We start from the raw sequence: 1,061,859 nt of genomic DNA on the forward strand, positions 1-1,061,859 counted from the left end.
TAGGCCACCTTTCTTCACTTTCTTTTTCACTGATTCCCTTGATATTTTTGACCTTTTATAACTCCAGATGAATGTTCGTATTTTTTTTAGCTCCATAAAATAACTTGTTGGTGGTTTTATTGGTATAGCACACCAACATTAGTTATAATAATTTCTTTTTCCTTTTTTTTAAACTGGGGAGGAAGCGATGGAAAGGAGAGAAAATAATTTAATTAAAAAAATTAAAAATATAGTTTTGATTTAATAGTTTATAAGATCTCTTCCAGCTCCAAAGCTATCATCTTGTGATATATGTAAATTTAAGCAAGAAAACTTTAAAACTACACTAAGATTTTTGGGATATCCTATAAATATAAATCAACAACAGGATTACTGGATGACTAGTTATCAGCACAAGAACACCTAATGTTGTTTTATGGAATTATTTCCCTAGTACTGGCTAAAATATCAAAAATTATGATTATCTCTTCACCTGATTCCAACTTGTGGCCACAATGGCACATAAACCTGGGGAAATAGAGAAGGGTGCAGATTAAAGGTGAAAGTCATGTAGGCTCTCCAAGGTACAGTCCCAGACTAATGAATTCTTTCAAAGCAACCCCCAAAATGGCCAAAGACTGAAATATTGGGGTGGGGGGTATGGTACGGGGGGAGGAATCGGTTCCTTTTCCTTGGGCAATGACAGACTATGCATAAACTTTAAAATATGGGGCGAATTCCTACTCCACCAATTTGGAATGACAAGGAATACAGACCGTAGTACCCTAGAATTTTGGCTCCTTTGGTATCATATGGGTCTAAGAAGATACTGTAGCAGAAACCTCAGTTCCAACCCAGAAGTCACATTAAGGTGTGGAGACACATTTCTTCTTATCAGTGCCATATCTTAGCGTAGGAGTATATTGAAGTTTTGACCTTAAATTGCACTTGAAGATATTTTGCTGTAGACTTCACAAGTATGAAAGGGGTTCTTGCTCCTTCTTTTACTCTATCTCAGTTTAGTTGAAAGTCAAAGGATTTTATGATATCATTTAAAATTTAAAAAGAAAAAAACTGGCAACCATACTTAGTACTAAGTATGATGGCCACACTAACCATTTTGTTAAAAGACATAATTTGTATGGCACACTAAATCATTATAACTATAATACTGTTATCAATATGTTAGGTCTGACTGAATTTTTTTTTCTTCTGCACACTTAGTCAAAGTTGTTGTCAACAGGTGATTTATCGTACTTTTTTTTTTGAGGGGGTAGTGGTGATCATAGGCAGAAATGTTTAGGGGTGAACCCTTTATGATTAGGAAACTAAGAACCACCAGAAAAATATGACATTAATAATTATGTACAAGGAATTCTTTATGAAAAAATTTAATTTATTCCACTTGTAAAACTGAATATCATCAAACGGATTTAAGATAACACACCCAATGTATGCATATAAGTTGAATTTTTATTAACTTATTATATAAATGTAAGCTACTCTAGCACCTTGGGTCTCTCTAATGTTTATCAATAAATCAGGGGACTAATATTGGGAGTGACCTTAAAAATATCCAGTCTAATATCTTCATTTTGTAGACATGGAAATTAAGGTCTCTCAATTTTGCATTTTGCTTAAGGACACATAGGGAGTAAATAAAATCAGAATTTGAACTGAGAACCTTTGACTTTTCACTGGTAGCAAGCTGTTACTCCTAATAATTGGTACATTTAAAAAATATATGTGTGTGTATGTGTAAGTATGTGTGCGTATGTATGTATAGAAATAATATATATGAATACACACACATTTGGGGTGTTTATAAAGCAACCAGAATGTATCTTGTGTGAACAACTTGTGATTATGTTCAGTAGTCTACATTGCTTTTCACTAGTGTTAACTCTTTTTACATCCCACACAATTTTTTGACTATACAACCAAGAATGGATGAACTGCTATGCTGCTAAGAAAGTCATTTAATAATTAAAGCTATTAAGAATAACACAGTAATCATTCACCAAGCAACAGATTCAGCTTTGATCTTTGCAGAGCAAATTTATTAGCGTCATTAAGAAATAATGCCAGTACATATTATAATTCTGGTTAATGTTTCTCAATCTGTCTTTGACTTGGCTTTCTCACTTGCAAATGATGAAAACTATCTATTCAAGCTGTGGATATAAACGTAAGGCAAAAAATGTCAGTTTGTATTACACTGATACAGAATGAGATGCTGCTGGGTTCCTGAAGGCTTTGCTAGGGAAGTGCAAGCTACAACGACTATAGTCCCAGCTGAGGACCAGCCTACCCAATGGGGCAGAGCCTCAGCTGGGGATGACCTTGAGGTAATGAATTTTTCCAATAACACATAAAGATAGTCTCCTAAGGCACAAAGGGGTTGTGATACTCACTGATGAAGGAAATGCCCATACCGATGAAATGACAGATCCTCAAGTAATTGTACTGTTAGTATTCTCATAATAATGAGGCCATCAAGTTACCTAGGTCTGATCGGTTTTTAACCGTATTTATTTAGATTAATCAGAAGTGAAGAGGAACTGCACTCCTCCAGCCCCACAGCCCAAACACACTAGATAAGAGTTTAATATATTTATTAATCAGACACTCAGAATGAGATACTTTCAGTTCAATAATAAAGTACTATTTTAAAAAGCCCTGATCCATAGCTTTCACCACTTTTCAGAAGCAAGTATTATTGGCAATGGTAAATATGAGCCCATTTAATACAGGAACTTCAAATTTAAGCTTGGCTAAGAAAAAGTACTTTTAATATTCTAGAGGTTTATATTAACATCGAACTTTGAAAAATGTAGCATAAGAATTTTAGGGAACCATAGTTTCAAGCATAAACAGTACTGATGCATTTATAATAACATGCATGTTACTTTTTACAATTTGAAGAGGAAAAGTTAAAATCCTTATACATAAACTGCATTTGAATGGTTTAGTGACTACAATACACTTTTTATTTTAGCTGTAACTTTACACAGTAAGTGAAAAACAGAAGCTGTCTATTGGGAGCAATATTTATTTGCCACCTATAATTACATGAATATTAGATACTAGACAATTAGTAAGAGACATTTTATAATTCCATATGATTGCAAAGAGATAAAGGCATAAGTACCAGTGATATGTTACGTTTTAAAATAGCAACAAAAGCGAGCATTAATTTCAGAAGGTTTTTAATCAATTTTAACACTATTATACATCAGAGGAAAAAAAAAGCTTCCTGAAAACATTCCCTCATTGAATCAATGGATGTATATTTACATATTATTATAATTATTTTCAACATTAATACGCTATGGTACAGTATTATTATTTTATAAAACAACAAAATACATACTTTTTGATAAATCCATGCTCCCATTTTTGATGGAAATGAGTCGCCTCAACTTAATCAGGCTAATGATTTATATGAACGTTATATGCAATCAATTTAAATGGACAATTATTAACCTTTGAGAAAGGCTGTCAAGAAGAATATGTAGATGGTTCATCATCACTTAAGTCTGAATCATCTTCATCCACTTCCCCTTCAATGACTGATTTCTTCCCTTTACAACATGATACTATTAATCCAATTAAGAAGACCTGTGAATTAAAAAAAAAAAATTGCTTTATTAAAAAAACAGGATGAACACAATGCAGTAAAAAGTTCAATGGCACTATTGTGCTACAAATAAGAAAAAAAAACCGAAAAGTTTAAAAATACTATTAGAAGCAGAATAATCACTGATAGACTTACAGCAATGAAGGCCCAGTTGCCAAAATAATAAACAGCGCTGAAAAACCAAAACTTGTGAAGGAACAGGTATGTTCTTGTAACGATGCACTGATCTACAAAGTAAAATTGAAAAAAGAATTCACAGAGCAGTTGTAAATTTGGCTATTTAGGATGTCAAGAATTTTATTATCTACTAAGTAAACATGGATTTAAAAAAATAAATAATACAGATAAAATGATGCCTTTTATTGAAAACTGAGGTATTTGGTTAGCTAAATGTATTTGTAATACACTAAATCTAACAAAATAAAATTACAGGTGACATAAATAAAAAACGTTCCTTCTTGGTACAAATCTATCAGAACTGAATGAAAAAACAACTGCAATCTAATAGTATGTTTTCAGGGTAGTTTAAAACTTTAAGGGATGTTTTTATGTGCCTCTGAAAAAGTAGGTAACATTAGAAATCAAGAAAACAAGGATTTGTTATTAAGCTTCTTGTCTGAACTTTACAGTGAAAAGATTAAGATTAATCCTTTATCATTTTCTTATTGATCCTATTCACAATGAATTGATTTTGTCCTGTCATTGTTCTGTCACCGAATTCAGTTTAGAAGTCAGTTGTATATAATGAGTTAAGTTTAAAAACCCAGCTCTCCTGTCTTGAATTTAAGTGACCTTGGAGAAGGTGTGTGAACAGAAAGGGAATTTGGGATTGATATATTTACTCCACCAAGCTATTCTTCAAGCATCCCTGGTTTGCTATTCAAAGTCTGAACTACTATTTCACATTTGGACTCAAAGAGTACTTCTTAGTTTCATGAGACAAAAAGGGAGGGGGGGTGGGGTTTTGGGGGGGAAGGTCGTTGCTAGCTCCCATTACCAAACTTTCAGCCAGTAAGTTGTTTCCTGCACCTCAGTTCTGTAACCAATTGTATTAATCTTAATCCCATGACGTCATTGACTCAGTTCTGTACTCCCCAAACCCTGTATATGGGGAACCGTCCTCTTGCTTGAGGTCTTTGTCATTAAGGGAAGCAAGCCACTGACCCCATTCACTGACAGGTGGCATAACTCAGCTAATAAATGTTATCTTGTGTGAAGATATACCTGTTTGCTCTTTTGTTAAAATTCAATCACAACAGAGATTATTAATTTAGTTGAAACATATAATGAAAAATTTAGCTTTCAACTGAAGTTACTTTGCTTTCATAAAAATACAATCTTGATTTATCTAAATGTTTTATAAAGTCATATATTCAGAACTGAAAGAAATCTTAGAGGCAACTGAGTCTACTCCCTCTCATTTTAAAAATGAGGAAATGGAGGCACAGAGGGATTAAAGACTTGTCTAGAGTCACACAGCTGAGAAGATATCCATATATCTAGGAAGTATCTAAGGAAGAATTTTAGCTCAGGTCTTTCAGACTCTAAATACAATACTAAATATTATCCATTATGTCATCTAGCTGCCTTGATTACCTTAATTATTTATCCACTTATATTAAGGTGATTTTTAGCAAATATCTGAAGTGATCAGTGGTATTAAATAGGACTACTCAGACATGTCTAGAACCCAACAGATTAACCAGGCATCTGAAGTTTCAGAGACTGGAAGTAAATCTTACAACGTGTTCTTACCTGTTTTTCAGGACTAACTGTATATAAGATTAGAAAACATTTTGGATTTGTTATGCAAAACAAGAGAGAGTAATGAATTTGATTAACAGATTCAAATCTTAGCTTGGCTACTGTTTGACTATGGGCAAGTCACTTAACTGTCTGGGCCTTCATATCCTCAAATGAAAAACAAGACCATCAGATTCTTCCAACTCTAAATTCTGTGATTTTAAAACAGATATTTTTAAACTATTGCACACAATACATTTATAAGAGATCAATACCATTCCATCTTCCAAAAAAGAAGAAACCATACTATTCATTTTTTATTTTCCTTGTCTATTGTAAACTTCAATACACAAGAGCTATTTTTCTCAAAGCATAATATGAAGTAGTACTGTTTGAGATTTCTCTGATTTTTAGAGTCTAAGACTTCGATGTCATAAAAAAGCACTACACAACTTACTAAAAGAAGTATCTACTGTTTGATTCTGTTCTTAACTATTTAGCTCACTCTTCACCTACAAGTAGTACCTGTCCAAGATTTTATACAGAGTACTATACATCTTTTTGGTCTAGATCTGTGATTTCCTCTGTGTAGGTAACTCCTGGTGTTAAGAAACCTTCCAATAACTTTATACACACACTTGACTATCCCAAAATACTCACTGCCAATGAAGGCCCATGTATATATTAATGTTATGCGACCACCATGATCAGACGGTAAGTAAACCCAAGCATAATGGGAAGTGTCACAGAGGGGATTAGATGTTACAATAACATTATTAATGATCGCTTACAAGTAAGTAGCATAAAATGCTTATATGACTGGAAAAAGAGGTGAGATGATCATGTTTCAAGAATGTGACACACCAAATATAGCCTGAGTGCTACACTGGTACCCCTCATAGGAGGTCTCCTGTATACTGGATAGAAAATTTATAGAAAGATATGGAAAAGAACTGCACAGAACTGGAAGATATAGAGGGGATACAATCAGCACTAGTGGAAACAGCACCTGTACCAATAAAAACCAACAAGTCAAAGAAGAAATTTAAGAATTAAAATGTTCTTTCTCTTACCCCAACACCTCTCTGACTTTTCTTTGTTTCTCTTCCCTATCACAAATATGATGTATCATGTATCATATATATCTGTATACATGTCTTAACTCTCCACCAATGAAACCATGTAATAAACTCCTTGAGTTTGAAGGCTGTGCTATTTTGTATTCCCAGCATCTAGCATGTGGTAGGTGTATAAGAAATATTTTTGCTGATTTTGTTAAGTGAAGACTCCTTAATAAAAAATAATTTCAGCAGGAAATTATGCCCCTAAATGTACAAGTATTACAAGTAGACCTCATTATTAACAGTATAATTTAAGACTATGGTACTCTACACTTCATACTTGGACTTCAATATTTGTTCTTGCATTAAGTTTCCATCAAAGGAGAGTCACTAAGCGAGTCTGTTAAGAACTAAGATCCTTTCCAGACCTAAAATTTTATTATACTGATTGTAGATTTTTACAGGATATTACATAGCTCTATACCTAAGAAAATTTATTACCTCTAGCTACAAAGGACTGCAAAGTCAATCACCTCAGCAAAGTGCTCTTCATATTCACTGCTGTTCTTTTCAAAGAGCATGTCATTTCACTACTACACCAAAGAACTATTTTTACCTTTTGTTTGTCTACACTTGGGATTTATAGAGAAAAAAATACAAGTTTAAAAACTGGCAATATCCCAACAATTTCAATAAAAATGAACTTTAAAAAAAAGACTAAGAAAAAGTTCAATTAAAGGGACACTTTAAAAAAGGCCTGAGGAAGAAAGAGTAGGTGCTATTGTCAGATTAATTGAATTTGAATTTCATCTCTTACAATTATTAACTAAGTGACCTCTGGCAAGTCACTTAACTCTCTGAGCCTTAGTTTTCCTATAGATTAAAAAAAAGGGGGGGGAGTGAGTTTGGACTAAAAGATTTCTGAGTTCTCTAGATTCCCTTCTATCTCTAGATATATGGTTCTATGATTTTATAAAGAAGAATTCTAGTAAGAAAATAAAATTCCAAAGAAGAAATCTTTAATTTGAGCTCCTTTTAAAGCAATGACAATAATCACAGATTTAGTATTAGTGTCCACTACAACTACACCTCTAAACTTCTAAATTTATTTTAGTTTTTACAGTTTTCCTCATCTTTCAGTTTCTTATACAAGTCTCAAATGAATTTCTTTGTAATGATGAATAGCTGTAACATCCAGTAACAAAACAATTGGTCAAATATTAATGCATTTAGAGAATTTCATCTCAATTTTAGGGTCTTATTTGAAAATAGGTTAAACCAACTGCTATTTAAAAAAAAAAAACACCACTGATGACAATGGTTGTGAAAACAAAAGCATCACCTTCTAAATTTATATTTTTCCCATGGAGAAGACAAGAGGCCAGCATCATCATCTGTAGCCTTCCAGCTGCTCAGCTGGATTATAGATACTGTAAGCAGAGAGATCTACAGATGGCTCTTTATAGTTACCTGATTAAACAAATTATGGTAAGCATTTTGAACCTGATTCACCTTCAAGAGACATTTAAATTAAACTGCAAAAATTTAGTTATTGAACTGCAAAGGACAAGAAGGACGATTAAGGTTATGATCTGTATAGGTGAAATGAATATCCATATTCTAAAATAACCGAACCACCATGGTTAAGTTTAAAAGTGTCCTGAAATCATTTAGAATACTATAATAATTTTACTGTACACTTCTGATCAAATCACACTTACTTAATATGGTGTAGGGATGTTCTCATTAAATTATAGAGATGAAATCAACAATGAAGACAGGTAAGTACATGGATGACTACTCTGATGTATAAAGATCTGTTGAAGTAGTATAGTAAAGGTTCAGAAGAAAAAAGAGAATGACGGTTTACTTCTAGAAGCAGACTACAAGAACAGGATACGTTTCTCTCTCTGTCTCTTTCTCTCTCACTTTCATTCTTTTATCTTTTCAAAGTCTATATACACATTATATGGTAAATTCAATCTTATAAGAAATCACTGGAATTTATTCTTTACACAAGAGTTTAGAGAGACATGGATTGATGAGTCAATACACAATAAAGGACAATAAATAAATCCTATATAACACTGCTCTGACCAATTATGACATCATTAATAAGCAATTAAAAGCCATCATAATACCAAAACTCTGCTATAAAGTCATTCTGCTGATCACCCAAGATGAAAACTGAAGTCAATGATGGTCTTAGCTATTTTTTGAGAAACTCTTGCACTAACACTCTGCTTAACTCACACTATATATTATATGTACACAAATGTTTTTCATGTGGCATAAACCACCCCCTAAAACTTTTTTTTAACCCAAAGTCATGCTTTCAAGAAACCAATTAATCCAAGTGAAGATCTGCCAACATTTTTTAATTATATTATAGTTGACTGGTAAACGGTTTTTCAAATGCGTACCAACTTTTACATGGTCAATTTCTAATAGGAAACCTCTGTCACTTTAAGACATACTGGGAAACTACCCTCTGTTTTAGGAAAGGGACTATTTTTTTTGCTGTTCTTTGATATCTTCAGCACTCAGGACAGTGCTTGGGTACATAGCAGGTGCTTAAACAATGCTTGTTGGCTTGATTTGACAATACACTTAAAGGTGCTAATGAAATTGTAGTAAAGCTGACAGAAAAACTAAATGGTGACCTACACAAAGAATAGATATATTGGTTACACATAGAAATATGCTAGCTTTTGCTTTCAATTTTGAGGTTAAAGCAAGGGAGATAGGAGAAACATAAGTCTTAATTGTACTACTAACATTGTATATTAAAGGCTCCTAAATTGGATATTTTTTGATAAGTATCTTACCGTTCCTAGTCAATTTCAGCAAGTATTCCAAACAAAATGTTCTGTTACACAAAATACATAGCAGTGGTTCACAGACCTAAACTATATTAAAATACAGAGACATCAATCAATGAGGAAACATTAGCTAAGCATCTACTACATAATCCTACCACGGGGATACAAAGACAAAAATGAAACTCTCCCCTCATTCCTATTCTATTGCACCTTAATTTCCTCATCCTTAACATGAAGGAGCTGAACTAGATGATTTCTAAGTTCATTTTGACCCTAAGATTCTCTAAATCCATGACTTTATGTTACCATTTTGAAGTGAATTCTGCACCTATAAAGCTCAAGTTCATGTTCAGAGCTTTAAAAATATGGTTTCACAGCTGGTTAGAACACCTATGGAACATTAGATAAATCTATAATAACTAAGTATATAGCACTTTAAGTTTTGCAAAGTGTTTTACATATATATATATATCTCCCTTAATTTACATTTAAGAATCTGATTTCAACAAGCTTCTTGCACATAAACTCTAGAGTGATGACTTGGGTGTTGTAGTATTTCAGCTCACAAGACACAAATTTAAGTTCTGAATTTTGACAATATCAAATGTCCATATATTTATAATGGTGTGGTGAGACCAGCAATCACTGGATAGTGAGTGCTAGTAGCCAGGGGCATGAAGGGAAGTGAAAGGAATTCACTCCCAACCCTAGTTTAACTATGGGATGGCCTCACGGAAGTTGCCCCAGAGTGGGAAGTGAAGTCAGAAGGTAGATTTGACCTGGGGCATTTTTACGGTACAGCTCTGGGTCTGCTTCACAAAAGAATAAAATCTCAGGATATGGGTTAGCTCACCAAAGATTTGTGACCACTGGGAAGAGGCTGACTAGCAGCAGCAATTAATGAGACATATCTGTCTAGTAGGTGAAAATAATATCAGATTAGGAGATAGAGGGATCAGTTTAATGCCACAAAATTTATACCCACTGATGGCAAATTCTTTGTTGAAAGTCCCAAACTTTCAGCTGCACTTTCAAGTGTTAACAGCCCACCTCCCTACATGTCACAGATTTGCTTCCAATCTTTCTACAGCTATTGTCATGGCTTCAGAAATACTGGGCCTATGGGATACAGCAACTATATTCTGGATGGTTCACTGGATGGTAATTACACTGACGAGTACTGCTGCTATTTACTTCAGGAAGGCAGCATCTGATACAGTCTGTACGAACACACAGACACAGACACACACACAGACACACACACACAACTGAACTGCTACACAGCCAAACTTTAAATCAAGTTCTAAGATTTTGTGTACAGAGCTTATCAGCAAAAGCCCACTTCAAAGCCACAAATTCCAATTTGACTATGAAATACTGAGAGTTCATTGTCAGTAATTTTTCTACCAGAGAATGAAAAAGGCTTTAGATGGTCCTTACTATTTGGATAAAAATTTATTTTTAAGCCTTACAGGCCAGTGTCTATGTGTAATAAAAAAAAGCTTGCTTGGATTTGCAAATGCAAACATGAGCGAGTTGATTGAGGTGTTGAAGGGCTGCTCACATTCCTCATCTCAATCTTTTTCAAACAGTACCAGAGGGTTCAGGCTAGTGTGCTCCCTCCCTCTGTTTCTGGTACTTCACTATATGCCTATGAATGAAATCACTAAATAGTTTAACAATGAACAATGTCATAATTCTGTATCAACTTGTGATAGCAGTACCATGAAATGCTAATAAAGGCTTCAGCTCTTGAAAAGTCTTTAGACACAGACCAATGAAGAGCACATCCAATTTCTGGGAGTCAGTCTTCATTTCCTGATAAAATACTATACAACTCAAGTTATGTGATACAGCCTCTATAGATCTCGGACTTACTACATGACAACACCTTCAGGTCAGGATCTTCTAGGTTTCCTAACTGGAAGGTAGGAAGTTCTTCATGTTCATAAATCTTTTTAAACCTGATAAGACTGTTCAGATACAACAATATTACTTACGAGTACTTGCTATCACCAACTACCTTTTCCATGAGCCACTAGAAAGTTGAAGGTGCCCAGAAAATTCCTCGGGCACGTTCTTAAACCAGTAGAAACCTATTATGTTGATGAAAGTCACCTTTTCCCTTATCTTTCAATACTGAAAATCACAGGCTATATCTAAGAGATTAGGAACAGACCATCTGGAATTTATGGTATGATGTACTTTCCCACCTTAGTTCTCTTGTTCTAAGTCCTATAGCCTTTTACCTTTGCATTTTTCTAGACTTCTTCAATAACATCACTGTAAAGGGGCAAACAAACTATAGTATTCCATGATGATACTGCTGACTAACTGGTGGTACAGCAGGTCCTCCAACCTAGAAAGATCCATCCTCCAAACTTGAGCTTAAAAATGTTAGGAGTTGAGGTTGAATTGTGTATACCGTTACATAGGCACAGCATTCATCAGTCAGGTTTTGATAAAAAATAATAAACTGGTGAAAAAAAATGATCAGTTAGTTGTACTGTGTGTTGAATTTTTCATCAAACATCATATGGGTTGGTATTCTCATTTGAATGACTAAAGTTGGTAAGTTAATCTGTTTCTAATTTTCTCCATTTATGCCGAGACATCATAATTGGATATTTATAGCTACAGACCTGGGATTTAATTGAAAAAATCCCAGGGAGAAAATTCTCCCCATCAAAGAAGGCTGGCAATTTTCTGCCAGTTATTCTACAACTTATAATCCTGAAGAACTGTTTGGGGCACTGAGAGAGATATAAAGTGTGTTAGATGTGGGTCTTGAAACTAGGTCTTCCTATAAGGCTAACCTTCTATCTGCTATGTTGCAGTAGCTTGACCATCATTACATAATTCTCATAAAATACTGAAAAGAGGATGGAAGTTACTAAATACATGGTATTACAGTACAGTAGATTTTAATGTGAAAATCCTAATAATGTACTTGTCAAACTCCTGCAAATGATTTATAAATCAAAGATGAATAATCATAGATATTATTAAAAGTGAGGACACTGTCAGATGAAGTAAGAAAAAAGTACTGTCTAATTAAAAAAGAGATGAATAAAATTCAATTATCTAACAGGGTACTAAAATTAGACATTTATGAAGAGCATAATATGTTTGGAAATATTTAGTGACGTCACCTTTCCCTAAAGTAGCACATAAAGATCCTACCTTTATCTAGGCATTTATCTTGTATCTTATTTACATCTCTCTTTCAACAGAGCACCCTCATATGAACCCCATCAGGCTACACTTAAAATAACTAGTTTTTTTTGTTTTTAAACCAAGAAGTCTGCAGAGTAACAATAATAAGTTCAGATTCTATTATGTGCTTAGAAGTAAATGACCAAAAATAAAGGTCCAAGAAGAGGGGCAGGAATTTAAGAGTCTAGGAAACCCTACCCCTAAGTCTTTGTTGGTACTGGAGGGTAGGTAAAGAACCAAGAAGTCTAACATGGAAAAACAATCAATCACTCATCCCAATATAAGCATACCTATGTTTTATTATTGTTAGGTTGGATAGACTTCATACTAGAAATTACAATAAGTATAGAGGCTTTTGGGTTGTGAGCCAAGGTTGAAAACAAAGTATTCTTTTTTAGGGGGAAAAAGCAGGTACCATAACAAACTTAACAGCTTCCTTTAATGAGCCCACAAGGGGAACCAACTAGATGGATTCATTATCCTACCTACACATTTTTTGCTTCCTTGGAAGGCAACACACTGTAAAAGGGTACTGGATGAGGAGCTAGAGCACAAGAGCTATAGTTCCTGGTTCTGTCACTAATGAACTCTGTGTGACTCTGGGCAAGTCATTCCACTTCCCTGGAACTCTGCTTTCTTAATCTGTAAATGAGAGCCTGGGGCATGTTAGTGATTTATAAAGTCTCTTTCTAGCTCTAAAATTTTATGACTAATCCTTGTATTGAAAATGTTCTGGATTATGGATCAATGGTGTTCTAAATCATAAATACTCTAAAATGGATTGCATTTTAAAATTTATTGTACTTCTCAATTTTGTCCCCAAATGAGAAGACTAGATTAATGCCAATTTACATTTTATATAGTTCTTAATAATTTATTTAGCTCTTCCTGACAACGATCCTGTGAGATAGGTCATAAAACTATCATTATAATCCCTTCCTTATCAATAAGTAAACTGAGGCTCAATTAAATTCACCAAGTACTTACTAAACACTTACTACTGGCAAAGTACTATGCTAGTTCCTTGTGGGGGGAAAAAAGCAAAGTGAAAAAGCCAAACCCACAAGGAATTTAACAATGTGCTACATAAAGCAAGAAGGGAAAAATGTGTAAACGCAACATTTAGTAACAGATCTGGAACCCAAATCTGGAATCTTCTGATCCCCGGGTTCAGAGTTCATTCTGATTCCCATTCTGACTATCACACACCATCCCATCAAGCTGTTTCTAAGCTTCAAACCAAGTTTTGGGTGTACTGTAAAACATGTGTTAACGGGTATTTAGAGTAAAAAACTAGAATCTAAGTTGTTGGTGCTAAATTCTTCTTAACAATTCACCAATTCTACCATTATTCATCTTTAAAGATAACAAATATTTTAGGAGAAGAATCTTAAATTGTTCATAAGGAAGGAGCCATACGTTAAAGAAAACTAACTTTGTAGGGTATGTCTATTTTAAAAATCTACCCCAATAAATAATATGACAATATTTTCTTTAATGAAGTATTGATATTCTTAAATAAACCATATGCAAAACCAGCTAGAAAATAATAGAAAAAACTTCCATTTAAAATAACTGCAGAATATAAATATTTGTGAGTCTACACAGTCTATGTAAGACACAAATAAGAACTATATGAACACAACTAAAAATATTCTTTACACAAATGAAGAAATCTAAATAACGATGGTAATTTTTCATGGATAAAGCAAATAAGTAATCATAAAAATGACATTATTACTTACTCAGTGCTATATTAACCAAATTACCAAAGGAAAGATAATAATATTAAGGAAATTCTGCAGGAGCAAAAGGTCAAGAAACTCAATAATAAATAAAAAGTGGGAAAGAAGGGGGCATAACAATATAAGATCTTAAACTAAACCGTGAAGCAGTAATCATTAAAATGATTTGGTACTGTGAAGTGATACAGCCATTCTGGAGAGCAATTTGGAACTATACCCAGAGGTTTATAAAACTATGAATATCCTTTGATCCAGCAATACCACCACTAAGTCTGTACCCTGAGGAGAAAAGAAAAGAGAGGATCTATCTGTACAAAGATATTTATAGTAGTCCTTTTTATTGTAGCAAAAATTGGAAACTGAGGCCCATCAGCTGAACAAGTTTTGGTAGATGGTTGTAATAGAATACTATTGTGCTACAAGAAATGATGAGCAGGATGTTGACATAAAAACCTGGAAAGATTTACATGAACTGATAAAGAGTCAAGTGAGCAGAACCAGGAGAACACCATACACAGCAACAGCAACACTGTATGATGATCAACTGTGAATGACTTAGCTATTCTCAGGAATAGAGATCCAAGACAATTCCAAAGGACTCATGATGAAAAATGCTATCCATCTCCAGATAGACTGAAATATCATACTATTTCTCTCTCCCCACCCTTCCTCTTTTCCTTCCTGTTTGATTTGCATTTTCTCTAACAATACGACCAATATAGAACTATGTTTTGCATGGCTGTACATGTATAACCTATAATTACTTGCCATCCCATCTTGGGGAGGGTGAGGGAAGGAAGAGAATTTGGAGCTCAAAATTAAACAAACAACGAATGTTAAAAATTGTTTTTACACATAACTGGAAAAAAATTAAAATATTTTTAAAAACGTACTGGTTAAGAAATGGAGAGTTTGATCAGTAGAATAGATTACTTATACAGAATATAGAAACAAATTAGCATAAAAGTTTGATAAACTCTAAAACTCTAAAAAATGGAGTGAGAACTTATTATTTCACAAAATAATTATTATTTCACAAAAAACTGCAAAAACTAGAAAAGAATATTACAGAAACTAGATATAAACCAGTATCTCACATCACATACCAAGGTAACCTCTAAGTGAGTACATGACTTAGATATAAATGGTGTTATCACAACCTTTCAGATCTATGGCTAGAAGAAGAGTTCATGGCCAAATAAAGGATAGAGAGACTGACAGAAGATAAATTGGTTAAATTTTGATTAAGTAAAATGATATTTGAAACAACAGCTAAAAATAAAAGGAAAGCAAGGAACTGGAGGAAAAAAAAAACCTTTCTAGCAAATTTCTCTTACAAAGAATTTCATGTCAAAATGTATAGAAAACTAACTGAAATTTATAAGAATAAGAGCCATTTCTCAAATGATAAATGGTCAAAATTATAAATGAGTAGTTTTTGGTATAAGTCCTTTATTTCTAGGCTTAAGGAGTATGCATTTTATTTGGGAGAACATGGAAAAGCCAAAAAAGACCAAAAGATGTAGCTAAAATGCCAAGCAGAGGGATCCCCTAATGAAATAGGTGATGATATAGTGAAGACCCACCCAAACAGGCTAGAATTCTAAACTAGAAAATACTCCATATAGGCAAGTGCAGAAAGAACTCTGTAGAAATGTGGATGTCCTTTAAATACTAAGGGGGGAAAATAACCCCAAATAACCCCAAGTACATGCCACAATAAATTATCAACACTAATGTGTTTTGATACTATGTTTGTACATGTGTGTATACACACACACATATGAACTATATATACATACATATGGTATCAAACGTGTGTGTGTGTGTATGTGTGTATGTGTGGGTATGTGTGAGTATATGAGGAGGAAGAGAGAGCTTCCATAAAAGTGTGTGAAAACTTTTTTTCGTATACTTAAGTATTTTCTCTTTGATTTATATTCTTTGTTTCTGATTGATCTTTTTTTGGTAGTGGTAAGGGGAGGACTGAATGGATCTATCTATCTTGCCTAAGCTAGAAGAGCAGAAGCTGCTACACAAAGGACTGACAACACTGCTAATCAGCATAGAAATTTGATCTATTTTCTTTCTGAGTTGGACCAGTTTAATTTCTCTAGGCAGCTTTGTAACTCATCCCCAACCCCTTGCTCTTGGGACTTCACCATAAATGTGCTGGACTTAATATGGACATCCTATCTACTTTAGGCCTACTGAAGCTCACAACTTTCAAAATTCAAGCAACCTACCAGCCTCAGCCTATCTAGCAGTAGCGAGCACAGGCATGTGCCATCAGATCTACTGATAGTTGCTTCTAGTATTTTGGCTTTTTAACGTTCCTGATACTCCAGACATCTTTAAAAGTATGACTTTTCTATGTGTTAGATTTATATAAATACAGCATACCTCTCTACTTTTACTAAATTAAGCCAATTCTGTAGCTTCCTTCCAATATTAAATATAGGTGGAGAGGTTGAATAATTTTTGAAAGCCTAAAATAGAGCTGCATTTCACTAAGATCTTTATTAACTGGTTAAGGGAGAAAGTCCTTTAAAGATAAGCTGTTTAAATTCCAGTCTTGCCAATTACTAGCTTTGTAATCCTGACATAAGCCAATTAGTCTCCCTGTATCTTAGTTTCTCATTTGTAAAATGGGGATAAATAGCACCTACCTCATTGGGCTGCTGTGAAACTTAAAACAATGTACATAAAGTGCTTTGGAAACCTTAAAGAGAAATAAAAATGTCAGCTAAGCTGTTATCCAAATTACATAAGCCATAATAAACTTATTACATGCAAAAGTTATAAAAGAAATAGGCCAAGGAATAAAGGCATTAATTTGATCTTTTAGCTGAGAGATTCTGTCATATTACATAGGGCACAGGGACTATGGAAAGGCTGAGTTGTATAGTTTTGAGAGAAAGAGAGAGAGAGAGAGAATCTGTCAGCTAATATATAATTTTTTATCTTTTTTGAGAGGGAACTATTCCTTATAGTTTTGTCTAGACCTATGGTTTTATGTCTGGGGCAATGGCAGCTTTATTTGCCTATGGTCCCAGAGCCAGTGGAATCAAGGTCTTCTTGGTTCTGAGACCAGCTCCTTTTCCACTATATTAGGTACTTCACTTTCCCCAATGTCATTAATTACCTTTTGCACTTGATAAAACATAGCCTGTGAGTTCAAAAAAACGTGCAATAAAGTGAATTTCACTTTAAATAACCCTTGAAACACACTAATCTGAATTTACCTTCATTTTATAATATGACAGATTTCAATAGAGATCATCTCAATAAATACACAATTCAATTTATAGCCAGTGTTTCTGGAACTGCAACCAGATATGTCTACATGCTTAAAGTCCATGTGACGTAACAGTAAATGAGGGGATAAAGTGTTGAAATTTTATGATGAGAATGCACAAAGCTAGGATGTTCCTCAAGCTCATTACATGACCTAGGGCGTTAAGGGGCCTAATCCTTGACCATCTTAGGAAATGGAAGTCCCCTTACCACAAAGACCAACTTAGGGGTTAGGTGGGAAGGCTGGCCTTAGAAGAGGGGGGCTATGGCTATAAGATCCTAGTAGTGAGAGTGGTCACAGGTTCCCAATATTATTGGCCTACTGCCCCCTTTTTAAAAAAATTGTTCTGTGCACCCCTGGAAGTCTTTCTTTAACCTTTTGTTTTAAAAAAAATTTGTATCATTTCAAAAAAATAAATTTTTAAATAATGACATCTTAAATTTAGTAATTTATTGTAAATTCGTGGGGTTTTTCCGCACTGAAATTTTGATGACGCAATACTATGTCATGTAACCATACAGTACTGTATTGTATACAAGGCAATACATGCACATATTCCTGCCAATGTATGCTGGACTTCCCAACAATGAGCGACATGCTTGCCTGCCAACATTTGCTTGTTAAGACCTGTTGGTGAACTTGACCACTGACTGACTATAACTGGAATTTGTGTGTTTATTTGGAAAATAATATAATTGCTATAACTTTAACTCTGTTGTACAACAGATGAAACATGTACAAACAATTTTTCGGAATTTTCTTATGTTCTTTTTCCCTTATGCCTCCACCACCTCCTTATTTTGATTCAACACTCCCCTGGATTACTCCAACACTCCCCAGGGGCTGGTATTGCCCACTTTGGAAAGCTATGGGCTAGGTGAATGCAGGTCAGTGGACTACAAAATGTAGAAATAGCAGTCTCCAGAACTCTAAGCAGCATTCCTCACTCAAGAAGTTGGTTCCCTGGTCAAAGCCCTACTCACCCTGCCCTAGTTATGACTGGTTTTATGCTGTTGAGGACAAGGTCTTCAGTATGACTCTCACAATCATCATTATTATTGATACTCTTGGTTTTAGTACCAGCCCTCTTCATGGATCATGATGGAATGGAAGAAGAGAGAAAAGACAGCTCAGTTACTTATAATACAATGTTAGTGGTGACCCTTACTACACAGCTTTTTCCATCACCATTACAACTGACCTGCCTACCCTGCCCTGATCAACTGAGAGTATCCCACACAACTGGCATTTTACCTGTTCTACTTCTAGCAAATGCCTACCTCCAAGTCTCCCAATCCTTGTGATTTGGGGCTGCCATTTGCCAAAATGAAAACTACACAACTCAGTTTTACCTTTCCACAGTTCCTATCTCCTATATTCCTTACCTATATATATACATTTTATACACATTCTCACACTCACACACACACATACACACACACACACATATACATTCTCCCCATCTCTTCCATTTTTAATCTTTCCATGGTGGGGGTAGGAGGGTCTGCTCCAAGGCTTTGTTCTGGGCCATTTTATATCTATATTCTCTCCCTTAATGGTTTGTAGTTTCAGTTTTTTAAAAAAGATTTGACTCCCACATTTATATATCCAGTTGTAATTCCTCTAACAACAACCTTGTATCACAAACTGTAGGCTATACACATCCACCTGGATATTAGTAAGAATTTCACAGTCAATGTATCTAAAAAGATACTTATCTTCTCCTCTAAACCTGCTCTTCTTCTAAATATGTATATTTCTTGAGGGTATCACTATCTTTATAATTACCTAAATTTTTAAACTTAAAACTTCAAAACCTCCTTGATTCTCACTTCTCCATTCTTGCCCCATCCCTCACTTCAATCAACTGTCACGTTTGGTCAGTTCTGCCTCTCTTATTACTTTCACCAACCTTCTATCCATTCATTCTACTATTCATTTTATTCATTCATAGGTGGTATAAGCTAACTCAGGCCTTTATCACCTCCCACCTAAACTACTGAAATAATTTCTAAATTGGTCTCACTACCTCCAGAATTGCTCCTCTACCATCAAGTCTCATAACTGCTAAAATAATCTCTTTAAGGCACAAGTCCATTATGCTAATACTAGGCTCAAAACCTTTCAGAGGCCTCCTATTACCTCTAGGATAAAGTAAAAGCTCTTCACATACAAATCCTTCTCCCTTTTTATCCTTAGTTCACACTACTGGCCACTATACCATCTTCTAACAAAACTCTATTGTCTATCTCCTACATTTACATTTTATTTCCAGCTTCTGTACAATTATTTGCATAACATACAGACCATGCCAAGAACTCTTAAGACAGAAAGAACTCTTACTTTTGTCAGTCTTAGCTGGCCTTCTCCCCTCCTCCCATTCTCAATCTGTGTAATAATCCTCTCCTCCTAGGCCCCCCAACAAAGTCTGGATGCTTGGATTTATCATTTCTTTGCATAGAGTAACAACTGCCACTATATCTCATATTTATACAGTATATTTAGTTAAAAAGCACTTTACATTTATTCTTCTTCGATTTGCATCATAATCTAATAAGGTAGGTAAAGATTGTCCTCGTTTTACATATGAAATAACTAATGGACACAAAAGGGAAGAAAATCTCCCCAGGTGGCATAATTAGTGAAAGAACCACGACAAAAAATTTCTTTGACCCCAAATCCAATTTTCTTTTCATGACAGTATGTTCTGTTTTCCTTCTGCACCTTCAATTATCCGCTTATTATCTAAGAGAAAAAATTTAAAAGTCAATACAGCAGAAAGATCATTCGTGAGGCATTAGAAGAACTGAGTTCTGGATCTGGTTTTGCCACTAGGTAGCTGGATCATGGACAACTCAGAATTTCCTTTTCTATACCTTCCTCATCAGAATATCACAAGGTTGGACTAGATGACATCTAAATTCCCATCCGGCTCTAAAATTCTTTTATTCTTCATTATAAAATGCTTTTTAATTGATGTGCTTTTTGTATGTCAGTAGGTTTTTTTAAAAAAATCCCACCTGAGTCTACGCTATTTTTTTTTTTTTAAAGTATATAGCTTGCTTAGAGTCACACTTTGAATCTGATACCACATGCCTACCATACCTTAGATAATGAATCATCATGATAAAGCTATTTTTTGGTCACAGCAGATCATCATCATACACAAAAATTTAATTGAATGAATATGAATTTCTGTTGACACTTTTTTTCTAAAAATATATTTTTAAATTCTTAAAACAAGCTATCACCAATGATGTTATTCTATTACTTCCTTTATATCTATGTAACCTTCTACATAAATATCTAGGTATTTTTTCCAAAAATAATTCTAAGACCTTTTCCCATTATAACTCACATAGAGGATATATGATTCTGAGCCCAACTTCCTTAGTTGTTAAGTCTGTTCTGGTAATTCACAAGCCAAATTTTCATTTATCTTTCCAGAGTAACTGCCAACATCACACTCTAGAGTTAGAGTTTTAAAAAAAATTCCTGCAGTTTAATGCATCTATGGCTTTTAGAATCATAGACGAATATGATATTTTAACCCCCTTTTTTACTGATGTATTTTTATAGGAATAGCTTCCAGGTAAAGCCTATGCTTAAAGACAATTCAGACTCTTCCGTACACTTCCTTTAAAAAGAGGTCTGCACAAGCCTTCTCAACTGGAGGATGTATTTAAGCAAAAGGGACCCGTGACAATCAAGTTAAGAATTAAATAGCTTGCTTATATAAACCAGGTTTTTCGATGCTCAAAAGAGACAACATATATCAAGTAACAATAAAAATGTGGCAAAAATCAAGCAGACAAGATGATAAAAGACAAAAAATAAAGTCTCATGACTGTTTTATAATGAGTTTCTTCTAAGACATTCCCACTCATTAAATACCTGATATTCATTCCATTCTACTCTGACCAATTGTAGCACAGAGGTAACCCTAGGTAATCAAAGGTTATACCAAAGAAGTATAGGATATATCTGGTTTCAGCAAACAGGCAAGCTTTGTAAAGGTACACTAATAACCTCCTGGCAGCCTGAGCTACTACCATCATAGGTGAAGGATCTGGACTTCACTTAAAAGAACAAACTAGTTTTACCTAAGGAAAATGCTGAAGTTCTGGCCAAGATAGCAACTAGGGACTAGAGTAATCCACAAGAGATAAAATCATACAAGACTAAACAGACTTTTTGTACTTCAATTTTAATCCCCAAATCAGATTATAGTCTTGCAACAAATATGCTTCGAGAAAAACTGGACCAAAATTTTCTAGTTGTTACGGTTGAATTGCTGGTAGAGAGAATGAAAATAAGGTAAGAAACTCTTTGTGGCAACAACTGTGGTTTCTGCTATGGCGAATTTCTTCCAACTTTTCAACCGCATTACACGCCAGGGGAATAAGGCAATCCCCTTCCCCTCATGGAATTTAGCAGTAGTAGTAGAGATAAAACTTAAAGAAATATGAAAACACAATAAAATACATGAACTACCATTTCAGTTTGGAAGGAGGGATTATTTTCAGGTGATGGTAGACAAATTAGACAAGGCTTCAAAGGTAAGGTCTAAAAAAAATTAAAATCTGCAGTGGAAACAAAGAGGGCATTCTAAATGGGAAATACACACCAAAATGTTAAAATAAGGATATATATTATTAACAAATGAGTGTTATTGACAGAAGTGCTAGGAGAATTCAAAGTAGGGGATGGAAAAAAGATCACTGTGCTATATTATTGAGGGTCAAAAGTTTTTTTTTCTTCCCCTAATTAGGAATTATAAGGTAACTAGGATCAATATTCAAAAAGTCATTAAGATAGATGATAATCCACATAAAAAGTTCTGAGAAGGGAGAAGATGACTTAAAACAGAGGTTGGCAGTCCATCACATTATGAGGTCCTAAAACACAGATGCAGCTGTACTGCACGCTCGCACTCGCACTCTCACTCTCGCTCTCTCTCTCTCCCTCCCTCCCTCAATGTAGACTTTAAATAGGAATTAGATACAATATTTTTTTTAAAATGGCATACCTCCTTTGCTTACTGCTGAAAGGGGAGATTCAAAGTAGGAAAAAAAAAGTCTTACTAAGATCCTGTCACTTTAAAAGTAGCAAGAATGTCTTGCACATAGTAGGAACTTAGAAGATGACAGAAGAACGAAACAATCAGGGTCTCTTAGCCCTGCTTATATTCCAATACTCTGAGGGATTTTGTTTGTTTTTTAAAATTTATTTATTTTTAGTTTTCAACATTCACTTCCATAAGATTTTGAGTTCTAAATTTTCTCCCCTTCCTTCCCTTCTCCCTCCCCAAGGTAGCATGCAATCTGATAAAAGCTATACATATAAATTCATATTAAACATATTTTCATATCAGTCATGTTGTACATAAGAATCAGAACCAATGAGAGAAAAGAGAAAGAAAAAACAAAAAAGAGAGAAAGCAAATAGTGTGCTTTGATCTGCATTCAGGCTCCATAGTTCCATTTCTGGGTGTTGATAGCATTTTTCCATCATGAGTCTTTTGGAATTGTCTTAGATCCCTGCATTGCTGAGAAGAGTTAAATCTATAAAAGTTAGTCATTACACAATGCTGTTACTGTGTACAAAGGGGCAGCTAGGTGATGCAGTGGATAAAGCACCAGTGCAGGAGTCAGGAGGGACCTGAGTTCAAATCTCACCTCAGACACTTGACACTCACTAGCTGTGTGACCTTGGGCAAGTCACTTAACCCCAACTGCCTCATCCTGGGTCATCTCCAGTCATCCTGTTGACTATCTGCTCAGTGGATTCAGGTGGCTCTGGAGGAGAAGTGAGGCTGGTGACCTGCACAGCCCTCCCTCACTCAAAACAAAGTCAAGTGCAAGCCATGTCGTTATTTCTCTGATGGCATGGTCTTCTTCGGCAACGAAGGACGAACACACACACTGTGTACAATGTTCTGGTTCTGCTTACTTCATACAGCATCAGTTTATGTAAGTCTTTCCAGGTTTTTCTGAAACCCACCCTGCTCATCATTTCTTATAGCACAATAGTATTCCATTACATTCATATACATTTAGCCCCCAACTGATGTGCATCCCCTCAATTTGCAGTTCTTGGCCACCACAAAAAGTGCTTCAATAAATACTTTTGTACATATAGATTCTTTTCCTATTTTTATGATCTCTTTGGGATATAGGCCTAGAAGTGGTATTGCTGGGTCAATGATTATGCACAACTTTATAGCCCTTTGGGCATAGTTCCAAATTGCTCTCCAGAATGGCTGCATCAGTTCACAACTCCAACACCAATGCATTAGTGTTCCAATTTTCCCCTATCTTCTCCAACATTTATCATTTTCCTGTTCTGTCACATTAGCCAATCAGATAAGTGTAATGTAGTACCTCAGAGTAGTTTTGATGTGCATCTCTCTGAAAATTACCTGTTCATATCATTTCACTATTTATCAGTTGGGCAATGACTTGTGTTCTTATAAGTTTGACTCACTTCTCTATATATTTTACACATGGGGCCTTTAGGAGACACTGGTTGTAAAAATTCTTTCCTAATTTTCTGCTTCCCTTCTAATCTTGGTTGCATTGGCTTTGTGCAAAAAAATTTCAATCTAATGTAATCAAAATTATCCATTTTGCATTTCATAATGTTCTCTATCTCTTGTGTGGTCCTAAATTCTTTCATTCTCCATAAATCTGAACAGGTAAATTATTCCTTGCTCTCCCAAATTTGCTTATAGTTTCAGCCTCTATATCTAAATCATGCACCTATTTTGACTTTATCTTGGTGTATGGTGTAAAATGTTGGTTTATGCCCAGTTTCTGCCATACTATTTTCCAGTATTCCCAGTAGTTTTTGTTAAATAGTGAGTTCTTATCATAGAAGCTGGAGTCTTTGGGTTTATAAACAGTAGATTACTATAGTCATTGACTACTGTTGTCTTGTGTACCTAACCCATTCCACTGATCCACCACTCTATTTCTTAGCAAATACAAAGAAGCTTTGATGACTGCTGCTTTAAAAATACAATTTAAGATCTGGTAGGGTTAGGCCACCTTCTCATTGCATTTCTTTTCATTAGTTCCTTTGATATTTGGGGCCTTTTTTTCTTCCAGATGACTTTTGTTATTATTTTTTCTAACTCTATAAATTAATTTTTTGTAGTTTGATTGGTACAGCACTAGTAAATTAATTTAGGTAGAATTGTCATTTTCATTATATTAGCTCAGTCAACACATGAGCAACAGAAAGTTCCCCTGTTATTTAGATCTGACTTTGTGTTTTGTAATTGTGTTCAGTGGTTTAGTTTTTATCAGCATCCATACTCCCTTCACCGATGGAATACTTGTTCTTTGTTTTTAATTGTTAGCAAAAGCTCCAGAGGCTGAGAAATAATTGCCTTGGGCTCACTTAGAGGTATTGAATTTCTTTCAATTTCTTTATGTTGGTTCATGCGCAACAAGCATATCTACCCTGTCACTAGGCCTACAGTGAATCCTCTCCAGCTTGGTTGGATCTCTTAAAGCTTATACTCTGCTGGTCAGGGATACTTTCACACCACAAAGAGGTAGTGCAGTTTAGTGTAGAAGGAAGAGCACTGGCTCTGGAGTCAGATGACTGGGTTAAAAATATCCTTCTGAAACTTATTATCTGTGTGACACTGGACAAGTGGTGTAAGTGATCAGGGCCTCAGATTTGTCCTCTCTAAAATGAGAGTTAGATTAGATGGCCTTTAAGGTTTCTTCTAGCTCTAGAAGTTTGACTTTAGGAATACTGGTCCCTCTGTATTTGTGCCATTCCAATTTGCATTTTAGTTCTGGTCCTTTTTTAGCTTCAGTAAACAATCTAAAAATTTTATTTTGTAACTGCTTTACAAATTTGCCACCTTTAGGCTGAATATGGCATCACCTGCCATTACAAGGCAAGTAAATACTAGAAAGATTATACATTATGACTAGGTTGGGTTTATACTGTGAATGCAGGTTTGGTTCAACATATGGAAGATTGTAAATATAACAAACCACATTAATAATATAAATAATAAAAATCATGATTATTTCAACAGATGCCAAAATGGCTTTGATAAAATCCAGCATTTATTTTTACTAAAAATTAGAAACCATAGAAATAAATAGGCTTTGCTCTATATAGGAAATAGTATTTATTTCAATCGAAAAGCAGAAGATGGCAGAGGCAGCAGTTCTGCAAAACTTGCCCAACTCCACCCTTCATACAAATTTCAAATAATGTGCCAAATGGAATTGAACAAAAGGTCAGGATGAGACATTTTTCCGACCCTAGAAAACTAATCCCAGGAGAGGTCTGTGCCACTGGGGTTGGAGTCAGCCTGGAGCACATATAATGTCCTTGGAGATTGCTGTGAAAGCAACAATATATGCTTCAGGAACTCTCAGCCCAAGGACAGTTAAGGAGGTCAGACAACTAATTAGAAAAAGAGTACAGGGGACCCTCAGCTAGAATTGGACATGGGACACTGTTAAACTGTCCACGTGTAGTTCGGGTCACAATTCCAGGGCAGAGAACATTAGAGCTTGTGGCTACAGGGGCACAGAAGCCTGTCCTTAGTTTAAAACAAACAAACAAAAAAAACAGAGCTGAGACCAGGAGATCAGTGACCAAACCACTCCTCATATCATACCGCCCCTGGAAGCACCAAAAACTTGGAGATCCCCTGAGCTAGCTCTGAAAACAGCAGCATGAAAGAACTTGAAACTTGCGATACTGCTCCCTAAATTCCAGGACGAGCCCAATTTTGACATAAAGTTAAAAGGAAAAAAATAGGCTGGAAAAATGAGCAAACAACAACAACAACAAATCTAATCATTAAAAAAGCACCATGGTGACAGGGAAGCTCAAGATACATTTTCAGAAGATTACAGCAACATGAAGTCTGCTACAAAAAAAGCCTCTAAGACAAAACTGCAAAGTGCACACAAGTCCAATGAGAATTCCTGGAAGAGTTAAAGAGAGAGATAAGAATAGCAGAGGAAAAATTTGGGGGAAAATGAGTGATACAAGAAAACTATTAGCAGCGTGGTAAAAGAGGTGCAAAAAAAATACTGAAGAAAATGTTATTAAAAAAAAAACCCAAAATTAGCCAAATGGTAATGGGAGGCAAAAAAATTCATTGAAGAAAAGAACTCTTATGGAATTGGTCAAGTGGAGAGATACAAAATCTCACTGAAGAAAATAATTCCTTAAAAATTAGAATTGGTCAAGTGGAAGCTAATGACTCCATGAGACATCAAGAAACAACAAAACAAAGTCAAAAGAATGAAAAAAACAAACAAACCAGAAGACTATATGAAATATTTCATCCTAAAAACAACTGACCTGGAAATTAGATTAAGGAGAGATAACTTAAGAATTATTGGACTATCTGAAAGCCATGATCAAAGAAAGAGCCTAGTCATCATATTTCAAGAAATTATCAAGTAAAACTGCTCTGATATCTTGGAATCCAAGAATAAAATAGAAACTGAAAGAATCACTGATGACCTCATGAAAAAAATCCCAAAATGCAAACTCCTAGAAATATTACTGCCAAATACCAGAGCTTCCAGGTCAAAGAAAAAATACTTCAAGTTCTCAGAAAACAAAACAAAACAAAAGCAAAACATTCAGATATTATGGAGCCATAGTCAGGCTCACACAAGATTTTGTATCTTCCATGTTAAAGGAGTGGAGAGCTTGAAATATGATATTCCAGAAGTCAAAGGAGCTAGGATTACAACCAATAATAACCTACCCAGAAAAACTGAGTATAATATTTCAAGGGAAAAATAGACATTTCGTAAAATAGAGGACTTTCAAGCATTCCCGATGAAAAGACCACAGCTAAAAAGAAAGTCTGACTTTAAAATACAAGACTCAAGAGAAGCATGAAAAGGTAAACATGAAAAAGAAATCACAAGGGACTTAAACTGTCTTCATTTCCAAGTGGGAAGATATATGTAACTGCTAAGAAGATTATATTTATTATGGTAGTTAGGAGTATAGATTCATGGGAATTATGATGGGATGATCTTAAAATGAAAGGATAAGAAAGAAGGATGCACTGGGAGAAAGAGGAAGGAGAAGAAGAATGGCAAAAATTATATCAAATAAAAGAGACACTCAAGGAAAAAAAACCTTTACAGTGGAGAGGAAAATTGTGGAGGGGTAGGTAGGGGATGGTGGGGGCAAGGCTTGAACCTCACTCCACTGAAACTGGTTCAAAGAGGGGGAAAAATTGATGTACACACTCAGCTGAGGGTTGAAATCAATCTTACCCAACAGGGACGTAGAAGGGGAAGAAGAGAAGAGAAGCTGGGGAGGTGGGTGTGATAAAAAGAAGGGCATTGTAGGGGAGGAAGCAGTCAGAAGCAAAACAAACTTGAGAAGGAAAGAGTAAAAAGAGAGAGAAGGAAGAATAAACAGAAAAAAAAACAGACAGAAGGAAATATACAGTTGGTAATCATAAATGTCAACGTAAATGGGATTTACTCACCCATAAAAGAGAAGATAACAATGGATTAGAAACCACGATCTAAACCAGTGTATTTACAAGAAACATACTTGAAACAGAAAGACATACAAAGAATTAAAATAGGGGTTTGGAGCAGATCTATTATGTTTCAGCCGAGGAAAAAAAAAGGCAGGGGTAGCAATCATGATTTTAGACAAAGCAAAAGCAAAATAGACATAAGGTTTAACTGAGGAAACATCATTTTGCTAACAGGTACCATAAACAGTAAGTAATATCAATACTAAATATATATGTAATTAAACAGCAGAGCATTTAAATCTTAAAGGAAAACTTAAATGAGTTACAGGAGGAAATAGAAAGAAAATCTATATTAATGGGGGACTTTAACTTTCCCCTCTAAGAACTTGACAAATCTAAGTATAAAAAGGAGGTAAGGAGATGAACAGAATCTTTAGAAAAGTAAGAAATAATAAACTCTAGAGAAAACTGAATGAGAATAAAAAGAAATATACATTTTTTCAACTATACATGGCATATTCACAAAACTGATCATGTATCAGGACAGAAACATCTCATAATCAAATGAAGCAAAACTTAAATATTAAATGCACCCTTTTCATAATGCAATAAAAAATATATTCAATTAAGAATCCTGGAAGCAAAAATTAAAAATCAATTGGTAACTAACATGAATCCTAAAGAATGAATAGGTCAAAGAACAAATCAAAGGAAAAATAATTTCATTAAAATTTTGGACAATAATGAGACAATACAGCACAACTGTGCAATATTTAGAGGGAAATTTAAATTTCTAAACATCAATATCAAAAGAGAAAGCAAATTAATGAATTAGGCATTCAAATTAAGCACCAAAATGGAAATCCTGAAAATTCAAAGGAGAGATTAATAAAACTGAAAGTAAAAAAAGTATTGAGTTAATAAAACTAGGACCTATTTTTATGGAAAAAAACCCAAACAATCCCAAAATAAAATAGATAAACCATTAGTTCCTTGGAGAAGAAAAAAGAAATAAGAAAGCCAAATGATCACGTTCAAAAATAAAAAGGGAAAATGTACCACCAATAAAGATGAAATAAAAGCAATTGTTAGGTGTTATTTTGCCCAATTATATTCCAATAAATCTGATCTGAAAAAGAAACTCAGCAAGCTATAAACAAGTTCTCCAAAAAAAAAATCCCTAGGACCAGATGGATTTACAAGTGAATTCTATCAACCATTTAAAGAACCATTAATTCCAATACCATAGAAATAATTTGGAAAAATAGGTAGGGAAGGAAACCTAACAAATTATTTCTGTGACACAAGAATGGTTTTGATACTTAAACTTTTTGTTATTCAGTTGTTTTCAGTTGTGTCTGACTCTTCTGACCCCATTTTGGGGTTTTCTTGGCAAAGATACTGGTGTGGTTTTGCTCTTGCTCATTGTACATAAAAGGGAACTGAGACAAACAGGGTTAAGTGAGTTGCCCAGGGTCACATAGGTTGTATATGTCTTGTACTGGGCTTGAACTCAGGAAGATGAGTTTTCTTGACTACAGGCCTGGTGCTCTAGATAGCCTAAGAGGACAGGCAAGGAAAATGACAAATGCTGGAGAGGATGTGGAAAAATTGGGTCACTAATGCACTGCTGATGAGGTTATGAACTAGTTCAACCATTCTTAATAATAATTTAGAACTATGTCCAAAGCATTACAAAACTAAATACCCTTTGACCCAGCAATACCACTATCAGGTCAGTATCACAAAGAGGTCAGGGTAAAGGGAAAAGAACCTATTTTTACAAAATATTTATAGGAGTTGTTTTCAGCAAAGAATTGGAAATCGAGGCAATATGTCCATCAGTTAGGGAATGGGGGGGAGAGGAGGTAAGAGGGAGGAGTCAAGATGGTGAAGTAAAGGCAGGGACTTGCCTGAGTTCTCTCCCAAACTCCTCCAAATACCTTTGAAAAATGACTCTTAACAGATTCTGGAACAGCAGAACACACAAAAAGATGGACTGAAACAAATTTCCAGTTCATAACAACTTGGAAGGCTGGCAAGAAAGGTCTGTTGCACCTGAGTGAGAGTTGAGCATAATTCAGCATAGGCCTGTATTGGTAATTTCCCATTCATTAATGGGCCCATATGACCTGCTTAAATCACATGAAAGCCTAATTCACATGTCATGGGAAGAACTTGCTGAATGGGTAAAATAGGAAGGGTGGAGCAGAACTGAGAAGTTGTTATTGAGAGCAATTAGAGCCGAGGAAGAGAGAGGACCAGGCAAGCAGACAGCTAGGCTCTTGAGTGTTTGCTTATTTTTGGGAAGGCCCCAGAGGAGAGGACGGGGAAGCTTGGGAATATGGATTTCTTGACTACTATGACAGATTTTCTGCTTTTCGGATTTGGCTTTCTGGTGTCTGAATAAACATATTTCCTGTCTTCCATATGCAGAGTCTGTTATACTTTGTGATTGAGAACTATGCTGGCATATTCACAGTCACTACCGGTAATGGCAATATTGCCTTGGTGATACAAGGCTGTGCCATCACAGACCCACTCATAGCAAACCAGGAGCAGACCTTGGGAATCACTGAATCTGCAGCAGCAGCTTCCAGAATGCTCAGCCCACAGATGGAGAGAGGGTTGAACAACTGGTCAGAAGGAGATTAGAGAAGTCCTTTTGCTAGCACTGAGGCAGGACTCTGTTGCTTTGCCTATACTTAGATCCAGTTTGCAGTGCTGGGTGGCAATCCAGGGGTGAGGAGGAGCATGAGCACACCAGAGCTTGTGGCCATGATAGAGAGGTGATTCTGCTCATAGTTGCAGGGCAGAAAAGAATGCTTGTGGTCACTCACAGACCAGAGCTCAGTAATAAACACCTCTCCTTAGAACATACCACCTTGGAAAAACTGAAAATTTACAGGTCCCTAGAAGTATCTCTGAGAACAGCCACACAAAACTCTTAAAACCTGGGACAGTTCATCCTCCACGCTGGAAGCAGAGCCCTAACTTAACAAAGAGTTAAAAGATCAAGTAATAGACTGGGAAAATGAACAAACAACAGGAAAAAAAAAACTCAGGTTATAGAAAGTTACTATTATGACAAGGAAGATCAAAACAAACCATCAGAAGAAAATAACAAAGTCAAAGCTCCTATATCCAAAGCCAACAAAAAAAAAAATATAAATTGGTCTCAGGTCATGGAAGAGATCAAAAAGGATACTAAAAATTGAGTAAGAAAAGCAGGGGGGAAATTGGAAGAGAAATGGAGAGTGATGCAAGAAAATCATGACAAACAAGTCAACAGCTTGGTAAAGAAGACAAGAAATACTGAAGAAAACAACACCTTAAAAACCGGACTAGGCCAAATTGCAAAAGAGGTCCAAAAAGTCAATGTGGAGAAAAATGCCTTAAAAAGCAGAACTGATCGAACAGAAAATGATGTCCAAAAACTCGCTGAAGAAAATAAGCCCTTAAAAATTAGAATGGAGCAAATGGAAGCTATAAGAAATCAAGAAACAATAAAACAAAACCAAAAGAATGAAAAAACAGAAGACAATGTGAAATACTTCAACTGCAAAACAACTGACCTGGAGAAAAGATTCAAGAGAATTTAAAAAGTTATTGAACTGAAAGCCATCATAAAAAGAAAAGAGCCCAAAGATATCACCTTTCAAGAAATTATCAAGGATGGGTAGGCTGAGCCAATATAATAAAAATTACAATTCTACCTAAATTAATTTACTTATTTAGTACCATACCAAACTGTCAGATAATTATTGTCTAGAGCTGAAAAAAATAATATCAGAATTCATATGGAAGACAAAAGATCCAGAACAGCAAGGGAACTAATGAAAAGAAATGCTAGGGAAGGTGGCTGAGCTCTATCAGATATCAAATTGTATTATAAAAGCAGCAATTATCAAAGCCACTTGGTACTGGCTAAGAAACAGAAGGGTAGACAAATAGAATAGGTTAGGTACTCAAGACACAATAGGCAATGAATATAGCAATCTACTGTTTGATAAACCCAAGAACCCCAGTTTCTGGGATAAGAACTCACTGTTTGACAAAAACTGCTGGGAAAATTGGATAAAAGTGTGGTGGAAACTAGGCATAGAGCAATGCCTGACACCATAACCAAGAATAAAGTTCAAATGGGTACATGATCTAGGTATAGAGATACTATAAACAAATTAGTGGAGCAAGGAATAGTGTATTTATCAGATTTATGGAGAAGGGAAAAATTTTGGACTAAAGAAGAGATAGAAAGCATTATGAAGTGCAAAATGGATAATTTTGATTACATTAAACTGAAAAGCTTTTGCACAACCAAATCCAATGCAACCAAGATTAGGAGGGAAGCAGAAAACTGGGAAAGAATTTTGCAGCTAGTGTATGCGATAAAGGCCTCATTTCCAAAATATATAGAGAACTGAGTCAAACATACAAGAATACAAATCATTCCCCAATTGATAAATGATCAAAGGATATGAACAGGCAGTTTTCAGAGGAAGAAATTAAAGATATCTACAGTCACATGAAAAAAATGCCCTAAATCACTATTGATTAGAGAGATGCAAATCAAAACAACTCTGAGATACCACATCACACTTATCGGATTGGCTAACATGACAGAACAGGAAGATGATAAATACTGGAGAAGATGAGGGAGAGCTGGAACACTAATTCATTGTTGGTGGAGCTGTGAGTTGATCCAATCATTCTGCAGAGCAGTTTGGAACTATGCCCAAAGGGTACAAAAATGTGCATATACTTTGACCCAGCAATACCGCTTCTAGCACTGTATCTCAAAGAAATCATAAAAATTGGAAGGGGTCCCACATGTACAAAAATATTTATAGCAGCTCTCTTTGTGGTGGCCAAAAACTGGAAATCAAGGGGAGGCCCATCAACTGCGGGATGGCTGAATAAATTATGGTATATGAATGTAATAGAATACTATTGTGCTATAAGAAATGATGCACAGGAAGACTTCAGAGAGGCCTGGAAAGACATGATCTGATGCTGAGTGAAAGGAGCAGAACCAGGAGAATTTTGTACACAGCAAGAACTACAGTGTGAGAGAATTTTTTCTGGTAGACTTAGAACTTCATTGCAATGCAAGGACTTAAAAAAGTCGCAGTGGTCTTTTAAGGCAAAATGCCTTCCACATCCAGAGAAGGAACTGGAATTTAGTCTCAGATTGTAGTAGATCATTTTCTTTTGTATGTTCTAATTTGTTTTATGATCTCTCCCATTCATTTTAATTCTTCTATACAACATGAGTATAGTGAAAATGTATTTAATAGGAATGTATATGTAGAACCTGTATAAAATTGTATGCTGTCTCGGGAAGGGAGGTGAGAGGTGGCCGTGGTGGGGAGAGAGGGGGGAGGGAGGGAAAGAAAAAATCTAGGTTAAAAAGAAAAAAAAAGAAATTATCAAGGAAAACTGCCCTGATATTCTAGAACCAGAGGGTAGAAGACAAATGGAAAGAATCTACCAATAACCTCCTGAAAGTGATCCCAAAATGAAAACTGCCAGGAATATTAGGGCAAAACTTCAGAGTTCCCAGATCAAGAAGAAAATACTGCAAGCAGCCAAAAAGAAACAATTCAAGTGTCTCTGAGCCACAATCAGGATAACATGAGATTTAGCAGCTTCTACATTAAAGGATCAGAGGATTTGGAATATGATATTTCAGAGGGCAAAGGAGTCAGTATTAAAACCAAGAATCACCTACCTAGCAAAACTGAGTATAATCCAAGAGGGGGGAAAAAGACATTTAATGAGATAGAGGAATTTCAAACTTTCCTGAGAAAAGACCAGAGGTGAATAGAAAATTTGACTTCTATATACAACACTCAAGAAAAGCATAAAAAGGTAAACAGGAAAAGAGAAATTATAAGGGATTTATTAAAGTTAAACTGTTTACATTTCTATATGGGAAGATGACGTGTAATTCATAAAACCTTTCTCGTTATTAGAGTACTTAGAAGAAGTATATATAGTTAGAGGGCACAGATTTGAGTTAAATACTAGGGGATGATAAGTAGGAAACTGAAATTAAAGGGTGACAGAGAAATGAACTGGGGTAAAAGAGAAAGGGAAAAGCAGAATGTGGTAAATTATCTCACATAAAAGAGGCAAGAAAAAGCTTTTACAGTGGAGGGAAAGAGTGGGGAGGATAAGGAGGAGTAAGTGAACCTTACTCTCATTAGAACTGGCTCAAAGAGGGAATAACATACACACTCAAATTGGCATAGAAATCTATCTAACCCTGTAGGAAAGTAGGAGAAAGGGGGTAAAAGAAGGGGTGGTGGTGATAGAAAGGAAGGAAGATTGGAGGAGGAGGTAATCAGAAGCAAAACACTTTTGAGGAAGAACTGGGTGAAAGGAGAGAGAGAATAGAATGAACAGAAAATAGGATGGAGGAAATACAGTTAGCAACAGTAATTGTAAAAAAAAATTTGAAGCAAGTTTCTGTGATAAAGGCCTCAATTCTTAAACATAGAGGACTGAGTCAAATTTTTAAAAATGAAAGCCATTTTCCAATTGAGAAATCATCAAAATTTTTATGTTCTTTTTGGTCTATGTTTTCTTTCACAACATGAGTATTACGGAAGGGTTTTGCATGATTACACATGTATAACATATCAAACTGCTTGTTTTCTCAATGAGGGAGGTGGGGAAGAAGGAAAGTAGAGAATTTAGAACTCAAAGGTTTTAAAAAATGAAAGTTAAAAAGAATTTTTGTAACTGAGGAATGGCTTAAATAAGTTGAGGCATATGATTGTGATGGAATACTACTTGTGATGCAATAAATCATGAGCAGGATAGTTTAAGAAAAACCTGGAAAAACTTCCTGAATTGATGCACGTGAAGTAAGCAGAACCAGAACACTGTACACAGTAGTAGAAAAATTGAAATGATGATCAACTGTGAAAGACTTAGCTATTCTGATCATTACAGTGATTCAAGACAATTCTGAAAGACTTCTTTTTCTGGCTAGTGTTTTCTTTTGCAACATGGCTAATATGGAAAAGTGTTTTGCATGATTTCACATGTATACCTGATATCATATTGTTTGCCTTCTTAATGGGTGGGGAAAGACATGGAGAAAGAGAAAGAGGGAGAGAGAGAATTGAGAACTTGAAATTTCAAATAAAAATGAATGTTAAAAAATAAGGATGAGACTCTATTTATGCAAAAACTTTGTACTTTTTTATTTTTTTTAATTTATTTTCAGTTTTCAACATTCACTTCCATAAGATTGTGAGTTGCACATTTTCTCCCCATCTCTCCCTTCCCCCCACCCCCCAAAAGCATGTAAATTGATACAAGCTCAACATGTACATTCATATTAAACCTATTTTCATATTAGTCATGTTGTACATAAGAATTAGAACCAATGGGAGAAATCACGAGAAAGAAGAAACATACAAAAAGAGAGACAGAGAGAGTGTGCAAATAATATGCTCTGATCTACATTCAGATTCCAGTTTGTTTTTTTTCTGGAAGTGGATAGCATTTTCCATCCTGAGTCTTTTGGAGTCTTAGATCCTTGCATTGCTGAGAAGAGATAAAGTCTATCAAAGTTAGTCATCACACAATGTGGCTGTCACTGTGTGAAATGTCCTCCTGGTTCTGCTCAGTTCACTCAGTATCAGTTCATGTAAGTCTTTCCGTATTTTTCTGAAGTCCACCTGCTCATCATTTCTTATAGCACAACAGTATTCCATCACATTCATATACATCACTTGATGTTGGTGCTTCTCTCTCTGGTAGCTATGTATGTATGTAATAGTTAGACAGTTGGATATATCTATTGATCTGTGATGTATATATTGCTTATGGTCAGACAGAAGCCCTATCTGTTGGTCTTTATTTCTCTGCTTGTATTTTTTCTGTTGGTATATGTAATTAAAGTAGATTGCTGACTGCTCAAAAGTTGCTTTGCTTTTAGTAAAGCAGATCATCTTGGGCATGCTGGGGTGCTTGCTGTTACAGTGGGTGTCAAAGAGTATGCACAGTTTTATAGTCATTTGGACATTTTGTCCTTGTGGGCTATAAATTGGAGAAATAATGGGAAAGTAAGTTCACTTGGCAAAGAACATTTTTAAAAAAATGAGAATTTCAGAGAAGTGGGAAGGAAAAGGAAGAGACAAAGGAGAAGAAAGTACAAAGGGATAAGGGAAAATAACGAACTGTACTTATCAGGGCTCCTCAGAATTAAACATTACAGTAATACTTATTTGTGGTTTATATTCCACAGGTGCAAAAGTGATATGAGTAAGAAGTCTACTTTCACTACCAATTAGGTATACATGTTTTTGTGGTTATTGGTGACTTTTTCTTAATCTTTTAGAAGAATAAAACAGTCCACACTTGTTTTGGTCTAATAAAATAAAGCAATTTAAGAGCAAACATTATATGTAATTCTAAAAAGAGTGAAACAAGGATGTACATTAATACTACTACTCTTCAACACAGTAAAACAAATGCCAATGAGCTCTAACCAAAAGACGTGAAAAAGAAATTGAGGGAATAAAGTACAAGCAAAGAAAAAACAAAAATATTTTCTGCAGATTCTTGATGATGTACAGTCCCAAGAGTCAACTAAAAGTTAATAGAATTCTGGAAAAATTTTAGGATATAACATAAATCTATATAAATCATCACTATTTCTATATACAATGAACAAAATCCAGCAAGAACAACCAGAAAGAGAAATTCCATTTAAAAATAACTACAAAAGCTATAAAATTTCTTTCAAGGTTCATCCAGGAACTAATCTAACTGTAAGACTTTGTGGAAATAAAGACACATGTAAATAGTTGGAGAAACATTAATTGCTCACGGGTGCAGACAGGATAAATACAATACCATTCAAATTAATTTATTAATCAGTGAGGTATACCAAACTCCCAGAAGAATATTTTATAAAGCTAGAAAAAAATAACAAAATTCATTCATCTGTAGGAACAAAAGGTAATAAATCTTAAGGGTAATAATGGGGGGGGGGGGGAGAATAGCAGGAAGGAAAGCAGTCTTTAGTATTAGCCTCAAAATACACTATAAGACAGTAATCCTTACAAATTATTTGATAGTGAGGGATAGCAAGGCAGGGGAAGGGGGGAGAGACAGAGATGGAGGTGTCAATCACTGAAACAACAGTACAGTATTTGACGAACCCAAAGAATTTCTCCAATTACTTGCGTAAAACTAGTTGACAAAAATTTCTAGCAAAATTGGACAGTAGTCTGGCAGAAATACTGTTTGGGTCAAGATTTCACACCATAGGGGGCGGAGCCAAGATGGCGGAGTACAAAGATGCACATACACATAGCTCCGAACCCACAACCCATAGAACGGCTACAGGGAAGTAACTCACGGCGAATTCTGCACCCAGAGGCCATGGAACATTGGAGCGGACAGATTTCTGTTCCGGAGAGACCTGCAAAGCTCTCGCGGGGGGTCCTTTGCGCTGCTGACAGGGCGCCAGGACTGGGAGCTAAGTGCAGCCCTGCCGCGGCACCGAGAGGAAAAGATCGGAGCGGGCTTCAGGGACGGGATCTCCAGCGGCTGCACAAGTCCCTCCACCCACAGGTGACGGGGGTCGGTGAGAGAGTCTCTTTGGCGGGTTGAGAGGGGAGTGGGGTGCCCTCATAACTCAGGCCCCCACCCCCGGGAGGTAGAAGCTGAGAGGCGGCTGCAGACCAGGGCTCCTCAAGGGGGCAGGAGCCTGGATCCATTGTGGAAGGTCTGTGCATAAACCCCCTGAGGGAACTGAGCCTGAGAGGCGGCCCTGCCCCAACCTGACCACCTGAACTTAATCTCACACTGAATAGCAGCCCTGCCCCCACCAAAAGCCCTAAGGCTGGAAGCAGCATTTGAATCTCAGACCCCAAACGCTGGCTGGGAGGATCAGGAGGCGAGGTGGGTGTGAGGAGAATATTCAGAGGTCAAGTCACTGGCTGGGAAAATGCCCAGAAAAGGGAAAAGAAATAAGACTATAGAAGGTTACTTTCTTGGTGAACAGGCATTTCCTCCCTTCCTTTCTGATGAGGAAGAACAATGCTTACCATCAGGCAAAGACACAGAAATCAAGGCTTCTGTGTCCCAGCCCACCCAATGGGCTCAGGCCATGGAAGAGCTCAAAAAGAATTTTGAAAATCAAGTTAGAGAGGTAGAGGAAAAGCTGGGAAGAGAAATGAGAGACATAAAGTCAAAGCATGAACAGCAGATCAGCTCCCTGCTAAAGGAGACCCAAAAAAATGTTGAAGAAAATAACACCTTGAAAAATAGGCTAACTCAATTGGCAAAAGAGGTTCAAAAAGCCAATGAGGAGAAGAATGCTTTCAAAAGCAGAATTAGCCAAATGGAAAAGGAGATTCAAAAGCTCACTGAAGAAAATAGTTCTTTCAAAATTAGAATGGCACAGATGGAGGCTAAGGACTTTATGCAAAACCAAGAAATCACAGAACAAAGAGAGAAGAATGGAAAAATGGAAGATAATGTGAAATATCTCATTGGAAAAACAACTGACCTGGAAAATAGATCCAGGAGAGACAATTTAAAAATTACGGGACTACCTGAAAGCCATGATCAAAAGAAGAGCCTAGACATCATCTTTCATGAAATTATCAAGGAAAACTGCCCTGAGATTCTAGAACCAGAGGGCAAAATAAATATTCAAGGAATCCACAGAACACCGCCTGAAAGAGATCCAAAAAGAGAAACTCCTAGGAACATTGTGGCCAAATTCCAGAGTTCCCAGGTCAAGGAGAAAATATTGCAAGCAGCTAGAAAGAAACAATTCAAGTATTGTGGAAATACAATCAGGATAACACAACATCTAGCAGCCTCTACATTAAGGGATCGAAGGGCATGGAATAGGATATTCCAGAAGTCAAAGGAACTAGGACTAAAACCAAGAATCACCTACCCAGCAAAACTGAGTATAATACTTCAGGGGAAAAATTGGTCTTTCAATGAAATAGAGGATTTTCAAGTATTCTTGATGAAAAGACCAGAGCTGAAAAGAAAATTTGACTTTCAAACACAAGAATGAAGAGAACCATGAAAAGGTGAACAGCAAAGAGAAGTCATAAGGGACTTACTAAAGCTGAACTGTTTACATTCCTACATGGAAAGACAATATTTGTAACTCTTGAAACATTTCAGTATCTGGGTACTTGGTGGGATTACACACACACACATGCACACACACACACATACATAGAGACAGAGTGCACAGAGTGAATTGAAGAGGATGGGATCATATCTTAAAAAAAAAAATGAAATCAAGCAGTGAGAGAGAGGTGTGTTGGGAGGAGAGAGGGAGAGGTTGAATGGGGCGGATTGTCTCTCATAAAAGAGGCAAGCAAAAGACTCATTAGTGGAGGGATAAAGAGGGGAGGTGAGAGAAAAACATGAAGTCTACTCTCATCACATTCCACTAAAGGAAAGAATAAAATGCACACTCATTTTGGTAGGAAAACCTATCTCACAATACAGGAAAGTGGGGGATAAGGGGATAAGCAGGGTGGGGGGGATGATAGAAGGGAGGGCATGGGGAGGAGAGTGCAATTTGAGGTCGACACTCATGGGGAGAGATAGGATCCAAAGAGAATAGAAGTAATGGGGGACAGGATAGGATGGAGGGAAATATAGTTAGTCCTATACAACACAACTATTATGGAAGTCATTTGCAAAACTACACAGATTTGGCCTATATTGAATTGCTTGCCTTCCAAAGGGAAGGGGTGGAGAGGGAGGGAGGTAAAGAAGTTGGAACTCAAAGTGTTAGGATCAACTGTCGAGTAATGTTCTTGCCACTAGGAAATAAGAAATACAGGTAAAGGGGTATAGAAAGCTATCTGGCCCTACAGGACAAAAGAGAAGATGGAGACAAGGGCAGAGAGGGATGATAGAAGAGAGAGCAGATTGGTCATAGGGGCAATTAGAATGCTTGGTGTTTGGGGGGGAAGGGGATAAAAGGGGAGAAAATTTGTAACCCAAAATTTTGTGAAAATGAATGTTAAAAGTTAAATAAATAAATTTAATTAAAAAAAATAAAAAGAATAAAGACTTAAAAAAAAAAAGATTTCACACCATATACCAGGATAAACTCTAAATGGACACACTATTTAGATATTTTAAAAATCGTATCATAAACAAATTTGAGGAGCAAGGAAGAAATTCCTTTTGACTCTATAGAGTCTATGACTAAATGAATGATAGGATCACAAGATAAAATGGACAATTCTTATTACACAAAATTTAAAAATTCTTGCACAAACAAATCAAATGTAGTGAAAACTAGAAGAGATGCAGGTAACTGCGGGAAAAATATTTACAAGTGTCTCTGATAAAGATTTTGTTTCCTATATATATAAGAAACAGATTCAAATTTATAAGCCTAAGAGCCACTGTTCAATACATAAATGCTTAAAAATATGATGAGGCAATTTTAAAGAAAGAAATCTAAGCTGTCAACAATCACATGAAAATGCTTTAAGTCACTAATAATTAAAGAAATGCAAATTAAGACAACTCTGAGGTTCCACCTTACATCTACCAGACTGGTAAATATGACAAGGGAGGAAAATGACAAATTCTATACGGACTATGGGAAAACAGGAATAACAATTTCCTGCTGGTAGAATTGGGAACTGTTCCAGCCACCTAAAAAGCAATTTGGAATTATGCCCATAAAGTTATCAAACTGTTAATATTCTTTAACTTAGATATACTGCTATTAGACCTATAATCCAAAGAAATTTTTTCTAAATGAGAAAAAGGATCTACATGTACAAAAATATTTGTAGCAGCCCTCTTGTGGCAGCCAAAAAATGGAAACGAAAGTGCTGTCCTCCAAATATAGAATGGCTAAACCAACAAATTGTAGTACATGAATGTAAAGGGCAATTTTTTCACAAGAAATTGGAAAGATCTTTATGAACTTTTATTGAGTGAAGACAAAATAACTAAGAGAACAATTTGTACAATGATAATATCATAGAGGAAAAATAACTCTGAAAGACTCCAGCATTATGATCAATACAACAATAAACCATGAGTCCAAAAGAATGAAGATGAAACATGCCACTCATTTCCTGATAGAGGTCAGTGAACTTACGAAGCAGAGACAAACATTTTCAGACAAGGTTAATGTGGAACTTTGTTTTGCTGGACTATGTAACCATGTATTGGGAGATTAGTTTTCTGAGATGTGTTTTGTTTTTTAAAATTTGTTTAAAAGGAGAGGGAGATAGTGGAAGGGCTATATTAATTAAATAATGCTTTCTTCTTTAAAAAAAAAACTCTGCAAATACTAACACACTAGGAGAATGCTTATGCAGAAATATATAATATAGTCAATGCTGATTAAAAAAAGACAACCTACTCTGCTACTTAAACAAATAAAATTTATGTGTAATGTACAATGACTGAAATTAACTTCTCCATTAGAAGACTTTAGAATTATTATTTTGGAATTTAAGCCATCACAAATATCTTACAGTTTGAGAATAATAAAACTAATCTTGTCCATTTCTACTGGCTAAAGACAAACTTTTGATTTAAACGTATTATCATTTATGAATATCTCTAAAACTCACTTCACATTAAAGAAAACAGCAGTTTTAACTATTTTTAGAAATTTTGTTACTATAACAACATCTTTACAGTGGGAAGTTTCATTAACATAGGAAATTTCAATTTCAGCATTTATGAATTTCAGTTTTCTGGAGAACAGCTATTTCCTATAACTACCTATTTCCTATAATTACTAAATTAATACAGTAAAAAGAATGTGCTTAATATACGTACATACATGTATATATTATCACATACATATTTAAACCAGTAAAAACTAAATAGATTTAATTTATATTATCTATTCTGGTGTTTCAGGTTACCGTGTAACAGAAACCTGACTGGGTCTCCTCCCCAACAGAAGCTGACACAACAATCAGTCTTGCCAGTTGCTTTCCACATTTCTCCTCTTTCTTCTTCAGCAATATAAACTCAAGAGTTTTCCTATGGTGCAAGACAATCTGTGGCACTTAATCTGAGTCTTATATTGTATTAGCTAAATCTCTTCTTATGTGTTCTTTCTTCTTCAACCCCAGAATCATTAATTGAATTAATTCTTTTCAAAGGCTATCTTGTCCCTCAACTCAGAACTATATTGTCAACAGTTTAAGTACATTTGGAAACATCAGGGTGTGTCTTGGTCAATTCCTAAGTTTACAAAGGTGTTCCTTAGAGTTGAAGCTGAGAAGCCTTAATCTATTATTAATAGACAAAGCATGGCAAACTAATGTACTTTTCTAAGCTAATTTTCTGATCTCAGTGGAAAGGTAATGTTATATCAATAAAAATATTATATTTTCCACAGAAAATGTGAAACAACCAAAAGAAAATAGCTAGCCTTTCAAAGGTCATCAATTTTAACTGCTAGTCCATTTCTTTTTCAGTATGCATGAGTGTGTGTGTGGGGGGGTGTTCACTGTCTGATTAATCTGAAAATTAAATTCAGGTACGCTGTTCACTAACCTTGTTGATTTGCAAATCCTAAAATCTGTGATCCTATGATCATTCAACCAGTTTTCATGTGGTATGATCTTATTCCTAGACAGAGATGGTCATATGCTTTGATCTTGTCATTACCCACAAATAATTCCACTTCGACATTTATGAACTCCCTTATGAAATCCCTTTGCTTGATCACAATTTGTTGTCATTCCATCTCTCTTCTGCCTTACCTCAAATCCTATTCTTCATCATCACCTTCCCCTCCAATCAATCCCTAAACACCTCAGTTCTTATTCCTGCCTACCTTTCCCTCCCTTCTTCACTCTGCACCAGTTTACTCCCACAAAATCAGTAATCGATTACAAATTTGTTGGATAATCTCAACTGCAACGTCGTAGCAGCAATGGCCTTTTTATGGAGCAGAGGATAAAGCACTGGGCTTGGAATCACAAACACTCACCTTCACGAGTTCAAATCTGGCCTCAGACACTTACTAGCTGTGTGACCCTGAGAAAGTCATTTAACTCTGTTTGCTTCAGTTTCTCATCTGTAAAATAAGCTAAGCTGGAGAAGGAAATGGCAAACCACTTCAGTATCTTTGCTAAGAAAATCCCAAAATGGGTTTACAAAGAGTCAGACACAACTGAAATGGCACAACAACCACAAAATGACTCTCTATTCCACTTACCGCAGAGGTTTTTTCCGGTCTTTCATTCTTCCTCAAACCTGGAGATTTCCCTCTCCCCACCCTCTTGACTGAGGACTTAGTGTTGTATTTTCCTGAAGAAACTGAAGTCATTTGCAGAGAACTTCCTCCTCTCCTTCCCACCCCCAACTTCTATGGTCCTATTACCAAGGTCAATTTACAGATGAGGAAAGTGAGGCAAACAGGGTTCAGTGACTTAGCCAGTATCACACAGCTCATAAGCGTCTCAGGCTAGATTTGAACTTAGAAAAGTTACTTTTCTTTTAGATTTTAGGCTGAGCAGTCTATCCACTGTGCCACCTACCTGCCCCTTCTTAAGTCTATACAGTCTAGCGTCTGACCTCATAATTCAACCAGAAATATTCTCCAAAGGTACTAATAACTTCTGAACTGTCAAATTTAATGACCTTTTAATGACCAACTTTAATGACACTTTCTCAAACTGATTTCTTAACTTCTATGAAGTCTTTGACACTGTTACTCATCATCTTCTCTTTCATATTCTCTTCTATGTTTTCAAGACACTGTTCTCTTCTGGTTCTCCTACCTCTCTGTCTGTTCCTTCTAAATACTCTTTTGCTAGATCTACATCCAGGTGATGCCCTCTTACATAAGTGTTCCACAGGACCCTGTCGTAGGCCCTCTTCTCTTTTCCATCTATACAATTTCACTTGGTGAGTTCAACAACTCATGGATTCAACTGTTATCTCTATGCCAATGATTATTGCAAATTTACTTATCCAGATCTAACCTCTAGGTTAACCTCGAGGCTCACGTCTCAAACTATTTATCAGACATCTCAGACTAGATGGTTCTTAGGTATCAAATGCACATATCCAAAAACTGAACTCATTATCTCCTAAGCTCCTAAGACACTCTCTCTCTTCCTAACTTTCCTATTCCTCCCAAGGTACCACCATCCTCCCTGGTCAACCCAGGCTTACAATCTAGGTATCATTTTCAACCCCTCATTACTCTCACTCTGCATAATATCCAATCATTTCACAAGTCCTATTTATTCTACCTTCATAACATCTTTTATATACCATTCCCCACACTCCCCTTCTCTTCTCTGACACTGCCACCATCCTGGTACAGGCACACTGCAGGCACCTAACAGTAAACTGATACCACGACTACTGCAACAGCCTGTTTGTTAGTCTCCTTGCCTCAAGACTTTACCCACCATAGTGCATCTTCTGCTCAGCTATTAAATCTAGCTTACTGAAGTACAAATGTAACTATGTTGCCCCTCATCCCCATGTTCCATAAATTTCAGGGTCACCTTATCACTTCTAGGACCAAATATAAAATCTTCTGTTCACACACAGAGTCCTTCATAAACTGGCTCCTTCCTACCTTTCTGGTTTTCTTTTACCATGACCACAAACTCTGCAATCAAGTGATACTGGACCCTCTCACTGTTCTTTTCACAAGATACTCCATCACCTAACTCTGGATTTTCACTGGCTGTCTCCCATGCCTGGAATGCTCTCCCTCCTCATCTCTGCCTCCTGGCTTCACTGGATGCTTTAAGACCTAGCTTAAATTTCACTTTCCACAAGAAGCATTTCCAGATTCCCCATAATTCTAGTGCCTTCCTCTGTTAATTGTCTTCAATGTGTCCTATATATTTTTCGTTTGTGGACAATTGTTTTCATGATGTCTCCCCATGAAACTGGGCTAACTCCTCAAGAGTAAGTAGAGGTTGTAAGTAGTTTTACCTTCTTTGATCCCCAGAACTTAACATGGTTCCTGACGCATAACAGATGAGTAATAAAAATCTTGCTGATTTGACTTGGAGTCAGGGAGACCTGGGTTCAAATTCTACTTTAGATACTTACCTAGCTGTATGACTGGACAAGTCACTGCATTTCTAAGACCCTGAGTTTCTGCATTTGTGAAATAGGGACAACAATGGTATCTATCTAGCAACTTCACAGGGTTGTTATGAGTAGCCAATAAGACAATATATAAAAAATACTGTGCAAACCAAGAAAAACCATACGGATATGAGTTATTATTATTACAATCATCATCAACCTAGTTACATTCATCTAGATACTCTCCAACTTATAAAAACCAATGCTTAAATCTAGTGCCCAGAATTTAACACAATACTTCAATACTCAAGACAGAACAGCAAGATTATAACCTTCCAAATTTTGAACATGCCCCTCTTTTAATGAAGTTTAGCTTTTGTGGCTGACAAATTATACTGATGACTCATAGTGAGCTTGCAGTCTATTAAAAGCTCTAGATCTTTTCTAGACAATATATTCTGCATAGTTATATTCCAACCCTGCTCTCCACCCCCATCTACTTTGCATTTATCTGTATCAAGTTTTATCATATTAGATTTGGCTCAATGTCTTAACCTGTCAAGACACCTATCTGTTACGGGGCTTGGCCAATTTCACATAGCTAGTAGAGGCCAGAAGTAAGACTGGAAACTCAGGCTTTCTATACTCCAAACCCAACATTAGCGACTATATAAGGTTGCCTCCAAATGAGAAAAATAAAAAAGAAAGGATCAAATGAAACAGGACTGCAAATGACTGATTCTACAAATTAGATATTTGTTAACCTCAAATACCAAAAGATGTGTATATTGGGTTTTAATTTAATAGTGAGCCTTTCTTTTTAAACTTCTTTGCTGTGTATTTAGCATGGATTTGTGATGCTTAAGTATATTAAAATATATGACAAAGGTCTCTCACCTTCTGGAGCATCTGCATCACATTTCTTTGGCACAGATAGTGTATGGTTACCTTTGTGGTCAACATATGTTGCATTGCTCTGGAAGAAGAAGAAAAGTAGTTAGGATACAACTTTTTAAAATGGAGTATTACATTTCTAATGATTTTAATATATTTTAGTAGAAATACTTTAATCTGAATGTCAAAATTCACAAATTCCTTTAGTAAAGAAAAGAGAAAAAAAAAATCAAATCATCTTAAACAAAAGAAGTATTGACAGAACAGGAGCTAGAGGAGTTCTGACAGAATACAGCTGAAGAGATAAGGCAGCTAGGAGGCTCAGTGGATAGAGTACTGGGCTTGGAAGTCAGGAAGACCTGAGCGCAAATCTGACTTCATATACTTAATAGCTGTGCGACCCTGGGCAAGTTAATTAACTTTTGTTTGCCTTAATCTAATGGAGAAGGAAATGGCATCTGCCAAGAAAACCCCACGGACAGTATTGGTGTGGTATGGTTCATGGGGGATACAACTGAACAACAATAGCTGAAGTAGATGTATTATAAACTCCTACAAATAAGACATTGTAACACAACAATACTGCATAATGATATCACTAGTTTCATGTATTGTTATACTGAATTACATATAATTAATGTAGTGTAATTAGTACTTACATAGTAACCTACTTCAAGTTTACTAAGTTTATCAGGCATTAGCAAACATAAGACAGAATGTCCTAAGGTAGCAATGAACCAATTCAATGGCACACGAGTCATGGACAAATGACAGAGTAGGCCATTTTTTTTTAAGGTCATCCTTTTTCCCTTTCTAAAATCTCTTGCTGACTGTCAAAGTCTGAGAGAAGCACTATGTCTAATAGTTTCTGAACGGTAATAATCTTGAACCTAACAAGAAACAAGATTTAATCTAAATTCGTATTTTTTTCTCCAGGACACACCAGGGTAACCCATCTATTCTAATTTGTCCTTTCTATATCATCCCTAGCAGTTAGCCACAAGTTTCTTTTTAAAACCCTTCAGTGATGGGGAACATTGTACCTCCTGAGGCAGCCTGCTTTGACATAGCTCTACCTGTTAGGAAGTGTCTTCTTACATCAGTGGTCTCCAAACTTAATGCAATAATATATCCTCCTACTCTTAAAAATAATCAGCAAAAAAACTGCTATTCTCCTCTTCTTTTTTGTAGTATAAATAACAGCTTAAAGTGAACTGGTTACTTAGCTTAATTACTAATTTATTATTATTTTAATAACACAGATTTTAAAGATATCATAAACTAGGCCAAATATATTTAGACCTTTACAATTTTCATACTTATGACATAACATAACATAAAATAACTATCAAGTACGTGCTGTTGGTTAGAAGCCACTGGTCCCAGGAACTCATTCAGTCTTCAAGGATTCCCAGTTTCTAGTGTACAACGTGCTACCAGAATCATGTGGTAGACATACAGAAGGAACTCAGGCTCCAATAATCCTAAGGAGGTCTGGTTTGATCTGATGTTCTGTAACTTGAAAGACATCATGGTAGAGTAGGTACAGAGCCACTGAAGAACCAAAAAGAGCTGGGTTCAAGTCCCTCCTCTGACACATGCTGGCTCTGTGACCCTAAGCAAGTCCCTTAACCTCTTTATGTTCAAGACAATTCTCTAAGACTTTTAAATAAAAAGACTTCGCATTGCTAGAAGGCACTTCCTCACTGAGAGTTCCCTGCACTGAAGAAGTCATGATATGTGCTGGGGAGGTTTGTTTTTCACTACAAAATTTCTGAAAAAGTGGTATCATGGATAATATTGTGATTTGTAATTTTTTTTCCCCAACTACTAACTGAGGCAGATATTTTGCCTTCCTGACAGCTATAGCCAAAAATTCAGTTTCACAAAAATAATGTTACCAACAGTAGTAATATTTGATATCACTGAAATTCAACAAATATTTCCTTTATATGTAGCCAAAACTGTGTAAGATTTTCAGGATCAAGCACTTGTTTTGAATTAAAACCATCACTTATTTCTTTTGATCACATGGAATAAGATCAAATGTATCATATTCTTCCACGGTCAATGGATTATCTTTCATATTTAGAAATATCAAGGCCTTTATAAAAAAAAGAATTGTATCCCTAGATCAGTAAAATGGTGATTAATCGAGTCTACTTTTTTGATTGCCCTCATAATTGTAGGGCAGGTATTTTAAGATTGGGAAACATGAAAACATTCTGTAAATATTTGTGATAGTTCTAATTTTTCATAAATGCAATCACAATAATTTTCATTAATGTAATTTGTTTTTCTGGATCCGAGTATGATTTTGACAACTTTGCACTGATTTAGAGTAATTTTTTTTTTTTAAAGTCTACCAAATACAAAATTTTGGGAGGAAATTGTTATAAAAGGAAATTTTTTTATTTCATTTTTATCATCAAGAAAAAGACAATTTTTTCTAGTATACTTCCTCACAAAACACCTTATATTTTATCTGCTTGCTGTTTATTCTTATTTTGTATGTATTTACATATATCATTTTTGTTTTCCCTGTTAGAATAGTATATTCTTTGTGAGTAAAGATTATTTTACACTTTGTACTTGTATCTCTAGTGCCTGGCACATGGAACATAAATACTGATTGATTAAAAAAAATATCCAATGATACTGACCACCGTTTTTTACCTTTGATTCTTGTACAATTAAATATGCTTTTTCCCCACTCTTCTCAGCCAGCTTCAGTTTATTCTGAATGTTTGAGCTCCTGACACCTTACAGGACAGTGACACTCATTTGTATTCATGATGTTATCTGCCCCTGCCTCCATCTTCCATATATTAATCTAAGTGGCTGAGTTCCCTGCAAATCCCTATCATTCTTTTGAGATAGTTCCCTTCTTTCTATGCACAGAATCTCATCCTTAAGAATATCTGATTCCTCAGGGGCACATGTCCCGCCACAGCATGATAAAGAGTATTTATGACAGGGTATGGGATCCTAGTTATTCTTTCTCTGAATCTTTTTGAAATATGTTCTCCCAAAACCAAAAGTGCACGTCATTCTGTGCCTGGCTTTCCTCTTCTTTCATGAATTCTCAAATAGAATGGTCACATCTTTTCCACTGTATAGTTCTCAACATTTTTAGTTCAGTCACCAATTATTCTTTATTTGGTCACTCTAGGTCCAGGGTTAGTAGTTCTACTTGTCACTTTCTTTGTCTTTGAGAGAACCAAGTCATCACAAAGGCAAGCCAAGAATTTAGCTGCTCTGCTTTTGGTAGAGGGAGAGACATAACAGATGGCTGAGTGCTGAAAATAGTCTAACACTTCTATAGCATGCCTCCAGGACAGGCTTATGATCACTGTCCTGAACTAGCTGATCCCCTACCTTGGTCTAGTTTTATGGTAGTACACACTACCACAAAAAAATATCACCAGTTTCTCTATTATCCTTATCCACATGCGCACTACCATGCTTCCTGTCTCAGACTCCATCATTACTAAAAAAAAAAATCCAACTTTCTCTTCAGTGATTTGAGGCACCTATAATCTCTGGCATGTCAGCAGGATAAAAGTACAGATCTGCACAGTCCTCATTCATGTCTTCCTATACTGTACAACTCTTCCTCCTGTCATCTTGTAAATTCACAATCAGGGACTTGCCATATGTGCTAGTGGAGTGGGGTTTGGAGGTGAGGAGTAGTAAGGAAAAGGAAGGACTTCTTTAAGAACTCTTGATATTTTAATGTATATCACTGATGAATGTATGCTATTCACCAATGACCTCCTAACTTTTTCCTTCAGGCATATATTTCTGATGATCCACTGTGGTGAATTTATGGCAAAACACGGGGAAAAAAAGTCATATGGTAGAAAGGCATGGATGGAAAGCAAATATGCATCATTGGAAAAATAACAAAATCAATGAGATCACATATTTAAGTATGAACAGTAACTTCACAGAATGAAAAGGTATGGATGAGGTGAAATCCATCTCAATGAAAGGAGTACATACCTAGATCACTGACATCAGAAATCCACAATTTTCAATACTGTCAGTACATTAAACATTTATTCCTTCATTGATGAAGGTACTCCTACACTGATAAAGATGACAACTTATGTAGATAAGTCTGAGAGAGCTGCATAAGTTTCAAAAAGGTTAAATTACTCATGATCAGATCAGTATTTGTAAGAGTTATAAGCCTTACAAGAAGGCTTTTAGAAATAACGAGGAAAATGCACATCTTGAACTATCACTGAATTATTTAGCTCCTATCCTCCCATCTTCTCTCCTTAACCTATTCATGATTACATTAATTTCTAGCTATTTCATTTCCTTCCAGTTGACAACAGTCCTATACTGGACTCCTTTTACAATTCTTTACGCTATAGTTCATCAGTTCAACTATACACTATCCTTTATTCCCTAATCTCTTTCTTCCTTTTCCTATACCATTATTTGCTCCTTCCCAAACTAAACTTTGGGTTACCCCTACCCTTACTTTGCTTCCTTCTCACCTCTGCTACTAAACGGTACTGGAGGAAATCACAAAACTGAGTCAAGTATAAATTTATGTTATAATGTTAGTTGGGTATTCACTGCTGCAAGGCTATTGCTATTATTATTGTTCCTGCACTATTATGAATCCCACAGAAATCATAAACCTTTTCTCCTCTCCCTCCTCAAGCCTCCAGCAGCTTTTCCCTGCCCAAGCAGGTAAGAACTTTTCGTCCTAATACAGGAAGAAAAAAGGCCAATCACATGGTTCTTCTCCTCTAGTTTGTATTTCAAAACCTTAGAAATTATCCTCTATTTCTCCTTCTTAGATCCTGCCTCTGACCAAGAGGCAGGCTTTGATTCTATCATCCCCTATCTTTGCTAGTAGCCTATTCCTCCAATATCTCTCAATCTATATAGTTCTTCCCTACTGCTTAAAAACATCCCTAAAGTCACCCTCAACCTTAGAAAACTATCACTTGATCTTACCATGCCCTAAAGTTATTCTTCCCTTTGATAGCCAAACTCCTAGAAAAAATGTCTACTTCTTTTTAAAACCCCTGAAATACTACTGAGAACCTTACCAGTTAACTTAAAACTTCTCTTCACCTGTTAAGTCTGATGGATCATTCTCTGCAGTACCAACACTGCTGACCTCCCCACCTTCCCCTTTCCCTGGACATTCTCTCCTCCCTAAATTTTTGTGACACTGCTTTCTCTTGATTATCCTTCAACTTGATAGTGCATTCTCAGTTTCTTTTACTGTATCATTATTCCCCTTTACTCTCTCATTCATTTCTCAGTAATCTGCTCCCATGGGTTCATCCACAGTTTCTATGAAAATCAATCTATAAGCATTTGTTAAATTCCTATAATGTGGGAGATGATGGGGATACCAAGACAAAAATCAAATAGTCCTTACCTTCAAGGAGCTTCTAGAACTACATAACCAACCCTAATCTTTCTTCTGGGCTTTGGTACCATATCACTAATTGCTGTTCACTAGATATTTCTAAGCGAAAGTCTCATAAGCATATGAAAATGCATCATTTCTAAACTGGAACTTAATATCTTGTGCTCCCAAATGCACCCCTTTTCCTGACTTCCTCTTTCCTGTTAAAGGTACCATTCATGCTTTCAGACCTGGGTGGCAACCTTGTTGTCATCCTTGATTGTTTCTCCTCCCTCAAGCTCCATATCTCTTCAGTTGACAAGCCTCATCAGTGGTTCAACATCTCCCATATCCACCCCCCCATCTCTGTATTCCCAAAACCAATTATCCTAGTTCAGGTCCTCATCATCCCCCATGAGATCATTGCAAAAGCATCCTATACTGGACTACAGGCTTCAAGTTTCTACTAATGCAAAAGATTTATTAATTTTCTACTACATGCAAAGCACTGTGTATGCCAGGAACTGAAGATACAAAAAGCAAAATGAAATTCCTATTCTCTACGAGTTTCCCATCTGCCTATGGGCTAGGGGAGGCAGATACAACATATAAACGGATGTGTTTACATATAATCATTTAAGCAAAGCTAGAGGTCTGACAATTACATGGTTTAGGAAAGGCTTCCCTCTGGAGGCAGTCCATGAACCAAGCCTTGAAGGAAACTATAGAACATGAGAATCAAAGGTGAAGAGGAAGTGTACTCCCAGCCTGAGTGAAATTCTAGGCAAATGTGCAGAGTTCAAGTACAAAGAACTGTCTCCAGAAAACAATGAGGGGCCAGTTTGTTTGGAATGCAGAGTGCATGAACATGCAGAACGGGGTAATATGGACTAAGTCTAAACAGGTGCGTTAGTGCCAGGTTTTGAAGGGTTTTTAGTGTCAAACTGAGGAGTTTCTATTTTATCTTTGAGGTAAGAGGAAACCACTGAAAGTACTTTGAGGCATGGGAGTGACAACCAAGTTTATGTTTCTGTGAAGTTGTTTTGGCAACCATATGTACATAGACTGGAGAGTTACAAGATGCCCAAATATTGCACATTTTGTGGCAGACTTCAGAGGATAACTATTTAATAGAACTACCAAACTGCTCACAAACTCTAATCTTCAGTGAAAAATTAAACAGGGGCCAAAGAATACCACAATATAAGCATGAATCATTGTTTGTTTGCCACACACATTTAGCACACATACATACAACACTTCTAAATAATGGCACTGTTTCTTCATGCAAAAAGTAAGGGTGTGAAGAGAGGTGATGAAAGAATGAAATATACTCCCTGTCTTCTAGTAGCTTATAATTTAATTGGAAAACAAGACAGTACAAACATGAAACATCTATACCATACAATGCATGGCAACACATGAAGATATGCCACAATGAGCACAATACTTTTATCATTAACACTCAGCACAGTGTCTCATACATAGTAAGTATATATTCATTGTGGAGAAATTCAATGAAGGACAAGATCTCAGAGGGCTTTGTGAAGTAGGACAAATAAATTCAAGAGGTTTGAAATGGTCAGGAGAAAAAGGCAAACATATCTCAGAAAGGAGAATAATCAGATGATTTTCAGGTATCAAAATGTATATCTGCAGAGACAAGGAGACTGATTTAGCAGAAAAAGTCCAGATTAATGAAGGCTTTGAAGGCTCATCTCAAAAGGTTAACCTTTATTCTACAGCAAAAGGCAGCCATGTTTTATGAGTGAGGAAAAAGCATGAAGTTGTTATTTTAGAAAGATTATTTTGGAAGTAGTATACAAGATAGATTGGAAGAGGGAAAAGATTAAAAAAAAGGAGACACAGGATGTTATCTTCTCTTTCCATATGAGAACAAAACTAGAAAATGAATGTAACTGAAATAGCAGAACCAACAAAGGAGTTCCCTCTGGAGCCAGGACCTATGGGGACTGACATAACATTATCCTAAATGATTTCCTTTTGGAAAGTCATATTATTAGTCACATAGTCATTCAGTTAACAGGGAACATTAGGAGTTTTAATAAAATTCTGAGTTAAATGCAATAGCTTAATACCATGAGATCCATTTAAGAAAACTTTATAATGAAATTCAGTATATAATCTGATAAGAATTTTATAATAAATATGAATAATATAAATATGGTGTTATGTAAATTAAAAATAGCTTAAGAAGTAATCTGATGAAACTGATCATCTCATGTCATACATCATTTAAACTACATCTACTTTCTCAATATAATTAACGTTAACTTGTAAATTAGGTTAAAAAATCTTCAAAGGTAGGAATAGTAAGGCGATATAATTAAAAAGAGGAAAATTAAGAGGATAAAAATAAGGTCCTAAACATGGACCAAAACATCAGTTATCCAAATACAGGATTGTGGGAGTCTAGATTAGGCAACAAACTCATGTGATGAAGGTATATGGATTTTGGAGGACTATAAACTTAACTCAACATGAGTAGGAAGTGTTATATAGTAGACAAAAATGATAATGCTTTAGGCTGCCTTAGCAGAGGCATAGTGTCCATAGAAAGTAATATTATAACTCCATTGTACCATGTCTTGGTCAGATAATATGTGGTATTGCATCTAGTTGAGGTATTATCTTATTGTAAAGAGGTTACCAATAAGAGCTGGGCATAGCCAGGACAGCAAAAGGGACAAAGAGCTATGCCATACAAGGATCAGCTGAAGAAACTTGGAATGTTTAGATGAAAAAGAAGACTTTAAATAGGAAGAGGGAGGTCATGATAAAGTTCTAAAAATATATAAAGGGTTTTCATGGGGACTACATGGCCTCTATGTATCTATACTAGATGGTCTGTTGCAGCTCTAAGATTCTATAGTCAAGCAAAATATAGATGAAATATCTTAACATATAGAGCTCACCTCTATTAAGTATTTTTGGCTTCCATACATAACATACTGGGGAGCAAGACTGTAAATCATATAGCTAGTATGAAGGACAATCAGCAGAAGTATCATGCAGAGAAATAAGAGTGCTTGGGGTCTGGTTCTACCTCTTCTGATCTTGTACAACTATGGAAAAAAAGTGTACCATTAATACATCAGCAACACTGTTTCAAATAGAACATTAAGCTCAAAAAAGTAAATGCATTTATACTTTTATAATGAATCTTTTCCAAAATAAAGTCTAAAGCTCTTAATCATTGCTAGTAGTTACAAATGTGATTTTAAAAAACAGCTCTTTCCACATACGGCTTTTAAGTTAAATCTAGCTTATGAGTTTACCTAGAAACAGTTATTGCAAAATCTGCTAAATCAAAAAGGGCTTATAAATGATCAATTTAAAAAAATCAAGAATATAGATGCTACAATATTACTTAACATAGCCAACATTTTTCGATTAACTTGTAGAGCAGGAGGTAATAGTCTGGTGTCAATGAGCCTTTTTTCTTCTTTTTGTTTTTTAAAAAAAATTCTTTATACCTATTTCAATATAACAGGTTTACTTTATAAGCCTTTGCACTTTGCTATATATATTTAAAAACATTATTCTGAGAAGAGATCTATAGATTTTACGAGATTACCAAAGGGATACAAGGCACAAAATATGGTAAGAACCTTCTATTTTGGGGCATACTTGTTTATATAAAGATTATGAGCTGATAAAGTGTTAAATCCAAAAGAATTACCTTGTTTTAGCTGATATCATTAGGATGACTTTAGATTAAAATTTTAATATCTGACTTTATATTTAAGTTAAAATATGAAGTCACATGAAGTTATCTGAGAGACACTACCATATTCATGACATAAATTTATGAAATCTTTAGGTAAACTTCTATGAAAATTGGTTTGTGACAACCTTTGAAACAGATATTTTTATATTCATTACAAATATGGGCAAACCAGCATTAAGAACAAGTGAAACAAAAGGGAATCAGTTGACGTCTTTAAGGTCATTGGAACTGTTAAAATATGATCCATTTACTCTGACATCAAATCCAACATCATTACATTACTGTCTGATTCTTTTTTAAAGCTTTCCATTCCTCTTTTTATGTCTGTACATAAAAAATATGATCAAAAAGGTGGATTTTTATTGAATTAACTCCCAAGGTTCAAACAACATCTTCATGGGTTTACCTTAAATATCACATTTAATTTGGGTGGATATTTAACAATAAAATTGAGCAACTTCCTTTCTATAGCTGCATAAAAAAATACATTTGTGTACTGTATAGCTTAGTCTAAAGCTCTCAGACTAAATGTCAATCTTTAAACTCCAGTGTATACTGAATACTTTCATGCCAATATTACACAGAATTACAACTTGCAGAACATAAATTCCACAAATTCAAGTATCTAATGGAAAAATTAATAATCATTTTATGATAACTTTGGTGAAAATGTTCACTATATTGTCATAAAACAAATAATACAGCTTGCTATTAGATATTGCATATATTAAAAAAATGAGTGAATTTTCAGTAGTATATATTTTTACTACTCACTCTGATCCAAAAGAACCATATGCCAATATTCCGAATCCCAGCCATTGAAGTGAAAATAAAGTACATAATTATAGTTGTTATAAGAAGATAATCAAGTGGGAAAACCTGAAACAGAAAAATTCAAATTTAATATAGGAATAAACAGTGAGAGTGGTACAACAGAAAAATCTGCTCAAAATAGCTTATCTTATTATAGGCAAGAGTTCAAAATATCAAATTCCAAATTCTAGGGTTACTATGATCAAATGAGAATAAGAAACACATAGATTGCCTAATTAATAAGAACCTATTTAAAGCAATGCTTTGAAATAAATTAATATTTATAAGCATTTTAGTAACTGACAGAAAAGGTCTCATTCAAAATATCAAAGAAAATGCATAATTCTCTTAGGACTTCAGTGAGTTACCTACATGTTTAAGAAATAGTGAAGGGAAATATAGTAATAATTTAAAAATAACAGACTCTTTAAGAAATTAGTTAAAATAGAAGTTGCCTTCAAATTTAAAGAAGTCATACTGGCATACAAAGCAAATGAACCCCTGGTTAAATTACAAATAGTTATTTCTTGGCTAAAATGTTATAATGTAAACAGTATCAGTTGGTGTATGTGCTTTAGAGTGTTAAGCAATGTCATAATTCTCAAAGTCTTTCTTAACAACACTGTCAACTGGTTTCTAAAACTGCTAATGGCTATTTAGCTTACCTAGAAAATATCTTCAAAAAATGGTATGCTTCCATTCAGGAAATGACAGTAACATTAACAAGTTATTAATTTATAAGAAGAAGAGAGGTGAGTATAACTTAAGAAGTAGTAATGTCTTGATATGTTGACACTTAAGCAAATTACGCTTATGAAATCTGCAATTTATAAACAAGATTTCATTTGATGAGTAACTCAATTTTCAAATGTTTAGCTTAGTGATTCAATTAGGTCTAAGTTCTTAGAATGTATCTATGTATTCATACTTCATACCAATCAGTAACCGTAAAATTATTTGCTATTCCCATTTGAAAGAATTAAAAAGTAAAAATGGAGAACTTGTAGTTTGGTTCAATAGTTTGGCTGTTTCAAATCTTCTCATCTCTGCTCAAGGCTCTTATAGCACATTTTTCTTCTCATTTTCCCAAGAGAGGATATTGTTTTATATTTTATTGAAAGAACTGAAGGCATTTGGTCAAGAGCTCCCTTTTTATTTTTTTTAATTTGAAAATAATTCACTTATTTATTTAATTGATTTGTTTTCGGTTTTCTACAATCACTTTCATAAATCTCAGATATCTTTCCCTCCTTCCCTGAGACAGCATACAATCTTATATGGGTTCTATATATACATTCTTTTAAACACATTTTCACATTAGTCATGCTGCACAGGAGAATTAAAATGGATGGGAGAGACCACGAGAAAAATGCAAACAAAACAAAACAAGAGAAAATATTCAGCTTCATTCTGCATTCAGTTCCATAGTTCTTTCTCTGGATGTGGAAGGCATTTTGCCTCAAGAATCCTTTGGGAATGTTTTAGGGTCCTCACATTGCTGTGAAGGGCTAAGTCTACTAGAAAAATTCCTTGCACACTGTGGTTGTTACTGTGTACAATGATCTCCTGGTTCTGTTCCTTTCATTCAGCATCAGTTCATATAAGGCCTCTCTGAAGTCTTCTTGCTCATCATTTCTTACAGTACAATAGTATTTCATTACATTCATATACCACAACTTCTTCATCCATTCCCCAATTGATGGGCATCCCCTCGATTTCCAGTTCTTGGCCACCACAAAGAGAGCTGCTATAAATATTTTTGTACACATGGGACCTTTTCCCATTTTTATGATTTCTTTGAGATACTGCACTAGAAGCGATATTGCTGGATCAAAGGGTATGCACATTTTTGTAGCCCTTTGGGTTTAGTTCCAAATTGCTCTCCAAAATGGCTGGATCAGCTCACAGCTCCACCAACAATGAATTTAGTGTTCCAACTCTCCCACATCTTCTCCAACATTTATCATCTTCCTGTTCTGTCATGTTAGCTAATCTGATAGATGTGATGTGGTACCTCAGGGTTGTTTTGATTTGCATCTCTCTAATCAGTAGTGATTTAGAGCATTTTTTCATGACTATAGATATCTTTAATTTCTTCCTCTGAAAACTGCCTGTTCATATCCTTTGACCATTTATCAACTTGTATCCTTGTATATTTGACTCATTCTCCATATATTTGAGAAATGAGGCCTTTAGTATAGACACTAGTTGCAAAAATTCTTTCCCAGTTTTCTGCTTCCCTCCTAATCTTGGTTGCATTGGGTTTGTCTGTGCAAAAACTTTTCAATTTAATGTAATCAAAATTATTCATTTTGCACTTCATAATGTTCTCTATCTCTTGCTTGGTCGTTAATTTCTCCATTCTTCATAAATCTGACAAATACACTATTCCTTGCTCCCCTAATTTGTTTATAGTATCAGTTTTTATACCTGCATCATGTATCCATTTGGACTTTATTCTTGTGTATGGTGTCAGGCATTGGTCTATGCCCAGTTTCTGCCACACTGTTATCCAATTTTCCCAGCAGTTTTTGTCAAACAGTGAGTTCTTATCCTGAAAGTTCTCCTTTTTCCACTCATCTCACAATACTAAGACATCTTCCCCAGCTATTCCTTCTTTTACTCCTGACTCATAGAAAAGTGGCTCTGCCCCTTGTCAACCCCATATATACACATCTCCTTTCTTTTACAGAAAACTGCCCCTATAATCACTTTCACCCTATTATCTTCAATTTCTCCCCTCTCTCTTTACTGGATCTTTCCTTGTTCTTTATAAACAAATCCATGTTTTATATAAACAAATTATCACCATTCTTTAAAAAATATTTAACGTGACCTTACCATCATGACTATTGTACTATATCTCTCCTCTTCCTTCACAGCTAAACTCAAGAAAACAGTCCATACTCAGTTCCTTCACTTTACTCTTTTCACTTTTTTGTAAGCCCTATGCAATCGTCTGACTTCATAATTCAACCAAAATTATTTTACCAGTGCATTTAAGTGCCAACTCTAATGTCCTTTTCTCAAAATTCAATTTTGTGGACGTAGATAGCATCTGACAATGCTTATCACATCCTCTTACATAATCCCCTTTCAAGCTTACTTATCTGCTCCCTCTGAATCTCTTTTGATGGTTCTTTATGTGACTCAACTAACTGCAGGGTCTCCCTCTCTTTACTATCTATGGAATAGCATCAGCACCTAGTGCTTTGCCATAGGAAAGGAGCCTAATGGCATTCAAAACCTCTACTTCAGTTGGAACTTCAGCTAGGAAGGGAATGACTTCAACCTGAAGTATACATCAATGGCCTCACCACTGATTGATGATCTTCTGTTCAGAACATAACAGAAGTCTTCAGCCTATCTCTCTAGGATCATATCCTTATCACTAATCAAAAATCCCTCAGTACTGAGTAACTGAGATGCACCATAGGTTTTTGGTCCATAAACAGCCTTCAGGACATCATAACAGTACTTTGGATTTTTACTATAGGCATAAAACTGAATTTTATATGCCTTCTTACTGAGTCAAGAATCCTGCATCTCTCTAAGATTTATTTGTTCTTTACTTTTGATAGAATTAAATGCTGCCTTCTTAGAGATGGATGAACTATCCTGCTGGTAAACCCTGTGGAGTTCTTGTTTTTTCATTTAGCAGCTTCTGAATTTCCCCATCATTTTCACCAAATCAGTCTTGGTGTTTGTGAGCAAATGCAGTGCTCCAAATCTCTAAAAGCTGCCCACTCTTTTTCTGCTCCACTGCTGCCGACTGTGTTGGGAGTCAGGAATGTTGCCAAGTGCTTTCAGTGAGGATGAGCACAGCATCAAGGTCAGATATAGCACTGATGGTAAATTCTTCAACTTGAAAAGACTACAAGCCAAGACCAAAGTGTAAGGCGTGTTGGTGCCTGATTTTCTGTTTGCAGATGACTGTGCACTCAATGAAGCCTCTGAAGCTGAGATGCAGCAAAGTATGGATCAATTCTCTACTGTCTGTACTAATTTTGGCCTAACAATTAACACTAAGAAAACACAGGTGCTCTTTCAGTCACAACCACACCATCAATTTGTGGAAACATCAGTTATCGCAAATGGAGAAGTTTTGAATGCTGTGGATAAATTCACTCACCTTGGCAGTATACTTTTCTAGGGATGTTCACACTGATAATGAGGTTGATGCATAAATTGCCAGAGCTAGCTCAGGGATTGGGAGGCTCCAACGGAAAGTATGGGAGAGAAGAGATATTAGGCTGACTACCAGACTGAAGGTCTACAGAGCCATTGTGCTGACCTCATTGTTGTATGACTGTGAAACATGGACAGTCTACCAGCGCCATGCCAGGAAACTTAATTGCTTCCATTTGAATTGTCTTAGGAACATTTTGAAGATCACCTGGCAGGATAAGGTATCAAACTGAACTGAGGTCCTTACTCAAACTAAACTGCCAAGCATTCGAACTCTGCTTCAGAGAGTGCAACTCCAACGGTCTGATCGTTGTTTGAATGTAAAACATACGCTTGCTAAAAAAGACTATTTTATGAAGAAGTAGCATGGGGCAGGCTATCACATGGTGGTCAGAAGAAGCGATACAAGGACATTCTCAAGGACTCTCCTAAGAACTTTGAAATTGATTGTGTGACATGGGACACACTGCCACAGGACTGCTCAGCATGGCAGGCCCACATCAGAGAAGGTGCTGTGCTTTATGATCAAAGCAGAATTGAAACAGCTCAAAGGAAACACAGAATGTGCAAATTTAGAGTATCCACTACAAATGTCCACATGGACTATTTGTGCCCAAACTGTGGTAGAACATTCTAGGCTTGTATTGGTCAGTCACAGTCGGACCCACTGAAAAGTGTCTCTAGCATAGTAATGTCATTGTGGTACTCTCTGAGCATGAAGGACAACAACCAATGCTATTTATGATTTATAATCATATTAGCTCCCATGGGTTCATTAATTATCTCTGTGGCAAGGATTCTCATATTTACTCCATAACCAAATGCTTTTTATACACCTCAAACTAAAAATCGAACAGGTACAACAAACTTCAACTTGCTTCAAATTGAACTCATTATCTATCTTTCCAAACTTCTCTACAAATTTTCTTGTCTCTATCATCCCAGTTATCCTGGTCTCCAAACTCAACACTTACTCAACATAACCAACTGTTGTTCAGTTGTTTCACTTGTATCCAAATGATTATTCATGATCCCACGTGGGATTTTCTTGGAAAAAGATACTGGAGTAGTATGTCATTCCTTTCTCCAGCCCATTTTACAGATCAAGGTTTAAGTGACTTGCCCAGGGTCTCACAGCTATTACATGTTTGAGGCTGGATTTGAACTCAGGTTTTTCTGACTCCAAACCTAGCACTCTACCCACTGTGTTGCCTAGCTGCTTTCATCCAACAAGCTGCCAAACTAATTCCTACCTTCAAAAAAACTCTCATATAAAATCTCTCTACTCATATAGCCATCATTTCCTGACGGGAGTACTTTAATAGACTTCTAATTGGTTTCTCTGCTTTACTTTCTTCACATTTCAATTCATCTTCTGGTCAGCTGCCCAAGTGATTTTCCTAAAGTACATGTCTACCCATTTTGTCCTCCTACCTTAACAAATGCCAGCAACTCCCTAATATCTTCAGAATCAAATATAACATCTTTTTTCTTGGGGGGGAGGGGAAGGTGGTGGCAGCATTTAATTTAATTTTATAATCTAACCTTTCCAGGCATGCACACTGGCTTACTTCAACTCCTGACACTGTTCCTTTGCCCTAGTTATATCCCATGTCTGGAATGCTCTCTTTCAGTTCACTTTGTTTCCTTCAAGATTCAATTCAAATCCCACCTTCTAAAGGAGGATTTTCCTAGTCCTCTATGCTGCAAGTGTCCCACCTATTCTGTACATATCTAGTTTTACATTTTATCTCCATTTGAATGTATGCTTCTTGAGTACAGATACTGCTTTTCTTTCTGTGTATTCCCAGCATTAAGCACAATTTCCGACACAAAGTAATAAATTAATAAAAATATTGTTGACTGGTTACAAGTAGACAACACAAACTGGAATGTGTAAGAAGTTTGTTAGAGGAAGGGCCAAGAATTAACAGCTAAAATGGAGGAAGGCACTGAGCAGTAGGGAATAATATAGCTGAGCTTCCTTCCCCCAACCCCACAACAAACATAAACCTCTAAAACTATCTAACACCGAATTCTCAAGGGAAATTTTTTTAACTAATAATAAACCATAAATAAATTTATTTTAAAACAATTCTTTGGTATATACATATATTTTTACTATTTATTAAAGATGAAAGCAAATTTATATACTAATGAGCTGGATCTGCTTATTTACTTTTACATAAAGAATTAAATCTTGGTGGAATATTTGATACTTGCAGAACGTAGAACATTTTCAATGTTTTTCAGAGTTGAACGATATTTTGATTTTTATAATCATCAATACTGAGAACACCGCTTCACATAAATAAGTAGTACAAAATGGCAGAAGCATGTTTAGGGCCACTTCAGAAATTGTTGGAAATTCTGTCCTAATCCCAAGCCCAAGTCCATTTAATGATTTTGTATGTACAGTAAAAACACTGCAATTCATAACATACAATAGTCTTGAATATGAGTCAAGGTGTTTCTGACAGCACTCATTGGCATTGCGTGGTGTGACAGCATGGGCAGTACAAAGTGTGCATGTTGTACATTCAGAGTCAAGGCTACAGTGAAGCTGCATAATGCAACAGGAACAAATGCTGCCAGAAACACCTCAAATTCATTACGCATTTGATTCTGAACTCATTTTTGGTTGTTGTGCATTCAGAAACCTTTTACTGTTGCCAAATTTTTTTCAACCCCCACATTTAGTTATGTGACCCCACTTGAGGTCATGACTCAGATTTTAAGAAGCGCTATTTAAGGGTACTCATATGAAAGCTACATTGAAATGAACCCAAAGTCAGTGTCTATATTACAGTGAATATAGAATATACTCTGATACTCTTTACTGCTCATAGACTGATTCAGAGGGACACATTCAGAGGACCTGCTCTGATGATCCCATTTCTTACTATATTTTCTATATGCCTATATTTCTACCCTTTAACCCCTAGTGTGGTAGACACCTCATACTTCTTCTGGACTACTGTTTTCCCTGTACCCTGCACACGACCATTCCAGAGAGGATATCACAGTGATAAAAATTTCAACCAGAGCCACAAAGACCTCATGGGAAAATTTAAGAAAAAGTCAGAGTGACTCATTTGGCCAGGTGAAGTCAGAAAAGAAAGACAGTCAGAGATCAATGGACACTAGTGAGAGAATCTGGTCAGAACTATGACACAAGCATGCATTATGGCACCCATGGAGAGGCTGTGAAATGGGGCAGGATAAGATCCTAAGCTCAAATTGGAATATCCCCAGAACATAATGGAGAATCCTATTTCAAAGTACCAAATGGCAGCTTTGTTTACACTCTACCCAGCTGCAGGTCATAGCTCCATGGTGGACTAAGGAAGGCAATTGTGCATGGTAGCTGCAATCCAGGTTAAGTGGTTATGGGCCCTGGGCAGCATAACCAGAGAGTAGCCAAGTTTAGAGGCATGCAGTAGTGACGCAACTCAGATCTCAGGGGCAGAGCAGGGGGCTCTAGCTCCTAGCCTATTCTGAAGCCTCAAAGGAATAGCCAAGACAGGACTAATTTGAACAGGAAAAATCAGGACCAAAGAGGAGCTTGCAGTTCTATCTGAATGCAGTTCTAGCTGAATTAAGCAACAGTTTGTTTTTGATCAGACTCAAACTCAGATCAGGAACTCATAGAGCATTATCATCTTTGCACTGTGTCAGATCACACTGGGAACACCAAAAGCTTTGTAGGTTCCCAGCTGGCACTATCACTGAAATCCTGGAACAACATATTACTCAAATATCCCCAAGGCAACAAAGCAGGTCCAGCACAGAGCTTCCCTCTAAAAGTACACAGATTCTGGCCCTAACATCATGAATGAAATCAAAGAAGTAGTTTGGAAAAATGAGCAAAAGAAAAAAGAATCCTACCATAAAAAGCTCTTGTGGGGACATGGATGCTAAAACACAAATCTAGAAGAAGACAGTGACTCTAAATATCTACAAACACAGACTCAAAGAAAAATATCATGGGTACAAATTTAACTTGAATTCCTGAAAGAGATGAAACAAGAGTATTTTTTTAAAGTTAAAAATATATTTTAATAAATGAGAGAGCTGGAGGAAAAACATAGGAAAATAAATGAGAAATACTGAAAGATAATTAATAGCTTGACTCAAAAGGTACAAAATCTTGCACAAGCAAACTTGCTAAAAATTAGAATAGATAAAATAGAAGCTCCATGATTTCATGAGACAACAAGAAACATTAGAGCAAATTCAAAATAAAAAAAATAGAAGAAAGCACAAGGTATCTCATGGCAAAAACAAGTGACCTTAAAAACAGGTTGATGGGGGAAAAATTAAGAATCACTAGACTATCTGAATGCTACAACAACAACAAAATAGTCTAGATATCATGTTTTAAAAAATTATGAAAGAAAATTGTCCAGATTTCTTAAACCAGAGGGTAAAATGAAAAAAGAATCTACCAGATATATCCTGAAAGAAACACCAAAATTAAAACTCCTAGAACATCATAGAAAATATTCAATTTCTAGGACAAGGAAGCAACACCCAACCTGCCAGAAAGAAAAAATTCAAAACTGAGGACTCATAGTCAGTATTCACACACAATTAGCAGCATTCATTATAAAGAAATGGAGAGCTTAAAATAAAATATTTCAAAAGACAAAATATATGTGTATAGCCAAGAATAACTGACCCAGTAAAACTAAGTGGAAAAAAAAATAGGCAAGAGAAAAAAACAAAACAGACCTTTAATTAAATAGGGGACTTTCAAGCAATCTTGATAAAAAAGACCAGAACTGTATAGATACACTGAAGTTCAAATACTGGAAGTTCAAATACTGGAAGCACAAATGAGCAGTGATAAAAGACTAATAAACAAGGACAAATTACTTATTTTTAATATAGAGAAAGGATATGCATTTCCTCTGAGCCCTATCATCATTAAGGTTCAGAGGGTGTTTAATTAATTAGAGAAAACCAGGAAGTAGTTTTATTAAGTCTTAATAATCTTAAGAGAATAATAAAAAAAGAGGTGTAGAGAATACACTAGGGTGGAAGCAAGGGAAAGGAAGGTTAGGGAATATTACTTCACATAATCAGGGTGTGTAAGCAGACATCTATACAGATTTGGGGAGAGGCTGTTGACAACCTGAACCTCACTCTCATTTGACCTGGTCAAAAGAGGGAAGAACATATACACACAGTTATTACAGAAATTCATTTTCATCAATAAGAAGGGAAACAAGGAGGAAGGAGGAATTAGAAGGATGATAGATTAAGGAAGAGATGATTTCTAAGCAAAAGAAACTAAAGATGTACACAAATATTTATAATAGCCCTTTTTGAGCTGGCAAAGAATGGGAATCTAAAGGGTGACTATCAATTGGAAGATGACTAAATGAGATATGGTATATAAATGTGACTAGAATTCTACTGTACTCTAAGAAATGATGAGGGGGATGGTTTTAGAGAGACCTGGAAAAACTTATATGAACTGATGCAGCATGAAGTGAACAGAATCTGGAGGACAATTTATATAATGATAACAATATGGTAAAGAAAAGCAACTTTAAAATAATTAGGAGCTTTGATCAACATAATGATCAATCACCATTCCAGAGGACTAATGATGAAACCTACTTACCCACATCTCCTAATAGAGTTGAAACTCTCTCAAGAGTGCAGAATAAGATTTTTTTTTATATATAACCAATGTGGAAATTTGTTTTGCTTGATGACACAGTTGCAGCAAGAGTTTTGTTTTTCTTTTATTCTCAATTGTGAGAGAGTAAGGGAGGAAGAATGTAGACTTCTGTTTGTTGAAAAAATAAAATATAATTTAAAAAATAAATATTCTTTTAGAAAAAAAGATTAATAGCTGATCATTAAGAAAAAAAGACCAAAAATCTATAAAAAGTATAAGAAAACTAAAAAAAGTATAGCAGCCATGAGTCATTTAATGGAAGCCTAGGCCCTAGGGAATTACTACATTCAGCTACAGTTCAACTAATAATATACATAGGTGCCAAGTCATTAAGAAAGTTCTGAATTATGATCACTATACTTTGAGACTAAGATCCATTTAAGAAAGAGTCTCATAATAAGATTGTAAATCCATCACACTTTAGAGAGACGACATTTAAGTTATTTGAAAAAATTTGTGTGAAATGCTTCTTTCCCCAATGACGGAAGTTAAGTGAAGGGTTAGTGATGTTTTAAAAAAATTTTCTATCACCAGTTAACAAAATTACTTTAAGAATGTTATGCTCTGCCCCCTTCAGGAACGGTTGTCTGATCAGATCACTCTAAGATGGCGACTATGGAACCGGAAACCACCACTACTCCTAATCCCCCACCTGCAGAAGAAGAAAAAACTGAAACCAATCAGGAGGTTGCCAACCCTGAACACTACGTTAAACATCCACTACAGAACAGATGGGCGCTCTGGTTTTTTAAAAATGATAAGAGCAAAACTTGGCAAGCAAACCTTCGTCTGATCTCTAAGTTTGATACTGTTGAGGACTTCTGGGCTTTATACAACCATATCCAGCTGTCTAGTAATTTAATGCCTGGCTGTGACTACTCACTTTTTAAGGATGGGATCGAGCCTATGTGGGAAGATGAGAAAAACAAATGAGGAGGACGACGGCTAATTACATTAAACAAACAGCAGAGACGAAGTGACCTTGATTGCTTTTGGCTAGAGACACTGCTGTGCCTTATTGGGGAGTCTTTTGATGACTACAGTGATGATGTGTGTGGAGCTGTTGTTAATGTTTGAGCTAAAGGCGATAAGATAGCAAATATGGACTACTGAGTGTGAAAACAGAGATGCTGTTACATATATAGGGAAGATATACAAGGAAAGGTTAGGACTTCCTCCAAAGACAGCAATTGGTTATCAGTCCCATGCAGACACGGCTACTAAGAGCGGCTCCACCACTAAAAATAGGTTTGTTGTTTAAGAAGACACCTTCTGAGTATTCTTTCATAGGAGACTGCGTCAAGCAATTGAGATTTGGGAGCTGAACCAAAGTCTCTTCAAAAGCAGAGCGGGCTGCATTTAAATTTGATTTCCATCTAAATGTTGCTAAGATATATGAGAAGTCTCATTCGCCTTTGTCTTGTACTTCTGTGTTCAAATTTTTTTCTATTTTGACCAGAGTAACTATTATCCCAATCAAAGAATTTACAGTACACATCATCCCCAGAATCCATAAATGTGTTCCTGGCCCACTCTGTAATAGCTTTTAGTAGAAGCATTACTATTACAAAAACATTTATCTATCCACAATATTCAGAAAAGACCTTGCGTTTCTTTACCTTACAGAGAATTACTTCTGTTGTACATTGCATTGTATGGAATAACATATTTTACTGGTTTGGAAGAGTATGATGCATACCATTTGCTAACAATTTTCTTTGTTTCTTTTTTACAGCATTATTTTTTGGCTGTAATCTATGCTGATGGCTGCTAGATTTAATTTATTTGTTTCTCTACTTGATAACATTAGTGATGCTGATTTCATTTGGGTTTTTTTGTTTGTTTTATTTATTTTTTTTGCTCATGTAACATTGGTGAAGGATCTGGGTATATGACATAAAGGTGGAATAAACATTAATTTTGTGCATTCTTTGGTAATTTTTTTTTGTTTTTTTGTAATATTAGAGCTTTGCTACAAATTTATGCATTTCAATCAAATCAGTAATCTATGTTTTTGTGATTTCCTAAACATAATTGTGGATTTTAAAAAAATGTAACATCATAATTACATTCCTAACTAGATATAATATGTCTGTTTTTTTTATCTTATGCTGTATTTTAACACTTTGTATTACTTAGGTTATATTTTGCTTTGGTTAAGAACTGGCTCAAATAGAAAAGTGGTCCCATTCATATTAAGACTGTACAAAACTGTAAATAAAATGTGTAAATTGTCAAAAAAAATGTTATGCTCTGCTACTTACCACTTTTCCTGGTTATCAAGGTAATATTCTATATGAAGCAGTTAGGAGATTAAATCTATATTCTATTCCAAAAACAAAATTTTAGGTAGGGATGAGTAAGCACCTAAAAGTATAAAATTATTACTATCATTTACTACTCACCGTCTGTAGTATAGGTAAAAGCATATTCAGTGGATTGGTAAGGTTGGTTCCAAAAATTATGAATCCAGAATCAATGCCAGCTGAATGAAGCGCTTTGTCCAGGCTAAAATAAAATTTAAAAATTAAGGCTTTAATGTTTACATGGAACACTGCGTAATTGATAAAACAGAAAAATGACCATAACGTAAATACAGAATGCAAACTGTTGGTAGAAATACATGTACAGAAAATTGAACTTTATTTAAATATTTTATAGAACTATATTTGGCTGATTCAATTGAGATAGGATAAAGAAATACTGCCCTTTACAGGAACACAGTAATTTTTTATGAGAGTTTACACTGTAAAACATTTCAACTAAAGTAGCTAACTTAAGACGAATAGACTATACTAATGGATTTCAGCAAGGAAAATTACATATTACATGATTTGTGTAAATGATTTAGGAAAATTACACTGAAATGTACTTACTTTGACAGAAAGAGAGAAACTGTGAACAGCAGTGCCACAAGTATGAAGAATATTCCCCATATGATCTAAAAACAAAAATATATTACTAAAATGTAGCTCAAGATGCTCTAAAAGTTTATATTAAAAGCACAAACACATTATGCTCAATCTTACTGATCATGAGCTATTAAGTGTGCCAATGTTTTAGTAAAAATCAATCCAAGGTACATTTTTATTTAGGATATAACTAGTTGTCATATAAGTTTTAATAACTTGAAAGACTTTGACTGAGAACACATATTGGGTAAAAGGTATTCACATAACATTTGCAGCAAACTTTATCAGTCAGTAAACGAAAGAACAGAGATTTCTTGCTAGATGAGATAATTAATCCTGTGAGACTTAAGTCTGAAATTAATTCATTAAACTACAGATAAAAACTCATGAAAAGAAGTTCTCACAATTTTATTGAAAACTTTACTTTTAGTTGGTGGACTCAAGAATGAAGGATGGAATTAAGAGCTCTGGGTGAAAAACAGAATTTAATGAGAAAACAGAGGAGAAGAGAAGAAAAGGCTTGTACCACCATTAGAGATTCTGGAATGAATGCCCACTGGGGCACCATGAAAAACAGGAACTTAAGAGGAAAGAGGATCTAAACAGCAGTGAGGAGCTAGGAAGACCAGAAAAAAAAGGAAATCACTGGCATCCATGAGGTATAAAAGAGCTTAGGCCCAAACTCATACTGACTTCATATGCAATAAAGAACTTACCTACAGGAAACTTAAAAAACTAAGTAGAGTTCAGAAAAGGGAAAAAAATTTCCAACTATTACTATCAGGGCAGGATTGTCAAAAGAGACAGCATTTGAGCTGAAAACAGAGTACTAACAGAGGATATTCAACAAAGAGAAGTCCAGAGACTTCTGTACAAAAGGATACGTGGAGAATACTCTGCCATCCAATTTGGCTATAGATGGCAAGGGAATGGAAGGGGATAAAGGCTGGAAAGTTGATTATAGGAATGCTTGAAAACGAAATGAAGGAGTTTACACTTTAAACAGCATATAATGGAGAACTGTTGAAAGTACTTTATTTGAGTAAACAGGTGACATGATTAGAACTGTATTTTAAGCAGAATAAAATCGCTACACCATCAGATGAACTAGAGAAGAAAAAGAAGGCTATTGAAGTAGTTAAGAGTAGCTCTAGAAATAGAAAGTTTCTCTTTTTAACTCTGAATTCACACCAACCTGCCCTGTAAATAGTAGATCCTTTATATATATCTGCAGAATTGAAACTAAAGAAGGGAAAGCAAGCATTATTTTTAATTAAGCACCTACTATATGCTAGGCATTGTGCTAAGTACTTTACAAACATTTTCTCATTTGATTCTCACAATAACCCTGTGAAGGCAAACAGAGGAAAAATGACTGGCCCAGGTCATACAGTAAGTATCTGAGGCTGGATTTGAACTGAGGTCTTCCTGACTCCAAGCCCCATGATATACTGCCTAAGCCACCTCCTTGCCTCAAGAATATTAAATGAGACAAACATTTTGGAAGAAAAATATATAGGTCTTAATGGCCAGAAGCCTTTCCTTTCCTTCTTTTCCCTTCCTTTGAGCTTCCTCCCTTTCTCTCTCCCTTCCTTCCCCTCTCTCTCTCTCAAAACCAATTTACTCTAAAGCTTATACACTGGAGCACAATAGGTCTCTGCCCAAGCTCCACTTCACAGCTATATATTGGTCCCTCCTGGATTAGAGTGAGTGTCAATGGTAACTGTTTCTTTTTGGAACAGCAACCCTCATGGTCTTCCCCTCCAAGTTTGATTTTTTTTCCTTCTAATTAAAAGGGCCATCACTTGACTCATTTCTTAAAGAGGCCTATTCACTGAATGGGCATTACCTTACTCAAAGTGAGAAAGTGAAAGGGCCTTAGCCTAAAAGGGCCAGGGTGTCCCATTGCATCCAGGGTTGTCTCCAGTCATCCTGATGAATATCTGGTTAAGATGGCTCTGGAGAAGAAAATGAGGCTGATGACCCAGCACAGCCCTCCCTCATTCAAATCAAAGTCAACTGCAAGCAAGTCATGTCACCATCTCCCTGATGTCATGATCCTCTTCAAAAATGAAGGAAAAACACTACAACAACAACTAAATTGGTCTTAGTGACTGGACTGGTGGGGAGAAGAGAAGGGTATACAAGAGTCAAAAGACAAGGAAGCTACTGAGTTTAAGTAAAAGATGGGCTATTTATGAATTTCATGAAATACTGTAGCTTAATTCCCTATTTATCTCATCTGGAATGGAAATGCAATTAACAAATTAGAATGAATAGTACTATGCATAAAAACAAAATAGTACTATGCATAAAAACAAAAACCTGGTAGCTGAAGGTAGCAGAATGAGATAAAAATCAAAAGAATGTAGAATTTTAGGGCTGAATTGTACACATGATCATATAAATTTAGTTTTTAAAATTTAATTTCAATATTTACTGCTCCTGTAATGTGGAAGACATGATTTGCTGTATCTCCAATAAAGTTCTGGAAACCTGTATTTTAAAATTTATTTACAAAGTATTCAAAGTACTAAAGAACATGCATCTAATCCCTGGCAAACTACCCCAGCTCTGCCACTGAATACTGTGATCAGAAATTTAACCAGTGTCATTTAATTGGTATACAAACTAAAGATAGACATTATGTTCTCATTGTTTATATAAAAATGATAGTTTGCATATGTGCATATATATTGTACTTAAAGGCTTATAGAACACATTAGGTAATTTTGTGAATCTATACAACAACCCTGTGCAGTAAGTAGTATAAGCATTATTGTCCCTATTTAAAGAGAACTGACCCAAATAGAAGGTGAAGTGACTTGCCCAAACTTTCAGAGATAGTGAGAGTGAAAGCAAGCATTCAAATCAGAGGCTCCAGTCTACAAATTCCATGTTACTTCCACTAGAAGTATACTGTTCTACATACATAATGTTAATATCTAATTTTGGAATCCTGAGATACAGTCATTATAGATGAACATCAATTCAGAGTTAACATAGTATAAAATGCTAATATCATACACCATAAGAATTTCCAGTGGCCTACATAGCACTGAAATTGGAGTCAGGAAGCCCTGGATTGGAATTATGCCTCAGACACTTAGCTGCAGTGTGATGCCCTGTCACGACCTTTCTAGGGCCTCAGTTTCCTTATCTGTATAACTTATAGCCTCAAATGTATCTTTCTAGTTCTAAACAGATACCTAGGTCGTACAGTAGATAAGAGGATAGACTGGAGTAAGGCAGACCTGAGTTCAAATGTAGCCTCAGACACTAGTAGTTCAATCATGAGCAAATCACTTAAGCTGTCTACCTCAGCCTCCTCATCTATAAAATGGGGATCAAAATAGTACCGACCACTTACCATTGTTGTGAGGATCAAATGAGAATTGCAAAATGCTTTGTAAACCTTTAAGCACTATGTAAATGTTAGCTATTAAATATGAGCCCTTTAAATTAGTTTATTAACCTTAAAACATGGCAGAACTACATGTAGAAATAACCAACATTAGACACTAGCTGGAATTAGATTTTGAGGAATACTACCACTAAGTTATTAATTTATAAAAAAATTTTTTTATCTATTCAAACAAAAATACAAAGAAATTCATTCAAAAGTAAAAAAAAAAATTACAACCTAAAAGACAAACAAAATTAACTTTTCACATGTTTTGGTAGTAAGACTTTTTTGGACAGTGAATTATACAGTACACAAAATGTATATAAAAATCCCCCCTCATTCATATGATAAGGCAATGTTTAAAATAACCTTGTAATCACTGAATAACAGAATTTTAGAGTTAGAAGGGTTCTGAAAATGTTCCAGCCTAATCCCCTTCATTATACAGATGTGCAGATACCACCTTGATAGGTCATGTGACAAAATTTAAGTCAAAGATTGAATGTTAGTATTTCAACCAAGATTTTCTGATTTCCTGAACATTTACGAAGTCAAGCACATCGTTTACAGCACATTGCATTGGTGTCCCATCCGTTCATTCAATTTAAAACTGAGATTAGGTTCATAGCTATCTAATTTTCCCAAATAAAAGCAGAATCCAAATAAACCTTCCCACACCAATGCTGTATTCCACCATAAAAATCATGAAACAAACCATGATATAGTGATATTTACAACACTAATTCTACAGAAACAATTTGTTGCCTGTTATAACAATGCTTCACAATAGTGTTTATTTAGAAATAAAAATCCACAATTAATATTCTGGAATTTATATTTTAAGCAGTAAGAATAATATAAAAAAATACACACTCATCAGAGACCAGATACCTCTGCTCCCAGAACCTTTACTTAAGAAGGGAGCCCAAGGCAGTAATCTTTTCATTTTCTACCCATCTTTACTACTCTGGAATTCTCCATTATGTCCCCACACTGGGTAGTTTCCCCATCCCACCTGTGCTTTTCTGCTTCTTCTGCTCAGTTGTCTTCCCATATAAACTCCCTGAGGTCAGTAATTATCTTTTGCCTTTTCTTGTATTCCCAGGGCTTAGCACAAGGTCTGTCCAGTAGTAGATATATTAACTAACACACTAGTTTACAAACCTTTAAATGAAAATACATCCATGTGAATTGAACATTACATCCACGTTTGGACATTAAAGATGGATTATTTAAAAATTATGTCTACAGAAACAAGTAAATTCTTAATACTAGGAGGTAAAGCATAAAGTTCTCAACTTTATTTTTTTTAAAGTATAACACAAAAAATAGTATCAGAATGCCAGTTCTATTAAAACTTCTGAATTTAGAATTAGGAATACAATAAAAGAGGTTCTACATAGGATCATTTTAATGTGAAACATCTGACTACAAGTAACACTGATATTCTCAAAGAGTTTATCCAGGGATTCATTATTTCCTCATTTTTTGGTTGGCTGCTGATCCTACCTGGGTTGCTCTACTTCAACAGATGAGCTTTGCTCTATCTTACTGAGACCAGGATTAAGATAATCCCTTTCTGGCACACTTTTATGTACAGTTTTCCACCATTTAAATGTAAACTCTTTGAAGGCAAGGGAGGGTCTTGCTTGCTTATATCTGTATTCTCAGCACTTGGAAGAGAGCCTAAAAAGCATAGCAAACCCTTAATAAATGCACTCCCCCCACCCCTATCTATGAAGTTAACCCTTCCTCACTACTCAAATTGAAGTTAACTGCAAGTCATTTCATCATCTCCCTAATGTTATGGACCTCTTTGAGAACATAATCAAGTATCTGTAGAGACTTTTCCATTTTACTGGATGCTCTTGTTTTTTCTTATACAAAATTTAGTGACAGGGCTCTAGATTTCAAAATTACCAATGTCTTTCTATCTACTTGGAACTTGATCTTCTTTAGTTAGATTTAGAACAAAACTGAAAAATCTCTTCACCTCTATTCCCACCTCCACCAGGCCCTGGCATAGCACTTCACATAGAAGGCAGTCACTTTTTACAAAAAAGAGTTTTGAGTAAATATAAGAAAACAAGACATTGTGAATTTCGTAAATAAATATTTTTAGAGTTTAATACAGGGATAGATTCTTTCTAAAATTAAAATATATTAATATTAAGGAGGATTTCTTGGTTTAATTCTGACAACTGAAAATTAATGGCTATTAGAATCCTGATTATTTATAAAAAACTTAAAATGCCAAGCAATTTTAAACAGTTAAATATCAGTGATGTATTCTTTTAGAAAGGTTAAGGGGCAATAAAATAAAAAAATAAACAAAATTCAGATAAATAACTGGGTTTCTGGACATACGTATGTCTCAGTCTAAAAAGCTGAAGTGCAAATTCTAAGACTCCCTTAATTGAACTTTTGACAAAGGATGTCTTCATAAACATTTTCCCAAAATGTATATTAAATGGTGGTTAATGCCTACTTCTCATTCTACTTCATGATCAATGACTATGGGATCAGAGAAATTTAATTTGAAAACTTAAATTAACAAAAGAATCTCTTTAGAAATGAGAATTTTTGTAAGTTAAAAAAAATCTATATGGAATAAATCAGTCAAAGATACATGTAACAGAACTATGAAAAAAGACTATTGCTTCATATGGTACTTAATGTTACTTATTTCCCATTTGCACTATTTTAAAAGCCACATTTTAAAAAGTTAACATGATATATACTTTAGAAAAAACACATTTTCAATTTATTCCTCAAAATAAAAGTACAGTTCACAAGTTGCAAGCATTCCAAAAAGAGTGCCCAAATAGATTTTTTTAACCTTTTACTTATATACATATCAGTCAGTGCCACAGGGTAGCTCCCACACACCCATCCCCCCAACAAAAAAGTTCTTGTCAAAGGTCAGTCAGACAGAAAGGACCCAGAGGGTAAATAGATGACACCGGGTACTAAAAAGGATAGAGAAGCACCTCATAGCTGAGCTCTGGAATCTTAAGAGTCCTGGCAGGTGATACACAGTGGCTGGCACACATACCGAGATAGTCAGTCACATGGAACAACATGCTCAGAGATAAACCCACCCAGAGACAGACTGTCACAGGCAGATGGAAGGACCCTACAGTAACTCTCAGAGGTACAACTTCAGAGCCAGTCATACACACAAAGCTAGATGCTCAGAACTACCACAGACACAAAGAAACTCTCACAGAGGGCACTGAGACAAAAAAAATAGTTTTCTCTAGATACCTCTCTGGGACTCCCTTCAGAAAAAAAAGATGCAGAACAAATACCAATTAAAAAAAAATTGTTTTGTCTAACATTCAGATTTTATGTCTTCAGATTTTATGATAAAAATATTAGGTAGAGAATTTAAATATATATGAAAAAACTTGATATTTACAAAATCAACAGAAACCATGAAATATATTTTATTTATTGTAACAAAGAAACATTTTGTGATTCTTTGTTATTCTAATAGTTTAAAATACTAGAATATGCATGTATTTATACACATATGTATGTCTGCATGTATGTATGTATAGCTAGCAGAGAGCTGAAAGAGTGCATTAGCTTAAAAAAAGGAACAATATAGGATGGAAGAACTTCCAGTTCTGTATGACTTCATTATCAACATATTTGGAATAGGTTAAAGCTGATCTACCACCAACCAACATATTCTCTGGATCTACTACACATCTCAAAACAACAGGGCTTAATTTGGCTATCTAAAGTAACTTAATATTGTTAGTTCTTTGAATATGGAAAAATGTTCATTTTTTTAAATTTGGGTTTTTGTTTTTGTTGAGAACTTATCACTAAAGTCATATGTTGAAATTAAACTCTTGGAATCTGGTCCCAGTCTTGAACACTACTGAAAACGTACTTTCTAAAGGGAAACTGATATTCTAAATTAATCTAATTTATTTAATCTAATTTGAAACCTGTGACCTGTGTTTGAATGCCAACTTTGCCACTTACTAACCTGAATAATAATTAAGTCATTTATTTCATTGCTTTGATTCAGTTTCCCCATCTATAAAACTGCGGTTAACTCAGATGATTTCTAAGACTTCCAGTGCTAAATAGTTTGATTCAATAGTCTTTGTTTGAGTCATCAGGTTTCTTTATCATTCTACAGTATGACACACCAACTAGCACTTCTCTCACCCCAATTTTTTATTTCTCTCCCTTGGTCATCAAATTCAATCAAGTCCTTTCAATTCTTGTTACAATTATCATTTTTTAAATTAAAAATGGTTGGGGCAGAGCCAAGATGGCGGACTGAGAGTAACAACTCACCTAAGCTCTTGGACAAACTCTTTCGGATACCTCTGAAAGGAGAATCTGACCAAATTTTGGAGGTGTGGAATCCAGTGAGAAACAGACTATGATGGATTCGGAGCCCAGGTTAGACTGGAAGGTCCACGGGAAGGATCTGTTCCGCAGGGGTGAGCCCACAGCGCAGTCAGTGCAATGGAGCAGAAGGGACCCGAGAAGTCTGAGACTGGCGGGCGGAACCAGCGGAGTGGGAGACAAGCTGAACCAAGCCAGTGAGAGCCGCAAAGCGCTAGATATCAGCGCAGCAGCTCCTGAGACCTTCAGCCTGAAGATTAAACTTCGGTAAGTCACCTACTTGAACTTCCGGGAGCCAGGATGGTGGAGTGATCAGTAAATGCTGCCCCCCCCGGCCCCCATGACCATGAAAGAACCATAAAACATTTCCCCAGAAAAATCCTGGATTGGCGGGAACAGCAGAAGGGGGCAAATAGTCTCATAACACCTGAGGCTAGGAAAATAGCTAAGGGGGATTCCTCCCACTGTGGCAAGGCGAACCGGAAGGACAGAGGACCCAGGGCAGAGAGAACTCGCACTAGGACCCAGGCAAGCCTCAGCACCAAGAGAGGAGCCAGGAGGGGTGGGAACACGCATTAGCATCTAGACCTGCCTCAGCCCTCCAGGGGAAAAGGGAAGACAATAGGGAAGCTGGGATCCCCTGAGCTTGCCTCTGCTTCAGTTCAGCTGAGGAGCTCTCCTGTGACCAGACGACTCCTCCCACACACTTAACAAGCTAACCCCAGGGTTGATCCAGGAAACAAAAAACAAAAACCTGCTTTTAGCTTTTTCACACATCAGCTCAACACAAAGTTCTGTAGCTTCTGACTGAAAGAACCAGAAGCTACAACACTCAGTCAACATCATGAACAGGAAAAGGCAGATGAAGGGTGAAAAAATCATATAATCTTTCTATGGGGATAAGGACCAAAACACAAACACCAAAGAGGTCAGAGCTGAGACTGTACTTCCATCTGAAACTTCAGAAGGGACTATGAACTTCTCACAAGCACAAGCAGCTCTCCTGGAACAGCTGAAGAAGGAAATAGAAGAAAAACTGGCCAATGATTTTAAAATTATAAAAAAAGAACTCACTGATGACAACATCACTTTGAAAAGGAAAATTGAACAAATGGAAAAGGAAGTTCAAAAATTAACTGGAGAAAATAATTCCCTAAAAGAAAGAGTTGATCAAACGGAAAAGGAAACCCAAAACCTAATTGGGAAAATTGGTCAAATGGAAAAGGAAACACAAAACCTAACTGGGAAAATTAGTCGAATAGAAAAGGAAGTACAAAAATTAACTGGAGAAAATAGCTCCTTAAAGGGAAAAATTGGTCAGATGGAAAAGGAGATGCAAAAGTTAACTGAAGAAAACAATATGATAAAGATTAGAATTGGGCAAGTAGAAACTAATGACTCAATGAGGCAGCAAGAATCAGTCGAAATCTAAAGAATGAAAAGATAGAAGAAAATGTAAAATATTTAATTGGAAAAACAACTGACCTGGAAAATAGATCCAGGAGAGAAAATTTAAGAATTATTGGCCTGCCAGAAACCCATGATGAAGAAAAGAGTCTGGACAATATCTTCCAGGAAATCATCAAGGAAAACTGCCCAGAAGTACTAGATTCAGAGGGCAAAATAGTCATCAAAAGAATCCATCGTTCCCCTCCCGAAAGGGATCCCAAACTCAAAACCCCAAGAAATATCGTTGCCAAATTCCAGAGCTATCACAAGTGAAGGAGAAAATACTACAAGCGGCCAGAAAGAAACAATTAAAATATCAAGGACACACAGTCAGGATCACACAGGACCTTGTAGCTTCTACGTTAAAAGACAGAAAGAACTGGAACCCAATATTCCATAAGGCAAAGGAGTTGGGACTTCAACCAAGGATCAACTACCCAGAAAAGTTCAGCATAACATTTCAGGTAAGGAGAAAGTCATTCAACGAAATAAGGGATTTCCAGAGCTTCCTGACCAAAACTCCAGAACTCAATAGACAATTCGATCTTCAAATGCAGGTTTCAAGAGAATCATAAAAAGGTAAACAGGGGGGAACAAACAAAAACAAAAACTTGTTACTCAATTAGGGCAAACTGTTTACCTCCCTATAAGGGAAGATGATACCTGTTAATCTTGAGAACTGTGCAGCTATTATGATAAAAGGGATGTAGGGATATACGTAGCGGGAACGGGTATAAAGTAAATGATGTCATGTCAAAAATATGATTTAAGTATGAGAAGGGATTGTAATAGGAGGTGTGAAAAGGAGGAAGCAAAAATGGCAAATTACATCACAGGAAGAAGTACAAAATTATAGTAGAGGGAAAGAGGGAAGGGAGATGAGCATTGTTTGAGAGGTACTCTCATCTGATTTGTTTAAAGGAGGGAACAATAATCTTAAGTAGATAATCCTAACTAGCTCTATAGTTAGTAGGATGGGAAGGGGGAAAAAAGAGGAGCGAGGCTAAAAGGGAGGGAAGAAGCAATAAGAGTAAAGGGGAGTAAAAGGGAGGGGGGGCTAAAAGAAGGAGGGAAAGGCTGCAGGAGGAGGGGGTGAAAAGTGAATACCATTGAGGAGGGGAAGGGAGACGGGAGAGGTAAAAGCACAAATGGTGGGAAAGAGGATGGAGGGAAATACACAGATTGTAATCATAACTGTGAATGTGAATGGAATGAATTCTCCCATAAAACGGAGATGGATAGCAGAATGGATTAAAAGCCATAATCCAACAATATGCTGCTTACAAGAAACACATTTGAAACGGGGGGATACACATAGGATAAAGGTCAAAGGATGGAGCAGAATATATTGTGCTTCAGCTCATGTAAGAAAGGAAGGAGTAGCAATCCTAATCTCAGACAAAGCAAAAGCAGAAATAGATCTAATCAAAAGGGATAAGGATGGAAACTATATCCTGCTAAAAGGCACCATAGACAATGAAGCAATATCATTACTAAACATGTATGCTCCAAGTGGTATAGCATCCAGATTCTTAGAGGAGAGGTTGGGGGAGTTGAAGGAAGAAACTGACAGCAAAACTATACTCATGGGGGACCTCAACCTCCCCCTCTCTGAACTTGATAAATCTAACCTCAAAATAAACAAGAAAGAGGTTAAGGAGGTAAATAAAACTCTGGATAAGGTAGATATGATAGATCTTTGGAGAAAATTGAATGGGAATAGAAAGGAATATACCTTTTTCTCAGTGGTACATGGAACATTTACAAAAAGTGACCATGTACTAGGACATAAAAATCTCACAATCCAGTGAAGAAAGGTACAGATAATCAATGCATCTTTCTCAGATCATAATGCATTAAAAATTACATGTAATAAAAGGCCATGGAAAGAGAAACCAAAAATCAATTGGAAACTAAATAATCTAATCCTAAAGAAGGATTGGGTTAAAGAAGAAATCATTGAAACAATCAACAATTTCATTCAAGAGAATGCCAATAATGAGACAACATACCAAATCTTATGGGATACTGCAAAAGCAGTTATTAGGGGAAGTTTTATATCTTTGAATGCTTACATAAATAAAATAGAGAAAGAGGAGATCAATGACTTGGGCTTGCAGTTGAAAAAGCTAGAAAAAGAACAAATTGAAAACCCCCAAGTAAATACCAAATTAGAAATACTGAAAACCAAAGGAGAGATTAATAAAATTGAAATTAAGAAAACTATTGAATTCATAAATAAAACCAATAGTTGGTTTTATGAAAAAACTAATAAAATTGATAAACCTTTGGTCAATTTGATTAAAAAAAAGAAAGAAGAAAATCAAATTACTAATATTAAAAATGAGAGGGGTGAACTCACCTCCAATGAGGAGGAAATTAAAACAATAATTAGAAACTACTTTGCCCAACTTTATGCCCACAAATTCGATAATCTAAACGAGATGGATGAATATTTTAAAAAATACAAATTGCCCAGATCAACAGGAGAGGAAGTTGAATACTTAACCCCATCTCAGAAAAAGAAATTGAACAAGCCATCAATGAACTCCCTAGGAAAAAATCTCCAGGGCCAGATGGATTCACAAGTGAATTCTATCAAACATTTAAAGAACAGTTAATTCCAATACTATATAGACTATTTTTGAAAATTGGGGAAGAAGGAGTCCTCCCAAATTCTTTCTATGATACAAATATGGTTTTGATACCCAAACCAGGAAGAGACAAAACAGAGAAAGAAAATTATAGACCAATTTCCCTCATGAATATAGATGCAAAAATTTTAAATAAGATTTTAGCAAAACGAATACAGCATCTTATCATGAGATTAATACATTATGATCAGGTGGGATTCATACCAGGAATGCAGGGCTGGTTCAATATTAGGAAAACTATTAGCATTATCGATCACATCAACAACAAAGCTAACAAAAACCACATGATTATCTCAATAGATGCAGAAAAAGCTTTTGACAAAGTACAACACCCATTCCTATTAAAAACACTGGAGAACATAGGAATAAAGGGAACTTTACATAAAATAATAAGCAGTATATCTAAAACCTTCAGCAAGCATTATATGCAATGGGGATAAGCTGGATGCATTTCCAGTAAGATCAGGGGTGAAACAAGGATGTCCATTATCACCACTATTATTCAATATGGTACTAGAAATGTTAGCTGTAGCAATTAGACAAGATAAAGATATTCAAGGAATAAGAATAGCCAAAGAAGAAACTAAGTTATCACTCTTTGGAGATGATATGATGATTTACTCAGAGAATCCCAGAGATTCAAGTAAAAACCTACCTGAAATAATAAACAGCTTTGGCAAAGTTGCAGGTTACAAAATAAACCCATACAAATCTTCTGCATTCCTGTATATTAGCAACAAAGTCCAACAGCAAGAGATAGAAAGAGAAATCCCATTTAAAGCCAGGGTAGACACTACAAAATATTTAGGAGTTTACCTGCCAAAACAAACCCAGGTATTATATGAACACAATTACATGACACTTTTTGCACAAATAAAGTCAGATTTAAGTAAGTGGAAAAACATTAGTTGCTCATGGGTAGGCCATGCTAATATAATAAAAATGACAATTCTACCTAAATTAATTTACTTATTTAGTGCCATACCAATTAAACTATCGGACAATTTTTTCTACAGCTGGATAAAATAATATCAAAATTCATTTGGAAGAACAAAAGGTCCAGAATATCAAAGGGACTAATGAAAAGAAATGCTTGGGAAGGTGGCCTCAAATTGTACTATAAAGCAGCAACTATCAAAACCACTTGGTATTGGCTAAGAAACAGAGAGGTAGACAAGTGGAATAGACTTTGCATTCAAGACACAGTAGGCAAGGAATATAGCAACCTTCTGTTTGATAAACCCAAGGACCCCAGCTTCTGGGATAAGAACTCACTGTTTGACAAAAATTCCTGGGAAAACTGGATAATAGTGTGACAGAAATTAGGCATTGACCCATGCCTGGCACCATACACAAGAATAAAGTCCAAAGGGGTACATGATTTAGGTATAAAGATTGATACCATGAATAAACTGGAGAAGCAAGGAACAGTGTATTTATCAGATTTATGGAGAAGGGAAGAATTTTTGACTAAAGAAGAAATAGAAAGCATTATGAAATGCAAAATGGATAATTTTGATTACATTAAACTGAGAAGTTTTTGCACAACCAAACCCAATGCAACCAAAATCTGGAGGGATGAAGTAAATTGGGAAAGAATTTTTATGGCTAAACTCAGGGATAAAGGCCTCATTTCTAGAATATATAGAGAACTGACTCAAATGTATAATCATACAAGTCATTCCCCAATTGATAAATGGTCAAAGGATATGAACAGGCAGTTTTCGGAAGAAGAAATTAAAGATATCTATAATCATATGAAAAAATGCTCTAAATCACTTTTGATTAGAGAGATACAAACCAAAACAACTCTGAGGTACCACATCACACCTATAAGATTGGCAAACATGACAGAACAAGAAAATGATAAATGCTGGAGAGGATGTGGGAGAGTTGGACCACTAATTCATTGTGGGTGGAGCTGCAAGCTCATCCAACCATTCTGGAGAGCAATTTGGAACTATGCCCAAAGGGCTACAAAAATGTGCATACCCTTTGACCCAGCAATATCGCTACTAGCACTGTATCCCCAAGAGATCATAAAAATGGGAAAGGGTCCTACATGTACAAAAATATTTATAGCAGCACTCTTTGTAGTTGCCAAAAACTGGAAGTCAAGGGGATGTCCATCAATTGGGGAATGGCTGAATAAATTATGGTATATGAATGTAATGGAGTACTATTGTGCCATAAGAAATGATGAACAAGAAGACTTTAGAGAGGCCTGGAAGGACTTATATGATCTGATGCTGAGTGAAAGGAGCAGAACCAGGAGAACTTTGTGCACAGCAACGACCACAGTGTGCGAGAGTTTCTTCTGGTAGACTTGGAATTTCGTAATAACGCAAGAACTTATTAAAAAAAAAAAAATCCCAATGGTGGTTTTCTAAGGCAAAATGCCTTCCACACTCAGAGAAAAAAATATCAAAGTCATTCGCAGAATGTAGCAGATCATGTTTGTGTGTGTGTGTGTTTTTGTGTATCATGTTTTGATTTGTTATATGATTTCTTCCATTTATTTTAGTTCGACTACATAGCATGACTACAGTGAAAATGTACTCAGTAGGAAAGCATATGTAGAACTTATACAGAATTGTATGTGGTTGTGGGGAGGGAGGAGGGTAGTGGGGGGTAGGTGTCAGGGGGATAAAATCTTAATTTTATGGCAGTGATTGTTAAACATTAAAAAATAATAATAATAAAATAAAATTTAAAAAAGAAAAAAAAGAAAAAAAAACTGAAGCCCAAACTAGATTACAATTTTCACAAAATAAAGAAAAGCATAATAAAACATGAAAAAAAAAAGGTTTACGTTTATTGAATTTCAGCAGAGGATTGATGATTACTATAGTCTCTCAGAAAGGAAAAGGGAGGCTTGCACGAAAAATGGTTATGCTCCCCAACCCCACACTTTGCATTACTTCATGAAGGTCTTTCTAGTTTTGTTTTTTTTTTGTAAAAATACTTAGACATTCCCCTCTTAATTGTACTACAGAATTCTAAAATATTAATGAACAAAATATATTTAACTAGTCATTGACTGCAGGGCATTTAGATTTTTTGCAGTTTTTCTGCGATTGCATAAAATACTACTGCTATAAATATCTCTGATCAGATAGGACAGCATTCTTAGATTGAAGCGTATGATTATTCTGTGTAATTTTTACTCTATACTGTAATAATGCTCTCCCAAAAGATCCTTACAAAAGTCTAAAATTTTATTAGTAATGAATGAAATTCTACTTCTCTACAAATCATGCCAGGATTGAATTTCATTGTTTTGAAATTTTCATTGGTATGAGATGGTAATAATTGTTTTAGTTTGTAGTTCATTGCTTAGTAAGGGCGAACAATTTGTCAAGTTATATTAAATTTTTTCCTAACCTCCTTTTGAAAAAGATTTATTTATATCCACATCAATTCTTATTCAAATTTTTTGTCATACTTTCCTTCATTTCTAAGTCAATTGCCATCTGCTATCTCATTTTTTAACTATTGAAAAACTTAACTGATCTTCCTTTATTTTACTGAATAATAAATTCAAAAGATGCCCTGGTACTCTTTTTTAAGACACTTAAACACTAAAATAAGTATAATCAGGAATTTTTTTGTAATGTTACATCAATATTTATAAGCTGAGGAAACTTAAATTATGCTTTTAAATGTTTTATTTTTCTAAGCTAATAGTATTTCATTTGAAAGGCAGTTTGGAATGATCCAAGTTTGACTTGGAGTCATTTACCCATTTTGGGATAGTTTTTTAATTTGGAAAACAGAGGTAAGAGGATATACATTACAAGGCTGCTGTGGGTCCCAAATGAGATAAGGTATTAAAAAGGTGTGCAATTATTAAAGTGCTAAATAAAGGTGTAATATTATTAATTTTGCTTTTGCTAATATGAATTATCATCTAAATAATTACGAACAAAACAAGTAGAATGGTTATCTGTCACACAAAATAGTAGCTGTCAACCTGAGAAATTACTCATATATCTGGGGCTAATATTTGATAATTATGAATTAATTAATCTCAATCCCTACCATAACTCCAAGTAACGTGATGGATTATTTCTACTCAAATGGAAGCTACCTAATTTATCCTCTTAAACATTCTACATATTCCTTGTTAGGATAAGCTAGTTGTCTCCTAATAATATGCTTATGCATTACACTTAAAATTTCAAAAAAGTAATAGGCCTGGAAATTTTAAAACAACTGTAACTTAAGTCAATCTGAAACTATACAATAAGCTAAGAGATTTGCTTTCATATTACTGTCTGCTGGTTAAATATACTTAAATTGTATCACAAAGTCTTTTGTCACAATTTTTTTTATGTTAAATTATTGGTTTAAATATTATCATGTAATATTACTAAATATTTATCAAGAGCAAAAAAATCTCATACACAATCAGTTAGGCAAATATTTGATGATGATTCTGGTCTTTAAAAACTTTTATAAAGTTGCTGAAGTTTCAACTCTGAGACAGCAAAAATTGTTGGGGTTTCATGATGTGCTGGGGTGGAACCATCTCAAAGAATTCAGAGTTAGACCACCTCTAATCCAAGTAGAGGCATTTATTGAGACTGATACCTCTCATTAAGAGGAACCAGTAACTTGAGAGAAAGCAAGCCAGATTTTTATAGGATAAAGATGCAATTACATAATAGAAATTTACATAGAATATAGGAATATGATTAATATTAAAAAGGCAGGAGGAGTTTGTTAAGGGATTAGGTAATGGAGGAGGGGTCCCAGCCACAGTGGCACTGTGCATGAGATTACCCACAATGCATACAGAGAAACCCATTTAGGGGGGTATATTTATATGATAATGATATTATTTATAATAAGCCTCTCTACATTATAAATTTACTCTAGGTCAGCTCTTTACTATTTATGTGAAGGTGCCTACTTAGGGAAAGTTCCTTCTATTGTTTGGAGGTCTACATGCTGCTTGGGCATCCTGGTGGTGTTGCTTTCTGATTGGCTGAGTAATGTGGCCCTGTCTAGGACTAGATGGATGTGGCTGTGGCTGAGTGCAAGGACACACCTGCTGTTTCTGTAGGAAATATGAGGAATGGGCCTGGGGGCAGTGCCTAGGTAGAGGCAATACTTGGGTTCCCATGCCTGCTGTTTCTGTGAGAACTACGAGTTCATGGACAAACCTGTTGTTCTAGTGAACAGTGAGGCATATATGAAATAGTCAGAACACTGTGGGGCAAGAGGGGGAACACTAGGTAGATACAGTGGGCCTGTAATGAAGTTAGAATATTGGGGCTGGGGGTAGCTCTATTAGGAATTCATTAAAGTGATACTGACACATGTCCAATCAATCACTACATTAACTATAACGAAAAGGTTCTTATAGAGAGTACAATTCTTAACTTCAGTAAACATTAAGTTGAATGGCTCTGAACACAGTTACTATGGAAGAAAAGTATTGAGCACTTTTATGAGCACTCTTTCTGCAAAAGTTGTCAGATTTCCACTTCTGTACTCTTTTTCCCGAAAATCATGTATAACTGAAGAAAGAAAAAGGGCTAGACGTTAGATTAGAGGCCAAGGCAGTATGTGTGGAACCCCCTCATATTCACTATCTATCCTGCAAAAAAAGTGGTTGATGTTGATTTAGTCCAGTAGTGAAAAGGAAGGAACTAAGGGGAAAAAGAAGAATCATACATCATAAGTAGTCACTACAGGTCTAAAGGAGTGAGTCCAGTTCTAAACAGAGAGACCAGTTCTAAACCCCAAATTCCCCACTTCTCAGCAAAGAGACTGAGGCAGCTGGGCAATCTAACTTTGGAGGGTATGTCCCTCAGAAAAAGTGAAAGAGCCAGAAAACAAATGAAGGAGAATAAGATAAAAAAAAAAAATCCCAAAAAACAAAGATCTTAAGGGGAAAATCCTCAATAAAAACCAAGGCAAGCAAATAAATCAATAGAGAGGCTCCAAAAGCCAGGAGGAAAGTAGTACATCTTCAAAGAGAATGCACAACTTAAAACAGTATTTAAACCCCTCCCCCCAAACTCAATTAGCACACTAGAAAAATCTACAATCAAGAGTTTGTAAATAGGTGAGAGAGATAACGACACAAAAATCCTTAAATGGGGAAAAATTTGGCAGAAGAGAAGCAAATAACTCAGCAATATTAAAAGAATATTAAGTTATAACCGGAAGAATACTAAAAAAAATCCAAAAATGGTGAAAATTTTGAGTTGCCCAATAGGCATTTTCCCAGCTGAGGTCATACATAGCAACATTCTTCTGCCTTGTTTCAGTTCTCATACAGTAAACAAATTTCCATTTCAAGGTCTAATCAGCGCCACTTTTATTTCCCTTTCATTTTTTGTACTTTTTATTGGTGATTTCACTGTTTAGAATGGCCCTCAAGCAAAGTGATGAAGTGCTCCAGAGTTCCTAAACAAAAGAAGGCTGTAATGTTCCTTACGGAGAAAATGTAGGTTTTACATAAGCTTCATTCAGGCCTGAGTTATAGTGCTGCTGGCCATAAATTCAATGTTAATGAATCAACAATGCAGCCCACTCATAAAGAGGAAGAGGAAATTCACTTATTTGCATGTGAGGCCTCTCTAGAAAGTACTAATATAAATGTTGTGACCAGAACTTGCAGAACCTTACCCTGTATTTTCCCTAGGAGAAATGATTTAATTCAGTGTTCACAAAGACTTTATAGAACATAACTACTGTGAATGACAAGAATTGATCATATATCTATACCTAGAGCTTACCTTCTGCAAAACATAATAGTAACAGGTTTGTTTTTTTTTTAATTCCTACCTTCTCTTTTGTTTCCTTCATTCAATTCCTAGTAGTACCTCTTCCTAAAATTCCAGAACCTTCATAGAGCTTTTTAAATGCCCCAAATCCCTATTATGATGGCACCTTGCCAATAATCATCCCTCATTTTCCTAATGTCTAATGTTGCAAAATTATCCTTTTTTGTCCCAAGTCTCCTTCCAAACAAAACTATAAGAATGAATGATAAATGTTTAGAACTTAAAGGTATCTAATCCCAAGTTCCTCATTTTATAGTTTAGGAGTCTGAGACCCAAAGAGCATAAGTGACCTTCCTAAGATCACAAAGAAAAGGAAAGAAATGAACCAGGATTTCAAACCTGATCTCTAACTCCCAAACCCTATACTCTCCGTCTATTAGCACAAATGAATTTCTATTTAGTGGAATGTGTATAAAACAATGAAGTGAATTTTGTCTTTCAAGAAACTTCTTAAAAAGACTTTTGAGTAGGATAATTAGGTTAAGTATCCTTATCCAACAAACACAGCAGACAAAATGCCAAACAAATTAATATCCCATCCCATACATTTAATCCATGTGTAGGTTCGAATATAAAATGCTGGATGCAATAACATACACAATGTATTTAATAACTGAAGTAGATGATTTCTTAAACAACCTCTTCACCTTTCAACAAAATTGTTTTCAGTAAAAATCATGATGTGAAACAATAATGGCTAATAAACAGAGAAAATTTTCTTTTATCAAACTTCATATAAATAATTAAGCCATTAAAAAAGAAAAAATCTACACACTGGTCACAGTAATCTATAAATTTTTCAATAACTTTATCAAAACTAATCTTCACATATCAAAAATAGTAAAGCCATATTTATAAATGTTTATAGTTGATCAAAGAATGTTTTATTTTTTATTTTTAAAAGTTTCTTTCACATAAAGCTATGGCTATACAAAAAGATAAAACCTTTAAACTTGAGGATCGAGCTTTGCAAAGACTCACAGAAATCCTATTTCACGAGTGAATTTTAATAAAATTGAAATAACTGTAAAAGATCAATTTTAGACAACTAACAACACCACTGATGTACTTTTAAAAAATTTGTTTTTTAGTTTGAAAATAACCAATTAACAATTTCAAAAAGAATATATTTCTGGGGCAGCTAGGTGGCACAGTGAATAGAGATAGGCTCTGGAGTCAGGAGGACCTGAGTTCAAATCCAGCCTCAGACACTTGACACTTACTAGCTCTGTGACCTTGGGTGAGTCACAACCCCAGGTACCTTGCCTTCCCTCATCCAAAAATAAAAATACATTTCAATTATAAAATTTTAATGAATTTAAATTCAATTAAATGCTTCATAGATACATTCAAATTTGCACGTAAACAAAAATATTACATGTCTTGCACTTCACATTCTGTTTAACTGTTTTAAATTTTAAACACAAATACAAATTCAAGTTGTCACACAAAAGGATAGAAATGAAGTAAACAAAGTTTTGATCTTTCTTTACAATCACTGTGCTATCTTTGTTTACTGTGAATCTACTGTTTAAATGCAGGATTATATAGGACCACTGGGGTTGGAGACACTAACATCTGAAGTAAGCTAGAATGATTCCAAACTATTATGAACTTATTACTGAAACGAATACATTTAGCAGAATTCACATGTGTCAGGAGGCCCACTGTGCTCATTGAGTAATTGTTTAAAACATTAAAAAAAAAAAAAAAGATTTTTTCCAAGAAGTATTTTATTACTGACATTGTTTGGAACTGCTCATCCATGATGATAACAAAAATCAGGGTAAGTTTTAGTCAGTTTTTTAATAATTTTAAAATTCTCTAAAAACAATGTATTCCCATATTTCCTGTTCCCAGTAGACAGATCCCACCACCCTGCCTCTGGCATGTCAGAAATCAGATGACCTTTCTGTTGAACTTCATTATTAATGTCTCTTTAGAGGGGGAAAAAATCAGGTAAATGGAATATTTACACAGAATACTTCTATTAACTATTACAATTTAAAGCAAAATCAATGACAAGTTTCTAGAAAATAGTAAAACCAACACTTAATATACTTTTAACATAGGTAAGTAAGTACAGATAAAGAAAGTGAATCAGAAAAGTGAAAAGATTTACTTGGGATTTACAACCCAGATCAACTCCTACTACAAGTTTCATTTTACTAGAAAATACACTATTCATTTAAATTTGTTACAATATTTACTCAAACATCTAATACACACACACACACACCCACACCCACGCACAGAGCTTGGCATCTAGAGAGTAGATTTTCAAAAATTAAAAATGATAATCCTTGTCTTCAAGAAATTATATTCCAAAGAAATATAAGTGGAAGAAAACTTTTAAAAAATTGGGAAGGTGGGAGGGAGATGTTGGGGGATTGTAATGGTAATGGTAATTTAAATAGGGAGATCTTTCATATTCATTAATAGGCCCATGTGGCCTCCCTGGGCCACATGGAAGCCTGAGTCACGTGGAGCCTGTGGTGGGAGGAGTTTGCTGAATAGGTAGAACAGCAAGAGTGGAACAGAAAGAAGCAGAGATAGAGCAGAGCTGAGAGGAAGTTAGTCATGACAGCAATCAGAGCTAGGAAGGATACAGGCTCCCGCCTTGGGAGAGTGAAAGAGGTTGTTTGTGATTCTGTTTAAGGGGGCCTACTTGTGATTTGTTTAATGAAGCTGGTTTGTGGGAAGCCCAGCAGGGGGAAGGCTTGGGGATGGTGTCCTCTGCGTTGTTATTGTGTATAGATTTTTGTTACTATGATGGATTTGGCTTTCTTGTATCTGAATAAATGTTTTGATTCTGCCTTCCATGTGGAAAGTCTGCAGTATTTTGTCATTTAGAACTGTACCGGGGACATTCATGGCTGCTATAGGCACTGTGAATATCTCATTGGCCTATAGGGATATATGCAAAAGCCTAATTAATTAAATTCATTTTCAAATCAACTCACTGACATTATTGTATTTAGTCCTTTTTTGGAGGTATTTCTACCTTTTTCCAGTTCATAAGACATAAATTATTCAGTTGAGCCTATAAACAGGTAGAAAAACACAAAAGCATTCAAGCAGTCTAACAACTCCAATTCCCCTTGAAAAGGAAATGAACTTGGGGTTGCTTACTGTACTTTGGAGTTACTAACTTCAAAGTTAATAATGACCTCTTACTGGCCAAATCCATTGGCCTTTTCTCAATCCTTTTTGCTTGACCTCTCTACAGCCTTTGATACTTGGATCAACTCTCTCCTCTCTTCTCTCAAAGTTTTCAAGACACCACCCTTTGGAAGATGGCGGAGTAGAAAGACGCACATACACATAGCTCCGAACCCACAACCCATAGAACGGCTACAGGGAAGTAACTCACGGCGAATTCTGCACCCAGAGGCCACGGAACATTGGAGCGAGGCAGATTTCTGTTCCGGAGAGACCTGCAAACCTCTCGCGGGGGGTCCTTTGCGCTGCCAACAGGGTGCCGGGACTGGGAGCTGAGTGCAGCCCTGCCGCAGCACCGAGAGGAAAAGATCGGAAGCGGGCTTCAGGGACGGGATCTCCAGCAGCCACGCGGGTCCGTCCACCCACAGAGGGACCTGCACACCGCTCGCAAAAGGTCCGTCGCGCTGCAGACGCGGAGCCCAGTCCAGACCTGCCATAGCCGCAGCCGCAGCACCGAGAGAAACAGATCCGAGCAGGCTTCAGGGACGGGATCTCCAGCGGCTGCACAAGTCCCTCCACCCACAGGTGACGGGGGTTGGTGAGAGAGTCTCTTTGGCGGGTCGAGAGGGGAGTGGGGTGCCCCCATAACTCAGGCCCCCCCCGGGAGGTAGAAGCTGAGAGGCGGCTGCAGACCAGGGCTCCCCAAGCTGGCGGGAGCCTGAATCCATTGTGGAAGGTCTGTGCATAAACCCCCTGAGGGAACTGAGCCTGAGAGGCGGCCCTGCCCCAACCTGACCACCTGAACTTAATCTCACACTGAATAGCAGCCCTGCCCCCGCATAAAGCCCTAAGGCTAGAAGCAGCATTTGAATCTCAGACCCCAAACACTGGCTGGGAGGATCAGGAGGTGAGGTGTGTGTGAGGAGAATATTCAGAGGTCAAGTCACTGGCTGGGAAAATGCCCAGAAAAGGGAAAAGAAATAAGACTATAGAAGGTTACTTTCTTGGTGAACAGGCATTTCCTCCCTTCCTTTCTGATGAGGAAGAACAATGCTTACCATCAGGCAAAGACACAGAAATCAAGGCTTCTGTGTCCCAGCCCACCCAATGGGCTCAGGCCATGGAAGAGCTCAAAAAGAATTTTGAAAATCAAGTTAGAGAGGTAGAGGAAAAGCTGGGAAGAGAAATGAGAGACATAAAGTCAAAGCATGAACAGCAGATCAGCTCCCTGCTAAAGGAGACCCAAAAAAATGTTGAAGAAAATAACACCTTGAAAAATAGGCTAACTCAATTGGCAAAAGAGGTTCAAAAAGCCAATGAGGAGAAGAATGCTTTCAAAAGCAGAATTAGCCAAATGGAAAAGGAGATTCAAAAGCTCACTGAAGAAAATAGTTCTTTCAAAATTAGAATGGCACAGATGGAGGCTAAGGACTTTATGCAAAACCAAGAAATCACAGAACAAAGAGAGAAGAATGGAAAAATGGAAGATAATGTGAAATACCTCATTGGAAAAACAACTGACCTGGAAAACATATCCAGGAGAGACAATGTAAAAATTCTGGGACTACCTGAAAACCATGATCAAAAGAAGAGCCTAGACATCATCTTTCATGAAATTATCAAGGAAAACTGCCCTGAGATTCTAGAACCACAGGGCAAAATAAATATTCAAGGAATCCACAGAACACCGCCTGAAAGAGATCCAAAAAGAGAAACTCCTAGGAACATTGTGGCCAAATTCCAGAGTTCCCAGGTCAAGGAGAAAATATTGCAAGCAGCTAGAAAGAAACAATTCAAGTATTGTGGAAATACAATCAGGATAACACAACATCTAGCAGCCTCTACATTAAGGGATCGAAGGGCATGGAATAGGATATTCCAGAAGTCAAAGGAACTAGGACTAAAACCAAGAATCACCTACCCAGCAAAACTGAGTATAATACTTCAGGGGAAAAATTGGTCTTTCAATGAAATAGAGGATTTTCAAGCATTCTTGATGAAAAGACCAGAGCTGAAAAGAAAATTTGACTTTCAAACACAAGAATGAAGAGAACCATGAAAAGGTGAACAGCAAGGAGAAGTCATAAAGGACTTACTAAAGTTGAACTATTTACATTCCTACATGGAAAGACAATATTTGTAACTCTTGAAACTTTTCAGTATCTGGGTACTGGGTGGGATTACACACACACACATGCACACACGCACACACACATAGAGACAGAGTGCACAGAGTTAATTGAAGAGGATGGGATCATATCTTAAAAAAAAATGAAATCAAGCAGTGAGACAGAAAGATATTGGGAGGAGAAAGGGAGAAATGGAATGGGGCAAATTATCTCTCATAAAAGAGGCAAGCAAAAGACTCATTAGTGGAGGGATAAAGAGGGGAGGTGAGAGGAAAACATGAAGTTTACTCTCATCACATTCCACTAAAGGAAAGAATAAAATGCACACTCATTTTGGTAGGAAAACCTATCTCACAATACAGGAAAGTGGGGGATAAGGGGACAAGCAGGGTGGGGGGGATGATAGAAGGGAGGGCATGGGGAGGAGGGTGCAATTTGAGGTCGACACTCATGGGGAGGGATAGGATCAAAAGAGAATAGAAGTAATGGGGGACAGGATAGGATGGAGGGAAATATAGTTAGTCCTATACAACACAACTATTATGGAAGTCATTTGCAAAACTACACAGATTTGGCCTATATTGAATTGCTTGCCTTCCAAAGGGAAGGGGTGGAGAGGGAGGGAGGTAAAGAAGTTGGAACTCAAAGTATTAGGATCAACTGTCGAGTTATGTTCTTGCCACTAGGAAATAAGAAATACAGGTAAAGGGGTATAGAAAGCTATCTGGCCCTACAGGACAAAAGAGAAGATGGAGACAAGGGCAGAGAGGGATGATAGAAGAGAGAGCAGATTGGGCATAGGGGCAATTAGAATGCTTGGTGTTTGGGGGGGGGAGGGGATAAAAGGGGAGAAAATTTGTAACCCAAAATTTTGTGAAAATGAATGTTAAAAGTTAAATAAATAAATTTAATTATTAAAAAAAAAAAAAGACACCACCCTTTGCTGATTCTACTACAAATCTGATCACTCACTCTGTTTCCTTTGCTGGAACTATTTTCAGGTAATGCCTTTTAATCATAGGTGTACCTCAGGATTCTAGCCTGGGCCCTTTTCTCTTCTCCCACTATGCTTCTTCAGTTGATGACATCATTGGCTCATGTGGATTTAATTACCATCTCCATGTGATGAATTTCAAATCTACTTATACTGCCACAAAGTCTGCTGATTTCCAATCTCACATCTCTACCTGCCTCTCAAACTGGATGTTCAGTAGACATCTTAAACCCATATGTGCAAAACAGAAGTTATTATCTTTTCTCCTCAACTCTCTTCTATCCTTCCTACCTTCTCTTTTACTGTAAAGGATAACACCATTCTTCCAGTACTTAAGGTTCACAACCCAGGAGTTATCTTGGATTTCTCATCCTCTCTCACCACCCTAACTCCCACCATATTCAATCTGTCACCAAGGCCTGTGACTTTCACATTTGCAACATATTTCAAATTTTTCCCCTTTGTCTCTGACACTGCCACCACCCTCATCATATTATGCCTGCATTATTGCAATAGCCTGAAGGTGGGTTTGGCTGTTTTAAGTCTCTTCCCACTCCAATCCAGTTTCCAGTCAGCTTAAGTGATTTTCCTAAAACACAGGTTCAATCAAATGATCAGAACTCCCTCAAAAAACTCCAATGGTTTTGCCTTCAAGAACAAATACAAAATGCTCTGACATTCAAAGTACTTTAAACCTAGCCCTCTTCTATCTTTCCATTCTCCTTACACTTTACTCCCTGACAAACACCCTTCCATACAGTTGCAGCATACATTCCATCTCGCAGCCCTGGGCCTTTTCTCTCCACCCACTCCATTTCAAGTACTGATCTCTCTGGTTTCTTTTAAGTCTCAACTAAAATATTATTTTTTACTAGAAGCCTTCCCTAACCGCCCTTCTAGTGCCTTTCTTCTGTTAATTTCTTCCTTTTTATCTTGTACATATGTTGGTTTATACTGCATGTAGTCTCCCCATTAGACTGTAAGCTCCTGGAGGGCAGGAACTGTCTTTTGACTCTTTTTGTATCCCCAGGGCTTGGCATGATGCCTGGCACACAGTAGATGCTTAATGTTTATTGATTATTTGGGGTAGCACTTTGAATTCTGATGAGTCACTCTTTTCCCACAGAATCTTTTATTTTTTCCCTACCCAACAATTATACCATCTTATGAGGTTTTTTTAGTTAATTTATTTTTAGTTTTCAATATTCACTTCCTTAAGTTTTAAATTTTCTCCCCCTCCCCAATAATGCAAGCAATCCAATATAGGTTCTACATATACATTCCTATTAAACATAAATTAACTAAAAAAACACATAAAGTGGTATAATTAAGAACTCATGAAGATGAGTCTTCCTGACTCTAGGCCGAGCACTTTATCTACTCCACTACCTAGCTGCCCCTATGAACGCACAGCTTTTTGTTAAATAACTATAGGGAGCAAAGACCAGCAAGTTTCAGTAATTCCAAGTTAATGAAAAACAAGAAGCGATGGGATCATACAAAAAAATAAAAATTAAACAGAACATAAATACATAGCTACATCCATTCATTCCTCATCATATTATATGGGTATTTTTTTCCTAACAAAAATAATACAAATAGTCCAGCATATGTTTGTACCAGAAATTCACTGGTATATTTTTCAGAGAATTAACTACTTGTCATATCCAGTAAAGTACGTCTCTAAGCAAGAAGAATAATCAGTTTGTGTCCCCTGTGTTTTAGATTTAGACTAATTTAAAAGAAAAGAAAAAAATGCTAACAAGACAAAGCAGAAATCAAAGATTTTTTTCCTCTAGTTTTTTCCCCCCTCTTCTATCAGGGTAAGATAAGCTTGTTCTTGAATTGCTTGGCTAGAGAAAAAAAAGCAATTCTATCAAAAGCAAAAGTTCACATAGGTGTGCATGGAAAAAGAAGAGCAGTAGGTAGCACTACTATTTAAATTTAGCGTAAGCTTATCTTTTAACAAATATCCCAGTCTGGCTATTGCTGCTGAAAGTGAACACATCAGCCCTTCCCCTTCTTAATGACTTGTTCATTAAAGAGAGAGAGGACACTGACAACTATCTCCTTAGTTGATGGCCACTACAAACCATGGTGCCTCCACTTTGGCCACCTGCCTCAACCCTCTCCCCAGTAGGAACAATACAGATTCTGCCTCACTCTGGGTTCTGATAGGTGACTTTTCACCTTATCTTATCCACAGCATTTCTTAGCCATTTACATACCATAGTGCCTTTTCTCAAGCTATCTTCCTCAACTCCCAACCACCAGAAAACACTCAGACTCTGTTCTCTGGGTCCCTGAGATATTACAGATAATCCTTTGTTTCATTTTGCCCAGAATCAGGCCTTCATTTCACTTACCAGTCCTTTCCAAACCATGCCACAGAATATTCATTCTTGTTTTAGATTCTCTATATGGGTTGCCTTTCCCTATTAAAATGTGAATTCCTTGAGGCAAGGTTAAGCATAATGTCAGGAAAAGCTTCAAACCATAAGAACTGTCCAAAGTGAAATGGACTACTTTGGAAGGTAGTTCTCTTTCCTTCAAAGTCTTAGAGCACAGGATGGAGACCACTTGCTGAGAATGCTAGAATGAGCATCACTTTTGTATATGATTTGGGCTAAGTGACTAACATTCTTTCTAAAGCGCAGATTCTATGATCCTAGAATTAATCAGGAATTTCTTCCCATGTCTTGGGATATTTCCCTTGCCTTGGTTTTATTTATTAAATTGCAATTATTTTTTAACATACAAACCATAAGTCACTTATTCCATGAAACCCTTTTAGCCAGAAATAATTTTTCCTTCCTTTGAATTTTTAACACTTTGTATCCTTCTTATGTACATTCTACCTTGTAGAATAATAACTTGTGAACATGTCTTTTCTCCTCTTCTAATTTCTAAGCTTCTTTAGGGCAAAGGATCATATCATATTCATGTAGGCCCTCTCAGGGCGTAACACAGTACAATGTTCTTTATGTATTTGAATGAATTTTTTTTTTACTAGGTTTTCTCCTCCTAACAATAAAAACAAAAATTAGGTGATTATATCCATAGAGGCAAAAAAGGCCTTTGACAAAATATACATTCATGAAAAAAAAGTCAAAATCCTAGAGGTAAAAATATCTTTCTTTGATATGATGGAATTGTTACTTAAAACCAGGAGCTAGCACTACTTATAATGAAGGAACAATAGGATTTAAGGATTTTTCCTTAAATTGATAAAAAGCATTTATCTAAAAATATCAGCAAGCATTATTTGTAATGGGAATAAACTAGAAATCTTCCCAGTAAGATCACATGTGAAACAATGATGTCCACTGTCACCAGCATTATTTAATATTGTACTGGAAAACCTAGCAATAGCAGTAAGAGAAGAAAAAGAAATAGAATGACTCAGAATAGGGAATAAAGTAATAAAACTATTTCTTCTTGCAGACGATATGATGATATACTTAGTGGAAAAACTCAAAGACTAAAAAGACACTTGAAACAATTACTAATTTTAGCAGAGTAGCAGGATATAAAGAAAATCCATATAAATCACCAGCATTCCTATGTGTCACAAACAAAACTGCAAGAGAGATAGTAAAAGATACCACTTTTAATATAACTCTAAACTGTATACAATACCTAGGAGTACACTTGCCAAAACAAACACAAGAACTATGTAAACAAAATTATAAAAAAAATTTTTACATAAATAAAATCAGATTTAAATAAATGAAGAAATATTAATTGTTCATAGTATAATAAAAATGACAGCTTTATCTAAGTTAATACTTATTAAATGACATCCCAATTAAATTACCAAAAAATTATTTTGGAAGAACAAAAAGAATAAATTAAATTAAAACATTAAATTAAAAGGGTTTGTACAAATAAAACAAATATAGCCACAATCAGAAGGAAAGCAGAAAATTGAAGAAAAAAATTTTATAGGCAGTTTATTACATATAGGTCTCATATGAGTAATTTCTCAATTGATAAATGGTCTCAGGATATAAACAGGAAGTTTTCCAAAGAAGAAATCAAAAGAATTTATAATCATATGGAAAAAAGGTCTAAATCATTACTGATTAGAGAAATACAAATTAAAACAACCTTGATATATCATTTAACACCTACCAGAATGGCTAAAATGACAAAAGAGGAAAGTGACAAATACTGGAGGGGATGTGGAAAAACTGGGACACTAATTCATTGTTGGTGGAATCATGAACAGAAGTCTTTTGAAAAAAAGCCAATGGCAAAGTGAAATGTCTACTGTCACTATTGTTATTTGATATAATTCTAGATAGTGGTGGTACTATGACTAGAAACAATAAGAAACATAACTGAGATATCAACCAGAAGGAACTGGCCTCTGACTTGAGTGGCCACAGCTGAACAGAGGAGGCTAGAGACAGCAGAGTCAGGAATCCAACAGAAATTTCATTTCAAAATGAAGGGAACAGCTTACAAGCAAAGGACACATGTGCTGGGTCACTGATCTGGGGGCCAGCAGGAGGGCACACCAGGGCCCACTTTAATGTGACCAAATCTCAATGCTTATACCAATGACTATGCAGTGTGCTACAGCCCTGCCAATGAGGGGTAACAGCAACAATGAGATGTTTGATGAAGCAGGGATTCATGACCAGAACAAAGATATAGCAGGTGCTTGTCTGAGTTCAGAGAATGCCTGGTGCTGATCAAAGCAATATCATAATTATATGCAACAATTCTGGGATTTTGCTATGACTGAGATCATCCTGAGGGTGAATGCAAAGGATTGTTACTTTTCCAAGCTCAGAGCAGAGATTGCTTGCTGGGTCTTAGCTCTGGAAAACAAGATATCTCCTAATATCTTGACACACCAAACCATTCTACCATTTCATGCAAATGTAAAAATTTTCCCAAGTGCTTTGAATGAGGCAGACAAGGGTAGATATAGCAATGTTAATCAGAGAGTTTTTTTCCTCACCCATTAATGTGCCTGCCCATTAAGAAAAGTTTGATTAGGGGAGGCCCACATCTTGTTAATTTTCTAATGAGGCACTGGATCTCAAAGGTTATGATACCCTCTGACTCTGAAAAGTATATAAATACTCTGAGGTGAGGTTTTACTTTGGGGCTTACTCATTAGAGGTGTTTGGCCAGACGAGATCCCACTAAAGAGTCCCCCAGCTTTGAAAACCCAAATGTGGGTGCTTCTCTCTCTGATAACTATTTATGCATGGTCAGGCAGTTTGATCTGTCTGCTGATCTATGATGTATGTATTGTTTATGATCAGGCAGCTGGAAGCACTGTCTGTTGATGCTGATTTCCTCTGTATTTTATCTGATATTCAGAGTGCTGACTTTTCCCCCTGAACTAAATGAATAATATACATGCTTAATTAAAGTGATTGTTGACCCCTCAAAAGTTGCTTCCCTTTTAGAAATGCAAATCTAAGAACCTGTGTTAGCAGGCCATCCTGGATGTGTCAGAGTGCTTGCTTTTACATTATTTTTTTCTATTTTATACTGAGACCTAATGGAAGGTTAGTTACACATATTTATTCCTAGGAAACCATGAAATAAAACAGAAGTAAAAGCTTGAGTATTTGTTTATGGCATTTCTTTTAGGATAGCTGGGGATTCTGCTAATTTTCTATAATGCTGAATTTAGCTCCATTGTCCTAGATTAAGGACCAACCCCTACTTTGCTATGGTGAAAAAAAAGAAATCTGGTGCACTCAGGGAAAAAACATATTACAGGAGTTAAATGTGTGGTTGCAAAGGTAGTCGCAACACTTATCTTCCTTTGACCCATAGTCTTCTTTGAATTTCAATTTCTTTACCAAAAAAGCATTTGCCAGCAAAAGAAAACAAAATCTATTTTACTCCCGGGGGACAATATTCAGATGAAACCATGTTTGTCATATGGTGTCTAAATTACAGCTGTGAGCTGGAAAAAAGAGAAATTATGTTACTCAGGTTTTCTGGTCACTCTTAGAGATGAAGGCATATGCTCCTCCTACTTTAGTATGAATTCTTAGTGATGTGGTGTTTACCAGTGAAGTGACCTTAATACCAGTGGTCACGGATGATTCAATTCCATCAGAATAATTAGATTTACTTTGGGTTCCTGGCTCCTTGCTTTCAAAACAGTGCCAAAATAGATGTTCTGTTTTGCCCAGTAATCTGCGCCCTTTCTTCTGCCTTCTTTCTATCTTCCTAAAGCTAAAGCTTTTAGGTAAGCATATAATGAAACAAAGTTACAGCAAACTATAACAAGATCCTCCTAGCTAAAAGTTATCTTAATTACTTATCCCTCCTACATTCACATGTCAAGGTAATTTTCTTAAAGTGCATAGCAGACCATTCCCTCTCTGACCTCCATCCCTTTGCTCAAAAGGCTCCCAATGGCTCTGTCCAGCCCGCAAAGGTGCTAAAGAAACTATGTTTGTCAATGAATAAACCGTATTACATACAAAATATTACAGAAATGTGCCAAATTAAAAAATGCTGCTCAAACAATGCTCTCTTTCCTCATGGAAGAATAATTTTTGAGTTTCTATATAAAGCTGAGGCACTATATAAAACATGGGAAAAGGTATTAATATTATTTTATTTAAACTCCATTTACCTTCAAGGGTCTTAGGGCACCACAAAATTTTGTCCAGCAGCTTTTCTCAATGAATTCTAGGTGCCTCTCTCTCCTTCTAAGTGTTCTCAACCTTTCTTCGAAAAGTTTTAAGGCTCGTCTATCCTTTGCTGGCAGAGGTCGACCATCTTTGCTCTGTAAATACAAGCAGAATAAATGAAATGCAGCATGTAGTCATTCATTTCATAAGTTACCAATTAATTTTAGCATGTCTGAAAGTTCAGGTATATGATTCACAACTATACTACATGTATGAGTTTCAGTTGCTTTCAAAATAAAATAATATGTAAACAACTTTATCATATATCGAATGAGGGAACAGAATGTAAGGAGTTTTAGAAGTCATCATCTCATCAACACTCTCAATCTCTATTAAATTTAGCCAAGGTCATATAACTAGTTAAAAGTAGACTTTGGATTAGAATTTGGGTCTCCTCTCAGTTAAGCAATCTTGCTATTATATAACTAACTACTAGAAAAGACAATTCTATCCATTTCTGAGTCACAATCATATAAGCATTAGAAAGAAAGCTGATTCTAATTTTAATAAAATATTGCCTAACCTTTGATTTAATCCTTTGAATGTGCTGTTCCACTTCTTCAATATCTTCAGTATTCTCTAAGCGTTCATATGCAGCACTTCTAGTACCTTTTATTAGATTTAGGGGTAAGGCTGACATACCATAGGCCTAAAACAAAAAGATAAAAGAGAATTGAAAAAGCATGTTTGTGATATTGGTTCAAACTAAATTCCATAATATTTTACAAGTCTAAATGCATACTTCATGTTTTTAACTTTTACTATCGGTGAAAAGTTGCAACTTCAGATTAAATTTCTGAGATTTTAAATGGAAAATAAAATCTCATCAATTTAAACTAACTAGGAGTAAGATCAGTGTGAACTAGTAAAAATTAGATATTATTAAAAGTGTCATAAATTAATTTTATTATTTTAAAGCTAAAAACAGGTATTCAGAAAATATTTTCATGACTTACTTGTGATAATAATTACTCAGATAGTGCTTTAATAATTGAAAAATATTTTCCGAAAAGCCCAATATAGATAATATAACTATTATCCTCATTTTTTAAAAGAGAAAACTAAGAATAAAAGCCTAAGTAACTTGCCCATGGTCACACATGTAAGTAAATGTCTTAGGTAGTACTCAAACTCACATCACCTAATTGCATATCCCACAATGCTACAAAGCAGAAAGGAGTTTGAGGTATTACCTAATCCAACCCCCTCAAACTGACCAATGAAGAAAATGAAGCATAGGGAGATGAATAGCTTTCTTAAGATCACACAAGACTAAGGTCTTCACAGAATACATACTCCTTAAGTCACCAGGCCTTTATTAAGCACTACTCTGTGCCAATCTCAGTGCTAAACTGAGAATATAATGAAGGGAAAATAGGCAGTTCCTGCCCTCAAAGAGCATACATTTTAATGAAGGAGCAAACATGTAAACAATTAGATATATACAAGTTCTTTACAGAATAGAGAGTAAGCACTCTAGGAGGACTGGGTAAGGTTTCCTGGAGTAGATGGAATTTGAGTGGAGTTTTCAAGGAAGTCAGGGAAACTAGGTGGGGGTGAGAGGGCAAAGACTTTCAGGTATAGGCAGCAGCTAATCCATGCAAAATCATGGAGGAAGAAGATGGAATGTCATACATGAGGAACTGCAAGTTGGCCAGTGCTGTTAGAGCATACGGTATTTTGAAGAGAGTAAAGTGGAAGAACTTGAAAAGGTAGGCAAGGGCCAGGTTAGGAAGATCACAAAGTCCCTAACAAAGGAGCTTTTATTTGATCTTAGAGGTAACATGGCACTCACTACGGGGGCCATCATAGTCAGATGCATGCTTTAGGAAAATGATCCTGACGTAGGGGTGGAGGAAAAATTGGTGTAGAGAAAGGCTTGAAGCAGTAAGGAGGAGATGAGATTCTGAATTAGGGGTTGTGGTTGTGAGTACAGAAAAAGGGACATATATATGAGAGATGTTACGAAGGTAGAAATATAAGATTTGGCAAACGACTGATTATGTGCTATAAGAAGAATTGAGAATAACACAGGTTTTGAGCTTGGGTGAGTGAGGAAACAGTGGTGTGTCTGGTAGTAGGAGGGAAGTTGGGAAGAGGAGAGGCTTTCGAAGTGCAAAGGATAATGAGTGATGTTTCTGATCATGATGAGTTTAAGACACCTACGGGACCTTTAGTTTAAGATACCCAAAAGGCAGTTGATGATGTGGAACTGTAACTTAGCAGAGAGACTAGGATAAAACACTGTTTTATATATTATATGTTAATGTGTAAGTGTAAGTGTGTATATGCACATAACAAACATTTAGATATACATGCATGTATATAACTATATCTCCATTTCTTTCTTTCTATATGTATCTAATTTCTCCAGTCCCGCAACAAACTGCCTTATAGAGATATATATACACACCACACACACATATACCTCTATCTCTACAGAAATATGAATACATAAACACATCTACGTATACACACACACATATACACACGTATAAATCAATTGCACAGAGATGATAACTAAACCTATGGGAACTGATAAGATCGCCAATGGAGATAGTATAGAGGGAAAAGAGAAGAAGGCCTAGGATGGAGATGCAATTAGAGAGGAAGAAACAGAAGAAGAAAAAACAATTTGGGCCAGAGACATCAATCTAGACTGTACTATGCAGGTCATTAGTTTTCCTGAACTATTTTAATCACTGGCTAGAGGTTTAACTAATCATCAACATGGAGAAGTATACCTATCGCTCACGTTTCAACAAAAACAGCTAGGAAACTAAAAGCAGTTTGACATAAACCAATGTCTTACAGCATTAAGCTATAAGTTAAGCTTCAATTGGATACATAAAGGATGACATGAAAAACAAATAGAAGAACAAGGAAGAAGTTACCTTTCAGATCTACAAATGGAGTAATTGCTCATAACCAAACACAGTGTAGAGAGGATCACTGAAGACAATTCTGATTACATAAGATTTAAAAGTTTTTGCAAAAACAAAACTAATTCATCTAAAATTAAAAGATAAGCAATTAACAGGAAAAATACTTGCAGCAAGTTGCTCTTATAAGGACTTTATTTCCAAGATGTATACGGAACTGATTCAAATGTATCAGAACAAGAGCTGATAAAAGGAGGTAAGTGTATGTGTATGTGTGTGTGTGTGTTTACATACACACACACACACATACACAGAGAGCGAGAGAGAGAAAGAGAGAAAGAGAGAGAGACAGGGAGATGGACAGGCAGTTTTCAGATGGAGAAATTAAAGCTATCAATAGCCATATGGGAAAAAATGCTTCAAATGACTAATAATTATAGAAATGCGAATCAAAGCAGCTTTGCAGTTCCACTTCAAACCCATGATATTAGAAAAGTTGACAAAAAGGAAAATGACAAATGTTGGTAGGGCTGGAGGAGGGCATGTTGATATATTTTTGACAGAGCTGTTACTTGATCCAACTATTCAACAAAGCAATTTGGAACTATGTACAAAAGATTACTTAACTGTGCATCTCCTTCTACTTCACAATACCATTACTAGGTTTATAACTCAAAAAGATCAAAGGAAGACAAAAAAGGCCTATGTGTATGATAAAATACTTATAGTAGCCATTTTTGTGGTGACAAAGAAGTGGAGTTTTATCAGATAGGAAATGGCTGAACAAATGTTCACAAATGTATGTGAACGATGGAATACTGTAATTTCAGAGACACCCAGGAAGACTTGTGTGAACTGATACAGTGAAGTGAGCAGAACTAGGAGAACAATTTATACAATAAAACATTATAAAGACAAACAACTTTGAAAGACAGACATTAAGAACACTGAGATCAACACAAACACCTAGAGGATCTAGAGGATTCTAGAGGATCGATGACCAAGTATGCTATCTATACCTCCTGATGCACAGGGGATGGATTCAAGGTGGAGAATGAGACATTTATTTGTTAGATATGGCTAATGAAGGAATTTATTTTCTTGACTATGTATATTTGTTAAGAAAGCTTTTTTTTTAATCTTTTCCAATGGAAGACAGAAGTGAAAGAGAAATTTCTGTTCATTGAAAAAAAGTATACCTGTGTTCACCCAAGTGAATACTGTGCATTATAGGGTATTCTGTTTGATCATTTTAACATTATTGCTAATTTATTCCTTAAAAAATCATTAATTTTATAAAACTAGCAGCTTGAATATACTGGTTTTCTTCCTATTTAGTATCTTAATGTTTTAGAAAATGTTAGCAAGAACTGGTTGGTTTGAATATAAAAAATTATGACTCCGTATAAGTAATAATGCCAAGTGATTTCACTTAGTGCAATCATTTTTTAATTATAATTTTCTTCAATCTTTTTTTCTTCAGTTTCATATCAACACTGAGCCAAAGAGTTCAAATAAAAGTCTTAACTCCAAAACATTTATGAACAAAGCTTCAAAACAAAGCTTGAGCACAAATTTAACCAGAATTCGTGTTAGAAATGAAATAAGAGCTTAAAAAAAAAGAGAAATGAGAGTCCTTAAGGAAAATCTGGAAAAGAAATGAAGGCTACGAAAGAAAGAACTAGAAAGGTAATTAACAGATAGCCCCAAGAGATTAAAAATCTTTTCAAATCAAGTTCAAAGTTGGGAGGAGTAAATACATTGTTTTGGACATCTTGAGTTTGAGAGGCCCACAGGACATTTCAATGTAAGTGTGGAACATCTCAGAAATGTTGGACTAGAGCACAAGAGAGATGTAAGAATTGGAAACCTATACTATTATCAGCAAAGAAATAATAGTCAAACCCATGGAAGCTAATAAGATCATGAAAGGAATGTAGAAAAAAAGGTATCCTATAGTATGCAAGCACATAGAAGATAGGACATGGATTAGTATCCTGTAAAAGAAACAAATTAGGATCAGCCAGTCAATCTGTCTGGAAATATACTGAAATACAAAGAAAAAAGAGAGCATACAGGCAAAGATATGGCAGAAGGGCTAGGAGCCTGAACAACAGAGTAACTGAAGTAAAAGGGATGATCCAGAGAGGAGAAAATGAAATCACTAAGGTACTATATTAGATGGTGGTCAAACTTTAAATTACTATTACACAATAGCTTGTTAAACCTTTAATACAAAATCTCAGTTTTGCCGAAAATACATTATATTTACTAAATAAGGGAGACCCCAACTGATAAATGGCCAAAGGATATGAACAGGCAGTTTTCAGAGGAAGAAATTAAAGCTATCTATAGGCATATGAAAAAATGCCCTAAATCACTACTAATTAGAGAGATGCAAACCAAAACAACTCTGAGGTACCACATCACATCAGATTAGCTAACATGACAGAACAGGAAGATGATAAATGTTGGAGAAGATATGGGAGAGTTGGAACACTAATTTATTATTGGTGGAGCTATGAGCTGATCCAACCATTCTGGAGAGCAATTTGGAACTATGTCCAAAGGGCTACAAAAATATGCATACTCTTTGACCTAGCAATACAGGTTCTAGGACTGTCTCCCCAAGAGATCATAAAAATGGGAAAGGGTCCCACATGTACAAAAATATTTACAGCAGCTCTCTTTGTGGTGGTCAAGTAGTGGAAATTGTGGAGATGCCTATCAATTGGGGAATGGCTGAACAAGCTGTAGTATATGAATGTAATCGAATACTATTGTGCTGTAAGAAATGATAAACAGGAAGACTTCAGAGAGGCCTGGAAAGAGTTACATGAACTGATGCTGAGTGAAAGGAGCAGAAGCAGGGCAATTTTGTGCACAGCAATGACCACAGTGTGCGAGGAATTTTTCTGGTAGACTTAGTAGTCATTGCAATGCAAGGACTTAAAAAATTCCCAATGGACTCGAGGCAAAATGCCTTCCACATCCAGAGAAAGAACTATGAAATTTGATCACAGAATGAAGCAGACCATTTTCTTTTATATTATGTTTTGTTTTATGATTTCTCTCATTCATTTTAATTCTTTTATGCAACATGACTAAGGTGAAAATATATTTAATAGGAATGTATGTGTAGAACCTATACATAAAAATTGTATGTAGTCTTCAGGGAGGGAATGGGGAGGGAAAGGGGAGAGAAGGGCGAAAAGGGGAGAGGGAAGGGAAAAAATCTAAGGTATATTGAAGAGATTGTAGAACACTGACAACAAAACAATTTAATAAAAAATAAGATACACTACAAAGGAAAACTTACAAAAAAATAAAAGAAGGGAGAGGGAAAGTCAATAACCATTCACAATTAACATTTATCTGTCATGTCTTTAAAGTCAGGCAAAGGAAGTGTTTATAAATTGAACCCCCCATAAGTCACTGTACTATCTGATCACTCAAAAGTCAAAATATTAAGACAAATCAAAATTTTTTCTATTTCCTATTTTACTCCTTTTCAGACGTGAAAAGGAATTGCCAACAACTTTCTTAAGAAAATCTTTTATGTTTGATGACAGTAATTAAATCACTATTTCTCTAAGACTAAACCCAAATCCTTTCATCTTTCCTCATTTTCCAGTCTCTTTCATCACTTTGGCCATACTTTCCTGTACCATCTAATTGTTATAGTTTTTATGGAAATGTTATGGAAACGACATAATGAAAGATGTGTTACCAACAACTTGGGGATCTTGGACATCAAGGACCACTGGGCCTTTTCATCTGACTTATAGCTGAAACCTCCCTGTGTGTGCTGTCTTCTCCAATTGGGGTGCGTGTTCCAGTGACTGTCTTGTTTTTCTATTTGCATTTCCAGCACCTAACACAAGTATTTTATACATATGTACTAAATGAATGTTTTTATAGTAATTATTTTATATCCTTTTAAAGTCATTATTGACTTTAACTAGATATTTTAATAGGAGCTAAAGATTCATTTATAACCTATGTCAAATGTTTAACATAAAAACCTAGTATTGTTGTCTTGTGTTTTTAACAGCTCTTAGTTTATGGTTCAAAATTTGTCCAACTATAACATGCTCCTCCCTCAGGCCTTTTACTTAACCTAATCTTTCCTATTTAAAAAGTGTTTTGATGTCTGAATTTTTCCTTTGTTGTTATTATTTCAATCCTATTTCAAAAAGTATCATTTCTATTTATATTTAATAGAATTATGCAAAATATGGGATATATGTACATAAACCTTTCAATATGCTTTCGTTTTATAGAATAAGAAACTATAGGGCAGTAATTGGTAGTTAATAGTCCCATTTTAAAGTATTTGCTAATTCTTCATTGGTTTGTTGAACCTTCACTTCAAAATCTAAGTGTTGCTACACTATTCAATATATTTGCTACAATATTTAATATAGGAAGCCAATTTCTTAAGCAGAAAATTCAGCAAAAAAAGTAACTTATCAAATGAGAGGCTCAGATAAAACTCTTGAAACTATTTTTTTAAAAGAAGATAAGTAAGTACTCTTAATACATGAATGCCATTACAAAGACCTTTACCATTTTTTAAAGGGGCTGGATTTAATTTTCACCCATATGAAAAAAAACATTCTAAGAGAACAATAAAAGTAATCATGGTAAAAAAAAAAACCTCTGTAATAAGAATATAGAAAATAATAATACTTAGTCTTAGAAACTGTCCTAATAAAATGACTGAAAAAAAGACCATTCTTATTTAGATGACTAAACTTAACATTTTCATCTGTATATACAAAGTTGAATTTCAGTTAATGCTAAGAAATCTAAACAAAAATATCTATCTATAATATACTTGATTATACATATTCCACAAATCTCAGAGCTATTTTAGCTTTTTGATTCAACTTTTAAATATATATTTTTAAATTTAACTTTGGAGAAACAAAGCTAATTTTTTTTAATAGAAATACTACCTTTTATAGAAACATACAAAACATTCATTGCTTACCACTGCCCTCTAGTGAATTCCCTCCAAAAGTAAACTGAGTTGAAAACTGAGTCGATTTTTAATGTTTCTCAGGATGCATAGCAACCTCCCTCACTATGTATCTCAAATGTAAAAGAAATCACCAAGGTACTTTAAAAATTAGTGTAACATGAAGTAGAATGCACACATACACATATAAATATATATATATGTACATGTGCACACGTATACATCTATATATAATACTTTCATTCTTAATGTTTCTGTACACACAATATGTGCACTATATTACTATTATTTACTAGATGTTTTCTTTGCCACTCTTATTCTCTCCCCATCTTACACAACTCCACCACCATGAGTGCTAAGAAAGTGTTTTTAAAGATTTGCATTTTGATATATAATTAGGGAAGGTAAAGATAAAAAAGTGATTAATAATATTAAAAACAGACAACATTAAGAACTACAGTATATTACTGTTATCACATCCCCAATGGTCAGTGATGTTCCAGAAATGTCTTCCCCAAGGACAGCTATTAAGGGAAATTTTAAAAGCAAAGGGAAGGAGCTAGAGTAAACTCAGCTATCACAAATCAGGCAAGTAGTCCTCTTGTTCTACTGCACTCCTTTTTTAAAGAAGGCTGAGCTGGGGGTGAGTAGGCAGAAATGTTTCATCCAAGTTATCAGAACTAAGGATAAACAAAAGTGGCACAAAAATTATTTTTATATTTTCATCACTGAATCTGAACCCAGACTCTGACACAAAGTAGGGAATTAGTCATTTTTGCATGCTGACTGATTAATATAAGTATAATCATATAATACTTTATAATAAGTGTCATCACATCCATTATTTCATCTGGTCCTCCTGAAAACAGGATTAAGTATTATGTACACTGTAAAGAGAGGAAGATAGAGGCTTAGAGAGGTTCATGGCCATGCAGCATTTTGGGGTAGAGCTAGGTCTTAGGACTCCAGGTCTTACAATGCTTTGCATTACAGCTTTTCACTACAAGAAAAAAACATATCTTCAAGTGAAATATCTTATGAGGTCAAGATGAACAGTCCATTTTACAGGTTCTATTTAATCATATCTCAGATATTAGCAATAACTACCACTTAGTAGAAATAAATCTATTTTGGCAGGGTGACATTTTTCCTTCTTTTCCCTTCTTTTAAAGCTAGCATTTATATAGTGCTTTTAGAACTGCCAAGTACTGTACATCATGTATTATTTCATTTAGTCCTCACACTGCCTCAACCTGTGAGGCAGGTTATCCTCATTTTACAGATAAGGAAACTAAGGGTGCTAAGGTTAAGTAACTTGTCAAGTGTATGTCTGAGACAGGAATAAATCTTTCTGACTCGAAGTCTGGAGCTCTTGTCCACTTCGCTACCTACCTCCAGGTGTAAAATCACAGTTAAGAGGTGTTTATTTCACCATAATATTATTTGGATGCTAATGATGTATGTTAAACAGATGAAAATACTATGAATACAATTTGTTACTTTACTATTCTTGTGATCTTAAACCAATAACATTGCTAATAAGACAATCTCAGTAAGTTTATATCTCAATTCTTTTCCCAATAGCTGTGCTAATCTACTTTCTTCCTAAAGACAAGTCAAGTTAAATAACACTTTTGTGATAGGTTAGAAATCCAAACAACTGAAATTTTCTTGTGTTTTTATATTTTAACATTGCTTTTGACATTGCCAAACCTAATAGCGAATATGAACCTATCTTTTCTTCCTTTTCAAACTATTTCAGGGCCTATCTGAGCAACTCCAGTAACATATCCCTAATGTTAGAAGTGAAGATTAATAGTCCACTCGCTCTATATATTTAGTCATAACTTCAAACATTACCAGTTTATTTTTAGAAGAAATTATACTGATTTTTGAAAGACCCAGAACTGTGCAGTGGACAGAAGACTGATTTCAAGTCAGGAACACACTGGATTCAATTCCTACCTCTTGTGTGGGATGGCTCAGGTCCCTACATAAATCAATTACTCAGAGGCCTCTCAAAGTGATGACAGAAAAGAGATTTATTCGATTCTTGAAAAGAGGGGCTAACCTGTAGGAGTAGGAAAGCCGAAGACAAAGAAAAGGGCAGTGATTTATATAGACCCTAACGCAAGTCCCTCCTCCTCCCACTGACCATTATCCTCATTAGCTGAGAATATGATCTTACATTCTAGACATGAAATCTAACCAATCCTTTTTGAAATGAAGACATCGAGGAATTATGTGAGTTTTGTCCAATCACTGAGACCCTAATACACTACACAGTTTTATATCCTTATATGGAACTATTCTATTCTAAAAATATTGTAACCTTGAGCCTTTAGGCCTTACCTCACCCCTGGGAGAAGAATTACAATCTGAGAAGTCTTCACTAAACCTATCCCACTCAATCACTCCTCTTATTTATTAACCTGAAGACTTCTCACAGATATTTCAACCACAGTTCTGTAACATGATCTCACACTGTCTATTAATCTCCTCATCCCAATCAGGATCATTCCAGTCTTTTGTCTCCCAGGGTGCCCATCCTTCCTTCTTTAGTATCATCAACTTCGGTCCTCTCTTCTACTCTAGCAAGTTTCAGGACAGAATTTTTAACTATTTTAGTAATAAGTGAAATCAAACAATGTAAACAAATAGGAAGTAATATGATACCACTAATTGCTATGATGCCAAACCACAGTAATCTCTTCCACCAGCTCCCTTCAAAACAGGACCACCAAGACGTATTGAAAAGGGAGTTCCAAGTTTGTAAAGGAACATGAGTAACCTTCCTGATATTTTTGGTGATCTCTTTCACTATTCTTCCATTATCATCAATTTTTAAGCAACATGTAGATAAATTGAGTTTCCCACAAACTCCTCCTTCTTCTGCAAGTAAATAATCTAAGATTAATCTATGTTGCAGTACTGCTTCCCTAATTTGTGTGGTTTGATCAGCCAATAAGTCCAAAGCCTTTGCTGTTTTGATTGGTTATAATTTCAACTACTGCTTGGAGTCTGATTAATCTATTTAATAGATATATCTGGGCCTAATGGTCCCCCTTTCATGATCTCTGACTTACCCTTCCATAGTTGTTGTTTCCTCTTCCATATATAATGTTGATAATTCTCCCCAGTTCTGTTGATTACACTCCAGAAAACATCATCCTATGTGTTCCATTCTCCCACTTCCATACCTATTCTTTATATTCTATGTTATTCTTAGTACTATTCATATATATATCTCCACAAATAGTCATGGTTGTGACCCCCTTCACATGGTTTTCTGGGATCAGAGGAGTTGTAAAACTTATACCCACAACTTTTGTGATATTCCCCTTTTGTTCTCTCTTCGTATGAAGAGGATGGGAAAAATGAATGGGTACAGGGAATCACCCTACCATCTGAACAGGTAATACCGTTCTGATCCCATCTGTTTTCATACTGGGCACAATCAATACGAGCCAGGGTTTCTGGCCTTTGTGTGAATGTCCATTTACAATTACTTTCTCCCAGCCATGTCTCCTGCAATTCAGGTCCTGTTTGGTTTAAACAATGTTCACCTGGAACTGATTCGGACAAAGACCATTGGTGTTTCTCTTGGCTTGTCCAGAATCTTGTTCTGTCATGTACTACAGATCTATGGCTTAAAATCCAGACTGGACTCAGCAGTACTGCTACCCATGGCCATTGGCTTAACCGCTGAGGTTCCCCCACAAATCCAACAGTCGGATACCTTAAAGGTGTCTGCAATGGTCTGAATTAGGGCCAGGAAACTATTTTCAAGAGGGGGGGTTGATAAGTGGGGCCTGGTGTCCCAGCAGTGGGAACAGGATCATGCCTAAAAGGGACATTCCCAGGGTATTACATTTTGCTTGCATTGTTCCCACAGTTTGTCAAGTCCACAAAGTCTTAATAGAAGAGTCCTGTTTAGATATTGTGATTAATGGCTTAGGACAATTGCTGAACAGAGAATCCTGTTAAGAACAAACAATAATAATCCTAGTATAGTTCCCCAAATAACAAAACTTATAATGAATATATATATATGTCATTGGCTATCCCTTTCCAAATTCTGTGTGTTCTCACACAAGCTTCAAATGGAGCTTTTAATACTGACAAAGTGTGCCTCCAAGCATGAAGCTTGAGAGTTTAATAACTAATAGCAATAATTATAAACGACAGTAAACAACTTCAAAATTTTTAAATGCAATAACCTTCTATAACTTTGTCTACTGGTTTCCCAATCATGCTAAACATTTTCTGAAGTGGGATGGGGGAATAGATAGTTCAAGGTTCAATCTTATCCATATTCCTCCCCTCCTCTTATTTATTCCTGTTTCCACACCTAAATCCAATCAATAAATACCTCTTCACATTCTTTCCCTTATGAATCCTTCCCTTCATCTATCTCCCTTTTATATGAATACGGGAAAGAAGCAAAGTTGACTGACACATTAGCAAATTACAGGGGGCAGTCCCCTTGTCATAAGTACAGATACAGAGATTTAAATTAATGAACTGTCCATTTAGATGTTCCATCTCATACAGCAGTCTGGGGAGAAATATCATCTTATGCAATTTTCTGATCTGGATGCTCCTTCAAACAGTCGTCAGCACAGCATCTCAGCATCTTCTTTTCTTTATCTTCTTGTAGAAATCCAGATGTCCACTCTCCTACAGAACTGAACTTAATACCAGCTTAGATTACCATTCCTATCATTCTTACAAAAATCAAAATTGAAACTTTGACAAATTGTCTTTTTTTTTTTAGAAAAAAAAAAAAGGAAAATTCACATTAAAATGCAGCTCCTACATTTCCCAGTAAGTCATTATTCATTCCCTTATTAGGAAGATGAGATTTCACTAAGGAGTCAATACTAGGCTCCAGTACTTATATAAATACAATAAATAATCATTTTTAACACAGTGCATATCACATCATAAAACAATTCCAACTTCTAATCATGTGATGCTTCTTTTAAAGCATTTACAATATAGTCCACAAACCATTTTTCATTTAACATTAACCAACTAAGACAAAATAATAACTATGCATGCTAGTCTCACAAGCCCTTAACCTGATCATCTCCACACTATTACTAAGAATTAGAGGACCCTAACTTATTGTTGTTGGTCTGAAGTCTTAAACCTGTTAGCTCAATTTTAGACTTAACCTCAGATGTTCCCCTACCAACAATCTATTATTCAACAGATCTGGTATTTTTACTTACAAAACTTCTGATTTTAGGAATTTGCCACTAAGAGTAGGGACATTGCAGGGAAACAACATCTCCCTCACTTCATGTCAATTCCAGGCAGGAGTAGATTGTCAACTGGCATTCAGCCAGGCTTCAAGTCTGCCAGGTGTCAGTGGGGAAATTGAGTCAGGAGAATCCTACCTCAGCTCAGGCTGAACAGCCGCTCTCCCGACCTTCCCATGTGATCACCTTTTTGCAGTTCATACCAGCATCTCACAGGCTTACTGGCATCATGGATCACTGGCTCAGACCGCCTCTCTTGCTATCCACACCTGGAGTTAGACTCAGAAGAACAGTCAGTTAATAGTCCCACAAAAATCTTAAAATAGCAAGCTCCAATAATCAGTTTCAAATATGACTAATTTCACATTGGCCAAGGAACATCTTTGAAGCAGGCCTTAAGTAGCCTACATGCCTTTCTATACATGTTCTAGTTCCTGATTGAATAACAATCGTAAGTCATTGCTCTAATAGATTTATATGTTTCCCAAACTACTTTATCCCTTTCTAACCCTGCTCTATCTAAAAGAATGAGCTACACATGTGATAAGTTCAAACACTAACTTGAATTTTTATGTTTACGTAATGAATTCAAATCAAAACTATCATTTAACTTTCAATGCCTAATATTACCAGAGGCTACCTACCTCTAAGAAAATTAGACTGAAATTCTTTTTCCCAAACTGAAGATGTCTCTGATTTAGTCTCAGTAATTAATTCAGTTAATTGTTTTAATACTAATTGCTTTTACATCATTTTGTAACCTGTAAAGATCTCATTCCAAGTTGGGACCTTTGTCCATTCCCCCAAAAGAGTTTTAGTCCCATTTGTCTAAAGGCCCTGGAAAACCTCACCTTGAAAACTCCTTGGTTTTTTTCCACGTGAACCAGCTCTCCTAAGGTCCACTCTATCACTATGCCCAAGTCTATTCTACTTCCCACTCTTAATTCTATCAGTCCAAATCTCCAGTTTACTGGCCACTCCCATCAAGACCATTCCTGGAGATCCCAGACCACCTGCCCCGCCCCCTTTTTTTTGTAAGGGATTCCTTTCCCTGAATCCCCCTGTAAATAAAATACAATTACAGTTAACTTTAAATCCCAATTTTGTTCTATGTAACAATGATAGAATATCTATTTATTCCCATTAGATTTAGAAAGAATGTTTCCAGGGATTTTATTTACCTCTTAGATCTTAAATTTGCCCTAAAGAGCCAATCACTGAAGATCATTTCTTATACATTTTCAAATTCTCACCAAAGCAAGTTCTATATACAATCTCCTCAGCTGCTGGGGCTGCACTTGTTACTAGCCTGAGGACTGCTTCTTTCCCCCACATATTCACACAGTGTACTAGCTTTAGGTTTTAGCATTAGAATTACAAATGGCAAACATAATTTTTTTATAAGTGATAACAAATTGTTTTAGCTATGAACCTGAACAATAAATTTCAGATGACATCAATAGCATTTTCATATCCTGAGAAACTAAATTCTTCCCACTTTTGTAACTTACAAATACAAATTGGATAGGTAGGCCTTCCAAAAAACTATACAAAAGATTTTGCAAAGTATTTCATAATACTACAAATATTTCCTCTCTTATGAACAGTTTGCAATTTATCACAATCCCCTTGAAACTAACTGACAGAAATCACAAGAAAAGACCTAAACCCAAAGCCTTTTCACATTTGCCCATAAACTTTCTTTTACAAACATAACTTTAGAGTAAATGCTTGATTCATGGCAAAAACAATTTTAGCTAAAATTTCCTTTTCAACAGCAGAAATAAACTTTTAACATAATACATGCTCAGATGAAACAGGCTTGAAAATCACACCTATATATATATATACACGTACATTTTTAAAGCGTTCTCATTTTCTTAATAAGAATGCTACAACAAGGAAACTCTTATAAAAAAATTTATAACAGCTCTTTTTAACCAATTCATTAATTAACTTAACAATGCAATTTCTAATACAATATTTAGATGAATTACCTAAAAATTTAAACTTATTTAAGTTTACTTAAAACTTAAAATAAGCCATTAACCTATTTAGCTCTTTTTTTATAACCAAATGTAAGTTTCAAATTATCAAATTTCTATCACATCTTTTTAAAACCCCAATCTATATGTAACAAATTACAAAATTTAAAATCGTGTAAACAGTTACATTAGATTAATGTTGCATCTAACAAATACCTATCCTTTTGTTACTGGATCTAACATTTTTGGCAGAAATGCTACTGGGTGTCTCTGCTCTCCTCTTATTTGTGCCAGGATTCCCAAGGCCACCCCTTTCTGGCCCTCCCACTATGCAAAGAAAAAGAAAAATCTAAACTTATTATCTATTTACTTTAAATACATTGTCTGGCATCAAATAGATTGATCTAATTAAACCTAAATCCAAAACTCTCAGCTCTAAGTTGCTTACTTGAGATTTTTTTACTTTCTAATCTTCTGCTTACTTCCACCAAACTTTAATAAATTCTAACCTATCTGAAACATTAAATTAAGAATGACACATTTCACCTATTCACAATTCCAAATACGACCAGAATGAATTCACTTAACTTTCTGTTATTTCCCATTACACTAAAATTTCTTCTTTTGGGTGAGGCAGGAAATGGTTAAATGGTTGCTAGCATGCCTCTTAGGTCTGAGGGAAAAAGATTTTTTTTTTTCCTTTCTCTCCCTCCTTGTCCCTCCACCCCTCTGAAACTAGTCTGGAGGGGTTGAAGAAAGGGAGTAACAGGAATTTCAAGGACAGTTCAGCTCAGCCTTTCTGCTCCTGCTGGCTGGCTGGCTAAATTTACAGCCTTATCAGATAAAAACACAGACACAGAGAAACAGACTTTCATTCACACAGAAATACCAACACAACATATACAGACAAAACATTTAACAGAATAGAATAGTACATATAGGTTTAAATTTTTGGCAAACCCAATCCTTGGAAGAACCATATTTGGGCCAGATTGTGCCTCCTCCTCCGATGTCTTTTCACCCCATATGAAACAACAATACTTAATCATCTTCTTCTACATTCTTTTCTCTATAATTTGGTAATTCATGCCAATTTTGTAATCAGTTTCCCAAGGGACTATTTACCGATATTTCTTCCTGACTCCACTCCGAAGCTCTATTCTTGGACTGCTTTTGTCCCATTTTGGACGAGGGTTGTCGCCAACACCTCCGAGTCTGAGACTCAACAAATTATGCTAGCTTCCTTGCTAGCTCTCCTGCTGGCTCTCCTGCTAGCTTCTTTGGTCGAGGGTTGTCACCAACACCTCCGAGTCTAAGACTCAACGAATTATGCTAGCTTCCTTGCTAGCTCTCCTGCTAGCTCTCTTGCCAGCTCTCAGGTGAGGGTTGCCCATCACCAGCAGTCACCCAGCAAACGTTTTTTGGGGGGGCCCTTCACCCTGGGGTCCCGCAGTCCACTAATTTGGTTGGGAGTCATCACCTTCTCCCCGAGTCTGTCTAAGACGCAACGAATTGACCCCCAGCCCTCCTCCCCACCCCGCACTTACCGCTGGGTCGTATACGCGTACAAGTTGCCTGACTGCAAACTTCAACACCAACCAGTTGGCATTTTTACACACTTCACAGCTTCGGAGTCTTTGAAGTCCCTATCTCTATTCTTTTCTGTCTTCACTGAGTTCCTCTGCTTTGGGTCATTACCTTGCAGAGAGGGAGGCCCCGCAGCCCTTTTCAAGGACTATGGGGAAATCTCCCCACGGGCGCCCAGTCTTTGAACTGAGCTGTCAGCCATCTCTCAGAAAGGTCACAGATCCCGGACGAGCCCCCAAACTGTGTGGGATGGCTCAGGTCCCTACATAAATCAATTACTCAGAGGCCTCTCAAAGTGATGACAGAAAAGAGATTTATTCGATTCTCGAAAAGAGGGGCTAACCTGTAGGAGTAGGAAAGCCGAAGACAAAGAAAAGGGCAGTGATTTATATAGACCCTAATGCAAGTCCCTCCTCCTCCCACTGACCATTACCCTCATTAGCTGAGAATATGATCTTACATTCTAGACATGAAATCTAACCAATCCTTTTTGAAATGAAGACATCGAGGAATTATGTGAGTTCTGTCCAATCATTGAGACCCTAATACACCACACAGTTTTATATCCTTATATGGAACTATTCTATTCTAAAAATATTGTAACCTTGAGCCTTTAGGCCTTACCTCACCCCTGGGAGAAGAATTACAATCTGAGAAATCTTCACTAAACCTATCCCACTCACTCTGATACATAATAATTTTGGACAGGTCCCTTAAAATTGTTTTTCTTTATACAGACCTAGAAGTGGTATTGCTGGGTCAAAGGTTTTATAGTCCTATGGGAATAATTTCAAATTGCCCTCCAGGATGGTTGGATCAGTTCACAGCTTCACCAACAATGTGTTAGGGTTCCAATTTTTCCACATCTCCAACATTTATCATTTTCCTGTTTTGTTATGCTAGCCAATCTGATCAGTGTGATGTGGTACCTCAAAGCTGTTTTTACTTGTATTTCTCTAATAAACGGTGATTTAGAACTTTTTTTCATATGCAAGTCCCTTAAAATTCTCAGTGCCTCCAGGAAACTCTTTAAGAAACTAAGTCAGTCAGTCAACAAGTATTTATTAAGTCTTAACTCTGTGCCAGGCACTGTGATAAGCACTGGGCAATCTCAAAGAGGCAAAAACAGTTTCTTAGCTCAAGAAACTCATGTTCTAATGGGGGTGACGACATGACAAAATGAGATATGTAGAGAGTAGATGGAAGGCAATCTCAAAAGATAGGCACAAATGAGGAAATCAAGAAAACTGGGAAAGAACTCCATAAAAAGTAGGGTTTGAATTAACTCCTGAGGATATCAGGAAAGCAAGGAGGTTGAGGTGAGAGAGAATATTCTCAGCAGAGGAGATGGTCAATGCAAAGACACAGAGATGAGAAAGGAAGTGTTCTGTGTGAAGAAGCAAGTAGGCCAAAGTAGCTAGATCACAGAGGTCACAGAGGGGAATAAATGTAAGAATATTAGAAAAATAGGAAAGGATCAGGTTGTAAAGGATTTTAAAAGTACAATAAAGAATTATGTATTTGATCATGGAGCTGAAAGGGAACCAATGGGGCTATGTTAATGGGGGTTGGAGGTGGTAGGGAGAGAAAGATGACATAGGAAGACTTATGTTAGGAAAAAGTATTTTGGCAGATAAGAGGATAGATAGCAGGTGGAGGTAGTGGGGGCAGATGGGGATTTGAGAGACAAATATCAACCAGAAGGTTATTGACATAGTTTAGGCAAAAGGTGTAAAGGGCCCATACTAGGGTTGTGCCTGTGTTCATGTACAGGAAATACCATAAAGGTAGAAATTACAAGATTTGACAACAGGTTATACACATGGAGTCTTTGGGAGGGAAGAGTCAAGGATGATATTGTAGTATAATCTTGAGTGACTGGTACACCTGACAATAATAGCAAAGTTAGAGGGAAAAAAGAATTGGGGGACGAAAGATAACAATTTCTGTTTTGGACATGATGGAGGTTTCCCACAAGGGCATGTAGTTGGAGATGCTCAAAAGTACACTGGTGAAGGGGAACTAGAACACCAAGAAGCTAGGGCTGCATATATAAATTTGTGAATTATCTATGTAGAGATGATCTTTATGCAAGTATGAAAGCTGGTGAAATCATCAATTGAGGTAATGTAGTAGAAAAAAAGGAGAGCCCATGAAAGAACTCCAAAAGACCCAGGCAGTGATTTAGAACCCGGACAACGATCAAGCAATGGAGACTGAGAAGGAACAGTCATAGAGATAGGAAGAAGATAGCTAAGAAGATCAATGTCCTAAAAATCTAGAGACAAAAAAGTATCTAAGAGTTATTTGAGGAGAGAGTCATTGACATTGTCCAAAGTTGCAGACAGTTTAAGAAGGAAATCTTGAAGTCAGTAAAAAATGAGAAAAGGCAATTTCTGCATTGGTAAAGGGAGTTTCATCATCAAGGAGTTCCCTATACCAACGAACCAGAGGTTCAGAACAAAAGTCAAACAACAAATTTCAAAATAATTTGTTGCTCAATATGGAAGAGAATTTTTTCTTCTTCAGATAAGCTCTATAGTTAATTTTTTTTAAAACATTCAACACCCTGACGCTAAACATTTAGCCAGCAATGTATATGTTACATAGATAATAAATTTTCAAAATTTCCCCACTTGGTGGCACTAAAAAATTAAAATATTAGTATAACCATTTCTGATTAGTAGCCACATACGTTAACTAAAAACAAAAGCAGTATTATCAATCTAAATTTAAACTAAAAGCAATAAGCAGGCAAATATGATGCATTGTTTTATTTTTCTACAATTGTGTTCAATTATTTAGTTATTTTTATCATTTACAAAAATGGTCATAATTTTAATTAAATTTAAATAATCAACTACTTTTTAGGCCATGACAAGCTTTGAAATAAGAGATGCATAATTTAGGATCCATACTTGGTCGACATTATAAGACATCCTTTGCACGAGTCCTAATGCCTGATTTTAGAATAGTATTTTCCCTTTTGAGAATTGATTATTTTAAATGCCAAATTACTCAACATATTATTTTCTTACTTCTCACTCCCGTCTACTTTCAAAGAACTTTTAAACTGATATATTCTACTTTCCACAATACTTCATTTCATCTTCTATTATTTTCCACTCTTCAAATACTTACACAGAAAATTAATTCTTAGCAGAAGAGGAAACACTTAAATAATTTACCAACTTACTTCTAGATTCTGGTATTTATTTGTCAAACAAGAATGGATTACAGCAAACTGGAGGACTCACAGAAGCCTGGTCAACTCCAGAATTTGCTGGTATGATCTTTAAATAATTAGGAAACTGATGGTGCATTTGTGTCTGTCACAAAGTTGATCCTTAATAAACACATGATGAATTGCTAACTTGCCAAGTGCTAGGAATATACAGAAAAACAAAAACATGGTCACTGTCCAAAAGGAGCTCACTTTCTAACATGAGTCAGCATGCAAACAATTAAGTTATGTACAAGATAAGTGTGTGTTTATCGTTCCTTGCTGAAGAAGACCATGCCATCAGAGAAATGATGACATAACTTGCACTTGACTTTGTTTTTTGAGTAAGGGAGGGCTGTGCAGGTCACCAGCCTCACTTCTCCTCCAGAGCCATCTGAATCCAGTGAGCAGATATTCATCAGAATGACTAGAGATGACCCAGGATGAGGCAACTGGGGTTAAGTGACTTGCCCAAGGTCACACAGCTAGTGAGTGTCAAGTGTCTTAAGGTGAGATTTGAACTCAGATCCTCCTGACTCCTGCACTGGTGCTCTATCCAGTGCACCACCTAGTTGTCCCTACATACAAGATATATACAAAACAGGAAGAATGCAAAATGCATTTAGTAAGTGCCTACTATATGCAAAGCCTTGTGCTAATGCTTTACAATTACTTCTTTTGAATACATGGAAATTAATCTCAGAAGGAAGGCACTGAGGGCAGTTTAGGGGGGGCAGGAGACAAGAATGAGGACAAGATTAGGAAAGGCTTCCTGGAGGAGATGGCATTTGAGCTGATTTTTGAAGGAAGTCAAGGAAACTAAGAGATAGAGATGAAGGCAAATATTCTAGGCTAAGTGCCAGCCAGTGCAAAGGCACAAAGTCCAGAGACAGTGTCAAAGAGAGGAAAAGCAAGAAGGCTGACACTGCTAGATCACAGAATTCATAGATAGGAAGAGTCAGGTTGTGAAGGGCTTTAAATTACTAATGGATTTTTTTACATGATCCAAAGTACTAACAGGGAGGCACTGAAATTTATTGAGTATATCTGTGGGTATTGGGAGGGGTGGGGGGAGTGGCTACATGGTCAGACTTGTACTTTAGGATGACTATCTTGAATGTATTTGTGGATGACCATTTTGGCAGCTAAGATTACTTTCCATCTATTCAAATGAGATATTTGTAAAATGTGCAGCATAGAACTTCATTATTCCACCAAAACTTCACTCTCTAAAATTACTAATGATCACTTGGTTGCCAAATCCAATGGTCTTTTCTCAACCCTCATTGTCCCTGACCTCTCTGCAGCCTTTCACTCTACTGATCACTTCTTAATGACTCTCTTCTCTGTAGACTTTCAAGAAATCACGCTCTCCTACTTCTTGTTGACCCTATATGATCATTCCTACTATCTTCTTTGCTGGATCCTTTTCAAGGTCATCCTAACTACAGGTGTCCCTCAGGGTTTGAACTTGGATCACCCTCTGATCACTTTTCCTCTCCCTCTATACTACTTCACTTGATGATCTCATCAGTTCTCATGGATTCATGCATCATCTTTATGCTGATGACTCTCAAATCTATCCATCCTGTCCTAAACTTTATGTTCAATCACCTTTCAGGTATCTCAAAGTGGATGTCCATAGACATCTTAAACTCAATATTCAAAGCAGAACCATTATCTTTCCCTCTAAGCCTTCCTCCCCTTCTAGTCCTTCAGGCTCATAAGCCTAGAGTTATTCTGGATTCCTCACTATCTCTCACCTTCCCACCCCCTATTTCAGTATGTTGCCATGGCCTGTTACTTTTACTTTTGTAACATCTCTCATACTCCCTTCTCTTCTCCTCTGACACTGCTACGACTTTAGTATAGGCTCTCTATGCCTGGATTATTGCAATGCCCTACTGGTGGCTGCCTCAGGTCTCTTCCCTCTCCAATCCATCCATCATTCAGCCACTCAAATGATTTTCCTAAAACACATGTCCAATCATGTCATCCCCTTCCCCCAACACACTCAATAAACTCCAATGATTCTTTATTGCCTCCAGGTTTAAATACAAAATCCTATTTAGCATTCAAAGCCTTTCATAACCTAGCCCCCTTCTACCTTTCTAATCTCACATCTTATTCCTTGACACACATTTCTCCATCCAGTGATGCTCAGTGCTTTCTTACTTTTAATTATTTCCTATTTTTATCCTGTGTATAGTTTGTCTACATGACATGCATGCATTTGTCTACATGAAGTCTTCTCCATTAGATAGACTGTCAGCTTACTGAGGGTAAGGGCTATCTTTTGACTCTCTGTATCCCCAGTGCTTAGCACAGTGCCTACCACACAGAAGGTGCTTAATAAATGTTTACTGACTAATCAAAAATGGGTAAAAGTAAGAAGAAATTTGAGGCAGGGAGACCAATTAGTGCTATTGCAATAGTCAGGTGATAAAGGGGCTGTACCAGGGTGATGGCAGTGTCACAGAAGAATGGTATATGTTGTAAGGATAGAAACAACAAGATCTGGCCACAGACTGGTTATGTGGGGTAAGTGCAAATGAGGAGTCAAGTGAAGCAGAACCTGGGTAAGTGAAAGGATAACAATGCTCTTGACAGTAATAACAAAGTTGGGAGGAGGGGAGGGCTTTTTGAAAAAAGGTGATGAGTTATTTTGGACACATGGAACCTGAAATGGCTAAAGGACATCCAGTTCAAGAAGTCTGAAATGTGGGTGGTACAAAACTAAAACTTAGCAGAGATATTGGAGCTGGATATGTAGATTTGGGAATTATCTAGAGAGATGATATTTGAATCCATGGAAGATGATGAGAACAGTAAGTAATATGGGGTGGAAAGAACAGGGAAGAAGACCTAAGACAGAGTCTTGAAGAACTCTTGCAGTTAGGTGGCATCACTTGAAAGAGAAGGAAAGTTCTGGAGAAAGCACTGTCACTAAAACCTAGAAAAAAGATATTACAACATCAGCTCAACTTAAAGATCTGTACCTTCTGACTGAAAGAACCAAAAGCTACAACACTCAGCCAACATCATGAATCGGAAAAAGCAGACGAAAAGTGAAAAAACCATAGAATCTTTCTATGGGGATAAGGACCAAAACACAAACACCAAAGAGGTTAGAGCTGAGACTGTACTTCCATCTGAAACCTCAGATGGGACTATGAATTTCTCGCAAGCACAACTAGATTACCTGGAACGTCTGAAGAAGGATATAAAAGAAAAACTGGCCAATGATTTTAAAACTATAAAAAAAGAATTCACTGATGAGAACATCACCCTGAAAAAGAAAATTGAAGAAATGGAAAAGGAAGTTCAAAAATTAACTGGAGAGAATAATTCCCTAAAAGGAAGAGCTAATCAAATGGAAAAGGAAACCCAAAACCTAATTGGGAAAACTGATCAGATGGAAAAGGAAACCCAAAACCTAACTGGGAAAATTGGTCGAATGGAAAAAGAAGTACAAAAATTAAATGGAGAAAATAGCTCCTTAAAGGGAAAAATTGGTCAGATGGAAAAGGAGATGGAAAAGCTAACTGAAGAAAACACTACGATGAAGATTAGAATTGGGCAAGTAGAAACTAATGACTCAATGAGGCAACAAGAATCAGTCAAACAAAATCTAAAGAATGAAAAGATAGAAGAAAATGTAAAATATTTAATTGGAAAAACAACTGACCTGGAAAATAGATCCAGGAGAGAAAATCTAAGAATTATTGGCCTGCCAAAAACCCATGATGAAGAAAAGAGTCTGGACAATATCTTCCAGGAAATCATCAAGGAAAACTGTCCAAAAGTACTAGACTCAGAGGGCAAAATAGTCATCGAAAGAATCCACCGTTCCCCTCCCGAAAGGGATCCCAAACTCAAAACCCCAAGAAATATAGCTGCCAAATTCCAGAGCTATCAAGTGAAGGAGAAAATACTACAAGCAGCCAGAAAGAAACAATTCAAATATCAAGGACACACAGTCAGGATCACACAGGACCTTGCAGCTTCTACATTAAAAGATCGAAAGAATTGGAACCCAATATTCCGTAAGGCAAAGGAGTTGGGACTTCAACCAAGGATCAACTACCCAGCAAAGTTCAGCATAACATTTCAGGCAAGGAGAAAGTCATTCAACGAAATAAGGGATTTCCAGAGCTTCCTGACCAAAACACCAGAACTCAATAGACAATTTGATCTTCAAATGCAGGTCTCCAGAGAATCATAAAAAGGTAAACAGAGGGGAAAAAACAAAAACAAAAACTTGCTACTCAATTAGGGCAAACTGTTTACCTCCCTATAAGGGAAGATGATACCTGTTAATCTTGAGAACTGTGCAGCTATTATGATAAAAGGGATATATGTAGAGGGAACGGGTATAAAGTAAATGATGTCATGTCAAAAATATGATTTAAGTATGAGAAGGGAATGTAATAGGAGGTGTGGAAAGGGGGAAGCAGAAAATGGCAAATTATATCACAGGAAGAAGTACAAAACTATAGTAGAGGGAAGGAGGGGAGGGAGATGAGCATTGTTTGAGAGGTACTCTCATCTGATTTGTTCAAAGGAGGGAACAATAATCTTAAGTAGATAAGCCTAACTAGCTCTATAGGTAGTAGGAGGGGAAGGGGGAAGAAAGGGGAGGGTGGCTAAAAGGGAGGAAAGAAGCAATAAGAGTAAAGGGGACCAAAAGGGAGGGGGGTCAAAAGAAGGAGGGGAAGGCTGCAGGAGGAGGGGGAGAAAAGTGAATACTATTGAGGAGGGGAAGGGAGACGGGAGAGCTAAAAGCACAAATGGTGGGAAAGAGGTTGGAGGGAAATACACAGATTGTAATCATAACTGTGAATGTGAATGGAATGAACTCTCCCATAAAACGGAGACGGATAGCAGAATGGATTAAAAGCCATAATCCAACAATATGCTGCTTACAAGAAACACATTTGAAACGGGGGGATACACATAGGATAAAGGTCAAAGGATGGAGCAGAATATATTGTGCCTCAGCTCATGTAAGAAAGGCAGGAGTAGCAATCCTAATCTCAGACAAAGCAAAAGCAGAAATAGATCTAATCAAAAGGGATAGGGATGGAAACTATATCCTGCTAAAAGGCACCATAGACAATGAAGAAATATCATTACTAAACATGTATGCTCCAAGTGGTATAGCATCCAGATTCTTAGAGGAGAGGTTGGGGGAGTTGAAGGAAGAAATTGATAGCAAAACTATACTAGTGGGGGACCTCAACCTCCCCCTCTCTGAACTTGATAAATCCAACCTCAAAATAAACAAGAAAGAGGTTAAGGAGGTAAATAAAACTCTGGATAAGGTAGATATGATAGATCTTTGGAGAAAATTAAATGGGAATAGAAAGGAATATACTTTTTTCTCAGCGGTACATGGAACATTTACAAAAATTGACCATGTACTAGGACATAAAAATCTCACAATCCAGTGCAGAAAGGTAGAGATAATCAATGCATCCTTTTCAGATCATAATGCATTAAAAATTACATGTAATAAAAGGCCATGGAAAGAGAAACCAAAAATCAATTGGAAACTAAATAATCTAATTCTAAAGAAGGGTTGGGTTAAAGAAGAAATCATAGAAACAATCAACAATTTCATTCAAGAGAATGACAATAGTGAGACAACATACCAAAACTTATGGGATACTGCAAAAGCAGTTATTAGGGGAAGTTTTATATCTCTGAATGCTTACATAAATAAAATAGAGAAAGAGGAGATCAATGACTTAGGCTTGCAGTTGAAAAAGCTAGAAAAAGAACAAATTGAAAATCCCCAAGTAAATACCAAATTAGAAATACTGAAAACCAAAGGAGAGATTAATAAAATTGAAATTAAGAAAACTATTGAATTCATAAATAAAACCAATAGTTGGTTTTATGAAAAAACTAATAAAATTGATAAACCTTTGGTCAATCTGATTAAAAAAAAGAAAGAAGAAAACCAAATTACTAATATTAAAAATGAAAGGGGTGAACTCACCTCCAATGAGGAGGAAATTAAAACAATAATTAGAAACTACTTTGCCCAACTTTATGCCCACAAATTCGATAATCTAAACGAGATGGATGAATATTTTAAAAAATACAAATTGCCCAGATTAACAGAAGAGGAAGTTGAATACTTAAACAACCCCATCTCAGAAAAAGAAATTGAACAAGCCATCAATGAACTCCCTAGGAAAAAATCTCCAGGGCCAGATGGATTCACAAGTGAATTCTATCAAACATTTAAAGAACAGTTAATTCCAATACTACATACACTATTCTTGAAAATTGGGGAAGAAGGAGTCCTCCCAAATTCTTTCTATGATACAAATATGGTTTTGATACCCAAACCAGGAAGAGACAAAACAGAGAAAGAAAATTATAGACCAATTTCCCTAATGAATATAGATGCAAAAATTTTAAATAAGATTCTAGCAAAACGAATACAGCATCTTATCACGAGATTAATACATTATGATCAGGTAGGATTCATACCAGGACTACAGGGCTGGTTCAATATTAGGAAAACTATGAGCATTATCGATCACATCAACAACAAAGCTAACAAAAACCACATGATTATCTCAATAGATGCAGAAAAAGCTTTTGACAAAATACAACATCCATTCCTACTAAAAACATTGGAGAATGTAGGAATAAAGGGAACTTTCCATAAAATAATAAGCAGTATCTATCTAAAACCTTCAGCAAGCATTATATGCAATGGGGATAAGCTAGATGCATTCCCAATAAGATCAGGGGTGAAACAAGGTTGTCCATTATCACCACTATTATTTAATATGGTACTAGAAATGTTAGCTGTAGCAATTAGACAAGATAAAGATATCCAAGCAATTAAAATAGCCAAAGAAGAAACTAAGTTATCACTCTTTGCAGATGATATGATGATTTACCTAGAGAATCCCAGAGATTCAAGTAAAAAATTACTAGAATTAATAAACAACTTTGGCAAAGTTGCAGGGTACAAAATAAACCCACACAAATCTTCTGCATTCCTATATATTAGCAACAAAGTCCAACAGCAAGAGATAGAAAGAGAAATCCCATTTAAAGTTAGGGTAGACAGTATAAAATACTTAGGAGTCTACCTGCCAAAACAAACCCAGGGATTATATGAACACAATTACAAGACACTTTTTGCACAAATAAAGTCAGATTTAAGTAAGTGGAAAAACATTAGTTGCTCATGGATAGGCCGTGCTAATATAATAAAAATGACAATTCTACCCAAATTAATATACTTATTTAGTGCCATACCAATTAAACTATCAGACAATTACTTTCTAGAGCTGGACAAAATAATATCAAAATTCATTTGGAAAAACAAAAGGCCCAGAATATCAAAGGGACTAATGAAAAGAAATGCTTGGGAAGGTGGCCTAGCACTACCAGACCTCAAACTGTACTATAAAGCAGCAATTATCAAAACCACTTGGTATTGGCTAAGAAACAGAGAGGTAGACAAGTGGAATAGACTTGGCACTCAAGATGCAGTAGGCAAGGAATATAGCAACCTTCTGTTTGATAAACCCAAGGACCCCAGCTTCTGGGATAAGAACTCATTGTTTGACAAAAATTGCTGGGAAAACTGGATAACAGTGTGGCGGAAACTAGGCATAGACCCATACCTGACACCGTACACAAGAAAAAATCCAAATGGGTACATGATTTAGGTATAAAGATTGATACCATGAATAAACTGGAGAAGCAAGGAATAGTGTATTTATCAGATCTATGGAGAAGGGAAGAATTCTTTACTAAAGGAGAGATAGAATGCATTATGAAATGCAAAATGGATAACTTTGATTACATTAAACTGAGAAGTTTTTGCACAACCAAACCCAATGCAACCAAAATCCGGAGGGATGTAGTAAATTGGGAAAGAATTTTTACAGCTAAGCTCGGGGATAAAGGCCTCATTTCTAGAATATATAGAGAACTGATCCAAATGTATAATCATACAAGTCATTCCCCAATTGATAAATGGTCAAAGGATATGAACAGGCAATTTTCAGAGGAAGAGGTTAAGGCTATCTATAATCATATGAAAAAATGCTCTAAATCACTATTGGTTAGAGAGATGCAAATCAAAACAACTCTGAGGTACCACATCACACCTATAAGATTGGCAAACATGACAGAACAAGAAAATGATAAATGCTGGAGAGGATGTGGGAAAGTTGGAACACTAATTCATTGTTGGTGGAGCTGCGAGCGCATCCAACCATTCTGGAGAGCAATTTGGAACTATGCCCAAAGGGCTACAAAAATGTGCATACCCTTTGACCCAGCAATATCGCTACTAGGACTATATCCCCAAGAGATCATAAAAATGGGAAAGGGTCCCACATGTACAAAAATATTTATAGCAGCACTCTATGTAGTTGCCAAAAACTGGAAGTCAAGGGGATGTCCATCAATTGGGGAATGGCTGAATAAATTATGGTATATGAATGTAATGGAGTACTATTGTGCCATAAGAAATGATGAACAAGAAGACTTCAGAGAGGCCTGGAAGGACTTATATGACCTGATGCTGAGTGAAAGGAGCAGAACCAGGAGAACTTTATGCACAGCAACAACCACAGTGTGTGAGAGTTTTTTCTGGTAGACTTAGATTTTTGTAATAACACAAGAACTTCTTACCAAAAAAAAAAAAAAAAAAATCCCAATGGAGGATCTCAAGGCAAAATGCCTGCCACACTCAGAAAGAGAAATATGGAAGTCACTCACATATTGTAGCAGATCATGTTTGTGTATGTGTATGTTTGTGTATCATGTTCTGATTTGTTATACGATTTCTTTCATTTATCTTAGTCTGACTACATAGCATGACTATAGTGAAAATATACTCAATAGGAAAGTATATGTAGAATCTATACAGAATTGCATGCAGTCGTGGGGAGGGAGGGGGGGAGTAGGGGGTAGGTGGGGGGGATAAAATCACAATTGTATGGCAGTGATCGTTAAACATTACAAAATAAAAAAAAAAAAAAGAAAAGAAAAAAGATATTACACAACAGAGGGTGATCAGAAATAACTTAAGACAACTTCCAGGTACTTTAATTTCAATATCACAACAAAATGAGACATTTGTAGGTCATTTAAGTTAACGAAAGGAGATGTAGCCAAAGCAAGGGAAGGAAATACCTTCAACAAGGACTGACACTGAGAACACCTTGAGTTGATTCAACTGAGCTCCCTAGTCTTAGATACCCATCAGACAAGCATTACAGAGGACAACTAAAGCTCCTCACAGTCATACACTCAGGTGAGTAGGAAGTGATATCAATAATCTGAGTCTTTAGTCCCCAAGACAACCAAGACTCAAAGACGGTCTCAATAACTTTTAAGAAACAATAGTTTGCATAGGGCAGGGTTAGAATATTGGTACTAATACAGTGGGAGAAGACATGCAAGTAATGTTAAGATAAGGAAGGAAAAAGAGTAAGCTTTCAACAAATTGCCATTTTTTTGGCGTACTTATGTGTTGGGGAATGAAAGGCTAACACTGTAAATGTGAAAAATCCTTATTATCATTTGATGAAAAATGAGCTGCAAAATTAGGATTAGAACTCATGATTCCTGACTCCTAGTTCAGTTTTCCTTCTAACATAGCATTCTCAGTTCATGGCAAGATGAAAAATTTTTAAAAATTACTTACCCTTTCATTTCCCAACAGAAAGGGGGTCAAAAGATATGAACAAAGAATACTCAAAAAAAGAAATGCAAATTGACAGCTATATGGGAAAAAAGTTCCAAATCAATAATAATAATAATACACACACACACACACACACACACACACACACACACAATCCTGAGGTTCTACCTCACAATAAATTATCGAAGATGACAAAAGGCAAGTTAGTCAATGTTGAAGGGGTTAAGGAAAGATTGCCACCTTTATTAATCATTAATTTTAGTGGAGCTGTGAATTAGTACAGCTATTTAGGAAAAAAATTGGAATTACGTTAATAAAGTGGTTAAAATATCCATAAACTTTGGCTTGGAAATTCCACTACCAGCTGAAGAGATCAGTGACAAAAAGAAAGGCTCCACACACCCTAAAATATTTATAGAGCACTTTTTATGATATCAAAGAACAAGAAACAAAGTAGATACACAGGATGTAGTACATGAACGTAATGGAATACTATGCTGCAAAAAAAATGACAAAAATAAAGAATACATAGAAGCATGGGAAAGCTTACATGAATTGATGCAAAGCGAAACAGAGCCAAGAAAACAATACATATAATGACTACAATAACACAAACGGAAGGAACTGTAAAACAGCAGAAAATGAATGGTGTAAAATTACAAAGACCAAGCTTAGGAGACTTGAGGAGCTACCTCCTCCACTTCCTTTGCAAGGGGGTGAAGGTTTCACAGGTACGGGTCATTAAATATTGTATTACATTTTTTAGGTTTGTTGGGTTTTGCTGACATTTTTGCTCTTCTTTTTCCTTTTAAAAAAGTATTCGCTGTAAGGGATGTTATGAGGGGAGGAGAGGTGGGATCTGGGGGAAGTCTAAGTGATGATAAAAACAAAAGATACCAATACAAAATTTTAAAAATTTATTCACTGTTTAATAAAAGATGTTATTTAAAGGGCAGTATTTTATGTGGGAGTTCTTTTTCAGATTAGGAAAGTTTATTTTCCAATAAAGACAAATCTAGCACAATCACTCTAAAAAGTGAAAAAAAGGCTTTTCTAGTCTGATAATTGGAATCACTCTCAAATCTTTTAAATGCTTTGTTCCCTCAAGACAATAAAGGGAGTAACTGCTCAGAAGTTACACCAAAAAGACACAAAAAGATCAAATAAATTATTAAATGTTTTCAAAAAATACAAAACCAATCATGTTCCATCTTTTGAGGGCAAGTTAAATGAGATGCACAAAAACCACTCAAAAATTAATCTGCCTATCATACTGAAAGTAATATATTATTCTGCCATGCATTCAAATGGCAACTTATAGCTAATGACAACTATTGTATTAATGCCTGGGGCTAGATAAAATCATCTCAGTGCAAAACACATTAATAAAAATATAGATGCAAATTATATCATCTGTGAAACTGATTCACAACACTGCTGTCTCAATTTTTCATATTATCATTAGGCTCCAGAAAAGATAGATCAAGAAGGTCATGGAAATACACAAACTCCATGAGGATCATATATGTTTGTTTAATACATGAGGATCAGATATGTTTAATACAAAGTTTTAACGTTTGGGATTGGTTTGTATTTTAATATGTGATATATTACAGTACTGTAAGATGAAAGGTTTGTTCCTAATTCAGCTTAAAACTAAGCTTAAAACAGGTCATTCAAATATTTACAAAAACTCCCTGCTTGCTTTCCCTTAAAGGAAAAAAAGTCTTGAGAACAATTTCTTGCTGTCTCCCATTAGATTGTAAGTTCAATGGCAGGGACTGTCTTTTGATTCTTTTTATATCTCTAGCACTTAGCACAGGGCCTGGCACATAGTAGGCACTTATTTATTGACTTCCTGTTTATTGGTTTTCATGCTGTTTAACAACAAATGAATGATCCAAACAAAATTCCTATGACAGGAATTTCAGAAAGAAGAGAATGGTTGTAAAATACAGTCTCAGAAAATAATTTGTAGGGTAATCTCAGAATCTCAAACTTGGAAGGGAATTCAAGAGACTACATAACCCAACCCAAACATGACTCTGTATTATGCTACATTACACTAGACAAGTGTTCTTTTCAAGTTTTGCTTGAAGATCTACCATACAAACCTAAAAGCTGCTCATTTCACTTTGGCCAGCTCTAAGAGTCATGGCATTTTCCCTTTTATTGAACCTACGTTTGCCTCTACAACTTCCACCTACTGATCCTCATTTTGCCCCCAAGGCCCAAGTAAGACAAATCTAATTACTCTTCCAAATGACAAGTCCTTCAAATATTTGAAGATATCTATCATGGCCCAAGTCTTTTCTTTTCCAGGCTAAAGATTCCTAGTTTGTCCAAACAATACTCAAATGGCTCTCTGGCTGCCCTCTTCTGGACTATATCCAACTTATCATTTTCTTCTTTGTGATATTTCAGCCACAAAATAACTGCCATCAGCCAACAGTAGGGAAAATTTGCAAACTAATTAAATGAAATCAGTACCAATTTTGGAAGGATGTAAAAAAAACTATTATGGGCATTCCAATTCAAATAGAATTCTACCAAGTTTCTGAAGTAGTCTATTACTGAAATATATACAGGGCTACACAAGTTTGTAAATACAATAAATACAATAAAACATATAATTTTGATTCAATATTTTTACAAGCTTGAATTTTATGGGTCACTCTGTCATGAGGGAGGGTCCTATTTGGGTACTATGACAGGGAGGAGTCATTGGGCAATGGTTTATTCTGCTTGTGTTAAGATTGACTACAAGATGTAGAATACTATATATGTTATCAGACTCCAAAGATACACTGGTTAGTTTTGCTAAACTGAAATTTCTCTTTTTCTTTTTAAAGATAGCTCACTTGGTAGAGGAAGAGGAAAGATATATTAAAAAATTGTAATGTAGAAATACAATATGAGAATAAAAATTTAAAATACTGACTCATTTGTTGTGAGGAAAGACTGACCAGGAATCAGGAAATCTGAGTTTTTACTTTTTTTAAACATATAATTTATTATTCAATTTCCAACACTGACTTCCACAAGAATTTGAATTCCAAATATTCTCACCCCCCCCAACCCAGGACAGTGTGTACCCCCCAATCCACCCATTCCTCCAATCTGTCCTCCCTTTTCTTGCCCCCTTCTTCTGCCATCCCCCTCCCCTCTATTTTTCTGTAGGGCAAAAAAGATTTCTATACCCCATTGCCTGTACATCTTATTTCTCAGTTGCATGCAAAAACAATTTTTAACATTCATTTTTAAAGCCCTAAGTTCCTTATTCTCTCCCTTCCTCTCTTTCCACTCACCCTCATTGAGAAAGCAAGCAATTAGTAAAGCTATTCAAAGACGAAGACCTTAAAAGTTCCAGTTACTAGTCAGGATAACATAAGTGGAAATACTCTGTAAATACTAAAGCACTATGTAAATACATTATTAGTACCACCAAATTGCTTCATTGAAGACAATGTCCCTGCCAGATACTAAATCAGGCAATCTACACACCATTTTCAGTTTCTAGCACAACAATAAACATTCCCAATCACTTCTAGGTAGAAAATATATTCTACCTCCCAATGACTGGTGGACAACTTATCCAATGTCACTTGAGGCCCAGTCAGGAAAGCAAAGTACCTAGCCAAAGCCTTTCTAGTAAAAAAAGAGATCCATACTTGTTAACAGAGATAATATTGGAGGTTTTTCAGAGAGAGGAGGTGTAAATATCAGCTTTTTCATTAGATAACTATGTCATTCCAGCAGGTAAAGAACAAGATTTAATCAAAAACTGTCCCTGTAGGTTTGCCTAATGAAACTGATAATGTAAAATCCTTGAAAAACAGGGACAGTTTTTTAATCTCCAGTGCTTTAGCACAGTGCCTGGCACATAGTAGGCATGTAAATAAATGATGATTGATTGAGTGGTAGGTCAAGTATAAGAAACTGTGTTTTGACAAAGACTGTGAAGAGAACTAGGTAGTTGTGCTGAAATCCTCAGGCACAGTAAAGTACCCAGGATCTGTATAACTGGTCACTCTCTCTACCTGACTGAATGGACTATGACCTTGGACAAATGGTACAGACTGAACAGATTTCTCACCAGAAGAAATACAATCTGCTAATCACATGGATGATTTTTTAAGATGGTTTAAAATTTTTTTAATGTACTTTATTTTGAACTTAAGAATTAAAACAAGCATTTCTATAACATTATAGAATAGAAAGATGATTGCACATAAAACTGCAAATTATATACAACCTGCTATTCCTTTCAAATATATAATAAAGTTGTAAAGAAAGAGAATTTTGTTATTCACTATTAGATTATAGCTCCCAGGATCCTAGATAGAATTTCCCAGGGTCAGGGCTATAAATAATTTCTACTGTGACTGCGCAGTGAGATATGGGGATGACATAATGTAATGTTTACTATGCTTGTGCTGAATGATAATATTGCTAAAGTTAACCTGTGACCTTAATGTGGGCAAAATGCCTTCTTTGTCTGTTATCCTATAAATCAAATAGGCACTGGTCAGTAAGTGGGGAACACAGGGGAATCTGAATGCATAAGCTGAAATGCTGTGCATGCCTTGATCAGACCCAATGAGGGCTTGGGAGGAATCTATGTTTGTCTCAACTAGGCCCCACTGAGAGCTCCCACTATATTCCTGCCTACCCCTACAAGAAGAGTAACTAGGGAAGCTGTAGGAGTTGGCACTGTCATTATCAACAACCCTCTTGAGAAGAATAGACTAGAATAAATTAAAATTTATTTAACCCCTTATTATGACTCCATTACTGTCTTCTTGTCTGCTCAGATCAAGAGTGAACCTGTGCTAAAACACCTGCAAGCAGCCCTCCCATGTCTTCTAAGGACACCTGGCATAGCTGGTGTTACCTCTGTGTTAGCTGTGATACAAAAATTATCATGTAACTCTCTTTTTCTTCCCCTCTACCCTAAAGATGGCTACCATTACATACACACACACACACACACACACACACACAGCTCCACTCTATACATATTTCTATTTATTACTTCTTTCTCTGGATACAGATAGAGTCTTCCTTCCCATGCTTTGTAGTTAGTTTGAATATTTATAATAGTCAAAACGGCTCAGTCACACAATGTTGTTCTTTAAAAAATATTACTGTTACTGTAATGTTCTCTTGGTTTTACTCATTTTGCTAATTATTTCATACAAGTTTATCCACATTTTTCTAAGATCACCAAGGTCATCATTATATAGCATGGTAGTAGTCCTTCACAATCACATACCACAACTCTTTCAGACAGTTCCCAATTGATGGGCATCCTCATGAATTCAAGATCACTGGTCACCACAAAGAGAGCGTCTATAAGTATTTTAGGACATAGAGGTTCTTCCCCTTTCTCCCTAAGTATCTTGGGAAACAGCCCAATAAGTGGGTATTCCTGGGTCCAAGTATACAAGAAGTTTAATAATTAAAATGGTTAGACTAAATGGCTAAAATGGTTTTAATCACACAACATGCCAACAGCTGAGCAGAGCTGCTGTTGCTGCCTCTGGTCCTTCCTATACTACATCTTAAGAAATTCTTAAGAAAATCTGGAGAGATTAAAAGAAGATATTCCTAAGGAACTGTTTATTGGCTGATACTGTTATTATAGAGTCTAGGGGGTAAAACTATAAAGAATAAACTTGGAAAATAGTTTAGTCTTTAGACTGATTGGATAAATCATGAATTCATCTACATTTCAACCAGAGTACTCAACCAACCGCACCAACTACCAATCGTTTCGCCTGTAAGTCAGGAACAACAACTTTAATCACAAGTCACTTTAAAAAGTTAATAAAACAACACATGAGAAATGGTCTTCAAAAGGGAAAATTGCTGTACTACTGCACAAGTTTAGATAGCATTGTAACTACTATTTGGCTAAAAAGGTGTATATTTTCTTGAACACTTGAGAGTAATAATCATGTTAATATACAACTGGGGGATAAATGTCTGATGGAGGATGTAAGTAACTTGTGCCCTTTCAGTAAATAATCTGATGGGAAATAACCAAGTAACCACAACCCTTGAGGAAAAAGAATTAAATGACAGCAAAATAGAAATTAATCAAATGAAAAACTTGAATTTTGATGATCTCCTATATTAAATACTTTTAAATAAAGGTGCCACAGGCAAAATGTCTTGAGAGCTGAACCAGAAAAATTACTGAGTCCTCTTTTGTGGATAATTTTGTTAAAAGAGGGGAAAGGAGACACCATCATACAGGTAATTAGGAAGACTAAAGTTTTGATAAAAGTTCAGCTCTTGTTCTTGCCTTCTCCAAGACCCTCAGGAAACTGAAGAAGGAATCTTGGTCTGAGTGACAGTGTGCAGGGTAGTTCCAAAATAAAAATAAGCGTGAAAGATATACTTTATTCATTCTTTAAATTTATTATTTATTACTTTCTTTTCTTTTTAAATTTTGATTTCCAAATTCTCTCCCTTCCTCCACTGTTCCCCCCATATCCACTGAGAAGGCAAGCAATATATCAACTATATATGTGAAATGATGCAAATTCCCATATTAGCCATATTTTTTAAAGGTAAGAAAAACAAAGTCAGAAAATTATACTTCAATTTATACTCAGAGTTTCTAAGTTCTCTCTGGAGGTAGATGGCATTTTTTCATCATGAGTCCTCTGGAATTGTCTTGGATCATTGTATTGATCAGAGCAGTCAAGTTTTCCACAGCTGATCATACAACACTGCTATTATTGTGCACAATGATCTCTTGATTCTTCTCATTTCATTTGCATCAGGTTTTATGAGAGAAAATTTTTCCCATTCTACCTCTTCCTTCCCCTTTCTCCTAGTATACTTTCTTTCTCATGCATTCTTTTTTTTTTTGAGATCATTACAACATAACTGATTCCCAGTCATGCCCTCTGTTTATGTAAATTCCTTTTAACTGCCCTAATATGATAAAGTTTTTAGGAGTTAGTATGATCTTCCCATACAGGAATGTAAACAGTTTAACTTTATTAAGATTCTTACATTTACTTTTCCCTGTTCATGCTTTTGTTTCTTTGGGTCTTGTGTTTGCATGTCAAAATTTCTATTAAGATTTTTGCAACTAGTGTCTGTGATAAAAGCCTCATTTCTAAAATATATAGAGAACTGAGTCAAATGTACAAGAATACAAGTCATTCCCCAGTTGATAAATGGTCAAAGGAAATGAACAGGCAGTTTTCAGAGGAAAAAATTAAAGATCTCTAAAGTCATATGAAAAAATGCTCTAAATCACTATTGATTAGAGAGATGCAAATCAAAACAACTCTGAGATACCACATCACACCTACCAGATTGGTAAACATTACAGAACAGGAAGATGATAAATGCGGAAGAAGATAGGAGAGTTGGAACACTAATTCATTGTTGGTGGAGCTGTGAGCTGATCCACCCATTATGGAAAGCAATTTGAAACTATGCTCAAAAGGCTACAAAAATGTGCATACCCTTTGACCCAGCAATACCATTTCTAGGGGGACAGCTGGGTGGTGCAGTAGATAGAGCACCAGTGCAGGAGTCAGGAAGACCTGAGTTCAAATTTCACCTCAGATGATGTCCACTAGCTGTGTGACCTTGGCCAAGTCATTTAATTCCCACTGCCTCATGCTGGGTCATCTCCAGTCATCCTGATGAATATGTGGTCACTGGATTCAGATGGCTCTGGAGGAGAAGTAGGCTGGTGACCCGCACAGCTCTCTCTCACTCAAAACAAAGTCAAGTGCAAGTCATTTCATTATTTCTCTGATGGCATGGTTTTCTTCGGCAATGAAGGACGAACACACACACCGCTTCTAGGACTGTATCCTCAAGAGATCATAAAAATGGGAAAGGGTTCCACATGTACAAAAGCATTTATAGCAGCTCTCTTTGTGGTGGCCAAAAACTGGAAATCAAGGGGATGCCCATCAATTGGTAATAGCTGATAAATTATGGTATATGAATGTAATGACATACTATTGCACTATAAGAAATGATGAACAGGAAGACTTCAGAGACGCTTGGAAAGGTGTTATATGATCTGATGCTCAGTGAAAGGAGCAGAACCAAGAAAACTTTGTACACAGCAACAACCACAGGGTGGGAGGATTTTTTTCTGGTAGACTTAGAATTTTACTGCAATACAAGGACTTAAAAAATTCCCAACAGTCTTTTAAGGTAAAATGCCTTCCACATCCAGAGAAAGAACTATGGAATTCAGTTGCAGATTGTAGCAGATCACTTCTTTTTGTATTACGTTTTGGTTTGTTATATGATTTCTCCCATTCATTTTAATTCTTCTACACAACATGACCATGATTAAAACAGGAATGTATGTGTAGAACCTATATAAAATTGCATGCCGTCTCAGGGAGGGAGAAGGAAGTTGGGGGAAGGGAGGGAAAGAAAAAAATCTAGGTTGTGATAGTGGAACACTGAAAATAAATAAGTAAATAAAAATTTCTATTCAGTTCAGGTCTTCTCATCAGAAATGCTTAAATGTTCTCTATTTCATTAGATGTCCATTTTTTTTCCTCTGAAGAATTATCCTCAGTTTTGCTAGGTAAGTGATTTTTGGTTTTAAATCTAGCTCTTTTGCCCTCCAGAATATCATACTCTAAGCCTTCTGCTCCACTGATATAGAAGCTAAGTCTTGTGTGATCCTGATTGTGACTCTGTAACATTTGAATTGTTTCTTTCTGGCTGCTTGCAATATTCTCCATGACACTGGAGCTCTGGAATTTGTCTAGGAGTTTGCATTTTGGGATTTCTTTCAAGTGACTGGTGGATTCTTTCAATTTTTATTTTACTTTCTGGATCTAAGATTTTAGGGTAGTTTTCCCTGATAGTTTTTTGAAATATAGGCTCTTTCTTTAATCATGGCTTTCAGATACTCCAATCTTTAAATTCTCTCTCCTTGATCTATTTTGCAGGTTAAGTTGTTCATCTGATAAGAAATTTCACATTTTTGTCTTTTTTTCATCCTTTTTATTTTGTTTATTTTGATGTATTATGAAGTCATTAGCTTCCACTTGCCAATTTCTAATTTTTAAGGAAGTATTTTGTGAGATTTTGTACCTCTTTTTCCATTAGGCCAATTCTGTTTTTAAAGATGTTATTTTCTTCAGTATTTTTTTGTGCTTTCTTTACCAAGCTGTAAATTCTCTTTTCACAATTTTCTTGTATCACTCTCGTTTCTTTTCCCATTATTTCTCTACCACTCTGATCTTTCTTTAACTCTTCGAGGAATTCCTGTTGGGCATGGGTTCAATTAGCATTTTTCTTTGAAGCTTTGTTGTAGATGTAATCACACTGTTGTCTTCTGATTTTTTGTTTTGATCTTCCCTGCCACCACATTAGCTTTTTATGGTCAAGATTTTGTTGGTGTTGGCTCATTTTTCCAGCTTATTTCTTGACTTCCTTCAGGCTTTTCTGCTGGTGCTATCTTCAGAGATAGTTCTGGGGGTCTGCCAGTTTTCTGTGCTTCCAAGGTAATGTGATGTGAGGAAAGGTAGGGTCACTGCTCTACTGGTCTGTGCTCTGGTCTTTAGCCAGGTTGAGGCTCAGGTTCCCTGCAGTCACAAATACTAGCATTCCACTGCCTCAGATCTGTGACCAGGGTCCCTTGATACCTTATGACTGACGCCCAGCACTTCTTTCTACCCTAAAACTGCAAACCAGGACTGTGTATGGGTAACAGAGTTGTCAATCGGTGCCAGCTGTACTCAGTGCAAGCAAAGGTTATGCAGTAATCTTTCTCACCAGTTGTTTCACCCCCTTACTGTCTTTGCTCTGAGAGCTCCCAAAGTTGCTTTTGCTGCCATCCTGTGAGTAGCTTTTGGACAGTGTCACATTTCAGTGTCACAAACTTCTCTTCCTGATCTATATTTTTTTAGGCTGGGAAAATGTCTCACCCTGACCTTTTATGGGCTCTGTCACTTATAAATTTGATTTGAAACATTATTTTAAAGTTGTTTGGAGGTGAATGCTGAGAGAGTTTAGCTGGCTTGCCTCTAGTCTGTCATCTTGGCTCCCAAAAGACGTACTTTAAAACCCAAGATACATTGTGGTTAACTGCCATTTCAGTAATTATTTATTTAAAGGAAATTGTAAGCAGAGTCAAGATAGCTTCTAGTCACCAGGAAGTAGGGCAGCCTGTCCTATTTCTCTTCTTTGGTTCTAGGATCACTCAAATACATTTGCAGTCATTCTCTTTGCTTTGTGCAATACCTTTGATGTGAGAAATAGTAAACACAAACCTTCTTGTCTGATACAGTAATTCTTACTATTTTAGTCTTGCATTAAGATACCAAAAAACAAAACAAAATCCCACCACTACTCACTATTCTCCCCCAAATACAACTTGTACTTTCCTGCCCCTAAGCCTTAGTTCATATGCTCCCCCTCCTACTATTTAAATAACATTTATTTATATCCCATTCATAAACATCTCTCTCCCAATAGAGCTTTGTTACTCTCATAGTAATTATCATACACTGTCATTTTATGTTATTTAGTTATTGAGGTAGTTGTCTTGTACCAAGACAAATAAGTAATTCCTTTGTATCCTCCACAACACTTAGTACAGTGCCTTGTACATATCAAACACCTGAATGAAAAGGAATTCAAAGTGCTATTAGGAATACCATTTTAAAAATAGTAACCAAAATACCGTAGACACTATTATGTATTTTGTTGTACAGACTTGAAAAATATAAAATATAAAGGACCTTAGATAATTTATTCCAACTCATATCTGAACAAGAATCCCACCTACAACATACGTAAGTAATCATCAAGCCTTTGCTTGAAGACCTCTAATGAGTGAAAAGGCACCACTTCCAAGAAAATTATTTCGTTTTTTGACAGCTATTAGGAAAGTTATTTTAACATCAAGCCAAAAGTTGCTTCCTTGCAACTTCTATCTTCTTTCTTCTAGTACTACACCCAGGGAAGTTAGAGAGAACAAATATGTCTCCCAGTCCACCCCTCCAGGTCTTCTAATCTCTGGGCCAAGGAGCCTTATTACTTTCTTCAGGTGATCTTCATATAGTAGTCTTGAAGCACTTCAGTATCTGAGCTGCCTTCCTCTATACACTGTCCAGCTTAACAATGTCCTTTCCTAAAATGTGCCGTCCAGAGTTAGACATAATGCTTTGTCTATTCTGGCCAAAGCAAAGTGAAGCAAAACTACATTCTCCCAAGTTTTGGACCCTATGTCCTTCTTAAAGCAGTCTATGATCTAAATAGTACATTGTCAACATAGCTTATGCTGTAGTTCCACACATAAAAATGGCTAAATTAGTGGGTGGCAATTGATGTCACTATAGTCACTGAAGAATTTCTTTAGACTAGCAAGCACCTCTACTGATTTTAAAATCTGATCATGGTTACAAGGAGAGATATATATTTTTATTCATATTTTTTCCAGAAATTTTTCCAGCTGTGAAAGAGGAAGTAAAAATCTAAATATATCTACTTAAACTTCAAGAAATAATTTAAAAACAGTAAGTTTACTTTAACACTTCTGATATTTTAAGAGCAAAGGTTAAAAAAGAAATGAAGGCAAAAGAAAAAAAATAAATCCATCATAGTAATAACTAAGAAAAAAACACTAAGCAAATTAACAGTTAAGCAACTGATAGATGTTTTCATAAAAGCATGATAAACACAAACTGACTAGACCCAAGGATATGACTATGTAGACAACTTATTAATAATTTAGGACACTAACAAGTAGGTTTAAAAAAATACCAGATAGGCATGAATAGAATCTTAATACTGGAAAAATCTCAAAGGCCATCTAAGCCATCTTATAGCTAAATAAACATCACCTCTTCACCTTCCATCATGTTGGCCAGAAAATGTTTTCAAGGTGCTAGGACTGAAGAATGACACACAACCTTAGTACTTTAATCAGATCGCTACAATACCAACAGAACCCTCTTGGTTTGTACAATAAATGAATACCTAACACAACTAATTAAAAATATTCAAAGCACTTTACATACAGAAGAAAGCACAAAGACAGAAAACAAAATAAGAAGGGAAATAAGCAACTGAAGCATAATTAATTTGCCTATAATCCTGAAGATCTTCATTAATTACCTAATGGTCCAGAGACTGAGAGTAACCTAAAAGTCACTACAAAATGGCATAGGGAGAGGAAGACTATGTACCCTCAGGAAGGGAGATTAGTAAAAGCAACTGTGGTCACTGGGGTGAAGAGGTGTGTCAGGGAATATTAATATTATAGCTGAGACTTAAAGGTGAAATCAAAAAGCAACTTTGTGTTGTTCTAATTAAGGCAAAATGAAAAAGTAAAAGAAACAAAGAGGGAAGAGAAAATGTGCACAGTATAAGAGAGGCACTTCAGAGCTGTTATATTCTGCTCTGAGAAAGAGTAGCATAAAGCTGGGTGCTGTCACATAATCTCTTAGAAAAAAAGGGATGGGTGTGAGGAGTCAGCTAGTTACTAATTTAGGAAAATCTCTTAATTTTCTACCCATAAGAACTTGGGGGTAGTTGAATTAAGTGAAACTGAAGTGTAATGTGATAGTCCAACTGAAGATTCTTAAAGTTATCCTTAAGCATCTTAATAACATTAAGCTATGGGTTTTTCATATATGTGTCAAAACAAATTGTATCAATACAAAAAGTGAATGTGCTTTTCAACGCTTTGTAATTATTCCAAGGGCTAATGAAGACAAGAGGAAATTCTGACTTGAACTACTAGCCTATGTGAAGACAAAAGACAAATATTCTTTAATTGTTTAACAATAACAAAAGTACACTGAACATGATAAAACAAAAGGTGTGATTAAAAACGATAAATAACTGGCCATAGAATTCAATTATACAATTTGTACAAAACAGAAAATGCAAGAAAACATTAAGTTATTCTTCTATATGACATGAATTTAATCAACCAGTGATATGCAAAGCAAATTAGAACCTGCAGAAGAGTTCCATCCTCACAACAAGTACAGATGTGTTTAAAATGGTTTTGTGAGACTGCATGAAGGTATACTATTACTCAGAATGTAAAAGAGGATATTCACAATTGTTTAACAACATCTTGAATATGGCACTGGAATTTAAGAAATCATTTCTACAGTGAACAAATGCTACTCTGGATATGAAAGTTTCCATTTTTTTTTTTGAAAGTATTTTTAGGGAGGGATATAAAATGATTGTACATGGAATCAATTTTCTATTTACAACCATGTCTTCTAAGTAAAATCATATGTGGTTTTCAGTTACCTAATAAAGATAAGCTTACCCATCACTCTAATATCTCATCATATAGCATACAAATAACTCCAGGATCAATAAATATGAACTCTTGGCATTTAAACAATTCATCAATCAAGAGAAAATTATTATCTTTACTGTGTTGTGTATGACTGTGCTCAGCACTAGGATCAAAAAAGGAAAAAAAAAATGTTCCTCTCTTCAATGAATTCACATTCTACTTGGAGACATAACATGTGCATAAATAGGAAAGTACAAGATATGTACAGAGTAAATAAAAAAGGTAATTGCAGAGAGGAAAGCAGTGTAGGGAGGGGAACTGGGAATAGTCTCTTGTAAAAGATCTGATTAGAGAGGAGTCTTCAAAGAAGCTAGAGAAACTAAGAGGTAGAAGTTGAGGAAGAGCATTACAAGTATGAGAGAGAAACTAATGTACACAGGCTCTAGAGTTCACAGGGGTAAGTACAATGTAAAATTACTGGAAAGATAAAAAAAAGGTCAAGGATGTGAAGAACTTTAAATGCCAAACAGAGAAATTTATATTTGATACTGGAGATAATAACTAGGAGTCACTGGAATTTACTGAGTGATATGGTCAGACTCATGATATAGAAAAATCACTTTGGCAGCTGAGTGGAAGATGGATTGTAGCAAGAAGAAACTTGAAAAAGGATTCCAATTAGAAGACTGATGCAACAGGAATGATGAAAGACCAAATCTGAGTTATGGTTATGTGAAGAAAGAGAAAGGGACTTATATAAGGAATGTTGTACAGGCAGAAATGACAGTATTTAGGAATGATATGTGGGTGAGAAATGACACTGAGGCTGCAAATTAGGGATGTAAGAGTCAACAATAATAATAGCTACCACTTATAGAGAGTTTTAAAGTTTACAAAACACTTTACATTTCTTATTCAATTCTCATAACAACCCTGGAATGTAGGTGCTATTATTACCCACACTTTACAGATGAGAAAACTGAAGCAGACTGAGGTTAAAAATGACGTGCCCAAGATGGTGGAGAAGAAAGACACACACATGCAGGGTCTCCCCACACAGTCCATAAAATACCTGTAGAGAGGAACTCTCAATAAATTTTGGAGCAACAGAAGTGGAGAAAAACACAGTCGAGGAGATTTCCATCCTGGGGTGACCTGGAAGGCCCACGGGAAACATCTGTTGCACCAGTCGCAGAGCGGAGTGCAGCCCAGCCTTGGCCATGCAGTGTAGCTCACGAGCAGCCCTTGGGGGCAGAATCTCCAGTCACAGAATCCCCAGTCCCAGCAGCAGCAGGTTCGAAGATTCCTCAACCCACAGGTGCCAAAGGTCAGTGACAGGGTTTATTCAGCTGGCCAGGAAGGGAGAAGGGCCTTCCGTAGCTCCCGCCTTAGGCAACCACCACAGAGGACACATAGGCAGGCACAGCAGCCAGACCATTATTAGAGCATAAAAACCCCTGGGGGCATCAAAGAGCTGAGCCTTGCCTCCCTCAGTGTGGAGGCCCTAGGGGACTTGGTCTTTGCCTCACACTGAATGGTAGCCCTGCCCATCCAGCTTACCTGAAAATCAGCCCCCAGTGCTGACTTGGAGGAACTGGAAGCCAGGTGGCTGTGGAGAGGTAACTGCTAAGATTTTGGGCACAAAAATCCCTCTCTGCGTCCAGACCAGTACACGCTTGATTGGGCCACCCTGGAGGAACTGAGATCTTACAGATTCCCAGAGTATACCCTACTCTTGACAAAGGACACAAAAGTCAAGTAACTGGTTGGGAAAAATGCCCAAAAGAGGGGAAAAAAAAAATCAGACTATAGAAGGTTACTCTCTTGGTGAACAGATATCTTCTCCCATCCTTTCTGATGAGGAAGAACAATGCTTACCATCTGGGAAAGACATAAAAGTCAAGGCTTCTGTAGCCCAAACATCCAAAATAAATATTCAATGGGCTCAGGCCATGGAAGAGCTCAAAAAGGATTCTGAAAATCAAGTAAGAGACGTGGAAAATGGGAAAGAGAAATGAGAGAGAGGCAAGAAAAGCATGAAAAGTGGGCCAACACCCTGCTAAAGGAGACCCAAAAATATGCTGAAGAAAATAACACCTTGAAAAATAGGCTAACTCAATTGACAAAAGAGCTTCAAAAACCCAATGAGGAAAACTGAGTATAATACTTCAGGGGAAAAATTGGTCTTTCAATGAAATAGAGGATTTTCAAGCATTCTTAATGAAAAGACCAGAGCTGAAAAGAAAATCTGACTTTCAAACACAAGAATGAAGAGAACCAGGAAAAGGTGAACAGCAAAGAGAAGTCATAAGGGACTTACTAAAGCTGAACTGTTTACATTCCTACATGGAAAGACAATATTTGTAACTCTTGAAACTTTTCAGTATCTGGGTACTGGGTGGGATTACACACACACACACATGTACACACGCACACACACATAGAGACAGAGTGCACAGAGTGAATTGAAGAGGATGGGATCATATCTTAAAAAAAATGAAATCAAGCAGTGAGAGAGAAATATATTGGGAGGAGAAAGGGAGAAATGGAATGGGGCAAATTATCTCTCATAAAAGAGGCAAGCAAAAGACTTATTAGTGGAGGGATAAAGAGGGGAGGTGAGAGAAAAACATGAAGTCTACTCTCATCACATTCCACTAAAGGAAAATGCACACTCATTTTGGTAGGAAAACCTATCTTACAATACAGGAAAGTGGGGGATAAGGGGATAAGCAGGGTGGGGGGGGTGATGGAAGAGAGGGCATGGGGAGGAGGGTGCAATTTGAGGTTGACACTCATGGGGAGAGATAGGATCAAAAGAGAATAGAAGTAATAGGGGACAGGATAGGATGGAGGGAAATATAGTTAGTCTTATACAACACAACTATTATGGAAGTCATTTGCAAAACTACACAGATTTGGCCTATATTGAATTGCTTGCCTTCCAAAGGGAAGGGGTGGAGAGGGAGGGAGGTAAAGAAGTTGGAACTCAAAGTGTTAGGATCAACTGTCGAGTTATGTTCTTGCCACTAGGAAACAAGAAATATAGGTAAAGGGGTATAGAAAGCTATCTGGCCCTACAGGACAAAAGAGAAGATGGAGACAAGGGCAGAGAGGGATGATAGAAGAGAGAGCAGACTGGTCATAGGGGCAATTAGAATGCTTGGTGTTTGGGGGGGGAGGGGACAAAAGGGGAGAAAATTTGTAACCCAAAATTTTGTGAAAATGAATGTTAAAAGTTAAATAAATAAATTTAATATAATAATAATAAAAAAAACCCAATGAGGAGAAGAATGCTTTCAAAAGCAGAATTAGCCAAATGGAAAAGGAGGTTCAAAAGCTCACTGAAGAAAATAGTTCTTTCAAAATTAGAATGGAACAGATGGAGGTTAATGACTTTATGAGAAACCAAGAAATCACAAAACAAAACCAAAAGAATGAAAAAAGGGAAGATAATGTGAAATATCTCATTGGAGAAACAACTGACCTGGAAAATAGATCCAGGAGAGACAATTTAAAAATTATGGGACTACCTGAAAGCCATGAACAAACAAAGAGCCTAGATATCATCTTTCATGAAATTATCAAGAAAAACTGCCCTGATATTCTAGAACCAGGGGGCAAAATAAATATTTAAAGTATCCACCGATCACCTCCTGAAAGAGATCCAAAAAGAGAAACTCCAAGGAATATTGTGGCCAAATTCCAAAGTACCCTGGTCAAGGAGAAAATATTGCAAGCAGCTAGAAAGAAACAATTCAAGTATTGTGGAAATACAATCAGGATAACACAAGATCTAGAAGCTTCTATATTAAGGGATCAAAGGATGTGGAATATGACATCCCAGAAGTCAAAGGAATTAGGACTAAAATCAAGAATCACCTGCCCAGCAAAACTGAGTATAATACTTCAGGGGAAAAAATGGTCTTTCAATGAAATAGAGGACTTTCAAGCATTCTTGATGAAAAGACCAGAGCTGAAAAGAAAATGTGACTCTCAAACACAAAAATGAAGAGAAGCATGAAAAGGTAAACAGCAAAGAGAAGTCATATGGGACTTACTGAAGTTGAACTATTTACATTCCTACAGGGAAAGACAATATTTGTAACTCTTGAAACTTTTTTCAGTAACTGGGTAGTTGGTGGGATTACACACACACACACACACACACACACAGCAGCACAGGATGAACTGAATAGGATGGGATCATATCTTAAAATAATGAAATAAAGCAGTGAGAAAGAAATATATTAGGAGGAGAAAGGGAGAAATGGAATGGGGCAAATTATCTCTCATAAAAGAGGCAAGTAAAAGACTTTTCAGTGGAGGGAAAAAGAGGGGAGGTGAGAGAAAAAACATGAAGCTTACTCTCATCACATTCAACTAAAGGAAGGAATAAAATGCACATTCATTTTGGTATGAAAACCTATCTTACACTACAGGATAGTGGGGGAGAAGGGGATAAGCAGGGTGGGGGAGATAATGGAAGGGAGGGCAGTGGAAGGAGGGAGCACTCTTGGGGAGGGATAGGATCAAAAAAGAGAATAGAAGAAATGGGGGGCAGGATAGGATGGAGGGAAATATAGTTAGACTTACACAACATGACTATTATGGAAGTCATTTGCAAAACTACACAGATATGGCCTATATTGAATTGCTTGCCTTCCTAAAGGGAATGGGTGGGGAGGGAGGGATGAAGAGAAGCTGGAACTCAAAGTTCTAGGAACAACTGTTGAGTATTGTTCTTGCAACTAGGAAATAAGAAATACAGGTAATGGGGTATAGAAATTTATCTTGCCCTTCAGGACAAAAGAGAAGATGGGGATAAGGGAAAGGAGGGGTGTTAGAAGGGACAACAGATTGGTGATAGAGGTAATTAGAATGCTCGGCATTGTAGGGTGGGGGGAGGGGAAAAATGGGGAGAAAATTTGCAACCCAAGATTTTGTGGAAATGAATGTTGAAAACTTAAATAAATAAATGTAAATAAATAAATGAATGAATGAATGATTTTTTTTAAAAAATGACTTGCCCAAGGTCATACAGCTAGTAAATGTCCAAGGGACTGAGATATTCCAGACTTCAAATTCTATGCTCCAGGCACAGAGGTATCCTCTACAGTAACAGGGAAGGAAAGAAGGGGAAGTGGAGGGAAGATAATGAATTCTGTTTTAGAGATGTTGAATTTCTGATATCTATAGATATCTAATTTCTGATATCTATAGACATCTATAGAAAACTCAGTTTAAACTCAGTTTAAGATGTCTAAAAGGCAGTTTGTGATACAGGACTATAGCTCAGCAGACAGACCAAGGCTAGATACATAGCTCTGAGAATCATCTGCATAGAGATCACCTCTGAATCTAGGAGAGCTGATGAGATTACCAAGTAAGATAGTATACAGCAGAGTTTCTTGAACTCTCATGTGACAGACCCTTTGCCACACTGGTGAAGCCTATGGGACCCTTTGTAAAAAAAAAGTATTTAAACACATAAAATACATAGGAATAGAAAACTGATTACAGTGAAAAAGATTTCTTAAAAGTTTGTGGACCTCAGGTTAAGAATCTGTGGCATAGAGGGAAACAACAGATCCATAAGCATTTATTAAGTCCTCACTGTGTATAAAGCATGTAACAAACACTGGAGATACAAAGAAAGGCAAAAACCATTTCTGCCCTCAGGGAATTCAAAATCTAATGGAGAAAAAGAGAAGAAGGCCCAAAACAGTGTCTTGGTGAACACCTATGATTAATAAGCATGACATGAATGAAGAACCAGCAGGGGAGACTCAAAGATCTAAAAGCCTTTAGCACTGATCCAGAAGCAAATTGTATGTCAGCCAGTTGAGAATAAGCTCCTGTCTCTCTCACTTTTCTATTAGGGACTGTTTCACTTCTCTACTATTATTCAAACAATAGCATGGCATGTAGTAAATGCTTAATAAATGCTTGCTGACTGTCACCCAAATGAAGTTAAGCTAGAGCAGACCTGTACAACTTGGCAGCAGGTAGGGGCCAAAATTAAAAAAGGCTAAACTTCTTCGGGCCACAGACAGGGTTTTAGTGGCTCACTTTCCAAGTAAAGTTATAATTAATGATTTTTTGCAAATAAACTATATTTTAAAAGGGAAATTTCAATTAACATAAACTAATAACACTTATTAAGATTTTTATTAATCATGAAATCACATTGATGTTGAAAAAATTACTTTGTTAAGCAGTAGAAGTTTTAATACATTTTTCAGGTTTTCTTACTGTTTACATTAGTAACAACTGAGAACACAGTGAAAACATAGGACTCTCATTCCTTTCAGACCAGAGACAGACTGACAATGATTGAAAATTGGTGCTGGTAACAAGACAAACAGAAGAGAGCAATCCACCCAAGTTACATGACAGACACAATAGTGACTAGTGGAAGGTAGGTTAAGCAGGGCGTGGACAAAGCACTCATTACATCTTTACTATCTTCTACACTTTTCACCAGTTACCCTATGTCTTTTTTCTTAAATAATTTTAAGAAATCTTTTCCACTATATTTGGGTTTCTATTCCTATTTCTGGATTATCAAAATATTGATTTTAATATATTACAAGATATATGCTAGAGGATTGTGTTTGGAGTTGAATAACAGACTATAAATCTCTAGACTCCATTTTATGTCTTCACCACTAAGCACTTTTTTGGTGAAGAACTAAATAAGATATTTATTATCACTAAGGAACCTGACATTCCATTAGCAGTAAAGTATGTTTCACAATTGACCTTAATGGCATTTTTCCATTTGGGGACAGCAAAGTCAAAGGCCTTCAATTCTGCTGTCTACACCATGTATCAACAACTAACATAATTTTGGATCATTAATTTCAGGAGACTACACAACATCCAGAACTTAGAAAATAGAGGGTCCAATACCATCTATGAAATTTATCTGTCAATACCACTAAAATCAAAATACTCATAGGAATCTGTGATCTCAGTAATTGGAATGTTCCCTTCAATGATGCAAGTATCTACCTGCCCATCTTGCTTGACTTCCGGTCCATTTCCTCACTTGCAAGGGCACCCAGTCAATCTGAATCCCTTGTTTTCTTCTAACATTCCAAAGATATCAGTGGAATATTCAGACTATCTGGGTGCCATTCCTCATTATCAATATGTGATCAGCCCATTTCCTTTTCTGATCATATTTTCCTTGATGAAAGACTATATTATGGCTCCTCTTCATATTTTTCTGTCATTATTTCTTATATGAACAATCTGCTCATACTCACACTCATACTGTGCTTCCTCACTGCTCTCTGAGTGGTACATTTTATACCCATATGGTACTTCTGTTTTTACATGGCTGTCACAGGTTTGGAAGAATTATAAATGAATGAATACCACTAGTCCAACGTATCCTTGGATCATGACATATCAAATGCTAGTTTTATACACTCTTCATGCTACCCAGTTTTACATGAGTCTTTTAAAAGACAATTTTTAAAAATTGCTTAACTATGATAAAAAGAACTACAAGTAATTTTCTTCCCCAGGTAATTCTAATATCCTACATAGAATGAACTAGTTCCTTATTTGTTTTAGTGCTTAAATGTATTAAAGTAGGGAGCTGATACACATATGTATGCATATATATGTACTTATATGTTTATATCTATACACACACACATATATACAGATTAGACACACACACAAAACATCATCAGTAACTCATGGTTTCTCTTAGTTCAGGCTATAACATAAAATAAAAAATATGTAACAAAGTAATATTATATTTCAATAATGCAAGTTTGGAAATGTGAACTTTCCTGATAACTGAACCTCCTCATCTCCTAAAAGTAACTAAATTTATTATACCTCAGCTTCAGTTAGGGTACACAGAACTTTTTTTTTTAGTATACATCGAACACATCATCATGAACAGCAATTATTAACGATTAAACAATATGGTGTTTAAAAAAAAGCCCTCAGGGATATAAACAGATATAGGTCAACTTGCTACTACTTACATTACTTCAGATAGCTTAGATCCACCTCTTCCTCCCCCTAACGCCAGCATTTTCTTCTTATTACTCACAGTGTAGTTGACTAGCATTGGCTTAATTTTTTTCATTCACTTCAGTGCTTTCCACATGGTGCTTAATGAATGGTTGCTAAACTGAATTCCTTTACTCAATAAGTCCCATAGATTTTTGGACTGCACCTGAAATTTCTTTGGGCTAGCGATATTCCTAGCCAGAAAACTTGCTTGTCTAATGAAAACTGGCACTTATTTTCAACATAGTGGAGTGAAAAAATATAATATGATCCTTGATTCAAGGAATTCACAGTTCAGCCAGGGAAATGGGTATCCAAAATTATATGTATTTAATCTGCTATTGACAAAAAAAAAAAATCAAATAATCAAGTGTCAGAATTATAATTATATATACATGACATAAAGACACAATCTCTTCCTTATAATCAGTGTGAATGACCAATTAATAAGCATTTCTTAAGCACCTACTATGGGTCAGATATTGATAAGAACTGGAGATACAAAAACAAAAATAAAATAATTCTCTTAATTTTGAAGAGACTTACCTTTCATTGGGGAAACACTCATGTATGTATGTAGGCCGAAGCAAAATAAAAAAAGTTTGTTCAGGCAGGTGACACTGGAAACCGAGGTAGGGGTGGCATCAAGAAAGGCTTAATATAGAATGAATTGAGCCTTGAAAGGAACAAAGTCTTGAAGATGGAACTAGGAGGGAATGTATTCCAAGTATGGGGAACAGCCTAATCAAAGGCACAGATTTAGGACAGAGAGAATCACGTATAACAGGAAGAAGGCCAGTGTGCCTGGCCTGTAGAGTACAAAAAGTAAAGTAATATGTAATAAGGCTAGAGAAGTAGGTTGGGGCGAAGTTACACAGGGCTTTAAATACCAAAAAAAAAATAAAAAAGAGAGAGAGTGAGTTTGTATTTTATCCTAGAGGTAACAGTAAATCCCTGGAGTTTACTAAATAGAGGAATGACACAGTCTGCCCCATGTGTTAGGAAAATTACTGACAGCTGTTTGGAAAATGGATTGGAGTGGAGTAAGACTTGAGGCACCAATCATTCCATGTGGGATATTGCAGATTTTTCTAAGAAAAACTGCTCTGGTAGGGAAAGATTAACAATGGGATCTTTTAAAATCTTCTGTTAAGCTAAAGACAGAAGGCAGAAAATAAATTCTACCAGTAAGTCTATACTGAAACCAAAATGGCCTATGGGCTTTTAATGCCCAAGATGAAAATTATTTTCAGAAGATATATGAAAACAGGGGAAATTTGACTCAGCTAATGTGATATAATATTAGAAACACTGATATTTTAGTGAGAAGATCTGGGTTCCAGTCACAGCTCTGTGATTACATCACTTAATCATTTAATGACTCGATTTTCTAATCTATAAAATGAAAATAATAGCTATGTTGATATTCAGTGTTAACAAGGAGATCATATACAATAATGTAGATGTCAGCATCTATACACTTTGTTACTTTGGGTCAATAGCCTGAGATTACATCCAGGTGAGCAAATGCAGATCAACAAATACTCTGAAATTTAGAATTTTAGTTACCTAGGGGACATTAAGAGATTAAGTGACTTGCCCAGATCCCATAATCAATAAGTAATGTCTTCCTTACACCAAGGCCAGATCCTTATACATTGCTCCATTCTCAAATAAGTTATACCAAATATAACTTAACCTTTTGATGAATAAGGGACATTATTGAAAACATTAATTACTATACTATCCTTCAATGCTCAAGGACAACTCTAGTACATAAGGCTAGCTTTTCATCACTAAATTAACACCCCCAAATTACTATGCTTTTATAATTTGTCGTCTCTCTGCTGACACAGTTATTTCTAAACTGTTGCTTTATTTTATGCTGTAAAACAAAGAACTTCAGGGTAGATCCATACCATTCCTTTGAAGCAGAATGCAATGATTTAGAAAGATTCCACATTTACTTCTGGGTTTGTAGCTATGTACAGCTAAGGTGACCATGGAAGATATAGCAATCTAGTTCTCTAGATAAGTGTTCTAGTGTTACTATATAAATGTTTGCTAAAATGAGGGCTACAGACTAAGTGTTAAGGGAGTTAGTCATATGGGTACAACCTAAAATTTAAAAAAAATTTGGATCACTGACTCATTATGAAGATCTTAAAATACCAGATTTTGAACAACCTTGTTATGAAATTGTATAAAGTATGTCCGTCCAGCTTAAAAATACATGTTTAATAAATGATTATAAACTAAACACACTGCATTCTGTAAACCACAAAAGAATATAAAAACATATGATGGTTACTATAAATGAGTTGTTCATGTCTTATGATCTTCAAGGAAACTTAGTATCAAAACAGAAGAACAGCCAACTGATTAAAATTGCTGAGTTAGGAACATTATGCCCTATTATATTTGACGTTTTTTTTCTTCTGAGGGGGGAGGAGTCAGCTTTAATCTAAATTACTTTGAATTAAAATGCCTTATCTACAAACACAATCTGACAAATCAGAGAGCAGTATTGAATATTCCATGTTTCCATGTACATGTAATTTTACTGCCACAAAAAACGCAAAGAAGTCAACAAATATTTATTAAGCATTAAACATGGGCACTTTGCTAACATTGAGGATACAAAGAAACAAAAAAGCAATCACTTCCCTCAAGAAATTTACACACAAAAGAACTACGTATGAAAAAGATATACACAGAATAAAATGGAGATAATCAACGCAAGTCAGACACTTACCATTAAGTTCTCATTAAGGGGGAAAGGCTTCTTGCAAAAGGATTTTAGCTGAACTTCAAAATAAGAAATGGAAGCCAGAAGGTAGAAATGAAAAGGAAGAAATTCCAAGTATGGGGGACAGTCAGTGAAAATGAAGAGTTAGGAGATGGGAGAGTCATGTGAAAGCAACACAAGTAGGAAGGGCATTACTGCCTTTGAGAGAGTAAAAAATGGAATCACAAAGGTGCAACATGCCCACTCACAAGTTAGTTACAGTGTCAAGATGGAAACGTAAGCCTTCTGACTTATAGTATCATGGGTTTTTTTTAATCTATCACTTGTTGCCTCTGAAGAAACAAAAGAAATAATGATAGCTTTGTTTAAATTCCTTAATAATATACCAGGATATAAGAATGATTAAAAATAACAAAACTATAACTATTAGCCTGTTATTTTGTAAAAACAAAAAACAAAACAAAAAAAAAACCACTTTTTTTTTTATTTGGTGAGAGAAAGCTACATTGAAAGAATACTGTAAGTTTTTCTTTTGTAAGCACTGGTCTCCTTTTAAAATGAGACAAGAACAAAGTTTAAGTGCTATAATGCTATAATTTTTTTTTAAGTTCCAGAAAAACTTTTTTAAAGCAATTAGCTCTCTCTTGTAAAGTGAAGAAGAGAAATGTATAATCTTGAAATTTTCTCCAGTAACATGACCAAGGAAGTACTACATTGTCTACATACATATAAACTAGCTGAATTCAAATTTACCTATTAGAGACAAAGGATATGAATACACAAGAGTTATATTCCCAAAAAGTATTCAGGGTGATAGCAACATAGATTATATTACAGGATATAATAGCCTTAAGTGTAGAAATATTGTGCCAAGGAAATTATCCTCATGAATCTAGATAAAAAGTGTGACTTCTACTTTAGGTTGTTGCTTCCTTTATGAACTGACATTTATAGAAGTTGAACTCAACAGAAGGCAGTACCAAAATCAGATCAAAATAAAACAATTACACAAAAAGTAAAAAGAGGACAGGGTGAGAGTAACAAATGTAGAAACAGAAATGAGTTGGAGGAGGACTTAAATTCTGTACTCCAGAAGTTCTACCTCTCAGAGGACAGAGAGAATAAAGAAGAAAAATGTAACAGTATAACTCACAAATAGTGATATGGTGACTATAATGTCCTGGATGGCAAAAACATTTTATTTATAAAAGCCACTGAAGATCTTTTCCATTTTCCTTCAGTTAGTTGCTGCATTTTTATTTGTAAATACCTTAAGGATGACTTAATTTAGCTGGTCTCTTCTAGCTCTAAATCTATAATCCTATGATTATTTATGAGATGAACATCATAAGATATGAAAAAAATGCTAAAATGATAATGACCAAAAACTCTTTGCTCAAGTCTACTCTAAGGATTTTCTTTTTCCTTAACAGCATGAGTATTTAGTATTCTTCAATACCTAATGTTTACATGGATGACATGAAAATATAAATTTCATGAAATTGTACGAATACATAAATGACTTAATAAAATAGTAGAATAGGTTTTAGGATTCAAGAGACAAATCAGTGACACCTACTGTGTATGTGATAGCTGCCAGCATTCCAATCAAGGTCAGAGTACTGATGGAGAACGACAAGGCGGCTAAACCATCTGTAATTAGAAAAAAAAAGACTGGTAAAAATTCACATAAGGTACAAATATTTACTTATGATTCTTCAATAGTATTTTTATATAACTTACAAAGGATCAAATAAATGATATGTAATCTACTTGGCACTCTTACTAACTTATGAAGAAAATGCAAATATAAATATGTGATCAAAAAACCTAATACTCACAAATTCTTTTGTAAAAGCCATTTTTAATCTACCTTTTACAAACTGGAAATCTCTAGTAGAAAGGAATTTGTCTTCATCTTTATATCACGTCCCCCAACACCACACTGAGCTAGCTCCAAAATACCTTCCATATGGCTAAATAAAATATTGAAATATAAATAACTTAACATCTTTGAATGATGTTTATAGAATTGGAAAGGGAGGTGAGAAGATAAACCATTCAAGGAAGTGCTCCCCTACTTTCCACATCCTACACCAGGGTTCCTCTTAATGACGAAAATATAAACAGAGGAGCTAAATCAAAAGGCAAAACAGATAATCTTGGTATCATTTCTCCCATTTCCTCCACAAACATTTCTATAGTTTGAGTACTTCTGTTCTACAAATTATTTCAAATATGTATCAAAAATAAGATTTAGTATTCTGGAAACAACAGTGGATTTGGATTCTGAAGATCCGAGTTAAAATCCTAACTCTGCCTCTGACTTTAGGTAAGTCATTTAACTTCTCCAGGCCTTAGTTTCCCCACATATAAAATGAGGGAGTTGGATTAAATGACCTCTAAGGTGCCTTCCAGCTCCAAATCTATTATCCTATGACAATATGAGAGGGCTGGGGACTAGTTTTGGTTTTGAAGGTTTTTTTTAATATGTACTCCAACTGTAAAAGGACAAAATTATTTTCTGAGGAGTATATCTCATTATTTTGGAAAAAAAGTAATCAATAAAGACAGATTACCTGATATAGAACTTTATTTCAGAAATAACTTCAAGAACACACTCTTTCCAAAATTCAAAGGATATTTATTTTTTTGAACTCTGTATAACTGTGTAAATGTAACTGATATAACAAACTAGACTACCTACAAATACCTATATTTGGAGGATTTGAAGAATTATGCATTTTTTTTTTAAAGGAGAATCATCACAGCATACTGGAGAAAGAGGCAACCTCAAAGTCAGAAAGACTTGAGTTCAACTCTTACCTCTGACACATATCTTGTGAACCTGGGCAAATCACTTAAACTTTCAATAACTCAAGAAACTCAGACTAAAGAATAGGTACCAGTATGCTTGGTGAAGACGGTTTCACAGACTCCCTATCTGAATGAAACCACAGGTACAAGCAAAACACACACAAACATACAAATCTTTCAAGGATCAGAGAATGGACCTGTGATTTCACTGCTATAGGGAACTTTGAGCTAAGGAAACTCCCTCTATCAGCACAAGATCAATAACTTCACTGCAAGTTAGTCTTAACAAATTGCCTATGGTGCTAAATGGTTAAATGACTTGCATAGGGGTCACAGAGCCAGCATGAATCACATACAGGACTTGAAGCCAAATCTTTTAGGCCACTTTTCTATCACTTTGTCATGTTATCTCTTAAGCTTCAACTAAAATGAAAATTTTAATGTATTCAGCAATTTCTTGCCCAAAGGTGGGACTGTAACAATTCATTTCAATCCTCAATCCTTGAAATAGTCTCTAATCATTCTGAGGTACCACTTTCATTATTATTCAAGAGGGAATCGGATTAAACATCTGGAAATCATGTCCTATGAGAAATTATTGAAGGAAAATAGCAATGTTTACAAAGTGTACAAACCTCTAAAAAGCACAGGATTTATAATCAAATGTCAAGTTTTCACAAAAAAACAGGAAAATGATAAATACTGAGGAAGATGTGGAAAAGGAGGAGGACTAATCATTGTTGGTGGAGCTGTGAGCTTATTTAACCATTCTGGAGAGCAATTTGAAACTACACCCAAAGGGCTATAAAAATGTGCATACCTTTTGATCCAGCAATATTGCTTCTAGGGCTATATCCCCCAAAGAGATCATAAAAATGGGAAAAGGACCCACATGTACAAAAATATTTATAGTAGCTCTTTTCGTGGTGGCCAAGAACTGGAAATTGAGGGGATGCCCATCAATTGGGGAATGGCTGAACAAGAAATGATGAACAGGAGAACTTCAGAAAAACCTGGAAAAGCTTATATGAACTGATGGTGAGTGAAGTGGGCAGAACCAAGAGAACGCTGTACACAGTTAACAGCTACAATGCGTGATGACTGATTTTGACAGACGTAGCCCTTTCTCAGCAATGCAAAGACCTAAAACAATGCTAAAGGAGTCATGATGGAAAATGCTATCCATATCCAGAAAAAGAACTATCGAGCTGGAATGCAGAGTGAAGCAGACTATTTTCTTTTTTGTTTTGTTTGCCATGGTTTCTCCCATTCGTTATAATTCTTCTATGTAACATGACTAATGCAAAAATGTGTTTAATAGGAATGCATGTGTAGAGCCTATATCAGTTTGCATGCCATTGTGGGGAGGGAGGGGCTAAGGGGAGAGGAGAAAATTTAAAACTTATGGAAGTGAATGTTGAAAACTAAAAATAAATAATTAATAATTTAAAAAGAAAATTTTTCACATAGTAAGAGAATAAACTTATTCAATGTTCTTCCATGAGAAAAAACTTGAATCAAAGAGTAAAAGTTATAGGTAGAATATTTCTGTTCAACAACAGGAGTCATATTTGAATAATTACAACTATTCAAAGACTGTCTTATGAGAATGTGAGATTCCTGTCCATGAGAACATTCAAGTAAAGGCTTCATTACCTTCTAAGTATGTTAAGAAATACATCTTTGATTCTGATAAATTCATTTCCACCTTTAAAATTTTATGATTCCACTGGTAATATTACAAACACATTTATTAAGAACTATTTATCCATTTTAAGTAAAACAAAACATGGCATTAATGTTACAGAAAATCATAGCTATAGGGTGTTACATTCAATCACTACCAGAACTTATTAGAGTTTAGTAGGGACCTGTTTTATTTCAACATTATGTGATTTCCAGAATTTAGCACAGTTCTCTGCATACATTAGGCACCTAAATGCCTGATAAACAAATCAGTAAATTAAATAGTGGAATAGATTGAAGTGCATTTTAATGCAATACTAAGGATTCAGTAATATAACAGGGCTTATATTAAAAAAACCATTCTCTTCCCAATTCTATTACTACTCTAATAAATGACAAAGATCTCAAGGCTTCACAAGTGTGATAGTAGAGGATTACTTTAAAGCAGTGGTGTCAAAGTCAAAAAGAAAAACAGGCTACTAAACTGTATATAGGGCAGCTAAGTGATGAAGTGGATAAGTACCAGGCATGGACTTGGGAAAATTCATCTTTCCTGAGTCCAAACTGGTCTCAGACACTTACTAGCTGTGTGACTGGCCAACTCACTTAACCCTGTTTGCCTCAGTCTGCAAAGTTGGAGAAAGAAATGGCAAACTACTCTACTATCTTTACCAAAAAACAAAACAAAACAGGAAAACCAAATGGGGTCATTAAGAGTCAGACACTACAGAAATAACTGAACAAAAACTGAACATGAGGATCTTTAGAGGCCACATGTTGACTAAGAAAATCACCTTAATGTTATCTGGGTTTTTGTAGTGTGTCTCTCTTTCTGACACACACACAGACACACCCACACCCACATCCACACCCACACACACCCCTCCGCCCCAAGTCAGTCTGTTTTAGCATATCTTTTTGTTCCCTGTCCTCCAAAATTCAATATTTCTGGGTCTCAATTCTTCTGACAAATTTTAAAGACACTAAAATAGAAGGCCACAACAATCAAGTTACATCACAGTATGCAGGAAAGAAGATTACATTAATGACCTAGTGCAGTTATTACCAACATTATAAAACAATAATTCCCTTAGAAACTGAGACAGCTGGAGAATGGCTCTTATTAATATAAATTTGACTCAATTAGCTACATATATTAGGAATGAAAACTTTATTAGAGAAATCTGATATACAGATTTTCCCCCCTAATTTCATGATTCTCTAATTTTATGATTCTCTAATTTTAGCTAGGTGGGTTTTGTATGCTCAAAAATTTTTAATTTTATATAACCAAAATTATCTGTTTTACCTCCTGTGAATCTGTCTATCTGGTTCATGAACTCTTCTCTTATCCATAGATTTGACAGTCAATTGCTTCCATATTCCTCTAATTTGTTTATGGCATTACACTTTATGTCTAAATCATGTCCCCACAGAGTTGTTCATGTAATCTGGAATGTTGACCTAACCTAGCTTGTGCCAGACTACCGTCCAGTTTTTACAACAGGTTTTGTCAAATAGTGAGTTCTCTAACAGCTAGTCTTTGAACTTACCAAACATTATGCTGCTGTGTTCATTTGCTTTTATGTAAAGTACATCTGATCTGTACCACTGATGAACTTCTTTACTTCTTACCCAGTACCAAAATGTTTTGATTATTATGGCTTTGTAGCGCAGTTTGAGATATGGTACTGCCAAGTTATTTTTCTTTCTCATTTTTTTCATTAATTCCTTTGTACTTTTTGACCTTTAATTACTCCAAATGAATTATTTTTTTTTCCCTTAGCTCTATAGCTCCTGTGGTAGTTTCATTAATATGAGCAAGTAAATATTTTGTAGCAGTGTTATTTTTATTATACTGGCTCAGTTTACCTATGAAAACTTTAAACTTCTTTAATTATCTAAAACTGTTCTTATTTCTATAAAGTATTTTGTACTTGTATTCATATAGTTCCTGTGTGTGTCTGAGCAGAGAGATATGCAAGTATTTTATGCTATTTGTAGCTATTTTATTTATGCTATCTGTAGCTATTTTAATTAGAATTTTTTGTATCTCTTCATGCTAAATAATAATACTGAAATGGGGACAATTTATGTCATATTTTATGTTCTGCAATTTTGCTGAAGCTGTTAAATTATTTAAATTAGTTTTTAGTTGACTCTCTAGAATTGTCATGTCTCATTTACTCTTTACCAATTCTTATTCCTTTAATATTTTACTCTTGTCTTACTGTTGCATCTAGCGTTTCTAGCAATATACTAAATGATAATGATAATAATGGACATCCTTGCTTTTACCCCTGATCTTATTGGAAAGGCCTCTATTTTATACCCATTATAGATAATTCTAGCTTTTGGTTTTACATAGATACTAAATATCATTTTTAGGAAAGCTGCATTAATTCCTATGCTTTCTAGGTGTTTTTATATCAGGGATGGGTTCCGTATCTCATCAAAAACTTTTTCTTAATCTGTTTATATAATTACATGATTTTTATTATTGATATGGTTTCTAATTTTCCTAATATTGAACCAGCTTAGATTCCTGGCAAACATCCAGTATGGTCACAGTGTATATAATCTTTGTGATATGCTGCTATAGACTCCTTGATAAAATTTTATTTAAAAAGTAGGCAGCAATCAATATTCATTAGGAATATTATTCTATAGTTTTCTTTCTCCGTTTTGATTCTCCATGGCTTAGGTATCAAAAATTGTTCTTATAATTGTTCTTTAAATATTAAGTAGAATTTAAGTGTAAATCTACATGATCCTGGGATATTTTCCTTTGAGAATTTCTTTATGATGAGAAGATTAAGATTGTTTCATGTAATTTCCTTACTGATATTTGTAATTAACTGCTTTTGTCATATTAACTGCTTGAGTCCTGGTTCTTTATCTCTGAACTTACTTCAGAAATCAACCGACTTGTAATGGGTTAATTTTAGAATCCAGTTTTCCTGCTAATCACTGATGTGTTCTTGCCTCAAAGAATTCTGCTATCCTTGGGAAATGTATGTAAAAGCAATGGAATGAAGTCTGATACCTCTACTTCACCAAGTTTTCCTTTAAGCATGTCTGCATGTCTGATTTGCTGTCCTAAATCTGGGGCACCTGGACTTAAACAATAAGTACTTCTTAGTATCATGAAAGAAGAAGGGGGGTCGTTGCTAGCCCCTGTCCCGGGCTTCCTATGCTAGCTCTCCTTCCCTGGGCTTCGCTTGGAATCTTACCTCAAGATCTAGATCTCTATTGGTCTTCGGACGTCTCTGGCCCCTCCAGTGGGGGAGGGGAATAACTAGACAGAACACCCGAGTTGGCAGCTGCACACTCTTTAATGGTTACATGACTCCCCAGATCCCCCAATGCACCTACCATATATTTGGGCATCCGAGCTCCTCCCATGTTCCTCCCCGTAGGCGCAGCCTATCCTATTACTGAGGCGTTCCCAGTATCACGCACCTTACTAGACCAGCTAGTGCCACGTAAGCAGGTTAGCACCTCCAGGTGTCTCAACTCTCCATACAGGAGGCCACGGTCCAGAGCTGGGCCCCAACAAGCCCCCATTACCAAACTTCCAGCCAATCATGTTGTTCCCTGCACTTAAGCTCTGTAATTAGTCATGTTGCCCATAATCCCATGATGTCCTCTACCTTGTCCTATTCTTTGTTCTCTACTCCCTAAAACTTATAAAAGGGGAACTATCCTTTTGCTCTGGGTCTGCGGCATAAATAGAGGAAGCCACTGATCCACTTATTGATAAACAGCATGCCCCTGCTAATAAATGCTATCTTGCATATAGATGTGCCTCAGTTTACCTTCTTGCTAAATTCCAGTTGCTACAACGGCTTGTTAAATTTCTATTTTTGAAGATGGGGTTATCAAAGTGCTTTATCTCTTGTTCAGTTAATCTGGGGGATTTGTATGTTTGTAAATATTCACCCATTTCACTTAGTTTTATTGGAAAGTACTTGGTCAAAATAGATACTAGCAATTTCTTTTATTTCTTAGTTATAAATTCAACCTCATTTTGATAATGATAATTTAGTTTTCTTTCTTTTTAAAAATCAAATTAGCTAAGGGCTTATCTATTTTTTTTACATTCCAAATTTTATTTATTAATCCAATGGTTTTGCTTTCAATATAGTTAATTTCTCTTTTGATTTCAGGACTTTTAATTGATTTGCTAGTTTATTTAGTTGAACATCTAATTTGTTGATTGGCTCTTTCTCTTAATGATGAAAGTGTTTAGAGATGTGATTTCCCCCCCAATAACTGCTCTGGCTGCAGTCCAAAAATGCTGGCATGTTGTTTTGTCATTATATTTAATGAAATTGTCTCTTTCTATGATTTGTTCTTTGACTCATCTACTCATATCTCTCTTATCTAGGTAGGTCTCTCCATACATACACATGTATATATACATACATGTTGTCATATATGTATATTGATTAAAACAGACGAAATTCATCTCCTCAGTCTCCTACTTCCCCATCCCTGTCTCAATAACACAAGAAAATTGAAACTTACTACAAACATGGATAGTTAATCAAAACAACTTTTCATACTGGCAATGTACAAAGAAAAGTTTCATTCTACATTAAGTCCTTTACCTCTCTATCAGGAGGTAAAGTGATGTTACATATGTCTCTGGAATCATCATTGGTCATTTTATTTATAAGAATTAAGCATAGTATTTTTCCACTACATTTATATACCATAATCTGTTCATTGATTTCCCCAATTTTAAGTACCCCTTCAAATTATCATTCCTTGACACCTCAAAAAAAGCTCTATTTATGACATACTTGGAGTTTGCTTAGCCTCCCCTAATCTACCCTTCACATAATCCCCATTCCTCTTTCCCTCCTATTTCCCTGCTGAATAAAATGCATTTCTGTACCTGCGTATATATTTTCTTCCTTCTTTTAAGAAGTTTAGATGAGTTTCAGATGTCAGTTGTTTCCCCAACCTGTCCTTGTCTGTACTAATGTCTATTATGACGATTATGACGGGCAATTTTCCTTAACTTTCCTTTCTCTTCCTCCTTTTCCATTCTTAAGATCATCAAGACATAAGAGAACCACTCTCAGGCATTGCCAGTTGTACTCCCTTTATGACTCTTCATGATGACAGGCATCGGAGGAGACACATATATTATCTCCCAATGAATGTAATCATTTTATCCTTTTTCATTATTTATTCACCTTTTAAACTTTTTCATCCCTCTTGCATTTTAATTTTAGAGTTTCTAAATTGCCAATCAATCATTACAACAACGGACTTTCCTTTCATTGTCAGACACATTTGCAGCAGTTTTTCTGGGCTTTGGCCCAGACACTTCATTAGTACTGGAGCTACTTTTAGTTGTTCTGCATTCTTCCCCAGTAGTGTACTGGACACTTTCTGACCTGAGGGGCTCATCTTCCAATATCATCTCTTTTGTCATTCTAGTAGTCCCTAGGGTTTTCTTGGCAAAAATACTGGAATGGTTCACCATTTCCTTCTCAGTGGATCAGTTTGTCAGAACTCCCAATATGACCTGTCTGTCTTGAGTCATCCTGCATGGTCTAAGCTCATAGTTTCAAGGAACTACATTCACTGAGCTACACGAAACCTTCCACAACGACAAGGCAGTGATCGATCAGGAAGGGGGTAAAGGTGTCAATATTAAATTACAGATTAGTATTGTAGAGGAACCTACAATGTAAGATGCAACCAAGATAACCAAGGTAAGCTGAATATGGTCAAAGAGTAGATGGAAAGATTAAATATCAACATCTTGGGCATCAGTAAACTTAAATGGATGGGAATGGGTGAATTTAATTCAAGTGATCACTACACATACTCCTTAGAATAAATGGAATAGCTCCCCTCAGTCAATAAAACGGTAAGAAAAACAGTAACGACTCAAAAATGGCAGAATAATGATATCTGTTCAAACCAAGGCAAACCATTCAACATTACAGTAATAAAAGTCTATGCTCCAACCACTGATGTTGAAGAGGACAAAGTTGATCAGTTATACAAAGGCCTACATCTTTCAGAAATAACTCTCAAAAAAGATGTCGTACTCATCATAAAGAGTCAGAATGTTAAAGGAGAAAATAAAAAGATAACCAGAGTAACAGTCAAGTTTGGTATTGGAATACAAAATGATATAGGGCAGAAACTATAAATTTTTGTCAAGATAATTCACTGGTTATAGCAAATACTCTTTTTCAACAACCAAAAAGACAACTCTACACATGGCTCTCACCCGATGGTCAACAGAGAAATCAGACTGATTATATGCTTTGAAGTCAAAAGTGGAAAACCTCTACGCAGTCAGAAAAAAAAAGACCTAGAGCAGACTTGTGGCTCAGATCATGAGCTTCTTATGGGAAAATTCACACTTAAATTGAAGAAAGTAGGGCAAACCATCAAACCATATAGGTATGACCTAAATAACATCCCTTATAAATATGAAGTAGAGGTGCTGAATAGATTTAAGAGATTAGATCTGCTACCTGAAAAACCATTCCCGATATTGTGCAGGAGGAAACAACAAAAAATATTCCACAGAAAGTCAATCTAGAAAACAAAATGGCTGTCTCAAGGCTTTACAAATAACTAAGGAAAACTAGAAAAGCAAGAGATGAAGAAGGGGAAAGATATACCTCACTGAATGCAAAATTTCAGATAACAGCAAGGAGAGATGAGATTTTCTTAAATGAACAACGCAAAGAAATAGAAGTAACACAATGGAAAAGGTAAGAGATCTCTTCAAGAAAATCAATATCAAGGCATGATAAAAAATAAAAAATGGTAAGGACTTAACAGAAGCAGAAAAGATTACGGAGAGGTGACAAGAACTATATAAGAAAGACGTTAACATCACCAACAATGATAATGGTGTGGTTACTGATCTAGACCCAGATATCCTAGTGAATGAAGTCAAGTGGGCCCTAAGAAGCACTGCTAACAATAAGCCTAGAAGAAGTGATGGAATTTCGGCTGAGCTATTTAAAATCCTAAAAGATGACGATATTAAAGTGCTACAGCTGCAATACACCAACAAATTTGAAAAGCTCAATAGTGGCCACTTGACTAGAAAAGATTAGTTTATGTCTCAATCCTAAAGAAGGGCAATGCCAAAGAATGTACAAATTACTGAACACTGACACTAATTTCACATGTCAGCAAGTTTATATTTAAGATTTTGCAAGCTAGACTTCAGTAATGTAAACTGAGAATTATCAGAAGAACAGGCTGATTTTTATTTTTTTATTTAATTTTTTTTTTCAGATTTTATTAATTTATTTATTTAACATTTAACATTCATTTTAACAAAATTTTGGGTTACAAATTTTCTCCCCTTTTATCCCCTCCCCCCCCAAACACCAAGCATTCTAATTGCCCCTATGCCCAATCTGCTATCTCTTCTATCATCCCTCTCTGCCCTTGTCTCCATCTTCTCTTTTGTCCTGTAGGGCCAGATAACTTTCTATACCCCTTTACCTGTATTTCTTATTTCCTAGTGGCAAGAACATTACTCGACAGTTGATCCTAATACTTTGAGTTCCAACTTCTTTACCTCCCTCCCTCCCCACCCCTTCCCTCTGGAAGGCAAGCAACTCAATATAGGCCAAATCTGTGTAGTTTTGCAAGTGACTTCCATAATAGTTGTGTTGTATAAGACTAACTATATTTCCCTCCATCCTATCCTGTCCCCCATTACTTCTATTCTCTTTTGATCCTATCCCTCCCCATGTGTGTCAACCTCAAATTGCTCCCTCTTCCCCATGCCCTCTCTTCCATCATCCCCCCCACCCTGCTTATCCCCTTATCCCCCACTTTCCTGTATTGTAAGGTAGGTTTTCATACCAAAATGAGTGTGCATTTTATTCTTTCCTTTAGTGGAATGTGATGAGAGTAAACTTCATGTTTTTCTCTCACCTCCCCTCTTTATCCCTCCACTAATAAGTCTTTTGCTTGCCTCTTTTATGAGAGATAATTTGCCCCATTCCATTTCTCCCTTTCTCCTCCCAATATCTTTCTGTCTCACTGCTTGATTTCATTTTTTTTTAAGATATGATCCCATCCTCTTCAATTCACTCTGTGCACTCTGTCTCTATGTGTGTGTGCGTGTGTACATGTGTGTGTGTGTGTGTAATCCCACCCAGTAGCCAGATACTGAAAAGTGTCAAGAGTGACAAATATTGTCTTACCATGTAGGAATGTAAACAGTTCAACTTTAGTAAGTCCCTTATGACTTCTCTTTGCTGTTCACCTTTTCATGCTTCTCTTCATTCTTGTGTTTGAAAGTCAAATTTTCTTTTCAGCTCTGGTCTTTTCATCAAGAATGCTTGAAAGTCCTCTATTTCACTGAAAGACCAATATTTCCCCTGAAGTATTATACTCAGTTTTGCTGGGTAGGTGATTCTTGGTTTTAGTCCTAGTTCCTTTGACTTCTGGAATATCCTATTCCATGCCCTTCGATCCCTTAATGTAAAAGCTGCTGGATCTTGTGTTATCCTGATTGTATTTCCACAATACTTGAATTGTTTCTTTCTAGCTGCTTGCAATATTTTCTCCTTCACCTGGGAACTCTGGAATTTGGCCACAATGTTCCTAGGAGTTTCTCTTTTTGGATCTCTTTCAGGTGGTGTTCTGTGGATTCCTTGAATATTTATTTTGCCCTCTGGTTCTAGAATCTCAGGGCAGTTTTCCTTGATAATTTCATGAAAGCTGATGTCTAGGCTCTTTTTTTCATCATGGCTTTCAGGTAGTCCCATAATTTTTAAATTGTCTCTCCTGGATCTATTTTCCAGGTCAGTTGTTTTTCCAATGAGATATTTCACATTATCTTCCATGTTTTCATTCTTTTGGTTTTGTTTTGTGATTTCTTGGTTTCTCATAAAGTCCTTAGCCTCCATCTGTTCCATTCTAATTTTGAAAGAACTATTTTCTTCAGTGAGCTTTTGAATCTCCTTTTCCATTTGGCTAATTCTGCTTTTGAAAGCATTCTTCCCCTCACTGGCTTTTTGAACTTCTTTTGCCAATTGAGTTAGCCTATTTTTCAAGGTGTTATTTTCTTCAGCATTTTTTTGGGTCTCCTTTAGCAGGGTGCTGACCTGCTGTTCATGCTTTGACTTCATGTCTCTCATTTCTCTTCCCAGCTTTTCCTCTACCTCTCTAACTTGATTTTCAAAATTCTTTTTGAGCTCTTCCATGGCCTGAGCCCATTGGGTGGGCTGGGACACAGAAGCCTTGACTTCTGTGTCTTTGCCTGATGGTAAGCATTGTTCTTCCTCATCAGAAAGGAAGGGAGGAAATGCCTGTTCACCAAGAAAGTAACCTTCTATAGTCTTATTTCTTTTCCCTTTTCTGGGCATTTTCCCAGCCAGTGACTTGACCTCTGAATATTCTCCTCACACCCACCTCACCTCCTGATCCTCCCAGCCAGAGCTTGGGGTCTGAGATTCAAATGCTGCTCCCCAGCCTCGGGGCTTTGGCAGGGGCAGGGCTGCTATTCAGTGTGAGACTAAGTTCAGGTGGTCAGGTCAGGGCAGCGCAGCCTCTCAGGCTCAGTTCCCTCAGGGGGTTTATGCACAGACCTTCAATAATGGATCCAGGCTCCTGCCTGCTTGGGGAGCCCTGGTCTGCCGCTGCCTCAGCTTCTGCCTCCCGAGGGGGCCTGAGTTATGGGGGCACCCCACTCCCCTCTCGACCCGCCAAAGAGACCCTCTCACCAACCCCCGTCACCTGTGGGTAGAGGGACCTGCACGGCCACTGGAGATCCCGTCCCTGAAGCCTGGTCGGATCTGTTCTTCTCGGTGCCGTGGCCGCAGCAGAGCTGGGCTGGGCTCCGCATCCACAGCGTGACGGACCTTTTGCGAGAGGTTTGCAGGTCCCTCTGGAACAGAAATCTCCTTCGCTCCACTGTTCTGTGGCCTCACTGCTCCAGAATTCGCCATGAGTTACTTTATACAGATGTTCTATGGGTTGTGGGTTCGGAGCTATGTGTATGTGCGTCTTTCTACTCCGCCATCTTGGCTCCGCTCCCAGGCTGATTTTTAAAGAGGCAGAGGAACTTGAGACCAAATTGCCAACATCCACTGGATTGTGGAAAAGCAAGGGAGTGCCAGAAACACATCTATTTCTGCTTCACTGACTACACTAAAGCCCTTGACTGTGTGGATCACAACAAAATGGGGCAAGTAGATCATCTTACTTGTCTCCTGAGGAATGTGTATAAAGGCCTAAAAGTAAACGTTACAACTGTATATGGAACAACTGATTGGTTTAAGATTGGGAAAGGAATATGACAAAGCTATATGTTGTCACCTTATTTATTTAACTTTTTTATTTCACATGATGTATAATACATCGTGTGAAGTGCCAGGCTGGATGCACCAAAAGTCAGAATTAAGGTTGTCAGGAGAAATATCAACAATCTCAGACATGCAGATGATACTATTTGGATGGCAGGAAGTGAAGAGGAATTAAGAAACCTCTTGATGAGGGTGAAAGAGATAAAAGTTGGCTTGAAGATTAACATAAAAAAAACAAAAGCAACCCTAAGCAACTAGTCCCATCACTTCTTGGCAAACAAAGGGAGAAGAAATGGAAGTACTATCAAATTTTATATTTTTTGGCTCAAAGATCACTGCAGACAGTGGTTACACACATGAAATTAAAAGACACTGCATAGGGGGAAAAAAAACTATGACAAATCTGGCAGCGTACTAAAAAAAAAGAGACATTACCTTGTCAACAAAGGGCCATACAGTCAAAATTGATTTTTCCAGTAGCAATGCATGGCTGTGAGAGTTGGACTATAAGGAAAGCTGAGCACCACAGAATTAACACTTTTGAACTGTGGTACTGGAGAATATTTTTGAGATTCACTTGGACAGCAAGGAGATCAGATCAACCAATACTTAAAGAAATTCATCCAGACTATTATCACAGGAAGATCAAATACTGGAGCTGAAGCTTAAATACTGTGGTCACATAATGAGAAGATATAATTCATTAGAAAAGACTCTGATGCTGAGAAAAAGTGAAGTCAAAAGGAAAAGGGGACAGCAAGGGATGGAATGAATAGACAGTACTATGGAAACAACAGACACAAACTTTGACAGACTTCAAGAGATAGTAAGGATAAAAGTATCTGGTGTGCTATGGTCCGTGCAGTCATGGAAAGTCAGACACAACTGAACAAAAACAATATAGCTACAGTCTTTTCATCAGGAATGTTTAGATGTCCTCTATTTCATTGAAGGTCTTATAGAATTATATGCAGTTTTGCTTTAAAAGTTATCTTTGAGTATAAGCCCATATTTTTTACCTTCTGGAATACTGCACCCCAAGCTCTCTGCTTCTAACTGTGGCTCCTTGGTACTTGAATTGTTTCTTTCTGGATGCCTGCGGTATTTTTTTCTTTGACCTAGAAGCACTGGATTTTGGCTACGATGCTTTCATTTTTAGGTTTCTTTTAGGTGGTGACCAATGGATTCTTTCCAATATTATTTTGCTCTTTGATTCTAAGAGATCTGGACAGTGTTCTTTTAAAATTTCTTGAAATAAGATGTGTAGATTCTTTTTTCAGCCATGGCATTCAGGTAGTTCCAGTGATTGTTAACTATTTTCTCCCCCACTGGCTTTTCAGGTCAAGGTCTTTTTTTTTCAGCCTTTGAACTTTATTATTTTTTCATGTCCCTAGATTCCATTTGGTCCACTCTAATGGGGGAATTTGTTGCTTGAGCAAGGTTTGTAATTTTTGTGACAAGCTGCTAATGCCCTCTCTAATACTTTCTTCCTCAGCTCTCATTTCTTTTCCATTTCCCTACTCCACCAAGTACTCTCGTTTCATTTATTAAAACCTTTATTTTTCTTTTATTAAATCCTTGCAGGCATTCTAGTTGAGCTTGTGCCCAAGCTTTGTTTTTCTCTAAGATTTTGCTTAAGGATGTTTTGGAGTCAAGCTCTTGTACATTTGTGTCTTAAGCGTCTTTGGCACCATAATAATTTAATGCAAAGGGTTCTTTTCTTTTTTTCTTTGCTCATTCTTCTTAACTAATTTCTTGACTTTTTTTAATTTAAAAAAATTAATTTTTAGTTTAACATTTACTTCCATGAGATTTTGGGTTTTAAATTTTCTCCCCCTCCTTCTCCTCCCCAAAATGGTATGCAATCTGATATAGGCTCTACATATTCATTCATATTAAACATATTTTAGCATCAGTCATGTTGCAAAAAAAAGAATTCAAATGAATGGGAGGAAAGAAGAAACAAAAAAAACAAAAAGAGAGAAAATAATATGCTTCTATCTACATTCAGACTCCATAGCTTTTTTTCTGGTTGGGGAGAGAGAGCATTTTCTATCATGAGTCTTTTAGAGAAGAGCTAACTAAGCCTATCAAAGTCAGTCAATGCACAATGATGCTGTTACTCTGTACAACGTTCCACTGGTTCTGCTCATTTCACTCAGCATCAGTTCATGTAAGTCTTTCCAAGTTTTTCTGAAGTCCACTTATTCATCAGTTCTTTTTTTTTATTAAATTATTTTATTTGTTTTCAGTGTTCAACAATCACTTCCATATATCTTGGATTATTTTCCCCTCCCTCCCTACTCCCACCCTGACATGGCACACAATCTTATATACAGGTTCTACACATACATTCCTATTAAATACATGTTCCATAGAAGAATTAAAATGAGTGGGAGAAACAATAAAAACAAAACAAAACTTAATACAAAAGAAAACGGTCTGCTTCTATCTGTGATCCAATCATCATTTCTTACAGAACAATAGTATTCCATTACATTCATATACTTGTTCAGTCATTCCCCAATTGATGAACATCCCTCAATTTCTAATTCTTGGCCACCACAAAAAGAGCTGTTATATATTTATATATGTGGACCCTTTTCTTATTTTTATGATCTCTTTGGGAAACAGACCTAGATAACTTCTTGACTTTGGAACTGGTGTTAAGGCTAAGCTCATTTTTTCCAAGCTGGTAATTTTCTTTTCATATTTTTCTTGCATAGTGATCACTTTTACTTGGGTTTTAATATCATTTTTAACTTAAAAAAAAAATCTTCCACTATCTTTTCCAACAATTCTGGTTGGACTTATGTTCCAGTTGCATTTTTATTTGAGGATTTGCTCGTAAATGTTTTTGAATAATTCTCTTCTGAGTTTGTGTCTTGAGTTTACCTATTTCTATAATAAGCCATTTGTAGTAAGATTCTTGTTTTGTTTGTTCATTATTGTCAACTACTTCTTGATTACATACTTTATGTTAGACTAAGATCTACACATTTTTGGAAGTGATGACTGGGTTGAACTTCTGTCCTCTTGCACCAGTCTGCTGCTTTCACAGTTCAGGCTAGGGTCCAAGGAGTTTCAGGGTCTCCCAAAGTGATGTAATCCAAGGTGAGGATTATTCACTCCCCACCTGGTATGAGCTCTGCAAAACCTAGGTTTGAACTTCTCAGTTTGCACCTTTGGAAGTTTCAGTTGTTTATAATTTGACTATGACATTATTAGCCTGATAGGAGCTACAGAAAGGTTTACTCCCTTTTGGTCTAGGATTCTTACCCTGGTTATTCAAATGCAGGAATCAGCTTGAGCTAGAGGCTAGAATGGAGTCCCTGTTTTATTTCTTCAATCAGAGGCACACAGGTACTGTTTGCTTCTGCACTTGTTTCTCATTCAGAACATAGCAAGGGTCTGCAATTACTCCTCTCCCTCACCACTATGTGCAGGTCCCCTTCTCAATTGATCATAGATCTCTGACCTGAACCTGAGCAGTGGGTAAGAGAGCTGCCAGATGGCACCCTACATCATACCATCCTCTGCCTTGCTGTTCTCTGCATGTACTCTTTTCCTTCTCTATCTCTTCCCAACTTCCAGTTCTAGAACCAGTATCAAAACAACTCTGTGTCCCTGGAAGAAATGTGTCAATCTATTGTCTTATGTCCCCAATTACCATCCCCCTCTAAAATGAAAGTTCTTTAAAGATAAAGATTATGTTTTAATAGTTTTACCTCTTAGTACAATACATAACAAAAAAGAAAGCACTTAATGAGTGTTTTTTATTCATTTTTTCATTCACTTGAATTAATGCTATTTTAAATCATTAGGGATAATTTAGAAAGGAAGAGTAATTAATATCTCCTGTCCAAAAAGAATAAACATATCCAAAAGGATTTCACTGTATCTCAAAATTGCTATATCACTGCTAGAAGGTGCCTTTAACGAGGACCTTAGAGGAGGTTGGGCATCTGAGCCAGAGAAGACTGAGGAAACCTCTGATGACAGTGAACGCCAGAACCAGCTGAGCTAATAAAATGTGGCCCTGGGAGAGAAGGAACCAGCATATGCCTGGTGAGTGCAAAAGATATGGGGCACGGACACAACTGGCTTTGGACACTTAACAGGAGCGTGAAAATCTTGGTTCCAGGCCAGAGGGGGAGAAGTGGAGAAGGATCTGAGGTCAAAGGTACATGCCCCATCACCCAGGAATAACAGTGATTACAAAAAATAAGCTGCTACAAATTTAAAAAAAAAAAGCAGTCAAAGGAGAAAGAATCCAACCATAGAAAGTTACTATGGGAATAGGGAAGAAGACAGACTTTCTCTTCAGACAAGGATACTGAAGCAAAGAAACCCTCTCCTACTACCCCTCAGAGTTATGTCAAATGGTCACCCACCCAAAAAGAATTCACAAAGGAACTTTAAAAAGACTTTAAAAATCAAATGAGATGGAGAAAAAAACTTACCAAAAAAATTAAAAGAACAATCCAAGAAAAACGAGAAGATTATGAAAAGAAAGTCAACCAATTAGAAAAGGAGATCCAGAATCTTAAGGAAGAAAACAACTTCATGGAAATCAGAATTAGGCAACGAAGTGAATGAATTGGTTGTGAAGCCAATGAAGTCATAAGAGACCAAGAAATAATAAAACAAAAAAGAGTGAAACATCTCATAGAAAAACAAATGGTCTAGAGAACAGACCAAGAAGAAAAACATAAGAATAATCAGATTACATGAAAGTATGATAAAAAAAAGAATCTTGATACAATAACACAAGAAATAATTAAATTGTCCTGAACCATTAGAACAAGATGGAAAGTAGGAATAGAAAAAAATCCACTGATCTCCAACTGAAAGAGATCCTATGAGGAAAACCCACAAGAATATCACAGTCAAATTCTGAAGTCTCCAGCTCAGGGATAAAATATAACAAGCAACAAGAAAAAAAGAATTTAAATAAGGCAGTGTCACAATCAAAATTAGAAAACATCTAGGAGCAGTGACACTAAAAGACCACAGGTCTTTGAACACTATGTAACAAAGAGCAAAAGAACTGAGGTTCCAACTAAAAATATCATACACAGCAAAGCTAAGCATAATCCTGAGTGAAAAAAACCAGACATTTAATAAATTGTCAAACTTTCAGGATTTTGTTCGAAAAAAAAACAAAAACCTGAACTTAAAAGATTTGAGATATAAGAGCCAAAAGAAATACAAGGTACATACTAAAAACCAATTACAAGGGACTCAATAAAGACCGACTATTTACCTTTTACATGAGGAAATGTAAAACAACAGACATATGTCTAAGATTGTTATTAGTAACTGAGTAGTTCATAAGAAAGATAGAAAGAATAGATCTGGGTATGAAATGATTTTAAAAAGTAAAGCCATTTAGGAACAGCTAAAAAGAGTAATTATACAAACGGGGTGGGAGAGCAAGAACTGACTGACCGAGGAATTAGATAGGGAGGAGGGCTGGTAGGTCTGGAAACCTACTTTCATTGGGAATAGGTTCAAGAGGGAATAATATATAAGTATCTAGAAGCGTATAAAAGTCTTCTAAATTCAAAAAGAAATTAAGGGCTAAGGGGACAGGGATGGGGGAGAGAATAAGGAAAGAATCTCTAGAGAGGAGGTTGAGGGAATAGGTTAAAGGAAGGTATAGAAAGGTATTTAGATTAATGGAAATGGGAGGATAATGGAGGGATCCTTGGGGAGGGGCGGGAGTATAAGTTAAACAGAAGGAGGTAGCTGGTGAAAGTAAAGTAGGAATCTTCCTATTCCCCAGGAGGGATAGGAAATAAAGAGATACACAAAAACAAAAAATAAAGATTAGGAATAGAATTTGTTAGGGAAAAAGGAGCAAGGAAGGTAATCATGATCTCAGACTAAGATAAGGCTAAAGTAGATTGGGAAACTACACTATGTGTCAGCCATATTCATCAATGTTGTTTTAGACTATTTAAAATAACTAGACAGTGTAATGTTGGAATATTGCTGTGGTGTAGGAAATGACAAAGTGGTGGACTTGGAAAAATATGCAAAGACCTGGATTATGAAGGAAGAGGTTTATCTACCCTCAAAGAGACAGAGGACAAATAAAGTATAGTAGGGCATTACACAGATGCATATGAATGTATATGTCTATATATAAATATGGTTATAGATATCTAAGTATATGTATTTGTAAGTGTATGTATGCAAGAGTATATGTATAGATATATATTTTGAGTTTGTGTCTGTGTATATGTATGTATTCATATATGTACATACATGCATGCTTATGACTATGTATGATATGTATGTATGTATATCTCTGTGCTTAACTGTAGTTTTGGGGAGACTTGGGGGGGGTGGGAAGAAAAATACAAAGTAAAAAGTGAAGAGAACAAAAGAAAACTTACAAGGAACCAAGAAAAGATGGACAGTTCTGAACACAATGTGTAGTATTTATTATAGAGGCGTTCTTAAAATGGAAATTTATTGCTATATATTTTGAATCCTCATGTTCTGCAGTGCATATGACAATGCATTTTCTCTTATTTTGTATTTAAGTTTACAACATGCTTCTTTTTTTCTCACTGTGCATTTAAGTTTTAGTATTTAAATCTGAAATAAATTTTTGAAAAGTTGTTACAAAATATGAATGGGTATATGCAAGTATACACATTCTAGTAAGCAAAGTGATTTCTTCACGTTCACAAAGGAAGGATGGCACCTGTAGATGCAAAAATTCTAAATAAACATTCTTATACACATCACATTATGGGAAGCACCACAACACACAAAGGGAAGAAAAGAAGCATTTGTTAAATGCCTACTACATGCCAGGCACTGTGTTAAGTGCTTTACAAGTACTATCTCAAGGTTACGAAATAACTGTTAACTTCGTCAGCCCTGCTGCAGCATTTACACTAAAAATCAAGTCAATTAGCATGGAATAAGTGCTTACTATGTGCCAGATGTAATATTTAAGTTTTGGGGATAAAAAGCAAAACAAAATACAGTCCCTACTCTCAAGGAGCTCACAATTAAATAGGGGAAATAATATGCAAACAACTATATACAAAGATGATACAGATAGGATAAATTGGAATTAGCTCAAAGGAAAAGGCGCTAGCATTAAAGGGGGATCAGGAAAGCCTTCTTGTAGAAGGTAATATTTTAGAGGAGACAACTTCAAGAAACTCAGGGAGTCAGAATATAGAGAACGTGGAGAGAGAATTCCAGTGCAGGGGACAGCCACTAAAAATGTATGGAGCAGAAAAATGAAGAGTAAAGGTAACTAGTTTAAGATTAAAGGCTAAGAGTTAGGCCAATCCAGAAAAGGATGCAATAAAATGTAACTTACTAATTTTTCCAATACTCTAAACAGTATCTAAATGTCTTAAAAGAGAAAACAAATCCAAATAAACTACTAATTTACTTGTACCAAACAGAATCAAGTGCCTATATCCAGGACACTTTGTATTAATAAGCCTGGCAGCCACCATCTCTATTTTTACTGATAATAACAAGATACTAATAGATCACATTTTACTAGATGAGAAAATTCGGAAGTCATACACGTAAACCTCTAAACATTAATTTAATCTTTTTTTTTTTTAAATCAGGGAACAATAGAAATGCTGATTAATGGAGAAAGAATGTGTCTATTAAAAAGAGGTTGTCACAAATACAGCTATTAAGTTAATATTGTTTATCATGTATTAAAACATGCATATACATTTTTGTGAAATATCACCTTTAATATTTAGTACACTTCAAAGTCAGTTTCAGTACTTAAACTGTCTTCTATTACAAAGTGGACACCCATCCTTAATTCAGATCATTCAACAAATTTATCAATTACTACATGCTGAGTACCATGTTAGATACTGAAAGACGATAAACAGTTTGGGCAAGACAGTTGCTGCCCTCACAGAGTTCAGGATAATAGCAAATAATAATAAGCAGGACCACAAATTTAGGGTTGAAAGGATCCCAAAATCAGAGAATTAGTGTTATAAGTGACTTAAATGTTACCTAGTTTAAGTCTCCCATTTTTAGAGGAGCAAAGTGAGGCCCAGAGATGTTAAGTGACTTGCATAAGGTAACAGAAATAACAAATAAAAGTGGGATTTTATTGTGGGTCCTCTGCATGCCACTGCTCTTTCTAATAAACCAAATACATATTTAATAAGTCTATCAGAGTAATGAGATAAATCTGGTACCATGAACCACAAACAGGCAGCATCTCCTTACTTTTAATAATTTTTAAAAAGATGTATGTGTGTATATATACATATATATGTGTATAGATATGTATATATTTGTGCATGGGTATAGTTTATGGTTGTTATAGATCTATTACTCTTGCTAATGCTTTAAAGAATAAAGAATTTAAAAGAATACTTACGACTACTTCCAAGTTCTTCAAACAGGAATTTCACTTTTTCCCACTCCGTAGAATTTTTGTTAGGAACATTCAAAGGAACAAAAGCACTATAAACAAATAAAAGAAAACACCTTAAAGTATTTAAATATATAAGGCTTAATTACACAGTTATTAAAAGAGATCTCACTAATAGCTGTTTCCACCAAAAATGGATGTAAGAACCCCATATAGAAAATCAATTTGTAGTACAGAAAGGGAGAGAAGAAAAATTTCCTCTAATAAACTTGATTATGATAAAAAAATTAACATACTGTCAAAATTTTCTGCTTCAATTTATTTTATATTTAGGTCAATTTGTACTCCTTAAACATTTCACACTCTTTTATGTAATCCATTTCTCATACATTAAAATACGTTTTTAATACTAGAATTATATGAACTGCCAAGTATGAAGGAATAAATGATACAAATGGCATCTATTTATAGACTAGCCCCTCAATTCATACTGAAACATTCCTGGCTGTACTTAAAGTGCATAGGAAAAAAAGTCACAGTACTCCAATTAAAGGAAAAAAAATGATAGTTAAGTTCAGTTCCAACAAATCTTACTGCCCCTTGAAGTAACTCATTCTCCACAGCAACTGCTTTGACTGCTTTCCTCAACCCCAACCTTTTCTCTAAAGCTCGCCACCCACCACATACACAAGAAATTTGATCTCTACCCCGCAGAAAAGTATTTTACAATGTTTCTTCCCTATGCTTATGAATGAGACAGGGAGATAAGGACTGAATGGTAATATATTTGGGTGAATTTGCCACTATTTGAATAAAAAGATACAAAAAACAGTCATCAACAAGTGTAAAGTTGTTTTTGTTTAATATACCATACACCAAATTTATTTTTTAAAATCATTTTTAATTAAGTTGAAGGGAAGTCTCTTGTAGATTATCTAGTAGAATGTTCTTGGTCCTGAGTTTTTCAACATTTTTAACCAATGACTTGAAAGCATATATACCCTTCTATAAAATTTACAGATGGTATAAAACTTGATGGAATAGCTAAAACTCTAGATGACCGAGTCCAAAGCCAAAAAGATTTCAGCAGGCTAGAATAATGTGTCACATAAATGAAAATTAATAAGATTAAATGTGAAGAGTGCTGATTTCTGATTTAGGAGCCTTTGTGTGAAAAGAGGACTCTTTTTTTCTCTTTGATCTAAGACTACAATGTGTTTCCGGATAATCCTGTAGTGAAGAGTGTGTAGGCTTCATGAAGGCCAAACTAAAATACGTGCATTATCACTAAGGAAGATTCCCTCAAGTGAAACCATTTCCCACACATAATGTAGGTTAGGAAAATGTTGGCAAATTAATGGAAAATGAAAGAAGTTATGTTTCTGATTGTTTTTCCCCAAATCAGCATCCCCATGTTCTCAGGATTTGTTTTTTTTGGGGGGAGGGGGGTGTTATATGTTTGCTTTTCTGCCATTCATTTTTATGTCACAATCATTTCTGGGCATCCCATTCGTTCCTCCCCCATGTGAGTTTTTCCTTCATAACTCTCTTCCACCCCCATTCCCAAAGTTAGGCAAAACAAATGAACAGAGAGCATATGACAACATATACAACATTCCACATATAGCCCCCATGCCAAATTCCCATTTCTCCAGCAAAAGGAGGAAAGTATTTCCTCATCTCTTCTCTGGAATTAAGGTTAGTCATTATTCACCATTCAATTTTATGAGCTTTTATTTACAACACTATACATACTGTGTAGATTGAGTATTTCTTTTTCAACAAGTCAGTCAACAAGAAGTACAATGAGATTTTCTATTCTCTGCATCTTTCAATTAAGTGAAGGGGTAGAGATATGACCCATTGTTAAATTTCACTTGTAAAAGATTGCTTCTTCTTCCCTGATAGTCTCTCCTCAAAGATACCCTTAATTCAGATATTTCTTTAATTATTTATGCTCTCTATTACTTCTTTTTTAGGTATTAAAGTCTGCCACTTTTCCCATACCTCTAATATGCTCCCATCCTTCAAGTATTCTGTACATCCAATATATCAAAATCCTGACAATCACACTGTCTTCAGCATTAATCTTTTTTGTATACACTAAATCAAATCTGGCTCCTTTTTCTATTTGTTCTCTTTAATGTCATTCCTAATTCCTCTACATACGCATTTGGGACTGTAATGTTAGGGTTCAAGTGTGGTAGTCCCATAACAGTAGCAGAGAAAATAGTGGTCAATGTGGTTTTTGCAAATTTCTTCCTTTTTTTTCCTCTTTGATCTGTAGTCTTCTTTTTATTTTTATCCTTTAATACCTTTGGTATGATCAACGGTATGCAGCCTGAAGTCCAGGTACCACACCAAGAGGCCTAGAGATGAGTTTCAGAAGTCTGTATAGCAAAAAAGTAAAGATTTATACGATTCAGCTTCCCTTGTGATGCTAATCTATTTTGGTTTTTTGGTATCTTCAATTTGAATGTGGTAACATTTTCTGACCATGACCCAAAATTCTAGATTACATGATACACACAATACACATGTATATATGTATGTTTATATACATATAGATAAATTTTTTTGAGGTACATGATAATCTATATATAAAAATTATTCTCCCTTTTAGGTTTCAATAAAATCTCAATGAAGTTTCTAGCACTGATCACCAAAAAAACTCCTACGTGTATTTGAATTGTTAACTAAATCAAGAGTTCATACTTACAAAAAAACTTGAAGATTCCTAAATAATTTACTTTCCTCACAACCTTTTGAGTTGGGAGGTGCACAATACATTTTGTAAACCTTAAAGCACTATATACATATATATATATATATATATATATATATATATATATATATATATATATATATATATATATATATATATATATATATATATATGAGCGGTCATATTTATTTTATAAAGAAAACTGACTCAAGAGAGGTTAAATGTAGTAACAAATATCATATTAGAAATAAGATTCAAATTTAGATCTCAAGTTTAGTACTCTCCTCAAAGTTCTCCCTAGCAACTAGATTCTCTTATTGTCTATTTGATTTAGGTGAAAAAAGGGAAATGTGCAATAAAATGTCTTAGAATTCCTTCAATTTTCACAGATAAAAATAATTACCAAGGAGAGGAACCATCTCTTTATTACCAAGCACTTCATACATGCAAATATTACAGTTTAACACATCTTTGTGAAGACAAAAGGATATTCATATTAGGGGTACAAACAATTGAGTAACAAAACTTAAAACACACATGCAATTCAAATTTTACATCACTGTATTACATAGAACATAGTAATAAAGAATAATTGAATTGGGTTACTTCACTCAAGGAAGTATAGACAAGCTAAAATACCTGAAAGGTCCATTAATTAATGGAATAAAAGAATTTTATCAATTGCTATATTTGTGTTTATCAGACCTACCTATGACTGGATTAATATTGAAAAATATTAATATAAAACATTAATATTAAAGTATTCTTAGATCTGGTCATACTAGACTAGCAATTTGCAAAAGGCTCCAGCTCCCATTGTCTATATCCATATAAATTCTCAAAAGTAAAACTCCTTAGAATCACTATGAATTATCCTGCAAATTTCCAAGTAGAGTTGGTTACCTGGGACAAATGCTCTGTGACTCTAGTTACTGGTTTCAGAAATAATGATTAAGAGAAAAGTTACTTAAATAACCAAACATTAAAAAAAAAAAAAAAAAGAAACCGAGCAACCCATAAACTCTCAAAAGGAGAAAAAAAATCCCAGTGTATACAGACTTACATGTAATTTCTATCACACAGTCAAAGAAAAAATTAATTCCAATATTACATGAACTATTGGGGAAAACAGGAAAGTAAGGGATGTTACTAAACTCTTTCAAAGATGCAATTATTGTAATGATACCTACACCAGAGAAAGATAAATCAGAGAAAGAAAACTGTAAATCAATAATCCTAATGAACATTGACACAAAATTAGTCAATAAAATACTAGCAAAAAGGTCATAAAAACATTATACACTAAGATCAAGACATACTTACACCAGCAATTCAAGGTTGTTCCAATATGAGCAAACAAAAAATAAAATCACATGACTACAAGAATAGATGCCAAAAAGCCTTTGAAAAACTCATAAGCAAACAAAGAATAGAGAGGATTACAGAAGATAAAATAATTAAAAGTGAAATATTTTTGCACAAATGAAGAAAAATAATTGAGGAAAAAAAACTGCAGATAGTTTCTCTGATAAAGGTCTCGTTGCCAAAACACATAAGAAAGTGATTCAAATTTTGAGAATAAGAACTATTCCCCAAGTGACAATTGTCAAAGGATGTAAGTAATTTTTAAAAGAAAAAAGTCCAAGTTATCAAAAGCCTTGTTAAAGAGAATGCTCCAAATCACTACAGAAATGACAATTAAGCCAACTCCATGGTTCCACTAACACCCATAGATTGACAAAGCTGACAAAAAAGGAATATAATAAATGTTATAGTTGTGGAAAAAGAGGCACATTAATGCAATATGAATAATTCAGCCATTCTGGGAAGCAATTTAGAATTGTAATAAAAAGTTACTAAACTGTGTATGCCTTCTGACCTAGTTAATACCATTACTGGCCCTTTCTCCTAGAAAAAGAAAAGCTTAGCTCTAGTTCTTTCTTTCTATCTATCTATCTATCTATCTGTCTATCTATCTATCTATCTATCTATCTATCTATCTATCTATACCTACACACACACCTGCAGATATTACAGATGATACACCTCAATTGAAGTCACTGATAAATGCACTGAAAAACACAGGGTAAGAGCAGCGCTATTTGCTAATAAAGACTCTTCCAGATTGACGATGATCAATTCTCAAATCACTTGCCCAGCTATAAATCCACCTTATCGTACTATCACCCTGACTACTCAGAGTAATCTTACTATTATGAACAGCACTACCCTAGTTCATAGTTCATTAACCTACCAAAAATAGGAAATGATGTTTGTCTGGAATAACATTTAATGAATCCATGACTGGGAAAGTCACTCAATTTCCTTCAAAGTTTCTTATCTATAAAATGTATGTATGTATGTGTGTGTGTGTGTTTGTGTATGTGTGTGTATGTTTGCTTTTTGTGGAAAACCACTGGACTAGATGGCCTGAGGTCCCTTTCACCTTTAGTTCTATGAGCTATGATACTTCCTAATGATTAATTAAATACTTAAAAACACTCATTAAGTAGTAACTTCTAAAACAGATGTCATCAGGTCTCTAGTTTGAAGAACCCTCTTCTTTTTTCACTTTCAGAAATCTGGAAAATATCTGCCCATCTCCATAATTTCTCAAAGATAATGGAAAGCAGCGTGGCAAAGACATGAGCAAAAGTCTTCCAGGAAAAAAATTTATTTGAGTAAGATGAAAAAGCATTTAAAACAGCTAGGTCATCAATTACTAGCACCTCATGTATCTTAGGTTTCATTCTTTTCAGTCTACAGACCATTCTCCTTGAGTAAGACCAAAACAAAAATAGAAATTAGATAGTTCTAGTCTCTCTACTTTCCTATCATCTATTTTACAGTCTCTCCACACCAAGCACTCAGCTTCTTCTTCATCTTTTTGTTTTCTCAGTTCAAATATAACTTTTAAAAGTCTTGTGAACATCAGTATTTTACTCAGATTTTTACTTTCTTCTGGGCTTTATCAACATGATTCTTATTTACTGATCTTATATTCTATCTTTTATATATGTTCTTTTAGAAAATCTGAACTCCACATATAAAGTATAACAGATTTTCTTTAGATGTCTCCTCCTTTTCTTGGGTATCAGAATAAATTTATGATAGTGAGAATTTTATTCTTGAGACCCTCCCTAAGTAGTCTTCTCTCACTCTCTCCCTCCCCCCCCCCAAAATAGTCTAGTGCTATAGGATCATGCCTATGTTCATGAACTTTGAGATCTATAAGAAAGGTATATCACCAGGGAAGAAACTGCAGTATGAGAAGAAAGGAGCCCAGGACAGAGATTTGAGGAATATCAGCATGAAGGGGGTGAAAATCAAATGATTAACCAAAAAAGGAAATTGTAAAGGAATGTTAAGATGGGTATAAAGAGAACTGGAAGAGAACACATCCAAGAATACAAATCAGTCAGAAGATACATAGAGCTCAGTAAGGGTGGGGAAATGAGAAATGGCCACAGGACTGAACAGTTAAGAAATAAATGGTAACCTTGAAGAAAGCAGTTTCAGTATGACAAGGGAGGACAGAAACTAGATTTCATTAAGTGAGAAGTACAGTGGAGAATGAGTATAAATAACTCTAGGACTCTACTAAAAGGCAAAAAAGATAGAAGAGGATAGCATGAGGGGATTGAAGGGTTAAGAAAGGCTCAGCAAGAACAGAGGCAATATGAATGTGTTTATACATAGCAGGGAAGGACAGAGTCAAAGAGAGATTGCAGATGTGACTGATATGGCAAGGTCAAAAAAGAAAAGCTGCTGAAAGTGAAAGGATAGGATAGAGGGCACAAGGAGAAGGGCTACATGTGACACAAAGGGTTAATTCTTTGCAAGAGCAAAGGGGAAAAAAAAGGATGGGTAAAGTGAGGAAATGTAGACAGCAAGAAGAGACAAGTCTTTCTAGGTGCATGGCAGAGTGAGAGAGAAACAGAAACAGGGAGAAAGAGCTCCTCGGGGAATGGAGAGATCAGATGAAGAGATGTTTTGTGTATGAAGGTTGCAAGGAACTTGGATATATTTATAGGCAGTAAGTTAGAAGTAAGCAGAAAGGGAGGAATTAAAAATGAAAGAAAATGCGAATAATCACTGGGACAAGTTCCTGGAAGAGAAAGGAGTTGAGATCAAGAACACAAGTAAGAAGTGTTCTTACCTTAGCAAAGTGTCTAAAAGTAGCAATAGAGAGAATATGCAAATTATTCTTTCTGGCCTACTGTTAAGGAACACAACAGAAGCAACCTTCATGAGCGTGAGAATCCAAAGACACTCTTCTGAAAGGGTCAGGTTTTGGTGAGCACTTGAAGATGGGAAAAATCCAGCACAGTACAGAAACCAAATCGTATCTTGGCAATCACTTGCTTAGTCTAGTGTTCATATCCTCTAGCTTCCTTTTCTCAATTTCCAAACTCCATATGAAAGCAGTGATGAAAATTCCACAAATGTCCCCCAAGTTTCTTAGTTTCCTGCCTAAGACTTTACAGCCCCATGTGATTCTTTTCAGGTAACTTCTAACAGTCTCATAGCACTCAGCAATTATTCCCCACTGCTGGTGATTCATGTAAAAATTAAAAAGTCTCAGTAGGTTCTTAGTCATATTCTATAAATGTCACACTTTCTTTTCCTTCTGCTAATCTGTTGAAAATCTTCTTTTATTCTTTTCTGCTACTTGAATCTTTCTTCCTAGTCCCCTTCTTGGATCATTTCTTCCATCGTGTCTAAGAACTCTTTGCTCTTTATTACTTTAAAGTACATACAGGCATTTCTCAATTCCTTTCCTTTAGCAACAAGAACAACTTTCACAATAATACATACAAACAAAAAAAATGGCACTATCACTGGTAGCTTTACCTTTGGTAGTGAAAGAGACAAAAAGTTTTCTAAATGGAAATAGTCTTTTTGTGGTAACCTTGAAAACATCTACAAAATTAGCAGGCATATCTGAACTGAGAGACAAGGATATATAAAGTAACAGGGATATTTTTAAGAGATAACACAGGAAATCACTGAAGTAACTAGAATTAGGAAGGGCTGATCTAAAAAGGCTTCACAAAATAGGTAAAATTCAGTTTTTCCAGCTCCTCAACTCCTCCATTACTACTTTCCTGACTAATTAGAAACAGAAAAATAACGTTAAATCAAATGTTTGGACAACAGAATTTGTAGGCAATAAAGGTTCAGACAACCAGACTATGACATATCCTTTGTTAATGACACAGTTCCAATAGAAAGAAAATTAATATAATCCATCTCCTTTTGATGAGTACTCAGCATAGACTGAGTGCTGGACTTGAAGTCAGAAAAACAGACCCAAATGCCACCTCTAAGAGGCCATGTGGCCATGGCAAATCACTTCATCTCTCTAATCTTCAGCTTCCTCACCTGCAAAGTAGAGAAAATACCATATATGGTACCTATCACACAAGACTTCTATTAGGTTTAAATGAAATATACATAAAATAATATATAATACATGAAATAATACAAAATAATATACACAAAACATACCATAAAAATGTCAGTTATTAGTTGGAAATAGAACAATAGCTTTCAAAACCAACATTAGAAAGATAACTTTTACATTAATTCTTTCTACGTATAGGCACTTCCATTTTCCCATGTCTTTCAAAATGGTTAAATCTGAAGTTTTTCCTTTAGTCAAAATGTAGGTTGCGCAACCCAATTTATTCCTCAAATTAACTTAACATGGACTCTAATAATATAAAAAGTACTTAAATATCAATATTCTCACTTGACCCACCAGATAATCCTGTGAGATTATCTTTTTTATTGAGTAGGATTTGTCATTTGATCCTCACAACAAGTCTGCAAGAAAACTGGGGAAAACAGAGGTTAGGTGACTTGCCCATGGTCACACAGCTAGTAAGTGAAAAGGGGAAGATGCAAAAAGTATGGGGAATGAATAGAAATCTATACCTTCTGATTCCAAGTGTAGCATTTTTTCCACATTATCTTGGAAAAAGCTAAGTTAAAGTATTTCAGTAGATGGGAGAGGGAGGTGAGGAAGGAAAGCTATATTGAGCTTCAAACCTATCAACCTTGAGGCTCTTAAAGGTATCCCCTCACATTATCATTTTAGAATCTGGACTTGGCTAGAATCAAACTCACTAACTTTACCATAAAGTCAGGTGCTGTTTTTACTAGCAGTTATAAATCATTTATTTACAGGCAAATTATAAGAAAGCTATGAATATGTCACCTTCAAAAGAAGCCATACTGCTTCCAGGATATAAAATAGAATAATATTACTCTAGATATAATCAAAGTTTCAGTTAGTAAGTTTAAAAAAAAACCCACTTCTTATATTTTCAAAATGACAGAACTGCTTCTTAAATTTACTAACAAGATGAAAAATGTATTTATTTTCTAGTAGTATATTCCCTCCAGAAATTAAAAAAATAAAATTTGAATCAAACAAAAATAGCATTCAACATCTTTTCAGTCAAAGCATATCAACAAACATTTATTAAGCACTTACTGTGTGCCAGGCACTGTGTATGATGAACAAAAGGAAAGGTAAAAAGGTAAAACATGGTCCCTGCCCTCAAAGAGCTCATTTTCTGTTAGGGAAGACTACATCAGAAGGCCTAGTGCCTACATCACTAAGAGGTAAAGTCACACTAAGAGATGAAGTCACACAGCCAGTATGTGTCTCACAGGTGGGACTGGTAATCAGCACTAGTTCCAAGATAAGCTCTCTAGCCACAATGCCAGCCCACCTCTCAAGTAACACTATTATACTACATATTTCATTTTTTTAAAAAGCATCTGCATGAAAACTAAGTTCTCATTATGGATTGCTGAATAAATATAGAAAGCAAAATAGAACTCTACTTGCATTCTTATCTTTTATCTTACATAGGACCTATCTCTTCCCCTCTTATACTTTCCTTAAAGGTAACCTTCATGCATCTATAGATTCTCATACAAGTTTTATAAAAATGGGAAGTATAGTATAATGGATGGAGTTGGCTATGGAACCAGGAAAACCTGAATTAAATTCAAAGAGATACTATGTCTCTGGACAAAACACTAAGCCTCTTAGCATTCTAATCACCTCTCTGAGACTACAAGTTGCTGAGGAAGTACTGACATTGGTAGAGGGGGTTTTCCTCATCTGGGATTTCTCCACACCAAGGAAACCATACATTTCCAATTCAATCTCCTGTTCTTATATATGTAAACGTAAGAATAACAATCAAGTCAAAAAGTATTTATTAAGTACATACTATATGCCAAGCACTGTGCTTAGCACAGGGAATACAAGTGTAGTTTGTCCTTCATTTTGAAGAGGACCAATGACATCACAGACTGATGGCTTGACTCAGGCAAATTAGATTTAAATGAGGCAGAGTTGCAGTCTCTCTTCTTAAGTCCAGCAGCAAGACAAAAGTCAAGATGGTTGGCAATGGTCCCAGGATGCAGTGGATAACCTTAGCGTCAATGTCTGAACAAGCTTTAAGTGCTCCATAGTGCATACTTCAGCTACCTTCATGGCCACTTGAACAAATTATTCTCATTCATCCATTCCACCTGGGAAAGTCTTCACATGCTTGGGGTAGACATCTGAACCTTTACCCCCAACTCAGTTTACCAGGATGTGGTCACTGCACATGCTATAGATTCTTGGAGGCCAGGTGAGAACTGTGTGAAAAGTGGACAAGCAGCCCTGAAAAGAGCTTGGCAAGCACTCATACCAAAGGTGTTAGTCCTCCTGAACACTTCATACACCCAATTCCAAAGTGAATTCCATGGCTGAAGTGTGGCTTCAAGATGAGCAGTTGCCTAGAGAAGAATACTCTCCATGTTCATGCCTTCCTTTATCACTTTATTCTCATTTCTTCTGTTGCTGTTAATCATTTTTCAGTTGTGTCCACCTCTTCGTGACCCCACTTGGGGTATTCTTTGCAAAGAAAATGGAGTGATTTGCTATTTCCTTCTCCAGCTTATTTTGCAGATGAAGAAACTAAGGCAAACAGAGTTGAGTGACTTGCCCAGGGTCACACAGCTATTAAGTACATGAGGCTGGATTTGAACTCAGGAAGATGAGTCTTCCTGAGTAGAGGCCTGGCATTCTATCCACTTTGTCACCTAGACGCCTCCCAGTTCTCAAATCAAGAATGTCTTTCTTTACTCACATACCCAAATCCCATCTCCATTGAAGCCTTCCTCAGCTATTCTAGCTCACAATGATCTCTTATACTTCTCTAAATTCCTATTATATTTACTTAGTATCATAAACTAGTATCATCATATGTACATTTTGCTTCTTGAGCTAGACCTTAAACATATGCTTTCCATCTGCCTTTTTGCTTATTTTCACACCATGAGTTGTCATTTCTTCTATCAGTGTGCTTGCTTCTAATAACTCCCCCTGTCCACCACATACTTTCTAATGACCTATTGTCTAGGAAAAAAAGACATTAAAACTTTTTAGAATTGCATCTTAAGAAAAAGCAAGTACTAAATAAGGGCATCTTCTTCAAGGAAAATCAATGCATTAACTATTTAGTTCATTATGTAGCACATATTTGAGACTATTAGATAGATGCAATATGTTACTGTCTATACACAAACAGCCTTATGTATAAATAGGAAGCAAATGAATAGGAAATATGTTTGCATATACATGCCTACACACCTACAAAGCATTTTGGGTGTAAGTGTGTGTGTGTGTGTGTGTGTGTGTGTGTCTGTGGGTCTGTGTGTATGTGTCTGTGTGTATGCGTGTGTACTCGGGCAAGTGAGACCAGCTGCTCTTGGTTTGACTCTACCATCAAGTTCATCATGTCCCATTCCAATCACAAAATGTTCAACTGGAAAAGACTATGCAGTTCATTTAATCCCATACCCTCATGTTAAGGACAAGGAAACCAAAGCTCAAGGGGGTTAAGTGATTGCACAAGGTCAAACAAGTTCAATGTTTTTCCCACCATATTACCCTCTCTCCCTAATTCATTTTTTTTCAATTTTACTTAAATTTGCTAAGCAAGAGGTATTTTACATCAAGACCTGCCATACATATAAGTATGGAAAATTACGCACAACTCAAGGTAAAAATAAGACAAATTTTTCCCCAAGAGAACATTTAAAATGAAAGGCAGAAATTAGTGTGCTAATGAAAAGGGGGGAAAAGTGTAAAGGGAAATTTCTGAATGACATTTATATTGCACTTTTTACAAACTCTAAAATGTTTTACATACAATAACTCTTCAAAGAAAATAATTTTTTGGACAGTCCCGGGATTTCATTGGTATAGAAAGGTCTTAGTGAGGAAATTTCCCCAACAAGGCACATGTCTTAGAGAGTTTTCTGTAGCACTAAGAAGGGAAGGGCCCTGTCTAAGGTCACAATGAGAACCAAAGGTGAAATTTGAACTCAGATCTTCCTGATTTTGAGGTTAGCTACTTCAGGAAAATCTCAGAAACTGCTTCACAGTCAAAGAAAAGATTCAAAGATGTTAAGTGAAATCTGCGCAAGACTACACTCTACCAAGTGTCAGAAGTGCCTCTGAGTGCAGCACTCCTTCCCCTTTACCAAATAATCTCTCAAATAAGCACAATAAAAAATGTTGAAGAATGTTAGCACTGTTCATACAAGTGACAATACTTACCCCACCAAAAGAAGAAGTGCACAAATGACAGCAAATCCCAAAGTATACTTGAAAGCCGTTTTAATTTGCTAGAGATATTAAAGTAACAATGTAAGATTTAGGAGACATTTTAAGTTAAATTTTTTTCTATCATAAAATCTAAAAAATGGTTATGTCAAAAGCACATTTAATTTCAAAATGGAACATTTTTTACTTTTTTAAAGATGAGATATATTTTTTTAACTGTAACATGCCACCTTACATACATTTTTGCAAACTATACTGTCTTCAATTTTTGTTGGACAATTAGGCTTTTATGTGAACTGTAATGGCTATCTTCCCATCTTCCAGTGTTCTCTCAGTAGGAGATTATTCTAGTAAAATCCTTAAAGATAGATCTTTCTCTTCAAAGCAAGAAAAACTCACTAATTTTCTTCCTTTCCTCCCCCTACTTTTTGAATGGAAAATAACAATCTAATTTAAAATGAGATGCAAAGTTAAGCATTTTGAATGAAGCTAAGTGATCATTATATATATGTGTATGTAGTATTTTGCAAACACTAATAATAAAGGCGATGGCAATTAGAATATATAAACCTAGCAACTGCAAAACATGTTAAACCAGTTAGCAACAGCTACCATACACGCCTTAATAAAAGTGATGGTGAGAGAGCAATAAAATGATTCTTGAAAATTTTAAGTTTTTCTTTTATAAGACTAAGGAACTTGGACTCCACAATGGGGAAACAGCACAAAGACCACTACTCTATCTTTTCACTTTTCCTCTGACATTCAGGCTCTTTATACTTTTTGTATGGTGGAAAGGACAATGAATGAGAAAGAATATCATCTATATTCTCATTCTTAGGCAATTTTTCCTAAGTTAAAATGTCTAAATAAAATAGAGATACTTACAGTACACCTACTAGTATCATCTTCCTCCTTTTCCTCATAATAGAAGTAGACAAATGGTATCCACAAAAACACACAGAACAATATTACAGAATATAAAGCTGTGAACAAAGAGAAAAGGTTCAATGATTTTATGGAAAAGTGTACTGATAACTACACAGTGTAATAGATATTAAAAATGGATAATCTGTAATACAACAAATTTCTATGGCATCTTCATTACAATATTCCCCACTCCAACATACATTACACTTCTATTTTTCCCCCTCCTCATATGATCAAACATCTAAAGCTAAAAGAACCCTAAAGACAATGTAGCATAATCCTGTCTTTAAAGGTTAAGTGACTTGCCCAGGCACACAAGTAATGACTGCCAAAAGCAGGTCTTCTGAGTATACAATGAGTTGATTTCCCCCTTCATTTCTCCCATTCAGCCTCTCTCCTCCCTTAATCCTGACTCCATCTTCTTATCCTCTCATTATAACTCAATGAATTTAATTATATTAATTCTAATCATTTGATGAAAAGCAAAATGGTAAATAAACCTAAATAACAGAATAAGCATATTGTATTTAAATTCATTCCATTACATTTCATGACTAATACAGAAGTTATAGACTGATTTATATAATTATGTAAATACAAATATGAAAAAACCCTGTAAGATTTAGGGACATTATTCCTTCCTGTTTTGACTGAGATACATACATACCAAGTATCCCCAGTGTAGAATAAATAGTTCTAACAAAGTTTTACAAAAATAAATCACATTTACCCACTGACTTCCACAATAAAAATTAGATGCATATGTTCACATAACAGAATTAAGTGGACAACTTGCAAAATGAGAAGGGCTGGGAAAATCACTAACTCCATAACTTTGTGAATATTTTCCAATAGCAATTTATTTTTATTTTGGCATAATTTACCAATTTTGGGATCCTCTCGTTAACCTCCTTCTTCCAACATCAGCATCATCAGCATCAACAAGTTTATTAAACATGTACTAAGCACTGGGAATAAAAAGACAAAAACAATGCCTCTCACATTCCAATAAGGAAGGTAAGATTAAAAAAAAGTATGTACAAAAAAGTTGTAATATAAATTGGAGAAATTAGTAGAGAAAAGGCACTAGTAGATCAGAGAACAAGAAAGGCAAAAGGTAGAATGTAAGTTGACTCTTGAATAAAACCAAGGGAGCCAAGGGCCAAGATAAGAAGGAAAATAATTCCAAGAATGGGGCTGGGGGCAACTTTTTAAAAATGCAGAGAACAAAATGAAGTTCTGAAGAAGCTAGACAGGGCACTTTTAAAAGTAACATGTATAATGTATCAACATATGGTTCCCTGAGACCAGGAAACTGCCTAACCTCAAGCTCTTCTCCAGCCAAGACTAGAAGGTATGTAAGCCTCCCCTCTCTCCCTTTCCCCTTCTTGCCCTACAGCTGGGGTTGCTTTCCAATCACCTAGGAAGGATTGGAGGTGCTTTTCAGGCAGACAGTTACAAGGCTGTCTCAAACTCAGCCTGATGCTCCCAGGCTCTCGGTTCAGTGGTTCTGTTCAAGGACATGGACCTGGGGCACACCTTCCCCAGCATAGAGGACAAGGACAGACAACTCTACTCAGAAGCATATCCCCAATTCCGTCAATTCTCTCAATTCCTCTAGCGCTAGGGAACTGGGAAAACTGAACATGCTTTTTGGTTTCTTGAGGTTTACTTACTCCATTCCCTTTAAACCCCTAGGTAAGAACTGGAAAAAGAAAGCTTTGTGCCTGGTCTCTATGATCTAGAGGACCAAGATAAATTGTAAAAGTTCAAAGAAAAATTAAGATTCTTCCTGTAATTCTGGTTCTTGACCAAACAAATTAAAGCCACAATATAAAGTTTGAACAGCTAAAAACATCTTGGCAAATTCTGGAGGTTTTGTGATTGATAATTAAAGAGTTTTGAAATATCTTCTTATAACCCTAGTTGAAGCATCTTCCACCACTTCCTGCCCTTTAGTCAAGAGGAAGTACCACCCAGGCAGCACAAGGTGAGAAGCCAGCCACTGGTAAGCCCATCCTTAATAATTTTTACATGATCTGGAAATGTGATTGATGTCATCTGAAGTTCAAAATTTAAAATTTTGACTGTTGGTTATTGTTTTAATGTGTAAACTTGCCAAAAAGCTTTTTTGGGTAATGGAGTTCCTAAACAATGAATCTGGCTTGCTGAGAATTTGCAAGTATATTGAAATAGGTTTAAAATTTGAGATGTAAATCCTGGAAAAGTTTTTCTTAAACTATAATTAGAGAAACTTGTTGTTTGAGGTGAAAGCTCCTGGGACTTCTGTAACTGATTTTGTTTTGAGTTCTCTGGTAGATCATAATAATCCATCCATAATCAATAGTCAATAATCCACCATCTGAGAGAAATACCACAAGTTGCTCAGAGAGAATGTGATACAGGTTGGGGGAGGTCTGTATCTGGGAAAAGTTGAGAAGACAATTTTAGCCTCAGTCTAAGCTGGGATCCTCATTGTGCTTCCCCATTGTGTTTCTTTGAAAAAGGATGTTACCCACCTAGCTATTCCTGAGTCTGGCTATGAGATGGAACTCATGACTGCAGGACTGGAAAACTGTGAATTATGTGAATTCTAAGAATATTTTATGCTGTATAAATCTTGTCCCTGCTTTATCCTTTTATAGCAAATTTCTATAATCAGAGCAAATAAATGATCAGTAAAAGATCTAAACATAATGCAAGTGTGTAGGATCTTGCTGTTTTGACCTGAATGTGTAGTCATTACATACCTAAACAATTGAAATTAAATCAGAAACATCTTCAGTTTGCTTGGGGGAAGAGAATTTCAGTGCAACCAATTTTCTTAGAGGGAGGTAACCTATTTGGCTTAATCATTACTTAAGTATCCTCCCAAGTCTCTTGTAGCAATTGGAGTAAAAAGGCAGTCTCCGGCAAATTCATTTGTGTAACTATTGAACCCCAGGGTGGAAAATTTCTACCTGCAAAAGCGTTACTTAAACTTTTGAGAATAAGGTCAGATAATCCTGCAGGTCAAATGCAGACAATTTTAATGGGGCTTGTGCACTTCTACTTCTTCCTTTAGTGGGTCCTGCAGACTTGCATGTCAGATTTGTGTCTTCCAGATTCACATACAGTTGGTAGCAAACAGTGGGTACCAATCAATGACCTCCCCCCACCCTATCATCCCCTGGATGCACCCTGTGCTGGATTCCAATCAACCTCCTCTTTGGGACCTCCTAGAGGCAGGGACAGCTCTATGCCCTTTGCCAGAAAGAAGCAGTTTCAGAAGCCCAGACATTCGCCCTTACCACAAAAGAATTTGAGTTCCATTTGTTTGAGGGGGGAATGATGGCAATGGGATCTGAACCCCAAAAAGGAAAAGCTCCAGCACTTTCCCATGGAGCCGTGGTCCCTGGCACTCCCCTGGGGCAATTGGCCCTTTCCAGTTAATTAACTGCCCTTTCATTGTCTGCACCTGGCCCATTGCTCTAGACCATTGCTCTTTAAAATTCCATATAGGCCCTCTTTTCTAAACCCACAGTCTTTCTATATAAAAGATCCATACTGCCTCTAGGGGCTCAAATTCCTTAAGAGTCTGGCCAATATGGCAGATTTTTTAGAATCATGCCCCCAGTGACTCGTGTTCTAATAAATCTTGTCTTTGGCTGAAAGTGCAGCCAGGTCTCTAACAACTCTATCGTGCTATCTTCTCAAGGGAATTTTATGCTTTTCATATTCCTCAGTATCTAACCAGGCACAAAGATGTTTTAATTTTCATTTACTAAATTATGCAGTCAACAAATATTGAATGTACTGTGCTAGGGACCCATAAACATTACTTTTCTATTGTTCCTGTTATTCTACTATTTTAGTCCTTTTTTTAGGCATGAAGTTAGCATTTTTAGACTTAAATTTGTTCAAGCACCACTATTGATATTTTATACCCATTATACAGCTCCCTCCCACTCACCCAAGTATGTTCAGTACTTAGTGGAAATTTTTTTTTTAACATTTTTTCATTCAATATCAGTTATTTGTATTCTAGAAACTACTCATGATTTGGTGAATGTCTTTCTAACTATGCCTTTACCTAAGAGATAAAAGTATAATGAAGAGTTAAACTTCATTAGAAGTTAAGTGTTAAACAAGGAAGTCCTGGGTTCAAATCTGGTTCTGACCTAGACTATGTCAGTGTGGACAAGTCACTTATACCCTAAATCACCTTGGACAAGTCATTTAACCTCTGTGAGCCTCAGCAAACTCTCTAAAACTAAGTCTTTCAGTCTTTCTTAAGTGAAATAAGTTTACACAAAGAAACAACAGATCCTTAACATATTGAGGATTGCTTTCACTAAATATTATTGTTGACTCAGCTCTAGAGACAAAGAAATATTTATTCTGGTAGAGTTTTGGTATTAATACCAAAAAAAGTGTTTAGAAAAGAATTTATAATATTGGTGATTAACAGGATTGTTTGAGATACCCTTAGAAAAGCAAGCTAATGACGGTGAAACAATGACTTCCTTCATTCCTTCCTTTCTTTCATGTAAGGGAGGGGGTAGAGCCAAGATGGCAGAGTACAAGCAGGGACTCCCTTGAGCTCTCTCCAAAACTCCTCCAAATACCTATTAAAATAACTCTAAGTAAATTCTAAAGCAGCAAAACCCACAAAAAGACAAGAGTAAAGCAAATTTCCAGCCCAAGACAACCTGGATGGTCGATGAGAAAGGTCTGTTGCACCAGACGGAGAGGAGGGCAGTCCAACACAGGTGCCTGCAAAGACAGGGGCCATACCCAACCTATACCTCCAGGGACTGAATCACTGGCAGCTGAAGTGGTTTCCAGACTTCACAACCCACAAAAACCAAAGACAACTTAGAAGGTCACTGGGAAAGATCTGTTGGACCTGGGTAATAGAAGAATAGAGGCCAGCCCTAGAACCAGTGAAGTCCCAGGGTAGCGACTGCAGCAATGCTGGCAGTGCCTGCTTCTAGAGCTCTCAGCCCACAGACGGTAAGGTAAGGCAATTGAACAACTGGTCAGAAGGAAATCTCTTTGCTGACAGCGAGGCAGGACTCTTGCTTTGCCTATACTTGGAACTAAGTCTCAGCCCTGGGTGGCAGTCCCAAAGAAAGGAGGAGCACTGGCATAACAGACCTTGTGGCAGCAGTGGAAAAGGAACCCTCCTCATAGTTCCAGGGCAGAAAAGGGTGCTTGTGGTCACTCACAGACCAAAGCACAGGCCATGAGAGGAATAAATACATCTCCTTAGATCATAGCATCTTAGAAGAACTGAAAACTTACAGATCCCTAGAAATATCTCTGAAAACAGCTGCATAAAACCCCTGAAGCTTGGGACAGTACACCTTCCACACTGGAAACAGAGCCTTACCTTAACAAAGAGTTAAAAAGTCAAGTAACTGGCTGGGAAAATGACCAAACAGCAGGAAAAAAAAAAACAAAAAACAACTTCAGACTACAGATCTTATTTTGGTGACATATTAGATCAAAACATACAACCAGAAAAAGACAACAAAGTCAAAGCTCCTGAATCCAAAGCTTCCAAGAAAAGTATGAATCAGGGCCTGGAAGAGCTCAAAAAGGATTTTGAAAATAAAGTTACGAGAAGTAGAGCAAAAATTGCGAAGAGAAATGAGAGTGATGCAAGAAAAACATGAAAAATGAGTCAACAGCTTGCTAAAGGAGAACAAAAAAAAATACTGAAGAAAATACCCTTAAAAAACAGACTAGGCCACATCATAACAGAGGTCCAAAAAGCTAATGAGGAGAAGAATGTCTCATAAAACAGAATAAGTCAAATGGAAAAGGAGGTCTAAAAGCATACTGAAGAAAATAATTCCTTAAAAATTAGAATGAAACAAATGGAAGCTAATGACTCTATGAGAAATCAAGAAACAGTAAAGAAAACCAAAGGAAGGAAAAAATAGAAGACAGTGTGAAATATCTCGCTGGAAAAACAACTTATCTGGAAAATAGATCCAGGAATGATAATTTTAAAATTTATTGGACTACCTGAAACCCATGGTCAAAAAAAGAGTTTAGACATCACTTTCAAGAAATTATCAAGGAAAACTGCCCTGATATTCTAGAACCAGAGGGTAAAATAGAAATTGAAAGAATCCACTCATCACTTCCTGAAAGAGATCCCAAAAGGAAAAATCCCAGAAATATTATAGCTAAATTCCAGAGTTTTCAGGTCAAGGACAAATTACTGCAAACAACCAGAAAGAAACAATTCCAAGTATTGTGGATCAGGATAACACAAGATTTAGCAGCTTTTACGTTAAGGGATCAGAGGGCTTGGAATATGATATTCCAGAGGTTAAAGGAGCTAGGTAGGATTAAAACCAAGAATCACCTAACCAGCAAAACTAACTGTAATCAAGGAGGGAAGAAAACTGATATTCAATGACGTAGAAGAATTTAATGCATTTTTGAGAAGCCAGAGCTAAACAGAAAAAGTTACTTTCAAATACAAGACTCAAGAGAAGCATGGAAAGGGAAACAGGAAAGAGAAATCATAAGGGACTTATTAAAGTTTAATTGTTCATATTCCTATACAGAAATGATACTTTTAACTCATGAGACCTTTCAGGATTAGGGTAGAGAATATACATTATATACAGACACACACACACATGACAGAGAGAGAGAGAGAGACAGAGAGAGAGAGACAGAGAGAGTGCATAGAGTGAGTTGAATATGAAGGGATGATATGCAAAAAAATAAAATCAATGGGTGAGAGAGAGGAATGTGCTGGGAGAAGGAGAAAGGGAGAGGTAGAATGAAATAATTATCTCACATAAAAGAAGTAAGAAAAAGCTTTTACACTGGAGGGGAAGAGAGGGGAGGTGAGAGGGGGAATGAGTGAACCTTACTCTCATTGGATTTGGCTTAAGGAGGGAATAACATTCACACTCAATTGGGTATGGAAGTCTATCATACCCTATAGGAAAGTATGGGGGAAGTATATGGGGGGAGGTAACAGAAGGGAACTCAGAATAGCGGAGGGGGTAATTAGAAGCTAACACTTTTGAGGAGGGATAGGGTCAAATGAGAGAACAGAATAAACGGGGGAGGGGACAGGATGGAGGGAAATACAGTTAGTCTTTTACAACATGACTATTATGGAAGTGTTTTACATGAGTACACATGTACAATCTGTATTAAATTGCTTGCCCTCTCAATGAGAGTGGGTGAGCAGGGAGTAAGGAAGAGAATTTGGAACTCAAAGTTTTAAAAAACAAATACTAAAAATTTTTTTCACATGCAACTGGGAAATAAAATACACAAGCAATGAGGTATAGAAATCTATCTTACCCTATAGGAAAACAAAACGGAAAGGGGATAAGGGGGGGGGGGGTGATAGAAGGGAGTACAGATTGGGGAAAGGGGTAATCAGAATGCATGCCATCTTGAAGTGAGGGGAGTGGAGAGATGAGGAGAAAATTTAGAACTCAAAATCTTGTGGAAGTCAATGTTGTAAACCAAAATAAATAAATAAATTGAAATGTGGAAAAAACCCTTAAAAATGTTAAGGAATCCATATAGCATGAAATGATCACATGATGACACAACTGCTCAAAAGTACCTCCTTGTCAAACAAAGGGCAGAGGTAATTAGGAAGATTAAATTTCATTTGTTCTCAATTTTCAACTGTATAAAACTGAAAAGTGGTTTTTTTATGAAGAAAATCAAAGTTACTAGCAAAAAGAAGCTGAGAAAAAATTTTATATAAAAAATCTTCAGTAAGTCTGCTATTCAAAATATCAGCTAATTTTTATATATATAAAATATTGTACAGTATTATATATTATGTAACATACTATATAATGGTATATGATATCGTATAACATAATACTATATGTTATATATTTCATATATTATATAATATATTATTTTAAAAAAGCAACTAAAAAGGTCAAATACATCTCTTGACCCAAGAATTCTACTGGCAGACATAAACCACAAGGAAGTCAATAATAAAAAGAAACACTGACATATGTGAAAATATTTATACCAACAGTAACAAAGAAATAAAAATAAAGTAATGCCCAATAATTAGGGAATTGTATTAAGAAATGATTAACATGATCAATACAGAGAAATATAAGACATGAATTGATAAAAGCTAAAGTAAGCAGAAACAAGAAAACATATACAATGTAAATTATAAATAAAAACATATCTCTAAGGTCTCTTTTAGCTCTAAATATATCACACATTAAACAACTAAAATTAAATGTTGAGAAATTATCATGATCAGGCTTGGCCTCAAAGAATAAACGTGAGAAGCTCCTCCCTCCCTTATTTGCAAGGCACGAGACTATGAGTGTGGAACACTATATCCTGAGAGAGGAAGGGATATAGGTGATAGAAAAAAGAAGTATAAACACAAACTATAAAATAAATTCCCTACCCTTTGGTAACTGGCCACCCTGGGCAAAGAAGCAATAGACAGTCATTTACTGAATTTTTGCTTCTAGTACAGTGGTTGGCTGTGGCCTGACCTGAGTCTTAAGAATGTTAATATAATAATAAATAATAATAGACAGCATTATAAGTGCTTTACAGTTTATAAAGCATTTGACACAGTTTACCTTGTTTAATCCTCACAAAAATAATGTGAAAGAGATACTATTGCTATCTATATTTTAGATGAGGAAACTGAGACTATGAAAGATTAAGTAATTTACCCAGAGTCACCTAGAAACCCAAGTTTTTGAGGCAAGATATGAACTCAGATCTGACTCCAAATCCAACACTATTCACTGTGCCATCTAGGTGCTGCAGAGAAAACTGAGCAAAACAGTAATTCAGAAACTCCCTAAATAGTGACAAGATGATAAGGGTCTGAATTAATGTCAATATGAGTGGAGAGAAATTCTGAGACCCTATGGAGGCAGAATAGGGGTGATGGGAATCAGTGAGGGGAAAAAAAATGAATCAAGGGAGGACATAAACTGTTTTGGTCATGCTGAATTTGAGATACCAATGGGACATCCATGTAAATATGTCCAGCAAGCACAATGGTGGACTGAGTTCAAGAAAGGACATAAGGCTCAACAGATATGGAAGATATTTCATAGAGGTGATGAATGAATCAAGGGGAGCTGATGAGATTGCCCAGAATATAGCTGGATCTTATCAGATATCAATCTTGTAAGCTAGTTAGGGTAAATTACTTATGAGGAAAGGGAATAAGCATTTATATAGCACTACTGTGCCAGGCGCCATGCTAAACGCTTTATGCAAATATTATCTCATTTGATCCTCACAGCAATCCTGAGAGACAGTGGCTATCCACATACTACAGCTGAGAAAACTCAGGCACAGGCAGGTTAAGTGAGTTGCCCAGGGTCACACAGCTAGCAAATATCTGAAGCTGGATCTGAACTCAGAGTTCTTGACTCCTGGCCTGGTGCTTTATCCAGCTGCTTCTAATAAATTAGTTGTCTTGACAAGGAAAGTGAGGCTTGGAAAAGTTAAGTGACACTCAAAGCCATGGCTTGTCTGTCATCAGATTTTCACTAGAACAGCTATACCTTTAAGAGTTGTACCATACCTGGTAGAGCCACTAGAACTACAACCCTGGATCACCAGACTCATTCAGTACCCTTTGCAATACATATCATTCTTATACCATATCAACATTATCTCTCTTCAGCTCAACACTAATATATTACGTTTTATACTACAACACATCACTATCCAGAGATCATTATCAAGCAAACTCAACTATACGGAATATAAGCAAAAAACCAAAAGTAGAAACATACAACCAAAGCAAATGTCATTAAATCATTGTATTTAACTCATAGAAGCTCTTATGAACCTTTGTGTGTTATTGGGTTTTTCTGAACAATTTTATCACAATTAGCTATTTTCCCAGCTATCTGTAATAGACACATGTATTACACTTCATGTAAACAATAACAAACGACTCGTATTGATTTAAACAAGTTGCAAGATGCTTCCCAAGAGCAAAACAGTACTGTGAATGATGTTCTAAATACTCTAGACACTCCATTAAAGATATATGACAACTCAAAGAAATCCCATGTGAAGCTACAATTCTTCCAGCTTTAATTTAATACACATAAAAACATAGGTACATTCAAATATCTCTTATGCTCAGGATATTGCACAGGTAACTCCTAATTAAAAAATTAACATGAAGCTGGGAAGGAAAAGGACAAAAATCCTGATCAAAATTTATAAATTACCAAGAAAATTATTTTTCTAAATGTGCACATAAAACTCTACCACCACCTGGAGGCAATACTGCATCAAAACAGTCGAAGAGATTTAACAGTACTTAGGAATTTTTTTTTTTATCCTAAAAATGGAAAGCTTATAGCTCCATACTGGTATTCCCAATTTATAGCACTAGGATGTTTCTAAACCCTTATTTTCAATGCTTTCCAAATTTATTTATATGAAAAACTAATAGCTATAACAATATGCTTGTAGGAAACATTCCAACAAAATACAGAATTCTCTATAATTCTAGCCGAAGTTGTACATTTTTTCATGTTTTCTCATTTAGTGGAAATTCACCTGGACAATCAAAAACTTTCTAAGTTATACTATTCTACGTGACTATGTGAAGGAAGCCAAATGTACTGATACTTTCTCAAGAAACACAAAAGACAGAAAAACAAACAATGGGGTTTCAAATACTCTGTACACAAAATGTCAAGAATCCTGTTGAGAGATTACAGGGGAAAATTTTTCTGGTTATGAAAATGACCATGGATTTCTTTTTCTCACTAATGGTTATAAGAGTCACATTACTGAATAAACCTAATATTATTTAAGAATTTCAATTTGGAAAATATACATGGCCAAAGGAAGCTAAGTAAACAAGCATGTAAATAAGGGCCCACTATGTGTCAGATACTATGTCAACTTCTAGAGATAACAACAGCCAAAATGAAGAAAAAAAAGGTCCCTATTCTCAAAGAGTTAAGAGTTTAAATGGGGACACAACATGCAAATAAATATGTACAATCAAGATACAAAGAGGATAAAATAGAGATGGAAAGGCAAGAGGCAGAGATGGGGAAGGTGAAAATTCCAGACATTAGGATCAACCAGTGAAAATGCATCAAGAGCTGGAATTTGGAGTGTCAAATTCAAGGAACAGAAAGGAGGCCTGGATAGAAGAGTATATAGAAAGGAAGAAGATGTAAGAAGACTGAAAAGGGAGGAAGAGGATAAAGTTATGAAGGTCTTAATGTCAAACAAGACTTAAAATTTGATCCTGGAGGTAATAGGGAGTTTATTGAAGAGGGAGCTGACATGTTCAGACTTGAACTTTAATTTAAATGGGTCACTTTGGCAGCTGAGTAGAAGATGGACTGGAGGAGACACTGGAAAGAGGAGGACTAGGGCCTGCACCTAAGTGGTGGCAGTGTTAGAGAAGAAATGGGGAGGAGTAAGAAATGGAGGATGACTCTTAAGTTTCCAAGCACTGGTAACTAGAGGATGGTGATGACCTCAACAGTAATTCAAACCTTTTTAAACAAGTTCTGGGTCAGTTTTTAGACTGAATGGGATTATAAAAAACAAATATTTTTTCATTAATGACTTCTATTTAACTTGCATAATGTTCAGTGGTCAACATTTAGAATGCCTCCTCAGCATAAATCTAGTTTTGAGTTCTTTTGATGTAGGTACTAATTTTCATTTTGTCTGTGCAACCCCAGAGTCTATCATAAGGCTTTATATAAGTTTTTAATAATTGCTCACTGATTTTTTTTTAAAGTTACCACACGTTGGATCTCAACAACTGAATGATCTCTACTAGTTAGAGAAAAAAAAAAGGTGAGTTTTCCTCACACTTCTATCCTCTAAAATACAAAGCATTAAAGTTCTAGCCACCAGAAAACATATTATATTGCTATGGTTACTCTTAACTATATAGATCATACAATTAAAAAGAATTCTGTCAAAGGAAGATATATATACACACTCACATGCTTATATACATACATACATATATGTGTCTCCAGGGATACTGAAAGTAACACTAATTATAGCTTATGTTTAAGTTTTATACAAAGTAGATTTTTTGGAGGGGAAAGACCTATGTTTGGACTAACACAGTGGTTTAAAAAAATAAGAGAATAGTAATCTTTACATACACACACACACATCTTTTATAAAGTGAATGATATTTTAATTCAACAAGTAATTTGGACTGTGGATGGTCATTTTACCTAAAATCTACATATTCTTATGTCCAGAGTTGGCTTTGCTTATAAATCTTTTCAATCCAAAGCAGGCACTAGAATTACAGTGGAAACACTGGTAGGTGGCAAAGACATATGCAACATATAAAATGAGAAGTGCTAACAAACACTCCAATACTTTCATTTCAAGATCACCTATGGGGGTAACCCTCAGCTATCTCCTAGAACAAAAATCAATTCCTCCAAGCCTGACTCCAACTTGCCCATATCTTTTTTTTCCTTTGAATTCTCAGCTCTCTGATTCTAGTGAATTCTTTCATACATGGTGATTTTATATGTTTATTTCTAACTTTGTACTTCACATAGTAGTTTCTGTAAAACCCAAAGCCAAAAAACTGAGAAAATGCCAGTTTTTTGAATGACAAATCAGCTTCAGTTTTCTATACCTGAATATCCTAAGTCCTCCTAGTTAAAACAATCTGAGTCAACTAACACACACACCCTAAGCCAGACAATGTGGCAAATTTCCAATTTCAATTGTACTCTGGTTGTTTTCACTCCCTACTCTTATGTCCCTTTACATGCTCAGGACTCTGTTGCATTGCTCATACATGATTCTGGGTCCTAATGATGATGTGGAGGAGCACAAGCACAGTAGAACACGTGGTCACAACGGAGCAGGAACCTGGTTAGAGTTCCAGGATGGAAAAAAGGGTTCTCATAGACCAGAACACAGGCCAGGAGAACAGTGACCATACCTCTCCTTAGATCATAATGCATAGGTAGTATAGAAAAATGACAGATTCCCAGAACTAATTCTGAAAACAACAGCATGAAAAACATGAAGCTTGGAACAGTACTTCACCCCAGGAGCAGAGCCCAACTTTTAACATAAAGTTAAGTCAAGAAATAGGCTGGAAAAATGATCAAACAATAAAAACAACAACAAAAGAACCCAACCATAAAAAATTACTTTTGTAACAGGGAAGATCAAAACACAAACTCAGAAGAAGCTGTAGCATGTGTGTGAAGGAAAGCAGGATACTTTCAAAAAACTGAAAAGCTTACATGAATTGAGCAAAGTAAAGTGAGCAGAACCAGGAGAACTGTGTACACAGGAACAGCAATAACATATGATAATCCACTGTGAGTGACTTCAACAATCTCAACAATACAATTCTGAAGGACTTATCAAGAAAAATGCTATCCACCTCCAGAGAAAGAACTAATGGAGTCTGAATTCAGATGAAAGCATACTTTTCAAAACTTTATTTTTCTTGCTTTTTTGTTTTTATTTTGTTTTTTGTTGTGTTGTTTCTGTAGGGTTGATCTGTGACAATATGACTAATGTTGAAATATGTTTTGCATGACTGCACATGCATAACCGGGCAGCTAAATGGCACAGTGGAAAGAGTGCCGGGCCTGGAGAAGATTGCTCTATGGTAGTTAAAATCCACCCTCAGACACTTACTAGCTCTGTGACCCTGGGCAAGTCATTTAATCCTATTTGTCTCAGTTGCTTCATGTATAAAATGAACTGGAGGAGAAAATGCAAACCACTTTAGGATCTTTGTCAGAAAAACCCCAAATATGGTCACAGAGTCATATACGACTGAAGACAACTGAACAAGTATAATCAATATCAAATTGCTTGCCTTCTCAATAAGGGGGAGGGGAAAGAAGAGAAGGGGAGAAGAAAAGGAATTTTGAAAACCAAATGTTAAAAATTGTTTTTACATGTAATTGGAAAAAAAATATTTAAATCTTAAAAAAAATTTAAAAACCAGGCTGGCCCAAAAAGGATGTGAAAAAAACACCTCCTTCCCCAATCCTCTGAACTGATAAGTTTTTCTGCCTTTTTTCTCTTTATTAAAAAATCGTTTGCTGTAAAGAATGGATCTCTGAGCAGGGGCAAGGGAAGAACTGAAACAGAAAATATAGGGAATATAAAAACAAAACATTTCAACAAAAATCTATTTCTTAAATTAATTTCATGAAGAAAGGTCTTAACCCTAAACATAAGAATTAAAGTATATTTATAGAGAGGATTTTTAATAATTGGTCAGTTTTGGAAGGGAGGCATTAATCTTTGTACTTCTCAAATATATTTTAATCTGGGGTTCAGAAGAGTTGTAGGCTACATACATAGCATTGTATTTGACACCTGAATCAAGTCACCAATTCTTATCAATTTTTATAACTTCTTTTAAGTAAATTCCAACTGCTACCACTCATATTCTGCAGCAGGTCATATTTTTTTTCCATAAAACAAGTGACTGAAAGGAATGAAAAAATACTGGATACCGCTATGATTATTGTTTGTTGACTGTGGAAAAAAAGTCCTTGATTTGGTGGAGTGAAAAGGCCACCTAAAGATTCTCTTCCATGTCAGTCATATTAGATTCTATCAAAGATACAGAGAACCTCCTCATAATACTCTGAATTAAATCAATCAAGGCAAAAACAGGAAAAGTGTTTGTTTGCCAAAGGGGTCTGTGAAATGGCAAGCAAAGTAGGATCTTTTGTTGTTTGAGTTTTAGTCATTCAAGTGCCTTTGATTGAGTCTTGTCTTTAGCTGAATCAAATCAAGAGTCTGTGATTAGAAACAGTATATATACTGTACAGGGAGCAGTCAGAATCAGAGCTGAGAGAGGAGACAAAAGCAGAACTCAGAGGCAAGCAACAGTGAGCAGGTTAGGGAAACTTTTTGTGGGCAGGCCTAACAATATTTGTGAGGTGGAAGCCCTGTCTGTTGGTCTGTATTGATTTCTCAGACAGAACAGCCCTGTCTGTTGGTCTTTATGAGTGAATTGAGATGATGGTGCTGGTGCTATGTGTTACCACTGTTGTTGCCCTGCTGAGCTTTGTTCTCCCAGAGGCAGAGCTAAGGAGTGGAACAGTCCCCATGAACTGAGATGGAGCAGGAGCATACAGCTACCTCTGTGTGAATTCAGGTGAGAGCTGGGAGTGGTCAGTCCACCAAAGAAGAGCCATGGGACTTGGAAGTCAACATCAAGTTAAGATGAAAGAGGATTTTACTTGGACACTTAATATTAAGAAGATTTTTTTACTGTGACCTATGGGTGGATAGTATGTTATTCTGAAAGAGGACTTTACTTGGATACTTGGTATTGATTAAGGATGATGCTATGAATGTCATGCTTTACTTTACTGAACAATGTTTAGTTTATTGCTGAATAGCGAGTTCATTATACTATGTGATAAGACCCTTGAAATCATTCACAGCAGCAGTCCTCAGATGTGTTGCCATGACTGGCTTTATAGTTTGTCATGAGCATAGAGGAAGATTTCAAAGGAAAGACTGCTTCACTAGATTAGGTGAAGTCATCAAGATACTACTATTTGCAGAAGACATTATGCTGACTGCATCTAAGTCCCTAGATAGTAATATTGACTCTTAAATGAGTTTCATGGGCACTTAAGAATTTGGCCTTACTATCCACAAAGAAAAAATAAAGTCAATAAAGAATGCTTTTTGTCCAATTTTGATATGGAGCTGAATGAACCAATGACATATATAGGATGTTCCAAAAATGTTAGTACTGTTAAAGCTTAAAACTGCACTAACACTTCTAGGACATCCTGTCTATATTTTTGACAAATGCTAGAAACCAACAGTGAGGTGAGCCCAGAATGCAAGGGAAGAAAAAATAAGACTGGATTGGTTTGAGAAACTCAATATTGATTTTAATGGCCCTAAGTTCCTATGTAAAACAAAGACCTATAGTTTCATAATGATATTCTTCTAGTAATAACGTAAGGTTCTAAGTCATAGAATATCAGTCTCCAAAGAATTAAAGTTGGTCATGCAAAGCACCAAGGAAAGACAGGTAGTTGGAATGAACAGACCTACATGATGTGCTACACTCCTATCTAAGCAATGTCTAAAGTTTCCCAATCACATTAGGTGGATCTCCTGCGGAGAATGTATATAAAGACATGGACCAGTTACATAGGATGAGAAAAGGCATGGGCAGATTCAAATTTCAGATCTACATCTCAGAAAAGAGTACCCACACTATTTCAGTAAACAAAAAGCAACTTGGTATAGTAAAAAGAGCAATGGACCTGGGGTCAGAAGACCTGGTCTGAATGCTGGTTCTATTCACTGCATATCAATTGTGTGATCTTGGGCATATCACATATCCTTACTAGGTTTCTTCATTTGCATATTTAAGAGTATCAGATGATCTCTGAGGTAAAAAAAAAAATTTTGGAGGCTTACACAGCTAGTAAGTAGTTGAAGCCAGATTTGAACTTAGATCTTCTTGATTCTAGGGAGAGTGCTCTATATACTGCGTAACCTGGCTGCTCTTCTGGGGTAATTTTTAATTCTAATCTATGAACCTAAATGAAAGCAGGTAAAATGAAACGTGGGTAGATCACATAGACAAAAGTAAAGGATAACCACTGAACCACCCAACAACTTCCACTGAGAAGACATTCTTTAGAGGATTGTATAGGAGAACACTGATGAAAGGGTAGACATGGGTTATGATCTGCATCATAAGATTGATGGTTGGAATAGTTCACAGATTCATAGGATGAAAATAATGAGGTCTATCAGATGCTAAATTAAGTTTTCATCCATGCATATGCCAACAGTAGTCCTTATTTCTTCTTTTCTCTAAAGTCTTTGATCTACCTAGATATGCTAAACCATAAGTATAATACCACAATATAACCACATCTTTATGTAATACACGTATTTAAAATTCAATTTTTATAAATCAAGTCAATTTAAATATGCTGGCAAGCTGGGCTATTTAAAAGAATCCTCTGCCAAGATGAAAAGAATTCCCTCTATCTTTTGGGTAAATCCAAAACTTATCAACATGTTTATACTAAGTTCAGGTATTATTGTTAGGAATCAACAGGCTAAACACTTGAATAAATTCCTTAAATAGTATGATAAATTTGTGGTGAATTTAATGATCAATATCTTAACTCCAAGAAATAAATTTCACTTAAAGGATGAGTTAAAATGGTATTTTTAAATGAAATAAAATGTGCAATTATAATATCCAAAGAATTCATGAGCAAATGGCACACAGTCCTTAAAAAATAAAATGGATAATTTTAATGTATAAAACTTTAAAAATTTTGGCAGAAGCAAAAAACAAAGCAGGTAAAATTTGAATGGAAGTAGGTAAGAAGGAAAAATGTTTGATACCAGTTTCTCTTATAAGGGATAAGGATACTGATATATAAGGAACTGATTCAAACTTTTTTTTTACAAGTATTTTTAAATTAATCTTGATTCAAATTCATAGGAATAAGAGCCATACTTGTTAATTATCAATTACCATACATTGCATATCAATTGTGTGTCCTTGGGCATATCAGTTATCCTTCCTGGGCATATCACTTATCCTTCCTAGGCATATGTTTCTTCATTTGCATATCTGAGAGTATCAAATGATCTCTGAGGTAAAAAAAAAAAAAATTTTGGAGGCCCAGGGTCACACAGCTAGTAAGTGTCTGAAGCTACTACATGGGGATGGTGAAACTGCAGCCTCAAGGTCACATGTGGCCCTCTAGGTCCTCAAGTGCAGCCCTTTGACTGAATCCAAACTTCACAGAACAAATCCCCTTAATAAAGGGATTTGTTCTGTAAAACTTGGATTCAGTCAAAAGGCCAGACCCAAGGACCTAGAAGGCCACATGCAGCTTGAAGGCACAGGCTCCCCATCTCTGCTCTAATTGTTATGGAAAAGGTACATGAACAGGTTGATTTCTAATGAAGAAATTAAAGTTACCAATACCTATGAAAAAAACTGCTCCAAAATCACTAATCTAATCATCTAATCACAATTAGAAAAATGTAAATTAAAGGAACTCAGGGGTTCTACCTCATATCCATAAGATCAGCAAAGCCGACAAAAAATGAAAATGAATTTTGCATAATTGTACATATATCAAATTGCCTACCATCTTAGGAAGAGTGAAGGGAGAACAATTTGGAACTCAAAGTCTTGTAAAAATAATTGTAAAGCCCTTTTTTGTAGTGGTAAAGAACTAGAAAATAAGGAAATGCTCACCAATTAGGGAATAGCTGAACAAATTTTTCCTATGAATATAATGGAATATACTGTGCTTATAAGAAATGATGACAAGGGCAGTTTCAAACAGATCTGGGAAGAGCTGTATGAAATAACACCAATGGATAAAAAGTAGGAGAACAATTTTTATACAATAATAACAGTGTCAAAACAAACAATTCTGAAAGACTTAAACAACTTTGATCAAAGCAGTGACCAACCTTAAATCCAGAGAAACAATGATGACCCATGCTACCCATATCCTGTCAGAGAGGCAACAGACTCAGGGTACACAATGACAAATGTATTTTTTGGAAACAATCAATGCAGGAATTTATTTTAACTTTGATTTTTTTGTTTGTTTTTTTTTTTTAAAGACGTTGTTGTTTGTTATTTTTAAAGCAGATGAAGAAGAAGAAAGATGAGTGAGAATGAAATCGACATAAAATGGAAACATCTTAAACCATGTTTGATGCCAGAGAAGAGATGAGAAAATGCACCCTCCTCCCTTCTGTGCTGAGATAGTGGACTATGGATGTATAACATTTACATACTCTCAGATTTGAGAGTTGGTTGGTTAGTATCACTGAACAGTCTCTTTTCCCCTATTTCTTTTGATATTTTGTTTAAAAATATGGATCTCTGGGAAAGAGAAGAGATTCAGAAATGTTAGTGATATAAAAACAAAAAAGTCAATAAAACAAGTTTTTAAAGTATTTTATAACATGTCAAAAGTATGTACCAAGAATGATCTATGTATTAAAAATAGAGCTTTAACAAAATTAGCACTATGGAAAATAATGAAATGTACTGTCTCTACTACATTCTAGATGGATAAAAAAGAGTAGCAAAGGGATAAGCACTAAACTAATATAAAATAATATTCAGTACATCAGAAGTTAGAATTAAAATTCAAGGGGTACTTACAAACATGATCAGATCTCCACACAACTGCCAAAGTAATGTGCAGGTGTGACAATGTCACTTCTCTACTCAATCAACTTAAATGGCTCCCTAATACCTCTAGGGTCAATGTAGGCTTGCTTCTCAATTTATTTTCTAAAGACCTTCACTAGTCTCAACCTACTTTTTCAGCCACATTATAAATTACTCCCCTTCCCAAACTGCTCAGTCCAGCCAAACTGACCTGCAGCTGTTCCTCACACAGAGTTCCTTCTCCCAGCCTTTTCAGTAGCTGTCAACCATGTCTAGAATTTATTCCCATCTCACCTTCACTTCTCCAAAGCCCCCTTTTCCCTCAAAACCGCTCAAATGTCACTTTATACATGAAGTCTTTCCTGATCCCCACAGTTATAGTACTTTCTTTCATTCCCCCACAATTATCTATATTTTTTTGTATATATTTATGTATTTATATACTATGTAAATTCTCCTGTTTTCCTGTTGGACTCAAGTCCAACTTCCTATGACCCATCTGGGGTTTTCTTGGCCAAGATACTACAATGTTGGCCATCTCTTCTCCAGTTCATTATACAGATAAGGAACTAAAGCAAATAGGATTAAGTGACTTTCCTAGGGTCCCACAGCAGGTAAGTGTCTCAGGCTGCATTTGAAATCAAGTACTTTTGACCTCCAGGACCAGTGCAATCCATTGTGCAATCTAGCTACCCTAAATTCTCTGAAGGAAAGAATAGTTTCATTTTTTTGTCTTTGAGTCCCCAGCACAAAGCAAATATTTGGCACATAGTAGGTACTTAATACATGCTTGTTGATTTCTTGATTTTGTAAAGAAACAAAGGCTTTCTACACTGTCAATGAAAGATTTTTTTAAATGTGAATTTCAAACTTAAAACATAATTATCACATACTCTGCTATTTATCAGAAATAAAAAATTATAAATCCTATGAAGGATTAGCTATTTCTTATTTTGTCTTAAAACTGAAATATACCTACTATCAAAAATAACCACAAACAATTTTTACTTAAGGCTTGGTCTTATGTTTTACTCTAAATAAGAAAACCATAAACAAAATTCCAAAGCTATTTGAAAACATAAATACCTACGACTAAAAAGATACAAAACACGAATCAGCCTTGTCCATATCTATTAAACTGGCTGATAAAAAAGGCCATTTCTTACCTCCAGAACGCAAAACTAAGAAGCTTGCTTTTATTTGTATATAGACTTTTTAGTTTATTAAAAGAGCTAAAATTCAAGAGTGAGAAAAACAAAGGATTTATTATCCTTTTCAACTATACATGGATTTCTGACCTAAGGGGAAAAATTTAAAAGTGACTCTAGAAATAATTATTCACAATCATAAAATTTAAAGAAATTGTCATTCTTAATTAATCATGTAAACCACTCTGAGACTTAGAGCATCTACTTTCATTAGTTTCTTTTGTAAATTAAATTACACATCTGAAATTGGATATTGTGCCTTGCCTTCCAGAGGCTTCAAAAGTAAGATAGAAAACAAACACACCAAAAAGTAAGCTAAACAATACAAATACAAAGATATACATGCCTCCTTGACTTTTTCTAAAATCTTCTCATATTCAATGTTGTCATTTTTCTTTTAAGGAGATTTGATTATTCAAACTTTTCATCACCAAATTTTGCTACTATTATGGTAAATATGAAAAGTTTATAGATCTTCCCCACTCATTAATAGGCCTGCCCATTAAGGAAAGCTTGATTAGGGCAGGCATACACCTTTTGTTAATTTTCTAGTGAGGCACTGGTTCTCAAGGGTTGTGATGCCCCCTGGCTCTGAAAAATGTATAAATACTCTGAGGTGAGGTTTTACTTTGAGGCTTACTCTCTGGAAGTGTTTGTTTGGCCAGACCAGACTCTTGGCAGCCGCTAAGCTGCCCCCAGACTTCGAAAACCCAAATGTTGGTGCCTCTCTCTCTGGTAACTAGGTATGTAATGATCAGACAGTTGGATCTGTCTGTTGGCCTATGATGTATGTATTGCTTATGTCAGGCAGCTGGAAGCCCTGTCTGTTGATTTTGATTTCTCTGTATTTTCTCAGAAGTTCAGGGTGATGTCTTTTTCCCCTAAACTAAGTGAATGATACATGTGCTTGATTAAAGTGATTGCTGACCCCTCAAAAGTTGCTTTCCTTTTAGAAAAGCAGATTTAAGAACCTGTACAGCAGGCCCTCCTCTGTATGTGCTTGCTTTTACAGTTACTTCATTTTTATGAAATTCTCACATCTGAAAATTCTCCTGTACCTTGTTAGCTAGCAAATACTTTTTCTTATTATTTGGCATAAGAGAATATGAAAAAAGAACCAAACATATTCAAAGCTTCACAAAATAGCAAGGAGGAGAACAAAGTAAGGTCTTTTTCCTACTTCATCTTTTACTACAGCAATTTTATTTGAGTTGAGCTTTTAAGAAGACCTCATAGGGTATAGTAAAGCTGCTACTACTGGGAAACCTATATAGCCAACTTTTCAGAGACCTAGAAAACCAAGAATTTAAGCCAGAAACTAAATGGAGAATGAAAAAGGAAACATTAAAGATGATTTTTTTTAAAGGAGGCTAAAGGGTTAATATTAAGAGTATAGCTATATTATTTTCTTTTGGGGATATAAGCTATGAAAACAGTAACTTCATACATAATATTGCCTTAGATTTGACTAGATAATAATTATTAGAACATTCAAAAGTAAAAAACTTGAATCTTCTTAGACAAAGAACAGCAAAATAGTAAATAAAACACTAAAAGTTACTTACTATAATATCCATACAATACAGTGTCCTCAATCTGTTTACTAACATTACTGTTAGCCCAGTCCTAATAAGAAAAGAAAATAGAAGAAATGTTTCATTAGGCAACATTCATTTGTATATCAAAATTTAAGACTGTTTTTGTGAATAGTTAAATAATTTTTCATGACCATTTACAAACTGGAACTGTTTTTAGTATAGTGTTACATACATTGAGGGGGAAAAAACTGAATCTATAAGAAAAAAAAGTCAGTTATTTTGAATTCTTTTTAATTCATTATTCATTATCTATACTCTTCTTTTACCCTTTCAACTTTTAAAAACGTGACTAACTCAAATTTATATATTTTTCCAACGTGGGTACTGTAGAATTATACCAATGATGCAAAGAACCTTAGGCATAATCTAATTCAACTCCCTCATTTTATAGGGAAGGAAACAAGATCCAGAAAGACTAAGGCACTTGCCCAAGGTTAAAAAGAACTGAAACAAAAGCCTATGTCTCCCAATTCGCAGTCCAGGACTTCTTCTGCAACAGAAAGTAACACCTCTCAAGGAAAGTATAAGCCTAACATCTGATCTAAAACTTCATTAATATCATAACAATCAATAAACAGGCACTATGGAGCTTGCATATCATTCAAATACCTTTCTAATTTATATAAAAATTAGTACCTTTAAAGAAAGAGAAACATTACAATCAAAAGGAATTGGGGAAGAGTACTAAGGAATTTCTGTAAACATAAAAACCTGTGTGGCAAGTCTTTTAAAAATTCCTCACACCAAGATGCATTAAATATTTGAAAGCAAATAAAAAATTTTAGCTAATTTCAAATATTATGGCATTAATCATTATTTCTAATAAATTATCTTAAGTACATATGGTAAAATTTTCAAAAGGTTTTTGTTATCACATAATTAGATTATTTAATCTTCATAACTCTGTGAGATAAAGCCAATATTACTGTTCTCACTGTGGAAATGAAGAAACAGCCTCAGAAAAACAAAATCTTTTGCTCAAAATAACTTATTATACTTGAAACAGATTCCAGTTACTGAATCCATGTCTAGTTTTCTTTTCACTACTTTTTTACTCTACTATTTACAAATTTTTAAAAAATATCCTTTATAGATATGAACAGGTAGTTTTCAGATGAAAAAATTAAAGCTATCTATAGCTGTATGAAAAAGTGCTCTAAATCACTATTAGAGAAATGCAAATCAAAACGGTTATCACCTCATACTATCAGACTGGCTAATATGACAGAAAACAAAAATGGTAAATATTGGAGATGTAGGAAAATTGAAGCAATGATGCATTGTTGGTTCAGTTGTGAACTAATTCAACCATTCATGAAAGCAATTTGGAACTGTGCCCAAAGGGCTATAAAACTGTGTATACCCTTTGATCCAGCAATACCACTACTAGGTCAGTATCTCAAAGAGATCATAAGAAAGGGAAAAGGACCCACATGTACAAAAATATTTATAGCAGCTCTTCTTGTGGTGGCCAAGAACTGGAAATGGAAGGGTTGCCAATCAACTGAGGGATGACTGAAAAAGTTGTGGTATATGAACGTAACAGAATACTACTGTTCTATAAGAAATGACGAGCATGTGGATTTCAGAAAAAGCTGGAAAGACTTACATGAATTGATGCTGAGTGAAATGAGCAGAACCAGAATACTGTGAATAGCAACACTGTGTAATTAACTATGAGAGACTTTGCTCCTCTCAGCAATACAATGACCTGAGACAATCCCAAAAGACTCATGATGGAAAATAATGCAGATTGAAGAATACTATTTTCTGGTTTTTTTGGGGGGAGAGGGAGGGGTTTGTCTTTTCCTTCTCATAGTTTTTCCCTTTTATTCTGATTCTTCTTTTAACAACATGACTAATGTAGAAATATTTTTAACATGATCATACAAGTACAATCTATATCAGACTGTTTGCAGTCTTGGAGAGAGAAAAGGAAGGGAGAAATATTTGAAACTCAAAATATTACAAAAATGAATGTTGAAAACTATCTTTACACGTAACTAGGAAAAAATATTATTAAGGAAAAGAAAACATTCTTTATATTGGTTTTAAAACAATGGCATTTCTAAAAAGTTTTAGGAACTATCAGGATTACTACCAACTGAAACCTCTAAAATATTTATTACCTAAAAAACCTCAAAAGGACAAGTAGAATGAAAAATCTGAAATTCTTCTAAATCATTATACTAATCCCCTATTAATCTAAGAACTTCTTATATAACAAAAGAGAATGAAGATGTGAAGATTATATATATACATATATCAACTCCTTTATCCCTTATCCAAGGTTAGTGACAGAACAAGTGATTTTTTTCCCCCTTTTTAATAACCACATCTTCGGGGATACAATTTTTACTTTGTCAGAGACTCTTGTACTACCACTTATCCTTTTTCATTACTTAGGGTAAACTACACAATTCGGATTAAATCTGAAAACAGGATAAGATTTGACTTTAGAAGACCAGAAAGTATATGACACTATTAACTTATTAACAGTTGTGTCCAGACACATTTAAAAAAAGTAACAATAATCTCTTTTAGTGTAGACATAGACAAAATGTTGGTGTTAAGTCTCCAAGAAGACTCAAAATTCCATCACTGGTACCTAACATTTGAGACAGTAATCATTTGATTATAATATATAAAATAAAGAATTTTATATTAAACTTTAGACAGTAAATTATTATTGAATATTTAAGGAATCATATTGGCTCCTAGGAACAGAAGATGTCTCCATCAATCAGTAGTACCAACCAGGTGGGACTACTTGGCTCTGCCTCCTTTATTTCTTGCTGCCAAAAGCAAGTCAAACAGATGCTCTAATCTGACCAGCTTTTCAAAGTGAGTCCGCTTGAGTTCCAAAAACAATCACAAATCCTGCACCCCGCTACAGAAAAAAACCTACAGAACTATTTATTCAAGGGCAACAAGTGAGTAAATCCCCTGGGCCTACTTCTTTTTTTCTTATCCAGGGTGCTCCAAGTCTCTTTATCTTGTTAAAGTTTGGGAATGAAGAGAATTTTCCCCAGTGAAAAAAACAAAACCCTCCAGTTTTTTGTGAGATTAGGTTTTGGATTGGGATGTAGCTTGGCAGTGAATTCCCATGCTCCTCTGCCCACTTTCTCAGCTGTATACTTCTTTTTTTAAGGTCAAAATGTGAAAGCGGTTCTTATTGTAGCTTATTTATTAAAATAATTTTGCTTTTAAATTTGGGGGCTAGCTCCTAGGATCTAAAGCAAACGTGTTGAGCCTCGCAAGCTACAATGTACTTTCATTTACCCAAATCTCATCACATAAACTGTTACTATTTTGAAAGCACAACTATGTACAACATATACAACATCACTCAAGCATGATTAGATTACTTGGCATTTATACACAGCCTTTCCTCCAAGGTGTTTGATGTACTTACTGTCAAAGGAGCTTAGCTCATGAAACAGTCTTTTTTCTTACATACTAAAGAATGTTAAGCCTTTGATATGTTTTATAAACCACTAGTTGCCAAAGTAGTATCCAATGAAGTCTGGAGTCAAGCAGAGATCTTCAGTGTCCAAAGAGTTATATGAGAGAGCCAAGGATTAACATAGAATAGAAAGAACAGAAAGCAAAAAGTAGGAGAGAGAATTCTGAAGAGAAAGGGACAAAGAAAATTGTTGGTGAAAACTGGAGGGGATCAGGTGGTGATAAGGAAATTCTAAAGTTCTTAAGGCTAAAGAGTGACTAGCTATGGGTTATGAAGAAAAAGATCTTAGATCTTAAAATCTAAAAAGATTTTAGGCACTGAATTTTAGCTACCAAAGTACTAAACTAGTTTTGACTTCTTAAAGTTTTACTTATTGTTTCATTCTCATTTAACGTGTAGTCTAAAATAAGAGATTTGTTTATTCTACAGAAATCATGAAAAAAAGCATTTAAATTTATCCTCCTAATTTTTCCTGAGAGACAGTGTAACTAATAGTGGATAGAGCTGGCCTTGAAGTTAAAGTTAAAGTTAAAGTTAAAGTCTGGTCTCTGGTTGTTAACTCTGTTCTCTAAGACGACCAAAACCACATGATGGTGTTAAGAGTCAACTTATGATGGGTCCCAACTGCGGCTGATTAGACCAATATGAACTCGGAAAGCTCTACCATAGGTTGGGCACAAATAGCCCATGAGAACATTTGGGGTGAATTATCTAAATTTGCACAACTTGCATTTCCTTTGAGTTACTTCAATTCTGGTTTGCTCATAAGAGCATAGCACTTTCCCTAATGAGGTCACACTATGCTGGGTGGTCTTATGTCCATGTCTCCCATGCCATACAATCAATTCCAAAGTTCTTAAGAAAGACCTTGAAAGTGTCCTTGCATCACTTCTTCTGACCACCATGTGAGCAATTGCCCAGTCTGAGCTCTCCATAACATAGTCTTTTTTGGCAAGCATACATTTGGCATTCAAACAATATGGCCAGCCCATCGGAACTGTGCCCTCTGCAATAGAGTTTGAATGTCTGGCAGTTTAGTTCAAAAAAGGAATGGTATTGTGCCTTGCCCAGTGATCTTTAGAATCTTCCTAGGAGAATTCAAACGGAAGCAATTCAGTTTCCTGGCATGGTCCTGGTAGACTGTCCATGTTTCACAGGCATACAACAATGAGGTCAGCATAATGGCTCTGCAGACCTTCAGTTTGGTAGGTAGTCAAGTACCTCTTCTCTCCCAAACTTTTCTTTGGAGCCTCCCAAACATTGAGCTATCTCTGGCAATGCCTACATCAACCTCATTATCAAAGTGTACATATCTACAAAGTATACTGCCAAGGTAAGTGAACTTATCATTCAAAACTTCTCCACTTGCTGTAACATATGGTTCCAAATATTGATGGTATGGTGCTAGCTGATGGAGTACCTGTGTGTTCTTAGTGTTGTTAGACCAAAATTAGCACAAGCAACAGAGAATCAATCCAAAATTTCTTGTATTTCAGCTTCAGAATCTGCACTGAGTGCACAATCATCTACAAACAAAAAATCATGTACCAACACTCTCTGCACTTTGGTCTTGGCTTGTAGCCTTTCCAAGCTGAAGAATCAGTGCAGTGGCTCACCTTGATGGTACGTTCATCTTCATTGAAGGAGTCTGACAACATGGATGAAAATATCATGTTAGAAAGCATAGGAGAAAGCATACAGCCTTCTTTCACTTCATTGGTGACTGGGAAAGTTACAAGAGCATCATCCAGAACAGAAAGCACACCATCAATAAATTGATGTACAAAACTGATGAACTTCTCCAGGCAATCAAATTTTGACATAATTTTTCAAAAGCCCTCACAAATTTTGACATAATTTTTCAAAAGCCCTCATGACTGATAGTATCAAAGGCCCTGGTCAGATCTACAAATGTGCATACAGACCTCTGTTCTGCTCTTGGCATTTCTATTGGAGTTGTCAGGCAGCAAACACTGTATCGACTGTTCCTCAGCCCTTTCTGAAGCCACGCTGGCTCTCAAATAGATGACTCCAATGCATACTGACTGTGTGTGACCCCAGGAAAGTCATTTAATCTAATTTTTTAGTGTTCAACATAGCTATCTAAGACAAAAGGTTGTAGAGAAGGGGCGTATCTGCATTGGTAAAGGTAGTATTTGCTTGTCCAGTAGTTTCTTATACTAATAAAATCATAAGTCCAGTCTCTATTCCTTCTTAATATTTAAAACTGATTAGTATTAGAGCATGTTGCTCTAGATATATATTACAACCTAAATTTATAGTTTAGCTACACAGAAAATCTATTGTTTTCTCATTGCCTGCTTATAGCAGGAAAAATAAGTCCTTTAAAATGCCGTACTACAAAGGCAAGAAACAGAATTAATAATGTAAACTGCTGGGGGTACACTGCACCAGACACCTAAAGATATACACTTTCTCTTTCTCAATGCCTGAACCACTTAATGAAGACAGAAGGAACCAAGGACCACCAGAAGAGGAAAAGCACTGATGACAACCCCAAGCCATGCCAGATTATGAGCAAAGTGTTTTGGTACACTTCCCTCTGGCCCTTATATGAAGGGACTGCCAAGATCTATAGCATCACACACAAAATTAAGTCTCATAAAGCAAGCCCATCTTCCTTTTTAGAAGATTTTAAAACAAACATTATAAATCTGGAGAATGATCCATCCGAGAAAGTCTTCGAGGTCTACTTATATATCCAACCTATGTGACAAGGCTAGGCTATATTAAAACATTACTATCTACTCTGTTTTACTCTGTTGTGACTAATTTCACATTAGTTGTTGCTCACATTCTCAACAACTGCCAAATCTAAACTTTCTTTTAAGTGTACAGTTGAGAAGAATTCAGTAATGGCTCTGTGAGACAAATATTAAAAAAAGATTCTTCCTAGAGCAAGGTAAAAAGGTACAAGTAGAAAAAAGTTCAGGGTTTGTGATTAGAAGCATAGGTTTAAACTCAAGCTCCACTACTTAATGCCTGTATGATTCCTGGGCATGTCACTTAATCTTGCTGGGTCTCAGTTTCCTCACTTGAAAAATTAAGAGAGACAGAACAAAGTGACTTCCAAGGCTTCTTTCAGCTCTCTATCTTGAAGCATGAAAAATGGATCTGTGACTTTACTGATTTCAACATTTCCTCCAATGTAGCTCATAATTCATCAATGCTTGTCTCCTCCCCTACACTTGCCACAGGAGGACCACTCAAGATGGTTGAGACCTTCTTTTCTTTCTCCTGACATTATGGAGCCTTCAGGCAATCTACTGGTATCCCTCAGCATATAACCAGCACATCTTACTTCCCTATCACACATTTCTTTGATGACATCTTTTTAGTTATGTTCTTCTGCACAGTTCCTTATGGTTATATAGTGAGAGACCTGCTGACATCCATCATGCAGGTCCCCAAGATGGCATCTCAATGTAAGTAAATAGGTACTAAATACATGCTTAGTGAATAAGTAAGCAAACTGGCTAATCCAAAAGAATTAGCTTTACAAAAAAAAAAAATCTTATTAGAAAATTCAGAATGAAAATATCTGTCAGATCACAAATCCTGAAGAAGACAGAGCTCAACAACTTTGGATACAGGAGCTATTCTAAGTCTTTAGGAGCCAAACAATACTATCAGACTTGCAGAGTAAGAAAAATAAGAGTAGGATGGGAAACGTCTGACTCTTGGTTGCATTTTTGAAAAGGCAAACTGGGGCTTACGGGGATCTAAAGAAAGGTTCTAAAGCATCCTCTGGAAAGGCTCAGTAGGAATTAGGACTATTTAGCAATAGTACTGGCCATAAACAGCCTCCATTGCCATAATCCTGTCCAAAAAAGAATGAGCCTGAGCTGAAAGGCTGGTACACACATATAGCAGTTGAAAACCTAAAGAGACCCTAGGCATGTACCCACGCCTAATGACACTGTGGATTTCTTTTCAAGATATAATTATATTATATTATATTATAAATTATAAAGTTATAAATTATGAAATGTTCAAGCAAGAAGTATAAAGTATACTGTGATAATTTCTGGTGGACTATGCCAAAAATATTAAGCACCACAAGCTAGGCAACATGGCAACCTGGTAGCTAAACATCTTTGCAGTCAAGATATAATTGATACAGTTAAGACGTTATTCCTGAATAAATGAGCATTAAAGCTATATCCACACTACATGGAAAAAAAAAATTAAGCTGCTATAAAAGTACAATATTTAGGCCACTTATCTAAATGCAGCAGAACCTTTTACATGTAATCCAGACTGGGCAAGAAAAAAATCTTAGAAGCTGAATGATGTATTGTATGTTTGAGAAGTACACTATCCTATTTAAAAATAGGAAGAAAACTTTTAACACTCTGAAGCTGCCAAATCCTTCTATCCTAGAAATGTACAAAGTTTACAAGGAATTAAACATTCTCACAGCTTTTTAAGCTTATTTATAACTTAGTCCTAAAATGATAGAACTATTTCTCAGAAAGGACTATTTCATATATCAGCCATTTTTAAAAAATAAAGTGCTTGTCACCAAAGTTCTTGGCTCTGTCAAATGACTCCACAGCACACCTTGATATTTTATCATTGAAAATGACACTAAAGGAGCGGTATTACTATATGCTTTAACATGGCACACTAAAGACCATGGGAACTTTCCATCTGACTTACAGATGAGACCCTCCTTCAATTCTCAGTGTCTCTTCTTCCTAGAAAGCAAGGACTATCTTACTTTTGCATTTGTAGCACCAGTATTTAATGCAGTGCTTTGCATGTAGTAAGCACTTAATAAATGCTTTGTTTCATTTATTCATTCATTGCAATTATCCCAGGACAAAAATGTTTAAAAATTAACAGGAAAAATATACTCTTTATTCTTGTTAAGTAATAAGAATCAGAACACAACTAATGGATGAATGAAACCACCGAAAATACTGCATTACCAGGAACCTAAAACAAAAGTGAAAGTTCCAGTCAAAAAAGGCTGAAAACTAAATGAAAAGCAACAAAACAGATGATAATAATAGCTAACTTTTATATAACACCTGCAATGTTCCAGGCCCTGTGCTAAGTGCTTTTACAATTACTATCTCACTTGATCCTTACAATCACCCAGAGAAGTAGGTGCTATTATTATCTTCAGTACTAATGGTTATTATTATCTGTATTGCTACTTTTCATTAGCTCAAACTTAGAGTTCAATCTTTTTGACTGGGACTTACACTTTTGTTTTATGTTACTTTCAGGTTACAAAAGAGGAAACCGAAGCAAATAGAGGTTAACTTACTTGCTCAGGGTCATATAGTTCATATGGGTCTGAAGTCAAAAGTAAATTCTGGTATTCCTTGTGCTCTATCCACCGTGCCATCTAGCTGCCTGAGATGATAAGGTCACTAACAAAAACAATATAGTCTCAAATAGGAAACCAGTTTTTTGGATTCTAGCAAAACAAAATAAGAGTCAACAACCTCAGATTCGTCTTAAGATTTTGGAAAGTCAATTCTGATTTCTGTATTTCTGAAATGCTTACAATAGGTTTAGAGAATGTTTAGAAATCATCTAGTTCAACATCCTCATTTAATAGATGTTAAGGTACAAAGACAAAACAACTTTTCCATGCCACACAACTAAGTAATGGCTGAAACATCTAGAACTTTTTCCTAATACCATGATGCCTCAGAAAGGTTTCCAGCACAGAACTTGAATCTAGAACCCTGATCTTAGTTTTTTTGTCTTCTAACAAACAGACCAACCAGTCAAAAGTAGTTCCAAATCAACATTTACCATTATTAAAGGATTAAGTCCTCCAATTTTACCTTAAAAGTCCTGAAGTTTGGAGAAAATTGGGTAATAAAAGTCTAAGAGGAGTACTTAAAATGTTCTCAGATGAGAAAAATATCATTTGGAATTAGAATAAGAATGATAAAAGTTCCTGGAAATTAAATGAATGGAATCTGGTATCTAGTCTCTCAGCCGCCTGCAACATTCCAAAACAGAAACAAAAACCACAAATTTGAATCAACTACTAAAATTTTTAACCCACTTAAATTTTTCTAAGCATTTGGTTGGGGGGGAAGGGAAGAGGACGGCTGACACTGCTAAAGTATATTACCTTAAATGTTCCATTTTGATTTTTCATATAAGAAACCAAAAAAATGTCCACTGGTAGAAGTGCTGATGTGATGAGTGCAATTGCCAGGGAAAAAATTGCCGTTATGGTGGAGACAACTTCACTTTCTCGTTGACTTTGGTATTTCCGAACATACACCCAGCAGAATGCCAAAATTGCCTAAAATTTAAAAAAAAGAGTAGCGTTACTATAATGAGCAGGCTCCCAAAAATACATAGATAACATTATTATGAAAGTTTGTACCACTCCTTGTAACCAGAGAGTAACTGAGGATTTGTAACATGAGTATTAAGTCAAATATACTTTGAGTTGCTCCCTTAACTCTGCCTGGCATCTCAAGAAATTATCCAACCTATTTCATCATATAGCACAATTCCAAATACAATGCCTAAAAAGTAGTTACTGAGCACTAAAACCTAACATATGAGCACAATTCAATACCTAATGGATTTACACAATATTGCTGTCACGGTGGGTTATAAAACAATTTTCCCTTGTGTCACTTATCTAAGAGTGCTAATTAATTTGCTCTATCCTAGAAAGATACTTGCTAGTAGAACATCAGATATTGATATCAGAAACTAAATATTACTTCAGTATTGCCAACAGAGAGAAGTTAAAGAGTATAGCTGAAAATGTCTGATAACCACCATGAGCTTAACATATAAAACACATTAGATCTTAATGAACCCTGGACATAGGATTTGGATAATCTGTCAGAGAGAGGCATACTATAAACATGAGTATGATATAAATACCTTATATACTGACTTCATGTCTCTAAAAATTCTATAAAGGAATGTTATAAATACAGAGTTCATCTGTCCCAAGCTCTCTTGTTAAATTGCTAACAATCATTAACTTTACTTTACCAGGGAGGTGCAACACAGCTTTCCTCCTCAAAACTAGCCTTCATTTCCATCTCTCTCCAAGATAATAGATGTCTGGGACCTTTACTTGATCCATGGGGTTTTTATGCCCCTTAGCTAGTCATGCCCCAATGACATAAATGAGAATATTAGCCAAAAATTGTGGTGTTAATAAAGTCACTTTCCAAAAACAAATCAAACCTATCTTTATTCCACGGCCTCAGCTACCTTTATTGCAAGGCCTCAGCTACCTTTTGCACCCATCTCAACAACCTCTAAAAAAAATAGAAACAAAAAATAATACAAAGATGTTCTTCCTCCTAATAATCAATGTGTATTCAGAGCACTTCCTTTTTTCAGTCTTTCAAGATTAACACCAAGCCACATTTTCATAAAGTTGCACCAATTATTCTATCACCTCTCTCCCACTTATCTCCTTCCTACCTGCTCTTATAAGATTGTTGTAAATGAGATAAAGATAGGCCTAAAAGCTCTCTACAGTTTTAGTAGCATGTCAATAATTTAGGACAAGCAATAATTTTGATAAGGTTTCATTCTGTGGCAGCTATGGTCACGTGTGTGTGTTTCACAACATAGGCTGACTCAGAGTCTCTACCCTGGTAGAAAAGAAACTGGACTGACGTGGTTCTTCTTCATTAAGTTCTATGGAAGGTGAATGCTGGATTTCATGCTATAAAGAGTTTACTTAATTTTTAATTGTGATTTTTGGAATGAATATTATTCCAAGAAAATGTGCAAAAGTTGTTAACTCTTAAAGAGCATATTTAGATCACTGTAAGAGATATTGTGGTGGGATGGTCTATCAAAGTCAATAATTTCATTTATTTTTTTAGATGTGATCAAAGAATTTGTTTTTCTTGATTGTGCATTTGTTATAAAGGTTTTGTTTTCTTTTGTTTGTGGGAGTTGGAGCAAGACCATCTCCTGACCCCATCCCCCTTCTTCTCCTCCTGATAAGCTTGTCTCCTAAGAGAAAGTAGCAAAGAGCCTGACTGGGCAGACTTCCACCCATTCAGGCCACCCTTTCCAGTACTGGTTGCACCTTCACTAATTTCCCTCAACTCACTGGTCAAAGCCATACAGTTGGAGTACTCTACTCCCCCTGACCACTTCTGATTCTCCTCTTACCTCTATTATTAAGCACTTTCTTCTCCTTTGAGATTCATGAAATTCATATCTACCATCCAATCAAAACTCTGGTAGCTGTTGTCTATAGACATCCAAGTCATTCCTCTTCCTTCCTCAATGAAGTCAATGAAGTACCTCACTCACAAATTTCTCTCCTCTTCAACTTCTGCCCTCCTACTCTGGGGCTTCAACATACAACTGACTCTCCCTCAAACACTTTAACCACTCATTTCCTCAACCTACTCCCTTCTTTGGATCTAATAATCCTCTACCTCAGCCACAGGCAAAGATAGTCATGCCCCATTCTTCCATCATCCAAAAATGCACTTAACTCCCCCTTATCTGACCATAATCTATTGACTTTCCACATCTCTCTCAGACCTTCCCTAACCCTACTCTTCCTCCACATCATCACCTCTAATCCTGCAATCCCTTAGTTCTCTCCTGGGTCCCAGGCTATCTTCCCTGTAGTTGTATCTCTCCCCTCTTCGTCTTGACAACTTGGTGAACCAGTTCAACTCTACACTGTCCTCTTCTCATGCATCCTGAAAAATTCATTTTATCCTTTTTCCATCCTCACTATCATTCTATTATCTCTTCTGCCCTTTGTGACTAAACTCCTAGAAAAGACTGTCTATAATAAATATCTCCATTTTCTCTGGTCACACTCTTAACTCCTTACCATCCAGCTTCCAACCTCATCATTCCAGGAAAACTGCTCCCTCCAAAGTTATCAATGATCTTTTAATTGTCAAATTCAATAAAGTTTTCTTAGTCTTCATTCTTCTCAACTTCTCTGCAGCATTTGACTCTGTTGATCACTTATGGTACACTACAGATGCTTAATAAGTGCTTACTGACTTGGGAAGAAAATAGTTTTTATTCACAAAAAAAAGAAAAGGAATCAATCATACCAAAGCACAAAGAAAAGTGAAGCCAAAACCAAATTTTAAAAACACCAAGAACTAGGAAAATATTACTTTAAAACAGACAAATAAATCTGCAGAAAACACAGATCTTCATTAGGACATGGCTCCTGGAGGGCTTATTACTCATTCCTCCACAATATACCACAGGCATTTTGAAGTTGGAAAAACAGTGGGAAGAAAGCCAAAAAAAAAGTTTTCATGGGTAACAAAATACAAAGTAGAATACTAAAAATTTGAAAAAATTAATTTCTACTAAGGAGACTCATACTATTACAAAAATTCTCAAATGGACATATAATATTACAATATGATCTTCAATCATGCCCAGGTCATATGTTACAAAAAGTTAAGAAATTTATCACAGAAATGGAGATAAACATTATTCAGTGGTCTGGGAACTCATATAATTTAAAGCCCACTGAAAACTTCTGGGCTGTAATCAAGACTATATTTGGTTAAAAAAAAAAAAAGGCTGTCAAAAGTACACTTAATATCCAATATGATAAAAAATGTGATATCATGATGAATAAAAAAGATGTAAAATCTTGTGAAGTCAATGTTGTATAAAAGTATAAAATAAATCTTGCAAATAATGGAGCATATATTGCATATTAGAATTTTTTTTAAAAGAGGTTCAATAGAATGAAGATGAAATATACCTCTCACCTTCTTCCTGATAGAGAGGTGATAAATTTAAAATACAAAAATAGACAAAATATTTTCAGAGCAGCCTGATATTTATATAGCACTTATTACGTGCCAGGCACTATGCTAAGCACTTCATAATTATTTATATTTATAATGATTACCTAATGTGATCCTTACAATAACCCTGTGAGGTAGGTACTATTCTCATTTTACAGATGAGGAAACAGGCAAACAGAGGTTAAGCGACTTGCCTAGGCTCACAGAGCTATCAAATGATAAAGATCAAATCTGAACTCTGGTCATCCTGACTCCAGGTTAGTGCTCTATCCCCTGAACCATCTAGTTGCCCAAGAAGGACTAATTTCATTCTGCTTTGCCCCCAAAGGGCAAGAATTAAAAAGAATAGGTATAAAAGGTGCAGAGCAACAGATTAGGCTTGATATAAAGAAACTTCTCTAAAATGAAGAGCTATCCCAAAGCATAATGGGCTTCCTCAGGTGGTAATGGGTTCCTCCTCACTGAATGTCTTTGAGAAAAGGCAGGATGTCTACTTGTTGGTACCACATGCATAAGCATTTAGTGTCAAATAATATAAACTGATTAAAACCTCCAATATCAAGGTCCTGATACTTGCTCCTCACAACCTCAAATTACTATGACTACGCTGCTGCTAAAAAATCAGTCCAAAAAACACCACTTCCATCACACCATTATCCTTCTTCAGTTTAAGCACTTCTACTTGCATATCACATCAAGTTCAAAATATTCTGCCTTTTAAAGATTGGTTATGTAACATCTAACCTATCTTATTTTTCCAACCCTATTTACCATTGCTTGCCAATAGCCTACTCAAATCTTGCAGGTCTATTTGCTATCCCAACGCATTCCATTTCACCCTGGTTCTGGTGTCCTCTCCCTCTACATCAATTCAAATCTAACCTTTTAAGATCCATGTCTTCCTTGAAGCCCTCACCAACTATGCCAATACTGACTCCCTTTTCTAGTATCTACTCAGTTTAGCACTGATTCTTTCATCTGCTTCATGTTAAATCTTGTCTTCCTTACTACACGTCTAGTCCTAGAGCGACCATGTTCTATATTTCTTTCTTTCTTCTCCCCAGAGGCCTAGAACCCAATAAAGATTTGAAGGCTGATTTATAACTGCTACCCTAATGCCACCTGACTATGCCAGTGATGACCTAGCTTTTTTCTTCTAATCCCTCAACCTGCCAAATTATTTTCTTTGAAGGTTTTCTGCTACAGCACTGACCTAACCTTATTTACTAGGTGAATTAATCTGCATTAATTCCAGACCCCATCATAGAAAGTACACAGAGTAAATCACCTACCAAAAAAAACCCACAAATCTTTACTTGTAACTACAGCCTAGACATCCTGATAAAAGTGGGCAAAGTTAACTAGGAGACTAAAGCAATAGTAACAAGGAAGGGGATAGGATAAAAGTGCAAGAAAAAATGTCTAAGAATGTCCCAAGTTTTCATATTTCACAGGAAAATGATTCACATGATCATAGTGCTGAAGTTCTTAATCTGGGGTTCATGAATGTTTTAACATATAACATAATTGGTTTCCTTTTAAAATGTTATATTTTATGAATTTAAAAACATTATTCAGAAAAGGGATCCATAAGTTTCTCCACACTGCCAGAGTGGTCAATGACACAAAAAAAGGTTAAGAATCTATTATCTAGAATAACCCAATGGAAAGCACACTGTTTCTTTTTTGTCCTTTGCATCCTCAGTGCCAAACACAGGGCCTGGCATATAGAAATCACTTAGATGCTTTTTTACTTTAAGATTAATAGACTTAAAAGTTAAAGAGGCAAGGAGTCTAAGCCTTTCATTTTACAGATGGATAACCTGAAAGTGCGTTAAGTGAATTCCACAAGGTTAAAGGCTAAGTAAGGAGCATCAGAGGCCAGGTACACCAAGCTCGCCAAGCTTGTTACTTTATACATGTGAAAACCCAAGCCCACAGAAACAATCCATTAAATACCTATTACATGCTTCAGCACTGTGCTAAACTACTAAGGAAAGTTCAGCTCTGGTCCCTGGACGTAAGTGCCTGCAACCTTTCTGAGTGGGGCTGAATCAGATTAAAATGTAACTGGAAAATATGACCACAGAAAACCCCATATAGATATAGATATAGATATAGACGTGGATATCGTTAATTTGAGGTTTTCTGAATCCACATGCAGCCTCGGGGATCCCTTTCCCCTTAAGTCTGGCACCCCTGACCTGGATGATTCCCTAAGGTCTCTCCAGATCTGTCTAGATTCGTGTTAAACTGGAGTTGGTGACTCTTAGAAATCTTCACAGCGGCACTTCAGGTTGTTTCCTGGGTACTTCACGCACTTAAAGACATTATTTTGAGAAGGAGGGGGTTCGCAGGCTTCTGCAGACTAACTCCGGGACAGGGTGGGGGAGTGGGTGACTGACACAGGAAGTGCGACCAGCGGTGCACGTCACGAGGACGACAACCATACAAAGGGAAGAAGGCTTCCTGAACCCCCGGGAGTGGGCTGGGGGCGGGGGGTGCGGGTAGGGGAGCAAATAGACCCTCCTCCCCACGGCTCTTCTACGTCTGCCTTCCAGGGGTTCCAGGCTGTCGAGCCCGGGCACAAGTATGTCGTCCCAGGGGCTGCCCGGGAGGCCACCCTTCTCCCCGCGGGTTAGTTTCTCCATACGGGGAGGCCGCTCCACGCCCCCCCCCCCGTGCGGCCCCCCAGTGACAGCCCCTGGCCCCGACCGGGAGAAGAGGGAGGGGCAGGAAAGGCGTCCGCACCAACACCCGCAGTCTCCCCACTCCCGCGCCGTGGGGAGGGAAGAGGCGAGGCCGGGCCGGGCGTGTGGAGGCCTGCGCCCCGGTCCCGTCCGGACCCGGCGGCCGGGGCAGGGGGGCCTTTATTTTCCACGGAGAGGGGCCGGCTCTGAGGCCAGCTCCTCCTCTGCCCAACAGCCACAAAGCAGCGACGACGACGACAGGCGCCTCCTCCTCCTCCTCCTCCTCCTCCTACCAGTAAGAGCAGCCCGAAGATCCACCAGCCGATCACCAGCTCCGCGGAGGCGGACCCGCTCCCCGCCGCCGCCATCTTCGCTCCCGGCCGGGGAATCCGGTAGTACAAGGCGGCGGGAGCAGAAAGCCGCGAGCGGCCCGGGACGCGCAGCTTGGGCCGCCTAAAGGTTAAAGGGGCAAAGGGGGCGGGGCCACCGGTCGCCGAGGCGACCAGCCCACTAGCGTCCCCTGCCGACCGAGCCTCACGAGGCTGGGAGGATGAAGTGGGCGGGGTGTGGGAGGAGGGAGGAGGTTGGGCTCTGCGCGTCTGACGTGTGTGACGTCATAACCCCACCCCTCCCCCTCCCTTCCTCGCGTTCGCCCCCAGCTGGTGTCTAGTGATACTGCGAGTCTGGGTGGGGCTTGTGGCTGATCTGTTTCAGCCTCCCCAACCAACTGAGTCTGATGGACTAGGGAAGCCAAGACAGTAGTACCCCAGGCAGTGGACAGATGGGATCTGGAATTCCCAGCCAACTTTTACTATGAAATTTCAATTAAATTAAATCACCAGTGAAACCCATCACTATACAATCACTTTCAAATTTACTAAATGTTTTCCTTTTCACTGCCCAATGACATAAATAATGAACATATTATTTTACGCATTTTACAAGTGAGCAAATCGAAACTTAGGGAGATTAAGTACCTTTCACATGACCACACAATTTACTCCCCAAACCTGTTCTGTCAACTGATCCCTCGCTGTCAACACAACAGTATTTCTGGGGGGGTGGAGGGTGGTATCATTAGCAGATACCTGAAAATGGCCTTAGAGATGACCTGGACCATCCTTATTTTACAGATGTTTTACCCCTGGACAATTACATACCTTTTCAGTTACTACTGAGTTGCTGAACAAAATGGCTCAAAGAGTGAGTGATCTAGTGTGTGTTCATTCTACTTGATCTCATGGACAGACATTTATGTGGAAAATTAAATACTTTCCACTACTATATTTATTCCCCAAAGGGATAGTTTATAGGAAGAAAGTACCCATATATACCAGAATATTTATATCAACGCTTTTTGGAAATAGATTCCAATTCTAATGATTTAGAAACAAAGTAGGTGCCTGTTCACTGGAGAATGACTAAACAAAATGTGGTACCTGAATATAATGGAGATTGATTTACATGATTAATGACATACCAAGCAAACTTTCAAAAGGACCTTTCAAGAATTTGATAAAATACTAAAATTCATTTGGAGAAACAAAAGATCTAAAATATCAAGGGAAATAATTGAAAAAGGCAGGAATTAAGGGGAGATTAGCACTTCCAGTCCTCCAACTACATTATAAAGAGCAACAGCCACCAAAACCATCTGCTAATGATTAAAAAAAGATAAGTAGATCAATGGAACAGACTAGATGAGGGAGATTTAGAAACGCTGAAACTCAATAATTCAATGTCCAGTATATCTCAAAAGATAAATTACTTGGAAAATGACTTTCCATTTGGTAAATGCTGTTGGGGAAACTGAAAGACAGTCTGGCAATATTATTATTAGTTTTGGTTTTAGACCAATATATTATACCACATTCCAAAGTAAATTTAAAATGGATATACCTTTCACAGTTATGTATAAGGGATATATTCTTAACCGAAAAAGAGAGAAGCAAAAGATTAAATAATTTTGATTATATGAAGTAGAAGATTTTTCACAAAAAAAAAAATAATGCATCTAAGTTGAAAAATAAAGCGCTTGAATGGGGAAGATTTTGTATCCAATTTCTCAGATAAGGATTTGGTATCCAAAATATATACACAATTAAAAGACTGAAAGCTGTTCTCCAATAGGTAAGTGGTCAAAGAATTTGAAGAAACAATTCTCAAAATAACTGTGAACTATTAATATTTGTATTAAAAAATCCTCCAAATCACTAGTAAAAAAAAGAAATTCACATTAAAGCAACCTTAAGACTTTATTTCTCACTCAGAGTATTGACAAATATGACAAATGGATAAATAGTCAATGTTGGGAGGGATCAAAACAGGTATACTAGTACATTGATGGTAAAACTGTGAACCAATACAACCATTCTGGACACAATTTGGAATTATGTAAATAAAGTGACTAAAACGTTCATACCCTTTGACCCAGAGATCTGTGTAGTAGTAGTATAATCCCAAAGGAGTCACTGATAAGAAGAAAATCCCCATATCCACAAAAATATTTAGAGCAGCACTTTTTTTAAATAGCAAATAGTTGGAAATCTATTAATGCGCCCCCATTGGGGAATTGCTAAATAAAATGTGTTATATGAATTAATGGAATATGTTCTGTAAGAATTGACGAATATGATAAATACAGAGAAGCATGAAATTACTGACTTACATGAACTGATGAAGAGTGAACTAAGCAGAGCAAAGAAATCAATACAGAAAATGAAAACAAGAATGCAAACAGAAAGACCAATCACCATAAAACAATCAAAAGTCAATGCTGCAAAATTACAAAGAACAAGCATGGCTCCAAAAAAGACAAATTAAAAGACTGCCACCTCATTCCTTTAAAGGGTGTAGTATACCAATTGATACAATGTGTCTATTTTCAGACTATTTCAATATGTTTTTAGGTTTTGCTGATTTTTTCATCTTATCTCTTTTTTCTTTCTTAAAAGTTTTTATTTCTCATACGGGATGGCTCTCTGGAAGGTAGGAGGGAGCTGGATACTGGTAGAATTCTGTTAATATAAAAAATAAAAGATAGTATTAAACATTTATTTTTCATTAAATGGAATGTTGCAAAATTGCAAAGAACAAGCATGGCCCCAAAGAAGAGATGTAAGAAATCATCCCCAGCCCAACTCCTTTGCAATAAGATGTCCAAAAGCATAGAACATTACATATATTTTCAGACATTTCTCTACTTTGATCAGTTTTGATGTTTTTTTTAAATCTCCTTCATCTTTTTCTTTTTTCTTTAAAATAATTTTTGTTGTAAGTTGCTGGGGATGGAAGCTCAATTCCAGGTGGACAGTCTCAGGCGGGTAAAGGTGGGAACTTCTAAATCTTAGAGTTCTCATGAGACCCCCCCAGGAAACGGCTGGGAATCGAGGTGAACCGAGCTATCTCGTGTATTTCCGCCTCTTCCCGTGAGAAACGTGATGGGAGAGAGCTCTCCCCGCCCTCGAGATAGTCCCGGATCTGGGCACACTATTGTTATCTAACAGCACAGTATTCAGATGCAAACTATGTTGCTGGAGAGTTTAGGTAGGATCAGGAAAGCCTGAAAGTTCTCTTGGGCGTTGGGGTGCGGAGAGGACAGGACAACAAGGCTCCGCTTTTCCTCTCTCCTCTCTCCCCTCCCCCTCTCTCCCCACTTACACTTCTACTTCCAATCTCTTATTGTAAGATCTTTGCCTCCTTGGGAGATTCTTCTTTCCCTCCTAAGGAAGAATTCCCCTGCACTTGTAACTAGACCCTGAAATAAAGCTCAACCCTTGTTCGACTCTGGAACGTCCTTTCTCTCATACGAGCATCCGGTTTGGCCAACCGAAGCCCTCCGATAGAGGTAAGGTAAGACTCGGGTAGCCCACAGGCCTCTAGGTCTGGCAGTAAGTGATGACTATTTTAAAGGGTTAGGAGGAAAGAACCTAGTAGAAATGTTGATTATATAAAAATGAAAACAATAAAAATTTATTTTCAATGTATTTTTCAAAAGAAAAAACTGTACTAAGTTCTGTAGTAGCTAGTTTAGGAAAATATTAGATAACGGATCTAATATTGTCTAAATGTCTAATATTCAGTTGGGGCACTATCTCTGTGAACTCTGGTATTTTTCAGAGTTAGCAGTGGTTGCATAACCTCTGTGACTGTTTGGTCATTTATTTTCAAGGTTTGACAGTACCCATCATGGTTTAATGGAACTAGGTTCAGATCCCAACTGTGTCTCCTTAGGCGAGTCACTTAACTATATTGGGCCGCAGCTTCATCTGCAGAGAGAATTGGCTTAAATAACTTCAAAGTTCTCTTCTAGCCTTAATATTTTATAAATCTAGGTTGACAGCCTATATCCATGGAGAAAAAAAAATGTAAGTTACAAATGAGTTAAAATTAATACCATGCTCTAGAGGCAAAGATGTCATGTACAGTGATTATGGTGAAAATGAATGAGGGAAAACTTCCTAGAAGAGATAAATGTTGGTGCATGTTATTTTCCTAGGATTGTTGACAAAATTCTATATGTAGAGGGTATGAACAGCAGGGGCTATTCTGAAATGAAGAAGTTAAAGAAAACCTTTGTTTAGTCTTTGAGGTGGACATCCTCATTAAAGCACCACATTTAGAAAATTGATTACATCTTACTTAACATTCAACAAATATGTATGCCTCTACTCTGTGCCCAGACCTGTTCTAGGCACAGAGGGATATAGAAACAAAAATGAAACAGTAAAGAGCACATAAACAGAAATTAAATACAAAATATGTACAAAGTAGACAGAAAGCCATTTTTCTTGGAGGTGGCACTAGCAGCTGGAGGTGGCACTAGCAGCTGGAGGTACCAGCATAAACTTCTGGTAGTAGGTGGCACTTGGCTTTAGCTTTGAGGAAAGCTAGAAATTTTAAGAGGAAATAGAGGTAAGGAAGGTGTGTATTCCAAATATGGGTAAAATCACCCAGATAGGTAATGGAATATTTGGGATTCGGTGGAAAAGTTTAGTTTGGCCAGAAGGTAGGCTATGCAAAGAGTAACTTGCAATAAGTCAGGAATGATAGTCTGAAGCTAGATTGTGAAGTTTTAAAGGTCAAAAAGAAGGGTTTTTTGTATCTTTTTTTATGGTGTGTGGGCATCATCCTTGTACCAGCTACTTGTTTGTCCAAGGGCACCAGCCTGAGGATGAATCATTGAGTCAAAAGATTCTAGATGATTATTTTGAGCTATGTCTATTTTAGAGTTGAGTGGCACCCCAGAATTCCTAGCCTAACAAAAAGGAGCAAACAAATCTTCAAAAGATCAGAGAGCTGAGCATGGGCAGAAGAGAGATCAGAATTGGGTTCCTGAGAGAGGAAAAAACCGCCTATCCAGATATTTCCCCCAGAAAACTATTCTGTTCTAGAGATAGCAGCAAACTACTCCTAGAACCAGTCTTGTGGAGAGAAAAGGAATTCCACTAAAGCTCCAAAATGCAATCTCTTTTGGAGAAAAGAAAAGCAAGTAAATCTCACTCATTCAGTGTGACCTGAGGAACACACACACACACACACACACACACACACTTCTGTGTATCCCCCAAATAGCTTCCTTATTGTTCTAATAGCATATCTTTATGCATTCCCATAATTGGTTGGCATCCATTCAAGTTACTATTACTGACTGTCCAACTATTAAATATCTGTGAATCTATCAAACATTGGCCAGACTGATCATAGTGTTCTTTGAAACCTTTAATAGGAATATATCGCTCCCTTCTGCTTTGTCAGCTTTCCCAATCCCTGTGTTGTCTTCTACACTTCGAGATAGCTCTCTGTTCTTCTGTCTCCTTTCTAGCCTTCTATTACAGTGCTATGCCTCGTTATTTTGTCACTTTCTGGTCACCTCAGAGACTATCTCTCTAATCTCTCTGACTAGCCATTTGAGAAAAGATACCTTGCATTCTTTCTATTCTGTCATGTCCCACCACTGAGTAGAGAAAAATTATGGGTCAAAAGAAGTATCCATGTTGTGAGTATACCTTTCTTTGTCCTTTGCTTTTGAAGAGGACCAGTGACCTCATGGGTGATGTCTTGGCTCATGGGTGAATTGGATTTAAGTAAGGCAGAGTTGAACAAAGTCATCAGCCCCAGTCTCTCTTCCAGAGTCATTCAAATCCTATGGCATGGCAAAGTCAAGACAACTGGCCCAGTATGAATGGATGACTGGCATCTTCATTGTCTGTCTAAGCTGTAACTGCTCCACAGCATCTGCTTTCACCTCCTTCATAGCAGTTGGAACAAATTGTTCTCATCCACCCATTGTACCAGGGGATGGATATCTTTCCATGTTTGGGGTAGACATGCTCCTAACTCATCAACAGGTTTAAGACCTCTCTCTCGGTTACCCTTAACCTCGTTTATCCCATCTGCTGAGAAGGTTTTACCAGATTGTGGCCACTGTACAAGCTTCTTGGAGCCGGGTGAAAGGTGGACACCAAAGGTGGATGAGCAGCCCGGAAAAGACTTGGCAAGCCCTCACACCAGAGGTGCTAGGACTCCTGGAACACTTCCTATACCAGAGTATACTAGTTTGTGGACAAATGAGGATGGCTGAGTTACAAGAGGATAAATCAGGAATGGGGACCCTTTTCATGTTGGAAGACCACATTAATATTTAGCTGTAATCAAATAAAGCCACATTCAAGAAACTTGGATTTAAGTATACTTTAAAAATGTACACTATTTTATAAAAATCTAGCTACTCTGTACTTAATAATTTCAAAAATGAGAAGTAATTGTTAATTTTGTAGTTAGCTAACCTTTTGATGACTTTGTTGTGTCTATGTTTTGTTGGAAAACATTTGAATATGTGGTTGCCCCATGAAGGTCCACAGTTTCAGTTAATCCTCTAGATCAGTATCAATCATTTATGACCTGAAGGATGCCATGATTTGGGTTAGGCAGGATTCACAGCAATAAGTGGTTGAAAAGCAAGAACACTTTTTTGGGGTCTGTTGCTGAAGGCATGGATATTCTACTGCATTTTTTCATATTTCAATTGGATCTTTCTTAGCATCAAACAATAACTTTAAAATGTCATCTACTAAGAGCTCAATCAATTCTTTAGTTCTCTAAATGTCTTGGTGATATCAAGTAGGTGAGGCTGAAATGCTCATTTGAATGTGATGTCACGATTCTCCAAGTCAGTGAATTTTTCATTGTATTCTCCAATTACTAGGTCTATAGCAACTATATATTCTTCAAATAATTTACAGATATCATCCTGCTCCTAATGACGTTTGCTAACTGGAGAAAATGTTTATCTGAAATTTCCTTTTGAAGAAGAAGTGTTTTGAAAAAGGAGCTTTTTTTTCAAAATGCTTGGATTTTTTGCCACATATCATATACAGACTTAGTTTTACTTTTCAAAGAAATATTCAAGTCATTTTGATTTGACATGATATCACACAGAAATGCAACATTCCTCTAGAAATCTTCTTTCAGTAATTCACATTGCTGGATTCTGTTCTTCACAAAATTTAACTATCTGGTCTCACAGAAATAAAATTTTGGCTAATACATGTCACTGCAATAGTCAATACACTTTAGAATTATACAGCAAACCCATATTGAATACTTCATTGTTCAGCTTTGGCATATTATGAAACTGATGATGATGTGTTGTATTTGCACAAATATAGTTAATAATATTTATAACTTGTTGCAAAGTGTCACTTAAAATAATAGTTTTAGTACAGAGATTTTGCTGATGCAAGATACAACGAAAAGAAATGCAAGGATCTGGATCTGTTAATTTTTCATCAGTGCAATAAACGATTCATGCTTTCCTGTCCTGGAAGGTACACTGTCTATATAGACACTCACTAAGTTTACCAAATTCAGTCCAACTTCACAACATTTATCTTGAAAGTTAGTGAAGATATCTATTCCCCATATTCACAAGAGTGCCCAAAGTAAGTAACTTAGCAGCAAAGAAAATTTTCTTTTATGACCCAAATGAAGTATGAAACCTACACCAAGTCAGTAGTGTCAGTTGATTCATCCAAAGTGATTGAATAATCAACATTTTCCTTTTGAAGTATTAGTTGTTCTGTTAAGTTAAAGGCTAATTCATGCTGCTGATCAGTTATGGTTCTCCTTGAAGGAGGCAGTGTTTGTACTTTGAAACATTATTGGGTTTTAAGCATTCTGTAACTTCAAGAAGGCATTCTTTTACAATTTCTATATCACTGAATGGCTTCTCTTTTTTCCCAAGTATATAAGGTACTTTATAAGTTGCTTCATTGGCATTATTTCCAGATCTTATTGCTGCTTGAGAGGATTATCTTTGCTTTTGCTTTTCATTTTTAAATTTCTGCAATGCAACCTTTCTATCCTCTCCTCTAATTTAAAATATTCATGGTCCTTATGAGTGTTATAATGCTGATGAGCATTGAATTTCTTTAATGTTGATATTGAGTATCACAAAGCAAGCAAATCATCTTATCTTTGGCAGAAACCAGATAAAATAGCAATGCTTAATCCTCATTTTAAAAAATCTGTTTTCTTCCTACAGATTTCTTTTGTTCTTCTTTGACATGATGGGCTGTGAAGCAGACAGAATTTTAAAATACTCTTGAGCTGTGCACCGTTCACAAATTCCACTTCAAACAGAAACACAGTACACTGCAGTCAAAAAGTGAAAACAGACTGGCATATTTGACTCCCATAAATTCTTGCCAACCAGCCTCATGTGGTAGTGGCACCAGACAGGTGGGGGAAGTTAGAACTAAATAATGAGTGTAGCAGCAGTCAATTTAACACTTATGGCTTACCAATATTCTAATTGTGCCAGTCTATCTGAGAGGATTATTTTGTTGCAATTTATTTTATTCCTTCATATTTTAAATATGTTCATTTAAAAAATAAAATAAAAATATAAAAGATGAACAAAAATGTGTTAAAATAAAAGGATTTGTTCTGTAAAATTTGGATTCAGTCCAAAGGCTGCACTTACGGACCTCGAAGGCCACATGTGACTTTAAGGCTGCTGGTTCCTCACCCTTGGGCTAGATCTAGCTCTCTCATTAAAATGCCAATAATAGCTAGCTTATAAAGTGCTTTAAGGTTTACCGATTCCCCTAAAATTCACAGTAAATAGACCACCTTCATCGCTATTCTTGGTTTAACTATTCTTTGTTGCTCCAAACACTATTTCTTCTCTGCTTCCTGTTCTTTCATTTTGATTCGAAACCTTATACTTCAAAAAGATCATCACATTCCATCTTTATATACATTACCTCATTCTATCTTCACAAGACCCCTGTGATATAGGTCCTATTATTATCCTCATTTTACGATTGTGGAAACTGGGGCTTAGAGAGGATAGTGACTCAAACAACCCACAGTAAATGTCTAAGGTAGAATTCAAACTCAGGTCGTCCTGACTCCAGGTCCATCCAGTACTCTATCACCTGCGCCATAGCTACCTATAAAAGATACCAGCACAAGCAGGCACAAGAAAAGGACTAAAATATTGGAAAATCAGGTTGAATCAGATAACAGATCAACTCCCTGGCACTCCCTGTATTTTCAGTTTGATTTAGCACATACTTCCTAGTCTCAAATCCCTTGCTCTATCAGTCAGTCTTCCTATTTGTCTTATCCCCTTGGAGTTCACCTTTCCATGGATACCATAGTAACAACCCATTTTAGCTTTCCACTTTATCTTTGTTCTCCTCACAGCTCTCTCCTCTTCCCCAGGTAAGTATGATTCTTTCCTTTGACCCCGTAGATTCTGGTCATGCCCTGTCGGTTTTACCTTTGATGGAATGTGATGTTCTCTTTGAAGCATAAGGTTTCGAATCAGAATGCTAGAACAGGAAGCAGAGAAGAAACGGTGTTTGGAGCAACAAGGTATCCTTAAACCAGGAATAGTGGTGAAGGTTGTCGATTTACAGGGAATTTAGGGGAATTTGGAAGGCTTAATATGCATAGGCTTACTCCCATATCTGCAAGAAACTGAACATTACATGTTCTGTCAAACTCCATATATAACAAATCCTTTTTATGTGCCAGAATTTACTCTTCTGTCCAATTCCCTGAATTATTTGTCTTTAAATTGTGTGGATATTGGTACTGACTTAACAAATCTGATCCAAACACCACTTACTCCCTTTCCCTCCATTCAATATTGTGTTATAGACTCTACAATCTGGGAAAACTTGTGGAGCCCTTCTCAGAATAACATTTTTAAATGCATAAAATAAAATGTTATCGTCATTGTTCAGTAGTGTCCAACTTTTTGTGACCCCATTTGGGGATTTTGTGGCAAAGATACCCTAGTAATTTACCATTTCCTTCTCCAGCTCATTTTACAGATGAGGAAACTGAATCAAATAGGGTTAGGTGACTTGTCCAGGGTCACACAGCTAGTAAGTTTCTGAGGCCACATTTAGACTCAGGAAAATGAGACTTCCTGACTCTAGGCCTGATACTCTATCCATTATGCCACCTAACTGTTATTATATGGAATATGATAATGCAAAAACCACATGAAATAGTAGATAGAGGCCCCAGTTTGGAGTTATAGAGATCTGGCTTATTACCTGTGTGACCATAGGCAAGTCACTTAACCTCAGTGCCCCTAGGCAACTCTCTGGTATAAATAGCATGTATAGTGCTTTAGCATTTGCAAAAGAGCCTCTCTAAGATTCTAAGTTACAGGCAAACTGCCAATCTGCATTGACAGAGATTATTTCCACACTGAGAATTCCCTATGTGGATGAAATCACAAAACCTAAAAAAATACGATGTTTCACTGTACTCAGAATATCACATATTTTCACAAATAATGAACTAGATGACTTCTTGAACTATCCAATTCTTTTTCTCAAAACTCTTTGGTTTATCATTATAAATAAGAAGAGTTTCTGCAGTATACATATTGAAAATTTAAACTTCCTCAAATTGAAATGGGGTCTTCTTGTTATATTTGCTATCATAAACACAAGGATAAACTGAACCAAAAGTAACAGTAATGTAAACTTGTTGAATTCTCTTTTCATGTAAGATGAGACTTTAAATGTACTTTAAAGGAAAAGGCACTGGGCCTAGAGTCAGGACGAAATAGGTTCAAATTCTGTTTTGAATACTTATATATTGCTATTTAACCTTGGGCCAGTCTTTTAATCTCTGAGTTTCAACTGTTAAGTAGGAATAATAATGCCTACAGTACCAATCTCACAGGATTGTTGTGAGGCTTAGATGAAAATAGAATACTTCATAAGCCTTCAAGTGTTATGTAAATATCAGCTCTTATTAATTCTCTGTCATTTTAACATTCTATAATATAGGAATATATTCATAGGCAAGCAATATAGCTTCTCCTCTTACCTTTTCTGGCTGCCCATAATCAATCCCTAACAGCTGGCACACAGACCACCACCCTACCCTGGCTTACAGGGCTGGAATAAGATGGGAGTTACTAATTTGCTTTCTTTCAGTTAGATAGAGGACCACAACATCTTACCATCTGTTTTACTTTTATGCCTTCCAGTTCCTCCTGTCCCCTATGACTGCTAATGTAATATAACGATCTTTGGGCCATCATAATTACTTTACCTGTACAGCAGAATTTTCTTTTATATATTATTTCCCCCAGATAAAGTAAACTTTTTGAAAAAGACTGGATCACTTTTTTTTCTTTTACCCACAGTGTTTGGATCACAGTAAGGTTGTAATACATGATTTTCTGTTCATTCTTTGGGTTTTGGTTTCCTCATCTGAAAAAGGAGGAGATTGGCAGAAATCTAACAAGACAGTAGAATGAGGGAACATGAGAGAAATAGAATTCTCAATCCACCTGCATAAATACATTAAATGTTCCCTAAATAAATGGATAAACAAGTAAATTTTGTAAAAAGGGGAGGAAAGAAAAAAAGGGAACATAACATCTCAGATTTCATTGAAAGAACTCCCAGTGAGGAAACTCCCTCTGCTGAAACAGATGAATATTTACTTTGCAATTTATAGTCTTGCCCAAGACCCTGACAGATTAAATAACTGCCCAGGTCACGTAGCCATCATGTATCAGAGATAGAACTGAAATGAAAACTTTCCTGACTCGGATACCAGTCCTCTATCCACTAAGTCAACTACCTCTCTTAAAGACAAAGAAATGAGCAAATAACAGGGAAAAAATCCTACAACATGATAAAAAAATTGTGGAATAAAGTATTAACAATGAGAAATTACTAGAAATAAAAACTAAAAAATTAGCTTCAACAATAGTCCAAGAAGCTGAGCTAGATCAAGCACAAGACACATCAAATTAAATAACAAAACTTTTCAAAGAAAAGGAGGATGTTCTGGTGTCCACTAAAACACCAAAGATCTGTTGGTTGCTGTCCTTCATTCTCAGAGGATCAGAATGACATCACTATATTGGGGCCAAGGTACAGTGTGTTCTACTGGCTGATCAGACCAATAGGCACTTGGAAGGCTATACCACAGGTTGGGAACAAACAGTCCACAAGAATGGACTGTGGAGGAGAGATGGCTCTAAATTTGTATATCTCATGTTTCTTACGAGCTGCTGCAATTTTACTTTGCTCATAGGCACAGTGCTTTCTTTGGTGAGGCATTCCATTCTGGCCAGGCCTGTGCCATTATTTCCCATGTTTCACAATTGATTCCAAAGTTCTTCAGAGAGACCTTGATAGTGTCCTTGCATCACTTCTTCTGACCTCCGTGTAAGTTCTCCATAAAATAGTCTTTTGGGTCGATGTACATTTAGTATTTGAACAATGTAGCCAGCCTATTAGAGTTACAATCTGTGCAGTAGATATTGAACATTTGGCAGTTTAGTTCAAGAAAAGATCTCAGCGTCTAGTACCTTATCTTGCCAGGTGATCATCAGAATGTTTCTAAGACAATTCAGATGGAAGCAATTTAATTTCCTAGAATGGCACTAGTATAATGTCCAGGTTTCACAGGCATACAACGATGAGGTCAGCACAATGGCTTTGGAGATCTTCGGTGTGGTAGGCAGTCTTAATACCTCTTTCCTACACTTCCCTTCAGAGCCTCCCAAACACTGAGCTTGCTCTGGCAATACAGCGTTAAGCTAATCATCTATGTGCGCATTACCTTACCAAGGTAAGCAAACGTATACACATCATTCAAAATTTCTGTATATGGTATCATCGATAGTCCTACATATGGATGGTGTGGTGCTGGCTGGTAGAGAACCTCTGTTCTCTTGGTGTTAATTGTTAGGCCAAAATTAGTACAAGCATCAGAGAATCAATCCATGTTTTGCTGCATCTCCGCCTCAGAGGCTGCATTGAGTGCATAATCATCTACAAACAAAAAGTCATTCATCAACTCTTCCCTGGACTTCAGTCTTGGATTATAACCTTTCCAAGTTAAACAATTTATTGCACTTGGTAGCTGATCTTGATGCCATTTTTGTCCTATTTGAAAGTGTCTGACAACATTACAGAAAACACGATGCTAAAAAGCATGAGAACAAATACATATCGTACATATCATACATCAGTTTCATGTACAATCCTGATAAACTCTGGGCAACCAAATTTTTGCCATGATTTTCCACAAGCCTTCATGACTGACTATCAAAGACCTTGGTCATGTTGACAAACATTATGTACAGACCTCTGTTCTGCTCCTGGCCTTTCTCCTGGAGTTGTCAGGCAGCAAACATCATATTAACTATTCCCCAGTCCTTTCTGAAGCCACACTAGCTCTTAGGTAGATGACTATCTTCCAGGTGAAGGATCAACTTATTTAAGTGGACTCCAGCAAGAATCCTGACAGCAATGATTGAGAAACTCCCCTGTGATTGTCCCAGAACAATTTCCTTTTCATTTATAGGGATGGACAATGGAGGTATCCTTAAATTCCTGGGAGATAACCTCTTCTTGCCATATAACCCAGAATATTTCAGTCAGTTTTTGTAAATCCCCTGCCTTGTAAATCTTTGCTGGGACAGAATCAATGCCAGGCATTTTGCACATAAGAATAGTCTAATGGCATGTAAAACCTCTTCTTCAGTTGGAAGTTTGGCTAAAGAGGGATTGACTTCAACTACAGGTATATAGTCAATGGCTTCAGCATTGATTGATGATAATCCTTTGAGAATCCTATGGAAGTGTTCACCCCATCTTTCTAGGATTATGTCCTTATCACTAATCAATGTGGCTCCATGATCACTGAGCAGTTGAGAGGCACCATAGGTCTTTGGTCTATAAATAACCTTCTGGGCATCATAAAACTCTTTGGATTATTACTATAAATATAAACTGAATTTCATCTGCCTTCTTACTGAGTCAAGAATCCTGCATTTCTCTAAGCTTCACTTGTCCTTTACTTTTGAGGAAGTTAAATACTGCCTTCTTAGAGAAGGACAAATTATCCTGCTGGTAAACCCTGTGGAGTTCTTGTTTTTTATTTAGCAGCTTCTGAATTTCTCCATCATTTTCATCAAATGAAATTTTCAGTTTGAAGGTCAATTCTCAGTAACAGCAGAAAATGGAGCAAAATGATCAATAGACACCCTGACTGGGAAAAAAACTTGAAAGCTTTGCTAGTGAATATAATGAAATTAGGAGACAAAGGTTGGAAAGATCATAGAATTATAGATTTAGAGCAGGTAGAAACTTTAGGAGTCATTTAGTCTAATAAACCACTATTTTATAGATGACAAAACTGAGGCCCAGAGACATTAGGTAATTTGTCTAAGATCACATCTATTGCAAGTGGTAGGGTTAGAATTTGAACTAAGGGACTTTGACACCTAATCTGGGACTCTTTCCATGTACCATACTGCTTCCCTACATTCACTGGGCACTGGCAGAGAGAAAGATCAGATGCAAATCAAGCACATATGTTATCATTCAAGAGTTTCATTGATGAAGAATTTTACCAAAGTTTGAGAAGACAAAAATCATTTATCAACATATCTCAATTCATATCATACAAAAATATTCGTCAATCAGAAGAAAACAGAAAAAAGTCAAATACAATTTGGTGAAAGTCCAGAGAAATTGAATTTCACCTAGGATACAATGGCTCTTGGGAACTGGTCGTTAAATTTTCATTGTAAACATTAGCATCTCAGAAAACGGCAAAAGCTACAAATCTGGGCTTCATTTATTTTGTTGATTGTCTAGACTAAAGAAAATGATAGAGAAAATGATAATAATGCAGATTAAAATTTAAAATGAGTCATGTGTACATTTTTGGAGACCCTGACTTCAGCCTAGAATCTTCTACTTAGCTAAGCTAGGAATAATATTTGAAGATTAAAAAATATTTTTTCTCTCCTCCACAACACTCCCAAACATTCCAAGACTTGTTTACATTTATTGACTCACCTTCTTCACTTCCCACTCACTCCTCCTATCTTGAAATCTGGCTTCTGACTAAAATCGCTTTTATGGAGTAGGTTACTGATGATGTTTTAAGTACAAATGAAACTAACACTAATTAGTCCTCATTTTACATGGCCTCTCCATAGCTTTTCACACTGTTGACCACCTCCTCTCTTCTCCTGGGTACTCTTTACTGCCTTCTATGGTATTACTATCTAATTTTTTCTCCTACATGTCTGATTTTTACAACTAAATTATCCTTTATTTGGATGTACCCCAAAGCTCTGCTCTGGGCTCTCTTCTTTTCTTTGCCCACATTTTTTTTTGTTGGAAATCTTATCAACTCCTATGGGTTCAGTTATCATCTCTATACAGATAAAACTTAAATCTATAATTCAGTCTGTATTTCTCTCCTGAACTACAGTCCTGTATTTCCAAGAGCTTATTGAACTCCTTGAACTCAGCATGTCCACAATGGTAATTCTCTCTGCATACAAACTCTTCTATTTTTGTTGTACCACAATCATTCCTTTCACCAATGTTTACCTCTTGAAGTCATCCATGAAGGGAGGGAAGGAAGGAAGGAAGGAAGGAACGAAGGAAGGAAACAAGCATTTATTAAGTATGTCAGGCATTGTACTAAGCACTTGAATAAATATTATCTCATTTAATCCTCCCAATAACCCTGAGAGGTAGTTGCTATTACTGAGAAAACTGAAGTAAACAAGGTTAAGTGACATGCTCATGGTCACACAACTAATAAATATCTGAGGTTGGATTTTAACTCAGGTCTTAACTCAGATCTTCTTGACTCCAAGACGAGCATTCTATCCACTGTATCACCTAAATGTCCATATCCTGTATCTCTCACATCCAATTCCCTTCTTCCCATTCATAGTCTTTACCCTGTTTCATACTCATCTCTGATCTGGACTATTTCAAAAGCCTCTACCAAAGGTATATTCTTAAAACACAAACTTGACAATGTTATAACCCTTCTCAAAAAGTCTTTAATGGCTCTCTATTGCTTCTAGGATTTAAAAAAAATAACCTGTTATGTAAACCCACCACGAGGATCCCCTCTAACTTTCCAGGGTTACTTGATATTATTTCTTTTCATGCTTTCTCCACTTCAGTCAAACTTGCCTGCAAACTATTGCCTGGATGTAATGATTCATGTCATACCTCCATACATTTGTGGGTTGTTCCCCATGTCTGGAATACGTGGGTCCTCACCTCTTTTATAACTCTTAGCTCTCTTTAAAGCATAGCTGAGAAACCACCTCCCACCTCACCCCTTTTATTAGTGCTCTTTCCTTTGGGGGAAGAAAAGGTTCTTTTTTAATAACTATGTATTTGCTCTGTATTGTTTTATTTGTATGTATCATATTCCACCCTCTCCCCAAATAAAACCCATAGAATTTAAGCTGCGTAAGGGCTGACCCTGTTTTGTTTTTTTGCTTTTGTTTTGATTTTTTAAAAAATACCCAATAGTTAGCACAATGCCTTGTATATAATAAACACTTAATAAATGTCTGCTGAATTTGAATTTCTATGCAGAAAAAAAGAACTCTTCTTGAAGTCTTTGATAAGAAACCAATTCTTGATTAAACCTGGGTAGTTTCTGGTGAAAGCTTGGTTATCCCTTGAAAAAGGGGAAGTCAGGTAAATATTCATCAGAGTTAGCAAAACAATAGAGGCATTATGAGCTAAAATCCAAGGTAAGCAGAAATCCAGCAAAATTCATTAAGAACTATTTAAAGCAATCCCAAGGAACAAGAAGCCCAGTGAAATAGTGGAAAGAGCAAGGGATTCAAAGTCAGAAGACCTATGTTCAAAGCCTACTTTTGTACCTAATATTTGTGTGACTTTAAACAAGTCACCATCTTTGTGAGTGTCAATTTCCTCATCTGCAAGATGAGAGGGTTGGACAAGTTAATCACTAAGGTCCTTTGTAGGCAGCTAAGTGGTCCAGTGGATAGAGCACTGGACCTGGAGTTAGAAAGGCCAAATTCAAATTTGCTCTCAGACAGTTATAAGAAAAACTCTTAAGGGAACTCAATGTGCTTAGAGTAACATACAACTCCAGACTGCAAGCTTCAACATTTGCCTATTACAAAACCTCTGCAATGCAGAAAACTGCTTCTCTGCTTGCTGCTTGTCTACTGATGCTCACAGCTCTTCAGCTGGGGAAATCCTTTTCTTTCTTCTACCGGAACAGCCTTTAAAAGTCTTTCAATTAGCCACCATAAAATGTTAGTGTTTAATATGAATAGCATTACTCTTTTAAGTCAGACAGGAGTCAAGTTCAACATACTCTCTCTGGGCTATACAAACTAGCTCCTCCAGTTATGCAAGTTAGCCCAGGTGTACTGTGCTGTCCAGCAACACATGTCTCACTAGGATATGAAAGCAGCTGCAAAGCCCCTTAACTTTTCTTTCTGAAGCCGGAGATGGCAGCAAAGAGAGTCCTTATAGAAAGCTTTGCCCTTCTCCAACTCTAGGTGGACTGAAGGGCAATAGTGGTCATTGACCAATAAAATTAGTTCTCTGATCAATCAGGAATTGCTAAACTGAAGGGTCCTGTTTCAGTCAGCTCTCTCTCTAATTGTTATAGCTCCAATAGAGCAGCTTTTTCAGTCCCCTTGCTGTGTCTTCCTCCTCAGGTGTTCCTTCCCCTGCTGCCATCCTAGTTGTGGATAAATGGCTAAAATGAGAACCATCTCACTCCATGACTCACTTTTTATCTAAGAAATCACAACTCCCCAAATTTCTCTTATGGAATGGACAGTCCTATTTTAATCATATTACAGTCTCCAAATACTTATGTAATTTGTCATCCTCTTAGTTCTACCTTCCTTAGTATTAAAATTTGCATATGCAAATTAGCTGTAGTACCTATCATGCCTTCTCTAAAGTCTCTAATAAGGCAGTCCATCTCTTTAATGCTTTTCTTTCTACTCACATTTCTCTATTTGTTAATAAAATAAAATACCTTTCTTTGCTTCTTTATAACATTACCTTGTCCCTGCCCAAGTGAGGCATTATTCCACATGCTTAACAAAGAGATCCAAGTTCTCAAATCCACACCGCAGGTCATTTTTCTCTCCAAAACTTTCCAAAGTACAGGGTATGGGATGCAAGAGGTAAGAAGACTTGGTTGTGAAGGTTATTTGGGTTGTGAAGGTCTTTGAATGCCAGAGGATTTTATTTTTGATCATGGGGCAATAGGGAACCATTAGATTTTGTTGAAAAGAATTGGATGTGTGTGATATGATTAGCTCTGCGTTTTGGAAACATCAATTTGACAGAGGAGTAGGAGATGAACTGGAGTGAGACCAGACTTGAAGTAAGCAGACCCACTAGCTGGGTATTGCAATAGTCCAGGCATGAGGTGATGAGGGCTTACATCAAGGTGGTGACTGTTGGAGAAGTGAAAGGAATTCTCTTTCTCTCTCTCTCTCTCTCTCTCTCTCTCTCTCTCTCTCTCTTTCATTATGAAGATAAAAAAAAACAGAATTGGTAATTGATTGGATACTAAGGGCAGGGTGAGAGAAAGGGAGGAGTCATAGTTAATGCCTAGGTTTCAAGCTAGGATGACTGAGAGGATAGTGACACCCTTGACAATAACAGCAAATATAAGTAAAAGTGAGGGTTTGAGGGAGATGATAATGAGTTCATTTTTGGGCATGTTGAATTTAGCATTTATGGGACATCGGGTTTGACATGTCCAATAGCTAATTGGAAATGTGAGATTGGAGGTTAGGAGAGACTGTACAATGGATCTGAGAGTCATCTGCATAATGATGATAACTGAAATCATGAGAGCAGATGAGATCAACAAGGAGAAGAGAAAGAGAGCCCAGAATAGAGTCTTGAGGATCCCTATGGTTACCTGGCATGACTGGATGGAAATTCAGCAAAAGAAACAGAGTAGGAGTGGTCAGACAAGAGGAGAACTAGGAGAGCACCACATCACAAAAAACCTCTACAGAAGCAGGTATCATGGATCAACAATATCAAAGGCTGCAGAGAAGTCTAGAAGGACAAGGATCAATTTTAAAAAGTTATTAGATTTGTCAATTTAGAGATTATTAGTAAATTTGGAGAGAGCAATTTTGGTTAAATGATGTCCCATTGACACCTCAAATTCAGCAAATATAAAACACAACTTAAAATATTTCCCCCTGAACTTGCATGTTGTCAAAAGAATGATGATATATCCAGTCTCCCAATTGATAACCTTGACTCTGGGCATTTGCTATGTCTTGTATCACTTCTAACCACACATCTCTTGCATCTGTCCCCTTTTATTTACTCATAAAGTCACTACCTCTTTAGTCACTTTTCTGATGAATTATTATGATAGTAATTAATATTGTGATTGATCTCCTTGCTTATTTTCTGTACTTCTCTCCCGTGCATCCCACCAAACAATCTGGTGAATGCATACCTCTGACCACGTCATTCCTGAAGCAAAAACTTTGTGACTTTATTGCCTATAGGATAAAATACCAACTCCTCATGTTGCCATTGCCAACTCTCCGTACTGTGATTTAGATGTTCAGTTTAGAATGCACAAAGTGCATTGGGGGCCATCTCCAGTTGTCCTGATGTGTTCTTATCACTAGGCCAGATGGTTCTGGAGGAGAAAGTGAAGCTGGTGACTTTGCACAGCCTTCCTCACTTAAATCCAATTCTCTCGAAAGTCATGGGATCAGCTTCCTGATGTCATGGTCCTCTTTGAGAACAAAGGACAAACAATATAAAGAGTGCATGACATAGAATAATATGAAGTGAGAATGGAAAGGTATGTTAGAATCACATTGTGCAATGCTGGAAAAATTACATTTGAGAGATAGATAAAGAGAGTTGGAAAGACTTTTCAGAAAACTTTTTGATTTTATATACACATACACAGATTTATGCCCTATGACATAAAATTTTTAAATAATTTCAGAAAAGCAGAAATATTAAATATTGCTTTAAAAGAATATAAGGCAATTGGAATAGTATTCTTATTACTTTAATACTTTAAATGAATTTGTGATCTTAAAAGTGTGGGTACTCCCTCCAAGGCTATAAACCACAACTGATTCATTCCTTTTATATTCATAGAACTGATGTCCATTTCCTACCTTAAGTCTTCCACAGAGGTTCTGTGGTAGGCCAGGCCTGGTTCATTATAGACTGGAATGTTTGTCTGAGATTGAAATGAAATGAGATGTACATAATTCATCTCCCAGTTAGCAAAAGGAGTTCTACTTAACTGTCTCAGGGGAAATATATTTAACAGAAATGCAGCATGAATTCAACTGAGTGCAGCTTTTCTGCATTGGTGGTGTTGGTCATTTTTGATGGTTTTCTGGTCAAAAGACTAAAAGAAAGGACATGAACTGGATTTTGTATTTAGGGCACCAAGAAAATGGATCAGTGGCAGCAGTCTTTAATCCCTAGAACCAATTAAGCCTCCAGGACAGTTTCAATACTTGTTAAGGAAAGAAATAAATCCAGCCCACATGGTAGAGGAACTCTAGTAGAGCTATTCCTTCTATGATAGGTTTCAACCAATATTCTGGGGGCCTTTTTCCAGGTATTTTAAAATAATGGAGGTATTAATGCAGCATGCAACTGCTACTACTTTACTTATTGTCACAACATAATTGGCTCAGCTTGCTTTTCTGATCATGCAACTATTTGAAATATTTTGTGCTGCCTTTTATAATCAGTTCATTGGCTATTATTTCCCACAAACCAAAGGAAAAAAAAAACAACAGAAGATGATCTTTGGTTCTGTGTGGCCCCCTGCTGTTCCTTCAGTGATGCTTAGAAAGTAAAAGAAAAAGGAGGCAGAGAAAATCGTAGTTTCCAATCATGATGATGGTCACCTGAAATTTTTTCCACTAGGGAGACTGAGGCTGGTCAGTTGCTTTAACTCAAAAGTTTTGAGCTGCAGTAAGCTGAGTGGGGGCCCACATTAAGTTTAGCACCAGTTAGGTGGGTGGGTCTGTGGGAACAGGAACCACCAGGATGCCCAGGGAGAAATGAACCAACCAAGGTCAGAAAAATGAAGCAAAGTAAAGCTCTTATGCCCATAAGGAATGAGATTGGGCTGTGAGTACCCACTGCACTTGCAGCTTGAGTGTGATAGGCAGACTCAATCTCAATGAAATAAAATAAAATAATAATCACACAGTTTTTAAACTGTTTATAAATATTAACTTAATGGATAGTACTCTAATTTTGAGATCTGTATTCCAGTGAACACGTTTATATAATATTGGAAATACTGATTCAAACTGATGTCAACTTTGTCACTATAAATGAAATCTGAAGTTATCAATAAAGGAAATATGAACAGAGTATGTAGTAATGCCTAATTTGGGTATAAAAAATATGCTTAAAAATTATGGGACCAAGGAAAAAATTAGAGGAGCAATAAAAAGTATGTTAAAGATAATGACAACCATAATACAGCATATCAGAATTTATAGGATGCAACTAAAAGTTTTCAGAGAGCAATTTATTTCTTTGAAGGAATCTGTTAACAAAAGATAAGAAGAAGGAGGCATTATCACTTAAAATAACTTGAAAACCAGCAAATTGGTAATCAGAAGTATGCACAAAAAGAAAGCTCATCAAGAGTAAAACAAATGTTATCAAAATTTGAAGCCAAAAAAGTTCATTCATAAGCAAAACAAAGAATTGGTTTTTAGAAGTCCAATAAAAATCTTTCACCCTTAACTAATTTCATTAAAATGAAGAAACAGGAAAACTGAAATATCAAAGTGAAAAGGGCAAAATTGCAATGAATAGTGAAAGTTAATTAGAAAGTATTACACAAGATTACACATAAATTTATGACTATCATAAATAAAACAGATTATGAAGACAATGAGTGAATGTTTACAAAAATATATGCCTACACTAATGAAACAAAAAAAAACCTAAATAAATTAATATTATAAAAGAGAAAAACACCAATATTCCTATATATAGACAATAAAAATAAGAATAAAATGACAAGAAGCAAAATACTATTTAAAGTAAGGATGAAATAAGTTAACCACTTGGAAATTTATTTACAAAGACATGTAAAAGATACATAGAGTCAAGTTTAAGCTGGTTTTTAAAGAAAGGAAAAACTGAATAACATGAAACATATCCTCAGTGGAACAATTCTCAATTTTTGTTGTTAGGCTGAATTAATATAATGAATAAACTAATTGTTGATTTAACAGTATAAAAATCAAAATACCAATGGTATATATACTTTAGAGAATTAGACAAAAATAATATCAAAATTCATGTGGAAAAAATAAAAAGCAAAAAATATCAAGGGAAATTATGAAAATGAAAAAGATGGAAGGTGGACTTGCATTTTCAGATCCCATATTATAGTATATTGCATTAATTACCAAAATTATTTAGTACTGTAAAAATAAACAAAAGAAAAATAAGTCAGTGGAATAGCTCAGATAATAATGAACTATATTAAAATGTGAACCAAAATCTCTTATTTAATAAACTTTCTGTCATAAAGCATTGGGGAAAATATTCATTATTCCACAGAGTTTATTGGAAAAATTAGTAGTATGGTGAAAAATAAGAAAAGATGAATTTACTACACCATATGTCACAATAAATTCCAAATGCAAAAATTATTTTAATATTTCTTTTAAAATACTATTTTTAAAAAGCCACAGATAATGGGTTACTCTGAACAACTATGAAGAAAGGACCAATTCTTACTAATCCATGATTTGCTTCTGGATGACATGAGTAAGAAGATGGTAGACAAGGCATTTTCTCAAATCTCCACAGCCTCTCAAAACTCTCCAAAACAGAAATTATGTGACCAAGATAAAGCAATTTGAGCTATTGCCATGGTCCAACGCACCCAGAATCCAAAAGATGGTAAAAAAAAGAAAACAAACCAAAAAACTTAGGATCTGATGGGTTCACTCAGCATCTCTTCTCTACCTGCAACACTACTATCAGTGGAGAATACACTAGCAGATCCAAGGACGTGACACAGGCTTGTATCAGAACCCACTTCTATACTGTAAAAACAAGTACCCTGACACATCCAGGATGGTCTGCTATCACAGGTTCTTTGATCTGCTTTTCTAAAAGGACAGGCAACTTTTGAAGGGTCAACAATCACTTTAATCAAGCACAATATATCATTCACTTAGTTCAGGGGAAAAAGTCAGCACCCTGAAATTCAGAGAAAATACAGAGAAATCAAGATAAGCCGTACATACATCATAGATCAACAGATAGATCCAACTGTCTGACCATAACATACTCACATAGTTACCAGAGAGAGAAGCATCATGACCCCCCTCAAGAACCAGTGCCTCCCTAATCAAGCTTCCCTTAATGGGCAGGCTCATTAATGGGTGAGGGAGATCTTTAATCTCATTGGCATTTCATATACCCTGTTCTACCTCCCTCTTTCTAGTTGTGGGGACCTGGCCCTCAGGCTTGGACCTAAGTAACCAGTGGGCCACAGCCCTTCAGGAGCAGAAGTTCAAGAGCTGGTGCCAGGCTAGAAAATTGAGGAACACAGACAGTGGAACCAGTCACTAGCAGGATACTGTGTTTGTCCAGGACTATGTAGCATTCCAATGAGACAGATGGAAAGGGCATATCACCCAGCTGGGGCCAGTTCTGACCACCCAAGAGCCATTTGGGGCAGAAACCTAGGTTAGTGAATCATGAATTTCCCAGTGTTGGAGGAGGCTGAGATGCTTTGAGATCCAGCCTCCAAGGAAACCACAATTAGTGGGGAGGGAAGTGAGTGAAAAGGAAAATAAGAGGGAGGAAAAAAAACTAAAAACACCAAAGATTTGGGGAAGAAGAAATCTCAAAGACCCTGAACATAAACTGATGAATCAACTGGAAAAATCATAACAATACAAGGAAATATGGCTTCCATATCTAGTAAACAAAAGAAAATTATCTGACACTTTATGAGATAGAGGACCTTGTGGAATTTGAGGAGAACATGGAAACACAATATACTGTTCCTGAGTGGTTTAAAAGAGAAATGAGAATTGTAGGAGCAGGATTTATGTCCTTCACAACAAGAATATTAAGTATAATAAAAATAATTTGAATCTCCAATGATAAGCTTTACCAAAGAAATAAGGAGAAAACAAGAGAGCAAATATATAGAAGCAAAGGACAACATAGAAGAAGAGAGGCAAAAAACAATGACATTAAAAGAAAAAATGCTCACAATGCAAGCAAAACAAAGTTATCTCGAAGATAATATGCGCAGAATTAACCTAAGATCATAGGTCTCCAAGAAGAACTCAATAGGCCAAAAAATCCTTAACATCATAATGAAGGAATATTCTGGACAGAGAACTGCATAGAACTTCTGAACATAGAAAATGAAGTTTCAGTTGAGAGCATTAACATATTACCTGCAAGATAAAAAAATAAACTCAAGGTTGCAAACTCCAAGACATATCAATAGTTAAATTTAACGGTTCAGTTCATAAATAATCCTTGACTTAGGATAAATTGCTAGATATAAAACATAAAAGATATTGTATAAAATTAAAGTCTTTTTGTACATTGAAAAATAATGCAGCATGAATAAGAAGAAAAAAAGAGGAATATATATCCATTAAACAACTCCAATTAAAATAGATGTAAAGTATGTAAAAAACTACAGCAGAAAGCAGCATGGGATGACAATATGGATCTTTGTCCTGGATGCTGATGTCCAAAGGTCATATTTCCTTCTCACAGATCACCACTTTCCCATGTAGGGTCCCAACAAATGGCACAAGGCTGATAGAGAACTATTATGGGGTAGAAGAATACCACCCATTATGTGGGCAAGGACCCATCCTATATCTGTCTATCTAGCCCTAGGTCACCAAACCTTGAGGATCTCATATTCCTCTGCTGGGGCTTGCCTTTCCCCATTTCTATGCTAGTATGACCACAGCAAGCCAGGATATATTACCTTGTACTGGAGACCAAAGAGATAATGACCATTTCAAAAGCGAAGAGACTCCATGACTCCTTCATCAACTGAATTTTCCTCAGGTCCCAGAATTCCATGTATACACCTAAGAGTCACTCTTTAGTAGATAAGTAGTCAAAGGTTCTGAATAGAACACTTTATAAGAAACACAAAGCTTCAAAAACAAAATAAAAAACTATTCAAAATAGCTAATAATCAGATACGCAAATTTAAATGACTGAGATTTTGCCTTACAGCCTTCAGATCTGTCAATATAATCTAAAACAACAAAGCTCAATGCTGGTACAGCTGAGGTAAAGTAGAGAGACTAATGCTGCTGGTGGAATTATAAATTTGTCTATCCTTTGAGAATAACAATATAGATTAATAACAGTGAGTTACAAAAATGTGCATAACATATGATCAGAATTAGAACTATATCTCAAGAAAGTTAATGACAATTTTTTTAAAGACCCAGCATTATAAAGAAAAAAACCTGTAAATAAACTTACGGGTATAAAAATTGTGATAACACCAGATAAATTATGGTATATAAATGTAAGGGAAAATGACTACACTATAAAAACTATGAAATTCAAGAAATAAAGGAAGACACAAAGTGATACTTGGTGAAAAAATATAACAAAAATTAAAATATACATATTAACTATTTTGGGGGCGGCAAGGTAATTGGGATTAAGTGACTTACCCAGAATCACACAGCTAGTAACTGTCAAGTATCTGAGGTCATATTTAAACTCAGGTCCTCCTGACTCCAGGGCTGGTGCTCGACACACTGCACCACCTAGTTGCACCCTTCCCTCCCACCATACTAGCTATTATTATGTAATTAAAGAAATAATAATGATAATAGAGACAGATTTGTTATATATACAGTGAAGAAGTTAAAAATAATTTAAAATCATGAATAATGTGGGTACTACTATTTTGGAGTCAAAAAGCATTTTTTCATGGTGGAGTTAACTTATAAACAATAGAAGTTTACAGATGTATACAATCATTTAGAACCTTTATTTTTTTGTTTATCTCCATGCTTATTTTTCTTAATCATTTTCTTATGCTCTTGTTCATGTATTTTTAACATTCTGTTTAAAAAATTGACTTGGAAATATCCATACTATCAATTAAAATTGTCTAGTAACTATATTTAAATTAGTTACTTTCAGTGTATAAAGTATCACGACAATTTTTCAGTCACTTTATCTAACCCTTGCCTGTATTCTGTTTTAATTCATGTATTTTCATTCACTTTCACTGAGACTGATCAGTCCCCACACTCCAGAGGGAAAGTTTCAGATAGTTTACTATTAAATATTTAGTTTCCTGGATCCATAGATGCCCTGAGGCTGAATGTGTTCTCCAACAAGGTATGCAACAGCCTTTCCAAATTTATTTAATCCACATCACATAATTCTATCTGAGCAGAGTGCTGGGTACATAGTAATCAGTTAATAAGAAGGATGGATGGATGAATAAACATTAAAAACAATTCCCCTAGATCCTTACTTTGTTAACAAAATACTGCAAATCAATGAAGCATCTTTATTTTAAGTCCAACTCTAGCTATTTAGAAAGAGTAGGGACATACCTAGCTGGATGATAAGGATAAAAGTTAACAATTAAGGCCTCTTATTAGAATCCACATCCCAAACTTTCTATATATTTAATGAATTGCAGGACATTTTTAAAAAGATGGAAACAAAGATGATATGGATGGCTTTACAATTTACAAAGCACTTTTCATATGTCATTTGACAATATTAATAATAATACATTTATATTTGTTGCATTATAAAGGGTTTTCTTCACAGCACCTCAGTATTAGGGGACAATAAGATGGCATAGTGGATTGAGCGCTGGACCTGAAGTCAGAAAGACCTAAGCTCAAATCTAGTTTCTATTGCTTATTAGCTGTGTGACTCTAGGCAAGTCATTTAACCAATTTGCCTCAGTTTCCTCTACTCTAAAATTGGAATAATAATAACAGCACGAATCTCACAGGGTTCTTGTGAGGATTAAATGAAATAATATTTATAAATCACTTAGTATAGTGCCTGGCACATAGTATATATATATAGAAACGCTTATTCCCTTCCCCTTTCCCTCATTTAGGTGGGTGGTACAAATGGTGTTGCTTTAATTTTACAAATTAGGGGTCAGGGAGGCTGACTTGCCCAAATTTATCCAGCTAGTAGAGGCAACTGGAACATATTGCAATTCCTGTGGTCTTTCCTCTATGCCCCAGCTGCCTCAAAAAATATTCTTAGGTAAGTTAATATCTTTGGTAACAGTCTCTTTTTATAAGGTACTGTTTACATAGCATGTGAGAACAGCAGTCCACAGATGTCCTGAGCCACAGATGTGGTGTTTCATCTTTATACTAAAATGCAGATTTTTTTCATTAAAAGGCAAAATCATTTTCAAAAGTTGAATGAATTGGTACTTAAAAAATGATTACAGTTGCTTAAAATCGGGCAATGAAAAACGGTCAATGAAAAAAATACTTTGTAGGTCTGCAGCTTTTTCATTTAGTTGTAAAATGGATCTTTCCCTCACTTCAAATCCTTGCTATTTTGTGTTGATAAACTCAATAGAGTATTGATAGACCAATTTAGCTCAGCAATGTTGCTTCCCTTATCTACTTGAGTTGTAGTACCAATTAAAGATGACCTTGTTCAAGTTGATATATCTTTCGCAATGTTGAAAGGAAGCTGATTTTTTTCCTTTACTGTTTTCTTCTTTATGCATTATTCTGGGCCTTTTTGTCCATCATTACTCTTTTCTTTCTAAATTCATTTGCAAAAGTAAGAATATTATCCTTCCTTTTGCTAGATAACTTTTTTTAAGGCCTATCCACCTACACACTTACTCCTACCCCTTCTGGACCTAGGCCCAGTCAAAAACCTTGCTGTCCATCACCCACTGAAACCTCCTACTGCCTATCATAGGCCCATCTGCTCTGTCTTACCTATCCTGGTAATATTGAGGCTTCTGGTCCCTTATTTTCTGGCCCATGCGCTGTGTTTTAGGAAACCCTTACTTAATCTGCCTAATTTCATACAGCAATGGGAAAGAAAATGTTAGGAGCCTCCAAATTCAATATATCCTGTGGGTAAGAACTGAAGGTCTAAGCTAAGTCCATTCAGTCCGGCCTTTTGCTCCTGAGAGGGGCATAGGGACAATCTTAAGCCTGAGTCTGCTTTCCAAGGATCAACCTCATGAAATGTTGAGAGGGTTATTACCAATAAGCTAGTTTTTTGGTTATGAATTCATAAGCAATTCATAAAATGAACTGAAAAGAAAATTATTCTCTGTCCTGTGTTCTACTTCTACCCTTCTCCTTCTTCAATCACTATGGCAGAATGGCAGAAAACAAGGTAAATGACTAACAAAAAATTAACAGTTTGTAGGCTGTATGCTAACATTAACTTAGCCATTGTTATTCTAAATGAGAGGTCTTTGTCCAATGGCTCAGAAGTGGATGGGATATTACTGGTGGAACTAAGTTATATCAAACAACATTCTTCATATAAATGAAACTAGAAGAAAGAAGAAAGTCAAAGCTTAATGGAAGGTTGACTTGTAGGTCATTCTGGGAGAGGTCAATAAAAGAGTTAGCATTTGAGGTTATACCTGAGTATAAGAATAAGAAAAACAGTTTCACGGGACATTTGTTCATATCGTATGGTGGTGCTCATAAAAAATATTTGCGAAACACTGACTATAAAAATATTTGCAGCTTATACGCCAATATCTGTTGTGAAAGATGAAAAGACTGAGAAATTATATGAAGAATAAGATGGTCTAAATTAAATCAATGAATACTTTGATAATTGGTTAGTTAAATGAGAAGATGGGAATAGGTTGGAATATTAAACCCATTATGCTTTACGTAGGTCCAGACTCCACTATTCTGGTTAACTTTTTCAGTTGAGATTATCTAGGGTTTTGTTTTTCTTTTACTGACTTAACTACAATCACTGAAGGCATTATGTTAAAAAGAGCCATCAAAACTAACAATATAACTTCCAAGGTAAGGCAAGCACTCAATGATTTGGTCGATCAAATTGCATTTATTTACTTCAGTCACTTTATGTACTCCTAGTTATTTTATCTATTTTACTTAATCATTCAACTACGGAGTAGAGGAAGGGGAATCCCTACTCTGATTCCCATACCATGTAAACTGAATCCCTTGTTGATTGAGATGCGGTAGAGAATACTGAATGCAACATTTCATCAAAACAGCCCCAGATAATTTTATCATATCCAGAATGGCAGAAATAATGACAGTGGATTGGAGGTCTGAGGGTGAATAAAGGACAAATGCCATATCTGTGTGCAACAATATAGCGGAAGGTCATTGTATCTAACAGACTCCAGACTCAATTATGTGCCTTCATCCTCTGGGCCCAGAGGGAGAGAGAAAGAGATGGAAGACTGCATGTGCTAGGCAAGTCAAACCATCATCACCACTTTGACCATCGTTTCCTCGAGACCCCAACAGAGACAGCCCATGATCCTAAGTGCAAGAACCTCGAGAATGGTCCCCCAAACCACCAAAGCTTCCTCTAGTCTAGCCATTACTGAGAAGAGACATCACTGTGGAGAGAGGAATCCATCTTCCTCACTACTACCAGTGACAACTGCTGTGTGAACTGTTCTGGTATCTGTCCAACTTGCAGCCAGAGAAAGTTGGAGGTCTGTGTCACTGTTTCAGTGATCTACACCCTGTCAGGCACTGTGCTAAGTGTTGGTTATTTGGTTATTTCAGTCATGTCCAGTTCTTCATGACCCCATTTGGAGTTTTCTTAACAAGATACTGAGACTTGTTTGCTTTTTCTTCTCCAGTTCATTTTACAGATGGGAAACTGAGGCAAGCAGTTAAGTGACTTGTCCAGAGTCCCACACCAATAAGTGTCTGAGGCATGTTTTTACTCAGATCTTTATTCCAGGTCTGGTGCTCTATCCATTGCACCACCTAGCTGTCAGCTAAATATTGGAGATACAAATGGAGATACGATTCTTAAATCTCAGGTCAGTAGCTTTGTGGACTTTATTAGTTTAGCTTCTCTTGGGCTTAAATGGGCTGTCCACTGTGCCACTAAATCCTTCAGTAATGATCAGGAATTGTACCTTGGGCTCAGTGTGGCCTGCTTTTATGGGGAACTCAAATAACCAGCTTTTAGCTGATATGATAGGTTCCAATATTTGTTTGTGCCAATATACTAATACGCAGCCCTCATACTTCAAGGTGTCTATTAAGTATTTAGTAAATAACTCATGATAAAACAGATTTGTCCATTCTGATCAAGATAACCAGATAACCTTATTACAAACATTTGTTTATCAGACATATGTAAGAAAATTATTTATATACTTAGGTGCCTAGAGTACATGCTCATTAAAATTCAAGATGGAGCCACTCATGTTAAGAATATTCCTATAACTTATGGTGACAAATATATTAGAAAATATGGATTGGAAGACTCATGTCTAGATCATGAATATTTCCTGCTGTCAGCAGGAAAAGGCTGGGGAACCTATTTACATAAAGATGTGCTGCTGAATAAAATCAAAGGGCTCTGCTCCCCAATTCAGAGCATGTGCAGGTAGGTATTCTGTTTCTGGTCCATTTACATTATGATGAAAAGGAACTTTTTTGGTTGACTGCTAAACTGGAACTGAGAGGCGGCAAAAGACACCTACAGGGGCAACTCTGCCCTCTTTCCTGCTTGGCTGGACGAAGGTGAGGAAATCTTTGTCTCTCTACTGAGGCTGTCTTATGGCCCATGAATACAGGCCTCTGTGTCTCTGTTTGTTCCTTCCTGAGCTTAAGTGAAGTATTTGATATGTCTATGTCTTTGTGAGCTTCAATAGGTGGGGAGAGGGAGCTATTGGAAGTTGAGGTGCTAGAGTACATATTAGAGTTTTCAAACTACCTATGGAGATCCAGCTCAACAGCAGATGGGACCCTGTAGCCAAGATTCTGTTTTCTGAAGCAACTCCATTTATTTGTTTTGCCACATTTGGAAGTGAACTTGGTAGGACAAATGTGAGTAGCAACCCCTTTAAATATGAGCCCAGTTTCTCTAGGAACTGAGGTAGTAAAGAGGGGAGACTGATCCACACTTCAGGGAAATTTTTTGTGCTTCTGTCCTTGCTAGATCTTTTCAGTAATTATCCTTTTGTAAAAGTTAATTGATATTCATTGGTTAAATGATATAGGGGAGATTCTAACTGTAATTGGTGATTAGTATGGGGTAGATTAAAGAGCATTAGGGAGTCTATTAGATAGGGTTAGAGAACAGCCCACATTGCCAAGGGGCAATGTGGCAAACTCTGCTCCGGGAACTAACTCATCAGTTTGTGTGAATTGGATAAAGAACTCTGAAATATATGACTGTATGTAGGGACTCATCTGGGATAAAAATTTATCCATTTACATTGTCATGGACCCATGAAAGAGATTCTCCATACAGAAATTTTGTATACAGAAATTTGGGGGATACACTAGAAAAAACTGGCACTTTAAAAAATCTGACTAGTCATTAGGTTACTAATTGTCAGTATCTTCATATATTTAAAAATGTTTAGCTTCCTCTCAGCCTCAAATTCTCAAAGCTAAAGATAGGACACATTTCTTAAACAATTTTAATATACAACATATTTCCTCTGGGTATTTCAGAAAACAACATAATTAGACATGCATTAAGGTCTTCACCATAAGATGTTATTCATGTTTTTTATTTTAAGTTCATTTCTTTTGCATATCAAGGAACCACAACTGTCATAATCACATGGGAAGATCATAGCATATTTTAAAAGTGCTAAAAAACCCTATCATTCTCCCATATGAGAACTTGACAATCCATGTTTACACTTGTAAGTCTTACATGGTATCACTAGAGCAAAGTGACTTTGTAAATATTACAATAATTAATAAATTAAACAATTGATTGATACCATAATTAGCTTTTAAAAGTAATTCTATTAGATTCACTTTTATTATGCAGCCAATTTTAAAAATTGATATTGTTTTCAGCCTTAAGTAAAATCCAGGAGGTACTTCAAAATCAGCAAAGATTTTGAATAATTGATAATAATTTGATAAGATTTTAAATTTTTCATCACTACAGTGTTTTAATGGAAATTATATGTGGGTGCTCTCTACACTCTTGCTGATTGTAATTCATGCATGCCTTCTTATCCTGAATTGTTCTTATTCATATTTTTATGTAAATTCTCCATAGATGATTCACCCATGGAATAGAATTTTTCCTTTCCTCATTTAAACAGAGCTTAAAAAGGGAAAATTATGAAGAAATAATTGAGAATAAAGGCATTTCTTACTCTTGCTAATTTTATATGATTTTTCATATAAACAGAATCATGGCATTACCTTTTTCATAGGTATCTTGGAAGTTTTAGTATTTCCATAAAAAGATAATTGATCTATTTTTATATATGTGTGTTTATGAAAATATTAGATTTCTTTACAGAGCAAAGAAATAAAGTTTTACTGCCTTTATAAATGTTACAGATATTTCCTTTAGTAACTAAATTCATGGCAGAGAGTAATAATAGCTAACATTTATATAGCACTTATCATGTGTCAGACATTGTGCTAAGTGCATTACAATCATTATCTCTTTTGCTCCTCACAAAAACCTTGTGAGGTAGATGTTATTATTATCCCCATTTTATAGATGAGGAAACCGAGGCAAGGCAAATTTGCTCAAGATCACACAACTAGTAAGTGTCTGAAGCTAAATTTGAACTCAGGTCATCTTGCTCGGTGCTCTATGCACTGTTCTATTAGCTGTCTCAGAAAACTGCTGGAATTTTCATTGTAACATAGCCAACAAGCGATCACCCAGCTTTTGCTCCAAGACGTCCAAAAAGGGGGAATCTTCAACATCTAGAAGTAAATCATTCATTCCACTTTCAGACAGTACTAAGTGTTTGGAAGCTTAAATTTCCATTTTTGCAATTTTTACCCCACTCCCTCTGGGGTCAAATAGATTAAGTGTAATCTATCCTTCACATGCCAGTTTTTAAAACACATTTTTAAAATTAAATTTTATTTTCACACAAAGATCAGCCCTCGCTCCCTCTCACTTCTCTATACTCCTCCCTCTTCCTCTCTGCCTTGTCCACATTGAGAATCAATAAAAATAAAACTGCTATTACAAGTGTATGTAGTCAAGCAAAACAAAATTTCTTATTGGTCTTGTGTAATATATACATATACATATACACACATATGAAGTGAATTTTAAAAATTGACATTGTTTTCCAGCATATATATGTATATATATACATATATACACACATATGCATGTATATGTGTGTATGTGTGTGTACATAAATGTCTCAAACAGCACTCTGAGTCAATCATCATCTGTCAGGAAGTGGGCAACATAATTTATCATGAATCCTGAAGAACTGTAATTAGTGATTAAATGGATAAAAGTTCCCAAGTTTTCTTGTTTTAAAAATATGTTTTGTTTTAATCAGATAAGATTGGCCTTCTTGCTGCTGCCCCTTCCCCCACCCCCGTCAGTGGAGAACACAAGATAAGCAAAATTCTTTACACATATCTATTGTCAATCAAAACAAATGTCCACATTGGTCATGTTAAAAAATTTTTTTCTTATTCTTCATTCTGAGCAGTTCCCCTCTCTACCAGGGGGTGGGTAATATTTTTCATCTTTAGTCTTCTGGAATCCTGGTTGGACATTATGCTGATTTAAGAGTCCAGCACAGTAGTATTCCATCACATTTACCTACCATAACTTGTTCATCCGTTCCCCAATTTATGGGCATACCCTTAGATTCCCATTCTTTGCCATCTCAGAAAAAATCTATAAAACTTTTCATACATTCTTAGAATTTATTTTAGGGCAGTTAGGTGGCACAGGGGATAGAGGGTGAGGCCTGAAGTCAGGAATACTCACCTTCTTGAGTTCAAATATGGCCTCATACGTTTACTAGCCTGGGCAAGTCACTTAACTCTGTTTGCCTTAGTTTTCTCATCTGTAAAATGAGCTGGAGAAGGAAATGACAAACCACTCCATTATCTTTGCCAAGAAAACCCCAAATGGTGGTCATGAAGAGTCAGGCATGACCGAATAACAAAAACTTTCAAACAATAATCCTCTCTACCTTAATCTACTCCCCATAATTCCCCTCTTCCTTCTTTTCCTTGTTCTCTAATTTCACTGGTGAATGAAATATATTTCTGTATCCAATTGTGTGTGTGTGTGTGTGTGAGTTCACCCTTCTTTTGATCAGTTCAGATGAGAATGAGATTCAAGTGTCCACCAGCTCCTCTCCCACTCCTCTTTGTGTAGACATCTACTTCTGCACCCTTATTATGTGTGATAATTTTCCCTAATATTCCTTCCCTTCGCACCCTCACCCCCATCTCCTTCTCCTTCCATTTTTTCTTAGATCATCAATATATAACAGAACCAGTCCCAGACCTTGTCTAATTGAACTCCCTTTATGATCCCTGATGATGACAGAGATGAAGGGACACATGTATCATCTCTTAATATCTGTAGTTTATATGCTATAAGAATATAAACAGTTTATCCTTCTTTAGCTCTTGTGTTATTCCAGAATCTTTGAGTTAGGCTGAGGACCTGTAAACTTTCAGTGTTCCCAAAGTAATCTGATCCAGGGCAAAGTCTGATTGCTAAGCCCCTAGTCTGAGCTCTACAAGTTAGACTTGGGCAGCTAGGCAGCTTAGTGGATAGAGTACCAGGCCTGGATTCAGGAAGATCTGAGTTCAAATCAGGTTTCAGACACTTACTAGCTGTGCAACCCTGGGCAAGTCATTTAGGAATCATTTGCTTCAGTTCCTCGATTGTAAAATGAGCTGGAAAAGGAAATGGCAAAACACCCCAGTGTCTTTGCCAAGAAAGCCCCAACAGGGGTCACAAAGAGGAGGATGTGATTGAGAAGACTGAACAATAGGAGTGGACTGTTGCTGGTCTGCATTGTTGGCTCAGAGTGACAGAATTATAGGATACCCTTTTGTCTGAGACCTTCTTAATCCTCTGAAGACTAGGCTAGATGTTGGGAGTGACATTCTATTTTACCCCTGAGGTCTGAGTCACATGGTTGCTGCTGGTACTGTCTTCTGAACTTTCTTCTTTCTCCATGCATTACCCACAGCTACTGGGAAATACCACTGCCTTGTGCAGGTCTCCTCATTCCACCCAGAATCTGTGCCCTGGGACTAGGTAGTAGAAAAGAAAGTTGCCCGTTGGCAACTGTCCCCATCACAGTGCCCTGGTGTAGGTATGGGGCTGCCACAGTGTGAGCCTGAGACATCCTCTTGCCCTGTTGCAAGTCTCTCCCTGGGCATTGGAATGCTTCTCTAAATATCCTACTCCTGGCCTTACCCCACCTCCAGTGTCTACAGATCTCCCTGTCTATCTCCCTATGTCCCACTGAGCTGCACAAAGGACTCACAGTAACTTCTCTGAATTTATCCATCAGGATTTGGTTTGATACCTTTATAGATATATTAGGAGGAGTTTATACAGAGGAGATCATTGCAATCCTTCTATCATAGGAAAAATACCTCATCTAGTAGGTAACTAGTACCAAAATCTATTTATCACAATGATGAAATTGTATGTGTTAAAAGCATGGGTTTTATTATTATGTTCAAGCATACATTTATACCTCAGAGATAATAATAAACCTGAACAATCATTAGAATTCTAACAAGACCTCTTATAGGCAAAAGTATATCAGAATGACAGAGAAATAATTATTTTACACATTGCAATCTTATATGTTCATTCCTCTTAAGCCATAAAAGTTAAAGGAAAAATAGCATACTTCCTTTAATGTCATAGAAACTGAACAAACATAAACAGTCATAACCATGTACATACAGTAAGGAAACAAAATTTGTCAAAACATATTATTGGTAAACTAAGAAAGATTATAGATTAAGCTATATTGAGAGGGTTTACAAATGGGTTAATTGAGGGGGGAGATTTATGTCTCTAAGCAGTCAAGGAGAATTAAGATTCTTTCTCTGGCTTCTTGTTCACATTCCATGAGACAAGTTTCAATCAGCTCAACAGTCTCTCAAGGAAGAGAAACAGCCCTGACATTCTCCAAATCTTATTGTTCTAGGAGTCAGGTTTTAGTCAGATGAGGTCAATATTAACAGAAGAAAGACCTTTGGTCAACCGAAAGTTGAAGGAAGAATGGCCCTGAGACCTAAATTAAAATAATTAATAAAAGGAAATTAAAAGTTTCCGTTATATTTCCTATCACTCTATCTTGGCTCCACCTCCCATTTAAATAATTTGAGACAATTATCATGTCTCTTTTGAAACTTCTCTTCTCCACAATAAACATTACCAGATACTCATATAAGGACTCAAGGCCCTTCTCCTTCTTGGAGACTTTCCCAGCACTTCAATGTCCTCCTCAAATTCTGGTGCTTATAGTAATTCAGATGAAGTTTGATGAGGACAGAATGCATAGGAACTATCAAATGGTTATTCCTGGAAACTCTGCATCAAAGAAAAAATATTAATGCTATATTCTGTATTTAGAACACAAAACTGTCAGAGATATTTTTCATTTAACATTAACATAATATCCAAGCCATTTTTAATATAGAGGGAAAAATGTTCAAACTGGTATATGTTCTTCATGTTCTCAAAATATTTTTACTCTGAGATGATTTCAAGTAACATTTATAGGAATCTTGAAGAAGAAAAATCACAACATTAAATACAGTTTTATGTTAACATTTCAGAAGAGTTGTGACAATTGTCACCATTCTATTTCTTCCTTGACCAATAGTCAAAAAGAATTTCCTCTCTGGGATGAATATAGAAAAGTTTTTCTGAATATTAGAAGAAAGTACTTCCTTGTGAGGAATAGAAGGCATTTCCCTTGGATGGATCAGAGGTCAATTGCTTCAGGGGATGGAGAAGGAAGAGACAGCCCTTAGATGGGTCAATAGCCCAAACACTTCAGATGAGAATGTCATCAAGGTTTATTGTTGTTTTAAATTTGTTTGCCATCCTTAAGACATTTCCTTGAGGAAGACTTCCTGATCTTAACCTAACTAGCCTCCCAAAGGGACATGTCTGAAAAGGATTTTAAGGTCAGATAAATATTTATGTCTTAATATGTGTAGATGAATAAGCCAGAGACTAGTACAGATTTTTGAGATTCTAGTTAGAGACCTGCCAGGTTGACATTGAACCATTAATGACTATTCTTTGAATTGGCCTAAGTGGTTTTGTGAATCTTTCTAATTGTATTATCACATAGTCCACCTGTCTCAATCTTCTCCATAAGAATAGCATGTGAAACCTGTCAGATTGGCAAACATGACAGAACAGGAGGATGATAAATGTTGGAGAGGATGTGGGAGAGTTGGAACACTAATTCATTGTTGGTGGAGCTGTGAGCTGACCAACCATTCTGGAGAGCAATTTGGAACTATACCCAAAGGGCTATAAAAATATGCATACCCTTTGACCTAGCAATATTGCTTCTAGGACTATATCCCCAGGAGATCATAAAAATGGGAAAGGGTCCCGCATGTAAAAAGATATTTATAGCAGTGCTCTTTGTGGTAGTCAAAAACTGGAAATCAAGAGGATGCTGAATAAATTATGGTATATGAATGTAATGGAATACTATTGTACTATAAGAAATGATGAACAGGAAGACTTCAGAGAGGCCTGGAAAGGGTTACATGAAGAGATGCTGACTGAAAGGAGAAGAACCAGGAGAACTTTGTGCACAGCAGCGACCACAGTGTGTGAGAGTTTTTTCAGGTAGACTTGGAACTTCATTGCAATGCAAGGACTTCAAAAATTCCCAGTGGTCTTCTAAGGCAAAATGCCTTCCACATCCAGAGAAAGAACTATGGAATTCAATTGCAGAATGTAGCAGATCATTTTCTTTTGTATTATGTTTTGGTTTGTTATATAATTTCTCGCATTCATTTCACTTCTTCTATGCAACATGACTGTGGTAAACATGTATTTAATAGGAATGTAGGTGTAAAACCTATATAAAATTGTATGCCATCTTAGGGAGGGAGGGGGAACGGAGGGGAAAGGGAGGGAAAAAGAAATCTAAGTTATATGGTAGTGATTGTGGAACACTGAAAATAAAATTAAAAATTTTAAAAAAAGACTAGCATGTGACATGTGATAAAGATCTTGTTTTAAGATCTACACAGTTCCTTTCATCTATCAGTTCAGCATGTTAACAAATGAAATAAGGCTAGAGTGGAATGACTCTTGTTTTTGAAGTTTTGCTGATCCTTTGTAATCACTGCTTCCCTTTCTTGATGTTCACCAACCATACCTTAATGATCAGTGTTAGAATTTTCCAAAAAATGGAACTCAAGATCACTGGCCTATTGTTTATAAGTCTTTCCTTTTTTGAAAATATTAGGTAATACCTGTTTTATAGGCTACTATAGTGTAAGATCATCTTTTACCTCTCTTGGTATCTCCAGAGCTTATCACAGTGCCTGGCAAATATTAGATAATTAATAAATATTTATTGGCTTACTGACTTTTACTTTTGCATGTATGATAAATTCTACATGTAGCTTTCAAAGATGTGTTTCTTGCCTGTGTTTCCTTTTGACCTTCCTTATGTTCAGTTGAAAAAGATTTATCAATGACTCATTCTCTTTTTGGCATAAACTTCCCCTCCTTCTACTCCACCTCCCCAAATTGAAAGTAAAGAAAAATAAAACCTTTTAAAAAAAGACCAAATATACAAGTCAAACAAAATTAATTCCCATACTGACCCTGTTCAAAAATTTGGGTCTCATCCTATACCTTGATTGCATCATCCCTTCTCAATATTTTATAATTGGTCTTCTAGGACAGTAGTAGGTCATGGAACTGATATATTCTTAAGTCTTTCAAAGTGGTTTGTATTTACAATATTGTATACTTTCATGTGTTCAATCATTTCTCAATTGATAGGCACACCCTTTGTTTCAATTTCTTTACTACAACAAAAGAACTGTTATAAATATTTTTGTACATATGAATCCATTTCTTCTTTCTGCGTTATCTTTGGTTTAAGGAGGGGAGAAAGTATTGGTAAAGACCTAGAAATAGTATTAAAACTAGTAGATCAAAGGTTTTATACAGCTTCATGACTTTTAGAGCATAGTTCTAAATTGTTTTCCATAATGGCTGAACCATTTCACAGTTCCACCGGCAATGCATTAGTGTGCCTGTTTTGCCATAGAGCCTTCAACATTTGTCATTTTCTTATTTTTGTCATCTTTGCAAATCTGATGGATATGAAGTAGATGCTCAGGTATCTGATTTGATTTGATTTGATTCATTTGTATTTGATTCATGTTTCTCTAACGAATAGAGAATGTTTTCATGTAGTTGCTGATTGGTTGGATTTCATCCTTTGAGAACTACATGTTCATAAATATCCTTTGACAATATATCTAGTTGTTCCCTAGTTAGGTATTATATATTATGTAATATATATTATATTATAGTGGATAGAGCATGGACCTGCAGTCAGGAAGACTTGAGTCTTTATGTAGGTTCCAAGTGTATCTTGATAAATTGACAGTTCATGAATTTTATAATTATTTTGAATGAAAATTCTCTTTTTATCATTGCCTTCTAGTTTTGTTAGTGATATACAGAAATGCTAATGACTCATAGATTTATTTTGTATCTTGATATCTTAGTGAAGCAATTCATCATCTGACTCTTCACTGGTTCTCTCAAGTGTTCTAGTTAAGCCAACATATCTGAGAATTAAGATAGTTTTGCCCACTTTTTGCTGACGCTTGTTTCTCTAATTTCTTTCTCTTGTCTTATTGTTATAGCAAGCTTTTTTAGTAGTACTATATCAAATGATAGTGGAGAAAGATGTTTTACCCTTGAATTTCCTGGGATTGCTGTCAGCGTTTCTCCTTTGTAAATAACACTAGCTCTTGGTTTTAGATATATGCTTTTGATCAGACATAATAAGAGTCCTTCCATGTCTATGTTTTTAAAGCTTTTTTAAAACAAATGAATACTATAGTTTATTAAAGGCTTTTATCAACTTCTATTGATAAAATCATGTGGTTTTTGCTCTATTTCTTATTCATATGATGAATTATGTTAATTGATTCCCAGTGTTGAAACATCCTTGCTTTCCTGGTATAAATCAAGCTTGATCACCATGATTAATTTTTTGGATATGTTTCTCTAGTCTTTTTCTGCCAAAATTTTACTTAAAAGTTTTATTTCAATAGTCCTTAGTGACATTGGGTAATGATATTTTTTCTTCTCTTCTCCTTCTTCTGCCAGTTTTCCTAAATGGGCTGTATTAATCTATTCCACTATGGCCTCATTAACCATCCCTATATCTCTTTCAAGACCAAAATGCTCTTTCATGATGATCATTGTCTTTTGTGTGGTGTCCACACTATTAAAATACTATACCCTTGAGAAAAGGGACTATTTTTGCTTTTTGTTTTCGCATCCCCAGAGCTTAGCAAAGTACTTGACATATACAAAGTATTTAATAAATGCCCTTTCACTCACTCTACAGCCTTCATTGTCTATGAAGATACCACATGTTGCTTTTCCTCCTAGCTGTTTCCTGTCATTGCTCTCCACGACTCCATTGCAGGAGGTATGGTGATAAGATAATATTAAACCTTTACAGGTACTGGTCATTATATCCTTGTCTCCACCCATTCATCCATCCATCCATCCATCCATCCATCCATCCATCCATCCATCCATCTATCCATAATGGCAAGTAAAATAAGATCTTTTGCTGCTTTTGTTTTAGTATAATCAAGTATAATGCCTCTATTTGAATGTAACTGTGGAGGATCTTTCCCATCTATTGTCTGGCCTGGGAGGATTTGTAAGAAGGTCCACACATTTCATTAATGAGACACTGGTTCTCAGAGGATGTGATGCCCTCTGGCTCTAACAAGTGTATAAAGATTCTGCGGTAGTTTTATTTTGGGACTTAACTTTGGTAAGAAGGTTTGAGTGCCAGATGAGGACTCTGGGAAGCCGCTAAAATGCCCCCCAGCTTTGAGAACCCAGATGTCGTGCTGTACCTGTCTGTTGAATTACTGTCAGAAAGAGGAAGCCATGTCTGTTGATTACTTTGGGATTCAGGGTGTTGACTCCCCTGAATTAGGTGAATGATATATGTGCTTGACCAAAGGATTCATACAAGTGCTTGATTAAAGTGATTGTTAACCCCTTGAAAGCTGCCTTTCCTTTTATAATGCAGATCTAAGAACCTGTGATAGGAGGTCCTCTTGTGTATGGTGGAGTGCTTGATGTTATCCTATGCATCTATCCATGTCCTCTACCTCCTACAGTTCTGTTCAGCAGCTGTTATAGTCACACTTTACTCTCATGTGGATATTTTCCTGTCTTCATTTCTGCTGTTTTCCTCATCTTGATGAGGAGAAAGGGAAAGATGCATTAGATTTTGAAGTTAACAGATCATCTGTTAATGAACTAGACAAGAAGTACCCCATGATATAACCAAGTCATTTGCATTGGGAGGGGGGTGAGAGCGGGTCTTTAAGCAAGGTTACATCCTTCTTAATAATGGCAAATATAGGCCTGATTGAGGCAGGGGCCTAAGTGGCCTCAGAAACTACAGAGCTGAAGAACTTGTAGGTAGAAGCAAGCAGTTCAGTGTGCCTGAAATACCTGAAGGAGTCTGTTATCATTGAATGACAATATCTGCACAATATCTGCTAGACTTGCATTACTCATTGGTGTGAGGAACTGGAAAGAGAGTTCCCCTGTCCTGTTTGCCACAAGACATCATGTTATCACAATCTCTGACTCAACTGGCAACTGGGCAACATGGTGGAAATCGCCAAACAGCTACAAGTCATCAAGTGAAAGACCCAAGATGAGAGTCTCTCTCCCAAGCATCATGAAGCCCTTAACCTCTTTTGCTATGAGGACTAGAAACCTGTATGCTTGGTGTGTGAGATCTCCCATGTCCACTGAGCTCACACTATCATGCCACTGGATGATGCTGCACAGGAGTACAAGAAGAAGCTGCAAAAGTGTGTGGAGCCTCTGGAGCAGAAACTGCAGGAGATCACCCAGAGCAAGTCATCTGAAGAGAAGAAGCTTGGGGAACTCAAGCATCAAATGGAGAGTAGGTGGCAGCAAATTGCAGGGGAGTTTGAGGAATTACATTGAAGGCTAGAAGGAGAGCAACAGCTTCTACTCTCTCAACTGGAGGAGGAGGAGCAAAATATTCTGCAGAGACTTTGATAAAATGCTGCCCAGCATGGGGAGCAGTGTCAAGACCTTGCCTGCCTCACTGCTGGGATAGAGGACAAGTGCCTACAATCAGGCTTTCAGAAGTTCAAGGATGTCAAAAGCACACCAGAAAATGGATGTGATCCTCTACCCAGGGACAGGTCACCTAACCTAGTCCAATCAGACGACTGAAAAAGTGTCAAGTTTGTGAAAACTTGGCTTTGGACTTGCCTGATACACCTCGGCACTTTACCTTTTGCCCCTGTGTCCTAGCCACAGAAGGTTTCACCCCAGGTTGTCACTAGTGGGAGGTGGAGGTAGGGGATAAGACCCACTGGGCAGTAGGTGTGTGCCAGGACTCTGTGAGCAAACAAGGTGAACTAACTCCACTGCCTGAGACAGGATACTGAAAGGTGCAACTGTGAAATGGGGACAAATATGCAGCCAAGATCTCACCTTTCACCCCTCTATGCATGAAAGTGAAACCTGAGAGTGTGGGGGTATTCTTGGGCTATGAGATTGGCACACTGCCTTTCTACAATGTCACTGACCGCTCCTCTACCTATACTTTTACTAATACCTTCACTGAAAAACGCTGGCCACTCTTCTACCTGGGTATCCTAGCAGGACTAAAGAACGTAATACCTCTTACTATCTGACCTCCTACAGACTGAGAATGATGATGAGAAGGAACAGGGTGGGTGGTTGAAGTAATTATGGTGACAGAGGATGCAGGTATTTGGAACTGTCTCTCTTAATTTCCTGTGTCCTGCTGCTAGAGGTTTCCTTACTATCAGGCCCATGTCCTGTATTCTCCTGGAGAAGGTGAGGGAGTGGGAGAGAAGGCCAGAAAGAGAGGGTCTCAGAGATCACACACCTGGAGACTGATCTTTTCCTGTTGTGTGAAGAGGAGCAGGGAGAGGTTTACTGAAGGTGAGGCTGTCTTTGTTGCCTGCCCTGTGCTCCACCAGTTTCCTCAATGCAAGAGGAGTTTAGGGGGCCCCCTTTCCCCCAAAACAGAAGTAGATGAAGAGAACCCTGAAGCCTCTGTTCACCCATTTTGGGTGATTCTATATGCCCAAGAGCTTTGTTCCTTTGAGGGAAGCAGGATAATCTCTGCATCCCTAGAATGAATTGTCAGTTAAAAAAAAAAAAAGTCAAATTCCCTCCATCTGCCAGGATAAATGACTTTTAAAAATGACTTTAAAAAAATTGGTCTGTCTCTCATCACTAAATCTATTTCTTCATCTGTAAAATGAGGGGTTTAGAAGACCTTTCAAGATTTTCCACAACTGTGATCTTGTAAGCCAGACAATTCAAAATGACAACCAAGTAGAAAAGCCCATTTAGACAAAAATCTTCACTAGTTTGTACATTTCTACTGAAAGGGATTTGTTCTAAAGCTCAGAAGCTTCTCAGATAGTTATTGAGGTCCCTGGGAGGAAGCTCTAACTCTAGAGGCACAGATTGGCATTTGCTTAATTTCCTGGAACACTTATTGGTTTTCAGCAAAAATGACAGAAACTTCAATTTCCATTCCTTCCACTACAATCCCCTCACTGATAATGTTCTTGGCACCATCTTCTGTCACACTACTTTCTGTAGAAGTCAACTCTTCAGTTGCAGAAGAGGAAATCCCTGGGAAATCAATGCATCTTTAACTCCAGTGAGGGTTGGGTATCTGGTATTGATGAGGGAAAAACCAGTCAAGTGAATGGAAAGAAGAAGGGCTTTCCTAAATATGGTACATAGTGGGATACACAGAATAGTCAGAGAGTGAAGAGCAATGGTTTCTATGTGTCCCAGAGAACAACTCTGTCCCTATACAAGGCCCTTAGGTCCCTACCCTAGGCTCAGTTCCCTACCATACCTCCTTCTACTTCTTCCTAAGGTAACATTACCAAACCCAGATTTTTTTCTTTTAGGAGAATATATAAATGGTGAAGATCAAAAGCTAAAGTCTCAGAAAATGGATTAGTGGTGGTAACCAAGTCTAGAACAATAAAAGCAACAAAAATGACTCCTATATACTTTTTTTTCTATTCTGAAGCAAGTAGGTTATTTCTGCCTGAGGACCCTAGAGGAGAGTGATCTGGGAAGAAATTGAATAGTGTTGAGTTCTATTTGATGGAGTAGAATGTTTACCCAAAGCTGTACTTTGACATATTATATCTTTTCCTTATTCAAGATCCCAAAAATATGACCTTAGATTGTCTCAGGTTAGGGAGGTATATGAGGACATGAGAGGGACTATGTCAGTTTGGATTTTTTTTCTATATGCTAGAGATGCTTTGATTTAGAATAATTATAAATTAGTAAAAATTGTTTCTGGTAGATATGCTTAAAATGCTGAATATAATATTAGTATTTTTTCTTTAAGACTTCTAAAGTCCCTTCTAACTCTATAATTATGACTCTGATTCTACAAAAGAGATGCTCAAGCACCTGGAAACCTTTTTTGATTCTTTACCCAAATCACAAGAAGATTTTTAGTCATGATTACCAATCTAGTTTAGTGTAAATGGATTCCCCTTCACCTATTCCCTTTTTCAGCACCCCCTTCCATGTTTAGCACCTCCTAATGAGCATCTCTGTGTTGAGGTACAAGTACTTACATCCCCTTTTCAATTGTCCTTTCCAATCCCATTATATCCCTCTCCCACCTGAGATGAGTACAGAACTAGGCAAATTATTCAAAATTTGGATAAATCTCAAGAAACCAATAGAAATACTAGAGGAGATAGAACAAGCTTGTGACCTCTGCCTCATAACACAGCAAAACCATTATCTATCCATTTCTTCCCCTTATTACCATCTAATTACCATCAATCCTAGTCAGTTAACCTATCTGACCTCAAATCTACCCCTACAGGTTTAAGAATTACTGGAGTTCAGGATGAAATTAGATGAATCACCATAAAACTCCTGGATTTGTCTTGGATTCCCTATAACTTTCACAATAATTCCAGCAGAAGACAGGTATATGCTTACAATAAGCAGGCTGTTTTTCCTAGTGGGCGCACAGCATGAGAGCAAAAATTGCTTCTGGCAACATCAAGGATGTGATCCTACTTGGGAAATACAAAGCGATGAGCAAAGGATCTCAACACAAACACACTTGCTTTAGGATTCTTTCTGATCAGTTATTTTACAACCACTCTGATCCCAAGAGAGTGACTTTGGGATTACTGATCAAAGTCCTTTACTGTGTTTGAACATTTGGTTCTCCACTAATGTGAGGTCTAAACTTCTCATCTCCTGCCTGGTGCATTAGTTCCCCAGGGAATAGAATTTACTCTGTAACTACTGATTCTAAAAGAGTAGATTTTATTTTGCTTACACAATTACAAATTCTGTCTAATATATTTTCCCACAGAAATCATCTTATATGTAAATTGCTTTACCATTATTATTTATTTAATATGTTTGACTAGTTTTTGAATTTTTCACCTACAAAGCTAAAAAATTTCAAGCTTGCCTTTTGGCAAGTGTATATACACATATACTATACATATACACACATACATGTACATGCATATGTATATATATGTATATATACATATATATTTTCTTTGTAGATTTTCTTAAATTTTCCTTTTAAAAAAATTTATTTGTCATAATACCAGGGTGTTCCCTTCTCTCCCTCTCTCCCTCTCCCTCTCCCTCTCCCTCTCTCTCTCCTCTCTCTCTCTCTCTCTCTCTCTCTCTCTCTCTTTTTCTCTCACTCACTCCTTGAGTTAGGCTAACTCCCTGAAAGTCAACAAAGTTATCACTATATTTGATTGACTCAAGTAACTAAGACTTAAACTTGCATATGCCTCTCTGGAAGCTTCTGGCCATATTGACATGGCTTTCTGCTTACCTAAGGTTATAAAAAGACTCCCTCAAGTAGAGTTAGAGTCCTTCAGTTTAACAGACAACCCAAGACTGGATGAGACAATACACCCTGCCTTATTGACCAACATTTCCAAAAGGAGGCAAGGGAGACACCTTATCTACCCAAGCTAAATGCTACCACAAGTATCCTTGTTGAATATCCTTTCTACGTTATGGTTAAGTAAAGATTTTGTTAACAGTTGTATAATACATATGGATCTTACTTCTTTGCAGGGGCAACTAGGTGGCACAGTAGATAGAGTGCTGGGCCTGGAGTCAGGAAGAGTCATGGTTCTAAATTCAAAACTGGCTTCCAATACTTACTAGCTGTGTGATCCTGGGAAAGTTACTTAATCCTTTTTGCCTCTGTTTCCTAATGTGTAAAATGGACTGAAGAAGAAAATGACAAACCGCTCCAGTATCTTTGTCAAGAAAACTCCAAATGGGGTCACAGAGAGTGAGACAAAATCAACATTTCATTCCAACACCAAATGGGAAGAGCCCTGAGTCAGGCTTGCTTATTAAACCATGCATTTAAGATAAACATAAAAGATGAAAATACTGACAGAATATAGACAAGAACATTATATTTAAACTTATTTTTGAATATTATAGCATTAATAATCTTTAAATGATTTTTGTTCACTGATAATATTTTAAGAAAATTTATGACAACTGACAATGCAAGTATTATGGATGGGTTGTAATCTGCCATGTTAGACAGAGAACCGATGTCAATGAGCTCTAAGATCCATGGACATATCTTTTTTATCATCAATTCCTTTAGTTCTACTGTGTCTATTTGGTTCATAGGATAATGATTTAGAGATGGAAGAGACCTATATAATAGTTGAGGAAACTGAGACCTCATAAGGTGACTTGCCCAAAGTCACACAGAGTAAGTGGCAGTGTTGTAATTTGACCTCAGGTCTTATGACTCCAAGTTTGGAATTCTTTCTACTCTACTATTTTGCCTCTATCATTGTGTATTAATATTTTAGATATCTGGAGGGGCAACATGGCTCAGTGGAAGAAGTGCTGGAACTGTAGTGCGAGGACCCAGGTTTGAACCCCAGCTCTGGTACGCACTGTAGTGTGTAACCTTGGGTAAGTTTTCACCTGCAAATGGAGGGGGGACAGACTAGAGGACTTCTAAGCTCCCTTCCAATTCTAAATCTATGACAATGTGACATAAATCTTTTTCTAGAGTTATGAGTCCAGTGCAACTATCATTAGATCGCATCTATTACTTGTAGGTATTTTCTAATGGGAAAAGTGAAGAAGCAAACATGCTTACACTGATTTAAAGTCTTAGACTGAAAACTATTACTCTAAGAAATAAGGTTACCTCTTTTGTTATAAGGAGCTATTTTAAAATATGTTGAACATCTATTGGAATACCGTTTCACCTCTGTGAAGGACCCGGTAGTTACTTTCACACAGGCTATTTCATTTGATCCTCAGAACAATTCTTTGAAGTCAGAAGTGCTGCTGCTATTAGTCACATTTTATAAAGGAAGAAACTGAGGTTTGGAAACTTCAGGTGTCTTGCCCAAGATCATGCTGCTAGTAAACAGTGAAGCTGGGGATCAAATTTAGTCCTTTTGATTTCAAATCTATTGTGCTTCTCCCTACACCAGAATGCTTCTGCAAACATGTTATGACTTTGCAACACTTTTGTCAATGTGAATGTTCTAAAATTTTGAAATATATTTCAGAATATATGCTGATTTTAGTTACTAAATGAAGATTTGAAAAAGCTTACATAGGAACCCATCACATTGTTTCCATATACAAGATTGGTGAGCTACTGAGCAAAAATAGCTGTAAATAAAAATAATTTGGGTTAACTCAGTTAATATGCATTCTCTTTCTTGTATAATTTTAATTCCATTCTTTTTAAAGCTTGTTGATGGTTACACACACACGCACACACACACACACACACATACACACACACACAAGAAATTCATAGTCATATTCAACCAAAGTAAACAAAACTTGAATGAAAAAGAGGAAAGTAGAGATTTATACATAGACCCTTGAGGGGGAAGGGATACAGTAGGGAGATTAATCTGAAGGGGCAGACTTTTAGAATTGAGAAATGCTCTATGTTAAAAGTAACTTAAAATCTTTATAACATTTTTTTAGTGAAAAATTAATATGTACTTTTTTTGGGAAATGCAGTTGGATTAAATGAAATCATTCTTCATGTAACAAGCTAGATTTTGTCAAAAATGTACTTTTGAGTTCACTTTATCGCCAAGCTAAACTTACTATGAATTTGTGTAGTTGATTTGTTTCTGAAAATAGAAGTTTGTAATGAAAGTACTGACATAGACTTAACTGTGTATAAATCTTCCAAATTATGATCTGTTTTATAACTCTGGCTGTGTATCTACAGATAATTCATTTCATAAGAAACTTTAATGATCTAAGATAACAGCAGTTGCTGCAAAGCTTATTCATTCTTTTAAGGGAATAGGAAAACACTGGGTGCAATTTAGAGTTCTACTAATTAAAAACTTCAAAATACTAAGCCATCCATCATGTAGCAAAACTTTCCACCGATAGTCTTGGGACTCTAAACTCTCCATTGTCATTCTTATGCATCAAACTAGATGATACTCTGCAGTTGTTTGTATGAATTCCCAAAATAGATGTCTTTGTGTGTATGTGTGTATATTCAAGCATAAATAGTATATAAGTAGCATATATATATATTCAAGTATAAATATTATATATACACATGCATAATATATATGTTACACATACATATATTATATATACTCATAATAATAAGCGCTTATATAAGGAAGAAGTTGAGAATTTCAAATCTATTACATTCTTGTGCCCAGTATGTATGTGTGTGTGTGTGCATGCATGCGTGCAAAACTCTACCCACAAAAACCATCAGTAATATAAATTAGTTAAACTGGGGAGAGGAAAAGGGGAAGGGGATCAGTTAGTCGGTCAACAAGCATTTATTAAGAACCTACTATGTACCAGGCATTGTGAATACAAAAACAAAAATAGAACATTCTCTGTCATCAAGGGATTCATATTCTATCAATTTTTTAAAAATAATAGTAGATTTGGAAGGGACCTCAGAAACCAGCCAGTCCAAGCTACTTACATAGCTGAGGACACTGAGACTTAGTTGCTCAAAATAGCAGCACCAGAATCAAATCTACTAACTCAGTTTATCATGCCATACCAATTAGGATTATAGGATAAGATCATAGAGTTAGAGCAGGAAGGGGCCTTTAAGAACATTTAAACCAAACTCTTCATTTTACATATGAGGAACTGAAGGACAGAGACCTTAACTGACTTTGTCAAGGTCACACAGATTATAAATGGAAGAGTTGGGATTTGAATCCAGGACCTTGGAGGTCCTCTGAATTCAGAACTTTCCATTGTATCAAACGACTAGCTATAAAATAAAGGGGATGGGGAAGGGAGAAGAAACTTTAACTGGAGCTGGAGGAGGGGTGAGAAATAATGGAACAGGAGAAGAAGGGGAGGATTTAGAACAGATAACAATTGAATTCCTGCCTTTTCCCTCCCCACTTTGCTTTCATTTTCTGCCCCATTAGTCCACGAGTGTGGGATGGGTTTAACCAGGGCCACAGAGACCTGGGGTAACCTATGTGGCAGAGATATATTTAGGTAGCTATGATCTAGAACGTCTCGGTCTACAAGTATGCAAGTATGGTATTCTGCTGTTACAGACCTCTCCTGCTGACCTCCTAAGTTGTCTCAGGCTGGAAAAATCTCCTACCCTGATCTTTTGTTGCCTCCACTGATCCAAGATTCGATTTGAGGGATTATGTTAAAGTTGTTTAGAGGGGGAATGTTGGAGATGTTTGGCTGTGTTACTGCCTCTAATCTACCATCTTCAAGTGTTTTTTATCTTGAACCCCTAAAAAATTACCCTACTTGCCCAGAGTACTTCCAGAACGCTAGCAGGGGACCTTGGAGGCAATATGTGACAGTGGCAGCAACAGCAGAAACTTTGGGAGCTCTCAATCAAGAGATGGTAAGGGAGTCAGACAACTGGTAAGAAAGAGATTTCAGGAGACTATTGGCACTGGGTGTAGTTGGTGCTGATTGATAACTATACTGCCCATAAGCAGTTCTGGTTCACAGCTCTAGGACAGAGAAGAGCACTTGTGGTAGGTCATGAGTGAGCAGGTGTCCTGGTCACAATTCAAGTCAGAGAGGAGCACTAGTGCTTGTGGAGACAGGAGAACAGGAGACCTGGTCACAGTTCCAAGTCAACAGAAGTGCTAGCATTTGCGGCTGCAGGGAAACAGGGGTCCTTCCTGGGTAAGACCAGAGATCAGACCAGGAGAGCAGTGACTATACCTTACCCTTGATTATACCACCTAGGAAACATTGAAAACTTGCAGACACCCAGAACGAGCTCTGAAAGTAGCAGCACAAAAAAGCCTGAATTGTGGGACAGTGTACCTTCTAGTCCCAGGTGAGCAGAGGCCAACTTTAACATAAAGTTCAAAGTTAAGAAATAGGCTGGAAAAATGAGCAAACAACAAAAAAAGAACTTGACCATAAAAAGTTACTTCGGTGGTAGGGAAGAACAAGATACAAACTCAGAAGATAACAATGTGAAAACACCTACAATCAAAGCCTCAAAGAAAAAGTGCTAATTGGACACAAGCACAACAAGAATCCCTGAAAGAGTTAAAGAAAGAAATAAGAGTGGTAGAGTGAAAAAAAGAAAAGAAATGAGAGCAAGAAAATTATGAAAGAAAGCAAGAAGTTGGTAAAAGAGGCATAAAAAATGATGAAGAAAACAACACTAAAAAAATAGCCTAATGGTAAAAGAGGTGCAAAAGCTCACTGAACAGCTTAAATAAAGAGGGAATTAGGAATTTGAAAACTATTACAATCTTATGCCAACTGTGTGTGTGTGTGTGTGTGTGTGTGTGTGTGTGCAAAACTTCACCCACAAAAAACAGTCACATAATTAAACTTGGAAGAGCAGGAGAAGGATTTGCCATTTCCTTATTACACCCCTGCCCAACCTCCACTTAAGAGCTGTTTTCTGGACCCTCCTGGCTTAAGAGTGATTACTAACTATCACTGTTTCCCTCCCAGCCTGATTTAGTTATTTTTCTTTGCCTCATTAAAGGGGCCAACCCCTGACTACTTCTTAAATAGGCATATTCACTGAATAGGTGTTTCCTTGCCCTAATTGACCTTGGCCTAAGGGGACCAAGATCTCCCATTGCATCCTGGGCCATCTCCAGTCATCCTGATATATATCTGGTCACTGGATTCAGATGACTCCAGAGGAGAAGTGAGGCTGGTGACATGCATAACCCTCCCTCACTCAAAACAAAGTCAAGTGCAAGTCATGTCATCATTTCTCTGATAACATTGTCTTCTTCAGCAATGAAAAATGAACACAACAACAAATAAGGAAACTGAGGCAAACAGAGTTAAGTGACTTGCCTAGAAACACAAAGCTAAGAAGTGTTGAAAGCCATTTTTAAAAAATGTTAAAATAAATTATAAATTATATCCCCTTGAAAAAGGATTAAAAAAATCCACTTTTCCTGATCATTTTAAAGGGAGGCTAAAAGCTTACCTTCACCCAGCTTTGTTCTCTCCCACCAAATGTTTATTATGCAAAAGAGCATAATAAATAGCAAGCCAATATACTTATCAAAGTAAGTAGTCACTTAGCCATCAAGGATGTAACACAGATTAGATCAGATGATAGAACATACAAGAGCTAAGTGATCTTTGACTTGAAACCAATATGGAAATTCAACTCAACCAAGGAGAGAATTATGCCACCTGGAAAGTCTGTTGGCAGTGCCTAGAGGTGTAGGTGCTATGAGTCAAGGAATACATTGGCATGCTGGCTTTCCCCATATGTCTGTGACTCTGGAGAGGCCTTCCATCTGCCATTCAAAGTTCATGCTTAGCCAGTCTCCTCCATCTGTCTCCTTCATTTTCTTTCTTTGCTTCTGTAGTCTTTTATTTTCTCATCATAGTAAAGATATCCTTCCCCATTCCTGACTACATAGGTTCTATCAGAAAATAGGAAAGTTCATTTTTTTGACTGTGATGTTCAGGAGAGGATGTCAAAGATTTCTTGCTGGTATTTTAAGACTCAAAGAAATAGCAGCTTTAAATGTATGTTACTTGCTATGCTTTTCAAAGTACCTGCATGTATGGTACCTCTTAATTCTTACAATAGCTTTATGAAGTAGGTGGGATGAAGATTAGTATCCTAATTTCACAAATGGGATTATTTCCTAGTCAAGGCTACAGAGTGATTTTTGAAGAATACTAGGGGTTACAAAAAACTACTGAAAATAACTTCAACAATCCCCACATGAAATTAGTTTCATGATTTAATTTTGAGGATGAATCTGAACCTGTGATTTTATTGGCATAAGGAACCTACCAGGTAAGGAAATTCCCTCTACCAATATAAATCTGTAACTATTCCTCAATTTATAATACTAGAGAGATGTCTGTTCTGAGAGGTTGGATAACTTACTCAAGGTTACATAGTATGAACTGGAGCCAGGATTTAAACCCAGGTCTATCTGACTCCAAGGCTATCTTTCTACCTACTTTACAACGCTGCTTTTCTCATAATTTAATATGCCCTGTATATGGATGAAAGGTCTACCCTGTATATTATAGAGAGTCTACTCTATTCAAGGCATTGTAAGCTAAATAAATAAATATGAAACACGCTTTCTAAATTCAGGTTATTTATGATATGGTTGGAAAGATAACACTTAAATGTTTGAAGAGGTAATACAACTGATAAATTATGTTTCAAACAACAGTGTTAGAAATGTCACAGAATCTCAGTCAGGAACTTAGAAGGGATCTATTCTAATTCACATCTATATGGAAATCTTCCTTATAGCATCCCCAAAGACAGTCAGTCATCTGCGTTCTAGTCTATGTGAAACCCTCCAGTGATGGAGAGAACAGTGTCTCAAAGCAACCCATTTTATATTTGGACAGACTAATAGACAGGGAATTTTGCCTTATAAGAAGCATAATATAGCAGGAAAATTTCTGGACTTAGCATAAGAGAATTCCTTTTCAACTTAGATTTATAAGTTCAATTTTGGGCTCTGCCACTCACTCCCTATGTGAACTTGGGCAAGTCATATGTATCTTCTCTGGGCTTCAATTTTGTCACCTAGAAATAAGGTGCTTGGACTATATCACTTCTAAGATCCATTTTAGCTCTAAATCTATGATACTTATGTCCTAAAATTTGACCCTTTGTTATATGATGAAGTATAATGAAATACCATAAATACTTCATTAGTTCACTCATTTCTACAGAGCACATTCTCAATTCTTCCCTCTGAGACTAAGAAGAAAAACGCAATCTTTCTTCTATATGACAGCCCTCCAAGTACTTGGAAACAGCTATTATGTCCCTGTAAGTAAGGGGTTCATCATCATTTTTACGTTTCATAGACCTCATGAGCAGTCTGGTAAAGCCTATGTACTCTTTATCAAAATTTGTTTTCAAATTCATAAAATGAAATACAGAGAATTACCAAGTCCAATTATATTGAAGTGCAGTTATTAATTCTAAACCTCTAGGTTTAGAAGCATTTTCCCAAGTCTTCTTTCTTCTTAACAAACACATGTATAATTGCTAAATGAATAGTATGGATCAGGGGAGGGGAATATGGAAATTCCTTAGGAATTCAGAGGAAGAAGAGATTTCAGTGGGTAGTATAATTTGGAAAGGTTAATACAAAAAGATATTTGATTCAGGTCTTGAAGGGTATAGAGAAGCCACATGATAATGGATAGAGAGCAGGCCTTGAAGTTAGGAAGTTCAGATGCTGCCTCCAAAATATACTATTTATGTAATCCTGAACAAATAATTTAATCTCTCAATGTTCTAGGACCAGAGGTGTCAATCTCAAATAGAAATGGAGGCCACTAAACTTTACATAAGGATTCCTGCCACTTATCAGCTTAGAAAACCACATATTAACATTGTCTGTGTTCTATTGTATTTTTGTTTACTTTTATAAACTATTTACCAATTTCATTTTAATCTGGTTCTCTGTGGGCCATGTGTCTGACATCTTTGTTCTAGGCAACGACAAGTTGCAGAGGAGGTACTGACCAACATTAGTAAACTCATCTGGGAGTTCCTTATACCAGTGAAATCACTGGTCTGGTCTTTATCTATAATCCTTGAAAGATGAATAGTATTTGTATTAGTAGAAGAACAAGGAGATGATGGAAGGAGGTGGGGGAGACAAATTTTTTTATTTGGAAAAACCACAGAATAGTCATGTTAGCCCTGAAAAAAGAAATTATGTGTGTACTTTTTAAAAATGGTAACACTGTGCTAAGCATGTAGCATATGCCAAAAAAGACGAATTTTCACTGAGTAGTCACTTTGTGGATTACGGCAGTCAACCTTTTTTGTTCTCAATGGTATTGTTTAGGAGAAGCTCATATGACTGGTTCCCAATTTTGCTCAGTAAGATATTTGCTGATAACTAATAATTAGCATGGCCTTATTTTCAACCAGGCTGTTTCCTACATTCTGAATTTGTCCCACTTGAATTAATTTTCCAGCTGACATTTTGAAGCATTGTACCAGCTTTCCCTTAGTATTTGATTAATATATCACCATGCAACCAGGAATGATGTTCATGCTAAAATAAAAAGTTCTGGTCAGTAGTGGCATAGCTTTTAGAGGTACAGCAAAAAGAGTGCTGATTTGTAACCAGGGGATATAGGTTCAAATATTGACTCTTTTCCTTATTAACTGTGTAAATCTCTTAACCTTTCTGGACCCCAATTTCCTCATCTGTTAAATAAGTTTGTTGAAGCAGATAACTGCTAAGGTCTCTTTCAACTCTAAAATCTATAGAGTTATCAATGCAAGGTTCAAGGTCAGAGTCAGGGACTGCAGATGATGACTATGAGGGTTTAACCATTAAGGAAGACTATCTCCATACTAGAGTGTTTATGGCTTGGAGGTGTTGGAAGTACCAACTGACTAGAGGTAAAATGTTCATATTTATGGCATGCAGGGTGGAGTACATATCCCTTAACTCTTTTTTTCAGCTAGCTTTTTTGGGGGAGAGGGAGGGTATATTTGTTTGTTTATATGTATTACTTCTAAGTTCCATCACTCATTTCACTCAGTTTCAGCAGCACACCAGCTATTCAGCTAATGGATGGTCATCACTGGGCAAATCAAGGAGACCTGAATAACAGATCTCACTCTTTAGTTTGATTCCACAAATTTTTTTTAGTCCCATTATATGTACTTGGTCATTCTATCTTGGGCTCACTGTTGACTCTCAAGTAATACTGAGATTGATATTGTTGCCTTAAAACATCTCTTTAAAGGAACATCCCAAAGAGATAACATTTGGAATAAACCACAGGTATTTTATAGTGGGGGAATTGGTAACTATGGTATCAAAAATATCTTAACCAGACACTAAATGATATTGACATGGTCTCATCGACATGTCAGTGGATCCCAAGATGACTGTTTCTTGATCTTGTCTGTTCTGTGTTTTCCCTGAATGGCCCTTGGCTGGTTTCAGTAATTGAGCATATGTGCTCCCTCGGCTTTGTTACATTCTTGCATCATAACTGAGTCTGACTCTTTTTGGCACCACAATGACTTGCTCAGCTCCTACACGGCTGCATCTGCAGCTGTTACTCATGAATCCTACCAGCACAGAGCTCTGGCTTCAGGTTACTATTGTTATTCTTAGTGCTGCTTATAACAATAACCATAATACCATTAACATACTTTCATTATTTGCTAATCAACTGAAGCATGCAGGGTAATACAATACACATAAATGGACTGTGATGTATGCTCTGTCTTTAAGGAGACTCCAGTTAAAAGGAAAGAGAAAAGGAAATGAAAAATTCAATCACCTTAATCACTTAACATTTATTGAGTACTTGTCATTTGTCAGACATTGTGATTGGCCCCAGGAATTCAAAGACATATGACATATGCCTGCCCCCAAAGAGCTTACAACTTACTTTGAAAGCTGGGGAGGACATAGCTATAACTAAAAATAAACAACAACAGAGGGTACATATGCTAAATGCCAAATAAAAGGTATGACATTATGGGCTAAGGAAGGAGAAAACACTGCAGACTCATACATCTTTTATGTTTAGGCAATAGTCAGAAGACCACTTCAGTCACAGGAGATATAAGGCTGGATGGGTAGATTAGGATCCAAAGAGGTATAGGTTGGTATAGTGCAAAAAGCAATGGATTTGGGATCAGCAGACCTAGGTTCAACAACTGGCCTTGCTACTTACTATCTGTGTAATTTATGTAAATTTAGTCTTTTTTGATTTCAATTTTCTCATCTGTAAAATGAAGGGGTTTGTCTACATACATAACTGGTTTGTATGAAAAAGAATGAGATTTTTTTAGTCGACTGGCAGTTAGGTGGTGCAGTGGATGGAGTGTGGGGCCTGGAGTAAGGAAGACATCTTCCCAAGTTCAAATCTGACCTCAGACACCTATTAGCTATATGACCCTGGGCAAGTCACTTAAGCCTGTTTTCCTTAGTTTTCTTATCTATCAAATGAGCTAAAGAAGGAAATGGAAAACCACTCTAGTATATTTTTCAAGAAAACCCCAAATGGGGTCTCAAAAAATTGGACATGACTGAAAAACAACTGAACAAGAACAAATTCAATATGAGTCAATACTGTGATATATCAACCAAATGTGCAAATGTGATCTCAAGTCATACTCAAGGAGGCTTACCTTCCAGGAATAAGGAAATGATAATCCTGATGTTATTAGCATTGGTCAGTCCATGACTGGAGGATTGTATTCAGTTTTGGGTTCCACATTTCAGGGAAAGACGTTAATAAGTGGAAGAGTCTCTGGAGAAAGATAACCCAAATACTCAAGGATCATGACATATGCCTCGATAATCGTTCAGATCATGTCTTGTGATAATTGATTGAAGGAAATGGGAATATTTAGCCATTTAGGGATGACCTGGGGGGGGGGCATGATAATCCTCTTCAAATATTTGAAGGGCTATCAAGAGATTAGACTCTCCTTGGTTCCAGGAGGTACAAGGAGAAACAATGGGCAAAAGCCGCAGAGAAGCAAATTTGGGTTTGATTTAAGATAAAACTTCCTAATAATCTGAACTACCTAAAGGTAGCCTTGAGAGATAATGGATTTCTCTTCCATGGAGGTCTTTAGGGAAAGGCTGGATGACCAGTTTTCTGGTATGTTGTATAGAATTTTCTTATTTTCACATGTATTAGATTAGAATGTCTCTGAGAGTCCTTCCAGTTCTGATATTCTGTGATTCTGTGAAGTGGCAAACGACAGAGACAATCTCTTCATCCTATTCCCTTTAATGGAGGCTCCTTGAAGGCAGAGACTGCTTCTTTTGTATCTTTTTATCCTTTCCACAGTATCTGATTAGATGCTTAATGATTGATTGAGCTGAATTACTCACTCTTTCCCTCTATCCAAGGTATAACTGGTGCTAGAATCTTTCCCCCTTTCTCCTCTCCCAGAATAAATGGTTTTACTTTGAGGGAATGCATACTTGAGAATTTTGATAAATGCGAAATAAAATGTCCAAAGAATATGAATAGGCAATTTTTCCAGGAAGATATCTAAGCAATCAACAACTATATTAAAAAATGTTCCAAATCACTATTAATTAGAGAAATTCAGGTGAAAGTAATTGTAAGGTTCCAACTCATATTCATCAGACTGTCAAAGATAATAAAAAAAGGAAAATGGGAATAGTTGAAAGGGTTATAAGAAACTAGAACATTGTTGCTAGAGTTGTTAATTGATTCAACCATTCTGGAAAGCAATTTGGAACTGTGACCTAAGTCATTAAACCATCGACAATGTTATTAGGCCTATACTAGCCCAAAAGATCAAAGAAGGAAGAAAAGGACTTATTTATGCAAAAATATTTACAACAGCTCTTTTTGTAGTAGCAAAAAATTGGAAACTAAGGTGGTATCCATCTGTTGGGGAAGGGTTAAATAAATTGTTGTCATTCAGTTGTTTTCAGTTCTGTCCAATTCTTTGTGATCCCATTTGGGGTTTTCTTGGCAAACATACCAGAGTAGTTTGTCATTTCCTTCTCCAGTTCATTTTACAGATGAAGAAACTTGAGGCAAACAGAGTTAAGTGACTTTCCCAGGATCACACAGCTAGTAAGTGATTGAGGATAGGTTTGAACTTGGGAAGATGAATTTTCCTGACTCCAGGCTCAGCGTTCTATCCACTGTAACACCTAGCTGCTCATAAAACTAATTAGGGTATATATGGGATAAAATAAGCACTTTCAAAGAAAACCAGGAAAGTTTGTATGAACTGGTACATAGGGAATGAGCAAAAGCAAGAGAAAACCATATAATAACAATATTATAAAGAAAAGCAACTTTGAAAGACTTGAGACCTTGGCTCAGCACAGTGACAAAGCCACAGTGACAAGCCATTGTGGCTTGAAAGATAATGCATCCTATCCACTACCTGACACAGTGGTGATGGACTCAGAAAGCAAAATGGGAAACATTTTTGGACTCGGTCAGTTCTGGAATTTGTTTTGCTTGATTATGCATATTTGTTATGAGGACTATAATTTTCCTTTCTTCCTAGTGTTTAGCATAGCGCCTGGTGTATAACTGATAGCTGTGTTGACTTGTTTATTTTATTCAATGGGTAGGGCGAAAGAGTAGGTAGAGGAAATGAATACCTGTTAATCGAAAAAATAATAAAAGTATATTTAAAACAGACAAAAAAAGAGCCCACAATCACTCGCACCACCCTAGACCACTGACTGCTGATAATATTGGGGGATTTGAATAGTTCTCTCCAGTACTCTGCAATATAATTTGCTATAAGAAGGCACTGAGGAGAGAGATTGGTCAGTCTGAGTAAGTGTGAAGTGTTCCCAGATGGGGAGGACACTTCTCTCAGGTGTCAGAGAGGGAAAGAAAATCAAGATTAGTATCCACTACACCTGAAATAGGAACTGGTGATAAGGACTCTCTTGAAATTATTGTCTGATAGGAACTTGTTTCTTAGGGACACTTTTCTGTGGTCAGGTTTCAATAGGAATGTTAACAAAGGAGAGTAACTTTAATGAAGAACCTCTAGTTTGATGCTGTGTCTCAGGGATAATGGTGTCTCCTGCCAAACAGGGGCAAGTTTTGAGGTTTTCCCCATGGTGACAAAGATGGATTGAGGTCCACACCAAGGACACCTCTCCCCGACTGATTCAATAAAGACAGAAAGCAGTGACCTGTAAGCAATAAGAAAATACATGAAGAGAGGCAAGAGGGAGCAACACCTGGCACCATTTGCTGGAAACAACAAAGAACTGCAGGAAAAGGCTATGATAGATCACAGTCATTGCTACTAATGAGTTCTCCAGGGGTCTGTCTCTAGGAGAACAATGGCTGGTGACATCTGGTGGAAGAAATCAAGAACTACAAAGGAAGGGGAATCATGGTATCCAAGTGTCATAAGTGATAGGATAATGCAGGACAGTGTGCTTAGTGGAGGGCTTCCCAAAGGCTTTATCTCAGGTTCAATTCAACAACAACTCAACAGATGTGCAAGGCACTTTGCTAAGTTGCAGGTGTTACAGACAACAACTGAGCAACCCCTACTCTTATGAAGCTTCCTTTCTACTAATAAGGCACGTATAGAGATCTCTATATGACAAAGCTGGCACTGAAGATGGCAAAGGAGAAATAAGTCTAGAAAAAAAATCTGAGGGGAAAGGGGATTATAAAAAGGCTTCATGGAGTCATAAAGAAGCAGACAAGTATTATGAAAGGAAGATTTCAGGAGAAAGTGTTTTGCCGGCATAGGGAAACAGGCTTATGTAAATGCAGGGAGAGAAGGGAAGTAGAATATTACTTTTCATCCTGACAGAGGGGACTTTGAGGCAGCATAAGAGTACTTGTGGAGAGGGGAAGTGGATTGGCTTAGGTGAGATAGAACTATAGGGACATGTAGGTATCACTAAAAGTGGAAAGAGCACTGTTAGAAAACCTGGATTTGAATCTCTCCTCTGGTACCTGTGGGACCTTGTATAAGACATTTAACCTCCATGGGCCTTAGTTTCCTGTATTGCAAAATAAAAAAGTTGCACTAGATGGACTTGAAGGTCCCTTTTAGTTTCAGATTTGTGATCCCATATCAAGGAAAAAAAGTTGTTGAAAACAGAAGTGATAAAATGTACCTATTTTATGATTTTTTTCCTAGGTCAATTCAATTCAATGAATATTTATTAAGTACCTACCGTATATCAATTCCTTCAAAAGCCAGCTTGATAGAGACTCCTTGTAAATATACTCAGAGCTAATTTACATGATAAATCTGGCACAAAGTGGGGTAGAACTCAACCTGTCTTCCTCACAGGAAACTGAACAATAAAAATATTCCCTTGTCCCTCCTAAAGTATAGGTGTGGGACCCTGAATAAGTCACTTAAGCTCTCAGTGTTCTTGGCAGCCCAAGACTAAGTTGCAGAGAACATTCTGATTGGCATTTGTAGAGGGAATTTGTTAACTCAGGAGTTCCACATATCAATAAAATCACAGATCTAATTTCTTTCACCATCATAGAAATTTAGCTTTGGAGTCAGAACATCCAGATGAAAATATCACCTCTGTTCCTTATCACCTGTGTGATGTTGGCAACTCACTTAACCTTTCCGGGCCTCAGTTTCCTCAGCTATAAAATGGAAGATTTAGATTATATGAGATCCTTCAGATAAGTGTCTCTGAGGTCCCTTCCAGTCAGGGGATATACTGGAACCACTTTGTATGGATTCTCAAGAAGTCAATTGCTAAATTTTCAGTGTGAGCATTTATAACCTTAAGGTATCAGAAACCCTACAAATCAGGGCTTGAATTGTTGGTTTGTTGATTGTCTAAGAAAATGATGGAGAAAATGTTAATAATTAACTTTCAACTTACGCAGATTAAATGTGTCTAACGTTGGTTTTTTTTGTTTTTTTTTTTTTGAGATCTAGTTCCTAAACATTTGTTAGTACACCCGTTTCCAGCTAAAAGTCCATTTTCCATTAATTCTCTGGCTATGTACTTATAAGCAAAGGGAAGAGAAATTATTCCTGAATCTTAAAGTTGCAAGGCTCCCTCTCTCTTTTGTGGTTCAGCTATATCCAACCCTTCATGGCCTCATTTGGGGTTTTGTTGGCAGAGATACCAGAGTAGTTTGCCATTTCCTTCTCCAGCTCATTTTACAGATGAACTAAGGCAAACAAGGTTAAGTAACCTATCCAGGATTACACAGGAGCAAGTGTCTGAGGCCAGATTTGAATTTAGGAAGATTAATCTTTCTGACTTCAGGCCCAGTACTTTATCCATTATGCCACTTAGCTGCCCTGTTCTCTCAATGAAAATGAAAATGGGTGCTCATGGGTATCTCTGCTCTTGAGTCTGCAGCACTGGCAGCATTTTAGTGAAAGGGCTTCCTGGGATATTTGGGCCTGATCCGCTCCAATTCCAAACTTCTAGGTTTAGGTGTGTCAGGCTTCACCTACTATGAAGACCTCGGGTTTTTTTTGTTCGTTTGTTTTTGTGGTTTTGTTTTTGTTTTCTGGCCCTGGGCAAACATTTTAGGGCCATTTAAAAATCTTCAGGTTTCTCAGAGACTTAAGCAGTGATTCAGTGAATTTGATCCATGTAATCAGTGAAACTGGGTAAGTGGGACCAAAACATCCTCTTTTAAAAATCAAATAAAACCTTATTGATTCACCTATTCAAGTCATTGATCTCAGCATTTCATTTTGTCTGCCAGCTTATCAATGGCCAGAGAGATATTTTTTTTACTTGTGGTAGTGGTGGTGATGATGATAACGATGAAGGTGATAGTGTTGATGCTTGGTTCTGTTTTGTTTTGTTTTTTTTTAAATGATCCTCCGTAGTGCTTTTTTGGAAACTGTCTTCCTGCATTACCAGATCGCCTGACCTCATCTGATTGCTCAAACAGTTCATTTTAAATTCACAGCTGAGAACGGATGCTTTTGCTTCTGTTGTCAGATTCTCTGGAAAGCACATGACTTAGCCTCCACCATTCTGCTACTACAAATTTTATTTCAAAATTATATCCTAATGATTGGTTGGTAGGGCTGGCCAATGCGTAATTTACATACAATCCTTAGAGCATGAGTTATATCATCTGCCTGCTACTATCTCATGGCAAGTTCGAATTCCTGAATGTGAATGTTGGAAGATCCCTTTCCCTAATTCAGAGCACACATAGATATATGATGGTTGTTGCTCAGCTTTTTTTTATGGTAATAAATAGCCTTTCAATTAGCTGCCGAGCTGGAACCAAATGTATATATAAAAGCTCTGAAGAGACAAAATCCAACTCTCTTTCTTGGTGCCTTTCAAGGTTAGTATGAAGACGTGTTCTGAGCTGCTGGTTGGGGGAAACTTGAATCCATGCTGTTACTGATTTTTGGTCTCTTTTGTGTTTACTCTTTCCTGATTTTAGGTGAATGGGAAGGAATGGAACTGATTATGATGTTGGGAACTTCCAGAGCTCAGAATAGTGACGAGAGGTGTAGCAACTGTAGTCCACAGCAAAGTCAACTGATAGTTGCAGCAGCTGGGCCTGGGAGGTGCCAACCTTGAGAAATGATTTGTTTGACCTAACCAGCAAGGAATAGACCCGGCAGCTGACAAAGTTCCTGCTTTGTCATAGCCGGAAGTGAACTTGGTGATCATCATCACTTAGAGTCTACTTTCACCAGGAACCAAGGAGACAGAAGAGAATGGGCTCCCCACAGTGGTGTGAGAGCAAGTGCTTAATAACTAGCTCATGTACATGACACAGTTTTAAATTTAATCTGCATTAACCACATTTTGTCCATCCCATCATTAAGTTTAGAGCCTCTAGCTAATAAAAAAAAAACCCAATAAATCAAGTTCTGCTTTGTAGTGTTTGCTGATTTCCAAGGTGTAAATGCTCACGCTGAGAATTTAACAATTGATTTCCTGTGCCACAGGTAGCTAGGTGGTGCTGTGGATAGACTGCTGGGCCTGGAGTCAGGAAGACTCTTCTTCTTGAGTTCAGATCTGGCCTCAAACACTTACTAACTGTGTGATCCTGAGCAAGTCACTTATCCCTGTTTGCCTCAGTTCCTCATCCGTAAAATGAGCTGGAGAAGCAAATGGCAAACCATTCCCGTGCCTTTGCCAAGAAAACCCCAAATGGGGTCAAGAAGAATCTGCAACAACTGAACAACATCCCTGTACCACCTGGCTCCAGCACACCTCTGGCTCCATCCCATCCCTATCCCCAGTTTCAAATGTTACATTTTCTCTCACAGATCTCATCCTTTAAATAACCTGGTAAAGTAAGAAAGAAAGGCAGAAGCGGGGTATAAAGGGTGGGGGGAAAAGTCTTGGAATTCTCAGACCTATTAAAAGCATAAATCATGAGCAGATTTTTTTCTAATCCCAGCTAGTGATCAGTGTATATACTAAAGGATGAGGATTTATAGCCCTTGTAATTTTATCTTAGATAGTGTAACTGCAGTTTCTATTCTTAGCTATATAAATGCTTTATCATTTTTTCACTATTACAAAACCATTTGCCACAGGATCCTGGAGCACAGTAAATTCCAGTGGCGCCTGAGGGTTAAGGACAAAAAGTTGTTTGTTGTTAATATTATAGTTGCGAGACTTATTAGTTTTTCATATAGTCATTTAAAATGTCTCCTTAATGTGTTTTTAAGAGGAGTCCTGTGATTTTATTGGCATAAGGAACTTCTGGTGACAAAACTCCCTCCACTAATGGAAATCATCAACTATTCTGCCACTTTTAGGGTTAGAAAGGTGCCCAGGGGGCAATGAGGGATTAAGAGAGTTGTTCAGGATCACACAGTTAATATGTATCAGAAATGAGACTTGATTCCAGGGTTTTCCTGACTCCAAGGCCAATTCATTGTCTATTGAGGGACACAACTCTCTCTCTCTCTCTCTCTCTCTCTCTCTCTCTGTCTCTCTCTCTGTCTCTCTCTCTGTCTCTCTCTCTCTGTCTCTGTCTCTCTCTGTCTCTCTCTCTGTCTCTCTCTCTCTCTGTCTCTCTCTCTCTCTTTCTGTCTCTCTCCTCTCTCTCTCTGTCTCTCTCTGTCTCTCTCTCTATTTCTCTTTAATGTGGACTTAAAATTTTCTTTCTTTTCTTTTTTTTAACTTGAACACAATCTCCCCACTGATCATAGACTTAGAACTGAAAAGGTACCTTACAGATCACCTAATCGACCCCCTCTCCCCCCACCCCCCATTTTATAGATGAGAAAACCTTAGTCCCAGTAAGGTTAAGTAATATACCCCTGATGACAGCAAGTGGGAAGGGGAGAATTCAAACTTAGGTCATTTGACACCAGATAAAGACCTCTTTCTACCATATGATCAGTCAGAGATTTCAATTTGTTCAAATCAGCAAGCTTGAGCAAAACATCCTCATGCACTGAAAGGAAGAAAGGAAACAAGCATTTATTTAATACCTACTGTGTGTCAGGCATTGTGCAAAGCAGTATACAAATATCTCATTTAATCCTCACAACTACCTTGGGAGGCAGGAGCTGTTATTATCCCCATTTTATAGTTGAGGAAACTGAGGAGCTGAGAGGTGAAGTGACTTGCCCAAGGTCATACAACTTTTTATCTGAAGCAGGATTTAAGCTTAGGTTTTCCTGACCACAGGCTCTGTTCTCTATCCACTACACTACCTGGCTGCCTATGGAAAGGAGCAGCAGCTGTGATTGCTGATCTATTGTCAGTGATACTACTATAACTGAATTTGGTAATTTAAAAAAAAAAAGTTGATTACTATAGATACAAACATTCAGATAAATGACCTTGAGTGTTCCTATGTAGCAAGCTATTATTTCTTCATAATGTTGGATAAATATATAATGTCTTCATATGAGAGGGTAATAGAGCTGATTCACCGCCATTAGTAGGGTATGTATTTTGACTTGTTATTCCAGTAGTGGCAATGGATTTGTCCTGAATCATCCACATCTTGTATCTAGTCTCTCTCATAACCAGGGACATAAGTATTTGGATGGAACTTAGTGTACTATTAGTCAATAAAGAGAACAAAGTTCACTATTCCAAGACTATTGTCTGATTTTAGCTGAGCTCAACAGATACAGTAATATAAATTAAATTAATCTACTCCCTTTCTCCTCACTTCTACCTTTTAGAATTCCTTGTTTCTTTTCCAGTCTTCCTAATTGCTAATTTCTCCTCCCTCCCACTCTCCCCTCCAATACCCATCCCTGCCAATTGTATTCTTGTATTGGGGGGGGGGTCAGTGGCAGTAGATAAAGTATCAGGCCTGGAGTCAGGAAGACTTATCTTTTTGAGTTCAAATCTGGCCTTGGACACCTACTAGCTGAGTGACCCTGGGCAAGTCACTTAACTCTGTTTGCTTCAGTTTCCTAGAGAAGGAAATCACAAAACACTCCAATATTCTTGCCAAGAATACTAAAAAATGACTGAACAATAACTCTGTGTGTGTGTGTGTGTAGATGAAAATAAGTGATCAGGAAGATCTTGTAAGTTGAATCTCTTAATCCATTTGATGAAGTCACAGTTCATCAAAATTTTGGCTGATCAATTTGTACATGAAATGCTCAGGAAATTCAACTCAGGAAGAAACAGTAGACCTCCTGGATATGAATTGCTTCCAGTGTCTTTCTTCTACCCATTCATTTATACAGGCAAACAAGAGAGACAAAGGTTTATAAAATATGGAAACCACCCTGGTAGCGACAGTGAGCTTTTGGAAGTACTTCTAGTCCAAAGGGATGCTACTCTTGCTAGCCAAAGCCCATCTCCAACTCAAAGGACAGGTTACCCAGGTATGGCCACCTTCACTAGGAACAAGGTACTGGCTACAAATTTACTCCACTAAAACTACAGCTGACAAGACCCTCTTAATACGTCAGCCAGAGACAAACAACTCAAATCAAAGGCATTTACTAGACATTTACTGAAATAGTATAGTTAGATTTACCATGAAACATTATACCTATAAATGTAGGGTGCACTTTCCCACAAATATATATATATATACTGAGGAAAATGAGAAAGCTGAGTTTATTGGGCATGCTTTCTTTAAGAAACAGTTTTATTGGTTGACCATAGTCTCCCTAGCCTCCAGCTTCTGGCTAAGCTAAAATTCTTGGCAATTACCCTCCTTCTTCATACTCTTGATCTTACCATCATCTACAAATGCACTACAACCATGTTCATCAACTCTGAAATTCCCTTTTCTGTTCACAATCTACCCTCATTCTTTGTCCACATCATGATTTCTTAAGTTTTTTCTAGGGCATCTGTCCTGAAATAGTTATATTCTCCTCTATTTCCCATCTCTGACTCTTTGGTAAACCCATTCAACTCTACATTGTCCTCTTCTCTGGAGTTCTCTACTATACACTTACTATATTGCCAAACTTCACTTGCAAAGCCTCAGTCTTAACTCATTTTCACAGTTTTCTGCCTTCACTCATATACATGCTGCTGAATAAAGCTGGGAAGAATAATGAAACCTTGCTGAGTGGGTCTACTACAAATGTATATTACATAACTTCACCTGGGCCTTCACTGATGCAAGGCAATCTTTTTACAAACTCTCCAATTAAGTGACTATTTCAGCACAGCAGTTCTTCCATGCCTTTTCATCTGTTTTCCAACTTTTCATGGCTCCTTCTTCTCCTACTCTCTCAGTTGAGCACCTTGCCTCATATTTTACTGAAAGGGTTGAGGGTGTTCACGGAGAACTCCTCTCTTTCTCCCTTTACACCATTCAGATGCCTTCTGCTACTATCTCCTTCACTTCATCTCACACGAGGCAGTGAAGACCCAGTTGTACTTCTTTGTGCTCCTTTGCCATTTTGGCTCTGCCTTCTCTGTTACCTAATTTCAATTGGGCTCTCATAGCTGCATGTAAATCCTTTTCTTCTTCACTTTTCATAGTTTTTATTCCCAACTTTCTCTTCTGTCCTCAAGCCACTTACACCATTTCTTCCTATCTCCCCCCCCCAGCAGAGGACCTTAACTCATACTTTTTATGAGAAAATTGAGACCATCTATCATGAGCTCCCTCTTCTCTCTAATCCTTGACCTCAAATTTTCTTAAAGAGATTGTCAAGACCAATCACTCTACTAGTACTCTTGGAGTCTATCTTCTCTGGAAACTTTTCAATTATCCCCTCTGTTTTTCTCTCCTTATCCATTGGCTTCTTCACTGCAACCTACAAACATGACCAGATAGTGTCCATTCTTAAAACAAACAAAAACCTTTTGTATAATCTACTCCCTTTCTCCTCACTTCTACATTTTAGAATTCCTAGTTTCCTTTAAAAGTTCTTTTCCAATCTCACCATCTCTTCAAATAATTATATATTTCTCATCCCTTTTATGACAAAAATCCTAGAAAAATCTCTCAACATTCATAGTTGCCACTTCCATACGTTTCACTTACTTTTGACTTTTTACCCCATTGACTAACTGAAATGGTTATTTCTAATGTTACAAATGTTCTCTTCATTGCTAAATTTAAACCATTTTTCAGACCTCCTCTTGACCTCTTTTCAGTGTTTGACAGTGTTAATTATGCCTATCTTCCGGAAAATCTCACCTTCACAACTTTTCTCAAGACAACTTTCTCATGGTTCTCCTTTATATCTCACCTTTCTTTTTTCAATTGCCTTATCTGTATTATCATCCTAGGCCCTCTTCTCTCTCTCTGTATGCATATATACATATATATGTGTATACACACACACACACACACATATGCATTCTTTTCTTGTGGCATCTCTCTATACAGATGATTTCCAAGTCTACATATACAGTCTTCATTTTTCTCTTGAGCTCTAGTCCAACTCTGTTGGATGTCTCCAACTGCATTCTCATACATATTTCAAACCCAACATATCCAAGCTGTGTTTCTCATCAGAGAAAACAAAAGGCTTCCACTCTCATTACATAGCCTTCAGGTTACAAAAATCACACCCTCTGCTTTGTAACTCTTCAACTCAATAAGTTCCAGGGATTCTCTGACTTCTAGGATAAAATATAAACTTCAAAATGAAGCAAAAGAACTAGTAATTTTTTGAGGATGGGGAGAAAAAAAGACTTCCATGAATACCATAAATTTTTGGTTACTTGATTAACAAAGGACTATTTTGATGCAGAATTACCAAGATAAAAGAAAATCAGAATGGGGAAATGCTAATTTAAGAAGTGTGTATGTGTGTGTGTGTGTGTGTGTGTGTGTGTGTGTGTGTGTGTGTGTCTTTTCAAATTACCAGTGAAGTTGCATATACATTTGTAGGTGTTGATTAGTTGTTCAGTCATGTCCAACTTTTTTGTGGACCATATCATAGACCATAGAATGTTAGGCCCTTCTATCCTCTACTATTTCCTGAAGTCAGTACAAGTTTGTTTGTTGCTTTCATGTCACCATCTACCCATCTTATCCTCTGCCATAACCTTCTCCTTTTGCATTCACTCTTTCCCAACATCAGAGTATTTTCTAATGAGTCATTTCTTCTCATTATGTAGCCAAAATATTTAAGCTTCAACTTTGGTATTTGTCCTTCCTATGAGTAGTCTGAATTAATTTTTTCAAGTATTATTTGTAGGTATAGAAATGTATAAGTATTATTTTAAGTTGTTTTAAATTATATGTTGCTGTATAATCTTAGACTAGAGATATACTAGTCTGTATCTCCACATTGATGCTTACTACCTGTGTAGCCTTAGGCAAGTCAGTTAATCTCCCTGAACCTCAGTTTCCTAATTTGTAAATTATTGGCATTGGCTGATACAATTTCTGAGGTACCTTCCACCTCTCAGTCTGTGATCTTCTTGTTTGAGAGGTTTGTGATCTCAAGAGCAAACACGGAGCCATGCAATCTTCCAATTTTGGGATTAATAGTATATGTCACTTCTAGAATATTCAATACAGAAAGGACATAAGGAGTCAGGTGCTTTCACATTACTGCCACCTTGAGTTACAGCCTTATTCTGGTATTGTGGTGTGAAGTTGAACATATAATCACAACCCTACCTAGAACTGTAGGCTGATTTTTGAATGGCACAGTTCTTTGAGTGGAGCAGCATAGCTTCATACCCAAGAGGACAAATGGATCTGGAGCCTTTCACAAATCCTCCAGTTCAGACTAAGTAGACCAAAGGTAGGCTGAAGCAGCTCACAGTAGCTGTCTAGAGCTGATTGTTAAATTTTCAGTGTGAAAATTTATACTTCAGAAATTGTGACAAATCAGGGCTTGATTCCTCATTTTGTTGACTATTAGACTTGAGAAAATGATGGTGAACATGGTAATGCAAATTAAACTAAAAAGTTTGTCTTAGATACATTTTCCCCCTCCCTGCCCCCTCCAGAGTCAGTTGTTAAACATTTACCAGCACATCTTTGAAATAGACTTCTCCCCAACCTGCAGCACCTTTGTATGCACCAATCATGAGTAGACCAGATAACAATAAACATAAAAATTAATAGAATTATTTTGGTATTGGAGTATGGAATCCATGGATTCATCAGGCATTATAACTGTTTCTGTATACTGCAACCTCATCTTCCTCTATCCCCTATCCTTACTCTGAGGGAAAGATCCTCATTTAATCAGATTGTATTATGGGAAGAAATGTGAAAAATTTGTTTCATTTTCTCCAGTTAGGACTGCATTCAAGCTATCAGAGAAAAATAATTTTCTATGGCCTTTCCTCAAAATTTTTCAAGCATCCCTTGGTCACATTTTTCAGTGTCTCACAAATGTTAGTCAGGAAGCTCTTCCAAATGTCAAACCTAAATTTCTTCTGCTACCATTTAAGCCAATTCATTCCTTTCCCATTAGATAGATTTTGAAGGGTTAGCAGCTGTGCACCAAGGTGAAGAGGGCTCACAGCTGCCCAAAGTTGTGAATTCTATCCCCTTACTCTCTCCTCCCCCCCTTCTCCCACCCATTAAGAGAGGCAAATGTGCTTAAGTAGTGGAGTAGGCGTGGATGGAAACCAGTCTCTGGATGATGGGGATGAATCCTAGGGCAGATTTTTAGTGTGTAATACACTAGAGATAGCCTTTGGTTTGTGTGACTATGTTGACAGAGTAATTAAGTCAACAATTTTGAAGAGAAATGTTGGATGTTGTGAATAATGTTGGTGGGTGATGTTTCTTTTGGTGTTGGGTGGAATTTTGGGGCCACAATCCAGTCCTAGTGGGTGCCTATCTCTTTAGGGTCTTAGATTAGATATGCAGAGTGTATGCTAGTGCCGTATGGAAGCTGGCCTTACTCAGTTTTATTTTGTGCTCCAAGGCTATATGTGTTGGGTAATAGAACTACTTGGGGAAGGACACAAGCACTTATTAAGAAGGTACTATTTATCAGGCAATATGCTAAGTGCTTTACAAATATCTCATTGGACTGTCACTAAAGTGCTATTATATTGCCCATTTTATGTTGAAGAAATTGAGGCAAACAGAAATTAAGTTGCCCAGGGTCACATAGCTAGTAAGTATCTGAAGTTGAGTTTCAACTCTGGTCTTTTTTTGACCATCACTGTCTCCACTGTGCCACCTTGCTGCTTCTAACACTTCAAGGAGTCATTGACGATGGCATTTGCCAAGTAGAGGTAGTGGTGGTGGAGATGGGGAGACCATGATGACAAAGTCCTGACAGAAATAAATATCTTTTTGATGCAGTTATTGATTCCCACTAGTCTATGTTCTGGAGGACAAAGAGCCCAAGATAAGCTCAAGGTTGACACGGAGCCTAAGCAAGAGAGAATAAAAGGATCCATACATGAGATCTATTTTCTAATGGACACCTTAGAAAGCAACTGCTACAACTAACTTAGAAGCAATGAAACCCTCCAAGTAGAGGCTTTGCATCCACCAGTTCAGAGTCCAATAGATTAATAGTACATCATCTTAAGGGTAGCTAGATGGTGTAGTAGACAGAATTCAAGGCCTGGAGTCAAGAAGAGTCATCTTCCTGAGTTGAAATCTAGTCTCAGACACTTCCTAGGTATGTGATCCTTACCAAGTTACTTAAGACATTTTGCTTTGGCTCCTTCCTAGAGAAGGAAATGGCAAACCACTCCAGTATCTTTGCCAAGAAAACCCCAAATGGGGTCATGAAAAGTGGGGCACAACCAAATAACAACAAAGCTATAATCTTAGCTATTTTGCTATCCCAAAGAAAACCTGCCCTTTCTCCACCCCCCAAGAAATGTATCTTATATAATAATTTAAATTAGTTTAGTACAGTATCTTTGTCTTTTCTTTCTTTGTCATTTTTTTCTTAAGTTATCCCCAAGACAAAGCTATGAGCTCATAGGATAAGTCTCTGTCAGTTGAGGAAACTGAGGCATAGAGAGGTGAGTGATTTCCTAGGAAAATGGACCCCCTTTTAGTGAATATACTGGGACTGAAACTTTGTTCTATTAAACCTCCTCCCATGTTTTTTTTCTATTAATCCACAAATTTATTTAGGCCTTTCTTATGAACAATGTCTTAAAGACATATTACTACTTTATGGCCCTCAACTTTTTAAAATAACTATGTTGTCACTGTTCTTTACTAAGCTCCTTCTTATCTTTTACTGTTTGTGTCTAAATTCGTAATGTAAGCAGTCTGCCATAGATAGTCTGTTGTAGAAATTGATGACTTCTTCCTTCCCAGAATCTTTAGAGCTATTCCACCCTCTTACTGTGTCTGATCCAATCTGGAAACTGCCCTGCTCTCATTTCTACCTGATTTTCACAAACTGTCTGCTCTTTGGCTTCTATTTTTGAATTTGTGCCAGTGGTTACCAGTAAATTGGCTTTCTCACCTACCCATCACTTTGAGGGTCTCCCACTCTTTATCTACACTGCTTCATTTACCTTGCATAAATCCCTCCTCTGAAAAACCCTTCTGCCAGGGCACATTAGTGCCCCAGGCAACTTGTCCTGATCAGTATGGATGGGGTGTTTCCTCCTTGGGAGTTCCCTATGCCAATGAAACTATAGTTTCCAAAAAAACAAAAACAACAACAAAAAGGTCCAAGTTACTCATGTTCAGTTCCAAATCCTCTTTGTGTCATCTTGCCAGAAATTTCATTTCTCTAAAATCTATTTTTCAGTCTTATCTAAGCTCCAACTTCTTCACCTTTTCCTATAGTATGTTTGCCTTACTCAGGCAATCCAAACAAAAAGGGATACTATGAATCTGGGATGGACTTTATAGAACTCTGGGCCAGCTAGAGATGCACCAAAATAAAGGAGAGTTGTCCCGCTGGAAAGTCTAAATCCAGTTTCCTTCTACGGGAGCTTATGAGCTTTTGTCAATGTTTTATGTGTTTTTTATTTCTGTTTCACAGCAAGTCCTTCAAAATTTCTGCATTATAAAGACTATCCATTAGTTATCTTGAGTACTTGTCAGGGGATGTAGACTTTATTACCTATGTTTGGAGAAACCTAGACACAAGCATATTTGGAGATTTTACTGACTAAACTCTTGGACGAAGTTTATAGGGCATAGAGAAAGTTATCTTTTGGATTGTTCACAAAGAATAGATCTGGCCCATGTAAGCCCAGAGTTTGGAGGGCCATGGATCATGGGAGATATATACAGATTAAGTACATATAAGATAAAAGGAAGAGGGAGAGAACAAGAAAAATTGGTGGAATCAGGAAAGGCTTTGATTAAAAGGTTACACTTAAGAGGGTAAATGGAATGTTCTAGAAGAGCTAGTACCTCTTGTGGGGGGGCTTGCTGAGAACTTTTCAGGGCTGCTTGTTCACCTTTGGTGTCTACCTTTCACTCAACACTCACCTATGACTCCAAGAAGTTATAGCATACACGATGGCCAGAACACAGTAAAACCTTCTTGGCAGACAGACTAAACCAGGGTGAGGGTGACCACAAGGTCTTAGATCTGTTAGTTACTTAAATGGGTGTCCATCCCAAGCATGTGAAGACTTTCCCTGGCAGAGTAAGCAGATGAGAACAAATCGTTCTAATGGTCAAGAAGGCAGCTAAAGCAGGTGCTGTGGAGTACTTGGCCACACACTGAAGATACTAGTCATCTACTGAATCCTAGGCCATTTCCCGTCATCCTGACTTTTTTCTTACCTTTGGACTTCTATGACTCTGGAAGGGAGAGTGAGGCTGAAGAGTTTGAGCAACTTTGCCTCCCTTAAATCCAATTCCAGATCAAGTCAAGATATCACTAGTAATGTCATTGGTGCTCTGATAATGAAGGACAAAATACTTAAGATGAGCTTTCAGTGAAGCTGGTTAAGAAGAGAATGGGTGCATCTCAAATATGAGTACCGCATTATGCAAAGGTACAGACATGGGAGAAGGAACATTTAAATTTGGGATTCATTTAATAAGTCAGTTTGTCTGGAACATTGTAACAGCAACCACGCTGGCATACCTAGGATGGCCGCTAGCACAGGTTCTTAGATCTGCTTTACTAAGAAAAAATAGCTGTTTAAGAGGTCAACAATCTTTTTTTAATTACGTCTAATAAAGAGAGAAAATATAAGCAGAGAAGTAAAGACCTGCAGACAGGGTTCTACTGTCTGAATCAAAGCAACATTTCTATACAAATTACCTACATCCCTGGATTGAGAGAGCCTTCGCATCTGAGCAGCCAGGGCGTCTGAATATACGACCACTGAGAGTCTCGACCAGGTAATCACAATACGCTTCTCATTACTGAAACCCCAAAGTAAAAGACCAACCTACCAGTATTTAAAACAGTCTCTGTTTTAAACTCAGTCAGTAGGAACGAAACCTACATGACAGCACCACTGTGAATTAATCAGGGTTCAAAGGAAATTGAGCCTTCAGAAGCTCATAATTTAGCCTGAGCTTGGGAAACTGAACTCCAAAAAGAAAATTTTTTTAAAAATCCCACTTTGCTTGCTGTTACAAATATGGAGTACAAGAGAGGGAATAAAATTTTTCTTACTTTCAGTTGTTCCACCTGTAAAATGAGATAATAATTCCTGCACTCCCCATTTCTCATGGTGGTTATGGAAAAGTACCATGTCACCCTTAAAGTTATTCAGATTATCTTGGTGTAAGTAGGCAGCAGCATATTGTCAGTGCCAAATATGAAGTACATAAAAGACCTCATGAAGGTGATGTATAATTGGAAAAGGAAGTGGGCTGGTCATGAAACAGAAGGAAGGATTAACAGATGATGGTTTGAGTGCTGTGTTGGTATCCAAAAAGTACTAAGTGATTCAGGGGGAAACCCTAGTATGTGGGGGTAAATTCCACACCAAGGAATTTTTGAGGAAGATATGAGCTAGGAACCTTCTGTGTGAGAAGGCATTCTTGAATTGCAACCTACACCAGCAGAGGGAGTTACCACACACTGATAAGGTGATGGAGCTATTGACATATTCAAGTATTTTTCTTAACCCACTTCTTTTCATAGCCTGTCATTGAGGCAAGTGAAAAGAAATGGGGGAAAATATTTTGGGCCACAATATTCAGTGCCATTGTAAATATTTGCCTTGTCTTGTGATTGCATTGTGTAGATGGGATTAGAGAGACATTTTTCACATTCCTTCTTTGTAGTTCTATTTTTTCTTTATCATCATTCTCTAATTTTATTTTTGAGCCTTTTTCTTTATTCCTTTCAGTCCTCCCCTCCCCTATTTTAAAATTAGTTTTGTCTCAATTTCATCACTTCTATTTCTTCCCTCTTTAGTCTCACTTGATTCCCTCACTTTTTCTCCATTTCTATCTATGAGCAGCAGATGTGTGTAGGCACAGTCATGCTACAGCAAGAATCTGGACTCTGAAATAACTGCTCACCATGCCAGGGTGCGCTTGTTCCAGGAGAGCAGGTGAGTGACTATTTGTAAAGCTTAGGATGAGTCAGCCACATTTATATGTCTAGGTTTTGGTTTTGGTTTTTTCTAAAAGGGTAAATTTTACAGTATAAATAGAGATTCAGCATGCGGGGAACTTAAGCAGCAGGGCCAGCAAACTTTTTCTTTTTAAATCATGTGCCAGGGTTCTGACCCCTTCCCTTTTGGTGTGAACAGCGTGAGTCTGCACATGTTCTGATTCTTGGGAGGTGGGGTATTGAACATTTGTTGAGCCTTGGAAGGGAGGTGATGAAGACAGTGAAGGTGGTGGGGGAAGTAGATTTCTACATGCAGTGGAGGATTGAAGGGGGCTTTAAACAATTGAATAATTTTATGTAAGTATGTGTCTATGTGTGCCACATATGACTGATTCGTAAGAATAGAGGTATTTGGCTTTTGAACTAGCCACTGGTACAGTGGAAAAAAACACTGGTTTTGGAATCAAAGGACACGAGTTTAAATCCTATCCTTATGACTTACCCTGTGTAACTTTGAACAAGTCATTGAACCTCCTTGGGCTTCATTTTCCTCATCTGTAAAAAAGAAGGGGTGGGACTAGTTGACCTCTACGATTTCTTCTACCTCTAAATCAATGATCTCATGAATACATGATCCTGGGGGAAATGGCTGGCAAATAGCTTCCCCTAATAATGGGAAATGAGTGATAGGAACTCTGTAGGCTGGGTACTGCCCCTATTTAGATGAATGATTAGACTTGAGATGTTGCGAACTCAAAAGGTTTTTGAGAGTAATGGAAATAAATGGCTGGACAATTATAAAATAAGTACTATCAGGAATCACTAAAAGAATCAGAATTATTTAACCCAGAGAAAAAGTTAAGTGATGTCATTCATCCACTAAACATTTACTGAGCACCTAAAGTACAAAAGGTTCTGTATTAGGTAATTTGAAACTTTATTTGAGTTGTGATCTCATCTATATTGCAACTCATCCACATATCATTATCTTGTGTACTTCTAGTTCATATTCTCCCAAAAATCCTCCATAGGGAATTCACCCAACATGATGCAGGCCTTTCTCTATCTAAAAGTTTTTGTGATTGCATACCTCATAGGAAGGAAAAAAAGTTCAAGCCCTTCTTCAGACAGTTAATAGCTTGGGCAAGTCACTTAACCTCTGTTGGCTTCAACTTTGTCAACTCTAAAATGGGGCTAATTATTACACCTGCCTTGCAGAATTATTGTGTGAAGATCAAATGAGATGTTTGTAAAGCACTTAGCACAGTGCCTGGCACATAGTAATGCTATACGAATTCTTATTCCCATTATAAAAATCAAAATTAAAAAAGATGAGAAAATATGAAATAAATCACAGTATAAAATACTTTTTCTATTTTAATCATGAACAATAGAAAACACTTTTTGGTTTCATTAAACTATTTTAAGAATGCTATTTTTAGCGAAGGCAATATGTTTGCACGCTTATTTTAAGAAATCTTGTTTTACTCCCTTGTGATACAATGATTTAACACTCTGCTTCTAAGTTCAGTTTATTCTGATGCTTAGTTTTTTTTTTTAAATTAATCATTTTTTTTTTTTACATTTACAATACAAGCTGAATTATCCATTGTTCTACAATTAGAACTCTATTATAATTTGCATGTACTTATATTAGGCTACCTTTGACTAGTCACTTATATTCTTTGGGTTGATTAGTCTTCAAGGTTTTCTTCAGTTTTGGCATTCCCTTTCTCCCTTCCTTTGTCTGTTCTTTTGCCCTCTCTTCTTCCTTCCTTCCTTTCTTTCTTTCTTTTTCTCTTTCTTCCTCTTTCCTTTCTTTCTTTCTCTCTCTTTCCTTCCTTCCTTCCTCTTTTTTCCCCCTTCTTTCTTTCTTCTTTCCTTTCTTTCTCTCTCTTTCTTCCTTCCATTCCTCCTTCTTACTTCTTTCTCTTTTTAAAAACATATATAATGTATTTAATTTTCAGTTCTTAACATTCACTTTCACAAGAATTTGAATTCAAAATTTTCTTCCCATCTCTTCCACCCCCACCCCAGGACAGCATGCACCCCATCCACCCCTTTCTCCAATCTGTCCTCTATTCTATCATCCACCCTTCTTCCATCCTCCTTCGCCTCTATTTTCCTCTAGGGCAAAATAGATTTCTATACTTCATTGCCTATATAACTTAATTTCCATTTGCATGCTAAAACAATTTTTAACATTCATTCTTAAAGTTTTGAGTTCCAAATTCTCTCCCTTCCTCCCCACTTACCCTTATTGAGAAACCAAGCAATTCAACATAGTTCATACATGTGTAACAATGCAAAGCACTTCCATAATAGTCATGTCGTAAAAGACTAACTACATTTCCCTCTGTCCTGTCCTGCCCTTCATTTATTCCATTCTCTCTGTTGACCCGTCCTCCCACAACAATGTTTACTTCTGATTATCCCTTTCCCGAATTTGCTGTCCCTTCTATTACCTTCCCTCTCCTATTCTGTTCCCTCTTCCCTTCCTGCAGAGTAAAATAGATTACGATATCCAATTGAGTGCATGTTATTCCCTCCTTAAGCCAAATCCCATGAGAGTAAGTTTCAATGATTTCCGTTCATCTCCCCTCCTCTTCCCCTCCATTGTAGAAGTTCTTTCTTCCCTCTTGTATATAGGATGATTTGCTATATTCTACCTCTCCCTTTCTCTTATTCCTAGTATATTCCATTCAACAGTAAATCTTGCTTTTTTAGGTATTCTCCCTTCATATTCAGCTCACCATGTGCCCTTTGTCTGTGTGTGTGTATATGCATATATAGACATATACATATATACATACACATGTGTACATATACATACCTATACATACATAATATACATACATATATACCCATACACACCTACATATATATACATATACATGTGTGTGTATATATACATACATATGCATGTATTATATATATATGTATGTATGTATGTATTCCCTTTAACTACTCTAATATGGAAAAAGGTCTCATGAGTTACAAACAACATCTTTCCATGTAGGAATGTAAACAGTTAAAATTTAATGAGTTCCTTAAGGCTTCTCTTCCTATTTACCTTTTCATGTTTTTCTTGATTCTTGTATTTGAAAGTCAAATTTTCTATTCAGCTCTGGTCTTTTCAACAAGAATGCTTGGAAGTCCTCTATTTCATTGAAATTCCATTTTTTCCCCTGAAGTATTATACTCAGTTTTGCTGGGTAGGTGATTCTTAGTTTTAATCCTAGTTCCTTTGACCTCTGGAATATCATATTCCAAGCCCTTTGATCCCTTAGTGTAGAAGTTGGCAGATCTTGTGTTATCTTGATTGTGTTTCCACAGTACTTGAATTGTTTCTTTCTGACTGCTTGCAATATTTTCTCCTTGATCTGGGAGCTCTGGAATTTGGCTACAATATTCCTAGGAGTTTTCCTTTTGGGATCTCTTTCAGGAGGCAATTGGTAGATTCTTTCAATATCTATTATATGCATTTGTTCTAGAATATCAGGGAAGTTTTCCTTGATAATTTCTTGAAAGATGATATCCAGGCTCTCTTTCTGATCATGGCTTTCAGGGAGTCTGATAATTCTAAATTGTCTCTCCTGATCTATTTTCTGGGTCAGTTGTTTTTCCAATGAGATATTTCACATTGTTTGCTATTTTTTCATTCCTTTGATTTTTTTTTATAATTTCCTGATTTTTCATAAAGTCATTAGCTTCCATCTGCTCCATTCCAGTCTTTAAGAAATTTTCTTCAGTGAGTTTTTGGGCCTCCTTTTCCATCTGGCCAATTCTGCTTTTTAAGGCATTCTTCTCTTCATTGGCTCTTTGGATCTCTTTTGCCATTTGGGTTAGTCTATTTTTTAAGATGTTATTTTCTTCAGCATTTGTGGGTCCCCTTTAGCAAGCAGTTGTCACAGTTTTCATGCTTTTTTTTGCATCATTCTCACTTCTCTTCACAGATTTTGCTCTACTTCTCTTACTTGTGAGCTCTTTCAGGCCCTGAGACCAATTCATATTTTTCTTCAGAGGCTTTGGATGAAGGAGCTTTGACTTTGTTGTCTTCTTCTGTTTGTATATTTTGATCTTCCTAGTCACCAAAGTAAGATTCTAAAGTCTGATTCTTTTTTTCCCGGGTTTTGCTCATTTCCCCAGTCATTTATTTGACTTTTAAGCTCTTTGTCAAGGTGGTTCTCTGCTTCCAGTGGGGGTGGGGAGTGTACTGTCAGCTGCTTGATCCCCCCACAATCTGTGGGCCTAGGGTTCTGGGAATAGATGCTGCTGCTGCCCCTGCTGCTGTTATGATTACAAGGACTTCTCTGCCCCCTCCACCACCCTGGGGCTGGGGCCAGACCCCTCTACTCTCTCACACAGGTCTGGCAGGTTTTTTCCACTGAACTTCCAACTTGTCCTCAGTGTTTTGGGGTCATGAAGTCTAGAAACTGCCACAGGTGCCAGTGATTCAGTTCTGCTCATAAACCTGCTCATGTCCACTCTGTGTTGGCATAGCCCAAGCTGAACTGTGCTCTGCTCCCAGCGTGGTGCAATAGATGCTTCCCTTTGACCTTCTGTGTTATCTTGGGCTGGAGATTAGCTTCATTCTGTCATTCTGTGTGTTCTGCAGTTCCAGAATTTGTTTAGAGTCATTTTTACAGGTATTGGACTGGGTTTGGGGTGAAGAGCTCTAGCAAGTCCTTGCTTCTGCTCCTCCATCTTCCATGTCTCTTCCTATATAGATGGTAATATGACTAATGAAAGGCTTGTACTAGCAGGGGCTCTTAACCTGGAGTTCATGAATTTTTTTTTTAATTAGAAAATTGTATTTAAATAAAATTGGTTTTCTTTGACTACTATGTATTTCATGTATTTTACAACATGATTCTGAGAAAGGTCATAGGTTTCACCAGACTGGCAAAGGGGTTGATGACATAAAATAGTTTAAGAATCTCTCTGCTGCGCATAGGAGAAGTGTAATTCCTATAGTTTTCTTGTTGCTTGTGTGTGGTCTCATTACAAGAATTATCTTTAGTCTATTGTGTCTTTTAAGGAGTCTTTTTATGTGTTAGTTTGTGAGAGGTAGTTTACTTAAAACTAGATAATATGATCCATAAATTTACTTTACAAGCACATAATCTGCACTATATGGTAATATATTGAAAGTCAATGAACATTATGGGGATGAGTCCAAGATAGTAGAGTGACAGGGAGCAATACAGCTCAGCTCCTTGTTAGAAACTTCTCCAGACAGTGCTAGAAAATACACTGGATTGACTCCTGTTGGGGAAATAATAATAATCATGCAAAAGTTAAGTGAATTCTTGATTCAGGACAGGTTGACATATGGAGACAAAGAAGTCTAGGGACACTAAGAACTGGGTCAGGGCAGGAGCATGGGGCACACAGAGCACTTCAGTACTAGGAATAAGGTGTGCACCATGGCAAGGGGAGGTCTCAGACCTATTCCAGGCTACTCTCAGACCCATACAAGGTACTGCAACAGGAACAGGACCCAAGGATCAGCTTTGTTGCCTACTACCCAGCTCTGGGTCACAGGTCCATGGCAGACTAAAAGGAACACCTCTCCTTGTTCAGAAATAGGAAGTCTTTGGGTAGTATACTGAGAAAGGAAGAATTTTAAAAGCCAGAAGAGAAGGGCAGGACCTAAGTTCCAATTTCTAGCCTAGCCTACAGTTCTATCACTCTGAACCAGTAGAACTTCCCAGATTCAACATAATTCTACTCTTATTCAGATTTAAACCAGGTTAGGAAGTTGCAGAGCTCAGGCCAGTCAGTGAATAATCACACTTTGCCCTAGTTCAGATGACTTTGGGAGCACTGAAAGCTTGAACGTTCCCAGTGTGTCCTGAGACCTGGAACAGCACAACACTCGATGGCCAAGAAAGCAGCAACAGGACCAGTTCAGGCTTTCTTTTTAAAAGTACAACAGAGCCCAGTCCCAATATCAAATTCAAAGTCAGAAAATAGGCTGGAAAAATAGGCAAAAATAAAAACTCCAGCATAGTAAACTATTATGGTGGCAGGGATGCTTAATACACAAGTGCAGGAGAAGAGACAAAACTTCTACAAGCAATGCCTCAGAGAAAAATACAGCTTAAGCACAAACTCAACTAGAACTCACAGTAGAGATGAAACAAGAGTTTATATATTTACACATATATATTACAAATTGAATGACATCACTGAAGGAATAAATGGAAAAAAGAAATTAGAGTTGTCGAAGAAAAATTTGAAAGAGAATTATTGACTTGTCACAAAAGATTTAAAACCTTGTTCTGGCAACAAACTCCCTAAAAACTAGAATGGACCAAATGGAAGCCAACAGCTCAAAGAGGCTACAAGAAACATTAAAACAAAGTCATAAGGTATCTCATAGCAAAACAAACTGACCTGGAAAACAGATCAAAGAGAAAAATGTAAGATTCATCAGGCTATCTGAATGCTATGACAAAAAAAAGCCTAGGCAACATGTTTCAAAAAATCTTATAAGAAAACTGCCCAGATCTCTTAGAACCAGAAGGCAAAGTGGAAACAAAATGAATCCACCAGTCATCTCTTGAAAGAAATCCCAAAATGAAACCTCCCAAGAACATCATAGCCAAAATCCAGAACTTCCAAGTCAGATTGAAAATACTAGAAGCATCCAGAAAGAAAGAATTGAAATATGGAGGAGCCACAGTCAGGGTCACATTCAATTTAGTAGCCACCAATATAAAGCAGTGGAGAACTTGGCACATGATTTTCCAGAGAGCAAAAAATATAGGCTTATAGCAAGAATAACCTATCTAGCAAAACTGAGTATAATGTTAAAGGTGGAAAAATGAATCCTTAATGAAATAGAGTACATAATCATTCCTGATAAAAAGACAAACTGCACAAAACATTTGAAGTTTAAACACAGGATTTAAGAAAAACAAAATGATAAACAAAGAATGACAATTGACTAAACAGCAATAAACTGCTTATATTCTAATACATGAACATTACATTCTAACATATGAAGCCTAGGATTAATTCTGTTACGTCTTAATGACCTAAGAGCAAAATGGAAAGAGAGAAGAGGAATACACTGAATAGAGGGAAGTGTATGAAGAAAAGGAAAGTTAGAGAAAACTATCTCATAATCAAGGTGCAAAGTAGACATCTATACAAACAAGAAAAAAGGATTGGGAAGAGCAGCTGACACTTGAATGTTTCTTTTTATCTGAATTGGGTAAAGGAAAAAATAATACACACACAGTTGTGTACAAAAATATATTCAATATAATTTTTTTAAAAAAAAAAAGAAATACATTTCAACAGGAAAATAAAAGGGAAAGGGGAGAGGGGGGGTTTGAAGGAAGGTAGATTAATAGATGGATTATTCCTAAGCAAAACAAACTCTAAGGCTGAACAAAAATATATCTCTTTGGAGGTGGCAAAGAATAGAAATCAAAGGTGGTGTTCACAAATTCAGGAACTGATGAATAATTTATGGTACATAAATGTGTTGGAATATTATTGTGTTGTAAGAAATAATGAAGGAAATGGTTTCGAAGAAACCTGGGAAAACTTGCATGAACTAATGTAAAATGAAGTGAACAGAACAAGGAGAACAGTTTATACAGTGACAGCAATATGGTAAAGGCAAACAACTTTGAAAGAATTAGGATCTGTTATCAGCAGAATGACCAATCATGATTCCAGAAGCTTAATGGCAAAGCATGTTACCAACCTTCTGATAGAGAAATAAGGGACTCAGTTTACAGAATGAGATAATTTGGGGAAGGGGCATGACCAATGTGAAAATTTGTTCTAATTGATGATACATGTTTGTAACAGCTTTTTTTTCTTTAGTTTTTAATTGTATGTATGTGGTGAGTGGTAGGCATGAGGGGATAGGCATAAGAAGGTAAGAAGGCAAATTTTAGATGATTGAAAAAATATTATTTTAAAAAATAAAGTGAATGAATAAATGATGGTTCCACTGTTAACACCTCTTTGTTGTGAAACTGAGAAGCACTATAGCATACTGGATAGCATGCTGGACCTGGAGTCAGAAAGGCCTGGTTTTGAATCCAGTGTGAAATGCTTACTAGCTATATGACAAGACACAACCACTCTGAGCTCAGTTTCTTCATCTGTAAGATGAGAGAGGTGGATTCACTGACATATAGTCATTTCCATTTTGAAATCTGTAAACCCAAGAAATACATTTTCCTCAGGATACCTTGGTATACATGACATGAGACCATATGATATACTAAGTGAAAGATATCCATTGTCGACCCAGTTATTAAATATTAGGAAAGTTCAATTTCTTTCTTTTAGATAAAAAAATACAAATAGAAGCTCTATTCACTTCCAGTATTTTGATGGATTGCCTTATGCACCCCCAGGGTGCATATACACCACTTTGGAGACAACTGCTCTAGATCTCTTGACACCAAGATGGATATCAATGAAATATGCAGGTTGATCAAATGAGAGAGCCTGAAGCATTATATAAATGCTGAGTATTATTATGACTACATAAACTCCCTTTTCAATCATATTTCTAGTGAGTGCATCCTTTCTGCTCTTCCATGCAATTATTTGCTGGTAATTTGTTAGTCTATTCCTGCCTCTGTGTGTCTCTTTGTTGTCAGTCTGCTAAGTGTCTTTCAACTTGAATTTTTAAAAACTGCACTGTTGCCTGACTCTACTATTCCCTGACAATACTGTTGCTAAAAAAGAAAAAAAAGATGGGTCTTTATTTTGGAGAGGAGTTTGTTCATTAAAAGGGATCATTAAAAACACTGCACAATTTCCCAAAGGCAATCCAATATCCTCTTTTGTTTCTTCTCAATTCTGGGCACAGCTCATAAGATATTTGTGCTGATGGACAAGATCTATGGGTTGTCCATCCAATTGCATGTCATGGCATATAGGCAAAAGGCATTCTTCACCTACTTATTTTTTCCTGTAAAAATGCAGAATTCTTCTGAGTATTTATGAATTTCTTTTAGAGATTTCTTCAATGTTCTACACTAAGTAGTATGGAAAATACAGTACTATAATGAGTAAAATTTTATATCTTCCCTTAAAAAAACTTACAATCTAGTAACTGCAATTATCACCATCTTCAATCTTTAAAAAGTACTTTACTAATGACTATTGAAGTATTCTCTATCTCTGATGAGGGAGAGGACAACCTCTAAGAGGACACTGGACAACAATGTTTGCCTAAAGACATCTAGATGCAGCATGATATAGTGGATGGAACACTAGACTTGGAGTATGGAAGATCTTGGTTCAAATCCTGCTTCAGGTATGAGCTTTGGGACTCAGCAATTACTTAATTTCTCTGAGCCTCATTTTCCTCATCTGTGCAAATGAAGAGGTTGTACTCAGGGATATCTGAGGTCCCTTTCAGCTGCAAATCTATAATCCTCTGACCTGTTTGCCAGTAAATTAACAAAAAAGATGAAGAAGAAAAAAAATGGAGATAATTTTGAAGTAATTTGTTTTGCATTTCCTTAGATACCAAGGATGATGAGGGGAAAAAAATGTTATTTTATGGTTCACACTGGTTTGCTTGGCATGTTTTTCTCTATTTTATGCTACCCAGCCACTTAAACAAGGCATTATATAAGTCTGAGTACCACTTCATATTTTTTATCTATTTCGTGGGATGACATACATGGATAAAAAACTCACCTAAGTCAGGAGTTCTTAACTTAGGGATGGGAACAATATATATACACATGTGTATGTAAGTATGTGTATATAATATGTGTGTATAGATGTATGTATATGTATATACCTATGTGTTTTGTATATAGATATAGACAGCTGTTTCAACATAATTGATTTCCTTTGTAATCCTATGAATTTTATTTTAAAAACACAGTTCTGAAAAAGGTTCACCTTATCTGGTGAAATAGGCTTCACCAGATTGCCAAAGGGATCCGATGCACAAAAAATGTTAAGAACTGACCATTTAACATTTAACCAATCAATGGTAGACTTCTTTGTATTCATTTTATTTGACCCTCAGCAACAGACAGTCTGCCACAGGGCCAATAACCACAGCCTTTCTGTTCTATATAGGGCAGGCCAGAGTTTGTCTTGTATTAACAAAGCCTGCAAGAACATAAAGTAACCTCCACATTGTGATGGAAGCACTTTGAGTAGGACTTTAATGGAATACTTACTTGGAGCTGTACAACATCACCAAAAAATAATGATTATATATTTTAACATATTGGAAAAGAGTAATTCTTGACATGGAAGTATTTCAGAGTCATTTGTCTGTGTGAAACTGATTTGGTCAATACTAGTTTCAAATTAGAAGGAAGGATAAAAGATAGGTGTCATTGTATATGATTATGACAGCTCCAACCAGACTTTTATATAAGCTGCTGACCCCAACAAACAGAGACTGGATAAAAGTAAAGACATTGACTCTGATCATCACCATTTATTAGAAAATTTAACTAGTGTAAAACAGCCACCATAATGAGGGCAGTGTAGTACAGAAATTAATTTATCTAATGAACACTTAATGTTCTTTACAAGTGGAAGGACGGAGAAGTCAAGGTCAGTGCTTGTTTAGAGTACAGGTTCACTTTTAAGTAAAACATTGTATATACTCTCAAACTCAGTTTGTTGGTTAGTTTTGATGAATTTCCTTTTTCCTTTTTTCTTTTTTCTTTTTTATTACATGGGATGGCTTGCTGGTCACAGGAGCAAATATATATTTAGATATTATGTTGGCAGAAAATTAAAAAAATACAATACAAATTTTAAAATTGTTATGGAATATGATGGAAGATTTCCAATAGTATGGTCTCACAAAACAACAAAAAGAAAGAAAGGAAAAAATAAGAATGTTGAAGGCATTTCATGTGATCTAGGTCATTCTGAGAGGATTTATAAATGAAACTAGGATAACAAGAATTCTCATAAAGGTATTATAGATATGACAAATGGTATAAGTCAGGCAGCATATCTATAGCAGTCTATTTTCATCCCTAGTGACAGTTGATGAAACCGTCACATTTGGACTCATTCACCTCATTCCCCAATGTGCTATATGAGGAAGTAGGAGTGACACTCAAGAAAATGAGGTCAAGAAGAGTGGCTGGAATCAACCAATGATCAATGATGAAGGCAATGCAATTTTAAAGGCATTCGGGGATTGTTTTTTAGGATATCTCAAAGCGGAAAAGATTACAGACTAGAAAGATCACCAGAGATATTGGTATGTCATAATGAAAATAGTTCTAGATTTGAGTTCAGAAGTTGTATGGTCGGTCATATCCTGGCTCAGTAACTTAATTCCTTTATGAAATGGGGAAAGTCACTTACCTTACCTCAGACTCTGTTTTCTTGTTATCCATGTGTTCCAGAACCAAAGACCAGGTTTACATGAACTGTGTTTCATCATCAGAGTTCTTTACAGTGTCTTTGGCTTTTTTTGGCCTTACCCAGGGTTTACTCTGAAAACATTAGAATTTGGCTTGAATTTAGACCTCAATAAAGCTACTCCAGGAGCACCGTCATAGTGCTCCTGTGGAAAAGTGGTTTCCAAACTTATATAGCAAATCTTCCTTTTTAACAAGAGAAAAGGTCATGTTCAACCCACTATTTCAGAAGACAATCTGTGCAAATAACATTCTTTGCTCATATTTTACTCAAATAAAATAAAGAATTTATTACAATTTTATAACATTACAAAATAAATCTTGCACAAGCAAAACAGCAAATATAGTAAACAGATATTGATATATTGATAAAATCCTTTACAATAATTTTTATAACAAAATAATTAAAGTTAGCATTTATATAGCATGTTAAGATTTGCAAAAGACTTTACATGTGCTATCTTTTTTGATCTTGACAAGAATCGTGTGAAACAAATGCCTTGTTAGGGCAGCTAGTGGCACAGTGGATAGTGTGCAGTGCCTGGAGTCAGGAAGACTCATTTTCCTGAGTTCAAATCCAGCCTCAGATACTTACTAGCTGTGTGACCCTGGGCAAGTCACTTAACTGTCTGCCTCATTTTCTCCATCTGTAAAATGAGCTGGAGAAGGAAATGGCAAACCAATCCTGTATCTTTGCCAAGAAAACCATAAATGGGGTCATGAAGTGTCAGACACTACTGAACAACAACCAAGTGCTTTATTGCCCCCATTTTATAGATAAAGAACCTGAGGCTGACAGGGTAGATGAGTTGCCCAGGGTCACACAGTTAAATTGCATTTTCAGACTTATCAAGGATCTTAGTGCCATGCCTTTTCTGTCTTCATTCTTTATGAACTTTTTGCTGAGTTGACTGACACTGCTGACCATAATTTTCTCCTCAGTCCCTCTCTGGTTTTCCTGCCACGATTCTCTTCTCCTTGGCTCTCCTGTTTTTTCTTCTATCTGTCAGACCATACCTTGTGCTCCTTTGCTGGCTCATAATCCATGTCATGACTGATAACTGCATGTGTGTGGGAAGTGAGGTGGTGCAGTGGATATAGTGCTAGAGTCAAGAAGATTCAGTCTTCCTGAGTTCAAATTTGGCCTCAGACTCTTACTAGCTGTGCGACCCTGGGCAAGTCACTTAATCCTGTTTGCTTCAGTTTCCTCATCTGTAAAATTAACTGGAGAAGGAAATGGCAAACTACTCCAGTACCTCTGCCAAGGAAACCCTAAATAGGGTCCTGAAGAGTTGGACATGACTGAAAAAAGACTAAACAAAACTGTGTGTATATCCTTAGGTCCTGTCCTGGACCCTCTACTCTATACTCTCATTTGGTAACTTTATCAGCTTACAAGAGTTTAATTATTGCATGTATGAAGATGAGTCACATATCTATATTCCAAATCTTTCTGCCGAGCTCTGGTCCCACATTACCATATGCTTGTTGAATATTTCAAACAAGATATCCTGGAGACATCTCAAACTCAATATTTTGAAAACAGAATTCATGACTTTCCTGCTAAATCTATCCTTCAATAGGACTTCCTTACTCCTATTCAGTTTCTCCCATTGGTGAACCTGGGGTTATCCTTGACTAGCCACTCTCCTTTATCTTAAATAATAGGTCAGTTGCCACATTTTGCTATTTCTTTCATTTTTTTAGCATAAATTTATTATTTGCTTTTAACATTTATCTGTTCAAAATTTCAAGCTCTAAATTTTGTCTTCCTCCTGCCCCTCCCTCACCCATCATCTTGTCATTTCTACCTTCACAGTTTTACTCCCATTCAACTCTTTTTCTTTACTCCTTCATCCACCTTTTAGTTCAGACCCTCATCACCTCTCACCTGGACTACTACAATAACTTCCTAATTGGTCTCTTTGTCTTAAGTTTCTACCTAATGACTCAAATTGGTATGCACCTGAACATAGCTGCATTAAATAGTTATTGTACTTCACTCACTAACAGTAGGAAGAACTCACTGATCATTTCTGCCTTTACTCACTCTCCTTTGAACTTTGTTTTTATTGAACAAAGGGGATGTATTTATTTAATGGTTTTATTGAGTCAATTCCCACACAGAGGCCAATGTGATTTTCCTTAAACTCAGATCAATCCATGCCACTCCCCTACTCAATAATCTCCATTGATTCTCTAGTGCTCCTAAGATAAAGTATAAATTCCTCTATTTGGTATTTAAAGCTCTTAACAATCTGGCACCCACCTAGGTTTTCAACCTCATTATATACTACTTCCTTTTCCACATCTGTGGTTCAGCCAAACTCTGGTCTTCTCTCTGTTCTTCACACCTAAACACTTCATTTCCTGTTTCCATGCCTTTCTACTTGTCCCCCATGCCTGGAGCACACTTCTTCACCCTTGTCTCAGACCTAGGCACATCCTTCAAGATAGTTCAACCACTGCCTTTAATGTAAAGCCTTTGCTGATCTTTCCAACTGCTAGTGTTACTCCCTCTATAACCTCCTCATATTTTATTATCTTGAATTTATTTCATATTTATTCTCTAAATACTCATAAATGTATGCTATATTTCCCGATAGAATCTCTCCTCCTTTAGGACAGGCATTATTTCAGTTTTTCATCTTTATATTGCCAGCAACAAGTACAGGGCTTGTCAATTACTTAGTAAATATTTTTGATTGAAAAATTGATTGTTCAGTTGGAATCAGACTAAGTATAAAATTTTTATTCATCATAAGTTTCCTACATATTCATATTTATAAATATTTAGATCTTTAAAAGAGAAATATTTCTATTGACCAGTTAATTGGTTAGCAAACAGCCCTTTACTTTCTACTACTTAATTTGTAGTACAGCTACTTTTTTAGATGAGATAAATATACAAGAACACTGTTTTGTAAACTTAGTATTCATGTAGCTACTTTATCTTTCTAGATACCCTAGATCAGGGTATGAAAGATTTTGCATTATATACTGAGTATTCAGTTTCTTAAATATATCCACTAGATATACAAATGTCAGAAGAAATTTTTCATTATGAAATTATTTTCTTTCATCTTTGTTGTTATCACTAAGAAAAATGAAACTTATTTTTTTTCATTCAAATTCTCTTCAAGATACAAGAATGCTAGAATGTTTTGCAAAACTATGTAAGTATCTAATGCTCTGCCCTCACACTGTTACACAATTTTGCACAGAACCTTCCTTTTAATGGAATTTTCAAAATGATGTTGATTACTCTTGTAACAAATGGACAAACAGTAGTAACTCTACATTCATATTTCTTAATACATGTGATTGTATATGAAGCATAGAATGTGCCCAAATTGAATAAGAGGCCAATAGACCTGTATTTCATCCTGATATCAATTCAGTTCTTTAACTGAAGACTCTGATATAATTTTCCTACATTAAATAATTTTCATTTTAAAAATTTGTCAATTATGTTGCAAATTCTTCTTGCTATGGCATTGCCATCAACAGGCTTACAAAGTAACAAATCTTCCTTTATGTCAATTTTAACAACATATTTTACATATATAATTGTGCATTTTTATCTTTAAGTGCATCTGCTGCCTCATCCACTTCTGGCACAAAATAGAAAAAGTTTAGTTTTTGAATGAATTGATTACAATGGTCTTTCTTCATTAGGCAATATTTACTGTCATATTATTTTTCAGTGAAATGAAACCCTTTGAATATACTTGTACATAATTTACCAAGATCTGTTCTTAACATGCCCATACCTCTGGGTAGGTAATGTTTCTATTATTAAATGGGGCTTTTTACACTTTAATCAACCCCGTATGGTGCAAGAAATCCTTCTGATGTTTTGTAGTGTTTGTAAAAGAATGTATTTCATGTTAAAAGCATCTAATTTTCTCTGGAAAAATTTCTACATCTTGCTCATGTATTCTGTATATACACTTTCAAGATGTTTCCATTGAGGGGGGCAGAGCCAAGATTACAGCATGGACTTTCTAGCGCTCTCCCCCCAGTCCCAGGCAAATACCTGTAAAAAATGACTCTAAACAAATTCTGGAGCTGCAGAATCCACAGAATGACAGCATGAAGCTAATCTCCAGCCCAATACAGCCTGGAAGGTCACTGGGAAGTGTCTATAGCCTATGCTGGGAGCAGAGTTTAGCCTAGTTTGGGCCACGCTGACATAGACAGGACCTGAGCAGGTCTTGGGGGAATTGAAGCACAGGAAACTGTTGTGGTTTCCCAACTTCTTGACCCCACAACACCTAGGACAAATTGGAAGGTCAGTAGAAAAAAATCTATGGGATCAGTATGAGAGAGTAGAGTGGTCCAGCCCCAGCCCCAGTGTGGTGGAGGGGGTGGAGGAGCTGGCAGAGTTGCTGTGGAGGAGTCTGCAGTGGAAATCATAGCAGCCACAGCAGAGGCAGAAGCAGTGACTGTTTTTGGAGCTCTAGGGCCACAGATTGTGGGGGAGATTCAGTGGCTGAGAGTACAACCTCCAACCCTACTGAAAATAGAGAACTACCTTGACAAACAGTGCAAAGGTCAAGTGAATAGTTAGGAAAATGAGCAAAAACCAGTAAAATAATCATATATAGAGTCTTATTTTGGTGACAAGGAAGACCAAAATATACAAATGGGAGACAATAAAGTCAAAGTTCCTACATCCAAAGCGTCCAAGAAAAATATGAATTGGTGTCAGACCATGCAAGACCTCAAAAAGTATTTTGAAAATCAAGTAAGAGAAGTAGAGCAAAAACTGGGAAGAGAAATGAGAGTGATGTAAGAAAATCATGAAAAACAAGTCAACTCCTTGCTAAAGAAGACCTCAAAAAATGCTGAAGAAAATAACACTTTAAAAAATAGACTAACCCAATTGGCAAAAGAGATCCAAAAAGCCAATGAGAAAAAGAATGCCCTAAAAAGTAGAATTGGCCAGATGGAAAGGATGGCCAAAAGCTTACTGAAGAAAATAATTTCTATGAAATATCTCATTGGAAAAACAACTGACCTGGAAAATAGATCTAGGACAGGCAATTTAAAAATTATTGGAATATCTGAAAGCTATGATCAGAAAGAGAGCTTAGACATCATCTTCCATGAAATTATCAAGGAAAACTTCCCTGATATTCTAGAAGGACAGGGTAAAATAGACATTGAAAGAATCCACCAATCATCTCCTGAAAGAGATCCCCAAAGGAAAACTCCTAGGAATATTGTAGTCAAATTCCAGAGCTCAAATCCCAGGTCAAGGAGAAAATATTGCAAGCAACCAGAAAGAAACAATTCAAGTATTGTGGAAATGCAATCAGGATAACACAAGATCTAGCAGCTTCTACATTAAGGGAACACTGGACTTGGAATATAATATTCCAGAGCTCAAAGAAGCTAGGATTAAAATCAAGAATCACCTACCCAGTAAAACTGAGTACAATATTTCAGGGGAAAAATGATCATTCAATGAAATAGAGGATTTTCAAGCATTCTTGATGAAACGACCAGAACTGAATAGAAAATTTGACTTTCAAACACAAGAATCAAGAGAAGCATGAAAAGGTAAACAGGAAAGAGAAATCATAAGGGACTTACTAAAGTTGAACTGTTTACATTCCTACATGGAAAGATAATATTTGCAACTCTTGAGACTTTTCTCAATATTAGGGTAGTTAGAGGGCTTATATACATAGACTCAGAGGGCACAGGGTGAGTTGAATATGAAGGGATGATATCTAAAAACATAAAATTAAGGGGTGAGAGAGGAATATATTGGGAGGAGAAATGAATAAATAGAATGGGGCAAATTATCTCCCATGAAAGAGGCAAGAAAAAGTTTTTTCAATGGAGGGGAAGAGAGGGAATGTGAGAGGGAAAGAGTGAACCTCACTCTCATCAGATTTAGCTTGAGAAGAGAATAACATGCACACTCAATTTGGTATGAAAATCTATCCTAAACTGTAGGAAAGTAGGGTGAAGGGGATAAGTGAGGATGGAAGGTGTGATAGAAGGGAGGACAACTAGGAAGAGGGGGTAATTAGAAGTAAACACTTTTGAGGATGGTCAAAAGATAGAATAGAATAAATGGGGGGGCAGGATATGATGGAGGGCAATATGATTAGTCTTTCACAATATGACTGTTATAGAAGTGTTCTGCATAACTACACATGTATAAGCTATATTGAATTGTTTGCCTCTTCAGTAGGGCTGGGTAGGGAAGGAGTAATGGAGAGAAGTTGGAACTCAAAGTTTTAAAAGTAAATGTAAAAAATTGTTTTTACATCAAACTGGAAAATAAGATGTAAAGGCAATGAGGTATAGAAATCTATAGATTTCTATAGAAAAATAGAAGGGGAAGGGGATAAGAGAAGGGAGGAGTGTGTAAGGGCAAGCAAAGCAGGATCTTTTGCTCTTTTTGTTTTAGTATAATCAAGAAGTATAATGCCTCTATTTGTTCCAGGATCCATGGCCATTTAGATTATAAGGCCAAGGATCCTGGAAAGATGGATTGTAAGGGTAAGTAAAGTAGGATCTTCTGCTTTTTTTTTTGAAATGTACATTTATTTTTTAAAATTTATTTTTAGTTTTTGACATTAATTTCTACAAGATTTTGAGTTGAAAATTTTCTCCCCATCTCTTCCCTGCCCCCACCCCAAGACAGCGTGCATTCTGATTACCCCTTCCTCCAATTTGCCCTCCCTTCTACCACACCCCTCTCTTCCCTTATCCCCATCTTCTCTCTTTCCTTGTAGGGCAAGATAGATTTCTATACCCCATTACCTTGTATTTCTTATTTCCCAGTTGTATGCAAAAACAATTCTCAACATTGGTTCCTAAAACTTTGAGTTCCAATATCTCTCTCTTCCTCCCTCCCCACTCATCCCCACTGGGAAGGCAAGCAATGCAATATAGATTATACATGTGTAGTTATGCAAATGACTTCCATAATAGTTATGTTGTGAAAGATCTATATTTCCCTCCATCCTATCCTGCTCCCCATTTATTCTATTCTCTCTTTTGACCTTGTCCTTCCTCAAAAGTGTTTATTTCTAATTACTCCCTTCTCCCAATTTGCCCTCCTTCTGTCATCTTCCCTATACTCCATTTATCTCCTTCTTCCCTACTTTCCTGTAGTATAAGATAGATTTTCTTACCAAATTGAGTGTTCATTTTATTTATTCCTTGAGCCAAATGTGATGAGAGTAAGATTCACTTTTCCCCTCTCACCTCCCACCTTTCCCTCTCCATTGGAAAAGCTTTTTCTTGCTTCTTTTATGAGAGAAAATTTGCCCCATTCCATTTCTCCCTTTCTCTTCTCAATATATTCCTCTCTCACCCTGTAATTTTATTTTTTTAGATATCATCCCTTCCTATTCAACTCACCTTGTGCCTTCTGTGTGTGTGTGTGTGTATATATATATATATATATATATAATCCCTCCAACTACTCAAATATGCAGAAAAGTCTCAAGAGTTGCAAATATTATCTTTCCATGTAGGAATGTAAACAGTTCAACTTTAGCAAGTCCCTTATGATTTTTCTTTCCTGTTTACCTTTTCATACTTCTCTTGATTCTTGTGTTTCAAAGTCAAATTTTCTATTCAGCTCTGGTCTTTTCATCAAAAATACTTGAAAGTCCTCTATTTCATTGAATCACCATTTTTTCCCCCTGAAGTGTGATACTCAGTTTTGCTGGGTAGGTGATTCTTAGTTTTAATCTTAGTTCCTTTAACTTTTGAAATATCATATTCTAAGGTCTTCTATCCCTTAACGTAGAAGCTGCTAGATCTTGTGTTATCCTGATTGTATTTCCACAATACTTGAATTGTTTCTTTCTGGCTGCTTGCAATATTTTCTCCTTGATCTGGGAACTTTGGAATTTGGCTACAATATTCCTAGCAGGTTTTCTTTACAGATTTCTTTCAGGAGGTGACCAGTGGATCCTTTCAATATTTGTTTTGCCCTCTGATTCTAGAATATCAGGGAAGTTTTCCTTGATAATTTCATGAAAGATGATGTCACAGCTCTTTTTTTCTGTCATAGCTTTTAAGTAGACCCATAATTTTTAAATTGTCTCTCCTAGATATATTTTCCAGATCAGTTGTTTTTCCAATGAGATATTTCACATTATCTTCTACTTTTTCATTCTTTTGGTTTTGTTTTGTAATTTCTTGGTTTCTCCTAACGTGATTAGCTTGCATCTGCTCCATTCTACTTTTAAAGAACCATTTTATTCAGTGAGTTTTTGAACCTCCTTTTCCATTTGGCTAATTCTGCTTTTTAAAGCATTCTTCTCCTCATTGGCTTTTTGGACCTCTTTTGCCATTTGGGTTAGTTAAAGCTGTTATTTTCTTCAGCATTTTTGGGAGGGTCTCCCTTAGCAAGCTATTGACTTGCTTTTCATTATTTTCTTGCATAGCTCTCATTTCTCTTCCCAGTTTTTCTTCCACCTCTCTTATTTGATTTTCAAAATATTTTTTGAGCTCTTCCATGGCTTGAGACCATTGTATATTTATTTTGGAGGTTTTGAATGCAGAAACCTTGGCTTTGGTGTCTTCCTCTGATGGTATCCTTTGTTCTTCCTCATCTGAAACAATGCAGGAAAATATCTGTTCACCAAGAAGGTAAACTTCTGTAGTCTTATTTTTTCCCTTTTTTGGGCATTTTCCTAGCCTGTTACTTGACTTTTGAGTCCTTTGGCAAGTGGAGGGTATACTCTAGGGACCTGTAGGTTCTCAGTTCCTCCAAGGTGGCACAATCAAGGGACAGGAGTTTACTCTTCTCCTGGCCTTCACTCTGGTCTGAGAACAGCCACAAGCTTTTCTGCCCAGGATCTGTGAGTAGGATTTCTTGTCCACAACTGCCTCCAGCTCCACCAGCCACTGCTCCTCCTCACCTCAGGAATACCACTCAGGGCTGAGATTCAGATCAGGGACTTGATTCCCCCAAGGGCTTTAGGCTGAGGGCTCCTAAAATGGATGTTGTTGCCTCAGCACCCGGCCAGACTGCATTCCCTTTTCACTCAGGTGAAAGAGTTCTCTCACTGACCTTTGAAGCTATCTTTGGCATTTGTGGGTTGAGGAATCTGGGGACTGCAGCTGCTGCCTCGGATTCCACGTCCTGAAATCTGCTCCAGTTCTGTCCCAGCTGGCACCACAGGGCCAAAGCTAGACTGCGCTCTGCTCTGAGCCTGGTGCGATAGACCCTTCCTGTCAGCCTTTCAGGCTGTCTTGGGCTGGAAATCTCTTTCACTCTGTTGTTTTGTGGCTTCCGCTCCTCTAGAATTTGTTTAGGGTCATTTTTTTACAGGGGGCTTTGGAGGGAGAGCTAGAGTAGGTCAGTCTTTCTACTCAGTCATCTTGGCTCTACCTGCTGTTTTTGTTTTAGTATAATCAAGTGCCTTTGATTGAATCTTGCCTTCATCAACTAAGAGTCTTTACTAGGAGTAAAGTACAGAAAAAAGACTTTCTTTAACTAGAAACAGTATATGTATTTGTATTGTTAATCTGATTAAAGATCTTCCCCACTCATTAATGGGCCTGCCCATTAAAGAGGGTTTGATCAGGGACAATTTGTAGGAAGGTCCACAACTTTTATTAATGAAGCACTGGTTCTCAAGGGTTAGGATGCCCTCTGGCTCTATAAAAGATATAAGTACTCTGAGGGTGAAGTTTTACTTTGAGGCTTAGTTTTTGAAAGAAGTTTTGTGTGCCAGAGAAGACTCTGGGAAGTCACTAAGGAGCCTCCTGGATTTGAAAATCCAGATGTTGGTGTTTCCCTCTCCAGCAACTAAGATCAGACAGTTGGACCTGTCTGTTGATTTGTGATATGTGTGTGTGTGTGTGTGTGTGTGTGTGTGTGTGTGAGTGTATCTATATCTATGTTTATATTGCTTACATCAGAAAGTTTGGAAGCACTGTCTGTTGATTTCCTGAACTCAGTGAATGATATATATGATTGATTAAAGGAGATTGTTAATCCCTCAAAAGTTGCCTTTGCTTTTAGAAAAACACATCAAAGAACCCAAGATAGTGGCCCCCCTGTGTATGTCAGGGTGCTTACTGATACAGAGTGTGATAGAAGGAGGGCAGATTGGGGGAAGTAGTAATCAGAATTCACACTGTCTTGGGGTGAGTGGAAGGGAGAGATGGGGAGAAAATTTGGAACTCAAAATCAAGTGTTGAAAACTAAAAATAAATAAATACATTTTTAAAAGCCACTTCCCCTTATTAGGTTTCACACTATATGAAACTAAACTATTCGCATAAATCAAACATAATGGTCTTTCCTTAAAAAGCAGAACTTATGAATCTCAATGATTAATATTATAGATCTTATTTTCTGAATTTGGGTATTTTACTTTGCATTACTTTATTTCTGCCACTTATGCTATCTCTTTATTGCTTTGCTTTATTAGCTTTAGATGATTCAAGGGACTTCCTATTCCAGTCAGTTATGTATTTATCCATTACTAAAGGTTATGATTTTTTAAAAAAATAAAACAATAAAAGTTTTTAACAGCATTAAATGTAAATATGATTGGTGATAAGTTTGAACCATTAACTCTAACTGTTCTGTAGTTGCTTCATTTTTTAAAAAGTTGCATTTTTTTTTGAGGGGGAGACATTTATATTTATTAGTCTTTACAAAATGAATTATGTGGAGAAACATAACAGATATTATGCTATTTTAACTTCCATAGAAAGATTGTTTAACTTCAAATGTCAATACTTTGTACTCAGATGAAGGAAGTAATGCAACATCACAACTCATTTTGTGAAAAGCCTGAGAATGATAATGGCAGTTAATGCCCACATGAGAATTCCACATGGACTGACTCAAATTTGTATTAACTTGCACATAGCTGTATTAAAAAGTTATTCTACTGCATTCACTGATAGTAGGAAGGAATTCACTGATGATTCCTACATTTGTTGGCTCTTGAACTTATTTTTATTGAACACAAGGCATATATTTATTTAAGAATTTTACTTGAAAATAATTTTGGCCATTGCTTTGAGCCCTGATACCTGCCCCAGACACAGGAGTGAGATGGTCTTTTCCCTACAATTTGGCAAACTCTGGGTAGATAGAATTATAAAGAGATGGATGAATGGATAGAGAAACATAGATAATTGTTTAAAAGATAAATATACTACTTAATAAGTGCTTACTATTTTCCAGGCATGAGTTAAGGGCTGGGAATTCAAATACAAGTAAAAATAAAGACGGTTCCTACCCCCAAAAAGTTTATAATTTAGTGAAGGAAAACAACACATATAAAGGAATTGATGAAAGAGAAGAAGGTACCTGTACAAAGAAAAAGGTGGAGAGATGGTCTGGGGCAACATAGGCTGGTTCATGTTTGAAGAGGGTATGATGTCTGGAGTGGGTGTTTCCTCAAATGGAGCTTTGGAGAGGAACTCATGAGTTAGAATCTGGCTAATATAAAATCAAATATAGAAAATTGCAGTAATAATAATAACTAAAATTCATATAGCTCTTAAAGATTTGCAAAGTACTATACATATATGACCTCATTTGATTCTTGCAATAATTCTGTGACTATAGGTGCTATTGATACCCTCATTTGTAGACGGGCAACTAAGACTGAGAGAAGTTAGATGATTCAAATGTGCCGAAGTGTCTCAGGAAGGATTAGAATTTAGATGGCATGGGGGAATAGAGTGTGGGATTTAGAATCAGGGAGACATGAGTTCAAAACTTACCTTAATTATTAACTGTGTGACCCTGGTAAAGTCTCTTAACTTCTTAGTCTCAGTTTCCCCATTTGTGAAAGGGGATAAGAAAAGCATCTGCCTCACAGAGTTATTGAGATGATCAAATAAAAAAAAACACACATAAAGCACTTTACAAAATTAAAAATACTACAAAAATGTTGTTATTGTTATTACCAATATACTATTATTATTAATCCTGATTCCCAGTCCAGCATACCAATCCTGTTATCTATTTGCAATGCACAATGGACTTGCATCAGGGTCTGTTAAGATAATTAATTTTCTTTCCCTTCCCGAGGTCTCCCTTCCCCCAGGAACCTTTACAGTCACCCCCAGACTCATAGTAATATCCTAATCATAGTCTTACTCTCCCTAACTTTCCCCACAAAGAGAAAAAAAATAGGCCAATAGTCAACCCTTTTCCTTTAGACCTACATAATTCACATTAAGTACCAGTGAAGGGCAAGGTCCAGGTTTGCTTCTCCATATCATGACTTTGTTTCTTGATTGTCTTTGGCCTCATAACCTGCTTGGTTGGGGAGATTCACGTGGTCCAAGAACTTCTTGGTGGAGGAGCTCTTTGACTTCTATGTGACTGCTGTTCCACTACTGTCCATTTTGGAATGAAGAGTGCCCTTGGCTGGGCAGAGAGTATATGAATGACTTCTGTATCTTTGCACTTGTAGGTTACTTACCCCAAGATAGCAAGAGTAAAAATGAGACCATGGTTCTACTGAAGTACTGAATTAATGCTTCATTATGATATATATTTTTTGCTAAAACATGAATCCAAACTACGTTTCATACAATATGCAATACTGCGTCAGATCACAGGACTTGATCTCACTTGAACTGATCTGTGCCTTTTCACTGCTGAAAGAAATCATGGCTTTTTTTCCCTTCCTTTGTACACCCAAGGCATAGCTCAATGCCTGGCATGGAGAAAGTGCTTAATAAATGTCTGTTGACCTGGTGTGAAAAAATCAAGGGAGGGCATTTTGTACTTGATCTTAATGAGACATTCACTCCTTACTTCACTCTGAATTGTTGCACCCTGTTTGAAACATGCAAACAGCCCACTGGCAAATGTATGACCGTTAAGAACTATGATGATAATATCAATTGTTTGCCAGTGTGTAAATCTGTTACTGACCGGGTTACTCTAAGTGTCTGAGTCTCCTCCCACACTGGGCAAAGCAGTTTGCTAGCCTAAATCTCTTCCACAAGTGACCTTTTGGGGGAGGATGTCAGGACTGGACCCAGGTGGAGACTATGTTCTTTCCCTCAGGCTTAGTGGAGTGCTGCACAGTACTCCTCTCCCCCTTCCCCACTCCCTACACAGGTCTTGTCCTGGTGTCCTGTCTCACTCCCTCTGTTCCTTAGTTCTTTGATCCTGCACTGGTATTTCATAACTTTGTAGCACTAGTGCTACAGGGTTGTAGCCACTAGAAGACTTTTTGCTCCTGAAGAGCCTGAGTGTATTTCTGCAGTTTGTAGCTGGGGTCTCCATAGCACTGGAAAGAGGGAGGGGGAACCAGAGTATGATGGGGATTGGAGGTGAGAGAAGGCTAGGGAGGACTTCTTGACTATGGAATTTTGAGATACTGGAACAGGCTTACAAAAGAAATTTGTTTTTCTTCTGTTTCTTTTTCTTCCCCTGAAAAGGCAGGATTTGCTTAGGTGGTATCTATAACTGCAGGTAGTGTCAAGTATCAGATGATACATTGTAATTTCTTCCATACAACATCAGAAAAATTGTAGCAGCTTTATTTCTATTTGCATCACAATTTAGATTAAAAATAGACATAGAAATTTACATTTTAAACATCTTATTAGTCAAAGAAACACATTTCACCTGAATTTTTTTTAAAAATCACTTTTTGGTCCTTAAAAATACTACCTGGTTTATTCCTTTTCTTTTTCTGGAAACTATTTTTTATAAATAATAGACTGTTTCATTATACACAAATTTGTTTTTGTTGTGGCAAAAGAGAAAGTCCCAAATTTGAAAGAGAATTTTTATTGAAAGAAGATGAAGTGACTATTTACCAAAAGGTGCTAAGTATGAATTATGTGTCATAAAATACAATGAATCTGTAGAGTCTAGTCATATAATCATGTGGCATAATTAATTGATGTTCTTTTAAAATTAGTTTAATATATGTGCACATGTATATTCCTGTTTCAATTAATCACTAAATCAGTAAGAATTTATTATATCTTAACCATGGGCCAAGCACTGGGCTAGGAGCTTGAGATACAAAAATATGAATGAAACAGTTCTTACGACTAACTTACATTCTATGGGAGAAAAAGGGGAGACAACATATACATATATATGTGGAGTCATCTGAGCCAATCAATTAAATCATCCCACCCAATTCCCTTTCAGCTCTAAAACTATGATTCGTGTATCACAATGTGTTAGACATTGCTCAGTTGATAGGCACCTAGTTTTTGCTATTATAAGAAGTGACGCTGTAAGTATTTTGGTCTAGATAGTGCCTGTCTTTCTGTCTTTTCCCTTTTTGGCATATATATCTAGCAGTGGGATCTCTGGGTCAAAGGAGAAATCTTGAATTTTTCTAACTGCTGACCTAGACTTTTGTTTGGTGATCTTCTTTAGTCTAGTGCCAATTAAAATGAAATGACTAACAGATATATTACAGTTATTACTGTTCAATATTTATGGAATAATCATAATATGCAAATTTTTTTTTTTTTTTACTTTTGGTCACCATGGAAAAATGGTGGATAGAAAAAAACACTCACATAAAGGGCAATGACCTATAAAATGCACATTTATTAATGTAAATATAGGTTATGAAAAGGATGTTCTTGTGACTCACAAAGGGGATGACCTATTACAGATAACTCTTGTGGAATGCAATAGATTAACTCTTGTTAGAATTAGGTGAAATTTATTCAGCAGATTTGTTAAATTTCCTCTACTGAATATTTTTGGTGTTTTACCTTGATATTTGAATAAATGTCCTTAAGAACTTCAGTTTTTCTTTCCTTAAATGGCAGCAGACTGAAGTGACAGTGCAACCAGAGACAGAAGTATATAGAAAAGATCAAATGAGATATATCTATACTTATATGTATATACATATAGTGTATGTGCGTATGTTCATGTATAACTGAAAGCTCAGACTGGTGGGAAGAAAACAGGAATTCTGAGAATATCACTTTTTCTCTATTCAATAACAGGCAGCATTTACTGATTTGGAAGAATGCCTGCCACTATAACATTTATAGGCTCCAGTCTCCTATCTTTGCCACTGATGTACATATTCTTACTCCCCCTTAAAGACTATGCATTTCTAGGATCATATTCATCAGCAAGAGATACAAAAGCCCTTTGGCTTTTATAATGACAGTTTGGGATGCTAGTCCAAAGGAGAGGACACTGGTAACCCTACAAGTTCCATGAATTTATATGCAATGCCCAACTTGTAGCAAGGTGACTATATGTGAAAAAAAATCCAAAAAAAGTTCCCCTGAAAGGTTTTTCTGAGCACTCTACAAAGGGGATGGAGTGGTACGGTGAAAGAGAATTTCATTTGAAGTAAAGATATATAGGTTAAAGTCTTATCTATCTCACTTTGGGCAAATGGACTCAGTTTCCTTATTGGTAAAATGATGTCATTGTATTGAATAACCTCTAAGATCCATTCTGGATCTAAATATACTCTACCTCCTGTGACCACATGAATTAAATAAAGCATCATCACAAAACAGTGGATACAAGAAAAGGTATACTTAAACATTTTTTATTTTTGTGTAGAAAGATCATCAGAATAGGTAACATGGGTTCCATTTCTGGCATTGTCACTAATTAACGTTTCTACCGTGGGTAAGCCATGTTATTTGTATGGACAAAATTTTCCTCATCTCTAAAATAAGGATTGTCATCTTAATTAGACATGGAGTCTTAAATTCTCTTCTGAATCTGAAGATAAATAGTTATATAGTTATCCGTAGCATAAAGACAGACTCAGTTTGAACAAAGACTATTTTCTTTTAAAATTTCTTCCAAAATGTTTTCCTAAAGGTCCCGTGGAGATGGAGCATTGCCATCTAGAAACAAAGCTTACAACATGAACATAAATGCTGTGTATAATAAGAAATCTTTTATGTGTTTAAAATTCTTTATAAATTCTTTCCTACATCCAAAGACTTTTAACTCTTAAGTATGAGAAAGGGGAAGAAAAAAGAAACACAAGAGGAAAAGATTGGGTCATTCATGTAACAAATAGTTGTTAAGTGCCTAATATGTTCATAACCACAGACATAACCTCATTGAATGATTTTGATTATTAATAATAAGTGAAATATAAGGCAGGGAGATGTTCACTAAAGATGTTTATTACCATCATAGAGGAAAGACAGTGCAGAGTTCCAATGAAAGAGGCTTTTTCTATAGTTAGCGAGGTCCTATAGATGCTCTTATTTGAGGATACCACTGTAGTTATTATCTAAACAATCTACTCACAATTTACCAGATAAGGAAGGAAGAAAACAAACATTTATTAAGTACTTACTATATGCCAGATATTATGCTGTGTGTTATTTGTTGTTTAGTAATTCAGTCATGTCTGACTCTTCATAATCCCATTTGGGTTTTTCTTGGCAAAGATTTAAACTTGGCAAAGTGGTTCACCATCTTGTTCTCCAGATCACTATAAAGATGAGGAAACTGTGGCAAGCATGGTTAAGTGACTTTCCCAGGGTAGCACAGCTAGTAAATATTTGAGATTAGATTTGAACTTGGGTCCTTCTGACTTCAGATGGAGCGCTTTATCCACTGTGCCACCTAGTTGCCCCAAGTGCTTTACACATATTATCTTTTTTTTTTTTTTTAGAAGGCAGAAGAAAAACATTTATTCAGACACCAGTAAGCCAAATCCATCATAGAAACAAAGAAATCCATACACAACAATAACAATGTAGAGGACAGCACCATCCCCAATCTTTACCCTGCTAAGGCCTTCCCACAACCAAAACTCACAGCCACCTACTTACTTTCTCTCTCTCTCTCTCTCCCCCATAGTTCTGACTAGTCTGATCAGCTTTCCACATATTATCTTATTTGCTCCTCATAACAGCTCTCAGAGATAGAACTATTATTATCCTAATTTTAGAGTTGAGGACATTGAGGCAGACAGAGGCTATGTGACTTTCCCAGGATCTCAGAGCTATTAAATGTCTAAGGTTATATTTGAACTCAGGTCTTCCTAATTCCAAGTCCATCACACTATTCACTGTGCTGTCCGGCTGCCATAATCACTCAAAAGGATTCAGCATAGCTATCCACACTGGAAAAACTAAGTGGGCAAAGAGTGCCTATTGTCCAAACTGATGCATTATTGGATGGGCAATCCAATGAGTTCATCAATGAATATGTTCCATGATTATACATCATGCACAGACAAATGAATTAGATCTAGAACCGTAAAGGAGGGGGAAATTGTGTGATCCTCTCAAGATCTCTAAAATTATCCCTAAAACAAAGACCATAAAAAAACAACCTTATTCTTCCAGTGTTTCTATATGGATATTAACCATGGAATATCATGCAATAACATTGGAATACCAAATGGAATACCATTTAAAATACTCCAAGAAGCAAATTTGAGGATCACTCAGAAAGATCATGAAAAGGTAGATATGTGTGTAAACAGTTGATGCCACAACATATTATCAGCAAAAATTTGTTCAGGAAAAGTAGCCAAAAGAATGTCATCAGAGAAATGTATGACTGGAAAAAGAATTGGATTAGTCATCTAGTAAGAAAATTGATGGACAGCATTCGTGCTGTATTAGTATTCATGAAGTGTCAATTTTTTTACATTTTAATTTTAATATCCAAATTTTTCTCTCTCCCTCCTTTTGCTTCTTCTCCCCTATTGAGAAGACAAGAACTACATCCATTATACATATGAAGTCATGCAAAATATATTTCCAGTATATCAAGGGACCAAGAAAAAGTCCCCTAGTATTTTCAGAGGACTCTCAGTGGAGTATATATGGAAGAATATGGACAAGAACAGCTAAGCAAGCATGGATGGGTTGTGTTTTGCATCACTGGAGATAGTATCTACATTGATAAAATCATAAATCCATTCCAAACTAAGTGCATACCACTAGTCAAGGCATTGGAGGAGAGAAGAGATTCAAATAATTGAAAATATTGCTCCTATATTATTTTGCAATCTAGTTGTATGAGACATTGGTATTCCAAACTTTTCCAAGTTTGTGTTGACAGTCATCATATGAAAGAGAGATTAACTTATTCTGCTTAGTCCCAAATGCTAGAACTAGTAGCAATGAATGAAATGTGCAAAAAGGGCAAATTTAGGCTTAATTGAAGGAGGAAATTTCCAGTAATGTAAACTATTCCAAAGCAGACTAGACAAAATTATGTTGGAGAGGATTAATTTATGTGATTAATTAATCCACCAAACATTTACTATCTTCTAAGTATTGTTTTCGGTTCTGTGAGAAATAAGTAATCCCCATTCTCTATCAAAGTGCTTTTTCATACTTAGTCAATAGTGCTTTTATTGTTATAGGCTAAAATCAGGTTGACACAAATAAAATATAAATTACCTATAAAATAAAATAAATAAATAAAAATATGAAAATAAAATAAAATAAATTGAATGAAAATAAAAATATGAAAATAAAATGAAAATAAAAATATATGAAAATAAAATGAAATGAAAATAAAAAAATATGAAAATAAAATATGAAAATAAAAAAAAATTACCTATAACAATAAAACTGCCTAAAATACACCCCTGCATCACTGTGGTATAAATGGTAATAATATCCATTCTCAAGTTAATATCATAGACCAAGATGGTGTTCGTGAGAATGGAATAGGGAAGAAAGCTTTTCTAAGTAGCAACATTTCAAATAACAATGAACAGGACTTGGTGAATAATTAGATAAGGAGTCTAAAGGAAAAGAAGGGGTCAAATATTATAGGTTTCAAGCTTGGAAGAAGAAATATAATATTCTCTAAAAGAATTTTGCCCCCTTCTAATGTCTAATGAGAATGAGGAGAGAAATGAATGTACTTTGGCTCTGGGAAAGTATGGTAAAATTTTGACCTCCTTATTTGCTGTTCATTTTTAATTTGAAAGAAAATCTTTTCTACAGATCTTCGTACCTGTCTTGGTGGCCTTCCTGGCCAATGGGAAGGAAAATTCCACACAGATTAATTCCAGGCAACCACTTCAAAAAAAGCCCTGTATTTTAAAAACCAGCCAGCCAACACAGCAGATAGAGCATTGACCCTGGAAGATTGGAAGACCTCAGTACTAAACCTGTCACAGATATTTATTAGCTTGAGTGACTCTGGACCAGTTAGTTAATTTCTGTCTGCCTCAGTTTCTTCAACTGTAAATTAGGAATAATAAAAGCATCTTCCTCACAGGGTTGTTCTGATGATTAAAGTGTATAATCTCTATAAAGTAGGCACTTAATAAATGCGTTTTCCCTTTCCTACCCCTTCAAAAAGTAACGAATGATTGATTACTCCCAGCGGAAAAATTTCCTTCTGAAAGTTCTTTCATCAGTATAGTACCTACACATATCATTTCCAGAAGTTGAATATTTCTCTTGGCTTAGACAACCCCCACCCCATTCACCTTTTCATACCAATTCAGTCAATATATATTCAGTAAAGAAAGATTCCAAAAAGAGAAATTAGAAGAAAAAAAGCTTATTATTTAACCGATTCTTGTATTTGGAATTGGAAGGGATGTTAGAGACCATCTAGTCCAACCACTTTATTTTACAGATGAGGTCCAGAGGAGTGAAATGATTTGCCCAAGGTCACCCAGGGTAGTTTTAGAGCTGGAACTGGAACCCAGGACCTCTGACTTCTAAATCAAACACTGTTTTCACAGTATCTTGCTTTTTCTCTGATCCAGATCCAGGACTCTTTCCACTGGATCAACTGGGCTTTAGTGTAAATGTTTTTCTTCTACTATTTCCAAAGAAAATATGATTCCTTGTGTGCTCCATGAGTTATAGACACTTTCCAGAGTTTTCAGCTCTTTTAAGTAAATGGGATGGGGAGAAAGGAGATGATTACACATTGAAATTACCCCTAATTGAGGCTGAGAAACAATAATCTTGCTACTTAAAGAAGTTATTGTGTAACCACCTTTCTAAGTGGTGCAATCCTGGCTATAATTGGAAAACCAGGGAGACCTGATAAAATAATTCTGAGTTTTCTGCTTTTCTACAAATTCTCCCCTTAAGAATAATGATAATAATAACAACCAATATCGATATACCACTAACTATGTGCCCAGCATTTTGCTGCTTTGCAAATATTACCTCATTTGCTCCTCACAACCGTGGGAGGTAGGTGATATTATCATCCAAATTTTGCTGATGGGGAAACTGAGGCAAATGAGGATTAAGTGACTAGTCCAGGGTCACACACCTGATAAGTGTCTGAGGCTGGATTTGAACTTGGGTCTTCATGACCAGTTCAAGCCCTCTAACCATTGCATTACCTAGCTGCCCCTATCCCTATGAGTATTCTTTGTTCATATGACAAAGGTCTACATTTCCAAACGAGTCTCCAAATATTGCACAGGACCAAATGTTGTAAATGACCAAGGTATTATCCACAGCCAGCTGCAACATATAAATGCTCCCTTTTAATATCAAGGCAATTTGGGCATGTGTTCTCTGTGGTATTATATAGCATTTGATCACTCCTGTTTGTGGCTTCCAAATGTTTATTATGGTCCATAATCTTTCTTTATGTGGATGCTCTAAACCCAGCAATGAATTTGTCATCTAGAAAAGAGCACTGGCATTATTTTCAAAAGCTCATTATTTTTACCTAGAAAATAGTTGCCTGATAAGAATCTGGACTTTAGAATTCCTTACTCACAGTATCTGTGAATACTAACTAAGCTGTATATCAAAGTACCAACATAAAACCATGAAACCATTGGCCAAGAGTGTCAAAGAATATAAAATTACTTTAAATAGGCAATAAACAGATGTTACAACAGGAGGCTTGATTCTCTCTGGTGCCCAAGTCACTCCCTAGTAGAAAGTAAGATACTTAAGAAGGTTACAGTAACTCTTTCAAGACACTTGGAAACTATTCAATATTGTAGAGGGCACAATGCAATGGTTTACTACCAGAGAATGACAAAGACTGGAGAAGAAGTAATTTACAACATAAATATTTTAAAATCTCCTTTCTATCAAGTTAAAAAAATTCTAAGCACTATAAAGTGTATTGCATTGGTACTATTGAAAATATGATCCCAGGGCCTAAAAAAGTTTGCATAATTTTCCAAAGTTACTATATTTATTCACATTTCCCTCCTCTGAATATTTATTTCCATTCACATCTTGGGGGAAAATAATTAAAAATTACTCCAAGTAGTTCTTTCACCCCATTTTTTCTTCCCACCTCCCAGTATATGAAATGACAATTGCTATTATCAGCAGTGGCAAATGTTCAGTGTGGAAAGCACTTTGTCATTGATGGGACTAATAAAGAGGTAAAGTCAAGTTGCAGCAGGCTGCTTGCTATCATTTGGATAGGAAGAAAGACTGGCCAGCATTTGCTCCTCTAACAGTGGCCAGCTGTCTCTCTTTTTACTAGAACTGAAGGCCTATAAAATACCGGCAAGGTACCTTCTATTCTGCAGAAGTTCATTCAATCTGTAAGTTAGGGCTTCAGCTATTGCGTATTCTTTGTTTCCCTTTTTTCTTTCATTGATGCTTAAGTCTCAAACCAAGGACTTGAAAGTTAAGAAGATCAACAGTGATTCTGTCATTAAAAAGCATTTACCACTTCACTTCAACAAACATTTATTTATTAAGTGCCTACAATTTTCAAAGCACTGTGTTAGGCACTGAAGAGCAAAGATAAGAAGGAAATATTCCCTGACTTCCAGGGGCTTACCTATAAAATGATCTAGAAAGGCAGACTATGATGACTTGACTCCTAGGCTTACGTTTCTTTCTCTGCCTTTCTACCCATACATTTGTATGGAAAAGACAAAAAAAAAAGATTTTTGGGAATTGCAAAACTAGAAGATCCAGAAACCTCAGAGTTCTTGGTAGTTTGTTGGGAGGGCAACCTCTAGAATGGAGGCTGATGAGGTATTGTTGTCTCACCCTAGCATAGAGAATGAGGAATCTATCTTGACAGCTAGGAAATGCAGTTGAAAACAGACTTGAGCCTGAGGGCACTAACTATGTAGCCAGGAGCTGATGCTGCCCTGTGTCTGAAAGAACTTGGCACATGAGGCTCAAAGATGAAAACCAAGACTTTGAAAGGAGCTGACAGAATATACTTTGAAGAAAAAAAATAACCGAGAGGTTTTATTCCTAGGGCTGGTCAGGAGGCTAGCATGAAGGGCTGCTACTTGTTTGAAAAGAACTATGTTTTAAAGACTTGGGGCTTTAAAACTAAGAGCAGAGCAAGGCCACCTGGCTCATGAGAAAGAGGTAGTTTAGCACAATAACTGGGGAATTTGAGCTGGCTCCAGAAACCAGAAGTAGAGAGAAATTTCATATATCCCTTGGAGTCATGCCTGTCATTGGTCAGTAGAGACAAGTACTGGAGACAAGTACATTGGCATGCAACACAACAGAGACCAGAAGAGAACAAGTCTGGTAGGAACATCACTATGCAATGACATCACTAGAAGAACCTCTAAAGCATCAAAGGCATGAGCTGCACCTTGAATCTTGCACCCTGACCATGGGTGTTCTGGGAAATGTTGAATAACTGGTTCTCTTTAAAAAATATACACAAGACACTTTTAAGTTTAATCTGTTTTGTTAGTATTTTCTCTCTCACTTTAAGTCTAAATCAACAAAACAAGGTATAAATGCTAACACCAAAAATTTGTTGTTGTTGTATTTGTCCTTTGTGTTCGAAGAAGACCATGACATTAGGGAAATGATGACTAAAAAGTATTTTATATACATACACATATACACACATATAGAGCATGCTATTATATAAACATGAGTGCATGTGTGTGTATATATTCGTGTATCTGCATATATATTTTTATACACAAAATCATTGGTGGATATGTGAAGAATATTAACTAGGGGGATCAATTAATCAATCAACAGTATCTACTAAGTTCCAGACACTGTGTTAGACACTGGGGGTTGGGGAGACATGGAATTCAAAAGTGAGACAGTCCCTACCCTCAAGCAAGATCTGGAAAGGCCTGATAGAGGAGAAAGTGTTTGAGCTGAGTTTTGAAAGGAGCTAGGATTTCAAGACACAAAGGTGAGGAGGGAGAGAATTGAGATGATGTATAGATGACAGTCTGTACAAAGGCACACAGGCAGAAAATGGAATCTCATTCATGGGAAACTAAAGGTTAGTCAATTTGTCTGGAGTGTAGAGTATATGAGTAATGTGAAATTTGGAAAGATAGATTGGATCCACACTGAAGGGCTTTAGAAGTTTGTATTTTGTCCTAGAGGCAATAGGGAGCCATCAAAGCAGCTATATACTGGATGGATTAGAGATGGGAAAGACAAAGAGTTCAAGTGGGGGGTGGGGAAGCCCTGAACTAAGGTGATTAAATACCTACCAAGTGCAATACATAGTGCTAGACATAAAAAAAGAAGCTTTAAAAACTGACTTCCCCTTCTGTTTTGATTCATTATGTCTCTGTGCCATAACGAGTTAAGCCCCCACTGAAATAATCAAAAGTATAGAAGCCAAGATGGCGGAGTAGAAAGACGCACATACACATAGCTCTGAACCCACAACCCATAGAATGGCTACAGGGAAGTAACTCACGGCGAATTCCGCACCCAGAGGCCACGGAATATTGGAGCGAGGGAGATTTCTGTTCCAGAGAGACCTGCAAACCTCTCGCCGGGGGGTCCTTCGCGCTGCGGACTGGGCGCCGGGACTGGGAGCTGAGCGCAGCCCTGCCGCGGCCGCGGCACCGAGAGGAAAAGATCCGAGCAGGCTTCACAGACAGGATCTCCAGCGGCCACACGGGTCCCTCCACCCACAGAGGGATCTGCAAACCTCTCGCAAAAGGTCCATCGCGCTGCAGACACAAAGCTCAGCCGAGACCTGCTGCGGCCACGGCTGCGGCACCGAGAGAAACAGATCCGAGCAGGCTTCAGGGACGGGATCTCCAGCGGCCGCACAAGTCCCTCCACCCACAGGTGACAGGGGTGGGTGAGAGAGTCTCTTTGGCGGGTCGAGAGGGGAGTGGGGTGCCCCCATAATTCAGGCCCCCCCCGGGAGGTAGAAGCTGAGAGGCGGCTGCAGACAGGGGCTCCCCAAGCGGGCCGGAGCCTGAATCCATTGCGGAAGGTCTGCGCATAAACCCCCTGAGGGAACTGAGCCTGAGAGGTGGCCCTGCCCCGATCTCAGCACCAGATCATAATCTCATACTGAATAGCAGCCCTGCCCCCGCCAAAAGCCCTGAGGCTGGAAGCAGCATTTGAATCTCAGACCACAAACACGGGCTGGGAGGATCAGGAGGTGAGGTGGGTGTGAGGAAAATATTCAGAGGTCAAGTCACTGGCTGGGAAAATGCCCAGAAAAGGGAAAAGAAATAAGACTATAGAAGGTTACTTTCTTGGCGAACAGGCATTTCCTCCCTTCCTTTCTGATGAGGAAGAACAATGCTTACCATCAGGCAAAGACACAGAAATCAAGGCTTCTGTGTCCCAGCCCACCCAATGGGCTCAGGCCATGGAAGAGCTCAAAAAGAATTTTGAAAATCAAGTTAGAGAGGTAGAGGAAAAGCTGGGAAGAGAAATGAGAGACATGAAGTCAAAGCATGAACAGCAGATCAGCTCCCTGCTAAGGGAGACCCAAAAAAATGTTGAAGAAATTACCACCTTAAAAACTAGCCTAACTCAATTGGCAAAAGAGGTTCAAAAAGCCAATGAGGAGAAGAATGCTTTCAAAAGCAGAATTAGCCAAATGGAAAAGGAGATTCAAAAGCTCACTGAAGAAAACAGTTCTCTCAAAATTAGAATGGCACAGATGGAGGCTAATGACTTTATGCAAAACCAAGAAATCACAGAACAAAGAGAGAAGAATGGAAAAATGGAAGATAATGTGAAATATCTCATTGGAAAAAACAACAGACCTGGAAAATAGATCCAGGAGAGACAATTTAAAAATTATGGGACTACCTGAAAGCCATGATCAAAAGAAGAGCCTAGACATCATCCTTCATGAAATTATTAAGGAAAACTGCCCTGAGATTCTAGAACCAGAGGGCAAAATAAATATTCAAGGAATCCACAGAACACCGCCTGAAAGAGATCCAAAAAGAGAAACTCCTAGGAACATTGTGGCCAAATTCCAGAGTTCCCAGGTCAAGGAGAAAATACTGCAGGCAGCTAGAAAGAAACAATTCAAGTATTGTGGAAATACAATCAGGATAACACAAGATCTAGCAGCCTCTACATTAAGGGATCGAAGGGCATGGAGCAGTATATTCCAGAAGTCAAAGGAACTAGGACTAAAACCAAGAATCACCTACCCAGCAAAACTGACTATAATACTTCAGGGGAAAAAATGGTCTTTCAATGAAATAGAGGATTTTCAAGTATTCTTGATGAAAAGACCAGAGCTGAAAAGAAAATTTGACTTTCAAACACAAGAATGAAGAGAACCATGAAAAGGTGAACAGCAAAGTGAAGTCATAAGGGACTTACTAAAGCTGAACTGTTTACATTCCTACATGGAAAGACAATATTTGTAACTCTTGAAACATTTCAGTATCTGGGTACTGGGTGGGATTACACATGCACACACGCTCACATACATAGAGACAGAGTGCACAGAGTGAATTGAATAGGTTGGGATCATATCTTTAAAACAAAATGAAATCAAGCAGTGAGAGAGAAATATATTGGGAAGAGAAAGGGAGAAATTGAATGGGGCAAATTATCTCTCATAAAAGAGGCACTCAAAAGACTCATTAGTGGAGGGATAAAGAGGGGAGGTGAGAGAAAAACATGAAGTCTACTCTCATCACATTCCACTAAAGAAAAGAATAAAGTGCACACTCATTTTGGTAGGAAAACCTATCTCACAATACAAGAAAGTGGGGGATAAGGGGACAAGCAGGGTGGGGGGGATGATAGAAGGCAGGGCATGAGGAGGAGAGTGCAATTCGAGGTCGACACTCATGGGGAGGGATAGGATCAAAAGAGAATAGAAGTAATGGGGGACAGGATAGGATGGAGGGAAATATAGTTAGTCCTATACAACACAACTATTATGGAAGTCATTTGCAAAACTACACAGATATGGCCTATATTGAATTGCTTGCCTTCCAAAGGGAAGGGGTGGGGAGGGAGGGAGGAAGAGAAGTTGGAACTCAAAGTGTTAGGATCAACTGTCGAGTAATGTGCTTGCCACTAGGAAATAAGAAAAACAGGTAAAGGGGTATAGAAAGCTATCTGCCCCTACAGGACAAAAGAGAAGATGGAGACAAGGGCAGAGAGAGAGGATAGAAGAGAGAGCAGATTGGTCATAGGGGCAATTAGAATGCTTGGTGTTTGGGGGGGGAGGGGATAAAAGGGGAGAAAATTTGTAACCCAAAATTTTGTGAAAATGAATGTTAAAAGTTAAATAAATAAATTTAATAAAAAAAAAAAAATAAAAAAAAAAAATAAATAAAATAAAATAAAAAAAAAAAATAAAAAAAAAAAAAGTATATATGTGTATGTGCATATAAATATATATTACAACTGTAATTTACATTTGTATATATGATTGGGTTATATATATAATTTATATAAGTATATATTTAAGTATAGGTATATGTATGTGGGTGTATATTTTCCCCTATTCCCTTTCTCAGAGAATCATAATGTGGACTAGAATAGAGAGGGTTTAGGCTAACTCCTTAGGGAACTGACACTTTCTAGCTTGCAAGATACCATGCTCTTGGATAAATTGGTTGGGTTGTAGATTGTGGAGAGATGTATAGAAAACTATATTATGTTCCAGGCTCTCAGTCATGCCCTGTGGTTAATAGGACAGAGTCTTATTCAACTGCCACATTTCTGATAAAACAAAAGATGTCTCTTATTATCACAACCTCATCTATAAGTGACTAAGTGACTATAACTGGCTAACCGCCAGTTAACAGCTGCTGTGGCTGTTACTATTGCTAGCTCACATTCATAAAGACTTTTAAGTTCTGCAAAGTGCATTATAGTCATTATCTTGGATGTTTTGAACAACACTGTGAAGTAGGTCTTTTATTATATGCCTTTTTACCAATGAGGAAACTGAGGCACAGAAAAGTTAAGTGATGTGCTCCAGGATACACAGCTAGTACATATCTGGGTGAAATTCAAATCTGTATCTTCCGATTTCCAAGTCCAGTGCTCCATCCATTATGTTGTGCTGGTCCTCTATGCATATTAAGCATAGTCTTGACATGTAAATCACACAGGGGAAACAGTTGGACACAATCCCATTGGCTGCCTTTCCACGGGTCAACATACCAGAAGAGACATACAGACATGCCTACAAGTGAGAGAGTTCCCAATGATTGCAAATAATGCAGCCATAGCCTTTCTCAAAGCCCAGAGGCTTATTTGGGTTCTGATCTCTCTCTCTCTCTCCAGTAACCTAAGCCTCTACAAAGCTCCCTGTTAGCCGCCAGTCTATCAACTATCAGAGCCTCTGGTCTGCTCTTCATCCTGGCTAAGACTCCCTAACACATGCTATCCTTATGTATGCATAATGATTTAAAGTAGCTCAGGTTTGAGTGGCTTGATCCTCTGCCTAGCCATAGTACTTACCCAATTCACTGCTCTCAGCCTTGCTACTATGTCTGGGCATGGTGCTAACAGATAAAAAATTACTGATAAAATTTGTATTATTTGGTTGATGACTAAGTGTGCATGGGTTAGCTTAGCCCTTTCAGGTATAATCAAACAAAAAGATTCCTTTAATTTCTTTCTCAGAGGAAGTAAGGTAGAACCACGCGGCCTGGGATAGAGAGGATCTGGGACTAACTCCTTAGATAATCTTTGGCATTTTCTGACCCTATCATCTACCCACAATGTGCTATTTTACTAGAGAGACTGTTGAGCTATAGATGATGAAGAGATATAGGAGGATTATGTTATGTTCAATGCTCTCAAAGATAACCCATGGTTAATGAGTCAGAGTTGCTAAGCCTTTGCTAACCCTTAAATATATTAAAATAAATATATTTTATTATTTATGAGACCTCTTCCAGAAATTCTCAGTTATTTTTGTTGTGAAATATAAATGATGATTTAACATGTAATTTAACAGTACAAATAGGTTGGGTTTATTTTTTGTTCTTCTCAAAAGTTTACATAAAGAATGTATTTTTGTTTCATGTCATCCACCAAGATCCCATTCTAAAGAGTCATTATGAGGTGGAGGTGATCATGGATATTAATTGCACCTGAAAAATGACTCCTCTGGCAGGGATGATTATGTAAGCTTTGAATGCAGGTTGAACACAGTGAAAATGTATTTGTCACTCAAGAACTAGCCTACGCAAATCCAATGAGACTCATCTCATCCTTGAAAGGTTTGTCATCAAATGAATTATTGTTATTATTTGTCAAAGAAACTCCACATCGACTTGGGGTAGGTTGGGGATTTGTGGGAGTCTGTAATCTGCCCTAGTACAGGGGTGTAGGGGCTATCCTCACTAACAAAAAGAGGAGGTGTGGTACGGCAGAAAGAACACTGGCTTTTAAGTAAAATGACCTAGACTTAAAATCTTGGCTCTGCTTTCTGTTTGACACTGGGCAAATCACTTGATTACTCTGGGCCTCAGTTTCCTTATCTATAAAATGAGCAAGTTATATTAGAACACCTCTGAGCTGCTTTATAGGTTTAGATCTATGATCCTTCATTACCAGTGTTTCTTTATATGACTTATGTCCATCTCTCTTACTTTATCTCTTTCTCTTGCCTCTAGGATCAAATACAAAATGCTTTGTTTGCAAAGCTCTTCATAATCTAGATCCCCTCCTATATTTCCAGTCTTCTTACACCTTATTCCCCAGCACATAATCTTTGATCCAGTGGCACTGGTTTCCTGGATGTACCGTGAACAAGACGAACCATCTCTTGGCTCCAATCATTTTCTCTTGCTGTCCCTCATTCTTACTCTCAGACAACTGACCTCTCTGGTTTCCTTTAGTCTTAAATAATATCCCACCTTCTACAGGAAGCTTTCCCTAACCCCTCTTTAAAAAATACATGGAGATTTTTTTTTAATTTTCAATTAAACATTTTTTCTAAGGCAAAATTTTTAAAATGCTATCGATGCATGGATCTTCTGGTACAAATGGTAAAAACTCACGTAAACTGTACCATTTTTTTCAAATAATAAATTTAACTTTACTATAATTAGTATATAGAAACACAGAATGAAAAATGCTAGAAAAACTTCTATGACAGGGTATAAAGAGAATATTCAATCTTTAAAGGAAGCAAATTAGATCCTGAAGGGAAAAAAATGTTTCTCTCTCTTTCCTATAATATATCTTTGTGACAGGCAACAAAGTCAAAGAAGTTTGAGCAGGTGAATTTAAATGTAGTTGCACCGGTAGCTATCTAAATTGATTTTCAACACAGAAAATGAATTTTAAAGGGTTTTGTAGGCTCCTTTTCTGGATCAGCTGCTGTGGCTCAAAGAATACTGTGCTATGAACTTCAGTTGCTGAACCACTGATAGTTTTTTCTGATCTTTTGAAGCACACAAAGTTATGACCTGGTCAATTTCATCTCTGATATTCATTCACTTAAGATCAAAGAAAAACAAATATGAAAGAGACAGAAACAGTGGTGCCATGTATTCATGGCCATGCAGAGGTCAGAGTAGGGAGATAGGCTGCTAATAGTAGCCTATTACTTCTACTCCTGTCCTCATCTGGAGGCTTAGGACATTTCTTCCTGATCACTTGAACAGCCCCAGGGAAGAAATTTTGTCAGTTTATGCCTTATACATGAAAACTCAGTTCCAGCTCCACAACCAATTAAAATGTTGTAAAACACACTGACAAGAAACAGAATACTTACACATGCTCCAAAAAGATAGGCCATTCTGATGCTTAGAAGCAAATTCCTTAAGCTTCCATGTGGATTTGCAGCAGGAAAATATATATGGTCCAAGAACTGGGCCCCAGCGTCTGGTGAACTGTTACATTAGAATCAGAGAGTGCAAATAATTTTAGTAATTCATCAGATATTCATCCTCTTTGGATTTGCTAAGTTTCTTATCAGTCAATGAGATTGAACTTTATATTGTCTCTCGTGGTCATTCCCATCTTTATGCTTTTAATTACCCTGTTCCATGGAATCACAGAATCTCAGAGTCATAAGACATCTTAGATAGAAACTTTTTATGCTATTTTTAAAAAAGATCTTACTACATCTATACTTTGTAGAGTATTTAGCATAAATGAATATTTTAATTTGTCCAAAGACCTTTTCTGTATCAATCAATGTGGTTTGGGAGTTTTTTATTTGACTAAGTTGATTGTTTTCCTTATGTTGAACCATTTTACCTAATCCTGGTATAAATCCAATTTGGTCATAATGAATGATTTCTTGGCAGAATTGCTGTATTCTGACAGGATATTATTTAGGATTTTTGAGCTGATATTTATTAACGTTTTTTTCTTTGCTTTATCCTTTCCTGGTTTAAGTATTAGGATTATATTTGTTCCTAAAAGGAATTTAATAGAGTACTTTCTCATTTTATGAGAATAAATGTATAATATTGGTATTAATTATTCTTCAAAAGTTTGATAGAATTCTCCTATAAATCCATTAGTACTAGGTGTCTCTTCAACTGATCTCATGTCATAGTTTCAAGTATCATCATCATCTTGATTGCCATCCTTTGCACCAACTCTAGCTTGCCAATATTCTTTCTAAAATGTCGTACTCATAAAAGCACTCCAAATATGATCTGACCAAGGTAGCAAAAAATGTAAATATCTCATTCCTATGTCTTAAAACTATGCCTCTATTAATGTAGCCTAAGATCAACTTATTCTTTTTGTTTGATGTGTCATTCTTGCCTCGCATTGAACTTAGGATCAACTAATACTTCTAGATCTTTTTCATATGACAAGTTGCCTAGTCATGATGTCTCCATCTAGAACTTGTGCTTAGACCAAATTGCAGTAGTTTTAATTTTCCCCCTTTAGACTTCATCTTCTTATATAATGCTGTCATTCTGGTCTGGATCACAGTGACAAAAAGAAAAAACTACTCACTCTCATTGAATGAAGGTTATGGAAGAGAGGGGAGGAAGGGGAGTGTCTTCCTCACTGGCCACTGCTCTGAAGCACAGAGCCTGTCACTATGGTGATAAGATATTTGGATATAAATGTGTCAAAATTTTCCTACCTATATGCTTTACATGCCTGGGTTTTGGCTTGGTGATATCCTTCCTTTCTTGAGGGGCTCACATCCAGTGCAGTCAGGGGACCTAGCAAACAGAGTAGGTAGAGTTAAATTAAGCTCCTTGAGAGTAGGGACTGGTTTTGCCTTCATTTGTATTCCTGTGGCTTAACACAGTGCCTGGCATATAGTAGATACTTAATAAATGCTTGTTTACTAGAAGAATCTGGTGTATTTGAGAAACCTATGGTTAGTTATGGAGGGGTGTGGGATGCAACTCATCTTCTCACACTCTAATTGGTTAATCACCCATTCTTTGGGATCAACTGACAGCTTCCTGGGAGACATTCCAAATTCCTATTCCTAATCATCATCTTTTTTGACTTCTCTGCATCATTTGACACAGACCATCTACTTTTCTTGGATACTCTCTCCTCAAAGCATTTTTATGATGCTGCTCTCTCCTGGTTCCCCTCCTAATTATCTGCCCACTTCTCTGTCTTTGTTGGATCATCCTCCACATCCTTCTTCCTTACATCAATGTCTCCCAAAGCTCTATCCTCTGCCCTCTTATCATTTCCATATTCTTTCTTGGAGGACTCATCAACTCCTATAGGTACAATTATTGTCTTTATATAGATAATTCCAAGATATCTGTATCTATAAAACATGGATCTCCATCCTGTTGGACATTATCAACCAAATGGGTGCCACTCACAAGCCAAGTTCCCAATTTCGGAATCATCTTAAATGTTACCCTCTACTCTACCCCTATATCCAATCTATTGACAATTCTTGCTGATTCTGCTTCCACAACATACCTATCATCTGTCCTCATCTCCTTCTCTTGGAATCCCTTAAAACTCAATTTATGTGCTACATTTTACAGTAAGCCTTTCCTGATCACCCCAGTTACAGCAGTCTCTCCCTCCTCAAATACATACGGACAGTCAGTTGGGAATTACTTGAAATAAGTGTTCATTTTGATGTAATTTCATTTTGAGATAGCAATGATTGTATTGTATGCTTCTATTGATACTAGAATGACTTAGAAAATCTGACCTTCATCAGATGAAACCAGATAGTCAATTAAATCATAGCTCTTAAAGAGCACACTTTCAAGATTGTTGGAGATATTTTAGTTGCTTCTGGTATAGGGAACCTAAGTATTTAAAGAACCATTAAGGACCACAATGAAACAGGATCCATTGTACCCAAGCTCAAAGACATGCACAGTCAAAATTCAAAACCAATACCAAGAAGTGACAAACTGTTGCTGTGGAATTGCATAATTAATCCTCAAGAAAAATGCAACAACTTTCAGAGGAACTTGGAAGATCTAAAAGTAGCTATTGATTGCTTCCAGTGCATCATAGGTTTCCTGAAGCTGGAAGGACAGAGACATCAATAAAAATGGACCTCATAACCATTGCAAAGAGGAAAAAAAGACTAGTTATTTGCATGACAATATCACGCCTAGAGTACTAGGGATAGGGAAACTGATAAAACTCACTTTTTAATTCAAAGCTATATCAAAATCATTTTCAGATAAAGTTTAAGTGAGCCTGTAAGATTCAGAAACCTCTATCAGTCTGTAATATGTCCCAAATTTGTTATGAGATATTTTTACTTCCAGGGCTTGTAAGTTTTGTCCTGACTACAGGAATAATAAACTCTGATAAATACAATTGTGTGCTGAGACAATTGTTTCTGAATTACGGAATTTCCCAAATAGAGATGGGATACTAAAATGCATCATTATACCATGCTACACATCATGAAAGTTTAAGAAATTTATCCTAGAAATAGAGATCAACATGCTTCAGTGACCTGAGAATACATCTGGTTTAAACCATATTAAAAAACTCTAAGCTATACTGAAAAAACAAAATATTTATCAAAGATATACTTAATATTCAAAGTTATATATGGCTTTGTGATGAAGAATTAAATGTGTCAAAATCTTTTGAACTCAGTATGATAGCATGTAAAACAAGTGAGAACAGGAAAAACAGCATACTTCACAAAAAAGTTTTTTTAAGATATAAAAATTGTATAACTTTGTATGTCCATAAATTTAATTATTTTACTTTGACCCAGTTAATTTGCACACAACTAAAATATCTGTTTAACTGTTGGATCCCTTGAGAATAATGTCAGCTGCTTTAGGGCATGAAGTGTTTTTGCAGTTTGTCTGTTTTCCCCAGTACCTAATTCATAGTAGGTACTTAATAAATGTCATTTGGTTGGAGATAATTCATCCCAGGGTTGAGGAAATAGCATAAGTAAGTATATTTTTGTGAGAACAGAAAAACATAGAGTGAATGGCATTTATATGAAATAAAGTTCAAAAACTGAGATTAAGATATACAACAGAGTGTACTGGATGCCAGAGAAATTTTCTTATATTTTATGGTATGTATGTCATTGACGATTTTTGATATGGGGAGTGACATGGTGAGACACGTCCATAGAAAGAACATATTGGGAGCAATATGATGAAGGAGATCCTGGAGAAAGGCCATTTAGGAGGCTATTATTATTATTAATATTTCAGGTAAGAGGTAATGAAAGCCTGAATTATACTGATGGTTCTAGAAGTAGAGAGAAGGGAATGTATATAATAGATATATGCAGAAGTAATCAGACTTCAGAAATGATTAAATGTATAGGGTAAAGAAAAGGGGAAAATTAAAGATATCCAAATTCTCCAGTGTGTTTGCAAACCTACATTTCCTTGTCTATAAAATGAAGGGGTTTGATCCTGTAATCTTTCAGTTTGATGGCTCTATATTGGGGTATTATGTAAAGTTCTAATATATTTAGAATGTGTGAGGCACTGTTCCAAGCACTGAGGATACCAAGACAAAGATAAAAGCAGTCCCTGGCTTCAAGAAGCTTAAAGGCTATTAGTAGGCAGCAAGGTGGAGAAAACACCAGATGGGGTCATGAAGAATCAGACATGACTGAAAAATGACTGAAAAAGGTGACTCAGTGCAAAGGGGGTCCGGAAGACCAGAATTTAAATCCAGCCTTAGATATTTACTAGACCAAGGGCAGACTATTTAACCTCTGCCCACCTCAGTTTCCTCAATGTAAAATGGGAGTGATAATAGCACCTACTCACAAGCTTGTTGTGAGGATCAAAAGAATTGATGTTTGTAAAACTATAAATACCTGGCCTATAGTAGGTGCTTAATAAATGTGTGTTCCCTTCTCTCTTTTCACTTTCTATTGGGAAAAAACAACATGTACCCAGATAAATAAATACAAAAACATATGCAAAGTTAATACAAAATCATTTCAGGGAGAAGAGAGCATTAATCACCAGGTGGTATCAGGAAAGGTCATCTATTGGAGGTTACAATTAATCTGAGTGCTGAAGAGAATACATTACTAATCAATAAACATTTGCTAAGTGCCTACCATGTACTAAGCTATACAGCTTTCACGACATTTACAGTGCCTACAGCGGCCATGAATATGTTGGCACAGTTTTGAATCTTGAAATACAACATGGAAGGCAGAACCAAAACATTTATTCAGACACCAGAAAGCCAAATCCATCATAGTAAAAAGAAATCTATACACAATAACAATGTAGAGAGCAACACCATCCCCAAGCCTTCCCTCTGTTAGGCTTCCCACAAACCACTTCCCTTAAACAAATTACAGAGAGGGTCCCTTAAACAAAATCACAAACAAGCTCTCTCACTCATGCTAGTCAGCTGGCTGCTTTTCTGTCTCCCTCAGTTCTGACTGCTCTGACCAATTTCCTCTGAGCTCTGCCCCAGCCCCACCTCTTCCTGTTCCACCCATTCAGCAAGCTCCTCCCACCACAGACTCATGTGACTCAGGCTTCCATGTGACCCAACAGGTCACATGAACCTATTAATGAATGGGAAAGAGCTTCCCACTTAAATTATTATAACATGGGTACTATGCTAAGTTCAGGGGATACAAATATGAAAAAAGACAGTCCCTGCCCTCAAGGAGCTTACAATCCAATTGGGGAAGAAAACACACAAAAGGAAGCTGCAAAGGGGAGATGGAGATGGAGTGCCTGATATAGGAACATTGAGCAGAAGTCAATCAGAGATATCCCAAAGTAGTGCAGGCATGTGAGAAATGAGATGTCTGAACTGAGCTCTGACCTTAAATGGAAGTTTGGAGTTGTTCTACCCTCTAATCAGAGAAGAAGAGGATAGTAATGAGGAGATTACCAAGAGAACTAGGAATTCCAAGAAATAGAAATCAGGGAGATGATTCTAGCCATAGAGGATAGCCAGTGGTAAGGCATAGGAGCAGTAGATGAATGAATTTCAAAGCGAAGTACAAATAGGCCAATTTGGTTGGAAATATAAGCCTGTGAAATTAGCCTGGAGATATATGTTGGAGCCTAAATGTGAAAAGTTTTAAGTTATGAATGGAGGAGTCTGTGCTACAGGTAACAGTCACTGAAATTTCTTGAGCAGGAAAGTATGATGGTCATTCCTGTGCTTTAGAAATATCAGTCAATCTGGCACCTGTATGAAGGATGGTATAGAAAGCGGAAAGGTAGAGAGACTAGTTAGGAGTCTATGGTAGCAATAGTCTAAGTGAGAGGTGATGAGGATTTAAAGTAGGGGAGTAACTGTGGAAGGAAGGAAACAAGCATTTCTTAAATGCCTGCTATGTTCTTTCCTTTACCTCTCTTTCCCCCTTCTATTGGGAGAAAACAAAATGTACCCAGATAAGTAAATGCAAAAGATATACAAAGTGAAAACAAAGTCATTTCCAGGGAGGAGAAAGAGCACTAAGCACTAGGTTGTGTCAGGAAAAGTCATATATTAGCAGTTACAATTAACCCAAGCACTGAAGAAAATCAGTTTACAAATACTATTTCATTTATTCTTCACAACAACCATGAAAGGTAGATATTATTATTATTTCCATTTTACAGTTGAGGAAGCTATGGTAGACAGAGGTTAAATGACTTGCCTAGGGTCATAGAGCTACCAAGTGTTTAATGCTGAATCAGATCTTCCTTTTTCTAATCCTAGCACTACCCACTATCCTAAGTAGGTGCCTTTACTCGTTAGGAGTGGAGGAATAGTTTACTTTAATACTTAGTTGGAAGATTCTTTTTAATATAATGAGTGTGTAGTATTTATCACATAGACTTTCTTCTACATTCACTTTTATAAGACTTTGAATTCCAAATTTTTTCTCCCCCATTCCCCAAGAATGCATGCAATCTGATACAGGTTATACATGTACAATCATATTAAACATATTTCCACATCAGTCATGTTGTGAAAAAAGAATCAGAACAAAAGGGAAAAATCTTAAGAAAGAAAAAAAAGAGAAAATAGTGTGCTTCAATCTACATTCAGACTTCATAATTCTCTCTCCAAATGTGGATAGCATATATTCTATCTTGAGTCTTTTGGAATTATATTAGAACATTGTATTTCTGAGAAGATTTCAGTCTATCAGAGTTGGGTATTGCACAGTGTTGCTGTTACTGTGTACAGTATTCTCCTGGTTCTGCTCACTTCACTCTGCATCAGTTCATGTAAGTCTTTCCAGGTTTTTCTGAAATCCACCTGCTCATCATTTCTTATAGAAAATAGTATTCCATTACATTCATATACCACAACTTGTTCAACTGTTCTCCAATTGATGGGCATCCCCTCTTAATTCTTTGCCACCACAAAAAAGAGCTGCTATGAATATTTTTGTACATATGGGTCTTATTCTCTTTTTTAAACTCTCTGGGATACAGACATAGTAGATCAAAGGCTATGCACAGTTTTATACAGCCCTTTGGGTTCCAAATTGATCTCCAGAATAGTTGGATCAGTTCACAACTCTACCAACAGTACATTAGTATTCAAATTTTTCCACATCTTCTCCAACACTGATCACTTTTTTGTGATATTCTCTACTCTAATAAGTGTCAGGTGGTACCTCAGAGTTGTTTTAATTTGCATTTCTATAATCAATAGTGATTTAGAGCATTTTTTCATGTGACTATAGTTAGCTTTAATTTCTTCATAGCTAGCTTTAATTTCTTCATCTGAAAACTGCCTGTTCATATCCCTTGACCATTTATCATTTGGGGAATGACTTGTATTCTTATAAATTTGACTCAGTTCTCTATATATTGTAGAAATGAGACCTTTATCAGAGAAACTGGTTGTAAAAATTGTTTCCCAGCTTTCTGCTTCCCTTCTAATCTTGGTTTCAGTGACTTTGTGCAAAAACTTTTAAATTTGATATAATAAAATTTATCCATATTGCACTGCATAATGTTCTCTGTCTCTTGTTTGGTTATAAATGCTTCCCTTCTCTATAGATCTGACAGGCAAACTACTCCTTGCTCTTCTAATTTGTTTGTGGTATATCACCCTTTATGTCTAAATCATGTACCCATTCTGACCTTGTTATATGGTGTAAGATGTTGGTCTGTGCCTGGTTTCTGTCATACTATTTTCCAGGTTTTCCAGCAGTTTTTGTTAAATAGTGAGTTCTTATCCCAGAAGTTAGTTTTGGGGTTTGCTATAGCCACTGACTCCTGTGTCTTATGTATCTCCTCTATTCCACTGCTCCACCACTGTTTCTTAACCAGTACTAAATAGTTAGAAGATTCTTAAAGGACATAAATGAAATGTGAACTTTAAAAACACACTTCTCATCTTTATCCACATGGAATCGAATGTTAGCATTGACACCTCTGCTTTATCCATACCTAATCCTTTGTGTGAGAGTCACTGATCCTTTGAAGATATTCTTACAAACTAAGTGCTGAAAACCATACCAGTGATCAACTCCTCCCCTCTGATTTCCAAGTCAGGTACATTTCACAAGCTAGCTAAGTTTTTTAGGAATGGAAGAAAACAAAAAAATTACGAGTGAGAGCAGTATATCTTTCAATAAGAATCTCTACTGTATAAGCAGTGGTGGAAACAACACTTTGAGTCAAAAGTTAACTATTGAATATAATTGAGACTATAAAATTTTAAGCTACTTCTTTTAACCCTTAGGCCTAAAAGTGAATATAACTAAAAGGGAATGTTGATGATGACAAGTCTGTATTCAGTAATTACAGTTAACAGTAATGTCTGTTCTACTACTATTGATGCATTGAAATTATTTGTTGGGTTTTTGGGTAGAAACCATGTGTGCCAGTGCCCTGAAAATTCACTGAAGAATGAATACCCTTATGTTTTGGTGACTGAGAAGTTAGCTTGGGGCACTGCAGAATTTCTTTCTCTTTGTCAAATGGAAACTATGGAATAATAAATAAAAAAGAAAGTAAAAAGAAAACACAAAAGGATCTGATAAATGCAACATTAAAAAAATTAGAAAATAAAGAGGCATAATGAAAAGGATTAGACAAGACTGAGGCTTCTTAAGGGGAAAATACTCCCAAACATTACAAACCTATTGTTAATGTACTGAATAATGTTCATTTTAAATGGGTTATACTGTACATCTGGTGTATTCAAAGAATAGAAGCAACTTTGGAAAAAAAAACATCAAATGTAGTTCACTCCTCTGGTGGCACAAAAACAGTTAACCTTGTCCTACACAGAACATAAATGTTGAAAGGTTTTCATTTCTAAAATAGCTTTTTTAGTACAGAAGGGATTCCCACATGCACACAGCTAAACTGGGCATTAGAAAGGCAGCAAGCTGTTTGCCAAGATTCAGAGTTCTGTCAGAAGCCCCTATTATTTTCAGATGTTAGGTCAGGGACAGCAGTTTAAGAGGACTTTTAAAGGAAAGACTGATCCTTTTAAATTTCACTTAGGATACATAAGGTGTTGCTGGTTAGGAAGAAGAGACTTTCTATTTTAGGTCACTTTCAAATTCAGTGACAAGAATTTTAGAAAAGACCAAAACTTGGCAGAGTGTGTGAGTGTGTGTGTGTGCGCGCGCACGTGTGTGTGTGTGTGTGTGTGTTATATGGAAGAGCCTGATGATCAGATGTCATTTTGAAACCAGCATTATTAAAAGAGTGAATGAAATGGGAATGCTTTCTTAATAAAAAATGGAAACTAGATCATGTAGCTGAGGTTTAAGGTAGGTACAGGATAACGAATAGTAGTAACTTGAAAGAAAAGGATATAGTTCTTTTTTTTATTGTGGATAGAAAGGGATATTTTAAAGAGGTAATAGAATGGATACAACCATGCTTGGATATTTCAAATGACTGTTAAATATTTTGGAGAATTGTGAGATTTTAAAAATGTTTAAAGTACTTTATTTTTATTAAAACAAATCAGAGGCAGAAGTATAATTTCTTGAGAAATTTTCTAAATTTTAAATGGTACCAATTAAATAGGCATCCATTGTATGGAGCTCTATTTCAAGAGAAATTAGAGCCAGAATGCTCATTTCAAAATAACAGTCATTTGTAAATACAGAAAATACAACTTAACAGAAAACAAATGTTAAAATATGAATTCTAAGGTATGTTGTTGTTGTTTGTTAATGGTATAAACATCAAAAAACATGAAGTTATGAATCATGTCTTTCAAAATGGTTATTTGAGCAGTATGACTCACTTGGTATCAAGGCTGGTTGGCTCTTCTCCATAGCAATCAAAAATTAATGATGGAAATCATATAAGAATATGAGATCTAAAATCATGCTATATAAGGAGAAGGTTTGAATCATTGTGAATAAGGATCTAGATGATAAATGAATCTGAAACTTTTGATACTTATATTAGCCTGGAGGATGTGTAAAAAGAAACCTATCAGTCCATTCTTTTACCAGCACTTCTAATATTTGTCTTATTAGTGAATTCATATCAGGGGACATTAAATATCTATGCTGTGAAGTTATATTTAAAATTTTTTGATTAAAAAAACTTTCTTCCTCAAGAAATTTCATTTGGATCCAGCCTGTGATGATATAAATGGCTTATTTTTTGTTCTTTGTTACAATTCTAAGCTTCTAAGACTTTTGATTATTTTTATCAATAAAAATTTAAACAAGATATTCATTATCCAATGTACAGATTACCTTTCTATGTGCTACCTACTTTTCTTTTTCCAGTATTCCTGTTTAAATACAAAGAGATCTGAGGAAAATGGTCATATTCAGATGTTGAGTAGTCCCAAAGTTCAAAACTGAGAATTAGTGGTAAGCATTAACACCTGGACAAAATTATTTCACTTTAAGAATGAATGATGTGACCTTAGAAAGAGTGAAACTGTTACTTGAAGTACTCTGTATATTAACATTATTTTTTTAAATGAGCATGCTTTCAACTTTTTTTTTTTCAAACTTGTAATAGAAAACTGGGGGTAGGGGAGATGATGTTCTTAGTTGTTAAGGTCCCATTCTCCACCTGTCAGTTCCTGCTATACACAATACTTTCTATTTACTGCTTCAAAATCAGAAGTCAGATACTCCCCAAACCTGAAAGTCAAATAGTTCATTTTATTATCTGTGAAAAGGCTTGCAAAACATACCACATTACACCCTTTACTGGGATAATATTCCCAGACCTAAAAGATCTTATTGTCATTAGGAAAGACCTGTGCATGTCTTGTTGGTGTCCCGTCTTGCAGTGTTTTCAGTTCTTGCAGAGTGGGAGGGTCACACTGTGTGAGACTAATAAGGACAGAGATGCATCCCCTTTCCCACTCATAGGGAGACTCACTCAAGCAACTCCTCAGCAGTTACAGCAGCCTTGTACGGACCTCTACTGTGCTTCTGAGGGACTTAAACAAAAACTGAAGGTAAGCTGTTCAAATTTGTAACTGACTCTGCTTTCCCTGGCATACACATTCTATGCATGTAATCTGTCCACGTCAATGGTCATTCATGTTTATCTGCTTCTCGGTGTTTTAACTATGCTCAATGAGTCATTTACATACTACACTGTGGACAAGTATATAGAACATACTCAAGTGAGACCACATAGACACGTATATATCTTTCATTATAGATTCCACACAAATTTAACATTATAACATGGCCATGCCAGTTTGGTGTGGTACACACTGGGCAGTATTTCTGTAGTGCAGGTCTGTCCATTTTATATCTTGGTTATAGGTATGTCTGAATATAGGCATACAGGCAGTTAAGTATGTACTTCTGTGTGTAGACACTAGCAGTGCATTAATTGTCATAACGAATATCCTAGTGAGTCTATGCGTAGTGACAACGTCCTTGCTATAAGAATCTAAATCCAGAATAGGCAATGCTGTTAGATCTTAATGTGGATATTATGGTGGCCTAAGTCGGGTAGCTTAAAATGTGTTAGTGTGTTAGAAATTGAGAAAATTGATATAAATTGGTGAAATGAGAGGTTCCTGGTCTTCAGTTCCTGCTTAGGGTGGCACTACCTACCGGGACCTTCTGGAATCTGCTCCTATGTCATGGCCTAGGTGACACTACGGGAGGTAGGGGAGGGGAGGAGGGAAGCAGCTCTAGCTGCAGCGGCCAGGCAGTGTTTCTGCAGGAGTGCCCCAGATCCCCCGCTTCTTAATTACCATGCAGCACGCGGCTGCTACCCTCCGGGCTAGCGGCTGCCTCCCGAATCCTCCCCTTGCATCCGTGGCCGCCGCTGCAAAGTCCGAGTCATCGCTGTCAGGACGCCGCTGGCCGCGGTCGCCGCTGGCCGAGGTTCCCGCTGCACGGATGCCTTCCGCGGCCCCAGCCGGGGCCGGCGCCGCTGCGCGAACGGCCGCCGCTGTTCGTGTGGTCTCAGGCGCCGTGGGAGTGCTGTCGCCGCCCTCGGCGCGCGTTCTCGAGGCTCGGGAGCAGCCCAAGTAGGGCGCTGCAGGGTCCCGCAGAAGTTTGCTGGCCTGGAGCCAAGCGCACCATCCCCAAGTGGGGCGGCCAGGAAGCCAGTTCGCAGCCAGAGGAGCGTGCCAGCTACTGAACCAGAGACCTAGCGGGACCGGGAAGGCGGAAGCAGGGGAGGAGGTGCAGGGAAAGGAGCTGGGGACAGACTGGGTTAGGTCCAAAGCGAAGGAGGCGATGGTAGGACTAACTAGCGCGAGCGAGGTGCCTGCCTCTAAGGCTGCCCAGAGAAGCTGGAACCAGTTTGGGAGACAAGCTGGGGGAGAGAGGAAGTGGGTGGGATAGAGTGTGAGCAATCCTGCGCACCGCGGGAGGCCGATCCGTGTTAGGTATAGAGAATAGTGCTGGAGAGACTGAGGGGGGCTCGGTACCACGGTGGTAGAGAACAATTGGAAAGGAAAATCTAGGAATATCAAAAAGTGAGAGTTTGAGCTTTGGGATTAGGCAGAAATAACTGAAACTGATCCTCCCCCTTCCTTCCCAACTCTCACCACACTCCTTTGACCGCAATCATGTTTGCACTACTTACCTCATACACTTGCTGTGGGGAAGGTGCTTTATAAACCCGAAAGCTCTGTATAAATATGAATGATTATTTATTATCCTGGCTTTGGAAGGCGAAGAGGAATTGGGAAGGAAAAGGACGTGCGAATAGGAAGAGTTCCCGGAAGCACTTTGCACCAGCCCAGAAGTGGCGTCTAAGAGGCAGCAGAACACATGGGGAGCCAGAACTTTCACTTTGTCCCTAGCTCAGGAGTTTAACAGGGTATAATGAAAAGAGTGATGAATCTGGAGTAAGAGGACATGGGGGGTTGAAATGCTGGCAACTCCCGTAAAATCTTTGGGCTTCAGTTTCCCACTCTGTGAAATGAGAGGACTGGACTAAATGACCCCTGAGGCCATTCTGGGCTCTGTAACTATGATTTTATGACCCCTGCTCTGATGTTTTAACTAAAACGAGATCTATTTACGTTCTCGGCGAGTGCAGTTCAAGTGCAAGCTTCTAAAGTAAGGGCTCTTAACTTGATGTCCCTGGAAATTTAGCGGGAAGGAAGGAGGAGTCTGTGAATTTGGATAGGGAAAGATCACATCTTTATTTCAATACAATTGGTTTCCTTTGTAATCCTGTGTTCTATGGACTTAAACATATCCTCAGAAGAAGTTTTATAGATTTCATCAGACCTCCAAAGGGGTCAATGTCAAACAAACACAAAACTTTAAGAACTCCTTACCTAAAGGAAACCTACATTGATCCCTCCCCATCTCAACTTGCTAGTGGTATCTCCAGCCCACTCCACGTTATTTAATTTTATATGTGCATATTGTCTCCCCCAGTAAAGCGAAAGATCCTTGAGAGTAATGGCTATTTAGTTTTTGTATTTGCATCGCTCCTGCTTACCGCATTGCTTGATACATAATAGGCATTGATTAAATGCTTATTGAATTGAATTGAGTTGTTGATCCATTACACAATAGCATTGTGTTCTGCAGAAAGTATAAATCTCTGTTTTGCTCTGTTGTACTATTTGATCTTGAGGAAGACACAGTTTTCAGGTTTAGGTTACCTCATCTGTAAAAATGAGAATGTTGGTCTAGCTGGCTTCTGAATCTACCTTCTTGCTCTGGGGGCAGTGAGCCTATGTTTTTAGGGGTCAACTCTGAGGACAATTTGTCTAGACACAGGATTTTCTTACTTTGTAGACCTGGTAATCACCTGTGAAGATGCTGCTGTTTGAACTGTGGATGTGAATGTGGTCCTGAAAAGTACCCCACCAAAATCCACCTTTTTGAGGAGAGGAAAGTTGGTCAGTGTGAATAGCCTTCCAAGTAGGACAAGAGGAAGGTGGTCCAGAAGTAGGGAGTTAATTCCCTGGGAGAGAAGGGGAATGAACACTAATGTGAGGATTTCCTACATAAAGTATGTCTAGTCCTATTGTTAAACACTCTGAGGAATTTAAATGTGTGGTTTCTACTTTTCCGCCCAGAAGAGGCAGAGAGATCATAGGAAGTAATTAGCTCATTCTGAACCTCAACAGGAAAATGCCATTCAGATAGCAAAAAGAAAGTGATAAAAATCATTACCCCTATTGTGACTTTCTGTATCTGAATCACTGACCCCTACAGGTATCATGTCAAGTAAACCATCCAACATATGTGGATGCCTATCCTATTTTTAAAACTTTCTAGGAAGAGAATTTAACATTCACCAACATTCACTACCTTCTACCTAAAGCCTTTCCTTGCTCTCCCAATATCATTATATAAAACAGAAATAATGGAAATGAATGGATCTGCATGGAGTCAGGAAAAACTTAATAAGGGTAGTCAATCTTGAACAAAATATTATAGTCAGGAAATAGCATGGTTTGCCCAAATAGAGCAGGGAGGGCATTCCAGGCAAAAGGAATGGCATGTGTCAAGGCTTAGAGTCAGGGGTGAGCAAGTCATGTGCCTGGCTGAAACAGAGAATCTAAGTTGGAGTGTAACAGGAGATGAGGGTAGTTAGATAGTGAGGTGGGTGGGGGAGGGGAGAGAGGCAGAGGAAGAGGCAAAGGTAGAGGATCTTCAAGCAAAAACAGCTGTAATATGGAAGGTATACCTTCAGAAGGTGGAGACTAGTAATAGGATTATACGATTCTTGTTGCTTTCCATATGATGGATTGGAGTGGTAGGATCCAAGAGGCAGACAGGTTATTTACCATATTGTTGTAGTCCTTAAAACACAGCTGAGACAAAGCATGGGCACTTATGTGGTACGGTCTGAAAAACTGTGCCATGGGAGTGTTTCTATGCACTAGAGGCCTTGAAGCTTCTTTTTATTTATAACAGTTATATTTACATAGAACTTTGCAAAATGCCATGTTATTATTACTTCTTTGAAACAAAATAATAGCTCAAATCTGTCTCCAGAAAGCCCTCAAAGAGTCAATTTTATGATGGAAATTGTAGTCACCTGCAGCAGGGTAAGTGGCAGGGAAAAGTTCATAAGATCATCCCGAGCTAAGAGGCACCTTAGAGATCATGGAGTCTAAGCCTCTCATTTAGGGAAGAGAAAAAAGGAGGGCCTTAGAGGTGAAGTGACTTGCTCATGGTCACACAAGTAAGAAATAAGATGATGATGATAGCAGGTAGAATTTATATAGCACCTACTACTGTGTATCAGGCACTGTGCTAAGTAAGCACTCAACAGTTATTATCTCATTTGATCCTCAGACAACAATCCCAGGAATACATACCCTGTTTTACAGCTGAAGAAACTGAGGCAAGCAGTGAGGTGACTTGCCCAAGGTCACATAGCTAGTAAGTATGGTAGGATGGGAAGAGCATTGGACGTGGAATCAGAAGCCCTATGTTCAAATTCTGCTGAATGGGCAAATAATTTCACTTGACTTGTGTCTCTGATTTGTTATCTGCAAAACAAAGGGGTCAAACTAGATGATCTTTATGCCTATGATTCTGTTTCAAAATTTCCCAGTTCATACTAGACCTTGTAGTCTTTTGAAATTCTACCATGTAAGAAGAAAACATCACTTGTGGCTCGTTTGAGAAAGCATAGTATAATGGATAGAGAACTAGACCTGGAGACAGGAAGACCTGAGTCTGAATCATGCATCTGATATTTTCTAGCTATGTGACCCTGGGCAGGTCATTTAATTTCCTTGGGCCTCAGTTCCTTCATCTGTAAAATGAGATGTAAAATGTATTTAATCTCTATGAGTACTAAATCTATGATCCTACAAGTGTCTGAAGCAGGTTTGAATCCAAGTCTTCTTGATGCCCAATCCAGTGCTCTGTTCATCATACCATACTGACACTCAGAAAGGATGAAACTGATTGGTCTAACAGGTCTTCTAATGCATGTTTTTTTGTGGAGTGAATCATTTCAGACACATTCCCTAGAATTAAATGACAGAACTCATGCACAACCTTGAAGTATAAAAATGAAAACATAAAACTACATTTATTTGGCATTTTTCTTTTCACTCATTTTTGGTTTGTTTCAGGGAGGAAATATATGTTTTGTTTGTTAACTCTATTGTGCCTCTCAATCTATTCCTATCCCACCCCCATACCAGTCCCATTTGATTTCTCAAAATTCCCAGAGAATTTATTCCCTTGACTTAAGACACTGGAGGTACCTTTTATTAGCCTGATTTTACAGATGAGGAAGATGCACCTTAGAACGGTGAAGTAACTTGACAAGGGTCACGTAGTTAGGTAAGTGGTAAAGCTGAGATTCAAACTCTGGTCTGAATCCAAGACCCGTGGTCTTTTTTCCATATTATTAGTGAGTTAACTCATTAAAAGGGATTAATTTATCTGACTAGCTTTCACCATCTTTTGTGACCTAACAGGACAGAGTCTTGAAGGAATGAAAACTGAAAGAGAGATGTTTTGAAGGGAGGAGGAAGTCATAAAAGATTGACATCATGAAGCAGGTCTTGCTTTGGCATTGAATTATTCACATATTTTTATCGTTTATTTCCAATGGAATGTCAAATTATTAGAAAGCACGCATCATTTCTTAGAACACTGGGACCCCAGATTGAAAGAGCTGAGAAGAGAATCTAAGTAGAGAGGTATAGATGCTACCATTTTCACAGTTCTGCCAAAGACTGGTCTTAGTGGCTGATAAAAGAGAAAAAAAAATGGTAACCATAGCCCTACTGATTGTTGATTACATCTGTAGTGAGGGTATCAGAGGAGATGGTGATTGAAGCTTTTTCTAATGACTTTTTAAAGCCCCCAGGTCTTGCATAACAGTCTTCATTTGTCCTTGGCAATTAAGACCTTTTTTTCCTGGTTTTTTTCAATTCAATTTGATTGTCTAATTCAGGGATTGGCACACTGCCTTCAGGCCTGCCACCTGTCTGCTTTTCTCCAGCCCCAGACCTAAGAATAGTTTTTTACATTTGTAAATAAAGTTTCATTTCATTTTAAGGCATAAAAATCATTCTTAGCTCACTGGCCATGCAACAAAACAGGTGGTGGATGGGATTTACCAGCCCCTGATCCAAGTTGCTTCAAAATTCAGAGTTTCAGAGAATTGCCTGATACAATGCAATGGTAAGTGACTAGCTCAAGGTCACCCAACTAGTTAGTGTGAGAATCTGTACTGGGACTGAGGTTGTCCTGACTCTGAGGCTGTTGTCTAATAACTAAGTTACCCTTCTTCTCATTGGTCACACATCTAAAACTAAGCTGTAAACTTTCTCAGAACATTTTAATGTATACTAAGACAGTCATATTACATAAGATGCACATTTTTTTCTTTTTATGGTAGTTTTATTTGTGAAGAAGGAAATAAAGGGAGTTTGGTAAAATTTGCCTCAATCTGAAAACTTTCTATTTTGCAGATTTGTGGCGACTTGTTCACCAGAATTCCAGGGGCCATGAAGGGCATTGGCTGTTGGATACTTTGGCTTTGGATGACTCTCTTCCTACTTCCTGCCACCACTCCCATGACAGTCACAGCCAAGTCAGGTAGTCAGGCCAGCTTTTTGGCTAGTAACCAAAAGTTGGTCATATCCTTGTCCTGTGAATCATTCAGTCACAAGAAATAGATATGATAAAGCTTGAATAGCCCATCCTGTCCAACCACCTCCTGGGGTGGAAATGCTTATAGCACATGAAGTCCTTTCTTTGCCCTGTTGACCTTTAGGTGATAGAACTTCCATCATGTATCTTTGAAGGATTCGGGGAGGTTTTCCATAACATTTGGTCTAATTTAATTTTCATCCTCTTGTTCTTATATTACTTAGTAACAGGCTAAAATAGTCCTCTCTTTCCTTCTTAGAGATTCTTACAGTTTTCAAATATATGAGATGTTGCATAACTCCTTTCCACCATAGCAGTTGCAACTCATTCAATTAAAGAAACACTTATTAAATTTGTATGAGAGATGGCATGGCACAGTGGAGACAGTAAGCTGGTCTTTGAGGACCTGGGTTCATGTCTGGTTTATGACTTAAAAAGTCACTTAATTTCTTGGTCACCAGGCAGCTATCTAAGACTATAAAATGTAGAGAAGGTGTTGATCTGAGCAGAAATCACAGGTTCACTCAGTCAACAAGTATTTGTTAAGGGCTTAGTAAATGCCAGGCACTACGCTGGGGATTTAGAGAGAGGTAAAAACATAATCTCTATCCTCAAGGACCTCATATTCTAATGGGGGGTGTTGGGAAGAGATATTATTTGGATAACTTTGTACATATAAGATAGTTGAAAACTGGAGATAATCTCAGAGTTAAGGTGTTAGCATTGAGGGGGACATGGAAAGACCTCTTGTAGAAGGCAGGATTTGGTCTAAAAAAGGAAAGCAGTTACTATGTGCCAAGCAAAGTGTTGTTTTAAAATTAATCTATAAATACAACACATTCTTCATAATTAGGGCTAATTGAGGAGGTGTTTGGTCTTAATTAGTATAAAATAAAAGACCTTAGAATATTTGAAAAGAAATGCAATTTAAATACTTTTGAGTATTTATGGTAATTCAAACTAGGCTTAGTTTTAACTAAAGTTCCCTAAAAGTCTTCCTATATTCCTATATTCCTATGTCTGAATAGTTTAAAAAACTGTTATTTGCCACAGAAGAATCTAGAAGCACATTCCATATGTCCAATGACTGTGAGTATGGCTAACAAATTGTGATACATGAACTTAATGTATTATTCTGTTGCATGAAAAACAAAAAGAGATATATGAAGACATGTGAAATGATTCAAGTGAAGGAAGCAAAAACAAAAGAACATATAAACTGATTATATCTAAGTAAACAAGAATAAAAGCAGCAGCAAAATTACCTGTATTAAAACACAGAAAATGATTTCAGAATAAGAATAAAAACAAATAGGGTGATTTGGTTTTTCCCTTGTTAAAGTTAAAAAATGCTTTTTTAAAACAAGCTGTAAGTAACAGAAGTTTATGGTTTCATAGTTTTAAAAAGTGCCTCTAAAGCATTTAAAACATTTGCTTTCCCAGTGGTGTTTTTATACACTGTTATTTGATAATTTTAGCCCACAAAAAATGTACAAAGTGAAAAACAACTCAGCTTTTCTATGAAATATTACAAAGTCTGAGTTAATGGAATATAGTCAATTAATCAAGCATTTCTGAATCTCCTATATTCTAGACACTGAGGATGCAAAGACAAAATTGACAACAGTCCTTGAACTCAAGGAGCTTATATTTCATTGGGGGAGAAAGCATCCACATAGATATGAATTTACAAAATCAGTTCTTTCAAGGACCTTGGCCTCTTTATCCACATAAGAGAGTCAAAGTGGCTGAAGAATATCTACTGCCTAGATTGCAATGTGCATTGGAATGAAAATCCACAGAGCTTGTCCAATAGTATGTATATCTAGGAAAGATTACAATTGACCAAAATGTTGGTATAGCAGAGTTGAAGAGAAGAACTTTTAGGAAATTACAAACCTCTCTTATTAACCTTAAGCTTCTCATGAAAACAAAGACCCATCTTTTCAATACTAACATGGTACTGGTGTTACTTTATGTCAATGATACATGGAAGACCGTTGTTTCCTAAGAACTAAAATAAGTATCACACAGAGGACAATATGGAAGAATACGGTGGGGATGAGCAAGCTGAAAGAATGGAGGAACATTTTGGTGGGAGTGAGTGTAACAGGAAATAAAAATAGGAATAAAGGTTTCATCCAGGAATTTTGTGATAGGAAGAGAAGGTGGTCCTTTTACAGATGAGGAAATTGAGGCCCAGAGAGGTACAGTGAGTTTGAAAATTAAATTACTCACTATACAAATGTCATTGTGTGTATCTACTACCTCCTTCTATGGGAGAGAGGACAGAGGGAGGGCAGAGTGATGTCCTTCCTGAAAAAGAAATAAAGCCACAGTAACTTGTGACAAGAGAGTTTGTGACAGTGGTAAAGTTGGCTCTGATAATACATCATTATTCTCCAGAATTTCTGTATAAGAACTGATAGTACTACTAATTCCTAAAATGGGCTAAGGGGAGTTTGGTTTTCTGTTCATGGGAAAAGATCTGGAATTTAGTTAGAGAGCAAGATAGATCAGAGAAGGTTTTGTAGAACACAGTCCTGGGCATGAGAGTGGAAATGAACAGTTCAAATGAACACATTGGTAATAATAAGTGAGTCTTATGATTATAGTGATAAATTGAAGGACATTTAGTATAAATAGCCCTGATTATCTTCCCTCTTCTTTATATACTATGGTCCATCTTATTAGGGATGTCACTGATTTAAGACTTCTTACCCTACAATTTATGTTATGCCATCCAATCCAAGGTAATCAAATTACACTGTACTTGGAATTAACTTTTTAGCTGCAAAATTCACTGCTTCTCTGACCTCAAACAAGTCATTTAGCCTTTCTAGCCCTCAGTTTTCTCATATGGAAAAAAGTCAGTGGGTTGGATTGCATGTACTGTGTTAGGTTTGGCTGATGTATCTGTTAGTTTTGCTAAATTGTTTCTAACCTCCCAACTCTTATTTTGTTTTAATTTTTTTTTTTGTTACAAAGGCTAGTTCATTGGATGGGAAGGGATATATTCAGAAATAAAGCTGATATGAAAAAGTTATCTCTATCTATACACATAGATATAGATACATATGTCCATGTAGCTATATTAATGAAGGATTTGGACTAGATGACCTCTAAAGTTCCTTCCAGCTCTATGATCCTTAAAACACTTTACTATTCTTTCTTGAAAAGACTTTTCCCAGTGGGAAAAATTCAAAATTAGTCTGAATTTCAAAGAGAAACATTTATATTGTATGATACAAAAAGGAGAATTAATAAAATAAGCTATAGGGGAAATTGCTTTTGTAGTTGATTATAATTATGGAGAGAAGAGGCACTTGGGAAGGCTCATATCCTGAACATGCCTAGGAAATAATTCAAGTACAGTTCACTTTGTGATAATTGGCAAAATGTCAGCACAGTGTTCCTGTCTTGATTGTCAAAGAGACTGACAGGCTGTGCAGGGCCAGATTTGGACCTCTTTTCTATGGGTTAATATCTTCTTAGCTCACCAGGTTCTGTTTTTAGTTTTGTCTTGTGCAGACCTGGTGGTGTACTCGCTAACCATTTACCGGAGGGAAGTAACTACTTCTAAAAATAAAATATAACAAATCTAAGGGAGAGGATCAGGTTTCAGCTCTGGAGCTTGTGAAGTTGTCAACAGCGTTCTGTTAAACCTAAATATATGTAGGATAGGTTGTTCCTTTTAATTGCTTTTCTTTCTCTGCATGGTTGGCTTAATGGTTTATTTTCAGAGGGCTTTCTTAGTATGAGAGAGGCTTCAGATTAATCGGGAGAAATTAGATTTTAAAATCTTGAGTTTATTGTATATCCTCTTCACCTAGATTTTTTGATTATCTGAATAGTAGTACTGAAATCATCCATGGTGTTGCTTTGTGTTTTTCAAACTTGTAAACCAGAAGACCATGGATGGATTTCCATTTGTCCTATGCTCCCCAAAATATAAAGTTAGGACATATTTTCAATTTGCACTTATCTTGGCAAAGGGGAAGGGGCATGAGGCAGGGGAACAAGTATTTATTAAGGATCTATTTGCAACAGGCACTGTGCTAAAGCACTTTGCAAATATTTTCTCATTTGATCCTCACAACAAACCTGGGAGATAAGTATTTGTTGTTTTTGTTTAGTCATTTCAGCCACATTGGACTCTTTGTGACTAATTTGGGGCTTTCTTGGCAAAGATACTGGAGTACTTTGCCATTTCCTTCTCTAGCTCATTTTATAGATGAGAGACTGAAGCAAACAAAGTTAAGTGACTTGCCCAGGGTCACACAGCTAGTAAATGTCTGAGGCCAGATTTGAACTCAAAAAGATGAGTCTTCCTAACTGCAGGTCCAGCACTTTATCCACTTCACCACCTAGCTGTCCCTAAATGTTTATATTATTCCCATTTTACAGTTGAGGTAACTGAGCCAGATAAAGGTGATATAACTTGGCTAAAGTCACAAATCTAGTAAGTGTCTGAGGCTGAATTTGAACTTAGGTTTTCCTAGCTCCAGGCACAAAGTTCGGTACCACCTAACTGTCAAGAAGTTAGCAGAGAGAACTGAATGGACAAACTAAGTCCAGAGATAATTCCACAAATGCAATTTTAGTTAATAGGTTCAATCTATTCCCCCAAATCTCAGTATATCAGATTCTTTAACAAGGAGCCACAGTTTTGAGTTTCATTTGCTTTTTTAGCTTGTTCTGAGGTAGGGGTGCTAATGTATAGCCAAAAAACAAAAGGAAAGAAATAATGTAAACTCAAGTTCCTTTCCTTTCAAATCAATCCCCCTCTCAAGTGCTGAGGTGATATTCCTAAAGCACAATTCTGTTCATGTACTCTTCTAAGTAAAATAAAATTCTCTGGTGGCTTCCTATTATCCATAGGATAAAATAGAAACTCATTTGTCATTTAAAGCACTTTACAAACTGATTCCAGCCTATCTTTCCAGATTCCAGACTGATTATTCCACCTCATGCCTTCCACCATCCAATTAAACTGAGTTACCTTCTACCAGTTATCCCACTTCATAGCCTCCCTGTCTTTGCCTACGCTGTTCCCCAGATGGAATGCCTTTCTTCTTCATTTTCCAACTCTGAAAATCCCATGCTCCCTTCAAATTTCAGCTCAAGTGCTACTTTCTACAAGAAGCCTTTCCTGATCCCCTGGCTGCTTCTGCTTCTCCCCTCTGAAAATTACTTTGTGTTCTCTTTGTGTGTACTATCTATTTAGTTGTATGTATACATGTTGTTTTCCCTAATAACATTTATAAGCCACTTGGGGGTAGGAAGGAACTGTGGTTTCATATTTGTCTGTGTCCCTAGATCATAACACAATGTCTGGCACATAGTAGGCATTTAAAAATAACTGGTTCAGCCTGTAAGTTCTTGGGAGTGAAGGATAAGATAATGGAAAAATTGTTGAATTTCTTTTTTTTTAAATTTTATTTATTTTCAGTACTCTATAATCACTACCATGTAACTTAGATTTTTTTCCCCTTCTCTCTCCCCTCCCTTCCCCCTTCCTCCCCAAGATGGCATACAATTTTGTATAGGTTCTACACATATATTCCTATTAAATACATTTTCAATATAGTCATTCTGCATAGAAGAATTAAAATGAATGGGAAAAATCATATAACAAACCAAAACATAATACACACACAAAAAAATGATTTGCTACATTCTGCGATTGAATTCCATAGTTTTTTCTCTGGATATGGAAGGCATTTTGCCTTAAAAGACCATTGGAGATTCTTTTTTAAGTCCTTGCATTGCAGTGAAGTTCCAAGACTACCAGAAAAAACTCTTGCACACGGTGGACATTGCTGTGCACAAAGTTCTCCTGGTTCTGCTCCTTTCACTCAGCATCAGATCACATAAGTCTTTCCAGGCTTCTCTGAAGTCTTCCTGTTCATCTTTTCTTATAGTGCAATAGTATTCCATTATGTTCATATACCATAATTTATCCAGCCATTCCCCAATTGATGGACATCCCCTTGATTTCCAGTTTTTGGCCACCACAAAGAGAGCTGCTATAAATATTTTTGTACATGTGGGACCCTTTCCCATTTTTATGATTTCTTGAGGATACAGTCCTAGAAGCGACATTGCTGGGTCAAAGGGTATGCACATTTTTGTACCCTTTGGGCATAGTTCCAAATTGCTCTCCAGAATGGTTGGATCAGCTCACAGCTCCACCAACAATGAACTAGTGTTCCAACTCTCCCACCTCCTCTCCGACATTTATCACCTTCCTGTTCTGTCATGTTGCCAATCTGATAGGTGTGATGTGGTACCTCAGAGTTGTTTTGATTTGCATCTCTCTAATCAATAGTGATTTAGAGCATTTTTTCATATGACTATAGATATCTTTAATTTCTTCCTCTGAAAATTGCCTGTTCATATCCTTTGACCATTTATCAATTGGGGAATGACTTGTATTTTTGTATATTTGACTCAGTTCTCTATATATTTTAGAAATGAGGCCTTTATCACAGACACTAGCTGCAAAAAGTCTTTCCCAGTTTTCTGCATCCCTCCAAATTTTGGTTGCATTGGGTTTGGTTGTGCAAAAACTTTTCAGTTTAATGTAATCAAAATCATCCATCTTGCACTTTGTCATACTTTCTGTCTCTTCTTTAGTCAAAAATTCTTCCCTTCTCCATACATTTGATAAATACACTATTCCTTGCTCCACCAATTTGTCCACAGTATCAATCTTTATACCTAGGTCATGTACTTATTTGGACTTTATTCTTGTGTACAGTGTCAGACATTTCTGTATGCCTGGTTTACACCACACTGTTATCCAGTTTTCCCAGCCATTTTTGTCTAACAGTGAGTTCTTATCCCAGAAACTGGGGTCCTTGGGTTTATCAAACAGTAGATTGCTATATTCATTGTCTACTGTGTCTTGAGTACCTGGCGTATTCCACTCATCTACCCTTCTGTTTCTTAGCCAGTACCAAGTGGTTTTGATAATGGCTGCTTGAGAATACAATTTGAGATCTGGTAGCACTAGGCCACCTTCCCTAGCATTTGTTTCATCAGTCCCCTTGATAATCTGGACCTTTTGTTCCTACAGATGAATTTTGATATTATTTTTTCCAGCTCTAGAAAGTAATTATCTGATAGTTTAATTGGTATGGCACTAAATAAGTAAATTAATTTAGGCAGAATTATCATTTGTATTATATTGGTTCGACCTACCCAGGAGCTACTGATGTTTTTCCACTTACTTAGATCTGACTTTACTTGTGCAAAAGGTGTCTTGTAATTGTATTCATATAGTCTCTGGGTTTGTTTTGACAGGTAAACTCCCAAATATTTTATAGTGTCTACCCTAGCTTTAAATGGGAAAATTGTTGAATTTCAAGTTCGTGGTCCTTGGTTCAAGTTTCAGGGCAGCTTTTGTTGTTGTTCAGTTGTTTCAGTAGCATGCAACATTTTGTGATCCCATTGGGGGTTTTCTTGGCAAAGATGCTGGAGTGGTTTAGCCATTTCCTTCTTTAGCTCATTTTATAGATGAGGGAACTGAGGCAAATGGGGTGAAGTGATTTGCCTAAGATCATATAACTAATAACTGTGTGAGGCTGGATTTGAACTCAGGAAGAAGAGTCTTCCGGACTCCAGGCATAGAGCTCTACCCACTGTGCCACCAGCTGCTCAGTTACATACTACTTATGTGACCTTGGCCAATTCACCAACCCCACTGGGTCTCCATTATCCTTCTTGGACTAGATGGCTTCCAAAGACCTTTCCAGCTTTATACCTGAGATCCTATAAATATCATTGTGGTAATAATTTTTTATTTATTTAGATTCTTTTGTTTCTTTTATTTAGAATTAAACTTGAGTCCATGAATAATTTGAACTGTTAAAAAATTTATTGCAATACTGTAACCCAAAAAGAAATGAACAACTTTTTGTTAACAGATTAATCTGAACTTTTTGTTCAATTTTTTGTAAATATATTTTTATTAACTTTAGTGAAACATGGTTTCCATAATTTGGTTTGCAATATTCGATTAAAAAAGCACCATTTTTACTTTCTCCTAGTCCACAATATTCCATGTGTATTCTGTCATGTGAATAACCAATGTAGTTCTATCTTAAGGCCTGGGGCTTTTAGCAACCATTGCAAAGACCCACTGGCTGTTCCCTCCCTCTATTAAGAATTTTGTTTTAACATTTTTGTTGTTGTTAATATAAAACACCTGAAGGCTCTCATATTGATCCACTTATGAAAAAGAATGCAAAACAATAAGCAATAGTGGCATGCCTGAAGCAAATTGCTGTTCTCTTCTACTCTAATCATCAGGTTAAGCATTATAGTAGCAACACTGCTATGAAGTGAGATAATAGAAAATGGGAATTTGCCATTAGGACATACTATAAAAGAAGTGATTGCTGATGGAGATGTAAGGATCATGTGTGTGTGTATATATATATATATATATACATATATATATATACATATATATATGTATATATATATATAGTAATGTTATTGATAAAAATAACTAAATGATATAGAAAGAAAGAAATAGATATAATTATGTAGTGTTCGAATAGTTAAGAAGCATTGAAAAAGTTCCCTATATCTTGACCTTTTCCTTCTCCCTCCAAAAAAAAAATTTTAGGAAAAGTCAGAATGAGAAGAAAAGAGATAAAAACTGGGATGCCCTTAATGAAATATGCAATGAAAATGAAATATTTCCCATTAGGATATATTTGAACTATGTGGATTTGTGAAAATCGTACCACTCTCCATACTTGGAAATTCACATCCTTGTTTCTAATAATCAAAAGCCTTTAGGGTTCAAGTCAAGTTCAGGGACATTTATTAATAAGCTACCATTGGGCAGAATTAGGTTAAGCCTGGGATACAAAGAAAAATAAAACAATAAGAACAACCATGGCAATATCAGTCCCTGATCTTAAGAAATTCACAGTCTATACACAAATAAGATACATAAAGTGAAGGCACCAAGATGGAGGACTGGAAAAAGCATTTACTGTGGTGTAATGACAGTGAAGTGCGGTAGATTGAGCACTGGACCAATGCTCTGAGAAGATCTGAGTTCAAATCAGATCTCAGATTCTTACTAGCTATTTGATCCTGGGCAAGTCACTTAACCTCTCTTTGTCTCTCAGTTTGAGATTCAGATAAGATATTTGTAAAATGTACTCAGCCCAGTACCTGTCACACGGCAATAGGCATTGTATAAATACTTATACTTTTTCCTTCCTTACCTGTTACATTTACTGTGCAACTTTCTTTAAACTGGCCAGTTGTTAGTGTTCTTTCCACCTTAGATTGCCTTGTATTTGCTTCTCTGTGTGTCTTCTCTCCACAATAGAATGTAAACTCCTTGAAGACAGGGACTCTCCTCTCTAGAACATTCTTGTCTTTATATCTCCAGTGCCTAGAGCCTTGCCCTTAGCAGAAACTTGGTGAATGTTTATGAGTTAATGAGACCAGAATTGTTTATGAAGGAACTTATCCAGAAAATGTAAAGACAATAGGAGAAGAAGAAAAATCCTAAACTATGTCATATTGGCTACTGTGAATTTTCAAAAAATGTGATCAGCCTTGAAAAACTGAAGGCTTTGGAAACAATAAGAGCCTTATTACAAGGACACAGAAGAGGCTAACCTGTTTCAGCAAAAGCTTCCCAGCAACAATAGGAAAATGTTTAAGCTTAAATAATATTAGGAATGATTTTTTAAGGCAGGGATGGTGATGACTCTTATTTTTGCTCTTGAACAAAGGCATCAGATAAGCTTTCTTTTTTCTTTGAAACAGAAATAATTTGTTATCTTCTCTTTAAAAAGTAAGGCGCCCGTATTGTTTTCAGGGTCACTGTGGTATAGTGAAAACTACCTTGGACTGAGAGTTAGAAGATTTGCATTATGGTATTGTAGTGCTACATAATAGAATTATATATGAATTCTTCTTTACTAAAGAACTACTCTGTTAAAGAACTCTCTGACATGGAACATTGCCTAATCTCTTTCTGACTCATTTTTGTCATCTTTAAAATGAATTGTTAGCCTAGAAAGGAAAGAAACAAGCATTTCAGTGCCTAATATGTGCCAGGTGCTTTACAAATATCTCACTTGATCCCTATAGCCACCATGTGAGGAAGAGCTCGTTTCCCTCCCTATTTTAGTTTATTATTTAATTATTATGTTGGTTTATTTAATTTATTTCTGAATGACATTTGAGGAAACTGAGGCAGATAGAGGCAAGTGATTTGCCCAACTTACAAAGTTACAGAAGCCCAAGTTACAAAACTTTTAAGTATCTGAGGCTAGATTTGAACTCAGATCTTACCCACTTGGGGCCCAGCTCTCTATCCACTGTGCCATGATGCTGCCAATATGACTTATGGGGTCAGCTCTAACTCTTACTAATACAATGATCTATATGCAGAAATTAAAAAAATATGTGCATGTTATTAATGTGGCCATGAAGTTGGTGACAGCATCATAGATTTAGAGCACAAATGGACTTTAGAAGCCAGTCTAGTCCAACCTTCTCATTTCCTAAAAAAGAAAATATGTCCTAGGGAAATTAAATGTTCTCCCTGTGGTCAGAGAGGTAGGTAGCATCAAAGTAAAAAATTGAAACCCAGATCCTCTGGGTTTTTTCTTTTGATTCAATTTTATTTTTATTTTCAAATGCAAATTATTCCCTCTCACTTCTCCTCCTCCACCATTGAGAAGGCAAGAAAAGCAAAACCTATTACCAATATGTATAGTCAAGCAAAAAAAAATTTTGGAATAAACATATCCAAAAAAAAAAAAGAAAATCTGACTCAATCTGAGTCCATCACCTCTCTATCTGGAGGTGGAGAGCATATTTTATCATTAAGTTGTATAGTTGCATATGACTCAGAATTCCTAAGTCTTTTAGAGTTGATTGTCTTTATAATATTACTACCACAGTATAAATTGTTCTCCTATTTCTGTTTACTTCACTTTCCATGAATTCATAAAGTCTTCCCAGGATTTTCTGAAAGCATTCCTTCCTGTTCTGACTCCTAAGGAGGTAATGCTTTTAATATTCTACCATGTATCTCTTGGATATTCCAGCTTTTTCTTCTGGAATCTTTTTATCTTCTCAGTATCTCCTCTCTCAAAGACACCTTGGTGATGTTTTACCTCAGTCCTTTCATTCAAGAGAAAAGTGGATTTGGGGTGCAATTAATTGTACTTTAGGAATCAGTTTATGAATATTTGCATTTTCAAAGAAATAAACAGTATAAAATTTCAAGCATTGATTGAAACTGAATTGCAAGGGAGATGTTTTGGGGGATTGTGACTTTCCTGAAGCCCCTTAAATTCTACCACTCAGGTAGCTGCCTCCACTGCCTAAATGTGAAGCTGTGCACTATTGACATGTTCTCACAGGAAGAGCTTAAAAGCTTAGACCTCTGCCCTGTTCCTATTTCTACCCTCGTACATTCTTTAACTTGTTTTCAAAAGATGTATGTATATAAACACACTCAATATAGATACATGATGTATACGTGCATGTATATACACATATACACAAATATATACATATGCACATACATATATGTATACATGCATGTGTGCATATATGCAAAGTATTTTGAGGAGAGATGGTATAGACTTATGATTTCATTTATGTAGGGAACTTCCACTTTCAAAATTCCCTTCAGGACTGCCATCCATTTGTCTGCAGTTTGCAATCTTAGAGAGCTTACCAAATCCTTAAAATATGAAGTGACTAGCCTAGGAGAACACAACCGGGACATATCAGAGGCAGGGCTTGCAACATGGTCTGAGTGACCACAAGGTTTGACCCCTCTATGCACCATTCCAGGTCACCTCTCTTTACCAGGTCTTAAAGGGCTTAAAGTATCTACCTAACATGAGCTATGTTACTGTTGCCACAATTGATATTTAAGAATAATGTACAATAAAACAATACTATATTATTAGTATCAACCTAAAATAATTAGCTTGTAATCTAAATTATATGTTTTGATCTCTGTCTTTGTATCCCTATCCCCCTGGTAGACTTCTGGGCACCTAGTAACATAATAGATACCTAAAAAATGCTTGGTGAGGATTGATTGTAACTGTAATTACTGAATTTCTTTTCTGAATGGGTACAACTTGCTAAACTTACTAAAACTGAAGTTTTCCCAACATGAGTTCATAGATATTACCGAATAGATACTGAATGTCATTCATGTTAGAGTGGCACATTTTAGAGCTTTCAGATCATCATGTATTTAATAATCCCTTCAAAGAATTTAACTGAAATATATTTGGTTTCTGATTTGGCATTAGACCAGTTCTTCTCCCTGTCACTGAAGAGTCAGAGTGGAAAGCCCCAGGTTTTGCTTCTATCTTCAAACTGATTTTGACAGGTTGGGTAGGGACTTCCCCCACATATGCTGTAAGAAATTAAAAACTGACCTAGCTGAATGCTAACCAAGTTGTTAGGAAAATAAGAGTAGAGCTTATTTTTTAAAGACTAAGGTTTATATTAATCATTAATCTTTTAAAATGTATTAAATGTTAGCTGCTACAAACCTACTTCTACATCAGAAATATATTCCCTTTATTTAAAGATATGTATGAAAAATACATACATAGCATATCATTATTCCCTGAGTTTTAGTTAATTTTTAACATTACTTAAATATTGTTTACAAAAATGCTTAATGATATTCCTTTTTAAACCTCACTTCCACGTCAAGGGGGAAGAAACAAACATTTTAGAATTTTCTAGGTAAACTAAAATTACTAAATGTTACTTTTATATTAGAATCTATTCAAGTTTTTATTATTCAGAGTCCCCAAATACCCCCCAAGAAAAGAAGTCAATCTATCCCTCAGCTTGTAAAGAATTCAGTTCAACTTAAACCTTTGACAAGAACCTACTATACAAGTCATTGTACTAGATTTTAAGTGATATACAATGCATAAATAAGAAATCTACTGCAGTTTCCAGGCAGGTAGGTGATACAGTGAATACAGCATAGGGCCTGGAGTCAGGAAGACCTAAATTCAAATCCAGCCTTAGACAATTACTAGCTGTGTGATCCTGGGCAAGTTACTTAACCCTGTTGATCTCAGTTTCTCATCTGTGAAATGAGTTGGAGAAGGAAATGGAAAAACCATTCCATTATCATTGCCAAGAAACGCCAAATGGGATCATGAAGAGTCTGAAAGATCTGAACAACCAAAATTGTAATTTCCAGTATATTAGGCAATGTGATGCATATCTAGCATATGAAATAATACATGATAAGTGCAGAAGAGAGGTATAGACATAGTTCTATTTGCAGTCTGAGGGAAGGGGGGGGGTCATTCCTGACTGGGGAGAATTCATCAAGAACAGCCATTATTCCCTCAGGTGTAAATTGAGGATAATTTTATTTACCTGATAAGATTGTGAGAAAGGCATTTTACAAACTTTGAACCATCATCAAAATGTGAGTTACTATTAATGCAATTCTACCCTGAGTTGCTATATAGAAAAACTAGCATACAACTATGTATACAGTTGTTTAGCATATGTTATTTGACGATAGTAATTGTATAATGGAAAAGACATTGGACTTGGAATTAGTACACCTGAGTTCAAAGCTCTGATATGCCAGCTGGTCCCTCTCTAACATTTAGCAAGTTATTGTTCCCAGGTGTGTGCTGGTAAAATGTTTAACAACCAGATCTCTGAGGGAAAGAAGTATGCACAAGTCCCTTTTTAGTTTAATCTGCATTATTAACATTTTCTCTTATCATTTTGTTGTCTTGACAATTAACAAAGCAAAAAATAAAGCTCTGCTTTGTATCATTTGACTATATCTGATGTGTAAATGTAGCAGGTTGGAGCTGATTTGAGTATACTTCTGTCTATACGTTTTAGGCCTCCGTTTTATCATTTGTAAAATGAGATGATTGAACCGGATCAAAAGTTTTTAACTTTTGTATCGTAGAACCTTCTACCAGTCTGATGAAATCTGCTTATCCTTTGTCAGAATAATGTTTTTAAATGCATAAACTAAGTATGTATTACATTATATATATGTTACCAAGGAAAATAATTATTTGAAACATCAAAATTTTAAAAACTAATGAATTCACAGATCTTAGGAGAAGAACCCTTGGACTGGGTGATCTCTATAGTCCTTTCCAGTCTGATGTCCTACAAATTTACATTGTGGCAGTTACATATTTAAATAGAATATAAGATCCATGAGGTTAGAGGTCTGTCTACCTTATACAACTTTGAGTGTCCAAAATTTCAATACACATGAAAAATACTCAACTCATATTTGTTGGTTGATTTCAGTGTATGTGTGTGTGTGTATGTGTGTTTCATTTGTGTATGGGTGTGTATATGTTTTAAATTTATTATATTGCATTAGTATCTCTGTATGCTTTTTCTGGAAAAGGCTTTGATCTTTCTATTTTCATTTCCTTAATTTATTAATATCTTTCCTTTTATTCTAAAGCTTAATGCCACTTGGCACTCCAATTTGTGATAGCATGAAAGGTGTTGTGCTCTCTTTTTGGTATAAATAATAAAGAGCAATCATCAAGATTATTTTTCCTAGTGGATATATGGTTAGATGCCTTATTTTGATAGTAAATTGTAAAGTACAACTTTTTTTTTTTAAAATACAATGTTAAAACAGAATTTGAATAGGAAAGTTTAATCAACTTTAAAGGATATGTGTTTTATTTAATTCTTCTTGGATATAAGGGAAAGGGGACATTCAAATAATTTATTTACATATTTTTAACTATAGTTTATAATTTGAAGAATGACTTGAAAACTTTAGTTTTATTTTCAGTGCTGTAATGAGAATCATAATATGTGTTCTCACTGTATTTTCTTATAGAAAATTTGTGTCCTGAACTGAGAGCAGATGGACAACTATTTATACAAATCAGTAGAGAGAACCTCCCTATTTCAGGTGAGCATTATAACTCCATACAAAGATATGAAAAGGCTAGATGTTGACACAATGTGTGTTATGCTGCTTTTTTTTCTAGGTGTATAATATATTAATTTGGGTGAGTCTTTGCCATTGGCCAGGGACAGTGTATTTTCTATTCTTTGAAATCCTCTGAGTACCTAGCAAAGTACTCTGCACATAGTAGGTATTTAAGACACATTTGTGGACTTGTATGGAATGGTATTTGCCATATGCTTTGCAACTTGGAGCCAAGGTAGAGATATTTGAAAGTTCAAATGCTGAAGATCCTGGCAAAGAATTTTTGGAAACTATTTTCACTTTTATAGAAAGAGGAGAAACAGTAAAAAAAAATCATCCAAGAAAAGGATAATGGACCAAGTTGAAATCTTGAGATTCAGAAATGATTTCTGAGTGAGTGAATGAAAACATTTATTAAAATTCTATGCTAAGCTACAAGTGTTGTTCCCTTGGAGGATGGTCTCAGTGACCTTGAATTAATGTTTTTTTCTTTATTAGCTTAGAAAAAGGAAAGTAGATTTTTCATTATTTCTTTGTCACCTTGTAGATCTGCAACCTAGTTCAGCTTATTAGTAATTCTTGTCCCCTTCTTAATATACATTGCCAGTGCAACCCTGGACAAGTCAGTTAATAATACTAATGATAATGGCTAACATTTATACAACACTTATTCCGTGCCAAGCATGGGGCTAAGAAGGATACAAGGAAGGCAAAGGACGGAGCTTGTTCTCAAGGAACTCATCGTCTAATGGGGAGACAATATGCAATCAACTACATATAAACAATCTACGTACAAGATAAACTGGAGATAATCAATAAAGGGAAGGCACAATAATTGAGATAGATCAGAAAAGACTTCCTATAGAAGGTGGAATTTATTAGGGAAGACAGAAAGTGGATATGAAGAGAGAGAATCGCAGGCATGGGGGACAACCAGTGAGATGTGGCCTTTGAGGAATAGAGAGACAACCAGTTTCACTTGGTTATAAAGTGTAAGAAGACTAATGAAAATAAGACAAGAAATATAGGTTGCAGATTGTGAAGAACTTTAAAAGTCAGAGGAGTTTATATTTGATCCTAGCAGAAATAAAGAAGGAATCACTGGAACTGATTGAGTAGGAGAGTGATATGATCGGATTTGCACTTATGGAAAGTCACTTTGGCAGAATCATTCTGCAACATCAAGAGAAGTCATTTCATCCTTCGGTCCCCTATATCGAGAAAATTTAATCTGGAAATTCTGCTGACCAACATTAGTAGCATTTGAAAAATCTCATCAATCAGTCTATATAGAGGAACAACAAAAGACAGCGTCTCCCCAATTTTTCTTAAGTTTTAACAACTGGCTGAACTAAATCATCATTTTTTTTTTGCAGGTTTTGATTTGGGAGATAGCTTTTCTCTGAAGCAAGTGTCCTGTGGAGGTGAAAAAACTTGTTTTAAACTGGGAAATGCACTTCTTATTAGAGATACTCAGTAAGTAAAACTATTATATTTCTAGCAGTTCCATATAACCTACTTTTCCAAATGATTAAACCTATTAACTCAGAAAATGGATCTTGATATTGTGTGGCTCTTTAAAGTCCTTAACCATTATCCCATTATCATGCCTTAAAGGATTCAGTGGCAGAGCACAATATCTCACAAATTCTGTGAAGGTGGAATGATTCTGAGTACAGACTCAAAATACGGGCGTATGTCTGTTGTCTGAGTCCCAGTCTAGTAAAGTTGAGAGAGACTCATCTTCAGAAGGTTCTACTCCAGGTAGGGGCAGGTTGGTGGCTTGGGGCAGCTAGGTAGTGTGGTGGATGGAGTGCCAGCCCTAGAGTCAAGAAGACTCATTTTCCTAAGTTCAAATCTGGCCTCAGATATTAGTGGTGTGACCCTGGGCAAGTCACCCAACCCTATTTGCCTTAGTTTCCTCATCTGTAAAATGATTTGGAGAAGGAAATGGCAAACTATTCTAGTATCTTTGCTGAGAAAATCCCAAAATCTCAGTCATGAAGAGTTGGACATGACTGAAAAACATCTGAACAACAACACCAGTGACAACTTTATGAGTTGAAAGCATAGTTCTTACGTTGTGATTGCACTGTCAGCTATCATAGTTCTTTCTAAGGTTCTAAAGTAAAAGATTGTGTGCTTTATATTGAGATGTTATACTCAAATGATACTGTATATTTTTCTTTACAATAAGTTTTCTATTAGAATTGCAAACACACAAATATATATATGTATATTTCTCTCTCTCTCTCCTTGCCTTTCCCCCCTCTCTTTTTCTCTCTCCCCCTCCCTACCACCCATCCACACCACCACTCCCACTCTCACGAGGCTTGACACAAAGTGTGCTGATGAAGTTATTTTAGGAACTTGAGGAAGTTGTGCCATTTATATAGTACCTACAGAGAACACTACCATCATATAAAAACATAGGAGTATAGGGACTGGATCTGTGATTTCTTTTCATAAGGAGTAAGAAAACTTCCTATAAAGGGAATATACCTTCTCTACAGCTTTAGAGAGTTTTAGAGACTTGCAAAGCACTGAGAGGTTTAAGTGACTTATCTAGGGTCACTCAGCCTGTACATGTCAGAGTCAAGACGCGAACCTAAATTTTCTGTGCACTATGCCATGTTACTTTTCACATGAGAGGAATTATGAGAAAGGAAATGAAAACAATTTTGAAGAAATATTTCAGCTGTTTGGAAGCACCAATTTTTTATTTTTAAAAGGCTATAATATTTTACTTTTCCCAAGGAGATTTTTTAAATGTGAGATTTTAAATCTCTAGAAACAATGCAGTTTGGTGGCTAACGCACTGTATTCAGAGTCCAAAGTTAATGTATGCTGTATTTGCATATGTTTGCTACATTTGCATTATTTTTTTAAAACCGGCATGTTGCCTCTTCCCATGGAGCCATGGTGTGTCCAAGGGCAAATGACTTTGCTTTTATGTGTTGGAGCAACTTCATTTATATTCTTTCTCTTTTCCTATAGTTTATAAGAGTCGGTCTTTATTCTTCTACTGATTTGAATCATAAAGAATAGAAATTACTATAAATAAGAACCCATATTCTTAGTGTTCATGTTATACACTGAGAAGGATAAATAAGAAAAAAAAAGCTCTCCTGATAGAATCGCATGCAGTAACTTTCCTTCATTCTTGATATTTCCCCTCTTTTAATTTAAAGACATATTTTCCATAATTTTCTTTGGGAATTTGTGCTATATAATGGCTACATAGGAGCCTAAGAATTGAATGCCTCAGGATTTTTTTTATTGTCAGTTTGTTTTGTGACTGATTTGTTCTCAAAAAAAAAATATTTTTGCCTTGTATATCTTTAATTTTTAAAATGGCTTATTGATCCTTTTTGGTTTTGTACATCATCATAATTTCTCATCAATCATGACTTCTCTTCCCAGTTTCCCCCCACCAAAAGATTTAATGTTTGAAATATTGATAAAAAGATAATTTACTCTACAAATTAATAATAGTTGACATTCAATATTTTGAGGCCGCTATGGTGTAGTGGATAGAAAGCCAGCCTTAGAGCATGAAGACCTAGCTGCAAATCCTACCTTTGACACAAACTGGTTGTGTGATTCTGGGCAAGTCAATTGACTTCTCAGTGCTCTAAGCTACTCTCCTACGCTGCACAGAAGGTGCCAACCTACATTGGTAGAAGGGGTTTCCTCATCTGGAAGTTATCTGTATCTATGAAATCACAGGTCTTAGTCCCTCTCCCTATTAAGAAGAATAATAGCGAACATTTGTGCAGTACCTTAAGATTTGCAAAGCCCATTAATTAATAATCAGTTACACGAGAATGAATAGATAGTTGACACAGTGCTTTACAGTTTTTAGAACTAAGAGTTTGAATCTTGGCAGGTGGCATGTAAACACAAAATACTATTAGTTGACAGTGGAATCACAACATAAGAGTAAAGCAGAGTAAAAATAGCATCGAAGCTCTCTTTGATCTCACATAAAACAAAGAGGAGTGTCTCTATTTATGTGTGTTATTTCATTGTCATGCTGGGTAACCTAATATGTGAGTTAGCCAAGTTATCTGACTAGTCTGCTGAGAATCTCAACATTGGGATTTCTCAGGGTGAACAGCCATTGGACTCTCCTACTCTTAAATGCTCCAGATAAGCAGCATAGGAAAGTATGCAATGACTTGGATAGAAATGTGTCCTTCCCCCGCCTCCCTTCACCAACATTTTTTTCTCTTGGAAGATACACCCCTCCCAACATTACTTTTCAAATGATCTATTTAATATTTTAGGTGACTTTATTTGTTTTTAAAAGACATCGGACTTCAAAAATAAAATTCTCATTAAATGTTAAGAAATAAATATGGGCAAAAAGAGAAAGTCATTGAGTATGAGGGATTATCACAAATGATGGCCAGACAGAGTCAGCTGAGGCAGCTGCAGCTTCACTCAAACTTGTGTCTTAGCAATATTGAGTTCAGGTGACTTCAGGCACAGTCTCACACTTAAATTGGGTCAGTTGGTGACTGAAGAGCTTGTCAGAAGTCATAGAGAATCTACAGTTAGAATATTTTCTTTAACATTTTCTCATTACCAAATAATTTATTTTCATCATAAAGAGTTTTTATTAATAGTTTATATTATTAACATAATAATTCATTAATAATCATGGTTATTATTAATATATTACTAGTAACAATAACATATTAGTAGCAGTTTAAAGAAAGGTAGCCAGTTCTACTCCAGAACTCCAGTTCCATGTCAAAACTGAAGCTATGTGACTTCAACCCCTTTGTCTTCTTATCCCCATAAAATGTTGCTGATTTAAATCCCATCAGTGTAATTGAGTGAAGAAAGGATTAAAGTGGAAAACTTAAAGATTTTTTTTTTTTGGAGTCATCATTTTTGTGGAAACATTTCATACCATTTATTCATCAGTGGAGAGAGAATATATCTTTATGCGGGTCCAGTGACTGCTGTTTGTCCTTGAACCTCTATAAACACAACTATGTGGCACAGTGTTATATTTATTTTACAAACCTTTCCCTTTAAATCTCTACTTGATCCACTGGCATATGTAAATGACCTTTCTGGCTGTGAGTAGCAGAACTCTGGTACCTCTACTACAGGAAACTGGAGGGTGTCTGATTAAGCTGACTAGCAAGTGTCAAGTACCTTGGCATCTCTCCACTCACATTTCACTCAATCAGCCAAAGTGTAGGTAATAGTAAACTGTGCTGCTAGGGTACTTCTCTTGCATGATGCCATTTTGATTTTTCAATGAGACCAGAGTAAAGTTACAGCTATTTATATGTTTGTAAATAAGCCACCATGCAGAGTCAGCATGGGAAAATGCAGGTGATAATTTGTATTGAAATGGAAATGTTTCCTGTGACTGTGCCAGATGCATGAATGAAAAAGCATTTATTAAGCACTGAATATGTGTCAGACCTTGTTCTAAGTGCTGGAATATGAATACAAAAGAGCCAGCCAGTCTGTGCCCTCAAGGAACTTATATTCTAATGTAGATGCAACACCCATAGGGAAGTAATGGCTAGTGAGGAGTGTTTTGGTTTAAGAAGGTACAGGGATGGTAAGCAAAGTCATAGGAGAGTTGATTGATATGTTCTTAATAGATGCAATGCTGGTGCTGATTCAATTATTGTACCTAGAGCAAGATGTGGAAGGCAGGGAGTAGTCTATGTGGTATGGCAGGATAATCAGGGGTGAAACATAGTTGAAGATCTGGGGCCAGATAGATACAGTATCACTGATATCTACTTGCATACTCTAAGGTAGTGAGCTTGCTGGTCATTATGGCCCCAGTGGCTAGAGAAGTCAGATATTCAGCGAGCACTAGAACCTGTCAGAGATAAAGGGAACTCAAAGGTTATTTATACATGAGGTGGTGAATGTAAAGAGGGAAAAGAATTCTTGGTGTAGTGGCAATCAGCCAGATTTAGTCAGGTGACCTCAGGTTCAAATCCCAGCTCTGCCACCTACTAATAGTTGTGTAACCATACATCTATATAACCATGTACATGACTGTATCTCTCTGGGCATCGGTTTTCTCATCCATAAAATAAAGGGACTGGCCTCAATGACATCTACAACACTTTCCAGTTCACAAATTATCGTCCCATGATCTAAGTGTAGGGTGGATGGGGAAAGTGGATTTGGGGTTCCACAATGTATCTAGACTCTCAGAAGCCTGCAACACACCAACAACCAGAGAAAAGAGAGACCCCTAGAAGTTACTCAGGCTCTAGGGTTATAAGTAGGACCCAGCTGGGTGACTGTTCACGGGAATACTTAATGCTATTATCTAAGCATTTCTCCAAATAACAAACAATGGGCCCAGATGCCATGTTACTCAGTTTATAAAGTTCTTGTTTTAAGGAGAAAATCTTAGCTTGTTATTTTTGCAAATAGCCTTAATTATGGATGGAAGCAGGGATCATATCTTAATTACGTCTATGCAAGTTCTTTCTGGGCAAATTGGCGAAGTTTTGAATGAAAATACTCATTAAAGTTTCCATGGTGGGGGATAATCACATCATTATCCTGGCTTGTTTGGTAAACATGGCATTTACCAATGTTTCAATGGTTGCATTTAATGAAACTTGTTACAAATAAAAATCTGTTAGTAATTATGTATTTTAGAAAGGGTAAAGCACTTATGATAAGTAGTTTATATGTACATTTTATGTATAAATCAAGTTTGTAATTCTTATGGTACAACACACATCATGGGTGTTTACTAAGTCATTCCCAACTTAAAGAGGGAAATAAGCTCCATGTTGTTATTCAAAGTGATTTCTGTGAGTTGGTGGCTTTGGAAACTGAAGCATTTACTAAGGATATGGGGTGACATGAGTATAACAACGAAGATGAAGTTGTTTGTTGATAAAATTAAATTTTCAGATGGGGCCAGCCATATAAATGTGGCTAGAAATTTGGGGTTCTGTTAGCAAAATATTTTTATGTAAGGTCTTCTTCCCTTGTCAAAATTACAAAGTAAGTGGCTCTCCAAAAAAGGAATCCTTCTTTTTGTGGATTTTGCCTGGAACAGCGGTTACTCATATGATTTTACATTCTAAGAGACTGTAATAGGAAAGTGTTGTTTGGGGCTTCCTCTCTTCTCCTGCCTCTGTCTAAATAGTAATAGCAGACTTAGATATAAAACTTTTTTGGGGGGGCAAGGCATCGAGGTTAAATGACTTACCCAAGGTCACACAGCTAATAAATGTCAAGTGTCTGGAGTCATATTTGAAGTCAGGTCCTCCTGACTCCAGGGCCAGTGCTGTAGCCACTGTGTTACCTAGCTGCCCTAATGTAGAATTTAAAACCTTGCAAAGTGCTTTACAACACTGCTTGCATTTAGTCATACTATAAGCCTATGAGGCAAGTACAATGGGTTTACTATCCTCATGTTACAGATGAGAAAGGAGCCCAGAGATGTAAGGTGACATGCATATGGTCACATAGCTGGTAACAGAAATGATATTGAAACCCAGGTTTTCCTGACTGCAGTCCCAGAAAAGTCCAGCACTTTATTCTGCCATACTATCTCCCATTTTTCCCATCTCATAGTTTCTATTGTTCATACTTTTACTATTGGAATAAAGTTATAGAAATAAAACTTTAAAGCTGGAAGGAACCTTAGAGATCTTTTGGTCCAATCCTCATAGTTCATAGGCATCTACGCTCCCATAGCTGGTTAGGGGCAGAGGTATGAGTACAACCTAGGTCTCGATTCAAAATTCAGCATTCTGTCTAAACGGCAATGTCATCTTCCCACATTTTACATGAGTAATTAACTCTCAACAAGCAAAGTAACAGACCCTAAACAAGTGAGTAATTCATAAAGTAAGTGTTGTGTTTAAGTACAGTATTTTTAAAGAACCCTAGAGGACCCTGTTAATGTACTGAATATATTTCTTGTTGAATTGAGCTGTTGGGTTCTCTTTAATGCTAGGCCCGAGAGGGGCTTGCAGGATAGTAGAATTGCCTGTATTAAGATATAAAGAAGAGTATACGTCTGTTCTAGGCACTTACTTATTTGTGAATTAGGAATTGTTTCCTAACAATTGATTTTTAAACTAAAGAATTTACAGCTTCCAAATACAAATGACACTCTAGTACAGGAAATTTTCTAGTCAGTAAGACAGAGACAACAGAGTTTAATGGGAAAACCCTGGATTGTGCCTGGGAGACTAGATCTATAATTAATTAGCTATGTGTTTTGTGGCAATAAACATGAGCATTCTATACCTTAAGTTTTAAGTGAGTATTGGCCAAAATGTTCTCTATGGCCTTTTTCAGTTTTAGCATTCTAGGATTTTGTAACAAAAACAGATATCACTAATTGTTGTGCTCATTTCATTATCTAAGGAAGAAATTTCAAAAGAACATGTATTAATTGGTGGCTTTTTCATGAGAATGATTGCAACGGATTAAATTGACGTCTTGTAAGTCTAAAGGTCATCATGTATGTCAGTCACTGATTAAGAGGTCCTTGTCCCTGTTTTGTGTCATGGATCCCCTTGCCAGTGTGATGAAGCCTATGGACTCATATTCAGAATAAAGTATTTAAATGAGTAAAAATAAAATATTTCAGATTGCAAAGGAAACTCATTATATTGAAATATAATTATCAAAATATTAACAAAAATCAAGTTCATAGACACCAGATTAAGAAACTCTACATTAATATGATAATTGACAAGGGAGAGAAAAGAAATACATGTCTATCAAAAAATGGAGTTATGAGACAAAGTAAAAAGATTAGTTTGTACAGTTCCACAATAAGATGTGTAATATACCATACTAGAATCACAGAACATTAGAGATAGAAAAAAAATCTAGAAATTATTTTGTCCAATTGACTTCTTTTTCAGAACAAGAAATTCAGGTACAGAGATCTTACTTATTTGCCCAAGATTACCCAGCTGATGGCAGAGTAAGGGCTAGGAACCAGACATCTTGATTCCCTGTTTAATTCTCTTTCCAATATACCTATGAATTGTGATTATTAGGTAATTAATTTAATTTGGAGATTATCTTGTGCATTAATGGACCTTAAAGCACTTAAATCCCACTAAACTATCATTGTCTATCTTGTTATTTAAAACCTGCAGCACTTCCAGAAAAACAATACTCCAGAAGAGATTGACTTTGATTAGATGGTTCAGTATTAGGAACTCTTCCTTAACATTAAACATTATTCCCTTTGATTGTTTGTTTCAGTGTTTAAATGGAGAATAGCTATGGAGAATTTTAGACTATACCAAGAGAGGCATAGTGATGTGATAGTACCTCTGTGTTCTGCCTTGGTCAAACTGCCTCTGGAATATTGTTTTCAACCATGGGAACACTGATAAACTGGAGAAGGTCTATAGTAGGGTGACCAGGATGGTCAAGAGTTTCCATATTATGCTATATGAGGAGTAGCTGAAGGAACTGGGAATGTTAGCCTCAGGAAGAGAAGACCTAGGGAGCACATAGTAGCTATCTTAAAGTATTTGGATGGGTGTTATCTGAAAGAAGAATTTGATTTCTTTGTTTTGGCTCCGGAAGGCAGAACTAGGAGCAGTGAGTGGAAATAAATATGGGCTTGAGGTATGGAAAATCTTCCAACGAATGAGAGCTCTTCCAGAGTGCATTGGGCTACTTGGCGTGGTATAGTTTCTTCTTCATTAGAGGTATTCAAGGAAATACCAAGTAAGATTTATCAGTCAAGCACATATTGGACTAGACGGCCACTGACGTCCCTTTTAACTTTAAGATTTAGTGATTTAAGGTTGAAAAGGATATTGGAGGTCATCAAATACAACCCTATAATTTTACACTTGAGTTAACTGAGTCCTAGAATGACTTGCCTACAATCATTATAGGTAGTAAAAAAGAAAAAAAGGATGTTCAAACCTGGGTTATCTGATTCTAAATCCAGTATGATCACTGATTTATATATTTGAGTATGGAAGTCCTCCCTCCTCTGTTATAAAAGCTAGATTTCCTTCCTTCACACATGCCATTCAAGTCTAGAATTTCCATACGTTTCCTCATAAGGCTTATTTTCTTAACTCATTTTTTATTTTTACTGCTCTTCCCTGGAGTTTCTCCAAATATTCAAAAATCTGACTTTAATCCTAAAACACAAGTATATACAATACTTAAGTTAGGGGCTGCTCATTGCTTTACAATTCCTATATGCTCTATAACTTTTTATACATCCTTTTTTTTTCATTTTAGGTATGCTGTCATTTTGTAGAAAGGAAGTTCCCCAAATATGGCCATGTGACTTAGTTAGTAAGCTCTCCAGCTGTTTTCATGAAGCAGGCTGACTGTTACACATAAATCTTACTGTCATCACATTACTGTTTGTAATTATTAGTCTGGCAAGGAAAGTCAGTGAAATCTTGGGACTTTAAAGCCTTATTCAGCTTTTTTAAAAGTAAAATTTAAAGTTCAGAATAAGTAGAGTTTTGTTAAATAGTGATATTTATTAAAAACTGCATATGTCAATTTGAAATACATTTATAAAATTATCAGTATGCAGCACATGTGTGCTATTTAGGATGGCATTATATACAGAATACTTAGTTCCTCCAATGAAATCTCAGCTACCACAGTAAATAAATAATAAGCTAACATAACACATGTCCCTGAAAATGCCAAGAAAACTTAATTTATAAACAATAAATTGTCCAGGGCAATTATGCCTGGGGAAAGGGATATAAACTGAAACATTATTAACTGAGGGTCTTAAAATACTTTTCTTGGAAAGGCTTAGTGCTGCCAACATGAACCTCAAAAAATTTTTTCTGTATGTATTTATATACACAATATCCTCTCATGGATAAGAAAATCAAAACAATCATGACAATTGATTGCATGTGTACAGACTCAAAAACACTCCTAAAGACTAATTAATAAAAAAAGTTTCCCCATGAACATTTATGTACAACTGAAATTGTGACTATGGCAGTATTTTTTTTTTAAGGAGACAGAACTTTTAACATTCATTTCCATCAGTAAATGCTGGTAGAAGAAATCTTGTCAAATGAAACTGTTTTTGTTTCTGTCAGGTTGCAAATGGAACTGATTAATTTATATAAGAATCTAGAGACTTTAGAAGATGAAAGAATGCCACCTTCTCTTCAGACTATCACAGAGTTGGCACTCTTTAAATAAAATAATGAATTACGAGAATTTTGTTCAAATAAGGTAAAGAGAATGTGAGTGGGCTGAATTATTGTTAAGGCAAAAACTGCAAGCCAGCTTTTATCCTCCCTCAAATGCCTTAGAAGCTAAGAGAAAGGAGCATTGGGATAACTCTTCCGTCCTGACACTGCTCCTCCATCTCTTTTATCTACTAAATATAGATAAAGAAGCAGGGAAATAAAACAAGTTGTTGAGTTTCATTTAAGTTGTTAGAAAGGGATACTAAATAGGTAAAAAACCCCACATCTTAGATGGAGGGTAAAATCCAGTTTACTTTTTTTATTTTTATTTTCACTAACAATTAGTCTTTGCTTTGTGTGGAAAAGTGAAATGTTTCACATTTTGGGAGATGTACTCTGAATCAAAGATGATAACTGGGAACAAGTGGCATCGATTTATGTGTAATAAAGTCAGATGTAATCTCACTGGGTACATCTCATTTCCTGAGCCCCTTGTTAGTGTTCACACTAAAAAATGCAGTGCTAACTCTTAGAGATGTTGTTCCCGTAGATTATTCAGGCAGTCAGTTTATCAATCAGTGAAAAACTATTTAATTTGACATCCAGTGGTAGTGAAACCCTGTGCTAGGCATTTTAAGGATGGGGAAGATACAAAGAAATATCAGAAGCTGTCTTACAGGAGCCTCCATTCTAGTAGGGGAGATGATATGAACACAAATGGCATGAGATATATGTGTCTGATGGGTGGTATGAACACTATATGCTACATTAGTGCAGAGGAGGGAAACTTCTGACCGATAGATTCAAAAGAATCTTCATGAAGGAGGTCAAAAACCCTCTGACAAGAGGGAATGGTGGGAAAATCAGAGAAGTTCCAAAGTAGCAGAGTCCTGTGATGAATGAAGCGATGTTCTGAGTTGAGCTCCTTCCTTAAATGGAGGTTTTGGTGCTCATGGCTCCAATCTCCAATCAATGAGACAAGGCTGAGGAGATCTTGTGGGATGATGAGGTAATCTCAATAATGAGCTTCCTGGGGTACGGCGGGAAAGTTAGAAAACTCCCAAAGTAGTGCAGGCATGTGAGAAATGAGTACAATATATACATACATATATATGTATATATATAATATATAGGTATATATTATATATATACACATATGTATATGTGTGTATACTTATCATTATATGTGTATATATATAATATATAGGTATATATTATATATATACACATATGTATATGTGTGTATACTTATCATTATATGTGCCATTTCATAATAATAGCTATATAGTTCTTTAAAGTTTGCAAAATGCTTTATATATGTCACCTAACATTTTGAGATTCTCTGGATCTCTCTATATATGTACACAAGTATATGTACAAATACACAAATACGTATTTATCTATAGTATAGCTTGGTAACAGTTACTTTTATTCACTTTGTTCTACCAGTGTGGATGGTTAAATGGACCTTTTGCCCTCCTGTGGATTTCCCTGAGGCTGTGTTCTGAGGCTTGGTTCAATTAGTAAAATGACATTAGGAACATGAGCATTTTATATCAGTCTTGCCCTTGAAAGAGAATCCTTCTACTTGATCTTCTATTTGAAATCCTCTATGATACTGGAAAACATTTTAGTGTTTCTTTTAAACATTAAGTGGGTTTTTTTTATACCTCATTTGATGTTAATATTCGAAGTATTATTGAATTAAACCATCTCTGGGTCATAGTTGTCACAAAAAGTCATTTAATTTCAACTTATTTATGGAGATACCTTGTTTGAGGATACATGTGCAGAGGAAATACTTTGTTTACATTTGCATTTCAACCTATTGAGTCAAATGCTCTTTAAAAATCAATAAACAATACAATAGGATTTTATATTCTCTACGTTTCTAAGGGATTTGTGTGACTGAATATGTGGTTTGTTTTAGACAATTATCTGTGAAAGCCTATTTCTTCCTTTCTCAGATTTTAACAAGTATTAGAAATGGTATTATTAATTTTTAATTGTCAATTAAGTACGTAATTATTATAATTATAAACATTATTAATTAAATTATTAATTGAAAGAGTCCTGGAGGGTGGGGACTCCTGTTTTTTCCTTGTCTTTATATCACCATTACCTATCACAGAACCTTGTGGAACAGACCCTTAAGAAATGTTTGTCTAGTTGAATTGATGTGCACATCATACATTTTCAGAGAAATTTTTAGATAGGAGGAATTAGGAGTAATATAATAAATATCTGGAAAAAAATAGGATAAGGCTGAGTTATGAAGGCTTTTTAAATACTATACAAAGAGTTTGCATTTGATCTTAGAAGTAAAAAAGAGCAATTAAAGCTTCCTGAGCAGGACAGTAACATGATCAGACCTGTGCTTTAATATTATTTTGGCAGCTTTGTGGATGGTGGTTTGGAGAGGGGAAAGGAGAGAGACCAATCGAGAGCCTTTTGTAATAGTATAGATAGTAAGTTGTTGAGGGGCTGAACTAGCCACGTGAAGATAGAGAAGGGCAAGAATGAAAGAGATGTTGGAGATATAGAAGAGTAAGGAAGAGTGAAGAGTCAAGGGTGAGATTAGAAGAATGATAATGTTCTTGACAGGAATAAGGAAGATTGTAACAGGAGTGAGGAATGGGGAAGAATAGGTTGGGAAGAAACACAAACTCCCTATGGAACATTGCCCCTTCTCTCTCCACTCCAAATGGCCATCCTATCTTTGCTTAAGGATTTTCAGTAAAGGAGAAACTTACAAACTTTTGAAACAACTCATTTTATGTCTTGTCACTTATAACCATTTGCAGTAGAATGGTGGTAATAAAAATCAGAGGGTAAAGGCTCAAGGAATGAGTAAGCAGTGTGGTTAAGTAGAGGCAGTAAATATAGATTACTTCTGAGAATGTTTCAGGTTTTTTTAAAAAAAGAAAGTGATGGGAGAGTAGTTTCAGGTAATATAGCTTAGTAGAAAGTAAATTATTCTGTTTGTGGGGGGGGGGGTTGGGTTTGGGGTTTTTTGGTGTGTGTGTGTACTGGTTTTTGAGTGTCTCCAGAATACAAGAGACCTTCAATCAAACACATGAATTTTGACTCTGCATTCCTGAAATAATCTGAAATGATCATAGTTATTCAAGGAGGTATTTTATGTTGTGCCTAAGCAAAAAAAAAAAAAAATCACAGAGAAGCATGCCAGGGCACTGTAGCTCATTTTGGGGGAAACTTAGAGACCTCCACAGGAGAAGCTAGCTATAAATGACACTTGAAAGCATTAGGCTTTTATTTGTTGTATTTGAATTTATACAAGGGAAGTTTGCTAACTTGAAATATTTATAAGGAATGGGATGAGAAAGGAGGAAGAGGAACCAAATATATTGAGGTCTCTATCTCCAGCGGAAGAAAGTTTCAAGATTATTGAACAGAGTAAGCCAGTGGAAAACATCAATTCTGGGTGACATGTTCTTTAAGCCCGTTGTAGGAAGAGGAAGAGTTAATAACATAGTGAGGAGTGACCCTTCTGACCAAGTACTCAGCATTTGCTAGGTTCTCACTACTCCTTCTATTTTGTTGTGGGTATTTGTGGGTCCCTTGACCCATAAGGTAGGGTCAAGAGAGATCCAAGAGGTCCAGATGTTTTATAGGGACTGGAAGGGTCTTTAGCAGGTGGTGCATTTGATTGATTACCTCATATGTCACAGACTGGACAGTACCAATCAGCTAGGAAGCTGAAAGTTTTAGGAAGGAAGATTCCAAATCTGGGACATGTTAGGGCAGGTGTCAAGAGAAGGGACTGGGTGCTGAGAACCAAGGAAGGGGAGAAATTGTATCCAGAGCAAAAATGGCCTCTTACCAAAAAGTGCCCCCCTAAATGAGAGGATTTCAAACTACTACAGGGATTCATATAGATTCTTTTAGATTGATGGGCCCCGTGTAACAAGCATATCTTTTGGAAAGAGAAATTTATATCCCTATATAAAAAATGACAACTACGGTGTAAGTATTAATTCCACAATACATTTTGAAGTTTGCTATAATGTTTTAACTGTAATTCTATGAGGAATCTGTGAGGGGATTGATAGTTCATCACTTTCAAAGATTCCATTGCTTCTTAAAAATATAGCAATCATACCTATTATAGATTCTGTGGGAAAAGCTATTGAAGCTAGCGATGCCCTGGAGAAAAAGGATATTGTCGTGTGTCAACTGATAAATATCTGAAATACTTAAAATTAACTATACAAGTTGAAAATGATTGAGGTAGCAAAAGGATTGCCAGTATCATTTCCCATTCAAATTATTTCTTTGAGCCTCTCTTCCCTAGTTATATCTATAAAAGCATTTAACTTTCTACTTGTCATTTTGACAAGTTTTTAAACATACTAAAATATTTTATTAGATTTTGGTGAATTTTGGAGCTTAATAATTTATGTATAAGTATGCTTGTATATAAATATATATGTTTGTCTATATGTGTACACACATATGTAATTGGTTTCACCAGTTCCCCTGATTATGGCCATTAGTTTAGTGAAATATTCAAGTTCTCCAGGTACATGGGGTTGTATAGAATGAACATCTCAAAAGGTGGCTGAGTTTTTGACTAAATTTATTATATATTTTGTTGTTATATAGGTATAATTTGTGAGCCAGGGGATTTAGTAAGCATAAGAATTTAAAAAATTCTTCCTTCCATCTGAATTATACATTGGAGAAGTCACTGTGCTTCAAATACATTTATTTCAGGGATGATCCCCAGGGAAAATAAAAGAAGGAAGGAAGAATAATAAAAAAATAGAACTATTTAGAGGAGGGGAAAGTGAGATTTATAAGAGTTAGTCTCATCATCTAGAAAAACTTATTGAGTTAACACAAATGAGAAGATCAGGCAAAATTCCTGCTTTGGAACATATTGAGACAAGTTTTATTCTGAGGTCTTTTGGAAACTTGGGCTCTAGGATCTAGATAGGTCCAGGCAAATCCCAATCAACTGTGAAGCAGAACATAAAAAGCTAGAATATCAGAAAAGCTTTAGAACTTAAGTAGTGTTTCATGGGCCTTTTAAACCATGGGAAAGTATGGTACTGAGAGACTTCCCATGTCTACTAAGATAGGCTTGCCCTCTCAAATCATAGTCCACTAATAGAAAAAAAAAGTTGGGCCATGGACAGGATTTTGTCCATGCTAACCTTGGTTTCAAATGTAGTATCTGTTTCAAATGACTTTCAGACTCTTGCTACTGCATCTTTAAAAGTCAAAAGGAATGTCACAGAAAAGGCAGTTTGGGTTAGCAGATTGAAGTTAGTTGAAAAATGTCTTTTTATGAAGTGGTTCTCTCTATGAAGTCGGGGAGAGAGTGTGCATGTTTTGTCTGTTATCTATGAGAATTCTTCATTTTTTTCAGTTCTATTTGGCTCTTAAAGATACAGTAGCAATCTTTGTTTCCCCATTAACAACCAGTCTCAGTTTGAATCCCCTCTGCAAACACAAAAGGGCTAAGATTTCAGTCTTGGTAGATATGGTGCTAAATACATCATCACCCACCCTAGGGAAGGCTTTTCAGACTAACCCTCTGAGCTCTGATAGCCAAATTGTTTATAACATGACAGGTGACAGCATATGTCAGCTGGAAAAGAAATGTCTTGCTATAAACTCCAAGCATCTCTCACTTCACTCTCAGGAAATGTAACTTGTATCATATTTCTCTTCCTGGAAGATATTCAGCAGGTCAGAGGCTTCATTGATACTTGTAAATACGGAAGTTCATCATAAACCCTGCCTCAGTCTTGGTCAGAATGGAAGAATTAGTTTGGAAGCTGGTTCATGAGATTTAAAAATAGAATTTTTCCATCAAACTTTTTTTTCTTCTTAAAGAAAAGGTAAATAGAGGATTTTCTTCCTAAATATGATCTAGAAAATTCTCACTTCAAATCAGAATAACCCTGAAATGAAAAATGATTTTGCTGTGTTGTTACCCAACATAAGAAATGCTTTTCAAGTAATTATAATTGCATCAATGAAACCTTTAAAAAACCCTATTTCTCCCCAAACACAATATTTTCAATAAGAAAAGCACATAAGCTTAGCTTGAGACATCATTTATATTTTGTCCAGGTCACGAATACTATTCTTCCAAGAAACTGATACTTACGAACTTTAAAAAAATCAAGGGTTTGTAAATGTTTGTTTTCTTTAATGGTTTAAAAATACTCACTGAGCAACACCATGTGCAAGATGAGGAGCCATCCTTGATCTGGGACATCTCAAGTGACAATTTTATACTAACTCAATTTTCTGTGACAATTCTTTAATTTTTTTTTTCTTTAGGAGAGTCGAGACTCAGAAGTTTTCCCCCCCTAATTCAGTGTTTATTCTGCAGCTTTCACAGAGCATTTAACTACTTTGCTCTTCATTCATTTCTATATATGGAAGGAGAGACACAGAGACAGAGACAAAGAAGGAGGGAAGGAAGGAAGGAGAGAGAGAGACAAAGAGCGACAGAGAGAGACAGAGAAAGATAGACAGAGACAGAAAGAGAGAGAAAGGGGGGGGGGAAGCAGAGAGGGAAAGAGAGAGAGAGATTCTCTTTGTCACATTCCAAGCAAGGACAAGCAAGGATTGTCTTAGGTAGCTTCAAAATCTGAGATCAGCAGTCCTATATTACACTAGATGACCTCTGAAGTCCCTTCCCATTTTGAGTTTTTGTGAGTCTTTGTAGCAGTTCTTTAATATGAGAAGAGAAGAAGATATTTTTTCTTCCCCTTTAGTAAAAAGAAAATGTTTATAAACTCCATAATAACTTTGGAGTCTTTAGCAAACAGTCTTAATGAGTGTATGAGCCTGATCTTCTCCCCACCCCATTAAAACATGAATCTGTTGGCTACATATCATCACATACTTCATTAAAAATGCTTGTTATTTCTTAAAGTTTCTCTTTCTTCCCTTGCTTCCTCACCTTAGTGATGCTCACCATCTGGAAGGGAGTGTAGAACGCAGAGTTCATTCTCTAAGAGAGCCTTTATTGGATTCTCACTAATTGGGCAGTAGGGAATGCCCGTTTTTTGTGCAGTTGGCACTCACCTGGTCCTGAGAGACCAAACACTTCACCTTCATTACGCTAGGCCTTTTGTGCCAGACACTGTCTTTATTCTGTGGGGAGGGTTGTGAGCACAGACTTACACTGATCTTTATGCCTTCAAAATAATTAATTCAGAAGATGCTGGAAGGATGCTTTGTATCAATGATAAATTTAAAATTTTTAACATGGTAGCAAAGTATCTTTAAAAAAATTAAGCAACTAGATATCCATTTAGTCAGGTTGCTCAGGTTTATTTTGATTTCCTGTGGGTCCTGAAAAAATAGCAGATAGTTTAGTGGATAGAGAGTTGGCCTCAGAGTCATAAAGACTGAGGTTTGAGTTCTACTTCTGACACATGCTCGCCGTCTGACCCTGGTTAAATTGCAACTTGTCAGTCAGTGATCCAGCCAAATTCCTAAGACTCAAGCTATAGAATATTTTGCTGATCTGAATCAGTTTCCTTACCTGATTCTTTCCATGAAATCACAGGACTAAACCAAAAATTAAAAGACATTGAAAACGTATGACTACTGCCATGTTGTGCAGCATGGTACTTCGGAGACAGTTGTGTATGGGGTTGTGGAAAGAGCCTTGGATACAGGAACAATCTCACCTCTGTGTGATGGCAAGCAAAGTAGGATCTTTTGTTGTTTTTGTTTTAACTAATAATCAAGTGCCTCATAGAAACAAGAGTTTCTTTAACTAGAAACGGTATAGGTATTCATATTGTTAATTACCTATCATTAATGGGCCTGGGAAGATTTGTAGGAAGGCCCACACCTTTTGTTAATGAGGCACTCAAGGGTTATGATGCCCTCTGACTCTAAAAATGTATAAATACTCTGAGGGTGAGGTCTTGCTTTGGGGCTTACTCATTGAAAATGTTTTCTTTGGCCAGATGAGACTCTGGAAGCTGCTAAGGAGCCTCCCCACCCCCACCCCTCAGGCTTTGAAAACCCATGTTTGTGTTTCTCTCTCTGGTAACTATGGTCAGACAGTTGGACCTGTCTGTTGATTTGTGATATATGTGTTGATTATGGTCAGACAGTTGGAAGTCATGTCTGTTGATCTTTGATTTCCCCATATTTTCTCTGAAGTTCAGGGTGCTGACTTTTCCCCCTGAACTAGGTGAATGATATATATGCTTGATTGAAGGAGATTGTTAACCCCTCAAAAGTTGCCTTTCCTTTTAGAAAAGCAGATCAAAGACCCTGTGATAGCAGGCCCCCCTGTATATGTCGAGGTCCTTACTGATACACTGTGGCACTTACTTGTTTTTTTCACCTGTTAGGTGGGGATTTTAATATCTACTATACCTACCTCCCCTTATGAGCAATAAATGAGATGATACATGTGAAGTATTTTGAAAAATTAAAAGGGTTATGGAAATGCCATGTTACAGGAGGTATTCTCCTTTAGAAACTGTAGTGTGCCATGACTTCCCACAGCACCACAGGAAGAAAGTTGCCATTAAAAAAGAGTTGGGCCTGTGTTTGAGGGAGATGCTCCTTAAAAATCCACCTGTTCAGTGTTGGGCTTAGCTTATTGTCTTTGTTCAGTCACATCGCTAGCATCACAGTTCCATCAGCTATGATTGAAAGACAAAGATCTCTTTTATATAAATTAAAATGATTTTAAAATCCCAAGTTAATGTGTTCTGTACTATGTTCTCATAATTTGCAGAGTATCTCCTGAACTATGTTTGATTTCTTATAAATTCTTGGTAACTATGTCCGATTTCTATTAAATTGCCAAAGAGCAGAGGAAGCTGGTAAGTGTTTAGCAGCTCCTTTGGAGGTACAAAATTGTTCTGTACAAATCCAAATGCTTATTTTAAGGCATGTAGACAGCATGGAATAGAAAATTGAAGCCAGTTTTGAAGTCAGGAAGACTTCAATTCTTGTCCCTGGCATGTATTGACTTTTTGACCCTGGTCAAATCACTTTTTAGTACTTTAAGTAATATTCCAAGTTGTAGAATAGGTATTTCTACTTGCATTGGTAAAGGAAGCTTCCTCACTACGACTTCTGTATACTAATGAGGTCAAAAATCCAGTTCTATATCTATATTAATACTTTTGTAGGTCACTCATTCATTTACTAATTCATTCAATGTATCTATTACTACAGTACAATGTGCTAAGCACTTTTGGGCCTGATTACCTCAATAGTTTGTGTTCATCCTTCATTGTCGCAGTAGATCATGCCATCAGAGAAATGATGACATGACTTGCAGTTGACTTTGTTTTGAGTGAGGGAGGGCTGTGCAGGCCTCACTTCTCCTCCAGAGCCATCTGAATCCAGATATTTGTCAGGCTGACTGGAGATGAAGGTAAATTTGGATGGCCAGAAGATGTCCAGTTGACTGGGTTTTACTGGCTAGTTCCTTCCCTTCCCTTCCCTTCCCTTCCCTTCCCTTCCCTTCCCTTCCCTTCCCTTCCCTTCCCTTCCCTTCCCTTCCCTTCTCTTTCCTTCCCTTCCCTTCCCTTCCCTTCTCTTCTCTTCTCTTCCCTTCCCCTGTCCTGTGCTGTCCTGTCCTTTCCCTTCTCCTGTCCTGTCCCATTCTAGCACTCTGAAACTGAGATGCCAATGAGCCCTTGCTTAAGGACTCTTCTGTTGGTGATTACCAATAGTAACTGTTGCTGTTTCCCTCCCAGTCTGATGTCTTTGTTTTCTTGACTTCATTAAAGGGGTCATATCATGGCTACTTCTTAAACAGGCCTATTCAATGAATGGGCATTGCCTCACCCTAAGTGAGTACCTGCAAAGACCTTGGCCTACAGGGCCCTAGATCTCCCATCTTGGGTCATCTCCAGTCATCTTGATTACCTCAATAAACATTAAAGGAAGAAACTGTAATAATTTGCTTCTTGGTAAGACACTGACAACTGTCTGCACTGAGGAAAGGCCGTAATAATCACTTTACTAAGGGCTCAAAATAGACTTTATCATGATTACTGGAAATGAGATTTAGAACTGGTTGGGGCCTTAGAGATTATTTAGATTATTCAGCCCAACTTCCTTCATTTTATACAATGGGGAAACTGAGGCCCAGAGAGGTTATCACCTGCCCAAGGTCACACAAGTAGGAAGCACGAGCCAGGATTTGAATCTGAACGCCAAACACGTTGTTCTTGTCACTACCTCATGTTCCCTCTACTTTGCATCATATCACTATTTTTGTACATGTCTTTTCCCATTATTAGACTGTAGGTAAAATGATCAAATGAAATCTAGTACTCTATACTTTTATGTAGAAAATGTCTTGTCCATCTTAGTCTACATCATGGGGTAGTCAAAACATTTTTGTGGCATCCTTCAACTTGATTCTTTTAGATTCCTTTTACTTATTCTCTTTCCAGACAGTGCCCACATGCTGTCCTCCAAGTGCCCACGGTTCTTACACTGCAGGGTCTAACCTAGGATTGTGTTAGCCACTCAGTCTAAGCTTCTTCACTCTTCCCTCTATCAAATCATATGTTTGTGTACCCCTGCTGTTCAAGATAAGTGCTAGTTATCTGATAAACCGATTCCTACTGAAGGGGTTAATGTTTTGTTCCTTGCAGGAAGTATTTGCAATTTAACAAGGACCTTCTATAAACAAAATACTTTAGCAAAAATAGATGCATCTCTAATGCTGGGATTTTCAGATTCTGTGACCAGTAAGTAAGACTTTAGGGAGTGAGGGGCAAGGGAGAATTTTTGCAACCTTCAGAGAATAGCCTTAATACTACTTTTTTAAAACTTTGATTCAATTCTGTTTCTTCTGCTCTGCTTTCTTCATGTAATTTAAGGGATCTAAACATGTTAGTCTTTTTCCTCCTTTTGATCTTATATAACATCCTCCTGATGACCCTATATAACTTCTGGCTAAGAAGGAATTTTTCTTTAATTATCTGGAAAATATAAAGCAGGAGAACTAGACTGATCTTGTGTTTGCAATGTGCTTTTACTAGAATCTACAGTTAGCACTATATTTGGGGGGGAAACAGTAATCTTTTTTCCCCTTAAAGTAATCTTTGGTGACTACATATTTTCTCTTTTCTATGTAATAACCTGTATGCCCTTTTCAATAATTTCCCCCCCAGAGCAATATAAGGCTTTTGTGCTATATGTCTTAGAGATCATGGTTATCTGGTATGGTGGTACCTATCAAAAACACATTTCTTATGGATCAGTGTTCTAAACAGGAGATTGTGGACAAAACTTGATCCATGATAATGGTACAATTTCAGTATAATTTATTGTTTGAATTGTCCAGGTTATTTTGAGGCTTGCTTTTGTAACAAAGGAATTTGTCATCTTTTAGTCTATAAAAAATATGAGTTTCTAATATATAATTCTAGCCATTAGGTCATGTCTTGCTATGTCTTTGGTAGATGCTAGATCTTTGCAGTTTAGTGCTATGCTGCACAGTTTCTACAATTTCCTTGCATACTTTACACTGACTACTAAGTAGGGACTGCTAACCCATAACCCTTCTGTAATTTCTGGTAGCAGTGACCTTATCTTGAATTGCCATTCACAAACCCTCCATTTTCACAAACAAATCAGCATGACTCACATTATTTGTTCAATGTTTTTTTGTTGACATATTGTTGGCTTTCATGTAGATATCTCCCATGGAAGGATCTTTGATTCCATCAACCAATCCATATGCATTTATTAAGAACTTGTATCTTTGCTGTTTCAGAGGCTACATTCAAAGATAAACCATTTTCAGTGACATTAAACAAATGCAGTAATAAGCACCTATTTGCAGTCTTTGTTACTTCTCAGCTAGCTATTTGATCCAAAAATATTTCTCCAAGTTATGCCTTTTTTTTTAAAATTATGTGCTCTAAGTGTAACTATCAATTTTCTTCCTCCTTTTTGGTGAGGAACTGTTCATCTTTATATAAGCTGACTTAGGGTATCATATTTCTTTTTATGGAGTTCACGTAAAAATTGTCCTGGAACAAGCCAAACTAGTCAACAAGTACTTATTAAGCACCTCCTAAGTGGCAGATACTGTGTTCAGCACTGGAGATACAAATATGGTGAATGAAACATTCCCTGTGTGCAAGTCAACAAGCATTGCTTAAGTGTTTATTATGTAACAAGCACGGAATAGAAAGAAGGCAAAATCAGTTCCTGCTCTCAAGGAGCTCATATTTTAATGGTAGAAATAATACTCTAACTATGTACAAATATATAATATATGTGTAATATATGTGGTAAATTGGAGATAATCTTAAAGAAAAGGCACTAAGATTAAGGAGAACTAGGAAAGGCTCCTTGTAGAAGTGGAACTTTGGCTGAAACTTGAAGGAAGTCAGAGAAATTGGGAGGCAGAATGAACAGGAAGGAAGTACCAAGGGTAAGGGATAGCCATTGAGTTGGGAGATGGAATCCTGCTTGAGAACAGAAAGAATTCCAGTGTCACTGGATCCCAAACTTCTTGGGGAAAAGGAAAGGCAGGTAGGAGCCAGGTTGTGAAGGACTTTAAAAACCAAACAGAAGATTTTATATTTGATGAGCCAGAGTGGGATAAGACTTGAGGCAGGGAAAGCAATGAGCAGGCTATTGCAATGGTTTAGGGGTGAAGTGATAAGGGCCTGCACTAGGATAGTAGCAGTGCCAAAGGAGAGAAGTGATCATATAGGAAAGATGCTGTGAAGGTGGAAATGATAGGACTTGTCAACTATTTATATAGAGGGGAGGTGAGAAAGACTGAGTTAAGGATATCAGCTATTATTCTTTTATATTTAATGCAACATGGACTATTGCATGGCTAGATGAAATGATTGGTTTTTATATTTTACTAATAGCCAGTATACAGCGCTTTAAGTTTCAGCTAGATAAATAGACTGCTAGAATCAGGAAGAAAAACTCATTTTCCTGATTTCATATCCAGCCTCTGACACTTAGTTGTGTGATCCTGGGCAAGTCACTCATCTCTGCTTGCCACAGTTTCCTCATCTGTAAAATGAACTGGAGAAGGAAATGACAAACCATTCTAGCATCTTTGCCAAGAAAACCCTAAATGGGGTCACAAAGACTTGAACATGGCTGAAATTGCTGAACAACAACAACAAATTAAAACTTGTAAGTGTTTAACATGTTATGTCATTTGATCCTCACAACAAACCTGTGAGTTAGGTAGTAATACCCCCTTTATAAAAATGAGAAAACTAAGACTGAGAGAGATTAAATGACTTGCCCAGGAACACACAACTCTTAAGAGTCTGAGACCACATTTGAGCTCAAGTCTTCTTGATTCAAAGTCCCATGCGGTATCCATTGTGTCATCTAGCTGTATTAGAATGTAAGCTGATCCTCTGTAGGCTCACTGAAAGCACTGTCAGGATAATTCCAGTAGTAGACTGGATAACAAGGATAATATGCACCTTATCCTGTATCCACATGACTTTGTAACTTCTTTGCTAAGTTGCTGTATTTTCAAATATTTTTGTTCCACATAGCTTAGAGTTTGTGCTTAGTATCAACATCTATTAAAATATTCCTTAAAAATCTTATGGACTATTAATATTTTCATTTATGAATCAGATGAGACATATAAAAAAGAATTACCTCTCCCTCACCCTATTTTAATGTTTGTACTAGAAACATCCAGCTATATTTTATATGAATGATTCAAGAACTGATAGCAGCAGTATTTATTTTCAATGGAAGTATCACTGAATAAGCAATGGATAGAATATCTTAGAGGAAACCACACCCCTTTCAAAGATATTCAAGCTCAAATAGCTCAGACATAGTGTGTTGTCATTGTATATCTCTGGTATTTGACCAAAGTATGATTCACTTGGCTGCCTTTATATTGGAAGCTGCTACATGACACAGAGAAATGATATTAAAACATTTGCTGTTATTATTTGTGAGGTTGTGAATGCAGAATTATGCCCTCAAGATTAAAAGGATGTTTTTATTATTTTAAATACAAGAATTTTTAAAATCATTATGAACTTAAGAGAAAGATATTTTGATACACAAAGAACAAAAAAATCAGGATTATATATAGAAACATGAGCTTTTATTATGTACAATTTATTTTTTTTAAAGTATAAGTTAAAGTTTAACAAGGTAGTAATAAAATTGCCATTTGCCACCTGGAAGTTTTTATTTTGTTTTCTTCTTTGTATTTTAAATAATGCTTTATTGATACTCCTTTCTATTTTTTTGTCTTTGTCACAACCTACTAATTCATATCTCCTTTCCTTCACCTGACCAAAGCCTTCCCTTTAAACAAATATAGTTTAACAAAATGCATCAATACATTGGCCAAAACCTCAAAATGTAAGTCTTATTCTTCACTGCTAATATATTACCTCTTTACCAAGAGGTTGGAGGGATACTTCATTATCAGTTTTTTGAAGTCATGATTTGTTACTGGGTTCTGAGGACTTTCAAAGTTATTTTTCTTTTATTGTCATCATTATGTAAATTGTTCACTTGATTCTGCTCATTTCTTTCTGCATCAGTTCACAAAATCTTCCCAAGTTTCTCTGAAGGTTTCATTTTCGTCATTTCTCTCAGCAAAATCATATTCCTTTATGTTGATATAACACAATTGGTTGATCCGTTTTCCCTACTGATGGTCACTCACTTGGTTTCCAGTTTCTTTTTTAAAACATAAAGTAAATACAAATGGATCCTTTACATGATACAGAGATTTTTCTGCCTAAAACTTTCAATAAGTCTGGCAAAAACATTTTTTGAAAGTAGATTATATAATCACAAGAAGGAAAATGATAGTGGGTTTATTCCTTCATTAATTATCCTAGGCTAAATATTAGATCTGGCGAAAGAAATGGCAAACCACTCTAGTATCTTTGCCAAGAAAGCCCCAAATAGGGTTACAGAGTCAGACATAAGTGAAAAATGATTAAACAACCAAAGTATTAGATAGCACAATGAAATTTATTAGTCTTCTATAATATCCTTTCTTTTGAATAATATTAGTTTAAATTATTTCTATTCAGCGATGGAAAAATATATTCTTGAAATACAATACCTTTTAGTTTCTGGAGTTAGAGTTTTAATTATTGAGCAATTCACATTTCTTGGAATTGTGTATTATGTCAGTTTTAGGAGATATTAAGAGATCTTTCTTTCCTAGATTAAATATATTATTACATAGTAACAGGCATAAAAGTTTATTTTATCAGCAGTATGCATTTTCAGTAGAAATTTTATTTTAGAAACATTCATGAGTTCCTTTATAAGCTTGTAAAGGAGTTGGTAATGCAAGTCATTGCCTATCCTAATTGGTATCTAATAGTGGGTTTGCAGAAGAATAAATTGCAACTTACCGTTGCTACATATTCACCTTGATCAGAAGTAGATGAATTATGGGCTTGTGTGTTTTCCAAGTTATTAAGAACCACAGACAAGTTCTTGACTTACATGTCCATTTCATTTATTTTTTGCTCATGAAAACACGTAATTTTGAAGGAAAAGAAATTAGAGTTTCCCTAGTAGCATAGAATCGTGGAATGAGAGGTAGCTTTGAGGAAACTAGGTAATGGAGTGCTAGGCCTGGAATCAGGAAGCCCTGAGTTCCAATCCAATCTCAGACACTCACTGGATCAGTCATTTAACCTCCATCTGCCTCAGTTTCCTCCACTATAAAATGGGGATAATAATAGCACCTACCTCATAATATTATTGTGGGGCTCAAATGAGCTAATTTTTGTAAGGCACTTAGCATAGTACCTAACATATAATATGAACTATATAAATGCTTATTTTTATTCTCCTTTCCCCTTCCCCCAGTTAGGAAGATCTGATTTTAAATCCACTATCTGGTTCATGAAGATGCTATGACCCCCAGCAGTCTTCACACTTTTCTTAGCTGGCACGAGAGTGAGGGATTCTGCTGTTTTTCTTGATGTATTTGAATTCATGGTATTTTTGAAGTGTTTTTTATAGGTTTGTCTCCTTTTTAAATGTAGATAATACCGAGGGAAGGAACCATGTGGAGTATTTCTTTTGTCCACTGTAGTAGGAGCAGAGTTTATTTTATGTAGGCTGAGCTAGTCCTTTAAGGGAGTGCAAATGTAAAAGTGCTAAGGGCTTTTGAGAATTTGGTGTCAGAGGTCTTAGTGGAATTCCCATTGCCTTGCTGGGATATTTTTCTGACCTAGTATTGCTGATTGCCCTAGAATAAGGGAGGTGGGGGGTTGGGGTCAGTCAATAGTCAATAAACACCTACTGTATGGCAGTGGATAGAGTGCTGGGCTTGGAGTCAGGAAGGTCAGCCTGAGAAGCTTACTAGTTGTGTGACTCTAGGCGAGTCATTTAACTATGTTTTCCTTAATCCACTGGAGAGAAAAGTGACAAATCACTCCAGTATCTTTGCCAAAAAACCCCATCGACAGTATGATCTACGAGGTCGCAAAGAATTGGATGTGACTTGATGAATGAACAACAGCAATAACTAAAAAAAACCAAAACCAAAACTAAAACCCTACACATCAAGCATTCTGATCAATGCTGGGGATACAGCAAGAGGCAAAAAACAGGCCCTGCCTCTCAAGGAACTCACATGAAAACTCTGAGAGAGCACTAATGTGGCTGAATAGTAAACTTTGGATTTGATTAAGTACCCTTGTCAATTTCAGGAATTTTATCCATTTTAATTATTCTCATTAAGGTTGTTTTTATTGTGTTCCATGGTCTGCTGCTGCCTTGTTACATTCTAATCCTGAACCTGAATCACAGGAGTGGCCTGAGCTAGGTCTGGCACATAATACAATATTCATGAATTCATTCATCAAACATTTATTAAGCTTTTGTTTTGAGTATCACTGTGCAAGGTGCTAGAGGAAAGATAAAACTTAGATAACACAGGACCTCTGCCCTCATAAAGCTTACTGCCTGTTAGGGAGCTAAGACACAGACACAGATACCTATAATATATCATATTAGCTTTTGAGGTCATGTAGAAGGACTTTCTTTATTCCCTTTTCTATAGGAGTAAAAATAAGTAAAAAAAAAATTCAAGTTACCTCCAGTGATATTTTGGGATTATTACTAGAGTTTTAAATAGCCTTATAAACAAAGGAAATTAATGTGATAAGAAAAAATTTAATGTGATAAATCCTCAGCTTTGAGTAACAGACAATACAATCCTTTATATTTACATGATTACTAGAGTCTTTTAAAATTCAGACTAGCTTCATTAATTGCTGAAACTTCATTATTAGATGTTACCACATAATTTCTTCCCCCCACTTTAGTTTCAGTAGTAAAATATCTGCAAATATACAAAAGCAAAAACAAGTGAATAAGTATGTTCTGCAGCTTCCATTTTGCTATTACATAATAGTTCTAATAATAGCCAGCATTTATATAGCACTTGATGGTTTGTAAAATACTTTATATAAATTATCTCACCTAGTACTGAGTTAAAGGAGCAATAAAGAGGCCATGACCAAGAACTTGTGTCCCATTCAATATAATGATTGAATGTATCCTTTTATTAGTTTTTTTTAACAAAATCTTATAACCTCTTTAAGAGGTTGATAGTAATAACTTGAATTTTGTTTTATCCTCCATAGGAAGATATTTCCCAAGGGACTTCCAAAAGAATATTCCATAGCCGCCATATTCCGTGTGCGACGAAGCAGCAAAAGGGAACGATGGTTTCTGTGGCAATTGTTAGATCATCGCAATGTACCACAGGTAAGAAGGTCAAGGAAATATGAGGTTGTGCAGATACATATAAAGACAAAAAGTCTTCCCATAATTTTAAGAAAAATAAAACTGAATTAGATGGCTGACACAATGATTGAAGGTCAGAATTCTCATTAAGTTCTTTTGCTATTATGATTTTGATAAAAATCAACAAATATGAACATTTCCTGAATTCAAGATTGGAAAAAGAATATTGTGTATGACACTATGAACTCCACTACCTATGGAATTACAGGACTTGGTTTCTGGCTGCATGTGATTGAGTTAAGGAGAAGGAAAAATCAAAGATAATTTTAAGGTTGTGAAAATGGAAGACTACGTGAATAGTGAGAAGTAGTTGAGTCAGAAAGAGAAATATGTTTAAGGGGAAAGATAAGTTTTGTTTTAGCACATCGAGTTTAAGTTTGAGGTGCCACTGGTAAATCCCGGTGGGGATGTCTTATTGGCAGTTGAACCTTTGTGTCTGGACCTTAAAAGAAAAGTCAAAAACAACAATATACACTTAGAAATCATGCATGTAGATGAGGTCGTTGAAGTTGCGATAGTGAATGAGGTCACCAAGGCACTGAGTATCATATAGGAAGAGAAGGGAAGAGAAGATTCTTGGGGAAATGTCCAAAATAAGGGATTTGGAAGAGCATGTGAAGACAGTGAAGGAGACAGACAGGGAGTAATTTGAAAGTTTGGAAGTGAACCAGGAGAGTATATTTCTGTCGGAAATCAAGAGAAGAAAAAATATTTGGTAAGTGGGGGTTGTTAATAGCTCAAAAAGCTAAAGAGAGGCCAAGGAGGATGAGTACACATTGTATTTGGTCATGTGGAGGTTGTTACTTTAGAGAGAACAGCTTCTACAGAGGTGGAGACAGAAGGTCAACTATAAGGGGTTCAGGAGGGAGTTATTGTGTGTTCGTCCTTCATTGTCGAAGAAGACTATGCCATCAGGGAAATGAGTTGACTTTGTTTTGAGTGAGGGAGGGCTGTGCAGGTCATCAGCCTCACATCTCCTCCAGAGTCATCTGAATCCAGTGACCAGATATTCATCAGGATGACTGGAGATGGCTCAGAATTGGGTAGTGAGAAAACAGGCATTAGAGTTAACTTCTAAAAAAATTCGAAAGGAGTGAGTTGTCAGAGGATGATTGAAGATAGGAGAGAGTGACTCTGGCAGGTATTAGTAGATTCACCTCAGGTAAATCACTTAATATTTCTGAGGTTCAGTTTCCTCACCTGTAAAATGAGAATGATAGGATGGGTGACTTTGAAGGTCATTTCCTGCTCTGAATCTATGATCCATTGATCCTATTCCCTGTCTGGAGGAGAAAGGACAAAAATGCTGATGAGGTTTTAAGAATGAGGCTGAGTATGCTTTCATCAGAAGACCTCAATTTTTCCAGTCAAAGAGTAGGCTACGTGTCCAGTTGTCAGTGCTAGGGCTGAGGATGAGCTTAGTGGTATGATCAAAGATAAAGGGGTTTGGAATAGTAGTTGTGGGAAATAAGATAAGAAATCTTTGAAAGTTGGTAATATCTAAACTGAATCTGTAGTTAACTAGACCTTATTGATTAATTGAATTTTAATTAACTTAAAAACTTTATTTCCTCATCTTTTGACATTGTCAATAAGCATTTATTAAGTACTTATTATATGCTAGAGACACAGTTGTGGTTTTGCATTGGTCTGGTGATTCATAAATTTAGTCTTTCACTGAGTTTTTAAGATAGTTTGTACGCATCTTGATGTGGCAGTTTAAAATTTTTTAAAAATTATATGTTGAATTTAATCGTTAATAAAAAGAATAAAATGATTGCATAAGAAATAGTGAACTTTTACACCTTTTAAAAAAGTACATATGATTCACATCACAGACATGTTAAATTTGATAAGGTACTAATCACTGTTTATGTCACCTTTTTGTTTTCTTTGATGTCACTTTCCATTTTTTAAAGCAGCTTTAAAATATTTTTAAAGACTAAGATATGTAAATATTTTATATTTTTGCAGGTATCTATAATAATTGATGGTACAAAAAAGTCGGTGGAAGTGATGGCCTTTCATCAGGGAGACATGTTGCACTACATATTTAAAAGTCGAGAAATTTATCCTCTATTTGATCGGCAATGGCATAAGCTTGGCTTCAGTATGCAGTCCAGTATCCTCTCCCTCTATGTGGATTGTAATTTAGTTGAAAGAAGGCAGACGGATGAAAAGGACTCTGTTGACTTTCATGGCAGAACTGTCATTGCTGCCCGGGCTTCTGATGGCAAACCCGTAGATGTAAGTAGCAATGCTGTGGCCAGGACAGTAAATGGATGATTCTTCTATATTAAAGCAAAGTATTCTTTTCTTTGAATCCTTATTTTATGTATCCTTCCAAAAGCAATTGTGCCAGTATTAAGAAGACCACTTTGTGTAAGCTCATTGATAGTCACACTATATGTATATACATACAAATGTGAATGTACACACACAGAAATGTATATATGTATATAGTTATCTCTTCCATGTCATGGGGATTAGGGGTGTGGCATATTCTTGATCTGACAAATCCATCTAAAATTTTTTGATTTGATTTTTGATTTTTTTCTTTTTTCTTTTATGGGGTGTTTGTAGTACCTTATTGTAAAATTTGGGCTAAGTATTTGGTCATAGATCTGTGTTGTGTGCTGGCCTTTGCAAGTTATCTGCTACATCTGCAAAACTCCCCCCAAATTCCCATTTAGTTTCTTAGGCCGAACCATCAACATAGAAACCATAGTGGAGAAAGTCACGATGTGAAAGGGAGGTATATGTTTATATGTTGACACATCTACCATAAAGGCTAGAAAGCCGACCTCAAAATCAGGAAGACTTGGTTTGAATCCCTGCCTCTGACTCCTACTGGCTTTGTGACCCTGGGCAAGTGGCCTATCTTCCTAGATAATTCTTTAAGACTATAAGTTGCTTAGCAGATGCCAATCTCCATTGGTAGAATTTCCTCACTGTGAGTTTATAATACCAATGAAAATCACAAGTTCAGATACATTCATACCCAGATTGCCACCCGCTCCCCATTTCTCTCTGTCTCTTCTTCCCTTCTGTCTCTCTGTCTCTCTCTGGTACTAGGCTCATGATTTCATCAATGTCAGAACATCCTCCACTGATTAATATCAGCAATTCATCTGTAACTGAAAGTCTTAGAATGTAGCTGGGGGCCCTAAGTGGTTGAGGAACCTGTTCATAGTCACATGGTTATTAGGTATCAAAATCTGGTCTTGAACCCAGGCAGGTTCTCCTGATTCCAACACTGCAACATCTATTCACTACGCTATGCTGGCTTTCATAATATTCGTATAAATAGGTATAAAATTTTGACATATAGTACAGACTGAACAAATTATCTGTGGACAGTAGGTTTAAGAGAAATTGGGTCTGATCTAAAAAGAGCAATTTTATAGAAAATTACATTTTAGTAAAATGTGAAATTATGATGCATAATATAATTATGTTAAAAGATTGGTTTTTTTGGAATGCAAAGGGCTGGGGAAGCATGAGCTTTAAATGATTCCAGATTACCTGACATTCTTATTTAAGAAGAATAGACTGTTACATTCAGTTTCTTAATAACAGTTGATTTCTATTATGCACTGTATTAAATAAACTGCTCTTGGTTTAATAGTGTCCTCTTGGGCTCTAGTTTTTCAAGCAACATTACCTTTAGCTGTATAATTTGAAGAGGTAGTGGGTGTGGTCCAGTTATAAAGTAGGCTGCTGAAACTTCAGACAGAGGACCTGAGTTTGAATCTTGTCACTGAGTACCTGTGATCTTGTACGATTTGATTAACCTCTCCAAGTCTCAGTTTCTTCCATGGTAAAAGGAAGGCATTGAACTAGATGATGTCTAAGGGCTCTTCCGTTCTAAATTAACGATCTTATGACTTTGGAAAGAGTACTTCAAGCTTTCAAAAATCTTACCAATCTGAAGATGCTTTTACATTTATGTCTAAGGCTGAGATGATTACTCAGCTACAGTCTGGAGAGGAAGGAATATAAAACTGAGCTTTGATGATTTTTTAAAGAAGTAAACATTTACAAGCTAGATTTGATATTGATGAATTGGCCTGAGTCAGACTGTAAAAAAAAAAAGCACCCCCAAAGAAAAAAATCTCAGAACAATTTGGATGTTTTTAAAACCACCTTTAAAATGTGAGAATATTTTATTGAGGTAACTCACAGCTCTTGGGCAGCTAGGTGGTGTGTAGTGGATAGAGGATCTGAGTTCAAGCATTTAATAGCAGTATGACCCTGGGCAAGTCAGTGAACCCTGTTTGCCTCAGTTTCTTCATCTGCAAAATGAACTGGAGAATGTAATGGAAACCCACACCAGTATCTTTGCCAAGAAAACCCCAAATGGGATCACAAAAAGTCAGACACAACTGGAATGACTCAACAACAACAATAATTCACAGCTCTTAAAACAATTATACTTGATTTCCAAAATATATAATTTTGAGCATTAAAAATGCCTTGTTCAGCTAATGGTATTTTTGGGGGAGAGAATTTTAAAATAAAATTAGGAAAAGAATAGGGATTGGACCTGTGATTTCATTAGGATAGGGAATTCCCAGATGAAAAAAGTCTCTCTCAGGTTAGAATCTAGTCTGCAACTAACATTCTTAGAGGGTTGCTTACAGCAGTGAGGTTAAATGACTGATCCAGGGTCACACAATCAGTAGATGTCAGAGGCAGGACTTGAATTCAGGTTTTCTTGACTTCAAGACCAACTTTCTATCCACTATAACATGCCACCTCTCAAAATAAAACCAATAAAGATAAAAGGAGAAGTGTTAAATATCACTGCCCAGAAAAATGTTTTCCATCCCAGGAGTTTTCAGGTGAATAAAAGCAAAGAACAAGTAACATAAATAATTATAAAAGATGGTATAATAAACTATAGTAATTATAAGACAATTTAGTAACTAGAATTAGGAGTTTTACAAATCTTGCTACAAAATTAAAGGCACACCAAAAGTATCAGTACCCTTTTAGAGGATGCAGATTAGAGATTAAATCAGCCTTGAAAACTTTTTTTAAATGAAAGAACTCTGGTACTACAAAAATGTTAAGATTCATAAATCTTAAACATAGTTTATATGGACATATCAACTTGCAGACTTATTTCATTTAATTACCGAGTTCAGATTGAATAGTATTTGTGAGCTAATCGTTCTCTAGTAAAAGCTCTGGTAAAAGGGAGAAAATAGGTTTGATTTTTTATATTCCCCCATCTCCATTTTTGATAGACCAGTTACTCATTTTTGGTGTAGCTTCTCTGACTTCTCAACTAGGTATTCATTGCTACTTGGTTTCTTCTAATGTGATCAAATATGCCCAAAGACCTAGGAAATGCTTAAATCCTAGAATTAACTCATTTAATTTACCAAAAGAGCTGCCAAGAAGTCAGGTGTAATTTCAAGTTTTCACTTTGGATATGTTCACACATTCCATGCCTCTCATGCATATAGTGCTTATAAATAAAAACAATAACAAGAAATTTATAATAGTTGTTTGTCATTTTATGTTTTCCAACAGATTGAACTTCATCGCCTTCAAGTTTACTGTAACCCAAACTTTGTGGCCCAAGAAATGTGCTGTGAAATATCAGATGCTAAGGTAAGTTGTTTTTATGTGAAAAATAAGTGACAATTGATTTGCATAGTCTATCTTTTACCTTCCTCATCTATAGATTTTCAGTCATTTCAGTTGTGTCTGACTCTTCATGACCCCATTTGGAGTTTTCTTGGCAAAGATACTGGAGTGGTTTTCTATTTCCTTCTCCAGCTTATTTTATAGATGAGGAAACTGAGGCAAACAGGATTAAGTGACTTTCGGAGGGTCACATAACTAGTAAGTGTTTGAGACAGCATTCTGGTCTTATTAACTCTAAATGGGGAGTTAGTTTCCACTTTTGCAAAAAGAGGGGGTGGGATCATATGACTTCTAATATCTATTCCAGCCCTAAATTTATGGTTTATGTCTTCTAAGTTGCACATTTCTAACAAAGAACTACCCGAGTATCTAAGTTTCAGTTCAAAATCAAAACAGCTCAAATTGAAATTCATCAGTACAAATGGTGCTAGGATTCTTCATTGCTCTTATTTGTTCCCAATGCAGTTTTTGACACTGGAATTTGAATCTAGTAGAACTCTGTAACACTGAGCAAGTCACCTTACTCTTCTAGGATTCAGTTTACTCATCAATTAAATGATAGTATTGGACTTTAAATCAATCAAGCACCTACTACGTGCAAGGTATTATGCTAACTGCTGAGTATTCACGGTCAAAGATCAAAGTTACCACCTACAAGGAATTTATATCCCGAACACAGAGAAATAGAATACAAAGTAGGAAATAAAAGGGTAGTCCCATAAAAAGGCAAAGGGACAGAAAGAAAAGAGCAAAGTAATTGCTGTAGGAGTATGAAAGGAAGGATCTAACACAATAAATTGGGGAAAGGGAATCATGGGAAAAGCTTTCCCAAGTAGGTGATGCCTGAACTGGTGAAAAGGTCCATCATCTGAAAGTATCTCAGGCATGAAGGAATGCCCAAGAAGGCTCAAATTCCATCCCTGGTATGATCTGCCTGGCCCTAAGCAAGTCCTTTAACCTTTCTGAGCCTCAATTTCCTCATCTATAAAGTGGAGATAATAATACCTGGAGTACTGAGGTGACTGAGGATCAAGGGAGATAATGTAGCAAGTTAGTAATAAAACAGAAATCCCTGACTTTTTCTTTATTTGTTCTTCCCATCATGTTAAACTCCTCTGTCCCTAGTGCTAATCATAGGTGCAGCAATTGCTATCTACTCAGTATTTCTATTTGATTTGTCACCTCAAATGCAATATGTCAAAATCCAGAACTCCTTCCAATTTCTTTATTCTTTGTTAGCGACATTATCATTTCCCTGGGTTGACTGGGCACAGAAAGTCATTACCAGGATTTTTTTTTAAAAGAAATTTTTGCCACCAAAGTCTTTGACATTGTCAAATGGTTCAATATCAAATATTATTATTATTATTTAATCAGTGGAAATAACATTAAAGAAGAAGCATTGCCATCTGCTTTGCTACTGTACCCTAAGCACCGTCGGTTCTTTCCATCTGACACTTCTGAAACCTTCTGTGTTGTCACTAGTAGAATGTGAGCTCCTTGAGAGCAGAAACTGTCTTTACTTTTCTAGTTAAGTGCTTAGTACATGTTAGGAGCTTAATAAATGCTTTGGTTATTCCTTCTAGTACAGGTTTGAGGAGAGGGGAGAAGGACAGAGGGCAACAGTTTAAAAGTAAGAGGAGGAAGAGTCAAGATGGGAAAGGGTCTTACCGTAAAAAAGATTTGTTTTTGCTTGGAGTAATAGGTAGAGGTTGTGGAGAGAGATTTAGGTTTGATATAATCAAAAACTTCTGAACAACTAGAGCATTCCAAAAGTAGAATGGGCATTCGGAGGAGTTAATGGGTTTCCCCTCACTGGGGGACTTCAAGAAAATGCTGGAAAGAGTCAAGGATGCTGCTGCAATTTTTTGAACCTGGGTAATTAGAAGGAGGGCAACTAGTTGACACAGTGGATAGAGTACCAGGCCTGGAGTCAGGAAGACTCGTGTTCCTGAGTTCAAATCTGGCCTCTTGCTAGCAGTGTGACCCTGGGCTAGTCAGCGAGCTCTGTTTGCTCCAGTTTCCTCACCTGTAAAATGAGCTGAAGAAGGAAATGGCAAACCACTCCAGTATCTTTGCCAAGAAAACCCCAGAGAAAGTCGATGAAGAGCCAGACACGACTGAAATGATTGAACAATAAAAATCGAAAGGATGGTAGTGTCCCAAACAGAAATAAGAAAGTTTAGTAGGGGAAGTAAGTTTAGGGGAAGATTATCAGGACTTTTAGACATGCTGAATTCTAGCTGCTGAGCAGGATATATTTGGAGTTGTTCGGTGGGCAGTTGTAGATATGGGCCTGGAGTTGTGAAGTATTGGATATGTAGATTTGAGAGTCATCTGTGTGGAAGTGATTAACAAATGCATACGAGTTAATGAAGCCACCAGTTCCCATTTTCTCAGTTGCCCATAATTATCTTGAATCAATTCTCTACCTTATTTGTCATATTCCATCAATCAGTAGGTCCTACCAATGCTCTCTTTTGCAGTGTTTCTTGGATTGCCTTCTATCAGTACTCCTCTTCACCACCATGTCCCTTATCACAGAAAATAACCCTGTTTCTATTCATGTTGTCCCTTCTTTACTTTAAAGTGCAGATTGAGTTTCTTAACCTCACTGAAACTTTCTTCAACCATCTCAGTCTATAGGCATCTTCCTTCCCTGGGTTTACCTAACACTTGTTGTCAGGGTCATCTTTTAGTTATTTTCATCTGCTATTTTGAAATGTCGTTTTCTGACAAGACTGGAAACTGTCCTGAGGTTTTGAGCTATGTTTTACCTCCGTCCTCCCCCTCCTCAGTGCCTGGCATCTAATAGCATTCAATAGGTGTTCTTGATTGTTTGCCTAATTTTTCTTCAAGTGAAAAATGTGTCCCATAAAGGTATCTGAGAAGGATTAGTACTAAAACAGAACAGAAGAAACAGATAAAAAGGGAAGGATTAAAAAAATGCATTTCTCCTTTTCTTAAGCCTTTCCTGACATATGCTACATTCATTTTGCTCCTAAAAAATTATAAGAAAATTCCAGCAATAACTTATAAATTCAAAATAAGCTTTTAAGTCAATTGAATAAAAAGTCACCTACTCAATTGAAAAACAGAGCCAATGTATATTTCTATTCCTAGCAAGTTACGTTTTCATATATGTATATATGTATACACACATAATACATATATATGCACATATACATGTAAACACACATATTCATATGCATCTATAGATATAGATAAATGCTATGTAGCATGCTCTTTTAAAGGGCATCCTAAATCCAATTTATAGTTTCCAGTCCAAGTAGGATGAAAGGCAGCCAAATATCCTTCTATAAATAGAGAGGAAGATAACTTTGTGTGCCAACTCATAGGTTTGAAACACCTAGACTTCTTGGAGCCACACTTTTGAGTGCAGAAAGTATTCATTCTTAAGAGGACTTTTAAGAGTTTGTATAATATGGATTTTGGTGACAGAGTTCTTAAAAACTGGTCTGTTCTAATTGAAAAGTAGTTTTTAAAAAGGCTTTTAAATAAGTTGTAAGTATGAAGCACACAGAGAGAGGAAGAGAGAGAGAGAGAGAGAGAGAGAGAGAGAGAGAGGGAGGGAGAGAGAGAGAGAGAGAAAGAGAGAGAGAAGGCTGGGAAGAGAAAGAAGAGGGGAGAGAGGGGCAATGTAATAAAGCCATGTTTAAAAGAGATGTAATTGAAGTTAGTGTTTTAGTATAGTAGTATGGGATTAAAAACACCACATCAATCTAGTGTGTGCTGAAACCTGGGAGAAAAATTCATATTTTACTAGACATGGGTTAGATGCTTGATAGGTTTTTGAAATAGTTTATGAGAGAATTTAACAGTACAGGTATTACATATGAACTAAGAGTTTAGAGATATTTCCCTGCCCACAGCCTTTCTTTTGGGTGTACAAGAATCATTGGTCATTTAAGGAGATTTTACAAATTGTTAACAAATAACAATACATTGTATGGAAGATTAGTGTATTATATTTCTTGTAAGCGATGACTGTGTCTTATTCATATTGAAATGCTCACTAGCACTCGATATAGGGCCTTCAGATAGAAAGTACTTAATAAAAGTTTTTTTGAAAGAATGAATGAATGTTTTATTTGTAAATAAAATAATGAATGAAGATATGTTTGAATAAATCAACAGCTTGCATATTTTTACTGACTGCTTCTGTTAAACTTCTGAAAGCAATTATATTCCACTAAAATGCTTTTCACTTTGAAAATTAAAAATGTCATTGAAAGTCTAGCTTTGTGTGCCCACTTAAAATTTATTTTAGAATTGTAAATTACAGCAGTGTTTCAGTACTATGATTTTCTTCTTTGATGATACTGTCTTCAGATTAACTTGCACACATTCTGCTATTTAAATTGAATTTCCAGGCTCAGAGACAATGGACTTAGGTTGTTATTCCACATTTGCTGATTCAGTCGGAATTATGGGAAATACGGGAAATGATTTTTTTAAAGGATAAAAAGTTTAAAAAATCCTAGACAAGAAAAGGACTTAAGAAAGAGAATATATAGGGAGAATGAGGAGCAAATATAAAGAAAGAGCAAGAAGAAATTAGTCTTTGTTGAAAATGCTTGAGAAGTACAATAATAAGTTGAAAGGGCAATTAACTAACCCTGTGAAATTAAACTAAGAACTTTCACTGATAAGGAGGCTGGCTTTGCATCTAAGCCTGTACTTTTCCACAGCCACATTTTAGTCAGAACCTTTTATTGGCACCCTTCATTATAGTAGCAATAACAATAACAGATATTAGGAGAGAGGTAAATTAATAATTATGGTGGATGAAAACCAAAATAGTCCCACCTCCTGGGCTCTGAATACATTTTAAAAAAAACTGGGGTACTGCTTTGGTTTAGATTCTTAGTAGGGACTTGGCTATAAATTCTCTGAGAGAATTTGCTTGTCAAGCTTGGCCCTAGTAATGTGTTCTGAACACACTAAGCACCTCCTGATATTTATTAAACTGAATTATGATATGTATTACAATTTCTTATATAACCATCAACTGTTTTTAAAATGCTTCTTCCTTCCTCCCCTCCTCCCAAATAAATGAAATCCAGTACATTTGTATTTGCCAAAGCTGTCAGCTGGTTTCAGTTGCTAGCCAATTACAGAGAACATCCAGGAGCCTAAAACAGAGAAAAAACAAGTTTGCTCTAGATTAAAGTCACCCAAACAAGGTCTGTTCCATCTTGCTAAAGTGGATCAAGCTTCTTTGATAAATCTTTGATTTGGCTTGACACTCTGACTCCGCATGGAGCCTGATTCACCCCATTCATTGAGGAGTCCCATCTCCTTTCCTTTCTCTCCATTCTCCATGCCTCTTCTGTCTTTGGATTTTCAATTCAAAGTCATCTCTTTCTTTCCAGTTTGCATTCCTTAAGATCATAGATCCTAATTTTTTTTTAACATTTTTTAAAGCTCATTTTCTTTTACTCATTTTACTATTGAGGAAATGGAGTCCCAGAGAAGTTCAGTGATTTACCCAAGGTCACATAGGCAGTAAGTGGCAAAGGTTGGATTCAGATTCAGGTCCTTAGACTCCAAGTTCAGAGTTCTTATCATGTTACCATATTGCCTTTTCTATGTTTCATCTGAGGTCTCTACTTGTGATGGCCCTGCCTTCTCTTCTCAAGGCAAACTCACTGTCTATTGCTATCCCCATATTTAGCTCACATTTCAGTGGCTCAGTCTAGGGGTGTGGCTAGAGCCCTAGTTCTTCAATTAAGAAAATCTGAATTCCAATTTGGCCTCAGACACTTACCAGCTATGTGATTCTGGGCAAGTCACTTATTTCCTCACCTGGATAATAACACCATCTACCTTCCAGGATTGTTGTGAGGATCAAATAAGATAGTATTTGCTAAAGAATTTTATCACTGTATCTGAAACATAGTAGATGCTTAATAAATACTTGTTTTCTTCCTTCCATCGAGGTTCTGTTGCCATTTGTATCTTTCTTTGCCTTTTAATTCTTTGTGGGCACTAGCTTTTGAACATATCTACCGTAGATGGATAGCCAAAACTAAGTGGTCAAATTCCTGGTCCAACTGAAAAACACTTAAGTTGGTACATTTAATTGCGGTCAAAACAGAATGCTTTGGGTGTCTAAACGTTCACTGAAACCCTGGCCTCTGGTTTTGGTGCTTTTTTTGCATTAAAATATTTTAGACATATTTAGAGTGAAGGATGGTGACTAAAGACTTTGTTACAGCTTTTATTTCAACCCTCCAACTACATGCCCACTAGACTTGTCAGTCATCCAGAGCAAAAGGAGAAACTAGAAGTGGGTCATGAATCACTGACTGAGAACCAGTGACCCAAAGAATATAATTGTATTACAGATTACACTGTGCTTGGCTTGTGAGATAGAGAAAAATTCGTTGTTTTGTTAATTACATTGCACAGTTCAAATGTGTTTTAATTTTTAAACTTAAAACCTTCTATTTTTTTTTCCAGTTCAGCAATCATTGGTGAAACTGTATGTTATAATGTGTGAATGACCTGGATTCAAATCACACCTTAGACTAGCTATGTGACTCTCTGTGCCTGAGTTTTCTTATTTATAATAAAAGATGATTGGACTCAGTTGCCTCTCAGAACCCTTTCCACTCTAAATCTATGAGCCTGTAATCATTTATTAAGTACCTGATGTGTGGGTTAGAGCACTGCGGTGGATGTTGGGGGAGATGCAGAATTAAGATAAGGCAGTATTTGTCCTTAGGAGAATCCATAGGAGACTGAGAAGTGGTTAGAAAGATAAGAGGTAAAATAGGAGGGTATGAGCTCTCTGAAGTTTAAGAAGAGATTATCTAATAGGAGAGGGTCAGCAGTGTCAACTGCTGCAGAAAGCTCAAGAAGTATAAAAATTGAAGAAGAAAAATCTCCCAGGTTGGTGACCTCAGAGAGAGCAGGGAAATATGAGCAGAAGGCTAATTCCAAAGATAGAATGGGTAGTGAGAAAGTAAAAGCAACCTGAGTAAATTTTTTCAACAAGGTCAACTGCAAAGACGAATGGATATAAGGGACAGTAGCTGGAAGGTCTAGAAGAATAAAGTCCTTGAAGGCGAAGATTTCTGAAAAAAAAAAAAAGCTTTTGTGTCTTTAGCATCTAGGATAGATACTGGCATATAATAGGTATTTAATAAATGACTTGAATTTACTTGAAAGAATCAAGAGAGGACTTTGGAAGGGAATATGGAAGCATTGTGGAAGGGGGGAGAAAGGAGATGAATTTTGAAATAAGGTCCTGAAGAAAGCATGAGGGAGGAAATTCATGGGCATGAAAATAGGACCTCTATAGGTAGGGATATCTCTTTTATTTTTTCAAGTAGTATTTTATTCTCCCCACCCCCAATTGCACATCAAGACAATTTTTAGCATTCTTTTTTAAAAGATTTGGAGTTCCAAATTTTTCTCCCTCACTCCTTCGCTTTCCTCCCCTCTTCCTAAAATGGTGGGCAATTTGGTATAGCTTATACATGTGCTATCATGTAAAAGATATTTCCATATCAGTCACAGTTGTGAAAGAAGAAACTGATCAAAGGGAAAAAAACATGAAAAAGAATAAAGTAAGTGAAAAAAAGTGTGCTTTGATCTGCATTCAGAGTCCATCAGTTCTTCATCTCTATGTGGATAGCATTTTCCTTTGTGAGTCTTTTGTACTTCTCATGAATCATTGTGTTTCTGAGAAGAGCTTCATTCATAGTTGATCATCATACAATGTTGCTGATACTGTGTACAATGTTTTCCTTGTTCTGCTCATTTCACTTTGCATCAGTTTGTACAAGTCTTTCCAGGTTTTTCTGAAATCTGCCTGTTCATCATTTCTTATTGCATAATAGTATTACATTACATTCATATACCACACCTTGTTCATTCATTCCCCAATTGATAGATATTCCCTCAATTTCCAATATTTCGCCTCCACAAAAAGTGCTGCTATAAATATTATTGTACATGTAGATAGTAGGGACAGTTCTAAACAAAATAGCTTATTATCGTTTGATCTGAAGATAGCTTTCAAATAGAGGTACAAACTTTATGACATTGGAACTATTGGCAATAGTTCTAAGTGCCATTTTCTGTCAACAATTTTTCAGTGTATCTTAGTGCATTCCATTACTAACACAGAAAATTTACTGGCAACCACTAGTTACATTCTTGGACAAATTCAAAAAGGATAGTCCTTACTGCTGAAAGGGACAAAAGGTCATTTTACTCTGTAAATTTAGGTCTGTTTAGAAACCTTTCTAGAGAGGTATTTGGGAAAGATAGAATTGTATGCATGCATGCGTATGTGTGTGTGTGTGTGTGTGTGTGTGTGTGTGTGTGTGTGTGTGTGTGTTCTGTCTGAATTACTCTATAGATAGTCTCCAAATTGCCTCCAACTCACTGGATAATTACCAAAAAAACCCCCCACAAAACTTCCCACTTTTCTTTGGCAATATGTGTCTTTTAGCATCTGTTGAAGTTACTGGACTATGTTAAAAATACACTGCAACAAAGTAAATTAGATCTCGGTTCAATTAAATAAAAAACCAGCTATGATTATTTCTATTGTCCATGCCTTCAGGTCTCCTTTGCTCAAGTAGCCAGCCTCATAAGGCTCAGATGGTGTGGTTTTGGTGTGCTAATTTTCATTACAAAATGATGTATTTAGAAACTAGTTTTATCCAACCATGAAATTTAATATTGTTATTTCAGTATAACAATATAATGATAAATGTTTTATAGAACTGTAGCAGTCAAATACGCATATAAAGTATCTATAGAATTCCTTACTAAAGCCATTCTTTTCATGGCTTTTCAGAGGAGTATAATTTTATCACAGGGGATATATTTCTGTTGTACAGTGCTCCAGCAATAATCTCTGTGCAAGAGCAAATGTTATGTTTCTCTATCAACAGTGGCAACTTTCTATTAGTAAGGGATCAGTGGAACTGCCTTTCAACAATTTGGCCAGCCGTACAAAATGAAAACTGATGGGGGGAGGGGGCAAGGGAGCACTGTTGCCTAGATTGCTAGGAATTCATTCCATTCACTATGCCCTCAATTTGTATTTTAGTGCCCACAGCAGGACAGCTTTGGAACTACGACTTCATTGATGGCAACTGCTCATGCCAGTAAAATTTCTGCACATCTGCTAGCAAAGCCGGAACTTGCTGAACGATGCCAGTGCATTCCTAACAAGGTAGGAGAGCTTCAGCCCAGGTCATGTGGAAAAGACATAGGATAGGGTGAATCAGACCCCTCAAATGAGGCTTCAGGTACTCAGGGCAGGCCTGAACACATTTGAGATTGAGACTAATGTCCCAGGCTACTCAGGTTTCCCCTGGCTAGTTCTGGGACCACTCAGCCTGACACCCTGACTCTGAGCTAGAGGAGCCCTTGATGCCCTGTTTACCTGGGAAGCTGTTAATTTGATTTAAAGTGGAATACAGTAGAATTTTAGAATTGGAAAGAAGCCCTTCATTTTACAGATGGGGAATCAGAGGACCAGGAAAGATAAACAAGTTTCCTAAAGTCCCATACCTAGTTACTCTTTATCATTGGTAGAGATGGGATTAGGTCTCCCGACCACCAGCTTTTTCTACTATATTGCTCTGTCTCTTAAAGTTTTGGAGAGAAAGACCCAGCTGCCCTCTGTCTACTCCAAACTCAATTACCAATGCCAGGTTAAAAAAACAAAAACAAGGAACAAAATAAAAACTGCAGTGACATAAAAAGCAACAGCAAGGAGGATCAGATATTTAGAACTAGAATGTACCTTATTTACAGATGAGGAAATTGAGGTCCAGGGAGGTTTAGTGACTTGCCCAAGGTCACAGACATACCCAATGGCACAGCTGGGATTTGGACCTAGGTGTTCTGATTCCATACCGTTCCTCTATAAAACAGTATGCCTGCCTGCCTTTATTTGTTAAAATTATCTATTTATCTGTGTGGATATTTCACAGTTTCCTTTCCCCAAGGCTGTCCCCTGTTCCTTTACTTAGGAACTGTCCTTTATTTAGGCTGTACCCTATTCTGATTCTTCCCTCCTGTCCTTTTTATTCCATTTCTATCCACTTTCAAGGCTGTTGTCCCTCCTGTCCTAGAACAGCCATCCCTTCTTCAGTACGGGGCCAAAGAGAGATTGTTTGACATCATTTTCCCCCTTCTCTTCCTGTCTCATTGTCGTAGGTTAGCTTTGAGGGTAGTTTTTTGACTATCACCTGAATCCTAAGAGAAGTCCTGCTAGTGTGCTTCCTGGGACTTATTCAGTTGCTCCTGAGACAGTAACCTGATACTCTTCCACTAAGCTTACAGTCTTACAGTCTTAGTTGGATTATGAGTTCACTACACAGACGGCTTTGGCTGTGTTGAAGACGACTTCTCTTCATTTTGTTTATGTTTGGATGGATCTGTAGTTGTAATTGATGAAGCATTTGCTTTGGGGTGCAAGCTGATGATCCTGTATAGTAGGGATTCTTTTAGCCTTTTTTGTGCTATAGACCCTGTTAGCAATGCGGTAAAGCCCACAGATATATTCAAATAATAATATTTTTAAATATATAAAATTAAATATATTTGATTGCAAAAGAAGCTGATTATATTGAAATGCAGTTATTGAATTATTAAAAATACAAGTCCACAGACCTCAAATTAGGAATCTCAACCATGGATCTTTCACTTACTAAGTCAAAAACAAGATATGGTACATTTATTTTTTATTCAGGGGGTGTTAAAGGTTGGAAATTATTTCTTTTGCTGGCAAAATATAGTGGAAGAAATTTGCTCTTTCGTTGTCCTTGTTCATAATTGGCTATATGCTCCAAGTTTTAAAATATTCACTATGTTGTAGCAAAGGTTTTCATGATTATATTCAGTCTCAAGCAGCACATACAGGCAACCCTTAGCTGTCCATCCTAAGTGAGAAAGATAGCACAGATCAATGAAATACTCATAAAAGCCAAGAACTTTAGTGTGGGCATTAGTTTCAGCTTCCTCTCCCATCATAGTTTACAAGGCCAGTTTGAGATTCACCTCCTCTCTCTTCCCTGGATTTCTTTTGGTAAAAGGAAGCTGAGAAATGGCTAAGAGCCTGAGAGGAGGAGCAGGGGAATAGATCATCCATATATTAGGGAACCAGCCCTTGAGCTATTAAGAGTTAGTTGACTGTAGGAAAGTAGACAAATGCCTTAGACAGAATTTAATGATGACCAGAAGCTATGCCGCTTTACTCCACCACTGGCAGGCGAATATTTATGAGCAAGATTTTATATCAATATGTTAACTTTTGGGGAAGTAACTTGGAAATTTATTTTTATGCAGGGAGAAGCAGGATTGCCTGGAGCTGCTGGTTTGCCTGGTCCTAAGGGGGACAAAGGGGAGCAGGTAAGATAGCCAATCTCATGTCTTTTTGTTGGGGAAAATGTTTAGCATGAATAAAAAATTATACATATGCTTCTGTGCAATTCTGCTCTGGCATTTCCTAGCCTGGTACACATAGAAAGATGTGGGGCAAAAGATGCATTTAATGAACAATATAAAAATGCTAACCGCTAAAATCTGCAAGAACCCAGGAGGCCCAGAGCACTAGTTTTCAATTGCCATAATTCATAGAGAAGCTGGCAACTATCAGGGCTGTATGCCTTTGTAGCTTTAAAGAACTCTGGGCAAAATTGTGAATTAGGCAAAATTTTGTTTTGCTTCTCCTCTTGCAATCCTCCTTTTCTTCTTTCTCCTCTCCTCTTCCTCTTCTACTTCCTCTTTTTTCTTCTTCTCCCTCCTCTTTCTCCTCCTGTTCTTTCTCTTTGTTTCTCTGTCACTGTTAATGTCTGTATTTGTTTCTCTACTTTCTTGTCATGTTCTTCCTCATGCCCCCAGTGCATTAAGTCTGATTCTGTTTACCAAGGGCCCAGTCCCAGGATGGACCCTGCCATGGTATCATGCTCTAGAACAGGAATTCTTGATCTTTTTTTGAGGCATGCAGTCTGGTAAAGCCTGTGGACTCCTTTTCAGAATAATATTTTGAAATATATAAAATAAAACACATAGAATTAATTACAAAGGAAGCCAGTTATATTAAAACATTAATATAGTTATCATAATATTAAAAAACCCAACAAATTTATGGGCCCCTGAAATATATCCATGGTTAGTTAGAAGCCCCTGCTCTAGACTGTCTTCCTCTTCCTGTTGGCCCATTCATCATTCCAATCAAAATCTACTCATCGGACATTTAATTCCTTCAAAGCCCTGCTCTCTGAGGATTGAGAAGGATAAGCTAATTTGTGCTACAGCAGTGGCTAAGCAACATATAATAAGCCTCTCAGGTAATAGAGTTGCATTTTAGCAGGGTCTTTCAGTGCCCTAACCTTAAGGAGTGAATAACGTTAAAATTTCAAGCAATGTGACAAGTCAATGAATGAGTAGGGCATCCACTGGCACCTCTCAAGTCACATCATGGGGGTGTCTCTGTGCCAAAATATAATACTAACGGTGATATAATTTAACTGGCCATAATATAAACTTAACATTTGAACAGTTCCTCGTGGTTTTAAAAGTATTTTACCATGTATTATCTCATTAAATGGGTTTTTAAAACAATTCTGTAAAGCAGTTGGAATAAATATTCTCTCCATTTTGCAGATGAGAAAACAGAGGCCAGGAGATATTAAATGACTTGCCTAAACTCATAGCAAAACGATAAAAGTGGGATTTGAAATAAAATCTTAGGGCTCCTCCCACAACATACAACTTTGTTTATTGACAATAATTAATATCTGGGATCATGATTTTTAAAGGGTTTAGATTTGGTTTTAGGTACTAATTAATTAAGAGAAAGCATGTATTCACAAACATACACCCTCATCCAACATCCCTTTCAAAGATCTTCCCATGTTTATCGTTTGTCCAAGTGTCTGCTCTGTGCCAGACACTGCAAGGAACTGGAGAGACAAACGTAAAAAATGAAACAATCTTTACCCTCCAAAATTCCCCTCCTTACCAAGTAATATAATTTTATGTGGTTCTCCCCCAATGTCTAGAGATGTGTCACAGAATGGAATACATTAAGAAATATTAATTAAGGAAATCACTGATGAAGATAATCTTCAACAACAGACATCTAAAAGGCATTTTTGCTTTGGATTTGTCTTGCACTGTATGATTCCTTCATTCATTTTCACAGTAGATATATTTTACAAATGACATTTTACTTGTGCTAATATTTACATTTTCATTTTACAAAATGCTCCCCAACAAAAGTATTCCTAAGGTATGCTAGGGAAAGTATGAAAGCAGATCAGGATTTTAAAAATTGGCTTCAGATTATCCATAAACTGGAAAACTAATAAACTTTTTAGCAATATGCATATTAACATTTTCTGACTTTGCCTTTTGTTTTACTTCACCTTCATTTCCAATTATATCTTCTCCTTGTTCCCTACCCGACAAGACATCCTTCAAACAGAGAATTTTTTAAAAAAGAAAGAAACTTTCCATCAAAACTGATGCCTGACAGCATATGTAATGTTCCATACACATAGTCCCTCACCTCTGAAAAGAAAAGAAGGAGGATGATTTTTCTCATCCGTTCTCTAGGATCAAGCATTTTCATTGTAATTGCTGCTCAACATAAACTCAGGTTTTAAAAAGATATGATCATGAGATGGAGAAAAGGGGAGGTACATTAACATTTCATGAAGCTAATTAGACATTATTTCTAGTGAAAATGACTTCAGAATACTTGGAGTGTCAACTAAGTTTTCTCTGAGCTCAAGGCAAAGCTGAGCTGAGTTCTCCTCAGGTTTTTATTATCAAATTTTTCTCTTTTTAGTTATTTTTCTCTATGCCCTCCCACTTTAATGTGTACTAGAAGGAAAGGTGCCATCTTTTGTATTCCATGCTGGCATAGATTTTACAGTGTTACAACAGGTACTCCAGTAATGACTATGCAATGTGAAGATAAAAAGTTAGCTTGCTTCCAGGCACACTAAACAGTTATTTGAATGTGAGCACACAAAGTATAATGGTACTTAGGGAATCACCTTTTTCCCTCCAGGTTTCTTCTGTAGATTACCAGTATAGGAAAGGATATTTTTTTCTCTCTATGTAATTATTATATAAATTTTTCAGAATTGATGAGAATAAATCAATTAATCCACAAGGATTTATTAAGTACCTGCTGTGTGCTAGGTACATACGAATGACATCATGGTGAAGGGGATAGAGTCAGGACTTAAATCAAGTCAAGAAAACCCAGGTCTGTCACATATTGTCTGTGTTACCCTTGGCAAGTCCTTCAACCTCAGTACTCCAGGTAATGCTGTAAGATTATAAATCTGAGCAGATACTTTTCCTAATATCCTAAGTTACTAACATCCATTCCATCTCTTCCCCAATCACCTTGTGTGTATCTAGATATGTACATGTTGTCTCTCCCTCAATCAAATGCAAGCTCCTTGTGGGCAGGAGATGTTTCACTTTTGTCTTGGTGTCCTTAGCACCTCGCACAATGCTTGGCACATAATGCAAATTTTAATGCTTGTTGACTGACTGTTAGACCTGTATTGATTGTAGTAGCATAAATAAAATCATAGACCTGGTCCAAAAAGTAATACTCAAAGAAATACTCTTACAGTGATTTCCATTCTACAAATGGTTTGATGCTAGCAAAAGCTGTCAGAAATAAGGTAAGCCTGATTTAGAACCCATGTACAGTGGTAGAAGGAGCACTACACCTGGAATCCAAAGAGCAATGTTCCAATCCCAGTTCTAGCACTTTCCAGTTGTATATCATTGGCATGGCATTTGGCCTGATGCTTAATATTCTGTCTTGCATCTTGTACGTAAAATGGGAAGAATAATTTTGCTACTTACCTCAAAGTATAGTTGTGAGGAATGTATCTTATAAACTTATACAACTATTAGTCTTACTTATGTATGTGTTTTGTTTATTCTCATAAATGTACAAGTTGTCCCTCTTGATGGAATATGAACTCCTTCCTGGAGGGCGGGGACTTTTTCTCGTTTTTGATTTTATTTCCCTAGGACCTAGCATAGTGCTTAGTGAATAGTAGAAATTTATTAAATTCTTCTTAATTGATTGTTATTAATACCAAAGAGTCTACCACTGATTAGATAGTTAACTCACTGAAAGTTTTGAGTCCTACTAAATAGTGCGGCCATTATATTATGATTTATGGGTCTCTTTCATGGAAAAGACCTTTGTGACAGCTGAATACTTCACATATGAACCATGCCTTGGATATAAGGATATCCAGGGATATTTGAATATTTCTAGAGAATGAGTATCAGTGTACAAAATATTTCCTTTCTTTAGTAAGGAGACAGTGTGACATACAGGATAGAGTACGGGATTTGGAATCAGGAAGATGAGTTCAGTCCTTAGTTACTAGCTATATGTCACCATGAAGAAGTCACTTAACCTTTCTGAACCTCAGTTTCCTTATCTGTAAATAAGGATAACAGTACCTCTAGTGCTTATCTTACAGGGTTTTTGTGATGCTCAACTGAGAGAATGTATATAATATGTTTGCGAACTTTTAAATAACAAGTTTAGTTCACTATTATTTTTACTATTCAACGAACTTAAATAGCACTAATAATGATTAATTAGTGATCACCCAAGATCAGTGTGAGGTGTTATTATTATTTTGCTTATCCTTCTATAAGATTTGGGTTACTACTCTTAAATGGCAAGTGATGTTTTGGGAACCTGATAATTTGCAGTAATGTGAAATTTGATAATAAATGTTCAGGCCTCTTTCAGAATGATATAAATTTCCCTTTCTTTTTTTTTCCACTTGCTACATAATGCCTGAAGACCTTCTGTCCTGACAGTCCTTGTGTAAGTTGGCATCTACATAAACAGCTGTTTATGTTTCTATTTAAGCATTATTTCAATTTAATTTTATAACCATTTATAATTATGAGAAAAGCATCATCCAGAGAAGCCAGAGTAAAGTTTTGCCCTTTCCCAGCTTAGGTTTTGAGAAACTGAGAAATTCTAGCTCCTTCTACGCACCATTTAACTAAGGGAATCTGCCAAGAGGTACGAGGTGAACATTTTTTCAATGCTAATTCCAGAAGCAAATGAGTTTTATGCTGAAGTCCTATCTGTGGCAATATATTATACTGCCACATGTTATGGTATTGCTTTAAAAAAATCATCACACTATTATTCTTTTTCAGTTTTAGAAAATTTTCTTATTTCTATTAGAATTGTATTATTTTTAAATTTATGTTGTGAATGGTATTGCAATGTATCTGTCATGTCAAGGATGTGGGAAATCCTTGATACACATCAAAACGCACCCATTTTCTCTCATTTGAGGTGATCCTTATCCATGTTCTCCCATAAATCTTTCCTAGCAGATCTATCTAGTGGGGTAGAAGGTTTTCTTTATGAAACAAAGGTCTTTTATGAGTGTCACTGCAAAACTGAGACTGTCTATCATGCCATACTTTTGGTACATGACCAGTCCAATTCATTTTCTTGTCAAGTGGATTCACTGATATGCTATATAGTATGCCTATGATGCAATGTATCTTACTGTTTCCCTTTGTGAATGAATGTCAAAAAATGCTTAAACTAAAATCATTATCTTTGAGAAAGATTTGTGTTCATTGTTTGTTCTTTGTCTTCCCATCCATTCTATGTCACTCCATTAATGTGATCTACTTATTTATTCATTAATCTTAATAACCTCTCATGGAAAAATGTCTGAATACTTGTATTTGAACACAGAGTGTAATTGATGTTCTACTTCAGTGGCCTCTTGCCATGACCATCCCAGGAATGCCTTCCCTGTCAAACCAGAATTCACACTGATATGATTTGAAGTAATAATTAATACTTTTCATTCAGACTTGGTTATTATAATTTTTCTTAATCTATTCATTTCATTTGCTTAGCAATTGTAGTTGGCAACCAAATTACTTAGCAACGAAATTGCTTTCTCAGTTCTATAAGACCTGTGATATTATCCTCTCCCATTTCATAGTTAGTAAATTTCATTGGCTTTGTAAAAGAGCAGTTCATTTTCATGGTTTTAGAACTTGGATTTGGGGAGACTGGGTTCTATTGTTGTGGTAATTTTCTAGAAATGTTTTTGTTGACTTTTCCCCTCTGTTTCTCTAATTTATAGTCATATGGTTTTTCTAAGACCTCTTTTTTATGGTTGGGGCTGGAATTGGGGGGATGATGGTTGAAGTGTTATATTCCCCTCCCCTTCCAAAGAGCTAGAAGACAACAAAGCATCAATGGGAAATTGTTGAAATTGGGAACCTCTTGTCACCCATTTAAGGGCTGGATATGGGTTAGTTTGAATCAAATTCAAACGAGAGTTTAAACTAAGAAGTAATTGATCTGTAAAACACCATATTATCTTTCTCAAAAATATTTACAAAGCTTTAAAATCTCTCAATTTTAGGGTGCCGTTGGTATCAAAGGAGAATATGGAATCCCTGGAGTTCCTGGGGAAAAGGTAAGTTATTTTGGTATGTGAATAGACACAAAATCATGATGAAGCATGACAGTGGGAAGAAACAAAAAGCAAAAAACACCAGTACTCAAAGTAGGAGTCAGGAGACCTGGTTTCGGATCCCAGTTCTGCTGCTAGCTAGTCATGACCTTGGGAAAACTGCTTAATGTAGTGGATGCTGTTTCATCATCTATAAAATGATAGAGTTGGAATAAATGACCTTTCAATATTTTAAAAATCCAGAGTATGAATGAAAGTCTTGTGGCAATTTTGTAAATTGTATATAGAACCTACAAAAAAGCCTAAAGCCTTAGCACAGTGCCTGGCACATAGTAAGTGCTTTAATAAAGGCTCTATCTATCTATCTATCTATCTATCTATCTATCTATCTATCTATCTATCTATCATCTATCTATCTCTCTATCTCTCTGTCTGTCTGTCTGTCTATCTAACATCTATATATCATCATTATTAAGATTCTTATGTAGTCTTGTTATTCCATATTCTTATATTTGGATTACAATGTCACGTGAAGTAAATTGATCTGTTTAGAATTTTGTCTTATAGTGAATGAAAGTAATCTTTAAATTCTATTGGACTAATGAGTTTTAATAATTAGAAAAATTACTGATGAACCTTGAGTATAACAATATAAAATCATATAGCATATCAAATGTGATGTTACCATGTAAAACAAACTTAATTTCTCTGTGCCTGTAATTGTGTGATGAGTTCAATTTGAAAAGGAATGATACACGCTAATAACATAACATGAGAAATAGAAGAAGTAGTAAAAATTGTGCACCCTTGAGGAAGTTATAGATACTTGACTGAGAGTGCAAGATGTGCTATGGATGTGCTATGATATGCTAAGATGTGATATGGATGATGAGATAGCAAAAAAGACCAGAAATGAAAAGTCAGTCAGGGAGAGTTGAGTCATGAAAACTCAGAAAGGAGAGATGCATGAGCAGAGAGGATGCAGAAACAATGTATCTTAGGTATTTTACATGTCTTAAAAGTTCTGCATAAATGTCAGTGACCACTAGTAATAATATTAGTGATGTGTAAAAATTGGTAATATAATAATATCAATCTGGAAATATAATATTGTGGGAGCTTACATTTCTATAAAGGAATTGTCTAATACTGACTTGAATACACAGAATCCCAACTGAAAACCAAAGTGATTTAGGTTAATTAATTCAGGATGAATTATCTTCTGATGATACATATTAATTTACGCATATATCTATGTTAAAATAAGATTATGAGTTCACTTACATATTAGTATTCAGAAAGCTTTGATTTACCTAGACTCATGTAAACCAATAATTCTCTAGTGACTAATTCATATTAACTTCCTCTCCTTCCTGTTCCTTGAAGTTTTACCTAAGGCAGAATCCTAAACAGGACAAGACAGACCATGACTATGACAGAGCTTCCTATGTGAATATGTGGTCTCTGATCTAAATGGAAAATTTCTTGAATGACAACAAGCAACATAGCTGTCATTTAGAAAAAAAGGTCTTTGAGATTAGGTTTTCCCTGTGGTCAACTCCCTCTCTAGTGTTTTCTGTATGGGAAACTGCTGTGTCTAAATACTAGTTGACAGAGCCTCCCCAGTTTGTCTGGGGAGTTTTCCTTCCTACCCAGTCAGGAAGGATTTCCCATGCTCTGCATGTGCTGAAAGAAATAATGAAATGGTCATTTTCCAAAGGAATTGGGAAGACTTCTATGAATTGATGAAGAGTTAAATGAGCAGAACTAGGAGAGCAGTGCATAAAATAATAATAACCATAGAGAGAAAAATAACTTCAAAAGACTTTAGAAATATAATCAGCTCAGTGCTAAGCCATGAATGTAAAAGGATTAAGATGAAACATGCCAACTACTTCCTGGGAGGTAACAAATTTAAAATGCAAGAAAGCACACACACACATACACACACACATGCACACACATGCACATGCACGCATGCACACACACATGCACACACACACATACACAATTTTAGTACAGGGCTAATGTGGGAATTTTTTTGTTGGACTGGACTATGTAGATATGTGTTAAGGGATTTTGAAATGTTTATTGGCTTCTAAAAATATTAATATTCTCAATGGGAGGTAGCAGGAAGATTAATAAAAATACCTATTATTTGAAAAATTATGGAAAAAAACCAATAAAAATGGGATTAAACAATATAGACCCTGGTGTAGTATGAAATGACTTTACCTTTGTTATTCCTCACTAAATCTCCCTGTTCGTTGGTTCTGGAGTCTGAGGTCTCAAAGGAGATATTAAAAAGAGGAGGGGCACAAAAACAGAAAAGGAAAGCGAATAGACAAGGGGAAAAAACCCCATGAAAAGAGTCTATTGCTGCACTAATATGTCAGATAGAATGTAGGTTCCTTGAAAGAAGGGAATATTTATGTTTTGTCTTTGTATTCCCCAAAGGAGCACAATACCTGTAGTAGGTATTTAATACATGCTTCTTGGTTGATTGACTAATTTATTAATGATGATCTCTAGTTTTAACATTTAATGATTTTTCTCTATTTACTCCACTGACCATATTGGAATTCGGTAAATAAAAAGGGTCAGTCGATAAATATTAATAATATATCAACTTTGAAAGAAAGATTAAAGACAATCCATGCTCTCAAGGAACTCACAGTCTAATGATGAGCTAATGGGCTTTGTCCTATCTTGTGTAATGTAATTAAGCCTTACTTCCATCTCTATGTCCATCCTTCAAAATGAGAAACAATAGATAATATAAAAGAGGGTATTAATGTTAGCATACCAGAACTCAGGACAGAAAAAAAAATCTGTAAGCCAGAGGTTCTTAAAGACTATGCCAGGGTACTTTAGTATGTCCTGAATCTTGAGTGTCCCATATTGTGTGAAACTTGTAAACTCGTGTGACTTGTCTTCTGAGTCTCCCAGACTGCACAGTGAGCAAAAATTTTGAGAACCACAGCTATATATAAAGCCCCAAGGACTGAAACAACCTCTGTCTGACTCAGGGGCTATCTATAGGCAACAGATTAAATCAGAGAGAAATAGAACTTTTGGATTGATGTTTGTAAGAATGACCATTATCCTGCTGTTTCTGATTCCCTTGAAAGGAAGGGAATCAAAACTATATCACACATAAAGATGTTTAGCCTGGAGAAGGGCAGAGTAGTGAGAGGGCTGAAGATTGTGACAAATGCGGATCAGTAGAAAAAACAGAAAACGTTGAGCCTGGGGAAGAGAACGTTATTATTAGATGTTTTTGCATATTTGACAGCCTGCGAACTAGTGCTATTTTCTAGGTTCCTAGGATTTTTCTTCAAATGAAAGAGAATTGATCATGTTCTTTTTACTTTCTATATTTAGTGACAACTCGCCTCTAAAGGAATGATTTTGTGGTATATCAGCATCTATGCTAAGAAAGGAAAAAGCACGCTGACACATAAGACAGTTACATAGTCAGGCAAGATATAGTGAAGCATATTCTTTGCAACTGGCTGAGGCCCCAGGAGAATTAGAGATAGGGGATTCTTCAGGTTTGGGAGTTTGTTTATGGAGATGGGCCTCCACTATCTGTCATTTCCATTTGTGACGTGTGTATTGGTGTGTGATAAGGGCGGGAGGGGAGGGTGGGAATGCAGCGACAATGTCTTCCCAGTTTTTCCTTTTTATTCAGAAAAGTCCCATTTTCTATATGTGTCAGTGACATTTCAGCTGTTTTCTTGACTTTGAGGAGTTCTAGGGCAGTAATTTAAGAGGAAACCAAAGTTGCCTTTAGTCCTATATCTATAGGATGCTTTGGGAACTATGAGTATTGTAACTTGTTTAGGGGGCAAAAGAAAAGAGCAGAGAGTATTATTATTAGGTGGAGAGACAGGGACCTATTGTTATGACGGCTTTGGCTTGACTCTGAATTATTAACCTATAAATCATCAGTCCCCCAACACTTATACTTTCACACATGTGGTCCTTAGCTCATGAGGACTTTTATGACAAAACAAAGAATAAAATTACTATGAAGTTTCTACCTGGACTGGATTTCTGACTTAACTCTTACTCCTCTTGATCTAACCTCCAAACTTTAAAGCATTCTTGCTCTAGATACACTTATTAGGTTAACTTTCACCCAGATGCTTTTGCTTATTATTTCATATATTTGGGTATCTTACATCTATGAAGTGGGTTAGTAGGCAATAGTGGGATAGGTAAGAAAAGGTACTAAGGAGTGGAAATTGCAGAAAGAAAAGAGTTAGGGCTCCAGGTTTATATGTTCCTCGTCTCATAGTTTATGCCCAGATCTTTGCCCCATGATGCTCTAGAACTCTCATGCCTTTCCTCAGGACAGGTTCAGTGTCACTAATAGCTTGAATCTTGGAGACTTTCCATTTTCATTATTTAATAGTCGTCTAATCTTACCAGGAAGATCTCTAGTGAGAGAAAAGCCAATACCTTTCAATCTAGCCATTTTACTTTTGGATGGCTCTAAATGTCAGCAAGTTAGCAAGAGAAAAACTCTCCCCCCCCCACACACAAAAAAATAGAGCTCTCTAAAAGTGAAATTGATTCCTTTGGCTGACAGTGGGTTCCTTGTCACTGTGGTTCTTCATGTAAAGACCACGTGTCAGGAATGGTGTGAAGATGTATATTCAGATACAGTCCCTGCTGCTTCTCCTCCTCCTGCCACTAGTACGTAATTTTTATATAGCGCTTTAAGGCTGGAAAAGCTCTTTACATATATTCTCATTTGATCCTCACAACAACCCTGTGAAGGTGGTATTGTTATCTCCAATTTACAGATGAGGAACCTGAGGTTGAAAAAAGTTGTTGAGAAGATTCTTATTCAGTTTGGATTCAGTCAAAGGACCACACCTGAGGACACGTGAGGGCTTCATGTGGCCTTAAAGCCTCAGGTTCCCCGTCTTTGGTTAAGAAACTTGTTCAAAGGCAGTACAGTTATGAAGCAAAATTTATACTCAGTTTTATCTGTAGCTGTCTAGTTCTCTGTCCACTACACTTAGCTGCCTACATGCCCTCTAAATTCTTTTCCCACTTTTACATTCCCCTGGGGGAAGCATAAAGAGGATGTGGATATACTGGAGAGTATCCAGAGGAGGATGATCAGGATGAGGAAAGGCCTCTCATTATCCTGTCACTTGACCATTGGTCAAGTCAAAACAAGCATGCCTTACATATTTACTATGTGCCAGGCACTATAGGATTTGTGAACACAAATAGAACTAAAAAGAAAGACAGTCCCTCTCTTCAAGGAGTTTAGGTTCTGATGTGGGAAGATAATGCATAAAAAAGCTGAAAGCAGAGGGAGGGAGGAGCCTGAAGAGGAATGAAGGAGCCAACACAGATGGATTGGGTCCTTCCTTAAAATGGAAGTTCTAGGAGGAATTGACCAATCAAAGAAAAGGGATGCAGGGATGGTGGGAGCTTCCAGGGCGAAAAGGCTGCTGGACCGTGGTGGTGAATGCATGTTCTAGGGTAAGTTGCTTGTTTGTTGAGGAATTCAGGTTGTGGACTCTTCAATCCCATGTGTCCTTGAGAGGTCCATTCTGGTTAATCCCATCTGAGAAGCTCAAGGAACTGGGGATGCTTAGCTTGAAGAAGAGAAAACTTAATGGGGATAATGAAGGCTCTCATTGGATTGTCATGTGGAGATGTTATTGCATTTGTTCTTAGCCCCAGAAGCTGGGAGTAGGTACTGGAGGTGACAAGAAAAGCAGATTTAGGCTTGATACAAGGAAAAACTGGCTAACATTTAGAGACATCCAAAAGTAAAATGACTAGATTGAAAGGTATTGGATTCTCTTTTTCTTGAGGTCTTTGTGATAAGATTAGATGATTGTTAAATAATGAGAGTGGGAACTCTCTGAGTCCCAAGCTACTAAGAATAGCTTGTGTGATACTGAACATGAGCTAAACTGAGGGAGGGATGAGAGTTCTAGAGGATCACAGAGTAAAGATCTGGGCATAAACTATGAGATGAGGAATATATAAACCTGGAGAGTGGGAGCTGAGGAAGTTGCATAGGGGTAGAAATGAGATTAGAGGGGGAAATTTTCTTGAGGCAAAGTAATAATTCTATCTAGGACATACAGCAATCCTTCCTCTTCCTCTCTTCCTGTTTCTTCTCCTTTCTTTTCACAGGATCATAGATACAGAGTTGGAAGGAACCTGAGAGGGTATCCAATGCAATCTTCTCCTTTTACAGATAAAGACAATGAAGCTAAGGCAGATTAAATGACTTATCCAGATCATCTCATCCTGCTGAGCACTCAGGGATTTTCTTGCAAGTGCCAACCCTTTGGCATATTTTTGGATCCCCTGTCAGTTACCTAGATATCCCTTTTATTTCCTTTCAAGGAACCCAGGAGTTGGCCTGGATGACTCCTTCTTTCACTGCCTCTAAGCCACTACATCCAAACAAAATTCTTTTCTTGTCCTGACTTGCAAAAAGAGATCCCTATTCTGCTGCCTCTTTCAAGATTTTTCAGGTTATTTGTTGGTGGTGTTGCTGTTGGCTTTGGTTTTGTTTAGTTTTGTTTGTACCATTAGCAACAAAGAGGAAACAGCCAGGGAAGTGAAAATGAAAGCAAGAGGAAAGTTAATAGTATTTAAAAGTGTCAAAATAAACATTTTTTTAGTTATTGATAGGAATGTAAATACAATTTTGTTATTCTAGGTTGCAATCTTGTTTCCTTCCTGCAAAACCCTTTAATTGCCTGGAATTTCTTCTTCTAAAGCAGGAATTCCAGATCCCCAAATGCTGATATTCCAGTGTTAAAAATCTCATGACATGTTGGAAAGATGAATGAAGGATTTAGAGGGAATTTTCAGATATTAGGTGGTAACTGACCTTGTGATAGAGTCATCATTACTCAGACATTTTCATATTTTCTGTGCCTAAGACCTTAGGAAATTTGCAGATAACCTTGCAAACAGGACTTTCCAAGGGACACATATAACCAAGAGAACACAGTAATGATCAAACAAAACCCTGGAGAAACAGTAGACCAATGTTTAAATCAACCTAGTCTAAAAATGGGTTGAATTAGATAGAGTTCCTCACCAGCTCTAAGATTTTATGATTCCTAATGGCAATTGGACTTTGGTCTGCTTATGACAACCAGCACACACGCACACACACACACACACACACACACACACACACACACAATATGCCTCCTTTCTTTCTCCTTGAGAGAGTTACTTATATTCAATGCCTTCACTTTCTCCCCTCTCACTCTCTTCTTAATCCTCTGAAATCTTGCTTCTGACTTTATGGTTTAACTAAAATTGTCCTCTTCAAACTTTCCAGTGATTTTGTAATTGTCATATCTCATGACCTGTTTTGAGTCCTCATCCTGCTTCCCAGCTCTGCAGAATATGACGCTATTGACTACCTTCTCCTCCTGAATACTTTTTTCCTGGTTTTCCTCCTGTCTGTCTTCTTGCTGTTTCCCAGTCTACTTTGCTGACTCTTCATCCATATCCCACCCATTAAATTTGAGTGTTTCTCAAGGATCTGCCCTTGAGGACTCTTCTCTTCTTGCTCTATATTATTTCATATTGCGATCTCATTAACTTCTTTTTTAAAAAAAAATATTTTCCCCCAGTTACATGTTAAAACAATTTTTAGCATTTTTTAAAAAAAGGTATTGAATCTCAAATTCTATCCCTCCCCTTTCTTCCTCTTCCCTGAGATGGTAAGCAATCTAACATAGGTTATACATGTTCAATCATATAAAAGATTTTCTTATTAGTCATTTTTTACAAGAAGACTCAAAGAAGAGCAAGGGAGAGAAAGAGAGAGGCAGAGAGAGAGAAAGGAAGGAAGGAAGGAAGGAAGGAAGGAAGGAAGGAAGGAAGGAAGGAAGGAAGGAAGGAAGGAAGGAAGGAAGGAAGGAAGGAAGAAGAGGAATAGAAGGAAGAAGGAAAGAAAAAAATAGTATGCTTTGGTCAACTTCTATAAGTTCAATTATCATCCCTAAGTAGATGATTCCCAGGTCTGTATATTCAGCCCAGTCTCTCTCCTGAGGTCCAGTCCACAGTGTCACAGAGCATTATGGATGCCTCACAGGCATTTCAAACTCAATAGGTCCAACACAGAACTCATTATCTTTTTCCTCAAAACCATTTCCTCTACTAAACTTTCCTATTATTGTCAAGAATACTGGATTAGTATCATCCTTAACCCCTTACTCCCACTCATTTCATAAATCCAATCTATTGCAAATTTTGTGATTTTGACTTTCACAATATCTCTTGTATATGTCCTCTTCTCTTCATCCGAATGTCTACCATACAAGTTGAAACCCTCACCACCTCTCACTTGGACTACTGGAAAAGTCTTCTAATTGGTTTCATTGCCTCAAATCTTTCCTCACTCCAACTCATTCTCCACTCAGGTGTCATAGTGATTTTTCTAAAGCATAGATTTAATATCACCCCAGCCTATATAATGAACTTCAGTGACTCCCTGCTGCTTCTGGAATCAAATAAAATTTCCTCTGTTTGGCATTTAATTCTCATCATAATTTAGTCCTTTCCAATAGTTCCAAGTCCAGTATATTTCCAAGAATATTCTGTCTTCATTAGTAACCCTTAGTTTCCCTGTCTTCATTTAAGACAGCTCAAATCCTATCTTTTGCAGGAGACCATTGCTGGTTGTCCTCACATTCTGGTCCCTTCCCCTCTCAGGTTACCTTTCATCTACTCTGAATATATCTTGTATCTACTTAGTTATTTACATATTATCTCCTCCATTTGAAGATATTTTCTTTGAGGGTAGGACTGTTTTTGACTTTCTTTGTATGCTTAGTGCTTAGCACAGTGCCTGGCACATAGTGAATACTTACTGGGAAAAATGAGGAAGAAACAGTGGCCACCCATTGCTAGAAACTACCTAGTGTTTGAGTAATGTGAGAATTTGCTTATCCTGCTTTTAAGGATTAGTCTGACCCGGGTGAATATTTTCATGATTTCACAAGTATATGTGTAGAACATGTTCAACATTAGGACTGGACCATGATAAGATTTGTCAAAGGTGAAGCTATAAAAGCTAAGAATCCTTATGAGAAAAGTGTTTCCTTTGACCCATCTAGAGATAGGCATTGATAGATCAACAATAATAAAAAAGGAACACCAGCAACTTAAGTATGGCTTCATACCATGCTTTTTTCAACAAATGTTGGAAAAGTTTCTTATTCCTCACTTTAATGACAATGCACCATTGAATTCAATGTCTTTTACTTGATTCTGCTTTAAAATAAGCTTTTCCTTTGAAAGAATGCCTTCATTCAACCTGAAGCAGGGGGGTTGCAGTATATTTTTTTAGATCCCACTTATTTTGAATTGGATTGAATTAGTTTGTAAGTTTGGATGCTTTCAGGAGATAGCTTCCCTGAGCAAAGTTTAGGACACTCTGGTGTCAGCTGTCTTGACTGACAGTGAGATGAGCTCTTCTCTGAGAGGGCAAATAGCACCATGCTTGTTCCAGTATTTGTGTAGGTACAGATTAGACAGAAGTAAATTAACAGGTTCAAGCCAGGTCAGGAACAAATCATACCAGCTTTAGTCAGGGATCAAGTTAAGGATCCAAGTTCAGGACAGCTAAGCAGTCAAACCAGGAAGTCCTCTAGAAACAATCTTTTTCTTGGAAAAGAGAAAAAGGATATTTGGGATAATATGAAGCAACTGAAAAAATAATACCTCTAGTTGCAGTGGATGCAAAAACTCTCGGAAATAAAGATGACGTTTGTTTTCATGGAAGCCTAGTATCAGTGCATGGAATTAGATGGCACACTTGGAGTTAAGACTATTTGGGTTAGTAAGCAATGCATAGAGTAGTTACTGAAACCCTGTCTGGGTCACTGGACCAATTTATTTAGGTACCTGATAGCCTTGGTTCTTAGTCATTTTCTAGAGGTTAGTCTTGCAAGACCAGTTAATGAGCACCAGGGTATTTAAAAACATATCATCTCAAGGGAATTTTAAATGTCAGTAGAAGAAAAGCAAAACTGGTTGTGTTGAAGCTTTTTAAAGCATTAGAAAAGCTAGTCCAGAGTGCATCAAACTGGTTTTCTTTCAGATTTAAATTTCCTGGGCTGATTTCTAAAGTCTACATGAAATAAATGAGGCATACCTCATGGTTAATTTTCTCTTGAAAGTGTTCCATACAGAAAATCCACTTGTCTCTTTACCATATCATTCTAATGGTGGTGTGAAAGTAGAGGAAACACATCTTTGAAAGATGTCTGACAATACTAGGAAATAAGTAACATATATGTGCATACAAGAATGAATTGTGAGGATAGCAACCAAGGTTATTCCCTTCCCCTATGGCCAGTGCAGATCAGAAGTATCTATGACTTAATCAAAAATTTTTATGGAGTTCACTGACACCTATAGGGGTCACATGGTGTCACAAAAGTAGGATTTGAACCCAGATCCCTTCTGGTTTCCAGAACTCAGCTTCTATGAGTAACTTATATCTTGGAGCACCATTTTACTTCCCCCCTTCACCCTACCTCACAATACTTCCATGAAGTAAATTGAAATTATTCCAATTTTATTGGTAGAAAAACTGAGGCACAGAATAAGTACCATGCCTTTTGTCACTGTCAGTAGTGTCACTTAAATGAAAACCCAGATTTATTATTTCTGATCTAGTATTCTTTCTTCACTAGATTCACCTGTTAAGATAGTGAAACACTAATGAATAATAGAAATCCCATCTGTTTTATTCACTCCAGTTAGCTCTGGAGCCTGAACCAGGAATAACAATTAAATGAATAAAGATATTCAGAATGAAATTAAAGTACAACTAACATCAGTAATGGTTTATCTTACATTAAACTAATGATCTGAGTAATTTGTGAAATATTTTAACGAAGTGTATGCTTATCTTGCTTTTGTTGTTTTAAAGGGGAATTTTGCATTTGGGAAATGTTTCTTATTGGATTGCAGTGTTTCTGCCAACACTGAGAGGCAATGTGGCATGGGAATAGAGTACTAGACTTGGTTTCTGGAAGACATGGGTTTAAATTCTGCCTCTGACTCTAACTGTGTGGCTGCAGGCAAGTCAGAACCTATTTCCTCATCTGTAAAACTTAAAAGTGATAATACCTCTCTTACAGGGTTTTTGTAAGGCTACACTGAAATAACATTTGTTAAGTGCTACGTAAATGTCAGTTTTCATTTTTATTACACTCAAGATACTGCACATTTAATTTTCCTGAGAAATGTTCTCTGGTTAAGAAAATTATGGGTAACTTAAAATACACTTCTATCAGTGCTTTAATAGACTATAGCACTGACAGGTCTCTTTGGATTAATTCTGCTTTAAGATTATGGATTCTTCATCTTCTTAAATCCCAAGGCTGCTGTCGAGTTATGTAGAAAGCAACTATCAGAGATTAACTTTAATTCTAATCCTAAATACTATAATCCTTTTCTTTTCTTAGAGAATTAGAAGACCCTAATGGCTATATTGGAAGGGAAAAATGGTAAATTCTCCAAAAGTATATGTATAGTACTTATAAAAACAAAAATCCATGTTTTCAGAATAGAATTTTTTGAGGAAGATTTATAAATTATGAAACAATACATTGTCCTGTATCAGTGGAATTCAACATAAGACCAGTACAAAAGTATAAGAGAGCAGTTAGTAATTGCATCGCAGCTACAGTCGGTACTTATAATTAGTATGATACTGTGATAAATGAAGGAATTAGCAAGTAAATCCTATTGTGCTTAAAATATACATGTATTCTGAATGTCTGCCAGTCAGTAGTTAGTTACATAGAACATTACCTAATGTTGTTGTACTAAGGAAATTACCAGTTTAGAAATGGTACTTTTTTCTGAGCCTCAACAGAAAAAAAATGGTAGAATGATGAAGTGTACCATTTTAATGAAATGAACATACAGAAAGTGGCATGTGGATTTTGAAGGGAAAATATGATTTACAACCAGAAAGCAAAGCTCCTTTATAATTATTATTACATAACAAAATTAAAGATGATCAAAATATCTATAGACAAACTTATAGAAAAAAATCATTGTCTTCTTTAAAGGAACAGAGTCAGTTCAGCAAGGACACTGCTTGCCAGGTTTATGTTATTTTATGTCATGGTTTCATATATTAAAAGCTGTTCAACTTAGCAACTGTTATTAGTTAAATTGTGACTTTTGGCAAGTTAGGTTGGACAGAGGCCACTGGCAGTCAAATAAGAAAATTGCATGGCTCATTTTCCAGGAGGGGTGAATTACAAAATGGCCAAGTTAGAGAAATATGTACACACACACACACACACACACACACACACACACACACACACACACACACACACACACACTGAAGAAGAAAAGTGAGACAAGTATCAGGATAATGTACAAGCTAAATATTCCCTGGATTTTTCAAGTTAAAATATTTGCACAAACTATTCAGATACTTACTTTAATTCTTTGCCTCAGCCCAAGTTCATGGACAAAATCAGTGCTATTTTGTTAGAAGTTTTAAAAATAAAATTCCTTCCCCCCCACCAAGGAATAATTGTCTGCTGTAGCAGTCAATAGCTTAGTAATGTATACAAGGAGTAAATATATAAAAGATATTTAATGAATACTTGATAAATTTGTGCTAAAGTCAATTTCCTATATACTGTTCCACTCAGAGACTGCTTTAAAGGTTCAGTCTACAAAGTAGTTTTTTTGAAATTATTAGTAGCTAACATTTATATAGTGCCTAATATGTGCCAGGCACTGTGTTAAACATTTTAAAATTATTATCTCATTTGATCCTCACAACAACCTGGATTGGAGGTGCTATTATTTTCCCAATTTTATAGATAAGGAAGCTAAGGCAAACAGAGGTACAGTGACTTGCTGCAGGTTACCCAACTAGTAAGTATCTGAGGTCAGGTTTGAATTTAGGTCTTCCTGACTCCCGACCTGGTGCTTTATCCATTATACCACATAGCTACTCTTCTCATTCTCAAATTGTTAATGTGGTCCTATTTAAACTTGTATAACATTTAATATTTATTGAGTTATTAAATTAAAAGTCATGCTTCCTATCAGTAAAATGTGCCCCATCTCATTCCAACATTCTAAATATAAAAAATATTTTTAAAAAATGTAAGACTTGCTGCATTAGGACAATGGCTATTTTTAAAGCACCTGTTGAACAAGTAATATGGACTTCATGTCTCATATTCTGAATTCGTTTTTAAATTGCATCTGTGATTTCATTGGCAGAAGGAACTTCCAATGAGAAAGCTTCCTCAGTGAAAATTGACCCCTGATCTATAATTTATAATCAATATGTTACTTGAACCTAGGAACAGGACTTGAATGCAGGTTTTCTTTATTCTGAGTTCAGCTCTGTAACTCTTATACTACACTGCCTTTCTTCTTTAATAGTTAGGAAAATATATTTTGAAACTCACCATCATTCTAAAACACCAAATAAGAAAGTTTGAAAGCTAGGCTTGAAATTCTACAGAATAAATTAATTTTCTTTTTTTCTTCTTTTTTAAAAAATTGAATTATTTTATTTGTTTTCAGTATTCAACAATCACTTCCATATATCTGAGATTTTTTTTCCACTCTCTCCCTCCTCCCTCCCTGAGATGGCATACAATCTTATATAGGTTCTATAGGTACATTCCTATTAAATGCATGTTGCATAGAAGAATTAAAATGAATGGGAGAAACCATAAAACAAAACAGAATACAAAAGAAAATGGTCTATTTCTATCTGCTATCCAATTCCATAATTCTTTCTCTGGATGTGAAAGACGTTTTGCCTCAAGAGTCCACTGGAAATTTTTTAAGTCCATGCATTTCAATGAAGTACTAAGTCTACCAGAAAAATTCCTCATACACTGTGGTTTTGCAAAATTCTCCTAGTTCTGCTCCTTTCATTCAGCATCAGTTCATATAAGTCTTTCCAGGATTCTCTGAAGTCTTCCTGTTAATCATTTCTCGTAGTAAAATAGTATTCCATTACATTCATATACCACAATTTGTTCAGCCATGCTGCAATTGATGGGCATCCGCTTGATTTCCAGTTTTTGGCCACTACAAAGAGAGCTGCTATAAATATTTTTGTACATGTGGGACGCTTTCCCTTTTCTATGATCTTTTTGGGATAGAGTCCCAGAAGCAATGTTGCTGGGTCAAAGGGTATGCACATTTTTGTAGCCCTTTGGGCATAGTTCCAAATTGCTGTCCAGAATTGTTGGATCAGCTCAAAGCTCCACCAACAATGAATAAGTGTTCCAACTCTCTCACATCTTCTCTGACATTTATCATCTTCCTGTTTTATCATGTTAGCCAATCTGATAGGTGTGATGTGGTATCTCAGAGTTGTTTTGATTTGCATCTCTCTAATCAATAGTGATTTAGAGCATTTTTTCATATGACTATAGATAGCTTTAGTTTCTTCCTCTGAAAACTGCCTGTTCATATCCTTTGTTGAATTTATGAGCATACATTTGGACAAAGTACTCTCTAATAATTGTTTTAATTTCCTCCTTTTTGGAGGTTAGTTCACCCTTTTCATTTTTGATATTGGTAATTTGGTTTTCTTCTTTCTTTTTTTTTAATCAAATTGACCAAAGATTTATCAATTTTATTGTTTTTTTCATAAAAGCAACTCTTAGTTGACTATCTCTGATTTTCTGTACTGGATTGTGATGTGTGCCATGTACCGCTATATTCCATTCTATCCCCATTCAATTTTCTCCAGAGATCTATCATATTTACCTTTTCCAGAGTTTTATTCACCTCCTTAACTTCTTTCTTATTTATTTTGAGGTTAAATTTATCAGGTTCAGAGAGGGGAAGATTGAGGTCTCCCACTAGTATAGTTTTGCTGTCTATTTCTTCATGTAATTCCCTTAACTTCTCCTCTAAGAATTTGAATGCTATACCACTTGAGGTATATATGTTTAGTAATGAAATTGCTTTGTTGTCTATGGTGCCTTTTAGCAGAATATAGTTTCCTTCCTTATCTCTTCTGATTAGATCTATTTCTGCTTCTGCTTTGTCTGAGATTAGGATTGCTATCCCTGATTTTTTTTTACAGCAGCTGAAGCACAAAATATTCTGCTCCCACCTTTTACCTTTACTCTGTGTGTTTGCCCCATTTCAAATGTGTTTCTTGTAAACAACATATTGTTGGATTATGGTTTTTAATCCATTCTGCTATCCATCTCCGTTTTATGGGAGAGTTCATCTCATTCACATTCACAGTGGTGATTGCTATGTGTGTCTTTCCCTCCATCTCCTTTCCCCTTGTTTATGCTTCTAGTTCTCCCTTCCCCTCCACAATAGTTCTATTGCCTCCCTCAGTCTTCCCTCCCTTCTTTTAGCCCCCCTCCCTTTTCTTTCCCCCTTCCTCTCCTACTGCCTATAGTTGTATGTCTGTACTTGAGTTTATTGTACCCTCCTTGAATCCAATCAGATGAGAGTGCCCCTCAAACAATGCTCATCTCCTTCCCCTCTTTCCCTCTGCTGTAATATATTTTTGTGCCTCTTCCTGTGATGTAATTTATTTTTTTCTGCCTCCTCCTTTTCACATCTCTCATTACAATCCCTTTGCACCTTTAAATCACATTTGTTATCATTACATCATTTAATTTACACTCACTGCCTCTATCTATGTATATCCCTTTTACATTTCATAATAAATATACAATTCTCAAGATTAACAAGTATCATCTTCCCTCATAGGAATGTAAACAGCTTGACCATATTGAGTAAAAAGTTTTTCTTTACCCATTTACCTTTTTATGTCTCTCTTAAGACTTGCATTTGATGATCAAATTTCCGATTGAGTTCTGGCCTTTTCTTTAGGAAGATCTAGAAATCCCTTATTTCATTGAATGTCTGTCTCTTTGCCTGAAATATCATGCTCAACTTTGCAGGGTAATTAATCCTTTGTTGTAGTCCCAGTTCCTTTGCCTTATGGAATATCATATTCCAACTCCTTCAGTCTTTTAATGTAGAAGCTGCAAAGTCCTGTGTCATCCTTACTGTAGCTCCTCGATATTTGAATTGTTTCTTTCTGGCTGCTTGTAGTATTTTCTCCTTTACTTGATAGTTCTGGAATTTGGCAACAATATTCCTTGGTGTTTTTAGTTTGGGGTCCCTTTCAGAAGGAAAATGGTGGATTCTTTTGATGACATTTTGCCTTCTGGATCTAGGACTTCTGGACAATTTTCTTTGATGATTTCTTGGAGGATATTGTCCACGCTCTTTGTTCATCATTGCTTTCTGATAGACCAATAATCCTTTGATTCTCTCTCCTGAATCTATTTTCCAGGTCAGTTGTTTTTCCAGTTTGATATTTTACATTTTCTTCTATCTTTTCATTTTTTAGGTTCTGTTTAACTGATTCTTGATGTCTCATAAATTCATTAACTTCTACTTGCCCAATTCTAATTTTTATCAAGTTGCTTTCTTCAGTTAACTTTTGCATCTCCTTTTCTATCTGTCTAATTGTTCCTTTTAAGGAGTTATTTTTCTCCAATTAGGTTTTGTGCTTCCTTTTCCATTTGTCCAATTGTCCTTTTAAATTCTTCTGTGATTTCTTTTTTCATATTTTTAAAGTCCTGGGTCAGTTTTTCTTCTATTTCTCTAACTTGGCTTTTAAAAATCCATCCTGAGCTCTTCCAAGAAGGCTCTTTGTGCTTCAGACCAGTTCATATTCCCTTCTGAAGTTTCAGATGGGGATACAGTCTCAATGCTGACTTCTTTGGTATTTGTGTTTTGGTCCTTGTCCCTATAGAAAGATTCTATGTTCTTTTTTTTTCTGCTTTGCTTCTTACTCATGATAATCACCCTTTGGTATTTGTGTTTTGGTCCTTGTCCCTATAAAAAGATTTTATGTTCTTTTTTTTTCTGCTTTGCTTCTTACTCATGATAATCACCCTTTTCCTGGCTTTTAAATTAGATCTCTGCATCTGGAGCACAGAGGGCTCTGTCCCACAGTTCTTGTGCCTAAAACTTGAGTCTTTGTGTGTTGCAGCCTCTGGTTCTTTCAGCTAAAAGCTAAAATCCTGCACCTTACCTGGTGCTGAGCTGACTGGTGTTGGAAAGCAGAGGCTAGGTGAGGTTTTTTTGGGTTTCCCCACAGTTACCCTGGAACTAGCTCATTAAGTGTAGTGGAGGGGTAGGATGTCTCCTCTTCTGAGCTAGAGCTTAGGCAAGCTCAGTGGTTGGTGATCCCATCTGCATTAGTGTCTTCCCAATTCCCCTAGGGTGCTGAGGCATGCCTGAGGTCCTGGTATTAGTGTTTGCTGGCTTCACTCCCTGGGGCTCAGGATCTTCTCCCGATTTGCTGAGGTGGAGCTGTCTGGGACAGCTCTGATCCCGCACTGGTCCCCTTCAGCCTCAGCAAGAGGGACCCTCCTTAGCGATCTTCCTATCCTCACAGGGTAAGAGACTATTTACCCCTTCAGCTGCTTCCACTGTTCCAGAATTTTTCCTGGGAGATATTCTCTGGTCTCATCAACGTCAGCAAGGGGAGGGAGATAGCAATTACCAATCACTCTGCCATCTTAGCTCCCAGAACTGGAAATCACACAATGCATTAATTTCCAAAATTTATTAGAATGGTACTAGCCAATCATTCAAGAAAGGGACTTGACATAAGATGAAGAAGAGGAAGAGTATTATACTTTATTCAAAATTCTGAATTATTGTGAAGTTTTTGGTCTGAAAATTTACTTTGGGGAATTGATATGATTTACATCAGGCTATTAAAAATAGACATTATAAAAATCTATTGACTAATTTTTATAAGCTAAAAAGATGTATTGGCTATTTTTTCTCAGACTAATTGAAAGCTGATAAACTGATGAATGCATACCTAGCAGTCTGAATATAAACTGGTTTGGGATTGTCAGATCATTTACTGTAGTTGAAAGCTTAATGTCTCTGAGTCATAAGAACTGGGTTCAAATCCTCCCTTTAAACTTATTATCTGTGTGACTTTGGACAAGTGAACCTCCCTGGGCCTTACTTTTCTTATTTGTAAAATGAGAATGTTAGACTAACTAGCCTCAGAGATTCCTTCTAGACCTACTTCTATGATCAGGTATTCAAATTCTCATTTTAAAAATATTTTGAATAAGATCTAAATGTATTTAGTTTTCATATGTTTGTATTTGCTCATATATACATATTTTGTTTCCCCCAGAAAAAGAAAAGCTCCTTGAGGACAGGCAGTTTATTGTGTTTTATCTGTGTATCACCAGCACCCAGCATAATGCCTGGCATATAGCACACAGTTAATACATGCTTGCTGCATCGATGATAAATTAATGACTAGTCTAATATGTTCCACATATTTGGATAATCCAAAATGACTGGGTATTTGAGAAAGTTAGTTCTATTTTTCAAAGAAAACAATATTATATCCAGCGTGCTATGCCAACAGTAAATACTTCATGAAGATGAAAGACAGACTTAAGTATACTTTGTTAAGATTTATAAATTATGTACTACTTTTATCTAGAAAAAAAGACAGAAATCAACTTGTCTATCCCTTTGTCTCTAGATGGAATTGAACCTAAACCCAGAAATCTGAGCTTCAAAGCCCTCCATCAGCAATTCATTTATCATTTATTTTTTAAGGATGTTTTCCTTGTATATGAGTCATTTAGTATAACAGCTTGGAGTCAAGTTGGAATCACCACTTTACAAATGAAGAAGTTGGGCTTTTAGAGTATAAGGACCAGGTGCAGGAGAGCACTTAAGGAATAACATTTGGTGAGAGGTACCAAGTTACAAGGCTTAAAATAAAAAGGCCAGCCATCTTCAATACTTAGATGTATTATGCAATGGACCTTTCCTCTCATATTTTCAACAGTAGCAAACTTTTGGCCATTGATATAGCCTGATGACCAAACTAGGAAGACCTATTGGTCTCCTATAACAATCTTTGTATTTCTTCTCTGAGAAATGTTCAAGCTGTGACCATAGAGTCCCTGTTTTTCCAAAGAAGAAATTTTATGAGGGACTCTGAGCTTTAGGAAATAAAGGCAGATGCTATTAAAGTTTATGAAGGTAGCAAACAGGACTGGTAGTTGTAGTGAATTATAATACACTCCTTGATAGCTCTGCTTCAGGCATAACATAATGCCCCCAGAGACTCAGAAACTTATAGGCAGTCAATGAAAAATCTGGGAAATTCTTTTAAAATTCATTTGCCCTTCCAGCTATGTTGTCAACAAGAACTGTCCCCCTGATTTTTTTCATTGAAATAAAGCATATAACATTTTTTTTGGAAATAGGGGAATATATATTCCTACTTTTTTCAGAGAAGTGAGTAAAAATAACTAGTTTGATGTTTTATTAGTTTTTCATTCCATATTCCTAGCTCCAACAGTCATCTTTGAACACTGCGCCAATCATAGGATATTATCTCTCCAAGAATCTGTTGAGCTTTTTAAATCAAGATTGAACTTCTACTTTTCAGAAATTTGCTCTTGGATAGAGTGCACATTTTGTCTTTGCCTCTGTTCTCCATGAAATCAGCAATAGAAAATAACTGTAGAATCTTCTGGAAAGAGGCTTGAAATGCCCAGAACTCAAAGACATTAAAGGGGAAAAAATGACCAAGTGGAAAACTATTTTATCTGCTTTGTGTTTGCCACATGGCTGCGTGTTTGCACCATGAATTATCAAGTAATAATGGCTTGTTTAAGATGTACTTTGCCTCATCTGATTGTCTCATCAGTATTTTTGCACTGATGCTTCACAAAGCTGAAATAAACAGAAACTTGATAAGGGCAGAAGGTAATAGGAGGACCGGAAAAAGGAAAATTCCTGCTAACTCTGCAACTTATTCCACTTCTCTAATGACTTCTTATTGCCTTCTAATTCCTTCCACTTGCACCCAAGGAGAGCAGTTGGCAGACCATACAACAGATGGATAAGAAGTGGCCCACATGTGTTGGGTCTGGCACATAGACGCTGGATTTTTGCTCGTCACATTTTGAGAACTTGGTTTGATTGCACTCGTGGTTGGCTTGAGGTTTGACTCACTTCTTTAGCACCTAGTCTGTAAATATTAAATTATTATAAAAGAAAAAACATATCTTATTTGCTCCTCCACAGAATTAATGGGTAATTATTTGATTGAGGAGAAAAATCAAATAGATACTTCATGCTCAATTCAAATACATGGGAAGTGATGTTTAGGATGGGCTATTTGTGCAGTGTTTTGTTAAACTAGGATTAGCAATTAAAGGATAGGGAGAAAACTTGTGAAGCCAGAGAAGGTTTCCAGTAGATAAGAGTAATCCATCCTAGTGATGCCTGATGAAGAGGACTCATCTTTATGTTAGTAATAGCACAGGAACCGGTCTGCTCTATAACCCTGCTGACAAAAGCTCCTTTTAGTTGTGGAATCTTATGTTTTCTGATATCCTGAGGGGCCTCTGTGTTTAATTAAGAAATGTTCTTTTAGGGAAGTAGGAGCAGAATCAAGTTAAGACAACAAGATTTTCTTACTTGTGCCAGCCACTCTGCTAAATGCAGGAGAATATGAAGAAAGTAAAAAATACAGACCTTGCCCTCAAAAGGCTCACATTCTAAAAAGAGAGACAACGTGCAAGTAATTTTGTACTTACAAAATATATACGGAGTAAACTGGCATTTTCAGAGGGAAGGGGCTAACAGTCACCTGCTGGCAGTAGGTGAGGGATTAAAGGTAGACAGGCAATGGGGGAAACCTCTTGCGGAAGGTAAGATTTATGCCAACTCTTGAAGGAAACAAAAGAAGTTAGGTGGAAACAAGGTAGAAGTGCATTCCTAGCAAGGGGATTGAAAGTGAAAAGATGTTCTACGAGAAATACACGAAGTGTTGGAATTAAGAAACAGCAGGAAGGACAATGTTGTTGGATCATAGAGTACATGGTTGGGGGAGGGGAAGAGTGGAGAAAGGGAAAGGCATAGCAATTTATAGAACACCTACCTATAGTGGCAGGCACTGAATTATTACAAATATTATCTCATTGGATCTTCTTGACAACCCTGCAAGGTAGATGTTCTTATTCCCTATTATTAAAGTTAAGGAAATTGAGATAAACAATGGTTAAATGACTTGCCCAGCATTACACTACTAATGCCTGAAGTCTTCCTCACTCCAGGTCTAGCATTCTATCCACTGCACCATCAGCTCTATTCATAGAATATGTGGAGGGGAGCAAAGTTTAATAGAACTGGAAAGGCCTAAAGGAGCCAAGTAGTAAAGGACTCTAAAAGACAGAGAATATTATATTTGATCCTGGAGGAAATAAGGACTAAATGGAATTCATTGAGTAGGGGAGTGACATGGCTAATCAAATAAGACAAAATTTAGCAGGAATAAATGTTAAGCCTTAAACTTGATTTCATAAAACAGATTTCACAAGTACAAGGTAGCAGAGTGATGGCTAGATAGCAGTTTGTCTACAAAAGATCTGGAAGTTTTGGTGGTCTGCAAGATTCAACATATGAGTCAATTGATATGGCAGGCAAATGAGCTAACATATTCTTGGGCTGCACTGAGATGCATAATTTGCAGGAATGAAATTCAAGTTCCTTTTTCTGCAGTGGTGGTATGTTGGGTTCCAAGGACAATAATTTGAGAAGGATTTTGATAAAATGGGAACTATTTACAGAAAAGCAGCCAGGTTAGGGGAGGGTCTTGACCTCACACCATATAAAGTTGAAGAAATTCGAGATATTTAGCTTAGAGAAGACTCAGGGAAGCTGTGGCAGCTATCTTCAGGTATTTAAAAGGTTAGTTTGTGAAGGAGGAACTAGTCTTATTCTGTCTATTACCACAGGATAGAAAGAAGAGGAATATTAGAAACTGCAAAGAGAAAAATAGACTTGATGTCAGAAAAAACTTGCTATCAGATAGAAATGTACTGAAGTGACATGGGCTGCCTCAGGAGGCAGTAGACCCTTCCTCATGGGAGGTTTTCAAGCTCAAGATGGACGATTACTTGTTGGGAATGTTGTAGGATTGATTCCTTTTCAAGTATGGATTGCATTAGATGGCTGCTAGAAGTCCTTTCCAAATACCAATTTATGCAATTCTGTGAATGGTTTTCAATCTCATATTTACCAGTGTAAACTTTGTCTTTTTGTTTTTCTACAAGGAAGTATATAGTGGATGGAAATATGCATTTTATTTGAAGTTGCTTCTTATTTTCTCTGAAGGAGGTTATACTATTCTTAATCTTCAAGAAAGCATAGATTTTCATATCTCTTAAGAATTATTGAGGACCTCCAATAGCTTTTGTTTATGTAAGTTACATCTATCGGTATTTACCATATTATAAATGAAAATAAATAGATTTAAAATATTTATTAATTCATTAAACTAACATTAAGAAACACTATATGTTAATACAGATAACACATAAGTTATGAAAAGTAACTATATTTTCAAAGCAAAAAGTAGTAAAAACAGTGGCATTGTTTTACATGCTGTTTTTGCAAATCTCTTTAAAGTTTGACCTAATAGAAGATACATGGATTGTTGTATGAGCATCTATATTCAATCTGTTGTGGTATGTTTTGCTGTTGTTGGAATGAAGAAAATTCAACCTCATGAAGACGTACAGTTGGAAAAGGAAGGAGTATTTTAATAATCTTTGTGAATATTCTTCTTTGATTCTATATCACAACTCAACAAGTGGTACTTTCTTAAAGGTTAGATGCAATATGGAGTTCCAAAACTTATCAATGAACTTTTTGTACTCTTACATTAAAATACATTTCACTTTGAAAGAATCTTTTGTCTCTGCATGATTTTGATATATCATGCATTACTCATTCAGAAAATATCGGCTCGCTAAATTATGCATAGTCTCTAAATGTTGATAAATTTCATTATACGATATTTTTAAAAAATTACATCCACTAATATCAACTCTAATTTCATCAGAAAAATCTTTAAGTATTGGGAAGCTTTTAAGCTTACCTATAAAAAAATTGTCAAATTATCCAAAATTCTAATTTCAAATACTGTCAGTTGATTTCCCTGAGGTGACAGGCTCATTTTGTTCATTTTTAAGAAATTGTCTGCCAAATATCCAAGTCCAGATAACTAGAGTTTGCCTGTCATATTTGGTTCTTTCAAGTAAAAATGGTGTCCTATGGAGAAAAAAGGCACCCCATCACACTAGTTTTTATCCTCAAGGCAAACATTGTCACTTTGGTGCATATTAAAAGTGCTTTATGTATACTTCCCACTTCTTCACATAGAACATTGACAAGACATATAGTCAAGAGTAGAAATTTAATAAAGTTAATAATTGTATTACTTTTTCAAAGACAGTCTTAAGCAAAACTGACTTTTAAAAAAGATGTCTGTGGCAGTGAAGAAAATGATAATTGCTAGTTCAGTCTGATTCCTCTTCCTTGATTCTCTCTAAGGTGTCAGCAGTTTTACCCATCATTGTTTTTATAACATGAGTGCAAATGTTAGCACAGTTTTTTTCAGGATAAACCAGGAGTTTCACAAAAGTTATCCAACACATGCACAAAGGCCAAGCAAATAGTCATGAGCATGAAAATGACTGAGTATGAACAGCTAAACACTGAGCATGCTGTAAGGGCTCTGTGATATGGGCTCTGGGAGGATGGAAATAGAGGTGAAACTGAGCACTGAAGAGTCTAAGCAACTAAAAGTAAACAAAAAAATGAAAATTGGGTGGTCCTGAGGTGGCCCAGGGAGGCTGAGAATGAGATCTGAAAGAGGGTGAGAATAACCTATTAAAAGAGGTTCTGCAAGAAAGTCAGAAGGGGGCTAAACATAAAGTAGGATGGATGGATAGATGGGAGAGAGAAATGAGATCCAGGGGATGTTGGAGCTGAACATGGTGTCAGAGTGATCTGAGTGGTGGAGGGACATCCATGGTGTATGGAGTGGTGAGAAGGAGCACAGTATATGTTTGGAGTTCAACCCACCCCTGTTCCCTTGCATTTATTTTGTTTATGTATATATATGTGTGTGTGTGTGTGTGTGTGTGTGTGTGTGTGTGTGTGTGTGTGCAACAACTGTCACATAATATATAAATTCAATTTGATGACGATATGCTACTACAAAAAATGCCACTATGAGTATATGTGACATATATGTGACATTTCTGTCTTTGAACTAACTCATTGGGGCATATACCTAACTAGCAGTAGCATCTCTAGGTCATGGATATTTTAATTATTTTTAAAGCATAGTTCCAAATTGCCTTCCAGAATAGTTAAACCAATTCACATCTCTGCCAAAGATATATTGGTGTGCTTTTTTTCTATAGTTCTTCCAATATTGCCTTTTCATTGTTATTCCCTCATTTTCAGTTGTGTCCAACCCATCATGACTGCAGTTGAGGTTTTCCTGGGAAAAAGTGATTTGCCCTTTCCATTTTCATTCTCTAGCTCATTTTACAGGAGAGGAACCTGAGGCAAACAGGGTTAAGTGACTTGTCCCAGGTCACATGATTAGCAAGTGTCTGAGGCCAGATTTGAGGTCTGGTCTTCTGACTCTAGGACTGGTGCACTTATCCACTGTGTCACATAGCTACCCCCAATTTTGACTAACCTCAGGGTTCATTTAGAAATGATAAATAACTTTTGTTTTTACAAAATCTTTACTTGCAGATATAGCCATTCCCTTCCCCAACTCAAAGAACCATTCTCTCTAAGGAAGAATGAACACAGAAAGGAAAGGGAGAGAAAAGCAGTTTGGCAAAACTAACTCACATATCAGTAAATTGTCTTATAGCTATACTTCTACTATTGCTATTACTACTACTACTATTACTACTACATGTTAATCAGGGAATTGTTTTTATGGCACTATATCTCCCAAAATAATGCAAACCCAGTGAAATCAGACACTATTTCATTTTTGTCTGTGTCAGTAGCTAGAACATACTAGGTGCTTAATAAATGCTTGATGATTGATTGATTGATTGATGGAAGTGAATTGAGTATCATTCATATTTGATCCATGACTATTACCTAAGAATCAGAAATCCATTGATCTGGAGTAACCCCCAGTGAATGAGCTCTCATGGAGAATTTTAATGAATTTTTGGTGGGGGTTAGAGATTGATAACTGTTAATGCCCAGTCTTTAACCGACTGAGAAGTTACTTTCTTTTTGAGGGAGTTAAGTGACTGCTGGTAAGTCAGAACATCTTTGGAAGAGGATGGAGAAGCACTGGTCCCACCTAGACTATGACTTACTGAAGATCTTTGTTTAGTGGGAGCCCCATGTCTGGCAGAAGATGGATTAACGGGAATATAGAAATAGCTCTGAACGTTTTCACTCGGTAGCAAGAGTTAGCATTACATACCTTAGTCCTTCACTCTTATCAACCTCACTTAACAAAACAATAGTAACACAGGTTACTTTTTGACACTGTATTGTATGGAGGATTTGGTTTTCTTGAACTGAGTTTGTTTATGTATCTATTTTTATGTCTACTTTTATTTTAAACAATGGTAATCCCCATCTGTGGTAAAAAAAAACAAAAAAAAAACAAAAAAAAAACGCCAAAAAATAAACAACTAGCTATGTGTTTAGTATCCTTATAAAGTTCCATTTATAGGAATGTTTTAAAAGTTGTATTCTGGTGAAAATTGAGTTTGGACCTAGAAAGGAGTACGGTTCCCTTAGATAAAGGCAAACTTGTATAGGAGAGCAAAAACAGATGAAGCAGGATATCAAGGAGATGATTGTAACAGTAACAAGAGATGCATTTTATTTCATAGTACAGTTAACTAATCTTGATAAGAAGGAAGAAAAAGCAGTCATTGGAATGGCTAAAAATCTGGAAGTTGGGGGAGATCAGGAATGTGCCCATTATGCTATTATATAACTAATATCTCTCTTTTGGTAACATTTGGCAAGGCCAGTGGATAAGAATGAAGACACAGGCATTCTTTTCTTTCCTTATTTTCTTTTGCCAGATGAGTCAGAAAATGAGCAGCATTTATTTGGTTGGGTAGGGTGGTGGGGTGGGGGGTGGGGATGGGGAAGGCTGTGCAAACTAATCACTGCAATTTTATTAGTTAGAGAAGTCAAGATTTTTTGGCACCGAACTAGCTTGATGCTTCAGAACTCCTTGAAAATGCTTTTGAATTGTAAAATAGGTGAAGTGTTTAACCTGTAAATAAAACTTGGCTTAAGTAGTACTTGATAACAGTTAAGGATTATTAATAATCCTTAAGTGTGCTCTTTCTGGTTGCTATTGTGTTTTATATATATTAAAAAAAATTATGTTTTTGTAAAAAAAATTGAATAGAAAATTTGCATTTTTTTCAACTTGCAAAGTTTGCATTTATTTTTTCTTAATCAGCAATGTGCAGGGGTGGATTTGTTCTGTGAAGTTTGGATTCAGTCAAAAGGCTGCACTTGAGGACCTAGAACCTCAAAGCTCAAGGTTTCCCACCCCTGCCTGAAGCCTATCCCTTTGACCACCAGGACAAGGTCTCAGATCAATCACAACACATCTAATTGCAGATAAAATAACTAGGAGGAAACGAACAGCTTTTTGAGACCAGATCTTGAATATCTAAACTTTTGTCACAATTGTTGTTAACATGGTAAACAGGAGAACCCAGCGGAACCATGGGAAACCAAAGAACTATGTTGCACTATTTCAGTATGCAGATGTGGTGGTTAGCCAGGATATCTAGGAAGTAAGGATGCTTACTAATGCTGATAGAGATGTGATTGGTCCTGTTGCTTTGGGTAGTATTGCTTTATTGGTATAGATAATCTAATTAAGCCTTTGGTTAGTAGGAATGGACATAGCTTCAGATTTGTATATATGCTTTCTTATTTCTGCCTCTTCTTTGGGAGAAATCATTTGCTTTGGGTAGTCTTGAAAAGGTGAATTTGTGATAAGATTTGGAAGTATGTCTAGGGTGAATGCCTATGAAAGTGATTGATCTGAGACCCTGCCCTTATTTTTTTCAGCCCCAGATATCGCACCTGTAAATTGACATACTAGTCTATACTTTTCATTTATTATGTGAAGTAAAACTTGTCCCATGAAAATAACCACTGGAGTCCTTACTATCCTCATGGAACTTGGATTTGTATATTAGACAATTTCCAGTCAGAAAATTTCAAAGACTGATATTAAAGGAAAGAAAAACTTTGAATTTGTAATTATATAAAAGTTGCATTAGAAAGACAGAGACCAGGAAACCTGAATTCTAGAAACTGGTTTTCTACTTGCTGCGTGCATGACCTTTGCCAAGTCAGTTTCCTTGTTTTGGCCTCAGTTTTCTTACAAGTAGAATAAAAGGGATAAACTAGATGATCTCCAAACTTCTTTCTAAAACCCATATTTTGTGATTATGGGGAGTCACATGTTCCCAGTTAAAAAATTTACGGCAGCATTTCAGAGATTTAGATAGAATATTTATCCAAGGCCCACAGTATGTACAACCACTATTCTAAGTAAGTGCCAGGAGACACAAAATGAAATGTCATATCCACCAGAACATCTAGAATGAGTTCTGTGTAGACCTAGGCTGATAGACAGTGGGCATCAGTAGTTAAAATACATGGCGCCCATGTAATGAGCAAATATGTAAAAAATGACATGGGTATAATGATATTTGTTATAATATTTTTTTCCAAAAGTATTTTTGGCACTGGATCAGTTTGCATCATTGGATTACATACATCTTGTCATTGTGTGCAGCTTGTAATATGATATAAACATTAAATTGACCAACTAATTAAAGTAATGCTGTCCTTTTTGGACAAGTGGACATACTTCTGCAATGAGTAAGAGAAGCTCCATTTCCATGGGAATGTTTCCTGGTACCAGATACTCAGAGTGTTCTTATAACCAGTAAGCCAGAAAATGCAAATTTCTGATAGACTAGAAAAGACCTGAAAACCAGCATTGAATTCCCTTCTGTCAGGTCTATTATAGCAATAGATTTATAATGATACTTACTACATAGATAAGTGGATTATATTTTATTCTTCCTTCAAAACTTAATTAAACTAAGGTAATATACTTAGTGATAAGCTAGTTCTACTCATTCTTAGTTTATATTACAGTCTTAGTGATTGATTAAAGCACCTTTTCAAAAATAATTTATCTTTTTTTTGTCTCGGTATGCCCACTACCTAACACTGTGCCTGGCATGTAGTAGATATTTAATAAGTATGTTGATAGATCGATAAGCCTATAGAAATATTCGTGTATTTAGAACCATTGAAATGGGTTGTTTTTGTATATTTTACCTAGCCCCCAGTAGAATTATAAGGTCCTTGAGGACAGGGACTGTTCCCTTTTTTCGCTTTGTATTCCCAGCACCATTGCTGAGGACATAGCACATGGAGGATGCTTAGTTGAATTGCAGTGGGTTAAAGATCAAGAAACCAAGGAAAATTATTGTTACCATGAACCTGTTATTGTTAAGTTGTTTCTGCCTCTTAGCGATTCCATTTGGGATTTTCTTGACAAAAATAGAGTGGCTTGCCATTTCCTTCTCTAGCTCATTTTACAGATGAGGAAACTGAGGCAAACAGCATTAAGTGACTTACCCAGGGTCACACAGCTAGTAAGTGTCTCAGGCTGACTTTGAATTCAGGTCTTCCTAATTCCAGGCCTGGCACTTTACTGTGCCTCCTAGCTGCCCTTAGTGGAAACCTACAGCTTCCTAATACTTAACTGAAAATATTCTATTCTTTTCCAACAGGAGCACAGAATAGTGTGGTCAGAAAGATCTCAGTTCAGATTTTGCCTCTGGCACATACTGACTGTAACTTTGAACAAATGACTCCCTGCTACTTTAGGTACCTAACATCTTAAATGGTAGAGGAGGTACTGATCTGCACTGGAAAAGAATGTTCCTTCTCTGAGAGTTCCCTATACCAATTAATGCATAGATCCAGTCACTTTCCAAATTTATAAACTGTCTTGTCAGAGATCAGAAAGTTCCAGCAAATGAAGACTGATAGGTGTGTTCTAAAAACTGTTTTTGCACAAGGCCAGATTATAGATTTTTTTCTATTTAAATTTCCCCAAAATTGTTCATTTTTGCCTATGTCCATTTAATATCACGTTGTCTGAAATTAAAGGCAATCACAGGTATCAGTAGTTATGAACCCTTGTGTCCTTTAAAACACAAATGTACCCTATTGGGTCAAACACTGTCTTATAGGTTTGAGTACTACCTGAAGAAAAAAGGGAATATCTCAACAGAATCCTATGTAGAAACTCGAAGTTTCACTTTAAATGTCCTAGTGCCTTATTCACTAAAAGCTTACTCTTCTTTTTTGCCCTTTTTGAGGTACTTTTAAAAACTGATGCCTTTTAATTTTGCATAACATTCATTTCTGAAGGTGTCCCTTCTCATTTCCTTACACAAAGAACCCTCCCTTGTAAAAGAAAAAAAACTTAAAAATAAGAGGGGAAAATACCAGTTCAGCAAAACTGTTAGGTATATTGTCAATGTCTGACAATCTATCCATAGTCCCTTACCTCTGCAATGAAGGAAGGGATGTGTATCTTCTCAATTCTTATGTGGGAAAGTGTTTGATCCATTAAAATATACATGAAAATCAAGTTTGTATTATTGTACTTTCCGTGAATTATTATAGTTTTGCCTATTATTTTCCTGGTTTTGCTAACTTTGCTCTGCTTCAGTTCATAGAAACCTTCCTTGGTTTTTTTTCTGATTTCTCCACATTTGTTATGTCTTGGGCCACAGTGATAGTTCACTGCATTAATATAACATCGTCTATTTAACCATTCTCCACTCAGTGGGTATCTACTCAGTTTTCAATTCTTCGCCACCATAAAAAAATGTTGCAATGAATATTTTGGGGTATAATGGGAACTTTCTTTTGTCTTTGATCTCCTTGGGGCATATGCCAAGCATTTACATCTCTATATCAAAAGGTGTGCACATTTCAGTTGCTTTTATAGTATAATTTAAATTATTTTCCATAGTGGTCGGACTGTTTCACAGCTGCACCAACAGTGTATTTAGGGTGGTGGATTTTTCTGCTTTGAAAATGTCCATCTTTTGTCATCTTTGTCCGTTTGCTGGGTATGAGGTGAAATCTCAGGGTTGTTCTGATTTGTGTTTCTCTCCTTATTAGTGATTTGAAACACAATTAATGTTAATGGTTTGCAATTGGGAGCAATTGCAATTGTTTATTCACATCCATTGACCAACTATGCACTGGGAAATTGTTCTTGGCAATATGTACACATATATTAATTTAATTTCCTAAATATCTTTTCAATCTCCCCTTTTCCAAACTTCTTTCTAGTTTTGACAAAAATTTCTGTCAGATAGGGAGTTCTTTCCCAAGTGATTTATGTTTTCTAGTTTATCAGTTAATATATTACTGATTTCAGTTATTTATCCTATTTGCTTATCTAGTTTATTCTGCTGATTTACTTTTTAAAATTTTCTAACTACTCACTTGTTTTGAAGATTACTGCTTTTAATATAATTTGAAGTCTGGAAGTTAGCTACTGTCCTCCGATTCCTACTTTTTTCACATGATTTCCCTTGAGTATCTAGAATTTTTGTTCTTCCAAGGGAATTTTTTTTGTCATTTTATATAGTTCTGTAAAGTATCCTGTTGACAGTTTGATGTAGCACCAAATCTGTCAATTATTTTAAGTGGCATACTCATTTTTATTATATTGATGTGACCCAATCATAAGCAACAAATCTAATGTTAGTCTTTTGTGACATATATGATTTACTTATATGTTTTTCAGGGTGAAGATGGTTTGCTTGGTGCCCCTGGACCACCTGGTCAAAAGGTGAAAATAATTTTTGAATATTCTACTTAGTTTTTAACCATCATTAACACTTAAAATTAGAACAAGATTATTTTGAACTGTATTTAACATAATGAAATCTCTTCAAAAGCCCCTATAGAAACCCACAAACTTTTATATCTTCTCTCCCAATAGACTTGTGTTGAAAGGACTCACTCTCAAAAGGACATACTCTAGACATTTCTCCCATCAGTGATTTTTAATAATGCTCCTTTTTGTAGAACACCCTAATGGCAGAATTCATTGTCCCATAGGGATAAATTTATCAGCTTTAGAACTGCTCTATGCCTTTAATGAACCCAGCCAGAGACTGAAATTCAAGCTGGAATCTAACATTTTCCTAATCATGTTCCTGTATTTGATTATCTGAAACAAGCTTCTGATCTCAAAATTTGTATCAGGACAAACTCAGCACAATGATGCCAAATGAATAAAATACTTTGAAAATATCAAAGAAAGTATAGAAAATTAACCCCTTCATGAACATCCTCTTGGAAATAAGAGATTTGTAATCTTGAATGAATGAATAAAAAATTGTTAACCACTTGTTATATGCAAAGCACTGTATTAAGTACTGGGGAAACAAATAGAAAATAATATAGTCCCTGTTCTCAAGAAGCTCACATTCTAATAGAGGTCAGACAAATTGTTTGCAATATTTAGCTTCAAGTCAGATGGAGGAGTTTTGTAGTCCTTAGTGTAGAGCAGCAAAACAAATTGTAACATCTCTCATTTAATGTCATTTCCAATGATAAAATAATCTATCAGTCTGTGATATTGAATCATTTGATGATGCCAAGAATTTTGGTGGCAAGATGTTTTTTCCCTGGGTCTTTAGCACCTATGATTGTAGCCGCTAAAGTGGCAGTTGCCAGGGTGCATCTCCATGAGGGTTGAGAAGAGTTCCAGCAGTGACTGGATAACTGAATCTACTTATACATATTTTATTTTATGAGAACCTCTGACTAGCTATTTGCTAAGGGATGATGTAGATTTCGGAGGGAAGGAGCATGGTTATAGATGACTTTGAATTACTAGAAGTTCTGTGAGTGCTTTATTCTGGTAACCAAGAAAAAAATAGGTAAGGTACTTCTTGTTATACCAGCTGTCATACCATTGCACAAACCACACCAAGGCAGGGGAGAACATTATTGATGGAGTGTGAAGTGTCTGCAGGAGCTAAGGGAACAGTTTCCGGGATGCAGATAAGTTTCACAGGTCTCTTCAGTAATATGCCAGAATTGCTGCAAGTTGTCATTTTGAAAAGGTCCTTAGCTACTTCCTGTTATGACTTTTTCCCCCCGTCAAACACATCTGTCTTTAGACATGACTGAGTATGAAGAAGCCAGAAATGGCAAGGGTAAAATGGGAGGACTTGAATTTCTTCACAGTGTTTCTTGGCAAAATCATTCATTGATACAGAATGTGCTGTAGCCAAGAGTCAAATTCCAAGCCAAGGGACATGTAGATTTATCTTCTGGGAAATAACTTTGGACTTTCCAGCAGCTGTTTCTGGTGGCTGCATCATGCTGACTGGGATGGCTGATGTGCTGGAGGCATTAAGTAGCTTAGATGGCAGCTTACTTTAAGTGGTGAGGTTAAAGTCTGTATTCCAGGAATGAAAAGTAGACTTCTATCTTCTGAAGCAAAATGCTCAACCTTCACTTGCTTTCTACCAGTATGACCTACCAGAGTATATCTAACAGATTATTTTCTAATACATTTCTTATTCATCTTTTAATTTTCATGAAACCAAGTAACATGTTCTCAAAGATCTAAAAAAAGGGGAAGGGAAAAAGTTTTTCTTTCTCTTTCTTCATTTGTTGATTCATTCTTCAAATATTTGTTGACTGTCTACCCTGCTTTTTAGCACCGTACTTCTTTCTATAGTCTATTCCTGCCATTGACACATATAAAATATCTTTGTAGGATTACAAAATGGTAATTATGCTCAGGAGTTTCAGCAAAGAATAAGAGTTGTCCTCTTTTAATTCAATTCAATACTAGCTATGTGACCTGGGCAAGTCACTAAACATCTGATGGCCTGTTTTTTTCCTGTAAAATGGGGATAATAACAGCACCTATTTCCCAGGGTGGGTATGAGGATCAAATGAGATAATAACTGTAAAATGTTTATCACAGTACCTGATGTATAGTAAGTGCTATATAAAAGTAAGATATTAGTAGTAGTAGCACTCAAGTAACAAATGTTCATGAAATGTTGACCATCTGTTGTGCATTGGGCTAAGCGTTAAGGATACACAATGCAGTCCTTCATGGTTCACCAGTGATGAGGGGTTCTATATCATCTCAACAAAGTGCATATCCTTATCAAAGAGCCAGACTGCCTGTCCTTCTCTAGGGATCACCCCCATTACATATGAGAAATTTTGTTGCATTGGAGCCTCCTTGAGTGAGGATGAGGGACAGTCGAGTTTTGAGAGGAAGATTTCCATCTTAGACATGAAGAATATGAAGTCTAGTGGAAGATCAAGGTGGCAATAGCTGGCAAATATACAGTTGGTGTGGAATCTCCAGAGAATTCCACTATGCAACAGATTCTTCTTTTGCTCTTACCAACTTTACTCATGAGAAAACCCATTTTGGGGGTTTTCTTTTTTTTGGGTGCTTTGAATGAAATTGTCACCTTTGAACTTACTCTATCTGTAAATTAAAAGTACTAATTCTTTTAAAAATACTATATTACCAAAACATTTATCCATTCCATAAACACACATGCTTTCTCTCTCTCTCTCTCTCTCTCTCTCTCTCTCTCTCTCTCTCTCTCTCTCTCTCTCTCTCTCTTCCCCCCCCCCTCTCTCTCTGAGAAAGAGAGAGGAAAGGAGGGAGGGAAGGGAACAGAAAAAGGGAGAGTGAGTCTATGTATATTTCATCCTCCACTGAAGTCATTCATGCTTCGGTGCTTTATAATGATGTGCAGACAACCATGAGTTTTTTAATATTATACCAAGAGAGTATAACTTCTACCACATCACAAAGCTGCAAATTTTTGGAATGTAGGCCTAAGGACAAATTTATTTTAAGTCTCACCTGAAGATGAGGTTGGCCAAGTTAGGACAAGCTCATCATCCAAAGTTGGTGATTAATCACCAGGTGATTAATTTTCTGGCCCGAGCAGTTCCTGAAAGCTATCTACTAAGGTCTGGAAGGGTTCCTGTCTATATCAGGAAGAAAGCACCCACACCTATAAAACTGTTGCTCTCTGTTAAACTACATTGAATTGAATTTTTTCAAGTATTGAGGCAGTATTCTTACATGTGCTACATTTCTTTACAACAGGGAGAGCATGGCTTTGAAGGAAGAAAAGGAGAAGTTGGTGAGAAGGTAAGGATTTTTTTAAAAGAAACTTTTTAGTAGTAAGTATTTGTATGTTATTTGGTTATTTTTTAGCCCTCAAAACAAACCATTTCATTTGTATTCTGCTTTCTATATAAAACTGGTTAATTGTTCAGTAATAATAAAAATATGATTCCAATTAAGTTAGACCAATTCAAGTCTTAAAAGATTATAACAGATCATTCTCATTTTCTTTGAATGGTATTCTGTACTTCTACAAAAATATGCTAAATACTATGATTGATTCCCTTTCAAAATCATCCTCTGCACAACTTGTCTCCTTCTCCATCGCATATATCTTTTATGTGCATAATTGTTTGCATGTTGTCTTTTCCATTAGATCGTAAACTTCTTGAGTCATGTTTTTGCCTTTCTTTGTATCCAAGGGGCCTTTAGCCTGGTGCTAGACACACTTTAGCTGTTCAATCATGTCCAACTCTTTGTGACCCTATGGACCATAGCATGCCAACGGACCATAGCATTCCAATACTGTCCAGGGGATGTTCTTAACAATGATACTGGAATCGTTTGCCATTTCTTTCCCTAGTGAATTAAGGCTAAGAGAAGTTTAGTGACTTACCCAGGATCATAGAGCTAGTAAATGTGTGGGACCAGATTTAAACTCAGATCTTCCTGACTCCAGGACCAATCTTTGATCCATTGAGCCACCTACCTGTGACCATTAAGTACACAGTAAGTGCTTAATAAATGTTTACTGTTGTTGTTGATGATGATCACTAATATACAAGTCTGACAGTTTTGCTTACCTATTCAGTAAATGCTAGTGGTTCAAGGATCAAATGTAAACTCCACTATTTGACATTTAAAGCCCTTTGTAACCTGATTCCAAACAACTTTGTAGGCTTAATCCTTTGTAAGCTTTCTATAATTCAACTGAATTGGTTTTCTTGACAGTCCTTACATAGAACATTCCATTTTTCTCCATGGCTTTGTTCAAGCTGTACCTTGCTTAGATTTCATTCTTTTCCTCACTTCTATCTCTTAGAATTCTTAAGTTCCTTCAAAGCTCAAATGTCAACTCAGACGTGAGTCCTCTCCTTTTTCCACCCCCCGCAGTAGATGCTAATGCCTTTCTGTCCAGAGTAGCTCATGTTCATTTTTTATTTACTTATATATGTATATATTTTCTCCCTGATATAAGCCCTTTGAAGGCAGGGACTATTTCATGGGTTTTTTTTTGTATCCCCAGCACCTATTAGAATGACTGAAATAGAGCAGGTGTTTAATAAATGCTTGTTGATTGATATAGTACTCATAACAATATATTTTCTAGCAATTATTGTTTCACATAACAATACATATATGGTCATTAGAAGCAGTTAATTACATAGGTCATTGTAAACTTGCTGATAATTTATTGTGACAAGTGTTTACTATCAATGACAACAATTGCAATAGTCATTGATAATACATTGATAATACATTTTTCAAAATCTACATACAACAAATTCATAGCAGTTTGTTCAGTTTTTGTGCTTAGATATTGTTTTTTCACTGCTCCCCAAGAGTCACTAAACAGAAAACAGAAAAATGAGCTGATTTGAGTTTTGAGCCCTTTGCCTTCTCTTGAAAGAGGAATAGGAATTGGAATATGTAATCCAAGGGTGGACTTATCTTCCTTAAATAAGCAGTATTTATTATTGATCAGTAAAAATCATATTTTTATACTACTTTAAGATTTACCAGTTTCTTGACTATAGTCTTGTGAGGTAGCCAGTGTGAATATTATTATCCCCATTTTACACAAGTGAAAACTGAGGCTTGTCCATAACAAGTAAGTATTAGAGTCAGGATTCCAACCCAGAACTCTGAACTGTGAAATTCAGTGCACTTCCACTGTGAATTTCTGACTGTATATATTTAAATTTCTTGGTATCCATTAGCAATTTGCTTCCCTAATGGCTCTTCTATGTAATGCCTGAACATGTATTATAATTACAAGGTAAGCAACTTATGTTTTGTAAGCTCCATGGTAATTACTGTTAGATTTATTAAGTGCAGCAAACATCTGTAAGAAATTGTGATAGTTGCATAATGTATGAGCACTCCATTAAATGATGCCTGTTTCAAATGAGCTACTTTTTTTTAAATGGGTCACTTTGTTGAGGGAGCCCTGTATTTCTGCACTAGAACACCCCTGATTCCAAGCACAGAATTTAAGTATAAAGCTTTCCTTCCTTATGTTACTGATTTATCAATGTGTTTTGCCTGTATTAAAAAGCATCAGAATAAATAAAAAGAATTGACAGAATCTCCGTAATTTAAAGAGGCACCAAATCATTAAACCCATCTCTAAGGAGCTCTTTTTGTGTTTTATGTGCACATTTGATTTCAAGAGGTAATAACCTACTCCTGGGCAAACAAAACAAGGAATCTTTAGTTTACAGATCTCCCTCCAGGTTTTCCATATAGGGTAAATGACAATGTGTATGGTTTGTCTCATATTCTTAGCTTTCCTGGGAGGTGAAAAGTGTTTATGGAGGTGATCAGAAGGAAATGAGGCATCAAAAGTTAAAGACAACCTTATTATAATTCAAGACAATAGTTTGTAGCCAGCTGCATCATTCCTATTGTAATTCTTACACTTCAAAAAGGCTGCCTTTGGAAATGAAATGTTATTTTCTAATTATTTGAAATACCTCTTTTTCTCCTTTTAATTTGGTATTATGTATTAATTAGAAATTTTTGGTGTTTCCAATCAGTTTATTAAGATAAAGTCAAATCAAGTGAACAAGCATTCGTTAAATATCCACAATATTCTAATCTAGACACTGCTGGGATAAAGATGATAAACTTGCTATAGTGAAACTGATGCTTTATCTTTCCTTAGAAATTCCAAGTGTTACAGTCATGCTAATCACATATTATTGGGTAACTCTAAGAAAGAAACTCAAAGTGCTTATAATATACCTTTTCCCAAAGATAACACAAATTTGATTTTTAGACATTTATAGAAAAAATACATGAATCTTGTGTACAATGTTAAAGTCATCCAGCTTTCTCCTTTGTCCATCTTATTACTCTTCATTAAGTCATTTCTTAGTAGTGTTTAAAATCAGCTATTCTAAGTGCTTCAATCTGTGAATTGTAAAGTAAGATTGTTCCAGGAAATTTTGTGTATGAAGCTATCGCATCTTTTAATCTGAAAATGAAATCAACTCAAATATCAAAAACACCAGCTATACAAAAACATTAAAATATGTTACTATAAAAATCTACATCTCTTTTATGATCTTGAATAAAGGTCAAATGGAGAAATCTCTTGCCTTCATAGAATCCAAATGAGTGTAGAAAGCAACACTGAAGTGCTGTTTTTCTACCTGATTGATTTTGCATAGAAGCGTCATTGTCAGTCATTGTCCAAGAAGGAGCCAAAGGAACTTGCTGTGTGATAATGATGATCTCATTGACAGCTACAGATGTGAAACATCAGCACTCAGCAACAATTGCAGATATTCAACAAATTAAAGATGAAGCCCATAATTCTGTCAAATCAATGCTTAGGTAAAAGGTAAGATGGAAGAAAAATAGACCTATGGACATTTTAATCTGCAGTTGTTTTTATTAAACACACACACATGTGCACACACACATACACAAAACCTAGCTATTTCTCTCTTTTTTAAATTTAAATTTATTTATTTAAGTTTTTAACATTCATTTCCACAAAATTTTGGGTTCCAAATTTTCTCCCCATTTCCCTCCCCCCACCCCAAAATGCCGAGCATTCTAATTGCCCCTATCACCAATCTGCCCTCCTTTCTAACATCCCTCCCTTCCCTTATCCCCATCTTCTCTTTTGTCCTGTAGGGCAAGATAATTTTCTATACCCCTTTACCTGTATTTCTTATTTCCTAGTTGCAAGAACAATACTCAACAGTTGTTCTAAAACTTTGAGTTCCAACTTCTCTTCATCCCTCCCTCCCCACCCATTCCCTTTGGGAAGGCAAGCAATTCAATATAGGCCATATCTGTGTAGTTTTGCAAATGAGTTCCATAATAGTCATGTTGTGTAAGACTAACTATATTTCCCTCCATCTTATCCTGCCCCCCATTGCTTCTATTCTCTCTTTTGATCCTGTCCCTCCCCAAGAGTGTTGACTTCAAATTGCTCCCTCCTCCCATTGCCTTCCTTTCCATCATCCCCCCCACTCTGCTTATCCCCTTCTCCCCCACTTTGTTGTATTGTAAGATATGTTTTCATACCAAAATGAGTGTGCATTTTATTCCTTCCTTTAGTGGAATGTGATGAGAGTAAACTTCATGTTTTTTCTCTCACCTCCCCTTTTTCCCCCCACTGAAAAGTCTTTTGCTTGCCTCTTTTATGAGAGACAATTTGCCCCATTCCATTTCTCCCTTTCTACTCCCAATAAATTTCTCTCTCACTGCTTAAATTCATTTTTTTAAGATATGATCCCATCCTATTCAATTCACTCTGTGCTCTGTGTGTGTGTGTGTATGTGTGTGTGTGTGTGTGTAAACCCACCAACTACCCAGATACTGAAAAAAGTTTCAAGAGTTACAAATATTGCCTTTCCATGTAGGGATGTAAACAGTTCAACTTTAGTAAGTCCCTTATGACTTCTCTTTGCTGTTTACCTTTTCATGCTTCTCTTCATTCTTGTGTTTGAAAGTCAAATTTTCTTTTTAGCTCTGGTCTTTTCATCAAGAATGCTTGAACGTCCTCTATTTCATTGAAAGACCATTTTTTCCTCTGAAGTATTATACTCAGTTTTGCTGGGTAGGTGATTCTTGGTTTTAGTCCTAGTTCCTTTGACTTCTGGAATATCCCATTCCACGCCCTTCGATCCCTTAATGTAGAAGCTGCTAGATCTTGTGTTATCCTGATTGTATTTCCACAATACTTGAATTGTTTCTTTCTAGTTGCTTGCAGTATTTTTTCCTTGACCTGGGAACTCTGGAATTTGGCCACAATGTTCCTAGGAGTTTCTCTTTTTGGATCTCTTTCAGGCAGTGATTGGTAGATTCTTTCAATATTTATTTTGCCCCCTGGTTCTAGAATATCAGGGTGGTTTTCCTTGATAATTTCATGAAAGATGATGTCTAGGGTCTTTTTTTTATCATGGCTTTCTGGTAGTCCCACAATTTTTAAATTGTCTCTCGTGGATCTATTTTCCAGGTCAGTGGTGTTTCCAATGAGATATTTCACATTATCTTCCATTTTTTTCACTCTTTTGGTTTTGTTTTTGTTTTGTGATTTCTTGGTTTCTCATAAAGTCATTAGCCTCCATCTATTCCATTCTAATTTTGAAAGAACTATTTTTTTCAGTGAGCTTTTGAACCTCCTTTTCCATTTGGCTAATTCTGCTTTTGAAAGCATTCTTCTCCTCATTGGCTTTTTGAGCCTCTTTTGCCAGTTGAGTTAGCCTATTTTTCAAGGTGTTATTTTCTTCAGCATTTTTTTGGGTCTCCTTTAGCAAGGTGTTGACCTGCTTTTCATGCTTTTCTTGCATCGCTCTCATTTCTCTTCCTAGTTTTTCCTCCACCTCTCTTACTTGATTTTCAAAATCCTTTTTGATCTCTTCCATGGCCTGAGACCATTGGATATTTATTTTGGATGTTTGGGATACAGAAGCCTTGACTTTTATGTCTTTCCCTGATGGTAAGCATTGTTCTTCTTCATCCAAAAGGATGGGAGGAGATATCTGTTCACCAAGAAACAACCTTCTATAGTCTTATATTTTTCCCCATTTTGGGGCATTTTCCCAACCAGTTACTTGCCTTTTGGATTTTTCTGTGAAATCTCAGTTCCTCCAAGGTGGCACAATCAAGTGTGTACACTGGTCTGGAAGCAGGAAGGGATTTTTATGCCCAGAATCTTAGCAGAGTTTCCTCTCCACAGTCCCCTGGCCTCCAGTTCTGCCAAACCAGCACTGGGGAGCTGGGATTCAGTCAAGCTGTGGGGGCAGGGCCGCCATTCAGTGTGAGACAAAGACCAGCTCCCTCAGGGTCTCTAGATAGGGCCAAGGTAATAATTAGCTCCTCAGTGCCCCCAGGGGTTTTACAATCCAACAATAGATTCAGGCCACTGTAGGGGCTGAAATGGGAACTGCTGCTGCCTGCAGTGGCCTCTGCAGCCACTGCCTAAGGCCAGAGCTATGGAAAGTCCCTTCTCCCTTTCTGGCCAGATGAAAAAAACCCATCACTGACATTTGGCGCCTGTGGGTTGAACGATCTGTGAACCTGCTGCTGCTGGGACTGGGGATTCCATGACTAGAGATTCTGCTCCTGAGGGCTGTTCATGAGCCTGTGCATTGTGCAGCCAAGGCTGGGCTGGGCTCCTTGCTCTGCTCCTCATCCAGTGCAACTGACATTTCCCATGGGCCTTTCAGGTCACCCTGGACTGGAAATCTCCTCCACTCTGTTGTTCTCCACTTCTGCAGCTCCAAAATTTGTTGAGAGTCCCTTTCTACAGGTATTTTATGGGCTGTGTGGGGAGAGCCTGTGTTTGTATGTCTTTCTACTCCACCATCTTGGCTCCACTCCCCTAGCTATTTCTCTTGACCATAAATTCAGGTTAAAAAAAAAATTCAGCTTCACTGTGTACCAGTTCCTTTCTTTAGAGAAAAGGGAGGCTATGGCACACCCTTGCCCCAACTTTGATAAGCAGAGTACATAATTATCCACCCAAAGACCAGTAGAATAGATTAAAACAAACAAAAAAAAGCAGGGAATTGGACACATTCACCATCCTATAGCACCACCTTATATCCCAATGTCAATGTGGTACAATATCTGTTTTAAATTTTTGAGCTGACTTTAGGTTTCTTTTAGGTTATGGGAACTATGAGGGAAAGACAGAGCTAACTTTTATGGGGGTTCATTATTGAATGATGTAGTCAGGGGTAGGGAATCTGCGGTATTAAGGCCATATGTGGCTCTCTAAATCCTAGTGGGGCCCTTTGACTGACTGCAAATTTCACAGTTCTTGAAGAGGACTGATGACATCGGGAGAGTGATGTCTTGACTTGCAAGTGAATTGGATTTAGGTGAGGCAGAGCTTCAGGTATATAATGCTAATGGATGCAAAGAGTTCTTTTCTGACAATGACTATTTGTCAATTATTATATGAACTGAGTATATATCTGGGTCAAATTTACAGCTTGTATACCTTAGGAAAAACATCAGAGCTGTAGGGGTTTTTTCCATATTAAGAGGGAGGCATTAATATGAAAACAAAAAGCAAATATCAGCACCATTATAAGAACTAGTTTTTGAAGCAATTGCTTTTGCTAAAATTCTATTTTTTTAAAGTAGGATTTCAGAAGATCATAGATTTTTAGGGTTAAGAGGAACCAATTTTCTGCTTTCCTTCTGACCTTGGCTATATTTATTTTATTTGTACAAAACCTTTTTAAATTTAGCGTATTTGAAGTTATCCATTTTAAACCTAACTTTGCTATCACTTGTTTATTTATAAATTGTTAGCCTTTCCATGAATCTGATAAGCAATATGTTTCATGTTCTTTAAATTTTCTTACAATCTCTCTCTTTCTATCTAGGTCATGTATCCATTTTGACCTTATCTTGGTAAATGGTGTAAGATATTGGTCTATGCCCAGTTTCTGCCATAGTGTTATCCAATTTTCCCAAGAATTTTTAATGTGAAGCTGTTTTCTAAAAAAGGTTTTGATAATTGTATTCCAACACAACCTTTTCCTTTGTAACCCTATGTATTTTATTTCATACATTTAAAAACATTTTTCTGAGATGGGATATAAAAGTTTCAGCAGACTGTCAAGACATAAAAAGATTAAAGAACACCTACTCTAAGTCTTTTTCTTAGGCTAAAAATCCCTGTTCTTTCATCTGTTCTTCATATGGTTTCAACTCCAGGCACTTCACTATGTTTTTCTTTTTTGCCTTGCTCCGTACATTCTCCATGTTATTAGTTTGCTTCTTAAAATTTGACATCCAGAAGTGAACATCATGCTTCAGATGTGGCTTGATCAAGGCATAGTTCAGTGGGCTGATCACCTCCTCATTCATGGGTGTGACATCTCTCTTAATACAGATTAAGATCATATTAATTTTCTTGGTTTCCATATCACATTGCTTACTCATATTAAGCTTGAATCCATTAGTACCTCCTGTTCTTTTTCATTTCACCTATTCTTCAGTTATGCCCTCTTCATCTTGAGCTTGTGTGCTTGATTTTTTAAAAACAATTAATCAATATGTGTATGACTTCACATTTATAACTATTGAATTTCAGGATATTTCCCCAATTTTATTTGACCCAAGCTTCCAAATGATCAGCATTTTTTGAATACTGATTCTGTCATCTAGTATGTTGAGGTATTTTTAATAGTTTTACGTTATCTGCAAATTCAATAAACATGCTTTCTGCTTTTTTTTCTAAACAGTTGAAAAATATGTTGCATAGTACAGATTCTGGAAAGAGGTGACCAAGTTGTCAACAAACTAATAATAGTTCTGGCCATTCAACTAGTTCTGAATCTACCTAATACTGTTGTTTAATCCACATTTCTCCACATTGTTCACAAGATTAGCAGGATAGGCTTTATCAAAAGTCTAAATCTGAGTATGCTACAGTCTAGGTATCTACAATGTTTCCTTGCTCTTATGGCATAATAACTATCATAAAAGGAAATGAAGTTGGTTTGGCATGACCTGTTCTTGCTGAAGTAGTGCAAGATCTTTATGATACTGATTCCTTTTCTAAATGTTAATTAAACCATCCCTTTAATAGTACATTTGATTTTGCTTGCAATTGTGTAGCTTGCAGATTGCGTTCCATCTCCATTTTGAAAAGTAGTACAACATTCTTGAATTCTGTAGCACTTCTTTTATTTTTCAGGATCTTTCAAATACTTCCAAGTGACTCAATAATCATAGCAGACAGTTATTTCTGTGACTAAAAATGTATTTTATCTTGGTCTACTGAATTGAACTAATGAAAAGCATATCTTATGTGGTACTCTTTTCCTACTTATTTTGTATATGTGTTCCCTGTAATCAATTTTTGCTTTGTTTTTCTAGTCCAAAGATGAGTTCCTTTAACAGAGAAAACAGAAGCAAAATTAAAATGAATAGCTCTGCCTTCTCTCTGTCAGCTATCACCATCCTTCCTTCCTTGATCAGCAGTACTGTTCTCTCTTTGATCTTCTTCTTTTCTTTGTTTATATAGCTTTTTTAAAAACTTTTTAAAAAAGCCTTTAAATTTACTTGACTGCTTCATTCTGAGCAAATGTTATAAATGATGAAACTAGTAAAGAAAGCTAAGAATGACAGAAAGGAAGTTGTAATTTTTAATTATTTTAAATTTAGAATTTTAAAGTATCTTTGCCAGTTTAATGTGTAAAGCATATTTGTGCTTTTTCATTAATGTAGTTATTAGAGAACTCACACTTTTTCATATTTTAACTGATAATTTGTGTTTTTTTTAAAAAAACTAATCCACATTCATTGAGGAATGAAGCATGTGTTTATAAATTTGTGCCATTTCCTATATTTTGGATATTGTTTGGAAAGATGTTTTCCCAACTTTAAACACAGGGTTTGATTTAATAAGTCTATCAAATTACCTCAGCCCACTTCATATTATATCTTCATGAGAAAAGAACATAGTTTAATCAATTACTCAGGAACTTTAGACTTAGTCAAAATAATCCTTGATCATGTTGCCCAGGAAGTGTGTATGGATTGGCTGATGAAACTTGGTCATGCCTTGGAGAGGGTCCATCTATTAAATATCAAGATAATTTGGATACAAGAGAGATTCAAAATTGAACAAACATCTGGTAATAAAAAGGAGAGAAAGCTCTTTCTGAGAAGAAATGTTTTGCTGATAAGGATAGGGGGAGAGAAGAGTCATTTGGCTTTGACTTCAGAATCCATCCCTACCTTGACTAGAAGTGGACCTGGTGAGTTTCAAAAGATCTGGAGGATTCTTGACTTTCCATCTTTTCAATGGCTCCCTGATATTGTATCTTGGGACAAGAGCAACTGGTGGCTGTGTCTGCATCTGTATTCAAGAACAAACTAGATGTGATGCAGGAAAGAAGAATGCTCCACAAGGAACCCAAAAAAGAAGCTAAAGTATATCTAAGGGTTCTTCAGAATCCCATGAAGAGGAAAAAGGACTTAAAACAGCCAGGAACTATGATTTACCCATTGCTATAGATGCTCTCTTAGCTTAAGCTCTGTTCCCCTGGCCTTTTTATCTATTCATAAGAGATTGAGTCATAGAGTTTGGGATGAGTGTTTTGTACCAGCTGTTCTTGCTGTAAAATCTCAATAAACATCCTTTTCCAATAGCTAATTAAGTCTAGATGATTAATTGATAATCAGCCCATTATTATAGTTGGGAACAAAGTGATGGGGGGCTCATGGGAAATATCATTAGAAAGATACCCTTTCCAACCCCGAATAACTATTCCTTATCCTTTGAGGAGACATATAAGCATGTGCTGCACAATATTTATTTTTTCAAAATCTATATATGTTGTCTTTTCATGTGCAAAATCTCTTTAATTTGCACAATCAAATAATATATTTTGGAACCAATAATTTTTGTTGATTAATTAATAAAAGTTTCCCTTCTCTCCATAATTCTAACATATATAATTTCATTTTCTTGTTTTTATTTTTTTAATATTTAAAGTATCTATCTTCTTGGAATTTATTGTAGACTATGGCATGAAAGGTAGATCTTATCTCATTTTTCTCCATACTATGATATGATTCCCAAGAGCTTTAAATCAATAATGATTCATTTCCCTAGTATTTTATGATTTTGGATTTATCAAGCTCTTTCCTGTTATATTCCTTTGCTTCTAATTCTGGATTATCTATAACATTTCATTGATCCTATTTTTCCATTTTTTTTAAAACCCCCATTATTAAGTAGTTTTTAAAATGACTACTTTTAAGTATAACTTGAAATCTGGCAGTATACTCCTCCCCTGGTACTTCTCTTCCATACGCAAATTTTTTTCCCCTCTAAATTTTCCTTTATGATATTTGTTGACTTGAATTATGTTATTCTTTCCTATTAATTTTGATAATATTTTTCTAATTTGATGAAGTAGCCCACTGGTAATTTGATTAGATTTGTATTAGATCTGTAAATTAAATTGAATAGTATTTACTATATCATCTGGATATACCAAAACATGTCATTTCTCTAGCTTTTAATATTTTCTTTAGGTCTATTTAATTTTATATTTGTCATGATATAGATCTTATTTTATCATAGTAAATTAATGGCCATGTATTTACCATATTGGCCTTATTGGAAATTGTATTTCTCTCAACTGCCTCAGAAGATAGTAGATTTCATTTCCCTAAAAATCATCAAAGGCTAAAATTATCCAGTCATTTGTAAAGGGGATACTTGTTTGCATGTGGGTTGGATTAGATGGCTTCCAAGGTCCCTTCTAAGTCAGAGATTCTGTGATTCTATTTATTTTTTTTAACTGTTGTTGTTCATGAGACAAAGATAAACTCCTCATTTTACAGATAAGCGGAAGTAGAAAGAGGTGAAATAATTTGCCTGAAGTCATGCAGTTTATAAATAACAGGGTCAGGATTTGAACTCAGCCTTTTACCAGGTTATCTTTGCTCTTTCTAGGTCTCACTACCTAACATCTGTTGATATCAAATATAGCATTTATTTTGATGAATACATTATGAGTGCATTATCTAAGTTTCTTAAATCTTATGTATTTCTAGACATATTTTTAAAATAACAAATTTATGCAAAAATTATTTTCTCTAGTTATGTGTATATTTCAAAACCCACATAGAACCCTCCTGAGTATTCTTTAAAAATTACCACATAATGTACCTTTCTGAATGCTCTAAAAATACTGTAGCTGTATTTCCAATTTCATTAATATTTTAGCCATATTTTATCTGAGAATTTGTGTTTAGTTAAATACCTCATCTCCATCATTGATTTTTAGATGAGAATGTTATCAAATCCCTGGTTTAGCTTGTGATGAGATAATTAGAGGACTTCACCTCAAACAAATGATAACTACTTATGGAATTTTAGAGCTAGAAAAGACCTTGGGGACAAGTAGTCTAATGACCTTATTTTGCAAATGGAGAAATTAGAGCCCAGAGAGGCTAAGTAATTAATCCAGGGTTACTTCCCAATAGCCCAAAGTAGAACCTAGGTTTTCTCTCTTCACAAATACTACATTATTTCAGATACAAGTGCTTCTCATATGAATAAAGCAAACTTTTGAGCATTTGCAGCCTTCTTATTAATATTAAATAACTTAAAAAATTTTATTTATGAAAAAAATTTTCATAAACCAAGTCAAATCAAATTCAAATATTTGTAATCTGCAATGCTTCCTCCCTCCTCTTTTTTCTCTCCTCCCATGCTGATGGCAAAAAGCCTCTTCCCTTCAGTGGTTGCATCTGGAGAGTTATTGAGGATGAGAGACTGTGGTGAAAAATGTCCCTTTAGACAAAGCCTTAGCTGAGCCACTTCAGAGCTTAATCAATCATTCATTTCCATATCTATTTAAATGAATATTGAATAACAGCAGCACAGAATTCATTCCTCAATACTATTCTGCTGCTTGTTTCCAGCATTAAAAATTTATCAACACCTGTGACATGTGGCATGTAGTTTTGATGTCTAAATGCTATGCTAATGAGAGTGATGTATCACTCATTAGACAGTGGAAGGTTGATTTATTTTTATTTAAATTTCATACTTAACTCATAACAACAGAGGTTAAAAAGTTAAGACTTTAATTTCAGTAGTAATACAAGAGAAATGTGATTTATTTTGATAATACATCACCAAAATATTGGCACCTTACATTACATGTCAGGAAATTATGGTCATTCAGCCGATCATGAGAGATTATCTATTACTTGATACAGCAATTATGGTTTCTGATAAAGTGTGACTTTTTTGCATTTTAAAATATATTGACTTTAAAAGCAGTTCATTTCATATTCAATTTCTATCATTCCAAAGCTTTGTGGAACTTGGGCGTTGAGTTTGAAGACACAGGAACTCTGGGTGTTTAAATTAAGCTGTATGGAAATTCTGCTCAATAGCAATTCAGATCACATGTGTATCATATGCTAGGTGCTGGAGGTAAAAAAAAAATAGAAATGGTACTAATCTTGCTTGCCAGGAACTTACAGTTTATTGCAGGAAAAGACTTGTACTCAGCAAACTCTGATAAAAAGGGAAGTGAGAGACTTTAGTCAAAGTGCTATGTGAGAAACTGAATGAGGTAAAGATCACTTTTGCTTGGTGGGAAAAGGTGGGAATTAGAAAAATGATGTAACACTTAAGCCCTTAAAGGTTTGTGGCATATGTTATGTGTATGATATGTTCTTGGTCTTAACAACCATGTGAGATAAATGCTATTAGCATCCCCATTTTACAGATAAAAGAAAAAAAATTGAGCCTGAGGAAGTTTAAGTAACTTATCCAGAGTAATACAATTAAGCTAAAAAGGCTCTAATGCAAAATTTCAACTCTAACATATGATACCTTCTTTCTGAACCAAAGAATGAGATGAGATGAGATGAGATCCATCAATCAACAAGCTTCTATTAAGTGCCTATTATGTGTTGGGCCCTGGAAATTCAAGGAAAAAAGTAAAAATACCCCTGCTTTGCCAAAGCTTGCAATTCTCTAGGTGGAGGAAAGAGAGAAGAAGGAAATATATACATATATAAGTTGCTCCTTCTATTTGTCTTTCATTCTCAAAGAGGACCATGGCATCAGGAAGGTGATGCCATGGCACCCAAGTGAATTGGATTTAAATGAGGGAGAGTTGTGCAAAGTTTGGTGCCTACACATACAAATATACATGCATATGTGTATGCATATACAAAGCAAAGATAGACTTGAATCAGAAGGCCCTAGCAGCTGAGGGGACCAGCAAAGGTCTCTCCTGCACTAAGTTGGTGCCTGAGCTGAGTCTTGAAGGCAGCCAGGGAACTCCAAAATGCAGAGGGCAGAATGGAGAGCATTCAAGGTGTAAGATACAATCAGTGCAAAGATATAAAGATGGGATCACAGAACTAGAGCTAGACCTAATTTCACAGGCCATTTAGTCTAATTCTCCCTACCTCACCCCTCACTTAAATTTAAAAAAAAATCAGATTAGAAACAAAGGCCCAGGGATATTCTCCTTTTACTCCCCCCCATCACCCTCTGTTCCCCTTTCCCTTCTCTAATCCTTCTCCCTCAGCCTCTCCCAACCCTCTTTCTTTTTCCTTCTCTCTTTCCCTGTCCCCTTTTCTCTTTTCAAATGTCAAAACAAGGTCTTCAATTGCCAGCCTTTTGGAATCTGAAAGCTATTAAGCATTCAGCAATCTAATTTTCAAATACAGAACAAAAACTCACATTTAGAACGTGAATATTATAGGCAAGAGCTCTCTTTTCACTCTATCACACTGGACATAAATATTTATGCTACCGTTCAACAGGGGATTGCTGTATGTGGTTTTCAAATCCTCCCCTAATAGTAGCTAGGCCTGCTATTCCAGTTCCTGATTGTATTATAGATGACACTACCAGAGTCATATGCATGCCCAGGGTCACATAGTTCTTAAGTGACTAAACCTAGACTTGAACCCAGGTCTTCCTGATTCCAGGCCCCAAGGTTTATCCACTGTGTTATGGAGCTGCCCATTATAATTTAGCTCCGTGAGGTTTGGCATCGTTTTTGTGGACTTGTTAGTTTCAAGCAAAGAAGATGCCAAAATTAGAATAAATGTTTGATAGGAGTCAAAGTTGAAGTGTGTATTTTTAGGATTTCAGTGGAAAATCTGGCATGGTGGCCACCTGCCATATTCTGAATGAATGGAAACACATTAAATGCCTTTATTATAAACACACAATTCTCCCATCCTCACACTGAAACAACTGTGGATATTTTACCTCACCTCCTGTAGTTTTTCTCTCATCACCTTCCAGTAATTTAATTAATGTCAGCATGTCCTATGTTTATTTTATTTGCCCCAGTAAGATGCAACCCTGCTGCAACTCTTCAAAAGTACTTATGTTTGACAGCCAACGTGAAAAATGGAGCTCAAGTCAATTCACTTAAAAAGACATTTATTAAATAACAACTATTTGTTAGGCAGTAGGGATACAAAAACAGCAGAGGGTATGACCTACTAGGGAGTGGGTTGAGTACACAAATAAAAATGACACAAAAGAAAATTAGTTGAATGAAAGGAGATGAAAACAAAATGCTATTAGAAATTTTAGTAGTAAGAGAGCTCTTCCTCCTGGGTAAAGAGAGTTAAATGGAAGAAGAGTTGGGCTTTGAGTGAATGAAGGATTTTCTTTGCCTTCAGTCTGTGATTACTTCAATCTGTCTTCCCTACTGCTATCTGAACAGTCTTCCAAAAATATTCACTGTGATCATTTCCCTTCTCTACTTGAAAATATTAAGACAGAGAAAGGTGGACTGGTTGATTCTAGGTATAGAGTAAGTAAGCATAGACATGGAGATAAGAGGTGACCAAAACCTGAGAATGTAGTTTGGTCTCAATTCAGATTGGCTGAAATGTAGGCTATGTGAAGAAGGGTAGCATGAAATAGAGCTGAACAGATTATTTGATTCCAGATTGTGTAGATCTTTGAAGGCCAGAGTGAATTTATACTTCAATTCAGTTGGCAGTATGAAGCTATTGAAGAATTTTGAGTAGAGGAATTGTGAAATATTAAGATTCCACAGGTAGTGGTATGGAGGATAAACTGGAGATATTATTCTGCAAAGATATTATTTTAATAAGCTAAGCAAGTATAGCTGGAAACTTGAAACAAGTTCATTGTAACTGGAGTAAAGAGGAGGCAAGAGTTATATTGTAAAGGTGGAAGTAACGAGACATAGTGACTGTTGGGATAGGCAGGGCAAATAAGAGGGAAAAATAAAGACACTTTTGAAGCTATGAGCCTAAGGTTCTGGAAGAGTGGTGGTGCCTTTGGCAGAAATAGAGAAGTTTTAGGCAAGTACAGGTTTAAGGGCAGTTTTGCATGAAGGACAGAGTATTGGGTTTGGAATCTGGAAAACCTGCATTAAAATCTCATTTTTGTCTTTTAGTAGCAATGCAACCAATGGCAAGTCAATTTATTTCTTGAACCTCAGTTTGAGTTTATTTTTTGAGCCTCAGTTTGAGTTTTATTTTTTCAGCCTCCATTTGAAACTTAAAAATAAACTTTATCTGTAAATGGAGCTTTGAAGAAAGGATAGGGTGGAGAGAGAGCTTAAGCCATGGAAATGGATAATCTTAGCAAAGGAGAGTTTTGAAAGAAAAGAGAGTGGAGGAAAAGAATATGGAGAATATCTAAGACACAGAAGTATGAAAAAAATTAAATCAGAAAAGGAGGTATCAAAGAGGTAGAAGGAGAGCCTACTTGCAATATTTCACAGGTCAAAATATCACAGATGTTAGGGACATCTAGAACATCTAGGATATCTAGAAAAGAACCGCTAGACTGTTATAGGCAAAAGGAAGGGTTGAAGATGCATTGAGAGAGCCAATAAAGTAGAATTTTGACAAATTTCCAAATTTTACATATCATATCAGTAGCTCAGTTCAGTTGATATAGAAGTAATAGATCCATTTTTCTATTTTGAATGGTAAGGTTTTAGATAATGGAAAGGATAGAAATGGAACTCCATATATAATTCAAAGACTGAATTTTGGCTAAAGGTAAATTTAACCTTTTTGCATAAATACTAAAAAATAGCAATAACTATTGTAATACAGGCTTACCTATTGTTAGCCTAGTCTTAGTAGAGGTGATAAAATCTAGTAAAATAGTCAGGAAAGTGACAAGACAAATAGTAGATGATGACAATCAATGGACACAGATGATTTATAGATAAACCGTTAGCCCCTAAATGGTCAAGTGGCTAGTAACACAAGTCCTTGCCACCAATGCCCAAACCTTACTTTGCAAATAGGATTAAGAGGTCCTTTAGAAGGAATGACATTAATCACTCAGAAACTTAAACCTACTGGGGAGTTATGCTTTTGTTTAATGCAATCCCAGAATACTTATGTACAGGCAAAAATAAATCAGATTGGACTGTCCCAAATTCTAATAAAAATTGGTAATGTGACCTATAACATCTTGAGGCTACCAATGTTCGTTGTTACCATCAGCTGTATCATCATTATGACACTGCTAAGTCTCAGAAGGCCTGAAGGTTTTTGTATTTATTTGGAAGGCAGATTTAGTACTTAGAAGAGATGACATCCTTCAAGAAAGATAAAATTGTTTTATGTCCTTTCTGAGCATGAGTTTTATCCTTGTGTTTTACCTCTTATTTAATTTCTGTAGAATCTCTTAAAGAATTAGGTCCTAGGATCTCAGAGCTGGAAGGGATCTCAGAAGCCATCTGGTTTTGAGAATCAGTTTACAAAATAACTGACAAATGGTTAGCAGCCATTGCTTGAAGACTCCCAGTGAGGTTGAACTCACTAATACAGAGATCATCATATATCGTGAGTATTAAAAGGATCCTTTAAAGGATCTTAAGAGGTCTAAAATAGATCCTTTGGATTTCTTGGATTAAGGAAAGGAGATTTCATTACCATTTTTGTTGAATTGTAACTTATCTATTGTTGGGATTGGAAGCTCAATTCCGTGTGGACGGTCTCGGGCGGGTAAAAGTGGGACTTCTAAACCTTAGAGTTCTCATGAGGCCCGACCACGAAGGGACTCAAACCCTCAATCTTCTGATCCGAAGTCAGACGCCTTATCCATTAGGCCACGTTTAGAAGTCCTCACCTTTACCCGCCCGAGATCGTCCACACGGAATTGAGCTTCCAATCCCAACAATCTATCATAACTTTCATAACTCATAACATTTAGACATGTACTTTATGTTCACACACGTTAAACAATGATTGATAGTATACTAGCACTGTGCTTGCTACTTCATTAAAAATTCCAAGTATGCAAATCACACAAAGACGTAATGGATTCTAATGAGCTTGTAAACTCCTTAGGAAGATAAAACAGATATGTGAAAAGTTAAATAATTGAACAATACAAGAAAAAATAATAGCTAATATTTATATGGCATTTTACATATATTGTCACATTTATGTCTTACTTTACATTGCATTGTGACGTAGGTTCCATTTTGTAGATGTGAAAACTTAAGCAGAGAGAGGTGAAGTCATTTTTCTAGGGTCATAGCAAGAAAGGATCTGAAGCAGGATTAAGTGTCAAGTAAACAGTATTGCTATCAGCAAGAACCTTGAATTTGTAGTTAGAAAACCTGAGTTCAAGTTTGACTTGTAGTGGTCCTCAGTAATGTGAACTACTTCTTATGCCAAACATTAAAAATAAAAACCAACATCTATAAAGCATTTTATGCTTATAAATTACTTCCCACTTACATGATCTCATTTTATTTTGCAACCTTATTAAGTAGATAGGGAGAGGGAAAAGGACTGGAACCTATGATTTTATTTGTATAGGATACTCATAGGTGAGGAAATCCCTTCTACTAATAGAGATCATCACCTTTTCTGCAATTTACTGTATCAGAGTTGCCTAGTATGCTGATAGACTAAATGACTTGTATAAAGTTACATAGTCAAGAAGTGTTAATTAAACTTTATTTTTCCTAGCTCTGAGGTTAACCGTAGTATTGTTCTTTTCCCCATGTTACAGATGAAGGAACTTGGGGTTAGAGAGGACAAGTGATTTGTCTAATATCCTGGAATTAGCAAATGGGAGATTAGGGGTTTTAACCCCTGGTCAAACGCAGTTTGATTTCTACTACATGATATTGCTTTGTTTTAAATGTTTATTAATTATTAATATTAATTTATTAATAATTAATTAACTTATTAATATTTTTTATTTGTTTTAAATCATTCCTCTTACTTTTCTAACCTTTACCCAGATTCTTATATTTAATTTTGACTTTTGCTCCTTTGTTTTAATAATAGCTTAATTCTAATTGTTTTCATTTTTTCTTCTTAGTCACTTTTCCATTTAATTTCATCCACTCTCTGCATCTTTTATAGGATTTTATTACTTCACTTTCTTCACTGCTTGCTTTCCTTGACCCTCTTGTCAGTCCTTGATTCTACCCTCAGCTAATTCTGTTTTCATCACACTCTTGGCTGCTGCCCCTGCAGATTGCTGGCTTGCCTTTGTCAAGTTCAGGCTACCTTGAAAAGAGAATGGAGCAGCTTATTTCTTTGTAAGAGAAACTTGTCAGCAATTATAATGTTTCTAGTATTACAAGAATCAGGAATGATGAGTTATTATGGAATTTTGGGGCAGATCTGATAAAGGCTGGGAAGAAATGTGACTAAATAGATTTTTATAGTAGTTACTATAGGAGCACGTATAGTTCTTACAAAATAAATCTTGCCGTAGTCACTACTTAATCTATAGCTAATCAATATCTAACAATTCTCATTTACTTCATTGTCTTTGCACCAGCAGTTCGGCATGTTTATCAAAGTTTTTGTTTATGAGAATTTCTAAGAGTGTAGGAAGAGAGTGCTGGTACTGTTAGAAGCCCTTGACTCATCTGTGAGCCTTAGGTGATGGGTGTAGCATTCTGATTTAAGAGATCAAATCAAATGAAGCTCTTGAGCCTTTTTTTCCCATTCATGCAGAAAGAAATACTCTTTCTGGCAAATACTGAATGAGTGTGTTCTAATGGATTGCAATAGCTGAGTTCCATTCAGTAGAAAACCTGAGATGTCTGTTATTTCAGCTGTTGTCACGAGTGGATAGTATAGAATAATTGGCTGCCTAAGAGGACTCCATGGAGCTGTGCTCATGTCTCCCTTTCTAGCCTTAGTCATTAAAGAATCATTCTTAGTTCTCCTATTTGCTTCCTAAATCTCACAGTACTTATCTTCTAAGGCAAGCATTATAAAAATAATATTTTATAGCTATGTACAAAATAGGAATAAAATCAGGGCCAAAAGTAATCTGGTCTTTTGTTTTTTTGCTACACTTGCCTAATTTCCCATTTCTTTCTCTGGAAAATGATCCATGTTTTGCATAGCACTATAGTTTAATTTTAAAACCAAAATGCTGAATAATTAATGTATTAAAATCTGGGGTTTTAAATCTGGGATATGTGAACTTTAAAAAATATTGATAAATATGTTTAAATATAATTGTTTTCCTTTACAATACTGTGTAATTTATCATATACATTTAAAAACATTCTGGGGGGAAAAGATCCTTAGACTTAACCAGACTGCCAAAGGGGTTCATGCCACTAAAATAATTAAGAACCTATGGCTTTAAAAAGAATTACTCATAAGTAATATTATGCCTACAAGAATTTAAAACTATATTTTCTTTCTAACTTTATTTTTTCTCAATTATGTATAAAAACAATTTTTAACATTTTCTTTAAATTTTGAGTTCTGAATTTTCTCTCTTCTGTCTCCCTTTCCTTCTCCTTCTTTGATAAGGCAAGAAATTTTCTATAGATTATGGATGTGTAATCATGCAAAACATATTACCATATAGGCCTATATTTCCTTAAAATTATTTTAAATACTTGCACATGACGTGCCCAGTGGAGTTGTGTTGCAGGGAACATTACTTCAGTGACTAGCTATGTGCCAGGTTCTTGCTGATATTGATCTTTTCCTCTCACTTAATCTTCACTAGGGTTCGTAGGGGACATTGATGGAACTCCTCAAGAAGCTGGATATACGATCACCAGACACAATGCTAGGACCCACAATTGGTGCTCAGCAAATGTTTGTTGATTGATTTGCATAATTTAGCACTGTAAGGTCTTCAAGTTTAATCTCCCACCCAATATAGGAATCTCTTCTATAAAATCTTGGCAGGTGATCATTTAGCTTCTCTAGTCATGCTCAACTCCGTTAAAAGAAGTTCCTCCTCACTTTGGATCAAAGTCTACTTTTCTGTAACTTTTATACACTCACTCTAACCCTAGCTTTGCCTTTGAAAACAAAACTGAATAAATCTATTCTTTATTCCATATAATATTCCTTCAAATACTTAAAGGCAACTATCGTGTCTTTCTTAATTATTTCTTCTCTAGATTAAACATCCCCAGTTTAGTTATCAGTTCTTCATTTGAAATCAGTTTCTCACAAAATGGTATTAAGAATTGAACGACATGGTCTGGTTAGAGGAAAGCATGACTATTACCATCTGTGATCTGGACACTATATTTTTGTTATTTTAAGTCTGAAATTGTATTCTCATCACCAAAAGGTTGGTCATGAGGTGTTGATTTTCTTTTATTCACAGCAACTAATTAATCAATCAGTCATTCAAGAAGCATTTAAAAACATACAAAATACCAGGCACTGTCCTAGGTGCTGAGGATACAGACTTCTTTTGGACACTGCCATTTCATACTCTTTGACCTTATTTATCTATTGGAGAATGTCTCTTTTCATAAAAATTTGATTCACTTCTTTATATATTTTGGAAATGAGACCTTTGTTACAGCCGTTTTCCCCCAGTTCCTTGTTTCTCTTCTAATTTTTTCTACATTAGATTTGTTTGTGCAAAACCTTTTTCATTTTATGTCAAAATTATCCATTGTATCTTGTGTGATTGAAAATATACAGACTATTTTAGAACAGTTGAAATCTGCTTTGGTGGAAGGAGTGTCAATATCAATGAAATCATAGATCCTTTGAGGTGCTGAAAATTGAATTAGGTTTTTGTTTTTCTTTTTTGGTGTATCAATGGCAGCAGCAGCAATAACAACAATATATTCATAAGTACTGGATTTGTACCTTGGTACAACTTTGAGTGAACTTACGGAAAATAGCCTTGATCCTTTTAGTTTTATTCAACGACCAAAAGCAATTACTTGTTCCACCTGTGCAGTATTCTAGCACTAAATATAAAGGAAAACCAGTAGGATAGTGACTTATCCCGGAACTATTACTATTTGAACCCCATAGAAAGAAGATCAGAAGAATTAAGTATTAGTAGCAGTAGCAACAGCAACAACAACAATAAAAGTTGGCATTTTCCAGAGAGATGCATTAAACCTATTATGATCCTGCCCAGGGTAGTTAGTTGACTCAGTGGGTAGAGTGCTAGTTCTGGAGTCAGGAAGATATAATTTCAAATTTCCCTTCAGGTGTTGGCAACCAGATGGTGCAGTGGATGGAACACTGAGCTTGAAACCTGAATGGGGTCACAAAGAGTTGGGCAACTTAAATATGACAGAACAACTTACTAGCTAGTGTATCTACATGGCACAATGAGTAGAGTACTGCCCTTGAAGTAAGGAAGATTCATCTTCCTGAGTTCAAATCTAGCCTGAGACAACTACTAGCTTTATGACCTTGGGCAAGTCACTTAACTCTGCCTGAGTTTCATCATCTGTAAAATGAGCTGGAGAAGAAAATGGCAAACCACTCCAGTATCTTTACCAAGAAAACCCCATATGGAGTGACAAAGAGTCAGATGTGACTGAAAAACAACTGAACAAAACTTACTAGTTGTATAACCTTGGGCAAGTCACTTAATTTCTCCCAACCTCAATGTCCTCATCTATAAAATAGAGGTAATGATAGTACCTTTCTTACAGATTTGTTTTAAGGGATCAAATGAGGTAATATTTGTAAAGCACTTTTTAAATTTTAGGATGCTATCTAAATAATAGCTTTCTTCATTATTAATAATTTCATTAGTTTTGCTCTTAAAGAAGACCAAGTGTGGCTTCCAAATTAGAAAGAGTATTAAATCAGCTTTTTAAAAAATGACTTGATATATATGGATGATATCAAACTTTATGTCTCCACCTAAACTGCATTAAATAGCTCCCTCATCTGGTAAATTCTAGTGGAAAACTCAATGGGAAGAACACAGAATAACTAACAGCTATGTAATACCAGTCTTAATGTACAGTTTCAGAACTATAAAATGGTCCATAATGCATTTGGAGAATAACTAACAAAAACCTTACAATATTAAGGTAACACAGGGTCCATTGTCCCAAGGCAAGGATAGAAAATGAATACTTCTTTGCCAAAAAGTAGGAAGAGATTTGACAAACATTCTCAGAGCATATGATAAACAAGTAAAAAAAAAATCCTACAGAAACGCCTTTGGAACAAACTGACAGCAGTTCACCAAACAATAGTAAAGGCTAATTGTAGGTACATACCATTGATTTGTTGAGTGTTGCTGAAACTCAAATGGAGCCTGTGAAACAAGTGAAATTCAAAAATGAAATTTAAAAGTTCTGCATGGGCAAATTCAGCAATCATTTTTCTATGAAGAAGCATTGAACAAATGGTTGAGTCATGCATGTCATTTGTTTGTGGAAGTGAGAGGGGAGAGTGGTGATGGAAATTCAGAACAGGTCATTGCCATCAGAAGTTACAGAAGAGTTAACCTTAAGGAACCTGGACTTTGTGATCAATGTGAAATATGCAATGAAATGGTAGAAACTACAACAAGAATACTGTGAATTATGCAAATTTAGCACCTAGCATATACCTAGCAAGATAAAACATAGTGGTTAGACTTATATTTCAGAGACTTGCTATCCGTCATGGACTGACATCTGATAAATTCCCATGCTACATATATAGACCTCAAAATATATTGGAGAACTTGATGAATAAACTCTACTGGAACCAGAATATTCTCAGCATGAAGTCTTGCCCATAATCATTCAAGCACATCAATACATAAAAGTTTAAGAAAAATATTTTAATTGATGCTAGCGTACTGAATACTTTTGCTCTCCAAACTACAGGTTGTGAAAAACTTTTTAAATACAGCATATTCCCAAGCTTTTAGTGTCTTTAAGCTTCAATAATTTGGAAGTATAAATGCTACAAACTTACAAAAATATTTTAAAATTAGTTATTTAGAATGTTTGTGTTGACAGATTTCTTTTCAAAATTTAAGATAATTACTGCCTTGTGCTATACATCACTCTAGTCCATTTTTGAATTTTGTAAAAATTTCCATCTGCTGTTCAGTGACTGAAAGAAAGTCATTTGTAACTCTAGTCTTAAGACCATCAAAAACCAAGGTTTTGATGTATACATGGGAGATTTGATGGGCCCTCACAAAGAAAGGTTTAATAGAGATAGATCAGGTGATTGAGATGGCCAAGCAAGAGGACCTCTTCTACTGATCCATCACTCAGAGAAAGTGTCATTCAGAAAACTAAATTAAAATTGTATTATTGAAAATTCATGAAACTACGAAAGTATAAAAGAAATTTAAATAATTGCACTTTCAAACGATGTTTTTGGGTATTTATGGTTTTGGTATTTCTGAAGTTATTAAAACTCAAACTACACTAAGACTTTTGAAATGCCCTGAATAGAGAGTAAATTTTTAAAAAATGTGGAAACAAAATGTATATAGACTTCCTCACTGTTGCTTTACTTGTACTTGGGATGCTTTCAGTGAGCTTAGGGAAGATGAGCTTATGTAGTAATATAGAGCAGTTATTTCATCCACCTATAAAAATATCAATAGAATATTAAATATAAAAGAATAATGACAAGATAGCAACTTATTTCAGGACTGTTTCTATCTGAACTACATTTAAAAAGATGAGAAAGAGATGAAAAATAATAATGGCTACTTTAGATAGCACTTTAAATTTTATGAATCCCCTTTTATCATTATTTCATATAATACATATGAGTTTTGAGTCATATTCAACTTGTGTTTGTCCTTCATTCTCGAAGAGGACCATGACATCAAGATGATGACATGACTTGCAGTTGACTTTGATTTGAGGGAGAGAGGGCTGTGCAAGGTCACCAACCTCACTTTCTTCTCCTGAGCCACCTGGGTCTAGTGTGACCAGATATTCATCAAGATGACTGGAGATGGCCCATGATGCAATGGGAGATCCTGGTCATTTTAGGCTGAGGTCTTATCAGATTCTGGAACTCATAGATTGGATAACAGGTCCCTGCCCTCCAAGCACAGAGTAAAAGTAAATACTAAATAGTAGCTGTTTCTCTTTTACCCAGCAACCCTGAGGGTCATCCCCTCCCAGTTTGATTTTTTTTTTTGTTAAAGGGTCCACCCCTTGAGTAGTTACTTAAAGAGGCCTATTCATTGAATATTGAACTTGTGGTTACATAAAACATTCAAATCTTTTTTCCATCTGAACTGGTACCAAAATAGATCTTCATTCATCCTGTACTTTCATATATTTTTAAACTAAATGTAACATTTGACATTTATCTCTCAAGTTTCACCATTTCAGCTTTAGACCAGCATTCTAGGTCTTAAGATAATTTTGAATCATATGTTTTCCTAATATGTCATTTATAAAATTGATAAACACACTTTTAAAGCCTTCATTCAAGATTTAATAAAAATGTTGAATTGGATATTTGTAACAGCAAGCACCTTGGCATAGCTAGAATGACCTGTTAGCACAGGTTCTTAGATCTGATTTTCTTAAAGGAAAGCAACTTTTAAAAGGTCAACAATCTTCTTTAATTACATTCACTAGTTCAGGGGAAAAATCACTACCCTGAACGTCAGAGAAAATTGAAGCAGAGAAATTAGCATCAAGGCAATATTGCTATTTACTTTACATATACTACTGAATCTAGAGATGGTTTACATCTGAGCAGTTGGGTGGTGGGGAGGTTTGAACATATGGCTACTCACCACCCATACTAGAAGTGGAGTGGCCATTCACAAGACTGATCCCACTGCTGAAGCTTTGATCTGTTCAGTTTCCAACCTGTGCTGGTTTCCCATACATTGGGCAGCCTAGTGGCCCTGCTTCCTCTTGCTCACCATATTGGTGCCAGATATAATGTGGATACCTAATCAGCCTTAATTCTATATTATAGTTCAGAATTCCTGAGCTCAAGTCATCCACCAGCCTCAGCCTTCCCAGTAGCAGGTATTAAAGGCATGGATTGCCATTGTCTTTTTATCTTAATAAATTTTATTTTTAATAATCAAACATTTGTTTCCTTTCCCACTTGCCTTTGTACCTGCACTGGAAAAAGTAGAACAAAACCCTTGTAACGAATATACATATTCAAGAAAAACAAATTCCCATATTGGCCACATACAAAATGCATGTCTTTTTCTACATATTTAGTGCATTACTTCTCTGTCTGGATATCACCTTCAATTTAAAATGTATTCTCCTCCATTGCTTACCTGGTGAACCATCCTTTGTAACAAAGAAGATGAAAGAAGCAAGAAAAAGTATTTCAGGAAAAATTAACCAATACGCCAATCCAGAGTCATAGCATATATAAAATTATATCTCTATTGTTGCCCATCTTTGGAAAGGGAAATAAGTGCATTTTCTCATCTCTAAGATCAGGCTTCTTAGTTACCATGATTCCGTACTATTCAGTTCTTTTATTGTTGTTCTTTACCTTTACGTTGTTGTGGTCATTGTCAGCAGCACTTATTGACTGTCATGTTCGAGAAATTGTGTTAGGCACTGAAGATACAAAATAATAATGATAATAATATTGATGAAAACACCCCCCCTTCTAGAAGCTTACATCTTGCTAAACCATCTGTTAAACAATCCATTTTGGAATTGGACTGAGAATCAATGTAAGCCTCTGCTCTGTAGTTTTTGTGATCTTTTCTCCCCTCCCCTTTTGAAAATTGGAACATTTGCTCGTTTCTAGTATCCTTACCACCTTTTACATTCTTATGATTTCTGTAAAGACATAGCAAAAACTCTGAGAATTTATGCAATCTAGGTTGTAATTGGTTTGGGCTTCAAATTTTTAATTGCATCAAAGGTATTAGATATTTTGTGTTCTACAGAGGAGAAAATAGGTGTGTGGTCGGCAATCCAGCCTTACAATTCTAATTTGCATGTTAGAAAGCCACCAGATTTGTCCATAAGAAAGGAAAAAAGAAAAACACCTTGATATCTTATACGTCAGTAAACATGAACAGATCACAAAGTCATAATATTTTAACATCATGAGAAAACATGTTTACCTTTATAAAAACCATCTCTTCTAACAGGAAAGGATTTCGGAGGGAAGGAAGGAAGGATGTAGGCTTTTTAAAGTTTTTAATCATTTACCTTGAGTGGGTAATCCTGAATCAGGGACAGCTGGCTATAGTGACATTTATGCATATGACCTTTAGAACGTGGTGCAGTATCTCCAGAAAAAGGCAGATAAAAAAAAGTGGAGGAAAGAGTTGACTCAGTCTTAGTAGTCTGATAGATGAGGCTTAATATGAGAGAAACACAATAATTTGAGAGTATTTAGCACTCACAGTGAACAGCAGAGAAGAGACAAGCAAGAAACAAAATCTTTAGTCTAGTAGCTGAGTATGTGATGGGACAGACGGGGCAGGGAATAAGTTTTCTCTGCCATTGCTCTAGCTTTCTGAAAGTTTTAGAGAGTTAATATTTTTTTCTCACTCAATTATGTAAATTTTATTTATTTTCAAATTTTTTTCTGAAAAATGTTCTTATGGGAATATTTGACAGTTTACGTGGTTAAAATGCATATTAATATTTCTGTTGAGTTCATAACCATTATGGTCTAGTGTGTAAATACATACCAAGGGACATTTTAAAATGTGCATTGTCATAAAATGCATATTTAGAGCCTTTCCATATACATAAATTGAACCTAATAGATTATAAAAGCTCCAGTGGAATCATTTGGGTCTTTTGAAAACACGTTTTAGGGCCTCATTAAAGTGAGTACTATTTACATGTTAAATTCTAACTACTTAGTTTTTATTTTAGAAATTTGGGTTGGATATGTATTTTAAAAAAAGAAAAAAAACTAGATCAAAACCAGATGTCAGTAGCTGAGAATTAGCTTCTTATATTTTAATTTCACATACATTATTTTATTATTACAATACTAGCTTTTTAATTTTTTTTTCACAAATTCTCAAACAACAACAGAGAAGATGAAAGATTCGTTATAGGCCAAATGCAAATTGTAATTACTTTCTACAAAGTCTTTCCTGCTAGGACTAGGTCGACATGCTAAGCTTTACAAATAAAGACAGTATTTTTTATTTTTTATTTTTTTTATTTTTATTTTTTAATGTTTAACAATCACTGCCATACAATTGCGATTTTATCCCCCCTCACCTACCCCCCACTACCCCCTTCCCTCCCCACGACTGCATACAATTCTGTATAGATTCTACATATACTTTCCTATTGAGTATATTTTCACTATAGTCATGCTATGTAGTCAGACTAAGATAAATGAAAGAAATCGTATAACAAATCAGAACATGATACACAAACACATACACATACACAAACATGATCTGTTACATTATGTGAGTGACTTCCATATTTCTCTCTCTGAGTGTGGAAGGCATTTTGCCTTGAGATCCACCATTGGGATTTTTTTTTTTTTGTAAGAAGTTCTTGTGTTATTACAAAAATCTAAGTCTACCAGAAAAAACTCTCACACACTGTGGTCGTTGCTGTGCATAAAGTTCTCCTGGTTCTGCTCCTTTCACTCAGCATCGACAGTATTTTTTAGTTGTATATAAAAGACATGAAAAATATTAATGGGAGGTTATTAAGCAATTACTAACATTGGCAGTGATGTTTTCAGGAAGTGTCAGATATATATTATGTAATATACATGTATATTGCATAATATATATGTTTATATGATGGTATAATGCTTACTCTTTACTACACAGCAGCGGATGCTTTTCATTGTAAGTTGTTTAGAAGTGAACATCATGTATTTTTAGTTATACAATTTCTATTGTTTTTGGTCTGAGCACAACAGGTGATTAAGTAAAGGGAAGGTCACATTTAGGGTATCACCTTTAACATAGACTGAGGCTGGACCTGTCATTTCATTAGAATAGAGAACTTCTGAATAAGAAAACTCCTTTTACTAATTCAGATAGGGCACCTTTCCTGTCAACTTGAAGTCATAGAGAGTTTCATGAAGCAGTTAATTGATTTGGCCAAGAGCACATAGTCACAATCAAAGACTTGAAAACGGGTCTTCTATGTTCTGGGGGCCATTGTCTAACCATTATGTCAGGCTGTTTCTCCATATAATATATGCATTACTGTTTGTGTTTTTTACATCACATTTTTTAAGATAAATTTTTATTTTATTTTCCTATCAAAGTCCTGATGATTCATTGTGGCTTAGACATGATCCTGAGTTTTGAAGATAATGCTGGTAGGGTGCAGGCTGTGATAGGGTGAATCCCATCAATAGGGAAAGGACCAGGCTGGGTCCAATGACATCCAAAGACCAGCCCAATAAGTTTAGAGAGACTCATGTTGTCCACAGGGCAGTCAACTTACCCGTAGAGACCATATGCTAGGCACAGAGGACCTGCAATCAATTTAGGAATGCTTATAAGTGTGGCTTGTCATTTACTGTCATACCTGTGGGCATAATTCAGATTCTGTGGGCCAACTTTTCCAACCTACACTGTTTCAAAAGAACTCTAATGAGGAATCATTTGGTTTGATTAGGATAAGAAAGCAGTGTTACTATCACTGAAATACTGGGGGAATCCCCAGAACTGGCATAAAAAGTCAGCTGCTAACAATGGATTCAACCCATTTCTGTGAACTTTGAGGATGCATCTCCTTTGCGACCTGTGACATAATAATTCACGAGTGTAGACAATTTCAGAAATTTCAGAAAAAATTTCTCATGTAAATCCCAGGTGACCATTTCATAGTGAAGTTTAAGCTTTTGCCCCCTTTTCAAACATCCTATATATGTTATATGTATATGTATATATATATACATATATATATAAATTAATTATTTATTGAATAATTGTTAGTAATTACTGAGATAAAACATGAGCCAGGAGTCAGGAAAACTTGAATTTGAACTTCATCTAAGATGTTTATTTAGCATGTAACCCTGGCTAAGTAATTTAACCTCAGTTTCTTCATCTGTAAAATGGAGATAATAAATGTAGTGCTTTTCTCACAGGGTTGTGGTGAGAATCGAATAAAATAAAGTATGTAACGTATTTTGCAAACCTTAAATACTATATATATATGTATATATATACATATATATGAGATTTTTGTTTTTATTTCCCACAATGTGCCCTAATTGTTCCCTTTAATATACAGACACACCTCATTGTATTGTGCTTCACTTTGTTGCACTTCACAAATATTGTGTGTGTGTGTGTGTGTGCTTTAACAAATTGAAAGTTTGTGGCAACCAAGTCAAGAAAGTCTATAGGCACCATTTTTCCATCAGCATGTACTCACATCATATCTCTTGTTTATGTTCGATTCTCACAATATTTCAAACTTTTTTCATTTTCTTTTTTATATGGATTATAGTGATCTGTGATCAGTGATCTTTAATGCTACTGTTGTAATTGTTTTGGGACGCTACAAACCGCACCTGAAAAAGACTGCAAACTTAATTGATAAATGTTGTATGTGTTCTGACTACTCCACCAACTGGAAGTTCCCCTGTTTATTTCTCTTCCTCTCCTCAGACCTCCCTGTTTCCTAACATGCAGCAATATTTACATTAGGCCAATTAATAACCCTTCAATGGCTTCTAAATATTCAAGTAAAAAGAAGAATCAATCGATGTGGCTGATATCACTGTTGTCTTATTTTAAGAAATTGTCACAGCCACCCCAGCCTTCAGCAACCACCACCGTCATCAGTCAGCAGCATCAACATCCAGGCAAGATCCTCCACTGGTAAAAAAGATTGTGACTTGCTGAAGGCTCAGATGATGGTTAGCATTTCTTTTGGTAATGAAATACTTTTAATCAAAATATGTGCATTTTTCTTTAGACATAATATTATTGCACTTATTAGACTATACTGTAGCATAAACAACTTTTATATGCACTAGGAAATCAAAAAATCCTTGTGATTTGCTTCATTGCAGTGGTCTGGAACCGAACCCACAATATCTCTGAGGTATACCTGTACATAGGATCCTTTCTTTTACATTAGAAAGAAATTAATGACAGGCTTATTAATTAAAAAAAATTAAATTAAGACAAGTGCTCTGAATCCTGCTGTGTATACTCCTTAGAAAATAACTACTCTTGTAAGCAAATCCTATTCCCAACTAAATCAACAAATTAACACTTCTTGATGGTAGTCCACCTTAAGGCTGGCAGGTGTTTTAACAAGATTTGCAGAGAAATATGTTATATATTTTCTTCTAACCAGAAGAATCAATCAGAGGCAGTCTCCACATCTACCTCTTCTCAACACAAGCCTTGATAGAGTCAGAGAAACACAGAATATTAATCTGGAATGGGCATTTGAATGAAGATTATTAAAATGTGGAAGACAGAATGTCAGAGTATAGCTCACAGGTTGTCCTCAGAGATCGACTAAAGGAATGAACAAACTTGGTTTCATTATATGCACAAAGGCAAGAAGAAACACAATTTTATGGCACACTTGGTAATCTCATCTGACAGTGTTCATGATGAACATAAAGATCACCATGAAAATAATTGCAGTTTATGTGCTGACATCTGTTTCAGAGGATGGAGGGTACACGCCATGAAGAATATGAGAGGACCCAGCTTAAATTGATATACACCTCAGTGCTTTGAATAATAAATAAAAATAATAGGTAGGATTTAGGTAGCACTTTAAAGGCTGCATTATTTTATCTCAATGCAGTCATGGACTTGGATGGATGCCAAAAAGAAGGTGGAAAATGTGATTTGGGATCAAGAAATGAACGAGAAAAAAGCTTGTAGACTCTTGAAAAATTCCATGCCCATACATAACTATTTTCTTCAAGGGGAGCTTTGGGAGGTACTGGATAGCTATCCTGGATAAAACTGACTCAGCCCAGTCTTCCAGTAATTTAAGTTCAATATTAGAACAAAATATAACAACTCAGTCATTCAACAGCAAACAAAAGGAAATTTACTTAGCCAGAGCAGGCATTGATGAGATGTTGAGTTGATTCAGCTGAGCTAAAACTCTTTGCATGCCTTACCCATTATGATCAACCACCCAGATTTCTGAGACCCTCCTTCCCCTTCCACCTCCCAAGTCCTCATGATTGCTTTGTACTCAGGTAATGAGGAAGTGATGCTAACAGCCTGAGTCCTTACTCCCTAACACAGTTTTGGAGTATCTCAATAGCTTTTAAGGAAAAGCTAGCTTAGCCTTCCTGAGGAAAGGAAGATACCTCCTACCACAACATTTTTGTTGTTGTTTGGTTGCTTTCAGTTCTGTCCAACTCTTTGTGACCCTATTTAGGTGCTGGATACTGGAGTGATTTGCCATTTCCTCCTCCAGCCCATTTTACAAATGAGGAAACTGAAGCAAATGGAACTAAGTGACTTGCCCAGGATTACATAGCTAGTAAATGTCTGTGTCACCTAGCTAACACAACACAGAAAACCCCCAAATTGACTCTAAATAGGCAAGAAATGACTGATTAATGACATAGTTACTTGCTGTGTGTTGTTAAATCATTGGATAGAAAAAAGATCAAAATTATGATCACATTAGAAAAAAAGCTCAAAATGAGAAAGTAAAAGCACATATAATAAAAGTAGCTTCCAGTGTTAACTATGAAAATGGGAAATGAATAAAGGTATAAACCAATGGTTTTTTTTTTACTCTATTGCTATTTCTTAGAGAAATTAAAACTATTGCAAAACCGTTGTCTTGTTGAGGATGCTGAGAGCCTCCATATCAGCCACAGGATCTAGCATATGTGTTCTCCTTGCAAGAAAAGAGACGGTGATCAAGAACAATGGTTTACTTTATGCGCTCATTTATGAAAAATCACATTGAAGATAATAAACAGCAGTGGCTCTTCCAAAATATGCAACAAATGTCATTTGAAGTGATAATGGGCTTGTAGAGAACTCACTGTGAGAGTTATCTAAGCCATGTCATCACATGCACATTTGTAGATGAAACTGAGGAAGACAATGTGAAATCCAAGGCAGCAGACATGCTTGTGTTTCTACGTCAGTCTCTTCTCGCCAGCTCTGGTAGTCATGTTCCGTTTTTATAGTGCTAAAGTCTACTTAGCTTTGCCCTCTTTAGGGTTGGAGGCAAAACAGTATAACTTGTATAATTCAAAATCTTCCAAATAGGAAATTGGAGGTGTCACTTTTCAATGGAAAACTCAGTTTTATATCAAGGGGGTCATGCCTAATTCACAAAAGAAAGTAGCTTCCTCTTTCCAGTCAATATGACATCTCATTTTGATTGCACTCAAATGAGGTGGAGTGAATTTTTAATCCCTCTTTCACCAATTACAAGCAGAAGACCCCTTGGTTATAATTATGATTTTGTCTAGGATGGCTAAGCTAACAAACCTCTGACTTTACCTTCTCATTAACCTACCTTCCTGTATTTCAGTACAATCATTATCCACCTTTAAAAAACCAGGACATTATATTTTCTTAGTGAAACCTGTATTCCAAATGACAGGGACCTGTGATTTTATTAGAGTGGGAAGTGTCTTCACCAATGTAGTTTGCAATGCGTCCATAACTTGGTTATTTCATGTCAACATGGGATTTGAACTCAGGTCCTTCTGACAATACCTCTGGCCACTATGCCATTTTGTCTCTCTCCACACAAAGATCTTGGTTTTCAGAAATAATGTTTTTGAAATCCATTAACTTAGAAAAATGAGGAAAAAAATTCCAATATCTAACCCAGAGATCTGCTATAAAGATTTTACTAAACTGAATAATTTGCAGGACCTTCTCATTTTTATTTTAGTTTTTGTTCTATATCCACTGTTCCAGAGCATTGCCTTCTTGCCATCTGCAAAAAAAAATGCATAAAATCAGTAAATGGCTAGATACGGTTAAAAAGAGCTAGGAATAATCATGAATAAAAAAGAGAAAAATAAAAAGTTATCTTTAGCCAGAGGACTACAAGAAATTTAGGATTTTTTTATTCATTGATTTTGTTAACATCTCCTTACGAAAAAATAAGGACCAGATTAGTAATATATCACTCCCTATTTACTTTCTGTAAGCACTCTGCATGTGCATATATATAACTAAGGATGAAGTACTAGATAGCTGCATAATAGTTAATATGAATGCTGATACAAAATGGAATTCTAGCTTACAATTTGCTGGATAAAATGGAATCTTCACAGATAATTAGATATAATTCTAAATGAGGGTTAATTAGTGTAAAAAAATAGGCTACCTTTTAGGTCTGACAGTACCACAGTAAGTCTCATAAATGGTCTTATGAATAACTATTTTTTACCTATATTTTTTGCACTCAACCAATTGTCTTTCATTTCACAGATTTTGATTAGGAAAGTAACTGTCAAAAGTATTTCCACTTCAGTAATAAACATTATCTATCTATCTATCTATCACAGGTCCAGTCCCTTATTCCTATATATCTGTAGATATACATGGAGATATGTGTGTGTGTTTTATATGTGACATTTAAAAAGTTCAAGAGACATGATTTCTGGGTAATTGATTATTTTATTAATAATGCTAGCATATTACCATTAAAGTGGGTCAGTGACACTCTCAAATGCCAAAGATGAATAATGGTGGTGGGCTCACAGTTTATATTCCCTTGGAAGAGTAGGTGTTCCTCAGGGTGGCAATCAAGCAATTAATGAGAGAATGAATCTTACAATGAGAAGTGGACCTATTTTAATGAGGGGCTGAGGATTTTCCAAATCAACCCCAGCCTCAGGGAACTCTACACAAAGGATGTCTGTCCTCCATCCAAGCCTGAGCAGAAGGGAGTTTCGCCTTAGATTAAATTCCTTGTAGAGTTGTGTGGAGTAGCAATACTTAGATTGAGAAGAATATTAATCCTATCTTCTATTATCAATCTTGTCCTTTGGAGGCTGAGCCTTGAAATAAGGATGTTAGAAAAAGGGGGAGAACTCTGGATCTCTCCAAAGCATTGGTTATTAATAATCATTTCTCATATATATATATATGTATACCTATATACACGCATATGTTTGTATGCATGTATATATGTATACATATAATGTTTGTTGAATATTTGTACACACACATTATATATGTATGTATCTATATTTATCTATTTCTATTCCTATCTGTTTATAAAGATAAAGAGACTAGAGCTATGACTTCATTAGAAGTGGGAAATATTCAATGAGGAAACTCCCTCATTTGGTTGGCATCTCTTCTTCAGCTTATAATGCTAGTTACCTAGATCACTGTCATCAAATCAAATAGAAACTGGGGTCACTAAATTATACTTCTGCATCCACATGAATTGACTTAGAAGACCACACATGTTTACATCTATACACACATATGTATACATACATATATTATTAATATATCTACATATTAAAATCAGATAGGAACTACATTTTAATCTGGTTTGGGTCATACTTGGGAGTGTTCTAGGATGCTAGTAACCCTCAAACCACATGTTTGATATCACTGACCTAGATCATTGAAAGGTTAAGAACCCTGTGCAGACTTACACAAACAGTATGTGTGAGAACTGGGACTTGAACTCACGTCATCTTTATTCCAAGGTCAATTCTCTGGCCACCATGTTATGCTGCCTCAATAGCCATATTTTCATAAAACATGCTCTACTTGTATTTGTAAATAAAAGAGCTCACATTAGTCCTTCTTTCACTTGCTTACAAGAAAGAGTAATGAAGAAGCCTGAAACTTGATTGTTAATTTGTTTTTATAATGCCAACACTTTGTAACTCAGAATTCTTAGCTCACCAGACCATGACTCTTAAATCAGTTGCTGCTGCCAAGGCATAATGAGCTATATCGCAATCAATGTCAGGATAGATGTCCTCTAATATTAAGAACATAACAGTACTCATCAGTTCATATTTGAATGCCCAAACGACGCATAGACAACAATTCCCAACCTCCATACTTTTCCTTATGCCATTTCATTTACTTATGGTCCCTTACTTTCTTCTCTATTTGAATCTCAACCTTTCTTTAAGACCAGCTCAAATTCCATCTTCTGTGTGAAGTCTTCTTCTGTAATTTTGCATGCATACAAGCTGTCCCACATGTCAGGAGTGTACTCCCTCCTCATCTCCACCTTTCAGAATCCTTAGTATACATCCCTATAAAGGCTTGCCTTATTTTCTTAAAAACTTAAATTTAGATGCCACCTACTTGGTGAAGCCTTTCTAATTCCCCTAGTTAGTAATGCTCTCTCCTTGTATCCTCACATACTCCTAGAGCTCTGTGAGACCTCATTTTGCCTTTCACTCCCTTCTTGAATCATTCTTATATGTGCTTATATAAGATACATCCTTACTGCATTGCACCCACCCTCCACCCCAAGCTCCTCGGTGGCTGTGGCTATGTAGTATTTGCCTTTGTATTTACAATTAAGCATCGTAAACACTTAATAAGTATGTGTTTAGATGAATTCCTTCTTTAATTTAGCCCGTGGTCATCTCTCCCTCCTCCCTTATAGTACTCATCACTTTGAGTACTCATTTAGAAATTATCACATGCTACCATGTATTGTAGAGCAGCGTGGTAAAGAAGATAGAGGACCAGCTTCAGAGACAAGTACCATATTGAGATTCTGTCCTCGTTGCATACTGACTGTGTGAACATGTACAAATATCTTAGCATTCAAGGCATCAGTCTTAAGTTGTAACAGATGAGTTGCCTATATTCATCAAAAGCAGCAGCATCCATCCCAAAGGGCTTCCCAAACCATTGGAATTATATACCCCAACCTTGTTACTTTTTAAAAAATATTACTTTTTAAAAAATTTTTAAAAATTTAAAACACTTAAAAATTTTTTAAATCTCCTTTTGTGGTTTAGTCATTTCAATCATTTCCAACTTTTTGTAACCTCATTTGAAGTTTTCTTGACAAAGATACTGGAATAGTTAACATTTCCTTCTTTATCAGGGTTAAGTAACTTGCTTAGGGTCACACAACTATGAAGAGTCTGAGGTTGGATTTGAACTCACAAAGATAAGTCTTTCTGACTTCAGGCCCAGTACTTTATCTATTGAGCCACCCAGTTGCTCCATATTCTTAATTAGGTGGCAATTAGGTAGGTAGGTGGCTGAGTGGATAGAGTCCTGGGCCTAGAGTCAGGAAGATCTCAGTTCAAATCCAGTCTAAGACACTTACTACCTCTTGCAATCCTGGATAGTCATAAAAATAACTGTTTGTCTCAGTTTCCTCATCTGTCAAATGAGCTGGAGATGGAAATGGCAAGCCACTCTAGGATCTTTGCTAAGAAAACCCCAAATAGGGTCACAAAGAGCCATACATGACTGAAACAACTGAAAAAAGCCTTTTGGAGTCAGGAATTGTATCTAATACTGCTTTGTCTCCCCACACCTTACTAGAATACTTTCCCACTACATGATGGCATAGTTGCTAGAACAATGGACTTGGAGTGAGGAGGAACTGAATTCTAATCCCACCGTGGTCTCTTAGTAGCCATGTGACCCTTGGCAAGTCACATCATCATCATATCTAGCATTGGTATGGTTCTTTACAGTATTTAAAACACTAAAATATTATCTCATTTTCTTCTCACAACAACCCTGGCAGGTAGATACTATTACAACCCACGTATTACAGATGAGAAGACTAAGGTACATAAAGCTTATATACTTTTCCTAGAATCACAGAACTGGTAAGTGTCTGAAGCTGAATTTGAACTCAGGTCTTTCTAACTTCAAGTCCAGTGCTCTATCCACTGCACACCTACCATTTAACCAATCTCTGTTTCAGTATCCTCCTCTGTGAAATAGGGATAATGATAACATCCGCCTTCCAGGTGTGTTGTGAGTAGAAAATGAGATAATATGTGTAAAGTACTTGAAAACACTGCTATTATTACCATTACTACTGGTACCCAACTAATCTTTGCTGATGATTTAAAAAACTGAATGGGGTATCATTTTAAACATTTGGAGAATATAATGTGAACAACTTGGCTTTTATGGAGGCTGGAAACCTAAGAAAGTATCTCCAAGATATTTTGCAAAAGGAAAACTCTGATTCTTCTGACCACAGTTTTGAGAAGGTTCTTCAGTTGGGTCCGTCACTGGAGAACTTAAGCCAGCACTAGGGTAAAAGATCTTGGAAAACTTGACAGATTTTCCTTGCCCAGTCAAGTGATAGGGGAAAATCCCCCGCCCTTCTAGACAGCTCAAGTAAGGGATATGTTAGAGAGAGCCACTCAGAGATAGTGAGTCGTTAAACCCCTATCATATTCACCCTGGAGAGGCTCTAGGAACATGTTTCCAGAGCTGTCATTCTCATAGTATTCTCAGGTAGCAACTGGGATGGGTTGAGTCATTTCTCCAGGAGGAGCATCAAGTTTCCTGTTGTCCCATTCAAAAAATGAAGCAAAAAAAAAGTTTGAAAAAGACATGAGACTTTTTTGCTGATTATGCAGTTTAGAAATAGTCCTACATAGTAGATTAATGGTTAGACTACTTTGAGATTCCATTGTTAAATTTAGAAATAGTTCTAAATCTTCAACCTGACAAACCGACAAACAATACTGTCTTGTGAAGTGCAACTTACTTCAGTTTTTTGTGACATGATTTTAAATATATTATGAAAATTCAAGTGTCACTGAAAAGTTATAACTCAAGAAAGCATGTCTTTGAAATCTTAGCTGATCATTAAAAAATTCTGCAGTGTTTTCCATGACCAACTTTAGATTTGTCTTGAGAATAAAAAGTTCAAGTTGGAGTGGGGTAAAACAAGAAGGTAGAGAAAGAGAAGGAAAGTGTTCCTCTCCATAAACTCTATGCCTCACATAGCTCTTCTAAATTATCTCTAGATCCCTAAATGGTAACTAGGACCTATAAGTAGGAATTGTAGAAGAAAAGTCAAGGAGGATGATCAGTTGCTAGAGAAGAGACAATTCATACTAGCTTATCAAGCAAAAATGCAAGGAAAGCCAGGGAGCTGAGCATTTGTCTGATGCAAGCTGATACTATAAAGTCATTTTCTTTTTATTGCAACAACTTTTTTACCCTACTTATGGGTCCTAGTTGTTATTTAGGAATATAGAGATGATTTGGGCTAATATAAAACCAAATGTTCTTTTATCTACACTGTGCCAAGGCTTATCAAATTGTACACTACATCCTGGTACAATGAACTCTGGGACTAAATTCTGTAGTTGCACTGATCTTGTTTTTGTATGAAATTATGCTTGGAAAAAGTGAAGTGGCAATTTTGACTTAGAAATCTTTAGACAATATGGGGATTTTGTAAGATCATTTTTTGTTATAACAGGACTTGCTAATAGAAGAGACATTGGAGAATTGGTCTCAGAATCAAGAAGGACCGACTGACACAAACTATGTGACCCTGGACAAGTCACTTAACATTTCAGTGCCCCTGGAAACTATTTAATAATAATAGCTAACATACACATGCATACATACATACATATACACACACACATATATAAATGCATACATGTAATGTTCATTATGTGACAGGCACTGTGTTTAATCACTTTATAACTATCATCTCATTTGATCCTCACAATAACCCTGGAAGGTAGTGCTATTATTATCATCCTCATTTTACAGATGAGGAAACTGGAACGAACAGAAGTTAAGTGACTTGCCTAGGGTCACACAGCCAAGCATTGTCTAAGGTCAGATTTAAACTCATATCTTCTTGACTTAAGGGCCAGTGTTCTATCTCCTGTGCCACTTAGCTGCCTCCAAGTAATTTATTTTCAGGAGCTCCATAAATTGATGAAATCACAGTCATCACCACTCCCTCCCCCACAAAAGAATTTGTTTTCTATGTCCAGTCATTATATGATTTATATTACTATGTGTGCTCCCTCCCTTGCTTCAGGTGGTAACTCCTTTCTAACTTAGTGAGTCTTCATTACTGAAATAATTCATCACCTGTTGACCAACTAGCATCTCTGCACTTATTTAAGCTGGTCCACAGATGATTGACATTCAGCTAATTGCCAAAGTTATCCTAAAGGGCTTTCTACCTTGTTAGGACCTGTCACGGTTCACATTTTGCTGACATAGGGTTCTCCACACACACACACACACGCACGCACATACTACAATGAGGTATCAATATAGGAAATCAATGGAAGTTTTAATCTATTACATTAACTTAATCATATTTGCCATCTGGAGCTACTAATTTATTTATTTGATTCCTTAGTGACTTATTTAAGAAAGCTGATAGGAACTGATCTTGCAAAAATTATTTTATTACATTTTCTCTCATACTGCCCATGGAGACATAATTGAATTAGGTTCATGTCACAAGTGAAATTAGGTGAGTAATCTTGGTTCCATGCCATTTAGTTAAAAGAATTATGAATATTTTAAGACATAAATAGACCTTTTTTAGAGGGATAATAAAGGCCCTCTGAGATCTCAGCTATTCAAAGCATTGCTACTGCTTGTCTCTGAACAGGGGTTTGTAATGGACCTTTGGTAAGGTTCATTTTATGATTTTACAAAACAAATCAAGTCCAATCCCCTTAGCAAAGATGCTGTGTTTAAGAGGTTTTGCATATAGAAAAGGGCACTGGTCTTGGAGAAAGGAGACCTGAGTTCTCCTTTCTGTTGCTTACTAGTTTTTACCATGGGGAAAAAATCATACTTCCTGAGCCTCAATTACCTCATCTGTAAAATGAGGACAATATTACTTGAAATATTGTGCAACTTGGAGAAAAGGGCTCTATTAACCTTATGTGATACACAAATATGCTATTATTATTTCCATAGCGCTTCTAACTTTTCAAAATACTTTAATCCATTGTCTCACTTTAAAATACTCTTAAATTATTAAACTAATGTTATACAGCTGGTTAAAGCGTAGGAGGACTAAACTCTAGGTACTCTGGCTCTCAAATTCTTTTCCACTAAACACATTGCTGTCCTTGATACCTTGACTTTAGTCTATTTTTTTATGGACATGTTTAAAAAATTCTGAACTTAACCAATGCACACAAAAAGAATGTTTTCTTATTTATTTATTTAATTTGTTTTCAGTTTCCAACAATCACTTCCATAAATTTAAAATTTTCCTCCCCTCCCTTCCCTCTGTCTCCCTGAGAGGGCATGCAGTCTTACATGGGTTCTAACCATCCGTTCACATTAAACACATTTTCACATTAGTCATGTTGCGCAGAAGAATTAAAATGAATGAGAGAAACCATGAGAAAAAAACCCCAAAACTAAACAAAACATAGCACAAGAGAAAAATAGTCTGCTTCATTCTGCACTCTGATTCCGTAGTTCTTTCTCTGGATGCGGATGGCATTTTGCATTGTCCTTTGGCAATGTTTTAGGTCCTTGAATTTCCATGCAGGGCGAAGTCTGTCAGAAACAGTCCTCGCACACTGTGGCTGTTACTGTGTATAATGTTCTTCTGGTTCTGCTCATTTCACTCAGCATCAGTTTATATAAGTCTTTCCAGGTTTATTTTGTATCCATCAACTTTGCCAAAGTTTATTATTTCAAGTAGTTTTTTTAACTTGATTCTCTAGAATTCTGTAAGTATATCATCCTACTGTCTGCAAAGAGCAATAACTCAGTTTCTTCTTTGCCTATTCTAATTCCTTTAATTACTTTTTCTTCTCTTATTGTTAAAATTAATATTTCTGGTTTCATTTTGAATAACAGCGGTGATAATGGACATCCTTGTTTCACTCCTAATCCTACTGGAAATGCGTCTAGCTTTCCCCCATTACATATAATGCTTGCTGAAGGTCTTAGGTAGATACTGCTTATTATTTTAAGGAAGGCTTCATTTAATCCTATGCTCTCCAGTGTTTTCAATAGGAATGGGTACTGTATTTTGTCAAAAACTTTTTCTGCATCTATTGAGATAATCATATGGTTTCTGTTAATTTTGTTGTTGATATGATCAGTATTGTTGATAGTTTTCCTAATATTGAACTAGCCCTACATTCCTGTCATAAATCCTACCTGATCATAATGCATTATTTTTGTGATAAATTGCTATAATTTTTTTTATTAATATCTTATTTAAAATTTTTGCATCTATATTCTTTAGTGAAATTGGTCTATAATTTTCTTTCTTTATTTTGGTTCTTCCTGATTTAGGTAAAAGAAACACATTTGTATCACGAAAAGTATTTGGTAGGACTCCATCAATTTTCCCAAATAGTCTGTATTGTATTAGAATTAATTGTTCTTTAAATAAGTGATACAATTCACTTGTAAATATATCTGGCCCTGGAGATTTTTTCCTAGGGAGTTCATTGATGGCTTGTTCAATTTCTTTTTCTGAGATGGGGTTATTTAAGTATTTTACTTCCTCTTCTGTTAATTTGGGCAATTTATATTTTTAAAAATATTCATCTGTTTCACTTAGATTGTCAAATTTATGGGCATACAGTTGAGCAAAATAATTTCTAATTATTGCTTTAATTTCCTCCTCATTGGTGTTGAGTTCACCATTTTCATTTGTGATATTGGTAATTCGATTTTCTTCTTTCTTTTTTTAAATCAAATTGGTCAAAGGTTTATCAATGTTATTGTGTTTTTTCCATAAAACCAACTCTTAATTTTATGGATTAATCCAATCGTTTTCTCAATTTCAATTTTATTAATCTTTGTATTGTTAATGCATTTTTTTGTTTTAGTATAATCAAGTGCCTCTGATTGAATAATATGATTAAGGAAGATACTCCCCACACATTAATGGGCCTGGGAAGATTTATAGGAAGGCTCACACCTTTTGTTAATGAGGCACTGGTTCTCAAGGGTTGTGATGCCCTCTGGTTCTGAAAAATGTATAAATACTGTGAGGTGAGGTTTTACTTTGGGGCTTACTGATTGAAAGTGTTTGTTTGGCCAGATGAGACTCTGGGGAGCCACTAAAGAGCCCCCAGCTTTGAAAACCCAGATGCTGGTGTTTCTCTCTCTAGTATCTATGTATGTATGTAATGGTCAGAGAGTTGGATCTGTCTGTTGATCTATAATGTATGTATTGCTTATGTTAGACAATTGGAAGCCTTGTCTATTGATTTTGATTTCTCTGTATTTTCTCTGAAGTTCAAGCTGCTGACTTTTCCCTCTGAACTAAACGAGTGATGTGAGTGCTTGATTAAAGTGATTGTTGATCCCTCAAAAATTGCTTTCCTTTTAGAAATGCATATATAAGAACCTGTGATAGCAGACCTCCCTCTGTACGTCAGGGTGTTTTCTTTTACAATCTCTCCTTTGGTTTTCAGTATTTCTAATTTGGTATTTACCCGGAAATTTTCAATTTGTTCTTTTTCTAGCTTTTTCAGTTGCATACCCAATTCATTGAACTCCTCTTTCTCTATTTTATTCATGTAAGCATTCAATGATATAAAACTTCCCCTGAGAACTGCATTCACAGCATCCCATTCATTTTGGGAGGTTGTCTCATTATTGTCATTCTCTTGAATGAAGTTGTTGATTGGTTCTATGATTTGTTGTTTAAACCCTTCATTCTTTAGGATTAGACTATTTAATTTCAAATTAATTTTTTTGTCCATTTTTCCATGGCCCTTTATCACATATAATTGTTATTGCCATCATGATCTGAAAAGGATGCATTGATTCTCTCTACCTTTCTACACTGGATTGTGAGGTTTTTATGCCATGGTACATGGTAAAATTTTGTGTATATGTCACGTACCACTGATAAAAAGCTTTTTATCCTCATTCAATTTTCTCCAGAAGTCTAACATATCTACCTTATCCAGAATTCTATTCACCTCCTTAACTTCTTTTTTGTTTATTTTGAAGTTAGATTTATCAAAGAAGAGTGTTTTCTATACAAAGTAGAGCACAGAAAGAGAATATGTTTGCTTTTTCAAGGATAAAACAAAGTCAGCTCATTACTTCCAAAACTGACCTACTCGTCTATGAATTTTTCTGGCTACCTTCTGTACTCCTCTTTACACTTATTAAAATTTTTCAATCTTATGACAAGGAGGTAAATTTCAAAAAAACTTGCAAAAACTTATATGAACTGACACAAAATGAAGTGAGCAGAACCAGGAGAGCACTGTACACAGTAACAGCAATATCGTGTGATGATCAACTGTGATTGACTTAGGTCTTCCCAGCTATACAATGATCCAAGATAATTCAAAAGACTCATGATGGAAATGCTGTCCACATCCAGAGAAAGAACTGGTAGAGTCTGAATGCAGATTGAAGGATATTATTTTCATTTTTTGAGGTAGTTTTTTTGTTTTTATTCTGTTTCTTCTTCCACAACATGACTAATATGGAAATATGTTTTACATCATTGCACATATATAACCTATATCAAAATGATTACCATCTTAGGGAGGAGAGAGAGGGATAAAATGTGGAACTAAAAATTTTGTTTTAAAAAATGAATGTTAAAATGGTTATTGATGAAAACAAAATAAAATTATTCTGTGTTTAATGAGATCCAGTGCAATGTTTTGGGCATAGTTGACCACCAATACATATTTGTTGGATTAAATTTGAATGTAGCTCATCAGTTTTTGAAAAGCTATCCTATTCCTCTGTCTATTCAGTTGTCAAGTAGTCGCAATCATTGTCATTTATTCTTAATTGATATCCTCATTATCACTACCATCAGTCAAGCATATATTAAGTACCTACATGGTACTAAATACTTAACAGTATCAAATTTGGATGACAGATCCTAAAAAGAAATTGTATTTGGGAAAAATATTTTATCCTGTAAGTTAAAAATAATATAAGATAAAAGGTATCCCTGTGAGACAAAACTTCATCTCTGGACTTGGTTGTGAATTAGGTTTTTTTGTTTTTTTATTTTCAGTTTTATATTTAGGTGACAGGTGCTCAACAGCACTTGCTCCTTTCTTTCTTAGATTATCAATTATCATAAAAATATGTAATAGGAAGAGAATATGGGTTGGCAAAGATGAGTAATGACAGGTGTGTAGCCTAGCATACCACCGGTGTTCTTTACATCTCAGGAAAAAGCAAAGAAGGCCTCCCACACATTAGATGAATTCTCTATGCTAAATTCATGGGAGGATATGGAAAAAAACCCATCTAAAGTGGGTAAGCATAGATGAGTTGGGATCTATATATGAAATGAACATCTAGATCAATGAGGAAGATTCATTTGAGTTTCGAATATTGATTATTTATGTTGAGGAAAACTAAGCATAACAAAATATGGTTTCAAAATAAAATGGAGAATTGACAAAAAATCACAATGCCTTAAATCTATATTAAGTTTCTACTCCTCGATACTTGACAGAAAATTATATTTAAAATAATTTTGACCTCAAACTCTAACCTAGTAGATTTCCTTTTTCTAGGTTAACTGTTAGGTTTTAAAGTACTCCCATCCAACCTCTGTATGGAGCATAAACCTAGAGTGAGTTTAGCTGCCGATGATCCTGATAAATTGTTCTAGATAAAAATCCCTTTCTGCCTTTCATTTTTGCTATATACACTGCACTGGGGAGGTGCACATGGTGATCACCAGTTTTCAGGCCTCAAATACCTCTCAGTTTCCACATTTGCCTGAATGATTCTCTTACACCTTCTCCCCTCTCCCTTGAAATGTATTACCAGAATATAATCTCACTTCAGTATAATCTCAGTTCAGAACTAATCTCACTACTCTTTGCCTCTCCCTCTACTCTGCTGTGTTCAGTAATAAGTCATAGATTGGTTGTGAATTAAATTTGTGGAAGGAGTTCCTTTCACTGATAAAATTACTGATCTTTCACATATTCTTTCATATGTATGTATATTCATTGTATGTGTGTGTGTGTATGTGTGTATCCTTTTACCTTCAGTTAAGATCACCCTTCAATATCATCTTTGAGGGCTATTTTATCACATTTTAAAAGACATTTCTCAGGCTTTGCCATAACTTTGTTCATATAGTGTTTAATAATATTTCCAATACAATACACTAATTCTAATTTTAAGCTCCTCTGCTATAGTTCACTTGTGTTTTGTCTACTTTTGGCCAAAGTGGGAGAGCTAATTCTCATTTTCTGCCTTCTCTTTCTTAGGCTTAACTTAAAAGCAACCCCAAAATATTTTTCCTTCCTCACAGAAATGGAGCTTCCACAGATAATCTATCCCTGACTCCCCACTGTAATTATGTGATTAACTTTACCCTTCCCCCATTTAATATCGTTGTTGGAATATGCTTTGATGCACTTACCTTTGGCCCGTATGTGATACAAGTCCCATTCAGTCCATTTTTTATTTAACATTTTTATGTTCTTGTTTTTGTTCTCTGTACAACCTAAGATTATACTGCCTTCGAAAATGAGGTTTGCATTTTTGTGGTGCTCATGGTACAGTGTTTATTGTCGTGCCACTTCATATTAAGCACTTAAGTATTTTTGATGATGAAGAAGATGAATGATTCTAGCCTTGTATACTTCTACTTAATTATTACCTGCTGTTCCCCTCTGAAACTTTTTCTAATTCTTTGAGTATTTGCTTTTGGGAATCCAGGATTATTCTTTAAGAAATGTTCTTCAGGATATTTGCAAATATAGCTGTGTGCAGCTGGTTGCAGAACATAGGATCTAATCTTTTTTCTTTTCCGGTAAAGGTTTTCAAATACATTGAATTTATTTTATTTATTTCCTTCCCCTCCTCTCCAGGGTGAACAGGGACAAAAAGGAGATCCAGGGCTGGATGGCATTCATGGAAAAGATGTAAGTCTAACTCCAGATGTTTCCACCCATATAACCTGTTTACTTTAATATTTAATATGCATCTTACACCTTTGAGCTTTGATGATCCATAGGCCATAAGATTATAGACTGAATACTAGAAAGGCACTAGGACTTTCTCATTATTCTGTTCCCTAACTTATCAATGAGGAAGCCTAGAGAAATTAAATAGCTTTCCCATGGTCACACAAGTAAGGTGGCAGACTGAATCAATAGTCCCAAGATAAATCTAAGGCATAAGGGCAGTTATCCATAAAACTCAACAAGAACCCCACTCTGGGAGGAGTTGTTTGAATTAGTCACGTAATTGCTTCACACTTATTGGTATGTTAACTTTGGATGTTAAACTGTAAAGTAAACAATACATAGGTGTAATGACCAGTATCATATTCTGTTTTGAATTAATGACTTTGAAAGTCCAGAGTCAATAAAAACTAATATTTAAAAAAAAAACCAATTATAAAGCACACAATATAGCAGAGCTTTGATCCACTGACCAGGTATTATTATGTAACACAAAAAGTAGGTTTTCTTTATAGCCCCTGGTTTTACTTAACATTCTTTAATTATAAGCAAATTATTATTTCGGGAACGTTTATTAAAACTGGTGGCTTTCAAGAGTGGAAAAATTTGTAATAGTTGTGGGAAATGCAGTGAAGTAAAGTGCAAAGATTGTTGGCGGCTTTGGAGTGAGGGGCCCTGAGTTCAAAATCCTGTTTTGTCTCTTACTGCCTGTGTGACCTTAGGCAAGGTACTTTAGCCAGATAGCAAGCATTTATTAAACTCCTGCTGTGTGCCAGTCACAATGGTCATTGCTGTTAAAACAAAGACAAAAAGCACAACTGTTACTGCTCTTATTAGTTATCTCCGAGGAGGGAGACATTTGTTTTACATATATATGTATATATATATGTATATATACATATACATGGATATTATATATATATGTGTGTGTACATACATACAATGGCCCCCTTCCACCTTAAATTAATCTGGGACCCAGCTGTTGAACCTTTAGAGCAAGAGGTGTCTAAAAGTAGTGTTCTGAGACTTTGGAGAAGAGTTTCTGACACCCCATGAATACTCCTTGCTAACTTCTTTGTTAACTTTGTGACTGGAGGGTGGCGGGGTTTATGTGTATTTCTATTCTCTATACATCCTTGAGTATTTTTAAAAAGCTATTTATTTTGTTCTGAACTTAAGAAATAAATAACAAGCATTTCCATCATATACTAGAATAGAGAAAAAGATGTTGGTACATGAAACTGAAAATCTATTATGTACAGCTTGCTATTTCTTTTAAGTATATATTTTTCCCTTTTTCCTTCCCTCCTCCCCACTACCCTAGAGATGGCTCCTCCTTGGCAATTATTTCTACCTGAGAATATTGGAATATGATTTTAACAAAAAGAAAGTTTGAACCCTCTAGTTCTGCGTGATTCATTGTATCAGATGCTAGAGAGTGAGCCTGACCATTTGATATATAGATCTGAGATCCATCTGCATTGAAATGATAATTGAATTCATGAAAGAGAGAAGAGGTCACAGGACAGAGTTTTAGGTTATATCCACAGTTAGTGGGCATTAATACTGCAAAGGAGACTGAGAAGCAGCAGGTATATCTCTGGGTCTTAATCTACTGTTTCATAAAAAGAGATCTTTAAGATCTCTTTTGTTTCTAAATCTATCATGTAAGGCACTGTTCTATAAGGTGACTAAACTGAAACCAATGTCTATTCTGAGGAAACAAGAGTAAGGAAAAGATATCTTACAAGTTCACAAAGGCAAAATGGTACAGAGAAAAGGGGATAGGATTTAGAATCATGGAGCCTATGGTTCAGAACACATCTCTGTCAATGATAACTTCTCTGATCTTGCCTAAATCAGCCAACCTCAGTTTCCCCATCTCTAACATGTCTACATAGAATATGGTCATGTAAGCATTCCAAGGTGATCAAGAAAAGCTTTCCACCATTCTCTTTAGCTCCATCCCTGTTTTCTATCTCTCCTCTGTACTAAAGCCCTACCAGGAAAACTTTTGCTCACCATGTCTTTAATGCCTAACATCCAAGGACATCTGTAAAAATGAGGGTGGGCTAGATGAACACTAAGATTCCTTTGGATTCTAAAGCTATGAATCTGTAAAATATGGGAGAATGAAAATTTAAGAGTATGATTAAAAAAGAAATAAGAATCAAGAGGTAAAGAACTAGGAATATTTATATAAATTTAGTATTCCATTAGTATTTTGGAGAGAGAGTGTTATGCCATGAAACATTAGAGATTTCAGGATATTTTCTTGAGAACAGGGGCTCTTAATTTTGTGTGTGTGTGTGTATGTGTGGGTGTGTGTGTGGGTGTGCACATGCACATGTGTGGATGATGGACCTCTTTGGCAATCTGGTAAAAAAAAATGAGGACTTTATTGGAATAAAGTTCTTAAATGCATAAGATAAAACGTATGGGATTACAAAGGAAAACAATTATATTGAAATAGGCACCAAAATATTTATTTTTTAAAATACAAGTTCATAGATAAATAACTCCTGATTTAGAATATATTGATCAAGAAGTATTTAGGGCAGGAAGAGAGCAGTGCTGCTACGTTTTTCTACATGCTATCGGATAACAAAATAAGTATAAGGTATATGTCAAATTAGACATTTTCCCCAACTTTGCTAGAGAGACAGCATGGAAAAATGGAGTGAGAACTGGACCAGTTTATGTATAAGCAAAGTCCTGTGTCCCAGCCAGAGGCATCAGGGAAAACTACTCCTTCATGAGTTTGGGTGCTAAGAATATGTTAAATAGTGAGAGTCAGTTCAATGCAAAGCTTTATTGCAAACAGTGGAGAACAGGGGGAAGGGGAGAGAGGAAAAGGGAACCTGACATACAGCTTGGGTGTATACATTAACATAGAGTACAACTCATGAGGGTAGTGCCACACGGGTGAACAGAGAGACATGGGTCCATTCAGCAGGAAGTGGGTTCTCCAAAGTGTCTTTCTAAGGGTGAGGTTCTTGTACTCTAATTCTGGGCACCCCCTCCCCCTTGGAATTGACTGAGTTGTATATCAGGGATCAGAATAAAATATTATTTTGGAGAATTTGCTATCAGGAAGAGGAAACAAGCTGGTAGTAGTCAAAATATTATTATGGGGGTTTATCAGGGACAAAATAATAAGCTGGTGATTGACAGATGTTATTTGGGAGACACAACTATACTACCTTCGAAAATATTACTATCAGTATTTTTTCCATGAGAATGTTTTATAAACTTACAGAATCACTTAAGGGAAAACTGTCTTATAACAAGGGATCTTCACTGATTTTTTTTTATTTTAACCCATACATGAATGCTCTCCTCCCCCAGTAACAGATTGGACAAAGGTACATCCAACCACTATTTAAATAACTTTAATGAGGAGGAACCCACTACTTCTTGAGGTAGCTTTCTTTTGTATAGTGCAAATTATTTTGAAGTTTTGTTTTATTTTCAGGACATTGAATTTTTAATAGCTATTCTTTGAGTTCCTGCCATTCAACTCCTTCAAAATCTATCTAATTGTAACATTCTATCCTCTCTTATTTCCTATTTATCCTATATCTCTTTCAGAAAATATTTTATCAAATGCCCTGTTAAAATCTAGGTAGTATCTATGCCATTTCCTTGTTCTACTAGTTTAATAATACTGCTACTAGAAGATATAAGCTTAGCGTGGCATGACCTGTTCTTGAAGAAGCTATGTTGGTTCTGTAACTACTAGTTTCTTTGATGGGTATGTATTATCTTTTTAGTGGGACTTCATATAATTTTTCCAGGAATCAAGGTCGGCAGACTTTATTTTCTTATCTCTTTTTTAACGGGAACAATATTTACCCTTCTCCACATCTACAGTAGATTTTCCATTCTTCGTAATCTTATAAATATCATTGGAAGTGACTCACCAATCACAACTGCCAGTTTTTTCAGTCCCCAAGAATTTAGTTCATCTGAGCTACCTGACAAATGTATCAACTGCAGTGAGATTCTCAGTTGGATCTCAATACTTATCTTGAGTATGAACTCTCTTTTAGATATTTTTGTTCCAGCAATTACAGTGTGAATGTCATTCACCTTGGCTGAGAAAGAATTTAAGAATGAACAGTTTTGTCTTCTCCGTTGTCCGTTTTCATCATCCCATCCGTCCCAAGTGGCAATCAATCCCATCTCTTCTGTGAACTTTCTCTTTGCTTCAACACAGCTTCGAAAACCCTTCTCACTGGGTTCACATTTTGCATTTGATATTTATTATTTGTGTGACTTTAAGTATGTCACAATCTCCCTAGGCATCAGTTTCTTCTATAAAATGATGAAATTTGACTAAATGGTCTCTAAGGTTCCTTCTACCTCTAAATCTATTATCTGCCTCATGGTCTTTAGCGTTCCTCACCAGCATCAGCTCAGTCTAAGTGTTGGCAGATCAGACACTTCTCCTCTTTTCACAATAATATGTCCTGTTCTTTGTTACCTGTTCTTTGTTCCATATTTGCATGCCTCTTTTTTCCTGTGTACTCATATAAAAAAAAATCTCATTTTCTCCTCACTGTTGGAATTGCTTCACTTTCTCCCTTCTAAATGTCATCCAAGAAAGTTTCTCATCACTTCTGGGCTAACTTGCTCTGTGGGATTTTAGACCGTACTACTGGAAGCTATCCTTCTTTTGAACACTTTGAAATCTGCTTTCTAAAAATCAGGGGTGCTTGTCAGACTAATTTCTTTTTCTCCACCACAAACTCTAGAAGGGAATGGTCACTCCTTCCTAATGTTCCCATTATGGTACCCTAGCAACCATTTCTTTTCTATTGACAAGAACCAGGTACAACAAAGAATAATCCCTTTTTGTTCCTTTACTCTTTGAATGATGAAATTATCATTAAGGTAAGTTAAGAAAGTATAAGCTGCCCTATTTTTTGCAGAAAGAGAGAGTTCCAGTAAATGTCTGAATTAGGAGTGGGGAACCTGTGGTATTAAGGTCACATGAGGCCTTCTAGGTCCTTGGTGAAGTCTTTTGAATGAGTTTAAGTTTTACAGAACAAATCCTTTTATTAAAAGGATTTGTTCTGTGAAGTTTGAATTCAAAGGGCCACACTTGAGGACCTAGAATGCCACATGTGGCCTCGAGGCCACAGGTTCCCCACCCCTGGTCTGGATAATTGGAGTCCCCTGTCCCTTCTATATCATGTCTCTGTGTCTGTTTTGAAGTCTCTTTCGCAAATTCCTCAACTCTTCCAGTATCTGTCTAGATAATCTATAGTGCATTTTGATGACAAAAATCAGTTGCTTCTTCCTCCATTTTCCCTCACTCCTCCTTTTACACCTCCTCCACTTCTGCTTTCAGGATTACAATATGAGTATATAATATAATATACAATACTAATATACAAAATACAGTCTCTTCCATCCCCTGATCTTGTTTTTCAGTAGAGTAACTCCTCCTAAAGCCTTATATCCTATCATGAGTTTCATCTCGCTAAATGTCACTGATAACTATGAAATCAAATTTGAATTTCTCTTTGTCTTAGAACCTCTAATTCTGCATTTGGGTGTTTGTATATGAACATTTAAGGCCATAGGGGCTGCTAGGTGGCACAGTGGAGAGAGTGTCGAGCCTGGACACAGGAAAACTCATCTTCCTGAATTCGAATCAGGTCTCAAACACTTACTAGATGTGTCACCCTGGGCAAGTTGCTTAAACCTCTTTGTTGTCTCTGTTTTCTCAACTGTAAAATGAGTTAGAGAAAGAAATGGCACACCTTTCGAGTATCTTTGCCAAGAAAACCCCAAATGGGGTTTCAAGTAGTCAGATGTGACTGAAAAAAATGACTCAACACCAATGAAAGCCATGGGTTTGACTTCTGGCTCCTTTTACGAATTCTTTCTCCTGTCAATATCTCTGGATTTCTCAAATTCTATCATTGTTACTTAGTTTTAGCTATCTTCTGTGACATCGAGGGAAGGTTTTTTCCTTCCCAAAGCCATTTGAGTTTAAAGCTCTTTTGAATAGTTTTTCAAGACACATAGAAAATACATTCCTACCAGTCTTTGTTATAATGCTCCTACTAAGGAGTCTGTTATATCTAGATTTAAAGCCATTGTCCACAAGTCCAAAGCCCATGCTTAGACATCTCTTTCTTAGCCCACTATTCACTTCCGATATCATTTTTCTCTCCTCTGATTCCTTTGCCTCAGTGGATAGCAGTGAGGAAAACATAATCTTTGCTACTGTAGACTTCATTTTCCTGTTCAAGATTTAATAATCTTTATCAATACTTTTTAGGTTCCTTATGGCAGTATTATTTGCACCACTTCTGGTGATGTAAATCACCCTGAAGTGGGTAGCACTTATTATTTTGATAAGTCCTAGGAGGTTCTATGATATGTCTTGTATTCATGCCCAACGACAAGAAGTTCTTTATTGTTTTCAGGTTAACAAATAGCTGCCTGAGTACTGGTGAACAGGAAATCATTAGCTACCACTACTCTTAACTTCTTTCTCTGATACTTGCTGCTTGTTGTCTCACCTGTTAGTTTCTGTGGCTTTATTATAGAATTCCTTGGAGTACAAGAAGCTACTTCTTGTCAGAGCCTCTTAGTTATGGTTATTTTTGGATGTTGCTTGTCTCTTCTACTAGATTATAGATTCCTTTAGGAGAAAGAATATTATTCATCTTTGAATCTCCCTCAGCACCCATCATAGAGTTTTGCAAATAGTAATCAGTACAGTTTTTTTTCTATTTAAATGAACTGAATTTCCGTAATTTAGGAAACAGTAGGTGATCGTAATTGCTAAATTCAGAATCTCATTTTCTAGCTTTTTAAGGCTAAGCAAATTATATTAGGTACAGGTTGAACTTTCTGTTTCTTCAAAATACAGCCCTCCCTGTATTAATATGTCATTAAATGAACTTTATTGTGGACTTACATGAAATAAATGAGTTCCATCAAAGAAATGTTGGAAAGTCAGAAAAATTAAAATCACATTAGACACAACAATAAATTCCATTTCATTACTAATGGACAAGACTGCTTTTCAGAAAATTCAAGTAAGTTGCTGTGGATTAAGGTAACTATATAAGTCGTCAGATTTAGTCTCATTTTCCCTATCACTATTAGTCCCTTTAAAATTCATTACTTTATACGAATGCACTACTGATGTTTCTGAAATTATCATGTTAATCTGCTTGTACTATTTTAATCTATAGTACTGAATACTGAAAAATTAAAAACACATAAAGTCAAGGGTCTCCTCTGGGGCAGCTACTATTATATTGCTGTGGGATATAAGTAAGAAGGATCAACCATTTTGAACAAACAAACTGAGTTACTTTTTTCCATCTTCTGATCTTTTAACAAAATATACTACAAAGCAGCCATTTTCCCGGTCCCAAAAGATTAATATCATATACCATTTAGATTCCAAGTAGAACATAACCTTCTGTAAGAGAGGGCGTAGCTCTCTTTGACATACAGTTAATTGCTGTATTTTTTTAAGAATCTTCACATATGTGAATTTTAGGAAGAAATGTGATTATAGATGCCTAATTTTATCAGAAATGAGCCTTCTATTTGCTTCTCAATCCATTCCTTTGCCTTTTTATAGTTTATAATCAACCCTGTGCTTCCTCCCTATCCTATTGGCCCCTGCCATGTCAGCACTCAGCATATACTGACAATAATACCTATGTGAAACAATAGGAAAAGTACAATCAAATAGAAAAGCATTACCAATCTATTTGGGGGGCAATTAGGTGGCACAGTGGATAGACTGCTGGGCTTGGTATCTGAAAATCTCATCTTCCTGAGTTCAAATCTGGCCTCAGACATTTACTAGCTGTGGCACCCTGGGGCAAGTCACTTAATCCTCTTTGCCTCAGTTTCCTCATCTATAAAATGATAAGCGTATGGTAAACCACTCTAGCATCTCTGCCAAAAAAACCCCAAATAAGGTCACAAAGAGTTGGACATGACTGAACAGCTAATAACAACCAATCTATTTCTTAGACCCAATTATAGTGCCTTGGTCCCAAAATCAATCAATAAACAAGTATTAAGCGTCTGCTATGTACCAACACCATTTTACTTTATCATAGAGGAAATTAGTCTGCAAGGGCCTACTCTAATAGACAAAAAAGGAAGCACTGACAAATATAATTTTCCCTTTAATTTTATTGCACAGGAACAAAAGACAAGTTATGATATAAATACCCATTAAACTGAGTGCAGACCGTGAAACAGAAATTTTGCTAGCAATCTGAATCACTTAGATCAGGAATTAAGTCCTGGATGTGTTATACAGAAGGTTGTTATCTTAAATGTCCACCTGGCAATAGGTGAACATATTATATATGGACTTCCATGTTTAGATATTCTCCCTGTAACCCTTAAGTTCATCATAAACTTATGCAAACTACGTGGGTTATTTGGGTAACTCAACTTTTTTAGAGCTAGGTCCTGAGTGCACATAATGAATCCAGTTATTTGAAACCGTACTATGTATTTTCATTGGGCAGGAATCAAGGACCATATTTTACAGAATTATCAGTTCAAATACTACAAATATGAAGATATGCATACAGTTCAGGAGCTTCATTGTTTGCACTAATCGGGACTTAGTTGCATTTGCTTCTTAAGTATAGGAACTGACATTTAATAGGACATTCTTGGATCTTCCCAGTATATTTAAGCTACTTAAAGGTGGACATTCCTTACTCTTCATATTTGTATTTCCAGTAACTCACACCATGTCTGTCTGTGAAGGAAACACTTCATAACTGCTTTGAGGATGTTACTCAGAAGCTATGGCTGACTGACTAATGCAGATATTTCAGTGAGGGATTGACCATTTTGTGCAAATAACCTGATTATTTTTTCCATCTTCTGATCTTTTAACAAAATAGGCCATAAAATAGCTACTTTCTCAACCTCAAGAGATTAATACCATAGTCTAACCACTATGTGAATTTTAAGTACAATACTAACAGCATATTCATATGCTTGTTGAATGATCCATTGAATTCCATTTTATTTGAAAATTATAGGACTAAACATGGACGAAATTCAACTCTCAATTCAAATCAATTCTGCCTTTCACTTGATGGTGACAATGAGAGACGGTGAAAAAGAGATTTTTCTAAGGGATTCATGTCATTGAGGAAATAGATACACCCTTGCATCTGTAAGAACTTGGCCAGTAACAGTGGAGGGAATCTATGCCCATGAAGTAACTGCCAGCTCTCCATTGCCAAAATATATGCTTTGTAAAAAGAAATGGAAAACCTTTATTTTCCCTGTTGTGTTTCGGAAGTGGAATCATCAACAGAAGCCACTGAGGTCTGGTTTTCTTCTGGGTAGCACCATCCTTAGTACCCAAAGCAACAGTGGCCATTGAAAGGAAATTACAAAAATCACAATTTCACATTTATTATCATGCTTTAAGGTTTGCGAAACAATTTCATAGCCACTATATGAAGTAAGTGGTCTGGAAGAAAGGGCTGTATTAAAACTCCATTTCTGAAAACTCTTTACAAAATGTCTACCAGCACTATTTGAGAAGGCTTCTTGGGAATGGTGTCGGACATAGAGTTTTCCCTCTGAGGAATGTTTAGGAATGGAGAAGGGCTTGTCTCTAACTTTCCCTATAAATGCTAAAAAAAAAAAAAACCAAAACCCAGAAACACATGAAGAAAATAAACTAAACCAAAAAATGCCTAAATTAATTATGGTTATTGTTCACATGACTCACGATATGGCAGAAAGAGCTCCGGAATCAAAGGTCCTGAGTTCACATTCCATTTCTATTACCAATCACATGAATAATCTTGAATAAATCATATAATTTTTCTGGACCTCAGTTTCCTTATCTGTAAAATGAATGGATTGAACTATATACCCTCTAAGCTAGCTCTAAGAGTATGATCTTAACATCCAGGTGAAACATGAACACATCAATCATCATGCATTTTGCCTACATTATATAAGCATTTGGATGAGTAGACAGAATCCCACAGTCTGATTTCAAATATTTTCTAATATATGTTATATATTTATAGAATGCTTTGTGCATTTATAAATATTAAAGGAATTTATTTTTGTGTACCATTTGAATCTTTCTGAGTTTGTGAGTAGGATGGGATACTATTTTCTAGAGTCCCAAACCTACATTATTTTTAATCCCCATCACAACAATAAAACATCCTCTTTCCCTTTGGATTTTAATAAGCACAGGAGACAGACTTAATGAGGAATCAGAATGTTCTGTTGGTATGGAAGAGAGGAAATCTAATCATGAGCTATGAGGATAAAGGGGGACTGACTTCCTTGGCACTTCATTCTGACTTACTTGTGCTATCTCTTTTAGCTGGGTTATATATCTTTCTCTGAGCCTTTGACCCCTGGATAGTTTTCAATATAGAAAATGTGTACTTTTAAAAAAATTTTAGTCCCAACAACTAGTTGCAGGAATGCCATGGTTTTCTCTCTCAGACTTTCAGAACATTTTGTATCCATCTTTGACAACAAAGAATTTTTAGGGCTCCGGAGGTGAGGGAGAACACTGCACTTTGATAATGAGACAAATTCTTCACACACTCTGGTTTTCCTCATGTTTTATTTTTCACTCTTCTTTCTGTTTTTCCTTGAGAATGTCAAAGTGTATAAGGAAGAAGTGTAGCTAATGAATCTTGTCTAGAAAAGTAGTTATAAGATACAAATTATCCATAGCCAATTTGAGCCTTGGTTTTATCCAGGCTTTTTGATTCCTCAGAGTATTGTTAAGTCTGCACCTGCCTCAAGCAGGGTCATTTCAATTCTCTAATTTTCTTTTTTTTTTCTCCTCCCAATTCATCACTGGTTTCTATATTGAGTGACTCCAGGTGCTGGCATTTGGCATTATTCATTCACCTGGAATTTGCAGGGCAGTAATAGCTAAAGCCCTCTGGCTAGCACAGTGTGGTGCATAGATCTATATGCTACATTGTGTGATTTTCTGAGTATATCTTTTATTCCATTATTGTCCCTTTCTACCCTATAGTGTAATATTAAGGATGAAGAAAGATTCTTTTGCCTATTTATCACAGACTCAGTATGAGTCTATCCACCTCTGTTTGTTTACACCACGAATGCATTCAGCCATAGAACTGATCTCCTCCAGTGAAATCTATTGTTATATCTCTGAAAGCTGTCGTTTCTGAGCCAGATCAACTGAATACCCATTAAAATGCCCCAGAGCCTGAAAAAATGCATGAAAATATTCATCTGATAGGTTTTCAGTGTTTTATGTTGCTACATTTGATATCTTTGCAAATCCAAGTAAGGAAGGCAAAGGTAGATAGGGATTAAAGACATGGGTGAGCTTAGAAAAAATCTAAATCTGGAAAGTGATTTTTTGCTTCCATTTTGAGGGTTATGAGAGAGTGAATCTTTCTTTCCCCTCTTCCCTGCCCCCTCCACATTATGGTTTCTAGATAGAACTGCAAAAAAAACCTCTTGATTTAACTCTTGAATTTTTGGCAAGCTTAATAAAGGCCAAATCAAAGCTAAATCAGGGGTATTTACAGCATCCACAAATTTAATCTAAAGTGGATACTTAAAAGCTCATATAGTTCTAAATGATGTGCTTCCAGATGGTGAATTAATGTAATTTTAGCAGGAAGTGAAGTTGCACAAATATGCAGTATTTGGATCACTCGCTGATTTAATGTTTCTGTCCCCACCATAGCCCAGATGTTGCCGATCCTTTTAGTGCCAGTTGTCTCTACCTCTCCCCTTGCTGTGAACTGAGAATCAAGTTTGGGAATATAGTCAATTCTGGTTTATTTCATTACTAATTGTGTTAATAATGGAGGTTTGCTATAGGATGTTTACAAAGATCTTCTCCTTTTGTACAGGGTATGAAAGGTGACTTGGGTCCTCCAGGTCCACGTGGCCAGAAAGGAGAAAAGGTATTGTATTTCCCCAAAGAAATGCTGAGCATGAATAAATGAAAATTTCCTTAACACACATATGTACACCCCTTTCCCCCTGCCCCTAGCAATTAACTTTCGCTAGAAGAGTGTTAACTTCCTAATCAATTCTAAAATTAACCAGTTGCTATTAAAATTGTACAAGCAAGAAATACTTTTTGGATCATTTTAATATCTCCTTGAAAACAATTAACATGCTAGTTCTCTCTCACTATCAACTTGTGCTGCTGTACAACAGGGTCATCCCCTCAGTTTGCTTGACAGTGGTAGCTGTTATATCATCACACTAGGTGAAACCTCCCAAGGCAGCTGTGGGAACAGTGCCAGTTGCAATGAGGTGTGTGTCTGAAGGTGAAGCAGGTGGTTGTCAGGAGGAGATAACTAACTTTGCTCCACAGATTGCTCGCTCCATTTAGCCCCACTCTTCCTCATTAACTATCATGTAATAGCATATTGCCAATGACTTTGAAAGAAGAATAAGGAAAAATTAAAAAGCAAGCATTAAACTGAGCAAGGTCACTGGTCTCAACTTTTTAGACAGTGGCCATATAATGGCTTTCTGATGATAATAGAATACATCTTCATCTTGTCGTCTATTCTCAATGTTATGCTTCTTTCTAGAGTCAATGAGTTCTTCCATGTGTTAAAAGATGGATAGCTTTGACATTTGTTCAAAAAGGCTGATTTTAGAGGGTTTGTTGTCTTTACAGCTGGTGAAGTTACTGTTCTGCAGGGTCCAAACATGAACAATACATATAGCTAAGAGTTCTGTTATTCCTAATTTTGAGATATTATGTACCAATGTGTCATTTTGCAAATGGCCCTCTCCTTGGGGTTAGTATGAACATCCAAAGTGTGGGCAAGGTTAAGCAATGGCATATTTTTCTCTACTATTTCAGTGTCCTAATGGTTAGAATGATAGCACTGAAGATCAAAAGAAAATAAGTTTGTTAATGTATTGTTGAGGTCCATAAAATTCATCTTTTGCTCTTTCGATTTAAGGGATCCATTTTTTCAGATACTCAAAAATATTCGAATATTTAAATTGATTGTCAAATGGGAAGTCCCTCCAGTGAGACAGATTGCAACCTGTCAATTTCTCAGATATTTCACACAAATTCCATGTATTTGTTTAGTCTGCTAGTTATACCTGATTATCTGAATTTGCTCAAAGGTCAATAAAACAAGTTCAATATTTGTAATTCATATAGACTCGTAAAGCTGCCTGCCTTGATATTCTTTAGAAGAGGCAGCAGGCCATCTTCTTGCAGCTGGGAGGCATGAAGTGGGTTGAGCCACTTATTATTTCTGCTGATCCTAATAGTAAGTTTGCATCAGAAAAATAATCTGCTGCTGTGACATTTCCCAGCTGCCCTGTTGGCAAGCCACCAGGCTTGAAAAGATATTCATTCTAATTTTGGATTAGCAGACAAAAGATTAGAAAATTAGATTATTTTGGTTGCTTTGAAACCTGTCCTTCTGCAGTAAAAAGCATGTGGGTATGAAAGGTGATTTTTATAATGTGGGAAGGAGGAGGAACATAATACAATTTTCATGCTATACAATACTTTCTTGAGATTAGATCCTGTTTTCCATAACTGCAAAATTAATATTATATATGGTTATTGGTTCCAATCATCTGGAAGAATAAGAAATAAAATATAAATAAAAGTTGGTAATTGTGATTTTTCTCTCCTTTTCATTGTTTTAGGGAGAAATGGGACCTCCAGGACCACCAACCTTAATCGTAAGCACTTATAAAAACCAAGATACAAATTTTAGAAATAAATTCCCAAACACTTTCAGCCATTTCTTATCCACACTACACTTGGAACGAACATTATAATTTTTAGAGCTCTAAGTTACTGTAGAAATAACTTTATTGATAAGGTCATCAATGCCCAAAGAAGACAAGGAACTTTTCCAAAGTCACATAGCTTGTTGGATATGGCTTCTAATTCTAAATTCAGTGCTTTACCTCTTGTATATTGTGTCATTGAGATTATTCTCATAAGATTTTACTGCAATTTAAAAATACATTTAATATTATATTCAGATGGAAGCATGATATTTTACCTTTACTGGCACAAAAATAAATTTTGAAAAAATAAATATTTCCAAAATGAAAGAAAACTAGATGTAAATGATCTAGCTGTTGCTCAGAATTCTAGGATATTTTTGTGGTGTGTTTTTAGCATTTGCAAATGAATGTACAAAACTATATCACTTGAAAAATAGTTTTTGAAAAAAGATAATGAATCTATAATTAAACTATTTTAGAATTAAGTAGTCTGTTATTTATTTATTAAGTATGGAATCATAACTATATAAATATTCTATTTGGGCACTGTTTATATTAGAGACTTTCTGAGTCTTTAAAAGTTAACAGTTAAAAATTCTTGGTCTAAGAATGACTTAATCTTCCTAATTATAAAAGCAAAAGGCAATTGTTTGAATCAAGTTTTTTTTTTTCTTTTAGATCAATTGTAGCTATACTTTTATGATTCTGACATTACTTATTTATTCATTCATTTGATAAAAATGGTGCCCTCTAGGTGAAAGTATTCAATTTAAAACAGTCAATTAACACACATAGAAAGAGCAGCAGCAGTTAATCGCACATATTAAATATTTTAAATTAGCAGCTTTAAAGTGGCAGCCCATCAGGGAAGGTCAAGTTAAAGGAATGTCTTGTACTATTGTGAACTGGGGCTCTGTCACATCAGGAAAGGGCAGGAATTCCAAGGACTATTAAATGATCCTATGACTTTGACAGAATTCATACTTCTGCTCTAAAGACCCATTGTGGGCTACACTCATTAATATATGAAACTAGTCTTTACAACCTCTCTCACATGAATGGCATGTATTTTTATTCATAGATGGAAGAACTATGCTGAAAAATATGCAATGTACCTAGGGACACTAAACAAATGAAGCTTTGGAACTTTCAGCTTCGGTTTTAGGGAAGGCAATACAAACAATCCATTTGAGAAATCACTGTAGAGGCACATTGTTTGAAGTATAGATAGATATTCAAGGGAATTAATTTTTAAAAATGTTTTGTACTCAAATTTTAAATTACTTTCTTGTTCAAGGTCCTTTTCAAGTAATAAAATAAAATTTCACCCACCATAGATTTGATAAACCCCAGAATAGAGCCAAGCTATAACCTGCCTGGAAATCAAAAGAACAGTCTTTTATTAGAACTCTAGCATGACCAGAACAATGAATAAAACCTGTTGAAGAACTTCAGTTCCTGCTAAGTTTTCATCTGTAATCCTTAGGGACTGGAGATTCAGTTATGGTCATGATGAGCCTCAAGGCCTGTAACCTCCCTCTCCGTAGCACTGCTTGTCAAGGAAAAAAGGTTTTGTGGTTCACAAAGAGTGGAAATAAATATTCCACTTTAGCAAGCACCTGTGTCCCATAGCCTGGCAACGTTATTGAAGCAGTTAAGGAAAAGGCTTGAACAAATGCATATCACCCTGGTGGCTGAAGCAGCTGAAATGAACTTTTAAAATAAGGATAGACGGTTTGATCTGAGTACCTTAAGAATTTCTTTAGGGTTTTGTTGATTGGTATTGAAACTAAGATACCAAAGTGTGTATGAAGTCAACTTACAAAAAAGAAAAAAAAAACTCCTAGTTAACCCCTGCTAGTGTCTCTCTTGGGCACCCTTTATGGCAAAGTGAAACAGGCCAAATGGACATCAATGGAAGAAATCACATTTCTCTTTGAAACTCTCCAACCTCACCCCTACCCACCACACCATAGAATGCATGAAACTTTATATGACAGATAGATTTTAAAAGAGAATTTTGGAAACTGATTCACTGTATGAAACCATGATCGTTTAGATAGAAGGAACGCTCTAATAAAGGCTAACGTTTTGTGCTTCTTTCATATTATTCTGCTCGTAGCATTTATATTATTTTTCTCCTGACATTTATACAGCAAACACCATTTAGGAAATTTCAATTCCATGGCTTTCTGCTCATCAATTTTATTTTAGTTTTTGAATAAATTTTTATTGATTTTTTTTTATATCACCAACTTTCCCCCCATCGCATCCTAGAACTATCCAACTATCACTCAATCAACTAGTATTTGTTAAGTAGGTGGTATGTGCCTGGCATTTTTCTCTAACCCCCATCCAGAGAGCCATTCCATGTTTTATAAATATTTATGTATGTGTATATATATATATATATATATACATGTATACATATTCATGCATATATATGTATATGTATACATATATATATACCTATATAGGTATATATACAGCAAAGCTGATCAATACATTGATAAAGTCTTAAAATATGTACAATGTCTATCAATTAATTTTAAAATCTTAGTTTTCCATAAATATGTTATGCTTTTACTTAATGCCTCTTAAATTGTTCTTCTGTATTTGGATCAATAGGTCCCCTATTTGATAAAGTTCTACCATTTTACCATGTGGTTTTTGTCAAAATACTGAATTGAGGCTCCTGAAGCAAGTCAGGGATTGTTGCTGAAATAACATAGTTGGCTAAATTTCCCTCTGTCTCTCTCCCTTGTTCCCTCTTTGGCATCTACAGCTTAAGCCTGTGCATGTCCTGTCAGAGCAGTGACAGATGAAGGAAGGTAGTGTAGCCTTCTCTCTTGTAAAGCATATGAAAACTATTCTGCTTGACACCTGATCTCTTGCTTTTAGTTCCCCAGGAAAATGACTGTCCGTCTATGTTCCTTTGGCTCTGTCCTTTTTGGGAGTTATAAAGTACTCATCCAGATGGCACCAAATGTTTACACAGAAGCCAAGGGTTAAGTCAGTCATCTGCTGAAGTACCTTCGACTTGCTTACTAAACAGATATTTGAAATGCCAATTCTTGGAGGCCTAGATAAATCCAGCTCAAGTGAGAATTAGGCATGAGATGGAGCATAACTTCCCCCCAGAGGAAATTACATGACATACTACAAGTCTAAACAGGCTTGTAAGGCAACTCTCAGCTGGTCATTCATAAAACAAGCAACTACCTTAACAGGTCAATGCTTAAAAGCACAGAAGAGTTGCTAATTATTTAGATAGGTAAAACCTTGGATACCTTAGATAGGTAGAACAGCTTTTTTCGTAAGCTGTATGAGGCCAAATCTGTAGGACCTTAGTGTTGTTTCAGAAAATAATGTGATCAAAAATAGACCAAGTGATTATTTAAGGACAAAACAACTAATTTATTGATTTTTAAACAATTGAACAGCTCCTTATGGTGCTATATAAATATTTTTGTAGCCCTTTGCCTGGGCATCTGTGTCACAATGGATATTTTGGGGAGGTGTTATGCTGCTTATCATTTAGTCAGTCGACAAGCATTTTTAAAGTGTTTAATGTAGAATTTGAGTTCCCATCCAGAAGTCTAACAGGACTTCTTCACTGAAGCATAGAAGACTATATATCAATTCCTACCCTTCCCACCCTAACACCACTTAAAAATATTCTGGCCACAATATGTTAGAAGAATATTTTATTTTAAAAAGGTAAAACCATAAAACATTGTATATTTACACAGCAATGTTGAATGTGGGAGTTTGAATGGATCCTAGTGGTCATCGAGTCAATGCCATACCCAAAAGAAATCCCCACTATGACATAATTGAAAACTGTTCATTCCACATTGCTTGAAGATGTCCAAGGGAGGGGAACCGACTATCTCTTGAGGCAGCCAATTTCACTACTGGATAGCTCTGTTAGCAAGTTATTCCAGGCAGCAAGTCTAAACCTTTAGTACTTTCCAGTCATCTATAGGATAAAACCCCAGACTCCTTCATCTGGCATTCAAGGACCTCTATAATCTGAATCCAATTTACCTCTCCAGTTTTATCTCCTGCTACTTCCCTTCCCATATCATATTATCCAGCCAACTAGACTATTTGCCATCCCTCAGTGGTGTCAAATCCTGTATTTTTCTGCTTCTGTGACTTTGCTCGGGATGTTTCCTATGCCTGGAAGGGTCTTTCTTACAAAAATTCTTAATGAGCCGTTTCCTATGTGACATGACTTATGAGTCCTTCCAGTGTGAAGGACTATCTTACACTATGGTTCCCAAGAAGTTTCCTGCCCTGCTTCTGCCAGATTCCACTGTTCTCTGCAAAGTCTTCAGACAGCATTTCTAAACCATTTAAGGTACTTACAATTTTCCTTGAATACTGGTCAGAAAATATTTTCTCCTACTTTGACCAGTGGTTCCACTCCTTTCCTGTAGAACTTCTATCTCTGGCAATCAAATACCAGACCAGGAATTTCCCCTTATTAAGGCTTATTTCATTTGCCCACAGTTCCACTGATTTTTGCATAGACAGAGGCTCATCCTGGGTAAAGATTTTAGTTTTTATAAAGCAACTCACTTGTCTCCACTTTGGGAAGCCTATCTTTAGACATCCTCTAATATACCTGCTAGCTTGCTCTGCCTTGCCATTGTCTCTATTCAGGATGAACTACATTTTACTGTTGTCATTGTTCTTCCAAACTTACTTGAAAGAGTGTCAAGTGTTCAACTCACAAGGTAACTAGATATCTTAGGTCTCTAGGGACTTTCAGGCCACCTTGGTTCATAAGATCATAAATTTATAGACAGAAGGAACCTTAGAGACAATCAATTCCCTTATTTTATAGATAAGGAAAACAAACACAAAGAGATGGGTTGTTCAACATCACACAGATAGTAATTATCAGAGTTGAGATTCAAACCTTGGTTCTCTGACTCCAAATCCAGTACCTTTTCTATTTCCTCCTGAGTGCCTTCCCATGAGGTAGTGGCCTATATTATACAAATCAAGCATGTACATAAGGAACAAAATCAGCTAGGTCACATAGTCTAACAGTATTTTCATAACTGTAGCAAAATCTACTTAATAGATTTTTTAATTCTATTGATTTTTTCAGAAATTCAGTCAAAATGCTTTGCTGGGCATAATGTTTAAACAATAACTGTCCAAAGACCAACTGAACTGCTGAGTAATATTTCTGGGCTCAGCATGGCATTTGTTGCATTTTCCAAGTGTATAACCCATAGGCAGTTAGGATACCTACTGGATAGAATGCTAGTTCTGGAGTCAGGAAGACCTAAGTCCAAATCCTGCCTCAGACATTTGCTAGCTGTGTTTCCCTGGGCAAGACATGACCTCCCTCATCCACAATTCCCTCATCTATAAAATGGCAATAAAAAAGCACCTACCTGACAGTGCTGCTGAGAGGATTAAATAAGATGGCACATGTAAAGCATTCTGTAAACTGTAAAATGTTACAGAAATGCTAGCTAATATTTTCCCACCAGGAATATATGCTTTTGTGTACATAAGCCCATAAATTTGCATGTTTAACATACATAAACACAGATTTCTAAGAGGCACAGCCATTTAAAAAATCAAATTTAATGTATTTGAGAGTTTTTGTCTCTTTGACACATTATTTACATGCCATTCTTGTCACTCACTTGAATTTGGATAACCTCTATTAGTTCATAAAATAATGAATTTATTTAATTCATTGCTAACATTATGAACCTCACGATTCATCTCACCCTTTGGAATTAACAGTATTAATCTATTAACTCATAATAGACTAGTAGAATGAATGCATTCTTTCCTTTAAAACAAAATTGTACTTAACGGGCTATTTGCTTGTTGAGAACGAAGGTCTGTAGAAATAACTAATTGAGAAAAAGAGACTCGGTGATTATATTTTTAGGCTATTTTTATCACCTCTGTACAGTAATACAGGAGAGCTGATGCTTAAGACCTCTAGGAAGATTTATGTTTCAGCCTCAGAGAAGATTTATGTTTTGGAAAAACCCACACTCTGCTCAATTGACATGGAAATGATTTATATATCTTTCATTAGAAGAATGATGGAGAATAGCTCCCCCTGCCCTTCTTTTACTGGTTAGCTTTTAGTATGCTTCTATATGGAAGGAAATTAAAACATTTTTCCCAGGAGCCTAAATTCTGCAGTTTTTTAGTCAGTAAAATACCCCTTTTTTCTATTAAAAGCATAGTACCTCTACCATTTGAAGCTTTTGTGAAATAGCTGTTTTACTTTCTTATTGAAATGATTGGTTCTTTGTTGAAAATAAATTAGAATATCTCTCAAGTGCCATTAGAAAAAAATATGAAAATTGACAGGTCTTTACAAAAATGAGCTTTGTAGAGAAGTATGTATTTGAATGCATTAGTAAAAATTTGCATAAAGATGAGTTGAACTCCATTTCACTGTATTTTGAGTTAATTTTTTTTTCAAACTTTAGGTCTATGACCTTATCATGATATTTTTAGAGTGGCACTCAGAAAAAATAGTACTCAGGAAGGAATATGAAATGTGTATAATTAGCTTTTAAATATAGAAACAAATCCTATAAAATATTTGAAATATATTTTATTTTGCAATGTAATAGGAAAACCCATAGTAAATTATTGACTATAGGGAACAGGGGCACTTAATGACAAATAACGCTGAAATAACCAAATGGGGTAGAACTTTTATTGATGTGAATTCAGCTAAAGCCTTTAAAAGGTAATTGCTGAGAAATATTTGAAGAGTACACTTCTGTCCTTTAAGCTAGCAATTTATTAATTTGAAAAATAAAAGATAAATGGAATTTTAAGTAACTAAGTACACATTACATTTATATGTAAAGGAAGCATTCATCTCTAATCCTTATAAAAAACCAACAGTAAATATTTTTAGGTTTAAAAGAGCACAGTGAAAATATCTAGTGCAGAATAAAATTGTAGAATTGGAAAGGAATGGAAAAATAATATGATTCCAGCCAATGATAACCAGCAAGCGAATATATAGTGTGTCTCTCTCTCTCTCTCTCTCTCTCTCTCTCTCTCTCTCTCTCTGTGTATATATATATATATATATATATATATATATATATATATATATATATATATATATAGTTGTATATATATATCTATATTTGTATATATAATATTTATTATATATAATAAATGATTATCTCTTTTTATATTAAAAATAGTTAGCCAAAGAGATTGTGCCACCTTATTAAAAAGTTCATTGTAGTCTTTTGCATCAAATTTGCCATCGTGATCTTTATATTCAACCAAAATTTTCACTACTTTGACTGTTTTTACTGACATGAATAACAATTTATCAGTATCCCTTCTGTGGGAATTTTAATGTATTTTAAGGCAATAATCAATTCCTTTTTAAAGAGAGTCTGATCTAGCAGAAGGAATATTGGACTAAAAGACCTTGGACTTAGTCTCACCTTTGCTTGTTGTTTTGTGTTCCTCTTTCCCTGTCGAAGAAAACCATGCCATGAGAGAAATGATGACATGATTTGCACTTGACTTTGTTTTGAGTGAGGGAGGGCTGTGCAAGTCACCAGCCTCACTTCTCCAGAGCCATCTGAATCCAGTGACCTGATATTCATCAGGATGAGTGGAGATGGCCCAGGATGCAATAGGAGACCTTTGCCGCTAATCAACAATGTTCCCTCAGGGATGTTACTGAAGCTCTCTGTTCCTTATCTTCTTCATTTGTAAAGTGGAAGGGTTCCATGAGATCCCTTCTAAATATCAAATGCTTTGATTTCTCCTTCTCTTTGGCAAAACAATTTTGATTTCTTCAACCTTTATAGAACTTATCACTTTAATCATATTTGTTTCTCTTCCTTGGACCCATTCCAGGTATTCTACTTTTTTAAAATGTGTGTTCACTATCACTGGAATTGCTACTCCGACTAATGCAGGGTATTAGTAATTAGTAATTAGTAATGTAACTCATGTGTTATTCACTAGCATAACATACTCCTTTAATACAAGGCAATGCCATGTTGCCCTCTTCCCTAAAACTTCAATGCCTTATATTCAGCTTTGAATCAACTATTACACCTAAGTCCTTTTTTAAAAAAAAACATCCTTTATTTGCATTGATTTTTATCTGTAAATGTTTACCTTTATAACTATACCTCTTGAAACTTCTCTGGTCTTGTGGGACCATTTTTCCAATAGCTTTGAATTTTAATTTGGAAGGAGCAACTCTTCAACTGAAGTCCAACTAATATCTTAGTCAAGACATTCCATTGGTCATTGGATCTTAGATCTATAGCTAGAAGGGACCACCAGATGCTTGCCCTTATAGATGAAGGAAATTGAGGTCTAGGTAGGATTAGTTATTTGTCTAAGGTTATATAAATAGATTTCATCAGAGTCATGATTTGAACCCAGGTCCTCTGTCTTCAGAGCCAGTGGTCTTATACTATTCCATGGCTCACTTCACTGCTTTTATTAAGCACTTGCTATGGACCCATCATTGTATTAGAAATTAAAGGACAAAACCAAAATTCTACCTGCCCTCAAGGACATTACATTCTAAAGGGTGGATATAGCATCTACACATGTAGAAGAACAAAGCAATTAGTATGGAGGTGTCCCTCTCCTATCAAAGTCTCTATGAATAAAACACAAATTCTGACATGTTTTATTAAGCTGGAAAGGCTTTGAATACCATCCTAGACACCAGCTGTGCTTGCTGCTCAAATACCCGACTAGCTACGGGTGGAAATGTTGATAGCAGTTTAGTGACTAGGTGATAAATTCTTCAGCTCATGACAAACCTTGAAAGAAGGAAAAATACAAAATATTTATGAGACATTGTAGGCATTTTCTGTTATCATGATGAGCATCATGATGATAGGTGGTAAAGTGAATAGACCATGGGACTTAGATACAGGAAAAGCTGAGCTCAAATCCTATCTCAGACACTTACCTTGTGTGATCCCAGCAAAGTTGTTTAACCTCTGTCTACATCAGTTTTCCCATCTGTAAAATGGAGATAAGCACCTGCCTAACAAGGTTATTGTGAGGATCAAACTCTGTCAATCTTAAAGTGCTATAAAACACTAGCTATAATGATGATAAATAGAATAAAATGTAAAGAATTACAGTTTTTAGATAATCTATAAAATTGATTTTTATAAGCAAGCATTCTAAATGTAAGACCTTTTTGTCCAGTGACCAATGACATTTTATACTCATGAAAAAATCTGAAATATGTGAATGTTTTGACATTATCACAATAAATAAAACTGGAAGATTGAAACTGAATGGAAGGACAGCTCATTGGTTCTTTTCAGAAAAGCAAATAAAGGAGTTGGCAGCACTGGTTTCATTGTGTGAACAAAAATGATAAGAAACATAATTTCATAGAACACTTGGCCATTTTGCCTTTCATTGCCCATGATCAGCCTCAGCAAAGGGATTCCCATGAAGATAATTGTAATTTATCCATGTATATCAATTGTTGAAGATGAAGAAATAGAGAAACTGTAAAAACTTTCCAAGGTTCTCTAAAACCTATCAACGTAGATCTTGATCTTTGACTATTTTGATGCCAATATGGGCATAGGAAACAATAACAAAAGCTCTGTTTGAAAATATGGTTTGGAGTCAAGGAATAAAAGACACCTAAAACTTGCTGATGATTCAGAAATATTATGACCGTACATCATAAATACATTCTTCAAGAAGAGAGACTGAAAGTATGGGATGCAATGAACACCAAAATTAAATTGATCATATTTCAATCAACAGGAAAAACCCAGACAACCTAATTTCTGATGTGTCATATAAACTCTATGTATAATTAGGCCATGAACTACTCAGAGCAAGCATAAAAATTAACATCCAATTAGAAGAAAGCATAAAGAAGATACTGTGAGTAATGAAAGATTCTCCAGCCCAGCTTATTAAACGTTGGCTATCAACTCTGAAATATGGAAAAGTAATGATATTGATTCTTATTATTATCACTGATAGAGAAATTTAACCAGTAGAAAATAGTTCCAAAATAAGAGAACCTAAAGAGCCCATCTCAATCAACTTGATTACCTGTCCAAATATGGAGAAATGATAGCCAGGGACAACTTCATTTTTAAGTACAAGTTCATTTACAAAATGTTAAAGACCTGTATGATCATGAGGGCTAGCAGCCTTTCCTTTTAAAATAGTGAAGGAGAAAATAAGTCTGCAGAAAGCTTAGCATGGAATTCAGTGAGATTATCCCAAAAGTATTTATAGATGTAATTGGAAGAAGGTTAACAAACGCTCATAAAATAGAGGCACTGTACCATCACTTTGTAGTGACCTCTTGTCAGCATCTTGCACAGTGCAGTCTGCCACACTTGTTAATATTTTAGTCCTCAGTGTGCTACAGGAGGAAGCAGAAATCACAGTTATGAACATGAATTTGAGAAGTGCTAGATCAGAACAAGTTCAAACAGAAGGAATCCTTGCTAGAGCTGCCACTGTGTTTCGGATGCCAGAGGAGTGATTTTCATAGTATCTCTGAGAAAGTGTTGCATCAGTTCCTCCATATAATCTGATCCATTGACTTGAATACAAAAAGAATGGGGGTGGGAGTGGAAACATAGACTATATTATTTCCTCCTCACCTTCTCCCCCAAATGCAGTAGAGGACAAATGAACAACTACCAAAACATATGCTTGCCTTCCCATCTTTAGAAAATCTTTGTAAAAAATATTCTAAATATGTATCTGTAGTTGTTACTTCTGTCACACGAAGAATATCGTGCAGAGCACAAATTGAAAAGGGATTCCCTAAAGGCAAGTGGATGGCACCATGGAAAGAGAGCACTGGACCTTTAGTCAGGAAGACCTTAGTTCAAATCCAGTCTCAGACAGTTATTAACTTTGCGACCCTGGGCTCTGACTGCCTCAGTATCCTCAGTTGTAAATGAGGATAATAACATCTATTTCCCAGGGATATTGGGAAGATTAAATGAAAAGTGAAAAAAATCTTTGTAAATTTTGAAAATATTAAAGAGCTTATGATGATATTGTTATTTATAGCAAGCTCCTCCAAATGTTCCTGTTTGTAGATGACATTATGCAAATTACATCAAACCCCATATTATTGTAGAACCTCTTCAGTTAAATCTGCAATTGTTCAGTTTGCTTGGTTTTATTAATCCAGATATGAAAACACAAGGGCATGAAAAATGTATACTGCCCACCTGATGAAATAAAGTTGAATGGAAAGCCCATGAAGCTAGTCCATTAATATACATATCTTAAACAGATATTGCACATGGGCAATAGCTAGAATTTCAAAATGCTTAGAAGAGAGATTCCAGTATTAAGAGCATATCTTTTGCGAAGAATTTATGAGAAATGGTCAAAAATCAAATGGGTTAGGGAGTGGTATGTGGATGGGTATGTGGATGGGTTATCATCTCCATCTGTGAAAGGAGCACAGATTGATGAGTTTCTGGATCCATGGATCAATCATTTTAATCAATCAGTGAATGCCAAAAGTGTTCACATCATGAATCAGAAAGAATCTGTTTAAATCATGCATTTTATTACTGCACTTACATGTGCACAGCCGCAATAATTTGGAAATTATTGCTATGCACAATTTATTGTAGCAAGTTACAATATATGCAAACTAGTAGAGAAGTGACTGGATTTTGAGGCAGAGAATCTAGGATTGAATCCAATTCGTGCTTCTTACTTACATGGCTTTGGGCAAGTCTTTTAACCTCTTTTGGGCTCAGCTTTCTCACCTGTAAAATGAAGACTTAGACTAAGTACTAGAAAGTCCTTTTCTACTCCAAATCTGTGGTCGTACTCTGATACTTTGTACCATCTGTGGTTCATTACAATTAAATAAGTCGTTTTAGTTTTTTGGATCTGAACTAATAGAGATCTTAATTAGCCATAGATTAACATACTTGGATCCTTAAGACTACCAAAATGGCTGATTGTCTTGCAATATAGTCATATAGAAATCGCTATAGGGATCGTTGCATTGGTAGTTAAATGTACACCTTGAGTGTATCCACAAAGAGTTTTGAAAATGTCTGCCTCTGAGGAATTCTTTGCAGCCTATTCTGGGGACGTTTGTGTCCACTGAACTGTGGCACAGGCAGTCCAATCATCTGGGTTGTTCTCATAATCAAAATGAATCATCACAACTGAATCAATCATGCGCTTACTTATTCATATCAATCATTAAGACAGATGACAGGAAAGGATTGGACAGGCAGACCGTGGTCTCCATACTTTTATCAGCAAAACTAAGAGATGAATAAAAACACACAGTCACCTCTCCCTGGTTAGGACCAAAATAAATCAGTCTGCCTAGAGTTCATAAAATGGGAAATTAAGGAATTGAAATCACTTAATTGCAATAATATAAGCCGTTAAATGTCACTTGTTTTTAGTATTATTCTTGCTTTTATTTAGAGACAGTTTTTTTTAGTACCTATCATCCCAATGGACCAAGTTGCTTTTCAGAAGCTAATTACCCTTCTCTGATCCAACATAAAGTAAATAACAGTTACACAAGTAGCATTTCACCCACTATGAAAGCAAGATGCCTCCAAAGAGTAGGTTAGCAAATAATTAGCAGTCTACAGAATAAAAAATAAGAAATTCATAGACGGCTTTTAACATGAGAGGGCATTGTGGCATAGAGAAGGATCTGAAAGTCCAGAAGGCTTGGGTTCAAAATCTTTCTTTACGCGTACTGTCTGCATGACTGTTAGCCAGTCATTTAACCTTTTGGTGACCAACACAGTTCTCTAAAGCTATAGCTTAAAAGCAGGTGCTGATCTTCACTGGTAGAGGAAGTTCCTCTGTAGGTGTGCCCAACACAGGTTTGGTAAAAAAAAACAATTGTGTGTGTGTGGGTGTGGGTGTGTGTGGGTGTGTGGGTGTGTGTTTTTCATTATATAGATCTCTCTTTTTTTAAAAAAAGTTGAGGTTGACAGTTACAGAACAAGCATTTCTCTTCTCTTCTGTTCTCTGGACCACAGAATCATAATATACTATGTTATGGAAATGCTTGGTTTATTCCATAAAATAAAATAAATTTCCAAAACTTTCAATCCGGAATGGACCTTAGAGGTCACTGAGTCCAGTACCTGCATTTCACAGGTAAGGGAACTGAAGAGCAGAAAGGTTAAGTGACCTGTCCTAAGCCTCAGATAGTGAGTTTCTGGGACAGATTTTGAACTTAGGAATATTAACTCCAAGTTCAGTACCATACCTCTTATACCACTCTGGTGATGTTTATGACATTCTTATCTGTACCAGCACATTTTAGGGAGCTACATGCACAATGGATAGAGTACCAAGGCCTGCAGTCAGGAAGACCTGAGTTGAAATGTGACTTCAGACATTAATTGGTTATGTGACCCTGGGCAAATCACTTAACACTGTTTGCCTCAGTTTCCTCATCTGTAAAATGGTCTGGAGAAAGAAATGTCAAACCACTCTAGCATCTTTGCTAAGAAAACCCCAAATAGGATCACGGAGCGTCAAACACAACTGAAATGACTAAACAACAAATCCATATTAACCTTATACATCATTGCCTTTTTAGTCTCATTACTTTCTACTTTTTACTGGTATTACTGAATGGTGTCTGTGAGATTTTCTGTAAAGAAATTATTCTATTGTTTTTCTTTTGGAAGGTATCTATGAATGAATGTGCTTAGATAAGATCACTTAATAAAATGTTTCATATATAATAATTTGCTTTTATGAATGCTTGTTCTCAGAAAAATTCTGTTGGGACAGAAAATTTGATGCTTCTTAACTCTTTTAAGCACTATGAAATTCTAGTATAGTGGATAGAACACTAAATTTGGAGCCAGAGAACTTAGATTGAAATCTAGGATCCCCTATTTAGCTACTTTTTTTTTTTTACTGTGAGCCAGTCTTACTTCTACAAACAATTTCCCCATTTGTAAAGCAAGCGGAATTGACTAGACAATCTCTAAGGTAAATTTATAGCTGGAAACCATGGTAGAGTTCATAGGTTAATAATATCATAGACCTGAAAGGGACCTCAGAGGATATCTCATCTAAACCTCTCATTTTGCAGATAAGCAAACTGAGGCTGGAGAGACCTAATGATTTGCTCAAGGTCACATAGGTAGTAAGCATCAGAAAGTATGGTCCAGTAGATAAGAGCATTGGCCTAGAGTCACAAAGACCTGAGTTCAGACATGGTGACATATACTTACTAGCTGTGTGACCCTGGACAAGTTTTTTAACCTTTACTTACCTTAACCTACTGGAGAAGGAAATGACAAACCACTTCAGTATTTTTGCCAAAAAAAACACCATAGACCTTATGGTCCATGGGGTCATGAAGAGTTGAACATAACTGAACAAAAACAGTAACTGTTATTCCAGAACTGGTGCTCTTTCCCTTGTGAAATATTGTCTCCCCTGTACCATCATCAAATTCAATATGGTGAAAGAAGATTACTGGATTTGCAGTCAGAGAATCTGCGTTTGAATCCCTATGTTTGTGTGACCTTCAGAAAGTCATTTGTTGTCTCTGGGTCTCAGCATCCTCATCTGTAAAAGGAGATTAGCCTAGATGACTTCTAAGGTCCTTTCCAGCTCCAAATCTAAAATCCTTATGTGGCAACCATCTCTGATGACTGACCTTGATTTTTTATGTGCCTTTACTTAACATGTGCTGTCTGTACAAAAGTTACCTCGTTTTTGCTGTTGTTGTTTGCTGTTGCGATGGCTCTTTTTACTGGTAAAGTGGATAGTTTTCTGGAGATGGAGTCAGGAAGGTGTAATTTCAAATCCCACCTCAGACACTTACCTTCTGTGTAGCCCTGGGCAAGTCATTTAACCACTGTTGGATTTAGTTTCCTGAGTGGTAAGGCAGGGATAATAAGAGCAGCTACCTCCCAGGATTGTTGTAAGGATCACATCAGATATTGGTAAAGCATTTAGCACCAATGGTACACAGTTGGCTCTTAATAAATGCTTGTAGCTTTCTTTCCTTCCGATTTGAAAATCATGTATATTTTTAGGACTGAATGTTCTCATAAAACAATGCACAGGAGTGAGTTTCTGCTGTATGCGATTTGCCACATTAGTCTCTAGCGCTCTTGTATTTAAATGGCTCAGGGCTCCATATACACAAATAAACTCCTCTTTTGTAATATCATTTATTTTATTTGAAACAAAGAATATGTCCTAACAGTGTTGGGAGAACAGATGCCAATCCTGCTTACTCATACATTCAGAAGCTATGAGGCACATTGTAAAGCAATAATCATCATGGTTAAAATACACTTACTTGCAAAACAGCTTTGTTGGAAGTTTGTTTTAGGTATTAGATGTGCTGGAACATTCCTGACAAGTGAGAATAAGTCATGTCTCAAAGGAATACTTCCTTTTTCCATTTCAGTTGATTGATAAGTTGAGAATATGCTTTTACTTCTTTTCCGAAGCCAGATGTGTTCAGATGTAATTAATTGTCACTATTAACACTCCTAAACATCTGCCATTATTTGTTAAACACTTCAAAACTCCACTATATCCCAGTTAACTCACAGTAATGTTTCAGTTGAGTGTTTATATATCCCTGTTTCATGCTGAGATTTACCTTTTCCTGAATAGTGATTAGTTTTTCCTGAGAAAGATAGATGTATCCAGATATACTGTCTTCCGAAATCTAAATAGGTTGAACTAGCCTGGATTACTTGCTGCAGACTTCTAACATGATTAAATACATTTCCTTTTCCCTCATACAAAGCTACAAGATTCCTATAAATTCCATTTTCTGTAAACTTTTGCTGTGTTTGTACATAGTAGATGTTTAATGTTTATTGAACCAATTATTAGAGAAGTTGACAAAATGGATAAGTATTGTCCTTTATCTACTCATCCTCAAATATCTAAAGAAACCCTGAGAGTCCTTTTTTTAAAATTATTTATTTGAGTTTTCAACATTCATTCCCACAGAATTTTGAGTTCCAAATTTTCTCCTCATCTCTCCCCTTCCCCTCCCCAAAACGCCAAGCATTCTGATTAGCTCTACCACAAATCTGCCCTCCTTTCTAACAATCCCTCACTTCCCTTATCCCCATCTTCTTTTGTCCTGTAGGGCAAGATAAATTTCTATACCCCATTACCAGTATTTCTTATTTCCCAGTTGTATGCAAGAACAATACTCAGCATTTTTTCCTAAAACTTTGAGTTCCAGCTTCTCTTCCTTCCTCCTTTCCCACCCATCCCCTCTGAGAAGGCAAGCAATTCAATATAGGCTATATATGTGTAGTTTTGCAAATGACTTCCATAATAGTCATGTTGTGTAAGACTAACTATATTTCCCTCCATCCTATCCTGCCCCCATTTCTTCTGTTCTCTCTTTTGACCTTGTCCCTCCCCAAGAGTGTTTACTTCAAACTGCTCTCTCCTCCCATTTGCTGTCCCTTCCATTATTCCCCCACTCCCCACTTATCCCCTTCTCCCCTACTTTCCTGTATTGTAAGATAGGTTTTCATACCAAACTGAGTGTTCATTTTATTCCTTCCTTGAGTCAAATGTGATGAGAGTAAGCTTGACTTTTCCCCCTCTCACCTCCCTCCTTTTTCCCTCCACTGAAAAGGCTTTCTTGCCTCTTTTATGAGAGATAATTTGCCCCATTCCATTTTTCCCTTTTCCCCCCCTAATATATTCCTCTCTCACCCCTTAATTTTATTTTTTTACATATGATCCCTTTCTATTCAACTCACCCTGTGCTGTGTGTGTGTGTGTGTGTGTGTGTGTGTGTATAATCCCTCCAAAGACCCAGATACTGAGAAAAATTTCAAGTGTTACAAATATTGTCTTTCCATGTAGGAATGTAAACAGTTCAACTTTAGTAAGTCCCTTATGATTTCTCTTTCTTCTTTACCTTTTCATGCTTCTCTTGATTCTTTAAAAGTCAAATTTTCTTTTCAGCTCTGGTCTTTTCATCAAGAATGCTTGAAAGACCTCTATTTCATTGAAAGACCATTTTTTCCCCTGAAGTAGTATACTCAGTTTTTCTGAGTAGGTGATTCTTGGTTTAAATCCTAGTTCCTTTGGCTTCTGGAATATCATATTCTACTCTTTCAATCCCTTAATGTAGAAGCTGCTAGATCTTGTGTTATCCTGATTGTATTTCCACAATACTCAAATTGTTTCTTTCTGGCTGCTTGTAATATTTTCTCCTTGACCTGGAAACTCTGGAATTTGACTACAATGTTCCTAGGAGTTTCTCTTTTTGGTTCTCTTTCAGGAGGTGATTGATGGTTTCTTTCAATATTTATTTTGCCCTCTGGTTCCAGAATATGAGGGCAGTTTTCCTTGATAATTTCATGAAAGATGATGTCCAGGTTCTTTTTTGATCATGGCTTTCAGGTAGTCCCATAATTTTTAGATTGTCTCTCCTGGATCTATTTTCCAGGTCAGTTGTTTTTCCAATGAGATATTTCACATATCTTCCATTTTTTCATTCTTTTGGCTTTGTTTTGTGATTTCTTGGTTTCTCGTAAAGTCATTAGCTTCCATCTGTTCCATTTTAATTTTGAAAGAACTATTTTCTTCAGTGAGCTTTTGAACCTCCTTTTCCATTTGGCTAATTCTGCTTTTTAAAGCATTCTTCTCCTCATTGGCTTCTTGAACCTCTTTTGCCAATTGAGTTAGCCTATTTTTAAAGGTGTTATTTTCTTCAGCATTTTTTGGGTCTCCTTTAGCAAGCTGTTGACTCACTTTTCATGATTTTCTTGCATCTCTCTCATTTCTCTTCCCAATTTTTCCTCCACCTCTCTTACTTGATTTTCAAAATCCTTTTTGATCTCTTCCATGGCCTGAGCCCATTGAATATTTATTTTGGATGTTTGGGATACAGAAACCTTGACTTTTATGTCTTTCCCTGATAGTAAGCATTGTTCTTCCTCATCCAAAAGAATGGGAAAAGGTACCTGTTCACCAAGAAAGTAACCTTCTATAGTCTTATTTTTTTCCCTTTTTTGGGCATTTTGCCAACCAGTTACTTGACTTTTTGGTTTTTTTGTCAAGAGTAGGGTATATTCTGGGAAACTGTAAGATCTCAGTTACTCTAAGGTGGCACAATGAAGCCTGTACACTGGTCTGGGAGCAACCAGAAAACTTTTGTGCCTAGAATCTGCGAGTAGTAGAATTTTCTCTCCACAAACACCTCACCTCCAGTTCCTCCAGGCTAGCACAGAGATTCAGATCAGCTGCTCAATTCCCCAGGGGCTTTAGGTGGGAGCAGGACCTCCACTTGGGGCTGAAGTTGAGATTAGCTGCTCAATTCCCCCAGGGGCTTTACCATGAGGCCTCTAACAATGGATGTGGATCTGGCCTGGGGCCAGAGCTATGGGAGGACCCTGCTCCCTTCTCAGTCAGCTGAAAAAGCCCTCTCACTGACCTTTGTCGTCTGTGGGTTGAGGGATCTGTGAACCCCTGCTGCTGGGGAATTCCACCCCTGAGGCCTGCTCCAGTCCTCCTGGCGTGGCCATCAAGGCTGGGCTGGGTGTCCAGTGTGAAAGACCTTTCCCATCAGCTTTTCAGGTCACCCTGGGCTGGAAGTTTCCTCTATTCTGTTCTTCTGTGGATTCTGCTGCTCTAGAATTTGTTGAGAGTCTTTCTTTACAGGTATTTTATGGGCTGTGGGAGAAGAGCTACAGTATGTGCATCTTTCTACTCCATCATCTTTTGAGAGTCATTTTTGGTGAATACTTTGAACGATACAAAGATTAGTAAGACTCTAATTGAGTTCCTTCCCTCAATCTACTTGCTACCTAGTTAAGAATCAAGATGATCATTTATAGTAGTAGTAGTAGTAGTAGTAGTAGTAGTAGTAGTAGTAGTAGTAGCAGTAGTTCATTTAGATAGTACTTTAAATATTTTTCTCTCAACAACCCTAGTATGTTGGCAATTCAAGCATTATCTCCCTTTTATGAGAAAACTGAGTCTTAGGGAAAGAAAGTGACTTTCACAAGGTGATAGAACTACCAGGCTTTGGAAATGAGACTCCAACCCAGTATCTTCTACCTCTAGATCTAGGGCTCTTTTAATTACAAAAAAGCTGCCTATTAGAAACACATGAAAAACTAAGTAATAGTCAAACATAACTATCCAAGTCAGCAGAGGAAAAGGTGACAAAGCCATTGATAATCAGTTGCCAGATGAATTCATTGATGATAGACTTTAGAACAAAGAGAAATTGCTTCATTCCAGTGAACTGAAAAAGCTTGGACTTTTTTAATTTGTAAAATTCAAGCCTGAATTTAAAAATTAAAATACTGCATATAGTCCAGGAAATTCTTCCACCTGCTGTCCTGATGCTGCTCTCCTATTCTCCCCTTCCAAGCTCTTTCAGCTGAAAATGAAAGGGGAAATATTATGAGGTGATCCCTCTGACATTTCCAGATATAGGGCACTGAGTTATTTAATGTGTTACATAAAAAGGGAGTCCATTCTTTGAGTACTTGAGTACTTTAAACCAGTTCTGAGGATCACCTGGCAGGGTAAGGTACCAGACACTGAAGTCCTTGCTCAAGCTGAGCTGCCAAGCATTCAAACTATGCTTCAGAGAGCGCAACTCTGATGGGCTGACCACATTGTTCTAATGCAAAGTATACGCTTGCCAAAAAGACTATTTTATGGAGAACTCGTGGGACAGGTGGTCAAATGGTGGTCAGAAGAAGTGATACAAGGACATTCTCAAGAACTTTGGATTTGACTGTGCAACATGGCAGACACTGGCACAGGACCGCTCAGCATGGCATGCCCACATCAGAAATCTATGAGCAAAGCAGAATTGAGACACCACAAAGTAAATGTAGAATGTGCAAATTTGGAGTAACCACCCCAAATATTTACATAGATTATCTGTGCCCAACCTGTGGTAGAGCATTCCAAGCTCATACTGATCTGATCAGCCACAGTCAGACACACTGAAACTTCATTTTATCATGGGGATGTCATTTTGATCCTCTTCAAAAATGAAGGACAACAATCAACCAACCAACTTTAAACCAATGAAACCAATGCAAAGGTTGATAAATAACACAAAGGTGAGATAATTCCTGTCTTCAAGGAACTGATATTCAACTGGAGGACAGAAAACGTTCACATATAAGTAAACTGAGGATATGTACAAAATAAATACACAGTAATTGGGGGCATGAATAACTAGGGAAATCAGAGAAAGGTAAAGGATTTGGGGATTTGAACTGATTCCAAGAGTCAAAGAACTAATAAATAAAGCAAAGACGTGGAAGATAAGTTTTCTATGAGGAACAGAAAGTAGGCCAGTTTATCTGGAATGTAGGAAGTGTAAGGGGAGCAGTTTGTGATCAGTCTGGGAAGAGAGCCTAGAGCCATATTGTGAAGGGCTTTAAATACCAAACAGAGAGGTTTGGATTTTCTCCTAGCTGCAATAAATTCACTAAAGCTTCTTGAGCAAAGACATGATGTGGTCAAAGAAAAGCTTTAGGCATATATCACGTAGGCAGCAGGGTAGGATTTTGATCAGAGAGGGAAGAAACTTCAGTCAAGGAGACCAGTTACGAGGCTGCTAATAGCTAAGTCAGGAAGTCAGGAGTCAGGAAGATTTGAGGTCAAATTCAGCCTCAGATCTTTACTAGCTATGTGATCCTGAGCAAGTCACTTAAACTCTATTTGCCTCAGTTCCTGTGAAATAGGTACAAACTGGAGAAAGAAATGGCAAACCACTCCGGCATCTTTGTCAAGAAAACCCCATAATGTTCATCATCACGTGGTGATATGTCCATAGTGACACCACTGTCCCATAGAGTTGGATACAACTGAACAACAAAAATAGCTAAGGCGAGAAGGGATGACAGCTTAGGCTAGTATAATTTTGGTGTGAGTAGAGAGAAGGATGTGTGAGTTTTCAAAGGGGGATAGCTGACAAGGATTGTCGACTGATTTGATATAGGGGTGGCGGAGACAGAATAAAAAGGTAGGTTGACTCCTAGGTTTCAGACCTAGGTGACTAAGAGATTGGTGTTAACCTCAACAGAAATAGAAAAGTTTGGAGGAGGAGGAAGAGTATTTTTAGGGGAAAAGATAATGATTCTGCTCCAGAAGGACATTTACATGACATCTTCCTCATTAGAATGTGAGCTCCTCGAGAGCATAAACAGTTTTTGCCTTTCTCTGTGCTTAGCACAGAGCCTGGCACAAAGTAAGAACTTCATAAATGTTTGTGGACTGACTGACAGCCCTTCTGGAATAAAAGAGGAAATTCAAGGACAGTGAATTCAAATTAAGGGCACTGCAGCTTAACTGTAGCGGTAGTTTTTGAACTCCAGTTGGTAAATAGTGTCATTTCCTTCCTGTGCTCACAGAAGGGATCAGTGGCTTGGATAATCCAAAATACACTTTCCTTCCTTGGTTTTGAAATTCAGAATGATTTTTCTGCCACAAGTTGACCTTCCCAATAATAGCTCACACATATATTGAAATGATTTAACATTTTTAAACACACACCAAGTGACAGTTGAGAGATGAAGTCCAAAATTATGATGGAGGTCAAAAGGAGCAATCCTCAGATTAAAAGTTTTCCTTGGACAATCCATACAGAGCTAGATCCTCACAGGGCACTCCAGACTTAACTGTATTTCCTGTAAATTTGTCCTACAACTCCTAGATGGATCCTGGACTAGGGAGGTGGAAGAGATAGTAGGACATTTACCGGTATTTTAAAAAGTGTAGGGAGTTTTGGGAAGTGGTTAAAAGACTTTTTTTTTTACATAGCAAATTTAATATTTAAATATTTCCTTTTAGCACAGAGGGTTGACTGAATTTAGCTTATCATTAATTTCACTCCTATGGTGAGCATTCTGTGCCTGTGTATTTTAGATAAATCATGTTTAATAACACTGAGAGAAGTGTCAGTATTTGGAATATCATCCTAGATGTTCCTCATCAGTTTGACTCTTCATGAACTGATAATAGCTTACTTCAGAATATGAGGAAAGACTTTAACTGAGGGTCAAGATTATGTTCGTTTTGAAGAAAATAATACAGCACCTTGTTATCATTCTGTATTTTCATATTTGATAAAAATCAGTTCTGATGATTGTTTTCTCATGATTGTGTGTTAAGAACTTGTCATCCCTCACAAACTGAAGATAAGCCTAATTAATTAGCTTTCTTCAATAATTTTCTATCTGACAATGTGGTCCAGGTATATCCGGGTTTTTGTGGCTGCTGGCATAAACCAAACTCACCCCCTGGTTTTTTGTTCTTGTTTTTACCATTCTGGGATTTATTCTACTCACTAAATACAACTAAAACCTCCAAATATCTCTGTGAATTTAATTCAAGAAAACATTTATTAAAGACCTACTACCAGTTAGGTACTACCATAGGCATAGTTGATACCAAGAGATGATTAGAATAGTCACTGCCTTCTAAGAGTTTACATTTGCTGGGGTGGGGGTGGGGGGGTAGGGGGGGCGGGAAGCTTGTAAGCAAATACAGATTATATACATAGGAATATAGAGAGGAGGAGAGAGAGGGAGAGGAAAAGGAAGGGAGAAAGACAGAGAGAGACAGAAAGAGACAGAGAGACAGAGACAGAGACAGGGCAGCATCAAAAAAGGTCTTATGTAGGAGCTGTGCTTTACAGGTAAAGCGAGGATTTCTTTGAGGAGGAAGTCATTAGGAGTTACACTACAGGTATGAGTGAACTACATGAACTACAAAGACATAAAGTTAGGAGATGAATTATCATGTACCAGGAACCAATAATGGGCCCCTTTAACTAGAATGGATACTATATAAAAAGTAGTAATATGAAAGGTTTGGAAAGGTAGGTTGGAGTCAGAGTGTAAAGATAAAATGCCAAGCTGATTTTTTATTTTGTCATAGGGACAATAGAGATGCAGTGGAAATTTTTGAGAAGGGTCAGATCTGTGTTTTTGGAATATCAATTGTCAGTTATATAAAGGGTGAATTGAAAAGAGAAAAGACTGCAGGAAAAAAAATAAATTTCTAAAACTGGAGTAAAAGAAAAGAAAAAATTCTAGAGGTTGGGAGAACAATTAGATGACAGTTAAAATTGTCAAAGCAAAAAGTGATAAAGGTCTGAACTAGGATAAAGACAGTATGACAAGGGAGGAAACAGGTGCATGAACTATTCTGGAGGTAATTTCAAAAATATTTGACAACTGATTGGATGCAGGGGTTGAGGGAGAGAGAATAGTAACTTATTGCAGACTTTGATACTGGAAGGATGGTTGTGCCCTTTATTGGAGAAGTTTTGAGTTAGAATGGTTTGGGAAGAAAATATTCCATTTTGTTTTTGAGAAACAAATGAGGCATCCAAGTGTAGATGTTTCATCAGATAAAATGGAACAAGACTTCTGGGGGTAAAATGAAGGCTGGTTATTTCAGATTTGTGTGAGAGAGAGAGAGAGAGAGAGAGAGAGAGAGAGAGAGAGAGAGAGAGAGAGAGAGAGAGAGAGAGAGAGAGAGAGAGAATATAATTGGGGGCAGCATCAGGAAAGGTCTTATGTAGTAGCTGTTCTTTAAAGTTAAAGCTAGGATTTGTATGAGGAGGAGGCTATCAGGAGTTACACTACAGATATGGGGGAACTACATGAACAAAGACATGTAGTTGGGAGATGGGTGGGGTGGGGTAGGGAACCAGTAGCCTCAAGGCCACATGTGGCCCTCTAGGTCCTCAAGTGCAACTCTTTGACTGAACGCAAAGTTCTGAACAAGTAAGGGGAAAAGTGAATAAGAAAGAATGGATAAGCAAAATAGCCTGATGAGGACCTAGAGGGAGTGACTAAAAACCTTTATGATTTACTTTATGATTGACTTCACAGTTTTGTGAAGTTTGGATTCAGTCAAAGAGTCACACTTGAGGATCTAGAGGGTCACATGTGACACTGAGGCTGCAGGCTCCCCACCCTGGCCTAGATATAAAAATTGAATTCTGTAAAGTCATTCAAATTGTAAATTCTGTTTTATATATCTTGGATTATTATTCTAACCATTTATAAAATGTATAAAATTAGTTTTTAGAAAGAAAAACAAACAATATGTATATCACCCTATTATAAGTCTCTCTGCAAACACTTTTAATGATGTTTTAAATTCATGTTCAGACTGAGCTACACAAAGTTTAACTGACTAGCTCAGGTTCTGAGGAACAATTCAAACTCTGATTTTTCTAACCCCAAAGCCAGAAACTCTATCCATTCTGTCACCTAGTTGATATCATATAACATTTGAATTTTGGTTATAATGTCCTTGAGGGTGGGATTTCTCTCTTTTTAAAAAATTTGTATATTTCTAATGCTTAGTGTAGTAACTGACAAGTGATTAATAAAAGTTTGCTGAGTTCAGTTAAATTCTAATCTTCAAAAAAGAAAAAACTCATTCAGAATAGTCATATATATGTACAATTTTGATATTGTATTACAAGAAATGAATCTTAAATCTCATTAATTTCTTTTTAAATCTCATTAGTTTCTTTCAAATTAGAGAACATGAGAAATTAAGTTGAACTTAGCCCTGTTTAGATACGTATGAAATTGGATATTAAGATGAATCTAAAGTTTTCCTTGATATAATTGATTCTTCAAATTATGGTCACTTCCTTATGTAAATTCTATTTTCTTTTTTTGTATTTCACATTTTATTTTTATTTTCAGCTTCAAATTTGCTTACTCCCTCCATCCCCTCCCTCCCTCATTGAAAAGACAAATACTATATGCATCATACACATGATGTCATCTTCCATAAATCCTTGAGGGACAGCCATACAAATGTCCTGATCCTGAGCCCAAATGCAGTTTGAGTAATGAGTGGCTGCTTCACTTGTGTATTTACTACTGGCTAGAGACTATCAGCTGGTGTTCTATCTTTAAGAACAAAAAACATCGTTTCTGTTCTGGGAATTACTAATGACTTAGGTTATAATTTCTGTCTCAGTTTCTTATTGGAAAAAAAAAAGGATTACTCTGCCTTACCACAGAATTGTGGGGATTTGTTAGGTAATGTCATTGCTAAGCTTCACATTTCCCAGCAGTAGGGTACTTATCTTGCAATAGCAGTTAAAGTTGCAAAAATAATCATAACCTTTGTCCAAATAATTCCATTGTTGGAAATGTGCCTTAAAAGTGTTACCTGAAATGAACGATAAAAAGAGCTGTGTCTTCAAAGATTTTCATAACAGCATTATATGTTTTGTAAAATGGAATAGCCTTAATTTTCAACAAGAAGGAAATGGTTGAATAAATTGTAGGACATAAAACTACAATGCAATTAAGATGAACAACTATAAGGATTATACAGATTATATATATATATGTATATACATATATATTTTTTTATTCTGGAAATGATTTTATGAAATAGTGCCAAATATAGCCAACAGAATCAGAAGTATAGAATGCATTAAAACTATGACCATGTAAGGGGAAAAGTGAATGAGAATGGACAAGCCAAATACCTGATGAAAACTTAGAAGGAATGACTAAAAAAACCTTCATAATTTTCTTTAGGCATTGCAATTAACTAATGTAACTAAGAAAGTTTAGTCAATATTGTTGTTTGATTGTAATTAAGTATTAGCAAGACCTTGCCTCTGATACACACTGTCTGTGTGACTATGGGTAAATGTTGGGGATGGAAGCTCAATTCCATGTGGACAGTCTCGGGCGGGTAAAGGTGGGAACTTCTAAATCTTAGAGTTCTCATGAGGCCCCCCATGAAACACCAGGGAATCGAGGAGTGAGACCGAGCTATCTCGTGTATTTCCACCTCTTCCCGTGAGAAACGTGATGGGAGGAGCATCCCCGCCCTCGAGACTGTCCCGGATCTGGGCACACCTATTGTTATCTAACAGGCACGGTATTCAGGTGCAAACTACATGGCCGGAGAGTTTATTTAGGGTCAGGAAAGCCTGAAGGCGCTCTTAGCGCGGAGGGGCCCTGACAGGACAGAAGGCTCCGTTTTTCCTCTCTTCGCTCTCCCCTCCCCCTCTCTCCCCACTTACACTTCTACTTCCAATCTCTTACCGTAAGATCTTTGCCTCCTTGGGAGATTTCTCTCTCCCTCCTAAGGAAGAGCTCCCCCTGCACATGTAACCAGGACCCTGAATAAAGCCTAACCCTTGTTCAACTCCGGAAAGTCTCTTCTCTCATACGTTTATCCAGTTTGGCCAACCGAAGACCTGGGACAGGTAAGGTAAGACTCGGGTAACCCTCAGGCCTCTAGGCCTGGCAGGTAAATCACTTTTTTTTTGTTCCTCATGTCAAATTCAAATACTAATGATCCCTGCAAGCTGCATATTGACTTAGAAAATTAACAAATTAACATTATCTGTGTGGTATGTGCAGATGTTAAAAGAGGAATAGAACCTCTCCTGTGAGGGCTCATTGGTGTTTTTCAGGGCTCCTCATTAACCTTTGGTGTCTGTCTAGTACTCAACTTTCACTTGAGGCTCTAAGAAGCTGTAGCATGTATGATATCACACTGTGGTAAACCATTGGCACCAATGAGACTCAAACTCATTGGTGAAGACTTCTCCACATGGAATGAGTGGATTAGAACAGTTTGTTCCAATGGCCTTGAAGGTGACTGAAGCAGGTCCTATGGAGAGCTTAGATCTTAGTCAGACATCGAGGACACCACCATCATCCCAGGCTATTACAATTTGTCATGCCATTGGACTTTAATGACTATGTAAGAGAGAAATGAGGCTGATGACTATGCAACTTGGTTTCACTGAAATCCAATCCATTCATGAGTCAAGACATCACCCCATGATATCATTGGTCCTCATTGAAAAAGAAGAACAGGGGCAGAGCCAAGATGTCAGAGTAGAAAGATAGACCTGCTCTAGCTCTATCTCTATAGCCCATAAAATACCTATAAAAATGACTCTAAACAAATTCTAGAGCAGCAGAAGCCACAAAATGACAAAGTGAAAGGAAACCTCAAAGGCCAACAGGAAAGGTCTATTGCACTGGGTTCACAGCAGAGTGCAGTGCGACTTGGACAGGACTGGAGCAGGCTTCAGGGTGTGAAATCATGGGAAGCAACTGCAGTTCCCAGATTACTCAACCCACAAACAAAAGACAGCTTCAAAGATCAGTGAGAAAGCTCTTTTACCTGGGTAAGGGGGGAGCTTGGTCGGGCTCCATCCCCACCCCAGGCAGCAGCCACTGAAGCAGCAAGTTCACTTTTGGAGCCTTTGTGCTAAAGACCCTGGGGGAATCAAGCAACTGATCTGGGTCTCAGTTCTGAGTGGCAGTCCTGGGGAGAGGAGGAGCACTGGTGTGGTGGAGTTGGTGGAGGCTCTGGATGGGGAAACGTACTCGCAGATCCTGGGCAGAAAAATGCTTGTGGTTGCTCCCAGACCAGAGCCAGGAGAAGAGTCAGCTCCTCTCCCTTGATTGTGCCACCTTGGAGGAACTGAGAACTTACAGGTCTCTAGAGGATACCTTCCACTTGACAAAGGACTGAAAAATCAAATAACTGGCTGGGAAAATTCCCCAAAAAGGGGAAAAATAAGACTACAGAAGGTTACTTTCTTGGAGAAAAGGTATTTTCTTCTATTCTTTTGGATGAGAAAGCATACCAAAGCATACTATCAGAGGAAGACATAAAAGTCAAGATTTATACCTCCAAAACCTCCAAAAAAAATATGCAATGATCACAGGTCATGGAAGAGCTCAAAAAAGATTTTGAAAATCGAGTAAGGGAGGTGGAGAAAAATTGGGAAGAGAAATGAGAGCGATGCAAAAAAAAATCATGAAAAGAGAGTCAACAGCTTGCTAAAGGAGACACAAAAAAAAATGCTGAAGAAAATAACACCTTTAAAAATAGACTAACCCAAATGGCAAAAGAGATCCAAAGAGCCAATAAGGAGAAGAATGTTTTAAAAAGCAGAATTAGCCTAATAGAAAATGAGGTTCAAAAGCTCACTGAAGAAAATAGTTATTTAAAAATTAGAATGGAGCAGATGGAAGCTAATGACTTTATGAGAAGCCAAGAAATTACAAAACAAAACCAAAAGAATGAAAAAAAAATGGAAGACAATGTGAAATATCTCATTGGAAAAACAACTGACCTGGAAAATAGATTTAAGAGAAATAATTTAAAAATTACTGGTCTACCTGAAAACCATGATCAAAACAAAAGAGCCTAGACATCATTTTCCAAGAAATTATCAAGGAAAACTGCTCTAATATTCTAGAACCAGAGGGTAAAATAGAAATGGAAAGAATTCATTGATTACCTCTTTAAAGAGATCCCAAAAGGAAAACTCCTAGGAATATTGTAGTAATATTCCAGAATTCCCAGGTTAAGAAGAAAATATTACAAGTAGCCAGAGAGAAAGAATTCAGATATTGTGGAAATACAATCAGGACAACATAGGATTTAGTGGCTTCTATGTTAAGGGATAGAAGGGCTGGGAATATGATATTCCAGAGGTCAAAGGAGATAGGATTAAAACCAAGAATCACCTACCCAGCAAAACTGAGAATAATACTTCAGGGGAAAAAATGAAATTTCAGTGAAATAGAGGACTTCCAAGCATTCTTGTTGAGAAAACCAGAGCTGAATAGAAAATTTGACTTTCAGAGGAACATGAAAAGGTAAACAGGAAAGAGAAGCTTTAAGGAACTCATTAAAGTTAACCTGTTTACATTCCTACATGGAAGAATGTTATTTGTAACTCATGAGATCTTTTTCAGTATTGGAGTGGTTAGAAGGAATATATACATATATATATATATATATATATATATGTAAGTGTGTATGTGTATGTATGTATGTCTATATTATATGTATGTAGGTATGTATATGTATATGTGTGTATGTATGTGTATATATATATACAATATATACATATATACAATATATACAGATAGATAAATAGATAGATAGATAGACAGATAGATAGATAGATAGACAGATAGATAGATAGACAGAGGGCACAGAGCGATCTGAATATGAAGGGAGAATACCTAAAAAAATAAAATTTACTGTTGAATGGAATGTACCAGGAGTAGGAGAAAGGGAGAGGTAGAATGTAGCAAATCATCTCACATACAAGAGGGAAGAAAGAGCTTCTACAATTGAGGGGAAGAGTGGGGAAATGAAAGGAAATTAAGCTTTACTCTCATGGGATTTGGCTTAAGGAGGGAATAACACATACTCAATTGGATATGGAAATCTATCTTACCCTGCAAGAAGGCAAGGGGGAAGAGGATAGGAGAGGGAAGATAATAGGAGGAACAGCAAATTGGGGACAGGAATACTCAGAAGCAAACACTATTGTGGGAGGACAGGTCAAGGGATAGAATGGAATAAATGGAAGGCAGGATAGGACAGAGGGAAATGTGGTTAGTCTTTTACAACATAACTATTATGGAAGTGCTTTGCATTATTGCACATGTATGACCTGTATTGAATTACTTGTTTTCTCAGTGAGGGTGGGTAAGGAGGGAGGGACAAAATGTAGAACTCAAAGTTTTAAGAATGAATGTTAAAAATTGTTTTAGTATGCAAATGGAATAAGCTGTAGGGGAAATGGAGTATAGGAATGTATTTTGCCCTAGAGGAAAATAGATAAGAAGGGTGGGTAATAGAAGGAAGGACAGATTGGAGGAAGGGGTGGATGGGGTACATTCTGTCCTGGGGTGGGGTGGTGGTTAGAGATGGGAAGAAAATTTTGAATTCAAATTCTTGTGGAAGTGAATGTTGAGAACTGACAAATAAATAAGTTACATATTAAAAAAAAGAAAGTAAAGAAACAGAACAAACAACAATTGTATTTTTACTGGTTTTGTTAAACATTTCCTAATCGCATTTTAACCTGGTTATGGTTTACTGAGACTGCTGGGCTGCCACCTCTAAGGTCTACTAAGCAAACCTCTAAGACTGTAAGTTACCAAGACTTTATTATCAACCTGTACTAGTAGAAAAAATTTCCTCACTAGTAGTCCCCTATACCAATGAAATTACAGATTTAGTCCCTATCTTAATTTTTTTAAATCATAAATCCTTTTGAATATGAAATAAAATGCTAAAATATCAAAAACAAATGCATTTATGTAGCCAAAATGATAACCATTTTCTCTTAGAAAATATTCAACCCAAATTCTATTCTACCTGTTTCCAAATGGCAAAAATAGGAAGGATTATGCATTTTGTTACTAGTGTCCATTGCCATTTATGTCATTTCTGTGTAATGTAGCCCTGATTAGAAGCAAGTCTTCATTGGGAGTTAACATTTGGTCCTGACATCTGGTTCTGGGACTTAGTTATTTTGCTCTAGACTTTGTTACAAGTGTAAGATATTCCAGGCAAGGCAATTCATCATTATTAATGTAATACACAGTCTAACCTCTGAGGAACTTGTTCTTTTAAAACTTTAAATTGTCAAATAAGTATTCATTTCCACAACATCTCTAGGAGATGGTCAAACTCCAAAAAAGACCTAACAATTATTTCTTTTTTTCCTTTGTAGGGTTCCTTAGGGCTAGAAGGTCCCCAAGGTCCACCTGGGAAAGAGGGTCAAAGGGTAAGTAAACTTTGAGCAACTGGCAGGCATTAACTAAGCCCAGTCATTGAATGTCTCTGAACATCAATCAATATAAAACTCAAAGATGGCAGCTGGGTATGAGGTGAATGTTAAATAATAGTACTTTGAGGTTTGTCTGCATTAGACTAAGGTTTCTCAGTGTGAAAAATCCTGTGTGTTTTAGAGATTGATAGCACAGATGCAGGGGATGGTGGCTAAAATTAATCAGGTGTGTAAACTAATCTGGAATACTGAAGTAGCTAATATTGTGTATTGGCTTTTTGAATTAGGTCAATGAGAGTCTTGGTGAACTACCTTCCCATTCAGTATGTCTGTATAATTTGTACATTGGTATTTCATTCCTCAACAAAATGAAATTTTCTTTACACAAGGGAAACATCTTTGTTCTTCCCCTTGCATTTAGGTCATAATTACTTGCTATCAGAATAATTATTTTCTTCATGTAACTATTATTTTGTGACCAGATAAATTTATCTTTGCAAGCCGATTTTTCAATTTAAAATATCTTTCTAGAATTGAATAATCAGAGTTAAAAGGGACCTTGGAGATCAAATTTAACCTTTCCAATTTATACAGGAATCTTTTCTACAGCACTCCACAGGTTCAGATTGTAAGATAAGCACATCCTGTCATCATCTATAATTCTTAACTATGTGTTGTGAAAGAGTATAAGAACCATCCCACCCAGTGGGATGGAGGCTTCTGTCTAAGTATTGTTTTGTATTTCATAGGCACTAATGCAGTACGGGAACTTCGCATCCATTATCCCTGCTTTTACCATGATGATTTTATTCTTTTCCTGATTATCCATCTCCTCAATGGGATTCTATATGGTACACTTTATGTCTAGTTTAGGAGAACATTTTCCCTAACTACAAATTTTGACTGTTTATTATTGTACTTTATATTTTCAATTCCTATTTTTAGGGAAAATATTGTTAAGTGGATAAATAAATCAGGCACCAAAGGTGAATAAACAGCCCTAAAAAGAGCTGGTGAGTCCTCACACCAGAGGTACTATTCCTCTTTTTAACACCCCCATACACCACAGAGATATTGCTAATTTGCTAATTTTATAAGTCAGTATGCAACCTGCATGGACAATTTCTATTTGAATTTGACATGAGGAACAAGAAATTAAGTGATTTACCCACAGTCACGCAGCCAGTATGTATCAGAGGCAAGGCCTTTCTAGAAAATTTCATTCTTTAAATTTCCCATAGGTAGGCAAGTAAAATATTTGGCTGGTATAACTCATATATCCTAAGTAAATTAATACAGTTGATCCAATGAACATTCATGTATTGTTGAATACCTGCTTTGTTTAAGTTCTATACTAGGTGATGTGAGAGAAGAAAGGTAAACAGTATTTTACTACATCCTTGAATATATTGCAGACTAAAAGCAGGGATAACACATGTACAGATATAACTGTAATGCAGACAGTATGTAACACAAATACTGTTCAGATATGGAGGAGGAGTGAATCTCGTGAACTGGTATTTGATCTGAATCTGGAAGGACAATTCAGATATTGAGAAATGGAGATGGTAGGAGTAATGAAGAAGGTTGAGGGAAAAAGGGAAAGTCACAGATGTGGCAAAGTTCAACACATTTTTAGGGAATATGAAGAATGTGGATTATCTGGAACACTGGAAATAACTGACAAATAAATTAGGAAAGATTAGAACCAAATTGTTGAAGGTCTTAAATCCTGGAGAAAGTAATTTGAGCTTTATTTGGTATACAAGAGGGAACCGTTAAAGTTTTCTGAATAGGGAAAGGACTCTACAAAAGTGATACTTTAAGAAGATTAATAGGTTACCACTGTGCTAGATGAATAGAAGAGAGGAGACTTTCAAGTCATGGAAGACATCTAAGGCCTAATGTAATAATTTAAGTATGAGAAAATAAGGGACTTAAACTAGTGGGAATGGAAGGGAATGAACAGGAAAAAAAGATATTATAGAGGAAAAATCTGTAGCAACTGATTGGATATGGCAGATTAGGTAGTCATAGAGTTTTGCCATACCTTCAACAAAAGCCTCCTAGGCTAATATGCAAATAGGCTAATGTGAAACATAAGCCCATATGCTCAGTCTTCAGGACACCATCTTTTATCTACTTCCTGCTACTTCTGAGTGATTTCAAAGAATCTTTTCTTCATTGAAATTTTTGGTAGTACTGAAATACTATAAAATCATAAGCTAACTTTGATAAACATATATGACTGAAGTTGTGAGCTTCAGTGACCCAAGGAAATGACAGTATCTTTAATAGAAATAATATAAGCAGCAAGAGGAATTCGTTTTGAGGGGAAGATAGCAAATTCTGTTTTAGATATGCTGAATTTGAAGTGCTGGCAGGAAAGCCAAATGAAAATGTCCAGTGTATAGTTTAAGACAGTATTAAAGCTTAAGAGAAAGTATGGGGCTGAGTATAAAGACAGCTTATTCATCTACAAAAAGAAAATCGTAGTTGAAGTCAGGAGAGTAAATGACATCTCAAAAGGAGACCGTGTAGAGATAGAAGGGGGTGGAAGATGAATTTGTGTGGAAGCATGTTATTTATTGTTCAGTTGTGTCCAACTTGTCATGACCTCATGGACCATAGCACACCAATACCATCCATGAGGTTTTCTTGGCAAAGATACTGGAGTGGTTTGCCATTTCCTTTTTCAATGGAGAACCATCTGTACAAGGAATATAGTGTATTGAACTTTTTGAACAAATGAGGAGACTGTAATGTCAAATGCTATGGTTAAGTTGGGTTAGGGTAGGTTATTTATTACTAGCTATATGAAATTGTATAAAACATTTCACTTCTCTGGCACTCAATTTTCTCATCTATTACATGAAGGGCGTAGACCAAAAAACTTCTAAGGATCATTTTAGTTTTAAATCTAAGATCCTATGAAGATGAAGATTGAAAAGAGTATCTGATGATTAATAAGATATTGGCAAGCTCCAAAACAACAGTTGCAGTGACACTGATATGCAAATCTTATTACAAGGAGTTCAAAGAAAGAGGGGACAGTTAGGAATGAAGGGATCTAATGTAGGCTACTAACACTTACAAGAAGTTTGGCCATGAAAGAAAGGAGAAGAATGGAAAAAAGGGTAGGAAATAAACAAGACAGGGTTAAATTTACAAGCACTTGTTTAAAGTATCTAAATATTTTCAAAAGCTTCTTTAAAAATTAACAGGAGGTATTCTGTTTCCTAATGGTACCTTCTAATATAAAAAGTAGCAAGCCCTATAGAGGATTATGAGTGAAAACCTGAACAGGAACTTAGATTTTGTTTAACCAATGTTCTCATTTTACTGATGATGCTAGTAGCTTAAGTTAAAGCATGTAATGTATGAGAGGCAATGTATTATAGTATGTAGGCTTCAAGTCCTATCTCAGACACACACCATTTATCAGATCTTGGGCAGACCACTTAATCTCAATACCCTATACAACTCACTAAATCTGTAAGTTACAGAGAACCTACTGACCAGAATTGGTAGAGAGAGTTTACACATTGAAAGTTCCCTGTACCAATGAAATAACAGTTCCAGTACCAATTTGATGCCTTTCATGTAGGAGATAATTTCTAAATTTTTGTTAAGGAACTAGAATTTGAACCTGGGTATTCTGACCCCAAGTGCAATACTCATTCAAATACTTTCATGATGCCTCACTATTCTTTATGATTCAGTGGTAAGAGTTTCCATCAAATTAGTATTTCTGGGGGGTAGAGCCTAGATAGCAGAGTAGAAGGACAAACCTGTTCTAGCTCTCCCCTCATAGCCCATAAAATACCTATAAAAATGATTCTAAACAAGTCTTAGAGAAGCAGAAGTCACAAAACAGCAGAGTGAAAGAGATTTCCAGCCTAAGATAACCTAGAAGGCTGACAGGAACTGTCTACCATACCAGGCTTGGAGCACAGTCCAGCCTTGCACTAACAGAACTGGAGAGGTTTCAGGGTGTAGAATCACAGGTAGCAGATGTGGTTCCCAGATTTCTCAACCCACAAATGCCAAAGACAGCTTCAAAGGTCAGTGAGAAAGCCACTTATGGAGCCATTGGCCTAAAGACCCTGGGGGAATCGAGCAGCTGATCTGAGTCTCAGTCCTGAGTGGCAATCCTGGGGTGAGGAGGAGTACTGACATGGTGAAGCTAGTGGTGTCTGTGGAGAGGGAATCCCACTGATAGCTCCTGGGCAGAAAAGAGTTCTTGTGGTTGCTCCCAAACCAGAGCACAGGCCAGGAGAGGAATAAACTCCGTTCCCTTGATTATGCTATCTTGGAGGAACTGAGAACTTACAGGTCCCTGGAGGACACCCTCCACTTGACAAAGGACTCAAAAGCCAAGTAACTAACTGGGAAAATGCCCAAAAAGGGGAAAAAATAGGACTATAGAAGGTTACTTTCTTGGTGAAAAGGTATTTTCTTCCATCCTTTGGATACCATCAGAGGAAGACATAAAAGTCAGGGTTTCTATATCCAAAACCTCAAAAAAAAAATGCAGTGTTCTCAGGACATGGAAGAGCTCAAAAAGGAAGTTGAAAGTCAAGTAAGAGAGGTGGAGAAAAAATTGGGGAGAAAAATGAGAGCAACGTCAGAAAATCATGAAAAGAGAGTCACTTGCTTGCTAAAGGAGACATTAAAAAAATGCTGAAGAAAATAACACCTTTACAAATAGACTAATCCAAATGGCAAAAGAGGTCCAAAGAGCTAATGAGGAGAAGAATGCTTTAAAAAGCAGAATTAGCCTAATGGAAAAGGAGGTTCAAAAGCTCACTGAAGAAAATAGTTATTTAAAAATTAGAATGGAGCAGATGGAAGCTAATGACTTTATGAGAAGCCAAGAAATTACAAAACAAAACCAAAAGAATGAAAAAAAAATGGAAGACAATGTGAAATATCTCGTTGGAAAAACAACTGACCTGGAAAATAGATCTAAGAGAGATAATTTAAAAATTATTGGTCTACCTGAAAACCATGATCAAGGAAAACTGCTCTAATATTCCAGAACGAGAGGGTAAAATAGAAATGGAAAGAATTCACTGATTACCTCTTTAAAGAGATCCCAAAAGGAAAACTCCTAGGAATATTGTAGTAATATTCCAGAATTCCCAGGTTAAGAAGAAAATATTACAAGTAGCCAGAGAGAAAGAATTCAGATATTGTGAAAATACAATCAGGACAACATAGGATTTAGTGGCTTCTATGTTAAGGGATAGAAGGGCTGGGAATATGATATCCCAGAGGTCAAAGGAGATAGGATTAACACCAAGAATCACCTACCCAGCAAAACTGAGAATAATACTTCAGGGGAAAAAATGAAATTTCAGTGAAATAGAGGACTTCCAAGCATTCTAGTTGAGAAGACCAGAGCTGAATAGAAAATTTGACTTTCAGAGAAACATGAAAAGGTAAACAGGAAAGAGAAGCTTTAAGGAACTCATTAAAGTTAACCTGTTTACATTCCTACATGGAAAAAATGTTATTTGTAACTCATGAGATCTTTATCAGTATTAGGGTAGTTAGAAGGAATATATACATACACACACACACACACACACACACACACACACATATATATATACACATATATACGTGTGTATGGGTATGTATGTGTATATTATATGTGTGTAGGTATGTATATGTATATGTGTGTATGTATGCATGTGTGTATATATATAAAAGAGAGAGAGCGAGAGAGAGAGGGGTTGGAGTGATCTGAATATGAAGGGAGAATACCTAAAAAAATAAAATTTACTATTGAAAGGAATGTACTAGGAGAAAGGGAGAGGTAAAATGTAGCAAATCATCTCACATACAAGAGGGAAGAAAGAGCTTCTACAATTGAGGGGAAGAGTGGGGAAATGAAAGGAAATTAAGCCTTACTCTCATGGGATTTGACTTAAGGAGGGAATAACACATACTCAATTGGATATGGAAATCTATCTTACCCTGCAAGAAGGCAAGGGGGAAGAGGATAGGAGAGGGAAGATAATAAGAGGAACAGCAAATTGGGGACAGGAATACTCAGAAGCAAACACTATTGTGAGAGGACAGGTCAAGGGATAGAATGGAATAAATGAAAGGCAGGATAGGACAGAGGGAAATGTGGTTAGTCTTTTACAACATAACTATTATGGAAGTGCTTTGCATTGTTGCACATGTATGACCTATATTGAATTACTTGTTTTCTCAATGAGGGTGGGTAAGGAGGGAGGGACAAAATGTAGAACTCAAAGTTTTAAGAATGAATGTTAAAAAATGTTTTACTATGCTACTGGAAATTAAGACATACAGGTAATGGAGTATAGAAATCTATTTTGCCCTACGGGAAAACAGAGGGGAAGGGGGGATGGAAGAAGTGTGGGTAATAGAAGGGAGGACAGACTGGAGGAAGGGGTGGATGAGGTACATTCTGTCCTGGGGTGGGGGAGTGGGAAGAGATGGGGAGAAAATTTTGATTTCAAATAACTGTGGAAGTGAATGTTGAGAACTGAAAAATACATAAATAATATATTTGCAATAAAAAATTAATATTTCTATTTAGTTACCTGTAGCCACTATCTGCATATTGCCATGTTTAGGTCTGTAGTGCCATTCCATTGCATTATATTAGATTTTTTTTCAAAAAGAATTATAATTCTATCTAGCACATTATAAAGTGAAAATAGGCCTCTATCCACCATAGACAGGAATCTCTTCTATTGGACTGAGAACTAAGGAGTGAACGTAATGATTCCAATTTTCATTTCTTGCATACTTCATTTGGATTTCATTAGTATTTTCACACTTCATCCATTTCACCTCTCTACCTTCCTACAAATCCTTTTATGCTTTTGTTTGTGTGTTTGAGACAAATATCCACTTGATTTCCCATTTTCATTATTCTCATGGAAAGATAGATTTTGTTTTCTACTGAAGTTCATACTACAACATGACCTGAAAGCCTTTATCCAATGAACTTGACTGGATTCTAAATAGGACAGGGAATATCAGTTCAGCACCCCTCCTTGTTTCCAGGGAATCCTCTTTCATTAGTCCATAATCTGTGTCAAGTTGTCAGGGTTATACTTGAATAATTATGCAGGTATATGTTTGGTGATCATGGACTTACAGAGATTATTTAGTCTAACCCTTTATTTTATCAGTTGGAAAACTGAGGTTCAGAGAAGGTAAAGCATCTTCCTGAGTCCTAGACCTCTCTCTGTATTATTGGTTTATTTTTAGTTAATTCTGTCATCTCACTAGTATGGGCACTCACTTCACTAATGGAGAAAGCTACATTTTCAGACCTCATCTTTTGAAATTCTGATCCACATTTTCCTGTAAATCTGCCACAGAGGATCCATCCAATACCTCAGAAACAATTCTCTTCTTCCTTTAATACTTTTTGGATAATGGTGCAGAGCCCAGTCATCCATCTGTTTTTCTTGTATCTTGATGCCTTCTGCGATTGGACTACATTCTTTCCCAGGAATCGCTAATTTGATGATGTTTTCTATGGCTCTTCTCAAATGTAAGTTATTATTCATAATAGACTGTAGCCTACTTATACCCCTTATGCATAGGATGACTCATCTATTTACATATCCAGCCCTCTTCTCTCCTCTAAGTTCTAGCTTCACAACACCAATTCCTGATCTGTGGTTCAATATCTAAACACATACAAAACAGAATTTGTTATATTTTCTGTAAAAACGTCTTGTCTCCTAACTTCCCTGTTTCTTTTAAAGGTACTACTAGCCTTATAACCATCTATGTTTAAAACTTTGGAATCTTCCTTGAATCTTCTCTCCCTTATCCCACAAAATGTAATCAGTTATCAATTACTATTGATCTCATTGATTTCACCTCCATAATATCCTTTGCATCTGTCTCCTCTCCTTCTTGCCACTCATACAGACAGCACCCTAGGTCTACCTTTCATCACTTTTGGCATACATTATCTATTATAATAACTACTTCATTGGTCTCCTTGCCCTGTTCTTTCCTCTCAGCAATCCATCCCTCCACACAGCTACTAAATTGGTCTTCCCAAAAGACCAAAACACAGTTCTCCTCATGTCAGTCCTCTACAAAAGAATCTCTAAGGTCTTCCTAATTGCCTTTGGAATAAAATACAAATTCCTCCATTTAACATTTAAAGTCTTTTAAAAATCTTTCAGCAATACATCTTTATAAATTGATTTTCCATCAATCCCTTTCATGTACTCTTTGTTCCAGCAAAACAAGTTTATTTGTTATTCCCTGTGTATGATAGTCCATCACCCACTTGTATGCTTATCCACAAGCTATAAAGCTCCATGCCTAGAATGTTTTCCCTCCTCATTTCTACCTCCTAGAATCCCAAGCTCTTGTCATGTCTCAACTTAATTACTGCCTCTTGCAAGAGACCTTTCCTTGTTCCTCTAGTTAACTCCTTCCAGAAATCACTTTAATCATTTAATAACCAGGGATTCTAAAGTGCCTACTATTTGCTAGGTATTGTGCTAGGCAGTGAAGACAATACAAATGTGAATACAAGAGTAAAACACCCCGAGTCTCAGAAACATTTTAATCTGGATAGCTCTGCCTCATTGTGAATTTGAAATCTAAGTATACACATTTTGTATTCCCTGCTCTGTGTTCATGTTGTTTCCCCCAACTTCACCCCTCAAATGGAAGCCATTTGTTGCATTCTTGTCTTTGTGTTCCCAACATACAGCACAGTGCCTAGTTCACCTAATAAGTGTTGATTGGAATTATATGCATCTTTTTATTGCCCTGTAATTTTGAGTTTTTTGAAAGCATGGCATTCCATAATTCACAAACATATAATATTGCTGAAAAACATGAATATTTTAAAAATGGACTTCTATGCTAGGAAGCATTTTGTAATTACTTAAAACACCAGGCAGTTTCCAAAATGCAATATAATCCTATCACTTTCTCTTACTGAGTGCTGAACTAGTTTACTCACCATCTGAAGTATCTACCTAAGAGACACTTACGGTGCTTGCACATGTATGTATGCATACATACACACACATACACACACACACACACACACACACACACACACACACACACACTTGAGGAGATGGGAAATGGTACCTGAGCTGACCCTTAAAAGAGGTTGTGGTGAGGAGGTCATGTACTACAATAATAAGGGACAGTGTGAACAAAAGCAAGGAGGTTGAAGATGGAATCTTGAGTTGGGAGAATAGTAGGAGGATCAGTTTATTTCTAACATGGAGAATGAATGAAGGCAGAGCTATGTAAAAAAAGTCTCCAAAGGCAGATCAGAGACAGATTGCGAAGGGACTTTATACCATAGACCTCTTAGAAGGGCTTGATGTTGAAACTCAGTGGATAGTTGAACAAAGTTATCTCTCTGGTCACATCTGGGATGGAATCTGTATGATTTTTGACACATGGATACTATGTTTCAGTTATTATTTTGTCCTACTGAGTCAATGCTTTTTTGAATTCAATAAATGGAATACATGGTAGCATCTTATATTCTCCTCACCTCTGTAAGGTATATGACTGAAAGTGGTGATTACATATGATCACCCCTGAAAGTCTGCCTGCTTCCTTCTCATGTTATCATCAATGATAACTTTGGCAAACTATAGGCAAATTGTGTGGTAGTTGTTGATGTTCTGTTTCCTTTTTTTGGTAAAAATATTATCTGTGATTTTTTTTAACTTAAAAAAATCACCCTCATTTACTCAGTCAGCAAACACGTATGCACATGTTCATAGAGTATTGTACGAGGCACTGAAGGAGATATAAAGTTTAGAATCCTCCTAGAGATGTCTTGAAAAATAGTTCCTGAGGGGGCAGAGCCAAGATGGTGGAGTAGAAAGTCGCACATACACATAGCTCCAAACCCACAACCCATAGAACATCTGTAAACAGCAACTCACTGCGAATTCTGCAGCACCAGAGGCCACAGAACATTGGAGCAAAGGAGATTTCTGTTCCAGAGGGACCTGCAAACCTCTCGCAAAAGGTCCTTTGAGCCACGGACTGGGTGCCCAGCACAGCCCTGCCGCGGCCGGGGCACCGAGAGGAGAAGATCTGAGCAGGCTTCAGGGACGGGATCTCCAGCGGCCGTGTGGGTCCCTCCACCCACAGGTGACAGGGGTTGGTGAGAGGGTCTCTTTGGCAGGTTGAGAGGGGAGTGGGGTGCCCCCATAACTCAGGCCCCCTCGGGAGGCAACAGTGGAGGCGGGAGCAGATCGGGGCTCCCCAAGCAGTCAGGAGTGTGGATCCATTGTTGAAGGTCTCTGCATAAACCCCCTGAGGGAACTGAGCCTGAGAGGCTGCCCTGCCCTGACCTGAGCACCTGAACTTAATCTCACACTGAATAGCAGCCCTGCCCCTGCCCAAAGCCCTGAGGCTGGGAAGCAGCATTTGAGTCTCAGACCCCAAACGCTGGCTGGGAGGATCTGGAGGCGAGGTGGGGGTGGAGAGGACACTCAGAAGTCAAGTCACTGGCTGGGAAAATGCCCAGAAAAGGGAAAAGAAATAAGACTATAGAAGGTTACTTTCTTGGTGAACAGGCATTTCCTCCCTTCCTTTCTGATGAGGAAGAACAATGCTTACCATCAGGCAAAGACACAGAAATCAAGGCTTCTATATCCCAGCCCACTCAATGGGCTCAGGCCATGGAAGAGCTCAAAAAGGATTTTGAAAATCAAGTTAGAGAGATGGAGGAAAAGCTGGGAAGAGAAATGAGAGACATGCAGTCAAAGCATGAACAGCAGGTCAGCACCCTGCTAAAGGAGACCCAAAAGAATGCTGAAGAAAATAACACCTTGAAAAATAGGCTAACTCAATTGGCAAAAGAGGTTCAAAAAGCTAATGAGGAGAAGAATGCTTTCAAAAGCAGAATTAGCCAAATGGAAAAGGAGATTCAAAAGCTCACTGAAGAAAATAGTTCTTTCAAAATTAGAATGGAACAGATGGAGGCTAATGACTTTATGAGAAACCAAGAAATCACAAAACAAAACCAAAAGAATGAAAAAATGGAAGATAATGTGAAATATCTCATTGGAAAAACAACTGACCTGGAAAATAGATCCAGGAGAGACAATCTAAAAATTATGGGACTACCTGAAAGCCATGATCAAAAAAAGAGCCTAGACATCATCTTTCATGAAATTATCAAGGAAAACTGCCCTGAGATTCTAGAACCAGAGGGCAAAATAAATATTCAAGGAATCCACAGAACACCGCCTGAAAGAGATCCAAAAAGAGAAACTCCTAGGAACACTGTGGTCAAATTCCAGAGTTCCCAGGTCAAGGAGAAAATATTGCAAGCAGCTAGAAGGAAACAATTCAAGTATTGTGGAAATACAATCAGGATAACACAAGATCTAGCAGCTTCTACATTACGGGATAGAAGAGCTTGGAATAGGATATTCCAGAAGTCAAAGGAACTAGGACTAAAACCAAGAATCACCTACCCAGCAAAACTGAGTATAATACTTCAGGGGAAAAATTGGTCTTTCAATGAAATAGAGGACTTTCAAGCATTCTTGATGAAAAGACCAGAGCTGAAAAGAAAATTTGACTTTCAAACACAAGAATGAAGAGAAGCATGAAAAGGTGAACAGCAAAGAGAAGTCATAAGGGACTTACTAAAGTTGAACTGTTTACATTCCTACATGGAAAGACAATATTTGTAACTCTTGAAACTTTTCAGTATCTGGGTACTGGGTGGGATTACACACACACACATGCACACACACACACACATATAGAGACAGAGTGCACAGAGTGAATTGAAGAGGATGGGCTCATATCTTAAAAAAATGAAATCAAGCAGTGAGAGAGAAATATATTGGGAGGAGAAAGGGAGAAATGGAATGGGGCAAATTATCTCTCATAAAAGAGGCAAGCAAAAGACTTATTAGTGGAGAGATAAAGAGAGGAGGTGGGAGAAAAACATGAAGCTTACTCTCATCACATTCCACTAAAGGAAGGAATAAAATGCACAGTCATTTTGGTATGAAAACCTATCTTACAATACAGGAAAGTGGGGGATAAGGGGATAAGCAGGGTGAGGGGAATGATGGAAGGGAGGTCATGGGGAGGAGGGAGCAATTTGAGGTCGACACTCATGGGGAGGGACAGGATCAAAGGAGAATAGAAGTAATGGGGGACAGGATAGGATGGAGGGAAATATAGTTAATCTTATACAACACAACTATTATGGAAGTCATTTGCAAAACTACACAGATTTGGCCTATACTGAATTGCTTGCCCTCCAAAGGGAAGGGGTAGGGAGGGAGGGAGGTAAAGAAGTTGGATCTCTGTTAGGAACAACTGTCGAGTACTGTTCTTGCCACTAGGAAATAAGAAATACAGGTAAAGGGGTATAGAAAGTTATCTGGCCCTTCAGGACAAAAGAGAAGATGGAGACAAGGGCAGAGAGGGATGATAGAAGAGAGAGCAGATTGGGCATAGGGGCAATTAGAATGCTTGGTGTTTGGGGGGGGGGGACAAAAGGGGAGAAAATTTGGAACCAAAAATTTTGTTAAAATGAATGTTAAAAGTTAAATAAATAAATTAATAAAAAAAGAAAAATAGTTCCTGAGTGTTCTTAAATCATAGCACTTTCATCACAGATTTGCTTCTCTTGACACTTGGGCAGGGTCAATCACTCTTCTGACTATAGCTTCCCAAGGACCATTTCCATCTCCTCAAAGGTACTGAAGTAGCAAAGCCCAAACACAGCCGTTCCCTGTTGCTGCTGATGAGAAAATATCAAGATAGGAATGCTGACAGTTCTGGTCTATTTCATGTCGATCTATTACCTTCCACTTTCATCTACAAATGATCTTTGAATAATATGGTTTAGATCAGCAGCTCTCAACTATTTCTCTTTCTCTCTGTCTCGGTCTCTGTGTCTGTCTGTCTGTCTCTGTCTCTCTGTGGTGAACTGCTTTGACAATTTGTTGAAATCTGTGGGTGTTTTCTCAGAATAATGTTTTTAAGTGCACAAGATAAAATACATGGGATTGCAAAGGAAACCAATCACATCGGAATATATACATATACATGATTACATATCAGTGTTTACATATATACATACATACACACACACGTATATATATGTATGTATGTATGTATGTATGTATATGTACTTTAAGTTCATGGACCCCAGGTTAAGAATCCTTGGTTTTGATGAATTCCACAATAAATTCTATCCAGGCTTATTTTTCTCTTAACTGTTTTTCACTTTTTGTGAAGCAGTACCACTTATAGTTTTCTATCCTGGGATCCCAGGTTCATGGACTTTTTCTTTAAAGCAATATTTGCACTTCTATGCTATTAATGTCTACCTGGTAGGGAGCTCTAGTGTTTGATGTAGTTTGTAATTTCTTTTTTTAATCTTTTTAATTTTAATTTGTTATCCATGTTTACCTTTAATCAGTTGATTATTTGACTAAACACAGCTGATTCTAAAAGGGCTAATATGAAGGTAAGACCAAAAGTGTTAAGACATAATCAACTTAACTATTTTATTCATTCAACCATTTATTTATTTGTTGGAAATAATGTTTGATATTTACCACATCAAGCACCTTTCAACTCTGTTCTCAAAGAAGGTATCTGTGATTGATTGATGCACCTGAGGCTTCCATGTCATCTCTATGTCTTTGGTCTCATTCATTTCTTCCAAACTTCCAAATTTTTCAACATAGTTTTCCTCATTCTCTGTGCCCAACTTCACCTTGAAAGTATTGAACATTAAGTGCCATAGACCGGCCACGGGAGCTGCCAACTGTGAATGCTAAGAGATCATGAAAGAAAAGTAGACACAGGCCAGGCGAAGAGTTGTAAAGAACAGCTCTCATTTATTAACTGGATAGCCAAGATTTATATAGGTTTTTACAGGCGAGCAAGCAGAATTATTTACGTGAAAACATTCAAGCAACCAAGGTCATTCCCATAAGAACATTTTTAGTTTATTTCTTATACTCCCTAATCTAGTTCCTCTTGGCGAGACCGCCTCGGGGTGGCACAGCCAAGGCCAGGACTTTCTCATCCTTGCATATCTGAGAATGGGGATGGTGAGCCAATTTTCCTGATATAGTTAGCCACCCGTGTTAGTACAAGACTCAGGTAAAACCTGGACAGTACCTCACATTCCAGACTGCATCAGCACTGGCCCTCTACAGTTAATCATCTTGTCTTGAGTACTTTGTCAAGTACTTTATAGAATTTCTCTATTTATTCATTCTCTACAACAAATAATGGTATTTGATCTATAATTATCTTCCCAGAAGTATATATGCTTATGTTTTTTAACGTATTGCCAGGTGAGATGGCCAAGTATCTCATGAAATTTTACCTTGTTGCCTCTGAGCCTACCTGTCACTTATCTTTGACTTTGTTATATCTTCTAGCTTCATCTACAGTCAGAATGTCAATGATGGTATGGTTCTCATCCTTTAGGATTATGTTAAAGATCATGGATTAGGATTAAATACAGATTTAGTATTTTAAATTCTCTAAAATTATATCATTCCTAGCATACTTGACCTTCTTTTCTAACATTCCTCCATCAGTATATAATTAGGAAAGTGACACCAAGGCCTGAGGGCTCTTTGTGGTTTTGTTTCATGATCTACCACAGTCCCCCAAAAATTCATCCCCTAGTCATTGGAAATATACTCAAAGCCTTTCTAGCATGGTAGAATCTATCAGAGTTTGACTTTCCTGGCATAACCTTTGAGAACCCAGGGTTAACTCCACTCACACAATATTGAGGTGTTGGTATAGGACTTTTATATAGAATTTTATTGTTTAGAAAATAAATATGATGGGAAAAATAATTTTCCTGCTCATGGCACCTCTGCTGAGCATCATTTATCTGAAGATGTTTATCATTTGAGTTGATAACTCAACACTGAGTTGAGCAGAGGATAAACCAAAAGAAGTCTCATTCATCTAAGAATGTGACTAAATTAACTTCTAATAGTTAAAGGAGAAATATCAGTCTTTGCAAGGTGCCATTATTTAAATTTAAAATGATATTTTCCATTATTTTCCATTTATTTATACTAACACTCCAGAAGACATTTTTAGATTTATCTAGAATCTTAATTTTATTAAGATGGCCAATCCATGTTTTCCTCTTCCTCTCACTGTGGTTCTCCAGTTGATAGGGAAGGGCCCCTCTAGCAATTGTGTTACGATCTAGCAATTTCATGAGATTTTAATTATAATTTGTCTTGGGCTGGCAACTTGAAATGAGTTCTTTTTAAGGTCTATAAATGTTCTGCTTAATTATTTTCTCTCTTTTATGGAACAAATATCTGAAGATTTCATTGCTTACCTGGAGCTGTAGGAGGACATAATTTTGTTGTGTTTTCCTTGGCTAAATTGGAATTTTGGTATGCCAGTGGGAAAAGGGCTCATTTTATAATTTAGTTTGTGTACTCTTTGTCTTGTGGATAAAAGAAAATTGAAATAAATGAGTGAATAAACTCATGTTCTAATCATTGAGTCAGTAAACATTTATTAATTGCCTATTAAAAGTCAGGCCCTGAGCTAAGCATCATGGATGCAAAGAAAGGCAAAAGAAAATCTCTGCTCTCAAGGAGCTCAAAGTCTCATGGGGGAGATGACATGCAAACAACTATTTACAAACAAAATAGATGAAAGCTAAATTGGAGATAATCAACAAAAAGAAGATGCTAGCATAAGGGGAAGTCAAGGAAAACTTCCTGGAGAAGGTAAGATTTTAATTGGGCCTTGAAGGAATCCAGGGAAGTTAGGAGGAGGAGAGGAAGAAAAACATTCCAAGCATGATGGAGAGACAGAGAAAACACCTGGGGTCGGGAGAAGTAATGTCTCTTTCTAATAATTCAGAGATTACTTAAATCTTTGTAAATATAGGTCATATTTAAAATATACCAAGATTGTTATTTCTTGCCAAATGAAAATAAGTATCTAGAGTTCTCATAAATTTTTATCACAAAAAAGTCAAGAGAAACAGAAAAACAGAATTGAACTTTACTGCAATAGCACCTTATATACTGGAGCTCATCTAAAACAAAAAAAAAGTTCAGTAGAAGCCTAATAAAGTCAAGTTTAATCTTGTACCCATTGTATATGGCATTGCAGTATAGTGAAAAGAAGACTGAACTGAAAGTCAATAGACTTAGGTTTGAAATCCAGCTCTGACACTTATCAGCTAGATGACCATAAGTAAATCATTTTGTCCTCCTATACTTGAGTTTCTTCATTTGTAAAGTGAGGATAATAATATTTATCTTCTATACTACCTCACAGGATTATTGTGAACACAGACCTCTGTAAATCTTAAAGCACTATATAGAGTGGCATTGTGGACTAGCCGGTGTGGACTGTGCTTGAGATCAGGAAGAACAGGGTTTGAAACTGACCTCTGACACTTACTAGTTGTGTAACAGGACAAAATATGGCAGCTACATGAGTAAAAGGCATCCTACAGGATCATCTACCAAAACAACTGTTAACTTCCTGGAGTTACAATGTTTGTCTCTACATAGTGTGTTCAAAATATGTTTGTGTCATTCTTTGTTTATATTATTACGATTTTATGGAATTTCTTAAGAGATTTGAGACCTTTTGACCATTTTGGTGTCTTCATATAGTAAGCAGAATTTTGTGTCTTTTTCTAATCAAGTTATCCATTCCTCCTCATACGTTTCCTTGAAAACTTCATTGAGTTATTAACTGCACATTTCTTATTTGGACATGTTTTTTTAAAAAAGAGTTAAAGAAGCTGAACTTCGAAGTTAAGGAATGTATAGACTGGAGAATGAAGTCTGGTTGAAATGACATAAAATTTTGCACCTTAGTTTGTTTGATCCCACAGCCAACCTCAAGCTGGTGGGACACCGGGCTGGACTTAGAACATCTGTAGTGCTAGTGACTACCTACTTCAAAGGGTTAATGGGAAGAAAGTATTATAAAATCCTTAAATGCTATGTAAATATGAGTTACCACATTTCATTAAAGCTTGCATAGGTTGAAGGACATTAAGCAGAGTAGGACGCAACCAAAAGAGAAGAAATTCAGTTCAATCCAGTAGGTATTTATTAAACTTTTATAATGTGTCAGGTGTTGTGTTAGGGGATGAGAAAAACAGACCCTGAACTCAAGGGCCCTATATTCTATGGAAATCATGTTGTCCTACTTCTTCCACAATTTTTGAAGGCTTATATATCTCCCTCTTCTTAGAAATGTGAAGAGAGACTCTTGCCATGCCTACATGCACATGAATTGCAGCTAAGTCCATTGTCTGCCTTTCTTACTTCAGCCCTCATTTTTTGTCACTGAGCATTACATACCAAAACCAAATTCAAACTTTATTTAGAAAGTGTTAGAAGACTTATGTTATCCGGAAAGAAGTTGATAAATATGGTATTAGGAATACAAAAGGAAATTATATAGCAATTATCTTGAATATCAGATCAGATAGATAAAATAAGGTAGTTTGAAGAATATACAAATTACTCATATCCCAAAAAATGATGATTTTTTTCATTACAAGACCATAATGTTACACAATCATCATTGTGTAATTTATGGATATTTTCCAGGTTTTTTTTCAATCTAAGTCTTTCTTGACTGAATCATCAATTTCACAAATTTTTCAAATTCCCCAAATTTCCAGACATTTACTTCATTTGAAAAGCTTGTTCCATTGTTAGCTGTAAATGTGTTATTTGGGTACATACCTTTTTTTAGAGGGATAGCTCTCTAATGTTATAATGAAAGTCAGTGGAAAATGAGGTTCAGTGTGCGTGTGTGTGTGTGTGTGTGTGTGTGTGTGTGTGTGTGTATATATGTATGTATTTTCTTTTCTAGACCTATGATTTCATTAATAGAAGAACCCCCACATGGAGAAACTTCTATTGATGCTAATCTGCAACTTTTAGTATCTAAGAGGTTCCTAGACACTGAGAAGTTAAGTGACTTTTTCAGAATCACACAGAGGCAGCTTGAGCAGAGGTTGTCTTAAGTCCAAGAGGAGCTTTCTATCCACCACACCACCTTGCTTGTGGAGAAAATTCTGCCTCTTCTACTATTATTTGAAAAACTGAATGCATTTTCCATTACTAAAAACACATTTTAAAGAAAACACATTTGAAACTCTTGCTTTCAGCAGCAAATTTGCCTAGTAGCCTTAATATACTGAAGCAACTGATAAACAGTTTTAATTTGTTTCAGAAGTCCCTGCTGTGGAATGAGGGCTGTAGCTTCTCCTGTCACAGGCAAAATTAGCCCAGCGGTAAGAAGTAAGCAAAGAGAATGTTCTTGCATGCACATAAGGAAAGGAAAGCCAAGAGACCAGGGATAGCAAGGAATCTGAATCCTCAAGAGAGACAAACACTAGATCACATGGGATTGGAAAGAATTTAATTTTATAAGCCAAATAAGAGCACTTTTATTCATTCCTTCGGCAAACATGTATTTCTTGCCTACTGATGGAAGAGATACAAAACTTAGATTCAACCATTTCTCTCATGGAATTCAATACAGAATGGGAGTAAGATGATGCCACAGGTCCTTAGACTACACAACGTTCCATGATAAATGAATCAAGGATAGGGACTGAATCTGTGATTTCATTGGTATAGGAAACTTCTGGGTGAGGGCACTCCCTTCACCAGTGTAGATCAGTGTCTTCTGTTAAATTTATTGTCTCAGAGAGTTGCCTTGGTTAAGTGACTTGCCCATAGCCTCACCCCCATTCTGACTCTATATCTGATCATGCTGTGATCATACTTCTTTATCTTACCAAATTCTCCCTGACTAGGAAAAAGACACATAAACAAATAAAAGGACCTCCTACCAAGTCAATAAACTTGTATCTGAGTCTTATTTGAATAGTTGGATAGAGCCACTAATTTTAGAGATCCTCTATGCAGGAGAGTTTGTGGTGGCCTAAGCTTAGAAGAAGGAAATTATTTCAGATAATGCTTAGGTAAAATAGTGAGACTAAATTCTCATATTCTTTTGAGTTCTTGAATTCTGACTAATAACATTATTTCTATTTTTTTAAGGAATCAGAGAGACATAGAATACTGGAGCTAGAAATGTCTTTTCACAAAGAAATTAATTGTGTGGCCCAGAGAAATTAAGCAACTGTATCCACTAGTTATTTGAGTTTTATAGTTATATTTGTAAAGGATTAGTACAGTGAAACGAGTGCTGGATTTGAAGTCAACAGACAAGGGTTAGAATTTTGACTCTTCCACTTATAACCTATATGACACTGGCAAGACTCTCTAGGCCTCCAGTCTTCTATAAAATGAAAGGATTGAACTAGATGGTCTTTGAGGTGCTTGCTAACTGTTAGTCTATGGTTCTAATTTTCTTAGAGACAGTTGGTTACAATCCTGAGTTGTCCTACATCTCACTTGAACCCATACATTTACCTGAAGACAGTTATATTTCTGGCCTCTGCTGCTTAGTGAGATGACCACCATCCATAATGAGATGAAGAACTGTGGTCCTTGGGCTCAGAAATAATCCTAAGGATTGGTTTAACCTAATTTATTGACTTCAAGTCATAGAATCCAAGAGACATTGGGGTTTAGTGAATAGAGAAGAAGTTAAGCAAGGAAAGAAACATTTATTAAGTGCCTACTATGTGCCAGACATTATGCTGAGCATTTTACAAATAACTAATTTGATCCTCACAACAATCCTGGCAGGTAGTTGATATTATAATTCTCATTTTACAGATGAGAAAATTGAGGCAGACAGAGGTTACATGACTGAGACAGACAATCGAAATGTCCTGCCCAGGCTTACACAATTAGTGTCTGGGACAGATTGGAATTCAGGTCTTCCTAACCCCAGGTCAAACACTCTATCTACTGCACTAAAAAGCTTCAGAGTAAGGGTCTCCTGGATTCGAGTTCCATCTCTGATACACCCTGACTATGTAATCTTGGGCAAATCACTTATCCTTTCAGTGTCCCAGGAGACTCTTTAAGTCCCCAGAATACAGACTAACCACTGACCTTCTTTAATAGAGAGAATCTCCTCACTGGGATTTCTTTATACCAATAAGATCACAGGTTCAGTCTTTTTAAAAAAGTGATAGAATTAGAAAATCAGAAACCTTAGATATCATGCAGTCTAATCCTTTCATTATAGAGATAAGAAAAGTAAGGTCAAGAAAAGTTAAACAACTTGCCTCAAATCATATAGCTAATAAGTGACTGAAATAAACCAGAACCCAGGGTTCCTATCTCCCAGTCCAGAACTCTTCACAGTTCCATATATTTAGGAATATCTGTAATCAGTTTTAAAGTATCTTATCAATATTCAGATTTGTGTATTTTCAGGGAAGAGGACTGTTAACAGTTCCCACAAATCTATTTTTTCATTGCATTTATTTATTTCTAAGATTGAGGTTCAATCATATCTATGACTATATTTACCTTGTCTCTTTGTGCCCTTGCCACATTGCAAATGACTTCTGTGGTTTTTTCTGCGTCCTTTCCATTCTGTACACGCAGCTGGGCAAAAGGATTGTCCAGTCAGTAGGGCAATGGCATAGGAGTTTTCTCTGCTTTCTTTCAAGTAAGTACTAATGTCACCCATGATCTTAGGAGAAACACTTAGCTTCCCTGAGATTCAAGTCTCATAATCCATAAAATTAAGATATCTTCTCTCTACTTAACTCATGGGCATGCTAGGAGATCAAGTGTACAGTACACTGAGATTGCCCTGGTGACAGGTGCTCTAGCAAGAGATGGTCTTATAAATACAATATACTTAACAGCAGGAGGACTTTAATAGGGTAAAATGGCTGCAAGCATTTTCTACCATACACATTCCACTCTACACTAATACCTCCCTTAATAGTATCATCCTCCAAGATGCTATATTAAATACAAGCACAGTTATTTGATAAATTCATCATTTAGGGAGAAAGTAACCCATCCATTAAGGACTCTGTTTTGTAAATTAATCTTATTTCCCTGATGTGTTGCTGGATGCCAACTCTTAAGTTTTAGTTCCACTTAGTAATGATTTGTATTCATTGCATCATTTTTGTAGAATAAAAAAAGTCAGTTATCAAGGATTAAAAATGTTTATGGACTACTTATTTTTACTTGACAAAACAAATCCTCTCGAAGGATATAATGTAATTTTCTAACCAAATTAGTGATAAGGAGTTTTAGATTCCAAATTAAACATAAATGTCGTGCCATGGTAGGTTTGCTGGTGTGGGCCATAGAGAGGTTTCAAAGACAAACATGAAGCTACAATCTGATGTCACATTTCTAAGAGAAGTCAGGAATTCCTACTTGAAATTATGTAAGCAGAGAGCAAAGTATTGTGATCTTCTGAGATGTAGAATTTAGTGTAATAGCAATGGCAGCATTTCTTGAACTTTATAGTTGGTACTTAGGGTCCACCTTGTGGTATTTGCCACAAAAATCTATATCTGTTTGTTGAACTTTTATAAGCACAGTTAGAAGAGATTTATCAGCATTGATTTGAACTTTTCACTCCATATAATAGGGTAGCTAGATGGTGCAGTGAATAGCATGCCGGGCTGGAGTCAAGAAGATTCATCTTCCTGAGTTCAAATCCATTCTTAGACACTTACTAGCTGTGTGACCTTGGGCAAGTCCCTTAACCCTGTTTGCCTCAGTTTCTTCATTGTAATATGAACCGGAGAAAGAGATGACAAACCACTCTAGTGTCCTTGCCAAAAAAAAAACCCAAATGGGGTCAGGGAGAGTCAGGAACAATTGAAATCTGTAAAATAAACATTTCAGAAAATTATTAATTGTGTTTACTAAATGCAGTGTAGCATAATATATTTATTCTCATTAGTCACATTTGTTAAGTGTTTGTTGATAAAAGCACTGCAAAATCTCTACAGTGTTGTTTAAATGAATCATATGTTTAATATGGCTTATGTCCAGTATTTTAGCATTTAGTGTGGTCTGTGAATCAATGAACAAAGACTGACAGGGATTATGTAGATACGTACTTAATATTCCACCACCCTGTGAAATCTCGTGAAGTACCACTGCAAAGGGATTAAATCAAGAAAAATCAATGAGAAGGTTTGGACAAGAAGCTTCTGTGACTTGATGAAAAGAACACTAGCTCTGCAGTCAGATGACCTGGGTTCAAATTTTACTTCTGGTACTTACTACTTATGTGACCTTGGGCACTTGATTTAGCTGAGCATCAATTTCCTTATCTGTGAAATAAAAAAATATTGGACTAGATGATCTCTAGGAGAATGATCTTGTGCTTCATTTTAGCAACAGTCTACTTTTAAATTTCTCTGTGGGCCTCATTTCCTTATCTATAAAATGAGGGGTGGTGTATCAGATGGCCTCTAAGATTCCTCCTAGCTCCCAATGTTGCCCTTAATGCTGACTGATGCTCTGGAACTAGATCATGTAGTGAATGGACTTGGATGGAGCCAGGAAGAAATGGCTCCCCCTCCCACCTCAGATAGTTATCAGTTTGGTTGTTGCCCTTGATTTTCAAAGAGGACCAAAATGACATCACTATGCTAGAGTCAAGTTTCAATGTGTCTGACTGTGGCTGATCAGACCAATACAATCTTGGAATGCTCTCCCATAGATTGGGCACAAATAGTCCATATGAAGATACTCTAAATTTGCACATCCTGCTTCTCCTTTGAGCTATTTCAATTCTGCTTTGCTCATAGAGCACAGCACCTTCTCTGATGAAGGAACACCACACTGAGACATTGTGCCGGTGTCTCCCATGTCACACAATTAATTCCAAGGTTCATAAGTAAGACCTAGAGAGTATCCTTGCATCGCTTCTTCTGACCACCATGTAAATGTTTGCCCTGTGTGAGCTCTCCATAAAACAGTCTTTTCCGCAAGCATACATTTTGCATTTGAACAACATGGCCAGCGCATCAAAGTTGCTCTCTCTGAAGCATAGTTTGAATGCTTGGCAGTTCAGCTCAAGCAAGTACGTCAGTGTCTGGTCCCTTCTCCTGCTAGATGGTCTTCAGAATCTTCCTATGACAATTCAAACGGAAGTGATTCAGTCTCCTGACATGGTGCTGGTAGACCATTCAGGTTTCACAGCTGTACAACAATCAGTCAACACAGTGGCTCTGTAGAACTTCACTTTGGTAGTCAGTCTAATACTTTTTCTCTCCCATACTTTCCTTCAAAGTCTACCAAACATAGCTAGCTCTGGAAATGCAAGCATCAACCTCGTTATCTATGTGTACATTCCTGGAAAGTACACTACCAGAGTAAGTGAATTTATCCAGAGCATTCAAAACTTCTCCATTTGCTATAAGCAATGGTTCCATATATGGATGATGTGGTGGGGGTTGATGGAGTACGTGTGTTTTTTTGGTGTTAATTGTTAGGCCAAAACTAGCACAAGCAGCAGAGAATTGATCCATGCTTTGTTGCATCTTGGCTTCAAAGGCTGCGTTGAGTGCACAATCATCTGCAAACAGAAAATCATGCACCAACACTCCCTCCACTTTGGTCTTGGTTAGTAGCCTTTTCAAGTTGAAGAATTTATCTTCAGTGCAGTAGCTGACCTTGATGCCATGTTTATCCTCATACCCTGAGCAAATCACTTAACATTTTTGAACCTTTCTCGTCTTTAAAATTGTTGTGAGATTCAGATGTATAGAATTATGAATAATAATATAAATAACAATAAAGGAGCCATTATGTAGCATATTTTATGCATGTATCTTCTCATTTTATCCTCGCATTCGATCTGATGAGATAGGTATTATTATTTTCATCTCTATTTTTAAATGAGGAAATTGAGGCTGAAAGAGATTGTGACTTTCCCAGTGTCACACATCTACCTGTGATCTGTGATCTGAGGCAGGATTTGAAATAAAATCTTCCGGACTGCAAGTTTAGTGGTCTTACATACTGGGTCACCCAACTGCTGCTAGAAAAGAAATACTTTGCAACCCTAAAAATGCCAGATAAAAGCCAACTTTTATTATAATATACTGTAAGAAGGACTTTTCTTCAGAGTAATTTATTTATTGCCCATTGGTAGCAGAGCTATAATGGCATTCATGTGCAAGATTTGTTCATCTTGTACAAAATGACGTTGGTGTAGATACCACATCAATGATTTTTGTTTGGTTTGGTTGTGTTGCGGTTTGTTTTGTTTGGCTTTCCTTTTTTCACCCACATATTAGGTGCTGTGAGCAGATACCATCACACAACCAATAAGTAACTTGAAGAACAAGAGTATAAAATGTAATTAAGCGTATATATTACACACACACATACACACACACACACACACACACACACACACATATATATATACCTACATGCATATATATGTATGTATATGAACTGACCATATGACAAGGTGAGGGATGACAGGTGAACAGGCAGTGTGCTCCACTGGTATTCTAGCAGTATCATGAACAAGTAAGAAAGGTCACCTGCACTTTGGGTGCGCCCCCCAGGATGAATTGGTAGGAGATCATAAATAGGATGGGTTGTGATTGGCATCATCAGAGGGAACTCACAGGTTAATGAGATCACAAATCCTTTTGAATATTTGGGTATGCTGGGTGGTAGAGGTTAAGTAGTAATCTCATAAGAATTTTCCCTTTTCAGGAGCTGCCTCCTTAAGTAGTAAGCATAGGTAAATTCAAAGGGAAAAGAAGAGAGGGAAGGTTAGTGGATGAAAGGGCAGTTTCACAGAGTTAACCTAGGTACCTCAAGTTTCTGGTAGAAACTTTAGAACACCTTCACATTCATTTTTGCTATACATCTTTCCCTATAAATTCCCAATAGCATTTTAGCAGAGCAGTTCTTGTACCAGTAACCATTTATATTGATATAGAAAACCATTCAGCCAAAATAGAATTCTAAGTTCTTGGGAAAATTAATTTTATTAGTACAACATAAATGATGTCTGGGTAAACTATTACCAAAATCAAATTGTTTTCATTTTCATTGTTTTCACATTTTATACCTCTGTTTGCATACTTTAAGATTCCATTTGTTTTTCTCAAATAGTGTGCAGTTTTTGAAGGATTCTAATTAAATATACTTACACAACTAGTGATTGTCAAGAGGCTGGTTTACTCTATAGCAAATAGTCCTAAATCACTTTTAAAAGATCTTCTCTAGGCTACATGTATTTCTAAAGTGACATATACTATATGTCTGAGTGACCATATAGGATTTTTAAAATAAACCATGCCTTTCTTTTTGTAACTGATGGTCTGACAGTGGTACATTTCTTTCTGCATTCATGGATGTTGCTATAGAGACAAAACCTTTTCAAAGTAAAATGGGGATAGCGCAAGCATTACTAATTTTGAAGAAGTTACGCTACTAATTTTGTAATGAAAAAGAGTTCACTGTTCCATTTCTTTTTTGTTTTCCAGAATTGTGTAAAGAGTGTGTCTAATACATTTTTATGAGAGCTTCTGGTATACAAAATCAAACCAAGGAATGAAAAAAGAGTGAATTCCCCAAAGCATTTAGTGGGATGGAGTTTTCATTTTTAATCTTTTATTTTAAAGACTCATAACATTCCTAATTATCTCCCTCATACTCCACCTCCATATTCCCTTTTATCTTGCTACTCAATTTCAAATCTAATTACCTGTAATAGGTTTTCTTGCTTAAAAACAAGCAATATATTTGCTTTCTTTTCCTGCCACACCATTTCCAATAATTAGACGCATTTTCCAGCACAAACACAACTGCAAAAATTAACAAACCAATGAACCTTTCTCAGATCTTTTAATCAGTTCTTTTGCATTCTGAGATTTGCTAAGTATGCCACAATGTCTCATAGACTTTTTTAAGCAAGGCCTCTTAGGAGCATGTTGATATCAAGATGACAGAATTATTTTACTCAGTCAGCCACAAACATCAATTTAATTTCATGAAAGTAATAGTGGCATTACTACTCCTTTAGAAAGTGGAGTTTAGAAAGTAAAGATGTTCACTGGAGTGAACATCTGCACCAAGGTTGCCATTTCTATGGCCAAAGAGAATCTGAAATGTTCTGGGCACTACTAGGTACTCATAGAATCTGTGTCATGTAAAACCATAAAATGATAGGGAGGGAGGGAGAAAGACATTATAATTAGGGGACAAGGTGCTTAAGTTACCCAATAGTCTAGTTACCCAAATTTCTAATACTGTAGATAGATAGATAGATAGATAGATAGATAGATAGATAGATAGATAGATAGATAGATATAGATATGGATATAGATACAGATATATACATACATAGATGACCAATTAAGATCACTGGAATTTTGGTAAGAAGACTCAGGCTCCTATCCTGAATCTAATACCTATTACCTATATGATCTTGGGCACGTACTTGACATACATGGCTTATTTCTTCATGAGGAAGTTGAATAAGATGATTTCAAAAGTTCGTGACTAAATCCTTTGATTCTGAATTTTGAAAGAACTGTAATACAACAACATACACTTACCACTATAATTAATACTAAATATAATTCAGGAGTCCTATATTTTTGCTGCTTGGAGTTAGCATTATATGAAAATTAAATATCATTGTATTGACAATGCTTGGACTGCCATTGAAAAGAAATTTTTAGTTGATAAAATGACAAATAAATGAGCCTTTACTATAGTTAACTAAACATTTGCCTAGAGGAGTGTTCAGAATTCTCATTAGCATTCCAGAAATCCCTTGAGATATTTGATTGCTATTACATACATATATATGTATACATATACATATATATGCATAATACACACATATATACCCATATAAGCTTGTGAGACTCAACAGATCATCAGAAACAGTGCTATTTCTAATATATATGCTGATGTGGAATTTCTTGAACTATTTTATGGGCTGAGAGTGTCTCAGAGAGTATTTTCTTCTTCTTCTGAAATATATAAAAATATTTTATTTTTAATCTCTTTCTTCAGTTTCTTAAACTTTCCATCTTTTTAAAAATATACAGATAGCACGTAGGAGACCAAGGTAATATTCCTTTGTTTCAACTTGCCCAGTTTCTAATATAAATACATTTTTAAAATTTGCCTTGTGTATCTTAGAATATCTAATATTTTGTGTAATTTGCAGTCTCTTTAGATCCCTGAACTTGTTTTGAAATTTATCTTGCTAAACTAGAATATTAAAGGTAATTTATGATATTTTAGCACTTGCCATATGTTAATAATTTAATTAGCTTTTTACAGCTTGAGCTACTTTTTAAGAAAAGGGAAAATGAACTAATGAGATGGCACAGGTTACCTTTTACTAGATAGTAAATAAAAGCTTTAAAATTTTTTCCTGACTCCATCTCCTTTCTCCCCTTTGTCTGTGGGAGGTGGTGTGTGTGATTCCCTGATTTAGGTCTAGAACTGGATGACTCCAAATAACTTTTTTTTTTTTTGGCAGCATAATGACCAAACTGCATGTGTTGTTCTTCTGTCACGTAGGGGAGGTAAAGGAGCCGTAAGAGCCCGCTACACCAGGAATGCTTGCTGGAATTGTGAAGCATGAGAATTGGTCCTGTGTTTTGGAGAATGGAACACTCTCCTTGAGTCTCTATCACCCAGTCTTCTTCACCCCAACCTAGTATTCTTGCTTTTGCCTAGGATTATAAGGAGCTAAGTGAGGGAACTAGAGCCAGTTTATGGTAACAGTTTATGTCTGCAACATGGACTGCTGAGATTGAGAAATTTCCTTGCACTTTAAAGCTAGTGTCATCTTTTGAGGAACTTATCATTATTAATAACAAATAGGGCACAAACTTTGGAGAGGTACGTTCAACAAAGATGTTTGCTTCAATCGTGGAGAATATTGAGTTTCTTGTCAAATAGAAGAAAGTTTTTCTATCTAGGGAGAAGTCCCCCAAGTGCTCCTGTTTAAGGAAGACATTACACTGACAGCATTAAGTCTCCTATGCAATCAAACATTGCACAGTTTCCTAATTGAGATCTGTGATGTCTAAAAAGAGCTCAACCTAAACATCCACACAGGAGAAACCCAAGTGGATGAAGATAAGTGCCTAGGTGCCACAATGGAAAGAGCATTGGGACTAGGGTCAGGAAAATCTGAGTTTAAATTCAGCCTTAGACACTTATTAGCTGTATGACCCTGAGCAAGTCATTTAACCTGTGTTTAGCTCAATTTCCTCATCTATAAAATGGGGATGATAATAGCCCTTACTTCCCAGGGTTGTTGTGAAGATTAAATGATATAATGATTGAAACACACTTGGTACCTGCCACATACTAAGTGTTATATAAATGTTACCTACGATTACTATTACTTATTGTTCAAACTGTGATATGCATTTGGATAAACAACACAGAGATTTTGTCCCATCAGCAAATATATCTTAGATATCCATTGATCAATCATTCAACAAACATTTATGAAGTTTCATTTATGTGCCTGACACTGGGATGGGTGCTGAGAATACAAGCCCAAAGAATGAAATGATTCTTGTTTTGAGTTTATGGGCAATGAATGAGCTTGACCTCAAATTTAACAAGAGAGATTCTACTGGGTTGCAAATAGGAAATTACATAGTGCTTTTACTAAACATAAGTATATTTATATATGTATATAAGTATATAAATATAAGTAAACAAGATAACACCTGTGTAATACTATATTCTTTAAGTAACTCTACATCTGCCAGTCATTGTAATGCTATAATATTCAAATATTCACAATTGCAGATCATGCAAAAAGAAGTGGAGAGATGCATGATGGGTATAAATAGATCAGCATATTACCAAAGAAAAACTGAATACGGGAATTATTGTTAAAGATAACATCAAATTATGACTGGAAAAGGAAGTGGGCCAATCAAATACTAAGAGGAAGGAATAAGAGATAGCCTATGTACTGAATGGGTACCCCTAGGTCAAGAGACTTAGAAGTTGACTCCAGTACCACATCACCAACTGCCTACATTGAATTAGATATCTTGTGGACAATTGAAATAGATGTCTCAAAATCAAAACATCAAAAATAGAACTCATTATTTTTCTCCCCTAAACCCATTGCTCTTGTGAATTTTTCTGTAATCATCAAGACCACCATCTTCCCAGTAAACCAGTTTCACAACTTTTGACCCTCTCACCCTACACTCAGATGCCAAATCTTTCTGTTTTCTCTCTCCATGACATCTTCAGAAATCTTGCTTTGTCTTTCCTCACAGGATGAACAACAGCCATTATAGTGCAGATTTTCATATCCCCTTTTACTTAGGCTCTTGCAATACTTTCCTAATTGATCCCCGTGTCTTTGATCTCTCCTCACTCCAACTCATCTTCCACCCAAGTGGCACACTGATTTTTCTAAAGCACCTCCTCAGACATACACCTTGATCAATGTCTAGGATTCCTTATTATCTCTAGAATCACACATAAACTTTCTTTGGTGTTCAAAGCTCTTGAATGCTCAAGTTCACCACTTGGCTCTTCCCCAACTATTTTTCCCAAGCGTCTTATACATTACTCTCCTTCACATACTCTGCGATCTAACCATACTGTCCTACATACTGTTCTTTTCACGCATTGCTCTATCTTTCTGAACTGGCTGTCTCCCAAGGCTGAAATGTCCTCCCTCCTCACCTCCATCTGTTAGAATCCTTGCATTTCTTCAAAATCTTGGTTTAAATTCTACATTCTACATAAGGCCTTTATTGGTTTTCTTCTACCCCTATCCATAGCCTTCCCCTCTAAGGTACATATCTCCAATGCTTATCACAGTACTTGGCAATAGCATGCACTAAATAAGCCCTTAACTGATTGATTTATTGATTGACTGGGTGGACGCCATGAAAGAACATAGATAAAAATTGCACAGAATAAGAAAGCACAGATGGGTTGTGAATTGTACTGTTAAAGGAAGTAGCCTTTGTACAGAATTAAAATGATCTTAATCTCAGCAGATACACCCAAAAACAGTTATACCAGCACCACCCATTTGCTATTTTATGCCCTAGGCCATACTCTGTTTGAAAGCTATGTGTACCAGGTTCAAATGGGAGGGAGCAGTCCATATGCCAAAAAAGGCTGTGGGGACTTCTTTCCCCATATTTCCACTGCATTAGCTTACTCTCATAGGGTCCTTTTTTACTCTAGTGTGCTGAAATATTCAGCCAATTATTTAAATGTGAAATAAAAACAACCAAAAATTAATTTTAGTGTAAATTGCATCTTTCTGGCTGCTGGCATTTTCCTTGACATAATTTATTTTCTAGTCCACTGAGCAAATGTCATATTTAACCAATTGTAAAACAAGTTTTACACAGCAGTGGTAATTATTCTATAGTAGGTTTGGCTCATGGGCACGGTACTAATAGCAGCGTTGAGAATTATCTGTTCCAGTTTCCAAATGTCACTTAATGTTGCTAACTCTTTATTCTCTGTGGTAGTTAGGCCTAGTCACTAAATACCAATTAAAACTTTGTTTCCCAGCCCCACTCCCAACACTTGGATAATAACTCATTTATTTAATCTGTTAATACTGCAGCAGTATTTGGAAAAGAATCTCCTACAGAAATTAATGTATAAATAAATGAATGCATAGTAGGAGCTTTAAAAATTTTGTTGAACTGAAATTTATTCACTTCAAAGAAATACTTAAAATAATAGTACAAGATATAATTTTATTTAAGATTTTCACGCTGTTAAGTTTTGGTAACATTGCCCCTTTTGAAGATCCCTGGTTTCCACCTGGAAGTGGGGTTAGTCAGCCTACTACATCCTATAGGGGATATGAAAATGAATGAGACATAGTGCCTACCTTCAAAGAGCTTACAGGTTAACCATAGAAATAAGACAGGGACACAAATAATTATAAAACAAATTAGAATGTGATGAATTCATCAGAGTTGTGAAAGAGTGAGAATTCTGAAGTGGAAATCATTTGACTTGAACTAAATCAGGACCTTCTTTGTGGATGAAGTGGTACTTGTACCAAGCCTTGAAGGAATTTAAGCAAGCATGGATGAGACAAAAAAATAAAAGACGCCTTTAAAGCATAAAATATAGGGAATAGTGAGCACAGGCACAAGAATGTTTCTCTATATATTCCCATTGCTTACACACTTAAAAAAAAATCTGGATTATGAGTTAATCAGGGTAAGGAGTTACAGGTGTGGAGACTCCCTCCCACAGTGTAGACCAGCCACTATGTGGTGTAAATAGTCTTAGATTGTTGTTTGGAGCACTTAGTGGTTAAGTGACTCACCCCTGGTCACACAAGGCAGGACTGAACCACAAGCCTTCTGACTGAGGCTGGCTTGCACCATGCACTACAACCCTGTCTTTCTTCCATGCACATCGTCAGTGCTTAAGAACAAAATTGAATTGGGGAGGCAGCATGATGCACTAGAAAAAGAAATGGTGGATTTAATGTCAGAGAAGCAAGTTTGAATCTAAGCTCGGGGTCAGTCGGTTCAGTTCACTGTGGACCTCAGGCTCTCCATTTATAAAAAAATACGAGTGTTAGATTGGATAGCCTCCAGTTCCCTTCTAGCTCTAATGCTATGAATGTTATGATACTAGAAATAAGCAGTATGGAATTAATTAACCAAAACAAGAAATTAATTACCTTCTCATTTGCAGGTTCAGCTTCACATGGTGTTTATTGGTCTATGCAGTTTCCTCTTTAGACTCTGATACCCAGCCACCATAAGTTTAATCCCTGTATGGATCAGAGTGAAATTCTCTGTCAAAGCCACTGGCAAGTTCAACTGATCATTTAGTCAGTCAACAAACGTTTATTAGACACCTACTATGTACCCAGGCATCTTTGGGAATGCAAAGAAAGGTAAAAATCTCTGCATTCAAATAGTACACAATCTAATGGAGGAGACCACATAAAAACAACTACGTACAAACAAATTATATACAAGATATACATGAGAATGACCAGATATTTCACAAAGACCTGGCATGCACAATAGAATAAGAGACAATAGTTGTTTTAATAGAATCTATAAGTATGGGAGGGGAACCCGCTCAGAGCACATGCTTTACTGATGATACTTCTGGTATCTTCATAAAGAAAAGACAATATTGTTGGTTTGACATTCTATTTCAGATGAAGAGTAATGTAAAGCACCATATTTAACCCTAAATGAAGTTTATTACCCATATACATATAGAAGCCAAGTTACTAACTTATATGGGCACGTATGCATATATATATATATATATATGCATATACACATAAATATGCAAGATCAAATGGGTTTTAATGCCTAGAGAGCTGGTCTCGGAGATAGATGATAAAGATAGAAATAGATTGGTAGATATGTGATAGATGATAGGTTGATGATAGAGATAAATATATAGAGATGATAGAATGATTATCAAGCATGCACTACATGCCAAGTACCATACTGTGTAAAACCTAACAAAATAATTATCGGTAAGTAGGATACCCCTTGTCTTCAAGGACCTTACATCCTAACAGAGAAAGACAATAAAGAGGGGCCTAGAAGGGAAGCTATCTAGGCAAAGTGGAGCATTGGCTTGTAATTGGCATGAAGGGCTGGTTGAGGGTACAATAAGATGAAAGCTCAACAACCAGAGCTGGACCCACAGTCCAGAATTGTGGTAGAAGAGAGATGAGGATGATGCCCAGAGTAAAATGAACATCGTAAGGAGAGGAACTCATTTGAAGGTTCACCTCTGACACATACTGACTGTGTAAATTATATAACATGTCAACACCCCTGGGCAACTGTCTAACCCTGTGAGTTGCAGAAAAAGTGCTAATATGCATAGGTAAAGTTTCTCACTTGGAGCTCCCTATGGGGATGAAATCACAGTTCTGTTCTGGTTTTTTTAAAGCATTTTATTTAATTAGCAAGAAGATAATGAATGTTGTAATTATGATACATCCTTACACATTTAACGCTTCTCATCGGTATTCTTGTGCTGTGTAGACAGGATAATATCAACTTTCTGTTGAAAGCTTAGGTCTTTGTGGAGAAGAATGGATGAAAACTGGAAAGACCTTTTCCAAGATTTAGCTATCATAAAATCACTTATCTTATAGCTGGAAGAACCTTAAGAGATCATATTCTCCAGTCCCTATCTATAGGTAAATCAGGTATTATCCTTATTTAACTCATGATGGAACTGAAGTCTAATGTTATATAGTGACCAAGTAGTACAAGTTGCCTGATTCTCAATGCAATGATTCCTCCACCATACAATCTCTGGTGTTGTTTATATGTGCTCCTTGATATTCACTCTTGATATCCCTCACAGTCTGTGGAGGATTTTCATACTGATAGACTAAATTGAAGGACTGCTCATCTAACTGCACAATGTATTTTTAAACCATCTTTTTTCTCTCCATGCATTGTTTAAGCGTTTTGAATTATTGGATGTTATTGAGAAGGTTCTGTAGTATTGTGAAATTTGATGCAATCAATGTGATGCATCCTAAAAAACGTTACGCTTAGAGAACCTCATTATCTACAGGGAAATCCCTCTTTGTTTTGGACTTCCATTGTTGATGGTGGTGCTTTGTATATGGCAGCATGGCAAATGGCAAAACAGTCTTCTGGGTGGATGTCTGGTTAGGAAACATGGTTGTGTCTGAGCCCTGGCTAGACAGTGGTCTAGATAAGTTTCCACTCACTCATTCTAGTCACCAATCAAGAAGGCTCAGTCACAGAGCAGGTGAAGTAGAGATGTATCTGAGAATACTATGACCTGACATTGAAAATCACTTCCTGTAACATGTCAGTTCTTTATTTTTGTAAGCAAGACACACTTTTAAGTTTAATTACATTATTCACATTTAAGTCTAGATGGCCATCAAAACAATAAATCAAGCCATGTTTAAAGATTGACAATTTCTGAGATATAAACACCCTAAGAATGTATTTTTTTCTTTTTACTTAAAGTTTTAAGTTCCAAATTATTTCCCTTGCTCCCCTCCCCCCTTTCTGAGATGGTAAGCAGTCAGATACTATGTAAAAATTTCCATGTTAGTCATTTCGTACAAGAAGACTTGAATAAAAGAAAAAATAAAAGAAAATTAAAAATAGCATGTTTCAGTCTGTATTCAAACAATATCAGTTCTTATTCTGGAGGTGAATAGTATACTTCATCATTAGTCCTTTAGGAAGGATTGTCTTAAATCCCTATATTGCTGAAAATACTAAGTCATTCACAATGCTTCATTGAAAAATATTACTGTTACTGTGTACAATGTTATCCTGGTCTGTTCACTTCATTATGCATCAGTTCATGTAAGTTTTTCCAGGTTTTTCTGAAATCACCCTGTTTATTCTTGCACAATATTCCATTACAATTATATACTACAGCTTGTTTAACCATTCCCCAATTGATGGGCATACCTTTGATTTCCAATTCTTAGCCATCACAAAAAAAGCTGCTATAAATATTTTTGTACAAATGGGTCCTTTCTCCTTTTCTGGATGTCTTTGGGATATAGACTTAGCAGTGGTATTACTGGATCAAAGGGGTAGTATGTCAGTTCTTATGTTTTCACTAAAGATGACACCAAAACACTTGACAATATTCTCATGAAGACTTTCTAGAGATGAGAAAGTAAGCGTATGTTAGTAGTTATTGATATCCTTTTGGTCACCTTTTTTTGGCCATTATCATGTCTGTGACTTTTTTCTAGATTCTTTTGATGTTTTTCCCTCTTTCCGATATCTTGAAAGTTAATTCCTCGGTGGTTCAAAATTGAAATGCCTCTTCCATAGATTCCCATCTTTCTCTACATTATGTCATTTTCACTTCTTATATAGTATGTTGGGGACATAAAAACTATAATTAGATTCTAAATATGGCAATTATGCTGTCATCAATGATGATATTTTACTGAAGAAATGCTAACAGATATGTTCCATTTTTTATTTGCTTTTTCTTCTCTCTCAGGTTTCATCTATAAATACCCAAGGGGTGATTTTTATTAGTTGAGTACCATACCAAGCTTTTTAAAGACTCATTTTCCACTCCATTGCTTTTGGCTATTTTGTTAGATGGCATTACTCAATAATCCTTTACCTTCTTCTCTGTAACATCCTGTCATTTTTCAAATTAATTTATATTCTAAATTGGTGCTGCCTCTGGCTGCCATGCTCATGCTGCAAAAGACAACAAGTGTTTACTGGCTGAAGTATTTTTTTAATGTCTTAGCTTTCTTCTTGATATCAGTTAAACTTCTGTAATAGATAGTGATCGTACGTATAGATGTCTCTTCCTTTATCTATTACCCATTTTACTTTATCATTTCCTCCTATGAATAGGTGAGGTTGGAGTTATTATAATTAAATTCAGTCTTCTTTTTATTCTTTCTGCTTTCTTCTAATTTGATGTTGATTTCAACCTTCCCTCTAACTAATCAATAGACTAATTAGACATCTAATTTAACAATTGCTCCCATATTGGTAAGCAGGTGTTTCCTACTTGTTAAGATACAGTCAACTTCATATTTGTGCAGCACATGCTCTTAAGAGCCCAAAAGTTGTTTTACTAGCACTATAACTCACAAGTCCCTGCTGGTGAACTTTTGACAATTATTGTCAACTAGTTAGTCAGATTTATGTTTTAGAAAGGGGACTATACTTAGAGTAAGAACAGTTGGTATAAAATAATCCCTCCAGAATTCTGCCATAGTCTCCCATGAGTACATATAGAATCCAAGGAAAAGTTGGCTCAAGTTTAGTGAGCATATGTGACAAGGGGGTACCTCACAGTTCTTGGATTTAAGTTAACGTGTTCTTGGAGACTGCTATGTCCTCTGCTCTGAACTCCTATTATTAGCTATTGCTAGTCACTAAATAGGATGGGAATCGCATTTATGTAGTGCCTACCATGTGCCAGGCATTGCATTGAGGTTACTAGGTAGTAGAATATCTAATTCTCTTTGTTAGAAGTTGATTTCTAATTGGCACAAAAAAAAAAAAACAACTATCCTAAGATTTAAATTGCTTCATGGGAATTCATGGAAATTTTCTATTTGATTGATAATCTACTGGTTATCAATGAGCTTGAGGAATTGAACAAAAGTTCTGCATGGGAGTGGAGGAAAGAGTAGAAAACAACAAACTAATGAAATTTAGTCAGTCATCTAAATGTTTCTAAATACCCGAGTATTTATTATACAGTATTTGAAGATGACAGATTAAAGTTTCTCATCACGTCAATAAATTTTGATGTCCATCAGACTCATAGCCCTTTTACCATTAAAAATACGTGTCTTCTAGGCAATTGTCTCCCATCACCAGATTAGAGATTTGTTCCTGCTTCATGAAGGAAACTGTATTTTAGATTTCTCGGGCTTATGTGTTTTCTTTTCATTAGAATTCTCAACCATATTCTGATATGAGGGGCTCATTTCTTTCATTAGTTTCCCACCACAGTCACTTGTAAATGAGTGGAACTTCAGTCATGTAGCACATCCTTTAATTATAGGAAGGAAAATTTGGCCCCTATATCTTTGACATAGAATCATAAAATATTTCCAAGTAGAGGAAAGGTTTCCTAGTGAAGAATATGAGTTCTTGATTTTGGCTTGATCATACCAACCAGCAGTCTATAAATTGTACTTTCTTTTTTGGAATCATGGTGTTACCATGCATATAAGCACATCCTTTTCATTTTTTTTTCTTCACAAAGTCTTTCATTTGAGCTAGGCCAGTTGGCTGACATACTGCTCATTAATCATACATATTAACTTGAGTAGTTAAGGCTTTAAAATCCAACTTACCCCTCTCTCCACAGGGACTAGTTCCTGTTTTCAAAATGTGATGACATATGCTTCAGACACTACTAATTAGGCCTCTCCCTTGAAAATTTATCCTGACATGTTTCAAGAACACTTTTTTCCTCTTGAGTACAAGTTCATTAAATTATTAATTTCCTTTTATATGCCTTGTAGGATTCCCTGTATAATACAGTTTGCTTATATCTTAAACATTTATTAATCATGCACTTCATGATAAATATTAAAGTTAATCAGCACAATTGTTTGAATGGTTCCTCTTTCAACTTAAAAAAAAAGGAACAGGTGGATATTAGAGCACAGTAGGTATTATGTTCATAGACATCAAACAAATGCAGTTTAATAAATATAATATACATGTGAATACATGTGAATGGGACTGCTTAGACAGTAAAGATTTCATTATCTTCAGTAATCGAGAACCAGTGGCCCACAGTCCAAAGGGATGTTCCCAAATGATTTCAACTGAATTTTCAAATGTACTATTTATTGTGAATTTTCCAAGTGCTTTACCTTCCAAATTATGCTAAACTTTGGCTAGCATTTAAGTTGACTTGCACTATCTGAATGCACTCCAGTTGAAAGTAGGAACAGAGTGCTTTCAAACATACTAGAAGACAAGCTAGGAATTTTAAAACTCATACAAAAAAAATCTAGAGAACATAATGGACACAGAGATATTAGGGAATGGATTTCAGGTCAAAGATCATTCAGGAAGGATTAGAAAGGGAGGAATGGTGATTCCCTGCTCAGAGACACTGAAGCAGAAACTTGTCAACCTGAATGCAGCAATGAATGGTCCAATTATTGTCTTATCAAAATGGATGACACCTATCCAGTTATGGTCATTTATGTGGGCACACATAATGCTACCAGAAGGAACATAAAAATATTGCTAAAGATTATTGTCTTGGGCAGGAACCTGAAGACCATAGGAGCAAAGATTGTGTTTTCCTTTCTCTGTCCTTTGAAGACAAGGGGCACAGAAGAGAAAAATTAGTTTGGAAAACAACAGAAGCTAAAAATATGGTAGTCGAAAGTGGGATTTTGATTTCTGGATCATAGCACAAAATATGATGACAGATTCCTGCCTAGAGATGTAGTACACCCAACAAAGACTGATATGAATATCCTTGCCAGGTGTCTTGCAAATCTAATCAAAAGGACTTTAAACTAAAACAGATGAAAGAGGGAGACTACATATATATATATATGTATGTATATATATATATACATGTATGTATGTATGTATGTATGTATGTATGTATGTATTTATCTTAAGTTAGATACCATGTAGAGTAACTAAAAAAAAGGAAAGAGAATAGCCACTGAGACACCCATAAGTTCACAATATTTGAAGGGCTGTCATGTGGGAGAGGATTAGAGTTTTTTCTTTGGCCCCAGAGGGCAAAACTAGGAACAATGGATGTGTGTAAAGGACAATTTAGGCTTAATATCAGGAAAAACTTTCTACCAATTAGATCTAACTAAAAGTGGAATGAGGAATTGTGGGTTGCCCCTCATTGAAAGTCTTTAAGCAATGGCTGAATGATGACCACTTGTTGGCTACATTATAGTGAGTTTTCCTTTTTGTGTATGGGTTGGATTAGAAGACCACTTAGGGATTCTTCCATCTCTCAAACTCTGTGATTCTGATTTAATGCCCAACCTTAAAAGTTTTGCCAGTAGTAAAAAAGAGCATGCTTTGATAAGAATTTCTGCCTTTGATGAATATCATTGAGAAGGGGCAAAAAAAAATCATGAAAAAGAAGTTGAAGAATAGTTTATAGTGAAAGTTTCCAAACTGATATTGGGAGATTTTCTGAGTAGTTTTGGATGATAGTGCAATTTATTGGAAAGAATCAACTCTTTCTGAAATATCATTTGCTGGACTTGGATTCAAAAGATTTTGGTTCCAATCTTTTTTTGATCTTGGGAAAATCATTTAATCTCCCTGAGTTTCAGTTTCCTTATCTATGGTGTAGGAATATAAATATTTATACAACCCACCTGACAGAAATATTGTGAGAAAAGTATTTTGAAAACTGCCAAGCATTATATAACCCTTACAATTAAATTAAAGAAGACATTACCCTTTCCTTTTTATACAGCTTTAACAAATCCTGATTTCTAGCTATACTAAATTGAAAAAATGTATTAATTTCCCTAATGAGATTACAAAAGCACATGAATATTAAGCTTACAATGCACTGATTCTTATTTCGAGTTATAAAGGAAATGCATTGGACTGCTTCTAGAATTCAGTTAGTTCCTACATCTTGTGAATTCCCAAACTGAAATATCTCTCACATCTTTTTTCTCTCTTCCTTTGCCATGGCCCTTACACAGTCCTTGATTACCAACCACCCGGACTATTGCAGTAACCTCTTCACAAGTCTTTCCACTCTTATTTTCCCCTCCTCATAATCCCTCCATTAAAACATTGCCAGAATAATTTACAGAATTTTGTAATTTTTCACTTTTGTAGCCCCAGCACCAAGCAAAATATCTGGCATGTAGTAGGTAGTTAACCAATGTTGGTGGAATTGAATTTAGTCAATATATTTGTTCATCTGGCTCTTACAAGGATGAGAAATTGATCTGCTATATAGGGTACTTGACCTTATGTCCAAGGATTAATGCTATTATAATATTTTGAAATATATATAATATGGAATAAAATAATGTCAAGAATATAACAATGGGCAGATGGTGGCACAATGGATAGAGCACTGGGGTTGAAGTCAGGAAGACCTGAGTTTAAATCTGACCTCAGACATGTACTATCTGTGTGACCCTGGGCATGTCACTTAACCCTGTTTTCCTGAGTTTCTTCATCTATAAAATGTGCTGGAGAAGGAAGGGTAAACTACTCCAGTACTTTTGCCAAAAATAATCCCAAATCAGATCATGAAGAAACAGACACAACTGGTCAACAACAATGTCTTCTTTAGAAAAACAAACATTCCACTCCCTTTTTTTATACCCTTGCTTTATAAAGATGCTTTTATGAAGATGTTTACATCCGACGTAAATCTTAGTCCTGTTCATACTGAGGGAGGCAAGAAGAGAGAGGAAGAGAAAGAGAAAGAGAGAGAGACACAGAGACAGAGAAAGAGAGAGAGAGAAAGAGAGAGAAAGAGAGAGACAGAGACAGACAGAGAGAGAGAGAGATTTTCAACTCCCAAGGTATTTTGTAATGTTTTCCTGTGCAGTTGACTCCTCATTTACAGATGTTGGTGCCAATCAAAGCTGTCTTCTTTTCTTTGACACTTTCTTGATACCTTGTTTAGACTGAGCTGATGCACAAGTGTGCGCGCGCGCGCACACACACACACACACACACACACACACACACACACACACACACAGAATCACTTAAGAACAAGAAAGTATTTGAAAAGAGTCAGCTGTGTTAGTGAAACCCAGCCATTTAGAAGGACTATTCCAGCAGGTGTATCCTTTTACCAGTTCGGGTCCTGAATACCAAACTTATTTAAGCCATATTGTTACTCTAACTTTGTCTTCATAATTATCATACCACAAAAATTTTGCCAGCTCAGCAAGTCATCTGTTATTGGCATTCTTCATTTCTCTAAGCTCTTAGAATACTGAATGCTTATGAAACAAGTTTCCAATTTAAGACACACGGACTAGTGTGCTCCAAGTCATCCTGTGAAGATTAGGTTTTTAATTCTTGAAATTTCTTTGCTGTTATTTATTGCAATAGCTTTTTTTTGTTCTGTTGGACTAATTGTAGCATCCTTTCATGACTTTTTAACTGTGCCTACATGGACCAAGTGGATTAGAGAGTTAAGATAATTGGATAATTTGAGCAAAACTATACTATTGGGGGGGAAAGCCCATGTTGATTGTGTTTTTATTCTTAGATGGAATTATACAGATGGATGATCCTTATGATTCAAAGTCTCTTCAATGACTCATCTTCATTTCACTCGTGTAAACACAAACAAAAGCCAATAGCTGTATTAGAAAATCTGTGAGGTCTTCACTTCCCACAAGGGAGTGAAGCATTACATTCCCCCCCCCACTAATTATTTGTTAAACCCTCAAAAGTTTGTCAGGTTTCAGTATTGGAATATCAGTGACATATAAATTAATTCTTTATTAACATTCTTCCCCTTCCAAACCCACATTAATGGAGGAGAATGGTAGCATAGATAATACAAACCTTGAGATAATCCATAATTTATTTTAATTGGATGTTTTGCCTTGTGCCATATAAGTTCTTTTTATTGTAGCAAATCTACCTATAGAATACTGTTTTGCTTAGGCTAGTAATAAAATTTGTTGGGTCTGCCTAACTAATAACAAGTAGTGACAATGGAAGGAGCCCCATGAAGAGTTCTGGAAAGGAAGCTAATGTTTTGAGGATTGCGAAGCAATTTTCATATATTGGCTTATTTGATTTTCATAAACAATAATATTGACTAGCATTAAATATAATACTTTAAGGAGTGCTGAATGCTTTGTATACGTTATCTTATTTGATCTTTGCAACAACACTGTGAAGTAGGTATTATTATTGTCCTCATTTTACAAATAAAGAAACTGAGGCTAGGAGTTGAAGTGATTGCCCAGGATCACACAGGTAATGTCTGAGGCAAAATTTGAACTCAGGTTCATTTTTTAAAAATTTATTTTTATTTTCAATGAACAAGCATTCATTTTTCTCCCTTTGGCCTATTCCCTCTCCCCCAACTTAGAAGAGAAAAAAGAATAAAACTCTGATCAGTCATCCATGCATTAAGTCAATAACTGGAAATTGCTTATCATTTTAAGAAGGGGAATACCATGTAACTTCCAAAATATTCCGTAGAATTTGCTAGCAAAAGCATTTTTCTCTGAGTCCAAACATGATCATATTAAAAAGTAGTCACTTCCTTACAAACTTTAGCCCAGTCCTCTTACTTAGGGAGGGCTGCTGTTCTGGGATAGGTAAAAGGTGATCTTGGCAGGATATAGAAACACTAAAGGATTGCATTGTTTAGAATTGTCCAGTTAGCCCTTTCTAAATTCTTAACCAAAGCTTTCAGTCAAATTTAATAGACAAATACTATATTACAGTCTGATTATCTCCAACTCCATTGTGGGGAAAATAAAAGTTGTCATGCCTACTATATACAAAGTTAGAATATAATTAATATATTAAAGCATTTCTAAGGTTCCCAATATTTACCTGGGATTGTAAATGTATACATGTTCATATGTATGTGTATATATATATCCAATATTCTAATCCCCATGAAAGTGTTATAGATTAACATACTTATCAAAATGCTGCAAAAGTTTTACTTTCATCCATTCTGAGATACAAGCATTTCCTAATTAATGAATACCTGATTTATAATGCATCTCATCTACAAACGGCTACCCAGGAATGACTGCTTCAGCAAACTGAGCATAGGAATTTCCCCTTTCTTACAGCTTTTTACAGGACATTTCTCTCTCTCTTTTCAAATTCCTTCCTCTCTCTCTGCTGCAGACCATACCACTGCCTTAGATGAACCACTTTGCCTAACTCTAGTAGCTTCTCACCTCATTCCTATGGTATTCAAGGGTGTTTACAATGGCAAAAATAGCAATGGCAAATGAGAAAGAGAGAAATACAGGAAAGATTCAACAATTCAATTTTGTTTAATTCAATCAAACACTTTTTAGGTATCTACTGTGTGCAAAGCACTATGCTCAATATTGGGTCTATTAGAGAATTTGGATAAACATGGTCCTTGCCCTCATACTCAATCTAATAGGAGAAAATAATGTGTACATAGGTCCCTGTAATTGTAGCAGAAAGAGGATTGGTTTTGGAATGAGAGAACTTCAATGTGAATTCTGTCTCCACTACTTACTGCTTTGAGTTTGTCCCTTAGCTTCTTTATTTGCAAGATGAGGAAGTTAGATTAGATAATTTTTAAAATTCTTTCCAACCTTTTCTCTCAAATGAAGATTAGTGCCTTTAAGACGAACATCAAATTGCCCTGTAATGTTAAGATGGGAATTGACCAGGGGAATCCAGTAAGGCTTTATGAAGGAGATGGCATTTGAGTCAAGCTTTAGAAAATAAACAGAAAATCAGCAGGTAATTGTGAGGAAGAGTAGTGATAGGCAGTGAGGTTTGGCCTTAGGTTTGTTGACTTTAGTTTGCTGTACCTCAAACAAAATATTCCATCTTAAGAGTCTGGGAATTTTCCCTGGCTGTCTTCCCTGTCTAGAACTCTCCCTCTTCATTTTGGCTTCCTTCAAGTCTCAGTGAAAGTCCCACATTCTGCAAGAAATCTTTCCTACTCCACCTCATTCTTAGTGTCTTTTCTCTGAGATTATTTACAATTTAACATGTATATTTCTTGTTTGTGCAAAGTTATTTGCATGTTGTCTCCTTCATGACACTGCGAATTTCCTAAAATCTAGGACTTTAAATTTTTTTCTTTTTGTTTTTTTATTTTTCCTTTCTTTGTAACCCTAGTGCTTAGCAAAGGGTTGGCATTTAGTTGATGCTTAATAAATGCTTACTGGATTGACTATCCCTTCAATATCTCTATTATCCATACCTGCCTCCAGATTCATGAAAGAACATGTATATAGGACACCAAGAGAGGAAAGTACAAGGCAGGCTTGCGGTCTACATGAATATGTGTATGGGAGAAGTGGGGCAGCTAGGTAGCACAGTGGATAGAGTGCTAGCCCTGGAGTCAGGAGGACCTGAGTTAAAATCTGGACTCAGACACTTACTATATGTATGACCCTCCCCAAGTTATTTAACCCAGATTGCGGAAGGAAGGAAGGAAGGAAGGAAGGAAGGAAGGAAGGAAGGAAGGAAGGAAGGAAGGAAGGAAGGAAGGAAGGAAGGAAGGAAGGAAGGAAGGAAGGAAGGAAGGAAGGAAGGAAAAAGAAAAGAAAATGGTATGAAACAATACTAGACAGGTAGATTACGGGGAGGAAGGAGATTGCCAGGCAAAAGAATTTGAACTTCGCTTGGTAGGCATTACTGATGATTCTTGAAGGAGCAATATCTTTACAGGTATGAGTATGTGTGTAGGATGAATCAGAAGGGAGAAGAGAGGTGAGTAGCAGCAGTACTGTATGCTGATCAGCTGTGAATGATTTACCTATTCTTAGCAATACACTGAGACAAAGCAATTCCAAAGGACTTATGATGAAAAATGTTGCCCTCTTCCAGAAAAAGAACTGATGGAATTTGAATTCAACTGAAGCATACTTTCTACTTTCTTTTTCTTGCTATTTTTTTAAAATCTGTGTTTTATTTCACAATATGACTAATATGGAAATGTGTTTTACATGACTGTACATGTGTAATTGATATTAAATTCCTTGCCTCCTAACTAAGGGGACAAGGGATTGAAGCAAGGAGGGAGAGAATTTGGAACTCAAAAGTCTAAAAAACAAATGTTAAAAATTATTTTAACATGTAATTGTAAAATATATGTGTGTGCATATCTATAGGTATATCTATCTATATATATCTATATCTGTATATGTATACATATCTATATCTAGGTAGATAGATAATATAGAGAGGAAAGACTGGGATAGAAGGCAACCTTTTTAGCTACTGCATGCTTCCCATTTTTACTAAAAAACAAACCAAAAAACCTTAGAATATTCCCTAAAGTCTGCATTCTTACTTCAAAAATGGGAGGATGTAGCTGCAAGGCTTCATTCTGTTTTACCAAGGAGCTTCTACCATAGGGCAGGGAAGGTAAGAAACTCTGGCCAGAAGCAGCAGATGCTGATATTCCAAAGGGCATTCAATTCAGTTTAATTCTAGATGCTGTATCAGTCAATATGGTTACTAGGATGTAGCAGCAAGCACCCTGACACACCCAGGATGGCCTGCCAGCACAAAAGGAAAACAACTTTTGAGGGGTCAACAATCTTCTTTAATTACATTCACCAACAGAGAAAATACGAGCAGAGAAATGAAGACCAACAGACAGGGCTTCTGACTGTGACCATAAGCAATACATACATCACAGATCAGCAGACAGATCCAACTGTCTGGCCATTACATACACACAGTTACCAGAAATGTCTGGGTTTTCAAGGGGAGGGCTCCTTAGCGTCTTCCCAGAGTCTCATCTGGCATACTAACCTTCTTCCAAAATACATATACACTTTTCAGAGCCAGAGGGCACCACGACCCTGTTGACTCGGTTAATTAATGACTCATTAATTAACAAAAGTTACAAGCCTTCCTACAAAACAGGCCTCCACTAATCAAGCTTCACATTAATGGGCAGGGAAGATCTTTACATTACATAGGACAAAAATGAAACCTGTCCTCAGTCAGTAATAGCCCCTGCCCCACGGCACTTACATGCTATTGGGAGGTCTAACAGGTACACATACTAGGTTATATAAAATATATGCAAAGTAGATACAAAGACTTTTGGGGAAAGAGGTGAGTAAGGAACTAGTAACTGGGGCCAGGCAGGGATGATTAGGATAGTTTTCCTATCGGAGATAGCACTGAGGTTGAGATTTAAAAGAAATGAGAGATTTTTTAAAGCAGAGTAGAGGAGGAACATTTCAGGTATAGGAAACAGTTTGAGCAAAGGTACAGAGACAGGAAATAGAATGTCATGCATGAGCAGCAAGTGCAGTCTGGCAGGAACACAGTGAATGTAAAGGGGACAGTAACTCAAAACAGAGAGTGACAGACTTTATAGAGCTTGTCATGCTATTGAAGGTATACAAGATATACACAAGTAAATAAATTCAAAATATAATGCAAAGAGAGAGACAGAAACAGAGAGTGTGAAGGAGAGAGGGAGAGAAAGAGAGGAGAGAACAAGTGAGAGAGAGAGAGCATTCATAGCTAGTAGCTGGCTAATAAATAGGTTTAGGAAAAGCGTCATATAGGAAGTAGTTCATGAGCTGTGCTTTGAAGGAAAGTAGGGATTCTAATGAGAAAAGTAGCAAACCTTTGGAGCCTTTAGAAAAGACAGGGTGTGACAAAAAGATAGGGTGTGGAGAATTATATTGCCTCATCCCCTCACAGATCTTCCCTGTTCCCAACCTTACCCCAATACCTGCTTCCACCCTACTTTCTTCTCCCCCTACCAAGGGAACATCTGCCTGAAGTCATGAGATATATCACCAGAGGTTTGAAACTAGGGAAGGTCACATACACTTATTTGCCTAGGGGTAAAATGATAGGAAATTCTCCAGCCTCCCTGAGAAAGCTGCAGTAGGAGATGTGTTACAGCTAATGCTGGAAATATGAACACATTTTCCCATAGGAACACTATTTAAAGTGGTGGTTTGCTTCATAGTGAATACTGTTAATGCAGTACTATACTTCAGATACTCTATAGATTAAACAGGATTTGAGGTTGTCCTGGTTTCCTAATAACACTGTTTCTATGAGAAAAGGTATCCAGGTGTCAAACAGCCAACATACAAATTACCTTTGGGAGCACAGCTAGTTCATAAATCAGAGGCTGCCTCTAATTTCACACATAAATATCAAATAAACATTTTCATATTGTGTACAACACATCAAATAAAACAAAAGAAATTCCTACAAAATAGACATTATTTCAATAATTTGAATCCACCTTGACGGCAATGTTTAAATGCCCAGGAATGATAATTTAATTTCGAAGATAACTACATAGAGTTGTAATTAACAATTCTTGCACCTGGGTTGGGGTGTAGGAGAGCCCCCCTCCCCAGAGCAGGAGGTGTGACCCCAGGAGGCAGAGGGGAGGAAGTTGTCCTCAGAGTACCAGGAGGTTTCTACGCTATTCTTTCTGCACAGTGCGGGTGCAGGTAAAATATGAGGAAAGAAATCTTGCCTTGGGAAATTGCTGAAAACTTGTTGTTTTTATCCCTCGTTCTTGAAGAGGACCATGACGTCAAGATGATGACATGACTTGCACTTGACTTTGATTTGAGTGAGGGAGGGCTGTGCAAGGTCACCAGCCTCACTTTCTCCTCCAGAGCTATCTGGGTCCAATGACCTGATACTCATCAGGACTGGAGATGACCCAGGATGCAATGTATAACTGTGGCCATTTTAGGCTAAGGTCTTATCAGATTCTCACTTTGAGTGAGATACATCCATTCAATGAATAGACTTAAGAAAAAAAATAACAAAAAAAAAAATCAAACTGGGAGGGGCAGACCCTCAGGGTTCCTGGGTAAAAGGTACGTTCACTCTGTGCTAAGTGGTCACGGACCTATCGTACAAGCTATGAGCTCCAGAGTAAATTGGGTTTAAGGCTTGGTCTTTGAGCAAGACATTTAGTCAGTAAATCCAAAGTAAAAAAGGCAGCCTTTTGCCATGGAAGTGTGCCTTCCACTGGGTAGAGTACCTCAGGCAAGGACAGAAAAAGAAAGGAGAGGAGAGGGGAGGGAAGGGTTCTGAAAACACTGAGAGAGGAATGAGTCAGAGGAGTAAGAAGATACACATAAACGCATGCACACACGCATCATTACACACTATTTATTGTAAGAGACTTTAGTTTGATCTGAATGCCTGGTAGTGCAGATGCGGACTTGTGAATGCTTTATTTCTCTGTGTCTTATGAAAGAAGCATGGACCACAGTCACTGTGACATCTGATTAATTTGAAAAATGATCCCTGTGGTAAAATTAGATGAATTATCTGCCTAATTTTTACCCCTTTCCTCCCAAATCAATATAGATGCCTGCTTGGGAGGAAAGATAAACAGAAGTTGAACCTTTGATTCGAACTTACCAAACCCAAATCGTGCCTTCTTTCCTGCAGGACAAGTAAATCACTCCCTCAGCTGCCATCGATTCCACCTCTCTTTGTGTGCTTGTGAATTCATAAATTATGGTACTTTCTTGTGCTAAATAAAGTCTAATCATTGATTGGTCCCACGGGGGACTAATTGCTTTTTGTTTGCAAAAAGAACCAATATATTGAGTTTTAGGAAATGTGCCACCTCAGACACCATAATGGATTTTATTTGTGGTTCTTGTTTTGAGGATTCCTAATACTGAAATGTGTATTCCTCCTAATGCTCATTTACATCTTCTACCCACCAGAATAGCTCCCAGGCCTAGATTTATAGGAGGCAGAATAGATGAAACTGTAGCTAAACTTCTCTCTCTACGTATTGAAATGGTATCAAATAATTACTGTAGTCATGAGCCAGGAATAACGGTAAAATAACTGGCATTTCTATGGCGTTTTAAGGCTTCTAAAAAACTTTATGTATATTATCTCATTTTACCCTCACGATGACCCTGGGATATTATTATACTCTGCTATTTATTATTAACTATTGCTATTATATTATTATTAACTCCATTTTAGAGAAGAGGAACATGAGCAGAGTTTACCTGACTTGCCCAAGGTCATACACATAATTAGTATCTGAGGTCAGCATTGAACTTAGATCTTTTTGCTACTAGGTCCAGCCCTCTAAATGACAAAAAAGCCAGTCTTCTATCAAAGTCTTAGCCTCATGTCATCACTTTCCTAAGAAGCATAGGATGCCTTTCCTTAGTAGTTACTGTTAAACTGTAGCAAGATCCCCAACCTTCTTTGCAGAAGACGATGATATGTGTACTGTCAAACTCAGTTCATGTTTTGATTAGGGGAGAATTACTTTTTGCCAAACAGTGTTCTAAGCACTCTACAAATATCATTTCTTTTGATCCTCACAACCCTGCGATATAGGTGCTATTTTTATTCTCACTGTACAGTTAGGGAAACTGAGGCAGACAAAGGTTAAGTGATTCGTCCAAGATCACACTGTAAGTGTCTGATGGATTTGAATTCTACTTTTCCTGACTCCTTGCCTAGCACTCTGTCCACTGTGATTAAATATCCCCAAAGATAGACCTTATCTCTGGTTTGACTCTAATAAAATGAAATTTATTAGAGGAAAATTTTCACATTTTTGTCTTACACTTGAGTTCCAGAAATCTACTTTACCAATCAAGATGAAAGAGGCAGTTTGCCTGAAGAAGATCTTGTAGTTTTATTGGACTGCAAGATCAAAACAAGTCAACCATGTTTCATGGCAGCCAAAAAGAGAAGATGATCTTGGCTGCATTAAGAAGCAGAGATTCTGAGAATAAGATTTTTAGCCCTGTGGTACTTTGCTTTTATCAGACCACATCTGCAGCATTGTGCTCAGTTCGAGGCGTCGTGTTTCAGAATTGACATTGTTAAACTGGAAAGAATCTAGCAGAGGGCAGGTAGAGTGGTGAAGTGTTTCAAGTCCGTGGGTAAATGAGAGTTTGTTGAAGGACGTAGGCATGTGTAGACTGGAAAAAAGATAATATAGGGAGACATGACCTCTGTCTTCACATATGCAAAAGGCTGTCTTCTGGAAGAGGGATGTAGGCAGAACTAAGAGTGATAGGAATTTAAAAGAGGTGATTTTAGGCAAAATGTAAGGAAAATCTTTCAAACAATTTAAAACAACTCCAAAGTAGACCAGGCTGCCTTCATAGATAGTAGTTCCCTATCACTGGAGACTTTTAAGAAGGAATGGGTTGTAGTAGGGCTTTTATGGGAGTCATGGGGTGGTGCATAGCCCACAAGGTTCCTTACAGCTTTGAAATTTCATGACTTCCTGGTTCTGCTAACCAAATCAATTAACAGATAACTTTAGAAAGGGGAGAAAAAAAGAAATGTACATGATAACTTTGCTGTATATTTGGAGGGAATAGCAAGTTGTACGTGGTAGATTTGCAGTTTCATGTGTAATCATCGTTTTTTATTGTACTGTGTTAAGGGAATACTTGTTTTGCTCCGTAATTCAAAAATAAAATAAATTTTTAAAAAATAGAATAAAAAGACTAACTTGCAAAGAGAAAATATTTCAGCTCACAAATGAAATAGCTGAAAATAATCTGAGATTTCTTTTAAAAGTTGGTTAATACACAATATGCCACCGTCATCGTTAAATGGGTTAGTATGATCAACACAGTCATTGGTGAGTTCCAAATGATAAGCACTATCAGATGCAATGGAATTTATTATTAAGTCATCTTGCAGATATCTTTAAACAGCAGCAGAGAAAATGGAGGTTGCCTATAAAAATTAACATGATGCAAAGATACTGCTTAGCATCATTGTGAAGAACTAGCCTGTGATATTTTGAACTAATTGATGGTGTGATCAGTGATATAGACTTGTGTGGATTTAGAAAGATTTTGATCTTGGTTAACTTATACTGTCACCAGACCTGTTTGAAAAATGTGCTTATCTTAAAAGAACCGGAACTATAACATTTGTGATTTCTATTTCTCTTTTTTGTTTAAAGGGAAGGCGAGGCAAAACAGGCCCTCCTGGAAAACCAGGACCTCCAGGACCTCCTGTAAGTAAATAAGGAAGGGGATTTTTTTTTCTCAGTAGTGGCTATGTCTTTTCAAAAAATATTTGTTTATGGTGTTTTAATATTATTTTTATCTACCCTTAACTTCAACACGCCAGATACATACACATGTACCCAGGAACCCCAGAGAATACTTCTCTCTTCCTTTTCAAAAGTGTTAGATTTAGACCCAAGTTGCTAATGCCCCTGAATACCACCCCTAATGCAGCTGCTCAGCTGTTCCACTTAGACTCTATGTGGGGAGTGGTGATTTGGGGAGAAGAGAGGGTAGAACCTGTACCTTTGGCACTCCAAAAGCATCCTGGATGTCGAAAGTATGCTCCCTCCCAGAGATAACTATTTCAGGATTCCAAAGAGACAGGCCCTAGCTCTGTCCCTGTTGAATTACAGTTTTCTCACTGTCTTAAATTACTCCCCTGTGATAAATTAAGACATTATCCATTCTGCGTGACTCTTGTCTATGTTTTCTCATAAATTTGGTACAGGAAGTCCACCCACTGTAGTGGAGTCCTTCTTCACTCTCTCCTGACATCCAGAGAATACCATTGGAACCCTCTAGCTGTCTCTCTGTCATCTCTGATCCTTGCCATGTGCCCAGCCTATCCTGTGTTCCCATCATTCTTTTCCCTGATGACATCTTTTCCTCAGAGGTTTTTAAGATATTCTGGTAAAATATAAGCTTCCTGAGAGTAGGGACCATTATATCTCTTTCTATTTGTATCCCTAGTGTTTAGTAGGCGTTTTGAAATACTTGTTGAATTTAAGAGACCACAGAGAGACTATTGAGTGCCTAAAACTTCAGATCTAGAAAGGATCACACAGATAATGTCACTGAAGAGGAAAAATAAAAGAATAAGCATTTATATAACACTATTATGTTCTGGGTGCTGTACTAAGAACTTTAAAATATTTTCTCTCTTGAAATTTATGGATTAGGAAACTAACATACAAAGAGGTTGTGACCAGTGTCACACACAGTTAGTGACAGAAATAGAATTGGAGCTCAGGTCTGACTTCCAGACCAGCCACTCATTCTAATACACTGAATAGGCCGCTAAGCTTGCTACCCAAAGGGCCACTTAGATTTTGTGCAAATGCACTAACTGAACAGGATAAGTCACAACTGCCACTCTGGCCATCCAAGCGGATTGCCACTTTATTGATTTGACAGTGGCAATTAGCCCGAAAAGAATGGATTGAGCATCCTGGGATGCAGTCTTTCAGAGACTCTGCATTGTTGGCTTTTATTGCAATTTTTTTTGGCAAGATGAAGAACATGAATTGGAATTTCCAATTATTGTCTTGTGGTTTAAAAGAGAGAAGCTGGTGCATGCTAACAGGGCAGATTAGACCTTCACATAGTTTACCAAATGTATGAGGTTGTGTTTAAGAGAGGATAATGATTGTCTCAGAGGAGGAATTCGAATGATGAAGGCCTTTGTGATTGAGCTTGCCAACTGTCTGAGTAGCGTAAAGGATTAAACTTCATTCTGGAATGAGTACTCGCCTATAGATCAAATGAGTTTACTGAAGAATTAAGAAGATTAAGAAATGCATAACTATATGAAAGGATTTATAGCTTTAAATGCTAGAGGTTTTTAACTTAGAGGCAAGTGTGTATGTATGACTGGGCAGTGAGAGGGCAGAGAATGAAAGATTGGCCATTCTTTTATTTAATGTATGTGATTCAGAATGTAAATCCAGACACAGATCTGATGCACTGTGTTCATTAAACATTGAAATGCATAGCATTTGCAAGAAAAATTGGCTATCTGTCTTGGGATTTTTTTTTAATGTAATGACATCCAATTTGCTGGATTACAGTAAACAGAAAAAAATCCATACAAGAAGGACAAGACTCTTTGAATCAGAGGTTAGATTTTGATAAGAAGCTAGAGGAAAAACTTGGTTATACTGGCTATCAACTTGTTTGGTGTTTATTTTTTCTGGTAAATACATGTCTGCTTAAACTACTTCTACAAACTAAGATTTTATATGTCTGGTTTTTACTAGAGTGTCTCTAGCATGGCCTGAATTGATTAACTATAGACAAGAACCCTGTAAAAGAAAGGAATCAACTCATGTCTTACTTTTTTTTGTCTTTATATTCTTAGAGAGTGGGGACAAGAATGGTGTTAAGAACAAATATGAAGAAATTAGCTTCCTAATATAACTCAGATTTTCATAGAGCTTTAAGGTAAACAGTCTGGTATGATAGGTAGTGTAACTACATTGTCCCTATTTTACAGATGAGGAAAATCAGGCTCTGAATCCTATTGACTTGTCCGAGATCACATGGTTGATAAGCAATGAAGTTGGTATTTGAACTTCAAGTCTTCTAGGTCTAAGTCTTTGCACTGTACCGTGCTGCCTCTCACTAATACAGCAGGATGAAAACAAATAGAAGAATGTGTTGTGTCAATTTCATTTCTAGTATCCCAAATAGGACAGCTCCTAAGGCAGGGATACTTAACCTTTTTGTGTATCATGGACTCCTTTGGCAATCCAGTGAAACTTATGGACCTCTTCTCAGAAAAATGATTTTGAACATTTACAACACAATAAAGATTGTCCCAAAAGTCTTAATGAAAGTTTAATAACTTAAAATTGTACTAAGACTTTTTGGGATACCCAGTGTATAGAATTACAAAGGAAAGAATTGAATAAAAGAAAATATGTATACACACACACACACACACACACACACACACACACACACACACATGCTTACCTAGCCACATTCACAGACCCGTTGAAATCTACCAAAAGACTCTTTGAGGGTGTCTATGGACCCCAGGTTAAGAGCCCCTGCCCAAAAGGAAGGAGAGTTTCTTTCCCTGTGGATTAAACAAAAAGGAATTTCTTCAACTTACATGCCTATTAATATCTTGCTCAGGATAATCATTTAAAGAAACTTCGTACAGAAACAGAACCTTAAGTTCCTTGCTATTTTTGTTATATTTATTTTAGTATTTCAGAGATTCATGACTTCACCAGCGTGAGTATTTCCTTCACCATTCAAGCAGATTGCAACCCCTCCATACCTTAGCAAATAGTTTAGTAAACCATGGTGACCAAAGATAATTCATCACCTTTTGACCAATTTCCTGGTAATGAGCCTTTCTGACCTTGGTGAGGCTTATCCTCAGACAGACAAATCCCATCATCTGCTTAGTCTTTTAGGATTTTTTAAATATATATCCCCATCACCACCCTGCCCTCAATAGAATGTAAACTCCTTGAAGGCAAGGGCTATTTCCTTTTTGCCTTTGTATACCCCTTGCCAACAGGACCTGCCACATCATGGGTCTTAGTACATATTTGTTAAGTTGACGGCACCTGTCAGACTGAGCACTCACCATGTGTAGCAGAATCACAGACTCAGAATTTACAGATGAAAGAGAACCATGGTCATCTCATCCAACCCAAACACAAAATGTACCTTCAGAATATACTTGACAAATGGTCATCCAGCCTCTGCTTAAAGACTTCCACTAATAATGAGAGTTAGCATTTATACAGTTGTTTCAAGGTTTGCCAAGTGCTTTACAAATATCTCATCTGATCCTCAACAGCCACCCTGTGAAGGTGCTATTTTTTTGCCATTTCTTCACAAATTTTATCTCATTTTCTCCTTACCACAACCTTGAGAGAAAGGTACTATGATTATGCCCCATTTTATAGATGAGAAAAGTGAGTCAGAGATTAAGTGACTTGCCCAAGATAGCACAGCTAGTAAGTATCTGAGACTAGATTTGAAATGTCATCTGCCTAACTCAGAGGTCGGTGCTTCATTACCAAAAAGAGAGAACCCATCAACTCTCTAGACAGGCCATCTTGCTTTGGATAACTATAATTGGTAGGACATCAGTCCAAAATATTTCTCTTTGAAATTTTCTCCCATTGCTCCCAACTTTGTTCTCTGGATGCAAAGTGGAAAATACCTACTCTATGTGATAGCACTTTAGATATTTGAGAATTGTTACCATGACCTCCATGAATCTTCTTTTCTCCAGGCTGAGCATCCCCAATTCCTTCATATAATCTTCATATTACATAGATTCAATGACCCTGTGGTTTCCTAGTTGTTTTTCCTTAGCATCTAGGAGGAATAGTGAATTGAGCTCTTGACTAGGAGACCTGAATTAAAATATAGCCTCAGATACTTTCTACCTGTGTGATCCTGGCAAGTCACTTAACCTTGTCCTCAGTTTCCTTATCTGGTAAAGTGGGGGATAATAATAGTACTTTCTTCTCAAAGTTGTGGTAAGGAAAAAATGAGATAATATTTGTTAAGTACCTCACAAACTCTATATAAATGCTAGCTAATATTATTTCTAATTTTTACATTGTTATACAGTATACTATATTATTATGTCATGTGTGCTTATATATTATACTTATTTTAATAATAATTACTACTGTTATGTGTATATTATCTAGCTTATCAATATCTTTCTTAAACTGTAGTTCCCAAAAGTGAATATCTTAGCTATCCAGAAGGCAGTGTTACCACCATAATATAACAGAATAGGTCTTTATTGGAGGATTGTCCTTAATTTTATTATCAAATAAATTTGAGTATCTATAAAGTTTTACTTGGGACTATGTTTGCCTGTCATTTCTATAAGACCTAATAATTATATCTTGAATTTTTGTCAGTTTTTTCTTTTTTTTCCCTTTTCTTCTCTCCCTCCCTCCCTCCAACTTAATTTATTGCTATGAAACTTCCAATGAGGAAACTCCCTCTACCAATGCAGATCAAGGATTATTCTGCAGTTTATGCTTTCAGAGAGTTGTTTGCATCATGAAAGTTTAAGCAACTTGCCCATGGTCACAAAGCCAGGATAGGTCAAGGCCTTTGAACAGCAAAGGACTTGAACCAGGTCTTTCTGATTCTGAAGTTTCTTTTTTTTTTAATCTACTTTTTTCCTCTCATTTCCTTTTCACTCACCCATGCTAAGCCCCAGTTTATAGCACAATGAAGTTAACGGAGAAAGGGAGGAAGTAGTAGCTACCAGAAAAAACCTCCGTTACAAAATTTCTGCATTCATTTCCCAATGTAGAAACCACTACTAATGATAGAAAAATATGTGCTATCCCTCTTTGTGGGCTTACAATATAAAAATAATAAGGCATTTATAATGAGTAAGCCTTATTTTTGCCAAATACGTACATACACACACATATATCGCCATGTGGAAAGGAAAAATGACAAGCAAATACTTAATTATGGACCTCCCAGACAACATGAATAAAGGGGATGGGAAAGAATTTGTGATTGTGTTGATATAGGAATCTATGTAAGAAAATTCCCATGGACCTTCCAAGTCATATCTTCCCTGGGCCTCATAGTTTTAGAGAGCACTAAAAGAGTAAGTAACCTGCCCAGAGTCACATACCAGCATGTATCACAGGCAGAACTTGTACCCACATCTTCTTGGCATCAAGCCCACATTAAATGTCAGTTCTCTATCCTCTATGCCATGCTGCCTCTTGGGGGAGAGGTATATAGAGATTAAAAATGGAAATTAAAATATAAACATATTAAACTAGGCATTTAAAAAGTATATGATCCTCCAAGCTATGGAAAAACTTTGAAAAGACTTCTGAAAGGGGGCCTTTTTTCCACTGTGGGTCATTCTGGTGCACTGGAAATAACAAAAAGAAAAAGACTCATGGCATGTTCTCCCTCTAACCTTAAGCAAACTCCTCTCCTTTTAAATCTTACAGGTAGTCTTTGGGAGAAGCATTATTTTTGTTTAGGAATGCCATATAAAGATGAAGAGTTAATTTAAAAGGAAAAGTCTTTTGTAGCATAGAAAACCATAGAGAATAAAGTAGTTCTATCTAATCCTTTCAAATGTGATTATTTTTACTCAAATCAAATTCAGCATTGTTTCCTTTCACACTTAAGAAAGACTAGTATCAGAACAATATTTCTCAAGCTGGAATCCTTTGCAGAGTGTCATTTCCAGCAAATCCTTTTAGATGGTTTTGATTTCTTATGAAATAAGCTCCATAAAGGAGCTGCTCTCTTGGAGCGAAAGACTTATTGGAGGTATAGTCACTGGTCTTGACTTACTAATTGAATTTTCTTAAGTTAGCAACAATGAATAGAACTCTGGCTTGGGAACCAAGAAGACCTGAGTTCAGGTCCTATATCTGACACATCAGTCCTCTAGTCATCTCTAAAGTCACAGGTGTTTTTAACTTTGTTTCTATGAACTTTATGTAGATAGGTAGGTAACTAGAACAATAAAATATGTGTGTGTTGATAATCCTGTGTTTCTTTTGTAATCCTATGCATTTTATCTGATGCATTTAAAAACATTAGCATGAAAAGAGAGCTATAGGTTTTACCAGATTGTTAAAGGTGAATTTGACTCAAAAAAAAAATTAAGAATCCCTGTTCTAAGAGTATAAGATGGAGAAAAGGTGCTGACCTTCATTTGGGAGAGGGAGTTTCTACATCTGGGAACTGGTTATCCCAAGTTTAGTTCCCTACATCAGTTTTCCAAGACATTCAAGTCATCACTCCTCCACAGACTAGCACCTCAAAAAGCATTTTTTTATTTATCCAAGGAAAACCAGTTGAAATTTCTACCCCTGTTAAATCTATGATTAATAAAATCTTAATTATAAATATATAAAATGAGGGTATTTTGATTTCCATATAGCTGAGAATTAACAAAAAGTCTTATTTTCTTCTTGATAATTGAATTCACACTGTGATACTTCTTCATTCAACATATGTGTGATCTCATCCTGATAGTATAGAATGTAATTCATCCAAGCCCTCTCATCCCATGTGACTCTGGTTCATTGCCTCCCATAAAACTTAGCTAGAGAAACTGACCTTTGGAGAGCTGGCAGAGTCTACTACTGAGACTGTACCTGAGGCCTCTCCATTCAGGGAGAATCTAGTAGAGTTTGCCCTCTGCTGGCACATGCTGTAAGTACCTAAGGTCACCTTTAAGGCATGAATGAGAATAAGCCTTTGTGGAAAATGTTTCTATCACAAATACGTCTAAAGCTAGTAACTTCTTCTGTCTTATTAATTAGGGCCAGTTATACATGTAGAGACCAAAGGGCCTCCTGCCTGATACCCAAATATCTCTCCCAACTAAATGATATAACCTGAAGTTTCTTTGATGGACAACAAAGCTTTTCATCCAGTGATGACAGGTGCATTGATATGCAAATCAATCAAAAAGCATCGAGTAAGAATCTACTATGTGCTAGGCACTGTGATCAGAAGATATAAAGGCAAAAATGAAACCGTTCTTGTCCTTTAGAAATTTACATTCTACTGAAAAAGATAACATGTGAGTATCTAGGTACAGGAAAAAAAGAAATGTCAGCTAATCTGAAGGATGAAGCTCCTAGCAGCTAGGTAGATCAGGAATGACTTCCTACAGAAGGTGGCATTTGAGTTGTCTTGAAGTAAAGTAGGAAAAAAAGTAGAGGTTCCTACTCCTCACCCCTCCTCCCTAAGAAGTGGTAACATTGGGTTTAATTTCCACTAGAGTGTAAATGACTAATGCCAGATTCCTCTTACAGACTTGGTGTTTATAGGCTGTGAGCATAGGGCACTGCACAACTGAGAGAAAAGGGAGGGGGGCATCATGGGAACTAGGAAGAGTTCAGAGAAAAAGGAGCGTGACAGTACCAAAGAGAAATTTTGTCTACTTCACCAGTGTGCTTTCTACCAGCCTTTGTTACTAAGTGTGGAATCCTCAGTCTAATTGAATCTTTCTTTGATGATTCAGGATGTTGCGAGGCCTCTAGGTCATTGTTCTAAGCATCAATTCTAATTGTGCAGCACTGCAGCTGTAAGAGATTGGGCTGAGTCAGCCCTGACCTCCTAGAAATTGATTTTAGTGTAATCCCTGATATTAGCTTATTTTCTTGGGATTTGCTTCTCCTTTGCTTCCCTCTGCCCCTTCAAAGAGGAATGCAGCTTAAAAATGCTGTCTAATGAAGGTGTTTGTTTGTTTCTGTAAATGTCTTTCAGGGAAGCCACTCACAGAATAATACAAACATAGAAGCCTTTTCTACCCATGCACACAGATAAGCAAAGTCTTGAGCAATAAATAGGTGATTATAACATTTAGGTTTAATTACTCAGTGATAAATTTTTCCCTTCTGTTTATAGCTTACTCCCACTCACATGTTGCTTGGTTACTTATCTAAACATTTTTTTTCCTGCCAGGTTTGGTTAATTTTAGTTTTATGGTGTTTTCATTCTCAGATAGATACCACTACATTACCACCACCCACGGCCACATCCCTGGAAATAGTTCATGAAATTGGGTGTGTTTAACGTGAAGAAGAGAAAACCTTCATGAGATACAAACAGTCTTTTCAGAGATTTGAGAGTCTATCGTTGGGAGGAGGGATTGGATTTATTCTAAATGCTACTAAAGAAAACAAACTAGGACTTGGAATGGTGGTGGTTGCAAGGAAGTAGTTTTGAGAATTTCCTGACAGAGCTGTCCAGCAGGAAATGGGTTATAAGACAGAGTGGAAAGGATGAGATGTCAGGGATGATGTAGAGGAGACTTTTCCATTGGATGGAAGATTGGACTTATTACTTCCAGTCTGTTCCGGCTTTCTGATTCACTGTTCTAAATAGAGCGCTGCTCTCCATATTTTCCTTAAAAGCTTTACAATATGTGTTTCAATTTTCCAAGTAGCCAAATGATTTGGGGAGGAGAAAGGGAGAGACAGGCAGAAAGACAGACAGCTAGACATAGAGACAGACACAGGCACAAGAACACAGAGAGACAGAGACAGATAGGAAAGATGAGCAAGAGGGGTGTGAGATGGAATGAGAGAGAAACAGGGGGAGGAGGAAAGAGAGTTTTCTTTTAAACTAATGAGACTTTGTTTAAGATTTGGAAAGCCTCCGTTTCAAAACATTCTCATTTTCAGTTGCTTTACAAAAACTTGGGAAAACATCTAGAAGTGTGGAGGGGGGAGGCACACAAGAGAATTCATCTAATGAGCCATTACAAATATCCATAGGAGCTCACCCATTTGACATTCTCCTTTGCCTTTCATTCATCACTACTGTTTAAAAAAGGCGTTTAATAAAAAGCCACATTAATTTTAAAATGTGTTATTATTTCTTCCTGATACTGGGCTCATGCTATCCTTCCATTTCTTCCTGGCATTGTTTTTGTGCATTGTTCAATTAGTGTAATATGAGAGCTGAGCCATGTTCTCAGATTTGTCACAATTTAGTGCATGGTGATTTATGCTGAAAACAGGAAGCCAAGTAATCAGAAATGTAAGACAGCAGCACCCTCTAGTGTTTCTGCAGAAGGCTCTCTGTCTATTTAAACAAGAATGACACCATTTTAGAGAAGTGACTACAGAAACCATTCATTCCCACCCTTACCTGATGAGGAGTCCCCTCTGTAACATTCCTAGCAAGGTGTCATCCAGATTCTGCTTGAAGAATTTAGTGATGGATAACTCACTACCTGCTCATTCCACGTTGAGACTGTTCTAATTTTTAGGGAATTTTTCTTTATATTGAGTCAAAATCTGCCCCTATCCTTAGTTATCTGGAAGTTATTACTGTTGGTGAAGAATTTTTCAATATATGAGCTTTGAACATAAATCTTTCTTTTTGTGATTCATCTTCATTTTATACTATGTTTTCTACTTAGCAAATATCCTGTATGAAATTCTATTTGTGTATAAGGTAGAGCTATTTCAAACATTTTTACCATCTTATTAGATGGTAAAAAAAAAAATCCTTTCTTGAAATGAAATTCTTACTTCATGGGACTATTAAATGACTATCTACTGAAAAATGCCTGATAAGATCAGTGTCTGTGAATTGAGTAGATATTTTCTCTCACAAATAGCTTGTATTTTTCTAAAAATTATTGGTTATTGAGCTATGATATAGCAAACCCTCCCTATGAGATTACAAATATTCTTTCTTTGATCAGACTTTCATGTTTTGGCTTTAAATTCTACATAGAAGAACTTCTTTCAAATTCAAAATGTTAGTAGTTAAATTTTTGTGAACATGAGATTTAATTAGATTGTGTCTATCCACTCAGTGACTACATGACTCTGAGGAAGTCATTTAACCCCTCTGGGCCTCAGTTTCCATATCCATGAAATGAAGATTTTTGACTAGATGATCTCTAGGGTCCTTTCCAACACTAATGTTCTATGAATAGTCCCCAAAGTGAGAACAGTAGATTCATTGGTTCTTAAGACATTCAAAGCACATTCAATTTCAGCCTTGATTGAACCCACTGATCAACATCTATTTTGTTTAAAATGGAAGATTCAGCCACATGAAATACAGACTATCTTTTCCCCTCTGATACAGATCCTGGAGCTTGCAATAACTAGAACTGATTGATGGATATAACATTATACATGGATAGCTGTTGCAAGTGTCTCTTTGTATATATAATGATAATGATGATAATGGTAGCTCATATCTATATATATATACATATATATACATATATGTGTATGTATGTGTGTATTCCTTTAAAGTACATACAGATAGATAGATAGATGACAGATATTTCATTACAGAAAACTTGCCTCACAAACAAAACAACTCTGGGAGGTATAGAGCAAATGATATTATTCCTACCTTACAGAGGAGGAAACTAAGGTTAAATGGCTTACCCAGAGTCCCACAGTTAGTAAGTATAAAATCTGGGACACAACCAGTCTTCAGACTCTATTCAAATATAATACTCAAGGTTCCTTTCCTCCATCTCATTTGCTGAGGCTATACCTGTTTTCTCAATGCCCTAAGAGCCTAGGTAGATGGAATTAAATGAATGATTTCAGCATGTAACAGAGTCCACCCAAAAATTTGTCATTGGATCTATTAGATAAATGAACACTCACAAAACATTTTGAGTAAAGATTTTGGCTTGTCTTTAGTTCGAATATCCTATGTGTGGAAAGATATTTGTATTTTAATGTAGTTTACAGGTCATTGTGATGGTAATGTAATATAATATGATTTCTAGAAACTTTGAACAGATCAGAAATTTGTGGTTGTGAAGGATCATATCTTTCCTATCAAGAGACCTTAATGATGTCATCTGTCTCTATTAAATGACCACAGACAGTATGTGGTAATTTTTAATTTAATTTAATTTCAGGGAAAACTAAGCAGTTATTTAAACCAAAATAAATAGTAATTATACATTGTCATATAAACAAGAGAACTATTTTGTATTAAAAAGCACATTAAAATTGGTAAAATGAAAATCTCATCAATTAATCGTTTCACCTGCCATTTGTCCCTACAGGGGTCACAGGTCCAGAAAGAACAGCTGTTGGCAACATTGCTAAAATTCTCATGTCACCTTATGGAGTACACAAATACTGAAACATGCCATAGGAGGCAGCTGAGGATATCAATCGCATTTAATTTATTAAAAACTTGTATTTGACTTTAGTCTCTGATCAAGTTTATCTGGCACATTGTAAGTCATTTCTTAGCTTCCTGGGTAGATGAGGGGCTTAGGGTATATATACAAGTAGGAATGAGTTTCACCTTCCTCATTTCCAGGTATTTGTTTTTCCCTTCCATTTTTGGAGTTTCCTTAATGAGTGAAACACTGTAGGGTCTCATCACCAGTTTCATGTGATTCTTATATTCTTATTGATTTTGGGATCATAGATTTAAAATTGGAAGGGACAAGGTCATAGATCCAGAGAAAAAAGTAAACTCAGAGCCCATCTGGTCCAAACCCCTCATTTGACAAATGAAGAATCTGAAAACCAGGCAGTTAAATTACTAAACTAAATTTACAAAGGAAGTAAGTATCAAAGGCAGGTTTTGAAACCAAGTCCTTTGACTCTGGAGTTCTTGCCACTTTACCATGCTGACTTTGTGATTATCTAGCCCACTCCCTTTATTTTGCAGATCAGGGACTGAGGCCCAGAGAAGTTGGTTGACTTACCTATGGTTACACAGGTTGTAAATGGTAGAACCAGAATTTGAACTGTGCAGACCACAATTTACAGGTAGTAATGTGGCAAAGCTAGGTTGTGAACCCACAGTTTCTCCCTCTAAACTCAGAGCTCTTAGATAATAGATTTATAACTGAAAGTGATCTCAGATATGTTCTAGTCCAGCTGCTTTATTTGACATATAAAGCAAACAGAAAACCAAAGAGATTAAATGATTTTCCTAAAGTCACACAGATACTAAGGCAAGATGCTTAGATTCCAACCCTGTTGATGCCTTTGTGGTAGATAATCACTAAAGGAGTTAGTGAATTTATTTTTCGTTGGACTTTGGGTTAAGTATTCAAAAAAGATTTCCTAAATAGCTTAAATTTGTATAGTGATTCCAAAGCACTTAAGCTAAATAGATAGGATGTGGATTATTATCCCCATCTTGCCTAGAGAAAAGTTAAGGGAATTGTCCAAGGTAATAAAGTTAGCAAATGACAAAATCTTAGTCCACTGTTGACTGCACTATGATGGAAGGGTATGGAAACAGAGAATAAATAGCAAGGGCAACCGTGTGATTACCAAAGTGGCTATTCTCTTTGAATCTGCCATCAGAGTGGAAAAGTAAGAGGAATGGTGACTGAAAAATAAGGACCATCCGGTGTGACTAACACCAGGGTAAATGTAGCTGTTCTTGATCCTGAGGCTCAGTGACCGATTTTTCTTCATTAGACCTTTGTTTGAATATCTTTTTTTCTAGGACAAATTTGTTTTGTTGTTTCATTTCATTTTTTAAATTATTGAGAATTTATTTTTTCTTCTTCCTATGCCCCACCCAATGTAGAAGAAAAAATAAAAACAGAACCCTTGAAACAGATATATTTTGTCATTCAAAACAATTTCCTGTAATGTCCATGTTTATTCCTCATCTTGAATCTATCACCTTATGGTAAGTAGGTGGGTAGCATAAATCATCACCAATCTCTTAACACAGGTTAAAAATTAGTAAATGTGTTTTTTTAAATCTCCCTGAATATGCCCTTCTGGCCTGGAGTTCTTATCTTAGATCCATGAATGAAAAATTGATTACATACATACATACATACATGGATACATAGGTATATGGCTGTGTTCCAATTATTATTTTCTTTTGTAATCTAATATATTTTATTTTATTTATTTAAAAAGATTATTCTGACATCTTTAGGCTTTACCAGACTGCCAGAGGGATCCAAAACATAAAAAGGGTTCAGAATTCTTGATTTAGGACCTTAGGTGTCCTGCCTTTGGCCAATTGCTGCTAATTAAATTCACCTTCAGGAAAACCTATAGGTTAGGAAATCCCTGAAGCTAGAATCAAAAGTGAAGAATGTGAACAGAGACAATTGCTAATGGTTCCATACCACCACCCCTACCACCATCACCATCTCTTCATCCCCTGTCACAATCCCTAGCAACAGGTCAGCTTGCCCCCCCGCTATTCAAATCCCATATATGCTTTTAGATTCTTACTGTTCAGGCTTTAAGTTTGTGCCACCAGACTAGTTATCTTAAGTAGCCAGCAGTTTGCCTTGGAAATCTCATTTCCTCAGCCTTAGGAAATGTTGTCGTTTCACAAACATTCAGAAAGAGAATGAATGTTATCAGTTAATTACAGTAAACAGAAAAATCAAAGCATGGATAAGTAGGGGCTGCCTTCCTGATCCCTGTCCTGCAGAGAACTTTCTTGGGTGACATATTGGAAGGTGCCTGAAATTAAAGATGGGAGGCTGGGAACAGCGAGCCCCCACTGTTTATTTTGGTCATTGCTGGTCTTTTTGTACACCACTGGATGCAAATAATTTGTTTCACACATCCCCATTCTTGCTCCTTTTCATGCCCCTGTTGCTTTTATCACCTTCTGTTAGGTCAATAAAGCTACCTCTGTGGTGTGGCAAAGCACTCTGGAGATCCCTGCTGTTTTTTATATGGCAAGAAACTGACAAATAGTATTTTTCTGTTTTCAGGACATACTGTGGCATGGATGAATCTGAAACATTTTATGGCTGGATAGGCAAACAGGCAGCATTCTTTAAAGGTGATTTTTATCAACCCCTCCTACTGGGAAAACCATTCAAAAAATGTTCCATAGCCACCATATCAATGATGTCCAAAGCTCTAATACATATGAGATAGATGTGCTTCATGGTGTACCAGAGATGATGGGAGCCCTTTGCAAATCACTGCATCTCTTCCGGTTAAACCAAATGAGCTTCATATCCTAATTTAGAAAATCTGGTGTTTTTTTAAAGTGGATTAATTATCCACACTGAATGCATTTACTTTCACACTCCCCCTGCCACTCTCATTCTAAAATGACATGTGAAACCAGGAACTGTGCAAGGCTAGAAAACAATAGGTTTGCATATTCAGTATTTTGCTTATTCATACAGCCATAAACTGTCCATGCTTGAGTTCCCTCAATTACACAGCTCAATATACAGGCCAAAAACAGACAAGCCCAGCTCAAGTGAGCATTTCACTGGTGTGCACACAGGAGCAAGTTTGAAAAATGTCCAGAGTGGCAGATGTATAAAAGCCTGGTTCAAGAGACAGGAGCTGCCTTTTCTACCATCCTTCACCTGCTCATTTCACTGCTTCTGAGCTTCTGAGCTGGGCTGCTAGCAATTTTTAGACTGAGAGGCTTTGGGACTACAAGTCTTTCTAAAGCGCTGTACAAGTATGTGTCCACAGGGAAGAGAGAGTGACAGTGGGCAAAACATAGCAGGGGGCATTGAGGTATCAGAATATCCAAGATCTGGAAAGCATCCAAACAAGTCCAACAGCCTACAACAGATCTGTCATTTAAATTTTTTAAAGAAAAAGTCCCCATAATATATCTTGAATCATGCTTGAAAACCAGTTATGAAAGTATGATCTCAAATACGTATAATCCCCCATAGTGGGGCAGATGATGTTTACCTCTGTTGCACAGGAATCCAAAGGAAGCGTAACAGCAGTCCTTTTGTTACTGAATCACACCTGACTCTTCACGACCCCATTTAGGGTTTTCTTGACAAAAATACTAGTGTGGTTTTGCCATTCCTTCTACAACTCATTTTACAGATGAGGAAACTGAGGCAAATAGTGTTAAGTGACTTGTCCGGATCGTATAGCTTAGTGTCTGAGGCTGGATTTGAACTCCTTATCTTCCTGACTCCAGGCTTAGTGTTCTATCCCCTGTGCCATGGCTACTTATCTACTTTGCCTAACAATGGTACTACTTGCTTAGTATATAGTAAGTACTTACTAAGTGCATGTTGATTGAATTTCTTTCTGATAATCTTTGTTCTAAAACTTTTATCTTTTATCCCTTTAGTCTTTCTCCTCCCCATTTCTCAGTTGTCCACTCCTGTTGTTTCTACTTCCTGAACATCTGTTGCATGCCCCACTCTTATTTCTGACATAGACCCCACTTCAGGGCAGGCCCTCATCAACTTACATCTGAACTATTGCAATAACCTGCTGGTTGGTCTTTCTGTGGTCAAGTTGCTCCCCCACCCCCAATCAGCTGTCAAATTGATCTTCCTAAAAGTCAGTCCTGACCATATCAACCCCACCCTTTCCCCAAAACTCCAGTGGCCCCCAGTTACCTCCCAGCATCAAATATAAAATCCTCAGTTTCATGACATGGCCCCTCTCCCATGTTCTCACACCTTGTATTCTTTGATCCAGTAACACTGGCCTCCATCTCCTGGCTTCCTTCAAATCTTAGCTAAAGTCCTACATTCTGCAAGAATCTATTCCCAGTCCTTCACAATCTTAATAAATTCTTTCTGAGATTATCCTGAATTTATCCTATATATTTAACTGTTTGCATGACTCTCCCATTAGACTTTGAGCTCCTTGAAAGCCAGAACTGGTTTGGGGGTAGTTGTTGTTTGCCTTTCTTTGGGCACCTAATGCTTAATATGTACTAGCTGGCTGAGTGACTGGCACTTTTACCACCTCCTGCAAGCCTGAAAGATCTGGACACCCCATTAGATATTTGAGCTTTGGAAACTGGCTAAAATATTGTTTGGTATTGCTGGGCTATGATGGCCCTGACCCCCATTCAAATATACCCCCACATACTACCCTCCATTCTTCTACCTTTTCACATCCCTATTTCCTTCATCATTTCCTTCTCGGTATTTATCTTTAATTTTCTTCTCTCACACCACATTTCAGCCTCTTCCATTTTTCTAATGGAATTTAAACTCCTCGAGAGCAGCGACTGTTTTTGTTTTTGTCTTTGTATCCTGGTTGTTGTTCAGTCATGTCTGACTCTTCATGACTCCATTTGGGGGTTTTCAGGGCAAAGATACTGCAGTGGTTTGCCAACAGCTCATTTAATAGATGAGGAAACTGAGACAATAGCGTCAAGTGACTTGCCCAGGGTCATGTAGCTAGTATGCGTCTAGAGTTGTATTTGAACTTAGGTCTTCCTGACTCCAGGCCCAATGCTCTATCCATTCTGCCATCTAGTTGCCCCATCATAAGCTCTTAATAGAGAACTTGCCAAATTGAATGGGATTCTTCCATATGGTGACTTTTTTCTTACTCTTCCTCATCTCAACTTAAGTAACTCCCTTAGTTTGTTTTTTTACCTCTTCTTAACAAGTCCCTAATCTAGAGGAATTTGTCCAGACTCGGTATCCAACTCTTTTCAAATAGCTCTTTCTGCTCTGTCTTATCCTGCCACAGTCTCTGATACTCCAACAAAACTAAACTCAGAATTATATCCTCCCGCTGCTTTGTGGTTCTCACCCTGCTTGACCTCTCTGCTCACTTCAACATTGCTAATGACCTCCTTATCCTTTTCTATCATGGATGTCAGGGGCCTAATCCTCTGTCCCAATTCTGTTCTTATGACTATCATCATTCTTTTAGTTCTCTGGTGTCTTTTCATTCCTCCCATTAATCGTGGGATCACTCAGGATTTGGTCCTAGGCCCAGTTGAAGTGGAACTGTCTCCAATTCCAATTCTATGATTAGTCTGTGTAAAAAAGATCACTCATTTCTCCCCCTGACAAATCTCACTTTATCTAACTCCTTGCTTAGGATCACAAGATGATAGATCTAGTTCTTTCTCACTGAAATCCCCACTTAAATGTGGACATGGTTATAAAACATGCATAGAGGTATTCAGCATCAGGTGAATGGCCAGCGTTAGCCTCAGGACCCTCTAAATGCTGATTATTCAGCATAAACTAAAATAGGAGAAAATGACTACATAGGGACAGAGTAAACTTGTAGTCTAATGATTGTGCTTTAATTTATTGATAACCTAAATTAAACAGAAGCTTTAACATTTTTTCATCTTGTGTTTTCATGAGGAATGGCATCATTCCTAGCAAATAGTAGGTCCTGAAGGAAGAGAAGGGAATAAGTATTCATTTCTGTTGAGTTACTGAATTGAACTTTGATTTAAATTATTTTGTTAATTACTTGATTGTGTTTTCTATTTGATAGCCTACTTTCTTAACCTAGAAGAGGATTTCTTAATGTTGTTTGTGTCCCAGATCCCTTTGGCAGTCTGGTGAGGGCTATGGATGCCTTCTTGGAATAATGCATAAAATAAAATACAAACCAATTACATTGAAATATAGTTATCAAAATATATGTATTTTTAAAAGCAAGTATACAGATCTCACATTAAGAATCCTTGGGCTAGAGGTACTTTCCTTACACATCTTACTGTAGTCAGTAAGAAAGTGATGAATTTTGGTTGCTTTGATTTATTTTTTTTCCCAAATCATACCTTTTTTCTATGTAACAGGAAGGAGGGAAGGAAACAAGCATCTGTCAAGTGCCTACAATGTTTCAGGCACTGTGCTAAGGACTTTATAAATGTTATCTCTTTACATTTAAGGAAACTGAGGCAAGAGGAGGTTAAATGACTTGCCTAGGGTCACACAGCTAGGAAGTATCTGAGGCTGGTCTTGAACTTATGTCTTCTTGAATCCAGACCCAACACTCCAGTTCCCAATAATAATAAACAGGAATAAGCGGGAGTTCCTTGTGTCATCCAAGCAAAGATGTCCAGATCACTTCTGCTGCATCTAAAAAAAGCAGCCTCTTTCCTTCAAGTGTAACTTGTGGCAGAAGAAAAGAGAGAACAGGGAAAATAGTTAAGTAACAGTAATAACTGTGCTAAGTTACTGTGCTAAGTCCTTTACAAACATTATTTCATTTGATTCTTCCAACAATTCTGCCTGGTAAATTCTATTATTATCCCCATTTTACAGTTGAGGAAACTAAGAAGATTAAGTGACTTGCCCAGGGTCACACACTATTAAGCGTCTGAGGACACAGCTGACCTCAGGTTTTCCTAACTCTAGGTCCACCACACTGCTGCAGTTTCATGGTATGCTGGGAAGGCACTGTCTCAAAGAACTCAGAGTCAGACCACTTCTCTAATCCAAGTACAGGCATTTATTTATTGAGGACTGATACCCCTCAGAAGCGGGATGGGTTCCGAGAAAAACCCAACTTAGTAAGACAACACAGGCAAATGTATAGTGTAATGAGGCTGATTACAAAATTTGATTTTTTTGAATATTCAAAAATCAGGAGGAGTTTGTCAAGGGATTAGGTAATAGGGGAGGATCTCATCTGTGGTCTCACAGTCAAAAATCCTGGTTGTGCTGGCCGTCAATTGGCTAGCTATTGTGGTTCTGTCTGGTCAAGATGGCTAGGTAGGTATTGTGGCCTTGTCTTGGGCTAAATGGATGAAGTGAGTATGGTTGAGTACAAGAACACATGTGTTCTTGTGAATTGTTCACATAGTGTGAATCCAATATATGAACTGAACCTGGAAACAGTGGCTAGCTAGAGGCAGTGGCTCTGGGGGCCAGAGGTGTGGTTAAAGCCAGATTGTATGGTTAAATCAGGACATACCTGCTGTTCAGTTGGGCCCATAAGGAAGTTAGAATATTGGGGCTGGGGGCAGGTTTATTAGGATTTCATGAACACCTAGCTACCCAAGTAGAAAAATTTGTCACCTATACTTTTAGCTTTTCATTTGATATCCTGTTCCTCCCTTCCCCATTCCTCCTCATTGATGATTTCCTCTCATTTCCTACAGATAATTCCTTCATTCTCTCTCCTTCCTTTCCCTACCAAGTCCCCCTCTTAAGATCACCCATTTATTTAGAGTGTAAATTAGATTGCGATGACCCTTAAGATAAACTTCCCACATAGATTTACATTTTAGTAGTATACACACACACACACACACACACACACACACACACACACACACACACACACACACATAGTAGTCTTAGATTTCCACAAATGAGGAGATAAAAAATTTCTTAGATTGACACTATGCTAAATGCTGGGTATAATGTCAAACACCTTACATCTCACCACATTCCTTTCAATTTAATTCAATAGATATTTATTAAGCATCTAATATGGGTAGTTAAGAGGTCATTGTCAACCCCAGAGCAAGCAGCTGTAGTACAGTGGTAGGAACTGGAGTCTGATTACAAGGGGTTAGTGAATGATAAGGAAGTGAAGACACTAAGTGTAAATCATGCATCACAGAAGGGCCAGATTTGGAGGGGTCTTGGTGGCCACATTCAAAGAATAATCCCTTCACCAACATATGTGACAAATGGTCATCAAGTTTTTGATTCACATATTGTCATTCAATCATGCCTGACTCTTCATGATTCCATTTGGGGTTCTCCTGGCAAGATACTGGAATGGTTTTCCATTTCATTCTCCAGCTCATTTTATAGATGAGGAAACTGAGACAAACAGGATTAAGTGACTTGCCCAGGGTCACACAGTAAATGTTAGAAGGTGGATTTGAACTCAGGAAAATGAGTCTTCCTGATTCCAGGCCCTACACTCTATCCATAGAACCACCTAACTTCCCTGCATATGAAGTGTTTTATAAATACTTGTTGACTTCACTTGATGACTCTGGAAGCAGCTTGTTCCATTTAAAGATAGCTCTAAATATTAAATGTTTTCTTTACATCAGGTCTAAATTCACCTTCTTGTAATTTGCTATTTTTTCTGGTTCTACTCTGATCCAAACAGAACACATTTAATTCCAATTTTATATGTCCACCTTTCAGGTCTTTGAAAACAGCTATCATCTCCCTTCCACATCCTTTTTTTTCTGCAGGTTAAATACCACCATTTTCTTCAATTCTTTATCTGCTATGAATTCAAGATGTCTAACCATTTTTGGTCACCATTCACTGGATCCTTTTCAGTTTATCTGTGTGCTAAAATGTGACATGTAAAACATGTGACAAGTAAAACCTAATACACTAATCTTGACATGATCTGACCAGGGTGAAATACAGAAGAATTATCCCCTCCTTAGTCTTGGAAGCTATGCCCATTATTACACACCAGTATCTTATTAGCATTTAGTCCAGTTTGACTAGAGCAGAAGGGACATGAATAGGGGGAATGTGTGATAGGTCATAGAGGTAATTTACGAGCAGACCATGGAATACTTTGAATGTCAAATTGAACAAGCTAAATTTTATTCAGGAGGCAGTGGGAAACCACTGGAGGTTTTGGGTTTATCTTTTTGTTGATTTTCTAGAATTAAGAAAGTGATGGAGAAAATCTTAATAATGTATATTAAACTAAAAAGTTTGGTACTCATTTTTCCCCTGGAGAACAGTTGTTGAACATTTACCAGCATATCCTTGATCTACTTGTATATGTTTATGTTTTCTCCCAGGACAAAGCTGTTTGAGGGCAAGAAAGGGTTCATTTTTGTCTTTGTATCTCTGGGGTCTAGCACAGTCCTGGCACATAGTAGGTGCTTGGAAGTTGATTAAATTGGTCCTACCTGTTGCTGGTTATCACCTCCACATATATATACATACATATATATATATACACACACACACACACACACACACACACACACACACACATATGTATATATACATATACACATACCTGAATTCTCTGAGATAATGTAGTAGATTAGCACCAAACATAGAGTAAGTCTCGCAGGACCACAGGACCCTGCAGCTGTTAATGATTAATCCTTTCCTCCCTTGATGCCTGTGAGCAAACACACACACGCACGCACGCGCACACACACACACACACACACACACACACACACACACATACACACACACTTCTTCTGCCACCACCACCACTTCCCTGCCCAGGGTCAGGGTCAAGAATTTTAGTCATGACCAAGAATTGAGTTGCCTTTTCAACTCTGGTCTCTAGTGGGAAGGATCCCCTAGAAGTACTCACTAGTCTGCCTGTGCTTTCAAGGCTAAGTGGTCCAGAAGAGAGTGGCCTTCTATAAATGGAGCTTTCAGCAAGTTAGTGGTCTGTGACCAAGCTTGGCTCAGTCATTTGTCTAAGAGAGCGTCTTTTGAGACTTTATCTCTTATTTGAAAATGGTTTTGAATAGAATGGGGGAAACTAGCTGACCATAATCCACTGGACTGAGAGTTAGGAGATCTGAGTCTCCTCTCTTTTCCACTATCTGGATTTCAGTTTCCTCATCCATAAAATAGGGTGTTGGACTAGACAATCTCTAAGGTTCTTTCCAGGGGGCCAATGTGCTATGATTTAATTCTATTTTATGAATCAAATGAGAAAATATATGCAAAAATACTCCTTAAACTTAAAGCACAATGCAAAGAAATATGAGGTATCATCATGCCAAAAAGACTGGGAAAGCTATTTCCTAGGACCTGCTTCTCCTGAAGCTGTCAGATAAATTTGCTAACTATAAGTTTAGCCAGTTTCCTCCTTGTGGAAACTTTTCCACCTGTTCTCATGACAAAACATTTATTCACTTAAAAACATACTTAAGACAGTTAAAAATTATAATTTCCTATATAGGAGTCAAGTATTTCAAAAGTTGCATGGGAATATTGCATTTACATGCAAATGTAAATATGAATTTCTGGATTGGGTTGCAGTAATAAGGAAGTATACAGGATACATTTGGCTTGATAATACTCAGGAAATGAGTTGAAGAAAGGCGTCATGGAACAGTAAAGAAGAAACACCCCATGGAATAGAATAAGAAGACCTGATATTGGGTGCCAGCCCCATCACTTGTCAGTCATGTGATTTTGGATAAAATGTAAATGTGGATTATAGTTTTTATGTGAAATGAGATACTATTTGTAAAGTAATTAGCACAGTGCCTGGTACATAGCAAGTGCTTAATAAATGCTTATTCCTCTTTCCCTCCTTTCTCCTCTCTCTATTATATTAAAAACATTGACACAAAAGTTGACCAGCAGAAGTAGCAGGGAAAGCTGGAAACAGACTAGCTAAGTGTTTTCATGTACAATGCAAAATGGTTGTAAGTAGGACCAATGACTGGCCAAAAAGAGGACATGGAGATGGTACAGGATCCATAGGGAAGAATGCAAGAGGTGCCACATGATCTGGCCAAAGAAGAACTGGTAAAGAATGAAAGACAAAGACCCAGACAACCTTCTTTTTAGATATGAAGACCTTTCCTGTTTTTCCCATAGATATTTGTTGTAGCTCTAACAAGTCCTAATATAGGCAGCCATTTTCCCCCTTCATCACAATAAAAAAAGGTAAAAGTGTATAGCAGATCTCTCACTTACTACTTGTGTGGACTCTAGTAAATCGTTTAATCCAATAGCCACTAGAGTTTACTGAGCAAGGAAATGACAGCCAGATTTGCACTTAAATAAAATGATATTTGCTAGTTCTTATATTTGCTTGAGAGTGAATTAATTAGCCCCCTAACCTTTATTATTGGTATCATTGCTATCATTCTGATGTCTGACCAATGATGGTCCTGTCTCCGTAGCCTTAACTTCATTATCAGTAAAATAAGAGGGTTGGACTAGCTCTCCATAATCTCTCTCATATCTAAATCTATGACCCCATCTCTTTCCATTAGAATATGAGCATCTTTAAGGCAGAAACTTTTATTTTTTGTTTTGAATCCCCAAAACTAAACACAGTATCTGGCACATAGTAGGTGCTTGATAAAACCTTATTAAATCGAAGTGGTGAGAGTAGTTAGTGTGTTATCTAGCAAAATAGTACATTCTTCATCACCATAAAGATCCTAGGCAGAATTCTTCCATGTAAGCTACTGAAAAAATGTTATCTATGAAGTATGTGCCAAGAATTGAATGTAATTTTAGCAAAGAATACTCCAGAAATTCTTTACTGTGTATCAAATATAGGAAACGTGTAGGGAATATCTCAGGGACCTCTAGAAGGACCAGATTAGATATTTTGTAAATATGATTAATGTAACTCAGACATCTCCTATCACCTTTGTCTGCTCTGAGAATCCCCCAATAAACCCTAGGTACTTGATGATGTTATTACAAATTGTGTTATCCTGCCAGCTGCCTTGTCTAGGCAAGTGGACTCATTCCCCACTATCAGTGGAGTGGAGTATGGCTGGATAAATAGGTGCAGGTCTATTCAACCTTCTTTATTTAGATATTCTTGAGCATCAATGTTATCTCAAAGTTAAGAGTATCATGTCATCTCACCATTTTCATAAGCTATCAAGTGTGGAATAGAGGAAGGGGACTAGCATTTATTACTTATGTGTCAAGCACTGTGCTAAGCATTTTACAAACTGTGGTGTACTGGTATAGAGGCATTATGGCAAAGTGGGAAGTGGGCAGGGTTTGGAGTCAGAAGACCTAGCTTCAAATCTCAGGTCTGCTATCACTCTTTGTATGACTTTGAACAAGTAATGTAGCCTCCTTGACCCTCAGTTGTACATAGCTCCAAGTTTGAAGCTCTAAACCCATTATCCTGCCTTGCAACAACAACAAAAAATACCCTGAAAGTTCCTAGCCAAGGATGATATGCCCTCTGAAGTATAGCCCCCTTCTCCATTCTGTCTAGAAATCACCTGAATCACTTCTCAGTCAGGGCTGTCAATGCTTCTTCCATTAGAGAAAGTGACCTCTCTAGGTCCCTGAAAGAGCCACTCGTAGCTTGCAGTTGCCACCAATCCTGTAACTTTTCCTTCCTGAAAAATGATTGATGGCATATGAGTCTGACAGCTCTGGCTGGAATTAGAAGCAAGTGACATACTGGATCTTCTCCAGATGGGCTTTGTACCATGGTACAAAATAGAAGCAGTGCTGCTTAGTCTGAGAGATGATTCCTTGGGGAAGTGGATAAAGGCCATGTGGAAGTGGCAAGTCTTTGGGGTTTATGCTGTATATCTGACACATAAACAGAGAAAGCTACCCCTCAGCTGGGTATTCTTCATGTAGCTGTGGTGACTCATCTCTGCAGAAGCCAGGGCTTTCTTTCTTTCCAACAATTCCAAAGGAATTAAGTGAATAATTACCACTCCCACTAAAGAGGTCTTGGAGGTAGACCACCTGAGGACTCGGTACTGAAGATGTCTTTCAATCTCCGAAAGATTCCTTCAGTTAAGACTGGAGTTCTTTGGGTTGGCTTGTGTAAAATTATTACCTACAGTGCCACCAGTAATGGATGACTGCTAGCTGTAAATCTCTTTTGCATTAAGCTTGGAATGTGTGGAGTATCCAGTCTGTCTTAGGGCTTGAGTGAGAAAGAAAATGTAATCCTAAACTTTAGTCATCCGATTAAGTTACAAAGCCTAAGGCTCAGAATAGGCCCATTGGAGGGCATTAATTTGCATTTGGGATAGTTTGTCATTCTGTGAGAAGAGTTTGGAAGTATATATTGCAAGCATTATTTTTTTTGTAATAAATAAAATCCAACTTTTAGCAACCGGTAATTTATATGTTCAATCCTTTCAACAAACTGCATTTTTTTTGTTTTTACAATATTTGAAGTGTCGCAATGAGCTTGTCATACTTTCTCACCCTTTCCTGAGATCAGCTTCAAGATTTCTGACCAGGATTAGGGTTGCAGTCTGCATCCTATGGATCACAGTTTTTCTGTATACACGTAACGAGTCTATAATGGACCGCACCTGTGACTTTGACATTTTGAGCCCTACGTACCAATATTACTCATTGCCCAATTTTTGATTATAGCAATTCATTCCTACAGTTTTCTCATGAGAGAGCTATAATGCAGAAGAAAAGAATTCAAGAGTGAATAAGGTTCCCGGTCTAGTTCTTGTTGAAGGAAAGAGAAGAGCATTCATACAAAGGGGCCCTAGTTCTGACTCAGCCCAAAATATGGGTTAAACTAACCAGTGATAATCACCTTCATACACATCTTTATTGTCTATTAGTTATTTATCTTATGTTCCATGGCTGTGGCATATTGACAGGAAGACCTGGATGTGAGTTTTGCCATATGGATAGGCATGGCTATACTGTGATCTAAAGAAATGGAAGACATACCCACAGCTCCATCAAAGTATCCAATAGACAGTCTGTTCTAGTTTCCAAAGCCCTAACACAGTCCTAAAAGTTCCTTCATAAATGATTTCACATATGCAACTGGGGAGTGGGTTCTATGGACTCTCTCTAAGAACATTAGAGGTTTCAAACACCACACTTACCAAAAACTTTGAACAGCAATCCCCAAAGAGTAGGATTATCTCCATTGTTATCTCATATTACTGACGAAGCATACTTTATACAAAGCCACTCAGCAGAAAAACAGCATGAAAGATGTATAATGCCAAAATAATACTTTGCTGACATTAGTTCTGTTTTTATTTCAGTGAGGTAATAGCATCATTTGTCTTTCCAATCATAGCCGGAGTTTCATTACTCGTGAGAGCTATTATTTTCTCGGGAGTTATACCAAATTGTTTCTATGCATCCATCACTACATCTTTATACCCTCTACTTTTGATAGCACAATACCAAAGGATAACATCTCAGAGATCTTCTGCCGCATGAGTTCATAAGTAATGTCTTTCACAAATATTAACATACATAAGTGTCACAGTTACCAGAGAGATCACTTTTAACTAGCCAGTTAGTATTACTACCAATTATTCCTTAGAAGTTTGTCGTCTCCTAAAACTTATGATTTTTTTGTAGACTGTGCATAATGCTGCAATTTAATTATCTTTGCTTCTCTTTCCATTTCCTTATATTCTGAAGAACATCTAGATATGGTATAATCACCTCTCTTACTCTATCTTCTTATGATTTCCTTGTGGGAATGAACACATTGCCTGTGATTTTTTTCCCCTCTTAATAGCTGATTACATGGATTCTTGAATGCTTAATGTCAGAAGTCCTATAAATTCATTTTCTTTGTAGTGAATGACCTAAAGATCTGAATTCTTTATATTTTTATTACACTGATTCTATCAGCTGAGGAAATGCCCCTACCATATTGCCAACATGACACCAATCTGCTCCAGTCATAAGATTTTTCTAATCCTAAGTAACCAATCTTACCACCTTACATTTAAGTGTCAATGACTTAAATTCCCTCATGCCCCAAGGTCTAGTGCTCCTAGCACATATTTCCTTCTTATCCTTTGCCATTATTTTCCCATCCTTTGGAGACACTAAAGGGAGCTCAGAAACCTGCCGTTCAGATACGCTAGGTAATTCAGAAACTGACTAGAAATCTCACGGTGACTTCCTCATACTGTTATTGCTGAATGGTAATGAGAGGGAGCATGAGAGACCAGACCTCCCAAATGCAAATCAGTATACAACAAAGTCTGGGCAGCTCCACATGAATGCAAAGAAATAACATTCATTAATATTCTCTCTCTGTCTCTCCCTCTCTCTCTCTCTCTTCCTCTTCTCTCTCCCCCTCTCTTTCTATTTTTCTTTCCTTTATCTCTTTTTCTCTCCTTTATCTCTTTTTCTCTCTCCCTTCTTTCCCTTTCTCTCTCCCTCCTCTTCTTTCCCTACTCTCTCCCTTCTCTTTCTCCCTTCCTGAATCTTGATGTATTTTTCTATCTGCCCCTTCCACACACATTCATAAGTTTATCCTTCCTACTCAACATTCCCTACCCTTTCCTTTTAGCAGTGTCTCTGCTTCTCAAACCTTCTTCCATAGGAACTCCCATCACCATGCTTGTATCACCAGCATTGAAAACACTTACTGACAAGGCAGCTAGGCAACACAGAGGATAGAGCACTAGCCCCGAGTCATGTGAACCAAAGTACAAATCTGGCCTTAGAGACTTGATACTTACAAGCGGTATGATGTGGGACAGGTTACTTAACCCTGATTGCTTTGCCAAAACAAAGAAAACACATGCTGACACCTTTTAAACTGTCTCCGAATATAACGATTGCTTCAAACAAATAGTAACTATTAAATAAGATATTTGTAAAGTGCTTAACCCAAAGACTGACATATAGTAGGACCTTGGAAAATATTTATTTCCTTCTCTCCACCTTTCCTTTGTTGATATTTCCAATCTCTCTCAATACCTTCCTTCCCTCCCCATGAATTTACATCTTCCGTTTCTCAAGGAGGGAGGGAATGAGTATATTCACCATATTAATCCATCCATAGGGCTTTCAGTTAGTGTTCATGTATTGTTGCTTTCTAATTACAAGTTTTCTCACTTTCAATAGATTTCATAATTTCCTCCATGGTATTATATATTGGCTCACTTCATCTTTTTTTCTTTTCCATGAAGTATTTTTTTCTTCTTCTTTATCGTGCTAATCTGTCTTTGTCTCTTCTGCCTTTGTGCTTTCCAATTTTGCTTGGTTTATGTTTCCTTCTTCCACCTTTAATTTTGTACCTTTCTGGATCTTTATTTCACTCTCAATATTTTTGTGGTTCTTTTTTTCTTTGTTACTTTTTTCTTGGTTTTATTTCTTTTTCTTCCAGTTCTCCCCTTTATTTTTACTCCTCTCTTATTCAGAGTTTCTGTCTTCCATTCATCTTTATGGACTTCATGTTCTCCAAGATGGCACAGTAGATAGAATGAAGGCTAGATTTAGATTCCAGAAGTCTTGGATTCTAATTTCACATGAAATAATTGTGGGACCATAGGCAAGTCACTTAACCTCATTGAGTCTCAGACTTGATTTCCTGGTCTACCACTTTGCTCATTCATAAACCACCATCCTAGAAAACCTTATGCATTGACTTCTGTCATTCTCAAACTGCCAGTCCTCATCCTTCAATAACTCCTAGTATCTAATCTCTCTGGTCCTGCTTTATGGATCGTGAACATTAACAGAAAAATCAATGAACCTGAATTGGTTTCGCCCACCAAAATTTACAATATATAATCTTAGGTAAGCCCTCAGAGCTGCTCAGTAGTCTTTCTCTTATACTCTTTTCCTTTCCTTAAGTCACTTAACCTCTTAGTGCCCCCAGGCATCTCTCTAAGCTCTTTTAATTGCAGAGAAAATGTTTGTCTGTGTAGGTTGAGGGAGTTCTTACTGGGACTTACTGGTGAAGAAAAAACATTCTTTATAACAACTGTTTAAGACTTTTTCCTCTCTTCTTCAGTCCCCAATCACACGTAAACCTCTGTAATTTATAGTAGATGACCTTACCTTCTCCTTCATTGAGAATCTTCATTTCATCTAATGTAAATTCTCACAAGTCCAATTTTCCATGCCTCAGAATTTCTCAGCCATCATCACTCAATCTATTCTTTGCCTATTGTCATAGAATTTCATATTCTGTTCAATAACAATTGGTTCCACACCTACAAACACAGCATGGGGAACTTGCTCCCCAGAAACACCTTCACTGAAGAGGAAGGTGTTGAAAGATTCATCGCCACCCCCAGTGGTCTTGTCACTTGGCAACTGACCATCAGGCTGAATACCATGTTCTAGGCAGTACAACTCCTAACAAGCACTGCCAGTCTGGACACTGACCTGGCCTACTGGGATAGAGATACACTCCTGCATGATAATGGCATGTAGGGTGGCATATAAGGGCTAAGAAGAAGTGGAAAGGAGAGCAACACAAATGTCTTACCTACTGACCATTAGGGAATCTCCAGGAAAGAAGTCAGTGAGTGATATTTTTCAATATGTATACATCTATCAATATTATTCACATGTTCAAAAATCTTCAGTGGCTTCCTATTATGTAGAACATAAATTTCAAATTCTTTTCCTGTCAATCAAGGTCTGCCAGCTAAGTGCTTTAGTGAACAGACTATCAGACTTGGAGTCAGGAGGGATCGTGTTTGACTTCTACAGCAGATACTTGCTGGTTGTGTGACCAAAGGCAAGCCACTTAATCCTCCAAAGTTGTTATATGAGCCAGTTAGACTCAGTGGCTGCCCTGAAGATGGATTACCAGGAGACTGCAGCAGATAGTGCTGATGGGGTAGATGATTGTGAGAACTATTCATTTTTATTTTATCTTTTTCTTCACAATAGGTCTGCCTTTTTTCTTTTCTATGAAAAGATTCTCTGTGGTCGCTAAATGCCAATTAAAGAGTGATACTTGCCACAAAAGAAAAAAGATCTTGGTGAAGAGTATGAACAAGGGATTGGAGCAAGGAGTGGGTGGAGGTGGAATGACATGTTAGCAGGCATTTGCAATCCAGGTGGATAGTATTGTGAGTGGGAAAAAAGAGAGGAGGATATAGATGTGAAAGGTTTTACAATGTCATAATTTGTTAAAGGAATGGATTTGAGAGATTAAGCAAAGGGAAGAATCAGTGATAATCCTCCAAGTTTCAAATATACTAGACTAGGTGAAAGTTGGTTTTGTAGAAATAAAAGAATCAGAAGGAGGAAAGAATTTAGGAGGACATATAATAAGTTTACTTTGTTAGTGGGACATTCAGGAAAAGATGTCCTAAACGCAGTAGGGAATGAGAATCTGGAGCTCAGAGGACAGATATAAATTTTGGAGTTATTTAAAATAGATGTAGGAGTTAAATCTGTAGGAATATATATAGAGAGAAGAATGCCAAAAGCAGATCCTTACAGAACACTTACTTTAAGGGGTCAGGAAGAAGATGGAAATCCAATGAAGGACACTGAATAGGGATGGTTAGAGAAGCAAGAAGCAAGCCAGAACCATTTAGAACCTCTGAGCTCAAAAGAAGAGATAATATCCAGTAGAGGGGGGAGGAGATAGCAAAAGTATCAAATATTACAGAAATATCAAAGAAAATCAGGACTGCAGAAAAAAGGGCTATAGAATTTGAGAATTAAGAGATCATTTAAAGATCTTGGCAAGTTCAGAATCCTGAGAGTAGAAGCCTAGCAACAAAAAGTGGATGAGAGAGTAGGTATTAGGGAACTGGTGATATCTTGTTGAGATAAATTATTCTAGAAGGTCAGCAGTGAAGGGGAAGAAAAACAATAGTTAAATGAACTTAAAAGATCATGAAAAAGCTTTATTAGGATGGAAGATACCTAAGGCAGATGATGAGACAGTGGAGATAGAAAGGAATCAAAGATAAATGGAGTAAAAGAATGGTTGTAAAAGCAAGGTCCTGGAGGAGATGTGGGGAAATGGGATCAAAGAGAAAGGGAAAGGGATTAGCCTCATTGAGGAATAGAGATGTTTTTATGAAATTTGACATGTTTGCAATATGATTCATCATTTGATTAGGTGATAACTGTTGATTAGAAGAATAAAAGTTCTGGCAATGTAAATGTTGACAAAACTTCTGAGTGCTGGCTGTAGTTTTCCAGTGTGAGTCTTAGAAAGTTATGCATTACAAAAATGCAAAATTTATAGATAATCATGGTTAAATTTCACGGCAAGCTATTTGCAAAGAGATTATTGGTCTGTGCATTGCCTGAAAGGAAGTACAACATATTATGCTGTGAATTCAGTATAATGCATCTGGATCAGTGTTTGGTAAAGAGTGAAATGTGTTACTTCGGTCTAAATTACTCTGGATGTTTTCCATATTCATGAAGTAACTGCAAAACCACCCACTTCTCTTTAGAATTAAAACTTTTTAAGTCATTGTACTATATTGAAATGGCCTTGTGATTAAAAATAATGTATGACCTCAGCCTTCCCAGTGATTTATGAGGATAAGGCATCCATTGTAAATGTGGTTTTTGAGACCAGCAACTTGAGGGAAAAAGAAAACATTTGGAACATTTTTTATAGGCAAAAATACAAGAAGTCAGTAAGAACAGAGCAAAAGAATGTTTGAACAGCAGTTGAAGTCCCACTTGAGGTTGTGCTTTATAAATTTGTCTTGAGTGAAATCATATCAGTCATAACTTTTTTCAGAAATGCCCAGTAGTAAAACCAAGAGAAGTCAGATGGTGGAGGTTGTGCAAGGAAAAGGATTATCAGTTGGCAATGGTGTTGGCATTCCAATGGGCACATTGGAATGGTCTGAGAGATAAATGATCCAGTTTAGATTGGGACTTAGGAAGGAGTAGGGTGAATTGGGATAGGGATAAGGGTGAGGACTGGAGGGAGAGGTAGTCAAGGCATGTAACTTATATCTAATGTAGGGAGATTTGTCTGACTAGGATTGGAACATTGTTGTGATGGAAGGTAGATTGGTGTAGCATGCTCTATCAGAAGAACTGAAATAATAAAGTTGCAGAGTTAGTCAATCTCAAAGTTTCAATAAAAAATTCAACAAACATTTATTAAGAATCTGCTACATTCTGGGCACTGTTCTATTTTACAAAAGTAAAATTGTTCTTACTACCAAAGAGCTTACATTCTGTTAGGCAAGTAGTGGGCAGAGGGCACACAGATCATTTGAAATGCAGTGTTTGAGGATGTACCTGTCCCCTGGCCTCATTAGAGATGCTATAGGAAGTGTAATATCTAAAGCAAGAACTGCATAGCATCTCATTCCTCTCATGTTCTTCTTCTGTCACTCAATGCAATCAGTCATTCAGGTACATTCTCTCGGTCATGTACCTTCAGTGATTCCCGTTCTATTGGCTCTTTCTGAAAACCAGTAGTCTTTTGTTTTTAAGCCATCATCTTTAATTATTTCTCAGTAGCATATGACTACACCCTTCTGGATGTGTTTTGTTTTTCACATGACAGATATTTACAGATTACTCTCACTTTGTAGCACCTTAAGACAGCTAAGTGGCACATTAGATAGAGTGCCAGGCTTGGAGTCAGAAAGATGGAGTTCAAATCTAGCCTCTTACTAAGTGTGCACTTTTTAGCTGTTTGGTCCTAGGCAAGTCACTTACCCTGTTTGCCTCTGTTTCCATATCTGTAAAATGAACTGGAGAAGTATAAAGCAAACCATTCCAGTATCATTATAAGAAAACCCCAAACAAGATAACAAAGTCATACATGACTGAATAAACTGAATAACAACTCACTTTGTGAGAGGCTCTTGTAGCAAATTAAAACAATGAAGTAAAACTAATGACACAGACATTATCTGAAAATGCAAACCACATCTGTAGCACACACCCCCTTTCTATTTTAAAATAAAATGAACAGAAATTATATTCTCTGTTTCCATACCCTACCCTATAGGGAAAAACAAACAAACAAATTTCTTGTGACAAATATGCATTTTCAAGCAAAATAAATCTTCTTGATAGTGTGTATACAATATGTGTGTATGTATGCACGTATGCATATATATACATATATATATATGTTGGTGTAATAGTAATATGTTTTTTAAGCATATTGAGAGTCAGTGTAGAGCCTCTGAACCTGGAGACAGAGGACCTAGGCTTGATGAATCTTGATTTCCTTTCTCTATGACTTTAATTAGGTCGCTGGACTTCTCAGGCTCATCTGTCAAATGAGTAGCTTTGATTCTATGGTCTCTAAGGTTTAAATGTCTATGATTTTCTTGCCCATTAACTATTTTCAGTTCACACAAACCTCAGCCTAGAGATATCTGCTAGGATCAGAAGTTAAGAAATCTGTCTCATAAAAAGTCTCTATTTAACCTGACCCACATAGGAAACTTGTGCGTTTTACTCAAAATCTCTGTGGATCTATTCAGATAGATTTCTTCATATATGTCCTTGATACCATGACCAGAACTGACTACTAAGGTACTGAGATACTTTGATACTAAGATAAGCTACTGAGAAATTTTACTCTGAGAGATCCACCAACAATTCTCTACTGAGAATACAGAAATGATTCCACTTATTGAGTTGTACAGGAATGATAGAGAGGATCCTGCCAATAAGTTTGTCACAAATATGCCAACTTTTTTCCAGTAAAAGTTACTGAAAATTCTAGAAGTCAGTGACAAAGATCACAACGATGCCACTTGGGAAGAAGGGAAAAGGAGGAAAGAAGCATTTATGAAGCATGTGACAGGTTCTGTGCCAGGTTCTGGCACAAAACAAAAGCAAAGCAGTACCACTTGGTTACTCTATAGTGAAGCAGTACCAGTTCTAAGTTGCTAAAACATCAATATTTTATTGCCTACATACTACTGGGTGTCCCAAAAGGCTTACTACATGCAGTTTTAAGCTCTTAGCTTAAAGCTATGACAGTTCATTTTACTGAAGAGGATATAAAGCCCGAGAGAGAAATTCTCTGTTTAAAAACCGGGTCTTGCCTTCCAAAACTAAGCATATTTATATTCCAATAGGATGTAAGCTATTTGAGGACAAGAACTGTTTCATTACCATCTTTATATTCCCAGTACTTAGCGTAGTGCCTGGCACTTAATAAGTGGTGCTTAATAATTGGCTGATGATTGACTGAAGAAGATGAATGGAGAAGAAAGATGTTTTCCCCCTCAAGACGCCCAGTCAAAGCCCTCTTGGCCGTGGCTTCAAATTCTAATTCTTTGAAAACTGATAATCCATGAAGTGTATATATGGCAACTCTCCATCAACCAGAATAACCAGCATGCTTCTTTCCATTACCATGCCAGATAAAAAGTGATTTATTATAAGACAGCATTCATTTTCAACACTCCACTAAAATATTAACATTTCAAGGGTTTTCTGCCATACAACTACACAAATATTTCTTTTGATAAGTGTTTATGTGCTTATGTTAGATTCATTTCTAACACAGGGTCCTCCCGGAAAACAAGGAAGACAATATAGTCTTGAAGGATATCGTAACAAGGTATTTATTTTCTTTGGTGGCACTTTTGTATATATGATGAATGGGCATGGTAGTGAATCTGAAAATATCTTTGTCCTAACTTCCAGCATAGTCTTTGTGCATTCTAACTGGTAAGTCCTTAGCACCCAAACATAAGCAGACAGTGTGTTTTCAGATTAATAAAAAAAGAAATTTTTATTCGAAATTATCATTGAAGTTTTTTTAAGTGGGGGTTCCAAATAAATTTATTCTCAAATTTTTCTGTAATTAGAAACATGTCTGCACTTCTATGTACATATAACATGTCATTGTAATATATGATTTTCTATTAATATATAACATATTATCAAAGTAATATATTATATATCATATAATATATACATATACATACTTATATATGTACATGAATATAGATGAATATAGGTTCCTTGAGGTCAGGGACTGTATTCCCTTTTGTATTTGTGCCCCCAACACTTAGCAGAGTACTTTGTACATCATAAGCACTTAATAAATGCTTTATCATTCATTTATTCATTCACTCACTGTCACTTTCATACTGTCATCCTCTCCCAGTGTTTTCCAAGAAAGCAAAACAAGGGGATCTTACCTCAGAGAAAATGAGGGAGACCTTCACTGCAGGTGAAGTTGTATGATACCCCTCCTAATAATACTACTACCTATCCAAAGTACAAAAGTGTAGAATAAATATTTGTCCTGTAAGACAAGGAATTTTCAATGTTTTGTAACAAAGAGCTACTTTTTATTTCCCCAAAGTCCTGTCATCCCAAGAGTATCAAGCAGGATTTTGACAGTAAAACTGCCAAGGGTAACAGGAAGGAGAGTGCCACTCCCACCTTTGATCCTCTCTGTAGTGTCATTCATGGCAAGCTATAGAGGGAAAGCAGGTTGATAAGGAATAAGGCTTCAACACTAATACTAGACCACATTCTATGAGTTGAGAACACCTTCCACAGATGATTTAGAAGGGACCTGAGAAGCCAGCCCAACCCCCTCATTTTGCAAAAAGAGATTGAAAGAGATTATATAACTTGCTCAAAGTCACAAAAGTAATTAGTGACAGAGGCGGGAATTAAACACTGGTCTTATGACTCCCAAACTAGATTTCTTTCAATTTTACCATGGTGCTATCTCATTAGCATTAATAAGCTGGGGCTAATTATTCTGAAATGCAGACGTGTAGTTGGAATTATTTCACATTTTATTGCTTTCATCTGTGTTTATGTTTCCAAATTTTATGAATCTCCATGCCTGCTTCACACCCCTTTGGGAATCCCAACTCTGCTTATAAGTTGAAATGTTGGCTACTCAGTAGATAGAGCACTGGACCTGGAGAAAAGAAGACTTGAGTTTGAATCCTACCTTAGTCACTTATTAATTATGTGATCCTAGGCAAGTCACTTAACTGATATCTGCTTCAGTTTCCTCAACTGTAAAATGAGGATAATAATAATAGTACCTACATCCTAAGGTTATTGGTTACAGAAAGAAGCATGATAGCTATTCTCATTGATGGAGAGTTGCCATATGTTCAATACATGTATTATCAGTTTTCAAAAAATTTCAGAGAATTAGCATTTGAAGTCATAGCCAAGAGGGCTTTGTCCTGAGAGGGGGGAGAGGACATGATAGTTAGCTAGCCAGCTTCATGCAAAGTTTAGCTAGGTGGCCCAGTGAATAAAACATTGGGACTGGGGTTAGAAAGATTTGAGTTCAAATATGACCCTCAGACACTTACTAGTTGTGTGACCCTGAATCTCTTAACCTCTATCTGCCTCAGTCTCCTCATCTGTAAGTGGGAGTAATAACACCTATGTTACAGGGTTGTTGCAAAGATAAATAAGATAACATTTTAAGTGCTTAGTACAGTACCTAGCAAATATTAAGTGCTTAATAAATGCCACTTTCCTTCTTTAATTTTAGAATTTTCAGTAACTTTTGCAGAAAAAAAAGTTGACCTCTTTGTGACAAACTGACTGACAGGATTGTCTCTGTTATTCCTGTACAACTTTTTTTAAGCTTAATAAGTAATTATTTTGTTAAAATAAACTGAGTTTACTCAGAACAATGAGGATTGCTACATATTACAAAATTAAAACTTAACACATTTCTATCCACAATGTACCCAGATCTCTAGGATGTATTGCAAGACATGCAAACCAATAAACAGCAATTGGCACCACTGTGATAATATAAACCAAAATCTCTTAAAGGGTGGAATATTGCAATCACTTTTAGAAAACTTACAAAATGTTGACTTTGCCACTTAAATATTTATCACCCTCTCCAAAAACTTCTGAGTTCTCATCTCTAAAGAACTCCCAAATGAGTTAGTACAGTGAATTTGTCTTTGATGACTCAGTTTTTCCTTAAGTACATATGGGGAGGGAAGAGATTTATATATGGAAGTGAGTTCAGAATTGATTTGATTAGACCTTAAAGGGACATTTCAAAAGAATGTGTACTATAAGGGCTGCCAGTTAAATTGGAGTCAAGCTTCCTGGAATTTAAGCCTGGCAGCTCATATTTAATATGCAATATTACCAGGAGAGCATCGTTGCCCATCAATGTTTTCATTACAAGTGAACATATTACTGGAGGAGTTGAAATGTATCAGTTTTTATATTCTTACTATAAATGAAAGAAGAAGAATGTTATATATAAATGAAAAGTATTCTTTAGAGAAGCAACAAAAGAAACAGATGGAGTGAGTTTTATCATGTGCCCCATAGTTACAAGAACTATTCACTTCACAGGATATTTGGTCATCATCCATTATAGCACTAATGACAAGTATTTGCAAAAAGACCACAATGAAAATAATTGTAGTTTACACATCAACATTGACAGCTGAGGATGAAGTAGTAAAGAAATTCTCTGAAGAACTTGTCAAAACCCTATAAATCAAATCAACATACACTTGTACTTGGTGACTTCCATGGAAAAGTGAGAAAAGGTGAGTATAGGGAGAAATAGAGGAGAAAATATGATTCAAGAAAAAAAGGGAGAAAGAATAAAAACTTGTAGATTACACAAAAGTCTTACGTCTCTATGTCATAAAGCCTTTCTTCAGAGACAGAACCGGTAGATATTGGATATGGGGGTGGGGCACTAAATAACATCACAAAGAATGAAACTGACTACATTTTAATCTACAGGAAAAGACTTTAGAAGGCTGTGAAAGTTATCCCTCAGTTGTGTCTCTGCAAAGTCAGAAGATCAAGATTTATAATAAGCAAGAAGAAATAATATCAATTCGGAAAGATATGGCATAGAATTAATGAGTTTTAACTCTGAATTAAGCAAGTGATTGGAAATAGGAAATGGACAACAGAAATTACATAGACATTGACTACAATAACTTCTTCCAAAAGTTAAACCAGTATAAAGCAATTGCTACAACTAAGTGATTAATAGAGACCAAAAAATAACTTAGCTACAAGAGAAAGATGACTGGAAAAGGCAAAACCAGGTTAGTCTGTGCATTCACCTATAAAATCTTATAAGGTATAGAGAAGCAATGGAGAGTAAAACCAGTCTAAAGAAAGTTTGGCAAGCTCTCCAACTAATTAAGGGCATCCTAAGGGCATCCAAAAATGAAAATGGAATAAACGTAGGAAGAATGGGAAATTTTGCAAAAACTGCTGCAAGTACTTTCTCTTTAAAGCATATTCTGCCACACTTGAACCCTGAAATTATAGTCCCCATGATACTTACAGAAAAAGTAAAAATATCACTTAAGAGAAAAATATGAAAAAAAATAACAAATTGAATTGTTTCCACAAAGAAGATTATGCGAAAGTTAGTACAATGTAAAGCCATTGAGGGACAGCATATCTAAAGAAGTGGAAGACACCAAAAAGAACAAAAAAAATCTCAGACCACATAGATACAAAAAAGGATCAATACCTACTAATATATATGTTTATTCTCTCAGCTATACAAAATCTTTATCAGAGTCATCTATATAAAAATTGATGGCATCTTCAATAAGGTTGTTAATAAGTAGGCTTTCACAAATGATATTCAAAAATTGAACATCTTTATCATTTCACAATTGACCAAAAATGCAGAAAATACAAGATGTCATTGTGTTTATTGTTTTTCTTTTTGTAATGTAATACTCATTCTTAACATTTTTTTAAAATTGTGTTCCAAATTCTTTCCCTCCCATCAGTCTCTACCCCACCCTCTGAGAAATCATGCAATATGATATCCATTATACACATGAAATCCTGTAAACATATTTCCATATTAACCATGTCACAAAAAGCAAGAAAAGTAAAGAAAGTGAGAAAATTATGCTTTAAATTTAACTCAGAATTTATCAGTTCTCTCTTTGGAGGTGAATAGCACTTTTTTTCATGAGTCCTTCCAAATTGTCATGAATGATTGTTTTGATCAGGATATCTAAGTCTTGCAAATCAATCATCATTACATTATTGTTGTTACTATATATGATGATCTCCTGGTTTTGTTCATGTAGGTCTTCTCAGGTTTTTCTGAAACTCACTCTCATCATTTCTTATAGCACAATAGTGGTTCCATCACAGTCATATATCAAAATTTGTTCAGCCATTACCCAATTGATGGACATTCCCTCAGTTTCTAATTCTTTGCCACCACAAAAACAATTGCTATATTTTTGTATATACAAGTCCTTTTTCTTTGATCTCTTTGGGATCCTGACCTAATAGTCATGTCAAAAGATATTCACAGTTTTATAGCCCTTTGGGCATAGTTACAAATTATTCCATAGAATGTTTGGACTAGTTCACAATTCCACCAAGAGTTTATTAGTGTTCCTATTTTCCCACATGCCCTTCAGCATTTGTCATTTTTGATAGGTTTAAGGTGGTACCTTATAATTGTTTTAATTTTTGCATTTATCTAATAAATAGTAATTTAGAGTATTTTATATGATTACAGATAGGTTTAATTTCTTCTGAAAACTGCCTATTCATATCTTTTGACCATTTATCAATTGTTGAATGACTCTTAATTTTACAAATTTAACTCAATTCTCTGTGTATTTGAGAAAGGAGACTTTTATCAGAGAAACTTGCTGTGATTTTTTTGTTATATTAGTTCTTTGTCTATGGTGTTATTGTTGTTCTGACTCTTCATGACACTATCTGAGGTTTTCTTCTCAAAGATACTGGAGTGGTTTGCCGTTTTCTTTTCCATTGTCAGTGGTACTTTTTATCAAAATGTAGTTTCCCTGATTATTTCTTTTAATTAGATTTAGTTTTGCTTTTGCTTTGCCTGTGATAATGACAGCTACCCTTACCTTTTTTACTTAAGCTGATATATTCTTATAGATTCTGCTCCAGGTCCTTATTTTAACTCACTCTATGCGTCTTTCTGTTTCAAGTGTGTCCCTTGTAAACTACATAATGTAAGATTCTGGTTTCTAATCCATTCTGCAATCTGCTTCCATTTTATGGATGAGTTCACTTCACTCACATTCACAGTTATGATTACTGTGTATGTCCCTGCATCTTATTTTCTTCTGTTCTCTTTCTTTTTACGCTGTCTCTCCTCATGGGTCTATTTTGCTTCTGACCTTTACCTCCCTTAATTCATGTCCCTTTATGTATCACCCCTCCCTTTCTTTTTCTGCTTTCCCTTCTACTTCCCTGTCAGGTAGGATATATTTCTATACACAGCTGAATGTGATAAAAAGATAAATTCTTTCCCCTTTGAAACAATTCTGATGAGAATGAGGATCAAGTATTGTTTAAAATGCACTGTCCCCCACCCCTGTAAAATCTCTATCTTGTGTGTTTCTTTTTTGTGAGATAATTCTCCTCATTCTTCATTTCCCTTTCACCTTCTCCCAGTATGTCCTTATTTTTTACTTCATTTATTAGATCCCAATATAATCAACTCACACCCATTCCCTCTGTCTGTGTAGTTCTAACTACCCTAATAATGATAAAGTTTAAGGAGTTACATGTATCATCTTCCTATATAAGATTGTAAACTGTTTAACCTTTATTAAATCCCTTGTGATTTCTCTTCATGTTTACCTTTATATGTTTCTTTTGAGTCTTGTGTTTGGATGTCAAATTTTATATTTAACTCTGATCATTTTATCAAGAATGCTTGAAAGTCTTATATTGCATTAAAAATCAATTTTCCTTCTTAAAGGTTTACACTTAATTTGCTAGATACATTGTCTTTGGTTAATCCAAGCTCCTTTGCATTCTAGAACATCATATTCTAAACCTTCCACTCCTTTAACACAGAAGCAACCAAATCCTGTAGATTTCTGACTGTGATTCTATGGTATTTGAATTTTTTCTTTCAGGCTGCTTATAGTCTTTTCTGCCATCATACTAGTTTTTTATGGTCAAGTTCTTGTTTGTTGTTTGCTCTTTTTTCCAGCCTATTCCTTGACTTTGAACTGTATACTGAAGTTAGGCTCTGCTCACTTCAGGGTGGAGAGGCCCTGTCCCAAGTGTCAGCGTTTTTCATGTTGCTGTCTCCAGAGCTAGCCCTGGGGATCTGCAAACTTTTTAGTCCTTCCAGGGTGGCATGATCTGGGATATGTGAGGTCTTTGTTCTCCTTGTCTGATTTCCAGTCTTTAGCCAGGAAGGGCCTCTGTTCCCATGCAGCCACATGTGCTAGCATTCCTTTGGGTCCTGTAACTGTGACAAGGTCCCCGGTTCTGCTGCAGCCACAAGACCTGGGGCTCCTCCCCGCCTTGGAAATGTGCCCTGGGCTCCTGCTCCCTTTTGACTGACCACAAGCCCTTCTCTCTACCTTGCAACTGTGACCTAGAACTGCATATTGGCATTGTAGTAGCCCATCAGTGCCATCTCTACCCAGTGACAGGAAAGTATCTCCATAATCTCTTTTGGACCAGCTGTCCAAACCCCTCTACCAACTATGATAGCTATGGAAACCACTGTTGTGGCAGCCTCCAAAGCAAACTGCTGGTGCTGCTGCAGCCTGAACTTCAGGGCAGCCCCCACCCTGGGGTCACAGATCTCTTCTGCCAACTTCCTAAGATAACTTAGGCTAGAAAAATGTTCCACTCTGACTTTTTATTGGTTCCACCCCTCCAGAATTCAATATAGGTGCTACTTTAAAAATTTTGGAGGGAAATGTTGGGAGAGTTCAGCTCTATTGCTGCCTGTACTCTGCCATCTTGGTTTCACCTCACTTAATTGTTCATTAATAACAAAACAGCATTCAACTCAGCAGAACAAAATACTACACTACAGGCTTTTTTACCAGCTGCCTCCTACCCATTTAGAGTATTTAGGATTCCTTAGAATATGTAACAACAGAAATGATCTTGTTCAATGGCTCCAATAATAAGCATCAGATGAGATATAAAATAAGGAAATAAATGCTTGCCGAAAGTATTTGCCGCTGAGATGTAAGGGATCCAACATAGTCCAGGTCAAGGAGGGATTTCTTCAAGGATGCTAAAGTCCTCCAGATCTTCCTGCTTTCAATTAACCTTGTGTTGGCTGCATCAAACTTAGACACAGTGAAGATTTTATACTGTCTATCCACAAAGGAAAGACTAAAGACAAGTAATGATTTATTGCCCAGATTTCACTATGCCTCTAAATAAGACCTTGTCCTATTAATAGTATGTATACTTGGGATAGACAATATATATGAACCATGAGTTGGACCCAGAATGATAAAGAAGGAAGAAAGCTGTCCAGATTGCTTTCTGGAAATTTCACAGCACTTTTATTGACCCTGAGCTATCCATAACAACAAAGGCCCATATTTTCAAAACAATTTGTTCATATTGGTATAGGAGAGGTGAGACTTGAAATAGCCAAAGGGCTATCCAAAATCTCCAAAGGACTGAAGATAGATATTGCACAAAGGGAAATGGAAAGGCAGATAATGAGTTGTGAATGTAAACAGTAAACAGAATTAAGGGTGGGAGCAAGGAATTGTGGTAATAATGAAATATGAGTGGTAGAGGCTAGAGTGCATCACTGATATTCTTGTGATGTCAGGAAAAAGGAAGGAAAGCCTCCAAAACATTGGGGAAATCCCTGTGGCAAACTAGAACGAGAGTTGGACAGGATGGATAGACATTAGATGGGTTGCAACTTATTTTGTTGGAGAAACTCCCAAATTAATGAGATCACAGATCCCTTCAAGGGTTTTGAGAATAATCTAAATGTTACCTTAATTCTATAGAATAGCAGAACAATGAAGGGAAAATATATTTTTTGCATTTTCAAATTATGAGTTCTTGGATTACCATAACTATTCAGCATCAAAACTAACTTTAGACACCTGGAAATCAATGAATTGCCAAAATGTCATCTTCTTCATTCTAGAGTATACAGGAGCTATTTGCAACAAAGGCGACTCACAATGGACAGTGGATGAAATGAGTCGGTCAAAAGTATCATTAAATATTTATTATTATCAATCAACAAAAAGCATTGATTAAGCATTTAGTATGTGCTTGACACTGCGCTAAGTACTGGGGATGCAAAGACAGGCAAAAACTGTCCCACCTTCCCAACATTTACATTCTAATGGGGAAGGCAACATGGAAATGAGTAGGTATATACAAGATGTATGTGGAGTAGGTGGAAAATAATCTCAGAAGGAACAGGTACTTGTAGCTGAAGGGACTGGGAAATGCCTGCAGAAGGTGAGCTTTGAGCTGACTCTTAAAGGAAGCCACAGAAACTAGGAGGCTGTTGGTGAGGTCATGGCAGAGCATTCCAGGCATGGAGAGAGCTAACATCACCACCCAGAAATGAGAGGAACATTGTAAGTAAAGAACATCAAGTCATTATAGCTGAATTGTGGAGTATATGGAGGGAAATAATGTGTAAGGAGACTGGAAAGATAGGGAGGGACCAGCTATAAAAAGCTTAAAATGCTAATGGGAAGTGTTTATTTTTAATCTTGGAGTTGTAAAAGAAGCCTCTGAAGCTCATTAAGTGAGGTGGGGGTGACAGAGTTGTCACCGTCAAGCCTACAATTTTAGAAAAATCACCTTGGTGGCTAAATGGAGGCTAAATGAGAGTGGGGAGAGATGAGGCAAGGAAACAAGTTAGATGTTTATTAGCGTCCACCTTTTTCATGGCAATCCTGATGAGTGCTTCTGGCTCTTCAGCTTCAGAAAGCAGAAAGTCCTACACGTGGCAGTGAGAGTTTTCAGTCAGCAGTTTTCCTTGGTTTTGTTGGTTTATTGTAATCCTTTGCTGACATGGTGTTAGTAGGTAAAAGAGAGAAAGGCAGAATGATAGATGGAGATGGCAAGGAGAAGGAAAGGTCAACTGGGGGATGAAGGAGGAGAAAAGGGGGACAGAGAAATCAAGAAACATACATAAAGAAAGATCCAGAGAACTTGGAATGGAGGTTGGGATGGAAGTGTTGGAATCAGAAACACATGCAGAGGAATCTAAATGGATCCTTCAAAAGGTCAAATTGCCACTGATTTATTTCATAACAGCAACATGAATACTTGAGGAGTGGTCATCACACTTTTCAGTAATAGCCTCAGATAGCAGAACTTCTGTCAAAATAGCTGGCAGTGGTCTTTATAAGTGTTCCTGAGGAACAGTGACCACCGCTAATTCACCTATTAGCTACCTATTAGTGTAATTTACCTATTAGCAGCTTTACAGAGCTCTTGGGTCAAAACTTGAAGTTTTCTACATGCAGAGTAACGCAGATCAGACTGTTTTTTTTAAATGATAACAATTCTTTGCTGATACATCAGAGATTACAGCAGCAGCCAGTGGGTTGGATACTACCACCTCCCCGTCCCCCGCCCCTCCACAAATTCCACTGATGCCAAGCCTCAAATAACATTTCCAGGAACAAACAGGTGACTGTAGTCTCCATTTGTTAGAAATCGCATAAATTCCTTTGACTCCTTGAAAAATTCTTTTCCCTCCATTGTATTCTGACCCTTCACAAAGAGGAGACAGTCTTCTGACCCAGAGTTGCTGCTAAAGAGACCTTGAGAGAGGAGGAAAAGATCCTTCTGTCCTGTGTTCACAACACTCATTGAACCTAGGGATGGGACTGCCTGCTTATTCCTAGGAAAACATTGGCAAACCGTGCCCAGAATGCATAAAATCTCTCTAGTGTTGAAAAATGAGAGCAATGAAAAGTCCTTCAGATCTCAGCTAAGACAGAATGCAACAGAAGGCATAGAGAGGAATTAAAGGAGGGGGAAGCAGGAACTGTTTTTAAAAAGCATTTTCACAGATAAGGGAGATTAAAGAGTGTGTGTGTGTGTGTGTGTGTGTGTGTGTGTGTGTGTGTGTGTGTGTGTGTGTGTTGAGAGAGACAGACAGATAGTGACAGTAAGACAGAGATGAAGAGGTCTTTATGGGGGGTGAGGGGGGAAGGGAGGGGAAGCCCTCCAGAATAGCTGCTACTGCAAGACTGTTTCTAAAGAAACAATGCTAGTAAGCATATTTCTTCCCTTAAGGAAATTCTACTTGCAACCCAGCAGCATTCTCCTTGACTTTAGCTATGGGAATTTTAATAAAATTTGATAAGCTCTGTCAGCCTCTAAAAACATCAGATCCAAAGCCCCTCATGACATTCTAGCTGGGAAAAAGGACTGTTATCAGGGGAGGCCAAATACTCACAAATTTTACATTTGATCTTATTTTCTAAAGATCCACATTGAAAATGCAAAGTCGTGTTATCTTTTATCAGCACATTCAATACAATTTGCAGAGATTCAGTCTCAGCTGTTGAAGCTTGAGATTGTGCCTCCCAGCAACCGGTTTCTAGTGTTCAGTTCTCCAGATTGTTCATCCAAAAAACCAATTTGCCAACAAAATAATCCATTTCTCCCTTCAAGTTTCAAACCATGACTTCATTTGGATATCCACAGGCTGTCAGAGGACAGAGGGCCTTTATCCAAACTGGAATGTTTCCAGAGCTCTTCCTGACTGATCCATGAGATGCCATGGCAACATATTGGGCGGGGACTTTCTTAGAGCTACCAAGATCATCCCTTCTCTCAGGCCCAGATAATTTGGAATTAAAATATAACAGGAAGACCTCTGTCTTTCCATTTTTGTGACCTGTGGTGTATTTTACCACAGGAGTAAAAATTAAAACCTGAAACAGTTGGGAAAGTTGCATGTCACTCTTTCAGAAAGCCATCTATTCAAATACTTACCAGAACCCCAGCCTAATGGATTAAATTAGGTAAAATTCAAGGCCAGAACTGCAACTGCCAGAAGCAACAGTGGCCTTGGCTACTTTATTTGTTCTATGATGTCAAATGATCTAGTGCAGCCCCCAAAGGAAGCTCTCCCATGTCAAGTGACTATTGTTATACATATGTATGTGTGCGTGGTATAATTTATGTGTTGTTAATCTGGACCTGGGGTTTCACTGGCAGGGAGAATCCCTATTGTGGAAGTTCCCACATCTTGTGAGGATCAACAACTCTCTGTGATTATAGATTGTACACCTTCACTTTTACAAATCCTGTGACCTGTAGTCTTAGAGTTGTCTGTGGCAGCGAAAGGTTAAGTAACTCACCCATGCACACACAAGTTGTTACAGGAAAGACTTGAATCCAGCACTCTAACCACTCTGCATACATGCATGTGTATATATATGTATATAGCATATATGTGCATGTACATGTCTATACATATATATGTACACACACACACACATATATATATATATATACACACAAACTTATATACATAAGCTATGTCTATGCATGAGGTGCATGGACTCACGTGGATCTGGTAGACCATGAGTACCTTGAGAGAAAACACTGTATCACAGTGTCTGGCATATAATAGGTGTCTAATCAATTCTGACTGACTGATTGATTGACTGGTAAAATCCCTGCATGTCTAAGGAACAGCAGGTCCTAATGATATAAGTAGATAGATGAATGGATAGGTGGATAGATGGATAGATGGGTAGGATAGATTTATAGATAGATAGCTGTACCTCAAGAACCTATGATTTCCTTAATGTGAACTCTCCATCCAATTTCACAGATCACAGCTTTTCTCTAACTTAAACTCTTGGAGAGCTGCCTGATGCTCAGAGAGTTTATATGACTTATCTATATATGGAAGGAAGGAATAAGCATTTATTAAGCACCTACTATATGCCAGGTACTATGACATTATCACATTTGATTCTCATAACAGCTTGGGGAGGTAGGTGCTATTATTATAATCTCTATTTCAGTTGAGGAAACTGAAGTAGACAGCCGTTAAGTAGCTCACTCAAGATCACACTGGTAGCAGATTTATAAATATAAATAAATAAATAAATAAATGAAAATACACACACACACTCACACACACACACAGAGTTATACCTATATAAGAGGCAGGTGGTGCAGTAGATTGAACACTGGTCCTGAAGTAAGCACATACATACGTAAAAATAGCTATTATTATTGCTATTAAACACACATATATGCATATGTACCTATAGGATGAGCAGGTTGTATGTACACATGTATGTATATTGTGTACATGTATGTGTGTATGATTATTAACATACACATTTGGGGGTATAATACCCACCTCTGAGTCCTTCTCAGCAGAGGTCATGCTTTGTGCCATCTACAAATGTGAACTATGGTAATTCCACAGGAAACAAAAATTTCTAATTTTACTTCTATTGGTGAGTGCATATATCCCCTTGCAGAATGAGTAGAAAGTTCAGTGGTCTTCACTGGTATTTCAATGTTGTTTTTCTCTATGGGGAAAACAAAACTAAAACCTGTGACAGCATTTCATAACCTCTAACAAATGCCAGCTGGTATTACAGAGTCGTCTATCCATTGACCTCAGAGTATCTGAGACCCTCCAGACTGCACCGGGGGTGGTGGTGAGGGAGAAGCAGGGAAACTTCTAACCACAACTGACTCCCATAATATGTCTTGGTCCAAAGCCCTTTCATAAAATTTTCTATAAGCCTGGGTAGCTCCTGTTTCAGTGAACTTTAGATGGCATCTGGTGTAGGCCCTCCTAATAAAAACATCTGGTTGACATCACATAAGGACATTTTGATGATCCTGAGATAGAGAAAAGGGAAAGGGAACATGCATTTATTAATCACCTACTAAGTGCCAGGCACTGTACTAAATGCTTTACAATTATCTCATTTGATCCTCACAACCACCCTCAGATCATCCCACAGTGTTATATAATTTCCTGCCTGGCTGATCGAAGGCACCCATTTAGTTTGGTCTACTCTCTAATATACTGCTATTTCTAAAATTCATTTTAAATGAACCTATAGAATAGGGTTATGACCTATTTCAGAGGTCATCTAGTTCACACATCTAGTCATATTAGTAGTGATTTGGGGGCCACATAACTGTTTCCTTATATCATTCTAATAAAATTAGATCAATGCTTCATGATCCAGGGCTATTTTTAGATATTTGAAACATTACATTTTTAAGAAAATAGAGCAAGTAAACATTTGAAATCCCTTGACTATTCTAATAATTGTGTTAAACTGCTTCATTTGCTTACAGCAGCATGTATAACAATGAAAACCTACTGGGAGAGTTCAAATATAGCTCTTATTCTTGATGGCTGAAATTAGTTATAGAGCTTGTAAATTTTTGTGGTCACTCAAAAATAGGTTATTTGATCTCCAGAATTACATTAAATAAAATTTTTAATCATATTAATACACATATTTTATAAAATATAAATTTTAAAAGTCTTGACATTTTTAAAATAAGGATGAATGCATAAAAAATCAAGGAACTTCTTTTTTATTATTTCTATTTAGGGAAACCTTGGTGAGAATGGAGCAAGTGTCCCTAAAGGAGAAAAGGTAAATGGAATTTGAATTTTTTTAATTATTGAGTTTTTTGTCAAGTTATAGTTTTATATCTCAAGGAATGGTTGAATTTTTAACAGTAGAGTCTAAGCACTTGTGGTGGTTATCCAGTTTGCTATATGAAACACCTGCCTGCTGGTTATGTGGCAATTTGGGGATTAGGCAGGAGGGCACTTTCAGAAAATGTCATTGAATAGCTTTTGGAGATGGTGTAAAGAATGAATCAAGAATGTTTTTAAGCTACAAGTTCTGGTTTATAACTCGATATTTCTTCAGTTTGTAGAAGTGAAAAAATTCCAAACATTTTGTGGCAATAGATGATCCCTTTCTATTTAAAAAAAATCATTTAAGCACTCAAACATAAACCTTTGAGCTTCATTTTAATGTTTTGTGATAGAAAAGAATGGCTTACACATAACAATGCCTGATTTTTCTCAGAAATGAATTGTCTCACAACTAAACTCCTGATGAATTTCCATTGTGTTCTTGTTTCCTAATTTCTCTCATATTTATGAATGATTATGTTGGCAGGTTCACTTTTACAGTCACCAAGACTTCCACCCTTTCTACCCTCTCCTTTCTCCATCAGTTTGTTTCAGAAACTGTGGTAAACTTCAGTTCAGTGATTATAATTGCATTTCCTAACCTAGTTATAGCAACACACATTAAATTTCTAACCAGAGATGAGATGGTTAAAAATTTGTACAGAGCATATAGTAATAAAATCTCTGTCCATGGTGCTTTCATTCACCTGCTAAGAATTCTCATGATTAAGGACAGAGCATTTTGACATGAATCTTGAAATTATAACTTACATGTCTTATATGCCAGTCCATTAAAAAATGTGCATCTCCAATGCGGAAAATACTGCCAAAGTGCCAATTCAGTGGAAATGGAGAACAGCAGGGATTCTAATTTTATGTCCTTTATGCTTTGTGTAGATTGACCATTGAAAATGAAGCTTCCTGCAGGGAAAAAAACTTTTGACATTTTTGAAAAGAAATCAAAGAATTTGACTTGTCTATATTTCTCATAATGGGATATCTTACAGAACCATAACCCATCTAGAAAATGAGTCAGAGTTTTCAATTAGTTGTAAAGTTAGAGACAGATACAATTTTTTAAATGTCATTCCCAATTTGTCCCATGAGACAACTGAGCCAAAAAAAAACCTGTGGCCCTTTAAAAAGATTTAAATGATGATTATTTTTCTTGAAAAAAGAACAGCTGGCTTGTGTTTTGCCAGAATGTACTTTATTCATTAGGAAATCCAAGTTACTGTAGGAACACTTAAAACCTCACAGTGATAAGAACTGAATCTGTGGAACAGGTGTATCAAGCCCTGAAGAAACTGTTCCTCAAATCTCCTGTCTCAGAATCTTAAATGAAGTAGAATTAGAGAGAGCCAGTTCCATTATGAAAAGAAGAAGAAACAGACTAGGGGAGACAGCCAAAATGTTGAGACAATGTGTGATGCACATGAAGCAATAGTGATTGGGATGCATAACTGAAGGGTTGAAAAACTGTGCAAATAAGTAAGGCACTGGATAAGTTGACTAAGGAACATGAATGTTAGACACCTAAATATAAAAGTCACCATGTAAATAAAATCCGTATATAAACATAACCTTTCAACATTGATTTTTTTTAAAAAATAATGCTTAGGTGTCCATTGATCCTAGATTCCTCAATATGTTTGTTTGTTTCCCAATATAAAATGAAATCTGTCCATGCCTTCTCATCCTGTACAATCTATACCTATATCTATAGATATGTGTATATAGACATATGTACAATTTATGTCTGTATAAATCTTCTATAGAGTCTACCCAATGCATAGCACACCTTCTTATAGAGTTTGTAAAGCATTCTGTAGAGTGCAGTGCAAAACTGGAGGTGGGTTGCACATCTTTTCTGTCTCATTCTCAATTATCCCACTTCCCTTTCAGTTATACAATTCAAGTAATCACTGGTAATATACTACATTACATCTACCATGTTTTTCTCTCCTTTGCCCTTTGGATCACCTGTAATTTTGATTTCTGGATGATTGTAATTTCCTGATTTGCAACCAGATATCATTATGAAAACATTGGTTTAAAAAGTGACTTAAAAGATTGAAAGTGCTATGAACTTTATTCAGTGCAACTCAACCTTCATCCTGTTTGATTCTGGGCCCAGATTATTTGTCCACTTGAAGTATCTGTCTAAATTACATGTATTAATTCAACTGACTGCCCATTCAACTACAGAATATATTTGATAGGCGTTCTTTACCCATTTGCTTTTTTTTCTCATGGGGATTGTTAGTGTGATATCTTTAGAGAGATCAGGGATCTCACTAAGGACTCCCTCTAGTATTCTTAGGACTGATATAGAAAACCAGGGGTGGTTATTTAGTCATTTCACTTATGCCCAGCTCTTTGTGACCCCCCATTTGGAGTTTTCTTGGCAAAAATACTGGTGTGGTTTACCATTTCCTTCTTCAGCTTATTACGCAGATAAGGAAAATGAGGCAAACAGATTATTTGCCCAGGGTCACACAGCTAGTAAGTGTCTGAGGCTGAATTTGAAATCAGGGAGTTGAGTCTTCCTGACTCCAGGCCCAGCATTCTATCTTCTGAACCGCCTAACTGCCCCTATAGTAAGCACAATGCCATCACACCTAGAAGTATATGGAGGATCATTTGGGCATTCGTCTTCCATTTGGAAGTATTTGAAATGATATCCTAGAAAGAACACTTGCAAAGTTATTTCTAAGCTTATAAGCAGTTATAAATGTGAGTTATTACTATTAAGACTCCATGGACTAAAGTACCACAGGGCATGTCATTCCATGAGGGATGGTAAGCTCTCAAGAATGAGATTCTGAACATTCAAAAAGAATTCTCCTGAAATGGAAAAGAGATATTTGTCTCAAGAGACATATGTGGCTGCCTGGGGGACGTACTTAGATTCTAAGCAGACATTTACAGATGATGGAAGCAGTGGCAAATGACAGAGGATAAATATAAATAATCATAACTAACATATAAAAAGCACTTATTATGTACCAGGCCATGAGACAGTCCTGTAAGAATAATGTCAGGAAGATGAATGCCCAGAATGAGTCAAATCTGTTCAGCAAAGATAAAGACAACAAAAAATGTTGGGGTTTGGGAGTGGATGTCTTTTGGCTTAATTTGTTTGGATGAAAAGAGAGTGAAAGTAGGGATGAGGCCACGGCTCAGAGTGGGTGAAATGATGACAACTGTCAACAGAGTGAAGGCAGAGTTGCTCAGCCTTTTTTCAGTTTATCTGTGTTTTCTCTGCCAAGGAGAATGATCTTTGGGCTATGATGGACAGAACGAAAATGGCCAATAGGCTACCCAATATAAGTATTAGAAAAATAAAAAGAAATTACCTAGTTTCTCTTGATGAGTTTAAGTCACTTTTGCTAGATCATCTACATTCCTCAAACTACCCTTGGAGGGGGAACTTACAGCCTCAAGGTCAGGTAGCCCTCTAGGTCCTCAAATTCAGGCCTTTGATTGAATCCAAAGGATTTGTTTTGTGAAGTTTGGTTTCAGTCAAATGGCTACATTTAAGGACCTAGAAGGTCACATGCAGTTTTGAAGCCACAGGTTTCCTACCCTGTCCTTAAGCTAATGAGTCTGGTGTTGATTCCTGGAAATGTTTCTAAATGAATTACTAGAAGCATAGCATTTCCCCATAAATCTGGCATAACCATTGAGGAGCTCCTCTATTTTGATAATTTTTATCATCAACACCCTTTGCATTTGTTTAGAGTATTTTTAATTTTCAAAAATATTCTATTAATGCACGAAACAATGTTATGAGATATATAGTAAATTTTCTGAATTAAAAATAGCTAGATTTGGAGTCAGACCTGGCTTTGAACTTTAGCTCATCTACTAACTCATGGCTTCTACTTACTAATAGCATGACCTTGGTCAAGTCAATTCACTTCTCAGGGCCTCAGTTTCCTCATTTATCAAACAAGGAGATTGAACTAAATTATTTTTAAGGTCCCTTCTCGTTCTAAAATGTTAAGCTTTGGCATGTATGGAGAATTTAAAAGACTTCATAAGGTTATGGTATTAAGTAATAGGGGCAGCTAGATGTCTCAGTGGCTGGAGTGCTGGGCCTGAATTCAGGAAGACCTGATTTCAAATTTGACCTCATACACGTAGTAGCTGTGTGACCCTGGGCAAGTCACTTAACCTCTGTTTACTTTGATCTATTGGAGAAGAAATCGAAAACCACTCCAGCATCATTTGTTAAAAAAAACCCATGGAAAGTATTGGCATGCTGTGGTCCATGGGTTTATGAGAAGTCAGACATTACTGAATGACTGATATTTCCATTGGGCCATACTGAGTGGTTTCTAAAGTTTATATGCAGGAAAACATATGTTAGCAGCTGGTGGCAAGCTGAACTAGAAATCATCGTCTAAGTCAGAAAGCCTATTGTGCATATTTGTACAACTCTCTACCCCCTCCCTTTGTGTGAGCACAGCTTCACAAATAGCTCATTGCCCTTTGAAGGCCCAGCTTTCTATTTCCAAGCAACTCACTCCATTCTTTTTTTGTGACGATGTATTTTTATTTTAAACCCTAGTGTATACAAAATATGGCAGCCTCCAGCAAGCAAGAAAAATGGAAATGCCCACTCCTTGATCCCTTTACAGCATACTCATTTTACCAATTAGTGATTTGGTTTTAAGGTAGAGTCTTCAGTTTTGGTGTCTTTGTTAATCTTATATAGTCTAATTCTGGAATCCCAAATTTACTTAGAGGTTCTAAGTGAGCTCTAAGCCCTGAGGTTCAATATGCACCAATAATTTTATCTCTAAAAGAAGGAACACTTTTATCTTTCCTCTTTTTAAGAAACAAGGCAAATATTTAGAACAAAAGTTAATGTCTCCCAATCTTAGAGCAAAACCTGCATGAGTAAAAGACTCACTATAGAGTCTACTCTTTCTAGAGAAAAGGGAAAGAAGAGAGGGAAGAAATGTAATCAGTCTCTATCCCATTCCAAGCTGGATTAGTGATACAAGATTCATCTTGGATATAGTTTACACATGAAATATCCTCTAGCTGAGAATTCACAGCCACTAGTTACATTCTCTAGCATCTCCTTTCTATAGCCCTACACTTATGTCTCTCACAAGCAATATCTGCTTCTTCCTCTTCCTCTCTGCTTCCTCAATTTTCTGTCTCCTACCAAACAAACTTCTTCTCTCAGAGTAGGAATAAAAATACTGAGTCAGTAGCACTCTGGGGAATGCCCCTAGGTTAACACTTGAAGCCCTATGGGAACTTAGGAGCTACTGAGAAAGACTGTCCACCAGTAGACAGTTCCTGTCTCCTTGCTCCATTTATAAGTCTTTTTGGAAAGCATTTCAAAAGAAACCAAAATCATTTTGACAAAGAGTATGAAGTCTATAGGTGATCAAGCTCCTAGCAATGATAGGTAACATTTGATTTTATGTATGACTTCAAAACAGATTCTCTATGGTAAGTAAATCCTGTATGTTGGACAGTTTAAACACCATCGTCTAACAGGTGCTCCAAAAGAAGGAAAAACAGGAACTGCAGAGCTGAGCAAAATGATGCTCTTTTTTTTAGGCCTTCGAAAAGGTGAAAATATGAGAAAAGTAAATGTGTACAAAACAACATAATGTCTATTATTTTGTGAGGGCATCTTGAAATTTAAGGAGTTGACCCTAGAGAGCTTCCAAAGGCCTAGACTCACTGACCAGCAACACAGTCAACCATGGATCTTGATGAATGCCAACAGGAAGCAAGAGTGGTAGGGTGTGTCTGAAATCTACTTTATGTTCTATTTCCTTTTGTAAGTAGAGTCTCTAAGATTGTACTTTCTTAGATATGATCTTATAAAGTTTTGTTCCTTATAAATCACTCTTTAGAAGATTCTTGGACTTTTCTGAAGTTACTGCCATCACATCAGCAAGAATGCCTTCTTTGTCTATACTCAGCAGTAATGTCAATGCTAAGAATAACTTAACCTCATTTTCATTCATATGACCACATACTTCCAGAAAGAAAAAAATATGATGAAATGTCTGAAACTGGATTCTGGATAATTGTGTTTCAGTTAATCAGCATGACATATTTTGGATCGCTAAACTAATGTGCCTTATCAGCTACTATAAGATAAAATACTCCCCATTACTTTTCCTTCCTCACCCCTAAATAGATTTTTCCATTTAAATGTTTTTATTGCATTTTTAGCCTGATTTTAGGTAATAGGAAGGAAATTGATGGATTTTTAAAAGACCCACAGGCAGTAAGAACCACTGACAAACACTTCATTGCCCAAAGCATTCAATTTGATATAGAGCTTCTCATTCTCCCCTTCCTGGGTGGTAACAGCTAAATTCTGTTGTTAAAGAAGAAAGAGAAATACAGAAGTGGTGAGAGGGAGGGGGACCATGGAAAGAAACTCAAAAAATAAACACACATAATCAAGTCCATCCTGTTACTATCTCATTAAATTTATCATACACCTTTTAAACAAAATGTACAATAGAGAAGTTCTTGATTTTGAATACAATCCTCATTTTTGTCCTCTGTATATTGAAATGTTTGTATTTGTTGATTTTTAAGTCCATAATTAAAAAGAAAAAATGTAAATAAAGAGGAAAAACACTGCATTTTGAAGATGTAAGAAGTCATCACAATTCTTTTTTTGATTTAAAGACATCTTTCTTCTTTAAAAGGGTGAAACTGGACAGCCTGGATTTCCAGGATCAGTTGGTCCTAAAGGACAAAAGGGAGAAATGGTAAGTATTTAAGACATGAGGATAGGAAGGAATCATCTAAGTAGTGTTATCATTTTGATGAATCTGTGTCAATTCTATGTTCTTTGATTGCGTACCTTTTAAAGAAATATTATTTGGCCAAAATAAACCAGAAAATAAACATATAAATCACTCAATCAGTAAGCATTTATTGGGCAACTATTATGAGTAAGGCATTATGCTAGATATTGAAGATAAAAATGCTCTAGTGAGATACTACTAGTCCTTATGTGTCTTAGATTTTACTATGATACTTAGATTTTACATATGATATGTTCACACATTAGCAAATACCAGATAAAAGTGCAAAAAAAATGAATACAGTGATTAGGAGAGGGTCACTGTAAATGAAGGAGGCAGCACTGGACTTAAGTTTAGAAAGGAATTAGTCCTTCCAAGAGACAAAGACAAGGAGGAATATTATTCTATGCATGGGGTGCAACCAGTGCAAAGACCTGAAGGCAAGAGATGGAACACTGTATACAGAGAACCACAGCAAGCAGGCCAATTTGGCCGAAGCATGGAGTGTGTAAGCGGGAGTAATATGTAATCAGTCTGGAAAGATTCTGAAGCAAGATTGTGAAGTGCTTTAATTCAAACTGAAGAGTTTTCATTTTATCTCTCCTAAAAGCAATGGGGAGCCACTAAAGCTTCAAATTTTCAAGAAGCATATCCAGACTGTGATTCTAACTTCTCTAAAAATTTGGAAAACTTTCTCTAAATAGTCAGCTATTCATTGGCCTACCATAGTGAGTTAGTCATTCATTCATTAAGAGTCCAATCAACAACTATTTATTAAACTCCTACAATGTGCTAAATTATGGAAGGAAGCTCAAGGTGTTATCTTGAGTCTAATTTGAACCTATCCAAACATTTTCCTGGCCAACCTCATTCATAATGTAATTCTCTCTAGTGGAAAACAAACAAACGAATGAACAATGAATTCATATTCAGATGCAGCTGCACAAAGAGATTACGGAAGTCTTAGTTTTAGGAAGTGGTGTGTTTTTTAGTTTTATCTTAGACAAAAAAGAAAATGGATCTCAAAAAAATCTAAAGCTTCTTTCTTCATTGACAAAACTAAATAAGCAATGCCAATCACTTTTGTTTCTTTTTCTTCATAGGGCGAGCAAGGAAACATTGGCTTACAAGGAATAAAAGGTGACAAGGTATATACAGGTGGCAACTAAGAATAAGACTGAAAGTATTTGCATGACTTTTCCAGTACTTTAGCTGAGTAAGTTAAGCACCCTCAAAAGTCCCATCAACTCTTTTAAGCTTTTTAAATAGAACTTGAGAATACTTCTATAACTGAATTCATAGGACATTCAAGCTGGAAAGAAGCTTAGAGGCAAAGCTCTGCAATCCAAAGGCCTAGGTATCAAGGTATCATGCCACTGGTGACTTCTCATAATGCTTGATATTTGTAATGCACTCTTCCCAAAAACTACTGAGAAACTACAGAAATGCCCTTTGCTTTTATACCATGAATGTTTTGCTATAATGATATCTTAAAAACATCTGTGGTACTCACTTGGGGATTCCCAAGGCTTCCGTTATACCTGAATCACCTCTAGGCTTGAATGCCCTTCCTAGTGAAAATTTCAGAGAAGATACACCACGTAGACCAATAGACCACTTCAATGTCAGTTCGCCCTGATAAAATGTACTCAGTTTCCTCTTGGACCTTTCCAGGGGATCCTTTGAAATCTTCTGTGTACCTTATAATTTAATTCCCAAGGTGATGCTAATTTGAGTTTGGACCTGAAGTTGAGAAGCGAGGCTGCAAATGTTACACTACAGAAAAGCTGCCCTTTAAAAAAAATCCTAAAAAGGAAAAAAAAAAATAACATTTGTTTGGCTCTAAATTTGACAGCTGTCTCCTTGATCCAAACTAAATTTATCAAGCATCACTTTAAAGATCATTTAGTACAATCCTTTCTTTTTACAGGACTGAAAACCTGGACCCACAGAGGTTAAGTGATTTGTCTAAGCTCAGCAGCTAGTTAGTAGAAGAATCAGAATTAAAATGCTGGTCATGTCATTCCCAGACCAGTGGGAATCTAGATCCTAGGCCATGACCCTCTGTATAATGTGGCTTCACTTACTGTTTTATTGTTTCGTTCTATATTAATTGATTGGTCTGATTTAAGGTGCTGCCATTAGCCTTTAATCCAGATGATTGCATCCTTTTATGTAGACAGCAAAATCTTTCTATTATTTCAGCTGTTTCAGAAAAAAACGGCATCTCATCTCAGTAATGGACTAAGCACAGAAGCAAGCAAAAGAAAAGCAATGTGTCTGTGATACATAATGTTAAGAAAACGTAATCAGTTTCTCCAGTTTCTTTGAAGAAATTGGGGACATTCAGCCTGAAGATAAGAAGATTTGGTGAGGGACATGATCATTTTCTCCAGATATTTAAAGAACTGTCATAAAGAAAATAGAATGAATTTGTTCTGTGAGACTCCAGAAGGAAGAAATAGAACCAATGAAAAGAAGTTAAAGGATCTAGATTTCGGTTCAATATAAAGACTTTCTATCAAGTGGAGGCACTTGATGGCTGAGTGGATAGATAAGTGAGCCTGGAGTCAGGAAGACCTGAGTTCAACTCCAACCTCAGACACTTTCTAGCTGACCCTGAGCAAGCCTTTTAATGTCTCATTGCCTAACAAAAATGGATCCAATGAATTAACTGGAGAAAGAAATGGCAAACCACTCTAACATCCTTGCCAAGAAAACCCTATGGACAGTAGAACAATAGGTCCACAGGGTCACAAAGGGTTGGATACAACTGACTGAATAACTACAAAGTCAGTTGAAGTTATCTAAATATGGAATGAACTGCTCATGTAACATAGTGAGTTCTATATCCATGGAAATGTTCTGTCAACAAATCAATAAGATGAGTTTAAGTGTCTACTACATAGGCAGCTTGGTGGCTCAGTGAATAGAGTGCTGGACTACAAGTCAGGAAGATCTAAGTTCAATTATTGCCTTACACACTTATAACTGTGTGACCCTGGGCATCTAGGAGGAAGTATAGGAAAGACGGACAGCACTGAACACAATTGTAGCATTTATTATATAGGTTGATTGCTTTATATTCTGAATCCTCTCTTATGTTCCATCATACAAATGGCAATGTCTTTTTTCTTTTCTTAGTTTGTATTTAAGTTTAAAATAAATAAATTCAGTGTGTGTTATTTATTTTAAACTTAAATACAAAATAAGAAAAGAAAAAAGACATTGCCAGTAAGCTGCTTAATAAATGCTTGTCCCCTTTCCCTTCTGTTTGATAGGCACTGTGTTAAGGACTGGTGATACAAAGAAGGCCAAAAAACAAAAACAAAATGAACAAATAAAGATCCCTGCATTCAAGAAGTTCAGTCTGATAGGGAAGACAGCATTCAAGCAAACCTGTATAAACAAGATATAGACAGGATAAGTTGGAGGGAGTCTCAGAGGGAGAGCAGAAAGGTTAAAGAAACCTAAGAAATGCTTTTGGTATAAGGTTGGACCTTAACTGAGACTTGAATGAAGCCAACAAGGTACGGGGACTGCCGGTGAAGATCACAATGTGTGTGTGTGTGTGTGTGTGTGTGTGTGTGTGTGTGTGTGTGTGTGTGTGTGTGTGTGTGTGTGTGTGTGTGGCTGGGGATGAGAGATTGAAAGCTTTAGAGAAGTAAGGGTAAGAAAGCTGGAAAAGGTAAGAAGGGGATAAGTTTTAAAGGGCTCTGAAATCCAAATATAGGATTTTATATTTGATCCTGGAGGTAATAGGGAACCCCTGGAGTTTATTGAACAGGGGGAGGGGATAACACAGTCAGACTGCACTCTAGGAAGATAAATTTGATAAACAAATGGAGGATGAGCTGGAGTGATGAAAGTCTTGTGGCAGAGAGATCAACCAGAAGGCTATTACAACACTCTAGAGAGGAATTAATGAGGCCTGGACCAGGGTGATGTCAATATCAGGGTAGATAATGAAATATATAGGAGAGATGTTACAAAAGTAAAATTGACAGGAATCAGCAACAGGTTGGATATAGTCAGGGTGAGAGAGAGGGAAGAGGCAAGGATGGCACCTCATTGTCTGGAGGACTGGTGAAACCCCCAGCAGTAATACAGAACTTCAGAAGAGGGGAGGATTTGAGGTGAAAACTAATTAGGCCAATTTTGGACTTGTTAAATTTAATATGTCTGTGAAAGATCCAGTTATGGATGTCCAGTCAATCATTGAAGATGAGAAATGGAAGTCTGGAAAAACATTAGGGCTAAACAAATAGATCTAAGAATCATCTGAACAGAAATGATAATTAAATCCATGAGAGCTGATGAAATCACCAAGTGAAATAGTATACATGGAGAAGAGGGCCCAGAATGGAGCCTTTGGGACAACCCATAGTTAATGAGCATGAATGAGATGAAAATCCAGCAAAGGAAATGGAAAAGTAGCAGTCAGACAGATAGGAGGTGAGCTCAGAGAGGATAGTGTCACAAAATCTCAAGGAAGTAATTGTTATTCACGTACAGAGAAACAGAGTACAAACAAATATAGTATGATCTTACATAGATGCTTATTGAATGTATATGTGTATATATACACATCTATATTTGTATATGCATGGAAGTGTATTTATGCATATATGTTTTTGTGTATATATTAATATGTATGTATATATGTATGTGTGTATGTACATATACATTTATCCACAGTTAAGTGTAGCCTTCTTGGGGGGAGGGGGAGAACAAAGTAAAAAGTGCACAGCAGAAAACAAAATAAAACCTATGAGGAAGTATATAAAAGATGGACAGCCCTGAACACAATGTGTAGCATTTATTATATAGGTTTTCTTGAAATGGAAATTTATTGCTTTATATTTTGAATCTGCTCTTATGTTCTGCTGTGCACATGAAAATGTTTTTTTTCTATTCTTATTTTTATTTAAGTTAGTTTCACTTTTCTCATTTTTAAGTTTAAAATTTAAAAATTACAAAATATGTTAAAGCAGAAAAAAAGAAGAAAGGAAAAAGGAAAACAAAGTCATCAACCTTTTCGTAGGCTGCAGAGGGGTCAAGAAAGAAAAATATTAAAATTAAATTATTGGCAATTAAAAATAATTGGTAACTATTTCAGTTGAATGATGAGGTTAGAAGCTGGAAGATAGAGAGTTAAGATGACAGTGAGAGAGTAGAAGTGGAGGCATTGATTGTAGACTGCCTTCTCAAGGTTAGCAAAAAAAAAAAATAGAGAAAAATGGGATGATGACTAGATGGGATAAATGAATCAAGTAAGGGGTTTTTGAGGATGGGGGAAAATGGGCATATTTGTAGGCAGCAGAAAGTAGCCAATAGAAATGGAGAAATTAAAGACAAGTGAGAGTGTGGGGATGATAGAGAAAGCAATCTGCTGGGGAAGATGGGATAGAATGGGATACAGAGTTTTTCTTGAAAAGAAGGGCACTTCATCATGTGAAACACAGGTTAAAAAGGGTGATAGTGGAAGGGCATTTGAGTGATGGGAAATGAGGAGAAAAGAGGAAGCTCTAGAAGAATGTGTTCAATTTTTTCAGTGAAATATCAGGCAAGGTTCTCATCTGAGAGAGTTAGAGACGAGGAGCTGTGAAAAGCTTGAGGAGTCATGGAAAGTTGGGAAGAATAATTGTGGTGAGTAGGATAGTGTTAACTAGGAAGGTGTAAAAAGATTGCCCTTCTGCAATGAAGGTCTAAATGAGATTATATTATATTATAGTGGATCCACTATAATAGTTTTATCATTTTCTCCAGCTTTGTTCATCAGCATGTAAGTAGGAGCAAAAGTGGCAGATGTGAGAGTCATCCAAGATTGAGGTTTAGTGAGGGAGATCTTCAGTAGGTAAAGGGGCAAGGGACTTGAGACAAGAGGATGGTACGACACTGAATTGATTCAACAAGTGTCAAGATAGGGAAGAAAGGAGAATGTGGCCAGTGCTGGCTACAGGTGATGGCACTGGAAAGAACTGAGGGGTTGCTGTATTGGAATCCACAGTGAGGATGACAAATGAAAGGGATGTGAGGCAGAAGAAGAGGCAGAATGACAATAGATTATGAGGTAAAGGAATTTCAGAGTTATAACTAGTAAAGTGGAGTATTTGTGGATAATGGCAAGACGAAGGAAATACTCCCCTTTCTCATTGCCACCTCCTGGCTTCTTTCAAGTTCTAGTTAAAATCCTGCCGTCCACAGGATTCCTTTTCCATTTCTGAGTCTTCCCTCTTTTCACTATTTCAAATTTGTTCTGTACATAATTTGATTGTACACAGTTATTTGCATGTTCTCTCCAATTAGATTGTGAGCTCCTCCAGAGCAGTGACTGTCTTTCTTTGTATCCCCAGTGCTTAGTAAAATGCATTAAGTAGGCACTTAAATAAGTGATTACAGACTGACTGACTGGGACTAAGTGACCCAGAAATGGGGCAGCGGGAGTAGATTATGAGGAATGATTAATCTGAGTAATTGGGAGGCTAGGGTATTTGAGGACATACCAATATGCATGGGGAAATCCCTTAGCATGAAGTTGAGAAGAAGATAAATATTGTGAGTCAGGCACTGCACTAGTTGAGAAAGGAAGGAGATTCTGGAGGTCAGTAGACAACAGTTAACGTATCTCACCTGAGTGTTAAAGATGAATTGAATGAAACTCAAAAGAGAGGTTACTGAGTGATGGTGGCAGAGGGGGAGCCCAGAAGTGACAATGGTGGGCAAGGAGCATTCCAGTCCCTCACCTTTACTAATGAAGCAGGGGGAGCAAGAAAGAGTAAAACCAGCGCTGGTGAGCATGTCTAGGCAGGGACTGGACAGCCATTTGTGAAAGAGGATTTGATTAGATAATCTCTGAAGTCTCTTCAAATTCTCCACATCCTGGGACATAGTTTTTACATTAAATCAGTCAGACAAGCTTCAAAATATATGTACTGCACAACCAATTTATTGACCAGCTACATTTTTCTTCTCGTTTCATTGTTTTAAAATACAATTATGGCTGAAGAAAAGCAGGAGAAGACTGTGAATGTCATGTTAGCTGAGAGCTGTTACTGGGCCATATGTGAAAATGGGGCAACATGAAGAAAATAAATATTGTTGATGGATGAATAACTGAATGAGCTGTTGCACACTCAGGAGCATAGTGTTGCCATAGATACAGAGAGTCAGTTTGATGGATGAAATGCACCGATACATCTCACATTCCTGCCTTAGACAATTCTCTCTAGATCCACTGAAATCTCAAGCCTACCTCCAGCTTAAAACACACTCTTATACTAAAACCCACGCACCCATCAAAAGACTCTGTCCTTCTCCCCTCAAAGAGGAGTCTTAAAGAGAAAATGACTTCTGTGCTCCTAACAACCAAGGCTTGTCAGAGAGAAGGTCAGAGTTACTGAAAGCCTTGTGCAGTCTCCCACGTGCAAGACATACTTCTCTTTGGCTCTTTTCATGCTATGTCACATCTCTCAACCTCAACTTCTGACCTGCAATCTGGCACTTTAGCTCCCATCCTGTGTTCTTGATTGGTTAATCATGTTTAGTATCCCATTCAGACCCACCATCTTATTCTCTGGGCATTTTAATGCTGTGCTACTGCATTTACATCACCTCCCTCAACCTCCTTTTTTCTCTTTTCACTCTGGAAACAATTGTGAAATCAACAAAACCATTCCTTGAAAGGTTATGCCTTTCAATAAATTGCGTGATGACTTAATTCACTATCACTGTGACTTCCCAGACCACACTATGGCTACCAATGACTGAGATGTTGTTTTCATCTACAAGAGCATAAACCCTTCAAGGCAGGTATTTTTTGCTTGTTAATTTATAAAACTAGCTCTTAGCATAATCCTGGGCCCACAGTAAATGCTTAATAAATGCTTTTTTAAAAATTCATTCATTTAATTTTTAAATATGTTGGTATTTTATCAAGCAAATAAATATCAAAGCTAGCACATTGAGAAAAATCGTGATTCTGTACATTTAAGCATATCTTTAAGCATTCCATTAACTTCTCTTCATGACCTCAAATTAGCTATAAATAAATAAGATAAAATAGAAGAAAAACAAAATAAAGACAAGAAAGGAAAGATATCCTCGCAGGAAAATCACCTCAAATAAATGCAAAATGAATTATAGAAGAAATGTGTAAAGAAAAAAGTCTGTAGTACAATAAATAAATATGATGAGACAAAGTAAAACAAAAATAATCAGGAAGGAGAGTACTTCTTTTGGGGGTATGTCAGTCTGTTCTTTTATAATCCTATTTACCATCTCTTCAACTTTCCAAGTCAAAGTGCCCTTACCTGGCTACCACTTCCAAATGCATATTGTTTCCCCAGTTAGAGTATAAACTCTTTAAAGGACCATCTTTGCTTAAATATTTGTATCCCCAGTACTTAACACAATGCTTCACAAAAAGTGTTTACTATTTTTTCATTTATTCATTCATTCATACTAAAAGAAGATACCCCCAAAGCAAAATTGGATCTATAGAAATATTCTTCAGAGAAATATCTGGCATAAAGATAAATGAAGGATAATGACGATGCTTAGATGCAGAGAAGATATGAGAAAACGCAGCTTTGCTGGAAAGGCGGGAAACCACAAGTGTGGAATATTGCATATACTGTCATATGTAGTTGTGCTGTTTCATTTTTCTGGACTCTTTTGAAAAAGCTTTGTTCTTCATTGGAGAGAAGGAGTGAAGAATATTTAGAAGTGAATGTGACATAAAAAAGTATCAATAAATTTTAAATCAACTGAAATACATTTTAAAAATGAAAAATATAAGACTCAAAAGTTTAGAACACTGAGCTTAAAACCTCATTTAAAAAGTAGGGTGGTACAATGCTTCTTCTCATGACACCACACCTCCATCCCACCCCAACATCCCCAAGATACAACTGAAAAAAAATGGAGATCTCTACAAGTCAAGACAATGGAGCTGGAGAATAGATTTCAGCAAGACAACAGGACAATAATGATTGTCTCCACCCCTCACCCCACTCTCTACAAATGAAGAAACAAAGAGCTTACTTTAGTAAATCATCAAGAACATTTCCCAGAGGTACTAAAAATCCAAAATGGAGTTCTGATCAATAGAATCCTCAGAAAACTAATGGAAAAGACATCAAAATTTAATTCAACCAGAAATGTAGTCATCGAGCTCCAGAGCTTCAATGACAAAGGAAGATCTGATAAAGAACCATCAAAAAACAAATCCACAGCAAATAGCACCAATATAAATCACAAAATTTTTTTTCATTTAAGCCAATAGAGGAAAAGAGAAATTAGAATATGATATACTGGAAAAACAAGGAAATTTTATTAGATTGATTCCAATATTGCCTATCCAGAAACTCTGAACATTTTTGGGAGAAAAGATGGAATTTTAATACAAAAGAAGATTTTTAAACCTTACTGCTAAAGAAACCAGGGTAAGCATGAGCCTCCGGCATTCGAACAGACCAAGAATCAGAACAAGACTAACCAGACTTGATAACAAGGAATGAATAATTAGTGTGTTATAATTTTTACATGCTTATCTATAAGGGGTAGAAAGGCTATTGCCTCTTTGATATATACCACCTTACAAGAGGGATACTGAGAGAAATAGATGAAAAACCCACAGAATAGAAACAGAATGAAGAATGTGACTTTGAGGAAAGGGGAATACAGTAAGCCGGAAGGAATTATTATCCCTTGAACGTGGGGGACACAGATCAGAACAAGGTAAAGAAGAGATAAGGAATTGGGAAGAGAGATATGCTAACCCACATTCCTACCTAGACGTGATTAAAAAGTAAAGAATAGTGGGAGGATTATATCGATCTAGGGAGAATCCCTGGGTTCTGTATTTTGTGTGAATGGAGGAGAGCATTTATATGGAGGTCTGTGTAAAGTCTAGGATTAGATTGATGCTAATAAGCTAATTTTAAAAACTGTAATAGGATGCGGTGGATGGAAAGCAAAACAATTTTAATCATGTACATGAATGTATTTGACTGCAAACTAGGAAAGATCTTTGCATTAAATATTTCTGATAAAAATTGAATATCCAAAATCTTTAGGGAAGGGATACAAACTGAGATATTAAGAGTGATGCTCCAATGAATGTGGCCAAAAGACATGAATAGTTAGTTTTTGAAAGAAGCACAGACTATCAACAACCATTTGAAAGACTACTTAAAATCAGGGAAATTAAAACAACTCAGTGGTGTTATCCTATATGTATCAAATTGGCAATGATGCTAAAAGATGAAAAACCTCACTGTTGGTGTATCTGTGGGAAAACAAGGGTGTTGATGTTAATACAGCTGGGAAATGGTAACTCTTTTGGGAAACGCCTTAGAATTTTGTGATAAAAATTGCAAAATTGTTCATTCCATTTGACTCCATCAACCTTACTATAAGATTTATGCTATAAAGGGACAACTAACAAGAAGAAAAGATTTATCTTTAGAATAATATTCACAGTTAGATATACTAGCTATAGAGTCTTGGACCCTGCTGCCCTTCCCTTACTCCTCATTTCTAGCCATCTCTTCTATGGCCTCAATTATCACTAAATTCAAGAACTACAAATTGCCGGATTAACGCCGCTCTTTATTATTCCTGGATAGCTTGTGTCCTCATTCACTATCCCTGTAACTTTTGGACTAGAGTTCTCCTCCTTGGTCACCACTCACTTATGAATATAATCTCTCTCATTATAATGGAAGCTCCTTAAGGGCGGGGGGAGCTTTGTCTGCTTTTGTCTTTGTATCCCCAATCCTTAATATAGTACTTGGCACATAGTAAGTGCTTAATACATTGTATTTTATTCATTCACATTCATAGCCTAAAATATGCAGGCAGATCACTAGAACTGAAAACATGACCAAAAAATAGCTGAATAAAATGTGGTATATGAATGTAATGTAATATTGAATTGTAATGAATCATGACTATGAGGAATTAAAAGAGGGAGAAATATACATAGATGCAAAGTTAAGACAATCAAAAGAATGATAGAAACCAAGTATAAAAACCATTTAATTTTTTAAAATATTAAGAAGCAGCGAACCTCAGATTATAGTGTTCCTAACTAAAGTTAAAACTCACGGCCCTCCGTTCTTTTAGCAAATGGTAAATAATCAAAGTATAGAGAAAACCTGTAAATCATTCATTTACTTTTTAAAAGTGTTTTCATTGATTCCTTTTTAGTTTTTATCAGCTTTGTTAAAGTTTATCAATAATAATAAATTAAAAAGTAATTCAAGATAATGGTCTGCTACTTCATGACTCTACAATTTTCACACACATTCAGTATTTCTGTTTTAATTTAGACTCTTTTGTCCCCTGCATTAATCTCACAGAATTCTAACTTGTCAACTATTCACAACATCCTAAATAATATTAATTAATAATTACTTTTTCATTTTGTGCATTAAAAAAAGGTTTTCAAAATTAATTCCAGTGAGCTATTTTTTTAACTACCACAGCTATTCTGCATGACATTCCCATTCATTGCTTTTGTGGTTTGGGTTTTCTTGTTGTTGTTATTTGGGTTGGTTTTTTTGCTTTGAGATTAAGGCTTCCCATCTTGCCCAGACTGGAAGTACAACATTCCCTCACTTGAAGACACACTCACTTTATTTCAGACCTAGGTCAGTTCTCCTTTCCTTAGGGTACCATCATTCTTTCTAGGGGTCCCCATAACTGGTGCAGGACTCAGTGCTAACATCATATCAGCTCAGTCTACCACAGCTCGGAATGCCTAAGTTATAGCTATGCATCAGCCTTAACCTCCTCTAGTACAGGAACAACAGTAGTGCTCTCCACAGTGCTAATTTATTGTGGACGAATGTTTGTAAAGGAGGGTTCAATTTGGCCTACAGGACTTTTATGCAGCCACATTTAAAGTCAATCTGTAACATTTATAATTGATACAGCTTTCTATGCACATTTACAGGAATAACCTTTTACAAAGGGAGAAAAAGGAGATTCATTAACTAGATATCATCTCCCTTTCAGATGTTTTCAATTTCTTCTGATTCCTTTTAGATTTTAGTTGTCATTCCTTAGGGTAGGAGAAGGGAAGTAGACTTGATGACAAAATATATGGGTTATAGGACAGGGAAGAGAGTAAAATACTGACAGAGTACCATGAAGTAGTTGAAGATGAAGGAGCATTTTTACAATAAATAGTATTGATGGGGAGTCCATGACAACTTTGATTCCTATGAATTCCGGATTTTCTTACTGAATAAGTTATTGAAGCTTATTAAATGATATCATTTATTAGGTTTTTTTCATTGTTTATTGGAAGTGCACATTATATTTTGCAATTGATGATTAGGCATTTATGGTCCTATAAAATCAATCCAACATTGGGCAGTTGATTTGGCATTGGCAGCCATGGACCTGGAGTCAAAAGAATGAGGTTCACATTCCACTTTAACCACTTACTGGTTGTGTGACTATGAGCAGGTTTCTTTACCTCTCTAGTACTCAATTTCCATCTGTAAAATGAGGGATCTGGAAGAGATGATCTTTAAGGTCCCTTCCAGATCTAAATCCTATAATCATATGGTACATTTACATGAAAACAAAATATCTGGGACATGATAGTTTAAGTGTTCTTCTTGGTTGGTTTTTAATCATTTGAATTCTCCATGAAAATAGCACTGAATTATAATAATGTTGGCTGAGTGTTGTTAACTGTACAAAAGGTTATATGTTAGAATAACCATTTTATTGAAAATAACAATTATGAGAGAAATGGAAAAATGGCATTTGGATCAGAAGACAAAACTTTAGAGCTACTAAAGAGAAAGAAAATTAGAAAATTATCATTCACTTATTTTAACCAAGGATTTTAGATTGTGACTTGTCTATGAAACATTATTAACTTTACCATATCATCTAAAATTTTCCATCTACTGTATACCAGTCAGTTATTATTCAGATAGACTGAACAATTAGCATTTATCTCTATTTAAGTTTAAGCTTATTATTATTTTATTTACAGGGAGAAACTGGGATAAAAGGATCACCAGGAGTGAAGGTAATCTCATTACCATTTTCATTTCTCATCTATAAACTCATAGCATTTCCTCAAGCTGTTTTGATATTAAGTAATCATTTTTTGGTCTTTCTCAACAATATATTTAGGGTGAACCTGGAGCTTCTGGTCTCCCTGGGCTTGTAGGAAATCCAGGAATTAAGGTACATAAAGTTATAGTAGAGATAAAATGAAAAAAAAATCCTATGTTCTCATTTTCTATTCAAAGCAAAAATGTGGGTTTGTCAGTCATTTTAGATGCATGCATGCTTTGATGGCATTATAGTGCTCTCCATGGCGAGTACGTTTATTAAACTCATTTGTTATACTCACCATATCTATGCCATATGTTCTACAACATAATTTTGATGTTTTGGGAGTTCCAAAGTTGTGTTTGCCACTGAATATCTGAGTCAAAAGATTCAAAAACTATAATTCTTGGTCTCAATCCTTAAAGTGATTTTCTTCTACTAGAAAGGGGAATTTAGATGACTTGGCACCTATACCAATTACCTAGCTTCCAAATTCTTGAATTCCAAGTGTAGGAACCTTTTTGCAGGAGTGTCCCAGCTGCTAGCAGCTGTTGAGTGAGATTAGCAAAGAATATACGCTATTAGTGAGTAAGTCATGTACCCAGGCAACACCTGCTGTTGATAATAGATCTCTTTAAATTGAAACATTGGTAAAGAGTCCCTCAACATCTCATGTATACTAAACTACTATCAAGGGACAGTAATATCTGTGACAATAACACATTGCTATAGACCAAGAAATTCTGTAGTAGTCATAAAAGGCACCACTGAAGTCATTATGTGTATTGGGGTTATGTTTAGATATAGTATTATCTTTAGAGCTAAAATACATATTAACTTCTTATATAGGGTCAGCAAGGACCAGCAGGCTCCATCGGACCCAGAGGACCTCCAGGAAATATTGTAAGCATAGAAGAAATCTGTGTTTCTGATTTAGAAAAATGAGATATAATGTACTAAAAGCTTTGAGAATAAGCTCACAATAATCCCATCAAAAAACAAAAAAAAATAGTTTCTGGGAATTTTAAGATTTCTTCATTTGATGACTTTATTTTATGTTTTCTGAGGCATATGATTTTCAGATGGATTAGAATATGAGTTATCACCCCTGCTAAATGCTTTTGCACCTGCTCACTGTAGCCAATTGCAATATAAAATCCTTTTAAATATCATTAGCCTACTTAGGAATTCTTTTGAACTATTATTAATTAAATGGTAGTTTTAGACTTCTAGAAGAAGAGAATGTGAAGCAATTATGTAAAATGAAGTAATGTTTCCCCTGGATTGAAAGAAAGTGGTTTGGTGCAGCTACCTGCCAACGATATCTGAATCTCATCTGAGTCTTACATGAAAAAAGACATTAAAATATTTCTTACATCAATATAATCATTCAGAAAAATAGAAATATCCTTAAAGTCAGAATCACAGAATTTGAAGTTGGAAAGGACTTCAGTTAGTCCGACTCAAACTAGAAAGAAGTCACGATTTTAACACATTGATAAATGGCATTCAAATCTGTATGGAAGACCTCCAAAGAAAGGAAATCTACTATTTGGGTTCCAGAATCAGACATGAATTGGGCAGTTAGATAATATTGCATTTTCAGACTACTTTGGTATTTTTGGTGAAGGTTTGCATATTTATTTTAAATTCTACAGATATGAACTTCTTAAAATGAGATACATCCTAAAGCTTTCTATATGTGTTATGAAATTATTCAGGCATTCTTTTTTTGTAAACATATGTATTATTTACTGGATATCTCTTGCTCATTTCCTTCAAATAACTCAAGGCACTTGTATCGAGTAAAAGTTTGCCAAATACTGTCATGTGAGAAGGGGACAGGAACAAAGTTGGAACATCAAGGGAGGATATTAGGGAAAGTGAAATTAGGAAAAAGCAAGGGGAGTATCTGTTACAGGGAGCAAATGCAATTTCTAGTATTAAAAACACTTTATCTACTTTATTATCCCCCCAAACTGTTCTTCCTGGAAGCACTGCTGAAACAACAAACATTTTGAATGAGCTTTGTTTGGGTAATGGATGTATCTCCCCAGTTGGAACAGAAACTCAAGAGCAAATTGTCCATGATTTATCATGATGACCTAGACTCATGTTACATTGGTCATACAATGTGGAGAGAAAAGTATTTTATTAATATTATCACCTGATAAAACAAAAACACTAAGCTGATAATGACATGAGCAAAATAGAAAAATGTAAGAGACAGGAGAGGAAGTGGGAGTCAGAGGAGAGACAGAGAAAGAAGGGGAAGATAGAAGGAAGAAAGAGAAAGAAATAAACAGAAATGTGAGAAATAAAGAAAAAGAGTTAGAGGTAATGAAAGGGACGTCTAAACTAAGCAAGAGAAGAAATAGGGAGAAAGAAAGAATGAAGGGAAGGGAAAGAGGGAAGTAGAAGAAAGGAAGGAAGGGAAAGAAATAAATATAGAGAATGTGAGAAATAAAGAAAAGGTTAAAGAAAGATAATGAAAAGAATATATAAACTAACCAAGAGAAGAATTAGAAAGGAAAAAGAAAGAATGAAAGGGAGAGGAGAAAGAGGGAGGAGAGAAAAAAGAAAGGAAAGAAAAGAAAGAAAGGAAAAAAGAAAGGAAAAGAAAGCGAAAGAAAAAAAGAAAACTGATTCATAGATATAGCAACTAGAGCCACACATTGGATGAGACGTAAGAGTAAGAATAGCTAGTACTTCAATCAATCAATAAACATTTATTAAGCACCTACTACGTGTCAGGCATTGTGCAATGCCTGATACAAAAAGAGCAAAAGATAATCCTTGCCCTCAAAGATCTTGTAATCTAATGGAGAAAGAAAACATGGTGTGTGTGTGTGTGTGTGTGTGTGTATGTATATTTATTCAAAGATAGTTATATACAAGATGTACAGGAAATAATTAATGGAGGGAAGGCATTAGAATTAAGAGGGGCTGGAGAAAGTTTCCAAAAAATAAAAGCAAAAAAGGAAGAAAAGACAGAATATGAAATGTCAACAGGTAGAAAAGATTCCTGTCCTTTCTCTTTCCTAAGAATTGTTGCCATATGTTATAGTCAATTCCTCTTGAACCACAGGCTCCCTTTATGCCTCTGTCCATGATGCAACTATGTTGCAAAGCATTTGTTCTCATTTTGTCTTTGGCAGAAACTCCTCCGGGAGGAAATTGAGTTCTATTTCCCCCTTTATCAGGTCAATTGTCAACTGTTTCCACTAGGCGTCACCTGAACCAGCAGACTCCAGTACTCCTACTAGAAATTCCCTTAACTGGCCCAACGGTCTCCAAATGGTCTAGTTTCTCTATCCTCCTTTTATCAATATGCCATTCTTATTATTAAGAATCACAAGTACTCATTAAAATTATTTTTCAAAAATTTGCTACCTTTATTTTGGAATTGCCCAGGGATTACCAGGAGAACATGGTATTCCGGGAAAACAAGGCATTAAAGGAGAAAAGGTAAGGTTTCAATTTGATTTTTTTAACATATTATGTACTTTGATATATTTGAAAGATATAGAAAAGCCTTCTTTTGGGAAAGTGAAGAAAACACCAGGGTTGGCCAGGACTGGATTTCCTTAATATGTATGACATAAAAAACCTATAGACACAGTGAACTAAGAATCCGTGAAATCTGATAATCCATCTCTGATTCTATTACTAAAATGGTACATTAATAGGAAGCAATTTAACCTGGAGCTAGAAAGGGAGATCTCTTTTTACCAATCTTTACATGGGGATAGTAATACTGTATACCCATATTGATGCTGATTGGTTACCCAGGGAATCCTTTTAAATTATTTCACCTAATATATTTTAGAGATGCCACCCAATTAAACACATATTTGAAAATGTTGTTTGCATAAGAATGCCACTATACTTGCTATGAAATAATAATAGCATTTATGTAGAACTTTAAGGTTTGCAAAGCAGAGAGAGACAGAAGCAGAGAGCAGAAAGACAGAGACAGACACTAGTCAGGAGACCAGTGTAATCTTCTAGCTCCTTTCCTTTAAAATCACTTAATTAATTTATCATTGTTTTCTACCTTTCCTAGGGAGATCCTGGTGGAATTGTAGGACCTCCTGGATTTCCAGGTCCAAAAGGTGAGGCAGGTCCTCCAGGTATAAGCCTGCCTGGTGAACCAGTAAGTATGATTCTTAATATTCATGTTTCCCTTCATGTATAATCATATATATTTCTAGTGTTGAGTAGCTCGTATGGGCAAATCAGTGAGTATAGTCTTATTTCATCCTTTATATCAGGCCTATACAACATATGGCCTATATGCATTTGAAGCTTACCAAAAGATTTCAGGTAGCCCAACATTTTGCGCTGTCTCCTGTTTGTCACGTGACCTGTGGCAACCAGTTATTATCAGTCTATCTCTAATTACTTTTACTTGAAAAGTGAGCCACTAAAAACCTATTGGCCACCTGAGAAAGTTTAGCCTATTTTAATTTTAGCCCCAACCTACCTCCAAGTTGTGCAGGTCTGCTTTAGATTACAGGTAAGCCTTTTAAGGTGTTATTTTTATGCCTACTCTGTCCAGAGCTAATGCAGAATCTTGAAGCTTCCATCCAGAAGTCCAGCAAAGAAAGGGTGCGGAGGGTCATTTCAGCAAAAGATCAAGTCTAGGCTAAGGTCTAGGTAGGACATGGAAATTTCTGTGTGGTTATTCAGGGTTGTGTCCATCCTTCATTGCCAAAGAAGACCATGCCATCAGAGAAATGATGACATGACTTGCACTTGACTTTGTTTTGAGTCAAGGAGGGCTGTGCAGGTCACCAGCCTCACTTCTCCTCCAGAGCCATCTGAATCCAGTGACCCGATATTCATCAGGTTGACTGGAGATGACCCAGGATGCACTGGGAGACCTTGGAGCAGCTATGTGGCACAGTGTATAGAACACTGGCCCTGGGGTCAGGAGGACCTGAGGTCAAATGCAACCTTAGCCAACTGACACTCACTAACTGTGTGACCCTATGTGTAATTATAAACTTTAAACATTTATACATAATATTACTATTTCATGATCTTTTTTGGTCACTTACCTCTAGTGTCAAGAACATAAATTCCTACTAGTGAGAAATATGCTTTATTACATATGTTTTGATTTTAAAATAAAACCATACCTTCCATCTTTTTAAAGTCATTCTAATCTGTAGAGGGCCTAAATTTTACCTTCCTTCCCTAAAGGCAAAAGCGCATGTTCTAAGAATAATGGTCAACATGACTTATTTTAGACATTGACTTTCCAGAATCTTTGAGTCTTCAAGGGGACAAAAATGTTACCTACCTGCTTCTTCACTCTTTTAGGGCTTGGATGGAATTCCAGGGACACCTGGTCCACGAGGGCCAAAGGTAGGAAAATGCTAAGACTTCTACGTTAAAAGAAGTTGACAATATATAGCAGCGGAAGTATGTTATCCTCAAGATATGCATTCATGGAAATCTCTCATTACACAGGGTGAAAGAGGACTACCAGGTGTTCATGGACTCCCTGGGGACATCGGACCTCCAGGAATGGGAATTCCTGGCCAACCAGTAAGCAAAATGAATAGAATGCTTTTGTGAACATTTATACCAATAGTATTTTCCTCTTAATATTCTTATTCTTTGAACCCTCTACAAGACATTTAAGGATACACTTACCCTGGTCCCTGAACTAAACCTGTCTAGACTATCTAAGATCATAGAAGGAACCTGTGGATATCACTTAAATCTAATCATTAACTGATACTTGAATCCATTCAGCATATTTTCTGGCTTAAAAGGTGATATCATTTGAGAAATGATACTAATTCTATTGAAAAACTGCTTGGATCAGGGACCGTCCTAATTACTGTCATAGTAGAGTTTCATAGAAAGGATGGGCTATCAGAAAAAAAAGAGAAATGGTTATAGACTTGTGGAGCAAAGAGAGGCAGTATTCCCAGAAGCAATGTGGGAGGTAAGTTGGAGAAAGGAACAAAATTGAATGTATCCATGAAATCAGCCTGAACAAGGTGAAAACAGTGGAAAAGTGATGGGAAAAACATTAGTTTGGTCCAAGGTAGCAAACTCCTGAACACAGAAAGGAAAAGGACTATGTGCACACAGTTGGATTTGATTCAGTTGACAAAATTTTATTAAGCACTTGCTATGTGCTAGGCTCAGAGGATTCAAAGACAAAAATGAAATTATTCCTGCCCTCAAGAAGTTTATATTCTATCAGGAGAGATGACATGTACATATAGAAGTCTGTACACAATAAATACAAAACAATTAGGAAGGGAGGACTGACAGTGGAGGAGATTAGGAAAAGCCTGACCTACAAGGGGGAATTTTAACTGAGCTTTTAAAGGAAATGGAATGAGGAAGGAGTGTGTCCCAGGCATGCAGACTGGAAATGCAAAAGCATGGAGATGGAGACTGAATGTCGTGTGTGAGGAGCAAGGAGAAGACTGGTTTGCCTGGACTGTAGAGGGTGTGAAGGGGAATGATGTAAAATAATCCAGGAAAGGTAGATTGAAGCCAGGTGAGGAAGATACAGGGAGATATAAGAATTTGACGTAACAGGTAATAGTGAGTCACTAGAGTTTATTGAGCATGGGAATGACATGGTAAGCTTATATATTTAAAAGCTAATATATTTGTTCCAGCAAAATAGTCTTCTAAGACCTAGGGCTAAAGGTTCTGATAATGACTCCAACTTTGCTCACTATGGGATTTGAGACAGTTATTTCCCCCCTTTCTTTCATGTAAAATAAGGAAAAAAGAAACCTATTATTCATTTGTGTCTAGCTCTTTGTGACCCCTTTTAGAGTTTTCTCAGGAAAGATAATGAAGTACTTTACCATCTCCTTATCCAACTCCTTTTACAGATGAGGAAACTAAGGAAAACAGAGTTAAACGCTTTGTCCAGAGTCACCCATCTAGTAAGTGTCCAAGGCCAGATTGGAAATCAGGTAGATGAGTCCTCCTGACTCTAGGACTGGCACTGTATCCACTGTGCCACCTAGCTGCCTAAAAGAAACTTACCTTATAATATTTTAATGACAGTTATTGAAACATTACAAAACACTTTGACAATGGCACAGATACTGAAGCAGAGTGCTCTGTTCCCCCTTCAGAGTAATTCAGGGTAATTGAGAGTAATTCAGTGGAATCACAGCTGGTTCTCCTTCTCTGAGGTTGTACTGGTCAGTGACTATCAATCCTTAGCAACCTGACCAGTACATATCACTTCCCTGGTTCTTTTCCACTGCCCTTGAACACATATGCAGGCTAACAAGATCCCTAATCTAAGGATCCCTACTCTTTTAAGAATAGAAGAAAGCACATTTTCCTTGCTCCAATGCTGAATAGGCTGACCCAGAGAAAAACAGAAATTCATGCAGCAGATTGATATATCTTTTTTATACATTTTAATTTACTTATTTATTTTTAGTTTTCAACATTCATTTCCACAAGATTTCGAGTTCCAAATTTCCTCCCATCTCCCCTCCCCCACCCCAAAACACCATGCATTCTGATTACCCCTTCTCCCAATCTGCCCTCCCTTCTATCACACCCCTCCCTTCCCTTATCCCTATTTTCTCTCTTTTCTTCTGGGGCAAGATAGATTTCTATACCCCATTACCTGTATTTCTTATTTCCCAGTAGCATGCAAAACCAATAATCAACATTCATTCCTTGAACTTTGAGTTCCAACTTTTCTCCCTTCCTTGCTCTCCACCTATCCTCACTGAAAAGGCAAGCAATTCAATATAGGCTATATATATGTGTAGTTTTGGAAAAGACTTCCATAATAGTCATATTGTGAAAGACATTTCCCTCCATCCTATTCTACCCCCCATTTATTCTATTCTCTTTTTTGTACTTGTCCCTCCCCTAAAGTGTTTATTTCTAGTTGCTCCCTCCTACCATTTGCTCTTCCTTCTATCATCTCCTCCATACCCCACTTATCCCTTTTTCCCCAACTTTCCTGTAGTGTAAGATAGATTTTCATACCAAATTGAGTGTGCATTTTATTCCCTCTTTAAGCCAAATGTGATGAGAGTAAGCTTCACTTTTTCCCTCTCACCTCCACACTTTTCCCCTCCATTGTAAAAACTATTTCTTTCATCTTTTTTGAGAGATAATTTGTCCCATTCCATTACTCCTTTTCTCCTCCCAATATATTCCTCTCTCACCCCTTAATTTTATTTTTTTGATATCATCCCTTCCTATTCAATTCACCCTGTGCCCTCTGTGCATGTGTGTGTGTGCGTGTGTGTGTGTGTGTGTGTGTGTGTGTGTGTATAATCCCTCCAACTACCCAAATACTGAGAAAAGTTTCAAGAGTTACAAATATTGTCTTTCCATGTAGGAATGTAAATAGTTCAACTTTAGTAAGACCCTTATGATTTTTCTTTCCTGTTTACCTTTTCATGCTTCTCTTGATTCTTGTGTTTGAAAGTCAAAATTTCTATTCAGCTCTGGTCTTTTCAACAAGTCCTCTATTTCACTGAAATTTCACTTTTTTCCCCTGAAGCATTATATTCACTCTTGCTGGGTAGGTGATTCTGGGTTTTAATCTTATCTGCTTTGAACTCTGGAATATCATCTTCCAAGCCCTTCTATCCCTTAAGTGTAGAAGCTGCTAAATCCTGTGTTATCCTGATTGCATTTCTACGATACTTGAATTGTTTATTTCTGGCTGCTTGTAATATTTTCTCCTTAACTTGGGAACTCTGGAATTTGGCTACAATATTCCTAGGAGTTTTCCTTTTGGGATCTCTTTCAGGAGGTGATCAGTGAATTCTTTCCATTTCTGTTTTACCTTCTGATTCTAGAATATCAGGGCAGTTTTCCTTGATAATTTCATGAAAGATGATGTTTAGGGTCTTTTTTGATCATGGTTTTCAGGTAGACCAGTACTTTTAAAATTATCTCTCCTGAATCTATTTTCCAGGTCAGTTGTTTTTCCAATGAGATATTTCACATTATCTTCTATTTTTTCATTCTTTTGGTTTTGTTTTATAATTTCTTGTTTTCTCATAAAGACATTAGCTTCTATCTGCTCCATTCTAATTTTTAAAGAACAATTTTCTTCAGTGAGCTTTTGAACCTCCCTTTCCATTTGGCTAATTCTACTTTTTAAAGCATTTCTTCTCTTTGTTGGCTTTTTGGATCTCTTTTGCCATTTGAGTTAGTCTATTTTTAAAGGTGCTATTTTCTTCAGCATTTTTTGGGTCTCCTTTAGCTAACTGTGGACTCTCTGTTCATGATTTTCCTGCGTCACTCTCATTTCTCTTCCCAATTTTTCCTTCCACCTCTCTTCCTTGATTTCCAAAATCCTTTTTGAGCTCTTCCATGGCCTGAGACCATTGCATATTTATTTTGGAGGTTTTAGATGTAGAGGCCTTAACTTTTATGTCTTCCTCTGATGGTATGCATTGTTCTTCCTCATCTGAAAGGATGGAAGAAAATACCTGTTCCCCCAAAAAGTAACCTTCTACAGTCTTATTTTTTCCCCTTTTTGGGGCATTTTCCCAGTCAGTTACTTGACTTTAGAGTCCTTTGTCAAGAGGAGGTTATCTCTAAGAACTTGTAAGATCTCAGTTTCTCCAAGGTGGCACAATCAAGGGAGAGAAGTTTACTCCCCTCCTGGGCTACACTCTGGTCTGGGAGCAACCACAGGCTTTTCTGCTCAGGATCTGTGGGTAGGATTCCCTCTCCAGAGCCTCCACCAACTCCTCCAGCCAGTGCTTCTCCTCACCTCAGGACTGCCTCTCAGGGCTGAGATTCAGATTAGCTGCTCAATTTCCCCAGGGTCTTTAGGCCAAGGGCTCCAAAAATGAATACTGGCATCTGGGGCTGGGGTTAGACTGCATTCCCTTCTCACCCAGGTGAAAGAACTTTCTCACTGACCTTTGAAGCTGTCTTTGGCATTTGTAGATTGAGAAATCTGGGAAGTGTAGCTGCACCCTGTGATTCTGCACCTGAAGCCTGCTCTGGTCCTATTCGAGCTGCACTGCCAGACCAAGGCTGGGCTGGATTCTGTGGGCTGCGCTGTCTTCTGGGCTCAGTGTGATAGACCTTTCCTGCCAGCCTTCCAGGCTGTCTTGGACTGGAATCCCTTTCATTCTGTTGTTTTGTGACTTCTGCTGCTCTATAATTTGTTGAGTCATTTTTTTACAGTTATTTTATGGGCTGTAGACTGGGAGAGCTTCTACAGATCAGTCCTTCTATTCTGCTATCTTGGCTCTGTCCAAATTGAGATCTCTTAGCAGCTGATCAGATCTCCAGCATTAAAGGAATCTGATGCTGATCCTTAAAGGACCTTGATTATATACTTCTACCAGGAACAGCAGTTAATGAGAATGTAGTTAAGGCAGTGTGAGCTATATAGTTGCCCTTCCTCTGGCCAAATGCATTCACACTTGCTGTCTTTTGACCTTTCTCTTGGTTTCTCTTCAATCAAAGCTCTGCTTCCTGTGATTATATGGTGGATGTACCTTTAGGCAACCATGTGTGGGTTTGCCCTCTTCATGGCTGTTACCTTCATCCTGGATATATCTGGGATTTTTTCCTATTGTCAATGATAGCAAATTCACACCAATGGGAATTATAATAAATTACAAAGTTCATATTTAAGGGGAAGTAACATATAGGGATAAAATAGTATAAGAAATAGTTTCCATATAAAAGTTTTAGCAATTAGGAAAAATTAGAAAGAACATTTTTAAATGACTCTTATAAGCACATAGAATTTGAAAATAAAAGAAGGGTGAAAAAATGTTCCTTTAGCCATACTCCTTTTGGAAATAGGCCTTTATTGAATTTATGCAGAGATTTAGAGGTGGGTGAATGAGAGGGGAGAGTAATGTGGTCTGTCAGATAATTCATTTTCCAGAGAAAAAATGTAAGAGACAGCTGGAAATAGAAGACTGAACAAAGGAAAAAGTAGTTTTGGGAATTATAGTTTGGGAATTCTTAGTCAAAGATAAAATACAAAAAAAAAAAAAAAAGAAAAAAATAATAAAAATCAACTTGAGAGAAAAGAAACAGTTTGCAATAGTGGAGAGAGAGTTGGCCTTAGAGTCTGGAAATCCTGGTTTTGAGCCCTGCACTCTCAGGCATCACCATGTGACTCTTGGTAAGCCACTTAACTTGTCAGTGAACCAGGCAACTTTCTAAGACCATAAAGTACAGAGGACCTGCCATTCTACAGTGGAGATACATGCTGTTGCTGTTGCCATTGCCAAACACAAAAATTTTGAGGGGTTGGACTGTTTTATTTTTGCTTCTCTATTCCCAGTGGAAAGGGAAGGGAAGGGAAAAGATAGGGACAGATGAGAAGAAAGGAGAAAGGAAGGGGACTGAAGGAATAGGATAGGAAAGCTAAGGAAAAGAAGAGAAAGAGAGGGGAGGGCAGGGGAAAAGAACGGAAAGAAGGGGAAGGACGGAGAGAACAAAAGGCTGCTGTCCAAGTGTTTCATCTACACATATTCTGAGGCTGATCTGCCTACTTTCCATTATCATTATTGGAGGACCAAAGAACAGTCCATATAATTAAAATATTTAAACAAAATCTAAGCTTCCTTTTAGTTACCCTAAATTTGAAACTTTTAAAATTAGAAAATTGACCAATTTAAGTTTTACTTCCTACCCTGATGATTGTACATCAGCTTTTAAGGTAACATCAAACAAAAAATGAAAAGCAGCAAAGAACAGAGACCCTGGGCCCAGATCTGGGGTAGAAGGGACCTCAGAGTCCAGTCTACTTCCTTCATTTTATCTCTGTGGAAAAAAAAGGTCTAGGAAGGTTAAATTACTTACCCAAAACAGGTAGTAAGTTGTCAGAGGTAGGACCGGAACTGTGATATTCTGACACAAAAGCCAATGTTCTTTTCTCTCTATCATGCTGCATCCAACTTGACAAACCTTTACTGTAGAAATAAGAGATGGGTATATTATTTGGTTGGCAGCCCAGGGATAGAGCCCTGGGCCTGGAGAAGAAGACTGAACTTCAAATATCATCTCAGGCATTTACTAGCTATGTGACCCTGGGCAAGTCACTTAACCATGTAAGATAAACTGAAGAAGGAAATAACAAACCACTCCATTATCTTTGCCAAGGAAACCCCAAATGGGGTCATGAGGAGTCAGATACAGTTGAAACAAGTGAATAACACCTACTGTTTGTACAGCCATATTTGTACTGCAAAAAATGGGAGCTTGTATTAATAGTGAATTTTTTTAAAAACCTGAATTTTAAAGACATTAGTATCTCAACTTTAATACGTGTGTTATTTATGGGGTTGGTTGTCTTATTTTAATTATATAGAGACTTTATTAAATCTTTCAAAGAGTTGTGGAGTTCAAGTTGAATTTCCAGTCCTTTCAGTGCCTGACATATAAGCAGGCACTTAAATAAATACTCATCCTAACCTAAAGAAAAAATTCTGACTGATGGTGTTTTCCTTTGTAGGGATCCAGAGGACCCTCTGGAGAGCCAGGTATTCAGGTAGAATACTTACTAAGTCATTTGGTTAAGAAAATATAGTATTGTTCGTAGACAGTAATTATCAGAAGACTCGTGTCATAAGTAATCATAATTTCTCTATCTTCTCAGGGTCCTAGAGGCCTCCCTGGGTTACCAGGAACTCCAGGGACTGATGTAAGTAATAGATTTACATTCTAGTATTTTTATATTGAGCCTATCTTCATATGAGGAATTTAAAAGATGATTTTTTTTTTTTAGGGAGCTCCAGGGAGAGATGGAAAGCCAGGGATGCCAGGTCCCCCGGGTGACCCCGTATGTATGCAAGCCGATCCTGGTTTATGTATTTGAAAAGCCTAGACTTTCACACAAAGGCCAAGCAGTTCTATCAGAGCACACAGATTTTTATCATCACAACTAATTAGAATGTTTTCTTGCTACCTGGTGGTTTTGTTTGCTCCCATTATTTTAGGAAGAAAAATCAGAGTGCAGTTAGCATTGTTTTTTGATAAACATTCATTTTCCAGGGTTTGTAATTCAGCTAGAGAAGTTTGACCCTAGCTGAGTTTGGGCATTTAATGTCTCAATCCAACAGCAATTATATTCAAAATACAGGTAGAGGTTTGACCCTTCCTAGTGCTAGCTGCTTAATAAATCTCATTATTTTCTGAATGAGTCTGTAACAAGTAAATAGCCTGGATTATTGTATGCATTCATGAATGCTAATACTTTAAGAGACAGAGCTGACTGGGATAATTAGAAACAAAAAGTTTCTCAAAATTAGTTTAGATCAATAAAAGTTTTCCAAGGTTTTATTTTAGACTATATCCTTATTTTCAAGTACAATAAAATCTTAAATAGCATCAGTTATCAGCATTTCTATATATGGAGGCCACATAGACCATGACAGTCAATTAGTCATTTTGAATGATAAAACCTCCATCTGATCCCACAGTATTTAACCATACAAATCTCTCAGCCTTCTACACCTCGAACATTTTCTAAGTTAATGAGCCAAGTGTGGGTATGTATCTGGTCCTTTTTAGCTCTACTAATGAGTGGATCACTTTGTAAACCGGTAAAAATCTATTTTAGCTTATAGAATCAGCATGCTAAAGGACATTTTAAGGTGTAAAAATAAGGGTCTGCCAATGTCTATTTCCCTCTTTAGCCTCATTTTGACTTCATTGTGAAATAAAAGTAAAGAGAATTAATGCAAAAATTCTCTTATTCTCTAAAGAGCTTGTACAACTACTTTTCAATGGAATAGTTTTTTCTCTTTCTGAATAAATTTTTCTTTGTAATCCAGACTGTAATCAGTGGGAGTATTTGGGGGCATTACCCCAGGTAAAATATTCTCAGAAAACTGTAATTCTCAATAAATTCTTAGATCTCTCTCATCTGAAATGCATAAATTAAATGGCACGTGACCTCAAAATGATATTTATTCTGATGACAAGGATATAACAAACAGTTATAAATTTGGGGTGGATTGCAGTACTTGTTTATTTTTTCAGTGCATTTAATTATCTCTTTGTTCTTATTACAGATTGCACTTCCTCTTTTGGGAGATATTGGTGCTATGCTGAAGGTAATCTGTTGTTATGTAAAATTATCTGTTTCTGTTCATTTCTAAGGAAATAGCTAAGACATTCTTACAAGACAGGGTTTGTTTAGTCCCATCAACAATGGTTAATTTAAAGGGTGGGATATATATTTTAAGAACAATTAAAGTATGAATATTGCTCGTTGTATTTTGTGCCTAATATTAATCCCTCTCCCATGGCTTTTCTTGGGGAAAGTACCATAGACCCTGTCCTACAGAAAAGCTACAGAAAAGAGATAGTAACATTAGCAACCCTGAATAGATTATTTTCTTGTTCTACAGGATGTTTTTTCCCTAATAGGAAGTTACATACCTTGTTCTCTTATGGGAACCATTATCACATTTGCTTTACCTGTCCTGAGTAAGTACAGCCTAATAAGGAATAAAATCCAAATACAGATAATTAGAATAAATGTGTAAAACACAGAGTTAGAAAACACGGAGGTAAGCAAGGTCAGAGAAGGAAGTTTAACCACAATTTGTTTTCACAAAGCAATTTAAGGAAATGACATAACATACTGTACAAATTGTACAAAAAGAGGAGAAGGTACTACCAAGCATGGCAGCTAGCCTGTTATTAATCTGGATCAGAATCATTTTCTCCATCCGCAAATTCAGAATTAAACACGAAGTTTTTGTTTTTACTCCGACATTTTCTCTGTACTTCTTAACAGGACATTAAGTGTATTGGAGGAACTAAATGTAAAAATAATCTATGTCTATATCTATGTGTTGTGAACAGAAAGCGTGGGGACTGGTGCCACAGGCGCAAGGCAGTCTCATTTTTTCTAGTTCCTCACCTTGTGGGAATATATATCAGTTATATTCATAGAAAGCTTTCTATATATAATTATATATAGTTATAGTCTATATATATGTGTGTGTATATATATATATATATATATATATATATATATATATATATATATATATATATATATATATATATGAAATTCAAAGAAGCTTTCTATATATAAGAATGTGTTGTTAACTAAACCACTTCAGGCTAATGATCCAATAATGAGAGAAGTGTTCTCTTCCTAATATTGTATGTGCACTTTTATTAGAGTGATAAACCTCAGATGGCAGCTGGGTGACCCCAGCCAATAGAATGCTAGGCCTGGGGTCAGGAACACTCACCTTCCTGAGTTCAGGTGTAGCCTCAGACACTTACTAGTTGCGTGACTCTGGGCGAGTCACTTAACCCACAGCTCCTCATCTGTAGAATGAGCTGGAGATGGAAATAGCGATCTATTCCAGTATCTTTACCACCCAAGTGGGATCAAAGAGGAGTGAAACACAGTGGAAAGGACCAAACAGTAACAACATTAAACATCAAGGGTCTTTAACCTTCATTAATCAAGAGCTGTCATTAAAACATCAAAACAGTTTTAAAAGAACCACTACACACATTCCCTAAATGTAGGAATTTCAGGTTTGACAAGATACATAGAGAAGAAGTTGGAATAAGCCAGTGAAAGAGCAGAGAAATCCTGGGGGTGAAGGCGAATTTTGTATTTGGATACTCTTGACTCCTCTGGATACAGTCCATAAATCCTAATGTGCTTATAAGGAATAAGAAGATCCTGAGAAGCTAGGGTTCCAGGGCTTCATTAACTAAAATAAGAACAAGTTTCAATAAATGACCTCGTAAAGCACTTTGTAGGAGCAAAAGAGAAGAGCTAGTCATGTAGCAAGGATGAGAGACAATAGACAGCTAAAATTGTGTATTGGCATCCTTATATATTAAAATGAGAAGCGGCATGTCATAGTGCCTAGAGAATGGACCACAGAGTCAGGAAGACCTCTAGCACTAATTGGCCAGGTGACCCTGTGCTTAAACTCTTATATTAACGTTTCAACGCCCCTAAATAATCCTCTAAGACAGTGAGGTGACAAGTCGGTGCCAATCTGCACTGGTAGAAGGAGTTTATATACCACTAGAATCACAGGTCCATTAAAAGGAACAAGAAAATAGCCCTTGAATGTTTCTGATGGATCCTCCAGAGGAGGTTTATGAAAATATATGAACAAGAGTCCTTAAGGTCAAGATGAGATGGAAGGGTTTCCGCCTGAGTTGGTAAATGGAGTTGCTCTAACGGGGAAATCACAGAGCTGTTGAGATGTCCAAGCTTTAGGAGCAGTTCACTAACATGAGGCACACACTGCCTGTATGTACTGTGCTCCTATTTACAAAAGTATGGTCAAGGACCTAGAAACGAATACCTGATAGAGTAATACATCATTCTAAAAGAAAACCCCCTGGGGAACCTCAGAGGCAAATATAACAAATTATTTGGAAAAAGAAACAGAATGATAAAATGAATATGAGTTATGAATACCAAGCCTAAATATATGGGGGGGTTAATTTGGTAGTTTGGGGGGAGTTCTAAAGAAAAATTAAAAAAAAAATAACAAGCAGCTGAAGGTAAAATTTGAATAGCACCGGATGAAAAACAGACCTAGGAGTAAGGAGACCATAATTCTTACATAGAACTTGGCACTAGCCAGCTATATGACCTAGCACACAATGTCCCTGGGCCTTAGTTCCTCATTTGTAAATTTAGAGTTTGGGATCAGATGATTTCTTAGGTTCCTTGAGCTTTTGCATTCTATTACTTTACAGGATTCTAACAGACTGAATAGTAAATCTCTTCCTCTTTACCTGTACATAGTATGTCAAGTGGATAAGAATTCTTAAGTACCTACTATGTACAGGGCAGTGTGCTAAGCACTAGCTTGTTATATTTAATAGTAATTGGATGTAATATGAGCATCATTTGTTTAATATGACATCTTTTTCTTAGCATTAGGGGTTGATATAAAAGTTTTTTTAAATAGAATCTTCAGAGTCAGAAAGTACTTTAAAAAGTCCTAGCCTTTGCTTGGACACAATGAATGACTTTCTTTGAAAAATGATTTGTTCTACCGTTTTATGCCTGTGATTATTAGCAAGTCCTTCCTCATATTAAACTTAAATCTGCCTCCCTACAATTTTTACTCCTCCTTTCCTCTAGAATAATTCCCTCTTCATTAGGACAGCCCTGAAAAATACTTGAAAACACCTATCATTCCCCTTCCCCAAGTTTTCTCTTCTCTAAGTTGAACATTCCAATTCTGCTAAAAAAATTCTTCATGTGATATTTAAAGAGTATTTATTTTCCCAGATTGGAAGTGAACTTTTTTGTGCTGTAGTTCTCCTATTCCTTCATTTTTTTGTTGTTGAGTCATTTTAGTCATGTACAATTCTTCATCATCCCATTTGGGGTTTTCTTGGCAAAGATACTGGAGCAATTTGTCATTTCCTTCTGCAGCTCCTTTTATAGATGAGGCAACTGAGGTAAACAAGGTTAAGTGACTTACCCAGAGTCACATAGCTAGTAAGGGTCTGAGGCTGGATTTGAACTCAGGAAGGTGAGTCTTCCTGATTCCAAACCCAGTGCTCTATCCACTGTACCACCTTAGCTGCCCCTATTCCTCATTTTACTTACTATTTATTATATAGTATTACATATTTATGACTGTATTCTAGCTCCATATCCTAAGTCCCCCCCACTCCACCCTCAGATCATCCTGAAAGAATTGTGAACTCTGCAGTAGCAGAGACCATGACTTAATTATCTTCGTGTTTCATATAGTACTGAGCACAGTGTGTTGCATGCACTATGCACTTAAATAATTGGATATTTCAAAGACCTATGATGTCATCCATGTGGGTACTCTCTTTACCAGTAGATCATAATCCATCCTTTCTGAACTTGACTAGCCTTGTTCTTAGAGGGCAGACATAGATTCCTTTGATGTGTACTCTTCAATACATGATATTGCATGAGAGTTTTCCAGCAGCTCTGCCATACTGTTGATTCACCATATTAAGTTAATAGTCATTTAAAGCCCCCAGGGTTGTGGTTTTTCTTTTCAGAGAGAAAGAAAGGGAAGTGGAGAGGGATAAGGGGAGAGAGACAAAAACAGACTGAGAGACAGAGGAGACAGAAAAAGACATAGAGACAAACACAGAGAGGAACAGAGAAAGACAGAGAGAGGTCAGTAAGTATTTATTAAAAGTCTAAGCCACAGAAATTGTGCTAAGAGCAGGAGATACAAAGACAAAAGTGAACTAGCCCCTCCTCTCAAGGGGATCATATTCTATCATATGTAGGCATATACAAGGCACGAACAAATCAAAAACCGGAGTAACCATGAAAGGGAAGGCAGTCGAGGCTAGGGAGATCAAGAAAAGGCTTCCTTCAGCAGGTGGTACTTGAACTGAGTCTTTAAGGAAAGCAGGAATTCCAGTATGTGGAGGTGAGGAGGCAGAGGATATCCAGGCATGGGTGAGAGCCACCCAGTACAAAGACATGGGGTGATGGAGTGTTGTGTGGAAGGATCAGAAAATAGGCCAAGGTTGTTGGATCATAGAGTACATAGCAGCAAAGTATACTTGGAAAGCCAAGATGGGATCAGATTATGAGGAGACTTAGCTTTGTGATAAATCTTATGCTGGAGTTGTGAGTCCAAGCATTAAAATATAAGGTTCTACTAAACTAAATCTAAAAGTAATTGAAATGCAAATAAACTGATTTTCAAAAAGGAGAAAAGTAGAAACTACAAGTTGGTGGCATATTAGTACTTAGCACAGGAATCAATAAAGCAAAAGAAAGGGAATTTCCTTAAAATTTTTATTAGTTTTTGGATGTGATGTAATAATCTGATATCACACTAACAATTATTTCTCAGATGAATTTCTCCTCTGATAAATTTATTCTCAAGCTACATTCTTTTTTTTTCAAATAACTAAGTAATTTTAAAAGAAGAAAACCTTTCATCATAGGCTTTATTTTTTTCTATATATTCTAGTGTTTTTGACAGCAGCAACTTTTAGTTCCATTTCTAAAGTGAAATAGAAGCCAGATTCTGAGGGATTTGAGCAAAATGTGCTTGCTATGCAGGACTAAAGTCACTAGGCCTTTGTCCATTCCTAACAGAATGTTTGTGGCAGCTGTCATCCTAGTATCCCGGGGTTAAAAATTGCCAAAGGAGAAGAAGGAGGAGCTGGGGAACCTGGAAGAAATTACTATGCATCAGGGAAGGTAAGTATGGAAATGATCACATAGTACTTTCTGTTCCTCTTTTGCCTTTACCATAGTCTGATAAGTTTTATTTTAATTTGTATACTGTTTGTACACTATATACTCATTTTACTAGACTATAAGCTTATGAAAAGAAATACTGCATCTCATGTATCTTTGTATATCCACCAATACCTAAAACAGTATATTGTAAATAGTATCCAATTAATAAATATTTGCTGAATTGAATTATACATAGTGGGCATTTAATAGACATTGTTGAATGAATGCATCTTGAATATATGCCTTTTGTGAGTATAAATATGGCAGTTCTTTTGATGTGTATTATTACTATTGCCTTCAGGGTGATACTGGGCCAAGAGGCCCTCCAGGAATCCCTGGCAGAGAAGGACCAAAGGTAAAGGAATCTTTTTTATAACCTTTCCTCTTCCCCTCCTCCAAATATTTAATTTGGGGTAAAAAGGTAGAGGAGTGTAGAAACTACATGGGTTGATAAATGGGAGAGTAACTTGAAAGGCAGCTATACTGGCATGGTTATAGAGGCTGAGTCTTGTCTGGTCAGCACATTCAAAACCACATTTTTCTAGTGTTTGCTGGAAACAGTCGAGTGATTGTTAAATATGGTGTCTTCATAGGGAAGCAAAGGTGAGCGTGGATACTCTGGATTACCTGGTGAGAAGGGTGATGAGGTAAAAATATTTCTTATTTTAATTATCTTTTCTGTTATTTCTAATAATTAAAAACTCTTTATGATTGATGAAACCCTAGCAATATATAAGACACTACTGAATATGGAGTTCCTAATAGGTTGTTTTGCAGCCTGCTAATTGCTAACAAAGTAATAAGAAGATAAAGATTTATATATGTCTTCGTGAGTTTCAAAACCTTTTTTTTACTAGCTGATTTTTCATATAACAAGATGTGTTGATGTTTACTGCTGGCTTTTCCATTTCAAACATGAAGATAATTGAATCACTGAGTAAAATAACCAACTGAAGGTCAACTATCTTTTGAGATAATGTCTCAGAATTTCTGCTCTGGGCCACAGTGATACTCAGAATGCAATTCTATCCCTGTATGATTCACATTAACTCTTGGAAAAAAAAACAATTAGGATGATAAATTGTTGTTTATTTAGGCAGTTTTGAAACTAATAATTCTTAATGAAAATAAGTAAACCATATGGCATATACTAGCCTTGATGCTAATGGAGGAAGTCAGCATACCATGAAACAGATTGGTTTTTACAGGTGAATCTATCTATCACTTACGCTACCATGGTTGTCTGTACTTTCTTCATATTACTAAGTATTATCATGAATTAATTTTTTCATTAATATTGATGCTATTTTGGAAGGATGTTTTTCCAAATTCATATCCAAGGGCAAGGATTTTTTATTTTTATTTTCACCCATAAATAAAGCGCTAAAATAATAAGAATAAACAAGTTTGTGCTTTCCTAAATTCCCCAGAAGACTGCACCAAAGTGCAGTAACAGTAACAGATTTTAAATGGTCCAACAGCTTTTAACTGCCTAGATTCAAGAGGCAGATTTTGGAAGCAATTGAAAAGGTAATAAGAGAAAGGCCAGGAAATAATTGGAATTTGGTTTTTTAAAGAGGCTTCAAGGTAAATTCATTAAAAGTTAATTTTTATTGATTCTGTAAGATACTTTGCTCTCTTTGTGGACTAAAAAGCCATTGCATGCTGCTCCACTAGAAATAGCTAGTGGTTCTAATATATTACATAAGGAATCCATAGCATAGGACACAATCTAACCCTCATACAAGATATTACACCAAGCTATTAAGGGATTCTAATGGTTTCAAGTTACCAGCTTCCCAAATGTGGACATTATAAATCAAACAGAACCAATCTGTAAATTCAACTTTCCCCTGATTATTCCTAGCCAATAATCAGAAATTATAATTTCTAAAAATGAATTTTTTAGAAAATATAGCTCAAATACTCTATCTTTACAGTAACATGGAGCTGTAGTTTATGAGCTAGCCTTTGAGACAGGAATTCTCTGGGCTTGAGTCCTACTTCTGATACAAGAGACTTACTTAGCCTTGTGGCCATGGATGAGCAAAGCACTTAACCTCCCAGTGCCTTGCTCCAGGCAAACATTTTGATATCTGAATTGCTAATATGTACTGGTGAGGGAGTTTTTTTCCATGGTAGTTCCCACTAGGGATGAAATCAGGAATCCAAAATATGCTTCTCAACTGCCCTTCACCCTACCTCCCATCTATTAATCAAATTCATAACTAATAAGTCAAACTAATTAGTCAAGCTAATAAGTCTTAACTTTTCTAATGTGAACACCATTCTCCTCCTAGTTAAAAAACTCTGTCTTTTATATAAAACTTTTATATTTTCAAGTCTTTAATTCCCCATTGCCTCTCCTTCCTCTGACAGGATACTTTTAGAGAGAAGTTATACATCCATTGCTTATGGCAAAGTGACTTCATTTGTCCAATGTTCATGATTTACATTTCTACAAAATTTATTGCAAATACCAAGGGAACAACTTGTTAGAAGCTGGTAGAGGGCAGACACACCTCTCTCAACACAATGGGCTCTCACTTGGTGCCCAAGGCTTACTAAGCATGTTTTCAGGATAATATGGATAATTAAGATATGGGGAGCTACTGTCAGCCTTGAGTTATTACAATGGGAAATAAATATTCACTGGACAATTACTGAGGCAAGACTTATGAGCTCAAAATATCCTAGCAATGAAGGGCCATAGCTCTGGTGATCCCTGGATGGACATATAATAAATTTTAATTTCTATTTATGCTTGGTACTCTGTGCTAAATGGAGTGCCCTACTACCTAGGATGTATTTGTCTTCCTCAATGACCAGCTTGTCTCCTGAAATTATCTTATTGCCCTTTATGAATCCACAATAATTTCTATCTGTGCTACAACATTTCAACTTGTTCAGAGAAAGACTGCTGAGAATGTATTTTTTTATTTATGGGCTGCAGTTTATTTTAAAGTTTAATGTGGTCATCAAAGGTTAATGAGCCCCAAGCTTATAAATTAGAAAATCTCAGGACTCGTTCAGCAGCTCTAGACTGATACAATGGTCAAGAAAGAATTATGTGTGAAACAGAATAATACACAAAACTTTGTAGGAATATGAAAAATTCTAAAGGAGCCCTCTATGATATTCATGTTGCCTAATTCATAAACAGCATCTTTCCAAAGGAAAATGTTTCTTTTACATTATTAGGGAGATTGATAATGGACTAAAAAGAAGCCAAAAATCATGTTCTTAGTTAGGTGAGATGTACTGTTACACAGTGGGATGTACGGGGTGTCCCAAAAGACTTCATGCAGTTTTAATCTGTTAAAGCTTTCAACTGCACTAAGACTTTTGGGAAACGTTGTATAGTAGGAAAAGCACTAGCTGGACTTTGAATCATTCCTATAACTACACAGCTCTGTGATCTTGGATAAATTATTGAAGTTTCCTGGTCTGGGCCTCAGTTTCTCTTTCTTACCCTCTCCCCCTGGTGTCTCTTTTTTTCTCTTTTCCTATCTTCCTCTCTCCCTCCCTTCCTCCCTCCCTCCTTCTTTCTCTGTCTATGTCTCTCTCTTTCTGTCTCTCACTCTCTCTTTCTCTACTCTCTTTCTCTCTTTCCCTCTCTAGCTCCTTCCCTCAGTAATATTATATCATAATATTTAAAGTTTTGAGGGACTTTAGAGATCATCTCATCCAAGCCTCTCATTTTACAGATGGAGAGGTTATGTGCCTTTACAACAATGTTATATATTATGAAAAACAATCAATAGAAAAAAATTAATTACAGGAATTTCTAGTTATTGTATTCATCTGTTTTTGTCCTTGTATGTAGCTGAACAACTAGCAAAATCTGTTCCCATACATTCTCATGTAAACTTTACAAAAGCACTATGAAGTAGTTAAGGCAAATATTATCATCCCTCATTTCATAGTTGGTGAAAATGAGGTTCAGATAAGTTAAATAAAAATGGTGCTGTCATCATTTTTCAGTCATGTTCAACTCTCAGTGATCCCTTTTGGGGCTTTCTTGACAAAGACACTGAAGTGGTTTGCCATGTCCTTCTCTAGCTCCTTTTACAAATGAGGAAACTGAGGCAAACAGTGTTAAGTTACTCATCCAGAGTCACATAGCTAGTGAGTGTCTAAGGCTAGATTTGAACTCACGAAGAGAATTCTTCCTGATTCCAGACCCAGTACCCTAGTCACTGCACCACCTAGCTGCCCCTAAATAAAAATATTGTCCATTAGCATAAGCCTTGCAAAAAAAATTCAAAATAAAAATAATTTGTTATTAGTTCGTAAGCGTCAAATCTATGTGAGCTTAGTCAAGTCACTTTACATCTCACTTTCCTCATCTGTAAAATGCAAGAATTAGACCAAATTACCCCCTAGGTCCCCTCCATCTACAGATCTATGATTCTATGAATCAAATTCAGATTTTCTTATGGACTGAAATTCTTATAAAAAACAAAAACCAGTAGACCAATCTAATATTTTTAAATGTTGAAAAGCTGTTTCTGAGGAAGAAATTGTCATCTGAAAAAAACCAACTCTACCAACTGATTAATAACATTATCAAAAACAGTTTTTGTTCCAGGCTATGAGTTGACACTCCTGTATTAGATTTGAAAATCAGAACCATAAACAAAGTACAAAAAAACATTTTATAAGATATTTGTTCAATCAGAAAACACTTTCAACCAGCAATCCCATGTATTCACATGCTGAGGGGATTATGCTCGTGATAAGGGAATTCCGTAATTAAATCCAATAGGAGAGGAAACTAAGAAATAGTTAAGGTCCATTTCAGGTGTAGATTTCTGGGTTTCGACAACCTAAAAAAATCCTAAAGTGCTTTGTGAATGAGCAAAGAAAAATCAGATTATGGTGGCTATGACTTTATCATTAGGCATATTTCCTTGTATGCATACAAATCTTTTTTTTGCAATTGGTAGCTATGGCTGGTGTGCAGTTTTTGTTTAAACAGAATGAAGTCAGTAGTAGCATCATGAAGTCATGAGCCTCTCCTAACTGGAAGCCTTCAAACACAAGCTGTATTATTTATAGGGTCATAGATTTAGAGCTCAAAGGAGCATTAGACCCTATTTAGTCCAAGCACTTCATTTAACAGATGAGGAAGCTGGGACACAAGGAAATTAACTTGCCCAACTCAGATCTTTTTTATTCCAAGTTCACTGTTCCTTCTGCAGTACCAGATGAGATTTTTATTTCAGATTGAGGTTAGACTAGATGACCCTTAAGGTACTTTCCAATTCTTGGATTCCATATTTCCATGACTTGATTATCTAGGATAATTTTTCCCTGACCACAATAGATAGTAAGACCTTTATAGCAGATATAGGGGGGAATGATGTTTTTGCAGATGTACAATTATTTTATGTTAAAATTATGCCCATTTTAGGGTCTTCAAGGAAGTCCAGGCACTCCAGGAGCCCCAGGACCTATTGGACCTGCTGTAAGTCTTTAGTATTACTATGTTTTGTTTGACAAGCTGTTTCCTAATGCATATAGTCATGCTTTGGAGGAAGTAGCCCCATACTAGTTTTCAGTTAGGATTATTTGCCATCCTTCTGAGCATTAGGGACTTTCCATTAGTTTCACAGAATAACAGTTTTGTCCATAATTCAACAACATATTCAGTTCAGCAGTTCAACAAGCTCTTGTTAAGCACCTGATGTGTGCAGAGCACTGTTCTAATCCTAATCAGGAAAAGGATTCTTAGAAGCCAAGCCAGGAGGGCCTCAGTAGTCAACAGCCAACCCGGGGGGCGACAGTTGTCTCTCATGGAGGTCTTGCTCTGCCCCCAAAGGCAGGTTGCATTGGGAGTGTCTTTTCCTCTTCCCACATCTGTCCTTCCAGGCTCAGCTCATGTCCTTCATTCTACATGAAGCCATTCCCATTGATTATTTGACCTTTTCTAAACCATTGTACTTCTAATATCTGATCCCATTTAACTCTCAATTGTACGTGGTCTTCTATAGCGTAAGTTAGTCTTAACTCCAGATGTCGCTTTTGGGTACAAAGACTGTACTTCGTACATCTTTTGTGGTCAGTGCTCAGCACATGGGCAAATAGTGAGTAAGAGATCAATGACTGACTATTTTCTACTCATTCAGTTTCAGTGTTCAATTCTTCACTGGGTCGTTAACAGTCTACTACAAAGTGACTCAATTGATTACATGTTTAAAAAAAACAACCACCTGACTTGGTGTTGACCCCAAGACAGGTGTTCCATAAACGCTTCTTGAATTGAATTCCCACAATCCATAGCTTCATCTGTCCTGAGACTTAATCGTGTTCCTCATGCAATATGCATAGCAATGGGTACCATTTTTCTCAAGCCATGATGCAGAAAGTCTTTAATCCAGGCATTAGCCCAGTTCCTCAACAGCAGTTACTGCATTTTGAAGATAAATTAATAATTGGATTAGGTGAACTGGGAAGAGAATTTTTCTTTTTCATTCTTAAGAAAAAAGAGAAACTTTTTTCTGTGTCAGCACAATCCCAGTAGACCTTAGAAACTTTGTTCTAGGTCTATACAACCTGAGCACACTCCAGTAGTTCTATGGGAATTATTTTTCTTGTGCATAGATGTGGTCATGTCACTCCTTAGCTCAAAAATCTTCAGTGGATCTCTACTGACTGTCCAACAAGCTTGAAACTCTTTTGGATCTTAAGGCCCTGTAGAATCTGAGGCCACCTTTCTTCCTTTACAGACTTAAATCACATTATTCCTCTTCATTCACTCATTGCTTCAACCAGACTAGACTTTTCTTCTCTCTCCAAGCCACGCTGAATTCTCCTACCTCTCATTTTTTCATATGCCTAGAATATCTCCCTTTCCCTTTTTTACTTGCTCAAATCTTACTCATACTTTATTTCATACTCCTTTAATTCATACTCATACTTAAAGTCCAATTCAAAGGCTACCCCCTTCATGAAGCTTTCCTATATCCCTACCACATTTTCTCAGTTGCTAATATGTTCTCCAATAAGACCTCGCATTGTTCTGTAACTCTCTTAGCTTATAATATTGTGTTACTGCTATCTTTATAGGTGTCTTATCTGCCTACTAAGCTTTAGGCTTCAGAAGATGAGAGAAGATATTTTATCTAAATTCTGTGCCCGTCCCACTGCTTAGCACAGTGCTCTTTATATATAAAGTGATAAATGTTCATTGTTATTGGGGGAGTAGTTCATTAGGAATATGCTTTAAGCAACATGGACTTAAAATGCTTCTGGATTCCCTGATGTTCTTGCAGTTCTACACAATGATCACACCTGACATTTCTAAGTCACTTATATTTTCCACCCAGTTATCATAGACCCAGCCTTCACCCAACAAGGCACAATTTTCAGTTATGAGCGTAACTGAAAATTGTGTCTTAACATTAAAAGTGCAAGGACAGGCTACTAAAGGAATTATAGGAAATGTAGCTTTTATATTCCCAAAAAAGACTAAAGTAGTTAGTTTTTCTTTTCTGTTGATACGATGCAGATCACATAACCCAGTGCAGAAATCGTTAATTCTCCAGTTTCTTGGAGTATTTAAAAAGTTGATGGCTTTTAGAAATTATAGCCCATTTAGGAAGACATAATGGGTAATGTTATGTAAATTACCATTTAAACAGCAAGTCTAAATTCTTAGCTGCATCAAAAGGTTCCAATTAAGGTCACTACATGTAGTTGGCGAAGGTGAAGAAAGCAGCCACAAAATGTGCATTTTACCATCTGAAGGCTTATCAGTCGCATGCAGCTGCTCTGTCGACCAGAAGAAATGTAAACTTTTAGGATTGATTTAATTAGGACCAAATGACCTTCAAAATGGGTGAGTTTTTAGCAGTCAAACTTTGGTGTCATTTTATTGTTTTCCTCATAAACCAACCTGATTTGTTACAGGGCTCGTTGGGAAGAACTGGACATCCTGGTCCTCCTGGAACAAAAGGTGAAAAGGTAAACCCCTTGGGAAAAAAAAACACAACAAATATACATATACACACATATACATACAACTATATATCTCTGTGTGTACATATATATGTGTGTATGTATACATTTGTATGTGTGTGTGTGTGTGTGTGTGTGTTACATTGTTATAACCAAGGCTCAGGTAACTGGTAGGAGAAGACAGACCAGAGGAGATTGAAGTAGGATCTCAATAGAGATCCAGAGGGCTGAGTGAAGTTGGGAGCGAGGCGGTCTGAACATGGTAGCAAAGCCAACTGAAGCAAGCCTACAGGGACAGGAGCCCAAAGAGTGACCCCTACTCTGTGTGGTCTAGACATCAGAGATCCATTCACAAGGAAGAAGACAGGCAGAATCTAAGCACATTAGTCCAAACTGAGTTGAAGAGTCATGAGGTCTGTCTGTCCAAGCAGGAACAGGAGCATTAATCAGAGGGGGTCCAAGCAGTTCACAGGGACTTACAGCAGCAGATAGGGACCCAAATGAAATCACTCTTAAGTTAAAAGAGAGGAAATTCAATCCTTGAGGAGAGCAGTGCACTAGGCATGAAATCCACAGATTGAGGGATGAGGGTATAGGGCAGGGAAATTAGTTTCTGGGAAACAAGGATACAAGCTAGGGCACCCAGATGAAGGCACAGTAGATAAAGTGCCAGGCCTGGAGTCGGGAAGACTCATCTTCTTACGTTCAAATCTGGCCTCAAACATTTATTCACTACATGAACCTGGGCAAACCACTTAATCCTATTTGCCCCAATTTCTTCGTCTATACAATGAGCTGGAGAAGGAAATGGCACACTACTTTACTGCCTTTGCCAGGAAAACCCCAAATGAGGTAACAAAGAGTCAGATACAGCTGAAAAACAACAAAACTGCAAAAAGAGTACAAAGCAAGAACAAGATCCTGGAAAACGAAGGTATTGGACAAGGATAAATCATAAGGGTTCCCAAAGTCAAAGTAGGACCAGAAGTAAAATTGACTCAGTCCTGAGCTAGTGAAGAACAAAAACTAATATCTGTTTCCCTAAGGCCAATCTAAGGCAGAGCAGAGCCTAATAGGCTAAGTGAATAAGCCTAACTGCTAATGCTAGGGGAATTGGAGGGAGTGGGGGGACAGGATAGCATGACATTCCACTGTCCCATTGAAAGTTCATTCCTTTTTCTTTAAATCACCAAACAGCATCATTAAAAAGAAATGAGGCATAATTGTAGCGAGTAACAGAAATGCTAACATAAATTTAAAGGAAACAATGTGCTTATTCTATAGGGTTTTAGAAGATTTGCTCTGGTAAGGTCACAAGGGCCGCCCTTTTTCTCATTCTTCTCCATCCTCTATGGAATCTATTCAGACATTCCACTGCCTTTGAAGTTAATGGGAATTCCACACTCAGATGAGCTTTGGGGCACAAACCAAGATGAAAAATGAGTTTTAATTGGAGATGTTGTGACAGAAAGTGTCTTCTAGTGGTCATATATTTTTCCCTGTTAATGGACTCATGGATACTTTGGCATAATTCCCTGAAGGACAGTCACTCACGTATAATATGGTTTAGAGACACCCAGAAGGATGGACTGCCTGGATGTAATGTGTATAGGCAAATGCAAAGACTTGGTATTCTGAATGAGAAGTTTTGAAAGACTCTGTTTATATGAATATAAAAGATGGCATGATGCTTCTTATAGGAAAAATCGGTTGCCACGCAGATTTGATCCAAACTCAGAAAATGAACTAACATCTATGGTCTATCAAGACAACTGATTTATATGAATAGGAAGTGTGTAATTTTCCCTTCTTATACAGTGGAAGGAATATTGACTCCTGAGTCAGAGAAGGCAGCTTCAGATTCTGCCTCTAATAATGCCATTGTGACTTTGGAAAATTAATCAACAAAAATTTATTACATGCCTACTATATGCCAGGCACTGTGCTAGATGCTAGAAATTCAAATACAACAGGTGGAACAATCCTTTATCTTAGGAAATTTATATTCTCCTACCTTCCCTGGGCCTCAGTTTCTTCATGTGTAAAATAAAAGGGTTGGAGTAGCTGGCCCAGATATAATGCTACGTGCAAATCCATGCACAGGCTCTACTGCTGTTTGTTTAGATACAAAAATTATTGTTCTGAGAAAACCTAGGAATGCTCAAATACCTTGAGATTAAAGTTTTTAAAATCACTCTACCTTGGAGAAAAGGAAACTTTTGAATGAATACATTTTCTCAAGCTGAATTTTGAATTTCTTCTCATAAATTTTTCATCCTGATTCTTTGGAAAAAAAAGTAATATGTCCCAGACAAATTTACTGTAGAAGAAATCTCCCCAAAGCAGCATTCTATAGTTATTACTTATATTCAGTAGGATGCACCTTTTTTTTTCTTTTTTAGATTGTGCCTGTGATTTTATTAGAGAAATTCCTAGTGAGGACATTCCTTTTAACAATCCAATCAGAGCCTTTTCTGCAGCCTACAGTGTTAGAAGATTGCGTTGGCCCACTGAGGGTTAAGTGACTTGCCCAGGGTCACACACCTAGTATGTATCAGAAACAAAACTTGAACTCAGATCTTCCTGACTTAGGAGCAGCTTTCTATCTGCTATGCCACACTGCCAAATGAAGACAACTATTCGTTATGGTTTTGCACACAATTTTACATCAACATTGCCCTTGGCATACAGAAACTAAAGTGGATACAGTGTAATCAAGGTAGACTAAGTGCCCCAACCTCCTTTGTCCCAGTACATCAAATATGTAAGAGTGTTTTGGGTGACTGTCACTTAGAGTCAGGTACGTGAATACCTAGGGTGGTTATCTCACTATTTCTCTCATAATTTTTATCAATAGAAATGATAGAAGAGGAATAGGAGAAGAGATTCTGCCCTTTTCTGCATATAAGGAACAAATTCTGTTTCTAATACTACAACTGTGACTTTGGACAATTAATCAACAAATATTCCTTACATGCCCACTTTGTGCCAGGCACTGTGCTAGGTGCTAGGGATGTAAATACAGTACATGGAGCCATCCTTAATCTTAGGGAATTTCCTTAACCTCCCTGGGCCTCAGTTTCCTCATCTATAAAATAAAGAGGTTACACTATTCTTTGAGTTGTATTAAGGGGATTGGGAGGGAGAGAAACAGGATGAAAGATTGGGCAGGTAGAAGGAAAATGGTATACCAATATATTTGTTCACAAGATGGTTCTTTTGACATTCAGATTCATGGTTTATAGACACTAGGTGACATTCTGAAAGGAATAGCTAAACCAAATATTTTCCAACTGTGACATATAATTCTTATAACATTTTCAGGGCAATGAAGGATCACCGGGAAAACCTGGACCACCTGGACCTCCTGTAAGTTTTTTTTTCATGGTTGAGAACTTTGAAATTCACATTTTTGACAATTATAACTTATCATCTAATCTATGTTGAGATGTAACATAAAGCTAACACAAGTTATCCTGTATAATTAGATATCTATGTATACACAAACCACAAATAAAAATATCCATTTACCCATATAGCCTTGGAGAGACTTGACTCTCCCCATATGTTCTACATGCAAAATACATTTAACTTTGCCCTTTATAAATATTTTATTGCCCATTCTGTATTGGTATAATTATGTGATTATTCATTTCCCATACTTGCGTGCATACTTCAGTTCTTTCCAGGTCTAAGCTCCTAGGGGTCAGGGATAATCAATGAATTATTATCAAATCAAGAAGCATTTACTGAAGTTGCTGTCACATTTAGAGTATTACGCTAGGCAATGTTAAGATACAAAGTTGAGGTGAAATATCATCCCTGCCCTCAAGGAGTTTGGGGATAAGATGCATAGTACATGAAATTCTCCTTGTGTAATAAACTATATAATAATTTTCTTTTATTGATGATAATGAAAGACATATGACTTTCCAGATCAGTTAAAATGATTAGATTTAACTAAATCATCTCTAAGATCTCTCCTAGTTCTTGAGATCTGTCCATTGAATTCTTTCCTCATCTGAAGCCATGCTCAACCCATAGCAAAGTCCTGTATTCTTACAGGGCTAAAGATTCATCCCTCCTCCCGGAGCCATTTGTGGCAACAGTGTGACCTGGGCTAAAAGTAGAATATTTAAATAGTATGCTGTTCAAATGTCTTTCTTCAGAAACCCAACATTCACTTTTTCCACTCATTGGGGAAGAAGAGCTCTTGTAATTCTTAAAGCCAGAACCAGTATGGACAAAGCAGTGTTTTGTTTCAGGGTGCTAATATAGATGATACTTCTTCCTCATGATCAGTAATCACCATGCTGAAGGCAATTAGCCTAGCCATTCCTTCTTTCCAACCAAGGTTCTTATGGTTTAATTCTTGCTGAATCTTATTTTATTTATCCCAACCCTTGCAAGAGCATCAGTTAAGTTAGCTACTTTCTCATCTACATTTGGATAGTCTTTTATGTCGCTGCCCTTCCCTCAACTGTTTTTGTCTCTGATGAAAAAGTCCCTCTGCTTTCTCTCCTCTCACTCTCTTTTAACTTCCTAAAATCCATCATCTGGTCTCATCATTCCACTGTTATTTTCTCTCCAAATTTACCAATAATCTTTCAGTTTCCAAATCCTATATTTTCTCAACCCTTATTCCTCTTGACCTTTCAGTAGCCTTTGACAATGACGACCATCCTCTTCTCTTTGGTACTGTGTTTTCTCTAGGTTTCAGGACACCACTGTCTCCCATTCTCCTCCTACCTATCTGACTGCTCCTTAGTCTCTGCTGAATACTCAACTAGGCCATGCTCACTAGCTGTAGGTCCCATGGGACTCTGTCCTTTACCCTCTTCAGTTTTCTCTCTATACTACTTTGCTTGGTGATCTCATCAGGTCCTATAGATTCTACGTTGATGATTTTCAGATTTGTTTATATATCCCTCACCTCTCTGCTAACTTCCAGTCTCACCTCTCCAATTGTCTTTCAGATATCTTGAACTGTATATCCAGTAGATATCTTAATCTCATCATGCATTCATTTTCTTTCCCCCAAACTCTCTCCCCATCCAAACTTCCCTATTATTTTCAAGGGCTCCACCATCCCCCTAAAACCCTATGTTCACAATCCAGGTTATCATCTTTAACTCCTTACCCTCTCTTATCCTCGCATATCCAGACTGTTGCAAAGAACTGTAGGTTTTACCTTCTTCATCTCTTGAATACACTACTTATCTTTTCTTATATGGCTATCACTCTAATGCAGGAACTCATTACCTCATACCTGGTCTAGTGCAGTAGGAGGCTCTAACTGTCACAATTCTCTCTCCACTCCAGTCAATCCTCTAGCCACCAAAGTGATAAAGTGCTGTTGTAATCGTATCACTTCCGTACTCAATAAATTCCAGTGACTCCCTATCATCTCAAGGATTAAATATCAGTTCCTCTGTTTGGTGTTCAAAGCCCTTCATAACCTAGTGCTCCTACCTTTCTAGTCTTCTTACACCCTACATCCCCACACACACTCTTCAATCCGGTGACAGTGGCCTTTTTGCTATTCCATGAACAGGGAATTAGCTCTGGGCATTGTCATTGATGTCTGTCATGCCTAGAAAGCTCTCTCTCCTCATCTCCTCCTCCTGGCTTCCTTCAAGTCCCAGGTGAAATACCACCTTCTGTAGAAAACCTCTTCCAATGCCTCATAATTCTAGTGCCTTACCTATGTTATTTTTTAAGATTTATCCTGTTTATAGCTTGTTTGTACATATTTGTTTGCTGCTTGTCTCTCAGATTATCAGTTCCTCAAAAGCATGGATTATCTTTTGCTTTCCTTTGTATCTGTCCTCAGTGCTTAGCAAAGTACCTGGTATACAGTAGGAACTTGATGATGCTTATTGACCATCGGACAAATGGGAGGACACATAACGATAATAAGTAGTGGAGACTGATGTATCAAGGGAGGACTTTTTGAGGATGAGGGATACATGGGTATGTTTCTAGGAAGTAAAAAAGTAGCCAGTAGACAGAGATATAGTAGTAAAAGAGTGAAAATGATAGGGGGAGCAATCTGCTGGAGAAGATAGGATGGAATGGGTTCACTTCATGTGAAGGGGCTTACTTTAGCAAGGAGAAAGACAACCTTTTCATGCGATTCAGGAGTGAATGAAGAGATAGTAGCGAAAGGTATCTGAGTGATGTGATGTGATGTGAGATGAGGAGGAGGGAGAAGATGGAGCTCTGAGCAAAGAGGCTAAATGTTTTTTCAGTGAAAATTGAGGGAAGATTCTCAGTGGAGAAAGTAAGCAGATTGGGAGCCATGAGAGACTTGAGATGGGACAAAAAGATTTAGAAAAATCCATTGTGGCAAGTGGGATTGTGAACCATTTAGGGAGGAATAAAAGGATTGCTTTGTAGCAGTGAGGGACCTATTGTGATTATGTAGCATAAATTTGTAGTGGCCCCAGTCAGCGTGATTTTGTGATTTTTCTCTAGCTTGGTGATTTAGCTTTTGCTTCTCTAGCTCTAAACATGAAGCACATTGACTTGGAGTTAAGGCAGTGGATAGTGGGAGTAATGCAAGACTAAAACTTGGTGGAGTGAGATCTCCAATAGGATAAGGCGGCAAGGAATCAAACAGTGAAGAGAAAAATGTAGCATTGAGATGGTTCCTCAAGGAGTCAATATTGGGAAGGGAATAGAATAGCCAGTGATGACTGGGAAAAGAATTTAGTGTCAAAAAGATGGGAGGTTGACTTGAGGATAAAGAACAAGATTTGGGGTCATAAGGAAGAGGGAGAGCTGGAATGACAAGAGATAAACCTAGGGTTATTTTCTTAGCAGCTGTCACTCTTTTCATATCTTCGAGCTTTCTGGTGAAGTTCAGAATGCCATATTTATGAGTCAAAAAAAATTGAAGGTGTTGATTACTTACACTAGTTCACTATAAAGTTCAGCTGACATCAGAATCTCCAAATGGTGATCTGGTATCTATTTCTTCTACATTTTTTTCAAATGAAATACACAATCATAAAAGAGAAGGCACAGTTGGGAATATTTGCCCACACAAAAAGGAAGAAATTTGGCCCAGCTGACATTTACTATGGCATGGCCAACATTTTAGTTAAAGAAGATCATTCCCTCTACTTTCTTCATTTTATAACAGCAGAAACTAAGACCCTGAGGGGTAAAAAGCCTTATCCAAAGTTACCCAAGTAGTTAGCAGAAAAGCCAAGCTAAAATTAAGAATATCTTCAGATTCCCAGGGCACCCATTATCTTTTAGAATGGGTTTTGGAGAAGCTCAGACACTTACTAGCTATGGAATCCTGGGCAAGTCACTTAGCCATATTTACCTAAGTTTCCTCATCTGTGAAATGAGCTGAAGGAAAGGGCAAACCACCCCAGTTTCTTTGCCAAGAAAACCCCAAGCAGGGTCATGAAGAGTCAGACAACTACCGAAACAACTGAACAAAAACAGGTAAAGATTGAGGTTTCCGTGAATGAAATTTTCCTGTTTCGTAGATTCCATAATTACTGATTTTGAACTTTACAAGTTACATGTAACTTTGTGCCTACAAGGTTGTTCCCCATTTTTCCTAGGGATGTATTTTTATGGATAAATTCACACTGTGATATAACATGCCTACTCCTTAATCATCTTTGTCTTAAGAAGAAACTGTGGGGAAAACTACTTTTCAGTAACCAGATTTTCTTGCATTCTCATTTTTATTAGTTCTCTGTATGTTAGCCTGTGATATATGCTACAGAGGTCAGCAGGCTATAAACAGCATAAATTGGTAATTCAACAACAGAATTTGAAGGAAAGTTACCATTTTCCTTTGTATCCACAAGTTTCTCATTTGCTAGGCTTTAGCATTTGTTTTGACCTACCCTAAAAGTGCCTTTCTGTTCCACATGTTACTCAAATGCTTTTTACCTTTTTCTTTTACAGGGGTTTTTGTTTCTATTTTTCCTCTAGGGAAGCTGAAAATAAAAACTGAATTTTTGTCACTATAAATTTTATCGTTACAGCATTAATTTATTAACTAGTTGAGTATTTTACCATTCTTGGAGCTAGCAGCGTATATTTCTAAAATCCAGTCAGTATCAATCGTCAATTGCACTGGATCATTGACATGAAGGAATGAAAATGATAATTACTGCATAAGTGGAATGGTTTCTTTTCTCATCTTTCAGGGTACGCCACTAAGTGAAGGGAATGGAATGAGCAGTTTGTATAAACTCCAGGTAGTTACTTTTTTAATCACTTAAAGTCATTTTCCAGTGTTACATAAGTATTAATTGACACTTTTTTCCCTTATCAATTTAGGGAGGTGGAAGTGCTACTTATCCTGGTCCTCCTGGGCCTTCAGTGAGTACTTATTTCTTTTAAGTAATCTTATGTTATCCAAACAGTGATTAGGAAAAGATTTTCAAAGTCAGTGACAGCCTTCACATTGAATTGTAGAGAATTTTCACAGCACGAGGAACATAATTAAAAGACTTGGGTGTAATTGCTAAAAAAAGTTTCTCTACATTAAAAACAAATAATTAGAATTTTGTCTTACTGTAATACTCTCAGAAATTAAAGACATGGAATCATAGATTAAGAACTGAAAGGGACATCTCAGGTCATCAAACTCAACTCCCTTATTTTGAAGATGAGAGGACAGAGATTGAGAATGGTTGTAAATTCTCCATGGTGACACAGATAGTAACCAGCAAAGCCTGAGATATTGCTTCAAATACTCACCCCACCAGACAACCCTATTTTTGATGTGATGCTCTTCACACATTGATTTTTAAGATGGAAGAGTTGCTGTGGGCACAAACTGAGTTTGTGTAGCTTTTTAGTCATTAATATAATTAATATACTATTATAAATTAAAGTATTATATTATATTAGTGTGTTATTATAACAATATAACATATATAATTAATTAATATATTATATTGTAAAGATATTATTGTAAATATTATAGTTAATATAGGAAATGCACCAGAAGATGAACCAATTGAAACTGAGAGTGGGTGCTATGATTTTCTCTGTCTTTGCTAATCACTTAAATATTTCAATGCTTTCCCTATAGGGTCCAAAAGGAGATCCTGGTGCAATGGTATGTATACTTTTGCTTCTTTACTCCTTTTAAAAAATAGCAATTCTTTCTAAATTGAGATTGGGAGATAACAGTGAAGTGGATCTATCTGTCTAAATATCCATCAGTTGCAATTTAAAAATAATTAGCCTGTGGCAAACATAAGAAAGGCAATATGCTTATTTTTTTAAAGATCCTTCAATCTTCTCTCCCCACAGCCTGATATTGTTACTGTCACTGGGACTTATATCTCTCAGCCTTAGACTGTTTCAGAAACCATCCTGTTACTCAGGAAAAAACATACAAACAGACCTGTTGATAAATAAAACATTTTCTCCTGGTGGAATTTCTTTCCTATTGCTGATTCATTATTTTAGCAGACTGTGGTTTTGCCCATTGGTATAACAATTCCTAGGGGAATTTTTGAACAAAGTTTCTACTATAGAATGCCCTTCTTCGAATGTAATTCTGTAATACATGTGCCAGAGAAAAAGAGAGGCTGTTTGTTTGCTTTACAAGCATTGTGCACTGATCCCAAAGGAGAAGATTTAGTATGCTGTCATAAACCTACTTATTAGGAGTAATGTATCAAGAGGTTAACTCTCAGCATGTAATGAGAATACCTTATCTAATAGCCAAGAAGATGATAATTGGATGCAACATCCCTCTCAACCATGGAGCTCGACTCTAAAAAATCTGCCAAATTTAATTAGATTTCCTTAATTCTTTGGCATTTTTTTCTATTCTGTCCTTTTCAAACATATGTTCTAGCCTGTGTGATCCCCTTTAATGTCCCTTTAACCTTGAGGTATAGATTCAAAACCAATGGATTCTTTCCTATTGTCATGTGAAATATCTTAACAGCTGTTTCATTCTGCTTCCATCTGATGACATTAAATTAATGGATTTTAAGTCAGTGAAAAAGCAAACCAGAAAAGACAACCTTTGCACATCTGACTAAATTTTAAATAGAGGATTGATGAATCCAACATTTTCTCTTCTTCTTGGTCATTGGAAGTATATATATTCATAACCTTAAGGACAAAGACAATTGTCTTTCCCTTTAATCCCCTCTTCAACTTTTACTACCATACTATCATATTTTCAGTTGGATGGGTATATAATTTGGTGGTTCTCTTTGTTTCCTTACTCAAAAGTTGCCAGTTCTTCACCTGTAACATTTTTATTCTCTATTTCTATAACCTAATTTCTCATCCTAATTTGAATAATTTTTTCATATTGTCATGAAAGTCCTTGCTTTTTTAGCCTTCCATTTTCAATCCAAATGACCAGAATGATCTTTCTGAATCATCTGTATAACTCTAAGATGGTAAATTGGACCATCAATACAATTAGCTGCTCTGTTGGCAATTTTTACTATACTTTTGACTCAGTTTTATCCTCATGCTAATAGTACTGTTAATATGAAAAGCTGAAAAATTCCTTGTAGGAAAACAAAAACAAATTCAAATTTATTTAAATGGGAAAGTGAGTGACAACTAAAATAGATTGTTGGATAGATTTGCATGAAATTTGAACCTGCTAGATCAGTCAAGCTACTCAACTATGAAAAAACCAATGTGCAAGTTCCAAAATTAATCTGGGAAGGCAGTCTTCTATTTTTAGGGACTTATGCAACAAAAATGTGAGTTCTTAATAGTGTGTGTGTGTGTGTGTGTGTGTGTGTGTGTGTGTGTGTGTGTATGATTGTATGAGTCTGAAAGGGGGTGAAAAGACAGGGAAATGGCGATCAGATTGGGCTAGGGAAAATGTAATGTAGGTAAAATTTGTTTTCAGCATCCTTTTACCTCTCCTTTCTTTGTCACTTGCCTACTCCTCCTCCTCCATTCCCAGATGCTTGCTGTAGAGAGGCAATCTTTTAGCCAATAAGTAATAATTACGGTTGGTGGAGTTTTAGGCATTGTGGGAGAAAGGCATAACAGCAGCTCTGAGGTGAAGTTCTGTTTGAATGACTCCCAAGGCATAGTACCTACTCCACTTGGCTCCCCCTTTCTCTAGATTCCATGTGAAGCCCCACCTTTGTGTTGTTACCATTTCCAGTTATAGTAATCTTGTGAATATTTGTATAAGAGGAATAACCAATAATTATTTTATAATCTCAGATGTCACCTATTACTCCTTACCATAAAAGATAATAAACTCTTTGAGGGAAAGGACCATATTATCTACTTTCAATTTAACTTCATTCAATAAATATTTACTGAGCATCTACTATATGCCCTTGAGATGCAAAATTGTAAGATGTAATCCCTGTTCTCAAGGAACTTATCTTCTTTTGTAATTATCCAAATAATGCTCAACAGTGGTAGCATTCCTTCTCTTACCTCCATACCTGTTCCTCATGCCTAGAACGCACTCTCTCTTTATCTATACTTCAGAATACTTTGCTTCCTGCAAGGCTCAGCTCGTTTGCCTCATCTTAACCTGATTTCCCCCCCCCCCAAAATTATTACATGTATACTTACTGTTTATGTACTTTTTCTCCCCACCGTACCCCACTCCCACCTACATGGAATGTAAGCTGTTAGAGAGCAGAGGCTATTTTGCCACATATAGTTTCCTGTGTATAGTCACTGCTTACTAAGTGTTCATAGTATCTTAGTGAAAAAGATAATAAAAAGTCAAGTAGGCCATTCAACTTGGGCCACAGAAGTAGCAATTATCTTAGTGGCATCCATGGTGCCAGTGTCTCGTGATCCTCTCCACAGTTTCAAGACCTTGATATTAGGATTAAGATAAAAAGAAGGCATTATTTCCACACAATATGCCTTCCTGGTGGAGAGGTTCACTTAGGAGACCAAAATGTAGATAAGTTTGCTTATTGAGCATTGCATAAAAACAAAAGGATTTTGATGTTCCTAATAAGGCATGGCTGACCAATGAAATGTCCCCCTTCACTTTAATTTTATTTATGTAACTTGTAACCTGTGTGGAGAGTAACCAGACAGGCAAGGACAAGCTGACAGTCACAGAAACCCTCAGCAATCTCTGCCTGATACTTGTCCACATCCCTAGTCATTCTCATCCTGGATTTATAAGGAAATCAAGGGACATGCACTAATGTTTTTTCACAAATTGATAGGAATGGATGGTCTTCTTATTAACTAAATAACTTTGAGGCCCAAACCAGTAACAAGAGAAACCTCTTTTCCCATAAGCTTTTGTGTTCCACTTCTCTCTCCCTCCCTCTCCTCTCTCTCTTACCCCCTTCTCACCTTTCCCTCAAACCCCACATTTCAGTAATTACCTGTGAGAAAGTCATAACTAGTGTCACTTCTAACCATAGGCTACAACTACTGACTCATCCAGACCATAGACTTACAATTCAATTCCCCCAGGATGGCAATTAAAGTCTTTTGCCAGGATGTCTTTTCCACAGAATAAAAGATAAACTCAGTTCCCACAAAATGTCACTTTGAACTATTTTCCTTTCTCTGTGACAGTTTACTCATTGTCTCAAGAAAGGGTGGGTCTGTTCAGAAAGACCAGATTATAGGTGATTAGGTTGCTTGATCAGAGAACTGGAGCAAGGGAATTTTAATGTCCCTAAGACATGATACACCAGTGAAATGTCCTTCATCACTCTAGCTATAAAACTGGTGTTGCTTATTGGCATCAGAGCATGTGGACAGATTTGGAGAATATTAACACATCATATCCTTTGGTTCTCCTTCTAGGCACTATAAAGACTGATGCCCTGTTTTCCTTTGCCAATCACATATTACCATTTTCAAGATGATTTATCTTTTATTAGTTACATTCAGATTTTTCTCTTCATGGTGAGATTTTGGGAGACAGTCAACATCAATAAACTGTGATGTCTAAAATGATCTGAGGCTTCCAGATGCAACAGCCAAAAAAGAGGCGAACAAATACATGTGCGCACAAGGAAAGTAATGCTTGTCATGCATTCATGTCCCCAGAATCATTTTTCAAGACTAAGAAGATGAGAAAGAAAGGCCTCGCAATTAACACAGCTGAAGCAGGTTTTTATTGGTTACCTGCTCCACAGGCGTTTAGCTTGAGCCTATGAACCATTGTCTGGAAAGCTGCTGATGCTAGTGATATTGAGAAGGCTCTGTCTCCTTCCCTAGATGTCATCCTTTGAGAGTAAAGACAGGGAGAACTTCAGAGCTACCCTTGAAAATAGAAGTTCTTAGCCTGGGGCTATGCATCCCCCCTGACCTTTACTGTGGAAAGATTTCAAGGGATTCTTGAACTTGGATGGGAAAAAAATTTAACATTTTTATTTCCACTAACCTCAAACTGAAATTTAACATTTCCTTTTAGCTTTTTATAAAACATTATTCTGAGAGAGGATTCATAGGCCTTACCACACTACCCAAGGGTTCCATGAAAACAAAAAGGTTAATAGCCCCTGCTCTGAAACAAGGGTCTGATTAGCTTAGTCTGGGTCCAATTTCCATCAAAAGTTGGATCAAAACCATTCCTAGAAATTGGACTAACTAAATGCCATTTTGTGGACACTTATTACCCATAGACACAAACACATCTGTGGAAACTCTATAGAGGAGTCTCCATTCTTTCAGAAACATGGACAGAATGCATCTTTATTTCTTCTCTCCAGAGGGAGGATAGATTGCTATAACAGGACATTGATGGAAGCAATGCAGATATGGCAATGATGGTGCAAGACAGATGAACACAGCATACTCTCTTCTAGTCCAGTTGTCTCACAATGGTTGCTGATAATGGGAGCACCAACTCCTACAACATTCCTTAATAACTGTTCTCACAGGGGCTGACAAGAAGGGAGGACAACTACCTCTACATCTCAATGGGGTCAATCGAGACAGGCACAGCTTGTGCATTCCTCTAAATCCCCTCAAGCCTCAATGGGGGCCAGTTGAGGCAGGCACAGATTCCCCCCCATGCCTTGATGGGAGCCAGTCAAATGGCACATACAGCATTCCAGTTGGTGCATTCAACCCTAAGGGTTCCCCATTCACTGACCAGTGCCCACCTACTTTATAGGGCAACAGACAAAGAAGGCGTATTGCTAGCAGTAGCTTCACAAGTTTACATCACCACATCCCTGTGTCTCACTGCGCAGTCACAGTACATATTTACAATTTAAGCACAAATATTTATTTTATTTATCATTATATAACACTGTGCAAGTGTGATGGAGATGTTTTGAACCATAGTCCCAAGAACTCATATCTAATACCTGGGAGCAAGAGATTTTATGGCTATGGATCCTGGGAAATGAAACTCTAAGAAAGAATAACAAAAACCCACTTTTCACACACTAAAATTCATGTTACTTACACTAAAATCCACCTTACTTACAGATATGTATTGGCAAGGTAGGAAAAGGCAGTCAGATCAAAATCTTTGTGCATTTGACTTTCCAGGACTTTATATGTGACTGCATGGAATTCCCAACCTTCAGCAGCTGGAATCTTCTTTCAGCTGGCCTAGAGTTGGAGTTTGTGTCGTCCTCTGTATCATCTCACTCCAGATTGGTACAAAGAGATTGAGTCCTACTCTTTTATGGCTTAGAAATCCATGAAACCCTGGCTAGATCCTCAAATAGTCTTTGTGAGGGTGGTGAGAAAGAACCATGGAAATGAAAACTACTGAAGGGAACTCACCCCAACTAAAACGAATTAGGTTCTTGTCTGAGAAGGTGACACTGAGGGTTCCTCCTGTCTATTTTGAAGTGATTCATTCATGTATTCAACAAGCATTTATTAAAAACAACCACATGGTGCCATTCACTGAGCTTTATTCTGAGGATACAAAGTAAAAAATGAAACAGTCCCTGGATTCAAAGACTGAACATTTTTTGATGATACCCCCGGAAGATGAGGGCTAGTGTGATACAGTGGAAAGAATGCTGGGTTTGAAATCAAAAAACTTTGGGTAAGTCACTTAATCTCTTGGGGCCTCATTTTCCTCATCTATAAAATTAGAAGATCAGACCATGTGACCCCTAAGTTCCCTTCCAGGTATGTCTGATCCTAAAGTATAATCTCAATATCCTAGTATCAACAGCAATACATTCATAAGCCATCTCTCTAAATAGGTTATTTCAGCAACTCCTTCCTATAATCTATTTTGATTCTTATTTGTTTTATTTTCAGAGATAGTATTTTCTGACCTTATGGGTAAGAAATACATACATTTAGAGACTACTGTCTCCTATATCCTGATGAGATATTAGTTTTGTTTGGCTGGACTAGTTGCCTATTAATGGACATCTAAAATTTTTTAAAACCCCAATGCATGAAAGGTTATCAGCCTATTTATTAAATGCTCATTAATAAAGAGAGGATAAGAAATCATAGTAGAAATTTGAGACATGGCAATGTTATGTCTGCCCGAATGTGCAAAAAATACATTTGAATTATATACCAGTATGGAAGTTCTTTCCTATGTAATTGTATTTAAATGCCTCAGTGTCCTAAAAGGAGAGTTTAATATGATAGTCATTAACTGGATTGTTTTTTTAAATACACTAGTATTCATCTCTTCCTACCTGTAAAGTCCCTTCTTCAAATTTCTTTTATTCACTATCCATTTACTCCACCCTATTTACCAATCCAAGTAGACCACAGACTAGAAGATGTGAAACATTCCAATAAAATGAGAAGTTCTTATGTCTTTCCTATGTTTTAATGACCATCAGTGTGAAAAGTTGCCTTTTTAAAGTACCAGAAATGGCTATTTTCAGGCATTTCTCTTAAAACATTCACAATACTTAGATACTTTCACAAAATAAATAAGGAATATAAACTTGATTGAGTGAGTTCTGTCTTCATCTGCTCTTGAAATGTGTGGACAAATTTTCCAGTAATCAAACAGCCCCAGGTGCTTCTATAACTGGCAGACTTTGTTAGAACCTGTCCATTCATTCTAATTCTGCTTGAAATTGGTCTGGAATTGACCTTGATTGCTAAAGGGATTCATTCTGATTAAGTTCTTAATCAGAATTGAAACTATCAGGGAATAAACACACACCACTCTTGGGAAGAACTTTTTCTTTAGCAATTTTTAGAAAAACAAACAGTGGTAATGCATAGACAAATAAAAAGTGAAAAAAATATTCTATTTCTATAACAATTTAAGCTTTACAAAGCAACCATGTATGTTAGATAAGTGTAAGTTTCTTATTGTTTTACAAATTTAAAAAAATGGGACTCAGAATGATGAACTGATTTGCTCATGGTCACACATACATTAATAAGTGTAGGATTTAGGATTAGAATCCAGACCTCCTAACTTAAAGTGCTCTTTTTGTTATGCCATGTTGCCTTCCCCCAATCATGGGTAACACCCTTGTCTATATTTCCAGTCAGCACTTGAGTTTTCTTTGCAAAGGTGCACCTTGTTATTGCTGCTTCAGTACTTTAAGTACCTGTAATTTCTTCCTCCATCAACGTAGCTCCCTATCCCTCTTTAATTGAGTAAATAGTCTTTAAGAGTTGATCTGACCAAAACAATACCTGTGGCCAACCTGGTGATGAGTCTCTCCATCCTTAACTAGAATACCCTTCAGACATGTATCACATTTCTAGGCCTCTGCTCAAAGCTCAGTCTTTCTATCTTAATCAAACCCACCAGAACTGCTTCAAGATCTCAGGATCACATCATGTCCTGTGTTGAAGTTGGATTTTAGTTAAGATGCTGTTGAATGAACCATGTTAAAAACACTTTTATCCCAATTGCTCTTTGTTTTCTACTTCTGTTTTTTTCCCTAGGGAGAACCTGGACCTATGGGGCTCCCAGGACTAGAAGGATTTCCAGGTGTAAAGGTAAGACGGTCATAAAGCACCCGAATTAGAATATTGTACTGCTGTTTGTCAGCCTGTCATGATGTTTTCATTAAGAGAAATGTTCTATTGTATTTATTTCCAAGGGAAACCCCTTAATTTAAAAGGACAACAATGTCACTGACAGATGGTTGTTTTTATCTGCAGTTGTAGATTTTGTGTGGAGTTAGATAAACCTGTCAGGAAATATGACCTCAAATATGAATATACATAAAGAGAAAGAGAGAGAAAGATACATAGGTAAATATGTAGAAAGAAATCTTTATTTATGTTGTCATCCTATATATGTGTATATGTATATATGTATATTATAGAGAGAGAGTGCAAAGGCAACATGGCATAATTTAGGAATTCTTAACTTAGGGCCAGTATACATATTTAAATTATTTTATAATTATTTCTTTATTTTCCTTTGTAACCTTATCTTTTATTTTGTGCACCTAAAAACATTGATCTGAGAAGGGATTCTTAAAGTTTATCAGATTGACAAAGTGATTCATGACATAGAAAACGTTAAGAACCCATAGCATCATGGTTATTGAAGCTAGGAAGACCTGAGTTCAAAACATGCCTTTGACACATACCAAACTATGTGACTCTGGGGAAGTTAATTAACCTCTCAGTGCACTAGGCAATTCTCTAAGACTACATGTTGAAGATAAGGTGCTGACTTACATTGGAAGAGGGAGTTTTCTTATCTGGGAGTTCCTTTGACTAAGAAAATTGCAGGCTTAGACCCTAGCCTTATCCCATGATATACATATATGTATACATGTGTATATGCATATATACATGTGTATATATGCATTGCATGTCCATATACATATACAGCTAGGTGTCACAGTGGATAGAGAATAGGATCTGGAGACAAGAAGAACTGAGCTGAAATCCATTCTCAGACACCTACTAGCTGTGTGGCCCTGGGAAAGTCACAACTTCTGTTGGCCTCAGTTTCCTCAACTATAAAACAAGGATAGTAATAGCTCCTAACTCCTAGGCTTATTGTGAAGATAAAATATAATCTTTGTAAAGTCCTTTCTAATGTCAAAGTGCTATATCAGAGCTAACCGTGATGATGATCATGATGATCATGATGTACATGTACATTTACATGTATGATGTAGGTCTTCCTGTAGAAAGCAAAATTCTTTTCTCAGAGAAGCGCATAACTGAATGTATCTTTGAAATAGTGTACTCTGAGTTCCAAGTCATATATTATCAAGTAGAAAAATGGAAACTTCTACTTCCAAATTAATGGACAATAATAGAAAAATAGGGCAGGTAGGTGGTGCAGTGGACAGTGTACCAGGCCTGGAGTCAAGAAGACTCCTCTTTGTGATTTCAAATTCAGCCTCAGACACTTAGTTGTTTGGCCCTGGCCACTCATCTAACCCTCCTTGCCCCAGTTTCCTCATCTGTAAATTGAACTGGAGAAGGAAATAGCAAACTACTCCAGTATCTTTGCCAAGAAAACCCCAAATGGGGTCACAGAGTCAGACTTGACTGAAATGAATGAACGATAATAAAAGTAGAAAAATAATAGTTAAAAACTCTTATTGATAGGCGTTATCCCTCAGGTATATATAGAAACTTTGTGGGCTTCTAAAATATATAGTATATATGCAAATATATTATGTATTTACATATATGGGAGTTATCCCTCTTAGATATATATAGAAACTTTGTGGGCTTCTAATATATATAATATACATGCAAATATGTTATATATTTACACATATACATGCCATATTTATGTATATATATGGAACTCCAGTTTAAACAGCATCAGCTAAAGAATCTGATTTTATTACTGTTTCTAAGGGAGAGGGAACAGAATCCGTGGCAATGTCTTAAGTGTCTACAGGAGAGGCTGTTTAAACCAGGGTTCCTAAGGCATATGTGTATACATATATGTGACTATATGTATCCAGATATGTACTATATATATAAATGTATATATCCACACATGTTAAGTTCCAAAGGCATATGTGTATACATATATGTGACTATATATATCCAGATATATACTATATATATACATATATAGTATATATAAGTGTATATATCCACACATGTTAATGATGAAACAAAAGGGTGGAAGAAATGTGGCTGCTTTCATGAGCTCATGTTTATTTACTATTTCCCAGATTTGTACAAATAAAATAACCAAGAGTGATGTAGGCCTTCCTGCGGAAATCAGATTTCTTCTCCAGAAACAACATATGTGTGTGTGCATATGTATGTGTATATATATACACACATATATAAATATATATACATGACATAAGTCCATAAACACTGATCTCTATGTGTACTTTAGAAGGCTAGAAGCATAAACTCTCACTAAATTGTAAAAGTGTCTTAATTATTTTTCCATTATTGCCAATTAACTTGGAAACAGCATTTTCTACTCTTAGTTACTTAAAACCAGTTGCTCAAAGTGTAATATTTAAAAGATAGATCCAATATTTGCCCCTCCTAGAGAAGGGCTATGCTTTCTTTAAAAAAGGTCTACATAATAACCATGAAAATGGCATTTATATAGCACTTTACGGTTTGCAAAGTACTTTACAAATATTACAACATTTTATCCTCAAAACAACCCAGAGAAGTCAGTATTATTACTATCCTCATTTTACAAATGAGTAAACTGAGGTTGAGTGAAATTAATGTCTTATCTAGAGTCACACAGCTGGTTTGTAGCAGAACTTGAATTCAGGTCTTCCAATTCCAGGTCTACCTCTCTATTTTTAAAGGATTTAAAGTGTACTCATTCCAATTACAGGATCTCAAAAGAGTCCTGTATCTCACCTCAGACACTTGACACTCACTAGCTGTGTGACCTTGGGCAAGTCATTTAACCCCAACTGCCTCATCCTGGGTCATCTCCAGTCATCCTGATGAATATCTGGCCATTGGTTTCAGATGGTTCTGGAGGAGAAATGAGGCTGGTGATGTGCACAGCCCTCTCTCACTCAAAACAAAGTCAAGAGCAAGTCATGTCATTACTTCTCTGATGGCATGGTTTTCTTTGGCAACGAAGGATGAACACACACCTCTCTATCAACTGTGCCACCTAACTGTCTATGATTAATTACTAGTATATTTAATATACTATAGGATGCCTCTTAGTCAATACTATATTCCTGTGAATCCAAAAAGTGGTATATAAACATGAGTTCATGAAAGCAACCAGTTCCCCATTTTCCATCCATTCCATGTTTCTTCCTTCACTTATGAACTTGCCATACTTTGGGCAAACCCAGTGGTATAATGGAAAAATCATTGGAGCAGGAGTCAGGAGATGTGTGCTCTAGCCCCAGATCAACTACTAAGTAACTATGGGCTTTGAGCAACATATTTAACTATTGTGGGCCTCAGTTTCCTCATACTTAAAATTAGAGGGTTGGATTCAGGGAGCTCTAACATTTCTTTGAGCTCTAAAAAGCCTATCATCCTACTTATGTTCACCAGCATTTCTTTTTTAGTATAGTCAGCTGCTGACAGTAAAAGTTACCTAGGATAGTGGATTACCTCATTTTCAAATGACTCTCAGGAGAACAGTTGAATCGCTGTACTGTTAAGAACAATACACGCTAAGTTTTCCAACTGCAAAAATGCATATAGCTAGAACATCTTTAATTGTTGATATTTTCATTTCCACCCTCCATGCGGAAAGATAAGCTTCTGCACAGGTACTGGTGGATGCTTAAGATGTTCAATCTTCTGACTAATGACAGTCTTTTTTAAGTATATTAAAAAATAACATAGCCACTGTTTTAATGCTTTTTAGCATTACCTACATCGCTCTTAGTCACTACATTTCTAATAGCCTCAACTTAGCCACAATATGTTTAGTTTTTCATTTTTAAGTGTTCAAACAATAATCACTTGAATTTTTAGTTTCTCTAGAGCCAATGTTTTTGTTTCTTTAAGGAAAAAGGAAAGACTTGGTTGGTTTTAATTGTGTCTTTGTTGTTTAGAGCTGGATCTAAACATTGTCCACGGATGCCTATAGGTAACTCATCCACAGCTTATAGTGTTCAAGAGTTATCTGGGGCACTAAGAGATTAAATGACTTGTCTAGGATTGAAAAGCTCATATGTTCCAGAAGAAGTGCTTAAACACCATAATTTTCCTAGCTCTAAGACACAAGCCACTGTTGAGTCTCATCTCTGATTATGCATGTTAATTATTTTTCCATATATGCTGCACGCCCAGATACCATTTATTCTGCTTTAACAAGATGTAGATTATTTTAACTAGTAATTTCATACACAACTATAACATTTCTCCCCCACCCTCATCATCATTTGATTTTTGAGGTTCTACAAAGAAGTTGCTGAAAGAAATAATCTTTTTTTATCTCCTCCGGTCAGGGAGATCGAGGTCCAGCAGGGTCACCTGGAACAGCAGGGATACCGGTGAGTTCATTTTATTTTACAGAGGGGGTGAAATCATTGTAAACTATAGCTCATTGGTAAACTTGTAAACTTTTGGCAAGATAACTAATGAGGATGTTTAAGAACAAAAAAAAATTATCCTACCAATTTGGTTTCCAGAACATAATGGCACCATTTTCCCTCTTCCATTGTAAAATTATCCCCTTCAATGTATTTTCAAGTTCTTCATTCAATAAAGATTCCCCCATTTTCCAAAGAAAACTGGTTTTCAGTCAAAAGTACTTCCCAACCATAGTCATTTCACTAAAAAGGATGCTTCTGTGTTTATTACTCCAACACTGATGCCCACACTTTGTCCTCCTTTCCATTAGGGTTCTATATCATTTCTGGTCACCTTGGGGTTTATAGGATCCCCCATTATCACCACAATATGGCTCTCCATTCTTTATCTTTTTTCTTTTCTTTCCTTCATTTTCTAGTTTGTACATTAATATGCTCTCTTTTCCGTGTTCATTCAATTGAACTTCCAAAGCTCTAAAAGGCTACTGATGATAAGCAATGTATAAGTATACAAGTGTAATTTACAAATGCAAATTAGGCTTTTCTCTTCTTTATTTTATCTCACAGTCCCTAGTTATAAAAACCATGTCTTGTGGCCCCGTTGTTCATGCACTTGAAGTTGCTTGCAGAAAGCCATAAACTGCCTTAGGTTTCACTTAGCTCAGTTTTATTACCTGAGCTTCATTACTGTTAATGTTTCCTCATAAATTAGTCCTTCAATCCTCTCAATCATTTTTGTTGCCCATTGGTGTCAGATATTTTAATCTATTCAAGGTCTCCTCAAATGAATAGAAAGTATGGCACAAAAGGTTGGAATCATTTAGCAGAACCCTGGAGATCATTCCAGTCTTCATTCAGGTTGCTCTAATTAAAATTTTGTGGTCACGCTTCACGAATAAAGGGCCATTTATCCTTTTGCTAGGTGCCCCTGCAGAGTAGGTTCCTGATAACTTCACAGAGGAGTCATTGTGAACATAGCACTTCAGGCAGCTGTACAGATGCAGAGAGAAAGATGGCAGTCTCCTGGGTAGGACCAGAGCCATTCCCATTCTCTGTTACTCCATGGAGCACCCCTTAAGATATCAAGAGGATCAAAATTTATCCTTTAAATTCATTGTGGAACTTGCTGGGTCACAATACTTGTTTAAATTGTTTTATACTCAGGCAAGGGAGGGAGCATGAGATAGTGGAGAAAGGACTGGTCTTAAAATCAAAAAGACTTAGTTCCAAGCCATTTTGAATACCTTGGACAAGTCACTTAACCTCTCAGTGTTCTAGGTAACTCTATATCAACCCTGTAAGTTGCAAAGGAGGTACTGCTTTGCCTTGTTACAGGGAGATTGCTTGTTGGGAATACTTTATACCAGTGAAATCACAGTTCTGGTACAACTAAAATAAAAGATTAGAAATAGATAGACACACTGTGATAACATGATGAGGTTGATTTTCTTAATAAACATATCAACTCAATTAAACACACACACATATACATGTATATATATACAGAGAGAGAGAGAGAGTATTCAGTGTGAGACACTGTGACTAAAGAACCTCCAAAGAATAACAGTCTATACCTCCTACCCTCTTGCCATTTATTTATTTAATAGAACTTACCATTCATTAGTATGTATACATCAAATAGAAATTCTACTTCAGAGGAGACACCTGCAGGGCTGTGTGACCTTCATCCAACCACACTACCATTGATCAGTACGATTTTGGAAATCCTTTTTTGGAAGTGCCATAAAAGCAAGTGTATAAATCATACAAGAAAGGCAGCCTCATTGTGTTTCCCCTTTGGCCAAAAACATACTTACACAGCTTATTATTCTCCTAAGTTGACTCTTAATAAGAGTGAATATAATCAACTCCCCCCCTCCCCAAAGAGGCATTAAGTATATTCATAAGATCTGAATGGGCTCCAAAGGCACTTCCAAGAGAATTCTAAACAGGCTTGGAGCAAATGGTAGATTCATTGGAATTGCTTCTAAGGTGACTACCTTGAGGACAGCTAGGTGGTGCCATAGTTTGTAGAGCACTAGGACTATGACTCAGGAACTCATCTTCCTGAGTTCAACTCTGATCTCAGACTCTCAATCTCATTTGCCTCAGTTTCTTCATCTGTAAAATGATCTAGAAAAGGAAATGGAAAACTACCCTAGCATCTTGGCCAAGAAAACCCCAACTGAAAACATGAACAAATGAGTATTTTGAAGGAGGACAATATCCTTTTAGAAGGATGAGTTCTAATATGCAAATATAAAATTCAGTCAGATTGCCTTTTAAACAGAGCCCCATAGCTGGCATTGATAGCTAACATGGATATGGTACTTTAAGGTCTGCAAAGCCCTTTTTAAATGTCATCTCATTTTATTCTCATAATAACCATGGGAATTAGGTGATATTATGATCTCTATTTTGTAGATGAGGAAACAAAGGCTCAGATAAATTAAATAACTTGCCCAGGGTCACATAGCTAGGAAGTGTCTGAGTTCTGATTTGAACCTGCCTTCCGCACTCCAGTTCCAACACTCTACCCAGATGTACAACCTAGCTTCCTGAAATAGTCAGATGGCAATCTCATAGGTAAATGTCCTCCTTCAAGACACAATGAGGAGAGTCTCTGTCATAATGAATATAATATTTCTCTTTAATTCCTTTCCCAGGGAAAGTCAGGAGCCCCAGGACCACCAGGTCTGCCAGGAGAACCAGTGAGTGCCTCTTTAGCATCTGAAGTCTTTCCAATATATATGTTTTGAAGTCAACAATTATTCCTATACATATGCATATGCCTCTGTGTGTGTGTGCCTTTAAGGGTGAAAGAGGACCTGTTGGAGATATTGGCTTCCCTGGGCCTGAAGGACCTGCAGGAAAACCAGTAAGTTTTACATTTTGATTTGTTCGTTTTTTGTTTTGTTTACCAATTGCCATTAGGCTCAGAAAAGTGATGTTGTTCTTAGGAGAATTAAGATTGAGTAAGAAAACCACCAAGAAAATTATTCCAGATTCAGCAAAGAGAACTTTTCATTTGCTGATTCAGCCTTGAGTAAGTCCATTCATCATGAATTATTGACTTTGTTGCCAGAAGTGGTGTTGGAATGGGTTCAGTTTTATCAAAATGTGCAAAGGAATTAGTGATTCTTCCCTAATTCTCAGACACTCTTAACAGTTTTGGTGGGGAATATTTTGCCACATCATCAAACATAGGTAGATGGGAGCCTGATACACATCCCATTTGGATCTTACGCAAAAAGCTTAAATGTCAATTTTTTTTTATTGTTCTACTTCCTTTTTTTATTATTACTAGACAACCTAAGCTTGATGGTAGAAAGTGTGTTAGGCTCAGAGCCAGGAAGACCTGCATTTGAATCCTACCTTATAGGCCAGCTATGTGACCTTAGGCAATCAATATCCTTCTCCCAACTTCAGTTTTTGAATCAAATGAAATGACATGTGTAAAGTGCTTTGAAAATCTTAAAGCAGTGTATAAGTAAGAATTATTATTATTATTATTGCACTGTTTTTCTGTGTAAATCACTAGTTCATCATGTATAGCTTCTTTTGTATCTTGGGATATATACTAACATATAGCATCAAGATGACATAACAAACATCTCTACTAAGGCAAATATTTTCTTTAAGAAGAAAATTATAATATCTTCCTATTGGAAATGAGAGTTGGAAGGAGAAAAAGGTGGAGGAAAAAATAATTTCATATGATTAGAACCGCATACCCAGTCCCCTTCCTATCTTTCCAACATCCGTAAACTTCACTCCCCTTCATTCAGTCTATGGTCCAGACAAAATAACCTACTTACACAGACCTAAAACACAACGTTCCATCACCCTTTTCTGTGCCTTTGCACTGGCTGTTCATCATGCCTGGAATGTGCTGTCTCTTCACCTGTATTCTTCATTTACCTGGCTTCCTTTAAGACTCAACTCAAGTGGTTGCATTGATCAGAGTTCTTAAGTCTTTTCAGATCTGCATTGCTATTGTTTGCTATTGTTATACTATAACGTGTTCTCCTAGTTTTGTTCACTTCACTCTGTATCAGTTCATACAAGTCTTCTCAGTCTTCTCTAAAATTATCACATCTTTTGTTTCTTATAGTACAATAGTATTCTACTACATTCATATACAGTAATCTGCAAGGTTCCCTGTCCTCTCAGCTACTAGTATTTTTCCTTCTCAAATTACTTTCCATCTACTTATACATAGCTTATGTATACTTAGTTACTTACATGTTATTACATGTTACATATTGCATTCCATTAGAATATAATCTCCTTGAGAGCAGGAACTGTTTTTGTCTCTCTTTGCCACAGCAGCCCTAGCCCAGTGCCTGGCACATAATAAGTGCTTAATAAATACTTGGTGATTGATTTACTGACTAGAACTGAAAGTGATCTTTGAAGCCTTTGAGACCAACCCCCTCACTTTACAAACAAGGAAACTGAGGCACAGAAAAGCTAAGCCTTTAGGAATCATCAACTCATAACACCATAGAATGTCAGAACTGAGAAGAACTTTAGCCAGACTTAAGCTAGTTAGCTCAGTTGTAGAGCCCAAACTAATAACCAAAGGCTATAAATTCAGTCCCCCTGTGGCCACTTACTTTTGCTCTGTTTCAGAACCACAGAGTAAACCTTCACTCCTGTCAGACATCTAGAGAATGAATGCCAATAGTTCTCAGAGGAAATTGGGCAAGATAATGTGAATCAGTCTGTGCAAATCCATCCCCATCAATAGAAAAACAACCCAAAGCAAAACTGCCCTATAAGTTAAGACAGAGTGTTCCAGGAGTAGTTTTTAACATGATGTTTTACAAATAGTAGGCATTTAATAAATGTTTGCAGGAAAAAAGGAAGACAGTATGCAGATTATCTTCAGTGAGCTACAAAAGACAAGGAGGGCTAACATGATCTTTTATGTCCTGTAGTATTCCTGAAAACACTGAATTAAATTTTTACGCTAGATTTATCTTCCTTTCTCCAAGTGACAGAGTTGGCTCCTTTCACATCCTCTCCTTAATCAGCTTTATCTTCTTTGCCTGTGTTTCTGATGTAATAAATTCTGTGAACCTTATACTTCAAGTAACATGTTCTTATTTAAAATACTCACCATCATTCCCAGGATGTTTCTGAGAGGTTGGGAGACTTTGGTTGGCTTATCAACCGTGACAGATTTGAGTGTAATTTACAGCAGTGAAAACACACAGTTGTCTGCACTTCCATCCTCACAGAATCCATCCTGGCACAATTCGGGTCTCTTAGGCTTTTCAGAGGAGCATGTCCATGCAATTGCCTGCTGGCTAAGAAATCATTTTCCTTACCTTGATCTCTCCTTCTTCAAATCAAATCTCAAAAACACATCTGCAGTTAGGACTCTAGGTATTTGACTTGACCCCAAGTGCTTTTACTTCTCACATCTTCTAGACAATAGTCCTCCCAATCTCATAAATCTACTAGTAGGGCTCTGCTTTATTATCACCTCAGGAATAGTCCTGCAAAGTTCAGGAGACTTCACAATTTCTAATAAAAAAGCACTTATTTAGTACTCTCAATGACAATGATTAAGGGTTCTCTCCTGCTTCCTTCACCATGTGCCTACTGAGAGACATGAAGCTATCTTTTGATTGGCAGGTTATTTCATGCTAGGAATTTATTCCAACCATACAGTGAAACTTGTTTCAAGTTTCAATTGAAGATATTTAATGAGAGTTACTTGGCACAGGAATATATTAGAGGATAGTTGTGCTTTGACTCATATTACCATGAAAATCTACCATAGCAACTACCTGGGAGCATCCAGATTTTACAGGGAATCTTATGCACTGGGATCTATAACTAGCAAGTAATAAGAATAGCTAACATTTTAATTATACATATACACATATATGTATATTGTGTGGATATATAATATATATGTATATATAGTTTACAAAGCATTTGACATAGATTATGACATTTCGTGCTTACAACCAACCTGTGAGGTATAATTTTTATTATTGTCCCCTTTTCACAGATGAGGAAACTGAGTTCAAAGAGGTGAAGGAGATTGTTCAAAGTTACACCCCTAGCAAGTGAATTTGAACCCTGGTCTCTTGTCTCCAAGGCCAGGTCCCTCTCCACTATACCATACTGCCTCATCAGTATGATCTAGGATCTAGCAGACAAGGTCACAGATCAGTTCCCTTACGTGCAACTCACCAACTGAAACATTTTCCTCCCTATGCTTTCTTTTCCTTTCCCTGTACACAGGTAACGATGATTTTTCTCTTTTTACAGGGTATAAATGGAAAAGATGGATCACCAGGTCCTCAGGTATGACAACTACATTTAAAATAAGATTTATTGTCACCTGCACAAGCCCTAATACTGTTTAGACTAGTCAGATGGTCATATGAAAGATCTTGGTAAATATATGTCTCAATTATGACTTTTTTTCAGGGCCCAGTGGGCAAGCCTGGAGACAGAGGACCCAAAGGAGAACGGGTATGTATGTAACTATTATCATCATTTGAGTTGATCTGCTATAACTGGGCTCATCATTGATGCATTATTACAGAATGGGTATAAAAGTATAGTTACTTGTCCTGAAAACCATATAATTTAAGGTGAATGAGGATATAGGGAGAGAACAGGACCCCAAGGCAAATGACTTACTGAGAGGCATGCAGGACACCCTACTTCAATAAGCTTCATTGCCAGTGTTTCGTGCCTGCCAGCAATAGATGTCTCAGCCACAGTGCTTATGTCATGAGAGTGCATTTATAACTGTTTAGCTTTCACCTCCATTCCCAGCAAGAGCCTCTCACTACATCTACCACCCTCCCATAGCTTCGTAGCTTCATGTGATGGTGATTTAAATTCATCAAGCATTAAATGGGTGCTTACTCTATTCGAGGTGCTAGGTGTACAAGGATGGATATAATGCACCTCTGCTTTCAAGAGCAGTTGCTAATCTAATGGAAAGTAGTTGGGGAAAAGGCATATTCATAAATAAGTAAGAACAGGTAGAAGTGGTAAGGGCAATGGCGAGCTCCGGGCAAAGTGCTCTGGATGATTTAAGGAATGAAATCTCACCTCAAGATGAGGTGAGGGAAATAATAGGGTATAGTGCCTGAATTTGACCATGACCGTGAAGAGAAAGAGGGGCTTCAATAAAGATTTGGAGAATCCTTTTGTGGTAGGGGTAACAATATAAGCATAAGCAGAGAAACTAGAGAAGACAAGAAGAGAAGGATGGATAAGAATAGGGGACAGTGAATATTCTAACATGGCCGGAATACAGAATGCATGAAGGAAAATGGTGTAAAATAAGGATAGAAAGATGGGTGGGAACCAAATTTGGAGACCTTTTGAGTGCTTGCATCAAAGTTTATATTTTATTGGCAGGCACAGGGAAACTACAACAGTTTTTTTTCATTAGAGGAATGATGTAATCAGAGCCATGCATTTGCAAGAGCATTTGGGCAGTAATGTAAAGGATGGATTGATGGTAAAAGGGATAAACTGGAGTCAGGAAGACCAATTAAATGGATATATTCTCTAAATGAGAAAAGAGAAGGGTAGTTGCCATGGAAAGAGAAAGGAGGGGATGGATATCAGGAAACCTGTGAAATCAGAAATGAGAGAACTGACCAACTAATATATATTAAGGATTATGGGAGAGAAAAGAATCCAAGATTAATCTGAAATTGTGGGGGGGGGGGGGCTTTAATTTGCATCTACATCAGTGATTTCATTAGTGAAAAAAATTCAGTTTGTGAAACTCCTTCCAATAATACAGATCTTAACTCATCTGCAGCCTAAAGTCTTAGACACTTGGGGTTCATCTTCATAGATACGATTATTGAATCCATATGAGTATATGAGTTGACTAAGGTAAACAATGTAGAAAGTGACAAACCATCAGACAAGGAAATGACTTGGAGGGATGAGAGGAGGCTAAGTAACCAGCAAAGGAGACCAAAAAATAGGTGATTAGAGAGGTAGAAAGAATGTTGAATCATAGAAGATAATAGAAGAGAGGTATTAAGGGGATCAAGAGAGACTATCAAGGAGGAAAATCAGTGATGATCAACTTTTAAATGTTGTGGTGATATGAAAAATTGAGAAAAAGGAGAAAAATATGTCAAGTTTGGCAGTATGGTGTCCCTTGATGACCTTGGGGAAAATTGTTCCAGTACATGCTGGGGAGGGAAGCCATATTACAGAAGGTTAAGGAATGAGTGACTAGTGAGAAAGTGGAGAAAGCAAGTATAGACTCTTCTTTCTAGCAGTTTGACAATGAAAAACAACAGATAGATGATGAGTTTGAAAAAAATGTCAGGGTCAAGGAAAAGGGATTATTTTAAGAGAACCCTGCTTCCACAAAGTCTTACTCCAATGTCTCACAATGTCATGAAGGTGGCACCTTATCAGTAAAGTGTGAGCTCATGCTGGTCCCAATGTGGTCTCAAGTGACAGGCTGAATCTGCTGTCTGAGTATACCCAATTGAGTATGGTTCATAACCATTATGTTGGCCATTACGTGAAGAATTATTTGCCCATGGCAGCCAAGAAACAAAGCAACATAAAATTTTGAAATCCATGTGACTTCCTAAGTGATAGTAAGGAGAAAAATCAAATCATCCATAAACCTTAACAGTAGATTCTCCAAATATGAGATCTTTGTCCAATGACAAGCTGACATAATAATCTTCAATAATAAAAATTTAAGCATTTATGTAGTACCTACTATGTGTCAGGCACTGCGCTAAGTGTTTTACAAATATTATCTCATTTGATTCTAACAGCAACCTTAAGAGGTAGGTGCTTTTCCTATCCCCATTTTAAAGTTGGGGAAACTGAGGCTTAAGAGAGGTTAAGTGACTTCCTCAAGGTCACACAGCTAGCAAGTATGTGAGGCTAGATTTCAATTCAGGCCTTCCTGACTCCAGACCCAACATTCTGTCCACTGTGCCATCTAGCTGCCATGGTAAAACTTAATAAATGCTTTAGCTCCTCTAACCTGATATGTACAAAGGTAACAAGAAACATCATTCCAGGAACATTTGATCATCTCTTATTATAAGGCTTACAACAAGTATAAGCAAAAAGACCATTTTTAGTGCATCAGCATCTGTTATAGATAATAAAAAGAAAGAAATTCTATGAAGAACTTGACAAAATCCTCCAAATAAATTCAAAATAAATGTTGACACTCAGAAACTCCAAAACAAAGATGAGTGGAAAAGGCAAAATGTATGTTGGAAAATCCATCTCCAATTTGAAAAATAAGAAGTCAAAGACTTGTGTATCCCCTTATCAACTGGCCCAAATGGCTCTGTCACAACACCTAGGTGCTTCATTTGTAAAGTACTCTGAAGTTTCACACCTATTTATAAAAAGCAACATATTTTCGAAGAGAATCAGAAGGTTCTAGATATGGAAAACTATGAATAACTTGACAAAAAAATGAAAATGGCATCCACCGTCATATACAAAATGACTGATTACTAATATTGGAATCACATAAGCTGGTTGTGTGCAATCAAACTATCCACTAATTATTAATTACAATAAAAGCTAGATTAGTCACCCAATTGGTCAACAGGTATGTATTAAAATGATTAGATTATTCTAACAAAGATTTTGTGGAGACTGGAAGGTTGGCATATTAGTCAGTAATTACCAATATTTCCTTGCCTTTTTTTCTTCAGAGGCAGGTAGTTGGCACCGTGGATAAAATGCTAGACCTGGAACTGGGAAGATTTTAATTCAAATCTGATCTCAAACACTTACTAGTTATATGACCCTGAGAAAGTCACTTAACCTCTGTATGCCTCAGTTCCCTCATCTATAAAGTGGGGATAATACCTCTCAGAGTTGTTGTGGGGATCAAATGAGATATTAATTGTAAAGTGCTTAGTACATAGCCTGACATATGGTAAGTGCAATTATAAATATTAACTATTTACTATAGTAAATTTTATCCCAAGGTTTTGGGAAATATATTTATTAAATATATTATTTTTTAAAATGCCAGAAACTATGCTGAGCAAAAAGAGTATCTGCCCATAAGGAATTAGATTAGAAGAAAGGATAAAGATGAGGAGACCATTTGCTAACCTAAAGGATTCACCACAATGAGAAGGCAGAAAAATCCAGAAAATGCCAGATAGTTGTTCTTTTTGACAAGTGGTAAAACATGTAGCCAAAAGCAATTCCAGAGTACCGTGCAAATTCATTTGTAAAATAAAAACCAGAAAAACATGGCATAAATTTAAGTTTAGTGTTACCTTATGAAACAGATAATAAGCAGTAGGAGCAAAGACAAGTTTACAGAAGGCTTGGAATGAAACAAAACCCAACCACATCATCTCAAAAGCATTTTAAATGAAACTAGCGAGAGGATACCAAATGATCGAATGTTTCCATGTTTCAATGGATCTATAATTTTATCAGTGTGGACACATTCTCCAATGGTACAGATAGCCACCAATACATTATCATCTTATCTTGTCCAAGTCTTATTCATGTCCTTCTGCAGATCCTTCACAGGAAGGTCATTTAACATGCTAGTGGTCTTGCTCTAGATGTCTTGACAATGCCTAGCTACAAATTGAGTACACGAGCTATCCGTCTTTTATCCCCTGCTCTTGCAAAGTAGCTGGCCCCTCACCTTCAGCTAATATATCTCTTAATGTTTTTACCCTACTTTTGCTATAAAATCCTTTTGTCATATGCTGTAGCTTATTCATACCCACCATGTATTTCTATGCTGCTCCCGAGATTACCTACAATTTTAATTCTATAAAAACCAAAGCACTCCATGATGTGTAGCCATGTTACATCAAAGGAAGACTGTTGATATTAAAAATGTGAGCCTTTATTTATGGAGAAACTTAAGAGTCTTCAAAATCATTTTGCAACTTTCAAAGGGCATTCTAATGCACTCTTTTCCTGTTCACTTCTGGGTTCAGTACATTGTAAAATCTGAAGTATCTGACTAAAGTTTACATACCAACATCTGTCTAAAGTACACATAACCAATTTCATGGGCTGAACATTCAACTGAATATCATCGTCTGGGCAAAATGCATTCTTCATGTACTTGGTGGATATGTGGATAGTGAGGCCATATTCTTTGGAGTGATTATCTATGTCATCTAGTAGCCTCTGAAGTATAACAGGACATAATACAGTCAGCATTCATTCATAATTGGGAGTATCTGGAAGACTTCATTATTTATAAGGGATCTCTCTTGTATTTAGACTCTGCTGAACTACAGGACAGAGAAAAATATCATTGCCAATTATCTGCCTTCCTGTTTTATGCCTCATTCAAGTTTAATGAGAGTCATCATAGTTGATTCAGCTATACTTTTTATGGAATGTTGTACAATTTTAGCATGTTTAGAGGAGACATTTGGTTAAAGGAGAGTTCTTGGTGACCTTCAGCACTAGTGAATCAGAAGTATGCTATTATATTATATTCTCTATACATTCCAATGATATATGTTGTTGTAAAGATGTAAATATAGAACATATGCAAAAAAGGCCTATTATATTTTCTCACTGTCACCAGGGATTTCTGTTATATATACATAGATTATTCTAATACAGATTTTGTGGAACCTGGAAAGTTGGCATATTAGTCAGTGATTACCAAAATTTCTCTGGGTTTTTTTTTCTTCAGAGGCAGGTAGTTAGCACAATGGATAAAATGCTGGACCTAGAGCAGGAAGCCTCGAGTTCAAATCTGATCTAAAACACTTACTAGCTATATGACCCTGGGAAAGTCACTTAACCTCTGTTTGCCTCAATTTCCTCATCTGTAAAATGGGGATAAAAATAACACTTACCTCCCAGGGTTGTTGTGAGGTTCAAATGAGATATTAATTGTAAAGCACTTAGCACATAGTCCAACACATAGTAAGTACAATTATGAATATTTACTATTTACTATAATAACTTTTCCTCCAAGAACTTGTTGTCTTCCTCTCTTTGGGTGTAGTACAGTAAAAAGAGTGATGAATTTGGAGTCAGGGGACCTGTCCCCATTGCTGGTTCTGCTCTTTACTACCTGCATGAACTTGGGCAACTTATTTAACCTGTTTCCTCATTTCATTTGAACTAAATTACCTCAAAGTTGTGGGTAACCCAAAGAGCAATGGAGAAATATATCTTGGCTGCAATTGAACTGCAACACATTTCCAGTTATGGCTTACATGAAAGAATTTCTCTAAGACATACCTCCAAGAAAATTTATGAGCAATAAATAAGTGGATTGGTCCTGCTGCAAGAGAAAGGGATAGCAGATGGACAATCCAAGGGCGATCCTTGTACCCATTCTCCTAGAAAAGAATGGTCCATAGGTATCTCAAACTCAACATGTCCAAATGGAACTCTATTTTCTCCACTATACCCATCCCTTATTCAAACCTCCCTGTATGGGGAGCCATCCTTCTATCAGTCAAATTTACAAAGTTAACATTTACAAATAAAACTTACAAAGACAATTAAAAAATCATCCCAAACTTCTTCCTAAAGCAAAGGCCCATCTTTTTCCATACTAGTTAAAGTTATATAGCATAAATTCATAATGCTCCTAGTTAGCAATTTTAGGATTTTCCCCCCAAGAAATGCCTGGCATGAAGTAGAAATAGGAACAGAGAAGGTAGATGGTAGGAGTTGCTCAAGGTTGAGAATAAATAGGGAAAGAATAGTGTAGAGTCAAGGAGATAAGGGATCGATGTTTAGAAGAGAAAGTATTGGAAAGAATTGACTGATCCTAGATACGACACCAAAAGATGGTCAAGACTGGGCTGAGAAGAGAGTAAATCCAGTAAAAGAATGATAACCTTGGAAGAAGAGGGAAAACTAGGGATTGAACATCAACATGAGGATAAAGAAGAAATACTTCGCATTTACATAGTGATATAAGCTTTAGAAAGTTCCTGCTTCACTACTCTGTGAAGTATATAGCACAAGTATTATGAGCCCCATTTTATAGAAAAGAAAAAGGTTCAGAAATGTTCAATGATTTATTCATAATCTCAGAGCTTTTAAGTCTCAGAACCAAGTCTTATGTTCATGATGCCTGAGTCCAAGCCTCCACTTTCAAGTAAACTATAATTTTAGAAAGAGTAGTGTTATGAACCAAGTACAATTCTATTTTCAACTGAGTTCTCTCCGCAAGTCCAGTACTGTGTTTCTACCTATCTGCTGGACATCATCATCTGAGTGACTCAGTACAGGCCCAAACTCAACTTCAAAACTGTATTCGTTGTCTTCTTCCCAAAATGTGCACCTTCTGAGAGTAATTTCTGTGGATAGCACCCTCATGCTCCCAGGCCCCTAGGCTCAAAACCTTGGAGTCATCTTTGATACTCCTATATCTTTTACATACAACTAATCGCTGAATTCTATTGATTTGACCTTCATGATATCTTTCACATCTGTCTCCTTTCCCCTTCCCCTTATCAAGACCCTAGTTCAGATGCTCCTTACCTTTCCTTCAGTCTATTTTAATAGCCTCTGAACTAGGTTCTCTGATTCACATCTCTCCCCTTTCTAATTCATCATTCTTATTGCTTACAAAAGAATCTTGCTGGTACACAACTGACCACATAACTTTCATGGTAAGGTACTTTCCGTGACTTCTGGTTGCTTAAAGGACAAATTGCAAATTCCTTAAGACTGTCCAGAGTCTAACTCCTGTTCATCTTTCTGGTTTATATACTCCATAATTCAGCTAAATTGAACTGCCCTCTGTTCCTGAAGTCTTCCAGCCATCTCCCAACTTTCCATTTGTGTAGTGTGTTGTCCTTTCAAAATGCGGTAAATGCATGTTTTCCTTCAGTATGGCATAGTGGATAGCATCCAGAACTTGAAGCCAGGGAGACCTGGGTTCATGTTTCTAACATTTCCTAGTTGTACAATCATGAGAAGGTCACAACCTCTCTGACCCTCAGCTTCCTCATTTGTTTAAAACAAAAATAAATGCCACCTGTAGTACTGACTATATGGAGTTATGAGAGTCAAAAGAACAGTTATGTGCAGGACTTTGCAAACTTTATGGCGCTATCCAAAAGTCAGATATCATCATCATCATCACCATCACCATCATTGTCATTTTTGACATCATCATCCTCATCGTTATTCCTTTAAGATGCACTTAATATTTCATTGATTCAGACCACTCCCTAAGACTATAAAGTATAGATGAATAGGTGATTTGCATCTGTAAATGGAGTTTCTATATCAGGAGTTCTCCCACGCAACTTGAAATGACAGATCAGGACCAAAAAACATAAAAAACCAAAAAAAGAGCAAAGATTAATAATATTGTAAGGGAAGTAATTATTTCTGAAAGGATAATGGCCATAGAAAATCTTTTATGGGCCAGATTGGGCCTATCTTGATGCATCACCATGTGGACTTCCCAGTTTCTAGCTAAAAAAAATAAAGAAAAAGATTTTTGATTACTGTTACACCTTCCAGAAGAGTATCCTTCTATACTTGACTGCCCACAGAGAAATTAAGGAGAAAACAACCTCCCTGCCACTCCAGCCTCCCAAAAGAAAGAAACAAGGTGGAGAGAACAAAACCCCAAAAAAATCTCTGCTCACTTGTTCCACATGAGGAGAAAAAAGGAGAGCAGGAGAAGACTCAAGGGACTACAGCTCTCCTGGCCATCCATAAGTGAAGGGAGCAAACTCAAGAAAAAACTGAAATGATCAGCATCATAGAGACAGCTAGTTCTGGTAAAGTCATTATATAGCAGAATACAGGTCTTATTTCTTAGCTCAACCCCTGAGGATGAAACAAAGTCTTATCCTCTATATTCCATGGTCTATCAGCTACAAACGTCAATGGAAATGGTATTCCCCTTTCCAAGTTTTGAATCAGTAAGGTCCTGCCCTGTTAATAAATAGAAAATCACGTTCTCTGTCTAACCAACATGATTCATTGTAGACCACCATTTTGAATTAAAAAGATTGTGCCCTATTAATAATAGAAATATACTTCCTGAGTTTGTGATGCATTAGGGACCACTCCTTCCTTAAGTCTTCTACTAGAGTAGAAAGATAGCTTCTAGCATAATAAGTCTCAGTATGTCAGTTGTTAACTGTGCTCTTGTACTATAATGCTAAGTATGGCTGGGCAGGCAGCTTCATTTATAGTCCCTCAGGTGAGGTATTAATGATACCTATCATCATATTCACCATGTTATAACTGAACAGACAGTTTCCTAACTTACTAGTATGCTTCTCTATAACAGGCTTTTTAGCCCTTGGGACATCCTAATAATTGTTTGTTTTTTTTATTTAAAGAAATACACGGGAAATGGAGGTTTTTACATTTTCCATATTGTTCCTAACCAAAAGAATAAAACTCTTCAATATTTATGAATGGCAAGGCAACCTTGGTATAAAACAAGCATTAGAGGAAATTTACAACAAATTCAGATATAGCAAAGTAATAACTTTCTAACTTCTACCGACTCGTATCATCTAATGAATGACCATCTTGAGAAAATATCTCATGGGTCCTTCATTTATGCTTTTTGGGAAGGCACTTCACTCTTAGCTATCTAAGGACAGATAGAAATGACTTCTATCATTTTATGTTGGCTTTTTTTAATGCTTCCCTTTCCCAAGTGACTGGGCTTGTATACAACCTAAAGCAGATGTATGTGTTCAGGGTACATCTATCTACACACACACACACGCATAAAAATGTACAATATATTTGAAATACAAGCACAATAAACCACAAGTCTAAAAAGCAAGAGTTTCAAATGGAAAGCAAAATAAGACAAAGCAGGAAAAAATAGGTCAAATGAATGAATTCAAGAGAGACTGAGTGCCCTAAAATTTGATAGATTAGCCTTTTCATAGACTGGCAGAAAATTCATGGGACAAAATCCTCTACATCAATTTATCTTATTGCTTCAATGACAACTTGGGCCTAAGAATTATATGGAACAACAACATGAAACAGTAAGCATTATAGACCATGGAAAAATAAGTATAGTTTGATGCTTTCCAGCCTTGCTACCTATTAAAATGAATGTCGTGTCCTAAGAAATGATAATTTTCTGTGATAGGGAGATCAAGGAATACCAGGAGACAGAGGTCCACAGGGTGAAAGAGGAAAACCAGGCCTTCCAGGAGTGAAGGGGATCATAGGTCCCATGGGACCCCCAGGAAACAAAGGCTCTCCAGGAATCCCTGGCTACCAAGGACCTCCAGGTTCCCCAGGCACCCCTGGAATTCCGGTAAGTCATATCAGAGTTGCTTGTTTAAAAAAAAATCATTATTGTTGTAAATTCCATAATTACAAATGATATGAGAGACAGGGAAAAGGACTATACAATAAACTGTGAACTTTTACTACATTCAGTATATTATTTTTTAAAGACATGTGAACCTAAACAAAGTAGTAACATATTACTTTCTTGATTTTTTCTGCATCTCCCCTCAATTCCCTTTGTACAGTTTTTAAAATATTTTATTGATGCCCTTTTTTGCCTTTTCATATCCATTGCTGCCCATCAACTTGCCTTCTTCTCCTCCTCCTCTCAAGAGATATTTTCCTTTTTTAAAATTATGTAGCATGGAACCAAACCAAATCAAGATAGTGGCCTTTTCTGAAGATGCATGTCTGGTTCTACACCCTTATTCCAGCAGCTCTCTGCCAAGTGGTGGAAGATATTCACCATTATCAATCTGTTGAAGTCATAATTACCCACTGATTTACTCAGAATTCTGAGATCTTTCATCACTGATGTGAAGTGATTCAATGCGTAAAAATAAAATGGACCCAGTGAAGTGAAGTCACACTTAGACCAGGTCTATATCACACCAAAACTCAATTTTCTTGAATAGACTCCTGAATGATGGCTATAGAATACAATGGAAATGACCGTGGTGAAGGGCCTGCCCAGGGAAAACTGTTTGGCCTAGCTATGGGGTTTTTTTTGTTTTTTTGTTAAGGCTTTGTACAGAAACCAGCCTATTTACTAAAAATCATCACTGTAATGGCCAATAAAATTTCAATAGAGATGAAATCTCTCAGAATAAAAAGAAAATGGGATCAAAATGAGGTCTGACTTCCTCACAAGGATGTCAGAGGCACTCGACAAAGTATCACTATCGTGAACTGGACCTTGCTCAGGTCTCTGGATTTTTCCAGATTTTGTCGTTGTCTTTAATGGAATTTTCATATGTCTTCCTTCCTTTCTTCTTACCTTTTTGTTACCCTTCTTACTTCTCCAAAAACTCTCCTTTTTTAATGATTTGCCAGTAACAACTAATGTCCTTAACTGAAGTAACATGTTATAATACATGCCAGCAGAGTTTCCAATTTATTTTGCCCTCTATACGATGAAAATGGAACTACAAAGAAGGAATTTGTTTAGTGTTCTGTGCTACCCTTCTCTCTCTGGCCATTGCACACACTGCTCATAATCTCCAAAACTGAACAATTAGATATTTCCATTTAAAAATAAACAAAATACATTTTTTAAAATCTTGGTGGCACCAGAAGCAATAGCATGCTTATTAAAATTCATAGCTGGTGGTACAAAACATCAGATTTGCATGATGTTTAATAAAGATTTGGAATACGCTTGGCAACTGTGGGGGGGGAGCTTATTTATCAAGTAGATAAAAAATTTAGCTTACACCATTAAACTTGACCAGAGAGGCTTTGTTTTTTCTCAGTTCTGACCTACTACTACTCTTTTTTTTAAGTTGAGATCTGTCGGCGATTCAATCTGATTATCTCTATAACTATGTAAACTGCAAGTTTAAACAATATTATTAAGGAGAGTTTTAGTTAGTATAAATACAATAATATGTAGTTTTCAGTTCTAAAAATAAAATCTTATTTGGGATCCAATGAGTAATACTCACCAATTTATTATTTATTCCAGGTCCTGCCTATTTGAAAACCTACTAAAGCAACTCTTAACTCTTCCATTTTCTAGTTTCCTTTAGAAATGAACTTAATCTCTGTCAGTCAACAAGGATTTATTAAATATCTGCATGTTAGGCACTGTGTTAGACACTGTACTAGGTGCTAGGGGTTTAAGGACAAAATCCAAAGAGTCTCTGCCCTCAAGCAGCTTACATTTTAGGAAATTCTGTGAAGCCTGTTGTAATAATAAAAAAAAATAGTAAAAATATCTAGTCTTTGAAGTTCCAGAAAAGGAAATGTGTATATTCTTTAGTTATGTAATGCAGAAGCACTTGTCCATATATAGTAAAAAAAAAAAAAAAAAAAAAAGTAAGACCCTTATGGCTAATATATCCACAAAGCCCAGAATAAGTTTTTAAGTTAATTAAGCACCTCAGTTTCTTTTCAGCATTTGATCAACAACAAAAGATATTTACAGCTTTGTATAATCCACCTTCAAGAGCATTAGCCTTTGATTAAACTTATCTGTTCAGTAGTTTCAGAGATATAGTTACAAGCCCAACTTTTTTTTTTATTCCTTCCTAATTTGTGAGATGCTGTGTTATAACAATCCATTCATTTTTTTTTCTTCAGGCTGATGCAGTTTCATTTGAAGAAATAAAAAAATACATAAATCAAGAGGTCCTGAGGATTTTTGAAGGTTGGGATATGATTTTCAGTGTCTGTGTTTCTAAAAGTATTTCATGGAATAACCTAATTCTGGATGGGATCTGAGCATGATTGTAGTGGGAAAAGAGCTCAATCTGAATCAGAAAACCTGAATTTGATCTCAGGCCTGCCATTTACCCTCTCTGTGACATATTTAACTTTGAAAGAACTGGAATTTAAGAATATCTTGAAAGACCAAGCAAATTTGTGTATCAGTTGATTTACCTGGTCCTTCTAGTGTGGCAAGTTACTTTGGATGTCTGGGTCATAGCTTCCTCATCTAAAAAAATCTGGATGATATTTAAGGTCTCTTCAAAATCTAAAATCCTATTATGCTAGGTCATCTAGTCCAAATATTATAGAAATCCCCTCTATAATACTGCAGATAAGTATTCAGGCAGAGGCTCTGCCTGAATACTTTCAGTGGTGGGAAATTTACTTCCTCACAAAGTGGCCAGCTCTATTTTCATACAGCCCTAATTGTTAGAAAGTTCTTCTTTTCATAAAGCAAGGATCTACCTCCATATGTGAGTCCACTAAAAATGTTTCAGCCCTCTGGAGTAAAACAAATTTCATTCTTTCTTTTATGTGACAATCTCTTCAAATGTTTGACAACAGCTATCATATCACCCTAAATGTTTTGCACATCCTTAATTTATCTAGGCTTGCTACCATTCCTATCCTAGTTTTCCTTATATACTACCTGAGCAATATTCAGTGTGTACAAATTTTTCAAATGATGAAACTTTAGGTAGAAAAAGGTTAAGTGACTTACAAGGGTCACATGGAAGTTAAGTGACTTACAAGCATCACATAGGAAAAGATTTTAACTCAGGTCTCCCTTACTTCAGATCCAACACTAAATATGTAAAGTATGTTGCAAATGGAACTATTAAAGAGCACTACAGCATGCCATCAAATACCTCTTCACCAGGCTGACATCAACCCATCAGTCTTTTGGCAGATTGTAGTACAACCAATTATTAATTCACCTATCTGTTCTTTTTTACAGTATTATTAGCTCACATAATGCTATTTTCACAATTCTCTGTCCACAAGACTATCATGAATATCTTTAGTATTGTACTTATGTGCTGACGGGAGGTTTGTTGGTATAGTAATTCATTCTAGAACAGAAATGTGAAGCATATGACAATGCTTCCCACAACACTCCAGAGTGCCACAGGGACCAGGGTGAAATACAATTGAGAAATATTTAACAAAATACAAAAATATAATAGAACATAGATAATGTTAATATGTGGTTTTCTAAGTCAATTTGGCCCCTAGGGATCTTAATGGAGAATTTATTGGCCCCATTTCTGTTTGAGTTTAACACCATTGTTCTAGAATTTTACCAGGAAGTCAAATTCATTACTCAATAATTTCCAGATTTAAATATTTGCTTTCTCTTCCTCTTTCTCTCTCTTTCTCTTTCTTTTCCTTTCTCTCTCTCATGAAAATATTTTTCAGTATCTATTCTTCTGGCATCTCTCTGAGTCTACTTTATTTCCCCAAGATGACTAACAATGTTTCTGCATTGACATCCGCAACTTCTTATATTACGTTAGGATATAATTCTTCTGATCCTATGTAGCACCAATGTGATATCTACAGCACCTACGGTGGCCATGAATATTCCAGTACAATTCTGAATCACAAAATACAACAGATTCAATACATGGAAGACAGAACCAAAACATTTATTCACATACCAGAAATTCAAATCCATCATAATAACAGAGACAATCTATACATAATAACAATATAAAGGGCAACAGCAACCCCAAGCCTTCCCTCTGTTAAGCTTTCCACACATCAGCTCCCTTAAACAATCACAAACAGGATCCCTTAAACAAAATGCCCTTCTCTCACTTAGAACCAGCTGCAGGCTTGCCTGTGTCCTTCAGTTCTGACTACTTTCTCATTAATTTCCCCTCAACTCTTTGCTGGCTCCACCTCTTCTTGTTCCACCCTTCCTGGTCCACCCATTCAGCAAACTCTAGACCCCATGTGACTCAGACTTCCATGTGACCCAGGGAGGCCACATGGGCCTATCAATGAATGGGAAAGATCTTCCCATTTAAATTACCATTACATGTGGCCCCAAGATCTTTCACATTCATTACATAGGTCAGTGGGGCAACTGGTATCAACAGAACTTTATAATAATATAACATGGATCACACAAAATAAATACATAAAACAATATCTTAGAGTGGGGCTTGAGCACAAGCACCCCATCATTCCCCTTTCGAATGAATGGGACTCAAAATCTTGTGGTAAAATGTGAAGATCTCTTCTTCCATAGCTACTTCCTGCTGAGATTGGACATAGAGCTGTCCCTGCCCCAAGAAGTCCCATTTGAGGGGTCACTTCTCTAGCTGGCATCTATGGCTTAATCAACACCAGGTCCAGGGGTGACACATCACAGTCATGGGCAGGGGATGATATCAGCTTAAGCAATCAGGCATCTGGAGGTGGAGGGTATTAAGCCTGCAGAAAACAAATGTGACAAACAAGGTAAACAGACAAAAAGCCAAAAAGAAACAAGAAAATTACTAGAAGGGTAGATACAGGGTCAACCATGCTTCTGGAGTTCATGAACCCACCATGATAGCCCCATTCACTGTTGTTTGCTGTTTTCTAATTTGCAGTTTTGGGGTCATCATTCTGGATGGAGGCATACTTTCTTTAATCTAAGCTGGGGCCTGATCAATTTCCTATTCTCTCTGACGGTGTGCCAAACTTAGATACAATGTTTCAAGAGGATTTGCAGGAGCAATTCTCATTTCCCTGCTCAGTGTAAACTTGCAGTTTAATGGGGGAGATGACAGGCACTCCAGTATGATGCAGGAAAGTGGAATGTGATACTGACAAAGGAAAGCCAGGAAGAGTGTTATGAGAAATTTGAGGAAAGAAAGATGTCTCTCTTTACCTGTGGAAATCTTTCTCTTCCTCGAAGGCCCAGCTCATTTATCACAACCTCCAATAAGGTTGCAAAAAACACTGCTCTGTACTCCCCACCACAGCTAAAAGTATTTTCTTCTCATCATGTACCCCTAGAGAACTTTAATTAGTGTTCTCCTTTCCTCCATTGCATTCTGATTTGTATTATATTCATGTAACTAGATATTTAGGTTTATTTCCCTCTTCAGGGTAAGAATCTGAAACCTAACTGTAGATTCTAAGAATTGCAGTCCTATACAGAAAGCACCCATCCTGGGAGGACTTCACAGATTCACAGCAAGAGAGTGCTAGGTTGGAAGCTGTGTAATTTGAATGAGAATGTGGAATAGACAATCGACAAATACAGCCTTTGCTTGTCTGTCACAGACAATAGGGAAGCTTGATGCTGCAAGTACAGGTGTAGCTGCTCCTTATTGGACTTTCCTCTCAAAAGGACTGATATAAGAGGTGTAATCGATTGCCCTTTACTATGCTCACCCCAGTTGGTTAAGTGTATGTTAAAAGCATATCTGTTAGTTTTTTATTTGTTCTTTAATTTATTTTTACTTTTCAGCATTCATTTCCACAAGATATTGAGTTCCAGATTTTCTTCCCATCTCTCTCCTTACCCCCACCCCAATATGGCATGCATTCTGATTGCCCTTTCCCCCAATCTGCCCTCCCTTTTATCACCCTTTCTTTATTTCTTTCCCCCTTACTTTCTTGTAGGGTCATATAGATTTCTATACCCCATTGCCTATATATCTTATTTCCCAGTTGCATGTATAAACAATTTTTAACATTTGTTTTTAAAACTTTGAGTTCCAAATTCTCTTCCTTCTTCCCTCTCCACTCACCCTCACTGAGAAGGCAAACCATTTTATATAGGTTATATGTGTGTAGTTATGCAGAACACTTCCATAATGGTCATGTTGTAAAAGACTAACTATATTTTCCCTCCATCCTATCCTGCCCCCACTTACTCTATTTTCAACTTTGACCTTGTCTCTTTTCAGAAGTGTTTGCTTCTGACTACTCCCTTCCCCAATCTGCCCTCCCTTCTATCATCTCCCTTCCCCCTTACTTTCCTGTAGGTTAAGATACCCAATTGAGTGTGTATGTTATTCCCTCCTTAAGCCAAATCTGATGAGAGTAAGATTCACTCATTTCCCTCTCAGCTCCCTACTCTTCCCCTCCACTGTAAAACTTTTCTCATGCCTCTTTTATGTGAAATAATTTACCCCATTCTATCTCTCCCTTTCTCCTCCCAATATATTCTTATCTCAACCATTAATTTTATTTTTTAGATATTATCCTTTCATATTCAACTCATCCTGTGCCCTCTATCTATCTGTTTGTTGGTCTATCTGTCTATCTATATTTCCTCCAACTACCCTAGTACTAAGCAAGGTCTTATGAGTTACAAATATCCAACATAGGAATGTAAACAGTTCTTTAATAAGTCTCTTATCATTTCTCTTTCCTGTTTACCTTCTCATGCCTCTCTTGGTTCTTGTATCTGAAAGTCAAATTTTCTACTCAGCTCAGATCTTTTCAGCAAGAATGCTTAAAATTCCTCTATTTCATTGAAATTCCATTTTTCCCCAGAAATATTATACTCAGTTTTGCTGGGTAATTCTTGGTTTTAATCCTAGCTCCTCTGACCTACAGAATACCTTATTCCAAGTCATACAATTCCTTAATATAGAAGCTGCTAAATCTTGTGTTACCCTGATTGTATTTCCACAATACTTGAATTGTTTCTGGCTGCTTGCAATACTTTCTCTGTGACCTGTGAACTCTGAAATTCCTAGGAGATTTCCTTTGGGATCTCTTTAACTAGTCAATTGGTGAATTTTTTCCATTTCTATTTTACCTTCTGGTTCTAGACTATAAGGGCAGTTTTCCTTGATAATTTCTTGAAAGATGATGTCTAAGGTCTTTTTTTGATAATGGCTTTCAGGTAGTCCAATAGTTTTTAAATTATCTCTCCTGGATATATTTTCCAGGTCAGTGGTGTTTCCAATGAGATATTTCACATTGTCTTCTATTTTGTTATCCTTTTGGTTCTGTTTTATAATTTCTTGATTTCTCATAAAGTCAAAAACTTCCATTTGATCCATTCTAATTTTGAAGGAACTATTTTCTTCAGTGAGCTTTTGGACCTCATTTTCCATTTGACCAATCCTGCTTTTTAAGGCATTCTTCTCCTCATTAGCTTTTTAGACCTCTTTTGCCATTTGGGTTAGTCCATTTTTAAAGGTGTTATTTTCTTCAGCATTTTTGGGCTTCCTTTAGCAAACTGTTGACTTGTTTTTCATGATTTTCTTGCATCATTCTCATTTCTCTTCCCAATTTTTCCTCTACTTCTCTTACTTGGTTTTCAAAATCCTTTCTGAGCTCTTCCATGGCCTGAGACCAATTCATATTTTTCTTGAATTCCTTTGATATAGGTGCTATGACTTTGTTGTCTTCTTCTGGTTTTATGTTGTCATCTTCTTTGTCACCAAAATAAAATTCTGTAGTCTAAGCTTTTTTCATGCTATTTGTTCATGTTCCCAGCCGGATACAGACCTCTTTATCAAGGTAGGACTCTGCTTCCAGTGGGGGTTGGAGATGGGTGTTAGAGTGGGTGTACTCTCCCAGGCGTCAGAGGTTTTGTATCAGCCACATTCTTCCCTACCATCTGTGGGCTCAGAGTTCCAAGAGCATCAGCTGCCACTGCCTGGGTTGGAGCCAGACCCTGGCCAAACCACATCCCATAGTTTTCCCACTGACTCTCTATGCTGTCTTTGGTGTTTACGGGTTGAGAAGTTTGAAAACTGTCACAGCGGCCAGTGACTCAGTCCCGTGAGGCCTGCTCCAACCTTGCTTCTGCTGGCATGGCCCACCCTGGGCTACCCTCCACTCTACCCTCAGCCTGGTGCCATAGTTGCTTCCTGTCAACCTGCCAGGCTGACTTGGGCTAGAGATTTGTTTCACTCCATCACTTTGTGGGTTCTTCAGCTCTAGAATGTGTTCAGTCATTTTTACTGTTATTTGGAAGAGTTTGGGGAGAAAGTTCAAGGTCCCGACTCAAGAAGTCCCATCTTGGCTCCACCCCCTGTTAGTTCTAATTGTTTACACACTAACTTATTTAAAGTTTTTAAAAAACTAGTTTACCCTTGATTAAAAAGAAGAAGAAAACTATTGCCAGTGGCAAACTCTTTGAGACTTAACATCTGCTAATTATATGGGGAGAAGAGGAACAATTATAATGGATGAAGCCGGTGACAAGATTGTTCAGCACAAAACTGTGCAGAAGCTTAAACCTCAATTTCAGTGTTAGGGTTTCTGCTAATATTTGGCTGAGCCAAGTAAGAGGGAATCTTCTGGATTTGGTTTTATAACTCATTTTATAAGCTCTTAAATATCAGAGAGACATGAACCATGTGATTCATTCTCCTTTTCTCCTAAGCTGTAGAGGTATGAGTAAGCAGAATTCAGTTGTCAGAGAGTACCACACATCTAGGGGTGTGCTGGGGTCAACTCAGCTTGAGGGAGCCCATTGTTATATTTTCAGTGTGAGGATTTATGTTTCAGAAATTGAAAAATTCTATAAATTAGGGCTTGATTTATACTTTTGTTGATTGCTTAAACTTAAGAAAATAATGGAGAAAATATGAATAGTACAGATTTTTTTTGTAAGTGTCATATCATATTGTTTTTGGAGAGCTGGTTGTTAAACACTTACAAGCATGGCCCTGCATGCATCTCAGTGAGGTATTCAACCTCCAGAAAAAGAAAGTAGTGGTGTTAACCCAAAAAAAAAAAATGGCCTAAATTCCTAAACTTCTTTCCACCTACATCTTTAAACGTTGCCAGATAGTGCCATCTGCTGGTCATATTTATTTGTATAAATGTGGTAACCTACCACCCCTAGTAGATTGGAAGTGCCTCAAGGGAAGACATTGCATCCTTTAAAAAAAAATATTTTTTCTGCCTTGCCAAAACCAAGGACAGAAGCCTGGCATATAACATAGGCTTAAAAAATATTTTTGAGATTTAATCTGATTGAATTGTCCTGTGAGAAAATATCTAATCTAGAAGCTAAAAAGTGCTTTGAAGAATTGAATGAAAAATTTCACAAAGGGAATGCTGATCCACTGTTCTCCCTCTCTACAGAAGGTGGAACAAGAGAAAATAGGTTCATTATAGCAAGAGAAAAGGGTAATTAAACACAAGCATGGGCAACCAGGGAAGATTATGGAATCGCTGTTCCTAGAAGTTTTTTGTTATTTTGTTGTTGTTCATTTGTTTAATTGCACTAAAAAATAAAAGTCTTGAACTGAGTTAGAGAATGACCTAGAATGGATGACCCCTGGTTGTCCTTTAAAACTCTGTGATCTAATATATTACCTTCTTCATCATTGTTGCCTTAGTGCCCCCATTCTCCAAGGAAGCCAAACCACTGGGTTCATTTTTTAAAGTGACGGTAATGGATTTGCCTTAACAGGCAAAATGTGGGTATTAGCTGTCAGTAGGCTTCCATTAGAACTATTTAATTTCCTGGTCCATTAGAAAGCACGGCCAAAAACTGTTTAATTGACAAAAGATCTCCCAAAAACAGAGGAAGGCAATTAAGAGCACAGACGTTCACATTTCATTTAGAGCATACAAAACATATTATTTTAAATTATCTAGCCCTTGGACAGGGTTCATAAGAAATCATTAGCCTTCTGCTAAGTAACTATTTTGGTGTATATTTTAAAGGTGAGTAATGTAGAGCTCTATGTAATTATTTAAAAGACTTTTTTCCTGTTTTGTTTAAAAATTATAAATTACCCAAAACCCACTGTTTTTTAATTTAAGCCAATTCAACCCACATATGAGAGGGGGGAAAGTGAGTTCTGAATACTTTTGCTTGTAAGTTGAAAGTGTTTGAAACAGATGTGCCTGTAATTAAGTTAAATGGCATTGCAATGGGTAATTGCTTTTCTGGGTAAAACTAGGAATGATTTGCCAATCAGACAATAGAAACTTAGAATAAAAAATGGACTTTTTTATTATTGCTAATGTAATGGGTTGTCATGGCCAAAGCATAACCTATGGATACCACTGCTATCTTACTAATGTCAGAAGAAAGTGAGGAAAGTGCCTGCTACTTTGGAAATTCTTCCCCTACAGCAAATTGTAGGAGTTCATTGCTATGAATGGCACAGGACTGGCAGTCAGGGAAGGCTGAGTTGTGATCAGCATTATTGGATGGAGCCTTCAAATCAATAGTATCCTTTATCCATTTGAGTATATGGAGTGCTATTTGCCAATATAACAAAATTTCAACAGAAGTGAAAAAAAATAATGCCCAATCTATAATCTAGTAATAGAAATAAAACTATACTATACAATTATTTGATATATGTGAGCAAAATAACAAAAATCCATCATACTGGTCTACTTGCTCTGCTTCCCACAAGCTCTCCTACTCTACTATGCCTCCTTTAAAGACTCAGCTCAAGCACCACTGAGTTCAGGAAGCCTCTCCCTCCTACTCCCACCTTGCTTTCCAACGTTACCTTGTATTTGGTTTGTACATGTTTTGACTAAACCTTTCTATCTATCTATCTATCTGTTCTTATTCTTTCCTCTATTTAAATGTCAATTTTTGTTTTTGTATCTCTAACAGCATTTAGCATGGTAACTGGAATATAGCAAGTGCCTAATAAATTTTTTAAATAATATATATTAATTATATATAGGAATTATGTATATACAATACATCACATTTTATATATAATAAATATAAATAAATTATATATATTATATAACATATTATATAATATATAATATTTTTTTTAATAAACATTTGTCAAATCAAGTCAACTCAAGGAGCATTTATTAAGCTCTTATTGTGTGCCAGGCACTGTACTAAATGATAAGGATACAAATACAAACAGAAAGATAGGAGCTTACATTCTAATGAGGAAAGATCATAAATATAAGGAAGTTGAAAAGTAAGGAAAGGGAGAAGAGATGAAGATACATGGGGGAGGGGCAAGCAAAGTAGAAAGCTTTCTTCAGTGATCAATGAATGCTTACACATACCACCCATTTATATCCATGGGAAAATTTTCCTTGAACATGACTATACCAAGCCCGATGAGATTTTGTTTTTGTTTAATTTTTTTATTATGCTAGAATATATGTAATATTGGAACTAGAAATGTACCTCACCCTATTTTCCAGATGTGTTCTTGAAAAGGTGTTTGGAAATTGACTTTTTAAAAAATAATAATAATATTTAAATAGACTATTTAAATAATATTTAGACTAAGAAAGTCTTCTTATCAGTTCTTTCGTAAATCAAGCATATATTTATAAAGTGAATAATCACTCCCTCCCAATTTATCATTTTTGTAAACTGATATCTGGCTCTATTTGTTTTACTTATAGTGAGGTGCAGCAGTAGGCTTAGAAGACAGTCTTACTTAAACAGGCTTAAATGCCTCTCATCTACAAAAGAGCAATTATAAAATGAAGGGGTCAAGTCAGATGATCTTGAAGGTACCTATAATTCCTATATGAATTAATAACATGTAAGAGTCATTTTAATATCTATTCTACCTAAATTAAGCCCATGTAGTTCAAAGATATTCCATATTTTTGTAATAAAAATTAATGGAATTGTTATTTTTAAGAAGTCTGCATTGGCAAATTACATCATGGCATATGTCTTCTAAGAAGCAATATGTATGAATGATATCTCAAATTGAATCCTAGTCTATATGTCATCTGGGAATTAAAACTATCACAAGAAGCTCCACAATAACATTTATAAAAGTATGAATGGTAGGACTTATCTGCTGTTTGGGTTTCTCCATATTAGACTCTATCTACTTTGTACAGTCATGACTCCTATAAGACAGTATAACTCCTAATATAGGAAGTTTAACAGTCCTTAATTCATAGACTTGAACAAGACTGTTGCTTGTCCAATAATACTTTATTGTTTATAGACATTCACTTAAAGTCAAAACTATTAGTTAAATTTTAATTTTTGCATTTTCTTGCTGTTTATGCCTTTTTTCTCCAGAGGCATCACATTCCTTGAATTGCTTGATGCTGTTAGATTTTAAAAAGCAATGTACAGAAGACAGAAGCAAGGCCAGATAACAGAAGATGATCATAGGAGTGTAGCTCTGCCCTCTAAAAATGTCAGTAATGCTAAAGCTCAGAATGAGCTGGTGAGCCTGATGAAGAAAGCTAAGGACAAGGAAAAGGGCTTGGTTAGACAAATTGGGAGAAAAGGGAGAATCAAAACATGAATAGAATCTTTGCTTAGGGTGGATGAATGATGACAATAGAGAGAAGAGAAGACAGAGCCTTTTTTAAATTTTGTTTCTATTTTTTTTCTGCAAAAGAGAGTTATTGTTATACTAGAAATGACAGAAAAAAAAATCCCTAACAGGGAGTTGACACCCACAATAAATAAGAACCTAGAAAAAGAGCACTTAGCTGTCCTTGATAAATCCAAGTCACTTGTTCCAGAAGAACTACATATTTTGGTCATAAAATAACTGACAGATGTGATTGCTGAGCTATTGTCAGTGATATCTATAAGACTGTGGGAAACAGATTACGGCAAAATGTGTGTTGTTCTTAAGTCATTTCAGCTGTGTCCTACTCTTCATGACACCATTTGGGGTTTTTTAGCAATCATACCAGAGTAGTTTACCATTTCCTTCACCAGTTCATCTTATAGATGAGAAAGAGACTTACCCAGGATCACACAACTAGTGTCTGAGGCAGGATTTGAACTCAGGAAGAGGAATCTTTCTGATTCCAAGCCCAATGCTCTAGTCACTACACCACCTAGCTGCCTGTGGCAAAATTGGAGGACAAATACTGTCATGATTGTCCAAAAAGGGTAGATAATAGCATTTTAAATTGTAAGTCACTGATTCTGAGAAAATTCCAGAATGATCATTAAAGAGATTGGCAAATATTTAATAAGGAAGTGGTAAGTATAGTCAGCATGACTTCATTAAGATAAAATCATGCCAGACTAACCTCATTTTTGTTTTTTGAAAAGTTTACTAAAACAATAAATAAGGGGGATGCTATGGATATAGTTTATCTAGATTTTAACAAACTTTTTGATAAAATACATTATACGAATTTTGTAAAAAATATGGAGAAATGTAAGTTAGACAGTAATACAATCAGATTCAGAATTGGATGAGTAGCCAGACTCAAGGAGTAATCATTAATTACCTAGTTATCAACCTGACAAGACATCTGCCACAAAGTACCCCCAGTAATCCATATTTAGCTATGTGCTATTTAACATTGTTATCAATGATTTACTTGTGTAAAAGCATATATGGCATGATCATCAAATGTGCAAATGATGCCAGGCTGGGACAATAGCTAAAACACTGGATGATCCAGTCAAGATCACAAAGGGTCTTGACAAACTAGAAGACGGGTCAGCATGGGGCTGAGTTTACTAAGATGAAATTCAGTAGAGATAAATGTACAATCTTACACCTGCATAAAAAAAAGCCAGCTGCACAGATATAATAAAGATGAGGAGGCATGGATGGACTGCAACTGTTCTAAAAAGGATCTAGGGGTTTTAATGGACTGCAAGCTGAATATGAGTCAAAAGTGGCATTTGACAGTCAGAAAAGCTAATGAGATCTCGGACTAATTAAGAGTAGAATAGTTTGCAGGAATAGAGAAGGATTATTTTCACTGTATTCTGCCCTTATCAGACCCCCTCTGGAGTATTATATTAAGTTCTTGACATCTTGGTTTAAGGAGGACATTGAAAAACTAGAACATATTCAAAGGAGGACAACCAGGTTGGTAAAAAGCCTTGAGTTTAAGGCATACGTGGATTTGTTGAAAGAGCTGAGCATATTTAGTCTAGGGAAAAGAAGATTAAGGAGAAACATGATACCTGTGTTCAAGTGTTTGAAGGGGATGTGGAAAAGGAATAAAACTGGTACTATTTGTTCCCCACGAAAGCAGAAACAAGAGTAATGGGTTGAAGTTACAGAGAGGCAAATTCAGGCTTCCTAACACTTGAAGCTGTCCAAAAGTGGAATGGGATCCCTAGAGAGGTCATAGAGTTCCCTCTCCTTGGAAGTCTTTGAGCAGATACTGGACAACCATTTGTAGGATATGTTCTAGAGAAGGTTCTTTCATGTGAGTGTTTAACTTTATGGCAACTGACATCCCTTCCAACTCTCAAATTCTAAGATTAAGTGAAATCTACGTATTTAAAGTTTATAAAGCACTTATCTCATTTGTTGCTCACAAAAATTCTTAGATACATCCTACAGATCCCCATTTTAGAGATGAGGAAACTGTGGCTCAAGAAAGTTTAGATAACTTGCGCATGATTAAACAGCTACTAAATGTCATGGGTAGGATTCAAACCCAGGACTCTCTGGACTACAAGTCCAAAGCTCTTCTCACTCCACAATGCTGACTCCATAAAGACTATAAAATGTTTCCTGGAAATGTCTCATAAACTAAGTTGGCTGTTTGTTTTTGAAATTAGTCCTGATGTACAAATGGAGTCTTCTATGTATAGGTTGCCAAATATTTGGCTCATTCTTTGGAATTCAGATCTTCATCACCAATTCCATAAACGAAAGTCCCTGAATAAAATGGTAACAATATCTTAAAGTTTTCTACCTCCTTCTTCAAGAAAGGATGATCACATTAAAGAAGAGATTTCAGAGATCATCTCGTTCCACTCTTTCATTTTACTGATGGGGAAACTGAGACCCAGAGGGATAAAGTGACTTGCCCACACTCACACAGGCACTAACAAGCAGAATCAAGATCCAAACCCAGCTCCCTGACAAGAAGCATTTTAGTTAACATATTAATTTCTCTCAATTTATACATTCTTATTTCCAACATTTCCCTTTGGTACACAGAAAAATATAAAAGATGGTGACAAATGGTCACAAATTCCCTGTTAGGAATTTGGTTAGTACATGATAAAAGGTGCCCAGAAGCATTGCATAGTGAATAATAATAACAATTGCTAACGTCTATATAACCCTTTAATATATGCAAAACACTTTACATATTTAACTTATTTTATCTTCACAACAACCCTGTGCGTTGGTGCTGTTATCCCCATTTTTACAGATGAGGAAACCAAGACCCAGAAAGCTGAAGTGATTTGTCCAATATCAAACTCTTAAGTGTCTGAAGCAGGATTCAAACTCTGACATACAAAGGTAGTCTTCAGGACAGGTTGCTGAATATTAGCTCCTTCTTTGAAATCCAGGTCCTCATCATCAATCCCACAGACTCTCTCCACCCAACGGCCTGACCTGGAGTCAGGACCACCTGGCTCAAACAGTGCCTCTGACACTTACCAGCCTTATGACCATAAGCAAATCATGGAGATTCCCTAAGATTTTTTCTAAGTCATAATGATTTAATATCCGCATTGATAAAGGGACAAAAACCAACAGATCCTTTACATATTACATAAGTCATACCAGTGATTATTTTTGTTACTTGGTGAGTTGATGTCTTTGAGGGGAGGGAGGAAGGAAGAAAGCAAACATTCTACCAAAGAAGATCTAAAACAATTTCAATAATATTGGCACCCCCTGTCCTTTATAACTTATGAAAGTGTCCTTCAGGGAACAGAGTAATTGCTAATATGTATAAGTATATATATGTATATATGCATATATTTGACCTAGCAGAGCATTACATCATGGAATTATGGTAAATATAGCCCAGATTTTTATTCTTAAAATAATTTCATCTGTATTAATAAAACAGAGAACTCAGGTCCCGTATACATTTAAAACATTTCTGTGGAATAGCTAAGGGAAGGAAAGTATTTTTAAGACTATTTTTAAAATGTGAAACTGAAGTGATATGCCTAAATATAGTTCAGCAAGTCCAAGTCAGTCCAAAAATTGTCACCAGAATGTGATATAGACTCAGCTCAGGGGAAAACCATTCATCAAATCTGATAGAAGCAGACAGCTAACCTCTAAATTTGAGGCAAAGATTCCAAAGCGACTTTTCCATACAAGACAAGGTCTAGGAGTCTAAAATTTCCAAGTAATTACCTGGAAATTGTTCATTTGGATTGTATAGAGTCCAGGAGTTGTTCACTTTTTGGGTGTCATAGAATCCTGTCATGATCTGGTGAAGCCTATGCACCTCTTCTTAGAATGATATCTTTAAATGCGTAAAATAAAATATGTAGAACTGCAAAGGAAACTAATTATATTGAAATATAGTTTTCCAACAATTAAAAAAAAAAAAACTAGTTGTAAAAACCTGGTTAAGAATCCCCTGCTTGTTAAGGAGGCAGAACAAACAGGAAGCTTGGGTTTAGGTGGTTGATATTCACACTGTCTTCTTATGTATTTCTTTTTTTCTGGACTTTCATTAATAAAGAGAGGATGGCTGTATTCCTCTCCCAAATGAAGCTACCTGCTGCGATGCTCTCTGCCCAAGGTCATGGAAAGCCAGGGCCTCCAGGCAAAGATGGGTTACCAGGCCCACCAGGAGATCCTGGCCCCCGAGGTAAGTTTTCTCTACCAGTTTCTACCTCTCAAGCTTCTTATTCACTTAATCTTTCTGAAGACAGAAGAAGCCACGCAGAGTTCGTTAATGATGATGTTTTAAGACCATAACAGTGTTTTACAGGCTAGTGATGAACCACTAGTACTAGAGATGTGTACTGCTAATAAAATTCTTAATCGATATAGTTGAGCCTTAAATTGACCAATATTAAATACTGTTCATCTAAACTCAATTATTAATAGTAACAACTAATATTATATTAACAATGTTTTAGATATATATATATTTCTATTAGCCTTGATATCTGGAAATTTCAAAAGTCATTTTTCATATGAGCAGAATTTACCATCCATATTTAACTATTCCTATTTATTTCATGAAGGAACTGAAGTGACTTTGTCACAAATGATGGTTTGGTCCAAAATAGTTTTTCAGGGTTGACAAGATTCAACTCATAAACACTCTCAAGTCTACTCCATCTCCCTAAAACTCTGGTTACTGCCCTGCAGAGCAGCCAGTATGGACTCAGGATCTGACCATATGCAACTTTAACATGGAAATATTAAATGCAAATAAGGAAAAGCTTCTAAAGAAAGAAATAAGGACCCAATCTTTCATGTATTTCCTCCCTTCCCACCACCACATTTCTTTTTTTATCTCCAGGACCCTGTTTGAAATCAAAGGAAACCCTGCATAAAGAAGGGAGATGAGACTTAACTTAGAGTTGAATGAAGTGCATACCAAACCTGCTCTTCACTCAGTTTCCCTTTGGTGCTATTTCCCTGCATAGCAGAAGTTTTCTTGTTTCTGTACAAAGCATTCCAAACTGTAAAACTCATCTTATTGTTCATCAAAAATTAAAAAGCTGCAACTGTGTAGTCAGTCTTCCCAAATTCTCTCCTGGTTTATTTGGTTTTAATTAGTGTTATTTCTAGTGTCATCCCACCTGATTTCTTCTTAGTTGTCATGGGAGAAAAAAGCTTCCAGGAAACCATTAAGAACTCCCTGCTCTCCCCTGTCAATTTCTCACAAGTCATAACTAGTAGGAAAGGCACAGAAAAGACAAAGCAGAGAAGAAAAGCTTCCAGCAGATGGACGTTCCCACTATTATTGCATCAGTAAAAAGTCTACATAATTGTATAAATATTGTTTCATTTGTTCCCTTTTGTTAGCTTGGTTTGCCCTAAAGTCAGAGCAGATCAGACTGAAGAGTGAGTGCACGGCTGAAAACACATGGAAGTACTGTGAGACTCCATGAAGTCTAAGGACTGTTAATAGTGATAGGAGCAAATGCCTGATGGAAGCTGGAAAAGTGAAATTTTCACCAAAGAAGATAAGATCACAAATGAGGGATCAGGGAAAGGGTTCATGGGATCAGAGGTGGTCTGTAGTGAGCGACAACTTGTTCCTTCCCTAAGGGCTGAGCAAGCCACTGTTAGACTGTCTAGGGAGAAGGCGTTCCAAAGATAGGATGAACAGTGTAGGAGGTTGTAATAGAATAATTCTATTGAGTAGATTTTGAAAATAGAGAAATTTTTGGTACACTTTTTAAAAAAATAATGCTTTTGTTAAGTACCTAGCTCATAGGATCATTTATTTAGAGCCAGAAGAGACCTTAGAGTTGATCTAGTCTACACTCCACACTTTTTAGGTGAAGAAACTGAAGTTCAAGATTAAAAGATTTACTTTGAGTCACCCCAGTCTGTGTGTGACAGAGTCTAAATTTGAACCCTGTCTGATTCAGTTTATCTCATTGACAGCATCCACTTCACAAATAATTTTTTCATAGTTTAACTGAAGCTGGACCCATAATAAAATTCCTCACTAGAATACTGCTGTTATTCATGTCAGAAGGAGGAGTGAAGACCTGATGGATTTTTTCACTTGAATATCAAGGGATGCCCTACACGATTTATGAATGACATACTTTCTGCCTTTTTAACAAAGCCTCCCTTTGTAAAGATTGGCAAACTGACATGCTACCCCTTTTTAATGCAAAGTTAATTTGAAACTACAGGGAAGGAGTAAATAACTCAAGTCAATCTGAGCATAGTTCCCAAATACTTTATTTCACATACATGAACACAAGTATTATAAAATAATTTAGTTTGTAATTTAAAATATATGTTTTCTAGCCTCCTCTACAGTCTTTTTTTAAGTGTGCTTTGTAAAAGGTTGCAAGGTACACAACAAGGAAAAATAACGTGAACTTTCAAAAATCCAAAGAAACTGAGTAAGCTTTTTGTAATATGGAATTTCAAGTGAAAAGTGGGAATACACTTAGAAGAGAAAATGCCTCTGTACATGTGTGCCATGCTAACTAACTTGATTAATAAAACACACATACACACATGGGAATCAGTCACACAACTGAAAAAAAAAAGTTTTAGTAGTGCTGGTATTTGATCGTTATGAAGGATACAGCTCCAGTAATATTTATATGACTGTACATAGGTGACTGCTTTGGTACCCAGAATATTTTAGCAGTTAGTTTCAAGTCAAAGGACTCTAAGACTGACTGTGCTATTTACTATTATGTGGGTGACCTGGAGCAAGTCATGTAATCACTCAACCTCAGTTTCCTCATCTTTAATTTAAGGTTGTTGGACTAGGCAAATTTTAATATTCCATCCAGCTCAGAATCTATTGCCTGTGATCCTGTGAACTTGAATTCCAAAGTTAAGAGTAATCTCTAGAAGAAAAGAAAATGAGGTTCAACCTATTAATGTAATGGTCAACCTCCAGGCTGCTGGCTCAATCAGACTGATCCAGAAATTTCATCCTTGTTATTTGAACGTAGAGCTTCATCAGAAATCTCTAGAAAGGAGGCTGCCTGAACTTTGTACATGTGGTTTGTTTGTGAGGAAGGAGATGAAAAATCATTTCAGTGTTCAGTGTTTTGTAAACCAAAATCTTTTTGTTTGCGCATATTTCTTTAGGAAGAAACAAATAGAAAGATGCTAAGTAAACAGCAAAACCATTATCCATCCTTTGAAGTATGTATTCAGCAATAAGAAAATCAACTCTGAGAATATGTGAAGTTAAGGTCCAAGTTTTAAAAAGGAGTGTTTAACTGTTGCCCACATCTTAGGGAATAATTTTATATCTCATATTTAAATTGCTACTCCCATGGTCTCACAATGCTCAAGCAACCAATCAAAAACCATTTAAGTACCTACTATATTCCAAGCCCTGTACTAGATGCTGGACCTATAAATATAAAAGTAAAATCCTCCCTGCCCTCAAGGAACTTATATTCTACTGGAAGAAACAAAAAAAGTATAGACATAGTTACATATCTACAGATACATACAGATACCTGTACATAACATATATATCATATATACATACCTTCACATATATACACAAATGTATATGTGCATATACTATAAGGAACACATACAAATAAATTTAAAGTAATTTCCGAAAATAAGGAGACATTATATTTACATATATAACATATACATGTGTTGTAATTCCTAAATGTCTTCTCAAATAGAATAGAAGCTTCTTGCAGGCAGGGATCATTTCATTTTACCCTGCAAAATTACCTTGCTTTTATTATATGCATATGTTTTTTTCATATATGTTTGTATGCTAAATACAAAATAATGGCAAGGTAATTTTGAAGGGGGAAACACTAGAAATTTAGGGAATCAGAAATGATGTAAAGTAGAAGTTGATATTGAGCTGAGATCTGAAGGAAACTGGGAACTCCAAGACATTTAGGTAAATAGGAAATGCATAACAGGCCTGAGGACAAGAATAGACAATTATGCTTCCCACTTTCAGGGATCTTACTTGTGCTTTGCTTATGCTCCAAAAAGCAAGGATTTTAAGATTCTACTTTAAACGTCTTTCTAGACAATTTTAGATTATCACCGTCCCTGCAGGGTTTCAGTTAGTCCAGCTCTACTAAGTAAATTAAGAAGAAAATTCTAGGTGTTTGGATTCACCTCTATCTGGTCTTAAGTGCACACCATTTGATCTACATAGTGCTACCATCAGGGGAGTAATGATGTTCCTCATTTAGGAAAACAGTAGAAAGACCCAAGAAAATTATGATAAGCCAATGTGGGTTCAGCAATGTGAAGAAGGGAGAATTTCCCTAATGGTGCCCTGATCAGCCATGAGAATTTTAAAAGGAAGTTATTTAAATTCTTCTGACCTCACTTGCCCCTTCATTTCCCTGAGCATTCTGAAGAATCAGTATGATATTATAGCTAAAAGACCCATCCATCTCAAAAGCCTCTAGTTTCCTAAAGTGGGTGATACTGCCCTGTGGGGAATGCTGGAGCATTCCAGGGAGGGCAGGGGCATTGAATAAAAATAAGGAGGCTGAGGAAGCATAAGGAAAGAAGAGAAGAAAATACTGAAAAACTGTTCATACATGTTTTATCTGTTGTGTAACAGAGCTAATCATAGTGATCACATTACTTTCCAAATAATTTTGTATTTGCATACAAAATGCAAATTGGAACTGATGAGTGGGCAAGTCAGCCAATAGGTCTTAACAAGAAAGTGTTGGCAGGTGAGTAGGCAGTGCATTGTCAGGAAGTCCAGCATGCATTGGCTGGAATACGTGAATGGAATGACTTGTTTGAAATGCAATATTATACAGTTACATGATGTAATATTGCATCATCAAAACTTCAATGCAGGAAAAACTCCACAAATTTACAATAAACAAATTTAAGGTGCATCATTTTTAAAAATATGTATTTAATATTTTTTAAAATGACACAAATTTCAAAAATATGCTAAAGGGTTAAAGAAAATAGATTTCCAGAAGGTGAAAAATAATTGTTTCTTGAAAAGGAGATGGTAGGCAAAATAAGTTTGGGAACCTCAGCAGTGGTACAGAGCTAGATATTGGACTCAGAACAAAGAGACTTCACATTTATGAGTTTGCTTCTATCCCTGTCCCTGCAAGGTTGAAAAACACCAGGTCCCTCTTTAATTCCTGTTCTTTTCAAGTTCTTCTATAAAGATGAGTCAGAAACAGAGAGGCAGACAGAGAGATAGAGAGATCTTCTATCATCAGACCTTTTCTGATTTTTCTAAGTATCAGTACTCCCTGCCCTAAAATCACTGCGTAGTTATTGTGTATATATCCTGTATTTACTTGTCCAGGAATATAGTATATCTCAATAGTAAAATATAAATCCCTTGAGGGCAAAAACAATTCCACTTTTTAATCTGTTCCTCAGTGCCTCCTATAGTGCTTTTTACATAGTAGGTATTTAATAATTGCTTGTTGAATGATTATTTCCAATCACAGTTAGCCACAAGCACACTAACCCAAAGGGCTCTTCTATTATTCAACTGAACAGTTTATCTTACTAATGTAGATACAGACCTTCAGATTCTGAGTCACTAAACATTCATTTCTCAGTGCCTGAAAATTATATCAAAGGGAACACAGATGGGTCTTGATATATGCCTCCAAAAACAGCCATGTTGAATGTGTGATGGAGAGAGTAATAGATACTCCAGTAAGCCCAAAGGCATATAAATGAAATCCTTAAATGTATCTCTGGAGTTCCAACTGAAGTGTTAGTACCAGATTTAATTATATAGCACATCACCTTCTTAATAAATCTATCCATGTTCCTCTGGATACTAAAACCATCCCTTTTACTTAATGTGTACGTACATAGATATAAATATATACATACATGTATATATGTATAAACATGTACACACTCAATATAGGCTCCAAATTGACGAGTAGATTCACTAATTAATGTTGGCTTCATATTTAAATTCCCAAAAGTTATAATTTATTAGTTTGAACTGAGGTATCCTTAGCTCAACAGGTCCATTTCCACCTATTATTCATCTTCTCTGACCACCCTCTGAATATATACGTACATATATAGTCATGTATGTGTCTATAGAGAGTCAACAGACATGTTTATGTCCTACAGATTTTTAAAGACTGTATATACAATAATATAACTATTAAAGTAGAGGGGTCAAATGAAACAGAATTTTAATCTGAATATTCAAAGTGTTGATAAAGTAGGTTCCTAATTGTAAGCGATATTTCTGCATGCTAGCATAACTCTAATCCTTATATTGATAGAAAGTTTGATGTTGATTGACCATTATTAGGTGTTGCTTTTTCTCCCCTTATCATCAACAGTTTCTCATGTAGTTGATCTTTGAGAAATGTAATGATAAAAGCCAGAGCTGAATTGTCCAATATAACTTCTGTAAAGTTTATTTTTTTCTGTAATAGAGCATTTGATTAGGCACTTCTAAATGGTTTTTGGTGAAGCTGATTAACCTTTTTTTTCTTATTGTTTGCATCCTATAAAGATCTTTTGTGCAAAGGTTTTCAGTGTTAATGGATGTGAAACTTTGATGTTGTACCAATATGCTTTGGACATTACTTTCTTTATGATGCAAAATTGTATTCTCTCTAAAATAAGCATTTCCAATCCTACCCATCAATAAGCAGAAGTTCTTTGCTTTGTAGATGTATGGCATGCACATCAGTCTCTTTATTAAATTTGCCAGTTTTTCTTGATTATTTCATATTTGTGATTTGTGCATACCTCAAAAATAAAACCTGTGGTTATGAAAGTGTTCATGCTGTTTGGAAACTAATGCAGGCATTCCTTTCTTCTTACCAAGTCAAAGCTGAGACAGTGTTAGAGGTGCATGAACCAAGCCACTGACTTGCTAGAATATCTGCAAGCCCCCAAGGCCTGATGCCTAGTGCCTCTTTAAGTATACTGAAAGTCATGGAGAATTTCAAGAATTTTCACAGAATTTCTTGCTGTTTGCAGGAGACCATGGAGTCTACAAATTTCATGTACTTACCATCACTCTGCTGTAATGAGACACAGTTATTAAAATGCATGACTAATTTAAAGCTAGTTTTTCTGAGTGGACTATTTCCTACTGCCATTTTATCCTTTGCTATCTCAACGCATGTTTCTGAATGATTGTGTTGTTATTCTAGTGTCCTTTATTATTGTTGATTAGGTAAAAAAGAAAGTGAAAAAAGAATTATCATTAGTCTTCTAGTTTGTTTACTGCTAAGTGGGTTTAGGAATTAGCACAATTTATTGTTGAATTTTATGTGGACCTTGGGTTAAATTTAAAGGTCTGTAGTGTCTGGATCTCTTTTCTTAGTTGTAAAGCAATTGCACTCTTTGGAAGCCACTGCATCTCCTTTGATATTTGTCTGTGTGTTCTGATGAAAAGTAATTTATGGTAGACAAATGGGCCAGCACTGTCCATTTGGGCTCAGTTGGCTTAAGCTGAAGAAATGTTGCCTGAGACATATTTGTTCAACTTGTTCAACCACTATTTCCTCCCTTCTTTTCTAACCCTTACTGTAGCTTCCAAATCATAGGGGGAGTAAAATCTCAGCTCTCATAAGGCACGGTATCTTATACATTAAATGGAAATATTAATGGAAAATTGAACCAAACTCTAATTCTCTGTCCAATGGTTATCTTGCATGGATAGTGTCACATACATACTCACATTTCTCGCTGTCATGTTAATACACATGACTCATTGCACTTCTGAGAGATAAACTGTTTCATGGCTAGCTTCATTAAAAGAGTGACATTTAAGGCAAGACCCACTGAATATGGTGGTTTAGCTTTGTAAGTAACAACTGCCTCCAACAGAGATTTATGTACATTTCTGTTCAAGAAACACATAGACTTTCAAAATTATTTTGGAAGAAGGTGAAATTTTCATTTTAGTTGCTTTGAGCCCTTTTTGGTGCTCATTGCCTAGAGTTTGATCAAAGAACTTGAATAGTAAATGAGTACCTTTTTTAAAATGTCATCATAGTTGTCCTGGAAAAAGAGTCAATGATTGTGCCAGTGAATACAATCTCCAGTAAGGAAACAGATGCCCACGCACACTCACACATACACACACACACGCATACACACTCACACTTTTTTTTTTGCAATTTAGTAGTTTTAGAGAGTTACCTGGAATCCTGAAAAGTTAAATGACTTCCCCATAGTTAAACCAGCAGTCTGTGTCAGAGGCCAGACTTGAACTCAAGTCTTCTTCACTAGATTATTATTTAATCAAAGTATTGATTCCTATTTCCTATGAACTATTGAATTTTTGGACTTCTGATTTTATGGATTACTGAACTTTAACTTGAGATTAATATGTATGTTTAACCATGTGGTTGAGACCAAAGAATATAGTTGCCATTTGGTCTTAAGGTAACATTTAATAATAAGGAAATATGAAAATGGTTCTTGCATTTGCTCTGCTGTCACAGAACGCTGTTACTGGTTTTGTGTTTATCTTTTTGCATATATCTTACATAGGTTACAGAGGACAGAAGGGAGAAAGAGGTGAACCTGGAATTGGGCTCCCAGGGAATCCTGGTCTTCCTGGACCTTCAGGTAATGGTGGTATTGTCTTCACAAAACCAGCAAGCATCTCTATGTTGAAAATATCCCTTCTTCCCCTTGAGCTTTCTACTTTACCATTTATTATTAGACTTCACTACGATTATATGAGTAGATGAGGATGTAACTGCCCTGCCTCCACACTAATGATTTCCTTTTTTTTATTAGCTACTTGTATGCCAGGCACACCCGGTGCTCCAGGGCCTCAGGGTCCCCCTGGACCTAGTGGAAGGTGTAACCCAGATGATTGCTCCCATCCTGTGTCTCATGCCCAGCCACCAGGACATGAAAATGGAAAATGAGCAGCCTAGTGATGGTCTCTACCAATTGACAAATCTATGGAACTTGGTTTGTTTTAAACGAATATAGACTGTCCTGGAGCAGCACTTTTAGAGCATTTAAGCCAAATCCTTTGATTCCAGCTTCTGACAAAGATACTTCTATACTTTTCCCCAAGTCTATTTCCAATGATTTACTTTCATTTTACTACAGTTCTTATTGAGATTTTTCAATGAGGTAAACAAGTCCATTCATTCTCATGAGCATCTCTTCTTCAAAAGGAAGCTATTGTCTTAACAATTCAGTTAGATTGAAGATGACACATACTTTTATTGTCTCATCAATATGTCTCATTTAGCCTCTTGATCTAAGGTATAGAAGAGACAGAATTACAAAGTTGTCTTAAAGTTTAAAATGAATGTTCTTGCTGAAGTTTTCTGGCAACTCTTGTATTCCAATACACTTCATATTGAATGTCTCCATCTACTTTTGATGGCCTAAGGATGTGATGTTACTGCCTTCCAATTTCTGCAAACAAATCTTTTGATAATTTCCTATATAATAATGAGAGTAACTGTGTTGCTCTCCAGCTTTTCATGAGACTTTGATGATTTTGAGTAACTCAAAAACTGACCTTTACAACTAAAGTAGTTTTTGGTTTTGTTTTTTTATCCTGATCATTAGCTCAGTTCAAAGCTGAGCAGCATTAGCTCCTGTGACATAGGGAAAGAAAAAGTTCAGCCCAGATAGCCATATGTTCCATCAGAATATGTGTATTTTTTCAGTTGTCTATACTATGACCAACCTGGTAAATGGTGTCTTAAAGTGTGAAACAGAAAATGGCTCTCATTAAGAAGAATGATGGAGTGAACAAAGGATTCTTCATCACATCAGAAGCTGCAAAGGACTCAGAGGCTTTTGGTACTTCGGTACCACTTGTTTAATGACTCATAGAGGACGTCAAGAAAAGACCATCTAAGCAAAGATCATTTGGGTCCATTGCTGCCAAGAAGAACCCATGTATCACAAAACTGGATGGTTTTGGGGAGGACATCCTGAAAGAAGAATAGGGAATGGTAGCAGGGATGCAGCATCAGATGGAAATTCTGTATATCCTGAATGCCCTCCCCCAAAACAGAGCAAAAGACATAGATCAGATGAGGGAAGGCACCCACATGTCTCTGCTCCTGCAACCTGTATTTGTAATATTTAAAACATTTATATCAGCTCCTGGTAAAGGAAGCCCAAGAAGTGTCTGTGGGGGCAGGGGAAGGGGAGGAAAAGGGGATAGGGGAGTAACTTATGAACATATTGTCTAAAACCAAATGAAAATGGAATTACAGTCACCACCGGATTTCTAGTCAACATGGGTTGTTACATAGTATTTATTAACTTCTCAGGAAGTTACCACTGATCATAAGAAGTGAGTTTTTCTTAAATGCTTGATGGCTGTACCTATATAGCTAGCCAGATGGATCGTAGAGTCTCAAAGTCTGTGTCACTTGTAGGGTGGGGGTGCCTCTCCCCTAACACTGTTGTAGAAAATCCTCACTTCCTGATTTTCTCTTCTTTATAAGGAACTTCCAGTTTTCCTAGAGCAGAATGGAAAATGAACTTTTGTCTATTCATCGAAAATAAGGTTAAGATGGCAACTCCATTGCCAAAGCCCTACAGAGAGTACAATCGGACACTGAAATTGAAACAGATTCTGAATGTAGTCATGTCTGTGGAGCATGACTGGAATTGAAAGTGGGAAAGGACTGACGAATTGGCAAAACTGAAATTGGGACATTTCGTGGGCTTAGCTGTACTTATAACTTTAAATAGTTTTCACTTTAGTTCAATGAACTGCTGGTCAGGTACTATACACAAGGCTAGGAATAGCTAGAATATGTTTTATTGTTATCATTCATTTTGTTTTAATTGGTTTGTATTGATTTATGTTGTACCTTTCAAGTGATTCCAAATTTTCTCGCAAATTTTGTGTGTTTTTTAATTATAAATTCCTGTTCAACACCACTTCTTTTCTTGTGATGATACCTACAATGGTGCTGTGTTTTAAACAAGCTATATAAATGGAATCTTCATAAGTGTGTTTCCTTAGCAGGATATTATATTCAAAAGAAGTATACAGAGAGTTTTGACTTGGTGCTAAGTGTATATTTTGAGTGTGGGGCTCATTGAAATACAATTCTCAAAGCTTGTACCTTCCCTGATGAGATTTTATAGTGTTCGTTTACTTGAATTTGTCAGGATATTGAACATTTTTGTATTTTGAAATATTATTTTTACATACTAATTTCCCATTACTTGTCTTTTTGCTTCTTCACTAGATTCGGAAATATTTATTGTAGTATTTTAATGTTTTGACAGGTGGAAATATCACCTGATTGTGAACAATGTCACCTATTTCATTGTTTTCTTGAATTTATGCTTTCACATGATTTGTTGACCCAGTTCAATTTTCTCCTATCATGAAACATATTCATTTCAGTTCTTCGAGGATCTGATGCCATTATGAGTGACCCTGCTGCCATACTTACATATATCTGCGGGAGTATGGTTTCTTTTTTCTATTCTTTGATAATTTTTTTTCTTGGTAATTTTGATTAAGGTTTTGTTGGTTTATTCCTGTTTTGAGGATTTGCATTAATGGGTTTTTTCAGATTTTTTTATAAAGAAAAATTATTTATTATTATTGAATTATTTGATGCATAAAGGAAAGTAGAACTGTCCCCAGGATGCAAACTCCCTGTTTGTTTCTGGGAATTGGTGACTGGTTTTCACCTCAGAATAAGTAAGGATACGGAGTTGAGGTAAGAATTTCCTTCCCTTCTGCTTCATTTGTCACCAAACACTTTTGCTGTTAGTTAGTAAATTTGCAACACAGCAAGGATGTTTGGGTCCAAATAATACAGGATTAAATGAAGTAGTGATTCGGCCATCATCCAATTACTTCGAAACAAGTAAATAAGAAAATTCTCACTACAGAATGAACTTTTTTTTTAAAGTACCTGGTTTAACTGTGTTCTGGATAATTGCCAAGTCCTTCTTCACTTCATAGAATAATTTATTTCATTCCAAAACACTTTTTTGCTTTCATAGAGATGTCATTAATGTCTGATCTCCACAGCAGGGAGGAATAATTAGTAAATTCATGAATTGTCATCTGTTTATACTTCAGATAAACAGCATAATTGTTTGACTAACAAGGTCTGTCTTGATGACAAGACCATCAATAATTGACACTGTGTATGCTTTTCCCAAATTTGTTTGAATTCCTCAGTCTCACATGTCAATTTCAGAGCTGAACGAGCTCAGGTAATCCTTTCACTTGGGAAGTTTCTGACCATAGCATAATAAGGAATGACAAATTAAGGTAGTCCTTTGAAGTTAGGGTGCAAATAGAAGGATAATTCAGGAGTTTGTTAAATGGCCTTCTCTACTGGGGACATTTATTCTATAGCTTTAACATAGGTCCACACACAGCCTTAATGGTAAATGTGAATAAAAAGGAGAAAAAAGAACTCCAAAATATCCTAACTTGGTCACAACTACAAAGAATGTCAGTTCCCTATATTTCACAACTGTGCTTATTTATTTAAAATACTCTCTAAAGATATACTAGGTGTAAAATTGTCATTTGAAGTTTTTCTTATAAAACAACTGTATATGGGTATGATTCTCAGGCTTCAACTGGGGTCAGATTTATTTTCTCCTTAGCTTTTCTCAACTGTTAAAAGACTGTGATATACTTCCCTTTGTCCACACGATGGTGTGCAATGCTAATATGTTTATAAGAATTGAACCGGCATCTAGAAACTCAAAGCTTGACAAGTTCATTGGCAATGCCCTAAATCAAAGCTTTGTTTGCACTTTCTGATTCTTCAGACTTTTCTTTCTTAATGGTCCCCTGACCTCTAAAAGAGGAGGAGAGGCTGACAGAAAGAACTGTGCTAACAATTTTTTTTACTAAATGGGTAAGCTTCTCTTGTCACTGAACACTGGATCAGCCATAAGCTTTTTGTTTTAATTTAACTCCTTTAGGAAAAGTATTCCTGAACATCTTGTAGATTTTTAATTTAGTTTATTGGTTTCCAATCCCATAATGTAAGAATTCACATCAAGACATTTTATAATCATGCTGTCTTTAGAGTATCCAAGACATCCCTTGCTGACAAACACGTGACAAGAATCACCTCTTTTATAGAATTTTGTGTATCTAAACAAGTCCAGTGTTCATAAAATCAGGTCATTGCTTAAATTTCTATGGTTTTTGAAAATGTTTAAACTTTTACGTTTAGATTTTTGTATTCCTATTTTTCTAGAAACAGAGCACAACTATTCACAGTTATTTACCTCAATTAGCTTCATTACTTATCCTGCTGACATTCATGATAAGCAGCCATTGAGAACTTGGAGGTCAAGTCACAGGAACTGTGACATCTCACCTGTTCCATAGATGGCTTCTCACATGTGTCTCTTTCTTTTTCCTGGTATTCCTTGTCTGTGACTTCAGAGAGGAATTTTATCGTACTTTTCACCTCTCCACCATGATGTTTCCCTGATTTCTAAGTATGAGGAAGAGAAGGTACTGATAGGGAAAATGGAATTATTAACTTTTTCATCAATGTCTGTTAACATTCCCCAGCTTTTTGAAACTTTTCCCTTGATATGCTGGCTGTTAAGTGTGACATTGTACAAATTTTCTTCATTTCTCAGGAGGGTCTTGGGAAACAAGATAGATGAAGCATTTCTTTTGATGATGTGACATAAAGGATAATCTTCTAAATATGTATTAAGCTGTACTATTCAACAACCATTCTGCCAGAAGCAACTTGCTCAGCCTAGTTAATTGTCAGAACTGATTCAATCAGAGAAAAACCAAATTCCACAAGTTAAACAGTGTTTGCAATGGTACGAAGAAGGGCTGGAGACTGGCAGGCTCAGAGTTGGATTGAATTTGTAATGGTGGCTACATAGACACCAACATGAAGTCATTTTACCTCTAAAATAAGGTTTAGGGACCAAATCTATGGCAAAACCTAAGATTTTGGGGGCCTAAACAGACATTTTTTTCAGGTTGACTTCTCTTTGTGGTTTACAGTACAGTTAATAAGAGTCCCCAGCTCTCACAACTAACTTGCCCAACATGAATCATGATCAAATGGGATTTTTTTTTTTTTAGTGTCATGAATGAACATAAGTAAGGCTTAGGTTTATCAGGGGTGGTGTTTGGGACTTGATCATAGTAAGCTCACAAGTATACAGAATACCAGTTATTTTACTGTCTTACTGGATTTTTAAGTGTATTTTAGGATTGAACATTTTTTCAGTGATTGTAATTGTATTTAAATTCAGATTACATATTGTGGCATATTTTATCATTGTATTTATTTTGAAATAATGTTTAAGCATTGATTTGTGTTTATTTCTTGTATTTCATGTTCAAAATGAGTAAGGTTCAATTCATGTAGATTAGAATGGAATTAAAAGATTTATGAAGTATTCCTGATGGATATAATACCTTGAATACCTAAATCTTACATACAGAAGTAATTCCTGAAGTCAGTGGTCATGTTGCCTGCTTTGCAGTAGACTTGATCCTAACTATTACGATAGGAGCTACAACCTATGATTTTATTTTACAGGGAACTGTCAGATGGAGAAACTCTTTCTCTTTACTAGTTCATATGCGTTAACATGTGTCAGACATTTTAAGAATCTTAAAGCTCTATATAAATGCTAGCTGTTATTAGTAATACTCATTATCACTTACAGTCTTAAAAAGCTACCTCGAGTACTGAGAGGTTAAGGGACTGCCCAGAGGCACATAGCCATTACATGTCAGAGGTCAGATTTGAATTTGGGTCTGCCCAACTTTAAGGCCAACTCTTTATCCATTACACCTCACTTCCTCTTTGCCCTAAATGGAAAACTAACTTTAAGGGGGAGGAGGATGTTTGCTAACAATGAATCTATTACTTACTACTGTCACTGACTGAAGTACAGAGTTTTTCTCCAGTCCTACTAGAATTCTATATCAGTGACTCTTGAAATATATTCCAGAGTCTACTGAAAGTCCATGAGGAAGTCCATGGTATGGTTTCTTGCAGAATTAATGTTTGAAACTCAATGGTGGCTATAGTTTCGTTTTGGTTATGAGTTAAGTATCACTAATGAGCGTTAATAAAAGATCCCACCTCTCTGGGCAAAGTACCAAAAGTAGCTCCCAGTTTTTCATTGAGTCCAGTGAGGATTGTGTTTTGTAATGGTCATCATACATGAATGAGTAAGGAATCCTTGAAGTAGTCTGGTGACCAAAAGGCTTTTTGAGAATATCTAGTGCAGAGGGACTTGAACAAAGTGAGAAATATTTCAAATTAACTCTTGGTACACACACAAATATTCCACATGGATTCCCACCAAATTCATGGCATGTGTCAGTATACCCTGATTCCATGTCATATTTTTCTTATTATTATTTAAGAAAGGTAAACAACCAAAAACTAAAGTGTTGGCATGTGAAAAGGTTTACATACTGGGAGGCAGAAAAGTGGATGGAATCTGGTCCTATCTATCCCACTAACCACCTGTGTGACGTTGGGCAAGTCATTTAGCCTTGGCCATAGTTTTCACATCTAGAAAGCCTCCTGGCCTCTGAAGTCCCTCTCAGTTCTATAACTTTGCATGAGAGAGAAGCAGAGAGAGAGAGATCTTTTCAACTTTCCAGAACAAAATGCATTTAAATAACCTCACAGAAGAAATTAAATATGTGACACCATCATTCTTTATCATCATCTGTCTAATGAGAGATAAGAATTAGGTGTAAGAACTAAATATAAAGGTCTCATTTTAAGAAGAAGCCAACACAGGAAGCTAGTTATGCTAACAGCAAAAACAATTCCAGACATTATTCTCTTGGAAACCAGGTATAGCAAATATGTACCATTTTCTTTGGTCAGCAATTTCAAGTCTATTTGAATACATGAAGTTATTCCAAGATATCCAGTCTTAATTTTGTCTTAAAGTATTGGGTTTCATTAGGACCTAGCCAGAATACAAAGATATATGTGATCCCCAACCACTATGGCTCCTCCCAAGCAACTTAAACATAAAATTTGGGGTATTCAATCTTTACAATTATGTCTGATTCTTTGTGATCTCATTTTGGGGTTTTCTTAGCAAAGATACTAAAGTGGTTTGTCATTTCCTTCTCCAGCTGATTTTACAGATGAGGTGAACAGGGTTAAGTGACTTACCAAGGGTCACCTAGCTAAATTTGAGGTCAAATTTGAACTCATGGAGGTGAGTCTTCCTGACCTCAAGCTCTGTACTCTTATCCACTATACCACCTATCCCCCCAAAAGGTAAAATACATACCTCAAAACTATTTGGATATTTTTTCCTCCATTGGCTTAAAAGCAATAAGGACTTAATCTAAATTATTTTAATACTAATATATCAAAGGAGTAGATTTCCTATTGGTTGTGTCTACTAGCCCTATAGGGTCTCCACTTTTCCTCTGAGCCACTGTTGAAATTGATGAAGTTTGCTGATCCAACTTTGAAGTTGTGTGACTTTGGGCAAATCACTTAACCCCTTGACCTCTCTGGGTTTCAATTTCTTCATTTATAAAATGAAAGGGCTGACCTTAAAATGGCATAATTTTAAAAGAACAATGCTGTAGAATTAATATTACACCTGGCCTGCCTTTTCCAGGGCCTCCACCAAATACTTAAAAAGCCATTCCAAAGTAATAAAAATGACAGACACAACCTCGCCTTTATATAGAGCTTTTAAGTTTTTCACAGGAGTTCATTTTTATTCTCATACTCACCCTAGAAGATGGATAAAGTAAGTATTATTAGAGTTAGAAAAAGACACAAAAAACTGTCTTCCAAAAGGAAACTAATTTTAAAGTTTGTAGAAACCAGATTCAATCCAGTGATTTTTCTGCATTGTTCAGTTATTTATCCCCTTGCACCCAAAAAACTGAAAATGTCCATGACTACACTTGTCACAAAGCTTATTATTCATCTCTTTCCTGTTCAATTTCTGCCAAACAGTGAAATTAATTACTCCAAATCACACATGCCAATGAGCTCACTGTCCAGTTGGACTGGGCAGTGATTTGCATAGGAAGTGGTCTTAAATGGTCTAATATTTGGAATGAAAATCAGTAAGACCTGAGAAACCCACCACTTCATTCATTAACTTGCCAGTTGCCAGCCAGCTCTGCTTACCTGACCCCCCCCCCAACACCTCCCTGCAACTGCTACCCCGAAAGATAGTACCTCCATCTCATTGTTACTTCTTGGATTAGGCAGAATTCATACTCTGAAAAAGCCAGATATGTGATTTAATCCCCCTGTTTCTCAATTCTCCCAGGTAAAGAAGCTGCTGGGCAGTTTTCTTTGCATTTCAGTTCAATAGAAAGTCTTAAGATACTCTACATAATTGCAAGCTAATCCACTTTCCTGAATTTTACAATGCATTTTTCCTACTCTTTTGAATGTGTTCATTTTGTCGATTCTATTTGAAAGCACTCACTTCCTAACCAATACTGCTCACTTTAACTGTGAAATTTTCAAACACAGTATTTTAAAATAGAAATCTGGTTTGAAAAGTAGTTGGATTAAATATATACTTTTCAAACGCATTTATTTGTTCTTTATTTTCTTAGGACTTTGTTATTACAACTGGGGGAAATGTTTATTTGGTTATCTAATTTTTCTTTTCTTGTATTTGATTATTTCTGTATTCTGTAGTTCAAATAAAAGTGTCTTGGTGAAAAAAATGGAATTTCTTAGCATTTATTAAATTAATGATGGATTGTATTGTCTGAAGTAGTCCACCATCGTCCCAGGGAAGTTCCACGAGAAGCCTGAATTTCCTACACACTTATTTACTATTTGGTATGTGGCATAAGAGGATAGAGGGTGAAAGGGAAAGTAACATTGCTGGTCTCTGCAAAATCCACTGGTTTCTACAGCCAAATGAGCACTGTAATGCCTAAGCATTTTTCCAAGGAATTACATTCACTAAGTAGTTCTGATGAAATCCAAACAGAATATAAGATGATTAGATGATTGATTCAGCTTCACAAATGCAAGTGGAATTTTTTTTTAGCCAGTGCATCACATATGAAAAAACATATATCACTGCAATACATTATTAGGTCTCCCCATCGATCTAAGAGAATTGAGTTTTACAGACTAACTGAAGACAATGACTGCTTTGATCTATTGTTATATACCCTGGGACCAAGTATCTCAACCTCTGTGTGACATAAAATGAAAATGATGAGTTCATATGAGATGCTGGAAGAAAAATCTAGGAGATGGGGCGTGCCCACTCTTCAACCCAGCTGCCTCACTATTAGACAACTTTTTTTTTTTTTTTATGAGAAGAGGTGAGTTTGGAAATGGTTTTACATCAACCAGGTTTTGATGGCCTTACAGATCATCCATGTGGTGGCGTAGATGGCTTCCCAATAAGCCTCATCTCCTCCAAGTCTTTGTTTTTTATACTTTAAGGCTATAGCAAACGAAGTAGAAATGGAGAAAAGAACTTCATTTCTGTCTCTAGGAGAAATAGTGACATTAGTTGTCACCTGTGTGGAATACAAAAATGCTAGGAACTTCATGCTTTTCAGCAAAAATGTATTCAAATATCTCTCCTTCTCTGGGGAATAAATATTCCATTTGTTCTGTATATATGACATATATACCTATTTCTTTACAGATTGTCTCCCCCGTTAGAATCTAAGCATCTTGAGGGCAGGACTTTACATGTCTTTTTACCCTCAAGATTTAGTATAGTGCATGGTACATATTAAGCACTACTAAGTATTTGTTGACTGCCTAACTGATGACACCAACCCTTCATGCCTCTGTGGTCTGGGATCTGAGTGAACTGCTCCTTTTTGTTCAGTGCATTCAGATTATTGAGTTTTTTGTTTTGTTTTTTTTTTTTTGGTACGGACTTGTAATTTCATTAACTTGTTTTATTTAATTTTACTTTTACAAAAACTTTTTCAATTAACAAACCTCTATTTTCTTTCTCTCATACTTCTTCCCTCTTCTTCCCCCACTGAAAAAAAGAAGTAAAAACAAATCCCTGGTAATAAGTATTTACATAGGGAGCTCAAAGGTGAAGGAATTCGCTCTACCAATGCAGACGGACAACTATTCTCTGCAACTTGTCATTTTAGAGAGTGGTTGAGCACTGAGAAGTTTGGTGACTCACCCAAGGTCACACAACCATGAGGTGTCCAAGGTGGGATTTGAACTCAGGTATTCCTGACTCTGAAGCCGGCTTTCTACACACTGTGCCACAAGGTCTTTTTTTATTGAAGTTTTATCAGGAGTGGGGAACCTACAGCCTCAAAGCCACATGAATCCTCAGGATTCAGTCAAAGGTCCACACTTGGGGACCTAGAGAGTCCCATGTGGCCTTGAGGTCGCAGGTTCCCCAACCCTGTTTTAGATACTTATAGATATAGCTCTGCAAAGTTTAAAGCATTGTATAAATATCAGTTGGAGCTGTGACCATGACTATTGATATGAAAACATGCAAGGAGTTAAGAAACAATGTTTATTTCTTTTTTTTTTTTTCTGGTACAAGGAGAGATGTTACTTAGACCTTTAAAATAAATAACCTGACTGACAAAGCTTATGTATTTCTGGATATCATGACTCTATTAACAGTGGCTTGTGGCCCTGCTGCTTTGACTTTTCACAGACGGAACCAAGGTGGAATTAATTTCCCATAATTATAAGGATCACCAGAAATCATAGCCCCAAATGAAAACTCATGTGCGATTTATGGAAGCCATTAAACATGACACAGTGCTTGCCATGCCCATCCAGCAAGAATACATTGACAGATATTTACATCACCATGTCAAATCAATGTAGCAGATGGGTTCATAAGCAGTCTGGCAGCCATCTCCATGAGAGCTGGAAGGGGGATCTGAGAATAAGGTTGAACAAGATGGTGAAGGTAACTGCTGCAACTGATGGAAGCCAGCCTTGTTTGTTTGTTTGTTTATTGGCTCAGGGGCCCAAGATACAGCATCAGTGTATACCGTAGGTATATAGCACACGATAAATTAGGGATGCTGGTAACAGGGGTACATCTTTATTTAAAGGGATCTGGTTTTGCTAACCTTGCCTTTTTTTCTTCTTGAGGACAAGACAAAAAGTCTTCTTGCATAGCACCATTGTTCTACATCTGATTGTCAAGTACAACTTCTGTAAAAATGTTAAAAAACAATAATGAAAGTCTTTGTGTACTGCTCCTCAGTTTTTACCTTGGCCATCAGTTATCTGTGAAAACAGGGATTAGACACTAGGCCTGTCACTGATCTGGCCCTTTGCTGAAAGCACGCTGGCCGGCCTGTACCGTGCAGGAGGCTGGCTCACAGAAACCAGGGGGACCAGCAGGGCCAGGAGGACCAGGAACTCCAGGAATTCCTGCAGGACCTGGAGGGCCACGTTCTCCATCTCGTCCTTCTTTCCCATAGCTTGCTGGACCTGGATCACCTAGGGAAATAAAAGGAAGAAAATAAATAAAATATATGTGTGTGTGCATGTATACATACAGGCATGTGTGTATATATGTGCATGTACACACACATACATGTATGAACTGGAAAGTCCCATGGGCAAGAACAAACAGAATGGACCAGGTCCTTGTTTAATTTATTTTGTACAATTTATACTAAATCTGGGTGCTTAATAAATCTTTAAAAAGGAGGAGGTCTATCCCTTCACTGAAGAAAAGAAAATAGACTTAGTTTTCATTGATTATTAGAGCTGAAAGAGACATTAAAAGTTAACTTGCCCAATTTCCTAGCTGGTGCATGAATCCTTTCCATAGCATCCTTGCCCGATGCTCATTATCCAGTGATCATTAGACCATTAAATTGTGTATTCAGAACACTGCAACAGTCACAGATTATGTGGTGGGGAGAGGGAGTATTAATAACAAATAAATATATATCCATGGGAATCTAAGTAGGGCGTAGCGTACTGTACTTAAGTCACTTTTCCATATACCTTGTGGGTGAGGTTACAGAGAGCTCACGCCATAAATCAGTTCATGGTAGTAACACATTCTTACCTAAACATTTGCTCAACTGCCACATCCCCAAGACAAGACCTTTCTTGCGGTTCGACATTTAGTCTTATAGAACATAAGGAATGTTTATTAAACTGAATTAAATATTTTTTTGTCAGTAAGAGATTCTTGGAAGACCATACAGGAGATAAGATCATAGGATCATAGATTTACAGCTGGCAGAGATCTCAATCGAGTTCATCTCTCTCATTCTACAGATGAGGAAATGAAGGACCATAGAAGTCAAATGACTTCCCCAAGGTCACAGAGCACATAAGTGTATGAGGTAGGATTAAAACCCAGAACTTCTTGACTCCAAGATAGTACTCAATCTACTGTACCACATTGCCTTCAAAAGACCTTCTGGTAATCAAATTTGGACCATGGCAATGAAAGTAACAAATCTTAGCCAAGATGCCGCACCAAAGAAGGATTTGGCACAGCTCCAGAGCATTCACAAAAATGGGAATCCAACACTGATTCCCCTTGAGCATGAAAGTCAGTGACCAACTTTAATAAACTTCCCTAGAGATTTTGCCTTATAGCTCATGGAAATGGCTCAGGAAAAGTCAGCTTTGTCATACTGTCTAATTCTGGCAGTAAAGTATTTAGCGAACCAGTACCCTTGGCACTTTTCCCAAGGCTACAATGAATTTGTTGGGTGGTTTTGGTCAAAGAAGCTCCTCTGGACCATATATTCTCCCAGTGTTCATGTCATTGCTGAGAAGTAAATAAGGCAAAATGGCAAGAGTGGCTACTTCCAACTCTAGAGTTACGATCCTTTGAGTACATTAATAATGTTAAAGCACACCAAAGAGGAAGGAGGGTGCTACTTTTTCATAGTACTGGCCAAGAATGCTCTTCCCAGGGGGCCTCATTCCCCTAAAGTGTTAGTCATTCCCAGGGAAGTATCTTCCTGGATGGATAATTTATAAACGACATGCAAATTTCGAACCTGTCCCAGGATAGACAGGAGAGCTACATCATTGGCTAATGTCCACTTGCTCTCCTCTTACGCCCCACATGGGGATATTTTTAAGACCAATAACTTAACAATCATAAAAGTATCCTAGCTAGACAAAGGCTTTAAAGAGACGCTATTACCAAACATTCCAACTTTTTATTAATATCCATGTCATTCTCTATACCAGCACTGGAGGGCAGCATTGTGCTATATCTCTGGATACAGATTCAGGCAACTGGATTCTCAGGAGCATTTTAGCCTAGTTATCCTTTGCAAATGAAAGGGGCTGTGTTCACTGAAATTTTGTAAATGGCTTTTTATATCAGATCAGACCTTTGTAAATCCACAGCTTATTATTTCTGGCCTAGAGTCTCCCTCCAAAAATACTGAAGGCTTCATATTTGGGGGTGGGGAGTTACCATTGAGCTAATGGTCAACTTTTAAAGAGGCAATATATATTTAAGGAAACTGGTGTGAGAAGCAGTTTATTTAAAGCCCACAAAATAACTAAAATATCAGCCTAGCATCTATTGTGCAGATGTGAAAAGCTCCTAAAGAGCATTTTAAGCCCTAGTATCATTTGGTACTCACTTTTTTGAAAAATCAACATTTAAAAGGAAAGTTTGCTAATCAGAAAATTTTAACAGGTGAAGTAGCTTGTAAAATGCCAAGGATGGATAGCCTTTACATCTTTGGTGCCTATAACCTACATATGAGAGGCTATGAAAGAAAAGGGAGAAGGGAGAAAGCATATGGCCAGTGGATTTACTCCAAAAGCTCCATATTTCATAGCGATCTTAAACGTCTGACCTCTGCTGAATCATCCTCAATAGGGAGATCACACTCTTAAGAGAGTTATGAGGACCCCAACAAATGTTCAAAGAATGATTCATGAATAGAACAGAGATCAGAGGGAACCAGCTTATGGAACCTCAGTTAACAGAAGAAATAAACTAAATGAGAGCAGTAATCATCCACAATTGAGAATAAGAAAAGAAAAAAAACTGGCATTCTCAAAACCCAGTCATTGAGACAGCAAAGCAGCATGAATTTTGCTTGTGGAATGATATGGTGAAATTCCATTGAATGTAAACTCCTTGAGGCTGGGACCTGTTTCATTTTTATCTTTCTATCCCAGTGCCTAGCAAAGTACCTTGCACATGGTAGGAGCTCAATAAATGAGGTAATGATCAAATATGATATGGATCATTGTAAAGTGCTTAGCACAGTGCCTGGCAAAAAATACAAGATAAATATTATTCGTTGTTCTTGCTAAGTGTTTATTGAATTGGATTGGATTGGATTTGACTTTGGTGTCAGAAGATCTTGGTTCAAATTCCTGGTCTGTCACAAAGTGTGTGACGCCTTGGGGTATCGTACTTCATTTTTCCAGGCTTTCGTTTTATCATCTACAAAATGAGGGAGTTGGGCTAGATAATATATAAAAGAATTTTCTCCCCGGTAACGATGCAGTAAAGATTGCAGCAGGTCAGCACTGAGGCATGGAGAAAACAAGCAGAGAAATGAGAGGACAAAGAGATTCCAAAGAAAGGAAAGAAACAGAATCAGAAATTGAGTTAGAAGGAATCTTAGCCATCACCTGGTCCAACTCACATACAAAAGGAATCTCTACTATAATATACCCAACCAATAACAAACCAGCTAGAAGGAGAGTTCTTTGAGAGTAGGGACTCTGGACCTTTCTTTTTATCTCCAGTGCTTAGCATGGGGCCACTTAATATTAACTGTCAAGTGGTCCCCTAACTTCTGCATGAAGACTTCCAGTGAGGGGAAGCCCTCCATCCCTTAAGGCAATCCACTCCACTTTGGACAGATCTGATTGGTAGGAATTTTTTGCTAAGATCAAGTCTCAATTTGCCTCTTTTTTCTGTTTCTACCCATTGCCCCCGCTTCTCCCTCCTAGAGACAAATAGAACAAGTCTCAACTTTCTTCCGTATGACAATCCTTAAATACTTGAAGTTTGCTGTCCTATTCTCCTGAGTCCTCTTTTTCCAGATTAAACAAAATTCCTTCAATTAATGATTTTATGACACAGTCTCAAAAGCCTTAGCCACTCACCCAAGTTGGACATTCTTCTTAAACTAATGGCAGCCAGAACTAAACATAGTACTTCAGAAGTAGGAGGATTCCAAAGGGGGATATAAGAAGCGATAAGAGTGAGAGGTTAGAGAGAAAGAATTAGCAGGAGTATAAAGAGAAGACAAGTGACAAAAAAGCGGACACAAGGAAATCAGTGGGAGAGGATGAGACATAGAGGGAGTGGAGGAGGAAAGGAAGGAGAAAGGAAGGAGACAGAAGGCAAAAGGAACAGATGTGAGGCATGCAAACTGGGAAGCTTCCCCATATGCTGCTACTAGTAAAATTAAAATGCTGAAAATAAGACCACAGAAAACACACTTTTAGATTATTTTTTCCTTAAAAATAAGAAGAAAGAGAAAATTGGAACACAGTACCTTCTAGTTCTAAATCCTATGATCCCTTGAAATATATCAGAAATCTTTTTCACAGACACTGCAAAAACAACTTTTTGGTAGAAATTGTTTTGGATTGTCACCAAATCCTGGGAGGGGGCACTGCAGCCTACAGCTTGGACGTGTATCTAATGTTAGGAAACACATTCATGAAGCCCCAGTGTGGAAAAGTGGAACTCAGATGATCTCCAGTTTTTCCAATCTGATGCTTATCCACTTCTTTTAGGACCCTTCATAGAATGACATTAAACAGCTCCTTCATCCATCTTTAGTCCCACCTTATGCTGAGTTGTCATTTCTTGGAGCATAAAATGTGAAAAGCAGTATCCAGTTTGGAGTCTAAAAGTATGAGTTCTAACCACTCACTGGCTAAGTGACTTTGGGTAAGTCACTGCCTCCCCCTGAGCCTCAGTTTCCTAATCTGTAAAACAGGGAAATTAATACTTGTACCATCTACCTCATAAAAGTATTATGAGAAATCATATAAAATCATTTGTGCAAAAGATTTTGTAAACTTTTTATTTTGTTTACCCCCATTTGATGTCCTGGCAAATTGAAAGGATAACTGTCAATAAGAGACAGCATGATATAATAAATAAAAAGCTGCCCTCAGAGTCAGGAAGACCTGGTTTCAAGTTAAAACTCTGAGCTATAGTGGCTGTGTGACCCTGGGCAAGTTATCTAACTTCTCTATATTCTTAATCAACTCTCTAAGACACTGATTTATATTTGGTGGAGACCCTATCCCCACCTCTCAACTGAGTAAGTGAAATAGATCCCAGTAATAGAGAATGATGTTATCAATACAAGAAATTATGTCATTTACCCTAAATACTAATTGTAAATACAATTGGGACAAAAGCAGCTTACAAGAGCTGTCATGTAGACAGCTAGGTATAAATGTCTGAGCTGATTGAAAGAAAGGATCTGGGATGGGTTTTTTTTATTTTGTTTTGTTTGGTTGGTTTGGTTTAATTTTGATTTTCCATTTTGGTTTGATTTGGTTTTTTGGCCTTTCTTTGTATGCCCAGCACTTAGCACAGGTGCATAGCACATGTAGAACCCTAGGAAATGCTTGTTGAATTAAGAGTAGATGGCATCAATGTTTCATTATTACTGGAATCACCTACTCTGGAATGGTAAATTCCATTTCTTTTCTCCTCTGACCCATGCATTATACAGTGGGTCAGAACATGTTAAATAATGAAATGTGTAACATCGTCTTCTTCTTATTGTCTCCTTGAATGTAGCTGAATTCTTCCTCCTTTCATCAATCACTAGGGCCTTTGGCAGTCCTTAGTCTACATCTTGAAGGACTCATGGATCAACAGCTTTCTAACAGTAATGCATTTTCTGTTTCTAAATTTATTCATTTTTTTAAATGCCATTTTAAATAGAGACAATATATCACTAAGGATAAAGGAATTGTTAAATTAGGAAACTAAGACATGGTTTTAACATCAGTGAAAACCAGTAATGATGAAATGATGTATGGTTTTGGCAGTCTTTAAAAGGAGAAAGAAGCATCTTTCTGTATTTTAAGATTTCAAGGGTCAATTTTCCAAAATTCCCAATTTTTCTTCTGTCATCTATACTACCAACCTGGGGGGGGGGGAATGGGTGTTTTGGGATTCTATCTAAACTAAAGTTGCCACAAGAGGATCTAAGATAAAAGGCCCTGAGCTAACTGGGTGCAGATGCACTGAGACATGACTCCAAGGGGGCCTATGGATCTTACACTGAATTGTCTCTAGGACTTGCTCTGATGCTCCCACTCCAGAGCTGAGACTGTAAATCAATTCTAAATGGATAGATAGTTCTACTCTAATTCCTACTGATATTTACTACTGGCAGCAGCAGCAGGAGGCTGATACTACCTTGGTAACATAAGCATCCAGGCTACCTCTCACAGAGCAAAGAGTTCAGGACAAACCTCATGGCTGCTTTTTAAATCTACTATCTTTCAAAAATGAAAGTCATGAGATCATCAATTTGGCCCAGCATTCTAGCTATTATACCAAGAGTTTTTAAGGATTTACTTTGAAGCAAGATACACCTTCTATTTGTACAAATTAGCTATTCATTTTACAAAATGTAGTGAAAACCAATTTAATGTAGATAATTGCAACAAGGCTATACTTAAGGTAAGTTCTGTACTGTCTGTTGCGAGAGGGAGGACAGAGCAGAATTACACCGGGGAAATTGTTCACACATTTTGCGGTACAAAGAGCTAGACTTCTGGTCCTCAGTTTCCTCAGCTATGGATTGTAGACAATTATAGGAACAACCTCAAAGATTTATTGTCAGAGACTCAATTGAGAGACTTTATGTTGCTGTCCATCCTTTGTTTTCGAAGAGGACATCATGATGTTGGGGTAAAATTGTGGATAATGGGTGATGTCTTGACTTGAGAGAGAATTAGATTTAATTTGTCAAAGTTGTGTAAAGTAGTCAGCCTTGCTCCCTTCTCCAGCATTACGGAAGTCCAGCGTCAGGGCAAAAGTCAAGAAAACTGGAATGCAGTGGATGATCTTGGCATCTTCAGTGTCCGACCAAGCTCTGACCCTTCCACAGTGCCTGCTTCAGCCACCTTCACGGCCTTTGGAAGAACTTGTTCTCATCTGCCCATTCCACCAGAGGAAGGTTTCACATGCTTGGGATAAACATCCCCCTAACTCACTGACCAGTTTGAGGATTGTTTGTCACCCTCACCCTGCTTTGGCCTGTCTGCTGAGATGGTTCCACTGTGGTATGGCTGCTGAGCATGCTGTACAGCTTCTTCATTATGTAAATATGGGCTGTTATTATTTTGTACCCACAGTGACTGTCACTTACAGACCTCTATTCATTTAAGTAGGTTATAGAGAAAACCTTTTAGTTAATAGTTTGTGTTACTTTACAGAATTAAGTATTAAAATGTCATATCTTTTTAAAGACCTATAATTCAGACCTCGTACTAATTGATTGCCCTTTCCCCAATTCATCTGAAGTAATGGGCTATTCGTCTACATTCTCCCTCACCCACTTTTCTTTTTTTTTTCTTTTCTGGCATTGCATTGGCATTAGATACTCTTAATGTCTGTGAAGTATTTCAGATAGTTTAAAATAGGAGATACACATTTTCACACATTATATCCAAGAAACAGATCTTTGTGTACTGGGTACATATCAGTTATATAATGAAAAGAATTGTCCTCCTTTTACCTGGAAGACCAATTGATCCTGGCAAGCCCTTGGGTCCTCTTCCAGGAGGTCCTCTCTCACCCCTTTCACCCAAGTCACCTGCATTAAAGTACATAAATGTTATTTTTCCCACACATTTTTTAGAAAAAAAAGAGAGAATCTTACCTGTTTACAGCACTGAAAGCCAAGGAGTCAGCTAACACAAAGCGGTTGCCAAACTGGATGGTATTTTAAAGCATATTAAGATACTCGAGATGAGGCATCATGTAAACGCAGAGGTCTGGGTCTGTACTGAATGCCACCCAACCAGATTAAAATATAAGTGGGGAAATGTTTAACAAAACAAATAAAAATACAGTACAGATACTGTTAACTTGTGGTTTTCTAAGTCAATATGGATCCCTCAAGGATCCATTCCTCTGAGTTTGACACCACTGGATGAAGTAGATGGACAATAGGCCTTGAAACTAGGAAGTTTTGGGTTCAAGTCCTGCCTCTTCTCACAATGATAACTGTCTAACTCTGGGCAAGTCACAACCTCTCAGCACTGGTGTCTACTCTCTATGACTGCAAGTTGCAGAGAGTAGGCTGACCTGCACTGTTAAAGGCAGTTTCTTTATCTAGGAGTTCCCAAGAAACACAGCTAAGTGGTGTAGTGGATAGAGTGATGCTCCTGGAATCAGGAAGTCCTAAGTTCCAAAACAGCTTTGGATTCATACTAGTTACGTGACCCTGGGCAAGTCCCTTAACTTCTGTGTCTCCTCAACTATAAGATGGAGATGATAACAGCACCTACTCCATGGAGTTATTGTGAGGATCAAATGAGATAACATTTTAAAATGGCTTAGTGTAATGCTTTGCCTATTGTAGGTGCTTAATAACAGCTTGTTTCCTTCCTTTCTATATCAATCAAATCATACAACTTGTCCTTTTCCCTCTATCAGTAGTAGTAGTAGTAGTAAATGTTGGGACATTCCTGGTTTGCCATCAATGGGAAGCATATTTTGAGTTATTTTCCTAGTAGTGATAAGATCTCACTGAGCCACGCACATTTGGCCAGTGGCATACATTTGCAAGGCAGCTATCTTCTATGTCTGTACGACAAAGCCAATGTCTTGAAAACCAGTACCTTGCCGTCATTAATAGACAGGTCATAAACTGTCCAGACAGTCCATGTCATTGCTAATCTCAAGTGACTTCTTTTCTTCTATCTCCTTACACTATACAGGAATAGTCTACAAGTCAAACAAGTTTTCCCCCCTTTACACAACTGTTTCATGTTAGGTTCATTAACTTTCAGGTCATTATCCACCTCATCCGACGATCGAAAAGAATGAACACCATAGCAGAAAACATAAAGGAAACCATGGTTGCTGCCAGTCACTGCATAAGTAAGTATTCCTGTGCAATTTTCTGTAACATTAAGGTAAATATTTAAGTAATAATAGGATTTACATAGCACCTACGATGTGTCAGGCACTATGCTAAGTGTTTTACAGATATTTCTCACTTGATCCTCACAATAATCCTAGAAGAGGGAGCATTACTATTATTAGTTATTATGCCCATTTTACAGATGAGGAAACTGAGGCAAACAGAGGTCAAGTGACTTGCCCAAAGTTACCCAACTAATAAGTATCTTAAGTAGGATAGGAATAGAGCTCTATCCAGGACATCACCCAAGTATGTGTACATATATGTGTATATATATATATATATATATATATATATATATATATATATGTGTGTGTGTGTATATATGTGTATCGCCTATATATACCTATACATGGACATATATACATATATGCATGCATATACATGTGTATACATATATACCTATACATGTACATATGCACATATATATACATATAACTGGGCAGTGCCCTAAATAGAACTTCATTCCTATCCTACTTGTGTGTATATATGTATATGTGTATATATACATATGTATGTCTATATGTATATATGCACACACATAGATATCCAGTGAATCCTCATATTCTATAACACTGAGGCAAAAGTTCACATACCCATGATGCTTCTGTTTTAGTTGTACTCACTCTGACATAAGAATTTTTTCAGAATGAAATGACTAGCCTTTCAAAATCATTTTAAGAACCCAATTATATAAGTGGAAGAGAAAAAACTTCTTTCAGATAAACTCCAATCTTTTAGACCTGGTTATTTTCCATAGATTGTCTCGATAATGATGTTACATGAAGATATTACAATTATCCTTTTAAAAACTAACAGCTAAGAAACTATTTCAAAATTAGCAATTTAAATATCATATCAGCATCATTCTTGAGGCTTGCCTCCAAAGGCACCAACACCCACAGGAGACAGGAGATGGGAATTATAAATTAAAATGGAGTTTTCAATTGAATTCTAAAGTCTAAATTTATTCCCACACTCAATCTTGAAGACTGAGTTGATTTTCTACAATGGATTGCAAGGAAGTAACCTGCTATCTTTGCTGCCTTGATACTGCCCTTGTATCTATGCCACTGAGCTCAAAATTACTTGATAATGAGATCGTGCTACATGGACTCTTAGACTGGGCCACATTACTCTAAATTCACTGCAAAACAAGGAAGAATAAGGCTCCCATGAGGCAGAAGGTTTAACACGTCTCTAAACCCTAGGCAAGCTTCCTTTCTAGGATCATGTAAACCTGACTAAGAACAAGATAGGAACAATAGGTATCCATTAAGCATATACATTGAGCAAGACATTGTGGACACAAAGTTGAGTTCAGTATGATTCCTGCCTTACTGGAGCATACAGTCCAATAGAAGGATAAAAGACAAACACAGATACAAAATAACATATGATAGGTGCGTTAGTAAGCTGTAGAACTATATACTACATGAAGTTGTTACAGATTGTTAAGGAGAGGGACAGACCAGGGAAGGCTTCACTGAGGAGGGAATATCTGAAATGGATTTTTTTAAAGAGAGGAATGGATAAGAATTCATCCAGTGAAGAGACAGAGAGACAGACAGGCAAAGAGACATAAAGAAAGGGAAAGAAAAATAGAGAGAGATAAAAAAATGGAAAGGTAGTGAAAAATAGTGAGAGAGACAGAAAAACACAGTGTGAGAAAGGGAGAGAAGCAGAGATAGAGAGGTAGAAAATTCTAAATATGGGGAGTAGCATGGGCCTTTAAGGCTATCATGTTCAAAGGACAGAGATAAGTTCAGTTTGGTTAAATCATAAAATACAAGGAAGGCAGTAATACAGGTAAAAGTACACAGGTAGGTTGATACTTAATTGCAGAGAAACTTAAATATGAAGCAAAGGACTTAAAATTTTATCAGGAAATAATACGCAGCTACTGAGGATTTTTTAATAGAGGCATGACATAACCAGCTCTACAGAGAAAAGCGGGTTTTTTTTAATTTGGCTTTTGTCAATTAGTCACATCCAACTCTTTGTGACTCCATTTTGGGGATTTTCTTTGCAAAGAGACTGGAGTGATTTGCTATTTCCTTCTCCAGTTCATTTTACAGATGAGGAAACTGAGGCAAACAGGCTTAAGTGACTTGCTAGGGTCACACAACTAGTAAATATCTGGGGCTGGATTTGAATTCACTCAGGTCCTTCTGACTTCAGGGCCAATATTCTATCCACTATGCCACCTAGCTGCCCTGAGAAAAGATATAGGAAGTCCAATTAGAAAGATAATGTAGGCATGTGATAATGAGGGCTTCTGCTAAGGCGGCAGCAGTAGAAGTAGAGGAGATGGATGCGAGAGGAGACAGAATCAACAGAAATTAGTAATTGATTGTATATGTGAGAGATAAGATAGCATCCAGGACAGAAGCAATGATCTACCTTTCTAGAGTCTGTTCCATCTAAGGATATTTCCTGAGATAGGTCCAAGGTGAGACTTGCTTGGAGTAAGGGATGTCCGGACACATCATCTCAAGTAGAAAAACAGCTCTCTGGGAACATTCTTTAAAATTTTAAAACTCCTCACCAATCTAGAATTTCTATTTCTTTCTCATCTTTGCAAGTTATAACTGATACTCTCATTCTCCATGAAAAGATTAACACTTAAGGTAGTGTTCTTCACAGTTATGATATAACATGGGTTTTTTTTTTCTAAATATGAATCTGCATATAGACACTTCTTTTAGACTCATACAAAAATGTCTAAAAATAAAGATCATGCCTACCAGATCTTAAAGTCAATATAGATAATTAAAATTTTGAAATAATACTAACAGACTAATTGAGTACTCACTTCAGAAGCAAATATGTTTTTTTTAAAAAGATTAATTCAAGATCAACAGAAATGATACCCCAAGAAAAGCCTACTCATATACTTTATATACCTGGTTCCCATTCAGTAAAGGAAATTTTAATGTGATGGATCACATTGCACCCATGAACTGGGTTGGACCAAATAATTCCTTATCTATTAAAGAGAACCAATAAAAATTCATCTGATATAAGTTTAATGGGGGGAGGCATATAGTAGGCACTTAATAAATGCTTATTCAATATAAATTGTGAGACGCAGTGAGGTTACTGATATGACTTCTCAAGGTCAATTATTAAAAGTTCTCCAAAAAAGAGGGGGTATGGTGTATAGATATAATAGAATACCAGTACAAACAGTCAGTATCTTGGTTCTAAGGTGCCTTTGTATTACTATGTTAAGCATGTCAAAGAAAAACAAGGTAATTTACAAGTATTCTTAGTCTAATGGATTTTGGTGCTAATTTCTACTGATTTCTAATGTAGAAACTACAGTGTCTTCCTGAAAGAAAAAAAAAGGCAAGAAAGGGGGTGTTTCTGGGTTTTTCTTTCTTGGATTTCATTTATTTTCCTTTTTTTTTTTTTTTTTTTTGAGAAGATGTTAGGACATGGCCTGAACTGATTACAGTACACTATACACAGTCTTTTAGTTCTTGTAAAAGAATAAAAAGGATTCCTACAAGGAGCAGGAAAGGAGGTTCTAAATAAAGTGACAATGTGAAAATAAGCCTCAAGTTAAATATTCATGAAGTCTCTTCCCTCCAAGTCATCATTCTTTCTGAATTTGACTGTGAAAATCCAGAAAATGACAGTATTGCTAAAATCTATATCCCCTCTTATTTGGAGTGCCTTGGGCTAAAAAACCATCCTAAACTGTTAGTATATGGCAGATCTTAGGATACATTTGGGATATAAACTTTATGGATATTTAGAACATAGGAGGATTTATGATTAAAAAATATATATTTTTATGTTTACAGATTGCTAAGTAGAGACTTAAGACAATTCACAAGTGGACTAGGGTTATCTGTAAGGAGAAGTCTGACCCACACATCCCCATCCATCCCTTAACCCCATCACCCATTTTTCTAAGGAAAACTGAGGACAGATTTGGGGAAAGAAATAGCATTTTCTATTCTCAGAAAAGTCACTAAGAAAAATGTAAATAAATTCCTGTAATAAAAAGATCCTTACAGGATCAAAGCCTTTATCTGAGACACCAAGTACCTTTCTTTGGCTGCTTAGAATTCATGTCACAAATCAGGAGATCATTTGGAAGAAAAACAGCTATTTCATCAAACTATGCTTGACATTTGAATTGGGTGTTGGTGGCATTTGCTAGTTTGTATATGTAGATGGGAGCCTTTTTCTCTATTAAATAGAGTTCCTCATCTACTCCTGACACACTTGATGAAGCCCCATGTCAGGACTGCAGCCTTCGGAAGCAGTCTCCTCAGCAGTAGTGACCTGACCAATTCTATCACCTCAGCTGTAGAATAAATCTCTCTCAGGGGCACACACGGGCATTTTCATTCTTTAAATGAATGAGGATGGGACTTACAAAGGGACAATCAGTGACTGACCCAGATAAAGCCCTGCCTCCAAATACTTCCATTTCCCTTTGTCCAAACAAAATAGGTCCTTGCCGACCTGTGGTTTTTATAGAAAGTGGAAACCTGAAATGTGTTCCTTCTCTTTCAGATATAAGTTGAGTAATTGTTAGTGCTCTACAGGGCACCAAGAGGCTCTCCACAATGTGGTCTGGTCCAGCAGATCAATCTGAAGAAATAATCGATCACAAAAAAAAAAAAAAAATGGAGAACACAGGAAATGGCTTGCCAAGTGAATAGACCAGCATCTGAGTATGATTGTCCAAACTAACAGCTGAAAACAGGTTAAAGAAAAATAGCTTTTTGTCTCTCTTGGAGAAAATGTTTTAGTATCTTCAAGATGAATTCTAATCTCAACTTCTTCAACGTACTTTATTGTGGCCAACCTCTGAAAACTTAGAAATATTAGGCAATTTGCCAGATTTACAAAGGAGCCCCAATTAGACTCCCTTGTTTTGATGAGCAGTTTTGCACCTGCAAAAAATCACATATGTAATTAACTAAATTGATCCAACTGAGAGCCTGGTTAGCCGACTGCACCAGTAATTCACTCCTACATCCACAGAAGCAGCTTGCTTGCTCTTTGACGACTTATAACATAGTATTTACTGCTAATTGGAGCCACACATTAAAGAAATTGTTTTCCTAGTTTGTGATGATACATCTTTCAGGTGTTCCTGAGAATGCAACCTTCATTCAGGGTTATCTCTTGGGGTGGCACAGCAGTTCCAGGCTTTATTTTTCTCTGCAAAGCAGTCAGCACATTTACACAACAATCTTCTATACATATCTGCAGCAAGCAGCCTACAGGTCTGACCTTATGAACACCTAATATATTTTGCAATTCTATTTTCCATAAAACAATGGATCACAAGATCATGAATTTAAAGCTAAAAGGGACTTTAAAGAAAGAGTTTCAGATTCAAAAATGTTTTTGTTAAGATTCATCTCCATATATTTGGTTTTACAAAAGAAAGTTTTTGCCTATTTATTTTATTATTTGATTTCCTTTTGTTAATGGTGAAGTTTGTAATTTAAAATTTATGATAAATAAGATTCAAAAAAGAAAAAGAAGAAAGGGTTTAAGTAATCTGTCCAAGTTCACACAACTGATAAGAGTATCTGGGGCAGGATCCGAACCTACGCCTTCCTGATTCCCAGTGTAATGTCTCATTCACTCTACCATGATGCCACTCAAGATGAGTGTTTTTAAACTGCCTTAAAAAGGGAAGTAAGAGAGAAAACTCCCATTAGGTAAAGGAATCTTTAATATAATGGACCACAATTTACCCATGAGGGTAGGTCCAAATAATTCCTCTTCTATCAAACAGAGTCAATAAAAAGTTCATTCAATATAAATTTTATTGGGGGAGGGGTTTACATGGTAGCCATCCAATGCTTATTGAATGAATGACTGAGGAATGCTGGGGTCATTGATATGATTTCTCAAGCTCAATTATTAAAAGTTCTTCCCCCAAAACATAGTAAAGACTTGTCAGTTAATAGTACTATACCACATGACTGCTCTGTCTCCTTTGCTAGCATAATGGTAAGGGAATTTGAAGATCTTCCCTGCCCCTTAATAGGCCCACATTGCTTTGATCTCTGGTCCAGTCCAAAGCCTGAGTCACATGGAGCCAATGGTTGGAGGAATTTTCTGAATGGGTGGAGCAGGAAGAGATTGTGAATCGGAGGATAGAGCAAGCAGAGCACAACAGAACAGCTAGTGAGAGAAGGAGTGATTTTGCCCAAGGGAGCTCATTTATTGGGAGGCCTGATAGAGGGAAGGCTTGGGAATGGCTGTGCTCCCTGCATCAATAATGTGCATAGATTTATTTGTTACTACAATGGATTTGGTTTTCTGGTATCTAAATAAATATTTTGGTTTCATCTTTGTGGAGGAGAGTTTATATTTTGCAAATTTACCCTGGAAATATTCATACACATCATAACAACTGCTACAGGTATCACATTGGCATTACAGCTGGCTCACACCACCCTTCATTTAGGGATTCTTTGAGGCTCACTCCTTGGTCCTCTTCCCTTCCCTGTACATTCTTCCTCAACAAACTACTAACTCCCATGACATCAAGTACTATCTCTCCGTGCAGAAAATATGTATACCTTTGAATCACCACATGAACTATCTCCATAGAGGCGGTGTTTGATGTTAACAGAGAAAGCTTATAGTTTGCTGAGGGAAACAATGTATACAGAAAGGAAAAAGGTCAAGGATAGGTTTGTGCATGTATATTGTGTGTATATGCATACATACATGTTTATGTATCTGGATATAAATGTTCTGTTTAGTTGTTTTCAATCATGATCCCTTTGGGGTTTTCTTGGCAAAAATACTGAAATGATTTGCCATTTTCCTTCTCATTTTACAGAGTAGAAAATTGAGGAAAATAGAGTAAAGTGACTTGCCCAGGGCAACATAGCTAATAAGTGTCTGAACCTGAATTTGAACTTGGGAAGAGTAATGTTTCTGACTCTAGGCCCAGCCCTCTATCCACTGCTCCACCTAGCTGCATGTGAGGGTGTGTGTCTGCATATGCATGTGTTTATAAAGACATACACACATACACATACATACGAATACATATTTATGTATGTATCTGAACATAGATGTTTGCCATTGTTCAGTTGCGTCTGACTCTTCATGATCCCATTTGGGGTTTTCTTGGCAAAGATACTGGAGTGGTTTGCCATTTCCTTCTTCAGCTCATTTTACAGAGGAGGAAACTGAAGCAAACAGGGTGAAGTGATTTGTCCAGGGTCACACAACTAGTAAATATCTGAGGCTACTTTTGAACTCAGGAAAAAAAGACGTCTTGACTCTACTGTATTCACTGTGCCATTAAGATGGAGCAGCTAGGATATAAATATAGGCACATATATATGTACACATCTTTGTGTATGCATATATATATGTGCATTCATTTTATATATACATATATATGTATATTGTACATGCATATATACATACATGATATGAGCAAACTGACCAACAGTAGGTGTTTCTAATTTTGGACTTGCCCCTGTAGAGAACTCCAGTTGAGGAAACTCCTTTTACCAAAGGAGATTGGCACCTGCTCTCTACCTTACAATCTTAGAAGGTTGCCTGGGTGCCAAAAGGTTAGGTGACTTGACCAGGGTCAAAAAGCCAGTATACATCAGAGATGATACTTGAACCTAGGCCTTCCTGAATCAGAGACAGGCAATATACCCTGCTACATCTCAAGTATATGTGGGGGTTTGGGGGCAGATGGATGTGTATGTGGGGGGGGGGGAGGCTTATGAGTGTGCATCCAAGTTTCCAACTTAAACAGCATAGTACAGTGGAAAGAATCCTAACCCTTCAATCAGAGGACTTAGATCAAAATCCCATCTCTGACTGTACTCCCTATAAGACTTTAGACAAGTCATTTAACCTTTCTTGGTCTCTATAAAATGAGATGATGGTCTCTAAGGTCCCTTGCACCTCCACATAAAGTATCCTATGATCTCCATTTGTATGACCTGACACCAAATTAAATCTGATGTGTCCCAAGCTAAATTAATTGATCTTCCTTCCAGCTCCTCTAGTTCTAATTTCATTTTCTTATTTATTTCATGCCTGTCACCCATCCTCAGAGTCTATATGGACAAGCCATTTTTTCTGAGCCTCTGCTATTACTCATTAATCATTCTCTTCTTTGTTTACCTTTTAGGCTTCACAACTCCATTGTATACAATGTTTTCTTCTTTTTACTTATATCTCCAACCTCAGTTTCTAGATTGAGACTTTGTGCCAGAGTCAGATTTTACCCCTCCCCCCTTCTTCCCCTACACACACACACACACACACACACACACACACACACACACACACACACGCACGCATACAGATGGGTAGGCAAACAATATCTGGTTTTTCCTCTTCTGTAATCTGGATCCCTTGTCACAGTTCTAGAAGGATAACTTATTCCTGGTCTCCCTCTTTACTCTCTTCTGAAATTCTAAACCAGAATTAGACCCAAGCCCCACTCTCTGCCTCCAACAGTGGCTTCTGCCTCCCTCTTTGGATGCCTAACATGGGTGTTGTCCTCATCCCCATCTCCATTTCTTTAGGTCCTAACTAAATATGGAAGATTCCACTGGCTTTAGGATACTTGGAGAACCCATCGTCATCCTCAACTCTACCTCCATCTTCTTGGGCAGTATCCTAACAAGAAATGACTTTGTCCCCTCCTACAACTTCTAGAGGCCAGAGCAAAAATCCCATTTGCTGGCAATAGAACCTTATCAAACCATCCCAAGTTTTCCTGGCATATTCTTGTACATTCTATACTGGAAAAGGGAGTTTTAGGGTGATTCCCTTTGGTTTCATTGATCAATTCTTCCTCTGGTACCCTTTTAAATCTTTGCTGGGGAGTTTCTTGAGGGAGCTAGACTCAGCTATTAACCTTTCATATCACTATTTTTACTAGAATCTGAAAAACTCAATTCATCATCTTCTCTAACCCAAAAAGAAACCTATCCCTCCTCTTAAGTATTTCCACTGAAGTTAGAACCATCCTTCTAATCTGGGCATGTCCCTCTTTGTCACTCTGGACATCCAATTACCATGTCCCATTCCAGTATCTCTAACAAGCTTCTCCCTGTTCATGCTGTCACCACCTGACATCAGGCCCTCCTCACCTCTTACCTGGACTATTGTAATGGGTCTCATTGCCTCTACTCAATTCCTTCTCTAATCTCTCCTTGCATACCATTAATCTTCCCAACACACATCTCAGACAATGTCTCTCCCTTGCTTTAAAAACCATCATTGACTCCCTGTTATTACCAAGTGTAAAATACAAACTTCTTAGCCTGTGTTTTAACTCCTTAACTTATATTCAAAGCCCTCTACAATCTGACTCCAATCTATCTTTCTTGCTTCATTTCACTCTAGTCCCTTTCATATTCTCTGCATGAAATTTGAACTGAATTTCTAATAGTTTATAAATCCATTACTCAGCCTCAGATATTTGCCCCGATTACCCCCTGTATATTAGACATGCTTCTATCACATCTCTACCTGTTGCAATACTTCTAACTCCATGACACCTTTCCTCATCTTTCTGTTAGTTCTCCCTTCTCAAATTTTTGAAGGAAATTTTTTATAATAGTCATGTAAGGAAACAATATACTTATTCCTCCTGTAAGTCTCTCCAAGCAAAGAAATTGTGCTCTTTTTCATATGCCCATTACACTCACATAGCAAATGCTTAGTAAATATTTTGTTGGTTTCAGTTGCATAATATCTATTATGTTACAGTTTTTACAAATGAAAAATCACTTACCTTTAGGGCCTCTCAAGCCAAGTTCACCAGGAGGACCTTTAAGACCTGGGAGTCCACGGGGTCCCATCTGGCCTGGGAAACCATTTTCTCCTGGGGGCCCCGGTGGGCCTGGTGGTCCAGGTCTTCCTGGCAGCCCAGAAGCACCTGAGTCAGGCCTCTTCAGACTAGCAGCCATCAGGGCTAGATTCTCTGTAATGAAGAAAAAGAGAAGTTTTCCATGGGGAAGTGATTCAATTAAACAAGAATTTCTAAGTCTGCTCATATATCAATCAGTATTTATTAAGCACCTACTGTGAGCCAGTCCATATGCTAAGTGCTGGAGATACAAATCAAAACAATAAAACATTCTCTATTCTCAAAAAGCTTAATTTTTAAAAAAAAAAAAGCTTCATAACCAACAGTGAGAAATTAATCAAATCATAACTTTTCTATTATCTTTCCATTAGGAAACCTTATTTTCTAGGGGCCATTAGGGTGGTAGAGACAGCACGCAAGACAAATATCAAACTATTTTTGACAAAAAAGGGTTCTATAAGAATCAAAACTCAACCTAAATCCTCCAAAAGTCAAGAAATGACTTAAGTAAATGAATGGGCAGCCAGTTATCCTGGATAGCTTAGGAAAGAATGAGCTATTTAGTATCACTGAGGTACAGGGGCCCAGATGAGTGCCAAAAAGCTTTCCAAAACCAAAACCCTGCCCACAAATTAATATTCTAAGTTCACATCACATTTATCTCTGTGTTTCAGCCATGTCTGTTTATCTTGACAACTAAGAACATTCTGGGAGTCAGGAAGTCTCTAGAAATAGCCTCTAATTTTAAGTTTTCTTGAAAATATTCCCTCCAAAGTCTTTTCATGCTTGAAATAGACAGAGGGAAATTAAAAATAACCTGCTTCATTGAAGCTGTCAAATTCAGTCTTAAAAATTAATACCCTTTTGTACTTTTTTCAGAAACCATTAAATAGACTATGAATCTTCAGCAAGACCATGGAGAATGATGCCAAACAAGGAAATTATCCCATTAACAAAATTAAAGACTCAAGAAGAGAATTGCTGTTTGTGACAAATGAAAGTCTGTTTTTAAAGAGTGAAAAAGAATATGAATTTTAGAAATAAGTAAGTTTTTTATGACTGTTGATATGGCTTAAAGAAAGAAGATTTGAAGAAGCTGATTTATTATTGATATCTTGGATTTGACTTATCCTATCATATGTATTTGGGGGAGGGGAAGGTTATATCACTTTCATGTTCTTGTTACATGTTTTTTTTTCTTAAACTGAATAAAATGTCACTTCTCAACCAAGATACTTAAATTGACATTTTACAAATAAATATGCATAAGCTGCATGTTTTATTGTTTCTTTGGTTCTAGGTACTTTGCCTTTTTCAATCTTTGTATTACCAGTGTCCAGCATAGTGACTTGTATATGTATGTGTTATTAGCTAAGTGAACTTGAATTCCAGGAATTTCCGTAATTATATAAATTGAATTACTACAGAGTACAGAAAAGCAGTCAAGGTATTTATAAAATCAAGTATTCCAGAGAAGGCTTTTTCTTTCATGGAAGAGTTGCTTGTTGACCAGGCTATAAGGAAAAAGACCCCAGTATCTCAGCTACAGATCATTCCTTAGACCATCATTTCCTATACGGTTTCAGAATCCATTTAGACAGACAACATGATTAAAGGTAGGCACACTATGATTTTGGCTGGATTTTCAAGACTTAGCAAATATCTTTTTCAGAAATTAATCCGTCATTGATTTTCAGAATTTAATACTTAGTGATTACCTAAGAAGATATGAACATTATTTAATCCTGAATGAAAAATAAGACCTATTGGCATTTTAATATCTCCATTAGCATGCTGGTATTCCATTTCTATTTGCAAATGATCCCCTGATTTGGGGGAGAGTCATTTACAACCATTTTCAGGTGTATCACTCTGAAACACTAGATAAGCTGTTGGAGGTCCTGCAATGTGCCGCACTCTTTCTTTCCTTCTTTGAGTACCAGCCACACATTTGGCCTTTACTTGTTGGATTAAATTGAACCAAGTTGTAGAAGTAAAAAAAAAAAGTGGAGGAGACCAAGCTATCTCTGTCACAAAACTCTAAAAGTTCAACTAGCTGACAATAGGAAGCAAAAAAATGATGCCTTCTTGAGAATTATCCTTTTACCAAAGAGGTAGGGAAAGAAAAAGAAAACTTTTTTTAAAAAAAGCAAATTTGCTTTCCCATTGTATCCCCAGGGCACCAGCACCTTTTTAAATGCAAGACATCCAGAAAGCTAATTTTGTTTTCTGTGAGTTTATAAGATATTATTGATGGTGACACATCCAATAAAATAGGCCTGACAATCTTATCCCAATTCTACTTTCCTTAAAGCACAAAATAGTCAAACTGTTGTAATATATTTACCTTGCATAACTCTTAGGCAAACCTGCTTAATATGCTGATCCGTTGGTGCCCTACCCTGGAACAGGAAAGAGAAAAGGCAGTTTATACACAGAGCTGTAAAGAAGGCACTGTTAAATTGTGAGCTGACAGTCAAAGGGATAAGAGCTTGGGCATCCAGGATGACTGCCCATGGTATGGCTGTCACAAATAGCCCTTCTGGTAATAATAAACTTTTTTTCATAAGATGGACAAATTCTGATACATCTCAGGGATTTAAAGTCATTCAGTTCTGAACTTCCCAATGTCAGAATACTTTTCATCAAGGGACATGTTACCCCATAAGAATATCAAGCACTAATCTGCTGCTTTATGGAGTAACTTGTAATTTGCATCCCCTTTCTGAAGGATGGAAAGAGCTAGGGATGAAAGAGAAGGAAATGAGTATAGAAAAAAGGAGCTACAGGGGGCTGCTTCCTTTGGGAAAACTACCTAGGGGACTTGTATCACAAGAATTTTCAAAGGTTGACCCAGCCTCCTGCATCCATTTTCTGGTGAGGACTATAGAATAAAATCACATGGAACAAACAACACTTACCGCTGGGCCCTGGATGCCAGGAAGACCTGTTGCACCTCGTTCACCTTGCATGCCTCGTGGTCCAGGGGGCCCTCTGGATCCTTCCACTCCAGGCAAACCACGTGATCCTTCAGGCCCTCTTAAACCAGGTTCTCCAGGGTTACCCATCTAAGAAGAAATGAGGCATGCTAAATCCATTTTTTAAAAATTCTGATTAATTTTATTTTTGTTGAACTATCAAACATTTGTTTTTTTTCTCTTGTCTCCTCCATCATTCAAAAGAAGAAGAAAAACTGTCCATTGTTGACCATGTGTGTTTCATTCTGAAAGTTAGTCCCTCACCTTTCTGTCAGGAGTTGTATAACCTCTAGAATCATGATTTGTCATTGTTTTAATCAAGGTTCTTAAGTGTTTCAAGTTAAATGGTGTTTTTGAAGCTACCAACTTTTCTTCCTATTACAAATGCAAGAAATTTTGCACTGAAGTCCCACTCCAATGGCTCATCATAGCAGAGAAATGACCATGAGCTCTCAAAGTCTGTTCCAGTAGAGCATAAGGCTCTTACTACGCTGGAAATACTTCAGCTATGGCACTGTGTATGGGTTTTATATCATAGGGTCAAGGATTTAGATCTGGTGGGGGGCCTAGCAGCTGAGGGGCCTCATTTCATAGATGACAAAACTGAGGCATAGACAAGTGAAGGGACTTCTCCAAGGTTACGTAGCTCACAAGTTGGGCAGGATCTGAATTCACGTTTCCTGAGTCTAAATCCAATTCTCTTTCTCTTGTATGAGAACCAAACTAGCTAAGATCAAAGTGGCTCTACCAGATTGGCCACAGGGTGATAACTTTTTCGGCAATTCTCAAAGACTACTTAATAATAGTTAAACTTTGACATATCCTTTTTAAGGTTTGCAGAGCACAATATATATTTTACCTCATTTTATCCTCACAATATCCCTGTATGCTGTGAGATTGGTATCACAGATGGGAAAACTGAGGCTGGGGGAGGCTAAGTGATTTCCCCAGAGACTCATAGCTAATAAATGGCTGAAGCAGGATTTGAACTCATGTCTTCCTGATTCCAAGTTCAGCATTCTATCCACCACATAACCTAGATCACAAAGCAAATACCATCTGTGTCAAAAGTGAGTATCTACATTGATGCTAAATTTGCTCATTCTTTTTTCCCCACTTTTTGGAAGAGGAGGTGTGTTTCCCCCTGCCCCTGATCACCTATCTAAACAATGGCTGGTGATCAGTCAGTCAGTAAACATTTTCTAAGCACCTACTATGTGCCAAACAGTGCATTAAGTGTTCAGGATGCAAAAGGAAGCAAAATATACTTCCTGCTCTCAAGGAGCTCATGGTCTAATGGATCATGGGATCTGAAATAGTAAGATTTAGAGCTGAAAATGACCTTAGGAATCACCTAGCCTAGAAAACCAAGACTCAAAGAGAGTAAGTAACTTGCCCAAGGTCACTTAGGAAGGTAATAAATTGACAAAACCACATTTGACCTCTGGTTCTCTGAGTCTAGGATCCAGCCTTCTTTCCAGTGTACCACAAGTCACCTAGAGACCCCTAAATGGCACGGGGGAATAGAGCACCAGTCCTGGAGCCAAGAAAAACTGTATTTAAGTCTGGCTGTAGCCACTCACTAGAGATGTGACACTGAATAAGTCACTGAACTTGGATCTGCCTAAGTTTCCTCCTCTGTAAAAAAGGGATAATAATGGTTCCTACTTCCCAGAGTTGTTGGGCAGATCAAATGTAATGATATTTGTAAGGTGTTTTGTCCCAACACATAGTAGGAACTTTATAAATACTTGTTTCCTTCCTTCTATCATTAAGCAAAGTGTTTGATATTCATCTACAACTCATCAGTCTCTTAGATTTCTAGCTGGAATTAAATGACAGAATGCCATTTCTTCTCCATATATCTCAAACTATTAAAATGCTATGGCATTTTAACTATTAAGAAATAGAAAAAGAGAATGAAATATCACGAGATCCATATTTGCTTTTTGGACCCCCATTTCCTCACCACATATTATCTATATTATTATAGATATCATAGCACCACATAGATTATGATAGTACCAAATCCATGAGAGTGTTTAAGTAATTTCCTGGCAGTAAGTTCAACTTTTTTAAGCCCTTTAGAGTATAGCTGCTAGATTGCCACAATAGTGACAGTGTAGTCAAAACCAGAAAGAAAATTTCAGAAAGAAAATGACTATTCAGCTCTTATACTGTCCTATGGAGAATATAAGGGAACCAACAGTATCTAGGGGGGGAAAAATGCGATAAAATTGTTGCATTTTTTTTCAGTTGTGTCCAATTCTTCATGACCCTATTTGAGATTTTCTTGGAAAAGATACTGAAGTAATTTGCCATTTCCTTCTCCAACTCATTTTACAGATGAAGAAACTGAAACAGAGTTGAGTGACTTGCCCAGGGTCACACAGCTAGTAAATGTTTGAGGACAGATTTAAACTCAGGAAGAGGTGTCTTCCTGTCTCCAAACCTAGCACTCTATATACACTGCATCATCTAGCTGTCAAGTGTCACATAAAAAAAAGTTAAAATAATGGAATACAATGACACGATTTAACTAAGTATTGAAGAAGTTAAAAACAAACAGAAGATTGGAACTGTTAAATACCTTAAGAGATCATTTATTCAAACCTCCCTATTTTACAGATGAGGTAACTGAGGCTCAAAGAGATGAGGGACTTGCCCAAGGTCATATAGGCACAGGAGAACCAGGATTTGAACCTAGGTTCTGTGACCACAAATTCAGCTATACAAGAACCAACTATTTTCTTAAATATAAACCAGGTATATAAAAGGTTGGAATTTATATTGAAAATGCACCCTTAAAAGCATTTCCCATAATGCACATCCAAAGATCATTTCTAATAAAAATAGACTAAATTCACATTTTGTCAAACTCTCTCTGGTGGTATTTGTGGCAGAAGCAGCTACAATGTACTACTGTTTGCAGAATATGAATGAGACAATAAAAGATCGGAAGGCAGTAAGAGAATATTAATGTTCAAGAAAAGTGTGCTTATAAAAGCAGCATATTCCTGGCTCTGTTTCATGAATTTAACATTATCTAAGAAAGAGCTAATTTCTTGAAAGCAAAAAAAAGAAAGAAATTTTAGACTAAAGAGTAAAAAATGGGAGATAAGCTAATATCATTTCCTACCTTACATGTAAATACAACTCAGCAAATGTTTATTTTCACCATTCCTTATTTATAAAGGGTTGGCCTCCATCTAAGCTAGCCTGCCAAAAAGTATTCCTCCAGGGAAATTGTGGCACAAAGGCCTATATGTGAGACAATGCGAAGTGAGAGCTAGTAGTGCTAAGGAAATTCTACAGAATGCTAATAAATTCCCAAAAGCACCTGAAATGACCCAGAGTGGCTGAAGGTCAACAGCTGGAAAGAAACCAGAAGTGATCTACCCTGTGGAGCTCTGAGTCACTTATTGGCAACAGAAGAGACAAATTTGTAGTTACACCGAAGGTATATTGGTAGAGTTAGGACCCAAGGCAGATACTTTTAGCCCAAAATAGATTCAGAGTTGGGGGAGTCTACCTGGGAAAGGCAGGCCTAGGTAAAAAGCCACAGTCATGGACCAAGGGTGGAGCGATAACACTAAAGTTTTGGATAAGACTGTCCAAAGGATGCTGAAAGGAAACAAAAGGGGCAAAGTTTTCTACTTCACGGTTCTGCTAAGGACTATCCTGGGCTAAAGGAGAGAAATGGAGAAAAGCAACTCCTGGCCCAGTTCAGGGAAAGGGCCAAATCCAAGGTCAATGTTTTTCATCAAGAGCTTATAAACTGGGAATTTGATCCAAATATAAGTAAAATTAACTTAATCATCCTCTCTCTTCTTACTTTTGGCCAATGGATTGCTCTTTTGATTAATTCAATCATTTAAGTCCTTGGAGCTAATATGACCCTGAGTATTCCTTCCACATATACGTAAGGAAGAAGGATTTTTCACTCCAAAACTCTATGCAGATTTTGTTAATATATTTTTCCTAACCTATGCCATGTACTTGACATTCATTGAGATAGCTAGGTGATACAGTGGATAGAGCACTGAACCTGGTGTCAGGAAGATCTAAATTTAAATTTTGCCTCAGATACTTACTAGTTATGTGACCTGGGCAAGTCACTTAATTGCTGCCTGTCTCAGTTTCCTCATATGTAAAAACAGAATAGCAATATCATCTACCTGAGGAAGTGGTATCATGAGGAGAAAATGAAATATTTGGAAAGAGCTTTGCAAAACACTAGAAGTTTTTCAGCATAATTCCCTTTGACCATTAGAGCCTTAAATAGCATAGAAGGAGTATACATGTTTCTCTCTCTCTCTCTCTCTGTCTCTCTGTCTCTCTGTCTCTCTCTCTCTCTCTCTCTCTCTCTCTCTCTGTCTCTCTTTCTCTCTCTGTTTCTCTCTCTCCATTTCTCTCTCTCCCTCTCTCTCTCTCTCTCTCTCTCTCTCTCTCTCTCTCTCTCTCTCTCTCTCTTCTCTCTCTGATTCTCTCTCTCTCACACACACACACACAATGGAGGCATCACAAGTGGCAAAAAGAATTGTTTGGTTAACTACCTTCTGAATGTTCAATAAGCAGGCAGTGCCTTAAATAGAAATTTCCCTTCATTTCTCAATGGTCAGAACCATTTATAAAAACAACTACTACCTTAATGAAGGATTTCATGAAAGCTCACATGCAATAATTTGAGACTTCTGACATCACAAGGAAAAAAGATGAAAGTCTTCTAACTCAAATATACCTTCATGTTATTTCTTTAGCTAATACATCATTCTTCCATTGTGACTCTTGTGCCCCAATACAGAAGAGATTACAAAAACCAAACAAACATTTTTCAATCTTATAATTACTAAGGAAATTATAATAAAATACTGATGTCTTTCCCCAATGTGTGCAGTCTATTTTTTTTAATGACCAATTTGGGCAGAAAATCAGAAAATGTATCTCCACCTAATGGTGACCAAGCCATTCCTAAAGAAATACAGAAACTGTCTTTTAACAGGGTTACTTCCAAAGTTAAATGTGTTTCCATAATGGCAAGAGTTTTCTGTTGATTTAATCTATTATTTAAATAAATTAGTAAATTTGGTTCTTCATTTACTTGGAGGCCAGTCTTTGAAGAACTGATGGTTAGAGATGGATTTCATAAAGTAGAATGCTACAGAGATTATACAGTTTTATCGATTTTTTTATGATATTACTCTTCATCATACTTACAGATCCCTTTGGGCCTGGCAATCCTATATCTCCCTAAATCAATAAAACAAAATTATATTAGAACAATGTATTCACAGCTGAGATAATTTGCTTAAAACTTTCCAAACTGGATTGTATTATTGAAATGTTGGAGAAAATATGATCAAATTAATAAAAGTATAATGTCATAAGATGGGAAAATATCATTAAAAGTTCCAATGCCTTATAAAAACTGCAAAGTCTAAGTTCCTTTTTATACTCTTAGAAATGCTTTTTTTCTACCTCACTAAATATGGTTTTCTTTCATAATTTAAAGAAGTGAATGTGAAAATTTCCCAACAGTGATAATGTCAGCTAAAAAGAAAAATATGTCCACTTAACGATGTCACTCATCAGTTAATCAGCACTGAAAAGCAAATGGAATTCATTCTCTTTGCCTAGAAATGAATATCTGGGACTCAGAAAAATTGAGATAAGCTTTTTCCCCCAAATTTATTTGACAGTAGGGACCATTTTGCTAAATCAGGTATCACATTTAGATGAGAATTATCTCCAAAATCCAATAGAAAATCAAATCCCAGTTCTGATAGCTTTTTACACTCTAAAAATGGTTTTAAAAAATAATTTCATGAGAAATGTAGCCATCTTGCTTTTTAAAAAAAAAAGATATCAAAATAAAAACCTTTCCACTTTTAAAAAAAATTTTTAATCTGTTTCAATAGCTCAGAAATGACTCATCAGTTCTCCAAAACTATTTCCTAGGAGCATCCAATTCATTAAGGGTTAATTGTTTGGAAACTTTAAAATTACAGAGAAGAATTCATGGGATAGCTGTCTGTCAAGGATGGGGATAGTATTCTTTATCTTTAACACATTTTCTCATTTGCAGGCACTATTAAAGATTCTTGAGCATACCAAGACATGGGAGAATTACTTATAGACCTGAACGTAAATCTTCTTTCACTGTGAAGATGTATCATCTAGAGATAAGTACTTTTTTTGCCCCCAAAAGATGTAGTGGAGAGATTAGGTATATAAGAAATTAGAAACGAGAGAAACTTACTCTACCCAGCAAATTTTACCTACAACAGAAGTGTGCTTATAAACAAAATAGTCCAGATTTTTCAGAAGTCAATGAAAAAAACAGATTTCAATCCAAAAACATGCAAAATTTAAATAATCTAAGGAAAACAAGTCAAAATATATATAAAGTTTGGTTAGAGATCACTTTAAAACAGAAGTGAAATAAACAAGAATGATTTACTAGTTCTCCTTTTCCTCCAGCTTCACCTTCTTCACCAGCACGACCCTAAAATTAAGGCAAAAACTTCACATTATTACTGCCCAAGATTAGTTTTAATCAAATAGCCAAGTGAGTATTTACTGAATACCTATATGGGCTATTTCTATCGAGCATTGTGAAAAATCAAAGAAACAGCATTTGTGGCATCTGCCCTAAAGGGGCTTATGGTCTACTTGAAAATGAGGCTGGCCTAAATCAGGCAACAGTTTCAGGGAGAATCCAAAAAGTTGGATATGAATTTCATTTGTACATCTTGGTGAAACATTAGAATCCTTAGCTTATTCATTGGGAAGCCTTTGAAGGAATGTTCTTTCCAACAGATCAGGAGCCCAAAGGAAAAAATTAAATTTATCTAGCTGATGGCCTCAGTGTGATTCAGTGAGATTGTAGAATATTAAAACAACCAAAGGTAAGCCATATTGGAGGATATAGGGAGAGAGGTACTTTTTCAGAGAGAGAGCCATGACTAACAGTAGACTATGTGTAGCTAGGGACAAAAAAATCAAACAATTTTCACGTGGGGAAAGAGGCCAGTGGTCCCACTTTTTTAAAGCCACATCCATACAAGTTCACAGTAGCAACTGTAATTTACCATATTACTAAATACCACATAGAGTACTCAATGAAACATCATAAGGATCAACTTATCAGACTTACTTGTTCTCCTTTTGGACCAGGCTCACCAACTGAACCCTACAATAAAGACATTGTGATATTGTCTCAGAACTTTGAACTTAAGAAGTAGTATCACTTTTTTAAAAAATAAGATGAAGGTAGAATAGAAATCTAAATTAACCAACTCCCCATACCCATACTAATGGAGAATGGCAAGAAATAATACCTCCTTGTTATCAATATGGGGCCAGATGACAGAGTCAATTCATTGTAATAGTCAATGATGTCAAGCATATACTTATATGTATACTATATGTAAGGCAGCAAGAGCGGGGCATTTAAAAAAGCAAAATGAAGACATTCTCTGCCTTCAAGAAGTTTACGTTCTACTATTACTGTAAATGGGGTAGAATATAATTTGTCCATAGGGGTATGCTAGAGCCAACAATGACAGCCATTGTTAAATTTTCAGTGTGAGCATTCACACCTTGGAAATCAACAAAGGGTTACAAAACAGATCTTGATTCATCGCTTTGTTGATTGTCTAGATTTAAGAAACGGAGAACATGTTAGCTATGCTCATTTCTGTTTAGAGAGATGGTTGAATTCCCCTTGCTTGCCATTGTAATAAATAAAATGCAAGAGAAATTAAGGGAAAAGAGGACACCAATCACAGGGAAGGCTTCTCACAGAAAGCGACTTCTAAGCTGATCTTGACAGAAGACAAGGATTCTAGAAGACTAGGAAGGAGTTCATTCTAGGCATTAAGGAATAGCTTGCAAAAATGCAAGAAGGTAGAAGATAGAATGTCAAGGTCCAAAAATAGATAATAGTTTATAGACAGAACAGAAAATTTGAGTATAGTTACATAGTATGAACTAAGGCCAGAAAGATAGTTGGGCATCAGACTGTAGAGTGTCTAAGAAAGTATATAGTTTATCCCGTTACCATGGGGAGCCACTGAAAGTTTTTGAGTAGGAAAATGCCTTGGTCAGACCTGTGCCTTGGGAAGATTTTTTTGGCAGCTGTAGGGAAAATGGACTTAAAACATGATACACTAGAATTCCAGAGACAAGTAAGGAGACGAACAGAGGTGGGTAAGGCCCTGAGTATGTTATAGAGAAGATAGTTATCAGGAAAAAAAACACCCTGAGGCAGCACCATAGGATGGTGGCAAGATCATTAGAGAGTAGAGGTCAATGGGAAGTAGTCAAAAGCTGTAGATATAAATACCTGCTCTGCTATTTAATATTTATGAAACCTAACCTCTCTAATTTCAGTCTCTGCATCTAATAGATGAGGGGATTAGACTAGATGTCATCTCTAAGGTTCAGTCTTTCTCTAAATTCTAAATCCAAATAATATCTGAAGCAGAGACAGACTTGGGCAACTAGGTGGTGCAATGCATAGAAAATTGGGCCTAGAATCAGGAAGACTCAATTTCCTGAGTTCAAATCTGACCTCAGACCCCTACTAGCTGGGTGACTCTGGGCAAGTCACTTGACCTATTTGTCTCACTTTTCTCCATATTTAAAATGAGTTGGAGAAAGAAATGACAAACAGCTCCAGTGTCTTTGCCAAAAATAAATAAAAAATAAGGTCACGAAGAATTGGACATGACTGAAAATAGACTAAAAGATAGATTTATATTTCAGTGAAATAAAAGACCTCCTTTCAAAGCTCAGCTCTATTGCTATCTCCTTATATTGTTAATGTATTGTAAATGTAATGGGAAAATCATTCCCATTCATTAAAAGACTTATGTGACCTGCTTAAGTCACATGGAAGTCTGAGTCACATGAGCCTAAGTCACATGGAGCAGGAAGGAGTGCAGCAGAGCTGAAAGGAAGTGAGATGGAGCAGGAAGAGCTGGGAAAGAGAGAGGAAGCAAGCAGCTAGCTGTGAGTCAGAGAGAGAGAGATTTTGCTTAAGGGAGTTGGTTGTGGAAAGGCCTGACAATGTATATAGCCTTCTTGGTTACTATGATGGATTTCTTTGTTACTATAATGGATTTGGCTTTTTGGTGTTTGAATAAATGTCTTGGATCTGTCTTCAATAAAGATGATTGGTTAAATCTTGCAATTCAAACCTGGAAATATGCTGGCAGATTCATAGCTGCCACTGTGGGTATTGCCTTGGCAATATATTCCTACACTAGGCTTTTTGCTGATCCCCTCACCTCCTTTCAAAAGATGAACTTTGCATGTGTGTGTATATACACACATGTGAATATATACACATGTATACATAGAAAACTTATTTGTATATATAAACATATGAGATATGTGTGTTTGTGTGTGTGTATATATATATATATATATATTCATATTTATACACTTTTCTGTGTATATGTATTTTCTCTCCAATTGAGAGAGGGAAAGAATTGTTTTCATTTCTTTCTTTGTATCCCCTATACCCAGCACAATGCTGGTCACAGAATAAATGTGTGTTTAACTGAATTGAATGGTAAGTGAGAGAGAGAGTAAGGCATAATGGAAAGAACTTATCAGGAGATCTGGGTTTCAGTGCCAGCTTTGATAATGACTAGCTATTTGAGCAGAGGAAAATCACTTGACCCTTCTGGGCCTTGGCTTCTTGATTTGTAAATGAGAGAGATGGGGCTAGCATTCCATGATCCCAAAGGTCCTTCCACTCCTAATGATCTGTGAATTGATGATCATAAAGGGAATTTCTGTTCTCAACTCATAGTTCTTTTCTCTTTGGACAGTAAACAATTACCATCTAGAGAAATTTTTTTCATAATTTCCTAAATTTAAAGGTCATATAATCCAATTCCTTCATTTTGCAGTAAGGAAACAAGCCTAGAGAAATGAACCTCCCTCCTCAGAGGCTACCCTCTTCCCCACATTACATCATAGCAAAGAGACTTCTCTGCTTTGTAAGTGACTGAAGTACATTCTAGGGAAATTCTCCATTTGACTGAAACCATCCTCCTACTTAGTCAATGGAGCCTCTATAATAACCATTAGTTAGCTTATGAAATGTAGTAAATGTCAGATGACAAAGTAACCTCTTTAATATCTGAATCCTTACCCTGTCACCTTTCAATCCAGGGAGTCCAGGGGGACCAGGCAGACCTGGAAGGCCTGGGCTGCCAAGAGGACCCTGTAAATCATCAAGCACAAAAAACAAAAAGCCAATGTAATACCTAACACTCCAGGCATACAGTCAATACGCAGCCTAGCTGGCTTTGCCATTTCCTGAAGTAAGTATAAGCCAAGTATCTCACTTTCCTCTTATAAGCAGCCAGTCCTTCATGGCTTTTTTTTCCCCTCCTGAGATCACTAACTCCCATAGCTTACATTCCTCTACAACAGTGGGCTCTTTCAGCTTGGGTTTCTGCAAGGCAGTACCCCCTCTTGCTGTGTAAATATGCAGTGTAGATGTTTTAAAAGACAGCATTCATGCATTAGGCTCCTGAATTCCAGGAACAACCACAACCCAACTGTGGCACCCCATGTTTCCCACCATTTCAGGACACATGTCACAGGCTGCACCTATTAACATGTGGACCCCTACCCCACTTATGTCCTAGATGGCATTTTCAGTTTAGCAATTTCAAATATTGCTACCTTTCATTTCCAGGCATTCACAAAGTAATGAAAACAAAATGTGGTTTATCCGGGACTCCTCCTGTATTGTTTCCCTCTTCTTTTCTGTACTCGATTCACCCACTTCTCCTCTCTCATAATAGCATGAACTATAGAAAGTAAATAGAAACAGCTAAAGAATTAAAAAGGCATCACTTACCAGTTTACCTGGTGAGCCTGAAGGACCACTGGGTCCTAATTCTCCTCTGCTACCCTGTAAAGAGGTAAATGAATTAATTATCAAGAAAAAGCCCTTTATCCCAAGTTCCAGTGCTTCATGAAGGTTTAAGTAAAATAATATTCAACTAAAAACCATTTTTATTAAAAATTGAAGTCATGGCAGTAACATCTCCACTCTTAGATCATTAATTTGAAGGGAGAGATCATATCAACTCAATCCAATTCAACAAACATTTAACAAACACCAACTTTTTGCCAGGTGCCATGCTGGCTGCAAGGGATACTATAACAAAAACAAAATAATCGTTGCCCTCTGGGATCTTAACTTCTATTCCAGGAAGAAAAAAAAATGGGTTCACAGATAAGTCTTTTTTTTATTAAACCAGATCTGTGATTTCATCAGAATGTGAACTCCCAGTGAGAAACTTCCTCTACCGCATAGGTCTCTCTTGGAGACACAGACAAGAAAATATCAAAATATAAATGAAGGTTATATACAAAGTAATTGAGAGAGAAAGAGGCAGCTCTAATAAGAGGTGGAATTGGGGGGGGGGGCGGATATTGATTGACACATTACCTAAAATACCCAAATCAAACAGAAACTCTTTTGATGAATAAAAATAGATAAAAGATCCTAGTATGGGATTTCCCTCCCTTGAGGCTGATTTCAACCTCTCTAAGACTTAGTAGAGAAAAAGCAGAGTTGTCTGAAGAGCATAGAGATTAAGTGATTTACCCAGAGTCCCTCCATTAAGCATCAGAAGCAGGAGTCAGTGAATACTAGAACTATTTGTCAATTATAATGAAACTCTAGAAGAAATATCTTAGAATGGTAAGGCAGCTAGGTGCCCAGTGGATAGGGTGCTGGGCCTGGAGTCTAGAAGACTTGAGTTCAAATGTGACTTCATACACTGACTGGATATGTGATCCTGGGCAAATCACTTATTCCTGTTTGTCTCAGATTTCCCATCTATAAAATGAGCTGGAGAAGGACACAACTGAACAGCTACGTATATGTAGGAATAAATATATATGTGAGTGTGTGTCTATATACATACATGTACATTTGTATATATATATATATATATATATATATGTGTGTGTGTGTGTGTGTGTGTGTGTGTGTGTGTGTGTGTGTGTGATCATATATCGTAAACATCTGAACAGAGACCAGGGATTTAGAAAGCATTTAAAAATCAATATCTAACAATAAACGTGAAGCTCAAAATGGCAGTGTAAAAAAAAATGAACCCTACAGCCAAAAGATTTTATCTTTATATTTCTCTGTATACTCTAAAATACATAATGGGTAGTGATATTTAGAATGAAATACAACTATTTGTTCTGCTGATTATTTTTCTTTCATTTTTTAAAAAAAGTAATGATGTAAGTATACTTTGGAAACTACAAGAAAGAGAATACTGTGCTTTCATTCTGCAAAATAACATCTGATTCAAGACTGAATGCTCTTTGAGAGCAGAGACTACATGGAACCAAGTTTCCCCAGGTGGTACAGTGGTGCTATGCATTCTGGAGGGAGTCCAAAAAATGCCTTATTTTATTACTAAGATGAGAGAAAACATGGCACATGGGTTGAGAGATGACTTTGAAGTTTGAAATTCCTAGGTTCAGAAAGTTCTGCCTCTGAAATACACTGACTGTATGACTGGCCAGGTCACTGAACCTCTCCCTAAGATTGAGAGTTTTGAAAAGACTCAAATTTCCATTGGTAGAGAAATTTACTTATCAGTGAAATGATGCATCCTATTTTTTAAAAAAATCCCTAGGCACAGTTAACTATGTTTAAATACTAAAGCTATTCAAAAAATAGATGCATTCCAAATCAAAGATACATTTCCTTTACCTTATTTTTCTTAGAGTTTTTTTTTTTGGTCTGTGTTTTCTTTCACAGTACGACTTAGATGGAAATGTATTTTGTATGACTCCACATGTAAATTGCTTGCCTTCTCAATGGGGAGGTAGGGAAGGAAGGGAGAGAATTTGGAACTTTAGAATTTAAAAAAAGAATATTAAAAATTCTTTTTACATGTAATTAGGAAAATCAAATATTAAATTAAAAAAGGAATAATTGAATTCCTTATAAATCTAATAGGGGTGGGGAGAGTAACTATTCCTTTTCTGTAACAGCATCATTCTACTCTTTCTTACAAAGTAGGTATCTGCCTATATTTTATAGTTGAACTACATTTCAGGGGAAAGAACCAAAAAAAAAAACCTTTCAAGCAATGTTTAAAGCTTAGAGCATTTCTAAAATCCAATAAGAACTCCTTACTGAACTACAATAGGCCCCAGATATATAATATAATTTCAACCTCAGAATCACCGATATCTCAGGGACAAATAGTTTCATGAGCTTTGTTGTCAGCTGGAACCAAATGCCCTAATTTTTATTAAAACAATACTTCCAGTTAAAAAAAACAAAGCAATTGAATATCTGGAGTAAATTTCCTACTCAAATCCTGCCCTTATGCCCAACTATATTCTCAACGACCTGTTCTGCCAGGTCTGGCAGAGGTTTGCAGGTGGGATCTATCATTAGTTTGGGGCATTTCTACTGAGGAAATCACTTGGGAGGGGCCTGCATTCCAGGTGTGTGACTCTAGATGAAGAATTGGTCAATAAAAATGAGATATTTCCTACCTTCAGACTATGGATTTCAAGATTATGTCCCTCTTCAATGACCAGGTCTCACAGATCAAAGTTCAAGACTTCTTTTCTCCAGAACACCTGCTATGGTGACTAGTTCAAATAATTCTTGGGCAGAATTGCCACTTAAGTCTCAAATAACATCATTGCTAAAGTGACCTTACTTAAGAAAAACAATTGCAGTGGAAAGGTGTAAAGTATAATTTACAACACCAGAAGGTGAAAGTTCATTGCCTGGGGCATACTATGAAGCATTGCCTTCTAAAGGATTGAACTCTCTCACTTTCTTATCATAAATAAAAGTGAATGATTACAACATTCATTTTTTCCTCTTCTACTTAAAACCAAGTTGGGTTGTTTTTGTTTTTTTCAAAAATGCAACTAGGTAAACATTTTATGGGCCTCCATTTCTTTAAGGAGTTATATTACCATGAAAATCCAAATATTTTCTTTGACCTTGAAATCTCATTCCCTCTTCTTTCAATCAATCAGCCAACCAATATGCTAGGCACTGTCCTAAGCACTAGGCAAATTTTAAAAAAAGCAAGAGTACCTGTCCTCAAAGAGTTTAGATTGGAATGAGAAAAACAACCTGTAAATAAATAGGTACAAACAAGATACTTATAGAACACATGGAAGACAAGTAGGGGGGCCAAGAAAGACCTACTGCCAAAGGTGGACTTTGAGCTGAGTAATGAAGGAATATAAGGTGGAGGTGTGGAGAAAGAGACCCTCAATAGCAATAGAAGAGTTTGGAAGAGAGGCTTTTTTGAGTAGTGGGGAAGACAGTGAGTTCTGTTGAGGCCCTCTTGAATTTGAGATGCTTATGGGACAAAGAGTTTAAAATGTCCAACAGGCATTTGATGATGTAGGACTGAAACTCAGAAAAGAGTCTAGGGCTATATATGTAGTTCTGAGTCATAAGTCTGGAAACAATAACTGGAGAACTCATAAGCTGATGAGGTCACTAGGTAAGAAAATATAAGGAAAAAAAAGAGAAGGCAGCCCAGGACAGAGCCTTGATGAGCTCGGTTAACAAGCCTTATAAACATCAGTAGACCCTAAGTAATCCATGCCCCACCCAGTGCCCTACAAATAGTCAACTGTCACTATTGTGTCTGGAACTTGGACAGACACAAATGCATGCATGAGAATTAATTAAAGAGACTGTGGCTATTTAGCCTGCAGAAGAAAAGACTGATAGAGGATATGATAGCTGTCATCAAACATTTGCTGTGACATGATGAGAGATTAGATTTTTTTTTTCTGCTTGGCCCTACAGGACACAACTAATAGCAATAGGGGGAAGTTGCTAAGACACAAAATTTAAGTTTCACATGAAAAAATTCCTGATGGTCAAACTATCCAAAAAGGAAATGGGTTGCCTCAGGAGGCAATGTGTTCTCTCCCTGGATATCTTCAAGCAAAAGCTGCCAAGTGCTGGGTACAATGGAAAGGAAATTCTTTTGAATATGTACTAGACCAGATGGTCGATGAGGTCCCTCTGATCTTTAAAATTCAGTGACCCAAAGGTAAGATCCACAAATTTAGGGGTGTTTGTCCCTCTGTTTATGCAGAATGGAGATTCTTAACCTACTTTGTGTCATGAACCCCTGGAGCAACCTGGTGAAGCCTATAGACTCCTTGGAATAATGGTCTTAAATGCATGAAATAAAATATATAGCACCACAAAGGAAACCAGTGACATTGAAATAGTTATAAAAAAATTAAACAAGTTCATGGACCCCACATCAAGAACCCCTTTCCCAGAGACAGAACTTTTAGAGATTGTTAGACTTCTCCCTTTCTTTTTCACTCCATCCTATAAGTCCTTGACTAACCAGTTCTTAGGTAAGTCTGCAGGAACATACTCACCAAATGAAGAAATAAAATATTTACTTATAAAACAACAACCCAACAGGAATAAAGATGTTGCTTTGGGCTGGGGGAGTGGGCGATTCTGGGACCAGGTCTTAGGGTTTCTGAAAATAATCGGGTTTTCTCTCTAAGGTCTCCTATTTCACTATATGAACTAATGAAAGGATATTAGCATGAGTGACAGGGATACAAAACAGTAATCAGTGCAAGCACAGATTAAGCTAAACAAATTTCATGAGAAGAGTAATTAATTATGACACTGATGACAGGAACTGCAATGGCAGAGCTGTTAATTAAAAGATAGAAGCTGCTACACATCATGAGCTGGTGTGATAACAATATTCTCAGATACCCTGGGTTGGGGATTGGAAGTTAATATTTTTCTTCCAAATTATATCCATTCCTATTTATCCCAAATGTATCAACCATCATTGAAAAGGCACTGGCGTTTCAATTTAGTATTCAGAGCTAGAAAGGACCTCCAAGGTCATGTAATCCAATCCTCTCTCTTGATGGATAAGGAAAATGAGAGTCAGTAATCTTAAGAGAGACAAAACTTTGAGTGGAAACAAAACTCAAACCTAGGTCTTCCAACTCCTTAAAATCTCAGGTTTTTTCCACTTTATTAATCACCCAGAAACAACCTTCAATAGAAAGAATAGACAGTAAGGCAGAATCTTAACACGATGAGAATGTCATGATGAAGGAATCTTATAGTCAAGCTAGCTCAAGTCTCTTCCCATATTTAGAAAACATTTTCATAGTCACCACTTCTGGCACCCTTTCCCCCAAACTTAGGGTTTAGTGCAGGTGTTTAATAAATCCTTGTTGCTATTTGTTCTTTGTTTTCCAAGAGACCAATGACATCACAGATGATATCTTGACTTCCATGTGAATTAGATTTAAGTGAGGCACAGCTGTGCAAAACTGCCAGCCTCACTCTCTTTTCCAGTGACAGAAGTCCAAAGTCAAGATGACAATAAATGCTTATTGACCTGAGGGGAAGAAAATCTACAAACAACTATATAGAACTCCCCTTTCCATCTTGTGCACATTCTAACACACTAATACATTAAAAGCCAATCAAGGCATCATCACAAGTTTTTGGAGAAAAGCAACCCATATCTATATAATTTAGTTACTTGGAAGACAGTATTTCAGCTTCATTTCCATGATTGGTAATGCTGTGTTATCACTATTAGATAGCAAATGGTCCCTGGGAAATGAACAGTCTTGCTCAATTTAAGCCTGCCAAATGTGCCTTGACGAGCACAGATATGGGCCCTGCTGTAAGTCTTGAGTCTATCTAAGGGGACCACTAAAGCATTCAATCAAAATCAGCCTCATCTCCTTCAAGATCACCCATCACTGAACAGACTGAGCAGGTATCTTTCTTAATAAATCAGGACCAGTGTTTGTTCAAGAAATCCTTGTAGATAGAGGTCATGGAACACAGCTGTTGTTAAATAACAACCACTTATCTCTGGGTAGTGTTTGTGAATCTTCATTTAATAACGTGCCTGTTTATAAATGAATCTGTAGCACTGGCACAGAATCATGGAAAAGACATATTCATTGACTTCCATGATGGTTTCTGAGGTTGTTTTATAAAATCCCCCTAACATTCTATTGAAGAGTCTATTCATTCTTAGGATCACAGAGAATAGGTGCATGTATTTTAGAACTTGAAGAGACCTTAGAGGCCACTATGTCCAGACCACTCCCTTTGCAGAGAAGGAAACTGAGGCTTAGAGAGGTTAAATGATTTTCCCTGGATCATATCGTTAGATGCAATTTGAACCCAAGTCCTTCTTGATTCTAATTGCAGTTCTGTATACACTACAGAGGTGCCAAATGCAAGCATGATCAGAATCAGATTAAAATATAATTTGGGAAATATTTTCTGCAAAATAAATAAAAACGCAATTTGTTATTGTTCAGTCAGATCTGACTCTTCGTGACACTACTTGGGATTTTCTTGGCAAAGATACTAGAGTGGTTTGCCATTTCCCTAGCTAGCTCATTTTATAGATAACTCAAGGTTAAGTGACTTGCCCAGGGTCATACATCTAGTAAGTATCTGAGGCCAGATTTGAACTCAAGAAGATGAGTCTTCCTGACTTCAGGCCCTGCACTCTATATATTTTGCTACCTAACTACCTATCGAATATAGTTGCCCAAATACCACTTCTAGGGCTTCATCCTAAAGACATCATACAAATGGGAAAGAACCCAATTATTTTCAGAAACCCTAAGACCTGGCCCCAGAATCACCCACTCCCCCAAAGCAAAATCTTTATTCCTGTTGGGTCATTGTTTTATAAGTAATATATAGAAGCTCTTTTTGTGATGGCAAAGAACTGGAAATTGAGTGTATGTCCATCAATTGGGGAATGACCGAACAAGTTGTGGTATATGAATGTAATGGAATATTAGTGTGCTACAAGAAATGCTGAGCAGGCAAACTTCAGAAAAACTTGGAAAGACTTATATGAACTGGTGCTAAGTGAGGGGAGTAGAACCAGGAGAACATTGTACACTGTTCCAACCATATTGTGTGATGACTAATTTTGATAGACTTGGCTCTTTTCAGAAATACAAGGTTCTAAGACAGTTCCAAAAGGCTCATGACGGAAAATGCTGTCCACATCCAGAGAAAGAAATCTGGAGTCTGAATGCAGATCAAAACATACTATTTATTCTCTCTCTCTTTTTTGTTTTGTTTCTTCTTTGTTGTGGTTTATTCCATTGGTTATAATTCTTCTCTGCAACATGACTAATGCGAAAATATGTTTAATGTGAATGTATATGTAAAGCCTACATCAGATTGCATGCTGTCTTGGAGAGTGAGGAGGGGAGGAAGAGGGAGAAAATTTGGAACTCAAAAGTTTGTGGCATTGAATGATGTAAACTTAAAAATAAATAAATTTAATTTTTAAAAAAGAATATAGCTGCCCAATAGGACATAGATAATGTTAACATGGTTTTTCTAAGTCAATATATAGTCATTAGATATACTTAAATAATGGTTAGTAGCCTTAATGGTTTAGTGGCCCCTCTTTCTATTTGAGTCTGAAACCACTGCAGTATACCATGCTGCTGGGATAACTGGCTGGTGTTTATATAGTTTTAAAAAGCAACTCAGTTGTTGAAAAATGTAAAAACATCTACAAATGCAACAATAGCCTTAAAATCTTGCTGATGTAAGAAGAAGAAAAATATGAAATCACTTTACATAATCTATATCATATGTCATATACAAAATGCTTCTCTCTGGCAAAAGAAATACCAATTAACCCAAAAAGTCAGCTATAGATCAATGCTTTTATAAACCCATTTTATGGGATTAAAAGTACAGTTTGACTAATTATTTTACATTACCATTTTAAGGACTTATTTAGTCCTGATTTAATCATAACTTTTGTGTATGTCACAAGGATATAAAAGATCAATTCAATTTTATAGTCCTATTATAGACCATTCTCTACTAAAGCCCTACTCTTAACATTTTTTCATGGCATGGAGGTGACCCTGAATTCCTGAAAGATGAGCTGGTGAAGCTTAAACTTTAACAGGTCCTATGTTGACCTGGAAAAAAGTCAAGGAAAATTCAGGTGAAGGACTGCCTATCTGTTGTCTGAGAAACGGCACTGATTCTAGAGTGGAGGACCTGAGTTTAAATCCTGCCCCTGAATCCGTCTGTGGCCTTGAGTCAATCACTTCCTTTCCTAGGTCTCACTTTCCTCACCTATAAAGGGAAAATGATTGATTATATGGCCTTTGAGGTTCTTTCCAAATCTACTTTTATGACACTAGTTTAGCTCAGTTCATAGAGGCTCATCACCAGACTGACTTCAAGGTCAAATTGTTCAATTTTCAACAATACCAACTCTTAAAGACCCTCTAGTAAGGTCTAGGGTAGGGGTTCTTAACCTTCATTGTGCTATGGCCCACTCTGGAAATTTGGTAAAACCTTTAGATTTCTTTATAAGATAATGTTTTTTCAAATACATGGAATTACAAAGAACAACAATTCCAACTGTAACAATATATAGTTATCAAAATATTTTTTAAAAACAAGTTTATGGAACCTAGGTTAAGAACAACTGCTCTGGGGAGGTAGGAAAGAGGGGTTGTAATCCTACAAATGGAAACCAAAGACCCTTGAATGTACTGAAGTATTTTTCAATGATATTTCTGTCTAATGTTAGAAAAACAAATTTTGAATCATGCCACATGATTTACTTGGAAAATTCATTGTATAGGAGGCCAAGTTCTGGGACAAAGCAGACAATTTCAACTATTTCACCAAATTCATTATAACCTTTCTTCCAACAAGTATTGACTGAGTTTCTGCCATGTGTAAGGCTTCATTATAAGCACTACAAGGGACACAAAGGTGAATAAAGCTTGATCTCTACTTTTAGGAAAATTACAATATAGTAGGGGGAAATGACACATACACAGATTACTGTAATTAAAAAAACAGTGAATTGTAGTATCAACTGAAATGGTCAAGAAAGTATTATGGTGTTCTTTGTATCCCACATGCTCAGCACAAAGCCTGGCATGTAAGAATGAAATAAATGTGCTTTGACTGATTGAAAAAAGAAAGTATTATGGGAGTTCAGAAGAGGGAGAAATCACTCAATGAAAAAGAAGCCATGTTAGGGTGAGATAGGAAGAGGAGTATCAGGGAAGTCTTCTTGAAGGAGGTGGCATTTGAGCTGTGCCTTGAACTATGAGTAAAATTTTGATAAGTGGAGATGGTGGTAAGGACATGGTAAGCAGTAAAATCAGTTTGAACAAAGAGTTAAAATGCATAGGGTATATTTAAGGAATGGGAAATAGTATAATTTGGCTAACGTAGAATATAGGTAAGGAAGTAATAGGTGAGATGGCTATAACGGTAGCTTGAGATTAGTTCATGAAGAACCTTGGCTGCCAGGCCAAGAAGTGTGGATCTTATTTATCAGACCCATTGATGGTTTTTGAGTAGAGAAATGAAATGAAAAAGAAATAACATTTTATGACAATCATCTGATAAAAATAAATTTCATGGATTGAAGCAAGAAGAGACGAAGTGTGAGGACGACTTGAGAGGCCACTGCAATAGCTCAATGATTTGACCTTGGACAAATCACTTGATTCCTTTGGGTCTCATTTTCATTGCCTATAAAATGTGAAAGATTGGATTAGATGACCTCTGAGGTCCCTTCCAGGGTTCTGTGATCCTATGGTCTGTGATCCTATTATAAGGGGAAAAAAATGCAGTAACAAAAATTTAAAATATACAGAAGAAGACCAAAAAAGACATTTAGGAGGACACATAAACATGGTAACTTTGTTATGATCTGGTTAAATTTAATATACACTTATTTAAGTCTACTATGTGAAAGAAGTTTATGTTTATTCACAATCCCACTTTTTGTTCATTGGATATTACAATGTTTGTTGGTGATTGTTAAGCTGATAATAAAAAAAGAAGAAATCAAATTTAATAGAGCCCTGAACTAGCATGGTAATGATAGGGATTCACATCCAACATTTTGGGAATGATCAAATTATGGAATATGAATGGAATGGAATACTATCATGCTGCAGGAAATGACGAAAGAGATGGGTTCAGTGAAAATGGGAAGATATACAAATTGACATAAAGTTGAGAAGAATCAGGAGGATAATTTAAAAATAACATAATAAAGAGAAACATTTTTGAAAGATCTGATAACTGGTCAGTGCCATGACCAATCATTATTCCAGAAGACTGATGATGAAGAATGATACTCATCATCTGACAAAAAGGACTTAATATGCAAAATGAGACACATTTTTGGATGTGGTCATCTATTTTTTTTTGTTTGACTATGCATGTTTGTCACAGGAATTTTCTTTTTCCTTTTTTCTGGGAAGGATGGGAAAGGGAATAAAATAAATACTTATTAGTTGAAAAAAGTAAATTTTATTTAAAGAAAAAGGAAGGATGGATCCAAGAAAGAGAAATAGAATTGACATAATAAAGTGATGATTAGATTTAGATGAAGAGAGATCAAAGGAAATGGGGGAATTCAAAGATGACTACAAAATTTCAAGGCTAGATAACTAGGAAAATAGCAGTGCTATTAACAGAAAAAAGCTAGTTAGATGATGACATTTCTAACTAGATGAAAGGTCTGATCTTATGTACACTCAGATTCATGCACGATAAAATAAAGATAGTAGAATGGAATGTAATAGATGCCTAGAATAGATACCAGAAAGCCTTCTGTATTTGTAATATACCCTTAGCTTTTAGGTAGAACCTGATGGGTCCTAATCAGAGTAGAGGGAGATCCATATACAAAGGGCAGGTCCAAGAATAGGTTGGTGGAGCTAGCTAATGTGAGGGATGAAGGTGGACAAAATCCTGAAGACTGGCAGTCTAACAGAGTCCAAGTGACATACTTCTCTCAGAAGTGGAGAAAAGACCTCCTGCCATAGGTCTGACACAAACCTGTTTTGAAGTGTACAAATCGTCACTTGATTTGTTCAAAGAATGGCTAATAAAAGTATCAGTTCTGGTGTGTTCCTACAATCTTCCTCTAAATGTGTTTTTCACCACAAAGCAAGAATTTAAAATCAGGTGTTTAAAGTGAAGCTGTTTAGCAAGTTTAAAGTAAAGACCAAGGGTAATTTTTTTTTCTAAACTGGGAAAAAAGTGCATGGAATTCTCAGTTTTCCAACCAGTCTCAAATCTGCCTGTTGGTGCCCTAGCTTATTCCTCCTTGAATTGCCTCTGTACATTTTCATAATCCAACCCCCAAAGCCTAGAACAGACTCTTTCCATATCTCAACCTATTAAAGCATTCTTTACCTCAGGTATCACCATCACCAAGAATGCTTCCCTGGTCCTAACTAACAATATTTGAGTCTTCCTTCTTTAAAAACTCAGGCCCCTCTTTTAGATCCCTCTTATGCACTTTGTCAAATTCTAATTTATATCATTTCTATTGGGTCTCATCTCTCACTACAAGGTGGTAAGTTCTTTTTGGGCAGAAGCCATGCCATTTTTTCACATTAGTGCCTAACCTAGTGCTTTGCATATGTCCTTTTCTATTTCCAAGTGAGAAAACTTTTTTTACCAATGCAGATCAGTACCTACTCTGCAATTTATAGTCTTAGACTCACCCAGGGCATGCCCAGTGTCAGCCTCTATTTGTGGGTATTTTAATTTTAACAAAGGGGATTGAATTTTTGAAATTGAATTGAATTAGAAAATGTACATTACCGTGTCTCACAAAATGCATAATTCCACAGAGTAATAATAAAGTGCTAAGGGTTATTTTAAATTCCATAATATGCATTCACAGACATTGATCATCACAATACCCCCATGAATGAGGCATGGAAAATGTCAGGATCTCTCATTTAGATGAAGAAACTGGAGTTCAGAGAATGTTTCAGTAATTTTTCCATAGTTACTCATCCAGTAAGCATCAGTGCAGGACTCAAAACCCAGGTCTTCTGAGTTTTACCATAACATATTGCCTCTTTAAAATCATTCCTTCTACAACCAAAGGACCATTCTTCTAGGAACTTTTCTCATTTCTTAAGAGAAAAAATCTACTTTTGTCTCAATTGCTTGCATAATGAGGCAAAGCCTGAGAGGGATGAGTGTACAGGTGCAGAAAAGACAAGTACTTACTGGTAGCCCCCGGGGTCCTCGTGGCCCCACTTCCCCTTGAGGTCCCTGTTGACCCTGTTTTCAAGATGACAAGTGAAAAACAAGTTAGGAATAAATGGTCTTTTGCCTCCTGGTGATAGAATTAATAAATTATGAAAAAGAGAGACAGTATCTTACCGGTTTGCCTGAATTTCCCATAACACCAGGTACCCCAGGAGCACCAGTACTTCCCTGTGAGGTAAAGATATGCAAAATTCAATGAGAACTAATTATCCACTCAATAAATTCACTAGCAAAACAGAAATGGAAGGGAAGCTTATAGTTATTAGAATTAAACAGCATTAATTTGTTGATTGCTTCTCTAAAATTAAGAGGTTGTAAAAGCATGCCATCATTCTACCCTTGGGACTTAGGATTCTGTAGCATGACCTTCTGCTTGCTAGAAGTATTTAAAACAGCAAAAATGAAGGTTTATAAGTCAGACAGGAAATTCCATGGAGTCTCCCTTTACAATGTCCCCATGTCAGTCTTTTCTTTTAATCTCTACTACCACTGCCCTAGAAATGTAGGGTCTCCCTTGATGCCAGTCTCTCCCCACTCTAGCCCAACCTGCACAACACTATATGATTAATTTTCTTAATATGCCACTGTGCTCTCATTATTCCCTTACTGGAAAATCTTCAGTGGTTCCTCATTGCCAAGAAGATAAAGGAAAAATTCTTTAGTCTATGACCCTTTACAATCTGTCTCAAACCTAATAATAGTAATAGCTATCATTTATATAGTCTTTCAAGGTTTGCAAAGCACTTTATGTATATATTATCTCTGATCTTCATGATTCTGTAATAGCTAATTTTTTATATAACTTTACATGTATATTTCATATATTATATATACATATATATGTACACAATATAACTGCATACATATATATATAGTCAGAAAATCCTCATACCAGCCTTGAAAGGCCGGTACCATTATCACTCCCATTTTACAGGTAATGAAACAGAGGCTCAAAAAGTTAAATCAAGAAGAATTTATTAATGTTATTTCTTTATTAATATTAAGACTGTGATATGCCCAGAGTCTCACAGCTAATTAAGTATCTGAGGCGGATTCAAACTCAGGTCTTTCCAATCCTAAATCCAGCACTTTGTTCACTGTGCCGCATAGCTACCTTATCTGTGACTACACAAACCAAACTACCCTATACAAACTATCCAGTTATTACTAATAAGTATTATCATAACTCACATTGATAGAGTTTTCATGTCTATTTAAAAGCTGTCCCCACAAGAACTCTATAAATTAGGGAGTATAGATATCACCCATTTTTCAGATGAGGGAAACCAAGAGAGAATGACTTGCCAATGGCCAAGAAGCTAACAAATGGTAAAGCTGAGATTTGAACTTATTTTCCAACTATAAATAATCCAGGCTCTTTGCAATGTGCAAGCTGGTCTAGTTACAGCCTCCAAGCATGGCTTGTGCATTTGGTTTTCTCTTCTTTTCTTACTCTCTAGGTCTGACCTGCCCATCCCATTCCCTCTACCAGGTCCAACCTGCCCAACCTTCAAAGCATAACTCAAGTTCTCCTTCCTCCACAAATCGTATCCAGCTTCTTCTAATCCACTATAATTGTTCTGCCTTCCTAACTCTAACATGATATTTGTCACCTAAATATTAAATCAATCAATTATGTGTTGCCTTGTAGTTATATAACTTGTACCTTAACTTCTTGTATAGTTAATTTTCAAATATGATTGTTTTACTTTTTTGTTGTTTCCCCATCTGGTATCATAGATCTAGGGCTGGCAGATACCTTAAAGGTCATCGAATCTAATCCAACTCCCTCATTTTCCAGACTTAGAAACTGAGGCCCAGAGAGGTTAACAATTTGCCCAAGGTAATACAGATAGCGTGAGAAATGAACCCATCTAACAAGCCACCAACTGTGAGAAATATGCTCACCTTATACAAAGAACAATGACTATTGTGAAATCATGAAAGCTTTTATTAATCTTTATGTCCATTCACCCTGAATAGATGAGTAGCCTTCCCAGTAAGGTTATAGGTAGACTACAACATGTTCAGAAAAATGGAAGCTTCTTATACTGTTTTCTGAGTTTTGGATCTCCAGCAACACCATCCCCTGGCCACATGACTTTATGTTCTCCTCTCTAATAGGCTTTCCATCAAATACCTCATCAGACCTGTGCAGTAGTTTTTGACCTTTACCTGACCATGCTAGGTCATGACTCTGTGGAAACAGAACTTCCTTGTTTCCCACAGGTAGAAAGTGGACAAGTAGGGAAGCTGAGTGGTGCAGTGAATAGGGCACTGTCGAGTCAGGAGGACCTGAGTTCAAATCCAGTCTCAGACACTTGACACTAGCTGTGTGAACTTGGGCAAGTCACTTAACACTGATTACCTCACCTCCCCAAAAAAAGTAGAAGAGCCAGGATTTGAATTAAAATCCAATGATTCTGAGTTCAGTACTATGTCTAGTGCTCTTTCTGCTGTACCACACTGCCTCCCATCAACTAGGAAGCTCCTTGAAGACAGACCACAATATGCTTCTCTTTAATCTCCTTTAGCTCCCAGACTTTCAATAGATAGTAACTGTTTATTGATAAGTAGTAAATACTAGGTTATGATATTATGATATTACTTAGGTAAGTTAAGAATTTGGGCATATGAGATTATCCATATTCAATGAGTCCTGAGTCACAATGAACTGACTAGGGCTAACAGTAACAAATAGGCACTGCTGTCTCTCATGGTCTTTAAAGGGCAAGGAGAAATAATATATGCCTTCTTATTCAAAAAGTTTTGTGAATATCTAGTGGGAGATTAGAGATTTCTAGACATGAGATTCTTACTTTCTCCAATCCTTGCCCTTTGCAAAACCTCCATCCAACTGGGGCATTCTCCTATCTGCAATCTTCAAAGGACAGAATCTTACCAATAATCATGTGAAAACTTATAGCTAGCTATCTTTGGCTATTTAGAGATACAAAATCACATTCCCTAGGTCAGAAAACCTAAAATTTTTCATGATAAGGACTTACCTTATTCCTCCCATAAAGGCTTCTGATGAACCAGGGTAGTAGGTGGAAAACTGGCATGTCAGGGTATCCAAAGCTTAATGGATTGGGAAGATCTACCAGTAAATCCCAAGGAGAAGAGAGTAGCCAGTAGCTAGAGTCAACACTGACAAATCTGGGTCTCTGATCACCCAATTGGGTTGGTTGAAATGCAATCATTACCCATTACAACCATTTGGTCCATGATAGTTATGGGATTATGGCCTTAATTAAACCCGAGAGGCTTTTCTGAATAGCTATATTAACTTCATTATTCCAAATCTAATATCAATAAATTTCTATATCACGCCATATTTATTTTTCTGATACTTTTTCATTAATTCTTTGAAAAAAAGCTCTGGATAGTACATCATCAGTGTTCAGTAAAGCAGATAAGCATACAATCTTATATCTCTATGAATAGCCACTAGCCACTTTAATGATGTTCATTAGTATAAAGTACTGTAACTTAACGATCCTATTCTTTTAATGTAAATTATACTGAATAATCTCTCTCTCTCCTTTCACAATGGAAAAGGATGACATTTTCATTAGACGAGCACAAAAATCACAATCAGCCAGCTTCTCTTCAAAATATTTCTGCTCACACATCTGAGAAAGAGATTTCATTGTTTTCTTTATTTCTTTAACACCCCGCCTCTTATTTCTCCCCAATGTCAAATGCATTCAAGAAAGGCTTTTACATTTTGCTAAGGTACTTAACACCTTTGCCGCCTTCTTTCTCTCAGATGCATAATGTATCATAACAGTCAGATTTTTAGAATCTAAGAAGTAGAAATATTCAAGTATCATTACCTTTTCACCAGCAACACCTTTTGCACCAGGAGTTCCAGGTAAACCCTAAAAAAATGTAAACAAAATGTGATCAAATGTACTGTCTCAAAATCTGCACGGATTTCCCTAATTTTACATTGACATATCTGGAGACCACTGTAAAGAATCAAAAACAATTCACACTTTTTAATATTTAACCATGTGAGTCAGATTTGTACTACTCATTACACACAGTGAAGCCAGGGCTGATACTTCCAAAATAGAGTAGGGAAGGGCATAGGGGGGTTGTAATCAGAATTTAAGCCAATTTAATTGTAACCCAGGAATGTAAGCCAAAGAGTCCTGTGCATAGTGGTCTATTACAGATAGGGAAGGGAAGCTACTCAGATTTCAAAGTGAATTCTTTGGGTCTTCCAATCCCACCTTATTATATTTTTCTTAGCCCTCCCTAATGGAAGCATGGACTTACTTCTATATTGAAACAATCAGAAGTGAAGCACAGTAAAAAAAAAAAAACAGTGTAATTTCTATAATTTTAATATTTATTTTTTCCAGTTACATATAAAAACAATTTTTAACCTTCATTTTTTATAATGTTGAGTTCCAAATTCCCTCTCACCTTTTGTCCTCTCCTACCCCATTGAGAAGGCAAGCAATACACGTGCAGTCATACATATTAATGCCATATTAATATGTTATGAAAGAAAACACAGGCCAAAAAGAAAAAAAAGAATAAGAAAGCTAAAAAGTTTGCTTCAATCTGCATTCAGATTCTCTGAGTCCTTTCTCTGGAGGTGAACAGCATTTTTGATCATAGGTTCTTCAGAATTTTCTTGGATCTTTGTATTGTGGAGAACAGCTAAATCATTTATAGTTGATCATTGTACAATATTGCTGTTACCACTTCCAATGTTCTCCTGCTTCTAAAGCAGAGTGATTTCTTAAGCAGGGAATTACCAACATAGAATCTGAGGCCATCCAGGCCAATAGCAGTTCTTGTGGACTAGTGGGGCAGGTGTTACAACACGTGGAAAATGATGCAAGAGGGAATTATAGAAGATCTAGAGCTCTGAAAAGAAAGAAGTCAATGTGTAAGGAAGATATTTGGAGTAAGCCAAATGGAAGGAGCTGTCAGGACCATTAAGATTCTGTGGTCCTTGACTGTGAAGAACTTGGACATGAAATTTTCAAAAAGGAATAAGACAAAAAAACATATCGAGGACTATAGACCCAATAGCACAAACTATTCTTTAGAGTTGACATTAACTAAAACCAGTATTTACAATTAGATGCCTAGGAATGGACAATATAATTCTCTTTTAGCATAAAACTCTCAGTTATTCACACTAACGTAGGACAACAGTGGCATGAATAATAATAATCCAGAAAAATGCAAGGTTTGTGGAGTCTAATTGTAACCAAGCCCTAGCCACGTCCTCTTCTCCTGTCCGATTCCTTTCCTTTCTCTTCAGTCCCTTCTCTGAAATCTCTCTTATGTAAAAGCTTCTAGTCTTAGAACCTTTCAATCTAGAAATGTTCAGTTCGTTTTTTTCTAACTGATTGGCACCTCCCCACCTGTGGCCTCAAAGTTGGGAAGTCAGCCAGATTCACCTGGCAGGATCCCTCCCTTCCTGATAAAACACTTGAGTGGCCCCTGATCTCCATGCTGTGCTGAAGCAGAAAGTGAAGCTGGAACCAAGATATCTCTTCCAAGACCAATATGAGTTCTTTCTTACCATGACCTAAAGACCACTATGCATAGGACTCTTTGGTTTACATTCCTGGGTTACAATTAAATTGGCTTAAATTCTGATTACAACCCTCCTATGCCCTTCCCTACACTATTTTGGAAGTATCAGTCCTGGCTTCACTGTGTGTGCTCAACAGGCTGCCCTGCTTTTGAGACATCAGTCAAAATAGGCTTCTCTAATATCCTTTACACCTAACTCCTGCCTCCCTGTTGTTGCATCTTGATCCAGGATTTCCAGTTGAAACACATGCTGACTTCCCTTAAATGGATCAAATAAAAGAGTTTATTGCTTTCAACACTGTCTGGTCCATATAATTCTCCTGTGAATCCCTTTGAGTCCTAGCAACAGACCCAAACAATACTCCAAAGTAACATATGATGCAAAACTCATCACTCTCCCATTGCTCCTGGTTTCCACTCCCATTCTCCTGGAAGCTCAACCTTACTATCAAGAGCATCAGAATCTGACCAGGGAATAAGAGAAGGAAATAGTCTTAAGGGAAATCAGCCCAGCATCAAGGTCAGTAGAAGCAAAACACAGTGAAATGATGAAAAATAAACATTTTTCAACATAGAATTTTTAAACATCAAAGCATCCTAAAGAAACTATCCATCCCAAATTTACAAAACTACATTTTTTTCAGAAAAAAAATTTCATGCAGAATTTTATCTGAACTTTGATCATTAAAATTCATTGCTAATGCTTAATAAGTGACATAATGGTAAACATTTTTGTTTTTATGGTTAACTTTTCATGTAACTTCCATTGCCCAGTATGCCTCTTCAGTCTAACAGATTCCTTCTAACAAAGAATCCAAAATTTAAAAAAGCAGGGGGAAATTCAGCAAAACTAACCAACACAAGTCAAGTATATATGCAATATTCCACACCCATAGTCAGACGTCTACCTCTGTAAAGAGAGCAGGGATGCATAGGCTCACATTTCTCCCTTTGTAGCCAAGGCTGGTCATTTTAATTTCACAGATTCAGTTTCTATCTTTCTGTTGCTATCCTTTTCATTTACACTGTTGTAGTCATCATGCATACTGATATTTTTTAAATTAAAATCTTTCTTACATATGATTAATTTAACTAGAATTTTAAGAATTAGATACTTACAGGAAGCCCCTGCCTTCCTACATCACCAGGAGGACCAGGCTTCCCAGGTTCACCCTGAAAAATAATTTTCATATTATCAGATGGAATGTTATTTTAGTCAGAATTATATTACTTGAAAAGATAATAATAGCACATATATTCCATGTGTAAGAGATAATATTGCATAAGGGATAGAGAGTTGGCCTAAGAGACAGAGAGATTTAAGTCCTTATCTCTGGTACTCATTAGTTGTATGAGCAAGTCTTTCAACCCCTCTAGTTCTAAGCAACTCTCCATGACTATAAGCTGTAGAGAAGGCATCTACCAGCAATGGAAGGAGTTCCCTACAGTATCAGGATTTCAGAAATCCCAGGTCCAATCCCTCTCCTTGTTCTTATTATGCCTATGTCACAAACATGGGAGGAAACGAACATGCTACAATATGTAAAATAACACACAATGGTAAAATGTCATATGACAAGAACATGGCAGTAGCCATCATTCACTCAACAGTCATAATCCCTCTCTGTCTACATCATTTTTACAGTGCTATTGAAACCAAGCAAACTTGCTACAATGACCAACATTGTGTCTCTCCCACTGTGGCTCTTTTTTCTTTAAAGACCACCTAAACTGCACATTGATTGAATAAGGCAACTACCTTTGATCCAGGCATTCCAGGGATTCCATCTCGACCATCTACCCCTGGTAAACCCTGGAGACATAAAAATCATATATAGAAATTAGGAACACAGGCTCTTTCTTTTCGGCTATTTGCTAAATCCCAAAATAATTTAGTAATTATTTTAAAAGAGATGGGCTTTTAAATAATAATAAAAACAGAATTATTATTGTTAAAGTTAACATGGCTTTAACACTTTAAAGTATTCAAAATGATGCATATAAGCACATACATTCTCTCCTTTGGGACCTGGAAGACCATTTATTCCTCTAGGACCCTGAACACCCTGCAAAGAGAAGGGGAAAAAAAGGCAATTAAATAATAGACACAAGAAACATCCTATTATATTTTCAAAATAATTATTATAGTTTTATATGTAATAGAAATACAGGTTTTTGTAAATGCAGGATGTGAGGGTCTTTAGAACTCACTCTGTCTCCCTTGGGGCCTGTTTCTCCCAGTGGTCCTCTCTGTCCTTGATCACCCTGAAAGAAACACATTTCTTATTAATAATGCAGAGGTTGCAGTCTTTTAAAAAGTAATAAATCAGTATGCATATTACATAATGTGGTTGCTATTTTGTCCACAGTATTTTCCACATTGCCCTGGAATGAATTAATATTTTAAAAAATATTGATATAAAATGAAATTGACTTGGCTATTAATACTTCCTCATTGACTGAACTGAAAGACCAAAACTTTGGCAGATTCCTTCTACCGTTTCAAGCTAGCTGTAACACATGTGCTTATGTATATCTTTTTTGTCCAAACTGCAGATGACGGTAAAAATTAGCCACCAAGTCTGCATACCACCAACATTCATTGAGTAATGTCAAGGAAATGTTCAGAAATTCAGTATTTTGTGTGAAAAGGGTCTGGTTCAGGAAAAGATCTTTCTTCCATATATTTCAAGTGCTTTGGCTACTTTTGGCATAAACGAATGCTGATATTGGGTTCTTTGGGCGTTTAACCATAATGCATACACATGATACATTATCATGAAGACATGAAAATAATTCTTATCAATTATTCTCAATTTTTTTGTTCACAATCTGGCATGGTGAAGAGAGAGACAAGACTAGAAGGTCTGGGTTCAAGTGCCATCTCAGACACAAATGTTGTGTGGCCCTCGGCAACTCATTTAAGCTCTCTGTGTTGTGGGCACTTCTTTAAGACTAAGTTACAGAGAAGATGCCAACCTGCATAGACTCTTTAGCCTATACCAATATGCTAAATTCTCGAAGCAATTATTTAAAAAGAGATGGACTTACTAATAAAAATAACATTTTACTATTACTAACATGGCTATGACACTTTAAGATATGCAAAATACTTCATAGACAGTCTCACTGAACTGGCCTTACTCCTCCTCACATATGACCCTGTATCTCCCACTTCTGCACCTTTGACTATTTCCTATGCCTGGAATGTTCTTCCTCCTCATCTCTGTCTCTTAGAATCCTTAGTTTTCTCCCATGCTCTTCTCTCTAGCCAAGAGTTCATTCCAGCCCAAACGAACTTACATCTATATGAACCTGCTAGATTGCCAACCTCTCAAAGGCAGAAGTTGTTTTATTTCTTTCCTTGTATCTCCTGTGCTTAACATAAATGCCTGGCATATGGTGAGTGCTTAATAAATTCATGTTGGTTGGCTGATACCCAAAGCATTTAGAAACATGGAAAACAATTGCAGCATCTATCATTCTATCTCTTCTGATGTAATTAATAAAACAACAACACATTCCCCAAAATTGAAGAGTTAAGAAGAGAAAAGCAACTTACAGGTGCACCAGGAAGACCCTGAGGCCCAGGCTCACCATCAAGACCACGAGCTCCCTGCAAAATAAAAAACAAGTGATAACAGGTTTCTCACAAAAATAAAACCAAGCATTGTAACAAAAGGAAAGTTATAATACATGAATGCAATGGAACACTATTATGTTGTAAGAGATGATGAAAGGAATCATTTCAGAGAAACCTACGGAGATTTGTATTAACTGATACAGAGTGCAGTAGGCAGAACCAGGAGGACAATTTATACAATAATAGTGCTATAAATACAAATGTCTTTGAAAGACTTAGAAACTCTGATCCACACAATGACCAACTATAGTTCTAGAAGACTCATGATGAAACATACTATCCTACCCTCAGAGACAGAGCCGACGGACTCAAGTGCTGTCTTAAGTATGTTATTGTGTGTGTGTGTGTTCTATGTAACATAGATAATATTAGAGTTTGTTTTGCTTAACCATACATATTTGTAACGAATTTTACATTTCTTGCTTTCTCAACGTGTGAAAAAGGTGGGAGAGAGAGAATTAAGAACTAAAAATAAAATAAAAATGTTTTAATGTTATTAAAGAAATGAAAAACATTTTTAAAAAGAAATGAAATGTCATTTTAGCCTTTCCCCAAACTATATCTTTAAGGCTGACTTGCCAACTTGGAAAGTCAGCAAGTCCCTATGCCTAAGAGGTGTCTCTTATTGACTTTCATATACCCTTCCTCTGACGTGAGGGTTCTTAAGCTTTTTGAGTGAGTCAGAGAGTCTTGGTAGTGTTGTGAAGTCCTAGAATCCCTTTCTAATTTTTTCAAATGCATAAAATAAAATGTATAGGATTACAAAGGAAATTGATTATATCATAATAAAGTTATCAAAATAATAATTTTTTTAAGTTCATAGTTCTCAGGTTATGCCTAACATCTCCCATCTGCCTCACAGCATGCACTAAGGAATATTCAGTTAAGCTGTTAGCACTTTGACACATCAGTCCAAATTAATATCTCACAACATGAAAAGAACTTGAATGATCATACTGCTTTGCTCTGATACATCTATATAACCTTTAAGAATTTTTTGTAAGTTAATATTGCTACCTCATCAAAGCTTTAATAACAATAACAATAAATTGTTACACTAACTACATTCCAGATACTGTTATAAGCACTTTCCAATTATTATTTCATCTGGTCTTCACCACCACCCTGTGAGGTAGGTGAAATTATTACCCCCATTTTACAGATGAGAAACTGAGGCAGACAGAGATTTAAGGGACTTTCCCAGGACAACACAGTTAGTAAGTATCTGAGGCTGCATTTGAAATCAAGTTTTCCTGATTCTAAGTCCACGGCTCTATTCGTTATACCAGGGGAGCCTAGAAGACACATCATCAAATGAAATTTTTAAAAGTTTTGAGATATAAATAACAACTCCTCTGCAGTCACACTCCCAGAGTTTCGAGAGCATCTGGGCAAATCTGTTGGTGAGTCAAGCTCCAATAGGCATTACAAGAGCAGCTGCTCTGGCTTCTGTTGCTGCAGTTGCTTGCAGGCATTTCTGAGACACTCTGCAACCTCAAATCACAGTAGAAGTCGAAATCTCAGGCATGTGGCCCATTTCAGGCATGCCCTACAAAATCCTTTCAGCTGATATTTGTACTCCCATTTTTAAAGCTTCAGCTCTTGTCATATTCCTTTTATTTTTCTTTTTTTACATTGATGGCAGTTAGGTGGTATAGTGGGATGGAGTGCTGGACTTAGAGTCAGGAAGATCCAGCTTTGAGTCTTGCCTCAATTACTAGCTAGTCAAGGTTAACCCTTTCAACTTCAGTTTCCTTATCTATAAAGTGGGTATAATAAAAACACCTAACAGATAGGTAATTGTAAAGATCAAATGGGATCATGCATATAAAATTCCTTGTGACCTGAAGATATTACAAAGAGCCAGATATTACTATTATAATAAAATTTATCTATGTCTGTATACCTAATAGATTATCCCTCCTAATGCAGGTCTGCAACAGCTTATTTCAATGACCACTTTGAAAGATAATTTTGTCTTTTCTTATCATTAGCAGGGTAAAAACAATAATCTAAAGATAAGTAATGTGATGCATTATTAAATATTAAAATGTTAATTCATATATTATTAAATGTATAAACATTTATAAATATATAAATTATAAAATTCTTCATATGGTACGTGAAAAACTGTGGCATGGTACATTGGAAGGAGTATTGTCTCTGAAGTCAGAAGGCCTGGCTTTACCTTCTACTTATTTTTTTCTGGTCAATAAAGTAGGGACTTAAAAATAAAATAAAAAGAGAATGATGATCACCTTAATAGCAAAAGGCAAAAGAGATAGCACAAGGATGATTATTATTTACATAATGTCTTAAGGTTCTTAAGGTCAGCTAGGTGGAGCAGTAGAGAGAGCACCAGCCCTAGTGTCGGAAGACCTGAGTTAATACAGCCTCAGATAATCCAGCACTGGACAAGTCACTTAACCCTGTTTGCCTCAGTTTTTATCATCTGTAAAATGAGCTGGAGAAGAAAATTGCAAGCCACTCCAATATCTTTGCCAAGAAAACCCCAAATGGGGTCACAAAGAGCCAAATACAAGAAGTTACTCCAATCTTTTGTCATCAATAAAATGAAGCAATTGGATTTAATGACTTCCAAAGTCCTTTACATCTCTGAGAACCTATATTCCTAAATACTAATTTTCTCAGTGAAGGGTCATTTGTTTTAAGAAATGATTAGGGAGGCCTTTGTATTAGCAACTTAAAAGTTCAAATAGGATTAGGAAATAATATGTAAATGGAAGGACACTTAGGAAAAAAGGTGGCTTAAGGGCTCCTAAGTTGGTGTCCTCTATAAATGAGTAAACTTGATGTATTTTTGAACGCAGAATTGTATAGCGGGGGACAAGGAGTAAGAGAAGGGTGTCTTACTTAAAACCAAGATGACCTGGTTTCAAAACACAAAAAATTTCATGAATCTGTCATTCATATACAAGAGCTGGACAGCCCACCTCATTCTACCACTATTTAAATGGTATTTGTTTAAACAGCTATTTAAATAAAATCATTTCGTTTTTAAAGTCAGTAACTAGAGTTAGGTATTCCTAATCATCTTCAAAAATTTTCTAGCCTAAAAACAGAATGGTGGAGATGGTCTGCTGAGCACTCATAACTTGAAAACAATGATTATGATAGATCATATTCAATGACTAGAAAACATAAGAATTAAAGTGCTTTGAATGATTCTATCAATAACGATTTTAAGCAACTGACATCTTAATTATAGCAAAATAGTTGAATAAATTACAGAACATCTAAGCAATGGATTGTCATAATGCAATTAATACCAACAAATGTGTGTGTGTTCATCCTTTGTTACTGAAGACTATGCCATCAGAGAAATGATGACATGACTTGCACTTGACTTTGTTTAGAGTGAAGGAGGGCTGTGAAGGTCACCAGCCTCACTTCTCCTCCAGAGTCATCAGAAACAGTGACCAGATATTCATCAGGATGACTGGAGATGAGCCAGGATGAGGCAGTTGGGGTTAAGTGACTTGCCTGAGGTCACACAACTAGTGAGTGTCAAGTGTTAGAGGTGAGATTTGAGCTCAGGTCGTCCTGACTCCTGCACTGGTGCTCTATCCACTGCATCACCTAGTTGCCCCTAATACCAACAAATATGATAAAGGTAAAGGAAATTGGAAAGACCTTTGTGAAATGCTATGCAAAAAAGCATAAAGAGAAGACCAGCATATATGCTAAATATGAGGAACAATAAATATGAATGAAGAATTCCTGATGTAGTCCTAAAAATTATTATGATATTTTATGCATTTAAATTAGCTAATACAAATGTATGTATTTACCAGGCAAAAAAAGGTAATTAGTGGTAGGGCTCTTCAATATCATGCTTATAGTAAATCACTTAATTTTTTTAAATAAAATAACTTTGATCTTACTTTGTCTCCTTTGGCCCCAACTATACCGGTTATTCCTCTCAAGCCTTGAGGACCCTAGAAATTAAAAGCAAGAAAGAAAAAGAGAAAAGAAATTTTAACTGAAATGTATTTTCTTTAAAAAAAATTTAATGTTTCCTCTGGAAGAGGTTTTGTGCTGGTGAGTAGATTAAAGACTATACTCCCCTATAAGAGAAAATCTTTAAAATCTGAATGACAAAAATGAATGGTTTGATGTTAAACTAGAAGACGGTCAGTTGACCTAGGCTGAAACATTAGAAAAGCAGAATGTTTTTATAACCAAAATACACATTTATGAATGGTGATATCCCTTGTTAGAAATTTAAAAATCACTAAGGTTTTCCTTTTGCCTTGAAAAGCAAAAATGATTTAAATACTGTGCAAATATTCATGCAAAAGCTAGAACTATCATAATTACTAACAACCAGAGAGGTAACTGATTTTTTCACAAATGTACTAAAACTTACATGCTGAGGCCCAAACTGACAAAAGGCTTGTCTTCTAAGACAAAGTTCTAAGACTTCGAAGAGTTTCTTGATATAGAAGTTGTTGGGAATGTAAATGTATTTTCCCATAGAAAAAGAAATGTTATACTTGATGACTGAGTAATTAGACCAATGCATTTGGTCTCAGTGAACCATAATCTACTGGAAGCCCAGCGCTAAAAGTTCTTTAATAGAAATGTAACATCTATAATAAAAAATATTATAGATAATCACCATTTCACATACAGTTTCTATGGGGAAAGGATGCTAGAGACAAATGTCCCACAACTCCCTTACTAACATATTGGTGTTTGGGTGTGTAGATGAGTTTGTAACTAGATGAAGTTGGTGGTGGTAGAAAGAGGGCTAGATTTTATGCCAGAAGATCTGGGTTTGAATCCTGGGTCTTGTGATTATTATCTATTTAATGCTGGTAAAGTCTTTTCATTTTTCTGAGTCTCATTTTATTCAACAGATGTTGCAGCAGCATATCTGATCCTTATTTCATTAAATCAACCCATTTTGTCTCAGCTATCTGTGGTCACTCACTAAGACTACATGCTACATGGATTGAAGATGTTTGCTCAATGGAAATTCCCTATAGCAATGAAATGACTGATCCAGTTTTAAAACATCACTAGAGTTAAGGCAATACATTTCCTTTAATAAATACCTTCTATTAAATACCAATATTAAGAGTATCTAGGGAGCCTTTGGGCATTTTTAAGCTTTGATAGCTTTTAATAAACTTTAAAAGCTTAATATTTAAGACTTTTGATATACCTTTTTTTAAAAAAAGAGACAGAGTAGAAACAACTTCTTACCCTTTCATTCACCATTCAGCTTTCTCTAGTTTGAATTATATCATGTTCCTAGGCAGATCGCAATCTGCAGAGCTCCCCAAATTAGAGCAGTAGAGCAAGTGACCCAACATCTTCCAATTTCAAATGTTTGGGTTCCTGACCTTTTTTAGACATTTTTCTCCATAAGAACAAGAACAATGTTTGTTTCCTACGTCTCTCCTGTTATGGAATGCGTACTGCCATGTTCAATGAATGTTTGGAAACTATTGCTCCTATGATTATGGTTATTTATTCCAACAGTAAAAACACGGTATATTAATTCCACCCTCATCTAGTGCTCCCCCCAAATGGACCAGTCTGGCATAACATAATGTTTTGAAAAGAGGAACGTTGCTATTTCAAATTAATTTACTATGCATATTAGAGCAGCGAACTGCTAAAACACAAGGGAATGCCTTTGTATTAAAAGACATGATTGCCAGCAATTAAGAATGTTCTAATTAGAATGATAATATGCTGGGTTAAAAAAACTAAACTAATCAGTCTGATCCTACCTACTCCATATTCAAGAGGCATGTAATTGCCAAAGGACAAGTGGGTAGGCTTTTGAACATGGAATATATATAAGGAACACCTTTCTTTGTTCTATGGATAGCCTTTTGAGCACTTAAATCTTAAATCTTTTTTTAAGATTTTGTGTGATCATAAGTAATAGAGCTGCATCGGAGGTATGACTTTGATGGAAGAAGTCACATCACAAATTGGAGGAACAAGGAAGAAACCTTTCAGATCTATGGATAGGGAAATAGATCATAACTGAACAAATAGAGGATCACACAGGATAAAATGGGTAATTTTGATTATAATGAAAATTAGAAGTGAAAGAGATAACTGGGGGAAAACACCTTTGCAACAAATTTCCCTAATAAAGGTCTCATTCCCTAGCTATAGAAGGAACTGAATCAAATTTAAAAGACTGAGAGCCATTCCCCAAAAGATAAATGGTCAAAGGATATTGAACAAGCAGTTCAAAGGAAGTTCAAATTACTTTCAAAGGAAGAAATCCAAGTTATCAAAAATCACATTTTAAAATGCTCCAAATTGCTGATAATTAGAGAAAATCAAATTAAGGGGACTTTGAGATTCTGCCCATACCTAGTAGACTGGCAAAGATGACAAAAAGGGAAAATGACAAATGTTGGAGGGAATGTGGGACAGCAAACAGATGGAGCTATGAATTAGTCAAGCCATTCTAAAATGCAATTTGGAACTATGCCCAGAACTAAACTGCATACCTTAGACTTAACTGTACCACTGAATAGTACTGAATAATTTATCCCTAAAGAAATCAAAGAAGGGAAAAAATCTATATCTACAAAATATTTGTTGCGATTCTTTTCATGTTAGTCAAAAACTGGAAACCAAAAAGCTCTTTTTCCACTATGGAATAAGCTAAACAAATTATGGTATATGGATGTAGTGGAATATTATGGTGCCATAAGGAAAGATGAAACAGACAATTTCAAATTAAACTGGAACCCCTTTGAAGAGATGCAAAGCAAATTAAGCAGAGCTAGGGGAACAATTTATACAACAACATTACAGAAAAAAAGCAACTTTGCAAGACTTTAGAACTCTGATCAGAACAATGATAAACCACAAGCCCAAAATCATTAAAATGAAAAATGCCACTCCTGACAGGTGATGAACTTGAAATGTAGAAACATAAATTTTTGGACATGGCTAATAGGAAAACTTGTTTTGCTAGTCTATATATATATATATATATATATATTAAAGGATCTATTTTGAAAGATTTTTTAAATTTGCTTATTGGGGGTAATGGGAGAGATAAATTTAAAATACTTGTTATTTGAAAAATAGAAAATAAATTTTAAATAAGTTAGAATGTATAACACACCTCCTAAAAAAGTTTTTGGCTATATATTGGAAGTCTGTCCACCTTTCCAAAAAAAATTGTTTGCTAAAATCATGTGATATTAAAAAAAAAAAAAAGAGGTTGGTAAGGATACCAATGTGGATAAGAGAAACATAAAGCTTTTTATTTGCATGATTTTAAACTCTTAATTTGTAATATTACTATACAAATGTTAAAACACTTTAAAAGACTTACACTTAACAAAATGTACTTAATTAGTTACACTAGTGACTTTCTTGCTGTTTCTCATCCAGGACATTCCATTTCCCACATCCATACCTTTGTTTTAGTTCTTCCACATACCTAGAATGTATTCTCTCTCACCTTGCCTCTTATAATACTTAGTTTCCTTCAAAGTTCAGTTCAAGACCTTCCTTCTACATGAAACCAGAGCCTTTTGCTAAAATTATCTTACATATGTTCTATATGCACTGTTTATATGTATATGTCTCCCCTAATATAATGTAAGCTCTTCAAGAAGAGAAACTATTGAAATTTTGTTTTTGTATTTCCACTGCCTAGCACATTTCCTGGCACATTAACAGATGCTCATTGATTGAAAAGAATACTTTACTGGAGGTCCTTGTGCTCCCACTTCTCCAAGTTCTCCCTGGTCACCTTCTTCCCCCTAAAAAACAACAGTAAAAACTGAGAAACATCACGCAAAAAAAAATTAATATTCCCAATCTAGTACAATTTGATGTTTTAAACAGTTTGCTTGTACCTTAAAAGACTCTAAAAATAAAATATTAACATGAGAAAGAGCCCAGTTCCTGCCAATGAAAATGTTGTGCGTTAGCCTTGGTTGAGCTACATGGAATCAATCACATTCAACCAAATAATTTCGTGTGATTAATCTTCTCCAAATGAATTTTTTATAGAATATAAACTTAGACAACTTGAACTTCTGCTTTCTCCTTAGCAATAATCCACAAAGTGACACAATTTGATGAGAGCTTCTTTCCTTTTAATAGCTTTTCCTAAAAGATGCTTTAGGAAACTCAACTTCATTTCTATTTTCATTGTCCCATTGTTACATGTTAAAAATAATCCACCTTCGTTTCTCTCAAGGTCTAGCAGGGATAGTTAGAAATTTCTGCAAAGGAAATGACAGTCAATTCCAACTATCAGTGTTAATGGAGGGGAACAAGTGATTCAGATAACCTAAAGCTGTGTATAATGAAAAAATCAGTTATATTTGGTGTAAGAATGTATTATAAGGTTTTTTTGCAGATGATTTACCTCCCTAATTATGTTGACTGCATTCTCTAAGTACCAATAACTGATAGTGGAAGGAGGTAATTCAGAGAGTTAGTAAAGGACACCAGTCTGGTCCATATGAATTGTTAGGAATAATTCCCTAAGTGGATAGTATACACAGGGTTGAGCAACAGTTGTCTGCATACCTCTAAATAATTACTCTTTAGGGCATTTAGGGTGGGGAATGGGGGTGGGGAGGTATGCTCATCCTTCGTTGCCGAAGAAGACTATGCCATCAGAGAAATGATGACATGACTTGCACATGACTTTGTTTTGAGTGAGGGAGGGCTGTGCAGGTCACCAGCCTCACTTCTCCTCCAGAGCTATCTGAATCCAGTGACTTGATATTCATCAGGATGACTGGAGATGACCCAGGATGAGGCAATTGGGGTTAAGTGACTTACCCAATGTCACACAGCTAGTGAGTGTCAAGTTCTGAGGTGAGATTTGAACTCAGGTCCTCCTGATTCCTGCAGTGGTGCTCTATCCACTGCACTGCCTAGCTGCCCCCAGGGGAATGGGGGGTAAGACTCAGACAAAGGTAATTTGCAGTTTGTGGGTATTCCTTAGTTTATTTTTCATTATTTTATATCTTAATTCAGATGACCCCTGGGACAGTTCTGTCCCTTTATTTGCATCAAATACAAAAACCTGGAGGTTATTATTTCAAACCTGCTAAATAGATAAAAACAAGGAGAGCAGTGAAGTGAACTTGGATCAGAGAATCTGAATTCAAATCTCAGCTATACTTCTTGCTCCCCACAGTGTGAACTGGGGGGAATCCCAAAGTTCTCTGTGCCTAACTTTTTCATCAGTAAAACTAGGGGGTGATAGATCACGAAATAAACACTCTACATGTGCTATTTCACTTGATCCTCTAAAGCACTATTTAAATGCATTTTTGTTATCATCACCACCACCACCACCATCATCATTATTATAACACGGGAACATAAGTCATAGGATAATTGAATTCACCAGGATGTCCCTAAAGCAATGAAACCACAGGGCTACCTCAAAAAAGAATCCTATTTTAATGGCAAGTTAAAATAGTACTTTATTGGCCAATTTTCAGGTCACCTTTGCCAGCAGATCTGAGGTATGATCCTCAATAGGGCAGTTCAAACACTGAAGGTACTTCAGCCCAATAAAGTGGATATTCAGATAAAGCTGTTCCTTACAAATAAACCTGCTTAAAAGCATCTTCACTTGGCAAATGTTCAGATTTATGCATTTGATAAAAGGTCAATTTGCATACCTAATGTCTCCTATGGGGCTTACACAGCAATTTTCTGCATTCCTTCTTAGTTCTGTCAACAGCACAAACACTAACGTCAAGTAGGAGCCTTGGAAGCTCTTTGTCATCAATTACTTGATCCTTGGGGTCCTTAAGCAATTATTGAGGGTAACTCCATGCAAAGATAGGGTAAATCTTTTGCTATTCAATCAATAACTGTTTACATGACCTGTAACTGTGCAAGAACACATCTTTGTGTATACTTCTAGGTGCAAAATTCAGCTGATTACCTAGAAATGCAATCCAATAACTTCTTCTTGAAATGCCAAATATTGTGAAGTCAGCAAGAATTTGAAAGGAAAAGGGAATTAACTCTGTGGTATATTTAAATATATATATGTTACAGTGGAAAGTAAGCTCTTTGGGGTCAGGGACCATTTATCTTTGTTTCCCTAGCACCTACCATAGTTCTTTGCTCATGGCAAATTCTCCAGAAATACTCACTGAATCTGCACAAGATATCCCAATTGGCTAGACAGTAATAAATTTCTTGAGGAAATTTTATAGGAGCATTGCTTGCTTGCAGACTATCAGACAATAGAAAAATGTTCCTTAAAGTAAATGTTATGTTAAAATTTTAACATGTTTTTTTTGTTGTTGTTTTGTATATTACATAGACTAAAACTTTTCTGTGGCTCTCTTTCTACAAACTCAGTGGAAGTCAAAAGAAAATATATATATAATTCCATATGCAAGTATTCTCTTTTATAAGCAGCTTTTCAGGGTTACACAATGTACACAATTCATTTCCCAATCTGACGTTAGGTACACACAACTGTTGTATGACAGATGAGTCAAATGGCTCTGCTACAAAGGGACTACAAAAACATGAAGTTTTAGCAATAGTTGACAAAACCCTAATTGGAGCTTTACCCTGTGTCATGGAAGGCAGAAGATGAAATTTATTGATACAGATTATTTGTGGCTTTTCACAGACTACAAGTTGAATACTTTTTATGGATATTAGTGAGCATAGATCTTTGTCATCAGATCCTTTCTTAGTTCCCCAAAACAGAGCAAACTAAAGATGAACAAAAGTGTCCTCCAAAAAAAGAATATATTTGCCAAAAATCCAGAAGTCTACCATTTCTAAGAATAAAGTAAGAGTTCAAGGATATGGGCTGCCATGCCATAGCATGATCTAATACCAAGCATTTCCACAGTTCTTTAAGGTTTCTGAAATGTGATAGTAGCTAGAGGGACTGACTTGGAGTCAAGAAGACCTGAGTTTGAACCTTGTATCAGTTAGCTGTCACTGAACCACTCAGAGCTTCAGTATCCTCATCTGCAAAATGTGGATAATGATTGTAGAGATGTCACAGATCATGAAGATCAACTCTAATAATGTATATAAAGGCTTTGCAAGCCTTAAACCATTATGGAAATGTAAGCTGCTATCATTATCATCATTACCATATTTCACTGCATTTCACAGATTTTATGACAGATTATTTGCAAAAAAAAGTAGAGTGGAACCATTGTGTGAAGCTTTTTTTAAAATTGTGCTGGTATTACTTAAAAATCACTTATTAGTAAACTGTCTTTGGTGCAAGATTAGGATGCATGGAATACTCACGAATACTAACAATGCACATGCGCTGAGAATTCTGGGCTCAGAGTTCTCAGTGCAGGAGAGATCAATGCTTATCCATATGTCACTGGCGAATACATTGCTGCTCTGTTTACCTTCTAAGTGGTGTACAGAACAGAATTATACCATGAAATGATTATGCAATAAAAGGTTATAAATCAACTTTTGGACTGAAAAAACGGGCTGTGATGATTATTCAGTGCAATGATTATGTGGTGAAATGTGATATTCTATAATAAGGATAATTCCTCCTTTTTTTTCTGTGAAGTAAACCAAATTTGACTTGAACTAAGTTTGAATCCCCTAGATTTAGAGTAACTCATTTGCCAGTTTCTTTTTGGGCATGAGACAGCTGAGTCTTTATGACACTTACCCATAAGTCACTAAACCTTAGTCCCCTCAGTAATAAAATGGCAAGGTTCATACCTGGGTCTTCCTCAATCTCATCTATCCCACAAGCTCATACTATGGTAAGGAAGCTCACAGTGATGGTATGTGGACTATCTGTCTCACAGAGTTATGGTGAGGAAAACTCTTTGTAAACCATAACATGCTATATAAATATGTTACTATAATTATTTCTCCATGGAAGCCAAGGAGATGGAAAGCCAAGCACCATTCAACAGCATTGGTATTGAGTATGTTTACAGACTGAAAAATGCAGTTAGATGTTGTTTTTTTCATCCTCTCTAGATTTTAACCTTGGCTCTTCTTTTAGGAAAGACATCAGATGCAATTTATGGTAATGGATTTCATGAGGTGGCCATCTTGCTATTAAGTTAATAAAGTCATATCATTTATGCCACCACCAAATTGTCTGGAAATCTTCCCCCTAATATTCAGACTTAGCTATACAAAAAAAAAAATGAGAACAGAAAATAAAAAGAGGCATGATAGACAAAAACATTTCCAACCTAGAGCTGAGGAACCCTAAAGTTCAAAACCCATTATGAAACTTTCTTTTGGCTAATGCCATCGATACCTTGCACACTGGCAATAAAATGACTGTTTGAAGGAATGAAGCAGTTAGCTAAACAATGATGAAATAGTAGAAGTGTCAAGGAAGGAAGCCCAACAGAAAGCAATTCACTTGGAAGGAAAAGGAAGACAGAGAGCAAAAAAAAGAAAGACAGACCTAAATGAATGTACTTAGTTTGCTTCTTATAACTGAGCAACTTTAAGTATATCAAGGTAGGTCAAGAATACCAGAATATGCCACTAAGGACCCTGCATTTATGGAGGAAAGGTAAAACACTGAACACTTTAGTAATGGCTATACTGGCAATAATCACTGCTTCTCAGTGCCAGTTTTCCAACTAAATATTTATTTTTCTTACCTTGTGACCTTGTCTTCCCGGTTCCCCAATTTCTCCCTTTGCCCCTTTGTGACCCTATCAAATACAAAAAAACAATCATTACTTCAGTTCTTGTCTTTCCCTAGAGATTGCCCTCTAAAAAGTGTCCTGGCATCCCCAAATGTGTAGCAATAAGCTACTGAAAACCCCTTTAATCCTCATATAAGATGGGTGGAAAGGTTTCATATTATCCATTGTTCAAGTCACCTATAACTTACTTCATAAACATCTGCTTTCTGCTCTCTGAGGCTATTTTTCACACTTTAAAATGAGCTAGTCATAAAGACTTTCACCTCAGTCATCTACGGAAGCCAGGAGGTGGCAGTCTTGATTCAGCTACCCACTCCATATCTCCAAATAAATGAAAAGTCTCTGAAAAAAATATGACCAGGCTCCCTCCCATACATACATATACAACATAACCCTTTCTTTAAAAAAAGTCACAGGCAAGATCATTACCTAGCTATGTGGTACTATCAACTATTTCTGTATGCAAGGTGAGATATCTAGTGGTTCCCATAAGAGAAACTGCAAGTGGTCAGTGGTGGCAACAGGATCTTTGAAAGTAGTTTCAGTTGTTCAGTAGTCTCTTATAGAATGTGTTCTTTGGGTGGAAACACAGACAGTTTGTCTGGCTCTTGGCTTCCAAAAGCCCATCTCATTCCAGGGATGAAAAGTCTTCATAGGAGAAGACTACGTTTGTCTACTCAAATCATTCTTAATCTGGAGATCACCAGAGGATGATGAGTTCTACTCCAGGGTCAGAACAATTAGTTGAGGCAGTGCTATTTAGGCTGAGGCTACCAGAATCCAGGGCCATCTTTACTGGTAGATCAATCATTTTCTCATGGTATTTTCTTCATATTGAAACCAAGGCCTCCTCTGTGTCTCTCTCAAGGCTGGCTCTAAATCAGACGGAGCTCAAGGATTGGGAGAGGACAGAATAATTTATCCCACCACAAAGTCACTTCAGATTTGTCTGGCATATTCCCTTTCGGGAGTTTGAATATTCACCCCAAAAGTAAAAGATACATTGTGAATGAGAGAGAAGGGTTTGAGAATCCTACTACTCCAAAATACAGTGTCTTATTATTTGTATATTAAACATGTAATATACAATATTTAATATGTTAATATGTTAAATATTATTTGATAGTGAATACTAAACATTATTGTATTTATGATTAAGTTCATAATTTTTAAAAAATTTTTTAAAGAATAGAGTTCTATTTGATATTGTCATTTTACCTCAAGCTTTAACATTTTTTGTCCTAACACCATTCTGATTAAATTCACTGCCTGTACATTTTTAGCACCTGCCTCCAACTGGATGGACTAGATAACTTATGCCAAAAGACAGACAAACTTCTAAACACCTGATTTTTGTATTTCATCTAATCCTAAACTAAGCATTTCCTTGGTGTTTTCCTCCCTAATCCAGAAACGAGTCATAAAGCTAAAATTTCCATATTAGCAGGGAATCCTGTTAGCTATAATAAGTGAAATCTACTAGTAGTGGCTAAAATTATATTTATATAAATATATTATTCCATCAGAGGGCAAATTTTCTATCAATGTGATCTCTATACATGGAAGAAAAGAACCCAGTATGTTTCCTTTTTTCTCCGATAATAAATACAACATCAAATTAATTCCCTTACCCTCAAGCCTGGTAGACCTGGATATCCTGAACGACCTGGTGGACAGGAATTGGGACACTACAAAAAAAAATCACATAGAGTTAGGGGGAAAAAGGTAGGATTTTAAAACCAAATGAGCCAATCAAGTAAAAATTTTAGGAAGTTCCAATTGGCACACAAAGCAAATTAAATTAATCAGAATGAATTTGATATACTCCCTTTCAAAATTTCATTTCATTACTTCAGCAGTCTATTTCACCAGTATTAATCAATAATGTGTTAAATGAGAGGCAGAAAATGGCTTAGTAACTAGAGATCTGGTTATGGACTCTGGAAAACCTGGATTCAGATTCTACCTCTAATATCTTAGTGTCCTAGGTCAAAGGCCTCCAAACTTTTTAAATCATGAATCACATTAGAAAAGAATGATCATGTACTCACAATATATTTATATTCATTTATAAATTATATACATATACTATGTGATCCACTATCTGAATCAAGATGAAAAGAGGGATGAGACAGAAATGTTAGTGTTAATTGCCATCAGCCCATCCTCAGAGGGGCATATCTCACAGTAGGGAGATGTTCTAGGTCATAGAAAATCATACTGAAATAGGGGCAGTGAAATAATAAATATTGGTTCAATTTTGAGTGAGGTCGTGCAAGAAGAGTGGAATAATTCCATGTTGGAAAAAGAACCAAGTCCTGCTTGGGTACATATGACTTGGCCATCCACATACCAAATGAAAAAGGCTACTTAGATAAGCCTTCCTGAAGAAGAAATACATTGTTTTGGATGGACACAATTTTATTCATAAAAGCAAATGTCTTACCAGTGGATCTCCATCATGAAGCCCAATTGTTCCCTAAAGCAAATAAAAGGAGCACATGTTACAGAATATATACAGAATCACAGCTTTTCAAATAAAGCAAATATAATTGGTTCAAATATTCATGGCCACATGGTGGCAGAGAGGCATCTGCCAATAAAATATATGAAGATACCGGACAATTAACAAGATGTGGCCATCTAAAGACAATGTGATATATTTAGGAATGTCCTAAAAAATTCAAAGACATGGGACTAGTCTTTTGAGGGAGCTCTATAAATGTTTTTCATACTTTGAAGTTTTCCCCCTAACACTGGGGGAGAAGGTTTGAGCCCTGAAGGTGAATGAATTCCCATCCATTCCTATTTTGAAATTATTTTAAAATTTTCTTATACTATAAAACAATCATTTTTTTCACATAATTTTCTATCTTGAAATGATTCATGCCTTCAATAAGAGATGAAAACAGATAGCCACATTGGGAAATGAGGCTTGTTATAAATATGAGATAATAATGATGCTTTATGTTTGTGCTCATTTCTTTGTTCACTTCATAACTACATTTGGCAAATTTGACTCTCTGGACCATGAAAGAATCACAAGTTTAAAAGAACTTACACTCGGTCCTGGGGGACCTGGGGGTCCAGGTGGTCCTCTTTTCCCGGGATCACCCTAAATATTGGGGATATAGCAGGCAAATGTTTAAACAAGTGGTAACTCATGACACAAAACACAGAAGAAATGATGAGGTATATAAAGACTCATAGAACTCATCTAATGCTCAAAGCAAGCAAGGAAATCAATGAGTCCTCCCTAATCTAATAATCTCCACAGAACAAGAGAAAGCTACTGAATGATTTCCATCTCTCGAGCTAATAAAATTAGTCTAGACTAGAACAGAGGAAAATAGAAAAGTCAATTCTATTGGATAGCGCATTTAAATATCTGATATGAAGGAAAATTAGAAAAAAATTCTTCTATTTGATTTGTATAGTTATTGATAAAACCAGCAAGTATTGATAGTACTGTGAATAGTTAATTGCAGCAAAAATATTTTCCTCATCATGAGAAAATTATCCTCAAAAGAGAAATACATTAGTCTTTGCAGTTAGTGCCTGCCTCATGCCAACATTTTTCATATCCCTGAGCTGTTATTATACTCACTGAGAAAATTCCATGTAAGCTATGAAGATGACAGTGTGTTTTAACTGATCTTGAACTCAAAGTTTACCCGTGGCATGAGATTTGCTTTTTCTTATTATTCTGCCACAAGAAGTCACTAACAACAATTTCAATCATTTCCATCTCCATCTTTCTCTTTCTCATTTTTCCTAAGCCTCTTCAGTCTTCACTGCAAACTCCAATACATCTGACCTGCCTTTTTCTCCCACCCTATCATCTCTGCTCTAGTGTGACTGTCTGCCTTTCACAGTCTTGATTTTAAAGTTAACCAATTCTAATACTATGTATTATGCTAGTACTGTGAAGAATACATGATATGATCTCTGCCCTTTTGGAGTTTCCAAATTCTAAGCATTCATAAGATGTTACTATAACAATTAGGAAATGCTTAGTATAAGAGTTAATATTTTGAATATTTTACTTTGGCATACATAGTGTTCTTTATCCATAGTTATGTCTTTATAGCAAAGAGGATCCTCATAGAAAGTGTGTTGAGTAATATACTAAGATTTCAATGGATTCTGAAATCCAAAATGGATTTCAATTTGATAATGTACCAATTTTAATCCGATACCCAAAACTTTAATCCTAATCTATGTAAATATGATTTTTGGTAGCTCTACAAGGTAGGGAAGAATTGTAGATCAATATAATGAGCCTTGGCTTTTCATATAGAAGTCCTAGATTTGAATTCCAGTTAGAGGTTCTCTAGTAAAATGTTTTAACCATCAACTAGGGGAGAAGGGAAATGTACATATAACACTCTTAAATTTAATTTGCATTATTAACACTTTCTTAAATCTAGACAATCAACAAAACAATAAATTAAACCCTAATTTGTAACTTTGTCCATTTCCAGGGCATAAACACTCAAACTGAAAATGTAACAATTAGTTCTCACAAGCTAAGTTAGAGCTAGTCCAGCATATTCCTGATTCCAGTTCTAGTATTGTGAGATTTTAAGCAAGTTATTTCAACTCTCTGAGCATCAGTTTCCTTATCTGTAAAATGGGGTAATAATATACATGCTTCCTACCTCATAAGGATGTTAGGGAAGTCAAATATGATAATAGATTTAAAGTATTTTAAAAATCTTATAATATATACAAATATCTGCTATTACAATTATCATCGTATGCATGATAGCTTAACATAAGCGGTCATAATTTTAAGCCATTAATTCTTCATTTCCTACAAATGATCTAAAGAAAAGAACCTGGCTTGGGGATTAAGAGACTTGTTCAATCATGTTCAACTCTTTATGACCCCATTTGGGGTTTTCTTGGCAAGATACTGAAGTGGTTTGCCATTTTCTTCTCCAGCTCATTTTACAGATGAGGTAATTGAGGCAACCAGGATTAAGTGACTTGCCTAGGGTTCCACAGTTAATAAGTGCTTAAGGTTGAATTTGAACTCAGGTCTTCCAGACTCCAGACCCAGAGCTCTATCCACTGTGTTTTAATCACTGTTAGAGGCTTTACTCTGCCATTAATTAGTTATATAACTTCTGGCAAGTTACTTGGCCACATGTGGCAGTAACTGCTGTATTAACACTAGACCAATAGTTCTCAAACTTTTGGTCTTGGAACCCCTTTCCATTCTTAAAAATGATTGAGGATTCCCTTCAAAGGGCTTCTGTTAATGTGAGTTATATCTATTGATATGTATTATATTAGGAATTAAAATGTCTTAGTAGTATTATAAAAATAGCTTTGAACTTATGAGCCCCTGGTCCCTGGACCACACTTTGAGAAACAGTACTTTAAAGCATTGCTGAAACAATGAAAATAAGGATATACTGGACTATACTTGGAAAAAAAGCAGTGGACAAAAGCAAAACGTCACACCTATACCAAGAGCCCATCATTATTATGAACTAAAGACTATACTTCTACATCAACAAGTTTTCAAGGAATCATACATATTTATAATAATTTCTTCCTTATTGATATCTGCTAACAAGTCCACAAACATTTATTGAAAAGTAATCCATGATACTCACAGATGGTCCCACACGACCAAGCTCTCCAGGAAGTCCTGATGCACCGGGAGGTCCCTAAAGTCAATACATTAAAAGAAGATCAGTAATTTTTAAAAATGCTTTGTCAAATTGTGTTTAAAATCTGATTTAGAGATATGTGACCTTGGCAGCTTAGTCTCCCAATGAGATAGTAACACATTTCATAAATGACCGACTGACATTTCATAAACTAATCCAAAAGCAAATTTCTACCCTGAGACACATAGAATAACAGTATTGCCACAAAACAGGGAAATATTTACAGTCACCAGAAGAAAGGCTTACAACAAGATTACTGCAGGGTAGAATATTATTTATGGAATAAAGCTAAATAGAACAAAATGTGGAACATTCTTTTGTCTAACCTCCCCTTTTTAAATAAGCTAAATGTTCTATGAAATGATACTTACAGGTGGTCCAGGAATACCACGACCCTGAAAAATGAAAATTTTGTTAGTTTTTTATAATATAGTCTATCCATGTATGTGTAAATTGGCATATGGAGATATTTCTTAAAAATAAATTATATGGAGTACTGTTGCTCTATAAGAAAAAAGATGGTTAATTTTAGAAAAACATAGAAAGACTTGCATGAGATGAGTGAAATGAGCAGAAATCAAGAAAATGTGGTACCCAGTAACAGCAATATTGTTTTAAGAACAACTTTGAAGGACTAAGTCATTTTGAGTATTATAAGACTTACAAAGGAAGATGCTATCCACATCTGAACAGAAGTCTGCATAGCATGGCTTTATGAGCACACACACACACACACACACACACACACACACACACACACACATTTGTGCCTACTGGTAACCTTCTCTAGGGCATGATGGGGATGGAGGTAAGGAGAAAAATAATAACAAGTGCACAGCAGAATACAAAAGAAAACTTAGAAGGAAGCACAGAAAGTAGGATAGCTTCGAAAACAATGCATAGTATTTATTACATAGTGTTTGGGGTTTTTTAAAGCAAAAGTATGAAATGGAAGTTCATGGTTTTATATTGAATTCTCTTTTTGTGTTGTGCTGTGTACATAGAAATATTCTCTTTTTTCTGCCTTTTGGTATTTAAGTTCAAAATGAATAAAAATTTTTAAAATAAATTATAAACTACACCACCAAAGATAGACATTATTAACACTAGCCTATGTTAAAAAAAAAAAAAAAACTTTTAATATGAAGTGAATTATTTGTCAAAGAAAGCCAAACAAGTCTTCATTTCTAAAAGATTTTGTTCTTAGAGTATTCCTAAGGGGGATAAGCTAATCAGTTAGATTTTTCTCCACAATATTTTATTACAAGGACCTATAATTTCAATAATGTGAGTACTCCTTCTAATGACACAGATCACTACCACTTTTCTCATTTTGGAGATGATGTTTATGGGTTGTGCTGATGAAAGGAGTTACCATCCTGCAGTCAGTCACTCAACAAGGATTTATGAAGCACTTTCTATGTGCCAAGAACTGTAGCTGCTAAGTGCAGTGGGGTGCTCCTTGAGTGACACAAATGGCCTGTTATCTGTTGCCAGGACAGTACTAAAAATCTTTTTAGTATAACAGAACCTGCCAGAGCTTGAGCTTAGTTGGCAAGAACCCAGGATCACCTGTACACCATAATGAGGCAGCAGAGAAGGGCTTGAGAGAAAGAATTAGCAAAATGTTCCTTTTTAAATGTTTTCTGTATGTTCTGTAAATGAAGTCATACAGTCTTACTTATAAAATACTGACAGTCATAATTCACATTCATAGGGTGTCACATTTGATGAGGATATAAAATGCTATTTTTTCATGTTTTGAAACGCAATTTATCTTCACGTAATTACGACTACAGGAGAATCAATAGGATAGAAACTGAATCTATGCTTTCACTGGAATAGGTAAGAGATATGTCAAATTAGCAGGACACAAGCAGCCTGCAAAACTCCCCAGTGCTAGCAGAACCAGATTAAAGTATAATTGGGAAATGTTTAACAAAATAAATTTTAAAAAATACAATACAATGTCGATAATGTTAATTTGTGGTTTTCTAAGGGATCTCTTTCTATTTGAATTTGATACTACTGGATAGTAAACTCCCAAGTGATAAAACTCCCTCTATTAATGCAGGTCAGCATCTTCAATGTGCAGTCTCAGAAGGCTGACTGAAGTACTGACAGTAATTTACCAGGGTCACACAGGTAGCATGTGTCAGAGGTGACACTTGAACTAGGGTCTTTTTGACGTTGAAGTCAAGTCATATTCACTATGCCCAGCTTTCACTTTTATAAATTTATGAATGTAATGTGTTAGTTCCAAAGAGACTTGAGTTAAATAAAAAACAAGTTTTCTAGGTATTCAAGAAGCACAGAATAGTCATTTCTGTGCCTAAGAAGAGAAATCCACCCTTTTAAGCAAATAGAAATTTATGCCACAGACTTCTTTGGCTCCAGGAGTTATGAGAATTAAAAGTGCCCCCTCTACACACTTGGCCATACTGAATTTGACCTTAAAGCAAGTTATGCTGTCTCTCTCCTGTATTACTTAGATATTTTTGGCACAATACTCTCCCTAGAGAGCCATCCTCTTTCCATTCCTTCTCAATCCAATCTTTTTCTCCTGGGATCTCTCCTAGCCACCTTTGCAAAGTATGGCACAATCCATTATAATGGCCAAATTAGTAATCAAAGGACCTGAACTCCACTCCTCACTGTACCACGGTACCAAGGTCAGTGTAGCCATATGACCATGTGCAAGACACAACTTCACTGAGTTTCAGTTTTCTCTTCTGCAAAATAAGGAAGGGGTAAGGAGAAAGGCCTGTCCCCTGCCTACCTCCTAGGGTTATTGTGAAGTTCTAAATAAATGAAATAATGTGTGTAAAAGTGTTGTGGAAACAATAAAATGCAAGACAAATGTAGGTGAGTTTTGTTACGTGGGTTTCTCTTAAATCTTCATAACTGAAGCATCCAGTAAAATCTGTAGAGATTCTTTTGTTGAAGACTGTCTATACAAGCAAAGAATTTTTTTAGTTGTTTTCTTTTTTAATAGAAGAGGGCCTTTTAGAGGGATGTGTGCATTGGGATTTGGGAGGGTTGAAGGAGAGTTTTAGAGGGGTATATGGACTGAGATTGGGGGTGGGGTAGGGAATGGGAGAGACTCTTACAGGAGTAGGTGAAGTGGGGGATGGAAGGGGGGAGAAGGTTGTTGTTGTGTTTGTCCTTCTTTGCCAAAGAAGACCATTCCATCAGAGAAATGATGACAACTTGACGTTGTTTTGAGTGAGGGAGGGCTGTGCAGGTCACCAGCCTCACTTCTCTTCCAGAGCCGACTGAATCCAGTGACCAGATATTCATCAGGATGACTGGAGATGGCCCAGGATGCAATGGGAGACCTTGGCCTTTTAGGCTAAGGCCTTTTAAGATACTCACGTAAAATGAAATGTGAAATCAGTATGAAGCAGGAGTTAAGTGGAAGGAAGCATCTGAATAGTGTGAGTTGAAGAAAATAAAAGGGGGGGAAGGTAAGTGAACAGGGATAGGGTAAAAAGAGAGGCTGAGAAAGAAAATAATGAATAAAACAAACAATTAGTTTGATAATTTTAACTGAATTGGCCAGTTATTCACTCCTTCATTTAGTCCTTCATTAAGGGAATTTTTATTTAGTTACCATTATGCACTGGGCTGGACAATAAATCCATAATAGCTGAGACAGAGCAAAAGGTAAGCAATGAGTTTTCAAAAATATTATTCATTAGATGCGCTTTTGTAACAATAGTTATCAAAGTTATGCTTATTTGCACATATTCCTTATACAGAACATCCAGACTTATAATAACATGGAAGTGATATGTTTTGTTAAAAAGAAAATGAAAATGTATTTGTTGACATACTAACTACTAGTCAGTTGTTTTCAAATTAACAAAGAGATTTGGATTTTACAAATTTTACAAATCAAGAGATTGGGTTGGAGAAAAAGTAGTGCAAGTTATTCGATTCAGAAAATAATTCATGGTATATGAAAGTCTGATAGAAAAGTGAACAGATGCTGGCATATAACAGAGGAAGCTCAGAGCAAAAGGGAAGAAGAATGCAGAATTTAAAACTAAAAATAACAATTTGTGAACAAAGAGCCAGTGGATGAAAAGCAGTTTGCCAGCTCATTCCTGCTATGAGGCACAGTTACAGTGATCTATGCTGACGGCCTGGCCCCATCAGTAAATCTCAGACTAATGGTACAATGTGGAAATGACAAGTCTGAGAACAGGATAAGAACTCCCAGGAAAACTGTTTTTCATTAGAGTTAAAACCAAGATGCAGGGAGGTTACCACAATTTATTCATGACTATTGGACCTCTGCTCTTGGTTTATCATGGGATATGGTTTTTCTCTCATGCAGCTATGCATGAATGATTTTCTTCCATAAGAAAAGATTAGGTTTCCTAGAAAAGGAGTACTTAAGAAGACTGAATAGTAACCAATCAATCCCTGAATACTGTACTGTTCACCTATGCACTTTATAATGCCCATTTACATTTCTCTAGAATTATTCCACTCACAGAAAGAAGTAAAATCTCATTATAATGAATTTCAGGATGCTGTTCCTCTTAATCTCATGCAATTAATTGCTATAGAATATTTGTTTTACCAGTCAAAACTTTAACTATATTTCTATGTAAAATGTTTCATCAGGAATAACATAGAGATAGAATTAAACATTATCAGGCTTTAAATACATTCCTACAGGATTTAAAATCTTTTACTTACTGGAAATCCACGTGATCCTGGGACTCCAGGTTCTCCCTAAGAACATAAAATAATTTATTTTTGTTTACATTTTCAGAAGAATATGTACACATGTGAATATGTGTGGATATATATGTAGTGTGAGAGAGGGAGGGTGTGTTGGGAGTGAAGTTTGCCTAGCTAAGATATAATGGCATCTTTATAAATGAAAAATCATTTGTGTGCTTTTCAAAGACATTTTTTCCTCAATAGGATTATTTCCATTATTTGAAAACTAAACTGATATACTTCAGGAAATTTTCCCAAGAACGAGTCTTAAACATTTAAGAAAAGGTTAACTTACTTTTTGCCCTCTTGAACCAACTGGGCCAGGTGATCCATCAGGTCCTGTCAAGCCCTTTCAAAATGATATATGTAATGGTCAATGTCATCTCATATAATTCTTTGGTAAATTGCTACACAAGTAATTCTACTTAAATGCATTAAATATTGTTATGATGCTTCCAAACTAATGGTACAAACAGCTTCACAGAAATACAACTCCATATTTTATTCAAAGAATAGCAAATTCTAATGACTTTTGCCTGTTTATGAACTGTGAAATTAAAACAATCTATTAATAAGTTTTGATTTGACAAGGACATGGTGACCAATTCAATCTTTTGCTTTCTATATGAAAAAAAACAACTTCTTTCTGGTCCATTGAACTAGTTTATCACAATGCTCAACAAATCAGCTATATTTCATTGGCTCCCTGTATCTCCATATTGTAAATATTATATGGATAACTCATTATGACATAAAAGCTTTCATAATTAAGTATAATCAGATGCAGAATATTCATTCTTGTCTTGGCTCTACCATTCAACTGGTAGCTGTACTTTATTTTCTCTATTTTTAAAATGGAAATGATATTTGGACACTTGCCATCTCCCTACTCACAATAATATTTTGAATTTAATGAAATGTTTTTAAAAATATTTTTAGCTCCTCAGAAGAGACTCTATAAATTGCTGTCATTACCACGTAGAAACCTGATGCATTTACTTCCTTTCATTTGTGCTAAATTAAATGTAATTTCATTCCTGACAGAACATTTGTGGTTCAAGGGATATATAATAGTCTCAAAAGTAATGCTTGAGTAAATTTATTTATCCTTTTGGTTGTAATGTATCATTCATGCCTGAGTCTATATTCTTCTCATTGGTGCAAGGAACTTCTGAATATCATGGTGGAAGGGGATTAGAGGTTGAGTCAGATCCTGACTTTGTCATTAACTGGTTATGCAAATGAAGGCAAGGAACTTCTCACCATACCTCAATTTCCTCATTTGTAAAAAGAGATGGACTAGATTTCCTCTAAGGTTTTTTCAGCTCTAAATCCTGTGAAATGTGAATACCTTTATTCACATGCCATTAATTCACATTCACATGCCAAACAAATCCTGTTTATATTCAGAGCTTAAACCTATTGTTACAAAATCCTATGTATGTAATATAATTTGTAGATACCTCATCATTGTCTCAGATTCCCTGTACTGGGAAGTATTATGGTATAATGGCGAGCACGCTAGATCCAGTCAAGAGAGATCTAAGTTCAAACCCACCATTAACACTTACTAATTGTGCGATCACAGTCAAATTACTTAACCTGTCTGAGTCTCAATATCCTGATCTGTAAAATGGAGATGAAAACAATGTCAAAGCAACTTAATCAGAGGGCCACTAGAGAACCAAATGAGATAATAGCTAGCTAGCACTTATAGAGAACTTTAAAGTTTGTAAAACACTACAAATTTTATCTAATTTTATCCTTACCAACCTTGGAAGGTAGCTGCTATTACAATCTCCATTTTACAGATGATGAAAGTGAGGCAGAAAAGATGGGTTTTTTTAAGTGACTTGTCCCAGGTCACTGACACCAGATACAGCATTCTATATGTATTTAGATATATAATACACTTTGCAAACTATAAGGTATTTATACAAATGAAAACTATTAATCTTTACTCTATTTCAGTTAATTTTTGATTATTGAAGTATAGCTGAATTTAGAAAAACATGGTCAAATATGTCTAAGTTTCTATATTTGATATGTCATTTTCCAATTTTTAACTTTTCTTTATTATTATTTATTTCTAGCTATTGGTTGGCAAATACAATAAAACAACCATTGCAACCATTTTTATTTAGTAAAAAAACAAAAGAGCACATAATACAGTCTGAGAATCACCTATTATCCAGTTTCTAACAGAAATTATTGAGCAACATTAGCTTGGGAATAGGGGTGGCAGTGTAAGAGAACCCTTGAAAAGCCTGAGAGCAATAACCAAATAGAAGATCATTAGGGAGAAAAAAATACATTAAACCTGTCATGTTCTCTGCCTAAAGGCATGGAGGAGGGTGATTTTATATTAATTCATTTTGAAATTTTATTTCATTGCTTGTTACTTTATACTTCTCCACAGCAATTAATTTTCTGTAATAATCATGTAGATAAAGGAAATGAAAAGGGAAAGATCTGAGTTCATAAAGTTAATTACTGGACATTTACCAAAGGGGAGAAAAATCAGACAAGCAGAACAGCAAGAATTTTTGACAAGCTTTCTTTAATTTTTTTTAAGCTCTGTAATCTAATTACAAGATTATAATTTGGCAACAGGACAAAAGGCCACTTGCTGAGTTCTATTATAACATAAAAACTGCTATCTTAATTTTACTCAAATAAATCATGCTTTTCTTGAGAATAAATGCATAAAATAAGATAAATTTTATAATCCTAGGACCAAATATGACTGGCACAAGAATGTCACTCATTATAACTTACCTATAAGCACAGTCCTATGCATAAAAATTGTAAAACCAATAGAGGTGAATTCCCAAGAATTGAAAAAAGAGTTCTGCTTTCAAAGAGCTCATAATCTAATGAGAGAGACAACATACAAACAGATATGTACAAACAAGATATATACAGAATAAATGGGAGATAATCTCAGAGAGAAAGCACTAAGATTAAAGAGGAATGGGAAACGCTTCCTGTAGAAGGTGGACTTTAGAGGCTGTGGTTGTACATGGTGCATCCTTCACTCCTGAAGAGGACCATGACACCAGGAAGATGATGACATGACTTGCAATTGAATTGGATTTAAGTGAGGGAGGGCTGGACTTTAGAGAAGATTTGCAGAAAGTCAAGGAGGCCAGGAGGCAGAGATAACTAGGGAGAGAGTTCCAAGAAGGAGGCACAGCCAGTGAAAATGGCATGGGGTTAGGAGATGGAGTGTTGTTTGGAGAAACAGCAAGTAAGTCAGTAACACTGGATCAAAGAGTATATGGAGGTTAATGACTTGTAAGAGGAGTGGAAAGGCAGGAATGGGATGGGTTTGAAAGTGAAATAGGATTTTACATTTTATCCTGGAGGCAACAGAGAACTTTGATAAATGCTTTTTGATCAATGGGTTGATTTCTTCCTGCTGTCTTTTAATTTTTACTCTTCTGTTATTTCTTATTTTCATTGCTGCTTCTTTTAGAAAGGGTGATTTTGTTTTGTTTTTTTCTCTTTGGTTTGGACAAAAACTGGAAGGCACTTTCTATAGTTCTTAGAATTCCCTTAGTTTTTCTGAGAAGTAAAAGGCTAAGAAATCCTTTCTCTCTTGTGTTTGATGCCTAATCAGAAGCAGCACAGGAAGAGTGAACCCATGCAATCCTGGAAAATATCTTTATTGTTCAGTCCTACCTTGCTGGACACTCTAAGCTATAGCTTCTCCTTTTGTTCCCAATATTATCTTTGAATGAGTCAATGTCTTCTCCATCTCTTGAAACTTAATTCTGCTACTTTCCCTTTGATGCCTTCTCTGCCTGACCATAATATGTGTGTGACTTAATATTAGAAATCATTAAAGCTGAGTTCCTAATGAAAAGTGATTATCTCATTAAGCAAATTCTCATTTTGGTTTTTGGTGCATATTTGTCTTTGAATGGAACTGACTCCAAAAGTCTCCTGAATGAGATCTATAACCTGAAAGAATTCAATTGAAATATCCACAAAAGAAAATGTTCATTGTCCAGACTATGACATACAGTCAAATGGATAGCCCATAGAGTTGATCCATCAGTACCTATATCTTCAAGAACGCTGGGATAGATGTTGAATTAGACCCAGAACATCATAGGAAGAAGATATTGGGCTGGATGGACTTTGAAAAACAGAGCTAAAATTTTAATGACCCCAAGAGTCTCTCTGAAATAGAATCCCATCTTTTTTTAATGTGAATATTCTTCCAAAGATGCCATATGCCTGGATATCATGGAATAATACTACTGTACCCTAAAAATAAAAGTTGTGTATCACCCAAAGGACATTGGGAAGGCTCATGCTAGTTCTAAGTAGGCTGCCTTGTGATCAACAAAAAATTGTGTAGGACAAGCAGCATAGAGGATCTGCGAAGAAAAACCAGAAAAGAAGGTAAACCAGGCATGTAACGACATCAGGCAATAGGAGACAAGACAAGTTGGTAGAGTGAAAAGAGCACTGACTCTGGAGTCAGAGGAGCTGGATTCAAATCCCACCTCTCACACCAAAAAAAAAAAAAAAGTGTCCTGAGGCAACCTCCTCCAGTCTGTTTCTTCCTCTATAAAAATGAGAGGATTAAACTGATGGACTCTGAATGGTCTTATAAATCTAGATTAATGATCTTCTGATTAGTGGAAAGCACACATACTCAATAGCACACAATGTCAAGAAATCTAGAGGTTCTTAGTGCATTGGATAGCCTCCCAGAAGAGGATTTTAGAGAAGGCATGGAAAAGAGTTACATGAATTAAGAAGGAATAGATGGATGGATCTGCACCACTGGAGAAATAATCCACATCAATAAGATCACAGCTATGTCTACATACCAAAGTATGATTAATATATACACATATGTTAATTCTGTATGCTAAATAACTTTATATTCTAGTTTTCAAAGAAAAACATGAGTCATTGGCAGCTTCTAAGATGTCCTGCTGAAGTTAAAAGATCCCAAGTTCACAAATTTGATTGATTATGAAGCATCTGTCCATAAAAGGAGTCTCCCTAATGGATCTAATTTAAGTACATTATCCTTGTAGCTTTGGTTTTCAATAAGTGAAAGTGTAATCAAATACACGTATCTACCACTTACAGTTCACTTCGATTTAGATTCACCATGGAGTCAGAGGATTTAGCAATGGAAGAACCTTAAAGATTGACGATTACAATCTAGCCCAGAAGAGGTTGAAAGGTTTCTGCTATAGATAGATAGATAGATGATAGATAGATAGATAGATAGATAGATAGATAGATAGATAGATAGATAGATAGGTACTGTGGCATTATATCATTTGGACCTATCAAATCTCATGATGGAGTGGGGAACCAGAGGACCTGGATTCAAATGCCAGAATTGTGACTTACTACCCATGTGAGCTTAGTTACTTTACATCTCTGGGTCTCAGTTTTGTCCTTTAAAAATGGGAGATGCAACTTGGAAAAGATGGTCTCTACAGTCTTTTCCAGTTTAACATTCTATACGTCTTTGACTGTCTTGCTCCCATCTGATTTTTAATTCTTACCATAAACTTTCCAAATCCTACACATAATTTATGACCCTGAGTAGTTACCATCTACACTGAGTAGTTACTATCTACTATCTACTCAATTTGTACATGTGTACAAGGATTCAGAGTAAGTCTTGCCTGTCAAGGAGTCTGTAGCTTATGTGTACAATCAGCAAGGACTTTACAACATACATCTCTCATACTACTAAAAAGAAGAGGTTGTCTAGAGTTCAAACACTTCAAATCTAAACTGAATTCTAATCATACCTGCTTCAGAAGGGTATTGTAAAGGAGACTAAAATAATTATGTGTCTCTCTCAAGAAAGATATATTATATTAAATACATGCACATATATATGTATGGATGTATATGTACATACATATCCTTGGGAGTTTATACAATTATTTAAATATAATGTACAAAATGTTATATATTGTTATAATAATACATAATTAAATATGATTTTCATATATTATAATAGCACCTACCTCCCAGAGTTACTGTGAGGTTAACGAAATAATCCTTGCAGAGTGTTTTCCAAACCTTAAAGTGCTATGTAAATACTAGCTATTATAAATGTATATACGTATGTAATAGCTAGTATTTATACACATACGTGCATGTATATGTATACTCTATATATACACTTATAATTATGATAATTTCCTTTCTAAGGTGAAATGTTCCCATCAGACTTTTGGGGGACTGCTTTCATTTCTTTTGATCTTAAAGAAAAAGGCATAAATGAAACCAGAATATAAAAGGAGACATGAAAAAGGTTCTTTTTCTTATTCTCAAAACAAATTTACAACAAAACTCTATTAATGTCCTTTCAAAGGGATGTCATGAAGACACATTACCAGAGCAAAGAACGAACTGCTTTGTATGTAGAACTGTTAGAAAATGAAAGTCACAGGTGGAAGATAACATAAATAGACTGTTCCCAACAGTTTACACACTGCCACACTACTTGATGAATAATCCAGAAGTTATACCAATTCCAGAAGAACATTGCAGTTATACAACCATATCATCCATGACTATTTCATAGTTCCCTAAAATTCCACAGAGCATAAATAGCATGATCAACTTTGAATTATCTTGCTTTCAAATGCCTATTAACATTTTTACCTATTGTCCTTACTTAACTCCTTTCTTGATACTGTCAATGATCTCCATACTCAGTCAAGCACAGTCTTTTTGCCCCAAAGGGAGTGAAACAAATAGTGAAAAACCTGGATTCTAATCCTGTCTTTGCCACTACTAATTAGCCGGGGGACCCTGAAAAGTTACTAAATGTTGTTAAGTACCTCAGTTTTCTCATCTGTAAAATAAGGATAATAATATCCAACTTCCTCCTCACACAGTTTTTGTAAAGTTAATTGAGATAACTTATTAGGGAGTGTTTGGAGGAAAAATGCTATACAACTGTAAAATCCCATAGTTATTGTTCAGCAAGATTCTACTCACCACCTTAGACAGATCTTCATATAGCCTGAATCTCAAAAGCCTTCGACATTCTCAGAGGACCTACCTCTACTCAATAGAAGAACTCTAAAAACTACACCCTTTTTTAGGTTTCTTCCATTCCCTTACCCTAATATATAAACTCAAGCTAGATGTAGCCCCAAGATGGGGGATGACTGAGTGAGAAAGCAGATACATCTATATCTTCTTAGTGTTTCTGTTTCTATCATCTCCTTCTATTCCAGGAGACCCACATGAGAATATATTGGACCTCTTTCTGGCTCCACTCCCACCCCTAGAAGAGAATGGATAGATCTCACATTAGAAGGAATGTCTAATCCAGCCCAGATGATGAAACTGAGATCCAGGGGGTTGTTAGACATGTCCACACTCATAACTGGTAGTAACCATCAGAAACAAGATCAGAACCTCTTTGGTTCAGTGTTTGCTTCACCATCAAAGAGACACTGGACCCAAATGGAAAGGTAGGACCTAAGAGATTAGGCGGAAATGAAGGAAGAGGAGGTTTTCCACTTTGTAAATTGATCCTGGTTCTATTGTTAGTAACTGGTCCTATAGAGAGTAAGATTATCTAACTTATATGCCACCTACCTCCATCTTCATCACCTTTGCAAGTAGTTCTGTATTCCATTGATTTAATACACACAATCGATCATCAGCTTGGGGAATATTCAAAACTACAGATCACAGACTTGAAAATTCCTACAGCAAGTTAGGCTTATTAGGATACACAATGACTCTTTCAAGTCATTGTATTAATTAGTTCAAGCCACCAGGAGACTATTTGGGTGCATTAAACTGAATAGCCCTATGGTGGCCTAAAAAAGGTAGTTCCCTCTTCTATGTACCTAACTTACTCTTTAACCAAAGCAGAATGACCAAGAGCTACATAACTGTAATATTGTAATAGTAATAGTACTAATATGTTCCTTCTCTGTCTTTTCCAATGGTAGATTTTTGGAAGATTGTCAGCATATTCAGATCACACCTAAACACAGGTGTGTTGAAGGTCTGAACTCTGATCCAGAAAATTCTTCTATTTGCTAGACATATGACCTTAGTCAAGTCATTTACTGTCTCTAGGCCTCAGTTTCTTCATCTGGAAAAATTTTTCACTAGTCAATTGTTATTAGGAAAGAATTTTGTAAACAAAGTGCTATATAAATGTAAATTGGTGTTATAATTATTACTGACTACAAAAAGAAAGACCATTATTCACTCAAGCTCAGTTTTACTTTTAAAAATCCAGTGAATTCTACATCAAGTTTTTGTAGCTATAGGTAGGTAAATTACTAATGATCATTATCTATTATGTATCTATAATTCCAAGGATCTCAAATGCTCAGTTAATAAGTAAAGAATTAGAATTCCCTACTTACCAAATAAAAATGGAAGTAGAGAGGTCAATCAATTTATCTGAACCATTCTAACATATCAACTTCAACAGATCTTTGATTTCATCAATTTGGATAGATCCTGCTCTGATACAGATCACAACATGCTTTTGTAGGAAGTTTCATACATTACTGTGCTCCCCCCCCCACTCAATGTGGATAGTCCCTTCACTGACACAGATCACAATCCTTCCATAACTCTGTAGCTGGTTTCATACATTGCTGTGGCCCCCTTCAAATTTATCACCATGTGTCCAGTGTTTCACACCTGAGTCTTTCCAAACTTGAGTAGGTCAGTGCTCACTAACAATGCCTTTCTAGTTTGAAGAAACATGCCAGGGTTGTGCAATGTTGGTATAGCCTTCAAGAACTCAAAACCACCTCATAGTTCCAAAGAGGCAATAGCATTTACATGTCTATAGTACTTTTATAAATCTCAAATGAGATAATATTTGTAAAGTACTTAGCACAGTGCTTAGCATATGGTAGGCACTGAACAAATGCTTACTCCCTCCCCACTGGAAAATTTGCAAAGCATTTTACATACATGTTATCTGACAATCTCTTGTTTGACCCTCCTTTCAAATCCCCAATATATGCTTAGACTAGCTACAACATACATCAGCATTCTGCTTCTTCTCAAATTTCTTCTCAAATTTTCAGTTAATGAAGAAGAAATACATAACTTAAGCTCATTATCCAAGGGCCATTTTCCATTCTCCATCTCTATTAAGGATAAAAGAACAAAGAGGAAAGCATGGCAGAAATCATGCTTAAGATATCGCTTCTAGGACTGTATCCCCAAGAGATCATCATAAAAATGAGCAAGGGCCCCACATGTACAAAAATATTGACAGCAGCTCTCTTTGTGATGGACAAAAACTGGAAATCAAAGGGATGTCCATCAATCGTGGAATGGCTAAACAAGTTGTGCTATATGTATGTAAAGGAATGCTATTATGTTTTAAGAAATGATGAACAGGAAGACTTCAGAGAGTCCTGGAAGGACTTATAGGAACTGATGCTGAGTGAAAGGAGCAGAACCAGGAGAACTTTGTACACAGCAACAACCACTGTGCAAGAAATTTTTCTGGTAGACTTAGCCTTTCACAGCAATGCAAGGACCTAAAACATTCCCAGTGGACTCAAGGCAAAAAGTCTTCCACATCCAGAGAAAAACTATGGAATTGGATTGCAGAATGAAGCAGCCCATTTTCTCTTGTGTTATGTTATGTTTTGTTTTATGGTTTCTCCCATTGATTTTAATTCTTCTATGCAACATGACTAAGGTGAAAATGTATTTAGTAGGAATGTATGTGTAGAACCTATATAAGACTGCATGATGTCTCAGGAAGGAAGTGGGGAGGGAGGGGGGAAGGAAGGGGAGGGATGGGAAAAAATCTAAGATATGTGTAAGTGATTGTAGAAAACTGAAAACAAATGAAATAATTTAATTTTTTTTTTTAAATCATGCTTAAGGAAGCAATTTCTTGAGTTCATAGATCTCAGAGACAAAACCAGAAAAGAGGAACCTTAGAAGCCATCTAGATAAACACCTTCAATTTACAGAGGAGGAATCAGAGCCTCAGAGAGGTCAGGTGACTTGCCAAGAGCCCATATAGGTAGTAACTGAGGCAAGTTTTTTGACTTCACATCCAATGCTCTTTCCACTAGACTATACTGTTATTGTGGGTCATCCTTCATTCTGGAAGATAACCAATGACATCAGGAGGGTGATGTCTTGACTTGCAAGTGAAAAGGATTTAAGTGAGGCAGAGCTGGACAAAGTCATCAGTCTCACTATCTTCCAGAGTCAGTGGAATCCAGTAGCAAGATAACTGGAGATGGCCCAGGATGCAGTGGGAGACCTTGGGCTTTTTAAGCTAAGTTCTTTCCCAGGTCTCACTTTCTGTACTATGCTATTAAACTTGGAAATGGGTTATGGAAAAGCTATAGGCTCTTTTCCCTGTAAGAATAAGATTGAGCCTGAGCTGAATTTGGGTTTAGCCTTACCAGAAGGTATAGGAAATAGAGTAGGTGACCTCTGAACATATTTTCATTGGTGTTCTTTTAAAAGACAGTCTTTCTTGTATAATGTTCATTTTAAAAAAGCAAGAGCAAAGAGGATTAAGGAGGATGGAAACATTTTTTTCCCCAAAATCATCTTTGCATCAGAAGGGAAAACAATCTACACAGAAGTCATTTGTTACACTAAGCAACAGGGCTAGTAGTTTTAGTAGTCTCATGCTGACTACCCTTTCCTTTTATTATGAGACCACAATTCAGTATAGAGTGTATCATTATGTGTCAAAGCAGGAGCTGAAATCAAATTAATTATACAGTCTGAGTTTATATTACCCAAAGACTAATATAACATTCCTTTCCCCAATCCTAGGATTCTCCCAATGCCACCACTTTGCATTCATAAAAAGCACAATAAAACATTTTAACATGTAATGGGAGCCAGCCCACCAAAGCATTAAATGGCTTACAAAGATTATCATTGTTACTGACTGTCAGGGAAGATCTTGTTTAATTAAATGTTTTAACTCTCAGGGAAAAGTAGCTGCAGTTTTTCTTAAAGTGCAAGGCCTTGTCTAAAAGTTGAAATCAAAGCAAATTGTTTCTATCTTCAGAGGTTCTTGGAGATTGAAAATTTTACCTTTTTTTTTTTTTTAATCTAGAGCTCTCTTCAGTTTTTAAAGACACGTTGAGGGCTATTAACAGCAGTACTTCCTAAAATGAGTGTTAGGAAGTAAGAGGGACAAGGCATTTAGCCTCCCCAGCAGTTGTACAGTGGGAAGAAATAAATCATTCAATCAACAAGCATCTACTTAGAAGCTGCTACATTCATGTACTGTCCTAGGCACTGGACATTCCTGGGGTTCAGGTGTCCTCAAGGAACTAACAGTTAGCTAGGTGGCACAATGGATAGAGTTTTGGACTTGGAGTCCAGAAGACCTGAGTTCAAACACTGAGACACTTACTTGGCTAAGTTACCCAGGACAAGTCACTTAACCTTAGTCTGCCTTAGTTTCCTCATCTGCAAAATGGGAATAATAACAGCACCTACCTCACAAAATTTTGAGAATCTAATGAAATATCTGTAAAAAACTTTGAAAAATTTAAAGTGCTATATGAATATTACTAAATATTGTTAGCTAAAAGTAGTCCTATTTGCATCTGAAGTTTACTTTGACTTGGACCCTCGAGGAAGGTTTTGTTAGTTCCTAGTTTTATATGGAATTCAGTTCTGTATAGATCATGTCAAGTTTCATCAATGATTATATGTGGAGAATATATGGAAAGGAGTCTCTTCTTGGGATCATTTTGGGTTTTGTTTTTTTTTTTATCGCATGCTCCTGGCTTTTCCCAAGGTAGAAGGAGGGAGGAAAGGCAAGAAAGAGAGAAAAAGAGCTGGCCCCTTACTAAGGAAAATGTGGGTTAAAGTGCTGCCCTTGATATACATTGACTATGTGACCTTGGGCAAGTTATTTAAATTTTGCAGGTCTAAGAATGTCTCCTTAAAAAAAAGTCCCTCTGCCTATGTAGATTAGCACCTTCTCTTGAATTTAGAGTCTGAGAGAATGATCTAGTACCCTGAGATTGAATGATTTGCCCAGAGTCATCCAACTAGAATTGGAACCAAGTTGGTTCTCTATCCATTATGACACACTGCCTCTTAAATATGATATTTTTAGGATACTAGTATTCCTCTTCTTATAGAGGATCTATAACTGTCACCAATCTCTAAGGGTTATTTCTGCCTTCCTGTTTGGGGTCTGCAATGATAATTCAGTTTTTCTTTCTTCCTCTATTATCTTCATCTACCCATAACCCAAAGTTATGGATTTCATTGGAAAGCCAGGAAATTAGACCTGACTGGAGCACAATACTGTCTTGTTCTCCTTCAGAATTGTGTAAACACCATCCATAAGACTTGGAGTCAGAAGAATTATTCTAGACTTAAACTGGAATCAGCATACCTCGTCTCAAATTTTCTAGGTATAACTTGGGGAAGTCTCTTAATCCCCTTAGCCTCAGTTTCCTCAACTGCAAAAACTAGAAAAAGAGGATAATACTGCTTATAATACTGATCTCACTGGGTGTCTATAAGGAAAGAGCTTCTTAAACCATAAAGGGTGTGTGTAAAAGATACATGTAAGTTACTATGCTTCATTCTCAAGGATATTATTTTATCTAAACTCTCTTAAAATCTCCCCCAGTACTTAGCCTTTTGTTATTGTAATAAAAACTTAAGAAAAAAATAGGAAAAAAAGAAGGAAAGAATGAGGAAAAAAAGAAAAGACAATTAAAGAAAAAAACAAGATAACCAGATCTTTTCTTTAACAATACCAAATGGTGAGGCTGAGTCCCAAAAAAAATATTCTCAACATGCTGATTTAAACATCCCCTCTCACAGGTAACAACAAAAAAAGCTTCACACTCAAACCCAAGCCAACTTCCCTGTCTCAAATTAGTCAATTGGAGAATCACTGGACAATGGATTGGGCACTGAGTGGGGGTGACAGAGGAAGCAAAGTTAGTTCAGTAAGAGAAAGACAAGGCACCTCTGTATTCCTCTTTTTGCAGAAAGGAGAAAAAGGCCAAACTGTTCTGAGATTCTCCACAATCCCCTCTCTGTTTCTAAGAGACAGAAATACCAGTACAGGCTGAATCCACTTTCTAGGGATGCTCCAGCTTTCCCCACACTCTAAACCCAGTGCTGTCAAAAAGCTGTCTGCAACGTAGCCAACTAAAGCCAGGCACAAGGTGGCATTCAAAGCCTTGCCATCAATTAGCTCTCAGCCTTCCCACCTCCTTCAACCTTCAACCCAACTCCAGCCCACCCTTCTGCAAGTTCTACCCCAAGTTAGTAACTACGTACTCACATCTGCACCTGGTGTGCCAGGTAAGCCCGGGGCTCCTGGTTTTCCTGGCTCTCCATTGGGACCCTGAGGGGGTGAGGGAAGGAAGAAGGAAAGAGAGATTCTCAAGATGAGGCACTTTTTGAAATAGTAGAGCTTCAAGGCATTTTTAAAGGGAAGGAAGAGGCAGTGATGGAGACCATTCACTTACCGGGGGACCTGGGGGACCCTTTGGACCTCGATCTCCCTAAAGCAAGAGAAGAAAAGGAGAGAGGTATCATTGAGTGACCCAGGGCACTTTCCAAAGCCAGATTGCACACAATTTCAAGGAAACGGGTTGTACAGGGACATGGAGTGTGAAGAGATAATGCAGATGGAACATAGTACAAATAAGACTAGGGAAGGGGGAATGTGACCCTTCTCCCATAGAAATGCCCTCTGTGAGGCAGAAGTTTCTCCATCACCACCAGCAACCCAAAAGCACATACACACAAGAGGGTGCAAAGGTGCCTTTGTCCATGGGTACCGGCAGACCAGTATGTTAGCAACGTGGCTAGTTTTTTCTTACTGTTGGATCACAAATAGAGCTAAGATGATGGAGGTGGGGAGGGAGGGTGCCGGTTAATTTGGGTTTGATTTGGTTTGGGAAGTTTAGGAGTAACAACCCATGGACCCCATCCTACAGCTTCCTGGGGACAGCCTTCTGGTTACAGGATCCAGGGGTGATCAAGGAAGGGAGGCCAGATTGTCTCTGGGTCACAGAATGGGGCAATCTCCCCCAACCCCGAGAAGACACTTACGTCAATGCCATCGATGCCCGGAACTCCTGGGGGACCAGGAGGACCAGGAGGCCCTTGCGGACCCGGGGGACCTCTCTAGTGAAGGAAGGCACACAAAAAACAAGTTAGAGAATTGAGCACCTTGGTACATAACCCCCACCTCCACCTTCCCACTTGCCTCCCAGCCAAACCAACCCAACTTGACGCCCACAGTAGCCTCTGAGTCCTAAGGCAAACCCTGGGCTCCAGGACAGCTGAGTTCTAGGCTCCTTATAGGTTACCTGACTGGTTATTCACCACTTTTTAAAAGAAACATTCTGGGCGGGGTCTCTACCTAGTTGGGTCTCCTACTGTTTTGGCAACTGATCTGGACTCTGGATAAATGAGTCTTAAGTTACCACCTAAGGATTGTGTATTGAATAAAAGCGCAATGAGATCTACCTATTTTAAATCATCTTCAAATAAAACAGAAAGAGCTCATTGGTGTCTGACTTCAATCAAAAACTTTGATTTTGTGTTTGAGTTAAAATTCTCTAACTAGATTCTAAAAAATCTCCAAAATAAGGACAAAAGCTCAAGTCAATCTATAACCTTTGTCTTGCAAACTGAATTTATTTTAATCCCTTTCTTTGATTATCCAGTGTAGAATGGGGGCGGAAACTATTGCTAAATGGAAAGATAAAGTTAAGGGAGTGAGCTGGGAAATACAGTCTCCAGGGAACTTGGAGAAATTCTGTCTTGCAGAAAAGTCTTGCCTTGAAAACTGCATTCAGCTTCACAGTGCAGTGGTACTTTTTATATCTAGCAAAACAAGGATAGCTTACATAGGAACTATTTACATATGTAGCTATAAAGTAGAAATATTAAGAGCATGAACGGGGGAGGGAGGGAGGAGAGGTTTTTGCTGTGATTAATAAAAACCTAACTACTCTTGGTCAAAGCAAATTCTGTTTTTATGATTTCAAAGCTCCATCTGCCTGGCAGGTTACAATGAGAGCTTTGTAAGTGAAACCTCAAACCTCCACTACCGTCACCCACCCCCATCCCTCATACCCCTAGAAGAGGAGGGAGCAGACAGTTAGACTGGAGCCAGAGTCTGCGGATAGGGGACTTTAAGACTGGGCTACCCAGTGTCAGTCATAGATCTTTCAAAGCTGCCTCTCTTACCTTTTACCTTGAACTGAAGGGAGGAGGCTCTAATCTCAGTTCCTTTTTTAGTCAGATGTCCTACATTTGCACTTAGGGAATCTGCCTCATAACTCTGATGAGCCTTAATATAATTTAAATAAAAAACAACAACTACGCACCCATCCAATATCATCAACTTCTTTCCTTTCATCTAGGGTTTCCTGTGAGGACTATCTGCCTGACTTGCAGTCAGTTCAGAGGAGACTGAGTCCTTCCCTGTCCTAGCACAAACTGCAAATGCCACAGGACTGGTGATTACAACAAGAGCTGAGTTTAACGGAAGGAGAGGAGATGATCCCAGTTTTGGACTGTGTTGGACATCCTCTGATAGTCTTCTCCATTTTGCATTTATCAGGGCTCAACAGGTCTTCCAAAATATCTTCCTTTTAATTTTTTAGTTTTCAAAGCAGAACAAAAGAAGACAATACCCACATGCCCAGTGACTGAACTTACCTCCCCATTGCTCAGACTTGGCTGCAGAAGAAAAATAAGAAAGTAAGAAATTGATTACACGAGTCACACAAGAACTTACTTGAGCCAGGCACAAGCAAAGAAAGTGCAGAAAGACCCAAAAACGGAAGGGCCCTTGGTCCTGGGCAGCAATAGCCATGTTCATCGCCTCTCTGGCAAATCCACGGGCTACACTGTCCTCCCTGTTGCCCCTGCTGGCTTTTTAGACCCACAAGACCCAAAAAGTGACCTCCATCAGCACCCTAACTTACCACCCCCACCCACAGGTCTGCAAAGCAAAAGCCCGGGGACACCAACAGCAAAGGTAAATCAGCAGCTGGAGGCGTCTATTTCTTCTGTTTATGAATGATCCTGCAGGAGGGTCACCAGGATTGGAGGAAACCTGGAGGCTGGGGCGAGGCAGGATAGAATGACAACAGTCCCCTTTAACCCTTTCTGCAGAGGCAGTCTCAGGTTGGAGCAACTCCATAAGTGGCCCTCCCAGTCTTGGCTTCTAGGTTCTCACCACAGCTGCCCTAGGCGTTCAGTTTCACCTTCAGCTTTACTGAGAATGACAAGTGCATCCTACCAGGGATAGGCTTTAAGAAAAAAATGGCACACACAGGGAATATTCTGTGCATTTGAAAAGATGGACTGGACATTTAGAAGAAAATACCAAAAGGCCAGCCAGGGATTATGTCAAAGTGGTTCCTGAAAGACAGGCTGGGGGTTTGAGCTTTCTGTATGACCGTAAGTGAATCAGGTGCATAAAGATGCGTAGCTAACTCCTTAAGGGAGGGCAGCAACTAGATAGGTAAAGGCAGCATGGAGGAGGAAAGTGCCCCTAGCTTTACCCGGACTGGAAGTTCATGGCAAGTTTCTCTTCTGGGTCTCAGAGGGTCACAATGGATCAGCAACCATTGGAGTTCAAACTAGAGAAAGACAAAAAAAAGTTCAGCCCTTTTTTGAACAGAAATAGGTGTGCATGAACACCGCTAAAACCCTATTATGATCATTATTTGGCTTAAAGCTCAGCTCCCAACAGGCCACCTCCTATATGAAGTCATCCCTGAGTTTCTAGTTTCTCCCCATTCAATTGTACTTGTCTTTACTTTGTGTGTGTATACAGTTAGGTGTGCACATGCAGGTACCTTTTCACTTCTGTTTTTGCATCCAGCAGTTACTATAGTACCTGATAGACCGCAGTTGGGTACCTCAAGGGCCTTCAGCAGCACTGATAAATTCTTGTTAAATGAGGATAATGCTTACCATCACACAGAGGCAACCCCTGGGTTCTCAGAGACTATGCCAGCACAAAGCATCTTTGGTAAGTCCTACCTAAGTGGAAAGACTATAGACCTAGAAAGAGACTGGGAAGACCAGTCCAGGTACAGTTATCCCTTCTGCATTGGACTTTTCCCATCAGTTCGGCATAAGAAATTACATGGGAATTTGGGGGGAGTTTTGCAGAAGTTTCAGATGACAAGAAGGTCAGCAGATAAAGCAGAAAAAGCTTACAAAATCAGAAATGCATAAAATATATGTATATTATATTACACCAAGATATTTTATCTTTTAATAGCATAATGATGCAAATTTCTTCCTGGTGCAAAGGGAGGGACAAAAAATTTTACACAGATTTTCCAGATCATGAGGCCGCTGCACCCCTAACCCCCTTGATGGGGAAGGAATAATAGTAAATTCATTGAGAATCAGCAACTGAAGATTAGTCACCATGTGTTGAATGTGGAGTCAGGAAGGCTTGAGTTCAAATCCAGCCTCAGACGATTACTAGCTGTGCGACCCTGGGCAATAGTAATTATTAATGAAAGGGTGTAATCTTCATTGGGAGAAGAAATACACAGGGATGAAATTCTTAATGAAATTAGTGAAATGTGAAATAAAGATATCATTAAATTAGGATCAAGTAATATAATGGAGAGGCCATTATGTAAATTAGCGCAAGGGCTATTTGGGTCATTATAAGCTACTTTGCAAATTGTGTAGTATAGAGCACTGGTATCAAAATCAAATAGAAAGGGAGGTCATACATAAGAATCCCTGCAGGCCTCATATTGACTTAGAAGAGCACATATTAATTTTATCTACATTTCACTGTATTTTTATTTGCTTTGTTAAGTATTTCACTGTTACATTTTAAGCAAGTTGTGGCCCTTTTGAAGGGTGAATCTGACACCTCTAGTATAGAATATATGCTTTTCCTTGAATGTAACTTTCTGTAGAAAAGGTCAGATAGAACTTACTCTTTCCACACATGTAAATACAACTTCTCTGTCCAAGGATCCCCAAATTCTGGATGCCATAATGACCAGAAGACTTGCCAAAGGAGAACAGAGAGCTACATCCCAGCCCTGCTCCCCTCAAACAGGGCAGGAAAGAACACCTGTACCTGGTGGATGCTCCTGGGCTCTGTGGAGATGGAAAAGGATCTCAAGCAGCAATGCCAAGAGAGGTGTAAACAGACAGGGTGAGTAAAGCAGAAGAAATCTAGGTGCCAAAAGAAATTCTGAGTGTTGGAGAAGAGAGAAAGGCTGGAAAGATGACACCCTTAGAATCCAAGAGGCCAAAGAGCAAGGTCTAGTAGGCTGTGAGATGTGGAGTTGGGAAAAGAATGAAAAAGAAAAAAGGGAGATTTGAACATAGTGTAATCTCATCCAGTTGATGAAAGATTTTTTTTCCCAAAAATCAAGGACTAGTCATACAAAAGATAGAAGCAGCTAGATGGCTCAGTGGTTAGAGTTCCAGTCCTAGAGTCAAGAAGACCTGAGTTCAAGTCTAGCCTCAGACACTAGTTGTGTGATCCTGGGCAAGTCACTTAACCTCTGTTTGTCTTAATCCACCAGAGAAGGAAATGGCAAATCATTAAAGTAACTTTGACAAGAAAATCCCATGGACAGTATGAGTGTGCTCACAAAGAATCAGACATGACTGAATAACAACACCCCATCCACTCCTCACACACATACTAAGTCATTAGTTTACTCTTACTCTTAAAATTACTTTTTTCATCACTTTGTATGGATTTTGCACTTATTTATTCATTTATTTCTGTACATATTACTCCATTTCTTCCACCCCACCTGACCCCCAAAAGGAAGTTCCTTGAGGTAAGGGACTAATCTGTTGTTTTTTGTCTGTGTATACCTTCAGCACCTTGCACGTTGTTTTGCATATAGTAGGGGCTTAACGTTTGCTGAATTAAATTGAGGAGGAAAGAAGTTGAAAGTAGGGAATGAGCCCAGCAATGGGAAGAATGTTGAGATCTGACCCAGAAAAGCACTAAAGCAGTAAAGGAAGGGAGGGGGGAAACATTTCAGAGCCACCTGTAGAAAGCGTTTATCATTCTCAACTGAATTTTTTGTGAGGAAGTTATTCCATAGGTTCTTCAATCCAGATAAACTGGTGTTATTGAGTAAATAAATTCTATTTGTACTTGGAAGCCTTCTGGCAAACCACCAGATCATAAATCCAGATACATTAGGTCTTTTTCTTCCATTCAAGGGCAATATTTCCCCTTCTAAAAATAGATATTATTAGATCTGTTAAATCTAGAAAGGGGTTAAATTATTGTCTTATTACATCTGAGAAGACATACTGGATTATATGACTAGATTTCAGAGTATGTGGGCAGACAAAAATCAAGGAACAGGATATCTGAGGTCTTTCATTCATTTGCAAAGGGAGTTTATGACCAAGGAAGACTTCAACCTGCCTGTGACTCTTAGGCAGACTGAGCCTCAGAAAGGGTATGTAATTTGCCCATGGTCACACAGCTAATAAGTGTCAGAATTGGGATTTGAATTTCTGCCTGTATGATTCCGAGCCTAGCACTCAAGAATTATACCACACTGCCTCTGTTGTCAGTCAAGAGATTTAAATGAGTACTGTGAAAAGGCAGTGTGGCTTAGTGGATATATTGGTAATCTAGAACCAGAAAGACATCCTCTCTGAAATCCAGTCTCGTGTCTGACATATACTAGCTATGTGACTGGGCAAATTTAAGTTCAAAGCAACTTCTAATTGAAATTTAGTTCTTCCTTCCATTATGAATACAGATAACAAATATTATTCTATAGCACAAGTCTGCCAAAGGGGTATACGATACAAAAAATGTTAAGAACCCCTGCTATAAATTGAAGAGAAGGCGCCAACCTGGGCCCAGTCCCTCTCCCCTGTCCTCTGAAAAAAGAGGTGATAGGATAATAAAAAGGCTATTTATATTTTGTTAAAGTCATTTGCATGCAGATAACTCACATCTTCTGATAAATATAATATTTCTCTTTTTAAAAAAACTATTTGCATTATAATCACCTCAGAAGCTTTAATTATGTGACTAATCAAGAAACCTATATCCTGTCTGTTTGGGCTTTTCTTGAGAGTGATCTATTACAAATGCAAAGCAATTCCTGAACGTGATTTTTCTCTAAGTTTGTAATGTTTTTTGAGCCAAGGGGAACATCTGTTTAAATATTAAAAATACTTAGAGTTTAATAGGGAATCACAACAAATCCATCTATGAACTGTTCTTTCAACTGGCCCTTGAACCAAGGATTAGTGAAGTTATCCATGCATTAATATAAACACCAACTAAGAATATTGAGAATTTTGTATCTATCTACCCTTTGGAGGCACGTAGTATGAATTCCAGTTTTCATATTATTAAAGAAAGACTGGCAAAGTGTCTTGGAAAGAGATCTTTTCATTAAGCACTTCCAAAAAAACTAGCTATAACACCTTTACTATGAAAGACCTTAAGAGGTAGCACTGCATAGTAAATAGTGAGCTGACCTCTGAGTCAGGATATATTGACCTGGATTCAAGTTCTGAGTCTGATACATACTGGCTGTATGACCCTGAGTAAGTTGTTTAATCTTTTAGTATCCTAAGTATCTCTCTAAGACTATATACACCTCCTCCAATTTGACAGAAACTTGGTATGCAATGGCCTGCCTTTTCAGGTCTAGGATCTAAGTTCAGTTCATGACCATGGAACTGAGTAAAGCTATCTGGAGTCTACGGGGATCATATTCGTATCATGAGACAACATGGCAGAAGCTCATTACACTAAGAGTAAGGAGACCTGAGTTTTAGCCATTCATTTGTTTACTCACTTGTGCAAAAGCTATTTGTTGAGGAACTTCTATGCAAACACAATTGTGCTAGGTACTGAGGAAATGCAAGAGCCCTTGGTCTTTATCATACTTCCTTCCCCCCTAGAAGATTACAATCTAGGAAAGGAGATAATACATGTATGTAACTATGCTATCAAACTGTATCTGGTTAGTTACATATAAGTGGTATATATGTCTAACATTTAAGACTCTCCACAATAACTGCAAGCTACCTTTCCAACCCTGATCCATATTACTCTTACTTTCAGAGGCTAGAGCTATGGCCCTGGAGTTAGGAAGGCCTGAGTTGAAATCCAGCCTCAGACACTCAGTAGCTGTGCAACCCTGGGCAAATCACTAAAATAATGCACACACACACAAAAAAAAAATCCTTTTTTGCCTCAGTTTCCTTATCAGTAAAATGAAGAAAAATATAGCCCCTAACCTCCCAGAGTTGTTCTCAGCTAATCATCTATTAAGTGCCTTCCATATGCCAGACACTCTGCTAAGTGCTGGAGATACAAAGAAAGGCAAAAGACAGTCTTTGCCCTTGCGAAACTCATAATCTGATAAAGGAGTCAACATGCTGACAAATATGTACAAACAAGCTATAGATGGGATAAATAGGTGTGTGTTTGTCCTTCCTTGCCGAAGAAGACCATGCCATCAGAGAAATAATGACATGACTTGCACTTGACTTCTGTTTTTTTGAGTGACGGAGGGCTGTGCAAGTCACCAGCCTCACTTTTTCTCCAGAGCCATCTGAACCCAGTGACCAGATATTCATCAGGATGACTGGAGATGACCCAGGATGAGGCAATTGGGATTAAGTGACTTCCTCAAGGTCACACAGCTAGTGAGTGTCAAGTGTCTGAGGTGAGATTTGAACTCATGTCCTCCTGACTCCTGCACTGGTGGTCTATCCACAGCACCACCTACGTGCCCCTGGGATAAACAGGAAATAATCAACAAAAGGAAGTGCTAGGAGGATTAATGGAGATGGAGAAAAGCTTGCTTCAGAAGGCAGAATTTTAGCTGGGACTTGAAGGAAGCCAAGGTGCTTGGCACATAGTAGGTGCTTAATAATTGCTTGTTTCCTTCCTTCCTTTGCACCTACTACATTCCAGACACACTGGACGACTCCTCACACTCTAACTGCCTCCACACATTCATTCATGTAAATCTGAACATGGCTGAAAAGTCTCTTTTCACCAGAAGTCAACTCAGGTGTCATCTTCTTTGTGATCTCTACCTCCTCGAAGTCTCTTAGAACACTTGTGTGTGTGTATTTGTGTGTGTGTGTGTCTCCTTTGACATCCTCAGCCACTACCTGGGTTCATGTCAGATTACTCTAATAAATGGGGTTTCTTAGTCTTTTTTATATATTGGACCCTTTGGGCAGTCTGATAAGATCTCTGGACCCTCCTCAGAATAATTTCTTTGTGTGCATAAAATACATAGAAGTACAAAGAAACCGTTTATATTGAAATTATGTCATTTCTCATCAAGGTATGTAGACTCCCCCCACCATGAAATTTATCCATGGATCCCTTGGGGGGGAATCTGTGGGCCCCAGATTAAGAGACCCATTCTAGTAGAATCCCTCAAGGGCAGGGACTATGCCTTTTTTTTTTTTTCTAACTTGTGTCTTGGATGTATTTGGTAAGAATGTAAAAAATGTTTCTTGAATTAAAATTGTGAGAAAGAATTGAAAGGTTTGGAGACACTAAATGTGGAAGATGGAGGAACGGGAATAAAGATGACTGTGACATGTCTAGTCCTGGGTGACAGGGAGAATGGTGGGACTCAACAAAAAAAGGGAAGTCTAGAGGAAGTGGCGGTTTAAGGAAAGGTATCTGGATTTAGCCTGAAATTCTGTGGTTTACCAGTTTTGTGGCCCTGGGCAAATCACTTTACTTCCTCATGACTCAGTTTCCTCATTTGTAAGATGGAAAAGTTGTTAGACGACCTTTAACATCCTTTCCACCTCTAGACATTCTATAGTAGCCAATGATAATAATAATTAGCATTTATATAACATTTACTATGTGCTCACCGCTATGCTAAGCAATTTGTGTGTGAAAATATTTTACTTTATTTTTTATGTTTTACATATTTTATCTTTAATTTATGGAATAAATAAGCATTTCTACAACACAGTAGAATTTTTAAAAGATAATTGCATTGAAACTGCAAATCTGTTGTATAGAACTTGTTATTCCTTTTAAATATATTATAATCATGTAAATTTATTTTTTTCCTCCCCACCCTCCTTACAGATGGCTACCATTAGACACAAATACATATATGCACATATATATGTAAAAATCATTCTATACATACTTCTCTTTATCAGCTATTACCTCATTTGATCCTCACAAGAACTCTGGGAGATAGGTGCTATTATTATCCTCATTTTACAGATATGGAAACGAAGGCAAACAGAGGTTAAGTAACTTTCCTAGGATCACATAGCTAGTCAGTGTCCAAGGCTAGACTTGAACTCAGATCTTTCTGACCTCACAACCAGTGCTCCATCTATTGCCATAATTCTACCTATAACTCTAGTAGCGTCCAACCATGCTAATCAAAGACAAATAATAAAAGAGAAGGCAAAATAGGCTTGTACATGTCTGTAAAATTCCCTCTAGATCCATTTATATTCCATGAAAGTAGAAAAACAGTAAACATTGACTTTCTTTTTCACCAGTTTGGGTAAGACATGAGTCAATTTAAAATAAAAATTATTTTGTTTTCAAAGTTGCATCAAAAACAAGTTGAACCACTGTTTAGGTTTGTATTCAGATGAGCCTATAACATCACTTTAGAAATTTCTTTCCTCTACATAGCATGACTATAGTGAAAACGTATTCAATAGGAAAGTATATGTAGATCCTATATAGAATTGTATGGCGTCTGGGGGGAGAGGAAGGTGGTGAGGTGTAGGTGGGGGGGTAAAAATCTAAGTTTTTTGGTAGTGATTGTAGAACATTAAAAAATAAATAAATAGATAAAAATTTAAAAATTAAAAAAATAAATTTATTTCCCTGTAACCTGCTCCCTGACTATGACACCTCACTAATTTTATTGCCCTCCAGTGGGCAATATAAGAGAATATCATCCTATAATATGTACTTCAGGCCTCAGAATAATGATTCTCTCAGCATGCCTTTGGGGGAAAAATTCCAATCACATCATATAGAAATGTCACAAGCTATCTGAGCCCCCTTCACCCCGCTACTTTGGATCGCATAGATGTCTGTGGACACCACTGCCATATCTTTTGTGTCAATTCCATAGTCCCAAATAGATTTCTCTTGTTCAGACATTTCAGTCATGTCCAACTTTTCATGACCCCATTTTGGGTTTTCTTGGCAACAATACTAGGATGGTTTGTCACTTTCTCCTCTGGCTCATTTTACAGATGAGAAAACTGAAGCAAACAGGGTTAAGTGACTTGCCTAGGGTGACATAGCTAGTAAGTATCTGAGACCAGATTTGAACTCAAGTCTTCCTGACTCCATGGCCAGCCCATCCACTGTGCCACCTAGTTGCCCATAGAAGACTTCTAAGGAAATATAAATAATAATTGAGGAGTGTGCTACATGAGCTGTTCAAACTAATATTAACCCAGCATAGTGGCCATACCAGTGTTTTTCACATAGCATTACAGAGATGGGAATATGACCCGTGATCTCATTGGTATGGGCAACTCTTAGATGAAAAAAATTCCTCTATTCATGCAGATTTGCTCCTTTTCTGCAACTTATAGTTTCAGAGAATTGCCTAGAAGAGACTTACCTAGGGTGGCACAGTCAGTATGTACCAGAAACAGAACTTTAACTAAAATCTTCTTGGATCTAATATTACCTCTTATCTATCACATGATGATGCTGCCTCTTATACAAAAACAAATGATCTCATATAGTATTAAATAAAAATAGCTAACATTTATAGATGGGGCAGTAAGACAACATCGTGAATTCAAATCTGGCCTCAGACACTTACTAGTTGTGTGACCCTAGACAAGTCACAACACTATTTGCTTTAGTTTTGTCATCTGTAAAGAGCTAGAAAAGGAAATGGCAAACCATTCCAGGATCTCTGCCAAGAAAACCCTTAATGGAGTGACAGAGAGTATAACATGACAGAAAACTGACTTACCCACAAAAATCTTTTACATAGCCCCTACCATGTGCTGCACACTGTATTAAGTTTTACACATATGTTATTTCATTTGATCTTCACAATAACTCTGCAAGGTATGTGCTATTATCCTACCCATTTTATAGATGAGGAAGCTAAGGCAAAGATTTAATGATTTGCCCAGAATTATCACACAGTAATTGTCTGAGGCCAAATTTGAACTCAGGTGTTCCTGACTTCAGACCTGGAACTCTATTCACATAAGAGATGATTCTGACCATAATCTTGTAATTGATTTTCTCATGCTAATATTTTTCAAAAATTAATTTAGTTATTTGATATTGTACCAATATCAGATACTGACTTATTTGGGGATAGAAGATGTCATCCTTGGAATAAGAAAGACCTCAATTCACATCCTCCTTCTGACACATGGGCGAATAGCAGTTCTCAGAACTCAAAGCAACTCTACAAGACTATAATTACAAGAGAGAGGTTGCTAATCTGTATTAGTGCAGGGAGTTTCCATACTAGTGAGTCATTTATACTAAAGAAATTATAGGTCTAGACCAAGACAAAACCAAAATAAAAATTTTAAAGGCATCTATTCTCTCCTTCTGGCAATGTATCCATCCCTTGCTATATGGTAAAATAAACCCTGAAACAACCATGTACTCTTACAGATAAGTTTAACAAACATAACTGAAGAGCCCTATATTTAACATATATCAAAAGCAAAGCTTCTTTCCCAAAGGTGTCTTCAGCTGTCAAAGCAAACTCTGGAAACAGCATCATAAAAAATGCAGTAGAAAATAACATTTGATGGAAACCTTAAAAATCTTACATATCTTAAAAAATATTACACCTTCCTCTGGACAGTTGGTGGTATAGTGGTTAGAACAATTGACGCAGAGTCAGGAAGACTTGTCTTTATGAGCTCAAATCTGGCTTTAGACACTTACTAGCTGTATGACCCTAGGCAAGTCACCTAATTCTGTTTGCCTCAGTTTCCTACTCTGTAAAACAAGCTGGAAAAGGAAATGACAAACCACTCCAACATCTTTGCCAAGAAAACTCCAAGTGAGATCACAAAGAGTTGGACACAAGTAACATGAATGAACCACAACAACATATCTGCCTCCCCAGTCAAGTTTGCTTAGATCATAAGCAGGGGAATAAAATAATAATCTGTGAGTCATATGTTCTCAAGGAACTTTTATCCTCCATCAAACATGCAACAAGTCCTCAGCACAGATCCTTGAAAAGGCAGAGAGGAGAACTTTGTTTTCTAATAGAGTTGTGCCTAATAACTTTCCTCAGCAATCAGAGTGACAATTCACAAAAAAGAACCTGTTGTAAAACAACATGTTTTTATGAGATTCTGCCAAGAATTCAAATTGTTTTTTTTTCCAGCAAGATAAATGGTGCAATCATAAAATATGTGCACAAAGAATAATAGGAAATATGGGATTTATTTCTTTAAAATCAAGTAAGCAATGTATTACAGCATTGGAAGAAAATATTAAGTGTTCTGAGGCCACTAAATAACCATGAATGATGAGGAAGCATTGGGGCTGTGTACCACATGAGCAACTATAGTGAAAGGCTTATGAAAAACCTCTTGAAATTGGTTTCCTTTTCCAATTTAAGAAAAGGGGAAAGGACAAAAGATAGGCAAGGGAAAATCACAGACTAGGACAATACAAATGAGTCTTTTAGTATTAGGAGTCCATCAAGTATTATTTTCTATTGCATTTTTTATGATGCTGTTTCCAGGGTTTGCTTTTGACAGCTGAAGACACCTTTGGAACAGAAGCTTTGCTTTTGATTTATGCTACTGAAGAAAAAGCACAAAGTTGCACTCCTTTCAGAATATATTGAATTACTGTCATGTGCCAGAGATTAGAAAGAAGCAAATCTCATGTGGCAAATTAAAAAGATGATGTTGTATGTTATTCTTATTCTAATGTTTTCCATTATAATTTAAATTTTCTAAGCTAGAAATATTAAATATTTATTGTCTCTGCATATGAGAATGAATGGACTGGGAATTATGATTCATACCTAGTATAGATCTCAGGATGTTTGGAAATCAAACATCTCCTCTGGACAGTTGGTGGTATAGTGGTTAGAACAATGGACGCAGAGTCAGGAAGACTTGTCTTTATGAGCTCAAATCTGGCTTTAGACACTTACTAGCTGTATGACCCTAGGCAAGTCACCTAATTCTGTTTGCCTCAGTTTCCTACTCTGTAAAACAAGCTGGAAAAGGAAATGACAAACCACTCCAACATCTTCTCTCCATTTATAAGAATGGTACCAAAGACATCATTTAACCTTGAAATAAGTACAAGCTAACAAGAAGTCATTTAAAAAAATAGCTAATCACTTTAAAATTCAACTGAATTGAAGAAATGCCCCCAAATCTTAATCTCCAAAGTATATAATTATATTCATTTTTGCGCAGTGATTTACAAACACAAAGCATCTTCATGTGCCTGGTCTCATTTGATTCTCACAACAATCCTGCAAGTTATGATTATCCTCTTCATTTTACTGGTATGGAAAGTAGGGCTCATGGAAGGGTAAGACCTGCCCAAGATCATAAGTTCACAGATTTAGAGCTAGAAGAGACCTTAAAAGGACAACTAATCCAATCTCTCAGTTTGACAGATGAGGAAATTGAGACCCACAAAGACTCGTAGGATTAGAGGTTTAGAAATGGCTGAGACTTTAGAGGTCCTTTTTTCTGAAAAAAAAAAATGAAGGTGCAGGAGAAGAAGGAATAGAAGGAGAAGAAAGAGGAGAAGAAGGAGGAGGAGAAGGAGAAGGAATAGAAGGAGAAGGAGGAGAAGGAAAAGGAGGAGGAGGAGAAGAAGGAATAGAAGGAGGAGGAGGAGAAAGAGGAGAATAGCAAGAGGAGGAGGAGGAGAAGAAGGAGGAGGGGAAGGAACTAAGAACCAGAGAGAAGTGATGTACCTAAAATCTCAGAGATATTATTAGAGGTGATGGAAACAGGATTTCTAACCCAGGTTCTCTGACTCCAAACTCATTGCTCTAGCCTAGCCACTGTACCCCACTGCTTCATCAAAAAGGATAAGTGCCTAATGAGTAATTTTGGAGAACCCAGACTGTCAGAACCAGGAGCAAAGCAGATTTAATACTTAGTAATGACTTAGTTTTGTCAACATCTTCTGGCTGAACAGTTAGAATCAAAATGTCAGAAATTATTGTTACTATCCACTATGCTAGTTAAATATTGGGTCAGCATGTGGTTGCCACATAGACACAGGCAATAATTAGACAAAAATATTTTTATATTTATACCACATTAGTTCACTTAGTTTAAAATTAAATCACATATCTACATGGGTCTTGATTCCCAGCAGCACAACCCACATCAAAATTAAGAAAACAATCACATTTCCTTTCTCTTGAAAACATGCTTACTTTAGGAAATTGGTAAGAAAGCATCACCAGAACGTAATTCATATGATTAATATTTTTATCTATACTAAAATGCACATTTGTATATGTATGATTTTAAATACACGTCTACCTGTCTGTATGGAGAGGAAGATGCTTTCTTACAGATATTTGATTTAGAAAAAGTTCTATTTTCCACCAATTAGTTTCAAAATTATAAATCCATCTCCTTATGAAACTAATTTAATATGTTATCTATAGCCTAAAATGACTCCTAACTTTCTGGTCTTTCTTTACCATGCCACCAGGTCACAGAAACCTTCTCACTCCGGGTTCACTCCACCTCTGGACTTCTGACACTAGAAGTGCAATCCACCTTTTCTTGTGATTGGCTAGTTCAGAGGTGGGAAACCTGCAGCCTTGAGGCCACATGTGGCCTTCTAAGTCCTCGGGTGTGGCCCTTAGACTGAATCCAAACTTCACAGAACAAATCCAAAAAGGATTTGTTCTGTAAAACTTGGACTCAGTCAAGAGGCTGCACTCAAGAACCTAGAGGGCCACATGTGGCCTGGAAGCCACGGGTTCCCCACCCCTGGGCTAGTTCCTCCCTGAACTTCCAATTAAAAAGGAAATGGCCAGGCCAGCCATGTCTTCATTCCTCTCTAGATTCCACTCCAGATTCTCCAGACTTTCTCTTCCTTTCTCCCCCTGATCCAGCCCAAGCTTCTCTCCAGCCCTCCTATCTCACTTTTCAGTTCCCTTTTACAATTCCCTTTCCCCCATTAGTATATAAGCTCCTTGAGGGCAAGGAGTGTCTTTCTTTCTGCTTGTATTTGTTTTCTGAGCACTTAATCCAGTGCCTAGTACATAGTAAGCGCTCAATAAATCATTGACTATCAATATGAGATATTAAAGATTCGTCAGGTAGAGATATATAGGAAGTATGTTCCAGTATGTAGATTGTTCTATAAAGAGTTTATGTAATAACTACTAGTTGAATTTGGATGGAACACATTTTTCTTAGCTGAACTAAGGCTGGAAAGGTAGGTTAGTGCCAGATTGTGAAGGAGCTTAAAAGTCAGGCTACAGAACTTGCATTTGATCCTAAAGTCAAAAGGGAACCACTGACACTTTTTGAAAAGGAGATTAACATCCTCAGAGCTATGTATTAGAAAGGTTATTTGTTACTTGGGTGAAAAATGGACTGAAGATGTAGTCACTAATTGTAACATAAGAGGATTCATACTGAAGCATGCTTTGCCCCTCTCTTAAGAGAAGTGATGGACAATAGATGAAAATAAGATATACTTTGTCAGATGGTGTCAATGTGTTGTTTTATTTTCCTTAACTCTATTTCTTTATTATGAGGAAGAATTCTTCAAGGGATGGGGATATGAAGAGGGATATTTGAAAATATCAGTGAGTGAGCAGAACCAGGAGAACCATTGGACATGGTATCAGCAACATCATGCAATGATCATCTATGAACAACTTAGTTCTCAGAAATACAATGAGCCAAGACAATTCCATAGGATTCATGATGGAAAATGGCATCCACATCCAGAGAAAGATCTGATGGAATCTGAATGCAGATTGAAGCATAATATTTTAACTTTATTTTTTTCATGTTTCTTTTCTTTTGGTCTGCTTCTTCTTTCATAACATAGCTAATACTGAAATATGCTTTACATGATTGCACATACATAGATAACCTATATGAAACTACTTACCATCTTAGTAAGGGGGTAGTGAGGGAAGGAGGGAGAAAATTTGGAATTCAAATTTTTTTTTAAAGTGAAAATGAATGTAAAATTTACATGTAATTGGAAAAAATAAAATATTATTTCAAAATGAAATTTATTAATGTAAAAAAGCAACAATTTTTAAAAGGGGGCTTTTGTTGTTGTTTAGAATGTATTGGAGGAAAGTCAGTGTTGCATGGTGGATATCTTAGTCTCAGTATCAGAGTATCAGATACTGGTCTTAGTAGCAGAAAGGTCTAGGTTCAAGTCTCTGATGTGTGTGTGTGTGTGTGTGTGTGTGTGTGTGTGTGTGTGTGTGTGTGTGTGTGTGTGTAGTATATACGACCCTGAGTAAGTCACTTAACTTCTTCATACTCTCAGATAACTCATTTGCAAAGAAAGTGTCAATCTGGATAGGAAAGGGAATTTCCTCACCAGGAGTTCCCTGTGCCAATAAAATCACAGCTCTGGTTCTCAAAAAAAAATTTTTTTAACTTTAAAAGAGAATATTGGAAAAAGGAAAGACTATAAGCATGGAGAACAGTTAGGAAGCTGCCTCAATAATTTAGGTGAGAGGTATCCAAGGTCTAACATCTGATGGTGTCAATGTTACTGGACAGGACAAAATGGATCAGAGAGATGTTGACAAGGAATAATGACCATTATGCCTGCTGCTTTCATTTCTGCTTCACCACTCTTTTCCTTAGTCTCTAACAATATGGTGATTTGTTCGCTGAACAAACATGGAATATAAACTCATAAAGGGCATGTGCTTTTTTTCTTTTTTTTTAACTTTCTTTCCCTGGGACCTAGTATAGTGCCAAGAATAATGTTGTCTTGATAAACGCTTGTGGAATCGGATTGAACTTTATTCATCTCTGCGTGCAGAGCTAAAATTCTACTGAAACTACTTTGCTGGAAATCAATGAACTCCTTGTTACTCAATCCAATAACCTTTTCTCTTTCTTCATTCTTCTGGATATCTCTGGTGCATTCGAAACTGTCAAATGCCTGATCATGGAAACTCTCTCTTCCCTTCGATATGCTCTTCTGGTTCTCTTTTCCTTCAGTTGCTATTTCTAACTCTTTTAAATACATCTTTTCCTTCTCTTACCCACTAACTATGGGAATTTCTAAAGACTTAATATATGACTTTTTATTCTTTTTTTTTTCTCAACACTTCCTTCACTGGACAACACATCCATTTTCAAATATCACTTCCATATCAATGCTTCCCAGATCTGTAATTCCAATCTACTTTTTCCCCTAAATTTTACTCCAATTTTTCTAACAGTCTCTTATATGTTTCTATTTGGTTATTTCAATGATACCTCAAATTCAATATATCTAAAATGTAGCACGTCCTTTCCTCATGAAAATCAAGTACACCTTCCCACTTTCCTGTTTTGTCAGTGGGAAATCATTGTCTCAAATGTAAAACGTGAAAACTTGCAGTCATCAATGACATCCCTCTAAATGGTTTTCCTTAGCTAATCTACTTCCATGTCATTGATTTTTCCACCAAAAGTCTCTCATATCTAACCCTTCTTCCTCATTCCCATTGTCACTATCATAGTTCAGACCTCACATTATCTCATGATGCAATCGTTGCAGCTCTCCTCCAGCTGGCCTTTTCTCTATCCCTTCTACACTGCACACTGCTGCTTTAAACATCGGCTTTAATTACAACCTGGCTCTACACATACAAGCTGTGAGACCCTGAACAAATAACAGAGCTCTCTCAGTCTCAGCTTCCTTATTGCTAAACAAGGGAAATTGCACTAACTGCAACACAGATATGCTGTGAAAATCAAATTATTGAGAAGCAGCATGTCACTGGACTTACAGTCAGGAGGACTTGGCTTAAATTCCCACCTCAGACACTACAAGTTATGAGACCCTGCTAACCTCTCTGTGCTTCAGTTTCATTATCTGCAAAATGGGCAGAGGACTGGATCCATGCCTTCTAAGGTCCCCTCCAACTCTAAGTCTATGAAATGAGATACCATCTATAAAGCATTATGCAAGCTGTGAACTTTCATAAACATATCATCTATTTTCATGTTTTTCCACTGCCAAAAAAGACCTCCAATACTATTCTCTTTCCTGCTAGAAGTCTAAACTCCCGTTGGTTTTTAAGGCCCTCCATAATATGCCTTTATTCTACATATCTAATTTACTATCTTATTATTTTCTAGCATGCACTCTCTGCTCTTCAAGCCAGTCCTCTCATGCTCCATTCTCATTCTTGCTTCTTTTTCCCACACTCATGTTGTTCACCTTACTTGCAGTGCCTCCTTTTTTCCCTGCTACCACTCTTTCAACTTCCTGCTCTGATTCTCCTTTTTCCATGAAGTCTTCTCCAACTTTTCCTGTTGCCCTCACTGAATGCCAACTTATCTAAACTCCAGCAACATTTTATAGTCTATACTATAGAGTGTAGGGCAGCTAGGTGATGTGGTGGATAAAGTCAGGAAGACCCAAGTTCAAATCCAGCTTTAGACACTTATTAGCTGTGTGACCCTGGGCAAATCACTTAATCCTATTATCCCCAGGTACTCATCTGTAAAATCTGGAGAAGGAAATGTCAAACCACTCCCGTATCTTTGCCAAGGAAATCCCAAATGGGGACGTGAAGAGTCAGACATGACTGAAATAACCCAACAGTAAGAACTATAGTATAATCCAATCCCCAGCCCTATGTCTACTGACTGAAATCCAACCCATTCTTCAAGGGCCAACTCAAATGCCTTGTTCCCTTTTCATTTTCTACCGTACAGCACTTTGTTTCTACTTTTGCTATATAATTAGCAACTTCTTATTTATGAAATATTAGAGTACATATTTTACCACCCCTAAGAGATTATAAGATCCTTGAGAATGGAGATTTTTACTTATCTTTATCTCTTTCACAGCATCAAGCAAAGTTCATTGCATTTAATATGCATTATCTATAATATGTATCATATGATATATATACATATATATTACATACATAATGTTCTTTCAGTAATGTCAACATTACCTCAAAATCAGTGTTTTTAAAACCTTGCATATCATTTCCCCATAAAAAGCAGTTCTTTATTCGAACTTTCCTGTTCCTTCAGTGGTATCACTATTATTTCAGATGCCAAAACATGAAGATGTGGAGTCATTTATGACTTTTCCATCTAACTGATTTCTCATATCCAGGCAATTTCCAGGTCCTATTGATATTTTCTCCAAGAAGTCCCTCATATATGACCCTTCTTTTCCATCTGTCACCATAGTAATCCAGGTATCCCATTATCTCATTGTACAAACTAGCAATTGCCTTCTAATTGGCCTATCTCACTCCATAATAATAATATTACATTAATAACTTGATTTTTGAAATGATGTCTTGTCTTGCTTCCTAATTGCTTTATGTACATTGGTCTTATCTCTCCAACTACCTTGGAAATTCTTTGATTCATTCATTCATTCAATAAACATTTATTAGCTACCTACTGTGTACCAGGCACTGTGCTAAGTTCCACAGAGCATGGCTTATGTCTTTTGACTTCTTGTGTCTCCTTACAGTGCCTAATACTTGCTGAGCACAATAAAAATACTTATTGATTGACTGACTGAAATCCACCAGGCTCAAACAATCACATACTGTCTTGTATACTATGGTCCAGGCTGAACTTTGTGACTGTGGGAGTGTGCATTTGACCCTGTTGTACAACAGCTGGTCTAGAAAGCCTGCAGTGAGACATCTTGCCAGCAAGAACAGCAAGGTGCTACAAGGCTGGCTGCCATCAGATTTCTGACATCTCTATTTGAGGTGTAATAATTCATTACTTGAGGAAATGCTTTCTCAAGTATCTACAAGCCAGAGCAGAAATGTGGCGGCTACAAATTGCTTCCTGTCCATCACAGAACATAGATATTTCACACTATCCTTCACACTCATCATAATTCTTCTTGGGAAACAAGCTATTTGAAGAGTTCCATTACTGCAGCTCCTGATAACTTATTTTCTTTACAGAAGTTCAGAGAAGGCATTTCAGAATCTCTGTACCACACCAACTGATTCTAGAAATGTGAGTTTTGTGTTTTGGCATTCAACTTTACAGTTCAAATGCAGATTGATATAAATGACCCAATTATTAATTCACACATCCTAGCTTAAAATGAACTGTTATTAAAAAGAATTCTGAAATATCTTCTTATAAGATTGATACTCTTCAGTCTAAGTTCACTGGGGATTAAAATAGTGGTATTACATGATTATTTGAGTAGAAGTTATTTAGTAATCATTACTATTTTACTTTTATGACCACAAATCTCCTGACTCAAATATTGTTAAAAATCCCTTTGTCACCATAGGATCCTAGGATCATAGATTTAGGGTTGGAAAGGACTTTAAAGATCCCCTAGTCCAGGGATGGGGAACCTTGGCCTTGAGGTCCCATGTGGACTTCTAGGACTTTGGGTGCAGCCTTTTGACTGAGTCCAAGTTTTACAGAACAAATCTTTTTATTAGAGGAATTTGTTCTGTGAAGTTTGGATTCAATCAAAGGGACACACTTGAGGACCTAGAGGGCTACATGTGGTCTTGAGGCCACAGATTCCCCACCCATGACCTCGTCTACCTCCTTCATTTTATGGATAAGCAAACATGATTTGCCTATTTTGTGCAAGACCTAATTCTTCAAAATTTTAAACACTGTATTTTTTCTGCCTTTCCTGAAATCATGTGATTCTATGATATCATCTCTAATTACTACCTTCCTCAGCCTTTCCCACATGGCCAAGTGATTTTTTTATAAGACTTTGTATTTGTCCTATGCAAGACTTGCTTGACTTAGCCTAGCAGCAAATTGACTCAGCAGACAAGACGTTATGTCCTACAAGTCTTCATCCACCAGGTATGACACACCCAGAAGTTAATTTGGTTGGAAGAATATTTTTTGGCAATGACTTAAAACTTGAGCCCAAAGGATCAGGGTGGTGGTGGTCAGTGTGTCTCTAATTTCAAATGTTGCGCTTCACTTTTCTATACCTATTCAGTAAATATCCATTGGTAAAAGCTTTTGCGGGGGTGGGGGGGAGGATAAAGGATGTATATAGTATCTCTCCAGCTAGATTGTAAACTCCTCTTGACCAAGTTCTATTTCTTCACTTTCTTTTAGAATTGAACTCAGGTCTTCCTGACTCCAGGCATGATGTTCTATGTACCACACCACCTACCTGCCTTACACTCTCTGGGTACAAACTACAAAATATTGCAGGAGTTTAGATAAGTTGGCATTCAGTGAAGTCAGCAAGAGAAGTTAGAAAAGACTTCTCTAAAAGAAGAATTAGAGCTGGAGGTCGATGGTCCACACTATATTGACATGTCTAGGGTAGGCATTCAATAAACTGTTATAAAAATCAAAGGATGTTAGAGCTAGAAGAAACCTTGGGAGGAGCTAAAGCCCATAACTCTGCACACCAGGGACTTTGCATACTCATCTTCATTCTGAATTTTTTACCTGTCACCTCCTCCTTCTACCTTTTCCTGAGACAACTATAATCAAATCATCACTACCATACACTTTGGAAAGTCTTTATTAATGGTCTGCTCTATTGTTTAACTCACCGTCTTTGAGACTTCCAACACTAAAACTCCCTCCCTGGGCCACTGTTCCCTTTCATGTGTTGTCCACTCCATTAGAATATAAACTTCTTAAAGGCAAAGACTGTCTCCTTTTTGTATTCATATCACCAAAGTTTAGCCCCATGCTTGGCTATATAGTTAGAGCTTAATAATGCTTTTCATTCATTTCATTCATCCATTTTACAGATGAGTAAATCAAATTCTAGAGATTTACTCAGAATATTACCAAAGTAGTCAGAAGTACATGAGAAATGTGATACCAACTTTCCTGACTTTTAGTCCAGAGCTTTTTTCACCACACCATGCTGTTTTCCTGCTGAATGAATGCATGCATGCATGGAAGGAAGAAAGAATGAATAAATAAATGAAAGAGTAAATATGTTATGCTTTGGAAACTTTAAAGAAAAAATGTTAATGAACTAAGGCAACAGACAGGCACATACATACAAAAATGCATATTTGCCAAAGATATTTGGAAAATATTTTTGTCAAACTAATTTTTTAAGATTATCAAATATCAAGGGAACTAATGAAAAGAAATGCTAGGGAAGGTGGCCTAGCCCTACCAGATCTCAGATTGTATTATAAAGCAGCAATCATCAAAACTACTTGGTACTGGCTAAAAAATAGAGGGGCAGATCAGTGGAAGAGGTTAGGTACTCAAGACACAGTAGTCAATACAAATAGCAACCTACTGTTTGATAAACCTAAGGACCCCAGCTTCTGGAATAAGAATTCACTGTCTGACAAAAATTGCTGGAAAAACTAGATAACAGTGTAGCAGAGACTAGGCATAGACCAAGGCCTGACACTGTACACAAGAATAAAGTCCAAATGGATACATGATCTAGATATAAAGACTGATACTATAAGCAAATTAGGGGAGCAAGGAATAGTGTATTTGTCAGATTTATAGAGAATGGAGAAATTTTTGACTAAACAAGAGATGGAGAACATTATGAAGTATAAAATGATAATTTTGATTACGTTAAATTGAAAGATTTTTGCACAAACTCAATGCAAACAAGATTAGGAGGGAAGCAGAAAACTGGGAAAGGATTTTTGCAATTACTGCCTGTGATAAAGGCCTCATTTCTAAAATATATAGAGAACTGAGACAAATGTACAAGAATACAAGTCATTCCCCAATTGATAAATGGTCAAAGGATATGAACAAGAAACTTTCAGAGGAAGAAATTAAAGCTATCTATAGTCAAATGAAAAAATGCTCTAAATCACTATTGATTAGAGAGATGAAAATCAGCATAACTCTGAGGTACCACATCATGACTATCAGATTGACTAACATGACAAAGCAGGAAGATGATAAATGCTAGAGAAGATGCAAGAGAGTTGGAACACTAATTCATTGTTGGTGGAACTGTGAGCTAATGCAACCACTCTGGAGAGCAATTTGGAACTATGCCCAAAGGGCTACAAAAAAATGTGCATAACCTTTGACCTAGCAATATTGCTTCTAGGACTGTATCCCAAAGAGATCATAAAAATGGGAAAGGGTCCTACATGTACAAAAATATTTAAAGCAGCACTCTTTGTGATGGCCAAGAACTGGAAATCAAGGGGATGCCCATCAATTGGGGAATGGCTAAACAAGTTGTGGTATATGAATGTAATGGAATACTATCTCCCTATAAGAAATGATGAACAGGAAGACTTCAGAAAGGCCTGGAAGGACCTATATGATCTGATGCTGAGTGAAAGGAGCAGAACCAGGAGAATTTTGCACACAGCAATAACCACAGTGTGTGAGGAATTTTTCTGGTAGACTTAGCCCTTTCACAACAATCCAAAAACCTAAAAAATTCCCAATGGACTCTTGAGGCAAAATACTTTCCACATCCAGAGAAATAACTATAGAACTGGATCACAGAATGAAGCAGACCATTTTCTCTTGTGTCATGTTTTGTTTTGTTTTCATGGTTTCTCCCCATCATTTAATTCTTCTATGCAACATGACTAAGGTGAAAATGTAATTAATAAGAACGTATGTGTAGAAACTATATAAGATTGCATGCTGTCTCGGGGAGGGAGGGGGGAAGGAAGGGTAAGGTGGAGAAGGGAGAGGGAAAAAAATCCAAGATATATGGAAGTGATTGTAGAAAAATGAAAACAAATTAACTAATTTTAAAAGATAGAAAAAATTTTTTAAAGATTCTCAAATATATGATTTTTGTACTCACTGGAACAGAAACTTGAGGATTATCTGTGAGCTTTCCTAGAACAGCAAAGCCATCCACATCAATCTTGCCCCTTGGTTTTATGGGTAAGGATTCAATCCTTTTGCAGTCAATAAAGAGGGTGACGCTCCTCCTTTCCACGCCAATCATAATTTTATGCCACTGGGAATCAAACAAAGCAGGAGTATTTGAAAAAGCTGCAGTTTGGAGGCTGCCATCCACGCCTTTATAGGAAAATGCAAGGGACTGCGTTTGACCATTAATCTTCATGCCAACTTGCTCTTTCCCCAAGGAATCCTGTATCTGCCAGATGCTCCAGTTCTTTTTCAGAGTGCTTCCAGTCATCCGAAAAGTTGTTAAAAAGGAGTATTCTTCAGGTAGTCCATTGGGATACAGATGTCTGGGTGGAACCATAAAAGGTAAACATGAAGCTTATTTTGAGTTCCATAAGTCCTTTTTAGGTTTTTCAGTAGTTCCCCAGATTCCAGGCTTACAGAAAGACTGTAGTTTGAGAATCCTACCCTTCACTATTTGGCCTTTCATAACCTTCAATAAAGGCCTTCCCAGAGACCCAAGCATGCTTCTATTTTAATTCTCAGTTTTGGAGAATGTGTAAAAGCCAACACTCTCTTAGCCAAAGATGGCTAGGAGTTACCAACCTCAAAAATTCCAACAATGTCACCATTTATTTTAGCCAAAGAGCTACTGTTATTCAGCCTCTGTAACAGTGACCAGACTATATACTTCTACAAAGCTCTCAGCAACTTTGGGTTCAGCTAGTGAAAGATAACTAAGAATTTAAATCATTTCCACTAGTTTAGGAAGCTGATCCATTAGGAAAAACTACCAAAATTTTAATCAAATGAATATGTGTTAAAGAATTTCAAAGTACTAATAATTTCAAAGTAATTTTGGTTTAGTTTAGATTTACTTGGAGAGAGATGTATAGATACATATGTACACATGTGTCTATATATTCATACATATATGTGTGTATGTGTGTTATACGTATACATTTACAATTATCCCCTCTACATCATAGGGGTTAGGGGTACAGAGCCCTGCAATCTAGAAAATCTACATAAATTTGTGGCCCTCCCATCATACCAGAGAAGAAGTCTGAATTATTATGGTATCAAAAGATAAAATATGTTGATATTATACAATACCATACATATATTTTATGCATTTCTGAGTTTCTAAACTTTTTCTGTGTCATCTATTGGCATTCACATGTTGTCTGCTGCTTCCACAAAACTTCTCAAAAATTTCCATTTCATTTCTTATGCCCACCCACGATATATGGAAACTATGATAGGGAAAGTCCCAGTATGGAAAGGATAACTGTATACAATCTTCATAACACCATGTCCCTAACTTTCTTACATATTTACTTTTGGAATAGAAAAATTAATAAAACATTTGTCTGTTGCAAATCCTACCCCTCACTTTGGACTTTGTTTCTACTCTGCAAAAGTACATTTACTCTGCTTCCAGGTCTCTCTTAGGATTGTGCTTCATCCTTATCAGAGCAGAAAAAGAGTTAAATAAATTGCTACTATCTAAGAGAAGGGATCCAAGTAGTAAATGCCCTATTCATATAAGTAGTGAGTGAGAGAGGCAAGTGTGAATCAGCATTCACCCTCTATCTCCTCTCAATTGCATCTCATTTTCTCCCTATTTATCTATTCCCATTACTAGCCCTACACAAACCTTCTCCAGCTTCCCAGGTGCTACAGAAGCACCCTCCAGACCACACCCTTAAGGGAAAACACATAGTGACCTGGGGCTACACCAACTTCCTGATGATTCTTCTACAAAATCAAAGCTGCTTAAATCCTCAAACTTGAATTTAAAAAGGAAGGAAATGCTAAATTTCTTACTAATCTGGCAGCAATGAAAGGCTAAAAATGAAATGTGCTGCTTCTGGAGGTAGTCACTTGTCCCTCATTTGAAGTTTTCAAAGACAGAATGACCTCCACAGGTATGTGGTGGAGAGGGATAATTCTTGTTCTGATTTGACTTGGACTAGATGGTTTCTGAAGTCCCTTCCAGTTTAGGTACTCTGTGATTTTATGAAATGGTATTGCAATCACTTTTCCTCTAAGATACAGTCTTTCTTTCTTTAAGCATCTAAGAAAGACTAAGGAACAAGAACTCTTAGGAGAATTAAATTGCAACTAACTCTGTTATTGTCCGCTGTAAAACTGAGGGATGAGCTATTGCCCTGTAGCAAATCTCAATGATCAGTGATCATTGCAGAGTTTTGAATGTTCTCCAGAGTTTAAAAACTCAAATGATCTCCCTTTGCCTTCCCCCATCTCTAATGATCCTTTTTTCAAGTGAAAGTCTCAGGGACAGCAGGGAGGAATTATGTGAGAAAATAAACATTTGATTTGTTGTAATAATATTTCAATTACTCAAACAAATATAGTAAGAACTTATTATAATGAATTGGGCCTTATTAACTTAGTACATTGCAATCATTTATTGTGGAAATAGAAAGCTTCTGTTTTCGAAATCGTTATGAATTTTTGTCAATTTCCTAGTTTCATAGGCTGTCCATCTTAATCATTTAAGTTGCCAAAATGACCCAGTCTTCTGGAATTTTTTAATCATAAGATATAAGAAGACATTTTAGAAGACGTAGTCAAACTTTGTTTTACAAGTGAGGTAACTGGAGCCAAGAGTTGTAAAGTGGTTTGCCCAAGGTCATAGGAAAAGTTAGTTTAGAATTTGAATCTTCTTGTTCACAGTAAAAGGCTCATTCCACCTCACTATGATGACTTCTTACTGCTACTGAGTCACATGACTTACATGCAGGTACCACTAGGTGCCAGAATGTCGAGGCATGCCTTCCCGCTTCCTATCAGTTCACTAACAAATCAGGTAAAAAAAAAAAAATCCTAATGGAATATATAATGAAGTAGAAGATAAGAGGCTAACATAGAAAGAACAACTCTAGAGTTGAAAAAAATCTCAGAGACCATCTAGTCTAACCTCTGTTTTAGAGATAAGGAAACTTATGCCCTAGGAATTTTCAATGATTTGTCCAAGGTTACAAAAATAGTGAGAAGCAAAATTTGAACCCATACCAAGAGAATTTGAAGCAAAGAATAGAGAAGTTTTAGCTACCTTGCCAGAGTGACTAATTTATTTTATCATACCTTTGTTTTCATAATGGTTCAGCTAAGTAGGACTACAATCTCCAGTAAGTCCTCTGATGTTTTGTAGGATTTAGCAAATAACAGAACACTTGACCTTCTCCTGGGATTTTTGTTGGGCTATTGGGTTTCTACCCTGGTTCCTTTTATAGCAATTATTTTTTATAATATTTGTAGATTCATGTTTCTAGTATGGTATTCATCTTTTTATACATATACTTAGGAACTAATTACTGATGTTTACTACTATTATTCTTCTTATTTCAGCATACTTTTCAATTCCACTTAATCATTCACTGAGCTCTTACTCTCTGTTTCACATCATTTATCCTGTACATTTTCAAAACACATTTTGAACCCAAAGAAGAATAAAACCTTTATTCCAGAATTTTTGACTTTGGCTGTTTTTTTCTCTCTCTTTTTTATTTTGGTTTTAATTAAAGTATCTGCCAATTGATATTGAGATGTATTATATAATTTATTATTTCAGAAAATCATGAAGTTTAATAATAATAACATTTATGTGGCACTTAAAGATTTGCAGCATGTTTTATAAATATTACTTCATTTTATTCCCACAACAACCTTGGGAGGTAGGTGCTATTATGATCCCCATTTTACAGATGAGGACACTGAGAAAAAAAGAAGTTAAGTGATTTGCCCAGGGTCACTCAGCTAGTGAGTATCTAAGGAAGGATTGAATTCAGGTCTTCCTGACTCCAGGGAAGCTAGATAGCACAATGAATAGAGTCCTGCAGTCAGAAAGACTCCCCTTTCTGAATTAAAATCTGGCCTCAGACTTTTTCTAGCTGGGTGACCATGGGAAAGTCACTCAACCTTGTTTGCCTCAGTTTCCTTATCTATAAAATGAGCTGGAAAATGGCAAACCACTTGTGTATGTTTTCTAAGAAAACTTCAAATGGTGTCATGAAGAATTGGGCACGACTGAAATATCCGAACAACAACAAAAACTTCCTTACTCCAGGTCCAGCACTCTCTCCACTATCCCACTTAGCTGCTTTTAGATTATAAATAGGATTATAAGTAGCAAAGTTGTCCCAACCCTAAATCTTGTGCCTTTGTACATGTTGCTAAAAGAATCTCTTTCTTTACCATTCAAATATGAATAATAATAATAATGGAGATGTTGCTGTGGCAATTAGCTGAGAAAGTTAAACTGATAAATTTATCTTCTTTCTCTTCCTTTAAGCAATATCGCATTAGTGGTCAATGTTCCAGGAGAGACTCTAAGGCTATTATGTAAGATGGCAAGCTTCTACTAAAGGAAGTTCTCAGTCTAGGAATAGTCCTGGAAGTAAGGTCAGAAATTATTTAGGATGGGCCATGTGAAATGATAACCAGCTACTAAACACACACACACACACACACACACACACACACACACACACACACACACACACACACACACACACACAGTGTTATAATGGCAAGAATGCCATGCCCTCCCAGAACCTCCATGTAAGGAGGACACCTAATTCAGTTGTGTCATTTCCCACCAGGCTGTTATCTGGGCTCCTGCATCATGCTCACTGTACTGGATACTGTCATTTCTTTCCCCTCCATTTAGGCTTCCTGTTTTCATGTGTTATCTTCCCTTATTAGAATGCAAGCTCTTGCTTGTGCTTTATTTCCCAGCCCTTAGCACAGTATCTGACACATTCCTGTTGTCATTGTTCAGCCTGTCCCACCCTTTGTGACCCAGTTTGGGGTTTTCTTGGCAAGGAGTGGTTTATTATTTCCTTCCTCAGCTCATTTTACAGATGAGGAAACTGTGGCAAACAGGGTGAAGTGACTTGTTTGGGATTACATAGCTACTAAGAGTATGAAGTTGTATTTAAAATCACATCTTCAAGATTTTGCCCAAGGTCACTCAGCTAGTGAGTATCTAAGGAAGGATTGAATTCAGGTCTTCCTTACTCTATCCACTGTACTACCAGCATTCTATCCACTGTACTACCTAACTGCCTAGCATATAGTAAACACTTAATAAATGCTCATTGATTGACTCAGAAGATGGGTATGAATCCTGGATCTGCTACTTAATATCTGTATCATCTTGGGAGGCAAGTCTCCTATTAATGGGTTTCAGTTTCAGCTATAAAATTAGGTTTTCAGGGATGTGTTAGAGCCACCTTAAACCTGAAAGCCAACCATTAAATTTTTAATGTGAGCATTGACATGTTGGAAATTTGCAAATGCTACAAATCATATCTTCTTGTATTGTTTTGTTGATTTCTGGACTTAAGAAATGATAAAGAAAATGTTAATAATGCAAATCAAATCTGAAAGTGTGTCATCAGTATATCTTGGTTTGTTTCTGGAAAGTTGGTAATTAAACATTTACCACTTCTGACTTTATTACATGATCTCTAAGGTTCCTTCCTACTCTAAATCCCATGAGACTATTAAAGCCAATGTGTTAGAAAATTGAAAATGGAGAATAAAAAAAAGATTTTCAAAATCACACCAAATTGGTCACATTGGTCAATTGGAAAATACTGCTTTTTCAGGAGTATTTTCATCTATTACACAAAAAACAAAGTATACCCAAGTATTAGTCGGTAAGGCCCCTTGCTGTTACCCCACTTTGTAAAAGCTCTCTCCTCCATCATACTTAAGGTTTAAATATGAGGGGTTTGCCAGTGTGGGACCACAAGCAATCACCTTTCTTAATTTTCCAACTTCACTATTATTAAGATGGAAGATCTTTTTAGCTAGTTTGGCTGATGGAGTATGCTTTAAGAACTCTGTCTCTGATGAGGTCAGCTAAGGTATAGCCTCAACATGGACTCACTGAACAATGTCTGGCTATTGAATCATTGGGGAGGGGAGAAAATGACCATGAGCAATCATCCTTTCCAATAATTTAATATAGCAAATGATATAAATAAAGAAAATAGAGGGAAAAGTCTAAAAGCAAACTTCATTTAAGAAAATATAATTAAATCTGGGATTCTTATGTATATTTCATTATTTTTATCTTTTTTGGAGGGGGAGGAGGATCCTGACCTTTGAGTCCATTGCACTCCTATCTACTCTGTCACTCAAGTTTCATTAATACTATCATATTGCACATCTTGGTCCAGACTACACTTCTATTCCAGAAGTATCTATTAAATACCTACTATATGCTTGCCAATGTACTTGAAAGTAAGTGGCAAATTTTTACATGATAAAAATTATGGCATAGAAAATTAAAAATATGATCATAGATTTAGAGCTGGAAGGGACCCTAGGAATTTGAACCTAGACTCTATGTTTTCTCCTGTGCCACATTTATGCATAGAATCATATATTTGGAGCTGAAAGGGTATTTCATCTTGTCTCACCCTTTCACATCATAAAGAAAGAAGAGTTAAGTGACTTTCCTACAGACGCAATGGTAGTAGGCATTAGAGGCAGAATCTGAAACTAGACCCTCTGACTCTAGAGTTAACATTTTTCCATTACTTTTAATATAAAATGTGGGAAAATTTTGTAATATTTATGTCACTGAAAGACTATATTAAATCATACAGATCATATAAATAGATAAGCATCACCAAATTATGCTTGAATAAATTTAATAGCATTCAATCTCACTGGCTTAGGGGAACTTCACAAATTGCATTATTGCAAAGATGCTGTCCAGATAAATAAATAAATTTGACAGCATTCAGAGTTGAAAAGCATTTCATTCCATAATGATTTAATTTTTTTATTATGTTACCATCTGTACCAAATTACTTAGAGTGAGAATCGTTGGGATTTAAGCAAAAAAAAAGTCCTTGGTCCTTGACACATCTGTTGATGATCTTAGCTAGCAAAGAAGTTGAGTTCATGTGAAAAAAAATTAATTTAATTGTCAGGGGAAGTGAGAGAACTGAAATGCTTGACTAGAAATAAATTATAGACAGAGAATGATGAATAAGGCACTTAGAAATGTTTTTTCTTAGCACATAGTTGAAAGCTGGGAAGGGAAGAAGAGGAAAGTATTAAAGTCACATTACATCCTTGGGCCCCAATTTCTGTCCTGCACTTCCACAAGGGAGCTCCTAATGTCTCTTTCTTTGAACAAAGAGAGATCTCTTTCTGCATGCTGACTCTGCCACTGTCTATCCGTATGAATGTAAGAAAGTCACCTAACTTTCCTGGCTTTGAGTCTCCTCATATGTAAAAGGAGATCATAATATTCAAACTACTAAAAAAAATTTGAACTACTATGCCATAAGGTTGTTGAGAAGAAAGCATTTTGTAAATCATAAAATGCTATAAAAATATCAGATATCATATTGCTAACATGGTTCCATGAGCCTAATATTCTGCATCACAGAAGCTGCCTTTGGAAGAAAACATACATTCTCTGTATGACCAGAGCTGTCTCTTCCCAGAGTTAAAGAAGTCAACTTGACTTGGAAGCAAACTGAATAGAGTATATGAGCATTACTCAACCCCAAGATCCCTTACCTCATGGATCTGGAAGAGAATTAGAGAAAGAACGTTATAAGTAGAAAGATTTTTTTTTTAGAAAATTTTTTCTTATTACCTTTCTTGTGTTCTATCAACAATTCTCTCCTAATTTGATCATCGTATTTGCTCCCATACATAATCTACTTTACCCCTGAATTTTTTTTAACAAACTGGCTATAGAGGGAGGGTATACAGGTGGTTGCATTTGGAGGAAGAAAATCTAGCACGTATGAGACAGCCCGTAAAAATTGCTTAACGATGAATCTGGGCATTTACAATAACGCGTGATTGACAAAGACTGGTGACTAGGGCTTGGGTTCTTTAATTATCAAGCTGAAAAACCAGTCACCACTAATAACTGGTGGTAGTTTTAGCACAAATTATTTCATTGAGAAGAGATAAAAGACAGAAGAGGTCTTAAAAGTGTTTTTTTTAGCCTAAAGTAATTATTTCCATATTTGAGAATAAAGATGAAGCAAAGAGAAAAATTCTGTTGATGTATCTATCATCATTCCCTTTAAATTTCTGTTTTTCCAGGCACAAAAAAATTTCTTACGTAAATTGATAGGTTGAAAAACATAAAAATAAAAAAAACAAGCCAAGAGTAGAAATTCAAATTTTTCCAAAATTATTACAATTAACATTCAATGAGCTTTCACAGTGTTCTTCAGCTGGCTACAAAGTTTCAGTCATATCTAACAAAGTCCTTTGCACGTTAAGCTGCCACATGATTATAAATTACAGATTGCAGTTAAAATGTGACAAAACCTATACCTCATTTTAAAACTGAAATGATACATCAAATGTTAGTTAATTTTAGAAAAAGCTCAAATCACTAACAATTGGAAACTCATTTTATAACAATGGTGCTATCAACAACTTACAGCTACATAAGAGCACATCTGTTACAAATAATTCAAAAGATAAAAGGCCTGCTTCTAGGTAAAAAGGCCCTTATATTAATGAAGAATTATTTTTCATTACTGCTGCTCTCGTTACTGTTGCCCAAGTTGCTTCTGTTTGCTTGCAGTTACAGGGACTTCTAAAAGAACAAGGCGAGTGCTGTATTTCAGCACTAGGCTGTTTGAACAGCACCTCTGTAACCCCTTCTATCCACTCGGTGGCGCTTAGTTGAATGAATGCTTAACCTTCAGTATTCTGCACAGTGGGTCCTTTCAGTCAAAACCAGACAAAATTATAGAACAGAGCTCAAGGGAATAAGCAGACTTCCTGTACTGATTCTATAATAATCTCACTGATTTTTTCCCCCGGAAAAGAAAGTAATGATATACATTCTGAAAACAGAGAAGAGCTATACATACACAGATTCAAATCCAAAAGAACCACATATATTAACATACTCATGGATTTGTGGATGGATAATGACATAAATTTATATGTAGATTTTACATAGAAGTAGGCATATTTATTGCCTAAAGAAGGAAGAGCTAGATCTCCTGCTGTATTCAATTAGAGTAATAGCATATAGAAATATAGACTATTATAACTAGTGGTAACTTTTGAAGTTGTCCAATATAGCTAAAAGTATGTGGTTTGGTGTCGGTAAAAAGCAAAACACCACAAACAAAATAGACAAAAATGTTACCTGGTTGGGATCCTGAAGTCTACATTATTTCCCAATTTATAAGCCACTTGTAATGATGTTGAGCCTGTAACCTTCTGGATAGCTCCTCTAGATGCTGCTTTATCTACCTGGAACTGAGAAATTAAGTCAAATCCTATAGAAAAGAAAGAAAAAATTATTAGTCATATTCATTTTATTCTGTTCCATCACTTTCATGAATCAGAAATGCAAGTAAATAAATTCTAGAAAGCCAGTATCAATATTTTCAGTAAGATTGGTGTTCACTTGCCTGGTAAATCATCCTGGCCAATCCTTACTGGTGGACAAAGGTCATTCTCAGGATTAGGAGTCAAGGAGATAGGAAACCCTAGAGGAAGAAAAGATGATTGTTCTAATTCATCTTCCACAAGTGAACCTACATCATGATTAAGAGCTAATAAATTATTTACAATAAAATTCCTTAACTGAAAGTTGGCTTATAATTATTGAAGGTTGTAGCAGAGATTTGGACAAGAGGTTGATCTGATTGACCTCTTCTAACCAAAGAGTCTATTATTATAATTTACTTTCAACATAAGATGGAATGATTCTAATTTTAAAATTCTCCATTTACTCCTGCCCTGGAGGAGGTGAAGGAATGAACAGGAGGAGGCTTCTTAAATAACTTTACTAAGCACAGTACTTGGCATATAGAAAGGCTTTAATAAATTTTTTTCATTCATTCATTCATTTTGAAACACAGCTACACTAACATGTACTGAATGGTACAGTGTCAGGAGCCTGGTTGGAAGCCTTCTGGTGGTTTAGATTTTTTTTAAAGTCTATTCATTAAGTCCAAGAAAACCACAAATGGCCCAAGGCCAATTCAAGTAGCTCCTAGATGGTGAAGTTCTTTGCAGCCTCACCTTCTTTTACAATCTCCTTTTCTCACAATGGCATTAAGAAAGGGATCAAGTACACTCCACCACTATTTTTGATTTGGAGGATTCATATATTTTAATGGATTGATGCTGGGGGATTAAAATACCTGGATCTGCTAATGAAATGCTCTCTCTTTAATATGGGAGGAGGTGATAATGAGACGTGGAAAATAGAGGAAATAATAGAGATGTGGAAAAACAGACTTACTTGAAAATGACAAAACAGGAAAGTTAAACATTTACCTAAATGAGGTGTGAAAGTATAGCAGGTATCCAAGTTAAAAGCTACTGAAGGTAGGAGGTAGGAGAATGAAACCCATTTTTTCTCAAATGCTAGAAGGTTCTTGGGCTTTTCCTGAACATCCGTAGGGGGTGCCCTGGACTCCCAGAAGACCACACTCCATCAAACCCTTTTCTGTTTTCCTCAAGTAGCTACGTGTCATCCAATAAGTGATCAGGGTGATTCCAAAGCAGGTCTGAGTTTTCTCATTCTCTCTCTGAGCCCATCTAAATAGTTGCTTTACCTTTTGGCAAAATGTTATTACAGCCAGGGTTTCAGGTCTAAACTCAGTATGACTACAGCGGAATCAGCCACCTGGCACCCACTCGCCCTGAAAGCAGGATCACAAGGGAAAGTTGTGAAGGAAACTGCTGTTTCTCTCATTCCTCAAATAAGAGAGACAATCTCCTATAGTGCTTAGAGCCCTGGACTCAGCACCAGGAAAATCAGGCTTTGAATTCTTCCTCAGACACTCACTAGTTGTGCTCCCCATGTAATTTATCCTCTCCCAGTCTCAGTTTCCTCATCTTCAAAATAAGGATTAGAGAAACTATAGCACTTTCTTCACAGGATCAACTGAGATAATGAATGAAGAGGACTTTGCAAACCTGAAAGCATTGTATAAAGTCAGTTGCTATCTTCATCATCCCCATCCTTCTTCACTCACTCCCAACTAGATGAAAGGTACAAGTAACACCTTGAACAACATGTTTTCTGCATACATCCTAATCCCCTATTTCCCATACCTGCCAGAAGAATGAACGCACTTACTTCGGTAACGCTGGACAGTTGCAGATACCCAAAGTCCCAGGAAACACCATATGAAGAAGAAAAATGGAATTTTCCTATAAAAGAGAAGTGGGGTGGAAGAGAGAGACTAAAGCAGAATTATCTCATAGTCTGGGACTTGAAGACATGTTTGATGAAATGGAGATTGTTGCCTAGCAGAAGAAATTAGTCCAATTCCATCATGGTTTATTTATTTCATTGTTACTTTGGAACTTCATACTGATCTTCATATTTGTGACTTTACTGAGTTTATCCCCTCATGTACACGTACACACACACACACACACACACACATCTTTCCATGCTTCCTTGCCAAAAGCATAGAATCTCAATTCTGAAGTGTTCCCAGACCAAAAAGCACCAATGTTTTCCCCTAGCATTGGATTCCCCTCTAAAGAGGGTCATTCTTACCAGCTGCTCTCCATTTTTCCAGTTGTCTTCCTTCTGCCAACTGGCCCCCCTTAAAAGGGGGCTACAGTGGGATCTGGATTATTCTGGTACCCCTTGAATGCCCCTCCAGGACTGAGAAGTCCAGGGTGCTGTCTCAGCTCTTCTTGCCCTTACAGGAGCTGAAAGAAAAAGGAGTGAACTAGAGGCAACTAGTGGCACTTTAATTCTGAGGAAGGAAAAAGGGGTGGAGAATGGTTTGCTTTGTGGACCCTGGTCAAGCTAGGGGTGGATTCTAAAAGGTAATGAAGTTATAAAGAGGGAGGAGCAAGTAGAGGAAAAGTTTCTGCAAAATGATTCAATATTCAAGAAAAGTTGGTTCTGGAAAAGTCACCCAGAATTCACTAGGAAAGTTGTTGCAGAATTATAACCATAATATTTGGAAGACTGAAAAATGGTGGTGGCTTAGAATTTTGGAAAAAAATATGTTCAAGTAAATCATCCATTCCTCCTTTGGCTGTGAGATTGCTAGAGGTGCAATCCCAGATCCAGACTGCTCCCACATCCAATTAATACATTTGCCTCAAGGAATCAATTTGACTACAAGTTAAAGTGAACTTCTTAGAAACCAGGTTTACCAGCAGAATGTAAACACACAAGTAAGTCCAACAAAACACTAGATAGGCAAATACCTCTCACGGTCTCACCTATCCCCATAAGGTAGTTTAACTTGGGCTCAACCCTAGGACTATGGGTTTGATCTAAGGAAGGTTGTAGTACCTTTATTCCTGAACTAATTCATCCCAAATTACCTTCTAGGGAGCAGAGGACATTAGAAGATCTTGTCAGTTCAGAGATCTATCCAAGTTAGGGGTAGTACATAAAATGCTAGACTTGGAATTAGTGAGACCTTGTTTTGAATCCTACCTCTAACATAATCTGTGTGACCATCAAAAAAATCTCTTAATATCTGTAAGCTTCAGTTTTTTCATCTATAATATGGGGGAAATAAGGCCTGGAGTGCCTATCTCATAAGGTTGTTGTTAGAATCTAATAAGATAATGTATACAAGGTGATTTGAAAACTTTGAAGTGTGGTTTAAATGCTAATTATTATTACCGATAGATGAGGGAGTTCTGTTTTAGCTTGAGCAAAACTTGGAGAAAGTTTTTTCCTCCTTTTCTTTGTAGTTATAAAATAAACTGATTTGTTGCAACCTGTCAATGCTATAATAAAGAGGAAAAGAAACCCATTCATAGAGGCTATCTCCTTTGCTCTGAGTCTAGCTTGCATTCCACTGTGTCTTCCACATGAATATCAGAGCTACTTCATCAATGAACCTTTAGTAAACTGAGGAGTTGATCAGACATCAGATAAGCTTAGAAGGTTTAACTAAAATGATCATAATGCTGTAAACTATTTTTATATTTTATATAATATAATAGAACATATATGTAACATAATTTAAACTATTGTTTATATATTCTTAGAGATTTCTTAGGACATTTAATAAATATTATTTATAAGGAGAATGAGTGATTACTATCCAAAATCCCATGCCATCTGTGATTTCTAAGTTGTCAGCCTATAAAAGACCATTCTAATTGGAACTAGGGGCTGGTTAATTCTGGAAGCTAGCTCAATAATTAACCCTACCTATTAAACACCATCTCTTGTATGACTGGTTTGTCCCTGCAGTTTTCCATTTAATACCTATAATTCTAGGCTATTCTACTAGGATTCTACTAGGCACAATCCTCTTTCTTATGCGACCTCCCCAGTGTATACTTGTTCTCTCCTGATTCATCCTTACCCTACCCAATTCGCCTGTCTGATTCAATACTAACAGCTCTCTGATCTCCTCATGTTCATCTTCATTCTCTGGTCCCTCAATTCTTGCCTCTTTCTTCCATTCATCACCCTCATTCTGCCTTCACTTCCCTCCAAACACAATTGATCCAATGGTCAGCAAGTTCAATGTTTCATTATCCTTCATCCATTAAATTCCATTCATTCTTGAACATCCTGCTGTCTCAGCCCTGGTTAGCCCCAATATCCATCATCTCTGTTCATCCCCCTGAGCTGCTGATCACAGCTGGAGAAAAGTACAGAACTGCTGGTGGATCTCCTACAAATTCACTAACCTTAAATGAGTCCTCCCTACTGAACAGCAATTTTTTTACCCTTCTTAGCAATTCCCTATTACACTGTCTGCAACAGTTATTTCAAAAATTTTCCTCAAGCCTCCATCTCTCCAGTGACTCCCTCGCCTTCAGTAGACATTTCACCTCCCACTTTATTCTAAACACAGTATGTGTGGGAAAGTGCTAAGTGGAGTTGGAGTTAGAGGATCTGGATTGAAATCCTGGCTTGGCTATCTAAGCTGTGTGATCCTAGGCAAGTCACTTAAACACTCTGAGCCTATTTGTTCTATAAAATGAGGAGCTTGGAAAAGTCATCTCAAAGGCCCCTTCCAATTCTACTGAAGCAGACAGAGGTGACATGACTTGCCTAGGGTCACACAACTGATAAGTGTCTGAGGCTGGGTTTGAACTCAGGTCTTCCTGACTGTGGGCACAGAGCTCTATCCTCTGTGCCACTTAGCTGGGGTGTAGGGTGTGTTCAGAGAGAACCAGTACCTTGGTGTGATGGCTACAGAGCCTTTTTGGGCTCTTTCCGCCTTGGTGTTCACCTGTTCCACCCAGCTCTCACCTGTGGCTCCAAGAAGCTGCAGTATGCACAGCAGCCAACCCCGGTAAACCGTTTCAGTAGATGGGCCAATCCAGGTCGAGGGTAACCAAGGGGTCTCAAACCCATTGGTGAGGTAGGGGGGTGTCTACCCCAAACATGTGAAGACTTCCTCTGGTGGAATGGATGGATGAGAACAATTTGTTGCAATAGCCATGAAGGCAGCTGAAGCAGGAGATATGGAGTGCTTAGAGCTTGGTTAGACACGGAAGACATCAAGGTCATCCACTGCAGCCTGAGCCATCACCAGCCATTTTGACTCTTGTCCTGCCACTGGACCATGATGGCTCTGGAGGAGAGAGTGAGGCTGACAACTTCGTGAAACTCTGCTTCGCTAAAATCAAGTTTACACAGGAATCAAAAGACATCACCCATACCATTTTGCTATTATGCCTCAAAGTCCTGTGGCGACAGACAAGTGATGAAGTAGCAGGTGTGGATACACTGGGAGCTGTAGTCACAACCCTGCACAGAGGCAGCCCAGGCCATAGGGTCATTTCTCACTGGAAGCAGCAGTGGGACTTGGCAGCCCCTTGGATGTCTGAGCAGCCTTTTAAGGATCGCATTGCTCACCTCCTGGTGTGAGGAATGGGGCTGGAAAAGGTGCTCTTAACATCGTCTGCTTATCCAACCCTGGCCTGATTACCACAGCAGGTGAGGAATCTCCATATGTGGTCAAAACACAAAAAAATATACAAAATGTACAAGAACATCTGCAAAAATGATTCCACTCAATATCGGCACATGGAACGTGCACACTTATAGACAACACAAGATCCAGCAGACCTGAAAGACAAACTGCTCTTGTTGCAAGAGAACTCAACAGGTATTGCATCCAAATAGCAGCCCTGAGTGAAACAAGGCTGGCAAATGAAGGCCAGCTTACTGAAGTTGGAGCTGGATACATCTTTTTCTGGAGTGAGCACAGTGAAGGGGAGTGCCGTGAAGCTGGCGTGGGTTTTGCAATCAAAACTAATCTAGTCAGCAAGCTGGTATTCCTGCCAAAAGGAGTGAATGACAGGTTCATGACAAGGCGATTGCCACTCGTAGGAAAACTGAATTGCTTCCATTTGAACTGTCTTAGGAAGATTCTCAGGATCACCTGGCAGGAGAAGGTACCAGACACTGAAGTCTTGCTCAAGCTGAACTGCCAAGCATTCAAACTATGCTTCAGAGAACGCAACTCCGATGGGCTGGCCACATTGTTCGAAGGCAAAATGTACACTTGCCAAAAAGACTATTTTGTGGAGAACTCACATGGAGCAGGTGATCACATGGCAGTTAGAAGAAGCAGTACAAGGACACTCTCAAGGTCTCTCTCAAGAACTTTGGATTTGACTGTGCAACATGGGAGACACTGGCACAGGACTGCTCAGCATGGCATGCCCACATCAGAAAGGGTGCTGTGCTCTGTGAGCAAAGCAGAACTGAGACAGCACAAAGTAAACATAGGATGCTCTGGTGTATCCACCCCAAATATTCACATGGACTATCTGTGCCCAACCTGTGGTAGAGCATTTTGAGCTTGTATTGGTCTGATCAACCACAGTTGGACACATTGAAGCTTTATCATGGTGATGTCATTTTGGTCCTCTTTGAAAATGAAGGACAACAACCAAAATCCAATTTTACTTCTATTAATCTATAATCTCTTAGTTCCTCCCAACCACACTTACTAAACCTGAAATATTTCAGTGATCTGTGATCACATTGAGGAGACTGATGATACAGACCAAAAAATCCATTTGGGACTTCTTATCCTGTATAATTCTTGTTCATGTCCTCCACTAGTCCTCCCAATGGGGGTCCATCCAACATAGTAGGGGCCTTCTTCTAAACCTCTTAACATTGCTTGAATACCAAGAGAGCTCACTGACTATCCACTCAGTATCCTAACCCTCCTTATATGACTGTCCCTCCTCCTCTTCCATTCATACATTGCTTCAGTGTTTCTGTAATGCTACTTTTAGCAAATACTTCCAAATGGAAAATGCTCTGCAGCCTACTTTTATATAGCTTTTGGTTCATCGGGATCACCTGCATTTTCTATTACCTTAAAGTTGTGCTACTTCTTGATTCAATCATATAGCATCATGGAACAAATGTTGGTAGGACAAATGAGGTTTTTATTTCAGGCATAAATGTAAGGTTATTTAAATTATGGCAAAATTTCCCAAAAGAATTCTAGTCCACTATCTTCTTCCTATTTAGTTCTGGAGTCTGTTTGTCTAACAACTGTGAACTCCATCTCTCAGTTCCTGGCATTTTGTCTGGCTATCTCCCATGCATGGAACTACCTCTTGACTTCCTTGGCTTCCTTCAAATCCCAAGTAAAATCTCAATTTCTATGGGAAGTCTTTTCTAATCTCTCTTAAGTTTAGTGTCTTGCCTCTGTTTTCTCCTATTTATCCTGTGCACAGTTTGTACACAATTTTTTTGCTTGTTGTCTCCCCCATCAGATTGTAAGCTCCCAGTCTTTAAGACTAAGACTGTTTTTTGCCTTTCTTTGCAATCTCCCAGCACTTAGCACAGTGTCTGGCACATAAATGTTTATCAGCTGACAGACTTAGTTCCATGGCTAGTCCATCCAACTTAATACTACTGTCTCAACAATAGGCATTCTTCAACCACTTAGTTTTTCCAGTGTGGATAACTGGATTTTGGGGTGTGTATGTATCTGATTTAGGAGGTTTTATGACATCCTAGGACTCAATATAATGTCATCTGCAAGCAGAAGCATCTAAAACATCTAACCACTAATCTCAAGAAAATTCTTTTAGTTCGATTCTGCATTAGACATCCACCATAATGGGCACAAATACCTCTGGCAATCAAATATTTTCTTGTTTTATCCATTACTTGATATTAATTATTAGTCATTAAAATCATCTCTGCTGCTGCATTTTAAATAAACCTTAGATGACTTTAATATATCAGTGGGAAACACCTTTGCTTCAAAAAAACTGTAATTAAAAAAAACCTGTAAGTCAACATTTTGTGCTATAGAATTAAATCAAAACAAACAATTAAAAAGCATTTATTAAGTGCCTGCCATATGGCAGCTATTGTGCTTGAAGCAAAGGATACAAAAAAAAACATAATTATCAGCCCACAAGGAGTTTACCTTTTGCTGGAGGAGACAACATGGACACATAAAAACTGTATACAGAACACCCACCAAATGAATACAAGGTAATTTGGCAAGGGAGTCATTAGCAGCAAGTGGCATCAAGAAAGTTCTCATGTAGGAAGAAGAAATTCAAAATTCTAAGAGGCAAAGGCGTATATATGGATAATAAGCCATGCCAAGACATGGAGATGGAAGGTGGAATGCTACGTGTCAAACAACAAGAAAGTCTACTTGGTCCATAGAGAGTGTAAAAAGACAAAATCAAATGCTTTTCTTTTAATAAGCATGGTAGGATCTTGTACCTTGGAGTCAATTGCATGACCATAGAGATGTACTGCTATATATTATCAATTATAAAAAATCTTTTTACTGTTGCTGTTCAATGGTGTCTGATTCTTTGTGATCCCATTTGACATTTTCTTGGCAATGATATTGGAGTAGTTTTCCATTTTCTTCTCCAGCTCATTTTGCAGAGGAGGAAACTGAGGCAAACAGGATTAAATGACTTGTGCAGGGTCATACAACTAGTATCTGAAGCTATATTTGAACTCAGGTCTTCCTGACTCCACATCTGGAGCTCTATCCACTGCATCTCCTAGATGCCCATGAAAATCTGCCCATTCCCTTCTCATGATCTTTTCAAGGATATTATCAATAGGCATGTCTACTAATTCCACAAAGATTTAGAAGAGATAGAAAAGTAAGCATAGTCTCAATTCAAGTTTTCTTGGTCTCTTTTTGTTGATTGAAATATCTGGGACTTTTCCCAAACATTTGGTATCCTCCCCTTCTTGGGAAGTTATCTCACAACCCTCAAAACTGTGTTGACTCAAGCACAGACACCCTCTATATAAATTTGATCTAGTCCAGAAATTCTTCTCATCTTTATTTGCCTTAGTCCAAATTCTACTTCTAACATAACATAGGTGACTATGCTATTAAAATGCAAATGTATTGGCTCCATTGTCTTTAAAAAGAACATCATTTGGTTTGGAAAACTTGAAAGATATTTTTTATTTTTCTTGCTTGTTGTCCTGTTTCCATGGTCATTATTATATGCTCTTGGGGTCATCTCATTTGATTAGGTGAGAGCACTAAGCTTTGTACAAATTTATTTTTCCCTCCACTTTTTTTTTTGCTGTCTTGTAAGTTGATACCACTCAAAATTGCCCACTACCTTCCTATCTAAGAGTTTACAAATGTATTTTCTAAACAGATGTTGCCTTTGGCTGCTCTATCTCCCCTGCTTGTCAAAAGATCAACTGTTTGCTGCTGCAGATGACCGGTAATATCTTTTGGCCTCCTCATTATGGCAATTAATTTACTCAGTTCAACTTTTTTAAGGAAATAGTTGAGTCAGTTTATTAATTGGCCTTTTGTTTTCAGGATCATTAGCTTGCTTAAGTAGGTCATGTTCAACTATTTTGTTGCACATTGTATCTTCTCATTTTTATTTTTTTCTTCTAATTTGATAATGATATTGATTTTTTGCTTTAACAAGCTGGGCTTCATAAAATTAAGGGACTGAACCAGATGGCTTCTGAGGTTCAGTCCAGCTCTAAATCTATAATCCTATGATCCTTTAAGCCAATGGTCTAACTATATACTGACAGATGATTTGAAAATAACTTCCATATTAGTATGCAGTTACTTCCTTTCAGTTAAAATACAGTTCATTTAATTTTTCTGAAGTTATTTGATGCTTGCCATCCCCAGTGCATCCCAAATCTCTTCTTAAATAAAGTATTCATGATCTATAGAAATAAGGCTTCTATGCAGTTTATGAATCTTTGATCTCTTTTGTTTCTTGGTACTAAGTCATATTTCCAACATTTTTTACATACTGCTCCATGTCCACCTTTGCACTGAAGTCAGCAAGGATTAAAATATGTCCTCATTTAAACTGTAGAGTCTCAGTGAATTCTTGGAATTTCTCTACTTCCTCATCCTCTGCAATTGATGCAGTTTTAAAAATTGCATTTATCTTCGTTGCAGACTTTTTACAATCATGTTTTTTGTTGCCTTTGGATTCACAATAAAACCAACACCAACAATTCTTTTATTTCCCTCTCCAAATAGAATTTGTGCATCATCCTTTTACAGTTTGCCCAAGTTTCTTATAATATGAGTTCTTTTTATTGATTGATAACAACAATAATAAAACTTCTCCATGTCTTTATCAATTCTTCCCCTTTCTCCCCCATAGCTTATTGGTGACCGTCTGCCTTTCCAAAACTAACTCCTACACCTCTGTCCTTGATTATTTTCCCCCTCTCCAATTTTCTTAGGAGCCTCATTCCGCCAGCTGTCACATCATAACCCCACAATGGTTGCTTTACCTCTGTCTATAAATATCCTGAAGTCTTCCCTAGCCTCAAAAACAAAAATTCTTCAGAGAACCTTGTTTCTACACCAATTGAGAGAACTATATCTATCACCATTGATACCAAACTTCTACAAAGTAAGTCAGTCAGTCAATAAACATTTATTCAACACCAGCTAGGCACCAGGCACTTTACTGAACATGAGGGATACAAAAAGAGGTAAAAAACAGTTCCTGATCTCAAGGATCTTACAATCTAACGGAAGAGACAACCATTAAATAAATACGTACAAACTATATCAGGATAAATAGGAAATAAATTAGAAAGGGAAAGCACCTGAATTAAGAGGGATTGGTTAAGACCTCTTATAGAAGATGGGATTTTAGTTGGGATTTGTAGGAAAACTAGTTAAGTCAGTAGGCAGAGATGACAAGAGAGAGCATTCCAGGACTGGGGGACAATCAAAGACAATGCCCTGAGTTGAAGGATAGAGTGTCTTGTTCATGGAACAAATGTAGTTGACACTGACTGTCCCCACTTCCTCACTCTTCAACCCCAAGTAATCTGACTTCCAAGCCTACTACTTTACAGAATGCTCTTTCCAAAGCCACCAATGGTCTCATTATTGCCAAATCTTAAGATTTTTCTTCAATGTTGCCTAATCCTCCTTATCCTTTCTGCATCATCTGACCACCGTTCATCATTCTCCTTCTCCTTCTATTGGATTTCCATTGTCTTTCAATATTCTGTTGATTCCCTGCTTACCTTTTGGCTACTTTTTCTCTCAGTTGATAAAGGGCTGGACCTGAAGTCAAGAAGACCTAAGTTCACACCCCGTTCCAAACACTTGTGATCCTGAGCAAGTCACTTAACCACTGTTTCCTTATCTGTAAAATGAAGATAATAATAGCACCTACCTTCCATCACTGTTGTGAGGATCAAATGAGATAGTATCTGTAAACTGAGTTGTAAACCCTGAGGTTCTATATAAATCCTAGCTATTATTCTTACTGTGTTGTTTTTATTATGTACTTCTTTCTGATACTTAAATATTAGAACTTAAAGATGCTCTGTCCTTTGGCCTTTTCTCTTAATATACTTTCTACCTTTGGCAATCTTACACATTCCTATAGCTTTAGGAATCACCTCTACGCAAATGAGTTTGAAATCTGTTTTGTCAATCTTGGCCTCTCCATAGAGCTTTTTGCAAATTGAATACTTCAGTATCATTCACTCCAGAAATGGGCAGGAGGTCCAATGATTATATTTCCCCAGTAATAACTCTATATAATTTAATGTTTTGAGGATTTGAGACTTTCTTTTTCTTTAAACGATTGTCCAAGGTTTGGTACCTTAACGAATTTAAGGAGCACAAAGGAAAAGAGATCTGTTCATTATCAGTTTAATCTCACCTTATCTTGGGAGTTTTATTTAAGACTATTAAGTAGTCTTGCAAAAGGTCAATTTAATAAAAGCACAACAGGTGAAAATAAAGACACTACAGATTTCTATCTTGAAAGATGGTACTGTCTTCCACTCACATTCTCCTTATAACTCCATCCACAATCCCATATATTATAAAGCAGATACACAGATCATTGCTAATGTGACAGTGGGGTCCCACCCTCTACAGTAGAGGTTCTGAAATTGGGGGATGTGAACTTTTAAAAAAAATTACAACCAAAGTTCAATATAATTCATATTCTATGTAATCCTTTTTTATTTTATACATTTAGCTACATTATTGTGAGAAACTGTCCATAGCTCTTTACCAGATCGCCAAAGAGGTCCATAAAACATTCATACACACAAAACAACTAATGACCCATATTCTAGAATGTAACACAAAAACTAAGCTCTTTGGGGGCTTGCTGCTTAAGACACACGTTCAAAGATACACAAACATTTGTTAAGATAAACACTACAATGTATCTCAGTTTAGGCAATAAATATATGTTTGCAAATAGTACTGAATTTTTATCAGTCAAATAATCTTGTAAATGTATTAGGAAAGCTTGATATTTAATAGAATCATCAAAGATACAGATGAATTACTTTAGGAATTTTCACCCTAACTTAATTTTAAAAAACCACAAATCCAGAATTTTAAATTTTTTATTTAAATCAGGATATATGAATACCAACTATAATCCTAGACTACTGCTTCTCCATAGTACTAGTATAGATTAGTATTTCATTAATGCATTCTAACCAAAACCCACTGTAACTCTGAGAATCCTTGCTGAAATGTTCACCCCAGATGCAGATTGCAGAGGTCAGAGATTCAAGGCAACCCTTGAATTCCAGTGACCTGAACTCCTCTGAACAATAATCAGTCTGCTTACAATCCCATTTATAGCATTATTCCTATGGAACTACCTCTCTCCATGAAATCTTATTTCAACTAACATTTATTAAGTAACTGTTCTATGCAAAGTGCTCTGCTAGGGGGTAGGGAATACTTTCCTGAGTACATTGAAAAAAAGAAAAGCATTCTATAAAATTGTGCTTTCGGTTTTACAATATGGCAATAGAAAATATTTCTTTTTAAAGTGAAGTTGTTGTCAGCCCATAACTGACTAAAGGTGTTAGGAAAATGCAGCTGTTGCCACTGCATTCTAATCTCCCTCTGAATTCCTACTTCCAGTATGGCTGCAAAGGATGAGAAGAAGGGAACCACAGTCACTCAGAGAAGAAGCTATCTGTAACTGGCTGTCAGATGCTACATGGAAAGGCTCACAGGACTGGGTGAGTCAGGTGTGTACACACTCATAATGTCAGGAGTCCATGTCCCTCTATTCATTTGTGTGAATCACTATCTCAGAGTGTACAGTTCCTTAGTAAAGACCGTCATGGGTGGAGGGTAGAGAGTTGACCTCAGTCAAAGCAGGACAAGGCAGGCCATTGATGAAGTTGACCACATGCAAGGCAGAGGCCCCTTGTCTTAGACAGAGGCCCTGGGGCTCCCCCTATAGTTCATTATCAGCATAACCTCCAAGAAAGAAGAAACCATACAAAGGGGACTTAAATAAAACATATTTAAATAAAGGTTCACTTTTAAATAAATACACATTGAAGATCCAGAGCACAGGTTCACAGGTCCCTTTGGTAATGTGGTGAAGTCTATGGACCCCTTCTCAGAATTTTAAAAAATTCATAATTGGGAGGAAATACTAGTTTTCAGTTAAAGTTTAACGAAAATAAACTTTTAAATTTTTTTTTATCCAAGTTCACAAAAATGTTGAAAACCATCCATAGCTCCTTAAGGCACTCCCCTCTCCACTCTACATTAAGATCTCCTGCTTTAAGGAAACATTTCCCAGAAATATCTTTCTAGTGCTAGCCAATCTTAGCACAAGCATTTACATTTTTGCCTTCAAGAAAAAAAAAAGATTCAAAATTTCTACTAGGACGTGGCAATTCTGTTAAGATGCTATAAATAAGCCACAGTCAGAGCCAGAAGTCTGAGGAGAAGCTTTCTGGCTAAGATGAGGATTACCAATCAGAGCTGTCAAAATTGGACCTCCCACTCGTTTTCACCAGACTCAAGTTTTATTCTTTCTTTTATCTATTTATTTTTGTTCAGTGCTTAAGGAGGTAACATAATTATCTGTACTGGACCAAGAGATTTATGTGATAGGCATTACTAGATGAAGAATATTAAAAATAAGTACATTATTATATAAAAATAAAATAGGTTTTAAGAGTGAAAAAAATAAGTAAAAATGAAAAATAAGTACATTTATCAACCAATCAACAAACATTTGTTAAGCAACTACCTTATACTAGGCACTGCGCTAATATGAAAATATACATTTCTGAATAGTGAAACCCTAACACAAGCCTACACCTGTTCCCAGGTGAGTTCTTCCAAGGAAGAAGGGTTTATAAGATCACCTCAGTTTACAGTTTGTCCCTAGTTGTTTGCAGGTTGTCTCTACATTAGAATTTGAGTTCTTTAAAGGCAAGGATTTTATTTTTTACTTTCTTTGTATTCAGTCTTAGCACAGTGTCTGTCATATGGAAGTGCTTAACAAATGCTTGTTGATTATTGATTGACCTGTAGACCAAGTTCACCTGGCTCCAGGAAAAGGACATTTCCCCAAGTCAGAAGACATCTTCTTCTTCCTGGACCACATACCTCCATGGGCCTCCCTTAAAGGAGTTCTCTGCCAGGAGTCATCTCATCATGCTGCTGTTGGCCATGATACAGCAATCTAACTCTTTTGTCCAATCCAATTCAATTCAATAAGCATCTGTTAAAGACATAAAATTTGCGCAGCCCCTTAGGGTTGGAATAAAGACAAAAACAAAAACAGTCCTTGTCTCAAAGAAGCTTATTTTCTTTTTATTTTTAAGTAACATAAAATTTGTTGTATTTCTTTTTTAAAGTTTATTTATTTTTAGTTTTCAACATTCATTTCCACAAGATTTTGAATACCAGATTTTCTCCCCATCTCTCCCCCTACCCACCCTGAGATGGCATGCATTCTGATTATCCCTTCCCCCAGTCTGCCCTCCCTTTTATCTCCCCCCTTATCCCTTTCCCCCTTACTTTCTTGTAGAGAAAGACAGATTTCTATATCCCATTGCCTGTATATTTCCCAGTTGCATATAAAAACAACTTTTAACATTTGTTTTTAAAACTTTGAGTTCCACATTCTCTTCTTTCTTCCCTCCCCACCCACCCTCATTGAGAAGGCAAGCAATTCAACATAGGTTATACATGTGTAGTTATGCAAAACATTTCCATAATAGTCATGTTGTGAAAGACTAACTATATCTCCCTCCGTCCTATCCTGCCCCCCACGTATTCTATTTTTAACTTTGACCCTGTCCCTTTTCAAAAGTGTTTGCTTCTGACTATTCCCTTCCCCAATCTGCCCTCCCTTCTATCATCCTCCCATCCTTATCCCCTTCATGCTTACTTTCCTGTAGGGTAAGATACTCAATTGAGCATGTATGTTATTCCTTCCCTAAGCCAAATCTGATGAGAGTAAGGTTCACTCATTCCCTCTTACCTCCCCACTCTTCCCCTTCATTGTGAAACCTTTTTCTTGCCTCTTTGATGTGAGATAACTTACCCCATTCTATCTCTCCTTTTTTTCTTCTCCCAATATATTCCTCTCTCACTCTTAACTTCATTTTTTAGATAACATTCCTTCATATTCAACTCCCCCTGTGCCATCTATCTATCTTTCTATCGACTGATCTATCAGTCTGTCTATCTATCTATCTATATTTCTTCCAACTACCCTAATACTAAGCAAGGTCTCATAAGTTAAAAATATCATCTTTCCATGTAGGAATATAAACAGTTCCATTTTAATAAGTTTCTTATAATTTCTCTTTCCTGTTTACTTTTTCATGCTTCTTTTGATTCTTGTATCTGAAAGTCAAATTTTCTCTGGTTTTTTTTCAGCAAGAATGTTTGAAAATCCTCTATTTCATTGAAATTCTACTTTTTCCCCTGAAGGATCATACTCAATTTTGCTGGGTAGGTGATTCTTGGTTTTAATACTGTTTCTTCTGACCTTCAGAATATTATATTCCTAGCCCTTTGATCTGTTAATGTAGAAGCTGCTAGATCTTGTGTTAGCCTGATTACATTTCCACAATACTAGAATTCTTTCTTTCTGACTGCTTGCAATATTTTCTCCTTGACCTGGGAACTCTGGAATTTGGCTATAAAATTCCTAAGAGTTTTCCGTTTGGGATCTCTTTCAAGAGGTGATCAGTGGATTCTTTCCATTTCTGTTTTACCTTCTGGTTCTAGAATATCAGGGCAGTTTTCCTTGATAATTTCTTGGAAGATGATGTCTAGACTCTTTTTTGATCATGGTTTTCAGGCAGACCAATAATTTTTTTTAAATATATATATATTTTTTTTTATTTAACTTTTAACATTCATTTTAACAAAATTTTGGGTTCCAAATTTTCTCCCCTTTTGTCCCCTCCCTCCCCCCAAACACCGAGCATTCTAATTGCCCCTATCACCAAATTGCTCTCTCTTCTATCATCCCTCTCTGCCCTTGTCTCCATCTTCTCTTTTGCCCTGTAGGGCCAGATAACTTTCTATACCCCTTTACCTGTATTTCTTATTTCCTAGTGGCAAGAACACTACTCAACAGTTGTTCCTGAAACTTTGAGTTCCAACTTCTTTACCTCCCTCCCTCCCCACCCCTTCCCCAGACCAATAATTTTTAAATTATCTTTCCTGTATCTATTTTCCAGGTCAGTTCTTTTTCCAATGAGACATTTTACATTGTCTTCTATTTTTTTCATTCTTTTGGTTCTGCTTTATAATTTCTTGATTTCTCATAAAGTCATTACCTTCCACTTTCTCTATTCTAATCTTTAAGGAATTATTTTCTTCAGTGAGCTTTTGGACCTCCTTTTCCATTTGGCCCATTCTACTTTTGGGGGCATTCTTTTCCTCATTGGCTTTTTGGACCTCTTCTGTCAATTGGAGTAGTCTATTTTTTAAAGTGTCATTTTCTTCAGTATTTTGGGGGTCTCCTTTAGCAAGCTGTTGTCTCATTTTTCATGGTTTTCTTGCATCCCTCTCATTTCTCTTCCCAATTATTCCTCTACTTCTCTTATTTGATTTTCAAAATCCTTTTTAAGCTCTTCCATGGCCTGCAACAATTCATATTTTTCTTGAAGACTTTGGATGTGGAAGCTTTGACTTTGTCGTCTTCTGGTTTTACGTTTTGATCTTCTTTGTCATCAAAGTAAGATTCTATAGTATGACTATTTTTCCTCTGTTTGCTCATCTTCCCAACCAAATACTAGAATTTCTCATTCTTTGTCAAGGTAGTACTCTGCTTCCAGTGGAGTTGGGGGAGAGAGGGAGGTTGGTGTACTGTCCCAGGCTTCAGGGGTTTTGTATCAGCTGTTCGAGTCCCCGCTGTCTATGGGCCCAGAGGTCAGGGAAATTGCTGTTGCTGCCACTGCTGAGGGCTCCCGACATTGTCATCTCCTCCTCCTCCACCCCAGGGATAGAGCCAGACCCTAGCAGGAATTTGCCCCTCCCCCACTCAGGTCCCACAGAGTTTTTCCACTGACTTTCTATGCTGTCAATTGGGTAATTGTGGGTTGAGAAGTCTAGAAACTGCCACAGTTGCCAGTGATTTAGTCCCCTGAGGCCTACTCCAGCCCGCATCTGTGCTGGTACAGCCCATGCCTGGACTGCACTCTGCTCTGCTCCCAACCCAGTACAGCAGATGCTTCCTTTAGACCTTCCAGGCTGTCCTGGTCTGAAGATTTGCCTCACTCCATCACTCTGTGGGTTCTGCAGTTCTGGAATTTGTTTGGAGTCATTTTTGCAGGTATTTTCAGGGGTTTGAGGGAAGAGCTCAAGCAGGTCTCTGCTTTTTCCCCATCATCTTGGCTCCACCCCAGAAGCTTATTTTCTAAGGCAATTTTAATTTCATTCTAATTCTTACTTCTATAATGTGTGTCAGATAGAGTACAATAAGAGTCAGGGGTAGAAGCGAGCATGTTTTATTCTTTTCACGGGTTTTTTTCCCTTAAGGGGGTGTTGCTGAGCAAGGAAGTTTGGTAAGAAGAAAAGGGAATCCTGTGATATTAGGATTATGGAGAAGAGGTAGGTAGGCCCTATGTAGAGGCTGATTACAGAAAGTGTTTCTGCTCTAGGATGCAAAGAAAGTCAGGATTTATTAAGGGAGTCAGAGAGACCAGAATTTGTGTTATTAATTAAATTAGTTTATTTGAGGTGATTACCAGAGTATGTGGTGAAAATATAGACAGAGATGGTAGCTGAGACTTGTAGAAACATTGAATGGCACACCCACAGTTTTGATACTCAAGAGTGGTCTTCTCTCATGCCTCCATTAAGAAGAACAGGCTTTTTCTGGGTATCCAGATGGGATCCAGGGCCATGTGCCCAGTCATAATGAACATTAAAATAAGAGGAACAATGATGCAGCCTAGATCGTCTCCCACAGGAGAACTGTTCCATGGGCACCATAATCTATGTCCATCTTCCTAGTCCATAAGAACATTTGTGGTTATTGAAAATGCTTGTTTTGTACTACTATAAAATGCTGCCGCAATTGTCCTTCTAAATACTCTTCTCTATTCCTCTCAGTACTGAATTTTACCTGGCAAAAGACAGCCTTTCTCCACATAGCCCAAGTTTATTTTCTCTGGTCCATAAAGTTTCATACTGCTTATATACCTAACCCATATCATAAGCTAGTAAGTATAATAAAAGCTTAATAAGTATTGTTAAATGAATGAAAAAAACATTTAGTAAATGCCTACTGTATGCTAAACTCCATCCTAGGTTTGGAAATTCACATTTTAAAATGGCACCATCCCTGGCCTCAGAAAGCTTGTATTCTAATAGAAGGATACTACAATAATAGGAAAGCAGGAAACAGGGAAGGGAATTTTGTCTGGAGAATCACATAGGCAGTGAGTGGGACCACAGGGCAGTCCTTTCCAGTAGCAAGAGTAGCATGGATTTGATTACTCTTCCAAGAGCAGGACATAGAAAGGGTGTAGAGTTAGGGAAGAGGCCACCATTGGCAGGGCAGCTGGCAAGATGTTTGGGGCAAAGACTGGATGGAATTGTCTGGAGCTAGATAGAGTGGCTCAGGTAAGTTTATACTCAACACTTAGTGCCTGGCACATAATAGGAGCTTAATAAATTTTTATTGAATGAATGAATGCTCACTAATTCACCAATTGGAACAGCTTAGACAACCAATTCAACTCTAGTGCAAGAGTTCCAAAGCTGAGTAAATTAAGGTCCTAAGGAAGTGGGGCATGGTCTCTTGAGGTCTGATCTAGGAGATGCTGATGGGAAGGGGGAGGGCAATGGCAGAAAGATGGCAAGATGTCTGTGATGCATGAGATATAAATGAATAAATGACAGAACTTCTCTTAGTACAGGGAGTCATTTTGTGTTCTAAAAGTTCATTTGTAAATCAGTTGCTTGAAGCTCAGAATCCATTTTCCTATAGAAACTGCTTTCTAAATGGTAGTTTGGTTCCAAAACCAGCTCACATAAACCTATTCAATCCATTGTATGATTCAGTAAATTACGTCTAGGGCTCCAATCAGTGGAGACTTGGGAAGATCCCATCTGGCATCAGGCCCTGTAGCTAAAGGAGACTCCCAGGGAATGAGGCTCTGGGTTGGGAATGAGGAGGGGGTCCAAGAATCAGGGAGTCAGAAAAAGCAGCCAATTCATGTCTCTGATCTTTAATACCAATGGGAGCAACCAGTGTCTAGTGAAAGCTTAGGGGAAAATAGAGAAGAGTAATCACTGATAAGGGCCAGTCCTAGAGGTGGTGAAAGGGGAAACTAAGGGAGGACCTGCAGCCATTCCAGCTGGCATAGTCATGCAGTAAGGGACATTTATAAGTCAAGTGCTCATAAGTCAGGAACTCTCTGTAATGCCAGCTGCCTATTAAAAGACCACAATGTGATTCTTCCAATCATTATCTTCCACAAAGCCTTTTGAGAGCTACAGAGCTGCCAAGAAGGATGATGAGCCCTATTGATCCAATAGAACATCTATTAGGTAAATTAACTTGGCACAATCAAGTACTAGAAACTGATTCCTTTTACATGATTATCTACAAAATATTTTATTAGATTCTATCATCCAAGTTAACTTTTTTTTTGGCACAGAGAGATGAGTCTGGACCTGCAGAAGGACCTCTCAGCAAGGAAACTCCTACGTATTCAGATGGACACCTGCTCTGCCACTTTCAATCTTAAATTCTGGCTCCCTGAAAAGGTAAATGACATACTCAGAGTCACACCAAGATTTTATTAATAAAATATATAGAAAAAATCTTGGGTACTAAGATCCCCTTTTTCCTTTCCTACAAATTGAACCATGCAATTTTGGTAGATCATATGAAATTTTGCAACATTAGGTTCTACTGCAAAGGCTACATCACTAGTGTAGGAGAAAGAATATTGGAGTAGAACCTGGGGTCAAATCCTAGATGTACAATGCAATGGATATGTGACCTTGGACATCTGTCCAACACTTTGAGCCTCAGTTTCCTCATCTGACAAAAGTACAAAGATAAAAGCGAAAACAATCCCTACCATCAGGTTTAGCTGAAGAAGATAAAATGCACACATGCACACACATATGTATGTATGTATGTACTATGCATGAATATATATATATATATATATATATATATATATATATATATATATATATATATATATATATATATACACATAGAATAGATAGACAAGGTACCATGTTGTGTTTGTCGTTCATTCTGGAAGAGGGCCATGACATCAAGATGATGACATGACTTGCAGCTGACTTTGATTTGAGGGAGGGAGGGCTGTGCAAGATCACCAACCTCACTTTCTTCTCCTGAGCCTCTGGGTCTAGTGGCCAGATATTCATCAGAACAACTGGAGATGGCCCAGGATGCACTGGGAGACCCTGGCCCTTTCAGGCTAAGGTCTTATCACATTCTCACTTTGAGTGAGACACACTCATTCAATGAACAGGCTTCTTTAAGTTGAGGGGTAGCTAGGTGGCATGGTGGATAGAGTGATGGGCCTCAGGAAGAGTCAGGAAGACCTTCACTCAAATCTGGCCTCAGATACTTAGACAAGTCGTCTACACCTGTTTGCTTCAGTTTCCTCATCTGTAAAGTGAGTTGGAGAAGAAAACGGTGAACCAATCCAGTATCTTTGCCAAGAAAACTCCAAATGGAAGAGTCAGACATGACTGAAATGACTGAACAACAAGCAGCAGTAAATATGAGGGGGAAGGAAGCAGAGACACAATTAGCTGTAAGGATCAAAAAAGATCTCATGTGGGACTTGAACTGAGCCTTGAGTGAAACTAGGGGACTCCAAGAGATGAACTCTCTCTCCTTTGCAGATCACAATCTATCCAACATAACTGATAATTTCCAACAGCTACTGTGGCAGAAATATCCTACAGCCAATCTGATGGGGGGGGGGGTGTTGGCAAACATAACGATGGCACTCCTCAGCAAACAAATATACATGCCATCACTGGGCCCATATTTGGAGCCTTTTCATCTTGGAATCTGCCAAATAGCCTTCAAGAATCCAGCGCAACTCCTATCCTTGTAAGGCACTAGCTAAACATTTTAGTGGTGGTACCACAATAGATGGGAAGAAAAAAAAAAAAATCAGTTTTCCACCATAATGGCCAGTAGGTGGCAGTGTGACCTTGAAGTTAGAGGCCCAAACTCTGAAAAAGCATCTCCAATTTGGTTCTCTGCCCTTGGTCTGAGAGACACTATTACATTTTTGAGCCAGTTATTTTATTTCCTTCTTATTTTCTCCCGATTTAAAATGAAGCTTTTAAAAAGAGAATTGCTTCTCTAGTCATTGTGGCATCACTGTTGGAATTAATGAGCATAAAGAAACCATTGACGGGTCTACAGGATGTACAAATTAAAACGAATAACTCTTGATTCTCCAGTTGAAAGGCTCTCCCTCTCTTCAAAAAAAAAAAATGGAAACGTAAGAGTAGAAATATTGGCATGGGTAAATCAAGGTGATTACCACCATGACCCCTCCTAAATGTGGGTCACACATGTGCTCTTTTTCTGTCCCTCCAGTTGCTATAGTGGCCCATCCAACTGGATTAGGAGAAGATACATCCTTACATATAATCAACCCCCAAATAGCCTCAATCCTCACCAAGACAAATCACTGAGACACTCCCCTCCTCCTTGGTTAGAAGTAACTCTTTGTGACTATTTTCCTGGCTCAAGGCTACCTCCTCTTACTTTAACCTTAATCTGATTTCATCTGTACAAAATTTGTCTAGGAGTTTGGGGGTGGTGAAAGAGATGAGAATGGGAACAGGGATGGGCAGGACAGAGGAATGGAGTGTGATTTCTGCATCCTCACTCCCACCCCATCCCAGAGTTCTAGAAGAGAATCCAAGTTACTGAATCCACCAAGGTGAAAAGTCATCTTTCATGCCAAATCTCCTATTTTTATTATTCATTTTTTGAAATTAATTTTAGGGATTAACTTCTCTCATGGAAAGGAAGCCTTCAACTTTAACAGGATTTAAATATGTGAGAATCAATTTATCTGCTTTGGGAATATTCAGGAAAATGAAGGGAAGCCTGGGTGTATGAAGATAATGCAGAGAGATATGCCATCAGATCACACAGATTTTGTAGATATGGCTTAGGGGAAAAATAAAATTAAAAATTAATTTGAATGGATTTGTAAAGTCTGGTGCAGTGGAAAGATTGCTGAAGTCAGAGGTGAAAGAGCTGAGTTAAAATTTTGTCTCTACCTCTTGAAAAGAAAGGTCCCTTAACTCTCTGGACCTCAGTGTTTTCATCTGGACCAAATTATTTGAGAGATTCATTCAAATTCTAAATCTATGGCTGAATGTGGATTTAGGACCTTTAAATGAATCCTGTGGACAATTATTAATAGCTTAGGTTTGCGAAATGTATATTTTCTTCTCTAATTCTCAAAGCCACCATATGAGACAGGTATCATTATATTCCCCATTTTCAGATGCAGAAATGAGGTTGAAAGATTAAGTGATTTGCCTATTGTCACACAGTAAGTAATCAAAGCAGTATTTGAACTCATTTCTTTCTGATGCCTGCTTTATGACATTAATAGAAATGCAGATACATGTATTTATTGTCTAATCTGTTGTTTAATTATTTGTCTATACATCTATATCTGTATATACAGATATCTTATCTCCAAAGGATATCTATTTCTAAGAGATAGCACGGCATAATGAATAGAAATAACTTCCAGACTACAAGGGTGTGGGTTCAAATTCTGATTCTGATACATAATGATTGCGTAATCCTAAACAAGTCACTTCATTTCTCAGTGTTCTAGACAACTCTCTGATTATAAAATCAGCAGAGAAGGTGTTGATCTGTTGCCTTACCTAAAGAATTCCCTGTATCAAGGAAATTATAGGTTCCTTCCTATCCTTATCTCCCCTACTGCTTTGAGAACTCAAAGTATTCATTCAACAGAATGCTCAAGTATTCTGTTGTTTTCACCCTTGTATGTTCCCAGCAACTAATTCAATAATGTCCTGTCCATAATGGCCATTTAATACATTTTTTGTTCATTTGAATTAAATGTGGATATAGATGGGCTATGCAGATAGCATCTCAGGCAACAAGATCATCTAAGTGCTAAGCACAGTAGAAAAGCAAAGTTACAAAACTCTCTCTTCAAATACCTGAGATTTTTACAAAGGATTAGCTTTTTCAATAATCAGATTTCCCTTCCAGTCCAAGGTGTCTCGTTCAGAATGTTATCTTTTCTCCAGTTCGTGGAAGATCTAACTAGTTGAATCATCTCTTCTGAGTGTGCAGAGTCTTCCTAAAACACTTTCCCATTTCTCCAATCCTTTAGATCTTTCCCCAGCTGGCTGTAGGCTGGGCGATAGATTCTATTTTAATGGAAAGTCCAGTCTGCTGCCAAACCCACAGCTGAGAAAGAAACTCAACAACTGCCTCCTTATGAGGTAACACAGCAGCTCAGCAAGGAGACAATGAAAGCAAATGTTCCAGTAGAACAGGGACTGGGGAAAGGAGTAGGTAGGAAATATGTCAGCAACCAAGGCAATCACACTAAGAGGAAAACATAAATAATGCCAAAAAGCCCCACCTTTGTTTAATCTTAACAGAACAGTCAGATGTAACCTAGATAGCAGCTCAATATTCATTTCCTTTTTCATTAAAAAAAAAACTTATTTAGGATTTATTTACAATTATATGGGTTATTACAAAAGCCTTAGGGCAGTTTTAAGCGTTAGATTGCACTAAGACTTTTGGGATACCTCGTATATTTTATCCCAAAAGAGGCTTTTAGATTTGAGGGGAAAATTCATACTAACTTTATCTTTATAATGGTGTTCAGGTCTGTATTGCTTTCTTCACAATAGCCCTGTACAGTAGGTAGGGTAAGTATTATGATTCTCCTTTTACAGATGAGGAAACTCTGCCCATGATCATAGAGCTAATAAGGATCTGAGCCCTGATTTGAATAGAATTCTTTAATAATAGTTTAGGAAGGAAAGAAAAACATTCATTAAGTAACTATGTGCCAGTCACTCTACTTTGCAAATATAATCTCATTTGATCCTCATAGCAAACCTGAGAGGGAGGTGCTATTATTATCCTTATTTTGTGCAGAGAAAATCTAGGCAGATAGAGGTTAAGTGACTTGCCAGGATCACACAGCTAGGAAGTATTTCAGGTTGGATGTGAACTCAGATCTTTGTGATTCTCAGCTCAGCACTCTATCCACTGTGCCATTAATAAAAGTGAAGCTTGTCTTTGGCACCCAACGTCCCTACTCAATGCCTTTAGACTCCATCATACATTTGACCTTGGTAATTCTTCATGGCCCTAAGATTGCATAAGATTGCCAGGCCAACATTATTTCAAATAACATATGTAGGAGAAGCAATATGTTCAACCCTCTGCAACCCTAATTCTCAACTCCCATGCAGGTTAGGCTGGTTTTTTTCCTTAAAAGGCACTGAAATATTTCTTGAGATTTGGTTGGTTCAGTTGACTAAGAGTTCTCATTATTGGTGTCACTTCCTTATCACCTGAGAACAAAAACAGCTGAGATGATGTAGGGAACTGGGGGGTGGAAAGGCAGGGCCTCATCTGTTTGATGGGTGCTTAGCTGAATGAACTCAAAGGATTCTCAAATGCCTATCTTTGTGGAGTATCCTCCAGCTATGGCTAAATATGTCTCCTTCTGTTAACTTATGAATGTTTCATTTTGTTCCAATATTCTAAATTACCAAGAAATCGGTCTGAATCAGTCCCAGACCAGAACAAGTGGCATGGTTTTGCAAGATTAAAACATAAGGAGCTCACTGACATGGGGGATGAGCATTTCAGAGCCTGTAGTGACCTCCATGAATCAGTGTTGCTTTTGTGTTATGGTTCTAGAACTTGTGATTCCTTCTGTGAGGTACCCTCCACTACTGGAAGGTTAAAAAGTAAGCTTCCTGTGTCCATTCAGCAAGATGAGAATGTGATTGGAAAGCTGTATTGAAGATAATTGTGGTAAATTGCGTTTTAGGCCCTCCAACTTCGTTGAGCATTCAAGCCTGGTAAGTTAAGTCCCCTCCAAGACAGACAATATTTTGGAGATGGAGAAAGATATTTTCCTCTCATTAGAAAAGGGCAAATTCTGAAAAACAAGTGGTGGCAGCCCTTGCTAAGCTTAAATACTTTGGTATCACTAATGGTCATTACCATTTAATTACCTGGTGAAGGCCGTCTGAGAAAAAGATCCCCTTCATCATGAAGGGTGTAAGATGGGATATTGTTTTTCTGTTGTTTTGCTTCCACAAATGTTCTTGAAAAATAATAAAACTGCTAGGCTGATGGGAGTTTACGACAAGATAAGCATGCATAACCTGTTCTGCAAGGATGATGGTTGAGCACATCTTGGTCTCAGGGGGAAACTAGAAGAACGGGGGTGTGACAAACAGCTCAGAGGATCAGGACAAGTATCTTCACTACCATGTCTATGTAATCTGCATAAGGAGGGAATGTAAGGAAATAAAGTGAGGAATTTGAACTAACTCCAACTCTAGCAGAACTGTGTAACCTCATTCCTGCTTCTGTATCAGTGTGAGTGTTCCTAGTGAGTACCACACTGGCTTCCTCCAGAGAAGTGTAAAAATAAATGTCTTCCCCTTCCCACTCTGTCTCTGAATTCTTTCAGTGAAAATGGGTCTATCACATGGGTCTTCCAAAGGGCATTCTGGGAAGGGAAGCAATGGGCAGCGGCAGCTCATCCCAGCCTAACTTCCTGATCTTGACTGGGAAGTCCTGCAATCCTCACAGTCTTGTTAAGGGGCATATCATGTGGATTTTCCTAAGGGCACGCTACCAGGGAAGTAGTAGATTGTAGAAGCCAGTCCAGGCTAACTCCCTGACCCTGCCTGGGAAGTCCTGTGATCTCCACAACTGTATTTCTCACAAGGGCTTCATATTTATATAAACTATTTGCTTTCAAATATCTTTTGGGAAATGTGAGAAATAATCATCTTACCAAAAACCTCCACATGAACCTCAGTAAATTAAGGAAAGATTTTATTAATTGTTCCCTTGACAGAGATAGCAAGAGCCCGGTGACCCCTAAGGAGACACACCCTTTCAGATAATTACAAAGCCTTTTATAACCCATCCTGATTTGTATTGTCCTCATATTCCATTGACCTGGTATTTCAGGGTTCAGAGCCTATCTGAAAACACCTAAACATTACCCCCATGTGGATCTACAACCCTGCTTACATCTCTACTTACCACATTTCAGTTCCTCCCCTTTTTCATCCTCATTCTTTATATTTTATTTAGTAAAGGAAATGCTAAGTCACAAACATTTTTAGTCTCATGCTAGTGTGTCTGTATCAGATCTTTTGATCTCCATAGCATGAGAAAAGCATTTTTTCAACTGCTAAGAGAATTGACAAAAGCTGTGTGTTGAAGATAATCCGTAAGAAGAGATCCATTATTTAAAACAGCATCTGAGTCAATGGACCTCACCCTTGGTGAGCTACATGTGGTCTGACAATTTTTTTGATACATGGGAAAAAGGACTTCTCAGAACAAAAAAAAGAAGTCTGCTTTTAGATATGCTAATTAACAGAGGCCAGCATCCCCTACTGTTCTGCACGACAATCAGTTTGCCATCAGTATGACTTCTTATGTTTTCTATAATTTCTATGGAAACAAAATTCAATCATTCATTACAGGAAATATCGATGCAGCCAAGCCTGCAGTCCTAAAATCTTATGTGGACATAACCAGCCCTTGAAGGAAGATGTGAGGAACCTCAAGAGTAACAGAATGTAAACCAAGGCAGATGCCTGAAATTTTTGGCTCATGTAACAACTGCCCTGAAAAACTGTTTGAGTTTTCTTGGCTTTTGTTTGTTTTTTTCATTTGGAATTTGAAAGACCAACTATAATTTTGCCCTCTGGATTTTGTTGAGAGGCTATGGTGCAACACACTGAGGGGGTCATGTTTGATAGAGAAGTACAACCCCTCCAAAGCTTGTACCACAGGAAATTCTCCCAGGAGCCCAGAAATACCTTAGGAATTAGAGATATAAACAATGTGCCAATTGTATACCATTTAATTAGATGACAACAGGCAGAACTATGGAACAAGCTTAAAATTTTTCCATTATCACCCTCAAATTGTGAACTGTGGACTGCGAATCATTTATTTCTCTCTATGGAACTTCTGGTGAGAGGTCCCTGAAGAACATAGAATTTAAGCCCCAGTGTTGAAGTTTAGGGGTGCTGGGACCCCGAAATGGCAACATGTGGGTCCTGCTCAAATGAATTTGACCCAAACTTTTTTTCAGCCAAAGTAAAACAAAGTTTATTAAAAATCCACCCTATCACCTAGACTTTTAAGGAATCTGAGCATTTGCAACCCTAATGTAAGTGGGCCAGACTGAATGTGAGTACTTCCATGGAAATAAGATGGTTCTTCCATACAGAAAGACTGTGGGAGGGATCTGGGACTGGTCAAGTAGTCTAGGGTGACTGGAGGAGGGATCTAAGGAGGATCTTGACAGAAATAGTCAATAGCCTGGGGTGAATGTGAGGTAACAAGAGAAGGGTCAGGATTGCCAGGTACCTGAACCCTGTGGCTAAGGGAGAATGAGGTCTAGATAGGATCAAAAGTAGAAAGTAGCAGGAGGTAAGTCAAAGGCAACAGACAATGAAGGCCCAGACTAGGTGAAGGGGAACAGAGAATTGGGTTTCATGATAATGAAAGACCAGTTGAGGGGATTAGAGCCTCAGGTGAACACCAGATCAAATGGGAAGGAAGATTCAAGGAGAGTTCAAGGGGGTCTCCAGAGCCTGTACCCTGTCACCAGGAGTAATTTCCCCAACCCAAGCAAAAATGACTACCAGAGCCAACTGCTACTACAGTAGATAAAGTGCCAGGCCTAGAGTCAAGAAAACCTAAATTCAAATCCTGCCTCATACTGACAACTATATGACTCTGGGCAAGTCACTTATTCTCCATTTGCCTCTGTTTCCTCAACTTTAAAACGAGGACAGTGATAGCACTGGTCTTCCCTGGTTATTGTGAGAATCAAAAGATAATATTCGTAAAAAGTGCTTAGCTCAGTGCCTGGCACATATTAAGTACTATAGAAATGCTGATTCCCTTCCCCTCTACTACTTACGCATGAGAAATAGAGCGCATGCACTGGTCTAGAATAGTCTGGCTTAGTTGCCTTTTGCTTTGCTTTCCGTCTTTCCCCTAGCATAGGAGGGCAGAGCCAAGAGCATCCCCCACAACACTCTTGCCAAACACAGGAAGCCACTGATAGCACATGACCCCGGCAACCTTCTTCATAAAGGGATAGAGTCAAGCCTGCCATGGTGGAACACAATCAGTCCCTAGGAGTGTCAATGCACACACATTCTCCCAGGACAAGACAGAAAGCTCAGACTCTTTAGGCATTTACCATATCCCAGGTGGGCATCTAGGCAGTGTAGTGTATAGAGGGTGACACCCTGAGTCAGGAAGATTCACCTTCCTTAATTCAAATTTGGCTTCAGACCCTGGACAAATCACTTAACCCTGTTTGCTTCAGTTTCCTCATCTGTAAAATGAGATGGAGAAGGAAATGCCAAAGCACTCTAGAATCTTTTCCAAGCAAACCTCAAAATGGAGTCACTAAGAGTTGCACACAACTGAAATAAATGAAAAGAAAATATTGTGGACACTATGCTAAGTATTAGAAATACAAACTGAGGCAAAAAACAAATGGTTTCTGGTCTCACGCAGCTTACAGTCTAAGGATGGAAACAGCATGCAGACAGCTATTCTATAAACAAGGTTTATACAAGATTAATTGGACGCAGTCTGAGAAGTAAGGCACAAAGATGAAGAAGGCCTGAGTCAATAAGTCAGTCAGTCAACAAACATTATTAAGCTCCTACTTTGAATTAAGCTCCAGATACTGTGATAAGTGCTGGATATAAAAAGAAAGGTAAAGGTAATCTCTGATCACAAGGACATCACAAATGAGGATAGCTATACCATGCAAATAACTGTGTACGATCAAGCCATATACTGGATTGATTGGAAACAATCAACAGAGGCAAGGTGCTAGATTTAAGAGGAAATTGGGAAAGGCTTCCTGTAGAAGACGAGATTTAGCTGAAACTTAAAGAAAACAAAGGAAGCCATAAGGCAGAGATGAAGGAGAGCATTTCCAGGCATGGAGGACAGACAGCCAAATGAAAATGACTGAAGTTGGGAGGTATAGTGTCTTGTGCAACGAACAGCAAGGAGGCCAGTGTCACTGGATAAAAGAGTATATTTGGGGGCAGAGGAGGTGGTGGGGTGTGAGGTGTAAGCAGACTCGGGGTGGGGGTGGAGCAGGTTATGAAGGACTTTAAACATCAAAGGTTTTTAATTTTAATTTTTATCTTAGAGGTAATAGGGAGTAACTGGCATTTATTGAGGGGGAAGGGGGAAGCTGCACATCATGATTTGGTCAGATCTGCCCTTTAGGAAGATCACTTTAATAACTGCTAGTCTGGGGTTGGCAGATCAACCAGCAGACTACTGTAATACTCCAGATGTGAGGGCCTATACCAGGGCGGTAGCAGGAGGAAGAGATGTTAAGAAGGTAAAGTCAACAGGCCTGAGATAGGCTTCCTACCAAGGAGTGACTTGAAGAAAACCAGAGAAGCTAGAAAGTGGAGATGAGAAGGGAAAGCATTCTCACATGGGGAATAGCCAGTGAAAATGCTTGGAGTTGAGAGACTGAGTATCCTGTGTGAGGACTATTGCAAGGAAACTATTGTCTCTGGATCACAGAGTATGTGTAGGGGAGTAAGGTGTAAAAACTTTGAAAAGGTAGGAGATGGTCAAGTTATGATGGACCCTGAAAGCCAAGCTGAGGATGTTATATTTGATCCTAGAGCTTATAAGAAGACACTAGAGTTTATAAAATAGGAGGCTGAAAAAGTGAGTTCTGGAGTGCCAGTTGTCCTTCCTGGAAGAGGTGGGGAAGGATGGAGGTAGAGGTAGAAGCTAATGCTAGCAGATTAGCAGCAAGCATCAGAAAAAGATGCTGGCCCCCATGGATCAGTAGACCAGGCAGAAGATCTGCTCCTGGTAGCCAGGATGGTCCAATGGCAAAAAAGTGGGCACTAGCATATGCTGTGGCAAAAAGTATGCCCAGCATAGTCCATTAATTACTGTAAAACTATCCCCTTCATACTGCTTCCAGGAGAATATCCAGTGATCCTTCATTGTACAGATTCTCCCCAGGACTTGGAGAACCAAGGAGTGACATTGTTGGGAGGGAGCTTGCTTTATGGCAACAAGGGAAAGTGAAAGTGTCAAACTAGCCCCCACAGAAGAAAGTGGACAGTCCTCAGAGGCCTCTCATGGAGCAAAGATTTTTTTATTCTATGCCTTTACTCTCTCAGTTTTCTCTCAGACTGGGGAAGATCTTGGTTGCTGGGCCAGGAAACACTAAGCGGGTGGCAGTATAAGGCCATTCTCCCTGTCTTGTAATGAGGACCAAAGAATGCAGAAAGTATCACCAGTTTTGCTATAACCCTGAGACTCATGGTACTGCTGCTACTTAGGGTCACATTTTTACTTTGAGAAACCCACTGTGAGATGCAAAGATTTGGCTTCATCCATGAATCTATCACACAGATCTAATTCTTTAGACTTAAGACTCAGTCCTTCTAGGGATGCTTCCAGATTACTATTTAGGGAACTACTGTCTTGTTTGTTCTGTTTCAGGTTTTCTTTTTCTCCTTTAGTGCTGCCTATATCAGATTTCTTGAATACCAGAGATCTGGGTTGACCAGGAACAGCGCTAAAGACATTTTAAGTAGAACGTCCTTTAGAAAATCTTAAGAACCTTGCCACCAAGGAGTGAAATGTATTAAGAGTAATAGTTTGGCTCTTTGTTTTCTTGGAAACAATTCAGTTTTGTTAGTGATTTGGATAAATAATTTCTTTAAAATCAAGAATTATATCTCATTCATATTTCTAATAACTAATGTAATGTTTTCTATACATCCTATACTTAATAAACACCTATTTGTCAAACTGAAACTAATTTATGAACGTAAATTTTATTCTTCGGGAAATTTTACCAATAGGATGAATTCTTTTTCATTTTATTTTTAATTTGTGGAATAAAACAAGCATTTCCTTAACATAGTACAAAAAACAGACAATTGTACATGAAACTGCAAATCTACTATGCACAACTTGGTATTCCTTTAAAATATATACCACAAAATTATCATGTAATTGTTTTTCTCCCCCATCCCTGCCCCTGCTGAAGATGGCTACCGTTAGGTACAAATAGATGCATATACGTATGTATGTGTGTATGTGCATATGTAAAATTATTCTATACATAAGTCTATTTATCAAATTCCTTCTCTGGATGCAGATAATATCTTCATATGTCCTTTATAGTTAGTTTGGGTATTTATAATAAAATAACACACTTGCTCAAAGTCATTCTTAAAACAATATTGCTATTACTGTATACAATGTTGTCTTATTTTGCCCAAAGGGTATAGATATTTAATAATTCTTTAGGCATAATTCCAGAATGCACTTCAAAATGGTTGGATCATTTACAATTCCACAGACCATGAATTAGTGTCCCAATTCTTCCATATCCTCTCCTACATTTGTCACTTTCTCCTTCTATCATTTTAGCTAATTTAGTAGGTGTAAAATCATATCTCATGGTTGTTTTCATCTGTATTTCTCTAATCAGTAATGATTTAGAGCATTTTCTATGACTATAAATTGTTTTGATTTCTTCATTGGAAAATTGCCTGTTCATATCCTTTGACCATTTATCAGTTTGGGAATGGTGCATATTCTTATAGATTCCACAAAGGTCTAATTACTATTTGTGAATATCCATTTTCTTTTTACTCACTATTTTCCTTCTCAGCCTATCTTTTTATGCTATCCCTTGTTACCTTATCTTTTCCCTTTCTCCTCCTATTCTTCATTTTACCTATTCCTCTAAAATTCCCTCCCTTATCTTCTCCCCCCACCCTCTTAATTTTATTCTATTATGCTTGTCCTTCCTTTTCTGAAGAGGACCATGACATCAAGGAAATCATGACATGACTTTCAGTTGACTTTGATTTGAGTGAGGGAGGGCTGTGCAAGGTCACCAATCTCACTTTCTCCTCCTGAGCCATCTGGGTCCAGTGGCCAGATATTCATCAGGATGACTGGAGATGGCCCAGGATACAATGGGAGACCTTAGCCTTTTTAGGCTAAGGACTTTTCAAGTACTCACTTGGAGTACCTTTCTTTCTTCTTTCCTTTCTTTATTTTTCTTTCTTCTTTCACAGAACCTTAAACCCAGTTCACTCTGAAGTTCATAGATTGGACCACAATAGGTCTCTGCCCAAGCTCCTCTTAATGGCTGTATTTGGGGCCCTCCTGGCTTAGAATGAATGTCAATGGTAACTGTTTCTCTTTGGGACAGCAACCCTGAGAGTCTTCCCCTCCCAGCTTGACTTTTTTTTCTTTTTTTCTAATTAAAGGGGCTATCCCTTGTCTCATCTCTTAAAAAGGCCTATTCACTGAATGGGGGAAAAAAATCTTAATTCTATAATCCCTTTTAAAAGTTCCTCCCCCATCCTATCCCACAGTTTTCTCACTTCTCTCGAAGTTCGGAAGACTTCTAAACCTCTTCAGATATATGCTTTGTTTCCTCTTCACCCCAGAAGATAGTAAGAGTCCAACACTGCCAGCTCTCCACCCCTACCTGCTTCCTCTACATTGGTTCTTTTCACACCCTGTTGTTTTTTTTTAATTAATTTATTTTTAGATTCTGACATTCATTTCCACAAAATTTTGAGTTCCAATTTTTCTCCCCATCTCTCCCCTCCCCCTTCCCATAATACCTTGCATTCTGATTACCCCTTCCCTCAATGTGTCCTCCCTTCTGTCACACCCCACCCTTCCTTTATCTTCTCTCTTTTCTTATAGGACAAAATAAATTTCTATACCCCATTACCTGTGTTTTTTATTTCCCAGTTATACGCAATAATAATTCTCAACATTCATTTCTAATATTTTGAATTTCAACTTCTCTCCCTCCCTCCTTCCCTATCCATCCCCACCGAGAATGCAAGTAATTCAATACTGGCTATATATGTGTCATTTTGAAAAAAGACTTCCATAATAATCATGTTGTGTAATACTAACTATACTGCCCTCTATCCTATCCCGGCCCCTCCCTTTTTTATTCTCTCATTTGACCTTGTACCTTCCCAAAAGTGTTTACTTCTAGTTACTCCCTTCTCCCATTTGCCCTCCCTTCTATCATCACCCTCACCTCACTTGTCCCCTCCTCCCCTACTTTCCTGTAGTGTAAGATGATTTTCAAACCAAATTTAGTGAGTATGTTATTCCCTCCTTAAGCCATATATGAAGAGAGTAAGCTTCACTTTTCCCCTCTCATCTTCTCCCTTTTCTCTTCCATTGAATAGTATTTTTCTTATCTCTTTTATGAGTGATAGCCTGCCCCATTTCATTTCTCCTTTTCTCCTCCAAGTATTTTCTTCCCTCACCCTTTAATTTTTATTTCATTATTTTTTTATGGATATCATCTCTTCTGATTCAACTCAACCTATACTCTCTGTCTATATGTGTGTGTGTGTGCATGCGCGTGTGTGTGTGTGTCTGTGTGTGGGGGGGTAATAATCTCTCCACCTACCGAAATACTGACAAAAGTCTCAAGAGTTACAAATATTATCTTTCCATGTAGGAATGTAAACAGTTCAGTTTTAGAAAGTCTTTTTATGATTTCTCTTTCCTGTTTACCTTTTCATGCTTCTCTGGATTCTTGTATTTGAAAGTCAAATTTTCTATTCAGTTCTGGTCTTTTCATCATGAATACTTGAAAGTCCTCTATATCACTGAATAACCATTTATTCCCTTGAAATATTATACTCAGTTTTGCTGGGTAGGTGATTCTTGGTTTTAATTCCAATTCCTTTGACTTCTGGAATATCCTATTCCAAGCTCTTTGATCCCTTAATGTTGAAGCTGCCAGATCCTGTGTTATCGTGATTGTATTTCCACAATATTCAAATTGCTTCTTTCTAGCTGCTTGCAGTATTTTCTCCTTGACCTGGGAACTCTGAAATTTGGCTACAATATTCCTAGGAGTTTCTCTTTTTGGATCTCTTTCAGGAGGTAATGGGTGGATTCTTTCAATATTTATTATGCCCTCTGGTTCTAGAATATCAGGACAGTCTTCCTTGATAATTTCATGGAAGATAATGTCTAGGCTCTTTTTCTGATCTTGACTTTCAGGTAGTCCCATAATTTTTAAATTGTCTCTCCTGGATCTGTTTTCCAGGTCAGTTGCTTTTCCTACGAGATGTTTTGCATTATCTTATATTTTTTCAAACTTTTGGTTTTGTTTTCTAACTGCTTGGTTTATCTCATAGTCGTTGGCTTCCCTGAACTCAATTCTCTGTTTTAAAGAACTATTTTGTTCAGTGAGCTTTTGAACCTTCTTTTCCATTTGGCTAATCCTGTTTTTTAAAGCCTCCTTCTCCTCATTGGCTTTTTGGACCTCTTTTTCCAACTGAGTTAGCCTCTTTTTACAGGTGTTATTTTCCTCAGCATTTTTTTGGTTCTCCTTTAGTAGGCTGCTGACATGTTTTTCAAGCTCTTCTATGGCCTGAGCCCATTTCATATTCATTTTCAGGGTGCTGGAGGCAGAGGCCTTGACTTCCTCTGACAGTATGCCTTGTTCTTCCTCATCTGAAAGGATGAAAGAAGACACCTGTAACCCAAGAAAGTAACCTTCCATGGTCTTATTTTTTTTTCCTTTTTTGGGCATTTACCCAGCCAGTTACTTGATTTCTGAATCCTTTGTCAAGAGGAGGGTCCTAGTTCTTCTCTTCTCCCCAATACAAGGCTGAGATTCAAATCAGCTGCTCAATTCCCCCAGGGGCTTTGGATGGGGGGTGGAGCTGCCACTGAGGGCTGAGGTTCAGATCAGCTGCTCAGTTCCTCCAGAGGCTTTAAGCTGAGCTGCCTGGACAATGAACCCAGGCTGCTTCCTTGGCCATCACAGCTGCCCACCTCCCACTGCTGCTGCCATGGCCTGGGGCTAGTGCTGGGGGAACCCCGTTCTCCTCTTGCCCAGCAGAGAAAGCCCTCCCACACTGACCTTTGGAACTTTCTTTGTTGCTTGTGGGTTGAGGGATCTGGGACGCTCCCTGCTGGAAATTCTGCCCTGGAAGTCTGTTCAGGTCCTATTCTTCCTAGTGCCCCACGGCCAGTGCTGGGTTCTGCTCTGCTCAGCATCCAGTAAGATAGACCTTTCCTGTTGGCCTTCCAGGGTACCCTTGGCTGGAAAACTCTTTCTCTGTGTTGCTCTGTGGCTTCTGCTGCTCTAGAATTCATTGAGAGCCATTTTTTGCAGGTATTTTGTGGGCTGTGGGGGAAGCACTAGCCACCTTGGCTCCGCCCTATACCCTGTGTTTATGAAATAATTGCTCCTTTTACCTTTTCCTAACCAATTTTATTTTTTAGAACCACCCCATCACATACATACAACTCAGCCACAACCTTTCTTTCAAACTACCTTAGTAATAACAGTTTTAAGAATACTGTAACATTTTCATATATCACAAGTAAGTAGTTTAATCTTTATCGGTGCCTTATAATTAGTCTTTAATGATTTCCTTATTTCTTCTGGATTTTTTATGCTGAATTTTCCATCGAGTTCTGGTCTTTTTGTTAAAAATACATGAAAGTCTTCTAGTTCAACAAATGCCCATTTTTTTTCACTCAGGATTATACTCAACTGTGCTAGATAAGTTATTCTTGGATGCAACCCCAGCTCCTTTGCTCTTCGACATATAATGTTCCAAGACCAAGGAGAGGCATTCTGGGAAGATGGCAGAATAGGTCAGAAATTTCCAGGCTCTCCAGATTTCCTCCACAAACAGATGGAAAACTGCCAGGAAATGAATGTAGAACAGCAAAATAAAGGGATAAACCAGTTGTCCTCCTAAGACATCTTGAAAAGACTTCAGAGAAAAGTCCAGGGGCTGAGGTTTGGTCTGAGGGAAGTGTAAACACCTCCGGGCCAACTTCACTGAATCAACAAACCCTGAGAGATGCAAACTAGGTCCTGAGAAATTTCACCTCAACTTTCATTTCATTTATGTCCTCCAAAAACTTCACTTCAAGAACTTTCACCTCATAAACTTTCATCTAAAGAGCAGCAGACAGTGAGTGGGCGAAGACTGAAGGACCCCCTGCTGTTTCCAGAAGCCAGGCCTTGTAGTACTGACCAGATGTGATCCAGGCTGTGGCTGTGGGCTAGGGAAAGCCAGGATACGTGGGGTGAATGCAGTATGCCGGGAACAAGAGTTTAACCCCTCCCCACCCTTGCAGGCTAGGCTAATTTGTCCTCAAGGCATTCCCCAAGACTTAACTGACTCGAGGAAATACAAACTCAGACTATGAATGCCACTTCCTCTCTGCCTGAGTACAAAGCAGTCACAAGGAGCTGGGGATGGGGTTTAGGGATAGAGTTCTCAGATATTTGGCTGTCTACTGAGGTAGACACTTCACTCCCCTGAATGAACTCAAGGAAATTTCAGTATCTTTCCTTCTCCTGCTAAGGAAATGTCCCTTTATTAACTGCCGGATGACCTATGAATGTCTTAGCATTGTTCCAGTATCAAATCTACACTACCAGAAGACTGGTCTGAGTCAAGCCCAGCCCAGAACATCATGAATACATTATAAGCAAGCCTTTCCATAAAGCTATGTAGTGATGTAGACAAATGACTCATTTTGTCATTGTTCCTGTGAAAATACTTTCTCTGTGTAACATTGCTTTACTTACCATTGTGCCCTCACAAAAGACACAGCATGGCACTGTGGATAAAGAATTATCCTTGAAGACACAAGGACCTATGTTCAGATCTTGCCTCTGACGCTGGCCCTCTGACCATGGGAAGTCACTTAACCATTTAGTGCCCATGCAACTTTCTAATACTATAAGCAGAAGGGAAGGTGCTGACCTACATTGGTGGAAGGACTTTTATCATCTGGAAGCCTTTATACCAAAGAAATCACAGATAGAGCCCTTCTCAATCTTTTCACAAGAGACAAAGTGGAAATACTGGACTTAGGACCAGCACACCTCTGCCACTTAATAGCTGTTTGACCATGGATAATCTCAAATCACTGAGCTTCAATTCCCTCATCTACAAAATTGATGATGACAACATTAGCGGTATTTATCTCTCACAGAAGTGTGAGGAACAGTACTTTGTAAACCTTAAAATGTTCTGGAAATGGGCCCTGTTATTATTTCTTATGGAACCAATTAACCTCATTAAAAGCAGATTATGTTTGTAATCTCAATCAGTTGATTGTTTACAGTGATTTAAAAGAATACCCTTCCTTCAAAAATTTGCACATGATTATTGGAGAACAGACCTTCAAGACTTAAAAGGAAAAGCCATGATAAGCTTTCAGGCAGAAGACCTTTCCCTGCGTGTTGTAAATAATAACAACTGGTATTTACATAGTGCAGTAAGTGTGAAGCACTTTACAGATGTTATCTCATTTACTCCTCTGATCAACCCTATGTAATAGATGCTATTATTTTCTCCATTTTACAGATGAGGTAACAGAGGCCGAGAGATTAAGGAATTTGCCCACTGTCACAAAGCTAAGGAAACATGAGGCAAAATTTGAACTCAGAGCTTCCTGACTCAATAGAGATTTGTGCTACCTAATTGCCAGGATGCCCCAAAACAGGCTTCAACAAGGTTTTTGCTCTAATATTTAAATGAAATTCTTACACAGACACATACAATTTCCTTTGATCCTCCCATCAGCTATGTAAAAAAGGTTAGAGCACATACAGCACAAGGGTCCACAAAAATCCAGCCAGGATTCAAACAATTTGCAGGTCACCATCCAGTCAAAATCATAGTTCACAAACCATTATTGCTCTGTTTTTTACTAGACCAAGTAGGGAACACATTCATCCAAAATGAAACACATTTCATCAAATAATATAACTAAATAAATCACAAAGACTATCCAATACAGTAGTTATACTCTCCTAGAGATTACCATACCCCTATTGAGAAAGGGGATATATGCAAGGAACATGCATGACCAGGAATCATGTAAGTAGTAGCATAGTCATAGGGGAGCATGTTTGGCCAGGAAACACTCATAAAAGGGCATATATTTATGAAACGTATCAATTCAAGGAAGAGACATAGACAAGAACAAGCAAAAAGAACACATGCTAGCTAGGTGGCACAGTGGGTAGAGCACTGGTCCTGGAATCAGGAGGACCTGAGTTCAAATCCAACCTCAGACACTTGACACTAACTAAGCTGTGTGACCCTGGGCAAGTCATTTAACCCCAATTGCCTCAGATGGAAAAAAGAAAACACAAGAAGCCAGATGATGTTGTGCTAATCTCTGGGCTCCCTTTGCAGAGTCTTGGAAGATCTCTTCTTTCCTTTTATACCTTCAGGCCTTCAGCTATAACACAGTTTCTCAGCAGAGCTGTTTTGACTACTCTCTGCTAAACTCATAGCCTCAGGTTATTTTAGCCCTTTTGAGATGCAGATCCTGGCCTGCATACTAGATGTATTAACCACAAAGTTTCCACTAGCATTTTTAGTCTACCTTTTCAACTGCCTATTATCCTTCCATAAGGCCATTCCAATCTAATTTTTATCCAAATTATGGTCAGAGAATTCCTTTAAATTCCTATCATACCCCTGACCTAGGCAAATCATTCTCAGACTTCACTTAGCAAAGTTACAAAGACTCTGAATTGAGATGATGGTGAGAAGGTTCTTTTGAACATCCCATCATTCACCTTAGTGTTTTTATCAAAAATCAAAGGGACAGGTCTGAGTGGAGATGTCTGAAAAATGTCTCTGCTCTACCACTACCCAAAATAGAACCAATGCCTTTCTTTATAATTATCCCTATTATACTGATGAAGAACCAGAAACAAAGGAGCATGTCAAAGTTTATAAATTCTACTTAATAGAAAAATCAATAGAATTCACATTTCCTAACTTCTGGTCTAAGAATGCTTTCACTACACATGCAATAAATAAAAGTGCAACAAGCAATGTATAAAAAAAATTTGACCTCTTTCTCTAGAACAGAAGTACTGATTCTAATGTACAATCTTGCAACTAATTCTTTTCATTTTAAAAAATCTTTACAAGTATTATCTCTTCCTCCCACTGCCCCATACTCCCACCCCCCACCATTAAAAATAAAACAGAAAACAAAACCCTCACAACAAACAATCCAGCAAAACGAATTCCCAAATTGGTCACGCCCCAAGTCTCATTCTGGATTTGAAGTCCTTCGACTCTTTGGCAAGAGGCAGGTAATGTGATTCATCTTCAGTCCTCAGATTTGTGGTTTATTATTGCGTTAATCAGAGGTATCTAGTCTTTCAAAGTCACTTTTTTTCTATAATGTTACCGTCAATGTGTAAATTGTTCTCCTAGCCGCACTCAACATCATAAAATATCTTCCCAGTTTCCTCTAAAACTATTCATTTCTTATAGCTCAATAATATTCCATTACACTCACATCAAGTCAACAAACATTTATTAAGCACTTCCTATGTGTAAGATACTGTGCCAAGTTCTGGAAATACAAATAAAAACAGAAAGAAAAAGTCTCTACCCTAAAGAAAGGTATATTCGAATGGAGAAAGACAACGATAAAAGGAAGCTGAAAACTGGGAGAGGAAGGGGCTGGAGGAGGAGAGCTACGAAAGCACTAGGTAAAGATAAGGCTAGCCTGAGTGCCCTCCTTAAATGGAGGTATTGTGCTTCACCTTTTTGTTTCCTGGCATGAGATTGGTGTCTCAGTAATCTTTTTTAGTCATTAAAAAATAAATCAATAAACCACTTAAAGTCCAATCTAATCCAACAAGCATTTCTTAAGCACCTACTGTGCTCAAGGTAGTTAGCTACTATGGAAAATAAAACAATCACTCCAGGAGTTAGGACATTCACTTGCAAAGAAAGACATCTTCAACCCAGGGACAGGAAACCTCAATTCCCCAGAAAACTTGTGTCAATTTCAGAGCATTAGATACCAGTTAGGAGTAAGAAAACACTAGTCATTCCTGTTTGGCCAATACCAGCATTAGTAAAGGACAACCAAAAAAGGCAGGTAGCACGATATCTGGTAAAGCTTTCCCATCTTAGACAAAAAGTTAATAGGTAAATTAAAATATATACTACTGTAAAGAGAGCTTCAAAGGGTCCTTGAGTTGCTTAGTAGATATTAAGTGAGACAGACTGTTTTTGGGTTGGCGGAAGAAGGCATGAAGCCAAGAATGGGAGATGTGCTATATGTAGTGAAAAGATTTGAAATAGAAATTGCTGAACAATGAAATGAACTCTGAAGTGTGGCTAAAAGGGAGAGGCAGAGAAAAATGCACAGGTTTAGCTACTACAGCTCAAACAAACTCAGCACATTTTTGGTGTGGGTCTTAAAACCAATTCAGTTGAGGGTAACAAAATGGTGAAGAAACAATAAAAGGATAAATTACCTAGTATTATCAGCCTGGCTAAGCATAACCTACTACATGGTATTAAGTTCAGCAACAGATGTTGAGAAATTGTAGCTGTAGAAGGCTGGGGTTTTGTTTTGAAGTTGTTTATGTTTTTGTTTTTTTAAGTGTAGATATTCCCCCAAGTCTCGTTATATGTCTAGACACTGGCCAATGACAAAAATATGTGTAAAATATTATTACAAGAACCCCAGGGTAACCAGTGGAAATTGATCTCATGTTACAATACTAGAAGATGTCATTTGGTTACAGATTTGTCCCTCCATAATAGAGACATCCATAAACATACTCTATAAACACAGAAGATAAGAAATAATGAAATTTCTGTGTTATATCCAAGTGCTAAATGATATACTGAGTACACTATTAGGAGTGGAGAGGGAAAACCACCAAGTTGGCTGACCTTCACTCAGATTTATAAATAACCATAAAAAGAGAGGTTTTCAAGAAACTGAGAGACTGAAAATGCCTCAAGGTTGTACTACAAAGTCTGTGGAATCCACTGAGTTCATTCCAATTATTCTATGTCCAGAGTGAAGCCAGCTGTGAATTCAGCAGTAATTTACTTCATTGAAATTCATGTGCTTCTTTTAAAAAGTGACTGTTTCTGTCAAAACCCAAATACTGTCATTTGCACAAACAAGAAATAATTGGAACTACATTGTTTCCAGATAACATCTTTTCCCCTCAAATAATATATATTTTCCTTAGCTCACTGCCTTACTCTCAACCTTTCCTAATCCTACCAGTTTTTCATGGCCCAACTCTAATGCTTTCTGGTTCTCAATTATTCTTTTGAAAACTATTTGTTCAATTTCTTTAAATGTTTATCCATTGGAGAATGGCTCTTGGTATATTTGTGGTAAGGTTGATTGAAGACCCCTGATCAATGAGCCCCCTAAGTAAAAGAGATATGAACTGTTGAGGACATGAAACCTTGAATGCTTTAAATACTCAGTGAACTATTTTCAAAATGCAAACTAGGAATGGTCCATTCATTGCTTGTAAAGGAAGTCCTATGGGGACACTCCTCAACCAAACTTGAAGGAGTTATAAAGCAGCTAGCCATTGACTGGTTGAAGGACAGACCATAGACCTGGTGGCGTTTTTTACAATGCCACAAAGCTAGATCTAAGGAGTCAGTCACAATAAAAGATGTTCTGTAGGGAGGGAAATTTAGCCTGAACAGTCTGGAGTAGACTAAGACAGCCCAGCTGAGTCACTTGCCCAGGAGAGAATTTAAGGAAACCCAAAGGAAGCAATGGGAGAACAACAGGAGAAGAAAACACATGAGACCTTGGGACCATGTAGCACCAGAACCATGAACATCTTAGCCACACATATTCTCTAAGTGTGTGCCTTTGTACTAGTATGTATATATGTATGTATGTATGAATGTATGTACCTATGTATGTACTAGTCTTTCCATTGCTGCTATGTGTATTTGTGGGGACAGCTAGGTGGTGCAGTGGATAGAGCACCAGTGCAGGAGTCAGGAGGACCTGAGTTCAAATCTCACCTCAGACACTTGACACTCACTAGTTGTGTGACCTTGGGCAAGTCATTTAACCCCAATTACCTCATCCTGGGTCATCTCTAGTCATCCTGATGAATATCTGGTCACTGGATTCAGTTGGCTCTTGAGGAGAAGTGAGGCTGGTGACCTGCACAGCCCTCCCTCACTCAAAACAAAGTCAAGTGCAAGTCGTGTCATTATTTCTCTGATGGCATGGTCTTCTTCGGCAACAAAAGACAAACACATACATGTCTATTTGTAGGAGAATATGCCCCAGGTTTATAATGGGTATGTTTTGTTGCTACTGTTCATGTTATACAATTTCAAAAAATACCTTTGCTTTGAGCTAAATGTGTCACCTGGCTGATTGAAGGTAAACCCATCAGTGAAAATTTGGGAGCTATAGTTTTGGGAGTACAGACCTACAAAGTATTTTAAACATTCACAGTTATTCTGACTCACGCACATGTGCAAGTTGGAGGGTACTCTAAATTGCTATTTATTTGTGGTAGTTCCCTACATATCTTGGTTATTCAATCTTTACCAGATATCTCTGATGTAAAAAAAATATTTCCCACAGTTGAAAGTTGCCTTTCTTATGCCAGTCTCATTGATTTTGTTAATGGAAAGCATTTCGGTTTTATGTCATTGAAATAATCTATTTTTCTTTTGGGGTTGCCTCTGTCTCTTATTTGATTAAATATTCTCCCATTGCCATAGGTGAAAAAAGTACCTGATTTGATTCTCTCCTCTTTTTTCGTATAGTGTTACCCTGAATATTCAAGTTGGTTATCCATTATGAGCTTTTTGTGGTATATAGTATGAGATGGCTTATACCTCAAATATCTTCTGATTTTGAATCTTAGCTTTGTCATTAACTACCTATATGACCTTCAGGTCACTTTACCTCACAAAGCCTCAACTACAAAATCATAGTATTAGACAGACATGATTCCTTCCAATTCTAAACTCTGCGAGCCTAAAATTCTCAATTTTTCCTAATAATTCTAGTCGATGCTCTTCCATACTGATGACATTTTTGTCCTTGAGCAGAGTCAGCTTAACATTTAATCTATTGCATTTGTGTTTTTGCCTGATTATTTCCTTTAACAAGATTGCAAGTTTCTCATGGATAAGCCTAGGTATCTATTTCTTTTGCAGTGACCATCTTGCACAAAGCATAATGGCAAATTGCAGCTTGGTAAATTGCAGTCAAGTGAACTTACCCAAGCCAAGGCTAAATATAGCCTGGTTTTAGTTGCTTCACCTACTTTCACCAAAGAGCAGTGACCTTAATACTGTTTTCATCATGTACTTTGGGAAATTGAATTTAGTTCTCTCCCAGGGGGAGGGAGGGAGAAAAAGAGAAAGAAAGAGGAAGGCAGGGAGAGAGAATTAATTAGAAGAGATCACAATGGTCATTTATTTAGCCCAACCCCTTATTTTACAATTGAGAAAGTGAAGTCTCAGAAAGTTGAAGTGACCAGTCTAGATAATAAATGGTGGAGTTGGCATTTGAACCAAAGGTCCTCTGACTCTAAATCCAAGAATATTTCCATTGCATCAATACCTTTTTGCTCCATTCATTTTATAATTACCTACTACATTTGTAATGCACAAATTTTTACCACACAGTGTTACCCCACCTCTGTTCATCTTTCTGATCATACAAGTATATAAGGACTTGAAGACCTTCTATAGTATAGGTTCTTAAACTTCCCTTTTTGCTATGAATATTACCATTTTCAAGTGCTCTCGAATCTTTTGCTTGACATTTGCAAGAATAGACATGAGTTACAAATTAGACAGTTTATAATCTTCAGCATTTAGGCTTGAAATAATTTCATTTTATTCATTTTATTGATTAAGGGCTTGGGAATTGCTTTCTTTTCTCTTCTTTTGGGGAACAATCGAATTCTCAATCCCTCCTCTGTTTTTATCTCCTTATCTCTCCCCTTGCTTACTCCACTAATTAATCCCTAGTTCTTTCATATTTACCATATCACTAGAGATGATATATCTATCCCACTTCTATAGGAAGATCATTACAGGAAGGAAGTCTTTGCACTCTGGTTTCTGAAGCAATGGGAAATGTTTCTTTCCAGTCACTAATGAAAAAGAGTAATAATTTGATCAGTAACAAGTGTGACAGGCACAGGATCAGCATAGTACGGGAGTAAGGCACAAGTTTTGACTGTTTATCTACTCATCCCCAAAAGGTCCATCTTTAGCAGGGAAAAAAAGTGAAACTTTTAAATTTTATGCACATCCTTACTTCTTAGAAGCAAGGACTGGGGCACAGGGAGTCAGAATAACAAAAACAAATCTAATAAAATACTGTCCAATAATTTCCTTGGCATACCACCACAGTCTCTACCTCCATCTGAAATTGAAGGATCCACTCTGTTACCTTGACCTCTGACTGGTAAGCATTCACTTTGCCTTGCCCAATCTCATGCCCACCACTTTCTAACCATGCCAATACCTGACTGCCCTGCCAATCTCAAAACCCCAAACCAGAGTTTGTTCTAAGAAAGAGATAAACAATTAGATTGGGTGCATGTCTTTATTTTCTCTTATAAGCTGGCAACATGCATTGCATGAGAATTAGTCTGGAACTAAGTTCCCTTAAGGGGGCCAGTCCAGAACTGGCTCGAGTTGGGATTTGGGGGTACAGGGTTATATACCTTTTCAACAGGGACTGATATCACCTGCCATTATTCTACCTCCTGGACCAAAGAAATACCTATTCTATCATACTTCCCACTATCCCAGACCTCTCCCAGTCTTGAGCTGTCTAGGCAGAAGAATCAAACTCCACCCAAACCTGAGCAGATTAAATTAATTCAGATCTGGTTTGGAGTTTGACCAGGATAAGACTCTATGCAATCTCATTGTAAGTAATGTCCTTGTGAAGAACTTTGGAGCAGAAGGCAGGGCTGGAAATTCTGAGTCTCCAACACACTGATTAGCAAGAAAAATAATTTTTCAGAGCCCTTACTCCCACCCCTTTCCCCAATCCCTGTTCTCCAATTCAAGGTCTGAGAACAGTAACCAAATGAGCACTACCATTCCTGGCAGAGAATAAATTGCTTTATGGCTCCAATCACCACCCATTCTGACTTTCTGTTCCAAAACACTCCGCTCTGGCCACCACTCCCTAGATATGGAGATATCTTCTATCAGAATGTTAACTCCCCAGGAAAAGAATTCTATATTTGTATCTCTAGTTTTAGCACAGTGCCTGACGTGTGCAGCTGTTATAGACACTATAAACTCTAGAGGGTCATTATCTGAACTCAGACTCAGACTCATATTGGCAAGTCAGGTCCCCCAGAGAAAGGCTGACTACATCTTCCCCCTGAGAATTCTAGGAGTATTTCATTCTAATCTTTGGCATTCTTAGAGGTGTTCTAGGGATGTCTTTCTAATGCTATCAGCTCAAATCTCCATTCTGGTGTGTTTTCCCCAATATCAATCACCAGTAATAGTATCTCTCCTGTACCATTTATGGATCCAGTTATTGATACCACAATATTATTTTATAAAATAGCTTTTACAAAGAGATATTTAGTAAGAAGATAGAGCAAGAGGCAAAGTACAAATACACTCACCACCACCCACAATCAAGGGCACAGTCTCCCCCTATAGTACCTCATTCCCTGGAGAGAGTACTCTCAAGCTTAATAAGGTGGCTATACAGCATTCAACCCTCCAAGTTCATGTCCAAATGTGGTATAGGTGATGGATAAATCACCCCCTCTTGGATGCCAACAAACCATTGCAGTTCAGGGTAAAGTACATCATTCCTCACCTGGCTTGGCTCCTGGCAAACTCTGATATGGATGTTAGTTATTGGAACATTGGTGGTTCAACACTCTGAAGGTCATAGTGTAGTCTGTTCCATCTCTAATACTCCTTCACCTAAGAGCAGGAGAGAAAAATGCAAAGACACAAAGAATAGAAAAGCCATGCTCAAGATCCTATGTCAGCCCAGGTGGGGTCATAGGCAGCTGGGAGCAAGATACTGACATCACTGTGACTCCCTTTCTCTCCCATTCCAGAACCTTATAACAGTCCTCTTGTCATTCAAACACAGCCTAGAAAAAGAAACCAAGTTGCCTACATGCAAATCTTCTGTATGAACTCCTGATCTAGCTCACTAGCCAATTTAAAAAGCACATGGTGAACCAGAAACAGTCATAGAACATGCTCCATTACACGTCCAGAAGCAAGCTCACTAATCATCCATCTGCATGCTACAAGACTGGGCTCTCATTGGCCAGTCCCCTGTTACACATAGTAAATGCTTGATAAATACTTATTCATTCATACATAGGCTACATGCTTTGTTAGTAAGAAAATAGTGGTATAGTGCAAAGATCATAGACAAGGACTTAGGAGACCTGAGTTCTAGTCCCAGCTCTGCCATTAAAGAACCTGTCTAGGTTTCTTTTTCAGAAAAAATGATAGGACCATATTAGCTGATGCCCCTTTCCAACTGTAACATTTGGTGATTCTTATTTACCTTAGAATACCAAAGCCGTTGACATGATTATTTGTTCAATGGATTATTAGATAAATTATGTATGCTCAAACTGGTGAAAAGAGAAATATAAACATATAGAGTTGGGTTACCAGATATAGTAAATGTAGAATGAACAGGATAATTATGCCATTATTGGGGTAATTACTGACTGGTCCACATTTGTATCTACTTTGGATATTGGAATAGACTCTAAACCTAACTTTTTCTTAATTAAAATGAAGTTAGAAATTTAAAATAGGATCAGAGTCATTCACCAAATTATCTCCTCTCTTCCAGAAAAATTTTAAAACTGAGTCAGTGTTTCATGAGGGAGTTGCCTGACCTAGCTATCTTCATATCAGTGGTGCACCACAATGTTAAACTGGCTAACTATGCAATAAAGTGGGTTCACAGGGAAAATTATTTTTATATGCTAATAAGAGTCTGTGCCAAGAATGCCGGAGAAGCATATTACTGCTGAAAACCAATTAGCATGAGGCTATTGGACTTAAAAAATAACAATCTACTCAAGAAGATTTTCCAACTCCAGCAATGAACCCTCACACCATTTGGGAGGCCCTGAGATTCAGAAAGACATCACTGGTTTCTATCTTCACTGGTCAAATGCTTGCCATGTAAAATGCATTATGAACCAAGTATAGGATGGTTACATTTTTACAAATTTTTTCAATGGGAATCATTAAAATTATTCAAATTAAATTTAGAATTGATAAGATGGGACCATAAACCACTCTTTAAAACTGTTAATTATAGGTTAAATTTACATTGATAAGGTAACTTCTGTCACACTCGTCTAAAGTCTGTTGAGTTGTTGTGAATTAATGTGTTCCATTCTATCTCAAGTTTACAAAGAATTATTTTCTGTTCTCAAGTTCTCTCTGCCCTTATCCTTCCACTATTGCCCTGTTTACTCTTTAATTCCAGGTGATTCCCATTGTCTACCTTCTCCAGGCTTACTCCTAAACTACTACTAAGAGCACAACTGAAGGAATTCGTGGAATGTTGCTTGCTGTTTACACCATAAATCCTTGCTATTTAACCACACACAGGTTTGCACTGCTACACAACACATTTTTAAAACCTCAGATTGACTGCCATGAATAGACTCTGTGCTTTACGCAGATGACTCTAAATCTATACACCCAGTTGACTTTGCCCCCTGCTTTACTGAGATTAAGGCAATTGTCAAGTTCCTCCATCTCACCCTGTCCCCCTTCCATAACTTCAGCTTTAAGCATTTTCTTCTTTGTTATAATCTCAGAGAATGAAGTAGTTTAAATCTTTGCAAGGTCAATCTCTCCATTTGTTTCCTTTACCTCTTTCTGTGTCCTTTAATAGCTTGCCCCTTAATCCATTCATTCCTCCTCCTCTATGTGTGTCTTTCAATCATCTTCAGTATCTCCCTACTTACAGGCTCCTACTTCACCAATTAAGAACCTGCTAAAGTCACCCCATCTTGAAGAAAGTTTCTCCTTACCCTGCCATCCTTTCAAACTATTCTTCTATATGAGAGGCTGGAACAAAATTTACTCTGCACCAGGTGAACACAAAAAAAGCAGGAGTTACAATCAAACTATCAAATAAATTTAAAAAAATTTACATCAAGCAAAACTGAGAAACGCTGTCATGTTTAAAAGGAACTGTAAATAGTCAATGTCAGTACTGAACATACATGCACCAAATGTCATAGAATCTAAATCAATAAAGAAAAAGTTATCTGAATTTCAAGAAGACACAAATGGTAGCTCAATGATTACAGATTTTAATGTTCCTCTCTCAAAGCCAGACAAATCTGACAGAAAGATAAACAAAAAGGAAATTTAAAAATTGAACAAAATATTGAAGATTTTAAAGCTAACAAGCTTACAACGTCTTCTAAATAGGAACTTTTAAGAATATACATATTTCTCAGCATATGACTCCTAAATCTACATATCCAGACCTCATCTCTCTCCTCAGCTCCAGTTTTACATAACCAGCTGCCTTCTGTATATCTTCATTTGGATGTCTCATAGAGATATCAAATTTAACATGTCCAAAATGGAATTTTTTTTCCTTCCCAGCCCTCAAAATACATCTCTCTTCCTTACTTCCCTAATACTCCCAGTCACCCAGGCTACTTCTGTAACATATTTTGTATATACCCCTTTCTCTTCTCTGACACTACCATCATCCTGGTATAGGCTCTTATCACTTCATGCCTAGACTACTGTATTAGCCTTCTGCTTGGTCCCCTGCCTTAAGCCTGTTCCCCGCCCCCCATTCCAGCGTACCCTCTACTCATCTATCTAAGCGATCTTTCTAAAGTGTTAGCCTGACCATATTATCCCTCTAGTCAGTAGTCTCCAGTATAAAGCCCTTCAAAACCTGGCACAGCCCTGCCTTTCTACTTTTCCACAATTTATTTCCCTTCATGTACTCTTCTACCCAGTAACACCGACTTCCTCCAAAACAACACTCCCTCTCCTAACTCTAGGCATTTTCACTGGCTAAGTCGCATTCTTGGCACTTTCTCCCTGCTCCTTTCCACCTTTCTACAAGTTTTCTCTAAAATCTACCTTCTACAGGAAGCTTTTCCCATTCCTCCTTAATCTTAATACCTTTCCTCTGACATTATCTCCAATTTATCCTGTATATATCTTGTTTGTATATACTTGTTTGTATGTTGTCTTTTCCATTAGATTGTGAGTTCCTTGACAGCAGGGACTGTTTTCACCTTTCTTTTTGCCCCAGAACTTAGCAGTGTATCTGAAATACAGTAAGCGCTTAAAAAATGCTTGTTGACTTGATTTACAATAAGAATATATATCAGTCACCCAGGTTCACAACCTCAAAATCATTCCCAGCTCTCCACTCTTCCTCACTACCAATATCTTATTGGTTGAGAATTGTCACGTCTACCACAATATCTCTCTTATCAATCTACTTCTCTCCATCCATCCTATAATCTTCCCAGTTTAGGACTTCATTACCTGAACTACTGCAGTCACTTCCTAATTATTCTCCCTGCATCCAATTTCTTCCCTTTCAATCCATCATCGGCAAAGCTGCCATATCAGTATCCCTAGAGCAGTGGTTTGACCAAGTCACTCCCCTGTATAAGAAGCTGCATTGTCTGTTACAATCTAGTATAAAATACAAACTCTTCTGCTTAATACTTAAAGCCCTTAACAGTCTGGATCCAGCTTATTCTTTGAGACTTATTTTACCTTACTTCCCTTCACCTACTTTACATTCCTGACAAATTAGGCTACCCTGTATATGGTATTCCATCCCCTGTTAATGTACCTTTGAATGGGTTATTCCCTGTGCCAAAAATGCTTTCCTTCACCTTCTGCTATCACTGGCTTCCTTCAAGACATTTCTAGTGCTACCACTTACTTAAGGCCTTTTCTAATTTCCACTACCACCACCCCACAGTGGTTTCCCTCATCCCTTAAAAATACTTTCTATTTACTTGGTATGTAGTTTTATTTATTTGTCTCCATATAGGTTATTCCCTCCCAGCACGATATAAGCTTCTTAAGTCATAGACTATTTAGTGTTTGCCTTTGTATCCCCAGCACTTATCGTAATGAGCAGTTATAACAGGTGGCTAATAAAAGCTTGTTGAATTGACTTGAACTTCCCCAAGTCAACAAGTTTTCCTGATAAGAGTACTCTCACCCACATAAGGGTCACCTTCAATTAAGGCCAGTTGCAACAAGTAGCAAATGACAATGCATGTCGTGGTCAGGTGGAGTACATCTCTGTGCAATAGAGAAGAACGGAAAATGAGCGGGAAAGAGGAGCGAACCTCATGATGCCATCAGCTTGAAGGCTTTTCCAGGTATAATTTTCTAGATTCATAGAAAAGTCAGTATTCTTAAAGAGAGTTTACATTTTATACTCAATAAATTCAAAGAATAAGACACATTGAAACAATCAGAATATAGAATCAGAATCAGAAGTCTATATGAGATCTCAAGTAACCTGGATAGGTGCCACACCTGGGATATAAATCATTGGTTAAATATTCCTGACATAAAAGGAGTTGGGTCATGGCTCAGAAAATAAGGCAGTTTGTTTATAGCTACAGAGAGGTTTATGATAGCAATTCAAGATAGGACTTTGCCACCAGAAATTACATAAAGATTAGCCTTAAGGAGTCCTGACTTACTGATTGATGCAGGTAATACCATGAAGTGGGGGAAACTGTGTATATCTCACTTCTAGCTGCAAAAAATTAACCTCGACTGGACATGATGAGGTAGACAGGATTGTGCACCAGAAGCTCACTATCTTTTATTTTTAAAAAAAGTGGATTCTCATATTACAAATATAAATCCCAGAATATCATTGAGAATTCAGCCAGAATTCAGAAAACAACATTGAAACTGCAGCCTCATTATAGACACAACTGTTGCCCTCAACCACCTACACATAACATTGATCCTTGTATACAGATAAACAATTTGAGTTCTGTCATCACTATATACATATATATATAAACAAATAAAAATACCTGTTTAATTTAAAATTGCTCCAAACCAAACACTGAAGATACTTTATAGCATCCTGCAGTATATTTAAGTTTTTATTGTCTTGAGTCAAACATAAACATGTTTTATATTAGTAAGTTTAGATTACTTTGTCCTTAATTGCTTCTTCTCACAGTGAGTAATATGCCTAGTGCAAATATGATCTGTTTCCTTCTCTTTTTTGATTTATATAATGTTCTTATAAAGAAAAATGGACTAATAAAGATGCCATTGAAGAGCTATTTGAAAAGGGTGAATATAACAAGTTACCAAATAATTTAAATTTGAAATTGTAAATGGATTTGATCTAAGCATGGATTTAACATTAAATGGTCATATTTTTTTGAACCAACACAATTTCATTGCAATTTTGCCTAAGGAAATTAAAATCTCATTCTCAAATTTGTTTTTTTTGTACAATCTCAGTTTCTACCTATATTTATAATGATTGTCATCACCATCACACTAATTTACATATATGGTGTACAATGAGGCTTTGGCACATGCCCAGATTACCTAATATGGAGTCATCCATGTGGAAGACACTTGGGCCCAAATACATGGGTATTCTGCACTGACCTATCACATGACTTGGAGCAACCTTTTCCCATTGACAACAGAGTTGGAACTCCCTTTAATCTGCTTAAGGGCAGCTTTTCTCTTTCTTCTTTTTCCTGTGGTGCACAGGAGTGGACTCATTTGCTCAAGGCAAGAAACACTATGTGGTAAGGGATATAGGACCTGAGGATCAATAGCTACGCCTCCAGGACATAGGGACCCAAGAAATAAGTTTGAGATTTTGATCTGTTTCATTTGTCCTTTTCAGTTCTAACCTCTTTCCTAAAGCCCATTGGTATAGGGCACTTTCCTTATTGGTAGAGATGAATACCCTGCCCTACATGAGAGGAAAGGCAGAGGTGGTGAAAGACAAAAGCTTCAGTTCTTGGCCATGCCCCTTATTCAAGTTGGAGTCCTTCAAGACTCAAGGTCAGTTCCGTATAAGTCCCCCATCAAGACTCTTCAATTCTCCTAGGGAGAACTAGGTGGTATGGTGGATGAAGCTTCTGTATATTTAAAGTAAATATTCTTTTGTGAAAGTTATTCTACTATATATGACTAAACTGGGGAAATACAATCCATGGAGGCCCTTGCCAATGGCAGAGAAGGGGGACCATCTCTCCCTACCCTAAGTAGGTAGGAATGGAATGTATTAAACCTGGTCCTCAGATGGTTAGACAATGTTAAAATGCTTTAAAGCCTGAAAAAGCACTTTAAGTGATCATTTCATTTGATCTCAATAATCCTGTAAGGCAGTTGTTATTATCACCCTTATTTTATAGAAGAGGAAACTGAGGCTCAGGCTTACCCCAGGTCACACAACTTGTACATGTCTAAGAAAGGGTTTGAACCCAGGACTTCCTGACTCCAAGACCTTTGTTCAATTTGTTATAAATGCTACCTTTCTCAGAGACTGCATATATACTCCCTACCTCTACCATGCTTACACCTCCGGTGGCGTAACAGAGTAACCTAACTTCTGGAAGTCATTCCAAACTGAAAAGGCTAATAAATATGTCACAAATATACACTGTGACTATGCCCCAAAAATCAGCCTGGCAATAATTAAGGAGACTTGTTGCCATATTGGCCTTAGGTTCATAAAACCCTTTTTAGCCATAGCAACTCAATGACCACCTGCAAAGTCATAGAGGGATTGCAACATACACTGTTAGAGGGTGTGCCACACCAATTAAATCAAAGATCCTTGAAATTTTGAAATAGATACACATCAAGAAAAGGAGCTGACACCTATCTGGGGATGAAAATTGTTCTTGACAATGTGCAATAGCTAATAATAAAGGCACTTTGTAAACCTCTCAACAAAATGATATAGAAAACTGGATTTTGGGCAATGTCACATAAATATGGAAAATGCACTTACTTTCACTCATATTGCTTTAAGGTTATTCAAAAGCTGAAACCCCTAGAGAAAAAAAAAGAATGCATTAAATATGGTTTTTAAAATCTGTATTCATAAGCTACAATGACAGCTCTGTATAGAACTGTCAGGGTCTCAAAGATGCTAATAAAAATTCCTTATTATTACAGTTTTCTAAACACTGCTAAAGTTTTCTGGAAGGTTCACATAGGTTTTCTTTCCTAGAGGGTCATTTTGGATAGAATTATCATCAAGTTTTCTTTTAAAAATTATTATTATATATTTCTTTTCACATTGCCTAGATTTATCCCAGTGTCCTTCACCCTGCTTCTCTCAAAGAGCCATCCCATGTAACAAATAATTTTTTAAAGAAAAAAAGGAAAAAGGAATAATAGAAAAAAACAGCAAAATTAATCTAAAAAGTATGAAAATATTAGCAAGTTTTCACCACTATGAACCTCTAATGTCAATAAAGGAGTATGGGAAGGTGTCTTCTCATGTCTCTTCTTTGAGGCTATGTTTGCTCTTTGCAATTCACTGTCAATTGTTTTGTAACTGTTCTTTCTGTTTACATTATTGTACCCACTGTGTACATTATTTCTTCACTGTGCTTACTCTTTACTTACTTCATATGTCTTCCCTCTGCTTCTCCCTATTCATCATATTTGTGATAATATTTCATTACACTAATTTACCACAATTTGTTTAGTTATTCCCCAGGTGATGGGCATCTACTTCATCATTAAGCCATCATAAGGAGATAGGCCATAACATATTTCAAAGTTTTTATAAATTCCCTTTGGCAAGAAAACCTTTATAGACCAGAAATTGGAGGGAGAATCCTACATTTTTTTTTAAAGTGGGACAGCCAAATGGCACAGTGGATAGATTTCTGGGCCTCATATCAGGAAGACCCTAATTCAAATCCAGCTTCAGACATTTACTAGCTGTGTGACCCTGGGCAAGTCACTGGGGAAATACAATCCATGGAGGCCCTTGCCAATGGCAGAGAAGGGGGACCATCTCTCTCTACCCTAAGTAGGTAGGAATGGAATGTATTAAACCTGGTCCTCAGATGGTTGGACCAGAGTCCACCAATGTTAAAATGCTTTAAAGCCTGAAAAAGCACTTTATGTGATCATTTCATTTGATCCTCTCAATAATCCTGGGAATAATAAACCACCTACCTTACAGAATTGTTGTGAGGATCAAATGAGATAATAATGGTAAAGGACTTACTCAATGCCTCACATAGAGTAAGTGTTCAGGCTATATATATGTTTTGTTGTTCAAGTATCTTCAATCATGTCTGACTCTTCATGATCCATTTTGGGATTTTATTGGCAGAAATACTGGAGTGGTTTGCCATGTCCTTCTCCAGCTTATTTTACAGATGAGGAAACTGAGGGAAACAAGGTTAAGTGACTTACCTAGGGTCAAACAGCTAGTAAGTTTCTGAAACCAGATTTGAACTCCGGAAGAAAAGTCTTCCAAATTCTAGGCCTGGCACTCTATCTGCTGTGCCACCCAACTGCCCCTATAAAATTTTAGTTATTATTATCAGCAGCCCTCTAGCAGCAATGGATACCAGTGTTGTCAGTTTTTATCAACTAATCTTTAAGTAGACTATGTTGAGCTATGCATAGTGCAGTATTGTGATAGAAGTAATGACTGTTGTTTGTCCTTCCTTCTCAAGGAGGGCAATGACATCAGAAGGGTAATGTCATGACTTACAAGTGAATTGGGTTTAAGTGAGGCATGGCTGTACCAAATCACTGGCCTCAGTCTTTCCTCTAGAGCCCTCAGGGTCCAGGGGCAAGATACAGATCAGGCCAGCTGGCAATGGCCCTGGATGCAGGGGGAGACGACCTTTTTAAGCTAAGGTCTTTCTCAGGTCTCAGTTTATTGAAGGCTGCATCCATTCGGTGATTAAGGCTAGGTCAGAAATGAGGCAAATCCCTGCTCCCATCAGGTTAGGTTAATTTTTCCTTGAAAATTATTAAGATCATCCCTGAGACTTGGTTGGATTAGGAGACTAAAGGTTCAGACTATTCATATCATTTCTTGATCATCTGAGTTCAAAACAGATGCAAGGAGCTCCAAATGCCCTCTCTGATGCTTACCTGGTAGATCACACTGAGTAATTCAAGAGGACTTTGTTCAGTTGAATCAGCTTGCAATATCTTCAATGCCTATTCTTAGCAAATATTCTCCTTCTGTGGTTAAGTAAATACCGTTATGTTAATTGTTGAATAACCTAGGAATGTCTCATTTTGTTCCAATTTTGAATCTAAACATACAAAGTACTGGCCCAACCCAGGTCCAAACCAGAGCATATGACTTGTAATAAAATTCTTTTTTTTGAAGAGTATTTTATTTTTTCCAATTATATGTAAAGACAATTATTAACATTAATTTTTAAATAAAATTTTGAGTTCCAAATTTTTTTCTTCCTTCCTTCCTTCTCCTTTCCTCCCTAAGATAATAAGTGATTTGATATAGGTTATGTATGTGCAGTCATGCAAAATATATTTCCATATTGTGTGTGTGTTCATCCTTCGTTGCCTAAGAAGACCATGCCATCAGAGAAATGATGACATGACTTGCACTTGACTTTGTTTTGAGTGAGGGAGGGCTGTGCAGGTCACCAGCCTCACTTCTCCTCCAGAATCATCTGAATCCAGTGACCAGATATTCATCAGGATGACTGGAGATGACCCAGGATGAGGCAATTGGGGTTAAGTGACTTGCCCAAGGTCACACAGCTAGTGAGGGTCAAGTGTCCGAGGTGAAATTTGAACTCAGGTCCTCCTGACTCCTGCACTGGCATTCTATCCACTGCACCTAGCTGCCCCATTTCCATATTAATTTTATTGTGAAAAAAGAAACAGAACAAAGGGGGAAAAAACTATGAAAAAAATAAAACAAATGAAAATAGTATATTTTGAGCTGTATTGACTCCATCAGTTCTTTCTCTGGATGTAGGTAACATTTTCCATTATTAGTTTTTTGTTATTGTCTATGGCTGAAGATAGCTAAGTCATTTATAGTTATCATCACACGATGTTGCTGTTATTATGTACAATATTCTCCTGGATCTGCTCATTTAACCTTTGCATCAGTTTATGTAAGTCTTTCCAGGTTTTTCTGAAATCATCCTGCTTGTCATTTCTTATAGCACAATCATATTCCATTACATTCATATACCATAATTTGTTCAGTCATTCCCCAATTGAAGAGAATCCCCTCAATTTCCGATTCTTTGCCACCAGAAAAAGAGCTGCTATAAATATTTTTGTACATTAAGTCCTTTTCCCATTTTTATGATCTCTTTGGGATATCGACCTAGTAGTGGTATCACTAGATCAAAGAGTATGCAGTTTGATTGTCCTTTGGGCGTAGTTATAATTTGCTCTTCAGAATGGTTGGATCAGTTCACAACTCTACCAACAGTCCATTAGAGTTCCAAATCATCAGGACCTTTCTCTGAAGTCCCTTCCAACTTGGAAATTATATGATTCTATGACAAGAGAAGTTAGTTGATTTCCTTATATCTCAGTTTTTAAATTAAATGGAGTCTCACAGAATCTTGAACTCCTGTTTATGGGCATAGAAGACCAGAGTTAAGAAATTTTCTATCAGTTGCTGAGGAAAATGAGCTACTTTCTATCAGCTACTGAGGGAAAATGGAAAATGAGTAATGGATCCTAGGTCCTTTTCTTCATATGAAATTCTCAATAGATTGTTCATAGTCTGATTGTGTTTATAGAAAGAACAGCACCAAACTACAGCTAGTTCCTGATTAGTACAAATAATGAATCCTAGGAAATGGTCACATTATTTGAATTTGTGCTGTATATTTCCATTTAGTTAGAATCAATGGCCACATATTACATAATTATAATTTCTAATCATGTGAATTTGAATTCACATGCCCCCCCTCCCCCCACACACAATTTTTTATGCTTTGAGGAAATGATAGAAATATATACTGGACTTTTGATATCACTGAAAATAGGGAACTTGGAGAGAAGTAACCCTCTACTAATGAAGATCTGTGCTTTCTTGTCAATTTAGTCTTTCTTGTCTAGAGCACTAAGAGGCAAAGTAACTTTCCCAGAGTCATACGGCCAGTATTTGTCAGAGGCAAGACTTGAACCCAAATCTACTTGGCTTCTTTTATTCAGTCAATAAGCATTTGTCAAATGTCTATATATGCCAGATTGGTTCTCTCTCCAGTATACTATTGTGACATTTAAAAACTTTGAGAGACATAGTTTCTGGGTAGTTTAATATTTTTATTAATAAGACTAGCATGTTTATTAATAAAAATAGGTCAGGGCCACACTTGAATGCCAAAGACCCTCTCATGGCAACAGGCTCACAGTTTATACACCCTTGAAAAAGCAGGTGTTCCTGAAGGTAGCAATCAACTCTGATTGGTTAACAACTGATGAGAGAAGGAATATTATTAACAGGAGATGGGCTATATTACAATGAGGATCTTGAGGTACCTGACACTGAACACCTAAATCTCAGTCAAAGAGACATCATTTTCCATATCACCTCTCTGACAAAAAGGAGTATCCATATTTTCCCAGCCCCATCCAAGTAAATGAACAAACAAACAAAAAAAAAAGTAGGAATCCAGTCTAAACTTAAGAATTTCTTTTACTTTCTGATTCGATCTTAGCCTAGGTAAGTCTTTGAGAAAAATTTTCAACACTGGTGGATTTCGGAAGCAGAGGAAGTAGAAAAGGGAAAAAACCTTGGCTCTAATTCAATAACTAGTTATTAATATATGAAAGAAATAATAATTTCTCTCAGTCCACTATTCTATGCTGCCTCTGGGGGGGAGGAATAAATAAAATATAATAAAAATAATCAAAACTTAATAAATTTAATATTATAGAATCACCTAAATATTTTAGTAGGGACTTCATTTTTTTTTAATAAAAATTAAAATTATTACCTTGCTACAGAATTTTAGTTGGAAGCGTTATCAGAAGCCATAGGATCCAATCCACACCCAAACAAAGTTTCCTTACACTTTATACCCAGGTGTTCATATAGCCTCTGTTCTGCTGGAAGCCCTCTAGGGAGGGAGACCCCACTACCTGGAGGAGCAGCCACTCATCTTGATAAGAAAGTTTCCTTTATGCCAAGCCTAAATTTGCTTCTTTGCAAATTTGAGTCAAGGTCCTAGGAGCAAAGCAGATCAAGGAAAACTTACTTCTACAGGATAGTCTTTCAAAGTCTGAAGGGCAGCTATATCATTTCTTTCAAGTTTTCTCCTCTTCTTTCTAAACACCTTCATTACCTTCAACAAATTCTCATATTGCAAGTAGGTGATACACAGCCAGAGGGCTAGACTTGGAGTTAGGAAGACCTGAATTCCAATCCAGCCTCAAACACTTATTAAATTGTGTGTCCCTGGGGAAGACGCTTAACCACCCTTGTGTCTCAGTTTTCTCATCTGCAAAATGGCTATCATAATGACATCTACCTCACAGCGTAGTTGTGAGGATAAAAATGAGATATTTGTAAACTACTTTAGAAACCTTAAAGTGCTATCTAAATGATATCTATTATTATTGTATAGCATGAATTCTAATTCTAAGCCATTTACCTTCCAAATCACCCTTCTCCCAATTCCCCAACTTCACAGTTTGGGTCATAAAATGTAGCGCCTACATTTCAAAAAAAAGATATCCTTTTCTTTTTAAACTATTTGTTCATAAAAATTATACGTTTACAGGCGCTTCGTGAGCTATTCGCCGTCATGTCTCCAGCCACGGAGCTTCCTTAGAAAGTCCATCGAGGACAACGGCCGACCGACAACGGGAAGACAATCTACAGCGTCGGGGTGAGAAAGCTCCAGGGATACATATGCGTCAAGACCCAAGCTGCCTCAGGTGGTCTCAGTCACCAACTGCTAAAAATATGGAAAGGGCTTTTCAAATCTATGTGGACGAGGGACAAACCTCTCTCCTACAGGAGAAACTTGGACATCCAATTTCCCAGCTCATTTATGTTTTTCGGAACCCAGAAACTCAGCACCTGTTTGTTCAGACTTTTTGGCAAGCCATGAACCAACCATGAGTACACTGGAATAGACAGATTGCGCCTGGATAAATTCTACAAGGTAATGCGCTGGCTTCTGAACCAATCCTTTGAGGTATTCAAAAGAAATGGATGGGAGAAAGTCAGGTTGAACTATACTTCTGGATATCCTAATGAAAGAAATTTTGCACCCAGTCAAGTACCTTGTGCAGTCAAATCCCATTTTATTGACATATACTTGGGAGAACTGACGAAAGTAGGAGCAAAAGAACTTACTGTAGATCAAAACCTGAAGTTTATGGTTCCACTCTGAAAAATTGTAGCTAGGACAAAGGATTCTACTTCCCTATATTCTATAGTCGGAGGTATCTTTGAAGCTACTTTGGAAAAATAAGATTACCCAAGAAGCAAAAGAAAGAAAAGTGACGATTCCTCCTCAAGCAAAAGTGGAAAAACAGCATGATGGCATGGGACAATAGGGCTTGTCTTTTAGTTTAACTATGAGGAAATTAATGATAGATTGTTTGAAATGTTCAGCAGGCAAAGCACTCCCTCCTTGAATAGGAAGCATCTCTACAAACTGGTCAGAAGTTCCAGAGCCTTCAAGATGGCCTTCCTCAGCATAAAAAAATGAATAGTAATAGGCTTTAGCAAAAGACTTGTTTGCCAAAATTGAAACTGCAAAAAGAGAAAGGAGGAAAAGATGAAAGGGAGAATATGGAGACAGCTGTGACTTTTGAGAAAGATAGGTCAAATACTACAAAGAGAAAGAATATGAGTTAAAAGAAGAATACGAGTGCTGATTCTTCTTTTCCATGTGAGATAGGCATGTCTGATATAGCTATTCCCCTAAATCTTCAAAACAAAAGCTCAAGGGGAGTATGTAAAAGAAAAAAGGGTCAAGGACCAAAAGTCAGAGAAGTAACAGATGGCTTCCAGGAGCCAAATAAAAATGATAAAAGAGAGACCCAAAAGAATGGGAGAATAAAAAAAAAAAAAAAGATTGACAGACCTTGAAGTGATGCCAGCTATTGGCAAAAGCAGGAAAAAGGATGAGAAAAAAGATAAGAAGATCAAGACCAGGGAAGAGCAAATGAAAAAGTTGTACACCACACTTTCGAAGGCTTATACAGAAACTCCTGCTGTGAAAGGATTGCCGACACTTCTACTACTTCCCCAAAGCCAGACAAGTAAAGACCTAGGAACCCCTAAATTGGTCACAAAGCAAAAGAAGCAAGTTTTCAATGGAAGCAACTACACTGCTCCCCAGGTAGCCTCAAAGGTTTCTTCAGAAATAGTTAATCTGACAGAGTTGCAGTTAAGTAGAACCAGTGACCTAGAGATAGTCTCAGGCTATAGATACCACTAGAATGATAAAAAAAGAAGCATAAATGGGTTAGTAGAAATAATTTTATTCCTCCCCAACAAGATAAGGCCAAGTTATCCAAGAGGAAATTGGCAAAGAGTACAGAAAATCCAACAGATTGTGATTTTCTTCCCCCTCCAAAACAGCCAGACAGGAGTGTCAGTAAATCAACAACTTCCTTAAAGAGGAAAAATACATGGTCTCTATGACCAAGGATACTTTTCAGACCTTCAGGTAGAAGAGTGAAAAGAAACACAAGGAAGGATTTTTAATGATTTCTAAGTGTTAGGACTGGTTTTCTGGGTGATCTTTGAGGATTCCAACTTCCAAAAAAGAGTAGTTAGAAGAAATATTTTCTGTCAGAAGGCAAATGAGCATTCCAGGATGTTATTGGCAAGGAATCACATTAAAAATATCATTATTTTTTATCAACAATAAAAACTGAGTTGTGGTGCAAGAACCAGTTCAGAAGCATGCTTTCTTTTTATTTGTTCAAGGACCCAGCGAAGAAAATTTATAGTGTTGGAAATAAATTGAAAGAAAGACCTCTAATGAAAATGGCTGTAGAAGGGATCAGACCTTGAAAACATGAATCTTTTGACCAAGGTCTTTCTATATTTCATAAAATATTTATGCTTACTAATTGGGATTAGCTTATGAAATATGTCCTGAGTTTCTTGCAACTGTGAGTCACTTTTTTTCTTTTTTTATGTCAATAATATTTTGTTTTTTCCAATTGCATGTGGAGACAGTTTTCGACATTCATCTTTTTTTTAGGATTTTGAATTCCAGGTTTTTCTCGCTCCATCCATCCCCTCCCCAAAATGACAATTTGATATATATTGTACGTGTGCAATTATGTTGAGCATGTTTTCACATTGGTCATGTTGTGAAAGAAGAAATGAAACAAAAGGAAAAACACACGCACACACACACAGAAAGTGAAGATTCCATGTTTTAGTCTGTGTTCGGACTCCATCAGTTCTTTCTGTGAGTCACTTTCAAAGATTAAAATTGTATGGTGAGCCTGGAGAAGGAAAAGAACTCTACATTTTCTTTCAATTTTTACTTTCCCAAAAAGAAAAGAAGAAATATTCAAGTTTATATTTATATATTCCAGGATAGATGATGATCTTATTACTAAATAGGTGAAAACTTGAAGGACCCTTTTGGGCAGTGACACAAACAAAACTAATGAACATTGGTTAAAAGAGATACATAAAAATAAATGAAAGATACACACATGCACATGCACTCAGTGCAAAAGATTAAAAATCAGGGCAATGAGGTAGTGACACTATTTATAAGTAGGAAATTTAGTGAAAGCTGAGGCACAAATATATAACTAGACTATTGGGTATTCTGCATACCCTGTTACTTTAACACCCATAATTATTGAGTAACAAGACAAGTTCAGGCACAAAAAAGAATGAGTTATATATACTTATAAATATATAAACATTTATATGACTTAATTCCCATATTCCTGGAGTGTGAATGAAAATTCACATTCAGAACACTAACTTGAGGATTTTTTTTAAAGACACACTGTCACCATAGGCCTTTGGGAATTGAAGAGAACAGAAATAGCTATCAAGCTAGCTGTCAAGTTAGAAAGTTGTTGTTCATATCTTTGATTTTTCAGAAACTTAATTTTTTTTCCCTAGGAGGAAACTGAGATACCAATGGTAACTCTAAGCGGAAAAAGGAATGACTGAATTAATTAATTAATTAATGAAGCATTTATTTACACTTGCTAAGTGCAAAGGACCAGGCTAAGCAGGGGAAATACAGATTAAAAAAAGGTAAGACAATCCCTGCCCTCAAGTAGGTCACATCTTAATGATGGAGATAATATATATGCTAAATTTCAGCTGTAAGTCAGATGGATGTAAGTCCATAGTTATGCAACAGCAAAGCAGATGTTAATGCCTCTTCTTTAATGTCATTTGCACTGACAAAATCATATCAGTTTCCTATTCTGAATCAGGTCCAGATTAGTGTGACTTGAATTTCCATAAAGTGGTCACATATATTTGAATTTGTACTATTTGAAGTCCTAATTATGTAAAATATGGTAATTGGTTGCCCAATAAAGATATGCATTGTGAATTCAAATTTATGGGATTCATTATTCACACTAATCAGAACCTAGCTGTATTTGACAGTGCCAAAAATTTTCTTTTTTAAGTCTTTAGTAGGTATGGCTGTAAGAAGGGGAAAAAAAATAAACATTTGTTAAGCACCAAGTATATGCCAGATACTATGTTTAGGTCTTTACAAATATGACCTCATTTAATCCTCACAACAACCCTGAGACATGAGTACTATTATTATCCTCATTTTACAGTTGAAGAAAATGAGGCAGATAGAGATTAAGTGGCTTGCCTAGGGTCACAACAGTTACTATGTCTGGGATCAGATCAGAACTTAGCTCCTCCTGACTCCAAGTTCAGTGCTGTCCATTGTATCACCTAGTTGCCTTCTACAGGAACAGTTGCTAGGCTGCATCTCCACAGGGGTTGCTTCCCAAGACAATGTCTTGGGGTCCTGAACTAGAAGCACTGCTGTTCCAAAGGTTCTTAGGTCTAGGACTTTCTCCATCAGATCTGAGGGAGAGTTGGTGCTCAAGATGGTGGTAGTGATGGACTTTCCAGGTACATGCTGCCTCCTATCTCTCCCCTAGATTGCCTTGCTGCTTCAGTTAGGCAAGCTTGGCTGCCGTGTGTGTATGTGTGTGTGTGTGTGTGTGTGTGCTTGTGTGTGTTTCTATATGTCAATAGGTTGGGATGACTGGTCCCTTCTCCTTAGGATCTGAAGGTAAGCTTTGAATTTTAAGCTGAATTAAATGTTTTGGAAACAAGTTGGTATGCAGAAATTTTGTACTAAAGAGTGCACAAAAGCAGTTATTTTTTTCTCCCTTTTTCCATCAATATTGCTAGCTGACTGAATTTTCAGTCAGCATCAGACCAGCCAGTATTGCTTTTAAGTAATTATCATACCATATCTGACTTCCCTGATGCTGACTGACAGCTCAATCAGACAGTAATAAAAGTGGAAGTTCTAGAGGATCCTGGAAGCATAAGATTATCTGAATTATTCTTCCTTTCAAAGGGAGAATAACACAGCCACAATTCATATTTATATATCACTTTAACATTTACATTCACTTTCCCTATAATGACTTTGTGAAGCAGATGAAGAAAAGTCATCCTTCCCCCTCCCCCCACCCTACATACATATTTTACAGATGTGGAAACTGAGACTCAGAAAGATTACAGGATTATGATTTCAGTTAAAGTGCTTCCTTACCTCAAGTCTATCATTCTTTACTATGCAGGCAAAAAGATTCATTGCTATTCTGAAAATGACAGGGCAACACTGCTGAAACCTCAGGCTTTTTCTTAGTGTTTCCTTCCCCAAGATGCTTTAAGTAGTTATAAAGGATGGAGAATACTGGCAGCTGGGGGTCAGATATACCTAAAGACAGTAAGGCTACCAATGCTACAACATCCTTCCCGGATGTCACAGAATGATCATGACAGTTTAGAATTCTAGTCAACACTAGAGTAATTCAAAATTGGATGCAAAGTATTCCCAAGACAACTTATGGTTACCTGTAGACCAACCTATGACATTTTTTCAAAGTAGAAAAGGAAGATATTTTGCTAAACGTTATTTTCCAGATATATACCTAGGTAAAAATCTCTTTCCTCTGCTACCCCTTCCCATATCCTCATCTCAATCCACGTTAACCCCATCATTCTCTAGGGCTTATCATCATTCAATGACCCTTTCCCCTCTACCTTAAGGAAATAATGTTTTTTGTTAACATCAAGTTAACAGTTGAATTCAATGAATTCACTCATACTTGAACCTCTTACGCTTCTTCCATCAAGTACTAACTAAACTTTGACTTTCTCCTTGAGACATCTCATCCCATGCCACTCTTTCCAATACTTGCCAATCCTCTCATGTCCTGCAATACTTAACAACTCCCAGTTCCAGGATGTTAGTACTAAGGCCAATAGTTGTGACAGAAATGAGAGTAACTGGATAATTCAATAAGACAGTGGACTGTATCAAGATGCCCTAAAGCTGAGAATCATTGTTCTGAAGATACTAATAGTGTCCAGATCACAGCCTTCTGATAATTTTGAAGAAAATTGAAAGACCCTTAGGTGTAATAAGTCTGGACTCCTGTGTCCCTTTCAACAGCCCATTTTGTTCAGAACAAGAGTAGATCACAGGTGAATTTCTGGATCATGGGAAAGGATGGTCTGCATTGTTTGGGGCTCCTTGGGGAGACATTTTCTTGACATGCCTTTTGCCTCTACCCCAGTGTACTAACAAGCAGGGAAACATTTGGAGGAAAGAATATACATATCTTATCCATTCCCCAGAGTCTGCTATCTTGTGGCCATGTTTGGTTATGATCATGTGGTAGGAGTCTTCCATTAAGGATAGAATCTGTGATAAGAAGACCTTTCAAAGACAACTGTGCCTATGTTGTTCATATGGTACTTTTTTTTGAGATGCTGCCATATGACCCTAGGGGTGTTTTTGAAAGCACAAGCATAACACGGGAGGAGCTGACATACTTTCTCTTCCCCTCAAGTCACTTTTAGACCCTTACTTTGTCATCATCACTTACCAACTTTTCATTCTTCAAAGTCCACACTATATCACCCTATCCAGCCCTTCAGCACTGTCATGTTTTGACCTCCACTTTATAAAGATATAGAGTCAAAAGGGATTTGAGAAATAGTCTAGTCCACTGTCCCACTTTCCTCCCTGATTTCAAGCACTTAACTCACAGTCTTCCTTTTCAACCCAATTTCTCCCATTTTCCTTGGTGATTTCAATGTTTATGCTGAATTTTTCTATCCCTCTTCATCGAGGAATCCAACTCTAGTGACCTCCATTTTTGCACTATTACAGCCACCTGAAAGAAAAGTAAGACTATAACTCACCATGCCTCCCAACACACACACACACACACACACACACACACACACACACACACACACACACACACACCTGTTTATCTAAAATACCCTGAACTCAGAAATTCTGCTTTCTAGTCAACAAGTATTTATTAATGTATCACTATGGGCCATGCAGTCTCCTTGTCCTTCTCTCACTGCTTCATTACTCTTGAACCTGATTTTTGCCCTCATCATCACCTCATTTATTCCCTCTTCTCTTAATTGATTAGCCCTGTTCTGTCTCCTCTTGCCATCCTATGTAGTTTCTAGAATGAGATATCAGGCAATGCTTTTCTTCATAACTCCTTCTGTCCTAAAATTTCCAGCAAGAAGCATCAGATATGGCTCATCTTCAAAAGAATTCCCAATCTTCAGCACCACAGTGTTCAGAAACAGTGACTACAAATCTTGCAATCTTTTCTCCTTAAAACACTTGTAATAGGGTTAGATCCCTGATCTAAAGGAGCACTCCTCTCTTATTTAGGATATATGATGCAGAGGGGAAAGGTCTGACCCTAGAGTCAGAAAGCCTGAGTTCAAATCCAGCCTCAGACATTTGCTAGCTATGTGACCTGGGAAAAGCACTTCATGACAGTCTGCCTCAGTTTCCTCATCTGTAGAATGGGGATAATGATAGCATCCACCTCACAGAGTTGTTGTGAGGATACAGTGAGATAATGTATGTACAGAGCACTGCAAACCTTAAAGCACCATGTTTGTATTGTTCAGTCATGTTCAACTTTTCATGACCCTGTATGGAGTTTTATTGGCAAAGATAATGGGATGATTTACAATTTCCTTCTCCAATGGATTAAGGCAAACAGAGGTTAAGTGAATTATCCAGGGTCACACAGCTAGTGAGTATGTGAAACCAGATTTGAACTCAGTTATTCCTTACTCCACTAAGTTACCAAGCTGCCTCCAAATCACTAAATAAGTCCTACCTATTATCGTCATCATCAAACTTCAAAATATCCCCTTTTCTTCCTACTTACTTCTCTTAAATACCAAAAAATCCTGTTGAACTAATTGGGTGAAATTATTCAAATCTAACCACACCTAAGGTGGAAGGAGTAAGTAAGGAAAACTACATTCTCCTTGTTCTCCAGAAAGCATTCCCTTCAGGGATATAATGCATGGTGGGAGGATAAGGGGGAAAGTATTAACACCAGATGGAATAATAAAATCATCTATCCCAATTGTCTCATCCTTTTTTCTCCTAAATATCCAAAGAATCATCATACTTAATTACTTTTGAGTCCTTCTTAATGTAATATTTACTAAGAACATCTAAACAAAAATAAATATGCTAAGGGAGAGGATAAGAAGTCTTTTGTTCATTTCATGCAGCTGAATTTAACATCAATTCTGGCTTGTATGGTTTTTTTGTCTTTGTAAGTCTAAATTGTTGCCATAGAAACTGGTGTCTGTCTAAAGGAAAAAAATCCAATGAAAACATGGAATTATTTCTCATGATATTCTCATAAATGTGAATCAGTATAACAGCCCCTCAGAATATCAATTTTTAGGGAACAGACAATATTTTACATGACTGGTATTGAGAAATGGAAAGAGATAGATTGAGCATTTATTAAGTGTTTACAATGTGCCTGCATTTAACAGAGTCCCTGATAAATAGTAGGTGCTTAATAAATGCTTGTTGACTTACCACAGTGTTAAGTTGTTAAGTACTGGGGATACAATATAAAAGCAAACAGCATAGTCTTTGCCTTCAAGATGTTATATTCCAATAGGGAAGTCAACACACAAAGGTGGAAAGAGGTGGGGTGTGGTGAAGAAAGTGAAGGAAGAGGATATGGAGGACTGGTTCCCATGTACCTAAGGCAGATGGCTCACTAAGGTAGGAGCAGGATGTTGGGGAGTCAGGGGTCAAATCTTGGAGAATCTAACTTAGATATCTACTTAAATATCAATCTTAAAAAGTAACTTTCTTGTTGATCCTTTTTTCTTAAATATCATTAAATGTACACAGTGCTTCAAATTCACAAGACCATGTTTCAAAGACCTGGAGATTAAAGAGCATACCATGTTGGGAAAATGGCTTATTTACGATAGGTCTTGCTAACAAAGAAAACTTAATGTTTCTGCTCTAATACTTCCCTCTGGCTGAATGAAAATTGGATATGCATTTGTTCACATTTTTCTCCAGAAGAAATATCTGAACCATTTAATGTGAAAAAATAAATGAATACAGTTAAATAAAAGCAACTAATACTTCATAAATTTTTCACAGGGAAAAAGTTGAAAAGCTTCATACATACAGTCAGTCCACATATTCCAAATAGTATATACCCTCTGGAATTTAAGAACAAGGGCAGGACTTCACCCTCTAAAATTGAAGTTAATATGAATAAACATAAAATGAATGAGATTAGCCATCTGCAAAAGTAATCTACCCTGAAGATTTTAAGATGTGTTGCTAATGAAAAATTATGGCAGATAACTGATTCTCAAGCACCCAAAGGGGCTGACCTATCTAAAATTTCTCATTAGGAAATCTCCAGTCTAAAATGTCACCAACGTAAAATAAGCTATAATCTTGGAAACTGTAACGTGAGACAACGAAAAAGAATATTTTAAAAGGAGATATGGAGAGTAAAGAATTTTTCAGTGCATCTAAGCTACTGTCCAGAGAAAAGATGCCCTCATCCTGAGTGATCGGTATCTTTAAACAGAAATATTTCTCATGTAGAAAAGGGAAATTTGTCAGACTGCTGTGGTAAACCTATCCAGCTACCCTGGTTAGCCAGCTAGAATTATCCCTTATTTCTCAATTCTCTTTGGTCTTATTCCCTGATCATCAAACAAATTTCTGATTCATAATTTGGTCTCCTGCTTAATTGGGGGGATAGTAGCAGGAGGGACATTAACTTTAAAAATGCTTTCAAATTGAAAAAAGAAATGAAAGAAAACTCAAGATGACCTGGAAGCTATGATAAGATAATCAAAATAAAATATTATGGAAGTTCTAAACTCCAGGTATTGAAATGCTTAAATACTTGCAATCTTGATTCAGTCCATTTTGAACTAAAGATGGGTTATGACAGTCTACTAACTTGCCTTGCTATTTCTCATCATTCTATCTCTGTCAACTTTTCCTAAAAATATAGCATTCATTGTTTCATTTTTCTGCTCATTTAGCCCATCTATTATTTAGCCCATCATTTAGCCCATCTCCATTTTTTGTAGAATTTGGGGACTAGATCTGTGATATCATGTTTAGAACTCCCAATGAGAAACTTTCCTTTTCAATGATGACAGGCATCTTCTTTACAACCTATAGCCTTAGAGAGTTGCCTGGGTCACTGATAGGTTAAATGTCTTGTCCAAGGTCCAATATACATTGGAGATGGGATTTGGACCCAGGTCTAGCTGCCTCTGAGAGCAGCTCCCTAGGCACTGTGCCATACTGCCTTTCACATTGTACCCTAACTGTAGCATAAAAAATTCTTAGCCTAGCATTCAAGGTCATTTTACAAACTAACTTCAACCTGCCTTTCCAATCTCTTCTATTACTCATCTTCTCAAACACCTCATCTAAGTTAAATGACTTTCCTTGACATACACCGAATGTTTTCCTTCCTCTGAACCTTTGTTCGTATGATTCTACCAACTCCTCCCTGCTTAGTGAAATTATGCCTAAATCTCAAACCCAACTCAGATTTCACCTCCTATTTGAAGACTCCCCTGCCTACTCCAACCCACAGTGAATTTTCCCTACTCCAAACTCTTTTAGCATTCATTCTCTGTACTGCTCCTTAGTTACTTAGCATATACAGGAACAATTTTTGAATTAAAGTCTTCTGAATATTTAGTCCATCCTGCTCCCCAGCTATGTGTTTCAATCCTAACCCATTCTACCCCCCTCCCCAGTCTTTATTTGGCTCCTGCATACATTCAGCCAGAGGCCCTTAGTACTATAAGAAAGATTAATAGGTGTTAAAGACAATTAGCAGGTACCTAATTGAAGTTTTCTTCCAGATATAATCAGAAGGAATGAAAAAAGCTTTGATTGAAAAAGGTGAGTGCTTTTTAATTCAAGGGGAGAACTGAAAAAGGAGAGAGAAAGTGGGTCTGTCTTAGAAACATTTATATTGGTATTAGAGGTAGGGGAAAGATTTACACTTTGTGGAATATTCTTCAAGAGATAGCCTCTACAAATCCCCATATATACTTTGTGGAGAAGCAATCCCTTAAATTGGAAGTGAAGATTCATTTAAAAAAAACTCTAAAATCTTAACTCTATGAATAGGGAAGCTATCTTTTATAGCCTTTTACAGTTAAATTTGTGTGCAAATATGTATGTATATGTATATATATATATACACAAATACATACCCACATGCATATACATATATAACAACATATATGTATACCTGAAGATATGTACATTCATGTGTATGTGTTTGTGTGTGTGTGTATGTATATATTTGTGTATGTATTCAGGTCCACCTTTGTCAGTTTAGCTTCCCACTAAGGTTAGAGATCCTGTCTTATTTTTTTCATAACCCTCCTTCCTACATCTAATAAATATGTAATAAATAAATATTTGTGGTTGTGTTTTGTTTTACTATTCATTAACCAACACAATACATACTTCCACATATCAGTTCTTTCTCTGGAGGTGAACAGCATTTTCATAGATTTAATTGAATTGATTTGTAATTGATTTGAATTTTTTCACATAACTCAGAATAACTTAGTCCTTCACAGTTACTCTTCAAATGATATTGCTATTACTATTTACAATATTGTCTTGGTTCTGCTCATTTCACTCTTCATTGTTTCATTCAAGTCTTTTCATGATTTTCTAAAAATCAACCTGCTCCTTATTTCCTACAGCCCAGTCGTATACCATCACAGCCATATACCACAACTTATTCAGCCAATCCTTAATCGATGGGCATCCCCTCAATTTCCAGTTCTTTGCCACCATGAAGACAGTTGCTATAAAAATTTTAGACTATGCAGGTTCTTTTTTTTTTCCATATTGCTCTTCAAAATGGTTGAATCAGTTCACAATTTCACCAGTAGTGTATTGGTGTCCAAATTTTTCCACGTCTCTTCCAGAATTTGTCATTTTCCCCCTCTATCGTTTTAGCCAATCTGATATACGTATGAGATGGTATCTCAAAGTTGTTTTAATTTGCATTTTTCTAATCAATAATGATTTAGAACACTTTATTATATGACTATATATAATTTTGATTTCTTCTTGCCTGTTCATATCCTCTGACCATTTATCAGTTAGGGAATAACTTGTGTTACTATAAATGTGATTCAGTTTTCTATATATTTAAGAAATGAGGCATTTATCAGAGAAACTGTCTGTAAATTTTTCTCAGATTTTCTGCTTTTATTCTAATCTTGGCTACCTTGGTTTTATTTGTACAAAACCTTTTAAATTTAATGTAATGAAAATTATTCATTTTATACCTCACAATGCCCTCTATCCTTTGTTTATTCATAAATTCTTCTCCTATCCATAAATCTGATAGGTAATACATTCCTCATTCTTCTAATTTACTTAGAATATTTCCCTTTATGTCAAGGTTATGTATCCATTTCAGTACAGATAGTACTAAATAGTGTAGATATTGTAAGATAGTAAATAGTGTAAGATATTGGACTATATCTAGTTTCTGCCAGACTGCTTTCCAGTTTTCCTCATAATTATTAAATAGTGAATTCTTATCACAAAAGCTTAAATCTTTACATTTATCAGACACAAGGTTGCATAATCACTTACTAATACTGTGTATCATATATCCACTCTATTCCACTGATCCATCATTCAATTGCTTAGCCAGTAGCAGCTAGTTTTGATAATTATCACCTTATAATACAGTTTAAGATCTGGTACTGGTACTTTTTTTTCTGGTACTTCTTTTCTTTATATTTTTCATTAATGCCTTTGATATTCTTGCTCTTTTGTTTTTCCAAATGAATTTTGTTATTATTTTTTCTAACAAATAAAATAATTTTTGATAATTTAATTAGGATGGCACTAAGAAGAATAACTTAAATAGAATTATCATTTTTATTATATTGGCTCAACCCACATGAACAGTTAATATTTCTTCAGTTATGTAAATCTGAATTTGTATAAAAAATGTTTTATGATTATGTTCATATAGTTCCTGGGCTTGTCTTGGCAAGTATACTTTCAGGCATTTTATATTGTCTACAGTTATTTTAAAAGAATATCTCTTACTATCTCTTTTTGCAAGGCTTTGTTGGTGATATACAGAAATGCTGATGATTTATGTATTTATTTTATATCCTGATAATTTGTGAAAATTTTTGTTTCAACTAGTTTTTTAGTTGAATCGCTAGGATTCTCTAAGTATACTATCATATCATATGCAAAGAGTGATAGTTTTGTTTCCTCATTGCCTATTATATTTCCTTCAATTTCTTTTTTCTTCTCTTATTGCCATAGATAAAATTTCTAGTACAATACTAGTGGTGATAATGGGCATCCTTGCTTCACATTTGATCTTATTGGGAAGGAGTCTTACTTATCCCCTTTACAGATAATGCTTAATGATGCTTTTAAGTAGATGCTTCTTATAATTTTAAGGAAAAATTCATTTGTAAACCTATGTTTTCAAGAGTTTTTAATAGGAAGAGGAGGTAGGAGGGATAGGAAACAAGAGATATTCACAAACATATATACAAAGATTAGAAGTAGAATATTTTTGGGAAAGTATATGTCTATATATGTAGGTGTATATGTGTATGTATATATATCTAAAGCTATAGAGAAACATATCTAAACTTTATTGTAGCCTCCTGGGGGAGGGAGGAGGGGAGAGGAAAAAAGAACAAAGTGAAAAAATGCACAGCAGGGAACAAAAGAAAACTCACAAGGAAGCAAAGAATAAATCAGACTTTCTTGAAATAAAAATTTATTGTTACATATTTTGCACCCTCTCTTATGTTCTGCTATGCACACAACATGCTTTTCTTTATTTCTTTGTATATAAGTTCCAATATTTGAGTTCATGATATTTTTTTGTTTCATTTCTCTATTCTGAATTTGTATTTTGGCCCTTGAGTCCAAAATTTAAAAAAAAAAAAAGAAGTTTAAGCTAAAATTACTTGCATATACTTTTTGCATATACTTATCATGACCACTATATTAGGAGATGCCCAAATGTCCTTTGAAATTATGTTTCAGACAACTGCTTTTGGGTATATGATAAAACTTTCTTCTTTATTTGTTTCCCAAAGGAGAACCTGTAAACCATCCTGTCTTTTTGCTTTTTTTGTAGCAATAATGTCAAAATGATGTGCCTCATTTCCTTCAATAATATGTCTATTCATTGGTTATTAGACAAGTAGCTCACATTTACAGTATCAGGAATATTTTAATTCAGTTAATATTTAGAGCTAGCTTAATAACTGTGATTGTTAGCACTTTCTACCCCCTTTTCCACTCATCTGTCATCATCATTGCTTAAGTGGTAAGAGTCCTCCATAGAATTAAGAACCATTTTGGCATTTCTCTGTGCCAAGGATTGCCATGGCCAAAGAATTTACTGCCAGGTGTTCAAGCAGGTTCTCAGAAAGCAGATATAGACTCTAGCTAGAGTCTTACTTTAATTTAAATAGACTCCCCTACATTTCCATATATAATTTAACTACTAAGCTATTTATATCCTAAACATAATGTCAAATGGTAAGACACCTGGATTTTCAAAAGTATTTGACAAGATTTCTAGCACACTGAAAATGTTTCTCTGCAAATATGGAAATTCATGAAGGCAGGGAAGGTTATACCAATATGAAACCAACTGTCCTGAATAAGAATGTTGATAACCATGGCAGAAAATAGTTTTGTTTTATAAATGGATCTGGGATTGCTCTTGTTATCACTTCTCTGGCAACTGAGTGACAGACAGGATATTCATATTGGCAGGGAAAGGTCTGCTTGTCAAACAGTGCTTGCCCTGATAAATTTAGAGCAGGTCAGGGAAGAAAACAATCAGGTTTTCTTCATGGAAAGAGAGGCTTGTGTGAACTAAGATAGAATGAAGAAAGCAGAACTAGGAGAACATTTGACACAATGATGACGATAATGTAAATGAAAACAACATTAAAAGGCAATTGAATTGTAATCAAATGCAATGAACAATCTAAGTAATGACATCTCAGGTGGAAACAAATTTTTCACTTTGAGAAGCATGCTGAAGTAACAAATAGAGTATTGAACTTGGATTCAGAGGATCTAGGTTCAAATGTCACCTAAGACTATGATGTTGTTCATGTTATATTATGGTCATTGTTTGATGTTGTATCTATAACAATAAAATCCCAATACTGAAGTCCTCCTGTTCATCATTTCTTATAGCGCAATAGTATTCCACTAAATTCATACATGATAAATTGTTCAGTCATTCCCCAATTGATGGGAATCCCCTCAATTTCCAGTTCTTGGCCATCACAAAAAGAGCTGCTATAAATATGTTTGTACATGTGACTTTTCTCATTTTTATGATCTCTTTGCAATATAGCCCTAGAAGCAATATTACTCGGTCAAAGGGTATGCACAGTTTATAACCATTTGAGCATAGCTTCAAATTGCTCTCTAGAATGATTGCATCAGCTCACAACTCTCCCACATCTTCTCCAAAATTTTTCATTTTCCTGTTTTGTCATGTTAGCCAATCTGATAGGTGTGATGTGGTACCTCAGAGTTGTTTTGATTTGCATCTCTCCAATCAACAGTGATCTAGAGCATTTTTTCATATGACTATAGATAGCTTTAATTTCTTCTTCTGAAAACTGCCTGTTCATATCCTTTGACCATTTATCCACTGGGGAGGAAAAAGAATTTATTAAGCACTTATTATATGCCAGGCACTATGCTTAGTTCTTTACAAATATGATCTCATTTGATTCTAATCACAACCTTGGGAGGTAGGTGCTATTTTTATCCCCATTGCACAGTTGAGGAAAATGAGGCAGAGAGAGATTAAGTGACTTGCTTAGGGTCACACAGATGGTGTCTGAAGTCACATTTGAACTCAGGTCTTCCTGATTCTTGGCCCAGAACTCTATCCACTACATCACCAACCTGCTGGAAAAGCTACACCCAAAATCATTTGAAAGGTTGCAGGTTGACAATTAGGAATTGACAGAGTTAAAAGGAGACTTTCTAACCTAAAGTCACATAGACCTTTGAGATAAAAACATCTATTCTTCTAGCTGGAAAAAATTTGTTTGTTCACTTTTAATACTTAGTTCTTTCCCTGTGGTTCCTCAACAGCCCTGGTCTAAGTATAGTAGTTCATAATCTCTGGTTATGACTAAAGAGCCATCAGCCAACCCTTATCAGGAGTAGGCTTCCAATTATCGCATCCTTTGAGATGAGTTATAATGGCCAGCAGATGGTCTTGAAGAGACAAAGCTCAGAATCTGAAAACAAAGAGAACCTCAGTAACTACCTACTCAATGAAGATGCTTAGCAGTCCTCCAATGTAGAAACACCCAATAAAGACTGTGTGTTCAGTGACAGTTATGAAACCAGCAGAGGCAATGAACCTATCAGAAAGCAATAATTTAACATTGGTAGCACTATAGCTTTGGCACTGTGGGTAAGTTGCCCTGGCCACATGGGTTCCCTGTTTAAATACCCTCAATCTGTGTGCCTTGGCCAGGAAAGAGTGCTCTAGGCATGGGGACAACCAATGAAAATGCTTAGAGTTGGGAGATGGAGTTTGGCATTTGAAGAATAGCAAGGAGGCCAGCGTCACTAGATCATAAAACCTATGTAGGGGAGTAAGGTGGAAGAAGACTGGAAATGTAAGAAGGGGCAAGGTGAGAAAAGTAAACTATAGGAAGAACCAGTGAGAAAGAACTATAAATCCATTCATTTGGCCTCAGACATTTTCTAGATATATGAACCAGGGCAAGTCTCTGTCTAAGTTGACTCAACTGAAAAATGAAGGTCATAATAGCACCTTCCCCCCAAGGTTGTTGCAAGCATCAAATGAGATAATATTTATAAAATACTTAGCACAGCACTTGGCTAAATAAATGCCTATTCTTTCTCCCTTCTGCATCTCCTTTCCATCCCCTTTCCTTAGCCCCTTCCCTTAGTAGGATGTCAGCAGTAGGTATTCTTCATCTTCTTGTTTTCCCCTGTGGTCACTGTTGAAATGGTGTCTTGAATGGACAGAGATCTCAGTAGGGAGAGCCAATAGTGTTATGATATGTAATACAATAAACACAATGTCATATACAAACAAGAACATATGGAGATGCTCATCATCAATACATGATCCTTCTTTTTTACACAGTGTTTCCTTCATAACTATGGCAAAGTTTTTTGTCAAGCATATATCTCCCTTATAATTCTTTGTCTTTTATCTCAATGGGATAGGATCTTTAAATGTAGGAGGAAAGAATATCATGAAGGTCCATTGTTGTCTGAGCTGCATATCTTGAACCAGTGACAAGTAAAGGGCATGTGTTAGAGTATGTGTTTGTTTGTTTTTAAAATAAGAGCAGATTAGTAAAATGAAGAAATGTGATGAGGCAGTAAAAATCCTAAGGAAAAAAGAAAAGGACAGATAGCAAGGAAGTTCCAGATGGTAGGCCCAGAAATTGAAACTGAGCAAGTCCTAGGAGAAGGCTTTGGACAAATGTTAATAAGAAACCAAAAGATTTTTTTGGTGGATGAAAAGGGGACCAACTGGGATTAAGTGACATATCCAGGGTCACATAGCTAGTAAGTGTCTGAGGCCAGATTTGAACTGTAATCTTCCTGACTTCAGGACTGGCACTCTATCCACTGAACCACCTAGCAACCCCAAGAACCAAAGAATTTAAACGAAAGAGCAGCAAGCTATTAGGAAATTGTAATAGTAAGCACCCCAAAATATGCACAGTGGGGCTTGCTATCACAGGTATTTAGATCTACAATCATGAAATGAAAGGAAACTTTTGAGGGGTGAATAATCACTTTAATCAAGCACATGTATCATTCCTTTAATCAAGTACATATAATCAGTTAGTTCAGGGGAGTCAGCACCCTAAATTTCAAATCAAATCAAAAGATCAGGCTTCCTTTGCCTGAATTCAATAGACAATTGGACTCCAACTCCAACTGTCTGAACATAGTTACCAGAGAGGGAAGCAGGACATCTGGGTTCTCAAAGTCAGGGGAGGGAGGAAGTCTCCTTAGCAGCTTCTCAGAGTCCTTGTCTGGCACTCAAAACCTTCTTGCAAAAACTTAAGTCCCAAAGTAAAACCTCCCCCTCAGAGTATTTATACCGTTTTTAGAGTCAGAGGGCATCCCAACCCTTGAGAACCACTGCCTCATTAACAAAAGCTGTGGGTGTTCCTACAAATCTTCCCTAATCAAATTCCCCTTAATGCAAAGGCCCAATAATGGGTGGGGAAGATCTTTAATCACAATAACAATACCAATACAAACAATACATATATTATTTCTAGTTAAAGAAACTCTTGTTTCTGTACTTTACTCCTCTAAAGACTCTTGATTGATAAAGGCAAGATCCAATCAGAGGCACTTGATTATACTAAAACAAAAACAGCAAATGATACTATTTTGATTGCCATCACAGAAATAGATAAAATTTCACTATTGATTACAGAAACCTGCAGTTTTGATCAGTCAATTAGCATTTATTAATCACCTACTGTGACTGAGGCAAAGAAAGGGAGGGAGGGAGTACCTGCTCTCAAGGAGCTCACAATCTAATCAATCTAATCAATAAGATCTATACAGGATAAACTGGAAGCAGTTTCAGAGGGAAAGCACTAAGATTAAGGAAGACCAGGAAAGGCTTCCTGTGGATAGAACTTTAGCTGAAACGTGAAGGAAGCCAGGGAAGAATGTGCCAGGTATGAGGATAGCCAAACAAAATGCTTAGAACTGGGAGATGGAGTAGGAGGTTTAAGGATCAGCAAGGAGGCCAGAGTCACTGGATCACAGAGTAAATGGGTGTAAGAAAACTAGAAATATCAGAAGAGGCAAGATGAGAAAAATAAAGAACTATAGGAAATGAAAAATGAATGAAAACTGTAAATCCAGGAGGGAGATGCATAAGAGAGAACTAACAAGCAGTATTAAGCACCTATTAAGTGCCAGGCATGATGCAAAGCACTTTGCAAATATTATCTCGTTTGACCTTCACAACAACCTTGAGAGGAAGTTGATATTATAATCCCCATTTTACAATTGAGGAAACTTAGACAGAGTTAAAGTAACTTGCCCAGGATCACACAGTGTCTGAGAACAAAACTGAACCCAGGTCTTCTAGTCCAAGACTCTATATACTACACCGCCTAGCTTCCCTGAGATAAAAACCTTTTTCCCCTGAGGGAATCCAAAGAGGCATTTTAAGAAGACAGCTAATAGCCACTTGGGATAAGTTGAAGCGTTATTATAACCATCTTTTTTTCCTCATGCTTATAGAGGACAAATAGAAACTGTTAGAAATGAGCCTAACAAGCCCCCAACTGTGAGAAACATACTCATCTTAAATAAAGAACAATACCTGTTGTGAAATCAGGAAAGCTTTTATTAATCTTTATGTCCATTCCCCTTGAATGGACAGGTAGCCTCTCCCAGTAAGGTGACAGGAAGACTACAACACATACAGAAGTTGGGGCTTCTTATACTGTTTTCTGAACTTAGGCTGTCCCACGACACTGCCCCCAGCCATGTGACTCCATGTTCTCCGCTCTGATAGGCCCTTCCTCACACAGCTCCTTGGGCCTGAGCATTAGTTTCTGACCTCTAACCTGTCCATGCTAGGTCACAACTCTTATCACCTAGGAATGTGGAAAACAGAACTTCCTTGCCTCCCATAGGAACAAATGCAAATCAATGAATTGATCAAATTTCAAGTCTAATCCCTACCTCTATTGACATTTTTGGGAGCATTAGATTCAATCTCAATTTACTTTTAAAACTAATTATCTCTACCAAAGATGCTATCTCTCTACTGAACAAAAAAAAAAATTAATCACAGTTATCATGTGAGGGCTTAGGTTCAAATTTTTTAATATAGAATTATTATGATATAAGTTTTTGATGCAAGATTCAACTGCCTTTTTAAAATATTGTCTACTCTTAAAACAGGGCATATTGCAAAATCAGAATGACTTTTGGTCTCAAGTTCCTCAGTTTGAAACAAATCCTCTTTATAAAACAAGCTGCCAGAGCAAAGAAAGGGATATTAACATATTAGGCACAGAATTTGTAGCTGAGGGAGTCTTTGTAACCTCACTTTGAATGCCAAAGTAACTATGGTCTATCTCCATATTCCTAAAACAGTGAGCCAATTCAATTAAACCCAATACAACAGACATTATTAGGTGCCTACTACGTGTAAGCTTCCATGCCAGGCACTGGGGATACAAAGATGAAAAATGGCCATGTTCATGCCCTCAAGGAACTTATAGCCAGCTCTGCTAAAAAACAAACTGCAAGTGAGTCTCTTTGATTGATTTCTAGCCCAAGATGGTTTAAACACCATTTGAGCAATGGGTTTTGAATTACAGCAGATGGAAATGGCAGAGACCTTAAATGAATACCTAGGAATTCATCTAGGATTCAAAAATAGCTAATCTAAGTATCATTGCCAATTCTGATGTGATTACATACTGAGTTTCGCTACTCCTGCTGAGCTGCCATTTGAGATGGGATTTTGCAGTTCATGAAATATAGAAGTAGAATTCTACAATGGAAAAATAACTAAGTACTCAATCAGCATACTGTTATTCCAATAGGTTATAAAACCCATTCTTGTTTTGTGATGTGAACGTGTATGTCATTATTTTAAGGACCTGGTTTTCTATTAGCATTGCAAATATCAGTGTCATTCCTTCATCCAAATTATTATCAAAAGTCAATTTAAAAAGAGCTTTACTTTTACATTAGCAATTTTAGAAAACAATTTGGCATCTGATAGAGACAGCCAGAATGCTGGCTGGCATGGTCCTGTTGTTTTTTATTATAAAGAAGTAATTCACTTTCAAGAAGATCTAAATTGCTTTACTTTTTTCAAAAGCTGGTCAAATCACAAATGAGACAAATGACAAGATTACAATTATTTGTTGGAGCTTGTTCCTCAAGAAATTAATCTTGCAAAGTGCAAAGTCCAGGAAGACAGCATGATTTAGTTAAAAAGTGCTTCTGACAAGGCATCAGAAAAACCTAGAACCAGTTACTATTAGTTGTATGATCCTGAACAAGTCACTTAATTCTCTAAAGCTCATTTTTTTCTTTTGTAAAATAAAGGTATTGGACTATACAATTGCTGATAGAATTTTTTAAATAGAGCAGCATATCATCTGCAAAAGTGATCATTTTGTTTCCTCTTTACTTATATTTATTTCTTCAAGTTCTTTTTCTTTTCTGATTGCTATGGCCAGCATTTCTAATACAATGTCAAATGAAAGTGGTGACAATGGATATCTTTATTTCATTTCTGATATCACTAGAAAGGATTATAGATTATCTCTATTAATATTGAATTAATAATTAATTTATGCAATTATTCATTGTGACTAAGGAAACGAGGCTACAAGGGGGTCCCTATGGGTGAAGAGGAACACAGACATGCCTGGTTCTTTGGATACTGGTCAGGAAAGACCATGATGGCTGCAAGTAAGGAATAATTCTTCAAGTATATGTTAATAAGGCACAGAGAATACAGAGGCAAATGGGCCAGGAGTAGAGAGACAGACAGTATGGGGGCAGGGATGGTGTGGTGGAAGAAGGCAGGCAGTTTGGAGAACAGGATAGAGAAGGGGAGAGTCACTTATGTAACCATGAATTAGAATTAGGAGCAAATGGAGGAATGCTTGGGGAAGGACAAGAGTTTGGGGTCTTGTTTTTAGAGGATTTTGATGGGGAACAGACTAACTCTGTTATGCCAGTTTAGGGTTAGTTCATTATCATATTCACATCACCTCAATACTTTAGGATTAGTTCATTAACCTATTCACAGCATCTCAAAGTTATCAACAATACATTAGAGTTAGTTCATTAGCATAACACTGGCTGCTGTTCTGTCTTACTGAGCATGTCTGTAACTTATCTGAAACTTACAGACCATGGACAGTTCACAGGACCAGAGACCTTACAGTAAGTCCTAGCTGGCTTCCCCTGAATTAGCACATAGTCTCAGGATGTGACCTTAGTCAATTTATGAGATGATTTCCAGTGGCTCCCATGCCTCCTAATATATGAGAGAGTCTGTGAATCTGTAAGTGACTTCTATGTTCCTCTTGTTACTTTACTAGCTACTTGTAAATTTACTATACTAACTAGAAGGGGTGGAGAGTAGTTAGGGGGACCAGAACAAGACACGATTTTAACACTCATATAATGTATCTCTTGGTTTTTAGATATACACTACTATTTTTAAAAGGATTCATTTATTCCTATGTTTTCTAGAGTTTTCAAAGAAATGGGTATTATATTTTATCAAAAGCTTTTTAGGCATCTATTAATATAATCATTATTTTATTTATTTTGTAATTAATTGTCAACTAATTTAGTATTTTTCCCAATATTGAACCAATCCTGCATTCCTGGTATAAATCCAACCTATTCATAATCTATAATCTTTGTGATATGTTGTTTTAGCCTTTCACTAACAATTTATTTAAAATTTTGCCTCAATGTTCATTAGAGATACTGAATTATAGTTTTCTTTTTCAATCTTCAATCTCCCTGGTTGATATATCAAGACTATTTCAGTGTTATGGAAGGAGTTAGTAGGCTCTTTTCTTTTACTAGTTTTGCAAGAGTTTGTGTAATATTGGAATTAATTATTGTTTGAATGTTTCATAAAATTCACTTGTGAATATCAGATTCTGGAATTTTTTTTTCCTTTGGAAATTCTTTTAAGGATTGTTCAATTTCTTCCTCCAAAATTAAGTTGTTCAGATTTCTATTCCTTGTTGTATTCAGGCTTTTTGCATTTTTGTAGATATTCATTTAATAAATATTCACTATTATTTACCATAAATATAGTAAATATATAAATGCTCATTATTATTTGGTGCAACTGTGTGGTAAATAGAGTGCTGGGCCTGGAGTCAGGAAGCCCTAGTTCAAATTTAATCTCAAATACTTAATGTGGTGGGAAATGATTTATTATATTATTTGGGAAAAATTATTATACTGTTTAAATACAACCTTATGGGATTAAATGTTGTCCACACCCAGAACATCACCTGGCCCCAATAACTCTCTTGGAATTCCAGAGATGGCTACAAGGTATTTTTGGGTTCCCACATGTCATGGACCTACCCAAAGCATTCTTGTTTGGTGTTACCACACCCAAGATTTGTGATGGATCCACCCAAGCTTATGTATTGGGTTTCTTTATGTTTTGCCTTCTATTTGGTTCAATGGCACCCTTGTCTAAATCCCATATAATGCAAACTTTCTGAAACCTAGAGGAGAGGGAGTCACACCTCTTTCCTGGATGTTCTCCCCAACCAAATGATCTAATACAGGAATATCTTGTTTTATTGTATTTTGCTTTATTATACTTTGCAGATATTGTGTTTTTTCAAAAATTGAAGGTTTGTGGCAATCCTGAGGTCAAGCAAGTCTATCACCACCATTTTTCCAACATCATGTGCCCTTATCATGTCTCTGTGTCAAATTTTGATAATTCTCAAAATATTTCAAACTTTTTCATTATTATTATATCCATTATGGTGATCTGTGGCCAGTGATCTTTGATATCACTCTTGTAGTTATTTGGGGGTGCCGCAAACTGCACCCATATAAATGTTGTAGGTGTTCTGACAATTCTTCTCACTAGCTGTTACCCTATCTCTCTCCCTCTCCTCAGCCTTACAAGTCACTGAGACACAACAGTATTGAAATTAGGCCAATTAATAAGGATCTCTAAGGGTTCAAGTGAAAGGCAGAGTAAATTGATGTGGCAAATTTCATTGTTTTCTTTTTTTAAGAAATTGCCACAGTCACCCCAATCTTCAGCAACCAACACCCTAATCAATCAACAGCTACCAATTTCAAAGCAAGACCCTCTACCAGTACAACTTACTGAAGGTTCTGGTAATGGTTAGTATTTTTTTAATCAATCAAAAGTTTTTTAATTAAACTTTGTACATTGTGGTTTTTTGGACATAACATACATAATGCACACTTAATAGATGACAGTATAGTATAAACATAACTTTTATGTGCACTGGGAAACCAGAAAATTCCTATGAATCACTTTATTGCAATATTCACTTTATTGATGTGGTCTGGAACCAAATCCCCAACATCTCTAAGGTATTCCTATACACTTCATTCTAAAACTATTTCAGATTTTGTGGTTCGTTATCACAAACAATATTACTAACTGTGTGACCCTGAGCAAGTCATTTAACTTCTGTTTGCCTCAGTTTCCTCAACTGGGAATAATGGGAAATAGGAATAATAATGTCCCCTACTACCCAAGGTTGCTGTGAGGATCAAGTGAGATATTTTTAAAGTGCTTAGCACAATACCAGGCACATAGCAGGCACTATATAAATGCTAGCTATTATTATTATTTCATTTAATTTGTCAGTTTTATTCGAGTATAGTTGGGCAAAATTGTTCTTAATACTGTATTTTTTGTTTGTTTGTTGTGATTTCTCCCTTTTCTTTTTGATACTGGTGGTTTAGTTTTCTCCTTTCTTCTTTTTTTATACAAATTAGCTAATTTTTGTCTAATTTTTTAAATCAACTGCTTGTTTTATTGATTTAGTGGAGGTTTTACATTTTATTTTTAATTCTGTCTTTTCTGATTTTTTCAGAATTTCTATTTTGGTATTTCATTTACATTTTTGAAATTCGCTGGTTTTCCACCTTTCCCAAATCATTGATCTGTTCTTTCTCTTTTTTGTTAATCCAAGTATTTTGAGATTTAAATTTTCCCTTAAGAACTTTGGCTACATCCCCAAAGTTTTTGGTACCCTATCTCATTGTCATTATTATCTTTAGTGAAATTATCTATTATTTCTATGATTTGTTTTTTTACCCATCAATTCTTTGGTATTAAGTTACTTAGTCTGTAGTTGATTTTTAATATGTGTTTCAGTAACCTGTGAAAAATATGTACGTCTTTTTATTTCCATTCGGTAACTGTCAAAGGTCTGTCATATCTAATTTTTCTAAGCATTTTATTCAGATCCTTAGCTCCTTTCTTATTTATGTATATTAGATTTCTCTAGGGTCAATAGGGATAAGTTCTTGTAACTCCTTTAGTTTTTTCTTCAGTTATTTTGTTATGCCATTGGGTGCATTTTCAAATCATTTTAATTCATTGTCCATGTTACCTTCCAGCAAAATGTAGTTTCCTTCTTTATTTCTCTTAATTAAGTTTTTTGCTGTTGTTGCCTTGTTTGAAATAACAATTGCTACCCCTGATTTTTGTTTTTTTGGCTCAGGCATTATGAATTCTGCTCCAAACCCTTATTTTAACTCTATGTGTGTATTTATGTTTCAAGTGTGTTTCTTGTAAACAAAGTATTATTGAATTTTGCTTACTAATACAGTTTTCTAACCTTTCATTTTACAAGTGAGTTCATGTTATTTAATTTGCCCTAATGATAGTTAATTATATCCCTTTATCCTATTCATTTATATTTTTTCTCTGTATTTTTGCTTCCTGTTTATTTCAATTTGTTACAACCCCCCCCCCTCCTTTTTTTCCTTTAAAGCTCTTTACTATCCCCTCTATAACCATATGGTTTATTTTGCTTATGACAAATCCCTCCCTCAATCTACTTTCCATCTTTTACTTCTTTTCCCCCTCTTTCTTTCCTCTATGTTTCCCTGTTGAATTGAATGAAGCCCTGTACCAAACTCTGTGTATGTTCTCTGCCCTCTTCTGACCAGGTTAGATAAAAGTGAAATTCAAGATAGGCCTATTTCTCCCACTTTCTTCCATGGTTGTGTACAATTCTATCTGCAAACAATTATATGTGTCAACAAATTTCACCATCTTTCATGCCATTTTCCCCTAATGTATACTTCTTACTCTCTCTACTTTTTTCTTACAGTGTCTTCAAAACATAACAAAACTAATTATAGGTCTTCTGTCCCAAGTGCCTACTTCTATGACACCTAGTGACTTTAAGTTTATGAAAGAACCCTCTTAACATCCCCATCTTCCTTAGAATGTAAACAGTTCATCCTTTTAAATGCCCTTCTAATGGTTTACATATATTTGCCTTTTTACTTTTCTCTTTATTCTCATATTTGTATATCAAAGTTTATTTTCAAATCTGTTTGTTTATTTTAATCAGGAATGTTTGAATGTCCTCTAGATCATTGGAGGAACATTTTTTTTCTTATAGGATTATACTCAATTTTGCCTGGTAAGTTATTCTTGGTTTTGCAGACCTTTATCTTTTACTTGTTAGAATATCTTATTTCATATTATCTATCCCTTTAGAGTAACAGCTGCTGACTCTTGTGAGATACTGGCTATGGTTCCTAGATATTTGAAGTCTTTTTCTGGATATTTTTTCCTTGTGTCTGGAAGCTCTGGATTTTGTCACTGACATTTTTAGGAGTTTTCATGTTGGTGTTTTTTTCAGAAGCTGCTACATTGATTCTTTCTATTTTCACATTGTACTCTTGTTCTAATATATATGAGGAATTTTCCATAATAATTTCTTTGAAACACGATCCTCAAGTTGTTTTTTTTTGGTCATGGATATTAAATAATGCTACGATTCTTCAGTTATTTCTCTTTGATCTCTATTCTAGATCAGTTACTTCTACTATGACATATCTTATATTTTCCTCATTTTTTTCATTCTTTTATTTTGTTTTAAGAATTGTTTTTATTTCCTGAAGTCATTAATGTCCATCTGATCCATTCTGATTTTTTGGAAGATTTTTTACTAGGTTAAGGTTTTGCACCTTTACTATTAAGCTGCTGAACTTTCTTCCAAGTCTCTTCTCCATGGTTCTTATTTATTTTATAATATCTGTTTTTCAATTCCTGCATTATTTTTTTTCAGAGAATTTTAATTGTTCTTGGGAATAAGCTATTTTCAGCTTGATATTTTTAATATAAAAGTTTTTTAATTATTCTTCTCAGCTGGGTTTGTGTTTTTGTCATCCTTGGCATCACAAAGAACTGTAAGTGTGTGTGTGTGTGTGTGTGTGTGTGTTTATGTATTTTTTTCTGAGGCCTCAAGAGTTAATTTCTAGATCTCCTTTAATCTGAAAACCCGATGAAGTTGATGATCTTTCCTCTGTTTTGGATTTTTTTAAATGGAGTGGAGATGGCCCAGGATGCAATGGGAGACCGAAAAGAGCCATCTCCAAGTCATCCTGATGAATATTTGATCACTGGATCCAGATGGCTCTGGAGGAGAAAGTGTGAGTGGTGACTTTGCACAGTGCTCCCTCACTGAAATCAAAGTCAATTGCAAGTCATGTCGTCATCTTCCTGATGTCATGGTCTTCTTCCAAAACGAAGAACAAACACAACCTATGAGCAGACCAAGCTGTCTGAATGGGGACCCAGCTAGCTGGGTAACTCAGCTCTTCCTCTCTCTCTCCCTCTCCTTCTCCTCTCCAAAGGAAGATAAATTTTGATAGCCAGAAACTTTTCCTTAAGGTGGAAGAGAAAAGAAGGAAGACTTTGAATTTTTACTTACTACACTCTGCTAATGTCCTTTTCTCCCAGAATCAGCTAAAATCAAACCTTCACCACTCCCCTTCTTTCATTTTTTTCGCTATAAGCAACAGACAACTTTAGTGAAGGCTTTTAAAATGAGTACTGAATTATTTTCCCTCTCTTCTGCATAGTTTTTGGTGTTTTTTCCTCAACGCCAGTCTATTTCAGTCTGTTGGAATCCTTCCCACTAAGGCCTTTTTTCTTACCAATGTAGAAGCTTTTCACTCTCACTTTTGCTTTCATACCTCACAGAATTTCTTACCACTTCTTCACCCAAAGCCCTTACTTTTACAAAACCCTTAAGAAATCTAGTTCATATTTATCATTAGTCTAAAGGGGTGAGTTGTTTAGTGATAGGGTTATTTAGTGTTAGCATAAAGCTAAGCTCTCCTGTTTCCTTCTACTCCAATAACTGGATACCCACACTGTCTTTCTACACTACTGAATGTAATCATATGCCACTTATATTCCTCTGTAATGTTTTGCATATTCTAAACTGATGTTATCTTTGACCATTCTGATGAAGACAAAAGCCAACCCTTCCCCTGTCATGTAAATCAAGCTAGTTTTTCCTCATAAGTTATTGAAAATTTCCTATAGATTTAATTATCTTGAAGGACTAAGCCTCAACTCCACTGATAAAGTTTCCTGGTCACCTAGGTATAAAGTAGTCAGGATGCAACAAAAGGTTTCTCTTATACTTGTGATCACAGACTAGCAGCAAAAATAATACAGGGAAGACATTCTCAAGTAAATTAATACTTTATCTTGAATAAACAGCCCTTCCTTCCTCTGAATGTCCTACCTCTGCTACAGCTAAGCAAACCTCTTTTTTATTAATTATTAGATGGATCCTGAGTGTCTCATTCCATTCTAGTTTCAGACCTTAATGACCAGCATTCTAGTCTGAGTCAAGTCTATTCCATGAAAACTCTCATGTGTTTGGTGAGCAGGGCAAATGTTTATTGCTAAGTCAATTTTTAGAACTCTTTGATGCAACAACTATTTAAAATGGGTTAAACATCTCTAACAAATGCAATAAATGGTACTTCTGGGAACAAGGCTGAGTGAGTATTCATGTCTAATCCCAGCTCTCATTCATCATAATAGCAGTAAATGAAGTAAAAGATAACAAAAAGTAGGGGGTGGAGAGAGAGAAAAATCTTTATAAGAATTCTGTATTAGGAAAAAAAACTAGTAGAGAGATTGAAAAAAATAAGAAAGCAAAATAGAGAACCCAATGCAATAAATAGATGGGATAAAAGAAAACAAACCAAAATCTTCAAAAGAAAACAACTGCACTGCAAAAAAAAAAAAAAAAAAAGCAACTAAACTCCCATAAAGGAAGTTGGAACAACTGTAAGAATTTCAAGAGTGATTCAGATACTCAATAAAATAATTAAAGATCTTATTTCTATGAATATAGAAATAAAGTCTCTCAAATAAAAATACATAAAAACAAATCAGAGATTCATCAGTTTAGATCAAATGTTAGAAAAGCAGAATAAGGCAATGGACTTTGAAAAAAGAAAATGACAGGTAGAGTGTACAAAAATTTAAAAAAGGAGAAAATACCACAGCAAACTCAGAAGTCAGAAAAACTTGAGGAACACATGAGGTCTCTACAAATAAAATAAACTGACCATGAAGGCAGATATCACTAAGGCCATTTTAGAATCATTTACCTCTTAGGGGAAATAAAAAAACTAACTATGGTGAAACAGAAAATCTGATATTTCATATTTATCCTATTTCAAGAAATAGCACAAGAAAAATATTGGAAACAAAGCTCAAAGTGAAGATAAATAGAATCTACAAGATACTATCAGAGCTGAATCCCCAAATTTAACTCCCCCAGCAATGCAGTCACAAAGTTCCAGAGCTTCTATATAAAGAAAGGAAACTCTTGTAAGCATTTTACATATAAAAAAGAATAAATTCATACAGAACCAAACAGTATACTGATCGATGATGAGAAATGAAATAAAAGACTGAAATAACAGAATCTTGAGGACAGGGATTATCTCACTTTTACCATAATAGTAGGTACTTCATAGATGATTGGCAATTAATTGATTCATTGATATGATGTTTCAAAATCAAAGCAAATCAGCTGATAGCTAAAAATTACATATTCTGCAAAGCTTATCATACTTCTTAATGAGGAAAAAACAATAAAACAGGACTTTTAACATAGGAAGTCACTGAAGAAAACTATAACACAAGAAGTAAGTATGAGATGATCCAGTGTTTGCATGGTGCAAGGAACAGACAAGACTATGGTTGCTTAGAAGTTTCACCTTCTATGAGGGTCACTGAGAGAAGAAACTTGGAATTTTAGTACCTAATACCCCATATGCAGATAAGATAGAAATAAAATACGTGGAATAGGTAAAGGGAGAGGAAATGAAGTTAATTATTCTTTATTGAGATTGGGATGTAGATAAAAGCCAGTCAAACAGACAGGTAGGGAAATGGAACAAAAGAAGGCTCTTGAACTACATTCTTAGCTGAACTACTAAAGGGAAGTTTTTAAAAGGGTTTCTCAGTAAAGGTAGAATACAGGGGTCTAGAATAGACAAGGGAAAGCAGAGGTGTCTGGGAGTAAGGGTAAGGTGTATGTGGGGTCATTTACTTCAAGAAATATAAGATTACAGTATCTTGTGCTGATTTATTTTTAAAGAATACAATGTAATACCTATGAAATTGGCAAAGGTGATGAAAGTTAGAAAATTTTAATGTTGGCAAGCTGTGGGAAGAGAAGCATATTAATTCACTGCTGCAAGAGCTGAAATGATTCAACTACTCTATAAAACAATTTTGAATTATGCAATAAGTTACCAAATTGTCTGTGCCCTTGTACCTAGTGATGCAAGGTCATGATTAACAGGAGGAAAAAGACCAATATGAAAAAATATTCATAGCATCACTATTTGCAATAGCAAAAAAAAAAAACAAAACAACTTGAATCATAATATGCTCCCAACAGTTGGGAAATGGCTGAAGAAATTATTGTTTATGAATGTAATGGAACAGTGTACTATGCAAATGGAAGACCTGAATACAGGAAGATTTGTATGAGTAGATGCAGAGTGAAGAACGTAGAGCCTAAAAAATGATTGCCACAACGACTACAACAATGTAAATGAAGATAACATTAAAAGGAAAAAAAAACTCAGGTCAAATAAAGTAATAAATGATTAAAATTAAAACAAGCATCATTTTCTGTTAACAAACAAGAAATTACAAAAGCTGAAAATTAGGTATCATAAGTCACAATCTCTCAGGCAATCTTACTTAGCTCTTTTCAAAGGAGCATTGTTAGGGGAGTTCTTTGTATTTTTATTGGGGTACATAAACTACATATATTTACTACATATACACACATATATAAACATACGTATAAAAAAGAAATAGGAATAAGGAGAATAAACATATTGATTTGTATCCATTTCCCATTTTACAGAACTAACAACTCAACTAAATAGGCAAGAATGAAACTATTGTAATTCTACTCAGTGTTATCTTCTCATATCTATCCTGTCTTTCAACTTCCTATTGATCATGACCTTCTAGTCAATCAACAATCTCACAGGTAACTGATTCTGAAATTACTTCTATTTCAATGATCTATCATTTTTCTGTTTATAAATAACTCAATTTTGGGGATTTTTGACACTCAACTTGTCTAGAGTCTTTTAACTTTTGTTAGAAAAGTTTCCTTAATGTGCAAGTAGGAGTCTACAAATGTTTGTTCTCTTAATTTACTGAGTAATTTATTGATGTCCTTTGTCTTTACATCACAGTCATTTCAGTTGTATCTCCAGATGGAGCTCTCTGTTGTGAAATAATAAATGTTATAGGTAATATTCTGTCCTAGTAGCATCTACTGTGCAAAGTACAAATACAAGCAAATAACACAGAATTCAGAGCCTAAAAAATGATTGCCAGACTGATGTACAATTTTTCCAGTAGTTTTTCTTTGGATTTATCAAATATTATGCTACTATGTTTGTTTTCTTCTGTTTGCTATATACCTAATCTATTCTATTGATTTCACTTTCTCCACTGATTTTTTTTTTACAGATTCCGCTACATTTACTTCCCTTGATAGTCTTGACCTTTTTTCCCCTCCTTATGAATTTTGTTATTATTTTTTCTACTTACAAAATTAATTTATTGTTGCTATGGCATGTAAAGTTAATGGTATATAAGATCTCCCCTGTCCATTAAAGAGTGTGTATTCATCCTTCGTTGCCAAAGAAGACCATGCCATCGAAGAAATAATGACATGACTTGCACTTGACTTTTTTTTGAGGGCTGTGCAGGTCACCAGCCTCACTTCTCCTCCAGAGCCATCTGGATCCAGTGGCCAGATACTCATCAGGATGACTGGAGATGACCCCGAATGAGGCAGTTGGGGTTAAATGACTTGCCCAAGGTCACACAACTAGTGAGTGTCATGTCTGAGGACTCAGGTCCTCATGACTCCTGCACTGGGTGCTCTATCCACTGCACCACCAGCTGCCCCCTGTCCATTAAAAGGCCTTGCATAAAGCCCTGGCACAGAGTTCTGGGTCACAGGAATTCCCATGCTTTCCTAATTAAATGCTGATTTCCAAGCTTCTTGGCTCTAGCCAATCAAATGATGAGTCTTTGATTGAAAACAGTATATATTGTATTGCTTGGAGAGAAAGATGTGGGCAGAGAGAGAAGCAAGCAGAGTGAAAACTTAGGAGAGAAGAGAGAGGCTGAGCGAATAACTTGCCTAGGGGAACTGGCTCATGGGGAGGCTTTTTTTTTTTTGTATTTAAATTTATTTATTTAAGTCTTCAACATTTGTTTCCACAAAATTTTGGGTTCCAAATTTTCTCCCCATTTCTCCCCTCCCCCAACCGAAAACGCTGAGCATTCTAATTACCCCTATCACCAATATACCCTCCCTTCTAACATCCCTCCCTTCCCTTATCCCCATCTTCTCTTTTGTCCTGTAAGGCAAGATAAATTTCTATACGCCATTACCTGTAGTTCTTATTTCCTAGTTGCAAGAACAATACTCAACAGTTGTTTCTAAAACTTGAGTTCCAACTTCTCTTCATCCCTCCCTCCCCACCCATTCCCTTTGGGAAGGCAAGTAATTCAATATAGGCCATATCTGTGTAGTTTTGCAAATGACTTCCATAATAGTCATGTTGTGTAAGACTATATTTCCCTCCATCCTATCCTGCCCCCCCATTTCTTCTATTCTCTCTTTTGATCCTATCCCTCCCCAAGAGTGCTCCCTCCTCCCACTGCCCTCCCTTCCATTATCCCCCCCACCCTGCTTATCCCCTTCTCCCCCACTATTCTGTATTATAAGATAGGGTTTCATACCAAAATGAGTGTGCATTTTATTCCTTCCTTTAGTCAAATGTGATAAGAGTAAGCTTCATGTTTTTTCTCTCACCTCCCCCCTTTTTCCCTCCACTGAAAAGTCTTTTACTTGCCTTATTTATGAGAGATAATTTGTCCCATTCCATTTCTCCCTTTCTCCTCCCAATATATTTCTCACTGCTTAATTTCGTTATTTTAAGGTATGATCCCATCCTATTCAATTCATCCTGTGCTCTGTGTGTGTGTGTGTGTGTGTGTGTGTAATCCCATCAACTACCCAAATACTGAAAAAAGTTTCAAGAGTTACAAATATTGTCTTTCCATGTAGGAATGTAAACAGTTCAACTTTACTAAGTCCCTTATGATTTCTCTTTGCTGTTTACCTTTTCATGCTTCTCTTCATTCTTGTGTTTGAAAGTCAAATTTTCTTTTCAGCTCTGGTCTTTTCATCAAGAATGCTTGAAAGTCCTCTATTCCATTGAAAGACCAATTTTTTCCCCTGCAGTATTATACTCAGTTTTGCTGGGTAGGTGATTCTTGGTTTTAGTCCTAGTTCCTTTGAGTTCTGGAATATCCTATTCCAAGCCCTTCAATCCCTTAATGTAGAAGCTGCTAGATCTTATGTTATCCTGATTGTACTTCCACAGTACTTGAATTGTTTCTTTCTAGCTGCTTGCAATATTTTCTCCTTGACCTGGGAACTCTGGAACTTGGCCACAATGTTCCTAGGAGTTTCTCTTTTTGGATCTCTTTCAGGAGGTGATCAGGAAGTGGATTCTTTCAATATTTATTTTGCCCCCTGGTTCTAGAATATCAGGGCAGTTTTCCTTGATAATTTCATGAAAGATGATGTCTAGGCTCTTTTTTTGATCAAGGCTTTCAGGAAGTTCCATAATTTTTCAATTGTCTCTCCTGGATCTGTTTTCCAGGTCAGTTGTTTTTCCAATGAGATATTTCACATTGTCTTCCATTTTTTCATTCTTTTGGTTTTGTTTTGTGATTTCTTGGTTTCTCATAAAGTCACTAACCTCCATGTGTTCCATTCTAATTTTGAAAGAACTATTTTCTTCAGTGAGCTTTTGGACCTCCTTTTCCATTTGGCTAATTCTGCTTTTTAAAGCATTCTTCTCCTCACTGGCTTTTTGGACCTCTTTTGCCAATTGAGTTAGCCTATTTTTCAAGGTGTTATTTTCTTCAGCATTTTTTGGGGTCTTCTTTAGCAAGGTGTTAACCCGCTTTTCATGCTTTTCTTGTATCTCTCTCATTTCTCTTCCCAATTTTTCCTCCACCTCTCTTACTTGATTTTTAAAATTCTTTTTGAGCTCTTCCATGGCCTGAGGCCACTGAATATTTATTTTGGATGTCTGGGATACAGAAGCCTTGACTTTTATGTCTTTCCCTGATGGTAAGCATTGTTCTTTCTCTTCTGAAAGGATAGGAGAAGATATCTGTTCACCAAGAAAGTAACATTCTATAGTCTTGGTTTTTTTTCCCTTTTTTGGGCATTTTCCCAACCAGTTACTTGACTTTTGGGTCTTTTGTCAAGAGTAGGGTATACTCTGGGAATCTGTAAGATCTCAGTTCCTCCAAAGTGGCCCAATCAAGCATGTACTGGTCTGGACACAGAGAGGGATTTTTGTGCCCAGAATCTTAGCAGTTACTTCTCCACAGTCACCTGGCTTCCAGTTCCCCAAAGTCAGCACTGGGGGCTGATTTTCAGATAAGCTGGATGGGCAGGGCCGCCATTCAGTGTGAGAGAAAGACCAACTCCCCTAGGGCCTCCACACAGGGCTGAGGCAAGAATCAACTCCTCAGTGCCCCCAGGGTTTTTACGCTCCCACAATGGATCCGGCTGTTGTGTGGCTGATGTGGCCTCTGTAGCAGCTGCCTAAGGCCAGAGCTATGGAAGACCCTTCTCCCTTCCTGGCCAGTTGAATAAACCTTGTCACTGACCTTTGGCGCCTGTGGGTTGAGGGATTGTGAACCTGCTTCTGCTGGGACTGGGGATTCCGCAACTGGAGATTCTGCCCCCAAGGGCTGTTTGCTGAGCTGTGCGCCACAGCTGGGCTGGGCTCCACTCTAGGTCCGGTGCAACAGACATTTCCCATGGGCCTTTCAGGTCACGCTGGGCTGGAAAACTCCTCCACTCTATTGTTCTCCACTTCTGCTGCTCCAGAATTTGTTGAGAGTCCCTCTCTCCAAGAATTTTATGGGCTGTGTGGGGAGAGCCTCCATATATGTGTCTTTCTACTTCACCATCTTGGCTCCACCCCCATGGGGAGGCTTGAAGGAGAGAAATGTCAGCACTCCCTGGACTGATGAGGAGTACCTTACTAAATCTTGCCTTCTGGTATCTTAAGAGGGATGTTTCAAATAAATATTTTGATTTTATATTAGAGGAAGAGAGTTTGTTATATTTTGTGAACCAACCATGGAGATACGCATGTGTATTCATAGCAGCTGCTATGGCCATCACATTGGTATTATATGGCACTAAATAAGTAGATTAGCTTAGATAGTGTTGTCATTTTTACTAGTTGTCTGACCATCCCATGAGCAATTTCTCCATTATTGAGTTCTGTCTTTATTCCTGCAAAGAATGTTTGATAGTTGGGGTCATATAGTTCCTGGGTGTGTTTTTGTAGATAGACTACTGAATAGTTTATACATCTTGCAGTTATTTGGGTTTTTTTTTAATATTTTGTTTTTTTCAATTATATGTAAAAACAATTTTTAACATTTTTTTTGAAGTTTGAGTTCCAAATTCTCTCATTTCCTCCCTCTATCTCCTCCCTCTTCACTGAGAAGGCAAACAAGTTAATATAGTCGATACATGTGAGTTCACACAAAACATATTTCCATATTAGCCATGATGTGAACAAAAGCACAGACAAAAACACAAGAAAAATAAAGTTAAAAAAACACTTATGCTTCATCAACATTAAGATTCTATCAGTTCTTTCTCTGGAGGTGGATAGCATTTTTCGTCATAAGTCCTTTGGGACTATTTTGTATCATTGTATTACTGAGAAGAGCTAAGTCATTCACAGCTGATCATTGTACAATATTGCTGTTTTGGTACACATAGTTCTGGTTTTGCTCACTTCATTTTGAATTAGTTCATGCAAGTCCAGGTTTTTCTGAAAACATCATCATTTCTTATAGAACAACAAATTCCATTACAATCATATACCACAATTTGTTTAGCCATTCCCCAATTGATGGGCATCTCCTCAATTTCCAGTTCTTTGCACCAGAAAAAGAGCTGCTATAAATATTTATATACATATACATTTTTTCCTTTTTTAAAAAAAAATCTCTTTGGGATACAGACCTAGTAGTGCTATTGCTGGGTCAAAGAACACACATAATTTTATAGCCCTTTGGGCATAGTTCCAAATTGTTCTTTAGAATGGTTGGATCAATTCACAACTCCACCAACAGTGTTTTAATGTCCCAATTTTCCCACATCCCCTCCAACATTTGTCATTTCCTCTTTCTATTATATTAGCCATTCTGATAGGTGTGAGGGGGTACCTCAAAGTTTTATTTTGCACTTCTCTAATCAATAGTGTTTCAGAGCATTTTATATGACTATGGATAGCTTTGATTTCTTTCCCTGTTCACATCCTTTGACTATATTCATATCCTTTAACATCATTTGGGGAATGACTTGTATTCTTATAAATGTGACTGAGTTTGAGAAAGGAGGTCTTTATCAGAGAAACTTGCTGTAAAAAAATTTTCACAGTTATGATTACTAAGATGTTGGAGTATTTTCCGCCATCTTATTTTTCCCCCTGTTAATCGTTTTCTCTCTCTCCTTTCACCTTGTCCATCCTCAAAAGTATTTTGCTTTTGACCACCATCTTTCCCAGTCTTCTCTCCTTTCTATCAGCCTCCCCACCTCCTTCTCTTATCCCTTTCCTTTCAGATTTCCCTGTAGGGTGAGATACATTTCTATACCCAAATGAGTATGTACACTATTCCCTCTTTGAGCTAATTCTAATGGGAGCAAAGTTCAAGCATTGTCTATCACTGCTTCCCCCATTCTCCACTGTAAAAGTTCTCTCATTCTTCTTTTATGTGAGATAATTTGCCCCATTCTACCTCTCCTTTTCCCCTTCTCCCAGCACATCCCTCTTTCTCATCCCTTAATTTTTCTTAACATTGCACAGTTATTTTGAAAGGTATTTCTCTTGCTAGGTCTTACTCTGGAGTTTGTTTGGTAATACATAGCAAGGTTGATGATTTATGTGGGTTTGTGTAGAGGCAATAGGTGGTAGAATAAGTAAAGGACTGGACCTGGAGTCAGGGAAGACAAGTTCAAATGTTGATTCAGATGCTATTTCTCAACTGTGTGATCACAGGCAAGTCACTTAATCTCTCTCAGCCTCAGTTTCCCCATCTATAAAATGGGGATAATAATAGCACCTACCTCATAATGTTGTTATGAGGATCAAATGGCAAAAGAAGTAAAGTGCTTTGGGAATCTTAAAGTGTTATATAAATGCTAGCTGTTGTTATACTACAAATTTAATGAATTATTCATGGCCAATAAATTTTTTGATAATGCTTTAGGATTTCTAAGTAAATCATCATATCATCTGCGAAAAGTGCTAATTTTTTCTCTTTGTCTCTATCTAGTTCTTCACTTTCTCTCTCTTTTCATATTGTGTGCTACATACCATTTCTAGGTCTTTGTTCAATAGAAGTGATGATAATGCACATCCTTGCTTTACCATTGACTTATTAGAAAATCCTCTAACTGTTCTCCATTACATATGTTTGCTCCTGGTTTTAACTGGATATTTTTTACCACATTAAAGAAAAGTACATTTATCCTCATGCTTTCTTTGTGTTTGTGTATGCTTGTGTGTGTGTTTTAACAGAAATAAGTACTGGATTTTATCAAAGCCATTTTCATATTGTCATATGGGCTTTTATTTACATTATCAACATGACTTAATGTATAGATTATTGTTAATAATAATTTTGAATCAATGTTCACTAGGGAATTTTTTTATTCATCTCTAATTTGTTTATTTATCAAGAACCTATCTGTATCACAAAAAAAACTGAAAAGGTTTACTCTTTTCCTACTTTTGCAAATAGTTTCGAATTGTTCTCTGAATGTTTAATAGAATTTATTTGTTAAAAACATTTATTCCTAGAGTTCTTTTTTCATATGGGAATCCATTTATAACTTGTTTAATTTCTTTTTTGGATGTTAGGATAGCTAAGTAATTTTCATAATGCGTACTCTGTTAGCTAGTTGGAAGTTTTTCATTTGTGGTGTTTTTGGTTTTTTTAATTGTATGCCCAATGCATTTATTTGTTCTTTCTGTTTTTTGTTAATGAAAGCATTTAAAGATATGTTTTCCTCTTAAGTATTGCTTTTGCTGCACCTCACAAGTTGTTATATTGTCTTATTGATGTTTTCTTTTAGAAATTTCATATTACTTCTATAATTTGTTCTTTGGCCTTCCCTTATTCTTTTGTTCTTTTCCATTTTTCTTCAAAGATCCTTTGTAGAAAATTATTTTTTACCGCATTGTGATCAATAAATGGTGTGCTTAATGTTTTCTTTTTTTTTTTTTTGCATTTGTTAAGGACTTTATACCCCCAATACATGGCAAATTTTTGTAAAGGTGTCATTGAGAGATGAAATGGTTTTCTGCCCATTCAATAATTGCCTAACATATATATCTTGTTTTAACTTATTTACAAATCTTTAATGTTTTTCTTCTTTATCTTTTATTAGAGTTGTCTAGTTCTGAAAGGAGTATATTGAGATCTCTTACTATTATGGTTCTACCATACATTTCTCCCTCCAAATCTATTTATATATTTATATGCTATGCTGTTTGGTACATTTATATTCAGTATTCATATTAATTTGTTATGTATAGTGACTTTTGTATAATGTAACTTGCTTATTAATTCTTATCATGTCTATATTTACCATAACCTTATATGAATTTATGATTACTCCCTCTGATTTTTTTAGTTGTTATTAATTTTAAATTTAACTACCATGTTTATTCATCATTTAAACATGGAGTTTCTGTTGCTGTTCAGTGGATTCTTCTGACCTGAACTTTACCATTTGCTTATAATATTTCTGAACAATTTTTCTGTATAATTTTTTAGAGCATGATATTAAAGGACTTTTTCATGATGTTTTTCTAGAAGACTTATAATCTTGAGATTATTTCTCCTTATCTCATTATCAATTTCAGAACTCTTATTTTATATAACTTTCATGTTCTTTCCATCTTGGATATGTGTTTAGGGTTTTTTATTTGGTTTTTGTTCATTATTTTTCCTTCTCTCACTTCATTTTTGTGAATTTTCTGGCCAGTTCTGCCATTTTTTTTCAGAGAATCTTTTAAATGGTGACTATCTGGTTTTTTGTCCTAACTTCTACTTTTGATCCATAAGAGCTCTAATTCTGTACTTATTTCCTTGATTGCTCTTCTGAACCACAATGGAAGTTCTTGTAATTGCTGAATTATCATTTTAGGAGACCTTGTTGAATTTTTTTGTGGCTTCTTCACTTTCCCCAGGATACTTTGATGTAATTTCCTTTGATCCAAAGCATTTGTCCTCTGAGATGGCTCCTTTCTTTGAATGTCTGCTCATTTGTCCTTCTTATTCAGCTTTTGTCTGATAATCCTTGCTGCATTTTCCTTTGATATTCTTACCAAAAATTGCTTACCCCTAGTTCTTCTCTTTCCATGTTGCTTATTCTCTGTTTTTTCATTCCTCAAACTGAACAAGGTCTGTTTATCTCAGAGGGTGTAGGCAGTCATTTGGGACACTGCTCCCAGGAGATTCCAACTAACCACTAATGTAGGGTCCATTCTCTACTTTTACTAAACCCACTCTTCTGGATTCTACAGTTCTTTGGGGAACTAATTTTGAAGGAGTTGAGGGAGGGTCTTTCAGGACCCTGCTCAGAGGGATACTTCAGGAATTCTTTGCAATTTTGTCTCTTCACATTCTCTCACCCCTTCTACCAGATACTTATTCCCTGCTCTCCAGTTATTCTTAATCAGTCACTCTCTGGTTTCTTCTCTGCTCTACTTTCTTGTACTTTAGATGCCATACATCTTCACAGTCTTGCAAAATTATCCCCTTTTTTTCTTCTCTGACCTCATTAACCCTGGTATTGTAGTTCCCTCTGGAATGTTATGACAAGATTCCCAAAATCAGGTGCTTAAAATTGCAACAACCATAACAGTCATAGGGTCACCCTTTTCCTAGGCCAACATAGACTGTTGAAAGGAGACAGAGAACTACAGCAGAGAGTCGAATAACAGGCTGTTACGTTGGTTTTCAGTCATTTTTTTCCTGTAAGAATGACATTGCAAATGGTCAATTATGATTCCATGGACTCTTGATGAAACATACTATCCACCTGCTGACAGAGAGGTAATAGACTCAAGGTACAGATCAAGATATATACATATGTGTATGTATACACACACACACATATATACACACATATACACATACATATATATACATATACACATACACATATATATGTATGTGTGTATTGGACATAGCCAATGAAGAAATTTGTTATTCTTGACTATGCAAAACATTGACTATCCTATTTGATATAAGAATTTCTATTCTCTTTTTTCCCCACTGTATCAGGAAAGAAAAAGAATCTTTGTTTGCAAAAAATAAAATAAAATGTAAGTGAAAAAATACATTGTAGCCAATTCTTTTATTTATCTTCTTGGAATTGGTGAGTTTTCTCAATTTGTAGACTGTTAATTTATTGTATTTGTGGTGGCAGAGGAAAACCAAGGAAAGATAGGAGACCTTTTATTCTGCCAGGTTCCCAGAATCCCCTTTTTCTGAATAATATTTTTCTCTGTTCTTCCCTGTGCCTATCTTCTCATTAAAATCACTACCAGTGTATATGTTGATTTGCTTTGGAGGATCATTTCAAATTTTTCATAGAGTTTCTTAACTGTTTCAGCCTCTACAACAAATGTGGATACATAAGTTCTAATTATTTCCATGGAAATATGTGAGGCAAGATGATCAACAGTTCCACAAAACGATGTTGATTGATGGGTATGCAATGAAACTAACTGTCCATTTCTTTATTCACCTCTCAGGAAAAAATCTTTGATTAATCCTATATGGCCACAATTTCTTTATATCTTCTGCTTTCATTTCTAATGTAAAAGGCAATATAGATGAAACTCAGTTCCTTTGGAAATTCATCAACTTCAGTCACTGGATAAAAAATTTTCATTAGACACACCAAGAATTAAATTAATATTTGGAGGCAACTTAAAATGTGTGACTTAGGACCTCCATCCCTTCCCCCTTTTTCTGTCTTTGTCACTGTGGGAGCAGAAGGGGACATTCAGGACTGAAAGCCATCTTTTATTTTTATCTGCTTCATGCAATGGAATTTAAAAGTCAGTTAGTCAGTAAACATTAATTAAGTACCCACTATGTGCCAGATATTATGCTGTTAGGGATGCAAATACAAAAATGAAAGACATCCCCTGTCCTCAAGGAACTTTCAAATTAATGTGAAGAAATAAATACACAAAAGCTGAAAAGGGCAAGTCCAAAGGAGTCCTTCTATGTAAGAAATGAAGACGTCTGGCCTCCTTAACTGGAGGTATTTGGGGAACTCCTCATTCTGCCCTCCAATACAAGAAGCAGAGGGTACTCATTAGGTGATAAAAAGGATATATCACTGACTGACCAACCTCCCTATGACTACCAAAAGCCCTTGTGAGATCATCGTGCCAGAAAAAAAACCTAATTTCATTTTTTGGTATAATTACTAAACAGGTAGATTAGAGAAAATGCCATAGATGTTGAGGCAGGTAGGTGGCACTGTGAATAGAGCTCTGGACTTGGAGTCATGAAGACCTGAGTTCAAATCCTGCCCCAAGCATCGAGTATGATAACATGAGAATCAAATGAGATAATAATTGGAAAGTCCTCAGCATAGTACCTGGCACATAATAAGCATTACATAAATATTAGCTATTATTAAAATTCTCTAGCAGATGTATGTGAATTGTCATCTAATTTAACAGCTATTCTTTCCTGGTTTATGTCATTCAAAAATCACGTCATCTATACTTTTATCCAACTCAGTGATAAAGATGTTGAACAGAACCTGGTTAACAACAGTGTCTTCTAGGATTAGAGGTGTTCTTTTTTTATGTTGCCATCAATTCATCAATCATTTCCTTTGGCATCTTTTAATGAAACCAATTCTGAATCCACCTAAAAGTTCTATCATATTTTTTGCATCCCTATATCTTAAAGATATTTTTAGAGGCTTTGTCAAATGACCTGTGGAAATCCATATAATAATTGCTAGCAGTTGTAATAATGGCTAGCAGGCACAGTGGATAGAGCACCAGGCCTGGAGTCAGGAAGACTTGAGTTCAAACCTGGCCTCAGACACATACAAACTGTGTGACCCTGGGCAAGTCACTTAACCCTGTTTGCCTCAGTTTTCTCATCTGTAAAATGAGTTGGAGAAAGACACGGCAAATCAGTCCAGTATTTTTGCCAAGAAAATCCCAAAAGGGGCCACAAAGAGTCAGATGCAACTAAAAAAACAACAAAATAACATATAGTACTTTGAGGTTTAAAAGCATTATTTCATTTGATCTTCGCAGGAACCCTGGAAGGTGGGTGTTATTACTATCCTCATTTTCTCATGATGAGAAAACTGTTCCAAGTTCATAAAGCTAATAAGTATCTGAAGTAGGATCTGAATTCAGATCTTCTTAACTCTAGTCCAGAGTTTTAGCCAACCATACCATCAAGCTGCCTCAATATCTGTGGTATTCCTCTAACCCAGCAGTTTTAGTAATTATGCCCCCTCCCTCCCCCCAAAAAAGGAAAATTAGGCTTTTCTGGAATGAAATGAGCTTGTAATGGCTTTGGATAGTCATAAGGAGGTTGTACATTCATTCTGTATACATATATGCATTGTATATACATATATGTATATATACAGGTAAAAATAAATAGAACAAACACAAATAAATATAAATTAGGTAGATTTTTTTTTTGCCTTCCCCATTAGAATGCACATTCTTTCCAGCATCTGGCACATAGAAGGCTTTTATTAAACGATGGATGATTAATTGATTGATTCTGCCATATTCCCTTCTCCCTCTAAATCTTAATTTTTCCAGGCAAAAAAAATTCTCATTTTTTATTATATCTTCATATGGAAGCTGTTCCATTCCCTGGAACATTCTGGATTGCCCTCTCTTGACTCTTTCCAGTTCTATTACACTTTTCTTGAACCACCGTCCAATGGAAACACTTTTCCATTTGGGCTCTGTGCTAGGTATTATCCTTGATAGTGAAATACATTTACAGTAAACATGTCACTTGCTTTTAATAATCAAAGGTTATTTTTTACACTACTCATAGGAGTTTGACAGTGAGATTTATGTAGGCATAGAGTTGAACAAAATAAGTAGACATGGATGGATTGTTATCCGTACCCTTGGAGGGAGTCTCCATATCAGTGAAAACACAAATCCATAAAAGTACCAAAGTTTAAGGGTTTGCAAAGTGCTTTTTGCAACAGTCCCCTCCCTCATGAAATAAGTAGTGCAAGTGCTAAATCCATCCTACAGATTGGGAAATGGACTCCTAGAGGTAAAATGACTTCTCTAGGTCACATAGCTAATATGTTTCTGAGGTAGGAGTTTAACTCACCCTTCATTTTTAGTTCCCCTTAGTGCCTAGAGTAAATGGTATTGACTAGTGCTTCTTACTCAAAAGGATGCTTCTGACAGTGTTTGAACGTTATTAAAGAAATCCATTAGTGACTGTGGTTTCTGTTTCACTTGTATCCCCACAAAGTGCGTGGTGCAGAGCTCAACACAGAATTAACATGCCTCAAATATTGCTCCTTATCATTAATGTGCTTTTAGCACAATTATGATATGCCTGATGTATCCTGAACAATACCAGGATGTGAGCATGATGTCTTCAAGCAAACACATACAGATTATTCTTTTTTTTCTTTTTTTGGAGGCAATCAGGGTTAAGTGACTTGCCCAGAGTCATATAGCTAGTAAAGTATCTGAGGCTGGATTTGAACTCAGATCCTCTGGTGCTCTATCCATTGTGACTGTCCCACCCCATCCCTTTTTCCCAGATTATTCTTTAAGAAATTTGGTAGTAACAGAAGAGAAAGATAGGATGGGAGCTTGCAAGTTTAACAAAATCTCAAGAAAGGTTTTTGTTTAGGATATAGAATACCTGAACATGTGTGTAGGCCAAAGGAAAATAGCTGGGGGAGAACAAGAGTGAAGATTAGAAGCAGAGAATGAATAATTGATGATTCCACTCTTTGGAGGAGAGAGACAATGTTCTCAAGGACCATAGATAAGGATATTAGCCTTGGAACAAAGCAAAAGCATTTCTTTTTCAGAGAGAAGCAAAAGAAAAGAAATTAGGAGTTGTCCAAGGATAAAAACTAACAAAGAGTAGAAAAGTAAAGAAATAGCAAAATGAACTTCTGCCCTCCTTCTGATGGAGATGCAAACTAAAAGAAGTCATTTCCACATGGTTGATCTTTGTGTTAACCTTTCCTTACATATTTGAATTTATTGAGCATTATCTCCAAACACTACACTTAATGCTTCTTAATTCAAACTAAGCCCAATGTCATTTCAATCTTGCATGCTTTTAAAGCATTTCTAGACAGAGTTACTCACACTCCCTGCACAGGGACAATGCCATAAATTCAGTTTGGAATTGCTGAGGTATTTGAGAGCTAACCACTCTAATCTCATCGGAAGTCAAACATCACTAGGTACTGGTTTTATATGAGTTATGAACAATTCAATGCTATTTTGTTTGAATGGTCCACCAAACAGGAAGAATGAGCCTACAGCTCATTTTAAAGTTTGAAAGCTTGTGCTCAGAATAAACAGATCAAACACTAATTCTTTCTAAAGTTGCAGTACAATAACATAATATATCCCCTTATTGCCACCTATACAAGTTTAGCTAACTCTTCCTTCGTATATATATTTTCATTCTGGAAGTCATGAACCTAACTATTATACAACAACAACAACCTATTAATTTGTCTCCTTGTTGCCAGTGTCTCCTGGCTTCCACTTATCCTGGATACCACTGCTGGATGTCTTCCTTAAAATGCAGCTTTCATCATCTCATTTCTCTCCTCAAAAATTTTCCATGGTTCCCCATGGCTTAGGGACTTAAGGACCAGACCTGTGATTTCATGGTTCTAGGAAGCCTCCTACATCCTACCTACCTCTTAACACTGTCGAGGAGCATTACTACTTTGCTTAAACTCTGTGACCCAACCGTACTGGTCTACTCCAGTTTATTTCTCCATATCCTTCCTCTATTTTTGTAAGCTCTGCTTCTTAGAATCCATGGTTCCCTTGAAGCCAGAGCTCAAGCTGAGCCAACTTCTACATAAAAACTTTCTTGATACTCCAGATGTTGGTACATACCCTCCCAAAACTATCTTGTAATAATTTTGCATGTATGTTCACATTGTAGAATGTGGCTGGTGTAAATTTTCCCACCTTCATATTCTAATAGTATTTATTATACGTACCACTCATTTGGTTACTTAACACATACAGGTACTTTAGAATTAAGGATTCTAGATTTAGTGTTTTGGATCCATGCTGCTCCTTAATCATGAATCAGCCCCTTATTCTACCCCCATACACACACTTCCTTTGGTTGGCTGCTGCCCAATCTACACAGAGTCCCTTAGTGTAATAAGAAAGATTAATAGGTGCTAAAAACAATTAGCACCTAATTGAGGTTTTCTTCCTAATATAATCAGAAGAAATATTAATAGAAAAGGGGAGAGCTTTGAAGAGAAAGTAGGCCTGTTTTAGGAACATTTACATTGGGAAAAAAAGATTCATTGTTTTGTCTATTCTTGTGAACCTCAAAAATCTAATGCCCATGTATCCAGAAGGTATCCCTTATTGCCTTGTAGAGTGAATTAAATCCTCAGGTACACTTCTGGCTTCCCAAGTAAATTATAAGCTCAGTGAGGTCAGGAACCATGTCTTTTTTGTACCCCAGCCTTCTCACATACCCAGCATTTAGCTGATGCATAGTAAAAATTTTTGGAACCACACAACAGTAGGACTAGATACTCTTGTCTAAGACTCTTAATCCTTCAATGTTCCTCTGACCTCAGAAGGAATGAAATGTGCCTAAGAACAAGGAATAGTTAAGTAATTGATAGAATGTGGGTGCAATCGAATATTATTGGACTCTAAGAAAAGTTAAATATGAAGGATACAGAGAAGTATGGAGAGATAAATGAAGTGATGTGGGGTAAAGAAAGCAAAATCAGAACAAGTGCACAAACATTACAACTAGGTAATAACAATGCTAGTTATAATAGGTACAAAAAATAATAGTAATAAAATGTTAGGATAAGATAAATAAAACTAGACTTAAATTAGGGGCAGCTTGGTGGCACAATAGATAGAGCACCTGGCTTGGAGTCAGGAAGACTCATCTTCTTAAGTTCAAATCTGATTTCTAACACTTCCTAGCTGTTTGACCCTTTGCAAGTCTAAACTTAACCCTGTTTGCCTGTTTCTTCATCGTAAAATGAGCTGGAGAAGGAAATAGCACTAAAATATTTCTGCCAAGAAAGCCTCAGATAGGGTCACAAAGAGTCAGACATGACTGAAACACGTGAACAACTAAAGACTTGAGTCAGACATGACTGAAACACGTGAACAACTAAAGACTTAAGTCAGAGATAATTTGAGATGATAATCGATGATAAAGTAAGTTTACATTATATGAAGGAAATTTGTATACTTGAAGAGAATACAGAGGTGGATTCTTGTAATTCAAACCTGCATTTGCAGGGTTCCATTCAAATCAGGTAAGCTCAGGGTTAAAGCCAATTGACTTCATCAGGATTGGCAAGACCGTGTCTGAAAGGGAGGTGGGGTCTCTGTGGTTTCATCTCCAATAAAAATCATCCCACCTGGGAAAAATTTACTCTTATGGATTAGCACACAAATGTGTAATGGAAGATAAAAAAAAAAACACCAAACAATGTTATAGATTACTTTAGAACTCTGGAGATGGAGACATGGGTATGAAAGAAAGAAGTTGGCTGGGACTATTAACTAAGAAGAAATTATTATTATTATGACTATTATTATTAAGAATAAAAAATCCTGTATGATCATAATGTGTTATTAAGATGCTTCAGATCCCTGTGGATATATGAGATCATGCAGACAATAAAGCTAATTAATAAATCATCTTAATCTCCATCCATGCACTAATTTTAAGCTTTGCCCTTCAGTGGGATGTGGTAGAGGCAGTCCACAACTGGAACTGGAATAAGAGCTAAAAATTACAATAACAAAACCCAGAAAAAATGCACATAATAAAAAGAATTCAACAGGAAATAGACAAATTTCTTTTACTATCTTGTAAAGGTTATTAGACACATTTTAAAACAAATAAATAATGGGCCTAACCATTTCAGGTACTCATATTTTGCTGTTTGTTTCATTAATTACTAAATTAAGAATAAATTTTAAAAGAAAAAAGAAGAAATAAGACGATCTCTCATGATTTTTTCTTTGTTCTCTCCTCAGAAGCAATAAGTGATGATAATAATTCATTTTATTATACTTCTGGTTCTGGTTTCTTCCTCCTTCAATCTACTGAAATAACATTCACCCAGAGGCAAAATATATTTCCTACTGTTTTGCCAAAGGGTTTTGAATACAATTCTTCTCTATCTAATTAAACATTCTATGTTTTTAAAAAATTGTTGATGTGCAAGCATATGGCTTTTGAATAGACTACAAGCCTATGTATTCTCTCAATTTTTAATTCTATACTATTTTCCAAAATATTTTTCTGATTTTTTCCTGTGCTCAAGTTCCCATCAAAATCATCAAGTACCAAGGAGCATGTTGACTTAATTTAAAGAATTTTGTCAAGTTCTTCATAGACTTTTCTGATGACTTATCTTCTAAAAAGAAGCCATTAATATCCTCATGGTGACCTTTTGGCTTGTATTTATCATTAGCCCTGCAAGACAGAATGACCAAGCAATTCATTAAGTTACATTTTTGTTGCCTTTGGACACATGAAGAAACTCGCCTGGCATAGTGGATAGGGTATTGCATTTAGAATTAGTCATGTGAGTCTGAATTTAAATCCTATGACACTAAGAAGCTACATGATCTTGAGAAAGGTAAAACAGCCCCATTTTCCTTATCTATAAACATGGATAATACCTATCTCATAGGGCTGTTGTGAGGATCAAATTAGATAATATATATTAAACACTTTGCATAACTTAAAGTGCTATATAAATGCTAGGTACTATTATTTTAAGTGTCTTTATGGGCCTTTTCAAGAAGAATCCTATCAGCTATAGTCCCGTTTGGGTGCAACATCTTTTTAATCTTATACCTTCATTTATACCAACAATTAATAAATATTAAGCACCTACTACGTGTCAGGCATTGTGCAAAGTGTTGGGGATACCAAAAGAGTCAAAATGTAGTCTCCGTTCTCAAGGTATTTACAATCAAACAGGAGAGACAACATTTGAATAAATACAATATTGCTTAGACTGAATTTCTCCAATATAATCAATAAATCTTTGAGTTGTCAAGAATTTCAGAGTCCATATAGTCCAAATATAGCTATACACAAACCTTCTCTATTATGGTGCCTACACATGGTCATTGAGCCATCTCTTGAAAACCTTAAGCGAGTGGGACATGGTGGTACACACCTGTAATCCTTGTTCCTAGGGATAACTGAGGTTGGTAGATCAATTTAGTTTGGAATTTTGGAACTGCTAAAGGACTAAAGACAATCAAATGTCCCTACTCATTCTGGTACCAATATGGTGAGCCCATAGGTATAGAGGAGGGGGCAGGGGGCAGACTACCTAAGGATGGTTGAGCCCACCCAGGACAGGACTTTTCATGCTGATCAGCAGTGGGGTAAGTCTGTGAGTGGCTAGTATAGGAGCCCATCAGGAAGTAGGATGGTAAAGGGCCTGCAGTGGAGAAAGCACTAGGTGGGAGATGTCAGGGGATCAACTTAAAAACAAAAGACAAGAGGTCAAGTCAAGCCCAGATCAGTGTCTAGGTTTTCAGATTAAACAAAGGGAGAGAGATGTATAACAGGGACCTGGCAAATATAGAAAGTACATGGGGCAGAATCTCCCAATAAGGAGAAACTACAGAGCCTGCTTCTGCAAGAGACCTAATGGTGTGAATGGAGAGACACTGGAGCATATCTAGACATTAACTGTGTAACGTTACATTTGCTGTGTAACCAGAACTGGAAGTATTACTTCATGTCTTTCCCTGTTTTCATATCACAACTATTTATCATTCTTTGCATTATTGCACTTTCATATGTTGTTGGACCACACTTCATCAGCCATCCCCCAACTGACACATTTAGGTTGTTACATCTACTAATTTTTCATTTAAAAAGCACATGTGTTAGTTTCTCTAAGGACATAAATTCAGAGTCTTCATATGTCATTTCCAGAACTAATAGAATATCCTTTTCTAAATTAACCTTTACTCAATAGAGTTTTGTAAATTTGAAATCAAACACCCAGAAAGTCTGAGAGCTAAATATAAGAAAAGTATTATTACCAAATATATTAGCAAAATGTTCAGTATAATTTTTATGTATAATTTATCATTCACTTAAAAGTCAGCTGAAATTAGTCCACAATATATTAACTCTGCTTTAAATAAATGATCCCCTATTTTTCTGTTCAATTCAACAATTGAATGACTTATTGACAATTTTATTTTCCCTTTAAAAGCCAATTTAGCAGACTATTTTAAATAAGTAATAACTTTGTTTTCAATTAAAGAAAATGATGAAATTAGTTGGGGTGTTGTAGAGAGGTTTCTTGTTCAGGCACAAATTGGACTACACTGTCTCTGAGATCCCAGTAGTTTTGAGATTCCATGATTCTACCACCCAAATCAATTTATTTGGACTCCCTGCCTCAAATCACTTCCTACTTCAGTCCATCGTCCACTCAGCTGTCAAATCAGTCTTCCTAAAGTGCAGATACAATCACCTTACTTTTAATAAACTCCAGTGGCTCTGTATTACCTCCAAGATCAAATATAAAATCCTGTTTTTGACTTGTAAAACTCTTCATTACCTGGCACCTCTGTATCTTTTCAGCTCTTACACCTTGCATCCTTGCAGACCCTACGATCCAGTAATAGCAGCCTTTTTACTGTTCCTTAAACAGACAAGTCAATCATTGACTGTCTCCCATGCTTTTAATACTTTCCCTCTGTCTCTGCTTCCTGGCTTCCCTGCCCTTCTTGTCTCAGCTCAGATTCTATCTTCTACAAGAAGCCTTTCCCAAAACACCTAATGTCCTCCCTCTGGGATCATCTCCAATTGATCATATCTTGAATGTACATAGTTGTTGCATGTTGTCTCTTGTATTAGACTGTGAGCTCTTTGAGAGCAGAGATTTTGGGGGGGGGGGGGAGTGTGTTATCTTTCTTTGTATCCCCAGCTCTTAGCAAAAAGACAGTCCCTGCATGTGAGATTACAGTCTAATTGTGGACTGTACGTACAGTCAAATACATACAAACAAATATATGCAAAACAAGCTATATACAGGATAAATAGGAAATAATTAATAGAGGAAAGGCGGTAGAATTAAGAGGGGTTGAGAAAGACATCCCATAACTTTAGTTGGGACTTAAAAGAAACCAGGGAAGTCTACAATAGGTGGTGCTGAGGAAGAAGAACATTCCAAGTATACACTGTGCTAAGGGATAGGGATGCACAAAGAAGCTAAAGAGAATCCCTGCCCTCAAAGAGTTCACAACCTAATGGGGGAGATAATAAGCAAATATATACAAAGTTATGTATAAGGATAAACAGGAAATGATTCAGTGATAGAAGAGGAGTTGGGAAAGCCTTCCTTTAGAAAATGGAATTTTAGTTGGAACTTAAAGGAAGCCAGGGAAGTCAGCAGGGAGCAATGAGGAGGAGACTATTCCAGGCATGGGGAACAGCCAGAGAAAATATCTGGAGCTAAATGTTGGAGTGGCTTCTTCATGAAACAGACAAGAGGTCAGTGTCATTGGATCAAAGACTGTATATCTGAGGGTAAGGCATTAGAAGATTGGAAAAGTAACAAGGAATAGGTTATAAAGGGCTTTGAATACCAAAGTGAGGATTTTTAATTTGATTCAAAAGGTGATAGGGAGCCCCTTTAGTTTACTGAGTAGGGAAATGACATGAAAGTAGGAGGAGGAAGAGAGTTTAAGGAGAAACATAATGAATTGTTTTGGACATGTTTAGCTTAGGATATCTTCTACTAGACAACCGTTGTGTTGAGGTTTGGGGTGTTGGACCCTGAAACATTGGAACATGGGTCCTGCACGAATAAATTCGACCCAAGTCTTCTTTCAGCCAAAGACAAGGTTTATTAGAACACTGGTTGGGTGGGTATGATTCTAAAAATCTGCCATATTGGCCAGACTCTTAAGGAATCTGAGCTTTGGTGATGTGGTGTATTGACAAGAAGATAGATTGAATCTGAGCACCTTAATGGAGGCCAAGATGGATCTCATATACAAAGACTGTGGGAAGGATCTAGCAGTGGCCAAGTAGTCTGAGATGACTGGGAGAAAGGGTCTAGGGAAGATCAGGATGGCAGTGACCAGTTGCCTGGGGTGACTGAGAGATAACAGACAGGGGCCTGGACCATGTGACCAAGGGAAAATGAAGTCTAGATAAGATCAAGGGTGGGAAGTGGGAGGAGGGAAGGGTGTGATCAGGAGGTAATAGAGAATGGAGGACTAAGCAACAGAGAATTGGGAAATTAGGCATAGGTCACAATGAAAGGCCTGTTGGAATGCCTCAGTCGAATGCCAGAGACTTCACCATATAGGAAAGTTCAAAGAGAGTTGGCAGGGTTTTCAGAGCCTGTATCCCATTAGCTGGAGATAGCCAAAAAGCAGTTGGAGATGTGAAATTAGAGGTCATCAGAGAAGTTGGCGTTTTAATATAGGTAGATTTGAGAATTATCGGACAAGAAAGGGTAATGAAATCCTTGGGAACTGATAAAAATCACTAAGCAATGTAGTATAGGAGAAGAGAAGAGATTCCAAGACAGAACCCTGAAGGACATATATGGTTAGAGGGCATGATCTGAGTAAGGATCCAACAAAGGAGACTGAGAAATAGCAGTCAGATAGGTAGGAGGAGAACCAGGAGAGAGAGGTGTCCTGAAAAGCTAAAGAGATTAAAGCAGGAAGGAGATAAAGTGATCAACAGTGTCAAAATTCCTACAGGCCTTCCTCAAGTAATTACAAATATTTTCTATGAGTAGCATGTTTTTCATAGTATAAGTTGTTTCAGTAAGGCATCATTCTAATAGGCCAGAAAACGAGAAATATGACATACAGTGCTGACTTAGTCCTACCCACTAAATAAAAAAACTATGGTTTAGTAAGGAATTTTAACAGGATTTTAATGTGTTTGAAGAAAATCTAATTCAATTATAGTTATAGGTTAGATGCATGCAATTAATGTTTAGTTCACTGCTTGTGTTTCCAAAAGATCTGAAGAGTATATGCTAGTGATGTATTATAGGGAAGAATTAAGAAAATCACAATCCTTTGTTTACACTTCAAGCTAATCAGTGTCTTATTGTAGTTCAAGTGAGATTTGAGATTCCAAGATACAGTACAAGGAGAGGTCAGAGTACCACAAGATAGAATACAGCATAAGAAAGGAAAAAAACACATTTATATAGATAGCACCTACTATGTGCCAGGCATTGTGCTAAACACTTAACAGATATTTCGTTTACTCCTCACAATAACTCTGGGACGTAGGTGCTATTATTATCCCTATTTCACAGGTGTGGAAACTGAGACAGATCTATATTAAGCGACCTTCCCAGAGACACACAGCAAGTATACGAATGTCTGAGACTGGATCTGAACTTTGGATTGTGTGGTTTGTCCTTTGTTCTTGAAGACGACCATGACATCAGAAAGATGATTTCATGACTTACCAATGACTTTAATTTGAGTGAGGGAGAGTTGTGCAACGTCACCAGCCTCACTTTCTCCTCCAGAGCCACTTGGGTTTAGTGGCCAGATATCAATCAGGCCTACTGGAGATAGCAATCCATGAGATTCAGAATGGATTGGGTTTTAGGTTTGGTCTTTCAGAAAGAAATCTAGCCATTAAGCCCCAAGTTAACTAGGTAGCTTTAGGCCTTCAAAACCAAGTACCACTTAATGGTTATTTTGGGGGGGCCTTCCTGGCTCAGAATGAAAGTAAATAGTAACTGCTTCTCTTTTGGCCAGAAACCCTGGGAGGTCTTCCCCTCCCAGTTTGAGGGGGTTTTTTTGTTTTGTTTTGTTTTAAATTAAAAGGGACATCCTTTGACTCACTTCTTAAAGAGGAGTATTCACTGGATAGGTGTTGTCTTACTCAAAGTGAGAACCTGGGCCATCTTCAGTTGTCCTGATTGACATCTGGCCACTGGACCCAGATGACTCTGGAGGAGAAAGTGAGGCGGTGCCTTTGCACAGTCCTCCCTCATTCACATCAAAGTCAATTGATCCTGTCTTCCCCTCCCCTCCCCTTTACTATCCTACTTTCTTCCTCTGCCCTTACCTGAGGGTGCTCTGCCCAAAGCAGGGTAAATTTGAACTTAGGTCTTCCTGACTCCAGGTTCAGCGCTCTATCCAACACAGCTTAGCTGCACAAGACGGGAGTCAGCAGAGAAAAAGCAGAACAAGCTCTAAGGCAGGTAAATACTACAGAAAGGGCAGTCGGTGAGAATTGAAATAGCTTAGGTCTTTCTGGGGTGTTTAGTGGAAGGGGACACCACAACCAATAAAACCAACTGGATTTTTCTAAGATTCTTATTGGGGTCAAAGTGGCGATTAGTTGGCAAAGTGGATAGAGCACTAGACTTGGAATCCGGAAGATTCAAATCTGGCCTCAGACACTAGCTGCATGACCCCAGGCAAGTCACTTAAACTTAACCCTGTTTCTCTTAGTTTCCTCACTGTAAAGTGAGCTGAAAAAGGAAATGGCAAACCACTCCTGTATTTTTGCTAAGAAAACCCCAAATTGGATCATGAAGAGTTGCACATAACTAAAACAATTAAACAACATCTGGGACAAGCAAGACCAGGCATTAAGAGAAGAAGGGAATGGGGATCCTGGACCTGGTATAGGTCAAAGTTTGTGGACTGGTGCTGATCTATGCTGGGTTAGGAAAGTGAAAGGGAGGGTTGAGGGAGAAGGGAAATGACTGGGGAATTGGCTGGCTGATCAGTATTCAAATTCCGTGCCCTTGGGAAATGGGGCTTTTGGCCATTGCTGCAAGCCTTACTTTGGCTGGGTGATTTAGAGAATTTAAGCTTTTGGGGTTTATTAATTTAGCTGAAAGGAGAGGTCTGCCTGAGGTCTTTATAATCAGATAGTATTTCTGTTATTTAATTGGTTCGAAGTTTATAGAGGAAGATAGTGTGGTAGAATGGAAAGAGCACTTACAAGTCAGAGAACTGGGTATAAATCCAACTCTTGATACTTATGAATTATGTGACCTTAGAAGACATCTTTCTTCTCTCTCTCTCTCTCTCTCTCTCTCTCTCTCTCTCTCTCTCTCTCTCTCTCTCTCTCTCTCTCTCTCTCTCTCTCTCCCAACCTCACTGGGCCTCAGTTTCCTCATCACCAAAAAAGGGAACTCAGGACTTCTAAGATCCATTCTAGCTCTAAATCTACAATACTGTGATTTAGTCAGTTATCTTTGCATTTTATACAGTTAATATGTAAATATATCTGACAAAGGTATAACAGAGGGATTGGACAAATATTTGGTGTTTTGAAGTGGCACCACAGAATTTGCTAATTAGTCTTATTTCTTGTAGTTGTTGAGGTTTAGGGTGCTGAGACCCCAAAACAGTGACACACAAGTGCTGCCTGAATGAATTTAACCTAAGCCTTCTTTCAGTCAAACTAAAACAAGGTTTATTAAAACACTGATAGGTGAGCATGATTCTAAAAAATCTGCCATATTGGCCAGACTCATAAGGAATCTAAGCATTTCTATCCCTAATGCAAGTGGGTCAGATTGAATTTGAGCACTCACTAGACTCTCAAGGAATCTGAGCATTTTCATGGAAATACAATGGATCTTATATACAGAAAGACTGTGGGAGGGATCTCGGGTTGGCCAAGTAGTCTGGGGTGATTGGAGGAGGGGTCTAGTGAGGATCTTGATGGATGTGACCAGTAGTCTGGGGTGACTAGAGATAAAAGCCAGGCACCAAGAGAATGGAGTCTGGATATGGTCAAGGGTAGGATGTAGCCTGAAGCAATCCAGAGGTAACAGGGTAACAGAATTGGGTGCAGTGATAGTGAAAGGCCAGTTGAGGGAATTGTTGTTGTATTTGTCCTTCATTTTCTGAGAGGACCATGACATCAGGGAGATGATGACATGACTTGCAGTTGAGTTTGATTTGAGTGAGGGAGGGCTGTGCAGGTCACTAGCCTCGATTTGCTCTCCAGAGTCATCTGAGTCCAGTGGCCAGATACTTATCAGGATTATAGCCTCAGGGGAACAGATCAAGTAGGAAGATTCCAAGACAGTTCAAGTGGGGTTTTCCAGAGCTTCTACTATGAATACACATGAGGGCAGCAGGTTCAGTTAATACCTAAACATATCTGACAAAGATATAACAGAGGAGTTAGACAAATATTTGGTGTTTTGAAGTGGCACCTTAGAGTCAAGAATTTGCTAATTAGTCTTATTTCCTATAGTCATCAGTAAATATTTGCCTTGAACTTAACTTAAACAAAGAACTTTCAATCTGGGCATTACATGGCCAGAAGTAAATTGGCCTATGCCTGAGGAAAGCAGAAAAAAAGAAAAAGAAAAAAACAGCAACACCCTGAGGCAATACTATGCCTTGAGCTTCCAGGGTGGTAATGCAAATAATAAGTAAAAAGGTTTTCCATTCACCACCTGGAAACTCTAGAAGCCTAAACTTTCACTATTTGGCCTTACCAAAAAGGGGAATGGGATGGGATCAGGAGGGAAATATAAATGTCAAAATGAGAAACTGAGGAAAAAGGGAAAGAAGTTTGGAGAACAAGTTAGGAGAGAAAGACAGAGACAGAGAGGGAGAGAAACAGGGATGGAGAGAGAGAGAGAGAGAGAGAGAGAGAGAGAGAGAGAGAGAGAGAGAGAGAGAGAGAGAGAGAGAGAGAGAGAACAATTTGAGAGAAAGCCAAGAGGTGGCCTTGAATCTAAGAGAATTTTCAAGAAGCAAGATTCAAGATTGGTATAATCCAGAGAAAGAAATATCGCACAAGGGTAAGAAAAGATTGGCTACTGCTGATCATTATGCAATTATTTTTCCCCATCCTATGTTACATACATCATAGACACCAAATGTAATTATATCAATAGTTATGCTTATATGTGCATTTGCTTCTCAAATACATAGACAGCACCCTAGGAAAACTGAAATTAGATGCATTGGTGGAGAGAAAATACATTTTAAAGAAATAATCATTTTTTTAATTTAAATTTAAATTTTTTATTATTTATTTTTTTAATTTTCATTAGACAAATTACTGTCAACCTATAACTTCATAGAGAGAATTACTTATCTATATGTGAAGTCTTATCTCCCCATATTAATCTATTTTAATGCTTATTGCTAAGTAAAATGTATCCTTATGTTTTCTATAGTGTTCAGTGTTTTTTATATTTTTATTTCTATTGTAGTACCCAAGACCAACCTCAAACATGAGTCCCCAAAATATTGGCTTAGCTTAGGGTCAAGGTGCTTTATGGATCAACATCCATTTGATTTACAGTGAGTGAACCTTTCCTGATATATTGTGTATGTTTTTAAAATTAGCACAAGAGATCCTGTCTAAAGCAAAATATGTTTACTCAAACATAAAGCAAAATTAGTCATGAGAAAGATACACAACCCCCTATGTACATGCCCTTGCACAGGTTACCACACAAGCAGGGGGGAAGGGACATACACAGGGAATGTCTAGGGAATACACATAGAGGTAAACATGCAAAGGGAACAAGTGTGGCCAGTACATATCAGAGGCTGGGATAACCCCTGCCTCCAACCCTGTAGAGCTGTCAGCATCTTCTGGTGATGTCATAATGAAAGCGGCTTTATGCTTTAATGCACTGAGCTAGGATGCTCTGCGGCTTTGTTCTCTTGGCTGCACTGCTCTGTGCTGGGTATCTTTGCTAAGCTGTTCTCTGTTATGGTCTACTGGATTTCATCTGCCCAGGGCTATGGCTATCACAACTACACAAGAAGCTAGTGGAAGCCAGTATTTCTCAGGCAGATTGTCCTTTTTTCACTCTTCTGCTGCCACTAGGAGTCTTTCAGTTAGGTGGTGTGAGAGGTTTGCACTCTGCAAATTCCTGAACCTGTTTAGGTCTGTTGGCCTGTGTGTAGTTGCGTTTCTGCAAACCACTGCTGGACTCTGTTACTGTTAGCCCAATGAAAGTTTCTTCAGGTTCAGACTGACTGAACGGTTGGTGTTTCCCCTTGGCTTTGGTCTCCTACCCTGGTTTATTTTACTGTGGGCTAACGGATGGGACTAAGAGTTAGAATTGAGTCCCCATTCTGTTGCTAGGCTCAGAGCCACACAGCCATATTTCTTGAACTTGTTCCTAGGTCTTTACACAGGCAAGGTCCCTGCTCCCTCACCATGGGATCATGACTGCTCCTTGATGACTATTGTTCTTCTCCAACCTGGAACTATGACCCAGATCTCAATATGGGCAACAGGGCTGACAAATGGCACCTGCTCCCAGTGTCAGTACCAGGGTCCCTAGTATCTCTTTCTGCCCAGGTGTTTAGTCCCTTTAAGCATCCCTGGGCTCTGGACTGTTCTCTACCACTGCTGCCATAGACTGATACTAGATCTCTCTATCTCCCTAAGTTGCTCTGGTCTGGAAAAATGACTCACTGTTACTTTTTTTTAGCTTTCCCGATCAGAATTCAGTTTGGTGTGCTTCCTATCTCATTGTAGAGGCTGTTGAGAAAGAGTTGAAGCAAAATTGCTACCTCAAACTTCTCTATTTTAACCCTTCAGACTATTAAATTAAAAGACCCTAGTGGTAGGAGATGATAGAACTGAATACTTTTTAAAAATTTTTCATCAGCAACCAAAATTGCCACATTGCTACAACTGTAGTATATAACATTGTAATTTTATATAGCTTGATTATTGAGATCTAATTTAATCAAACTCCAGACATTTATTAAGGGCCTAGGGTGATCTAGACCCTGTTCTAGGTGCTACAAAAACCAAACTGAAAAAGTCTTTGCCTCAAATTCGATTTAGTTCAATTTATCAACTATTTATTAAGTATCGACTATGTACCAAGCCTTGGACTAAACACTGGGGATACAAAGATGAAAATGAAACATTCCTTGCCTTCAAGAAGCTTCCATTCTATTGAAGGGAATAACACCTTCAAAGTAAATTAAATACAAGAACTCCACAAAGAAAATATGCAGGGAAATGGCACTGGCAACTAAGAAGATCAGGACTAGGCACTTAAAAGCTAATCTTTGAAGAAACCAGGGATTCTAAGAATAGTCAAAGAAAGGAAATGCATTCTAGGCATGGAAGATAGCCTGGGCAACAGCATGGAGATGGGAGATAGAATGTTGGGTATGCAGAATGTGGCATGCTGGCATAAGTAGGCTATTTTGATTGGACCAAGGAATGAGTAAAGAGGAATGATATGGAATAATACTGGGCAAGTGGGTAGTCGTCATACTCTGAAAAGCTTTAAAGTCTAGCCTTAGGATTTTTTATCTAATCCTAAAAGCAATAGAAAGTCATAGAAGACTTTTGAGTAAGATAGTAACATGGTCAGATCTCTGCTCTGGTAAAATGACTTTAGTGACTTTATAAAGTAGAGATTCCTAAAATTTGAGGTTTGTGGATAGATTTCAGGGTGTCCATGAACTTAGATAGGAAAAAATTACATATCTGTTTTCACTAATTTATAACTGAACTTAGCATTTCCTTCAATTATGAAGTTTAAAAAAAACAACTAATATTTTGAGAAGGGTTCCACAGGTTTCACCAGTCTACCAAAGTAGTCTATGTCACAGAAAAGAATCCTTGGTTTAGAGGATGAATTGGAAAGGGGAAAAGCTTGAGGTTGGGAGACCAATTAAAAGTTTATTGCAGCCATTCCCCAGTAGATAAGCGGTTAAAGGATGTGAAAAATAGTTCTCAAAAGAATTGCAAAGCATTCATAACTACATGAAGAATGTTTCAAATCTCTAATTATAAGAAAAATGCAAATCAAAATCACCCTGAGGTTTCACCTCACAACCTAAAAATTGGCAAAGATGACAAAAAATGCCAATAGTCAGTATTAAAGAGTTATAGTATGATGGGCACACTAATATATTGTTGGTGGAGCTGTAAACTGTTAGAGTCGTTTTGGAAAACAATTTGTAATTATGCAAATAAAGTAACTAAAATGTCCATATCCTTTGAACCAGAAACTCCATTATTAGGCTTGTACCCCAAGGAAGCCATTGATAAGAAAAAAGTCCCCAGGTTCACCAAAATATTTACAGCAGTACTTTTGGTGATAGAAAAGAATTGGAAACAAAATAGCCATTGACTGGGGAATGACTAAACAAATTCCATTACATGAGTGTAATGGAGTATTATTCTACTATAAGAAATCATGTATGTGAATACAGAGAAGCAAGGAAAGGTCTACACTAACCAATGCAGAATGAACTAAAGAACAACCACATACAGAAAAATGAAAAATGATTATAACAAAATTATAAAGATCAAGTATGCCATGAATGAAGAGATGTGAGAGGGCACCCCCAACCCACCCCATCTTCATGGAGGGGGGAAGTCCTCAGATATTTCATATTACACATGTTTTTGACCTTTTTCAATGTACTGATTTTTTTTCTCTCCCTTTTCTCTTCATCTTTAAAAACTATTTATGATATAAGATGGCTTTCTGGGAGGGAATGGATACCAGAGAAAACTATGATAACAAAAAACTTAAAAAAAAGAATCAACAGAATTTCCTATAGGAAGAGAAATCAAAATTGAAAAGACAAATCAGATTTTAAAATCCTTTCTTTTACTAAACAAAGGCTATTGCGATAGTTCAGGGAAGAGATGATTAGGACTGAAATTAGGTTAGAGGCTATGTGAGAAGGGAGAAGAAGATAGATTTTGTGGAATAGGAATTGAAAACATTTGGAAACTGAGAGACTGGAAAAGAAGAGGAGTGTAGAGGGTAAGAGAAAATAATTTGTCAAGTATGATTCCTACCTAAGTGACTAGAAAGATGTGATAGCATCAAAAGAAATGAGGGAGGAATTAGAAAAAATATATATAATGAATTCCATTGTGAATTTGAGATTCTTGTGGGTTATCCAGATTGTTATTAATAAGTAACATAAACACTTATGTTTATAAAAGGACATATATCTTGTCTAGGACAGGCCAAAATCTGTTTCTTGTGTGGGCTAGTTAATCTGGGAATGAAAAGAATTCTCTTCTAAGCTAATTATGTTTTCTTTTTTCAGGTTTTTACTGCAATGTACTTATGTAAGAGATATAATTTGGCCGATGTTATGTCAGGATCTCAATATAAATGACCTGATATTTCTTCTGAATGTCTATAGGCATGCTGTAACTCTGGCAAAAACAAAACATTTTCAAACGTTGCTTGAACTTTTTGTTCCACCCTTTGTTACAGATTAGATCTTTCATGTCTGCCCAATAACAAATATGTCCTGTGCCTTATCTTCCCAGAGGGCCTACACTGATAAGTTCATCTGCACAATTTTTTTTTATTTTTATCATCATGTGTTGTGATTTAGCTTCTACGTACTGATTTTATCCTTGTCACTTTTCCTAAGTTAAAACCTAATGAAAATGAGAAACAATTTCATTAAAGTTTATCTTTTTTTTGTTACGATACTCATTATTTTTGTTGTTGTGTATTTGTTTCAGTTGTATCAAACTCTTTGTGACCCCTTTTAGGCTTTTCTTGGCAAAAATGCTGGAGCTGTTTGCATTTCCTTCTTCAGCACATTTTACAGATGAGGAAACTGAAGCAAACAAGGTTAAGTGACTTACCCAGTGTCACACAGTCAGGAAGTGTCTGATGTCAAATTTGAACTCAGGTTTTCCTAACTCCAGGCCTGGCACTCCATCCACTGACCCATCTATGTGCTTCCATTCTTTATGTTAGAGTAATAATAAAGGGAAAAATATAGTGATAAAACACTTACTAAAATATCTCTTTGGTATTAGTATACATTTCTTCTTTTGAAGTCCCTAAATTTTTGAGTGGTTATGGATCTCATTCAGAAGGCTCAGCAATGTTCAGAGGTTTAAGGTAGTCATCCACAAACAGAAACATCTGGAGAACTTGAACATCTAAAGGGAATCTTTCTTCCATTTGGACTCTGCATTGGATCTGTTCTTTGATGTAGCAAACACCTTTAGATAAGCATGAATTTCCTTGTTTTATTCATTGCTTAATATAATCATAAGGTCATTAAAAAAAAGTTATCTATCATGTTGCATCTTTCAAGAAATCATATATGATAAAGAAAGTGTATGACAAATGCCTGTCATCCAGTTCGGACAGCCCATAAAACTGGTCCATCAGTTATACACATCTTAGATGTACCCTTGTAATTTAGGTAAAACTTACTTTTTTGCTTCCCACTAGAGATACTACCATTCTCTGTGATAACTTTTTATAACTAAAGACATATATATATATACACACACACACACACACACACACACACACACACATATATATGTAAGTATGTATTCTAGATTGTATGTATGTTTATTGATGTCAAGGATAATCTTTTTCTGTGAAGAATATCTATACAAAAAAAGTGGATGAAGAATGTCTGTTATCTAGACTATGATGTACAGTTTAATGAACAACTGAGAGAGCTGATCCTTTGACACATATAATTTGTAAAAACACTGTCTATAGACAATGAGTTGGACTCATAATTGAATAGGAGTGGGAGAATGAATTAGATTGCCTTTGGGGAACTGTGAATTGCTTTCAGTAACCTGAAGTCATTAAACAAAAGCCCATCTTTTTTAACACCATCATTCTTCCAGTTACACAGATTTAAATCATTAAATACCTCTATTTAAAAAAAAATTGTAGGTCAACCAAAAGGCATTGAAGACTACAGATTTTTGGTGAATATGAGTAGATTATATAGCATGCTACTGAAGAAGAATTGCAGAGAAGCAGCAAAATGAAAACATGAAATATATATAACTAGAAAAGGACAGCTAGTCATATAGTGAAGATAAATGACAATGAAAAGCTTCTGTGTTCCAGTGACATCTACATAACAGTAAGCCCTGTCCAGGATTTATGGAAATATACAGACAATAAGAAGTTGTGACAATTTGCAGTTTGTATCAATGGAGTGAGTACCCACATTTATGACATCACAGAACCATCAAAGTATAACACATATAAAACAGCAGTATATATGTAAATATAATTAATGTATAATATCAGTTTAATAACCTAACTCGAATCACTAGATTTAAGATGACTGCATCTACTGGCTCATTTGACAGCTAAAATATCATTTAATTTCTTCTAAGTTTTTATGCCAATTTAAAATTCAAGTCTGTGTGTGGATAGATAGATGGATAGATGGATGGATAGATAGATAGATAGATAGACAGACAGACAGACAGACAGACAGACAGACAGATAGATAGATAGATAGATAGATAGATATCCAAAGACATGTATTGAGAAGTAAATTGTATGAGAACTCTACAACTATATAAAATGCAGACATATATGGATCAAACACCCAAAATTTACTTCATTCTTTTAAATCCATTTTGTTACTTCAGCTAAAAATGCTTATTTGAATGATTTTTCTACTCAAAATATTAACTGGTTCACTGGATTTTCTTCTAGTTAGCTTGGTCCTTTTTTTAATAATAAAATTTCTCTTAGTACTTTTTGTAGTCTTTTAGAGAAAACTGCTGTAAAGATGTACTTCCTTTAGTAAAGCTGAAGATCAGAGGCAAAGAAACAAGAAATGGAAAAGGCCTTCTGTGGCCTTGAGTAACAAGAGAGACAACAAATTGCCCCAGAATATTGAAGGTTGTAGTACCTGTAGCCCCACTTTCTTTTTTCATGAAGACCCAAGGAATCCGCAAAACATAACTGGATAGTAATTAGATTATTATTAGACAGTTAGGAAGGAGTCAATTTGATAGGAGTTCCTCATTGAGGGAACCTAACTTTGAACCAAGAGGAACTATTAAATCAGTGAGGTTATACTTCACTACCTGAAGAGGAACAGAATTAGAGATTCCCAACAATCCTAGACTAAGAATATCCACCCTTTCTGAAAGAGTACCTAAGGATTACAATTGAAAAGTACTTTGTAATAACCTGAGAGCTGCTCATTGAAGAATAAACTCAGAGATTAGTGGATGATATGAATTGACCTATTCAGTATAGATAGCACACCTTTTGAAAAGCCAGTCTAGTGGCTGATCAACCTGCCTGACCCACCCAGGAGAAGCCAACCCTAATAAGAATGCTGCCCAGCAATTGACCAACCTTCTTTCTTTGTTAGAGGAGCCAATCCAGCAACGTGTTTTACCCAACACTCTAGTAGAGATGTTGTGTTCCTGTGAGGAGATAGTCTGGCAACAGAATAACCTGTTTAGCCCTACCTGGCAGGGAATCAACCTACCTAGCAAATAAGCTTTTCTCTGTGAGGATAAACCAGTTGAGATGGTGTGGTCTATGTGGAGCTAGGCCAGCCTATCACTGTATTGATTTGTGTATCACTGACAGTGATTAAATGGATAATAACTATAAAATACTTAGTGCAGTGTCTGGCACATAGCAAAGTGCAATATAAATGTTTGTGATGATGACGGTGCTCTGCCATGCAGTAAATTTCATGAGAATTCTCCAGAGAAAGAAAGGAGATCCAGACCCTGCTGTTCTGGAGTTGCAAGGTTCTTTCTGTTCCCTACATTTCTCCCTACCAGCATAGGTAAAGTATATTCTTACTCTCCCTATCCTAGCCTCTGTGTCTTTGTGAGAGTGTAAGTCCAGTCTGAGGGTGGGGGACCCGTAGCATGCTTTAGAATTACTATTCTTGCTATGCGATTTGCATTAATGCCTTTTGTAAAAACTGAATGAATCTACTGACTGACCGTTAAGGGAAAATACACAGAAGGGGGTCTGAGCTATGACACTGGGAATAATCACCCCAAAGGGTTATTCCTATAACCTGAGGTAACAGTTGTTTCTGTGGAGATACAGTTTGCTATTACCACTAAGAGTTGAGAAAGTAAGCTCAAGAGGGATGCTCTATTAATATTTCTGAATTAATTTGTTAGTATCAGCCTATTAAGTTATCCTTCTTGTAAAAATGATTGTATAAATAACTGTCTAGGAGACTACATAAATTGGAAGAGTTCCTAGTTAAATTATCAGATTTTTATACTAAGCTTTTTTTATTTCCTATGAGCACTATATTTTTAACTTCTGCTTCTCATATAAATCCTCTTACGGGTCTTAACAATTCTTAATTCCCTTACAATCCTGGCCACCTTCTTCCAAATATCCACCAGCTCATTTATGTCTCTTTCAAATGTTGCCTTCCAAACTGGAAACAGTGTTTCAATGTGGTTTTGTCAGAGCATTGCACAACAGGACTATCACTTCATTCAAATACTATAACTTTATAGTGAGGAAAGCACCTTGTGAACCTTAACATCGCTACAGAAACATGATCTGTTAATCATAGTTCTATAGATCTAGAGTTAAAAGCGAGAATAAAGTTTACCTACTCAAATTCATTTTGCAGACAGAAAAGCTGAAGCCCAGAGATTTTAAATGACTTGCCCAGTCAACATCACTCAGATGGTAAGTGGAAAAGGCAAAATTAGAACACAGGTCCTCTAATATCAGATACAGAATTATGAAGTAAAATAATAATGTGAGTCTGGGGGCAGCCAGATTATACTACTGACTCACATCAGTCACATATTCCAATAGGATGCTTGAATTTTTTTTTTAAATTTCTGGCCATATTTTTGCCCTTGCTTCTCCAACCACTGTATGTGTGCAGTTGATTTGGGGGGGAACCTATCAAATTTTTTTTGTTTGCTTAAGTGCTCTGTTATAACATCTTTTGGGATTCCAATTCTGATATAATAGAATGGCTATACCATAGAACCTTTAATAATACATAAATATATCAAAAGTTTTTAAGAGAACAAAGCCAAAGACAACATTCTGTAGGAGTCTACCAGAGGCCTCCCCACAGGTTGACAACCATCCATTAATTATGCATGAGAGTTCAATCATTCAGCCAGTGCTGAATTCATATAACTATACTATCATTCTGCCAATCTCTCTTTAACTTCTCTACAATGATATCATAAGAAATTGTAAAATTACTTCATGAAATCTAGATATACCATGTTCATGAAATCTGATAATCTAATATTAAGAGTAGCCCTGATAAAGGTATTATTATAGGGAACAGGAAGACTTTCACAAGCAATAATCTACAGTGGAACACATCTTTTCTATCCTTTAATTGGCTGAAGGTTCAGAATGCTTTTGAAACTCCTTTTCCTGAAATGGAACCTTGGGAATGTGCTAATAAAGATCCTCACAATGACCAGTGGGGAATTGGGGACAAAAAGAAAGTCATTTCCTCCTGATCCATGAGTTTACATTATTCACTAGTTTACCTAGCTGATTATAATAAATGTTTGCCCATAATATACAGCAGAGGACATTTACAAGAGTGTAGTCAAATTAAGCTGTACTTCAGGGCAGTAAGCAACAGGAAATCAGTGTTGCTGTCACTAGAAATGTGTGGGACTATGATAAGACGAAGTGAAGCTGGCATTACAAAGCCAACCAGTAAATTTAACCATAGCAAAACTCAAACTGCAATTCTGTCAGACAAAGTTACCACCCTCCCCCAAGAGAATAAGAAGAAAAAATAGACTTGAAAAGTGTGAAAAGAAAAAGGAACAGCCTTATGAGAAGTTATGTGGGGAAAAAAATTAAAAAGCAAGGGCTAAATTCTTAAAATCCTTGATCTGCAACAACAAATAATCTGGTTGAGACCACCACCACCCCTCAGGCAAATGAACATTTCCAGTTCTGGTAGTGATCTGCCAGAGCCTTGACTAGCAGTTTTTACCCAGGGCAATCCACACAAAAAGCCCCAGAGCACATGGTTTGACAAGAGCCCTCAAGTTTACTAAATTATGATGTAAATACACTTATCCATTCCACATCATGATCCCTATCTTAGTTTCTGTATATCATGGGTTGGCATAAGAAATTAAATGCCAGTTCTGGGGGAGTTTTGCGGAAGCCACAGATGACATGCAAAGACCAGTAGATGACACAGAAAACGCTTCGAAACTCAGAAAGGCATTTTATATATATATATATATGGTATGGTATAATATCAACCCAAATTTTAAAGTAAGGTACTGTAAATATATAAAGAAATAAAGGAAAAAGAAAAAAATTCAGATTTCTCTGGTACGGAGAAGGCCAAAAAAATGTTATGTGGGTTTTCCAGATCGTAGGGTGCTGTACCATATGAAAGAGATAACTGTAATGCAAAAAATTAAAATTAGTTGGGTAGTCAGGAGAATTTATAGCTATCATGGCTTAAGGGATAGACTCTGAGTTGCGAGGAATTTCAGAGGTTGTCTAGTTGGACCTGTAGAATTCAGGGTCTCAAACTCTTTCTATCCTACCAAACAGGTCTTGGCAAGACTCCTTCCCAGACACTGGGAATACTTGTTCTCTATTCCCAGTCTACCTGGAAAGGATGGAGAGGAGGCAAGTTCTAAGAAGGGGAGAATGAAGAAAAAGACTGGGGTAGAGGGAAGAAGGAAACTGACATCAGTCTGCTATCCTCACAGACCTTCTGAATCTTCATTTCCTTACTTCTCTGAAGAAATCTGCTAAAGCAGTGCCTGAAGGAGAAAGCCCTTGAACCCCAATATCCCTACCTGAAACTATTACTCCTCTTAAATCCTCTACTCTGTAAAAGAAATATCTGTATTTTAAATGTTACTGTCCTGGGGCAAAACCTCCAGTGGCCCTGTTACTTTCCTTGTTGCTGTTCTGGTCCACTCTCATCCCAATCAGACAAAGCCACTATTGAAACTCCTCTCCTGTACCTATCCTCTGGAAGCAATGAGAGTCAAATGAAAAGAGGAAGACAAAGCAGCAGTGGGGAGCCCCTTACAAAAACAAAGCTTGTCTTCATCTTTAACCCTTTCTTACCTTAAATGTACAAGACTACCATCATCTGTGTCCTGGTAAATATGTAACAACAGGACTCTCTAGGGAAAAAAAAAGTATGTGTGCACACTCTTTAAATATAATCTGAATTATCAACAACATTTTCTTAAACCTAGCAAATCAACAAAACAATAAATCATGTCCATTGTAGTGATTTGTAATGATTATTGATTTCTGAGGTGTAAGTGCTCATGTTGAAATTAACAATCTGCTTGCAAGCTGGTTAGAACTGACTCCCCTAAACCCTTAGGTATCTTCCCATTCCCTATGCCATCCCTCCCTTTACCATGACTCTTTACTGTGACTTGCACTGCCAAAATTCCCCATCCTTAGATCTCTACCACAACATAAGGGCAATACCACTGGTAACACATTGTACACTAAGCTTTTTAGATGTAGGAATTAATCCCATAATGGAAATATCAGAAGATAACTTTCTGTTCCCAAAGGTACTATGCTATGTCATTTAATGCATTAAATTGTATTTAAAAGCTGTTAAGTGAATTAAAACAAAGTAAATGGATAAAGCCAAATATATGGCTGGCTACCTATAATAGGGGCGGAATCTACAATGATGTAGTTAAAGGAAAGCACTAAACTTGGAGTCAGAAGGCCTGGGTTTGAGCCCCAGCTCTTACTTTTCTTATATTTTATTTTTTACTTTATTTTATTTATTCTACTATTTACTTTGTAACCTTGAATAATTTCCTTAACCTCAGTTCCTTCATATTTAAAAGGGGGAAAATCACATTTACACCACCTCTTTCTTTTGTACCATATTGTCTTCCAAGGTGCTGTTTTGTTGTGACAGTCAAGTGATACGATATATGAAGGGAAAGGAGCAGGCATTCATTAACCATTTAGTATAGGTCAGGTACTATGCTAAGCACTTTAAAAATATTATCATATTTGAGCATATGAAGCAATTTATAACCAAAAAATACTATACAAATTTATAATTATGGGAGTGGACTTATAATTTCAGTGGTATTATAAGGAACTCTGGAGTGATGAAACTCCCTCTACCAAAGCAGGTAAGTACCTGCTATGCAACCCACAGTCCCTGCGGAGTACCTAGAGAGATGCCCAGGGCACTGAGAGGTTAAATAACCTGGGCAGAGTTGTATCAGAGGCAGCACTTTAACCCATGTCTTCCATACCTTAAGGCCAATACTCTATCACTCAGTCTGTTGTTGGGGTAATAGAGCAGATTGCTAAATGGTGCTGAAGTAAAAGGTTAAATGGAGTTTTTAAAAATTAAACATGGACATCTTCAAGATTACTAGGAAGAAGAATTTAAAATAAAATACTTGAAATTCTTAATTTTCTTCTATGTTGAAAGAAATTCTACAATAAATAAACAATTTAGAAGAAAAGGTTTATTCACTTCCATGTCAAACTCCCTGAGCCTCATTTTCTTATCACTTTGCAGATTCGGCTAGATGATGGTGATAATAATAATAGCTAGCATATAGATGGTGTTTTAAGGTTCACTTTACATATATAATTTCATTTGATCCCAACAAGAATCCTGTGAGGTAAGTACTTTTATTATCTACATCTTATAGATATGGAACTGAGGCTGAGGGAAATAAAGTGACTCTCAGTTATAACCAGAGTTCTAACCATTGAGGAAGGATTTGAACGCTGGTCTTCTCACTCAAAATCCAACATTCTCGCCACTGTACTACCTAATTTGGTCTTTAATGTTACTCCTGCCTGTGACTTTTTCCATTTCTATGAACTACACTCTTTCATATGCAGGGACAAAAAACGAGAGAATGGCTCTCTCTAGGGCCTGCATTTTGAATTCCTTTTTCCTGATGGTTTCCTTGCCCTCAGTGTATATCATTTGCCAGTGTTGTTGCCCTCCCTATCCCAGCCATCATAACTGCTCTGACTAAAGAAAGCTTTGGGAATATGAATCCAAATTGCAATTCATTCATGCAACAGACATTTAGTAGGTCTTTGCTATGCGCAGGGCAAAGTACTTGACATGAAAGAACTACAAAATTTGGATAAGATAGGGTTCCTTTCCTCATGGAGCATACCATCCTCATAACTACAATACATACAATACCATGAACATTTGTTAAGGATCTACTATGTGCCAGGTACCATGCTAAGTGTGGAGGATACAAATAAGAAATAGAAAGACAGTCCCTGATGTCAAGGAGTTTAACATTCTAGTAAGGAAAGACAACACACAAGATTGCAGTATTTGGCACATAATCAGCACTTAATAAATGTTTTTCCATCCATTCATAACTCAAAAGGTTCAAATACAGGAGACAATACATTAGATATCCACTTGAAAGACAGATAACTACATTTGGAAGGCAAAAGAACTTGTCCCTCTTCTTGGTAACTGATAATTGCTTGGCATGGCAGAGAGAGGCCTGACCCCTTGGGCGTTTTGTGGAAATGTGGAGTTTGCGCAGCCATTATTAGTGATTGAGTTGATGCAGAGCGTACTGATATGAGTTCAGAGATGAGAGATAAGTTATATGCTTCTGAGGCAGATTAAGTTGTTTGTGAGAGTGTTTGGATACCTATCCCCAAGGATATCTGGGTCATTTCCTCAGATGCACATTCCCAGAGATGGGTTGCCCCAAAGGTAAGCAAGCCCCCAAACTATTTGGTTCTAAATCCCGATGCCCTGTCATTCAATAGAATCATCATTTGGGAAGCAATAAATGAGGGACAACTAGTAGATGTTCTGTCTTCATGGCACTGATCTGAGACCCAAGTAATTTCCACAAGGTAAGAGACAATAACTGGAAGGATATTAGCTCAAAAAATGTGTGTGTGTGTGTGTGTGTGTGTGTGTGTGTGTGTGTGTGTGAGAGAGAGAGAGAGAGAGAGAGAGAGAGAGAGAGAGAGAGAGAGAGAGAGGAAGAGAGAGAGAGAGTGAGAGAGAGTGAGAGAGAGAGTGAGAGAGAGAGAGAGAGAGAGAGAGAGAGAGAAAGAGAGAGAGAGAGAGAGAGAGAGAGAGAAAGAGAGAGAGAGAGAGAGAGAGAGAGAGAGAGAGTGAGAGAGAGTGAGAGAGAGAGATTATGAATCCAAACAATTCCATAAGAGAATAGTGGTTTCACTGACAAAATCAGTGGAGTTTCTTAAGGTGCAGATATGGGGAAAAGATAAAAAGCTTGGTGCATGACATGTTGATTTTGAGCTTTTTGTGAGACATCCAGGTGGAGATATCCTGAAAGGTCTAGAGCTCACAAGAGAAATAAAGACTGACGATAGATTTGGGAATTATCTGAATCAAAAAGGCAAATGAAACTAGGGGAATGAATGAGATTTCCACCACACAGAGTGTAAAGAGAAGATGAAGCATCATAAAAATCATACAAAGATCATAGATCTAAAAATGGAAAAGGGCCTCAGGGATTGTCCATTCTAACCTCTCTCATTTTATAGATAAGAAAACTGAGTCCCACCAAATTCCTATGTCACACAAGGAGGATCAGAAGGATCCTAGGACAGAAAGAACCTTGCAAGGCACTCATGTTAAAGAGTAACCCTTGCATATTATAAAATGTCAGAAGTTAAAATTTAACCTTGTATATTACTATAGACTTTAATCTCAAATAATAGAAGCTAAGAAGCTACACTCAAAACCTGCCCAAAATGTTTTCTGTGTAGTTATGGATATTTTCTACAGTGAAAACACTTAAAATTTATTTTAAAAAACTAAGTTCTGTTTAAATATGTTTCAGAAATTGTGTTCTACTATAAACAGATTTTTTGCAGCAGGAAATTCTTTCAGTAAAGATTTGGTATCAAAAAAACAGTCTATAATCTAGTCCTTTGAATTAAAATATACCTCTATGGTAACAATCAAATGTAAATTTAATTGTAATGTAAACTATTGACTAGAGGGCATAGGGGTAAAATTAAAGTAAGTTATGTTAGGGACTGAGAACTATAACAATGTATTTGATACTCCTCAAAAACTTCAGTGTGAGGGGTTAGACCCTGCTACATTCAACCAGCCAGGACAGTATCCTAAAATCTTTAGGTCATTGTATAATAACTCAACCTAGAAAGGATCTTCAGGGAGAAGGGATTAAAGGGTGAGAGTTGGAGTGTGGAGCAAAGTACAGGAGAGATTATTTAAAAGGTGAGTAGTGAAAAGAAGGGTAACTCCTCCCCACCCACATTGATTAAATCAACCAATTTCCAAGTCAATAATTATTTGTATAATTATTGGTTGTAACATTTTCCCTCACATTGAGTAACCTCAGACTTGCTACAATTAAAGTCTGTTTCTTCACTCAAACACATCATAGGCTCATAGATTTAGGGCTTAAAAGACATCTAGTCCAACCTGTAATTTTATAGATGCCAATTTTAAAATCAACACCCAGAGAGGTTAAGTGATTTGTTCAAGGCCACACAGGTGCTAAGTGGCAGAAACCAGATAAGAAACCAGGTCTCCTTGATTCCAAATCTGGTGCCATTGCACTACATTGCCAAATAATAGTATAACAAAGAATATCTTTTTTCCTTCCTTTCTTTTTCCTTCCTTCCCTCCCTCCTTTCTTCCTTTCTCTCTTTCATCTTCTTCCCTTTTTGTCTTGTCTTAACAGTAAAAAAGGTTGGGTTTTTTGTTGGTTTTTTGTTTTGGTTTTTTTTTTTGTAAAGTGTCTAACAGGAATTCCATCTTATAAAATTAATATATAGTGACCACTGGGCTAGTCCCAGTCACAAAAGATAATTAACTAAACGCTAGAATGTATTGAATAGATTCAAATTCAAAGTATTTTTCCAGTGCCAAAAAGAGCAGCAACTACCTTGTGTGACTCCATATCCAGTTCAGGGAAGGTACAGGATGGTATAATAGAGACTTTTTTTTCTTAGTCACCCAATCATTTCAAAAATATCTAAGCAATAAAACTTGTTAATACAACTTGCTAAATAAAACACTCAACAGACTGTTAACAATCTGTTGGGTGATTTATTTAGCATATTTTGTAATTAAATGAACATACTTTTATATTTATTTTGAGTAAGTGGACAACTATTTACTTTTTCACAATGAAATAATATAACATAATAGATATAATAATTCTGTTATTAGTGATTGTGGTGTTGATGTTAACTTTAATAAAGATATTTCTTTTCTGGTCTACAGTGCATTTGTTTAACTCATTAGTGTCAAACTCAAATAGAAAGTGATCCCTGCCAGCTGCATATTGACTTAGAAAACCACAAATTAACATTATCAATGTTGTAGTGTATTTTTAATTTATTGTGTTAAACATTTCCCAATTAGAATTTAATCTGGTTTGTGCTGTACTGAGGAATTTTATACTACTTGCACCCTGTTGGCAGAGTTTGAAACTAATTTAAATGATAATAACATCATCCCCCTCTTTTGAGAACTCTTCTGGTTCATTTCAAAGAAACCAATAAGCCACAAGCTAGAAATAGCTTTTGATCACTTGCAATTGAGATATTTTGCTTCATTTAGCATCATAATTTGGTTAGGAAGGTCTGAGTTCTAATATTCTCTCAGACCCTTACTAGCTATGTGACCCTAGGCAAATCACTTAGCTTGTCCTTCTAAGCTGCATTTTACTACTTTGTAAAATGGAATAATAATAGCACCTTACTCAAAGGGTTGTCTTGAGGATCAAATGAGATATGTATTGAGTGCTTTGCAAATTTAAACTGATTTGCTGCTATTGTTGGAGTTGTAAGGATCAAATGAAACAACTATATAAAGTGCTTTGCAAACCTTAAAGTGTTACATTAATTTGAGCTATTATTATTTTCTAAATATATTTAAAGAATCACAGTTTTTTAAAAAAAAAAAAAACCTTCTACAGGTCATCTTATCCAACATCTCTCACAGCGCAGAAATCCTCTCTCAGATCCACTATTATCTGTATAAAAAGTTTTAATGATGAGGATGATACCTCATGAGATAACTTCAGTTTCCTAAGGGGAAAATATGAAAGAAACAGATTTTGAAAGTATGACGTGGAAGAATAAAAAGTAATATGATCCCTGCACAAAAGAGCTCAAAATGACGCATATGAAGGAAATAGAGGGCTAAACCAGACTACAGGAATGAACCAAGGCATTGCCAAAGCATCTGGATTGCATCCAATGCAATCCTGTCCTGTTGCAAGAACAGGAACATTGTTCCTTTGTTGCTGCCAAGAAGGAAGGCCATTTAGCAATAAGAAGTATTTACTTAGCACCTTGTATTTAAAAGATTATACACTGGTCCCAAAGAGTCATTCGTTACTAAAAATAATCCTACAACCACAACAACAACCACCACAACAGAATATTAGTCATATGGGGAATCTTAAACATATATCTTTATTTTTCCCAGTGAAAGAAACCTAAATGCCCAAGGTTCAGGTCATACCTACCTTACTGAATCTTGCCTCAAATTTATAAATTTTGCATAATATTGCTATGACATTTGAATTAGCGTAATGAGAAAATTCACAATATTGTGTGAAATGTGTTCAGCATTGTCATTTCAAGAAAGCAGGAAAATAAAACAATTTAGATACAAATTAATTTAAGATTAGGGCTGGCAGAGAAGTGTTAGATCTTCCCACGATGGCCATTTTTCTGCAGTGGGGATGATCACCTTAACTACTCTTGCTCAACTTCTGTTTTCATGATGACTTGACAAGAAGGATTTTCAGACTAAAATAAGATCTCTTACAAAATATAATGAAGATTGTTTCTAGAATTTTCTAAAATGCATATATGAAAGGAACATGGCAATGAAAGTAGTATAGTTTCTGAATCAGAAGATCTGAGTGTGAATCATGACTATTGTTTATTACCTATGTGATTTGGGGATCATCAAAACCTTTGGACATCATTTTCCTCATCTACAAAATATAGAGGCTGGACTAGATGATCTTTAAAGTTCCTTCGTATTGAAAATTTATGATCCTAAATCATGTATCTTATATTTTTAAATTTTTTTATTTATTTAATTTTTAGCTTATACAATAAAACAAATATTTTCATAACATAATATAAGATGATTGCATATGAAACTGCAAATCTATTATATGTAACTTACTATTCCTTTTAAATATATAATAAAGTTTTATCATGTAGATTTATTCTTTTTCCTTTTTTCTCTCCCTCCTGCTCTAGAGATAGCTACTATTAGACATATACATAAACATACATATGTATATACATATGTATATATGTGTGTGTATGTAAAATCATTCTATCCATACTTCTATTCATCAGTTCTTTCTCTGGGTGCAGATAGTGTCTTGCTTCACATGTCCTTTGCATTTAATTTGGGTGTTTATAGTAGTCAAAATGACTTACTTGCTCAAAGTTGTTCTTAAAACAAAAAGCAATAATGTATACAACATTCTCTTGGTTCTGTTCATTTCTCCCTTCATTGTTTCAAGTCTATCCCTGTTTTTCTAAGATCATTGAGTTCATCATTTTTATAGCATAGTAGTATTCCATCACAATCATATACCACAATTTGTTCAGCCATTCTATTCCCCAGTTGATAGGTATCCCCACAATTTCCAGTTCTTTGCCACCAGAGAGCTGCTATAAATATTACAGAACATATTCTTTTCCTTTTTCCCTAATCATCTTTGGAAATAGATCAAGAAGAGGTATTGCTTGGTTAAATGCTATATAGGCAGTTTAATAACTCTTTGGACATAATTCTAGATTGCTCTCCAAAGTGATCAGATCAGTTCACAATTCTACCAACAATGAATTAATGTCCCAATTTTTCTGCATCCCCTCCATTTGTTGCTTTCCCCTTCAATCATTTTAGCCAATCTGATAGGTATAAAATGCTGTCTCAAGGCTGTTTTAATTATTGTGACTTTCTTTATTTTTCTGTAACACTTAATGCCTGGAATATACTCCCTTCTCAACTCTGCCTCATTTCCTTCAAAATTCTACTTCAGCAACACATCTTTCCTGATTCCTCTCAATTCTAATATCTCCTCCCACAAAATTTCGACATCCTTGGTTTGCATATATTCACTTTTTTTATAAATTTATACATAGAATATAAAATCCTTGAGAGCAGGGACTATTTGTTCTTTTTTTTTTTTAATTATTATTCCCTGTGCCTGGCACACAATAAATGCTTCTACATGAAGCTTTTGCTGATTTCTCCAACTACTGGATGAACCTTCACACACACACACACACACACACACACACCCATTACCTATTACTTATTTTGTATGCACATATGTACATGTCTTTCCCTCAATAGAATATAAGCTCCTTGAGGAGCTGAAGACAGCTCAAGGAGGTAACAGAAGCAACAGCACCTTCAAGAGCATAGAGGAGAAGTAGTTATGGTGACAGAGTGGAACAGAACACAGCAATTTTTTTGGACTGATAGTCCAAAACCTGAAAGATATTCCAGCTTGGATTCAACCTTAGCAGTGCCAGTTTTCTAAAGAATTTGTGGAAGACTACACACTTTGTGGGAAAGAAGCCTTCTCTTCATATTTACTTCTCAATTAGAAGCTTTTCTATTTTATTTATGATTGATAGTCTGTTAGTAGAAAATTCAGTAGCTCAGGTTGAGCCATATTTGTATATAATACACCTTGTCATCTATGATAACATCAAATGAACTGGGGGAGTGGGGTGGAGGAGAGATAACCAAATTCCTCCTGCCCCTCACACTATAATGACCTCCAAATACTTCACATAGGGGTGTAGAAACTAATGCTACAAGAGTAACTGTGTTAACTATATAGAATAAAATTATAAATTGATTGCTTTGAGGAAATTTTAGTTAAAAGGCAAAGATGCAAATAATTGTTTGGGAAAAATGGAATTAACTCAGTCATAATTATTTTGCATAAGGAATTAAATTTTAACAACTTATAACAGCAACTGACATACCACAAGTTAGGCAGAGAAGATATAAGCATGAGTAGAGCTAAAGTTCATGAAAGCTGAAGACCTCAACCACGTATATATAGAAACTTGGCAACAAAAGTGGAGGAGGCAACATGTAAGAAAAAGTATCTCTGGGGAAATAGTTATAGAATTGTAAAGCTACCTTTCTCAAGGTGTCCTTTGGGTCACTCTTGCTGGGGATGATGGTGGTGGGCCAATGTTTTGAAACTCTTTGTTAGGCAAAGAAAGAAGAATGAGTTGTCAACTATCATGGCCCTTGGAAATACTGAGAGCTCCCAGAAAGACAAAAATACAGAATGAGTTGTCTACTCTGATTCTATCCACAAGTCTGACTTCAGGGAGATAGAGACAGATACAAAGAGACAGAGAGACAGACAGAGATCTAGAGACAGACAGACGGGGAGACAAAGAGAGACACAGAGACAGACATAGAGACAGTGACAGAGAGAGAGAGAGAGAGAGAGAGAGAGAGAGAGAGAGGGAAAGAGAGAGAGACAGAGACAGAGAGAGAGGGAGAGAGAGAGGGAGAGAAAGAGGGAAAGAGGGAGAGAGAGAGAGGGAGAGAGAGAGAGGGAGAGAGACAGAGACAGAGAGAGAGGGAGAGAGAGAGAGGGAGGGAGGGAAAGAGAGAGGGAGAAAGACAGAGACAGAGAGAGAGGGAGAGAGAGAGAGGGAGGGAGGGAAAGAGAGAGGGAGAAAGACAGAGACAGAGAGAGAGGGAGAGAGAGACGAAGGGAGAGAGAGAGGGACGGAGGGAGAGAGAGGGAGAGAGAGACGAAGGGAGAGAGAGAGGGACGGAGGGAGAGAGAGGGAAAGAGAGAGAGAGAGACAGAGAGAGAGGGAGACAGAGAGAGAGGGAGAGAGAGAGAGGGAGGGAGGGAAAGAGAGAGGGAGAAAGACAGAGACAGAGAGAGAGGGAGAGAGGGAGAGAGGGAGGGAGAGAGAGAGGGAGAGAGGGAGAGAGGGAGAGAGAGAGAGAGAGAGAGAGAGAGAGAGAGAGAGAGAGAGAGAGAGAGAGAGAGAGAGAGAGAGAGAGAGAGAGAGAGAAAGAAAATGATCTTGGAGCCCTTTTCCTCCACACCCTTTTCCAAGCCAAGGAGTTGAAAAAAAAAATACTCTCTACTCTTCAATTAAGTTCTTTGCAAATAATAAAGTGCTCAATAAATGTTAGGCTATTATTATTATTATACAGTTATATGCATATATATTTTTTCCAACTGTAAAATTCAGAGTTATCATTAACACTCCCTACTTTCCCACAGCAGGGTCATAATAGAAATGATTATTGTTTTTATCATATCTCTGTTCCAACTTGACCTTGCCAATATTGGCCTAGAAAGTTAGCTGATTGTACCAAGGATGATTATTAAGCAATTAGGTATCTTTTTGAAGGACCAGAAGATTTTATTATGGAAAAGAGAGAGGGATACCTTATGGGGACATATTGTGAACTACTTACTCAAATCTGCAGCAGTGAAATTAAAATTCAATTATATAGCCTTAATAAAGGCCCTTTTTAGAAATATGCCAGCATATGTCTATATTCTTCAATATGCTATGGTAGGGGGCTTTTCTGTTTTGTTTTGTTTTTGAAAGTGGAATGGTAACCAGTAGACGTCACAGAGGCATTTCACAACGCTAGTTCCTTCCTCTGTCTCTGCACATATAGGGCTGGTCCAAAGCAGAATGATGCAATAGATAAGTGTGTTTTCAAAGCTTTCTACCTGTCCTAACTATTCTTTGCCTTCCCCTTCCTCTGGCATCTATTACCCCTTTCAAAACTCCACTAGTCTCTTCTTTTTTCCGTTCTTGTGGCTCTTATTAACATTTCTTTTTAATTTGGTGTGACTGAGTTTAAAGTGTTTTCCCCTAAAGGTACTTGCATTTTAGAGCTATCTAATGGTGGAATTAAAGGCTTTGTCTTGGATAAAGGAATTTCAGACATAAACTAGAATTTGGTGGAGAAGCGAGGCACAGGGTGAAGCTTACTCTCATTCTCTTCTACAGAGAAGAGAGGGGAGTGGACAGAACCCCTCATCTAATAACATCAAGCTGTTTGGCACCCAAATGCTTCTGACAAGTTGCTGCTTGTCTAGATGAGCTGGACTAAGTACCATGGGCATGGCTGCTGAGGCTAAACTTACCTGAGTGAGTCAGACACCTCATTGTTGGTGAAAGCAAAATATAGTATGTCAAAGTTCTAATTCTCTCTAAATAAGTACTTCTTTATAAATTTTTCTATTAGTGCTTTGTTCTAGTAGAAAGTAAATAAAGGTATATCCCTGATGAAGAAAATTTTCCATAATCACTATTGCTTTGTTTATGAGATAATGAAAAAAGGATAAAACGAAAGAGTGATGCAAGTATTATATATGACAGGCATTTTATTCCCTTTGCCAAGACTATGACTGTTTGATAGAGCTTCTTATGCTGACACAGATAGCCAAAAAATGGAGGTGATATCAGATCAATCAATCAGTCAATCAACAAACTAAATGACTGCTTTGGCCAGGCACTTAGTGGGGATATATATTGGGGATTCAAAGTCAAGAATGAAACAGTCCTTATATTTAAGCGGCTTATAGGGAGAAAATATGTATATCTATAAATATATACAAAATAAATCGAAGGTAATTGGGGGTGGAGGTGCTAAGGTACTAACACCTACGAGGATCAGGAAATGCTTCATGTGCAAACTAACAATTGGGCTGATCTCTGAAGAAAATTAAGGGTTGTAAGAAGAGAGAGATGAGGAGGAGTGCATTCTAGGCAGTGGGACAACCACTGCAAAGGAAATGGGAGATGAAGTATCCTCTTTGAGGAACAATGAGAAGGTCAGTTTAAGCCTGGAAAGCTAGGTTGGAGCCAGGTTGTGAAGGGCTTTAAATGTCAAACAGGGGAATTTATATTTGATCACAGAAGTAATAGAGTTGGAGTTTATCTGATAGGGAGAGGAACAACATGGTCAGACCTGTGACATAGAAAAATCACTTTGATAACTATAAAGAGGATGGCTTGAAAATAAGTGAAATTTGAAGCAAGGAGAATAAAAAGGAAGCCATTGCAAAAGGCCAAAAAATGAGGGAATGAGGGCCTGGACTAGTGTAGAGAAGGGTACAGGTGGAAGAAATATTGTGGATGTAGATCTAACAGGATTTGGCATCTGATATCTGGGATGAATGAAAGTGAAGAGGTGATCATGATTTTACAGTTAAGAATCTGAGGGAATTTCATGAGAGAGGTCATTTAGGAGAAAATATTATTTTATTTTGGACATGTTGAGGGGCAGGTCTCAGTTACAAGAACAGAAACCACACAGACTTTGAAAATGAAACACAGGTACTAAGACAGGTACAATAGTATGCAAGGCACAACTGCCCCACCCCGCCCTCCAACCCCCACTGCTGACAATAGATTTGTGACAAATGTGGTGCCACATGACCACTAGACTCTGACATAGTTTCACAAGGCCCTGCTTAAGGGACACTTTTGGACACGGGGTGTTACTGGAGTGAAGTTTTAGGATGATCCAGAAGACCACTGTTTCTGATACCTTCTGAATGATCAAACTCATACAGGTGTGAACATAAAAATTACTGAAATTTTTACAATAAGCCCTAATGTAATCACATGATAACTACATATGTCCCATTCTCATTTCATGAGGAAACAGGAATCCTTTAATAAGACACTGAATTTTGGGAGTAGCCCTCTCTGCTGCTCCTGTGTTCTAACTGGGAAACTGAGAAGAGAGAAACCAGACTACAGATCAAAAGGAGTTTCTGCTTTAACAAGGGTTAGATCTAGAGACTGAATAGAATTCCCATCAATATGATGTGCAATACTGCTTCTACTTTTATTATGCATTTGCTAATCTAATTAAACTATCTAATTAAAATTATGATCTTGAGTGAATATGGATAAATGAAGCAATACGAAGAGAAGCAAAGGCAGGGTTGTGGTCCAGTCAATGGGCACTAAGCCAGAGAATGAAGGCATAAAAACCAGGGACATACATAACAGTGAAGTAGCAGTCATGTTAGCTGGAGTGCTGATTGACTGACAGCCATATCCTGGGGTCTTGATTCCTGATAGATTGCTACCTTTATTTAACTTTTAACATACATTAACATATGTTTACCAACAGCAATCAACATAAGCTGAAGTTGGAAGCAGTCCTGAAAATGGTTTTAGACTTATATTCAATAAAATAAGAGACAAATGTTTACTTTTACGGGGGTTGATGAAATCAGTTTTGATGCCCTGAAGTAGCAAAAGGAAGTTCTGAAAAGATGCTTAATTTTGTAAACTAGATCCTTGATCTCACAGCATGATTTATTTTCTTGGAAAAAGAAAAAAAATGCTTGAAAATTAAATTGTAATGGTGATAGGGAACTGTATGTTGGAAAAATGAATAACCTACATGAAGTTAACAATGTGAAATTTTCTAGTTAATATTCTGCCTATATTAACTGCATGCTTGAAAGAGAATAGTAAATATGTTTCAAGGGAGCTAACAGTCACTTCAGAATAGCTGCAATAAATAATTTTTGAGCCATTTGGTCAGGATTTCATAGAGATGACTAAACTTACTATCATATTTGGTTATTATTAATAGAAAAAATGGGAAATAACTAGAACCTAAATAATAACAACTAATGCTACATAAGAAATGGGGTAAAAAATGAAGGACTATTGGGTTTTTCAAACCTTTGAACTGCTTTGGAAATTGGAATTATAATGGCATAAAATTATTCCACAGAAAAAAGATGCAGATACTAACTTAAGTAAGATAGGTTAGGAGTCAAGAGATGACATGGGGTGGGGCAGGCACATAGGACAGAACAGGAATGTACGAAAAAACGTTTTTGGATACCAAGAAGTGCGTTCTGTGTTTTTTTTCCCCACTTTAAAAGTTCTGGTCTACTATAAAAATATGGTAAATATAAGCACTCCAAAAGAGTCAATTAATAGGAACCCCAAGTTGTTCTTCAAATATCTTTAAATACTGAATTTTTTTTCTGTACTGAACTTTTATTCTTATAGTCCTAGCACCCAAAGTAGTATCTTGTACATAGTAAGAGCTTAATAAATATTTATGGAATTGAATTTTATAAGAAAACAAGGTAACTTCAGAAATTTAAATAAAAACAGAACCAAAACTTGAGAGAATATTCTGGGTTAAAAATAGATTCAACCCAATCTCCTAATGCTTCTACTATAAAACTTGATTTAGTGTTAGCAATGATGACTTTGAAACTCTGTAAGGTCTAAGATTAAATGTTGTTCTATACGCTGCAGTTATTACAAGTTAAGAGAAACAGATGAACATTTTACAAAGATTATTTATAATAAGGCTAGGATGAGTTCTGGATAAGTTCAGTTATATCTGATTAGTTTGCTATATTCTTTCTTAACTTTATTTAGTTTCAGTGATGACAATGTAGAAAACTAGTTCTAGTCTTTTGTTCTTCATAGTTACTTCCAATTATTTTAGCCTAATATGCTATTTTCTTTGTTAATAAGAGTAATATAGTGTTTTTTTTAAAGTGTCATAGTCTAAATAGAGCTCTTTCAAAATAGATGTCTTATCTTCAACTATTTTCTAAAAATTACATGTAATCCAGAAAAGGAATGCATATATATATGTACTAGTCTTAAAATGTCTAGCAGTTTGACAGGTTTTTCCCTAAGACAAAATAACTCCTGACTCATTCACATATTCATGGTGTAATGCCTCTTAGCTCCACCTTCTATGTTTTTCTTGCACAAAGTTTTCTTTCTATTACAAGTTCTATTTCTCACTTCATCATCTCCCTCAGGCTGGTGTGGAACAGTCTCTGAAAGTCTGGCTTAAAACTTCAATTAATCCATTCTAATATTTCCAGTGCTGGTCACTCAGCTTCCTAGGTACATGAGTCATACTCTTTTCCCCAACCTGTTCTGACTTCAGCCCAGCTGGATTTCAAGGCCTCCTTTATCTTTCTGGGTGAGTGCAGTCATTAAGGATAAATATGCCCAAGACTGGTGGAGAAGAGGGTTGGGTTTATTTATTAAAGGTGAGCCTCCACCCACCTAACTATTCCAGGCACTAGCCCAAGGAGTAAAATGCTTTTCAGCAAACTAACATTCTCTCCTAAGAGCTACTGCTTGTACTTACCAGTAATTTTTCTTCCACCTATCAATATCACAACAAAAGCACTGGAACAAACAAAACCAAGAAATACAACATTAATGGAGAGTCTTACAAAAGTGATTAAAAATATTTGTTGATTCAAAAAACAACTAATAATCCTTTATTAAGCACCAGATATTACATTCCAAGTATTATTAGAATGCTAGGAAAATAAAGATAAACGTGAAAACATATTATTCTTAAAGCTATATAATCAGTGATTTTTTAAAAAAGCTAATATTGTCTAGTATATGACCTATAGATGAAGTTTCTTCATAAATATAGAATAATGATCATATTTTAATGTTTTATTGAATGTGCAGTAAAATTTCAATTGACTTAAGAATTTTACCTATATATTAAAGAAGACAGAGACAGAGAACAGAGAAAGACAGAGAAAGATAGAGTCAGAGTGGAGAGATAGAGACAGAGAGAAGGGACACGGCGGGAGAGACAGAGGAGACTACAAAGACATACAGAGAAAGGGAGACAGACAGAGAAGAGACTAGAACCATAAAGTAGCTCTGAGGAGAGATGAAAAAGAGAGGTTGTGCTGATAATAGAACAAAAGGATAATATTGTGGCATAATGGAAATAGCATTGAACAGGGCATCAGAGGTACTGTGTTAGTATCTTGGTTTTCCTACTTATTATATGTAAATCACACATAGATCACTTCACTTCTATGCTCCTCACTTTTGGCTAACTTAGCTCTAAAGTCCCTACTAGCTCTAAAATCTATGGTTTTATCAATACCTCACAGCCTGCCTCTGAGGATCAGGACTGTCTTTTGCCTTTTTGTATCTTCAGAGGTTAGTCCAATGACCTGGCACATAATAAATGCTTAAATGTTCGTTGATTGATTATTGCTGAGTGTGTCTAAACATTGTTACTATAGAACTAACTGGACCCCATGACTTTTGTTTATTCTACCACTGTATTTTGTAAAATCAATGAAACCTATGTGGGGAGGTATGCCTAAACACTCCTCTGTAGCTTTGTCAGTCCAAAAGACCTTAAATAGGCCTAACCCAGTAATGGGGAAAGTAGGGCATGTAAGTATACAGCTGTAATGTTGATTCACCTCCATCTTCCACACAGCTTGTTTTTGTTCAACTGTTTTAGTCATGTCTGATTCTTTATGACCCCATTGGGGGTTTTCTTGCAAAGATACTGGAGTGATTTGCCATTTCCTCCTTACAGATGAGGAAACTGAGGCAAACAGGGTTAAGTGACTTGACCCAGGGTCATACAGCTAGAAAAGTATCTGAGGCCAGATTTGAACTAGGGAAGATGATTCTTCCTGACTCCAGGCCTAGCACTCTACCCAATGCACCAGCTACCAAATAATATTCTTAAAGCACAGAAGTAACCATAATACTTTCCTGCTCAATATACTCCCATGACTCCCTTGTGTTATTATATATTCACAGACTTGCATCTAGTCAAATTGGTGTTCTTGATGTTTTTCACACATTGCCTACCATCTTCCTCATTTCATATAACTCATGTGTCTTCTGCTACCATCTTCTTCATCTCCTCTTTCTCATATGATGAAGTGGCCTTACTCCTTACCAAAGCTAAGTTCTACCTGTTCAAGCAATCTCGTTCCTTCCTGTCTATTCCAACAGATTGTCCCTTCTGTCATCTCTGCTCTATCAACTTTTTTCAATCTGTCCCTGTCTATTGGCCCATTCCCTACCGTCTAAAAACAAGGCAAAAAACCCTCAGTGGATCCTTCTATTCCCACTATCATCCTCTGTCTTTTCTGCCCTTCATGGCTAAATTCCTTGGCAAGTTCATCTGTAATAGATGCCTCTGTTTTCTTTCCTCTCACTCTCTTAACCTTTTCCAATCTTATCATACCATTGAAACTACTCTTTCCAAAGGTAACCAATAATCTCATGATTATGGAATCCAATAGCCTTTTCTTAATCCTCATTCTCCTCAACATTTCTACAGCCTTTAACATTATTGATCACTCCATCCTCTTTGATACTCTCTTCTCTCCAGGTGTGTTGGGGGGGGCGGGGTTTGAGAGAAAAAAAAGGAAAAAAGGAAATTTACATAATCTTAGCATATATTTAAAAGGAATAGCAAGTTGTACATAATAGATTTGCACTTTCATGTGCAATCATCTTTTTTATTATACTGAGTTACAGAAATGCTTGTTTTATTCCATAAATTAAAAATAAAACAATTTTTTAAAGACTAGGAATTTTTTTAAAAATTGGAATTTTTTGACCTAGATTATAAGAAGTTGTTTGGTGTGAAATACGTTGTTAATTGGCATGTTTTCCTTGCTTATTTTCTTGCCTACCTCCTCTAAACTACTTTGTTATTGTTTAGGCAGGTATTGAATAACCTATATCTTTACTCAGTCAATAAAAATCAAGTGCTCACTGAGTGCCAGGCACAGTGCTAGAGAATACAAAGACAAAGTAAAACAGCTCCTGCCCTCTACTAGAAACATGAACGCATATAAGTATATGTGAAATGCCTGTCAAATTAAAAAAAATAAAGACTATTGTGCCTAAGGCTCTCTGTAACATCCCTGATTATATCCCTTTTTGGTCCTTTCCAAACCTTCTTTGGAGATATCAGTCCTAGTTGTGGAGACGGAGGGTAGGTTGGATACATCAGACTGCTCTTATACTTTTCCCTTCTTGCCTTTGTCTCTCTCTCCCTCTCTCCCTCTCTCTCTCCTTCTCTCTCTTTATGTCTTTCTCTGTTTGTCTCTCTCTCTCTCTGTCTCTCTCTCTCTCTCTCAAGGATCCCTTGGGATGCTTCAGGTAAGCTACATGGCTTTCTCTTAAATACACCAAATACACAGGCCTATTGCTTTTAGCATTGACTGGCCTGCCTAATTCTTCTGTGAAGTCTTTTTAGTCCCAGAACCTTATTCCAATAGAACCCCAAAGGGGACATTTATGTTATAGTGTGGATTAATTGAACCAGATCAACACCTAACTGGAGTATCACGCAGGGATCAAAAGTTTGGGTTGGTACAGTGATGGTGGAGGTGGGGATGAAAAGAGAAAATGGGGGCATTGGTTAGCCAGAGAACATGAGAGCACAGTAGGTACATCTGGAGTGAAGAAGAAGTGATAGAAAATATGAGGCAAGAAGTTGAAAAAGGGTTCAGAAAAGATATCAGGGTTCACAATGACAAATTTACCAACTTAGCTTTTTGTCCCTAGGATGCTAGATGCCAGCACTAATCCAGAATAAAATCCAAAATACCCTATGAGATTCAGCTTTAGTTAATCCAGTCTGTTGGGTCCTCATCCAATCTCCATCCCAACAACCCAACCCCAGTGGGAGTTTAAAAAAAAAAGGAAGAGAAAGAAGAGCTATGCATATGTACCCCTCATCTCCCTCTTTCTCATTATTAGTGCTGATGGAATTTTAACAAAGCTGCCCCCAGCCCCAATATTCTAACTTCCTTATAGGCTCCACTGAACAGCAGGCCCACTGCCCCTACCTAGCCACTCACCCCCCCATCCTCCACTGTCCCCAGACCCATTCCTCATTTTTCCCACAGAAACAGGTGGTGTGTCCATGCAGTCAACCACAACCACATCTAGTTTAGACAGGACCACAATACTCAGCACCACCAGGATGCCCAAGCAGGATGTGGACCCCAAAACAATAGGAGGGACTTTTCTTAAGTAGGCACCTGCACAGTAATAGTAAAGAACTGACCAGGGGTAGAGAGGCTTATTATAATATCATTATCCTACATACATACCCCACAGTGGGTTTTTCTGTATGCATTGTGGATAATCACATACATGTACAGTTCCACTGCAGCTGGGACCCCTCCCTTATTACTTAATCCCTTAACAAACCCCTCCTGCCTTTTTAAAATTCATAATTTCTGTTATGTAATTGCATCTTTACCCTATAAAAATCCATCTTGTTTTGTCTGAAGTTGCAGGTCCCTCTTGGAACTTAGCCTGCTTCATGAGGGGTATCAATTTCAATAAATTCCTGTATTTGGATGGGAGGTGATCTGATTGAATCCTTTGAGATGGTTCTGCCACAACATATCATGAAACTGCAAGTGTCATAAAATACAGTGAATATACATGGGATTTTACTATTGAAAGAGACCTTTTCAAATGTATATTTCAGTCTACAGAGTTTGCTATAATTCATACATGCTCTATGAACCTGGAATGGGAGTACTGGCCCAAGTAGTAGCATCTCCATTTAAATTAAAATCCATTACATTCTATTTTCTCCTAGAGTTTACTCCCACATTTAAAAAGATAGAAGATTGACTTTTCAACAAGAGATGTTATTTATAAGCAAAGCAATTCCCAATTGAGTGAGATATTATTTTATTAACTACAGAATTATAGTTCTGTCTAAATAGAAAGGTAGCATAGCATAATGGGGGAAGCACCAACATTGAATGAGAAGACCTGTCTTTGATATCTTCAATATTTTCCAGCTTTCTGACCATGAGTAAATCACTTTATCTCTCTGAGTCTCACTCATCCCTTCATCTGTAAAATGGGAAGAACAATACTAGTACAACCTAACTCAAAAGGATTCTGTGAGTGAAATACTTTGTAAGGTAGAGGACACCAATCAAATGAGTCATTGATATTATCATGCTAAAATGGAAATAGATTAGTCACTTGAAGGTTAGTAAAAATGAATAAATCCTATCTGACATTTTTGTTCAGGAGTTCAGAATTTTAATGCGAGCACCAGTCTGTATTAATTTAGCACATTTATTTGAATGCTTTCCATTAATCTGTGAAACAGGCCACCACATGTAACTTTTGTTGTGGCTTGTGTGTTGCCTCCTTTAGTCAGCAGGAAGAAGGCATGTCAAAGTAAATATGTATGGTTATGACTACAGAAATAGAGCAGAAAGGGATAGGACCTGCCAATTTGAGAATGACTAATCAAATTGTGGCATATGAAAGTAATGGAATAATAGGTGGCATTCTACTTAAATAGCTTCAAATCACCAACCCCTTCTTTGGTATATGCTCACAAGGGTAGCCCCTTTTTTAATAGATAGTAATACTTTGTCTAAGCCCTAGAAAAATTCAAGTCTGCTAATGCCTACGCTGCTCCCTCTTTCCCATAGCCCATGCATACAAGGTAGAAAAGCAAGCATCTATTAACCCATCACTGACCATGTTCCAAATTTAAGCTAGAAGATAAAATGAAATGTAGATCAAAATATTAAAATATATATAAATTCTTCACTTCATAGCCAGTGGAGCCCACATCTCATGAAATATTTTATTCTCAGGCCATTTTCCAGTGTGCTCACAGATTCAAAGGCTTAGCCTGCTGTGACTGCAGTTTATTGTACATAAACTAAAATGAAAAGTTAACTAGACCAAGAGAGTCACCCATGTAGAAACAGTTTCCATCATTTTCCTCCTCCTTGTTTGCTTTCCTCCAAGATTTTTGCTTGCAGATGGGGTGGAAAGGAATGAGTATAAGAAGTCATTAGCTTTTTGTCTCAACCTTCACCGACTTAAGGGGAGCAGCTACCTCAAGTACATCAGTCAAATGGAATTCATAAGTCAGTCTCAGCAACCCTCTCTTTTCTCTTCAAAACTCCCAGTCACTATCTCTGCTTTCGGATTAGAAACTCCTGACTGGGCTGACTTCCTTCTACTCCTTTCACCCCTCATTAAGCCTCTTAGAGTATTCTAAGAATAATTGTACAACGGTGAGAAATATCTGATACGTAATAGGAATCAGTTTATCCTTTAATTAGCATTATCATTAACAGATATCTATTAAGTATGTAATATTTACTGAGTGTGCTAGATTCTAGGGATACAAAGAGATATGACATAATAGTTGCCCTTGAGGGCCTACAATCTAGTTGGAAAAGATAAGACCTTTCCATAAATGATAAGTAACAATTAAAAAATATATGCCAAATAAGTGATATTAGTTAATAAACATTACAGGAAAAGCCTCAGGATTTAGGGATTTTGATGCTGGAATATACTTTAGAAACCAGTTAGTCCAACCTCTTCATTCTACAGGTAAGGAAATGAAGGTGCAGAGAGATTGTTACCTGTTCCACAAGGAGTAAATTGCAGAAACAGGCAATTAATTCAGCTCAAATCAAGGCCATCTGACTTTGGAGTCAGTGATTGTTCTGCTATGACACACTGTCTCTCAGTGAGTCATGCGAGGAGGAAAATGGTTACCAAGACTTTGGAATGGTTAGAGAAGGCTTTGTGAATGAAGAAGGTCCTGGGGCCAGGAAGAAAGAGTAGTATTTATTCTGGAAAGAAAAAAGGAATGAATTTCAAGCTAGGGGAATAGTGTGAACAAAGGTTTAGAGATGGGAAGTTACATGGTACTTTAAGGGAATAATAGATTCTTTTGGATGCTCTTGTCTGCTCCCGTAGGGAAGAAAAGCAGATTTTGGAAGACCTTCAATAGTGAAGAATGGTTTCATATAATTATATATATAAGATAGTTTCTGTAATTTTACTTCAAACTTATATACTATTTCTCTACTTATTTATAAAGTATCCATATAGTTAGCTTTCCTAATACTCTTTCAGGTATCCTTCTTCTAAGAGAATGCCAAAAGTGAACTCACCTGCACCCATGATTCAGATAAGCTATAGTAGATCCAATTCTGATCTTACAGTTCTAATTACTGTTTTCTTTGTACCACCGTGTATCTGGTGGGATATTACTTGCATCTGGTTACACTGCACGCAGGCGTGCGCACACACACATACACACACACACACACACACACACACACACACACACACACACACACACACACTGCTGATTACACATCAGAAGATAAACCAGGCAAATACCATGAAGTTCCAGTCTACATTCATTCTCTGATCTCATATCCAAATGCACATACAAGATGCATTATCATGGACTTCCAGTTTCCACGGGGCAACGAGGTGGAGCAATGAACAACGTGCCAGGCCTGAAGTCAAGAAGATTCATCTTCCTGAGTTCAAATGTGGCCTCCAACACTTACTAGCTATGTGACCCTGGGAAAATCACTTAATTCTGTAAAATGAGCTGAAGAAAGAAATGGCAAACCACTCTAGTAACTTTGCCAAGAAAATTCCAGACAGAGTCATGAATAATCAGACAGAACTGAAATGATCAAACAGCAGCAACCCAGCTTCCATATTAGTCTGTGCTCGTTTCCTGTTCCTGGGCTGGCGCAGTTCTCCTTAAACACACTACAACCACTGCCTCTTCTCCTATACTCTAGCCATTACTATACCTAGGCCAACATACAACAATCCCCCTCACCTCTAGATATGCTTGCCAGGATTGTACCTCCTTCCTGGTGTGGTGAGTAGAAGGCTGGGCCTGGAGTCAGGAAGTCTTGAGTTCAAATATGGCCTCAGAGACTCACACTGGCTGTCAGACACTCAGACACTACTTATATGACCCTGGGCAGATGTCTTAACTTATGCTTGTCTCAGTTTTCTCCTCTGTAAAAGAGGGATAATAATAGCACCTACTTTTTTGAGGATCGGATGAGATGATAACTATAAAGTGCTGAGCACAGTGCCCAGCACATAGTAAGTATAATATAAATGTTAGTTGTTATTAGCTATTATTATCATTCCCGTATCTAGATCTATCTAAGTATTCATTCCTTAGTTCCCATAGAATTGATATCAGTCCTCTTTCCAGATTTTTGAAATGGCTAGAGTAAGAACTTTCCCCATTAAAGGGCAATATGTTTTCTTTCCCCTCAATCCTAAAGTGTGTTAATATCATAACATCTAAAAACAGTAACTGTGACCTTTAGTAATTCCCCAACACAATTTATTATTGGATAACTTTAATAAAACTTCATTTCCTATAACCCTGAACTTTTTAATACAGGTGATGAAATCAGATATTTTTTTCAAAATCAGCAAACAAGAACCTTTTATCAAACTTTTGAAAAAAGTACTAAAAATCTGCTCAAATCCAAAAGGTTTATGAAAATAGAGCCTATCTATAACATAGTGATTGCTTACCACACAGATGATTTTAAGATGAACTTCACATAACACTCTATTTTGATCATATTGGCCAAATAAGAGATGTCTTTAAATGCACATCAAAATACCAAATTTAATGCAGATACCAAAGCAGCAAATAGCATCCTATACTCACAAGGAACATGGCAATATGAAGTTTCAAAAGAAATATAAAGATGAATGATTTTCATTTTTTTGAAAATAATAAAATATACTAATCTATATTACAAGAAGATGATTTAGTTTTATTTTCTTCCTCTCTAGTGAATCCTATTAATGATCTTAGGACTAAAGTAGCTGGAAGAAAGGTGTAGTTGTTTTGGGTTGTTGTCCCCCTGTATGATGACCTTTTTTCCCCTTAAATTCAGTTGCTTGGTTCAGGATACTGTTTAAGGTCAGTTTTTTTTTGCATTGCCTAAGAGGAGCCAAAAGCTGTGATGAGGTTTGGAGTTTAGTGTGATTTTATAGTTTCTGTCTCTCTGTCTCTGTCTTTTTTTCTCTATCTCTCTCTATGAATACACACACACACACACACACACACACACACACACAGATTCAGAGAGAAAGAGAGAGACTGTGTATAGACCATATGTACAGTCTCTCTCTCTCTCTCTCTCTCTCTCTCTGGAGAAGCATACAGGAAAGATCAGAATTAGGAAACAGATTTAACTATATTGATAAATACATATATATATACACATATGTATTGATATATATTATATATACAGGCACATATATAATTGTATATATACATATAGGGTAATATATATTTATATCTTCCCAAGTACTAACGATGGGTAGTTTTATTATAAATCTATTTTTTGAAAATTCACAATTCATAAACACCATAAAGCATTTCCAACAACCCTCGTCCACAACAACCACAATAACCAGCAGATGTGTTACATATTGTTTGAAAGTCATATCTGCAGTCAGAGATTGCACAACATCCTCATGAAGCAGGTTCTCATTATTATCCCTTTCTTACAGATGAGGAAACTCGAAAAAGAAGTTATGCAATTTTCACAGTCACAGATATTAAGAGAGAGAAGTCAAGGAGAGGAGTTAAAGTTTCAATTTTGGGCTCAGTTCACATTACTCATAATGCCAGGGAGCAATGAAATCTAGCTAGCACCATGCAAAAAATTAGTCACCAAATTTATAGTCCTTTTTTTCTTTGCACATAAGAAAATAGTCATTTTCAAGGAATTTTTTAAACAGTGATCCATAGAGGAAAATACTAATGAAACTTATGTAATTATGGCATTGTTTTATTTTTCTTCTCAATTTCTCTGCCCCACAAAAAATATATTGAAATTTTATTAGTAAATGTTCACAGTTCGAATGCTGATAAAGGACTTTCTAAAGATAAAATTGTATCATTCAAGTTGTGTTAGGAGAAATCTTCCTTCTCTACTTAAATTAGCTGAATCAGGTCAATCATTTCCTGTTGTCTTTGACCAGATAGATCATAGGATAATAAGGGCACAGATTTAGAAGTGGAAGGAACTTAGGAGACTTCAAGTCCATTTTACAAATGAAGAAATTCTTGGAAAGATTAAATAACTTGTCCAGGGTCACACAACTAGTAGTTTTCTAAGGTGGGAATTGAATACAAGTCTTCCTGACTCCAAATCCAATATGCCATCCACTATAATATCTTGGTTAGCACTGGGGACCATGAAATGGCATAACAGAGACCATGAAGAAACATGAAGATATTGGGGTCTGGAAGTCTTAAAATATTCAGAATAGTCAAGGCTCCCTCTACACCAAGGATTCTTAACTTGAACACTAAAAAATTTTTAAAATAGATTTCAATACAATTGATTCCCTTTGAAAGCCTATGTACTTTATTTTATGCATTTAAAAGCATTATTCTGAGAAGAGGTTCATAGGTTTTACCAGACAGCCAAAGGGGTCCATGACAAAAAGTAGATTAAGAATTCTTGTTCTAACCTTACTATTTTACTGTCTCAGTAAAGTTCAAGTCAACCCACTTATGATCCTATTGACTGTCAATGGCACAAATTTATTGGTTTATGATTATATATATAGAAACAAAAATGTTTTAAGTTTACATGAGCATTGTCCTATTTCTTCCTGTATGTTGTTTATTTAGATGCTTTTAGAATAAGACAATCATTGTAGCTTTATTTAAAGGAGCAGATATAAAATGAAATGGGCACTCACATGCATGCAGGCATAGTCACATACTCAAAGTGACCACAGATAGGAAGACAATGTTAGGCTGGGTAGCTTGAAGTTCTTATAGCATGGAACAAGTGAGCCATATGATCACAATCTTTGAGTTCTACAGTAGCCAAAATCATGATGGAGGCATCCCTGTCATAATGCTTTGAAGGACTTCAATACAACAGGTTAAAAACATCTAGCCCAAGAAGCATCTGCATAAGCAAGTTGATAATCACCCGACATGATTTTGGCTCATCTTCCTTAGGTGTAATTCAGTGGCATTCCAACCAAAGCAAGACCCAAGCAGTTAAAACAGAATCTGTTTAGTCCTGCTCTCCAAAGCATCTGTCTAGATGCTACTGCACTCTTGGGTCCATGGATGGAGGGGAAGTTGTAGCTGGATTTTTTCATTCAATAAATTACTCATTTCTTACCAAAAACAAACAAACAAGTTACAAATGAGTTGTCAATCTGCATCGGTAGAAGGAGTTCTGATAATAGGAATAAAGAAGCCACAGGTCTAGGGAGGGAAGGAAGGAAAGGACAAAAGAAGAAAGGAAGGGAAGAAAGAAGAGAGGGAAAAAAATCTCCTTTCAGCTCATCTCTCTTCACTTCACACCTGTCCACAGTTGATTCCAGCTGTTTCTGCATGAGCATTGGCTCTTATACTAGTGGTAACTCCTACAAAACAAAATTCTGTCAGTAAAACTCCAATAATAATCATAATAATACTTAGGGTTAACAATTATATAGCACTTATACGCTAGGCAATGTGCTAAGCACTTTAAAATCATTATCTCATTTGATCTTCACCAAAACCCCGGAAAGTAAGTGTTATTACTATCCTCATTTTATAAATGAGGAAACAGGCAAACAGAGGTTAAATGACTTGACCAAGGTCACAGAACTGTGTCTGAACCAGATTTAAACTCAGATCTTCCTACCTTCACACCCTGGGCTCTATTCACTGTGCCACCCAGTAGCCCTCACAAGTAAAATTGTTCCTTCTGTTCCCCAGTAGAATGTGCTGTGTCATATTTTGGAATCTTCTTCCACATAGATTATAGATTTAAAGCTTTAAGGTCTAGACCATCAGAGGTCAATTAGACCAACTCCTTCACTTTACAGATGAGAGTTTTTCTCTTCTGTGTGGCTAGAAAATTTAAATGATTTGCTCACACCAGCTCTGGATTCAAAGCATTGTTGTTGTTCCGTTGTTTCTGAATCTTCATGACCCCATTTGGGGTTTTCTTGGCAGATACTGGAATGGTTTGCCATTTCCTTCTCCAGCTTGTTTTACACATGAGGAACTGAGGCAAACAGAGTTATGTGACTTGCCCACAGCTAGTAAATGTCCAAGTCTAGATTTGAACTTGGGTCCTCCTGACTCCAGACCTGACATTCTATAAACTGTACCACCTAGCTGCCCACATGGGATCAGAGTTTTTATTGTTCAGTCGTGTCTGGCTCTCCATGACCCCATGGACTTTGTCTACAGAGTTTTCTTGACAAAAATACTAGAGTAGTTTGCCATTTCCTATTTTAGTTCAAAACCCCACCTTAAACTTCTCTGTGTGAACAATGCCCACCTCACTGCACCTAAATTTCCTCAACTGTAAAATGAGACAATTGGACTAAATGATCTCTAAAGTCCCTTCTAGCTCTAAAATTCATTACCTATGACATTGTGGTTTGGAAGAGTAAAGACTTAGACTAGATTTGGAAGGATGCCCAAGATTTAGATAAGCAAAGAGGAAGGGAATAGGGCATTCCAGGTTAGGGAAAAGAATGGTGCAGTGATTAAAGTGCTTCAGCTGGAGTCAGGAAGACTATAATTTATTTTTCCAAGCTTAACTCACACTCCTCTCTTTTGTTTACTGGACACTGAACTATTTATCATTCCCTAGACTTAACCTGCCTTTTCCCACCCCATGCGAAGGAGGTTCTCTTGTCTTCTGAAAGAAATGAAATCACCATTGATCCCCACCTGACATAGGTGCCATTTCTCCTATTTCCTAGGTCTTCTACCAAACAGCTTTCTCCTTTTCCTAGAAGTTTCTGTCAAGGAGGGAGTCTTTTCCCCCAGTAGCTTCTGTCTTTGAATTTACTGAACATACTTTGTTGATACTAGTTATTGCTTATCTAGTTTGGTCGGCATTTCTGTCATCTTACTTTTTGTCTAGTACCAAATAGTTGCCATAATTACTTGTTAATATAATTTGAGATTTGGTAATGCTAAGGCCCTTCATCCCTACTTTTTCATCATTTCCTTTGAAATTTTAACATTTGGTTTTCCCATATAAATTGTTACTATTTTTTGTCTAGTTCTATCAAGTAACTCTTTGGTATTATTGATATAATAATGAATTTGGAAATTGTTCTTGTCATTATCTTGGCATTGTTCAGATGTGAAGCATTACTAACTCTCCAACTATTTAAACCTCATTTTGTTTCTGTAAAGAATGCATTTCTATAAGTCCTTGGTAGGCTAATTCCCAGATATTATGTACAATTTTAAAAGTTATTTTTAATTTCATTTCTCTTTTTAGTATTTGTTCTTGGATCCTGTTATAGGGAAAAGTTGGGGGATGGGGGTAGAGAAGGGATTGAAGGGACTTAAGGAATGATCGGATACAGCGGGTGAAGGAAAGGAAATGGTCAAAGTGACTGAAATTTTAGGTCTAGGTTTCCAGAGAAATGGTGCTACTATTGACAGAAAGGGTAAATTGGGAGGCTGAGACAATTTTTCATCTCTGGTTGAGAGGACAGGAAAAGGTATGACTGATGAAATGGCACCTGAGGAGGAGAGAGTCCATTAGAATCAACAGATATAACGTCTTTTCTTTGAAAGCATAGAAGAAAAGGGTAGGATGAGACTGAGAAAAGGCAAGAAATCCAGTTTGATGACCTCTCTCTACTGATTTCCAGTTTAAAATCTCAAATTTTCTATTAGACATCTAAAACTGGATGTCCCATAGACATCTTAAGATGCTCAGAAATGTTCAGAACTAGACCCATATTTCCCCAAAATCTTCCCCTCTTCCACACTTCCCTATTACTGTTGAGGATACTTGTCATCATTCTCCCCACCAGTCACCCAGGACCACAACATTAGTGTCATCCTGGATTCTTCACTCTCTCACTAATTCCCCACTCCCAATTTGTTGCCAAGATCCCTCAGAACTGGAGAAAGGAGAGAACGTAGCACAACTGGAGAGAAGGATGATAGAATGTGAATAGAAAAAAAAATGTGGGATTGAAGAGACTGGTCAGGGAAGACTTTGGTAAGGGGAAAGTCTTTTTATGAAAATAAATTGTATTGGTATCTTTTCCTTTCATATCACCAACATCTGTCATTTTATCCTTCCCCCTAACTCCCCTGATCCCTAAAGGCATTCTTAATAATAATGGATTAAAAGAAAAGGAAAAAAGCTTCTACAAAACAAACCAATGAATTTTTTTCAAAGTCTGATATTATATATAGAATTTGACACTTGCAGTTCTCCTGCTTCTGCAAAGGAGCAGGAGAAAGTGTTTTCTCAAATCTCTTCTCTGGAGCCAAGATTTTTCAATACAATTGCATAGAAGTCAGTTTCATTTATTTGGTTACTGTTGCTGTTTCATCAGTTACATTATTGTAGTCACTGAGTATATAATTTTCCTGCTTATGCTTACTTCATTTGGCATCAATTCATAGAAGTTTTTGTAAGCTTCACTAGTCATTATGTATATTTTATATATATATACACATATATATATAATTTCTTGCTACATAGTAATATTCTATTGCCATAATTTGTCTAGCCATTGCACAATTGATGTGCATCAACTTTATTTTCAGTACTTTGCTACGTGACAATCTTTGAAGTCAGATATAATGTTAGTCAGTCTCAGACTTAAAGCATGCAATGAAAATTGCATTGCTAGAATTGCTACTATTTTTAGAATATTTTGTTTGTTTTTGTATTATGTTGATAAATAGGAGCTGATGTGGTAAATGAATACTCTTTCTGTATATGTATATGTGTCTGCGTGTGTGTGTGTGTGTGTGTGTGTGTGGCCATATATTGCCAATAAAGTGGTTCATTGAATAAAAAATTTGAGAAAACCTTACTTTAAAAATAGGTTAGTCTCAAAGTAGGGTAAGCAACTGTCCTCAAAAGTTGAAGTTAAAAATCATCTATAAGAATTTAATTTTCTTTTATCTTAACTGTTGTCACCTACTCTCTTTTAGCAGATGAAATGACAACACTAAAGTAAATACCAACTATGCTATGCTTCAGTCGCTGGAAGAAGGGTAATTTTTTTTACAGTTTTAAATTTATTTATTTTTATTTTTCAACATTCACTTCCATAAGTTTTAAATTTTCTTCCCCTCGTTCTTCCCTCCCTCCCCAAGACAGCATGCACTCTGATATGGTTTCTACACATATGTTCCTATTAAACACCTTTTCACATTAGTCATGTTGCATGGAAGAATTATAACAAATGGGAGAAATCATGAGAAAGAAAAAAACAAAAAAGAAAATAGCTGTTTCACTCTACATTCTTACTCCATAGTTTTTTCTCTGGATGTGGATGGCATTTTCCATCATGAGTCCTTTGGAATTGTTTTAGGTCCTTGCATTGCTGAAAAATCTATCAAAATTAGTCATCATACACTGTGGCTGTTTCTGTAAAGAATGTTCTCCTGTTTCTGTTCACTTCACTCAGCATCAGTTCACATAAGTATTTCCAGGATTTTCTGAAGTTAACCTATTCCATCCTTTCTTATAGCACAATAGTATTCCATTACAAACTTGTTCAGCCATTCCTCAATCGATGGGGATCCCCTCAATTTCCAGCTGTTGGCCACCACAAAAAAGAGTTACTATTAATATTTTTGTACCCATGGGTCCTTTTCCCATTTGTATGATCTCTTTGGGATACAGTCCTAGAAGCAATATTGCTGGGTCAAAGGGTATGCACATTTTTACAGCCCTTTGGGCATAGTTTCAAATTACTCTCCAGAATGGTTGGATCAGCTCACAGCTCCACCAACAATGAATAATGTTCCAAATTTCCCACATTTTCTCCAACATTTATTATTTTCCTGTTTTGTCATGTTAGCCAATCTGATAAGTGTGATATGGTACCTCAGAGTCATTTTGATTTCCATCTGTCTAATCAATAGTGATTTAGAGCATTTTTTTCATGTGAATATAGATAGCTTTAATTTCTTCCTCTGGAAACTGCTTGTTCATATCCTTTGACCATTTATCAACTGGGGAATGACGTATCCTTTTTTAAAAAATTGTTCTACCTATCTGGAGTGTTCCACAATCACTCCCATATATCCCAGATTTCCTTCCCCATCCTCCCCTCCAGGCCACCCCTAACTCCCTCCCCAAGACAGCATGCAATCCCACATAGGTTCTACACATATATCCCTATCAAATACACCTTAACCCTAGTCATGCTGAACAGAAGAATCAAAATGAATGGGAGAAACCACAAAACAAAACACAACACAATACAAAAGAAAATGGTCTGCTTCATTCTGTGATTCAATTCCACAGTACTTTCTCTGGATGTGGAAGGCATTTTGCCTCAAAAGTCCATTGGGAATTTTTTAGGTCCTTGCCTTACTATGAAGGACTAAGTGTACCAGAAAAATTCCTCACACATTGTGGTTGTTGCTGTGTACAAACTTCTCCTAGTTCTGCTCCTTTTACTCAGCATCAGTTCATATAAATCTTTCCAGTCCTCTCTGAAGTCTTCCTGTTCATCACTTTTTATAACACAACAGTATTATTTTGAATTACTCATCTGTAAACATGTTGTATCCTCTCTGTTACTCATCTATAAACATGTTGTATCCTCTTTGTTACTCATCTGTAAACATGTTCTATCCTCTCTGTTACTCATCTGTAAACATGTATCCTCTCTGTAGAATGTAAGTCTTTTGAAAGCACAGTTTTTTGTCTGAATCTACAGCACTGTTTACATAGTAGGTATTTAAATGGTTGTTGAATTCAATTCAATTAGAAAATCAAATGACTTTTCTGAAATCCTCATCTTTCTTGACCTCTCTTTGGGACATGACATTGTTGACAAGTCCTTCCTCATGGCTCTTTCCTCCTCCCTTAGATTTGTGACATTGTCTTCTTTCACCTAACCATCCCTTTTTCAATTTCCTTTGCTAAAACCACTACACAGCCCCTTAAATGTGAGTATTTCTCAATACTCTCTTAAGACTCTCTCTGGACCCTCTTCTCAGCTCTTCATGCTTCCCTTAATGATTTCATCAACTTCCAATAATCATCTCAGATGATGACTAGCCACAATATCTCACTTGAATTCTAGTCACCAACTAGAATTCTAGTCATCTCACTTGAATTCTCATCAATTATCTGCTGGACATCTCCACTAGATGTCCCATAGTCTTCTCAAACCAAACAAGTACAAAAAAGAACTCACCACCTTTCCCCCAAACTTGCCTGTCCTCTATACCTCCCCATTTCCCTAAACTCAGATATCAACTTCTCCAGGTAACCTTCCTGGGTAGGAAATTAAATAGTTTAAACTTATTAAGTCCCTTGTGATTTCCCTTTCCTATTTACCTTTTGATATTTCTCTTGAGTTTTGTATTTGGAAGTCAAATTTTCAATTCAACTCTTGTCTTTTCATCAGGAAAGCTTGAAAGTTCTCTGTTTCATTAGATATTCATTTTTTCCCCTGAAAGATTATACTAAGTTTTGTCAAGTAGGTGATTCTTGGTTGTAATTCTAGCTCCTTTCCCTGCAGAATACTATATTCCAACCCCTCTGATCCTTTAACATAGAAGCTGCTAAATCTCATGTTTTCTTACTGTGGTTCCATAATACTTGAATTGTTCCTGAGTGCTTGCAATATTTTCTCCTTGACCTGCAAGTTCTATAATTTGGTTATAATATTCCTGGCAGTTTTCATTCTTTCAGGAGGTGATCAGTGGACTTTTTCAATTTCTATTTTCTGGTTCTAGAATATCATGGCCATTATCCTTAATAATTTCTTGAAAGATGGTGTCTACACGTCCAGAGAAAGAACTATGGAATTCAATCACAGAATGTAGCAGATTATTTTTGTGTGTTTGTGTGTGTGTGTGTGTCTGTATATTATGTTTTGGTTTGTTTTATGATTTCTCCCATTCATTCTAATTCTTCCACACAGCATCACTATCGTGAAAATGTATTTAATAGGAATATATGTGTAGAACCCTATGCTGTCTTGGGCAGGGAGTGGGGAGGAGAGGGAGGGAAAAATAATAATCTAAGTTACATGGTAGTGATTGTAGAACACTGAAAATAAATAAAGTTAATTTAAAAAAGAAAGAAAGAATTCAATTGTAACAGAAAACGCAGGAGCTGTTTTCATTTAATACTCTCTGCCCATCCTTGCAGTTTTTGTATTGTATTTCATCATTTCCAGGAATTTTCTTTTCTGTTTTACTAACTTAATGGTCATTTTTGTGTTTAGACTGAAACTTAATGAAGAAAATATTAATATTTGAAATTAAGTGTTTTAAAGTATAGAATATGAAATTGATTTTATTTTTAAAGAAAAATGTTATATTGATCAAATGGAAATAAAGAGGGCACAATTTGCTTAGCATAGAAGAAAACTGTATTCACAACCTGAGACATGACTACTATGCTAAAAAAGTTCACGTGTCAAATGGATAACTTTGATTACATTAAACTGAGAAGTTTTTGCACAACCAAACCCAATGCAACCAAAATCCGGAGGGATGTAGTAAATTGGGAAAGAATTTTTACAGCTAAGCTCAGGGATAAAGGCCTCATTTCTAGAATATATAGAGAACTGACCCAAATGTATAATCATACAAGTCATTCCCCAATTGATAAATGGTCAAAGGATATGAACAGGCAATTTTCAGAAGAAGAAATTAAAGCTATCTATAATCATATGAAAAAATGCTCTAAATCACTATTGGTTAGAGAGATGCAAATCAAAACAACTCTGAGGTACCACATCACACCTATAAGATTGGCAAACATGACAGAACAAGAAAATGATAAATGCTGGAGAGGATGTGGGAGAGTTGGAACACTATTTCATTGTTGGTGGAGCTGCGAGCACATCCAACCACTCTGGAGAGCAATTTGGAACTATGCCCAAAGGGCTACAAAAATGTGCATACCCTTTGACCCAGCAATATCGCTACTAGGACTATATCCCCAAGAGATCATAAAAATGGGAAAGGGTCCCACATGTACAAAAATATTTATAGCAGCACTCTATGTAGTTGCCAAAAACTGGAAGTCAAGGGGATGTCCATCAATTGGGGAATGGCTGAATAAATTATGGTATATGAATGTAATGGAGTACTATTGTGCCATAAGAAATGATGAACAAGAAGACTTCAGAGAGGCCTGGAAGGACTTATATGACCTGATGCTGAGTGAAAGGAGCAGAACCAGGAGAACTTTATGCACAGCAACGACCACAGTGTGTGAGAGTTTTTTCTGGTAGACTTAGATTTTTGTAATAACACAAGAACTTCTTACAAAAAAAAAAAAATCCCAATGGTGGTTCTCAAGGCAAAATGCCTTCCACACTCAGAGAGAGAAATATGGAAGTCACTCACATAATGTAACAGATCATGTTTGTGTATGTGTATGTGTTTGTGTATCATGTTCTGATTTGTTAAACGATTTCTTTCATTTATCTTAGTCTGACTACATAGCATGACTATAGTGAAAATATACTCAATAGGAAAGTATATGTAGAATCTATACAGAATTGTATGCAGTTGTGGGGAGGGAAGGGGGGAGTGGGGGGTAGGTGGGGGGGATAAAATCACAATTGTATGGCAGTGATTGTTAAACATTAAAAAATAAAAAAATAAAAAATAAAAAAAAAAGTTCACGTGTCTTTTTGTATTTAATTGTGATAAATTCTTGATTCTGTTCATAACATTATTTTATTAGGTCAACAGATTCTCTGTTGAATGACTAAACTCAAATAAACAGGTCTTAAGTTTATTCTTAAAAAAAAAAAAGAAAGATGGTGTCTAGACTCTTTTGATCCATGAAAGTCCAATCATTTTTAAATTCTCTCTTCTGGATCTACTTTCCAGGTCAGTTGTTTTTCTGATGAGATAGTTCATCTTGTCTTCTATTTTTTTCATTTTCTTGGTTTTGTTTTATTGTTTCTTGATGTCTCATAGAGTCATTAGCTCCCACTTGCTCAATCCTAATTTTTAAGGAATTATTCTCTTCAGTGAGCTTTTGTGCCTCTTTTTTCATTTGACCAATTCTGCTTTTTAAGGAGTTCTTTTCAAGAAATTTTTGTATATCTTTTCTCATTTGGCCAATTCTGATTTGGAAGGAATTTTCTTCTCACTGGATTTTTGTACCTCTTTTGCCATTTGGCATATTCTGTTTGTTTAAGGTGTTATTTTCTTCAGTATTTTTTGTGCCTCCTTTACCTAGCTATTAACTTTCTTCATGATTTTCTTGCATCACTCTCATTTCTCTTCCTAATTTTTCCTCTACCTCTCTTATTTGATTTTTGAAATCCTTTCTGAGTTCTTCCATGGCCTGAGATCAATTCATATTTTCCTCTGAGGCTTTGGGATGTAGGAGTTTTGACTTTGCTGTTCTCATCTGAGTGTGTGTTTTGATCACTCTTGTCACAATAGTAACTTTCTATAGTAAAGAATTTTTTTCCTGTTGTTTGGCTCATTTTCTAGCCTATTTATTGACTTATAAATCTTTTCTAAAATATGGTTCTGCTCCCAGGGTCAAGGATGCTCTATCTCAAGCTTCAGGTACTTTGTGCAGCTATTTTCAGAGATACTTCTAGGGACCACTAAGTTTTCAATTTTTCCAAGGTAATACAATCTAAGGAACAGTGTATTTACTACTCTCCTGGTCTGTGTTCTGGTCCATGAGTGAACACAAGCACTCTTTTCTGCCCAGGAACTGTGACCAGGGTCCCAGCTGCATTGGGGCCATAAGCTCTAGTGTGCTACTGCTCCTCCTTGCCCCAGGACTGCCATCCAGAACTGCAATCCAGATCTGCATATGGGCAAAGTAATAAAGTCCTGCCCTCAGTGCCAGCAAAGAGATCCCTGCAATCTTCTGACCAGTTGTTCAATCCCCTTAACAACTGTGGACTGAGAACTCAGGAAGTAGCCGCTGCCAATGGTGATTCAGTTACTTGCAAGATCTATTCCAGGTTTTCTGGGGCCTGGTCTGCACTGGAGAGGCCTGCACTCTCAACCTAGTGCAACAGACCTTTCCTGCTGACCTTCTAAGTTGTCTTGGGCTGGGAAACTGTTTCACCCTTTCCTTTTGTGGAAATTCTGTTGCTCAGAATTTATTTTGTGGCATCATTAAAAGGTCTTTGGAGGGATTGTAGGGGAGAGCTCAAGCTAGTCTCTGCCT

General features: G+C 36.6%; 3 protein-coding genes, 2 long non-coding RNA genes and 3 pseudogenes across 5 annotated transcripts; 5 read left to right on the forward strand and 3 right to left on the reverse strand.

Moving 5' to 3' along the window:
• Positions 1-2,017: 2,017 nt before the first annotated feature.
• LMBRD1 (LMBR1 domain containing 1) lies at positions 2,018-229,098 on the reverse strand. Its single transcript, XM_072642568.1, has 16 exons — positions 228,788-229,098; positions 222,135-222,311; positions 212,512-212,572; positions 190,499-190,596; positions 189,605-189,672; positions 177,249-177,334; positions 155,611-155,684; positions 100,868-100,993; positions 100,287-100,439; positions 68,664-68,728; positions 68,193-68,295; positions 55,869-55,973; positions 54,280-54,429; positions 45,964-46,042; positions 3,755-3,846; positions 2,018-3,600 (listed from the first exon to the last, which is right to left on the reverse strand). Exons 1-16 carry the CDS (start codon positions 228,860-228,862, stop codon positions 3,481-3,483), a joined length of 1,632 nt encoding a protein of 543 aa, XP_072498669.1. The 5' UTR covers positions 228,863-229,098; the 3' UTR covers positions 2,018-3,480.
• On the forward strand, positions 66,370-67,212 carry LOC140526392 (eukaryotic translation initiation factor 4E pseudogene; annotated as a pseudogene).
• Positions 229,099-270,496: 41,398 nt separating the features above from the next.
• LOC140523697 (E3 ubiquitin-protein ligase TRIM39 pseudogene) lies at positions 270,497-271,845 on the forward strand (annotated as a pseudogene).
• Positions 271,846-342,432: 70,587 nt separating this feature from the next.
• On the reverse strand, positions 342,433-345,381 carry LOC140526393 (uncharacterized). Its single transcript, XR_011974351.1, has 2 exons — positions 345,264-345,381; positions 342,433-342,716 (listed from the first exon to the last, which is right to left on the reverse strand). It is a non-coding gene; the product is annotated as an uncharacterized lncRNA (long non-coding RNA).
• Positions 345,382-356,220: 10,839 nt separating this feature from the next.
• On the forward strand, positions 356,221-764,853 carry COL19A1 (collagen type XIX alpha 1 chain). The gene is made up of 52 exons (XM_072642569.1): positions 356,221-356,335; positions 362,762-362,888; positions 377,833-377,907; positions 379,305-379,404; positions 406,745-406,868; positions 408,882-409,154; positions 412,449-412,529; positions 421,660-421,785; positions 423,909-423,971; positions 428,428-428,451; positions 430,037-430,090; positions 460,902-460,946; positions 464,265-464,309; positions 510,927-510,980; positions 522,926-522,979; positions 524,712-524,747; positions 555,373-555,426; positions 605,538-605,591; positions 653,257-653,301; positions 660,053-660,115; positions 661,258-661,302; positions 673,176-673,211; positions 673,319-673,372; positions 674,090-674,143; positions 676,655-676,708; positions 677,307-677,396; positions 678,569-678,613; positions 678,719-678,796; positions 685,710-685,745; positions 685,854-685,898; positions 685,983-686,036; positions 687,271-687,312; positions 692,313-692,417; positions 692,761-692,814; positions 693,053-693,106; positions 697,876-697,929; positions 700,374-700,427; positions 703,746-703,790; positions 708,602-708,652; positions 708,735-708,776; positions 709,495-709,521; positions 717,249-717,302; positions 721,700-721,744; positions 724,450-724,494; positions 724,599-724,661; positions 728,075-728,110; positions 728,237-728,281; positions 737,889-738,059; positions 740,336-740,402; positions 754,793-754,921; positions 763,243-763,320; positions 763,495-764,853. The coding sequence occupies exons 2-52, from the start codon at positions 362,798-362,800 to the stop codon at positions 763,626-763,628; spliced, it is 3,447 nt and encodes a 1,148-aa protein (XP_072498670.1). The 5' UTR covers positions 356,221-356,335; positions 362,762-362,797; the 3' UTR covers positions 763,629-764,853.
• Positions 764,854-774,190: 9,337 nt separating this feature from the next.
• COL9A1 (collagen type IX alpha 1 chain) lies at positions 774,191-901,720 on the reverse strand. Its single transcript, XM_072638059.1, has 38 exons — positions 901,707-901,720; positions 901,278-901,351; positions 899,596-899,673; positions 899,328-899,460; positions 890,091-890,487; positions 868,672-868,749; positions 867,821-867,841; positions 866,201-866,275; positions 865,612-865,647; positions 865,425-865,487; positions 852,417-852,470; positions 852,095-852,130; positions 847,756-847,779; positions 847,328-847,381; positions 844,762-844,815; positions 844,147-844,179; positions 843,332-843,388; positions 841,653-841,706; positions 836,742-836,795; positions 832,923-832,976; positions 828,937-828,990; positions 827,586-827,639; positions 827,387-827,440; positions 827,134-827,187; positions 826,494-826,547; positions 823,646-823,690; positions 819,921-819,974; positions 819,765-819,818; positions 807,516-807,569; positions 806,799-806,870; positions 803,787-803,822; positions 803,091-803,135; positions 801,848-801,880; positions 796,574-796,720; positions 796,000-796,054; positions 793,578-793,766; positions 782,393-782,470; positions 774,191-775,154 (listed from the first exon to the last, which is right to left on the reverse strand). Exons 1-38 carry the CDS (start codon positions 901,718-901,720, stop codon positions 774,970-774,972), a joined length of 2,760 nt encoding a protein of 919 aa, XP_072494160.1. The 3' UTR covers positions 774,191-774,969.
• Positions 901,721-929,435: 27,715 nt separating this feature from the next.
• Positions 929,436-960,808, forward strand: LOC140522825 (uncharacterized; annotated as a pseudogene).
• Positions 960,809-1,022,397: 61,589 nt separating this feature from the next.
• Positions 1,022,398-1,026,271, forward strand: LOC140523698 (uncharacterized). The gene is made up of 3 exons (XR_011973441.1): positions 1,022,398-1,022,822; positions 1,023,642-1,023,700; positions 1,025,576-1,026,271. It is a non-coding gene; the product is annotated as an uncharacterized lncRNA (long non-coding RNA).
• Positions 1,026,272-1,061,859: the final 35,588 nt, after the last annotated feature.

This window comes from Notamacropus eugenii, chromosome 2 (genome assembly GCF_028372415.1).
Source record: "Notamacropus eugenii isolate mMacEug1 chromosome 2, mMacEug1.pri_v2, whole genome shotgun sequence".
Lineage (NCBI taxonomy): Eukaryota > Metazoa > Chordata > Mammalia > Diprotodontia > Macropodidae > Notamacropus > Notamacropus eugenii.

Excerpts from the sequence above, each read along its gene's own strand:
- LMBRD1 (XM_072642568.1), bottom strand. The coding sequence starts at position 228,862 with ATGGCGGCGGCGGGGAGCGGGTCCGCCTCCGCGGAGCTGGTGATCGGC. Across the intron at positions 100,440-100,867 it reads TTCAAAGGATTAAATCAAAG|AGCAAAGATGGTCGACCTCT; the intron begins GTTAGGCAATAT and ends TTGTATTTACAG. Across the intron at positions 68,296-68,663 it reads GTTTCTCTCTTTCTGTCAAA|CCTGGACAAAGCGCTTCATT; the intron begins GTAAGTACATTT and ends ATTTTATTTTAG.
- COL19A1 (XM_072642569.1), top strand. The coding sequence starts at position 362,798 with ATGAAGGGCATTGGCTGTTGGATACTTTGGCTTTGGATGACTCTCTTC. Across the intron at positions 661,303-673,175 it reads AAGGAATAAAAGGTGACAAG|GGAGAAACTGGGATAAAAGG; the intron begins GTATATACAGGT and ends TTTTATTTACAG. Across the intron at positions 708,777-709,494 it reads CTGGTCCTCCTGGGCCTTCA|GGTCCAAAAGGAGATCCTGG; the intron begins GTGAGTACTTAT and ends CTTTCCCTATAG.
- COL9A1 (XM_072638059.1), bottom strand. Across the intron at positions 866,276-867,820 it reads CAAGTCTGAGCAATGGGGAG|AGAGGTCCCCCGGGTCCGCA; the intron begins GTAAGTTCAGTC and ends TTCCTTCACTAG. Across the intron at positions 796,055-796,573 it reads CTGGCATCCAGGGCCCAGCG|GGTAGGGCACCAACGGATCA; the intron begins GTAAGTGTTGTT and ends TTCCTGTTCCAG.